The sequence below is a fragment of the Myotis yumanensis genome, unplaced genomic scaffold (assembly GCF_028538775.1).
Source record: "Myotis yumanensis isolate MYYU_CA2020_CCGP unplaced genomic scaffold, mMyoYum1.0.hap1 SCAF_4, whole genome shotgun sequence".
NCBI lineage: Eukaryota > Metazoa > Chordata > Mammalia > Chiroptera > Vespertilionidae > Myotis > Myotis yumanensis.
In genome coordinates, this window is record NW_027223755.1 from 34361720 (window position 1) to 35515152 (window position 1153433).

The window sequence follows — 1153433 nt, forward strand, 5'->3', positions numbered from 1 at the left end:
TGTTCAATCTTAAAGTGCAGGACTAGGAGAACTTGACTGTGGTAATTTGATAAAACAGGATTAAAATAGGAAAGAAAATTATGTGAGTGAAATGGTATCTAGGTAGCTTTGCTCTCTCTCTAGTTCCCTTCCTACAACATGGAATTAAAATCCAGAAGATACTAAAGTGTGTTTTGCTTCAGTTTGTCAGAAGGTTGGCTTATCCAGCAGGTTTCACTCTGTATTTAATATGTTTTCATAAAAACATGATTGTTGCATCTAAGACAAAAAATAAAGTTAGAATATCATATAGATTAAACAGTTTCAAGAAGGGTTTAGGCAAGCCTTTGAAAGTTTTAACCTCAAAGGGAGAGGTTTTAAAAACACCAATCTTGGATCTGATCTCCCAACCTTATATTTATTAGCTTCCATTCATGAAGATAAGTAGAAATGTCTCCAGGGGGTTATTTGGGATGCTTTTCCTGGTGAGGTGAGATTCCTTCCCGTGGTGCTTTCAACTGTAGGAGAATTCAGTGTAAACAGAGTCCCCACACAAAGCATCTACATGGCCTCTCTGTGTTGCAGATCTGTTGGTAGTGGGAGTGCGGGACGGCGGGACACTCTTATTTATAAAGATCCATGCCTCGCACTGTGCTGGACATTTTCCATGCATTATCTCGCTTAACTTTGACAAACAAAAGGATGAGGAAGTTAGAGCCAGATGCCTAGGATCGAATTCTGACTCTGCCAACTCGAATTCTAGGCAAGATTGTTTAACTTCTCTCTGCCTCTGCTTTCTGGTGCAGAAGATGGGGACAACGACAGCACCCACTAGAAGGACAGTTGTGAGGAGTAAATGAGGCGATGCGTGGAGAACTCCCAGCAGGGGCCAGGGACCTCGCCAGCATCCATAACATGTCTGGTTATGTCCGTGTTATTGCTCTTATTACTTCTGCTTTATAAATAAGGGAACTGGGACCTACGGAGGGAGTGCCTTTTGCCGTGTCACCCAGCCAAGAAAGTGGAGCCGGACCTAGACCCTGGTCTGACCGATTGCAGAGGCCAAGCTTTAACAGGATACTCTCTAACCGTTTCACCACACCCGACATTGAAGCTCAAATCTGGGGCTCCACGTTCTTTGGGGAGACCGTGTGCTGTAACAAGACAAAATGCCTTTGAACTTCCACATACAATAGATGCATTCCTGGGAATGGTATTCCTGGCTTTCCTTGGCTTTCCTTCTGTGAATAATTTTGTGACTGCGCCTTTCTTTCTTGCTCAGTATCTTCATTCAAAGACTCATAAACACAGTTGAATCCCATTTTACTTTCTGGAATCTCTATTATTCTTTAAGAGTTTTCATCCATTTACTACAGAATTAAGCCTCAGCTAGAGTTACTCATAGGAGGAGCTCAGTAACTATTTGCCAAATGTCACCAGGAATTGCACTAATATGGTCTCTTTACCACCTAGTTGGTGCACTCTGAAAATATTTTGCTTAGAAGAAAAGATTGTTTTATGTAAGCCCGCGTAGGTATTTGTGTGAAAGAGTTGGTTTTGTTTTGCTTTTTAGAAGTGTGCAATAATAATATGGTGATGAGCATATGCTTTTGCTCTTTAAACATTTTTAAGAATTATAATGCTCAAAATAAATGGAAGCACAGTTGATTCTCATTATTTGAGGCAATTATGTTCTATATTGTTGCTGCAGACACTGAATTAGTGAATATTGAACCATATTGAAATACGGGGTTAGGTTCCTGTGAGCCTTCGATCACGTTTTCATCCATCGATAAATGCATAACTTTGCTTTAGGTGTCTGTATAAAGACACCTAATTTAATAGTGTTGACTCATTAACATTGAACTTATGGCCATCTGCTCTGTAACTCATGCCTGAACCAAGCATAGCTCATGTGTAGTATATCTTTTTAAGGCACATCACAGCCTACTTGTGCTCAGGAATGCCAGTTAGCACTTTGGCACTACACGTGGGGACCACTTTACACAGCGCAGTCACCAATAAACAGCACAAAAATGCAAAAACGTGGCACTAAGCATCCGGCGAAAAGGACGCTTGCTTGCAGTATGCGAGCTGACACAGAGCGTCATCTTGTTCGCCCTCAGCACAGGGAACATGTGTGCTGGGCAATTCAACATTGTCACTGCTTTGAGCACGCGCAGGAACGACTGTGGAAGGACCCCCACATTGATTTTGTGGTTACAAACAAATTTTAACAAGTAGGCAAATTTGCAAATAGGGAATCTGCAAATAATGAGGGTTGACTGTATTTTGCTTGCAAAATGTCCCTTTTTGCCCAGTTTCAAGTTTTAATTGGGAACTCTGACAGCTTAGTTGCATGAATGGCCTACATACTGGTCTTTCTGTATTAGGCTCTCTGCCCTGTAACTCTTGGTCCCCTCTTACTGTCATCCCAGGCTTGGCCATGTGACTTGGCTTGGCCAATGGGATGTTAACAAACCCGTTGAAGTGGGAGCTTGAAAAGCACATGCTCACTTCCTCTTTCCCTCTTGGAGCCCTGGGCCAGCCTGCAAGGGGTGTGAGACACACGTGGAGGAGGCTGAGTGGTCTCAGAAAAGGGCATTTAGCCCAGCTGGCCCTGTAGCTGACAACACATGGGTGACAGAGCCCCACTAAAATCAGGCAAACCTGCCTCCAATCAGCTAGCCCCTCCACCCAATCCATAGACCATGAGAAATAACCAGCAGTTTCTGTTTTAAGCCATTAAATTTGGAGTGGTCTGTTCTGCATCATTAACTAACTGATACAGGAACTGCAGCATCTCTGGTTTTAGTTTGGGGACTTTGGCATTCTAGGTCCTCTGGAAGGGCATCAGGCAGCTACTTCAGCTGAAGGTCAATGCCGGCCTCTCCATCATATGGGAGGCTGAAAAGGAGATCAATTATTTCAATATAGACCAGGGAAGAAGGAAGAAAAAGAATGGTTAGGAGGGAAGGGCATGAGATTGGTGTAGAACCGGGAGTACAGTTTTCCACATCTTCCTACCCAGGTCTTAATGATTAGCTTCCCTTTCTTTTAACTTAACGTTGGCTTGGTTAAAACAGGACCTAGTTTTTAAAACATTTCTTTCACTGGCAATGGTGGTTATTTTATGTATTTTACATGGAAAGAAAAAAGGCAGCCAGGGAAAAGGAGGGGTAGAGGTGGAAAGAAGGGAGTGAATTATGTACAGAAAATAATTTCTCTCGTTTCAGCCTCAGAACACGAAGGGAAATTCACAAGGGGTACAAGACATCCATAACTACAGTATATTCTTCGAGAAAAGCTGCTGGCCCCAAGGCATAATAAAAGTTACACTTAAAGAATACCATAAACCTTTTAAAAGTCACATTTTGAATCAAAATAATTTTCTTATGAAATATTAATTCTCACAATGAGTCGTAAAATATGAACACAAAATAGCTTAGGCTATTTTTATTTCAGGCAATAAAGCTAAAATTTCTTAGAGAAAACGACAGCTACTCCAAGGTAGCTCTCAGAGTCCGTAAGAGAAAATATGAGTCTAAACTGCCCTCGGATTCTGTCCCAGCTTTTCACCCACAGCTCCTGAGCAGCGCCAGGCTCTGTAGAGGGCACCGCGAGGGGCCCAGCCCAGGCTGTCAGAGGGAAGGCCAAAGCAGAGGGGGGGCCAGAATGCAACTTCAAGGTAACTTGCGTTCTTTGGTGCCTCTGAACTTTTCTCCTGGACACTGGCTTTTAAAAATAAAAAGGTGGATTTGAGCTAAAGACACAAATCAAAGGCAATTATTTTAAAATGTTGGAAAAAATTTAACTCACTTATAAAAGGATGGCCCTAAGTAGAATTGAATATTGTATAATTAACTCTGAAAATTACCTTGTGGAAATGTATGCTAATGTAGCTCTTTATAGTTAATGTTAAAACGATTATCCATTTTACTGTTGGGAGTTTTGGTATGACAAATATTGGTTGTAGGATGTATTCCTGCGATAACATGGGTCTCTGGAGTCAGACTCCTCACATTCAAATCTTAACTTTACCGCTTACAAAATCTATAATTTTAGGTAAATTTCCTAATCTCTTTGTGCCTCAATTTCCTCATCTGTCAAGTGGTGGTGGTAATAATATTACCTGCTTCACATGTTTGCTGTGTGAATTAATGAGATGATGTATGTAAGTAGTTATTATTGTCAGTTGTTATTAAGTACTAGAGGTCCAATGCATGAAATTCATGCAAGAGTAAGCCTTTGTAGCTGCAGCGGCTGCCTCGATCCCTCCCTTGCAGCTGTGGGTAGCTGCCTCGATCCCGTAGCTATAGCCCTAGCTTCGTCCTGGAAGAATGTTTGGCCTAATTAGCATATTACGCTTTTATTATTATAGACTAGAGGCCCAGTGCAGGAATTCATGCCTGGGTGGGATCTGGCTGGCCTGGCCCCAATTGGAGTGGGTCCGGGCTGGGCCTATTGGGAGGAGGAGACAGTGGGAGGTTAGCTGGCTGGCCCGCCCAGATTGGGGGCCTGATCAGGGCCTGACGGCTGGGGGGAGGGGCCTAGGGCAATTGGCCGGTGGGTCCCACCCCTGATTGGGGTGGGGGGGAAGATTGGGGGTGGAGCTGGCTGGGTAGGAGGGGCCACAGGCAGTTGGCCGGCTGGCCCTGCCCCTGTTCGGGGTGGGGGGGCCGATCTTGGTGTGTGTGGGGTGATCAGGGGTGGGCTGGCCAGGGGGAGGGGCTGTAGGAGGTTGGCCAGCTGCCCCACCCCCTGTTGGGGTAGGCGGGCAATCAGGTGTGGGGCCAGCCGGAGGAGGGGTTGCTGGCTGATTGGGGTGGGAGAGGCCGATCAGGTTGGCTGACTGGCCCCACCCCCAATTCACTGGCCACAGTGGGCGTCATAGCCACCAGTCCTTCCTGTCTTTATGGCATTCTGGTCGCTGGCTTTTTATATATATAGATTCAACTAGGAATTTATATATATATTCAACTAGGAAGCCAAGGCCTTCATTTGGTATTTCCCAAATCCATTCCCTGACTTGTCCCTAATGTTGGTTCCAGTTCCACCAACATTCACGCCCTCCTCTTGTTTTCTCCCAGAGTAGAGGAATTTCAGGCATCACCAGGAGAGTCTTTTCCTACCAGACACACTGCCCTCTGTGAAATGTGAAACTGACAGGAATCCTTCCAGGTCTGGCTAACCATGCCTCATGCAGCTTCTTTGTCTGGGAGACTAGAGGCAATGGGGACAGATCTGCCTAAAGACTTGAGAGCCCCACTCCGGGCTGCTGGGGACCCCTCAGCAACTCTCCTCAGTTCCCTCAACCTTCCTGCTCCTCTCTGTTCCTGAGGAATCCCCTTGGTCGCTGGTGCGAGACACCCCTGGCCGGGCAGGGCTGGGCCCTGCGGGGACATTTCCTGAGGCTGTTTAAAGTATTTGTTTACATTTTTGTTGGATGTCAGTGTGCTGTACTTGAAAGGAGCTGAACTATGTTTCGGTACAAATTGGCTCATTCATATTTCCCTACTTTACAGCGACCTACTCGTTTGTAGCCCCACATCTCTGGGGGTTTCCTTCTCAACCCGAGGAAACCCCATGCAGCTGGTGGGCGCTGAGGCCCAAAGGCACCGGAGCAAACAATGTTCGCCTCATTTTCCTCCGGACGCTTTTTCGAATCTATTTCAGTGCAATTACAGTGCAGGGCCTCTGGCAACTCCCTCTCAGACCCACCGAGCCAACCTTCTGATTGACTGTCAATAGATCAATTCTCATCTTGCCTTACTTAACTCACATGCTCTCTTGAGCTGCCATTACGGAAGGAACACGAAGTGTGGGGGTCACCGGGCTAGGAAATCATTTGGAGCCGCACAATGAGGTGCAGTATGGAAAGGCCTGACTTCAGCTGACCCAGCCTCCAGCCGTAATTCCACATCGCCATCCACACTGACCTTCATCAATCTTCCCTCTTCCAATTAGCCCCCTCCCCCGAAGAACGGTGGCGGGCCTAGTGCCACGGCTTCCAGGAACAAAGTAAATTAGGAGTCAGGTCTCTGAGTCGTTCCTCCTCTCCTCAGGAAAGAAAATGGGGTTCAAAACAGAGCAAAACAGAAAATGCTGTGGAGAAACATAATGCCATTTCTGTGAGACGGAGCCGTGCACACAGCATGTTCGTCTGGGGGAGACCGAAAGAATGAATGAAGACTGAGGCAGACTGTGCGATGCTATTTAAATGAAACCATAACAGTAATGGCCAATGATGGCTAAGCATGTACAGCATGCCACATATTGGGACAAGAGATTGCCATGTTTTAGCTTATTTGATTCCCGTGACAACCCTATTCTTCATTAGAAGGCCTATTTGCTTACCATGTGCTCAATAAATAAGAAGGAATGTAGGTGTGCCAGGAGTAATATGTTCAAAATGTTAAGCCTGTGCATTTTATTTTTCTCCCCCATCATGCTCGGCAGCCATTCCCTCCCACATTGCATCTGGGGAAGGGAGGCAGGGTTGTGGGATGTGATACAGGAAGGTCAAGGATAGAAAGGAAAAGGAGGAGGGAATCCTATCCCTCCCATCTCCCAGGGTTGTGGAAGAGAAGGGGATAGGACAGGGGAAAGACGTGGTGGCAACGTGCAGATCCTGGCTCGCTTCCTCTGGCCGGAGTGCAGGGAATATATGAACGTGTGTTAATGGTGGGGTGAGGGAGCACTATTAGGTCCAGGTGACAGAGAGATCCTGCTGAAACACCTTGTGTGAGTCTCATGAATAGTGCCTTGAAGAATAAACCACACCCTGGGCTGCCAGGCCACAAGGCAGAGAGAAACCCTGAGTGAGAACTCTGGAGCCTGGAGTAGGTTGAAATGGATGTAGAGGTTTCTGCTGGTCAGCAGGGATGGCTGGCTTTCTCCCTACTATCCATTCCTTTGTCTTTCTAAGTAACAGAATCCAAATTTAGGAGCAGAAAGACTATGCTGCAACTAGATATGCCCAAAGAACTGAATTATAGATGATGAAATGTAAGCAAAAGTTTGAGTGGAACTTCTGATATGGATCCTTAAAGGAAGCTGACCCATCAGAGATACACTCCCCGTACTTTTTTCTATTGCTTGGAGTTGGACACAATGGTGCCATCCTGTACCATGAGGTGATCCTGGGTGTAGAAACATACCCACCAAAGCACAAACATAGGCAATCTGGATCCTTGATGACTCCATGGATCCACCTCTAGATCCTATATATTTTTTTAAGTGAGAGAAATGTGATCCTAAACTATATCCAGTCTGCTTAGGGTTAGGCTGGAGAGATTGAGGGAGCAGGTGGGAGTGAGGAGATGGACTCATGAGGAGATGGACTCACAGTGATTGGGGTGAAGTGAAACTGTAGCTAAGGACTATGAGGCCGGCTTCTTAGTCCAGGAATTGAATGGGAGTCACAGATTTTAGGGGTTCACAGTTCCAGTAAGGGCCCAACTAAGTCCATGTCAGCAGAGGTGGTCCACCAGGCGCTGATTTAGCCAAGAGAACAGACAGAAATATGAGAGGTAGATATCACAGTTAGATGGCAGGAGGCCACCCTGCCACCGGGCAGAAAGAGGAGACCAGAGGAGTCAGTAGATAGTACAGGGAACGCCCAGATGTATCTTAACGCCACAGGAAGCTCCCCAAAGGCCCGCCATCTGGAAAGGAGAAATGGGAGGGAGCGGAAGTGCAAGATTGGGTGTTTATGTGAGAGCCGGCATGAACTAAAGAAACTGTTGTGTTGGGTTGGGCTGATTGCCAGGGGGTTGAATTACATTTTATTCCCCTCTTATGTCCAGTTGGCAGTGAGGATATGAAGAGGATCAGATCAGACACTGGAAGAAAAGATGCTAGCTACATGTGTTTTACGTGAGTGTAGTATCTGCATTGGCTTTACCATGACAATGACATTTTATCCCCATTTCACAAATGAGGAAACTGAAGCTGGGAGAAACCTACTCACTTCAAGTCATATAACTATCAACTATATTCATTTTTAATATTTCTAACAAACGAGGTTTGCAGCTCAATCTCCTTTGTTCCAAGAGAAAAAGGACTGGTAGTCGCCACAGCCACAGTTCACTTGGTCTCTGTGTTCAGTGTTGGGTGGTAGGTCAAACCAGAACCCATTTTCAGAGTCATTCCAATGTCCAAACTCCTTTCTGCTACATCATGCAGCATTTAGGAACTGAATGATCTTGATTTGACTCCCAAATACATCAGCATATGGATATTAACCTATTATTCTTGGCTACTGAGACTATCAACATATACTTGATTTTTGAAATGATAACCAAAAGCCTGTAGATCCACACATGAAGTGGCTAAACTGAGTCTCATAGACTTACAGGCTACTGATTCACCAGGGTGCCACTGAAACGAGATGATAGTGGCCAAATCTAAACACTGACTTTGGATCCTTGAGCAGTCTTCATAGTTATATTATTCATTCACACACTCTTTTATTCATCAAATATTTTTTGAGTGCTTATATCAAGCCAGGCACAGACTGAGTGGGAAGAAAATAACTGGGAATAGCTAGTTAGAGGCTGATCTCTCAAGGCCCTATTGTCCATTTATTAGTCTGCAAACTTCCTACATCAAATATTCCAATTATTCCAGAAAATTCTATTTAATCTCCCAAATAGAGGCCATCTAAATACAAATAAATGGCTTGTGAACTAAAATGTCTAGGGAAAGTAAAAAGATGTGAGGAGGGTATATGTATCTCTTCTCCTTTATTAATTTCTAGAGTTTACTTTTGCAAGCTATCGATAAGATTTATATTTATGATTTATACTCTATCCAGCTATATTTATCTATAAAAATGTTAAATGAGCATATCCTTTGACCCAACAATTTCGCTGTTTCACTTCTAGGAATTTATGCTCTGGATATGCTTGCACATGTGCTGAAACATACATACACACATACATGTTTATGTATATATGTATATATTCACTGTACATTGTCTAAAATACCAAAAGTCTGAAAATGACCTCAGTGCCCATGAATATGGAAGTGATAGAATAAATTAGAGCAGATAGTGGAATACTCTGCAGCCATTAATGGGAGTGAAGTAGAACCATAGCTCTCCTTCTGCAGATCTAACGTGGAGCAATTCCAGCACACAGTGCTACGTGGGAAATTCAAGGGACAGAAGTATGAATACATTGCTGCTATTTCAGCAATAGACTATTGGGTGGAAAATTTTAGAGAGAAACCAAAAATGAAAAGAATATTTCTTTCTCATGATTATTATAAAAGCATGTGTTAGGAGAGAAACCCAAAATTTGTGCAGTGTGTCCTGAGCATGAGTCTAAAAGACAAATTAGCTCCTTGTAATAATATCGATATTTACATTCCACTCAAAGTTTTCATGCTCATGACGTGGCTCAGGTAAGTGAGGCTTTAAATCAGGAGGCTGAGAGAATGAGGAATGGCTGCCACACACTGTCTTCGCTCTTCCTCGGATAAGAGGTCTGGGGAAAGCAAAGGGACTTCACAATTTGGAACTGAAGTGGGAAGGGGACAGAGAGGTGGCCGTGGAAAGCTGTGGGTCAGAGGCCCTGGACTCTGTGGGGAGATGGAGAGCAGCCTTTCTTGCTCCTTTCCTGTTTCTTTCCCTGGTGCTGTCAGTGGGGAAACCTCCCAGTTGGGAAGTGCTCCCACCACCCATATTTGGAGAGGATGAGCTGAAGGAGGGAGAGGAAGAGGAAGCCAAGTCCTCCAGGAGCAGGTCCCCCAGGTGTTCATCGTCCCCGGCATCTTTATGCTCCTGAAGCTGAGGATTCATTAATCATTCCGTTGGACAGATTTGTGGTGGGCAAACAGCTCTGTATCACCATTTCCCTTGTGAATAGAATGTGAGCACAATCAAAATATTTGCAAACTGGGTGACAGATGGGCTGATTACAGAACACTCTCATTTGTGGTCATGAAATGGGCCTTTGAAGCTGGGCACCTGGAATGCTGGCAGTCCCTTTCCATGACGGAGTTGTTGACTCCACACGGTCCAGCGCCTGGTTCCACAGGCTCTTCCAGAACCCCATGCGACTTTCCCACGAGGTCCCGGGTCTCTCCTCCCCTCCATGGATGAATCCACCATGGGTCCTGCTTTCTTTGTCTCCCTGTCTCAGTATCATCTAAAACTCATCCAATCTGGCTACAGCCCTTCACTGCAGAGGAACAGTTCAGTTTTGGGGGAAGAGATGCTGGGGGGAGATGGCCCTCACTTAGCATGGGATGAGGCATGGCACCTGCCCCTTCACCTGACCCATTCCTGAATCTTCTCCTTTTCCTAATTCCATTTAGAAAGTGAAGTACTAAAGTGGAAATATCGACATATATTTCACTTGCAGGAGCAATAAGCAATTCTGATGGAGGCTGACATGTGTTAGCTTCTGTGGGTGCATGGATGGCCCAGACTCCTGGAATCTGCAGGTCACCACTGCAATGGGCGATAGAGGCCTGCCCTTCCTCCTGCACATCTGGGCTTTGAATAGCAATGTTGTAGAGTGCCTTCCAAGGTTGCACAGCTGCCCCCCCGCCCCCCCCCCCCCACACACAGCTGAACTTGAAGCCAGTGCAAGATTCTGCAGGGAACGTTGTGCCCACATGGCTTAGACACAGTGATTTGGTGCATTTGGAGGTTGGTCTTCAAAGAAGAAGGGGAGGCTCTACAGTGCCGTTTCTCCCGTGCGGTGGTGACATCAGAGCTCTGCAGGGGTCAGGACCAAGGATGTGAAGTTTGTACACACTTTCAGGGCTTGTGCATTCCTTCACCCTCTCACCCTAGGCTGCCCACTCCCCAGAGCCTCTGGCCACAAATGTCACACTAGCACCCTCCTCACTCTTCCCCTCTCACATCACTCATTCCTCCTGTGGGCCCACACCTCCCTCTCCCAGCAGTCCCTCCAACGACCCCCTCCAGCCTCCACCGCACCACTTCTAAGGCACCTTTAACACTCTAACTGGGCAAATTTGGGTAGATCTGTCCTCTTTCCCCAACCTCGTGAGCTCTCAGGATAGTGGGAGCTGGGCTGATGCACTAGCCATGGGCCCCAGTGAGTGAAGATGAACAGACCACGGATGGGGCATCTCCAAGGGACACATGTTGGTGATGAGCTTTGGCTGTTCTTGGTGAGCAGAACCATGGAACATGGAACCAGAAACCAGACAAGGTTCAGAGGTTCTGCCAAATTCCTGCCTCCTTAGCATTATAGAATCTTAGCAGAGGGAAAGACTGCAGAGAGCGAGACCCTGTCTTCTACTCAGTGTTCCACATTCCTGACCTGCTCGCTCAGCATCTGATTGCACACTTCTAGTGGTGGATATCTCACTGCCTAGGAAGGAAGTCCATTTCATTTTGGGTCCCTTTACTACTGTCACCTACATTTATTTCCTTGTGACTTCTAGTTAATCCAGGGTCTACTCATGGATAACACAGAATACTTTATTTTCCAGATGATAAGCCTTGAAATATTAAAAAGGAGAAACCAGGTTCCTCCCTGTTGCTATAGGCTCTGCATCTTTAGTTTCCTAGACACTCTCATTTAGACACACTCTATTTTATCAAGAGAGTATTAAAAAGTGGACAAAGCATAGGTTTTGGAGTCAAACAATGGTTCATACCTAGGCTCTGCTTGTACATTCACCTTGGAACCTCAGCACCATTATCTGAAAATGGGGATGAAACACTATAATGGGACAGTCATTACTGTGTAAGCTCAGGCATTCTTGACTGGTTCAGATTAATCCCCATCTGTACAGGCATATGTGGGCTCAATGGTTCCAGTATGAATCAGAAGAAAACCAAGAATGATCTTGATCACATGCTGGGTGGCTTCCAGTGAAGTGAAGTTCCCCTTGGCTCTTTCTCAAGGGCTGGCCAGCACAGTATTTCAGGATAGTGATGGGTATGCTTTCTTGAGTGGAGGTTCCCACTCTGAATGCTCAAGTGGTCCTTTTCACAATGTTCCGTCCCCCCACTCTTCCTGGGTAGAGATCCCTTTGTTTCCTTGGACAACTCCTCTTTGCTCAGCTCCCAGGCTCCTGGGCACAAGAGTTCAAGTCAATGGAAAGATAGGTTACCTCCTCTCAGTGAGTGGAATGGGATGGGCTTAAACTTCAAATCTAGCTGGTGTAGCAAAGAAAGGAAAGAAAAGCAAAAGTTATGTTTCTATATTAAAATAGTCTGAAGTTTCATCACCACCACAGCAGCAACCTTAGCAGGTTATTAGGAGGGTCAGCGATGTGGTGCCAGAAATGCCCAGCACATGCCCTGGCCTGGCCATGGAGGATGCTCAGTGAGTGACAGCCATTATTCTCCCTAGCAGTAGTTCTTTGCCTGGGCACAGTGAGGTGGAAATATAATTTCCCTTAATTAGAGCACCCTTCTTTCACTGAATCATGTTGAGGCTGCAAAACCATTGTTGGGACCTGCATCAAGCTATTAACTGACAGTGAGCTGTCATAAACTAAACTCCCTAGAGTTATATTTGTATATGAACCACATGCAGTTTAGTCAGGTCGATCCTGTTCATACTTCTATGATTACATTTAAAACTTGTGGTGCATAATTTCATTTTTAACCCTTATGTGATTTTGTTTCAGAACTCTCTAAACCTTAGCTTTCTTATCTGAAAAATGAAAAATCTGGGCTTAATGATTCTGAAGGCCTTGCCCAGCTCATATTTCAAAAGTTTGTGTTCATCCTTAGACTCTTTCAGAAATTTAACAAATCTCTCACATTCAACTTGTTTTTCAGGTCTGCCTCCTCAGTGAAGCTGGGACTTTATGCTTATCTGGCAACTTCCAGCCCTAGGATCAAGGACAGAACTTTGCCAGAGGTGACAATTAATTTTATGTGTCAACTTGATTGGGCAGCAAGGTACCCAGATATTTGGTCAAATACTATTCTGGGTATTTCTGTGAGGGTGTTTGGGAAAGAGATTAACATTTAAATCTATAGATTGAGAAAAGCAGGTTGCCCTCTCAATGTGGGTCGGCCTCATCCAATCAGTTGAAGGCCTGAATAGAAAAAAAAAAAAAAAAAGGCTGGCCCTCCCTGAGTAAGAAACTTTTTTTGCCTAATTGCCTTTAGGTTGGGATGTTGGCTTTTTCCTGCCTTTGGACTCCAATTGGAATATTGGTGTTTGGAGGCTGCAAGCCTGTGAAGTTATGGACTGAAACCACACCAATGGTTCTCTTGGTTTTCAGGTCTTCAGACTTCGATAAAGCTAACTCATCAGTTCTCCTGGGTCTCCAGCTTGCTGATTAACCCTGAAGATCTTGGGGCTTGTTACTTCCACAATGACATGTGCCAATTCCTCATAATAAATCTGTGTGTGTATGTGTGTGTATGTGTGTGTGTGTGTGTGTGTGCATACAGAGTGATAAAAAGTAGGTTTACAGTTGTATATGAAACACATAATTTATTCTTGTATTAGAATTTATTAATTACTGTATTTTCCATACAAACAACTGTAACCTACTTTTGCCCACCCCTGTATACATATATATCCTATTGGCTCCGTTACTCTGGAGAATCCTGACTAACACACCAGGTGAGTTTGTCATCTATATTGACTGAATCTCATCAATCAACACACTAAAACAGGGTCAGCAAACTATGCCCCTCTGGCCTGCTTTTGTAAATAAGTTTTACTGGACACAGGTAGCTGTGCCCATATGCTTATGTACTGTCTCTGCTGCTTTCACACCTTCACACTCTAATGAAGGCATGAGTAGTTATGGCAGAGACCATCCATCCTGCAAAGCCTGAAATATTTACTATATGTTTGTTGTTGTTGTTGTTCTTCAGAAAAATGCTGGCTGACTTCTGCTCTACAATATAGTTGTTCGCTCTATCTCAGCCACTCATGCTTCTTTTCTTCTTGATTTCCTTTTTTCTTTATTGTCTGTGTAGAAAATGTGGGCCGTGTCCATCTCTGAACTGGGAGCCTTTAGCTCCAAGCTGGTTCCTGAGATGCTACCTAGAAATTGCTGTAGTAGAGGAGAGGGACTATTTCTAGAACCATTCACTGAGCCAGCTAGATTTCCTAGTTCTGCCACTATCAACTACAGATCGAAATATAAGGAAACAGACCTAGTGTAAGTGAGAGATTGAAGTGAAATGTCAGAAAGAACTTCTCAATGATACTGGTACCCACAGACATTGTTCCCCTTAGAATTTTTGGCACTTTACCCGGAGCACCTTGGGAATGGCACAGGAGCAACCTATGGCATGCATTTTAGGTGGGACTCTGTTCTGAGCTGGGAGAATACAAAAGGTCTGTGTTTTCTAAAACACAGTATGGTTTGCATTCAACAAAGAGCGTATGACATTTTTAGGTGCTATGTGAATCAACATTTCTTATTTTAATATTAATTTCTTAATTTTAACGAATGAAATAAATATTCCAATTTCAATATTTATTAGAAAAAAATAATAACTAGCACACCTAAGCTCTAATTTTCTGATCATTATTGCCTAGAATAGGGCTACACAAAAGTGAATCAATAGACAGTTGATTTAAACTATTAAATGAATAAAAATTACAGGTATTGCACAGAAATGGCAAAAATCTCAAAGGTAGAGCAAGACCAAGGCGGCTGGGGAAACGCGGGACTCAATTACAGGGCTCCTGCCCTTGCCTCTTGCTCCCATGACCTTTGTAAGGGATCTAACACAATTTAGATCTTTGAGGTCTCTTTCTCTCACCCACTGTCAGTGTGACAGGAGCCTTCCACCTGGCTAATGTGATTTCAGGTATGCGGTGAGGAGGCCCCGTGGCCCGCCTGCGTAATGAAGAGTTCATCTCCCTGCAGCGAGGCAGCTCCTCGGTGCGCGGTGCAGCGAGAGGCGCGTGCCCCTGATGAAGATGGAATGGCCAGGCCTGCGGTGTTATTAATGCCAGCGCCGGGTCTGTGAGCATCTGCAAGTGAAACAAAGTGAGATGCCCTTCACTTAAGCCCACGAGGACAATGAAAGCCAGCGTGCCGCTTGGATGGGAGCCAGAATTGGGCCTGTTGTCAGAGGAAAGAAATTCATTAGAGGCGATCTCAGACCAAGGACTGAAGAGAGAAAGAAAGGGAGGGCGTGGTTGGTCGGCGACGGCAAATGAAAACTTTGCCTCTTGCTCCAGGGTGCACTGAGGTCCCTGCTTCTCGAGCAGATTTATCACACAGAGGTCTGAGATCATCTGGCCACGCCATGGGCGCATTTGCTTTCTGGAGGCAGAAGAAAGGGCTGTCCTGACGTCTGAGTGCAGATGGTGGAATTATGGATGGGAGGATGCGCTGCCAACAGAAGGTCTCTAAAGTCCAGGGACAGAGAGCAAAACGAGAGTTTGGGATCCAGATGTTACTAAGATATTTGGTATACTGGTACATTTTGCAAATTTAAAGGGGGCAAGGCAGATCACCTTGAAGAAGGCCAGGAGTCTGTGGTAATAGAATGTGGTGGAGCCCATGGCACCCTTTCAAAGGGGGAAGCCATGCTTGGCACCAGCCCATGTTTAGATGAGGAAATCAGGCTCTTCTTCGATCTCCTGAGGTTTCCAGAGAAGCTATATTAAAAATATATAAAATCTCCCAATTTAAAAACATTTAACTTAGTTAAAAAAATTTTAAATATATATTTTTTTTTTTTAAAAAGAGGAAAGAAAACACCAGGCTGATGAAACAAAACATGTCCATGGCCTGGGGTTGGTCTGTGGGTTTCTATAGTAAGCAGAATAATGGCTTCCCAAAGATGTCTATTCCCAGGACCCGTGACTGTTATGTCACATGGCAAAGGAGGATTAAGTTGCAGATGGAATTGAGTGGCAGATCAGCTGACCTGTAGATGGGGAGATGGTCTTGTATTATCTTCTCTCAATGTAATCACAGTGGTCCTTAAAAGTGGACAAGGGAGACAAGTGTCAGTATCAAAGTGATAAGATGTGAGAAAGAATCAGTACAGCACTGCTGGCTTTGCAGGGAGGGGGCCATGAGCCAAGGACCGTGGGCAGCCTCCGGAAGCTGGAAATGGCAAGTAAACGGATTGTCTCCTAGAGTCTCCAGAAAGGAAAACAGCCATGCTGATATTTTGTTTTTAGTCCCAAAAGACCTATTTTGGAATTCTCAACTACAGAATTGTGAGATGATACATTTATGTTGTTTAAGCCATTACATTCGTGGTAATTTATTACAGCAGCAAAAGGAAACTAATAGAGTTTCTAGTTTCAAACTTCAATCTAGACATAGAACTGGGGTAAGTTATGTACATACAGTGAAAGTAGAAAACACTGGAGAACTCTATTTACCCGTTATAATAATGGGGGACACATGGAGAGAATGAATACAAGGCTTGGCTGCTTGAATTCCTTAGAGACCATTTTGATAAAAATACTTGTCCAGTTAAGCAGATGCATCTGATCTTTTAATTCTGAGATACCCAGCCCTGTCTCAGGGGCAGTTTTGGAGCAATGTCCTAGAGGAACTGTAGGTCATTAATGCCTAGTGCAGGAGTGGACAACCTTTTTGTGAGTGCGTGCCAAAACCAGCAAAATCTCTGATTCAAAATTCTTCTGCGCGCCAACCCTAATTTTTTGAGAACATGTTACACCTACTTGATATCTCTTAAGGTGTACGTATGTGAAGAACCTTGAAGAAATAATAAAATTCACTCGAGCGACAAAAACACAGTATATAATGATGAAAAATACATTTATTTTTTAATGTATACATGTACACTGATAGTCCGACAGAAAACTTTATGACTCCATTTGATATTTTCAGTGGGACTTTTGCTGCTGCATCACTGATGACAGATTTTACATTAGGTTTATATTTCATGACCTTCAGAGGTATGCACGAGCTACTACTTTCATCCGTCAGGCTACTCCTATTACGAGACTTAACAAAATTCATCACTGAGAACAAAGATTCACAAGTGTATGTGGATGAAAACATGGAGAGTAACCCTGTTGCAAAGTTTTTTAAACAGAAAAAATTTTCTGGAATGGCATTCCAAGTCCTCAATAGTTTGTTTTTGACACTTCTCTCTGGTACTCCTGTCTCTAATCGCTTTTTTTCAATGTTTTCCAAGTCAACTCTAAGGTCAATAAATTTCTGCTTCCAAATTGAGCTACTCTGAAATTCAATCAACTGCATTTCAAAGTCAGCCATGTCTCTCCATGAAAACATTTGTAAGTTTAGTTCCTCTAGTTTCATGCTTTCTGGAAACTTCATGAATTTTGCTGTCTCTTCCAGTTCTCTGAATTTTGCAAATCTTGAGAAGAACTGCTAAATAGTTGACTCGATGATGTTTAAAAACAGCTTTTGAAGGCTTTGACAGTCTATTCTGTCATCTTTTGGGAGGTCTTTGATGTGCCTCTTGAGGTTTGGGAAATATCTAAATCTCTTACCATCCACATCCCTCTTAAAGACTTCCAGTTTCTTTTCAAAAGCCTTTATGTAACCAAACATAACATCAAGTATCTTGCCAGTTCCTTGTAATTTAACATTTAAGTTATTCAAATGTTAACAAAAATTGTAAATGGAAGATTATAAGAGAGGGTTTCGTGTGCCAGCAAAAGTTACTGGCGTGCCATGTTTGGCACGTGTGCCAGGAGTTGCCCACCCCTGGCCTAGTGTATCATGATGGAGACCCTCAGTGCTTACCAGTATCTATGGGATTGGCTGTATTTCTCAACCTCCCTTGCAGTTGGTTTGGTACTACTTGGCCAATGGGGTGTGAGCAGAAGTGACATAGGCTACTTCCAGGTCTGGCCCTTCAAGAGGCCCTTATGATCTCCAGCTCTTTTCTCTTTGCCCGCCATGGTGACTCTGTAGACCTTGAGTTCCAGATGATTTAGACATAAGAGGAGGAGGGCTGTCCCACCTGTGCATGAGCAGGAAATAAACTTTATTTTGTTGAGATTTTTAGACTTGTCTGTGGCAGCATTACTTACTCATCAGTTACTGAGTCCAAAAATGTACAAAACAAGATGGGGAAGTGATTGTGAAAAGATCAGTGAGTTGGGAACCCAGGAAAGAAGATATCTCTGAAGTTCAGAGTAGGACCATGTTTTTTTCCAAGTGTTATCTGTAAACCACTAATGGTAATAGACAGAAGAACACTTTAAACATTTTATAGGCATGCATTGATTTGACTACATATTAGAAAAAATTTTACCCTGTATGTATGACTACCCTGTAATTTCACAGATTTTTTTTGGCTTAGAAGTCAATTGGGAATAGACTTAAAGAAAAATATTAAAGAAGTATACAAGTAGTACATAGGAATGGAATCAAATGTGAATAACTTAAAATTTAGGGGGCATGAAAGTAGGCCACAGGGAAATAAAGAAGGTTTGGAGTATATCTCTAAAAGGAACAGATAGCTGATATGGGTAAGCTACATATTTAGCTATAATATTATATAACTTAAGGGAGACCTAAAATTACCAACTCCTTGTTGCCTTTGTAAAGATGACCAATTTCCTCAGCCTGGCATTTAAGACCTTCTAGATGTCTAGCATGTAAGAGTAATTCACCCGGCCAGTTTGATTTCTGTTGGCTTCTGTACATGGTTCTACCACTAATTCCACCCAACTTATAAGACACAGCTCAAATCTTGTTTCCTTCATGAAGCTTTACCTTATTGTCCCCCAGATAAAAATAATCTCATTCTCTTTAAAAATCTTAAGAGTACCTATTCCTGGTATCAACCAGACATACAGTCTTAAAGTTGAGTTATTTGTATAAGCACATTGCCTTTCCATTTAACAAATTCCCTTTTCTTGTCTGGGAAGCTCTTTATTTCTCCTTCAATTTTAAATGATAGCCTTGCTGGGTGAAGAAACCTTGGATGTAGGCTGCCTTTCCATATAAGGTGGACAAGACCGATCTTATGCTCACAATATTCCTTTAAATATTTCATACCTCCTGAGAATTTTCAGTGACATACAATCAACATATTTGTTGTAACTTTTCATTGTAAAACACCTGTGTCTCATGCTTCAGAGCTTTTCAAAGCATAGGACAAGAATTGCTGGATATTGCAGAATTGAGCTGTCCTATGACCTGAGGGTAATTGAATAAGCTTTTTGAAGAAACTTCTAGGCTGTAATGAAGATGTCTTTTGGAAGTCTCATGAGGTTTGCCATTACCTGTTTTATTAAAATGAACATATGGGTGAAATGTTTTCAGGCAGAATGTTAAACTAATGGTAGCTGCTGGAACAAATCTCAAAATTTAATAATAAAAATTTATTTCTCATTTATATAATAGTCAAGGCAAGTTAGCTTTCTTCAACATGGTCATCTGTCCATCGGATGGCTCAGCTCTTCTCTAAACCATGCCACCATCTGCATCCAGCTGGAAGAAGATAAAACAGAATGTGAAGCATTCTCCCACTTTTAAAAAACTCTGGTCAGGAAATGACAGACATGATTCCAACTCACAGTCTATGGGTGAAAACTGGTCACATGGTCACATCTGGATGTCAAGGGCCCGGTAATGTGATCCCTAAGTGCTTCCCATCACAATGTTTAATTATAAATTGAGAGCGTGGACTGTGTGTGGGTGGATGGCTAACCAGCTCCGGTGCACAGCTAGGGTCAGCCCACCAGCTGTCTTCCAAATTTAGCCACCACTTAATTTGATTCATAAGGAAATGTGGAAGAGTTCTGGAAGTAATTGGAACAACAGAGGAAAACAGTGGAATAAGATAATCTGAGAAATAAGTGAAACATAAACAAAGCCCATCTGACTCCCTAAATTACTGTTTTAATCTTCCAGGAGATCAAGAAAGGCCTCGCACAGGTCCTGGAGCCCAGGTATGTTGAATTCTGGAATGGGGAAGCATGGTTGGAGTGTGGCTCTTCTAATCTATGTGCTTCTAAGAGTTGTTTTCAAATTCCAGCAGGTGGAGGAGAAAATTTGCCAGGCACTTCCACCAGGACTGCTGGCCAGGTTGTGCAGCTTCTGTGAGGACCGGATATGGGAGAGAAGAAGCAAGAGCACTGCCTTTTAGGTAGAACATTATCTTTTTTTATTTTATTGCATTTGTACCTGTTCTCTAATTTGAACTTTAGAATAATTTTGTGTAATAGGGAATGTTACCACCTAATAGACTGGAAGAGTGAGTCATGGAAATGACGGAAGAACTCACATGAGTGTCTGAGTGGGGAATAGACCCTAAGTCCCCTGAGTCTACATTCAAGGCCCATTCCATTACAATGCAATCTCCCCTCTGGGAAATAGTTGGCTTTAGGTAAAAATGAAAAGCTGGTCAATTCTATCCTAAAATCTTCCAGGTTCTCTCTTCTATAACCTTTTGCCCCTCAGATAGCAGTTCCTCGATTTCAATCAAAACTTACTCTTATCCCGTTGGTAGTGCTAACTTGTGCCTCTCCTAGAGATGTTGGCATTTTCTCCTAGGCTAAGTACAGGGCGGGACAAAGGGAGGTTTACAGTTGTTTGAAAATAATCCAATAATTCTATATAATGAAAGGCTAATATGCAAATTGACTGAAAGGCGGAACGACCTGTTACTATGATGCACACTGACCACCAGCGGGTAGACGCTCAACACAGGAGCTGCCCCCTGGTGGTCAGTGCGCTCCTATAAGGGGAGTGCCGCTCAGCCAGAAGCCGTGCTCATAGATGGCATACGCAGTGGCTGTGGCCGCAGTGCTAAGGATGTCCGACTGCTGGCTTAGGTCCACTCCCTGTCAGTCAGACATCCTCCGAGGGCTCCTGGACTGTGCGAGGGTGCAGGCCGGGCTGAGGGACATACCCCCCACCAATTGCACGAATCTTGTGCACCGGGCCTCTAATCTATAATAATAAAAGCATAATATGCTAATTAGACTGGACGTCCTTCAGGACGAAGCCAGGGCTTCGAGGGAAGCCTGGGTCCTGGGTGCCAGAGGGAAGCTGGTGCTGGCAGCCGGGGGAAGGAAGGCCTACTTTTGCATGAATTTTGTGCATTGGGCCTCTAGTTAATAAATAATAGTAGGAGAATAAACTCTGTGGTTTGCATCAGAGTCCATTCCAGCACCTGTGAAACATAATGAAACAATCACATGCTCTACACGCCAGTTCTGACTTCAGCCAGCATTGTGGTAACCATCACTTCTTGCCAGAGCATAAACCACACAAATCAAATTTATAGCTACAAAGGATTTTAGAAATCATATGTTTGCATAATAAATATATGATCACTTGAAAAGATGCTCACTCTCACTAGTGATCAGAGAAATTCAAATAAAACACGAAGACAGAGTTCTCCCCTGTCAGACTGGCAAACACAAAAACATATCCAGGTTTACAGGGATGTGAGAAATCTGTTTATCTCACACTCTTGTAGGATTGTAGGTTAGTAACAACCTTTTGGGGCCACTTTGGCAAATTTCAAAGCAAAACTGGAAACAGCAAAAAATTAAATAGCAATTTAATCAGCAAATATTTAAATAGCAAAAAAAATCAAAAAGCAAAAAATAAATTGACATAGCAATTTCACATGGAAGAATCCTTATACCTATGGAGGGGTACAAAATTAGGTGTTCATGAATGATCATGATGAATTGTGATCATGAAAAAATGGAGACAACCTAAACATGTTCAATAGAGAAAGTGTTAAGTTAATTATAGGACATCCACATTGCTATATTGTGGAATTTTGTGTAGCCATTAAGAAGAGTGAATTAGAAAGTTAAATGGCACAGCTCCTTGTAAAACACTTCACAGTTGCTCAAAAAATTAAATAGGAGTTACCATATGACCCAGCAGGATATAACCAAGAGTAGCGAAAATATATGTCCACGGAAACACTTGCACACAAATGTTCATAGTAGGATTTTTCATAATGGTCAAAAAGTGGAAATAGACCAAATGCCCATTTGAATGGATAATCAGAAAGTGGCATATTCATATGATGGAATATTATTTAGCCATAATCTTTATAACGTTGATGAGAAAAAGAAATTGATTCCCAGTGAAGGCCACTGTCTGTGTGGAGTTTGCAGGTTCTTCCCATGTCTGTGTGGGTTTTCTCCTGGAATCCCGGTTTCCTCCCACACCTCAAAGATGTGCACATGAATTGGCGTGTCTACATTGTCCCAGTCTGAGTGAGTCGGGGGGGGGGGGGGGGGGTGTGGGACAGTGCCCTGTGATGGAATAGCGTTCTGTCGAGGGTTGGTTCCCAGAGCTGCTGGGATAGGTTCCAGCCACTTTGAGACCCTGACCTGCAATAAGCAGGTTGCAAAAAACTTATCTTACTTGTTTATCTTGCTTGTAGCTCACATTATTTCAATCTTTACTATTAGACATGTTTTGGGTTTTTATTTAGAAGTTTGGTGATATTTTTGTGATCATGCCCAAAAAGCTTAACGTTTGTTTATATCAATTAGGCCATGGTACAATTGGTTTCGTTATACATCGTTTCATTAAAGTTGCAGTTTCCAAGAACCATCAATGACGTTAAGTGAGGACTTACTGTGTATAAAGTGTCTAGAAGAGGCAAATCCATAAAAACAAAAAGTATATTCATAGCTTCCGGGAACTGGAGGAAAGGGAAAGAATGGGGAGTGATTGCTAATGAATACAGGCTTTCTTAGGGCAGAAATGAACATATTCTGGAATTAGATGGCGGTGATGGTGCCACAACTTTGTGAACAATATACTAACACCCATTGAATTGTAAACTTTAACAGGGTGAAATTTGTGGTATGTGAATTAGATCTAAAAAAAGAGAGATCTGTCTGGCTGAAATAGCAAGGTGTCCTTGACACAATGTAGGGTTAAAGAACAAGTTGTCGAACAATATATAGCCAATTTTTATATCATAACAAAACAAACTGTATTAGTGATGGTCTAACCAGAAAAATAAAAAGCCCTATAAATATTTAAATGAGAGGGAATTTAACACAGGGACTTGATTACAAAGGTGAGAAGCAACCCTGGAGAAAGTGAGGAGACCGTGAGGAGACCGTGTTACTGGCGCCCAGATCGGAGTTCACTTACTTGCATGGAGGGCCTGTCCCATGGGAGCTGAAGCCTGGAGGCATTGCAGCCACCATAGAGATGCCAGAAGAAGAGGGTGAGGAAAAGGGGAGAAATACCTGTCTTCTCCCTTCTTGCCACCCTCCAATCTTCCCCCATCATAGCCTATTGGCCATATCTATTCAGAAGCTCCGGGTACAGAGAAGCTGAGAAATGTAGTTCCCTGAATAGAGAATAGAGCAGAAGAGGAGCAGAGTGAATATCAGAACAAACAGGCAGTTGACCTACACAGTGTATCCCCTTTGCAGCCTGGTACTTATTCTCCTCTGCCTGACATGAGGCATGTATCATCTAAGCCCAAACTGTTCTCACCTCCTCAACAAGGGGAGACCCAAAGTCCCATCAGTTGTCATTGTCCATTTTAACACATAATTTCCAGTTGATATGATCCTTCCCAAAGGTATGGATGTGGCTTCTCATAATCTTGTGGTCTATTGACTTAATTATAAAGTCAAACACCACTGATACTTATCATAAAAAATAAGGGAAGAGGAAAGAAATAAGCAAGAATTGAATATTATGCACATAGCAAAATAATGTATTCATGAGAGCACAGTTGATATTTATCACTTCCTCCTTCCACCATCCATTTCCTGTCACCTTCCTAGCCAGCTCTCCACCTGGTTGGGTTCTCCATCGTGTGAGGTGACTGAAATCACAATTCCTAGAGCAGTGATGGCGAACCTATGACACGCATGTCAGAGGTGACACGCGAACTCATATTTTTGGTTGATTTTTCTTTGTTAAATGGCATTTAAATGTATAAAATAAATATCAAAAATATAAGTCTTTGTTTTACTATGGTTGCAAATATCAAAAAATTTCTATATGTGACACGGCACCAGAGTTAAGTTAGGGTTTTTCAAAATGCTGACACGCCGAGCTCAAAAGGTTCGCCATCACTGTCCTAGAGGCTCTGAGTCTTTAGTGGCCATGCTTTTATTGGATTGTTATATTATTCTACTGATTTTTATTTGGAGGTCATGAGAGGCACCTGAGATTATTTCCTAAGCTCCAGTGATGGCCTCAGCCTCCACCACGTGGTGGTAACCCAATTTCCCCTTGATTATTAAAATCAACATTCTCTGTCTGTTTGTCCAGTGACACAAGGAAATCCAGATAACTATCTGGTGGTCTCCCTTTCATCTTCCCCATGGAAGCAGTCATTCCTTGGGAACAACTCCAAGATTGTAGGGACAGAAAGCAAACCTCTGAGAATGGAGCCAGTCCTTACCCTTTGTTTCCCAGATACTATGCCTACAGGATAAAGAGCACCAACCATTTTTTGCAGTTAAAATCATATATTGCAACCTATAGGAGAGTACCCAATCTGGCAGGGTGTTGTCTCTCATCTGGCACTGTGACTGGGGCTGTAACAAGCCATTCTGTCAGGGTAGCTTCTTCTGGGCAATTGAGGTATATGGTAAGGTCAGCGAATTCCATAGTGTGAAGCCACTGCTGTACCTCTGTATTATAACATGTATCACCTGCTTAGAATGTTGTGATAGATCCATCTAGGCCCTCTAGATCCACCAGCAGTGGATGACAGAGGTATGCAAAGTTCATTATACCCAGGAAGTTTGGGCACCTTGATGCAATTGATTGTAGGCAGTTGAATCCAAGGTTCAGTCAGCCAATCAAGGAAACTCTTGGAATGATTTCCAACTGCATGAGCTAGAACATTGTCTGGAGTCTTGAGTAAGTGTACCCTTAGTGACATATGCAGCCTCACTTGATGTAATCTTCTATTCTTGGGCTGCCACCCTTGGGCTTGCCCAGCTGCTCTCCAGGCTCATGCTCATTCGAAGAGCAAGATCTTACATTTCCTTTGTGGTAGAGGATACCTTTTCCTAGAGCACACTTTGCATCCCCGCCTCCCCCCCACCCCCAGAGTATAATGGGGTTGGATTCTATTTATGGGTCCAGAGACAACAAGAACTAGTAACAGTGGGTCTTGAGGATAATAGTATTCTATTGCAAGAAGCTGCCTAGGGTAAGATTATGACATTACAGAGACTTAAGCTGGGGAAGGCTAGTTTACTGAGAGAAGGGAAGATGGATTGCTCCATGGGAAAGGGGGGCTTGAGAGTTTGTGGGTTTAAGATTCTGAACATTGTCAAACCATCCAAATGTCCCCCTTTCAAGTCTCAAGATCCCACTCCTTCTCAACATATAAAACATAGCTAGGTTTTGTATTCAGCTCATGATGTTATTCTGTAAAGGACACCATTAGACTTTGGGCCAAATCTTCAGACATGTTTATCCAGGGCTACTAGAAATAAGAGATCCTTTAAAGACACCGAAGCGGCTCAGTGGTCCTGTACCTGTGTCCAAGCATATAGTTTCCTGTCTGTGAGCTCTCAGCCAGCATGATTAGAAGCAGTCGGCCACATAACAGCTTATACTAGCTGAGTGCAGGAGGTGTATGAGTTCCCAATGCCTTGTCTGAACTGGCACATTGTGCTGGGCAACCTTCAGGTAATAATTAAAGATGTGGCCACTGCATGCCACCTATTACTTCCATTTGTGAGATCACCACGATATCCATGCTCTAAACTGTGAGCAACCAGAACCAGAATGCTCTTTTGAGACTCTGTTTTGTAAGACCACTCCAAGAGCCACATCAACCCAAAGAACAGACATTTTTCTAGTTTTAAAGTAGAATGAATCTATAATAAGGTGAATGTACTCAACACCACTGAACTGTGCACTTAGAAATGGTTAAGATTATTTTATGAGTGAATCAAGTACAGAGAATTGGCTTCATTAGGTGGAAGAAGAGGGAAGCAAAGAGAAGAGCTGAGGTCACCTAGTGATTAGCAAAGTGGGAAGCTGCTACCATCCTTCTGAGAGGGACAGAGAAGACCATATTGACAAGCCTTTAGAATCAAGGTCATAGCCCTGGACCTGAACCTGGTGGGCCTGTCACATGGGTCCTGAAGCTGTGGAGAAGATGCCATAGGAAGCAGAGAAAGGCTTCTTCCTTGTACCTTCCAATCTTCCACCAGTGCCTTCCAGGGGCAGAGCTGACCAGGAGCCTATAGCTACGGAAGTAGATATGTATAAGTGCACAGAAAGGAGTCTGGATGTATACTCCCCATCAACAATCCAGGCTGCATCTCTCAGGAAGGCTCAGAGACTTCCAGACAGCCCTTCAGTGGAGCAACTCATGCCCTTGAAGAGAGTGCCAGAGGCCAGAGTAGAGGCAGCTCTGGGCAGGCCGATGGGCCCAGCAAGAGGAAGTGGTGAGGGGCCACTGGACTCCCCAGCCCAAATGGTCATGACACCCTGTCTCCTGCCCCAGGAGGAGCAGAGAGGCAATGCTGGCAAGGCTGAAGACAGACGAGGAAGGTGGCTCTGCTGCGTGGGCGGAAGTGGCTCCCCAGGAACAGAGGTGGGGGAGGAGGTGGGAAGTAGGGAACAGCCGAACACAGACCCACCACTGGCTGTGTGTCAAATTCCACCCCACCTGCACCCCTCAGGAGAAGGCAGGAGGGGGAGGTGGGGCGGGATGCAAGCCTCAGACTCTTTTGGCCATCCTTATATTTGACGATGTCAGGCAGTCAGTGCCTTTACAGCCACACAAATCAAATATTCCATCGGGTCGATGCAGAGCAGTCATTAAGCGGCCTGCCCGGGGGAATTGGATGATCACTGGCATCAAACGGGTGCTTTCCTGTCAAGCAGGCACAAGTCCGGCCAGGAAGGCACGGTTAGGTCATGACGCAGACTCCACCAGGGGAGCAGTGGCGGGCGGAGGCCCCTGTAAATCCCAGGCTTCATCCTGCAGCGATCAGCACTCTGCCCTCATTGAATTATGTAAATATTCAGATTTTAATGTAACAATGAGGCAATTGCTTAAACAGAATACAAATATTTGTGTGTGTGTGTGTGTGGCTCTTCTCAGTATTTAAGGTGTCAGGGCAAGGCAATCCTCAGCACTCTGCAATCCTGGGAGTGCCGGCAGAGCAGGGAGGAGTCACAGCTTCCACAGGCCTGAGATCCCCTGGGGACTGACTTACCCCGTCCTGGGTTCCTCTGCTGCTGGCCAGGAGCCAGGAGCGAGGCATGGACAGCTGCTTGCACTGTCTGAGTGTGCTCCTTCCCATCCTGGCCCCAGCTCCAAGGGGGAGCGGCTGGCTCCTGGGCCTCAGGAGGACCAGGGGAGGCATGGTCCAGCCTTCCCCACACCAATGTTGGTGGCCACCGAGGTGGGTCACTGAGGCCTGCCATCTGCCACGCTGCCTTGGTCGTAAGGAAAACTCTCCATGTGCCGCCGCCCCTTCCTAATTGTCTGCGCTGGCCTGGCTGGCTGGCATGTTTATTCTGTGGCGGCCAGGCTGGTGGAGGTGTTTTTTCATAAAGAATCACACCCCAATAAAATAAAATTATAGTTCTCCCAGGTCAAAAAAAAAAAAAGGAAAAAAAAGAATCACACCCCTTTTAAGTGGAGTTTTCCTTTTGCCCATCTTTGGTTTTGCAAACATTTCAGGATTAATTCACACTCTTCCCCTTTCCAACCAAAACACGTGCTCGCCTTCCCTGCGCAATCTGGCAATCTTGGCATCTGGGAGTCTCGGCACCCTCATCTCTGAGTCCCGCTGCTGACAAAGGGCTGGTCTCCAGTCACCTCAGGCCGCTACGGTGGAGAAAATTGAGTTTCATTTCTGATTAGCCTCTTCAGCTTCTGTCTCTGAAAAGCTCATTTTCTGTAAATCTAGGTTTGGATATCTTCAGGCCCACCTGGAGCATGTGACTGCATATCTTTTGCTCATCTTTTTAATTACAACCATGGTTTGGAAGCTTCATACGATGTGTCATGTTTTGAGTACGGGGATAAGGGGAAAAGAGGCAGCTCCAGGCAGGCTTTAGAAAGTGCCAACTAAAAATTGTTCTTCTCTAACATAATCTCACCAGTTAGACTCCCCTGGAAAAAAGAGAGGGAACTGAAATGATTGTCTTTCTTATTTCTACTATTGCCCACCTCATTTTAGAAAGCAAAACAAAACCAAAAACCTCTCTGTCAACTCCATTATCATTCTTTTTCTCTTTTGGGGTAGCCTAATTCTGGCTGCTCAGAAGAATCATGTGGGGTGTTTAAGTCCTTATCCCTGTGGAGTCATCAGAATAACGACCTCCTAATGATGTCCATGTCCTAATCCGGCGTACCTGTTCCCTTCCCTGGGATTAAGTTAGCAGTGGTTCTCAATCTTGGCTGCACATTAGAATCACCTGGGAATCTTTTTAAAATCCTGATATCTGGGCCTCATCCTCTGGAAATTGTTTCTTTGTTACTAATGTTGTGGCCCCACCCCATAACAAAAAAAACAGAATTTCCAGAGGATGAGGCCCGGAAATCAGGATTTTAAAGATTCCCAGGTGATTCTAATGGGCAGCCAAGGTTGAGAACCACTGAGTTAGAGGGCTTGAGGTTTTGAGATTGTCCTGGATTATCCAAGTGGAGCCTAAATGTAATCACCAGGATCTTTAAAAGTGGAAGAGGGAGGCAGGAGAGAACAGGGGGAGATGTAATCACGGGAGAAAGGAATGCAAAGATTAAACATTGCTGACTTTGAAGATGGACACAGGGGGCCTCTAGTCAGTGAGAAAGACAAGAAGACAGATTTTCCCCTAGAGTCTCTAGAAAGGAGCAGAACTCTGCTGACACCTCCCATTCACTCAGTGTTGTCCTGGTTCAGGCTACTTTCACATCTCCCTGAATTGCTGTGATGGCCAAAGCCATCTAAAAAATAATACTATTATAACTCTACTAGAGGCCCGGTGCACAAAAATTTGTGCACTCAGGTGGGGGGTGTCCCTCAGCCCAGCCTGTGCCCTCTCGCAGTCTGGGACCCCTCGGGGGATGACCACCTGCTGGCTTAGGCCTGCTCCCTGGGGAATTGGGCCTAAGCTGGCAGTCAGATATCACTCTGGCAGCCCAGGAGCCCTTGGGGGATGTCCACTTGCCAGCAGGGAGCAGGCCTAAGCTGCAGTCAGATATCCTTAGTGCTACTGAGGAGGCGGGAGAGGCTCCTACCACCACCGCTGTACTGGCAGCCGTCAGCCTGGCTTGTGGCTGAGCAGAGCTCCCCCTGTGGGAGCGCACTGACCACTAGGGGGCAGCTCCTGCATTGAGCGTCTGCCCCCTGGTGGCCAGTGTGTGTCATAGTGACCAGTCATTCCCAGTCTTTCTGCTGTTAGGGTCAGTTTGCATATTACCCTTTTATTATATAGGATAGAAATCTGGTGCACGGGTGGGGGCCGGCTGGTTTGCCCTGAAGGGTGTCCCGGATCAGGGTGGGGGTCCCTGGCCAGCCTGGGTGAGGGGCTGATGGCTGTTTGCAGCTGGTCACACCCCCTTCAGGGTGGGGGTCCCCACTGGGATGCCTGGCCAGCCTGGGTGAGGCGCTAATGGCTGTCTGCAGGCTGGTCAAGCCCCCCCCCCAGAGTGGGGACCCTCACCCCATGGAGGTTTGGCCAGCCTGGGTGAGGGTCTGATGGCTGTTTTCAGGCTGGCCACACCCCCTTTAGGGTGGGGGGGTCCCCACTGGGGTGCCTGGCCAGGCTGGGTGAGGGGCTGAGGGCTGTTATCAGGCTGGCCAAGGCCCCCGGCCACGGAAGCTCCCAGTCTCTCCTTTTTTTCTTTTTTTCTTTTTATTCTGGGATTTATTTACCTTCTATAATTGAAACTTTGTTGCCTTTAGTGGAGCTCAGAGCCAGCTGGGAAGTTTGGCTTCCTTCATCACTGGAGCAACCAAGCCTCCTGCTCGCTTCAGCTCCGTGGCTGCCGGCCGCCATCTTGGTTGGGTTAATTTGCATATAGTCACTCTGATTGGCTGGTGGGTGTGACTTAAGGTGTAGCGAAGGTATGGTCAATTTGCATGTTTGTCTTTTATTAGCGTAGATGTAAAACACTGACATCTCCCTCAGCCTCAGGAGTGAACTCCAAGCTTTTCACCATGTTCCAGACACAGTGTAACCTTGTTCCCATTTTCTATTTAACATCGTTTTCTCCCATTCTTGGCCTCTTTATCCCCGCCACACCCTCTCCCCAACTCTATGCCTCAGCCATAAGGAACTACGTTACTCTCAATTCATCACGCTTCCTCTTGCTATTTGCAACATCATGAATGGATCTTGAAGGCATAATGCTAAGGGAAATAAGTCAGAGAAAGATAAATACTGTATTTGTCTCACTTAGTTATAAAATCTGAAAAACCAAGTTCATAGAAATAGAAATCAGATTTGTGGCTGCCCAGTTTTGGGGGTAGGATAATTGGAAGGTTGTCAAAAGGTAGAACCTTCCAGTTATAAGATAAATTATAGGGAAATAATGTACAATCGAATGACTATAGTTAACCAGAAAAAGATATATAGTTAAAGTGTATTCTCTATTTGGAAGTTACTGAGAGAATAAATCTTAAAAATTCTTATCACAAGGAAAATGAATTTGTAAATATAGGAAGTGATTGATGTTAACTGAACTTATTATATAGTAATCATTTCACAACATATACATATAACAAATCATTATATTGTGCACCCTAAAATTATAGAATGTTATGTGCTAATTATATCCCAATAGAACTGGAAAAAAGAAAATTATAAAATAATTTTTGAATTATGAAATAACCATAAAAACATAAGAGTTTACATTTAAAATAATGTGTAATTAGTCATCAGGGAAGTGCAAAACCACAATGTAACACTGCTACATACCCACCACAATGGCCAGAAGGAAACAGTGTTGGTGAGGAATTGAACTCGCATGCATTTCTGGTGAGTGTAAATTAGGACAACCACCATGGAAAATAGCTGAGCTTTTACATACACTGTGACTCTAGATAAATAGAGGGGTTTACTGTGTTTGTGGATTGGAAAAGTCAACATAATAAAGATGTCAATTATCCTCAAATTGATATACAGGTTCCACACAATTCCTATCAAAATTCCAGAAAAACATTTGGGGATATAGACAAAATCATTCTAAAATTTATATGGCAAGGGAAAGAGTCTAGAACAGGAAAACATGATCTCGAGATTTAGATAACTACAGTAAGCAAGATTGTGGTATTGGTGGGAGGTTAGACCCGTAGATCTATGGAACAGAGTAATAGAGAACCAGAATTAGGCTCATAAATATACTCACAGATTTGACAAAGTTTCAGTAGTAATTTACCAAAGGAAATATAGCTTTTCCAAAAAAAAAATATGACATTGGTGTCTGGATATTCATACCCCTTTCCCCTCTCCCCACTCCCCTATAAGAAAGAAAGGAAGAAAGAAAAGCCTTGATTTAACTCTCATAACTTAATATCAAACTTAAGTCAAAATGGATCATGGATGTAAATGTAATATTTAAAACTGTAAAACATTTAGAAAACAATATACCCCAAAGCCAATATACAAATTAAAATGGAATATTAAAAATATTGAAATAATCCAAAGAAGGTTGGAAAGGAAGAACAGAGCAACAAAATCAAATGAGAGACCTAAATTCAAGCATATCAATAACTAGATAAAGTAAAAATTTTCTGAACACATGAAGAAACCCACTTGAAATATAAAGACATAAATACATGAAAAGTGAAAGAATAGAAAAAGATATATTGTGCAGACAGTATCAAAAGAAAGCTGGTGGCTATATTACTATCAGACAAAGCAGATCTGAGAACAAGAAATATTACCAGCAGTAAAGGGATATTATACCATGATAAAAGTATCAATTCATCAAGAAGATATAACAATTCTAAATGTGTGTTCAGAATTTGTTGTAGTTTGACAAAATAATAGTTGGTTAATTTATTATTATTATTTTTAACAGCTTTGGGATTGTAGGCAGAGCCTAAAAAAAATTAGATACTCATTATCAGAAATAAAAAGTCACATTTTTTGTATCCTGTAATAGCTTTCAAAACAAACTCCTAGTTGTTTCTGTCAACAAAACAGCCCTTGGAAATGTCATTATACAGGGTAGGAATTTTGAGCAAATATGGCCAATGGCTTCTGACAGGCTGGCTTCTGATTTCTGACCGAAGTGTGAGTGTCTGAAGCTGTAACTCAGGCCTGGAGTGAGCAATTATAGATGACCTCGCACTTATTGCCCATAGTCCCAGTTTGCAGCACGCTTTCTGCCTTCTTTTTAATTTTAAAAGGACACCCTTGGAAACCAAAACAATAGCCTTAGAGATTCTCTCAGGTCCTGGCTTCCACAGCCCTCGCCTTATTGGCTGCAGGAGGCTTTGGTGGGCGGTTCTTCACCTGACATTTCACTAGGAAGTATTTCTTCAGTGTTCTTCATGGCACGGAGGGTCATTACCTGATTCTGAATTCTATATTTTCTTACAAGGTAAGGTGAAGATATAGGCTACTGGCTTTTGACACATCTGCCAACTGTTTTTCTTTTTTTAATATCTCCCTTAAGTTTATTTTCCCTATATGCTTTTTAAAAAACCCAAGGATACATTTTTAAAAAAATTGATTTTAGAGAAGGAAGGGGTGGTGAGGGGGCTGGGGAAAGAGAGAGAAATGTGAGAGACACACATCCATCGATTGCCTCTTGCACATGTCCCAACCAGGGTCAGGGATCAAACCTGCAACCCAGGAATGTACCCTTGACTGGGAATTGAACCTGAGACCCTTTGGTGTTCAGGTTGACACTCTAACCACTGAGCACACTGGCCAGAGCCCCTGTATTCTTTTTTGAAAATTATTTTGAAAAATTTTTCAATTACAGTTTACATTCAATATTATTTTGCATTAGTTTCAGGTGTATAGCATAGTGGATAGACAATCAGATACTTTACCAAGTGTTCCCCCTTATATTTCCAGTACCCACCAAGCACCATACAGTTATTACAACTGCCAACTGTTTTTCAAATTGCAGAGTAGAATATATGGAGGAAAGTGAGGAATCAAAAAGATGTTGGTAGATTGCTGCAATAAAATAAAACCGTAAGATGAAATTATCGAGGAATGAACATCAAGTCCAATATTTATGTTTAAAAAATCAATTTTATTGAAATCAACCTCTAGGTGGCCATCAAAAGGAACCCCAATGACAATGGAGCAAGGTCACTCTCTGAGAGTGAAGCTAGTAAAATCACCTTAAAATGGATGAGGACAGAGAGCACATATGTGCCCACAGGTACACACAAATCTACAGGCCAGTTTCACTCATGACAATCAGGGCAACAACACTAAATAAAAGATAGCATATTAAAAGATTAATATTACATGACCAAAGGGATTTATTCTATGAATGCAAGGATATTTCAATATTTGTAAATTTGGTAATATATTTCACATTAATAGATATAAATAGAAAAATAATATGATTATTTCTATAAATGTTATAAAGGCTTTTGAGAAAATTCAACACGTATTCTTGATTTTTATAAAGAGTTTCAATAAAATTGGAATAAAGAGGTATTACTTTATTATGCAAAATCGTAGAATTATGTGTAAGTGGAAGAGTGGAAGATTCCTATTAAAATCAGAACAAGGGAAGACACACTCTCATGAGTGTTATTTATCATGGTCTGGTGGTGTTCTTCAGCCAAGTAGAGGAGAAAAACGAGTGGTTTAAAGCTGAAATAGAGGACATAAAATTATAGTTATTAGCAGATGACTATTTGCCTCAAGAAACCAAAGGAGAGTAAATTGAAATACTGTTTCAATCAGGGAATTCAATGAGACGAGTAAACAAAGATCATATATTGAAATCAATAGCTTTCATATATGTGCATGATAATTAGAACAAGAGGCCCCCAGAGCAATTACAAAATACATGAAATACTTATGAATGAACAAGAAATGTGCAAGATCTGTAGAAAAAAATTTGAAATACTAGTGAGGATCACAAAAGGAGAGTTGAACAAGTGAATTATATACTGAATTAATATATAGGAAAGTGTAATACTATAGAGATATTAATTCTCTTTAAGATATGCTAAGTTATAATATACTTTCAAATAAAATACAAACTGGAGCTTTTTAGAATTAAGCAAAATTTATTTGGAAAAACAAACAATCTGGGAAAGCTATAATAATTCTAATAATGAAAGGTAGTGAGAGGAGACTGTCTCTACTAGATATAAAAATATAATATTCAAAACAGTGCAACACTGAACTTTAAATAGACTAATAGAAAAAAAACCCCAGAAAGTCTAGAAATAGAGCCTCATGCATAGAGAAATTTACTGTGTGATAACCATGGCTTTTCAGATCAGTGGGTGGGCTGACTGTGTTAGCACTCAGCTGCACGCTTAGCCTTCCAGGCTCTCCTGTGTTAGGAAGGTGCTGGCTGGAAGGCAGTGCACTACATTTTCAGGTTCCCGCACCAGCGTCCTTTGCTTAGGTTCTGTGAATGGGAGGCATTGGTTGGAATTGAGGGGCAATTTCTATCACCTGTAAGAAGAAGCCATTCTATGCGTCCGGTGCCTCTTCTGGCAGCAGTAGTAGCATTCATGGCAGGCAATTTGGGCTCTGCCAGCATTAAGGAGAGTGGTAGTAGTTTCCACAGAATCATTAAAGTTTAAGTTTCTGGCACCCTGCTCAGTGTCCACAGAGAGATTCCACAGAAATCAATGACCAGGCTACCAGAAGGTAAGCACCAACTGGTGGTTTCTAGGCGGGGACACTAGCGGCTTCGTGACCACTGAGTAGTAATCTCCCTTTCTTCCTTTGCTTATTTTGTCCATCAGTGTCTTTGTCACTAATTCATTGCATTCAATTTCCTCTGCTTACAATAGCTAAAGTGCTTTCAGATTTTCTGATAGGACACTAACTGATACAAGGAGAAAATAACAATTATTCAATAAATGATACTGGTGAGTCTAGTAGTCAGCCTTTGGGGGGAAAATATTGGGTTCTCCACATCACACCTTATACCAAAACACATTTTAGATAAATCAAAGATTTGAATGTAGAAAACATAATAAAAAAACAGAAGGAACCATAGCATATTTAAAAATATCTCAGAGGGAAGGTGTTTCTGAGATGTTCCAGATAAGTAACATTTGAACAGTTTAATTCCATAAAAAGTGTTGACATGACAAAAAAAAAAGTGCCAGCACAAAGGAAATCAACAAACAGAAAGATATTTACAATGCATATCCGTAAACACCAAAACCCCAGTAGAAAAATCAACAAAGTTTATAGAAAGGATAAATAAATGATTCTTTTAAAAAATACTCAGAATTCAGTAGTGAAACATCCGGTCCTGGGCTGTTCTTTGCTGCGAGGTTTTGATAACCAATTCAGTCTCCTTGTTCATTATAGGTCTGTTGAGATCTTCTATTTCTTCATGATCCAGTTTTGGTAGGTTGTATGTATCTAGGAATTTATCCATTTCTCCTAGGTCAGTGGTTGGCAAACTGTGGCTCGCAAGCCACATGCGGCTCTTTGGCCCCTTGAGTGTGGCTCTTCCACAAAATACCACATGCGGGCGCACGTGTACAGTGCGATTGAAACTTCGTGGCCCGTGCGCAGAAGTCGGTATTTTGTGGAAGAACCACACTCCAGGGGCCAAAGAGCCGCATGTGGCTCGTGAGCCGCAGTTTGCCGACCACTGTCCTAGGTTATCCAGTTTGTTGGCATATAACTGTTTATAGTAGTTTCTTATAATTCTTTTTATTTCTCTGGTATCAGTTGTAATGTGTTATCTTTCATTTCCGGTTTTATTGATTTGAGTCTTCTTTTTTTCTTAGTTATTCTAGCTAAAGGTTTGTCAATTTTGTTCATCTTGGAAAGTGTTGGGTATGTCTATAACCTTGATTGTGGTAATGATATCATGGGTGTTTGCCTATGTCCAAACTCATCAAATTGTACACATTAAATATGTGCGGTCTCTTTGCATATTAATTATACTTCAATTAAGTTGTTAAAAAATACTTAGTCTTACTCATAATAAGGAAATGCACATTAAAATCACAATAGATACCATTTCTACCTATCAGAATGGCAAGAAAAAGTTTGATTAATACTGTGGTGGTTTGAAAATATATCCACAAATTCTTTGATATTCCTCCTCTTCAAGAGAGAGAACGTAATCTCCCTCTGAGTGTGGGCTAGACTAGTGACTCACTTTTAATGAATGAAAATAGTAGAGATGATGGTTTGTGACTTCTGAGACTAGATCATGGAAGTTCATGAATGGCATCACTGTTTCCTCATTTGCTCTGGGGAAAGCCAATTGCTATGTCATGAAGACACTCAAGGAGTCCTATGGAGAAGTCCACACAGCGAGAAACTGAGGCATCCTGCCAGCAGTCAGCAAGGAAGTGAGGCTTTCTGCTAACAGTCATGTGAGCGAGACGCTGTGGAAGTGGCTCACCAGCCCCAAGTAAGACTCGTGAGACGGTCAGGCAGAACCACCTAGCTACACTCTAAAATCGCTGTCTCACAGCAACTATGAGACAGCACGTGTTGGTTTTAGCTATGAAGTGTGGTGCTAACTTGTTACTCAGCAATAGATAACAAGAACTTGCTCTGGGCCGAGTGTGTGGGACTAGGCGCCGCATAAATTCCTGGTGGGAATATAAATTGAACCGATGCTTTGGAGACATATTAGGCAATACCTAGTACAGTAAAAATGTAATTCCACATGTGGAAATACATCCAAAGATATACTTGCACTGGTGTGAAATATTAATTAAACAATTTTGTTTATTGCAGCATTGTTTATTATGGCAGACTAGAAACAATCTAAATGTGCTACTGGGACTAGTTAAATAAATATACATTCATTTAATGGAATTCTATGCAGCTGTTAAAAAGAATAATGTAATGCTATAAACAAGGAACAAAACAATGTTCCTAGTATACTACCATTTGTGTAACACAAAATGAGAGAGTATATATAGATGATATTTTTAACAAATATATTTTTATTGATTTCAGAGAGGAAGGGAGAGGGAAAGAGAGAGAAACATCAGTGATAGAGAATCATTGATCAGCTGCCTCCTGCATGCCCCCTACTGGGGGCTGAGCCCATGCCTGGTGTGTGTCCTGACCAGGGATCAAACCATGACCTCCTGGTTTATGGGTCGAAGTTCAACTATTGAGCCAGGCCAGCCAGGCTGTAAAGATTATCTTTAGATGGATACATAAGACACTGGTAACAGTGGAGGAGAATGGGGATCAGCAGAGGGAGAAAACATTTTATTATATATCCTTTTTTGATATCTTCTGAAAAAAATGTCTTTTACCAAGTGCAATTTAAAAAATTAAACAATTGGAAAACTAAAATAGATGCAAAGTCATCTGTGTTAAAAGATAGTTTCTAAATGTGTAGCTGATGTATGGAAAACCTCCTAATACAACTGTGATAGCAAGGAGAATATCTTCATGCCTGGAATATAACTTAGGAAAGTTATACGTCATTGTATTTTCTTCTGCATAGAGAAAGAATAGGTTTCTAGGAGGTGAGTGGTCTGTTTAGAGCCAGGATAAAGTGAAATTAGTAAGGGTTTGTCAGTGTTTACCCGAACCAAGGAGAAAGGCAGCAGTTAGCAGACGTGAGCACTTTAATACTAGGGAGGAGTATTTATATGACTCAAGAGCATTCAGTTTCCTTGGGTTAGATTCTGTGCTCAATTGAGCAAGCTTTTAATGACTAATTAAGCTTCTGTAGATTTTTACTAGCAATCTCTTTCATATTAGAAACAGTATTGTCGTCACTGTAATACTGGAGACCCCATTAGAAATTTTAAAAGGGCATTTCAGTTTACAGATCAGCCTTTCAGGAGGTAGATTTCTGTGAATCGAGTCTGAGAGCCTGACTGCACTGATGCCACGGAGTTTCTCTACACAAAACTGAGAAACAGTGTCTACTGGTAGGTCCCACCCCTTGGGAGGCCAGCAGAGCAGCCAGCCAGTCTCTCTCTCTTAGGCAGCTGAGCCTCCTATTTTAAATGTGATAAGCATAAGCAAAGCAAAAAGGGGAGCATGCTGAGCAGAAGTTCCTATGAAAAATTCCAGTGTGATCTGATGGTGTCACCCAGCTAAGAAAAGAAGGCTAATGAAAGCACGGGTTCCACAGTTATCATGGGAACTCATCAGCGCATGGATTTTTTTGTTAGTTTCCACTTGGAAAATCTTTCACCTTCATAATTCAAGAAGAATATGACCGAAGACCCTTGCCTGCCAATTCCTAGCATTTCGGATGCCATGTTAGACTATCACTTGTACTATAAGACACATACATAATACAAGTGAAATTGAGGTTTGGATGTTGGAGCATCAGCTAGGTTCACTCACTAGCAAAGTGATTCAAATGAACATGTCACACCAACCTGGTGGTAGCCATTCAAAATATTTTTTTTGCCATAACCAAATGACAAAGTACTACAAGGCATAGGTCTTCAAAGTCAGTCACTCACGAAGAGTTAAAACAGCAAATGTTAACTTGGTGACTGTGATAAGTCAGGTGTACTGAGCCCGGGTCTGGGCACCCCACTTAAAGAGGACAGCCTGAAAGGGTGGGAAGGTTAAAATCTGTGATCACCTGGGCATTTTCTACCTATGCACTTACTCATTTATTTCACTGACATTTATTGAATGTCTCCTATGTGCCAATAGCTATAGTGTGTTTGGGGGTAATCTGCTATGAGAAACAGCTGAGGGAATGTCTGACATGCTTCTAAAAGAGAAGATTTAAAAGGACAGGACAGCTGTTTTCAAGTGTGTGAAGAGGGAGGAGGCTTATCTGTGTTTTTCCAGAGGGCACAACTAGGGAAAGTGAGTAGATGATAAAGGGTGTCAGATGTGGGCGTAAATTACAGAAGACTCTTTTGACTTTGGAATGAGCTGACCAACAGTGGAACCCACTGCCTTGCAGAACTGTGATCTTTCGACCAGTTGGGGGAACTGCAAAGCACAGATAAGGGAGGTGGGGTGCAGAAAGGTGAAATGATGGAGTGCAGAAAGGTGAAAAGAGTGCGTGGCCAGACAGTGTGGAGTCTGGCCTGGCACCCCGAATGCGAATCAGCCTAGGCCAGTCACCCCTTGGCATGTAATGATTTAACTTTTGTTCTGTCAACCTTAAGGCATCATGCTACGTTGTAATTTATAATTTTGATGAAACACATGCTACAAGGCTCGGGTGTGGGAGTGAATCCCTGAGTTAGCCAGCGAACACCCACATCTCAAACAGATTCTGACGTTCTATACCTGTGGAATACAGTCTTTCTTGTGATGTATTACAACTTTTTTTTCTATTATGAAAAGTAATTAATGTTTAGGGTCAGGAGCAAAAAAGTAAAGATACAATATTTAAGAAAGTGAAGGTTCCTATCAGAAATATAGTTTCAGATAAATTAGAGTGGCATGTTAAATTCAGTAGCGACGTAGATCTGTGACATGAAATTGTTTCATTGAAGGTTCCACAGTTATTTTATTTATTTATTTATTTATTTATTTATTTATGTAACTTTGTTTTAATCTTTGTTGTTGAAAGTATTACATATGTCCCCCCTTTTCCCCAATGATCCCTTCTAGTCCACCCCCACCACTACCCTAGGCCTTCACCACCCTCTTGTCTGTGTCCATGGGTTATGCGTATATGCATACAAGTTCTTTACTGATCTCTTCCCACCTACCCACCCACCCCAACCTTCCCTTGGAGATTTGATAGTCCGTTTCACATTTTGACAATCTGCCACCAAGGTTAAGGGAAATGTTCAAGAAGAGCAAGAAGATTCTGCACTCAGACAACTATATTCCACCCTCTCCCTTGATCTTTTGCTCTAAACAATTTGAACAACATTGGTTCTGAGGAAGGAGAAAAGATTCCTAGTCAAATCTTCGTATTTGTAAGAAGTGTGGGGAAGGAATTGAGGCGTGTCTCTTGGTCTGTGGTTTCCCCGTTGGTCTATGCAGGTAATGGGAGAACCTCGCTCTATAGAACTTATGTGTTCCAGGTTGGTGTGATACCAAAAACAATCCCACAAGTCCGAGATGTTTCTGCCTTTCCCTTTAAGGAATGATGTGCCTGTCAGCGCTAGGCCTGAGGGCCCTGTTTCAGAGGCAACCACTTTTTCCCCTTTCCCCGGAATACCACAGGCAGTTCAGACTTAACTACCAAAGACAGAGCAGGGCTTTCAGGGGACAATCCCAGCTCCCCAGGTTTCCCTGAGGTAGAAGTTCTCAAGGCGCAATCCCTGGACTGGTGAATCTGCACCACTTGAGAACCTGTTAGAAAAGCAAATTTCCAATCTCCCCTCCCCCGGAGGCACTGAATGGAAAACTCTGGGAGGTGGAAGGGGTCTGTGCAACTAGTAGACAAGCCCTGCCAGTGATACCGATGTCTGCTGAGTCAGGAAAGATAGAAGACATGAGGAGCAGGAGAGCGAGTTGGGTCTTATGGTTGGTTTCATGTCCAACCTTAACTGTCAGCTTCTTCTCCCCTGAAGAGAGTGCCCGGGAAGCCAACAGTGGTCTCTTTCTGCGTCCAGAACCAACAGGGAGCCTGGGAGTTCCTGGAACACAGTGGTAAGTAGAAAATGCTGTTAGATGTTTTCTGTCTGGCTCCCGGTGGCCTTGCCAAGGCCTAAGTGGCACCCAGGTTTCCATAAACGCAAAATAGAGATGTCAGCACACCCATGATAGGCCACGAACAGTGAGTCCATTTGCAGAAATCGTGCAGAGACCCCCAAACCAGCTGCTTTTTGCATCTTCCTACCTGCCAAGCTGTCAATGCAGCACATTTGCCAGCTCCGGTTTTACGTGAGAAAACTACAGCCTTACCATTTATGAGTCATGCCTTTTACCACTAGAACTTTGCCAGATGAAATGTTTAATAACTAAACTAACAAATTCTCTGCGCGTGTTTGTGTGTATGCTGTTCACCTAGTAAATATTTCAATCTCAGTCACTTCCCCCCTCCCTTCACCAGTCGGCTCTTGTTTGTCTTCTTTATGGCGGGCTGTTCATGTGACAGCTGTTTTATATTGATATAAGCAAGCACCCCACTCAGACTGAATAAACATCAGGAGAACAGCAGGAAGCCCACTGCTTCCTGTTACCACCTACCCATGCTTCAAATGTGTGCGCTCACTAATGACAAGCAACATCCACAGAGTCCACACATGGAGGCTAAAAGGTTGTCCACGGTCCAGGAGGAGCCACGCTGTGGGAGGTCTGGGTTAGAAGCCTCAGCGGGTAAACACAGGCTGCTGGAGGGAGGGGAGACGCCCAGGAGAGGTGTGGGAGAAGAGTTCACATGAACAGCCTGGTAGCCACCTCCCTCATGGAGCAGCTTGTGATTCTGGGGGGAAGTCTCTAGCAGTCGTGGATCTCACCTGCATAAAAACCTATCCATCAGCTCTGACGCGTGGCATCCCAGGTGGTGCCCTGGTTAGCAGATGGTTAACCAGTTAATGAAGTTTGTTTCTCTCTTCATGAATGGCAGCTGATGGCAGACCTTCACCCTGAGATCTCTGCTCGTTTTCCCGTGGCCTGCAGGAAGGAAAGAAGGAAGGAAGAGGGGAGAAATACCACAATTTAGATGTTATGTTGAGAAATTCTACTCATGGGTTCTTGAATATATGTTCTCCTTGGAAAATGAAATGTGAAAGTTGGAGATGTGGTTCCCTCTGGAAAGGGGTAAGGGAGGTTTCTGGCGTGCTCCCCTCTGCTCCTGGCCAGAGGCCTGGGGGCCAGATGAGGACCTGCCCTTGCCTGCTGCTGACAGTCTCCAAGAAGTAATTCTGGGATTGTGGACGGAAGTAGGTCTCTTCCTATAACCCTCCCTCTAGTGGTTAAAGAAAGGGCAGTCTTTTGTGAGCTGGCCAATCAGGCTGGCCTTCGCCTGGCTGGCAGAATTCAATCTGGTGGCATGTGTGCTTTTATACAAAACCTCTGTGTGCTCAAGAAAGGTCAGCGAACAGTGGGCAGCCGACTGCATCCCATTATTCCTTGTCTCGTCACAACCTGGTCTAGCTTCCAAACCTTCCTGACAATACGAGGCTTTGAGGGGGGCGGGGCTGTCCTGCTGTTCTATTGACAGTCATTTTCCTGAACAGCATTCAGGATCCTGGTGGGAGCTGGGGTGGGTGAGATTGTAGCTAAATCATGGGGCAGGAACCGACTGAAGTTCTCGGAGGGTCTTGTGCCCCCGCAGGTATCCCTGATGTGGAAACTGCCCCCTCCCATACAAAATGTCAGGGGAAGGGGAGTTGGCAGGAATTTGGTTGGAGGAAAGTTCCATGAGGGTATCTGGGTTATGAAACAGACATTCCTAAAGAAATGGGGGCCCCAGAGCAAATCAGTGTGTTACTGTCCAACTATCTCACCATGTAAAGTCACATTAGAATGAATTACAGGAGCGGCCTGAAGGTAACAGGTAATGAGCGCTTGCTACTCGGTAGGCACTGTTCATGATATATTGTGTGAAGTGTCTCTCCTTCTGCTTAATCCTAATAATCCTCCGATGCAGACAGTCTTATTGTCCCTAATTCCTCGGATGAGTGAAGGAACGTGCCTGGGGTCACATGGTGCTTTGTGTGGCGAACCAGGGAGTCTAATTCATGTGCTAGAAATCCAGCTCTAAAGTTAACCACGTCAGGATGAGTCTCAAATTTAATGTGCATGCAAGTCGCCTAGAGATCTTGTTAACGGCAGAAGCTGATTCTGTGGGTCTCAGGTGGGGCCCGGGATTCTGTATTTCTACCAGGCTCCCAGGTGCTGCTGGAGCTGGTGGGCTGCTCCCGGCCCCTGGCTGCCTCTGGGCAGGAGGTAAATGATTTGCCCAGGGCCTGGTTTCCCCACTCTGATCGGAGCTGCTGCTTCTCATGGTGTTACCCTGGCCACCCCCCCTCCCTGTTATCCCAGGAGGGGGACAGAGGAAGGGACTTCCAGGATTTCCACTGTGACTCCTACTCGGGGAGCAGGTCTTTGCATCCAGGACTGTGCAGTCACCAGCTTCCTGTCTTCACGACCCAGGGGCCCCGTGTGCTGGAGCAAGAAGATAATGGCCATGCTGCTTAGCGTGTAGGTGCATACCCTGCATCCCGCCCCGGCTCTGTCCTCAGAGTCTCAACCCCATCTCACAGCCACAGAGACATTTTTGTACATTTTCCACTTGTCCTAGTGAAATAGAAACAGCCCCGGAGTGGAAGGCAGGGGCCGTGAGTTCCATCCCCAATTTACATCTTCATTTGCTTGGTGACTGGAGGCTAGAAACTTGGACTTTCTAAGCCCTCATTTTCTCTGTCTCCAAATGGAGCTAATAAAACGAATCCCCGTTTTGTAGTTTAGGAATACTCCCAAGATGAAGGAACTCGCATTTATAAAACAATTTGAGCTCCTTTGGAAATAAGTTCTTATTATGGAAATGTATAAATAATAATATAATTATGGCCCAAGTCTGTGAATGCCTCCTATGGCACTCAGACACTCGTTAGGGTTAATGACCAACTCTCCTTTTTGGTTTTAAAAAGCTCTCCTTATTACAGCATTTCCCTGAAGTAGTCAAAGGAAATGGCCTGCTTGAAATTCACACTCAATTTCACCATCAGTCAAACCCCACTTAAGTGCCAAGATAGTTGTGGGGAGAGAACGCCACATCAAAACCCAGGCTGGAGCAGTGAGTGGCTGGGAGGCGGTCAAAGACGGGACAGTTCCACCAGATGCACTCCTTGCAAATGCGCTGCAGTGGAACCCAAAGTATTTCTTTGTTTTTCTAAGAATCGTCAGTCTTTTGGCGACTGCCAGGCAGGTTCATTTTCGCATCACCAGTTTGGGGGGACTGGGTCAGTTGGAACAAGAAGAGAGAATCTGGAAAGACAGCAGGCAGCACGAAGATGTCTGACAGGCACTTTCCATCCCAGATCCAAAGCGCCACTTCTCGCTTCCTCGGCAATATGCAGGGAAATTGTTCTTGTCTTAGGGCAAGATTGCTCTATTCGGAGAGGGAGAAGTTTGCCTGGAGTATTGTCTGCCAGGGAATCAGGCAATCGCATTGTTGAAACCATGATTTATCTTGTACACGGGATGTCTTAACAATCTTTCAATCACTTCATTGCAAGGTTATGTTTTTGCTTCCCCTGGCTCTTGACACGCAGCATGGAGTTCTCCTGCCTTTTCCCATTTGATTTTCATTTGTTCCCCTGCCGCCTGCGAGGGGCTCACATTGCACGTGACAAGGCTGAGGGCTCAGAAATCATTTATAAGCAGCTGGGGCAGGGCGGCCCAAATCCAAGTGCACTCAGAGACCCAGAGGATTGGTTTCTTTGTTTCCTGCCAAAGAGATTATCAGTCACTCGCTCATAAAGAGAGACAATGGTCAATGGAGTCCACAATTCTCCAAACAGCCCTCAATCTAATTAGGCACCCCTCACACACACCATCTCCTGAGGCTGGCTGCTCAGTCCATTTTCTCATTTGTAGTTTTAGTTACTCTGGGTCCCCTCTGTGTCCCCTTTCCCCCACTTTCCTCTTTTGTTCTTCTTCCAGACCTTATTTTGTATCTGGGACAGCCTCCCATTTTCCCTGTCACCTTAAAATTCTTGTTTCCAATTTTTTCCCCCTCCAATCTTACAAATAAATCTAGATGTAATCCACTCTGCAATCTTAGCATGATCACCTCAATTTCCATTTCCCCTTTAGTTTCCAAAATTACCTTTAAAAGTCAGAATTGACTATTATTTTTCTTGGTAAGTTTGAATCCATCATAGTGCCTGAAATATGAAAAGATGGCTACAGATGCTGTGAAAACAAAACGGCCCCCTTATAGAGTGCACACGTCTCCTCTGCACCTGATTGCGTTCTGGTTCTGCCTGAATGGACCAGTGCTCTCTTCTAGGAGCAGGACAATCAAGGGCCAGGGAACTGGCTTACTCCAAAGTTAGGGATGGCCCATTTTTAAAAAGCTTTGACATACAATTATTTGACATGTTACCTATTTATTAAACTAGATTAGCAAAATATGCATATTTTTATTACAGTTGACATACATTATATTAGTTTCAAGTGTACAACATAGCAGTTAGACATTCATAAAACTTACAAAGTGATCACCTCAAGAAGTCTAGTACCCATCTGATACCATAGTTATTACAATATTATATATATATACATATATAAAAGCCTAAGCTACCGTTCGACCATTTGACTGGTAGCTATCCTATATAATAAAAGGCTAATATTCAAATTGTCCCCTTGGCTTAGAATTCAACCAGGAGGAGGGGCTGGCCAACCGCCCGCGGTCCCTTCCCCTGGCCAGCCCAGCCGGATCAGCCCCAATCGGGGCAGGCCAGCGGGACTCCACCCGTGCACGAATTCGTGCACCAGGCCTCTAGTCTATATATATAAAAGCCTAAGCGACCGTTTGACCATTCAACTGGTAGCTATGATGCACACTGACCACCAGGGGGCAGATGCTCAACGCACAGGCATGGAAATATGAAACAGACTGATGAATCTCAGAGGGAAGTGGGGAGGGAGCAGGGTGGAAGAGATTAACCAAAGATCTTATATGCATACTAGAGGCCCAGTGCATCTGTGCACCGATGGGGTCCCTCGGCCTGGCCTGCGGGGATCAGGCCAAAACTGGCCTAGTCATGGATTTGTGCACCGGTGGGGTTCCTTGGCCTGGCCTGTGGGGATCGGGCTGAAACCAGCAGTCCGACATCCCCCTAGGAGTCCCGTATTGTGAGAGGGAAGAGGAAGATACACATAAATGGAAGGCTATATTATTTACAATATCTTGGCTATTGTAAATAATGCTGCAATGAACACAGGGGTGCATGTATCTTTTTGAACTCGTGTTTTGGATTTCTTTGGCTGACTACCTAGAAGTGGGATAACAGGGTCATTTGGTGGCTCTATTTTTAATGTTTTGAAGAACCTCCATAGTGACTGTACCAATTTATAATCCCACCAGCACTTGTTGCTGTTTACTGATGATAGCCATTGTGACAAGTGTGAGGCGACATCTCTTTGTGGTTTTAATTTGCATTTCGCTGATGATTAGTAACCTTAAACATCTTTTCATATGCCTATTATATATTTTGGATATTAATCCTTTACAGGATGTATCATTGGCAAATACCTTCTCCCGTTTAGTAGGTTGTCTTTTTGTTTTTGTTGATGGTTTCCTTCACTGTGCAAAACCTTTTTTAGTTTGATGTAATCCCATTTGTTTTTCTTTTGTTTTCCTTGCTCAAGGAGACATAAAAAAATATTGCTAAAAGCTATGTCAGAATTTATTACCTATGTTTTCCTCTAGGAGTTTTATGGTTTCAGGTGATATATTTAAGTCTTTAATCCATTTTGAGTTTATTATGGTATATATGTAAAAAAGTGGTCTGGTTTCATTTTTTTTGCTTGTATCTGTCCAGTATTCTCAGCACTATTTATTGAAGAGACTGTCTTTACCCCATTGTATATTCTTGCCTCCTTTGTCATAGATTAATTGACCATATAGATATGGATTTATTTCTGGGCTCTATTCTGTTCCATTGAGCTGTGTCTGTTTTTATACCAGTACCATGCTATTTTGATTACTTGTAATATAGTTTGATATCAGGTAGTATGATACCTCCAACTTTGTTCTTCTTTCTTACGATTGCTGTGGCTATTTGGGATCTTTTGTGGTTCCATACAAATTTTATGATTATTTGTTCTAGTTCTGCGAAAAATGCCATCGGTATTTTGATAGGCATTGTGTTGAATCTATAATTGCTTTGGGTAGTGTGGACATTTTAATGATGTTAATTCTTCATATCTGAGCATGGTATAGCCTTCCATTTATTTGTATCTTCCTCAATTTCTTTCTTCAATGCCTTATCGTTTTTTTGAGTACAAGTCTTTTACCTCCTTGGATAAATTAATTCCTAGGTATTTTATTCTTTTTGATGCTGTTTTAAAAGGGATTGTTTCATAACATCTCTTTCTGATAGTTTGTTACTGCTGTATAAAAGCACAACCAATTTATGAATATCTATGCTGTATTCTGCTACTTTACTGAATTCATTCATTACTTCTAATAGTTTTTGGTGGAATCTTTAGGGTTCTCTCTACATAGTATCATAAAATCTGCAAATAATGACAGTTTTACATCTTTTTTTCTAATTTAGATGCCTTTTATTTCTTCTTCTTGTCTGATTGCTGTGACTAGGACTTCTAATACTATGTTGATTGAATAGAAGTGGTAAAAGGGGGCACCCTTGTCTTATTGCTAATCTTTAAAAAAAAAGCTTTCAGCTTTTCACAGTTGAGTGTGATGCTAACTGCGGGTTTGTCATATGCGTCCTTTATTATGTTGAAGTATGTTCCCTCTATCCCTCTTGGCTGAGAGTTTTTATCATAAATGGGTGCTGGATTTTGTCAGATGCTTTTTCTGCATCTGATGATATGATTATATGATTTTTATCCTTTCTTTTGTTTATGTGGTATATCATGTCCATTGATTTGCAGGTTTTGTACTAACCTTACATCCCTGAAATAAATCCCACTTGATCATGGTGTATGATCTTTTTAATCCTGGATTTGTTTTGCTGATATTTTGTTGAGGATTTTTGCATCAATGTTTATCAGGAATATTGGCCTATAATTTTCTTTTTCTGTAATGTCTTTGTCTGGTTTTGGTATCAGGGTAACACTGGCCCGATAAAATGAGCTTGGGAGCCTCCGGATGGTCCATGCTTGATGGCAGGCCAGAATCTGCCTCTTTCTGGAGAAATCTTCTTGAGGTACTGGCTATGCATGGGAACATGAGTGTCAACATCAGCTGCCTCTATTCTTAATGATTTTGAACTTAGTATCCCTATCTGTAGCACAGGAATAATACATACCACGTGGGGTTGATGTGAAACTAAAACAAAATAATTTTTGTAAGATAGTTAATACAAAGCCGGGCATATATTATGAAAATGATAATATATTAATGCTTTCAGTCACCAAATACCTATAAGCATGGAAAGGAGTTCCATTTATGGCATAAAAGTACCCCACCCCCACCCCAGTCTTTCATCACTCTATACTGAACCATTTTGAACTAATCAATTCAGAAGTCAATTCTCCCTTCTCCACCTCCAGCTTTTGTTTTTGACCCTGATGCTCATCATTTTTAGCAACCTGGAGAGAGCTGGCATTGACTCCATACAACCTAACCCCTAGAAGAAAATATCTCTTTTTAAACAGAATTTATTTCTGACAGTGAAGAACCATAATAATCATCATCTTTATGATATGAACAAAAGCCCCCACAGGGCTTTTGGGGAGGGCTTTGTTTATGGGGCTTTGGAATGCTCCGTTTTCACATTTATAACCACAAAGGCATCAAGCAAACAAAATAGGTCACATTTCTTATTATTAAGAAACCTCTCTCACCTAATTCAATGCATTTGGTAAAATATATTTTCGAGATAAAGTTTTCCTCTGGTGGAGCCAGCTGCTACATCATTTATATTTCTTCCTAATAACTCAGGAAACTGGCCTGGTCCTCATTTATATGTTTCTGCTGGTAATATACTTTAGAGACACCATTTCATTTTCATTTTAAGTGCTTTGGATTTTAGGGAATTGAATTTTGTTTTGTTTTGCTTTGTTTTAGATGTGGAGTGTATGTGTGTGTTACTGCCCTCATTCATCCCTCCCTCATTCCCTTCTTTCTCTCTGTCTTTTCCTAAAGCTTCTTTTCCCAAACGAGTGAATGGCACCTACATGCTTCTCAAACACTCAGTAAGATTCAGCACCGAATAAACTCTAGAAAGTCCTTATTTACTTAAAATAAGGATGCAGAGAGCATGGTCTAGTGTCACTAGTGTCATGAGCCCTGTCCAAACTCTAAATTAGGTGATTCAGCAGTCAATATACTGACTGCATACAGGTCAATTGCTCCACAATCACGAAGCCCTTGATTTGATTTGACTTGCCTGCATCAGCCATTTCGCCTCAACAACGTAATTGTTCTGCATTTTAACATATTGTTTGTTTTTCTGTTATTAGTTATGTCTGTGGAAGCAACCAATTAGAGAATAAAATTGAGTAAGTCTACCAGGAGGACACTGTTAAACCTCTGTCACCATCTGAACAGGTCTAAACTAAGGCTGGAAGTGAAATTCCTGGGTTGGTTGGTCATTCTTTGATTCATTTGACTGCTTAATTTGACAAAAATGTCTATCAAAATGATCACGTGACCAATTTGACTGATAATGTATAAAAGGCACTGAATTTATGCAACAGTTTATTCAAAATGGTCACCATAGCAACTACAATCATTCATTCATTTTCACATTCATTCATCACAAACAATTGAGCATCCTGCTGTGTTCTGGGAACTGGGGATAAACAGTCCCTGCCCTCATGGAGTTACATTCTACTGGACAGACAGACAATTAGCAAGAAAGCAAATAAGCTGTTTAGTCATTTAAACAGAGAGCAATACTCTACAGAGAAAGGAAGTAATTGGGAAACAATAAAGGGGATCATTAGTATAGAGTGATAAGAATGAGCCAGCTTGCAAAGGTGATGTTTGAGCTACTTGCCTTTAACTATGGTGAACCCACTGTGCTGTTCTCCCTCTCTCAGTCTGCCTTGATGCTTCCCAGTGTTCCAGTCTCAACCTACTTCTCTACTCAAAGAATACATTCAAATACATTCTAGCTAGTTTTCAACTGACTTCACTTCATTTACCACTGACACATCAATGATCTATATCTGTTTCCCCTCAAACAATATTGACCTTTATTTCAAGCTGTTTATTGCCTCAATGGCTCAAGCTCAACATATCCAAAAATAAAACCCATTATCTTCCCCCCAAATCTAATCTTCCTCCAGTGTCCTTCCTTCATAAACCCTGTCTTGGTTAGTGCCAGCATTATCAACCCAGCATTTCAAATACCATGACTCCTGTCTCTCTTGCTCATGTTCTATTACTTATAAAGCCCTGTTGATTTTCTTTTGAAACCTCTCAAATCTGACTTCTCTGTGCCCCAACATTAATGCACATTTCCTTATCTCTCTCTTGGATTTTTTAAAACATTGAGTTGCAGTATAATGAGCATATAGTAAAGCGCACACATCATTAGTGTACAACTGAACTCACCCATGTGACCATCACCCGGGTCAAGAAGCATAGTGTTACTTGGAGCCTTGTCTTCTCCATGACTGGGTCTAAATTCCACTGCTGACGGTTGTGACGTTAAGGCTCTAATACTTACCAAAATTCAAGTATCCAAGGAGGCCTATCATTTTAAGCCATAGTCAGTTATGTCTAGCTAAGTGTGTGTGAATGATTTAAGAACAAGGTGTAGCAAATGTGGGAGGAAGGGCATGGGCCACTGAGCAACTGAGAGATGGAAATTTACCAAACGGGGTGGAGAGTTCCGAGAGACATGGTTGGGGATGTTGACCTTTGACTGCCAGAGACAAACTGCCTGCAGCACAGCTTTGTAGAGGACAGGCTGCCATGGGAACTAGATAGGGTCATAAGACCCTTTTTTCTGGAATGTTCTGCTCCCTATTTGGATTCAGTTATTTGTTAAAAATAATAATAATAATGGGAACAAAAGTCAGGGTGAAACTCATGAGGCTTTCAAGGTTAGAGTAGGTGAGACCAAGGAATTGAAAACCCACTTATGTGAATTTGCCTAATTCATATTATATGACATTCATTCTCAGCCTTATAATAAATCAAAGTAAAAATTTTCCGAATTGAACTACATTGGAGGAGAGATTCTGAATAGCACATTCCTTACCCATAATTAGGTCCACTGGGAACAAACTGTCTCAGAGCAGCCTCTGTAGTTCCTCCTTCCTCTTCTGGAGGGCTTCCTCTTCCTCCTCCTCCTCCTCAGCCTTAGGATTGCCATTTGCACCCTCAACTAGATGTATGCTTTTGGCAACTACTATTTAAATGATTATTTGTTTAAAAAACCCTGTCTAGCTTTCTTTATAGCCATTAAAAGAATATTCTGATTTATTTTTGATGACTAGAAAATAGATTAATATCAGTGGTCAAAAAATTGTTTAGAAGGGCCTCCCCTAGACTGGCTTTCATGCAGAGAACACTGTTACAAGTGTTAGATGTCGTGGAGTTATGCCATAATAATTTTTAAGCTCAATTGAACAGTGAGAAGAAATTTTCAAATGCAATTGGGTTGCTCCCAACTCTATCAGACACTGTTCAGCTGCTTCTGAAGAGATCAACAAGCAACTCAGTTGCATCCGTTTTCTTCAGGAACAATTGGATTGCTTCTGAGAACCCAGATGACTCTCACCTTACCTGGGTAGAGCTTGGTTGTATAAAAAATGAAGGGTATGTGGTTGAAGGAATACTCAGTGGATGTGAGCTAAGAATTCATCAGATGCCTTTTGTACTGTGAAAGCTGTTGGGCCAGAGCAAGGAAAGGAAACACTAAGGATGCTGCAACACTTTATTCTTTCACATTATTCTTTCCTCAAACAGTTTACACTATGCCAGACACTGTACTAGGGGTTAGAACTATAGACACTAGGTAAAAAGACCCTAGTCACCTCCCCAGCTCAATTCTTTTTCTGCTTATGAGTCTCTGAGTGTAGGAGCGGGGAATTCACCCTCCATACTGGATCTACACAGTCTGAGAGGCCTTCACCCCAAGATTTAGGGGTGCAAACATGATTGTGCTTTAAGCCAATTACTATATCACATTCCCACTACATCACAATGGTTGATTTAAGAGATGTGAGTGGCTTAACCGGTCCAATCAGCATGAACCTCAGACTTTTAAGAGAGCTTTTCAAAAAGACTCTTGCTTTTTCTGCTTTCTAAGAAGACTCTTGCTCTTTTGTCCACCTGAGTGGTTTTAGTTGCCACATGCATTTAGCTTCCACGATGAGAGAGCCCAAGCTGTCAGGGTCACCGTGGAGTTTGCGCACTAAGCCTATGTAGCAGGAGGCTCAGCCAAGGAATAATGAAAAGACAGTTACAGCCAATGACTTTATCTCTGACTCTAACTGCACCTGGATCCAGCTTCTACCCCATAGATCTTCTAGCCCCATATGCAAGTTTTCAGTGTAATAGATATGGGTAAAATGCTGAGTGTATTTATATGGAAAGAAAGGCTGAGCTGAGTGTGACTTCAATATGAACTAGCTCAGGATCAAGAAAATTGAGGCTGGTAGAAAACAAGCAATGAAATAGAACAATATTTATGGATAAAGAGTGGTTGGATTCTTTTGTTTCTATATGTGCTCTCCACCTTCAGGTTGGTACTGACCCAACTGGATGAAAAGTAAAGAAAACAAAAAATAGTCAAGATTTTCCGATTGCATTGACCCCTAGTGACCAATGCAGCTTCTGTGTTTTTGGTTTTTTTTTTCTTCAGTGAATTGATTTTCTGTGAGAGTGACCTGGCCAAACCAAGTAGAAACAGCCCTAGGATAAGCCTAAAGATTGCAAAATACATAGAAGGTAACCAACAATAACATATCGAGGATTTTCATGTAAAGCTATAAAACAGAATGGGATAGAGAACCCTCTTGACTTTTTCCAAAATGCTTTCTTGTCCTAACAAAAAATTAGAGCAAGAACTCTTACATACAACTTGAAGCAGAACCGTAAAGGACTTGGCTCCTCAGAACAGCCTGGAGAGACCGTGAGGGGTGGATGTGATTTGAGGGCCTCAGAGGAAGCCACTTCTTTGACCTTAGGATTTATTCCAGTGGGAACCTTGTGAGTCTTCACCTTCCTGGCTGAGACGGAAGTAGCAACTCCCCTTGATGCCTGGGACTACAACATTCTCGGAGGCCCAGCACCTACCCCTCTAGTCCAGCTTTTCTTGTAAATTTGCAAACATCTATGCCCTCTATTAAACCTGTCTCCACTGAAAATAGCTAGAGACAATTCTGTTTGCTGCTACTGAAATTTGATTGATGTAATCACCATGAACAAAAGTGTTTATAAAAAAGGGCTCTAGTTTTGAGTACTACAAGAAGAGAAACAAAACCTTTTGTCCTTCCTTTGTGAAGCTTATGCTCTAAGACAACAAATGTATGCAGATTTATCTAGGATGAAGAGCAAAATTGAAATATTATGTGCATGTCAAGGAAGTAGAGAATCAGTGAGGCGGGCAGGGAGAGAATGCAGAAAGTGTGACTGAGTTTGGTGCCCAGACTGAGTGGAGTGAGAAGTAAGTAAAACCAGGAGATCCACAGGAAAAAAAAATGAAGTAGGATCAAAATTCTACACATAAGACTAAAACTATAAAATTCTTAGGGAAAAAACAGGTGAAAAATTTCACAACATTGGATTGGGCAAGGATTTGTTACATATAACACCAAAAAGACAGATAACAAAAATAAAAATAGATAAGTTGGATTTCATAAAAATTAAACACTATTGTGTATTAATGGACAATATCAATGGAGTGAAAAGACAACCTACAGAATGGGAGAAATTATCTGCAAACCATATATCTGAGATGGGATTGGTGCCCATAACATATATATATATATCCTAAAACTCAACTACAAAGAAAACCATTTAAAAATAGGTAAAGAACTTGACATTTCTCCAGAGAAGATATATAGATAGCTAATAACTACATGAAATTGATGCTCAACATCACTAGTCATTAGGAAAATATGAATCAAAACAACAATGAGACACTATTTTTTTACCCATTACAATGACTATTATAAAGAACAAACAAAAAGAAAATAAGTATTGAGATGGATATGGAAAATTGGAACTTTGGGGCATTGTTGGTGGGAATGTAAAATGGTGCAAACCCTGTGGAAAACAGTATGGTGATTACTCAAAACATTTAACAAAGAATCCCCATATAATCCAGCAATACCACTTCTGGGTAATACTCAAAATATAGTGAAAGAAGCAGATGTTGGGGTATTATGTGGAGAAAGGAAGAATTAAAGGCAAAAAACCCCAAAATAATGGGAGAGATTCTTGGGTAATTTAGAGAATGGTTTCATTATTTGAGTCACCTTATTTGAGAGTTAACTCTAAACTTTAAAAAGAGCAATATGTGTATATACTTAAGTTAGTATTTCTTTTTAAAATGAGAATACATATGCACAGTGTTGATGTATGCTATACTCAAGGCAGAGTTTCACAGATCCCATATATCCATGTTTAAGTCTCAAGCTTAATTCCACAGTAGGACATTTCAAATTCAACTTTACAATATAAAGTAACAATAAGAAAAAGGGTAAGAATAGCATTTGAAAACTGGCATGGAATAATCGTCCAGGTTGATTTGTAGTGCTTTGCCATGTATTTTTATTGCTCTAATTCTTCTTTCTGATATCACGGTGAAAATTTGATTCAATTATGGAAGATAATCTGTTGGGAAGAAGTGCCAATGATGTTTTTAAAAGGACCTGTGAGTTCAGGAATACTTTGATTTCAAAGTAATTAAGTCCAAGGGGAACCTTTCTGAGATGAAATAGTGAGGTTATTTGGTCATGAGAGCTTTCACAGTCATGAAGAAAAAAGAAGCACAATTCTTTTATTAAATTGACATTGCATCATGAAAAAGAGCTAAAAATGATTGATTGCAAATATAATGTAAAGGATAGAAGCATCTGGTTCAGGCATAAATAACAAAGGCTCTTCAACATATGGCACTAATTTGCGTTTATGCCTCTATAATCTCACCTTTTCAAATTGCAATGCCTTTTGCAAGATGAGCCGTCTTTGGTATCAGTGTGGAATGTCACCACAGGGGAGAGTATCTTCTGGCCCATTTCTGTAAGGAAAAGGTGTGCAGTATGAATATAGGGACTGGGGCAGGTGTGTGTTTCTGGCTCTAATTTATCCACCATCACAGCTGCAAACCCAAGGATGGACCAGCGTTGTCTAGAGGCCTTGATTAGAAACCAGACTCAAAGTGCTGAGAGCAGAAGCGCTTCAAAGATTTAACTGAGACTTAAACTCTCCTCATTTCTAATGCAAAATCGAAAACCAGGTTTTGGCAAAGCACGAAAAGAAGAGATTGTTTAGGCTGCCTCTCCATACCAAAGGGTGTTTGACTGTAGTTAGCTCTCAGGATGCAGCAGAGGACTAAATAGCTCCTTCACATGGTGGCCTGAGGTGAATTTTCCTTTCCCTGGAGACTCATAAAGAAGAGGGCAGCGGGTTCCTTTTCCCTTCCTCTGGTCGTTGGCTGGTCATTAGGCATTCCTAACCCCCAGGCAGCCACGCAGGCCTTGTGCCTCTGCACTCTGCTCCTCACTGAATAAGAAGCCAGGAGAAATATATTCGCAGAGAGGACTGTGCGTATCCAGTATAGCTGAGATAACAGAGGATAATATTTCCGTTAGATTGAACTATTGAGAAATACGTCCCCTCCCTCTTTCAGGAAATGCCACTATTAAATCCGCCTTCTCTCAATTTTCTGAGGGCAGTTCTCTAACCCACAGCAAGGTCTAGAGAGCTTCAGCCTGACCCTGACTCAAGGTAGCTCAGTTACTCAGCCCTTGCCAGCGGCAGCCGTGACCTTGGCCATGATTTCAGGTTGCATCCTTGAGAATAACAGTCTTTTGAAAATAACAAGTCCTGTTCTTGTACATAGCTGTTCTGTCTTGTCCTTGGAGAAACTGCTCACATTTTCATGACCCTTTCTTATAAATCTAATTTTTAAATTTAAAAAATTTTTTAAAAACAGAACGATAAAAAGAGTTGCTCTCTGCGCTGACTGGTTTCTACTTCCCGCTGGCCAGCTACCCACGGTTCCCTGGAGCAGAAGTCTGACTCAGTGTCCCGGTGTCAAGTAAACTCCTTTACATAGATTACTTCTAAGTTTTAAAATGAACATTTGTGTTTTTAGTTTTATAGCTTTATTGCTGACACATCCGAATTTTCCTGACAAAAATACTTCGTCTTATCTCTTTGCTGGGGCAGAAACTTCTATTTCATGTTCTGATCTAAGGAAACACAGCAAATGATTTAAATAGAATTTTCTTTCTCAGAAACAGCTTAAGTGGGTGGTTTAAGGTTGTGTAGAAATAGCATATAGTTCCTCCACTTTTTTCATCCTTGAGAAACCTCACTTTTCTGTCTAATAAACTTTAAAATACTGCGTTCAGGTTAGCTTTTTCTAATTATGAAGCTCATCTCATATTTTAAACTTATCTTCCAAAGATTTATAATTTCCATGAATATCCATCAGCTGAATAGTAAATGAAAATATGTTTTGACCCATAATAATTCTCTACTGCAGGGGAAATAAACAACCAACTGAATATAAACAACTTTATTAGGCTCAATTAATTTTTTCCTGTTAGTGAGATGGTGGCCAAAACACTTTTATTCCTCCAGGAAATGCCCTTCTCAAAGAGCTGCACCCAATCGAGTGAGAAGGACGGTGGATCATTTAGAGGACCAAAGATGAATTAAGGAGTAGCTATGTTTGCCCTGGCCAGTTTGGCTCAGTGGATAGAGTATCAGCCTGCAGACTGAAGGGTCCCGGGTTCAATTCTTGGTTTCCCGGCTCAATCCCTGGCCCTGGTAGGGGAGAGTGCAACTTTGTGTGACTGGTCTTACTCTGGAAACTGAATGATATTTACCCAAATTATAGAAACTGATTGTTTACACACATTTCTGGCAAAGCATTGGAAATGCCAAATTACAGCAGCAAGGACTTGTAGGCTGAAAATACAGTCACATGTATTTGGTAAACATAAAGCCACTTGTTGTCCCTGAGGCAGCAAAGGCTCTGGTGAAATCTGCCAGGAGGAGGGGACGAAAGGCTCTGGGCACCGAGTGCCTTTGGAATGGAGTCAGGCTCTGTGTCACAGTCCAGAAAGTCGGCAGGGCTGGCGGGGGGGGGGGGGGGGGGGGGGGAAGTACATGAAATACACTCAGTCTGAGCTGCTTTCATTGTGATGCTTCATCGTGGTGGGTGCTAAATCTTTGATTAAACCTAATGGAAGGAATTAAAAAAAAATCTCTGCCCTGGCCGGTGTGGCTCAGTTGGTTGGGCATTGTGCCATGCACAGAAAGGTTGCTGGTTCAATTACCAGTCAGAGCACATGGCTGGGTTGCAGGCTCCATCCTTGGTAGGGGGCGTGCAGGAGGCAGCTGAACAATGCTTCTTTCTCTTCCTCTTCCTTCCTCTCTCTGTCAAAATCAATAAAAAAAAAAAAATCTTAAAAATAAATAAATAATAAATCTCTGTGTGTCAGCAGAAGTTGTTATAAAGGATATCTATACCAGTGATGGTTACTCATTCACTTAGTATTTTACATGTTTGCTAGGATACAGAGAAAGCACCCTTATTTCCAAAAGCATCCCACTCTACAACTTTTCTCCCAAGCTTTCTGTTTCATCTATTATTTGCTCCAACTGTTATTCGTTACATTGGGTAGTAAGGACTAAAACATTTGCCTATCAGTGTTTTTGACAAGGAGTCCTTGTTCCCACATAGCTTTAGCACAGATGAGTTCCAACCAGGTGAGATAAAGACAAGCCTTATGGAAAGTTCCTCCAGAGAGCCACAGGACAGATCAGCTGGGAACAAGGTGTAGGTGATATCTGTTCTGCTCTCTGCTCTTCCTACATCAGGAATACAGGCTGTTATTTCCCAGGCTACTGGTGAGCTGGGAAATGGGGAATGGGATTACTGTACCTTTAAGAGGCCACAACGCTCACTGTTTTTACTGATGTTCGGCCATTTTTCTTTAAACACTCCTCAGGTTGCTGCCAGCTTTGGGTTAGTTTTAAAAGTTCAAAAAAAAAAAAAAAAAGTCGATTCTTACTGTTTTTGGAGTTTCTTATCCCACATTTTGTCTCAGCAATGAACTTTTTAAGAGCACACATTATCTACACTAATAAAAGAGAAAAATGGTAATTGGCGTACGACCGCTACCCTTCCCATTGGCTAATCAGCATATCCTTATGCAAATTAACTGTCAGCCAAGATGGCTGCCGGCAGCCAGGCAGCTGGAAGCGAACATGAGGCTTGCTTGCTCCAGTGACTGCAGACTCCAACATTCCCCGCCTGACTTGCAGGCCTCTGAGGTGGCAGTTTGAAACTTTGTAACAAATATAGCCGGCTGGGATCTCAGAGCTGAAGTTATACATTGTTTCGATTATAGAACGGCAAACAAACTAGCAGCGGAAGCCTCAGAGCTAGAGCCAGAGCTAAAGCTGGCCCAGAAGAAAAAAAAAAAAAGAAAAAAAGGAGCGGTTGGGAGCTTCAGTCAAAACCGCCAGCCTGAAAGCAGCCCTTAGCTCCTCACCCAGACTGGCCAGGCACCCCAGTGGGGACCCCCACCCTGAAGGGTGTGTGACCAGCTGCAAACAGCCATCATCCCCTCATCCAGGTTGGCCAGGCACCCCAGTGGGGACCCCCACCCTGATCCAGGACACCCTTCAGGGCAAACCGGCCGGCCCCCAGGCCTCTATCCTATATAGTAAAAGGGTAATATGCCTCCCAGCACCAGGATCAGCGGAACCAAGAGGTCTCCTGGCACCAGATCAGCATGACAGGGTGCAGCGCCCAAACCCCCTGATCGCCCTGCGGCTCTGTGTGTGACAGGGGGTGGCGCCCCAACCCCCCCCCCCCCCCCCCCCACGGGCCCTGCTCTGTCTGTGACGGGGTAGAGCCATAACCTCCCCATCGGCCCTGCCCTGAGTGTGACAGTGGTGGCTCCCCAACCCCCTGATCTGCCCTGCTCTGTGTGTGACAGGGGGCGGTGCCCTAACTCCCCTATCAGCCCTACTCTGTGCGTGACGGGGGAGCTCCCCAACCCCCTGATGGGTCCTGCTCTGTGCATGAGAGGGGGGAGCTCCCCAACCCCCTGATGGGCCCTGCTCTGTGCATGACAGGGCGGGAGGGGCAGTGCCCCAAACCCCTGATTGGCCCTGCTCTGTGCATCACAGGGGGTGGTGCCGCAACCTCCCCATTGACCCTGCCTTGAGTGTGACAGGGGGCGGTGCCCCAACCCCCCAATCAGCCCTACCCTGAGCGTGACTGAGGGTGGCATCACAACCTCCCAATCCGCCCTGCTCTGTGCATGACAGGGGGCGGCGCCCCAACTCCCCAATCAGCCCTGCTCTGAGCCCGACCAGGGGCTGCACCTAGGGATTGGGCGTGCCCTCTGCCACCCAGGAGCAGGCCTAAGCCAGCAGGTCGTTATCTCCTGAGGGGTCCCAGATTGCGAGAGGGCACAGGCCGGGCTGAGGGACCCCCCCTTCCCCCCCGAGTGCACAAATTTTTGTGCACCGGGCCTCTTGTGTTTAATAAAAAAAAATAAGACTGAATTTTTTAATTTCTCAGTACAATCAATGGTGAACGTATAATCTGAGCAAATATTTTTTCCAATTTTACTGTTCACCATAGAGTCAGTGGTGACATCTCTGACCACTTGAAAAGAGGAGATAAAAATTTGCCGAAGAACTATCAACATCTGCTTGAAAAGGTGGTAGTCATTCTAAGAATACTTGCTGTGTTTAAACACAATTTAGCATGTAAGGCTGGACAAAGTGTGCTTACACATCACTCTGTGAAGTATGACTTTTCTTTGGATAAAAAGAACAGTGTTCTAAATTATTTTCACTCATTTTAAATCCCAAGTTCTCTTGTGCTTGCACAAAACAATGAAGTGATAACTGTCCATGTGCCATCTCCATTAGCAAAGGAAGACTTTGCAAAAGATAACTGATGTCTGTTTTGTGTCGGTGACATCAGATGCTTCAGACAGATATCAGTCGAGTTCATACCAATAATGGTTTATTTAAAAAAAATCAAATTCATGGAGTCAAAGTAAAGCTTTTGGAAGTTCGTTGTGTTGAATTTGAAATATGTGACATTATAGTGAATTTCACGGTACATATAGTTCAAAAGTTTAACATTAAATGATAAAATGATTTGTTTTTGTATTCATAATACAAATACAAATTGTGGTAAGGCACAGAATCAGAGCAATAACAATGTTCTTACTAAATTAGGAAACTATGAAGCAGAACTGTATTTGGAATTGGTTGTGTGCATGCATAATTCACAACTGTGTGTTCAAACAAGCTGCAGCTCCACCAATCAAAATAGAGTTGTACTTGCTAAGATTTACTAATGTCTTTATATGTGCATAGAGTAACTGAACTACAGAATTCTAATGGTGAATTCAGAAAGATATTCCAGCCTGGCCATCATCACAGAAAGTTCTATTGGACAGGGCGTTATCTAGATGTGTATTCTCTTTTTATTGTCCATCATTAGTTGGAATTTAGAAAAATTTGAGCCTTTGAAGAACTATGAATCCACCTAACTGACCTGCAATTGTATATGATTTTGTAAATGAGCTCTTTAAATATTGGTTGCATTTTTTTTTTGAGAAAATAGCATCCTATATAATAAAAGGCTAATATGCAAATTGACTGAACGGCAGAACGACCAGTCTCTATGACATGCACTGACCAACAGGGGGCAGATGCTCAATGCAGGAGCTGCCCCCTGGTGGTCAGTGCACTCCCACAGGGGGAGCGCCACTCAGCCAGAAGCCAGGCCCATGGCTGGCAAGCGCAGCAGTGGTGGTGGGAGCCTCTCTCGCCTCCGTGGCAGTCAGACATCCTCCGAGGGCTCCTGGACTGCGAGAGGGTGCAGGCTGCCTTGAGTGCACGAATTTTGTGCACTGGGCCTCTAGTTTAATAATAGACTGAGACAACATATTGACAAATTTTATTCTATAAATTTAGTTGCCAAAGAATATTACTTTGAATAGAGGTCAAAGACAGTACTTGTAAAAATATTGGGCTCAAAAATATACACACATTTCAATTTGAAAATGTAAAATGGAGAATATCTTCCATTTATTAGGATTTGCTCCGAGCTTTCCATGTACCTCAGCCCCTTTCCAGAGTGTATTTTCTTGTGTAAATATTATGGTCTACAGAGAGAAATTATTTGAAGGTGTCAGCAGTTTCAAATTTAGTAACTGTAAATAGAATGTTGAAAATATTATAGTAAATTTTATCAAATATTAAGAATAATTAACTAAATAATTATGCTTATAAACATATGTTATTCAGAAAAGTAACTGTGATATGCTGTTAGAAACAGGTACAACCAAAAAACTCATTAAAATATATGAATATATTCCAGGAATGATTATTCTGTTTTGTAATGGTTAGATAATTTTTGAAATTTTTAGTGTTTAAGGAATTTTTGAAATTTTTACTTTCATCTATGGATATGTCATTTTAGTTGTAAATACATTAATATAATTTTCTAGAAATGTTTTATATCTAAAAATAGTTTGAGTACAACTTTTTTTGTAGATCCACTAGTATCATAATACCAATTTTTTTAGTTAATAGAAAAAAGTTTGTAAAATTACATAATTGTAATTATTTTAAGTGCCCCTTTTACTCTCAGCAATGTCCTCATTTGGCTGCTCAATTACATAACCCTACTTAAAAGTATTAGTCATGTATCCAAATAACTGGACATCTGGGTTATCGTGGTAAATTGATACACTTCTATAAATCCTACCAAAATGACTGTAAGGGAATAAAATGCTTTAAACTCATAAAGCTGGAGTAGAAGCATGGAGACAAAGAATGCGCAGTGGCAACAAATTGCTATAATGTTTAAGGCAGATGGATGGTGGTAACTGATGAAGCAGAGTCCGGAGGCTTCAACCTAAGTGCCTGCAGAGGGCAAGCCCATCAGCTGCAGAACACTAACAATTTCAGGACTCACAGGAAGATGGGGTGAGGTATGGGCTGAAATCAAGGGGAGAGTCTGAGGGTCTGGACATGCAGCCATTACCAGCCTTTCTCAACCAGGATTCTGCAGAGTTAAGCCCTACAGACAAAGGTTTGAGTGACTGTCCTCTCAATTCTCCCAAGGATGGCACCACGTCAGTGCTATTCTCAAAGCATAAGAGGAAATTCCTTTATCACTTGCAGTGGATGCCTTAGTGCATTAGAACTGAACCCCTTTGCAGGCTCCAGCAGAGAAGGAACAGCTGGACACACCAGGGCATCTGTAACCTTCAACCTCTATTGAAAACACTGATTTCTGAGACCCTCTGGCCCTTTCCCCAACGGACCAAACATATTTATACCCTTGGAAGCACAAGATTAGGAGATGCTTCCTTGGGGAGATTGAAACACTTAAAAAAAAAAAAAAAAAGGCCTACAAGCATTGTCCGAGAAACCCTCTAGTCAACAAGCCCTGCCCAGATCCAGCGTTTTCAAATCAACATTGTACTGTCTCTCTCTCACAAATAAAAAATTGTATTGGCCAGGGTTCTCCAGAGAAACAGAACCAGTAGAATGTGTATGTGTATTAATTTTAAAATTAATTATTTCAAAGGATTGGCTCGCACCATCGTAGAGGTGGTCAAGTCCCAGGATCTGCAGGGTGAGTTGGAGCTGGACACCCAGGAAAGGCAATGGGTTAGTTCCATTCTGAGTCTGAAGCCCTGAGCACTAGGAGAACCAGTTATAGTTCCCACCCAGAGGCCAGCAAGACCTGGGAAGAACCCATGTTTCAGTCCAAAGGCTGGAAAAATTTCCCTCTTGCTTTGGGGAGGGACAGTCATTTTGTTCCCTTTCAAGCTTTCACCTGACGATGGGGCCCACCCACATTGGGAGGGCCATCTGCTTTACTCCGCCGACCCATCCAGACGTCTATCTCCCCCAGAAACACCCTCACAGACACACCCAGAATAATGTTTGACCAAATGCCTGGGCACCTCCTGGCTCAGGTAAATTGACACAGAAGTTACCCATCACAACAGACAACAAGCCTTGTGTGTGAAAGACAAAGGCCAATATAAACAAATAGAAGAAGGAACTCTGAGTTAACAGGCAAATTTAACTCTTAATTGATAGCCTCAGAGAGGTAAGAGAAAATACTGCATTCACAAAACCCAAGGAGCCATAAATATAGCAGAACTTGAGACATAATAGCAGACATCATTTGAGAAGAACATTTGGAAGATAAAGTCGATGAAATCTCCTAGGAAGTAGTAAAAAAGAAAGAAAGAAAAATAAGAGAAAAATAAGAAAGGCAATGAATTAAGAGATCTTATACCTAGCTAAGAAGAATTATAGAAAGATAAAACAGCTCAAGTGGAGAGGAAATTGTTAAAGCATATAATAATTTCCGGGGCTGAAGAACCTCACATCTCCAGACATAAAATTCCTTGCCCAAAGAATAATAATGTTTTTTTAAATTCACATTAATGCACATTAAAGAGAGGGAAAAGCACATGTCAAATGACAAAACTAAAAGTATTTAATAAGGAGTTTGCTGTCCTGATTCAAGGGAAACCAGGTCGGGTTTGGGAAGGGAGTAGCTCACAAGCAGGGGACACTGTTCCCCAGGGATTCGGGGCAAGTGCGAGTTCTATAGAGAAGAGGCAACAGAAACAGAGCAGGGTTGGCTAGGAGAGCGGGGGTTTCCTTATGAGGCCAGCAGGCCCTGTTTTCTTGGGAAAGGTAGTCTAAGTAAAGGTGAGCTGAAGGACGGGGATTGCTGTTAGGTTTCCTTGACAGTGAGGCCTTTCCCTTAAGTGCAGGCTAAGTCGGGTTTGGACTTGTGACATGGGCTAGGACATGGGGTGGTCTCCATTTTCGGGTCCCAGTATATGAGTTAAGTCACATACGAAAGATCTGAAATCAAATGACATCAGGCTTCTTATCAGCACCTAGAGAGCTTGAAGACAGTGGAGCAAGGCCTTCAAAATCTGATTCCAAGTGATTGCCAACCTAAATCCTAAACCAGCCGAAGTAGGAATCAAATGTGAGAGCAGAATAATTTTCAGACACTTAACATCTCATGCACCTTTTCTTAAAAAACAACAGCGATAAAGAAAAAACCTAGAAAATGTTCTCCAGCAAAACAAGGGAGTAAATCAAGACAGGAGAGGACAAGAGTCCAGGAAGTGGGTCCCAGGAGAGCAGCTAAAGAGAAACCCGAGGACAACATCACAGCAGCCTCATGTGAACCAGGTCCAATTAGAGCAGGGCCGCCGGGGCCAGGAGGGAGGGATCCCAGAGAGAAATGGCCCAATAGAAGGCACAAAGTTGGACCTAATGAGGAAGAGTATGGGATCTGCAGAGGTGTTAGAACTGTAGAAAGAATCAGTGAAAGGTACATGGAAAATAAAGACATGGGAAGACAGTGAGGTCAGTGAAAGGAAGTCATACACATTACTTGGCTCAGCAACACACAATGTTTGTACAACCATTATCATGTAAACCTTCATATTAATTAAGCCAAAACCTGTGGTTTAATTATGTTGGGAAGATGACAGCAGAGAGGAATCATGGATATAAATGAATCTGTTTGTGAAAACTTTCCTGGCTCCAGTGCTGTGTCCGGCTCCAGATGGCCAGTGATGAAGACGTGCCTGCAAGGCGTGCGCAGTCTGAAGGTTAGAGATTGAGAAGTAATTTGTGTTCATGGGATGCTTCCAGCAAACTCCCTGAGGCCTTGCTTACAGGTGTGCCCTGTTCCTTCCCGAAAGCCTTGATCCTTAAATTTGTGATCTTTTCACTCCATGATTTTTTTTAAAACTGTGAACTTTCGTTCTTTACCTATTTGTTTATGCTCCATTAAGTGAGGTTTATGCATAAAGTGAGGTTTCTTGAGGAATTCTAAGTTTCTTCTAATGAGAGAGCAGTCATGCCTTGTTTAAGGAAGGGTATATGTTCTGAGAAATGTGCTGTTAGGCAGTTTCATCATTTCCTGTGAACATCATAGAGTGCATGCACACAAACCTAGATGGTCCTGCCCACTACATGCCTAGGCTACAAGCCTGCACAGCATGATACTGTACCAAATACTGTAGGCAGTTATAACATAATGCTAAGTATTTGTGTATCTAAACATACCTAAAACATAGAAAAGGTACAATAAAAATATGGTATAAAAGATAAAAAATGGCACACCTATATAGGGCATTTACATGGATGAAATTTGTAGGACTGGGAGTTGCTCTGGGGGAGTCAGTGAGTGAATGCCGAGTGACTGTGAAGTCGTACGTGCGTGACTGTAGACTTTATAAACTGTCCCACAAGCCCTTTCCCTGCTTCTTTCTGACAGGGTCAGAAATAGAACATCGAAGCTGTCAGTGCTGCTCCGTGAACAGGGATATGGGCCGACTGATTAGAAATATGGAGGAGAAACTGGCTGGGTAAGGAGTGGATCATCATGATAGTGACCGCAGGAGGGAGGAAGAGGGGGCCAGAGGACCAGTAGAAATAAGAAATTGAGATGGAGACATAAAGAACATAGGGGTTGTCATGGCAATGTGGTTTTGGCTATGGCATGCTGGAGCAGAGGTCAGATTAAGGAACTTTGTGGTATTTTTTTTTTTAAAGGTGTTTAACATCGAGAGGATAGGGAACTGATGATTCAATATTTTGACTTTGGAAATTTGTGTTTGGTTCCCTTTACCCTGTCTGGCACAGAGGGCTCTCTCTGGCATTGAACTGATGGAAGAAAGAGAACTTACCTGTGCTCTATATCATTATGACCTGAAAATATTTCCAAAGTACAGGGACAGGCTGGCTCCACCCTGCACAAAAAGCTTTTACTCAGTGGTACTTATACTTGTTAAGGGAGCTCCTGAGGACCTGTGTCCTTGTACGGGGTCTTAGGTTCTCAGAATTCACAGCCATGTTCTTTGAAGACCGTCAAGCTTGATCTGGGGGGCTGTAGCATCCTCTGAACATGTTTGCTGGGGGCTGGCAAGCCCCTCTGTTGAAGCAGGTCAGTGGCTGGCTGGGATGTAACCTGCGCCCTCAATATTGAGGTGCTGTGAGTGAGGGAATCTATGGCCAACCCCACAGATATTGCTCCCATCAGAGGAAAAAGAAATTCCTCCTGAGCCACATATCCTTTCATTTCTTACAGGAAATTCAGCTCCATTAAATCTAAAGGGATCAGGGTCATACATGTGGTCTGTTGTTGACTGAAACGTCATGTGGTGTATGACTGTACTGTACCTTTGGATCTTAAATATGCTCCCTGAATTGCTTCACTATCTCTTCCTTGCTCTATTCATATCTTCTGGAAATCATATCTTCTTGCTGATTTCCGAGGGGCTCTCTGGGTACTAGCGTTTCCATACGATTCATTCCTATGGAGCGCCTATGATGGCCTCTCACCGAAGCATCTGCAATCCACTTGATTCAGAAAGAGAATGACTGTCCTGCTTGAATAGGGGGTCTGGCGAGGCCTGAAGGTGTGTGACCTCCTCAACAAGAGAGAGGGCATTTGCTGAGAGGTAAAATGATAGAATAAAAGCACTTGGCCTCTCCTTCAGAGAAGGGGATCTAGATAACGCCTTGTCCAATAGAACTTTCTGTGATGATGGAAATAGTTTGTGTCATCCAGTATTTTAGCTGTGGCTGCTGAATACTTGAGATGTGGTCAGTGAGACCAAGGAACTGGCATTTTGATTTCATTGAATTTTAATTTATTTAAATTGACATTTAAATGGCCACATGTGACTAGTGGCTACCATTTTGGATGAATCCGGTTTAGAAAGAAGCTGTAAATGTTTCTTGCTCAATAATTTATGGATATAGCTTTTGAAGATTTTCTGAACCCATTATTTCCTTCCATTTAGGGACTCATAACAAGAACATAGAATTACAAGAGATAGATTAATTATTTTAGGGAGAATGAAGAGAAGAATAGAAATAGGCTTAGGGAATAAAATAACCCAGGGGGGAGCTATAATCACAGCTAGAAATAAGGAAAGTAGAAGTACTAACTATCTTTGGAAAAAGAGAGAGGGCAGAAGGAAGGATGGGAATTTGGAAAATCTGTCAGGGATAAATGACAGAGCCTGGGGGCTGCAGGCTGAAAGGTGAGCAAGAGTTTAATGGATCCGTGTGAGCAAACACATCCCTCATTGCTTGCCCATCCTGCTGGAGGACAGGTGTGATATGGGCTGTGTGTATATCCAATGTTACTTGTATTGGCTAATGATCTGACTGAAGGGAGATGGCATTATACTGCAGATCCTGTTGAAATATCCTCAGTAGCGTGGGGAGCCCAGCTACTGAGAGATCACACTGCCAATGGAAGGAAGTCAATGCTTCTATTCATTTTATTAAAGTTAACCACTCATTTATTTTAAGTAATATCTTCCCATTTAAATATTTAAGTTACCATGAATAAATGCAATGTGTTTCACCTTGCTTAGTATATCAAGGCTGTAATTCTTCTTTTAATTTTTTAAAAATATATTCTATTAATTTTATTTATTTATTTATTTATTTTTACAGAGAGGAAGGGAGAGGGATAGAGAGTTAGAAACATCGATGAGAGAGAAACATTGATCAGCTGCCTCCTGCACACCCCCCACTGGGGATGTGCCCGCAACCAAGGTACATGCCCTTGACCAGAATCGAACCTGGGACCTTTCAGTCCGCAGGCCGACGCTCTATCCACTGAGCCAAACCGGTTACAGCGAGGCTGTAATTCTTTTTAAAATTAATAGGTAAAGTCTAATGCATGCATTTACTAATTAGTGATTTGAACACTAAAACATGTGCACAAAGGCACATGTGTGCACACATATGGACAGTCTTAACTGACGTTTTTTGGGTAAATTATTTGGGTCCTTCTTTAATTTATTGACTGAACAAATAAGAAGATCTCAAGGAAACTCCTGTCATTTCCCTGGAAGGCATGCTGTCCTTTCCTCAGCTTGGCAGTAAGGGGCCTGACCTGCAGTGTACAGCTTGGACATATTTCACACACACACGTGCTGCTCAGTTTTTTCATAAACCTTGGATAACTTGAGTCTTCTGGGGGCTTACTTTCACTCAGAAGAAATATCACATTTCTTTGGTCCGGATTCAGCCAAATGACTTTTGTCTTCAGAAAAGTATCAGCATGTACTGTAAACTATCATAGATCTGTAATTCCAGGACCTGAAAGATACTCCCTTTGGAAAGCAAACGTTAATAAAAATGTAAACAATTCCAATTTGACTCACCACATTATTACCAGGGCTCATTGCCTCAGAGAAACCATTACGATAGCACAGGGGACTGTGGTAAGAATGCGTAACAACTCTACAGGTTGATGAAATGGTGTTTGCTTACAAAAAACAAACAAAAAAACCCCCACACAAATAGCTACAGCCATACTCAAAGTAATATACTTTATTACATTTAGGACTGTAAATTGGGTTCTGAAAAGTCAAAACTCCCTCCACAAGTCTTTATTTAAACAGCTCAAAGATTGGCAGGTTAGCAAATTTCTGCAGATTAGGGAGGAAAAACAAAAAAAGAGCACCATTCAGGAAAAGAAAAACCGACCCTTGGGATAAAATGTTCTTCAGAGAGGCTAGACGTGTTAGCATCTTTCCTTCCTCAGCTCTTTCAGTTCTCATACTAGAAAATTACAGGAGTCCAGGCACACACAGAGTCACAGGCGTTTGTCAGTGACATGTATTGGGTCCGTCCTCTGCGCAGAAGTGGGAACTGATGGTGGGAGAGACTCAAAAGAATGGCAAGGTCAGCTCTTCCTCTCAGACTACTGATGAAGAGAAATAAACATCTTCATAGAGTAACACAGCAAGAGCACATAATAGAGTAAAATCTCTAGGTACATAATTAATGAGGGCTCATTGAGTAGAGGAATTAAGAGAACTGGGCCAAGTTAATCAGGGAACGTTCCTATGAAGTGATTTTGAAGACAGACTTGAAAGGTGAGCGAGAGTTTAATGGATCTGTGTGAGCAAACACATCCCTCATTGCTTGCCCATCCTGCTGGAGGACAGGTGTGATATGGGCTGTGTGTGTATAGCCAATGTTACTTGTATTGGCTAATGGTCTGACTGAAGGGAGATGGCATTATACTGCAGATGCTGTTGAAATATCCGCAGTCTGAGGGGAACAGGGGGATGTTCTGTTCTACAGGGGACAGGGGGTACTCTCTGATCCCTCTCTTCGAAAGCCAAATTCCAAGCCAACTGCAGAACCCATGATGGTGCAGATCCTTCTCAAGAAGAGGCAGCCAAGAGCAGCAAAGTTTGCTGGGCAATTGGAAACAAGAGTTTCTTAAGAGAAACCTTGGAGGCACCAGGAAAGGAAGAAAGGCCCTTTTGGGGAGCACCCGCTGTGGACCCTGAAGGTGAGGGAGTGATAGGAACCCAGGTGTTCCCTACAAGGTGGGATGGAAGGACATTGCCCACACCTGCATCCACTCAGATACTATGGTCACTGCTAAGGAGCAGGGATGTGGTGGGAAAGCTGGGTGCTGGGAAAAGCCCTGAGTTCAGGTAAATGCGATAGGGTGTAGCAAGTTCTGTGACAGAGAGGACTGAGAACACGATGGGGATCCGGCGGCATCATCTGCCTAGGAGACCTATGAAAATGTCACAGACTTGGTGAGTGACCTTTGACTTTCGAAGGGGGTTCTGAAGACCAAGTAGTCGTTTTGTAGGTAGAGAAAGCAGGGTGGGCGTTTCAGGTGGTGGGACAAGCTGGTAAGAAAATATGGAAGCACAAAATGGGGGAGGTGCCCCAAAAGGCTGAATCTGCACCTTGGAGGGAGGGCCCCTGCCTTCTGGGTGGGGGAGAGAGAAGGAAGAAAATTTGGCTCCCAGACTTGTTAAAGCCAAGCAATAGAACGAATCCAGCTTCTAATTTGTGGAAAATCCCACGGGCAGGAGGACATGTTGGATGCACCATCAATGTGCCATCAGCAAAACCCAGACTGTTCAAGCTATTGATCCACCTTCCCGAGGAAAAGAAAAGGGCCGAGGGGGTGTTTGCACGTTTAATGAGACATAAAACACATTTTTTAAATAGGCAAGAGTAACCTATAGTTTTTATCACTTGGGTAAAAAACTATAAAGGAACAAGAGAAAGACTTCTATACAAATCAGAATGATAATCACTTTGAGAGGAAGGAAAGGGCTCCTGGGGTTGCTGGCAAAATCATTATTGACCTGAATGATAGTTATAAGGGTGTTTGCCTAAATCATTCATTAAGCTATAAATTTATTTTATGAGGTTTTCTGCATTTCTGTATAAAAAGTTTTTAAAATCAGGTATCGACTGAAGCTTTTCTAAGAGTGAACTGACTTTCATGCAGAGATGGGTATTACATATGGAAGAGATCTTGCTGGAGCCAAACTGAGCACCAGGTTCTTTTTAAAAAAATAGAATTTATTGAGGTGACATTGGTTCACAAAACCATACAGGTTTCAACACAACATCATCTGCACACTGCTTTGTGCACCCATCGCCCCAAGCGAAGTCTCTTTCCATCCCATTTCCGCCTCCCACCCCGCCCCCCCACTCCTTTGCCCACCTCCACCTACTCTCACCTCCTTTCCCTCTGGCTATCACCACACTGTTGTCTGTGTCTATATGATATATATATATATATATATATATATATATATATATATATATTTTTTTTTTTTTTTTTTGCTTAATCCCTTAATCTAGCCCCCAAATCCTCTTCCCCTCTGACAGCTGTCAGTCTGTTCCATGTATCCATGCCTCTGTTTCTTTTTTGTTCATCAGTTTATTTTGTTCATTAGATTCCACATATAAGTGAGATCATATGGTATTTGTCTTTCTCTGATTGGCTTATTTCACTTGGCATAATAATCTCCAGGTCTTTCCATGTTGTCACAAAAGCTATCTTTTTTTTAGTAGCCAAGTAGTATTCCACTGTGTAAATGTACCACAGCTTTTTACCCACTGATCTACTGATGGGCACCTGGGCTGTTTCCAGATCTAGGCTATTATACCAACCAGCACTGCCAGGACCATCTTCACTGAGCCAGAGTGACAGTGGCAGGAAAGACCAAACACAGAAGGCAGAGACCAGCTCTGCCTCTTCCTGGTTGCTTGGAGCTCCAGCGCTGAGGGTACAGTGTGCTCTGCCCACTGAACCACCCAGCTTCCTCACTTGCCTTTTCAAAAGCAGAAAATTGTATTAAAAAACAAATGTATAACAAACAATGTCTTTGACCCTAGGTTCCCCTGACCAGAAAGCCTCAGATCTTTACATCCTTCTTTGGTCGAGTAAGTTAATTTTAGGTAACTGAGTGGAAAGTATATTCATTAACTCTTCAGTTTGCCTAAGATGAGGATCAGGGTCTAGGGCAGAAAAAAAGCAGGTGCAGGGAAACCCCACGTCTTCCTCACTAACCATCATCTCCGCGTTGAGTTGCAGATCACATCTCCCAGTTCCTCAGACAGTCACGCATGTTTGTTCTGTAGTAAGGAGTTAAGTATTTCAAACTGTGGATGACAGCGCTGAACGTACATGAGTGCAGTCAGATGTCAAGCAGGAATAATAACAAAGCAATAAGTAATGTGGTTAAATAAATATGTTCCCAATTCCCTTCGTCTTCTTCAAACATCGAATGCAGGTGTCTCTGTCCTTATTAGCCAAGCACTTTGCTCCTCTCTCGCGCCTCCCCTGGCACTGATGGAAGGAGCAGCATGTCTTGAAGAGTGCTTTCCTATAAACAGGCTGTCAGACTCTCTTACATATAAACAAGTAAAAGTAACTAAGGACTGCTTATGTACTTGTATGCTTTTGATACCGGTCTCTGTAGAAATTCTGGTGCGCTCATTTTAATGAATAAGGTGCAGGCCTTGCTGTCCTTCACTCCTCACACAAAGGCAGGAGGATATGGTGTGAATAACAAATCTAGGATCGAATGCTTGCAGTCAACAGAGCCTTTACAATGAACACTGTTCAATGTCATAGACAAGGTCAATTTGAAATTGTAGTACCACTTGGCAGAGGAAGAAGAGACCGAGAAAGAGCCTTCAAACTTTGAAGGGATTAGCCATCAAGAGTTAACCAGCATGTGTTAACTATTCTTATGAAAGAAGGCTCACTTTGAATGGTTCTCATGCTGAAATTCTGGGCAAGTAAAATCTCAGCTTTCTAGTACCCTTTTGAAATGAACAGGCCATTCCAAATAGCCAGACATTCTGGATAGCCAGAAATTCATCTAATTCAACACAAAATATTTTTAAAACAATGTTGAGTGAAAAACTTTCTGGAAAATGTTTTACACACTCCCCTGAATAGCCAATAGAAAGATTCCAGACTTTGGAGGGCAAGAGAGCTGGAATACCCACAGCCCTATTTACTAGTTGAGTGCCCTTTCTTATAATCTTTATTGAGCCTCAGTTTCTTAATCTGTAGGTTGGGCATAATTGCAGTATATAGTAAGTCTTGGTTAATTGTAACAAACAGTAAGTACTCCTCACTACTGGGTTTTCTTAGGCCACCAGACTGTTCCCATCTTCCATATGCTGGACATGGTCTGGGGAAACACCAATACCTGGAAGGATCATAGAAAGGGAAGAAGGATACACTTGACTAAGTTGGAGGGTCCCTGGTTTGAGTGGTTTTAGAGGGAATCAGGGGGGTTGGGTAGGGCTGGCTCTGAGGGCTGAGTAGGCAGCATTATATGATATGATTGAGAAGGTTCTCCTGGCCCCACTCTTCCCATCTACCTACGGTAATCAGGATGCCTCCCTTGAAGTCACATTAATTCTTTAGAAATTCCCTCTTAAACAGGGTCGTAGAAGATGAGGCAGGTATGCATATGGATCCCCCTTTGAGGAAGGTCTCACTGCCCAGCTTCAAGTAGTGTTGCAGACTCCAGTTCTTTCCTCGGGGTCAGCTGCAGCTTTGGAGCCAAGATCATAGTCTTCTTGGGGCCAATGCCTGAGCAAGTGGATGGTAGTTGAGGGCATACTGTTTTCGAGGTGGCCCCCAGCCAATGACTGAGGAAGACGATGGAGCCAGGGCCTGGGGATTTCTGCCCAAGGTTATTCTGCCCAAGGTTGTAGTTCTTTAACAGCAGCTTCCTGCTGGGATGCAGAGAGCTGGTCATGTCTGCATCACAGTCGGAGAGTTCTCTTTGCCTAATCCTGTTTCTTTCCTTCCCCTTGCATAGGTGTTACTCCCTAGTAAACCTTTTGTACTTACTCCTCTTTCTCAGAATCTGTCTCCTTCCTGGTACAGAGGGAAGTCACACATCATCTGGGAAAGGGAGGGACTAGCACAGCATAGACTAGTGAGTCAGTGACCAAGTGCTATGATCTGAATGTTTGTGTCTCCCCCAAATTCATATGTTGAAATCCTCACCCTCAATGTGATGGTATTAGGAGGTGAGGGCTGTGGGATCTTTGCGCTTATGAATGACATTAGCGTCCTACAAAAGAGGCCCACGAGAGCTCTCTTGTCCCTTCTACTATGTGAGGATACCACCAGAAGTTGATAGTCTGTAACCTGGAAGAGGGCCTTCAGCCTCTGGAAATGGTCTGTCAATCATGTAGTCCTGCCTTTCCCATCATGGGGGTGGGGATAGGAAGGAGGTTGCATGACTCAGGCTGGCCAATCAGGTTTCTCAGAATCCCTGGGTTTAGTGAATTCTCTGGGAAAGCAGATAACCAACCCACGGTGTGTGTGTGTGTGTGTGTGTGTGTGTGTGTGTGTGGTGGGGGGCGGGCGGGGGAGCAGGGAGTATATTCAGGGATAAATATGGATGCTGGGGGAGAGGGTTATCTTTTTTCTTACTGGGATTGAAAGCCAAAGAGTGGTATAAACCCAAAGCCTCTGAGGGCATCTTTCCTACAGTTTAGAGAGAGCCTGTCTGAGGATGAAGCCACTGTGATGATATAACTTGAGGACACTTTAGATCCATAGGAAAACTGAATTCTTATGTATCTGAAATGTGTAAGGGAGGTGTAAGGACAAGTCTTTTTTGTTTCCTTGAGCTATTTTGACTTGGGTCCCCGCTATTTATTATCTATGTGTAATTTAACTCAAACGATACCCACATTTATCCTGGTGCTAAAACTGATATTGCATCTGAAAAGTGTTCAGCTGCTAATCAAAAACTAATGTGATTCTTTTGAAAAATAAAACATTTTGTTTTTAATAGGGATGGCCTAATACTGTATACTCAACATTTCTTAACAAGAAACCAATTATAATCTTGTATATGAATAAAAATAACAACTTTTCTTAGATTTGTCAAGTTTTATAATACCTTATTCTGACATAGAGTTAAGATATCCTGTCTGGGAAGTATCTAAATTTTATAAAGAGTTGAGCATGAAAAGAAAATAACTAAAATATGGCCATTTGGTCGCAACACTGAACTGGGTTTCTCAGGGTCTGAAAGAAATGGTGAATGAAGATGTTTTAGATCGTGACCCTCTGTCTAAAATGATAGACTTCTTTCTGTCAAGGTAAAAAGAACGTCCCCTGTTGAAATTGCTCATTAAAGATAGGTCCGAGTGGACATTTGAAAAAGCATCCCAGGAGTTAGTTCAACTGTGAAGTAATTTGTTAGTGCAATGCTGCTGAGACGAGGATGTTTACGAAATGTCCAGAAAGGGTTTTTAGGTGACTCGCTTAAAAGAAAACCATCAACTTAAGCACAATTACTGTAGTCCACAGATACTCTATATTCTTGGAAACAGGGAGGTGCAGGGACAGGTCTTAATGATTCAATATAGAATATTGAAAAAGGAAGATTGTTGAGTAGTAATCCAGACCTGTTCATGGGATAAAGATACTGTCTCAGCCTGAATTCCCAGACTCGAATACCTGGCTTACCACACCTCTCCCGGCTTCTTTAGGCTCCACTGAGCTGCTGCTGCATTTTTCATTGGCTTGATAAGACAGTTGCATTAGCTGGTGGTTAAGGTGGCTCCACTCTCCCAAAGTGTGGCTTCATCCTCCCTGGTTCTAAGTTAATATGTCCAAAGGGTCCTTGGAAGGGCCATCTAGCACTTCTTGTTGAAAGATTGTGGTTTCTACTGTAAACAGCTCCTCCCTCCCCACAACCTTGCCACCGAGGTTTGATTCAAGAGATGCAGTCAGCCCTTGAGCTCACTTGTAAAGTACCATTACCTGATTGTTAACTTCCTTTAGCTCTCTGTTCCACTGTCTCCCACTCTCTGTCACATCACAGCATTCAACAGCTCAGTTAACACATTAACAAGTAATTACTGTACATTTACATGTACCTGATACTGTTTTAGATACTGAGGATATAATGGTGATAAAATAGGCAATTATCTGATTTTTTAGAGTTCATATTCTCTGGATAACTTAAAAGCAAATATAGATGACAGGGGAGTCCCCTCAACTAATTGCCCCACCCTATTCCATAAATAAACACCTCTATATTCACATGTATCCTTCCCCACTTCTTAGTGGAGAAGCTGTCCCTCTACCTGCTTAAGGCTAATCTTACTACCGTAGATATTTCCTATTGATTCCTGGTCCCTTAATCAATTTCTCACTCGTAAACCTTTGCCTTTTCTACTTTACTACCTAGTTTCCCTTTGCATATAAATATAATGCAATTACAAGTAAAGGCTTCATACAGTTCTGTCTTTGGGTGGTGGTAGACTATAAAAACAGGTAAGGCAATACAGGTGGTGGTTGCAATAATAGCAAATACACTGGCACTAACCACTGTATGCGAAGGCCTGTTATTTGTGCTTGTGCATTATTAATCAGTTTCATAGCACCCTTCTTGAACCGAAAAAAATTAAATTCTTGACCGACAGTGATCCCATGAAGACACTATCAATTGGTCAAGTTTTTCTGAAATAATTAGCTCTTTCCAGCTATCTTAGTTTAGGCTGCTATGATAAAATACCAGACTGGGTGGCTTAGCCGATAGTTAATTTTATTTCACACTTCTGGAGGGTAGGAGCCCAAGATTGAGATGCTACTTTTTACTGGTTGTGAAAGTTAAACATTTTATTTTCATTGTCATTTATTAATTTTTAAATTTTAGACATGTACACCTGACTTAACAAAATCTAAATTGTTGTTGCCTAGTATTATAGTCTCATTGTATTTTTATGAACTTAAGCACAACATCAGTTATTGTTATTAAAGCATATTTAATTTATCCACAGGAAATGGGTCTCTTTGCTCAGCAGTGCACCCAACTCCTTCCTTTGGGTTGAATTTCCTTTTTTGTGAAGTATGTGAAGTATATGAGTTGAATCTTTCAGTATTTGTTTCAAAATGTCTTTACTTTGGCCTCACTCTTGAATGATAATTTTTCAGGGTATAGAATTATGGGCTGCCTGTTATTTTTCTTCAGCCCTGTGAAAATTTGATTGTATCATTTCTTTTTTTTTTTTTTTTGCATTCTATTTGTTGCCAATGAGAGATGTGCTATCAGCTATTCCTTTATAGATACTCTGTTCTCTCTGGTTGTTTATAAAATTTTTCTCTTGATTTTGACATTCTGAAGTTTCATTAAAATGTGACTCAGTGTGCTGTATTTATAATTATCTTGCTTGAGATTCAGTATGCTTCTTCAACCTAAGGATTAAATATTTAAAAATTCAGAAAAATTCTCTTCTCTTTTCTCAAATATTGACTTCTATTATCTCTGGACCAGGGGTCAGTAAACTATGGCCAGTGTCTGGTTTTGCAAATAAAGTTTTATTGAACACAGCCATGTCCATTTATTAATGTATCTGCCTATGGCTGCTTCTCCACTACTTCTGCTTCTGCACAGTTGTAGTGCAGAAGCTACAACTGCAGAGCTGAGTACTTGTGAAAGATTATATGTCCCACAAAACCTAATAGATTTACTATTTGTTTCTTTACAGATAAAACTTGCCAATCTCTGTCCTAGACTTTCATTCTGGAGCTTCTATTAAACATAAGTGGATTTTCATTCTATCCCTTGTGTCTATTAATCTCTAGTTCTAGTTTTCTATAATTTTATTTCTCTGTGCTGCATTCTTTTTTTTTTTTATTGCTTAAAGCATTACAAAGGGTATTACATATGTGTCCTTCCCCCCCCCCCCCCGCCCCCGCCCTTGACAATACCCCGGCTTCCCCTACCCCCAAGTGTCTTATGTCCATTGGTTATGCTCATATGCATGCATACAAGCCCTTCAGTTGATCTCTTAACCCCCTCCCTCCTGCCCCCCAACCCCCCCCGGCCTTCCCGCTGCAGTTTGACAATCTGTGTGAGGCAGCTCTGCCTCTGTATCTATTATTGTTCAAAAGTTTATAATGGTCTCTATTATCCATGAATGAGTGAGATCATGTGGTATTTCTCCTTCATTGACTGGCTTATTTCACTTAGCATAATGCTCTCCAGCTCCATCCATGCCGTTGCAAATGGTAAGAGTATCTTCTTTCTTACAGCAGCATAGTATTCCATCGTGTAGATGTACCACAGTTGTCTAATCCATTCATCTACTGATGGGCATTTAGGCTGTTTCCAGATCTTAGCTATGGTGAATTGTGCTGCTATGAACATATAGGTGCATATATCCTTTCTGATTGGTGTTTCTGGTTTCTTGGGATAAATTCCTAGAAGTGGGATCACAGGGTCAAATGGGAGTTCCATTTCCAGTTTTTTGAGAAAACTCCATACTGTCTTCCATAGTGGCTGCACCAGTCTGCATTCCCACCAGCAGTGCACAAGTGTTCCTTTTTCTCCACATCCTCTCCAGCACTTGTTGTTTGTTGATTTGTTGATGATAGCCATTCTGACAGGTGTGAGATGGTACCTCATTGTTGTTTTGATTTGCATTTCTCGGATGATTAGTGACTTTGTGTGCTGCATTCTTGGTAATTTTTTTAAGTTCAGCATTTTTCTGTTATGTTTTGTGTAGCATTTTTATACAGATTTATCAGAAGTGGGGGGTGGTTAACTCAGTTTGTCATGTTTTTCAGAACCAGAGGTCTGATCTGTCTATTCCTTTCATGCATCATCCTAACCAAAACACTTATTGTAGCTATTAACACGTGATCTGATCATATGTTAGTTGGAGTTCTCCTGATAAACAGAACCAATAGGATATCCATGTTTACTTTAAGGAATTGGGCTCCCACAATTATGGAGGTTGGTAAGTCCAAAATCTGCAGGTTGGAGTCTGGATACCTAGGAAAGAGCTAATGTTGCAGTTCAAGTCCAAAGGCAATCAGTGACAGAATTTCCTCTTGCTCAAGGGACATCAGTATTTTGTTCTATTCAGGCTTTTAACTGGTATGATAAGGCCCACCCATATTATGGTGGGCAATTTGCTTTCCTCAAAGTTCACTAATTCAAATATTAATCTCTTCCCAAAACACCCCCTCACAGAAGCATACAGAATAATGTTGACCAGATATCTGGGCACTGTAGTACAACCAGTTGCCACATAAACTTAACCATCACAAGTTCACCCCCTGTCAACTTGACACCTATATTCACCTTCTTAAATCATGCTTAATTCCCAAATAAAGATAAAAAGGTCATACTTATGCTTAACATGATACAACTATCCTGCAGACAACCAAAATGCACTAATGCTTTCCACAGAAAAAGATGTAAAGTCCTTGGTGATGTTTTTTCTTCTTGATATCCTGTAACTGAAATATTATGATGTAAATTTAATAATACTTAAAAATGATATAATATGATATGATATAATGTCAATACATCTTATGCTGCATTATTAGGGAATAAGAGGAAGAAGAAAACAAGACATTTGCTGTATACATGCAAACATATTCATAACAAAATAAGGAAGAAATACTCATGACAATTACATTGCTTGTTCTTATAACTGGTCATGTGGTTGTAGCTAGTATTTATAACTATTGTTTTCCACTGTCTATTCCATATTCCTTTCTCTCTCAGCAAGCACCTCATATGGTCATGGTTCTTTCTTTGCCTTGTGGATTTACATAAACCTTCTTTCCTGAGGAGCTGGGCCATTAATAGTACTTCTTGGGCTATAGTAGTTTTTTAATTAACTTTAATCATAGGACCTGGTAATACTAAGAGATGTCCTAAGAGATTTCCTGTATTGCAGACACTCTTCCTTACCTTCAGTGTGGCCTAGCAGTCCAATTTCTCCTTGGTGGTCAGGATTAATTACCCCAGCCAACATGGTAACTCCTTTTTGCCTATTGATTTAGAGGTATAAGGAGCCCAGAGTGACTAGGTGGCAGTCTTCACTCCTCCTTCAATGGAATCATTGTTGTGTCTCCTGGTAGCAGTATTCCTCATTTTTGAGCTAAGACCTCTAGGCCACCAGAGGATAAGGTCTCAGGGATAGGAAACAAACATTTTGCTAGTCAGTCACTAAGGGTAATAGTGAGTGGTGCCAATCCCACTTCCACCCCTTGATTCCTGGACCCCTGAGTGCTGGCTGGAGGAGAAAAGGGGCCATATATTGGACACTGATTCAGAGCATATACCGTCTCCTGGAGAACTCTGCCCACTCCCACTAGACATTGCCATCTAGCTGGTGCTGCAACTGAGTCTTCAAAAGACCATTCCATTGTCTTATCAAGCCAGTTGTTTCAGGAAGGTGAGGAACATGGTAAGACCAGTAAATTCCATGAGTATGGGCTCATTGCTGCACTTCATTTGCTGTGAAGTGATTTCCTTGATCAGTAGCAAGTCTGTGTAGACCAACACGACCATGGATAAGGCATTCTGTAAGTGCCCGGATGATAGTTTTGGCAAAAAAAAAAAAAAAGAAAAAAAGAAAAAAAAAAAGGACTGCATTCAGGGAAGGCAAATCTGTACCCAGAGTGCTTTTATTTTTTTCTGGCACACAATGTACTAAGTCAGTTCTCTTTTCTAAAGCGGTATATAATCATAAACATAGCTAATTAACTCGTTGCAGTTACCAGAAATAAACTGAAACTGTAGAAAGCCTATGAAAGAATTAACAGTGTTTAAAACCAGGAAAAATGTAATAAATAACACCATTGAGTCCACAGGAGTATTAGAGCATTCATATTCCGGAAATCAACCGGAGCACAGAAATGATTGAGTTAAACATCTATGATATATACTCATTTCCCCTTGTATGAAACACAGATGACCCATATTTTAAACTAAAACACACACTGCTTTTAGTAAAAAAGCAAAGTCATTTAAAGCAGCTAATTAAAATCCACTTGAGCAATTACAGTGGGTAACAGGATCATAAGATCATTAACAAAGTAGAAGCTTGCCTCTGAAACTTCCATATGATCTCATGGACTAGAGGCTGACTGGTCGGGCTTCACGGACATCAGATAGCTGAAGTTGCTAAACTCCATTAAGTCCTCAAATTTCAGTGTCCTAATTTTTTCCGAGAAGAACTAGAGCAAAAAAGAAAAAGCTATGGTAAGGTAAATATACCATGACCTGTGGTAAGAATTGGCCTGAAGTTTTAGGCATAAAAGCTTAGTGTTGGTTCTATATATATAGACACCATCTAGGTCAAGTACATACTGAATGCTAGATGTTAGTGCTTTGCTGCCTACTCTGGGGAAGGGCAAGAGAGGGATTGAATACTGTGAGATGCTTCCACCTAGTTGAAAAGACTTAGATATGTGACAATTAAAGCCCAGGACAGTGTGCATCATAGGGCTAAATCATGAGCACCAACTACCAAGGAATGAGTGCCTTCTGCGTGTCAGAGCACCGATTACCTGAGAGGCAGCCAATACTGGGGAACTGTGAGATGCTGACCGACAGGCTCCCCACCCTTTAGTTATTGACACCAGGGATGAACTCACATCCGGAAATATTATGTATATTTGAGTCTCATTTATAAAGATAAAGACTTTTTTATAATTTAAAGCACCGAGTTGTTTGTGTTGCCTGGAGTAAGAACTACCGAGGAGCCCTGGCACTCCTTCCCTGCTTCAGTAATAAATCACACGCCTCAGGGGGCTCCTCTTCTTTCTCTGGCTCTAAGTACTTGCCTTAAAGACCTGGACGTGGCAGCCCAGAGCAGGTGACACAAAGTGTGAAAGGACAGCACGGCAGACAGCTCTGCCTCTGCCTGCCCTGGGAGCAGCATGCATCTTGGTGCACCCTCCTTGCCAAGGCTCTCATCCCTAACTCTGGCCCCCAGACTCCCTGTGCCTAGACCTTTCCGCTGTGCCGGATCCTTTCTGTCTTTCCTGGTCTTCTGGATGCTACTTGCCAGACTGCTGAGGTTGATCCCCTGCTTCCAATTCTGTTTACTTCCCTTGATGGCCTTCATGGTTTCTCTGACCTGAGATACCAAGAGATCTTTCCTGTTGGTGGGACTCAGAGTCCTAAACACCCCAGAACTCTGAATCCACTCTGCTCTGGGTCACTTCACTATGATGAACTGATATAGGAAGATAGTTCTTTAAGGGATTGATTCCCTCGGGGCACATTGTTGGCATTCTGCTCTGCTCGGCCTTTAAATGAGGCTATTCCTCAGAGTCCTGTCCTCAGCCCACTTCTCTTTTCACCCCCACATGCTCTCTCTGGACAATCTTATTCACCCCTTCCCACCTTCATCTCATCTCTGCTGACCTCCCAAGTCCCTCTTCCAGGCTTCAGAGTATGTGCTGGTGTGAGGAAGTCTGTGCAAGCCTTGAGCAGCAGTGCAAATGATCAAAGAGATAATGGGTAGCTCTTAGAATTGTTGGAAAACAAGACTTGGAGAATGTGCTGGGGGAAGGGGAGGTCAAAGCTCAGCTCAGCCGTAGTCCAGAGAGGCCCCCACTGCCACAAGCATTGGACCCTGCAGTTTGCACTATCGGTGTTGTTCTTTGGAAAATGGGAGTTGTGGCTACCTTCAGAATGGACCCTCCACTGTCCTTGCTTCTTTGAGTCACTCATTCCAAATTCAAAGTCTCAGAGGGGTGCATTTGACTGGTCAACCCTAGATCATGCATACATATCCTTGTTATAAGGGGCTAGGAAAGTAAACATCTAGCCTTTTAAGATTTTGCACTGGGAGGTGGGCTGTCTCTTATCAGGAATCCTTCAGTGTGAAATTTTCCATCTACACAAAGCAGGAGACACGGACAGTGGAAATGAATCAGGGAATAAGGGAGAGAGTCAACTGAAAGGAAAAGATGAGAGGCCAAGTCCATCAAATTTCCTATCACTTCAGCCTTCTCTTCAAGGCCTTGACTATGGAGTTGTGCTTATTCTTACTGTTGAGAGAGAGAGGTGTGGTAATAGCTTCTTAGATGGTATCCAGTGGGCCATATCTTCTAGTATACATCCATTGAACTTGGGATGGACTGGGCCTCACTTTAACTATAGAATTTGGCAGAAATGACCTTATGCTAATCATGGGACTAAGTCTTGGGAGGACTTGGCAGCTTCCACTTCTGTGCTTTGGGGAATCCTGAGCTGCCATATTAGACATGTGGCTACTCTGTTGGAGAGACCACACAGAGAGACCACAGGGAGAGGCCACAGGGAAAGGGAGAGGCTTCTGACACTAGAGACAGAAAGCACCCAACTGTCCCAGGGTCCCAGCTGCACCCATCTTCTAGCTGTCTTCTAGCACCCATCACATGTGAGAGCTAACCTGAATGTTCCAGTCCAATCAGGCCCCCGAAGACTGTGGCCCAGCTGATGTCAAGTAGAGCAGAACTGCCCAGAGGAACCCAGCCATGGACCCAACATGGTTGCTGTTTAGAGTCACTGTTTGGACATGGTTTCTTACACAGTGAGAGAGAACTGAAACAGGGGTCATTGATTGTGTGTGTGTGGTCTTGTTCAATTATTCATTTGGCTGAATTCCACTTCCAGGCATTTATTATGTTTTCCTGTGAGTTAATATTAGCCATTGAATGCAGAACCCTTCTAGTTCACAACCAATACAAGGCTTTGATTTTTTTTAAAAAAGATGGGCTCATTTGCTGGCCCTTATCAATATTTGAAGCGCAGACAAGCACATACATAAAACCATAAGCTCCAGGCTATGCATTGAACTGGTTAGAGTCCTCCTGGTCTTTTCTCCATCAGACTCAGCATAGCACAATTACTTAGCCCATGGAGATAGTTGTTAAAGACCCTGAAATAGAGTGATCTGAAATTCCTTTGGCAAGAAATACAGACAATGATAGGTAAGAGAAATGAAGTTTTAATTTGAAGAAATTTTATGAAATAAGGAAATAACAGAAACCCACAAAATCAAACAATGTCCCTCACCTTTACAGATGCTGTCATTTGATTCACTGGCAGGAGGCAATAAACCCTGTGTTATGTTGACATCCTATCCCCCTTACATAGAATCTAGTTGTTGTTGAGAAGCAGCTGCCTGGCTAAGGGACTATATTTCCCAGCACCCTCTGCATCTAGATGTGGCCACGTGACTAGTTCTCATCAATGACTGTCAGGAGAAGTGACGTCTGATGAGCCAAGGCTTTTCAGAGGTCATTCTACCTCTTCATGCTCTCCTTCCCCTTGTGCTAGCTGGATAGAAATGATTCCCAGGCCTTGGATAGCAGAACTCCCAGATGGAAGAAACCTTGATGTCTGAGTCACAGCAAAGAGAGTCATTTGACAACCAGGAACACCCACCGTGAAAAGTGACATGAAAGAAATTTCTGTTGTGTTTGAGCTTTTTAAAAACTTGAGGTTTATTTGTTACAGCAGTTAGCATTCCCCTAATAAATATAGTTGTTTATTCATTTGAAAATGCACTTATTTATTTTTTACTGATGAGATCACTAGTTTTGAAATTGTGGAGGCATCAATTCATTTTTCTTAGCTTTTGTCACATATATATATAATGGGGCTAACTCTATTATGTCATAGGATTGTTGTTATACTAAATGAGATATTACAGCATCTCATGTATTGAACATTGCCGTTTGCCAGACCCTGTGCTAAATCCCATTGAGTCATCTCAATAGCCCTGTGAAGGAAGTTCTGTTAATATTTCTGTTTCACAGGCATGAAAATGGAAGCTTAGTGAGGCTAAGTACCCATCCGATGTTACACAGCTAGTAATGGCAGGTCAGGATTTCAACCAAGGCCGCCTAACTTCAGAGGCCACTTGGCTGCTTTGATTGGGACCAGCACAAAGCCGGACACACAAAAAATGCACAATAAACATCAATTTTATTTTCCTTCCACTTTAAAGAAAGAAGCAATATAAAACATAAGTATAAATGTATGCTAAGTGCAACACACACACACACACACACACACACACACACACAGCCTTACCTTTATTCATACTCCTATTCAGCTTGGTGTGTTTAAACTAGAAGTAAACTAGACTTTACTCGTGTTCACTGTTACACAGCATAACAGGTCTTCTCTGCTGGGAATGTTAGTATTTTGTGCTTACAGCCCAACAGCAACCACATGATCCAAAGGAGCAGTAGAAACACAGAAGAAATGAATCCCAAAATGATTAAAGCATTTTGGAGTTGCTTGTGCAACATTCATGTTATCGACCTGCTGGGTGAAAATTGACAGAAAACCCACCTCAGGATGGACTTACCACAGGAAGGGCCGGAATGCTGGGTCCCTGAAGTCTTTCTCATTTTATTTAATATACCACATATTTCTTGAAACAAACTAGGTTAACACATTCAGTCAGAGGCATATCTTGGAAATAGACTGACCTTTATATGCAGCATTTTATACACCCAAAGTACTTTTTTAAAAAACTTATAAACCATCATAGGACTGCTAGTGCTTCCTCTAAAATCATATCAGAGATTATTAGATTATCTACAGAACCAAGCTCAGAGTGCAAATTTTGCAAAAGGTGCAGCAATTTGCCTCATTCTAATTGCTACACCAAGAGCAATTTGTCTTCTGGGCTACAGAGCTGCTGAACCACTTTCTTCTTTCGCCTGAAGTTTCATCAAGGCAATACGCTTAATCAATGTTTGCTGATGTTTATGGTCTAATGCTTCCTGACAGCAGGTGCAAAAAAAAGACTAAATTCCCATCTGCATAAACATCTTCCTTAAACCCCCCAGCATGCTGTTTTGCTGTAATTTTAGTAGACAGGTGATTTTTCATGGCACCTTCATGAGTGGCGTCGCCCCGTAGCTGGCTCCCTTTCCCTACCTGCTGTTCTCAGAAGCTGTGCTTTTGTTTGCACCACTGCGGGCTGCTCCTCTCAGGCTGTTTGCTTGGCTTGTGGATGAACTCTCCTCAGTGCTCAGTTATACATGCTGGTCCAGGAAATGGACTCTGTTCCTCAGTGATTTAGAAGTTGTTGTTACTCTATCAGTTAAGCCAAGCCTGACATGGGCTATGGGGTTGCACCTTTTGGATATCAGCAGAGGTCCTAAAATAGCTTCATTGACCCAAAGGATCTATTTCCAACCATCTACAATGGACGGGAATTTAACCGAGGGAAGTCAATTACCCTTAATGTAGTCACTTGGCTAATTACCCAAGGAGGCCCTGGAAATGTGCATCTCACTACAGCTTTCTCCTCATTATTTGTTTACTGACGCAAAAGAGGTGGCTCACCTTTCTGCTCCCCGTTAGGAAAGGGTAGTTTGTAAACTGAAGACAGCAGTCCAGGCTCCAGGCGGGCTTTCTTTTTTTTCACTGTGGCTTCTTCACTTCAGTTCATCTTAGATTCCTTCAGGCAAAGGGAACAGTTTACCATCCCTTTCTGCGGAGGAGGGAAGAAAAAGAGGAGGGCCTGGCTTCCTGGAGAAACTCCTGTTGACCCCTGTAGGTTATCAGTGTTTCCATATAAATTCCTGACCCCCTCATGTGCAGTTTTGTGCTAAAATCGTGTGAGCTCCAATGCAGATCTTAAATTTTAAAATATTATACAAAGTTAAGGCACTATTTAATTCTGTAGAACTAAAATTTTGCACCATACCTGGATAGCAGACTTCTTTGATTGTCAGGCATCCCAAATAAAGGCAGCAAAACTAAACCACAATATTCAAAGACTTTTATTTGCTTGCTCTAAAGATGAGGAAAATAAACAACTGCCCTCATCAGAAACCTTTAAAGACTTTGTGAGGATATAATACACATTTAAAAGTGTAACTGAGTGGTGAATACACCATTGTTCTTACTAATGCAGCTTTCCTCCTACCACCTGTAATTTCTAAAACACTACATGAAAATCTTGCTGAATCAGCTTAAAAATAAGAAACAAAAGAAAATGGGATGGGGGTGGGACTCAAGCCCCTGTTGGGGGGAGGGAGGGCAGGGGAGGGGGTTCAAAGGCCAGACATAAAACGACAAGCTAGAGGGAATGAAACAAAACCCATGAGAGAAATCTCAAAACAAGATGCATCAGAACCAATAGAAATTCAAGATCAATTGTGTCAGCAGATCAAAGACCAGACCTAGCCTGGTGAAGGGCATTAACGATCATCAGGGGAGATGCATCCTACTTCCCAGAGTGAAACAGACACTTTGCTTCTTTATGGCGAGCAGGCTGGCTTTTGAGGAGATAACAAAACTGAGCAAAGCAGCTACACTTACCCATAGACTGGGGTTAGAAATGGAGGGAAAGGTATATTAGCGTTGTAAAAGGTGTTAGAGCTCAGGTACTAGAGATCTTAGACCAGTGATGGCGAGCCTTTTGAGCTCGGCGTTTCAGCATTTTGAAAAACTCTAACTTAACTCTGGTGCCGTGTCACATATAGAAATTTTTTGATATTTGCAACCATAGTAAAACAAAGACTTACATTTTTGATATTTATTTTATATATTTAAATGCCATTTAACAAAGAAAAATCAACCAAAAAAATGAGTTCGGGTGTCACCTCTGACATGCATGTCATAGGTTCTCCATCACTGTCTTAGAGTCCAGGGTTCACTGTCTCATTAGAGAAGCTGTTCTACCCAACAGGATCTCTATCCCATTGGCAAGTACTGTGCAGGAAGAATTCTTCTGCCTGTGCTTCATTGAATAACCCTTGCTGCTTATCTGGCAGATAAGCAATAAACCTGTTCCTCCATTTTAATGTAGCAGACTTAAATAAATGTATTGTTGGCGGAGAATCAAGACCTCGGAGTAATGGTAGCAATCATGGTAGAAAGACTTGGCAAAAGCAACTGCACAGATTTGTCCAGACTCTATTTAGAGACCTGCATGAGATGAGGGTGATAGACTGCCAGTACTCTGCCTCACTGCCAGGAGTCTATATTCATCTCAGTACTGGAACATTAAAACAATGCTCAAAATGAACACTACTGTTCATGCAGTATGGGTGTTATGCATACCTGGCAAAAGCTTACCCAAGTGTGACTATAAAATGGAAGTCAGTTCTCTCTTACCTCAATAAGACAAGGGCCCATATTCCTGACGGCCCACAGTCAACAGTAAAATTATCCTTGATTCCTAAGGAACAGAATGGTGTAAACAGCTAAAACATCATGAACAAGTGGGATTAAGCAGATGATTCAAAACACAACTGAACTGTTATATAGTGGTTATCAACAAGGAGAATAGGGGACAATCAGACAGTTTATCTGTTAATTGAGTATTTTTTTAAGCTCTGTAATGATTATTATTGGAAAGTAAATGATCATTGGGGGTAAAGGAGAAAACTGAGCCCAGAGGGGTAAGATCAGCCAATCCGCTCTACAGAATGGGTAGGTGTGTCTTGGCTGATGATCCGGTTTCTGACCTAATTGTAGCATAGTGCCGCACTCCTGCTAAGTACAGACAGTATTAGGAATTTTTTTTTTTTTTTTTGCAGAGTAGTCCCAATAAGTCCACAAATAGGTTTATGTGGGAAATTATCTCCATGAGACTGAGCTAATCCTTCCCCAACCCCTCCAAATACCTATCCGTTAATAAAGGTTAGGCAGAAGATGGGTGAGAAATCTTAAAATTTGAGATTAAACTTGGGCTCCCTTAATTTCTTTGGCTTGAACAAAAAGAGAATATTGAATCATCACTTAGAATAATTTCTTCAATAGAGAACGTGTAACATCCACAGCAATCATCTAGCACCCTTCTTACTTGTTGAATGAGGATTCAAAAGAGAGAATAAATGAGCTAATTTATTTTCAAAGTTTTTTGAAATCTCCCAATCTGAGTGTGGACTCATCTATTGCTCCATGAAATTCTTTACATTTTTGCTTTATATATTTTAACACTATTTTATTATATGCAGGCACCTTTTAAATAATTTTTCTTTCAGATGAATTGAACACTTTATCATTATAAAGTGAATGCCTTTATTCTTAATAATACTTTTTGCCTTAAGTTTTACTTTATCTGATATTAAAAGTTCACAGTTTTAAAAAAAGTTATGGTCAGTGTTTATCAGTGGTTCTCAACCTTCTGGCCCTTTAAATACAGTTCCTCATGTTGTGACCCAACCATAAAATTATTTTTGTTGCTACTTCATAACTGTAATGTTGCTACTGTTATGAATCGTAATGTAAATATCTGATATGCAGGATGGTCTTAGGCGACCCCTGTGAAAGGGTCATTCGACCGCCAAAGGGGTCGCAACCCACAGGTTGAGAACCGCTGGTTTAGATACTATATATTTTTCTATTGTTATAGTTTCAATCTTTTTATCTCTTTATATTTTTAATGGTATCTCTCATAAGCATCCAATGTGTTTTTGTTTTATTTATTTTTTTAAATCTTGGCTGATGATCTTTGTCACTGAGACATTTAGTTCATTTAATGTAATTGCTGGTATATTGAGATTTAAATCTACCATTTTACTATATTCTTTCTATTCTCATCTTTCTTGCCACTTTTGGCATTGAGTAGTTTTCATTATTCCATGTCTCACCTACCTCCTAGCTCAGGAGCTATTCTGATGATTTATTGTTACATAACAAACCACCCCAAACATAATAACTTATAATAACAATTTTAGTTTGGTCATAATTTTGTTAGTCAGGATCTCAGGAAGGACTTAGCTGGGCAGCTCATTTCTAATTCATGTGATATGGCTGTAGGATCAACTTGTAACATGACTTCTTGACTCTTATATCCAATGCCATGGTGCTCCTTGGCCTTTCTTTCTTTCTTTCTTTCTTTCTTTCTTTCTTTCTTTCTTTCTTTCTTTCTTCCTTCCTTCCTTCCTTCCTTCCTTCCTTCCTTCCTTCCTTCCTTCCTTCCTTCCTTCCTTCCTTCCTTCCTCCCCTCCCTCCCTCCCTCCCTCCCTCCCTCCCTCCCTCCCTCCCTCCCTCTTTCTTTCTTTCTTTCTTTCTTTCTTTCTTTCTTTCTTTCTTTCTTTCTTTCTTTCTTTCTTTCTTTCTTTCTTTCTTTCTTTCTTTCTTTCTTTCTTTCTTTCTTTCTTTCTTTCTTTCTTCTTCTTCTTCTTCTTCTTCTTCTTCTTCTTCTTCTTCTTCTTCTCTCTCTCTCTCTCCACACACATGGGTTCTCATTCTCTAGTCTCTTCACTTTGCTTGTGTTTCGATAGCATAATTGTTCAGGATAATCTCACTTCTTACATGAAGACTGGCTTCTAGGTGTCAGACTAGTTCACAGCTTTCCAGGAATTGACACATTATCACTTCTGTCATATCCAACTAGTCAAAGGAGTCACAAGCCCACCCAGATTCAAGGGAGTGGAGAAGTAGAGCCTATCACATATGAGAGGAGGGGCAGGGTCACATTCCCAAAAAATCATGTGGTAAGACAGATATTGCTGTGGCCATTGTTAGAAAATACAATTTGCTACAGATTATACACAGGTGCGTGTGTTTTACTGCTTTTTTTTTGTTTTAGTGCTTACTCAGAAATGAAAACATATATACTGACTTATATGGTTAAGAAATTAATGCTTTTATTTCTTCCTGGCTAATGAAAAGAACTTAGAGCACTTTAAATCCCTCCATTCTTACATATATGCTATTGTTGTCATGTATTTTAATTCTATATCTACTTTAATCACACTAGAAATTATTTTCACTGTTTTATATATTCCGTGTTCATTTATATTTTGCCCCACATTTCCTCTTTGGTTACTTTTCATTCCTTCCTATATCTTCCAATTGCTAGTTGAGATAATTTTCATTGTATGTCTTTTAGTGGTTCCTATAATATGTGTCTGCCAGTAACAAATCCTTTCTCTCTCTCATATGAAAATGCCTATATTTCACTTTTATTCTTGAAAGATATTTTTTTATATAGAATTCTATTTTGCAGGTATTTTCTTTGAAGATATCAGTCCATTGTGTTTTAACTTTCATTGTTTCTAGAGATGTGTGATGTCAATCTATTTGTTGCTTCTTTAAAGATTATATGACTCTTTGACTGCTTTTAGGATATTTATTTTTATTTTTTGTTTGCTTGCTTTTAGCAATTCTATCATGCTATACCTTGTTGTGATTTTCTTTCTTTTTTTTCTTTTTCAAATCCTCACCTGAGGATATATTCATTGATTTTAGAGAGAGGAAAGGAGAGAGAGAGAGAGAGAGAGAGAGAGAGAGAGAGAAGCTTCAATGTGAGAGAGAAACATTGATCATTTGCCCATTGTACTGACCCCAGCTGGGGATCAACCCCAAAACCTAGATATGTGTCCTGACTGGGAATCAAACCCACAACCTTTTGGTGTATGAGACAGTGTTCCAACCAACTGAGCTACCTGGCCAGGGCTTGTTGTGATTTTCTAGTGAAGTCTTATGTTTCACATTTGTAAAGCTTCTTGAAAAGGAGGACTAATGATTTTCATTATTTTTTGGAGGGGGAGGGGGGTTAGCCATTATCTGCTTAAATATTGCTATTGTCTTTTTATCTTTATTTTATCCTCTGGTGCTTCCACTACATATAAGTTAGATATTTTTCACTAAATTCCTATGTCTCTCACACTCTTTCCTAGTTTCTTCATCTTGTGTGTGTGTATGTGTATGTGTGTGTGTATGTGTTTGTGTGTCATGAATTCTTTCCTCAACAGTATCTAACATGCAATAAGTTTATTATTTCAGTCATTACATTTTTTTTTTCAGTTTTAGAATTTACATTTTGTTCTTCTAAAATATAGTGTCCAGATTTCACATGGAATAATGACTATTGTTTATCTTGGTTTGAAATTACATTGTCTTGTCTGTTCATTATGTTTCTGATTAGGATTTTTTTATCTTTTACTTTTTAAAAATGTAGAAATAATTTGAAGCATGAGGAGATTTGCATTTAGTTTTGGTGGACAATAAGGAACATGGCTATCCCAGATCACTTTACTACTAATGTAGGTATTGGTATTAGTTACAGCTAGCTCAGTCCAAGGGAGGGTGAGGCTATCTAGTCCCCTTTTATTCCTAAGGTGTAGCCCTTAGGGGTTCCAAACAAAAGCATGGGAGTTTCATCAGGGTTCCCCCTCCTTGGGGGGTCTTAGACTTTAATTTTTATTCCCTTGGAGAGGCTGACAAAAATCTGTATTTAATCTCTCAACCTCTCAGATGATTCTTTTAAGTGCCAGATGCTCCTAGGGGAAACACAGTTTTAAATGCTGAGCTGTTTTTTCTTCTTTTCTTGTATCTTTGTCTCACAATTTTTCATGGACTTATTAGGTCCTCTATGCTCTCTAAGTTCCTCAAAAAGAGGGTTGTTCTGCATTACTCAGTCCAATACTAACCGAAGCAGGAGTCCTATTCTCAAAATATTTAATATTTATAAAATAAACTGAATTTTATTTCATCCTCACTAGAACTGGAATTGTTTCAGAAAAAATACTAATAGTAATGAAGTATTTTCCAGCTTCAAGTTACTTTTTAAACATGATAGAATGTGTCTTATTTTCACAAAATTTAAAGCAACCAAAAACTGTTAAATAATAAATGGACTGACTCATTTTAAGTTCTATACCATTGGCACTCACCCATGTAAAATCTACATGACAAATTAAGCCTACTTTTCAAAAAGAACTTTTATGCTTGAAGATAGAAGCAGAAAGTCAGTTTCCCAATCCAGAAAGGATACATTCAGCACTGCCAATGGAATGGGCAATAGTTGATAACTGTTTGTGATGTTCACAGGCCAAGTGAATAGCAAGATCCAAAGAACACAATTTATTGTATGTGATCTATATATATAGAAGTCTAATATGCAAATTGTCCCCTTGGGAGTTTGACCGGGAGACTGGGAGTCCAATCGCTTGCTATGACATGCAGTGACCACCAGGGGATGGTGTGGAATGAAGGGAGGCCCCGGCTGCAGCCGGAAAGCCCCGATCAGCCCTGATCACCAGCCAGACTTTGGAACCCTACCCGTGCAGGAATTTCGTGCACTGGGCCTCTAGTCTATAATGATTATTGAGCAACACCTGGCTCTAAGACAGTACAGGCATATCTCATATTGCACTTTGCTTTATTATACCTTGTAGTGATTGCATTCTTTTTTTTATTTTTATTTTTTACAAATTGAAGGTTTGTGTCAATCCTGCATTGAGCAAGTCTATTAGTGCCATTTTTCCAACAGGTGTAGATGATGATTAGCATTTTTTAGCAGTAAAGTATTTTTTAATTAAGGTAGCTATATCTTTTTAGACATAATGCTATTTCACATTTAATAGCCTACAGTATACTATAAACATACTTTTATATGCATTGGGAAACCAAAAATTTATGTGAGTTGCTTTATTGTGATATTCACTTTATTGAAGTGGTCTGGAGCCAGGCCTGCAATAGCTTCAAGGTATACCTCTATCCTAAGTCCCACAGGAGTAATTATCTGTTATCCAAATCAGATTGCTACCTGACATAACGTTTTATATAACTTGGTATATCTATAGTACAATAAGACAAAGATGTGATGATTGTCAGAACAGGCAAATACCCCAATGAAACAAAAAGGAAGCCTAATAAAAGACTCCTAAGTACCTGAAAACTTGGTATATAATGAGGTGACATCTAAGTAATTTTGGGACTAATGGCTTTCTGTTTGAAAAATGAAAATTGATCCTCCACATCAAGTAGAGTAAAAACCTAAGTGTAAAAGGTAAAGTTATAAAGTTAATGGAAGAAAATGGTGAAGAATATCTTTGTCACCCTGAATAAGAATTTAACTCAAAAAAGCACAAAGCATAAACGGAAAAAATGATGAGTTACATAAATATTAAAGACTGCCTAATAACAAAGGGAACCATGATTAAAGTTAACAGATGAGTAACCTTCTGGGAAAATATATTTACGACATCTAAAACAGAAAGAATACATAGTGGACACAGCATATTACTACCTCTAAGAGGATTTCCTAGACTTTCTGTCCAAAATACGACTGCCTCCTTACTATTTATTCCTTTAACTTACTTTATTTTTCTTCATAACACTTATCAAAACCCAACATTATTTGATTACTAGAGGCCAGGTGCATGAATTCGTGCACCAGTGGGGTCTCTCGGCCTGGCCTGCGGGATCGAGTTGAAACTGGCTCTCCGACATCCCCTGAGGGGTCCTGGATTGCAAGAGGGCACAGGCCAGGCCGGGGGATCCCACTGGTGCACGATCAGGGCCGGGGAGGGATGTGGGAGGTTGGCCAGCCAGGGAGGGACCGCAGGAGGGCTCCAGGGCATGTCCAGCCCAGCTTGCTCAGTCCCCATCAGCCAGACCCTAGCAGCAAGCTAACTACCTGTTGGAGCAGCTGCTCTCTGATGGTCAGTGCACATCATAGCGACTGGTCAACTGGTTGACTGTCTGCCCCGTGGTGGTCAGTGCACATCATAGCGAGCAGTTGAGGGGCTTTAGCATATCATTAGCATATCATGCTTTGATTGGTTGAACAGCCAACCAGACGACTGGACACTTAGCATATTAGGCTTTTATTATATAGGATTTGTTCGATGTTCTTTTCCTAAATATATTCTAAGCTCTATGAAATCAGGACTTTTTTTCTGTTTTGCTTACTTTGCTGTCTTAGTACCTAGAATAGTAGATGCTCAATAAAAATTTGTTACGTGAATGAATGAATAAAAGAACTCCTGCAAATGGACATGAAAAACAGCAGAATTCCATAGAAGAGTATCAAAGGAGATGAGTAGGCAATTATCAGAAAGAGAAAACTTAATGGCTAATAAATACATAAAGACATGGTTAATCTCACATCAGAAGGGTATAAATGAAAAAAGTATGAAATAACATTCTATGTCTATTAGATTGGAAAAAATTTGACAGTCAGAAAACTGGGGAAGTAGGACCTTTAAGCCCTGCTGGTGAGAGTGTAAATTGGTGCAGCCATTCTGGAGAGCCATCTGAAAGTAGTCAGTGAAATTAAGTATGCATGTATCCTACTACTCCCGTGATCCCACTCCTGGATGTATACCCAAATAACTCCCACACTGATCCAAAAGAGGAAATGTCTGTAGATATCCATGGAAGCATTGTTTGTGGTTGCAAAGAGTAGAAAACATCCTTTATGTCCTTCACTAAAGAACTTGATCACTCTAGTATGCTACATGCATACCATGAAATATGCAGCAGTTAGACATAAAAAACTAAGCTTACATATAGCAACATGGAAAGAGTTTTTATTTCCTTTTTCCTCATTAAAATAAAGTAATAGAATATTTAAAACTCTACATGTGTGTGGCTTGAGTGGTATCATCAATGTTTTTGTAAATACTATGTTTTCCTATTTAGCTTAATTCCAACAATTTTATACTTTAATAAAACATTCTAAAGATTGCCAAAAAACCTCAACAGTTATCTATAAGCAGGTAGACAAAATCAGACAAAATAAGTGACTCTCTGTTGATTACATATTGCCTCTGAGTCTGTGGCTCTTGGTAGGAAAAGATCCCCCAACTAAAAAAAAACTTCTCCCCCTAGCAATTTTAGGATCCTAAAAACCACCAGGTCTAATCAATTTTCTTATATACTTATTTTAAATTGAGGAGAATCATTTTCATTAGCAGTCTCTGGTTAGTTTTAGATGCTGTTCAATATCTACTTTGGGAAATTATGGGATACCTAGTGTTGTTCCCAGGTCTTAATTTGCGTCCAATATCCTTCATATTGGATGGCATTCACTAGATAAGTGCTTCTCCAACTGGGAATCTTATTAAAATGCAGATTTGGATTCAGTAGGTTTGGGAAGAACCCGAGATTCTGTATTTTGGCAAAAATCCCAGATGTGGCCAACACTCTGGATCCTCAGACCACACTTTGGGTAGCAAGGCTCACCTGGAACACCCGTGGAAGGAGTTATTCTTAGGGTATCTGAGAGCTCATCCTGGGCCCAGTACAATCCTTGGATCCACACATTTATCAAAAGATTGATGAGAAGACAGCTGCACTCTGTGGTATTGCAAGGGCTTGCTCCTCAGTGCCATCCTGGAGAAAGGTGAACATGGTCCTCCAAAGAGCTCATGCTCTAATCTCTGCTTATTACACATCTGAGCCGTGTTTAATAACATAATGTTGATAGCTTGAAATCAGCCTTGGTGGTAATATTTCCACCATGGAAATTGGCACCATGGAAATTGGCAACTGCTACCAATCAGGGCTTTTCCTCCCGAGCATACCACTCTGACCCCAGTGCTCCGCAGGGAGACTCTGCAGGTCCCTTTGAGAGACTGATCCAGGGATGGAAACATAAGTCCCAACCATGGTTTCTGGTTGGAATAAGAGTCTAATTATAGAGAAAACACATAATAACTGGTCCACCTAGAAGGATATAACAGAAAAAGAGAGAGTGTTACATGGGAAAATAGGAAATAGGGCTTTAAAAATACAACTAATTTCCCCTACACCCCTTTCATTCCCCTAGATCTACTGGGACTCATCAGTCCTCTCTCTAGTCATATACAGGCCAACATTAAAAGAACATTATGCCTGCAGTGAGGGGTCTGTAGTCGACACTGATGAACACTTAGGAACAACTATATCATTTTAAGTATTCATAGAAATTAAAAACAGGGAAGGAAAAATAGAGAAAATATATTATTTAAAACAGGAACACTTTCATTAAAGAATTAGTAAGTCTTTAGTTAGCTAGGAGCACAGCGGAATCCGTGCAGTAACTAGGGAGTTGAGTTCTTATTAAGAGACCATTATATGGGCTTATTTAATGGCTTTAGAGAAGTTCTATACATTTTTTTTTGGCCACAATTTCCTAACATGTAAAATATGGGAGGCTATTTTCCAAATTATTTCTATGATTATCTTCAGGGCAGTGGGATTATGATACTAATTTATTTTACATGTTAATATATATTAATACTTATATTAATGTCTTATATTTTAAAAATGAAGATATATTATAAAAAGAATAACACACACATATACATATATATTTTTTGTTTTCTGTGTTTAAGCCTGTCACTTTCAACACTATAAGACCTCAGAGTCATAAGACAACGTATACAGAAAAGAGAATTAAGGGATGAATTTGATTGTCCTTCAGTATTGCTGTAGAACTTCGTATCTGAAATGTATTTGGAATGCAACTACTAAATAAGACTTCTCACAGTTAAACCAGGCTTCCCTTAGATGATGCGTTGAAGTTTCAGGGTGAGCCGATTCATGGAGTCCGTTGAAAGTGAAGTTTTCCTATCTCACTGTCCAATACTTCATTCCTGGTTTATGCTGCTGCTTTCAGTCCTTAAAACCCTGTAACTTGCACAGGAACCGGGCTTGCCAGCTGGATCCAGGGTTACAGCAAACTAAGTATTGACATCACTGGGCCAAATGCAGAGCCAAGGAAATGAACATGCCTGATATATGTGTGTCCTGATTTACTTTGGAACCTATTCCGTGGCTCACAAGAAGTCCGTTGTACTTTTTCCATTTTGCATCCCAAAACCCACATACTGGCCCAAGGCTAGAGTGTTACAAATGGTGAGGAAGGACAGGAAAGCCCGGCATAGCCTATGTACTTTGAGCCGTCTGATTAGGGAGAGATTATATATTTGGTGTTATGTTTTGAATATTTTAACTCCAGGATTTCCATGCTTGACTGTGTGACTTCACCTGGCTGTAATTTGCATTTTACTGAAAGAGTCCACAGAGCACGAACCCCTTTGGAGACATTACCTCATCAGTCCTCCCTGTGGTCCTTTGGGAGACATGGGGTCAGGCGTTTTGGGGACGAGAAAGCGGAAAGCAGGCTTTTCAAAAAGAAACTCAACTCAGAGATGTGGGCCCCAATTCAGAAAGGAACATGGTGTCCATTGTGAGACACCAGCAGGAGGGTAACCCCTTCATTTCAGTTCACCCCCTGTTTCTGATCCACACAGTGGGTCCAAGGTACTTTGTGGTGGGCATTCTGCTCTTTGTCTTTCTCTTTCCCCACAATTTCTTTCACTCCCCAGCGTATCCCAATGTTTTTTTGACCTTAGCTCAAACATATAAACTATATGATTGGTCCCCTAAATGTCAACCTGTGGTGTGTAATCTCTTTGTCCAAATTGTAAACTTTTAGTCTAGAGACAGAGATGGTATTTCATGATTTATGCCATTACTCAGAGCACGGGCCTGGCAGAGCACAGCTCATGCCCACCTCTGTCCACTTCATCCCTCACGATCCCTTTGCCCAGCATCATTTTTCTAATCTCTGCTTATTGCTCAGCATGTCTTCCCTATCAGAATGTAAGCTTCTTAAAGACAGGAACTTTTTCTGTTTTGTTCATTGCTGCCTCTCAAGTGCCTACTATAGGATCTGGCACATAGGAGACCCTCAGTAAGTATTCGTTGAAGAAAAGAATGAATGTTTATAGGAAAAGCTTGGTAAATGCCTGGATATATCTTTTTATTATTACTGATTGTTGGGGCCGGTTCTCCAATTATTCTGTTCTGTTTCTTTTTTCTTCTCCTCAGAGTGGCCAAACAAGAGAGCACAAGTGATGACTTTTGGGTTTACAGAGATGATGAGTTCATACTCAATGGCTTAAGAAAGTGTATCAACTAATAATGGGTCCAAGGAGGGTGGCACTGAAATGCAAACAGGGACTAGAGTGCGTGGCATTTCCTTGGATTTGGCACAAGCAGGATTCTAGATGGGGAACCTGGGGGCAGAGAGATGAAATAATCTAGTCAGAAGTGCACAGCTAAGTGATGTCTGAGCCGCCTTCTAGTGGGTGCAGAGTCATCTTTAAGAAGTATTTACTTAAAATAGATCTACTGGGACTCACATTGGCTAAACTTCCATAGCTTCTCAGAATCCCAAGAGTATCTGAGCTAGTTTCACAGTCGGTGATCACAGAGAATCACAGCATTTTGTACAGATTCTGGTCACAGTTGCTTAAACCAGGTTATACCTGGGTTTAGATCCATGAAGGAAACATTTCAGGAAGACAAAATCTCTAATATCACAGAGCATGGAGCACAGAGGTACAGATCCACCTGTTCCGGTAGATACTAGGATCGCCAGGGCCTGTGCATCCACGAATCATCCCGTGGCCAGTGCTCTTTAGGACCCACACTTTGCAGCTCTCTTTTGAAAAGCTGAGCAAGGATAGAGTCAGACACTTACCACCAGGTTGACAGTCTGAGTGCTGCTTCTTGACAAGAAGCAAGGCAGGAATGCTGTGCATATTACTCAAGTGCGCTCTGAACTAAGGTCAATGCTCTCCTTCTCTACTCAGACTTGTGGTAATCCCTGCCTGTGGACGGCTTTCTGGGCCTCATCTCCTCTGAGGCTGTGCATGGGGACAGAAAAGAACACTGGAGTGAATCCAGGAGGTCTAGAGTCAAATGAAAATCTTCGTTCCAACAACTTGAATCAAATTAATACTCTCTGTGGGTATGGTATTATGGACATATTAACTTGGACATTATAAGTCCATTCAGGAATAGACTACTTAGTAATATATGTCTTTCTAGCAGAAAGAAAGATACTGTAATGGCAAGGTACTGCTCATTACTACCCGTATGTTAGCCTTTCTCTCCCCTCTGCATTCACTCTTTAATCCATCCTTTTCTCTTGATCCCACCTTCTTCTTTGCCTCCTCCCCGTCCCTCCCTCTCGCCTTCCTTTCTTCCTTTTCCCTCTTTCTTTCCTGGATCTTAGGCCTGCCAGGGTCACTCACAATCATCTTAGTTGTCTCACCAACAGGCAGGACTGAAAGAAGTTCCTGGCCTCTCCACTAATGTAGTTGTCAAGATATTCTTCAATGTGGTAATTTCTCTTTATTCAAAGAAAGAGAATATCCAAGGCTGTACTTTCTTGTTTCTGTAAAAAATTACCACAAACTCAGTGGTTTAAAACAACACAAACTTATTATCTTATTTTTGGAAGTAAAGAAGTCCTAAAAATCAAGGAATCAGCAGGGTTGAGTTCCATCTGGAGAATCCATTCTCTTGCCTTTTCCAGCTTCCAGAGGCTGTCTGCATTCCATGGCTGATGGTCCCTCCATCCATCTTCAAAGCCAATAGCATAGCATCTTCAAATCAATCTCTCTCTCTCTTTCTCTCTCTCTCTCTCTCTCTCTCTCTCTCTCTCTCTCTCTCTCTCTCTCTTTTGCTTTAATCATAATATCTCCTTCTCCGGCTCCAACCCTCCTGCCCCATTCTTATACGGACCTTTGTGATTACAGTGGGACTACTTGGATAATTCAGGTTAATCTCCCCATGTCAAGCTCATAAACTTAATCACATCTGAAAAGTCTCTTTTGCCATTTCACATGGACATCGTTGGGAACTGTTATTCTTCCTACCACAGCCGGGAAGCCAGTGATCCCAGAAGTAAGTTATTGACTTGAGCATTCTCATTCAAAGGACAAACAGCTTGAGGACCTCTTGTGGGAAGGAGCTCAGTTTCCAAAAATAAAACTAATAAAACACACAGGCAGGGTCTTGCCTAGAGATAAGATTTTAGTTGCTTCTGGGTGAGTTTCAGTCTCACAGTGGTTTGGTTTGGGGAAAGCTGTGGCAGCAGCATGGTCAAGCAGATCTTCAGAATAAACCAGACTCAGGGTTTGAAGTTCAGCTCTGACACTTGGGACGGGACCTTGGGTATATTTGCTTAATTAGAAGCAAATCTCTGTTTGCTTAACTATAACATGGGGATGATAATTCTTCCCTCATAGAGTTAGAAGACTGAAAAAAATGTTGCACACTAATATGCATACTATTGTGCCTGGCACATAGAGGATGCTTCATAATCATTATTTCTTTCACCCTTTTCTTAGTGATTAGACCAAAGGTCAAGAATGGAAATGCCAGTGTGGCCAAAAGTAACTAGGTTGGGAGTATCAAACAGATGTTGAGCAATGGAGTTTAAAATAAACTCAGAGGATTCACCCACACAATCCAATGGGAACTGACAAAATCTATTTCTTCTCATCTAGCTTTAATCTAATTACATTTTATGTCTCTAAATTGAATGAGGATGTGTAAGGGAAGGCTTGACCTGTCTCACGCCTATGCCTGAAGAATTGTAGAAACCAAAGAGAATTTTGGTCATTTTCAAATTAGACAGAAACATATTCTTTAGGATTCAGTGGGTCTTTAGGTACCACCCAGAACATCCTCCTAGTAAATGTCAGCATATTTTACTTGTCTTTGCTTAAACACTTCCCACACTGAGAAGTTCACCATGTTTTGAAGTAATTCATTGCATTATTGGCTTGTTCTGATTAGAAAGTTCCTCCTTCTTTTAAGCCAGGTAACTGATTTCCACTTTTGATTTTAATTCTGTCCTCTAAACTTATAAAAACCTAATATAATTTTCATAACAATTCTACAGATACACCACCTTGAGTCTTCCTCCCTTCCTTCCTCCCTCCCTCCCTTCCTTCCTCCCTCCCTCCTTCCCTCCCTCCCTCCCTCCCTCCCTCCCTCCCTCCCTCCCTCTCTTCCTTCCTTCCTTCCTTCCTTTCTTCCTTCCTTCCTTCCTATCTTTTCTAAATTAGAATTGCAAAGTTTCTCCAACCATTTGTTATTTACTACTCTTCAGATCTTTCAAAATCTTCAAGCTGTTGTTCTTTTATTGCACTCTAGTTTATCAATGTTTCCCATAAAAGATGTCACCTAGAACTAAACATAATAGTCCAGATGTGCTTGGATTCATGCATGGTATGTTGAGACTTATATTTCTTTTGGATCTGGATTCTATTGCCATAGATGAAGTCTGATTTCATCAGTTTTTTAAAAAGTAGTCTCATAACACTGGCATTTGGCTTATTCTGAGCTTGCAGTCAATCACATCACCAGGTGCTTTGTAAATAACCTTTGTTTTCCCCATCCTTACCTGTCGAATTGACGTATCATAATGTTTGTCCTACAAACAATATCATAAAACGATAGATGAAAATTAAATAGGTGACCCAAGGTCTTACTGCTCTGACATCAGCAATTGTCAGTTGTCCATGTTCCTTTCTAGTCTTTACTCATCAGTTTTCATAAATGTTATATAGTTTCAATGTAATCAAGATAATTCTTCACATCTTGACTTTAAAGGCTAACATATTAATATTTTCCTAAGCGACTACATTATTTTTTATAATTACATTATGTGCCACTTAATGACAGGAATACCTTCTGAGAAATATGTTGTTAGGCAATTTCGTTGTTGTCTGAACATCATAGAGTGCACTTACACAAACCTAGGTGGTACTGCCTACTACACACATAGACCACCTGGCACAGCCTATAAGCCTGTGTAGCATGTTACTGTACAAAACAACATGAGATTGAATCAAGCACAAGAGAAAATTTTTTTCATAAACAGAAAAAATATACTCCAAAATAATGATAAAAAGTATAGTAAGTACATAGACCAGTAACAGTCATTTATTATTAACTAGAGGCCCAGTGCATGAATTCGTGCATAGGTGGGGTCCAGCTGGCTCTCCCCGATGGGGGCCTCTCGGGCTGGGCCGGCGGGGGAAGGGGCTGCAGGCAGTTGGTCGGCCAGCCCAGCCCCCATCAGGGTGTTGGGGGCTGATTGGGGGCGGGGCTGGCCAGGGGGAGGGGCCCATTGGGGCCCGGATCAGGCTGGTTGGCTGTCACAGTGAGCGCCATAGCCACCAGTCGTTCTGGTCGTTCTGGTCATTCTGTCATTCCAGTTGTTGGGCTTTTATATATATATAGATGGGACCACTCTCACATATACAATCCTTTGTTATGTGAGCATGACTATATACATTTCAATAGCTGCATTAGATTCCATAGTAAGATGAACCATATTTATTCAACCAGTGCCTGTCTCAGACATTATACAGAAAATGTTTTCTTTTGGGGGATTTTTATATAGTCCTTGAAATCAAGTGACTTTTTGGACCTAAATCAGGGTTTTATATTTCTCTATTTTAGATTTCTTCTTTTTAGTTTTATTCCTGCTTCCAACTTTTGTGGGTCCACTCTCTAATTCCCCATCCCTTTGCTCTTAACATCTCTCAATTCATAGCAAATGAAGAAGTAGACAAGACCCTTGACTTTAAGCTCTACTTTCCATAATAATTCCTACATTGAGTTCATAACTGCATCAGCCTGACACAATAGCCCCTCTCAGCGTCAGCCTATGAGCTCCTATTTCGGGAGCAGTTAGGAAATCCATCCCCACTCCCAAACACTCCTTTTCTGGCTGATGTCTGCAATTAATGGAGGCCACATTCTGTAAGTTCCTTGGGGGCAGCCTCTGTGTCACTTTCATTTACTGTATTTCCACTTCCTCAGGAAGGTTCTCAGCGAATGCTTATTAGTAGAAAGAATATAATTAAAGATAAGACTTAACAACTAAAATCAGCCTGGGGGAGAGACCACTTCATTCACACTAATGAGTAAATTGCTGGTATTAGATATTTCCCTGGGCATTGGCTTTACTATGAGGAAGAGGGGGTTGGAGGCACTCAGGTCCTGTTTAGGAAAAGACAGTGGTAGACTTGGGACACCTAAAATAGGTACCTCATAATTTTGCCCAGGGTCAGCCTTGGACTTTCTAAACCCAGACTATAAGTGCTGTGACTAACCACAGAGACTTGGAACTTGTAGAGCTCATAGATTCTGCATTCAAATGTGTGGGGTGCTTTGGGCTAATGCTACCAAACAACAGAAGTTGCCTTTGATATGACTACAGAAATGTTGGGGGGGGGTGTTGGCGGGGGAAGAGAGGGGATAAGGAAAAATGGGAAATAGTAAAAACTGATAGTATAAATACTTAGCACTACTACTTCTTTACTGAAAAGCTAGTAGGGTACAGATGGTAGATCAATACCCTCTCCTGGTATACCTCACTCAAGTCAGGGCCTGATGTAGGTGAGAAGAAATGTTAGAGTGACCAACTATCTGAGTTAGCCTAGGACTCTCATGGTTTAAAGACCAAAAGTTTCATAACCCAGGTGCCCTGCAGTTCTGGGAAAACTAGGCAGCTATTCACCTGTCTCCAAAAACTGCCAGCAGTCTTCGCTGAATTGTCTGAGAATTAAATTGAGAAAGGGTAAAATAGCCCCAGCTCCCTGGCCTATGGAGAGTAAAGGGAGGTCTCCTCTCTGCCTTCCTTATTGGAGCTGAATCAAAGTTCTATATGGAATGCTTTGAGAAGTCATGCTCGGAGAACTTCCCTGTCCAACCTTGTCTCCCCCACGGACACATCAACTTGCCTAAGACACCTTTGGAGCCTGAATAGCTACTCCTAGAAAATCATCTTTAAATATATTTAAAGATGCCACTGCAGGTGAACTCACTAGTACTCCCATCCCCATTTGTGTGGGTGATTTTACCAAACCCTCACTTAGAAATGTGTTCTGAAATTAGAAGACAGCAGACAGGAGAATCTAATGGGGCCATGGCAGTAAGTGTATCTGGGAGTGGTACTTCACTGGATGCCTCAGAGGTACCTGCTGTCCAGCCAGGGGAGTAAAGAGACTCCAGGTCCCCTGGTAGAGACTCACCAATTATTTATAATCCAACTTGGATATATGTTGACTCTTCTTTGGGTTCCAGAATAGAGACACTCTCCAAGTTACCATCTTAGACCTTGAACATCTGGATGATTAGCTGGAATCTGATTTCCCTCTTGCCACTGCACGACTGCACTGCCCTGTGTTTGGTCTCATTTATTCGACCACCACTAAACATCTCCTGGAGGCAGACTTATCTTTATTGTCCTTTCTTTTCCCCTTCTGCTTTGCTGTTCACAGATCAATTCATTCCTTCTATACACACACGCTCTTTTTAACTTCTTTCCCCTTATTTATAGTTTCTCAGAAAGATCTTTTTGCCATATTATCCTCTCTTTCCCTTCCTGTGCTCCTTTTTTGAGTACATATATTCATCTCTGTGTTTTCATACATGTGCACATCTGCATCGATATCCTCACAGTCTACTTATATACACCTGTTTCAAGCAAAAAGGAGGGGCAGAGACTTGAAGTTAAACATAAAGACTCAGAGCCCCCACATTTTAGAGAATTTAAAAGTGCTCAGAAGATTTCCTTCATAATTTTTATAAAAATCTTCATCTGCCCCTATGTTCTCCACAAATTCAGCCAGCTTTTCTTAAACACTGCTATTTAATATAAATAGGAGAAAAAAAATTCCTACTAATTTCCCCATTTTGTTTTGTTTTGTTTTTGCGTTGTTTTTTTTTTTTATGAGAGCTAGCATTGTAGTAGTACTCTTTCCTATTTTTCATTATAAGTCTAAGGCACATGCAGCAATATTATATGTTAAATAAGGTTTTGTGGCCAGTGTGAAAATGTAGGCACCAATTTATTAGGAATGATCAGAGACAGAGAAAAAGCAGGTGTGAGGTGCTTTCTAGATGAGACTAGATGTTTGAGACCATAAAAGAGACAAGCACATCTGGCTTTTGAGCTTTGGCCCTTTGTTTGTTATGGGAGGAGCCTCAGAAATCTTTAAGAGAGACCTGAAACCAGGCATGTGCTTAAAAAAGAGCTCCAGTATGCTCTCGCAAGTTCTATTATATTCCAGTGGTTCCAGCCTGGGACCATCACTGAGGGTTGGACTGAGAGAACATAAACCCTGTTTAACAGGAAGTGCTGAGAATTGTGGGTCTATGTGCAATCTCGACGTGTCCCAGACCATATGGAAAGAGCATTCGTTGGTCTCACCTTTCCAGCAGATCTGCTTCCCAGGGGCCCTGACTGCTGGGATGCGGGGGGCAGTGGTGGGCTATTGGAGTTCCAAACAACGGATTCAAGTTGCATTTGTATGCGGAGACTTCTTATGTTTTACAAAGATCTTTTTATTAATTCACATGGCAAACCTGTAAAACATAGCTATTACCATATTTTATAGATGCTAAGTAATTTCCAAAGTTAATAGCATATTTGACTTCTCCCCCTCTCCCTCAGCTTCAAAGAATCAGAGCCCTGCTGAATTTTCCTTCAACATGCTACTCACACTCACTGTTCCCTTTTCATTCCACTGCTACCCACTCTATTCCGCCCCTGCGTCACCCCCCCCTCCACCCCTACACGCACTCCTGTCTCCAGCCTGCCTCGGCTTCAGTATATCCAAATATCACGACTAGGGCTCCATGCGAGATTCATTGTCATAGCACTGCTCTATCTCAGTTCCCCATTGAAATCATCCAGGGACACTTCCATCCCGCTACAGGATAAGGACCAGGCCCTTCAGCCTGCAATTCAGGGTCTGTGGTGGCATTTCTCAGCCTTCCCTAGGAGTTTCCCTCACCCTGCACCACAGGCAAACGCTTACATTCTTTGCATGTCAAATAACACTCGCAGTCCATACTCGCACTTCTGCTTGTCATGCTTCCCACCTGACATTCCACCCTCTTCTCCCCTCTCTCCATCTGAGCCTGCGCGGCGAGGACCTCTTCTTCCTGTGAGAATCCACCCTTGGCGTCCACATCCGCCCTCGGCTATTAATAATGCAGACCCGGCGACACCTCTTTCATATCTGTTTAATATTGTTGCTTCGCTCTTTATGGTTATTAACTTTTCATGAATTTCCCCATTTTTCATGTTCTCGTGGTTGTGTAGGCAAGAATCATGCTTTCGCCTATTTTGATGTAGCAGGATAATATCGTGAAATATTCATCTCTGCGCCTGTGTTTCCCTCTTGTCCTTGCCCGTGACTTTCTTCCTCTCAGCAGAGGCATCTACGTCGTCTCGGGGAGGAAAACGAGAGCAAGAGAAAAAGCAAGAAACCCTTAAAGGTCCAGGTTTCCACCTTTAGCTTTCCGAACAGATTTTCTGATCATCCAAAGGGGAAGTCTGAGGGCTTTCTCCCATTCCCAGGGTTTATACCGTAACCATGGAATTGGAAAGCGAATGTGGCATTTTGCCCGTGGTCCACTCAGCCGATGGGAGCCGGCATCTGCCTCAAGATTTTCTGAGACCCAGTCAAAGTGATCCACGTGGCACCTTCAGCCAATAACATGGTCTGGGGTACGCATAACAAACACCAGCCCTGAAAGAGGGTGGAGGGCTTTGATCCGCGGGGGAGACGGAGTGGGAAAGGAGGATCCCAGCTGGAACACTTGGGAGGACAGGCAAGGGGAACCCCCCCTGTAGTCCCTTACATCCTGGATGCTGGCCAAGATGGTGGCCGCTGGCCACCTGTGACTAGTAAGCACTGGACATGTAGCAAGCGACCACAGAATTGGATTTCCGTAGCTGCACGTGGCCAGTGGCTATTATACTGGAGAGAGCAGCTCTAAAGCACCCGACCACAGTCTGACTGATTCCATGACTCACAGTGTCTCCACCATTTCTGGCACATAATAGGCGCTCAATAAATATTTCTAGAATGAATTCATGACACACATTCTAAAAGCAATAAATACGTATTGACCACTTGTTCAAAATAGACCTGAAGCCTCTTAGCTTCACTGCTCTCTGTTCTACTGATCATATAGAAGCCACTGCAGCTTATTCCATTTAAAAAAATGTTATAGGAATTGATTTTTCTCAGGTGCATAATTCCCAGGCCATCAACATCAACAGATAGGCAGCTATTGAGCCTGACAATCACAGCGCTGCTTGGAATCTGAAAGCACCTAGATCAAGTTGCCAAGGTTTCAAATCACTCCCTGTGTAACACACTGAAGGGAGCTCCCGGTTACGTGCTTTCTCACTTCTCCCCGTGTGGTTTAGTGTTGTTTTATGTTACATTTGTAACCTGATTGTCCCAGGCCTGACCAACCTGTGGATAAAGAGATACAGTCATATTGATATTCAAATCACAGCAGCCTCAGTAGAGCTTCAGTCCCTTTCTGGGTCTCTCTGGTGTTCTTACCATTATTGCTACTGCTGCTGCCTTGTAAGACACCACACAGGAACTAGGCACAGCTGCTTCCCCTGGGAGCTGCTCTAAGCCCTGGGATGCCCAGGCTCCCTTGTGGCCCAGGGCTGACCTCCACGTTTCTTCCTGGAGCAGCTGCTTATGTTCCGAGTCCCACCACAGGTTTCATTTTGTTTTATTTTGTTTCAATGAACGTAAATCTTTCAGATTCTCGCCCTCCGCACTCCTTTGGGGATCAAAACCAGTTCATTAGGCAGAAGGACTAAGCTGAATGAAATGATCAACAAATACTTGTGGATTCTATTATGTGTAAAGCTTCTATTTTTTTAAAAAAATCAATGTATATTGAATATATACCATAACATTTAATATCCAGACATTTTGCCACACTCCCATCTTCGATGTCTCTTTCCTTCATCTATAGAAATCCTGAAACTCCTGTGCATGGAGCGAGAGACCCATAAGGATCACCAGTTACACAGGCAGCCAGACACTGAAACCAAACTTGGGCTCAGCTGGGAATAATGATAAATCATTCCTTTAATCCAGGGGTTGTCAGACCTGTACCGAATTACCTGGAGGGCTTACTGAAACACAGCTTTCTGGGCTCTACCTGCAGAGTTTCTGATTTAGCAAGTCTTGGGTGGGACCCAAGAATTTGCATTTCCAACAAGTTCCCAGGTAATGCCGATGCTGGTCTGGAAAACACACTTAAGAACCATTAGCTCTCTGGAAAAACAATTTACAGATTCATGATAGTCCTCCGACTTCATGTCACCTTTGTTTTTACATGCCCTGAAACATTAGTTGGTAAAGACCTTTCTTGCCTGTAGCCAACCAGATGATGAGTTTGAAACATGAGGAGAATTCTCAACACCTTCATTCATAGTGCTAAACAGATGATCAGTTTAAGGTTCTTACACGCTTTTGGATGGCTTAGTGTAGAGGTGGCAGAAAGCAGTGATTCACGGAGGAGTCAAGGCATTGAGTGATTTCAGTAAGCCTCACTATCATCGAGGTGAAACACTTGACTAATTAGGTGGAGCTCTGTCTGCTGCAGGCACCCACAGGAGATTGTTGTCCTAATTATATAATATAAATTATCCCAAAACAAGGTCAGACAGAATATGACTCCTTTGCTTTTCATTATTTAGGTGAAATTTTCCCAAAGCCACAAAACATTGACTCAGTTCAATTAATTCATTAAAAAATCCAGTTATCTTATAGATGTTTTATCCACAGTTCAAAGGTCAGATGGACGAAATTTTAAATATCAACAGATACTTCACTGTCAGGAAAACACAGCTTCACTCGAAACATTTTAGGAACCTAGAGTGTTCTGTGTTTAATCACCCTTCTAATCAATAAATTCTCCGTTTAGTGGCCAAACTTCACTATCGCAATTTAAACTAATTTCTTCTTGTTTCTATCTTGTGTAGGGAATGAACAATGCTGTTAATTATCTTTTGGTAATTACTCTTAATTTATTTGAAGACAGTCACTCTTTATCTTTTTCTTTTTCATGCAAAATTACCTCTGACCCTATTTAAAGTTTGCCTCATAGATCCTAATTTTAATCTTCTTAATTTGTTCATAACTGTCCTATAGAACCTATTTTTTTCCCCAGGCCCTTTTTTTAAGGCCCTCACCAAAACTCTGAATCCCTGGCTCCCACAGATGTGCCCCCGTCACCTGGGTCCCCAGCTGTGAGAGCCCCTAACCCTGTGATTCCTGGGTCCCCAGCCTTGTTCGCTAAGTCTCCAACCTGTGAAGTACCACACCCACATCTTATCAGGTTTGGAATATGCTCATGTTGCAGAGTTTTATTTTTATTTTTAATAATTATTTTTTAAAAATATATGAATTAAAAGAAGCCATTAGATTTATACAAATTAACTCAGTTCACAGTTAAATAAAATGTGTATTGGGTTTGATTAATGAATGCAGTTCTAGTTCATGTTTTTTTTGGCTCACTCTGATTTGTTATATATTTTACATAAACAAAAGTTAAGGCAGCTCTCATGGGTGTGTGATAAAAATACTTTTTAAAAAATCGTGAGAAATCTCTAGCTCTAGGCTACCCCTAGGGAAACATCAGGATATAGCTAACAATCGCAGTGTCCTTTGACCTAACTGAGGCCTGGGGTCTCTCAGCCTCCTTTCTTCCAATGGGTTCTTTGTGGCTCAAGCCCTTGACAGCATTACCATTTGTTCATCTTGTAGTGATGATGGTACTTGAAGAAGAGGTCTTTTCTCACAAATTACACTTGCATCAGCATATGTTATAAGAAACTTACACCTGGCACTTTCATTTCTGCTGCTTCTCTTTTATGATATTGTTTAAATTTTACTCCTTCATATGCTATCTTTTGCATTTCCAGAAAATGTTGTTTTTATTTTAAACAATTACTTTTTAAAAGAGAAAAATCATTTCTATATATCCACATAATTACATTTCTGGCTCTCTTTATTACTTTACGCATTCCATCTGGTATGACTTCCCTAGTGCCTGAAGAACTTCCTGTAACATTGCTTATCATTCACATTGGCCAGCAATGAGTTTTGTTTGAAATATCTGTAGTGCGCCTTCAAATTTGAAAGTTATTTTTTAAATAGGTGAGAATTTTAGGTTGCTGTTTTTTTTCCTTTTCATACTTTAAAGATGACTTTTCACTGTTTTCTGATTGAGTAGGTTCTGATAAGAAGTTTGTTATAATTCTTGTCATTATTGCTCTGTACCTACAGTATCATTTTCCTCTGACTTCTTTAACATTCTTTTCTCTTTCTCACTGGCTTTAGTAATTTAATTACAATGTGTGTTTTTTAATACTTATTTTTCTCAAATTCATTGAGTTTCTTGAATCTGTGAGTGTACAGATTTTATCAAATTTGGAAAATTTTGACCATTATTTCCTTACATATTTTTTGTTCCCTTCCCCCTTTTTTTCTGGGCCTCCAATTAGCTCACTTGATAGTGTTCCATGGGTCACTGAAGCTCTCTTCGTATTATTTTAGTTGCTTTTCTGTTTCATTTTGGATATTTTTATTATCATACCTTCACGATCATTGAATTTTCCTCTGGTCTTCTGTTATTCCCATGCAGTGTATTTTCATTTCACATGTTGGATTTTTCTTTAGTAGTTCATTTTGGTCTTTTTATATCTTCCATTTTTCTTCACATCATGATCATGTTCTTCTTTACCTTCTTAAACATATGGAGCATATTTATAATAGCTCTTCTTTCTTTTTTTTTAGATTCTTGTCTGCTAGTTCCACTCCCTCTGTCATTTTTGGATCTGTTTCTATCAATCAAGTTCTCTCCTGATTTTAGGTCTTATTTTCCTACTTCTTTGCATGCCTGCTAATTTGTTATCAGATGCTAGATGTTGCAAATTTTCCATTACTGATTGCTAAATTTTGTGGTATTCTTTCAAATAGTCTTGGATTTTGTTCTGGCACACAACTAATTTACTTGGAATTAGTTGAAAACTTTATAGACTTCCTTTTAAATTTGGTTAGGACAATTCCAGACTAGCCTTTAGTAGAGGTTAAAGAATAGGGGAGGATTCTACTCTGTCTTGTAGATTATTATGACTTTCTACGCTTGCCCTGAGTGAACTCTGGAAGTCATTTTGCGTACTCCTCCTTGATGATTATTTTTCTGGATTCAGGTAGTTTCTGCTCAGACATGCACAGATCAGTACTCAGCCAAAGGCTCAAGGTGGAAATGCCCTCCTGGCAGTAAGCTTGTACAATCGTTCAGTCAACTTCGCTTGTTTTCATTCTGTTAGAAGCCACCGTTCCTTGCTATCTGTTGTTCAGTATCTGAGTGTGAGACAGATTGTAAGACAACCCTCAATGATATCACCTTGTGGCATCCACATTTTGTGTAACTCTCCTCTCTCTCTTTTTTATTCTTTACCCAAGGATATTTTTCCATTGATTTTAGACAGAGTGGAAGGGAGGGAGAGAGAGAGAGAAAGATCATCATTGTGAAAGAGACACATTGGCTGCCTCCCACTTGGGCTCTGACTGGGACCAGGGATCGAACCTACAACCAAGGAATTGAACCTGAGACCCTTCGGTCCTCAGTCTGACATTCTAACCACTGAGCAAACCAGCCAGGGCGTAACTCTCTTCTCTTGAGTGGGAGTTGGATCTAGTGACTAGCAAGTAGGACACTGCAAATGTGATAAAATATCACTTCCATATTACAGAAGGCTACAGAAGACTATGATTTCCATCCACTAGCAGACTCTTACTGGTTTTGATGAAGCAAGCTGCCATGTTACACAGGCCTACGTGGCAAGGGACTCGGATCAGCCTCTGGCTAACTCTCAGAGAATAACAGAAGCCCTTGGTCCAACTGCCCATAAAGAGCTGAGTCTTGCAACATGAGTGAGGGTCCAGTAGAGCTTTCAGATGAGACCATGGCACTGGCCAACACCTCAGCTGCAGCCTTGGGAGAAACTCTGAGCTAGAGGATCATTCTTGACATTGGTGATCTATGGTAATTTTGTAATAGGTAACCGTGCCTGAACTCCTGAACCACAAAACCATAAGATAATAAATGTGTGTTGTTTTAAGCTGCTAAAATTTGGGGTAACTTGTTACTCAGTCCTCGATAACTAAAACATGCTGAAAATAATCCCCTCACATATAATGTCTGTTTTTGAACTATCGTTTAGGGCAGGAGGATAAATTAAGTCTCTTTTACCTCATCTTCGTCAGAAAGAAGTCCCAGACCATTCAAATTAGAACCCAGATATCAATATTTTGTAAAGCTTCTAGATAGTATCAATATACAAACAACTATGAAAGCCAATACCTTAGATCAGTGATTCTTGGCCTTTCATGTGCATTGAATCACCAAAGGATCTTATTAAAATCAAGATTCTGATTCAGTAATTCTGAAGCAAGACCTGGGATTGTGCATTTGCAACAAACTCCCACATCATGCTGATGCTGCTGGTTTGTGGACCACACTTTGAATAGCAAGGACTTAGATTATTGGGCGCCTTCTGTTTTTTCATCTATAAAAAAATTTGTAACAAGTTCCTTAGTATCTGTACCAAAAGATATTTGAATAGCTCTATTCTGTCTTATTCACTCTCCATTAACTGATGTCTGATTCATTAATTCAGCAAATATTTATTTTATAGCTCTTGTGTGATAGATGAAGTAGCTAAATGAATGAGACACAGCCCCTCTAGTCCTTGCAATCTGAAGCCATTCTCACTTTGGTGGAACAAGCAGATGTGTGAGGAAATACATTGTAAAGCAGGCTAATAAGTGCAAAAGTAGAAGCACAGATGAATTACAAATCCTCTTAGGGTGCAGTGGTCAAGAAGGCTTCTAGAAGAGAGGATGCTTGAGTTGAGTTTGGAGAGGTGGATGGCCTCCCCAGTGTGTAAGTTGGAAAGAATGGAATACTGGAACTTTACCTCTCACTACTTGAGCACCTTAATCCTGGCAGCTCATTCCCTCGTGCAAATGATTCCTGGTGGTCTGCCCTGAGGTCTCCGAACCCTGAGATCAGTATGCAGATTAGGTCCCTTCCTCTGTAGCCCTCACTGTCTTCACCCTCTGTGCTTAAGCAAACAAACTTAAGAAATATCTTTTTATTTTTAGCCCCAAGTTAGTTTTATTACAGAAAAGTTTTAGATGTCCAAAATTACCATTCTTCATCCTTATCTCTACTCATTTTTCTCAGGGTGAGATGGGGAAGAGAGCAGATAGACAATAGCATGCTTCACATGTATTGTATCCATAGTCCCATTCCTGACTTTACCTTGAGGAGAATTATTTGTTCTGAAATCCCTTTCAGCACTTCCCCAAATATTTCAGTTGGGCAAATGAAAGTAACAGGTAAACTTTATGTAGAAACAAAGCAGAAAAATTTTAAGCTTTGCTCTATTAGGATCATAAGTAGGGGCTGTTAATTTCCTTTGTAGAACAGCCAGTGCAATATGGGCTTATGAGTCAACAATAACCCAGAGTTTTTTTCCCTTGAGGTGGAAAAATCAGCCCTTCAATATCTCTCAAAAATTTTTTTGATAACAATTGGAGAGTAGAGCAAGACTCACTCCTCCTCATAGTTAGAACACAAGGCTCCTTTGCTGTTATTACACATCTGAGGCTAACCCCAACTCAGTCCCCAGAAAAGGTGTGGTTAGAGACCAGAGAGCCGATAAGTAGTCCAGCAAAATCCTTGCACCTGCTCACATATTATAAGGGCACTGATATCGTAGAATCAAATAGGGGTTTGGCATTCATCTTTGGTAGATTAATTTTCTTCTCATCATTAAGGTCTCACTGGTTTACCCTCCCAAAGTCTAAGGAAAGAATTCAAGTGAATAATTGCTGTTTGATGTTCATCACCCTGATTGTGACCATGACGAAGAGAGTAGGTAGGGCAGTATATTAGTGAGCTTTTGTTGTGTAGCACACCGCTCCAAAATTTAGTGGCCTAAAGCAATACCATGTATAATTTTTCACCATTCTGTGGATTTTATAAGCGTTTCTTATCTAAACCAGATTATCTGGGGCTGCATGCTTTAGGTTGGTGTCGCTCAGCTGTCTGGATGACTTAGGAGTGGCTGGAATAGAGCCTCTATCTATTAGGTCACTCAACTTCCAGAAGGCCAACCTGGGCTTGGTCACACAGTGGTGGAAGATTTCCCAGACACCATCAAGAGATGTAAACTCCAGCTCTAGAGGGTTTGGCTCAGTGGATAGAGCATCGGCCTGCGGACGGAAGGATCCAGGTTCCCTGGGTTGCGGGCTTGGTCCAACATGCAGGAGGCAGCCAATCAATGATTCCCTCTCATCACTGATGTTTCTATCTCTCTCTTCCTCTCCCTTCCTCTCTGAAATCAATAAAATATTTTTAAAAAATAAAAAAGAGATGTACACTCCAGTGTGCAAGCAGCTTGCAAGCTTCTGCTGGCATCACATTTGCTGGTGATCATTTGCCAAAGTGAGTCACATGGCCATGCTCAGATTCAAGTAATGAAGAAACAGACCCACCTCTTGATGGGAAGAGCAGCAAAGTCACATTGGAAAGAGCATGCATGTGAGGAATTGCAATCCTTAGCAACCACAGCTTGCTTCTCCTGTTCTCAACAGCCTGGGCACATCTTCTCACACACGGGTTACTCCAGGCAGCAAGTAAGTACAGACTGGTCATTAATGGTAATTTTCAGAATTACTTGCTATCAGTCTCCGACCACATACCACTAGGTTTCCACTCTGCCTACACCACTCTTGTCTTTTACCCCAAACACACAACATCTCTGGCCTCTGTATGTGCAATTTCATCAGGCCTGAAGGCCCATCTACAGTATACTCATCTAATAAACTCTTAGGTGTATGTTAATCGCTAGCTGAAGTATCACTGCTGTTGAAGCCTTTCGTGACCTCCATAGTGGATTTTCCTGAGCTCCTACCGCTGTTCTCTCAGATCACAGAGTTTATCAAAATCCTTCACCAATCATTCCCACTGGGCTATGGATCTCAAAGGTCAGGAAAGGCATTTTGTTTTATTCATCTCTGTATTCCTGGAGCCTCGCCCAAGGTCTGGCTCACAGTAGACGCCCAGTAATTGTTGATTATGTGATACATAGCATAGATAATGCTGCACTCAGCTCATTTGCAGTCTGTTTGGAAAGAGAAACATTCACATGTGAATCATCTAGAGAACAATAGAAATTATTTGCTATAAGAATCAAGAGGAGAGAAACATATCTCCTGATTCAATTTACCCACCCTAAGTCCTTTGCTTTCCATTATTTCTTTGTGTCTCTCTCTCTACCCCCAAACCTAATCTGTCATCATTTTTCATGGCTCTGGAAACAAACACTTTGTGTTCTAATTTCACTCACGTACTGACTTTGCACAAGTTATTTAACCTCTGAAAGTTGCAGTGTCCTCATCTATTTTCTGGGGATCTATGAGGATTGAGTAAGTTAAGAGACCTACAAGTACTTAGCAAGGTGCTCAATAAATGTTAGTTTTTATGGATGCTTAAAATATTATTGTAATTATTAGATTTCCAAATGTACTCTTCCTGCTTTTATCCCAGCCCTTACATTCCTTTCCTGGGCCTTGGCAATCACCTTCTCCGGACTATTCCCCCTAAACCATCCTCCAACTTTTACCTGATTGTCTTTTCTGAAGGACAAACCCGACCACTTCTTTTACATGCTTCAAAACCTCCCTTGGCTGCCCTTTGCCTGAAGATTCAAGTTTAAATTGCTCAGCATTCCTCCAGCAATACTAGACAATCTGCAGTTCCCCGAATGTGCCCTGCTATTTTAAACATCCTTGCTTTGCACAGAGGCAGTTTACAATGATGACATGAGGCTTATGCGACAGGGTCCCTCATTTGCACATGCATCTCCAAATGCTTGACATCTTCTCCAGGACTCAGAGAAAGTAGCAGCTCAGCTGGGCGTCTGAGCCAAAGAGCACTGTGGAACCCAGGGATGGCAGTCCCGAAGGTTCAGGTGGGGCCAGTGGGCTGCCAGTACTGCCTCCCCTTCTATCCAGCCCTCAGTGACACCCTGCCCCTGCAACCCCAGTGTGCACCCAGGCCTTGTCTTTGATCCCCAGAGAAGATCTGAACCAGAAGTGGCTCCACCCCTGCTTGGGGGCCACTGTGACTACAATCCCACCCCCAACTCAGGGCCACCATCAGCTGATGGGGAACCTCTCAGGCTTCCCTCTGGCTGGGCAAGAAGCTGCAGAGGAAGTTACAGAGGAGTCATGGCTGATAACAAAGTTGTGAATCCAAAACAAACTTCTAAAACTCTCAGTAACAACAACCAGATTTCTCCTGAGTATACCAGAGAGATGGAATCGTCTTCCTATTCTCTCGCCAGAAAAAGATATTACAAAAGCAGTGAAAGAGCAGGAGGCTGAAATGCAGGGGGGAAGTATCACAGCGGTGGTTCAGGCAGTTAATTCACTGATCATAATAATAATAACAACAATAATAACAGTATGTTGTTCTTCTGGAATTTGTGGTGCTCCTGGTACTTAGCAGCTTCTGAAATTTTTAATTTTGCCTAACTCCATGTTTGTAACATTGCATTCTTTCTAAGTCATGGACCCCAAATGGTATTAGGTTCAGGCTCCATACACTGAATCTGTTGCTATAGCACATGGGGCTCCTTCTTTGCAGGGCATTCATTTCCCCTGAAGACACAGACCCCCTTTCCTGGCTGATCACTGTACATCGTGCGGGCACCATTCCTGCTGCGCAGAGCACTCCATCAGAAATCGTTTACCACCGCCCTCTCTGGACTTGTTCAGGGCAGGAGGCGCTTGACCCAGCTTTGTAGTCCCTCTACCTAACTTCTGTCTGTTATATCACAGGGGCTTCACAAATGTTTCTTGAATACATGAATGAATATGTAAATGGATGAAGTAAACAGCTGGATATAATGGACAGCGAATGGGCATAATCAGAGACAGTTTCATCGAGACATGGAATCTGATACCTTAGAAGACCATTATTGTATGACTTGGAAGAGAAGAGGTGCAGGGACACGCTTGGTAATGAGATCAGCACAAACAGAAGGCAGGTCAGGTTGTCGGGGTGATGGTGGAAAGAAGGGGTGACACTAAAGGGATAGCACTATACAGGGAACTTCCTGGAATGATGAAACTGCTTTGTATCTTGACTTTGGTGGTGGTTACATGAGCCTATATATGTGTTAACATTTGTAAAATGGCACGTCAAAAGAAAAAAGTAAACTTTACTGTATGATAATTTTAAACAAAACGTGTATAGAAACTACCAGGATAAGAAAGACATTCACTTTAGGATATTAATCAGGGACCACAGTGGGCTCTCTGCCCTCATCAAAGCCAAGGCTGAGTGAAGCAGGGAGTCACATCCATGATGATCAAAATGTTTTCTGGACGTTTTTGCAAGGGAACCCACAGAAGATTGTGTTTCCATTCTTTTAGCTGATCCTCCTTACGCAGACCAACGTCAGAGCAAAGGGCTGTGAGTCACTTGGAAATGACGAACAATGGCCTCAGGTAGGGAAAGGGGTATGTCAGATGTGTGGTTTTTCTAAACCTAAAATAGTTGCTTTCAGTGCGCTCAGCAGGGTTATAATTCCAGGGTGTAAATCCTTGGAAGTGTCATGCCTGCTCAGCACTCCCCTTGATAATCATTAAAAAAACAACAGCTTTATTGAGATATAATCTACATAGTCCCCAAGTATGTGATCATAACCACTATCTAATTTCAGAAGATTGTCATACCCAATAAGAAACCCAGTATCTATTAGCTGCAACTTTCCATACCCCTCTCCTTCAGCCCCTGGCAACCATGAATCTACTTTTTATAAGTGGAATCATATGATACACGGTCTTTTGTGACTGGCTTCTTTTACTTAGCATCGTGTTTTCAAGGACCATCTGTGTTGAAGCATGTATCAATACTGCAGTCCTTTTTATGGCTGAATAGTATTCCATTGTTTATCCATTCATCAGTTGACAGACACCTGATTTGTTTCTACTTTTTGGCTATTATGAATAATGCTTCAGTGAACACTCATGTATAGTCTTTTATGTGGAAAGATGTTTTCAAATATCTTGGATACATACCTAGGTCGGGTATTGTTGGGTCATATAGTAATTCTATGTTTAGCTGTCTGAGAAACTGCTAGACCATTTTCCAAAGTGGCTGCACCATTTTACATTCTCACCAACAGTATAGAGGGCTCTCTGAAATAAGAACTGAAAAATATATGTAAGTGTAAGGATGCCATAGACTACAATGGGAGAATATCCTATTCCTACTAACAACCCTGACAAGTCTGAAATCCTGTGTTATTTTTGGAGTTATTATATTGAACTTCGAGCTGGTAGGTCTATTTTTTAGGGCTGCAGCTGTATAGAACGGAAGGAATAGTATGCTGTGCGTGCAGTCCTGGGTTCTGGTTCTTCTGCCGCAGTTAGCTTTAGCTTGGTTCGTGTAAGCTGCTTGAGGTCTCAGGGCTTGAGCTGAAGAGATTGGACTGAAGAACCCCTGCAACCTCTGATCCTGTGAGATCCTGTGAATGAGAAGGGCTCTGTGCAAGCCAAATACCCTGCCTTTGCAAGAAGTATGGACATAACTTTCGGAAAGCGCAGTGTACCTGCAGTGTAGTCACAGCTACCAGGCCACCAGGACCTCCTGATGGAGGACACGCGTGGGGTTTGATTTTAAATTCCTACCTACGAGCTTGTATGGTCTTGGCCTTCAAAGATCACGGAGGGGCGGGTGGTCATATGACAAGATGTGGTACTGGAGCACATGTTCTGGATGAGGATTGGTTTTTCCAGATAATTCATCTGAGCAGAGGTAATATAAACTCACCATCTCCTGAATATTGCTGACACACAGCCTAGGGAGTTTCTCCTTTAGGCTCCTCCTTCCCTGGCCTCATGACTATCCTGAAGTAGGCTGGGGAAGGCCCCCTGAAAGGCCTGTAGCTATGGGCTCAGAGCCTCTGCTTAGCAGCAGGTGACTGCACATCTTGACTTGCCCATGACAGAGTCTAATTATACATGTTATTCCAGACTAATTATTAATGGGCCCTTTTCCTCTCTAAACTCCACTGGCTTAGATAGTACATTATATACAGTAAACCCTCACTTGGTTAGGGTTTTTTAGTTAGGTTCTGTGGCTTTAGACAAAACAAAGTATGGTGAAACCAGTTTTTCCATAGGCTGATTGATATAAACAAGAGTTAAGTGCCTACAGCATTTCATCAACCTTATAATAAAACAAAATGAAATGAAATGACATATTTTAGGACTTGGTGTAATCACTATAAGAGCGTATTATTCCTAGGTCCTTTATCCCAATGTTGTTGTTTTTTTGGTAGTAAAATAATTTAAAACGTTATTTAATTAAGTCCCCTCACTTGCTTCATTTTCTTGCCTTAATAACATATTAGCTTTCATTTATTTCATACCCACGTGCAGCATACCCTAGGTCAAGATTTTATATATGAAATCTTATTCACAGCCCCTTGTTAGGGTGAGAACTGTTAACCCCCCTTTACAGATGGAGAAACTGGGGCTCTGAGAGGAAAAGTAGCAGATCCAGAACTTGAACACAGGTCTATTGGCAACAGTAATCTTTTATTAGTGTGCTTCTGTGTGTTCAAAAACAAAACGAAGTATTTTAAACCTTCAGGAAATGAAATTTGTCTTATTTGTGTTTTTAGATTCATAGTGCTGAAAACAAAATTAATGAAGCACTTTAAATCCTTGCATGGACACCCATTGTGCATTCTCTCAGTTCCTCAGTCTTCTCTTCGGAAAAATGGGGCTATTAATAGTCCCTCTCCCTGTAAGGTATTGTTGGGATTAAGAGCTAATACGTGTAAAGTGTTTACTTAGAACAGTGCCCGGCACATTGAAATCCCTCCGTAAATGTTAGTGTTACCATTGCCATCACCGTCACCGTCATCATTTATACTTGGCTTAAGTGCCACCGTCGTGTGCGATGCTCAGATAAAGCTGCTGTTCCAACTGCTCTCTGTCATGATTAGCTGTTCCCGACTGCCACACCCTCCCCTGCCTGCCACTTTCCCCTTACCTTGCCAGCTGTCTCTGGTTATATTAACTTTTCATTAACATCCCTTTGCTGTTATAATTTCAGTGAGCACAAAATATGTAAGACATTTGTATCTTTACTGTAGAAGCATGTTTTTGCTCTATATACGCACTGATTTACCCAACTTTGTAAAACTGAAGGGTTCTGTGGTAACACTTGAAACATAACTTGGAAAAGGAAACTAAGGGATCTGAGACAATTTCTCAATTTTGCAGTAATTCAAAGTATCATTTCACCCCTCAGTTTCTTTGTCTATAAAACAGATAGAACAATGGTTTCAGGATTCTTATGTGAATGTTACAGTCTTAAGATGAAGGACTGGTATTTAACTATTGACTTGATTTAGGCATCACAATGGTCGAGAAACTTGAAAAGTTATTGAGACTCATATAGAAACCATTTTTAAAGTTAAAAATAACTTTTCCCGTTGACCCCAAAAAATAACATGTTCGTTGTTATATATATTATTTGTGTGTATTTTTATGTGTATTTAAACATATATGCAAAAACAAAAATGAGATGAAACTGAAGTAGTTTTGCAGCCTTTTTTCTACTTTACAAAGTGTTCTAAAGCTCTTTCTGTTTCAATAATATTCAACCCATTTCCAATTATTTTTGGCAGCAGAACTAATTTTCCAAACAGAACCACCCTATATGAAATGCATAAAGTTGAAGCTTTTGAGGTTGGAGCAGAAATGTGAGATCCAGGCACCACCCACTCAGGCTTCCACTGGGTTTCTTTCTTCTTTACCCTTCACCCAGTTGCCCCTGAGACAATATAAAGAAACCTTGTGGATCCAATCAACAGTCATGATGGATGTGCCATAATATATTTAACCAATCTCTCTTCATTTAGATTATGTCTAACTTTTCCCTGTTATAAACAACACTGCAATGAACATCTTTATAGCTTATCTTGGCACGTACACTTCTTGGCATATATGCTTTTTTATATATTTATTTATTTCCTTTGGACATTTTTTAAAAGCAGAAATTCTAGGTCATATTTTTAGTGGTTTTTTTTTTTTTAAAAAATAATAGTGTGAAAATTGTCCTTTAGAAAGTCTGTATAAATTAACTTCCTAACCCTGGTTTTTTTTTTTTTTTTTCATTAAAAATAAAATCCTGGCCAATGTGTTGGTTAATAGTGAAATCAGAACACTTAGAACCCACACCGACACCATTAAACTAAGAGAGGAAGAGACAGGATCTCCCACCCCAAAAGGATTTTGTTTTTAATGCTTGCACACAATTTCAAAGCAAACGTTCTACCCTCAAAGAGCTTGCATTTTACAGTAAAAAAAAGAAAAATGTGGAGAAAATCCTGCATATTTTATGAACTGGATGCAGAACAGGTCTAACATAGCGAACACTCTTTTTTAAAAAATGTTTTTATTGATTTTAGAGAGAGAGAAAGGGAGTAGAATAGAGAGATAGAAACATCGACGAGAGTGTAACATTGACCCACTGACTCCTGTACACCCTCTATTGGGGATCGAGCCCTAAAACCCAGGCATATTCCCTGACCAGGAATCAAACCGATAACCTCTTGGTTCATGGGTCAATGTGCAACCATTGAGCCACATTGGCTGGGCAGAAAATAATCTTGGAGTAGGAATCCAAGAGTCAACTTGGCTTTAACGATGTTGGCACTTCTGTAGGCATTGCTGGTAAGAACAGATACAACTTGACAATAATGTAGCTTTACTCACCATCATGATCATACGTTTGGCCCACTGGGCACTGGGCCTATCAGTTTAGTGGTCTCACTCCAATGTGAGGAAGAGTCCTTGAAAAAGCCACACAGGACACCCTCCACTGAATCACTATGGTTACCCCAGAGGTCATCTGTCATATCACCAGCCCTCTAACCTTGAAATACTATAGTGTCAATAAAGTCACAATAGATGGGGACAGCAGCCTTGGGTGATATAGAAGGGAAACGTCATCTCCTTCAAGTTGGGTAGAATTTTTCTTCCTTTTTTTCCTCTTAAAGAAGAGATCAGCTTAATTTTCTAAGGAGGTTCTGTGTTCTTTGCATTAACTGTATTGAGAAGTTTGTGAGGTCTCTACAGATTTCTCTGCAGAGAGAAACTAACTTGATGAAATAGTTGGTGTTGAGAACCTTGGGTACGTAGCAATTCTTTACTTTTTATTTGCTTCTTCCTGTTATAGTAGGTCACCAAGGGTCCCTATACTAGCATTGTGCATGAACTTGAAAAGGCTTTTTAATTAAACCCAGTAAAAGTCTTTCCATAGATGATTTCCTAAATATAAATCATCCTAAGTTTCCTTTATACCATAGGTTGCAAGAGACTCCTACCTTCCAGCCCAATGCTATACCTGGCAGGGCAATTAAACTAACTGCTCTTTTGATGACCCAAAGCACACATGATCCAATTGACTAACTGACCTGGAGATTCTCCACATTAGCTGCACACTGGACTCTTGGAGAAAATTAGAAACAGATACCTGGGCCCAGCCCCAGGTCTTCTGACATAACTGGCCTGGAGGGTGGGAAGGGGGCCTGGACATAGGGTTGTTTTGAGAGCTCCCCATGTGGTTCCTATGTGGAGCCAGGATTGAGAATCCAGACTTAACCCAGTACTTCTCTGACTTCATATTTTTGTTTAAGAGTTGGGTTGAATATAAAGTAGCCACTTTAAGGAGGCTAGGAAAAATAAAGAAAGCGATTGGAGGAGAAATTTTTTCTGTATTTTAAGAATGTCTGTTTCACTCAACTAAAATGAAGCATAAATATTGGGACAAGGTCAGGGTTCTTTGTCATTGACTTACCTGGAGGAAAGCTGAGCATTGGGCGAGGACGTGGGCAGGGTGGGAGGAGACAATATGAAATTCATGTCAGTTTAACATAAGTAACGCCTCCTTTCAGCAGTATTGCTAAGTGGCCAGAGTGGTTAGAGCAATCATCCAAGCTAAGTAGTTCTTGGCACTTCAGGAGAGGGCCTTACTTTTTCCTCAATCAAGCGCTTAATTGCTTAATTTGTCTGGAATCTCATTGTGGAACTCATTACTAAATCCATCAGGGCCCAGAGGGTGTCAGAATGATTTAGCAGTCTTACAAATTTCTCTATATTCTCTAGTAATTCTCATTGTCTGTTAAATGCTTTAGAATGACAGGAAGATATAACTTATCAAAATGACTGGGAATGACATTGAAAACATCTTTAAAAAAAAAAAGAGGAAAGAGCTTTGAAAAGAGCCCTTTAAACACCCCAAATTAATATTTAACTAAGTTAGCACCAACCTGTTCTTATTCAAACCCTTGATTGTATTATTAGAAGCAATTGCTTACCTCGGTTTCAGAAGCTTGGTTCAGGCAGGTGACTCACTTCATGTCTCATTCATATAAACTTTATATTAAGTTATATTAATTGCATTGTAACTGTTAAGGTTTTGCAAATTAGACAGGAACCTACAGAAAGGAGAGGTATGCTCCTTTTTTTCCCCATCTTCAAATATATTAGTCCTATTAAAAACATCATTCTCACTAATGTCAAATGGTCTTTTGGTACCTAATGATCTTGACCAGAACAAAAACAACCATGTGGATTTGGAACCAGGAGAGAATAGGGTCATTTATCTGCGGTGCTGTGGGAGAGACATTTTCTTTTTCCATTTTCTTCCTCCTTTTTCATATTACAATTACTGTTTGGGTTCATAATGACAAGTCCCATCATTATGACTTTTCCAGCTCACAAGCTGGAGAAAGATTAATGGTAGAAGAAAATACAGTCTTTGAGCATTAGCGCTACATCGAGCAGAAGTACATGAAATCCATTTATAAGATTTATGCTTGTGATGGAGAAAAAGTGGCACAAGGTATAAAATGTTAAGATGTAGAACCTGAAATGTTCGCAGGTGACATGCAAATTTCATTCATTCACTCATTCAACAAATCTCGAGCATCAATTCTGTGTGCATGTCACACATGAAAATAAAAATAAACCTTGGTAAGACCCCATCTGAAAGGAAACGGGGTGGGGAGCATGCACAGGGTGCTAGAGGAATGGGGGAGGTACTAACTTGGTTTTGCCTATCCTAAAAGCTAGAATTTTAATTCTAATTATCTTGGTTTACCCTACATAACAAAAGCCTAATATGCTAAGTGTCTGGTCGTCTGTTCAACCAATCAAAGCGTAATATGCTAATGATATGCTAATGCTGCTCAACTGCTCACTATGAGGTGCACTGACCACCAGGGGACAGATGCTTCTACCAGTAGATTACCTTGCTGCTGGGGTCCGGCCCATCAGGACTGAGCAAGACAGGCCAGACATGCCCTGGAGCCCTCCTGTGGTCCCTCCCCGGCTGGCCAACCTCTCGAGTCCCTCTTCATCCCGATTGTGCACCGGTTGCTAGTCCTGGCCTGTATCCTCTTGCAATCCGGGACCCCTCGGGGATGTCAGAGAGCTGGTTTCGGCCCCATCCCTCAGGCCAGGCCGAGGTACCCCACTGGTGCATGAATTCATGCACTGGGTCTCTAGTGTGTTTATTATAATGGTAGCTAAAGGTTGTTTACCACAAATCTTTGTTGAGAATAAATGAATCTATAAATGAGAACTGTATATCTACTAATTCATTGTAGTACACAATGAGTCTAATATAAGCCTTTAATTTCCCCACACTAAAAAAAATAGGTAAGCCTTCTTTAACTATTATAACAAAGAACACGTTTGGATTTTTCCCAATGTGATTGTGTGCCTCTGTGGTGTCCTCCTATGATGAGTTTAGAGGTGCCTCCTGGTTGCAGGTCTCTTATTACTGCCCCAGAGAATTATTAGACTTTGTCTATTCACCTTGGGAAGGACTGCTCTGCATCTGGTTTACTAGAGCTCTCTAAATGTCTCTGTGGGATTTTCTTTCTCAGCCCTATAGCTTTGGGTGGGGCATTTAAAAAACCCTTTGAAGCAAAAGAGTCATTTCCTGCTCGGAGGTCTAACAATTATAAAGAGCTTTGTCATTGCTCAGAAATAGGGAGTCCATGACAATTGTGCAACATCATTTAATACTATCCCAGGTAGAAGGAGGTTAGAAGTAGCTTAGAGGTGTTGCCCTTTAATCACTTCTTGCTCAATATCATTTGGAAGACAGTCAACACTGTGCTAATCACTGGAGATGCAACAATTCAGAGCAGTAGCCCTGTCCCCAAAGACTCACAGTCAGGTAAGGCAGTCAGGTGGTGACTATAATAGAGGAATGCAGATGGGGGGGGGGGGGGGGTCATGGCGAGTGTTACTATAGTATTATAGAAAAAGGTTACATAACCCAGAAAGGCTAAAAGCATTTAAAATTTTGCTAAATAGCACAATTTTAGAAAATTGATCACTCCAAAATAAGCTGGGAACTTTCTCCAAAAATGTTTAATTCTATATTAAAACATAAACTGGTAAATTTTGTGCTCTGTTTGTCATAGTGGTATCCTGTTATTATTTAATTTCATGAACCCTTAAAATGTGAAGTATATGATTAGAAGGATATTAGGAAAGATTTCCCACAAAGATCCTATCAGAGCTGGGGCGTAAGGAACCAATGACAGCAAGCCAGAGAAAGCCAAGAAACAGAGAGGGAGTGTTCTTTGCAAAGGAAATAGCACTCACAAAGGCTGGGACACCAGCAGTGGTGGGTTGGGAAAGTTGGGTGGATGCTTTCTATCAGGCACTGGGGAGAGGAAGGCATAGGAGTGAGAGGGAATGAGGCTGGAAAGGTAATCAGGGGTGTGGTCATGGAGAAACTTATGTGCTGAGTAAGGAGTTAGAGTTTATCGTGAGGACATTGGAGGAAGAAGAGATGATAAAGTCCTTTGACAGGAATTGGATAAGACCAGGTTTGTATTTAAGAACAGCCCAACTGGTGTGGCTCAGTGGTTGAGGGTCAACCTATGAACCAGGAGGTCACAGTTTGGTTCCCAGTTAGGGCACATGTCCCAGTGGGGCCGTGCAGGACTCAGCCGATCAATGATTCTCTCTCATCATTGATGTTTCTCTCTCTCTCTGAAATCAATAAAAATATATTTTTTTAAAAATAAAATGAAATAAGAGCACTCTTCCTGCACCTTGGAGGACGACTGGGAGGGCTAATACTGGAGAAAGACCAAGGGAAGGCGGATGCAATAAACCAAGGAAGGGAAGCTGGTGGCCTGACCTTAGGCTAGGAGAAGAGTAGAAGATAAAAAGAAATAATGGGCTGGATTGATAATTACTTGGGCTGGATTCGGTGACCAGCCAAAGAAGGGACGAGGGAGAGGGGGAAATCTTATTCAGCCTTGGCCATCAGCCTGTGAGTACTCAATCTGATGGACCAACAGTAAGGAAAGAAATGATAACACTGGAAGGAAAGAAGTGATAACAAACGGAGTAAACAGATACATTCCCTTCCTTTGTCATCAATACCACATTTTGAGTATTTTTATATCTTTTTCTCCCTCGAAATTTTATTATTTGTTGTGAACAAGTAATATATGCACATAGCTCAAAGCTCTAAAAACCTGAACAAGGTATACATTGAGAAGCCTCACTCCTTGCCATCGACTTGTTTCTTGTGTACCTTTCCAGGGTCTTTATGCCGATGCCCATGTACACAGGTTTCTCCTTTGGCCAGCTCCAGCCCATAGAGGGAACAGTTTGTAGTTCTGGAACCCAGAGCACCCAGCTTAAGCAAGTTGACACAGCACATTCCAACCTAGGATTGTATGGTTTGATACATTTTCATCTGGCTTCCCTTCCAATGGCAAGAGCATTTTCCTATATCATTGAATATTCTTCCAAATTAACTTAGAAGAAATTCTGATGAGCTGTTATTTATTTAACCATCCCTCTAGTGTTGGTAAGTTAGGATATTTTTCTGTTTTTCTATATTACAGATAGTGCTGTAGGAACTCTATGCATGCAAACATTTGTCATGCATAGAGTTTCCTGGAAATGGATTCCTAGAAGGGTAGTGCTGAGTTAAAGGAAGTGAAATTCTACAGATCCCAGTGGTTCCTGCCAAACTGCTTTTCAGAAATGATGTATCAGCTTTCATTCCCATTAACACTAGGTCCTGGCCAATACTGAATACTATGTCTTAAATCTTTCCAAAGAGGCACTTACTATTTCTGATGTTAGGGATCATGGTTGCTTGAGAACGGATGTGAGGTGAGCTTGCTGCAACCCTCACCTCGGCTGGCTGGCTGGGCTGGTGACACCTTCCTTCCTTTATTTCCATGGTGCCTGCACCTTCAGTAGCTGCGCTCTTGCCAAAAGGGGACTGCCTCCTCTGAGAGAGAATCCAGCACTTTCCAGTCAAAAACTTTGGGGAATATATTGCTTAAAATTAAATATGCCCTCACTTGTGTACAAGGAAAACTGAGAAACATATAGAGAAACAGAATCAAAATGAGAGCAAGGAACTTTTCCAATTATAACCAGCAAGTTCCTAGCAGCATCTCAATTAGCATTTCAATCATGACTGAAGGCTTTTCAAAGTATCTACATGTACCAAAAACTAGATTCTGCATCAAACATAGCAAAGGCATGATCTTTGACTTACTGCTAAAACACTAAAACACATTACTAGGCTAATTCCTGTTGCAAATCTTTGAATTAATCAGGATCTCTTTATGGCACACTATTTTAAATCATCTTCTTGATTCTCACCTTTATTGCAGAGCTTCGCCAGCAAGAGAACTCACCTCGGTGGCACAGCCAACCAACACTTCACATAGATGAGTGAACTATTATTACACCTCTCGATCAGATGTATTAATCATAAGCATTTGGGAACGTTCTAGATTGAGATCACAACAGTTCTCATAGAGGTCTGTAGGAATTCTACCCACTTACTCATTTTATAAAACATTAGAAAACGGTGTAGCTCGACTCCTTTTGGGGAATTACCTTGTTGGAATAACTTTATTCATTAAGGGCAGGGGGTCAAGTGGGCAAGTTTTGCTGAATTACAACCACACAGTTTCTCTCTATGATCTCTAACCAAATAGAACTTCTCTATTTCTAAAGGGAAGCTCTTGCATAATGGCAATGGAAAGAAAATTTGGTGTAAATGATTTTTGTAGCTTATTAAGAATCTCATAGATGATAAAAAAATCTAGTCATCTCTAACTCATATTGTGACCTTATTAAATAATTAAGTTTCTCTTAATTTAATCAAGTCGTATATCACCAGATGGAAGAAGGGATTTATTTGATTGGACTTTTTTCAAGGACATCTTGAGTCTTATAACTACCGAGGATATGATACTTCTATTTTAACAGTTTCCCAGTTCAGCAAGGAGCAAATGATCCATGAGGCATTGTCTTTACTAAAATATAGGTCTGTCTGTACAACATAAACACGTAGCTAAAATGCGAAAGACATTGGCACTTTAAGTTGTGGACATGATCGATGCTTTAAGAGAAACTTGTAGCAAATACCTTTGGAATTAGCATATAAATTCAAGGATACTGTAATATGTCACAATGACATTTCTGGAAAACTAGGATGAGACTGTGGGCAGAACATTAAAGTCAACCCAATAGAAATAGAAATAGAATGTGAACCACATATGTAACAAAATTTTCTAGTAGCCACATCATAAAAAAGTACAAAGAAACAGGTGAAATTAATTTAATAATAGTTTTTATTTATCCCACTATATCCAAAATATTATCATTTCAACATGTAATCAATATAAAAATTAGTAATGAGAATTTACTAATTATTCCTATATTAATTATTTGAAATACAGTGTGCATTTTATACTTACATATATCTCAGTTTGACAAGCTACATTCCCAGTGTTCAATAGCTTTTCACAGCACAGGGATAGACTTACTAGTAAATTGAACATATTTCTAGATGCCTCCCTAGCCTATCTTCACCCCAATCTTAAATTTCAAATGGTCAGCCTTACCCTCAGATCTCTATAAGTAACTCTTTTGCAATGCCTCCAGGTCTCATTTTTTTTTATTCTTTTTTCTTTTTTCTTTTTTTCTCTCCTTTTTTTTCCTTTATTGAATAAGATATTACAAATGTGTCCTTATCCCCCCAGTGTCCCCTCATTCCCCCAATCCTGCCCTCACCCTCACCCCCTGTTGTCCACATCCATTACTTATGCTTATATGCATGCATCCAAGTCCTTTGGTTGATCTTTCCCCCTCATCCCCACCCTCCCCTGCTTTCCTTCCGAGTTTTGAGCATCTGATCGATGCTTCTCTGTCTCTACATCTGTTTTTGTTCATCGATTTACGTTGTTCATTATAATCCACAAATGAGTGAGAGCATGTGATATTTATCTTTCTCTGACTGACTTATTTCACTTAGCATAATGCTCTCCAGCTCCATCCATGTTGTTGCAAATGGTAGGAGTTCCTTCCTTTTTTTACCCTATTCTTTTTTTCTCCACTTTCTCTCCTTAGGTCTTAAGGCTTTATTTAAATGCTAATATCTCCCAAATTTATGCCTCCAGCCCAAACAAACCTCTCCTCTGATCTCTAGACCAGTGGTTCTCAACCTTCCTAAGCTGCGACCCTTTAATACAGTTCCTCATGTTGTGGTGACCCCAACCATAAAATTATTTTCGTTGCTACTTCATAACTGTGATTTTTGCTACTGTTATGAATCGTAATGTAAATATCTGATATGCAGGATGTATTTTCATTGTTACAAATTGAACATAATTAAAGCATAGTGATTAATCACAAAAACAATATGTAATTATATATGTGTTTTCCAATGGTCTTAGGCGACCCCTGTGAAAGGGTCATTCAACCCCCAAAGGGGTCATGACCCACAGGTTGAGAACCGCTGCTCTAGACCCTCAATCCAACTAAATACTCAACATTTCCTCTTGGATCTATAATAAACACCAAAAATGTAATGTGACCAAAATAAGTATTGATTAGCAACTCCCAGCATAATCACCATATTTGCTCTCCCATAAGCCTTCTTAATTGTACCACTGCCTACACCAGTGATAGCGAACCTATGACACGCGTGTCAGAGGTGACACTCGAACTCATTTTTTTGGTTGATAGTTCTTTGTTAAATGGCATTTAAATATATAAAATAAATATCAAAAATATAAATCTTTGTTTTACTAGGTTGCAAATATCAAAAAATTTCTATATGTGACACGGCACCAGAGTTAAGTTAGGGTTTTTCAAAATGCTGACACGCCGAGCTCAAAAGGTTCGCTATCACTGGCCTACACAGTTGTTCAGCTTAATACTTCTCTTTCCCACTCACCCACACCTAGTCCATCAGCCAACTCTGTTGACTTCCTCCATAATGTATCTGTTTTCAAACTCCTCTCACCCCCACTATCATAACCCGTGTCCAGGATGCCATCATCTCCCTCCGGAATACTACAGCCATCTCTTAACTAGTCAGTTGCCCATGGCCTAGTCTCCATTTATCAGCCAGATTGAGCTTTAAAGCATAAGTCATCATATCTCTCCCTTGCTTAGAAGGCAGCGGTTCTCAACCTGTGGGTCGCGAACAATGAAAATACATCCTGCTTATCAAATATTTACATTACGATTCATAACAATAGCAAAATTACAGTTATGAAGTAGCAACGAAAATAATTTTATGGTTTAGGGTCACCACAATATGAGGAACTGTATTAAAGGGTCGCGGCATTAGGAAGGCTGAGGTCTCCATTGGTAATAGGACATGAAAAGATACTCAACATCATTAGTCATTAAAGACATGCAAATGAAGTCCACAATGAGATACCATTTTACACCCACTAGAATGGCTTTCCCAAATAACATACAACCACAAATGGTGAGTTTGTTGAGTAATGGGAACCCTCATACACTGCTGGTGGGAATGTAAAATGGTGCAGCCACTTTGGAAAACAGTTTGGCAGTTTCTCATAAAACTACCATACCACCTAGCTTTTCCAATTTTAGATATCTACCCAAGAGGAATAAAAACATAACCACATAGATACTTGCATGCAAGTGTTCATAGCACCATCATTCACGGTAGCCAAACTCTGGAGCAACCTTGATGTTGATGTTTATCCATTCATCAACAGGTAAATGGACAAACAAATAGTGGTACAGCCACACAATGGAACACTATTCCCCAATAAAAAGGAACAACCTACTGGCATGCTATGGAACCTCAAAAACATTATGCTGAGTGAAAGAAGCCAGAAATAGGAGACCATGTATTGGGTGATTCCATTTATATGAGATGTCCAGAAAAGACAAATTTAAAGAGGCAAAAAATAGGTTAGCATTTGCATGGGGCTGAAGGTGGGAATGGGGAATACCTTACCTGGAAGTGGGCATGAGCGGTCTTATTGGGAGGATGGAAATGTTCTAAAACTGATTCATGCTGTTGGTAGGATAGAAATGTTCTAAAACTGATTCATGCTGATGGTTGCACCCTCTGTTGAGTTATTAAAAAAACACATGTTGAATTGCTCACTTGAAATAGATTAATTTTATGATATGTAAAATTTCCCTTAATGAAGATTTTTATTTATTTTTTTTCATTTCAATTATTTTATTTTATTTTTTTACAATATACAAAATAAATCTATTACCAGATTGTAGCTACAAAATAATTAGTCATTTACATGCATGCAATAAACATTAATATTTCAAGAAAAACAATTTTAAATATAATAATGTTACATGCAATAAACATTAATTGAATTGCTCACTTGAAATAGATTAATTTTATGATATGTAAAATAGCCCTTAATAAAAATTTTAAAAAACACACAAAAACCTCCATTATGCTTAGAATAAAACCCAGACTCCTTGCCGTGGTCCACATGCCCTATCCGTGGTCGGCAAACTGCGGCTCTCGAGCCACATGTGGCTCTTTGGCCTCTTGAGTGTGGCTCTTCCTAAGCCGTAGGAGTACCCTAATTAAGTTAATAACAACGTACCTACCTATATAGTTTAAGTTTAAAAAATTTGGCTCTCAAAAGAAATTTCAATCGTTGTGCTGTTGATATTTGGCTCTGTTGACTAATGAGTTTGCCGACCACTGCGTGGTTGACCTTTATCTATCACTCAGACCTCGTTTTCTGCTGGCCTCTTTGCTCACAGCGCCAGTGGCTGCAATGTTCCTTTAGTCTACTCCTCTAACATGCCAAGTGCATTTCTGTTTTTAGGCATTTGTTCCTCTGCTAGGGTTGCTAGTCCCTCAGATTTTCACAGGCTTGCCTCCTTTTCAACATTCAGGACTCAATTCAGAAATCAACCCCAACTCCCTGTGAGCTGAAGCAGCCACCTACCTGCCATAGTTCAAGTCATCCTGTCAATGCTACTTGCTTATTCTGTTTATGCCAGTACCTGAAATTTTTTCAAACTTTTCTTCTGCAAAAATAATAAAGAATAATTATGGCTGTCCTTTTGCCTCCTGGGGCTGTCTTTGAGGGCCGGTTCAGAATTTATGTGGAAGCACTTTGGACACAGAGCTTACTGCTATTATTTTTCTAAGAGGATTACCTCATGGTTCCTTGGGACCATCCTTCTGTTTACATATGCTGGGGTCAAGAAAATACTATAAATTAACGACTGAGTTGTACACTCTGTATACACTGAGATAAGTGAGACAAAGCATAGAATGGTGGTGGTTCAAGGAAACCAATGCTCTACTGCTGTGTAAGGCACACAGTGTCTCTGCTTCTGTAAGTGAAAGAGGACCTCATGCAGCCTCATAGGAAAACATCTATTCTTCTGGTGACAATGAGCAATCTGTAGGGAAGTAGATCTGTTTGTTTGTCCGTTGCCCTTGCTATGGGAAGTGGGACAAAGCCAGGGTACTTGCTATATTTGCTGAGAGAATAAAACCCCAAATTCCAAATACAAGAAACTGGACTTCAGAACTGGATTACTTCACATAAGTTGCTAAATAAATATCCCGAGGGTTAACAACTTTTCATGGCCCATAACTAAGAAGTTATCCTCACCTCTTTTTTTTCTTCCTCTCTCTCCTTCCCTCCTTCCCTCCCTCCCTCCCTCCCTTCCTTCCTTCCTTCCTTCCTTCCTTCCTTCCTTCCTTCCTTCCTTCCTTCCTTCCTTCCTTCTTTTTCTCCCTTCCTTCTTTCTCCCCCTTCCTCCCTCCTTCCCTCTTCCTTCCTTCTTTCCTTCCTTCCTTCCTTCCTTCCTTCCTTCCTTCCTTCCTTCCTTCCTTCCTTTCTGCCTGCCTTCCTTCCTTCCTTCCTTCCTTCCTTCCTTCCTTCCTTCCTTCCTTCCTTCCATAATATAATTTTTAAGACAATTTATTAAGAGTAGTTTTATTTTCACAGAAAAATTTAAAGGGAGATGTGGAGATTTCCCATATAATCCTTACACCCACTCATGCATAGCCTACCCTATTATCAACATCAGAATTTGAACCTGCATTTGAACACATTATAATCACCCAAAGTCCATAGTTTACATTAGGGTTCACTCTTGGTGTTGATATTCTATAGGTTGAGACAAATGTATAATGACCTGTATCCATCATTGAAGTGTCATACAGAGAATTTGCATTGTTCTAAAAATCCTCTGTACTCTGTCTGTTTATCTCCTCTGATCTTTTTACTGTCTTCCTAGTTTTGTCTTTTCCAGAATGTCATATAGATGGAATCATATATAGTATGTAACCTTTTCAGATTAGCTCCTTTTTGCATTTAACACTCCTACTCCTCATTTTATGGCTGGATAGCTCCTTTTTTTTAGCACTGAATAATATTTCATTGTGTGAATGCACCACAGTTTATTTATCTGTTCATATATTCAAGGACATCTTTGTTGCTTCCAAGTTTTGCCAATTATGAAAAAAGTGCAGTAAACTTTTAACTACAGGTTTTTGTGGACATAACTTTTCAACTCCTCTGAGTGCAATAGCTGGATATGTGGTAGGAGTATGTTTAGTTTTGTTTAAAACCACCAAACTGTCTTCCAAAGTATCTGTACCATTTTGCATTCCCACCAGCAGTAAATCAGTGATTCTGTTACTCCACAGCCTCACCAGCATTTGATATCAGTGCTCTGAATTTTGGCCTTTCTGATAGGTATGAGTTGTATCACACTTTTGTCTTCATTTGGTTTTCCCTGATGACCTATGATGTGAAACATCTTTTCAAATGCTTATTTGCCTTCTGTATAGCTTCTTTGCTGAAATTTAACAAAATCTGGATGTATTTCTGGGTTCAGGTCTCTGGCTCATTTTAAAATCTTGTTTTTCTTCTTGTTGAGTTTTAAGAGTTCTTTGTATATTTGCAAAAGACACATCTAGTCACATACTATTGGGAATATAGTCATACTCTAGATGTGTCTTTTGCAAATACTTTCTCCCAGTCTGCAGCTTGTCTTCTCTTTCTCTTGGTATTATCATTCACGGAGCAGAAGTTTTTAATTTTAATGATGTTCAGCTAATCAATTGTTTCTTTCATGGATTGCACCTTTGGTGTTGTATCTAAAAAGTTATCACAATACCCAGGGTCATTTGGGGTTTTATCTATGTTCTAGGAGTTTTATAGTTTTGCATTTTACATTTAGGCCTATGATTTATTTTGAGTTAATTTTTGTGAAGGTATAAGGTCTGTATATAGAATCAGGGGTGGGCAAACTTTTTGACTCGAGGGCCACAATGGGTTCTTAAACTGGACCGGAGGGCCGGAACAAAAGCATGGATGGAGTGTTTGTGTGAACTAATATAAATTCAAAGTAAACATCATTACATAAAAGGGTACGTTCTTTTTTTTTTAGTTTTATTCATTTCAAACGGGCCAGATCCAGCCCGCGGGCCGTAGTTTGCCCACGGCTGGTATAGATTCTTTTTTTTTGCATGTGGATGTCGAAGTTGTTCCAGCACCATTTGTTGAAAAGACTATCTTTTCTTTATTCTTTTTCTTTTAAAAATGTACACCTTTAGCAACTATGCTGGATGTTCTCTTGGTAATTTTTTCAAAAGCAATCAAAATCCTCTCCTTCTCAAACTAAAATACAATTTCCCAACTGCCTCAACATTGTAAAACTTTAATTCCCTTAAAAATTCAATAATGTGACAAGTGTGTCTTGTACTTAAAATTGTAGTTTCTTGTTACCCTTTAACTTGGATATTATTTTTTCCAGGAAAAAATACTCCATTCAAAATGTTCCTCCCTTACAGCATTGGGAATATAGTCAATAATATTGTTATAACTATGTGAGGTGTCAGAAGGTACTAGATTAATCAGGGTGATCACTTTGTAAGGTATATAAATGTCTAATCACTATGCTGTACACCTGAAACTAATATAATGTTGTATGTCAACTGTAATTGAAAAATAAAAAAAATATTTTCCCCTTAAAATTTTGAGGAGGTTTCCTAGTGTTTGTTAGCATCCAGTGTTTCTGATAAGAAGTCTGATGCCAAATTGATTTTCATTCTGAGTCATCTTTTCTCTCTTTCTCTCGATGGAAACTTTCTCTTTATTCTTGGTATTATGCAATTTTGTTAAGATCTGCCTGGCATTCTGTGGGTTCTTTCAATCTGAAACATGTGTCATTCTTTGGCTTTGAGAATTTTTCTTGTATTATTTCTTTGATTTCTCCCTCTTCATTTTTATTATTCTCCCATTCTGGAGATCTTCTTAAACCATTCCCACTTCCATGTATTTTTTCTACTTGATTTTGGCTATGGTTTTTGCTACCAATGTGATCACATTATCTTTGATTATTACAGGGTTTCTTCAAAATTTCTGGGTTGCTGATAACACACTAACTTTTTGAGGACAGACAGTGTGTATATGTGTGAATTTGTTTCTTGTGATTTGAAGCTGGGATTAGAACTATGTAACTAATATGCCATATTGATCCAGGTTTCCAGGTGACCATTTCTTTAAGGCTGGATCCTGTCTGTCTCACATGTGGAAGTTCCATATTTTAGGATTTTGTAATGTCTCCCTCAGATAAACTTTATGAGGAAGTATGATTTTTATGGACATAGAATGAAAAAATTATTCTTTTATTGCATTGGTTCCATTCTAGTCTGCCATGTTGCTTTTGGGGTTCTACTTTCTGTTAATAGTTGTGACTGTTCTTAATATTCCATTATTTTATATGGAATATACATATAGTCTTCATCAGGTTCAAGTTTTCATTCTGTAATTTTTCAAAATCTTGAAATGAAATGTTCCTTTTATGCGGTTCAGGCCTGGAGGTAGGGGGCTTTTTAAAACATGCTGCCTAGAGACTTAACCTTATGTCAGCAACACCTTTATAACTTCTGAACATTTTAGGGGGAGAGAGAACATTAAAGAAAGAAAGAGGTCATGCTTCTCAACTCTATAGTCCTGGGAACCAGTCAAAGGAATAATTATGTTCCAGCCAGAGTAATCAGAGCAGATATGGCTAATAGGTTTCAACTTGAGTTGAAATAAATGATTGATAGGGCTGCCTGGAGCACAGCTGTGTTGGAAAAGATTTTGAGGCCACATCTGGGTTCACAGGACAAAGTGTGATTAATGATTTCTGCCATGGCTGTGAGAGGGGGTAGCAATGGTAGCCATGCCATGTATTTTTAATCCCTGAATAAGAATCTCCTGGTGAATAGAACTGTTCATCCATAAGGCTGCCAGATTTTCCTTGGGAGAGTATGGGCATATTCTTCTGACAGCATGGAGATAAGATGCTAACGGTATTTGGGCTGATTTTATTCAACTAGTCGTCAGAATGATTTCCTGACTTGCCGGAGCCAATACGTTGAAGAATAAAGTATGTCAGATCTGTGCATCTACTGCTTGATTCCAATATAAGCATAGAACCATAATGCCTCCCAGTGCAGGCACAAACAGGATGCTATTCAGAAAAAAATGGACTATTAGATGGTCTGAATTATCAGTCTAATAAAAATTGTCCTGTGCCTTAAAAGGCAATTTTTCTCTTGCTTGATTTTATACTTTGTTCAGTCAATATACAAAGATATGAAGAAGAGAGTAGTATTGACTTATAATACTTCCCTAAATGATATTGCTGTAGAATCTTCTAGTCTCTTTTCCATGTACACGTTCAAATTTAATGGGATCAGACTATGCATCCTGTTTTTCACTTAAATTTTTCATTTAACAAAATATCGACCTCTTTCTAAGTTAAAAATAAATATGACTGATTATAGTATTTAATGACTAATATATTACCATATAAACATACACCATCATTTATTTAATCAAACTTCATAGGTTGTTTCTCATACTTTGGCATTATAAACAACACTTTGGTGAGTACCGTTGTACATAAATATTTGCGCACTGATTATTTCCTTATAATAATTTTCTAGAAGAGCATTTGCTAGGTCAAATATATAAATTTATGTTTTCAAGAGTTTTGATGCTGTCTTCAGAAGGTGTTAACAAGATGTGTAATAAATCTTGAAAAGAGTGACATAGCCCAATAACATTTTTAAGATCACCACGCTGAGTGAAGAGCCTGAACTATTATTCCCCACCCACCACTGACAGTCTCTTTTCCTCCTTCATAATGTTATGTATCTTGATTGTGGAAATCATTACAACTCAGAAGTACAGCTATGCACTTGGGGCCTATGGAGTGGAGCCAGGTAGAATTGCAGCTGTTTGACCGAACAGCTTCCCAGGGACAGCTGTCCCCAGACCACTGGGCTCCAGGGAGGGACTGGGCATTCTTCCTTGTACTTTCTAGGACATGCGAGGCTCATGTTGACAGAGTGTGCAGGCCCCCAGTTCCATCCAGTCTCTGAGGTTCCTGCAGGGCTCTGTTTGGAAGGCTGGGGAATGGAGGGTGGTGAAGTCTGGAAGAATCTATGGTGCAGTTTCAAAATTTTCATTCTCCCCATTAATTTTTGTGTTGTTGCCTTTGAAACACTGGTAACCAAAGCAACTAGGATAACTACCTCTGCACATTGGAATGCACAGTGAGCTATCATGAAGGCGTGATGAAAGACTGTTAGCACACATGATTTACAGGGCGAGTTTCCAAACACACCCAGTCTGAGCAGGTGAAATGAATGGACAGCCATTATCAGTGATAACTGAATTTAGTTTCCAACCTAGAAAATCTTAGTGGTGCGCGCGTGCGTGCACGCGCACACACACACACACACACACACACACATCTCCCAATAGATGAGAAAAGTACAATTTTTCACATTCCATTTATTTTCTAAAAAATGTTAATAGTAGAAAATTATTTTTACAAATTCTCAGTATAAAACTTCAGGTAAAAAATTTCCAGAAATAAATTTCAATGTATTTCTAAATTCCCAATTGTGTATGGGGTTTTTTGTTTGTCTCTCTCCACCCCCAACCCCCCTGCCTCCCCAGCTCCCCGCCCAGTCTGGTCCTCTATAAAGTCAGTAAGGGTTTGTAGAGGATGGTGTGCCATAGACCCACCCACTTTGAGCATGAGCAGGAGACTAAAGCTGCAAACGCATCCCTAAAATACTTAGGTAGTCATAAATCAGGTATCAGTAACAGACACTCCCCTTCTTGTAAACCATCTGTATTATCTCATACAGAAAACTGTCAGCTCCTCCCTCATCTGCACTCTCCCACTCCATCTAAGAACCTCTTTTCCTACCTTTTGTTAGTCAACAAACATGTATTCATTTCTCACAGGGGACCCAACAAGGTATTAGGCATTTGCTATTAAGTCCTTTCACTCACCATAAATACTACATCAAAAGTATTTTTTTCTGACCATAGGACCAATTATTTCCTCTGTTCTGTTTTTTTCTTACCCGTTTTGTTCTTTCTTCTTTCATTGACTTGAAGCACCCCAATCTCTCTTTGAAGCAATCAGTTTAGCCTTCTTTTCTTCTCTTGTTTTCTTTAGTAGCTTTTTAATTTCTTATTTATTTCTCTCACCATTTATTTATTTTCAACAATTTTATTTTCCCAACTTTGCTGCATTCCCAGGTTGCCACATAAGATTTGATTGGTTCTTACCTTCCAATCAATCTCTCTACCTTCCTTGTGAAAACAAAACAGAAACTCTGTCAGGGGCCAGTGTTTACCTCTAGATTATCGCTTTCCTTTCCTACAAGTGGAATATTCATCCAATAAGGTGACATCATTCTCTATTTCTTTTTAAAAACCATATGTTCTAACTAGAAAGGGTAACTTTTGATTAGCTTTGCTTTGTAACCATAGCCCATTTTGAAAGCAGTTTTACACGAAATCATGCTGGATTGATTGCTGAATGGGAGAGTCAGGTTTCCTCCAAAGAGAAAGACAGAGTTGGAGAGGTTGTAGAATGGACACTTCTAGTTCAGGGCAGAGTGTTCCAGGGTGCTCATGCTGTGATTGCAGAGCTGCTACATGTCTATATTCTCTCTCTCTCTTTCTCTCTCTCTCTCAATTTCCACTAAGATTTCTAAAAAAAGAAAAGAACAGAACAGAAAAAAAGAACAAGGGTGTGCTATAAACAGAAAAGAGTTAGAACTTGTAGAAAACTGCTTTTGCAGTAGCCTCGGAAAATAACCAATTAGAAGAATATTCCTTAATCAGAAATAGCCGAAGGTGTGTCAGTTATGGAAGGTGGTCCAGAAACATGGGGTTTGATTCTTGGGAAGGTAAAGAGTAATTAATTCTATTTAAACTTAGGATAAACCTGGGATTATATTAAGCAGTGATTAACAACAAAAATGATGGGAAAGAAGGACGTAATTGTATCAAGAATCTTACATTTCCTTAATTACATCCTAATTATATGTCATTTTTAAACAGAGCAATTAGTAATGTTAACAAAAATGTGGGCTTGTCTGTTTTAATAAAGAGTTGTACTTTCTTGTAAAGAAGCATAAAGACAGGGGGAAACATACTAATCTTTATTTATTATTTAATAATGCCTATGGGACACCATTTTGGGAGGAAGCAAAGTCATAACCAATAATAACACTCTGACAACTGAAACTATTAATAGTTTAAATGTTTATAGTTTAAGTTCTAGTCATGGAATAAAGAGTCCTTTAAGAGTTGACCTTGGAAACCCAAATTTGGAAAATGGTAGCAAAAGTTGCCTTTTTAGAAACAAAAATTCATAGCAATGTTTTAAATTATATATGATTTTATTACTAACTCTGTGCATAACCAATACAGGGTGGGTCAAAAGTAGGTTTAATCTTATATATTACTATTTATTAATCTGTACTATTTTCCATATGAACAACTATAAACCTACTTTTGACTGACCCTGTATAATTAATTGTATAATAGTTTTGAAATATTATTTGATTTTTTTTTTGTTCCTGGAAAATCTTAATTGTCCTGATTTCTCCCCATTGTATCAACGGCATTTAGAAATGGCAAGGACAATCTAAAATAAGGCAATTTGCGCTTTCAAAAAACTTATTAAAGTCCAGAGTAAAGAAAGTAGTCTGAAAGCAAAAACAGGTTTGATTTTCAAGAGCTCTTAAGGCTCTTAAGAGAGAATAGATTTAGATTCTGAAAATTTGGCTTCGTGTATGAGAGTCTATGCCCTGCCTTGGTGTTGTGACATAATAAGAAATCTATAAGTGTTTTTCTTTTTGTGTGTGTAAATTTAGAGGATTTATACCATGAGCTCTGAAGAAGCTCCGTGTCTACTTTGGCCAGTGGGTAGTAGAGTGGCATGACTGAGGGAGCTGTGCAGGGGCCCAGGATCCTGCCCACCAGAGTGGAGAATAAGGTGAGCGGCTGAGAGGAGGGCAAAGCAATGACTAGCAGGACAGTTGTGACCTTAGAAAGAACAGTTGGCATGAGTATGAGATTTGTGGAAGGAGGCCTGGGAGGTGGCCCTGGAAAGATAGAGAGGCCTTGCGTGCTAAGCTAAGAGTTTTGGCCTTTGTCTATTGATATGCAGGGGAGTGGCATGATCAGGGCAGTATTTCTGGAAGGTTAATCTGACACAGGATGCAAGATGAATGGGAAGGGCTGGACTATCAACTAGGAACTCATTTAGAGGGCTGTTGCAGTAATCTTGGAGGTGATGAAACTTAGGGAAGCCGAATTTGACATGGAAAAGAGGGGACAAATGGGAGAGTTAAGTGAAGGAAAAGCAACAAGACTTGATGACCAACGGGGTAGGGAAGGGATCATGAGAGCTGGTGAGTTGTCTGCTTCCGACAGAGGAAAAACAATATAGAGCAGGTTTCCTGTGCCAGTGGCAAGCTGAAGAATTCTTTAACTCCCAGGGTGGGAGGTAGCATCTGATTGAGCAGGTACAATTAATCTTCATCCATGCAATCTAATGTGTAAAAAAAACCTAGTTTGGAATTAGAAGTGGCTATAGTTGGAAGAAACATCATGGGAAAAGCAGTTTTCAAAATTTTCCCTTGGTCTCTCCTCCATGCCACCTGCTTAATAAATATCACATGTTTAATTCTATTATCATAGATACCACCATAATTGTTCACTTCTTTATACTTTTCTTTATGAAAACCACTCAAGAAAACAACAACAACCACAGCACAACTATAACAGCAAGAACAACCATCAATAATTGAACTTCACACTACCTCGAGTTTCACCCTATTTGAGAAGTGCTCTCTGCTTCCCTTGTTGATAATCCATATTTCCATTGGTATGAACAGCCTGAGCTATGGAAATTACTCAATGGTTTTATTTATGGCCTATTCCACAGCTTTGAAATTAAGTTTACATCCGGTGTTAGTAGCTATTCATTACCTTTCTAAAATGCCATTTTAAAAACTGATTGCTTGGGGACTAGATGGCAAAGAAGGGGACATTTCATACACAGATGGTTGGCCCTGTTCATAAAATGCTACGTTTAGACATTCTTCTATATTTATGGTGTGTACTGCTACTTCTCATAGTGGGCCAGTGAACTCTCCTGGGTTTCTTTGCATCTCCTTGTTTTAAAACAGTTGTTATCTTGTTTCTGGAGTAAAGCTTTTGTGTTCTGTAAAAATAATATGCATGTTGACAGCAAGACATAAATAATGATCCATCTAAAGCAACATTCCAACTAGCTAACACAATTTGAGAGACTTATCTATACTGGAATTTAAAAAAATGGAAAGGGGAAAGAAGCAACCTACTAGAAATGAAAAACTGAGAAATAAACATGTTTTTCGCAAAGAACATCCTGTGTATGGATGCCTGTGAGCTTCAAAAATCACTCAGTCCTAGAAGCTGTAAACCTAGTCTTGGCTGAGGTGCTTTTCTTTTCCCCGAAGAGGTCATAACAGGTGTATATACAGATCTATGGAGCCTTTCTGTTGGAGAAATGAAAGTACTTCCAAAACAATCTTATAACATTGTGATGGAGGAAATGATGGCAGGTGTTATATTACTCCCATCACACAGGTGATGGAGGCCCGGATAAATGGTGCTGGTGACAAAGTCACAAATAGATGCTAGGCCTTCTGATATATGGCTAATACTTCAGTAGTTAAATGAAAAATATGTTCCTATTTTGCTCAGCCCTTTCTCATCTTTCAGAGAGCAACTTTTTAACTCTTGCTCATTCCTACACAAACATATATTTCTCCTGCCCGGAAATAAGTCTCTTGACTTACATTTAAAATTTGAATCTTATATTGAAAAATGATATCATAGTCAATAAGTGCAAATATCAAAAATAAAAATAATTAACTGGTGTACACACCCCTTCCCAACAACAGCTTTATGATTATAAACTGATCTGGAACTTTGGGTAGTACAGTTGTTCACTAGTGCTTGGGGGTCATATATGCCCCTTTGGAACTGATAAAAGCTATAGATGACCTCCCCAGAGAGATGCACATCCATAATTACAAGGGCTTCTGAAGCCAGTACTACCTTCAGCAGGTCCATGAAGGCCCTGGTTAAGAACCCAATAGAGTAGAAAGAACATAACTTGGGAGAGAACTTAGATAAAACCCGAGCCCCACCTTCCTATTGACTTTAGGAAAAATGATTTCTTCATCTATAAAATGGGAATTGTACCCTTAAATTGGGATTGAGGAAATGAAATACTTAGTGCATGTGAAGCACTTAGCACAGTGTCTAGCATAGGTAATGTGCTACATACATGAGAATTCTTTTCTCTTATGAGATATTTAGCAGGGAATGACTGATGTTGGCACAGGCATCCTGAAGCTGGCACTCTGGCCCACTTCTACCTGATGGCTGCAAATATTATGCCAGGGGGCAGATTAATACAATGAATCAAGAGCTGGAGCCTTTTAAAGTCTAAATCATCCTGGTTGACCCTGTTAGTCAAATCTTTTGACACTCTTTCTACATTGCGATGGTTCCCCATGGTGTGAATCCCATCTGCCCAAGATAGAACACAAAGCTCCCACGTTTCTCACTTTCCGTCGCCTCCCTGATGCAGCCATGTGACTCAGGTTCTGCTAATCAGATGCACATACAGAGATGTAGACACAGAAGTGATTTATGTGAGGAAGCAGGTGGGATGCAGGGCATCCGTTCTGCAGGCACAGATGGTGGGAAGAGGCAGTGTGGTTCTGGAATCATCAGGAGCAGAGAATTCCTTCCCAGCCAGTTCTGCACGGAGGTTCTGGGGATTGTTCCTGGAGGCTCACTTCAGAGCCTGTTTCTTCAGTTCTTCCAAAGATTGTGAATATTCTAAATCTTTATTAAATTACTTCCTACTCTAACCAGATAGAATAGGTTCTGTGGTTGGCAACTAAGAACCCTGACTTTAGCAATGCTGAAATGTCTATTTCATTTCATCTTCCTCCCTGCCACAACAATTTCTTTGCATTAATTTTGCAGCATAACCTAATGTAATAAAGGACCCTAATATCTTTCCATAAGAATAGAATTTCCAGAAGAATGGGGCTTTCTATAAATAAGGCACAGACTCTTCTCACCCTGACTAGGATCCTGAGTGGTGCCTCTGGGCTGCCTGCAGGGAGGTTCTTGTAGCTCACAATAGCATCTCAAGAGGCTGGACCAAATTGTCTCAATGACTCCTCAAGTGTTTGTTTGTTTGTTTCATTTTTTTCACCCTATTCTCATTACATGCAGACAGTTCTTACTCTTTTGGCTGTTTTAGGAAGGCAAAGAATTGGGAAGAAACTTCTGTGAGCATGGCAGTAATAGTGGTTTGAGCTGAAGATTTTTAGGCAATTATTATTTTATTAAAATGAGGGACTCTTCAGGAATGAGGCCACCTTGTTACGTAAACAGTTTTTTCCTCCTAAAATATTTTTTGATTCTTTTAATCAACCTATACATGTTTTAGACTAAACAAACGTCAGATAAATAGAGTTTTAGTAAAGATGGTTTAACGTCATATGGTGGCACCTGGGCCGGTGTGGCTCACTTGGTTGGAGTGCCATTCCATATACCAAAAGGTGGCAGGTTCAATTCCCAATCAGGTTGTGTGTTCGATCCCTAGTTGGGGCACATGCAGTACACAACTGAATGATGTTTCTATCTCTCTCTTTCTGGAACCAATAAAAAAAATTTTTTTAAGTCATGTGGTGGTAATGTCTTATGCATTCATTCAGTAAGTATCATGAACTATATGTCAGAGATTGTGATAGGTTTTAGCAAAATAAGGTGCTAGATAAATAAGATTAGGTATGCTTGTACCCTTAAGAATCTCATAACCTAGTATAAAGACGGACTGATAATTCCAACAGAGTGTGGTGCTAGAATCTGTTTCTGCCATAACTGCAAATAGCGTGTTTTGTTTTTTTTGTTTTTTACCAGGGCACTCTTTTTCTCAAATATTTTAGTAAGAGCGATCCCTACTTATAACTGAAACAATAATGATTTTGTAAAATGTGATGGAAACAGCACTGTTAAGGAGGTCAGGAATACTGTATCTTTCTGTTTAGTATCACTGATAGCTTTTGGATGGCATTCAGATGTCTTTTTCCCACCTGGTTTGGGTGACCAGGGGATTCAGGACAGCACACATGTTTCTTAAGGTTCCTTGGTGGCAAGCAATAGCTGATTTTAACTAATTCAATCAGAAGGAAATTTTACTGGTAGCTCAGAGAATCAAAGGGAAAGCCTAAGAATGCAACTTGGAATAGTACTGGAACCACAGTAGCTCTGGATCTAGTCAATGGGAGCTAATCAATAGCTCTGTCCAGACACCCCGTCCCTGTATTACTTTTCTCAAGATTCAGAGTTCAAGGATAGCCCACTCCTGGATGAAGGTCATCAAGATTACTCAAAAGGAAATAAGTAACTCCTTAAAAATAAATTCTGCTCTTACCAAAAGAAGGCAGAATGAATATAGGAAATCCAGATACCAAATATGTCTACCATGATGTTTTATGCTCCAAGTGTATGGTCCCCATGGATGTTTTCCTGGATGTAGCATTGATGTTGTTACAGCATTGCTCCTTATTCAACCACCTTAAGCTATTCCACTTGATGAGGGAAAGATAAGAAAAATTGATTTTCTTTGAGTAAGAAGAAAGGAGGGAAGGAGTCCAACCACTGACTTCTGGAATAGTAGTTTTCAACCTTGGCTACCATTAGATTCACCAAGGGACTTCTGCTTTTTAACTATTCATTTTATTTTGAACTAATTTTAGATTTTCAGAAAGTTTGAAAAATAGCACAGTTTCCTAATATCCCTTCCCCTGCTTCCCCTGATTATAACATCTTATATAACCACTAGAGGCCTGGTGCATGAATTTGTGCACGGGTGGGGTCCGGCCGACCCGCTCTGATGGGGGCCCATCGGGCTGGGCCAGTGGGGAAGAGGGGTTATGGGTGGTTGGCTGGCTGGATCTGCCCCCAATTGGGGTGTTGGGGGCCTATCAGGGGCCAGGCCAGCTTGGGGGGTGGTGGTGATCAGGGCCTGGATCAGGCTGGTTAGCTGCTGCAGTGCACATCATAGCCACCAGTCGTTCTGGTTGTCCCACCATTCTGGTCGCTGGGCTTTTATATATATATATATATATATATATATATATATATATATATATATATATGAATTATCAAGAACAGGCTTTAATATTGGTATAATATTATTAACTAAGCTATAGATTTTATTCAAATGTCACCATTCCCCCCCCCCCACCACCACCACCACTAACATATTATTTGTTCCAGGATACTATTTAGGATCCCACATTGGATCTAGTTTATTAAGTTGTGACTTTTTAGTTTCTGAAACAGTTTTTCCCACTTTCTTCATCTTTCATAACCTTGATTTTGTTGAAGAGTACTGATCAGTAATTTTGTACAATGTCCCACAGGTTGGGTCTCTTGTGTTTTGTTACAGTTGGAGTGAGGTTATGCATTTTTATCAAGAATGCCACAAAAATGATGTTGTACATCGTAGCAAGAGATTCAGGATGTTGAGATGTTTTATCACCAGTGGTATTTATATTGTTAAGTTGGTGTCTGTGGGGTTTCTCTGCTGTAAAATTACTGTATCTTACTCTATATTGGTAAGTTTCATGGGAAGAGTACTTTTCGAATCTATGTAAATCCTTTTTCTCCTCTTCTGCTTGCTAATTTGAGCATACATTTTTGGGTCTTGTCTGCAACAGTCATTCCTTTGATGTTTGCCTAATTCTCTATTTCCCTCTTTCTTTCTACATTTATTAATTGGAATTAGTTGTGAGGAAGAGTTATCTCTGCTCCTCCATTTACTTTTTTATTTCACTATTTATATGAGTTTGGACTTATGGATTTTATTTTATACTATGGTTGAAAAGCCAACACTACCATGATTTATTTTGTTTCTAAGATTGTTCTAGCTTTGACCATTGGGAGTTCCTCTAGGTTGGCACCTGTGTTCTTCTGACGAATCCTACCTTTCTTTGAGAATTTCCTTAATGAGTTGTTCCAGGCTCATCCCTGCCCTGACCCTAAAATAAACCTCTTCCCAGCTGGGGAATTCGTTAAATCCTAGTGTGGAGGCCCCAACCCAAACCAGTAAAATCAAAAGATCTGGGGATGGAACAGCAGTATATCTTAAAGTTCCATAGGTAATTCCAATGCACAGCCAAGTTTGAGAACCAAATTAGAGCAGCACTTTACTAACTTTAATGTGGCTATGGGTTCCTGGGAATTTTGTTAAGGATCTGTTAGAGTAGGTGTGGGATGGAGACCGAGATTCTGCATTTCTAAGAAGTTCTTAGGACAGCTTACTGGCAAACCACTCTTTGAGGGGTAAGGGACTAGAAGACATGATTTCCTTAAGAACAACAACAACAACAAACACCTTAAAATTACGCCTAGGGCTACAAACTGGCTGATGGTTGTGGAGAGAGTTGCTACTTGCTAGGCTACTATTCAGCATCATTTTATTTTCTAATTACTTGGTGTTAGTGGTGAAAGGAACTGTTTGCCATGCAGTGTGGACAGGGTCATGGAGATTGCTCTAAGAATTGGTCATGGAAGAGGAAGCCACTCTACTCTGAAAGCAAACCACTAGAATGAATGAAAATGAGTGAAAGTGTTTGCTTGTCTTCTATTTCCCAAACAGGCAAAGAGTACTGAATAAATCTTTTTGAAAAATGAAGAGTGATAATAAAAGAACATTTTATGCTGGAGGCATAACAAAAAAAAAAATCCCAGATGTGAATATCCATCTTCCCCATCTCGGGAAGACAAATACAAAAGATTGTAGTCTTCTGTGGGAAATAGGTCACCATTTTGGATTTTGTTTAAACAGAATCCTCGAGGGAACATTATCCTCAGTTCTTTTTGTGTATTAGTTCAGTTTTTCCAGCTGTTTTCAGTGCATATTCCTGTCCAGCTGCTAAGCTGCCTTGGTCCTCCCTAGGTAGTTGTTCTCTGGGAGATAAGAACAAAGGGGGTCCAAAGAGACATAAGCTACAGTCAGCCAAGCTCCTTTAGTCCCCTTCTACAGGGCCATGCACATTTGCTTCATAAAATGGCTCTTTGATCTCCAAATTAGGATCATCTTCAATAATCCTCAAGCTTTAGTATAACTGACACTTACTTATGGGGCTTAAAATATACTGATTCCCAAATCTTTGGGTGGGACCAGGAACCAGCACCCCATCTTCCCTTGCTTGCATCCTGGTGATCTGATGAGGTGTTCCACATACAGAACTTTGAGAAACGTTGATCTAAGAGATGAGATCAGCAGCATCCTCCCCTTTGGCCCATTGTAGGCTTATTTTAATTTGCTAACATAGCTTAGTTTCCCATTCTTTTTAACCTTTATGTCAAAGACTCCAACAGCTGCAAATCACATTATTACTCTCCTGCCCTATCCTTTTAAATAATCATTTAAAAATCCTTCTACTTTCCTTCTGGAACCTTGTACTGTAACCGTTCCTTTCCTAGAGCCTCAGACAAACAAAAGCTATGAGGGCTTTTCCTCCTGGCTGGCTGGTCAGAACTGCCATGGTCAGCAGCATGCTACACCCTCTCGTGCAAATCAGAAACCCCCATCTAGGCAGCTCAAGGACCACCTCTTCATCAATGTTCATTTTCTCTCGAAATTGTACTTCATTGGTCATGGACAGCAGGCAAATCCATCACTGATAATAATAATAAAAAGCCTACCAAGGGTGAATAATTTCATCATCTTCATAAACCAAGATAATATATTTAGGATATTTTAATGTATTACATAGGAACATATTTACTTATAATTTTGCAAAAAATGTTCATTCTGAGTTTTGATGTTCTAATTTTAAGTATGTAAGAAAGAAAGATAATTTTATTTCAATTGTATTAATTCCCAAACCTAAGCCTTGGGAGAAAGGCCATGACACTGGAAATAGACTAAGGGTGTGATGACTTGTCTTTGAACACCCTCCATCTCTCAGAGAGGAGCTTGCCATTCTCTATGAGCTGCACACAGTAGAGACAACAGAGACTCCCCAAGGCAATGTCTCCCATCACTTAGGACAGTGGTTGGCAAACTGTGGCTCGGCAAACTGCGACTCGCGAGCCACATGCGGCTCTTTGGCCCCTTGAGTGTGGCTCTTGCACAAAATACCAGCTCTTCCACAAAATACCGACTTCTGCGCATGGGCCACGAAGTTTCAATCGCACTGTACGTGCGCGCCCGCACATAGTATTTTGTGGAAGAGACACACTCAAGGGGCCAAAGAGCCGCATGTGGCTTGCGAGCCATGGTTTGCCAACTACCGACTTAGGAGAACTGAGGCAAGTGATCACACAAAACACAGTGAGCACTTTGTCAGTGCCCAGGGGTGCACGTCCCTGAACCAAAGGACCGGAGTATGTCTGAAAGAAAGTCTGGATCCCATTACCTTGGAGTAAGCTGACCTTGTCCTTCCTTGTCTGTAGGCTAATCTGGTTCTGCCAAGAGAAGCTACACTATCAGCTTCCCAGGAGTTATGACTAAGTCCTTTTTATTCTTCTGACTCTTGTCTACAGTGACACTGCAGGAAAAAAGGCCATGCTATTATACCCATCTCTGGTCCCAAAGTCTTCAACATTAGGGACATTTATGAGAAGTTCTCTTGGCGGGATGCTTGCCTGGCCATGGAAAAAGATGTTTATAACTTAATTACACTAATAAGAAAGGTGAGCTGTAGGATTTAGATAAAAACTGACTTGGAACTAGTGGTCTGGCCATACCACATATTTGTCTATAGGTATAATCGGGATACATTCGGGGAACTAGTCTGACCTTCTGATCATCTTCTATTTATGAGTCACGCTTTGAGTTTGCCCAGTTCTGGTCTAGAAATTCTCGCCTAAACCATAGTCATATTTTCCTCCTGGGTCAGCTGTGGAGATGGTCAAGTACTGGTACACTGCTTTTGCCTGTGTGTCAAAGTGGAGTGTGACATCCATTTAGCTGATCGTAACTAGCAGTTTTATTTTCCATTAAACTATCACAAAAATGTTAGACTGCAATGCTTATAGGAAGGGTAAGTATCGTTTCATGGAATTTCATCTATATTTGTATGTATGTATATATGTCATGAAGTGCAATGTCAAATATATTCCTAATTTGGAGTTAACGTTTAAAAAGTTCAAGAAATACTGAGCTAGTACTTGACTTTGATCTGTAGGGATTAAAAGCATGAATGCTGGGGCCTAACTGTTTAAGTTTGAATCCTGGCTCCATCTCTTGCCAGCTGTGTGACTTTGGGAAAATTACTTAACTTCTCTGTGCCATAGTTTTCACACATTTCACATATGTATATGTGAAAATAATAATAGCTGAGTCCCCAGCAGTGGATTGTGTGAGAGGCAACTGATTGTTGTTTCTCCTCTCTCTCTCTCTCTCTCAAAAAGAAATCAATAAAAACATATCTTCAGGCAAGGATTAAAAAAAGAAAATTAACATTTGTATAGTGCTTAAACTCTTCCCTGGCACATGGTAAGTGCCTTGTAAATTGCGCACGCGAGTGTGTGTGTGTGTGTGTGTGTGTGTGTGTATGTATGCATGTGTGTGTGTGTTGGGGGGGGGCAAATCTGTTCTACAAGTATCCTTTTATATTCTTTTACATACTGAATCAAGACAACAAAGTCCCTGCCTTATGGAAATTTATAATTAATATGCATATATACTTTAAAAAGTTTTATGTTCTGAGTGGCATTATACTGGAATGTTTTAGAAAGTGTGCTTCAGAATGAGACTGCTGGGTTCAAACCACAGTCCTACCACTCGCTTGCTGTGTGACCATTGGCAAGTTATTTGACTTTGCAGACCCTCGGTTTCCCAAGCTATAAAGTGGGGCTAATAGACTCTAATAAGGTTGTTGCCACGATTAAATGAGACCATCCATAGACGATGCTTAGGGCTCAGCCTATAATAGCTATTATCATTCCTCCTGTTAGTAGTTCAGATCATGTCATTGCTTCTTATTCCCCTCCTGCTCTTTCACGTGCATGGCTTGCTTAAGTCATCATTTCGCTCAGGCTGTGGTGAATCGGCCACATAGGGGCTCAGATAAAGACCTATACTGCTGGCTGGAAAAGCAACTGTGAAGCCTGGGGTTGACTCAGACTGCCCCACTGTGCTCTCTCTTCAGCCGTGCTCTCACAAGTAATTCAAGCCACTTAGAATCATCCTTTTGCCTCAGCAGGTCTTCACAGCCCCGCAGATAATTCTGAAGTGTCACAATGCAAGCCTGAGAGCCCAAGTCCATTTTGCAGTGTGACTACTATGGCCATGGGGTCATGTCATATTTCCTCCCCCTCCATCTCTGGGGAGGAAACTGAGCAGGACAAAGCATGCTGTCTAATATGATGAAGCGTTTTGTATGATGTATCACTTTTAAATACCATGATAGCATAAAAGGGCTCATTAGCTGAAGGGGATTTCAACTCGAGTCCTTCAGTTCTTAAGGACCTTTGGGAAAACTGTTCTGACAAAGAGAAATCTTAAGATTCGCGGGGACTCAGCTTGAGGAGCTGGTGACTGTTTTGCTGTAACTCTCTCCTCTTCTCCATGGCACATTGTTCCTATAGCACTACTCAGCTTTCAAAAATTGAAAATGGAGCTATATTATGCAGCATCAATCTCTTGCTTGACCATAAGCTCCTCAAGGGCAGAGAACCTGCCTTATTCATCTTTGTAGCCCCTGCAAGCACCTGGCACACATCTCAATCAACGTCTGTGGAATTGAATCTGTTTGAATTTATATCCCGGGTCACACTGCCAGAGCTCAGGATAGAACCGGAGCTGAAAGCAAGTGAGGAATCATTTATTTCCCACTGCTGAGCCGAGGGCTCGCCTCTGAGTAATTCAAGGCATCCCATCACCCCCAAAGCTGCCTCCTCCAGCCCCAGAAAGGGCCTTAACATGATTCTATTGGTGCCTTTGGTGAGAGTTCTTTCTCCTAATTGTGAGAGGTAAGGAAAATGAAGCACCCAGTTCTTCATCTTGCTGATTGATAATCCAGCGCTAGGAGAAAGAAAACGGGAAATGTGAACCTTTTCCATCCTCTGCTTCGCTGATGTGGGGGGGACAGGCCATGGGAAGCCACGGAGCCCGTTCTTGTTCAGCTTTGTCTAGTACTGGCACAGTGCTGGGTGCACTCTTGGTCCTAATTAAATATAGGAGCATAACCGGTTATTTCCCTCCCTTTCCAAAGGTACAAATCTTGGACTTAACTTTTTATTCTTTAAACAGAAATAAAGATAGAAAAATGTCTTTTTGAAAACTCTCCATGTGTCTAAGCCAAGCAGCCTGCTGAAGCTATATATATATATATTTGCTCTAATTCTGCCCATAGTCAGACAAGTATCAATGTCTCCATTTCCAGTTAAGGAAACTGAGGCCCAAGGAACTTAAATGAAGAATCCGGGACTGGAGATCAGCTCTGATTGGATCCACTCACTATACCATGTAGTTTCCCCCCTTTCTCCTCCAAAATGCGGGTGGATGCGTGTGTGCGCGTGACCGTGTGTGTGTGTTTCCTTTTTTCATCAAAGTCGCGCTACTTCTCCTTCTGGTCAGTTTCCTCGGATCTACTTCTAAACAAAGTCCAGTTCTCTAAGGGCTCACCGCCTCCTCGGCCATCTCCCCGTGGCGTTCCGAGGACCGCCCGCCACTCCTGCGCCAAGTTCGGAACCCCAGCCTTTGGCTCGCACCCGGGAGGCGCGCGCCTCGCCCAGCAGCCGCGGCCCCAGCGAGCCAACTGGACCCGGCGCTCCGGCGGGACCCCGCCGCCTCCGCCTCGGCCCCGCCCCGCTACCTGACGCCCGTGCGGCCCGGGCGCCGCAGCCCCCGCCCCCCGGCGCGCCCGCCCTGCCATTGGCTTCCCCGGCTGCCCGTCTCCCCGCCCCGCGCGGTCCCGCAGGCAGGTTTGCTGGGGAAGCCGCAGTCCCGGCGGCTGGGGCGCAGCGCGGGAGCACTGTTCGGCGCGGAGCGCGGACACCAGCCGGCATGTCCCCGCGCGCGGGAACCCCCACCGGCCCGTGGGCCCGGGCGGCCGCTAACTTGGCGGCGGGCTCCGGCGACCGTGCCGGGGCCATGTAGTCGCCGGCGGGGCTCCCCGCAGCCCGGGAGCGACCACGACCGCGAGCCGGAGCCGAGCAGCCCGCGGCTTTCCCCAGAGGCGCTGAGTGCGCGCCGCGCCCCCGCCGCTCCTCCGGTGGCACTTTGGGCCGGAGCGGGAGATGGGGGAGAAAGTTTCGGAGGCGCCCGAGCCGGTGCCCCGCGGCTGCAGCGGCTACGGCGCCCGGACTCCCGCCCCTGCGGCGACCGCCGCGTCCTCGCAGGGCGCTTCCTCGGCCGAGTCCTCGTCGGGCTCAGAAACTCTGTCGGAGGAAGGGGAGCCCGGCGGCTTCTCCTGCCAGCGGCCGCCGCCGCCGCCGGGCGGCGCCCTGGGCACCCGGCCGCCCGCCGCGTGGGCTCCCACCCGCGCGCTGCTGGAGCTCGGAGTCTCCGCGCCGCCGCCCGGAGGAGCCGTGCCGCCCGCGCCCCGAGGCAGCAGCGCGTCCCAGGAGGAGCAAGACGAGGAGGTGGGCGCCGCCTCCCCCCTCAGCCCTCGGGGTCCCGGCTGCCCGGCGAACCCTGTTCTCCACTCCGCACGCGGGTGGTGGGCTGGGCTCACTGGGGCATGGAGAGGGGAGGGACCCCAGGCGCTCTGTCCCGAGCGGGGCTGTAACCGAAGCCTCCCGGTGGGCCGGTGCTGCCGGATGGTGTGCTTTCAAAACGCCCGAGCAGCAAACTTCTCACCTTCTGTGTTTGCTATCGAGGCTCTGTGAATGGATGTGATCTGCAGACCTGGCTTGTCCCCACAACTAACATCTCAGTCTCCGAGTGGGTGTGGCTTTCCACCCGAGCGCTTGGGTGGAGGGGGAGTGTGTTGACGCGATGGGTGTGAGAGGGAGAGATGGGGTGTTGCGGGTGGAGAGCGGGTGGAGCCGTCCCCGCGGTGCGTTTCAGCGGCGCCACCCGCCCCGGGATCGCCCGGAGTGGTTTTGGCTGGTCCCCGAGGCGGCCCTCCTGCGGACTCCCAGCCCTTGGCCCGTGGCGCCGAGGGGAGGGGCGCATCGGCAGCTTCCATTCGGACTTGTTTCAGGGTGCCCAGATGTGTGCTGGTCGCCAAACTAAATAGGGACCACCTTCTTCCCGGGACTGTGCCATCCTAGTTTCCCGGGAAGGATGTTCCTCCAAAACTTGTGGGTTGCATCCTAGACATTGAAATGCACGTGACTGGTGTCTTCTGCCTGCTTTCTCTGGCCTCCTCCCCCCAGGCCTCCCACCCCCCCTCCCCCTTTGGAGGGAAGACACTTCAGGAAGCATAAGGTTCTTCATGCCTTTAAGACTGTTTGCTTTGGACGTTTCTTGCGGGGAAGTCATCTTGATTAGGCAGAGCCATAAATAAAACATCACACTAACACAGCCTCCTTGTGAAGTTAATTCCTCAGTGCCAGAGTGGTATTTTCCTTCTCTCCGATGGGATTAGCTGTAGTAAATGTCCTTTTTTTCTCAGAGATTCTGCAAGCTGAGGCCATTGCCCTGACAGTAGCCCCCTGAGACCTCAGCCTGGAGGCAAAAACTAGATCTAGCACAAGGTGAGGAGTCCAGGTCCTAGCCTGGCAGGGAGGGGGCAAACCCTAGCCGGTGCTGGGTTCAGCCCAGTCTCTGGCAGTAGCCATGACCCATCCCCCATTCCCCTGGAGGAGGGCAAGGATGCTGGTGTGGAGACTGCTTTCTAGAACTGTCCTTGCTCCTGAGCTGTGACATTTTGGGAGCGTTGTTTCCTTCCCCTGAAGTTCAGTTCAATAATTTGACCAATGAACTTCAAGGTAAAAATCATTTATATGTGTCCACGTCTCCATGGTCTGATCAGGAATTTAATTTGGATCCAGAGTTCAGGTTGGTTCTTGGGACCTGATGGCAGGAGTTAGGCCGAGTGCCACACCCACCATGGAGCTACCTGAGCAGACCGTGGACTCAACCAGCGTTCCTTAGTGGTTGCATCTCCTTTTGAAGATGCCAGGCATGTGTTTTCACGCGTTTTATATTTGTTTGCCCTGTGGCACCTGCTTCAGTTTTCAGAAATGAGCACACTTGTCACTGGCAGCTGGCGGTATGCCTTAACATTGATTTACCGCGAGATTCTAGTAACTATTGTCATTGGTAGAGAAGGCGGTAGAGTTAGTTGCGCTATGTTTTCTGTGTAGCTAGGAGGGTGCTCCTTGGTACACGCCATGGTCTTGCAGATCCTAGGCAGGGGACGTCGGGAACTTCTCACTTTTGACCTGGATTCTGTAGCTGATGGATTGCCTGGCCCCAGGGTGACAGTGTTTTACTTTTCCAGAAGTGAACGTAATGGCAGCTTATTTCACAGGCAATGCAGGTGAGGATTGGCTGATTGAATCACGTTTTGGAAAGTGGAATGGCAAAATGACATTGGTCAGTATTTGTGAGATCTCAGAATTGGATGTAAACTGATACACTGTTGCAATTTATTGTGTAACTTATGGTAACCTGTAGCAGGGGGTGCGGGAATTGTCCAGAAGTGGAAATCTTGATTTGCTTTGAGAATTTTAAAGTGAAAAAACTGTGAGGTTCCCCGCCCCCACCTCCCTTAGGTTTAGGGAAGTGATAGTCCTGGTGAAAGGGGTTGAAGTGCAGTGCACATTTGTGGGTTCATACACTGGTGATGGTATGGTGCAGGGGTTCTTAACCTTTTGGGAGGGGGGCCTTCGGGAATCTAATGAAAGCTCTCCACTCTCTGCTCAGAAAACACACACTATTCCAGAGGTTTCACTTTCAGGTTTCAGTTCAGTGAAAGACCTGAGCTTGATTCTCAGCTCTACCACCTTAACTAGATGTGGGATTGTGGATCATTCAACTAACATAAGCCCCAGTTTTTTACCTCTTAAGTGGGAATAATAGCAATAGAGTTGCTAGACATTCTATACACACCATCTAATTTAATCCTAGCATAATATCTAGCATATAGCATTAGGTGCTAGGTAAATAGTAATTTTTCAAGTTCGTTTGTGATAAAATTTATGAAATGGAAGTATAAGCTTGGGCAGGCTTATTTTACTTATGCATAATTAATCTACCGTATACTTTCAGAGACCCTGATGTTGTCTATTCAGTTTATTTCCATTTTATTAGGATAAGGTGGGAAACAGTTTTTATTTGTATCAAGTTGTATTATAGCAAGGCACAGAGTATAAAGCACTAAAAGGTTTAAGTACAGTCAATAAAATGCAAAGAGGTTCATTTAGATTTTTAAAATCGTTATGTCTAACTTGGGAGAGTCATTGTTTTTCCAAAGTTATTTTTACACTAACTTATTGCATGAATTTTATAAAGCCACAAAATTAAAGTTTCTAGCATATTAGTACAGTGCTAGCTTTTTTGGACAACTTTGTTAAAGCTGTTTTCAATAAATCTAGTAATGTTAACAGTGTTTGATCAATTTTATATATTATTTTACTGTCAATATTTGTGTAAATTTACAAAGTCTTGTAGACTTCAATCAGCCCTTTAAGCTGTTGGTGCTTATAAACAATACCAGTACTAGTATTGGTGCAGGGATTTGTGCACATTGAAAGGAAATTAATTAGAATAAATATTTTAATATCGTTATTCGCCCTTTCTCTACAATAGAAGTGTCAACCAAATTCACGATCGACAATGACAGATTGAAACACACGCGTGCGATTGGCGCCAGCCAGAGCTTTATATGCATTGCGCATGCGTGAGTCAACTTAGCCTTTTATATATAGAGAATAAACTTGCTTAATTAGACCTGCTTTCTGATTTAGCTAAACTTTTTTCAACCCAGTGAAGCACCCCAACTTCTCTTTCAGGTAATTGTCAGCAACACAGCAATAAATATCAACATGAAGCACATTATTATTGTAGTTCAAGCAGGGAGAACAAAGGGTAAATATTTAACTGCAGCAGTGTTTGACTATATTCTGCGCAGTGAGAAAACCTGAAGTCATTTTCAAGGTCCACCATTTCTTCTTTTCAGTCGGGTCAAGTTTCTAAACTTTGTAAATCTCCGTTTTCTGGCTAATGAAAACAGAAATCAACTGAGTCTCCTGTCTACCTATTCCAGGACTTCTGTGAGGACCAAATGAGATGAGGCATGTGAAAACGCTTTACAAACATTTGGTTAAAGTGTAAAATGTTTGCACCTGGCTATAAAGCAAGTTGTGTTCCTGAGCTGAAGAAACTGCAAGGAGGCTAGTGGTGGCTAAAAAGAGGAAGCCAAGCATTGCTACGTGATGTCATTACCCAGCACCCACAGTGACCATTTCTGGGCTGAGCTGGTCTGTGGGCCGCATTTTGCACCATGGGGTCTTGGCAGCGTTGGCCATGATTTCGTGGGGTGTTGCTCCAGGATGGTGATGGGTCCTGTGTCCCACTTGGGGTTTGTCTGCACCAGGTCCGTGGTGCTGTTTATTTTTAAATGGCCAGTGTGCATCATGGCAGCTTCTGCATTGAGCGTCTGCTCCCTGGTGGTCAGTGCACATTATAGGTACCGGTTGGACGGACACTTAACCTTTTATATATATAGTTAGGTAGACCTGGGAGATTTTACAAGGACAGTTCCAGACCTCCACAATAAAGCAAGTGGTAACCTTTTTGCCGGTGGAGGGTCTTGTCTTCAACTTGTAAAACAGTGCAGTATCTGTGAAGTGCAATAAAGTAAAGCCAAATAAAAGGAGGTGATAGTTTTATGTACTTAATTAATGTCAAACACATGAGAGTTAGCGATGGTACATGATTTTTTTGTTTAAATAAACTTCATCTGACTTTAGCACTTCTTCCTGAAGCCTGCGGATTTGGGGTCTGTGGGTGTTGAGGGGTGGTGGGCTTCGTTTCTGACAGTTAGACAATCTGGATTGGACTGTTGTTCCTCTGACCACATCTCTGAGATTTGCTCTAGGCATTCTGCCCTGTCCCTTCCCAAAGAACCCTGCGATGACTAATAAAATCCTCGGTGCCGTTTGCTGTGTGTCAGTGAACTTGGGGCAGTTTCTGTATGCCTGGCACAGTGCCTCTAATATATTAGTGGGGGCTCAGTAACTATATCCTGAACTATATCCTGAATGATGAGGAGAAAGCGACATCTTTGAAAATAGTTACACATTTGATGGAAGGGTGACTGTGTATTTAATTGCTTTGCCCGTTGTGATTTTTGCTTAAGTTTCTTGATCTTTTATATATATATTAAAAAAAAACCCACCTCAATCATAGTGAAAATGTGTGAACAATTTTTCTAGGTAATTTTTGAACACAGTTAAATCCCTGAGGATCCACTCAGAATGCCTGTGAAGGGACTTGTGTGTTATCTTTGCTTTCCACTGTGTATTCGAACTTGAAACTTTCAGGGATTCATAGAATGGCAGAAAAAAAGGCTTCGTAGTTGAAAGGATTTACAACTCGATGTAGAGTGTCTCCTTTACCCTCTGCTACACTAAAGGGTTTATTTTATTGGCTTACGTTTGGAAACAGTGTCCCTTATTAACAATAGGCACAATTATGGGCTGTCTTTTAACCGTTCTAGTAAAAGGAGTTTGAGGACTGTTTCTAATATCATTTTGGATGTGTGTGGGTCCCTCACATGATAGTAATGCAGTAGATGAATTTCTAGTGCTCACTGGTTAAGAGAATAAATAGCAAAAAACAACCATCAATTTAGTAAAGCTTCTTATTGAATTTGAGTTTTATTAATCACAGCAGCTACGTGCTTTGAGAAAAAAAAAGTAGTGCATAAATCTTGGGATATTTATTATTTAGTCTGCTTTTTGACTCATTACTTCCATAAGAGTCACGAGTTCAGAAAATCAGTCACTGAGCTCTGAGCACTGAGGACACGAAGGCAGGCAAGACGGAGATGGTTTTGACCTCACAAAGCTTCCAGTGTAGTGGAAGTGATGGTCACCAAGCACACGGTTATTAATTAATTGGGTTCAAAGGTCTTCACTGGTGTATGGGGAACAGGCTGTGAGGGGTGTGTGTGTGTGACGGTCCATTTAGTCTGGGGGAACTGCCTCCCTGAGGACGCTGACATTTGAGCTGAGACCTAAAGGACAAGGAGGAGTTAGGTGGGAGAAGGGGCGAGATAGGACTGATGCAGGTAGCAGGAGGCCCCAAAGCAGGAGAGAGGATGGTGGGCCTGCTTGGCATGGTGGAGAGGAGAACATGGTGTCAAGTGATGCTGCAAAGAGAAGCAGCCCCTAGGTCAGTGATGGTGAACCTTTTGAGCTCGGCGTGTCAACATTTTGAAAAACTCTAACTTAACTGGTGCCGTGTCACATATAGAAATTTTTTGATATTTGCAACCATAGTAAAACAAAGGCTTATATTTTTGATATTTATTTTATATATTTAAATGCCATTTAACAAAGAAAAATCAACCAAAAAAATGAGTTCGTGTGTCACCTCTGACACGCGTGTCATAGGTTCGCCATCACTGCCCTAGGTCTAAGGGCATGGGGAGCCACGGAAGGATTTGAAGCAAGGCAGTGCCATGACCGGATTTGCATTTTGGGAAGGCCAGGCAGCATGAAGGCCTCCTGTTGGGATCTGCTGGTGTAGCCTGTTTAAACGTCCCGGAGTTGGAATGGATAACCTGAGAAGGTGGCATGGTACTAAATGCTTTGTGGGGGGTACAGGGGGCTCCTTCCTGGTAGTCCAGGCACTCCAGGGAAACACATGGGAAATACAACAGGAAAAGAATTTAGGTCTGTTCAAGAGACTATCTTAGTGTGAACACTAATTCTACTTTTCATTGTGATATTGCGCTGAACCTAGTATTTTCTTGAAGGAAAACTAGTATATTAACATGAATGGACTTGAGAAGAGGGCCTCGAAAGAGGGTTCATTTTCATAGGTAAAGTGCAGGGGAACATTTACTTGAGGTGAGCCGCGTGGAGATGGCTCTGAACTTGTGTGAGAGTCTCCGGTGACAGGAAGGGTGATGTTCTAGCCTAGCACACATGACCAGGGTGTGCTTGTTGGCTTGGATTTTCCTAGAGAAGGAAGGGTCAGCATCAAAGAACTAAGGCTTCCACCCTTACCCACTTCTGGCCTGAGCTGTTCTCAGAAGCGTCAACTCGTTATATTTGTCAGTGCTTTGGGGCCAGTGACAAAGGCTGTCTATCCCCTCAGACTTAGTGGGTACTGGATGTGAGTGCAGTTTGCCCCTGTGAGGAAGGGTGTGGAATCAGTGCCATGCATGATGCAGAGCACAAATAGTGGGAAGAATCCTGCTCTAAAATGTCTCCCAGTGAGAAGGGTCCTTAACCAGGTGGCCTGGCATGAGAGAAAACTGAGTGCTGTGTGTGTGTGCGCGCGTGTGTATGTGTGTGGTGTGCACACATGCACATGTATATCTTAGAAGAGATGATTGTACTTTTTAGATGAAAGAAACCCCATGCCATTGATGATCACATTCGCACATTCTGTAGTGTTGCCTGGAGAGGGCTTGTGCTCCTCCCTTCATCCCTTCAGAGCTGCGGCCAGTGTTTCCCTGCTCTGGGATCAGGGTTGTGGAGAGAGCCAAAGGGTACAGACTAATGACCTTGGTTCAGCCACGTATAGGCCATGTGACTCTGCAAAGGTTATTACTACTGAGACTGTCCCCTCATTTGTAAAATGGGCATGCCGATATTTATTACAGGGCTTGTTATGAGAATTAATGGAATTTGCTGTTGTTACGGAGCGTGGCCATGCTGCTTTATGCAGAATATCAGTGCCATAGGCAGGACTCGCCAGAGCCCAGAGGTCCCTTCCCTGAGGGAGCATGCTCCCAGCATGTTTGTTGGCAGTCCCTGCAGGTCCTTTCATTCATGAGTAGGCCGTGTAAGTTATCACTTTTAATTTCATGGACAGAGCATTCTTACGATGTACTAACAGCAAAGTTTTATGGTGTATGGTTCATTAATCCTTTTATTAAGACACTATCTCTCCTTTGCTCATGGAACCTGCTCTTAGGGATCATTTATTAAGTAATGCCCTAAAAGACTCTATGAACATGATAATTACTAGCTACACCCCGGGAATTAGTCGGAAGGCAGCATGTCAGCCATGTGGTGAGGCCGGTGAGAAGACCATGTACTTCACTTAAGCTTCTGAGGTAATGATTTAGGGGCTGAGAAGAAAGTAACAAGGAAATTCAGTGATTTTCTGGAAGCCAACTTTGGTTCATATAAGCATTGCAGGCAGAATTGGGGCCGAGGGGGGGGGGGGCGGGGCATGGTTAGGCAGGTGGTCCAGGGGCCACCCTAACCTGGCAGAGGGGAAATATGTTAGAAGTGCAATAGATCATAAAAATGCAAGAACTCATGTATGTAAATTGCCCCCCCAAAATTCTGTTTTGTCCCTTTGAGACAGTGTAAACAATTCACGTTTTAAGGCAAATATGCAAATCACCCAGGAGCACTTTTGATATAACTCAAATGCTGGCACCTCCCGAGACTGCAATTCATTTCCCTTCTGCCAGCCCTGTGCTCTGCCTCCACACCTGTTCAGTTGATATTTACACAACTTTGCATTGTTTAGTTCAAAGATTCTTGTTCTCTTTTATGTCTCCGATATTTTGTCTGGTTTCTTATCTGGCAATGTTATTTTGGGGTAAAGCATAACACAAAATATGATTCAGCAGAAATCTCATTCTCTGGCAGCTGCTGTGTACTTGTTTCTTTTCCTCTCTTTGTCCTTCTCGTTAGTTCTCTCACCTGGTTAGAATTCCCGGGAGAGATTGGACAGTAGTCACCTGTGCTTCCAGGGTTGGAGAGAAAACTTCCCTAAATGTGAACTGTTGGTTCAGGACCGTGGTCGGCAGTGCACCCCCGGAAGTCACATTTAAATGTATAGAACTTGTGTGACATTCCTGATGGCTCCTCCACCTTCTCTTATCGAAAAGCTTCACTCTTATTCAATGATTTGAATTCATAACCAGACACATGTCTTTGAGACAGCTTATAAATTTGTACCCTAAGCCTGTACTCCTTTGCTAGCTCATCAATTCCCCTCTTGGACACAGTCGATATAATTTTGATTATGGTACTTACTTCCAGTGAACCTGTCAGCCTAAATGTTTTGAACTGATATTGGGTAAAGGAAGAGGTGGGGAGGTGGGAAGGAGACTAGCAAGACTGACATATTGGCTTTCTTTTCTTAAATTTCATAGGCTATCATGTGGACAATGAAATTTTTGTAATTTTGCAGTATTTTTGGTGAGTGGCAAGCTCACAGGTGTTTTGGCTTCTGCTGTAGAACTTGATCAGCTGCTTTTCTAATAAGCTGAGAAGTTAGGTATGTAGTTCAACCCTGGATGATGATTTTGTGCCTTCCTATGTTTATTTGAAAAATAATAGTATCATTTCTCGGGCTTCTGGTGTTAACATTTGTCTTTTTGGGTGTTTTTTTATGCGGAGATGCCACACCTTCAGTGAGTGATACGGCAAGGGCCCCACTGCCTCATCAGTGGTAGGGAAATAGAGTAAAATTGGCTTAGAATTGTGGTTAACATCTTCTGTCACTGTACACTGCCATTGAAACATAGTCACAGAAATTGCAAATTTAAAATGGCTTCTTAAGGCAAACCATACTGGCCAAACTATATTAAGGTGTTGAAATAGACTGCAGTGTGGGGAAATCCGTTTTGTGTAGACGGTTAAGTGATGGTTTTTACCAACAGGCTCTTTATGAATACGTTGGTCCCATAGGAATCTCTGGCTCCCATACACAGAAACTCATAAGATTTGTTTTGTCGCTCTCTGAGTTGTAGCTGCAGTGCTTAATTGAAATCACCTGAGGTTTAGTTTTAGCCATCACCCCAGGCTTCGTTTTAAAAGGGCAGCTCAGAGGAGACTCACTTAGAGGCTGCCAAGACGGGGAACACTGCTCCAGAGAAGAGGGCAGCTTGTTTAGAGAGAAAGGACCACTGAATAAGATCCACCTAAGGACGAGAACTTCAGACTCATCTCAGGTGAGTAACGCACCTATGGGGAAGACGCAAGAAAATGCCGACCTTCCTGTTCTTGTGGCTTTTATCAGAGTAGTAAGTAGAAGCGCCCTGCTGTCTGTGCCACCTTAGTTTAAAGACTGAGCAGGTGTGTGAGCCCGAGAGTGAAGGAGATTAAGAAAAGTATTTGTCAAGTAAGGAAGACAGTCATCGCTTTGCCCTAGGTTCCGCTATTTTAACTTATTTATCTATTGTTTGAAATTTTACCCTTGTCAACTTTATTTAATGTACCACCTTATTTCTTTGGAAATTCTTGGGTCTTATTTTTCTCTAATAAGCGACCCCAGTTCTCTTTCATCGTGGGCATGGGTGGGTCCTAGCCATGGTGCCCATTCTCTAGCAATAGGAGGAAGAGAGATAAAATGGAAATTACTTTGAACTCTCTTGGTTTTCTCTACTAAAACGTCAGTATCGCTTGTTTTCAAGAGTTCTGCTTTTGAAATTAAAACATTTCTACCTGGAGAACACTGAGGGCAACAGTTGTAGGATTTTGGAACAAGACAGATAGGCTAGTAGAGTAGCGACATGACACTTTGGTAACCTGCTAACATCATAGTGTTTTAAATTCCCTTAGAATTATTTCCCAGTCATCACTTTCTGTGTATTAGGTTACCTGTCACTCCTTGTTCTAATTCATCCATGTTTCCTTCCACCTCTTTCCTTCTATAGCTGGGTCATCGGAATTTTAAAAAGAAAAGAGGAACCACTTTGGTGGGAAATTGTAATAAAACGTTTGTTACATAGAATGTTTGGGGCAAAGGCCTTTTGGTTACTGAATTTTATGATTCACCAAAATGGGAATTTTATGATTCACCAAAAATTAATTTGAAAGCTCTTTTTGTTCTCACTTTGTTGCTTACCCTTTTGCCTTAGAATGTCGTGGCACGGTGTTCCTGCCTTATTATTCTGTGCTGAACAAGCTAGATTGTAAAAACATGATTGGACATCTTGTAGTGCTTTAGGGCTCTCCCTTTGCACATCAATCATCTTTGAAGACCATCGAAGACATAAAAGTGTGTACGCAGAGGTAGAAAGTGAGTATGAAATTGCATGTGCTATTAACAAGAGTAGATAATCTTGATTTCTTTTTTTAACTTTAAAAGTTGAAACTAGCAGGGTTTTGCTGCATTACCTTTGTTCCTGGGATATGCCACATCATGTATATATTGTCAGTATTTGTATGGTGTTTAATAGTTTGTACAGCCTTTTCTGATACTATTTCAACTGTTCTCTCATTCCCATTTTGTACACATTTCTTTTTGTAGTAGAGTTAATAGTAATCTCTCTCTCACTACACTGTGGGCTCTTCAAGTGGGAGCAATGTCATATCAACTCAAATCTCTGCAGCAGGGAGAGTGTGTGGCATATAGTGGGAATTAATCCATTGCACCAAATGGCAGTTGAGGCATATTGTGTATCAAGACAGCATTCTGAGTGTTTTACATGCATTTGTTCATTTAATTACCATGCTGTAGCTAAGTCATCTTCTCAATGTTATACAAACGAGGAGGAGAATAGTGGGAAGAGATTGGGAGAGGACAGGTTTACAAAGACCCCTTTGAGGAAACTGTGCATTCCCTAAGGTCCCAGTCTCTTGGTCATCTTTGTATCTCAGAGCTGAGCACAGATGTGGCACGCAGTAAATAATGGTTGAATGCATGATTGTTGAGGAATCAAAACACCACTTGCAGATAGGTCCCTGTGCATTTGGTATCTAAGAGCTTGAATTAAGTGTCTGTAGAACTTTTGTTGAGGTCCCGGCTAAGATTTAACAGGGCTCCGATCTGGGTTTCAGATTGTCAGTTTAATGGGTTGAGTGGGTTTGTTCACATGAAAGGTTTTGACTATAAATCAATACTTATTTTCCTGTTAATTTTGGTAAACTGTTTTCTGTTTAGGTAATTTTTGATTATTTATTACAATCATGCTTGTAGCAGTAAGCCATTTTGGCTACATGTTTAAAGGAATTTGTGATGATATATTAACAGCTAACCTTAAAATATTAGCAGTAACACTGGGTTGTACTCATTAGTGCTTAGGATAAAACTGCTGTCAGTGGAAATGGGTTAGGATTTCTGGCAATTTTATGGGGAGAGTTGGCGTAGGAGTTGCAAGGTCTGAACTTTGCCTTGGCTTCTTGCTGGGCAAATTATCAGCCCCCACGGTCTTCACAGGTGATGAAGTAAGAGGTCCTTTCCGCTTCAGTGCCAGTGGGATTCCCCCTAACTATAGAAACATCAATTTAAAAACTTAAAGTTCTCATTGGTATGTCATTTGTTATAGAACTGTTTAGTCACATGTTTCTTTTGACAAACCTGATAGTTGTGTTTTCTGATTTGTGAATAGAAACATATACTTAAAGGAATTCTCTCAAGGACACTTACTCATGGATTCTTCCTTTTAGCTTATGCTGATGTGAACATGCAGAAGAAATATGGTTTACTTATATGTTCCATTTCTATTCATCTTTTAAAGTGATTTGGTATGTTCCTGTCAGTCATCAGAATAAACGTGGAAGGTACCTGCTAGTCCCTGCAAGGGAATTTTATTCTGGATGATGAGTCAACTGTGCATATTCTTGACACTACACCTTTCTGTTGGGGGCACCAGTCATTATTATTATTGTTCCAGGGAACTAGGAAGCATGGTTCTTGGTGCTAGCTCCTAGAGACTGCAGAACTAGATCTTTCCTCAGAACCACCTGCAAATCCTTTGGTCCGTGGCAGAACCTGCTTTCTTACTACAGGCTCCAAACAGAAAACACGTGGGTTTGTGATCCGCTTGCTGCCTGGAATTGCTCTAGTGTCCACATCACAGGTCTGTCATTCCTGTGTGCCGGACCGACAGCTTCTGATGTTTAAAAATCATTCTTTCATTTCAAAGATTTGTATGGTCTCTGTTCCCCCAGGCAGTAGGGCCCTCTTGTACTGTTCTGGATCCTCACTGCTCAGGCCTGGAAGTGGATTACAGTTTGTTTGCAAAGTTAAGTCTGAATCTGTCATATAGAGAACATTGTGATGGTTGCCAGATGGTGGTGGTGGTGAGGTGGGGAGGTGGGGGGCTGGGTGGAAAAGGTGAAAGGAATTAAGATGCATAAATTATCAGTTATAAAAACAGTCACGGGGACGTAAAGTACAGCATAGGGAACATAGTCAATAATATTCTAATAACTGTATGATGTGAGATGGGTAATTCTAATAACTATGTGTGGTGTCAGGTGGGGAATAGACTTATGAAGGTGGTCACTTTGTATGCTATATAAATGTCTAATCACTATGCTGTACACTTGAAACTCATATATTATATGTCAACCATAATTGAAAAATAAATAAAAATGTAAAAAATCAGAATCTATCAGGAAAAGTTGCTTTTTATCAGTCAACTGATTATTATTATTATTTATTACTATTGTCTTAACCAGAGGCTGGTGGCTCCATCCTAAGCTGTTAGCCTGAACTTTCAGAGTTGTCTTCCGTTTGTTTGAAAGTCAGTTGTGTGGAACTTGGAGCGTAGAGTCTCATAGAGGTAGTTTTAATAGTGATTCAGCTTCCAAATCAGCCTACAAAAGCCTACTTAACCTCCAGAATGGGTGATAAAGTCCTAGAAATGTGATGATGGTGCTGGGACATGGTGAAGAAAGTAGCGTTTTAGGTATGGAAGGTAAAGGCTGCTTTGCACCCTGCCTTAAGTTGCCCTTGAACAGACTGGAAGCAGAGCCTGGGCCTCTGGCTCTGCCAGTGCTCCTGCCCGCTGGGCAGTGCTGCTGCTGGCTTTCTGTTCACCGTAGGTTCCTTGTCGTGGGCGAGTCTTTCTTTTCTACAGTGTTGGGGGCACTGGAGGTGGCACTACAGTGTGGCACGAGTACATTGGCTGGTGATTCTCAACATTGGCACACCTGGATGAGCTGGACCTGCCTCCCAGGCATTCTGAGTTAGGGAACAGGTGAGTTGGAGGAGAGGGAACCCACACACCGAGCCTTCAAGCCAGCCACATGGTGGCTCTGGGTGTCTGCCTGGAGATATGGGAGGGCCCTTTCTTAGTCTTTAGGACACCTTCATGGGTGCCCAAGACTCCTTCCTATTTGGGACAAATCCTTTTAACCCAAAGCAATATCTCCTGCCACTTTCCTGTTCATTTGTAAGTCGTGAGGATGCATTGTACAGCTTGATGACTATAGTTAATACTGTATCACATATTCAAAAGTTGCTGGGAGAGATTTTTTTAAGTTTTATTTTATTGTTTAAAGTATTACAAATAGAAGTACATATGTCTCCTTTTTCCCCCATTGACCTTCCCCTGGCCTCTCTTACCACCCCCTCCCCATCCCCAGTGTCTTGTGTCCTTTGGTTATGCTTATAATGCATGCATACAAGTCCTTCGGTTGATCTCCTTCCTCCCCTCCCCCCAACCCTACTGGGAGAGATTTTAAAGGTTCTCATCACATGAAAATAATTTTGTAACTAGGTATGATGATGGATGTTAACTAGACTGATTGTGATGACCATTTCACAATATATATCATGTACACCTGAAACCAATATAAAGCAAATCATGTACACCTGAAACGAATATAAAGTTATATGTTATACTCAATTAAAACATAATGTAGAAGGTGGTTATCTCAGAAAACCCATCAGAATGCAGAATGCCTTAAATTAACCAAGTACTATTAATATAGGGACCATTTATGTCCAAAACATTTTTTTTGTGTTATAAAATTTGTTCATAGAACACATGAAGTTCTAATTTGCAAGGTCTTGTCTCTCTCTCACCAGCAGACATTACATTCTCCCATGCTTTTTCTCTTAGTTTAACTCAGATGGTAGGATAGTTCCTGTAGATCAGTGGTTCTCAACCTTCCTAATGCCGTGACCCTTTAATAAAGTTCCTCATGTTGTGGTGACCCCCAACCATAAAATTATTTTCGTTGCTACTTCATAACTGTAATGTTGCTACTGTTATGAATCGTAATGTAAATATCTGATATGCAGGATGTATTTTCATTGTTACAAATTGAACATAATTAAAGCATAGTGATTAATCACAAAAACAATATGTAATTATATATGTGTTTTCCGATGGTCTTAGGCGACCCCCGTGAAAGGGTCATTCGACCCCCAAAGGGGTCGCGACCCACAGGTTGAGAACCGCTGCTGTAGATGAAGCTTTGAGTAACTGCCACGTCCTCGTTCCACTGGGGACCTGTCACTTACATGTGTGTTTTTAGGGACCCCCTTTCTCTTCTGAACCTTAACCCACAGTCTGAGGATGGGTGGCCTCATCACTCTAACCAGAGGATGTTTTTATTCATTATGCCAGGAGCTGCTTGTTTTCTTTTTTCTTCCTTTCGCTTCCTATTTTACCCTGCCCTCCTCTCGGTAGATGGTTAAGGCTGAGTGGGATTAGTGTAATTTGTTCTTTTAAAGAGATGGGGAAGGGCCATCAAGATTGTTTATAGCATTTCCAGCAATGGGGCTGACTCCAGCAGAGCCCCGCGCAGTGTCTCCTTAGAGATTGTCTGTGGTAATTAAAAAGAAAGCAAAACAGATTTTTAAAATGATAAATACAGGCTTACCAAGTGATTCCATAATGGTAGGTGTGAGCCCTGCTGAGAAACACCAGGCGTGCTCACTTTCTGCTCCTGAAAAACCTGTAATCAGATGGGTACTTTCTCCAATTGTTCAGATACCATTACCTGCAGTTTTTAGAAATTATTTTGACACTTAAGGACACTAAGGATGTAAATTTAATTACCACTGCTGCTTTCTCTGTGGGCTTGGATGGAAAGTGGCAGATTCTGTAATAGAATTGCCACTGAAATGTAGTGTTTGGTTTTTTTAAAATGTATTTTTATTGATTTCAGAGAGGAAGAGAGAGCTAGAAACAACAATGATGAGAGAGAATCATTGATTGGCTGCCTCCTGTGCACCCCCTACTGGGGATCGCGCTGGCAACCCAGGCATGTGCCCTTGACCAGAATCGAACCTGGGAGCCTTCAGTCCCCAGGTGGATGCTCTATCCACTGAGCCAAACCAGCTAGGGCTGAAATGTCATTTTTTTTTTAAAGTTAAATTTCAGGAGTGTTCCGAATTTTTTTCTAAACTGGCAATACGGACTGATGACTTTGAAGCATCACCACCTTAAGGTCTGGGGCAGGCAGAGTAATTTGGCTTTTGAGGGAGTAACTTTCAGTTGTGTTAAATCAGCTGCTTGCTTATGATACTGTACAAAACTAGGGCTTTATTGCAGTGGGATTTTGGGTGTGGGGCTCATTTTAACCTACACTTGCAGGTTGGAGCGACGTATCTGGCATTATTGCAGTTCAGGGTGGGGTGAGTGAGCTGAGCGAAGACACCTTCCTGGGTTTCTTTTTTGAAGTACTTATCTTTCTTCCCTTGCCTGTTGGCCTACACAGGGAGGAAATATTATGGAGTACTGGATGGGTGGACGGGATACTGGGATGTAAGGGTGTTACCTTAGCATGCTGTTTCAATAATAAGTGCGGGTGAAGGTGGCCTTGTTGGAGGTGAGGTCCTATTCATCCTTCTTGCTGTGGGCACAGCGGGTGTGAAAGTGCACATTGTTCTCCTTTGGCACATCAGTAGGTATGTATTGAACCTTCCTGCTTGCAAGGCTCTGTAGGAGTTGGAGGCTTGGAGGGAAGGGAGATGCAAAAGAAATAAAAAATCTGGTCAGTGCCTCAAGCAACGGGCTAGCAGTCAGAGTGCACACAGAGCGAGTTGGCCTGAATGTGCACAGTGCCTTGTCAACAAGTGAAAATGGGATTCAGACTGAAGTACACAATCATCCACCTGATGGGCTTCATCTGGAAGCGGTTTTCCTGGTGGCTTGAAGATGTAAGCATTGGACAGGGGAAAAGAACATTGTACCAGATGAAATGGTTGGCCCTCTCAGAATATTCCTTCTATATATCTGCAGTTTTAGGAAAGTCTCCTTTTTTCTCTTTAAAAGTAATAATATTTAGAAGCAATAGTAATTGGCAGGTTGGTTTTTCTACCTGTGTATGGTTAACTCTTTGTGCCTATGGAATTTAAAATGACTGGTACAAAAATATATTACCAGGATGTAGTATTTTTCTAAAACCAGCTTACTTGTGGCTGCATAATTTCTAATCAAGAATATTTTTTAAAGATTCCTATTTCCCTAGATAATTAAGCAATGTTTACAACGAATATTTTCTTAGCCACTGTCTTAAGGAACTTTTAGGTTTTGTCTGTGGGGGTAGAGTTTGGGGAGAGAGTCTGTTTGGTGAGAATTGACCAGGTAAGCCATTTTTGGTAGCATCTCTTGAGGCCAGCCCTTTTCCTGCTTTGGGATATCTTTCGGTTACTCATTACTTGAAATTTGCCAAGTTTAGAGCAATGATGTTTTTGGCCCACCTGGAATTTAAAACACTCGATCTTTTTTTTCTTCTTCTTCCTCCTCCTCAAAGTGCATTTGAAACACTTCTTAGAGATGCTCTCACCGTCTGGGTCTTCGGCAGAATCATGGCCTCTGCCAGGGATGTGCCCCCAGCGCTGAGGACTTACCCTGTGCCTGAGGCAGCCCTGACCCGAGCTCCCCAGGCCTCTGAGCCATGTGGAGTGGCTGTAAGTCCTCCGCTTCCACAGACTGGATTTTATGAGGCACATCCTGTGATTTTATAAGGCAGTTTCTCCAGGCTTCAAACCTGTCAGGGTAGCTCATTCCCAGTGTTTGCAGGCGGGGAGGAAAGTGAGCCAGCTGACAATAAAGCCTACTTTTTACAAAATTCTCAGGGTGTTATCTGTCTCCTTCAAGTTTCTGCAAGCGTGGGGGGAAATTCCTTCACCAACGCATTAGTGATTGCCAATCATGGCCCACCAGTGTGGGAGGCCCTGTGTGACATGCAGTCCTTGTGTGGCATGGGGTCCCCTGTGATGTGGGAGCCACTTCTCAAAGCCACACAAAATTACAAAGCAAGACAGCAGGGGTTCTGGGGGAAATGAGTTTATAGCATGAGCGGGGACAACGCAGAGGAGATGGTGCTACTTATAGGTGTCCAAGCCAAGGTGGAACGATTAGGGCAGCTCTGCTCTTATAATTAACATCAGTCTCCCAAATGAACTCACGTGGAGCTTCATTCTCTTCCCTGGCCCAGCACACCTTATCCTTCCTTCTTCCCTCAGGAAAAAGAACTAAGCAGGCTGTCTGGGAGGCCCTAGGCGAGGGCCTGGCTGGTTCCTCTACTTCTTCAAAGAGTCGCTGTCCCAGTTATTTTTATTATAACCACAGTGTGCACTCTGGACTCCTGAAATTGACAGTTACAGCTGTGCTGTTCACCTCACCTTGGAAAAGGAAATATTCTGCCTCTCCACATATTTCTTGCAGACAGCTGGTGAACGCAGGAATTGGCAGGGGAGAAGCTGTTCCTATAAGACTTATCTTCTCGCAGGTGGAGTTTAAGGTGTCTGTGTCCCTTCTTGACATGTATTTGAGGTCTGGATTCTTTGACTCTTGAGGAGGCAATGAGATCCCACTTTTAGATTAAGCGTTGAAACAAGTCTTATTGGCACGTTTCCATGTTGCAGAGCAGAAGACCATTCAAGGGGCCCCGTTTTTTCCATCCGTTGGAGAGCAAGTTCCTATTTTTGGAGCTGACAGATCACTTTTGTGCCCAAAAGACTTGGTACTTTGCACACCTCCCAGCGTGAAGGGGCTGCGAGGACAGTGGTTTGGGAAGAGCAGGAGCCTCATGGTGCCCACGCAGGGAGAGGCCGGGGTCTCTTCTGCTGGAAGTGGTGGGGTTGCCTCCATGAGGGGTGGGTTTATCTGCATCTACAGACAGGGCCTCCTTTCTGATGCTGTGTTCAGGGGGCGCATGTGGCAGAATAATTTTTTTTAAGTGATTAAAACTGTGCCTTGCTCTTTGCTTTTTCTCCTCTCTGGATTTTAAGCAGGAACTGTGACGGTTGTAATTCCTTGTCTTGGGGATATTTGCTTTGCCGAAAACTGAAGCAGTGAGAAGCAGAGGTTCTTCTCAGTCTCTTTATAAAAAGCCTAAAGCCTTAGAAGAGAGACTGCCATGCCTCCTGGGGTGCAGGCTGGTTTCTCTTTGAGTGCAGGGAGAGAAAGGAAGCAGGTTCCCCGAAGGGGTTAAGGTTGGTGGGTACTGGGCACAGGGGTTGGGATTCAGTAAACATCTCTGGTGGCAGCATGAGGCGAGGGAAGAGGCCACTGGCCACTTCCTGGGGAGGCTTGATTTTAGGCACCTGGGCTGCCCGCCTTGGCAAGGATTCCAGTGCCATGTGGGGGGCCTGGGAGCACAGCTGTGCTAGATATCCAGGGCCTTTGGGGTCTGGTAGACCAGAAGGCTCAACCGTGGGCATGCTAGGCTTTGAGTGACATCCAGGAGTAACTGCCTGCCTTACTATGGGCCTTAGAATCAGAATTAATTTGATTTCAAGAAAATAGTGATTTTTTTTGTACTCCTGACTTTGTGAATTGAGGTTTCAGACCTTCTCTACTCATGAACATACCTAGATGAGGTGTGATAGCCCATAAACTTAATCTGGGTTCTGCCCTCCTGTGTCCTGTTACTAAAAATTACAGTGTGGTGATCCAGACAAATCAGAAGAAGGCCCCAAGGGCTCAGCTTCTCCTAGCTCAAAGGCCTTGCCTCCACCCTTCCCTCCCCTTGTTTGGCCCCCAGCAAGTCACTGACTTCTTGCTTTGGGCATCGCCCTGCCTGTTAGTGCACTGACCTCGTAGTGTTGGGATGTCTTTTCCCCTCGCTCGACTATAAGCTACACACGAGCAGAGACGCTGTCTTATTTATCTTGGTAGCCACAGCAGCTCAGTGTGCAATAAATCTTTGTTGAATAAATAAATGCACAGAGGAAACTTGATACCGTAGTAAGGGAGGTTGAGGCTCGAAGACGAGTGCCAGGCTGATGCAGGTGGAACAGGATGCAGGCAGGGACAGAATTTCCCCCACTCATCTTTCCCCCGCTGTCAAGGTGAGTGACTCAGAGTGGGATTCAAAGAAGAGATGACTTACATTTTTTTGTTTGCTTTAAGTATTATGTATTCAGTTATATGTAAGAATCAGTGTCTAGGAGTCTGTACTGCTGGCTGGCCAGTTCACCAGTTAGGCAGAACTGCCTGGAACAAGACCAGTTCAGGCTGGCCGGACATCAAGGGAGATATACAGGGCTCCTGCGAGTGCTGGTCCAGGCGAGGGTGAAGCCCACAGCCCCCATGTGGCCTCCTTGGAGGTGAAGGGTGTCCTTCCTGGATTGCCAGGTTCCCGGAGGCCCTGGGGAGCCAGGGTTTTGCTTTCTCAGGCTCCCATGAGGAGCAGCTGGCAGGGGCCTCTGTGTGAGTGAACGTGGGCTCTGTGTACCTCATCCCAGGAAGGGGCAAATGCTTAAAAATGCTTGCAAAAGCAAATTCTGAAAAGACCAAGAAGACTTCCTTGTGTAAATAGTTGGTAAGTAGCTCCTTTTTCTTTCCTATTACTGATTAATTTCCCCAACAGCATTGCTGGTGGCTCTTCTTCACAATTGGTTGCTGAATTGCAGCGTTGAATTGTCTGTGTAATTCGGCACTATAACAAACATATAAAGCCAGGAAAAAATGGTTTCAACCCGGGCAGCTGAGCCTTGAAAACTGACACCTTGCACTTTCACATCTGGGCTGAAGGAAGAGCATTAAATGTCTTTAATGATCTGATCGAATTTCTTCCTGAAGGTAAATGAACACATTCAAGTTGAGCGTGAGGCACTGAAATTATCAACTGCAACCAGGGGCAGTACCTCACTAAAAGATTTGGGTTTTCTGATGCTGTTAATTAGATGTAATTCTCTGGCTATCTAGCTTTTGAAAATGTTTGTAAAGCATTTCAGCATATGCCTTATTGAAGGCCTACTATGTGCTGGGCACTGTGCTCATACTTTGTGTATATTATAACTTTAAAACTTACCTGTGATCTTGCAAGGCAGGATCTCCATTTCACAGTTATGGATCTCTATTTCACAGTTATGGAAAGGGAAACTCATAGAGATTAGATAACTTGCTCACGGTTTGTCTGTTTCTAAAACCAGGGTTCTTTCCCACGGTGGGTCAGAAAGAGCAGAAAGGAGTTGACTTTTTCCCTAAAGTTATTCATGAACAGCTTTACCCATTTACTGTCAGTGACTTAAAAAAAATAATGTTAAAAACTAAGTAGAACAGAATTGCAGAGGCCTGCCTGCATTCCTGGCTCCCAGAAGTGTGCGGTAAAATGAGACGGTGTTTGTTGGAAGCCACTAAGTTTGGGATAGCATGTCCCGCACGATAGATAACCAGCTCAGGTGGCCCTTGTTCTTTCTGCCCCTTTTGCCTGGGATGCTCACCCTCTCCCCTCACAGAACCACCGTGAGGGGAGAATACCCAGTAAGCACAGAGGAGGATTGGCCAGGACCATTAACAAAATAAACACCAATGCAAACTACTAAAGGGAGAAAGACAAAGGCAGGAGCACAATCAGCAGGATATTTGGCATGTCTTTCTGGCAGCTCGGGTTGAGAGGGAAATAGGTGCCACGGCAGTGTTTTGGTCTCGGCTTTGAGCACAGTTGGTTCGAGATGGAGCTTTGACCCGTGCCTGTGCCTGCTAAAGGCTGCCCGGTGGCTCTGGGAGGGGCCCGCGGTGAAGAAGCATTGGCTTGTGGAGGAAGACTGTTTACTGCCCAGTGCCATCCACTGAGGGCCTTTTATGAGCAGGAGCTGTGCTAGATGCTTTTCCTGCACGTGTCATCCTTTTCATCCTCACTGCAGGTTCCGGAGGTGCAGGGGAGTAGCCCCACTTTACAGGCCAGGAAACAGGTGTTGTAGGGAACTCAGGTATGGAGTTGGTACCTGGTCTTCTGGTTAGTGACAGGGATAGGATTTGGACTCTTCTGTTTGTCTTTCCAGGTCTCTGTCCTTGCTAAACATAACGTTTGGACAGACATTAACGTCTCATTACAGAAACAAACAGTTTTGTCTGTATTGCCATTTAAAAGACTTCATAGTAACTAGATATGACTTCTGATGTTTACCCTCATCATTTTTGATGGATCTTCAAATAACAAGGTGGTTATTAAAGAGTGTCATTTCATTAGGAGTATTGTGTCTTCCTTTAGTAGTATGAGGTTTACTGGTGCACATTTTACAAAAAGAGAAGAATGTTTTTTTGACTCAATTTTGCTGAACTGAAGGGTACTAGAATTGGGGGATGTGAGGACAGAGAAATGGAGAAGGAAGCCTACCTCTCACCCTTCCTAGGGCATCCTTGTCTTTCTGTGGTTTGTAAGCCAGCAAAGTTCAACTAAGTTCCATTTATGAGTACAATATTCTCTTCACGGCGATGCTCTAAATGCCAGCCTGCCATCCCAAGGCAGGCCGATAGCCTATGTAGAGGATGGTGTGGATAGTGCAAACAGTGGCAAGAGATCAGTGGGTGAACAGACTAACACTCAACCCAATATATTTTTTGTCATTATTTATTAGTATTTTGATCCTCAAATATAAGTGTGACCAATAGCGAGAATAACTTTTACAGGAGTGACTGCAGTAGATGGTTTGTGGCACTTGATAGGGTTCCTGCCCCTGAACCTGGATTCCCTAAACACGACAGGGCCTCCCTGGTGCTGAGTTACAGCCTCCCTACCTGTGAAGAGGGGATTCGGTGAGTGAGAGCCTGAGGGTGAATGTATTTCACTTACTCTGGGCTGTCAGGTCTTATCAACCTTTTGTTAGAAATATTTCTTCTCCCTGAAAACTCATAAAAATTCATGTTGTAATATCAATGCCTGCAGGATCCTGTAGAATTTTGTTGAGCTGCTTATACCCTTTTCTCTCTAATAGATATATCATCCTCCTCATATATGGGCATACAAATGTGTGCTTGTGAATTGATAGAGGCAGCTCATGTCTATGCCAAAGTGGGTTTGCTGAGGGAAATGAATAAACTAATTTCCCCCCCACTGGTTCAGTGTGACTAAGATAATTCTATGTATATTCTCAGGAGATTCCATTCTGGCAAATATTTTAAATTTCATTAACCTTGTATACATTTCACCAGATGCCTTTTCAGCATATCTGCGTATTTTGTTATCATAATATGCTTTGCTGGTGTATCAGGAACAGTACAAAAGTGATTAATGGAGTTAACATTTTTTTATGATTAATATATTTAGCGAGGTCACCTTTCGTGATATTAGAAACAACAGATTTGTCAATTCTTACCAACACTGTGCATATTCTTGTGCCCTTAAAAAGAAAATATGGTGTTAGCCTAATGCATTATACCAGAATTTTAGTGTTTTAAATATAGGTCTTCAACTGAGTGAAACATTTAGGTTACTCTTTCCTTTTTTGTTTTAAACAAACAAAGAAAAATTGATTTGTTGGCATTTCCCCCCTGTTTGATAGAGGAGAGAGGTAAATATTTAAAAATAATGGTGACTCACTAATTGTAGTGCATCATTACCAAAACATTCTGTGGGGAGAACCACATCCCATTATGCTTAACTATGTAAGATAGAACCTTGATACTCTGTAGGGTGCATAGCTAGTCCTTTCCTCCAGCACTTTTATTATGCAGCAATTGCCAAGTATTGTGTGGTTATATTTGTGAATGGGGAACATATGTAGATCTCTACTCTTTTTCTATCTTAAAACCATATAGAGCTATGCCTGGAAACTAATATGTTTTAAAACCTCAGTACAATTTCAAATTTCAAGTACAGTTATGTAGGACTTACCTTTTATTAAGAACAAAGAAGCTATCTTGTAAAACAAAACCAATGTGTAGCATTTCTGGTAGTAGAGAAGAATTTAGCTCAGTGGACAGTAGTCTCATTTATGAAATGTTAATTACACATTGTGACTTAAAGTATTTTATGAATTTTATAAGAAAATATTTCTAGTACTTAATTTCTTATGTCCTTGCTTTCCCTGCTTCTGTCTGTCCTTCTTTTCTCCCACCTGCTATGAGGACAGTTCGGTTTTTACAGGTCCTGATTTTTTCCTTCTGTCTCACCAGAAATGATAACTCATTTTGTTAGAATGGTAGTGATCTCAGAAGTGGAGGATTATGACTCCAGTTGGGGCTTAATCAGCCTGAGCAGGTGCATTCTAAGTAAGAGAGATACTGTTTTAATGCAAATGTCCCCCCTAATTCAGAGGAAGGGAGACATGGATAGGAATTGACATATCAGTTAAGTCAGAATTGTTTCTAAATAGATTGTTTTTTTTTCCCCTGAATTCTCAGGGTACCAGCAGCAGTATCTGTTAATAAATGAAAGAAAATTTTAAAGGAAGAGAAGTTGAGGGTAGCTGTCTTAATTTCTTGCTCTGAGGGATCACAAATGCTTAAGATAAAGGAAGTCAGAGGCTCACGTGAAGACTTGGGAGCCTCAGTGGAACAGTGCTCATTTTAGAGGGGAATTGGATTCTGGGACCCAAGATAAAGAGCAGATGATTACATTAAAGTACCCCAAGCCCCACTATAAGGTGACGGAACATGAGCCTTACCAGGGCTTTAGAGTGAGCCTCCAGAATTTTCCCTGCTCTTTCTTTGTTGATGTGTGCTATTGGGTGAAAAGCAGGAAAATGTTAGTGGTGTCTGAGGATCACAGCATGCAGAGTAAACCAGCACTTCTTGTTCGGTGAATAGAATCTTTGTGGCAAGTAAAATTGTACTTTAAATTTTAGTTAATTTTGGATTTTAGACAAATACTGGTATAGTGTTGTGATTGAAAAAAGCATTAGCCATATTCTCCTTCCTGGGTGGTTACTTGAGTGTGTGTAATTATTTATTATATTTATTATTATTTATTATAATAATTATTATATTTTATGTTTTAGGTGTTTTTCTCTACATTTAAAAATAAAAATGGTTTAAAGAAAAGCCACCAATGAGTCCCAGATCTTCTAGCAGCTAGAATCTAGCTCAACCATGTGAATGCATTATTCATTCCTCCATCTGTTCAACAATACTTATTGAGCACCTACTATGCACCAGGTACTGTTACTGACTCTGGGAATATGGTAATGAGCAAAAGAAGTAAAAGTCCCTGATCTCATTGAATGGAGACAATATGTTAAACAATGTGTTAGAGTCAGGGAGGGAGGCCAGCAAACTTTTTCTGTAAAGGGCCGGACAGTAAACATCTTAGGTGCTGTGGGCCAGGGGTTTTTGTCACAGCTGTTCAACTCTGTCATTGTAGTGTGAAAACAGCCACAGACAACATGTACATAAATGAGTATGGCTGTGTTCCAACAAAGCAATATTTACAAAATCAGGTGGTGTGGCCCACGCTCATAGTTTTCAGATGGTAGCATGCCCTAAGGAGAAGAGAAAACGAAAAGCAGTTTGGACCAATGGGGTATGGGGTGAGGGGCATTGCAGTTTTTGACTGGAAAGGCCTCACTGAGAAGGTGATTTATGTAAAGATCTGAAAAAAAAAAAAGATGTGTTCAGTCATGTGTATATCCTGGGAAAAGAATGAGGGAATAGCAAGTACAAAGGCCCTGAGGTAGAACATACCTGGAGAACTGAAGGAATGGTAAGGCCCCAAGGTGTTTGGAGCTGAGCAAGTCGGGGTGAGGGAGGAGTGGTAGGAGATGAGATCACAGGCAGAGGCTAAAGATGAGGGACAAGGTCCCATCATGTCACCTTGTAAGGCATTTAAAAAAATTGTAGGTCAGTTGGGTATTCCTGGAGGGTTTTGAGTAGAAGAGTAATATGATCTAATTGTTAACAAGATCACTGCTTCTCTATGGAAAACAGACTATTGGAGAGTTAGAGTGAAAACCCAGACAATCAATAAGAGGTAATTGAGGAAATCAGGTGAGAATGGTGGTGCTGGAGTGGGCGTGCTGAGAAGCAACCAGGCTCTGCAGGTACATTGATCATAAACTCAACAGGGTTTGCTCATGGAGTAGAAGTGGGATATGAGACCTGGAGGAGTCAAAGAGGACCCCAAAGTTTTTGGCCAGGTAAACTGGAAGGGTGGGGTGCGATTTACTGAGTGGCAAAAATGGTTGGGCAGCTAGCCCAACAGCCAGCAATCTTACTGCACAGAACCCCTGGCCCAATAAAGCACACAGCCTGAGATTCAAGACTAAGCATGGTATGTCATCTCCTGGATTTGCGTGGGCCTAGGTGGCCATAAGTGCCCTGTTCCTAAAGCTGCAGTCCATACTGTCCATGCTGGGACTTATTCACAGCTCCCAGTCTGTTGCTGAAGTTCATGCTTTGTGCTACTGTGGGTTTCCAAGAGTCCTGAGCTTTATGGGATAGGGGAAGATTCCACATACAAATCTTTGCGTGAGTCCTTTTTGATTCATAAAGTTATCCTGATATTCAGTGGGTCACCAAGTGATCCCTCAAACTTAGGGAGATGTGTGGACTGACATCTGGTGGCTACAAGAGCCAAAGGTCTTATATGAATCATGGATTTCACACTTGATGGTTCTGGCTGTGTTGCTTGAAGAAGGTGCGATATTCTCCCACTCCACTGTTACTGTGCATGTGAATAACATGTAAAATTCAGTGGCAATAAGCAATTTAGGACAGTCTTGTCTGCTTAAAGCATTCTGTAAGTTGTTTGCTAAAATATCTGCAGGGTATTTCACGAGTACTTGCTCAATTTATGGCAGTTAAAGTGCAATACTGATTTGGAGGCAGTGAGTGGTGGTTCTTGCTTTGAATAAGACAGATGCTTTGGTCTTACTTTTATCTCATTAGGGAATTGTCTGTCGGTGTTCATAATGCTCTGCTGTATGGTATGAAGGAATTAAATCCTCTCAAGAAGTGGTGGTTGAGATTTCTACTAGTCATGGAAGTGGAGAAGTGAAGAAGGTAGTATAAATGAATCTGGAGGTGAGGAAAGACATTCAGGCTAAAGAGAGACATTCAGGGAGTCATTGGTGGTAGATAAAGTAGTGGGTCAGTGCGATCAGCAAGGGAATTAGCGGAGGTAGAAGAGAATGAAATGCTGGGGTACATTGGAGCTTATAGTTCAGGGAGATGAGCAACTGGCATAGGAAACCAGGACGGATGGCCAAAGAGTAGATTTAAGAAGAAATCCAGTGGTGTGCTGGAGGCCAAGTAAGGATGATGTTTTGAGGAGGATGATGGGGTCGCCATGTCCAGGGCTGCAGAAAGGTCAAGGAAGGCCAGGCTGAGAAGTGAGTCTTTACCAGGGCACAAGTCTTCGATAACCTCAGAGCAGTGTGGATCGAGTGGTGTGTTCATGAAGAATTTTTAGATCAGTGGCTGCAAATAATGAAAACTTGGCATATATGATTTGGGCATCTGTGACCTGCCATTTTTCTTCTCACCACTTAGCAGCATCATTACTTTGTATTAATGGATAAAGAACAAATAACCTATAGTTCAGTTCAGAGCCTGTCCACTAAGAAGGCTGAAATGGGAAGAGGTAAAGCTTCTTTTCACAAACTTGCGTTGGTCTTTCCTGTTTCAGCCGTGTGACTTTGGGGCCCTGCTGTTGTCAGTACAGTTTCAGTGGGTTCACATCACCCTCTTTCAGAGTTAGAAGTCTGTACAGATTTATTAAAAACCCTCAGGTCCCCTCGGGGCACAGTGCCAGCTGTGCTTCCTGTGTTTTTTGTTTGTTTTTTTTTCCCAAGTAGTAGATCACAGAGCTATGAGACAAGGAACAAGGAAGGTTCTTGTTAGTAGCTCAAAGGTGTAGAGGACATTGTAACCCACCTATTTAGCCAGAATCACATGCTGCTTCACCTAACAGGGGCAGGTTGAACTTCTCCCCGTTGATTGTACAGGGAGTTTTTACTTGTGCTTAGAGGATAAATAACTAGATCAGGAAATTGGAGCAAAGGGAAACTTAAAGGTAGAAGGGGGGAAAAGTCATAGGGAGTCCTGCCTGGGTGGTTCTCGATCTCAATCATATCCTTGGTGAGGATTTAAAAAAGAAAAAGTCACGGAGAAGTTAGTGCACAAGAATGTATGTGAGCAGGTCCTAGGTAGTTGCTGGAAGAGGGCCAAGACTCAGTTACGAAATTCATAGATTTAAGCAGCCTGGGCTTGGAAAAAACCCCGATTGTGAAGTGACTCAGTGTGCTGAAGGCAGAAACAAAACAGTTACTCAGGCAAAACAGAGCTTTTCTTGGTATGAGACATTTTCCCACAACATAGGGAATGTTGACTTATGAGTATACAATCTCCTCCACAGTGTCTCTACTATAGATATTCCAAAGTTACCCAGAATTATATCTTACACTGATGGGTAATGCGAAAGCATGATTATATTCAGGATCCAAGCAATTCTATTGTGTGTGTGTGTGGTTTTTTTGGTGTGTGTGTGTGTGTGTTTTTTTTTTTTGAGAAAACCTTCATTACTGATATTCGAGGTTGTCAATTTGTCATCTCCATGTGTTTTGACAGTTGAGTGAGTGGAGTGCAAGCCGAGGGCTTCTATTAAGAAGCCTCGTGGGGCTGTGTGCCTGCATGGACAACCACCACGATGGGGAGGGGAGGCAAGGCGGGGGGGCTGTGTTGCTTTCTCACTGGAATCCCTTTACACCAACAAAAACATACTTGGCATAGAAAACTATCTTCTCTTGGCCCCAGAGTCCTTTAGAAGCCCCCTTGTAAGTTCTGGTTTTGACACTGATGGCTTTAGTGAAAACTAGGAAAGGTGAGGGTTGGAAGAAACACACTTCCAGGGAAGTCCTACATCTGATACCTGCGTGGTTAGCTCTGTGATGAGCCTGCCAGAGCTCCGACTCACACACCCACCCGTGGACCAGCCTTTTTCCTTTGTTAGCGTTTTTCTTTTTCAGTTCCAGCTGTCTTACTCTTTTTAAGTTTTAGCAAATTACTTAGAGGATTTCATATTAACATTATGAACCATTTCCACCTGGGCCCATCCACATCTCCATTTATCTCTGTGCAAGGATTTCAGATAAAGCTTCAGTATGTTTTACAGCATATACAGCTGCAGTCTGCCTGTCTCTCATTGGTTTCCTTTGGTATAACACAGTATTTAGTGAAACACTCGGAGGTATTGTCAGACCGCTAAGAATTGCCCGCTCACTTGCCTCTGGCTGCTGGGGGCTGGGCAGGAATGACTGAGAATGTGTGGACTAACATTAAAGCAACTTACTAAAAAGCTAGAACTTACTAATTTTAACTGTAAGGAATGCCTATGAGTCATTCATATTCACATTTGAATAGGAATGTATTTTTATTTTGAAACTTTAAAATATTGGAGCCCTGGCCAGTGTGGCTCAGTTGGTTGAGCATTGGCCTATGCACCAAAAGGTCGCTGGTTCAATTCCCAGTCAGGGCACATGCCCAGGTTGCGGGTTCAGTCCCCAGTCGGGGTGTTTATGGGAGGCAACACATCGATGTTCTCTTTCTCTCATTCCCTTCCTTTCTCTCTAGAAATAAATAAAAACATATTTTAAAAATATTTGAGTTAATTATTTTATTCACTTTCAAGTAACAAGGATGGAATGGTGGGCTTTTTCAGAGTGAGGTGAAGGTTAGATCACCCATTTTTAACTCATTTTAGGGCAGTGGATCTCACTCCTGGTTGCCATTTGAGTTTGGGGGTAAAAAAATTCCCTGGCCCCACCCCAGACCAATTAAGTCCCTCTCTCTGGGTTGGAGCCTGGGTACTGCTTCTGTTCCCGGGGGACTGGAAGGTGCAGCAGGGCTGAGAATAGCTGTTCAAACTCTGGCCATTGGAATGCAGATTCAAACGGTAGCTGGCTGTAAAGCGTAAATGGAACCTCCAGATGATCCATTGTGTTCTACAGAGTTATGCTAAATCCACATTCTGTGTTCATGGGTGTATTTAGGAAAAGTATGACCTCTTGACATGTGCAGTGGGTAATAGTAATAATTAGGATTTTATGCTGGGAGTTGGTTTGGGTAAATCTGGACTGAAGGTAGTCCCTGTTCTACCTTGAAGAACTTATAAGCAACATAAACAGGGTTGGGCAGGGAGTTGAATATAGTTGATAAAACCAACTCATACGCACTTCACAGCATATATTGAAATTCAAACTATTTGTGCATTAATTATATGTCATTTTCTCTAAAGGTTCCTTGAGGCTCTACCTGGAAAACCTCGTCAGTGAGTTTTTGTCACAGTGTATGTACAGTTAAACTTGGCTACTGGAGCTGTTTCAGATGATTCTCGTGTCTCAGTTTTCCCAGCTAGCTCCGAGTTTACCTATGAGAGAGCATTAGAACTTAAAAAAAGGAGGAAGAAGAGGTGGCTGCAGAGAGTAATCTCTGCATCTCTGCTGCCTTATAGATTTCTAAGGATAATTCAGCTACTTCCTGCTGACTCAGACCAGCGTTGCAGACATAGTAACCTGGCTGGGTCGTGAAGGTGCTGCATTCAGGAGCACGGGGAGGGTGGGGAGGACTGTTGTCCTTTTACTAAGTGCCCTCAGACTGCTGTGCTTTGTATTCCATCTTATTTCCATCGTTTTTCTATAGTTGTCCCTTTTTTTCCTTTTAATTTATTCCTTCTAATCTGCCCTGGACCTGGAAACCGAGTAATTATTAGAGTTGTGGGCCAAATAAGAATAAATAGGCTGTCAGAAAAGAAGACCTTTTAAAGAATAAAATCTATTAATTGCAGTGAATAGACTTACCTTTTTTTGTTCGTTTGTTTACTTCTGGTTCTGCAGCCATGTGCTAGGAAGGTGGGCAATTTCTAAATTGGGGGTAAAGACTTACTACATGTTTTTTTAAAAAAGGCAATGAAGCAGGGCCTTAAAATGAAAAATATTCTGGAATTTGGATTTCCATGTTTTATATACCCATTTATCTTGAAATCTGAATCCCGCATTTCAGAATGTGAACTTGCTGAGGAGATATACATGGACACAGAAGAAGGGGAGAAGCCAGAAGGGGACCCAGCCCCCACTGGTGTGGCTCAGTGGTTGAGCACTGACCTATGTATGAATCAGGAGGTAATGGTTGGATTTCAGGTCAAGGCATGTGACTGGGTTGCAGGCTCGATCCTCAATGTGGGGCATGCAGGAGGCAGCCAATCAGTGATTCTCTCTCATCATTGATGTTTCTATCTTTCTCTCCCTCTCCCTTCCTCTCAATAAAAATATATTTAAAAACCAAAAAAACCAAAATGGGACCCAGTGCCACAGTGAGCTAGCTGTGGGAGACCAGGGTTAGGAGAGTGAGTTTTAAGGATTTATTTCATGCCTGTTCTGTGATAGGCAGTGTTCTAAGTGCTTTACATGTGTTATAAGCCCCTCAATAACATGCTCTAAAATGGTAACTTTAGCTCTACAGCTATTGGTGATTCTTGGGCTTCGTGGAGCTAGTCAATGGCAAAACTTGCCCTATATGTAACTCCACAATAGCAATATTTTGTATTTTTACGTGATTTAATGTTTGGACCCTCCTAATAATGCTGTGATGGGATTTTATTGTATTGATTAATTTAATTCTTGAGATAGCCTGTGAGGTAGGTATTAACACTAACCCATTTTATAGATGAGGAAACTGAAGCAAAGGGAATTCAAGTAACTCCCCCAGAGTCTCTCAGTTAATAATTGGCAGTGGGGGTTTGAACCGAATTTAGGCAGTCTCATGACCCCATGCTTTCACAAGCTATCTCTATTGCCTTGAGAAATGCGTGGGGGTGTTATATTTACTAGGAACCCAATTTGGAGTTTTTATTACAAACAACAATATACTAAACCTTTCCATGAATAAAATTTTCTTATTTTCTTCTTTGAATTATTTTCCTGGGGAAAAAACTCCCATAAACAGAATCGTAGGTGTTATAGGTAGAATTGTAACTACCAAAAATTTGTATGTTGAAGTCTGAACCCCCATACCTCAGAATGTGACCTTATTTGAAAATAGTTACTGCTGATGTAATTAGCTAAGGATGAGGCCATCCGGAGGTAGAGTGGGTTCCTAATCCGTTATCACTGGCATCTTGATAAAAAGGGGAGATTTGGCCATAGGTACCCCCGAGGAGAATGCTGTGAGGGTTGGAGGTATGCTGCCACAGGCAAAGAATCACCAAAAGCAAGGAGGGAGGCCTGGAACAGAGCCTTCCCCAGTGCTTCCGTGGTAGCTCAGTTCTGCTCACACCCTGACCTCAGACTCTAACTTCCAGAACTTTGAACAATAAATTTCTGATGTCTAAGCCACCGTTTTGTGGTGATTTGTTACACCAGCCGTAGGAAACTAATACAGATTCCTGGAAAAAAATTCTCCTAGGTCAAAGAGTAATCCTAAACTCACTGCTATGCAGTATCTCTCCAAAGCTCTGATTGAGAAACTAGTAGAGATGCCTATCATTTCCTCCTGGCCCACACCCTTCCCACAGTGGTCAGTGGTAGCTTTCAATACCATGTGACCAGCCCTGCAGCTGATTGGACTAGGCTGGCCATCTGGCCCCAGGAAAGACAATCAGATAGACTTTTCAAATGTTCTGCAATCAGGATCTGAAGAGTTGTTAGGGAGCTGAGAGGAAAGGTCATGAGAATATGAGGATTAAGGCCACTATTTGGCAGGAACCTTGAGGTGGTTGCTTGTAAACAGGTGAATGAATAGAGAAGCTAAGATTTTGGCAGCAGAGGAGAGTGAAGCAGAAATGGGACATTTATAGAGACCGATGGCTGCTGGGTATGCAAGAGAATTCTAGAGCTGATGCCTTGATTCTTGTTGGTGTACAATTTTGGGGTTGAATTTTTCTTGGTGCCCATTTGTCCTTATTGCATTTGAACTTGGAGAGATACTTCTATTGGCTTTGATTAAATTCCTTGTGCGTTTCAATTCTGGTAGCCAAATGAACCCAGACTAAAATAGGAAAGTGATGTGTGGAAGGTTGCCTGAAGGATAGGTAGTATATGTGTCCTTGTGTAATTTCCAAAACCTATCCCTGGATTGAGCCCAAAGAGCTGTGTATCCGGCCACATCATATTGGCATTCGGAGAGTTATATTGACACACTTGTCTTTGGGTGTCATGAATGCCCTCAGTATTCTTGTGGCTCTGATCAGTATTGTCAAACGATTTTTTAAAAGGGATGTATCAATGCATCTTACAAAGTTTGAGCGTAACTGTTTTACTGAAATTTACCATCAGTGAATAATGTAATGTTTTAAAATTGTTGGTAATTTTAAGTGTAAAATTAAGTCTATTTTTCAGTATGTATTTTTTTCATACAAGTAATTTTATGTTTTTTCCCCTTTCTATTTGCTAACCAATAATTTATATTAATTTCTTTTGTAGCCTACTAATCATTTATCTTTTAATAGTTTGGTGTGTGTCTTGCAAATTTGTGGATTTCACTTAAGAGATCCATAGAATTCCTTCCCCCAAAGCAATTATTAGCACATTTATCCAGAGGGCACACTTAACTTCTGGTTGTTTTATATGAGGAATTGTGTTTTGGCCAGTGGCATTCCACAAATCAGGAAGGAAAGGTAGGAAGGAGTTTACACCTGCCCTGGGACTATCCCCCAAAGCCTGGCCTTGGGAACAACATAGTAGCTTTGGATCTCTCAGGGGGAAAAACCGTTTTGAATAAGTTGTGTCCAATTGGAGAGCATTTTCAAAATAAACATCCCTACAACTCTCCTCCCTTAGTCTTTAGAATCATTCTCTGGGGGTGAATGTGATTTTCATAACAGTTATATTCACTTCTGAAGGTGTTTGTGCTTTGTCTAATTGGATATGTGTCTTACAGGGTGATTTTTAATTTTTATCCTGCATTTCTTACACAGAACCTTACATAGAGTAAAAAATGACAATGATCCATTGACTCCCTCCAATCTGGGGAGATTTACTGCTCTGTTCTCTCCCAGTGAGACTGCTCTTACTTTACTCGAGGAAATGTGTGATAGCTGCCTTATTTTTAAATTGTAAACCTGGTTATCTTAGGCTCGTGTTAAGGAGAAGGCAGGTTTGAGGCATAGCCATGCTGCTATCGATAGTTCTGTTGTTGATTGCTTTCTAAAGAAAGCTCTAGGAAAAAATGCAGAATTATTTCCTTAGCACTTTGCATTTATTCTTCTGTAAAGTACACCTACTGGGTGTTAGAGAGCTTGGAGTATTTTAAAAATACCAACCTTATGATGCCATTATTAGTACATATGATGGTAATATTACTGGGAGACACCATAGTGGTTGAACAGGGACTTTGCAGCAAGCTGACCTACTGTGAAGCAGGGGTGGGATATCTCTCTCATAAGGTGTTTGTTGAATAGATGGAAGCTGTTAACTATTTTATACTCCCCTACGTCGATCTGGCATAGATTTTATCCCCAGGTGCACATGTGTGCAACCTAGTCATCTCTTTTCTGAATAGTGTATCCAGGTAGTTTGTTTAAAAGTTCTATTGCTTAACTTATACTAGCAGTTTCATAGAATTCAAACACTATTCAAGTAGTGTTTATTGGAGACTTGGTTAGTTTTTTTCTGCAACCGGGGTGCCTGCCTTTGTTTTTTAATTGACTTTTTAAATACATGCATATCATCTAATTTCTTAGATATTTTAAAAATGTGTTGCTGGAGCAATTCAACTCACCAGATGGCTGAGTTCCTGAAAACCTAGCTTTAGACCTGTGACAGTCAGTCTTATCCAAAAGGCCAGGAAGTGATTTTAGACTCTTGAAATGAATTCTTCGGAATGGTGCTTGTTTGGAGGCCGCCAGCTTCTACCATGGCACACTCCCGGAAAAGTCCCCTAAAACCTTTCTTTACTGGGAGGATCCTGTTACACAGTCTCCTGTTAGGAAGACACAGGGGAGAAGTTTCCCCTGAGAGCTGAGTAAGCAGTTTGTTTGTTCTGAGGAACATTGTTTTTCATGCAGTGGAGCCTATTTCTTTCCCATGCTGCCTATGAACATGCTAAAAAGCCTAATTTCTGGCCTACCTATCTATAGAGCACAGAACCTTAAATCATATGTTTTTATTTATTTTTTTAAAAACTTAAACTGTTTCAGCCTCATCTTTTTAAAACCTAAAAAAAAAAAAAATTGTCCATTTTCCCCCTTAACTTCATCTTCTTCATAGTAGAAAAATGCACACATTTCATGCACTGCTTTAAGTGATTTTGGGGACATAACCAGGGAAAAATAATTGTAAGAGGCCCTAGTGCCTGTGGAAGCACATTCACTGCAGTCTCCTGAGCATGATCAGCAATGCCCGGTGGAAGGTGTTTGCCCCCTGGGTGCAGCTGCCTCACCCCCTGTGTGAATGCGCAGGTAAACCAAGCGGAGCCTCTCTGCTTCCCTGCCCTGGGATAGCCCTCGGTGCTCCCTGTCCCCAGCACCTGCTGGTCCTGCCCTATCAGTGTCCCATCTGGGTCATTTCCGAAGCACTGAACTCCAAGTCAGCCTCCAGACCCAACCCTGTCATCCCAGTGTTTACTTTGAAAAGCTGAGGGTCTAGGTTCACCAGTGAGAGAAGAGTACAGTGTCTCATTTTTGTACACAGGTCCATCGATCCACATCGGCTAGGCTGTACTGCAGATACAAACACCACCACATTTTCCTGGCATAACACACCATCATGATACCTGTCCATCGCAGGTCCACAGGGGCGTCGTGGTCACCTAGGGAACTGGGCTACCCTAGCAGCCTCCCTGTCTAACCTTGCTGGGAACGGTGCCAGAGGGAAAGGACTCTGGGGATTTCCATCGGCAGTTAAATGTGCTGCCCTGGAAACGGCACTGTCACTTCTGCTCACAACTTGGCTGGTACTTGTTACGTGCCCTACAACCAGGAAGTGCAGTGCTGCTCTGTGCCTGGAGAAGGAGAGAACTAGAAATATGTGATCAGTGACACCAGTAAGTATCACACTAATGACTAGGTTTTGAAATTAGCATGATGGTTTGTTGTTTATACTCTTCTCCTTAGCTTTGTCTCTTCCCCCACAGATTAATATCCCAGGATATGTGAACTTCAGCAAAACAATACATGAAAAGTTTGGGGTAGAAATTAGTACACAAATGTAAAGTGGAACCAGGTATGCAAGTATTGCAGAATGCATGTCAAAACGAACAGTGTAGCCCTGACCGGTTTGGCTCAGTGGATAGAGCATCGGCCTGTGGACTGAAGGGTCCCAGGTTCGATTCCCATCAAGGGCATGTACCTTGGTTGTGGGCACATCCCCAGTGGGCGGTGTGCAGGAGGCAGCTGATCAATGTTTCTAACTCTCTATCCCTCTCCCTTCCTCTCTGTGAAAAATCAATAAAATATATTAAAAAACAAACAAACAAAACAAACAGTGTATTTGTTAAAGAAGTGAATTATATGGGAAGTGAAACTTTCTCGAAGCCCATGTGAATGGAGACTTGTGAGAAGGAAACTTGGGCCATAAGATGGGAGTTCTCAACCCGGATTATGAGAAGATGTATCTGAAGTCCTTGAGATTGTTTGTAAAGTGGAAGGTGTGCATGTGCAGAGAGGAGCTGTGGCTTTCATCAGATTCTCAGGGGCCTGTGTGATCAGACCCCAAGGTTAGAAACCACAGTCATAAGGTAAAGGTAGACGGATTAGTCAGAAGAAATACTACCGATCTAAGCCCAGGCAAGGATTCATCCCAGGAGTAGTAGCGATTCCCCTCCCTTACAGCAGACACCATGATGAATTTTATAGGCATGTTTATGACAGAATGCCACAGTATAGACTGATGGATGTCCATGGAAGCGAATCCAGGAAGAGCAAGCTTCTAAGGGGCAGTAGGTTTGATACCCAGTAGTGGTGGTGGTGGTTGGGGCCAGATTGCGTCTCTGCTGATCTGGCCTATTGTAGACGCAGAATCCAAAAGAAAATGTGGATTCCATAACCTTACTTTGTTTCAACCAGCGTTTGATAAGTATTCAGTGGTTATGACAATGAGATTATAGTTGCTAGTAGAACCTGGGGTATAGCTTTCCTGTGTTGCCTATTTAATATGGACATATGGCCAGGATATATACCGAAGAGAAGGGCATGCCATCTCTATCGGGAGAGAGCTAAAGGTGTATCACTTAAGAGGCTGCTTAGTTTTCATCTTATTCTATAACCCAGAACATTTTAACATGGGAATTGCATTTTTAAAAGATAAAAATTTTCTTTTTATTATACAAGTAACATGTTATTTTTGTTAAAAATATTAGAGCTGTGGCCAGTGTGGCTCAATTAATTGAGCATCGTTCCATCCACTGAAGGGTCCCCAGTTTGACCCCCGTTTGGGGCATGTGCCCATTTGTGGGTTGTCCCTGGTCAGGGTGCATTGGGGAGGCAGCTGATGGATGCCTCTCTCTCTCTCTCTCTCTCTCTCTCTCACCTTTTCCCTTCCTCTCTCTATAAAAACCAGTAAAAACATATTAAAAATTAAAAAATGAGACTAAAAATAAAAGTTATTTGTATGCAACCTAGAGGTGACACTATTGTGGAAATGTTGGTAGCCTTCTAGATATTATGTACATATACATACTTAAAAAAACAACAGCACAACAAGACGTGCTCAGCTGGAGTAGCTCATTGAGTTTTGTGCTGTGCACCAAAAGGTTGCCAGTTCAATTCCCAGGCAGGGCACATACAGAAGGCAACCAAGTGATGTTTCTCTCTCACGTGGATGTTTCTCCCTCTCTCTAAGCATGTCCTTGGGTGAGGATTAAACAAAAAAGCAAACAAACAAAAAACAAGATGTGGCTTCATAAAAGGTTCATAAAATACATACAAATTAGTAGCCTAGTTTTTCCACTTAATACATCTTAAGTATGTCCAGAAAAAAGTATTTTCAGAAAAAAATAGACTTTTGTTTTAAATGATTTTACATTGTATGAATGTACCATACTTTAACTTATTTCCTTTAGGGGATTGAGCCTGCAACCCCTGCATGTGCCCTTGACTGGAATCTAACCCCGGACCCCTCAGTCCGCAGGCCGATGTGTGGATTATTTTCATTCATTAAAAGAATGACAGTTGTAAACAATGTTTTATTCATACACTTTGTGTAAATTATTGCACACTTGTGTTACCTTCCTTTTAGGATACATTTTCAGATGTTGAATTGCTGGGACAAAGTAGATATATTTTTTTAAGATGTTGGATATGTATGCTACATTGTTCTTCAGAAAAGCAATATAATGTATATTAGTATTTCTCTCACACTTTTACTTATATTAAGTGGTATTATCTTTTCTTGAAGTGTGTTTATCTGATAGATGACATTGTTTCAATTTGCAGTTCTTTGATTACTAGTGAAGCTGTAAATTGTCTTATATTTCTGGTCAGTTTATTTTTTCCCCTCTAACTTGCTTATCTGTGTCCTTTGACATTTTTCTATTGGGTCTCTTTCTTAGTAATTTGTAGGAGTTCCGTGTATTTTTAGAGTACTGAGCTCTTTCTGTGAATTTTAGCAAGCGATATATTAATGGGGGGATTTAGCCATTTTATTGTAGCTTGAAAGTTTTAGCTTTTATTTTAAAACTTTCTTTCATGCCTATTGACATATTTTCTCTGTTTTCTTGATTAAATTTGTATTGATTTTGTTTCTGTTTCATTCTAAGAATCTTCCAGGGTGCCTTTCCTTGTGGAAGCTCCTGCTCAGGGATTTTTTAACCTTCCACGTGTCCTGAGCCCATTGGCAGTCTGGGAGGCCGGGGGTGGTCCAGGCAGTAGAGTTCCAAGGAAGGGGTGGTGGGAACAATCCACTCTGGGTCTAGGCAAAATCGGGATGCATGGTCTGGAGAGAATTTTAAAGTAATACTAAAAGTGACAAAAGGGCAGCCTCCTCTTCATTGTCACCATGTGCTGTAAATTCTGAACAGGTCAATTATAGAATTCTTCTCCCAACTGGATGGGTTTCTTCCACTTTTTTTTTTTTTATTTCAGAGAGGAAGGGAGAAGGAGAGAGAGATAGAAACATCAATGATGAGAGAGGATCATTGATTGGTTGCCTCCTGCATGCCCCCCACCTGGGATTGAGCCTGCAACCCCTGCATGTGCCCTTGACTGGAATCTAACCCCGGACCCCTCAGTCCGCAGGCCGATGCTCTATCCACTGAGCCAAACTGTCCAGGGCTCTTCCACCTTTTACCTCTTCATTATAGTCACTCATAGTATGTGGGTCCTTGCACATTCATGACCCCCTGAATTTTATCTTTGGATTGTTTGGGGGTTCATGTACCAAAGGGCCCTTTATAAATGGAACATTTCAATATTAGTCATATGTAAAGTTCAAGGCAGCAAAAGGAATTAAAAGGAGTGAGAATCTAAAACGGAAACTAAACAACATGGAGATTTGAAGGGTTTTAGTGTCTTCCGTGTTAATTTATTGGTGTTCAGATATGCTATCACCATCAGACACGGCAGCAGGCTGTATCTTTACATTTGTTTTTGGCTTCAGCTGCTTTTTTATACCAGGTTTTCCCTTTTGACATTCTGTTTTTGTTCTACTAGTCAAAATGAGTTTTTCCTTTTTAATTTTTTTAAGAACATATTCCTCCGGGTTCACTCTGTCTCCAAAAAAATGAAGCTGTTTTCCTTCTGTTTAAGTCATCATTAAGTATAAATGCAAATGGAAAATCCATTCACATTCCTAAATTGTTGCTGATGTTTCTAAGGGATTTATTGGGAAGGAAAGAAGAGCAGGGTTTGATTTGTATCATAGTGAAGTGACCCAAATAGTTTTCAGAAGTAGAAAATGAATTTTGACCAAGAGTTGTAATATTTTTTACAGTTATGCATTTCTTAATAGCGGGGATATGTTCTGAGAAATGCCTCATTAGGCAATTTTGTCATTGTGTGAACAGCACCGTGCACGCACACAAACCTAGCCAGCAGTCGCCAACCTTTTGGACCTCACAGACCACCAGTGGTGACCGCTGGACAGACTACTACACACCTAGGCTATATGCTACAGCCTGTTGCTCCTAGGCGACAAGCCTGGACAGTGTGTTACTGTACTGAATTCTGTAGGAAATGATAACCTAATGGTAAGTATTTGTATATCTAAACATAGGAAAGGCACAGTAAAAATGCAGTACAAAAGATAAAAACCGGTACACCTGTATGGAGCACCAACCATGACTGTAGATCGCAGGACTAGAAGCTGCTCTGGTGAGTCAGTGAGTGAGTGGTGAGTGATGTAAAGGCCTAGAATATTCCTGTACACAACTGTAGACTTCATAAACACTGCACACTAAGGCTACACTAAATTTATAAAAAAGTATTCTTTGATAATAAATTAACCTTAGCTTACTGTAACTCTTGCTCTACAAACTTGAAATTTTTAAAAAAACGTTTTGACTCTTTTGTAACAAAACTTAGTTTAAAACACAAACACATTGTATTGCGGCTCAAAAATATTTTTATATCCTTATTCTATAACCTTTTACCTATTTTTTTTTTTTTTACTTTTAAAACATTTTTTGTTAAAAACTCAGACACTAACACACATTAGCCTAGGTTAGGATCACCACTGTCACTATCTTTCGTCTCTCCTCCTTGTTCCACTGGAAGGCCTCCAGGGGCACGGAGCTGTCATCTCCTGTGATAACAATGCCTTCTTCTGCAGCACGTCCGGAAGGCCCTGTTAAGGTGACTGTTACCGAGAAGATAAAAAATAGCATGTTGGAGAGGATGTGGAGAAAAGGGAACCCTCTTACACTGTTGGTGGGATTGTAAATTGGTACAGCCATTATGGAAAATAGTATGGAGTTTCCCAAAAAATATAAACTAGAACCACCATATGATCTAGCAATTTCTGTTTTAATGAGATAAAAACTGAGCTGGGGCTTCAGGGAGGTGGTAGTGGTGGGCAGTCTAGAGTTATAAAATATTTGTTTTTTTATCAACTACATATGTTCACCATTCACAACTGGTGGGACATGGTTAGAGAAGTTGTTTTAATGGTTTAACTAATTTAGAGAATGCCTGCATGTAAAGAGAGACTTTATTTAACATAGTTTTTTCTCCCAAGTAGTTAAATGTCTTAAAAGCACTATTATAGTATTTGCTTAGCTGCCTGTTTGTTATTAAAAGAAGGAAAGGCAAATTAAAGCTGAAGTTATATGCCTTTATAATAATAAGCCATTTTGAACTGCTTGGAATTCTCTGACAGAGTTTGTAATTTTATTTTGAATTTTTACTTTTCAAACATTGAAAACTTATTTTGTCCTTTAAATTCTAGTTAATTTCACATTTCTTTCTCTTTCCTGTTCCTTTGGTAGGATATTCTTCCCAGGTTTGAAAATTTTCCATCTTTACCTGGTAGTTTTAAAACATTTTACAGAGAAATATTTTCTTTATTCATGTAAGACTTAAAATAGTTGTACCTTTTGTTCCATATTGCTCGTACTCTGATTTTACTATAACAGGCTAAAATGTTCTGGAATGAAGATTGATAGCATAGGCAATTATAAGGCATTTTCTAACAATGGAAACAATGTCCTTTTTTTGTACGTCTCCTCCACCCCCAATTGTTTCATATCATTCCCTCTACAATGTGCAGTGGATAAATGTTATAAACCCTTCTTTTTGTCATTCAGTCAGATAACTGGTTGAGGAAACTTTATCATTGATAAAGGATATACTTAAAAATATTTTGTGATAAATCATTTTGATTGTTTTCAGAGCTCTACTTTTAATAAGGGATGCCACTGGTTATAGTAGACATCAGAAATTGAATTGTGACAGCAACATATATTTTAAATCTCAATTATAGACTCTTATTTTAATTCTTTCTTGCTGAGCTTTGAGCTTCTCTAAGTGCTAAAAATTCCTTTCAGTTGCTAGCTTTTAAAAAGTGACATTCTGTGGCTACTTAACTTGTCATTTTTGCTCATGTAGGAATAACAAAAACATGGTGATAATGTGCAAATCTAATGTAATTTTTCCAGAAAGCTATTATTATTATTTTAGGGAAGAATACAGCATTCATTATCTTTGTTCATAGAGATACTATTAATTTCTTTATTAATCTGTTTTAACACCAAGTATTAGAAAATCATTGTACCCTTTATTTTCCATTTAACTCTAATTCATGTCTCACTTACTCCTCAGCTTCAGTGGGGGATGATGTCAGATGTGCCACGAGCACTTTATGAAACCATTTATCACGACTGTGGAATACAGCTCACTAACTCAAGAATGCTATAGCCCCAAGCAGCTACCTGAGCTGACAGAAGTGCATGTCAGGCTCCAGGTCTCCGTTATGTTTCTTTGCAATGCCCAGGCTTGCAGCCTATAACTTTTAAAAGCCTATTGTTATCAATGTGACCGAAAATTTAAATGACTCAAAATAACCTTTAAATAAGGTGTCCAACTTAGCTATTTGTCTAAGTCATTGCTGTGAATTTCAAGCATGGAGCTTTGCCCCATGCTTCCAAATGGAGTGTAACACCGATTGGCTTTCCCAGTGCATGTAACTGCCATTGTAGGACTAAAATCTGGGATTATGAATGTCAGGGCTTCATGAACAAATTTCCAAATCACCTTCATATACAGAATCGCTGGCCAAGTAAGCTGCCTGTTCATAACCTATGTCCCATTCTCTTCTGAAAAACTTGGGCGTTTTTCAAAAGTTGGCTCCAGGATCACTGATGGAGACATCATTGAAATATTTTGTCCTCCCATAACAAATTATAAAATCTTTAAAGAAATGGTTATTTAAAACTGCATATTTTGGCCTCTGGTTCACTCCTTCCTCCCACTCCCAAGTGGCTGCCCTGTGTCTGTCCTTGAATCCAACATCTAAAGAATTAATTTCAAAACATCTGGTAGGATGCTTTTACCAAATGACTAAAGATATTGAATAAAAAACCAATAGGAACAAGAGCTATGTATGTGTTTACCATATACTGAAGGTTGAAAGTTATCATCCAATGTTTTGCGTAGATCAACTAATTCTTAAAAGAAAAATTATCTGTAATATTTGCATTGTTTTAAATAAGGAAAAAATGATTTGAATAATCCAATATAACTGGCCCAAGTTATTTGCAGTTTGATTGAAGACTTAGTGTCTGCAGAATCAAGCAGAATTCTTTTTTTTTTAAAATATATTTTATTGATTTTTTACAGAGAGGAAGGGAGAGAGATAGAGAGTTAGAAACATCAATGAGAGAGAAACATCGATCAGCTGCCTCCTGCACACCCCCTACTGGGGATGTGCCTGCAACCAAGGTACATGCCCTTGACCAGAATCGAACCTGGGACCTTTCAGTCCGCAGGCCAATGCTCTATCCACCGAGCCAAACTGGCTAGGGCTCAAGCAGAATTCTTGAGGCATGGGGAGATGGGTTCCAGGCTCCCTGGATGAAGTGTAGGAAGTAAAGGCCCATTATATACTCACACACTACCGCGTTTCTTGCCACAGGCAGGCTATAATTGCTTCTTGAGAATTTACTGAACCATTCAGAGAATTTACTGGACCATTCAGTTTTCATGCCTCTACCTTTGCTGTCTCAAACATAAGGGAAAAGACTGAGTTTTTGAGTTGCACTTTAGAAATATAGGAGTCAGGTAGGAATTAGACCTACCTCTAATAACCTGCAGTTTAATGATATGTGATAAATCATTTGCATATTGATACTCTGCAATTTGCGAGAATTCCTAACTTTGAGTGGTGAATGTAGCCAGTGAGTGTGTGCGTGTGTGTGTGAGTGTGTGCATGTGTGTGTGTGCGTGTGTGTGCATGTGTGTGTGTGTAGTTGCACTCAGTATTTACATGCTATTTCAGGTTTTGTGGCCATGTGGTGACTTTGGCCATAATATTTTTAAAAATCTGAATTCAGAAGCTGCTTTTTGTCCTAGTCATTTTAAGGAAGCCTCACTCAGTTATTTTATTTATTTAATTTATTTTTTACCCAAGTTTGCTGTGCTATGATTAGAACACGAAGATTTGGGAAAGTTTAACTTGGCATGGCAGAGATTCTGCTGCAGAAAGAAATATTTGGTGAAAAAGAATCAAGTGCACAGGATGCTCATGGGTGAAGTTGAGCCGTAGCAGGAAAATGAAATGGGGTGCCTATTTTATGTGTCTCCCACAGCTTATATTTTAGATTTTATGCCAGAAATGCCTTAGGTGCATATTTAACAGTAGCAGAAAAAGACAGTAATGGCTTAGTGATTTAACTTACTTTTTTTTTTTTAATTAAATGATTCTATCCTGTCTGGCATTTCTACTGAGTTTTTTTTTTATATATATAATTTATTTTTTATCCAAGTCTCTGAAGAGAATGGGCCTATTAATTTTAATATTTCATTGCAGGCTAACAATCTCAGAAGGACAGACTCATGCTCGATTGAACTGTACCCCGAGATATTTCTAAATGAAAGCCTTGTCAAATATATTTTCCTCCTGTGTTTCAATATTTCAATCGTCATCTAGTAAGAATGGCTTTAGTTGGCTGGATTTACAATGTGGCCAAAAATGAAGTTTGTTTTTACATTATTTGCAGGGTAGTCATATTTATAGAATTAATTATTGAATCAAAAATCTTAGATTAAGACTTGTTGTTTTGTGATTGTGATCATCCACTACCAATTGGGACTGTTTAAATTAAAAGAGCCAATTTTAGAATAGCTTGACATTTCATTTTTCTACTTTAAATTGCTTGTTTTAGCTGGCTGGTTTTGGACATACCTTTGTAAGTGTAAGTAATAGGCTTACTCTTTGGATTTTCAAAAGTCTATAAAGGAAGTGGTGTCCTCCACAAGTGTGTGTGCTCTCCCTTGGTTGGGAGCACAGGGCGATCCTGCTTCTGTGATGCAATGCTTCCTAGAAGTCCTGGGCCAAACGCTGAATTAACCCACTTGGATGTCCTCCTGCATAGACAGTACTTGTGCATAAATGCTCTTCCGAAATGCAAACTGAATTTGAGCTGCTGAGTTTTGCTTCTGGGACATGTTCAGGGTTGTCTGGCAGGTGAATGGATGAAGCTGCAAATGAGAGGTGAGAACAGTGGCAGTAATCAGTGTCTGAGCACAGATGTTGGGCAGTCTCTAGGCTTTGTGCCTGGGGTTGCATAGATGAATAGGACCTCTTCCTGTGAACAGCCCCCGCCTGATCTAGGGGGAGCAGAATGGGCTGTTTCCTGGCCCAGCTGGTGTTCCAAGCCAGCTATGATGCCTTGTGATCTAATCACCTGTCAAATCCTGCTCATTGTTCCTGTAGATCTTTTTATTTATTTATTTATTTTTATTTAAATTCTAGCAGCCTTCCTCATCACTTCAGTTGAATTTTTGGGAGTATTCTCTGCTCAGAGATCCCATGAACTGGCCGAGGGGCCTTTCCTCTGTGCTTCTGTACACCCTGCCACTGGCCTTTTGCTGGCCCCTCAGCACCATGGATTATATAATGGCCTCTAGAGTTACATGTTTATTCTCCTAGTCTGTAAGTACGTGGACTGCATCTCTCCTTTCATTGCCGAATCCATGGTGCCTGACACTGTGCCTGGTGCGAGGTAGGGCTAAATAAGGTCTTGTTGCATTCCCTGCGCAGGCCACCCTTCTATAACATCACATTTGGTCCTTACTATTGCTATTTCACTATACTTCTCTTTAAAAATTAAATTTATTACCCTGGCTGCTTTGGCCCCGTTGATTGGAGCGTCATCTTGTATGCCAATGGGTGGCAGGTTTGATTCCTGGTCAGGGCACATGCCCGTGTTGCGGGTTCAGCCCTTGGCTAGGGTGCATGTGGGGGGACAGCTGATTTTTGTTTCTCTCCATCTCCCTCTCCCCCCTCTTCCCCCCTCTCCCTCTCCCCCCTCTCCCTCTCTCCCCCTCTCCCCCCCCTCCCCCCCCTCTCCCTCTCCCTCCCTCTCCCTCTCCCCCCCTCCCCCCTCTCCCCTCTCCCCCTCTCCTTCCCTCTCCCTCTCTTCCCCTCCCTCTCCCCCCTTCTCCCTAAGGAAAATATTTAAATTTTGGGGTGACATTGGTTAATAAGTTTCAAGTGTATAATTCTATAATATATCATCTATATATTGCATTGTGTGCTCACCACCCAAGTTTGGTTCATTACACTCTTTGAGCATGGCATTGATATTATTCTCTCTGTGGGTGCCCATCAGCTTCTCACTTCCAGGGCCGAGACCACTTCACCTTTTTTTTTTCTGTCCCACCTTTTCAGATAGACTAATTGACCAAACCCCAATTTACCATGTGTTTCAGGCAGCCATTGCCACAATAATGTTGAGTAACTAACTCTCTCCTAAATCTGCTCATTCAATCAGGATTTGTTCTCAGACTCAGGGTTCTCTTGGTTGCCTGTGGATTGGCTGATCAAGGCTGGGCTCAGCTAGTGGCTCTGCTTCTGATTGTGGTCTGGCTGGACTTGCCTCCTTGCTGTGAGCTGGGCTCAGATCTGCTGCATATGTGTTCTTTCTAGGGCCCCAGCTGAAAGGGTGGACGCTTTCAGGAATCACTTCTGGTGATAGAAGCCTAACCAGCTGTCCAGAAGAAAAGATCCGCTCATTCCTGTGGTGCATGTATTCCTCTCATGGCTGATTTCAGGCTACCTGTATGACGTCACTGGGAAGAGCTGCATAGTAGCACACCATTATATAGTATTTTTCATCACGCAGGTTCAACAGATAACCTCAAAAGCACATGTAGCAGTAAAATGTCATAGAATAATTAGGAAGTTATGAATTTTGAGTACCTTTTAAAATATAATTTATCTTTAACTCCTGGTAATTTAATTTTTATTAATGGATGTTTTTAACAATAACCTGTAAAATCCCTGAAGACTTAATCAGCTTTCCTGAACTGGTATAAGCTGGCTCCAGTACATCACTGGGTTAACCCACACAATGTGCAGGAAAGCCTAGGCCTAGGACCTCCACATTGTCACTTCTGTTCACCCTTCATTGGTCACAGCAAGTCCTATGGCAGAGCTCAGAGTAACTGGGTGGGGAAGCACCCTGCCTCCAGAGGGGGGCCTGCAGTCTCATGGCAAAGGGTGTGGCTAAATGGAGGGAACAATGGGGGCCAGTGAGTCAGTCTACTAAACATGTTGCCTGCTGGCCACGGCTACCTGTTGAAACAATATCTGCACTATGTTAATTGCTCTTAACCCTGTTTTTGAAATGCTCAAGTCATACTTCTTATGGGAGCATCTTTGAATATCAATTCTGTTAGCAGATCTGCTTCTGATAATTTTTTGAAGTGTGTCTCATACAGTGTAATTTGGGAAAGATTTAGGGTTAAAAATTGAAGTCTGAATTTTTGCTTTGTATGTTTATAATTTTGCCAGGCAGTGTCTGGCAGCTATAGATGCAGGATTGTCATTTTCTAGGACGCTGCTCCTTTATCATTCAGTATATTCTTATGCTAATTTTTCTCTCTAAAGTCTGTCTGATATTAATGTTTAGTCTTGCTCTCCCTTTATGTTTTTGCCCTCTGTGTCCTAAATAACACTGATAGCTTCATAAAATTTGCCAAAAAATTTTTTTGATGGTTGATTCAATTCTAATGTTTTTGATGGTTGATTGACTCCTAATTTACTTTTTTGATGGTTGATTTACTTATAAACACTACTAATGATAGTATTCATAATGATTGGTACTATTGATGTGTTAATTGGATAAATTTCAGATATATTAGATAACAGTAGATAAACAGATTACTTTTATTCTAGACAAGGAAGGTCTTAGAAGGACTTTTAAAAAATCCCTACTTAGGATTGTCCAAGATATAATTTTTTAAAACCTTATATAGTATATTCTGTTTTACAAATTGCATTTATATTATTATATTAAATATCTATTGCTTTTTTAAAATTCCCCTAAAATTAGTGGCTTAAAAACAACAAATATTTATTACCTCCTAGATTCTGGTGATCAGGAGCCTGGCTGTGGGTTAGCTAGGTGCCTTAATGTTTTCACACGACTAGACTCCTCAAAGTGTCAGCCAGGCCTGACGTCTCCTCTGAGTCCTCAGCTGGGAGAGGAGCCACTTCTTTGCTCATTCACAGACTTGTTGGCGGGATTCCGTTCTTGGCGGCTGTTGGACTGAGCACCTCAGTTCCTCTCAGGCTGCTGGCCAGAGAACTCCCTCAGTTCCTTGCTGTGTGGGGTCTCCATAGGGCGGGCAAGACAAAAGCCACTGTCTTTTCATAACCTGATCTTGGAAGTGATATCCATGACTTGCCTGGCTCTGTTCATTAGCAACAAGTCACTAGGTCCAGCCCCCAGTTAAGGGGCAGGAAGCATTACCTAAAGGCATGGATATGAGGAGATGGTGATTGTTGGGGGCTATTTAGCAGTTCCCCACCACCGTAGGAAATCCCTTTTTCAGGCTAGGAAGTGAGTGACTTGGAGAGGTTAAATTATTTGTTTCAAGGTCAGGATGCAACAAATATTGTAACTGGTTCTTCAGGTTGGAATTTTCTCCATCCCAGAAGACAGTATGAATCACTGCAGTCAAAGCTAATGCTGGGATGTTAATTGCAAGAAGGAGGTGTTCGTTGTACCACATCACCCTGTACAGTGCCAGGAATGTAGTCAGTATTCCAAAAATACTTGCACTGATGAATGATTAAATGACAGTGTAGTATGACTTTCCTAAATGTCCTGTTCCTGTAGTTTTCTTTGTGTTTAGTTCCTTAACTACAGACAAAGATATCTTATAATTTAACAAATTCACTTAAATATTTTTCAAGCTTTTAAAAACTGCTTGCTCTCCATTGCCCGAGTCTGAAGACTAAAGTAACGTAACTAATTTGTTGACAAAGCAGTTTCAGTTAGAATTTTGTGTTTATTTCAGAATAAGGTATAAAGAACAATTTGTGAGTATCCATAAATATCCACTTATCTACCTAATATCCATATTGCCTAAGAAATAGAATTCAATCTTTAATGCCACCTAAGAGATAATAACATAGTTTTTCTGTCTTTTGACAGCTAGTTCTTTGGTCATAATTGGTCTTAAGAGTCCAGTATTTTTCTTTTTAGTAATAAGGATAGCTTTTGGGATTTGGGCGTAAACGAATATTACCTTTAATTTTCTTTAGGTTCTTTTTTTATTTAAGGAAAAGATATTGTTTTATTTTAGGCAAGTACCCCCATTGCTTGCTTCTCTGCTTTAAGTACCAGCCTTGAACATTTGGATTCGTGTGATTTTGAGCTTTGCCTTGTTAGTGTGGATCCTGCTGCCTTTGAGAGGCCACGTGGCTCTGTTCTTTTGCACGTCTTTAGGGAATAGTTTGTATAGGCGTCTGTGGCTGTTCAAAGGGGCAGAGCTGTGACAGGTTTTCAGTGGTTCTTTCTTGTGACCAGCCTCATTTACCTAGTATGAAGTGTTACCGGTTGGTAGAAGGACTTAACATTTGTCATTAACAGTAAGTACTATATTGTTCTCATCTCCAGGCATGTAGTATATATTCATCAGTGACAAAGAAAACATGTTTATAATTATTCCCACTGAAACCATATAATTTCTCCCTTTGGCTTTTCTTCTTTTCCAAAGTAGAAAGGGCCATTGTGGGAACTTGCACAGTTGTCAGTATTTGTTACTTCTCTCTTCTCCCTTGTGACCGTCGACGCCTCTTTGTTGGCCTCCAGCCTTGTGTTACTTGGTTGATTGTAACTACGAGGCTGATATTAACCAGTGCCACCAGCATTCTCCCCACTGACCCTGTGGAGGTTTTCTTTTGACAATGGCATCGAATGGAAAGGCTTCCTTCTTGTGTTCAAGGCTCTTCCTAATTTGGCCTCTCATTTCATAATCTGTTTCCAGGCTGCCCAGCCGGTTCTCTTCAGCAGCGTGAGTCTTGCATGTGTCATTTCCGCATAGGCCAGGCTTATTCACATCTCCTTCCTTGGCATATGCTCTGTCAGCTTCCTCTCATTGGGAAATGCCATCTGAGCTGTTCTCTAGCCTAATTTAATTCATCCACCAAAGACCAGCACAAGTCTCACTTTGTCCATGTAACTTTCTCTGGTGGCTGCTTTCATCCATCCATTCATCCATCCATTCATTCATCTCTTTCAACCCTGATTCCTTTCCTGTTAGGTGCTTGTAATTGATACTATGCCTTTTTAGTGTATTGTGTCTTGTTTCCCAAATAGATGGTAAGTTCCATACAATTATAAGTTTCCCAAACAAAATTGTTGGTGTTAAATTATAATTCCATATGGAGGACCATGTCTGTTGTTCCCCCATGGAGCCTGACACTATGTGGAAGCACATAAACATCCCAAATTTCATTGATTAATTCAACGCATATATATTGAGTACTTGGTGTTTTATGAGACACTGCACTAGATATTTGGCCTCCATTGAAGAATGACTAAATAAAGTCCCTGTCCTCCTGTGGCTGGAAGACTGGTGAAGGAGACAGATATTAAATAAATAATGTTGTGATACTGCTATGAAGGAAACAGTGTGCTGTGATAAAGAAGGGACTTTAGATGGGACAGTCAGGGGTGACCTCTCTGGGAGATAATGTTTAATAAAGTACTGATGATAAAGCTTTGTGCCTGAAAAAACAAACAAAACAACAAAAAATGAAGAAATACCAGGTAATTCTCCACTAAGTATCCTGAAGGGAAAGTGGTATCCATCAAGCATCCTATACTCTTGGTCTCTGTTGTAGGACAACCAGAGATGGTTTGGTTCTGAAGAATTGTGGTTGCTATGGAGTAGATAAATCTCTTTAGGAGCTTCATGAAGGAACTAGGGCTCCAGATGGTGATGGACCATCAGAGAAGAGATGGGAAGGGAGTTTGAGGGAAGGAAGTTGAGGATGCCGACAGTGGCAATTGTTGATTCAGAAAAGGGATGAGAAGGTGAGGGCACAGTTCAGATGGACAGGGTAGGTAGGAAAAAATGGAAGGTTTAACTGTTGCTGAAGTCTTTTTTGAATACAAATTAAGTATCAAAGATAAAAATGAAGTTTAGAGAAATGAACAATTTAATCACTGTATGCTCATACAGTGATTAAATAGAACAAATAAACTTTTTCACTTTATTGATTGGTGGCTTTATTCAGAATTATATTCAGACTAGAGGCCCAGTGCACAAATTTGTGCACTGGTGGGGTCCAGCCAGCCCACCCTGATGAGGGCCATCAGGGGCAGTCTGGCTGGGGCAAGGGGCCATGGTCAGGGCCGGCCAGGGTGAGGGACTGCGGGCAGTTTGCCGGCCAGCCCCGCCTCTGATTGGGGTGGGGGTGCCTACTCAGGGGCGGGGGCCTCCAGGGCAAGGGGCCACAGGCATTCCAGTTGTTCTGCCATTTGGTCAATTTGCATATTACCCTTTTATTATATAGGATTATTTTTTTTAGCAGGAAACAAGATTCAGCAAAAAGATGAGAGAATCACGCAAAATTAAATAGGAAAATTCTGGGTTGCTGGGTTGTGCTTTCTCTTTATTCTATGATGCTTAGTGGCCAAGTGAACATGTCATGATTTTTTTTAAAATTTAAATTATTTATTGTTTGAAGTTTTACATATGTCTCCTTTTTCCTCCATTGTCCTTTCCCTGGCAGCTTCCACCCCTCAGCACATGCCCTCAGCTGCCCCCCACCTCCTGTCTGTCCATTGGTTATGCTTATCTGCATGCATACAAGTCCTTTGGAATTTCTAAACAGATTCAGTTTGTCAACTTGCTGATGCTGAAATTGGGACATTTGATGAGAAATCTATAGAACTAGTTCTAATTATAATTATTTCAATATTAATAATAACAGCTAATATTTATGGCTTGACTGAATGTCAGGCATGGAGCTAAATGATTTTTGTATTCATTACTTGATTTAACCGTAACCACTCACAGCAACATTCTGAGGTAGACACTGCCTTTAGTGCTGTATCAGGTCAGGCATGTTGCATTGTAATTGGAGTCTTAGAACTTTGGTATTAAAAGCTTCAAAACTGTCTTTAGGGTATTAATGTTTTCATTAGAAGATTGCTACCTTTTAAACAATGTTTTAAATTTAGAATCGTGGAACTCTTCCTAGAAGGATAGTCCTTAAGCTCTTTGTAGCTGAGGGATCTAAAGGACAGAGATGTAAACTGAAGTCAGTCACTAGGAGGTGGCAGAACTGGCACCAGCCCAGTTACTTAGTCCTCAGTCAGTAATAAAAGGAGGCAAAGAATCCTTTTTAGAAATGAAGTCACTAGAAAGAGTAGTAATATGGTGGTTAAGAGATTTTAGTGAATTTGCCAAAGACCAATAATCTTGATGCTGAGGTAACCTTTTGTCACAAGTTTCTTTTTCAGGAAACCAATGTGGGGTTCCAGGCTGCCTTGCAGCAAATACCCACTCTGAGGGTGCTCTGAGGAGAGAAGGCAAAGGGAACACTCAGTAGATTCTCTCTTAGGGTGTTTACACCTCAATTTGGGAATCAAGATGCATCACTTGGTGATTATGCGGTAGTTAGTCATGTATCACTGTGCAGTGTAAAGTGCCTGTGTGTTAACGTGCATGTGTTAACAGTGGCAATGTGGAAATTGGCTCATGAGTAAACAGGCCCACCCAGCTGACACATGATAATGCCTTTTCTGAGTGCAAAGAATGGCGTGATTCGGAACTTTTACTGTGCTAACAAAAATGAAATTCACAAACCATTAGCAATATGTCCCCGCCCCTTTTTTTTTAACTTGAAAATGTTGGTTGAAAATTTCAGCCCTTGGAAATACAGGGTTGCAAAAGTAGGTTTACAGTTCGTATGGAAAAAAGACATGCAGGCTATGATTAGTACAACAGCTTTAGTAACTTTTGTGAACTCACAACTGTCAACCTACTTTTGCCTACCCTGTATAAAGGCTTTCAAAGATCAAGAGAGGTTTATGAAAGTTGGGATGGCATCTTGAAATAGATGAGCCAAGAACCTTGTCATGAAAAAAGTGGTGCATGTGACTTAGCAGAAGAGGCAAGCAAGGCAGGCTTGCTGGAGGCTGCCGCACATGGGCCCAGGTGTGGAGGTGGGAACTCTGTAGGGCAGTGGTTCTCAGCCTTCCTAATGCCGCGACCCTTCAATACAGTCCCTCATGTGGTGGTGACCCCCAACCATAAAATTATTTTCGTTGCTACTTCATAACTGTAATTTTGCTACTGTTATGAATCGTCATGTAAATATCTGATCTGCAGGATGTATTTTCATTGTTACAAATTGAACATAATTAAAGCATAGTGATTAATCACAAAAACAGTATGTAATTATATATGTGTTTTCCGATGGACTTAGGCGACCCCTGTGAAAGGGTCGTTCGACCCCCAAAGGGGTCGCGACCCACAGGTTGAGAACCACTGCTGTAGGGGCTGTGTGAGGGCAGAGACCTTTCTGCTTTGTGCTTGTCTTAACAACGGGCACTGCATGTCAGCTATTGCTCAGGGTTTGGTTTTTGTTTTTGTTTTTAATAACTCTGATATATGAATGCTGTCTCTGTATTATCTTCTATAAGATTTATCTTCTCTAGCATATTTTCTTCAAAAATTGCCTGTTTACTTGCTGATGTGGTTGGGAATGTTGTTGAATCCTGTTCCATTAAATTCCACATTTAACCCTTTTCCATTTATTCAGTAATTGAAATAGCTTCTCTAGGTATGTTAACTCTGTTTCAAACAGTGGAAAATAAGCTTGTGTGCATACCTATCAGTCACAGGGTTATCTGGTCCTTTGTAATTGGGGAAGAGGAAGGCTTGAGGAATATTGATGAGACGACAGTGTGGGTGGGACTCTACATTCGATTAAAGGAACTCTGATAACCTCACTTGATTAGGTTCATTGCTTTTTCCATGTAATGGGGAGACAATTCTAAGATAGCTTGCGTTATTGGCTAAAAGAATGCTTTTTGCGTTGCATGTACATTTCCTTGCTTATGTGACTTGACTTTATGGAAAAAGAGTATCTCCCAGTTTAAAAATACTCTAAAGTGTTAGGCTTACCTATATTTTGAAAATTGCTAAATGCAATGTTATCTATTTCTACTGCCTTGAGAAGGAAAAATGCCTTTGTTTATACCTGTGAGACCTAATTCTTGGGCATATAGTGCATGTCAGTTCAAATATTGGGTATATTGGTTTCATTTTCCCAAGCAAAATTGCGTTTTGAGAGCGTGCATGCCCTACTTTGCCCAGTAGTATCCAAGATCTCTTTCTTTTTATATATTTATTTATTTTGCAGTTGTTGAGTATTATATACGATATGTCTTTTTCTTAATTTTTAAAGTTATTTTTAAATTATAGTTGATATACGATATTATATTAATTTCAGGTGTACAACATAGTGATTAGACATTTATATACCTTATGAAGTGAACACCCTGATAAGTGTGGTACCCATCTGGCACCCTGTATGGTTATTACAATATTATTGACTGTATTCCCCACGCTCTACTTTACATCCCTGTGACTGTTTTTATAACTGGCAGTTTGTACATTTTAATCCCTTCTCCCTTTTCATCCACCCTCCCAACCTTCCTCCCATCTGGCAACTATCAAAATGTTCTCTGTATCTATGAGTTTGTGTCTGTTTTATTTGTTTATTTTGTTTTGTGTTTTAGATTCCACATATAAGTGAAATCAGATGATATTTGTCTATCTGACTTATTTCACTTGGCAAATTATTTACCATATTTCTGAGAAGATTTAGTAAAGGTAGGAAACATAAATAAAACTTCCAGAGGTTTTTTGTTATTTCTACTTTATAGAGCGATCGCTGATCGGCTACACAAAGCTGATCTGTCTTTGCCTTCTATGAACAACTGAATTTATTCACCGTTCATTGTTGTTGGATGTTTGGATGTCCAACCTAAATCAATAGCCTATCTAGTTTACTGGGTGACAAGCATAGATAAAAAATTATCATTGTTTTAACAGAGGACACTGTCTTATCTCCAAGGAGAATATCTGCAGCATCTCTAATAGGCTAGAAATCTGCCACCTGATCAGAATTGGACAATGCCCGGAGACCCCTTCACATTCTAATTGTAGCCTCATAAAATAAATGTTACGCTACCCCAATTTTGCTTAGAGAAGAAATTGCACTTTCTGTATTAATGTGCTGATATTCCAGTCCCCCCTTGATTCAGTAGCAATATTTTTCTTCAGCATTTTATACCAAAGTGAAATCCGTATTAGTAATATAATTCCCCATATACATTTTCAGCTAATCGAATTTTGCTTTTGTAGATGCATGGCCCTGAATGAAAGATGTGTGTGTGTGTGAGTATTATCAGCAAGGGAAGTTTAATTTCCATTCAGCTTGAGTTCTGCTTATTTCTATATGCTCTTTCTTCCTACTTTGCTGCCTGTCATTTTCCTTGTTAACCATGAAGACGACTGGAAAATGTGCCTTGGTTACTAATGGGTATGAAGGTTCTTCAGTTCTATTCCAGTGTGATAAAACATAGAAACAGTTAAAAAATGGAACCTACTCACACAGGAGGTGGCAAAGGAGGAAGGTTAAAAAGTTGAAAGATGCTTTGTTAAAATCCTATGTGCTCCTATATGGAGGCCAATGTTTGTGTTAAATGATACACAGAACGATGGTATACAAATTTAGTGTCTGCATAGAAACATTTATTTTATGGATACTAGTAGGCTTTGGATTATCCCTTTGCATTGCCAGTACAAGGTGCTGCCACTTCAGAACCCGCTGATTGCCTGTGAAAAGAAGCACTAATTGGAATGTGTATGATGTATAGAGAGAGCTGAGGAGTAGGATTAACTGCAGGCTGCATTATCCTTCTTTTTAAATTTGCATCATGAAAATCCATAGGCTAAGTAGATGGTTTTTAGGCTTACTTGTAAATGTACCACCTTGATTCCCCTGCTAAACAGTTTAGGTTGGCCTGTCTGGGCTAACTAGAGGTGCAGTTCCTTTCTAGAAAAGACAGTGTCACAAAGACCAGCCTGTTATGTAAGTGAAACTGTTAATTGTAGAATGGATATGGATCCCCCACCTTTCTTTCCTTTTAAATCAACATCAACTTAAATATAAGCAAGTGGAATTGTCAAGGCAACAACTGGCATATAGTCTTTCATGAGAACACTGTACTGAGCGGAGAACCAGTAAGCGATATTTTTAACTGAACTTGTAAAAAAGTGGTATTTTGTAAGGAAGCATTATGAGCCTGCCATGTGTGGTGGGAAAAGGCCTGGTCTCTGAGTCCAGACACTGAGTCTTCTCTGGGTCATTCACTCAGTGACAATTGCATGCCACTTAGGTGCCAGACACTGGTCTCAGGGGTCAGCAGCAAAGAAGTTGTATTCTCAGAGCAGCCTGCAAGGTAGGTGGAAAAGCTGTTGCTGTCTGGTAGCTGGGAAGTAGCCAGGCTGGGACTTGAACTCAGGTCATCTGATTTCTAATCTGCCATCTCTGATACACCATATTGCCATACAGTACCGACCTCATGTGCATGCTGTAGCTTAATCAAACAATGCATGTGCAAACAAATGCTGAACTACGCGTTAAAGCGCTTTTCCTATGTAGGGTGGCCTTGGTATCCAGGATTGAAAGATTTCTAGGCATGTGGTGACTAAAACAGTCCTTTGTTTTCCTTTAAAGATTCTATTTAAAGTCAACTTGGCTTTGTGTATACGCTATGCAGTAAATTTTGATGCATTTTCTATGATATTGGTAATAGTGAATGCCATCATATATTCATTGAATCATTCATTTAGTCATTAGCAAACATTGGTCGATATGTTTTTCATGTCTCTCATAGACTCTAGGGATGCAAAGATGAAGAAAGCTTAGGAAACATGGATGGTTTATGGCCATGCAAGAGATACATGGACAGCACATGATGAGGCTGCGTAGAGCATGCTGTTGTACGGATGTGGCTGGAGCACTGAGGGGCTAACCTTCTCTGAGAGGTGAACCCCTGGTCTGGGTCTTCTATGGTCAGTGAGTGTTTGCTGGGTAGGACAGTGGTGGAAGGACTGCCTCGGCGTATGGCAGAGTGCTTGGGAAGGCAGAGCTGTGGTTCACCTCGTGCAGTGCCCAGGGCTGGGGAATCTGCACAAACATGACACCCATGAGCAGTAGCCTCTCTTTCCTCCAAAACCAGAGGGCCATGGGATTGTGCCGGTCAAGCCTCACAGCATCTCCTACCCTACAGTGAGTAGGGTTTAGTAAAACTTGATTGTTGTCTGCAGTAACCCCAAATCTGAGAGAAATACAATAAGGCTGGTCTGGCTTGCTGACCGTGGTGTAGGAAACATTGTCTTCACGTTACAAGTCAATTTTTTTTTGCAAGTTTTGCGAGGGATTTTAATTTCTGAGATTCAACTATTTTTTTATTTTTGCAAATATTTTAGAAGTATTATCCTATACTAATAAAAGACAAACATGCAAATTGACCATACTTTTGCTATGCCTTAAGCCACACCCACCACCCAATCAGAGTGACTATATGCAAATTAACCCAACCAAGATGGCGGCTGGCAGCCACGGAGCTGGAGCGAGCAGGAGGCTTGCTTGCTCTAGTGATAGAGGAAGCCAAAGTTCCCCGCCTGCCACGGCCCGGCTCTGAGCTCCACTGAAAGCAACAAAGTTTCAATTATAGAAGGTAAATAAATCCCAGATACCTGCTTTCAGCCAGCCGTGGCCACGGAGCTGGAGCGAGCAGGAGTAGGTTGCCCCTGGCGATGGAGGAAGCCAAGCTTTCTGCAGGCCTCCATTAAAGGCAACAAAGTTTCAATTATAGAAGGTAAATAAATCCTAGAATAAAAAAAGAAAAAGAAAAAAAGGAGAGGCTGGGAGCTTACATCGCCAGGGTGGTTGGCCAGCCTGAAAACAGCCCTCAGCCCCTCACCCAGACCGGCCAGGCACCCCAGTGGGGGCCCCCCACCCTAAAGGGGGTGTGGCCAACTTGAAAACAGCCATCAGCCCTTCACCCAGGCTGGCCAAACCTCCATGGGGTGAGGGTCCCCACTGGGGTGGACATCCTCCGAGGGGTCCCACACTGCAAGAGGGCATAGGCCGGGCTGAGGGACCCCCCGAGTACACAAATTTTTGTACACCGGGCCTCTAGTTTATATATAAATAACTAACTTATTAAATACCAAGTTGAAAGGAATACAATTAAATTCTATAATTCAGACTTTTTATTAGTGATGCTTGAATTTTGCAAATCTCGTATGAATTTTTTTAGCTAATTTTATTTACTAAAAGAATGTGTCATTTTTAAAGTTTAATCTCTCTTAGCATCAGACAGTAATTTGTCTTGCAGAACTGCTGCCTTGCTAAAATGTGTGAAAAATCAGAGATGAGCATGTATTTGTTTTTGTTTTTATAAATATGCCAGGTTAATAAGTTGAGGGAAAGCACTATCGAAATTGGTTATTTCCTTGCATCCACTTATCCTCACTAACAACTATCAATTGAGGGTTTGATTTGGCATCAAGAAATGCAACCTAAAAACAGTGGCTTTCATCTAGTGAGAGTCTGTTTCTCTCCCTGAAGGAAACTGAGGAAGGCAGTGCATACCTGAGGAGCTGGCTCCGGGGTTGGCGTTCCCTCCGACCCAGACCTTTCTCCCCTTATTGTCAGCTGCCCTGGGGGTGTGCCTGTCTACCTCACAATGGCTGCCCTGCTTCTGCATTGCCTCTACATTCCAGGCAGGACGAAGGGGATGGGTAAAACTCATGCTCCTAAGTCTGCCGACTAGAACTCCACTTAACCACTGTTTTATTCATGTCACTGTGGCCATTCCTAGTTGTATAAGAGACCAGAGAATGTTGATTTTTTTTTTTCTTTAGCTGGACATCTTGCTGTTCTGAAATAAATCAGGGCTCTGCTAGTGAGAAAGAAGGAGAAAAGGATATTTGGTAGGCAACTATAATGTGTGTCACCATACCCAATCGAAGGATCTTCAAATACGCCTGTTCAGATCTTTCATGTGTTTGCCGCATCACCTTGGAGATGGAATGAATATTCCCTTTGGTGAGAAGATGGCCTGAAAAAGAAAATATAAATAAAGCCAAAGCAGACATTTTGTCTTTTCTCTTAATAAATTGGGAAATAAAATAGGCTACACAAATACTTCTTTTGAGTTTTTTATTGTTGATACTATTAGATGTTCCCCACTGCCCATCCCCTTTTCCCACCTCCACCTGCCCCCCTTTTCCTTCCCCTTCTTAACATTTAAACTGAAGGGTGTATTCTGAAATATTGATCAAGATGGCATTCCAAGAGCTACGGTCAATTTTAGGTCCACCTCAGTTTTTATTTTGCAAGATACGGCAGGATGTAATAATATTCTCCATTACAAGCTTGCTTTTTGTCCTATAAATAGCACTTTCTGGATGCTAACCAAACCCAAAGGAAGCCATGCATTATAGGTGGCATTTTTTTTAGTGGTGGTGGTAATCAAAACAGGTAGGTTTTCCCTATACTGTGCCTAGTATTCAGGGTGGTATTTAGCCTTTAATTTTTTTAAGAGCACCTAACATGTATCCGGGCTGTTCTAGGCTCCTGGGATACAGCAGTGAGGAAAACAGACCAACATCTCTATCCTCACAGAGCTTGCAATCTAGAGTGTGAAATGAGCTCTCCATTACCTAATAATTGAGGTTGTTAAAAATTCTTTGGACTGTGAATGCCCTTCAGTTTTGCTTTTGTATCTTTGAAACTTTTGTTGGCTCTATGTGAGACATAATGGTTAATTGATTAAGCTATAGTTTTGGATTTCAGAGAGGTGGCACACAGGCAATCAAAAGTTGTGAGCAGAAAGAACATGTTAGAGTCTGTCAGATTATTTCATTTTAAGCTCTTCATTTCACATTTCCATCATGTAAAGTGCCTTAATTACAGAATCCTCTTCTTTTCCTAATTAAATATTATAATACAGTCACGGATTTCAGTTCTGTAGGCACTTCTTTAATGTGTTGAAGAGCACTTAATAGTCTGAACTTGGGGCCTGTAAATAGTTTATTTAAAATTAAGGGACAGTAGTATTACAAAAGATCTATAGTCAGGCAATTAGAAGGCTAGACATGCTGGATGTCTCTTACTGCTTCCCTTTGTTTAAAGACAATGAAAAGGAAGTATTTGGAAAAAATTCTTCTAGACTGTAGATCGTTAGCAGAGAATGTAATTTTTATAAAGAAATATTTGGGTGATCTCTGAAAGATATTTATGCCTCGGCCAGGTGGCTCAGTTGGTTGGAGCTTCATCCCGTACACCAAAAGGATGCAGGTTCAATTCCCATTCAGGGCATCGAATGTGCCTAGGTTGCATTTCAATCCCCCCAGTGGATGGATATGGGAGGCAACTGATTGATGGTTCTCTCTCTCACATCAATGTTTTTCTCTCTCTCTCCCTCTCTCTCCCTCTCTAAAAAATAAAATAAACACGTCCTCAGATGAGGATTTTAAAAAAGATATTTATTCAGCTATGCTTCTTTGATAATTTTGATCTTTGATTGCTGAACCCTCAGTTTTGTATGCTACTTTGGGTGGTGTGCATGTTTAGTATTTAACAAATTCTATATTCTAAGAAAGATACACATTTTAGGAATGATTTTCACCTGTTCATATAAGTCAGACAGATACAAATTAATCAGTTAACTTGGTTCCCCTCCCTCCCTCCCTCCCTCCCTCCCTCCCTCTTTCCCACCTCCCTCCCCACCTCCCTCCCTCCCTTCCTCCTTTCCCCGCTATTTCCTTCCTTAATAGTTATTTGAATACCTTCACAGACCAGGCTCTGATTTCTCAGCACTGAGCCAAGCAGATAAAATTCTTGCTTACAAAGAGCTTGAAATCTAGAAGGGGAGACAGTTAAACAAAATTAATAAAACATATACTTAGTGCCAATTGGTGATAACTGCCATGGAGAAAACAAAGCAGGGCAGGAGGGATAAGAACTGATGGAAGGAGTTGCTGTTTTTTTTTATTGGTCACTTATGGGGAGCCTCCTTGAGAAGGTGACATTTGAATAAAGACCTAAAGGGAGTGAGGGAGGGAGTCCCATGGCTGCCGGGGGAGCATGTTTAGAATAGAAGGCACTGAAGATGCACAGTCCTGAAATGACAGTGTGTCTGACTTCTTACTGTGGCTAGAGTGGAGTGAGCGCGTGACAGGAAGTGGGGGATGAGCTCAGAGAGATAACCGGAAGAAGTAGGGGGCCCTGTGGACTATTTTAAAAACTTTGCTTTTTATACCAGTTGAGAAAAAAGGCCGATGGAAAGTTTTGAACAAAGGAGCAAAAGATATTTCTTTAGTCTTAAAGCCAAGATCATGCTGGCTACTGTGTGAACAGATTGGATTGTGAGAAGCCAAGGTAGGAGTAGGAAGGCCCAGCTGGGAAGTTAGTGCAGTAATACAGGTGAGAGGGGATGGTGCCTGGGCCAGCCAGGTGGCAGAAGCAAGGGTGGTGAGAAGTGGCTGCATCCTGGCTATGTTTTGAAAGTAGATCCAAGGATTTGCTGATGGACCGGATATAGGGTGTAAGGAAGAAAGGAGACAAGGAGAAGTTCTAAGTTTCTGATCCAAGGAGAATTGAATTGTCATGTACTAAGATGTGGAAAATTGCTAGAGGAGAAGGTGATAAAATTAAGAGTTTGGTTGCAGACATATTACCTTTGATACCCTTATGAAATGGTCAAGTGTAGATATCCAGTAGGCAGTGGGATATAAGAATTTGAAGTTAAGGGGAGATCAGAGCTGGAAATACTAACTTAGAAGTCATTATCATAGAGGACATATTTAAGGACATGGGACTGGATGAGGATATGAAGGCAATGAGTGTAGTTAGGAGAGAGAAAAACAAAGAAAAGACTTGTCTAAATATCAAGAAGAGGAAAGAAATAGAAACAGATCAGTAGGGAATTCAGAAAATGAAACTTTAAAATGACTAAGTATCTTTAAAGTGTTAAAGGAGGAGATTGAGAATTTTGTCAGAGTATCAGAAATTAGAAAAACAAGAGGAAATGTTATAACCAAAGAATGAAATAATAAATAAAGAACTTAATGGATGGTTTTAATAGAAGATGGTACTCATTTGAAAAGTCAGCTAAGCATATTCTTAACATATGATCCAGCAATAGGGCTCCAATACAATCCCTGGGGTTTACCCCTTGAAGTTCTGACTTAACTGGTCTAGGTTCAGATACCTAGACCATTAGTACTCTATTAAAAACAAACATACTTCACCCTGCCGGTGTGGCTCAGTGGTTGACATTGACCCATGAACCAGGAGGTTGAGGTTTGATTCCCGGTCAGGGCACATGCCCGGGTTGTGGGCTCCATCCCTGGCAGGGGGCATGCAAGAGCCAGCCGATCGATGATTCTCTCTCATCATTAATGTTTCTCTCTCTCTCTCTCTTCCTCTCTCTGAAATTAATAAAAACATATTTTAAAAAACAAACAAACATACTTCAATTATTCCAACTTGTAGCTGTGGTTGCCCTGGCTTTTAAGAAGGTGAGATGAATTCAGCCACTCAGCATTCCCTCCCTCGAGAAGCTTCGTTCTAGGCTTCAGTTTGCCGAGACCATGTTTACAAATGTGCCTTGGGTTGTGCCTTTAAGACTTGGCTCATATTTTCATCCTAGATGACTTTGAAATGTGTGTGATGGTAATGATGTTTATCTCTACAGACCCCTAACCAGCTGAACAAAGTATGTATCGTTCTTGTTTCCCATGCCATATCTGGTAATCTATATTCTGCTGTGTGATTCGCTCTTATGGAACTTTGTAGTCTGGGAAAAAATTGCACAAATCACAACAAATGAATTGCGAGGCCTGCCAAAATCAAATGGAATATTCATTCCTGCACATTTGCTTTTTATGTGACATAAAATGTACAGCCTTTGGGACAGTTGCTCTCACACTGACTGTGTTATGGCAAGGAAAGCTAATTTAGCAGAAAAATTGGCTGGAGTGTCTCCTCTAATAGAAATAAACACAAAACCACTTGAGTGTCTCTTCTTTTCAAGGACAGCTGTTTTTCCATAAAATTTACAAGCCTACAGATCAATACAGAAGCCCCTGTAATTCATGTGGCTGTGACTTTATAATTTTAAATATTATTTCCCCATAAACAAATAGGACTGGGAACTATGAGGCCATTTTAAAATCACGGCATGCAAATGAAATTTAGGAATCAACTTTTGGCATCGTTAGTCAAGGGCCAAATGAGTGAAGAGACATTTATTGCGGTGTAGCAAGTGCTGGGGTTGCATGAAGGGAACACTACCTGTGTGCTCCATACTTTTAGTCCGGGGAATGGGGCTGCTGCTACTAATAGCAAATCCGACAAATGATAATTGAATTTCTGTCCTCCAGCAAGTGGTGATAGGATTTGGTATTCACATTGTCAAAATGCAATTCATTTCCACCTATTCGTCTGAATTTGAAAATGGTAAGGGCCAGCTCCATGATTGATCAACAGTGAGACTAGCTTTTAAAACTGTTTCATTTTGGAGTTTGCGTTAACAATTGATGACTTAATTTTTGCCTCATGCATTGAACTTTAGATTGCTTCATTCATGGAATCCCTTTCTATTCATTCTGTATTAAGGAAAATCTTCCACTGGAATTCCAACGAGGAGGAAGAGGTTCTCTGAAATCAGTGAGCTGGCCCCTGGCTTTGCACCAAAACCTGGCCACTCAGAGTGCGGTCACAATTGTGCTAATTTGCAACAATTTTATTTTGTATTGACCGCAATTTGAGATGCAAAGAAAGAACAAGAGTTAGAATTTTATTTTTGGTTTTTATATTCTGTAAATTAGACATCAGTAGTCATGGTCAGGAAACTTAATGTAGTTAACTCTAAATTTTGAGTGGGATTTATGTATAGTTTGTATCCTGAGAAAGTCTCCTTTACTGCCCTTTTGAGTGTTAGCATTACCTTTGTTTAAGGACTTGCTTTGACATTTTAGGTCTCTCGCTTGTGGCAAGTACTCCAGCTGTTTGAAACCCAATCTCCAAGCTTTTCTTCCCCATTTTTGGAAAGTGTTTGAAAGATGGCTTTTCTGCGTAGGTGGGTCATTTGTACCCAGGCAAGAAAGGGCTGGCATAGGTTGTGGGAGATACCGAGAGGGGGATTCTTAGGGAGAACTAAGCAGCTTTACCACCCATCCTACTTAGTCTCCCAAGACGGGCAGTCTCCTCTGTGAAATGGGACGGTAATAGTACACGCCCCACAAGGGTGTTGTGAGGTCTGAATGTTAATTCATGTAAGAGCTTGGAAGAGTGCCTGGCATGTAGGAAGTGTGGACATGGTCACTGCTATTGGTTTGATATCATTTTGTTTAAGAGAATCTTCAGTAATCTAGACTTACTATATTAAGAAAGCTGCCCATGCCTGTAAAATATGGTTTGCTTAATATTCAGAGGTAGTAGGAGGAAGAAGCTGGGGGAGGAGGAAATGTAGCCTTGGCCAGATTTAATCACCAGCTGCTGGTTGCTCAGAGACTAGGAATGGGAGACGTTAGCCGAGCTGTTGTGGCAGAGAGGGGAGGAATCCCGTGGGAAAGATATCTGAAAGCTACCCTAGACTTGCAGAGGAAAAAAAGGCAGGAAGTGTCTGAAAGCCCTAGGAATTAAGAACTCAGTGGATATAGTGAGAATGCAGCATCCATAGAATAATTTCCTTTACTTAAATCTCATTCTAGTGCCTGTATAAAAATTGTTAGAGGAAAACTGGAGAACCAGCAGGAGAGAATGTTTCGCTATCCAGCATCTGTTACATCTGCTGAGATTTCAGAGAAGCTGGTCTTGAAGAGATAAAGGGTAGTCTTCTATGTGTGCCCTGGGGCTGAGTTGCTCACATTCTAGCATTCTAGAAAAGTGCTGCTAGAATGGGTGCTCCTGGTGGGGAGAGGGAGCCATGCAGATCAGTTGTTAACGTGAAAAGTATCCGTTTTCACATAGTCTTTGTTTCTTTGTGAGACTGCCTGGCTAAAGCATGGCTGGGCTGCTTGGGGTGGGGCCGGAGTTGGGAACGGTGGCTGAGAGAGGGAGCTGGTGAGGTTGCGTACAAGGATTGTAGAATGTCGTATTAGTTTGGAGATTCTCTCCTTGGACTCAGCAGTGGTGGGGGTGATAGGGAGGAAAGACCCGGAGAGCAGGAGTGAGCCAAGGCTGGCAGCTGCCTGGGCTGGGCACGCTGACAGGTGAGGGGAGTGTGGACCTGAAGTCATTGTCTGAAGAGGGTGTTGGAAGTGATTCTGCACAGTGCCCATCGGGCGGACAGGAACTTGTTGAGGGCTTGAGAGCTCTGTAGGCACCAAGAAGAACGATTTCTGGATTGAGTGAGCTAGTACAGTGAGGAGCATGAGGGAAGAATTATACTTTTGGCCTCGGTTACTGGTGTCGGCATTTGAAAGAGGGTCACATTGGAGTTGCGCCCCGAATAAAGAATAGAAGTTTGCCAGAAGACAAGGGGCAAAGGCAGAGGTAGAGGACACAAGCTTATCCCCCGAGTGCGGGCTTGCATGTCTGCCCAGCATTTAGGGAGCAAGGAGAAGTGATCAGAGATGAGCCTGGGAAGCCAGGCGACTGCTGGGACGTGTGGGGCTTTGCAGTGCCTTGTTCGGGGTTTGCTCGTTTACACTGCGGAATTGGGGTGATTCCCAGGGAAGGTGTGGCAATTAACCTTCTGCACTATGTGGTTATAATTTCTGTGAAGCTATTACAGAAGTTGACAGTCCTGTGTGTCCTGATCTTATTCAAAAGCGAGTATAAGAACAATTGCTCCAAGGTCAGATATAAATGGCTGTTGGAACAACTGTTATTTAGAATTACTCATGGCTCCCTGGATTCTTCTCCAGTGTGTCTGCTTGGCCATGTGTGCGGGTCTCAGTTTTAAGAAACATATAATTAAAATCTTTAGTTTTTTAAATACAGTCATATTAATTTAATAATTTACCAAGCCCTAATCTTTGCTTTACTTTGTCCCGGGGGGAGAGGGGGATCACTTCTAACAGAGTTTGTTATAAATCAGGACTCCCTGGAAGCCACTTAATTATGCTACCTGCTGCACATAATCTGTCATCTTATTACCATATTTTGGATAAAACATGCTAACTAATGAGAAAGTTTTGGCTGGAGAAATCTCAGAAAAACTTTGAATTGAAGGTGCATAGAAAATTAAGCGAAGTATTTTTTATTTTTCATTGAGGCTTGCAACCAGCCAATGTCACTAGAACTATTTTGTACTGATCTCCTAATAAGGAGAGGCACAGGATCCCTTCCAAAGAAGATGAAGGGCTACTCTTAGAGAAGGAAGTATGCATTTTTTTTTTTTTGCTCTCTTGAAATGGAAAAGGTGACATAAAGATGTTAACTTGAAATTTTTGAACAAACCCCAAACATTACTCATGTACTGCGCTTGCCTGGGACAGTCCCCATTTTCACTTGTCTCAGCATAATTATTAATAGCGCCCCTTTCACTCTAAAATGTCCCAGTTTGGAAAGATAAATTATTTGTTCACTTTACCCATACACAGGCCTACCTCCCTGGCACAACTATTTTTACTTTGTTTGTTGTTATTTATACTTTGACCAAATGCATTGCTCTCATAGTGTGCATGCCATCTCATAGTCTTTGCCACCTAATACTGTCTTATAAATATTTTTCTATATTGCTGCATAGTTCCTGTGTTTTTTCATTGCTGTTGTATCATTTAGGAACACAGTTAGCCAGAACTCAACTCATAGTTTCTTACCCAGTAAGGATTTTGTTTATTTTCCTCAACAAAAATGTAGACGTAGATGGTCTCGGGCTGCTTAAGGACGTTAGAGACACTGTGTTCCCATTCCGCCTTCTTTAGGGTAAGGTTTTTATCTTGCCTCATTTCAGTCATTGCCTCTATTTCCAGTGGGAAGACGGAAGGAACAGAAGAGGCCCTGCCAGCTAAGTCTGTTCCCTTGGCCACTCCTGTGAATGTCTCATTAGCCAGTAATAGATCCCATGCTTACCCCTACCCACAAGAGTTTCTGGGAAACTTTGAAAGGCTATGTTAAAGGATGACAAGGAAGAAGGGGCTATAAATGGTCACCAGTCCACAGTCTACCACAGCTGTAAAAATTCTTTTGTTTGATGGGGAAGTGTGGTTTTTGGAATAATAATTTTCTTTCAAGAGTTAACCATGCCACACTGCTAATAACCCTGTAACATCCATGACTGAGCAAGAATTATGAAAAGTTAAATTGAGTTTCCTCAAGTGTGGTCCAGTGGATTTTACACAATGTCCAACTTAATTTCCCCCCTATTTTCATTCTGAAAAGAAAGCTAACTGATTCAGCAACTGTTTCAAGGGTGTGTGTTTCATTAGCTTAGATTGTGTTAAGCATGACCAACTCTACAAGGTACTTAATGTCATTAAAATTTGGAAAACATGCTGTTTAATTTTTAAAAGCATCTTATAATCTCAAATATCTTACGTTGGCAAACCGGTTTTAATTTCTTCCATTTTTAGCTGAACTAGAAACTCACCAAAGATGTGCATGAATATTTTAATTCTTTCATCTCCTTTTAAGTGCCTTAATTTTGTTTGATGTAAATACACAATGTGTTTTATGATACCTGATGCTGCTGTGAATCCAAACCATGTTCTGTTGATGTTGGCTGCAAGTCATGAAATATAATTGAATTACATAGACCTGGGTTTTAGCTTGTGTATATTTGTGCATAGCCTTCCCTAGCTCCCTTTCTCATTCCCAAGGGAAGATTGCCCCTAACCATGGATGCCTGGGAAATAGAATATTTTTGCAAGTTGAAAGTTTTATTAGATGATATGTTCTTCCTTTTTTCTTCCTCCTCCTTTTATCCCACAGTCAATTCTTATTTTCTCCTATCCCCTACAGGCCGTCACTTTCACTTTAATGTGCATCTTTTTTAGTTCAATAAGCTATTGCAAAATAAGTATCATAAAAATAATGCATCTGGATTTTATGTTTTATTATATTTTATATTGCATCTATTTATATTATTTGCATCTTTAAATATTCTATGTCCCCAAGGATGATGGAATAAAGTAGGAAAGAGAAAGGATACATAATATTTTAAACTTCATGTAATATAAATCTTTTCTACTTTTTTTCCACCCCATACAGTATTTCTAAGATCAATTTCCTATTGCTCTGTGTATATGTAGTCTGTGTTTCCAGCTGTGCCTGGGCTGCATCTACCATAGTTTACTTATCTACTTATCACGGATGGGCACTGAGGCTGCCTCCTGACCACGCCCAGCATTTTCCTCCTGCTTCCTGTAACCCTGTAATGGTATGGCGGTCTTTCCCCCAGGCCTCTCTTATGTGCCCTGGGCACACCTTCACATTTTGTTATTTCCTTGCTCATTTGACCTTGGGAGAGGTGCACTTGCCAGCATGGTGATCAGTGTCAGGGGCCAGCTTTATCAGAGCAGCCTCACCCAAGGCCAGGGGCCTCCACAAACAATGCTCCAATGGGCATCCCTGTCCATGTTGTCTTATGGGTCTGGGAGAGAATTTCCATGGGACTTACAGATAGAAGGGGAATGGTTGGGTCATGGGCTAATGCTACACAGCTTTTTATTTCAGTAGGGTCTGAGTGCCCTCTGTGGTGGTCACACAGGCACAGTTCCCCTGACAGTTACATGAAGTTTCCCCAGTCCCCACATACCTGGCTGCACCTGATATCTTCCAGCTTTCTGATATATGCCAATCTGATAGGTGTAAAATAGTAACTCTTTGTTCTAATGGGCTTTTCTCTGACTAATAATGTGTTGAGCATGGCATCAAATGCAATATTTCGTGTGTGTGTCTTTCTCTTCAGTAAATTGCTGGCTCATATCCTTTGCTCTTTTTCTATTGGAGTTATCTTTCTTTTGTTAATTTGTAGAGGTGTTTTTTTTATATATTGTAGAAATGAGTCCTTTGTTATTTTTCTACATTAAGAATATCTGCTTACATTTTCTCAGCTGTTTATTAAATTTGTCCATGTGTCCTTCTTTAGATAGAAAATCTCATTTTTTGGTGTTATCATTGTTTTTTGCTGTTGCTTTTGTTTTTGTAGATTCCTAGGCCACCAAACTTGTTCATTTCTTTTTATGGTGTTAGATTTTCTAAAAGCATTTATTATATCTTAAGTTTGAAGAAACATTATTTTTACTTGGCACCTTCGGAAATCACTGTGCCTCTCTGATGCATAAATTTTATAATTTTTTAAAATATATTTTATTGATTTTTTACAGAGAAGAAGGGAGAGGGACAGAGAATTAGAAACATTGATGAGAGAGAAACATCGATCAGCTGCCTCATGGGGATGTGCCTGCAACCAAGGCACATGCCCTTGACCGGAATCGAACCTAGGACCTTTCAGTCCACAGGCCGATGCTCTATCCACTGAGCCAAACTGGTTAGGGCTAAATTGTTATATTTTATCTATTGGAACTATAATGGTCTAGATTTTTTTAAGATCTGCAGGCAGAGTATTTTAAACCTAATTGAAATAGAAGTTGAAAGTTTTAGCTTGTCTTATGGGTTTTGAGCCTCCATCTTTCATTAGCATAACAAAGTGGTCATCTACATGAAACTGTACCTTGCATTTTTATGTTAAGTTAGAATTTTAAAAACAGCATTATATAGTGGAAGGCTCTCTAGATTACATAAAGTCTGAAAAAGTCATGAGATAGAAAAGTATATTAATTTAGCCTTGCTTCCCCAGAAAAGAACTTAGGTATATAACGGGAAAGCTAAAACTTGACAAGAATGTGGCTAGCAATCAAGTCATAGAATCTGATGTTCTCTTAAAAACAGGAATGGATATACTGCTGGGGGTTTTGAGAGTCTAAACTTGGGAAGGATGACTGGGGAATACAATGTTTTATTGACTGTGCTGGAACAAAGTGTCATGATGAATTTTAGGTGGGGAGGGGAGAGATGAGAGGTTTTAAGAGAGTGTCTTCTTTTTTACTACATCCAGAGGGCAACTACCTGCCTAGTTTGTTGTGAGAGAGTTTTTGGACCCTTGTGGTCTAAGACCACTTAGCTTATTCCAAGAAAGAGCACGGAGATACAAGCCTATTTCTTGGAGTGTCTAAATTTTTGGGTTGCTTGTGCTTCTTTATTACAGAGAATGATAGGGTGGAAAGGGCAAGAAAAAACTTGGTAAGAGGGATTAGAAACCTAAGATGAGCGAGAAACTTGGACAAAAGCACCTTTTGGTATAAATGAGTCTAGATTCTCTGTTTTGGATGAATTACATCCCAGTGTCCCGAAAAAACCTGGAGATGGAATTTCTAAACTTAGATGCGACCTATTTTTCCTGCTGGGGAGTGAGAACGGTGCCAGGAGTGGAGATAGTGGTGTCTAATTTTTAAAAGGGATAAGAAGGAAATTTTTTCCACATTGATATTGTCTCTAGGCAGAATCCTAGACTGATTCATTGATATATCGTGAGGCTGTTATCAGTAAAGCATTCTTGGCCATGGCCCACAGAATCCGATTCTGAATAACTTCTTCAAAAAAGTATTGGGCATGTTGATGGGAAGACTGGAAGCCTGTCTTAGGAAATGGCAGACACCCGGGGAGGCCAGGTTGCTAAACACACAGCCAGCCTATGCTGAGGGAAAGGGACTGTCAGAAAGCTGCCCCTGGGGCCCGCTACTAGACATCCACTGCTGGGCTCTGCCAGCAATACACATTCTGCATTCTGAACTGCTCTGGCTTCTCTATGCTCCAGGCAGAGTCCTGGATAGACACAGCTGCTTGCTGAGCTTCAATAAGTCAATGCTCTAGTTGCTGGTGGGAGAATATGCATAGATTTAGCTCCCTTTTACTTTTCTTAGAAGAAGGTGAAGTTTCCCCATCTCTCCTAAGTCTCTGTCACTTGGTAGAACCCTCAAACACAGGAAGCGCGTTCAGAAATTGGAGAGCCCATGGGAACTGTAAGTGGTCACTGTGGCGCTCAGAGGAAAAGAAGAATGCCAGTGAGAAATGGCATGGCTAACGGGCCATTCATATCCCATGAAACTCATCCTTATGGATGGGATTGCTTAGTTAGAATGGTCCAAAACAGTTACTCCTGAATTTTAGAAAGGCCTTTGCTAAACTTCCTGTCAAGTCTCATGTGCAAGTCACACTGATCGGACAGTATTTTTTACCTCAAAAAGCATTGGGTAATGTGAGCAATGCCTTAAGGCAAATCAAGTGGGGAGAGCCTGGGCTCCTTAGTGACCTGGCCAGGAATATCAGAGGAGAGAACATCTAGGGACGCTCATCAAGTCTGCTCTTGAAGTTAAGTGGGACGGGATAGTGAGTGCACTGGGAACAGAGTGAATCTAGCAGGATGAAATGTAATGGGGAATAAATATTACATCTTGTTGTGAGGTTCTGAGCAGCAGCTTCATTTTGTGATGGGTGAGGAAGTCCCCTCTGTGCAGCCTCAAAGCGAAGATGTCACTAACCTTTAGTTGAATGGGAGCACTATATACATCGGTAGTTCGATGTCTTAAAAGACACTCCACAGGTGACCTACCGTGTGTTAGTGAAAATAGAGTGTCTATCCCGGGGGAGAGATTTTCCCGATTTTCTGTGTGGAGCAGATGACATATGTGGTCATCAATTCTGGCCACACTCAAGAATGCCTCTTTTTTTTTTCTTTGGTAGAGAGTGACCATAATGCAAACTGATATAAAAGCCTGGCATCTGAAGGGCAGAGGAAGGACTGATTGTTCCCTTGGAGACCTGGGAGACGGGGTAGGGTTGCTATTTGCAGATACAGGCCGGTATCTGGAAGCAGCAGCAGGTGGCATAGAGGGTGAACTAAAGGCAGTGGGATGTTAGTTCCAAAGCTGGAGTTTTCTCACACCAAGAGCTGGCTACAGCTTGAAGGGCAATAGTAAGTTGCATGTCACTTGTGACCACTCACTGTGACCAACGAGTGTTTCACGAGCATTTTTGCCCATATTATTCCCGCGGGCCTTAAGATTCCCTGATTGTTGAAGCTTCCCAAAGCGCTGTCTTCACAAGGCTATTGAAAATTTTATTATCTGCATGAAGCTGGTGAAAGACTCAGAATAGCTTTCAGATCTGGGAATATTAATTCATCATAAAGCTGGAAGGGAAGGTCTTAATAAAGAGTGACATGAGGTGATAAATATTTGATTTGAAGAGGTAGGATCCTAAACCAATCGGCAGAGCACTTGCTGAGAAGGAAGTTTTTTCTTAATTGGCACCAGGCTGCCATTACACAAGTGGCAGCTCTTCAGGAGGCTCGTAGTTTTCACATTAACGGGGTTTTACTTTCAACTTACTTCCATCCTTTAAGATGTCAGTGTGTTGGAATTGCCTGGCTGATGAAGTAAATTCTGAAGATAATTGTTATGGGAGTTTAACTTGCCAGAGACCTAGACAAGTCTCTTTCATACTTTAAAACATATAAACAAGTTGCAAAATAATGGCTCTGTCAAGAAAATTACATCTTGATTCATCATCCAGTGTTGGGAGTTGGACTAAAGAGTTTGCTCATCAGACATCGCCTTTTTGAAGGTCATTTAGTGGAGGAGCAGCTTGTAGGGTTTTGTATGCTTCATACCTGCATTGCTCGTGATGCTCCGAATGAACATCCATGAGTGCCGCCTGCACCCATTATCGTGACTGAGGACTTCTGGCGCAGATACCCAGAATGGAAATAAAAATTTTTAAAAGTGATGGTGTTTTTAAGGTTTTGGGCCTTGACGATGCAAACAAGTGCCTGTGTCTTCTCCAGCAGTAATATTTATTGAGAGAGATTAACATAAAAATAGCTAGCTTGCAGCACGATTTGAAAATTATAGCCTTGTCAAGGATCCCCCAGTTATAACGGCTGGAGATGTGCAGACACTGCATTGGAGAAGTCGGTACTCATCGCTGTATTAATTTCACTCCTTTGACATTTCTCCTTCCCATTCTGTAATCTCTCTTTTAAGTTATTGTTCCTGGATAATGAAAGACCATCTGAAGATAAACACTGCCGGTTCTCCATTTGGGGTTTGCTCAAAGTGTATGCATTTGTTCATTTATTCAAAATGTGGTCAGTATTTGAGTGCCTACTGTGTGTCAGGGCAGCAGTGGTGATTAAAAAATAATTTAGATCTCAAGGCTAGTAAAATTAGAAAAAGGAATTCTGATCTCTGTTTTAGCTGCTTTGCAAAGGGAGCTTGGGTTGCCCAGAGGAAGGGTGTGTCTGTCTGGGGAGATCTTCCAAGGAAGAGCTGTTTGCGCCCAGTCTGGAAAGGTGGGTAGAAATGAGCCAGGCACACTTAAGAAAGGGTAACCCAGTGGAGAGATCAGAGCAGCATCTGCAGAGGTTTGGAGGAGGAGGAGGAGGAGGAGGAGGAGGAGGAGGAGGAGGAGGGAGAGTCAGGAGATGCCACTGGCAAGGATACAGTTTAAACTTGAGGGCTCTTGCAGTGTAGTTCAATCAGAATCACCCGATGAACTTGTTGAAAGTGTAGGTTCCTGGACCCACCCACCCCTCCAACCCCCGAGCCTTCCCTCAGATAAGACTCTCTGGAGGTGGGGCCAGGTGTATCTGATTGTGACATCTGACAGTTTGGGGCCCTCTTCTGTGGGAGTTGGGGCATTGAACAATGTAAAGCAGGTGAGTGCCATGGTCAGAGTAGATTTTAGGAAGGTTTCACTGACAGTGGAGATACATAGATGAAAGTGATTGAGACTCCAGGCAGACTGGATATTGTGATAGCTCAGGAGAGAGAGGAGGGCAGGAATTAAAGCAGCAGTGGCTTCAGAGAGGAGGGGGCAGATCTACAGAGTATGTAGGAGCTAGAATTGGCCAGATGCAGTGATCAAATAGATGAGGTGGAGTGGGGTGAGCTCCTGGTTTCTGGTAGATATCAGGGGCCTTTGGGTTCAGAGAGATGCTCCAGGAGCCCTGCTGGGGCAGGGCGGGCTCTGAGCATCTTCCGGGTGAGGTTTGCCCTCTCTGCTTTCCTAACTGAGGAGAGAAGCAGTTAGAAGGCCTATGTGTAGACCCCACAGAGGAGGAGGCTTGGTGAGGTTTTTTCTTTCCAGTTGCCTTAACCTCTTACCCCTCTTCCTTCACCACTGCTGAAGTTTGCTAAACATGTCAATCTTAAAGCAAACATGTAGGAATGCACCCAAAGTTACACCGGTCCAGTGATTCTAAAGACGGGAGTGGTAGGCTTCTCGGCAGGGTTGCCGACTTTCCAGTGTTGGGGAGGCCATTAACTCTGCACGTTGGAGCGTGTACGCTCTCCCTGTGGCCCTGCAGCAGGTGCGCGGGCAGCTCTGTGCAGGACTGTCGTTTGGGTCTCACCTTGACTGATGCTGTTGGGCTGCTGGTGGAATTCATTGTCTTCCAAAGCCCATATTCTGACTCACTAAGCTCAGTGTGGGCTATTTTCTTCACGTTATTTTATGTTTTATTATGTCCTCAGGATTTAATGTCTGATATTACTTCCATATTATTTTTCTATTACACACAAATTTACGAATTCCCTGAGTCCCCTTTGGTAATGACTGATCATGTGCACCTTGAGGAAGGAAGCACCTTCCATCCTTAACAGAGAGCCAGGCTTAATGGTTTGGATCGGGCCTCTGGCATCAGTCGGAAACGGTGTGTTTACATTGAAGGCTGAGCCGGAAATGCACTTTGCTGTGAACCCGGGTCCCTTTCAGTGTATGAGTTCCTGACCCCTTTCATACTGGAGAGATGCACTAAATTGAGGCAGAGTTCTGTTGACTTTTTTTGGTAGGATTCACTGGTTTGTAATCAAATGCAATTGGTTGTCTTAGAAGGAAACAAGGGAAGAGCGAGGTAGCAGATGCTAAACCTGCGTGTGGGCTGTCACTCACTGTCCTCCAGGGTGCCTCTGATCGAATTGACAGTCCCCTCCACGCCTGCTGCCCGCGCCCTCCCTCGGGAATTAAAGAGGGAATGAGAATGTCAGTTCAGCATCTCGCTGAGAGCTGGTGCTAACCACAGATCTTATTTTAGGGCAAGGCCTTTCCCCTCCAGCTTCCTTAGTCCCTATTAATTCAGACTCTTTATTTACTGAGCAAACAAGCTGTGATTTCACAGAGAACACTGAACAGGTGCTGTGCTTCTCGGGGGGCAGCTCTTAGGTTTTCCTCTATTCTTTGTGGTGTCATACCCCTCAGAAGGCTAAATCTGAAGTAGAAAAAAAATCAAGACCACAGTGATTCAGTGGTCTTGATGGAAGCTCTTTTCACCTGAAAGGTCTCCCAGGAGCCTTCTCCAGAGAAGGAGTGCCCTTGACCTGGAGCAAGTGCACTGGAAGCTAACTGCTCAGTCTGAGGAGCCTAAGGGCATGGGCCCTGCCACCTGGGCCAGGTGTTGACACCTTCTGTGCAGGGAGCTTGCACCTCCAACCTCCCAGTCAAGGTGCCAATGCCTTTGGCCACGGGGATCATGGCAGAGTATGTTTTCTTCAATTCCATGAGGTACGAACAACCTGATATTCCCCAATCCAGTTCTCCCTTATCTCTTCATGAAGAGGCCCACACATATGCATACCAAAGGTGCTAACTTTGAGAGTTCATGAAGCTAAATGTACAGGTCTGTTGGGCTTACTATCAAAAGCACGTTCCACAGTCACAGAATTTCCAAGCTAGAAGGGACCCTCAGAGATCACTTCCGGTCTCCTCATTTCACAGAAAAAGAAAGACCCAGAGAGTTCAGTTGACTTGCCCAGGTACTGTCACTTCTCAACAAGAGAGTCAGGGCTTAAACCCAGGTCTCCGGCTCTTTATCTAAAATTGCTTCCCCAGCCGCTGGGCAGGGGTGACTCATGTCCGTGTTTGGTCCGGTGTGGCCTGAGCTGCCTGCAGCAGATCACCTGGGACCCACTAGAATGCAGGTTTCTGGGCCCCGCTCAGGAATGACTGAGTCAGCATCCGGAGGGGTTGGGCTTGGCGACCTGCATCTGAAACAGACTTCCCAAGTGACTTTTGCCACGCTGATGTTTGAAAACTGCTGACAGAAGACCCTGGGATTTAACTTTGGCTCTGACCTTCCCTTGTTCAGTCGCAGACTTAATCCTGAACGTGCTTCTTTGGCCCTAATTGCTTTATATTTGTGCGTCTCATACTAAGGGGCCCAGCTTTACTGATGGGAGGGAATTGCAGGTGGGGTCTGGATGCTTCAGGAATGGACTGTGGTGGTGACAGTGCAGTCATTTGACGCTGATCTCCCTTTCCTCTGTCTTCTCTCTTCTCCCAAACTGCCTCTTCATGAAGCAACAACAGCAAACTTATTTTCAATTGTCACTGCTTTCCTGTATGTCTCTTCCTCTCAATGGCATTCTGTACCCACCCTTACTCTACACCCCCAAATAGTATTACCATCATCAACTCCTCCACTTGGGATTGTTCCAGGGGATGGGTGATGTCGGGTGAAGCCTCAGTTAAGGCGACTGGTAATTCAGGATTATATGGGAGACTGGGATAGCGGGACAGTCGTGTGTGTGTGTGTGTGTGTGTGTGTGTGTGTGTGTGTGTGTGTGAGATTGTGATTTAATTGCGTTTATGTATAGACAGGTGTCAAGGCTTCACTACAGATCATAACCATGCTTGTTCCCTGACCTGTATGAAAGCATCTGGGTTGGACCGGTCTGTGCTGCTCCCTACTTAAGCAGGGACAGAAGTTTTCAGGGTGCCCAATAGATACATCAAAGCCAAGAGTGGGTATGAGTGGGCCCACAGTCCAGGAAAGGATTAGAAGGTGTTAGGACCTGCCTGGCCTGGTGAGCTTGGTGCCTGAACTATGGGGTCACTGAGGTTAATTTCACCAGCATTTTCATTAATCCCAGTTATAGTTTAAGTGCTTTCACAGGCTATGAGTTCCAAAAGGACAAGGTGAGGAATCACCTGGACAGGAAAAGTTTTCACACGTGAAAGGTGCTATGTTACTGCTGATGCTATAGCAGTGAATTACATCAAGAGAGAAGCTAAAAATAAAGGTGAATTCTGTTTAGTTTGGGCTCTGGAGTCAGACCTGGTATGAATTTCAGACCGCTGTTTGACTATCATTATAACTGGGAAAAGAGAACTATAGTGGGCCTATCTCTTAGAATTGTTAAATTAGACAGTACAGAAAAGAATTGAGTATAGTGACTGGCGCAGAGTCACAAGGGAATAGATGTTACACATTATTATTGCCCAGGGGGGAGCGAGTGCTTTTGGTAATAACCTGCTTATCTGAAGAGGTAAAAGGCATTGGGGGCCAATAATTGAGAAGGAAACAAAACCATCTGGTCTTATTCCCTCAAAAGCCAACCTTTCAAGAGGTTTTGTTTGTTTGTTAGATTCTAGCTTGTTCGTTGGCTGTTGGTAATGGATGGAGTGAAAGATGGAGAAGGGAGGGTGGGGCCTTTGGGGGGAAAGGAGGAACCCCCAGCGGAGACCCAGCAGCCGAGGCTCACCTTGATTGGAAAACGAGATCCCGAGTCTTAGAAATGGGCCTTTACTTCCTTCTCATGATGAGCAGCTGCCTCACTGTCCCAGCACACAAGCTGCTCTTCTCCAGGGTCTTAGAACCTTCATTCTGGCTGCCATGTAAGAGATTAAACTCCCTAATTTCCACCCAACTCCAGCTATGAAGTTAACCCTTTGGTATCACGTAGGCTGAAGCAAGAAGACTATCACCATGAGAAGTGACATTTGGATGCCCCTTTTTTATTTCTTTTGACCATTATTCAGGTACTTTGGAGCCTTAGATACTTTCTGCTAGTGGGGAGCATTGGTATTTAAAAGGTGTAGGTATCCAGAGACATAGAAGCATGGAAGAGACCGACGAATTTCAAAGAGAAGGCAGGGGTGGTGGGGTGGTGGGGTGGTGGGGCGCGATTAACCTGGGAACTTACTTGCGTTTATGCATTGCCCATGGATACAGACAGTAGAGTGGTGAAGGACTGGGATGGGCGGTTTTGGGGTCAATGGGAAAAACCCCCAAACAAACAGAGGAGACATCTGTAATATTTTCAACAATAAAGATTAAGAAAAAGGTACAGGTAGTAGTGTTTGCCAGATTAACCTATCTTCAAACTGCTGTTCTTACGTGTACTGTCCTATTCTCTCTCAGTTGACTTGCCTTCGCGCCTTTCAGCTGGGATCAGGGCTAATGGGTCCCTAAAAGCAATAAAAGAAGATTGTTCCCAGGGAGACTTGCTTAGCATGCTAGCACGCCTTGGCAGACTTCCCTGGTCAGCTGTGCATACCTAAAGGCCATGTGCCAAATATGTGTTAGGTGGCCTGCCTTGGGGCCTCTAAAGGTTACGTGCCTCCCAGAGGCTTACCTGAGGCTGGGATGTGGATTGCCCCAGAGCGAGCTGGACCCCTGGGGCACATCCTCCAGCTCCCTATCTGGCTCTGAGATAACAGGTGGGTCAAGATTGAATGTCAGCTTCCCCTTGGCACTGTGAGGTGTACTGACCTTTGATGCAGAACCTGGTATCACATTGGCTGGGAACTGAGCATGCTCTTCATGATGAAAGAAAAGTCGGCGTGGAGCCTGGGGTGTGAGCTGGGAAGACAGATATTACACTTGGGAATCGCAGTATCGGAGCACACAAGTATTGAGTGGTTTTCATCCTAATCTCTTGGATTTTGGAGAAGAGGCTTGGCTGCCTTAAGCACTAACGCGGCGGCCTGTTTGAGAAGGCAGTGGGTCAGTGGGTTCTGTGCCACATCTGACGAAAGTGAGGCGCTTGCTCTGCAGAGACTGTTTCAACATCTTTCCATCTAAATAGGGCACAGATCAGGGTGGCCAGCCTGCCTGTCGCACTTGAGTCTAACGATGAAACTGGAGGAAAGGGGAGGAGTCTGTTGCACAAGCACTGTGGGGAAAATGGAGTCATTTCTTGAATATTTCAGCTATACCAGGAGCTTTTTTTTTTTTTTTCCCTTTTTATGTTCTGCTCTCAAAGAGCACTGATTAATTATTCACAGACAGTTAAGAATTAAGAATTTCATTTGAAACAATGGTGGGTTCAATTTAACTGTGTTTGGAAATCAGATGTATACATTTCTCTGGAAGGAATTGAAAAATACATGTATGCATACATATACACGTGAATGTGGGTGTGGGTGCATGTGTATGTTTTATACACACACATTTGGCCAAAAGACAGGGTTGAAGAAGTTGCCTAAAGGGCTAGTTAGTTGCCAGTAGCATATCTAATTAGTCGCGCATATAAAATTTAAAAATGGCTTTGTCAATTGTGAGCAGAAGGAGTTTTCATTTCCATGCTGGTGTTCCTGGAAAGAGTAAGGGCTGGCAACATTGAGGGTTTCTAGAAGAAGAGGGAGAGGAAGAGCTATGCACAGGGGCCACTTTCTTGACGGTTTAGAAAAGCTGCAGAGAGCCAGTATTTGTGGGTGTTGAGTCAGCACCAGCTGATTCTTGCTGGAGATAAAGGCCACGAAGCTGGCCTCTGGGACTCTACTAGTTCTTACAGTGTAAGAACAAGAACAGATGGGTATGGGCATGTGTCCTTAACTAAATAGTAGCTACACACATGGGTAAGCAAGTCTACACAGATAATCCGGTAAATGATAAAACAGTGATGGCGAACCTTTTGAGCTCGGCGTTTCAGCATTTTGAAAAACCCTAACTTAACTCTGGTGCCGTGTCACATATAGAAATTTTTTGATATTTGCAACCATAGTAAAACAAAGACTTATATTTTTTATATTTATTTTATATATTTAAATGCCATTTAACAAAGAAAAATCAACCAAAAAAATGAGTTCGCGTGTCACCTCTGACACGTGTGTCATAGGTTCGCCAACCTTTAGCAGCTAAAGGTTCAGAGAAGATGAAATGGGAGGAGCTGGAAGCAGGGTACAAGACCTAGGAAATAAAACATTTGCATAGTCATTTTCATGGAGACAAGCATAATTGACCACTTTGTTTTTCTTCTTAGAGATTTTTTTTTTCCTACAAGAAATCATTTGTAGCCCTAGCTGGTTTGGCTCAGTGGATAGAGCGTTGGCCTGTGGACCGAAGGGTCCTGGGTTTGATTCTGGTCAAGGGCACGTACCTTGGTTGCAGGTTCCTTCCCGGCCCGGGCCTGGTCGATGTGTTTCTCTCACATCAATATTTCTCTCTGTCTTTCACTCTCTCTTCCACTCTCCTTAAAAATCAATGGAAAAATATCCTTGGGTGAGGATTAACAAAAAGAAAAAAGAAAAATCATTGATAAAATAAGACAATGGATAGTAAAGAAAAATTCCCCTACAGAATGGCCATGGGTGAGTGTGTCATAGAAACAGCGAGATTCATCCTTTGTTTCATCGTGGAGAACTGTGTTTGGGAGCGGGATCTGATCTCCGTGTCCATCACTACAGAGGGAGAATGTCCTTTCTACTGAAGGTTTCTGTAGAGGAAAGGGTGATGCTTGATTCCATCAAAGCACAGAGGTTAAAAATGTGGGCACTAGAGCCAGACCACCTGGGCTAAAGTCTTGGCCCAGTAGTAGTTTTGTGATCTGGGTGGGTATTACTAATCTCTCTAAGCCTCAGTTTCCTTACCAGTAAAATGGGATTAATCATGTTACTTAACCTTATAGTGTGGTTATAAGATTAACTGAATTAATATGTTTAAGTGCTTAGAATAGTACCCGGCAGAATAATCTGAATTTAACAAATGTTAGCCATGAGTCGTTACTTCTGCTATTATTATTGTTATTATGTTATTTTTATAGCTGTGTGCACTTTCAAAAGTATATGAAATTTTTATAATAATGTCTTTTTCTGAGTAAGCAACATGAAGATTTGTAATGAATTTACTAATTTGGAGATTTAAAAATTAGATAAAAAATTTGTCATGAAAGTAAAGCTATTTTAATAAGATTTCAAGGAAGGCCTCCGGTTTATAGTTCTGTCATCCCTCCCCCCCACCCCTCCCTAGGAGTTTTTCCCCCATTAGCTCTGCTGATAGGCGGGGACTTAACAGCAGCACATTTCACAACATCAGAATTCCAGCTGCATGCTTCAAGTTGGGCAGCTTCCTCATTAGCCCGTATTCAACTTTTCCCTATGAGTCCTTCCCCCTCCCACCCTTCTTTTATGTTTTTTATTCAAAAATTATTTTGCATACCCCAGCTTCTCCCTACTTCATTTAAATAGTCTCCCCTGTCCCGGCCTTGTAGGAGCTTTTCGTGGTCAAGAATTACAGCATCTATATTTTTTATATTGCCAAATAACTTAATTTGGTACCTTATACATAGACAGTGTTTATACGAAGTTTAAAATGTATAAGCATTTCAGCTAAACTTTTTCTTTTATTGCTAGAAGTTTTAAATCGGTTGCTTTTTGTAAGATTAAAGTCAAGTGTGCAAAGAATGTTCTTTCCTAAAAATATCAATTTTTTAGCAGAATGGTGGAAATCCTAACTTCAGTTACCTACCTGAAGTTGATTTTGTAACTTTCTAGTTTTCTAGCAGCTATTTTTTTTTAAAGGCAAAACTGACTCTAAAACAATGATACTAAATTCAATTGATATTCTAATCCAAATGAAAACCCTTTTGCTTATAATATCTGTCATTTTTGAAGGCCATGCAGCAGTTTTCCAGGTGCATTTGTGTGGCACCAAACATTAGCTTGTGATTATACTGCATAACTAGCCACACGGCCCTCGTGTCCAAATCTTATGTCCACCAGAATTGTCAGACTTTTCTAATGTGGCGCCAACCTCTGGCTTGGTTGGACGTTAACGCAGCATGACTCACTCCCCAGTTAAGTTCATACGAGCTTCACATTCATTTTTTAGCACAGTTCCCACTAGGTGCAGATGTCTCTGCCTCGGAGCATGTCCATGCCAAGTAGACTAAAGGGGAGGACCTCTTTCCAAGAGCATTATAATATCACTGACACTGGCCACATCAGTAAGGGTGACTGCAGCTTTGACATGCCCACTCCTATGGGTATGAAGAAACCTTAGGAATGTTCTGGCAGTCCTGTCTCCTGAAGTCCCATTTCTGTTCATGGTTTCAGACCAAGTTTGGATAAGCGGAGCCTTACTGGCCAGGCCAATTCTCAGTTTGTAGGGCTGAATTCTGCAGAGGTTAAACCTGCAGCGATGGCTGGGATTCTTTGTTATGGTGAGAGGGTAAGAATGAAAGGGGTTGCTGGCTCTTTATACTTTACCAGAGGCCTGGTGCATGAATTCGTGCATGGTGGGATCCCTCAGTCTGGCCGGCAATCAGGGCCAATCGTGGCCAGCTGGCCAGGGAGGAGGGACTGTGGGAGGTTGGCCAGCTGGGGGGAGGGACCATGGGAAGTTGGCTGGCCACAGGAGGTTGGCTGTGGGAGTGCACTGATCACCAGGGGGCAGCTCCTGCATTGAGCATCTGCCTCCTGGTGGTCAGTGCATGTCATAGCGACCGGTCGACCGGTCGTTCGGTCAACTGGTCATAAAGGTCGCTTAGGCTTTTATATATATAGACTAGAGGCCCGGTGCACAAAAATTTGTGCACTTGGCCTGTGCCCTCTCGCAGTCTGGGACCCCTTGGGAGATAACGACCTGCTGGCTTAGGCCTGCTCCCGGGTGGCATAGGGCACGCCCAATCCCTAGGTACAGCCCCTGGTCAGGCTCAGAGCAAGGCCGATTGGGGAGTTGGGGTGCTGCCCCCTGTCATGTACAGAGCAGGGCGGATCAGGAGGTTGTGATGCCACCCTCAGTCACGCTTAGGGTAGGGCCGATTGGGGGGTTGGGGCACCACTCCCTGTCACACTCAAGGCAGGGTCGATGGGGAGGTTGCAGTGCCACCCCCTGTCACTCACAGAGCAAGGCCAGTCAGGAGGTTGGGGCGCTGCCCCCTGTCGCTCACAGAGCAGGGCCGATCAGGGGGTTGGGGCGCTGCCCCCTGTCACTCACAGAGCAGGGCCCATCAGGGGGGTTGGGGCTCCATACCCTGTCACACACAGAGCAGGGTCGATCAGGGGGTTGGGGAGCTCCCCCCTGTCACGCACAGAGCAGGGGCCATCAGGGCGTTGAGGAGCTCCCCCCTGTCATGCACAGAGCAGGGCCGATCAGGGGATTGAGGAGCTCCCCCCTGTCACTCACAGAGTAGGGCCGATAGGGGAGCTGGGACACAGCCCCCTGTCACACACAGAGCAGGGCGGATCAGGGGGTTGGGGTGCTGTACCCTGTCATACTCAGGGCAGGGCCAATGGGGAGGTTATGGCTCTACCCTGTCACACACAGAGCAAGGCCTGTGGAGGGGGGTTGGGGCACCACCCTCTATCACCCACAGAGCAGGGCCGATCAGGGAGTTGGGGCACCGCCACTGTCACACTCAGGGCAGGGCCGATGGAGAAGTTATGGCTCTACCCTGTCACACACAGAGCAGGGCCGGTGGGGGGGGGGGGGGGAGGTTGCGGCACGGCACCCTGTCACACACAGAACAGAGCCGATCAGGGGGTTGGGGTGCTGCACCCTGTCACACACAGAGCCACAGGGCGATCAGGGGATTGGGGAGCTCCCCCCTACCAGGCACAGAGCAGGGCTGATCAGGGGGTTGGGGCGCCTTCCCCTGTCATGAACAGAGCAGCGCAGATAGGGAGGTTGTGGCCCTGCCCCCTGTCACACACAGAGCTGCAGGGCTATCAGGGGTTTGGTCGCTGCCCCCTGTCACGCTGATCCCGGTGCTGGGAGCCTTGCTGCTCCGCTGATCCTGGTGCTGGGAGGCATATTACCCTTTTACTATATAGAATAGAGTCCTGGTGCACGGGTGGGGGCCGGCTGGTTTGCCCTGAAGGGTGTCCTGGATCAGGGTGGGGGTCCCCACTGGGGTGCCTGGCCAGTCTGGGTGAGGGGCTGAGGGCCGTTTTCAGGCTGGCGGGTGACTGAAGCTCCCAACTGCTCCTTTTTTTCTTTTCTTTTTTTTCTATTCTGGGCCAGCTTTAGCTCTGAGGCCTCGCTGCTGAAAGCAGATTTCTGGCCTTTACCTTCTGTATTTGATACAATGTTGCGGTCCGGCTGGCTGACTGAAAGCCAGTTTCTAGGGTTTTGTTTAGCTTCTATATTTGCAACATAGTTGCTTAGAGTTGCAGCTGAGAAGCTGGCAAGTCAGGTGGGGAACGTTGGAGTCCACAGTCACTGGAGCAAGCAAGCCTCCCTGTTCGCTTCAGTGCATGGCCGTCAGCCGCCATCTTGGCTGACAGTTAATTTGCATAAGGATATGCTGATTAGCCAATGGGAAGGGTAGCGGTCGTACGCTAATTACCATGTTTCTCTTTTATTAGTGTAGATTCTATTTCCTCAGACAAGAAAAGTACCAGTCTTTCCATACATGCTCTCAGATGGTTAGTGAAAAGAGTGGTATCTCTTCTAGAACTCTGGAATGAGATAAGAAGGAAAGTATGATTGCTCTATTGTACACGATTAACTCGCGGGGAAATTATTCACATTCAAGGTTCAGCGATTTTAGAGGCTGAGAAATAAGAGATGGGGAAGAACCTTTCTTGGCCCAAGACTGGCCACTAAGAACAGCAGTACAACCCAGTTAGAGTCTTTCCATGGCAGCCCCTCTAGCATCTGTGGACCAAGGATGAATTAACTGAAGAGGAACAGTTTGTAAAATTTGGTATAAAAGATCTACTTTTAAATTAATATTCCTAACTTCTCTTCATCAGAATGAAACCACAAAAGGGCTTTTTCCGGAATGAGCAAGTAGTTTATTTTAAACATTTTATACTAACTTTGGAAAAGAAATTATAAAGGAGGATGTGAGGGTCTTTAGTAACATTGTTTTAAGAGTCAGCAATGGCTCTGCTTAAACGGTTTAAGCTTTTTGCAATTTAAGCTTTAGTGAAAATGAAATGTTGGTTACTTTGATCTTTATAAAAATTTTTTATATTCTTGAAGACCATTAATTGCTGCTCAGTATTCTTTCCTTTGGGCTATCCAATTTCATATTGCATTATTATTTTATCTTAGGTCTCCTCTGAAACATCTGTGAGCTCGTAGAAGAGAGACCTGGGCCAGATTTAGTCAGTTCTGCCTCCTGATCAGGGCTTCTTCAATCCCAAGGAGAGGGGGTGACTGTTCTCCGGGAGCACCCACAGTTACCATACCCCAGTGACAGCTGTGCTTGTGTCCATTTCGTCACTTCTGTACACTGAGTCATTGTTTTTAGTTAAGTTTTCCCTTTCCAGAGCCTTCACGTCCTCTTACTTCGCTTTCTTCCTAGACCTACCACTGCTCTATCTTTCCTGTTAAACTTCAGCCTAGCACCTTATAGTTTGTTTGACCTACCTCGATCTTGAAATCCACTGGCTTCCAAGTCCTTGGGAATGCCAAGCCTGCCCTGGTCCAGCGTAGGCTGGTTACCTTCAGGTTTGTCCCTGAGGTTGATGAATAACATCTGCAGTGACTACATAACCTTAGCTCTGTGTTTCGGATTAAACAGTTGACTTTTTTAGCCTCGCAATCATTAAAGAGACAGTGCCTGGTCATGTAGTATATTGTACAGTACTATCCTCATGGAAAGCATATGTGTTACAAGATCTCAAATTGCATTCTATAGAGCCACTGAGTAACATAGATCTTTCAAGTTTTTGTTTTTTCACGTGATCTCAAATTACATTCTATAGAGCTCACTAACATAGATCTTTCAGGCTTTGTTTTTTCACGTGATTCGGGTGCACCTAGAATTGGCCTTGTCCGTTGGAAAGCTTTAAGTGCATTATAGTCGTGTCCTGTGGAAACTTTTTGGAGCAGTTAGAGCCCTTGCAGTTGCATTAATCATTATAAGTAATAATTAATCTGTGTGAGGCTATGAGAAAGCTCTGATTTAGGGAAACTCTGTTCCCCCACTTGCTGGGCATGTGACCTTGGGCAAATCATTGAGCTTTTAATGTCTCAGTTTCTTTGTAAAATGAGAACCATGCTAACCTGCCTTGTCTACCTCAAAGGATCTCTTCTCTAATTTGAGAATAAATAATGAATAAAGAAGTAGTTACAGAACTTGGAATATTTTCTCAGTGTAAGGTATTTAGTGCTGCTGTTTAATAAGTATTTATAGAATTGAAGTCTGGGCAGGATATGAATTTTTACGATTCTCATATTATTTTAGGAACCACATAATCTTACTGAGGAATTATATGAGCTTGTTTTCATTGTCCAAGGTTAGAAAGTATTTTCTGTAATTTTCCTTTAGTTACTGCTTCCCAGCCTTGAGCTAAAACTTCACATGCCTTTGGGTCTCAGTTTTCAGAAGATGTCCCAACTCCTTTTCCCTTTCTTTAAATCTTAGAATGACACTTCATTGCTTCCTTCTTTTGTCTTGATTATGAGTTGTTCATTCCAGAAGTTGACCCTTTATGGGCCTTTTTTTGTGTATTTGTTTGAGTTCTGAGAGAAGAAAACACCATTGCTTAAAGAACTTTTAAAACTGGCACTGTTGAAAATGTGAGAAGGTGACTTTTAAGAGAGCTCGAGCAATAGAACTTATGGTGAAGGTGTTGCCTCTACTTTACCGACCTTATTCTTCTTGATATGGAAGTGGGACTGTGTCCATTGGTGGCTCTGCTGACAGTATTTTATGTAGGATGGCTACTTTTTCTCCAGCATCGTGAGAGCTGATGGCTACTCTTTCTCCAGCATCTGAGGGCTGATGGCTACTCTTTCTACAGCGTCTGAGAGCTGATGGCTACTCTTTCTACAGCATCTGAGGGCTGTGGGATGTGTTGAAGAGGAATATTGAGTAGCTGCTTTCAGTTTAGGCTAGTAAATATGAACTGGGCATTTTTATTTCAATAACTTATTGTGTGACTCTTATTGGGTGCACTTTGCAAAATGACTTATATAGTATTGTTTCATTGAACTTTATTTTATGCTCCCAATAACTTACTCAGAGTGACAGTAACTTAGAAGGTAATTTAGGTTAACAACTTGCCTAGGGTCCCAAAACCAGGAACTGCAATTATTATTATTCTTGTCAAGCATTAGAATTGAGTTGGTTTTCTCTTCTCATAAATTTTATATCCTAAGAAATTTTTAATATTAAAAATTGCTTTTGGAAAAAATAGGGAATTTCAGATTCCTTTGCAGGAAAATTCTTAATTAAGAAATCATTTTAAATCACGGCTTTTTCCAAGTATCTTAACTTCTCTAGGATTTTTGTTAATGACAAAGAAATATATGATGTTGAGACTATTTTTAATGTGTACAGATTAAATTAAATAATTTTTTCCAGATAGGTGGCTTACAATAAGTAAAATAAAAAAGTCTAGCCCTAGCCAGTTTGGCTCAGTGGATAGAGTGTCAGCCCGCAGATGACGGGTCCCAAGTTCGATTCCAGTCAAGAGCACATACGTCGGTTACAGGCTCGGTCCCCGACCCTGGTTGGGGTGTGTACGGGAGGCAACCAACCGATGTGTTTCTCTCACATCAATGTTTCTCTCTCTGTTTCTTCCCCTCCCTTTCACTCTCTCTAAAAATCAATGGAAAAAAATATCTTCAGTGAGGAAAAACCAAAACCAAAACAAACGACCTCCCCCAAAGTTTACTTAGAAATTGAGTTTGGCAACAGCCGTCTTTTAGTTATTCATGATAATGATTGTGATGTCCCAGATTGAGGGTCTATTGGTAATGTACAATTAATGGTATCCAATTTTATTTTTACTCATATCAAGGGAGAAATTTTATGTGTGTGTATATGTGTTTGTATGTGTATGTGTATATATACATATAACAAAATTATTATATGTAAAATTATATATAATTTTTGTTATAGGAACTCAAGGACATATACAGAATATCCCTAGTTGAAAGCCTTATTTTAGTGTAGCTTTGAAAGATATTGAATGTTACCCTTAGGTACATTAAAAGATAACTCATTCCTATTTTCTCTCTCTTTCTCTTCCTCTCTCTCTCTCTCTCTCTCTCTCTCTCATTTTCTCTGTTGAGAATTCAATCCCACAGAAAGAGAATCCCAAAGAGTTATAATACTAACTTAGCTATAACTGAACCAGAGACTCAGACACAGTTATTCTTTTCATTGCCTTTTTACATCCTCCTTTTCCTATATAAACGCTTTTGTGCTTAGAATCTTTTTTTTTTTTTTTTTGGTTCTTTTTTGTTCAAGCCCTCCTTTCTTTTGCTGCATCTCTTGTTTGGCTTTATTTTAGGCCTGTCCTGAATCACATAGGCAAGACCTGGCTTGCAGTTTAGCTCATGTTCGTCTTCCATCCCTGGTAGGTGTTCTTTGTGTAAGGCAATGGGTGTGTTCCACCATCAGAACACTTAAACTTGCCTTTTCCTGCTTGCAGAGAGTGGAGTCGTTAAACCATTTTGCTGGAGATTCTATTATATAAAACAATCACCTTGTTTGTAATTCAGTCATCATCTTTTGATTCTTAGTCATTCTGATAGCTGATCTCTCTCCATCCTAATCCTATACAATTTTTGTTGTCTCTCTTTTTTTTAGTATTCGAAGTGTCTTTAATCTTGGTAAAACTCTCTAAGCCTTAAACTTTGATGTGATATGCATACAGGTTTTGAATTTTGTGGTAATCTTAGTAGGCAATCCAATTTTAACAGATTTCATCAGAATTTTAGAAGGCAGAAGGTCAGACAGAAGCCAAGAAGAACTGCTTATTGGAAGGCTCTATCAATAGTAAAAATATTTATTACTTTATTTTTCTTTTTAAGCTTGCCAGTGCATTCTTATGTGGTACACTTAGCACACTTAGAAGCCTGCCTTTCTAGCCGGTTCATCTTGGATTAAGGTTCTCCTGCTTGGAATGAAGTGTCTCCTCTCTGTGGCCTTTGCCTCTGAATATTCATCGGTTGTGACATGAAGCACAACAGGCTATGAGGATTTGCATTCCCTGTATGGAAAGGAGGCTGTGAAATCTCTTTAAAATGTGTATACATTAGTGTATTAGAATTTCTGGATAACATGTTCAAATGTCCTTTCATTTTATATAATGGATTGCTTAATTTATAGCCTTTTAGGTCTTTAAATATTAACATACTGAGAAGTAGAACGTGGTTATGACTTAAGACTGAGACAAGCAAATAAAATGTTTTTAATCTTTTGTGTTGAATTATAAATGCTGTTTACATTAGCTATTTTTAATATAATGAAGTACATTTATTACTATATAACTCACTAAGAAAACAATATAATTAAGTAATAATTATTAAAATATAGTTTATCATTAACTACTACTACAATTGAAGTCACTACTAGCACATATTTTAACTATGATTTTAACAAGTAGTGATTAGTTGGAGTTTGAGTTTTAGTAATCGAGCAACCTTGGCAGAGATTGGATATGTTTGCAATGATCCTTATAACCTTTGAGATAAGTTATACAACTTGCTTCTCTGTAAATTTATCTGAAACACAATCTGAGAGATTATGGCACTGATGCCTGCTGTCTTACAGCACCTGGCTGGGTTTTCTTTTGTGTTGTTTGCCCCTGGTCCATTTCATCATTAGCACAAGCTCTGTACCTCTTAGAACTAATTTTCTCTTTCACTTGACTTTCCTGCTGCTCTGTGTCAGCAAAGCCAGCATTGGTTTTGCTTTTCTAGTTTTTTGTGGTCCATTAGACCTTGATTTTCTGACCTGGCTCCATGAGCTTCTCACGGGCTTAAGGCCACCGCTATATGAACTTAGATGTTTCTTTAGTTAGGGCTTCATTTCAAAGATCATTTTTCCTTTTTTTAGAACTTGGTTTTCAGTCAACACAACATAAATAATGGAAAAAGAAGTGGAATAAGGTCAAGTCCTAATGCTGGAATTTCACGGCCTTGAGCAAGGCACTTAACCTTTCTTAACCTCTGTCTGCTCTTTCACCAAATGGAAATGGCGATCATACCTACCTTTTAGGGCTTTTGTTAAAAAAAGTGAAAATGTCCTATGAGTATTATTGCCTTTCAGAGGACTCTGATTTACCAAAACTATGGACTTTTCAAGGTAAAACTTTTCTTAAAAATATTTTTTTTATTGATTTCAGAGAGGAAAGGAGAGGGAGAGAGAGAGAGATAGAAACATCAATGATGAGAGGGAATCATCAATTAGCTGTCTCTTGCACACATCCTACTTGGGACTGAGCCCACAACCAGGGCACGTGCCCTGACCAGGAATCAAACCATGACCTCCAGGTTCATAGGTCAATGCTCAACCATTGAGCCACACCAGCTTTGCAAAAATGTCTTTGGTGCTTGGAAGAAGGCTGTTTCCAGCAAACTGATCCAGGAAGAAGATGACACTGAATTGATAAGAGTTCTTCATTTTAAGCTCACTTTGCACAGCATTTATGACATAAGCAACCTTAAATTCTTTTAAAAAAAGTCATTTAAAGCACTAGCCAGATGGCTCAGTTGGTTGGAGCATTGTCCCTTGAACCAAAAGGGGTTGATTTCTCGTCAGGGCTCATGCATATGTTGTGGGTTTGATCCCTGGTCGCAATATGTGTGGGGGCAACCTATTGATGTCTCTCTCTCTTCTCTCTCTCTCTCCCCCTCCTCTCTCTTTAAAATAAATAAAAGTATATTCTCAGGTGAAAATTTTAAAAAATATAAAGTCATTTTAAAAAGTCAAGGTAATATTGGAAGTATTACATGGTATCTGAAAGAAGTGTGATCATTCTTATAAAAATGGTTCTACAATTTGAGGAATATCTGGGTTTATTAGTTAGACCTGTGGTGGGAATGGGGTGCAGGATAAGGAATGGAAGCAGCAAGATTAGAGCTTTCTTTTTCTTGACAGTAAACCTGCTTTCTCAGGGTGAACTCTACAGGTATGTACTAATAGTGTGTGGTTATTGTTTTAACAGCTTTATTGGGGTGTAATTCACATACCATAAAATACACCCATTTTTAGTGTATAATTCAATGATTTTTAGTAGATACATATACAGAGTTGTGCAGCCATCCCCCTAATCTAATTTTAGATAATTTCTTAAAGATCCTTTGCGCCCATTTGCAATAATTTTCTGTTCCATCTATGCAGTGGAGTAGTTATGTTCTTTTTAGGAATGTTCAAAGTTCAGAAATAGCCATTTAATTTGTACATAAAAGATCAAATCAGGAAAAAAAAATTGTGTTTGTGCTCCAATTTGAACTCTTGAGGCAATCAGAAAATGTGAGCTGTCTCGAAAAACAAAGATTGTAGTATTTTGAGTCACAACTTTTACGGGAACCTGAAGCATTAATGCATGTGAACACCATCAGGACGTCCATATCTCATGTAAAGTGCCAGAATTCTGCAGATGGATGAAGTTGGTTGGTGAGGTTTTAGTGATTGCCAGAGTGGAAGAGGCCAGAGGCTCGAATAGACTAATTTTCATCAACAATATAATTTTGTTCCAGGACTAGACACAGACTTCTTGAGTACCTGATTTTTTCCCTGTAAATATTTATCTCATTTTATTATGCTACTAGAGGCCTGGTACATGAATTCGTGCACCATGGGGTCCCTCGGTCTGGCCAGCAGGATTGGGCCAAAAGTTGCTCTCTGACATCCCCCAAGGGGTCCTGGATTGCAAGAGGGTGCAGGCCAGGCCAAGGGACCCCACCGGTGCACGACTGGGGCCAGGGAGGGATGTGGAAGGTTGGCCAGCTGGGGAGGGAGCGTGGGAGGGCTCCAGGGCATGTCCGGCCCTTCTCGCTCAGTCTTGATTGGCTGGACCCCAGCAGCAAGCTAACCTACAGGTCGGAGCATCTGCCCCCTGGTGGTCAGTGCACATCATAGCGAGTGGTTGAGTGGCCTTAGCATATCATTAGCATATTGCACTTTGATTGGTTGAATGGCCAACCGTTTGAACAGACACTTAGCATATTAGGCTTTTATTATATAGGATATGTTCGGAGTACCAAAGTCAACCTTCTAAAAGTACATTCAGTTGGGTTAACTAGTTTGCTTATCAGAAATGAGCTGTAGTATACTGAGTACTTACTAAGTGCTAAGTGTTCAACCTCAGTTTCCTCACTTGTGAAATGGGGATCCTCACAACTATGTCAGGGGTTGTTATAAAGACTATGTTACGTAATGCATGCAAAGCACTTAGTCATGGCGATAAACAAATAACTGTTTAATAATCAGTGGCCATTATTATACCATTATTATAATTAATAACTGTTACTCTTGTCTATAGTGTTGTGTCCCAGTTTTGAACTACAGGCTAGACTTTGTATACCCTGAAGCTGCTGTGCCAGCCTTCTGCCTTCTCCCCATGCTTGCTGCTCTACTGTCCCACTCTTCAGAGCCTGCTGCTGATCACGACTGTTCCGCTTCTCCACTTGCTTCTTTTGTGTCTTCTCTTCCCATGTGCTAGAATCTCGAGCTCACTGTCTTCCAGGGAAACAGTGAGAGAGAAGTTATATATATGTTAGGGTGCTGGGTGCTCTGAAAGAGGGGTCATCTAACCCATATCCAGAGCTTCCTGGTCTGGGATCAAGCATGAATGTTGGTTGCCCACCACGCCACGGAAACTGCCCTGCCACAGTCATGGCTCCTCTGGGAACCTAGTTCTTGGATGGGGATCCATCCCAGAAATGATCCGGAAGCCATCTCTGGAGAGCGGATATTGGAGGGGCAGGTTTGATGCTTTTTATTGACGTCTGGTCATTTGGAATTCTGCTTGCACAGATTCATTTGAGATTATCTAAAGATTAAACTTCCTGTGTGCTGTCTGCATTTCCCTATAGCTTTCTTTTTTTCTGTTTTTTATGGGTATAGCATGAGCATGTTTAGAATGATAATGCCAGAAACCTCACCATAATTAAATACACGTGCTGCTTCAGGTCTATAGAAGTCCCAGGTGTGTTTCTAATCTCTGCCTTACTAGTACAGAGGGATTTTTTAAAAGGTAAAAACAAAAGATATAAATGATAAAAAAAATCTGAGCCAAATACGTAATTATCCAGGCAAATGCTGTGGTTGTGCTACTGGATGGCATAGTCAGATGTTTCATAGGAGCAGTTTCAGGTTCCCCCAAGTCGGCTCTGACAGCTCCATTTAGGATGCTGTAAAATGAAAGCCTAGTTGACTGTGGAACTGCATTTTCAGAATGCGTTCTTATAACCATACTAGAGGCTCAATGCACGAAATTCATGCAAGGAGCTCAGCCCTCCCAGCCCCAGCTGCCTTGGCCGGCCCTCGCATCCCCGACTTCATCCAGAAGGTCATCCGGACAGTCAGTTGTTCGGATGGTCGTTCTGCTGTTCGGTCTAATTAACATATTAGCTCTTATTATATAGGATGCCTGACATTTGCCATTAGATATTGTTTAAAATCCAAGCACTCATACTTTTATTTTCAATCAGAAGACATGTTTCTAGGGTTCCTTTAAAATATTTACTTTGCTGTAATGAAGGGTTAACCAATCACTCAACCAAATGTAATCAGAAAATTAAAAGTTCTTTTACATATAGTAATAATAATAGCTAGCATTTTAAAATATTTGCAGTGGGTTGGGCAGTGTGTTGAAAGCTTTATGTAGATTATTCTGTGTTGTTCTCCAAAACTCTTGGAAGTAGTTACTGTTGTTTCTATAATACAGGTAGGGAATCAAGACTCTGGAAGGTGAAGTAACTTTATTATGGTCACACATGCTACAAATGGCAGTGTCAGATCCCAAAACCCTGTGGCATTCACAGATACACATGTTACTTTGGGTCTTTAACTATACACAATTTAAGAATCAGTTAAGGCCCTGGCTCACTTGGTTGGGTGTTGTCCTGTGCACCCAAAGGTTGCTGGTTTAATTCCTAGTCAGGGCATATGCCTGGGTTGTGGGACCAGTCAGCTGATTGCTGTTCCAAGCTTACATCAGTATTTCTCTCTTTCTTCCTCTCTCTCTAAAAATCAACTAAAAATCATAAAAAAAAGTAGAATCAGTTAAGGAGTTTGATTAATCGTAAGATGCCTGGGCAGTACTCTAAGATTCAATTAGTAAATCTAGGTGTGGCCCAGGAATCTGCATTTTTACCCCCCACCCCCATGCTAGTTGAGCTGATCCAGACTTCTCTAAGAAATATAACTCTGCTCTCCCCGGTGTCTTTTTTATCTTCAGTAGCACAAAGGACTTTAGGGGGACACAGAGACCTTCATGATCTAATCTGTGTATGTGATGATGACTGTAAATCCATGCCTGGGTCAGAGAGGACTCAATAAATATCACAAGGTGAGTTGGAGGACAGAACCAAGCCCTAAACCCACCCTTTATTTGTGAAACTATGTGACATAGAAAGACAATTTATAATTTTAATTCATTGTAAAAGGAAGCAGCCTTTGAGCTTAATAAGACATGTTATCTATATGTTCTTTTCAGGAATGTTTATTACTTGTCATAATGAATCTTATCCATAACCTTCTGTTACTGGATGACATTCCACAAAAATGTAGAATTTTCAAGGAAAATGTGTTCTGAGTAATAATGGAAGAGAGAAAGAATAATTATTTTTTTGTTCCTCAAAATGATCAGATAAAACCCTCAAACTAATGATTCATAAACATTCTTCATCTTTGATTAGTCCATTTCATTTTTCAAGCCAGGCATTTTGAATAATTGCCATTATGTAAAAAGGGGATTTAATTCTCTGAGGATGGTTCACAGAGTTTGACTTAGATTTATAAATGTCCAAAGCTGAATTATTTATTGTCTGTTACATGTTTTGACCACAAGAAACTTTTCTCTTAGGCCTCATTTGAATGCCAATAATAATAATAATAATAATAATACAGTATCTTTATGATAAGATGTAAAACAAGAAACTACAATGCAGTGCTAGCCTTTCAAAACTATTGTAATTTTTTTACTTGTAATTATTCTGACTGTAACTCTGAAAGCTTTGAATTATAGAAACCATGTGACTTTGCATTCAGATTCATTCTGATCTGATTTGCCAGAGGAAGCAATGGTTGATTTAAAAACAAATACACAGGGAAATATTGTATGTTTGTTTTAAACTCTACCATGATATATGTTTGTTATCCTGTATAATAAAAGTGTAGTATGCAAATTGTCCCCTCGACCGGGATTTCGTCTGGGAGTTCAAGCAGGGGGCGGGCTGGCCGGGGGGAAGGGAGGGAATACCCAGCTGGCAGCTGCTAGGGACTCTACCAGTGCACGAATTTCATGCACTGGGCCTCTAGTGTTTTATAATATATACTGTGTCAAGGTTAAAGTATTTATACTTTTTATTCGTTCATTTGATAAGAGAACAAAAGAAAGGATACAGTAGTAGAATCATGACCTTGTTGGCTGGGCAGGGCTTTCCTCAGTGGTCATTGTCTTTCCCATCATCTTCTCTAGATGGGAGTCTACAGGCTCACCTGCATCTTCCTTAGTCCAGTGGAGTCACTAGAACATCTCTACTAAATTCTTACTCTACTTTTGTTACTATAAAATAATAGAATGGATTTTTAGAAAAAAAGGTAGTCTAGCTCTAGAGTCCTTTTATTTGTAAACACATATTATATTCTTTCTGTTAGAAACATTGATTTATTTTTGTTTGCCAGAGACCTAAATCTTCCTGTTTCCTTATCGACTGTTTGGGTGCCGCCAGGGCCTCCTTATCTTTGTTTCTTTCCCTCACTGTGTGAGAACACAGGCTCTGGGATTGCTCCCAGCCAGTACTTCCCTGAGAGGGGTTTATTTTATGAGTCATTTGGATCTAATGCTTAAAGAGAAAAAACAACATGTAGTTCTTTTTTTTGAACAGAACTTTTGTTGATATATAATATTTGGAGAGAAAAGTATACACATTATATGGGTATAATTTGCTGAATTTTCTTAGAGTACGTGATAGCCCTGTAATCAGGACCCATAATAAGAAAGAGACTATTATCCAAATGTCCCCTTACCTCCCTTCAAGTCAGTGCCACCTCCTAGAGACACGTGCTGTTCTAACCTCTAACCGTGTGCATTAGTTTGGCCTGTTTTTGAGCTTCTGTACATGTCATTGTACAGTATGTCCCATTGAGTCTTGCTGTGTTTACCAAATGCTATCTATGCCTGTAAGAAACTTGCTTACATGCTCTATTCTTTCTCATTTCTGTATAGCATCCCATTGCATTCGTTTCCTAATGCTGTTGTAAATTATCACAAAGTTAATGGTTTAAAACAGCACAGCTTAATCCTTTTGCAGGTCAGAATTCTAACATCAGTTTCCCTGGGCTAGGGTGGAGGGATTGGCAGGCTCCTCCCTTTTGTAGGTTCTGAGGAGAGAATTAGTTCCTTTGTCTTTTCCAGCTTCTAGAGGCTGCTTATTCTCCCTGGCTTGACATTGCTTCCTCCATCTTCAAACCACGGCACTCCAGCATCTGTGTCCCCTTTGCATCCCCTCTTCTCTTCCTTCTTCAAATTTCTTCTGCTCTCTTTTAAGAACACTTTTGACTATGTTTAGGCCAATCTAGATAACCTCTACATCTCAAGATTCTTAACTTTATCACATCCCCACAATCCTTTTGCCATGTAAGGTAGCATTTACAGGTTCTGGGGATTAGGATGTGGAATTTTGGGAGGGAGGCATTCTTCTGAATACCACACCCGTTATATGAAGGTACTGTCATTTATTTATCCATTCTACCATTACTGGGCATTTGTGTTGTTTTCAATTTGGAGCTATTATGAATCATGCTGCCATGAGCATTATTTTACATAACTTATAACCATATGTGTGTATGTGTCTGTGTGTGTGTGTGTGCGCGCGCACGCGTGTTTGCACGTGCACTCACACTCATTTCATGGTGTATATATCTAGGAGTTGGTCATAGAGTAATGTGTAAGTTCAACCATAGGAGTTAGTGCCAAAGAGTTTTCCACAGTGTTGTACCAACTATACCCTTCTTAGCAGCATAAGAGTTGTTGAATATCCCATAAAGAATAGAGCATAGTTTGGACCTGGAAGCTTGTTCCAGAATTTTTCCCATTGATATAGCCCCATTTTAGACCATTTGTTTATAATCCAGGATTTTCTGAAGTTTGTTTTGTGAACAGGGACCTGAGAGGTACTGTCAGAGGAAAGGCCTCTTTATCTAATGACTTGGGGAAATACTGAATCCTGCTGGGATGTTCTCTTTGCAGATGGACATGTTTTGTTTTTGTTTGACTTATGTTTTCCAAGTGGATTTAACTTTGACTCAGTTTCCCTTCATTGAGGTCTAAGAAAAAAAAAGAGTTCCAATAAATACTCTTTGAAAATTCTGAAATAACCTATAACTCAGAGTGATTTCTTACTTTTGAAAAAGAAGTTTTAGGTTCATAGAAAAATTAGGAGGAAGTTACAGAGATTTCTTATATATTCCCTGCCCCCACACATGAATAACCTCCCCATCATCAACATCCCCCACCAGAGTGGTATATTTGTTACAATTGATGAACCTACAATGACACATCATAATCACCCACACTCCATTTTGTACCAGGGTTCATTCTAGAATCTAGAATAGATGTTGTACATTCTCTGGGTTTGGACAAATGTAGAATGACCTGCATTCACCATTACAGTATCATGCAGAGTAGTTTTGCTGCCCTGAAAATTCTCTGTGTTCCACCTATTCATCCCTTTCTTCAATCCCTGGCAACCACTGATCTTTTTACTATCTTCCTACTTTTGTCTTTTCCAGAATGTCATAGAGTTAGAATCATAAAGTATACAGCCTTTTCAGATTGGCTTCTTTTACTTGGTAATATATATTTAAGGCTCCTCCATGTCTTTTTCATGGCTCGATAGCCCATTTCTTTTTAGTGCTGAATAATGTTGCATTGTCTGGATGTGCAAAGTTAATTTCTCCACTCACCTAGATATTGCAGGACATCTTGGTTGCTTCCAAATTTGACAATTAAGAATAAAGCTATAATAAGTATCCACATCCAGGTCGTTGTGCGGTCATAAGTTTTCAACTCCTTTGTATAAATACGCAGGAGCATGATTGCTGGATCATATGGTAAAAGTATGCTTAGTTTTGTAAGAAATTACCAGACTTTCTACTGAAGTGGCCATACCATTTTGCACTCCTGCCAGCAGTGAGTGAGAGCCCCTGTTGTCCCACATCCTTGCCAGAATTTGCTTTGTTAGCGTTTTGGATTGTAGCCACTCTAATAGGTATGTATGGCATCTCATTGTTGTTTTTTTAATTTACATTTCTCAGGTGACATACAACGTGCAGCATTTTTTTCTGTTTGACATCTGTATGTCTTCGATTCATTTTTTAATTGGGTTGTTTGTTTTGTTTTATTGAGTTTTAAGAGTTCTTTGTATATTTTGGATAACAATCCTTGATCAGTTTTGTCTTTTGCAAATATTTTCTCCCAGTCCGTGGCCTGTCTTCTCATTCTCGTAGTTAACAGCATCTTTCTCAGAGTAGAAGTTTTTAATTTTAGTGAAGTGCAGCTTACCAATAGTTTCTTTCATGGATCATGTGTTTGGTGTTGTATTTTAAAAGTCATTGCCATATCCAAGGTCATCTAGGTTTTCGCCTGTGTTCTAGGAGTTTTATAGTTTTGTGTTTCACTTTCAGGTCTATGATCCAATTTGAGTTTATTTTTACAAAGGTTGTAAGGTGTGTGTCTAGATTCATTTTCTTGTACGGGGATGATGTTCCAGCACCATTTGTTGAAAAGACTATCTTTGTCCCATTGTATTGCCTTAGCTCCATTGTTAAAGATCAGTTGACTGTATTTATGTGAGTCTATTTCTGGGCTCTAGGTTCTGTTCCATGGATTTATCTGTGTGTTCTTTCATTAATAGCATACGATCTTGATTACTGTAGCTTTGTAGTGAGTCTTAAAGTCAGGTAGTGCCATTCTTCCAACTTTGTTCTTCTCTGTAAATTGTGTTGATTATTCTGGGTCTTTTGCCTCTCTGTAACACTTTAGCATCAATCTGTCAATATCTAAAAAAATTCTTGCTGGGATTTTAATTGGGATTGCATTGAATCTGTAGATCAAATTGGGAAGAACTGACATCTTGGCAATAATGATTCACAATGAAAACTTAATGGAAAGTTTTACAGCTTTCTTTTAGAAGGTAAAAACACGAGTTATGTCTTTGACTATTCTCTCCATAATGTAAAGATCTACCTATAGAAAATTAGAAACCATCAGAAAATGGGTTGAATTTGCTTCTATTTAGTTTTCTTTTAGTGAGGCCTATGCTTTTGGCACTGATTTGCATTACTGTAATATTAAATTTTGTACCAAGTATAAAAATGATTTCTGTCCACTTGGAGCAATGTTGGTGGGATTCGTCCAAAAGTATCTGCTCCTGGTGTGCTTTGTCTCCATACATGATCTCACCTCTACCTGTTTCTCTTCTCTAAACCAGCCTGTGGTGGAGGGACCATCTTGCCTTTGTCTGTTCTTCCTCTTGGTCTGTTTTGTTTTGATATTTTTTTCTTGTTTGTGTTTGGATTGCCCACCTTGTACCACTTTTTATTTTTTTAAATATGTTTTTTATTGATTTTAGATAGAGAGGAAGGGAGTGGGAGAGAGAGAGAAACATCAATTGGTTGGATCGCATGAGCCCTGACCAGGAATTGAACCAGCGACCTTTTGGTGCATGGGATGATGCTCAACTAACTGATCCACACTGATCAGGGCAAAAAAAAAAATCTCAGTTTTAGATGGTGCATTCTTGCTTTGATGCACTTTGAGTGGGAGGCCTGGCTCACTGGGTCACTTGTGCACTCAGGTTTGGTTGCTGTACTTTGTGGTGGGGGTTATCCCCATGTCTCTGCTGGGCTTGTTTTTTCTTCTCCACTAAAGAGATGAGGGAGAGGCTTCTCTGTTATGCATTCTCCCTCCCCTTCTGCCTGTATGTGAGTGTTTCCTCTACCTCCGGACAGGCCTCTGGCGCACTTGGCCCTTGAAGTCAGCAAACTTGGGCTGGGTGTTACTTCTGAGGTACTTGGAGACTTTCCAAGATGTTCTAAGCCCATGAAGAATTATAAGGGAACTCTTTCAGATCTTCACCTTCTTTGTCATTCTTTCCTAAAATGGATCTGCCCAGGAACAAACCTATACTAATGGGTGGCCTGACTTTACCTCTCTCCAGTCTCATCGAGGTGTATTGTCACAGGAAATAACCTCCCCTACCCCAGGGTGCTGGACAAAAGAACCATTAGAATATTGGCTTGAAGTTGAGAAAGAGAATGAATCTCCCTACTTGGAAATTAATCCTTTTAATATATAAAATTTTGTTTAATTATCTATGATTTAGGGGGCCTAAATCATAGAAGGTGCTCAAAGAATTAAGTGCTGCTGGTATAATAAAATTTCCATTCCCATCAACTTACTTACATGAATAACTTTTTTTAGTTTATATTTCTAATACAAAAAATGGAATGGAATGGCTGTTGAAAAGTCCTTATTCTAGTCATAAAAAAAATAGTCATAGGTACATGAACTACTTGGAAAAAACCTATCACCATTCATTTCATTGAGAAATGTGTTTCCAATAAAAAGTCTTTAATTTTTAATTATAAAATTAGATATTTGTTAAAACACACTCTGTTAATAGTTGTGATAATTGGATAAAATGAAATTAGAACCATTTAGAACCATTTAGTCACAGTGAATAATATTTACTTTTTATAACTGTTTTTGTTGCGCAGAAGTATGATAGTGTAATTAATAAAAAACTAAAAGCATAGTGTTTCATTAGGATAAACTTATGTCGAGGAAAGAGAAGTTAAAGGAAAATAGGAACTATAAATCTAGGTATCAAATCATATGGTATTTTAGATAAGAATGGACACATTTGCACTCTTTTAAAAAATATATATTTTATTGATTTTTTTACAGAGAGGAAGGGAGAGGGATAGAGAGTAAGAAACATCGATGAGAGAGAAACTTTGATCAGCTGCCTCCTGCACACTCCCTATTGGGAATATGCCCGCAACCAAGGTACATGCCCTTGACCGGAATCGAACCTGGGACCCTTGAGTCCAAAGGCCGATGCTCTATCCTCTGAGCCAAACCAGTTAGGGCCATTTGCACTCTTGAAATGAAAGCAGTTTCATTTTAAATGTCAATATTTATGAAGTGCTAGAAATTAGATCCATGCCACTATTTAAACCTGGGGTGAACAAGTTTATATGTCTACTTTAAATTATGTTAGGGCATAATTCCTTGGATGCGTTTGGAAACAAAACTGTTTGTAGACCACCTCTGCAAGGAACTTAACCTGGGCAGGTAGGACTCATGACATCCCTTGTTCTGTTTTTCTGGCCCATCACCTTGACCACATTAATCAGTGTAGTGGAGCCCCATTACCAGAACTGATGTCTTGTTTATCAGTTATATCTTTCCCTTCGGTTTTGACTCAGTCGCCAATAAGCCAACATTCATTCAGTGATCACCTGCCTCTTGGGTGCTCAGTATGGGTCTCAAAGATGGAGAGGAAAGCGTTCTCTCTTAAAGAGCTTTGTCTGTCAGGGGAGACTGGCCATCTGACCGTTGGCTATGACCACTCAGCTAGAGGGAAGCAGAGGTTCCCATTGTGCAAAGGATCCTAGAGGAGGGCTTCCTAGGGGAGTTTGGACTTCATCTTAACCCAAGTCCTCAAGGATGAGGACCCAGGACTGGACCAGGACTATTAGCCAGGTTGAGGAGGATGGAGAGGAAAGCTTCACTTCTGGTGGAAATGCTGCTATTGAGGTAGAAAGGTGGCCAACATTCCTGCCCCTTTCTCACCGCCCCCCCCCCCCCCCCGCCCCAAATAAAAGGAATGCCTATTTTTGTGGCCTTTTAAACATTTCCTCTTTAAAAATGTTTCTTATCTAGGCAAAGGACAAAGTATTTTTTTAACATTATAAAGTCATAGCTTATGCTCCTATCCATAAAAAAATGACTCCTTTGGCACTTTTATTTTTGACTATTTTCTAGCAAATTGTGGGTGAGGAGCATATCCAATGTATTAGTTTTGACATATGGTTACACCCAGTCAGCCTCAGCCGAGCTGTCTCTGGGGACTGCAGAGGCAGAGTTAAATTTCCCAAGTTGGAAAAGAAGCTTTCAGAAATGAATTTCTGGCTTCATTCTGAGTGACTTTGCTGCTATTTCCCGGGGGAAGTTGCTAGGCATTTAATAGATTTCCATGTTAGGAAAATTCTTCCGAGCATTCAGTCTTAGGTGTTTTTCCCCCTCTGTTGGCCGCAGTTTTGTGTTATGGAGTCTGTATCTAATTTCCTTTAAGTTCATTTTTGTAAAATGTTCCTAGAAGATGATCTCTACCCAATATCGTTGGGGTAGCCCTCAGGTATTAGTTGTCTTATTATTCCCAGTTTGACACAGTCCTAGTCCTGCCACCTGGTCCAAGGAAGGGAGGAGGCCATGTGACAAGGGGTCCAGGCCTGGTTCCACCACCCTGCACAGCTCTCAACCTTCCTCCCTCCCTGAGCTCTTGCTGGGACATGAGAGACTTCCTTTCAGCTGTGACAGTGTTCTGTTGCTCTTGGCCATTGTATAGCAGCTCACATCCTGTGTGTTTTCAAAATATCCTTCTTTCAAAGACTCTTTTCAGTATCTATGGGCTTTATATGGAGTGACCAATATATATATTTAAAACTAGTGTTTTGTTAGCTTTTCTAGGAAAATAAAGCATAAGCAAAATGAAAGGCACTATATTGGGTAGCTTTTTTTTTTAAACCCTTAAAGCTAGCCTTTAAATACAAGTTGTTTAATTATAATGCCTTCTTGCTCATAAAATCAGACACATGGCCTGTTTTACGTGCTGGTATTTTGTTAGTTCAGTAGGGGCTTTTCTCAGCCAAGGCTCTTTGGTATCTATTGAACCTGGCAGTCCTGTGAGGGCTGGGAGCCTGTTCAGGTGTGGGGCAGAGGTATGACTGGCTGAGGGTGTGGAGGTGGCAACCTCAGGGCCACTGGCTCTGCCCAGGTCACCTGGGACAAGTATGGCTGCTGCATCTCTCAGGAGGCTATTTTCAGAGAAAGGAGCTATGGGCTTGTTGGACAACCTCAGATATATCCATTACAGGGTGGTTGTGTATGTTTGAAAATAATACATTGGGTTATTTCAAGAAATATTAATGTTTGGGTTTTTCACTAATCCCTAATCTCCCCAAATTTACCTGCCTTGTGTCCTGTACGTATGCAGCCTGCATGTGAGGCCATGCTCCCTCTTGGTTACACTCTCTGCTGCTCCATTTCTCTCCTGTGACTCATGCTTGACTTCCAGGTGAATTCTTCAGTGAAGCTTTGCATTTTGGAAGAGTGCATTTACCTTATTCTTAGGAATACCTTTGTGTATATTCATGTACTTAACTGTTTGGCTCTGCACTCCCTCTTCTTTTAGTCGTTTACACCAATTACAGATATATCCTGGCTTTTTTTTTTTTTTTTTTTTTTTTAAAGAAACATCAAATTTCCTGAATTCCCTGGAGGAGAAGCAGAGGATATTTTAGATATAAAATGGTTGAAGTGAGTTACGGAAGTGAGCTGCATGTTATTTTGGAAATTATTTTACTTTAGGAAAGTGAAGAATCCAACCACCGTGTATGGTATAAAGTTGCCTTACATTAGGGTTAATTATTACCAAGGGACACCACCTTGGTTACTGCCTGGTGGTAGGTGGTTTAAAAAGCTTTCTCAAACCTCAAGAGTTGCAATCAAGGATGCAACTAAATTCTTTCTGGAGGATAATGAATTCAACTGCTAATGAGCCTTCTTCTCAATAAGCAAAGCTGGAAAGGGAAAAGAAGAGTTTTGAACTTTTTTTTTCTCCTTAAGCTGAAGAATTTCCTATTTGGAAACTATCAGCTGAGCAAACATTAAGACCAAATGTTTAATGGGTTACACGTTATCCTGAATTGTTTACAAAACGAGATGAAATATTCTTGCTTTACTGTTTAGTGCAGTGATGGCGAACCTATGACACGCGTGTCAGAGGTGAAATGCGAACTCATTTTTTTGGTTGATTTTTCTTTGTTAAATGGCATTTAAATATATAAAATAAATATCAAAAATATAAGTCTTTGTTTTACTATGGTTGCAAATATCAAAAAATTTCTATATGTGACATGGCACCAGAGTTAAGTTAGGGTTTTTCAAAATGCTGACACGCCGAGCTCAAAAGGTTCGCCATCACTGGTTTAGTGTTTTACAGATTGGCTGTTCTTAATTCATTGGACTTTAGGCAAACATCAAGATCTACTCTACTGTCAGAACAAAATGCAATTAAAGCAGATTATTTTTTCTTAGAGTGTTTGTGTTTTGTGTTGCATTTCAGAAAGGTTTGTGATCAACCTACCTGAATTTATGTTCAAGTGTTTTGAAGCATTGACTGTAGTCATTGGACTATTACCTACTCTGAGGTCAGGAAAGAATTACTTTTATAGAAATATTGACTGTCAGTGTTAGGAACAGACATCCTCATTTTAATGTAGTACTACCAATAATATAGTAGTTAAAGTTTATTCAGCACTTACTATGTGTTTCTGAAGTTAATGGCAGGCCTTCAGTAGTTCATTGTGAAATAAGATCTCAGATGTTGGTTAGTAATAAATATTTTTAATGTGAATTTATTACATTTTTTATATCAGGAATAATTTTAAAAAGTTTTCAAATGCAATTTTGGCACCTAAATACTATATTATCCATTCTAGCTATATGTGATTCGGTAATTTTTTAGAATTTTTATTTATAAATAAGATAAATTTATATTGTCATATTTTTTTGAAGTTTTAATGTCATTATACTGAGTTTTATACAACGAAGTGGGAAACTTTCTTTGATTTTTTTAAATACCATGTAACATTGTAAATTGTATGTAAAAATTATCTTAAAGGTTTTATATTGCTTTCCTATAAAATCATTGTCAACATCATCTCTTTTTGTATTGTTATTGACGTGTTCAGTCTACATCAGGAATCAAGTTTGATAATTTATGTTTTCTTAAGAATAATCTCATTTAGTGTTTCAAATTTTCAGCATAACATTGTATATATTCCCTTATACTTGTATTAAATTTCCTTTGTCTCTTTGGGATACATATCCCATTTTTTTATTTCCAGTGTTGTGAATTGTATTTTCTCTTTCTTGATGAGCTTTGCAAGAGGTTTGTATATTTTATTGATCTTTTCAAAGAACCAGCTGTTCTACTGTTTATATTCTAATCCCTTCATGCTTTTATCTTTTAATAATTCTTCCTTTTGCTTCCCTTAGGTTTGTTTGATTGGCCTTTTTTTAAGCTTATTGAGTTGAATGATTTAATTTTTTTTGATTAATAATGAAAATGCCTTTTTTTAAGGTGACATTTTCTGACCTTCTCTCTCCTCAAGCTTTAAACATATCTCCTCTATTTTCACTCTTAGCTGATAAATAGGTTCCTACATTGAGAGAAAATTGAAACAGTCAGAAGGGAGCTTCTGGAGACTCCCAAACCCATGTCTGCACCCCACATCTGTACCCCTGTCTTCTCTCTTTCTGCTTATTGCATAAATAACAATTCATGCTATTCATAAAATAGTCATAGTTAACTATTCATGCTCCTGTCTAAAGCCAGTTCCTCTGCAAGTGCCTCCATCCTGTCTCCTCCAGTGTGGTCAAAAGAAACTACCCCACAGGGGGTAACATTTAGTGTCTTGAGATGCTGTTTAAGGGTATAAAACTGTAACTAGTAGCGCAGTTGGTGTGGTTCAGAGGTTGAGTGCCAACCCAGGAACCAAGAGGTCACCGGTTCGATTCCCAGTCAGGTCACATGCCCGGGTTGCAGGCTTGATTCCCAGGAGGGTGGGTGCAGGAGGCAGCTGATGGATGAAGTTCTCTCTCATCGATGTTTCCATCTCTCTATCCCTCTCCTTTTCTGTCTCTCTAAAAATCAATAAAAATATATTTTAAAAAATTGAAACTAGTAGATAAATAAATCCTGGAGATCTAATGTACAGCCTAGTGATTATAGTAAACAATACTGCATTATATACCTCAAAGTTGCTAAGAGACTGGATCTCAATTGTTCTCACCACAAAAAGAAATGATAATTATGTAAGGTGATAGAGATATTAACTAATGCTATGGTACCGATCTTATCAAATCAATACATAGTACACCTTAAATTTATGCAATATGTCAATTAATCTCAAAGATAGAAACCACCGAGATATTCTCTTACAACTCAGATTTTCCTTCTCCTAGATTATGCCTGTCTTTACCAAGCATGCTCTTATGGCTCCATCTCTCATAAACCTTCTCTTGCTCTCATTTTTCTATCAGATACGCACAATTTTATTGCTCTACTGAGCAGACTATGCCAACAAGTTATTTCTACTCACGGTCACAGATTCATCTTTCTCTAGTCTGTCTTGAACCTACTTTATAAGGCTTTCCTCCCCTCACTCCATAGAAACCACTCTTGTTGAGGTGTCAAGAACCTCCATCGGTCATTGAACTAGAGTGGTGACCACTTTTCAGACCTCATATAACACAGTCCTTCCTCTTTTGTCCTCTTGTGGTCTTCACTTGGCCTCTAGGGCACCTCAAACTTTTGGTTGTCTTACAACCATATTGGTTGCTTCTTGTCACTCTCCTTTGTTGGTGCCTCCTTTGTTCTCTGACCTCTTAATGTTAGAGTGCTGGAGCACCCCAGAATATATTCTTAGCCCTCCTCTTTTGTCTTCTACAGTGGCTACCATCTAAGTACTCATGGTCCCTGAACTTATATATCTAGTCCTGAACTCTCTCCCACATTCCAGAGGAGCATGTCCAACTGCCTGCTCTTTATCTCTACTTGAATGTCTAATAGGCATCTCCAACTTAGTGTGTCCCAACTGAACTTTTTACCCATTTCCAAAGTCTTCTCTATCTTAGTACATGGCTACTGTATCTTTCTAGTTGCTCATGCTATGCTGAAACCATCCTTGATTGTTTATTTTCTCTTATACCAGTTCCAGGTCATTGGACAATTCTCTTGGTTTTACCTTCATATACATCTAGAATCTGGTTACTTCTTACCTTTTCTACTGCCTCTACACTGGTCTGTGTCACCACTGTACTGCTGTTATCTCCTAAGTGGTCTTCCTGCCTGCATCTTGCCCCCTTTGGTCTGTGCTCAGCCCAAGTGACCCTTCAACAATGTTGGCCAGCCCACCTTTGCGCTCAAAGCTTTGCTGTTGGTCTACATCGCAGAGTGAATGCCAAAGTCCTTACACATGACTCACCTTCTCTTTCTTCTCAGACCTTACCCACTCCTACTTTTTCCTCCCTCACTCCACTCCAACCACCTGGCTTCCTTGATGTTCTTCAGATGTGCCAGACCTACTGTTGCCTCAGGACCTCTGCTATGGTTGTTTCAAGCCTCTGTTAGAAATTCTCCCCTAGCTATTCAGGAAGCTGGTTCCCTCAACCCCATAACTTTTCCCCAAACACCATCTTCTCCTTGAGGCTTATGCTGACCACCCTATTTAAAACTGCAGCCCCCTGCCTTCAACTCCCAGCACCATTTATCTTGCTCTTTTTATTGTCTACCAAGTTCTGTAACTTACTGTTTTTATTTATTGCCTAACTTCCTCATTAGAATGTAAATTCTAGGAGGGCAGGGATCTTTGTCTCTGTTTTTCATCAATGTGTCCTAAGCGCACAGAACAGCGCTCAGCACATGGAGGAAACTCAATGATTATTTGTCAAACACATGATGAACAAGGGCTGTGATTTTGCTGTGAGAAATATTGGCCACAGCTCATAAATTTTGATGTTCAACATACTCATTGTCTAGAGTTTCTAAATAGTTTTTGGTATTTATAGTCTCTTTCTGAATGGAGAGAGATGACCATTTAGGGAGGCAGTCACAGTTGCGGTAGCAAGGACAAGGTGTTCAGGGAGCAATGCCCTTCTTACTTCCCCAGGGTGGAGAATAGGACTACTGCTATATATTTTAGTGGAAAAGGGATGTGCTTGAGTCAGGGACATGGTAGAAAAATGATGAAGCACTGTCCCACCTTTTAAAATGAAATCCATTAATGAAGTGAAGTGAGGGTGCACTCTAAAGCAGAAGCATGGGTGTATTTCTCTTATCATCACAGTGGGTACTTTCCAGATTCTGGCAGAGGTGTGTGTTTGCAGCAGGCTTGGTTTTTGGAGGTGCTGGGAATAGTCACTCCTTTCTACATCTTAAGTGACATTTTAGCGAGAAGTTGGGAGAGACAGCACCAGCAACTTAGACACACACCATTTTTAATCAGAACTCATGTGAGTTCATGGATAAGCCTTTGTCCAGAATGTTGGTCAACCATGTTTAGGTCCTTAAAGTGTCTTCTTCCTGTTGCTTAGTCAGATGGTTATTCTGAAAAACCATGAGGACTATTTTTAGAATCCTTTACTTTAGCTCTGCCATTAAGTCCTGAGCAAGGGCCCAGATCTGTGCTTGTTTCATGACTGTAGAAAGGGCAGTGCTGCAGGCTGATTGGCTGACAGGAGGCTTGGCTAAGGCTCTGCTGACATTGCCTTTTCAGAGAACTTCTTCCTAGAATCCTCCAGAAATTACGTGGAACTTCAGTGATATGAAAAAGGCTAATTATTTTTCATTTTGGATATTGAAGAGAAGTGTAAAGAATATGATATATTAAAGGAAAGTGGTTATTCCCGTAGGAAAACATTGAGCTTTCTTTGTGGCTCTGTGACTATAGGACAATGGAAATTTTCAGAGGTGATCCTTGTGTACTTTTCCCAAGAATGATCTAAAATTGATTGTTTCTTCTTCTTTCAAATCAGATCACATGTTATTTTTCTCACTTAACCAGGTCATTTAAGAGGAAATTACTCTCTACCAAATCACTTTTTATATTAAAACATTATTCTTCATGAAGCTGACATCTCTTAATTTGTCTCCTATTAAAAAATGAAAATGCTTTAGGAAGAACATTTGATGCTGGTGAAATTTACACCAGGCATAGTCTTACCTAAGCAGTTGGTGGAACACCTCCGCCTTCTCCCTTTGCCAAATACATGGTCAGGATATTTCTGGGGATGGTGAGCTGAAGGGAAACAAGAGAGATATTTTGAAAGATTGAGTCAGGGATATAAAGTATGAAATTGTCCCTTTTAGTGGAATTATTCTCATTTCCAATCCGACATGGTGACTCCACACTGACCCACCTTCCTAAGCAAGGTATTAATTTTCTTCCTTGTGGAGGAAAGAATTCCTATTCATTCTTTTCTCTTTCACTTTACAACAGTTATATCAACATTTAATTCTCCATATTTTGGTTGTAAGTTGTTGATTCAAAAATATGCTTATAAGATGTGGAGCACAAAAATATAGGCAGGTTTTGTGTATTGAACTGTATTCCTGGTTAACCAAGATGTCACAGTGAGAGCACATTTTAAACTCAGATATAGTCAAGTATACAGGTGGACTTTTGACTGTTAGTGATAAGTTCTGGATTTGGGTGTGGGTCATTCTAACTTAGTAACTTGCAGCTATATTTGTGTATTATGAAATGTAAAAACCTTTCAACTAGTGTTATCTTAAATGGTCCTTCTGTAGGCTACAACCATCCATTTGCTTCTCTTTAAATGTTCAATTGTTTTTCTTTTTGAGAACAATGAAAAGTGGTTGTTTTCTTAGTTTCACCTTAATCTTCCTTGTGCTTAATGAAATATTATGTCATTTTTAAGAAATACTGGTATTTTTCTAGTCATGTGTTTTTACAGAGTTTTTTTTTCTCTTTAAGTTTCTGCCAGTTTTGTTTAATTTATATCTTCAGGATGAAGTGATATACTTTTCTTATTAGGGCATCTGTATTAATCTTTTATTTGATCAGAAGAAATATTTTTTATATGGCTTCATATTTGCTGGGTTCTAGTATTGTTTACAAATTTGTGTTTAACAGATTTTGCTGTAGTACATGTGTGAGATTTAGTTTTAAGCTTCAAGAACATATGCATATTTTATCATTCTCTTTACATTCTTAATCTGATTTTTAAAATGATTATAAATATTGGATGTGTCCATGACTTGTTATCAAGTAAAAGCCCCTTCCTTCAGAAAATAAGATGCCAGATAATTTCTTTGCTTCAAATGCCTGCAGAGTTTTAATGGTTCTAATGTCAACAAATATGAATGCTGAAAATGTGGATATTCAAAGCTCTTTATATTGTCATAGCAAATTAGCTCTTTATATCTTCATAGAAAATTAATAGTATTCACTTCCAAAAGACAACAGATACCTAAAAAAATTTTAGATGGCCTGCCCATAACACAGATATGGTGATCTTCTAAAATTTCTGCTTTCCTTTTGCTTGGTTAATTGGTCTGTTGAGCCTTATGTCTTTGTGTCCTTGTGTCTACTAAAAGGAGGAAAGTATAAGGCAAAAATTAGAATGTGTTATATGTGAGTTTCTAAACTCAGTTCTTAAAATGCAAACAGTTATTGTGTACCAACTCTGCAGCAGAGACAATGATATGTGCTAGAGACTCAAAGTTGAATTACTTGCAGCCTCTGATCTTGATGATATTCACTCATTTATTCATTAAACAAGTATTTATTGATTGCCTCTTCTGTGTCAGATACTGGAATATAGCAGGAATAAAACAGAACAGAAATGGAACTGACATTCCTCGTTGGTGGAGACAGACATTAAACAAGATTTAAGTTAAAAACATGCATACATTTACTAACATTGTACATGTATATGCATATGTATATATATATATAATATGTTTACATATAACTAACATATATGTAAATGGATATATACATAAATATAAGCTAGGAAGTGGTTGGTGATAAGGAGGAAAAAAGAAGCCCATGGAGAGAGCTGGGAAAGGGGTGGGGAAGCAATGGTAGGTTGAAAATTTACTTAGTTAAGGTGGTCAGGTCAGGTCTCAGTGAGAAGGTGACATTTGAGTAAAGACCTAGCAGGAGGAGATTAAAACTTTCCCTAGTGGAAGAGAGAGGCATTCAGGAAATCTAATCTTCATGAGGTAAGAGATCAGACAGGGTGTGCCTGGTGCCAGAAGCCCAGAGAGTCACATAACCACATGCAAGGTTCCGGGAAGACTCTGAGTGCAGTTTTAGAGGTAGCACATGACCACAGGGACGGAGGTGAGAGACCACAGGTTACACAGGACATGATAGCTGCTTGGTGTTCCTGCTGAGTAGTGATTGAGGCTGGAGTTGTAGATGAATTTGGAAGGTGCTTGGGTTTGGTTTGTGGGGTGCCTTGCACACCATGCTGAGGGAGCTTTGCTTTGATTCTGTAGGCGATGAAGACTTTTAAGCTGCAGATTGAAAGGGTCAGGTCTGCATATTGAATCGATCATTCTGGCAAAGGAGTGGAGGTTGATGTAAGGAGACATGACAGTATAATGGAGATCTGTTTGGAGGCTGTTCTAATGGTGCTGGTGAGAGATGTTGACTTAACCTAGGAAGTGGTGTGCAGGGGGTCGGGATTTGGGGGTATAGAGATCAGGATATTTAGGAAGTAATCTCAGCAGACCTTGGTAGTTTCATGTAAAGGTGAGAGGAGTCAAGTACCTTTTCTAACCTACAGTAAGAAATACATTTTGTATCACAACTTAGTACACATGCTACAAATATACATCTAACTGGTAATAGGATATGTTGCTCCACAAGTCTAAAATTAGAGAAACCAAGATGGCGGCATAGGTAAACACCGGAGTTTGCTGCCTCGAACAACCACTTCAAAAATACAACTAAAAGACGGAACGGACATCATCCAGAACCACAGGAAGACTGGCTGAGTGGAAGTTCTACAACTAGGAGGAAAGAGAAAAGCATACCGAGGTTCAGAGGAGGCGCAATGTTGAAGTAAAATACTAAGGTTCGGAGTGCATGCGGAGCGGGCTGGCTGCTGAGGGCGCAGTTGTCGTTTTCAATCGGGAGGGAGTCTCAGGCTCTGAACTCCAGTTCCGGGCGAGTCTCTAGGGACCCAGACTCATACGGGAGAAGCGGGACTGTCTGGCATCGCTCAGAACGCTAGGGCAGCTTTCTCTCCATGGGGCTTGCAGTGATTACTGGGACACTGAGAAGCAGAGCCTCTGAGGGCAAGACTGAGAGCAGCCATAATTGCTAACCCCACCCTGTTGATCCCGTGGGACCCGCCCCGCCCAAGCCCTGCAGGGAGACTTTTGCTGGATAGCCTCAGGCAAAGGCTAGATTAGCACCTCCCTAGAGATCCAGGAGCCAGGAAGCCCAGAGGTCAGAGTGGGGCCATCCAGTTTGCAGCTCCGTGGAACCATAAAAGACACACTCAGGGGGCAGACTCAGTGAGCACCAAAGCCCCATCGAAGCAAGTCTAGCCCCAGAGGGGTGTCTCCAGCACAGAAGTTCTCCCACTGCAGACACAGCTGATTCTCACAGCCAATTGGCCTGGAGGTCAATTCCTCACAGTGATAACTACAACAATCAAGGCTTAACTACAACAAGACTGTGCACAAAGCCCACAAGGGGGTGCACCAAGAGTGTCTACCTCAGGTAATTGGGACACTTAGTACAGAAAGGCACTCTATTGACACAGCGAAGCATAAAAAATGCCGAGACAAAGAAACAGGACACAAACGACAGAATTGGAGGAAAGCAAATTGTTGGATATAGAGTTCAAAATCACACTTTTAAGGTCTTTAAAGAACTGTCTAGAAGCTGCCAATAAATTTAATAAGGCCCTCAAAAAGACTGGTGAGACTGCCGATAAATGTAGTGAGATCTTCAAGAAGACTGGTGAGACCGCCGATAAATGTAGTGAGATCCTCAAGAAATCTAATGAGACCCTCGATGTCGTGATAAAGGACCAACTAGAAATTAAGCATACACTGACTGAAATAAAGAACATTATACAGACTCCCAACAGCAGACCAGAGGATCGCAAGAATCAAGTCAAAGATTTGAAATACTAAGAAGCAAAAAACACCCAACTGGAAAAGCAAAATGAAAAAAGAATCCAAAAATACGAAGATAGTGTAAGGAGCCTCTGGGACAGCTTCAAGCGTACCAACATCCGAATTATAGGGGTGCCAGAAGAAGAGAGAGAGCAAGATATTGAAAACCTATTTGAAGAAATAATGACAGAAAACTTCCCCTACCTGGTGAAAGGAATAGACTTCCAAGTCCAGGAAGCGCAGAGAACCCCAAACAAAAGGAATCCAAAGAGGACCACACCAAGACACATCATAATTAAAATGCCAAGGGCAAAAGACAAAGAGAGAATCCTAAAAGCAGCAAGAGAAAGAAAATCAGTTACCTACAAGGGAGTACCCATACGACTGTCAGCTGATTTCTCAACAGAAACTTTGCAGGCCAGAAGGGAGTGGCAAGAAATATTCAAAGTGATGAATACCAAGAACCTACAACCAAGACTACTTTATCCAGCAAAGCTATCATTCAGAAGTGAAGGCCAGATAAAGAGCTTCACAGATAAGGAAAAGCTAAAGGAGTTCATCACCACCAAACCAGTATTATATGAAATGCTGAAAGGTATCCTTTAAGAAGAGGAAGAAGAAGAAGAAAAAGGTAAAGATACAAATTATGAACAACAAATACACATCTATCAACAAGTGAATCAAAAAATCAAGTGAATAAGTAATCTGATGAACAATATGAACTGGTGATTGTAATAGAATCAGGGACATAGAATGGGAATGGACTAACTATTCTTGGGGCGGGGGAAAGGGGTTTGGGGGTGAGTGAAGAGATTAGACAATAAACGTGCACCTATGGATGAGGACAGTGGGTGGGGAGTGAGGGCGGAGGGTGGGGTGGGAACTGGGTGGAGGGGAGTTATGGTGGGAAAAAAGAGTAACTAATGTAATAATCTGAACAATAAAGATTTAATTAAAAAAAAAGAATATGTTGCTGAAACAAATGGTTAATAAACCATTTCTTTTGCCTCACTGTATGTAGTATACTCTGATATTTTCTCTTCTACTTCAATTTCTTTAAAATGCTGGCCTTGACTTGCTAAATTGATTGTACTGATGGGCCCTGACCCGTAATATGGAAAACGCCTACACAGATCTCTTCAGGTTATCTTCAGTAGACAGGATATTTCCCCTGCTCTCAGTTCTTTGTGGTCTCATATCTCCAGACGCCTTCCACTCTGAGCAGGGGGAGAGGGAGAGGCAGTAAAAAGTGTTGTTTCCAAGTTCAGGGCACTGTGGAAACATTCATTTGAGGAAATAGTGTGTGAAATCAACTGATACCGCCTTAGTAGGACAGTTACAGAGGTGCGCACAGTGTGTCCCTGCCGGTTGCCTACATAAGTTCTCTCTGCTGAGAGGGTGGTTCATTGTGCTGGAAACATTGTTTATGTGGATTTTTTGGGGGGAGGGGATGGGGAAAAGGGGATGTCCTCTTTCTTTTTCTACTCTGTTTGCTGCTAAAATCTAGATACAGAATGGCAGAAGTTGGGGTCCTGGAATATGATGTTTACCTATGGTACTCTGGTTGGGCTCATGAAAACATTATTGGTTTTCTCTGACCGCATAACTCAGGTTTTTCAGCTATTCGTGGGAGATATAATGCCACTGCATAGGAAACATTTTTAATAAATGGCTATTGCCGTTTTCCTCATGTAACTAATGTGTTTTTGGCACCAAAATACTTGCACTTTAATTAGCACTAGGACAGATGTGGAACCTTTCTGTGCTTCATAGATAGACTAAGCTAAAATTAAAGTTCTCCTGTTGGCGTGTGTGGGAATTTTTACCGGAGTATAAATTTCCATGAAAAATAAAGATGCATTTGAATTCAGGAAGAAAGATACTAAAATACATCCCAGTTGAGATGTTTCTAGAGGTGGCTTCTGAAGGACCTTGGTTCTGAATATGCTTAGTGTGAGCAAAGCTTTTAACCAGTACTGGCTTTCTGCCCCCTAATTGACATACATTTACATATCATCTTGAATATCTTTGCGTAGTCCTTTGCATAGATTTCCAGTGAATTTTGGGTGATTAAGCTTAAATTTTTTAATATACAATTTCTTTGAATGATGGGAAAATCATGGACATACAAGATGGGTTTTTATTGAAAACTGAAAGACTTGAGCTCAAAGAAATTACTGGTAGAAGTCTATGGAAATAGGTAGCAGAGGACATCTTCATCAGAAGAATTTTACTGAGACCAATTTTCACTTTCCCTTTAAGTAAAACGTAGAAAAATGGTTGAAGGAACCTCATTTTATTTTGGAAGGGGTTAGCAAAGTGCTCCTTAATGAATGCCATGATGTCTTTCTTTACACCAGTAGGTGCTAAACATAACTTTCTAAAGAATAAAGTGGAGGGGATGGAGGTATAAGCTAAGAGAGGAGGAAGGAGAGGGGATTGCTGAGTGTTTGGTGGTCCCTGGGTTTTCTTCAGTACCATTTGCTATTTGGTAGTTTTTGTTCTGTCTGCTTTATAAATACAATACCATATTTTCAGTGGAGTTAAATGAAGCAAAAACATATTTAGCTCTTCAGTTTGCTTTTTGGAAAAGGGAAAGACGTGGAGCAGCACTTAATTGACCCATTGAAAAGGAAGGATAAGATAAACGTGTGTTTTATTCCAGTGCATACAATGATTATGCAATTAGGGATATTTAGTTATGGATTTTGCGCTGCAATCTGAGTGAGAATAGAATGGTTTTTATTGATGCTGGGCTCTTACGGGGAGGGCTGCCAATTAAATGGTGGAGTACCTTAGGAACTGTGTGTGTGTGTGTGTGTGTGTGTGTGTGTGTGAATGTGAGCATTTAAATTACAAATAAAATAATTTGAAGAAGCTTTGTTTCAGTGAAATTAAAGAAATGATGGTGTTGATTAGCTTAGTTAGACTTCTGTATATTTACACAATTTGGTACTTGTCTTGCTTCTGCTATACTGCACGCCCAAGCACTTGGCCTGACTATAGTGCTCTTTTTTCATAATGAAACGTGTATTAACTATGCAGCCCTTCATAGAGCAGCATTTTAATCATTCTCTATTGATTTATATGTCACTTCATGCTGGTCGGGAGGGGTTTTTATTCTAAGTCTGCTTTGCTTGGCTTCTCGCTCTCTCTGCCTGACTTGCATAATGCTTTGGGACTCTTAAAATTTTCCTCCTGTGGGAAACAGTCATGATTAGGAAGCCACCAAAGGTCAGCTGTGTTGTTGCTTTCTCTCAGCTTTCTGTGGAACAGAAGGCAAATAATGAGCTTAGAGAAATATTGTCATTGTCCATAAGGGATAATGGGATCAGAACTTATTTTAAATTAATAAATGCTGAGTTTCCAGCTTTGGCATGAGCCTGAATGATTTATTGCAAGCCCAATGCCAAGAGAATGTTTTGCATTTACCAAAGGAGTTGGGGTAATGACGAGAGGATTCTCAGTGGTGCCTGAATTTCCTGTTGGAAGAGCATTCTAGCCAGGGCCCAGCAGCAGCCTGTGAACAGAGGTTGGTCTTTGAACCTAGGGTTGTTGCTACAAGCAGGCCAATACAACTGGGAATATTTTATTTTTGGTCTTTTGTCTTAATGTTAATTTGAGTGAGAGGATATGTGCATCTGGTTGATGTGGATGAAGGAGGCCTACATGGACTTGAATAAATAAATTGAATCCCTTGCCTTCCACCTGCAACATTGAGAATCTCATTTGGATGGAAAGGCTAGAGCTAGATTTTGCATATGGAGAAAACTCTGCTCACTTCGTTGTTATTCATAGTCAAATCCCCAAATCTCCTCCCTGAAGAGGTGTATTCTTCCCAGCAAATTAAAACATCCTTGGTTTTAGAGGCCAAATGATGATGGTGTCAACTATGGATGAAGACAAATAGGTCATTCTTTTCTCAATTTATACATTCCTCCCCACTTCTGTTCAGAGTGGGGGAGTTGCTCATTGAAAAGGAGTCCCAGTGTTTCATTCCTCTCCTCTCTGTAGGTTATAGCGCTGTGTTAATCTCCTGGTGAGGTAATGGAGGAAAATGTTTGAAAATGTGATAGCTCATTATAAGGGCATTTGACATAAGCATATTTGCTGATGACGGATTGCCCATCTCTTGTAATTTAAAGGGATTCTGAGCATTAGTTAAGGCAGTCATTTTCCTCACATTAATCAGTTAAGATCAGGGTGGCCTAAATTACAAATATCTTTCAAAGTCTCTAAGTAAAATGTAGATTTTGGAAGCTGGTTATCATATGAAAATACTTATACCTTATTCTTTCTTATCCACTGTGTTTTTTCCCCTGCTTAATTGAATTCTTATGGAAAAAGACATGGGTTAACAATATGCCATTTTACTTCATGTACCCAAATATACCCTCAAAAAGGTAAAAACAGTATTTTTGGGCACATTTTAGGAAGTAAAAACGGGCTAGAACAGGATGTTGACTTAAGATTTCCAAGATATTGTCAGTAGAAGCAGCTATCAAAGTCCTAATCTAAATAGGTATTGGAACTTTAATCAAGTAAGTCTTTAGTGAGACCTAGTTACACAAATGCCTTAAAATAGGCACTAGCCTACCTGTGAAAATGATTGCAGTAGTTATGTTTTCATTTATGGAAAAACATCATGGATGTGCCCCAGGCGAGTAATTGTTGTTTAGAGGCATTTTGGAGCTCCCAAAGAGTTGCACAATTGCATAATAACACTTCAGTTTCCTCGTGACATGTTTTATGATAAAGCAGCATTGGGTGCAGCTTAGCAATATCCAAAGATCAGAACAGCTGTTAATGTGCAGAGCCACTGGGGTGTATCTGTCAGATGTTTGCATATAGAACAAGGTGTTGCAGTTAACATGTCATGATAGTTTAATTACATCACCTTTCTTGGGAGTTCGCTTGATTCCTGGTTCCAGAACATCCAGTGAGACGGAAACTTATCAATTTTTCTCTCTGTAGTAGCATTTGCTTCCATTATTGTTTGGCTAGGTTAGAGCTGCTCCTTTGTAAAACATACACAGAAAAAAAAAGAAAAAAATATGCACAACATTCAGCTCACCTTCTCTATGGCATTTGCTTTCCAACCACTCTGTTGTTTTTTTCTTCCAACTTTTCTTATTAAAAAGAGTCAGCTGTGCCTGGCTGGTGTAACCTAGTGGCTGAATGTAGACCTATGAACCAGGAGGTCACGATTTGATTCCTGGTCAGGGCACATGCTTGGGTTGCGGGCTCAGTCCCCAGTTGGGGTGTGCAGGAGGAAGCTGATCAATGACTCTCTCATCATTGACGTTTCTATCTCTCGTTCTCTCTTCCTTCCTTTGAAATCAATAAGAATATAGTATATTTATATAACAGATTCAGCTTTTCCTCTGCTTATAGTCTTCTCGCCATCCTGCTCCTGACTATTGGTGGCCTCTTCATTGTCTATACTCTCATTTTACTTATTTCTGTAATGCCAACTCCCAAATGGATTGCTTCTACCAGATTTCTTTCCTGCTCGTCAAAGCTGGATTTATCCCCGCTTTCTTGACTTAGCCATTAGGGTATCCTAGAGACAACTTCAGTACACCTTGTTGAAGAATGATTTTCTTATCTTTTTTTCCCAAGTCCACCACACCTGCGCTGCCCATGAGTAGCCCATAGGGTAAAGCCCTCCCCGCCCGCCCCCCCCACCCCAGGATCTGTGACTTTCTGTTCCCTGTTGCCTTCTGTCCCCTCAGGCACAAAGATGTGTCACTCTACTTTAAAAACATCTGCCTGCTGCTCTTCCCCTTCCTCACACAGACTCTGCTTTCTCAACAGCCTTCCTCACTGTCCCCTCTCCTGCTTCCTCCACTGTCCAGTTCACCCCTACACAGCTGCTCTGTCTTCTTTCTAAGGCAGTGGTTCCCAAACTTATTTGGCCTACTGCCCCCTTTCCAGAAAAAATATTACTTAGCCCCTGGAAATTAATTTTTTTAAAATTTTAATAGCAGTTACTCATCGCCCCCAAATGCACCTGTGGCCATCACCGCCCCCCTAGATCGCTGCAGCGCCCACCGGGGGGCGGTAGCGCCCACTTTGGGAATCACTGTTCTAAGGTGTGTGCCTAATTTCTTCTATTTCCTGGCTCCATAGTGTTCAGTTCCCCATTGTTTTCGAGATGCAGCTTGCCCTTGTCAGCACTGTGTACAGGACCCTTCACAAGCTGGTCTTCCCTTCTTATCCAGTGGTGTCTCCCTCCCTCTCTATCTCTCTCCCAGCCCTCACACTGTGGCCCCACTGTCTTCACCATCCCTCTGTGCACCACTCACACCAGGCTCCCACCACTGCTGCTGTGCTCACCAGCCATGAGCCCTGCTTCTGGCTGAGTGGCACTCCTGCTGTGGGAGCGCACTGACCACCAGGGGGCAGCTCCTGCGTTGAGTGGCTGGTCGGTGCACGTAATAGCAATTGGTCAACTGGTGGTTCTGGTCGTTTGGTTGTAATGGTCACTTAGACATTATGGTCGATAGACATATATATATATATATATATATATATATATATATATATATATGTGATCTTAGTATCACTTGTGGTCAAATAATTTTGAAAGTTACTGACATATAGTAATAGAAAACAATTAGTATCTTTAATATATATTTCATAGCTTACTTCCTTCTTGTCACAAAATAATAAACTGATGCATAACTCCACCATACAAGTATTTGCCATCACCTTCCTTTTTACCAAATTCCTTGAAAAATTATGGCTCAAACTTTGCTTTTTTTCTGTACACTCTTTATGAAAAGTTGTTGCCCTGCTTTGATTATATTTAATCACATGTATTTTGTAATTCTTCTATAGTTCCTGTGTGAGTCTTAAAATTCTCCAATTTCTCAAATTACAAATATTTTTGGATTTTTTTAGAGCACTCTGAGCAACAAATACAATAATAGAACTTAGAGGACCAAAAGGAGAAATGAACTTAGATGATTTGTCCAATTCCTTAACTTTCCAGGTGAAGAAAGTGGAGCTTTCCAGAAAGGTCATATTTTCAAGTAACCTAATTTCCAGTCATGAGCCAAAAGGAATTAGGAAACAATGAAATGAGGCTCTGGGAAAAATAATATGAGAATGAAAATCAAAATTATATTGCATCGCAGTAATGGTATGACTTTTCCACAATACTTATGACTATGTGCAGCATGACTTCGTGTGTGGCTATGGAAAATATGTGGGCCATAAATATAAATAAATAGGTCTCTCTACTAGAGATAATTTTTTTTCTGTGTTACTCCACTGAATTCTTCAAGGCTAAAGCATGCCTTATTATTTTAGTACTCTTTCTCTGAAGAGCATATATACATATTAGGAATTCAGTATAAGTTACCTTTGGTATTATGGGCTGTATTATGTGATGTGGGGCCATTTATCCATTGTGCTCAAAATTCTTAATTTAACTGTTTCTTATTTGCTTGGTGTTAATTTGTGTTCTTTTATAAGTAGGAGAACTTAGCTGAAAAGAGTTCATCTCTGAACCTATGTGCTTTCTGTTCAGGACTAATGAGATTCTCAGTGTTTCTTGGGTTCTCACTTCCTGAGTAGAGCTGTCCAATGGAACTCTCTGAGATGACAGAAACGTTCTGTATTCTGCAATATCCAGTATGGCAGCCATAGGCACAGATGGCCTTTAAACTCTTAGAAAGAGGCTAGTATAAATGAGGAACTGGGTTTTCAGTTCCATCAATTTAGACTGGAATAGCCACATGTGGCCAGTGGCTACTCCATTGGACAGCACAGTGCTGGAAGCTTGGAAACATATCACTTTATGTTTCTTTCTTTCCTAGCCCTGTCCTAACTCTCCTCACCACTACGGTGTCAGTCTCTCTCTCTGTTCTCATTATTCCTCACTTCTCCCACCTGACACCACCTCTTGGCATCCATGCTCCACCCTAAGGCATGTGGTCTGCCCTGGGTCTGAGAACACGTTCCCTGGAAGACACTGCAGAAATGAGATAAGAAAGAATTTTTTTAAATCTCTGGTGCCTAATGCACTTGTCATTTATGTTTGCTTTTTGACAGCATAAATACAGTGTATGTAGGGAAACTGAACTTTAAAAAAAAAATTCACACGAACTGTTTTCTTCTAAGAGCATAGCCTAAAATTATTTAAACTATTGTAACTAATGAGGAGTGCTCAGCTTGCTATTTTGGAGCTACAGAAAAATTTTTATATTCAGAATTAATCATACACAATAACTGCACCTAGTATAAGGATGAGGTTGAAAATGTGGATCTTTCAAATTTAGCTTTCATGCAAATTTCATTTCAGTTCAGTTATTATTACCTGTAAACAGTGATGCCAGAAATCTTAGTAAATGTTACTTTTATATGAATGTATTTTGTCTTCTGTAGTATCTGGAGTTTGATAAGAGTAAAGGTTTTTTTGGTGTGTTTTTTTTTTTCCTGCTTGGAAGAGAGGTTAGGTTAATATCTAATGTTATATTATGTAGTACATTTATTAAACAATATTCTGCATGCTTTTTTCCTAGTAGATCAAGAAATGCTTACCCTAAAATCCTTGACGTTGAGGATTTACAGATAGCCTGAGATGGTTAGCAAAATTATGTATTTACTTGTATGTGTGTTTATTGGGGAGAAGAGCTATAATTTTTGAAGAAGCTGGGACCTCAAAGGTTAAGAGGCCCTTGTGCAGTGAGCTATTGGTGGTTGCGGGGCTATGTGCACCGTCACTCTGTCCTGCCATCCCAAGGCCCAGGGCCTTCCGAGAGACAGTAAGCACTCAGGAGATACCTTCAGAATAGAATCGGAAACCACTTCTTTCATTGCGGATACATTGCTATTCTTTTAATTGAGGCAAGAGGAATTGATGATAATTTTTATTTTTCAATGCTTCTGATGTTAGGTTTTCATTGTTCTTGGTACCATGATAGGAACATTTAATCCTAGAGGAAATAGCTATGGGATTTGGGGGATCTGCAGAAGTTAATTTTCCCATTTCCACGGCCTACGACTCACTTTCTGGTGAAACTAATTCCTCTGAAAACCTCAGCACCATCTTGTTTTAACCTCACCTGATCCTCAACCCATTGTCCTGTCCTCATTCAGGCTGGGATTCAGTGAACCTTTTTCCCAGAAATTAGACCTCAGACTGTTTAATGACCATCTCCTACTCTCACTCACACCCTGAGCTAGGACAGAGACAGAAGATGCAAAATGCCAGAAGGTGGAGAATACTTTGGTAACCGCCTGTTTGATTTTCTTTGTTTTTGTCCTTTTGTGTGTATGCCTTGCTGGGACACACACACAATTGAAGCTGGGTTTTTATTTAACAAGATAGTAAATTACCTAGAAATCAAATGCAAGTTCCGAGGAGAAGTAGAAAGTCAACAACTATATTTAGCTGCTGAAGAAGGCAATGGCTTAGGGCCAGAGGAAGGGATTCTTGCTAGAGTTATTCTGCTATGTTCTTTAAGTCTTTTTTGGAAATAGAATAGGATGAAGAAAGATACAGGTCATCATTACACAGTTCTATGTTTGGGCACTGTTACTTGTGGCCCAGACATCTTTTTCATTTAATTTTTAATTTTCTGGTTTGCTGTTCTTCAAGAGTTCTTGAGCCATGCGGAGTAAAAGGCCTATCATAGATGGTGTGATACAAAGACATGAAACTGGTTTTCTCATGTGATACATGGAAGGCTATTTTCAACAGATCACGACAGCAATGAAGGGAAGTACTATCTTACTCTTCAATATGACAAACAAGAACACTGAGGATTAGGGACGCCAGGAATGCTATATGTGATCGAGCATGTGTGTGGTTGCTCAGTTATCTCCAGACCATCAGGGTCAGTGTGTCATCCATCCCATGTAGTACTGTGAACATGCCATTCACACAACATACACATACCTGCACACACTCAGGCCAGAGGACGTTTGATATATTTGTTACATTTTTCTATGTAAGGAATTATCCCCCAAATTTAGCAGCTTAAAAAAAAGTAAAATCAAACCCAGTGAATTATCATCGCCAAACTGAAAAAAAATAGCTTATTGATTTTTAGAAAGAGAGGAAGGGAGAGGGCGAGAAAGAGAAACATCAGTGCGAGAGGGTAACGTTGATCAACTGCCTCCTGCACAGCCCCTACCTGGAATCAAGCCTACAACTGAGGCAGACTGGAAAATGAACAGGCAACTTTTCAGTTCACTGGATGATGCCACACCATTCAGGGTGAAAAGCTTTTTGAGTGAGTAAATCAGGAGCAGCTAAGCTGGTTGGTTCTTGCTCTAGGACGGTCATTCATCAGGTCGATATCTAGCACAGTTTCTGTTCTAGCCTCCGGGTGTTCACCAGAAAAAAACAGACCCTAATCTCTCCCTTTCTAAAATTTATATTCTAATGGAGGAGGGAAACAATAAACAAACAAATAAAATGCAGTGTATTAGATGACAGGTGTGGGGGGGATGATATAAAGCAGAAGGGTAAAGTGTGTGGAGGTGTGGAGGGTGTTTCTCTATATAGTTTTCTTGTTATTTTATTTATTTATTTTTGTTTCTATATTTTAAAGGTATTTTGGGGAGGCCAGAGTAGGTAGTTGTGATGTTCCCTTTCAGTGTGAAGATGCTGTGGCTCAGATCTGCCTTCTTACTTTTGATGGTGGTGAATATTTAGCTACTGCAGGCCTTCTGCACTGTCAGCTCCATCATACTCTTAGGCTTCAGGCGGGTTCCTTTCATCTTCCCTCTTTGACCTTTTATTTCTACCAGTAACTTGATCATATACCATTGTTGATGATTAAATTCTGGTTATGAGATATGTAACGACATAAGATTCTGAAATGAAGACTCCATGAGAGGTTTTAGGTAGATTGCTTCCCTCTCTCAGGGCAGTTACTGAAGTCTTGAATTATTGATACCTTCCTTGTCATTTTCCTACAGATCTTATTTTTTTTCCTTGGTGTTAATTAGCTGCAGAGATGAAGGGTGCTTTATTATCAAGTGAAAAAAGTCACTTAATTACGTTGCTGTGATTTGTATAAAGTCTTTCCTGAATTTTCAAAAATGATTCTCAGAGTTGACTTTCCTGTTTTTTCCTATATTCTTATTCATTTGGGAAATGTGGAAATAAGACATAAATGCCCAGTTTTTAGTAAAATATTATTTATGTAACAAAATGTAAAATTATTTTACACTTCCAGATAGTCCTGTGGTTACACCTCCCTCCCTAGGTAGAGGGCATCCACCTGTTTCACCTCATCTTTCTCCAGTTGCTGGAATAGAGGCTGTTCTTGTTTACCCTCCTGACCTCTCCACCCCTGATGGCAGGGCTTCTTGGGGGAAAAGAGGAGATGGGAGAGACTAGTTCGCCTAATCAGAAAGGAATAGCAACAGCGTGTAAAGAATGACAAGGCCCCTTCCTCATCCAGCTCCAGGGAATGTCCTTAACATCGCTAATCTAATCCCTCTCTCATTTTACATGAATGGAGCGATTTTAACCTTCTTTCAGCCTTTTCATTCCCTGTCAGTGGTGCATCTCTTAATCCGTTAGTGATACCTGTCACCTAATAATACTCTCAAGTGTAAGCAGACATTTATTTTTGTGACATATGTATTAAATGTTGACTATGTCAGCTCTTTCGCTAAACTTTGGGAGGCACAGATAAGAGATTCGAATTCACAGGGGGCAGCAAACATACTAACCAAAAATGGGATTATGTTTTCCCCTTAAACACTAAAATAGGGGAATCAGCTAAGTATTTTTGTACTTTCTCCCCACTGAACAGAGAAAGTTATTTTCCATCACTCTTGCCATTTTTCCATTCCAATTTCTGTGTGCTTCTTGCTTACTAGTACATGTTAGAATTTTGTTGTAAATGATTTTTATAGGTTCCTTAGTATTATTATATATTGAGGTCTACACTGGGGAAATGACTCCGTCTACCTGTTTTGGGAATGCTTGAGAAATTGTGGTGGCAAACCAAGAATCCAACTGCCTGAGGACTCCTCGATCTCTGGGAAGAACTAACTCTGTATCCATGTAAATGGTTGCTTTAGGACTAATCATTTGTGCTCAGGAAACCATCTTTACTTGTGAGCAAAGCAGGAAAAGCTGATACAAACTCTTGAAAGAGAGAGAAGACTGATGAGGGCACCAGAAATGTGTTGAGGCAGGAAAGAATAGGAAGTCGCTGTATACCTTGTCTCAGGACGTTGGATAAAGATTGATCCTGAGGAACCCAGGGCAGTAGTACATGGTTTCTCTTAACTTGATATCGTGCCTGCTGTGGAAACTCCTCAAGCAGCTCCTGCGTTGTGCCATGCAGAAAGCCATATCGGAGATGGAGTATTTTTCTACTTAAGTATTCTAAGTTTCATCTCCCAGCAATAGAGTGTGCAGAGTGTTTGTGTCAGAGCCTGGCATGCAGAAGACTTTCTGTAAATATTAGTTCCCTTTCTCCTTTTCCTTTTGCAAGCTATTTCCCTCCATCGGTGAGTCTTCCACAGCTCAGTGATTTTTTTTTGGAGGTAATCTTAGGATGCTATGTATGTTAGGGATGGTGGTCCAAATACAGAGTGAAACAGGAAGCAGGCCCCATGCAGCCTCTCTCATCCATCCAGGTGGCCTGCACCTGGGACCAGGTATAACAGTGATATAAAGCTGTGTGTATAGCTGGGTGATAGTGCTAGTGCTGCCTGCATGGGAGATGGAATGAGAAACATGGTCTGACAGCTAACCATGGATCACAGTCTTTATTGCTCATTAGCTCTGATACCCTGGACAAGTCACTTAAGCGAGTGCTGTGCCTATCTGGGGAGGGTCTGGTGGATTGAGACCCTGGGGAAAAGGGCCATTGTCCTGCCACCTTGCTGGCTTTTCCTGGAAGCTCTTTCCCCTGCCCAGCTCTTTCCCTCCTTCTAGGTCTCTTCAAATGGCCCTGTTTCAGAGAGCTGACCTCTGACCACCGCTATAACAGAGTGGCCCTCATTCTCTGTCCCATATCCTGCACTGCTGTTTCACAGCACTTACTACCACTGAAAGAAAGGGATGTTGCTTTGATCACTGCTCTCTTCGTAGTGCTTGGCAAATAGTAGATGCTCAGTGAATTTACTGAGGACATCAAGCACTGGCAAACTTGTTCAGTAAAGGGCCAGATAGTAAATTAGGTTTTGCAGACCATGCAGAACGGCTCAGCTGTGCTGTTGTAGGCAGAGTGTGGACAGTATGTAAATGAATGTGCATGGCTGTAGTCCATTATTTTATTTGGCATGCGGTCCCAGGAATATCAATAAATGGTGAAGATCAGGGATGGACCTTTAGTGGCTGTGGTGGTTTGAGCTTGTGGGAATGGGGCCTCTTAGCAGTAGAGGTGATGATAACCATTAGAGGAATATGCCAAATTAGAGGACAAAGAAAATCCACAGTCCTGATGGGGAGGGCATCTGGCTTCTGAAAGCCATGATGATACAGTTAGTTGGGGGATCGTGTGCATCACCAGCCAGACCATTCAGTGGGCATGGCCTTGTCAATGAAAGTTACGCTTTCATATGCTGTGAACTGCTTTTTGTTAATCTTTAAATAAACACTTACATGGCAGAGGAAGGAATTCGTTGTTTACAATCTCCCTAAATGGAGAAGAAATCTAACTCATCTACCTGGAAGTACAGGTTCTTTTTTTTTTTTTTTTTTTTTTTTTTTTTTTTTTTTTTTTTTTTTTTTTTTTTGACGAGGATCTGATGTTTATTGTCTTGTTACATCTGTATTTATACCAGCCGATTTTAATCCTGTCAATCTCTATTACAAAGGTTTGGGCGTTTCTTACCTCCATTCCAGGGAGTAAAGATTATGTAGCTTAACTACCCACCTGGCACTTAATTAAGGGGTTGTATCCCCTCCCTAACCTCAGGGAAAAATCCCCACCTGGGGAAACAACCTTTCTCAGAGAGGTAACCTTGGTTAAAACACATGGCACTAAGGAGAGCAAACATATTAAGAACAATATGCTATATATGCCAGGTCCCCCGAAACACATGCTGCGCAGATGCTTCTTCTCTGCAGCGACTGTGTCAAGCAGCAAGGATGGACCGGCTCCCGGCATAAAGAGACAAAGTGTAGAAAAGTAAGCAAGAATTTATTGCCCTGGCTGGTGTGGCACAGTTGGTTGGGCATTGTCCAGTGCCCCAAAAGGATACTGTTTCAACTCCTATTCAGGGTACAAATGCCCAGATTGTGGGCTTGATCCCCAGTTGGGAGGCTTGCAAAAAGGCAGCAAATCAATGTTTCTCTTTCTCCCTCTCCCTTCCTCTCTCTCTAAAATTAAATTTAAAATATTTTTTTTAAAAGAATTTATTGATGGTAGCAAGAGCAAACTCAGGACAGTGAAACAAGGAAGGAAATAGAAGAAACAACAAGAGTGCCTAGGCTGCACTGTTTGGGCTCACTAGAAGTCAGAGAAAAGGGGGCCTTGCAGACACGTTCCCAGGGTTAGCCCAGGACAAACTGCTGCTGCCCATTGCTCCCCTGGTTGCAAGTCTCCTAGAGTCCCTTAGAGTTTAGGGGATATGTATTTCTAGGGGAAGGAGAGGGGGCAGGAAACGGCTTGGGTGTTCTTCCTGAAGGGAGATTGCCCTGGGACCTTCATTTTCAGGATTTTTAAAGTCTGAATCTGGAAGTACAGGTTCTTACATACGATAGTCCTAGATTTATTGAAAGGAAGACAGACTGTTGTACCCACATCATTCTCTGTTCTCCAGCAGATTTCAAGCTCACACTTGAAACTTTCACATTAATTCAGTGTGTCTCTTGATTCCAGCCTTTAGAGTCGATGTTTTCAATGCACAGCCCTTCCACTGTGAGTCTCAGGCAAGAATGGGAAGACAAAGGCCTGGGCGTGGGAGCCGGGCCTGGGACAGATGCTCACTGTCAGGTTGCTTTCTGGGTCATCTGCCTGAGTCTGTTTCAGACGCTGGGAACATCGTGGTTTGTCCTTCCGTAACCTGGAGAACGTTTTCTTCCTGCCAGATGGGGAAGGGCGATGGGGGTCACAGCAGAGGGCTCTTAGTTGGAGCCATGTCTTTTCATGAGGAATAGATAAAAACAGGTGAGGAGGTTCCTGTAAAGCAGTGGTTCTCAACCTTCTGGCCCTTTAGATACAGTTCCTCATGTTGTGACCCAACCATAAAATTATTTTCGTTGCTACTTCATAACTGTCATGTTGCTACTGTTATGAATCGTAATGTAAATATCTGATATGCAGGATGGTCTTAGGCGACCCCTGTGAAAGGGTCGTTCGACCGCCAAAGGGGTCGCAACCCACAGGTTGAGAACCGCTGCTGTAAAGGGTGATCAGCCAATCCGACCTTTAGGTGACAGTGTAATCAGTGATCAGAGTGATTAAGTTACTCACATGCTCTTGACCCAGGTGAATAGTGGAACATGAAGAAAGTTAAGATGGATTCATTTTCTGCAGAATCTAACGAGCTATTAATTGCTCTCCTTTCCCCTTTTTCTTCTGTCTTCCTCATTGCCTTCCCCACTTCCTTCTTCCTTCCTCTTATATGTTTTTGTGTGTCATCTTCTCTTTCCATGTTTCTGTAGTTCATGTTCTCCTCGGGCCTGGCAGTTTAGACTTGGCCTGACAGTTGGGGCCTGGGAACCTGGTGGTGGATGATGACTGGGATTCAGCCCTGGGACGGTGTGAACTGAACAAAGGAATGCTGGGATATTAGTACCATTACCCAAAGCTCTAAGCAAGCCCTCAGCCCAGGTGTGACTCTGAGCGGAACCAGGGCAGATGTGTGGCAGTTCCCTGGGCAGGCAGGTAGCACTGAGGCCCGGCATGTCAGCATCTGGCCCTTAGGAGGCTCCATCTCAGAGGCAGGAAGCAGTCAGTGCAAGACCCTGGGCACAAGGCAGCCCCCAGACCTCGAGTTCTGAGGGTATAGGTCAGGGAGACTAGTCATCAAGACACAGAGGGCACAGCCCAGGGAAATGGTAGACACGAGGGTGGGAACCAGGTCAGGTAGAAATCCAGGTGTCAGATGGACTTAGTGCTGAGCTGGGAGCTACTGACTTAAGGTCTCAGAATTGATTTATTATTATGGAATATATTTATTTATAATTATTTAATGATGCATTTATGATTTAGTATAGATATTTTTGCTAAGAGAGATTGGTCGTAGGCTCTATGGTGGGACACAACCCGGAATGGATGGGGGAGATGACATGGGGACAGGAGCCAGGCAGGCATTCACTTCCTTGAAGAGCTCTTGCTCATTGCATTCACCTCATCTTCTCCCTCCTCTTTCTCCCTCGGCCCTTTCCTTCTCTTTCTTCTCTGGTCCCTTCATGCTCTCTGGTTATTTTTTCCCTCTTTAAGAAGTCAGGATGATAAAATAGTTTGCATGGCCCTGCACCCCCTTGCCCCTAGCTCTCCTTTTAGTTTGCTTACTATCTGCCAATTTCTCAGTGATTGTTTTTCCTGTTCTTCTAAGTTATTTCCATTTTAACCAGGTGAGGCCCTTAAGCTGCTGAGAACTCGTGACTCACAGTTCTTAAGAAAGCTTTTCTTAAGAACATTTATTTTGCCTCTTGGGTCAGAGTTCAGTTTGTTCCTGCTACCCACGGGAATCTTGCTCAATAGCCCGTTTTTCCTCTTCGTGTGAAATCATGAGATGAATATTCATTTATATGTTTGTCCAGTTGAGGAGTTTAACATTATTTTACAAGAAGAGTGTATTTTGAAGTTTTTCCCAGAACCTTGTATAAGGATTATTTTTAGCTCTCATGGATATTATTGAACAGAAGTTCCAGCCCTTGACTGTTTTCTTTCATGGTTCTGATAAAATGAGCTAGACTAAGAAAGGGTAGGGAAGGGGAAGAGAATAAACATTTGAGTGCCTTTTCAGTTAATCCATCAGAATCCTGTGAGGAGAGTGTAATTATCCTTATTTTACAGTGAAAATATCATTTGTTCCCTTTATATGGCCAATAAGTGGCTGGATTCGAACCCAGCTGTGGGCCTGTCTGACGCCGCGGCCTTTCTCCTCTGTACTGCTTCCGGTTCCCTCCGAACACGGGATGTGATGCCCTGCGCTTCTCCAACAGCCCCTGGCCCTGCTGAGAGAGTTGGTGCCAAAGAGCAGTAGGTGGTTAGGATCATAGAGGCCCAGTCTGCCGCATGGTGCCGATGGTGGGAGAAACTCTGCTCTCCCTCTTATACCTTAAGAAAGGTGGGGGCCTTTGAAAAACCCCCAAACAGAAGGCATATTAGCAACTGTTTACACACCACTCTATACCCTCTCTGGACTGGCTTCTGGGTACCTGAGAAGATCATGGTCTATGTGGGTACATGCAAGTCAACCCCTTCTACATTTCAGTCATCAATCCCAGCATTGCTCAGCTAACCCAGCAAGCAAAAGAAATCAACTAGATGTTGGCCACAGCGCTGCTCAAAGCCGCTGTAGTCCCAATACCTGGCTCTACCCCTGCATTTGCCATATTGTGTTATGGCTGCATTGGTGTGTCTGTCTCCTACATGTCCGAGGAAATGCCCTGAGGAAAATGCTGTATCTACTCTGTTCTCTATCTGCAGCCCTTAACACAGTATTCAGTCCACAGGAGATATTTGGCTAAAATTTGTTTAAAAAATTACTCTGAGTTGAAGGTGTGTATGAATGAAAACTCACAGAAAAATCATGCAAGTTGATTATAATAGTGATGGGTGTCAGTGGGCTGCAGAAGCAAGGTGAGTAAGGAAGCAGGTGTGATAGGCAGCAGACTATAGGTCTGGAAATGTGGGTCCTGGCCTGGATTTATGCACCAGGCGTCTTTGTAAATGTGGGCAGTTCATGGGCCTCAGTCTTTCCCCAAACAGCAAATCAGACTATAGGTGATTTTTAGGTCTTTTCCACTGCTAGTATTTTGTGATTCTATAATTCCACGTTAAGGATTTCAGCTATAGAAGCCCTAGAAACTGATAGTGTAGGCTGTCAATTAGGACTGAAATGGACCATTTGAATTGGTTGACCTCAGCATCCATGACCCACCGAGTCTTCTCTGGGGAGTCTTTCCGTTCCGTGATGGAAGAGGAAATTAAGGTTAACTTTCTGGAGCTCCAAGTGTGGAGCAGTTTAATAGTGGCTTTGATGTGCTTTGCCACTGGGAGCCCCTCTCTAGGAGACCGTTGGGGACAGTGGAAGGAACTCGGGCTCTAGTGTTAGGAATCTTGGGCTTGATTCCTTTTGCGCCACCTATGGAACTGATAGCTGTGGAGGGTTAATCTTTCTGAATCTGCTTCCTCACTGGTGAAATGGGAATAATGCCACTATCTAACTGGGGGTCTACCCTCTGCCAGAGGGAGAGGTGGATGCGTTTTCCCCTCTGACTTTCAATGGAAGGACGGTGGCTGGTGAGGAGTATTCTCTTTCTACTTTGTAAACCGTGGCCAGAATCTTTACTTATGTCACTGATGGGGACATGACGGTACCAGGGAAATTTAATGAGTTCAGGTAAGTAAACAACTCCAGGCATAGATTAGATCCCTATATAAAGGTCAGGGAAACATCTAGAATATTAAAGCGACAGAAAACAGGTGATGCATGTATAAAGTCAAATCTGTACACCCTCCGAGCTTTCCCCAGGGTCATTGTTCCTAAACTAAACTTTGAGAAGTGCTGTGTTTTAAAAAACTGTAATATAATGTTTTAAAACTGTAATGTAATATTAGCTCTATTTTTTTTTTTTTTTACATCTGTAGACTATTGAACTTATTGCTTAATGTAAACACCACAGTAACAATTAAACGCCTGCTGTGTGGTGCTCTGTCCTTGGGACTGTGATGATATTGCTGGGGGTGAACGTGTGTGTAGAGATGTTCATAAGCAAAGGAATTGACTTTCTTGAAGTTGGGTTGACAAACGAAAGTGAGATACTGATATCAAAGTGCTAATTTACATATTTCTCCGGGAAGGGAAGAAAGAAAATCAATTCTCTTAAGGAATGAAGTGTGATGCAGCTCTGTTTAGGTGAATGCAACTGTAGTTTGCTCTAATAATGTGTATTAGGATGTTTCTGTACTGATTCCGTACTTTATATTCACTTTATATTGTGAATTGAAGTTTGTGATTCAAAGAATTAATTACAAAACTAAAGATGGAAAATGATATTGGTATCTAGTACATCTAGTTTAAACACATTCTATTGATGTGTTAATTTTTCAAAACATGGATTCATTGAGAAAGTGAATTGCAATAAACTCTTAATAGGTTGGGTAAATTAATGTGGCTTAGGAAATTATTCGCTTAACAAATCTTGTTGACATTGAACATTTTTTGCTAAGATTCTATCTGTGGTCTTCCTCTGTCCCCCTTCTTGTTCTCAAAGGATTTTAGGATGACCTGCAATAACAGATAACTCAGCAAAAATCACTTAAAAATAGGTGAAGACAAAAGAAAAGTAAGCGTAGAGCAGTTTCTTAACATGACTTTGCTGACATTTGGCGACAGATAGTTCTTTGTTATTGGGGGCTGTCTTGGGCACTGCAGATTGTTCAGTAGCGTCTGTGGTCTCTAGCCAGTAGGTACTGGCAGCATCCCCTGTCACTGCTAAGTTGTGACAACTAAGGATGGTTTCAGACATTCCAGACATCCTCTGGGTGACAAAATTACCACAAGTTGTATAGAAAGTGTCTTAGTTGAAGCTATGTAACAGACTACCACAGACTGGTGGCTTATGAACAACAGAAATTTATTTCTCACAGTCCTGGAGCCTAGAAGTCCATGATCAAGGCACTGGAAAGTTCGATATCTGGTGAGGGCTCGCTTCCTGGCTCATGGACAGCCATCTTCTCACTGTGTCCTCACACGGGGGATGGTGGAAGGCATAGGGAGTTTTCTGGGGTCTCCTTTACAAGGGCACTAATCCCATTCATGTGGGCTCCCCCTCATGAACTAGTCACCTTCCAAAGCCCCTGTCTCCAAATAGCATCACCTGGAGGGTTAGGGTTCAAAATAAGAATTTGGGGGTGGGAACACGGCATTCAGTTCATAGCAGATGGTGAGGTGAAGCCAGAGTGAAGGTAGTGCAGGAACCAGATCCATGAAGTCTTGATGGAGGCTGGCCATGCCACACTCACCGGGGTGGTGGACTGCAAGTGATTTCCAGCAACCGAACTGGAGAAGCCTGATGAGTTATGTGGCTTATGGGGTCCCCAGGATGAAATATACCATGACCCAGCAGAAGCACATCTATTTCTAATGTGGACACTGACAGCGTTTTCTCCAGGTTCCTGTCTCCCTGAGAATGAAGCTCCTGAACAGTGGAATTTTTGCCTATTTTCTCCCCTTCTGTGCCCAGAGGAATACCTGACACACAGTTGCTTAATAAATATTTTTAGAAAGAGATAAATCTTGACAAGGAAGATCCGGTTTAAGAAAGGCCCTTCCTTACATGTGTATAGAACAGAATGGCAAGACTTATAGGGCTAAATATTACAGTATCACTAAATGGAAGCATGCTTTCTGGGTGGCGTGATCTAAAGTGAATGTTGGCAAAAATCAATTAATTGGGTCCCAGCACAATGTGGTCCAGGATTGTAGTAGCTCTCTCGGTGTCTGACTCAATCATTAGTTAGGTTCTAACATGCTGGGGGCTGGGAGCTGGCATGTTCTTCAGGTAGTGGTGAGACTTAAATGTTAGTTAAGGCTCAGGGAGGAGGAGACTTGAGCTGAGCTATGGTGACAGTTATCACCGGCATTATTAGTTATTGAGTGCTTATATGTGCTGAATGCTGTGTCAAGCCCCTTTTGTCCATCATCCCTCTGCATCCTCACCGCCTCTGCGGTCTGTACTTCAGAGAGGCGGGAACTGGCTTGTCCAAGGCATGGCTCTGCGATTCTGTCCCTGACAATTCAAATTTGGACTGAACTCCTCACCTCTCTACCTCTCTGTCTCATGCCTACTGCAAACCTCCTAGAGTTGGGTGATCAAGCCCCAGGGGTTCGTGCTCTTGAACATGGTGTGAGAGTTACAGGCAGAAATAATTCTAAAGCAGTTCAAACCATGTTCTCATTTGAGCCATAGAGGGAAAAATGAAAACTCAGTAAAATTGTAATCAGTTTAATTTTCTTGCAAACAATTTATGATGAAATATACCTGCAGTGATGTTTGTGGATGAGGGGACTTCCTCTCTAGAAATGTCATAACCAGCACAACTAACATCCATTGTGTACTTACTGTACTTCCCACACTGTTTTAAGTGCTTTATGAATTCCTTTCATTTTTAAAACAATCTCAGGAGATAGGTAGCATTATTACTAACATTTTGTGGATGAGAAAATAGGCTTAGAGATAATTATGTCTTAATTAGGATAGTAAGTGTTGCTGTTTCTAACAACCATAGAGTTAGTATGAATCCAGTAATGACTGTCTTAACTATATAACCTTGTTGCATCAAGTTTTAAATGTTGTTTATAGGCTTTGGTTTAAAAGTAAATATAATCCACATACAAGTGAATTTGTCTTTCCCTGACTGGCTTAGTTGACTTAGCATAATACTCTTCAGGTCTATCCATGGTGTCGCAAAAGATAAGAAATAATTTTTTTTTAAAAAGTAAATTTAATCCAATTTTGAAATAGTCATTTCAGATTGCCAGTTTGACTCCATTTTGGATGTTGGTGATGGAGCAGTTCATTAAAATTACAAACATTGTCTATGCAGTTTTATAATTATTCCTATACTTTCATATCTTTGGTTTCTTAGAGTATTTAATATCAAGAAACAGAATAACTGAACAATGTCTTCATAACCCTATGCTCAGGCTCTTTCTCTCTCTCATTTTTAATCATAAAAAAAGACTTTACTGGTGAGCCCTCATTATGTATGTGGATGACATTGTGATCCCTTTGAACTAATGAACTTTGGCCTTAGGGCACATGCATTCTGAATGGGTCTTTAAAATGCATGTGCCACACCATGAGAGTAAGTGAGGAATTACAGAAAGGAGGACTGGGGCTAGGAAAAGGCTTGGATTGATAGACACAAGTGAATATGCTAGTTAGGAGATAGTTAAAAGGTCGAATAATTAATTATTTAGAAATCACCTTCAAAGGTAGCAGTGTTCAAAAATTAGCATATTAGTTTGTATATGGAAAAGATTCTTTGAAAAGATGTCATTTGCTATAACCTAAGGGTCTTTTCGTATAACTGACATGTTCGATTTTGTCAGAATACTATAGATTTCACTTTAGCCTTTTCACCTTGAGTAACATTTAATACAATTTTATTCTGATTTTTTCAACAGTAAAAACCCTTTGTGGCATGTGTTCCTTATTTATCTATTGTTATATTTTTTTAACTAAATATCAGAGATTTGCAATTCATTTTTTTTCTTAAAACAAGTTTTTTAAATTCTTTATTGTTTAAAGTATTACATAAGTCTCCTTTTCCCCCATTGACCTCTCCCTGGCCGCCCCCAGCCCCCCTCCTGTCTAAGTCCATTGGTATGCTCATATGCATACATACAAGTCCTTTGGTTCATCTCTTATCCCCTTACCCCACACATTCCCTCGTAGGTTGGACAGTCTGTTCAATGCTTCTATGACTCTGGTTCTATTTTTGTTCATCAGTTTATGTTGTTCATTATATTCCACAAATGAGTGAAATCATGTGATATTTATCTTTCTCTGACTGGCTTATTTCATAATTCTCTCCAGTTCCATCTATGCTGTTGCAAATGGTAAGAATTCCTTCTTTTTTACAGCAGCATAGTATTCCATTGTGTAGATGTTCCACAATTTTCTAATCTACTCATCTGTTGATGGGCACTTAGGCTGTTTCCAAATCTTAGCTATTGTAAATTGTGCTGCTATGAACATAGGGGTGCATATATCCTTTCTGATGGGTGTTTCTGTTTTCCTGGGACATAGTCCTAGAAGTTGACATTTTTTTCCCCAAAAATATTTACAGGGTGCCTCTTATGAAGAGCAGTGGACCTAATAGAGCTGTGGACAAAACAGACTAGTGTATTATTTCATGTAATCTGCATGCTAGTGGGAGAAGGAGGATAATAAACAAATAGAAAAGATCTAGCATATCATGTGGTGATAGATGCTCTGAAGAAAAACAGAGAAGGGAATAAAGTGGTGGGTGTGCTGTTTCATGTGGGGTGATTAGAGGAGTTCCCCTGAAAGAGTCACAATGGAATAGAGACCTGGAGGTTGCAGGGAGCACAGTAGCTAATATCTGGAGTGTGTACCAGGCAATGATCAGTGGATGGGTCCTGGGTGGGAAGATGCCTGGACCACCTGAGGTCTGGCAACAGACCGAGGTGGATTGAGTGGAGCAGTAGGGGTGGGGATCAGAGAGGTAGGGGTAGAGGAGGTAGGACTTTCAGGGCATCGTCAAGACTTTGGAGCCCAACCAGTGTGGCTCAGTTGTTTGAGTGTTGCCCCATGTGCCAAGAGATCACTGGTTCAATTCTTAGTCAAGGGACATGCCAGGGGTCCCAGCTTAATCCCCAGGAGGGAGCATGTGGGAGGCAGGTAATTGATGTTTAAGACTTTGCATTTTGTTCTGGGTAAAGGAGAAGCCATGGAGGACTCCTGCAGAGGATTTGGAACCTCTGCCTGGTGCTCTCCAAGGGCCTTGGCTGCTGTGCTGAGACTAGGGTGGAAGCTATTGCAAGAGAGATACCCTGATGGCAGGACAGAGTGGTAGCAAGAAGTGATTGGATTCTGGATATATTTTGGAGGTTGAGTTAGAGGATTTGCTGATTGGATCTGGAGTAAGAAGGGAAGTTTCCAAGAACTGTAAGGTTTGTGATGGGTGTAGCTAGAAAAAAGGAGCTCCCATTAATTGAAATTAGAGAAGCTTGCCAGAGGGGAGGAAAGGAAGGGGGGTGGTTGGGGGACTGGGTGAAAAAGGTGAAGGGATTGAGAAGTACAAATTGGTAGTTACAGAATAGTCACAGGGATGTAAAGTACAGTCTAGGAAATAAAGTCAATAATTTTGTAATAACTATGTATGGTGCCAGTTGGGTACTGGAAGTATCAGGGGGATCACTTTGTAAAGTATATGATTATCTAACCACTATGCTGTACCCCTGAGACTAATTCAAAATAATATTGAATGCAAACTGAAATTCTGAAAAAAGTTAAATTAAAAGTATGTTTATGTTCATATCAACATTGTTAATATTTAGAAACGATAAATTAGAGAACTCATGTACTTGGGCATGAACGTGTCTGGAGATGAGGTTGGAGAAGTTGTCAGTTAAGAAGGCTGCAGGTTCAATAGTCATTGAAAATTACTACATGCCTTTTAAGAAGAAAATTACTATGTGCCTTTTACTAGGGAATAGCCATAGAATAAGAAACCCCTGGTCCGTGTTTGGAGATGGTGGTGATGGTGATGGCAGAGACACTCAACAAAAATAAGGTCCGATCTCGTGAAGCATGTTCCTTTGCTTTTCATTTATCTTCACTGATGGCAGAAGCCACAGTGTAATCACAGTGAATTCTTCAGGTTTTTTTCTCTAGCCTGATACTTTGTAAAACAGAAGACAGTGGGTGGAGATGATACATGTAGAAAACTGTGGACATTGAATTTTGGTGATTATTATTTCTATAGGACTGACAATTTTAGAAACCTTCTCCCAAACCTGCGTTAGACTTAGAGTAGCTGTGCACCTCCCGTTCTCTAAGATGCTTATATGTTTCCTGTGATAAATGGCTAGCAAGAGCAGTTGTGTAACACTCACATGTAAGTGATATGTTAGGTCCCTAGCTGTCTGACTTCTAAATTTATTAACCCTACCAGACCGCTGTACCGATTTTTCGGTAATTTCCACACAAAGGTGGAATATTGGCGCTAGATGAAAGGTAGATGAAAGGTAGACCTATTTTCTACAATGTCTTCAAGTTCCATCTTATTCTAACCACTTGTTTGCATGTAACTAACATTTTTCTATATCATGTTGGCTTTTTCTCTTTAATGCTCAGGAGCCCAGGTATAGGGGACAGTTAGGTTCAGGGCCTCAGGTCTGTTAGGATTAATATGCCTCTTCCAGTGGTTTTGTGGCTCTTGGAACTACAGGAAACTGACGTAGGAAGTTAGGAGCAAATCTAGCACACCACGAAGCAATATTTGCGATTGGCAAGTGAGGTAAGGACCCATTTCTGGAGAATGCATGCCAATCCAGGATACTTTGTGGCTCTCAAAGCCTGCTAGGGAAGCACACGACCAAGGAGTCCGTCTGGCTCCTTGGAGTCCATTGTCTGCTTAGTGCGGGGAATTAGAAGTGTTTGAAGCAAAAATGACCATCTCAGGCTTGGATGTCCTTGAACATCAGGGAAAGTTCAAAGACAACCTTTGTCTTTATAGTTGAGCTCCTTGTAGCATGAAGACTTTGGAAAAGTTGAAGAAGATTAAACGAAAATCATTTAAAGAGCAGTGTGTAAAGTGATAGGTTTGATGTAACCTAAAAGCTCTAGGGTGTGATGGAACGTTTTTAGAGGGATCCTGAGTGTTTGAATCAGGACAAAGAATGAAAAATAAATTGCAGGGCTGCAGTAGACCATTGTGAGAAGCTTTGACTAACTGTAGAAAGAAAAGCAGAGCCAGTGACAACGCGGCAAATTGGAAAAATGATCTATTTAGAGAGAGCCCTGTTGGGAGAAGGATTGGATGTGAAGAAGGAAGTGGATCCTGGAACATTGCACTATATTTATAGTTTTTTCTACTTATATTGTGTTTGGAACATTGGCAGCCCGCACAGGTCACTGCCTCAGTTTTTCCAGATTTAAAACTCTACTCTACTCTTGGGGTTGTGATTCTGATGAAAAACGCTGGCTTATTAATAGTTTTTGGCAACATATATGTGAGCAAACATTTTCTTTTTTATTTTTCTACGTTTTCTCCTTGATCTCTTTCTCTTCTTTCTACATGTGTTTCATATTTTTTATGGCCTTTTTGGAAATATGTAAGGAAGGCTCATAATTCCTAGTTAGGAATTATTTTTTTTTTTCTCTGCTGGTTTTTCCACCACTGTTAATTTGTGATATAACAATCTTCCCTAGAGTCATTCATTGTAATTCTGCAAGCTGAAAATTTTAACGTCAGGTGAAAAATATGTGACAGAGTTGATGAACCTTAAACAATAAATATTTGTATTTTATGCTGCTGCAACTAGTAATTAAGAGAAAATAACTAAGTAGAATGGACCTTAACGTGTTTGATTGCTCTGAGGGGTTCTTGATGCATTTACAGGGTGAGTAGCTATTATGGAACATTTTGCTGAATGTCTATAGCACATTGCCACCTTGTGGCTGCAAGTTTTCTTTCTACATGTAAGAGCACATTTTTAATATTAAGTGTATCTGATATAATCTTATATTTTTCCTAGTATTTATACTTTACTTTGATAAAATATTTGAGGCATAGAATATAGGGAGGGAGCATTTAAGAGCACATCCTTGTTCTTAGAAGAGGCATGATTAAGTATCTAGAAGTGAAGATCTACAATGTCTGCATCTAACTGTGTGCTTTGGACAGGGACAGAAAAAGAATGAGAGAGCTAAACCAATATGGGAAAACTTAGCAATTCACCTTTGGTAAAGGGAATATGGGTGTTCATTGTATTATTCTTATGACTTTTCTATTGTTGCAAAAGTTCTTCTGAAATTTAAAAAAAAAATTGATAGTTTAAAAAAATTGGGGTAAGGATATAAATGGAGCCAAGAAGGAGACAAAAAGAACCTCTGCATTGTGTAATGACCTGCTGTGTCTGGACCACTGACTGGGCTCTACTCTTTCTAGTAGCTGATATCACTGTCCAGGGTTCCCTTGTTACAATTCATTGTCCAGGGGGCTTAGGGGCAAAAATGTGTAAGACTAGATAGAAGTTCCTCCTTGTAGGACACTTCATGCAGTGAACAGCAGCCTCAAACTAATACCTTCCAAAAGTGCAACCTGGAATCCCTTTGCCCTGATATGGCTTGTTCCTGAAGTGGCTACACTGCTAGCTTCTGGATACCTCTCAACAAAATACCAAGTGGCGATGAAATACAATAAAATACTGACTTGCAATGAATTTGAGATTGTACTTACTGACAAGTGCTTGAAATCCAGCGGTTCCAGTGGAGCTTGAGGGAGAGTTAACATCTGGTAATAGCTGATCCAATACGGTCTCTTCCATCTCAACTAGCTTGGGAGGAGTCACACATAGGCAGGGTCAAATTTCTTTGTGTGCCATGGATTTGAATGTGCTGCGGTGCATAGACGGGCAAATGGATGACTTTATTCCTGAATTTATTCCTCCAATAAATACATCCGTGATACTATCAATCGAAAACAGTGCAGACAGTTATAACCAGATGACTATCTCTATCATGAAAACAAAACATATCACAATCAAACACCCCTAAAAATGCCTGGTCTTGAGTGCTGTTACCCAGTCCTTTTCTATTTTTAAATTGCTACAAAGTTGGCCCTTTTTTTGTGGCCATTTAAATTTCCACAAATATCTTTTGCACTTCCTTTAAATTTCTTAATAACTATCTGGGTATATAGTATGTGCACACGAATATTTCTGTCCTCAGTAACTGAGACACATATATATGCACATAGGCTTACTGGAAGGTGATCATTTAAGGAGATAAGGCCCTATTCACCTGTGAAAGGTTTTCTTATAAAAGTAGGACAGATCTTGAAGTAAGTGTTGTGACACATGGGACGCTTGCAGAAAGCTATCTCTTGAAGGGATGTTGGTTTCTCTGATTCTTGTGACAGGTTTTCTTTTAAAAGCAATAAAGTGATACAGGGATGTATTGATTTCCATTATGGGCTGTGGTGCTAGAAATTTCCCTCCCCTATGTCTATGAGCATCAAAAGCTTGTGAATTTTTGTGGGAACAACTAAATTAGTAATCTGTTGATTCTCTGTAGAGCAATATTCTTTATTTTGGTGGGGGCGGGGGGATCAAGGCCCACAGAAAGATGCAGATTTTACATAGTGACTCAGGACACACACATACATATACATGGGTAACTTAAGAAAAAAATGTCATGAAACAAAACTTCCCCTTCACTGGATTTTGATAATTTCTGTTCTATTGTGTTAAAAATACTGATCACAATCTCCTAAACTTGCTTTCATGATCCACTAAGGCAGCAATTTAAAACATGCAATACCTGACTATTTAGTCAGGGGCACTGACCTCTTTCCCCTTAGATTGTCAAATAAAAAGAAATCACAGCAGCCAACACAATAGCCGTCTGGTGTGAATGAATCAAAATTATACCTTTTTTAAAAATCAGATCGGCAAAAAATAATTTGTGTGTGTGTGTGTGCCACAGAAATTTAGTAATTAGTATATGTGTCATGATTTGAAGAAGGTTGAGAATTGCTGCACGAATGCTTTGTGACCCACCGCTTGAAAAGCCCTGCTATTAAGGTTTTGAGCCAGCCAGACTCTGTCAGATGGAAGACACACAGTGAAATCCTGAATGCTCCCAACTGGCCACATTAAAAACAGGGCCAGGAAGGAAGGACTTAGAGAAGGAAAAGGAAGGAGGAAGGTGTGCCTGGTTGGTCTCTCATTCTGGTGGTGTTGGGAGCGTCCCCAGCGAGTGATGCCCTGTCCTTCTCTCTGCAGCTTGACCACATACTGTCCCCACCACCCATGCCATGTCGGAAGTGCAGCAACCCGGACCTGGCTTCGGGCCCTGGAAAGTCCCTGAAGTTCAAAAGCCAGCTGAGCGAGGATGGACGACAGCTGCGGCGGGGGAGCCTGGGAGGTGCGCTGACAGGTGAGTCACCAGTGATATTTGTAGGATGCATTTTGTTTATACCCTGGAGGGTCCTGAACGGTGCCCATGGAGTTCCAGGTGCAAACATCAGGCTGCTTAAGAATGGTCTTGCCTCTCTGCAGACCATGTGGTAAAATCTAGTCCAAACCAGAGAGCAGTTAAATTGAGGATCTTATTAGTAAGCTTTACTGAAATATAATTTACATGCAGTAATATCAACTCATTTTCACTGGATGTGTGGGTGGGTTCTGGTGAATTTATATGCCAGACCACCACCAAAACCCAGACAAGAAATATTCTCTGTGCCCCTTCCTAGTCATTCCCTCCCACTCCCCTCCAATCCTTGACCCCAGGCAACCATAGCTGTGCGTTCTTTCACTATAAATTAGATTTACAGTAGCTTAAGAATTTCATATGGATGGAGTCACACAGGCCATGCTCTTTTGTCCCTGGCTTCATGGGCTCAGTATAATGTTTTTAAGATTCATCCACGTTGTGAATGTCAGTGGTGTATGTTGAACTGTATAAGGAACTGCCAAACTGCTTCCAAAACTGTGACATTTTACATCCCCAACAACAACAGGCAAGTGATCTAATTGCTCAGCATCCTTGCCAACCTGTGGTGTGGCCAGTCTTTTTGAATTTTAGCCATTTTAATGGGTAGATAGTCATATCACATTGTGGTCTTAATTTATATTTTCTTGACAACTAAATGTGGTCAAACATCTTTCCATATGCTTATTGGACTTCATATATCTTCTTTTGTGAAGTGTCTTTTCAAATCTTTCACCTGTTTTTCAATCATGTTGTTAAAATTAAATTAATTAAAAATTTCAAATCTAGAAAACCGACAAGACACTTTTATTGACTTGAAAGATAGCCAAATTAATATAACTTGCTCCCAACTGGCCACATTAAAAACAGGGCCAGGAAGGAAGGACTTAGAGAAGGAAAAGGAAGGAGGAAGGTGTGCCTGGTTGGTCTCTCATTCTGGTGGTGTTGGGAGCATCCCCAGCGAGTGATGCCCTGTCCTTCTCTCTGCAGCTTGACCACATACTGTCCCCACCACCCATGCCATGTCGGGTTTTTAATAACGAACTCATCATGTAAATTTCATGTTATTAAACTTAACTTTAAATCACTAAAGGTTAGATACTAAAGATTACTGGTCTAATCCTTATTTTATGGGTGGGAAATTAAATCTTAAAAGTTAAAAGACTCATTCATCCCTATGCTTATTAATTTCACTTAAGAAATTTACTTACTTTGCTTAAACTTTTTTTGTTACCAATAGGAGGGGCAGAAATGGTTCTTTCCAATTTTTGCTAAAGCAGTTTATTTAAAGCTTTAAGATAATGCAAGGGCATAGCTCTTGATGCAGACATATGGCCTGAAACATGAAATCGTCTTTAGCTTTAAGGGGGGGAAAAGCTGGACTTGATTATCATTTCATAATTTAAGCAGCTCTAGCAATTCCATACTTATGTAATTTAGCTTGCTATATAATTACTTTAGGTAATTAAGTCTTTGGTCAGAGAATTTAAAAAAAATATTCAATAGTATTTGGAAGAACTTAAATGCATTGGATATCAGCCTGTTTATCAACATAGTTGTTTGAAAGTTTTTTTTTAAATATATTTCTTTATTGACTTCAGAGAGGAAGGGAAAAGGAGAGAGATAGAAACATCAATGATGAGAGAGAATCATTGATTGGCTGCCTCCTGCACACCCCACACTGGGGATGGAGCCCGCAACCCAGGCATGTGCCCTTGGCCAGAATCGAACCTGGGACCCTTCAGTCCACAGGCGGATGCTCTATCCACTGAGCCAAGTCGGCTAGGGCTGTTTGAAAGTTTTATTGGAATATAAAGAAAACATTCTTAATTGGTCATCAGTACATTAATGAAATAATGTATGCAAAGCATTTAGCCCAGGGATGGGTGGATACTAGCATTCTGTGTAAAACTAATTGAATTTGGGGTATTTGCAGTTGCTAGAGAACTTGGGCTTGTGCACATCAGTGTGGAATCCTCATCCACTGAATTTCTCCTTGGAGTCCGTGCTAGTGTCAGGTGTGAGCAGGGGAAAGGAAGCGTCATCTCTGATCTTTAAGAAACATAGTTTCCACTTGTTTTAGGCAACTATTAATAATCACATAAGATCTTACCTTGGGACACACCCTACTTAAATCAAGTCAAACTGATTTTGCCATAAAAAAATGTGTCCCTGATATATTCTGTTACTTAAGGACCAGCCACCTTCCTATTGCGTAACTCTGTTTTAATTGAAGGATTTTCTCTTTGGCAGTTTTCTACTGGTTCTTTAGAACAAAGACTTTGTGGAGGACTAGTTCACAGTTTGAAAATTTTTCCACCTAATTATCCTAAGTTATGATAAATTTCCTTAAACTCTTAACTCTCTGAGAGGAAGATCTGTGATCTTTTCATCTACTATCCCTAATAACATTGACAGCTAACATCAAGAACTTAACTATGTAGAAGGCACTGTTCTTAGGAGGTTACATGTATTGATTTACTTAATCCTTATTACATCTCTGTGCATTTATGAGGGAGGAACTCCTATCCCCCTTTTATAGATGACAACACTGAGGCCCAAACCAGTTGAGTAAATTGCACAAGATCAAGGTTTGAATCCAGACGTTGTTTCTCCTGGGTCCATGGTTGTAACCATCACTCTCTTCTTCGCACAGTAAACACTCACGAGGTTTTCAGTAAATTCCAGCAGGATTAATTGGAGTGAATCCTAGATGGGAAAATGTTTGCTCAGTTGGAATCTGGGGCTGACTCAATCTGTAGGTCTCCTACTCCCTTATTTGCAAAAGTAAATTAAAACTAGGCAATTAATGCACATTAAAAACCTTAAAATTTATACATTTGTAACCCAGCAAATCTAATTCTCAGATTTCATTCCCGGGAAAATAGTCATGAATATATGCAGAAAATGAACTCTAGTTATATTTAGAGCAGCACCATTTATAATAATAAAAAATGCATATCATCTACATAACTAGTAAAAGAATATTGGTTAACCATAATATGGTATACACAAAAAATGGAAAGTAATCGTAAACATTTAAAACCGTGTTGTAAAATAATATGTTTTAACATTGAAAGAGCCTCACTACATTTTTTATGTGAAATTCCATTATTGAATGGTCATGTAGTAGCTCTTGCTTCATAGGACTGCCTGTAATTGTAGTGAAATAATTTTATGTTCCTGCTAAAGAGTTTTCTCAAACTGGATGATGGTTGACTGGGTTCCCGTTATAAATGGGCACGTGGGGGATGCTACGGCCTTTTCCAGCCCGCAATTCAGTCCGTGACACACTTTTTCTTCCTGATTTTTTTGTGTGGCACTTGGTAGTGCACCAGTTGGTGACATTAATGCTGTATAACCACAGAATTTCAGTGGTAGACAACAATAAGTGTTTTTGGCTCATGTGGCTGCAGGTCAGCTGGGTTTGGGGTGATTTAGCCTGAGTTCTGCTGGGATTGGTTCTAGATTGCAGTTTGGGTTCAGCTCTGCTCTGTGTCTGATTTCCTTGGACATCACGTTCTCCTGCTAAAAGACAGGAGCATGCGGGTGCACGTCCTCCTGCACAGGCATGTTTAAAGCTGTCATCATAGCTGCTAATTTTCTATTGGCCAAAGCAAGTCATATGGTCAAGCCCAGAGTCAAGGGGTAGAAGCATGCTCCACCCACCTTGACACCTTGGCAAGGATACAGATGTAGAATGCAACTAACTAGAGGGGAGGGAAAAATTGGGACTGATAAGTCCGTCTATCATAGTTAGCCTCTCACTCTCTTATTTAAACGTCTTTTACAGTATAAATATTTACATTTTCCTATTTTTATTGATAAATATAATATGTGTTCAATGTGGAAAATTTCAAAAAAGACAGAGCACTATAAAGAAAAAAAGCCCATCATCTCAGCATGCATATAAACCAGTTGAACTCTGACATTTTCTTACTTAACTTAAGTTTGAATCAATCTCTTAAGGGTATTAGATGAAAAGAAAAAGCAACCCGTACCTTTTTTGCAGGACCGGCATTTAAACAACAGACCCAGAGTTGACGGTGCCCATCACTGCTTACATATATGTTTTGTTGTTGTCAGCTGATGGTGCTTTCTGCCTGGCTGGCCTGCAGCATGCTAAATAGGCCCCAGGAAGCATCCTGTAAACATTGACTGAGCTGTGGAGCCCCCTGATGAGGAAGGCAGCATTATTCTAGTCATTATTCAGGCCCTTCCAGTCTGGGCATGGGCATGTGGTAATGCACCTGACAGTTCACAGCGAGGGAGCTGCAGCATGAAGGGCAGAACCTCAGGATCCAGAGTCCTGGCTTGTTGATATGCAAATATGCCCTGAATCCTAGTCTTGCGTTCCATGCTGTGGTATATGGATGTGGCAGCCCTAACAGTCAGAAAAGAAGGGCTTCTCTTCCTCGGGAAGAGTTGTATTTTTCAAAACATGTTTGAGCTGTTTGGGATGTAAAACAAAGAGGGATCTATGTATGTGTGTGTAACTTGCATATAATAAGGAATCAACTCTGCTGACAGTATAAAGTAGAATTATGGTGCTCTGTCTTGGGAGGAAAATTGAGAAATTTTTCTCTTTTGGACTATGGAAATCAGTTTGGAATAAGATTTGAAAATACAAAAAAAAAGGCATTTCAGAGTGAATTTTGTTTCAAGAGGGAAAGGAAAAACAACCCAACCTCAGAAAACATCCTTTTCTTTAAAATTAACCTGGGGGACATAGGGTTTGCATGCTGTGTAGAGTTGAACAGGTTTCTCATGCTAAAAGTCTCCCTAGCTTAGTGGGCAAGTCTGAAAGAATTCAGATTAAAGCAAATTTACATAAAATGTGACTGTTTTATGGGTGGACTTGGTATTTAGTAAATATTGCCGTAAATACCTCCCATGCTGACTTGATTACTTTACTTTTGTAATAATACTGATGGAAAGATGGTGTGTTATTACATTACATGCCTTAACAAGCAAAGCCTCCCAAATCAATGTCTTAACACAATAGTGATTTCTTTCTTTCCTATGTAAATGTTTTGGGTTGCTGGCGGCTCTCTTTCTCCTAGTGAGTGAGGGACCCACACTCCTTCCATCTTCTGATTTTGCTCTTTATGGCCTTAAGATACTCTACTTCCAACTGGTGGAAGTGGAAAGAGAGAGGAGAAACCTTTTTAACTTCTTAAAAGTCCCAGCCTGGAAGAGTCATACTTTATATCCATTCACATTCTTTTGGCAAGATCCCAGCACATGCTCACAGCGGAATGCAAGGCTGGTGTGGGGCCATTAGGATGGTCCCTGCTGGAGTGTTGCCGCTGAGTTCACTGACGTAAGAGGCAGGGGCAACATAGCACTTACTAAAGGAAAACTAGGAGAAATAGGTTTTAATAAAGAGATAGGAGGTGATGAACTTCGTCTTTAGTGTGTTAAGTTTGAAATGCTTATGAAATATAGTAAATAGATACATCAAGTAGGACTGTGGAATCACAGAGATAGAGAGAATCATATTTGGAGGAGAAAGGATTGGCTTCATCTGAGAGTGGTATGAGAACAAGAACTCACCCTTGGCTTTAGCAGGGTAGTCACTGGTTACCATAGGAGAGTAGTGAAGTGTGGGTGGGTTAAGAGCAATGGTAATGAAAGAATTAGAGGTAGCTGATGTGTTGGTGGTTAAGTCTGTAGATGGCTCTTTTGAGAGGTCATGCTGTGAAAGGGACAAGAGAAATAGAGTATGAGCTGAAAGGGCGTGAGGCTCAGAGGGAGGCATCGTAGCATCAGGGTCATGCAGGCATGTGTGTAAGTTCGGAAGACAGAGATGGTAGCCATAAAGTGAAGTGGTTTGGAGGAACCCAGCAGGGTATCCAGGGAACATGTGAAAGGGTTGGCCTTTTATAGGAAGAGAGCCACTTCCTCTATTGTGACGGAGGAAGGAGGAGAAAATGATCCAAAAGCAGGTAGTTTAGGTACCTCCATACCATGGAATACTGCTCAGCAATAAAAAGGAACAAACTATTGATGCCTCTGACAACCTGGGTGAATCTCCAGAGAACTATGCTATTTGAAAAAAAAAAGCCTATCCTAGGAGGTTCCACACTCTATAATTCCATTTGTATATAACACTCTTGGAACGACAAAATGATAGAAGTGGGGAACTCACTAATGGTTGCCAGGATTTAAGGAGGGGGTGGGAGGGAAGTAGGTGTGACTGTAAGTGGAAAGCATGAGTGGTTCTGTGGTGTTGGAAATGTTCTGTAACTTGACTGTATCAATGCCATTGTTCTGGTCGTGATAATGAACTATAGTTTTGCAAGACATTACCATCAGGAGAAACTGGTAAAGGGTACCTGGGCCTCTCTGCATTATGTCTTACAACTGCAAGTGAATCTACACTCATCTCAAAATGAATTTTATTTTTAATAGGGAATATAGTCAGTGATATTATAATAGCTATATATCCTGCCAGGTGGCTACTATACTTAATCTGGGTGATCACTTTGTTATATAAATGTCTAATCACTATGTTGTACACCTGAAACTAATATATATTGAACATCAACTGTAATTGAAAAATATTCAAGATATCCTATTTTTAAAATGTCCCCTTTCTAGATCACCGATTTTAGTAAATTTGCTTTTAATAAAAAGCAGGTATTTTAATAGATGGCCAGTATTGCCCCAATACATTTAATTTTAAAAATATATGTGGTGGCTTCACTTTTCTCAATGCATGATGAACCCCTGGATGAGGTGGGGAGGGTTAGGTAGGAGTTGAGTAGGGAAGGAAGTTGAATAATCTTGGAGGACAGGGCGGATTTCTTGGAAGCACTGACAGCCATAGAAGGTCTGAGACTATAAAAGTGAAAAGTCTGTCTACATATTTGAGGAAAGCGTTAAGACACCAGGGAAATTTGTGTACCAGAAACAGTAGTTTCACAGAATATGACAGAGAGGCCTGGTCAGGGGTCATCAAGACAAAGGTGGGGAGGTTGGAGCTGAGCTACATAAGCATGAGCAGAGTTTGGTGTCTCTGGTGGGAGTTCTCAGGGGTAGACCTAGAGCCCCTGGGAACGTGGAAGGAGAGTGGAAGCAGGGACCTGGGTGCGTGGTGGGGTTGGGGCCTGAGCAGTCACTACCCAATTTTCCGAGTCACCAAGGGATCAAGAAGCAAATCTATTTGCATCTTCTTCCTGGTTTGAGTGTATGATTTTAAGTAGCCTTTAAAACCACTTGCTGTCTTCACCACTCCTATGTCAGTTTGTGTCGGGATATTTTGTTTGCTCTCTAGGTGTTCTAATTTGAAGATGACTTTTGGCATATTTTTATGTTTGCAGTTTCTCCCAGTCAGGGCAGGAAGATCTTGGGAGACTTAGTCTTAATGGGGCTCACATCTGTTGGCCAGTTCCTTTGGGAGATGCTGCCTCCCAGTGGCTTCCTGTCAGGGAGCCTTCTGTTTAGCTCCTTTCCCAGGCAGATGGCCTACCAATGAGCCATTGCTCCCTCTAAAAGGGCAGTCACATGGTGGTTCCCAGGTTCCTGGTTACCTGCTGTCCAGGAACTGCCCAGCTCACCTTGCTCAGAGCCAAGGTACAAAGTCCTAACGGAAGTTCAGATCTCTCCTTCAGGCATTTTACACCAATGAAACCTACCCAAGAAGTGATGATGTCTAGCATGATGAGAGAATTAGTTAAGGAAAGAATCTAAATGAGGACTTGAAAATCATTGAATGCATTTCTCTTATTCTGGGAATCAGATGAGAGACTGGGCTGTTTACTTTGATGTGTGTGTGAGCTCCAGAGAGTGCTGGGAGCCAAGCTAGATCAGCAAATCTGGCTCTCCAGAAAACTGTTTTACAGTTCTGGACCAGATCAGGCTTAAAAGACTTAAAAATTAGTCCAGAGTGTTAAGATGTTGTTGATAGAAGGCCCAGTTTCTCTTAAGAATGCTGAAGTACCTTCTGCAGAGTAAAAGGTAACTCGGGTCTTAAATCGTTGTTTACAGAATTTTAGAATTGCTAGGACAGAAAAGCAGTTGCATATTGAGACACAGCTAAACCGTTAACACCTGCAAAATAAGTGTGCCTTCTTGACCTTTGGCCCAGTATGTTGGATGTGGCAAATCAAATATAGTAATGGAAATTTTTCAAAATACACCAAAGATGAAAGTGTTTAGTGGTCATTGACAGTTTTGCTGGCATTATATTAAGTGGTTTATATCTAAACATATTTATACTAGAGGCCCACTGTACAAAATTTGTGCATGGGTAGGGTCCCTAGGCCTGGCTGCGATCAGGGCCGGCTGGGGCCTTCCTTTGTTCTGCACCGCCCCCTGATGGTCAGCACATGTCATAGCGGGCGGTCAAACTCCCGAGGGGACAGTTTGCATATTAGCCTTTTATTATATAGGACAGCGGTTCTCAACCTGTGGGTCGAGACCCCTTTGGGGGTCGAACTACCCTTTCACAGGGGTCGCCTAAGACCATTGCAAAACACATATATAATTACATATTTTTTTGTGATTAATCACTATGCTTTAATTATGTTCAATTTGTAACAATGAAAATACATCCTGCCTATCAGATATTTACATTACGATTCATAACAGTAGCAAAATTACAGTTATGAAGTAGCAACGAAAATAATTTTATGGTTGGGGGTCACCACAACATGAGGAACTGTATTAAAGGGTTGTGGCATTAGGAAGGTTGAGAACCACTGATATAGGATAAGGAGGCTGTCTTTACTAATTAGGTTGATGAAGAAGCTTTACAGAAACAAACCAAAGATGTATGAATATTATTAGGATCCACAAAGCACTAGATATTCCTCTTTCTTTCCCAATTTCTCCCAATCTCTTCCAATATCCATCTCTTTCCCTCTTTTCCTCTCCCTTCATATTTCTTATGGTCTAGAATGATTCTATAAATAATGGATTTCAGTTATTCCTGAGAGACAAAGGAATTTATTGAATCCACATATGAAAAATTTAAGTTGTCCTTAAAATTCCCTTTATAATAAAAAATTGATTTCAGGTGCTTTAAAAAAATTTTTTTTAGCATTTTATCAAGGGGTTGAATTTTTTGAAGGGGTATAATCTTGTTCCTTTTTGTTTTCTCTCCACTGGTGGTTTTTTGTACTTCCCTGAAAATATGTTTTGTTCTGATAGGATGTACTGAGGCCTAGTCATGGCTGGACATGGTTTTCCTATCTTGCATGCACTGTGTATTTTTAGGTTCTGAAAAGCATGTGGATTCTAAGCTTATCGTCTCAGTTCCTCATATATGTAATTTACAAGAAATAAAGTGCTTTTAGCTTGCTGTGACTCTTTAGCATATGTGAGGAAGCCACAAAAATGCAAATGATTATATTACAGTTAGTGTGAAATATAAATAATGAAAAATTAGTATTGACTGTGAAATTGCACAGACCACACTCCTTTAGTTATGATTGGGGAGAGGGAGATAAGGCTGGGGCAGGCAAAGCAGATGGTAGGTGCTGTCATTTCACGTCACCCTGGACCCCGAGTACGAAGTTGGATATATTAACTGGCTCTTCTGCTGACATTTTCTTACGTGAAAACTGCAGTGCAGTGCAGCGGTGCAGGGGAGGCGCTGAGGTGCTTGCGCTAGAATTGGTAAAGTAGACCTATGTCAATCCTCCGGTCAACACCCACGTGGAGGTGGTGTGTGAAGTAGCAGCTGGTGCGGGGGGCAGGGGGAGAAGTAGATCAGAGAGAGAATGGGGTGTACAGATAGGAAGCCAGTGGCTTGGCTGAGTGGAAATAGCATCCTGACGTCTCCTACACCACAGTTTCAAGATGTAATGGGAAGGACAGGAAATGGGGAGCTGAGGCCCAGGTTCCGGCCCCAAGTCCACCGCTGAGTAAGCCATACCCTTGTTTCTGGTTCTCGGTTTTCTCATCTGTAAAATGAGTGGGTGGGGCCAGATACTCTCAAGGCCCCTTGTTGGAATAGTAAATTTTCAGCTGCCAAGAAGAGAGAGGGAAAGTCTTTGCAGGCTGGTTTCCCTTCATTTCCTTCCATTTACACACCCATTCTTTCACCAGGGGTGGGTGAACACCCCCACGGCCTCCCTCCCAGGAGGCTGGCTGTGATGTCCTGTGGCTGTCCTCTGAAGCTGGGCACACCAGCACCCATCTCTGTTTAAAACTTATTTTCAGTGGCTGATCAAAGGTCAGGAAGGGAGGCTTTTTTTTAAAACTTCCTGGATGGAGACTGATAATGAAGCTGAGTTTATGTCAACTCCCCAGAAAAAAAGAGGAGGCCAAGAAATGCAAATGCCACCAACAGAGGATTTTAAAGATTTATAACAATTAGTGTTTCTGATACAGTAATGACGCTGGTGGTGGTAGGGGCATTTGTCTTTGTCAAACTCCATTGTCATTCAAGCACTTAATCTCCGTGTACTGCCAGGACTAAATTCATTTCCTTGTGTCTGCCTAGTGGATAATTTTTCTGCCCTTTGACAGTCCTGTCTCAGGTGCCTGCCTCACACCAGGGCCTGAAGGGAGAGCTGAGGGTAAGTCCCCTCCTGGCCTTTAACTCATTGCTGACGCGCTCACTGGGGGCGGGGGGGTGGGGGGGGGTGGGGGAGTGTAAAACTTTTCCAAAGAGAGAACACTAGCATTTAAATGTCTCTTTCCCTCTTTTTGAATAAGAACACAGGTGGAATCAGGACCACTATAAATGATGAACCTGGCACCAAATTAGACTTGAAGATGGGTTTTGTTTAAGGTAGCACAGCTTCCAGCATCAAGTCCCTGTACAGGGAAGGCATGTACTTATGTTAAGCAACATACTTGGAGATTCACATACATGGAGATTCGTATGTGTTTACATGTATGCATGCATACATGGCACTGTGCCCTTGGTTTTTATTTCCTGTCCTCTAAGCAGATGTGCCTGCATTTTTGTCATAAATTACTCTAGAATAACAATTGTGTCATTTCCCTTTTATTAAAATCCTGAAATGAATTTCTCTGAGCTCAGGATAAGGAAATGGATTGGCTTGGTCTAATAAATTTGAATTCTTTCTTTTAAGTAAAGAGAGCTGGGCATCGCACTGTGTATCTGTCTTTGCTTCGGTTACCACAGACCTCTGTTCAAAAGAACTCTGCTGTTTCGTCTTTGCTCCATTTTACTAGCTGTGGCTGTACAAACCCAGAGCGGCGAGACCCCACAGTGGGAGTGTAATACAGGGAAAGAATCTGTAACATCCCTTATCGCATTCCCATTCCATTCCAAACACCTTCATTTCACTTTTGCTGATTGTTTCTCAGGAATGCTTTAGAATTTCCACCCCACTACCCTCTTATATTGTTCTCTTATTACAAGATGGATCACTTTTAACTTCCTATTACTTATGTATCTATCATCCCTTTTACTCGTTTATAAATTCTTTGAAGACCCATTCTTTACATCTTAAAGCAATGCCCCCTGCATTGCAAACACTGAATGCTCTGTAAATGGAGTTGCCATGCAACCTAGAGGGTAAACTTTTTGAAAAGAGAGAACAGTATCATTTAAATATATGTTTTCCTCTTTTTTGAATAAGTGAAATAAGTCAGACAGAGAGAGATGAATACCATATGATTTCATTTACATGTGGAATCTAAAGAACAAAATAAGCACAACAAACAGAAACAAACTCACAGATTCAGGGAACGTTTGGATGGTTGCCAGATGGGAGAAGGCTTGTGAGGGGGGCGGGGAGGTAAAAAACGGGGAGAGGTTGAGATGTACAAATTGCCAGTTAGAAAGGGTCGTGGAGATACGGAGTGCAGCATAGAGAATGTATGTAGTCAATGACATTTTGATGGCTGTGCATGGTGGCACTTGTCGAGGTGATCACTTTGTGAGTTATATCTGTGTCTATTCACTCTGTTATACACCTGAAACTAATATAATATTGTACGTCATCTGTAATTGAAAAAAAATAAAAAAAATGGGGGGAAATGGTATTGCTTATAAAATACATGGCATCTAATTAAATGTTAATTTCAGATAAACAGCTAATATTTTCAGTATACTTATGTCCAATGTAACATTTGGGGCATGTGTATTAGAATTCATTTGAATTCAAGTTTATCAGGTGTCCTGTATTTTTACTTGTAAAATCTGGCCACTCTATCAGTAAATGCTGGGGTGGTTCTGTACGTGGACATTATCACATGTCCTCTCAAAGGTGTAGATAGGAATGATGTGGCAGGCAGGAGGCCAGAGTCCCTGCACATGGACATCAGTACAGTATCCTTTTCTTAATTTCTCCCCATCGGAAGGGGGGCCACCGTGGTGGTCCAGGTCATCAGGGAGTTGCTGGCCAAGGCTGGTCTCACTGCAGAATGGGGGAGTGTGCTGGGTGCTGGTCTGCTGAAAGGCAGCTGTTACAATCCCAGCGACATCGAGGCTTCCCTGGCTCCCGTTCAGATATGAACTCCCTGGGCCCTCATCTCCGCCCTTGTTAGAATTTGACTGGGAGTGGTAATCTCATTGGATGAGAAGAAATATTTCTTTTCTAAGAACAAATGAAGAGGAAAGAAAAGAAAGGAAAGGCCAAATGCACCTTGGAGAAGGACCATCTGTGAAGTTGACCCTGAGCAGATCTGATATATGATATACACTTTGATGTGAAAACCTGGGTGCATAAGCCCCACTGCCATGTGTTCTACAGTCACAGTGCTCTCTGTGGATTCAAATAGTAGGAGATTAAGTGCATTTAATGGGATGGCTAGAAAAAATAATGACCAGGCTCTCCGTCGAGAGATGGCCATTTGGAGGGTGATTGGAATCACCAAATGGCCATTCCCCCACCTGAGCACCGTAACACACTGCTTCCCCATAAGCATGGCTACAGTCTCTAAAAAGGAACATTAGGCAGCCTAGTAGCCTAGTGATACTGTTACTTTAAGACAGACCTCGGCCCTGGACTTTGTGGCTGCTTAATGTCATCCGAGCTTTCAGAAGAAGCCAGTGGCTAAACGATAGACCAGAAATGGAAACGTTGAATTCCAACCCTACACTGGTCATTACTCTCCAAGCAGTGCTGAGGCAATCATCACCCTAATCTTGGCTTTGATTTTTCTCTTCTTAAAAACAAGGGCAGCCCTAGCCGGTTTGGCCCAGTGGATAGAGCGTTGGCCTGCGAACTGAAAGGTCCCAGGTTCGATTCTGCTCAAGGGCACATGCCCCAGTTGTGGGCTCGATCGCCAGTGGGGGACTTGCAGGAGGCAGCCGATCCATGATTCTCTCTCATCATGGATGTTTCTATCTCTCTCTCCTTCTTCCTTCCTCTCTGAAATAAAAAAAAAAAATATATTAAAAACAACAATAAAAAACAAGGACATTGTTCTGTTCTGTTTTGGAGAGCACTTAGTGATTTGTTAGAATTTCATTCAGAGCACAGGGTTGCAGTTGGGATAACAGTGGTCCCTGCATTCTGTTGCTTTTAAACCAGGTCGAGTGAACATTAGGCTTTTAGTGAGGGAGGGAGGAGACCAGGGGAAACAGTCCCTGATTACGCTCTCTCATTCCCAATACACTACCATTGGGCCTGTAATACACTACCATTTGGAGATGCTGGAGGCGAGCTATACGATATTTTTAAAGAGACATTTTATAGTTGTTCTAGATTCTTTGCTTATTCAACCATCAGTATCAACAAACATTTCTTTAGGCAAAAATATTAGATTTTTTTAGGGAGCTTACACAGACGTTGTTATTGAGGAGGAAGAATTTGAAATCTGTTTGGATTAAAAGTCAGCATGGAACAAAAACTGTTCCAAATAAATACATGTGGAAATACACTGTTAGGTGAATTAGATTTATATAGATGTTTCCTTGGAAAAATAGAGGACTTGATGGGAAATTTGGACTTGTCTGGAAATTTCTGTGTAGGTTGGGAAATGTATTTTATCTCCTCTGTGGCTACCTTTGTTCTTTTTGTTTCTTTTATGAAGCTCCTGATCCCAGCTCCTCCGTGGCCTCTGTCACAACTGTTTAGATGTAGGGCAGTTGTCAGAAATGCTTAGCATCTCACGGCTGCCAGTGACATTTCCGCGTGTCAGTGAAAGCATCTTAGTGTGCAAAAGGACGTTATTGAGTAGGATTCGTAATTTCTCCAGAAAGTGAGATGCTAAATACAAATTGTCCTCTAGTATCCCAACAATTAGCTTACTTTGAAAATACACAGTACTTTGTGGATGTGTTGGACTCTTTTGGAGATGGGTTTTGGAAGAGAAAAATCAAAGGCAGAAGTGACGCCATGTTCTCCGTATCGAGTTTAAGGACGCCGAGTCTTCTTCATAATTGTTATTGTTACAAAACAAACAACTGAACCAAAATTGAATACTCTTCCAGGCAGACTGGAGCTAAACAATGGAAAAATGGGAGCCCTGGGAGAAATACAAATGAGAGACAGAATGGAGAGTTAATATGCACAGACGTAAGTATGTGGTTCTGTAAAAGTACAGGCAGTTCTGTGTGCGGGCTGTGATGGAGGGGTGCAAGGGCAGATGACTTCGGTCCCAGGTGACACAGAGTTGACAGTGCAGAAGAGCATGCTGTGCACAGAAGTAAATGTCACTCTGTACACACGCAGCTGCATGGATGCAGATGGCTGTGGATTTCATGCCTGTGATGCCAAGATGGGCAAAGCATCCTGGATGGGGACCTGAACCCACCAATGGTGTGTTCACAGGGATGTGGGACACTTGACCTGTGCTACCCCTGCCTTTATCACAGGGATTTGGAAGCTCAGAGGGGAAAATAATGTATCCAGGGTTCCCTAGCGAATACATGGTGAAACCAGGATGCAAACTCGTGTCTTGACTGGTTTCCCACTCGGTGCTGCCGTGTCCATTTGCCAAGTGGAATGAGAGCCAGTTTTTCCGAAGTGCCCTGTATGGAGAGGATCTGATCCAGTCTGACAAGGACACCACGGAGTGCCCTGGCCGGGAGGTGTTGAGCAATGGAAAGTCGAGGGGATAAAAAGCCCTGGTTTATTGCTGGCCTTCTATTTGCCAAATGGTAGGATAGGCTCCCTATTTATATTCTAAATTAGTCCTCACAATCGCCCTATGAGGTTGACCAGTGCTCTCACTTTACAGAATGCCCGTGGGAAACAGGCTTAGGAGGTTAAGAAGCCTGACCAAAGTCACACAGCTAGCTCATGATGGTAGTTAGCCTTTGAATTTTGCATCTGAACCTCGTGACTGGGGTTGTCGAATGGACTTGAATTTAACAGTGTCATTCCATGAGTTTAAAAATTGAATGTATTTCCAGGATCCAGAGGGACCCATGAACATGTTGGGTGGCATGACATTTTGGAAAGGATTTGACTAAATGGGCTGAGAAGTACAAGTATCACAGGGGAGGAGGAGATGAGTCTTGCTGTTTGATTCTTACTCTGAAGAGGGCAAGATACCAGTCCTTGGGGAGGTTTTAGGAAGGTGGAGAGGAGGCAGATGGGGGAGCAGAAGGAGAAAGAGGAAGAGAGGACGGGAAGCTGACAAGGAGTTGAGCAGCTGCTCCCCTTATCTGCAGCTGACTCTGAGAAAAAATGGTTCTATTTATTTGCCGTTTCCTTCCATATATCTTCCCAGCAGCATTCATCAATATCTGTCATTTCCCAGGGGGTTTGGACATGTCTAGCAATTCATTCTGCTGCATTATATTTCAATACGCGGATGGAGGCAGCCGGATTGCAGATGTTAACTCTGACCTGTGCCCAGCCTCACTTAGATACCTCCAGCACCCAGCCCAGCGTCTGGGTGCCCTCACTTAGACATTCTGAGCAACACCGTTTGATGCCCGTTCTTGTTACCATGTTCTCATTAGAGTTGGCTCTATTTACTACTTCCTCAGAAATCAATTTGAAGTTGTCACGTTAGCCTTTGGTCTCTACAGCTAGAGTTTTACAGCCAAGTTATTATGTTTTGTGTGGGGTTTCTTTTTGGTAAGAATGTTAAATCCAGAGACTCACCATCGGAGGGGAGGCCACCGTGGTGGTCCAGGTCACCAGGGAGTTGCCTGCCAAGGCTGGTCTCACTGCAGAATGGGGGAGTGTGCTGGGTGCTGGTCTGCTGAAAGGCAGCTGTTACAATCCCAGCGACATCGAGGCTTCCCTGGCTCCCGTTCAGATATGAACTCCCTGGGCCCTCATCTCTGCCCTTATTAGAATTTGACTGGGGGAGGTAATCTCATTGGATGAGAAGAATTATTTCTTTTCTAAGAACAAGTGAAGAGGAAAGAAAAGAAAGGAAAGGCCAAATGCATTTCTCTGTAAGTATGGATTCAAATTGGGTCCCTTTAAAACTGTGTGTTGGCATCGTTGTCTTTTTGTCATAAAATGGCAAGAGTGACAGGGTGGCTCTCTGTGACTGAGGGTGACAAGACCTCTGCTCCTTTGCACCATCTTTCCATGTCACCCACGCCAAGAGTGTTTTTAACTTAAAGCTGCAGCCACAGTGGCAGTGGCAGTGGCAGTGGCAGTGGCAGCACGAGATGCAGTTCACTGCCTCATGTTTGTCCAAAGGCTTTGATTGCTGTGGTGGAGACCTGTGTTTGTCATTTTCCCACAGTCCTCAGCTCTCTCACAGGAGAGCATTGGGTGTTAGTAACTCTTGAAATATTGGCCATGTACCCAGTCAGTCTAGGACGGCCCTAACTTATGTTCTGCTACCTGCCCTGCTTGCAGTAAGCTTCCTTTTAAAGTGGCCTCCTAACTCTGTCACCAGGCCTGCGGTTGGTACTGTTACCTTGCCATTCAATATTAAACATAGAATGCTGGTGATGAGTGCACTTGGGCATCTCTGTGGGATTGGTAAACAAAACAGAAGGAGTTCAGAGACTGCTGGGTTGGGCGGTGAATTTGCTTCAGACCTTGAGGCCCCATTGGCATCACCCTATGCCCTGACTACCAACCTCCCAAAATACATGCATGCCCTCTCCCTTCAGCTTGTGGTTTCCTTGTGAATCGGGGACCTCTGGCTAGTAGGCAGTGATAACTTCAAGTAGGCAGTGATAACTTCAAGTAGGCAGTGATAACTTCAAGGTCTCAGGGTCCAAGCTCTGCTTTGGACTTTCCTTGTGTGAGTAAACACAGACCACTTTTTTTTTTTAAGAATAGAATAGCAGCACAATATAGAAGTCAGTGAACGTCAGCACCAACTGGTCACAAGTCTGTTGGTTTCTCAAATTATATTTATTTATGCCATTAAGAAGAATGATTTAGCAGCATTATTGATGCTGTCTAGGTATAGTTATTCTTTTGCAACGGGGACAAGAAATTGTAAGCCAGTCATCCATGTGAGAGGGAGATGAAAGGAGCGTGTCTCTGTGGTAGTCGCACACTGAGGATGAATAAGGGGGGCTGTAATTGCCTGTGGGCGTGACAGCCGCGATGATGAGGGACCCAGTGTTTAGGAGTGAGCAATGGGGCGTAGAAGAGGAATATCTTGATGATGATGGAGTGCACTCGAGGGCAGTGGCTGCTGACTCATGGATTCCATCCACATTCAGCCAGTGACTTACCATGGTCTTTAACCTTCCTCCATGGAGGGTTCTTAAAACACACAGTTCCTCTGACTTGTAAATGATCCAAAGGACTGAAGTTATTAAGTGTGATTTGTAAGAGCAGTTGCTGATGTAGTTTAATGTGGATAACTCCTTTTGGACCACAAAAAGGACCCCCTGATTTTTTCCTCTGGAAGGTGCAGTGTTTTGGGCTAAGCCAGAGAGGGTGGCTTTGTGTGTGGTAAAATATACATAACAAAATTGACCATTTTAACCATTTTTATGTGTACATTCAGTACATTCACAGTGTTGTGCAACCGTCACCACTATCTACCTCCAGAACTTGTCATCATCCCAAACTGAAACTCAGTACCATTTAAACAATGACCCCCTCACTCCCTCCTCTCCCCAGTGCCCAGTAAACACACTTTTTGTCTCAATGAATTTGATTATTCCAGGAACCTCATGTAAGTGAAATGTGAACAACATTTGTCTTTTGTTGTTTGACTTATTTCATTCAGCATGTCTTAGGGGTTCATCCATGTCGTAGCGTGTGTCAGAATTTCCTTCCTTCTAAAGGCTGAAGCACATTCCGTTGTATGTATACACCACATTTTGTCTGTCCATTCATCCATCAATGGACATTTGGATTGTTTCCACATTTTGGCTAGTATGAATAATGCTGCTATCGATATGGGTGTACAGGTATCTGTTGAAGTCACTGCTTTCAACTCGTGTGTGTATTCTCAGAAGTGAAATTAAGCAAGGGAGGTGTTAGTTAGCAGTGGAGAGGATGAAACGGTGGGGCTGTCCCTCCTCCCACCTTAGTGGTAGAGGTGAATTTTCTGTGAGATCTTCAGTATCTACCCAGGTAGGGAGCATAGGGTGAGAGCTGTGAGCATGTGGCCCCATCTTCCTGCTCATGGTTCCAGCACAGGGCTAGCTTCCCATTGCTCTTTTTGTTCCAGCCCCTTTGTCTCTGTGATGCTACCCCCGTTCTCCTTCCCTCCCTGTGTGTAGCTCCCCTCACCTCACCAAAACCCTCAAGAGCAACGCAGTCGTCCCCTGAGCTTCCCTTTGCTCCTGGTTGGTACCTTGGAGGGATACACAAACCTTTTCTGAGTTCTGTGTGGAGCTGAGCACCAAAGCCTTAGGCTGCTTTGTGATGTGGCCACCAGGTCTTACTTTCCTTTGAATGTCCTGTTTGTGCTCCAAGGTAAATAACCGGCAATGCAAGACTGTGGACTGACTGATACTGGTAGATCTATGTTGCAGTTCAGGTGCTATGGAACTTTTTTACTGGAAGCTTTTAAATCTAGTCAGGCACCATTATTCCTTGGTGGTAAAATACATCTCCACAGGCTATATTTAATTCTTTATATAGCCATTCTGCTAAAATTATCGCTGGCCTGATATTTTTGTACTTCAGAGGGATACTTTAAGCTTAGGGGTGCTTTGAAAGCATGGGTATATCTCCTGTTTGAAAACATGCATTTATGGAGGATTTGCTTCTTGTTTCTTGGAATTCAGGATGGCAACAAAGGAAAACACATTTTAGAAAAGAAGCTGTGAGTAGCCTAGGCACAATCTGGGTCTAGGCTCAATAACCTACTTATTTTTATGTATAATCTTAAAAGGCTCCGGACCTTCTTACTCACTCTGTTAAGTAGAGGCCCCGTGACCAAACAGTAACACACGCCAGTACAAAAAGGCCATTCAAAGAACCCACACCTCTGTGGTTGAAACCTGACCAGTTCTTCTGTCACTCTGGCCAACTGACTCTAGCTCTAATACGGACTCTATTATTGCCTCTAAAGTTATTGTTATGCCAGTAGAACATATTTATTAAGTGTTTCAATAAACGTACAGGAATTTTAGAGCTGTATTTCCGAAAATCACAGAGCTGATCAAAGTTACAGCTGTAACAACAGGCCCCATTCGGTATTAAAACATAGCTGCCAGATTGCCAGGGAAGCTCACCTCTCATACAACTAATTGGGAATGGTGTTATCCATTAATTTCCACCCTGTGCAGCTGAATAATGTGGTTGACAGATGCTAATTTTCTTAAATTGTAGGCAGCAAATGATGCATGAATACAACAGCAACACACTTTTTTAGAGACTCTTGGTAGTCATCAGAAAGGGAATTTATATAAAGTTTGATGTAATCACTACCAACTATGGCACAGTGTTAGTGCCTTCTAATGACTGCCTTAGATCCATCTGTTGTCCTTTCTTCCCTAATAACACTAATGGGGGTCTAGGCAGGAATAAAACATCCCATGTGTTAGGCTAACCAACCCTCCAATTTGTAACATTCATATGATTCCTAAGGACAAGGCTCATACAAGAATAATGACATCTAAAATCTAGCCCGCGATGGCATTATAAACATGTCATTATAGATGTGTACACATGCTTCCTCATTGAATTGTTTTTTCCAGTGGCTTAACACCATTTTATTTCTTGCTCACCTTATAATTCATTGTGTGTTGGGTAGCCCTTTGTATTTCTTATTTATTTCAAAGTTTACATTTATTGAATGTTCCTTGTGTAAAAATCCTTTCTGTTTTGATTTACAACCACTGCATAAATGTAACCCCTATTTTACAGCTGAGGAGCCTGGGGCTTGGAGAAGTCTATGAATATGTGATGGAGTCTGTGTTGGGGCAGAATTGGCACTCAGCAGTCTGACTCTAGAGTCCACCATGACTTAGAGACATTAATTTTCCTGTTAACTGCCAAGGACCTCTATGTCCTATTAAACTTAGTTCAAACTCTGTTCTAAAATTGACCAACTATTGACCATCTAAAGGTCTCCTTGTGGGTTAGGATCTGTTAAGTCACAAAGAATTGAAGGCTGATAAAGTCTCTCCTCGACCAAATTCTAGCCATGTGTCTCCAAGCCCTCTTTCTCCACTAGGCCTTAACCTTGACCATTAAAGATTTGAACACACACTTAACGTAGTTTCTAACAGCTCAAGGCTACATCCTCAGGATGACCCTAACTCCCTTAAAGTGCCTACCTGAGAAAACTCAAGGCTGCCAAAAATTTGCTGCTTGTTCTGGCCACCAGGTAGGATCTGTGTCTCCCTGTCTCTGTGGGAGGGTGGAATCCTAACTTCCATGATCGCCAGCTAGCAGACAGAGCTGGCTCGATCGCAGTTCCACTGACTAACCTTTTGCAAATTTTCCCTTCCCTGACTCAGCTGAGCCTCCACTGGCTCCCTGCCCTCTTCCCCGCTTCTCCTGTTAAAACACCCAGTTACTTCTGTATAAATTGAAGGTGAAGCAGTTCACACTGGCCTCTTTTTTCCTGTGGCAGTAGTTCTTACTGATTAAAATCTGTCCTTACCACTTTAAGTAGTGTCCAGCTTTGCTTATCTTTGACAAGGCACACCTATGGTCTTTTTACCAAGATTAGACTCATGCAAGAGGTAGCAGCAAATGAAATGTATGTGTAGTGTTGGCCTGAGGGATTTCAGAGGAGAGGATGGCATGTGTGTCCTGTTAGCAAGGGTCTCTGCTTGCTGTAAACTGCCCTGTGAGAGCTAACAACAGTGAAGTGTTCAAAGTATGGTTTGAGTCTATAGAGAGAACGAAGTGTCCCTGGTTCCTGGTGCCCCCTCCCCTAGTGCTTTTTCTAGGTCTGTCCACAGCAAGCTTGTCAAACTTGCGGCCTGTGTTAGCCTTTGAGTTTGACGTGCTTGGTCCAGAGTCTGACCTCCCACCTGAACCATGCTGGGCTCATTGAGCTTGGATCCTAGCAGATGAGTTTCTTGCGCTGAGGATATATTCAGAAGCTGTGCCTGCTTCTGTCCTGCTTTCCCACTGGCAGAGAGGGAGCCTTACCCAGTCATAGCTGCCATGACTTTCAGGTTGGGACCATAATGAGGGTCCTCATTCTCCTTGGAACTTCTCCCCTGCTTCTTGCTTCCTCACCGCACCCAGACCCTGTGGAGAGCCATGCCCATCACCCATGCCCCTCCCTGATGTGGCCTCAGGAACTGCCATTATGAGGGGTGTGAGGAATATGCTCTTGGCTTGTTTGCCATGTTAGATTTTGGAGCATTTTTTAATAGGAATCATTAAAAGCAGTATTACACAGGGTATCCCCAAAAATGTATACACACTTTTCCTTGATAGCTCAATTGATATTTCTTTCTTTTCAGATTTAACCCATTGGAATTAATAACTATTCAAAGTATATATACATTTTTTGGGACACCCTTTATAATGTCATATAAAGAAATTAGTAGAGAATAATTTAATACAACTGCATATACCTGCCAGCCAGCTCTTCCAAAGCTTAATATTTGCCACATTCTTCAGCTACATTAGAAAAACTTAATATTAAACTTATTAAAACCACAAGTGAAAACTTCATTCTTATTCCCTGCAGGTAATTTTTAAAACAATGAAATATTATAGCATATTTCTCCCTGGACCCAGTCCCCATTTTCCCTGCCAGAGAGAACAACAGTTTTGCAAGAAATACTGTTCTTTATTGCAATATTGTTCAATAGTTTTCTCCAGTTCTTTTGTGATCTGGCCAAGGAGTCCGTTGCCATGGTTTATTTTGTTGCTGTGGTGGTGAGGGTGTATCGGTGGATTTGTAAAGCTCTTATGAGCATGTGAGTAGTAATAGTATATTGGCTGCCTTCCATGTCCCAGGCTGAGTGCCTTAAGTGCATTATCTCATTTAATCCCATCTGCATGTTATTTTCTTTTAAATATAAAGTCATCCTCTCTTATACCTTGTTTTTCACCTTAGCATATGTGATGAATATTTTCCTGTGATAGGATTTGGGCTTCAAAGTAAGAATCCAGGTTTTGCTCACTTATCAGCTGTGTGCCCTGGTCTAATTATGTAACCTCTCTGTGCTAAAGTGGAGATAATATTACCTGGTACCCCATAGGGTTGCTAAGATGTGGCAGTGTTCGCATATAGTAATGTCTCAATATATTTTAACTCTTATGCTATACTACAAATTAAATTTAAGAAGATAACCTGGTTAGTTTTATGTTTCCCGTTTAAGTGCATTTCAGTCAACAAATGTTTATTGAGCACTTACTATATGCCAGGCACTGTGCCAGGAACTGTGCCAGGTACTAGGAATACAGAAATGAATACCTATTTCTTCATCTTGGGGATTATAGGAAGATAGTCTAATAATTATTTTCTAGTAAAAGAGAAAAGGACTGAATTACAGAATTTTTTAGTGACTTAATATTTAGCCTTTACACTTTTTATGATAATGTTACATTCTGTTCTTGTATCTACCTTGGTTTTAAAATGAAGCATCTGAGCCAGAACAGTGATGAGGCTAGACTCCCTCCATCATATAAACTTTGATTTTAGGTAGCTTCTATACCTCCCATCAGGCATCTCTCTGAAACGTGTACAAAGAAAATATAAAGCATAGAATACAGGAAAAGACACAGGAAGGAACCGAAGGAAAAAAACCAAAAACGTATGGGTTCTGATTACTGGAGGTTGGTATATTTTTAACATGTGATGCTTTTCAAACAGTGAGAGTTAATTCTTTGTTAAAGAAACCATTTATGTATGTAATAATGGTTAACATTCCTAAATGCAGTCTATAATTTTCCTGTTCTTTATTAATGTCCTGCTTTTAGGTCTAAAGGGGGCAGATTTCCCAAAGCCCCTATTAGTCTAGCTTTTAGTTCATGTTTCAAAATAAGGCAAGGAAAAAAAATTCTAGACTTTAAATGTAGCATATCCTACACAACATATATCTGACTGTTTTTGAGATGATGACCAGATCACAAATTGTAATTATTGTTGAATTTTTAATGATAGGGTTTATGCTTCAATTGATTTGCTTTATGTTTTTTGCTTGGCAAATATATATTATGTGGTGTGGAGGGGAGCATGTGACAAAAATCTATGTTGTTGTTGTTTTTTTTTTGCTAGAAAATATAGGTTGCAGTTAGAAAATCAGGAAGAAAAATCACTGAAATGTTGATGGTGGTTTTTGCTGGTGTAATTGTTATTTTTTTTTTCTTTAGACAAGTGACAAGAAATTAAAACCAAACAAAAAAGATAGTTTTCATTTTTACTATTGTTATGGCTAAATAGCTAACATTTACTGAGTGCTTTACTTATAAAATCTTCTAAACCTCTCAATAACTTTACATAGTCAATCCTATAATCTGTCCCCATTTTAGAGATGGAAAAATGAAGGCCAGGAGAGGTTGACTAACGTCCTTCCCCAGTGTCATTCTGTTATAGGTTAAGATCTCAAAAGCAGATCTGGTTTGTCTCTAGAGTCTGTGCTTTCACTGTATAAGAAAGTGAAAGAGCAATTTTGTCAAAATAGAAAACCATTTTTTCCCTTTGCAATGAAAATATATATTTCTGGAAGCACTTTTATTAAAACACTAGAAGCCCGGTGCAAGAATTTGTGCATGGGTGGGGTCCCTCGTCCTAGCCAGCAATTGGGCCGATCAGGGTTGTCTCTTCCAGTCCTGATCTGGGCTGATCAGGGCCGATTGGGGCTGGCCGGCTGCGGGGAGGGGACCACAGCCAGATGCAGGAGGTTAGCTGTGGGAGCGCACTGACCACCAGGTGGCAGCTCCTGCATTGAGCGTCTGTCCCCTGGTGGTCACTGTGCATCATAGCTACTGGCTGGTCATCTGATTGTCCAATCATCTGGTTGTAATAGTCGCTTAGGCTTTCATATATATATATATATATATATATATATATATATATATATATATGCACACACACACACACTAGAGGCCTGATGCATGAAAATTCATGCACTGGAGGTGGGAGGTCCCTCAGCCCAGCCTGCCTCCTCTCACAGTTCAGAAGCCCTCAGGGGCGGGAGATGATCCGGCGATCAGGGGAAGGCGACGCCCCATCACACCTCTGTTGCTGCCACTGCCATCAGCACAAGCCTTGGCTGGCCCTGGTTACCTGAGCCTTGGGCGGCCCTGGGCAGCTGGGCAGCTGCCAGCTGAGGCTTGCCTGTGCCTCGGGTCAGCCCTGGGGTGCTTGGGGGCTGAGGGACTGGGCATCACCATCTTGTGGCTGTGGGCACCGCCATCTTTGAGGGTGTGGCAGTCAATTAGTATATTCCCTTCTTATTGGCTGTGGGCGCCACCATCTTTGAGGGCATGGCAGTTAATTAGCATATTCCCTCCTTATTGGCTGTGGGCGCTGCCATCTTTGCAGCCTGCTGCTCAGTCGTTTGGTCGTCCCTCACTAAGCCCCCTGCTGGCCTGGTCGCCCCATGCAGCCTGTTTGGTCGTCTGTTAGGTTGTTTCGGTTGCGACAGTCGCTTAGGCTTTTATATATATAGACTAGTAGCCCGGTGCACAAAATTTGTGCACTCGAGGGGGGGGGGTCCCTCAGTTATTAAACATTTTACAGCACAACACTGACCACATTGGTGGAGGTGGTGGTCTTGTCAGAATGTGTTATATTATGCAGATGAAAATCTATTTAAACAGATTTGATGTAGATATTTTCAAAGATGGAAGAATTGTCCCTGTCAACTATTTTAGTTGATTCATATCTTCAGTAATTGTCATCATTGCAAAGTTTTCAGTCCCCATATGGATTGCTGGATATAATAGGTCATGCGCTGTCCCTGTCCTTTGTAGCCTTTGTTACCTTAAGGACTCTAGTTTTCCATTTATATGTTTAAGTACCAACCTTACTGGCTTAAAAATGTAAGCTTTTAACACTGCTCTCTCTGTTCTGTATCCTTCCGATAAAAAGTGGAGTTGGGTTGCAGCACAGGAGAGAAATTCAGAAGGGGAATATTGAAGTAATGACTATAGTAGAGAAGAGGGAACCTGTTTCCCTGGCCACAGGCGTTGGCGCCCTGGACCACAGGGCTGGTAGCTTCTCCGGGTGGCTGCAGCCTGGGACCTCTGGCCAGTAGCTTGTCCATCTCCTGGGTTGCAGCCAACCCCAGGCACTGGGGCCAGGACCAAAGGTGGGCGGCTTCTTCTTCTGGGGGCTTCTTCTTCTGTGCTTCAAGGGAGAGTAGTCAGTTAAGTGTCATGCAGAAATAGGCATCACCAATTGCAGAAGCCCGGTGTGGGGCAGGGAAGCCCCAGCCAGGGAAGCTGGCTGAGGCTGCTTCCCTGCCCACACACCTGGCTTCTGTGATCGCCCCAGCACTGGGCTTCTGCGGTCACCCATCCCAGAAGCCGGGTGCTGGGCGGGGAAGCCGTGGCCAGGGATGGTGGCAGTGGACTCTTCCCTGACCCGCACCCAGCTTCTGTGGTCATGGATTGTAGAAGCCGGGTGCGGGGCTGGGAAGCTGGCGCACCCAGCTTCTGAGGTCACGGATTGCAGAAGCGGGGTGCGGGGCTGGGAAGCTGTGGCCTGGGATGCTGGCGGCGGACGCTTCCCTGACCCGCACCCAGCTTCTGTGGTCATCAATTACAGAAGCGGGGTGCGGGGCTGGGAAGCTCCCGGGACTGCCAGCTTCGCCTGTGCCCAGCTCCCATCGCTGGCTCCACCCCTACTTCCCGCTATCACTGGCCAGGGCAGCAAAGGCGCCAGATTCTCTGATCATGGCTGGGGGGCAGGGCAAAGGCGGCCACCAGCCACACATGTGGCTGCAGTCCCCAGGGCCGCCTTTGCCCTGCCCCCGGCTCTTAGCTCCCCCCTGGGTTTCCAATCACTGTCAGTGGCAGGGGGCTTCTTCCTGCTTTCCCTTTCGCCTCCCTGCATTGTGCCTACATATGCAAATTAACCGCCATCTTTGTTGGCAGTTAACCGCCATCTTAGTTGGCAGTTAATTTGCATATCACCCTGATTAGCCAATGAAAGGGGTAGCGGTCGTACGCTAATTACCATTTTTCTCTTTTATTAGTGTGGATTAGACCTCTACATGGACAATTGTGGGAGCTTCCCCTAGCTCCTATACTTTGATATTGCTAGTAGTTAGAATGGATACTAATAGCTAACTAGCTAATATATTGCAATATTTATTAACCAATGGGACATGCTTATGAATTGTATGCCACAGGTAAGGGAGTGAGCCTCTTTTACAGGGAACAGATCTGTTGGGGGAGAATCCAAGAAACAAATGTCACCTCTGCTCCAGGACCACCAGCCACACATGTGGCTGCAGTCCCTCCTGATTCTGAGAGGTATGAAGCTGGAGTCCCCACAGACACAGGCCTTGGATGAGACTCCATAGACTGCCTGCCATCTTATTGTCCCTATGTGCTTTATGGGAAAAAAGTGCCCACTTGTTCTTTCATCATCCAAGAAATATTTAATGAGCACCGACCACGGCCAGTCATTGTGCTAGTATTGGGACAAAGCAGATAAAAATCAAACATGGCCTCTGCTTTTACTGAGCTTCATTACTATGTGAATACTCATAACTTCATCCCAACTTCCTGAAGTCAAAAAGCCTTATTTCTTATGCATTGATAACTGGTCCTGTCCCTATACTAGGAAATTAATACAGTGTGAATTGGTTCAACTGTTTGACTTTCAAAGGCATACATATATATTAGAGTTCAAGGTTGATGTGAGTTGCTCAGTGAAGCTCAACTGACATTGATGTCCTGATTTATGCAAATGGATACAATTACGTGTCCTGTGGACATGGTTGAATGACCGACCAGTGCTTCAGAGAGAGAAGCACCAGCCCCATTTCACTTTGAAAGAATTCCAACTCTTCCTTTTGTTGGTCATGATCTCCACTTTGAGGACTCTTTTCCAGATGAATCCTCAATCACTTTCCATATTATACATTTTAAAAGTACAGTTATAGCTGCGTAAGTTTATTTCTAAGATGCTAGGAATGCTTTGTGTATTATATTCATCCTCAGCACATTTGGTGGAATAGGCAGCAGTAACAAGATACTTCATTCTGCCTTGGCTGAAAGCTACAGATGCTGGGGATGAAGAGGTACTCTTGGGTTTATGTGGGAAATCAGGGTCAGAACTTGTCTTAATTAAAACAATCTGCCTCCGGTTGCTTTTGGTAAATGTAATTATTGGCAAACATTATATAGAAGGATGGTCAAGAAGAGATCTACCGTTGCCATGGAGGTGTTACTGTTCTGCCTGTCACTTACATTGTCTTCTCTTTAACCCCGACAGGAAGGTACCTCCTTCCTAACCCCACCGCAGGACAGACCTGGTCAGCATCTGCGGAGACGTCCAACCTCGTGCGCATGCGCAGCCAGGCCTTGGGCCAGTCGGCGCCCTCGCTCACGGCCAGTCTGGTAAGTGTGTCTCTGGGCTCTGTCTGTGGTGGGTTGGGTTTTACCCGTCTTGCCACCTCACTAGGGACTATTTTAAGTTTATTGACTTTAACTAGATTTGAACCTACGTTTAACATTAAGCACAGATTTGGCAATGTGAAATACCTTGCTTTCAGTGTGCTCATTTTTCCAAGCGCCAACCCCCAACCCCCCAACCTAATTTGGAGTATTTCTTTCATTTTTTCTCTGTCTCCACTCTTCCCTCAAAAGAAAGGAAGATGTTTCTAAGCTTTAAAACAATTTCAAAGTAACAGAGAAGTGACAAGAGTAAGAAAAATAATAGAACACCAACTGATCCTTTACTAGATTCAACTATTAACCTCTTGCCCAACTTGCTTTATCATTTGCTTTCTCTCCCTCTATATAGACACAGGCATATACATATATGTGCACATGCACACATACTTTTTAAAACTGTTTGGGAGTAGCTTGTATATACTATAGCCTTTTGTTATCACAGTTATCAACTTCAGTAAATTCATGGCTGATAAAAGCCCTTTATCTACTCTGCCTTCTGCATTTCAGTTTTATCAATTGGCTCAGTAATGTCCTCTATAACATTTTCCCTCCCCCAGAACAGGATCCAGTCCAGAGTCATGCATTGAATTTAATTGTCATATCTATTTAGTTCCCTTTAATCTGGAATTATTTCCAGAGCCTTTATTTACCACTTTGACATCAAGATCTTTGAGGACTATATACTCCCACCCATGTGTTTTAATGGAATATTTCGCATATTACATGTTGCTTATATGTTTGATATTTCCTCATGGTGAGATTTATGTTTTTGCATCCCAATCTAGAATATCACATTGGGCCTGCCATCTGCAGACACATATGTCTATCTGTCCCTCATTGTGAAGTTAATTTTTCCCCCCAGTCAAGGTGTTGCCAGATGTCTCCACTGTAGTTAGACTTTTGCTCTTGTATTCAATAAGCTTTCTGTGGGGAGATACTTTCAGGCCATGCAAACATGTTTCTCCTCATCAACATTCCCCCTAGATTTCCAGAACATGGTGGTTCTTGCCAGGCCCCTTCTTTTCTGTGATAATTGAAAATGGTCATTATTCCAACTCTAGCACTTTCTCCACATTTACCAGTTGGCACATGATACAGATATTTGCGTATTTTTTGGCAGCATGGACTCCCACATTCCTTTTATTTTTTTCAATGTACACCTTTATTTTTAACCATGATCCTTCCTAGAATTTTGTGTTCTAGTGGGCTCATTACTTTTCTACTTTAACCTTTGGCCTAGGAGTGTTTACAAGTTATTTTTGCCTTGGTGGTAGGGGTTGTATGGTATGGGAATAGATTTTTAAACATATTTTACTGATGACGATGCAAATAATATGTAAGTCGGTGCATTATGATGCCTTTTAATTTGATGTATTGATAATAGGTTATTTTGGATATATGGGAATCATTCAATAATGCAGAGAGATGTGAGTTAGGTCCTGATTTTGCCATTAGGTAGTGTGTACACTTGAGCAAGTCACTTAGTTTCTCAGACTTTATCATCTCATCTGCAACTGCAAGATGAAAAGAGGCATAAACAGTCTCTGGAATTCAACTTTGGAACTCCCGAATCTACTTTTCAATTAATAAAGATTCTGAATGGTATTGAATAATTATCCATAAAAAGTTTCTTTCAGGATATAGTATGATTTCAAAATTGACTATGATCTTTAAGCCAAAGTTTGTTGTCTTCCTTTTATGAAAAATTTGGGACTTATTTTAAATGTGCACTTAAAATGATGATCACATTTTCCTCCATCTCATCCCCAAGTTCAAAGTTACTTTTTCTTCTTGGGGAATTTTATCAAAAGCTCATTTTACTGTAAGTATTTACTTTTTAAGGAACATTTCTCACAATTAGTGATTTTTTTTAAAAAAAGTGTTTTTTGGGGTCAATGCAATATTATTCTTAACACTTAAATATTAATCTTGTATGTTTATTGCCAAGAAAATCATTCTGATTAAAGCAACACTGTTAAAAGTAAGATATATACTGGTATATATAGTATATCTCATTCAGAAGCTTCATGATTTCCGAGTTGTAGTTTAAGGAAAACTATTTGTGAGCTGTTTGACCAAGTCTCTGTCCCCCAGCCTGAGAGCAGCAGCAGCTGGAGGAGGGCTGCCGGGCTGAGACCCTCCTGATTCCCTCGTTATTCTGCTTGAATTGGTCTAGGTTTCTATGCCATATCATTTATATCAGTGTGTCACAGTGTGTACCCTTTGCAGAAGTGTAATTAGTTAACCCCTAGAGTGCCAGGGAGCGCGATCAAGCTCCTCTTGTCTTTCGCCAAAAGTGCCGGGAGCGCTATCGCGCTCCTCCTGCAGTGTCACTATTAGATGCTAGTAGTTCACTCTTTATTGGCAGATGGCACCTAAGTGCAGATTACTTATGATGCCGAATATTTGTAGTTCTAACATTGACCACTGGCATTTATCTGCCTAATTTTTTACAGGTACTACGATTTTATGAAGTTTACTCAGATTTTGTAGCCCTAGAGCTTCGAAATGGCGTCCAGTTATAAGTCTGCTTTTATTAGTGATGATGATATTGCTAAATATGTCAATTCTTGCTGTGAAGATGACGATTTTGTGGAAGATATTGGAGAAGGGTGTCCCTCTATTTTAACATTATATGTTTTGTTCAAATTTTTTTCTACTAGTATTTTATAATACAATCAGCAAACAATATATGTCAAAGATGAAAACAAATGTAGTAAAGGTTTCCTTAAGTTTTTGAATATGTAACTTCACTTACTTGCGATTCATAATTTTTTTCCTAAACTGCTGTAAAATCAGCAAAAATGCCTTGGCAATTTTAGCATAGTTCCTAGGATATTGGTTGGCACTCAAAGGGTTAATGTTTTCGGATTGGATTATGTTTAAAGTGCCTCTGCTGATTACAACTAACAGATTTGATAATGATGCTGAGAGGTGGAAATATACACCTATTAGAATTTACTTTCTTTTTCTTTTTTGGGGGGGCAGAGGGGAGTAACATCCTATATAATAAAGAGCTAATATGCTAATTAGACTGAACAGCAGAATGACCTTCCGGATGACCTTCCGGATGAAGCCGGGGCTGCGAGGGCCTACCCTTGCACGAATTTCGTGCATTGGGCTTTTAGTTGTTTAATAAAATTCTATAGGTTTCAGGTATAGAATTCTGTAATAGATCATCTGTATATTGTATTATGTGTTCACCAGCCCAAGTCAAGTCTCCTTCCATCACTACTTATCTCCCCTTTACCCTCTTCTATCCCCTTATCCCCTTTCCCTCTGCTAATCACTCTACTGATGTCTGTGTCTATGAGTTTTGTTTTTTCTTTGCTGAATCCCTTCACCTTTTTCATCCAGCCCCCAACCCACTCACCTATGACAGCTGTCAGTCTGTCCTCTGATATCTATGAGTCTGTTTCTGTTTTGTTTGTTAGTTTATTTTGTTCATTAGATTCCACCTATAAGTGAAATCATATGATACTTGTCTTTCTCTGACTGGCCTTTTCTCTCTTCTTCCTCCTCCCTGTTTCTTTCTTTATTTTCTAGACAAGCTGATGTTTTTGGAGGTGCTCTGTACAATAGAACATGATTCTCTTGGACCCTCTCCTGGCCACGGCTCTCACCCCCAGCCCCCCATCTTAGAGCTGTAAGCCAGCCTTCTCCTCCTGACTCTCCTTGGCGTGTATCATGGTGCACCTTTGTTTTAATTCTTTGTGTTTATGCCTAATATCCCCCTGCTAGACTGCAAGCTCCTTCAGGGCAGAATTCCTGTCTGGTTGGCTTTCTGCTCCTCACTGCTCCTAGCACAAAGCCTTGCGTATAGGAGGCATTCAATAAATAATGCCAATGGAACAAATAATTATTCCTAGGAAGTGACAGATTCCTTTACTTACAAGGCGAGAGTGATGGTGTGATTCTCTCTGCTGTAATGGGTGGCCTAATAAGATCATCCATCTAAAACCTCTTTGGTTTTGTTGTTCACGGCATCTTACAATTGTGATTAGCCTTAAAGTCCATGTAATGGGCCAAATCCCATTTAGTTCTACATCAGCCGTTCAAAAACTAAGCTGACAAAATTATGAAGAGATTACAGTGTCCACATTCAAGGAGATTTTATTAATCTGCCTGTAAGCAGTCATGTAGCAGATTGGCTTAAATATTTGTTGATTCACTGAAAAAGTGAGTCAAAGCAAAGTGTGTGTTCAAGTGTGTAAAAACGGGAAAAATAGGGATCAAAGCAGTTTATGTCCAAATTTGATATAAAACAGAATTTCATGTTCAGCACAACATACTTTTCAGAAAAGTAGAGACCTGAGAGGGATTCGTATGTTAATAAGATATAAATGAAGGCCCTGTGGCTGGCAGGTATTCATATGTTAGTAAGATATAAATGAAGGCCCCATGGTTTGGTCGGTATGAATTTTAGTAAATGCATGACCTATAGTGATTTAAATGCCATAGGCAAGCTTGAAGGTAATGCTAACTACCTTCTCAAGAAGGAGATTAATTCCTAGCCCAAAGTATCTAGTTTTCCTTGGCAAAGCTAAATGTAGCTGTGCTCCCTCTCCCAGACATTTGGGGCATTTCAGATAAATGACATGTTGCCAATTCATCCTAAGTAGCCTGGTTGCTGGCAGAATACATGCTCAGCCAGTGTCCGCCTGCTGGGACACCAGCCGGGAGTGCTGATGAAGTGTCAGATGTATACTTCATATACATTAATCTGGAGAGGGGAAAACTCATTTCCCCATTTGCTTCCTCCATCTTTCTGTCCCTCCACACACACACGGGTAGTTTATCAAAGAAGTCATAGTCGTCAAAAGCAGGGGGGTTTAGACAGATGCTGCTTTCCGGCAACACATGGGCATTTCAGGAGGCAAAAGCAGGACCAGTGGTGACTTACTTTTCTTTAGGAAAATAGGGTTGTGAGCTTGGATGGTTCAAGTTTAGAAATGGTGTATGTGGTCATCCACTTCTTTTGTACTTTGGGGTAATAGATAGATGGCCGAAACACAGTGAGAATTAGTTTTCAGTTTTTCCCTCCAGTTTTCTGTGCGATTTGAATCATGAGACTGAGGTTTTGTTTGTGTGAACATCCTGTCACATTCTTTCTTATTGGGGTCTTTCTTGACCATCCTATTTGAAACTGTTCTCACATTGTATGCCCCCTCCGCCCCCGTGTTACTCATTCACTTTTCTCCATAGCTTTAGCTCCTTCCAATAGTCTACATAATTTACATTATTGTATATCTCTTAATATTTAATGAGAAATTCATGAGGGTGAAGATTTTTTTTTTTGTTTTCCCAGCTACTTCTTCGGGTGCTCAATGAAGACTTATTAAATGCTTGAGCATGTATATTTCCTTTCTATAAATTTTTTGTACCCTAAATGGACTCCTGTTTATTTTTTGTTGTTTTAATCTGCGATTAGCTTTTGGGTTTATATTATTTATCCCACTGAAGAAGCTATTTTTCAAGCCCAAGAGCAGTTTACTATGCAAACTGAATTCAGGAATTAAACTATAGTTGTTCAGTTGGAAAATGAGAATGCGGGGGGCGGGGGAAGCAGTGTGGTTAAGAGATCAACTCTAGTTTCTGCTACTTGTTAGCTGTGCGAACCTCAGTTTCTTCATCTGTGTAGTGGGTCTAATGGTTGTAGTAACCTCATAAAGTTATTGCGAGGATTAAATGAATGAGCTTTTATGTGCTACTTTCCACAGTGCCTGTCACTCAAATGCTGGAGTCAGTGTTCCTGGGGTTGGTAGGAAAAATGTTTCTTGGGGGTTATCAGCTGGGCGTGGCTGAGATGGTATTACCAGAAGGGAGGGAGACAAGCACTTACCTCTCAGATCATTTGATTTCATTTTTGTCCTTATCCCTTGCATGATGGTGGATTACTTTGTTTCTTTCTTCCTCATTTTCTCTCAAAATTCACCAACCCAACGAACTGGAAGATATCTTTCTAGAAGAGTTAACTGTATTGAAGCAAGGGTGTGCTTTTAAATATTGTTTTTCATCGTTTGATATTAGGTTAAGTGATAAAATTTTGTTTCTTCAGTGACCCTCTTTTGACATTGTATCCATTCCTTTTAATGGAAAATTTATGTTTCATGATGTACAATAAATATTAAAACCAAGCTATTTAAACTAATCTATTCAAAGAGCCTTGATGAATATTCATCTTTTCCATTTTCAAAAATGCATTATGAAGAGCCAGGGCAAATTCACTAAATGTATGCAAAAGTGCATTTTTCTTTTTTAATTCATTCAGAATGTACTGACATAATGTCAGCATTTATTTAGGCTAGAGACTTTATTTGCAGCCATTTAATATTATATCAATACTTCATTAGCCTTATAGCTCAAAAACAAAAACCTGAGCTGAAGTCCAATTAGTGAGCTCCGAGAGAGTACCTGCTAAATATTGATGTTGGGACAATTTGAATGCCCTTGGATAAATTGCTTAACAAAAGTTGCAGAATACAACTATGAATTAACATCTCTCCTTAGCCATTATGACTCAATTGAAAGGCTGCATAATATTCTAATGTATGGATTTCTCCCAGTCTATAAAGCTATGTCACCCTTTCGGTTATTTCCAGGTTTTCCCTCTTGCAAATAATGGTGATGAGCAGGCTTTTAATAAGTCCTTGTCACCTCTAATTATTTTTTCAGGGTATATTCTTGGAGCAGGATTATTATGGTAAAGGTTGTGAGGATGATGGAGCTTCCTCGGACTTTGGCTAAATTGTTTCTTGGAATGCTCTGCACATTTATATTTCCATATATTGAAGAAGTGTGTCTCCCTACACTCTGGCCAGCAGTCAGTATTGCCTTCTTAATAAAAGGTAACCTTGCTAGTTCATTAGGTGAAAATAATCTTTTTTACATCTATTGTTGATTTCCAGTGAAGTCGATATGTTAATTGGACACGTTGAACTCGTACACCAAAGCCCTCAGATAAAGCAAATATGAAACTGGGCTTATCCACACTTCCTCCTATAACGTCTTCCTTCCGTTCCCTAAACCAGCTTACGATAGCAACTGTGGGTATCCTCTCCGGCTCTTGGGATTCAGGAACAGCTGAGTGTGATTATAATGTATGTAGCTGATGGCATTATTCCACAGTTGAACATTTTTTTTTCATCTGGAAAGTAGTAATCTCAATTGTGAAGTAGTGCCTTCAGCTGTGGACATCATACTTGGAGTCTCAGGGGTGCTTGTATTCCAGGAGCAATACATCTTTGAATTATTACCCTCTGAGCTAGGTTCTGTTTATAGTGAAGGGATGAATTTTCATAACTCAGCTCCAAAATAGCAAAAGGGAGCCCTGAGCAGATTATTACAGGGCAGGCCTAATCCATGAAGATAAATCTCATTATAGGCTCACCTGAGCCCAGCCACAGATTAGTTGGTTTAACCGAGTCTGTAAATCAAAGATAGGCTTAAAAACAAACTATAAAATGCTCACTGTCATCTAACTACTGCCTCTATGAAGAGATACTCTAAATGTGCAGCCTTACTCTACACATGCTTGGCTGTCATGAGAATAATGAGCAGAAAACATGTGAAGTATGCTGTGATTCAGACTATGAATGAATAAACTACTTATTTGGGAGGAGAGATTTCTTTTAATGGAAATCCACCCAGAAAAAGTCACTTAAAAGTTCCCATCCCAATTTTCTCTTTCTCATATTTTGCAGAGATTAAAAATATTCGTTACCTTATGTGTGGGTCATCCTTCCTGGGGAGGATGGGGTGCCTGCTGGAATAGCTCTGTGTGTTTGGGGGCCTAGACAGACTGGTTGAGTGAAGACTTATTGTTATCAAAGGCCATAAATATTCTATGAGATTTAAAGAGAAAAGATGCATGCCCTCTTTTCATTGTTTACAATCATAGAGGGGAATGAAACAAATTTATTACTACAGTACCGTGTGTGTATGTGTGTGCGTGTGCACACACACTAAAGCTTAGCTTTCATTTATAACCCACTTACCCAAATGAGGACCTATTTTGAAAGTGGCCAACCTGTTCGCCAAGCATTATGAGTTGTTGCTGGCACTTATTCCTCACTGTGACTTTAGCATCAAGGACAGTGCCTGGTATGCCTTTAGTACTCACATTTTGGTTGTTTTTTTAACAAACTAGAGGCCCGGTGCACGAAATTCATGCACGGGTAGGGTCCCAGGCCTCGCCGGCGATCAGGGCTGATCTGCAGGGCAACCTGCAGCGCAATTGGGCGGCCCCTGCTGGCACCCACCTTGGCCGGCCTGGCGCTGCCCACTCCCCAGCCCCGCCCCCCACCACTGCCAGTTGTGTCCCTCTGCTGGCATCTGCCTTGGCTGGCCTGGGGCCTGTGGGCTGGGGGCAGCTCCTGTGTTGAGCGTCTGCCCCCTGGAGGTCAGTGAATGTCATAGCGACTGGTCATTCCTCCGGTTGTTCTGCCATTAGGTTGATTTGCATATTAGGCTTTTATTATATAGGATGTTGAGGAGGTCTTGATTCCAAGTTTCAGTAGTTTTCTGAGGTTCCTGTTGTTCTGCTTCCAAGCCCAGACTAGTTGAATGGTTGGGATATCAAGGATTTGATTGGGTTGTGTGTTGGGGGAGATGCTTGGGATCAGGGTGATGAAGCAGTCATGGCAGCCATCATGGAAGTGTCTCTTGCTGTAGTGATGATCAGGTACCATCTGGTGGACTCCTGGTGTGACACAGCTTGTCCTTTCTGGTGTCCCTTGGCCTCCATGGTAAAATATCAGCACTTGCCTATTTGCTATCTTATTGCCAAAAGGATTCTACAGCTCAGGAGAAACCAAGAAACTCATAGTAATTAGACAGTGGCTTGTGGGAGGGAAGATATTAAGATGTAACATTTCCCTTCTTGGAAAAAATGAAAAATTATTTTAATTCATAGACTTCTTGGGCTTTCTGGTTATTATGGATCTGGAAAAGCCAACATACTTCAACATCTTATTTTTTTAGGTATACTTTGGTGGTTACTGGAATGAGCATTAGTGGTAATTGTACTTATTCCTTGTATCTAGTGTTGGATTCTGAATCAGTGTATTTATTTATTATGCTCATTTTTCAGTTATTTGATTATATTACTGGAGTCCCTATTATATAAGTAGTATTCAAACCTCCATGGGGAAAATGTGACGCATAGTCTTGCTAATTTTTAAAGGAGCTTCTGACCTGGTTGAAATAAGACTTCTGAGAAATCAGAGAGCAAAGTAGAAGATAATATGCTGGATAGTTTGCAGCTGTGAAAAAGGATAGGCATGGAAGAATGGCATGGGCTGTGGTTTCTGTGACGTGTTAGTTAGGCAAGCTTCAAGGCATAGTGGACCTGTGTCCATGGAGGAATGGAGTGGGGTGGTCAGCAAAGGTGGTCAGCGTGGTGTGGATAGGAATATTTCTTCTTAACATGCTGTTTCTATAATAATTAGGGAGGCAATGCTCTACATGAAATTCCAGAGGTTTATGGATATCAGTGGTAGAAGGTTTTTTGTGTCATCTGAATCCTAGAAGACTACCTACCATCTATCTCTTAGTGAGAAGAATGTTATAGTAAGAGGTGGATGGGGAGCCTTTAAGCACTCAGTCAACCTATTTCTTTTTACATAGGAAATTTCCAGGCAGAAAGCCTGGTATCTTCAGGTGTTTAGTCAAAAGGAAATGAAGTCTTTATTTTTGTTAGATTCAATGATGAGATGCTAATGAAGGCTCACTGGGTCATGAGGTCTTCTCTTTGTGGTCTGGACTATGTTAGTTTGTTTTTAAGGGAAGAACTAGGTCTAATTTAGTTATTTGTAATATACTAAACTCTTTTATTGTTCAGGGCACATTAGCCTCCATTTAAAGAAAAAAAAAACATAAACAATGGCTGCTAAGTAGCAGAGAATATGTTTACAAATAATATGCAGAGGCATAAAGCCCTCTCTTAAGTCTAACCTCACACCTGGACTGATCATCATTCCAAGTTTGCTTTCTAAGAGCCTTAACTTCTGTTCCTTCTTTCATTTACCTATTTTCTTTGTTTCTATACCTTTCTTTCTATCCAAGATGATTCTCTACTAAAACTTAAATTGTTGTCTGGGTGGTGTATATCCTAACAATTTAAGAATCTAAGATACTACATTATTGTTTGTACTGTAGAATTCTGCATTCACTAAGTAATAATGGGGTTTTAACATGTCATGGGTATATATATATCCCCAAGAAAAGAGGAGTATATATTTAATGCTCTTTTTGCAAGAATGAATGCTTCTTCTAGAAGTCTTGTGAAGTATCTCTTCATTGCACGAAACCAACTTGTTTTTCTTTCATCTTAGATGTCCCCTGCTTGCTTATATAGGTGCTCTTAAGTATTTGTATTTCTTTCCTTGTTTCTTAGTATAAGTGTATTTTTGTTTGTTTGTTTTGGTTCCTAGACACAAGCATTGATGTTTTAATCTGATAAATAATATGAACCAGTGATATAACTTTGTCCCCCTCTCTTTACATAGCTCTGATCAAAAAGCATTAATTAAACTTTAAGGAACTTCTGTGTTTTCTCATTTGCTAGAAAACATCCATGCCCTGGACAGGTTCCCTTGATGGAGAGTCGAGGGTTTCTTATCTTAAGTGCTTCTAAAGTTTGGCAAAATAACTTGGGCAATAGTGAACCACCTGCCATTCCTCTAAAGCAGTGGTTCTCAACCTTCTGGCCCTTTAAATACAGTTCCTCATGTTGTGACCCAACCATAAAATTGTTTTCGTTGCTACTTCATAACTGTAATGTTGCTACTGTTATGAATCGTAATGTAAATATCTGATATGCAGGATGGTCTTAGGCGACCCCTGTGAAAGGGTCGTTCGACCGCCAAAGAGGTCGCAACCCACAGGTTGAGAACTGCTGCTCTAAGGGTCTCAGATTCCTAAGGGCCTCGGATTCCTCGTCTCATGCCCTTCCTTGTTCTGGAAAGAAAATGCCTTTGTATGCAACTCCCTTCTTTTTGCCTGGCCAATGCCTGTGTGCAGTTTAGCATAATGCTTCTTCCAGGAAGTCTTCCTTGACATCCCTGCCCACCCCCACCCCCACCCCCACCTGGGTTATGAATTGTGCATATCTGAGCCAAAGCATTTATCATATAGGACGGAAACTGTCACTTTACTTGCCTTCTCCCCCTTCCCTCCTCATCTCCAAAATGTCTGATTGCCTGGAGAGCACAGGAAAATGGTCTGAGCTGATGAAGATGTGAGCCTGGAATATTGGATGGGCTCTTAGAAATGACACTGAATGAACTATCATGGACTTATAGGAGTTGTGCCCATAGCACTTCTGTGCATTTTAATTGGCCTGTGAGAACCTTGCTTCTGAAAATGAGTCCTGGAATTGGAGAATTTTATGGGAGAAACAGACCTCTCCCCTTGCCTAGAGAGATCGTGTGTTGCCATGGCCTTTATCTAATTGTGAGCATTTTTTCACAAGCACTCGATTTAGAATTTAACGATTGTTGGTAGTTAGAGTGATGTTTAAGAACATGGGCCCCAGAGCCAGGCTGCTTGGGTTGGACTTTCACGTGTACTAGATGTGTGACCTTGACCTTCCGAGAAACATAGCCTCTGAAAAATGGGACTATTACTGTTACCTACCTGACAGGGTTGTTGCTGGAATCAAGTGAGATGGTACACGTAAGGCACTTGGAACCCAAAGGAAGAGCCCAATAATGTGGACTGTTGTTATCTTGTTCAAGAGCAGTAAATGATGTATTCATTAAACCAGGGAACTTTAGCTTTATTCACTGAATATCTGAAGTGTATGGATTAAAGAATGGATGAAGCTGGCTTTGTAAATATGAGTTTCTCTATGATTATTTTCCGATAAATATAGTTCTACTATGTTTCCTGCAGGATAATTTGTAAGGCATGAAGCTTGTTTGAAATGAAAAGTTATGGGGGAAAAGAAAATGCGGTATTTTCAACATGTAATAAACTTTCAGGGTTGATGTCATTAAATAGTAAAAAACAAAAAAGGCAACCAGAAAAAGGACACCTCAACTCCTTTCTTTTCATTTCTTTCATTGGATTACATCAAAGACTAGGGTCTTCTTTTTGTATCGAATATATGACTTGCTTTCTTTTCAATTGACATTTTTTAAACCACTTATCACAGTGTCTGTATATTTGGACATTCATAATATGAGCATCTATTTTACTGAAAATATTAATATTGCCTTTTTTGCCATTGCTAAATGTTGCTATTGTTCATCCAGGTGTAACAAAGGATACCTATTGGGCTTCTAACATTGCTGCTGGCTCACCCCATCAATGAAACATTTTTTAGTATGCATGCCTAATATGTGACTATATTTAAAAATTTTTTACATGTATTTAGTGGTGGTATTTAAAGATATTTTAACAGACAGAGAACATTTATTATAGGGTTCCAGCAGTGGCCTGAAGGCAGCTTAGTTTGCCAGGTGTTAACCATTTAGTTGCCACATCATGGATAGGTCCTTGGGAAGGAAATGGCACTCACAGTGCCAACCTGTAAGGAGGTGTTTTAGCCATCAGAACTGGTGTGAATCAGCTGATTATCAATGTGAATATGAACTTATGAATGTACTAAATCCAACAAAAAGAGGAGACAGAGAAAATGGAAACGGAACCCGGCCGGCATGGCTCAGTGGTTGAGCGTTGACCTATGAACAAGGAGATCACGGTTTGATTCCTGGTCAGGGGGTACATGCCCGGTTTGCGGGCTTGATCCCCAGTGTGGAGCATGCAGGAGGCAGCTGATCAATGATTCTCTCTCATCATTGATGTTTCTATCTCTCTATCCCTCTTGCTTCCTCTCTGAAATCAATAAGAATATATTTTAAAAAATAATGGACATGGAAACTGATAATCTAATTTTTCCTAAATCCCATTTGGGAATATTGTGTACCCTTCTGGTACCCATATTCCAATTTATGTATCCTTAGAATACTCTACAAGGTCTGCCTTCTGAACCTACCACAATAGAGCTTTATTGATTAAAAAGAGTTTTGAATATTCAGTGAGGCTGTCTCTTCTTTTTTGGAAAGGTTTATTTATTTTACTTGTAAGAGGAAGGAATAGCAGATCTTTGCTACACATCATTAACTGCCACTAAATTGACACAAATGTTGACAGTTATTACAAGAACTGTTTCAAAGCTAATTATGTTAATTAGAATGTAACATGCCAGTAATTGCATGTATTCAAATATCATGCCATCACTTTTTGTATTTTCTTCTCCAGATGTAAGACAGTCATTCATTTGTTGTGTGAAAAGCTCTAGAATTATAGCTAAGATAACAAATAATTGCCAGCAAATCAAATTGGTTCTTTAGAAATATGCTCTAATTGGTTAGCTGTGTAAAAAACAGAAATAAATGTTAGCATGTTAAGCATATAAATTAGGAACATTGCTTATGAAATCCTTAGTTTAGGCTTTTCATTTAAATATTTCTTCTTATTGCAATTAATATTATCATTTGGTTTATGACCCCTAAAAATATATTTCCTTTCAGCATTTCTTAGAGTTTTAATTTAGCTTCCTTATACATGTTAGTGGATTTGCAATTTAGATTTTAATTTGATTTCCATTCTTTAAAATGCCATTTTTCTTGTATTTCATTTTTATTTAAAGTATGCTTCTCTCTGTATTCCTGGAAGCTAGACATAAACAAACTACTAGAAAAATCAGGTTTTTAAGTGAGCTCAGAATATAAAACATTTTAATAGGCATTTCACATAACTAAACTAAGTATTTGAGAGCCCAACTAGAGAATAATGGCTCTTTGGAAACAAACTTTATGGGATGTGGTGTTCCTAATTTACCCTCTGTTACAGTTCCTTAAAAATAGCGTTTCTGTGGTTGATTTTAAATCCTTGCTAGTTCTTATATGTGTTAGAGTGTTAAATATGCCTCTATCTGATGATTTTGGTTGGAGTCATATCTACTTGAAGACAGAGTTTTAGTCTCTGTGGTTTTCTTAGAGTTTTGAGTATATATGTGTTTTTATTAATTTTAGAGAGGGAGGAAGGCAGGGGGAGAGAAACATTGATGAGAGAGAAAGACATTGATCAGCTGCCTGCCACACCCCCCTTACTGGGGAATGGAGCCCACAACCCAGGCGTGTGCCCGCCCTGATTGGGAATTGAACCGTCCCTCTCTCGGTGCATGGGATGATGCCCAACCACTGAACCACACTGGCCAGGACAAGTATATATTTTTTGACGTGTTTCCTCCTCTAATTTGAGTGCCTGGGGGTGTGTTTTCCATTTGTGACCCACATAAATCAGCCTAACTCTTTTCATGTCATGGCTTTAATCTCTAGGATTTGCAGCATACCTCTCTCAATGAACTCATGGTCTGGCCCCAGCATGATGTGCTCAGAAGAGAAGAGCATTTTTTTCTTAATGCTGCCTACAACCATCGCTGTGTAATTCTGCTGGCAGATGCTGTGTTCTGCCTATTTTTCTGCTAAGGTTTTTGTTCAGCATTTATAGAGCTCTTGTCATCCTTTGCGTATAGGCCCTTTGTCTTGCTTTCTTTACTAACGGTTCTTCAAAACATGGCAGATGATGAAAACACGGGCCTGTTGGAGTTGGGAAACCTAGGACTGAATTCTAGTAGTGACATTTCTTGGCTCAGTAATTTTGGATGGTTGTCACATAACCTCCATGAGCCCTGGTTGTCTTCATTAGTAAAATGGGAATGGTTAATCCTGACAGCACTGTTGTACCAATTAAAGAACATAACATGTCAGAGGTGATCGCTAAGTATTAGGCATTCTTTGTGTGTTTCTCTATTTCTGGACTCTGTATCCTGAAATTGGTCAGTTTGTCTATCTGTGCCAATATCACTGTTTTCTTAATTATTGTAACTTCATAACAAGTCTTATTAATAACTGGTCAGGAAAGTTCCCTTATGTCATTGTTATTCTTCAAGAGTGTTGGCTATATTGGACATGTTTATCTTCTGTATAAATTCACTTGTAAAGTTCTGCAAGCTGATTGAGATTTTGATTAGAATTACATTAAATCCAGAGATCAATTTGGGAAATTGACATTTTTATGATGTAGTTTTACTATTAGAGAGCATAGTATATTGCTTCATTTACTTAGGACTTCTTTAATGTTTTGTAACAAGTTTTTATTTTTTTGTGTAGGAAGAATTTGTGTATTTTTTGTTAGATTTATTCTTAAGAGTTTTAAATAACATCCCTTAAAAATAAATATGTATACCTGTTTGCTAGTGTATGGAAATTCAATTGGCTTTTGTATATAAAATTTTAAATTAATGAACCTTGCTAATCCTTATTGATTCTTATCTGTAAACTATGGGAATGGGAATATTTTTGTAGACAATGGAAATCTGCAAATGGCAGCTTTCTTTCTTTTCCTATCTTTATGTCTTTTATTTATTTATTTTGTATTAATTCACTAACTGGGACGTCTCGGATGATGTTGTATAGAAGGATGATACTATGCATTTTTATTAAAAAAATACATTTGTATTGATTTCAGAGAGGAAGGAAGAAGGAGGGAGGGAGAGAGAGATAGAAACAGCAATGATGAGAGAGAATCAGTGATTGGCTGCCTCCAGCATGCCCCCGACTGAGGATTGAGCCCCCAACTGGTCATGTGCCCTGACCAAGAGTTGAATCATGACCTCCTGATTCATAGGTCGACGCTCAATCACTGAGCCACGCCAGATGGGGTGATACCATGCATTCTTGTCTTGTTCTTAACTATAAAGAGAATATTTTGGACGTTTCAGGTTAAGTATGATGAATCCTACGGTGCCTTTTTGGGGGGAGGGGTACTCTGTATCACCTGAAGAATGCCTTTTTTTGTTTGCTTAAATTATTTTTCATATCAAATGCTTTCTCTGTGTTTGTTGATGGCCATTATTAATCTTATACTTTTGAAGAATTACAATGTCATGGCAACTTAAAAAATACATGTCTGTATTCAGTTTACTAGTATTTTGTTTAGGATTTACCATCTATGTTTGTAAGTAGTATTAGCTTATAGTTTTCTTTCATTGTGTTTCCTTTGTTAGATTATGTGAACTCAACAAAATGAATTAGGAATGTATCAGCCATTCCTACGATCCTACAGTAATTGCTGTATAATACACCATGCTTTTTCAGTGGCTCTTGTCAGTGATAGTTATTTCCTGCTATGGTTGTGTGGGGTTGTTGGGGTGGCTGCTTTGGGGCTGTGATTCTGTGGGCTGGATTGGCTTCCTTGCAGACTGCTGGTCAGAGTCCTGCCTGCTTTACATGGCTTGCTCTGGGACCCAGGAGGCGGGGCAGCACTTACCTGTGGTGTGGTGTTCTCACGCTGCAGGTTGGAAACCCCTAGAGGGAAGAGCAGAAACACTGACTGATTCTTAAGACCTGTTTTGCTGTGGCCATTGGTGAAAGCAATCCACATGGTTAAGTCCAGCATCTGTGAGGGGGAGAGTGGGAACAATGGAGTATTTGCTAAACAGTGATTTTTTTTTTTTTTCTACCACAGGGAAAGTTCCTCCTCTTTCTAATCTCTGTAAAAATCTGTGTAAGAATCATTGATTTGGTTCTTGACAATTCCCAATGTTACCTGTCTGGACCTGGTCATTTCTTTGCAGGGGCACTTTTGATGGATCCAAGTTTTTAAATGATTATAAGGCTATTCAGATTTTTAATTTCTTCTCAAATCAGCTTGGTATTTTGTAATTTTGTGTGTTTATTTAATCTAAGTCTGCAAATTATGTTTATTGTGTGTGGCATCTGCAGTTTTAACTCCCTTTTTAAATAAATATTGTTTAGTAGTGTCTTCTCTCCCTTTTTTTCTCATGATTAATTTTGCCAGAGGTTTATTTTATTAATATTGGGTGGCTTTTAGATTTCATGTCATGCTTAAAAAGATTTTGTTTTCCTTCTCAGATTCTAAAAATGTTTTCTTCTCATATTTTTATGGGCTCACCAGTTATTCCAGCACTGTTATTAACATCTCTTAACCCCTCACCTAAAACATCACTTTTGTTGTAAATACAAAATACATATGGGCCTCTTTCTTGACTCTGTTCTATTCCTTTGATTTGTCTCCCTGTATGTATATCCTATAATCTAATTCTTAAAAAAATTATATATATATATTGATTTCAGAGAGGAAGGGAGAGGGAGAGAGAGAGATAGAAACATCAACGATGAGAGAGAATCATTGATTGGCTGCCACCTGCATGACTCCTATTGGGGATTGAGCCTACAACCTGGGCATGTGCCCTGACTGGGAATCGAACCCGTGACCTCCTGGTTCATAGGTTGATGCTTAACCACTAAGTCACGCCAGCTTGGCTAATTCTTATAGTTTTGTGCTATTTTTAATATCTAGAAGGCCTGGTAGAAGAGCTTCATAACTCTTGTAGTAAAATTTATCTTCAGTTACATTTAGAAAACTGCCCCTCATTTTAATATTTTTCTATCTCTGGAAATAACTACCTTATTTTCTTTGAAAATCAGTGAGAGAGAGAAAAAAATCATCCCTTGTGAAAATATTAAACATTCCCTGCTTTATAAAATTCACTAGAGGCCGGGTGCACGAAATGTGTGCACTCGGGGCGGGGGGGCGGGGTGGGGGGTCCCTCAGCCTGGATTGCAAGAGGTTGCAAGCCAGGCCGGTGCGCTGTCGGGGCAGGGGAGGGACGCGGGAGGTTGCCCAGCTGGGGAGGTACCATGGGAGGGCTCCAGAGTGTGTCCAGCCCGTCTCGCTCAGTCCTGATTGGCCAGACCCTAGTAGCAAGCTAACCTACAGGTTGGAACATCTGCCCCCTGGTGGTCAATGCATGTCATAGCGATTGGTTGATTGGTTAACTCTCTGCCCCCTGGTGCTCAGTACACATCATAGCAAGCAGTTGAGCGGCCTTACCACATCATTAGCATATTACGCTAATCTGCCAGGGACAGGAGCTGGGATTGCAAGACCCGGGCCTCCCTCTGCACGTGCAGATTTGCCTCCTTGGCCAGCATCTGGGGCTGCCACTGAGATTTCATGAAGGGAGTGACAAGCTTCATTATCCCTTGCAGTTGTGAAATCATAGATGCCACCAGCGGCTACGCTAGCTATAGAGATCCTCTGCTAGAGGAAGGTTTTCTTGGTGGCAGTGTCACAGGAGCCAACAGAAGGAGAAGTGAAAAGTTAATGACCGCACCACTTTGCTGGCATGAGCTGTTTTCTCAGACTGCGTTTACTCTGAGTTATTCAGAACATCCCCTGCCTCTGGCGGACATGAAGGATGTGTGCAGAGGGGGATGGGCACTGACAGCGCACAAGGAATAATTCCCTCATCCATCAGGCCTGACAACCCTTGGACTCGTCTTCCTGTCAGAGACCTGAGCGGGATGGGATGGCCTCCACTTGTCTGGCATTTTCAACTAATCTGAATCTGATATGAAATTAACTAGATGCCACTGAAGTTGCTGGTGGCAACAGTTCTCACTGAAGTCCTAAGCTTACAACCTGTCTGCCCAGCTGAAGGATGTGACAAATGTGTGTCTGAATTAACGCCCATCCTCTGAGCCTGTCAGTGCAGAAAGCTCTTCATTACGAGGCAAAGATTGGGGATCTGATATCAGGGCCCATGACCCCACACCTTTGCGCAGGTAGAACTTTATTTGGCTTTCTGTCTCAGGAATCTTCGATCTAGCTGGTTAGGTGGGAAATTCAGGATTAGATAACTTCTGTGCTCTTTATTTTTTGTATTGAAAAGTTAAGTTTAGCCCTAACCAGTTTGGCTCAGCGGATAGAGCGTCGGCCTGCGTATTCAAGGGTCCCGGGTTCGATTCCGGTCAAGGGCATGTACCTTGGTTGCGGGCACATCCCCAGTGGGGGGTGTGCAGGAGGCAGCTGATCGATGTTTCTCTCTCATCGATGTTTCTAACTCTCTATCCCCCTCCCTTCCTCTCTGTAAAAAATCAATAAAATATATGAAAAAATATATTAAAAAAAAGAAAAGTTAAGTTTATTCTTCTATGATAAGATGGTACCTTCCCATAGGAAATTTTTTTAGCCCTAGGGATAAAAATCATGCATAATACACAGCCATTCTTAACATCTCTAAATGTAGATTTTCTTTCTCTTTCCCTGCCTCCCAGTAACTTGTGACAGCACAGATGCACTTTTCATTGCTCAGATCTCCTGTTTCTCCCAGGACGTCAGCCTCAGGCTGATTACCTATCTGAATTACCTCCCCCCTTGGGCTTTTTTTCTGCCCACTTTCCTAGTCTGTAGTTCATACCTCAGGAACTCAAGGGGTTTCCTTCTCTCAGCAGGTGCTAACCTTGTCCAAAGGCATGTGGCCATGCCTACCCATATTTTATTCATGTCATCTCTTCCCTCTCATTCTCCCAATTCCTTGTGCCCACATTTCCTGTCACAAAGGAGTTTACGTTCTTCTGCTTATGGGAATTGTGCTGCTGAGCAAGCTCTGGTTGGTCGGGCATTTCCTTCCTGTCTGCCCTCTCCTCAAACCAGTAGGGACCTGGCTCCTGAAAGCATGTCCCTGGGGCAGCTCTTTTCCTAAGGCTGTGAAGTGCTCCACTTCCACTGCCATTAGCCCTTTGCATTGGCTGCATTAACATCAAAGGCGATATCCCTTAGGTATCTCTAGATGGCAGCATCTACCTCTCTCTGCCTCCAGGCGAGGCTAGAAAAGAATAGTGGACTCTGGTGTCAAGGATAATGTATAGTGTCACCCTGTTCTTTACAGTGCGTGTCTCCCCTTGCCTTTTCTCCCGTTTCTAAGTGCGTGTTGAACTTCACAGTCATGGAGTGGGAGTGTCCAGTGCATCATTTTTCTGGGTTCTTCAACAGTCTCCTACTTCTGCAGCCAGAGAGAGACATGCATTGAATTATTCAGTCGTGTTTCATTCAGTGGGATCTAATTGTGAGGAGCGTTGCTTGAAAATGGAGGTGTTTTGGTAGTAACTTCTTTAAGGAATGCTCCCGAGGGTTGGTGGGGGTGCTGGTGGAAGGTGGCCGCAATGCCCAGTGCTGGGCCCTTTCCCCTCACAATCTGGGACCGCTGGCTCCTAACCGCTCACCTGCCTGCCTGCTTGATTGCCCCTAACCACTCTGCCTGCCGGCCTTCTCGCCCCCAACTGCCCATTCTTGCTGGCCTGATCGCCCCCAACTGCCCCCCCCTCGCTAGCCTGCTTGCCCCCAACTGCCCCCCCGCCAGGCTGCTCACCCCCAACTGCACCCCCCCTGCTGGCCTGATCGCCCCCAAATGCTGCCTGCCCCCCACTCCCCCCGCTGGCCTGCTCGTCCCCAACTGCCGCCCTTGCTGGCCTGCTTGCCCCCAACCGCCCTCCCCTCCTGGCCTGATCGCCCCTAACTACCTCTGTCTTGGCCCTGCCACCATGGCTTTGTCCAGAAGGATGTCCGGAAGGTCTCCCAGTCTAATTAGCATATTACCCTTTTATTAGTATAGATATATATATTATTATGCTAGACCAAGCATGTCAAACTCATGGTGGGCGGGTGCTAGACTATTTGGCTAGTTGTAATTTTTTTACCCGTCTGCTCCCCCATGAAACTCTGGACTCTTGGAAGTCCGGCAGGGCCGTGTTTTGTGTCTTCTCTTGGCCTAGACCAGGCCTGACACCAAAAGGTGCCCTGGAAACCATGCTTACACTTACAGCATCCTCCTTGCCCTACATTTGATTGTGGTGCCTGACACCATAGCACAAACCTTTAGCTCAGAATATTTACACACACATTCTCCCTGCCTTAACTTCTGTGTTCCGGTGGAATTGTGTTTAGTTGATTTAAACAAAATATCAGACAGCTCAGCAGGTGCCTGCCTTGCATTGGATGTGGTGCGTGCGTCCCAGGTCAGCCTTTTCTCCGCTGCTGTGCAAATTAAACCCAGCCAAAGAGGTGAGCCAGGCTCTGACTCGGAAGATGCCTTTTTGTACTTTATTGGGAAATGTGCAGGTTGAAGGGGAACTTCTTTCTGAAGGATATCTTTTAGATGAGACCCGGGATTTCTCCCAGGGTTAGGAGAGATCATTGCTAACTGCAGACCCACCAGAGCCTGCCTATGCCCCTTTACCCTGCGTTTTTCTTTCTTAGTGCCTTTCTCCAGACTTTGAAACTGAAGTGCACACAAAATGCGGCATCTGGACAAAGAGCTTTGGGCTCAGATAAATATTAATTTATCTGGGAGAGAACGTCCGTGGAGCTGGCTGTTCAGGCATCTCTTCAGTGATTGCTAATCAGAAATGCTTTTGCCACGTCACTTTTCTAATAAACCGGGGAGCTCCAAGTTTCAAATAAACAAAAGAGAGAGCCTTTGGTCATTCGTGATATTAATACAAATTCGGCCCTGTATCGCCCTGATTGGCAATTGATCAGCAACAACCTCACAGTGTCCTCATTCGGGGGCTAATCTGCCTGGAAGGGGAGAACAAAGCTCATTCATTCTACTGATACGATCCTTCCTTCAGTGCTGCCTGGCTTATATTGTCACCATAACTATTTTTTAATACAAGGACGTAGGAAAAAGAAAAATTAATTAGCCCACAGTGTTGCTACCCCCTGTGACATTTTTTAATAAAAAGTAATACATACGCAATATTAGGACATTCCAAGAATACAGAAAGGTATAAAATGCAATTCATTGCTCTTCCTGGTCCTTCTCCACAAAGGTAGTCCTTTGTTACTTGTTTCTTGTCAGTCATTGCAGAAAAAAAAGTATGTGTCTGACTCCATAAATATATACAAGAAAAAATGGATACACTGTTTGAGCCTCATTTTTTAATTTAATATGGAAATCTCTCATGTTGGAATATACAACTCTTCTGGTCCCCTTTAATGGTCGTATTTCATCCCGTGGAGACACCAGCAGACTCTCCCACTGGTGGGAAAGCCCTGGGACCAGGCCCACCTGACCTCTGCTGTGAGAATGCTCGCACACAGTTATTTTTAGTTGTAGGATGATATGTGGTTGTTGGTGAGGTAAACCTCCCAGTGTCTAATCAGGATGACTCAGGGTGCATTGCGCTGTGTTAAAGAAATGCTAAGCTGTCATTGCAGATACACTCAGAGCTCTCACTGGCTTAGAAGTGTATTTGCTGCTGTCATTGTTTACTTCAGTAACCAGTAGAAGTTCATTTCTTCTTCACCTACAGGCCATGCTGGCAGAGATGTGTTCTGCCCCATGCAGTCATTCAGGGATTCAGGCCGACGTGATTTCTGCCATCTTTATGTCCCTTCCAAGGTTCCCCTGGGTATTGACACTCAGAGAGTAATAGTTTTTGGCGAGGAATTTCATGGCAAGTGCTAATGGTCCACATCTTGTTGAGTGACACCCATCTACCCCATAGTCTGTTGTCCTGAGCTCAGTCTTGTGACCACACCCAACTGCCAGAGAGGCTGGGAAATGAGTTCTAGCTATGTGTCTGTAGGCCAAAGGAAAAGGTTTGATGAGCAAGTAAATTGCCAGTGAGCATGGCCAAAAACATGGCTGGGAATGCCACCAAAGGCTCTGTTGTCGCCAGAAGTGGTGCATCTGGCTGCCTGTCTTCTTCGCTGTTCCCGGCATTGAGTCTATGGGCAGTAATCCTAGAAAGGGTGCTTTCTCTCTGTTCTGCAGCTCCTCCGCCCACCCTCACCCCGCACAGTTCTTTAAGGACTGGGATGGAGTACTGGCTGTATGCAGAGATCTTAATCCAAACAGCTGGCTGAACCTGGGAAGATAAGAGAGGAAGCAAAATGAGATGGGAGGGGTTTTCTGAGTCCCCCAAAGGCCTTTTCCGTGAAAGAGACATTCGGGGGAGGCTGCTCTCAGTCCATGGAGCAACTGTGTTCATTCCCTAAGTGCTCCTATTGCAGGAAACACAGCCGGGGGTTTTCCAGGTGATGAATTTCTGGAAAAGAGTAGAGCTGAGCCTGGACAGGAGCCCGGCAGAGGCCCAGAGACTGCTCCGGGCAGCGTGGCGCGTGCTTGGTCTCTCTGTGCTGCCACCCGGCTCCCTGGCAGCTGGTCCCTGAGCGCTGGAGAGAGGTATCAGCTATGCTCTGCTGCCCTCGCCTCCGCTGCCCAGAAACCCCGTCCGGTTGTGGCAAAGAGGCATGGTTACGGCCACGTGCAGCCTGATTACTTAGAGCTAGGAAAGATAATATACTGCTCTGTATCAGCACTCTGAGTTTTTTTTTTTTTTTCTTTTTCTTTAGTGATAGCATTTTAGGGTGGCGGTGAAAAATAAAAAACTGCCAGCTCTAGTCTTGGTATATGGATATGTTTTCAGAGTGAGAAACACTTAAAAGACAGACTCGTCTAAACACGTTCAAACTTTAACTGAGAAAATGATCCAGGAAATGTTGGAAAATAGGTATTTTGTTCCTTGACACACCCCCTTCCTTTGCCACATTTTCTTGTGTTGACTCAAATAAGTTGGATGCATATCAAGGCTTGGGAAAGCCTCAGAGTATTTCTGATGTCTTCATAGAACATGTGCCACATTGTGAGTAGGTTAATACCCGCTATCTTAAGCCTTTTAGTAGTCAGTTCTGTCAAGAAAACATAATCTGCTCAGCATCTTGATTTAGTCCTGTGTTGGGTCCTAGAGTAGGTGTTTGTAAAGGAGGCAAATGGACACATTAGGAAGCTTATAAAGACCTTTCCTGTTACACTCAAGTGATGAAGGCACTGCACACTCCTTAAATAATGGTGCCTGCCAGGTTTTTGGACACTTTTCTAAGAAAGGAGAAAAGATATTTAAAAGATAGCTGCAAATGCAACAGGGCCTGACAGGGAACCTGGTGACTTCAGGAATCAATACCGTAATTGTGCACCAGTGCTATAATTTATCAAAGTACTTCAAAGTATTCTGCAAAGGAGTTCAGGGGCACTCTGATTTTACAAATGAAGCCACTGATGGCTGACGGTAGACTGCCTCTTAGCCACAGTTTAGGTCTGTGTTAGAGTCAGGAGGCAGAGAGCAGCTAACAGCAACATAAAAGGCAAGAGAAGACCAGTTGGATACCTGTGTGACCTTCTGCATCAGCCTACCGTCGATAAGTAAGATGACATCACAGCCAGTGCGTGCCGAGCTGACCACACCAGACCAGGAAGTATGCCAGGAGCCAATCGATAGAAGATGTATTACTGAAAATTAGTATTCTGCTGCTGAATTATCCTCATTGATTCAGGGATTTTGATAATTTCATGAACAAAAGCATTCGTGTTTCTTGAGCAGAAGACCAAAATAACAGCGGAAATCCCATCTCTCACACAACACCTTGATCCTTGGATACAAAGCTTGCACTGCGCATCCTCAGGAGGGCCTGCCCCGGTTTGCCTGGAGACGTGGCAATCTCGCAAAGCCACTTGTGGTCAAGCTTCGTTTGCCGTGGTCGATCTTTGCTCTGATAGAGCCTGTGTTTACTCATTACTCAGAAGAAGCATCATCTGCACAGAGGAAGAGTAGATGTGCTGGCCATGTGGGTGGGAAGCAGGGCCAGACCTTCTGAGTAGAGTGATGTAATGCTGGGGGTGGAAAGGGGAATTCTGAGAGTTTGGGATTCGAAGATTCCCCCGCATTGCCCCTGGGAGGGAGTGATGCTGAGTGGCTGCTGGTGAGTGTCCGTGGGTTTGGGGAGCCGCTGCCCTTGGCCATGCATGGCTACTCCTCATACTCCCCCCGTCCCCGTCTTCCCTGTTCTGTCATTTTCCTTCTGAGGTCTCCCCCTCTCTCGTAGGGAAGTATATTGTTTAGAGCCCATGCAGGGAGAATGGCGCTGAGAGGAAGCACCATGGGGTCTGGTGCTCACGTCTCTCAAGGAAGGGTCTGCAGTGGATGGTCTCCTGGAGCGATTCCAGGGCTTGGCTGGGACTGACCGCCCTTGCTGAAGCATTTCCTGGGAAATATCAATGAGAACAACTCTTTTGCTGTTTTCAGTTTTTAAAGAGGCCTATTTCTGATAAAAGTATTCTTGGGAAATCTTGCTCAATATATAGTTATTGACTATTTACCTCCTCAGGGAGCTTTTTATCTCATAATTTTTCTACTAAGTTGAAAAAAACATTTTTGTTTGCGCTGTATTTTCATAAATATTTATAGTAAGAATTTTAGAGACATGTTCACAATTGGTGAATTAAGATGAAGAGTCTATTTGTTTTTGTATTCTTTTAACTTTTCCGTAGGTTTGAAAAATTTCAAAATAAAATATTGGAGGGTTAAAACAGGCAGGTGTATTTTCTCGCTAGTGGAAACTAAGACAGATGAAATGATTTATTAAATGACTTTCCTGAGGGCAATCGAGAGTTCATGGAAGCACCTAGAATAGATCCCAGTTGCTCAGAAGCCATCCTTGTGCTTTTTAGGCTGTATCTCCTCCCGAAAGGAAGGGCAGGTGTGGGAAGGCTTTTCCTCCAGGTTCTGCTTCTGAACAAAGTGTCTCCGAGCCTGGTGACATTGCCGTGTGTTTCCACAGACAAATCAACCAAGTGGGCAAAGCAGGAGGCAGGTACCTGTCAGCTTTATAAACTGCTATTTGAATGGCATTAGGTGGGTATTTCATCCATTGAGAAGAAACGGGTGGTTCTAGTTCTGAACCGAGAGAATTTTCATTTCGGACCTTCTTAAATAGAAAATGGAGTTCATGCTAAGCAGTATTTAGCAGAGGAGCAAGGAATGTTCGCTACAAATCTGATAGTCTGAAGGGGAGACAGAATCAGAATCGCACAGCGAACCCCTCCCTTGTTTTTGGAATGGAGGGTTTCCTTGGAAGGGCATCGGGAACAGTAGACAGAGCTGAGAAGGTCTTTAATCATCGTCCTTGTCTAGCACCCCAGGGGCTTTAGGACAGGGACGTTGAACATGTTCTGTGCTCCGCCCGATCCCAGGCCTGTGTGGGTTTCCAGGGCAGCTTCACATGAACCGGCAGTCCTACTTGCCTGGTGCACCCCCCACCCTGCCCCCCACCTCAGATCTCTCCTCGGAGCCTCAGAGAACGAGGGCCCCCAGGCATTTTTCAGAGTTTGGTGGTGTTACCTGGCCTAGTAAGCAAGCTGAAATGAAAGTATCTGAGTATGGTTGGGGTGCGCCTCATTGACATCACAGCATTTGTAAAAAGCCGAGATTCCGTTACTCTGTGTAGTCAGTGCTAGGTGAGCCTCTGGGTGGACCCTCAGCTTGGGAGGGAAGCAGTCACTTGCGTCCTAGTTTCAAGCAAGCAGCGTCCTCTTGTGGGTCTTTCATGACCTTTGGTTGCCTGCCTTTAGCCTCATCAAGCACGGCGAGCAGCCATAAGTATGCAACAGAGGACCACACTCTGCTCAGTATCGTTCATAGCATCACTCCTACTACACCCTTGAGGGGACAGACTCTGCTTCTTGTTAGATTATCCTCCTTTGAAAAACATTTTTGCTGATCTCAATCTCCATTAACTCAGAAAATCAAGTTTTTTTCTTTACTTTTCCCCCCATCACCATTTACCTCCTCCCCTGCAATCGCCACACAGTTATCTGTGTCTATGAGTTGTTTATCTTATTTGCTCAATCCATCCACCCCCATCCCCACTCCCAGACCAGCGCTGTCTGCCTGCTCTCTATGAGTCTGTCTCTATTAGAAAATCAAGTTTTAAAAGCTAGAACAAGGTGAAGTGTGCTGATGCAAATTGCATTTTGTCCAGTAGGTGGCGCATCAGCAAATCTCGTTTGCCAGGAATAGAAGTCAGTATGTTGAGGATTCTGTGAGAGAAAGGTACACCCTGTGTGCAAGGTGGTTCACTAAGTCAATGGGAGAAACAGTTGGGCTATTTAAAACTAGTTTTCTTGTAAGAAAACTCTCAGGAAGAACCTTTTTAAAGCTAATTTCCAGTTGAAACTAAAATGTATTATCATGTCCTTTGGAAATATTTTTCCAGGACATTTGGCTGCAGATCACAGCTGGAAGTAAGAGAATGCTGTTAATCTTCATAGCATTTTGAGTTTTAGAGAAAAAATCCATGGTAGACGTTTGGCATCCTAAATTTATGTATTTGAATTATGTTCACAAAGTGGTGCATACTTGAGCTGAAGAAAGTCCTTCCAGTGACTTTAAAAAAAAAAAAAATGTAGTGGAACATGTTAGGTGTGACTTCCTGAAGGAATGGGCTTCATGTCTCGGGAATGCATTATTAGTAACTCTTATTGCACCGGAGCTCAGTCAGTGACTTCATGCTGAGAGTGTACGAGTTATGGTTCCTATACTCCAAGATGGTTACAAACGCTTCTTTGGAAGGAAGCAGCATGCTCACTCCTTAATACAAATATCCCCTCTAAAAGCGGAGTAGTGAACTTAGTAACTTGTAAAACAGAGGCAAATAAAGATTTAAAAAAAACAACAACAACACAAAAAAACCTGCCTTCCAGTAAAGTATTAGAATTTCATTATATTTTTTCCTCCCAAAGATATGTATATTTTTCCTGATGGGATTTAGGGTCAGGAATCTATGTGTATTATTTCACAAAAATAGAATCAGATTTAATCTATTAATTTAGTCTGTAGCTAAAACAATCAGGATACAAACATCCTATTGTATCAGGTTTTCTTTAGAGGACAGTGAAAGAACACAATTAGCGGGCTCCTCACACATGTCCTTTTCTACAGTCTCCGAGGAGAGTGGTGACAGGCTTTTGGGGTTGTCAGGCGAGGTATGAAATCATCACCAGAGTTCCGGTGGCATTGGACAAACAGTGAGAAGGAAAAGATGAAGGGTCCTGTCTGCTTAATGATTGAGTTGTGTAATGTGTTTGGAGAGACCAAGGCAGCTGGGACTCATCCATTTCACTAAACTTCAGTTTTAGAAGAACAGTGTACAAAAAGTGCCTGTCTTTCCGTGACAGTGCTAGTCTGTGGTGAAAGGAAGACTAAAAATCCTTCCTTTGCCTTGCTATTTCCCATGACCCTTTTCTCAAGTCCTATACTAATCCCCCAAAGGGAAGATTACAGGGCCTTAGGGGTAAGAAGTTCTCTACTACTAGCCCTGTTAGACCAGTGGTTCTCAAACTTGTCTGCAGGGTGGAATCATCACCTGAGGAGCTTCAGGAACTACTGGTGCCTGGGCCCACCCTGGAGATTGTGATTTAATTGGTCTGGGTGTGATTGCAGCTTTTGGAATTTCTAAAAGACCTTCCAGTGATTCTAATATGCAGATAAATTTTAGTGGCCACCTTTACCTCCTCTCCCAAAGCCTGCTTTATTCTTGGCCCATCTTCTGAGTCCATCCTTCCTGGGAGTACCAGGACCTTGAGTGTGTGTATGTGTGTATGTCCCAGTGTCTCCACCAAGCTCCCTGTATTTTGTTTATTTGCTCATGGGTCTTGGGATCCTGGTGAGACTGAGTCATTTTTCTCTTTCTATTCTCAGCATCCATCTTAATGCCTGGCTCACAGTAGATTTGTTTTTGAATCAAGGGTATATTGTTTCTTTGAAACACATTGTGCACTAAGGGTACATAGTAATATAATGATAATGATATATATAATAATACTAGAGGCCCGTTGCAGGAAGATTCCTGCAAGAATAGGGCTTCCTCAGGCCTATTCCTGCAAGAATAGGGCTTCCTGAGACCGGAGCGAAGCAGAGAAGGGAGTGAAGCCCACTGAGGCAGCCTTTGCTCCCTTCTCCACTGCCTCGCTCCCTCCCTTTGCTGCTTTTCCCTCAGTTCCCTCCCATCTCCGCCACCTGGGCTCTCTCCCTTCTCTGCCACTTCGCTCCCTCCTGTGTCCGCTGCCTCAGCTCTGCTCCCATCTCTGCTACCTCTGATCCATTCCCTTCTCTGCTGCTTCTCTCCCTTCTGCAGTGCTTGGCTTCCTTCTACACTGTCTTCAGTCTTTGCTGGGTGCCTGTGTATGCAAATTAACCACCATCTTTGTTGGGTTAATTTGCATACTCTTCTGATTGGCTGGTGGGCATAGCGAAGGTATGGTCAATTAGCATCTTTGTCTTTTATTAGTATATATATATATATATATATATATATATACACACACACATTATATACACATATATATGTAATGATTTAAACAAATTGATTCATGCACTTCTGACTCAAGGCATTTTTATTACGCAGGCAGGTATTTCTCCTTTTTTTGCAGAATATAGATTTCCTAATCTCCTATCTTTTCCTAAAGCAGTGAAAAGTATATAAAATTAAAGAGGAATACGTTCTGTTGTGTAGCATTAGCTTGAGTCACAAAAGCCAGCATTAGATAAGGGACAGAGGTTGACTAAGACTGTGTTCAATAAAGCTCAAGGAATTGGCTGTAAAGTTTGTTGATTTCTAGCAGAATGATTTCCCATTGCCTTACTTAAAGAATATTAATTTATCTAATTGGTAATAATGTGGTCAATTTATTGTAGCTTTAAAAATGCAAATCAACTACCATATCAGAATATTCTGACATGCCGGAGACTTTTAAATTTTTATTTTATTTTTATTAGGTGATAATGGGAGGCAAATTGTTAATGTTTAATTCTGGCAAAATACAATTAGTTTCTGTGAAACACATTGTGCATTAATGATATCGTTAAAATTAATGAATATAAATGAGTAAGCTGGGGATTTCAAATAGGAAATAGTGACTTTGTATCAGTCTGTGAAACTTGAGATAGATTCCCTTGATTTTTAAGGATAATGTGCTGGAGCCCTGGTACATTTGTGTATAGACTAGAGAGAAATTAAATCAGCTACCAGAAGGATCAAAGTTTTTAAACATTCACTGTCGTTTTTGGTAAGACTGTGGTGTATTGATTTCAGTTAAAGAAAGCCACCCACTAATTTCACATTAAGAACTATTTTAAAGACAGCTTTTAATAGAAATTTCCAGGTCCTGTATGCATAAAAGTGCATGTACATTTTGGTGTTTAAAAAAATAAGGGTAATAAATCATTGTTCATTAAAATTAGATATTGATTTTAATGGTATTGTAGATTCCAGATGTCCTCTAATAAACATCTATTACATTTATAATTTTAAAATATTATTACAAAAGCTAGACAAGTATTTATTTTCCTTGCTCTAGGAAGGTGATGGCACAGGAAAAACAGAAAGAGGTCTTAGGGAAGAGTTGTGGACTAAATGTATAACATGACCCCAAGAACCGTATGGTATTTTGGGTATTAAAGCCTGACATAAGTTCTTGTAGTATAGAGAGAAACTTGGTCACTAAAATCCAAAACCAAAACACAGATTTACCTACAGTCTGCGCACTTGTAAGTTAAGCACTGTGTTTTCAACATCCTCCTGCTGAACTGGACAGATGAAAAATCCCGTGTCTTCAGGGAGTGCTGAACGTGACTGCTTCATAAGTAAGTATCCTTGGTCTGACCTTCATTTACTGTTTCTTTTGCTCCCTTTATATGCTTATGGACGTGTGGTACACACACATTTGGGTTTTATTATGTATGTCTATTCACAAGTTTTGCAGGACATCCTTGCCCTCGAGGTGCTCGGAGTCGGGGTGCGATGGGTGAGGACTGTCAGAGGAAAGGGGGTATTTGGGCACATGGCTGCTGTCTGCGCTCTGGGACCCAGCTTGAGAAGCCTGAATTCTTTTGCTAGCTCTGCCTTTTTGCTGTGTTCATGACCTTGGGCTCTTCTTCTGACCTCGTTGCCTCACTTTCCTTGTTGGTAAATTGGACCAGTCTCTTCCCTTTCCACTTCACAAGACACTGATGAGGATTAATGAGGTAGAATCGGAGCACATTTTGTTTCTCCGAAGAGCACATTTAAGGGAAGGTAGGAGAGAGGGTTAATATCATAGGGAGTGGGGGGCACACACTACTTGCCATGTTATATGACGGGGTCTCAAGGGGTCCTTGCTCTCCATCAGCTGAGAATGAGTGGCAGGCAGCAGCCCCATTTCTGCTCACTTTGGAGTTGAAGGACGTATTAGCTCAGGATGATGGAGAAAAAGCCCAACCAAATGTGGGAGTAGGGGAATGACAAGCAGGGCCCAGGCAACATCTGACTTCTGCATGCTTGCCTGAAAGAAACCTGGCTGTTTTTTAAAACTATTTTATGTTTATAAACTCACCTGTCAGACCTGTTTGGCTCTCCAATATTTATAGAGAGTCACCCGAAATGTTTGACTGTGTGCACGTAGTGCAAACAAGGCCAGCATGAGGCTCCCAGCCCAAACCTCCACGTTCGTCTAACTAATGCCTCGGGGTAGAATGTGGCTGCAGGTATGACCGCAGGGTGTACGGTCGGCTTGCATGAGGCTCTGCAGACCTATATTGTGATGCCTATGAATGCAAGCATGTGGACGTGGACAGAATGATTGATGACTTCACATATGGAATCCCATCCGAATTTCATTTAGCCTGCTGTCTTTGGCCAATCAGGTTTTTAATTTCAAGGTGACTTGCTTTTTTGTCTCCTTAGAAGATTTTCCACATTTTTCCCACCCACCTTGTGCTTACTTTTTTTTTGAGAATTTTAGCTAGGTAACAGTGCCTTTAACTTAGAACTTAGCTGCTTGCCACTGTGGGATTACAAATAAGAGTTTAATATGTGTGTAGCCTGAAAGTGCTTTTATAATCCCTGACTCAGTAGCTAGACTTGGACTATACATGATGGAGTTCAAACTTTAAAAAAATAATCCTTCTTCATCTTTATCTCTAGGTATATCTCGTCACTTTAGGAATACTTTTAGGAATATCACTCTGTTTAAAAAACTCAAAAATGCTTAATTAATTCCAGGAGTTTTATCACCATAGATACATATTGACATCTCTGTTTCTAAAGCTCATGTCCTTGATGGGCCTCTTACAGTGGCAATACTGTCAACATTGCTTCACTCATCTCCCATCTTCATCTGTATATTAATATGAATATAAGGGTTTGCTAAATATTAGCTCATGGTCCCAGTGTTAGCTGTGTATCCTTTAGAGGTAAAGGGCCATAATTGAAAAAAATATATTGGAGCTATTTCCAATAGTCAGATCTTCATAAATGCTCTTGTATGAGAAAAATGAAGTTGTATTACCCAGTTTTATTAGAAATGCTATATTTTGTTGGATCCGTGTGTTCGCAAAGTAGAGAATATTTTCCTGCTGTGATTGATGTTAGGGCATTTATGAGGATAGTCTGCTATATTTCATATGTATATGAGAGTGTCATTGTTAAAATGTTCAAAGGAAAATTATGTATGTGGTTTATATTTTATTATTTCCTCCTAGGATGTAATTTTTCCAATACCATGATTCCTGTCACATTGTCAGTAGTGATTTGATGGCTAATATGCCAGAAATAATTAGATAAAAAAAAGGTGATGCAAACGTCAAGGCAGTATAGCTTCCTTGTGAAACGCCTTAGCAAAATCATGCATGTTACATTGTAGAAATCACCAATTGCATACATTTAAAAAGTCTTCAGGATTACAGGCAGGATGGAAAATGGAACTAGATGCAGGAAGTGTGGGCTGCGGCATATTTTATAGGTACAGTTTTGCTGCTGACCCCACCTGCAATTTTTGCTAAATGAAATGTGCTTTAGAAAATCCCTGTCTTTGGATGAATTCAGACTTTGGTGTATTGTCAGTGGGAAGGTTTTAGATCTTCTCTTTCCTTTTTGAGTGGGAAAAATTCCACTTTCCCCTGGTAGGCAGCCTGCCTTTGTTTTAGTCTTCCTTCCTGACAGGTTTAAATTTTGTCTTCTTTGGGGACAAAAAGACATATGATATGAACTGCTATTTCTTTAACCTTGTCGACCTTAGAGATTGGACTTTTACTTTACACTTTCAAATGACTGTTTAAAAAATATAGGTGATTCGTGCTTTCAATGTTTGTTCCTGAGTGTAAGTACCTCCTGGGACTTTAATACAATGGAACCTACTTCCAGGCATCTTTTTACTTTTGAGTATTGATGACACTGGTGATAAGTATCTGGTTCATTTGTGTGTGACTTTGATAAATAGTAGTATTTCTAAAGATTAGACATAATGACATTGGACAGTAATATTGTAATATTACAGCATTGCTATTAGGGATGAAGATGAGTGTCAACCGTAGCCAAGTGTTTAACCCACTGTCGGAATTGACATGAGGATGGCTATGTTCCGGCCTCGGCTCAGCACATCCCTGGTGTCAGAGGGCGGCTTTCTGACGTGGTAGAGTGGCTGTGAGGAGAGAATGCTGGGAACTCAGCCCAGCCCTCCGCCTCTCTGTGTTCCTGGGCTGGCAAAGGAGCCTCAATCCAGGAAGGTCGCTGAGTGGCATGGGAAGCAGATGCTTGGAGGGATGATAATGGCCTGGAAGGGAGGGGAGTTTGGAGACAGGCCAGTGGGGTCATCAGGAGGGACCAGGTGTCCAGAGGGAGTGGTGTGGGCTGCTCTTACCTGGAGGCAGTGGGACTAAATTCCCAGCAGGCGGCTTCTTCCTCTTGCCCAGCTTCCTGATCCTCAGCCCATAGTAATACCTTCACTTCACATGGGAGGGAAGGGACTTGCCCCAAGCTTCCCGAGTTTCTTCTGTGCAGGGCCTGACCAGGAACTTGGTGTCAGGGTAGGGTTCTTTTTTCTAAGGAGGCTGCAGAGTCATGGCTTACAGAAAACAAAGGGGAAATGTCAGGGTTGGGAATTCCCTCGCCTTTCTTCTTCTCAGCACTGCTCAGGACGGGGCGAGCAGCCTGGCCTGAGTCAGTTCACCTGGAAGGAAAGTCATGTAAGGAGTGCCCTCAATGGTAGCTTCCAGAAAAGATGAAGGGTGTCAGGCTGGCAAATGAAGAGCTGCTCGGAGCCCCACAGATTCCTGGGTTGTGTATCATGCCTGGCACAATACGAAAGGGTGCCCTTGGTTTCATGGAATTCCCGTGATTGTAAATAAATACATCTTATATTTTAGAACTGCGTGATTTTGGAGCAAAAGGGTGAAGGGTTGTTCATAGTCAGAGTGGAGCCCCTGAAGGCTCAGAGACATTTAAGAAGGAAGTAGAGAACTTGTCCCTGGCCACCCTCTTCTACCTGCTCATGCCCTGGGGATGGGGGTGGGGGGCTCTCTGGTTTCTGCCCTAAAGCAGCTGAGACCTTTTGCTTATCTCTTTTAGAGATACATGTCCCATGGGAGCTGGGATTCCAAATGCTCTTTCTGGTATGTTCGGATCATTGACAGCTTAGAGTACGATAATTTACCCTTAGAAGCTAAAGACGATGACACCTTTCATGTAATCCTTCACCTCGAAAGCATGTTTCCTTTCTCTGTTTAAACACTAAGAGGCAGTAGAGTGGGTACAGCAGTGGTTCCCAACCTTTCTTTGGCCATGCCCCATCCAAGCATCTCTAAAATCCTGATGCCTCCCCCCCTCCCCCCGCCCCCATGACATGTAATTCTTATTATTCAAAAAGTGAACTCCTATTCACATGGAAGAAGCCTAAAAGGCCATTAACTTGGTCTAAACAAGCTTCCAAAGAACATGGCATCCATGAGAGAGAGAAATAAAAGAACGAAAGGACAGTTGAAGTACTGAGGAAGAAATCACTAAGAAATTGTTAAAAAAGTAATAAAAATATGAAGTGGTATGAAAAAATAGCAAATAAAGTTTCAAAACATATAGAGAACCGAAATGCACAAATATGTCACAATATATATTTACACACTGTATATGAGGCCCCTAGAACCATAAGAAATGCCGTAAATTCACTGTTAATAACTCATTCTCCAATTGCCCCCCTGTGGGGCGTGTGCTGCACATTGGGAACCACTGAGTTAGAGTTGGCCTGTCAGGGTTTGTATTCCAGTTCTGCCTTTCCTTGGCTGTTTGATCTGAGGAAGTTACTTAACCTCTCTGAGTGTCAGTTTCCTCATCTGTAAAATGCGTATAATCACATGCCTAATGAAGATCAAATGAGATGACTTGTATAAACTACTTAGAGTAGTTATTGGCACGTAGTCTGTGATCAATAAATGTTGGTTATTATTATTAATATTTAGAAGTGAAACATGGAGGAAAATAAAGTACACCAATTAAGAAGGAATTTAAGTGTAAACCCTGAAATGTGTATGTGAACAAATATCACAGGTGCATTGGTCACTGCCATCCAGGGTTCTCTTTACTTCTTAAATTGACACAGAGGTACGATTATGTTGACATTCTCATGAGCAGTCTGTTTCTCCTCTGTAACTTTTAATGACCTTTATATTACCTTTTAAAATATAACACACTCATTGGCCACTGGCATCTTGTCCTATGAGTGGAAGAAGTAATCAATAAATGAGTGGAGGGATTTATCCACTTGGCCATACTGGCTCTCCTTGTAAATGAACACACATAGAGACATATGAACCTTTTGGTCTGTTGTCTAAAAGCAATAGACAGGATGTGGTAGTTAATGCATTTTGTGGCTGTCTACCCTGCTAAGAAGCAGTGATTGCTGCCACACATACATGGGAAAACATGAGGGGAAATCCCACCACAAACTGTGGCGATGACTTTAGAAATCACATTCCCAGCACGCTGAGGACTGATTGGTGGGAGGATGGGTGGATAGCAGCAGTGCCCTTCTGACTCACCTTCCTCTAGCTAATACGGAGGGAAAAGCCTCCTCCCCAGCAGGAAAGGGTCCTATCCCTGCCTCACCTTCACCTTGGCTTCTGCATGGGCCGCCCAGGAGCAGGAGGCTGAGCACTGCTGGGAGGGCGTGGATTCTGCTGTGGAGGGCAGTGGGCAAGGCTAAGTTCGCAAACATCCCCCATCTCTGTGTTCTCACAGCAGCTCCCCGGTGAGCTGGAGAGTGGGTAAAATTGGAAGGTACCTTTGCTTTAGAGTAACCAACGTGGAACTAGCGGAGAGAATCAACTTGTTTCTAAATTTGTGAGAAATAGCTGGCCATGTAAATCAGGTGACAACTTGATCCTTGAACCAACTGATATTACTCTGGATGATGATCATAAAATCTCATTCTAACCCTTTGCGAAAATATGTGCAAACAAATGCTTCCCTCCCCTTCCCTGATTTTTCTGTTGGGGTTTGGTATTGTTTTTGTTTCCATGAGTCATTTATTGTAATAATTAATAAAATTACATTTGACCTATATTAAAGTGTTCCTAGATTTTGAGTATCCTATGAAGTAAATCATACCTACCATAGAGTGGGCATATAGTGTACCTATGCAAATAATTTTTAAAAAATCAAGTACCATGAAGCCACTGGTGTCAGATGATAAGGAATGAGAAGGCCTACCAGATTTTATTTGAATACACATGTAAAAGGTTGGCACTTTGTGAATTGACTCAAAATAGTGTGAGCCTATTCCATGAAGGTATAAAATTGCAGGAAAAAATGAGTTTATTAATGGAAATTAGGCTAGATCCTAATTATTAACTGTGAATAGTGTCACCATTTGAAGTTTTTATTGCATTTTAACACATGGTTTATCTTGATGAGCGAATATATAGCGAAGGGTAAATGTAGCAATTTTCCTTTTACTATTCCCTCTGCTAAGCCATTATTGCTTGATGTTATTTTTCAGCAGCCTTTCATTTTTGTCCCAAATGTTTTTGCCTCTGGCTGGTTTTATTTCTTTAAAATGTATGTGTATCACTTCTCAAAGTGATACATTTTGACAGGTAATCGATATTTTTTCATGCCAGATTTGCTGGTGCAATGGCTGTAATCCTCATCTTAGACTTAGTTAATGGTTGAATATGAACCTAGATTTTTAATCTCAAAATATTCCTGTTAAGAAACACACTTTTCAGCCTTAGCCGAATTCCTTTCTTGCACTCCCACCCACCGGCCACCTCTCACCGCCAAGCGCCTGAGATGCACAGCGTGCCCTCCCCTGGACACACATCGCCTGGCTTTTCGACAATGTGTCCTCGAAATGTCTTCTGATGGCCCGTCCAACCCTTACTCGATTGGTCACAGAAAAGGTACTTTTTCTTTTCCTCCTGGCAACCTAGGATCTTTATTTCAAGGGGGAACTGTCTCCCTCCTTCTCTGTAGTGAGAACCTGATGTCCTCCACTAGACCCCACTCTTTCTGGAAGGACCAGCTCAATGAAGACCACAGTCCCCAGAGCACATGCGTAGATACGGACACCCTGCTTGGTTTTTGCTTTTAAAAGTTCAGCCTCTTTGGTCAAGACATTTTGTTTTCTAACCTCAGGACGTCCTCATGCCCCTGCGTGCAGGTGCCAGTGCCATCCTAAGTGGGTAGATGTGCTCTGCCCTCTGCCAAGGCCGTTTGTCTGAGATGGCACTTCACACTCAGGGGACTGCCTCTGGTCCTCTCTCCGGCAGGTGACCTGAGGGAGCAAGGGCAACAACTGTCATTTCTTTTGTTTTCATGGAGGAGAAAGGTATTCTTTCTCCAGGAAAAGATGAAAGTGCACGTGGGCCTGTCAAGGATGGGACCACGAGCTTACAGGTTGCCCACAGGTAGCTGCCCATCTCTCCCTCCCTGCCCATAGAGCTGCCTTTTTTCTCCCCTCCCCTCCCCTCCCCTCCCCTCCCCTCTCCTCTCCTCTCCTCTCCTCTCCTCTCCTCTCCTCTCCTCTCCTCTCCTCTCCTCTCCTCTCCTCTCCTCAGGAAAATGTATAGTTCTTAAAAATCTGTTTTAAACAATTGTTTCTGCTAGTTTGTTGGTTTCATATCAGCTTGAGCGAGGGCCAGTCTGGTGCTGCCTCTTTGCTTTGGAGATGGCATTGCTTCTCCACATGTGAGCGAGAACGAAAGGCTCTCTCTCTTTCTCTGTGGTGTTCTTCCTTAAGTGGTATCGAATGAGACGCCGCAGAGGAAGAACACGCCGACACCCTTCTCCGCTGATGCCTCTGCCAGTCGGTGGTGGCATTTTTTGACAGGGTTTCTCTTTGTATGTCTGGAGACATATGCAAAGATCGTTAGGGAACGTAAAACGCAATCAACTTCCTTAGTGGTTAGATTCATAAATCCCTGAGCTATTTTTAATGACATAATCTAATCAATTGATAGCGAGCCTAATAGTGTGTTGACAGCCAGAAAGAGACAAAAAGCTGGTATAATAGCAGGTGGATGGGTAAAGAACCATTACACACGTCCCTCTCCACCCCCACATTTAGAAATCTCTAGATAGCTGCATTAAGTAAAATCTAGGAATTACTGATTTTATTTTAAATTTATGCCTACCTTTCTGACTATTTTTCTTTCAAGAAAAAGACTTTTGTCTAATGGGATGTGGTTTCAGGAAAACTGCAGATATCTGCCTCTCAGAACCAAACTGTTCTCTCAATTTAAATATCTTTAGAATGGAAATCAAGGGGGAATAATTTGTTATAAATTGGTAGTATTATATATTGTCCCTCCTGTGCCAGGCCAGTAATGAAAACTTAATATTCATCTCTTGGTTGCTTTGAATTGAAATAAGATGAGGATGCTCGGGGTAAACAAGCTGAAACAGACTGTGAAATTGCACATGATGGGAATCTTTTTTTTTTTTTTGCTGCTTATAGACTATAAATAGATTAATATTCCAACTAATGATAGCTCTTAGAATTTCTTCTCCCTTTTTACATTTTGGTCAGGTGGCAAAAGAACTAAGTTGTTATCGCGTGGGAAATGAAAATCTAAAATGTTTCTATCTTTGGGCTAGGAATTGACTGACCAGGTATTGATGTAAATGAATGGGCTTTCACCAGGGAGGTGTAAAGTGTTCCTCCATGGCTGCGGAGCTGCCTCCCTGAGCCCTTCGTTTTCAGGATTTTAGGCAGCCTGTGAGTGTGTGTGTGTGTGTGTGTGTGTGCATGTGCATGCGCGCGGGATCTGCTACATTTTTTTTTCATTGATGCCATTAGAAGGGATGGGCGCCAGGCATGGTGGTGCTGCTTGGCTGACCAGCTGTGCCCGGGTTCCCCACCGTCCCAGTCAGCGGCTGCCTTTTCCAGAGGTGTCTGTCACCGCTGATTTACTTCACCACTTTGACATTATAGTTGCTTCCGAAGGGGCTTGGCCCAAAGCCACTGCTGAGAGCCATTCACGGGTCGCCGGGAATGCCCGCGCCTGCATTTGCAGAAGAACACACAGGGACCCCACGATTTCCTGTCTAATAGAAGAAGAGCCTCCTCCGCCGGGGTGAATGCACTAGGTGCCGAGCCCACTTGCTGCGCGCTCCCACCAAACAGCAAGCCTCCGCGATCTCCGAAGTTGCTGGAGTGAATAACTAAGCGGGACCAGCTGACTGCCGGCGCCAATCAGCTAGAGCGTGATGTAAGTGCTCCCGCTGCCGGCTCGGAATTAGCGTGCAGAGTAGAGGTAGCGCAGCATGGCTAGACTGTTGTGAGGCTCAGAGGAAGCGGAGGGGGAGATGGATGAGTCCAGCATTCTAAGACGAAGAGGGCTCCAGGTAGGAGATCCTTCCCTTCTTGAAATGTAGTACCGTCACCGGCCAGCCATGGAGGATTTCAAAGTTCCCTTTGCATTCCTCTCCTGGGCACAAATATGTGCACCGTTCTTGGTGTCCACTTGGCAACGTGATATGCGAAGTCTCTAGTTACCGGGTTCAGTGACACATCCCAGGGTCCAATGAGGAAGGCTCTTTTGTCAGAGGCAGCCGATGCAACTTTTAGTTTGCTACTTTGTTGGCTGGTTGTTTTTCTGCTGGTTGTTCAAGAATAGTTCAATCGTGGCTGGCAGCGACAGCTGATGAGCCGATTTGGCGTTCTCTCAAGTGCGGGGAAGTCTGTGGAGGGTGGCAACTCCGTTCAGTTCTGGAAACACAGGGCTCAGTTTTGTGTGGGGATCGACCCGAGTGCCGGGCAGCATCTGTCTGGTCTCCTTACAGATGTGTGCAGCTGGGGAGTGTTCCTCCTGTCAGTAAGATGAAAGTTTCTGCTGGCAGCTCCATCCCCGTTCTCTGTCATTTGTTTATGTTGAGATGAGGAAAAGATATGTTGTATCTTATTTCCTTGCTTTTTGTGCCCAAGTTTCTCTAATTAGATTACTCTGACTTTAGTGTTCAAATGTATTCCAAGTTAAAACTTGGCAAATTGGAAAACTTGGAAAAAAAACATCTGTTGGCAGTTTGTAAGTTTAAGGAAGCCAAGACATAAGTATGTTCAAAATTAGTATGTTTAACTCCTTGGTAACTCCTTTTTCTTCTGTGTAAGTCATATTTTCCTCTATGAAAGAATCTAATCACTGGCCATTGTTAAACTCTCACTTATTATTTTTGAAAATTTTAAAAAATTTCATGCTTGAGAGTACAGAATATACAGCACATTTAGAAATGTTTTCAAATGTTCCTTAATGGTCTTTGACAGCTGGTCTAGTTGTCTGCTTTTTGTTCTTAACATCAATTACTAATATTATTCATATTATTCTAATATTATGTTATAGGTAAACAAAGGCGTATTTGCAGGTAAACAAAAGAGGGATTGAAGAAGTTTGGGTTAAATGTCATCTATTGTTCCAAACCTAAGTAAACAGCCTGCCTCTTTAATGATTTCAGTGTGGTCATTGTTTTGAATGCACAGTGCGGTTAGTCACTCACTGCCTTGGGTTTCCTTTTCTTTGTTTTCATCACATCTATAAAGTTCTCGCAATGCACAGCTGTTTGTGCGGGGCCACATCCTCTTTGGGTCACCGGTTAAATATGAAAAGGCTCTTTGTTATGAGGATGATAAACTCTACTAGTCTTCTAATGGTTCTGATGATTCGCAGATTGATGGCAGTTCTGAGAGTTTTCTCCTTCCTTTAATTCACTTGAGTTTTTAATGTATTTTCAATAAGGCACTCTTTTTTGTGGTTTGTTTCTGTAATACATATGATCACAGCTTCAGAGGACATAGTTGAAATGCGGTGCTCATGAAGAGTACAGATTTCATAGACCTTTAATTTTAGAAAAAGTCATTATTGTTGCTATTTAAAGTAGTAGCTATTTTCTATCTAAGAGCTTTGCAACAAAACAAAGGAAGCATTGCTTGTTATGTATGTAGTGCTTATGTGTTAGATCTTTGTTGTACTTAACATACTTTTACTACACTTGCTATCATCTATGTAATGTATAAAGCATGTCTACTTTTTGTTATGAGTGAAATAAATGTCTTCACTTTGTGAGAAATGACAATATAAAAGTGCTTAAAAGTTCTGCCATCTCATTATGACTTTCCTTTTGCTTAAACAAAGCCTGTTTTGTTTTCCACTCCCATTATATCTAATTTTGTTTAAAAAGTCATGATATATGCAGAGTAGCTTTGGCAGAAATGTCAATATAAGAAAACTATTTACAAAATACAAGGGTTTAGTATTTATTTGTATTACAAAAGCTGCCACTGTATAGTTCACAGGAGTAACGCCACCTAGTGAGTTTAAGAATTAAGTTAATTTACAAATGCATACTCTGTGAAACATTTCTGCATGCAAATGAGGTACACCTGTAGTGAAGGTAGGCCGACACCTACACCTTTGTATTCCTGATTCTACTAGGCCATCTTGAGCAAGTCACATACGCTCTCAGTGTCTGTTTATTCTTCTGTAAAATGCATACCGTAACATGTGACTTTTGAATGGATAACTAGGAGGTGGGTATAATGAGTTTTTTAAAGTTAAAGGCCACATAATAAATACACTAACATATAACAGGTACTCAATAAATATCATGTTCTTGAAAAGTGAGGGATGATTTCTATTCTTTATAACATTCCATATCATTACTAGTGAGATGAAATAGTTTGTTTGTTATTTGAATTTGTCTTTAAGTTAGAAGAATCACTAGTAAAGACAGCATTCTTTATTTACAGGGGTTATTATGACAGGCTATATAGGCTTTATATAATAAGAGTCTGTTGATCTGTCACACTGAATAATGCTTAGTATTAAATGCTTAGAGCTGGAACTGACCAGTTCTTATATAACTCAAAGTCGAGTGTGAAAAATATGGAGTACACAAATATTTCAATTTTCTGAAATCTAACTTGATAATAATGCAGCACGTTCAGCATAAAACAATGCAGTATATGTTTAGAACCTATTTATAGAATTCTGGTACCTCTAGCTCTTAAAACAAGGCATGCTAGTGGTGTTTTAAAAATTTTGGACTTTGAAATATTGTTTTTAGTCAGAACATAGAATTCCTCAAGGCATGACCACCTCATAGGATCGCAACACAGCTGAGTTGTTCATTGGAGGTGACTGCGCTTTTCCATCTTTTCTGTGGTCTGTGTTAATATTTTCAGGACTGCTGATAGCATCTCAATCAATGCCTTGGAAATGAGAACGAGAGAAAGAGGCCCCATTGGCTCCCTCTGTTAGAATCTGGGAAACTTCTCATATTGCATCTCCAAACATGGGACATTCTGAGGGATGAATAGGCTCGGGCAGACCTTGGACTTGGGCAGTTTGAATTTCTCGACAGGTCTAATTCGTCAAAGGATAACTGCTCCTTTCGGGCCTCCTGTCCCTCTGACATGGGACATATTTTTTAACTGTCAGGGAAAATTGTTTTAGTGATTTCTGTTATACGTTTCCCTTTTATTTGTTTGAATGAACGTGTCCCTATCCCTAATGTGATGGATCCCAAGGCGAGAAAAGCATGAACAACAGGCATCACTGAAGTGGGAAGGAGTCACCACAGAGGAAGGTGCCCAGAGAGGCCTCCTGTGAGCTCCTTCCTGCGTCCTCTTGTGATTTGTTCCCCTGGTGTCACCTTCTGTTGATCTCCCCACTCCCTAAGTAAATATCACCATTCCAGTCCACTTCTAGACTGTCACAGGTGGCTAGAATATTAAACAAATGTTTCCTATATAATGCAGTCAGTTAACAACTGAATTTTTATACTTTAAACTCTGGATTTGTGTTCAGGCTTTTTGTGGTTTTTTTTGGCTTCCTTTTGCTTCTTTTCCTGTCATACATGACCTCATCCCCCGCTTCTTATTTGAAACAGCAGCATCCTTAGCTTGGCCTTGGCTCTGATTTTCCACTGGCATTGCTGTGGCATCCAGTGTAGAAAGCAGAGAAGCAGGTAGATGCTCACACTCTGACTGGGTGTCACACTACCTGTGCCGAATGCCTGAATGTAGGTCATGTAACTCACAGTGTCTCAGTGTTCCTCTGTGCCACTTTCATGTGTTTGCACTCTACCTGAGCTTTAATAGCAGGGTCATTACATGGGAGCATGACTCTGTCCTTATTCATCTGAAGACTCTGGGTGGTTGTAAGGAAGAAGTCTAGCTAGAGTCTGACCACAGAAACACTTACGATACTCAGACTTTGGGGTAAGGTGCTTCTGGTCTTCAGAGGTCCCCAAAAAGGTATAGAGACTTGTTTGGGACAGAAAAGAATCAAGATGCTAAGTGAACTTTTGGTAGCTGTGAGAACCTGATTCCTCAGGCCAGTTGTGGCCACATCTCAGTGGTGTTTCTTATCCATCGTAGTTCAGTTTCTGTCTCTGAGATGGAAATAAGATACTCTAGTTTTAGTTTCCTGATCCACAGGGGATAAGGATGGAGTGCCCTCAGAATCTTATGTTCCCTCACATTTTTATTTTGCACTCTAAGAATTCTAAGAATTAGTTTTCGTAACATACTTCCCTCCCCAACCCAATAGTGTAAGATAAACAAATTTGAAAGGAAAACAGTTGGAGATGAGACCAGAAACGTAGACAGGCTGAATTAGGGACAATCTGTGCATTTTTACTCAGTCCCAGGGGAACTAATGGACAGCCATGTGGACATTTTAAACCCGGGACTGAGATGGGGATCGAGGCTCACAGGCAGGCAGGTTGAAGAAGGGACTGTTGTGTGTGTGATGCATTACTTTAAATTCCTGAACTGATGAGTGTCTTCCTCTGAAACTATAGAGTCAGGTATGTGTCCAGTGACAACAAATGGCTCTGGCACAATAGACCAGTTTCTTAAACCTCTGATCTCTGTGTCCACCTCTATAGGAGATTTAACACTGAGGTGTTGAGAGATGGAAGATTAAACATCTTCTAGTGCAGTATCTGGCACATAGTACTTATTCAGTTAACCTTAGTTCATTTCCTTCTGTATTGCTACAGGGTCTCGCATAGTGTGGTTTTAAATAATTAGATATGGCTACCAGGCAGGGTTCAGGAAATAAAAAAGGTGACATGCCTGAATTGGGTAATCTGAGGAGCGTTTAATAAAAGAACTGTTTAAAATGTGTAGGGCGAGTTTAAGGAATGGTGCAATACCAAGGGCTGGAAGCAACAGGAAGCCACCGACATCGCTAGGCCTGAAGGAGGGAGGGACACAGCAGTTCCAGAACCTGGGACAGAAAAGGCAGGTGGCAGGTACCTTAGGTGAAGGGACACAAGCCACTTATGGTGACTCCACAGGGAGGTGACAGGGAGACATCTCAACCTTCATTTCCTTCATCCTCCTAACTCCTGCTGGTACCCTCATTAGTAAACCCACCCAGAAGCCAGCGGGGCAAGGGAGCCTACAGGTGTCATCTTGTAGGCGAACTCCAAGGCCCAGCACAGGGTGGAGAGCAGGTCTGGATGGGCAGTGGAAGTGCGTGCAGCTTGGCTTGTAATGAACTTTCGTTGAACTGCCCCCTGGCTCTTAGCGTTTCACCAGCCAGAGTCAGTGTGCAGACTTCATAGTGTAGATCTCTGGGGCCTGAGTTGAGTTCAAGTGACTGAACAGATTCAGAGCTACTTTTTTTTATGTGTGTGAAAATTCATGGCCCCCAATGGGTTCCCATTTTGTGTAATGAAGTCTTTCCAATTAGGCTCTTACTCCTCCTGGGACATGTTAGTTTGCCCGCTGCCCCTTTAGTATCTGCAGCACATGGGTCTCCTTTGAATCAGTGAGGCAGGGCACCTGCACTTCAGGTCCTGCAAGCAGCCTCCCTTCTGCATTGCTCTGCTCTGCGGATCCTGAGTGACATGTGTGAGGGATAGCCCAAAGACCTCTTGCCATTCATTTCCCAGATTCCCTGAAGTCTGCCCTATCACAGGTCCTACTGCACTTAGACCGTCCATCTCTGCTCCCCTCGAAATCCCTTTACAGAATTACAAGTTCACATTATGTCCTTGGCTTTTATTGAAGGTTTCTGAAAACAATGGCTGTGAGAGAGCACTCTGCACTTTGTGTAAATCTCCCCTGGAAGCTCTATCCATTATGTTGTGTGTTGTCTCTTAGAGTAGGCCCACCTGAGAAATTAGCTTGGGGTTCAGTGCTCAGGAACTTTCTTTCCCCCTCGGTGCACGGCTTGCTTCTCAGAATCAGATAGACAGCTGGCTGTGTGTTTCTGCTGCTCGTAGCTGATTAGAACAGGATCTCATAGTCAGTTGTGATAGTTTTCAAGATAAAATGAGCCACCGCTTCTTCACTCTTTAGCTCTTAGTTCCTTCTCTTAAGAATAGCGTGGTTTTATGTATTATATATTTTTAAAGTTTTAAGTGGCCTGAAAAGATTTCTCAGCCTAAGATCCAAAAATGTAATACTGTTGCATTTAAAACAGTGAAATTTAAATGAATAATTTTTGAAGAAGACAAAAGGAAACTAAAAGACCAGCTAATCAACCAACTAGATAAACTATAAAAATTGAGAATTACATGAATTTACAAAGATCAATATGCACACAGCAACCAGTCAAATTATTGTTGGCACTGGAGACTAATGAAATCAATTAAAGTGTTTGAGTTTACTTGAAACACATTTCAAATAAATTATGAGTAACAATAAAGCTTTCCATAGTGTCTTAGAAGTCATATTACTTGTCTTGAAAGCAACCAAAAGCATGGAGACTGGCAAATAGCTTGTGAGACACTCACGCTAGAAGACAGCGTTGCCATTAAAAGCATGCTTCGGACAAATATTCCATAAGGGGGAACGCTAGCAATAATAATGTCAAGTAAAAAAAAGAACAGGTTACTCAATTGTATACATAATATATGTACAATTCCAAAAAAATGGGTAGCATGCATATACATACATACATACATATACATATGTGTGCGAGGCAAGGGTGAGAGAGAGAGAGAGAGAGAGAGTGAGTGAGTGTGTGTGTGTGTGTGTGTGTGTGTAGAATAGCCCCAGGGGACAGAAGGAAAGAACATGCATGAGCTTTGGAGGGTTCAAGGCCATCCTTGCTGGTTGATGTTGGCCAGGTTAGTTAGTTCCTAACCAATAAAATACCCTTAGTTGCAGAGGTGCTGAGGATGAATTAAAATGAGGTATAAAATGGCTAAAAAATATCCATCATATCTGACAATTATTAAGAATCTATTTTCTTTTTATTTGTTATTATCATTAAAATAACTGGAAGAAAATGCACTAACATGTTAATTCATTATATCTTGATGGTGGGATCATAAGACTTACTTTTCTTTGAACTATTCTATTATAAGCATTTGTTACCTTTATAATCAGTTTAAGAAGTAGATCTGGGGACCCTATTTTTTAATGTTTTTGTTTCATTGTCTAAGAAAAACTTTATATTCCTCACCACCATCACTGAAATGCTCTTAAAGACAGGTTTTTATTTGGGGCATTTTTTTAGAATTGAGAAAGGTAAATCAATTCAGGTTATGCATAGCTCCAAACCTTAGGACAGTGATTCAACGGAGACTGCCCTTTTGCACCACCTGGGAGCTTTCTGAAGCCTAAGGCCTAGCAATCTATGTCATTTCAATTCAAATCTCTCAGTGTGTGCACTCAAGGCTGAGACCTGCTAATCCTGGGGGATTTCAGGTCCAAGGAACTCCCAGATTAGGGAACGTACCACTTTTATTTCTCCAAACGTAAGGTTTGGCCTCCTTTCTTCCAGTGAGAACTGGGTTTATTTTATTTTTAAAACATTTTTATTGATTTTTTTTAGAGAGAAGAAGGGAGAGGGAGAGAGAGAAAACCATTGATGTGAAAGGGAAACATTGATTGGCTGCCTCTTGCATGCCCTTTACTGGGGATTGAGCCGCAAACCAGGGGTTTATTTTTATGGAGTGGTGGATGAAGGGTGGATGTATTCACTCTTGACTTCCCACATAATGGCGGTAGTAGTAATGTGAGAGCTCAATCATTAGCCACCACACCTTCAAGGGGCAATTATAGCGGTGTGGCTGGAGGCAGCCCTAGACCATTACCCTGAAAGGACCCAGGGCACTGGTGGCCTTCCAGGTGCAATTTTACCTGTTTTAAATTGCTAGCACATGCTCAATGGTTCATGTCAGGAAACCACCCTGAAGGCATGGTGAGATAGTTGCTTTACCCCTTGGAGCATTCTCCTAATGCTAGAGATAACAAACGCCTGTGATTTGGAACCCGTACCATAGATACTCTTCAGTAATGTACATGCTTGAGTTCTCCAAACATTTGCTCTTCTACTTAGACCAGTGATGGCGAACCTATGACACGCGTGTCAGAGGTGACATGAGAATTCATTTTTTTGGTTGATTTTTCTTTGTTAAATGGCATTTAAATATATAAAATAAATATCAAAAATATAAATCTTTGTTTTACTATGGTTGCAAATATCAAAAAATTTCTATATGTGACACGGCACCAGTGTTAAGTTAGGGTTTTTCAAAATGCTGACACGCCAAGCTCAAAAGGTTCGCCATCACTGACTTAGACTGTGAGTGTGAATGCTTTTGATTCAGCTCTCAGGGACAGACTCCATCCTGTCCCTTTCTTTCAATGAATGTTTAATAATAAGAATAGCAACAGCAACGTATATTGAACAGGGTTATGTCTTATAAATACACACCGTTGGACTTTTATTCCAGGCTCCAACAGTACAAAATTGAGTGGAATGTGGTAGCGACCTGTGAAGGGTTTATAGCGTGGTGGGGAGACCGACAGCAGTTTCTGAAAAGCTAGTGCCGAAACGCAAGTCAGCCACAGTGCCTGCGGATGTGCCCAGCTCTGTTGCGGGCGGCCGGGAGGCTTCATGGAGGTGGGGATATTTCTGCTGGTTGGAGAGGGATGAACAGGTGCTGGCTAGGCAGGAAGGGCGTTCCAGGCAGGGGAAACAGCGGGGTGTGCGAAGGTGTGGTGGCTACACAGGGTGCACCCTTTTCAAGGTGCTGCAAATAGTGCATGTGAGAGGCAGGTAGTCACAAGCAGAGTCCCAAGAATGATGCTCTATTGAAGGGTTTGGACTTTCATCTAACAATAGGAAGCCACTTGAAAGATTTTAAGCAGCGCACAGAAATATTTTACCAACGGTCAACGATTCTGTCGACCATTGATGAAAAATGCCTGAGGAGAGGCTGAGAAGCGAGGAGGTTAGAGGTGAGGAGGTGAGAGGTGATGCTGCTGGACTGCGATGCTGACAATGAAGTTGAGAGAAGGCAACGGAGGGAAGAATTAGCGGGACTTGGTGACATGTTTGGATGGTTGGCAAAAGGGATAGAAGAAGCTGTAGATGACTCCCAGGTTTCAGGTGTTAGAATTAGAAACAAATAAGAGCAAGGCAGAAAACTGATTTGGATGATGAGAATATGCTTGTTGGCTGTGTATCTTGATTTTGAAGCACCCATGGTGCCTGCAAGGTAGAGATTTCAGAAAACAGTTGGATATATGGACTTACACTTCCAAAGAGAGGTCAAGCCTGAATATAGATTCGGAAGTCATCCGCTTCAAGTAATTAATTGAAATAGACTGAATAAAGAGAGAGTTTCTCCCAGACTGATAGATTTGTGTTAGAATAGTTTTCAAAAAATTACTATGAAGTGTATTTTAACACTTATTTTGTAGGACTGGTTAAAATTACATGGAGAGCAAAGTAGTTTTATGCTTTAGTATCAGGCCTTGAAAATAATGTATCCAATTTTGAAGGTACAATTTTTTTTTTTTTTTGCAAATTGCTTCTAACTTTGACAACTTGCCTACAAGTTTCATCACAATACAATTTTGAAGAGGCACAATGAAACATCTCAAACTAGAGGCTGTAATGGAAAAAGCAATTCATTCTTAAATGAGGATGATGAGGTTGGTACTGTATTGCTTGAAACAGTGAGTGAATTTAAAACCTGAGTGAGATTACATCAAACTCAGCCAAGATTTTTGTTCCATTTGAATGGAGTATCTGTAATTGAAGATAGGGGGTGCAACCAAGAAAGGCACATGATGTAAGTAAATTTTATCTATTTTCTGACATACTGTTTCTCATTGGTTTATGTCTGTTCAAAGACATTAAATCAGATTGGTAAAACCAACTGAACTCTTCCTTCCTCCCTCCCTCCCTCCCTCCCTCCCTCCCTCCCTCCCTCCCTCCCTTCCTTCCTTCCTTCCTTCCTTCCTTCCTTCCTTCCTTCCTTCCTTCCTTCCTTCCTTCCTTCTTTCCTTTTGTAACAAATGAGGATCAAAGCTTAACTTCATTAGCTGCAACACTTTCTGAGTTCCTGCTTGGTAATTGAGTATGTTGAGGACATGTAAATCCTTAGGAAAGTGATGAGGAGTTGAAGATAGGTTAAATAAGTTTTTACAATGGTCTTGAAATTATTATAGAAAACATTAAGTATTTTTAAGGGATTTTTTTTAGCTTAGCACCCAAAGTTAGTGAGATATCAGCTAAGTCTAGAAATACTTTATATCATTTTCATCTTAATGATACTTTTCATGATGAGATAGTGCTAGTTTTATATTTTCCAATTGCCCAGTTTCTTAATTTTAGCATTGTTGTGATGGTGAAGATGGAATAATACTATTGACTTGACTGTGGTTCTCAACCTTCTGGCCCTTTAAATACAGTTCCTCATGTTGTGACCCCCCAACCATAAAATTATTTTCGTTTCTACTTCATAACTGTAATTTTGTTACTGTTATAATTCGTAATGTAAATATCTGGTATGCAGGATGGTCTCAGGCGACCCAAAGGGGTCGCGACTCACAGGTTGAGAACCACTGGCTTACATTTTTCTATTAAAACTTTATTTCAAATATACATTGTTAAGCTCACAGATTCATTCCTCACTAACTGATGAGCAATCCAACTTAAAGACATTATGGTAAATACATATCAAATTTGGATACCCTGATAGATTCAATTATTTTCTTAAATTCCCAGTCCTCTGTGGTAGAAGCACACACTTACTCTCATGCCAGCCAGACACCCTTTTCCCCACTTGACTCTGGCTCAGCTGTGGATTGGCTTTGGCCAATGAGCTGTTAGTGAATGTGTCACAAGCAGAGGCTTGACATATGCTTGTGCAGTTGAACTTGCCATCTTGCACTTTGGTAATCTACCATGAGAAGGACATGCCCTGGTAGCCACTGCCCATTTAGTCTGGTGCTAGAACAAACCCCTGTGGTGCTGACCTGTATAAACCTGCAGCCAGGAACCAAGCCCACCAGACCTACCATCTACCTGCAAATGTGAGAATAAATCTATTGTCGTAAACCACTCCTTTTGTGGAGGGTGCTGCCCAGCATTATGATGACAGCGATGACTGATACAGCTTGTGTTGTGATGAAGAGCAGTGGCATCGGCGTCTGAGAGACTGATGTGTGAATGTGGGTCCACCATCTACTGGCTTCATGATTCTGGGCATGCTACTCTCTTCTAAGCTGTAGTTTTGCCATCAGTAAATGGAAATCTGCTTACCCGTCAGGAATGTTGTAAAAAGCAATAAGATGCTTGCATGTAAGTCGCTTTAACAGTGTCAGCAGACAGTAAGAACACAGGACGTAGTCATGGCTGCTGTTGCTGTTCCTCGACAGCAGAGCCTGCCTCTTCCTCTGCTCTCCTTGCACCTTGTAGCTTTGCCACATCCTGGCGCTGTGACTCTGGAGCAAATCACCATTTTCCCGAGGCTTAGTTTTTTTTCTTTCTTTCTATGAAATGATGACCCTCCCCTGGCTGGTGTGGCTCATTTGGTTAGAGCTTCATCCTGTGCACTAAAGGGTCACTGGTTCAATTCCTAGTCAGGGCACATACTCAGGTTGCAGGTTTGATCCGTGGTTGGCATTTAAGGGGGGCAACCAATCAATGTTTCTCTCTCACATGGATCTTTCTCTCTCTCTCTCTCCCTTCCTCTCTCTCTAAAAAAATAATAAAGTCAATAAATAAATATCCTCCATGAGAATTAAAAAATAAAATAATAAGTAAATAAATAATAAATAAATACATGAATGAATGAATGAATGAATGAATAAATACAATGAGGACACTGACACTTGCCTGGCAGGATTGTTATGAGGACTACAGCAAAGGTAGGCGAATTTCTAACTGTCCTAGTCAGTTCAAGCTGCTATAACAAAATAACCCAGATGGGGTGGCTTAAAAATAACCATGTATTTCTCCTAGTTTTGCAGGCTGGGAAGTTCAAGGTCAAGGTACCACAGATTCCAAATGTGGTGAGATCCCACTACCTGGTTTGTGGATGCCACTTCCTGGCTGTATGTTCAGATGGTGCAGACAGAGATCTCATGGCTCTTCCTCTTTTTATAAGCCCATTAATTCCATCATGAGAGCCCCACACTCATGACTGCATGACTTCTTCACACCCTGATTACCTCCCAACGGCCCCATCTCCACGTACAATCAGGATCAGGGCTTCCATATATGCATTGGGGTGGGGAGGGCACAAATATTCAGTCCATAGCACTGACCTGGTGAGGTGAGTGGGCACTTAGTAAAAGCAGCTTTACTATTATGTTCCCTATCCATGTATTTCTTCCTTCCTTTATTTCTTTTAGCTGAAGCCTCCATTCCTAGTTTTTGAGTGCCTACTCGGAGCCAAGCATAACACCTTCCACTTTTTACTTTCCTGTTGGTTTCTAGATTCCCTGCTTTTATTAAAAGGAAAGGCAAAGACTGTCGAAGGCAGAAAATGAAAGAATAAAAGTGCCGCAGTTGGAAAGGCACGATACATAATACTTGTGTATTAAATATATTTATGCTCCTGTGCACATGAAACAGTAACTTTTTTAGAATAAGGGCATTTCTAAAGGGCACAGAGTGGCTAACGTGGAGCCAGTAAAGGCTTTCAACTACAGGATTGAAAATGCTACTGAGGAGAGAGTCAGCGTCAGAGTGCATGAAGGGGCTGAGGTGTGGAATGACGGGGGGGCTCGTATTCATAGCATGTCTGTATTAATCGGGGCAGTGGAGCTGGCATAGACAATTTTGCCTCTGTTTAAAAGCACAAAAAACTGCTAAATTTACCTTTTTGCCTGCAATTACAGTGTTTAGATGCGGTCTGGCTTTTGCCTGTTTTCTCCTTTTGTGCGAGTCTTGTTGTATTCTGTCTTGTCTATTTCACTTCCCTGTGTGTGCTCACTCCCTACATCACCTCTTAGCTCCTGGAGTTGTACGCTTCCTATCCAGAGTTTGTCTCCTAGAAAACCTGTGTCCTCAACATACTTGCTTTGAAATTATTTCGATCTGTGTCCACTGGAATAGGTTCTGAGATGTGGCTATTAACTTCTATTTGCCACTTTCTCTAGAAGCTAATTGACTGATTTGGGGTGGAGGAGAGATGAGAGTCTATACATTTGACCAATTTCACAGAGCTTACCTTGCAAGCGATTGAAATGCAAATACAGGCAACTCAAAGAAGAATTCACACATTCAGTTCTTTGTTTTCTTCCAAAAAAAAAAAATAAGCATTCAAAATTCATGCACATTCTATTATTCATGTGCTTTATATTTAGGTTCCTCTTGTATGTCTAGATAAATCTTATCGCCATTATTTAAAATTTTATGAACTAAACTTTGCATCTCTAATGCCACCCTAGCCTAGACAACTTGAAGCCATCAAAATTATTCGGAATGTAGCACTTAAATGAGATCTTGTGTGTTTCTGTGGAGATGCATTTACATATATACACCTATGCTGTGGCGTTATCCACAGCTGTTGATATTTAAATCTACTCTGTGTAAAATGGGCAAGAATTCCAAAACTCCCCTGTTGTTTTATCCCAGAAAAACCTGAATTGTTAGTATGTGGAAGTGACAAGGCTTCTGTGAGACGGAGCGTTGATGTCGACACAGGTTTTCTTTGTTTCATAGTTGTCATGTTAGTGGTCCTGACACGGTCCTCTTACCTGTGCTGTCATCCACCCCTTCCCACTTGTCAAGTACTTTAAAAGAATACTGTGTGTCAGCAAGGAGGTTCCCCGGTTATTTGATCTTCTCTCCTGTCTGGCCTCCTGGAGCAGCTAATGATTTCAAGAATTCCCTTTTCCTGAGCTGTGGTTACCTCACCAGAGCAGAGCGGAGGATGTTTCCCAGCCACATCCAGAGCCCTCCCAAGCCAGCTTCCTGCGGCTGCCACTTGGTGATGGGATTAACTTTCTCTGATACAGCCTTCAGTCCTGAGAGGCCCACTATCCAGCATTATGTTTGGAAGAAGGGACACAGACTTACGTGAAATCCCTTGTTAAGCCTTGTGTCCTCCTGGAGGAGTATTGGGGATGCTTTGAATTAAGCTTTCTGTCACCTTCTGGGAGCCATATAACAATGGACTCAAGGGTTCTGTAACTTCCAAGTAGGGTCAGTCTGGGAAACTAACACATGTCCATGTCCAGAATTGGGCCAGGGTACATCCATGCCCATGCTTGGAGCAGAAAGGAGTTGCACCAGGTTTGTGATTGGGCACTGTTTCTTGGTTTTAGCAGTTATCTCAGTCTTCAGCTGCTCTATCAGGCCCTCAGATTTGCTCCAGGGGATATGATGGGTGGGGGTGGCGGTGAGGATATGCTGGGGTGGGGAGGGGTGGTGGTGAACAGTGGCTGCATCATTTCCTGCCTGCTCACATGAGGAGGGTGTCCTTGATTACAGTACTCCTTCCTGTCATTGTCAGATGCTTTCCTTAAGTTGTTCTCAACTAGAAACTGGTGTGAAGTCCGGCATTCATCTTTAACAACTGGACCCAGCCAGCCGTGTGTGTGTGTGTGTGTGTGTGTGTGTGTGTATGTGTGTGTGTGTGTGTGTATCTTGGGGCTGTTGATTTCTGCTTTCCACAGTTTGCCCCCTAAGTTTCCTCAGTTATGGACTATAACTGGAAACCTTCAGGCACATACTTATTTAATGTTCTTTCTGTCTTTATTAAAAACAGCATTGCTTTGGACATTGCCTAAGAATATTGCTTTGATTTGAGAAAGCATCTTTGGATTTTATCACCCAACAGGTATTCGTCATGTGGTTTTAATTTGTGTGCAAGGTTTGGGGATACAAGGGCACACACAATCCAAAACTTTTCATCTTTGGGAGCTTATGGCCCAAAAGTGGAGAAGGCAGACTAGTAACTAGACAGTTACATGCAGAGTGATAAGTGTTATGATGGTGAGCCTGTCACATAGTAGCTATTTAATAAATGGATGGGTATAGGAATAAGGTGAGTATATTGGATGCCAGGGCACATAAGAGGACACTTACCCCACCATGGGATTATCAGAAGCATAACATCACTGATGGAGAGTGGCAATTGATTTCTGTTCTGTTCTGTTAAGTTTCAGGAAGTTCAAGAAGAGATAGCTAGTAGACAAGAAGGCTCTGTATGAGCTTGGAGCGATAAGGACAAAAATGTCCTGGAGATAGAGATCGAGGGGGCATTATCATATGGGTGTGTACTGAGGCCTTGGATATGCATGAAATCACCAAGTGAGTGTCTGAGAAAAAAGGAGAACCTAGAGCCCTAGTGGGTGTGGTCAGTGGTTAGAGCATCAACCTGTGTACCCCAGGGTCATGGGTTCCATTCCTGGTCATGGGCACATACCTGGATTGCAGGTTTGATTCCCAGTAGGGGCACGTGCAGAAGGCAACAAATTGATGTGTCTCTCTTACATCAGTGTTACTCTCTCTCTCCTCTCTCCCTCCCTCCCCCTCCCTCTCCCTTCTATTCTCTCTGAAAATCAATGAAGAAAATATCCTCAGGTGAGCATTAGAGAAAAAAAAAGGACCTAGAAAATAACCCTGACCAATTAGGGTCTAGTATTTAGGAGCACTTTATTAAGGACCAAATTAATAAGTTAAAAAAATAGAGAGATGGGTTCATTGACAGTGTATATTGGCTCCTACTTTGTGCTGGGACCTACAGGTGCTCTTCCGATAGCTATGGTAACCCTCATAAACACCAGCACTCATTGAGCTTCTACGTGCCAGCCACCATTCTGTGTGCTTTACACATGACAGCTCATTTCACTTCTGCAACCACCCCTTGAGAAAGGTACTGTTACCCTCCACTTTCTGAGGTGAAAATTGAGGAGTTAACTTTCTGGGTCTCAAAGGTTATACACTTATTAAATGGCAGAGCCTGACTTCAAAAACTAGATGCCACGATTCAAATCATGGCAGTATGGCCACATTCTTAATGGCCTTATGGTTTTTTTGCCTCTCCGAGGTGGGAAAGGCAGACAGTCCAACTGATAATTATCTTCTGGGACAAGTTCCGTAGAGGTTGTGTCTAGTATAAGATGGATAAGATGGGTGTGGCAGGGAGCTCGTGTGAAGGGAGGAGCTGGATAGAAGCAGTCTGAGCTCCCTTCATCCACACTCTCCCAGTCACTTTGAGGTGTGAAAGTGATGTATTTGTGCAACTCTATGCTTAGAGATCAGCTCTGGATATTTTATCCAGTGGGAAGTAGAATAAAACCACTGCCCTAAGAGGCAGGCTGTGTTGTGTTGGTCTATGGAAGGTCCTCTAGTTTTTTTGCTAGAAAATAACAACTTGGGCTCTAGAGAAAATATAGCTAATCTGTTATTGTAAATTATGTAATTGTGTCAGAAGAGATATATTATAGTTTTAAATCTCTGAGCCATCCTCTTGAAGCCTGGAGGGACTTCATAAACTACTTGGTGTATGGAGAGCCATGCTATTAAACAGGAAGCAGTGAATGACTCAGAGCAAAAAGGTGGAAGATTTTAAATTGCAGTTGCTATTTAAGGTACTCCTCCTTCTTTAAAGATAGTGTGAAAAACCTCCAAAGAGATCCGGAGATAAAATGGTGTCTAGGAACAGTTCTTGCTTTTATTATGGAAAGTAATTTTGAGTTGGAGCCTATAGCTTTGTATGACTTAACCAGACTGAGACCTTACCGAGTTAGAAGCCATGGTCCTCCGACGCGGAATACTTGTGTGGCATCCATTCCTTTCTTCTTCCTTCTTAGTGGCTCCTGATTTGCATCTGGTTGTGGGAGAGCTAACTCTTGTCCAGATCTAGGGGAGCATGTGATATAAACTGGGCCAACACGCATATTCTATCCCATGGACCACAGTGATTGCAGGGATGGCATGGGACTTAAACGGAGTCTTGTGTTGCTTTATTGGGAATGTTGAGGCAAAGATGCTTTTTCTTTCTTTTCTTTTTTTTAAAGAATAGTTTATTGATTTTTTTTTTTTTAGAGAGAGAGAAAGGGAGAGAAACATCTGTGTGAGAGCGCAACATCCATCAGCTGCTCCTACACGCCCCCTACTGGAGGGGGAATCTAGCCCCCAACCTGGGCAGGCATGTGCCCTTGACTGGGAATTGAACCAACCATCTCCTGGTGCACAGGACGGCTGATCCACACTGACCAGGGCACAGATGATTTTTATTCTTGGGCATTAATTTAGAGAGACATACCCTAAGAGTAGTTCAAAACTATGTTGGGTGTATGAAGAATGCTTGCTTAGAAAGATGGCAGTGCCATGAAAAGTAGGGCCAAGAGATGCGAAGAAACCTCGTCCTCAATAATGCAAGGCTGCTGAATCAACTTTTAAATTAAACAGCGGGTATCTCTTATATTGTGAAAGCTGCTCTGTGTTGGGTAGTTTGTGACTCGGAACAAAAAGAATTCTATTTTGTGGTTTTTTATTTAGTTACTATTTGCTTAAGGTGGTGAGTTTTCCTTTTGACTATTTAGAAATTTTCAGTTTAATGCCAAAGTAAATTTAGTATGTTTCTCCCTCAAAATATGTCGAAGAGTATGTTTGTGCTTTTACTCTGCTAACCTCGTAAAAGCAGGCAGCTATTTTGTTTGTTTAGCAAGTAAAGAATTATTAGGCATGACTTCTCTAGCGATCAGTTAGCCTCAGTTGTTATAATTTTTATCCTAAATGGTTTGACAGTGATAAGTAGCTGAAGTGGCAAGTCCGCATAAAGCTTTATATCGTTATTGTCTTTTATCATTGCTACTCTAAACAGATTGTTCACATCTGTTGGCGCTTAGCTGCAGTGTGTGAGGGGTAGGAAGTGTGGAAGGAGGATGTTCTGGCTAGCGATTTTTTCTTAATCCTCCATTTCTTTTTCATCTTTTCTTCTCTGTTTTCCTCTTCTTTCTGGTACATTGACTTTATGAAACATTCTCAAATTTGTGGTCTGTGGTGCTGCTCACAATGGAAAATCCAGTTCCTAAAGTTCTCTTGCCAAACCACACATCTGTCCGTAGCTGCAGCGTTTGTACACAGGGCACAGGCTGGGCCATGGCTGGTGTGCTCCGAGCGGAGAGCTGTGCCACTCACGTGCAGGCGGTTGGCTTTCCTGCCGCCCACCCCACCTTCATGTTCCTTTCCCATCATCAGTTGATGAGGTGGAATCTTGGTGAAGGTCCAAGTCTCTGCAAAATAGGAAACCTATTTGACTCAGTGAAAGTAATCGGGATAATTGGGGGTGTCTTGATGTGGGTTCTCTTGATTCTTTTGGACATCTTTCAGTTGTGATGTAGCCAAACCGGTGTTCTACGCCTTAGAGGTTGACCAGGAAGCATTCTGTGCAGAGTTGATCGAGATTTTGAAGGTTCTGTCTAACTTTGCCCTGTTTACTCCATTCTGCTTCCTACCCGCTGGGAGCTTGAGGAGGCAGCAGAGCCTGAATCTGTTATCTGATCTTCACCAAGGAAACACCCTGCCCTCTGCTTGGAGCTGTCTGCCTCTCCGGACCCCTGCCCTTTGCTGCCTCCCTCTCTCTCCTGCATCCTACTTCCCTGCCCATCTCTGTCCTCCTCCTGGCCTTCCCCTCCTTCCTCTCCCCCCTGCTCCACCTTCCTTTTCTCTTCCCCTATATTTTTATTTACTCCACCTCCTCCTTTTTCGGAAATTATTTGGACTATTTCCCCCTAGAGAAGCAATTTTTTACTCTAAACATCCAAGCCAGCGTAAGGTGTCCCCTCTGCAGGTCTCTAGCACCTGCTCCGGTCCTATCACAATTGCCCATTCTCTTGGCTCTCTCCACACCCAGAGTCTGTAAACTTCTTGAGATTAACAAAGTGTCCTGTCCCCTGTTATATCCAAAATACATGGTCAGACATGTGGTAAATGATTAATAAAATTTATTTTCAAGGGTTAAGTTTCAGGTGGTTTTGATTCTCTTTGTGTCTTTGAGACGTTCTATTGTGAATCTGTCATGTATTATTTTTTTATAATCAGAACAGAAAGTTTAGAAAGAAATATACTTTGATAAAAGCTGTGTGTGAAAGAAAGGAGAATCTGCCAAGGTCCGTTCGGATGTTAATGGGGTCCTTGGCACAAAGCATATTACCTCACAGGCATGAGGCAGTTACTTACAGTGGTTGCATCAGCCAGAATAAAGATGATGAGTTCTGGATCCCTGCCCTGCACGTCCTCTGACTCACTGCAGCATCCCAGGTAAAGACTCTGTAACTCCCCTAGTGTCGAGGTGTGGAGATTTTCTGTCAAAAAGTGTTAGTTTTTCTCCACCAGCTCAGGCCTGGGGTGCTTAGAAATAGAGAATCGTAGAATTTTAAGCCCAAGAGAGAAACCTTAGATGTAATCTAGCTTAATTCCTCCGTCTTTCGGCTAAGAACCCTGCGTTTCAGAGAAATAAAGTGACTGACCTGAAGTTATCGAAATAGCAACTATCGGGATCAAGGTGCTTTCACTCCTCGTCTGTGCACTCTGCCACCCTGTGCACAGCAAATGCTGGCGTTCTTTTTGGTGGCTGTGCTTGAACTTGTAAATGCAGTCATACCTCGGAGAGAGTGTGGGTGCTGTTCCAGATCACCACAGTGAAGCGAGTTGTAATCTTTTTGCTGGTAGGCGCTCTTGCCATCAGCTTATAAAAAGCGCAACATCTGTGAAGTGCAATAAAATGAGGTGTGCTTTCTGTAACTTTTAAATAAGAAAGTGGTTCATGCCTAACAAAAATGATCCCATTTCAAAAGTGCACCAATAACCTAGAGTGAGTCTTCTGATTTAATGTTATTGTAGAAGCCTGTCCTAGGTTGGGCCTCCCCTCATTTTCGAGCCTTTGAATAAATATGTATTCTTTTAACTGTTTAAATATACAGTTTAGGAAAGTAAAGCAAACGAAAACATCCTCAGGGGCTAGAAACACAAGATACACGTATAAAGCCCACTAGGAGCCAATAAGGAGTGGTGGGGCCTGCGGTCAAACGGGAGAGCACATGTCCTGCCCAAAGTCATCAAATTGCATTTTTATTTGGAAATCCTAATAGGACTTATCTGTAGTCTTGGATACTAGTGTCTGTGTTTCCTTTCAAATCTAGACCCTCAAATATATATATACTAGAGGCCCGGTGCACAAAAATTTGTGCACTGGGGGGGGGGGGGGCGGTAAGGGGGGTCCCTCAGCCCGGCCTGTGCCCTCTTGCAGTCTGGGACCCCTCAGGAGATAACAACCTGCTGGCTTAGGCCTGCTCCTGGGTGGCAGAGGGCAGGCCCAATCCCTAGGTGCAGCCCCTGGTCGGGCTCAGAGCAGGGCTGATTGGGGAGTTGGGGCGCCGCCCCCTGTCATGCACAGAGCAGGGCGGATTGGGAGGTTGCGATGCCACCCTCAGTCATGCTCAGGGTGGGGCCGATTGGGGCGTTGGGGCACCGCCCCCTGTCACACTCAAGGCAGGGTCGATGGGGAGGTTATGACTCTACCCCGTCACACACAGAGCAGGGCCCGTGGGGGGGGGGGTGGGTGGGTTGGGGCGCCGCACCCTGTCACACACAGAGCAGGGCCCATCAGGGGGTTGGGGTGCCTCCCCCTGTCATGAACAGAGCAGGGCGGATAGGGAGGTTGTGGCCCCGTCCCCTGTCACACACAGATCAGGGGGTTTGGGCGCTGCCCCCTGTCATGCTGATCTGGTGCCAAGAGGCCTTGCGGCTCCGCTGATCCTGGTGCTGGGAGGTATATTACCCTTTTACTATATAGGATAGAGACCTGGGGGCCGCCTGGTTTGCCCTGAAGGGTGTCCTGGATCAGGGTGGGGGTCCCCACTGGGGTGCCTGGCCAGCCTGGATGAGGGGATGATGGCTGTTTGCAGCTGGTCACACACCCTTCAGGGTGGGGGTCCCCACTGGGGTGCCTGGCCAGTCTGGGTGAGGGGCTGAGGGCTGCTTTCAGGCTGGCGGTTGTTGACTGAAGCTCCCAACTGCTCCTTTTTTTTCTCTTTTTTTAATTTTATTCTGGGCCAGCTTTAGCTCTGGCTCTAGCTCTGAGGCTTCCTATCTGGTTTGTTTGCCGTTCTATAATCGAAACAATGTATAACCTCAGCTCTGAGATCCCGGCAGGCTGAAAGCTGGTTTCTGGGGTTTTGTTTAGCTTCTACATTTGCAACATAGTATATAGTTGCTTAGAGTTGCAACTCAGAGGCCGGCAAGTCAGGCGGGGAACGTTGGAGTCTGCAGTCACTGCAGCAAGCAAGCCTCATGTTCACTTCCAGCTGCCTGGCTGCCGGCCACCATCTTGGCTGACAGTTAATTTGCATAAGGATATGCTGATTAGCCAATGGGAAGGGTAGCGGTCGTACGCTAATTACCATGTTTCTCTTTTATTAGTGTAGATGGAAGGAGGGAAGGAGAGAAGGAGGGAGGGAGGTGTGGGAGTGGGGGAAGAGAGAGAGAGAGAGAGAGAGAGAGAGAGAGAGAAAGAGAGAGAATAAACCCATATTAAGCCTTTTAAAAAATATATATATATTTTATTGATTTTTTACAGAGAGGAAGGGAGAGAGATAGAGAGTTAGAAACATCGATGAGAGAGAAACATCGATCAGCTGCCTCCCGCACATCTCCTATAGGGGATATGCCCGCAACCAAGGCACATGCCCCCGACCGGAATCGAACCTGGGACCCTTCAGTCCGCAGGCCGACGCTCTATCCACTGAGCCAAACCGGTTTCGGCAGCCTTTTTTTTTTTTTTTTAACATTGTTTCCAAGTGGGAAGAATCTTCTCTTGGAATGGGGAGAGGGTTCCTTTTGCCAGTGGAGGTTGCTCAGGCAGTATTTATACTCAGTGCAGGCTGAACATTTCCCCATAGATGGTAATCTTAGCCTTTTACCATTTAGAATGGTTAAAGTCATTCTAAAAACAAAGGAGATTTTAGCACAGTAGTCCATCTTGGCCCTGCTGTGTGTGTGTGCATCTGTATGTGTGTGAGTGTGTGTGTGTGTGTGTGTGTGTGTGTAAGAACCACAATCTTACCTATTATTTATCTCACTATCTATATTCATGTATTGATGGAAAGACTTAGCAGATAGGCTCTGAGAAGAGAAAAAGAAGCCAGTAGGGCAACCCCTTAACTAGGGTTTAATGGGAGAGTAGGCAGGGGCAGCCCGTCTAATTGATTAGTCTGCCAGGCAATTTGAACCAACCCTTAGTTACAAATTCTTGTTACGCAAAATTTAACACCCGTGACAAGAGCCACGCGGATGCTGCGAGTGGCCTCCAATGTGTGCTCTCTGCGCTGGCCGTTGCTGTTACAGGACAGTTTAATTTGTGTGAGATGCTGTTTCAGCTTGCTGTCTCTTTCATTCCTTGGGACATGACTCATTAGAGTCACCATTTTCTTACTGTTTAAAACCTGTGCTCCGTGGCTAGAACCCGCTGTGTGTTCATTGGCACGGCGTATCCCTGGCTGTTACGGAGTGTGCGCTCCTCTCTGTCGAGTCTCTTCATATCATGTATCTTGCTGCATACTTCCTCCTGCACGCGGGCATGAATTATTGCGGAAAAATTCTTTTCAAGAGCAGTTTCCATATAGACCCTCCCTTTGGACTGTTTTAAGATTTGCTAAGTGGAACTTAATTTCATTGTATTATTTTTAGAGCTACAGAGGCTCTGGAGAATTACCTGGTTTGAATGGCCTTGTTGTGTAGCCCAAAGAGGTTATCCAACACTAGCTGAACTATTATTTTTAGTGAATAATGATTTCCATGAACAGTTTTAGTATTAGGTTCAATACAGTGAAATACTTTGAAAATGCATAATAATAACCTTCCATAGGGTAATGGATGCCAACTAAATATTAGATGCTCTGCTAGACTCTTTATGTATATTAGCTCTAAACCTCAAAATGATCTGGCTAGATATTATTAACCCCATTTTATAGAAGAGGAAACTGAGCCTCAGAGATGTTCAATAAATTGCCAGGACACCATATGGCTTGTCGGTGTGGATACAAACCTGTAGTTCTTTGTCTTCACAATTTATACTTTTATCCCCTATACAATGGTCTGGCCTTTCCTTATTCCAAAGTGGTTGGGCTGAAAAAATTTTGCATAGCTAAAATCCATTTATTTATGCTATTCTCCCCCCCCCACCCCAAATTAAACACAGCTAAATTTGTATATAGAAGTTATCATTCCAGTGCAAATTCCCAAAGCTCATTTGTGCGCTGTGAGTTTACAAAAGTTGCAGGGATATGTGTTAGCATTCTCCAAAGGACACCCTAATAAGGTATAAACGAACTTCTTCCCACCCTAAATAGAATTCCCATTATATTCCTTTTGGTGAGGGAGTAAAGGAATATGTGGAAAATGTGCTGAGATCCAGAGGAAGAGTACAGTGTCATTGCATCTGAAACTGGGAAACAAATTGGATGACATCCTCTTCTTCACAGTGTCTAGTGAGTGGCATCCCCCAGTTGAAGGCAAAAGGGAGTCTAAGAGAGGGTGGTTAATACATCTCAAGTTCTTTTGTGATCCCCTCACCTCTGTTCTGAATCTTATATTCCATGGCCTTACGCCATGACTGGTGGACGTCAAGGTATTGCTACTAATGAAAGTTGACATTTGCTCAAGTCATGGCTGGTTAAAGATGATCGTAGGAATGGGAAGAGAATAGAGGCCTGTTCGAAAAGGCTTCATAGCCAGTGTGATAATTTAGTTAACATTCTCCCTGGAATGTTTAATTATTCTACTCATACAGTTTTGTTGGTACAAGTGTGACTATGTATGATTCTGTATTTAACTGAAGAATCATTTCCCCTTATCTTTCTTTTTGTATGTACTCCAATGGTCGTATTTCTTTTATATTTTCCTTGAACTGTGTGAGATACTGTGGGAAAGCTGATGTTATTTTTTAAAATAAACAAATAGCACAAAAGCAATATTTTATGAATAAGCAAGAGAATGCCCCTGCTTTTATCTGTTTGTTCTTCCCAATTAGTGTCATGCGAAAAGGAAAAGATCTGTCACAAAAGATGGAAGTCACACTTAAGTATTATTGTTCAGTGATGTTTAGGTGCTTATCCTGGATTTGCACAATGGTTACCGAGTCTCATCAGAGAGTAAGAGGAGAATGTAGACTTCCAAGTAGTTAACTTGGAAAATATTACATAATGTTTGGACATAAAGTTTTCCAAATCATTGCTTCATGGGTTTTCTGCCTGTGGGAATCATTTTTTGAATGAATGGAAGGAAAAGGCCCAATTCCTGTAAGAATTTTTGTGGTGAAGAAAATCAGAATTCATTTCTAAATATATAAGTTATGTTTTGAGTAGATGGAACAAACCTTTTGGTATCTTGCATTGAACACAAAATGTATTAATATAGCAAAGACATTTAGTCATATATTTAATAAACTACTTATAAAGTCAGCAGACATTAAACATTTGTAATAAGTCATAGTTTTAAATAAGTCAGTGAGGTTGCATAAACAGGTTTGACAAAAATTTTGCAAGCTTGCCTTTTCCAAAGAAGGTAGGGGCAGTGTCTCCTTGAGGTTAGCTTTTGTATCTCTACCACTTAGCATGTAGTATATGTTTATTGAATGAGTTCATGAAAGAACTAGAATTACACATCAGATATGCTGTTTGGCACTTAACTATTAAAAAATAGTAGAATCCGTGAATTAGAAAAAAATTCACTCTGAGCTGGATTAGGTGGCGTTTGTCTCTTACTTTGTCTTCTTCTGCAAGCAGAGCTGGAGACAAGGACTCGGGGGCAAGTAGGAGGCATATGGAAGGGAAGCCATGAAAGATTGCTGCAATGGTGTCACTTCACGGGGACCTGCTGAGACACATCAAAAGGAACCCTCCCAGAACTGTCCGTCTGAAGGACTTCTTACAGGAAGGCTGAGCTTACCCACCACCATCTCCTGTCCCCCAGTAGTTGAAGGTTGTCCACGAGGCATTAACTCCTCCTCACTCTAGGTCCAGCAGGTTCCCATGGTCTCGGAGAATGCCTGCAGCTGAAGTATAAAAATGCATGTGGCTGTGATTGAGATGGGACACTGCTAGCACCAGCTTGGTCTGAGCTTGCTGCAGCTGAGGCTGATGTCAGGGTTGGGGGTGGGGAGAGGAGTTGGGGAATGAGATTTATGTTATTTTCTTTATTTTTTCCTCTTGAAGGAAAGGGCAAGTGAGATATTGATCTCAGTTTTGAAGAGTTACTAATTGCCCTCACATGTGCCAGTCAATGTCAGTGCTGTCTGGAGGACAAGATTAGAAATTCCTGTGTGTTGTCTTCATCAGGAAGACACATACTGGCTGATTGCCTTCCTGATTTTAAGTCTCATTTTCTTTGTATCTGATTTTGAATCAAACACTATGCATTTGCACAAAAATGGCCCTTATGCCCATGTTATTGTAGGACGATCTTTGGATTGTGCTTCAAGTGTTGATCTAGACAAGAGTCATGGTAACACGTTACAATGACCAGCTGTTAAATGTGGGCTTTTAAAAATGTGAAACTTTCATAACAATACTGGAAAGTATAGGGAATGATAAACCAAACACCTGTATACCTGACATCTAGAGTTAGGAAACGTTTTGTCATTTTTCTTCATACAATATTTTTTAATGAAAGCAATTGAACATAGTAACAAGTGTGTGTGTGTGTGTGTTTTAACATAAGAAATATAACATGACTGAAAACTCACCCTAGAACTTTGTTTCCTCATCCATGTTCCCTCCCATGTTTTTGGCTCTCTGAGAATCAGACAGTCGTGCAATAAGGTTATGCATGTTTTTTATAAAATATCTCGGCTCGCCCTGGCCAGTGTGGCTCAGTTGGTTGAGCATTGTTCTGTGCACCAAAAAGGTCGCCAGTTTCGATTCCCAGTCAAAGCATGTGCCCTGGTTATGGGCTCAATTCCGGAGGGGGTGTGCAGAAGGCAGCTGATTGATGTGTTTTTCTCGCATTGGTGTTTCTCTACATACACCCCCCTCTCCCTTCTTCTCTCCTTAAAATTAATAAGAAAATATTTTAAAATAAATAAAATATCTCAGCACATTGAGGTCACTGAACTTAAAAAGCCAAGTTGATCAGCTACCTTGAAAAAGTGGTTCAATATATATTATTGTTGCTTAATTAAGACCAGGGAGAGGCTCTTTGGGGTAGTGGTTGAAAGCACAGACTCTGTGGCTAGTCTTGCCTGGATTTGAATCTCAGCTCCACTTCTTACCTGTTCTGTGACTTAAGACACATTTTTTAAATGACTTTATACCTTTATTTTCTCATCTGTAAAATGGGGATAATAATGGTGCTCATTTCATAAAGCTGTTATGAGGATTAACATAGTTAATGCATGTAATGTGCACTAGAGCCTAGCACACAGTAAGGCTATATACAACTGTTTCTTATTTAAAAACTCATTCTCAAGAACATTTACTCTCCTCTAAGGATCTTGCAACTTGACTGAGACAATAACATCTGCTACCCTGCTTTGTTGCTGTTATTCAAGGAAAGAGGTTCATCTGTCTTAGACCCAGCAATTCCACTTCTGGTTATATATCTGAAGAAACCCAAAATACTAATTCAAAAGAATATATGCACCCCTATGTTCATTGCAGCATTATTTACAATAGTCAAGCTCTAGAAGCAACCCAAGTTCCCACCAGTAGACAAGTGGATAAAAAGTGGTGGTACAAATGTACAATGGAATATTACTCGACTGCAAAAAAGAATGAAATCTTACAATTTGTGACAGCGTGGATGAACCTAGACGGTATTATGCTAGTGAAATAAGTCTGTCAGAGAAACAAGTATCATAAGATTTCACTTATATGTGAATCTAAAGAACAATATAAATGAACAACAACAACAAAAAAGACTGAAACAGACTCATAGATACAGAGAACAGACTGATGGGTGCCAGGGGGGAGTGGAGTTGGTGGAGTGGGTGAAAAAGGTGACAGGACTGAGAAACAAGGTTGGTAGTTACAGAATAGTCATGGGGATGTAAAGAACAGCATAGGGAATGTAGTCAGTAATATTGCAATAACTATATATGGTGCCAGGTAGGTACTGGAAACACTTTGTAAAGTATATGATTGTATGGCCACTGTGCTATACACCTGAAACGAATACAAAATAATCTCTATATATAAAAGCTCAGTGACCGAAACGACGGAAAGACTGGCTGTTATGATGTGTACTGCAGCAGCCAACCAGCTCAATTGGGGCCCCGATCACCGCCCCCCGCAACCTCCTGCGGCCCCTCCCCTTGGCCAGCCCGGTCCCCAATCAGCACCCCCCCACCCCCGATTGGGGGCAGGGCTGGCCGGCCAACTGCCTGTGGCCTCTTCTCTCCCCTGCAGCCAGCTGGCCTGACCCCAATTGGCCCCCATAGCGGCGGGCCAGCCAGACCCCACCCATGCATGAATTCGTGCACCCGGCCTCTAGTATTGAATATAAACAAAAAGTGCGTAAGCTGCAGGACAAAAAGAAATAAATGGGATAAAAGAAAAAAGAGCTTCACATTTATAGAAGTGTGGCTCATAGCGGGAAGTCACAGAGTACCCCTCATTCCCCTGGGAGTGTTTAGGCTGAAGTAGTCCTTCAAGATTACGTATGAAGGAGTTAAAGACAAAAGTCTTACGAGGTTTCTTTAAATATCTGTTTCAGCTGCATAAGATTAGCACATTTTTTCTTGGCAAGGAGCACCTTTTCCTTCTCTGCTGGAGTAGCTTTTCGTCAGCAGCCTTTCTTGTTTTTCTTCCCCACACTTCCTCTGCTTCTCTCTGTCATCTGTCCTCCTTCCATGCCCCACGCTTCCGCACTTCCCTCCCACCACTTCCCCATCCTCTGACAAAACACATAAAAATAAAAAATCCCTTGTTCGCTGATTGTGGAGCCCGCTTCCTTCCTATTTTGCATTCCCCCGGGCAGACGTCTGGGACAATCACCTGGGATGCACAGCAGCCTGGGAAAGTCACTGTGTCACTGGAAGGCCGAGCTCCATCATGCGGTCAGATGCAGGACCGGCTCACTGAGGCTGTGCTGGGCCTGCTGCTCCGGGGTGGCTATGTGGCCATGTGCCTCCAGTCTGTTGTCACTGCTCAGTTCTTTTCAGAGAGGTTAGTTAGCCCAGGATTTGCTTTACAGCTAGAGGTACCTCTTGGATGCTTTTGTTACATGGGATTTTTTTTTTTTCAATGTTAGCACAGAGGATCTGAGCCATGGGTCGTCCCCACACAGCCTGGGACTCCCGGGTTGGATCTAGGCTCCATTGCTATGTTCATTCACAAATGTAGAAAATGCTCTAAGTCCTCACGAAGTCAGCTATGTGGAGCCTATAACTACCAGTGTGAAGTGGGTCAGTGTCAGAGGCGCTATGTATAAATCAGCAGTTACTGTGAGCCACCTCCTTACTGCGGGCATGTGCTGAATATGCTATAGGCGTCCTTTTTTCTTACAACCCTACAGAGGTAGCTCTTCTACCCATTTTACAGATGCAAACATCTGTGGGTCTTTTGGACCTTTTCCATGATGATGACATGCCTTCATGCTGTGTGCACTCCACAGGGCAGAGCCCAGCAGTGGAACTACTGTGGAGAGACCAGAGTGCAATGTTGCACAGTCTCCAGATACAGGTCTGTCTTGGTGAGACTGGAAGATGAAATTATAGAATTGGCAGCCTGAACGTGAGGATGTTTCTGTTTGTACCTGCTTAACAGGGTCATGTCTTCTAAGCATCTAGAGCAGTGGTTCTCAACCTTCTGGCCCTTTAAATACAGTTCCTCCTGTTGTGACCCAACCATAAAATTATTTTCGTTGCTACTTCATAACTGTAATGTTGCTACTTTTATGAATCATAATGTAAATATCTGATATGCAGGATGGTCTTAGGCGACCTCTGTGAAAGGGTCATTTGACCGCCAAAGGGGTCGAGACCCACAGGTTGAGAACCGCTCATCTAGAGCCTTATTGAGAGGGAGTAACAAGACAGCCTTTCATCTGCATACCTCACCCAGGAATGTACAGTGATCATGCTTGTGGAAAGGACAGCACTGTCATTGTCCTATGGGCTAGCAGTGTTGTATCATGTGTTCGTTGTTGTCATTATGATTGGGGTGTGTTTGTCGGACTTTATCTGTTTCACAATTGCGAGGTGACAGAGAGGCCATTTGACAACATCCTGCCCATATCTGCAGAGCCAGGCTTCCCCCCATTCCTGGGACCCTGGCCATTTCCCCCAATGCCTGCTGGAATAGGTGAAACTAAGAACAGCTTGGAGGGCGGTAGTGCAGCCCTTGCCGCATTTGAACCCCAAGTAGTCTTATTATTAGAGCCATATTACTTGCTGGCAATAATTTGCTTTGGGTACATCTTGGAGTTATGTTGAAAATTTTGTTTTGTCTTCAGAAAATTAGTAAAACTTTAAATTCCACCCTCCCCCAGATTTCCCTGTGGAGACTTGGTTTTCTTAATTTAGCTATCTTGTAATTTTCCTCATTAAAAAATGTGTGGCGTGTGATATCATTAGATTTTTTTTCTAAATTGGAGTGACTTAAGTGGGCTGACATATGCGCTGCAGTATAATTGTGCTGTGTTTTTGGAGCTCAAGTCAGTAATTACATCCATAAACTTATTGTCTATGGTAAAATGTGTTAACTGGTCTCTGACATAAAATTCATTAATTTGAATCAATATATAATGTTCTGAAATGCTCTAACAAAGGATCAATGACTGATGGGTATGATATAGTCCAAGACCCAAACTTACTTTATGAACAGCAGTAAACATAAACATTGTCTAATAGGAAGTCAATACTATGATTCCCAAAACACACATACTATGGAGCCTACAAGAAATCTGAACTATGATATGAGCTCAATAATTGAATTCACTCATTTTTAAAACCGGGTATCCTGAATATGCTTCATCTTTGCAATTCTGGGCTACCTTTCAGAAAGGGTCTTGGAACTTTAACCCCTCATATGCAACCTGCTAGATGTGGATGCTGAGGTCCGGGAGGTTGGGGTGAGGAGGAGCATGGCCCTCGGTGAGGTCTCCTTTGCTCCCTAAACCTCAGGTAGTCCAAGAGCGACCTTCTCCATGGAATCATGGTGGACTCCATGCAGACTGGCTTTCTACCTTCCTCATGTGGACCAAACACCTGTAAAAGGCAAATTGAAATGTACCCGGGTTGAGAAGTAAATTTGAATTCAAAGTAAGAATTTCATCAGGAATTCAACCCCAGGATTTTATTTTGACTTGAGATTGCAAAGCTACCCAAATTACATTAAAGCGAAACCTTGAAGAAAGGAAACCCCATCATTAGCTAAGTGGTGCTTCACAGATGATGTCTAGCTCACCCCCTCAGCATTTCTGGGAAGTGGGATCCAGAGAAGAAAAATACTTTGTGGCCTCTCCTCTCATCATACTAACGCATGGATCCTACTCGGTGGGGCAAGGGCAGGTTTCAGGTGAAGCAGCACATGCTGTTTGAGAAGTGGGACTGAGCAGAGAAGGGAAAAAGGAAGCCGATCCTGTGGTTGCTGCTGTTAACTTTGGCTCAGTGATCTGTGGGTACCTAATATCTCCTTTGTGACCTCCAATCACTTTGCACCTTTCCCCATACCTCCCTCTCTCTGTTCCTCTTTTCCCTTTTCCTCTCCTTCCTCCCTCCCTCCCCTCCTCCTCCCTCTCCCTTCATCACTTCTCTTCCTTCCTCTGTCTTCCCCTCCCTGGGTGAAAGATGTTGCCCTTTCCTGGAGACACTGAGGAAGGCAGATTTAGGGGACAAAGGTCAAGAATTGGGTCATGGACGTGTGACATTTGCAATCTCTGTTTGACATCTCAGAGTAGACAGTTGGAATTGAGGGGGAGATGTTATGGTAGAATCATAAATTCCAGGTTATGGTGACCCCTCCTCTCCCTGCCAAAGAAAAACCAACCAAACAAGCAAAACAAAACCGCAGAGGCTGCTCACTCCCACCGTCTGCCACCAGCATGGCATGGACACCACTGGTTGCCACGGATAACTCTAGTCAGTACACAGATATTTTTATAGCATTTAACATATAAACATGTAAGTGGCACAACAAAGCCATGATTTCAAGATGTCATCGTTAAAATGGAAGTATTTAAGTTTAAAAAAATGGAGAAATCTTTTAAAATAAATTAATTAAGAGAAGAATCGTATACATAGTAGATGTAATAGTTCACATAGTATATGGATATGGGGGAAATGAATAAGGCAATGACTGAAGTTTGGGACACAACCTGGAGCATTTGTAAGGGGTTTCTAGGTGACTCCTATGTCATCACAATTAAAAACCATTCCCTTGGTGTGGTTTTATAGCTGCACATCAAATCATCCATTTTTCGGGGAAGACCAGCATTTGTTTAAGGAGGAACTGGACTGGATTAGAGTATAGAGTGCATTGCTGGCAGTATTGGCAACTACTGTTTCACGATGTGGAATATGTTTCTCACCGAGCATCTGCCTGAGAAAAGCCAGGAAGCCACTGCTTCAGAGTTTGCATTCAGAGGTGGGTGTCCCTTCCAGACCCACCTGACTCTCCTTTGAGACAACTTGAAAAACCTGGGTTTGAAAGGAGACAAAAAATTATGTACTTGCATCTTTACAATGTTATTAATTATGAAGGTTTCCTAAATTACTGTATTAGTTCCATGGGTTTTAGAAGCCTATGGTGTTATGCCCGAAAATGTGCTCTACCTTCCAAATGGCACATTTCTTCCTTATTCATTTGGGTTTCTGCTTCCTGTTTTGATATGCTTGGTAATTGTTAAATCTCCTCAGCTTGTGAATATTTTCAGTTTATTTTGGCTTTCCATGGTCCTAGATTGCTTTACTGATGCACAGGGAGACCCCTTTACTCGGCCTATTTAAGTATAGTGTTTCCTAAGGGCTTCAATAGGGGGTGAAATATATATGACAGACAAAAGTATGTCTAAGAGTTGGGTGCAAAGCTGTATTTTTATCTGAGAATGCGTGTGATTCTTTTCAGGATTAAAACCCTTTCTTTCTTTCTTTCTTTCTTTCTTTCTTTCTTTCTTTCTTTCTTTCTTTTCTTATGTTAAAATCTCTAGACTGGAAAGGTCTAATGGCAGATTTAAAAATAATAATGGGACCAGTGCCAAAATTATGGATAAACTTAGTTTTAAATTTTCCTTGTGACTCTGATTTTGAGATAAAGTAATTTATACCTGGTTTAAAGAATTAGGCTTTTAAATAATCTGATGTCAGCCACTAAAGTCATTGGGCACCCATTATTTCACACCTGATATATTGTTTTCCACAAGGTATTCTTGTAAATATGCTTATAGGATGCAAATTAGGCTAAAGTACTATGCTATCAGATCTGTAATGTTTAGGGAGCCATAATTTCTTTAAAAAGTATGATCTGCAGTGGTAAGGGATGTTTATAGTTTCTAAAGTGACTTACTTAACAGGAGAGGGCTTGATGAAAGCATTTAGCATGGGGATGAAATATGTCTCATTAAATTTCCAGATCTGCACATGTCAACCCTCCTTTTGTCATCTTTTAATAGTTTATTTACATAACTGAAGGCTGCTGCTTTTATTAGTGGGGGTTATCACAGCAAAATGATTTTGGTTAAGTTGACCTAAGCAATATAATGTGCTTCCTTTTCCACAAAAGTAATGGTGAGAAATCCAACCCTCCTTGTCCCACCCCCACCTCTAGTAGTAAAGGAGCCCTATTTGCATATGTAAATAAGCTGTTCAGTTGAGAGCCCAGTGGGGGCCCACCCAGGTCTTTAATCTGTTTTTTGCTGATGTTGATGGCATTAGCCTGGAGGTAACTGGTACCTGGAGACTGAGGTCTCAGTCTGGAATGACAGATACCACAATCTGAAGGCTAGCTGTCATTTAGGAGGAGAAATGGATTCTTGTCACTAAGAATTTGGGTAAAGACATTGGAGGAATAAATTTTGTCTTTAATGTTGGCCTGAGTGATAGAATTTAATGTTTTTCTTGAACATGGAAAAGTATACGTAGAAATTTGTTTTATAGGGACCTTGGTTTCCGGCAATACCATGTATGAGAGCTCTGTTTGCTTTTCTAAAACTGTAAAGGATTTCATAATTGAGCTGATGGAGCTGACTATGCATGCTCAAAGATGCATTGTTTGTCCTCCCCGCTCCCTGCCCATGACCTGTCAGGGAATCTGGCTGCTAACAAGACCGGTAAGGAAAAGGAAAAGCTTTTAATAAATTAAGGTCTCTCTAAAGTGAAGAAGCAGGCATCTTCAACTTCTAATGAATTAAATTCTTCTCCAAGGTTTCTATCTGGGACCTCGCTGTGTACGCCTTTGCACAAAGCCTCAGCAGCATCAAACTAAGTACAATACCTGAGCCACGGACCACCACCACCTTTTTTTTCTACAATAAAATACAATGAGACTATTTTATTTACAATTAAGATTAATTTAAGAAATGAGTCATATGGAGAAAAGCTTGCTGTGAGCTGTTCCCAATTCCTTTATTTTCACTCCATAGGCAATTCATTAAAATGACATTAATCTTCCAGGCTGTTCTTTGGTTTCTATTAAGATGTATTACTGGAATCTGTGTAAATATATTGATTATTTCATAGACCTATTTGTTCATCAAAAGCTGACTATTACAGATTTATTGTACTTGATAGTAAATGAGATAAAATGGAGACCAGGTTTCAAAAACCCGCCTACCCCCTCTCCTCCCCTGAAGGGTGTGCTGCTCTCATTACACCAGCCTTCCGCATGCGGGGGGTTGGAGAGTCAGATTCTAGGTTTAATATCAACATCTGTCCCCTGCTGAGTTCACGGTGCAATTAGCTAATTAAAATAAGATAACATTTTCACCTTGGAGTCTGAAAAAGAGCAATAAACCACAGGCCCAGGATTTAGTTAATTTGCGCATTGACTGTAATTGTGTATTTAACGCCGAAATTAATTTTTTTTCCTGAAGAGCAGGAGCCTGGCACTGTGCATTGGAACTCTTACATGGGTTGTAGTCATTCCAGAGGGACTTAATAAGGGTGGATAGTTCTCCAGATACGTTTAATGAGGGTAATTATTTATTTACATCTCACTTTTTTTTTTTAGGGAGTAAAAAGCACTGAAACCACTTTCTGATAGACCATAAAGTTTAAAGGAGAATTTTCAGATCAAGCCAAATAATCTGTGATTTCTTTTTTTCTTTTTTGAGAAGCTATTTCTGATGTAAAAACAATTGATTGTATTGATTGGGAAGTCATCCTCCCTTTTTTGCTTGGTTTTGTTTGGCCAGGTATTCAGTGAATTAATGAGCATCATTTCTGCCATTAAAGCTCTGATACATTTTCTAGGTCAGCTGAATTTTAAGACTCTTTTCTGGCTTTTTTTCTTTTCTTTTCTTTTTTGTTTTTCAGAAGAGAGTAGGGAAAGAATGCATGTTGGCAGGACAGTTACTAGGAAAATATAATACTGACTTGCAATCTGCTACTTATGACATTTCCTTTTCGAAAGGTAGGCATTATACTTTGGACAGCGAAGCAGTGATTGTTGGCAATTCAAGTAGGTGTGATTGATCCATGTCTTAAAAGTAATAGAGCTGTTATTCTAGCAGAGGAAAATAATTCTTAGTATTATAATGTAGGCATTGCCTTTTTACCTGAGTAGAAGGTCTTCTCACTGTCTGTCAGCACACAGCCAAGCAGATGCTAAGCTCAGCTGAGGGCCATTTGGCTCCCTGTGTTGTCTCTCACTTGGTCCATAGGTTTAAGCCCCCAGGGGATTTCTGAAATATCTCTGTTGCTTTCATCTCCCCATCCCTGGAGCTGATGCTCACAGTGGACAGTGCTTGCTTCTCACATCCTTGCTTACTATTGTCCAACTTTGAAAGATGGAGAAGTGAAACACTCTATCATTTATGGAGACCCCAAATTTCCCCTTTAAAATAGAATTCCTTGTGTGTGGAGTTTTCTTTTTCTTTTTTCTGTGTGTGTATGTGTGTGTGTCTTTGACATGGAGTGAGTAATGGGGAGGTGTTAAATCTTTCTTTGTGATCTATTTGTCACACAAAGAGAAATTAGCAGGATTGGACTAACCTTCTATAGTTTAAGTTATGAACTTAATGCTAAATCTCTGTTTGAACCAGTAAAATTTAATTGCATTTAGGGGCAGAGGTTTTGGCGGCTGCCCGACAGCAGGAATTCTGCCAGGATGCTGGAGAAAGGAACTTCCAAGACAGGAGATTTCTTTTCATGGCTTTAGGGAAAACTGTGATTTATTTTTTGATGTCCAAATGCATGACAAGTCTAACTCTACGAATGCCCCCCTCATGCCTTCTGTAATTCCTGGAAGATGGACTTCATGTTCAGGCAAATCATGTTCCAGTTTTCCCTTATCCTTGAAATATCATTAGAGACACTATCAGAAGACAGAAAAATGAAGATTTGGTGGGAACTGCCTTATCGCTGGGCTGTGTCCATGGCTTTATCACACACCTACATATACAAAGCTGTTTTTAACAAAATGACTACACATGGCATGTGCTTTGTGGGGGGGAACCTATCGTGTGTTTTTATGATTAGATTTTAGCTTAACAAAGTACAGTGCTGTTAAACGCTGTCCCTCTCCCTTTTCTGGCCATTTCCCATCATCCCCCACCCCCCTACTCCCTCCCACCCGTTACTCATCCCCATCGTCACTCACTGTCAGGAAGGGCAGCCTCCGAAGAACCATTTCAGCTCAGCCCGACATCGCCAGAGACTAGTGGACCCTGCAGCTTCAAAAGTGAGTGTGTCCCGCGCCCGGCGGCGGGGGTGCATGGCCACGCGGTCCCTCTGCGGAAAATGGGGATGCGGCTTTATTGACGTTCATGTCTGTGGAGTGGAGTCTTCTCTGTTAACTCAAGACCATCCACTCCAGTGGAGTTCTGGTAAATATGTATCAACAGGCTCTGAAAACAAAGGAAACTCTGCTAGTGGTCACCTTTGCTGGTTTCTGTGGTGTAAGGACTCCCCCAGGGCCGACCTCAAGGAGCAGTGGTAGGACACTGAATCGGAGCTGGGAAGAGATGCTCCTCAGAGCACTATTCATACTTCCCCCATATAGATACAGCTGATGTCAACACCAGTGAAATGTAGCAAAATAACTAAATAATACATTTTGACTATTACTTTTGATTGCAACATAATGTATTTAATTGTAAGTGTGGGTATTTTTAATCAAGAATAATGGCTGTGTTTAACAACTGGCTAGTAAAAATACCCCCAAGGTTTACCGAGCTGGGGTGGGTCGGCTCCCGGGGCAGCTGTGGTGTGTGTTACCTATCCGTTACGTATTTGTTGAGAATAGTCTTAAGCCAGTTTGGTCACATCCACACTTTCATTCTGTTTGACAAGCAGCAGTAGCCACAGAAAGGTTTGGGGCAAGGTTTTGCTCCATACAGACTTTTATGAAGCAAACATTTATTAGCAAATAGGCACAAAGCATTCCTGCGGCCTGTCCCTAAACTCCCTGACATCCCTGCTCTCTGGCCTTGGAAGTGCTCTAGTCCAGCGGTCGCCAACCACTGCCATCTAGTCAGACCTTTTGGGAAAGTTCCCCTCCAGGTGGATCGCCTGGCAACTCTCAAAAGCAGGGCTCTCACCGGTAAAGTGAGTGCGTCACGCTCTCCTCTGACCCAAGGACCTTTGGACCGTGGGTGCCCGTCCACATTACAGGCCTCCCTAGAACCATAGGCCCTTCTTCACTCAAGGGTGAAGAATGTCTCTAAAGTGATTTTGCCAGTTCGCTTACCTTAAATACCACTCGTTTCAACGGTGAAAGCCTGTTTTTAATATCCACCATGCTGACTATTAAGCCACAGATTTTGATTTCAGCAAATAAAATTCATTTCAGTATGCCAGTTACCAGCCGTGGGCAAACTACGGCCCGCGGGCCAGATCCGGCCCGTTTGAAATGAATAAAACTAAAAAAAAAAAAAAAAAAAAAAAAGACCGTACCCTTTTATGTAATGATGTTTACTTTGAATTTATATTAGTTCACACAAACACTCCATCCATGCTTTTGTTCCGGCCCTCCAGTCTAGTTTAAGAACCCATTGTGGCCCTCAGTCAAAAAGTTTGCCCACCCCTGAGTTAGACTCTCTGGCGTTGACTGAGAGATAGCTTCATCTGAGGTAAGGCTGGTTGACTCCCCTAGGGGAATAAATTCTGATTGAGCCCCCTGACTGTGTATAGAATATCCTTTTAACTAATACATAGTGCAGTTGACCCTTGAACAATGCAAGGGTTAGGGGCACTGACCCCATTCCCTCCAGTCAAAAATCCATATATAACTTCTGACTCTGCTGAACTTAACTACTAATAGCCTACTGTTGACTGGAATCCTTATTCATAACATAAATAGTTTATTAACACATGTTTTGCATGTTGTATGTACTAAATACTATATATTACAATAAAGTAATATAGAGAAAAGAAAATGTTATTAAAATCATAAGGAAGAGAAAATATATTTATGGTACTTATTGAAAAAAGTCTACAAAAAAGTGGACCCACGCAGTTTAAACCCCTGTTGTCCAAGGGTCAAATGCATCCTATTCCCTGTGCTGAGTACTTGGAAATGGACTCCAGACGTCATAGCCCCTTGTTACACCTCGTTAGTGCCGAGGCTGTCTCTCCTCCACTCCCCAAGCTCACTCGCTTGCGCTCAGGATCCTTGTGACGAAGTCACGGGTGTTCTGTTGGTATGTGAGGGGCAAAAAGGAACGAACCAGCTTTGAATAGGTCAGATGGTATCATCATGTAAGATGTGAACTTGGCCAGGGGAGAGCATGGCTCAGAGTGCAGCAGGTCCCTATGGGGCCCCACCTAAGCGTTCAGCCAGTGCAGCACTAACACGTGATGTGACGTAGCTCATCCAAGGTCCTCCCCAGCACGCACCTCTTGGTCAGTGCTGTCGTAAGGGCTGCACTCAGCATATGCCTTTGCTCCTCCTTTCTCTTTTTTCTGTATTCATTCCATTCTGCCTTGGCATTTTCAGAACCGTGCCACACCATGCAAAGTGCTATATATTACCCTGTAAGTCAACTCATTTCCTCCTGTTGCTGGTGGGAGTCTTTTTGTTGTCCCGGTTTGTTGTGACTGAGAATCATGGCTTCTTTTCTTAGACAGAAACTCTAAGTGGAACTCATTAAACTGCTATAAAGATGTCCGGTGCCTTAATGTGCTGTGTAAATAGGTTCAGCCATGTTACCAAATAAAATTTAAAGGTCAGAGTCTTTGCTCCCCAAAATAGTGCAGTCGTAGAAATTAGAGAAGGGCCTAAAAATCTTTTCTCCATTAAGAAGTGACGGGGAAGCCACGGTTTGCTAGGCGGATGTGTTACCTGGACAGTAAATAGCAAATGGAAATGTGCACGTGTGTCATCACTGACCTTTCTGTCTAAGCACATTGGTTTGGAATTTGCACTATATTATTTTCAACTCAATAACCTGAATCGTAGCGAATTGTAACTCTTGCAAATTACAGGCACCCATGTTCTGGGGGTCTGTGACACGTTATGGCAAACCAGCTACCAAATCTTTTGAGAACATTGATTTCATTGTGAGTCCGCACCACATAATCTTGAAAGAAACATGAGCAAGTAGACACAGTTTCCCAGCAGCCACAGGGAAGGATGGAAAAAATACACTCAATTGGGCTGGACATGGGGCTTTGTCATAAAACAGCTCTGGCCTTGCGGAGCCACATTACACTGAGCCTCCATTGCTCTAGGTTTTCTCGCCCCTAAAATGAGGAGAGTTTATGAAATGTTCTCTTAATTAAATTATGGAATTATTTTTCTTTTCCATCAAAGCTATTTATAGCTAGCTATTTTACCATTTAATCTGAGATTTTTGAATGGTATTTCTCAATCCTAAAATCCTTCTACAAATGGCATCATTTGTCATTACTTGCAAAGCACGATTATTAAGCAGTCTTCTATCAGCATCTTCAGTGGAAGTTAATTGTTTAAAAACATCTTTTTATTTTTTTTAGAGAGAGGAAGGGAGAGAGATAGAGAGAAACATCTATGAGACAAGGACACCAATCGGCTGTCTCCTGCACGGCTCCTACTGGGGATTGAGCCCACAACCTGGGACTTCTTGGTGCATGGGAAGATGCTCAATTGTGGAGCCACACCAGCCAGGCAGAAGTTAATTTTTAAAACAGAATTACTTTAAAGCTATGGTGAAAATATATAAACCAGAAATAAGGGGCTTGTTTGCTCAAGGAGTAGCTTTTTTTTCCACCCTGAATTTTTTCCTTTAGTCTCAGAAAGCCTTTTGTGCTTTCTGAGTACAGGAAAGCAAGCTTTTAAAACTGTTTTATTTGAATAAGAGTAAAGGGTTAGGGGGAAATGAAAGGTACCTAATGTACCTCTAATTGCCTATGCTTGTCCACTGGGAATTTTTAAAGTGTCTTTCACTTTCAAACTATGCTTACCTGTCTATGCTCCAGTATGAACGCTGTAACATAGCAAATGAACAAAGAATGAAGCAAAACAGGCAATAGAAATAACAGTTCAAAGACCACAGAGCAGTTATTTGTGAAGCTGGTAAAGGCCTCTGTTAAATAAAAATCAATTTGATATGGGCGCATCAAGGACACGATCTGGGGAGACAGGAGGTGGGCAGAAAAGGACCTGGGTGTACAAAGGATTAGTTTTCAAATCTCCTGACATTTCAGCACAAAAGGATGATGAAGATTTCTTCTAGATGAGCTGTCATTTTCCATTGGAAGCTTTGCTGATCCAGAAAAAAATAGGTTCATAAAGATTGCATTGAAATTTTGAGCATGTGAGAGTAAATAGTGATAGGCAGAACATCTAATAAATTTCAAACCCAGAAAGTGTTGTAACATTCTATTCTTGTTTAAAAAGGCAAACCAAACTACCCACGTGCACAGATAATCCAACTACCAAAAACCTGCGTATAATTCTAAAACACACTGTTTCAGTCTGCTGGAGGGCTTGAAAAATCCTTTCTACTAATTCTCAGTGATTTCTTTATCTTTTACTAATGAGAACAAGGTTTATAAAACCCGGCCTCCCCTGCTGGGAATATAAGCCCAGAGCTATCTCAGAGCAGATGGTTTTCTTTTCTCACTGCCATAAACCTTTTAGGATTGATCCTTTTTTCATTTTTACCTATCTGAGGAGTAAATGTCTTTGAGACTTTAGAAACCCAGTGTTCAGAGGGGACAAGAAGCTGCATTGACCTGAGTTCATAGTTGCAAAGATGATGGAGAATAAAGGCAATGAAATCCTGGAATTGTGTTTCTGTCTGTAATAGCAAAAGAAAATAGGTTGATTTTTAAGCATGAAGGGGGATAGGCTTTAAAATAACTACATTTTTGAGCCTTATTATGCAGTGAGTTTCTGGATGGTAATTAACACCTTCCTAGTCCCAGGAATTTCAAGTGTTAAAGAATAATTTCTTCCATTTTGGAGGATGTACTGCTTGTGACTATATTTAAAGATGTAGAAAGATGGGGAAGGGGTTGGGAAGACTGGTTGCCATAATTATTCTGGGAGTATTTAAGTCACTTAGATGTTGTACTATGTAAACTTTTTTTACAAAGACTTCTAGGGGGCGATCCATCTCTATTAGAAAATTTTGAAGCTGCTTACTGTTTTCTTGTTTTTTTTTGTTTTTTTTACATCAGCCATCTATCTACCAATTACCTTTGGTCCCAGTGAAAATGGGCATGAATCTCTTATCTGAGACTTATTAGCTGTGACTTTGGGCCAATTACTTACTCACCCTGAGAAAGCCTCAATTTTCTCATCTGAAAAATGGGGAAGAAGAAAATAATATCTATCTCAGATTGTTTTGAGGAATAAATGAGATAATGAATGAATAGTTTCTACTGCTCAGCCGGGCAGTTAACGAGTACCAAATTGTAGCTATCCTTTAAGTTGTGATTGCTTTCATCATGGTTATTAGGATATCATTATTCAAATTTCCCAGGGTATTTTTTTTTTCCATTTTGTAAGTTAAGAGGTCAGGACCAGATGATCTTTGAGATAGAATGTCTGCATTGTTGTATGCCTGTACAGTTCCATTTGTTTTTGATTGACTAACACCCATTCAGCCGTGGGTTAGGCATAGAGGAATATAACTTGCAGGATTTGGTTCTTACCTTCAGGAGTGTGATAATTAGCAGAGAAATAAAGCAGAGACGATAGGAAATTGTATGGTAACAATATTGTATGGTTATAGTGTTTATTTGGAACCGAGGGAGATCTGTGAGTGGCTGTGGGGAAAGGCTTCCTGGAGCTGCCAGGTTTCCATCTGGGCTTTGAAAACAGGGCTAGACTTTCTAAGCAGCGTGAGTGTGGGCAGGAACATTATAGAATGTGTGTGGCAAAGTTATCTGCAGAATCAGAATGGAGGGAACATGACTTGATGTGGATATGGAAGGTAAGCTTGTGTCATGCACCGCCCCCTAATGGTGGAACCTGTGTGTGCCTGGAGATCATGCAGGCCTGCTTCTTAACTCCGTATCCTAGCTCTGTGCCTAGGGAAAGTCTCCTGTCTTCATCAGTACAGTGGGCGGTGACACTATCTACCTCATTAAGAATGTTGTTATAATTAAATGGCCTGGTGCAGCCATCCCACAGAGTAATGGCTTTAAGGAGCAATAAAATGGCAGGACTTAAGTTAAATTAGGCGTAGTCTGCTCTATGACCCAGCAGTCCCCAAACAAAAGGTGGCCTCTGTCCAAGGAGACAGCTTGTTCTTGCAGCATTGTTGTGTCAGAAAGTTTGGGGATGCTGTGGGCGTAGACAGTTGAGAGAGTGATGGGGAAAATAGGGTGGTTACTGTCACATAACACCCAGCAATTAGAAGCAACAACCTGAAGGACACACAGCATTATGGATGAAGCCTGAAACACTGTTGCTGTGTGAAAACAAGTAAAAAAAAAAAAAGAATTCTCTGGTACCATACCTTAATGTCAATGAAAAATACATGCCCAGCATGCAATTTACCTTTTCTAGGAGCTCATACAAAGAGCTGAATATCCATGAGGCACATTTAGAAAGGTTGCTTGGAAGCAGAGAAAGGCCGTAGGAGTGGAAAAGTATATAAGTAAGTAAACTAATGGGTGATGATAATGTACAGAGAGGCACAGACAACTTATGAAGGGAAGCAGAAAAGCTTTCAATGAGTTTAAGGCAACTTCCTGTTATCAATAGATAAAGCAGATTGAGCTTTAGGCTTGTGATAGACAAAAGTAAATAAGTAGATAAACACCTACATGGTCTGATTGTAAGAAACACCTTGCCATGGCAGATGGATGACATTTTCATTTCTCCTCTAGTCATTCTTTAACTCTTCTGGACAACTACCTTTGTTGTTCAATAGCTCCTACAGGCCACGTGTGCCTGTGAGCAGAACAAAGCTATGGCAGTGCACATCACACTACAAGGATAATGTTTTCCCACAATTCAAATGGTCAGTTCCCTTCTTCATGTCCAAGAAGTCTCATGTTGCCATTTTTGGGCTACATCTTTAATGTGATCCGGCAAACTTATGCACAGTTCACTGCCTTTGGCAAGACAGCACAGAGAGGTTAAATAACTTGCACAAGGTCCCAGAGACAGTAAAAGGTGAAGTTAGAATCCAGACCCAGTTTGTCCCTGTACTGAGCCACGATGGCATGCTCCTTGCCACTATCATCTCTTACCGATTGGGGTTACCAGCTGGGACCCCGGTTCTTCTTGTCGATTCAGAAAAGATTTTAAGGTCAACAAAAATGAAAGTAAAGCAAAGCGGGATTTACTGAAGCTACACTCCAAGTGAGGAGCAGACCAGTTGAGACAGACAATGGCCCTGAACTCCTGGGTTATATGGTTTAATAGTTTATATGGATGGAGACTTTTATTTGCATTCAGGACGACTGACAGAAAAGAGTTATATAACTGTATTTCTTCTGCACATGCCCTTACCCATAATGCATACAGAAAAAACCATGGGGGTCGGGGGGGGGGGGGCGCTAAATGGGGAGGTCAAAACTGCAATGCAAATTGTATTATAATTAGCCCAGGACCCTAGTAAGATCGCATTGAGGTCACGCATGTCCTTTTCCGCTGAGATTGTGCCAAGAAACAGCTGGTTCAGAACCTGCCCACCGGTGGTCTTCTGACTGCTGGGCTGCCCATAGAGAGGGCATCTGAAGGTAATGTTGGTCTGACCCCTGTCAGGGCCCTGGGGCGGGCCCCCCCCCCCCCCCCCCAGCTGCTCCTGATGAACTTCCTACCTAGCCTACCGGGGATCGGCCTCTTTCCCAGGAACGTCCTGTGCAGTGTAGGGTTTTCCAGGCTCAGAAGGAAGGCGCCCACTATGCCCAAGGTGAAGCCCTTTCAGCCTCAAATGCAGAGACGTCCTTGGATCCTGGTATGACTCTCATGCCACTGACTCCACATCACTGTGGACCTACGTCCTGTTGCCAAGTTGTCTGAAAAGTGTCTATTCTCCTTAATGTTTCTACATGTGTCCGTCCCAATTTACAAGACTTCTTGTCTCTTTTGGCTTTACCAGAACTCCAGATCCCAAGCAGTTCAATCGAAAAATGAACAGAGAACACCCCAATTTTTTTCAGCCTATTATCGCTCAGACACATACAAGTAATTTTCAGGGAAGTGGGCTCTAATTTATTTCCCATGATGCTATCTGTAAAGTCTGATGTCAACACAGTACTAAAACATTCAAAATTACAGGGCTGAGACGTGTCCTTTTGGAGTTCAGTTCAATAACCAGGGGGTCCTAGAGCAAATGAAGCCTGGAACATTGCTGGAGGCAAAAATGGCAAAACCAAAGCTGTCCTACTTTGGACACATCAGGAGAAGGCAGGGTTCCTAGGAAAACACAGCAGTGCAGGGAAAACAGAAGGCAGCAGGGAAAGAGAAGATCATGGGAGATGGTTGACTCCATAAAAGAGCTATAGGCCTGCATCTACGGGAGCTTGAAGACAGGATGTTGTGGGCGTCACTTGTTCATAGGGTTGCCAGGAGTTGGACTGACTCAATGGCATGTAACAATAAGCACAGACCTCAGTACACACGTCCATTTGGTGGCCAAGCACTGTGGGATTTAGTGCTTAGAGTTAAAGATGAGTATAGCAAGCTCCCTAATCTCTTTATAAACATCTTTTTATTGAATTATAACATATACAAAGATACTGTCCTACAGACCTGAGACACAAATTGTTTTTTCTGTAAGAGTAACACATACTTAAACAGTGCAGATACCAATGTGTTTTCACACACTGACTATACCCATGTAACTCAGCAATAAAAAATAATAAAAGGACAGCATTAGCAGCACCCAAAGACCCCTTCATGATCCTTCTAGCAATATTTATTTATTTATTTATTTATTTATTTTTTAAAATATATTTTATTGATTTTTTACAGAGAGGAAGGGAGAGAGATAGAGAGTTAGAAACATCGATGAGAGAGAAACATCGATCAGCTGCCTCCTGCACATCTCCTACTGGGGATGTGCCCGCAACCCAGGTACATGCCCTTGACCGGAATCGAACCTGGGACCCTTCAGTCCGCAGGCCGACGCTCTATCCACTGAGCCAAACCGGTTTTGGCAATATTTAGAATGTTTTAAATTTCTACTGTCTTCAAAGTCTTATGTCTTTCCTGAAACTGCTTTCCAACATCCTGATTTATTATTCAGTAAAATGATACTTGTTTAGTTTCCCTTTGTTTTTAAGAAAAGGGTATAATTTGGCTTCAAAATACTGGTAAGATAAAGAACAACTGTAAAGATCACAGTCATTATGGCTTTTAATATTTCAGTTGCTGAAATTTATATTTTAAGTTCATTTGAATGTTGTGACCTAAACCATTAAGGAGAAAAAACTAGTTTGGCCTGTTTCTCTTTCCTAACAGATTTTGCAGCAGTTTTCTTCCCAGCACCCCCTTTTCCCCAGCTAGTCAAGAGTAATTTGCATAGGTGACTTGGTACAGCCCCACCCCTGTTGTCCTTGTGTGGATTACTTTTTCCCAAGGGCTTTGAAAAGCTGGTGAGTTACATTTGTTGACTTTTCTCAGTCTTCAGAGTTGTGCTTGCCAAAGACTTGTGTAACAAGCAATTGGCCAAGATGAGATTAGCAATTTATTTGGAGGAAGGGTATAGGAAATCTTTTAAATTTAGAGGTGAAAAGATCACAGACTGGGTTAAGTACAGGTTACCCAATTTGGCTCTAGATTTATGAAGAATTACGGAAATCATCCCTTTGCCTTCAAGGACTTCTGTGTCCTGTTTGCCCGTATATCCCTCTACCCCTCAGGCAAAAAGAAAAAAAAAATCAAAACATAACCAGCAACTCTAAAAAAGTAATTGAGACTTTTAGCCAGGCAGGTGTTACCTTGCCTGGGGATTCTGTGGCTTCTAATAGGGATTTGGAAGGATTTTGTTCCCAACAGCACATGAGGAGAGCAGCCTGATCAGCTCAGACACATTTGTTGGCCATGCTCAGAGACCATGGTGCTTTCTGTAACTGGCTTGAGTATCTTGCTAACTCCATAGCTTGTTTTAACATAGATTTCACAGTAATTTTTAAAAAGTATATATTTTTTTATTGATTATAGAGAGAGGAAGGGAGAGAGATAGGTGGAAACATTGATGAGAGGGAAACATCGATTGGCTGCCTCCTGCCCGCCCCTACTGGGGATTGAACCCTCACTGGGCATGTGCCCTGACTGGGAATCAAACTGGTGACCCCTTGTTTCATGGGTTGGTGCTCACTGATCCACACCAGTAGGGCTCTTGTTAATTTTTTGTAGGTGCTCTCCTTCCATTACTTCATACACATTTACCTACTTCCTGCCTGAAAAGAGATTTGCTTATGATGTGCCCAAGGATGTTTTCTTGCTGTTTATTCTGCTCAGGATACACTGAGCCTCATGCATATGTGGGTTGATGCCCTTCTTTACTTTTTGGGAAATCCTTGACTATTATCTTTCCAGCTATATCTTCTACCTCATTTTCTCTCCTCTCCTTCTGGGACTCCACTTATACCTGCATTAGGCAGTTTGATGTTAACCTACATGTCTTAGGCATTCTTTTTGTTTTGTTTTTATTGTTAGCTTTATTCTTTGGTGATTTGTTTTGATAACTTCTATCATTTTAACTTAAACTTTGCTCAGTCAGCTGCTAAGTCCCTTTCATTCTGGTATCTTTCAGTCCAGTATTCCCCTTTTGTTCTTTACTATAATTAAAGTTTCAACCTCTCCACTGAAGTTTCCCATGTCGTCACTCATGTCATCATATGTGTTTGCCACTGTATCATTTAGCATAATTATTTTTGAGTCTTTGATGATGATGATGCTCTCTCTGCATCTGCGTGTATTGCCTGTTTCTTTTCTTGTCCATAAGTCATAAAGAATACTTAGACCCAGCTCAGGTAGAGAGCAGCATGACTCAGCACCTCATTCAGGTAGAAAACAGCATGACTCAGCACCCCATTCAGGTAGAGAGCAGCATGACTCAGCACCTCATTCAGGTAGAGAGCAGCATGACTCAGCACCCTATTCAAGTGGTGTAACAGAGGAGAGATACCCCTTTTTCTGGTGCTATTATTTACCTCAATTTCTACTGGGCTTCTATTCAAAATGTTTGGCTTGTACTCAAAATTATAGACACATGAAGAAGCAAAGTCTCCTATTTCTGGACTTCCCCCTTCACTTAGGATGTAGACACCATTACCATTACCATTACCTTAACAATAAAAACAAGCTAGGTAAGCAATATCATCATAGTTTGAAAAATCATTTCAAAAGCTAAGGTCATCAGTACACCTAGAAAAGGTAAATTACAGCAAGTGATAAACTCTTGAAAGGAAGAAAGAGGCCCACAGCCAGCTTTCCACCTGGTGGAGCGGCAGGAGGAGGGGGAACTGGCCATGGAGGGTTGGGAGGAGCCAGACAAACCAGTAGCATGCTTTCATTTCTTGCTTTCCTTCTAGAACTGCGTAATGTTAGAGTGCGATGTTGTTGAGAGAAGTGGTCGTTTGTGCTTGTCTGCATCCTTAGTGGAAGCAGAAGTCTCAGAAATAGGAAATTTGTCCAAGGAGATCAGGAAGTTTGCCAATAGGGAAAAGAGAACAAAAATAAGCCTTGGCCATTGATAAATAGGGACCCAGCTTTGTTATTCTGCCAGTTATAAACACAGGGGCATGGTAACAGCCCTTACTTCCTGGGGTTATCTTTCTAATGAATGACAGGCCTGTGGCATGCTAGTCATGTCCTTATATGCTTTGTGTTCATTTCTTTGTAGATTGAATCACTGGGGTGCACAGGAATTTGTTGGTAGTCCTCATTTTCAGTGTTCTCTTGGATTTGTTGTGCAGTGCAAGGTATGCTGGGGCTACCTGATTGAATTACAGTGTAGGGTGCCTACCTCTTTCATCAGAGTGCAATACAAGACTGTGAAATTCAAAGTTACTAAGGGCAGTCACTGGTGAAGTGCATGGAAATAGTTTGCGGTTCGCTTTTTTTGTGGTCATCGTATCATTGTACTAAAATAAAGATTTAGTTAAACCTACATCTCTCTCTCAAAGCATCTTTTGTGTGTGTGCCTAAGGGGTAATCCATGGTCCCATTCATTGGGGGAATACTGCATATCGTGCCTGTTGCTCTTGTTAAACAAAATGCTAATAATGCCCCAATGACATGGCTCGGTGGTTGAGTGTCAACCTATGAACCAGGAGGTCACAGTTAGATTCCAAGTCAGGGCACATACCCAGATTGTGGTCTCAATCCCCAGTAAGGGACATGCAGGAGGCAGCCGATCAATGATTCTCTCTCATCATTGATGTTTCTATCTCTCTTTCCCTCACCCTTCCTCTCTGAAATCAATAAAATAAATATATTTTTAAAAAATGCTAATAATTGTAAAAATCTCAGAGAAATCTTACACTAAGTAAGTTTTCTGAGCTCTATTTAACTAGGTGTTTCTGAATCTTTGAATACAAAACATTTTCCCAGGAACTTGAAGTTTTTCCTGTCAAGTAATAACCATTGACAAAGTTCTTTAGGAAATGTGGAGTTAAGTGGACCCTGTTGCTCTTTATTTCAGGGGAGATGAGTAATTCATCCTGGCTGCCATTCGGAAACCTAGGAAACATCTTCCCCACTGCTTTCCGATAAGGAAGCTTGAATTTTTGGAGGAAGAAAGAGCTCTAACCCATCAGGTTACAGTATTCTTGCCTCGGGTCTCCTACTTAGAACTGCGTAATGTTAGAGTGCGATGCCCTTGTAGGTGTACACCAGTCTTGGCTGCCTAACTCGTCCGAGGACTATCCTGGTTTGCTAGCCCCGGAAAATAAGCCAGGTCAGCTGTCATTTCCCTGCAAATGAAAAAAGACAGCTCGCTGCCTGGACTGCGGTCGGAAGGAAAGGTCAATCAATACATTACCTTTCCTCCGTGTGTTCCTTGCCTGCTGGCTGAGTTGTGCCTTCTCACTAGTGGTGGTAATCTCTTCTGCTAAATTTTGTTTTAACCTTGCAAATAGGTTAAAGGAAGGACATGGTTAATAACGTCTTCTCTCATATACCTCTGAGCATATATTGGGGCGGAACCTTGCTGCACCCCCCCCCCCCCCCCCCCCCCGCCAGCCATGCATACGCCTGCTTGGATGTGGAATTATGCAAGTAGCTGGCTTTATTTACTATGGGACTTTCTCCTAGAGCTCTGTCATGCTCTCACACAGAATGCAAACATTTTTGTGATTTTTTTGACAGTAGCTGGGATCTGTGTGGAATAGGGTTGTTTTTTTTAAAACATTTCTCAGTCAATATGTTTACTGGACTTCGCCAGCCATGCAGTGTGATACGGTGCATCACCAATACTTGAATAGTCTGTAACAGGAGGTCAGAATGGGGCATAGATTTTCTAACACAGCATGTTAGATGAAATGATTTTGTGTACTTTGAAGTGGAAAATTCAATCAGAATTTTCCACACTTTTTAGTTAAAGCAACACTGTTATTTATTGATGAAAGGTGGACTGAGAAAAAAAACAGAATGCAAACACAGTAGACAACACATCTAGCATTATTCCTGGTCATAGAAAGAAATACTTTCTCTCATATAAATATAATGAAAGCTACCCAAGATAAAAAGGGTCTGCTTAAAGTACATACTATAGCATGCTGGGAACATATGCCAACTTGGTTAGCATGTGTGTAGGTAAAAACGGAATCTGACTTTTTAAGAGGTTTGTTTTTCATTGAGATGGACGCCATGCTTAATAAAAGGCAATTACAACTGCCCAGGTCAGCTATTTTGGCTTAGTTTTAAAGTAGCAGAGCTCATTTAAAAAGCACCTGAGCGTATCAGTAAGAAACTCCAGGATAGATTCCCTAAGCTTTCATTCAAGTAGGCTTAGAGAATATTTAAACATATTATTAGTTTTCATCTGTCTTTTGGTGCACGGGAGATACATCAGCATAACTGCCTATTATGTAGATGAACACTTTATACTTTCAAATTGTAAAACTTCAGGGTTGCAATGTCAGATTTGTGCATGAATATTTAAGATAGAATAATAACCTAATATTAGTGTGCTCAATGTGTACCAGTCACTTTTCTAGACACTTTATGTGTATTATTTAATCCACATCAAAACTGTGAGCTCTTCCTATCTATAATTTCCCGTGAGGGTAAGTAATTTGCTCAGGGCCATACTCTTAAGCCAGTCTCCTCCTGGGCCACTGTGCTTGGTGGCCTCCTTGTGGCCCTGCGCCCTCAATGCATTCATTGGTGGGCCAAAGGACTCCATGGGTTAGCAACTTAATTCAGTTAGCTAGCATATAGCACATTGGATTTTTATATTTAGATGAAAGAGACATATGTAGAATCTAAAATAATTGAACTTAAAAACAACAACACAGAGGAATGGTGGTCTCCAGGAGTGAGTTGGGGGACTAGGAGAGGTGTTGTTTAAGGGAACATACTTGTAACTAGTAGATAAATAAGTCCTGGAAATCGAATTCACAGCACAGTGATTATAGATCCCAAACCTGTATTATAAACATTAAGCTTGCTAAGAGACTAGATCTTAATTGTCCCCACTACTGGAGGAAATGATAATTATGTGACACAATAGAAGTGTTACTTAATGCTACAGTGGCAGTCATATTGCAATATAAATGAGTCATATCATTATGTTGTACACCTTAAACTTGTACAATGTTATATGTCAATTATATCTCCAAAAAGACATAATTCTTTAGCAGTCTGTTTTACTTAGTTACTGTTTTTATTCCGATTGATATATAATTCAATTCAGTGTAATTCCATTTATCTTTTCAAACTAGCCTTTAAAGCAACAGAACCATTTAAAAGTGTTAGCGAAAATTCATCAGCTTGTCTAGAGTGTGGCTTTGAAAGGCTGCCTATGACTGTATTCTTCAATGTTCTGAAGTTGATTTCCCCTCTTTGTTCATACTATTTTATAGTAGTGTCAGGTCTTACTTTCTTTCTTTTTTTTACTTATATTCTATAGGTAGTGAGTCCAGACTCAACTATCAATTCCAGGTTTCCAAGGTAATCCAGTGTAATTCAGTGTGAGGACACACAGCTTCTGTGAAACACAGTAATCATGTCAGCACAATAAGGCCCATCGTGCCTTTTATTTTTCAAAGGAAGAACCTAAAACCAAAGTGGAAGCCACCTAAGTTCACCCCTGAATTACAGGAGGAAGCATTCACATATTTTAAGGGGGAAATCTTCCTGCTTGTTAACGTATTTTTTCAGTTAACAAAAATAAGAGGCCATCTTATAAAAAAGTTCTTAGGTCTCAAATGTAAATGTCCACCCTTGTTGTAGTCCTTGTGATCAGAAAACATCACCAGGGGTCATTTTTATTTTGGGAGGATTCTGTATTTGCGGTGAGAACAGAATTTAGTCTTTGGGAAGAAGCAATTAAAAAAAAAATCTAAAACTTCACCCAGTTATAATATTTTCTGCTAATTAACGGCCACAAATGTGATGCCATTAAACTCGAAGTCTCTTTGGTTAACTTCAAAGTTATTAACACACATGGTGCAGCTCTCCCAAATCTATTTTGGAAAAGGGAACCACACCGGCAGATCTATAATCAATGCTTCCAGGGCTTTTGTTTCTCAAAGAACCTAATCCTAATTTAAGGAGCGTTTGGTCATTTTCTTTGGGTAACCAGCCCTGCTAATGCTGAGAGCTGGTGGCGCCAGGGTTGTCTTGATGCCCTGGTGTGCCCTGGGAGACACTGCTCCGAAGCTGACTTGCCCAGCTCAGTACTAACTATTTTGGGAGAGTATCAGAAATGTCTTTAGCTGCAAATAACAAAACATTCAACTAATAGCAACTTAAATAACTAAGGATTTATTATTTGCCACTTAAAAATTTCTGTTGGTTGAGTGTCCAGGTTGGTGTGGAATGGAAACACTGTCATCAAGGCTACTTTGGTCTTTGCTCGGCTGTCCTTAAGGTGAGGCCTCTGACCTTGAGCAAATCACAGCCCAATTTGTCCAAGATTCAGTTTCTGCAGCAGAAAAAAAGATGGTGGTCAGCCTTCCTGTAATTGCAGGGTCGGGGAAAGGCTGAAATACGTCCTGTGGGAGAAAATGTGTACACAGTGCCTGGGGCTTCCTAGAGCAAGGCTGATTTTTGACGCTGTGGCAGCAGCCAGGGCAGCACCTGTTTCCGCAGTGGTGATGGAGGGAAGATGTGAAGTAGAGAGTGGAGGAGCCTATCTATCCTGGGTTCTTCAGTCTTGGTGTTGCCAGTGCCAGCCAGCATACGTTCAGCTGATGTTACTTCAAATAGAACATTGGAAGAAATACAGTACTTTAGAAGAAGTCAGATACCGTACCCTTTCACAAATAGAACCTATTATTACTAAGTAAAATATATCCTGTAGAAGCCAATTGTTTATTTTATTCTGTGACCTCTTTACAATAAATTTCACTACCATTAACGGCTTAAGTCACATTATTGATTATTTGAATATGTGTGCCATTAATCTTCCATCGCCCTCTCATACATTTTATTATGTACATTTTAAGTGTCGTCTTTTGCATTTAGATGGAGAAGAATGGTCAGGCAAAAGCAGACGTGTGGGTATTAGCTTCATACAGCACTTCAAGAGCTCCCTAGAGCTGATTTGCCTGTAAATTTCTGTGCTAAAATGGGCTTTCAGAATAGTGACTGCTGAACTACGAGGTGTCCTTAGTAAATAAAAATGATTCATCTCAGCTGAATAAATCCACTTTCACTGGTCAGATAGTCTCATCCAATTCTCCTCCCCAGCTCTATAAAAAGCCTTTTTCTTTTTTGTATTAAGGTTGTCTGTGATTTTAATGGGACCTTTGAATTACCTGATTTTTAAAAATTGGTTCATAAAAGGATATTGATTTTTTAAATTGGGGTGATTGAAATATTGTTTATGGGCAAACTGGTTTTCATTGAAACCATTGTCAAGAAAACTCATGTAAACCTGCATTAAGATACACTTAAAAGTGATTACAACTTTTTCTTTTTAAACTCTTAATGCTGGACTCTGGATTGCACAGTGATGTCGGTGTGGAAATATGAGGGAACTGAAAGTTAAAAGTGAGAATCGGTTGAGTAGGGTTCTTTCTAGTTGCTTAATTTTTATTCCCAGTCATTGATGTTTACTTCTTTTCAAGGGCATTTTCCTGGGTAATGAGAAAATTCTAAACTCAAATAAGGCTTTCGAACATTGAAGAAGTTTGCTGCTGTTCTGTTGAAGAATCTTACAGATTTATAGTGGTCCTAAGAGGTGTCTCGTATCCACTATATTAACTAGCTTTTTAGAAGCTTATGAACATTGTAGCTTTTATTGATCCTAGGGAATTGTACCCACGATAAGCAATAAAAGTCGATGGTAACTTTCTTCCCATATAGGGGTGTGCAGATCAATATTTTGAATTTACTGTAATTTGCTGGTAATGGATGGAAGGACTGAAGAAATTGCGGAGCCTTGTGTGGCACAGCTGTGTAGTGTTGCCTTGTTATCTGAGCTCACTGTAGGTCACAGGCTTTCCCAAGCAACAAGAAACACAGCTAAGTGGCAGGGCTGATACGCGTATTTATCAAGAGCCTTCACATGTCTCTTCTAAGGGAAAAAAGAAAATCACAAAACTTGTCCATGATGACCTTAATTTTATAGTCCTAGAGGACCTCTAAATGGGCACTGCCTTAAAGATGATTAAAATCCTAAGTATCCAGCATCTGTGTTTGATCTCCTTCTGCCCGAGGAATTTTCCTGCTGATGAGTAATGGTGTGTGAGTTCACTGAAGCCTCATTTGTTTTGAATCTTCCAGTTGCTTCACAGACTGTGCCCAGGTTCTGCCCTGAGAGAGGAGGGCGGGTCCTGGGTACTTGCTCTTTGATTCCACCCAACCAGAGCTCTCGCTTGTGCTCTAGGGTGTCTCTCCTTCTGTGAGAGAGATCTGGGGTGCTCTCCTGTTCAAATGTAGGCCAGGAGTTTTCATGAATCTTCTCAACACCTTATGACATAAACTGTAGTAGCCTCATTTTATAATTTAGGAAACCGAGAAGTTAAGGGAAGCTTTCAAGGGCACTTTCAGCATTAGCTAAGATTAGACTATAGGGCCAAAACTGGTTTGGCTCAGTGGATAGAGCGTCGGCCTGCGGACTGAAGGGTCCCGGGTTCCATTCCGGTCAAGGGCATGTACCTGGGTTGCGGGCACATCCCCAGTGGGGAGTGTGCAGGAGGCAGCTGATCGATGTTTCTCTCTCGTCGATGTTTCTAGCTCTCTATCTCTCTCCCTTCCTCTCTGTAGAAAATCAATAAAATATATTAAAAAAAAAAAAAGATTAGACTATACGTAGGTCTGAATCTAGGTTTTGTGCATGAATCACTGTGAAGTATACAATTCGCTTAAATAGGGATTTTTTTTTTTTTTTTTTTTTTTTTTTTTAGTGTAATGTTTGGTTGGTCTTGTTTAGCTTCATTTGTTGTGAAGCATTGTGGCTTCCTAATGTGATCAAAACTGGTTTCCTTAATTTCAAAAATGACATACGTCCACTTGAAAGAAATAGTTCTTCTGTTCTTTGAGCACAAAATAAGCACAGAAAATACAATATGACTGTGAGGTAGAAGCTAACAACTTAGAGGAAATAAGTGCATTTCTCTTAATATGTAAGAGGCACTCAATAAACTGGGGATGTTGTTAATATACTAGAGGCCTGATGCACGAAATTCATGCAAGAGTAGGCCTTCGCAGCCCCAGCTTCGTCCGGAAGGTCTTCCGGATGGTCGTTCCGCTGTTCGGTTGATTTGCATATTATGTTTTTATTATTATAGATGTTCTAGTTGTTATTTGGCAAACTCTGCAGGGAAACATGGAAACTTTTGACTTAGGAGGCAGATATCCCCTATAGAATACTGAGTTGTATATAAATATCTCGTTCCCAAGCTTAATTTATTGACGTCCAGGGTATAACATGTTAGGAAGCATCAAAAACCACAGTAATTGACTGGAAAGGAAGCTTGTTTCGTTTGCTCATTTACTTTGGGGTTAGCTGATTATTTGACTTGTTACGCTTTTCTCCTTTAAAAGGCCTGTGTTAAAAGTAATGTATTTGCAAGGCTTTGCTCCAAGTAAAATCAGAATCTATAAAAATAATTTAAGTGTGAAATTTGCTTAGAAAGAGCTGCAAAGATCTTTTGTATCCCTCCCTCCTAGCGTGATTGCCAGCCAGTGTGTTATCAACTATGAATGCAGCTTGGTGCCCTTCATGAGGGGAGTCCACAGTACAAATACACCGGGTCTTACTTGGTGATGAAAAGTAATTAAACTGCCCAGCACTAAGGCTGATATGGATTCAAGGACAAGCTAAGCCATTTACCCAGCTCCGTGACCTTGTGTAAGCTGCTTAACCTGCCTCCGCCTCAGTTCCCTAAAGTGGAGATAATAGTGAAGATTCAATAAGATAATGTATGTTACTCCGCAGGAAATGTTAGGCACTGCTGTTCAGCACACGAAGGCAGATGCATTTAGTAAAGAAAAACAGTTTCCACCATTTGTGTAAAAATTTAAAGTGGGAAAGGGGGTTGGTGTTTAACTTCCATGCAAGAAAGACCTGGAATGGCAACCTTTGCTTTTATCTTAATTTTGCAACTTGCTCTCATGTTCCTGTCCATCACTGAGCTAACTTCAGTGGTTTCTGCCATCCCCTCATTTACATTCAGATTGCCATTATTTAACTTCTGGAAGGCCCCCAGTGCGCTAGGATGTCCCCTTTTCCCTAATCTCTGCATGGTGCACCTTGTCTTTAGCTCCAGAAGTTAAGCATTCCTGCTCTTCTCCTGCAAATTCTGTGCACAGGTTTGTCTCTTGAATTTGCCCTTCTCCACCCTCCCCACTGCCTCTTTCTTTGGTCTTGGTAATTGGTCCTGAATCCTGGACAGTGGAATAAGCCCCTAATTCCTTTCCCATTTGTTCCCAGTGAGCCCTTTAGCACCCTGATGCCAGAGTGATCCCCTTGAACGTGCTGATTCGGCCATGTTTTCTCCTGTTTAAAGTGTCCCATGAGTTCCCCTTGTCCATAGGACAAAGGCAGACCCTTCTAAAAACCTCCTATGACTTGGCCCTGTCCCTGCATCCATACTCATGTCCTAGTGGTGGTTACTTTCTCCCCTGTCCCAGCCATTCCAGTCTTCCCAAGAGCTGTGTACGGTTCACTCCCCCTGGCCTTGCTACATCTGTGCCCACTTCTGGAATGCCCCTCTCCTCGCCCACACCTGAGGCTGCCTAGCCAACTCCCAGATGACGCTTAATAAAGCCGAGGCTCAAGTATTGTGTCACTTGGGAATATTTGAATCCCAAGGAACAGAAAACACAAGTTAAACTGCTTTAAACAATAAAGGGACTTGATTGGCTGGTGTAACTGAGAAATCAGGTAATTGGCAAGGCTAGAACCATTGTCTCAAAGATAGCACCCAACAACCAGTTTCTGTCTGTTTCTTGTATGCCACCTTTCATGTCTATCAAGTAGTGGCCATTAGATTCCTAGGGTGAATGATGCCCCTTCTTTCCTGCTAGTTCTCTTGGAAAAGGAAAGGGAGTTCTTTCCCAGGAATCCCCAGCAAACATTGTTTTGCATCTTGTTTTCCCAGACTGAATCTCCGACCATCTTTGAACCAGTTGCTTTGTCCAAGCCATGAGTGTTGCCATTAGCTTAATTTAACCTGCGCTTACTCTGGAGGTTGAGCATAATGTCAGTTCCGCCAGATTTTGTCATCATGAATAATGGGGACCATCACTGGGGGAGAAACAGTCCTGACCCCTCCGCCCTTCGTACTGCTGCGTACTTTTAAAAGACCTCTGTTCCAGGCCTTTCCACACTACACTAGTATTTTATAGCGAGTACCGTCCTTTATCAACCCAGTGTCTCTAATGTTTACCTGATGCTAAATTTTTAACACATATTTCAAATATATATGCACAAACTTTGGTTTATGACTGTGACCAATACCACATGTCTGATCTAACTAGGCATTTGTTAGTGGCCTTATCATGACATTAGGAAAGTAAAACAAGGACACACACACCGAGTACCACAGGGACCTGGGCAGTAAATGCCTTGACGCTGCTCACTTAGATTGAGTGGTACAGACGTTATCAGCATGTGGTCCCCACGTATCGGGGCAGCCGCACTCCTCGCTTTGCCTGCAATTGCTTCGCCTGCCTGGTATTTGCAGCTCCTGTTCACAAGGTCTTGGCCACAGCACAGTCATTTCTCTCACTTTATTACCATCACATCTGATTCCAATTTGCTACCAAATTGAGTTTCCAGTCCCGAGCCTGACATTCAAGCCGTCAGGTGGATTAGCTCCTCCGGCTCGGTTAGCTTGGAAGCGTCAGGTCAGCTGACAGCGGCCTATTGAATGTCCTTGCCCCTCATCTCTGAGCCCGGGCTGCTGTCCCTCGGAGCCGCAGTGCTGGGCTGCACTCCATAACCTTTCTTCTTGTTTAGAACTCATAATTCTAGACAAACTCAAAAGACTGATTAAAAACAGAGCTGGTGTTTATCCCTTATCTTGTTGTTTCAGCGTTTTTTCCCCCCCAGAGCAGAGCAGCCAGTGGACGGTGGAGTCATTTGGTGAAATATGATTGATCCAACTCTTTGGGATCACTCATTATGCCTTTTCCCTTTTATAGTGATCTATTTGCATATAAAGTTGAAGTGACGTCTGACATTTTCTTTCTGTTGTTAATGCTAACATCTCAGGTACCCTTCCTTTTCTTTAATCTGCTGAATCCAGTAAGAGTCAATTTACTGCACAGAGTAGTGTTTCTTTATTGGACCCCTTGGCGTCTTGCTGTGCAGTGGGTCTCTAAGTCTTTTCTACAAGGAACAGTCCGGTGAACAAGTACTTCTAGGAAGGTCTCTCATTTCTTTTTAAAATCTGAATACAAAACTAACTTCTCAGGGCTTGTCAGAGCCAAAATGCACAAATAGAAAGTTACTCATTGGTTTTGCATTTCCATTGCAGTTCTGAAGAAAAACTGTCATAGTCAGAGGCTTTAGTCAGGGAAGGTATATTTACGTTTCAGAATCAGGGAGCCAAGTTCAGCAAACACTATAATTTCATGGAGCTAACCAAGGCTTAAGCAATAAAGCAAAACAAAACAGCAAAAAAAGCATTTCACCACTGACCCCTACAGACCTTGAAAGAAAGTTTGCTATTGGAAGAAGGAAAAAGGTACTCTGTTCCTAAAATTGTTGATAGTTTCTTCTTGCAATTAAACAGTGATGTGATTATTATAACCCTGTATCAAAATGCATTTGCCACTTAATCAGTCCGGCATCATATCTAAAGCAGTTATCCTCCCCTCCAGCCTGCGACGCTCAGGCCATGTTCTGTGGAGCGAACTGCATTGTCTGGAAGTGAGATCTCAGGCCACTGTCCTGGTAGGCATTGAAGGAGCCCATAAAAATAGAGAACAGGAAAGGTGAGTTTGAAGCTGAGGGGAAAACACTTTTCAAAAGATAATGCTTGAGCTCCTGCAAGGCAAAAACATAAATTATAGTTATGGGAATGGAAAACCAAATTAGCCGAGTCTTTAGAGTTTATAGTGTGTCCTTTTTGAATTTAAATAGTCCAGTAACTCATTGCTTCCTATTCTTTAATTATTGTCATCAGGTAATCATTCTTGAGTACCCTGGATTTGAAAACTTCATTAATGGGTGGAGGTACTTCTGTGTCCCTTTGTGTTTATTTGCTTGCTTGTTGTTGTTTTCCCACAGCCCCTCTGTAGTTAGGTTCATAATGGTCTTAATTAGAGATAAGTGCGAGAGCACCCTTTTAAAGCTAGAAAGTGCTCTATTAATTGGTGTTGCTGTCTAGTTACCTTTTTAGAGGTTCATTAACCTACTGCAAATATCCTAAGTCATAATTCACATTTATTTAAAAAATAACACCAGAAAGAAGTCTTTTGATTTATTTTTAAAAATAAAGTGTAATTTGGGTATGCACAATGTTTTGTCATGAGTCTGTTTCTGTTGGGGACAAATTGTCTGACTTAACTGTTCTTTTCATTTCACAAGAGTAGACCTTTGCAGCCCCGGCTGCCTCGGCCGGCCCTCACAGCCCCTCTTCGGGCTTCATCCGGAATGTCGTCCCGACGGTCGTTCCAACTGTTCGGCTGTTCAGTTGATTTGCATATTATGCTTTTATTATTATAGATAATCCCGCAAGACGTTTCCTCCTTATGACTGTTAATTCTTTGGATAAGGCCTTTGGTTCATCAGATTTGTCTTATGCTCAATTATAGGGCCAGGTAACTCAACTCAGTATTTTACTGTCATTGCTTTGTGAGGAGTGGTGTCTCCTGCTCTGGAATGTAGGTAAACAGTGTTTGTATCTTGAACACAATAGATAAAAAGAACAATATAAGGAGGGATCCAGCATAAAATTATGACATTAAAATTTCTTATGTATAGCAAATGCCAAATTATGCATAAGAAAGGACAATACATTTCTTGTTATCCATTTCCTGTCCCAGTGGCCTGAGGAAATGTGGCTTCTCATATAAATCTTTGTGTTTTTTTCTGTTGCAGAAGGAGCTAAGTCTTCCCAGGAGAGGAAGTTTGTAAGTAGCACGATTCTGTTCCTTTTTTGGGGGGTGTTGGGAGGAGGGGGGAAGGTACAGTTTGTAAAGTGATTATTCTCTGACTTGTTAGATTTTCAGTGGCAAATGGAAAATGAATGATAATCAACCAAATTAGGAAAACCAAAAAGTGCGTTTCTTTATAAATGTTCAATATTAGTGATTTCAAGGTAACTTGAAAGTTTTCAGGTTGTTTTTCTTTTCCTTACTGGCATTGTAAACAAAAATGCATATTTATTCCTAGAAGAATCTTAATTTAAATTTTAAAATTCTATGTAAACAAGCAAAAACATTATTTGGTCTGCAGATGGTATAAATTGGTCTGAATCAAGAATTATGATCTGGAAATCTCTGATTGTTCTTTATACTATGGATTTCATGCAGAGTAAATAATGCAGTTTATATTTGAATTAAGGAAGACTTTGAATGAACTGAGCTCTCTACTGTTAGATCTAGGTCTTAATGAACTGATCCTTGTAAGGCTTTTGTATTTAAATAGCAGATTTATAACTCTTGACCTGATTTCTTCATAGTGGTTTTCAGCCTTTTCTTTGCATACATCTTCCTTTTAGCCTTTAATAGCTCACACTTTTTTTTCTGTTTCTGAATTAGTATGTTTTCTATAAACTATTAAAGTAATGTTAATTAGCAAATTACATTCCCCATATCTGTTTAAGGGCCAAATCTCTGTTAATATTTGTGCAAGTCTCAATTCTGTTAATGTTAACATGAGTTGATGGGGGGAATATAAAGAAAATATTAAATTTCTCTACTTTAGAGTATGAATCTTTAATAAAAAATTAAAAATGATGGCCTAGATTTGTTTGGAGTCTATGCTCTGACTACTCAATAAAAGAAAGTTAGAATTACACTTAAGCCATTTAAAATCCCCTTCCTAATAAAAGTCAGTGATCAGTTAGAATATGGGAATAAAGCATAGTACATATCTCAACAGAAATCTACACTTTTTATTATTAGAGAAATTAATACTTCTAAGTGAAGCAAACCAAAAATAAGCACGTTATTTTGAATTTTCAATTAAATCCAAATATCCCCCAAAGAATTAATGATGTATGATATAGATGTTCTGGGACTTACCGTCACTCAGCATTTTCCGTGACCACCAGACAGATGCCAGTAATTACTCTTCTCATGCAAGGTTCTTTTATGACTTTGAGAAAAGAAAATACTTTTAAAAATAAATGGTACAATGGTTTAAATACAAATCGAATGAAGAAGGGCACAAGTGTGTCTTTATTAGGTATTGATGCTTGCCAACATAATGGTACCTGATTATTAAACCTGCTACCACTTTCTCAGTTTATTTACTGCATAAATGCTTTCAGATCTCTTAGCACCTTCTCCCAGAAAGAATAGGGATTTGATCCCAATGTGCTGTGGAATCTTCTTTCTATGGGAACAGTGAGCAGTGGCATGGTGTGCTATATTCCTCATTACCTCTGATTACACAGAGATGGGACTGAACCTGTCGGGGTGTGCACCTTCGGACAGCCTGCGCTCTTCCAAGGGGCTTTTGTTGTATCTGCCGCTTCTGATTTGTATGTTTTGAAAGATAATATTTAAAAAATGCATTTACATCATTGAGACACATGAATTCATCAGATTAAAAACATTATTTTAAGTAAGCTTAAAGATAATTTTATGTCTAGAATCATAGGAACATAATATTTAGATATATATTAAGTTTTTATAAATAAGAGACAGAAAATAGGCATTTTAAATTACAAATCCTATATAATAAAAGCCTAATTGCAAATAGACCAAACAGCAGAATGACCGGTTGCTATGATGCACACTGACCACCAGGGGGCAGATGCTCAATGCAGGAGCTGCCCCCTGGTGGTCAGTGAGCTCCCACAGGGGGGTAGGGGGGAGCGCCGCTCAGCCAGAAGCCAGACTCACAGCTGGCAAGTGCAGTGGCAGTGGAGGGAGCCTCTCCTGACTCCGCTGTAGGCGGGCGGTAAGGAGCAAGGGGTCCCGGACTGCAAGAGCCCCGGACTGTGAGATGGATGTCTGACTGCCAGCAGGCGGACATCCCCCGACGGGTCCCAGACTGTGAGAGAGTGAAGACCAGGCTGAGGGAAACCCCCCTCACCCAATGCACGAATTTTGTGCACCGGGCCTCTAGTTTAAAAAAAGCAAACCATATTCTGTTTAAGAAAAAATAAATTTAGATCCTCACTAGTTTATAATTTATTATCATTTTCTCAAGAACTATCTGAAGTCTGCGCTGATTCATATATGACTTAAAAGGTTGCAAAGGCAATGACTCTGAACTTTTTTTTTTTTTTTTTTTTTTTTTTAATGGTGCAAAGGGCAACAGACCAGAGAAGTCAAGGGAATTAACTTTCTGGATGAGATGTTACTAAATAATCAAGTGATCCCAGATCAATTTTCCAGAGACTTTTCCAGCCCATTACCAACTTCAAGGCCACAGATTCCATCTCTGTTCTGGCCCCTGGGGTAGCTGGATTTGCATTCGCCCTCTTCTTCCTTTCAAAGAGGAATTTAGCCATTTGCCAAGGCTCTTAATCCCAGATTCTTCCAGCACTTTTCCTCTTTTTCAGTGGAACTGAAGTTGCCATACTCTTTGCTAGCCTTCCTCTCAGCTGCCTCTCAAAATCTATGCATCCTTTAAATAGATCATGATATAGTTATATAATGAAATACTATACAGCAGGCAGAATGAATGATCTAGAGCAGTGGTTCTCAACCTTGGCTGCACATTAGAATCACCTGGGAATCTTTTTAAAATCCTGATTTCTGGGCCTCATCCTCCGGGAATTCTGTTTCTTTGTTACTAATGTTGTGGCCTCACCCCATAACAAAGAAACAGAATTTCCAGAGGATGAGGCCCAGAAATCAGGATTTTAAAAAGATTCCCAGGTGATTTTAATGTGCAGCCAAGGTTGAGAACCACTACTCTAGAGTATATGTATCAATGAATGTAACTATCAAAAATAGAATGCTGAGCAGAGTTAAAAGCACATTCGAGGTATAAGATAGTATTTTCATTGTAAAGTTTAAACATATGCAAAGCAAGATAGACTATTATTTCTGGATACAAACACCTACAGTCAAAGTCTAAAAACATTCATGGGAAGCATTTTTACAATACAGCATACTTATCAGTGCAGGGAGTGAAAGAAATGGAATTTGAGAAAGCCCTATCATTAATGTGGTGGTGTATTCGTGGGTGTTTGTAATCTTCCCTCTACATTTTGATATTCTTGGATTATGTTACTTAAATTTTTCAGTAATTATATGCAGGTGGAATTCTAACTTCTTTACCCAAATACTTATGGAGACTTAAAGATAATTTGGAGAAAAATTTTGCAGTGATTAGAATAGCTGCTGTGGCCGTACCTGTTGGTTAATGCCAAAATCCTAGGGAGAGTTATGATGATAAATTTTGGTACTTGAAGTACTTTATGGTAGACTGACTAACCTGGAGGTTGAAGGGGTAAGGCAAATGAGATGATAGCATATATAATGTACAGTGTGACATTTCACTGCAGACCTAGATTTGTTGTTTTGATTTAGTCTTTTAAGAGAAATGACTCTAACAATTCTTTGTTTTCCACAAGCTGGCCTGCAGGGTAAGGTACACAGTGTAGATGTTTGTAGATCGTTTCCAAGTCTGTCTCCCCTTGCTAGACTGTGAGCTTCCCAGCCCAGTGAATCACCTGCTTTTTCACTCTAGTTCAGTGATGGTGAACCTTTTGAGCTCGGCGTGTCAGCATTTTGAAAAACCCTAACTTAACTCTGGTGCCGTGTCATATGTAGAAATTTTTTGATATTTGCAACCATAGTAAAACAAAGATTTATATTTTTGATATTTATTTTATATATTTAAATGCCATTTAACAAAGAAAAATCAACCAAAAAAATGAGTTCGCGTGTCACCTCTGACACGCGTGTCAATAGGTTTGCCATCACTGCTCTAGTTCTTCACAGTATCCACTACCTGAGGGCCAGGAGCTGCAAGCTCAGTCCTTCTTGATTTAAATTCAGTGTGCAACACATAGGCCCTCCTGACGTTCTTTTGATTTTTCTCATAATGCACATCTAAACTGTCCATATTTATGAAGGTGCCAGTAGAGCTGTGGGCCTGTCTCATATTTAGAACATGGGTCCTGAAAGGATGTTTCTAAGTGGAAAAACTCTCTGGGAGGTGTTTTCAGGCAGGGAAAGTGGAAAAAGGCTAAAAGCCTAAGGTGTGAGTTAATGGATGGTTCAGGGGCAAAACTGTTGTGTTCCTGGCAGCTACCCTTCATTTACAAAGGACCCCTTTGTGTTTGTTAATTGCCCAAGTCAACAGCTCTCCAAGATGCAGAGAGCTTCACTTTTCAGGGCATTCCCTAGAGAGAGGAGCAGGAATGGCTGGGCCAGCTTCCTTGCCTCCTCCAACCTTGCTTTGTAATGGACTTTCAGATTTCCCTACACAAGAGAAGGGAACTCGCTCTGTCTATTCTCAGCAAGTAAATTCTCCCTCCTACTTAAACTAGCCTTTCTTCTCCACCTTTCCATCGTGAGCACTGTTCCATGGAGCCCCACAGGGCTGGATTCATGCACCTCTCTGCAATTATCTATTTTAGTAGAAACAGTGGCTGACACTTGGCCAGTTTCTTGACTGGATGGGTTTTGGCCATACCCAGTTGACAGGGGTGTCCAGTGGCAGAGACCCAGAGAGAAGCAGCCCCTAGGTGCTCAGAAGCCCTGGAAAAGTGTGTTCTGCCTGCTGAGGAATTGCTGGAAGTATTGGAGTTACTAGAATGCAGCTTAGCCATCCTTATTGGCTTAGTTTAATTTATTGCTGCAGCCACAGTACTAGCATCTAGTAACTCTCTCTCTCTATGGAGTTGTGTTCCTTCTTCGTCACCCTTCCCTTTCATCATTGTTCTGGAAGTGGCAGGGCTCTTGCAGGGCTGGCCATGGAATCAGTAGTGCAGGTGTGCACTGTTGTACTCTATTTCCAGGTCTGCGAGGACGTTCACCTCCCTTTCCACAACAAAGTCAGGTGTCTGAGACACACCTGCCACAGTGCTGGACGTCCCAGGACTAGAAACCCATTCACTTGCATCTTAGTGATGTTTTCTCTTCAGTGTCTCACTGGAGTGCACGTACCTTGGGGCAGGGTGTCTCTGAGCTGCATTTAGCACAGCGGAAGACCATTCATTAAAGAATGACTACAGAGGGACAGGGTGACTGAGAGGGGAGCAGCTGTCGGGAACCTTTTTGCCACGTGTAAGTGAAGAAACGTATGAAAGGGCGAGGGATTTCTTTCAGTTCTTTCTGATTTTGTCTTTCTTGGGCAGGAGCAGGACAGGGTGTCCAAGTATGGGGTGGAAGATGGGAGTGAGCAGGAGAGGGTTTTGTCACAGAGAGGATAGGACCGCAGAGGCAAAGGACCTGATTGTTCCTAGAAACTTCTGGGTGAGCTGGGCCTGCTGGACTGAGGAGATAGTTTGTCTCATATTGATGTATTGAAAGGAGTAATGGACATATATAGGTTTGTGTACTTTTTAAAAAGAAGACATTCAGGCCGATTGTGTTTCAGCCAGAATATACTGCCTGGACGGACCCTTTGGGAAAGTAGTTTGAATAAAATGAGGCTATTCCAGAATACAAGGAGAGGGAATCACCTTGGCTTTACAACTGAGTTGAGTTAGATTTATGAGATTTTCAGCAAGGTGAAGGCAACGTTTCCTGAAAGAGAGGGAAAGAGCTTAATTCAAATAAAATAACATGTAAACCATATTTGGATGAGTTTAAAAATAAATTTAGTTTTCTTCATTGCACTTTCTTCTCTCCCATCCCCACAAATACTGAAGCAAGAATTTCAAAATATCTAATGTCGAAGCCAAATGGAAGTCCAATGTCGTTTTGAATGTTAGAAACCCAGAAACAAAAGAAAAACATGGAGTGTTGCATCCGAATTAGCATTTAAAGTGGCATGTTTATATAAAGAGAGCACGGTGTAATATATCCTGGGAGTAAAGAGAGGATTTCAGACTGTGAAGGAATGTCAATTGCATTTATATATTCATCGAATAGGCAGTTGGGTATTTGTATGTTTTTGCAGCATCCCTCATCACGCCTGCGTTCGTCTTCTGTGAAGTGGGGAGGAGAGCGGACCTGGGAGATAGAAACAGTGTAGGATTGATCATCTTCCCTTTGACAGTTGTAGGAAGACCTTAGCTTTGCTTCAGGGAGCTTTATCAGAATATGTGTGCATTTGCAAACACACTTGGGAATGCACAGCAGGATCTGTGTGTGTGTGTGTTTGGATGGAGGCAGGGGAAGCCCGAGGCTTGTGATTCTCAAGGTGAATCCAAAATGTCATCCCAATTAAGAACTATTGTTCTTAGGAGAGCTTTAGGGTGTAACAAAGGCACGAGGGGAAGTTTTCTATTTCATATTTACTAGAATAACTTTTAGCACACCTGAGTCAGATGGGAATTAGGGGAAGTTTTTAGTGAGCAATCCTTTTCAGCAAGGCATGGACAGGTCCACTGAAGCAGGCAGATGGCTGTGTTTTCTCACTAGTGCCACCTCCCAGGTCTGCTACTCCATGGGCATTTCAGGGCATGGACGCAGTAGCCACACTACCTGGGTTCCAACCATCTATCTGTCATTGAGCCAGCCGTGTGACCTTCAGAAAGTTATTTCACCTCTATGCGTTTTTAGTATTTCCCTCTGTAAAATGGGAATACTGTTCTCTCCTGGAGTGTTTTAAAGATTGTTTACCTGTTCATGTTTGTAAAGTGTTTATAACAGTGTTTGGCATGCATTATTTTATTAATAAATAAAACATATTGCAAGTGTTTTATTAAATAAATAAAATACATTGGGAATGAAGCTTTCCCCCAATCACTTATTTTTGTCCTGTAGAGTTAGACCACAATATAGGCTGAGGAAGTTCCTTTAAAATATATATATATATATTCCATTTTTATTGATTTTTTACAGAGAGGAAGGGAGAGGGATAGAGAGTTAGAAACATCGATCAGCTGCCTCCTGCACGCCCCCTACTGGGGATGTGCCCACAACCAAGGTACATGCCCTTGACCGGAATCGAACCTGGGACCCTTGAGTCCGCAGGCTGATGCTCTATCCACTGAGCCAAACCGGTTAGGGCTGAGGAAGTTCCTTTAAAGCTAGATCATTTGAGCTGCATTTTCTGAGGGACTGTTTACAAATCTTCTGTCAGTGGAGGTGTGATAAAGAGGTCAGTTGACCCCATATTTGTGGGAATCCACATTTACCCATGAAGGTCCACCCTGGTTACAAGTTTCCTAGGTGCCCTGTGGGGACAGACCCACAGGTGTTCTGTTCTGCATTATCAGGCTGTGAAGGAACAGGCTGTGCTAGCGGCCCCTCCTCCAGAGCAATTCATCCTTTTCGGCCTGCCCATCCTCAGTACGAAGACAGGTCACTTCTTGACACTGTGCTTTGGGACAGATAGGCTTTGAGGAAAGTGAAGTAGGATATTATAGATGTCCATGTGGAGACTTTTAATCCTAAGATGGCAAAGCTAGAAGAAACCTTAACAGAAATCTGATGAGAATACTTCTGTTTGGTAAGTGAGGGACCAGCTCCGAGGATTTGGGATTCGCCTGTGCTCAGAGAGCTCCTTGGCTATGAGCTGTGACTAGGATTTGGGGTTCCTACCCACCAGGAACTGGAAAGCACCCTTTGCTTCTTAAGGGCAAGTCTATTTTGTTAGAAGTAAGAGAACATCCGCAAGGATGTGGCTGCATTTTGTACTGTAAGATGTGAATTTTAGCACTGACATCCACAGCGTGGACCAAATAAAGGGGGCACTTCACAGACATGCTTGACTTCACCCGCTTGTCACGGTTTCTTTGAACATTTTACAAAGCATGGCCTCAACCTCTTCTTAAGAGTTTACTCTTAAAACTACAACCAAAGGGAAGACCTCAGAGTCTCACACCAGCACCACCGGGATGCTGTTTGCTCAGACAAATAAGAGACTTGTGACAGTCACACTGGTGGGACGTGGCGTTCCCAGCTGCAGTAACTGGCAGTCCCCAAATGGGTGCATACCTAATGAGACATTTGAGCTGGGCAGCTGCATTCTGTATTGTTCTCTGTACCCCATTGTGCTGCCTGGCCCTCTGGCTAACTGTGGGGAGGTGGGTGGTACCTGGAAGAGCTCATTGTGTCTTGGAGTTTCTCCTTACCTCTCTGCCCTTCTGACTCCTGACAGTTCAGCTCCCTGCTCTTTGCTCTTGCTGGCAGCCCACTGTCAGACCTTACCAGCTGGGTAAAGTTATTTCAGGGTTTCCTTCTCTGCTTTCTGCACAGGGGCTTCCCTCTGAGAATTTGGGAGGGTCATTTCTTTCATCTGAATTCACATGCATTGTCTTTACCATGTTGTTCTGTAAAGTCACCACTTCTGGAATGAGGTTGAGGACTTTTCCGTGCCGGTGTGGGAACCTAAGACATGCACATAGCACATGCCGGAAATGCACACTCCTTTTCCCAGGGGCCTTCTGGTTCAGCTTCTCCTACATCACCCAGGTAAATTTTGACCAAAGGACGTGTAGGCAGATAACTCTGTAAGCACAATTGCAGGAGAGAAAAAAAATGTTTTATTTAGCATATTCTCTGAATTTTATTTGCAAGTGGACATGGGTGGCATCCATTTGACCAAGCACAGAAGGACAAATTTTACTGTTTTAAGAATGAAAATCCTAAGAAGAAAATCAAAAATGCATATTCTATTCAGGGAAAGATTTTTAAATACCTTTATTCTAGGAATATAAATTCTTCTTTCAAGAACTATTTGCAGATTTAGTAGATGCTTATGTGAAGGTGTTCTTACCCTGTTGGAAAATATTCACTTGGCATATGCTTTGTGCTCTTCATTGTGCAGGAAAAATGATTTCTGACTTCCATGGTGCCATAGAGACCGACAGGATTAACCTTACGGTGACACTAGCACTGAATGCCGGACCCTCACAAAACCCTGATTTTCCAGTGCAGTCTTTATTGTCATCGGTGGTGGTGGGACGTGCTTTTCCTTAGGAGGTTAGCTTAAAGCAGAGGTTATCTTTTGGATTTCTTTTTATTTTTCAAAAGCTGAGGGCGGTATTTGCTTTGAGGAGTTGGCACCTCGTGACATCCTCGTGTAGCTGCTGTGGAACAAATGATGTTTACTGCAGGGGCAGTGGGGACCTTGGCGCTGGCAGGAGGAGAAGGGAGGGAGCCTGCTGCTCCTCTCCTCCGCTCTCCTCGGCCTCGCTGCAGAGGCGCTGAACAGCATTTGCTCTGCATGGGGCACATGAGCGAGTTCACCAGGGGTTTTGTATCGCAGGGTAAAAAGCATCATGTTTAGAAGCTTAACAAATCAAGAATCAATTATCTGGGAGAATAAGCAGAAGGCTCTTTACGTGTAGGGCAAATTAGTTTAAACTGCTAAAACCAGTCCTTGTGGATTAAAGAAGCACTTGGAAGCAATGGAGTATATTTTACAAATGCACTTGACATTGTATACTGAAATGAAATGAATAGATCCGTGCACGGGCTCCCCGTCTTAGGGGAACAGTGGTGGCTTTCTTAGGTGGGATCCCAAGGTATTACCAATTTGTATGTAAATGCACTTGCTTCGGATAGAGTCACAGGAAAAATTATTGTCATCAAACATCTGGTTAAAAGCATGGTACTTAATTATTATCTTTGAGGGTTCAGGCCACTTGGCTCTATTCTAATTTCGTTTCCCCCCTGAAAGCTGTTGGTCGGACAATATCTTTAAGATCACAGTAGGATGGTGATGGCGGTGTTTATCTTGGGAAACAGTTAAAGGGGAAATTAAAGCAAAAATAATTTAAATTGGTACTTAACTGCCCAACATGCACCTTTTATCTACTATTTAACATCGCCTAGGCTGAGTACCCAAGAATTGTGAATTCTATGTGTCATAAACCCCAACAGATTTTAAAACAACAAAACAAACAAAACAAAAAAGGCCATCATGAAATTCCACGTAGCATGAGCCAATTTCAGCTGTCCCAGGAGTGGGAGAACCCTGCATGTCTAGTAGTTAATGTTCCCCAGCAGCTAACAATGCTTCCCACGCCGCACCCCCCCGCCGCGCCCCCTTTTTTTAAACAGCGTTATTGAAGCATAATTGACGACAATAAACTGCACTCAAAGTACAAGTTTATAAATAGATGTATGTATATATCTGAAACTACCATCACAATCAAGATAGTGGAGTACACACCTTCCCCACAAGTTTCCTCTTACCAATTTATAATCGCTCCTTCCACACTCACATGCCCAGTCAGTTACTCATACTTTCCATACCTAAAGATCAGTTTGCATTTTCTAAAATCTTAAATAAATGAAAGAGTACTGTTTGCACTTTTTTATGGTCTGGTTTATTTTATTCAGCACAATCACTTTGAAATTATGTTTGTATTGCTAAGTAATATCCTATTAAGTGGGTACAGCATAGTTGGATTATCCATTCACTTGCTGATGGAAATTTGAGTGGCTTATAGGATTGGCCATTATAAATAAGCTACTATTCATTGGTGGATTTCCTCTCAGCCTGTGGCTTTTATTTTCAGTCTCTTTACAGCAGTGGTTCTCAACCTTGGCTGCACATTAGAATCACCTGGGAATCTTTTTAAAATCCTGATTTCTGGGCCTCATCCGCCGGAAATTCTGTTTCTTTGTTACTAATGTTGTGGCCCCACCCCATAACAAAGAAACAGAATTTCTGGAGGATGAGGCCCAGAAATCAGGATTTTAAAAAGATTCCCAGGTGATTCTAATGTGCAGCCAAAGTTGAGACCACTGCTTTACAGCATCTATTGAAGAGCAAAGTTCTAAATTTTGATGAAGTCTAATTTATCTCCTGAGTTTTTCCCCCAGAAGATTTGTAGTTTTCCACTTTACATTCAGGTCTATGATTCATTCTGAGTTAATGTTGTATACAGGGTGAAGTATGGATTGAAGGTCATGTTCTTAAGTATAGTACATATTTGTTCCAACATCATTTGTGGAACAGACTGTCCTTTCTCCACTGAGTCACTTTGTACCTTGTTGAAAATAGCTGTCCATATATTTGTGTGTCTAGTTACAGACTTTCTTTTCTGTTCCATTGGCCTATTTGTCTTCATAGCAACACCACACTATTTTATTTTTATAGCCTTATAAGAACTTTAGATAGATATTGTTAGTTATTCAACTTTGTTCATTTTTTTTTTCCAAAGTTGTTTTGGCTAATTTAGGTTTTTAAGTTTGGAATCATTTTCTACAAAAATGGTCTGTTGAAACTTTTACTGGAATTGCATTACATGTATAGATCAATTGAGGAAACTGTGAAGAGTTTTCCAGTGGTATAATAACACTCTAGTCTTAGAGATAAATTAGGGAGAATCATGTGTGAGTTGATACAGTGTGGAGACACTGGGGTAAAACTGTCCCCCAATATGTGTTGTTGGAAGAGATGGGTGACCCAGCTGGGGGAGACTGAGTTGAGAAATGAGTGACTACAAATGAGCAAATACTTGGTCAGAAAAACTCCCTCAGGGAAGCCCAAGAGAAATGGTTGGATGGGTAGTTCTGGGAGCAGCGCAGGTAATGATTTCAAGCTGAAGTCAGAGGGGAATAGCCACATTTCTTCTGGAAAGAACTTCAGTGGACAGCTCAGGCTCAGCATTGTCGGGGAATTGAGGAGGAAGCATGTGACCAGATGAGCTTCAGGTGTGTAAGGGCCACACAGTCTAGGCCAGCCGTGGGCAAACTACAGCCTGCGGGCTGGATCCAGCCCGTTTGAAATGAATAAAACTAAAAAAAAAACACAAAAAACCGTACCCTTTTATGTAATGATGTTTACTTTGAATTTATATTAGTTCACACAAACACTCCATCCATGCTTTTGTTCCGGCCCTCCGGTCCAGTTTAAGAACCCATTGTGGCCCTCGAGTCAAAAAGTTTGCCCACCCCTGGTCTAGACTCTAGACCAGTGGGTGAGAGGGCCACACAGTCTAGAACGGTGGTGATCAGGGAATAGTTAGGGAGGGTTGGCCTTAGGCTTTAACAGTCCCCGCAGTGACTGAGTCTTAGAAAAACAAGGAAGGTCGATTGTACATTTCATCTAATTGTTGGTCTAAAACAGTGGTTCTCAACCAGAAGTGATTTTGTCCCCTCAGGGAACATTTGACAATGTCTAGAGACATTTTTAATGGTCACAACTACTGGGGAGTGTGGCTTCTCCTATCATCTAGGAAGCAGAGGCCAGGGATGTTGTTAAACATCCTACAGAGCACAGGAAAACAGCACGCTGTCTGCAATAAAGGCTTATCTACCCAAAATGTCAATAGTGCCAAAATTGGGGAACCTGATCCCGAGAGGGTGGACTGGTAAAGATGGCGGCACGAGAGTGGAAGTCATTGATTGCTCTGACGCCTCAGGCCTGTGTTGTCTGGAGGAGAAACACTGTCTGTGTGGTGACCGTGGAAAGGTACCCTGCATGACCAGGAGGTAGTTTGTGGAAATCTTCTTTGGGTGTATTTCCAGATGTCTAAAAATATTATCATCAAAAAACTAGTTTACAAAAGCATGCCTTGACTACAAATGATTGAAATCAGTGTTCACCAACCATCTGTGTTAATTCACTTCAAGAGAATGTTTGTTTATTTACTATTTTACTAAAAGACGAATGTCTGGAAACACTGCTGCTCTACTACCAGTAAGAAACGCTAATGATTTTTCTTAAATATATTTTTTAAATTATGAAATTAATGTGGTGCTATAGTAACTAGTGAAACGGCACTAAGGTACACTAAGAGAAATAAATAATCCTCATCTCTTCCAGTCCCTGTGTCCATTCACAACCCCAGGTGGCCACTGTCTGCCTTCAGTGTTTCTCTGTATTCTTCCGTCCCTTATACAGGTGCACGAGTGCATGCCTACCTATCATTTTCTTGCCCTTGTTGCTGCTCTCTTCAGAATGAGATTGTAGCACTCTTCAATTTGCTTTTCTCACAATGTTAGTCTTCCAAGTCAGATTTATCTCATTCTTCTTTATAATTATATACTATTCTGTATTACAGATATATCACATTTTATTTAACCATTTTCCCATTGGCGGTCATTCATGTTATTACCAGCCCTTTCCTTCCTCTGCCCCACCACAAACAATGCTGCAATAAACATCTTGGTACCTATGTCCTTACATACTGGTCCTTTTTTTTTTCCCTATAGGATAGATTCCCAGAAGTGGAATTGCTTGGTCAAACGGTATGTGTATTTTTAATTATAATAGGTATTGTTAGATTATTTTCCCCAAAGGACTAGCAAATCACATTTGCACATAAGAGCACCCATTTCCTACATTCACCAGCATTGGATGCTACCATTCCTTTTAATTCGTGCCAATCTTATTATCTCCGACCATTACTTTAATTTGCATTTTCTGCAGTACCATTGATGTGGAGTATATTTTCATATGTTTATTGTCCACTTGAATTTCTCTTTGTTTCATTTCATGTTCATTTCCACTGCCCATTTATTTGTTTTGTAGTGTTTTTGTTTCACAGTCCGGAAAGCTATTTATTGTGTTTTAGAAATGTTAATACTCTGTTGTATTTTTGCAAATATATCTTTACAGTTTTTGTCTCTGTGTATATGCCTTTTGCCAAATGAAAATTGTTTATTATTATTCAATCAAATATGTTCGTCTTTTTTAAATTGTTTCTTAGTTATTTGTTTTGTGTAAGGTGGTGTCGTCCATCACAAGTTCATACAAATATTCTTGTAAATTTTCTTCCCAAATTTTTTAAACATTAAGTATTACTCCAGTTTTAAATTTTATACATGATATGAGGTGGCAATCTTTCTTTTCTTTTTTTCCAGTCACTTAAATCCTAGTTATTACAAGAAATTTAATTTTTCATGGGACTGAAATGTTACCCTTATCACATATACAATATATTTGGATAATTTCTGGACTCTCTTCTGATATCTGTATGTCTGTTTCTGTGCCCAAACCATTCTGTTTTGAATGCAATGACTTTCTATTGACTTGTAATGTCTGGTAAGTTCTCCTTAACTGGTCTTTTTAAAATACTTTTCATGGTTATTTTTAAACCATTTATTTTTCTGGCTAAGTTAAATTTAAAATTTTGGGACTTTTTCTTAAGTGTTTTCAATATAAAAGATAACAATGTATATGATAAATATAACAAAAATTATTATTTTTTTAGTTTGGGGAATCTTAAAGACAATACTTAATTTTAAATTCATGTAAATGTGAATAGTAATGTATTTGGGTTTACTGATATTCTTAATTGCTTTTGGGAACTTTAGTTGTTATAATATTAAGGTTATAAATACCTTTCTGTTTTTCTAATGGCATTTGAAATATTGGAGATAAACACTAAAACTGTCTGTGATAAGAAAAAATAGTAATATTGTCTTACAAATGAACACATATGCAAATACATATGAGGTTTGTATTTTGCTTATGAAAGCAGAGAGACATCCCTTGTAGGTTCTCTCTATGTTCACTTGGTTATGGAGAAAACAAAACAAAACCATTAGTTTGTTCTATAGCCAAAATTGTAATGATGAAATAATTAACGTATTATGATTATTATTGAATAGTATACTTGGAAAAATTACAATTATGTTTTAAAAAATTAGATTCTTAGTACTTTCAATATTATAATTTAAATAAATGGATTGCTATGGCAATTTTTGCATGTATACAAATATTAAAGATGAAAATTTAAAAAGAGGTGGATATTAATGAAAATTATTCACATAAGGAAAAAAAGGACTTAGTAAATTTAGAATTACATTTAAACCTTCTATATGAACTTATAATCTTTAAAAAATTATCTATTTATTTGCTTATGTATTTTTAGGTATATTTTTATTGGTTTCAGAGAGGAAGGGAGAAGGATAGAGAGATAGAAACATCAATGATGAGGGAGAATCACTGATTGGCTGCCTCCTGCATGCCCCACACTGAGGATCTAGCCTGCAACCCAGACATGTGCCCTGACCGGGAATTGAACCGTGACCTCCTGGATCATATGTCTCATGTGGATCACTCAGTCACTGAGCCACGCTGGTCAGGCTATTTATTTATTTTTTAATCCTCACCCAAGGATACGCTTATTGATTTTTAGAGAGAGAGGGAGAGAGAAAGGGGGAGAGAGAACTGGTAGGTGGGAAAAGAGAGAGAGAGGAAAAGAGAGAGAGAAACATCAATGTGAGAGAGAAACATCGATCGGCTGCTTCCCGTATGGGCCCTCACCTGGGATCAAACTCGAAACCTAGGCATCTGCCTTGACTGGGAATGAATTGCAACCCTTCTAGTGCACGGGATGATGCTCCAATCAACTGAGCCACCTGGCCCACGCTGAACTTAGAATATTTATTAAATGAAAATCAAATACAATTTTCTGCTCTGTTCTAAAGAAGGTAATGAACAGTTACCTTCCAGCTTCTATTCCATACTCATATGAAACATCATACTAGGCACTCCCTCCCTGCACCCCAATTTTGGTTTCTTATATTACTTTCCACTAAAGTGCATCAAGACTCTTTCTGGAACTTAGGGAAAAATTACTGGTTTGGAATAGATGTTTTGTTTGTTTGGTTGGGTTTTTTGTTTTTGCTAAAGAACAGGCATACTTTCAATGGTGTGTGGAGGTTGAGCTATAAAGGACAGATGAGCCAAATTGAAGGCACTTCTGCTGGCCAATAGTGGACATCTAAGTGACAGAGGGAATGGTAATTATAAGGCCTTGAACAAGTTAAGCCTTGCAAAAGCCAGCAGTCAATCATGTTATATCAAAGGTGACAAATGGCATAAATTGTGCTAATTAAAAGCCATATCATGTGTCAAAATAAGCTGTATTTCGGTCAATTCAAATTGTGTTTGCTGCACTCAAGTTTTAATCATCATCAAAATTGACAGATGTGACAAACAAATATAAAAAGATATAACTAGAGTATATTTTAAATGTAATTATGCATGTGTGTTAAGTATCTGTAGGCTATCACTGGAACTTAAAATCACAGTAAAAACAATAAAATGAGGGTATCATAAAATTAATAATAAAGGAATGTTGCCTTTATAATACTGTCAAATATTTAAACCTTTAATTTGCTCCAGGGCTGCCCAGTTCTAATGACTCTGGAAGGATAGAGTTGTTTAAATTAGGATAGAGAACCTCTTTGCTTTTATACAACAAAGAAAAAAGCAACCACCCGTGAATGGGGTTGGAGTAACTACAGGCGTCCACAGGCAATAAACAGAGTAGTTTTTATTCCTGAAGCCAGAACATCTCGGCAGTGTTGCTGCAGTGTTTCAATGTATTCAAAAAGTCACCATAATTAGGGGATGTGAAGCGATAAACTATGAAGATATAAGCACTAAAATAATTAAAATAGTGCTCACAGGACTTGAGGAATGAGGAGGGTGATGCCTCAACGTTGAGTAAAAATAACCATGTGTTGATTCAAATGCGTAAACTGTCATGAAGAGCCCCTCTGCCTCACATAAAGATACTAGACAAGTGAAGATATTGCTGAGCTGACCAAGGAACAATGACGCACCTCCAAGAACATTTCAGGTATTATGTTCTGACAGGCCAGGGCTATCTTTTCTGGACCTATTAAGGTAAACTGGAACCCATCTTCATTCATAGGTATCCTTAATCTACATCAAACTAAAATAAAACAACTTTATGTGATGATACTTTTAAAAGATGAAAAAAAATTTACAACTGAAAACAAAACAAAACATCCAACTAAACAAAACTGAGCCGAATGCATGTTTTCTACACATTAATTATCAGTTTAAGACATGCAAAAGTTGCCTACAAATGGCCGAGGGAAAATGGGAACTTTACTTGACATTGTTCTAACTTCATACTATCCTCTTGTTCTTGTTAAAATGTTACCCTCCTTAAATATTACCTTTGTGTGTTTGGTGCTTTCTTAAAATGATCTCAACATAAAATCTCACCAGTTTCCCATCTTTATTTTGTCTTGATCCACCACTGGAATATGTTAAGCCCCCTACACATAGGATGTAGAGCAAAGCATTGAAGTGACACGAGATCCCATGCAAGCGTGAGACTCCCAGATTGCTTCCATTTTACCCAGGTTTGCCGGCAGTAGAGAGTTGTCACCAGAGAAGATGTAGTTCTTTGGGAGTGAGGACTCGCTCTCCCTGGGCTCATCCTAGAGATTATAAATCAGCTGTAAGTGTGACCTAAGCACTTGGTTGTCCTGCTGCTGGGGCTTCTGGCCATTAGGAAAGGTGTTAAGACTGTTCCATATATTCAGATGCAGCCGCCGGTCAGTAGTCATTGACCTTTATTCACCGTGCCTTAAGGAGGATGGCTGACTCTTTAGGGAAACCTACTGTGAGCTGGGACATGTGCTGCAGCTGCATTTCACTTCCAGGTTGTTATGTCAAAGGATGACTTTTTACCAAAAAACTTACGTACTTACTAGAGGCCCAGTGCACAAAATTTGTGCGGGGGGGGGGGGGGGCGGGTCCCCTCAGCCCAGCCTGCACCCTCTCCAATCTGGGACCCCTCGAGGGATGTCCGACTGCCGATTTAGGCCTGATCCCCGGGATTGAACCTAAACTGGCAGTCGGACATCCCTCTCATAATCCTAGACCGCTGGCTCCTAATCGCTCACCTGCCTGCCTGCCTGGTTGCTCCTAACTGCCCCCCCAGCCAGCCTGATCACCCCTCACTGCCTCTGCATGCCACCTATCGCCCCAAACTGCCCCCTGATGGCCTGGTCGCCCCTAACTGTTCTCTGCTATTGTCCAGGTCGCCCCCAACTGCCCCCTCACTGCTGGCCTGGTTGCTCCTAACTGCTTTTCCCCCACCAGCCTGGTCACCCCTTACTGCCCCCCTGCTGGCCTGGTCACCCCCAACTGCCCCCCTCTGCCAGCCTGGTTTCCCCTAACTGCCCCCCCTTGCTGGCCTGGTCGCCCCTCACAGCCCCCCTGCCGGCCTGGTCGCCCCATGCAGCCTGCTGTTCAGTTGTTTGGTCATCCCTCACTAAACCCCCTGATGGCCTAGTCGCCCCATGCAGCCTGTTTGTTCAGTCGTTTGGTCTTCCCTCAGTAACCCCCCTTGCCAGCCTGGTTGTAGGCAGCCATCTTGTGAGGGTTAATTTGCATATCACCTCTTTATTATATAGGAGGATATGCATAGCCCTGGACACGGGCAATAGGGTAGTGAAGAACTGGGGAGGGTGGGTATGGGCTGGGAGGAGGGGGCTAAAGGGGGGGAGTGGGGAAAAATGGGAAAAAAGGATGACTTTTTAAAATGACAATTAAATTTGGCCCCTAGGTATTAATCCCTACAATATTTTTATACATCTAAACATTTAAATGGAAATCTCCTTGAGTTTTCTGTTGTCATTTCTGCTAACATTGAAATTCTAATGAATGAAATAACTATTTGCAAAGAAACGTTAAAAAAATACATTGGTCTCTTCTAGTATTGGCTTTGTTAGGGGTCAGCTTACTATTTCTTAGAAAGAGATCGGACTATTGAAATGTATTGAATAGAAACTTCACAAGTGAAGAGGGCCTGTCAAAGAGATGGAAAGTACAGATATTTTAAATATAATTGCAGTTGTATTCAGTAGTGGAAAAAAAAAAAGTCAAAGCATTTCTTTTGAATGCCATCCTGAAGTGCAGAATATTTTGTAAGAATGAGTAGAATAGCCGCAGGCTGGAGGGCACCTCAGCATTTCCAATTTAGGACAGCACACATCCCCAAGCCCCAATTTATCTGACTAGGTCTCCACCAGCTCTGTGAAGGCCCCTCCGTTTTCATCTTCTTAGACCTCCAGCCATGGAGCATAAGAGCACATCTGTAGGGGCACGGTGACAGAACAAATATTTTCTTTTCCGTGGTGCTTTCAGAAGAAGCCTTTTATCTCCTCGACGGCTAGGCTCCTTGGATGTCTGAACAATGAAGAATCTGAGTGAGCTATGTCTACAGCTGAACCCTGGGAGCCGCACGGGCTTTGAAATGGATGACTGCACATTGCAGGGCCACAGAAAGGGGGGTTTCTCATAGTTTCTGCATTGATGTCTGCCAGTCAGATGGCTTTGTAAAAGGAGCCCAAAGCATTGTAACTGATTAAAAGAAATGCCAGATAGTCGAAGGCTTTCATACCCAACATGAGCCTGGCAGAAAGAATTGTTCTCTTGGGGTACGTTAATGTTGGGGAATCTCACTCTCTGGTCTTTAGGGATCAGCTAGTGACCACTGAGACAGGTGTTGGCAGTGGGAACCTTCAGAATGGAGGCTGAAAAAAATCTCTCCAGCAGCCATTGGCAGAACAGCCTCGATAAGAAATGAAGCTGCTCGTGGGAGAAGGGCTTTGGCAGTTGTAGGCACTCTGAGGTTGTGGCTCACACACTTCACGTTACCCTCTCATTCTTGGCCTCTTTCAGCTGTCGTCTCGGATCTACATGTCCTGAAACCCCAGAGATCCCATTGCCTCACACCTCAGGGCAACTCTCAGCACTCTTCTCTGTAGCCTGTAAATGACTCTATTGAGGACTTCGTAGCTCTTGCTTTTTTTGTTGCCTGTGTACAAATCCCTCTGCCCATGTTTGTAACCCTGAGCACTGACCTTAGTCTAAGAACACAGTCCTATATTTCAAGTTGTTGGTGGGGAGGTTCGGCGCGGGGGGGTGGGGGGGGTTGGGGGGGGCGTATGTGGATGAAACTTGGCCTTGTAGTTAGAGGATTCAGAGTTGTAACAAATTGTTGTCTGGCTCCATAACCTACCATCCAATTATTGGGAAATGGGGTTTGGAACAGAACGAAGAAAACTCTCATCTTCAGATGAGCTTTAAAAACCTGTCATAAAAGAGGTAGCTGGCCCTGGGTTCAGTTGTTTTTTCATCATCAGGAGACACTCAAATCCTTCAGTGTATGTGGTGTGATAGAGGTTTAAAAACCAAGCCCCCACAAGCCCATTTTCTCCCTGTCACCATCTCCTCTGATGGACTCATGAGACCTGGTGGTGCTTTGCTGTCAGAGCCGCGGTGGCCACGGACCAGGACCTGTGTCTCATTGAAATAGCTCATTTCACAAGAGTTTGTGCATTTTGACCTCTCTGAACTGCTATGGATCCTCTCAAAGAGGGAAGTAATTCAAACCAGGATGCATTTCCAAGAATTGTTTTTGGAGAATAAACTGATATGTGTATCCCTATTATTATGGTCTTTTAAATTTTTTTTACTAATAATGTAGAATTCGTAGTGTCTTAGTAAGTTAGGCAGTAATTGGTCTTTGTAGAAAATAATAATTTGAATAATACTCCTGTCAATCACACAGGTGGTCACCAGAAACCACAGACAGAAAAAAAAAAAGTACATTGCCAATTATCACTTAAAGAAAAGGTAGTTTAAAAAGCAGGGAATTGAGATTTCACTTGTACCTCTCGATGTATCAAATAACTTTTTCCTTTAGGTATTTTCAGCTTTACCGCCTCTTAGCATTAAAGACATGGGGTAGCATTTTATTTTACCGTAAAAATTCTTCTAGCATAAAGCATTTATCATTTTTCCTGACTATTTCCATTGTAGAAATACATAGAAGTATGAAGAATAAGAGTTTGTATCCATGATCTCATCTCACAAGCCTTTTATTGTGTTTTTTCAGGCTGTGTCCTAAATCCTGTTACTTGATGATTATTGATTCTCAGTGTGCGTTTTCTTTCCAGCTGGGAAATGCTTTCTCGAGCTGACAGGCGTGTGTGAGTGCAGTGCCCTTCTCACCCACAGAACTGGCTGTCTCTTTAAGCAGAAACAGCCCTGGGAGGGAAGTGCCAGCTAGACTGTTTCGAATGGCCACCTATAGTTGTTTAGGGCACCGAGGCAGTTCCTTACTTTCAGTAATTCATTTTTTAAAATTCCAAACGGTCCCATTTTTTCCAACAGCTGTTGGCGATATTTGTTTAGGATCAGGGAAGTTTGCACTTTTTATGTGCCAGAAATCACTCTGAACAACACATTTTAATAGGTTCCGGTAGTCAACAAAGAGGTGCTATATTCATTTAGGGAATAGAACAGATTTTTCTTTGTTTTGCTTTAACACTTGGGGCTTTCTAAGATTCCCCCAGAAGCCAGCACTGCAGCCGTTCTTAGCCACGCTGTGATTTGGAGAGTGATTTATCGATCAGGGAGGGCTTCCCAGAGTGCCGCAGGGTGTATCCTTAGTGGAACTTTGTGCGCACTGCCCTGCTGGAGTGGAGGCTCCTGGGGCCGGGGAGTGTGGTTCCAGCCCCATTCTCCATGCCTGGAATCATGCCTGGCATGCAACAGTTCCATAAATATTCGTGGAATATTGCTTTGTGTGTTTTAAAATCACATATCTTCCTTGCTGCTTAACGCTCTCAGGGGCTAGCCCGTTAGTTGATTGAGCAGTTATTGAATTCCTCCTTTAAGTTGTTGAAACTTTTGTTAAGGATGTGCTGTACTCAAATATGATGGTGGATGTTGGTTTCTCCACTTAACATATTTGATTTTAGTGCAATTTCATTTGATTTTTTGCATTTATGTCTTTTTCTGAAAACAGATAAGAGTGAAGGATTCATTATTGATGAATATTTTAATGTTTTCCAGTCCTTTAGTAGTATATAAAGGAGTGCAATTTAAATGTAATGTTATCCTAAGTTCTAATTTGTCTATCTGGGGATTTTGCCAAAGAGCATTTTAAGTATGAGTGATGCAGACTTCCGTTTACCACCCTGATTTGAGTACCAGAAGTAGCTAGCCATTCACAGTGTACTTCTCATTGACCTGGCTTGAATTCCTTACATCACAGCATTACTGGGAGAAAGGAGGCAAGTGACACAGATGAATAAAATAGATATTAGTTGATAGGAATAAAATTAAGCTCTTTGCAGTTACTCCCATGGTATGAATTACTCTCATGGTGTGGATACTCTTATCTGATAACTATTCTTTTGCTAGAGGAGGGAAATAAAAGAAAGGGATAAGGGGTTTTTAAAAAGTAACCAGTGGGACCGGGCGGATGAGCACCATTATTTTATTTTAAGTGGTTGTTTTTATTGTAGAAGTATACAGGCATGCGCGAGACTACTACTAGTAAGCACCGCATTCATATTGTAGGTTACCTCTGGGGGAAGAAGGGAACTGAGGTCAGGGGCAGATGCTGGGGGCCTCAACAGAGCTTTGATGTATGAAGTCGAGTAGTTGATCTCTAGGCAGATGTTCATTATGTTATTCCCTCCCTAGATTGTTTTAAAGCAAAAAGTGAAAATAAAAAAATGGTGAGTGGATGCACATGAAGTGAGATGTCCTCTAGCTCACTTTTGGCATTAAAAGGTCCAGCTTTCTGTACCAGCTTTTTTAGCTTCTGCACTTTCCAGTGTTTTCTGGACGGATCCTGTGTCCAAAGGCCCAGGAGAGGGAAAGAATGGAGAGGCGTCATGGAAGCACGAACACATGCCTAAGAGATACTGACAGATAGAATACATATAGATATGGGAACTTGTTGAGGTCTCAGAGGTGTGATTACAATGCCTCCCAGTACATACTCATTTACTCTTCTTCTTTCACTCAGTTCTGCTTCTACAGAAGCTTTCGGCAGCTCCATGTCTGTGCAGTTCTATCACCTGCACAGACTTTGAAACATAGGTACCCAATTTAGCAGCGCCTGGCTTCTCATCATCTTGGTCATAGTGATAGATGATCCTTTTCAGAGTAGAAGGTCCTGTTTCGGCCCCCCTTCCACTCCCGCCCCGCCCCCCCCCCCCCCCAACTCCGCTGCCCTCAGTGAATTTTCCTGGAGCCACTCCGGAACCTGCATGTAAATGATGAGGGCTGAAAGTGATGGGCGTTGAGAGTCCCTGGAGGCACACACAGGTGTGGACACCTGAGAGAAAGGGAGTTGTGCTGGGCCCTGGGAGGTGGGTGAAGATGTCCCGGCCACCCCGTGTGTTAGTTTGCTAGGGCTGCTGTAACAAAGTGCCACAAACTGGGGCTTAAACAACAGGAATGTATTGTCTTGCAGTTTCTGAGGCTGAAGTCCAAGATCAAGGTGTCTGCAGGATTGGGTGCCCATGAGGACTGTGAGGGAGAATCGGTTCCAGGTCTTTCTCCTGGCTTCTGGTGGTTTGCTGGCACTCTTTGCTGTTTCTGGGCTTGCATAGGCATCACCTTGATCTCTGTCTTCATTGAACCATGTGGCATTTTCCTTGTGTGCATCTGTGTCCTAATTTCCCCCATTTATAAGGACACAATCTTGCCGAAACCGGTTTGGCTCAGTGGATAGAGCGTCGGCCTGCGGACTGAAAGGTCCCAGGTTCGATTCCGGTCAAGGGCATATACCTGGGTTGCAGGCACATCCCCAGTAGGAGATGTGCAGGAGGCAGCTGGTCGATGTTCCTCTCTCATCGATGTTTCTAACTCTCTCTCTCTCTCTCCCTTCCTCTCTGTAAAAAATCAATAAAATATATTTAAAAAAAAAAAAAAAAAAGGACACAATCTTACTGGACTAGGGACCACCCTTATATAAGACCTCATCCTAACTTTGTCATCTGCAAAGACCCTCTTTCTAACTAAGGTCACATTCACAGGGACTGGGGGTAAGACTTCAACATCTGGTGGGGGTAGACACAGTTCAATCCATAACCCCTGCCCCTCCATTCTCATCACACTCCTCACATCTGGAAGGCAGATTCCACCTGCCTGTAGGCATTGTGCAGCTCTCACTTGTGATCTGTGGAATTTCTCCTCCTTTTCTCACCAAATTCCTCTCAATGGGCACCATAGCCCTGCTGATAGTGAAAGGACTGTGGAAAACGCAGGGATAAGACAAGTTATTTGTTAGATAACAATTGAAGGTGCATTTGCCAGAAAACAAAGCCAGGAAGAAATATGAGTTGCTCCTTGCTACTGACTCTTTTTCCTTCTATCCAGGCTCTTACGCACACCTCATTAGAGCAAAGACTAATCTATCGAAATCCAATCAATTCCACTTTCGATGATGGCAGATGAATATTATTTCTACTACATTCCCTGTGAAATAGGGCCTTGTGGATAAACCTGGAAGCCTCACCCCCCCCCCCCCCCCCCCCCCACACACACACACACATATAACACTGTTTCTTCGAGAATGTGGTCTGGTGTCTTAACCTTAAGGCTGCACCGTCAGAGCACAGCCCAGTGTGCTGCTGAGAGGAGCAGGGGAAGTGGGCTTGGGTGGGACCAGAGTCCATGGTAGCTTCCTCCCGCGTCAGGGGGAGGTGCAGAGGGACACTGAGCAAGTGTGCTTCTGTACAGGAGGCTGTCACCTCACTGGGCAGTGATATCATTTTGGTGAACAAGATTGGACCTTCAGGTGCCTTACGGATTCTCCTGAAATAGGTTTATGTCCAGAATTAAAACTGGCTGAGGCACTAGCAGGGATATTCAGCTGCTAGTATACCTGGTATCCATGATCCCTGCTGCTCTGCTGATCAAACTCTGGTTTTTGTCAGGGTGGTGAAGTGCTCAGCTAAAAACCTGTAACTACCAGCCTCCTTCCCTCACAGCTGGATATAGTCACGGTAGTACATTTGGCCAATGGGACATAAACAGAAGTTGCTCAAGGGTGAGGACCCTTTTTCTACTCTTCACTGCCTCCTTCCGATGTGGAATGCATTTGTGTTGGCTGGAGCTCCACAGCCACATTGGCCTATGAGGTGAACACTAGGGTAGACTACCTGCTAAGGATGATAGAACTGAAAAGTAGAAGTGGTTTGAGTAATGATTGGTAGCCAGCACAGCAGCCCTGGATTCCTGCTTCTGAACCTGTTTTATGCAGGAAAGCAAGAAAACTATTTTGGGTAAGCCACACACTTGAGTTGCCAGTTATATGCAGCTGCAGTTACACCTAATCCTAATTTGATCCAGAGACCCCACAGGAACCCAAATCTCTGCCCTCTAGAGAATACCATGTATCAGAAAGGAAAGGCCCATCCAAGGAGAATGGAGAAAAGAGGATTTCTTTCTGAGATGTGAAGAGTAGCCTGCTGTGTGCCATGCCATCTTTTTCCTGGACATCGTTTATCTGAGGTGGAAGAGAAGACTCCAGCTCTGTGTTCCCTTTAGCTGATTCCTTTACTGGTATTTATTCAACACTCTATTTCCTAGTAGCACAGAAGGCGTTCGTCATTACCATTTTCTGCCAACTAACATTTAGTTTCAGTAGCATCGCCATCTTGGCAGTGCAGCACTGCTTGGAGTACCTCGTTGCTTTTTACTGTTGTTTCAGAAAGTTGACGAGAAAACAGAAAAGAACGTGCTGATATCAGTGATGAGAAGTGTAGCTCTCCTAAACTTAATAGCTGACACCAGAGGGAAACTATTTGACTTTGCAAAAAAGGATGACTCGCTTCTATCAGACATTCATTGTAGGAGGGCCGGTGATGAGTGTAGTTGACTCTAAATGAAAAGAATAAAATTAAAGGGTGTGGACAGACTGGAAGTATATCGGAGATGGGTGTAGGAGGGATAATTAAGAAATTTGAATTTTTCAATCTCTCAAGGAATAAAAAATTCCCTGATAATATGTATTGGCCTCTGACATGTTTTCAGGAATGTGTGAAGCAGGGAAGTAGAGACTTGCCTTTATGGGTGGGTTCACAGTTTTTAGCCCCTGATTCTCTGATGTGCTGTAGTGAATTGGGAGGAAACACGTGGGGGTGACCTGCTGGGACAGCACTGTGGAGGACGGTTACAACGTGGTTGCGGCAGAGCTAAGGGGGTATGCTTGGTGCTGTGGCGGGACCCCCTCCACACAGCTGTGTCGGCTAAATAAAGGTTATCCCAAAGCTTTCTTGATCCATCCTGAATTATTCATGTTTCTCCGCATCTCTGGATTCACAGCTAGTCCCCAGACAAACATTTTCATGGAGGTCCAGATTTAGAGGCAACATATTCTTTAGAACCAATTTTATCTGTAATGAGGTGAAGTCATTTTCTAAATGTTTCATTTAAAGTCACAGTGATGTGAGGCCCTAAAAAGTATCCGTTGCTTGAGGAATTTAGAAGGCAATTAATACTGTCCATTTAAAGTATATAAAATATATTTTCTTACTGAGTTTGTTTTTCTTTATTTTATTTTTAAGGGATTTCAAATATTCACTAAGGCTTTTAAAGGTCCCTTCTAACCTCAGTTCCTATTACACTATTTTCCCCAAGCTATCAATTTTATCAACTGTATGTTCACCTTCCTTGGTGCTTATCAGGATCCTAATTCTTTGTGGCGGGAGAGGAATTTCTGCACTGATTTGGATAAATGTCTTCTTTCCTTTCCTTTCTTTTTGGAGGGGGTCAGGAAGTGATGAGGTGGATCAAAAGAGCCCAGCTCACTCTAATCCAAACAGTTTTCTTAACACATCCCTGATGAAGTTATTATTAGTTATCACTTGTAGATAAGATTGGATTACTTATAGATAAGATAAGATTACTTTGGATTTCAGTGATTAATTTCTAGTTGTTAATCTGCGGCCATCTAGAAAGTTTGAAAATTGTTTTGTTTATCCATAGCCTCGCTGGCCTCCATCACCAAAAATATTCAGATTGTATGGAAGACAGTGCTGCTGCCTGGAAGGCGTGCACATATTAAGATACTGTGAAAAGTGACGGCCTCTAGTTTCTCAAATGTAGGTCTCTGGTAGGTGCCCACTGAAATTCCATCCACTGTGGGGATGCTGACACCTGGCCATCCTGTTGGATGGTCTCACCAGTCTTTCAAGTGGCTGGAAGGAGCCCTGAAGCCGTGTCATCTTCCAGAAATTAGGGGGACGCTATCCAAGGAGGTTAGTATCCAGCTCTATTCTTTCAGAGATGGTGGTGGAAGCTACCTTTAAACAGTAACAAAGCTGGTAAGAAATAACATACTGCCCACCTTCCATGAACTACGCTTCTGGAATTGCTGTGTATAAAATCTTAATCAATCGGGGCTTATTATAGGTAAGTCTGTTTTTCAAACTTTACTTTGGATTATTTGAGAGGCTTCTGGAGCTGACTAGGTAAGAAGTCTTCACCAGGAAAAGCTCTGTCACCTTTCCTGGGAGAGATGCCAAAACCTGAATTCTTGGTCAGGGAGAGAGGGCTCAGCCTGAGAAATGAATGTCTTGTTTTAATCTCTGCTTTGCTTATTCACCTAGTAATTTACAATGTCATGTCCATGGAAGACTTCGGTTTCATTCTTTTTGTTAGAGGTGGCTGGTGTGATTTCAGAAGTGGAGGTGACTGAGAACTCAAGGCCACCCACAGCTTGTGTCTTTCAAGAAATAACATGGTTGGTTTTGTTATGAAAAAGAAAAAGGAAAAAGGAGAGGAAAAAGGAGATGAAATAAAACTTGTGTTAAAATTGTGCTTGCAGTTTGAATTTAATTCCCTGCATGGCTGGTTCTTACTTAAGGCCAGAAATGATGAAACCTTCATCTGAAAGCTGCAGTCTAAACGGAGCAGGCGATATGGGGGTTGGTAATTAGCTATGCATGGGTCATGGGTTGGCGATTAGTTCTGTTTCTTAGAGCATGTCTGCAATCTTTGATATCTGCTTAAGTTATGTAAATAATTTGCAGTTTTTATTATGATTTTTCTATTAATCTTTGGCAGAGTGAAATTTCATATTTTCTCTATGACAAACCATGAAATTTAGCAATTAAATCCTTTTACTTATTCAGAGTCTACATTTGAATAAATAAACTTCAACAAAACATTGTATTGGGGCTTTTATAATTTTACGTAGTGATTCTTTTGCAGCCAGTTAATGTAAAGGACTCTTCATAATTATTTCTAATCTGATAGTTATATTCTTTAATTCTCACCTACCAAGGAATCATCTTTGAAACTCTTGGACACTGAAGTCAGGGGTCTTTGTGGCCTTTCAAAGGCTAATATGTCTAACCTTTTGCATATATCAAGTTTATTACCATTTTATTACCACATTTAACCCTCCATAGATTCTGTCCATATCTTTCATTGGAGTAAATTAAGTACTTATATTTCTGATAAGTCCCTCTGCCTACATTGCACTTATATGCCCCTCTTATGTAGAAAAATTTCTGATAAATAAAAATATTTTGGTGGTGATGATCTATTTTTGTAATTTGACTCTTTACAAGTGAAATCATAAGGTTTGGAATTGTGTATACTTGTATGTGGGCAAAATTTCCCCACCAAGCCTATATAAATAGTTGTTCCTAACCCTTTTACTGATCTAACAAGGTATTTTCAAACTTAGTGCCTACTTATTTCTTGCCTGGTTGTATGTCATTATCTCATTTCCACTTATTAATTAAATAGAATAAGTCACCTCTTATGACCTATTCTTATTCTCTGATTATTTAGGTGCTCTCATCCTGGGATCTGTGGCCAGCTTTCTAGAATCTATGAACTGCCTGAAATTGTATATCAGTGTGTTGTGTGTGTGTGTGTGTGTGTGTGTTGTGTGTGTGTTGTATAGCTTTCATCTGATTTTCAAAAGCCTGCTTGACTGCCCAAAGTTAAGGACTATTTTGTTTCCCTCAGATAGGCCTTTTTTGTCTACTTAGATGTTAAGCTTTGGAAGTCATGTATATGCTCGCATTGAATAGTTTTACCACTACAACTAAAACAATACAATAAAACTGTGAAGAGTAATGTTTAAAATAGCAATATCATTTAATATTACATATGACTGATGACGCTTTGCTGAAACGAAATATCCTTAGATATATGGATGTGCGGTTGTCTTCTACAGCACTGCTTCCTGCATTTGTTTGTTTTTGGAGATGATATTTATTTTATGCAGTGGGAAACTCTGTTCTTCTCTGACTTTTCTGATAAGAACCTTGAGCGGTGGTTCCCTAGTGCCCCATGATATCATGTGGCCCTCACGTTGAGTTTTTAGTATTTAGGCCTCTGATCTTTTCTTATTCCCTCAGGGCAAGTGAAACAGTAACACTTGTCTGTAACTTGATCATTAACACAGTGGAAATATGGCACTGAAATAATGGAGCAATCTGAAATTAAGGGTAGTCATTACACAGTTCATATTCCTTAAGACTATCAATGAAATGTCAACAAAACTTTCTAAGAATGTATTAAATATTCATATTTCCCTAAGAATCATTTTTAGACTCCAGCTTGCGGAGCACTGGCAGAGAGTACATGATGGGCCAGAATTGGTGTAATTGCTTTTAGTGCATTAATGGATGTGACTTGATTTATAAGTAGACTGATTTAATATTTATACTTAAAATAGGCAAGCCTACGTTTAATTAATCCTTGTCTTCACTCTCTTTACTGAAATAGTTACTTATACCTAAGCTTTGTATTTTTTTTTTTTAACTTGGCCTTGATTGTCTCTTATTCAAAACCCAGCCTTGCTTTTAGCTGTCTCACCTGCTGTAGGTACACTCACCTGGCAGCAAAGGAGGGGTCCCAAGGACAGGTGGGGAAGAACATTGGTGAACCCGAGTATTAGTGAGGTCAAAGGTGGTGGACCTCTGCAGTGAGTGGCAAAGTGCTCCTCTTTACTTGGTGATTCCATATTTCTTGAAGATGTTTTTCCAAAACATCTGTATTGGGTAGCAGTAACTACTATAGTTAAGATCATATGCTTATTTCCGGAGGTAAGGCTGTCTTCTAGTCCATTTCTCCCACCTCGTAGCCATGTGCCTTTGCCTTCCTTAAAATGCCATGATGGAAGTAGGACTAGTATGAGGACTCAATGACATAGTGCATCAAAAACGCCCTGCACAGTGCTCGACCTTAAATGTTTGCTGACTCCTACTAGTACTACTGGTACTATAAGAAAAATATTCAAAGTATTTGATTTTTTTTATTCATTTTACAGACTGCATGGACCAGTAAATGCCTGGGAAGAGGCTCTCCCATTCCTCAATGAGATGTTGATATTGTGTAGTGTGGTGTTTTTAGCCTAGCAGCAGTTGTTATACTCATATTATTATTAGCTCCTTTATCAGAGGGATTGCTTATCTCCCAAGGCCAGTTATATGGTGACCTTGCAGCCTCCTTGCTATCCATGGAATCTGCCCTTTTGCCCTTTTCCAACCTAGTTATCCCTCAACTGCTTTAAATTCTCTGAGCTAGTTGTCCAGCTCTGTTCTTTCTTCCCTCTCTATCCTGAGGGACCCCACGGCGAGCTTCGCCAGATCAGTACTCAGTGTGATGCTTAGTCCTACTGCAGCTGTAGCTACATTTGCTGCTGCTGCTGCTGCCAAGTGCTTCCCCCATAGACATTTTCCTCTGAGTCCTTAATTGTAGGCTAGGCCGTATTATCGCTGTATTATCTCCTCTTAACTGATGTGAAAACCAAGGCCCAGAGGTGGTAAGTCACTTGCCTAGGTCTTCATCACTCCTTTGACTACCCCCTTTATCTCTTGTCGTTCTGCTATGTCAATCTTAAAAGTAAGTGTTAATTTGGGGGTTATGCATTTGGGGTGAATTGCATCGATGGGAACTTACATGTAACAGCCTGAATTTAAATCCTGGCTTTACCACTTAATAGCTACATGGCCTTCGGCAGTTGCTTCATTATACAGTAGACATGGTCATAATGGCACCTGAATCTTGAATTATTATAAGGATTAAATGAAGTAATATTTGTAAAAGTTCTTGAACAATTCCTGGTATATATTAAGCATTGTGTAGGTTTGTTCAATAAATAAAATGACTTCATAATGTAAGTCAGTGACAAAGTCTTTTACATTTTCTTGGACTTTATATATTTACTAGAGGCCTGGTGCACGAATTCGTGCATGGGTGGGGTCCCTCTGCCTGGCCGACGACCAGGGCCGATCGGGGCCATCTAGCCCAGTCCTCATGGGAGGTTGGCTGGCTGGGGAGGGGCCGTGGGAGGGCTCCAGGGCATGTCCGGCCCATCTCGCTCAGTCCCAATCAGCCGGACCCCAGCAGCAAGCTAACCTACTGGTCAGAGCATCTGCCCCCTGGTGGTCAGTGCATGTCATAGCGAGCGGTTGAGCGGCCTTAGCATATCATTAGCATATTATGCTTTGATTGGTTGAACGGACAACTGGACGACTGGGCACTTAGCATATTAGGCTTTTATTATATAGGATGTATGAACTGTTCAGGCTACTTAACTTTTTTGTTAACTCCAATAATTTTTCAATTGATTCTGTTTGGCTTTCTAAATATCTATATATATAAAAGCCTAAGCGCCTGAAGGAGTGGTAGACTGGTCACTATGATGCGCACTGACCACTAGGGGGCAGACACTCAATGCAGTAGCTGCCCCCTGGTGGTCAGTGCACTCCCACAGCCAACCTCCCACAGCCCCAATCAGCCCACATCGCCAGCCAGGCCGAGGGACCCTGCCCGTGCACAGATTCGTGCCCTGGGCCTCTAGTAAAATTATATCATGTACAAATAACAGTATGTATTCTTTTTTCCAATATTTTTACCTGATTTTTAACTGACATATTGCATTGAACCCTATCCTATCTAATAATAGACAAACATGGTAATTAACCATACCTCTGCTACACTTCCCATTGGTTAATCAGGGTGATATGCAAATTAACTGCCAACAAAGATGGCGGCCGGCAGCCAGGAAGCTGAAGCGAACATGAGGCTTGCTTGCTCCAGTGATGGAGGAAGCCAAGGGGTTCCCTGCCTGCCACGGCCCAGCTCTGAGCTCCAGTCTAAGCAACAATGTTGCAATTATAGAAGCTAAACAAACCCCAGATACCTGCTTTCAGCCAGCCGGCCTCGGAGCTGGAGCTGCAACAAAGTTTCAATTACAGAAGGTAAATAAATCCCAGAATAAAAAAAGAAAAAGAAAAAAAGGAGAGACTGGGAGCTTCAGTTGCAGGCTTGGCCTGCCTGAAAATAGCCATCAGCCCCTCATCCAGGCTGGCCGGGCACCCCAGTGGGGACCCCACCCAAAAGGGGGTACAGGCAGCCTGAAAACAGCCATCAGCCCCTCATCCAGGCAGGCCAGGCACCCCAGTGGGAACCCCCACCCTGAAGGGGGTTCGGGCAGCCTGAAAACAGCCATCAGCCCCTCATCCAGGCTGGCCAGGCACCCCAGTGGGGACCCCCACCCTAAAGGGGGTGTGGGCAGCCTGAAAACCACTGTCATCCCCTCATCCAGGCTGGCCAGGCACCCCAGTTGGGACCCCCACCCTGAAGGGGGTGCAGGCAGCCTGAAAACAGCCAGCCCCTCATCCAGGCTGGCCAGGCACCCCAGTTGGGACCCCCACCCTGAAGGGGGTGCAGGCAGCCTGAAAACAGCCAGCCCCTCATCCAGGCTGGCCAGGCACCTCATTTGGGACCACCACCCTGAAGGGGGTGCGGGCAGCCTGAAAACAGGCCTCAGCCCCTCATCCAGGCTGGCCAGGCACCCCAGTGGGGACCCCCACCGTAAAGGGGGTGCGAGCAGCCTGAAAACAGCCATCAGCCCCTCATCCAGGCTGGCCAGGCACCCAAGTGGGACCCCTACCCTGATCCGGGACACCCTTCAGGGCAAACCAGCCGGCCCCCACCCGTGCACCAGGCCTCTATCCTATATAGTAAAAGGGTAATATGTAAACTGACCCTAACAGCAGAAAGACTGGGAATGACTGGTCACTATGACACACACTGACCACCAGGGGGCAGACGCTCAATGCAGGAGCTGCCCTCTGGTGGTCAGTGCACTCCCACATGGGGGAGCTCTGCTCAGCCACAAGCCAGGCTGATGGCTGCCAGTACAGCGGTGGTGGTGGGAGCCTCTCCTGCCTCCTCAGCAGTGCTAAGGATGTCTGACTTCAGCTTAGGTCTGCTCCCTGCTGGCAAGTGGACATCCCCCGAGGGCTGATGGGCTGCCAGAGGGATGTCTGATTGCCATTTTAGGCCCAATCCCCTGGGGAGCAGGCCTCAGCCAGCAGGTGGTCATCCCCCGAGGGGGTCTCAGACTGAGAGAGGTCACAGGCCAGGCTGAGGGACCCCTCCGCCAAGTGCACAAATTTTTGTGCACCAGGCCTCTAGTTACCAAATAAGCACTATACAACATGATTCTAAATTACATTCACAAGAATATAGTCATTATTTTTTATATTCCAGACTGTCATATATATGTTTGTATGTGAATATATCTTATAATTACCCTTGTATGTAGCTTGTTTGACAAAAGCTCTTGGAGATAGCTTTGTGTCCTCAGTTAAGTTTCTTCTTGGACTTGGTTTAATTATGTCAGGGCACTTGATGCCCAGAAATTAATTAATGTATCCATTGTCTGATTTGCAAGTTAAGCATTTATTTAGGTATAATTAAGTAGCCAGCAGCTCTTATGCAGTTTGAGGTCATCACTCTGTTGATTCTAATATGAGAGTGTATTTGGGTGTGAGAGTGAGAGAGAGCAAGTGTGGTGTTTCCTTAAAGATCTAAAATTGTTCGATTATTGGCATACATATGTGCAAAATATTTTCAATGATTTCTCCCCATTGTGGTAGAGCAGCCATGATGGATAGCATGTCTCTGTTTGGTTAAGGCTAATTATGTCATGGAAGGTCATTCACCTAAGGACTACTTACTTATTTTGGCTTTGGAGACTGACCATCCTAGTTCTACCACTTACCACCCCACTTAACCCTGGACAAGTTAAGTAAGCTTTGCAGGTCTTCATTTCATTACCAATGAAATGAGGTTGATGATAGTATCTCCTTCCTAGAATTAAACGTGAAAATGCATGTTGAGGGCAGGCACGGATAAATGAAAGCAGTGCTTAGCATTCTAGTAAAACATGCCGGTTCACATTGTGGTGAAAGTGCAGAGTGGTGAGCAAATAGCGACCAAACATGAACATGCAGAGGCCACACCCTGAGATGAAGGAGCATTGGGAGAGTCTTCCCTGTTTTTTAAAGTTGTTACTGCTTTTAAAACATAAGTAGTGACTGCAGGGAAGTTTCAGGTGTCAATATAGCTCTTGTTGTACATTATCTTGTGGAATCTGCAGCGCAACAGTGGAAAGAGATTTATAAAAAATTAAGATGGTAGCAAATTCCAACAGGCTCATTTGTTTAACGAATTGCAAGGTGGATCCACTTTCTCAAGTTTTGTCTTTAGACAAAAATTTTTACTAATAGTATTTAAAACTTTTTAAAAATATGTTTTTATTGATTTCAGAGAGGAAGGGAGAGGGAGATAGAGATATAAACATCAATGATGAGAGAATCACTGATTGGCTGCCTCCCACACACCCTGCATAAGGGATCCAGCCTGGGCTGTATTGAAAACTTTCTAGTATTTATTTGAATATTTCCATTCTATCTCCTGGAAGAGGGGGCCATCAATTAGAGTGCTGAAAAATATATGCTTATAGAGAAACCATATGCTGTCTTTTCCCTGTGGTAGCGTTCTGAAATGTTTTGAGGCTATGCTTGATGCATATGCTTTTCTTTTTTAATAATCAAAGTTAGAACATGATAAAATGATAGAAATTTCAAAATAATTCTGAAGTAGCAAAAGTATGCTTTGCATTCACTGGTGTTCTCTAAGTCAGTTTCAGATTTCAGGTAACCCCAAGGTTTCTTGTAAAGTTAATCTTACATAGATGTCAAGACTTTTCAAAATATAGGTAACACTCTTCCTACTTTTTGCTTTATGGCTTTGTTAGAGTTGATGTGTAGAATTCCTATTTCTAAAACACTGTGGGGATATTTTCAGATTTGCTGTTTTAAAAAAATAGGCCACAATTTATATTTTATTCTGAATGTCTTTGGTGTAGCTAATTGCTTTCTGCCTCGCCGCTGCGCAGGTTATGTTGCAGATTTGGTTACTAAAATATGCTTTTTTTCCCACCAATAGAGAAAATTGGTTCTGAATAGCCTACATGAGAAGCAGTAACTTTCATTGAATACCAGTGTAGGTGTTTCAAAGGTCACTGAATGTTTTAAAAGTAAAAATCTTTAAATGCCACTTTTAGATTACACTCTTTTGCTAATTAAAAGATTCCATCATGATAGTGAAGTTAAAACTTTTATTAAGTTGGTATAATTTGGCTTTAAATTGAAACTTCATGTTAGAGTAATAGAAGGCACTAGAACTTTCTAAATGAAATTGTTTCTTTCCAGGAGGTAACATTTGTAAAGCATCTATCAGAGTGCACAATGCATCTCACATCTCTCCCCTCTCTTTTCCTTTCTCCTTCCCATATGTGTATACTGTGTTACTTCTGATGCCTCTTTCCCCAAGAAGTATAGAAACATAAATTTATAGCTACCTTCTGTATATTTTTCTATTGCTGTGTAGTAAATTATCGTAAACCTAATGGCTTAAAACAACACTCATTTATTATCTCACAGTGCTGAAGTTTGAACAGGGCTCGGCTGGATTCTTTCCCCAGCTCACAAGGCTGTCAGAATTCAGTTTCTCACCATTGCAGAGCTCAGAGGGACTTCCACCTTCTCCGGGGCAGGCAGGAGAAGCCATTCTGACATTTCACCTTCTTTTAAAGGACTTACCTGAGTAGGTCAGACCCACCTGGGGTAATCTCATTTTTATTGATTCACCTGATTAATAACCAAATCATGGGAGTGGTATTCCATCATCTTCACAGGTCTGCCCACTGTGGACAGGGAAGGGGAGTGTACAAGAGTGTAACTGATTTGGGGCCTTAGAATTCTGCCTACCGTATCCTGGGATTTTTCCACTTTTCTGTGGGAAGGCGAATACATGAGCATCTGTTGACAACCTCCTGGTTGCTAGGCACAGTGTTATGACCTGCATTATACAAATGAGTAAACTTAGACTCAGGGAGACTAAATCACTGGCACAAGGTCTCACTGACTTCAAGAGCCAAACAGAAAATCTTGGAGCCAAAATCTCCAAGTGAATGAGAGCCTCATTTTTAGAGACTCTTTCATAAACAGTCTCGGGTTTTCAAATGAGCTTTTGTTTTTAACAGTCCACATTCAGATTGGTTGTTTAAAACCTAGGAACCCATTTCTCCAGGGACGCCATGCTGTAAATGATGCTGAGTTCCCATCTACAGAATCCAACTTAACCCACACTCTCAGGAAAAGTGTCTTTGGAGAATCCAGAACTTGGGTCTTAATCCCCGAACCCCATGGAGGCAAGGAAAGCCCCTGCCCCCGTGGAGCTGCCGCGGCCGCCTTGTGTGGACAGCCCCTGAGAGATGGCAGTCCGCAAGGCCCAGTCCACCCAAGGGGGACAGGAGCAGGTGCTGCCCTAAGCGACAGGAGAATCTCCCAGCATGTGACATTGGGAGATTATTTTGTAAAGTTAATCTTACATAGATTTATTTTGTCAGTTAGGTAATTATGTTATACTCTATTACAGAATCGTATTAGAGCTGAATTATCTTTTACATAGAATCAGTTGTCTTAACTATATCAGGCGTTGATATGGTGCTATTCAACTTCCATAGGAGGTTGTGTTTGAAACTTTTTGACCACGATTTTTATTGATTTTTTTTTTTTAGAGGAAGGGAGAGGGAGAGAGAGAGAGAAATATCAATGATGATAGACAATCATTGTTCTGCTACCTCCTGCATGGCCCTTACTGGGGATCAAGCTCACAACCCAGGCATGCATCCTGACCAGGAATTGAACCAGTGACCTCTTGGTTCATGGGTCGTCACTCAACCACAGAGCCACACTGGCCGGGCTGACCACCATTTTTATTCTTCAGTTACTTTTCTTCAGCCATGTTGTTTTAAATCTGTATCAAAAGGTGACTTATAGTGCTTATATCCAACTGATATCTACATGTTAGGTAGAGTTGTTTCAAAATAATGTAGCTGTAGCTTCTCTTCTTCCCTCCTTCCCACCTTGAGTCCCATCTACGTCTTCCTGTCTTTAATACGTGTTGAGAGAAGAGGGGGGCATGAACGACTGGCTGGGCACCCCCACAGCAAGCAGGAAGCACTCTCAGGCTGGAATGATTGAGGAGGCGCACGTGACCGGAATCCAGGAGGACCGGTGTCTGTGGAAGGTCAGATGGAAAGTGGCTGGGAAGGGAAAATGAGTGAAGGAATGTCTGCGGTTACTTCTCTTTAACCCTTTTTGTTGCGTTGGCTTTTCTTTTATGCCTCAGTGTCATGCTTGGTGGCTTCGATGCAATTATTGAACCGTATGGATCTGAAGAACTAAGAATGGACTTTGGCCTAAATTTAAACTTTTTTTTTTAAATCCTGAATTTTACTTTCTTTTCATTCACTGCCTCAGGTACAATAAATGAATGAATGAGTTCTCTTCCCTTTTGATCTTCATTTCAGGCTACTCAAAACGTATGGCTGACAGCCTTCAAAGGAAGGGCGCAGCGCGATGTTTTATTCAGCGTATCGCTGCTCTGCCCTTCGCCGCAGCGATTCCAATAGCTGTGCGGGTGCCTGAGAGGCTGTCGGGGATTAGTCACCCGTGGGTGACAGGTGGCACCATGTGGTACCTGTTCCAGGTGGAGTGGAAATGACTGCGGCTGCCTGTGGTTCATGGAGGTTTGTGAGCTCCCCACGATATGCTCAAAGTTCCATCTAAATCAGTGGTTCTCAACCTTGGCTGCACATTAGAATCACCTGGGGATCTTTTTAAAATCCTGATTTCTGGGCCTCATCCATGTTGTGGCCCCACCCCATAACAAAGAAACAGAATTTCCGGAGGATGAGGCCCAGAAATCAGGATTTTAAAAAGATCCCCAGGTAATTCTAATGTGCAGCCAAGGTTGAGAACCACTGGTCTAAATTCTTTAGTCAGATTCCCGTCTTCCCTCATGGAGTAAAAATGACCTACAACGCAATTAACAGTGAGAAATGCAGAAAAGTACAGAGTAGCTTCTAAAGCAGATTGTTTTAAATAATTCTGTACCTTTGGGACCAACGGCACCTCCTTTATGCCCTCCTCCTTGAGGGTGTCCACCTCCTCTGTCACTGGCTGCAGGATCATTCCCTTAGTGCCCCCTAATGACATGTAAATAACATGAATGATTACAGCTTGATTATGGGTCCAGTATTTATGAGGCTCCTGGTAACTTGCTGCATAAATTTAAGTCTGTGAGTAAATTCTCTCAGGGACAGTCAATGTGAGAGGATTTTATTTTTCTTCCCTGTTTTTTTATGACATACTAATTCTTTTCACCTCTGAATTCTTTATTGTTGTTTCTGCCCTGGAAGAAGTAGGGCCCTGGAAAATGGATATATTTTTTTCTGAATGACTTTTATGGTCCCTATAGGGTTCGGAGCAGATCTGAGTTTCTGCCTGATCCTGACCTGTCAAAGGAATGGTGAAATGAAGGAACATAGTATCCATTTCCGCATGAACTAAAATGTGGGAACATTTCTCTCTCCTGCCTCTTCTCATAAAGCACGTCCAATTTCCAGTCTGTGCTTTTATGAAAATCACAGGGGAACAGGTTTACACTGTTTTCTGATTGCTGAGGGATTTCAATGTTTTAAGCTTTCTGCTTTGGCATCTAGATTTTGGGAGCTAGCCTCCCACTCATTGCACTACATCCTGCAAACTTTTCTTTCTAGAAGAATTTATTATAGCAAAACTTCCATAGGACGTCTCTTCTCTGTCATAGTCCTTGTTAATCCTGCAAAGCATGCTCTATGGCAAGAGACAGACCAACCCTTAAAGCTTACACATTGTTACCAAAGCTTAGTTGGCCCACAGGAAAAGAAAGTGAAATTGTAATTTGGGTTTGAGACCGTGGGTACATTTCACATTTTAATGTTGAATTGCAAGAATTGCACCCTTAGAGGCAATAGTCTGCGATATGAGGAGGCAGCTTGGGACTGACATTGGTAAGGACACATTAGCATTTATTTAATTACTAGAGGCCCGGTGCACAAAAATTTGTGCCCTTGGGGGGTGGGGGTCCCTCAGCCCGGCCTATGCCCTCTTGCAGTCTGGGACCCCTCAGAGGATGTCCACCTGCTGGCTTAGTGCTGCTCCCTGGGGGATCGGGCCCAAGCTGGCAGTCAGACATCCCTCTGGCAGCCCTGTAGCCCTTGGGGGATGTCCACTTGCCAGCAGGGAGCAGACCTAAGTTGCAGTCAGACATCCTTAGTGCTGCTGAGGAGGCAGGAGAGGCTCTTGCCACCACCGCTATGCTGGCAGCCATCAGCCTGGCTTGTGGCTGAGCAGAGCTCCCTCTGTGGGAGCGCACTGACCACCAGGGGGCAGCTCCTGCATTGAGCATCTGCCCCCTGGTGGTCACTGTGTGTCATAGTGAACAGTCATTCCCAGTCGTTCTGTTGTTAGGCTCAATTTGCATATTACCCTTTTATTATATAGAATAGAGGCCTGGTGCATGGGTGGGGGCTGACTGGTTTGCCCTGAAGGGTGCCCTGGATCAGGGTGGGGGTCCCACTAGGGTGCCTGGCCAGCCTGGTTGAGGGGCTGATGGCTGTTTGCAGGCTGGTCAAGCCCCCCAATGGGGACCCTCACCCCATGGGGGTTTGGCCAGCCTGGGTGAGGGGCTGATGGCTGTTTTCAGGCTGGCCACAGCCCCTTCAGGTTAGGGGTTCCCACTGGGGTGCCTGGCCAGCCTGGGTGAGGGGCTGAGGGCCGTTTTCAGGCTGCCCAAACCCCCTTCAGGGTGGGGGTCCCCACTGGGGTGCCTGGCCAGCCTGGGTGAGGGACTGATGGCTATTTTCAGACTGACTAAGCCCCCTGGTGACCAAAGCTCCCAGCCTTTCCTTTTTTTGTTTTTTTTTTAATTCGCTCCAACTCCGTGGCCATGGCAACTGGAAACAGGTATCTGGGGTTTATTTACCTTCTATAATTGAAACTTTTGAGAGGAGGCAGCAGCCGCCCGGGAAGCTTGGCTTCTTCCATCGCCGGGGCAACCAAGCTTCCTGCTTGCTCCAGCTCCGTGGCTGCCGGCCGCCATCTTGGTTTGGTTAATTTCCATATAGTCACTCTGATTGGCTGGTGGGTGTGGTTGGGGCGTAGCAAAGGTACGGTCAATTTGCATGTTTGTCTATTAGGTAAGACTAGAGGCCTGGTGCTTGAAAATTTGTGCACTTGGGGGCAGTGGGGTGCTCCCTCAGCTTGGCCTGCACCCTCTGGCAGCCCAGGAGCCCTCGAGGGATGTCCAACTGAGGCTAGGGCCACTCCCTGGGGATCGGGCCTAAGTTGGCAGTCAGACATCCTCTGGCAGCCTGAGAGGCCTCAGGAGATGTCCGATTGATGGCTTAGGCCCGCTCCCCATGGAGAGCACAGGCCTAAGCCACAGTCAGACATCCTTAGCACTGCCAAGGAGGTGGGAGAGGCTCCCGCCACCTTCAATGCACTCGCAGCCATCAGCCTGGCTTGTGGCTGAGCGGAGGTCTCCCTGTGGGAGCTCACTGATCACCTGCATTGAGTGTCTGTCCCCTGGTGGTCAGTGCGCATCATAGCGACTGGTCATTCCTGGTTGTTCTGCTGTTATGGTCAATTTGCATATTACCCTTATATTATATAGGATCTCATGTAGTATAGGGACTTAAAAAATTGTCTTCCCTGCAAGATGTGCAGGAAAATAGAGTGTCTAGTTGACCGCCTTCTCATACAAAGTGACTATCTGTCTTATCCACAAGGTCCGTGTCCCAGGTCCTGTCCCTTTCTGAGAACCACCTTTGTAAAGAAGGGGGCCGGGTGATGAAGGAGATGGGCTTCTAGGCTCAAAGGCTGAGCTCCCAAGTCTGCTGAGCAGACAGAAAGGAAGGTGAAGTCAAGAACCCAGGTCATGTTTGGAATTGGACTGTCACAAAATCAAAGCCTAAGCTTTGTGGGAATGATGAGCGATATATACAGTCTGATTCCCAGTTTTAGGTTGTCTGGGAAGGGGTGCAGCATCACTGGTATCCAGATATAAACTCTCTGTCACTAGAGATTCCTCTTAGGTTCTTTGCTCTTTGGCATAATCTAAATACATAAAAGGCTAATATGCTAAGTGTCTGACCATCTGACTAGTCGCTATGTTGTACATTGACCACCAGGGGGCAGATGCTCAACGCAGGAGCTGCTGTGATGCGCACTGGCCATTTACAGAGAAACAGTGGCTGTGGGCGCCAGGTAATGATGTCACATAGCAACGCCCAGCTTCCTCTTCCTAGCAACAGGCCATTTAACAATAAACAGCACCACGGACCTGGCGCCCACAAAGCAACACTGGGCTTCCCCCAAATGGGACACAGGCCCCGCCACCACCCCAGAGCGACAGCCCACCAAATCACAGAAGACGCTGCCGAGACCCCATGGCGCAAAATGCGGCCCACAGCCCAGCCCAGAAACGGTGACTGTGGGCACTGGGTAATGATGTCACGTAGCAATGCCCTGCTTCCTCTCTCTAGCGACTAGCCTTGTTGGAGTTTCTTCAGCCCAGGAACATGACTTGGTTTATAGCCAGGTGGAAACATTTTACCCTTTAACCAAATGTCTGTGAAGCATTTTCTCATCCTCATCTCATTTGATCCTCACAGAAGTCCTGGAGTAGGTAGATAGGAGACTCAGTAGAATCCTATTTTCTTTTCATTAGCCAGAAAACAGAGATTTAGAAAGCTTAGAAACTTGACCCAACTGAAAAGAAGTAAGAAATGGTGGACCTTGAAAATGACTTCAGGTTTCCTCACTGCACAGAATATAGTCAAACACAAACACTGCTGCAGTTAAATATTTTACCCTTTGTTCTCCCTGCGTGATCTACAATAATAATCTGCTTTGTGTTGATATTTGCTGCTGTGTTGCTGACAATTATCTGAAAGAGAAGTTGGGGTGCTTCACTGGGCTGGAAAAAGTTTAGCTAAATCAGAAAGCAGGTCTAATTAAGCAATTTATCTATATATATAAAGCTCTCGCTGGTGCCAATTGCACGCGTGTGTTTTGATCTGTTATTGTCGATCATGAATTTGGTTGACATTTCTATTATAGAGAAAGGGCAAATAGCGATATTAAAATATTTCTTCTAATTAATTTTCTTTCAATGTGCACGAATTTGTCCACCAGGCCTCTAGTTACCAATATTTGTGGTTTGACACTTCTTCTTTCCCACATCCTGAAACCCAAAGCCGTTTTGTTGCCTCTGCCCTGGTCCAGGATAGGGCAAAGCACTCGAGCCTCTCTCACTCAAGGTCACTCTTGGCTTTCCTTCAAAGCAGTGACATGACTGTTGTTGCTATTCACAGATGATACCATCTGCATCAGGAGCTTGGACAGAGTTAAGTAAGGCACGTTGGGCTTCTCAAGATAGCCCAGAGAAATTCTGGTTTCTCTTGTCCAAGGTGGTAACCAAGCCTTCTAGAACTAATGTCCCAGTTGAATGTAATGCCTTCACCCACTGTGACTATACTTTCAATAATCTTGGTTAACTATTAATGAACTCTTTGCTTTGTCCAGCATTTATGGGATGCCTCCCATGTGTGAGCGTTGTGCTAATTAAGCAGCTAGTATAAAATGGTAAACAGAAAAGGCATGACCCCTGCCCTTTATGGGGTTTATATTAATATTTATTATTTTAAATGTACCTTGATTGTGATAGATGCTCTGAAGAAAAAGAGTAGAATGTTCTAGGTGAGGATAATTGTGAGTCTAATTTAAAATGGGAGGTCAGGGAACATTGCTTTGAGCAAGTGATACGCTGAGGTCAATATTTTAGTTTACTAGTAGTAGAATAGAAGAAGGAAATTTTTTAATGTGAAATTTGGGTAGTTCTGTTCTATCACAGGGTTCTTTCAACAGTTGAAATTATAGAACCTTTAGTTATATTTAAACCTCACAGTGCTACTCGAGAAATAAACTTTAATTATTACCAAAAAGAAAACAAAACCAAAAAAAGCCCCAAACCAAGTAGAATAATTCAAATTGTATACAATTTTTATGAATAATAATTTATGTTAAGGGAAAGAACATTGAAAACTGATTGAATATGGAAATAATGGGGGTTAGAAACAAATGTACTAATAGAGAATGAAGAAAATTATTTTCTTTGGAAATAGGAAAGGTCTGAGTTCAAACTAATAAACTATGAGTAAGTAATCTGAGACAGAGAGTCTTCAGAGATGAGTAAGATTCCAACCCTCTGCAGGTATACCTTTTAGTTCACAAACAAATGCTGCGCTTCTACATTCCTTGAAACCAAAAGCATTCGGTATATTGTGCAAGAGGTACTTGCTGTTTCAGAGGGAGCAGGTGTTTTAACACAGTGTTATCAGTTTGAGGTCAAGTAAATACAAATAAAGTTAATTAGGACTTGAATGCATCTATACTGAATGTTATATGCTATAAATGAAGAGTATATCTTCCCACTTCACATTCTAATACTTAAGGAACATTCGTGCAATCGATCCTTCATTAGGCTGTAGAAAACAATCTCAATAAATTATCAAAGCATACTATTAAAGCTTCTCTTCTTTTCCCAGTTGGGTGACCTTGGACAGATTAATTACTACCTCTCTACCTCCCTTTCCTGGCTTGTAAAATGGGGATAAGAATGCCAATAGGTAGAAGTATATGAAGTTGACACATCAGTGTGAAATGTTATAGCACAGTACTAGAAATTCATAATGTTAACATTTTCAAGTTTTGGAAATACATTCTCCTGGAGAAAATTGGACTAAAAGAAAAACATAAAAATTCCAAATAGAAAGTCTATAGAAGATAACAATAATGGTTAAGCCAAATGTTACACATTTAATAATTTATTCATGTTCTGCTCAAGATAAAATGAAAAATTGGAAATGTTTTTAGCATATCCCTGTAGCATGCGTTTTGTGTGTTCAGGTGACCCACCTCCATGTATAGCTCAGTGATCACTTGATAGTCTTGCTAATTTCTTTGATCTTTAGGTTTTATGAGTTGCATATTTCAGCAATTCTTAGTGTTCCTGGAAAGATGATATATTTGCATGGAAAGATTATAATTTTATTTGACTATTTCTGGAAGAGATACACTTGGAGAAGAATTTTCAGGAAAAAGTGATATTTGTATTTTGGATTGCATTCTCTTTTTATTTTCTTCTTTGTACTTGGGAGCAGCTTATACAAGCTGCAAACAGTAGTTGAATGTGAGGGAGATGAGACAGAGCATACTCTTTAAAGACTTTTAAAAATGCACAATGAAAAATATGTGAAAATATCACATTAACAGCATGTACTTCTCTTTGCATTGCTTGGCTAATGGAAATAACAGGAATAAGGCCTCTTCTTCTTTGCTCACATAAAAATGCCTGATGTCCAAGCATGTATGGTGACCACAAAGCCAACATTAGTCTTTCCATTTTAATTGCACCTCTTATTGTTTGGTAGAACTTGGACTATGAGGATAAAAATCAATAGAAAGATTGTCATTAAGGCTGTGTTGAGTATTAAACTTGTTCCTCCCTCTCTTCCGTCCTCCCCTCCTTTTCTTTTCCCAGAATATAGCCAATAAAATCGTTTTCATAAAATTCTATTTTAAGCCAGGAAAACATTTTATAATAAAATAAGGAAAGATTAATATTTTTATTGTCTCCAGTATTTGAACATGCAGTCTGAAGAAATCACATGTGTTTTCCATCGCTCTGCTAGTCTCCACAACCTTGCATCCAGTCATCCTAATCTGCTGTGTTGTTGCCATTACTTCCAATGGGTCATCTATTATGGATTGTTAAGTCATCATAGTATTTCATAACTAAAGGGTATGCTTCATTTGGAATTATGTAAGATAGGGTGTATGGGGGGGGGGGAATTTTCAGAAACATGAGCATTTTTTAAAGAAAAATGTAGACCTTCGGTTATGATGCAAACATTGGTGCCCCTTCCTCACTCATTGTCTTTCTCAGGTTTCAAAACACGCTACCAAAAATGTTGATGGCATTTCCTTAAAAGAGATAAACCATTGCATGTGGCCTTTTATGTTTATAATTCATCTGAATTCTTCTTTCTATCACCTGCTCTAAATGTACCATTCTACCTTTCTATATAAAAGGTCATATTTTTCTTTCATTTGTGAATCTGCCCTTTTAGTTTTCTAGAATTCTAACTCACCTGACCACTTTTGGTCTTAGACTAAAAACAGAAATCCTCTTCTGTGACTTGTTCTTAAGATTCTGTGCTCTGGATCAATAAAGAGACCTTTTCCTTCCCTAATCTCAGAAATGCTGTCTGCTTTCTCTCCTTTTTCTCTTTAAAGGGGAGAAGGGACAGCTCTCAGCCCTAACCCACCCCACATATGTCTCTCACACTAAGGATTCAGGATGTGTGTGCTGTTGAGGAACACAGCTATGCTCAGTGCGTGGAGACACCACTCTGCGTTCAGTGGGCAACCAGAATCCTGGAAGTGGAGAGATTTTTGCATCTATTTATACAATTCTCATGGAGCTTCAATTGTGAAAAAGTCTTAGCTGTATAATTAACAACTTGAGAAATCAAAAAAAATACTAAAAATCAGACAGACATTATTAGGATAGCCTATTAAAGATGGGCCTTTCTCTAATAAGGAACTCTGCTAATGTGGGCTGAGCTCTTGAAAGAAGAAGGTGCAGCTGATAATAGATCAGGCCACAGTTAATTAAGCAGGTGACAAAAAATGGGAAATAGTAAGGATGGTGCTATACTCCACACCCCGGATAGTGTGTTGGAATAGGAGATAACCCTGGTGTTGTTGAGTGTGGAAATAGAAGAATTCTTATCAGTTATCACCTCTAAAGAGTGCTTTGTCGTTTGTGAAGCATTTTCACAGGTCCTGTGTCATTTAATTTAATATTTTTGTTGGCCATTTTTGACATTCAGAGTTTTTCAACAAGCATATGTGCTCCACAATGCTATTGAAAATCCTTTTTGGTGAATTAAATGTGTTGAATATATTACCTAGAAAATTCTCCTAGGATATTTTTTTTTCAAATAACTCAATGTCTATACTTTATGATCTGGAAAGTATAGTGTACTGTAATAAAAAGAACGAAGCAATTGGGTTCAGAAAATCTGATTTATAATCCTGGCTTAATCCCTACTCACTGGGCAACTTACTAACTTGGGCAAGTAATAATTATTTTGGTCCCCGGTAACGCCATAACCTTTACCCATTTACTTTAGGATTCTGTGTTTTCTATATGTTTGTGTTCCTATTTTCCCATGGATTGTCATTTTATTCCATTTTCTTTTTCCTCTGGTTCTGATTCAGTTTACTTTTACTTTGCTTCATTTGTTACTTAAACGAATAATTATTGAGTATTGCATGTTTGTGTATTTATGTGTTGCCTTAAATTCTGCCTGGAGTGATGCAGTATATAAACAACTTTTTTAAAAGAGGGAGTTTATTTGAGAAGTGTTTGAGGAAGCTGTCAAACCTTTAAAATAGATTCTTCGCTTTCCTGAGAGATAGATGTAACTTGAGACTATGAGGAATCCCCAAATTCACAAACTGGAGTGATTCTCACACACTGGGCACCTCCATGTAACCAGCTCGTAGGTCAAGAGCTGGAACATTATTTCTGCCTCAGAAGTCCTTCCTGCCACTACCGTCCAGACACCACCCCACCCCCATGACCACTGTCCTGACTTCTCATTGTATAGTGTGGTTTCTCTTGATTTTGAATTCCATGTAAGTGGAGTCATAGGATAGCTGCAATTTCTTGCACATTCTTTTTTTTAAAAATTATGGTAAAATATACATAACAAAATTTACCATTTTAACCTTTTTAAATGTACGGTTCTGTGGCATTAAGTACCTTCACATTGTTGCAACCATCCCCACTGGGCATCCACAGAACGTTTTCATCCTTCCAAACACTAACTCTCCACGTCCCTCTCCCCCAGCTCTTGGCAACCACCACTCTACTTTTTCTCTAGGGATTTGACTACTTAGGTACCTAATTTAAGTGCCGTTAATACAATATTTGTCCAGTCGTGGCTGTCTTATTTTACTTAGCATAGTATCTTCAGAGTTCATCAATGTTATAGCGTATGTCAAAATTCCCTTCCCTTTGAAGGCTCAGTGACATTCTGTTTTTACATATATCCTATTTTGTTTACTTATTCATCCATGGATGGACACTTCGTTTGCTTCCACCTTTTGGCTGTTGTGAAAATACTAGGAAGATGATTGTACAAATATCTGTTCAAGTCTTTGCTTTTACAAGTTGTGTGTATTCCCAGGAGTGGATTGCTAAACCATACAGTAATTCTTAATTTTTGGAGGAATCACTGTATCGTTTTTCCACACCGGTGGCCTCATTTTATGTTCCCACAGTTAAGGGTTCCACTTAACTTTCCTCCACATTATGTATGTAAGATTCGTCGACATTGGTGTGTCGTTGTAGGTCATTTTTCTCATTGCTGTGTAGCATTCCATATGTAAATGAGCCACAGTATTTCTAACCATTCTCCTGTTGATGGGCATTTAGGTGATTTCATACTACTATTGCAGGGCATGTGACCATGAGGTCTCGGAGTCCTGTTGTTTTGTTTAGTTGTTTTACTTTTTTGCATAATGGAAAGGAAAGTGGTTATCAAGAAATAATTTGTGCAACTGACAAAACTTCCTGATTGTGGCACTTGGTAATCTTTAGTATCACAAGTGGCAATGTCAGGCCCAGATTGGCCTGCGAGAAGGAACTTGCTGGGTCGCATACCCGGAAAGTTTAGGTGTCCAGCTTCAGGTATGGCTTGGTCCATGGCCCCAACAATTTCATTTATACTCAGCTCTGCTTTTGTCTGTGTGGCTTCCATAGTAGACAGCCAATACCTGGAAATTGGACAAGGTTCCCATAAGAGTGAGTAAAGCAACATCCAAACATACAGCGAGGGATTACTGGTGTCTGGCAGTTTGTCTTTTCTTTCTTTTTAATCCTAACCTTATTCTTGTCAACATAATGTATATACATAATTTTGGAAGTTGCTACCAGGCTTATGAAAAGCTAGAGAGGCCTGCCTTTCCCTCCCACCCTGTAGTCCTGCTTACTTGAGTGGACGGCTTCAAATCTCAGGCCTCTTTAACAGTGTTCTCCATGGTGCAAAATAATGCATTTGTGCTGCTCTTTCTCATTTGTCAATTGCGTACACTACATGCTGACTTCCTGTTATGGACCATGAGAATTGAACTCTTAGTCTATCTCCTCTACCTCATTTTTGCATTTTCCAACTGCCAAAAATAGTTATGTCACTATTGTAGTATGAGTTTTGTTTACAGCAATATTCACTGTTCATATTCATTTATCTACATATTAGTTTCCTATTGCTCCTGTGACAGATTACCACAAACTTAGTATTTTAAAGCAACACACACTTATTATCGTACATTTTTTGGGGTCAGAGGTCCCAAATGGATCCTCTGGGGCTAAAATCGAAGGCTGCTTTCCTCCCGGAGGCTCGAGGCAGGAGTCAGATCTTTCCCTCTTGCAGCCTCTGGAGGCTTCATCCTTCTGACCTCTGCTCGCATCACTGACATCGGCTTCTCTGACTTGACATTGACTTCTCCTGCCCTCCCCCATCTCCCCCCGATTTTCCTTATAAGGACCCTCGTGATCATATTGGATCCACAGGTAAATCCAAACCACTCTTCTTAAGACCCTTAATTTAATCAGACCAGTGAACCCCTTTTGCCATGTAATCTATTTTCAGATTCTGGGGATTATGACATCTTTAGAGGGGTCCTTATTCTGCCTACCACTATATATATATTTTTTCTTCTGCTTCTCCACCTCCTACTCACTGTGAGCACCTTTAAGAATATATAAATAATTGAACATTCAGGGAGAGTGATGCTCACTATCACTCTTGCCTTAGGGTTTTATATATTCCTTGTGGAAGCCTTGAATCTAGAGAGGAGAAAAAAATGAGAAAATATGGGCTTGGAGAGATCTGTTCTTTGAATTTTATAGAAGAAGTCAAAACCCTTATGTTTAAATTCTCTCTGCCCTTGTGCCTCAGATCCAGGTACATGGCTGGTCTTGTAAGCCCGTCCCTTCCACCTTGGCCCCGAGCAGCTGTAGAGCTCATTTTGTACATAGTTTGGGTCATCTTTGCGGGATCCCTTATCTAGGTTACTGTTCAGGTCTGGCATGGAGCGCCTGGTAATTGGGTTTCTGTGACATAGAGATACTTTTGTGCTCTGGCTATAAAAAGCCATTTCCCCTGCAGACAGAAAGAAGCATATAGATACACTAAGGTTAGTAACATTGCCGAGAGAGGAAATATGGAATGAGAAATAAAACAATAGGACTGCTCTTTCTTTGTCCTGAGCCGAGTGCAATGAAATCAGAACCAGAAATGCTTAGAATTGGTGAATGATGCAGACATTGGCCCTTGTCTTTAAAGCAGGTTTTCTAGATTGGGGATGGGGTTGGATAATCCTTCCTTGTTGAGAGCTGTCCTGTGCATTGCAGGCTATTGAGCGATACCCCTAGCCTCTGCCCACCAGATGCCAGTAGCAGCAACCCCCGCTCCCAGTTGCGGCAGCCAGACATGTCTCCGGATGCGGCCAACCCAGGTTGAGAGCTGCTACTCTAGAGGATACCTCGGAGGACCCAGCCGTCAGCTGTGCCACTGGGTTTTTTCCAACTCTATTTTGTCACCGTTAATGTGACTGTGGCGTTCCCTTCCTGTGAGAGCAGAAGGTTGTTTACCTTCAGCCTTGTTGTGAGTATGTCTTCTTAGTTATACCAGAGTGCTTTAAGCCAGTGCTCTCCCCACCCACCCCCTAACACGTGGCACGCTGCTCTAGTGTAACCCTGGGTTCCTCTCTGGTGCATGCCTTCCAGCCAGTAGGGCCTTTCTGGATTTTCCTGTGGCAGCTGAACAGATCCCAGTTCTCTAGTTCTTGGAGGTCAGTGGCTGAGGTGGTGGTTGTGACACTCTTTAGTTACCTAGCACTGTGGAGAGCTATAATTATGAGGAAAAAGAGGGTGGGTCTCTTAGGTTGGTGGTTTCAGCAATATAGGGTGGGTCATTCTTCATTTTTCAGCAAATTCATTGAATACTGTGTGGGCTGTTCTTGGAACTGGAGATATGCACAATGCACTTCTCTTCTTGGAGCCTCCTCTTATTGAGGCAGAAACCCTGTGTAGTCAAGGCTGGTATGTGTTTGATTTACAGTTTGTATGACATTAGGACCTCAGAACTTTGTATGTTACAATTAGTTGAAGTGACTCTTTTTTAAAAAAATATATATCTCATTGAATTTTTACAGAGAGGAAAGGAGAGGGATAGAGAGTTAGAAACATCGATGAGAGAGAAACATCGATCAGCTGCCTCCTGCACACCCCCCACTGGGGATGTGCCTGCAACCAAGGTACATGCTCTTGACTGAAGTCGAACCTGGGACCCTTGAGTCCGCAGGCCAACACTCTATCCACGGAGCCAAACCGGCTAGGGCAGTTGAAGTGACTCTTAAGTCTCCTTTAATCTTTAGGTTCTCCCTCTATCTCTCTTATTTCCCTACTTTGACAATTTTTGATTGAGAAGCCAGGTTGCTGTTAGAGGGGCAATGTGTCACAGTCTACCTATTGCTGGTCATCTCGGTGATATTGTTTCCCATGTTCCTTTGTCCTTGAATTTCCTGTAAGTTGATGTTTTGATGGAGAGGCTTGGCCGTGACCCTGGGGATGTGGCTTTTCGGGTAAGACCACGCCACAGGTGTTTTATCGTGAGGCACATAATGAGCCGTCCTCTTTCTCTTCCAGGGTCAGCCATCAGTGATGGTCATAGCCTGGATCCATTGACTTATTAGGGTTTGAAATATGTGACTTTCTAATTCTGTCTTTCCTCCTTTACTTACCAGTTGGGGTACATCTATAAAGAGAACCATTTTCCTAACTAGGAGTTGCAATTCATAAGGAGGTCAGGATAAGTGCTTCATTTTTTTTTTCTTTTCCTTTACCAGTTTTCAGAATTAATGGAGTAGTTCCCTAATATCTCCCAAAGGTGACCCTGGCTGGCTTGCTGGCTTTCCTCCATCCTTTCCTCCTTCTCTCAAACATTTGATATGTTTTAATATATTACTGTTACCATTCCTACTGATGCTTGACTATCCATTTTTGGGGGGCCAAGTTTGCTAAGTTTTTGGCTTTTACTGAGAGTAAGATGAAAGCCATTGGAGTGGTATGTTCTGGAAGAGATCATTCTGGAGTTTGTGTGGCCAACAGAAGTGTAGAGGGTACCAGGGAGGAAGTAGAGAGACTAGTTACCAGGAAGTTACAGTAATCCAGTCACGACATGGTGTATCTTGGATCAGGGTGTTCAGGTGGAAAGAATGGTGAGATTCTGGATATTTTCCATTTCAAAGAAGCTTGTTTGGGGAGGAGGGGAGGATGTGGAGCAAAGTTGATCCCTCCCCATGTTCCATTTAATCTTTATTATTCCTTACTGCTATGCCTTTATATGAATTAAATTCTTCATTTATGTTACTGTCTGCCTCCCTGTTGTCACTAACCAGTGACTGTGTTCCCAGTGTGGATTCGTTACCTCTAAAGGGAGGAGGGGTGGTTAGTTCTGTGAGCTCACCTAGGAGAAGTGGGCTCCTGGTTGAAATACCCAGAGCAAGCTGGCAGGTGAGGGTTTAGAGAGGGGTTGTAGGAGTCTCCTGGGCACTTCCTCTCGCCCACATGTACCTCCGTGGAGTTACATACAAGGGAACCCACTAAGTGGTGCAGAGCTGAAGGGGATTTTGTGAAAATGAGGGAAAAGTGGGGTCGAAGCTGCCCAGAGCCATGATGCAGGCTTGGGTTTCAGCACTCACTTCCCCTTTTGCCCAGCACCCTGTCCAGGACTCCACCTGAGCATGCCCGGGGTCCCTGGGGCAAAGGCTGCGGGATAGAAGTGAACACACCAGCATCTTATCCCAGCCCTGCGCCAGCTGTGTGCCCTCAGTGCCTTCCTCTGTGAAGCGGTGGGGTTTGCAAGTACTTATCACTTCTTTCACCCCAGCTTGGCCCTGTGTGTGGGGACTTGAGGTGCTGGAAAATGAGAATTCTTGCTAACATAAAATTCTAATTTGTTCTAGTATTTCTTCTCAACAAGTCCGTGGTTGCCAGATTTTAAAATGCATTAGAGGAAGTGAGTCAGATACCTTCTTCATACGTGACAATGAAAGTACACTCCGTCCCAAGTTCTGAATGCTGTGAAAAATTGTGTTCTCTAAATAAATAAACACAGGAAGAAGCTCTCAGGCTTCAGAATACACATTCCCCCTTTCCTGCCTCCTTCGTGTTTGGTTCCTTTCGTAAAGTATGTAGCACTGTGATGTTCTCCAAAATCAGCTTGGAGATAGAAAACTGCGGGCTCCTATCGCTTGCATTTCCAGTTGGTATTTCCCCACCGCAGGGCTCTGCCGGTCACAGAAGTCTTTGCCTTGGAGTTCAGCTTCCCCCCAATTAATGCAGTTAGTTTATTCCTCTTTCTGAGGATTGCCATATATAGAAAAAAAATCTAATTATGTTCACTGGGCAGTCATTCCCATGTCTCTCTTGAGGAACATGAGTGATTTTGTTACTTTCACCACAAGTCAGCGGAACTTCCTCGGGGTGTCTGGCTTCCATTGGAGAGCATCCCTGGAAGGAGGGGAATAGTTGAGATTCGTTGAGATAAACTCTTTTACAAGTATGATACTGTGGCTTTATTTTTCTTCCCAGCCTGCATGGTGCAAAGGATTTTGCATTTCACTGAGGTGAAAACTGGGTCTGTGAGTGGAGTGACTTTCTTTAAAAAAAAAAAAAATCAGAAACCAATTACTTGATATGCAGAGCTGAAAGCCTCATTCCCTTAACGAAATCAGTGCAGTGTGCACTGCCGGTAACCTGAGCAGCGCGGCTGACATCTCTTGATTACAGCTGGAGGTGGAAGGACCCAAACTTGCAGGCTCTCCCTCCCCCTCGAGAGATTGTTAGTCCAGTCCTTCACAGAGGTTCGCTTTGGCTCTCTGTCATCACCCGGACGCTGGCGGGGGCTGAGTGTCATGGTTACAATAGAGTGTGCTAACATATCACAACCATGAAAGCCCAGCGGGAAAGGCTGCAGATTCCGGGGCTGACCTTGGAGTAAGTATTGTCTGTCTTTAATATTTTAATGCTTTCTGCATGGCACTCGCTTTCCTGCCACCAATAGCTCTTTAGCATTTGTTGGTACTGACAGCCTCGGAGCACTGCAGTGCGAGGTGGAGGAACATGTCTTAAACGCATGGCATTCGGTTTCAGCTGATGGGGAAACCCAGACCCTGCGTTTTTTGCATTGCAGCGTGAGGAAAAGCATTGCTGCATTATTGAAAGTTACTAAACCTCAGTGCTGGAAACATCTTAACAGCTCATTTGGAAAGAATGTGTCAGCAGGCCATGGTGTCTCTGTCTTTCTCTCTTTCTCTCTACTGTTTGTTTATCCCCGTGCTGTCTTTTCCTAAAGAAAGGCCTCTGTCTGCATTGAATGATAGAAGACATGGCAAGGGATTAGAGTGAAGAGAAGGGTTATTTGTGACATTCATTAGATGCCATCCATGTTTTATCTATGCAACAGAATATTAATGAACTGTAGTACATTTTGAATCCTTTCTGCAGATTCTCCAGCCACTGCTTACAGTGTGTTTACCTAGTTGAGCTCTGTGTTTGCTTAACTGTTGTTGTTTTTTTTTAACCCATTAACTCATCTGACCACCTTCTGAGTTGATGTCACCTCCTGAAAATGTCCACATCTAATCTGTGGCGCAGAAGTTAAACATCTGTGTAGCAGGAAGTGTCAGCAAATTTTTATTTTAAATCTGTTAGTCAAAGATGCAGAAGCCTGAGTTAGTCTGTGCTGGCACACTTAAAATAATAACTGGTAAAATGTAAATTGGTAGAAAAGCATAAATATCCTTTTTTTTCTAACTTACAATATAGATACGAAATTACATGTTGGTTGAAATCTGTACAACCCAAATTATCTCATACTGGACTGCTTCTAGGAATAGAATGATGCCCAGTTCCTAATATTAATTATTTTTCTTGAATTCTATAGATGTGTTATGCAAGAGAAATTATTTCCTTCACTAGTAAATTAATAAAACCAGGACATTTCTGAAGTGATTGGAACACTTTTCTAATCAGTTCTTGTTCTAAAATTGTATACCAATTTAATACTAACGAGGCTCACTTATAAAAAGTTAGAGGACTCTTCCAGCCTTGCTAGATGTGGTATTTTTCATAATAGAGATATAAACAGTATTTGCCTATCATCCTAGTATTTTGCCCCCATCTCCATCCATCCCAAAACTCAGCCCTCACCATGGATGGTGAGTATTTTAGTGGCATACATGGACTTTCCTACTTAACCCTCCTCTCTCCAACATTCTGGGAATCTCAGCTGAAATGCCTATAGCTCTGTGCTTAAGACCCAGATTTTGCTTTTACCTGCTTCTGGTTGTGCTGCTTCCTGGTTTTCTTTGGACTTAATATATATCATTTCCTGCGATGCCTTCCTTCCTTCCCTCCCTCCCTCCCCCTACCATTCCCCCCTCCTTTCTTCCTTCTTTCCTTTCTTTCTTTTTCAGCATCTTAACCACATCAAGAGACACTTCAAAGTAACTTTTAAAAATACAAACTCGGTTGTATCAAGTGTTCTGTTTATAATTTGGAAGGCCAAGGTATGCCACCTCAGTCCTGATGATTTGGCCAAGGGTGACACAGGGCATGTGGGTCAGAGACACAGGGGATTCCCTGGGTTGTGTTTTGGTTTCAGGCCACACACCCTCAGTAGAGCCTCTCCCCTCGTAAATACTAATGTGCCTTTAAAATGGGTGACTCCTCCGCTTCAGCTTGAGGTAAGAGAACATAGTATCACCCTTAAATGTCATTGTAGTGTGAGCCTGGAGTTTGATTTGAACCTTTTATTTAACTGGAGATGTAAAGTTACTCTTAGGTAAACATAGCTAATTTTACACTCATTCATGGAGGAAGCTAGTTCTGCAGTGTTGGGTAAAGTCAGTTTCCAAACACTGCAGAGAAAGGTTATAATGGGAAGACTTACCATAGATTTTACTGAAAGAAGATTTAATGTATATAATTTTAATTATCTGGGGCCCTTATGGCAGACCATATGTGTAGAAGAGTTTTTGGATCTTCTCTCATGAGACATTATTATTGTTCTTTCAGGAAAGTTTATTCCATAGGCACTGCAGCCAGGAACTACTCTACTAGCAGGTTGTGTTCCCTGTAGATTCAATTCAGAATCTTCCATGTCACTTATCAGTAGCATGGGGCATTTTTTGATTCGAGTTTCAGAAATTGAGATCCTGGCTGTGAGACACCAAATATGTAAATATTTCAGAAATTAATGGATCATTTATTTAGAGGTTTATGACTTGTACCTAGCCTAAGCATGGCTTTCCAGTTTCTGGGAAAGAGAGTGGGTTGTTTTTCTTCTTTCTCTTTTTTAAGTGTGGAATTACATTCATGGACACTGTGTAGCACGTCATACAGGCCTCAGCTTGGAGACCTGGGGTGGTGTCAGTGCCTAACCATGTTTAATTTTGGCCTGGAAGGTGACAGATAAGACTGGCCTAGATACATTGATGGCTTTATCAGCTGGCATTCCTGAGAGCTTTCCAGTGAGCTGCTAAGTTCGAGTACAGTATGTTTAAGGGCAGTAGCTTTCGAATGTGCTCTGAATATATGAGGACACCTGTTTCTTGGTTTACCAAGAGCTGGCACCAAACCAGAGAATGGTTTTAGAAGACATAAAACATTTTATTTAATAAATTGGAGCATTTTGAGCAATAATTTTATATTTCAGTAAGACAGATACAGCCAGTTCTCAACTATCCATGTAATGGGAAACAGCGGTGGCGTAAAGAATTGGGGCAGCCCAAATCTGACTTCTTAGTAGCTGTTGCCACTGCTCCATTCAGTGAAGAGGCACAACCAGCTTGAATTAACCAGTAAACAGCTCTGTTCCAAAACCCCTTTCTCGGAGGTAGGAACGCAGGGTGTGGTGTAGTCATGGTCCGTGGAGAGGCAGAATGTTCTAGAAGAGATCCTTTGCACTGTAGCGGGAGGACCTCGTGCTCGCTGCAGCTTTAGAACCTGGGCTAGAATCCCACATTAATTCTTATTTTGATTTTGCTAGGTAAAAATAATTGGGAGTTGACTAGTATTAACTTCATACTTTGATAGATCTGTTGGCAAAATTTTTTTAAGTAAGGTATCTGACAAACTTAAGTTTTCTTTCTTCTCTGAAAGAGACAAGAGTCCAAAAGAGGGGAAAAGATAAAAGGACTAGCAACTTATCACCCCAAGATGGATATTTGAGAGTTGGCTGGTACATGCATTTGGTGGTGTGGATGGGATGGAGGGGGGTGGGATTATTGTAGTCCATTGATAGATGCACTTGAAAAAAATCTCTATGTAAGATTTAGTTTATAGCTCTATGTAAGAGATTTTGAAGATATTTATTATGAATATAGGTATATTGGATCATTGCCCCTGAGGATCAGAGAAATGTTTTTGGGTGCTTTTCCTATGATTTAAAGGCATCTCTTCCTATATGGAAGGGTATGTCACTTTGCTATTTAAAAACTACAGTATTTAACCTGAATTTTTCTATTATGTGATAACCACTTCCCTTTGGTTCTCTAAAATTTTACCATTGATTCTAAATCAGAAATAAAATGTGCTCCATATAAAACAGCACTGCGTTTTCCTTGCAAAAATCACATGTCAAAAATATCTGCCAGGTTGCTTTGTGACAAAGGACAGGCACAAATGAAAATGGCAGCAGTGGTGTTGAGCATGTAGATTCCAGCAGGAAGCCTTGTACTTGTGCTGCGTTTAAAAGCTGAAAAAGGACGAGTGATGAGATGATTGCCCAGTGGTATTGATAAGCATGCTGGAGCGGTTCTGGCCTGAAGGGAACACCGTCCCTTAAATGAGCTATGCTATTTTTGCTGCCACCATTTCTCCCACTTGGAATGACATTATTTTAACTTTCAGTCTCACTCCACGGAGCCTGAGTCCAACCCCATCCAGCCCAGGCAGTCCCTGTAGTCCTCTCTTCGCTTTTCACTTCTGGAGGTAAGCACGCTCCAGTGCCTGCCGAGGCTGCTGTCTCCCCTCCCCCTCCCCCCCATGGTCTTTGCACACTTTGGACTCTGCAATGCACAATAAACGTTTCTTCTTAATTGTTGTCCTCGCTGTAACGTAGAGAGTGAGGAGACTGGTTGAGTTGTTTGCTGGATGACTTACAGGCACACAGAGCGGGCACTGTGCTTGTTCTGTTTAGCATCTCTTGCTGATACTTCACTCAGTGTCTGATGATTAGTTGTTTGTTGGACTCCCATGTGACTATTACAGTGTTACCTGTTGCTTTCTTAGCAAATGATCTGCACTAAATTCCACAACTTTTTATGAATCTTGCATAATGGTACAATTTATTACAATTTCTAGAAAACATTTTCTAACCCATGTTAGAGTATCCTGATATCCGTTGCCACAAATGATTTTATATTCTGTTATTTACAGGACAAAGTATTTAACTTGTGTAAGTGGATTATATTTTTAAGTGGTTTTATTTTTTAGGACACCCAGTTACATACACGCCCACCCTCTCACTCATCGGCTGATACATAAATTCTTTAGGAACTCTACTTGCATTTTAGCCCAGTTTGTTACAGAATACATGATAGAAAATACTGATGGTATTGTATGTATAGTACATGTGTTCTAATGGAGTTTTCATTAATTCAATATCGATGGGTATAGTGAGTCTCCTGGTATCTAATAAGAGACACATAAAGTACCCAGCATTCCTTATTCCTTCCTTTCTTTTTTTTTTTAATTATAAGGGATAAAGTAGAATCAAACTCTCAGTTGATGGAAAGAATAAATTCTTTATTAATGTATATGTTTTATTTAATACATGTAAGCAAGTGAAGAATTTGCCACTCATGGCCAGTGCGTTAAAAATAGGAACTTAGAAGCTTTATGCTTAGTTGATATCAGTACCATAATTTAACAATGTATTCCTCTCATTTTTTTCTAAAATAAGATTTAACTAAAATCTGTGAAGAAGAATTGAATAGGGAAATGAATTAATGGCTTTGAACTTTGGTTCTACTCTTTTGCTGATAGGATTATATTTATTATTATAAAAATGACTTCCAACCTGGAAGTTCCATGCAATAGCTTTTATGAAGCTCTGAATAGAATAGATCCTAAAACACAGGAAAGTTTTTGGCAATCCAAAGAATTGCATGGCGCTGGTAATTTGTCTATTTTTGGTGACCCAACCACAGGTAATTGGACTGTCTTCTGAACTTTCTTCTTCAGTATAGCATGTCTTCATCAAATGCTCACATTTGCTTTTCTTTTTACTTCTTAAAGACAATGGGCTATTCAAAATGAAGCTGCTCTCACTAGTGGAGGAGGAAAGGATCAGACTAAAGGCAGGGGCATTACAGAAGATGATGAAGCTCTGAAGAGTATTTTTGGAGGAAGGGTTTTGGAACTGATGATATTTGAGCTGGACCTTGACAGATCTTGGGGTTTCAGTGGGGAGAGATGGTGGTGAAGGACAAAACCAGACAAAGACTAAAGCAGAGGCAGGGGGCTGAGAAAGTGTGGCACATTGTAGCAAAGGTGTGTGCAGTTAGAACACAGGGCGGATGGAATAGAGAAAAGCGTGGAGTTGTACACAGCTTGATGTGGACTTAAAAATGGATTTGGAAATATGCTATGTAGGGCCTTGAATACTGAGCTAAAAAGTTTGACTTTTATTATGCCAAGATTCAAGCATACTGGAAGATTTTTTTTTGTATAAGGAAATAACCAATCTGAGCTCAGACTGAGAACATTTACCTTTACTAGTATTAAGAATCGGTTGAATTGTAGGCAGAGACTGCAGTGAGGATGCTGGCACAATAGTCCATGAGTCAATTGCAATGAATTAAATTGACATTTACAAAATACAGTTGACCAAATGTTTCTAGCTACATTATCCCATTCAGTTTAATCCACCTGACACCACTATGAGGCAGGAAAGCATATTGCTTCTGTTTATGGATGAAGATGCTAACACACTTAGAATTTAAGTCACTTAATTAGCCTGCGATTCAAAATGAAATCTCGGATCTTCCCACTGTGGCTACCTTAAGACATACCTATTGCTATGAGATCATGAATATGGAGTTTTAATTACTGGTTTAGGTAGACCTTCTGACCTCCTTGAGTCATTTCTGTTTTCCCCAGTGCCTCTCTCAATGCCTGGCATATAGTAAGTGTTTGAGAAATGTTTATTAAAGAATGAGTAAATGAATTGAAAATAGAAGCTATATGAACAGTGCTCTTCAGAAATCAACCACCAGGTAAATATACAGTAATACAATTGTGATTCTCACTCACAGACCAAGAGTGTGGGAGAGGATCTGCTCCACGCAGTCACGGAGGGATTCAGGGAGTCTTCAACAGCTGGCCTTCAAGGTTGCCCTGGGCATGAACATCCAGCTGGTGGTGCGAGGGAAAAGAGGATGGGAGGTGGTGCAATGCCAGACGTGAAGGTGGCATGCATTGCTCCCAGTCATACTTCATTGCCCAGAACTTAGTATTCTGACTACACCTAAGGACAAGGAAGGCCAGAACGTATAGCTCACCTAGCAATCTTTGTCACAGAAATTGATGGAAAAAAGGTGTCCATAGTAGGCGTTCAGTCAATATTTTTAAATGCATGATTGACACTGAGATTTCTAGCCTTCACTGAGTGGAACCCAAGAAAGCAGAGTTGGAGAGGGAGGCAAATTTATTGATGATGAGTGATGAAGACATCTCTAGGTAGAGATATGTGGTTGGCAGCGTGGAATTGGGTTTATCTGATAGTGGGCCCTAAAATGATTGCCTAATATGAATTGGAGAGATTCCAAATATGTTCATGATGTTATCACAGAAGAGCATGCATTGCATCCCTGAAGAGGATTTTCTTTTTCTTCCATCGATCGTGATGGAGCAGATTTCTCTTTTGTTTCTTCTCTGTGAGTGGGGTTTGGAGGTCTGAGGGAGACTGGTGGTGGCGAGCATAACTGTGTCTGTGCCCTTTGGAGGCGCTGACACAGAGTTTCTAAATAGGGCAATGAAGACTGCTCCTTTCATAGAAAAGCCCGGAGCAGGCTGTGCTGAGAGGTGAGAGGCTCTCCTCTTCCCGGGCGTCTCCAGCTCAGGCCTCCAGAAGGTACGCAGAGAGAAGAGATCCGCAACTTCCCTGGCAGCTCAGTGTTGCTAAGTGAAAGTTAAGTTTAGTTTGTTTTGTCCTGGGAATGCAACTTTGCACTGCCGCTGAGAGGTTCCAGCCAGGCAAAGCTTGGCTCAGTATGAGGGGTAGAATTTTCTAAGCAAGCTTTCTGCATGTAGAATGGGCTGCCGCATCAGACCATCCATTTCGTGCCACAGGAAGTTTTCACCGGAAGGCCAAGTTCCTACCCACCTGGGAAGAGGCAGAGGTCATTCCTGCATTGAGCAGAGTATTAGACCACATTGTCCCCAAAGGACCTTCCATCCTGAAATTCCAGTGTTTTCATGGTCTTTCTGCAGGACTGGAGCGAGAGAGGCAAAATACACAATTTATCCACAAGCTAAAAAAAAAAAGAAAAAAAAAAGGCCCAAATATCAGTTTATTGTACCCATGTGACAGAGAACACTTTTAGAACCTTAAGTGGAATCTCTGTATTTCTTCCCTTTCCTCCTTCTGAAGCAACCATAGCCACTCAGGATTTCCATGGTCTACCCTACTTCCATGGACCACCCTTTGGTGGGGGTGCATATAAGGATGCTGTCAGTGCCTATGAGTGATGTGGGTGTACCCTGTGCCAGCTGGTCATCAGGACTGTGATTAGAGAGCAGGATTGCAAAGGAGCTCCCTCATGTTACGCTCTCAGTATCTTTCCTGGCACTGAGCATGCTTTCCCCTCAATAGGGACCCAGGAAGTAGTGGGGGCCCACCACTATGGCTCAGTGACATTCTATCACGATACAGGGATGTACTCTCATTTTTCCACTTCACACCCCACCTTCTGAGTGGATGGCAAACATCAGAGCATCTGCTGCACTTTCCGTACTCCTTCTATTTCACTTTTTCCGACCTTTTATTGGCCTTTCTGTTTAGTTCCTGGAGTTGGTAGACAAACAGTCAGCTCTGCCGAGTGGCAGTGGAGCGGGTATTCCATTCCTTCTCCCAAGGCCCCCCCTCCCTGTTTCAGCAGAGAACACACACGCCACATGGCTAGTAGGACACAGTACGAGTGTCTGAGAATATTGTCATTGTGCTATAACTTCATGGTGACAATCACTTTGGTCTGCTGTTTTTTTTTTTTTCAAATGTGTAACCACATACCGAAAATAGTGCCTGACACTCCAGTATGTATGAATGGAATGAATGACTGTTATTCGCTGGAACTCAAGCCTAGTCTCATGTTTTCACATATGTGGTACATAAGCCCTGAGAATGGTGCCGGCACCTTGGGAAGTAGGGCATGCATTTTGATTCTTCCATAAATATTAAATGATGGCTGTCAAAATGTGAGGACCAAGTATCTGTTATAAATGAAGGTTCAAGGACAAAGGAGAAAGGCTTTATTAAAGAAAGGTAAACCTCAGGGTGTATTGGAGAACATGCCTGGGTATGATTTGGAACAGAGAAAATGATCTAGAAGTCATGGCAGACCACATGCCGAAGAGGATCAATCACCAGAAAGGACAGGTGGTTAGAATGTAAGCTCTGAGGGGTGGAGACCTGTCTCTCTTGTCTCCGTACCACAGCACTGGGCGTACAGTGGATAGCTAACAAATTAAATAGTTGTGGCCATTAAATGTGCTTTGAACCAACTAGACAGTTTGACTTGGGGATTTTAGGGGGCTACTTTGAAGAAACTGAAGCCCTTCAGTTCTTCAGTGAAGTTCGTATCCCTCTTGGGGTGAGTCTGGCCTAGTCTACAGCTGGGTCACTGCCGCCCTTTTCAATGGTGACCCTGTTCTCCAGGGCACTGCAGACCCCATCCAGCCGTCTTCCTTCATCCCCATTACCTGCCGGGCCCTGGAGGAACTGAGTGTGGGAGCCCAACAGACCAGGAGGCGGTGCCTGGGTCCTGGTCACTGCCCCCAACACATCCAAGCCTCCTGCCCTTGCCCAAGTGATGAACTTCATGGACCTTCATTGTCTTCATCTACAAATCCCCAACCTCAATGTAAGAGCAAGGATCATAGCTTAGAGGCATTTTGCCTGGTGAATCTGTATTAGCAAGAATGGGGCCTGTGAGGGTGGGACAGGCAGGCAGTACCTTAACAGAGGAGGCATCCGGGACCATTGTTCGTTTTTCTAGGAGCTTGTCCGTTTGTTCTGATGCTGCTGGAATGGCTACCGGGTATCCACGGTTGCCTGAATTCCCATCACTTCACTTGTTGCCATGGTGAGGGGCAGACATAATAAGCATTTACCAAATACCTGGCAATATGTTATGATTCTGTGTCTCCTTTTCACAGGGAACCTGTACGTGTGGGAAAGTCACCTGGCTGCCAACCCTTTGTAGTTTCATTTACTTTGTAGGATGAGCCGGACCATTTGTCTTTTTTATTCTCTCTCCTTTTTCCTTCTTTCACTTCATGAAGAACATTGTAAAAATATGAAGAAACTGGTACCAGATGGCAAATTTTTCCCGTGCTTGTGTGAATGTGATGGTTTAGTGAATTGTCTTCTGCATCCCTGAGTTTTATTACTGAGTTGTGATGGAGGACCAGGTCTGCTTCGTGCAGACACTCAGAGGAGCAGCTACCAAGCAGAGATGAGCTTGATTGTGAGCACTCGGCTGGTCCTGTGGGTGTGGGCTGGGCTGACGTCACCACAGGGCAGCGGAAGCAGTGTGGCAGACGGGTAGCACTCCTCTGGGCCTCATCGGGTTCCTGCCACCCCCTGGGGGCTTCTGTTGCTTGTAAGAATCCAAAGAAGGGAGAATGAGATGCTATGTCTCTGATACGAAGGGGATGGGGTGGGAGGATAACAGACTCATGTGTTAACATTAATGAGGACCAGTGAGTATAAACATTTACTGTGGAAAGATGCTTAGGTGGTTTCCTTCAGTCTTTCTGGAGCACATTATTTTTTGAACCGATATAAATTACCTGCTGTAAAGAGCCAGAGGATGACGTCTTGTGAGATCAGAGGGGAACAGAGCTTCCTAGTCCACTGGGACCCAGGAGCACGTAGTCCTTCAGAGCCTTGCGCAGGCCCGTGGAGGAGCCTGCATGTGCCTGGCCCGAGAGCTGTGCGGGGTTTTCGTTTTCGTCATGATGATTCTCAAGTTTTTATTGTGCGTCCACTTTTTCATGTTGACATTCCTATTTGGTCTACTGACTTGAGTAGGAGGCCAGAATGACTAGCTCGGGTATTTGCATGTGCTGTGGCTTAGTGCTCCAGGAATTCCCTGCTCCACATGGAGTTCCCTACTGTGGGGCCGGGAACCCTGCAAGTTTGGACCAAAAATTATACCCACGTACCAATGTCTAGAAAGTGGCCTGGCCTGGTTCACACTTGAGCACCCGTAGAGAGAGCCCGCACTCTTATTCTGTGGCATAAAACTGCGCCATCTACATTTCCCTTCCACACAGTTCAGTTTGCAGTCACTTAAATCGCATTCGGAATAGACTATCCATTTCCAGGGGAGGGGATTTTGTTTGTTCGCTCTGCTTAGTTCATTTCACTGTACACATACATTTTCAGGGCTCTGTTGAGAGTATAGTTTGGGGGTTGGGGAACATGTTTTAAGTTGTGGTGCCCTATATTCCTATTTTTATTACATTTATTTTAGATGAGGCCCAGAATGATGCAATGAGGTTTAAATCGGTCTCATTTGGAAATCAGGCCATGGGCCCCAGCGGCTCTGATGTCTGCCGCTGCTCTGACCTGAGCAGTCTGTGCTGGGTCCCCTCAGCCCGGGACCTGCTGCTGGCGGGTGACGGTGTCTCGTCCTGCCGTGATGGTCCCAGGCCCTGTGCGCCCTGTTAGAAGACAAGCCTCTTCAGGCCGGGAAAGGAATCTCACCCCATGGGCAAGGAGCCAGGACACTTCCCTTCTAGCACCTGCCATCCAATACTCCTTGGGGGTCTAATCACTCCAGCATGTTCATGATTACACAGGCTTTCTCCGCCAAATATTGTGATTACTTTATTTAACCAGCTTTTGGAATTTTGGTTTCAGAATACATTAGAATGACTCTATGGACCCTCAGTAGTTATCTCTTATTTACCAGACTATCTTGGGGTAAATGAAAAAGTTACTTTGGTGTGTGTGGGTCGGGGGGAGGTTCTGCCCTATATTTCATTTTGTTACTGCATTACTTTGGAACCAGGAAAAAAGGACATTTCACATCATTTTTAAAAACCAATTTCCTACATTTAAAATGTGGCTACAGCCATTAACACCCGCCCTGTTAATATGAGAATCAGTTGTGATATTCTTTGAAAGCACGAGATTGTGATGATACTGTGAATCGCGGAGGTGCCTTAGTATGAGGAGTAATGCAAATGCGGAATTAAAAAAAGAAATTCTCAAGCTTCTCCAGCAGAGACATGGGGGCAATAATACCACTTGGAGGTGTTACAAGAATTAATTAGGTTACGCTTGTGAAACGTTCTAAGATGTGTTCTGTTTTATTATCATTAGCTTACTTTTGTTCTTGGAAACTCAGCATTCACAATGAACTGTAACACCTGACTTTTGTATCAAAGATGTTGCATTTTCTAATTGAACATGAGAGTGCATGATGAGATATTATGAAACCGGGATAAACGTACAAACGGTCCCGGGTGAATGGGAGATGAGATGAATTTCATGGGTTGGCAGGCTTCTCTGTAACTTTTCCTATGACAATATACTCAGCTGAATTACTACCAAACCCCCAAATTGGCAAGGATATGCCTGTTTTCTTCACCACTGGGTCCCTGGTGTCCTGTACATAGTACATTCTCAACAAATACTTGTTGGAAAAGTGAATGAATGAATTTTCCCCCATCTGGAGGCTACATTGAGCTCTTTCTCTTGCACTGAGATGAATCAGGCTGCAGGGGTTCATGCTCCTTGGTCAGGAGTTCATTGCAAGTTGCTTCTAGTCATTTCCCTGCCTTTGGCTTCTGGTCAGAGTCGCAACTGTAACTAACAGTGCATCGCACGTGACGGTCCCTGCAAGGCGCTTGGCAAGGGTAGTGGAAGCATGTGTGGTGTAGTCTCTCCTCCAGCTTCCCGAACAGAAGGGCTGGCTATTTTAGAATTTAAAAATGAAGCACTTGACACTATGTTAGAGTTTTTACATGGGATCGCATGCTGGGAACTAGAATTGAGTAAAGGTTTTATTTTTCTGAATGAGCAAATAAGTAAATAGTACCTTAAAATGCCTTTGTGGGACTAGGAGAGTATGAGAGTTGTTCTTATCCTCAAAAAGTTCCTAGCGTAGCTGGGATGATGAGAATTAAGAAAAGAATACAGGGCAGGATTTGGGTGTTCACACCCAATGCAGTTGATGGGTGTGGTGGACAAGCTGTCAGATCCCAATCCCTGGAACTTGTAAGCGTTATCTTATTTGGAAAAACAGTCTGTGCATATGTGATGAGGGATTTTGAATGAGGGGAATATGCTGGATTGTCCTGGTGGTTCCTAAGTCCAAACAGGTCTCCTTGTAAGAGGAACAGAGGGAGATTTGACAACAGAGAAGCTGGAAGAAGCAAGGAGCAGGTTCTCCCCTGGCATCTCCGGAGGAAACGTGGCCTCGGTTTTGACCCACTGATGCCGATCTTGGACTTACGGCCACGAGAGCTGAGAGAGAATGTATTTTTTTTAATATATTTTTAAATATTTTTTTTATTGATTTCAGAGAAGAACAGAGAGGGAGAGAGATATATAAACATCAATGAGGAGAGAGAATTATTGATCAGCCACCTCCTGCACAGTCCCTACTGGGGATCAAGCCCACAGTCCAGACATGTACCCTGACTGGGAATTAACTGTGACTTCCTGGTTCATGGGTCGATGCTCAACCACTGAGCCATGCCAGCTGGGCGAGAATGTGTTTTTGTTGTTTTAAGACACCAAGCGTGTGGTAATTTATTACAGCAGCTATAGAAACCAAGTATAATAGTGAATTGTGCATTCATTGATATTGTGACTGTCTCATGCCCCTGTGAGAGCCATGTGATGGGCACTTTTACCTCCATCTCATAGAAGAAGCCACAAGGACCAAGAGTCACGTGGCTCGAGCCAGCTTTTCTGATTCTTGGTCTAGTTCTCCTTTTATTTTACTTAGTAACGTGCCTCCTCCCAAAAGCTAAAGATAGTGAACAGCACAGACTGCTCATAAAGTTGTTCATAAAGGAGACCGACCACCGCCGGCCAGAAGGATTGGGGCAGACATGAGAGATGGAGCCCCCAGGGCGTCCAACAGGATAAAGACATTTAAAGCTAGAAGGTGATGAACTCTGGTTCCCACAGCCCAGGCAACTTACTCCTTCTTCTAGTGCTGTTTCACCTTGAAGATTTTGGGTACCTTTGAGCATGTGTGTGTCCATGTGTCTGTGTATTCTTGGAGGAGAGAGTCCCTTGTTGCGTAGATGACGGTAGATTCTGCTCCCATCTCATGAAGTGATCGCCTCTTCCACGTGACGGCGCCTCCTGACATGGCCCTGATGATGGGGCCCTGGCTGGGTAAGCCTGCACATGGCCCCAGATAAAAGCTGAGGATGCAACTGCGGTTCCAGCCTGTGGGGCCCTAACCCTTGTAGGAAAGCGCTCGGTGTGGCTCACTCCTCTCCGGCAGCCACTGCGGTCCTCCTGCCGCAGACCCTGCTGCGGATCTACGCTCTCCGCCTCATGGCTCCCGCTACCTATGCCAGGGATGGGGCTTCCTGTTCTCTAATTCATTCAACCACTGTCTTGCTTCTGTGAGCCAGGGGTGCTGCTGGGGAGATGGAGGTAACATCTCTCCCCTCGGGGAGCTTTCAAAAGTGTATGGGAAACAGACAAGGAAATAGAGTGACTGACATGTGACCCCAATAACAGAGCGATGCTGACCCCATGCTGCTCCCTCTGCACGGGCCCTGGGAAAGTGAAGTCCTATTTATGGAGGGGACTCTGCAGGCTCTGCCTGAGCCAGGGTGTGGAAGAGGTCCGAGGCTGTGGCGTCTGGAGGGAGGGCTGGACAATTAACCTCCCCACATGCAGATCTGGGTATTTTGTGTGCAATGATTAGAATGTGCTTTGGTTTACCCAGCCTTTACCTGCTACTTTTCTGGAACTTTCACACTAGCTAGGAGCCATGCTCATATGGGCTTTCTATTTAGCTTAGTCTGACATAGAGTAAGGATAACTCGGTGCCCTTTTTATCCTTTTAATAACCAATGACTACCATCCTAAACTCCTTATCATCTCTATTCTTCTGATGATAAGTATAAAAGGAGCTCAATTTTATAGAAATTGTACAAAGACCAGCATCTGAGAGCTTGAATAAACCCCAGAACTATATGACATTGGATGATGTATGGGGTCAGCATCAGGGATGTGACATAGACCATCTCACTTTTGTTACTTGGGGGATTATTTTTAATGGCACGCATTTTCTAGAATACCCGACATGATCTCTCTCTCTCTCTCTCTCTCTCTAATCCTCACTCAGGATATGTTTTTATTGATTTTTAAAGAGAGGAATGGGGAGGGAGAGAGAGAGAGAGAGAGAGAGAGAAACATCGATGTGAAAGAGAAACATCTGACCAGGGATTAAACCCACAACTTAGGTATACACCCTGACCAGGAATCAAACCCACAACCCTTTGGTGTATGGGATGACGCTCCAACCAACTGAGCCACCCGGCCAGGGCCCCCACATGATCTCTTGATTGAATATATCTCTTGATTGAGAAAAGACGGGAAGCAGAAAAGGACCGTGAATTCTAGAACATTCACAATTTTCTAATTCATTGATCACAATAGCAGCTATAGACATCTGGGAAAAAAAATGCTACTGCCTCTATGTGTGTGGCTTTGTTTATTCAGGCAATTGGCAGTGTTTGGGAACACAGATTCTTCAAAATAGCTTCCGGGGAGTGAGTCACTGTCCTCCATTTCAGTAGCCCATCAGGCTGTACTCTGAGCTTACACTGGCCATTGTTTCTTTCCCAAAGGAAGAAAGATTATAAATCACCAAAGTTAGAGAAAAAGTGAGATTCCATTTGACGCCATATTATTTTATGAAAATGGAACTGAAATAGTTGAACAGTGGTTCTTGGCTAACACAGCAGTGACTGCAGAGGATTTGAACTCAGTGCTCGGAGCGCTATGATTATCCTGTCTCCTAAGGTGTTTTCATTTCTTTTCTCTGCTTCTTTGGAGCTTCAAGGTAGATTTCATTTTTCAGTGCAGAACCCATTGCCTAAGGTAGTGTTGTCCTTTATTGGAGTGATCACTACGTAAGTTATAGAAATGTCTAATTATTATGTTGTACATGTGAAACTAATATAATATTGTATGTCAACTGTAGTTGAAAAATAAAATAGTGTTGTCATAAAATTACACATATAAAATTATATTGCTTGCTTTATTTTGAGGCACTGTTTTATAATGTGCACACGTTTGAGTTTGGTTATGAATGAATATGAGAGGATATATTTTGAAGTTATTGTGATCATTTTAACACGGTATTAAAATCAGAAACCATCTTTCCAGTGAAGTAAAGTGAATTCCTTTATTCTCCTTTTCTCTCTAAAAAGTATAGAGTTTCTTAAGAGCGTCCAAGGTTGGTGGCCCTTGGGTGAGTTGTGGTAATGAGAGTAATGTACCAAAAAAAGGTAAGACCTAATATGTGCCCATTCTTCTTTACTCTGTGTCACAGTCAGTCTCCTTAGAAAGTCATCTGAAAACTATTTGTAAATTGGAGCATAACAGTCAGCAAATACAACCAACTCCGGCTGGTTTGCTCTACTAACGTGTGGAGGAATCCAGAAGAAAAGGTGTTATGTCCTTGTTTTAACTAACCACTTGGCTAGGCCCGGCTACTTGAAAAAATAAATTGTAAAGGTTATATTATGAAGGCTACAAAATGGTAAAACCAGAGGATTGGGTGTTTAAAAGCAGAATTTGAATTGGACTATGAAGGTTGATTAGAGGCAAAGTAAGTGAGAGGAAGAAGGAAAGCCAGCGGGGAAGAGCAGATAGGTAGGAAAGGAAGGAATGATGGGACATGTTCAGGGATGGGGAGGAGCCACCTTCCTGGGAGCTTCAGGAACATTAGACTGTAGGTAGAGGGTTTTCCTGGAAGAGAAAGGTGGGGAACAAACTGTAGAGTATCTCACAAGCCAGTCTACAAGCCTTGGGTTTTACTTTTCATTGTGGGACATGTCTGAGGTTTTAAATCAGGAAAATGGTAGTTTTAGAAAGAATTGGAGAAACGTAGTGCTCATAGAGTGGAGAGAAGCAAAGTGCAGAGGAGCAACAGTGAAGAACAGAACTGGGAAGGCGGCAGAGAAGGAGAAGGAAGATCGGGAAGGATGCTGGAAAGAAGCGTCCACAGGACCTGCTGAAGGGTGGGAGGCGTTCTGTAGGGCAGAGGAGCTGCAGTATCTCAGAGACAAATAGGGAAGTTGGAGAAACATCAGTGTGGGAGATAACCATTTCACTTTGAATTATGTTTGGAAATGTCCAATCTGAACCTGATGGCATAATGGCCGAGTGGCAGCATCCAGCATGCCGCTGGCGATGCATTCCCAGAATGGAGAAGTTTCCAGGACGTCGGTATTATGTGGATGAAGGCGTGGGAGGTAGAAACAGAGACACTAAGGCCTCTTTCAAATTGAGAGTGGGAGGCAGATGCTCTGAAAAATCCACCTTGCTCATTATTCTTGTGGTTTGTGTCTAGACAAAGGATAAACAGTGAACAGTTTCCAGTCCAGGGAACAGGGGCGAGGCTTGAGGAGGCGTGTTTAGCTGCGACCTGCAACTGAGCTTTCTTTAGTCCATTTAACTGGGGAGTAAGCCTAGTGCTCTGATTGGAGAAACACCTGAATAGCCCGAAGTTCCCATTTGGGCCCACAGCCTCGCGAGGGCAGGCCCCCTCGCGATGCCCCAGAAACCAGGCAGAAGGACCTCTTCTACTTAGGATGCCAGCAAGGAGCCTGGGAATTCTAGCAGTAGCAAAAGTCTCTGTATTGTGGAGGTGGCCTGCAGGGGTGGCTGTTAGCCGGCCACTGTTCTTTTCTCAAGAAAGAATGAGGAGGACCATGCTAAAGAAAAAAAAATAGCACTGGACCCAGGTCCCAAAGCTCTGTGCATTTGACTATGGGAGAGATCATTTGGGCATAAAATTTGAAAGGTAGAATTTTGCGATCTGCTGTCATTCCCATGTTACCTCATGATAAAATAGAATGTGTGACTTTGTGAAGCATTGCTTACTTTTAAGGCTTCCACTGTCAGGTACTTGCCCAATATTAGCTAGAATATATTGATTTGATGAAAGAAAGTATTTAATATTGATGCTTTTATTTATTGGAACTTATCCGCCTAACATAGAAATCTTCATTTTAGAAAGCCATTCGACTATAAGTCAATTGCTCGTTTCTCTATTCTCAGGATAGCTAATAACAGATACTTCTTTCCAACTACTCTTTTGTAAGATCTACTCAGAAGTCTGTGTTGAGAAGGATTCTGAGGGAACTTAGTGGCAAAAAACAAAAACAAAAACAAAACCTATATGCATGGTCAGCAGTACTTACTGTGGTTATGGTAGGGCTAAGAACAGGGATAGATTTGCCCACGGAAATTGTGTTCTGGAATTGGCATAGTTGCATTGAATTTGTTTTGCAGAAATTGGCCAGGAGCTTCAGGTGCTTTTGAAAAAACAAAGTCCTAGTGTGTTATCTTTGGGGACTATGCATGTCATCGCCCTATAAATTGATTTGGGTTGGTGAGAGATAAGGAAGGCTGGGGTCAGCCTTATTTGTGCTCCACTTAATTTTGTGATTTCATTTTTGAAGAGACTCTCTGACCCACCTTGATTCTGAGCATGGTGCAGGGGTATTGCTTCTGAAGAAGCATTAAAAATGCAGCCTGTCTGCCAAGATCAGTCTGGCTCAGTAATTGTAAGTGCTCCCCAGTTTAGGGACACGTCTCACAAACTCTAACTGGTTCCTCATTACAGCCCAGTGAGGTCATTCTTCCTGTTTCCTTATTGGAACTTCATCCCATCATTTATTTCTGTATAATGCGTGAGGGTGTGAGGCCTCCACATGGTGGGAGTAGGTAGAAGATGTAGTCAGTCAGCAGTGTGATTCCCATTTTATGGGTGAGGAAATCAGGATTTACAGAGATGACGTTACTAATCCAGAGTGTCACAAACTAGAAAGTGGCAAAGCCAGGACCCCGCTTCTCCAGTATGATGGCCTTGCTCATCTTAGCTTTCTGTGGGTGATAACTTCCTTTCCCTTTAACATTCTCAGCCTTATTCCATTCTGAACCATGGCTTCAGTTTGTGTGCGTGCGCGTGTGTGTGTGTGCGCTCGCATATGTGTGTCTGTACTCACTCATCTTTAACTTCTTCATTTTTCTTTACTTTAAGGAGACTGGAATTGATTCTAATCCCCACTTATCCACAGTCTCACTTTCTAATGTTTCAGTTACCTGCAGCCAACTGCAGCCCAAAAATATGAAATGGAAAATTCCAAAAATAAACAAGTCATAAATTTTCAATTACATGTCGTTCTAAGTAGCATGGTGAAATCTCACGCCATCCACTCCATCCTGTCTGGGACATGAGTCATCCCTTTGTCCAGTGGATCCATGCTGTATGTGCAGTACAATGAAATATTGTGAGAGAGAGGCCACATTCAAATAACTTTTATTATTATCTTGTTATAATTGTTCTATTTTATTGTTGTTATTAATCTCTTACTGTGCCTAACTTATAAATTTAACTTTTTCATGGATATATCTATACAGGAGAAAACATAGTTTGTATAGGTTTGGTACTATCCATGATTTCAGGTGTCCACGGGGGATCTTGGAATGCTTCCCCCACAGGTAAGGGGGAGCACTGTAATTATTTGGTACATAGTCTCAGGTGGTGTGGAGGGTCACTCAGAAATGTAATCGAGTGATATGAATGTGTCTGGACACAGTTACCTCCATAGGAAGGGAAATTATGTCATAAAAGAGTATTTAAGGATGACAGGAAATTTTCGTTATTTATCAAAGGGCATATATCTGCAGCCATCATGACAATCTGTTGGAATCTCCTGTTGGTTGTCAGGGAAAACTAGCGAGTCCTAAAAAAATGACATCAATAAAAATCACCTAAAGAGCTGACATTAGAAACAAAACTCATGTTTCCCTTGAGGACAGCATGCTGCAGCTTAAGCCCCAACCTGGGCTGTCTCGGCTTTAGAAACAGCATCTTGCTCTGACAGCCTTTTGTTCTCCTCACTGAAATTTTGGCAGCCGATATCAGCACATCAGTTACTGTCCTTTCCCTCCTATAGGAAATGATAGGACTGCAGCTATGCTAGCTCATATTTTCTCCCTCATTAAAGTGCCTATCTGCAATTTCTTCCAAGGAGGTTGCCAGTGTTGGAGTGTGGTGCCCTTTTGCTGGTGATTAATTTGCTCAATTCCATAGGGTTCATTGTCTAGTTAAATTTAGTTTCAATATCAATCTAAAGTACACTAAACTATGTATCAGGGAATGCTACCCCACTGATCAGAGAGTTATAGTTTTGATTTAGCACAGAGCATTCATGTAGCATTTCTATTTAAGGAGCTCAGGGGTGAGTATTGCTTTGACTGTGTAGTCGGTTTCATTTCTCAGAGGTGGCTGGACAGTTTAAAGTTCCAGCCCTTGGCTGCCAGTGTGCATTTCTTATGCTCTCAACAATGACGTGTAGCTTCTTCACTAGGAGGATCTGAAATGTCACCAGCGCCATTACAAATGGCAGCACCTGTGGCTGAGACCTCATGTAAAATTGTGGTAGAGTATAGTTCTGGAGACACTAGTTGATGTCAGCTATCTTTGTGGGGCTTCTTCTCCATGGTCACTGATGGCTGCTAGTTAGCTCTGTTCCGGAAATCCGAATGTGTGACTCTGGCTTGGGATTTTGACAGAAGCTGGGATTTGGGATGCTAATTTAAAGGTGAATAGACAGTTATTCAATTAAATATCTCTAGGCATGCATGGCTTTGCCACTTGCTTTAAGGGACTTGGGGCTAGTTTCATAGTATCTCTGAGCCTCAGTTTTCCTTATCTACATAATGGGGTTGCTAATACATATCTTTCAGTATTGATAATGACTGAGTACTAGGCCCAGTTTCTATCAAACTGTCAATGAGGAGGGGGCTTGGAGTTATTTACTTATGTAATGTGACATTGTCAGAGGGTCTGTTCCAGTGGCATGCCTTTTACACAGTCTAATTAAAGATAGAAATTCTGAAACAGTACAACGATGTATTCCACAACATCAGACTATGGAGCATGGAGTCTGGAATGTGATTACATGTAAAGAGAGAGAGAGGACAGAGAGATCTTGGACCATACATCTCAAAGTCTTTTGGCCAAAAGTGTTAAGGAATACACAGGGAGACACAAATGTTGGGACTGAACTTCGTTCATACCACCCTCATTCAATTTGAGTATCAACTACTGACAAGGCTGTGTCTAGTCCCTAAGGATACAGCAATGAACAGGATGGAGAATGTCTCTGCTCTCATGTAGCTTATGTCCTGGTGGGGGATGGGAAGAGGTAGAAAGCGGACCTACCATAAAAATAACAGAAAAACACCAGAGAGTAACAAGTGATATGCAGAGAAATTAAGCACATTGGTCTGGTGGCTTCTTTCCCTCAGAAGGAGTGGCATGGCATGCGAGTTGGACCTAATGAACAGAAGAAGACAGCCAAGAGAATACCTGAGCAAAGGCATCCAGGGAGAAAGAGCAGCCTAAAGAAGACAGGCCTGGGCACGGGGAAGGTGTGAGAATGACGTGGGAGGTGGGCAGGGCCAGGTCTGACGTTTGAATCTGGAATGGGCTTTTCCCTAAGCCTGATGGGGAAGCACTGGAGGTTTTGAAATGGGGCAATAACATGATAGGATTTCCATTTTTAAAGTTTCCTCTCACCACTTTTGTAGTGGATGCATTAAACTCAATTTAGAGGTTTAGGAAGTAGTCCAGATGAGAGGTAATGGCGGCTGGATCACAGGGTAAACGATGAAGGCTGTATTCTGAAAGGAGGATGCCCAGCAGGGCTCACCAGGGAATGAGTTGCAGGAGTGGGTTCCAGGGAAACCCCTTCAAGGTCAACCCCTAGACTGTGGGCTGGAGAAACAGAGTAGATGGTGGGTCTGTTTCCCACAGTGGGGAAGACTTGGGGAAGAGCAGCTTGTGTAGAATATCAAGAGTGTGGTTTTGTTCATGTGAAATTTGCGATGCCTGCATGATACCCGTGTGGATCTGGAATTCCAAAGAAAGGTTAGTCTGGAGAAGCAAATGTGAGATGTGTAGGCAAGTAGGTGGTACATACAGCCAGGAGTCTGTATGAAATGAGCTAATGAGAAGTGGCTCCCGGAAAGACCCTGAGACGCTGCAAATACAGATGTCAGGCTGAGGGCCTGGAGGAGATGTGGCCAGGGAGTAGAAGGAAAACCAGGCGAGCGGTTTCACAGAAGTGAAAGCAAGTTTCAAGCAGGAGAGCAGTCCCCTGTGCAGAACAATGAGAGGTCAGTGCTGATCTGTGCATAGGCCATGTAATTAGGCCGGGGGTGGGGATGGGGAGTAGCAGGTGGGTGGGGGGTGGAATAATGCAGGTGCTAGAAAGAAACACTTAATAAAGGACAAAGGCCCTTATGATACTTTATTTTTTTAAAATATATTTTTTTATTGATTTCAGAGAGGGAGAGGGAGAGGAGAGATAGAAACATCAATGATGAGAATCAGTGATTGGTTGCCTCCTGCACGCCCCCTACTGGGGATCGAGCCCACAACCTGGGCATGTGCCCTTGACTGGAATCGAACCGGGGACCCTTCGGTGGATAGGCTGATGCTCTATCCACTGAGCCAAACCAGCTAAGGCATGATACTTTATTTTCACTTATGTTGACCATCCTCTTAATTATTTCCAGCTTGAGGGGCTCTAGATCAGGGGTCCTCAAACTATGGCCCACGGGCCACATGCGGCCCGCCGAAAACATTTATCCGGCCTGCCGGGTGTTTTGCCTCTGCTGCCTGTTGCTTAGCAGCCGACTAGTTTTTTTTTAAACTATAGTCTGGCCCTCCAACGTCTGAGGGACAGTGAACTGGCCCTCTGTTTAAAAAGTTTGAGGACCCCTGCTCTAGATTCTCCTCCTGGAAAGTTGGAAGAGACCTCACAACTATCCTTTCCGAGGTATTTGTCTTCCCTGTGGCCAAATCAGGTTTATCTTCTAGGCCAACCTTATGTGAGCAGTAGGCCTGGGGTGGTTTTAAAACTTTACCTAGTTCTCTTCCTCCTACCAGTAGCATGTCTGTGTAGGTAAAAGTCCTTGAGGGAGGTACCATAAAAGTCAGGCTGGGAGAAAGGATAAGATTTCGGTAGGTGGAATGGGGGTGTGGAGGTAGGAAAGGGAACAGAAATAATTCAGTTGCGAGCGGGGGTGGGGAAGTCAGGAATGTATTTAACACGATAGTGAAAACTCCAATTAGCAGCACATCGACAGTGGAACCTGGGCTTCACTATTCCTTGCACACCGCCTACCTCTAAAAGAGATCTGACATTGTAGAACCACTCGGTCATCTTACAAACGTGTATCGATTGCCAATGATGACCCCACAATAGCGGCCGGGCTACCCAGATGGGTGACCCATGACCTTCCCTCAGGGAAGATGGACATAAAAACAGTTCACTGTAATATACTAACAGCAAAGGAGAGAGGGGATTAATTCTGTCTGATTTACTTCCAACAGGGGAGATGCTAGTTGCCTGTAGGATGAAAAGATGTCAACCAGGAAGCAGCCCCTCCTGGACAGAGAGCACAGCAGGTGCGGCCAGTCTGAGGGCACATGATGTGGTTGCAGCAAAGAGAGCGGAGCCCTGTGAGCTCTGCTCAATGAGCACAGTGGTGGGGACTTAACCGAAGGGACACGTGTGAAATGCTGAGGCTAGACAGGGAGGCTGGGACCAAGCAGGGCTTTATTTCTGTAGGCAGGAGCGATCATAGGTTTGTTTTTTGTGTGTGTGTTTTTAAAAAAGGATAATTTATCAGTAATTACAGATTTCCTTTGGCTTAAAAATATAGTTCTTTTTTTTTTTTAAAGAACATACAATCTTTTAAAATTACCTTAATTTTTAGAGCAGCGTTAGGTTTCCAGCAAAATTAAGAAGATAGAGATTTGCCACATATACCATATGCCACTGTCCCCATACATGTGGCATAGCCTCCCCCATTATCAGCATTTCCCACCAGAGTGGTACTTTGGTTACAATGGATAAACCTTCATTCACACATTATTCTCACTCAAAGTCCATAATCTACACTAGGCTTTACTCTTGGTGCTGTACATTCTGTGGGCTTTAACAAATGTATAATGACATGTATTCATCATTATGCTATCATACTGAGTATTTTCAATGCCCTAAAAATCCTCTGTAGCCTGTCTATCCATCCTTCCCTTCACCTCAAACCCCTGGAAACTACCAGTCTTTTTACTATCTCCATAGTTTTGCTTTTATCCAGAATGTCATTTGGTTGGAATTATACAGTATGTAGCTTCGTCAGATTGGCTCCTTTCACTCAGTAATATGCATTTAAGATTCCTCCTTGGCTTTTCATAACTTGACTAGAGGCCTGGTGCACAAAATTTGTGCACAGTGGGTGGGGTGTCCCTCAGCCCGGCCTATACCCTCTCCAATCTGGGACCCCTTGGGGGATGTCCGACTGCCGGTTTAGGCCCGATCCCACACGCAGTCGGACATCCCTCTCACAATTCAGGACTGCTGGCTCCTAACTGTTCACCTGCCTGCCTGCCTGATTGCCCCTAACCTCTTCTGCCTGCCAGCCTGATCGCCCCCTAACCACTCCCGTGCCAGCCTGATTGACGCTTAACTGCTTTCCTGTCGGTCTGATCTCCCCCAACTGCCCACCCCTGCCGGCCCGATCGCCCCCAACTGCCCTCCCCTACAGGCCTGATCTTGCCCCCAACTGCCCTCCCCTACAGGCCTGATCTTGCCCCCAACTGTCCTCCTCTGCAGGCCTGATGGTCCCCAACTGCCCTCCCCTACAGGCCTGATCTTGCCCCCAACTGTCCTCCCCTGCCAGCCTGATGGTCTCCAACTGCCCTCCCCTGCTGGCCTGGTTGCACCAACTGCCCTCCCCTGCCGGCCTGGTTGCCCCCAACTGCCCGCCCCTGCCAGCCATCTTGTGGTGACCATCTTGTGGCAGCCATCTTGTCACACGACGGCACCTAGGCTTTTATTATATAGGATAGTTCACTTCTTTTTAGCACTAAATAATATTTCTTTGTCTGGGTGTACCACAGTTTATCCATTCACCAATGAAAGACATCTTGGTTACTTCCACGTTTCAGCAATTATGAATATAGCTGCTCTAAACATCTGCATGCAGGTTTTTGTGTGGACACAAGTTTCCAGGTCTTTTGTGTAAATTCCAAGGAGTCCAGTTGCTGGGTCATATGGTAATATTATGTTTAGTCTTATGGAGATCATAGGTTTCTAAACAGAGAAATAATTCATCTTTATTATAGAAAATTTGTAAATATAGATGTCAGTCTGTCTATTCCTCTGCTTATTTCTAGCCCTGTGTGTCCAAAGGCTGAGATAACTTCATCCCCTTTGATGAATTGCCACCACATCAAATAAAATGTCTAAAACTGATATTTTTCCCTATCTGTTTTGTTTCACACAAATATTAATATGCATGTGTATACTCTTATATACCACTAATATCCTAAGTATGAAATTATGTAGATTTACTAGATTTTTCATATGCTAGAAAAAATATTTCTTTTCTTTTTTGTTCTGTTTCTTTTTTAAAAAAATATACTTTTTATTGTTGATAATATTACAGATAGCTCCCCATTCTCCCCTCTCCGCACCCCTTCCCAGCAGAAAATATTTATTGACTTTTGTATATTTAATAGCATGAAAGAATAAAATACAATCTTTAGGGGGTGTATTTTATAAGGGGCTTTTTAAGTTACATGTGTATATATATGTGTGTATAAAGTTTATGTGGAAAAAGATAGGAGAGCCTTAGTTTAGGAAGATCTTCTGTCTTGGAGGTGACTATTTTTTAGCCTTAAGTGAATGTATAAATGAACAATAAGTCACATGTTTACGTGTATTTTACAGCACATAGTCTATGCCAGTGATGGCGAACCTATGACACGCGTGTCAGAGGTGACACATGAACTCATTTTTTTGGTTGATTTTTCTTTGTTAAATGGCATTTAAATATATAAAATAAATATCAAAAATATAAATCTTTGTTTTACTATGGTTGCAGATATTAAAAAATTTCTATATGTGACACGGCACCAGAGTTAAGTTAGGGTTTTTCAAAATGCTGACACGCCGAGCTCAAAAGGTTCGCCATCACTGGTCTATGCTGATAAATCATGTGCAGTGTGTTCTTAAAATCAGAACCTTTCAGAAGAGCTGGATGCCCGAGTGGCTGAAATGGAGGAGGACATAAACTGCTAAAAAAATAATTTCAATACCTCTTAAGGAAGATATAGTTTCTTTGTTATATATTCCATATGTAACCAAGCGTAGTAAGAAAGGTGGTATTTTTTCTTCTTTCGTTTCTGTCTCCTGTACCCCTGAGAAGTTAAATGTTTTAAGGAAAACACTCCAATGGATCATGTCAAATATTTGGTTTGGTAGGATTAATATTTTACCGCAGAGCGACAGTGGGAGTACTGTCCTAGTTTTAGAGACGATTATGTAAACTAATGAGCCCCATCCATTAAAAAACTTAGGGGAAGAAAGGCTATTTATCATGTGGATTGCACTGACTGTACTTTGAGGACATGGAAGTAGGCATTAAATACTTACAGTGGGGTTACATTTAATTAACATTGCTCTTTTTGTGATACTAAGGTTAATAATTATCACAGTGCGTACATGTTTCATATTGCTTTCTTTTAAAAACGAAAACCTCAATGGTTTGTTATTCTGTGCCAACTGGCTTAAAATTGACTTTTCACTTAAGTTGACTATTCTCTGAATTATTTCCAGTACTACAGACCTAAAGAATTACAGTTGCCTGGGGGAGTTGTAACTGCATACCTCAGCCACTAGAGGGAAGTGACACTAGTATTTATTCTGGGGAGAGGTGTTTAATCTCTCCAATCCTTTGCCTACTCATTGACCCTTAACCTGGAAGGGGGTTACCTTTAGCATTGGGATCATCCCTGCTCCTGTTCTACAGAAGAATCTCTGGGAAGGAGGAGGCAGAATTAAGGGCTTTGGTCTAGGACAGGGGTGGGCAAACTTTTTGACTCGAGGGCCACAATGGGTTCTTAAACTGGACCGGAGGGCCGGAACAAAAGCATGGATGGAGTGTTTGTGTGAACTAATATAAATTCAAAAAAAACATCATTACATAAAAGGGTACAGTCTTTTTTTTTTTTTTTTTTTTTTTTTTTTTTTTAGTTTTATTCATTTCAAACGGGCCGTAGTTTGCCCATGTCTGGTCTAGGACTTGGTGTATGGATATGTCTGCCCGAAATGTGGGGTCCACCCAATTCCTTCAAGACGGTTTTGCTGGGGAAAGTGGGTTATTCTTCCAAAATCATTTCATCCATTGGGTTTGAAAGAACAGCATGAGTAATACTTTCTAGGTTATCAGGCACTATTCTCAACACTTAGAAAGAAATACTAACATTCCTGACAACTGTCCTATGAGGAAAAACCTCTTATTTCCATTTTACAGAACAGAAAACTAAGGCACGTAGACATTAATAACTCACCCAGATCACAGAACTAATTAGTGTTGATGCTGTAATTACAAACCCAGGCAGTGGCTCTAATCTATGTTCTCAACCACTGTGTAATATTGTCTATTCATACACACCCAGTTTTCCAGTAATGAAGAGACATTCATAGAATTATGATGGATTTGAGTCTGCAAAGTGGAAAGATATTTTGGCTAAAAAAAAAAATACAAAAAAGAAAATTGCAGAATCAAAATCTATACTATATTTTAGATAAAGCATATATTTTTTACATTTGAACATGTCTGAAATCAGGCTATGGCTTACAGTTTTGTTTGAGAAAATAAGATATTTGTCTGTAAACATAACAACTTCATTAATCGCTACATTTATCCATAACGGAAGTGTAATATTTGAAAACAACTTCTATTTTAGATCTTTACACTTCATGAGAATTTCCAAGTATGTGCGATGACTGCTTACATATGAAGCAAAAATATAAAGTACACATTTCATAGGAAAAAAGGTTTAATGTGGGACGTGCTAATGTTTGACAGTCTGTCTGGTAAGGATTCCAAGAACTTTGACTTTTTTAAAAATATATTTTATTGATTTTTTACAGAGAGGATGGAAGAGGGATAGAGAGCTAGAAACATCGATGAGAGAGAAACATCGATCAGCTGCCTCCTGCACATCCTCTACTGGGGATGTGCCTGCAACCAAGGTACATGCCCTTGACTGGAATCAAACCTGAGACCTTTCAGTCCGCAGGCCAATGCTCTATCCACTGAGCCAAACCGGTCAGGGCACCTTGACATTTTTATACGGCCCTGAATTCTGCCTCTTCTCAGATTCTCAGAAGCATCTTGTGACCATGACTGTCTCTCCTGTCCTCTCCTTATGCATAGTCTGTTAAGGCTGCTTATTTTTCCTTTAGGAAGCCTGTGGTTCTCTCAAGACTTCAAAAATAGTAACATTATAGAACATCCGGGGAGAGTTGTTTGTCTTCAGAGTGATTTTGCCCTGTCACTGATCAGTTGAAGTTCTCACTGTCTCACTGAAGTACGTGACAGCCCAGAATTATTCAGACAAATGGGGTAGAGTCTGTGGCATTTGGAAACAGAGGCACAAGAGTAGTACCTGTGTGTGTTTGGTCAAAACTCATATGGGCACACACGTGTAGCCCTGTGAAAAACGCTATATCCCATGGTAAAGTGTTATCCCTCCCACCCCCTCCCCCCCCACTGACATTTTGAAACCAGCTTTTTCAGGAAAGAAATATACTTTCAGGTACATTTTTAAGGGAGTTCCCAAGAATCTGCAATTAAACACATATTCATACTTTTCTCAAGGAAGAAGGGAACATTTTTCTAGAATAAGTAAAACACTTTTTTTTAGTTCAAACATAAAATAATTTTTAGACCATCTAGCTTAAACCTCCCTTTTAAATGTTATTTGTATTCCATGTCTCATTTTCATTAATTTTTAAAATCTGTATCAATTCCAGAATAGTCAAAGACTATATGTATATATACACACTGAGAATTTTGATTTTGTAGCTTCAGCCCAGACCTCTCCCTGAGGGCATTGCGCTCCTGCAAGCCCACACAGGTTTCAGAGGGAAATGCAGACGTGAAATTCAGACTTAGGGTTTGCCAGTTGTTGACAACTCTATGGAAGGTTCAGTGTGATAAGAAGTCAAAATAATTTCATAAGGTGAAATTCATTACTCATGCCTTTCTTATTGTCTTTACCAAAGAAATAAAAATTTATTTTATATGGCCTTAGCAACTGATGTCAATAATAAACTTTAATAAGAACTATATCCTATTTATGAAGTCAGTTTTCATACCCACATTTAAAGAGCCATAGGGCCACAACTATTGTATGCTATTTCATCTCTCAGTGGGTGATTCATTCATCTGGCCATATTTCTCTATGAGGTTGTTTGTTTCTTTTTTTTGTTACCTAACTAATCTTGCACACTTCTAGATATGAATCTATTCTAGAGTTTCCTGTAATCTGGAAACTTTACTCAACAGGAAGATTAGATGTGATTTCCTTGGGGGCAAGCAAATTTTTAAAATTCTATTGGGCTTTTTCTAGGAAAATAGCATGTTATGATTTTAGTTATTTCCTGAAATGCTGATTCTTTGACTGAAAAGTAAAAATAGTCAAGATTCAGAATTGTGTCAGTGGAAGTGTCTCAGACATGACTGAAATATAGGACCTTAAATTCTGACTTTATTCAAAGATGCAATTATGCCTTCATCTACTCTGAGGTAGCGAGTGGAGTGGAAGAAGACCTGTTATAGACTCTAGGCATAGATATTATTCTGAGACTTATTATTCATTTATAAAAAGTAGCTGTTTCAGTTGCATACTCTGATCTATTCATCCGTTTATTATTTTCCACTTGTTCTTTGATTCTCTTGGAAGTAGTTCATTGAAAAAAGTTCAGTAAATTTATTGCATGGCTCAAATTTATGAGACATCACAAAGACTTCGTTTCCCCTTTCCCTCCAAATTGTTCTTGTTTCAATACTTATGTTAACCAATAGGCTCAAACCGTAGATCACATGTTGACTGGTGGGTATTACCTGTCTTAGATTTTGCAAACATATACTAAAATAACCTTTGTGATTTGGGAGACTGGGCCAGAGCTCTCCAATTGTTATGAAAATTACATGCAACAGGATTTGTTCCCCAATATAGCTGAAAGTGACAATCCCTCGAGTTTTAGCTACCCTAAAGATACCTGGAAGCTCACTGAAATGAATCTGCCCCTATTTCTGGGGTAGAAGTTCTGACAGAATCTTTCAGCCATGAATTCTACAGTACTGTTTTAAAACTGTGGTATACTAGGCAATGACAAAGGATGAATAGAAGAAATGGTTATTTTCCAAGGGAGAGAGAGCACTTTGAGAATGTCAGATGTCACCCAGGTGTTCAGTGATGATTATGTTTATCTTTTAGCCCCTGGCAATTTATTATTTAGTGTTTCTGAACAATTGAAGGTTGTCTCTCCCTGAGCCCCCATCGATATAGCCTGGATCCTCCCATTTTTTTCCTGTGTATTTCTGTATCAAGTGGTGTTGTTTGAAGGTAGTTGGAATTGCTTCAGGGAAGACAAATTGGCAGCAAGTCAAATGAATATCATCATGGAGTATGTTATCAAAGATCAGGAAATAACTGTCAAAATATATAATGTGCTACGATATATATTTAAACAACAATAGCAGAAATGAAAGAGTAGAGTAAATCACTTAGGTTGAACTGTTTTCAGGGTGCCTATAAATTTGCTATATACATATGTTGACCTCAAACAAATAGCCAGATATTTCTCTAGCAACGTGGGTTTATTCAGAACCACAAAGAATTGCAATTTGGGACATGCAGGTTAATGGTGATCTATGTGCAAATCTAGAGAGCAAAGGAGAGAGAAATGTGTTTTCATAGAGGAAAGGGGATAGTTGGGGGGGGAGGGTGGTTGTAAACAGAGTCCATTGGAGGAAAGTGGGAGTTTGAAGTGTCATGGCTTTTTATTGGCTGAGTTGTAACAGTCTTTCATTGGCTGAGAGGTTGCTGGCTTGGAAAAAATCCTCCTTCTTCCCACTGGAGTAATAGAGTAGTAAAACATTCCTGTTGGAGATGGAAGGTACCTCTCTTCCTGTTTGAGGTAATTGACAATGAGTGGTAGTTGTGAGAGCTTCCACTACAGGACAACTCCAGTTTAAATGAGGTTTCTGTCTATTCATCTTTACACATATATGATTTTATATGCTTGTAATCATACCTTAGCTATACATTTTTATGTTTTTTTTAATGCAACATTACCATGCTATTATATAATCTACTAGAGGCCCGGTGCATGAAATTCATGCACGGGGCGGGGAGGACGATCCCTCAGCCTGGCCTGCACCCTCTCCAATCTGGGACCCCTCAGGGGATGTCCGACTGCAGGTTTAGGCCTGTGGGATTGGGCCTAAACCGGCAGTCGGACATTCCTCTTGCAATCCGGGACCACTGGCTCCTAATCACTCACCTACTGCCTGCCTAATTGCCCCTAACCACTTAGCCTGCCTGCCTGATGCCCTCAACTGCTCCCCTGCTGACTTGATTGCCCCTAACCGCCTCTGCCTACCTGCCTGCCTGATCACCCTAACTGCTCTCCCCTGCCAGCCTGATCCCTTTAACTGCTCTCCCCTGCCGGCCCGGTCCCCCTAACTGCTCTCCCCTGCCGTCCTGATCACCCCCAACCACCTCTGCCTTGGCCCCACCACCATGGCTTTGTCTGGAACAACATCCGGAAGATGTGCAGTCTAATTAGCATATTACCCTTTTATTAGTATAGATAATGATTATTTTTGGTATCTTTATAATTCATAAGTAAGTCATCTACCTTTGATGCCTGGGTGGAAAATAAAAAAGACAGTAGTATCTACACCTGGTCCTGACAGTCGTTCCAATGCAAGGTTTTGCATTTTCACTTCTGTTTTTCAGCCACCACTCTTTGGGAAGCCTGCCTCCATATTCTGATGCTTAGCATCCTCCATTGAACTCAAGACTCCTGCAGTTGTGGGTGAACTCTGCCCAACACCTAATCCTTATACCTTTTCCCAAAGCTTTCAGTCCTCTTTAAAATGTAAACCCAGCTGGGTGGTCACTTCTTCAGCATTATCAACTAAAACTTTAATTCTTAGTTAACCCCTTACATGGGATTGGTTGGCTACAGAATAAGAGCAAGAGCAAGATGTAGGAATGGGCATCTGCCCAAGAGAAGAGAGGTGTTAGGAGAGGAGATGGACAGAGGAGGCTGATTGTCAAACATCGCTCACATTGGCTGGCTGTTCCCTTTTGCAGTTCTTCCCAAATGGGGTAGAAGGTTTTGCTGTGGAAGCTGGCGTATCTGAGCCCTGAGCCCTGGGCTGGGAGGTGGTAACCTGCAGACCACAAACCTGGAGCACTCCTACTGTGGCCCTCAGTTCTCATCTGTTCCCTGCAGTGTGGGCTTGTCAGTCATGTCCCCAGTAGGACTGAGTTTCCAACCTTGGAAAAAGGCCACCCTGCCCTAGTTCCTGTTTTCAGCCCTCTTTACAGAGGAAAAAGGTAACACTTTACTTCAGCCATACTTGTTGTGAAGGAAAGTAAAAAGCTAGTAGTGTTTTAAAATCTGCCTAAAAATCATAGGCTTGCGTTTTTATTATCTTTTTTCTTAATCGTCATGAGGATCAATAATGACTGTGCTTTAAAAGAAAATGCATCCAACCAATTGACAAAAGCAGCGTGGTTTCAGAAGCATCCCCCCTAGGGCTTGTATGTAAAAGCTGGAAAAATACAAACATAACCGTGTGTGTTGTTTTTTTTTAACTAACCCTAGAAAATAATGGGTGTACATCCATACATTCTGCTGAGTTTCTGCTGTGTATTTTGAGGCATACACAGATGAATAGAAATTGTCCTTGCACTCCGAGAGCTTAAAGCCTAGTGGAGAACTGGACCCATAAGCACCCCATGGGGCTACTGGAGAATGACTGCTATACAAGAGGCATGGGCGTGCCTAAAACTCATTGGAGATCCAGGAGGGAAACACTTCTGTTTGCAAGAGAAAGTCAGGCAGACTGCTGGAGAGGTGACCTTACACCTCACATGTGAAAGATGAACAGAAGTTTTGCAGGCAAAGGAGGTGGGAATTCTAGAAACAGGGAACAACGTGTGCAGAGGCAATGAGGTGTGGCCCAGTTACTGTGTCTGGGGATCTTAAAGTCATTCGATATTTTTGACAAGTGCATGATTTATTACTATTGGAGCATAAACCACAAGGAGATGTGTCAAAGAATGAGGAAGGAGAGGTAACAAGGGATTCCATCATAAAGTATTCTCTTTGGAGAGGTTTTGATTTTCCTATGAAAAACCTCTCATGCTTTAGTGTGCATAAGGATACCCTGGGCATTTTGGTAGAATGCAGATTCTTGGGCTTTACTCCCAGAAAAGCTGGATCAACAGTGTGGAGAAGCCTCACATAGTCTGTATTTCTGACAAGCACTCCAGATAGTTTAATGGTGGGAGGGCAGACACCATACTTGAAAAAATATTGCTGGCACAGTGGGTGCCATAAGCTGGGTTTCCTGGGAGAGTGAAGAGATTGCACAGCCCACACACAGTGGAGCTGGGCAGCTGTGGGAGAACAGTTTGGGTGGGACCCATAAGGGTGCGGTACCAATCCAGGCAAGAGGTCATGGAGGCATGACTGGGGTGTGGCCAGTTGTTCTTTCATCATCTTATATACAGCAAAAACTTCCCCAGTTCACTTTTCTTCTAGTATCTAATTTTCCAAACTGGCGTACAGTAAAACCTCGATATAACAGACTAATTTGGGTGAGGGGTGTGTCCGTTAAAGCAGGAAATCCGTTATATAATAAAGTAGGTTTTCCAAATGTGTATGTTAAAAAAACTGACAAATTAGTTAGCTTGTGTAATTAAAATCAAGTATGTATGAAAAGTTTAATTTCATGGAAAAGTTTTCTATATGTATTATCATAATTTTAAATTTATACTGAGTAGGTCTAGTAAATGCATGCATTCACAAGTCATTGCAAGTGAACAAATGCACACGCTGGGCGTGGCTTAGCGCATGTGGAACACTGACCACGTGTGTTAAAACTGCTGGAGAGAGTCACGCCTTGAGACAGCAGAACCAATCATGGCTGGAAATGTGGTGTGATCACCTGCTAATCATTCCCCAAACATCATTTACTCATGGTGACTCTTGGATGTAAATATGTAGACTATAGTTGTAGATACGTAATATTTATTTATGTCAGCGAAATTACTATAGTGTTTTTTTCCAGCGTATGGTCTATTTGCTAAAATTTGTTAAAAATTGTGAATTAATAACAACAACAACAACACACAAAAAAACCCCTGTTAATTTAGTACTATAAGCAAATCTTGGATAAAAGCATTTAAAAATTAACAGGGTATTAATTTTCACATATGACATAGGGACCCAAAATTTTGTCTGTTAAATATGAAGTTTTTGTCTGCAAAATTGAGAGTTTACTGTCTTTTTCTGCTACTTCTAAGTAAGGATTGCTCTACTCTCTTTAGTTTTCTATGCCTGCTTTTGTTTTTCTTTATCCTTGGTGTTTTAGCATTCTTTGTAACTCTGTATGTAGTTCATTTCCTAAGAGCCACCTATAGAGACAATTCTTCACAATAGATATTAATCCATCACCCATCTGCCACTATATTGGATGGCATGATTGGCTAGTATTATAACTCTTAATGACTGGAATGACTTTTTCTTTAAATTTCTGGTAACTATGAACTTTAATATGGTTGTCCTCTGTGACATGTATGACAATACATTGGTTCAAGAAATATTTCTCTGGTTGGTGCCAGAAACTTGGTCTTTGCTTTTCAGTCCTAACTGTATAGCTAAACAAAGACAATACCGTCTGAATTATCTAACCTCATGGAAAATAACAAGGTTGTGTATATTGCAGAGAGGGGAGAGGCAATCCCAAATTATAGCTAATATAATGTTTTGAAATTAAGCACATCATTTTTTACCTTATACATATTTGGTTGATATTAAAAGTGAACTTTTCAAAAGTACATGATTTTTCTGAGCAATGAAGGAAGAAAGCTTTCATATACAGTACAATGGAGTGAAGCAGGTCTGAAATTCAAAATTCCTTGGGTAAAATGTACAGCCAGACCAATCTATAAATAATCACATATATATTCAACCTAAAGCAAGCCACCATACAGGTTTATAACCCAATAAGCTTTAAAAACACCTATTTCCCTAGTTGCCATAAACAGGTAAAGATTTATGTGTAGAAAACAGGTATTTTTTCATTTTTATATTTTAAAATTCCCAGGAGTTGGAAAGATTTCTTTGAAAGCAGTTTTAGTAGTTATGTCTAAGGTTTGGATAGCTTGCATATATGCATTTTATTTTATTTGTCAAAAGCTATCAATCAAATTTTATAAAAATTCCTGAGTAAAACTGTGTATTCCTAAGTTTATAAACTCTTGAAAAATATTAAAAAATCATCAGGAACATGAACTTTCAGGTCATGAAACAAAGACTGTCAGATGTGTGGCTTCTGGAAATTAAGGTTTTCAATCTTAATTAAAAATAATATAGAATCATAAAAAATATAAAAGTATATAAAGAGGAATAAAATCAACCATAATCCCACACTCATAGATGTTCACTAAGAATACTTTGTTTAGTTCCAACTTTTAAACTGATATATATTATAAACAATTTATTGTCATGGAAGTGCTCCACTTTTTTCTGTTTTTTAAACATATTTCAGAAGCATTTATCATTTATTAGATAATTTTTTAAAACATTGTTTTTGTTTCCTATGGCCATTGTGACAAATTACTATTGTAATAAATTATGACAAACAAAGTTGTTTAAAACAACATATATTTTGTTCTCTGAGAGTCCTAGAGATCAGAAGTCTCCAATCAGTTGTCCTGGGCCAACATCAAAGTCTCAGCAGGGTTAAGCTCCTTAGCAACCCTAGGATGGAGGTTTTCTGGCCTTTCTCAGCTTCCAGAGCTGCATGCTGCATTCCTTGGCTCAGGGCCCCTTCCTCCATCTTCAAAACCCGCAGCACAGACAGTATCTTGCTTCAGTGTCTCATTGCTTTCTTTCCTTGTCCAGTATTCTTCTGCTTCCTCTTATAAAGACGTATGATTACATCTAGGGCCCACCCAGGTTTTCTAGGATAACCTCCTGGTCTCCAGGTCCTTAATTTAATCATGTCTGCAAAATTCCTCTTTACATATAAGATACCATATTCATAAGTTCCAGGGTTCAGAAGCTGGATAGCTTTAGAATATATTATTCTGTCTACCATAATGGTCTTTTATTGGTTTTATCATTTCATTTGTTGGCTATTTATTAACAATTGTCCTTGTTTTATACCTTTGGATTCTCCCCCTCCCCCCCGCCCCCCCCCCCCAGTATTTTGCTATTATAAGGAATTGTGAGATTAATTTCAATATGAATAAATTTTTGTGCACATACTTGATTATATTTGTGTAAATCTTAGGATGTCAACTTATATATACTACATGTATACATGTGTGTATTAGATATAAATGCATATATGCACACAACACATAGGTATATGTCTGTGTATAAGTGTTCTCATTCTCCAGGTCGCTTTCCAGAAAATTGGTAGAGAGAGCTTATCTCCTTGCACTTTTGCTAGCACTGAGTATTGTCTTTTTCTAATCTTTGCCAGTTAAATGGGTAATAATATCTGATTGATGCTTTAATTGCATTTCTATGATAGTTAGACTGAACACTTTTCATGCCGAACATATTTATTCTCCTATGAATTAATATTTCTCTTAAATTTTTTGTTGGTATAAAAATGGCATAACTTAATAGATAGATATACTAAAGCTTGCTTGAGAACTCCTTGGCTAAAAATATTTTGTCTTCACTGACATATTGTCCTCAATTTGTGTAATAATTTGAGTAAACTTTAACAATGGAATAAAATTCTGATTGCTATGGAAGCACATGTTTTCTACCTCTGTCTGCATATGTTCCCTGTATGGTACATTCATGGAAATTCTCACCTCTTATTTTAATGGGATAATTTCCCATAACTTAAGATGTGTGACCTGGAAAAATATCCAAAAAAAGAAGAACTGATAAATTAACCTTAATCCTATATTACAGAAAGGTCTTAGTGTACTTACTACAGAGCTTAATATAACTTACACTGACCCACTTGAACCAAATTGGCACTTCTTATAATTGTCTTGTTAATTCATGCTTAGGAGCTGGATGACAAACTATTTATCTTAGACCTAAGCTTCTAGAACAAGAAATACTATGTCCTTGAAGTTCACTCCAGACTGAGATCTTAGGCAGTTATTAATAGCAGAGGGTCACTGTTACAGCCAAAAAACATTTGGCATTTCTTACAACCAGTTTATACATATTCATGTATACATATAGCTATATATATATATGTGATCTATATTTTCTGAGATTTTGAAATTTGAGATAATAGACCTGCCTAACAGGTGCAGCATAGATAGATAATGGAACAGCAGAGTCATGAAACTCTAAGAGGAAGAGATAGAAAAAATCTTGTGAAGACATATTCAACATGTGTCTTCAAAATATCAGGATTATAGACCTAACTTTGCTATCAGGCGTCTTTCTAACCCTGTGCAAAGCCTTTCTCCCTTGCCCTAACATTCCTTCTAATGCTTGTATTGAGGGTTTAAAAATGAAGGAGATACAGCCCCTGCCCTCAAGGGTCTCTCACTCCAAGGAGGACTAAGCTGCAAACAAGCAGCACCCAGTAGAGGAATACCTAACCCAATGGGGATCAGGAGGCTCCCAGGAAGGCTGCCTAGAATAAGTGGCAACAAGTTTGGTCTTAAAGCAAGAGAGCAGTTAGCCCTCCGTTTGTCAGATGAGGGTGCTGATCTCCAAGCCTTGCTCTCGGGTCCATGATTGGATAGCTTAGCTCTATTGGAAGCCAGGGCTCAGTGTGGTCAGTGGATGGGCCTTTCAGAAGGCGGGTTTAGATGGAAAGAGACATTCCTCATTGGCTGTCTCTCAGTGTCACCTTCCTACGGGATGACCCCTCCAGCCCTGTAAGGATGATATACCTTTTCTGTCCATTTCCTCTTTCAGGGAATGGAATTCTGTAAGACTAAGCGCTGGGGCTTCTTCCAAGGACTTCCCCTACTTGAAAGTCAGAGGAGAGAGTGCTGGGTGATATGCTTAGAAGCAGTGATTATGAAACCCTCCCAGCCCCACATGCTGGGCCACCTTCACGCATGCTCTATGCTACTTCTCTATCACACAAGCCAAGGAGTCAGTCATTTGGGAGAGAAGTACTTCATTTCCCATATCTATCTGCTCTCTCCTCTTAGATTTTGTAAAGTTATTGGTCATTTGCTACATTTTCTGAGCTTCTGATTCTCCCGGGATCCAGGGAATACATGAGGAAAATGTTACATTCTCTCCCCATTTTGGCCAGTCTTTGGCTTGTTCTTTCCTGTCTTCTATCTTATCCTTCAACCTGCTCTTGGAGATTATGTATTTCTCTGTTCAACCCATCTCTGTTTAACTGATTTAAAAATATACATCAATTTTAAAAAATGTATTTGTATTGATTTCAAAGAGAAAGGAAGGGGGAGAGAGAGATGGAAACAATGATTGGCTGCCTCTTGCACATCCCCTACTGGGGATCGAGCCACAACCCAGGTGTGTGCCCTGACTGGGAATCAAACGGTGACTTCCTTCCTGGTTCATAGGTTGATGCTCAACCGCTGAGCCTCATTAGCCAGGCAATATAAATCTATTTTACTTTGTTTCATTTTTTTAATCTATTCACTCTAGAAATCTTAATCTCTCTACCTTGTGATATTACTTAAAAAGTAGTTTTAATATGCCAAGGATGATACAACCTTAATTTTTCATCTCTTGTTTTTTAATATTCAGATCTATCCCACAAGTTAATTTTATTTAACTTTTTATCTTCCTTTATATTTTGGTAATGTGAGAGAAAGAAATTGTTTAATAATAATACTAGAAGAGCTTTCTTTCAACCTGCCTCCATTGATACAACTTTCTTCAGATTTCTAGCCCGGTCTTGAAACCTTATTTCTTAAGATGTACAGTGATTACAAGGATTGCTCATTCAAGATGGGCCATTTTGTATTTGCCCTCCGACCTCCATCTCTCAAGACAGCGTTTGGAAGGTGACCAAAGTAGACCTGTAGGTGTGGACAGCCATGGGGAGGTAGTCACTTGTAGGTGCTCTGAAGATGGTGGTATATAGAAACCAACATTAATTTCTAGCAGAATCCCTAGGTGAGGCCAAGATCAGGTAAAACATGTTTGGAAACTCAATATGAACCCCACTTTCCTTAACGTCTTCTCATTGGACATGTCCTTGTGGCCCGAGGGGGGCTGACAGCTTCTCAGGCCTCACACCTATAGTAGTAAACTTAGTCTCCCACGGTGTCTAAAGTTCAAGGTGAGGCTCCAGGGATATTTAACACTGTTCTGTGTAGGATGGGGGGAAACCCTACTGAGTGGGGCAGAGGGTGATAAGTAGAGAAAATTGAAGTCAGTGGAAAGGATCTGGATTTTTTTATATGTAGGACTGGGGTACATAATGAAGAACTTGCCCATTTCTGAAATACTCATTGAGTCCTAAGCTAGTATTTCAGTAGCATGCAAGCTTGTTTTTCAATCTTATTTACCTTTCTCATAAAAACAATGTCAGGTAATAACATCCTGATGAAATGAATGAACATCCAGGATCACAAAGCTTGCCCATTGCTGTGTAGGCTTAGTTGTTGTGCAATAAGTAGAAAATCTTGCTAAATATCTGTATATTGACCTAGATCAACTATTGTCTTAAGAATTTCCAATAATCTCAATTCCCTCTTAGTTCTATAGCCAGAGTTTTACCACAGTTGCAAGTAAACTATACTCTAGTTTCTGCCAATATAATTATTTTATCTGTAGGAAAATGTCAGTAGTTCTGACAATTTTAATTCTTGTGTTTACTGACTACATTACCTTCTGAATCATAGGTTCCCCAAGCAAGTCAAACAGGTTAAAAGACAAGTCACACCTACTCTTAATCTTAAATGAGTGTGGGAATGTATCAGCCACTTTCACTGTATTAACTAGTTCATTTCTGGATCCTCATTACTTTATCTATTTTTATTTTTTCATTTTTGATACAACCCAAATTCTCCCAAGCCCTTTAAGTGTAAAAAACATATAAAGTTACATAGCTAAACATACTCATGTCCTTCCTTGCCCATCCTTCGAGAATCTGCATGATAAGCTCCCCAAAATATACAGAGTGGAGATAGTAATGACATCTACCGACCACAGGTTAGGATATGCATCATTCAATCAAGAGAAGAAATAAATATTTTCTGTCATTGATTTATCCATTTTAGGTGCTGCCCAAATGCATGGGCTTTTCTAGAAGGAACATAAAGAGTACAAGAGTTCAGAGGTACAGAATTATCAGGTCTTAAAACCATCCAGAACTTGAGTCCCCCCACCTCATCTCCTTCAAGTTACCTCTGCTCAGACACCTTATAGGAAGCTCTCTCTTGTTTCAGCCGTTTTCACCTTTGGATCCAAAGCTTCTTCCACATAGTAGTTATTTCACTATTTAGGGACCTCTCTCACTTGTTCTCTAAATTTTCTCTTCTTCACTTCAACACAGATTCCTTCAACCCATAATTCATATAGCACACGTTCAAGTCCCCTTTCTCCTTCTTGATTGTTCTTTTCTGGGAAACTTCTGATATGTAATTATTCCTCTTAAACTCAGATACCTAAAAGTGAGCACAAAAATGATTCCCTGGGCTTGCCTTTGGGGATAGGGATGGGGGGAATTCAAAGAATTTCCCTTAGATTGGACTTGGTTGTGACATTTCTTAGAGCCATGTGACATTTCTGAGGAATGTTAGCACATCTGTTTTCAGTTACAGAATGTATATAAAAGTGAGTCAATCAGAGAAAGTCTTTAGAATTTAAAAATATCCTCATGGGTTTCTTAAGAATTTAGGATTGTTTGAGAAAATCAACTGACCTGCTAATACTGATAATTTCAGGACATCCTGAGAGAAAGAATAGATACCTGAGCATCTGAAGCATCTCCATTCAAAGAGCATTCATTAAATGCTTCTATAGCTCAGGAACTGTCAGATTTTGGAAATACAAAGATCAATAAAACATGATTTTACCCTTGAGGAACTAACAGACTACTAGGGAAGACAGCAGTAAACAGTCAATTGTAATTCATTGTGACCAGCACATAAAAGTAGAGGGTGGTGGTGGTGGGGGGGGGGGGGTCCTTTGTTCTAGTCTTACATCTCTCAGCATAGTATTCTCTTAGCTTCTGCATATTGCCAACGTTTACATGAAATGTGTTTTAGACACTGCTGGAAGGGACTTATGTATGTCATTTCATTTATGTAGGTCAACCTCATCGAGGTTGGTCCTATCATGGACCCCATAATAACAGGGAAAACAGGCAGAGATTGTCAGCCTTTAAAAAATAACTTTTTAAATACTTACAAACATTTCCTAAGAATAAATGGCTTAGTATGGGGCAAAAATACTGGACCAAGCCCATAAGTATCTGGTGAAGTGTATTTTGTCACTTGTGAAATTGAGAAAATATTGCCTTATTTGTCTACCTTTGTGGGTTTCAAGGATCTGAGGAGGCTCTGTAAGCATTTGAGGAGATAATGCATAAGAAAGACCTATACAAGAGTTATCATCAGAAATCCTTAGAGTCCTTGGCGCGGAAATACTTCTGTGGGTTACAAGAATTGGATACAGAGTCCCCACGTGGACTCCTGCCCTTTGTTTACCCTGTCTTCCTTGTCAGCTGCCCCACCCCTTCTTGTAATCCTCCTATTGCTATTAGCAAGTTTGTTCCCAGTACTTACTGGGTAAACTAAACCATTTTACAAGCTAGTTTTGCTTAATTAAAAAAAAGTAGCATCTCTTGCCATATTACACCAGATTTAAGACAGCTAATTTAAATTCCTTTTTTTTTTTTTTCTCTTTATAGACTTTTATACAAACCTTTGTCAGTTTGGGGAGTTATTTGAATACCACGCCCTTCTTCAAAATGAATAACAGTGACATCTATTCAACCGCCCCTTCATTCCTTCCATTCAAGCTGTAATGCACTGGGAAGGGAAATAATCCTAGCATTTGTTAAATAAATGCAGGCAGTGTCTTGAATCATGGCGGTTGGCCATTTTCTAGATAAGTCCTTGCAGTCTGAAGCCAAACAGGTGTGCACTGTGGTAATTCAGCTGCATAAAACTCATAAATGTAGTTTACTGAGGTGAGGGTGGAAGCTCGTCGGCGTGGTTTTCCTACCCAACAAACAGCGTCTCAGCAGGTCATGACTGACTTCCTTGGAGTATGTTCATGGTGACCCATTCTGCAGTGAATCACAAATTAGCCTTCAGGTGCGGGAGCCCACACCTCACCGCGCCTGGAGCAGCTGGATTTATTTATTTATTTGGGGGGAATGATCCATCTGGGGCTCGGGGCGGGGGGCGCAGCGGAGGCGGAGATGCTCAGGTGTCCTGGCTCCTTGGTCTGGGCTTCCACCCAGGTCCCCGCTGCTCCCTTTCCCACGAGGCCCCACTCTGCTCCCCCAGGGGTGTCCGCGGGTGGGGAGGGGTCCCCGCAGCCCACCCCCTCCCAGCGCCAGGCTGGGAGGCCACACAAAGGTGTCCCGCTCAAGTGGGGCCGGAGGCCAGTTTTGTAAAAGTGCTTGTAAGTTTCCTCTTTGGGGGGAGGGGGAGCAAAAGAGGAGCCTTTTCCATGGGAGTTCTTTTCCTTGTATGAAGATACCAAAAGGAAACTCAACACTGGGCATGTTCGGATGTTGAATGGTTTCCTGATAAGCAACAGCCTCCCGGAACCAAAGACTTAAAATAGCCGTCTTCCCCGACCCCCCCGCGGGCGCTGCAAATGGTATCTGCCAAAGAGATGACAAAGTACCTTGGACCGAATCGCACACAGACAGCATTTGGAGCAGAACGCAGGGCCCAACTCTTGCACTTACTGTGCAGAGCCAGCGAGGCTGCCCAGGAGGGGGCAGACCCGAGAGGAAATAAGTTTCCTGAACCCCGGAGAAATGGCTGTGTGTGCATGAAAGGCTGGGGCGGCACAGCTCCGAGTTGTTCCCGAGATCCCAGGTCGCAGCAAGCTCCTCTGCAGGGAGTGAGTAGGTCGCGGGGAGCTTCCCCTCTCCCCTCCCCGTTTTGATCCTATAGCCTTGAACCCGCAGCGGATTCAAGAAAGGAATGGATATGTCTGACCCCAATTTTTGGACTGTGCTCTCAAACTTTACTTTGCCTCATTTGAGGAGTGGGAACAGGCTGCGGCGAACACAAAGGTAAAAACGCGGGGGTCCTTGGCCAGGAGAGGGAATGCATTATTGGGTGACAGTTTGAAAAGTTAATACCCTGCCCACAGGGGGGCCTGTTTCAGGTATTCTCTCCTCGTGGATTTTGGGGGCGGGGGGGGGGGATCCTGATGAATGCACTTCTCGGGGTTCTTTGAAAATGTGGATGGCATGAGGTTGAATTGTGAATGGTGGGGAGAGAAAGGGAAGGGGGAGAAGAGACTTTGAGTCTATCTCTTTGATCTGATCATGTTTGGCCATTTCATCCACCCAGACATCAGGGCTTCTGCTTCTCTTTGGAGAGCCTTTCAGGTGCCCCTTCTATTAAATATTTGACCTTTATAAGATGCACATGTACTATACAAAGATAGTTCAGGTTATCCTGTTTTGAATTGTCTGCTTAAAGAGACAGGTCTGTATAACTTTGCCATTTGCTTTTTGTGTTGTTGTTTTTTAATACGGGGCTGGCCTTTTCATTTGATAACATATAGTTGATAGAATAGGTGGGAGGGAAAAAGACTTCATAAAAAGCAAGATGAAGCTCATGCCATAAGTGAAAGGCAGGTTGGAGTTGGTTGCTGACACTTGGATTGAGAGAGCGTGATCTTAAAGGAGCCGTTTCTCCTCTCTCCCCCCATTCGTGTCTAGCACAGAAAGGGGCATTATTGTGGTTTTGGGGGAGCACACCCTCTGAGTTGTGTAAATACAGGCTCTTTGTTTTTCTTCAAAACTTGCCTTGCGCATACACGTGAACATGCATGGGAGCAATGGTGCAGTCGGATCAACAGGATGCAGGCTATCAGATCTGGAGCTTCATAATCTTTGTTCTGCAGTGTTTAAAGAACACACCAAAAAGCGGTTCGTTCTGTCTGGTTATGCCTGTGACCTTTTGTAGCATAAATGCAGATAGTTAATACTTTGGAGAACTTAGTTGTTTGTTTTATTTTTAAATTTCCCCATGGTATTTCGTACATTTCAGAAGCATCTGGAATCTCACATAGATGCTATTTATACATATGCATATACGGTATATTGATCAAGCCAAATGCAAGCGTGCGTCTGTGTGTGTGTAAGAGAGAGAGAGATCCTTAGGTCAAACTTACCTTCTAATGCAGCTTGAACAGTGTTGGTACCACAAGCCAGGTTAGATTCTAAAGTGGTGCCTTTTAAACAGGGTGACTATGTTCTTCTCATTATAGTTATGTTCAGGGACACTCTTGGGATTGGTCATTTTTGTTCAAGCTGTGTCATCCATGCACCAACCCCCCCAAATAACGAGTCAGTTGAAGAGAATCACGCTGTACACGAACAAGGCCACTACTCCTCGAGACAGTAAACCTTGTAACTTCTTACCTTTTCCGTTTGCCAGGAGCCCTTAGTATGTGTAAGTGGTGTAGTCCTGGCTGTGAGGCAGGCTCTCCTCTCTCCGCAACCAGTCCTCCCAGAGATAAGTCTGCACTGGCATCCGGCCTGTGTGTGTAAACCTGAAAAGCAGTTGGCGCCTTTCTTCCTTCTACCTACCTGTTGATAGTATTATTGACAGTCAAATGCATGAGGAATTCTCAGGCTGGTCTTATCTCAGCTTTAGGGAAATATTTCTCCGATCCAGAACACTCCAATTCAGACAGCTCACGCTGGCAGGGAGCCTGGGTTTGAAAGTCACCTGGGTTCTTTCCAGCAAAACGGGAGAGTGGGGGTTGGGGGGGAAGGGGATTTTCTTCTCTACCTTCCAACAGTAGTGGTTGTCACAGCCTGTTTGTGACTGGGGCTTTCTAAGATTCACAGTCTGGAAATATGTGTCCTGAAGATCATCTGAACGTATGTCTACTTATTGTTGGTCTCCAAAGGCCAGCATTGCTTTATATTTATTATGTAGATTCAGAAAGATGCAGGCAGATGTCCTCTTCCCCAGGGCAGTGTGTGTAGCTGTTGCATTCCCTTATGATACAGTGATCAATTCCGGCGCGGTGACCTTCCCTAAGGACATGGAGCATATGCTTACAGTGTGACTCTTTCCCTTCCGTGACCTCCCTTAACTGCTCTAAGTCCTGTGTCGTCTCCAAGGCCCACATGAACCCTGCTCCTGATGTGGCTGATCAGATTCCCGAAAGCTGCCCTTTCAAAAGGACCTTTCCATGCCCAAGGTCTCTTTTCCTTCTCCAGCTTCCCGGAGGGCATGCCTGTGTCCGGGGGAGGATGCCTTCCCCTTGCCCTTGCCCGCAGTTGGATGTGCGTTTTTCCTTGGAATATCTCTCCTGCCCAAGCCTAGCTTCTTTTCTGCACATGCACTGACTCTCATTCATTTTGCATATTTTATCCCAGGGACTTGTTCTGATTAACATTGTAATTTAGAGGGCTTCATCTTAACCTTTTCTTTAATATCAGTGTCTGTGTCTATCAAAGAGTGTAATCTGGCTTTGAGCCTCTGAATGAGCATCTTAGAGCTTCTAGGGACAGGATGCGTGTACCACTTACCTTAGAAAAGAGAGCTTGAAGGGGTTCAGACTCTTTCCTTAAATCTGTGTTTGGAAGGAATTGCCATCATGGAAGACCTTTGGTTTGCTCCATCGCTTCCGCCTGGCCAGTTCAGCATGACACTGGTTTGTTGGCTTGTCCTCTCACAGGAAAACTTTAAAGGTCTCTCTTCCACCTCAGCGCCCCACCTGGGCCTATAACTCCCTGGATTCTTGGGGAAAGATGCCTACAGACTTACTCCCAGGCTTAGACTCTTGAATGTAAAGCCTGGGTTCCTGTGCTTTGTCCCAAAGGTGATATATTGTTCGCATCATTATTTCCTGTCTTGACCTTGGCAGACATTGGTGACTTTGCTGTTTTTGTTCTAAAGCTCACATGCTCCATTGGAAACAGTTTCTTCTTTTTTATGACTGGCTTTGCACTTCTCTCCCCCTCTCTCATTTCCTCAAGGCAGTCGCCATGCAACCATTTATTTACCTGCTGCTTTGAGGGACAGAAATCTAGGCTGAATGGATAGATTATTTTAACCAAAATGTATTATTTTAAACTGAAGTAATAATTGCATGCTTTAGAGACTGTAAATTTCATAGGTCTGTGATAGTCCATTCACTTGAAGAACCCATCACATCTTACAATGGAAATGAGTTTGCCTGCTTTATTTATGTTACCACGTATGTTTATAACATCTTTTCCCGTTGGATTCAAAATGTTGTGGGAAAGGGATCGAGCTTCTTTTCCTTATTATCTCTCTATGTCACACCATAAAGAAAGGGCTACCACTGACTTCTAAATGCTGCTGCTCCCGATGCGGTTCACCTTTGCTAAAGTACAGTCTGGTGAATCTAGGAGATGCTTGATTTTTTATTTTAATTGTCAGAAATCTGCATGTTCTCATTGGGCGTAAGTGATAACCTTCAAACCTCAATGACCTCAATCAGTAAAACCCTTATCCATGCCTATGGGCAGTGTGACTTAGTAAATAACTTTGAGCAAGTTTCCAAATATATGTTTCTGAGAACCCATGGGATAAAAGTTTTTTTCTTTTTTTTTTTTCTTTTTTGCTGAATTCACATTACTCAGCAGTTGCTATGAACAGCAGGTATATTCAGGGATCTTCAATTAACTGCTGTAGTTGTCAGAATGCATTGCATTTTTATGTACACTGCATCTTCCCTTCACTAACATCTGTAGAGTTTGTTTTGTAAGTTTTTCTTTTTGTTTTGCTCATGAATATATGTCTTTAAAAAGTATGGCAAATAGACTTCTCTCCTGACCTGACATGTTAAGTCTTAGTGAACTTGTACTCACCCCTTTAATGAAAAGCCCAGATAAACCCATATTTCTTGAGCATCTATTATGTGCCTGGGCACTGTGACCCAAAGCTGCCTTCAGTGAAAATATGCAAATGAATCATTTGCAAACTAGACTACAGAGACGTATTTACAAGGTACCCATAAACCATAGGAGTGGTCAATAGGTAAGACAGACTTTGGTCTCAAGGAGACACACCACATGGAACAGGCAACACCTCAGGGTCACAGGATAGGTTGGTATTTATCAGATAAGGACTGGGCCTTTCAAAGGGGTGAAAGAAATAATGTGTCCAAAGGCATGGTGGCCTTGGCAACACGAAGTTCAAGGGACTATACAGTATTGCTGGAGCATAAAGAACCAGAAGCATAATTCAGTCTTACTGATGCGTGAAGTTTGAGGTGGTAATTTAACGTAGCACAAGGGTTAAGGGGGTTGATCTGAAGCCACTTCACCTGGGTTTGAATGATATGGGTAAGCTAATGTCTTTGGACTTCAGTTGCTCCATCTATAAAATAGGGACAAGTAAATTACTTATCCCATAAGATTGTTGTAAAGATTAAAATGTGTTCATAGGTATCAAATGCCCAATGCAATGACTGGCATATAAAAACTCTCAATAAATTCTAACTATTACTATTGTTACTCTCGGTGCAACAAGGAGATGATTGGTGGGCAAGGAGGCTGAGGAGAGTTGAAACACTTGGTATTTGTGGGAGCTTGTCCTTTATCCTTGGGAGAGAGACATGTCTAGCTGCACTGAGAGCTTAAGTCTGGTAGTGGAGGGTGAGACCTAGAAACCAGTTAATAAGTTATTGCTGTAGCCTATATAAAGGGTTCTGCAGGCCTGAGCAAAGGATATGGTGAGATTATGCCTCTGAGAGATACTAAAGATATAAAATTGACAGAAGTTGATGAGCCATTGGCTCTGAGGGATGAAGAAAGATTTCACAATGGCCCTGGGATTTTTGACTTGAGGAACCAGGGAGATGGAACAACCAGCTATCTATGTAAATAGATACATAGGAGGGGAAGCCGTAAGAACTTGTACTGGCCCCTTTCATCCTCAGAAGCACAGTTAATCCACATTATTGAGCACCTGTTGTGTGCCGATTACCATGGTGTGTTGATTCCTTCATTCAGCTAATATCTGTAGCACCAATGCCCGGCGCTGGGCAAAGGACATAGTAATGAACAAGACAGAGTGCTTGGGTTGCACAAATGAACAAACATCTAAGTAAGTCAGTTTCCAAATGGTGGTCAGTATTTGAAGGCAATAAGAGCTGAGAACTAACAGTGTGGGAGGCTCCTTTAGATAATGTGGTCAGGGAACGCCTTTGAGGAGGTAATATTAAAGGGGAGACTGGAAGGATGAGAAAGAGCTGTCTGTGGGAAGATTTTGGGGGCAGGCATCTGAGAATACTCAAGCCTCTGAGGCAGGAAAGAAAGAGCCCCGGGCAGGCAGTTGGATGTGTCGGTCCAGGCACTCCGGGAGGCTGGACCAGAAATAATAGACTTGGGAGTCATCATTAGGACTGTCTGAGACATACGTCAGATTAATCTGTGGGAGAACTAGAGATGCCCCACTTAAGGACTGGGCGGAGATGCAGGTAGGCACAGAAAGACGACTGGGAGGAGAGTCCTTTAGAAAGGAAGGAAGCCAGCAGAGTGTTCTCACCAAGAGTCCAAGAGGAGAATTGTCAACACTCACTCCACAGGGAGATGAGCACATGCACCCTATCTGACAACTGGGAAGTTAGGATGACTTCAGCGAGAACACCAGCAGCAGCGCTGGGGTGGGCGTGGGGTGGTAACGAGCCAGAAAACAGGAGTGAAGTGCGGAATTGGAGACGGTGGCTGGTAACCACTCTCTGTGGGTAGTTAAATGCAGCGCTGACACGTCATTGTGTCCCACAGCCTCTGCATATTCACAGCTGGCCGGGCGGCCCTCTTCCCTGAATCATATCCCCTTACTCACTGCTGCTCACTTGCTTCATCGCCCAAATAGGCTATGACAGTTTCCTTCTCACCTCCTGCCTGGAAGCTCCAATTGTTTCCACAGCCTGATGAGTATCTGCTTTCTCATGTGTTTACGGTTGAAGTTTCTCTTTCTCTAAAGCCCTGCCTCTGAGCTTCTCTGGCCTCCACCCACCGCCACTCTGTCTCCTCCCCAGCCCGGGCAGCGTACCCTGCCTGCCCCTCCAGCCTCTTCCACAGGTGGCTGAAGCTGCAGCCCTTGCCGCCCCTCCTCTCATCCCCTCCACGCCTGACCTGCAGGCTCTGCCCCTCCCCGAGTCTCTGCCCATTTGCTCCCACTCCTTGCTTTGCCCAGGCCTGTTTCATGCAGTTCCTTTCATCCTTTTCCTTTTTTCATGCCCCGGACTGTACTTTCCATGGGCTCGCCCTTTAATCCTTGTGTCACAGTCCCGGCCCACTCCAGAGCAGGGTGTCTTCGCAGACTCTGTGCACCGCGAACTATTGAAGCTCAGATACAAAGGACCCGCGCAGGCAAATGCACAATTTGAAAGTGTTGCTTTTAGCCTCTAGTGTGCAGCTTACAAGAGATTACAGATTGTTTGTTTTGCCCCTTGACTATGTAGGTCTTTTGTGGGGACAAGGGAGGCAGAAAGGAAGGGAGGAGGAATGAGAGATAATGATAGATAGAGAGACGGAGAGAGAAAAAGAGAGAGAGGTGAGAGTGCAAAAAGTAGATTTCAAAAGTTTGTTAAATACATCTCACATGCCCCATGACAGGCCTGGGCTATTCATTGCTCTAATTTGTCAAACTTCGGGTTGGGGGTGGGGGAGGCGTGTCAGTGAGTTCACAGTGAGTAGGTGGAACATTATATGCTCTTATGGCTTTGCTTGCTTCTCTTTACACATCTATCCTGGTATCAGAAGCCTAAGTAATTCTTTTGAAACAGGGGAAACCATAAGCCTTAAGATAGAGACCATCTGCCTCTGGACTGAAACTGACAGGTGTTGGCAGTGAGAAGTCATTTGAGCCCCTGTGTGAAGAAGGAGATGGCCCCTAGAGGGGAAGCTTGGCATAGGACTCCTGAATAATTTGGGAGATTCTTCCTTGTGTTGGTTGAAAAGGAAATAGGCTGGTGTCTCAGAGAGATTAAGACTGGAGGCCCTGAACCCCCACTTCCCCCAAACACACCCATCTCCAGTGTGGGTGAGCACCCACCAAGCTATTTAGTCTGAGCTGTCTTTACTACCTTCAGCCTAGTCATTTGGGAGTGACATCATGGTAACTGAGTAATCCCTTTGAAAGTTAAGTAGTTGAGACAAGATATTAAAATGGTCCCGGGGCTACCTGGATGAAAGTAGTAGGCACAGGATGTGATTAATATCATTTATTATAAGTAAAGTCACTCTCAAGCAGTAGAAGTCCTAAGTCCTGGCTGTGGAGTAGCAAATTTGGTGTTTGTGATAAGGGGCACATTGTGTAACCAGAGATCTCTAAGTAAGAGTTCACGTGGTTGTTAATACTTGCAGTCCTGGCACTTTATTCTCCTTTTCTCTATCTTGGTAATTAGGAAAGCTCCCTTGTGAACTTGGCTGTAAATTCTGAAAATGTTGACCTTAAACCTGACTAACAGAATGAGAGGACCTATGGGAGTTTTAGCTACACTAATGGCTATTGGACATGCTTATTAGAGGAGGTAATTATGCCAATATCAAACTGAAGCATCATGTTGTTTTGTTTTAAAGAGAAAAGGCCCAAGGAGGGAATTTAGGCTTTGATCTGCTTTTGAAGGTAAAATAGATTGGTAAGAAGAGTAGACCATCATTAATGTTTATCTCTTATCTTAAGTTCCCCCGTTGCTTGCTTTATTATAGAATCCTGGGACTTTCTCCATTCCTCTGATTTTGTAGTTTTACATTTGTTAGAGGTGGGGGTCTCTTAGGAAACTGTAGTTGCAGGCAAAAGTAAGGGCAAAGTCCAGAGCTTGACATACGGTAGGGCCACCACCATGTGCGTTCTGAAGTTCTCAAATAGCTTTTAGCTCTTGGCAGGTGAGAACAAGCTCCATGTCCCTGGAACTTTCAAACCTGACAGGAAGTTCCCATTGCAGGTAGCTCTGGGAGGGTGATGTCTTAGGTTCTGAGTGAATCACATGGGTGGAGGGAATGAAGAACTAATGAAACCTGCTGGCGTCTCCTAGGGTCACAGAATCAGAGGGAAGAAATCTGAGGCGAGTCACCAGGCTCATCTTGCCTGATGAATGAGGAGTTGCTGAAGCTGTCTTTGCTGTGCTTTATTCTAATTTTAAACATTGCAGTGCATGTTGATGTCTCAGGACCCCGACTTTGACCTTACCGCATTTCTCTCGTGGGATTCTCTATTAGAATATTCTCTAGTCACTGCCGGGTTTCTTAGCTACTCAATCTAAAGAAAATCACTGAATCTGTAGCTTGCATAAAACTCACCTATCTCCCTTTCACCTTCATATCTTTTAAAATGTTATATGGTGGGTATCTTTAAATTATACATGTGTTCTTTTTACGGATGTGTGGAGGGGTTAAGGGAAAAAAGTATGTTTGTCATGGGAAAAACTACAGCTGAATAAAGCACTCTAGGAAATATGGTAAATGAAACCTTTGTTACCGTAAAACAATAGCTATTAAGTGACTATTATGTAATGTTATTTCTTACGTCTGATCTGGAATGGTTTGTTGATCTTGGAACTTGCGATATAATTCCTGTAAAAATACTACTTTCACTTGGCTTATCTCAAGATTTTTGATACAGAATCAAAGACTTCCAAGTATATTACCTAGGTTAGGCACCTAGCACTGGGAATATATATATATATATATATATATATATATATATATATATATATATATCTTGGAGGGTTAGTCTTATCCATTTGTCATTCTCCATTATTGTACCCATTCAATTAACACAAATTATTTGCCAATCCAAAAATTAGTCCATTGTAAAATTGACCTATGCCTGCTCATCCACTCCAAAGGGCAGGCAGGTGGCAAAATACTAGTAGCTGATTGGCACACTCACCAGACTCGGCAGGGTGAATGGATGAATATGAATTTACATTTTTCATAAATGGTAGGTCCTTTAGCAATGGAATTTTTAAAAATCTTTGATCTCAAATGTCCATAGTGGCCAGTGGTGGGGGCAGGTAGAGTATAGGATAGTTCAGGGTACTTTAGGTCCTAGTTCCTGGTATGCATTCTGCAAAATGAGCTTTACGCTTATGAATTATAATTCCCTGTATGTTTTAGGATTTGATGTCAGGGGTTAGGTGTTTGTACCACAAAGTTAGTAAGGAATAAAAGTTGCCATATTTTTACTGTGTGAACTTTGTCCGTGGCAGTCTTTTGCAATATATGTCTTCCTCCTGTCAGTTTCAGATAAGCTAGTCTTGGAAATCTGTGACTTTTAAGGTGAAAAGTTAGGAGTGGTTTTGAAAAGCCTTCTTACCATAGGAATCAGGCCCAAGATCCGAGTGCTGCTCTCCTCAGTCCAGTTCTTGGATCTTAGTGTCTTTTATGTCATTTGATCAGCACGGCCATTGTCAAGATGCCCTTGTGAGAGGGAGACTTCAGTTTTCTTTGCAATTGTGATTGATTGGTTATCATTTGATGGCTTCTTAAAGGAAACTCTTTAGACAAGAGAAATTGTGGTTTGTTTTACTTTTTGAGTATTAACCTTACAATCAGTCTACCATCTCACAGCAAACCTTTTGGAGGTCAAAAAGTACAGATGATAATTGAGCTGGTTAGATATGCGTATGAAGCAGCTTTTTTATGCCATTCCTAGGAAATGCAAACATTCCATGGATCGGGTGCCAGGTTCAAAATCCATGAAGAAAAGGGTCTGACTTTTGGCACTGAGAGACATATTCAAAAATGTTGTGTTCAAGCCAGAGTAAATATATGTGCCCTTTACTCTTTCTTTCAGTTAGCAGAAGTCACTTCTAAACACTTATTTTGGCATTAAGGAAGCTCGTCATGACCTATTGTTCCAGAAAGATTATAGTTCTCATTTTAAGCCAGTTTTCTAGTTCCCATGTGAGCCGCATGCCCAGCCTGGAGCAGAGGAAATACGTTTTGCCTTTCAAACCTTCCATTCTTTTAGGTGTGTCCAGCAGGCAGTGGCTTGTAGCTGTTCCTTCAGCCACTTAACAGGTTTGATTTCAAATCTCTTTCCTAAGAAACTAACATGTTTGGAGGGGATTCATGGCCCAGCATTTATGGATTTTGTCGGGAAGTTCCAGGTGTGTATCTCTCTTAAACTCCATGCTAAGGCCTATGGGACTACAATGATTTTGGTTTTGTTTCGCTCTGGTTTGGTTTTGCCTTCACTTCGTAGCATTTCTTATGATGCCTTAGGGATTGGATTGGGAGGGGATAGCCCCCAGTCCTGAAGGCCAGGTAGCTCCTCTTCCAATTCCTTTTCTTTGGCTGCCTTACAGGCACTGAAGGGGAGTCAAATGATTACAAACTGGGCCAAAAGGTAGAGAAACCATGAGCCAAGATCTGGGGGTTTAATCTCAGAAACAGGAGAAGTTGGTTAAAGATCCTTGGAGGGGTTATATATGAGTTACACACCTCAGTGTGACCCTTTTCCTGCTTCGTGGCTTGTGGTGGAACTTGAATCACCTTCTGAAACCTGGTAGCCTAATAACCTAGTTTGACTATGTTTGACTTGTGTGGACAAGGTCTGGGAATTTATTGAATCATCTCATTTATTCATTTACGTACCAAATATTTATCAAGTACCTTTTATGTGACCAGAGCTATGATTATCATCTGGGCAAGAAAGATATGTATGCATGATCCTTTTCTTCAAGTAGCTCAGTCTAATAGGTTTAGAAAGCAACAGAGACAGAATTACAATAATGTGTAATAACCGGTAATTCTACCAGTATCAGCAGAGGAGGAGGTAGAGGGACAATATCTATTGAGGCAGTTTGGTGTATGTTGCCTCATTTACTCCTATCTATAGTATCTGTGATACAGATGGAAAACTGAGGCACAGAGAAATTAATTGTCTCCAGATCTCACTAGTAGCAAGTGGTAAATCTGGATTTTAAAAAAACCAAAAACTTTAGTATCCTGTCTCCAAAGGAAATAGAGCTCCAACAATATTCTAATTATTAAAAGTCATATTTGTAAAGTAAGATTTTAGTCTCTTAATTCTTATAGTACAGTAGCCTCCTGGAAATTCAAGGATAATTTTTACCTTTGCTATAGAAATGCCCCCACTGTCTGAGGGAAGAGGGTGACATATAGAATTGGGTTTACTTCATTTCAAAGTTGCCACCTGCTGATTCTCTTTCCCATTAATGGAAATTGCATATGTTTTCTCCTATAATTCTCTCATCTTAAAGCATCACAGTTTATAATAGTATTTGAGTGGACTTGTGCTTTTAAAATTGAGGTTTTACTTACAGTGGAGCTCTGAACAGCTGCTATCTTACAGGCCTGCTGAATGAATAGCACCCCACAGCACACACACTTTTTCTGAGATTTCCCTGTGTTTATTATAAAACCCTGTGCCTTCACATGAGGGTATATATTATGCACACATCTCAAACCCCTGATCTTGTAATAGTGCATGCAGGTCATTTCGTAGAAGGGCTAACAGTTCTTGCATCTTAGATGGCATTGTAGTGTGATTGCCAGAACAGATCTGTTGGGAGATTTTAGAGATGAATTACTTACAGGCTCCTTATTTACCTTTTAAAAATAAAATAATTCCTGTTGAGTTATGTTAATGTTAACTAAGTTTTTAAAGGGGTGAGTTGGTGGCACTTAAATATATCTTTTCCTTTGGGAAAATCATTGTAGAGAACTAAGAAATAATTGCTTTGTTATGCACAAAACAATTGTATGAGAAGCAAGTATACACAATATACAATATGCAAAATGGCACAAGCATTGTGTTCAGAATTCCCTACTCTACAGAGACCCTTCACAGGCCATCTCTTAGCTCTTAGTGGTACAACATGTGAGCTGCTTGCTAAAGTGAAAGAAGTCTTCCTTTCAGGTGCTTTTTAAATGTTCAAGAGGTGTTTTTCATGGCCCCAGACTTCTTCACATTCCTGCTAATGAGGGTTTATCACTTCTGTTTACTCACGTTAGAAAAAGGAAGTCCAGGCATCTAGGTCTGCTTTATTTTCTAAATATACAATATAGTTAATGAGATACAATTTACATACACAGTAAAACCTTCCTTTTTAGGTGTGCAGTCTTATGAATTCTGGCAAATACAGTCATATGACTATCATGACAATTAAGATACAGAATGTTTGTATCACCTCAAAAAGTTTCAGTTGTTTTTAATTGTTTGATAATCTAATATAAGATTAGAATAATATGTTTTATTTTGCTCACTCCTGGTCCCCCTTTTTTAAAAAAATTAGTTCCATATTCATTAAGATTTGATTTTTTTTTTTTATTTAGTGTCCTTTTTCTGTCCCAGCATCCCAGCTAGGATACCTTGTTACACTGAGTTCATCCTTTTTAAAAAGCAGTTTGATTAGGAAGATGATTAACACATAGTTTGATTACATGGTTGATAATGTCAAGTGGGTACCAGGGAAATGCATCAGACTGAGATATTTGAAATAAAAGCAGAAACTACATCAGTTGTGTGGCCCATCATTAATATATAATAGCCCCTTTGATGCTACATAGGTGAAGAAGTTATAAGACAACAGATCAACAAATTTGACTAGCAGAAAATTATTAAAAATAATTTGGAGTTGTTTATTGGTGAAGGAAACGGGGCCATGAAGTGGAAGATTTGGAAGACAGAGTTGAAAACATAGATTATGGTTGTTGGAAAATGAATATAGAGTGCTGGAAGGAATCTTGGAGTTTTAAATGCAAGTGAAGACAGAACAAAACATGCGTTTTACAAAAGATAAATGCATGATACCTTATTTGCTTTATAAAATAATTTGTTGTTGTTGTTAATCCTCACCCAAGGATTTTTTCCTATTGATTTATAGAGAGAGTCGGAGGGAGGGAGGTAGAAACAGCGATGTGAGAGAGACACATGGATTGGTTGCCTCCCCATGTGCCCCAACTGGGGCTGGGGATCAAACCTGCAATGCAGGTATGTGCCCTTAACTGGAAATCAAACCCAAGACCCTTTGGCTGCGTGGGTCAGCACTCTAATCACGGAGCAACACTGGCCAGGGCACTTTGTAAAAATAATTTATCATGACTTTCCACTATTTTTATTATATTTTAATTTCAGTGAAACGTAGATCGCTTTTAAAATAAAATTAACCTTAAAACATGCTCAAGGATGGAGAAAATATAACAACCATAAAGAAAAAACACACCCCAAAGTCTAGTACTTAAGCATAACCACTATTAAAAATGTGGGGTTATCCTTCCAAGGTTTTTATCTGGGTACCTTTATGCACAAAACTCATATTTTATTGTACCTCCTGTTTTATGAGCTGTTTTTTTTTCCTTAAAGAGATTCTTTAAATACCTAGCTTTACAATACTATAATTTCCAGAAAATTGGAAAACTATCTGTAATATACAAGAAGTTATAGGACGTTTACCTGTAAAGTTGTGGGGAAGCATTCACACCTGTGCTCTGAGAGCCACTGAACCAATGCATGACCTCACCTGCCATGGGAGTGGCCACAGCCAGCTCACTGGTTAGCATTGAGGGCGAGGCCGTTGGCACTAGCGATGTCGCCTTGGATGGTCTCACACTCTAGGCCTTGTTTTTCTCCACCTGTATTCAAATCACTCTTGAAAGGTTCCCTTTAAAAATACTATTGCTAACTTAGAGAGATTCCAATTACCATCTCCCCACGGGTTTAAATGTTAAACCTCAAGATCTAAACTTTATCCCTTATGTATATGAGCAGGTTTGCCAGATGGCGGGCCAATTAATATATTTTTGCAAGGTGTAGAAATATTTTTTTCTCCATTGGGGAACAATGAATCCATCTGCTCCACATCTTCCTTTCCCTGGTGTCCTTTGGGAAAAATCATCATTTAATTTTCATAAGTAATGTGCAGCTCTCTAAGTGATACTTTCTGCTTTTTAAGGGAGCTGGTTTTAATAGTTGAAACTTCTTATTATTCTAAGCATTAAAAAAAATACCCTATGTTATATATTAACATATGTGGGCATCTAAGTTTCATTCAGAATATTGTTTTTGAACATCGGGCATACAAAATCATGGGTTAAAAACTGATTCCTAGAAGGCTTAACTTGGAAGAGACTTTCAGAAACATCTAGTTGAACCCCCTTATTGTAAGATGAGGAAATTAATGTTTAGGTACCAAAGTTTCAAGCTGGCAAACAACTTGGAACCTGGATGAACTTGGAACCTGGCATTCAGGTTCCAAATGAGGACAACGCTGGTGAAAATAAACCTTTGATCTCTCAAGGGGAATAAGGTTCACACATGTATTTATTGCTTATTCTCCCTTGAGTTTCAGGCACTGAACTCTACCCATTACCCCTGTAGTTTCTTTTCATAGTCAAGTGGCATTTCAGATCAGAGGGTAATTAGTTGTCTATGTGTTGCCTCCAATTCTGCTAAAGTTCCTGAAGGACAAGTGCCACATCCTTTATTTTTATTTTAAAATGTTTTCATTATTGATTTTAAAGAGAGAAGAAGGAAGAGGGAGAGAGAGAAATATGTATCTGAGAGGGTCACATTGATCGGTTGCCTCCTGTAGGCCCCCCACTGGGCATCTAGCCCATAACAAGGTATGTGCCCTGACTGGGAATCGAACTGGCGACCTCTCAGTGCATGGGATGATGCTCAGCCAACTGAGCCACACTGTCCAGGGTGCCACATCCTTTATTAAGCTTTTATATAGTGTGCTCTCTGGGCATGGAAAGAATGAATTGCTGAATATATGAATGTTAGTGGGTTGTTTTGCCAAATCCTCTCAGGGAGTATTGGCATTCTAGGAGAGTGATCACATGATAGTTTTGCCATAATCTGACACTTTGCAATACAGAATTTGGTTCCCTTTCCCTTATGGTATGGATGAGTTCAGTACTGAATATTCCAAAGCTTTTGGGAGGAGTGGTTTACCTGTAACCCTGTTTACCAGCATTTTTGCTGTCTTCCCTATTTTATCATAGATAGGTGTAGATTTAAATAAGACGAAGGATTTAGACTTTTTTCTTTCGCTCAAGTTGACTTCTCTTTGTCATCTGTAGTCAACAATGTGTATTCAGTTCATTTAGTAGAAAGAGTTCAGATTTTGGATTTAGGAAAACTGTGACTGGAATCCTGGCTCTGAAGCAAATGAGACAGGTGACCACGGCAGGTCCCCTTACTTCTGATACTTGTTTTTCCATCTTTAAGTAGGAAAAATAACCAGCGTACCTTTTTTGTGCCTTAAGTAAGATACCTTGTGAAGCCCTTAGGTCAGGGGTAGACATACTGCAGCCAACAGGCCAGTTCTAGCATGCCACCTGTTTTTGTACATAAAGCTTTAGTAGAAACCAGCCACAACAGTGCATCTAGGAGTTGTCTATGGCTACTTGTGCTACAGTAGCAGAATCCAGGAGTTGTAACATGAGACTCTGGCCTTCCAAACCCCAAATATGTACCATATGGCCCTTTTCAGAAAGACTTTGCCAACTTAGGACCTAGTACAATGCCTAGCAAATATAGATACTCCATAAATGTTCATTTTGCCTTCTTCTCATTGATTAGTTCAGGTTCAATTTTACTCTTTAGGCACTCTTTAAAGAAAAATAGTCCAGGTGAGGCCTTCTCTCATAATTCTTCTAAAGCCCCTGCCCACTTCTGGAGTATGGCCAAAGCCTTGAGCCATGACATAAGACAGAACACACTGAAAGAGGCCTCTCCATGGGGCCAACACCCTGATATGCAGCATGTCTTGGCTTGTATTGGGTGCTGTGCATGTTGTAGGAATAGAACCTCCTCTAATCCATGTGTAAATACAGGCATGCTATGTCGTTTGCAACATGTCTCAATTTAGTTTAGATTATATCTCACTATATAGTACGGGGTATGTCTAATCTATACTTCTTCAAAAGCTTCTCAGTATAACCCCTAAAACTGGAATATTTTTTCCATTTCTAAATACACTAAAAAATTATTATTGCGCATTCTGTACTGTGTTCAGCAAAGGCCTTTCTGAAATCTTAAAGCAGGAGTTTTCTGAAGTGGCTCCGGGCTATTTGAAAGAGAAAGTTCTCAAAGGAATGATACCTTTTTGTTTGTTTGTGTTGTGTTTTAAGCAAAACATATTCAGAGTTCCTCAACCGTTTTGATTAGGGACACCCTGGTGTCTACTAGAAAGTGAAGACCCGAGTCAGCTGGTGGATGTGCCCACTGAGGACTCTGATTGCTGGCTCCGCCCCACCTTCCACAGGGAGTAGAGAGAAAGGCGGAGACTTCTGAGAGCTATTAAAGGACAATTATGTTTGCTTGTTATTTAATTATTTAATTCATGCACCAGTGGGGTCCCTTGGCCTGGCCTGCGGGATCCGGCCAAAACCGGCTCTCCCCGACATCCCCCGAGGGGTCCCGGATTGCGAGAGGGTGCAGGCCAGGCCGAGGGACCCCACAGGTGCACAATCGGGGCCAGGGAGGGACATGGAGGTTGGCCAGCCAGGGAGGGACCACAGGAGGGCTCCAGGTCGTGTCCGGCCCATCTCACTCAGTCCCCATCAGCTGGACCCCAGCAGCAAGCTAACCTACCGGTCTGAGCGTCTGCCCCCTGGCGGTCAGTGCATGTCATAGCGACTGGTCGACCCGTCGACTGTCTGCCCCCTGGTGGTCAGTGCACATCATTGCGAGCGGTTGAGTAGCCTTAGTATATCATTAGCATATTATGCTTTAATTGGTTGAATGGACGACCGGACACTTAGCATATTAGGTAGGCTTTTATTATATAGTATGGTATTGAGGAGTGTTTTCTCAGAATAATAAAGGGATTTAAAACAATATTTTAACATGACCTGTGTCTTTAAAAAGAATGTCATGAAGAAGGTTTCTCTTCCAGCACTTTTCAGCGTCTCTAGTGCTTTCTCTACAGGCCTGTTAGCATTTATCCCAACATGTTGAAATTCTGTGTGCACTTGTCTGAATTCCCAGCTGATTGTGAATGTCTTGAGGCAGAGACTCTGTGCCAGCATAGTGCCTGGCACATAATAGACACTTAATAAAGGTTTATTGAATGAAAGCACTCCCCAGTGAGCATATTCATGCATATAGCTTTTTCTGTCTTTTGGAACTATTTCCTTAGGATTAATTCCCAGAATAGAGATTTCTAGGCCAAAGTGACGTGAACATGTTTATGAATCTTGATACATAAATGCCAAGTCGCTCATATGTCTACTTGAGGTTCCTTCCAAGTTTGTGACTCTCATATTGCATGGTACATTATTGCTAGATTGGCAGTCTGGTGTTCCATATTTTCTCTAGCAAAAAAAAAAAAGAAGAAGAAGAAGAAAAAGAAAATGATAGGAGGGTACATCATCGCCAGATTCAAGTTTGGAATGAACATTGCATGTGCTTTAGGATGAAAATCTTCTAAAAGAATAGAAATCCTTCCTATGGAACTTGGGAAATGGAGGGAAGTAGGAAGCAGATATAGGATAAAAGCTATTGTTATTCGGGCAAATAACTCCTGGAGTTTTATGACTGCTCTGAACTTTTACTGTACTGTTACCAATATTTCAAGAAAACAGTTGAATGACTTTTACTTGCTTTTTCCCTTCAACACATTTAATGTTCACATATGAAACATTACTAAATGCAAATTGCTATTCATGCACATTCCAAGGTCTGCTTTTTATCAAGCTTTGGAACTGTTTGTCTAATGTATTATGCATTTCCATTTTCAATTGATCTGATTTGTGTGTGCGAAATAAGATTGAACCTCCTTGTTGTGACCTTGGGTGACACTAGCTTTTTTTGAGTCTGTTTTTATTCCCCTCCCTCATCTAGTACTTGGCAGGCTTATAAGTTAACAACGATAAATGGCCATATCTCCCTATTGTTGCAAGTAAGCTATTGATGAACACACTGAGTCATCTGAATGCCACCTTATAGATAACACAGAAAGTTTGTGGAGACTGAGGATTCTACCGAATAGCTTTCTTTGAATAAGGTTCAATAGGTATTCTAAAAATTTTATCAGTCTTTTGTGTTATATGTTCCATTGCGTATAAATTCTTTTCTACACGTACCAATCACTATGAGTGAGTGAGTGAGTGTAAGAAGGGAAGGGATGATGGATTTAAGAGCCCAGCTCTTTAAACAGTGCCTGGAACATGCTTACATTACATGCTCTTTCTTTGGGGGATCCTCCACATTTTTTCTTTGCAAGGGTCAGTAAAGCCATGAAATATAATGAAAGGAGCCCTGAAGTGTGACCAGAGGATCTGGTTTCTGGTCACACTTCTGTTACTAACTAGTTGTGTGACATTGGCAAGACTTCCTGGGCCCTCCACTGCTTGCCTGTTTGTTTTAAAACCATGGATTGCATTGGGAGTGTGGTGAAGCCTGTGGACCACTTTTGAGAATAATGTTTTAAAATGCATAAAATAAAATATGCAGTAGGATGATAAGGGAAATCAGTCATATTGAAATAGCCACTTAGACTATTTTCAAAATTTTGATATATGTGATGCATTATTAGCACATCAGATCAAGATCTAGAGTCAGGTGCAGTGACTACCATAATTTTGAAATGATAATGAGTATATGTGGTTTATTATTATTATTATTATTATTATTTAAATTCTTTATTGTTTAAAGTATTACATATGTTTCCTTTTCCCCCCATTGACCTCTCCCCAACCATTCCCACCCCCCAGCACATGCCCTCACCCTCCTACTGTCTGTGTTCATGCATTATATTTATATGCATTCATACAAGTCCTTTGGTGGCTCATAAATGATTTTTTATTATACTTGCAGTAAGTATAACATCATACAACATATGTGATTTCCATTTGTTGGTGACAGAATTAAAAGGACTGCTAATACTGAGAATGTACATGAAGGAAATGATACATTTTGATATATTTCTGTTTCTGATTATTGGAAAACCACAAAACAATCCAAGTCCATAGACCCAATAAATTCTGTTCATAGTCCCCTTAGAAGTCCATGGACTCTAGGTTAGGAATGGCTGGATCAGCAGCTGCCGTCCCTGGCAGCTTAGACACTGTATTACAGAGAAAGGCTAACCCAGATGGCCTCTTCAGTTTGTCAGAACACCAACTTTAGGCCTGGCAGAGTTAAGCAGATCTTATGCCAGAAAAATAACCTTTGATTCACCTGGGAGTCAAGCTGGGAATTAAGCAGTGAGAAATGTGCTGGGTTTTCATCAGTTACTTTTATAGCATGTACCTGGAAAGCTCAGGAGTGTATTAAAACAAACACCAGCAGCATGAGTGTGTTGATCGTCACCCTGACCATTTGCCTTTGGAGGGACCTAAAGATCAGGGCTTGTGGGAATGTGGCCCTGTCCCTGCTCTGTGTGTAGTAAGCTGTGTCCTTTACTTATATCAGAGGAGCCTGTGTCTCAGCATCTTGCCATCAGAGCATCACCATCTCTTTGTCATAACCACATATTCCTCTAATTAAATAGGGCCATGAAGTTACAAAATCGTGTGCTCTACCTACCTACTACCAGCATGATCGTATTGTGCAGCTGGAGAGGAAGATCTTTGTCATACAAAGCCATTAAGGAATAATGGTGATAAAGCTCTTCTCATGTACTAGTGTTGAAGGCATTTTCGAGAATTTATAAGCACGCCAGTAATGAAGGTCGGCATGTGTTCTGAATGAGAAGAATGGCAAGCAAAACTGACCCTCAGACTTTCAGAAATGGAAGCCATTCCTTTTCATTACCTACCTACCCACCTTCAACTTTGCATTTTCAGGAGAATATTTTTTTTGGAAGAGAGAGAATGCTTTTAATGGTAAATGTCACACCACTTGCCCATTATGGCATCATCTCGCAATATTAGTTTCTAATAGAAAGGAGGATTCTTTTTGGCTTTGCAGTTACATTGAAAAATGCCTCCATGTTAATCTGAGTGCAAACTTTTAGCCTAATAGACCTGGAAGTGGAGCAAATTGTTGAGGTTTGACTTGTCCATATGTTTGGGAAAGGTAATTCATGCAACCATAAGAATACTTTGTAAACATGGAATTATTTTCAGGTTAAAAGATCCTCTACCAAATTAGATAGGAAACTCGAAGCAGAGGCTATAAGCAGTTTTTCCTCCTTTAGTTGCTGCTATGGATCAATATCTTTTATTGACTTTTTAAGGGTTTGCATGCAATTTTCTATCATGGTCGTTTATGCTAATCAGTATGAAACAGAATAATTGTAAATCATAGCCCCTTAGGCACATATTTCCCTCCTGTTATACTTGAGACCACGGAATTCTGTTCAAAAGAGATGAAAAAACAATCCATCATTTTTGAGTGACTCAGGAGCCGACACATGTGGATGGCAAGGACTTTTTCCTTCTTTATCTTTGGGCTTCACCTTATATTTTAATTTTAAATGCAAGCGAAACTGAAACTCCCTATGAAAAGAAATCAAGTTTAAATTAGCCATTTACTTTTTTTGGTGAAAAATCCAAATATATCATGTTAAATAAACTATAATATATCCTATTTTAATGTTTTTACATAAGAGTATTAAAAGTTATCTTCATCAGGTAAGCATGTTTATGTAATTATTTTAAATTATCAGAGCTATAACTCAAAGATGTATAAGGATATTTAGTTATTTTTATTGAATTTATTTGGGTTGACATTGGTTAATAAAATTATATATATTTCAGGTGTACATTTCTATAATACATCATCGGTATATTGTATTATGTGTTTACTACCCCAAGTCAAGTCTCCTTCCATCACCATTTATCCCCTTTACCTCTACAATCTCCCTCCACCCCTTACCCTCTGGTAATCACCACAGAGTTGTTGATGAATATGAATTGTTTTCCTTTTTTTACTTAATTCCTTCACCTTTTTCACCCAGCCATGCGACCCCCTCCCCTCTGACAGTTGTCAGTGTGTATATTTATTATTTACATATTTAATAATGTAATTCAAATAGTTAGTGTAGAAGACTGCCATTTTTACTTTAATGTTGTACTCAGACTGTTTGACTACTGTTCACCTTTATTTGAGATGCAGAACTCATTGAAATATACAGTTATTACAAAAGCAAAGTAAAATATATCTGTCTTAACCAGTAGCTCAGACATATGTGCTTTATTCTCATCAGAGTCCCAACTATGCTGTGGGAGCAAAGTCGACTCCAGCTGTATTCCATGAATGTCAGTGTGTTGAGCATAGAAGGGTCTGAATGGGCTAATGGGACCTCATGGAACACTCCAGAAGAAACCCCATTTAGTGATGGTCTTGGACATAGTCCCTGGATGTCACTACCCATAGAACTGCATGAAGATGGGAAAGCTTTTTTTCTAGTTTTCTTTAGATCATTCCAAATAAAAATTTGACTATCAGCATGAAAAGTGGAATCTCCATTCCCTAAGGATGATAAACCTTTTCCCCAGGAGAGTTTTCAGTCTAGAAAAGGTTTGTGATTGTCAGTGAATAGAGAGTTGGATAAGGAAGGGGTGATTTGGCTCTTAGTCTGTTTTTAAGCAATTTATGTATGAAACATTCTTCCTGGAAGCCAACCCTTACGGTTGGATCTGTTGCTATGGCCACCTCTGAGTTTAAGAGAATAGTCCTAAAGCAGGGGAAATTCCACTTGGGAGATGTGAGGTAGGTGCAGCCTGCTCCCATCCTCTGCATCTATTAGTGCATGAATTCAGTAAGTATTACTTGAGCCCCTTTCTTACATTAGGCATTGTGCAGAGGAGGCAGTGGCAAAGGAGACAGATAGTTCCTGCCCACTTGAAAGCTTGCAGTTTCATGGGGCATGTGGTGTGGGTGGGTATCGGGGGAGGAAGACACAAAGGATTAACAAGAATTTATAACATTGCCTGTGATTATATGTCTGTGCTTACCTCCTCTTAGCCATGTTGTAGAGGGGCGAATAAATAGGGTTTTGAAGGCATTCCAGAGACATGTAACAAAAAGTGGCTGTCAGGGAAATAAATCAGGTTGGTGGGTAAGAGAGGAGTCAATGAAAGGTGAAAGAGAATAGTTCAGGCAAAGAGACAAATGCCCCAATGAGCCTGTGGAGAGTTGAGGAGAAACTGATTACAGTGATAAGCAGAGGCCTAGAATTTACTCTGCGGGCAGCAGGAACCACTGATGGGTTTTACACAGGGCAGTGATGCGATCACACCTTCCCATTGAAAACATTGTTGGCAGTTGGATGTAGAGTTGGAATTGGGCAAGCTTCATTCAGTAGGCTTCCCGGCCAGAGATGATGATGATACCACAACCAGGCTGGTGGCTGTGAGGGTAAAGGGACATGTTCAGGAAATGGAATCCATGGGACTGGATGATCAGTTAGATGATTAGAGTGAGGAGGGCAAACAAGTTTGTTCCTGTTTTCTGCTATAGGCTGTTGGATAATGGTGCCCATCACTGAAACTAGAGACACTTGGAGCAGGACAGGTTGGGTATAGATGGTAAGTTCAGTTTGGGACTCATTGAATTGGAGCCTCTGTAGACACATGGGTGGAGATGTGCAGCTGACTGTTGGATGCAGAGTTTGGAACGTAGAAAAGAGTTCCAGGTTGGGGATTAAGATTAATGAAGGGTCCCAGAGTTAATGTTGATTATTCCCCTTCCAGGGGTCTCAGGTTTTCAGGGCTGCCTGGACTCAGGGACTGAATCTAATCTTTCGGGCCCTCTGTGTTTCCAAGTGAAATGAAGGTGGGGGTGGGGAGATGATGTGCACGTGGCATAAATAGTATTTCTGAGACAGGACAAGCCACACAACTATATACTTATCTTTCTGTAGGCACGTGTGCTTTCCTTCACTTTGGATTAGTGTTTGGGATTTAAACATCTTTTATTATAGGAGAATTTGACTGTTACTGTAGGTTCATGGTATCATTGGCCTTTTCATTGTAGTTAAAAGTATATTGGAACCTCACTATCCTGTTTATTTTATTTCTATGGAAAAAGAATTAAGGATTGAGAGATGATAGGAGTTGAGTAGGAAATTGGGGTTGAAAAGTTCTGTGACATAGTGTTAGTGTTTTCTGATTGTTGCGTTTTGTTTATTTTGCTTTTTCACTCTTGACAAGAACAAAAAGCATTTTCTATTTAAAAGTCCTCCGTTAACAGCCTTGCTTTTGGGTCCACGTAAAAGAAAAAGAAAGAGTAGGAGTTTTGAAAGGAAAGCATATGGAGTAAAGAGTAGGAGGAAAAAAAAAACAAGTTCATTTTTGTTGAGTTTATAATTTGATGCTAACCACATCATTGAAATAGCTGTCTGTGACCTTGAAAAATTTGTGCCATGTGTAGGTCTATACAAAGTTGATCTGAAAATAAGTCTTATACATTTTGGACTCCTCTGAATTACATACTATAGAATTTCATTTAATGAAATTTTAAATTTAAATTAAAAAATGTAGACATGTTTAAATTTGAAATTTACTTTGATTTCATGATTCAATGTGAAATGTATATTTAGGAACATCTAGAGATTTACAAATCCACATTTCTAATTAAGTATATATTTTTATTATCTAAATGCTTTATATACATGTGGCTAGATATCATTCATTCACATTCTTCACATCCTTAAATGTGTTCATTTAACAAAGAATTTCCCAGAGTAATACAGCATAAAAGCTTTGTAATTTAGTAATTCCATTAAATAATACCTCTATTTCATATTCTTTTGCTTCACAGTCTCAGGGGCAATATTTAATGGTTTAGGGTTGTTTTCCTTTTAAACTTTGGCTTGAACCAGGTTAGTATTGAGTGTAAGATCTGAGGTGACCAACTGATGGCTATTGGATAGCTGTTGTTAATGACGTTTTCATAAGTTTGGTTCTTGAAGAGGTAACCATAGCCCCAGTAGCCAAAATATATCATCGCAGTGACATTTTTACTCAGGGAAAACAACAACAACAAGAATCTTTTGACTTCTGTAAATTGTCATTTCAGAGCAGTCTTAAGGCAAATTGTCAGAGGCCTGGGACTGAGTTTTGGAATAAAACCTGTTTTATATATAGTAATGAGACTGTGGTTTTAAACCCTTTCATTCTATTTTGCAGTTTCGAGTAGCTTTAGTTTAAAACATTGAAACCATATGAGCTTTATATATTTGGAGCACCTACAGTCTTGTAAATGTTCTTTGCCTCAGCACTTTCCTATCCTCGGTATTGTGTCACTCATAATGTCTCATTGTATAGAGCTTGGGTATATTTTTATTTAGTATCTTGGTTCAGTAGTGCATTGAGCTAAAGAGGACAAGGTCACGAGGGTTGCCCTCATGCCAGTCAGCTCTTACAGTGAAAAGTATGTTTCCTATAGCTTCAGAACTGGCTGATAATATTTGACTAATTTTGTTTCAAGCATGAGTGAGGCTACCTAACTCATTAACTGTACTGGAAAAATAAAATAAAACTGCTGTCCATTGGGTGGAATCTTTCCAAATGGGGACAATATGTTTTCCTGTGTGAAGGAAAGCATTTACTTTCATCTCTGAATGATCCCCCACTGGAGTAAAATGCATGCATTATTTCAACAGGTTTACTTTAATGAAAGGTCCTGGTGGGTAGAGACCATGGATCTCCATAGCACCGCCCCACCTGGGGTCCTGCATTGACCTCACTGGCTCCTCCAGGAGAAAGCAGGAGGCATTTCCCAGAGTAGATGGCAGAGGAGGGTCATCTCTTGTCACCTCTTTAACCTGATTTATTGCCTTTGAATTTTTAAATAAGGACATATTTTAAGTTCTGTCTGGGGACTGAGAGCTCTGATCATTCATGCAGTGAACTTTGAATAAGTTGGTAAGATTGGCTGGACCCTATTATCATAATGGATGGTGACTATCTGACATTTGCAATGGTATGCCCCATTTGCACGAAAATAAATGAATTTGTATTTAAAAATAATTTACCAGATTTTTTTTCTATCGGCGCTAAAATAGAGGTTATTTGCATGCAAAGTTAACAACTGAAAAACTGCATGCAGACTGAGTGAAGATTTGTTGAATATATGTTAATTGGTGCAACTCCGTTCAACCTGATTGCATCGATCTGTTAGCTGGAGAAAGGGCAGGAATCACTTTACTCTCGTGGACCTGCAGTCTGAGTGGCTAGATTTTCTAAATACACAAGGATTTTTATGAAGTGCATATTATTTGTCAGGCCTGTTGACCTGCCTGCTCGCTGATCAGTTTGTAGGCCAGGATGGTGGTTCTTGCTCTGAGTCAGTTCTAAGTCAGTTTTAATTCTAGCTTCTTTTCTTAGAGAACTAATTTGTAGGGTTCTTCTAGGTGGAGAATTAGATCACTGGTCTCTTTGCTGCCCATGACACACGTGGAAATGAGTCAGTGGAAAATTCACTTACTCATCGTGACCTACTTCTGTCACTTGCATTGAAGGTGTGCTTATTTGTCAGAAGCCATCTGTCCCCCTTCCAGAAACTCTTGCTCCGTTGCTATTTTAACCCCTGAGCCTATAGGTTCTTTGAGAATATTTAGTTACCTGGATCTGCCCATCAATTACTCTGTTGTACATATAATCCTTTTAGATTGAGCCCCGGAGGCAAGGGGTAGAGTCTGACTTTGTGTAACTCTCAGCACATCCTGACCCACAATCACTGCTCTCTGATGAAGATTCTAGGCTTTGGGGGAGAAACTTTAAATAGGAATTCTCACTGATTTAGGAAAGGAAGATTAGGCCAGGGTTTAGTATGACCAGATTCTTCCCTCCCCCATTTTCAGCAAAACTGTCCTTTTCTCATTTTTATTAGCTTATTCAGTCATTCATTTATTCAACAAGGATTAATCTCATGTGCCGTTGGGGTCAGGTATTGCGACTGGGGTCACGGACAGAATAAGTTGATACTTGCTGGCAAGGAGTTTATAAGAGTAAGACCAGTTTGAAACAGCATTTTAAACATGGGGATGTGCAGACTATTCCACACCAAGATCAAAATGAGGACTATTTCTTGCCTGGCTTTGTTCCTCTCCGCACCAGCCCTGTCTCTCTTGGGCGAGAGTTTGCCTGCTCCACAGGCCATGCGTGTCAGATTGTGAAACGGTTACCAGAGAACTTTATGCAAATGCTGAGAAGGTTTATTGAAAATAACAGAATTCTCTACTCCAGAAAAAGCAATTATATATTTTATTATGTACAAATACACAGACACATATGTATAGCAACTACAAACATGTAGTAGTTCAGACTTATTGCTGCTTATTTTATGTCCAATATTATACATTCCTCAAAGTATTAGACATTGTGTACCATTTTAACACATTAAACAAGATAAATTTCAATTGGGCATTGTTTTAAGATACCTAGTTTATGTCTTAGAATAATCTGGAAATGCTTATTGCCCTGGTCTAACCATATTTACAGACTCGGATTAGGAATGGATAGCCTTACTTACAGTAAATGTGTAGAAAAAGTAAGCTGGAAACCCACATTTGATGAGTAGAATAGTATTCTTTTTGAAACCCATCTCTTTCTTGGCAGTTAAATAGTTCTTACTGTAAACAAGTCACTCTTTTTTTTTCTTTCTAAAATATTATTTTCCATCACCATTTATCCCCCCTATACCGTCCTCTACCTGCCCACACCCTCCCTCTGCAATCACCACACTGTTGTCCATGAGTTCTTTCTCCTCTTTTTTCTTTCTTGCTCAATCCCTCCCCCAGCTGTCAGCCTGCTCTCTATCTATGAGTCCACCTCTAGATCACACACACACACACACACACACACACACACACACACACACACAAGAAAGAAAAAAACTTGCTGACTTTATAGCACTTTTAAAAAAGTGTCAAATATTAACATTAAATTAACAGAGTGGAATGTTGTTCTCTGCTGACTGATGGAGTTGTGAACATTACTTTATTTGGGTCTTAATTTCTTTGTGCTTCTTACAGATTGTAAGATCCCTCTCCTTTCTTGGGAAGAATGTGTAGAGAAGAAATTCAGGATCAGGCTGAGTTTGCTTGTCATGATACGGTGTAGTGTAGGCATGGCTTATAGTTTAGAAAATGTTCCGTACTTTCCAACCAAGACCCAGAAGCTTCTGGTCAAAGTCCTAGTGAAGCTGCCAGTGCCAAAGTAACTGAGAACTAGTTCAGCAGAGTGAGTGCCCTATGAATGGGTCACATTAGCATGATCTAGATTTTGCAATATGATCGCTGATTAACTTTGACTCTACTGTGGGAAGACAGTCTGCCTGTGTTCATTTTCTCATTACAGTTTCACCTTTATCCTTGCTTTTGCAACTACTTTCTGTGATAAGCAAAGTTCAAGTTTCAAAGGAAAGTATCAGGTTATTGTCAAGTAATATGGCTTTGTGAATTCGCATCTACATACGCCATCCATCTGGAGATGCATACAAACAGTGAAGTCCAAGAACAGGTTTTTACACGATATTACATTTCATTATAGGTATGACCTTGTTTATCTGTTTGGTTCTCCATGAAAGAGGCCCTTCATGGCAGTTTACTTTTCACACCAGACCACATTTCAAACAAGAGATTAGAGCATAAGCCAGTTGGCCAATGACTTAGGTATAAAACATCTTATCTGGCTTTGTGCAATCTCTTCATTCAAAACAACTTACCTAAAAGGCTTTTATCTTTTGTTGTAGTGTCATCACCAGTCACACCTAGATATTTAGAATTATTCTTTAGAGCTTATTCAGATGTTTTCTGCTAAGCTACTTCATGTAAGGTGTTGAAAGCAACATATTCTTTCTGGGCCATGAACTCCTAGGTGATTGATGTGCTTTCTGTCACCACAAAAGTATGACATCTCTGCAACCTTTGGGAAAGGCTCAGGCAGGAAGTGGATGGGGTTCCTGCCAAGCAGTACTTGTGGGCATTTGGAAGTGTGTGTGGAGGGTACATCACAATGATTCCCAAACCACATGTTGCTTCCTTCTCCCTATGGTGCCGGATTCCTAACTTACATCTCCCCATTGATTCTCTAGCCAGGAGTTCTATGGTAAGGATCAGGTGACCTTCCCCCAATCTCGGGCTGTGCAGTAACGCATGGTTCATTCTAACCCAGTGGTTCTCAACCTTCTGGCCCTTTAAATACAGTTCCTCATGTTGTGACCCCCAACCATAAAATTATTTTCATTGCTACTTCATAACTGTAATGTTGCTACTGTTATGAATCGTAATGTAAATATCTGATATGCAGGATGGTCTTAGGTGACCCCTGTGAAAGGGTCGTTCGACCCCCAAAGAGGTCGCGACCCACAGGTGGAGAACCACTGTTAACCCCTATACTGGGAGCTTTATGCTTTCTTCACAGGTGACAGTGATCCCACTTAGGTTTGGCTTTGCCGCTTCAACTGTATAAGTTTCCAAAAATTGAATGTGAGACACTTTACTGGTATATTCCAATGCAATGTGGTAATCGCCACCCGAATATAAATCTAGTAATTAAGGCTCTAAAAGGAGTGAGTATATTTAACAACAGATGCTGGGGAAAGTCGCATATAGAGTTCTTGATTAGTTTAGAGTAGCTGCTGATGTCTAGCGCTGTGCAGATAGTGTGCTCTATGTGGATGTTCTAAGAGGTAGTGTTCGTTTATGAGTGCCCTTGTGTGACTCGGGGGTTAATTTATAAACAGAATTCTAAGGACTGCTCCTCCCGAGTGCACCATTGAGTTCGCCCATCTTCGCTTTCAGACCTCTGCAGCTCCAGGAGTGCATGCCTGGTTTTTATTGGCATTTTCAGTCAAGGAGACCGTTTTCCTTTGGCTTTGCTATTTGTCGAGTTGACCAAGCTGCCGAAGTCTGCTGTGTCTCCCCCGCATCATTAATAACTATTAGAACTGGGCCGGCCCGGCTTTGATTAGCAATATGGTGCCTCACACCCAGCAGCAAAGCCAAACCTAAGAGGAATCACTGTCACGTGTGAAGAAAGCATAATTAAAGGACTCGGGTGAGTCCTTCCATTAGCAAATTGTATGGTCAACATTCTGTGCTTTGTTTTTCATTTTAAATCGGGTTCTGAGTAGGGATAGGCTTCTGCTATAATCACTAAATGACATTTTTTGATGATGTCTTGAGAGGCAGTTTGCCGATATTCTCTGAGTGAGTTGAGGCTGGCTGCTACTTCTCAAGCAAGAGAGATTACTGGAGTAAGGTTGACATACAAGAAGCTGTGCATGTTAATGTATACAACTTGATTAGATGGAGGATAGTGTACAGGCATACAACCATCATCATAGTCTGTCATGTAGCTGCTGGCTGTAACCTTTCTGATGGGGTCAGGTGACATGGACACCAGCACTTGCTCTCTACTTACCTGAGCTGCTTATAGTCAAAGCCCACTGGGAACAGGGAGGCCTGTCCTAAGCTGGTACCTGGTACTTCTGGATGCCTACAGGGGGCCTGCACATCTGTAACTGGCACTCGCAGAGCAAGCGTGGCTCTTGTCCTTATTCTTTCCTGCTCACCTTTATCTCCAGCCACAGGCATGTCCAGCATGAGGCCGCGTCCTGTGCCTCTTGGAGCCCTGGGTTGGAAGGGAGTGGGCACAGGTCCTGGTCATTCACACAGTCAGCACCACAGCCAGACACCTCTGCCTTCTCTCCATCCCCCACCCCAGCAGGACAGCTCACCACACCTGTTTCTCCCTTCCATCCCCTGTAGGGCTATCACTCTGGCAGCTCCATCCTGAGGGAGGCAGGGTGAGCTCCCCTCAGCTACCTCCTCACTCCTGCTTTCCCTCCGGAAACAGAGCCACTGAACACCCTTGCAGGCCTGGGATCCCAGGCTCTGAACACACAGACCTCTTGGAATGAGGGAAGGAAAACATCCTGTTCATTCTCTTCCAGGAGAAAGAGTGCCGCAAACGAGTATCTCAAATTATCTTGTCACAGGATACATTTGTCATCACTCCCTCCTTGCCTCCATTCCTCTTGGGACTGGTGGCTAGCTGTATTAAACTGACATCTGCTTTTCTCTGTAAAACAAACACATATTTTCCCAGACTACGAGGTTATAGGATTCATGATTAAAATATGTTGAAAACTAAAGCACAAGAGCACACACATTTAGACTCCAGTCTTCCCACAACAGGGAAGTAATCACCATTATGACTTAGTGCCTTTCCTTCCAGTGCATTTCCTTTGCATTCTTTGTGTTTTAAATATGTTTGCTATCAGTCTTTGGACCCTACGTTTTTCACCGATGTCTTTGTAAGCATTTTTGGAATCATAGCCCGTCGTGGGATGGTAGCACAGCTTAGTTACCTATTTCATTCAGGGTTTTTAGGAGAACAAATTGATCATTCAGAATCTTCCTTTGTTCTCTATCACCTCAGAAAGAGTTCAAAAGGGATATGGGTAGGCAGGGGGATGGGGTGGTAAATTGGCTTGATTAAAAACAAACAAACAAAAACTTCCAGAGAGAGGGGCCAGGCAGGCATAGGTGGTCTTAAGAGAGGAGAAAAGTGCCTGGGCAAGCAGAGAGGTTTGGTCGCAGACTTGAGCTTTCGGTTCTCGGTGGGGGGGTGGGGGGGGTGGGGGGGGTGGGGGGGGTGGGGGGGTGGGGGAGGGAGGGGGGGTTGGGTGGGAGAGTCAGTTCTCGGCCAGCCTCAGTCCCTGAGCCTCTCAGGATGACCCTTTCCTCCGTCAGTCCTGGGCTTTCTCATCACTGGACTTCAGGCGAGTGTGACTCAGGCAGAGCCAGGTCTTTATGGTGGGGTAGGCGTGTAAGTACACGCACTTCATTCCGAAGATAAAAAGCATTTGGAGGACAGCATGACCGAAACATGAGCTATCCTACCCAAAGTTGCCAACCCTATTTCTATTCCTGAATCTTATCAATTTTTTAAAAAAGCATTTAAAATAGGGTAGGGAAGTAGTTACAAATTGATTAACTCTTTCTCATAGATGAGTTAGAGATTAATCTTTTGGAGGTACAATCATTTCTTGCAAGGAGGTAGAAAACTAATCAAAGTTCTCTCTCTAAGAGGAAGTTTCAACAATTCAGAAATGACTGATCTCAGAAGGAAGGCAGTGACAGTGAGGGCCGGGGGGCTTGGGGCGTAGAGTTATCATTTATAATTAATATGCCATTGATGCTATGGTGCCAGACTCATTGCCAGTATTTTTTAAAACTAGAATACAAACATTAATTATTGGTTCTACTGGTATTTGCTATAATACAATAACTGGAAAACTTATCAAACTTATTCATAAATGGAGTTATGTTTTTGTTGAATAATGTATTGTGGACACATTCGGTAATCTTCCTGGCATCTCCCCCAACCCTTCATTCGCTGTTTCCTGTTTCTCAGTGATACCATGTTTCTTGTGCTAAGTGTCTCTATTCTGTAGCAGTTACTTGAGAAAATGCCCTCCCCTGACTAAGATGGGAACAATTTGCCTACCCAGATATGAAACCTTTCTTTAGCAGGTGCATTTCTAATTTAGATGATTACATGTTGGTTTATTTCATTTCGTTTTGGTCTTCAGTGTGTGTGGTATGTGTTTTTTAATGTGACTGCCTCGTTTCCGTCAAACCTTGGGTAGACAGATTTTTCTTTGTCTTCTCAAATACACAATGTCCCCTAACTGAACAATGAAACTATTTAAAAACGCAGGGAAACGTCTCCCTGCCCAGATTTCCTGATTGCAGACGCATAAGCACATCTCGTGGGTCCTGTACCCTTGCTCCCTCTCCCTGGGACCGAGCCGCTCTGGAAGAAATGTTGGGGACTTTGGGTGGTGCGCCTCAGAAACACAAGTTAAGACAGAAAAACAAGTTGGTGGAGACACCTTTGTCTGATGACACTTTTTATCACCAGGTGCTTGTCTCCAGTTTGCTCAAAGCTGACATGACCTATTGCTTTCTTTTAAATTATTTTAAAATATTGAGTCTTTCAGGTTTAAAAAAATGGGTGTGATTTTTCCCCCTAACTAAAATGAGAAATAATTTTTGTCATCTGAAGAACAAAGCACCACACTTTTGGTGTACCGTGTGTGTGAGGCAGATTAGCTAACAGCACAAATGGTTTTGCTCTTACTGTGTAATTATGTGAGTTCAGAAACTTTGGTGCTTACTCGAATAAACAGTCATAGCGGATGAAAGCTGAAGACCGAGGCAGAAAACACTGTTCTATGTCAGCCCTCCAGTTTGTTATTAACTGAGAATGAAAATATGATGTGGCCACAAAGCCCCACGAATGGCTCACTTGTCAGCTATGGACAGATTTTATTTTCAAGATCCCTGCATTGCATTGTTGTCTTCATATGTCTCTTGATCTTTCAATAGGATTTAGGGTCTATTTTTAAAATAATAAGCAAAAGTAGCCTGTGGAAGATTCCCCATTCATTTCTTTCTTAGTATCAATGATTTGTTTTTATTAAAGTGAAATACCCTAATTCTAGTCTTGATATGCAATATGATTTCCTATGAGTGAGTTACTCAGAATCCTTCTCTTTTTTTAAAAATGCGTATTGTTGAAAGTGTTACATAGGTCCTCCTTTTCTTCCCCAAATTTGGAAATTTTATACAGCAGGGTGCTATCTCTCTGTACCATTGAACTTCTACTTAGACCTGTTTTCCCGGAGAAGGCCAGGGATTCCATAACTTTAAAAACAGGAATCCAGGAACACAATGAGCAGGAACTCTCTGAGTCACTGCAGGGAACGTCCAATGCGTGTAGGTTGGATGCCTGGTGAATTGGGTGAAGAGGAGGAGTTGGTGTGTTAGTCTGGAGCTCCAGGTTCTTACTTATAAGGGCCAAACCCCAGGCAAGGGACAAATGACCTCATCTCTTTAAACACAGGCCTGGGCCTGTGAGAAATAGATGGCCACGCCCCTACAAGGCAGGCCAGTGATGAAGCTTTTCCTTAGTAACTGACGCTTCTCTGACTTGGCACTGGGACTTGTCCAAGCTCCTGCCATAGATTTATGTAATTCACACAACTTAGAGACACCTTTTTCTACACACAGACACATTCCTATACGAGTTCTCTTAAGAGTCTGGAAGGTCTCTGCGGAGCAAGAATGGGGGAAGATGCCAGACTAAAGGAATAATACCTTGAAAGACTAAGGTACAACAGAAGTATCCAAGATTTGGGGTCACAAGATTATAGAAGTTGTAGATTTTGTGTTGGATTTGTTTTATGTTGAGGTATATCATTTTTAAGTACTTCAACTTAAAGTAAAACAGCTTGTCTCAATAATAGTCAATGTGTTTATTATACGCTTTAGATCTTCTGCTGGACAGATTCGATTCCTATTGCATTTAGTCCTTTTCTCCAAAGCCAGTGCATGAAAAGATATTTCACATAACAAATTTGGCTCCTATGTTCTCTAGTAAAGAGCCAGATCTAGAAATAGAGAAGCAAAAAATAGCCATGTTAAAGGGGGCATGATCCAGAAATGTGGATTTAATTTTGAAATCTATTCAGAAACAGGGGAATAAAAAAATCTGATTTACACATGGTTGTGTCTGACTAGGCCAGCTGGCCCGGGCGGGGATAAGGAAGAGCAGCCTGCTTGCCATGATAACCCATGTGTTGGGTCATCTGCCTTTGTTTCCTTGAGAATCCTCTGTGAAGGAGGGACTGTCCAAATCATGACATCTCACCTGTCTGTCTACCACGAGCCTGAAAACTGTCTACAAGTATATTCCAGGATAAACAACCTGCCCTGTGGTGACATGGAGGTGTCTGTCCATTGGGGTCAGGCTTGCTGCCTCTAGAAAATCTCTCAGTCTGATGTGAAGCTTTACAGCTTGACCCACCTCCTGTAATGGACCACCAGGCTGCAGGCTCAGAACTCTGGTTTGGTTCGTAGCCAAGAGCAGCTCCATGTCTTAGGCATGGATCCATAGTCACCACGCTCACCAAGTGCTGTCTGGGACCAGAATGCTGAGGTTCATTTACAAGGATTTAGACAGTTAATATTGGGCTTAGGCCCCTTAATGTTCTTATTCTTCACCTTATAGACATTTAACAGAATGGTTAAAAGCACAGGCTCTGAATGAAGGCAGATTGCCTGGGTTTGGATTCCAATTCTACCCTTTACGTGTGTGTCATCTTAAACAGTTTCTAAACTTCTCAGTTCTTCAGTTTTCGCACCTATAAGGTATGGATAAAAATAAGTCTTGCCTCCTAAGGTTATCATGAACATTAAGCCTTTGCTTGGCATGTGTTAAATAAACACTTGGTCAAAGTGAGCAGTTGTTGTTGCTGCTCCTGTGACTCACTTTGGGACAGAACTCTCCATGAAGCTGGTCAGAAGCTTGTTTGGGCAGGATGGTAGCAGAGCGAGGCACGTTCGATGGCTTAAATGCTTAATGCCGTTGGGCAAAGGTAGACAGATGCACATGGTTTGGGCAGTTGATCTACAACACTGAAGTCTGGTGGGTGCAGTCCTTGCTTGTCCCTTTACCTTAACGTTGCCGGTTTGAAGCCCTTGGCCAGTGCTTCTTTGGACTCTTGAACCTGTGGTTCTGCAGCTTTTGTCTTTCTGTTTCTAAAGCCAACCAGTCATATTTTTTTTTACCGTTAAATTCTTTCTGTACTGCGATAACATTTTCATTTACTATCAAGCCTAGCTGCCTTAGCACCAGTCACTTTAGCTTTTACATAATTCAGTGTATTAATTTTAGAAGTTAATTCTGTGGGCAGTCTTATGCTACTTGTTCCAAGATCCTTGAGGAGAAGCTTTGGTGTAACACTCTAAGAATGAAAGAATGTATGCAAAAGAGAAAGACCAAAATGCTTTCTTTTGACACCTAATATTTTGAAGCACTTGCTATGTGCCAAGCACTAGGATAGTATCTTTACATTCTTTATCTCATTTAATTTCTGCATAGCCCTCTGAGGTAGCTTATATTCTTAAACCCATTCTACAGAGCAGTAAATTGAGGCTCAAGGGAGTTTAGAATTTGAAGTCAAATCTACCAGTGGCCTTTCATAACTGTACTCCCCTAAGAAATAGCCAAGTGAAATCTAAAAGAACTGTCTCTTCCTTTTTTAAAAAATATTTTATTGATTTTTTACAGAGAGGAAGGGAGAGAGATAGAGAGCCAGAAACATCGATGAGAGAGAAACATTGATCAGCTGCCTCCTGCATATCTCCCACCGGGGATGCGCCCGCAACCCAGGTACATGCCCTTGACCCGAACCTGGGACCTTTCAGTCCGCAAGCTGACACTCTATCCACTGAGCCAAACCGGTTTCCGCTGTCTCTTCCTTTGTGGAATTGAATTCTTATACATTTGCATGAGAAGTAGTTAGATTTATCTTCACATCTAATGCAGATTTCTAACTTTGAATGTGCCCTGGTTGTGGCCCCTGTGCTCTAGCTGGTGCTGCTGCCTTGGCAGTCAATGCATCATCTTCCGGAGCTAAAATTCTGTTTCTCCGCTCACAAATGGCAAGAGCAAGGAACAGTCATGACCCAGGCTGAATACTGAGCAACTTCAAGTATCTTCTGGTATCTCCCCAGCCCAACTGTCTTCGGCAACAGAATTGGTTCCTTGTGGCCAATTTCATCTTTGCAAAATGAGACCAACTAAGAAAACATCAGTGGATGCAAATGAGGAAAGAAAAGACATCTGCCAAGTTAATTAAGAGGAAACATTCCTTTGACCTCTTGTTTTTTTGTTTCTTTTTTTCCTGTGTGTTCTGCCAAGGTGGGGTGGTCTCCCCCCTCAGAGGGCTGCATCCTTTTCATGTTGTAAACAAATGGGGGGGGTGGGGTGGGGAGAGGGGCTGAGTGCTTCAGTGTGGGATGAACACAAAGTAATTTTAATATCCATTTGGCAGTTTTCCTGTTGTTTCTCTGGTTAGGAAACATTTTCTTCTACTTCTGCCCATTATCACAGCTTTGACATTCATGTCATTAACAGAATGTCATTTTGCAAGATACCAAATTAGGCGCAGCTAGCAACAAAACATACTGAACAGGAAGATAATGGCTTTTTGCCCACGTCTTTTTCTCCCCGAAAAGAACAAAGTGGAGCTCTGATGTCGGCCGTGTGTGTGTGTGTGTGTGTGTGTGTGTGTGTGTGTGTGTGTGTGTGTGTTTGTGTGAGATGCTTTAGAGCTGGAATGGTGTAAATAGTCGTGCTGTTCACTCTGGGCTTGACATACATTTCTGATGAGTGTCAGAAAAGGAGACTTGGTAGTTCTGGAAGTAATGTCCCCTTTTGTGGTGAGAGAGGTGTGGCCTCAGATTCCTCTGAACCCGAGAGAAGGAGCAGAGTTTTGCTTTTTTTGGGTAGTGCTTAGCTATGTAGCTAAATTCCTCTCCTAGACTAAAATATAGCCACAGGGTCCAATGTTTGTAGCTATAGCAAGTTAAACTGAGGTGTGATTTCTGTATGGGGAAGCCTGTATGTAAAACATTATATTAGTTCAGCTGATACACACACACACACACACACACACACACACACACACAGGTTTGGATAGAAGAAAACCTTCTAATCCACCTTCACGAAGCTGTGCACCATCTCTTAAAAGCAATAAACATAGGAGATAATAAGTACAGGGGAAAGGAGTTCATAGTAAAATTTTATTATGGTCTTTCCAAAAAGGCAGGTCAGAACATCAGAGTTAAGGTGTTGCATTTACTCTGATTTGGGACTGCTACCACTTTCTATGGCTTTTAAAAGGTATATTTCCTTCCCATTGGCTAACAGAGAATAATCCAGTGCTATTAAATTAAATTGATTCAAAGTAATTTTTATAGTTGGACTTTGGACATGGTTTTGTTTTTGTTTTTTTGCTACTTAAAAATAACGTATCCAGTTGTGACTTTTACCCATGTTTAAATGAAAATGGGAGTTTTAAAACAATGTGTCTCATTCATCCCCCCCAACACACACACACACACACACACACACACACACACACAGTGGAAGTTTAAAAAAAACTTGGTTTGTATTTTCTTTAGCTCCCCAACATACCTATAGGCTTATCGTTGGTCCCTGACCACAAATGCCCTGAGAACAACTAAAGTCTTGGGTGTTTGACCCTGACCCTTTTACCCAGGTTTAAAATTGGGGCCCTGCCCCCACCCCTCCCAGCGGTCCTCAATGCCAATTTGGTAGCCCAACCGCAGGCAGGCTCATCGGTGGGTACCAGCTCTTTACCCTTCCAGGACAGGTTAGACACAGTTTTGAAGGACTCCACACAGTGGTTGGGCCAGATCAGCCTTTGAAGCAGTTTCCCAAGATACAGCACATGCCTTTCAACTATTAGATCAGAATTAATTACATTGGCTTCTCAGCACTCTTCACTCCCTCAGCCCAAGGAGGAACAGTCTGTGCTGTGTCTGTTTCAGGTGGGGTTTGATCTCTTATACTCTTGAGTAACCATAAGTCCAGAAGTCATCTCCTCATTGACTCTCTCCCCTCTTAAGTGTCCTCATCCAAACAGATAACCTGCCCTGATGTTTGAGGATTCCTCAGCAGGCACACAGGCTTGGTGCCTCCTTTGATTTGGGTTACAGATAAATAACACTAAAAAAAAAAAAAAATTCACAGGTGTTCAGGCCCCTTCTCACTTGAATTACTTTTTACTTCAAACATTTTTGTCAGTTGAACTTAGCCTGCTACTATAAATCTCACATCATTTCCAAACTCCTACTTGACTTTGGCCATTGTATTACGTCCCTCTTTTAATTCCACTGATTACCCTACTATAATTTTATTCAGGGTGACATGTTTATAGGTTTTCCCAGTAAGGTGTTTCATACCATATACCCAGCACCACAAACCTGTCAGCTCTGTGTGTTTGTTTAGTCTAAGCTGATATCATTAGGCTATATTATAATACCATCTTGGGTCAGTTTAGTCTTGTAAATTAGACTATGTTTGTCCTCCATGTTAAATTATAAACTTCCTAGAGGCAGGAAACATATTTAATTAGTCATTGCAAAATATTTATTGATTCTATATTCAAATCATTTGTATTTTCTGTATTTTTCTGGGTATCCAGAGATTTGCTGTTATATAGAGAATAATCTTTGCTCTCAAGGTATTTATCCCCCCTTCTAGATTGTAATCTCCTTGTGGAATTTTTGGTTATGTTTGTTCACCAAATGGGAGATGATAGTGTGATGTTCTGCCTGCCAGGATCATGGTGGTGCAACATGGTGAATGTCAGCTACCCATCAGTCACATGCTATCATGACATCAGAGCTCACTGTGCCAGCCACATGGAAATTGCTCCATTGGTGTGTCTCGCTTTGAAATAGGATCAAAATGGAATAACCAAGAAGAAATCAGATTAAAAAATGTTTATTTTGTCAGGCAGGTCACTGAAATTAAGGGCTTATTTAGGGAAGCCCAGTGAAGTAGAAGGACAGTTTGCCATAGTATCTGTCTATATATATAAAACCTTAGTATGCAAATAGACTGAACGACAGAACAACCGAACAACCGGTCGCTATGACATGTGCTGACCACCAAGGGGCGTGTGAGGAACATGGTGGGCATCAGCAGCAGGCGGCAGAGTGCGGAACATGGTGGGCTTCGGCCACAGAGGGATGGTGGAGCAGGTGAGCAAGGGCGCCAGACCATGGCAGGGCGCCGGTCGCTGTCATCAGGGCGAGCCTCTGGTGGTTACTGAAAATTCTTTGATCCCATGCACTGCGGTCCTGCCTGGTGCTCGCACCTGCTGCCAGCGCTGGCCCCTCTCGCACACCCAGCCGGCTTTGGAGCTGCCACTAGCACCGGCTGACGGCATCCTGTGTGGGTCCCAATTGCTCGGTGCTGTCAGCAGGTGTGAGTGGCGACTGCTGGCCCGATCACTCCTGAGGGCTTCTCCACCTCCCCCTGCTCCTGAGGGGCCAAAGGGGCAGCAGTTGCCGCTGTACCCACTGATGGCGCCGGTCCCGCTCGCACCTGCTGCTGGCACTGGCTCCAATTGCTCCATGCTGTCAGCGGGTGTGAGCGGGGCTGGTGCCATCAGCGCGTGGGAGCGGGGCTGCTGGCAGTCAGAGGACCAGGGGCTGTGGTGGGAGGGGCAGGGGGGGCGCGGAGGATGGGCCGAGACCCACCCCTGTGCCCACTGCTTCCTCGTGGCCCACAGTTCCTTTCAAGGTGCACAAGACTAGTATACTATAAAGTTATAGTGTTTATTATTTATGAAAACACTAGAGGCCCAGTGCACGAAATTCGTGCATGGTGGGGGGGGGGGGGTTGTATCCCTCAGCCCAGCCTGCACCCTCTCCAATCTGGGATCCCTCTCACAATCCAGGACTGCTGGCACCCAACTGCTCGCCTGTCTACCTGCTTGCTGCCTGATTGTCCCTAACCACTTCTGCCTGCCAGCCTGATCACCCCCTAACCACTCCCCTGCCAGCCTGATTGATGCCTAACTGCTCCCCTGCCTGCCCGATTGCCCCTAACTGCCCTCCCCTGCTGGCCTGGTCACCCCTAACTGCCCTTCCCTGCCGGCCTGGTCACCCCTAACTGCCCTCCCCTGCCGCCTGGTCACCCCTAACTGCCCTCCCCTGCAGGCCTGGTCACCCCCAGCTGACCTCCCCTGCAGGCCTGATCGCCCACAACTGCCCTCCCCTGCAGGCCTGGTCACCCCCAACTGACCTCCCTTTCAGGCCTGGTCCCTCCCAACTGCTCTCCCCTGCAGGCCATCTTGTGGCCACATGGGGCGGCCATCTTGTGTGTCGGAGTGATGGTCAATGTGAATATTACCTCTTTATTAGATAGGATGTTTCCAAGATGAATGGGGTTTATCTCACACTTTAGATGGCAACAGATTAGTGTTATGTACCTCTCTCCCAGATTCTGCCTTATCTGTGAATCAATCTTCTCTCTTCTTTTATACCTCAAACACTCTGAGAATGTCTTCTTCATTTTCTTATCCCCCAATAATATTTTGTACAAAGGAGTGGATGTTCCAGAAAATGTGTTACCTTGAATACTTTCTTGCTATTATCTGTATGTTCAGCCATCTTCCTCTTTGTCTATGAATACAGCAAATTGAACCAGACCTCACTACAGGCTTATCTTAATAGATTAGATATAATTCTAAGAATATTGTATATAGTAATATATATATTGATTTTTCTCAGAATTTTTGAAAGCCTGGAGACCTTTCCCTTTATCCAGGCATATAATTAACCTAAAGTTTTTGCTCCTAGATGAAAATAGTATGAGCACCCATTCATTTCCATTATAATCAATGCCTTCAAAAAGGAATTTTTCTACTAATGGAAACGTTAAGTTCAAGTATCCAGCTGATAATATCAATAATAAGCATTCATAATTACAAACCCCAGGACCTCTGAACTAGGTCATTACATTGATGCCTGTATGCAAAAGCCTGAAGTACTCAGGCTTGGTAGTCAGGTATCAGCCCTGCTATTTTCCCAGTTTTGTGGGGAAGAGCATGGACTGGGCCTGGTGGTGTGGTGCAGTGGTTAAGCATCGGCCCATGCACCGAAAGGTCACCAGTTCGAATCCTGCTCAGGGCACATGTTCGGGTTGCAGCCTCAGTCCCCAATAGGGGCGTGCAGGAGGCAACCTATTGATGTTTCTCTCTTTTTCCCTCTCTCTCTAAAAATTAATGAAAACATATATATATATTTTTAAAGTTACAGACTAGTATAATACTTGCCTTGAATTTGGGGGCCTTTTTTGTGAGTATGAATTAATTTTAAAATAAAATACTTTATTTTAAAGTAGGATTACAAGAGATGTCTGTGATTAGGGCTGCACATCAACTTAACGTCCTCACTGATCTCCCTACGTCTTTTTTTGGTTATTTCAATTCAGCAGCCAGAATGGTTCTCCTAAAAGTCAGATTATGTTCAAAACCTTCCAAAGGCTTCCCTTTTCACTGAGACTAAAAACCAGTGCTCATACTGTGGCCTGGAACTGCCAGAGACCTGTGCCCTGTCCTCTCTGCTGTCCACTTTTGCTGCTTGTCTCTGGCTCACTTCACTCCGGCCACACTGGCCTGCTTGCTGTTCCTGGGCACAACTGCCTCAGGGCCTTTGCTCCTATGGATGCTCACCCCACCTCAACCTTCTGGTCTTATTCAAATTTCACCTCTCCAGTGAGACCTTTCCTGACCACCTATTTAAAATTGTGATTTTTCACATCTGCACTCCTTGTCTTACTTTCTGCATTATTTTTCTCTATCACCATCTCCCATACTCTAAATTAGACTAATTTATTGTATTTGTTATCTGTTTCCTCCTGCAGAATGGGATCACCTTGAGGGCAGCAGGGATTCTGTGTGTTTAGAATAGTACCTAGCATATATTAGGGACTCAAAAAGTGATTTGTAGAATGGATTAATGAAAGCCAGCATGGAGCCTTGATATCATGGGTCATAGGGAAGACACCGGCATTGCCGTAACTTCACATAAGTCACAAAGTATGTTTCAGAGACAGAAACACTAATGCTTTGTTTTCTGCGCCTCATAAAGAGAACTGAGCAAGATTTGGGTGGGGAAATGTCCAAATAAGATTTTAAGGAAGATTTGCTTTATGTTGTGTAATATATTTTTTCCTTTCAAATATATCCTCAGAGATATTTTTCAAGGCTTTTGCGATCACATTTGCAAATGCATAAAGGCCTAGATATTTCATGTTGCAAAAAGGAAAAAGAAATGTATAATGTACTTTTAGTACATTTAAAATCCTAAAATTTGTTTCAAATGAATAATCTAAAAGAGGAATGAATTAGACTCATTTTTATGTTGCCATGGTTAAATCTCAAAAAATATAATGTCAAGTGGAAAAAAATATATAGTTACAGAATCTCTATAATGTATAGAGTGTGAAAGTATAGTTTATACAAAAATCAAAAGCATGACTGTCATTGAAGTACAAAGTGAACATGTGTCAAAGATTTTATTGCAATTATTAATGACAGTAGCAGTAACATATTAAAACGGGTTCAAAGAAGATTTTGAAAACCAGACATATGTATATTTTTCAATTAGGAATGATGAAATGGATTTGCTAGTAGATGCAAAACTGATTCATATCTTGTAGTACATGATATTAAATGTTTGGGTTTATCTTTCCATGGAGTGAATATTGATTATACCTGTACCATACAAAGTTAATTTATACTAGTAATATCATGGACAAGAATCATTTGTATTACTACCAGTTTTCCACAACTTAACTTCTATCCCTTCAGAGTTTTTAAATAGCCTAATCAATAGAAAGATAATGAAAGATACTCTTATGGACTCACTACCCCAGGGGTTCACTATAGACCAGTGGTTCTCAACCTTCTTAATGCCGCAGCCCTTTAATACAGTTCCTCATGTTGTGGTGACCCCAATTTCACTGTTACAAATTGAACATAATTAAAGCATAGTGATTAATCACAAAAACAATATGTAATTATATATGTGTTTTCCGATGGTCTTAGGTGACCCCTGTGAAAGGGTCGTTCGACCCCCAAAGGGGTTGCGACCCACAGGTTGAGAACCGCTGCTATAGAGCCTAAGCCACTGAAAGGAAAGCCACTCATCTCTTTTGCATAGTCCCGTGCCTTTGCCAGTTTTTCCTGATATGTGATACTACTAGTGAAAATGTGAACACGCATACAGATGTTGTTCGTAGGTATCCATGTATCTACCCTAAAGGACCAGCAATGGATGGGAAAGCTATAAGCCACAGTTCCTTTAGTAGTTGCGTAGTTGGGGACTGGAAAGTTGGTTTTGATGTCAGAGGCACATTTTTCCCTATCATATGTATACTAGAGGCCTGGTGCACGAATTCGTGCATGGGTGGGGTCTGGCCAGCCTGCCCCAATGGGGGCCTGTCAGGGCAGGCTGGGGCTGCAGGCAGTTGGCTGGCTGGCCCTGACCCCGATTGGGGTGGGGGTGAGGGGTCAATTGGGGGTGGGGCCGGCCAGGGGGCGGGCAGTTGGGGCCCAGATCAGGCTAACTGGCTGGTGCAGTATGTGTCATAGCCACCGGTCATTCTGGTTGTTCTGGTCGTTCCACCATTCCGGTCTCTGGGTATATGTGTGTGTGTGTGTGTGTGTGTGTGTGTGTGTGTGTATAATAGGTGTTTATTCCAGGTGATGGGATAATTACTACATTATGTTTATATATTTTCTATATTTTTAAAATTTCATTGACCAAAGAGTATATATACTAGTATGTTTATAACTGTTTCTCTAATCTGATCCAGCCCTGTCATTGTAAAGACAAGGAAACAGAAGCCCGCTGGGCTTATAACCTGTACGCAGCAGCCCTGCATTGGCTGGACAAGTCCTGGCTCCTGGTCTTGCCCAGGTTTTCTCCACATGAGCCTTCTTTGTTTAAGGAATATTCAAATGTTCATATTCTATTAAGGTATTAGGAAATAGTTAGCAGATGTTCATATCCAGCTAAGCTTTGGTGTGTAATTGGTCTCTTGTGCAAATTTATCAAATTTTTCATCAAGATGAATTAATAAATTATAACCTCGCCTCTGAGAATTCCTGGGGCTGTTCTTATGCAGTTCACGGTGTGATCACTGCCCCTCAGTTGCGGTCAGTCAGATTCCATAATGAGCGTTGACCTTTCAAGTCAGCCAGGAATGTTAGAAACCACTGCCTGTTGGGGCTGCCTCTCCTCGGCTTGTCTTGCCATGATCAGACATGATCGGTATTCATGTCTCAAAATGAATGTAATTTAAAATTAAGCTGGGGTTCAGCTACTCTGAACAGTTGCTAAAGGCCACAGCCTGGTGGGCCTCACGGCTTTCACAGCCCTGGTTGGGGATAATTAGCAGGTTTTTCTGCCAGGAGAGATGTGACAAAGCCAGATGTGAAACGTTTACAGGTCCCTGCAAGCCCTTTCTGTGGAACCCTGAGCATGAGAACAGCCTAGGCGGAAGTAGAGCGTGGGTGCTTTGGACCCAACATGTGGTCAAGCATTACCCCCCACCCCCCACCCCCTTCCTCAGCCTAGCAGCCCTCTTTGTCCTTCACACTGAGTTAGGCCTGACTTAGAGGATGAAATGCATGCTCCGTCTCTATCTTCCTAGCAAAGGGAAGGCACTGTTGGCAATAGTTAGGAGATCGTGAAACTGCTTTGGTGAATGGGAACAGTGACCTGAAGGAGCAGGAGCGGTGCCCTGTTCAATCCTCGCTTCACCTGCCTGAGCCAAAAAAACATGCAAATAAAGCACTTCCTTCAGATAGCCACCTATCACTAAAGTGCCATTTCCACCTGAGTGCCTGCCCTGCTGTGAGGTTCTCTGTGAGTGCTCTGTCTCTGCTTGCCTTGCCTCCCAGCCCGCAGGGACCAACCAGCCCTGCTCACTCAAAAGTACTGCTGTTGCCCTGGTAGGTGTGGCTCAGTTGCTTGGGTGTTGTCTCGTGCACCCAAAGGTCGTTAGTTCGATTCCAGGTCAGGGCACATGTACAGGTTGCCAGCTTGATCCCCCATGAGGAGCATGCAGGAGGCAGCTGATCAATGTTTGGCTCTCACGTCAATCAATCTCTCTCTCTCTCTCTCTCTCTCTCTCTCTCTCTCTCTCTCTCTCTCGTAAAAAAAAAAATTTAAAGTACTGCCATAGTCTTTCCACCTTCCCAACCTTCTCAGATCCCTGGTCCCTATATGCTTTCTGGCACTTTAAGGTAAAACAGGAACATCACTTCTGTAGCAGAAAGCTCTTAACTTTTTAAAAATTTATCCTCACCTTAGCATTTGAGCTTGCACAGATTTATCTCTAGTTTTTACCTTAGGAGCAAAGGTATATAATTCCCAAGTGAAACTGAAGGACAGATGGACTCAAGTTTCTGCTCAAGTTCATTCCCAAAAGCCTTCTTTCTCCTCCACTCTTTAAGAAGAAAGGGAAGCCCCTCACCCTGCCCATGTTCTGGTCTGAAAGCCAAAGGCAGGGTGTCCACTTCCCACAAAGCAGCTCCTCCTCCTCCTCCTCCTTCTCCTCCTCCTCCTCCTCCTCCCCCCCTCCTCCCCCCTCCAGTTGAAGCAACACACAGAGACACCTACTCTGCCTGCGATCACAGGCTCCGTTTGTTCTCTCAGTGTGGAAGGTTGCACAGTGATGGCACAGTTCTTTACTTGCAAAATCTCATTTAGCCAGAGCGGACAGCCATCTAAACTTGGGACAAAGGCAAAGTGGTCTTTGCATCAAGTTGGGCTGATGGTGCCAGTAAGCATTTCTTTTGTTTTGTTGGGGAGGGTAGGAGGAGGGGACCGTGACAGTGCCTGAGAGAAAGCAAGGCTGAATAAGCTTAGTCATGCTGCTGAAAGGGAAGGGACCTTGATTTTGCCCAAGTGGCGATGTTTCCACTATTTTATCATTTTATGGATCAAATGAGTGTAGTGTAGTCACCAGCACCTGAAGGGCTGCCTCACACTGTCATAGGCGTCTCCTTTCATCAGCAGAAAGGAGTGTGACACCTGGATGAATAAATAATGGCAGTAGAGGTCAGCTCAGCATCTTGCACCTGTGTCATTATTAATGTGGGCAGAGTCATGTGCTGAGACAATCCAGGTAGTAAATACTCATAGGTCCTGTCTACCCAGAGTTTTCTTACTGTGGGATTAAATGTAGATTTCAAATGACCTCCAACCTTGCAAAGTTACCTACAGAATATCTTAATAGGGTCCTAGAATTTTGAAAGTAATTATATATCAAGATCTAGGTATTTTGAGGTTAAATACAGTATAAAATGCCCCTTTACCTTTAAGGATGTTAGCAACAACTAAATTAATTGTTGAGGCCAAGACCCTACTTGATGAGCATAGAGATTTATTTTGTGTACTTATGGAAATGTATCTTGACCTTTATTTTATCATGTCTTGATTTGCCACACTGAGGAGTATTTCATGTTTAACATGTTCCTGTTTGATTGTTGAGAGATTCAGGAAAGTTCCAAGTCTGTTATCTTGGAACTTTTTTAATACTCTCTAGCAACATGCTCAAGATCCATATGAGGTTAGAGAAGACACTTCCAGCTCTGATTGTTAAAGCATTTGTCAGTAACATTTGCCAGTTATTTAAGGTTTAGTGTAACAGACTACCAGTACCTTAAATGTGGTAAACTGTTAAAATTCTGAAAGCAGTTTGTTTTTAACTTCTTTTAACTTTCTCTTGTATTCATAGATGAAGAATCCTTATTTTTTTTCGCTCTAAATTGCATTTATAGTCATCTGGTTGTAACGATTACAAACCTTTATAGAGAGAAGGCAAACACAGGATGAATATAATATAAAGTTTTTTCATATTTTATATTTTCATATTGACCAAGCAAGTATATTCCATTTTCTGGTTTTGTATAGACATTTATTTTTGAGATTTTTTAAAATCACATTTTAGAAATCAATACTTTTCTACCCTTTTATGATAGACGTTTAAATAACTGATTAAAATGTTAAATTTTTTTGTTTGTGTTTTCTTTGTCATAAATCTAAATTTTTGGTTACTTATTTTGTTGGGGTAGTGTACTAGTCATTCTATATCTCTTAATGAAATTTCAATTTTTTTAAGTTTTCTTTAAGAAATATTTTTTAAATATTAGGTTTACATCAGCATATTTCACTAATATCCCTATTTAAGATATTCATCAGATTACTATTTCTATTTATTTACATTTTGATTTGATTTAAATAGATAAACAATAATTGAATATCAAGAGAAAATCTTCATAAATGATGTAGAACAAATACTAATATAAAAAATAATACCAATAGCCATTTTTTTGGATAGCTAACCCTTGTTTCAATTAATTTGCTCAAATTAACAAATAACTTTGCTGAGATTTGCAGGGTATAAATCTGTCTTTTAAAATTTATTTTATTAACACTAGCAAGTTGGTATACTTAAAATATCTGTATTAAAATGAAAGGAGACATTAATTTGAATTAACACTAAGTATAGTATACAGTTTATTTGTAAAACAATCACACTATCTGATTTAATAATTATGAATGTAATAGGTTGAATACAGTTCTTGATAGATGAGTTGGTAATAACACAATCCACCTTCATAATTAAGTACCAAGGGTCTATTCTTATTCAACAGCTTCTTTAAGGCTGAGTAAACATGATCTTAATTATACTCACAGATTATGTTACAGGATGTTGATTGCTCCAGTAAGGAAAATAAAATGATGCAGCCTCACCTTAAGAAATTATAAATATGGGCATGTTAACAAATGATGATAAGCAGCAAACATCTAAGAGAGAGGGTTGGTTTGCAAGCCAATATTGCTGAAAGAAATTGTACTTGGTTTAGAAATGTATTATTTGCATATTTAGAAATGTTCCTTTCAAATATCTTCTATAAACTCTCAAATATATCTAATTCAGAAGTCAGGTGAAAATTCCTGTTTCAAGAACCTGCTCTACCAGGTATATTCTTAATTAAAAAGACATTACAGTAAGCCTTTAATGAAGGCAGCCCACAGGTAGGAGAAGGAGCCAGAGTACCCTGAAACTTATTATAGGTGAATTCATCTATTATCTTTCTAACGTCGGTGCTGATAGTAAAGAATGAAGTGCCAACCTGTAGCAAAGGAAAGCAAATGGAAATAACACCCACTTCACCATCAACCAGCTTTGCATGTGTCGTATTCTTTGAGGCTTGTGAAAGTTACATTGGAATAAGATTGGCTATTTTATAATTTTCTACTAGCAGAAACAGGAAAAGATAGTTGCCCTATGTCCATATGTAGCAACTTATTTCCATTCATGGAGTACCAGGATAAAAATGGTAGGGAGTGTGCCTGTGAAAATAGGCCTTCACTGTTATTTTCATGCAAACAGGAATCTGTTTTTATAATTCCAAAATATGTACCTTAATTAGGAATTTGAATGCTGTATACAAGATGAAAAATGAATGAGTAGTGAAATACATTTGTCTTAGGCATCGGCTGTTGTATTGACAAAAGGCACAAATGTGAAATTTGTCTAAATAATTAGATTTTTAATTAGTGCATCATTGTAAGATTAATGTCATTGCGCTTCATTGCATGTAATTTTGTATTAGAAATTTCATGTCAACAAAGATGCTACCTGTGGTTTGCTGATTTGAAGCCCTAATTTATCACTTGCATGTGTGGCATGTCACATATTTGCAGTCAAGACCTGAAAGAAGGCTTTTGATTATAGCTTCACTGGTGGTGAGGAATATTGATGATGTGATACTACATGAATACTTTATATTTTCTAATATTCAGGAGGCAGCCACCCCTCAAATATTAGTGAGTACATATTGCCTTGCAAAAATGTTGTTAATAGTATGAACTGATAGGTAGTTTAACCTCTAGTCTGTGCCTGTATTGAATATGCCTGAATTATTATTATTAATATTATTATTATTGTTATTAATCTAATGCTATATTATCTTTTTAAAACTTAGTTTTTCCTTTCCTTTTGACAGTTGCCGAACAAGCAACCGAAAAAGCTTAATAGGCAATGGGCAGTCAGCAGCATTGCCCCGACCACACTCACCTCTCTCGGCTCATGCAGGTAATTAGTTCTCTTTCCTGGAGTTTTGTTTTACTTCTTTTTGATAGTTGTTTTGTGTGTGGGTTGTGGTTGTGTGTGTGTGTGTGTGTGTGTGTGTGTGTTTCAAAATAATCTGGGCAATTTGAAACTCAGGTGTGTCTTCATGTCTTTTTAGCCTGGTTTTCCTGGTGGTTTCTCACTAAGTGCTGGGGTCCAATCCCAGCGGGTCCAGGGGTCCCCAAAGGTGTGGACGGAGTCGGCGAAGAAGGAATGACACGAAGACAGCCTTCAGTTGATCAGCAGCCTAGTCAGGACCTCTAGCCAGGATCTCCAGCCAAAGTTCTGGTCGGAGTTCTGGTTAGGAACTGATCAGGATCTGATGTTTATTGTCTTGTTACATCCGTATTTATACCAGCCGATTTTAATCCTGTCAATTTCTATTACAAAGGTTAGGGCGTTTCTTATCTCCATTCCAGGGAGTAAAGATTATGTAGCTTAACTACCCGCCTGGCACTAATTAAGGGGTTGTATCCCCTCCCTAACCTCAGGGAATGATCTCCACCTGGGGAAACAACCTTTCTCGGAGAGGTGACCTTGGTTAAGACACATGGCGCTAAAGGGAGCAAACATATCAAGAACAGTATGCTATATATGCCAGGTCCATTGAAACATATGCTGTGCAGATGTTTCTTTCCTGCAGCGATTGTGTCAAGCAGCAAGGATGGACCGGCTCCCGGCAACTAAGTTGTTCTTTCTGATGTTAGCCCAAACCTTTTTCTCTTTCACAGTGTTTGGACTCTAAAATTGAGAATTTCTTTTTATGTGGGGTCCTTTTTCAATTATTTATTTCTCAGTTTCCCAATGTGTGGATGATGCAAGACATGTTTGCACATTAGGATTATCTTTGAGAAGCGCAGACATGTTATTTCACATGAAGAGGATTTGTGTTAAGAACTTTAGGGGAAGAAAAATATCTTTTATCTATCCTTCCAAGTTCTCCACTGGGAGCCCTATAACCAGAAACAGACTGACAACAGGAAAGCATACCAACTTACGTAATGTAAGCTTTACGTAACACGGGAGCCTTCACAAGGAAGTGAAGACCCGAAGAAACAGTTAAACTGAGTGTTTTTATGCTAGGTTTAATGAAGAGTGGAAAGTTGTACAAAAACGTGATAGGGCAGAGGTGATGGCTAATTGTGGTAAACTGAAATTAGCAAGGCCGATTCTTCACATTCCTCTATGTCCCTTATCTTTAGAGATGATAAGGTTTCTTTACTCCAGGCATAGGACAGTACCTTCCACAGGAGGGTTTTATGACTTGCTTTAGGGCAGGTCTTCTTGCACACACCCTTCCTCACATTCCTTCAGCTTGAAATAGTCAATATGCCAAGATGACGTATTTTGGGGTTACGTGTCCTATAGTCTGTCAGAACTAGCCAGCATTTTTTTTCTTGCTAAAGTTGAACTAAGATATATATATATATATATATATATATATATATATATATATATATACACACATATATACACACACACACACACACATACACACACACGTATACATACATACATACACATATGTGCTATTACAAACAATGCTGCTACAAGCAGCCTAGAACATGCCTCCTCTTGTATATGTGCATTGTGTTCTCTAAAGTTATACCTGTTGGCAGCATATATAATTATTTCTTTCATCCAGAACCATTGTAGAGACAATAAAGATTCAAGAGATGAGGCCCTTGGGCTCAGGTACTAATTATAAGGAAGATAGAGCCATATTACAAAAACTTCAATGAAAACTGCTGTATGTTTAAAGTTCTATCCAAGATGGTGCAAAGAAGAGAAGGGTTAATTCCAATCAGGAAAGTCCGGGAGAGTTTGAAGGAACTACTTGCTTAAGATGTTGAAAGATGAGTAAGACTTTGACAGGTAGAAACGGGGAATTCCCAGTGTGTGGCTAGAGCTGGCGAGGTGTATGCTTGATTGTAAGAGAAGATAAAGGTGGAAAAAGAAACCAAAGGCAGAGAGGAGAAGGAATTTTGACCTTGAATGCCTTTCAAGGATTTTGAGGAAGATCCGTGTTTTAGGAAGATGTCTTCAGGACTGTGAAAAATGATGGGTTGACAGTATGAGCACTTCCTCTATTATACTATTGTGAAAACTCTGCCTTCACACTGAGGGGCTTTCAGATGATGATTCCACCTTTGAAAGCAGGGCTGTGACTCTTCCTCAGAAGTCCTTTTGCTTGGGCGGGCGGTACTCAACCTGAGAGTGGGCGTTATCCGTGATGTATTTGGGGAGAAGGGAGAGATAGAGGTAGCTGCCTCTGTGGGGTAACATTTTGTTTTATTCATAGTAATCAATAAAAGATGGTAAAGTAGAAAAGGTAAAATTGTGATACTGTAGCAAGACCACTAAAGTTCAGAAATGCCACTCGCAGGTAAAACTAGAGACAATCATAGGAAAGCATGCTCTAGGCTGCTCGTAGCAGTGTTCTACGTAATAGCTGAACATTTGAAGCAACCTACGCATTTATCAGTTAGAAAATGGAGAAATGAATTGTGGCACAGTCATCCACAGAACACTGTGCACATAGCAGAAAATGAACTAGCCTTGCACATATCCACACGGGTGAAACTCGAAGGTAGTATTGGGCAACAAAAGCAAGGTACAAAAAAATATTATTTAAACCATTCATATAAGGCTAACATGATGCTACAAAGAATATTTTGTTTAGGGATATACACATACACATAAATATGTATGTTTATGTGCATATATGTTTATAGTAAGAGTATAAAGGAAAACAGTAATTTTAAAGGCCAATTTCATGAGAGCTATGAGGGGGATATAATCAGGGAGAATGATAGCAGTTGGTGATATTGTATTTCCAGAGCTGTGTGATGAATACACAGCTATAATGTTACCATCTATACTTTGGAGACGTATGTTATATCATTGTTATATAAAATCAAAAGCTGACAGAGGGGCAAGCCTTAGTGGAGGCTGAAATTCTTTTTTTCATCTTTATATTCCTCATCACAGGGCCTGATGGTATATACTAGGTGCTGAGTAAATGATGAAGTCTATTTGTTACATATAATTCGATAGTGATTAAAATAAATTAACCTTACTCCTCTTTATAGTGTTCTGTAGTAATTGTGCCACACTTTATGTGCCTTTTGATTACTCTTTATTACTGTGATTGTCTTCAGTTCTCATATTGAGATTAGAGAAAATGTGGTTAAGACTTTAATGATCCTCTTAATTCTTTTCTCTATGTAGACTTGGGTTGAATTCCTTCCCCTTCAAACATCATTTTAGGATTTAATCAGAGGAGTGGGCAGAGAGGAGCCTTTTTTTTTTTCAGGTTCTGAGAGTACTTTTCCTTATGTTACGGAGCCCACAGGTTGTTATTCACCCAGAAGCTGTAGAAGTCTGTCAGACTTTTTGTGAGAAATGGCATTCATCACAGTCTGGTAGATTCCTATTTCTGTATAAAAAGAAGAAAATGTAAATTAAGGAAGGGACCATTCTCATGCCTTGATATGTGAAATGCCTCCCCACTCACCACGCCTCTTAGCTCTGACTGCCCATTGCTACCTTCTCTGTCATGTATGAGATACACAGAATGCCAGGTGAGGCTTCCTAGAAGTCTCCAGGAAAACAAGAGGAAGGAAAACTGCCTTCTCTCAATGCTTATGCACCCAAAATATAGAGTTATGCTTTCTATTTTTCTTAGTTAGAGATGATATGTCAGGCCACTCATCGCTGACACATGACTTTACGCCCATCACGTGACTCGGTGGAGATGAGAACTTTATTTGTGGCCTGAGGAAAAGGAATACTGGCACAGTGTTCTGCAGCTTATCTCCACACACAAAGCAGTGCTTGTTGAAAGCCAGGGATTCCTCAAAGAACGGTGAACAGGATAGTCCCATTTTAATAAAAAAGGGAAGGTTGAATATCCTAGGCTCCTATTTCCAGGAAGATACTAAGCATGAAATTTAATCCAGAAGCCCCAAAGAAAAGACTGGTGTGCCTCTCCTACAATGAAAATTTCTGCGTAATAAACAAAATAAAAAAAAAATTGTGAAAATGTCTCATGCTTATAACTGACCAACATCAGATTGCCTTAATATAGAAAGAGCTTGTGTAAATTAATGTGAAAATTGATGAGTGCACCAAGAGAAAAATGAGCAAAAGATGTAAATGGCATGTCACAGAAAAAAAATTGAACAAAAACGTGTGAAATGTTGACTCATCGTAATCCCAAGAGAAATGTGAACCAGGATAATGAGATACTATGGTTCATAGCATATTGTCAAAAAAGTTTAAAAATTGGTAGAATCCAACAAGAGCAAAGTTGTGGTGAAGCAGTTCCTCTCATATACTATCGTATTCATCATTGAGGTACTCCTGTGGAGGGATTTTGCAGACGTAATTAAAGTCCCAAGTCAGATAATCTTTTATACAGAGATTATTTGAGTGGGCCTGACCCAACCGTATGAGCCCTTTAAAAGAAAGCATTTTCTCTGGTTAGGGCAGAGCAGTTAGAGATAGATGTGAGCCTGAGGTTGATTGGACGTGGCAATTATGGACTTGGAGTTAGGAGAGGGCAGAGCCCAGAAGCGGAAAGCAGCCTTAGGCTGACAGCCAGGATGAAATGGAGACCTCAGTCCTGTCACCTCAGTGATCTGACTCTCCACAACCTGTATGACCTGGGAAGTGGACTCTTTCCCAGCCTCCAGATAAGAGCCCTGCCCTGCTGACACTGTGATTGTGGCCACATGATACCCTGAGAAGGAAAACTGGGTGAGGGATCCTAGGGAACTGGGAGCTGGTGGTTTTCTACCTTTCTTTGATTTTGGCTTTATGATCCATTGAGAGCCCCCTGAGCTCAAACAAGTAAAGCCTACCTAAGATTAATAAATAGATTATCATTTTTTAAGCTATTAAATGTTTGGTAATTTATTACATAGCTATAGAAAACTCATATAGGTATTATTTTGTTTGTTTATTGGTTTTATTTTTAGAGTCCTATTTTATTGTAAAGTCACTATATGCTAATTTCGTTACCTTCCTGTTCCCCAAAGTTAAGCATTTCTAAGTTGCTTCTTTCTCCTTGCAAAAATTCTTGTGAATATGTGTAAATATATTTTCTTGAATAACCAAGGTACAGGGATCTTCTGGAGACCATTTTAAAAGTCTGCCGACCACAATATTACTTCCATATTGTATTGGATTCTAATGGTAAAAGTATGAGCTCTAAAAGTAATTATGCTTATAGAGGGTGATCCACAGGCTAGCTGTAGATAAATAACTGAGACCTACTGATGCTAGGCTTTTAAAGTCCTAAGAGCAAATATTGGCCAAAATACCTAACCTTTTGTGTCTTCAAAAATTGTTTTACTATGAATTTGCAGGTGATTACGTAGATTCATTTGTAAGAGGATTTTTGGAAGAAAAGATGGAAAGAAGTATCAATTTCCTATTGGACACCTCTGGAAATTACTCAAGACAGGAAATACCTTTAAAAAGTTCACATAACCTAGTAGGTTAGTATCTAGTATATATATCATTAGTCATCACTGTACTTGCTTCTTCTCTGTTCACTAAGCCCCTCTTCGAAGATGTAACTGACCTAAAATTGACATTCCTACCAATAGTGCAGCACAAAGGTTCCCTTTTCTCTAATCCTTACCAGTGCTTATTATTTCTTGTGTCCTTGATAATAGCCATTGTAACAGGTATGAGGTAAATTCTTTTTTTTAAAAAATATTTTATTGATTTTAGAGAGGAAGGGCGAGGGAGAGAGAGCTAGAAACATCAATGATGAGAGAGAATCATTGATTGGCTGCTTCCTACATGCCTGTGACTAGGAATCGAGCCTGTATCCCGGGCACGTGCCCTTGGCCAGAATCGAACTTGGGACCATTCAGTCCGCAGGCTAACGCTCTATCCATTGAGCCAAACCAGCTAGGGCTGAGGTAAATTCTTAGTATGTTTAATGTGCTTGTTTATTAATCTTTTGTAATGTCACTAATATCCTTTTGTAATACGCTGTTTGACTTTTTAAAATTAAGTTAATTTTAAAATTATTTTTATTTTTCAATTACAGTTGACATACACTATTATATTAGTTTCAGGTGTACACCCCAGTGGTTAGACGTTGCATAACTTACTAAGTGATCATCCCAATAAATGTCCTATAAATCTGACATCACACATAGTTACTAGACTATTATTGGCTCTATTCCCTATGCTGCACTTTACATCCCCATGACTGTTCTGTAACTACCAGTTTGTACTTCTTAATCCCTTCACCTTTTCACCCATCCCCCAAACCCCCTCCCATCTGACAAAATGTTCTCTCCATCTGAGTCTGTTTCTGCTCTGCTTATTTGCTTGTTTTATTCTTTAGATTCAATCGTTGATATTTATGTATTTATTGCCATTTTGTTGTTCAAATTTTTTTTATCTTTTTTTATTCTTCTTAAAGAAAAGCCTCTAACTTTTCATTTAATACTGGTTTGGTGGTGATGAACTCCTTTAGCTTTTTCTTGTTATTTTACTTTTTGATTAACGTGATATTTTTCTTTCATTCTTTTTGTGGCACAGTTTGTCAGTATTTTTCTTTCTGATTTCTTCCGTTTTTGTCGTCATTGTGTCTATTGTAGAGTTTCATTGTATGGACGAGGCTGGGCTTGCTCTGAGCATCACCTGCTCTGACCTCGCTGCTTCCCTGCCCTCTTTGCTTGACAAGTTTGGTGTCAGTGAAGCATTTCCTTACTCATACTCCTTAGTATGTCGTATGGGGTGGTGTTTTTTTTCCAAGCAGTGACCAAGGTTTTCACTACAAGATTTTTCCTGAATCTTGCCTCCAAAGGTGAGACAATAGCAATCAAAAAAAGGCATCAAAACAGTTTCTCTCTATGCCCTAAACAACTAGGGGAGGTTATGCACTTACACATTTCTGCTCAGATGTTTGCAGTACCATTAGGTTCACATGCCACACTCAGAGGGCAAGCTGTTACTCATGAATTTTAGTTTGCTGGTGGGAACAGCTTGGTCAATAGAGATGAATGATCATCAGGTATCAGTGGAAGATTTCTCCTTGGCTAAGGTGAAACTGGAGGACAGAGCCTTGAATGTAATAGTGCCTTTGTTTTATCTATTTTGTGACTTTCATTCAAAAGCTATTAGCAGGTTTTTCATGCTTGAAATATTATTTGCCAAACTGTTTAAATCTGCTTTGGAGATCTTTAACAAAAGTGTTCATTCAGCAAGGCAGCCACTCCTTTGGCCAAGTAGACATGATGGTCCAAGACAAATGTATTCCTAGCTTCTTTCTATTTGGGTAATAGAACAAGGCTAATTGTGTGCCCATGGAGTCATGGCAAACTGAGTGTTAGCTGTAGTAGAAATTAAGTGTCCTGATGCCCCATACAACCACTCTTTCTTTAAAAGATAGAAATGTCTTTTTCTACTCAAGAAAAAAGACATGGTCACTCATTGGCATTTTTTTTCTAATTATAAGCAGATCACAACAAAATGAACTTAACCGTATAAAACTTGTGTTCAGTTCAGCGCACCTTGAAGTATTCCTCAGAGGTTTCATTTCATGTAGGTTACAATCAGCAAATCATTTAGTCAGCCCTGGGTGGGACATCACCCGGGACTCATCTGGTTTTATTAAAACCTTCAGAAGGACCGAGACCCAGAGTTTCTTAATCTAGTGTGTGTGCCCAAGTTTTATAATTTTACAATGCAGCTGTTCTGTGATTTCAGTTATTTCATAAATCAGTTTCTCTGAATTATGGAGAATGCCATCTTTCTTATTCCATGCTGCACACACAGTTTTATATTGTAATCCTTAGCCTTTGTGTAACTGCCAATTGTTGGCCTGAGCAATGACACATCTTGCCCTTCCTGCTTAAGAAAAAGGATGATAAAATCAGACGGACTGACGTCAGCGTGTTTTCCTCGTTGGGGTATTGCTTTGTGTGGAATCAGTAATGACGGATATATACCAGAATCATGAATATGTGTTAACTTTTTCATGAAGATCCCTCTGCCGTGTGACTTCCGTTTATCATTTTGGTCCTTTGAGAAGACTGCAATGTTTATGTGTAATTTATTCCTAATAATAATTTAATGACTGACATCTTTCATATTCCCCTGCTCTCTAAATGTAGAATTTAACCTGAATGGCCTCTGAGTTAGCTTTTTAGCTTCTCCATTACAAACTGAAGCTTTTGGAAGCTGATGTCTAAATTTAATTTTTTTTTTATTGCTTAAAGTATTACAAAGGGTATTACATATGTGTCCTTTTTTTCCCCCGCCCTTGACAATCCCCTGGCCTCCCCTACCCCCCAGTGTCTTATTTCCACTGGTTATGCTTATATGCATGCATACAAGTCCTTCTGTTGATCTCTTACCCCCCTCCCTCCTGCCCCCTAACCCTCCCCGGCCTTCCCGCTGCAGTTTGACAATCTGTTTGAGGCAGCTCTGCCTCTGTATCTATTATTGTTCATAAGTTTATAATGGTCTTTATTATCCATGAATGAGTGAGATCATGTGGTCTAAATTTAATTTTAAAACTCCTTTGTGTTAACAGAAGTGGTATTAGTTTGCAGGGTTTTGTTTTGTTTTAGTACATGGGTTTTTCATCCGTAAGGAAAGACTCTATTCTTTTTTTAAATCAAAATGTTGCAGTTTTTTGTGTTTATGCATCAACTGTGGATTTGCTTTGATTTGGTTTGATTGCTAAAGTAATAGATATATCTTAATTGCGTGTTTTCCAAGTTAGAGTTGACAGTATTTAGTGATACATTGGATGTGGGGTGAGGGAGAGGTCATCAAAGATGGCTTCCAGCTGTCTTGCTGCGAATATGGATGGATGGCAGGGGCATTTCCCAGGGCAGAGGAAAGGAGAACAGATAGGAGCTGAATGCTTACGAGTTCATGTTGCTGCATAATGGATTGAAGATACCAGTGAGCTACCTAAGTGACAAACAATGTTGTTCTATGGGTGTGGAACTGAAGGGGTTGAATCTGTGCTGGTGATACCAGTTTGTTCATAGACAGTGTTTAAAACCCTGGGAAGGGATGAAATCATTGAGAGAAAAAGTTTTGGAGTGAAAAGACAGAACCTGGGGTTGAGTCTACAGTGCAAACACTTAGAGGTTCTGGAAGGATAAGTATCCAGCAAGAAACTGAGAAAAAACAATGTGAGAGGCGGGAGGGCACAAGGAGAATGTAGTGTCTCAGAATCCAAGGGAAGACAGGGCTCCAGGAAGCGCCAGTGGTTATCAAGTTGATAGAGTATGATTTATATTTCATTATTTTAAAAGATATAAATGACATGTATTATGTCTTCTAAATACCTGAAAGTTTATATTATTAACATTGCCCACCTCCAAAAAAAAAAACTTCCTTTCTTATCTACTATTAGAAAAATTGGAGATTCCTTTATGTTGAGGATTGCTTTTATTCTAAGATCTGTGATAAATGATCACCTGGAAAATAGAAGGTGCATTTAAAATCCTTGCTAAATCTATTCTCTCCTCACCCTCGAGGTTTCAGAGCCTATTGCTCTGAGACTGGACAGCGTTGGGGACCATCATGTGACTGGTTTTTCTGGTACTGTGGGGCTTCTGCTACCCTCTGGACCAGCGTAGCCCAGGTTAGCTCTGAACTTGAGTTAGGAACCCTCAGCTGTATGTAAACACAGACTACCTGAAGCCCAGTCGCGGGCAAGAGTATGGATTTGGGTCCCAGAAAAATGAACTGTTCCACAGAGCTAAAGAACTTGAGGTGCGGGTTCCATTTGCATGGGGATCAGCCCTCTGTCTTCATTAAGCACCCAGTGCCCCTGATAGAAGGTTAAGCATAAGCAAAGTGGCCTTTACCTATTGGGCAACCTGCCAGAGAGGGTTAGCAATCTACATTTCCAATTTAACTGCATATGCTAAAGAGCATTTTCTTAAATATCACGTATAGCAATACCATCCCTATCTTCGAACTTACTCTGGCATCATTATAGTATCGGCTTAATGATGCTTTACTGCAAATTCGTGTATTTACTGCAGCAATATGTGAGTGCTTCTTTATAAAAGCCATGCAAATTGCAGGCTTGTCAAGTTCTAAGCTGTTATGTTAGGAGTACCAGTGGGTGAATTACAGAGCTTGTCCTGAGATGCTGGGTGTGCGTGCACTGTGGTAACCCTCACCAGTTCAGAGGGCTCAGCTACAGGGAAGAGCTACCATACACACCTCTGCTTTGGAGTTGCGAGCCCCGTTGGTTTCCTTGGACTAGGGAAAAGAGAGGTGGAGAAAATGTAGAAGAGTGTACGTACAAGAACAGTCATAGAGTTTAGGAAGAAAAGATGAGATTTGTTTTTTTTAAAAATCTGAATTATTTTAGGTTTCTAAAACTTGTATTTCAAACCCGTTTTTTCTATTTATAAAAGCTGTGTATATTTATTGTAGGTAATTTGGAAAATGAAAGAAAATATAAAAATCATCTATATTTCTTTCCATCAGAGCTAACTACTTAACATTTGGATTTTTTGTCTAAATGTGTATTTTTTATATATTGACATTTGTATAATATCTATTACATTTGTGTATACTACATAAATTTGTGCATGTAAGCATAAATTAATATGTAAACATACATCTGTGTATATATGTGTAAGTATGGGATCATAGGTATAATTTTCTTTAGATCATTTTCTTTCTATATTATTTTTATATTTTTACATATCATTAAATGTCTTTTCCCCCACAATGCTTAGTTTTAATGAGTACAAGATATTCCAGCTCATGAATGTGTGATAGTTACCTTCCCCTAATGAATATTTTGGCTGCTTCCAATTTTTTATTCTTATAAGTAATGTTGTAGTGAATAGTATTATACAAAATTCTTTGTGACCAACATTGATTAGTTTCTGAGTTTAATCTGGGAAGTTATTCTTTAAAGGGCTGGCCTTCTATTGTTTTGTATTTGTATTGTTGGCCGTCCATTGTTGTCTGACTTCCATTTTTGCGGCCCTAAGAGTCAGAGATTGGGTCCACAGGAAATGCTCCTTAATGCTTGCTGCAAATGACATTTAATAAGCATCAAGAATGTGTTGTGAAGGCACCAAAATAACTTGATGTGTATCTCAGTGCATCTCAAGTGTGTTCTCTCCAGGTGAAACAATAGTTAGTCCCATTAAACTTCCAGGAACTCTGTGCCCAGTGACATGGTGGCCTGGTGAGTTGGTGAGGTAAGTGAGGAAGGGACTATTAGGGGAAGCTGGAGAGCTGCTCACTTCACACTGTGTGCCTGCTTTCCCAGGCATGGAGTGCTAGACCCTCATGTAGAAAGCTCCAGCTACTGTGTAACTCCAGCATCCTGCCACCGAGCCCTGTTAATTCTGAGATCTCTCACAGCTGGTCGAGTACTAAATGGTGTATGTAATAAACACTGGGCCTCAGGGTCAGGGTCAGGGTCAGGGTCAGGGTCTGGGTTTTGCTCACCTCTGCCAGGTATTAGCGGTGCTCCTTTGAGCAGATCATGAAGGATTACATGTGACAATATTTGCAACATTATAAAGTGCTAAGCGGTGTGAGGTTTCAAGAAACGACTAAAGTATTATTATAACCAATCTGAATTCATGATGTGGTTCAAATGATAGGACACCATAGTGTGTAAATTCAAAGCAAATTCAAACATGGGCTTGTTAGAGTCTCCGGGTGGATTGGACAGTGGGATGTGGCATCCTGTGACCGTCTGCTGGGACACACTTGGGGGAGCCTGTGGTATTTCATTTTGGCACACCGGCCTTTCAGGTCCCTCAGCTGGTGCACGTCCTCTGGCTTAGAGCTGATGTGGGAAATGAACAGCATTTTATAACAAGTCAGCCCCAGTGGGTCAGACCACAACAGTTCCAGGGGCGCTGCCTCGGGAATAGGGAGTAGGAGGGGTGATTTGGGAGTGGGGTTCACAGCCCCCCCAGTCCACCTTTGCTTCAGCCAGAGAAGATCAGCCTTTGTCACAGTTTGGGCTGGAGAGTAATTTTTTGCTTGAGTTGAAGATAAAGATCAGGACCAGGTCTGGAACCCTGCTCGCTGCCTCTTGCCTCCTTCCCAGCGAGGCCCTGGGGTCTGGCCCTGAAGGTGCTCTCTGGAGGGATCAGGAACGATCTGCGATGTCCCCAGAGTGAGCTATGATTCACTCTTCACTCTGGGGCCCGAACACGGTGTCTGGATTAATGCTTTTCATGTGTGTTTCTTCTGTCCTACTCTGTCAAAGAACGTGGGCCCCCACCTGAAGAGGGGGTGGGGGAGAGGTTACTTTTCCAAAAAGAGACACATAGATTTACAGGTATTTAGTTGTTATGGTCACCATTTATGATGTGTTTTAAGGATAGAGAATATTAGGAGTTTAAAATTCTGGAATTAACACCATACACAAAATTAAGACACTAATACATAACTGAGAAAATATCTGCAATAAATACAATGGGCAGACGTTTACTATTATCTATATACTAGAGGCCTGGTGCACAGATTTGTGCACTGGTGGGGTCCCTCAGCCTGGCCTGTGGGGATCGGGCTGATACTGGCTCTCTGACATCTCCCGAGGGGTCCCGGATTGCAAGAGGGCGCAGGCCAGACCAAGGGACCCCACCGGTGCATGATTGGGGCCGAGGAGGGACCGCAGGAGGGTTTCAGGGCATGTCCGGCCCATCTCGCCCAGTCCCGATTGGTTGGACCCCAGCAGCAAGCTAACCTACGGGTCAGAGCATCTGCCCCCTGGTGGTCAGTGTGCATCATAGCGACTGGTCAAACAGGTGGACACTTAGCATATTAGGCTTTTATTATATAGGATTGCCAGTGCGCGTCATATGTACTGGATGGATGGATGGTCACTTAGCCTTTTATATATATAGACTAGAGGCCTGATGCATGAAAATTCATGCAAGAGTAGGCCTTCCTTCCCCCGGCTGCAGGCACCAGTTTCCCTCTGGGACCCGGGCTTCCCTCCTCCAGCCGCCTGCAGGCATCCGGGACCCGGGCTGGCTTCCCTCTGGCCCCAGCTTCATCAGGAAGGATGTCTGGTCTAATTAGCATATTACTCTTTTATTATTATAGATATAAACGGCTAATCGGGAGTTCGATCATTCGCTATAATGTGCACTGACCACCAGGGGGTGGCACAGAACAAAGGAAGGCCCCAGCTGGCAGCCGGCAACCAAGGAAGGAAGGCCCTGGCTAGCAGCCGGAAGGCCCTGATCGGCCCTGATCACCAGCCTAGGGACCCTACCCGTGCACGAATTTCATGCACCGCGCCTCTAGTGAAATTATAAAGAGCTCTTTTAAATGGATGTAAGAAAAAATTCTAATGCCTCATTGAATAAACAGGCAAAGGACAAGAACTAGCAGCTCACCAACAGAAGTAGAAATGACCAGTAAACAAGTGAAAAGTTTAATCTCTCACTGAGCAAATAAATGCAAATCACAATAATGAAATGCCATTTTCACCTGATTTGCAAATATTAAAAAGCATACCTGGTAATAAATATTTTTGGTGATGGTATAGTGAAACGGGTAGTCTCAGTACATTATTTTAAGTTGACAATCTTTTTAGTAGGCACAGTGATAGTTTATGTCAAGAAACCTAAAAATAGTTCATATCACTTGAACTATTACTTGAACTTTATGGAATGTAATTAAAGGAAATGATAACAAAAGTACTCAGAAGTATATTTCAGGTTGTTAAATGCAGCATTATTTGTAATAGTACAAAATTGGAAATAGCCTAAACCTTAAGTAGAAAGAAGGGTGACTGTTGAATTGTGATCCACCTGTATAATGAGTAATTTGTAGCCGTTAAAATATCATCACAGTAAAAAAATTTAATGTCATAGGAAAATTATAATTACAGTGTAACTATAAAGAGCAGGAATCAAAAAATGAATATGGTTTATGATCCTATTTAAAAGTATGCTTTGCATATACACACACTATCAAAAACAGACAGAAGGAGAAACCACAGTATTACATTAGTAGGATGACCAATTTCACTGTTATAACTTAATCTATTTTCCAAGTCCTTCATGTGTTACCTTTATAATTAGGTCTTGAAGTCATTTCCAAAGTGAGCAGCTCCTTTTCTATGGATTTTAAACATCACACCCGCAAAATCCCAGGTGCACATTGCTCCCCCCCTCCATCTGCCTCCAGTTTAAAGCAGTTAAACAGCTTCCTGTTTAGCATTTTCCAGTATCGGTCGCAGTACTAGAGTTAGCCCTCAGCCTAATTCACCCTTGGCCGGCCCCCGGTCGTGGTGGGCATATGCCACCAGCTTCTACCTGCCACCACCCGGGAAGGCCTGAGTCTGCCAGGGGGAGTGTGTGGTCTGGGTGAGACTGGAGTGTTGTGACATAGATTGCTGAATAACAATCTTTTTTCTTTTTGTTCTGAATAATTGTGGTTGGAAAACATTATTCAAATTACTAAGCTATTTAGTAGAATGTTTTTGATAAAAGATGTTAGTTAAAAATGCCCTAAGTAAAACCGTTCTGTGCTGAGACTCCAAGTTGTACCTCTATCCTGTAGGGGAAACATCAAATATTTGTTTTGCTGTGGCTTCATATCATAAACTGTAAAAACTAAGCCCTCACCGAGCCATTATCTAGTCCATTTTCCACCTGATAGCACATTTTTAATGTTAGGTTTTTAAATCATTCTATGAAATGATTAGCTGTTATAACACTTGCAGTTTCTTACCTTTACAATTATAATTGGTTTAAATGGATAACCAAATGTAGATGTGGTTATTCATTGTCTTCATGTTGTATCTCGGTCAAACAGCCAGCCATTCCTGCCCCAGCCCCTGGGGAAACCAGCTCAGGTCCATCCTTGGCCGAGACTCGCTGAGGAGGACTAAGGCGAGGCGCTGCCCCTGCCCGGCTCCCCTGACACCACGGTCCTCGCCGGCCCAGTCCAATGACTTCTCAGTGTTCAGCCTGAGCACCCCACAGCATTTGGTGCCGGGAAGCATTTCCTGCTTCCTGGAAATTGCTCTTCCCTGGCTCCCTGTGACACTTTCTTCTGTGTGTCCATCCTCCTTATGGGCTCCTTTTTGTTTCCTGCCCGTTTTAACTATTGGGATCCCTCTGTTTACACCCTTTACTCGTGACCAGCACTCACTGCCCAAGGTCTGCTTCGCGCATGTGCTGATGTCCACAGCTTTCCCTTCGACCTGGACATCCTCCTGAGCACGCGATGCTATTTACTGGAGCTCTTTCCGTCTGAGGATGCCCCAGCAGCACCTGTTGCCAATACCACGTTTGTCACCACCACCGGTCTGTTAGAAGACTAACGCAGCCACTCAGTAAAGTTACCCGCTGCTCCCCGAGCTGGCAACCTCGGCCTCATATTCTGATACGCCTTCCCTGTTAAGTCTGACTTTGCCTCTGATGCGTTTCTGTACCTGGCTCCTCTCCCAGCCCTGGCTCGGGGCTTCTGCAGTAGAATGAGATGGGGCCCCCTCTCTGTGCCTGGTCTCCTTGCCTGTGCCACCTCCATCAAATCCCTCATATTATTGAAGCTATTTTTTTTAAAGACATGCACTTAATTATGTCTTTTAGTTAAAGAAACACATCCCACGGGTTGCCTTGATATACATGAGTGTGGTGGTTCCCAGAGTGCGGTCGCCAGACCACCTGCAGCAGCAGCAGGAGACCAGTTGGAAATACAAACTCTCGGGCTCCAACCCAGACCTAATGATTAAGCCACTGTTGGGGGTACCCAGGTATCCATGGCCTAGCAAATCCTCAAGGTGATTCTGATGCACTCTACGGTTTAAGAACCTACTATGGGTTCTAAAGCCTGGCTGTGCATTAGAATCACCAGTGGAACTTAAAAAAAAAAAAAACCACACACACACACACAAAAACTCAGGCCTCAGACCAATTAAATCCGAAACGTCAAGTGTCTGGCCTGGCATCAGTATATAGCTTTCTAAAAGCTCCCCAGGGGATTCTGATACATAGGAAAGTTAGAGAACAACTTAATCGGTAAAATTCACTTTCTTAGCGGAATCTGAAGCATTCTTTCTCAGACTTTAATGCACATGGGAATCACCTGTGAAGCTTCACAAATGACTGATGCCTGCCCCCCACCACACCCCATTCTGATTTCATTGGACTGGAGTGTGACTTGGGCATTGGGTTTTGTTTTATGTTCCCCAGACTATTATGTTATAAAGTGAAGCCAGAATTAAGAATCACCATTCTAAAGCTCAAATTCTGAAACTATAGTGTGCCTAAGAATCACCTGGAGCAGTGGTCGGCAAACTGCGGCTTGCGAGCCACATGCGGCTCTTTGGCCCCTTGAGTGTGGCTCTTCCACAAAATACCACTTGCGGGCGCGCACGTACAGTGCGATTGAAACTTCGTGGCCCATGCACAGAAGTCGGCATTTTGTGGAAGAGCCACACTCAAGGGGCCAAAGAGCCGCATGTGGCTCGCAAGCCGCAGTTTGCCGACCACTGACCTGGAGTATTTGATAAAAATAGAGACCTCAGGGTTCCACCCAGGTGATGACTCACCTGGAATACTGCCCTAAAGGTTATTTCCAAGGGGTCCTCAGACTTTTCTAGTTTGAGGTGTTTTTTTTTTTTTTTTTTTTAAGAGAGAAAGAGTGGGAAGGATGGAGGTAGAGAGAGGGAGTGGGGGAGAGAGATTGGTTGCACATGCCCTTATCAGGGCTGGGGATCGAACCTGCAACCCTGGTATGTGCCCTTGACCAGGAATCCAGCCTGTGACCCTTTGGTATGTGGGCCAGTGTTCCAACTACTGAGCCACACTGGCCAGAGTTCTAGTTTGTTCTTTAACCTCTATGCTCCCCACAAATCACTGCTCTGCCCTAATTGCTTCAAATTAGTTCCTTAAATCGTTGGAGAAAATGTGGATTATTCAAGCCAATAAATGGTCTTGAATCAATCGATTAGCAATTTGGAAAAAAAGTAGACTGCTATTTTACTGCTTACACCCAAAAAGTTTCACATAGTTAAAAAAAACTTAATTAAGAAAATAACCCATAAAAGTACTATAAAAATACGGTTGCATTTAAAAAATAATTTGGAAGTAAAGAAACACAATAAAGGAAGACCATCAGGAGGTTCAGAAATGTTATAATTTCTTCTTACAAAACTATCAAAATTATGGACAATATGAATGTCCATATATACAAAAATGCTAAAAAAAAAAAGTGGAAAGAGCAAAATTCAGACAATTTCCTGTTGGCCAGAGTTTATATATATATATATATATATATATATATATATATATATATATATATCAGAGTACCTTTATCTTCCATATTCTTTATGTTTCAAAGCTCCAATTATACCTAATTTTTTATTCAGAGAGCCTTAAAGACCCTGTCTTGCTTTTTGAGAGAGTAATTACAACTTTTTTACACTGCCTGAATACACCCCGACATCTCTGAAGGGTTCAACACATTGTAATTAATAACTGTGGCTCCTTAAGGTAGTAATTCTCTAAAGGTTGATATTTGCACCTACTGAATCTCAGAGAAGCTTGTTCTCAGGGTTGAAACAAGCTTCCTTCACCCCATCCATCAATTACTTACAATCCTGCGCTAAAAATATCATGGCCACATGTATAGGACTAAATAGAATAAGTCCTCAAGTGGACAGGTCCCTGTCATGGGTGAGGACAAGTCATATTTTCTGCAATGAGGAATGACTAGAATAGTTAGAGGGATCTTATGTTTGCTTCTAATAATCACTTGTTAAATTGAAACCCCATGCTCTGATTTTAACTGTCATAATAATTTTAAATGTTTTACTATTACGTGGACCAAGTAATAGGCATTCTGCCTATGAAAAAAAATGAAAGCATGAGATGTGCAGTTTTAAATCCAATGTCTCATTCATTTATTTTTAGGTATTGAACAAAAGGAACACTGGGTGTTTCAACTGAACAATCAAATGATTAAAGTTGGTAGTGAACCTGTAAATAAGATTATGATTTATGGATGCTTTCTTTCCCATGTTTTTCTTTTATAGAGACTTTTACTCTTAACCCAAGAACATGGGAATGATATACAATCTAGGTTGAGGATGTTCCTGTTTTAGAGGAAGGGAGAAATTGTGGAAATGATTGAGTTTAGAGGAGAGGAGCTATGTGGGTTGGGTAGGGTACCTGTAATAACTTACTTGATTAAGCTAAGAGCACACCCGTGGGCAGGTGGCCATGTTTTCAGAGTGTTGATATGGTAGGAAGGTATTTGTTTGGGTTGATAGGGAAGGAATCTCAGGTCTTAGTCCTGTTTTGAGAAAACTTGTAAGTCAGAGAGCAGTGAATGTGTGAAAGGGGCGTTGAACTAGTTAGTATACCTGAGACGAGGAAGAGGGAAGTTGGCTTATAGAAGGAAATAGGAAAGTAGGCGGGGAAATCCAAGACTTCCTAGGTAAGAGCTCTAAAGGGCAAGTGGAAGTTTTGGAATAGGATTTCCTAGGGCCATGGCTGTCCACCCTGGCTGCATTTTAGAACCACCTCATTTAAAAGAGGGTGCAGTAGAGCCTGGCCATCAGCATTTTGGAAGCTTCCCGAGTGATTCTCCTATGCACCCCAGATTGGGAACTGTTTATTTAGCCAAGGAAATGGAAGAGGGAAGTAAGGCAAAAACATTAGAGGAGAAAGACCATGGATTTTCAAGATCTGTATGGTTTATGGAAGCTGAAAATCAGAATTCAGACTTGTTAGATACCTGGCACATTACATATTATTTTATTATGAAGCTGTAGAGTTGAGTGTCTTTTATTTTTATAAATCTGAACATACGAGTATTTCTGGAGTTAGAAACTGAGAAAAATGATTAACAATTTAAAAGAAAAAATACTTACACATTTTGCTTCTTTCAGATAGAATTCCTCTATAGCAGAGGCCAGAGGAACATTTAGCGTGTGTTAAATGAGACCGCTTTACATTTACTACTCACTTTTTAACTAAGAGCCGCTGAAAGGAAGAGGCTTATAATAGAGAATACATTCAGATTACATTCTGTGCAGGTTATATGGACGTGCATTTCACTTACAAACTTCCCCTTTGACTAGAAATTACTCAGCAATTGAAGCAAACACTCTGAGGAGAACCGATTTCCTGGTAGCATCCATCCCTCTTCTAGGTAAAAAGGAAATTCTTTGTATCTAATTATGGTAAAGAATTGAAATCCCTTCATGCAAGACAGAAAAATATAACATTCATACCCCAGGTTATATTCTTTACCTCAATCTTTTATCCAGTTTGGAGACTAATTAGCTATCTCAGACTAATAGACTGCATTGAGTTTCATAAAATTGCATGAAACTGCTGTTACAGTGGCTATGGTCTCACCTCACCTTCCTTGACCTTACAGCTGCTACTCGGTAACTTTAAGCAAAGGCTAACATTAATCTCCTCCCTATTGCTGGGAAGATGAATTACTGTAGATGGGAAGAAAACATACAACTAAAAATCAACTTTCCTCATCACTCCTGACATTCACCAGTCTTTACCCGGGATCACCTTGAGATGTGACACCAATTCAGAGTAATAAGGGAAGGTCAACGGAAAGCTCAAACCTTCTCAAGAACCCATTATAACGCATCTCCAAGGGATTCGAGTCAATGCCATAGCATTTCAAATACAGGACACAAATTCCAGGGGAACGGCTTCGTGAAATGAAGACAACAGGCATCGGTGAGAGCTGTATGACTTAGAAATTGACCTGTTTGGGGAACTCTCTCTCACTCCCTACATCTTCTCCCCCCTGCAACTTCATCACCATTCCTTAGAAAGCTTACATGCACAAGTGTTAAGAGTCTGTTACAACACAGTGCACTGAGAGTATTTTAGTAAGTAGTTTTGATACATTAAGGGCTTCTGTTTAAGAAAGTTTCTTTTTCACATGAATTAGGATCCAGAATTGGTTTCATAAAATGAGTCTAGAGTTGATGGTGTACAGATCTGCATCTTATCAGTAGATTTTTAGTTTTTTGGGTCCTGTTTGCCTATTTAATCTGTTCTACCAGGTAGTTCAAACTCCTGTGCATAAATAGAACTTAACACATAATTATTAAACCAGAAAAAAAAATCATATGTTTCTAGTTTACTACATAACAGGGCTAGGTTAGGCACTGAGAAATCAAAACATACTTTTTGTTTGTCTACCCATATAACCAGAATTTCTCCCTCACCAGCATTTAGAATTACAAATTAGTGAGAGGAAGATAAAAATAGAATAGAGTGCACATGTCATTATATTTCATTTAGTTTTACCGATGGTGACAGGAGACAGAGTGATTGAAATGATCCGTACCCAAACTTCAGTATTTAGCCTATAGAATTGTCCTTCTCTGCAAACCTCTTCCGAGCACCATTGGCTGGTTTGAGCATCTGAAACCAGTTAGGACTGTTAACTCTGTCAGGCACTAAATAACGTGAGCTGGAAAACTGTTCCATGTTCTCAAGTACAATTTAAAAAACTATAACCATTTCTAAGTGTTTAATTAAGTAATATAAGTGTTACATGTGAGAACTAGAACCGAATGTGATGTTTTTATATATAATTGCATACAGTGTGGACTATGAGTACATTTTAGCATATTCGAAATTATTTGTGGCGGTGCCTCCATTAAGTAAAAGACTAAAGCCTACCCAGGTATTCAAGTTTTGCTCTTAATTCTCTCTCACACTCCCAAGCCCTATCCTCCCTCATTCTTCCCCATCTCAGTTAATTCACTATCTACCCTTTTGCTTAGTCCTCAAAACCGAAGAGGTTCCGAGAGCCCGGAGTTTAGAAAGCTTTGGTTCATTGTGTGTGATCCGCTCTACCTGAAAACCCAGGCAGATAAGCCTGCTCCTCTTCCTTGGCCTGCTGTGGACACTTCACAGCTTACCAGGGACAGTTCCACTGAAGGCCAGTCAAGGTTTTCCTGTGTCCACTTAGATTCTGAGCAGCTGTCCAGGTTTAATGAATATCCTGCCATGACATCTGGAGAGGAGCCAATTTCTGAGACAGCTGTCTAAGTGAAAGGAAGATTTCTAACTCTTGCATCAGCCGGGTCTGGGAGGCAAACTTCTCAGGAGACTTGAACTGTTGTTTCTGAAAGTTCATTCAGCCCGAGGTCCCCCCATAACTGGCATTCCTCCTGTAAGAAGATCCGCGGTTGGATGCGTGAAGTTAGGTCTGCAGGTTTTTAAGCAGTGCCAGTTGCCGAAAACCTCCAACACTCATTGTTAAGGTTTAAAACATCGCAAGTCATTTAGGCAGATCAGTCAATAATAACAACAAGGATTCAAGTGGGGGCTTCTCTTTGATCCTCTGGGAGTTTCACATGGCAGTTATCATTAATTCTTGGATTCCCTCAGTCCGGATAGAAAAATCAAGGCAACCAGAAACGATCATTTTGCAAGCAGACAGCTATTAAAAGCGCATTAATAATCTATAGTGGGTATAGCATATGCCTTTTAAAAAGATTTGCAGCCTGTTTCTCTGTGGCGAAGACACAGGACTTCTCCAGCCTAATTACAAAGCAATCAAACAATTTAATTAATCTGGAAATCACTTTCTTAACAATAACTGCCTCGAAAATGAGGCACCCTGTGCAGCGCCATTAGGTAAAGTACCATTTTGATATATGCTTGTTTATTAGCCTCGCTAGTTCCCCCTGGGGATCGCAGAGTTAATTACCTACCCAGCCGCCTGACCACTGCTAAGGTGTTCTTCACCAGGTCAGAAACATCTGCAGCGGTACCAGCAGTCTGTAAAGTGTCCTAGCTCTCAAACATCCGAGAGGCAGCAAATCCCCGGGAGCAGCAGGATTTGAGTTATAAGCAAGCGCAGCACATATGGGCAGAGAATTAACTGGCACCAGTTTTCATTTGAAGGTCTCTCAGGTATTGCTCTGCAGATGGGGGGATGAATTCGGAAAGCCGTGCTGTGAGGAGTGAAGGTCATGTATAGGACTTTGGTTTCGATCCTTCTTGCCTTCTCACCCCGGGGAAGCTCTGTGCTTGTCCACAGCAGTCTGGCCCTCACCTCTGAGATAGGAATATACAAGGTGTGCTTTATAATTTGATCTGTTCTAAATTAGCAGTTATTTTGATCACTATATAACTAAATAGTGTCCCTGAGTCTTCAAAGACTGAGTCGATAACAGAAACCAATGTTTATTTTAAGTAAGAACATAAGACTTCAAAGATTGACTTCTACCTACCTGATCTGCTAACCTTGTAATTTCTCCCAAAGGAAATGTGAGGAATGTTTTGGTAATAAATGACAAAAATCTGCACAATACTCATCTACCGTTTTCTTCTGTGACCCGCCCACCGCGCTTCTCTCAAAATTCTCTGTCAGTGGGACAGCCATTCTCCCAATGTACCCACATTGGAAACAAGGGTCATTTGTAGTCTGTGACCTTTTATCACTTATTCCTAGCTTGTCACCAATTATACTTGGTCTGCTCACCTAACAATTTTTCTATTGTCTTTCCACGTCTTAGCCTAGCTCCTCCTCAGCCATTCCCTTGCCTGCCCACCCAGCGCAGTCATGCCAGTTAAAATCCCTAGCATCTGTCTCTTGCCTCCATACATCTCCTTAGGCTTCCCACTAGCTCCTACCAGTACATGTAGTTGACAGTTCCCTGCTTCCTGAGCCCTTCTATTTCGTCTCTTACCTCCAGCTTGCTGAGCTGCCCTCAAATTAAGCTAGTCTCTTGACCTTAAGGAGTTGCCAGGTATTCTGTTCACAACACCCTCATTTTCTCTAATAGCTCACTACACTTAAGAACCTTTGAAATAATGTGGTGTGTGTGTGTGTGTGTGTGTGAATTTCAATTTAGTTTTTCAATCTGACATGAAACAAGAAGAAAGATCTATGAATAGTAAGACAGTACAGAAGGCTGTGTAGTTTTGAAGTTGAAGGGGTGGGAATTTGGGTTAGGTTTTATAGCTGTGTAGGAGTTCATGAGAAGAAAATGAGGAACATGTTCAATGAATGGGCCCAGAAAGGCAGCACAAGATGGAAAGGCAGAACCTGAAGGTTTTTCTTTCTTTTTCTTTTTTTTTAAGCAGATTTAAGTTAACTTGCCTCTGTATTTCTATCTCTGCCCATTCATTCTCAAAGTGATGGGTCACTGTGTATTATAAAATGTTACAAGGCTTCCTAGGGACCACTCATTAAACTTTCTAAAAGTGAAAAGGGTTTTAAGCTAATTCCTTGTTTTACCCTTCTTCCGACTCTTAAATATATTCACTAAGCACTCTGTAGTTAGTGTAGTTGATCTCAGATCATCTCCAGATACGGTGTTTTCTTTACAAAGAACACAGGGCTAAGAACTGGTGACAAGTTCCGTTGGCCTTATTATTTGTTCTGAGTGAATAGGCTCGCAGGGATTGTTCTGAAAGCGCCTTGGCTTCCAACAATCATTTTGTTTCTCCTAATAATTTACTGGCAGTGTGCTCTATATGGGGTGTGAGCAAAGTGAACATTTTTTCCCGAGTGGAAAACAAAATTTACATGAAGATTTCTGGCAGTAGATTGGTTTCTCTTTAAAAAAAAAGTTTTTTTTTTTAGCCACCCTGAAATTATTGAGACCTTTTAAGGAATATGAAGAGTGATGTACCACCTAAGTTGGGGAGGGGGGCGAGGGGAACAAAGGCGGTTGAGAGAAGTTGAAAGCACTTAATTTAGCCATGTAGATAAATGGACAGAAATAGTCCTGGATTGCTGGATGGCAAAAACAGAATCCATTCTCCAGGGGCCCAAGGAACAGCACATGCAAAGGCAGATAAATTTGATTGCAGCAGGGGAAAATGCTTCTCGACTCTCTACCCACAAAGAAATGGGCTTTTCCATGCTTCCCCGTTAATGGCTCTGATTGTGCTATCTGTCATAAAGTTAATGGCATCTGTTGAAGGCATCAGCTGTGAAATTTGCAACCTTGAGTTAATTGAAAAATTTCAGTAGAGGTGTAGCCAATCCAAAACTCCTCAAGGTAACAGTAAACTTACCCTCTTTAATGTGTTGGTCTATTCTTTTGGCACAGAGGTAATACATTGTTTACCACTACGACGAGGTACTGACTTTAACATGCAATCTTGTATTCCTTACACCTAATTACAATTGTCACTTCGATTGCAAAACCAGTAATGTGGCAACTGGCTTGCTGTTAAGGATTAAAAATACCTTCCTGATTATTTTCCCTGTCTCCAGAACGTACAGGATTAGTTTGCAGCCTTTCCTCACCTCCTTATTGAAACCAGCCACAGCCCCACCGGGTCCTCAGATAACGCTGCCAATCTAATTAAACATGCGGAGGGAAGCAGGGTGGTCTGGAGGGTCCTCAGCTTCCCCACACCAGCTGCCTGCCAAGCTTTCTGAGTGATCAGCAGCCGGCTGCGTGTTCTCACGGCCCCCACGGAGCTGTCCTCCTTAGAGTGAGCCGTCCGTCTGTGCTCTGTCCCCCCAGAAGGTCTTGGGGAGGCCCCCTGTCAGCCTGTGTGTGACTGTGGTTTTTAAAGCCTGCCTGGCCAGTCACAGCCCAGCTGCTTAGGAGCAGAGGGCTCTGTTGAATAAAGTGTTGGAAAGGGCGAATCCTACCGGGCCACTTTGGCCATGCTGAGATCCACCTGGGCTATTGGAGACATAGGCCTGGGCTGCAGTATTTATGACTAGTTCTAACATATCCATCCATCTTTAAAATATGTACTAGGGAATATGAGGATTTATTTTCCAGAACTCAGACTTTTATTCTGTTTACTACAAATTAAAGCCACTAAGGCCCCCTCTCTAAAATAGAAAGCCCATCCCACCCGGCCCCCTTGAAGCAGACGCTTCCGCATCCATCCTGCTGTTTGAAATGCTAGCACATCTGGGAGGGTGGAAGCCCAAACATTCGTGTGTCCGTTATTCTGTAGGACTGGAATATTTAGGTCATTAAACATGTGGAGGGCTGCTGGCTGGTGATATAGGGGAATGAGGTGATTCATATACCTTGTACCCTTGGAATGCTGTGCTGGAACTCTGTCCCCTTCCCCCAAATTCCTGCTGCAGGTAAAACTAAAGCATTTTGCAAAAGTGGACAGAAACTTAACTACTAAAGAGAAGAAGATTCTGGATGTGGATAATGACACAAAAACAAGATCATGTTGTAAACTTTGTCCTTCTTTCTCTCTGCAGGCAATAGCCCTCAAGATAGCCCAAGAAATTTCTCCCCCAGTGCCTCAGCCCATTTTTCATTTGCACGGAGGTAAGGACTTCTTGTGAGTTGAATAACAAAATGTTATGTAGAGAACCACACTCCCACTCCCCCCAGCTTTCCCCTGAGCCCCCTGCACCCTTGCCTTCTGCCTTGTGAGGTCCTGCCTGTTACATACGGTAGGACCTTCTCTGAACTCCCCTGGCCAAAGATAGCATTGGCTATCGCAGAACTTTGTTATAACTCTTGCTTTAACCGTTTTAGAGATGATTTCTGCCTTGTGTTAGAGTTATCTCTACCTCTCGGTCCTTCACTCGACGGTGGGCTCCCACCGATAACAGGAAATGACCATTTCCATCTTTTCCCCCATGCTTAGTACATGCCTTATACATGCTTAATGCTCAACAGATTTTTAGTGAATTTTCTGAGCTTACAGTATAAGGACTTGATTCATCTATGTGTCCTGGGGCAATATTTTATTGTTGTTGTTGTTTTTGAAATGCACTTTTTAAAAAAATAAATATGACTTTTTTGGGGGGGGTCACAAGGTATCAGCTCTAAGATGCCCCTTTACTTGAGATCATCAAGCCATCATTTGATCGGTCCCCCTGAGATAAAGCCATGCAGGTGCCATAGGAAGGTTTATGTTTTCTATTGTAGTTAGAATTGGGCACCAATATCGAGGACATCTGCCTCATATCTGGGTCGTTGAATCAAGAGCAGTGTTGCCCTCCAAGGACAGCGGGGCATATAATCTCATATAGAAACTTTTCAGGGCCAGATCTTCTATTATGATTTCGCCAAGCGAGAGGGGTCTACCCAGCCACCTTTCCTGTGTCTGTCCAAGGAATTAGTGTACTTTACCCTGTCGGATTCAAACCTCCACCTTCCTGGCCCGATAATCCCTCTCACATACGTACCCTGTCCTTTCCTGCCCAGAAATAGCACACAGAAAACAAAATACCCTTTCACGGAGGCCTCTGAATATTCAGGATAAATTCACTTGATGGTCTGAATGTCCTAGATATTTGCTGAATTTTCCTTAGAGATCTAGCTATACCTTGAAGTGGATTAAAGTAGCACTAAAAGACACATAGTAAGTTAAAAAAAAAAATAGATTTGTTTTAATACTTGTTACTGACTGGCAAAACTGCGGTGTCCTCACTGCCATTTGTCAGCGTGTAGTGCATTTTATATTCCTGAATCCAGAGGAGAGGATCTGTTTGCAGTATTTTCAGACTTCTCTGTAAGTAAGAGTCCCTTGTAAACATTGTCCCCTTCCGCCCCCACCCCCACCCCCACTGTGTGTTTAAATGTTCATGTCTGAGGTCTCGGCCCTCCACCATGAGGAGGACACGGAGGAATTAAGGCATGACCTCCCAGAACTTCCTGAGACCCATACCCTGATTTCCTCTAGTTCCAGCTTTCCTTCTTTGAGCTCCTTGTTTTAAGCACTGTAAAGAAAATGGGGAAATAAACTGGTCCCACAAGGCCTGTGTTTGCCCAGTGACTATTAATTCATGGCGGTGCTACTCTTATCAATGAAAACAAAAAAACTTTGAAAAATTGACAAACAGGAACCCACCATAATCTTTAAAACACACATCTCTCTCTCTTTCTTCTTAAAGAGAATGCATTTAATTATTTTAAGTAATAAGAAAAATGCAATCTCATTACAGCATGCATTTAAACATGACAGAAATCATAGCCTCTTAATCCTGCCAGATTTATGAAAATGAAGAGAATTTAATAATTAAGTGGGTGACTGGAAGACAGATGAATCTGGTTTCTTAGCTATTAAAAAAATACACAAACCCCCAGGCATGCTAATTTTTTTACAAATAAACCATAAACCGTGACAGAAGATTATCATGGGAGACCTCTAGTTCATTTTGCATGAATTTCCAGATGGAACTCTCTCCACACTCTTCAGAAAGTATTAATTTAGACAGGATATGAGTGATCATCTTTTTAAACTTTTATTCAAGTAAATAGAACCCGTGTTTGCTGTGAAAACTCCAGTTGGCATATTTTTGTTTACCTAGGGTCTGTCTCTTGCATTTTAAAGCGCAGTTTCATTTAGAAAACATGGAAATGCCTCTCCGGGTCCTCCATCGGCTTCCATTTGGTATAAATTTCTGAGCCTAAAAAGTAATGCCGTTCCAAGACTTCCACATTTTATTATTTTGTGTATTTGGTCCAACAGAGGAGAGATTGCCCTGTTTTTCAACTTACTCTTGGGTATAGGGATGAAGATCAGATGATTAATCGTTTCTGATCTTAAACCATGTGATAAGTAATACTCCCCCTGTAGACATCCTCTGTAATGTCATAGTTTAATTTCAGACTCAAAAGTATGATGGACACGCTTTCCAAATTATCTAATACATATTTGAGAGTAAACTCATCTAGTTAATTTTTTTAATATCAAGTTAAAACAAAAGGATGACAATAAGCATTGTAGTATAGTTGATTTTGTCCAAAGCAAGGAAACACATTTTTACTTTGCTAACTACAGTACTGCTAACTACAGTCCATCTGATCGTGGAGTTACTTAACTTTTTTTCCTTGATGGGAAGAATAACATTGTTCTGCCTTTCCCAGAAGTTGTGGAGACTTATTCTTTATAAATTGCTTTCACTCTTGGGCTTATAAGCCCTGAATAAAGCCATGTGTGTCTCCTACTTGCCTTGTTGTTATTTACCAGGTTAAATATCTGGATATATTTCCACAGGCAAATGACTGGAACAGACCTGCCTGCTGAGTTCAGGTCAAAAGGCACTTGTTGAGCGCCAGTGGGCAGAGCAACCTACTAGTTATGTTCAGAACTCTTTCTGGAGAGAACTTTAGTTGGTTACATTATATTAGCTTAGTCCAACTTCAACTAGAATATAAAGTGCATCACCCAGGTGACTATACCAATTAAACAAAGAAATCTGCTTCCTTTTCTTACAGTTATAGCAGCCAGGTTGATATGAGAACTTTTCATTCTTTCTTTGTTGTTCACCATATTAATCTAAATTTTTGGGAGTGGTGTTGAGATGTTTTGGGTTTTTTGCCCATCTCTTTGTATCCCGTGTTCCCATCAGATGTTTTCCCCTTCTTACCTTTTCATTTAGCAGAACACTGAGATTTCCACCCACAAAGAAAAAGCTTTTTTTTCCAAAAAGCCTTGTTGTTTTGGCAAGAATATCATCTTGTCTTCAGATAACATTTTATTGGTAGCTACTGCAAAGAAAAGACAACATTGTTAGTGGGATCCAAATTGCACTTTTGAGATAGCTTTCTTGAAGAAAGGGGCATTCTCTCTGAAGTACTATATATAGCATCTATAGTAACTTCTGATGTGCGGTTGTCATGGTAATAAAAATGCAATGGTCCTGTGTGCTCCATTTGAGTAAATAGACACGGACAACTTAGGGAACTTTATGAGACATAAATTATTTCTGGTCCGTGGATGCACAAGGTCCCAAGCACATTTTTGTTTAAACGTCTTTCTGGTTGTGTGTTTTCTGGAATAAGCAAATGTGATTTATGCTTCAGAACTAATAAGAACATGACTCCTCTTGGAATTGTTCATTCATCTGAAATAAGTTCATTGATACCTGAGGGAAAGGAGAGTTAATGAATCACAAAACAAAATCATGGTGGGGGAAATTCTGTCCCTTACTCTTTCCAGAGACTAGTTTATGATAATTGCTATTAAATGTACTGAATAATCCTTTTAAAATCATAGCCTTTTCTTGCTTTTAAAAATTGGAGGTGTTTAATAAAGTCCAGGCATTGGTTTTTAAGTCTGTCCTAAGTAGCCAAAGAAAACAGGACCACCTGTGTCCTTTTATTTGACAGTTGGATATCTTTAGAAGCATGTTACTATAATTGTCTTCTTCTTAAATCTTGAACATTTTCAATGGTTTAAAAATACTTTTAAAGAATATATGACTTAATTCTCCCCTGGTATATTTCCCTTAATTCTCCCCCTAATTCTTCTCTCTGGTATATTTACAAACATATTATTTTGCTTCTTTCTCTTAAAACATTCTTGATTCAATTGTACTCCAATCATGGTCACAGAAATGACAGGTAAATGTTACTGAAATCTTCACATTGTAGTCCCGCTGTGATTTGTTCACTCGGAACTCTCCATTTCGTCTTTGTGGACCATTTTCATTTCTCGGAGGCAGCATCCATGGTAGCCTAGGATTACATTCTCCCTTGAACGTAATTTAGGCTGAACTGTCAGTTTTTTTTACATGAACATCTAATTGTGACATTTCTCAAATTCAAGTCTAAAGCTGTTAAATTCCCTGACTTCAACTTAATGGTGAATATGTCTGATAAACATGGTCCACTCTCATCTCTCGTGTAGTAAATTAATATAATCATCAATTATAAAAAGTCTGCATTTGACACTCCATCTGAGGATGCAGTGTAGCTCTTTATAGAGTAATTTTTTCCTGTTTCCTCCTCGCTAATAAAGCAATGGCTCTGGAAGGTCAGAGAGTTCAGAAAGTTTGCTTTCTGGTGTGTCCTCGCCTTAACAACAGTATTGTCTCTACTACTTCATTAACTCATCTGAGACCCTTGTAATGACGCTAATTCATTCAACCCAGAGAGCTACCCGTCCCATCACCATTTGGAAGTAAAACCACTGTCTTTAAGACTCCTGGCAGCTTTGGCTCTATGACTGGGGCGAACAACTCCACTCTTTGCATTAAGTTTCGTCCCTAGCACAACATTTTTATTCTACCCCCACTGTTGGGTAGAGCAGGCTGCATACTCATAAACTCTGCAAGAGGCTTTAGCTGAAACACTTTCTAAAGCCAGGTCATGTCAGAATGGAATCACTCTTAAGAGATTCTGAGCTTAAGGTCAGACACTTTCTTAGTGCCAAAGTCATTTGCCACTTAAGGCTTGAGCCAGCCGTGAGCCTGCTGATCCTTTCTTCCCCAGGCAGGATGAGTAGGACTGTTCCCTGGGAAACAATAAGCGGAACTGTCTTTAGGATGTAAGGAAAGTCCCCACCGGCTTGCAGCACTCGGAATCCAGGCCCTTCCAGATCACGGCCCCGTTATCAGTTTCCAGATTAGAGTGTTTTCCTCCTCCCTTTCTGTTTTTATTCGTGTGAATCTGCTGAGTCTGACCATTGTAATTATCCCAGGTATTCATTTTGTCAAAGTGTATTAGTGAGAGATCAATAATATGGATCCACCCATTCACTTTCTCCTCGTTTGGGCATATTGATTCAGTTTAAATAAAAGTCAACCTGCTGTATAATTTTTGTTTATTCTGGCCCCTGCTGAACATTTCCACATCCTCACTGACCATGTTTGTGTCATTTGTTTGACTAAAAGCACTTGGTTTCCCTGGGATTCCCGGGTCATGGCACTCCACTGTTGGCCTAAACTAATCTCATATTCTCAACAGAACTGATGGACGCCGCTGGTCCCTGGCTTCTCTCCCCTCCTCTGGCTATGGGACAAACACGCCCAGCTCCACCGTCTCTGTAAGTGTCTGACGTTCCCCTCTCCCTCACCACCTACAGCTCTTATGCTGGCCATGTTTTCTCTGGGTGTTTCCGTGTGGGGAGGAGAGGATAAATGCTTTATGTCTGTCACTCTGAATAGGTTATGCATCAACTGATGAGCTAACAAACATAAAAAGGACGTCCTTTTTGCAGCAAGCTTTATTTTATGCTATGGTGCACCAATTGAGTAAGTCCCAGGATCACAAGTTTGAAGATCAGGAGCTTTCCTTTTCATACCATTTGTAGTTTGGGGTGGAAAACACAATCTCGTTTTATTGCTTTGGTTCCAAGCCAGTGATAGTAATACTGACAATGCCATTTGATGGCCTGGGTCTTGTTTTCTTATGGGACTTAGATGCAGAGTATTTGTATGTTTGGGGTTTTTTTTGTTTTGTTTGTTTTTCTTCTTCAAAGAAAAAAAATGGCCAGCCTTAAATTTATCTGTGCCTTCTGGATAAGAACTTCCTTTTAAGGAGAGATTAAAAGAGCTTCCTAGTAACTTAAGACAAAGAAAGAGACAAGATGAGACCATGAAAAAGGATGGAGGAAGGAGGATGTTCTCTTGCTCCAAGCGATAGCATTTCAACAAGAGCCCTAATAATGCCTGGCAATGGCTCGGCAGGTCAGATAGGTGCTTTCTCAGTTTAAATTAGTGATGCTGTGGGATCTCTGTCTCTGCAGAGCCTTGGTTGCTGATCATTTATGAAGACCCGGTGTGTTGTATGTGTTCAGTGAATACCCACGGGGTGGTCCAAATGCTCTGTCCCAGCCAGGAGTGTCACCTGGTGACTTTAGAACCCCTTTGATTCATTTCCATTTTGTCAAAAATCTGTGGTTTATTGAGGAGGGCTGTCCTTCCACTTTTTTTTTTTTTCACAGACCCAAGTACCATGCTAAGCATTATAAAGTCAGCTACTTAATTACACTTAAATTGAAAAGAAACTACAATTACATTTATAAAATCTAACTGGTATCATTACTATCTTATATGTTTCCGAATTCCAGATGCAAAATATGTGGGCTTTTGGAGCCCCTTTAAAAGTGACTTATTAAAATCTGTTGGTTTATTTTTACCATTTCCTTATAGCATCTTATTGAGGGGAGGTCATTTATTTTCCTATCCATTGTTCCATTTTGTTGTGGTATATGAGTTTATTGTCCATTTAGGTCATGTTTGTGAAACATCCTGACAACCTTGAGTAGTTTCAATGGCACATCCTTCTCACAGCAGAAAAGGATGCTTGAAACTCCTACATGGCTCCAGTGGATAAAAAGGTCGCTAAGTGACAGTAAAGTCACCCCCGGTTAATGTGTCAGTAACTGTCATTGGTTATTGGCTCATATTTTAGATGTTGAAAACATGGAGAACCTCAGTGTGAAAATAAATGCCAAAATGTATTGACAAAAAAAAACAAAAGTGGAATTTTCTAAATTGTAAGTGCTCTTCTTCCCTAGACCCTTGGGCCTCTCCAATCAGAACCCAGTCACCAATAAACAGAATGCTTGGTTCTTTGGTGGCTTTCTCATACATATTCTCATTTAATCCTCCCTATGCCTTAAATGTATATCATGTCTTTTAACTCCACATTATTTTTTATTTCAACTATATTGCCTTGTTTTGCCCTGCAGTCAAATTTTATTATAATTGAGACATCAAAATTTCTCTTTTGCCAGAAAAATAGGGAAGAGTGCAGGATCTTTCTTTTTCTATCTCCAACTAGTAAATCATACACCACTTTTAAAAGTGTACCTATTTTTTTTTAAAGGATGAGCTATGTAGAATCAGGCTGTGTTTGGTAGAAATGATTTTTAAAAAACAAGTTTTAAATAAATGCTTATTATGTGCTCGGCACTAGTCTAGTTATTTGTAATGCATTTGCTCATTTAATCCTAGCAATATACCCTGTAATGTAGTTGCTGTTCTTTTTCTCCATTTTATGGATCAAAAATGTGAGGCACAGAGAATGAACTGAGGGACTGTGTGTACCAACCCCCTTGTTTTAACAGTGAAAACACAGTAAATGAGCTCGACTTAGGCTCCTGGCTCTTTTTAAGGAATTTACATGGTGTTTCTTCAAACAAACCTTGTGATTTATAAACTTGACCTAGCCATCTGTCAGAATGGAGTCCCTGCTGTCCCTGACTTCCATATGTGCCTAAGGAGGAGCCTCCTGGGACAGTGGTTAGTCACACACATACTCTGTGTTTCTAACAGCTTCTGGCCAGAGGTAAGACAGCTTTTCTCTTGTGTGTATTTTATTGAAGTGGTAGCATATCACTGTTGACCTCCTATTCCTGTTTTGTCCTTCAAAATGAAATTTTAGCTTTCAGAATTACTCCGAAGGACACAAGGCACTCTTTCATTTGTGGAGTGTAGGTGCTGTCACACAGAGGTTCAGCTGCCTTTTCTCCCTATTGGTTGTTGCTGAAAATTATGACTAAAAAGTTGAAGAGTTACTTCTCATTTTCCTGTTTCTTTGTGTTCTTGTATCTTAAATATTAGGGCAAAAACTTAGCAAAATTGCTTATTAGTCTCTTTCTCTTCTAAATCTAATCTGAATCACTTTTAGATTCTCAGTTTCTGGGTTTACTTATTTAGTCAATGAGAAATGCATTTTAGTTATTTTTTAAATAAAAATACAGAATATATACAAATAAAACTACAGACACTTTGAAAATACAGTGTAAGTTTTACAGACAATTGTGTTGTTAGCTGAATTCCAGAACTTCTTATGCTGGAATGTAAATATCATGTCTTTGTTCTTGGATATTATGGAAACTGCAAAACTGGCTAGTGTTAAAAATGCTATGTTCCTAAATTGGAAAGATTTGATCATATGAAGTTTAATCGGTCCTTCCAGAGAATATTTAGTGTTGCCACTTATTTTAACTTCAAGTTTTGAAGTTAAAATTAATTTGTGGAACGTTTAAAGAATATTCAGATAACATTCATAATTTTTAATTTTAAAGTAAGTCATATGTAATTGCAGCAATGGGAGGATCCTTCCCTATATTTCTTACCAGATAAATTATTTTCTGCTGGGGGAAACAGGAAATCAGAAATGCCTTAAATATGAGATGTGACTCTAAAATGATATTACTTGAAATAGATAAGTAAAAAATTATGCATGCATTTGAACATTGTCCTCTGCAAAATGGTTATCTTGAGAGACTAAAGGCTTTGAATGACTAGAGGCCCGGTGCATGAATTCGTGCACGGTTGGGGCCAGGCCAGCTTAGGGGAGGGGCCGCAGGCAGTTGGCCAGCCGGCCCTGCCCCTGATCGTGGTAGGGGAACCGATCGGGGGTGGGGCTGTACAGGGGTGGAGCCAAAGGCAGTTGGCAGGCCACCCCTGCCCCCAATTGGGGGCAGGGCTGGCCAGAGGGAGGGGCCACGGGTGGTTATCCGGTCGGCCCCACCCCCTGGTCGAACTCCCGGTCATATTCCCGGTCGAGGGGACAATTTGCGTATTAACCTTTTATTATATAGGATATCATTACTAAGAACATTTTGGGGTGACTTTATTGCCTTGAGAACTAGCAGCACAGTTTTTGTGTCAGTCTTCACTCTTTGAAAGTGGATTGACCTTATGATGCAGTCAAAGGTCATATGCAAACTAGTTGGGTGAGACTCACTGGCACCACACTTAGAGAACATGCTAAAAATGTAAAGTAATGAGCTCAGCTAATTAAGAAACTAATTCTTGAAACTCTTCTAAAAGTGGTGTTCCAAGGATGTTTTGACCAGTGGAGGTATCTTTTCAATGGGGTATGAGGTCTTGGCGGGGGCAGGGGGGCAGGACCTACACCCTCTGTTGTCCTGGACGCTCTCTCCACTGGCTTTGCATCCTTTACTGCTGAAACTGAGCCTTGCATTTCTCTGTTGTCCCATATCCACTCACTGCTTGGGCCCCATTTGGTGCCTTTTGACTCCCCAGGGCATTTGGGGGGCCTGCAGTTGTTCCCAGTGCTTGGACTCATCCTGTTGTCACCTGTCCCTATTTGCACCTCGCTTGCTCTCACTGAGATGAGGCTCTCTCCCCAGAGCAGTCCGAGCTTCCAATGCTTCTTTAATACTGTGGAGGTTACATGACTCACACCCCTGCACCATTGTTTTATATATTCCCCATCACACATTCCTTATGGAATTCAGTTATATGGCTGTATATGGCATAACCACATTATTTTCCTCTTAGCGTTAACTTCTGTTAACATTTTTGTTACCTTAGCTGCAACTATTTTTAAAGACACATTTTTATTTTGTTTAACAAATAAAATGTTAATTATACCACGAAAGCCCCTCCCAGCCGATCTCTTCCTTTCTCCTCCCGCCCTCCCCGGAGGTAACCCCCCCCCCCCCCCCCCCCCCCGAATTGGAGTCTCTTGGGATCATTCTCATGCAAGTGCATAATATCTTATGTGAACTTCTGGAGCCTGCTACAAATTAATTTGGAATTAATGTTCACATTTTAGAAAGGTAACATGATCCCTGTACTGTACACAACAGCCCAGCAGCAACTGGCCCAGCAGCTCATAATCAAATATATTAAATTTCTACAGCAACCTGAGTCAACATTCACACTAAGTGGATTAAATACATATTTTTAAGTAGTTTGCCATCCGTTCAGTTGATGCTTTGCCATCAAAGGGGATTACTATACACTTATGAATTAACTTCTGGGTTTCGGGGTTTTGAAATCTGAGATACAGAATTATGGACCTGGATTTACCTTTGAGATATATGTACAGATTCTTAATTCTCTTTTTCTGTTTGTTAATTTCCTTATTTTTGCTTTTATCACAGCTGCTTCTCTCCTGCTTGGGTTTTTATTCTTTTGCCTATTTCTTGAGTTGTTGTATGTTGTTATTTTTTCATAGTGAAGGGTTTAAAGGTTGTGCCTGTACTTTCTGAATGGAGTTATGGTTTATCTCATAAACCTGTCTAGTAGTGTTCTCATTTTAATGGTTTATAAAATGATCTCATTACATTAGAAAAATCTCTATCTCTGTATGTACTTGGTACAGTGGTCTATAATTTCCAGGTATCGGGATATTTTTAAGCTCTAGTCACTCATTTCTAGTGTCACTGCATTGTGATTTCAGTGTTTATGAAGTGTGCTCTTAACCTAATGACTTTTTTAAATGAAAAATAGCCTATTATAACTGAATTTTTAAAAGAGTGGTATCTTTCCAAATATGTTTATTCTAACTATGTTTCTATTATTCAAAAATTTCTCAATCTCTTGTTAGAATTGCTTACAGAGTTCATCATCCAATAAAAACATCAGTCTCTGTTTTATAGTTTTATTCTTCAGATTGATTAAAAGCAGTGTGATTTAACCATTCAACTTTTCTACCTTACCTTGCTCCAAGTATTGAATGAACATTTTCAAAGAGTAAATCTAAACTCAAGGGATTTAAAACTCACCACCACTTAAACTATTAAAAAAACATAATAGCCTTAGTCAAAGAAAAAAGGAAAGAAAATCCAGTTCTTAAAACAATGGCATTATTGAGAAAAGAATATTTCTTTGTTCCTTTTTTCACCCAGGACACATATCAGTGGTAGTTGCATCAAAGGGCAGCATGCTTTGTAAAGAGATCTCAGTTCCTAATTTATGATCACGCATCATACAAGTCACAGTCACAGTACTTGATTAGAAGCCACAGTAAACATAAGTGTACCGTACTCCGTTGAGAGCTAATCTGTCACTTAATGCACCCAAATTCTCACTCCAATTGTTACTGTCTTGCTTTGGCTTTGACTGGGTCCTATCCATTTTCAGAGCCTGGGTTTTCCCCAGAGAGGAAACTCTTTGGGGAAATCATCTTATAGACCAATGAGACGAAATATAGAAACCCCTGTGACCTCCCAGAGAAAGTATTAGGTGTTATCATGTAGGCAGTAGTTATTTATAACATGAAAAGGAAGCAGTGTAAAATGATGGGATATCAAGCTTTAATGCTTTTATATATACATTGAAAGACATTTTTTAATTGAATTTATTTGGGTTTATATTTGTTAACATTATATAAGTATAAGGGGTATAATTCTATAGCACATTATCTGTATATTATATTGTGTGTTCATCATCCCAAGTCATGTCTCCTTCCATCACCACTTATCCCCTCCACCCCCTACTGTTCTTAAGGTAGTCACATAACTTCTCTCTGGTTTGTTTTAGTCATCCTGTTCCTCCCAGGAGAAGTTGCACCAGTTACCATACCAACCAACGCCAGATGAATTACACTTCTTATCGAAACATTTTTGTACTACCGAAAGCATCGCCACGGAGAACAGATGCAGGAACACCCCTATGCGCCCCCGTTCCCGAAGTCTGAGGTGTGTAGACCCAATTGAAAAATGTTGCTTAATTGGATTGCCTCTTTTCAATCCTTTCAAGGGAAGACTTTTGGTCCTGTAATTCATGTATGCGTTCATTGATTTGTGAACTGCTATAACTATAGTGTGATTTTCCCATCTGCACAGGATGTTGTTAATTACCATTGAAAGAGGTCGTATTATTTTTCTTTTAAATTCTTACAATTCCTACGAATTGCTGTAGTAGCAGTAATTACAGTGGCTAAAGGATCTGTAAGACCTTCTAGCCTTTGGAAATTTCAAGACGATCGAATTATGGTGCAAGAGGAATTAATAATTTAAGAGGGAGAAGTTAGGCTGAAAGGGAAGACAACACATTGAGATTCACATGTGGTATTTAGATTCTACATTACAAAAGCCCTCCGAGAGCTTTTGTTCTTTTCTCCAGGATTTTGAACAAACTGTTAGCAGTCTGTGTACCTTGAATTTTGTGGATGCCCAATGTAGTTCAAATTTTTTGACAAAAAAAATAGAGCCAGTTTTATTTTGACCTTATTTCAAAAGTCACAGTTTGATGGTTGAGAAAGCAGACTCTAAAGCAGAGATCGGGATGTTTATGAGGAGTGCTTGGGATCCACCCCTGCGGAAGGAGGGGAAGCAGCATGGGCCACAGGGAAATGTGTAGCTGCCACACAGGCCCACAGTGTAGCTGACCCCACAGGGAGCCCTGGGGTGACATGACCCATCAGAGTTATATCTCCAGGTCCAATGGCCCTTCCTTTACATCTCCACCTCAGTCGCTGGACGTACTCCCCTGAAAAGGGCATGGCCTTGGGTGAGGTGACTTTGCAGCTGAGTCCATAGCTAAAGGGACAAACCCCTGTCCCAGCAACTGCAGGGGGACTGAGCAGCCATCTTGGGGTCCAGCAAGTACCAGATCTGATGGTATAGAATTGGTGCACTTTGACATATTAAGGTTTTATTATAAAAAAATATTTTGTCAGGAGTACAAATACTAAAGTTTACTCAGACGGGTTTTTTTCCCTCTGTATCCTTCATATTTAGTATCATAAACTGATAACAAATATCACCACATTTGGTAATTGTAGGATGTGTTAGAATATTTTGAGAAACGGAATAAAAGACCAATTTTATGCCTGCATTGAATGACATTGCATGTTACTACACAGCTGCCCTTTAGTTTATGAAAGGAGTTTCTAGGATCTCTAGTGCAAACAATGTCCTCCTGGGCATGTAAATACTCACACGGAAGTTGCACAACTACATACCACTAAGAGGGAACACAGACCTGCTACTGAAATAAAGAAAAACGCACCACAGTTGTACGCCTGTTTCATATTGTACATAGCGCCCACCTCAGCATCCCAAATAAATGTTTGCTAGGCTAGAAAATGGATTTCAATGCTGACACCTGTGTGTGCAAGGCTCCTAACCCTCTTCAGTGGGCCGTGGCGGAGCGCAGGTGTATGATGAAAGTGTGAAATTAGACACTTTCACATGGGCTTGAGGTTGTTTTTGTGGCCACCCTAACTGCTTTTATAGTGCAGTTCACTAACTGGTTTCCCGAACTCATGCACAAGTGCATGCTCCGTACAGAATATAAGCTCAATTTAAGACTGTTTCCTCAGTTATGCAGTGCAGCTGTAATTAATATGTGGCATCCCACTTCTCGAACTTGCTTGTCGAATCCTCATGAGGGTGTCTCTATGTTTGTGGGTAGGTGTGTGTGCACTAATGAATGATTTTGTAGTTTAGTACCTAATACGTTTATTTGTGTGTTTTTTTACAAAGGTTGCATAGTACTTTTGATGCAACCAATTGTTTATAAATAAAAGGCTTATTTTCATTTCACGCTGTGGCAAGTTTAAAAGGGTAATTTGCTTTGCTTGCAGCCCTGGACGTTCTCCCGCCTGCTGTGACCATGAAATAATTATGATGAACCATGTCTACAAAGAAAGGTTCCCAAAGGTAATGAGTTGAATTGAAGGTGCCTGGCATTGGAACAAACAGGCACCGCAGGTTTAGTGTCCGTAAGGTGGTTGTAAGGGATGGAATGGTTCCATCTAGAAATGACCTGCATACAACAGCACAGCCTCCTTAGAAAAATGGAATCACTAAACATGTTTACAAACTGCTGAGAGCTAGCCACACAGTCTGGTGCTGAACTGGCCCCAAGTGAGCCCCGCTGTTGTAGCACCACTGGGGCCTCTCGCCCCTGGTGCTCTCCGTGCCCATGCTCTGGGCCCGCAGTCTTGTTAAGCAGAGACTGTGTCCTTCCTTAGAAGCCTGGCATGTCATGGAAATCTTTTTTTTTTTTTTAGCCTGTTTTGTTTTTATGACTTCGTATCTCTTTACCAATATATATGTAACCTTAACAGTGCCATGTTCCCCATTAGAATGGCTAACGGAATTTTTTAAATAAAATATGTTTGTTTGTTTTTCATTTTAGAGAGAGAGGAAGGGAGAGGGAGAGAGAAACATTGATGTGAGAGTAAAACATTGATCTGCTGCCTCTTGCACACCCCCTACTGGAGATCGACCATGCAACCGGGGCATGTGCCCTGACCAGAATCAAACCCGAAGCCTCTCGGTGTGTGGGACAGAGCTCAACCAACCGAGTCACACCAGCCAGGCCTTGCAAAAGGGATTTGAACTGAGCCTGAGAGGCCTGGATGAATGGTTGTTGCCAGGCACCCTGGCTGCAAGAAGCTGCTGTCCGAGAGTTTCTGACACCTCATTTCCACAGCTTTTCCACCTAAGTGTCCTGCACATGTGGGAGAAGGCAATTTCTCCGTTTTGTCCCTTTTCCTCCCCCACCCCCTACTGTTACAGCCCTGGGCAAGAGAACAAAAGGAAATCTTTGGTTTCATAGATCAGGAGTAGAGTACTTATTTTTGTAATGAACCCAACATTGATGCCATTGATTAAAGCCATTTCAGCTTTTTTATCACATGTCACTTGTTTCCCAGGGAAGCGGGTCCTGACTGTAGTTAATATGGGTTAGGACTTCAGAGGGGGCAGGAGGCAGAGGGAACCTCCCTGATTAGGCAGCCAACAGTGAGGAGCATTGACTAGGCAATGGGGCATCACAGGCAAGGAAATGGACGTTTTAAAGGACATTGTAGATTTACGTTACCAAGGGAACCCCCTTGGCCTTTTGCACATGTCACGCAGCTTTTTGAGGAAAGGAACAAGGTGGTGTAAGATGCTGGTTCCTGGTACATGAAAACAGCCGAGGACACACTTGGCCTGTCCTGTGGGGCTCCAGTGACAGTCCCGATGGTGGAATAGGTAGAAACAGTGCCATTCGATGCTTTTGACAGTGTCTTTGAAAGAACTGAAGATCTGAAATGAAAGCATAATGTTTCACGAATAGTAATTTACCTGAAGAAGGTTACATGGGCCATTTTACATGGGCATAGGAAAAAAGCAATTATTGCCCTGGGACGTTCAGTTTCCCTTCCATACCTCTCAGATCTTCCTTCCACATGGTGTGACCTCTTTTTTTTTTTTTTTTCAAATAGACTGTTTTTTTAGGGCAGTTTTCAGTTCACTGCAAAATTGAGCAGAAAGTACAGAGTTCCCAAATATACTCCCTGACCCCACACATGCACAACCCCCTCCCATCAATATCCCCCACCACAGTAGCCCCTTTGTTACAAAGGATGAACCTGCAAGGTCACCTCATCATCACCCAAAGCCCATACTTTATGTCACGGTTCACTCTCCGTGCTGTACATTCCACGGGCTTTGAGGAATGTATGGTGACATGTGCACCAGTATAGTATCATCCAGAAACGAGGCTTCTTTCGAATTTAATTTCTAGACTTATATTTAAAAACTTGAGGAAGTCTCTGAAAATGCAAGAGAAGCATGATGATAGAATTGTCCAGATGTGTGTTTCCTTGTTACATCTCTGTGTGCACATCTTCTCTAAACAGGCCACCGCGCAGATGGAAGACCGTCTGACGGACATCATCACCAGCTACTCCCCTGACCACGTGCTCCCCCTGGCAGATGGGGTGCTCAGTTTCACTCACCACCAGATTATTGAGCTGGCTCGAGATTGCTTGGATAAATCCCACCAGGGCCTCATCACCTCACGATACTTCCTTGAATTGCAGCACAAATTAGATAAGTTGCTACAGGAGGTAAGGACCATGCGGCATGTAGAGTTTGCTGACTTTTTTTTTCCCCTGGAAAAAAAAAAAATTTATGAGAGCATTTGCTTAACAAGTTTTAACCGTGCGATGGAGTTCATATTCCAGGGAAGCAAAAAAGAAGCAGGGAAAAAATACCTCCTGATTGCTACTTGCCATAAATGGATTCTGGTCCTCATTTATAGTAATAGAAAGTTAATGTAATAACCTTTACAGAAACCTTGGGACCCAACAGCTCATGGCTCCAGGATAAGTGGATTGTGAAGGATTTTGAAGCAATGATTCCCCCCCCATCCCTTAGCCATAACATTATAAATTGCCTGAGTGCATGTGTGTTATTTGATGATGCTATCTACTTCTAATATCTGGAAAAGCTAAATGGAAAATTGCTGCCTTCTTCCAGGCTGTTGTGTCCTATTAATTAACCTGCATGTGGTATTGGGTGGTAAATGGCAACTTAGATTTTCATTAGTGTCAGTTCTTCTTCTAACGAAATATCCAATTTCCAAAATGATAGGTAAACACAGGGCTTGTCTAGGTCTAACTCCTGCAGGCCTCGCTCCTGATAATCCCTGGGACCGGAAGGTAGTGTGCACGGTGGAATGGCATTAGTGCTTAATGTTGCTATTCTGATTGAAATTGATAAGCCACAGCCTACAAGTAAAACCTATTTAGCCTATATAGTAGGGTATATTGTATTTCTGTATCTCATGAGGAATAAATTATGCCCATGTAAACATAATCGAAGATGGTTTTCTGTAAGTATGAATATGTGAATAATTGCATGAAGCTGAAGGAAAATATTAGCATCTTAGTTATCTAGAAATTCATCCATCCTTGCCCCTACGGAATTTAGTTGTGGCAAGATGAGAAGATCCCTCTCTGTGTAGCAGCTATTTTATCCCCTTTCCCATCCTAATCTCCCAACTGATTTTTCTGATCTCTGTTCCCATTTCTCACATTCCAACCTATTGCAGCCACTAAGGCAGTATTTCTCAGACTGACTTTGGGGATAAACACATTGTTTTATTTTATTTTTTAATTTTTGCTGTTAATTTCTAGTTTGATATGGACCAATTCTCCTATAAATTAAAATGAAAATTAACTACAGGCAAATGATCATGCATTTGGGTTCCAGCCGTGTAGAATGGCTGTAAGGGTTGCTAAATGCTTAGTCTCAGTAATTGCACTTCTCTCATCACAGACTGAACGGCTCATGGACTGGCCCCAGTCTTCAGGCCACCATTTGCGTAGCACTGCACTAGGTCATCATGTCTGTGTGGGCAGAGATATTGTCTGTTACATTCACCTAGAATAAGGTGCGACACAGCGGGGACTCAGTCCACATGTGCAGAATAACTGGCTTCTGACTCACTCTCACTAAACTCACTGATATGAGTTCAAATCCTCCCTCCTGTTCTATTACCAGGCTCAGGCCCTCGTCCTCACTGGTCTGCCCCCTCTATTCCTCACCCCTCAAATTCATACTCTGTGCAACTGCAAAAACATCTATCTAACATCTCAATACATTTAACCACAATACACTGTATTGATCTGTTTGGAGGCCTCAGTTCACCAGCATGCCATGGGCTCTGTGAGGGACAAGGATCGCCCTCAAATCATCTCTAACTCCCTGGTACTGGCCCCAGGCTTGATGTTTACTTGGCTCCTCAGTAACTGGGAGGGAGGCAGGTGGGAGGAAGAGGATGCATGTGTGTGCATGCCAAAATATCCCGTCCGTTCTGATCTGTTGTCAGGTAATCTAATTCTGCTGTTCCTTTTAATTAAGTCAACTTCTGGAAAATGCAGGAAACACTATGCATGTTACTTTTATGAGAATACCTTAAAAATTATATTTGTTCAATGGAGCCTTTCTAAACAGAAGAGACCTCTGCAAGATACTCTTTCTAAATTCCATGTTCTGTCCCAGGAGGTTGTTATAATTACTAGCTTAGTCCTGTTTTTCCTTCCTTCATGGACATTCCCCAAAAAGGGTACAATCAATACAAAAAGCTACTTACACCGAAATCTTTCACTTAATTTTGTTTCTGTATGAGAGACCTGACGGATTGTTTGTGACAATTAAAAAATCTTAGGGTTCCAAAAATCACCGGAATGGACCACATAATAAATAAAATAATGTTGATTTTTAGAGAAATTTCTTTTTGGGGGCAGAGAAGCATGTGTACTTGTGGCATAAAGGGCATTGTTGGGTCTGAATAAGAATGTTTTCTTATTTCTCTTCACAGATAAACATTTCCTTCAGTCCTTTTGTGAAAATCAGAACTATCTTCACAATCACATTCACAATGTCCTTTCAGAGTTTGGCGCTAAAAGGTCACAGGGAATTGTGGGGACTTGCTTTGCCTTCCCCATGATGCACTGTTGTCAGTTCCCAGCTGTGATATTGTGTGCCCGCCTGGCTCGCCTCCCAGCCGCTTTTCCCATTGTCAATCTCTTGCATACCCAAACCAGGTCTCCCTGGGTTTGGATAGCTTGATTTAACTGATGCCTTTTAAAGTACTGACATCTAGGTCAGTTCCTGATAAATGCTTTTATGTCTCCATTCTTTTCTTCTTTTTTTCACTTAGGTGTACTTAGCCAAAGAAAATGAAATACATAGGAAGCTATAGCCTGCCCTCAAATCTGGGTCTCAGTATTTTTTACAGTGGCCAACACTTAAAATACAAACACAGGTATCAGTAAGCATTGGAGCTTGTTGTTGGCAGCCAAGAATATATTATTCTTCTCATGCTGTGTGTATGGTTCTGATTAGAGTTATTTTAACGAAGCTTCCCCATTCCTCCTCAATAATGTTAGGAGATAAAATATTATCTGAGTTAATATAACCCATTGTATGTTTTGGCCTTATTATGGCTGGTAATTCTTAGAAGTAAGAATGAATAGATTATTACAGTTTTTAAAATGGAATTTGTATAATCTAAACTGAATATTTAAAAAAAATTAAGATATAGAATTATTATTTCTCTTTGAAGAGACTAACAAAATATGCAGACTTTTTAGATTTTTTTTGCATTTCTGAATTTATAAAGCAGTAATTATTAGAGTAACTAGCCCAAATTGTCAATCAGAAAGTTAGGTGGTGGCCCTAGCTGGTTTGGCTCAGTGGATAGAGTGTCAGCCTGCGGACTGAAGGGTCCTGGGTTCGATTCCAGTCAAAGGCACATGCCTGGGTTGTGAGCTCGATCCCCAGTAGAGGGCATGCAGGAGGCAGCCGATCAATGATTCTCTCTCATTGATGTTTCTAACTCTCCCTCTCCCTTCTTCTCTGAAGTCAATAAAAATTATATATATATTTTAAAAAGTTAGGTGGGGCCCAGCTGGTATGGCTCAGTGGTTGAGTGTTTACCTATGAACCAGGAGGTGATGGTTCGATTCCCAGTCAGGGCATATGTCCAGGTTGTGAGCTCGGTCCTCAGTGTGGGGCATGCAGGAAGCAACCAATCTATGGTTATCTCTCATCATTGATGATTTCTCTCTCTCTCTCTCTCTCTCTCTCTCTCTCTCTCTCTCTCTCTCTCTTCCCATTTCTTACTCTCTGAAATTAATAAAAATACATTTTTAAAAAAGTTAGGTGGGGATGTTTTATTTTATCTTAAGGGTAAACTAAACTATAAAAAAGATGTATAACCACATTTCTTGGCACTCATATCTTCCAAAATCTTTTTATTGTAAAACAAAAATTGGAAAGAAAACTTAAAGATAGCTTAAATATTATGTATATCTCCTTATGTATGTTTCAGCAGTCTTACTGGTTACCAGGACCTATAGTTATAGTTACTAGTTGGTTTGCTTTGAACACATTCTATTCTAACACTATTCACCTATGATCTTTTTTTGGGGGGGAGGGGGAGGTTTTTTTTTTTAATGTTAGTTGTTTTGCTTTTGCTGGTATATGATTTTTGTACCTACATTCTAGGAAGTTGCCTTTGATTTGGTGGTTTAAATTCAATAATCATATTACTGCTAAATAGAACCATTTTTCAAATATAACCAATTCTGTTTATGGAAAGGCTGATTCTTGTCAGAATTAAGCACCTTCAGTAATGATTTTAAGTGCTTATTACTATGTCTGTGCAATTATATTCTGTTGTACCAGCATCACCTTGATTTTTTAATCCTTAGTCGAAAGTAAATCATAAAAATTTAAAAATAAAAAAGCCTAAAAGTAAACATGCACAGAAGTTTACATTTAAACTTTTTAAACTTTTGTTTTAGGTCTCCTTTGATACAGATTTACCTAATTTCTTCAAGAAAATGTCATTGAAAATGAAAATGATTCTAAATAAACCGAGTCTTGTCCTCAGGCTATTTGTTGTGCATAGACTGCACGTGTAGGCCGCATGCATAATAAAATTTTAAAAGACTTTAAGTCAGTTAAATTTTATTGAGTTCCATGGCTAGGTACTATTTATTCAGTATGTGAAATCGAAATCATATGTATGTTTCCAAGTTTAAACTGTATCCACCTAACATTGGAAAAAAGAAATGCACACATTTTACATGTTATGAAATAACTAATGTGTAGACTAAATGTATTGTGTATGTAAAGTGTCTTTTGTGAATGTGTTAAATACCCATCGTCTGGGTTACAAAAGTGATCCTTCATTCACTCTGTTAGCTGTTTCCTACACGTAAGACGTTACATCTGGAAAGTCAGATTCCTTGGCAGCTGCCCACTCTACTTGTACCACAGACTTAATGTGTCATAAACTTTTAATGTCTCCTTCCTTCATAGTTCACATTAGGGGCCCTAATATTTGATTTTTAACAGAGAGAATTAATCAAAGGTTTGCAATTAAAATTTAGCTAATAGAGCCATTTTGGAGATATAGAAGTTTAATAGTGTCCATTTATGTAGCGCTAATGTCCACTTATCAATCTTTTAAAAGTATTTTCTAAATCGCTTAATGTTTGAATATTTGCAATTATCTAATTAGCATGCTTTGCTGAGTTTCTTTTCTGTTTAATGGAGCAACTCTGTATCATCATTCTTTCTCATAGGCTCATGAACGTTCAGAAAGTAGTGAACTGGCTTTTATTAAGCAACTGGTCCGAAAGATCCTGATTGTTATCGCCCGCCCCGCTCGGTTACTGGAGTGCCTGGTAAGTTGCCCCTCGAGGTGACTCCATTATTTATTGTTAACTGCGGAGAAGCCATGACCGTCAGCTCCAATTCCTTTTGGCTCCAAAGACCAGCGCTAAACAGAGTCAATGGGGACTATAATTTATGATGACATCCGTGTGTGACTTGTTTTCTGGCTCTAAGTAAGAATTTGAGGACTTGTGCTGTAGTAAGTGATAGTCATATCACATTCTGACCAAACTTAACAGCTGAACATGAAATATGTGCCTCACCCAATCTCAGTGTAATACTCTGCGACCGCTGATTTAAATTCTTGCTGAGCCTCACTTTTTGGGTGTTGCCCAGATGCAAAGAAACAGAAATGAGAGGTCTGATATACGGTAACCTGTAGTTACAATTATTATTTGTTAAAATTTGGCATGTTAGAAATATGTTCTAGTCAGCAGCCCATATGGGAGAATGCAATAGGACCTCATCCAGATCTGAAGACATGACTTAGAATTTAGTTCATTTTATCAGTTTGTTTGTTTTTGTTTTTGTTTTTGTTTTGGTCAGTGATTATTTTTCTGTTTTAAAATATCTGTTTTATGTAATTCTCATTGAGATTTTATGAAACACTGAACAAATATGAAGCTTTGAACATAAGAATGGTTTTTAAAAGAGCTTAGCTAGCATACTATGAACACTAACTTTTAATTGCACTAGCCATTAAAACATTTTATAACTCGATGTACAATACAACTTTTCAGAATTATACATACCCCCCCACACCACACACACATTAACATTCATAGCTTTCTATAATAGTGACATATTCACAGCCCCACTAATATGTACAAATGCATAGTGAGACGTGGCAGAGAAGAAACCTTGAGAAAGATAGGGGAATTGGGAGGAGGCCTCTCCATCGATGGCCAGGAGCCTTAGAGCCACAGAATCAAAAGGACCACTTGGCATTGAGTGGTCCTTGGAAAGATAAAGGGGCAAAAAGACTGATGCCTCGGGAGAGGAGGAGATTGTGTGACTGGCAAATGTGGTTGAAGAAAGACTTGTTATTCATTCTCCCAGTGAACCTTGTGCACCACATGCGTGTACCTCCTGCGGTGACTTAATTTGGGGGAAATACCATTTAGCATAAAAACTCGTTTCTCTGGACAGCTGCAGATAGGCTCAGAGGAGATCTGGCCTTAGAAAGGAAATGAATCCTTTACAGTAATCACTCCTAATCAGAAGAGAGAGAGTAAAAGCATAGCCTCTCAAAGATAGAAACAAGTGAACGCAGAAGTAGATTTAAAAATGTTGCTTTCAGAACTGTTGAAAGTTCAGCTGAAACTGGAATTTCTGAATTTTCGGGATGTGTCTCTCACCAATGGTCTTATCTGTCAATGTCTTAGGTGTGTCTGAGGCACCGAGTTTATACATTGGTTTGGCTTTACTCCATTTGCAGCAAGCTTTTTAATAGGGCCTTTATTTATTATTCTTCTTATTAACTTTCTCATTTTATTTTTCCCATCACCATTTATCTTAGAAACTCTTTAAGTAATTGTCAGGTGGAATTCTGAGATTCCAAAGTTGCATGCTTTTGGAACATTAATCAACATAGGAAAAATTCGGGAGGGAAAAAATCTAGGAAGTATAACTGAAAATAGCAACTGTGCTTTAAATCTGTGAGCATAATTGTTTATAGCACATAAATCCTTCTAGAGTGATGTGATTCTAAAGCTTTTTACTACGTGCTAGACACCACAGACACCAAGGAAAGTAAAAATACATAGGAAAAATGTGCTACCGGTTTTTAAAAATAGGCAGAGGTAATTGGAAGCACTAACTTCGCATTTTTCTTTCTTAACCTTCACACTATATGAATGTTAATGACTTAATTTTAGAGTTTACTGATAAAAAAGTGGTAATTTTGAACGTTTTCCTTCTAATATCTTTGGACACCCCTGTACTAAGGGAGTTTCTGGCAAAACCTTTGACAAAATATGTTCTAATATTACTTGTTTGGTGTGTGGCTCTTTGTGGGGAGAGAGAAACTGGATCTTTTGGATGAGATTCCCAGAGTTTAAAACTTTGCTAAAGAGGCACAATGAAAAATTCAGACCTGTTTATTTTCAGTAAGATAGATATCTTAAAAGTGGAGATAGTACCTTAAAAGTTGCATTACAAGGACATTGGGAATGGTTATTCTCTCTGGGTTACCAAGTACACTAATGTATTGTCTTAGAAAAATGAATAGTCTTTGAATATGAAGGGAGAATTATATACTTTTAAAAGCCATTTCCCTCCTTTCTGCATAAATAACCCACACCCATGTACACCCAGCAGTTGCTTGTGGATGGGACTTACATAATAAAACCTTAAACAGTTTTGACTCAAAGAAGTGTCCATCTGTGTTTGTCTTCTGCTAGGAATTTGATCCTGAAGAATTTTACTACCTACTGGAAGCAGCAGAGGGCCATGCAAAAGAAGGACAGGGTATTAAAACGGACATTCCCAGGTACATCATTAGCCAGCTGGGACTCAACAAGGACCCTCTGGAAGGTGAGTACCCTGGTGGGGCTGATCTTCCACTTGCTTATGCACTGTGAGCTCATGGAAGAACTTAGTGACAGATCTTTTTCTTTTTTTCTTAAGTTTTGGCTCTGTCTATTGAAAAGTCCAAATTTGGGGACCAATTGTGATTGAAGGAAACAGGTGCAAGTTGAGCCCCGAGGAGCGAGTGAGCATGCCCCATACCTTTGTGTTTACCTAGGGTACAGGGCCCGCCCTGAAATCCTAGTGGCCTGTTGGCTTGACAGTGCCCGTGTCCCAGGAGGTTAGATTGCAGTCTTTCCAAGTATTTTTCTCTCGTGCAAAGCTCAGTTGAGTTCTTCTCAAAGGTGCTTTCAATTTTGAAAATGTTGCTAAATAAATTAATTATAACTAATATAAAAGTGACATTTAAATTTAAAGTAATTTGGGAATAAGCTGATGATAGATTACTTCAAATCAGGAACAGTGTTGGTAGATATATATTGCTAAAAAAGACCTGAATAATCTATCTATCTATCTATCTATTTATATATTTATAAGCCAGCTACCGGAAGAACCGGAATGACTGGTCACTACGACGTGCACTGCAGCCAGCCAGCCTCCCTGGGCCCCTCCCCCTGGCTGCCTGGCCCGATCAGCCCTGACCAGGGCAGGCCAGCTGGACGCCACCCATGCACGAATTCCATACACTGGGCCTCTAGTTGTAATATAGAAGAGAGCTAGGGGGTGTGTGTGTGGGGGGGGGTGGGGCGGGGGGGGGAGTTCTTAAAGCTTACATAAGGATTTATGATTGATTTAGATAAAAAATACAGGTCTAATGCTATTAAATACAAAGAAGAAGAAGGAAGCATCCTCTTTGTGATTTTTTTGAAAATCAAATATTAGGCAATAATTCCTCCCCTACCTTTTCCTGCTCTTTGTTGTTGGGATTGTCATTGAAAATATTTAGGTTATATTCTGTCTAAAAAGACTCACAAACATAGACTCCTTCATTCAGCATCACCTTCCAGGTTCATTACCTTGAATTTGCAAACAGTATGTGCCTTGCAAAATTGTCTGTAATGAAAGTAACTGTTAGCACAGACATCTGTCCATCTGCAGCCAGGGAACCTGCTGCTCTCTGCCCTGCGCCTCTGTGCTCCCCTGCTTTGTTTGCACTTACGGCCATCGGATCTTTGCTTCCAGGGAAAGGATGCATGCATTCCTGGGAGATAAAGCCAGGAAAACGTATACTGTACTGAAAGCAGTGCCACGACAGACTCAGCACTTATCAGAGACTGGTGGCTGCTGCTCTGAAGCGTTCCCTGGGGAGAGATTTCCCCCATGGCTTTTAAATTACCATCTCTACCTTTTTGAATCATGAGTCTTCAGAAATGGTTTAAATCAATGAAATAAAAAGGGCAGATGTTTAATGGTATTTAGATGAGTTTTAAAAATCTCTTCAGGCATTACAAAATGATGCCTCAGGTTCCTGCTTCAAAAGCTGACTCTTGGTTCCATCCCATTACTACCCACTGCTTACAAATAATATGTATTTCCCAGATAATAGTTATTTAGCAGAAATTCTATTTAAAACAGAACCATTTTTTAATTTGTTTTTTTATGAAAATAATTGGAGTGGGGGAGGCTGTCAAAGTAGATTATAGTGACTCTTCACGCTGGAGAAGTTGTCTGTGTCAGCCCTTAAATTGTAGACTCAGAGCTCTTCAGTTTTCTTAGCTAAAGAGCAGTAAATATCACTGTAGGCTCAACTTTGGTGGGTAAATAATCTCAGGCCCATTTACATACCTTCATAAAGTCTAAAAAAATAATAGTGATAGTTGACCAGTTTTGAGTTCAGTAATATAAATTGATCACTAGGAATTGTTTTTTTTAACTCTTGACACGATTTTCTTGATTCATATCTGAGGATAGTTTTTAATCTATTTGTTGTCACTCAAAATGTGATTACTACAAACTGATCCACATTTGCTTTCCCTTCTTGTCTCTGTCTACACTAATATATCTGAAGCCTGACCTTTGACGGTGAGGGGTGAGGATCTGAGTGGGCCTGCCCAGAACTGGGCCCTGGCAGCCAGCATTGCAGGCTGTGTGACCTTGACCATGCTAAAGAGCCTGTTTGTGCCTTGGTGTTCTTTCCATAAAAATGGGGTCATAGTGGTGCCTATTCAAAGAATTGTTTTCAGGGTTATATGAGTTTATCTCTGGACCCAAGAGGTAGTAATGCTTAATAAGTGTGAGCTGCTGTTACCATTTTATTTAAACCATATTACAATCGCCTCTTTCCTGGAAAGCCCCTCCAACTGGATACATTTTAGTTCACCTCCTTGTTCATAAATCTTAAATGCTAGTCACATAGGATGTTGACAACATTTGAATGACACCAAGAAAGCATACACTTTGTACTGAGCTCATTTTTATTCTTAAACTTTCCCTACAGGGAAACTGAGAAAGTGAGTGTCAGTCTCCAGTTATTGTCAAATCTGGAGTTTATTTTTATCCAGAGGCAACATTTCACTGTTGTTTTGCTTCATATCTTTATGTGTAATCTTTCCCCCAAAAAGGGTAATTATATTTATTAGAACATAAATATATGAAATAAGAGCCTAAGAAATAATTTTAGATGCATACAGAAATATCTATCTAAAAACTGTAACTTTTTATTATACATGTTCAAGTTTGAAAATATTAGAAAATGCAAATTACCTGTGATCCTACCACTCAGAGATAACCCCTACCAAAGTTAGGGAGAAAATTTTTTCATGTCCTTTTTTTAATAAAACATGTTTTTTAAGTATGAAAATCTAAATGAACAGTAAACTGAATTAGATTTGAGTCTTCAAGGTTGCATCCCAGTGTAGGTTGAATAATTAGACAACTTTGTCTCTTTTAACTAGACCACCATGGTAAGCTGGTGTCAAGCATGTGGCATCCAGCCCAGGATTAAGTACATAATATACTCAGTACAGTGGGGCCTTGACTTACGAGTGTCCCGACTAACGAGTTTTTCGAGATACGAGCCGTCTCTTGGCCAACTTTTTGCTTTGAGTTGCAAGCTAAAATTCGGGTTACGAGCCAGCTTCAGATATCCCACCGCTAGTTGGTGCAGCGAACGTCACAGTGAACGCCACAACATCAGCCCAGCATCACGTGTCTCACTCATTCACTTTTTGATTTGACATACGAGTAATTTGGGTTACGAGCTTCGTCACGGAACGAATTAAACTCGTAAGTCAAGGCCCCACTGTAATATTAAATAACCATCAACAGTCAGTGAGCACTTAATTTTTATTACTCAACATTCTAAGAGCTTCACATGCATTATCATAAAAGTAATACTCATAAAGAGCTCATCTACTGATGGACATTTGGGGTGCTATTAAAAACAATGCTGCCATGAATGTAGGGGTCCATATATATAGTATTGTTGCCATCTTACAGAGAAAGACCCCAAGGTTAGAAGGTCACTGGTAAGTGTTGATAATGGTGGTAACCCACATCTTTGCATCCCCAAGTCCCTCTTAAGCACTTAGTATTACTTTTCTTTCTGACAAACTGCAAATTCTTAGTGTACTAGGTGATCTATCTCTTAGTGGACACGAAGGAATGGAAGAAAGGATACTAACTACAACCTGAGAATCACCTCTGAGCTGTAGTCAGTGCTTCTTTGATGCCTGTCAGAGCCTGGGAAGACTTGCCTCTCTTGGGTGTCTGATTATAAATAAGCACAGTCGTTGACCCCCGAACCGGTTCTAAGCTGTGGTGGTTGTGTTAGGCCAGCGGCTCTCAACCTGTGGGTCGTGACCCCATTGGGGGTCGAATGACCCTTTCACAGGGGTCGCCTAAGACCATTGGAAAACACATATATAATTATATATTGTTTTTGTGATTAATCACTATGCTTTAATTATGCTCAATTTGTAACAATGAAATTGGGGGTCACCACAACATGAGGAACTGTATTAAAGGGTCGCAGCATTAGGAAGGTTGAGAACCACTATGTTAGGCAGTGAATCCTGCTAGCTAAAGCAGAGGCCCAGCTCTAAAGTACCTGTGCCTAGGTGCTCATAAGAAATGAGGCTCCATAGGACTACATCAAACTAAAAAGTTTTTGCCAAGCAAAGGAAACCATCAAAAAAATGAAAAGAGAACCCACTGAATGGGAGAATATATTTGCCAATGATACATCTGATAAAGATTAACATCCCAAACTTATAAAGAACTTACAAAACACAACACACACACACACACACACACACACACAAAAAAAAATCCCACACCAAACAATCCAATTAAAAAATGGGTGAAAGACCTGAAAAGATACTTCTCCAAAAAGGACATACAGATGGCTAATAGACATATGAAAAAAAAATGCTCAACATCACATCATCAGAGAAATGCAAATCAAAACGACAATGAGATATCTCCTCACACCTGTCAGAATGGCTGTCATCAATAAATCAACAAACAACATGTGTTGGCAAGGATGTGGAGAAAAGGGAACCCTAGTACACTGCTGGTAGGAATGCAGGCTGGTGCAGCCACTGTGGAAAGCAGTATGGAATTTATTCAAAAAATTAAAAATGGAGCTGCTTTATGATCCAGAGATCCTACTTCTAGGAATATACCTGAAGAAACCCTAAACACTGATTTGAAAACTATATGAACCCCTATGTTCATAGCAGCATTGTTTTTAGTAGCACCCCAGGTGCCCATCAGTAGATGAGTGTATAAAATAGCTGTGGTACATTTACACAATGGAATACTAGCTGGCCAGAAAATAAAAGGAAAAAAGAAGGAAATCTTACACTTTGTGATAGCACGGGTGGACCTGGAGAGTATTATGCCTAGTGAAATAAGGCAGTCAGAGAAAGACAAGTACCTATGATTTCACTCATATGTGGAATCTAATGAACAAAATAAACTAACAAAATAGAAACAGACTCAGATACAGAGAACAGACTGGCAGCTGTCAGGGGAGGGGGTTGGGAGGCCATTTGAAAAAGGTGAAGGGATTCAGAAAAAATAAAGCAAACAAAACTTTATGACACAGACAACAGTATGGTGATTGAAGGAGACTTGCCTTGGGATGGTGAACACACAATACAGTATTCAGATGATAAAAAAAGAAAGAAAGAAATGAGGTTCCAGGGAAAGACTTGTAATGAACAATTTCCAAATGTCAGTTGTTAGCTCTTGCCATTTTGAAGATTTTTCTATGGGTTCATTAGAACATAGAGTAAATTTTTCTTTTTTTTCCATATTGGAAAAATTATTTTTTGTTGTTTCACCATATATTCTTGTCTAAATGCAATTGTCCTATTTTTCTTAAACTTTGCTGTTTGTTTGTTTTACCTTAGAAATGGCTCAGTTGGGAAACTATAATAGCGGGACAGCAGAAACCCCGGAAACAGATGAATCAGTGAGTGTAAGTATCTTTCTTGATGAAATATGATGTTAGTTTTTCTGTTTATGGCATCTGGAGATTTGGGCTATGTTAATTACTTTATTTGTTCAACAAATATTTATTGTGCATTCCATGTGTAAGGCACTAGGCATAAAATTTTAGCCCCTCCCTTCAAAGAGAAAGGATCTTTGCTTCCAGTGAAGTGATGCATTCATCACTGGGAGATAATAAAATACAAATAAATTATGCAAAAACAGTTAAAATGATAAACTTGAATGAGAGCTATGAAGAAAAAGGGCCATGTGCTACTAGAACATAACATGAAGAGATTTACCTTAGTCTTAAGAGTCCCAAAAGACACTTGTGCTTGAGATGTGAGGTGTTACTAGGATGAGAAAGGGCAGAGGGAACATGGCAGGCCGAGGGAACATCACAGGCAAAGACTGTGATGGAAGGGAGCAGTGTGCATCTGAGGACTAAGAGCAAGGGACACTGCAGAGACTGGAGAGGTTGGTTAAGAAGGGACTCGGAAGTCCTTGTTCATCTTTGTCAACTTTTTTCTTTCAAAACAATGGGAGATAATTGAGTTTTGGAGGAAATATATGGGTATGTGGGGTGGAGGGGGTCACAGGGAGATGACCCAATCTGAGTTCCAGCTTGAAAGAAATCACTATGATTACAAGGAGCAGGCAGGGGTGACCATGGGAAGCCAGTGAAGAGGCTGATGCAGCGCACAGGTGAGAGGTCCCGGGTGCTCTGCCGTTCTCCCTAATTTTGAGCACCAGAAGAGGAATCAGGTGGAGCAGGCTGGGGTGATCAGGAAAGAGGGGCAGCCATGTAACCTAAGAATCAAGGCTCTGGAGTCAAACTGCTCGATTTGAAACCTGGCTCCACCTCTTACTAACTGTGGGTTCTCTCTGTGCATCAGGGTTTTTTTTTGTTTGTTTGTTTATCTGCAGAATAGATAGAAAAGTTTAAAGGAGATAGTTTGTGTAAAATGGTTAGGACAGCAGCACTTAGTCAATGTTAAATGAATGGTAGCTTTTTCTGTTTATTTTATTATAACTGTCATAATTTTGAATGTGTTGAGACTGAAGTCTCTCTGAGACGTCCAAGAAGAGCCTTCAAACTAGCAGCTATGTACTTGGAGGAGGGGTTTTAGGTAGAAGTTCGATGACTTAGGAGTCATCCATTGGCATAAATGAGGTCACTCTCGGGTAGGGAAGAGTTCATGAGACAAGTTGGCCCCAGTCTTGAATTATATTTTCTGAAATGGGGCATTGGCAGGTGATGGCTAGATCCAGGTCCTGTGGCCAGAGGCCAAGGGAAGATAGAGAAGAGAGTTGGTTGTTTGAGTTGAGGAGGTCAGTAGCCCAGAGGCCAGGATGCTATGTGAGTTGTCTGTGTAGACACTGAAGGCACCCAGATGGTGAGAGAATGTGGGCAGAAAGATAGGTTGGCAGCTGAGTATCCAAGTCTTGAAAAGATGAGTGTATGATAGGGTCAGCGATGACAGCTCTGAATGGGGGAGGATGGCGTTTCTTCTCAGATTATAAGAAAGGAATTCTGGGCTCTACAGTAGTAGCAAAGAGGCTGGTAACACCCTCTCAATGCTAAGGATACATGGAGTATGAGAAAACAATTTTTTAACGGCACATTTTTTTGTTCTTATCCTTTGAACTAAACTTTTAAAGAGCTCTCTTTTTGAACACTGAGATTAAACTATGGTAATATTTATGGTATGGGATTAGACAAAGGCAGACATTCTATGTTTGGTTGTTCCATTGGTTGCCGACTACCTTTTCCAAGCAAGAAAGGCTGCCACAGGAATGAAATAGCCGTGCTCTGGTCTGGGACAGAGAAGACACAGCATCCGAGGCCCAAGGACAGCCACTCTAACCTGCTCTTTCCTGGCCAACTGAAGCCAGAAGGAACTTGAAATCTCAAACTTTAAAAGACTAGGATGAGGCTAACCTGAATAGTTAATAGAGGTGAATTAAAATTGGGAATTTTCAAACACTTGGTGCCTTCAGCTCCTGGAAATGTGGGTGCACTTAATTGAAACTTAGACACTGCTCTAGAAAATTTATCTTGGTTCCTGTGCTAGAATATGGCTCTTCAAGATATTAAACAACAGAGCATGTAATTAAAATATTATTGATTTGGCTATGGTGCTTGAATTCTCAACTATTTTTTAACTTCCATATTTTATTTCCAAGAGCTCAAATGCTTCCCTGAAACTTCGAAGGAAACCTCGGGAAAGTGATTTTGAAACGATTAAGTTGATTAGCAATGGAGCCTATGGGTAAGTAATTAAAGAAAACTCTGTTGTATTTTAACAAACTAAAGTACTGTATTCTTCACCTTTATCTTATGTCAAATAGCTGTTGTATAGGGACTTTAGTTTTTACATCTCTGCTCATTCGTTGATGGGTATAACATGTAGCCAAAATCATTTTTCACTGGATACTCCATCAGAAAACATATCAGGTGGCCTGAGAGTTATTTTAGAGGATCAGAGAGGATGAATTCAAAAGTAAAGATTTATAAAGTAAAAGAAATTATGTATATATGCCTGTTTCTGTCTCCTTTACTCTGCCCTTTCGGGTTCAGAAGTAACTGTCTCTTGGTTGATATAGATATATGTATGAATATATGTTTAGATACCCACACACATACACACCCAGATATAGTATACTAGAGGCCCGGTGCACAAATTTGTGCACAGGTAGGGTCCAGCCTACCCGCCCAAGTCGGGGCTGATTGGGCCAGGCCGGCCAGGGGGAGGGGCTGCAGGCCGTTGGCAGGCTGGCCCTGCCCCCTAGTCGAACTCTGGTTGAACTCCCAGTCGAGAGGACAATTTGCATATTACCCTTTTATTATATAGGAGGATATGTATCTGAACATATATATTAGCATCTGAACAAGAATAAATGTGTTTGAATATGTATAAATTCACATATAGCATTCCTGCTTGAGAATTAGCCAGTACTTCCTCTCTGATCAGCACTCAACCTAGTAGAGAAGTATTTAGATAAAAAGGTTGGTTGAAAATTAAGAGCAGTACATTTCTTTGAGTCTTTATATTACACCAGGATTGTTTTTCAGTTGAACACTGTGTTATATAATCTGATGACATAAGTGGTCCCTCTTCCTTAATCCATTTTTATAGACAGGAGACTTTACTCTCATGGCAAAGGGCCAATAGTGACAGGATCCTTCTGAGTTTCTAATAAATAGTTTAAAAGGGTAATTAATACACAAACTGTGTCCTGATCCATGTTAGATGGCCCAAGAACTCTAGTTTAATTAAGTATTAATCCCAGTTCCATCTGTATATGGAAAGCAATAAACAATCTCCTAGACATTTATTGCCATTTATCACACAAGTGAGCAGATGAGATAAAAGTGATTTTGTTGTGCCACAAGGGATGTTTCTCCTTACTTTTTTTTTTTACCTCTAATATTTTCCACACCATTAACTTAGAGAAGAACTTAAATATTTGTGGTCTTTCCTATGCTTCACTGATTTGCTTTCAGGATATGTCAAGTGACATATTTCCTGATGTGGCTTATAAATGCTCTCTTGTGAGGTTTGTTTGTTTGGGGGATACTTTATGTCCTTCAAGAATCTCATTAAAACTTTTCTACCGAAGAAGATTATTTAGCATGCAGTTATTTGTGGGTTTTGTTTATTATTTGTATGTAGTTCTTTTTAGTTTTGGAGACCCTATGAGGATTTCTTACTTCATTGGAGAGAAGGCTGGACTTTGATTTAATGGGCCGATGGTTTGAGCACTGCTAGGTTTAATTGGCAGTGGAATTCTGGAATAAGATGATCTGTGAAGCACCGTTTTTATAAAACGTGGGCATAGATCTTAGCAGTATTTGGAGTTCTAATTGGTTGAGTAAACTCATTTGTAGTGCAGTTAAAGCACTGTATAGTAGATGAGGTATATCACACTTTGGGGAATGGCTGGGAATATACAAGAAGTTAAACAAGCTAGGAATCAGTAAACACCCAGGATGCAGGCCAAGTCGTTAATGGGCTCACAAGCTGCCTGCAGGAGCCTCTGCCAATCAACTGGAACTTTCTTTCCTCTTTGGCTCTTCTCAGATTTAATCTCTCATTACATTTTTGACAGATTTCCTTTAAGTAATAATTATTTCTCATTTGAATTTGAATGGAGCTACGCCCATTGGTCCACCCAGTCAGAGTGCTGATTGCAGGCTTCCCTGGCTGCTGAACAAGTGGACCCTATGTGGGAGGCTTTCGTAGGCAACTCTGTGACAGTGTCGCATTCACGTCAGTGACTCACGGTGACACTGATTTTGAGAACTGGTTGTGCTGAGAACTAATCCTCTCATTAGGACGAGCTTCTTCCTACATGTCATGCTAAAACACGTTGTGGTTTTCTCAGCATCCTGCTTAGTGACAATTCATATCACAAAGCCAACTTGCTAATTTGATAAGCATCTGATTTCCTTCTTTATTTAACGTTTCAGATGCCTGACTGGAAATTAAACATCCCTTCATGCCAGTGTGGCACTTTGTAGAAAGCTAACACTCAGTGTGTGCCTCATCATCCAGTTACCTGATCTATGTTGTCTCCCACAGGAGCCTGTGGGCAGTTGATGTTACTTCCTCTTGGCTGGGGCGGGAGGGGCTCGGGCAAGGTCACGGGCACTGACCCCACGCAGAGCTCTTTCCTGACAGGAGGTGTTCTTGTGCTATAACCTCTGGTCATCTTAATTGGGGTGTCGAGGTCTTCAGTTGAGCACTTGCACTTGGATTTTTAAATTACAACTTTGAATGTTTTTAAAGTGTAAGCATAAAATTGACTAAAAATTCTAAAGAGTAAAAAAACACTAAACTTGAAAGGCACAACGTTTCTCCCCCACTTTGCTTTCCTTCTAGCCTTGATGCAGTTGTTCTCTTTTAACCCCAAAGGTCAGGAGATGTGCCCTGTGACAGCTGCCCAGTTGCCGCACTCTCTCTCCCCCAGCCTTTCCTCTCAGCTTTCCTCCAACACATGCACTCCCATTCCCGCGTGCAGCTTTGTGTGCACAGACTCATGTGCTGGGCTCTCGGATTCAGGCATAATTTTATACGCATCAGACATTCACACTCCCGATAGGACGGATTCATTCTGCTCCAGATCCTGTCAGCGTCTGATTCCACCCCCCACCCACCCCACACACACCTCTCAGTTCTACACAGTGGCACGGAGCTTGGCGCAGAGAGAACCCAGGCCCCAGGCGCCCCTGCTCCCTGCATTACCTCCCACCCTTGAATTTTTCTATTTCACAGGGAGGTCAGGGTAGGAAAAGAGAGAGAGAAGCGGCCTTTTCAGGGAAAACCACCCTAGGGGCCAGAAAGCAAAGAGGTGTGGGGCTGAATCACTTCACTCCAGTTTTATCATCTAGGGAGGTTTACAGCTCTGCTTAGCAGTGTTAGATGTCTGTCTATTGGCTGCTATCTGCCTCTCTTTGTTTCTCTTTTTCAATCTCTCTCTCTCTCTCTCTCTCTTTCTCTCTCTCTCTCTCTCTCTCTCTCTCCTTACTTAAAGTAGACTTGGAACCTTGATTAACGAGAAAGGTGTATGTGGAAGACAGCAATTATTACTAAATAAACAAATGTCAGCACTAAGAAATAATATTCCTAAAGCAGGACAAACATGTAAAAATGAAGAACGTAAGACAAAAGAAATTCTAATTAAGAAGTCTAGTTGACTTTTGCAACTTGATCAAGATATACATGTCCTGAGGCAGAGATAGCTCAAGCTACCTAAAGGATTAATTTCACTTGGTTTATGTCAGTTTCCTAAGGATTAGCTGATCATTTTAAGCACATCATAGCAAGGGAAAGCAGAAAGTCAAATCAAACGTTATGAACTCAAAACCTGAGAAGAAAGGTTGCAGCAGTTTTTCACACAGTGCCACCAAAAACCTAGTCTGGATGGCGGTCAAGTAGGGCCTGAGGCAGCATTCTCTTCTGTTCTTTCATAAAATTGTGTACAGCTCCATTCTTCTTCCCCTGCTTCCTGTTACTCTCAGACATACTGCTGAACAGTTATTCATGTAAGAAATGGTGATGCTTGACAGAAAATCAAAATGGCAACCTTCTGAGAGACCAGCAGTGGAGTTAGCGAAGTCATATGTCTGGGTCCTCAGCACCAAGCCTGCTCAGTATTAAATATTGGAAGGAGAGGTGGAAAGTAAGCGCTATTCCAATCACTCTCTGGATAGGCAAGTGATAATATAAGGATACTGTCTTTCTTTTAACATTTTGAATTCCAAATTTCAGTAACTGTTTCAAAAACTCCTCTTCATGGCAATGTTTGTTTACCAGTGCTTGTCTTAAATCGAGGGGAAAGCCAAGTTATTTCCTAGGCTCCCATGCATCTGCCTGTCCTGCTATCAGCATCTGTGTAGGAGAAGCTCAGGTTTTCTTTGAATTTTGATTTTATTCAATCAATAGTTGAAAAAAGAAAAGCCTTTAATCTGATTTAGAAAGAATGAGTAGTGGGTTGGTTAACTAAAAGGTTGGTCAAAGTAGGAAATTATTAATAAATGATATGTACTTTAAACATTTTAGTTTAACCTAAATATATGCGAATTTACTAGTCTTTTGATGTAAGGCCTTTTTACGACAGCCACTATAAACACACTTATATGTTGTCTCTGTTTTCCAACTTAAACTTCTTTAAAGATGAAGAACTTGAGCAATCTGAATGTGAGAATATAGATTTCTATTATTTTCTTAACTTTTGGGAATCTTTTCACCCATACTAAAGCGAAGGAATTATATTTAGTAACTCACTTTCCAAAACATTCTACTTAATCTATATAATAAAAGCCTAAATGACCATTATGGCAGAACGACTAGAACAACTGGTCACTATGATGCGCACTGACCACCAGGGGGCAGACGCTCAACACAGGAGCTGCCCCTTGGTGGTCAGTGCGAGTGCCACTCAGCCAGAAGCCGGGCTCACAGCTGGCAAGTGCACTACCGAGTGGTGGCAGCAGGCACAGCAGGTCAGGATGAGCATGAGCAGCACGGCACCCGGCCTTGACTCGGGCTTCTTCCTGGCCACCTGCCGGGCTGCAAGAGGGATGTCCAACTGCCGGCTTAGGCCCGATCCCGGTGCCGTTCTCTGTAGAAGGCAGTCAGTCTGAACAACTCAGTGACTCAGGGAAGTGTAGGGAACTCAGGGTGAGCCTGCCTCCACGCTTGACTTACCCACTCGATGGTGTTCGCAGGACAGACCATGGTGGCCCAGCCCATGCATGTGTAGCAGATGCTGAAGCTCAAGCAGCAGGTCATGCAGCAGTAGAAGGTCATCCAGCCACAAACCAGCAGGTGGACATCCCCCAAGGGGTCCCAGACTGTGAGAGGGCACAGGCCAGGGTGAGGGAAGCCACCACCACGTGCATGAATTTCATGCACCAGCCTCTAATTTTCTTATAAGCAGCGATGCTTTTCCTTCTCACCCTCATGTTTCATCTTTCTAAATAATTTTTTACATTAGTTAATCATGATATCAAGCCTAGACAGAAAAACAGGTGTGGAAGTCAGCTCAGCTGGTGGGAGCCTGGGTTTGGAGGCATCCTGACGTGGTCCTAGCCCACGCAGAAAGCATGAGCACCCAGTAGGTCAGCTTCCGTGTCAGGGTGTTATGCTGTGGGAATAACAGCACCAGGTTATGCCTTAACATAGTTATGTAGAGTGTGGTTAAGAGTGCTTTAAAGAAAGTAAAGGAAGAAGTAGAATACCAAAGAAATGATGAGAAAGAAAAAAAGGAGTAAAGAAAAAAAAGTAATGTTTAAACAGAGACCCAAAAAATGGGATTTTGTGAATGAAAGGAAAAGATGGATACAAAGAGAAGACAAAAATAGAGATACACATACTTGAAAGAAAAATAAATTCCTGGTTGAACAATTAAGGGGAAAATGGGAGCTTTGATTAAACCTAAGTGGAATATACTTAAGATTTATGTCAGTGGACCATCCTGTTGTATGGGCTAAGCAGGAATATAGGGTGTCTTAGTCCCCCTATATTCATTTCACAGACAGCGAAAATAACTAGTGGAAAATGCATCTCAGAACAGATGACCCCTTGTTTTAGGAGGCGGACCATTGGGTATATCTTACTGTGATTGATTGCTTTTAGGTAAATTACTACTTATTTGATCATTGCATTTGTTGCAGGGTAGCCTCATATAACCTATTACACAATTTTAATGACTGATGGCTCTTTGGGTAAATTATTACTTATCTGAGCATTACCTAACCTGGGAGTTCAAATCTGTTCTCCCACAATAATGGCAAGTGAGGAGAAGCTAATGAGAAAAGAAGTTAGTCCAAGGCATTTTCCTCGTTGCTCATCATTTCCAGGTGCGGTTTTAAGACTCCTCCTAATTATTCCTTTTCTCTACAACATTCAAAGCCTCAGGGAGTCCAGTGCAAGGTCATGGAATATGTGGAAGGTCATTCAGTCCCTCCTGTGGAGTATTTAAGTGAGGCTTTTGGCACAGATTCAACGCAGCCTACAAATTTTACCATAAAGTTGCCTGACACCTTGGCCAGAGGTTGGATGGGGCAGCAGTCAGTGTATAATTGGCCTCCTTTTGTGTTGGAAAATGCATTTTCTGTTGAACCAGGTACAGGTGTTCCTCATGCCAAGGTTTGCGGTAGGAAATATACTATTCTTTGCTGCCAAACAGCCTTAGTTGACCTATGATACACTCCTCATTTATCTGGAAATTTCATGGGAAGTAAATGTCTCTCAAGTTGGAAGGCAATTACTCTAAAAAGAGATGGTCCTTTTGCAGATTCCAACGGTATCACATAGAAAATATTTGCTGTAGTCAGTGGAGGAAACATGCCTAACAGGTTTCTAATGTTAGGAAGGATCTTGCTCTCCAGATCTGTATGCACTTTTGTTAATTCTCTCCTGTTCTGACTTCTATATTGGATTTTGTTTTGTTTGTGGAACTGAAAACATCAGGTAGCTATTGGAAAATAGCCCACTCTGGAGACATTTCCTTCCTTCAGCAGTGAAGATGGATTTGATGTCTTATGTATGACCTGTGATCTTTATTGAAGGAATTTTTTAAAAAAATCAATCTAGCCAAAGGCTCTTGGCCTGGGGCGGATGTTGGTAGCAGCCAGCGTAGCTTGTGTGTGTGAACTGGTGTGTGAACTGAAACAGAGTACCTGATCACATGGTTTCTGTACTCAGAAGCACCCCGTCTTCCTGTGAACCCCAACTCTCATGCTCCTTTTCAGGGCAGTCTACTTTGTCCGGCATAAGGAGTCCCGGCAGCGCTTCGCCATGAAGAAGATCAATAAACAGAACCTCCTTCTCCGGAACCAGGTCCAGCAGGCCTTCGTGGAGCGGGACATCCTGACGTTTGCGGAGAACCCCTTTGTGGTCAGCATGTACTGCTCCTTTGAAACGAGGCGCCACTTGTGCATGGTCATGGAATATGTGGAAGGTAAGGCAGTCTGACATGGAGAACGTGACCCCTGGGCCCAGAGACACCTCGCTCATTGGTGTGGCTGAAGCTCTCTGTATTTGGGTGACATTATAGCTGTGTTCATCCAGGAACTGGAGCCAGGCAAGGAGATGGATGTGTCCCAGTCAATATCTTGTGATAATTGCTTTTAAGGAGCCTGCTTTACTATAACAAAGGGGAAATTAGTGCTACTAGTATTTGGGAAAAGGTTGTTGTTCTTTTTTAATAGCTTTTAATTCTTATTATCTCCTCTCAATTGGTCATTAAATTTAGAATACAGGTGATGGGATTGTTTCTACTTATTTTTATCACATATCATAACAGTATTTATTACAATTGATCTCTTAAGGAATTAATTAAAAGTACATCCTTTCTGTACTATCCCTCCAGGGAGCACGCCCACACCTTTCCCTACAGGCCTGCCCCCACAGGCCTGTATCTCCTAAACTCTAAGGGACCCCCGGAGACTTGCAAGCAGGGAGCAAAGGACAGCGGCAGCTCATCCCAGATAACCCCCTGGAACCTGTCTCCAAGCCCCCTTTTCTCTGACTTCCCAGTGAGCTGACAGAAGCCCAGCCTTGGATCACTTCTGTCACTGTGACCTTTTAAAAAAATATATATGTTTTTGATTGATTTGAGAGAGAGAGAGAGAGAGAGATAAAGTGAGGAGAGAGAGAGAAACAATTGACATGAGGGAAACATTGGTGTGAGAGAGAAACTTGGATCAGTTGCCTCATACACACCTCACCTGGGATTGAACCGCAGCCTGGGTATGCACCCTTACCGGGAATTGAACCAGCAACCCTTTGGTACATGGGAGGATGCTCAACGAACTGAGCCACACCAGCCAGTGCTGTCACTGTGACTTTCCTTTCTCAGTAACTTGTTGACATAAACAGCTAATAAAATGAATTGATCGACAAGGGCCAAAACGATTTTTAAAGCATCTAATTTAAGCTCTTATAATAGTTTGAACAGAATCCCAAAACTATGAAACTGGAAGAAACCTTAAATATATTTTAGTCCAACCATTTCCTTTTGCAGATGAATGAACTGAAACCCAAGCAGCGGAGAGACTTACTAGATACTCAGTGTAGATATAAGACAAAAATATAGCTTGTCTGATTACTACCCATCAGTGTTTTCACCATACCAGTACTTTCCTTTATTAACCTTTGTTGTGGTTATTTTAACAACTAACATTTATCCTGTGTTCAATGTGTGTTGGCAATATCCTCAAATCTTTACATAGATTGCCTCACTTAATCTCCACAACAATCCTAGGAGGAATGACACTGTTACTATCCTATTACTGATGAAAGAACCAAGATGGGTTTCCCTAAGATCTGCCCACCTGTAACACTCAGAGGCTAGGATTGAACTCAGGCAGCCAGATTCCAAAATCTCTGGTTTTCACTGGCATATTTTAAATTGTCACCATGTTCCTAAAGTTATGCTAGCAGTTTTTCAATTTTCAGTTCCACATCAGAGCCAAACCTGCTCTCTTCAGAGTACTGCTTCTTGAATAAAAATCTAAATTTTCTCCACACCACATCGTAATGAGAAGCATGATTACTTAACACACAGTCTCCACGTATGAATATGATATGCTATGCCTGTGGGTAAAGGCCATTCTGCTTTGAAAATCTGAAGACTAAACTGCTGGTCTTCTTTAATCCTAGCCAGTGCTATACCTGCTCAGTCTTTTCCTTGTGTTTCCTAGGGGGTGACTGTGCTACCTTAATGAAGAACATGGGTCCTCTTCCTGTCGATATGGCCCGGATGTACTTTGCTGAGACGGTCCTGGCCTTGGAATATCTGCACAATTATGGAATTGTCCACCGGGATTTGAAGCCAGACAAGTATGTGCACTGATGAAATATATCTTTTTTTTACACAATATAAAAGTTTTCTTAGGTCTATAAAACTATTTTCTTTTAATGCTGTTTTACACATTTTAAAATCTTCCCATAATGTGCCCAAGTGAGTTATTTTAAAGTATATATGGTAATTCTTTAAAGCTATGATGCTTATAATAATAGCTTATAGGGGACAAAAGAAAAAGACGACTTTAAAGCCAGGGTTAGTTGTTTTTTTAAAAGGCTTTATTCTATAAACTAGTGAATAGTTACATACACTGCTACTAGTTTTCTGGATAGTTTCTATCATACTTACATAAACTTTTTCTACTGAAAGGTGATATGCTTGATATTCTATTCTGTTTTACTCATAATTTAATGTAAAAATTTGTAATCTATATAGAGTTCATTATGGTATCTGATTTGAGACACAGATAGACTATTTTTCTCCAAATGACTAGTTATTCATCTTGATGCCAGTTATTAAATGTTTCATGCTTTCTTCACATCTGAAAAGCCTCTAAATACATTACATGTTAGTATGTATAGCTTTTATGTACGCAGAAAATCGAATGATACATTTAACTCATGTTCATTCCAGAAAATTTGGAAAGTGGAAAAAAACATTTTTCTTTATATAGTTTTAGTAATGCGCAACATTACTGAGCAAAGACAACTATTAGAATTTTAGCATATTTCCTTTTAGTAGCTTTTTTACCCCAATTCCTCTGTTCCTGTAATTGTTAATTAACATTTTTCTTCTAAAATGAAAAATTTTTTAAACATAAACGCATAAAGCTGTCAAATGTGAATGTGTTGCATGTATAAGAAATGTAGGTTTTGTGCTAATGAGTAGAAATTTAAATTCAACCCAGAAGTTGAAATCTGAAACAATGCTACATTTTCCAGTCCACATTCCTTATCTTATGTCTCATTTGAGTCACAGATGGGTTGCTTATCTTAGTTCCTGATGTGTGACATGGTATATTATTGTAGCCCTTTCTCTTCTGTTTTCTTGTTCTGAAAATAGATGTCAGAGTTCCACACTGGAATTTTCTGAGAGTTTCAGGTTGTAGATGATAGTGTATGTGGCTGCTCCAGCAAAGATCAGCTGGGCCTGGTCTCTGGCCTTCCCTTGTGAATTACCCTCAGCTGCCAGATGCACGCATTTGACAGCTTCCTGTGACTTTATCTCTTCCTGGGCTGGGTTTCTCATAAGGTTGACACCTATATACTAAAGAGTCTTACAGTTGACAAGAGAAGGGAGAGTGTTAAAAAAATAGAATGAGCTGCAAAGTGAGTGTTGTAATGTATGTCCTTCTGCTTCGTAGCTTGTTGGTCACCTCCATGGGGCACATCAAGCTGACAGATTTTGGATTATCCAAGGTGGGACTGATGAGCATGACTACCAATCTTTATGAGGGTCATATTGAGAAGGATGCTCGCGAGTTCCTAGACAAACAGGTAAGTGTGCATGCTGTTCAGGTCTACAGAGAAATACAAAGTGCGACATGGCCAGTGAATTTCGGAATCAACATCAGTACCGAGGGTTTAGATGTCTGTATAGGCCTTACATTTAATAAAGTGCAAATTGCCTCCATTTTTCTCAATGGGCCTCTTTGAACTGTCCATTCCTCCCCCAACATTATGGTCTATTAGCAAGATGAACGGCCTAATTGCACACAAGTAAGAGTGTGAGAGAGACAAATGGAAAACTGTTTTTGTAAGGAATTCAGGAGTCTCAGTAGAGTACTCGTGAAGCTCATGATGCATCGTGCAATCACGGGTGCTAAAATCCGAGCCATGGCCCATTTCCCTTTAAGCATGCCTCATTACCATGTGCCCACAATCTGTTCATTGTAAAGTTACTTACGGTAAACACATCTCAACTGTCATGCTTTTATAAAGTATCCAGGATGTGAATATATTTGGGCCATACAAATGCTAAAACTATCACTGAGAGTGACAGATAAAAAAGGCATGATTTTAAATTCAAGGATTACAGATGTTTTTAATACTGTAAAATAGGCAAAGCTATCATCAGGGTCAAGCGATTGGTTTGAAATGGCACGTTACAGATAGTTTGACATTAGAGTAGAATTGTAAACTTCCCTTCTTCGGTATTTACAGGATTTATTGCCTTTGGTATTAGGGATGCCAACTTATCAGTGCTGTTTTTACGTTCTTTGTCCATGTGGTTGAGCAGGTGCACTCTGGGCAAAATAATTGATGCTGGGCCCTGCTGCTCATTTTAATTTACGTCCAATATTCCAATTATTCTAATATTGCAATCATCTTTTAGGTCTGCGGCACACCTGAATACATTGCCCCAGAAGTGATTCTGAGGCAGGGCTATGGGAAGCCTGTGGACTGGTGGGCCATGGGCATTATCCTCTATGAATTTCTGGTTGGATGCGTGCCATTCTTTGGGGACACTCCAGAAGAGCTATTTGGACAAGTCATCAGTGGTAAATATCATCAAGCGTTATCTTTAAGCCCCTGTTGGGAAGCAGCCATTTAATGTAATTTTATGAAGTATCACTGAATTGACTACTAAAATGTTAACCTTTGTCAAACAATTTAGCCAACAGATTAAAAGAACTCACTCATCATCGCACATAACTGACTTTCATAATATCGAGAGAGCAATTTGGCTTGAAAATTGATCTGAGGAAGTTTTGTTAACATGGAATTTGGAAATATACTGGCAATGTAACTGATTTTTATGGTGTGCTTTTTCTGCAAAAGAAATTGGTGTGGGACTTGCAAATGAGTTCATTGCTGTCCAGTCTTCCTTTCCATAATAGCAAAGTTGTGCCCGAAGAGAAGGTTAATGTGGGTAACATTTACATAAATGGGAAAAATGGCTAAAGGCACAACAAAGAAATTAACAAAAATGTAATAAATCCTAAAACAAATGTCTACCAAATAATAAATAATGAGAATGGGAAGGAAGCAAATTTAATCCACAGATTGTTAATGATTTCATTGGTAGTTATTATGGTGGAATGTTATTTCTGTAACAGCTGTTCATCTTTCATTTAAAATTCAGTAACCTTTAGATCTTAACCTGCAAAGCTGACCCTAACTATTATGTGGCTCCTGGCAGAACTAAATGGTAATTAAATAGGCTCTATTACTACCCTACCTGCTGTGTTTATAAATTTACCCTAAGCATAGATCAAAAAGGCCTCTTTTCTCAAAGTTTGTCAGTCATTACTGATATCCCCATCACCTTCCTCTGGTTCATTCTGGACTGCATTTATGGGATCCAACCATGGGAATGGGAGGGAATTCATTTTGGAGCCCTTTAACCACAGCATTATTTTCTGTCATTTACTTTGCAAGTCAGGCGTATTTGTAAACTTTAACAAAGTAGATTTGTGAGTTGCCTGCAGTGAATAACCCTTTTATACAATATCTGAGCTGTTTATGGATTTATAACTAGGCTGTTTTCTGACATTCCAAGGCCTGAATGGCAAGAGGAATCAACTGTTTAATTAACACAAGCAGCAAATGCTGGCTTTGTTCTCCATGCCTTACGGCTCAGATGCATATTCATGTTTTATTTTCCAAATCAGATTTAAACTGCAGCAGAGGAAGCTAGAGGCAGGCACACACAGAAATAACTCATGTTTTTATTGCATTTCCATACACACAAGCATGCATACCTATCTTTAGGCAAATGCCTTTAGAATGTAGAACATAGTCTAATATTTATGACAGATTTTAAATACTTCCATTACTATGATTACTTTGAACTTTTTTTTTCTTCTTTGGCATTAGCATTTGGACCTTTCCTTTGTCTCTGGAAATAGTTACATTTACGAAATTACTTTTTGCTTCTTGGAGCTGCAGAACTCTATGGCTGAGGATAGTAGGAGAGAAAGCCTTACTCAAATGATCCCTGAATGGGTGACTACCTGAAATGCAGGTGTTTAGAGTTGCCACTCTATGACGTCCTTTTCATAACTAGAAAGAGCAATTTGTTGTGAGCCATTTTCACCAAAGAAATATGAATCAACAAGGTGAAGGAAAGATACCGCTTATTGAGCAGTGTCTCCCTGCCTTGCTGAAAGCTGTGCTCTTTGTGTCTTATGAAACAGGCTTCTAAAACTTGCCTGAGCCTTGGAATCAACCGGAGAGCCTGTTAACATGCTCTCTCTGATTCAGTGGGTCTGGGGTGGGGCCTGAAAGCCTGCCTTTCTAACAAACTCCCAGGGCACGTCCATATGTTGGGGCATGGACCACCATTTGAGCAATAAAGTTGTAAACGACTTCCCTTCCTTCTAGATGAGATCAACTGGCCCGAGAAGGATGAGGCACCACCGCCAGACGCCCAAGATCTGATCACCTTGCTGCTCAGGCAGAACCCCCTGGAGAGACTGGGAACAGGTTAGAGCACATGTGCTTTAATTTTGCTAATATGCAGGAAATAATGTCTGTGTGGAACACTCAGAGGTTTGTGTTTCTCTCTCTCTCTCTCTCTCTCTCTCTCTCTTTTTTTTTTTTTGCTTAGGAAACATCTGTTAGTTGATGTAGAACATGACCACAACACATTATAACAATAGTATTTTGGATTTTTTTTTTTCTGACTCAGAGCAGTGCACACATTAGGAGCATGGGGTGGTGTTGTTTGTTCGTCTTTGTTGTTGTTGTTGCAAAGCAGAAATTATTCTTAATTTGTTTCAATGAATAACATTTCTCTGGAAGAAAAATCTCAAAGTCCATGTCACTCTTCGGTCCTGAAAAGCATGGGTCTTAAATAATTCAAAACAGAGGATTAGAGATGTCCAGCTTTTTTGTTTGGAGTTTTTTAAAAAAATCTGTGTTCCCAGAAAGATTGGACCCAGCGTGTTATTAACTACAGGCTTTGAACTGATTACTGGGAAGGAGTGCCTGGGGTTGGACCACACTGTGCCATTGTGGTGATCAGTGCCAAGGCCAAAGCAAGAGGCTAGAGAACTCTGGACTTTCAGGATTAAGGCGATAATAGGTTTGTTAGTTGCTGATTATTTTTCCTGACAGTTGTGCTACCAGTTTTTTATTTTATTTCTGCTTCCTCTTTTCCTTTTCTTCCTTATATTCTGATATTCTGGATAAATAGACTTAGAGATCCCAAGATAGAGTCCCAGCCCACCTCACTATGCAGATTTTTATAGATGAAACTAAATACTAAATATAAACACATACAACACACACAGTAGACAGTAGCCACAATTTCCAACAGTAAAAATTGGCTTGATGGGTTGTTTACTGAGCCATTTCATTCTACTGCATTTTAATAGGAATATCAGAAAACATGGAAGAAATGAGTCTTTCCCTCCTTCTTTTCAGGACAAAAACCATTTGCAACAGCTCCAAATATTTATCTCATATTGTTCCCCACATTTGCCCATAGCTTCTCTAGTTGGAGAGTTCTGTTCTTGCTGAAGTAAGGAATGCTACACCGCCAGAGTTTATGATGATTCATTAAAACCCATGGGCCAAATCTTTATTTTGTAAATAAAGATTTATTGAAACACAGTGATGCCATTCATTCACATTGTTTGTGGCTGCCTTCATGCTGTCGTGGCAAAGTTGAGTAGCCATGACAGACTGGATGGCCCATAACGCCTAAAATATTTCCTATTTGGCTCTTTACAGAAAAATCTTACAGACTCTGAGTTAGAGAATCAGAATTTAAAATCAGGGCTCAATTGGGAAAACCGTTTTGAGTTGAGTCTCTCACTGGAGTCCCATGTGCTCCTTTGCTTTTTCTTTTAGAGAGAGAGGAAGGGAGAGGGATAGAAGGATAGAATCATCAATTGGCTGCCTCCTGCACGTCCCCTACTGAGGACTGAGTCTGCAGCCCTAGCATGAGCCCTGATTGGTAATTGAACATGACCTCCTGGTTCATGGGTCGATGCTCACCCACTGAGCCACATCGGCCGGGCCCCTTTGCCTTTTTCAGTGGATGAGTGTGCCTTAAACTAGGAAAGGTAGCATCAGTGAAGGTAAGGGCACAAAGGGTGGAGTCAGATTGAGTTTAAATCTCAGCTGCGGTCCTGGTTGGGTAGTCAGTTGGTTAGAGCATCATCCCGATATGCCAAGGTTTCGGGTTCAGTTCCCAGTCAGGGTGCATACAAGAATCAACCAATAAGTGCATAAACAAGGGGAACAACAAATCAATGTTTCTCTCTCTCTCCAAAAAAAGAAACAAACAACAACAACAAAACCCAATCAATCAATCAATAATTATAAGTCTCAGCTGTGTGACCATGGGCCATTTGTTTCCCTTTGTGTGCCTCATGTCCTCACCTATAAAATGAAGCAGGTAGTAGCACCTCCCAGGATCATTGCGAGGATAACAATAGAACCACGAGGACACTGCCACTGCTGTCACGTAGTCTTCATTTTCTGCGTGTGTCATCTCATGCTTTCCCCTGTGGACTCATAGGATAAAGAAATGGTGGCGCCCCTCCCCCACCTTGGAGCTGATTGAACTCTGTGAACAAAGTCCTTTACCTTTCTTCTCTCTCTGTCTGGTTTTCCTCTTCTCCGAAGTGACTAGCAAACTTGTTATTTCCCTGTGTGACCTGTAGTCAGATATGCTTTATGGTTCAAAAGATAAGAGCAGCTGTCAAAGAACTGGTGTCAGGGCTCCGTGTGGGACAGGGTTCTGAGGAGTGATTTTTACTCACTGGAGAAGCAATGGCATTTTAACAGCGCCCTGCAACAATGCACATATCTATCTGTACGTCCCAAGCAAGTGTCCCAGAGAACCGTTGTCTTAGGTCTGACCAAAATCATTATTAGCATCAGGCCACCCTTTCTGAAGAGTCCCCTTTGGTGTTCATGTCAGGTTGGAGTTTTCCCCACTTAATAGTTTGCCCATTTCCCTCTATGCATACCTGGGTTCTTGATTGCCCTTGATTTAGCGAGACAGGGCTGTGGTGATGGTCAGCACATCCATGTTTGTTTATCACTTGCTGCAGGTTCTCTCTCTGTACATTTTCTCCTTGACTGCTACTTTCGGTCTATTCAGTTTGACAATTTGGGAAACAAACCTCCCAGCACAAGCTCAAAGGAGATATTTGAAAGCCCCTGCCCAAGCTCTCAGCATGGTCAAGAAGTGCGTCTAGTAGAGCTCGGAGGGAGAGGCTGAGAATCCCTCGGGCCTGCCATGCTGCCTCCAGTGACAGCATTTTGGATTTAATGCATATTTAGCGGGCAAAATAATGCACCGTGAAAATGTGCAAATGCACATTTGCCCGAGAGACTAGAGAGGCTGAGAAAAGGAGTGTGAAGACCATAATGGATGTTTAAGAAACTTGCATGAAAGGAGAGAAAGACTCAAGGGAGAACATTAGTGCCAAGGCATAACTTGCAATTTGGGAACTTGTTGAACTTGAACTGGACTTTTGAACTTGTAGAGTATTGAGTGGCAGCCTGGCTCACTGGATTTTAGAGCTGCTCAGATGTGACCAACTTCTACCCATGGACCATGGACTCCCACCATGTACTGGAGGTCTGGAGTGGTTTCTTCATTGCCCCAAATCTCAGTTTTCTAATCTATAAAAGGGGCATGTTATACATCTCACGGGGTTTTGTGAGGACTAAATGCAAACGTGTTTGCGAAGGTATCTAGTACATTAACCTAGTACAGCGGTTCTCAACCTGTGGGTCACGATCCCTTTAGCGGTCGAACGACCCTTTCACAGGGGTCGCCTAAGACCATCCTGCATATCAGATATTTACATTACGATTCATAACAGTAACAACATTACAGTTATGAAGTAGCAACGAAAATAATTTTATGGTTGGGTCACAACATGAGGAACTGTATTTGAAAGGCCAGAAGGTTGAGAACCACTGACCTAGTACATAATAGGAGCTCAAGAAGTGATTGGTTTCACTTCTCTACCCGGTGAATTCTTAGGAGAGCGTCATTTGCATGAGTCCTGTGTCCGATGATTGCATTTGGCTCATCATGCCGTCACCCTTATTGTGCCAACAGTTTAGCCGAGAGATAATTTTCCCCCAGTGTGTCCTTTTCATTGTTTTGCTCCCCATCTCTCCAAAAGTTCATGAGAAACAAGACCCAGGGATAAGCACCCTTCTCTCAGTGGGACACAAAGGCCAGCCGGTGAGAAGTGTGAGCTGGGTCAGCAGTTGGCTGACTCGTTGGGGAAGACCCGTTTGTCATATACTCTCACCAGCTTGTGCTCCAAAGGGTGGCTGGCAGGGGAGTGAAAAGCAGACACTCTGGACGTGGTTCAGAAGTGCCCTTTGAGCCCTAGGCTCAGGGAACTGTGCTGTTCTGGGTAAATCAGCGCTGCCATTTGGTGTGGCCATATGAGCAGCAGCTGAAATGATGGCCGTTGCAGCGTGACGTGTGGTGACCACTAAGTAGGGCTTGACTCTGTGGGCCACTCAATGAGGAAGTTGTCCTTGACACAGTGAGGAAGTTGGATAAATATTTAAGCCCTTTAACTTCTCTGAGATGAGAGCACTAAAAGCAAATGTGGCTGGCAGCTGCGTTCGGGACGTTGATTGGATGAGAGCCGGTGCATGGAGGACTGGAGTTGGACTGTGCAAAGGTGCCATGACAGCAGCCTCAGGAATAGGCTCTTCGGCTCCGTTCCCCAGGATTGGCAACTGTGAATCCATCTGCAAAGAAGACAAGAAAGATGGCAGGGCAGGATCTGAACTAAAACACACACACACCCTCTTATATGACCAATGGTTTATGGCACAGAAGGTGGACGTGGGTGTTTTCAGTCAGACCTCGCCCAGCCCTCTAAACCTTACTCTCAGGGGATTGTGGTCCAGTTTCTTGTTGCTTACTCTTAGTTCCCCTACCCAGAAATGGAGTTGATTGTGCCTACTGTGGGGGGTTACTTTCAGTGACGGGTTAAAGGAACCGCAGTGCCTCTGGTCTCCAGTGCAGTACTTGTCAGGCCTCTGGTGACGCTGCCAGTACTTAGCTGTTGTCAGCAGCATGCGACTTCAGCGTTGTGCTGTGAGCATGGGTAAGGCCTGCATGCGACCTGGATAAAGACTCTAATCAAATGCTTTGTAAAGAAGAACCCATTTCCGCTTCTGGGGGTGATTTCCCACTCTGCTCTTTTCTCTCTACTCCATTGTTTTCAGAAGACTAGTTTCCCTGGCTGGGTTTAGAGGTCTAACCTGCACTGTGGACCAGAGGGGACTGCTGGGGACAGAGCCCCATTCGAACCATGCAGACAGCACCCCCCCCTCCACTCCAAGACCCACACCCATTATTCATCCATCTTGCATTTCTCATTCTGTTCCTCCTGTGGCCCCCTGAGGACAGGAGGAAAAGCGTGGGTGACAAGTGCATTAGCAAAGCATTTACATCACACCCAGAGGGCATCTCCTGGCAGGGAGGCTGACTAGACCCTGGTATCAGTGTTGGGAGAATCTCTCTCTTTTCTGGGTGGTTTTTCAGGGTCCATTCTACCTTATGTCCCTTACCAACAGTGTGTGTGTGTGTGTGTGTGTGTGTGTGTGTGTGTGTGTGTTTGTGGCAGGGCAGCGGCCTCATTCTCATACTCTGACTTTATAGCACGTGCACCTTCTCTTCACATGGGCATAGTGTGATATTTTGATGGGACCTGCCCTTCACAATCACTCTTTGAAATCATGAACTGAATTAAAAACATTATTTCACTGAATTGTACTATCATGCTGAGTTAGGAAAAGAAGCCTAAAACTTAGGAATTGTGATTGATTTTCATTCAATGCACTATAAACCTATCAAATGGGTTTCCTGTTTCTTAGTTAAGAATTTGTAATCCACAGAATCTAATTCCTACCTATGTTAATGAGCAATCCAATAAAATTGAATGGTAACCATTATATACTATTTAGGGAAAAATTCATCTTTATTAACCCAACCTCCAGAGGAAATATTGCTGTGAACACATTTTGTGCCTTGTTAGAATTTTTGCGGGCTTGTAATGAGCAAGTGTGCTTGGGGCCAACATGCGTCCATTTCCCCAGGTTCAGCTTAATGTGATTTTAAGTGGCCACATCATTAACCTTTGAAAAATGGAAAAAGCCCTGGAAAAGTTAACAATGAAGAGCCATGGCAGGGCAGCTGCTTTTAGCAACATCAAATCTGCTGATAAAGTATGGGGGGATTTGGAGGTGTTTTGGTTGAGGAATGAGAAAGTAAGATTTCCATGACATTTTTCTCTGTGGGTTGATTTTAGGGTTGCGGGGGCGGGGGGAGGTGAGTATTGTTCTTCAAAACACTTATGTCCCTTTACTTGGATGAGAGTTTAACCCTTTCGCTTCTGTCCTTCCCCACGTCTCCCCACCCCAGGTGGCGCATATGAGGTCAAACAACATCGCTTCTTCCGATCCTTAGACTGGAACAGTTTGCTGAGACAGAAGGCGGAATTTATTCCCCAACTGGAATCTGAAGATGACACGAGTTATTTTGATAGTACGTGCATTACCTGACATAAAACATTGCAGAAAATTATCTCTACTTTTCATAGGACCCTCCAAGTCTAGAACCCATGAGTTCTTAGACATAATGTTGCTTTGGTACAGAAAGGAATCATTAAAATACTGAAATTGAAACCTGAAATCCTGAGTAATTGGAACTGTTCCCAAACGTTTCTTGCAGCTCGGTCAGAGAAGTATCACCACATGGAGACGGAGGAAGAAGATGACACGAATGATGAAGACTTCAACGTGGAAATAAGGCAGTTTTCCTCATGTTCACATAGGTTCTCAAAAGTAAGTGAAATATGGCACAAACACGCAGGCTCTCTCTGAGGGACGCTGCCACTGGCCAGATGTGTGGTACTCCTAAACAGTTGTCAAAACCACCCGCAGTATTTTGGAGCTTGGGGTCTCCTGTACTTAAAATTCCTTTTTATTTAGCAAAAGTGAACCCACCATCTTGATAATCCAGAGTCCCTACCCCTCAGGAGTATATTTCCTAGTTTCATTCTCCACAAATTTATATCTTTTTTCTTGGAGACACAGACTTGCCACTCACAGTCATCAGTGGAGTACAGTATAGTTATATGTGTGCTGATTTCGCCTTGCGTGCCCTGGTGTGGCTTGGTGCCAGGCTGTGGAGGCACCCACCCCTTTATTTCATGTTGTAATGAACAACGTTGGACTAGTGCCGTGGTCGGCAAACCACGGCTCGAGAGCCACATGCGGCTCTTTGGCCCCCTGAGTGTGGCTCTTCCACAAAATACCACGTGCGGGTGCGCACGTACAGTGAGATTGAAACTTCATGGCCCATGCGCAGAAGTCGGTATTTTGTGGAAGAGCCACACTCAAGTATTTTGCCAAAGAGCCGAATGTGGCTTGCGAGCCGCGGTTTGCAAGCCGTGGTAGTTTGCCGACCACTGGGCTAGTGTATGCAGAGCCTTCACTCTGTATGGATTACAACTCATAAGAGAAGGCTTAGTCCTTGACATAAGCCAAGACCCTTGGGGGTGGTTGATTGAAAGCCTGGTAACCAGTCATAGAAAATGTAAGTTATATTAAAGTGGCCGTTAAAAGTGAAGCTAAACTTTTGGAAATGATAAAACCATGGTCAGCAAACTGCAGCTCGCGAGCCCCATGCAGCTTTTTGACCCCTTGAGTGTGGCTCTTCCACAAAATACCACGTGCGGGTGCATGTACAGTGCGATTGAAACTTCGTGGCCCATGTGCAGAAGTCGGTTTTCAGCCTGGGCGAGTCTGTTTTGAAGAAGTACTGTTGATATTTGGCTCTGTTGACTAATGAGTTTGCCGACCACTGTGATAGAAGATGATAAAATTGATGTTTGAGAAAGATGCTGCCTTTTTTCTGATAATGGTAAGATTAAAACAAGCAATCAAAACCAAGAAACCTGATATTTCCGAGACAGGGCAGCGGGGCCCTGGGAAGATGGACGAGGACCTAGAAGGCACCTGCCTCCCTTTGCTGTTTGCGGCAGCTGTGCCTTGGCCATGGCGTTGGCATTTTGCATGGATGCTGTTTAGCTCTTCTGTAGCATGTAGTGATTTTAGTGTTCTGCGCCTTTTTCTAAGTGACTACCGAGACTGCACCAGCAAAGGGGCCAGCACAGCCCTCCCTATTTGTAGGAAGGACGTGGAGAGGTGGGGATTTCCCTGGAGGGTATGGTGGCAGGTGTGCCCCGAGCCAGGACCCGAGCGTTGACATCACTGAGTGCTGACTTTCCCCAGCACCTGTCCTCTGCCCATCAAAGCCAGCCCCTCCATTCTGTTTCCTTCCTGCTGTCTCCTGTTCTTGGCCATGCTCCTCCTAACCCCAGTAAATGTAGATGATGTAAGAGCTGTTCCCAGGAGAGTGGCGAAAGGCTGAGCTGGGCAGTAGGCAGTGCCTTCTGGGCTGGGCTCTCAGCTTCCTTGGTTATCTTCCATCTTCCCTGTGGGTCAGCAGAGGTCTTCGATTTCTCAGCTCTGATCCTCTGCAGAAATCCCAGTGCCAACATAGGAAGCTGCCTGACTGTGCATGTAATTTATAAGCCAAACTAATATCTCTGACTCACAACCAAATATGGACTGAATCCCCCCCCCCACCACTCCACCTCACACATACCTGAAACAAGTCATTTATCCTCCTCTTCGCATGCAATTCCAATTCATTTTTCTTCTTCCCACCTCTACCTGGTGGTCATTAAATCTTTTTCTCTGGTTCTCTTTTGCCGATTGACTTCATGGTTAAAAAGTAATCTAAGGTGTGCATCGATCTCCAGGCCTAGAAACCCCAATGCATCTATGGATTTTGTTTGCAGCTACAAAGTTCATTCGGGATATGGTGAGAGATTGATGCATTCATAGCTCCCTACTCCAAAAGAAAGAAAAAAAAAAAGTTACACGTTGACCATTCATCTCAGGACCGAGTAAACAGCATTGGAAAGTACCTTCTGGATACAGTCCAAGTTCATGCTTTAGTCATGTTCTCAGGGTTGGCTCCTGAGATTTGGGTATTTTTTTCTGACAAACTCTTTCAAGACAATATTAATAAGCACTGACTCTTTGCCCTCCAGGTTTTCAGCAGCATAGATCGAATAACTCAGAATGCAGGAGAAGAGAAGGAAGACCCTGGGGACAAAACCAAAAGTACCACTTTGCCATCCACGGAAACGTTAAGCTGGAGTTCGGAATATTCTGAAATGTATGTGAAATGCCTGTTAAGAAACATAAGCCGCAGCTGCTAGAGCTGTGGTCCTTAAACCTGAGTGTGCATCAGATCGCCGGGAGGCCTGTGAAAACACAGGATGCTGGGCCCATCCTCCGTGTCTGATCCCCTAGACCCTGGGGGTGAGGGAGAAGGATAGGGGGACCTGAGAGAGTGAATCTGTGACCCGTTCCCAGGTGATGTCGGTGCTGCAGGCCTGGAGGCCACACTTTGAGAACCACTGCACTAGACATGTCTTCATTAGGCTTATCTAAGTTCCATGTGTACCTGGTTTCTTACAAATTCACCTTGAACAGTGTCCGGGTATGTATGTATTCATGACTTTGTTTTTGTTTGTTTGTTTGTTTTCAATTAAGGCAACAGTTATCCACATCCACCTCTTCAGATACTGAAAGCAACAGACATAAGCTCAGTTCTGGCCTGCTTCCCAAACTGGCTATTTCAGCCGAGGCAGAACCAGATGAGGCTGCTCCCTGCCCCAGCGACCTCCGCGAGGAGCCAGAGAAGCCAGTCCTTCCTCCTGCCGAGTGTGCTCAGGAGGAGCCTGAGGTCACCACCCCAGCCAGCACCATCAGCAGCTCTACCCTGTCAGGTAAGCCCTGGGCTGGGGCCTGCCACCCAAACATCACCCCCTCATCCTGGGGCTGGCCTAGCCAGGTAGTGTTTCATGCTACTAGACTCCAACTTCTTGGGCTTGGTGGATGAGCTCTAAGAACTAAGATCAGATGTGTCAGACCCTCCTGAGTGCATGGCCACGCAGCAAACCATCCTTGCTTCAGTTTCACCTGCGAGCCGGCCTCAGCTTCCATAGCTGGGTCAGTGGGCTTCTGGGGTGACGTTTAGGACATACCAAGGAAGCATGACCTCTGGTGTTGGTGCAAAGGCAGGTCTTGGGGAGCTGCATCTAACTCACAGTTAGGATAAGGGACAATGTCGGATAGTCAAATGGTCAAAATTACCCTAAAAGATGCCGTAAATCACCTGTAAGGCAGTAGAGCAGAAGCCAGTTTCTCCCCTTGTGTTGCAATAGTGGCTTTGTAAAGGGGCCAAACCCAATACTCAGCTCTCTGCACTAGACTCTGAGCCAGTGCAGCAGGGCACCTACAGCTGGGAGATGCAGGATGGCTTTACTGCTCCTGGAACCCAGAGGGCAGGGGAGTCAGAAATACCTACCAGATTGGTGCTTTATGTGCATAGGAAACAACCCCACTGCAGACAGAAGCCGCCTTCCCAGACTGGTAACTGGAGTGAGGAACTCCTGAGGCAACTAGGACTGTGCGGGAGGCAGCCCGAGGGCGTGGGCCTTGTCTATGCAAGCACTTGGTCACATTGCTTTTGCGTGAAGAGAGCTCCCTGCCAACAGGAATGGCGTCTTCCTGTGTGTTTTTAATGTTTACTGTAGCATAGATACTTGCTGGCCCTTACAAACGGAGGCGTTCTCATTAGATAATCAAACGTTCACTTCCCTCAGAGCAAACCCTTAAGGTGAATTTAAAATATTATTTGGTTTATAAAAATTTTATGCATAGCATATCCTTCCCCAGAGCAATGTGCATTTATTCTTTAAAAAACACACACACATGGATGTGGCTTAGGGTTGCTGTCATGTCATAAATGTTTTCATTAAGCCATATTCAATATGTTATGTTGCTAACCATAAATGATTCCAAGATTTTCCATGAACATTTTTTTAAACTAACTAAATATTCATAGTGTAATTTTTAAAAAATTGCTTTAAGAAAACAGGTTTGTTTGGGTGGGTTTATTTTAGCCTCATTAAAAAGTTTGGTTCTAGGAAGGAGACTTGACTTGGGGTGGAAAACACACAATACAATGTACAGATGATGTATTACAGAATTGTACACCTGATACCTATATTATTTTATTAACCAATGTCACTCCAATAAAACCAATAAATAAGAAAAAAAGTTTAGTTCTATAGAGGAACTTCATATGTACTTATAGTTTATCGTGGGGGGAAATAATGTGGGTTTTTTTTTTTCTTTCCCCTGGTCACCTTAGTTCTGTTTCCATTAGGATAATCCCACTTGTCCAAATCCTATAAAGCCAAGAGAATAGCAGTGTATTCATAGTGTAGAAACAACATAGTAATCTAGGATCCCTGACCATTTTTAGTTCATCTTGGTAATCAAATCAGTATTTTATATTTCTAGTTACTAAGGTCTGTATTTGTTTATAAGTTTATTTTCTTACTCTGAATAGAGTATATTTACCTGCATTTAAAACTTATTCTTAATACGGTGAATTGCTGATGATCTCTTAGTCTCTTCAGCCTACTCACTATCAGAAAGGTAGGAGGAAAGGGAGGGGAACGGTGTCTAAGCATTTGATAGATGACTTTCATAATTAAAAAAAAAAAAAGTCTGCCTAGGTCCTGCCATGCATTTTGATTAATAGATTCAAACCACCTTTCTCTCTGGCTCCCCCATACACTCACTAAAAATAATCAAAGACCTTGGGGGCTGCACAGAATAGAGAGATGAGCTGATTTGCTCATAGCCAAGGGTAATTAGGGAATCTGAAAGCCGTGACTGCAGGAAAATTAAATTTGTTGATTTTCATATTGCTCCACCATCAAAAAGAAAGAACCCTTGACATTTCTAGAACATTAAGGTGACATTATCCGCCATTGGCAGAGAGGAGGCACGTGCTCGGTGCAGTGCTGTGAAATGCGATGGCGAGGCGAGAGGAGAGAGGGTCAAGGGGACACTCTCTGTTCACACTCTGGTCTTTAGGGAAGGGTTTCTCTTTTTTCATGACTACGTTGTATGTGGATCAGAAAAAAGTAAAAGTCCTGAAGTAGTGCCCCATTGCATCCAACGGAGTATTCATTGTCAGGAGATTCAGCTTTTCGGTTTATAGTCGTCAGTGATCTTATCCAAACCAAATTAGAAAGGGGAAGGGAGTGTGTACCTTACCTTGAAGTTAGCTTGAGGTTGTTGAGATGAGATTTTTGATCTGTGAAGCAGTTTTTATCAAGTCCTTCAGCAATGGATTTCTTTATTTAGAATGAATGGAACTGATATACTGTTAAGCAAGATTGAGTTTGGCATAAAGAAAGACTGTTGGTATTGGCCTTAAGATTGTCTTCCTTTGTCGGTCAGATGGGTGTTGCATGGAAGTCCATGCATCTTTTCCTGTACCCGCGCACAGTAGGTGGCCACGGACAGTGCTGTGCCCTAGCCCACTCTCCCAAATCCCAGGCTTGCCTTAACTTGCACCCCCTTTTGGAGTCTGTGCCACCTCCCGTAACCTAGGGCCAAACTTCAACTGTGCATTCGAGTGGTGTGTAGGTAGCATTGTGACAGAAGTGTTAGTTAAGTCTAATTAAACACAGCACTTTTCAAGGCAAAGGATGTCCTATGGTCAGCACTTTAAAATGTGCTGGCTGGTCTTTCAAAAGATCATTTATAATGGTATTAAATTCTCTGTATGGATTAGATATCTTAAGGTGATGATAGTTTGGATGATTTATTAAAGCACAGGCTCATAATTTAGCATTTAGAAGTAAAAATGAAATAAGCATTTATTTTTCTGAAAAAAAACAACACAAGATATAGCATCAGTAATTTTAAAAATAAAAAATAAAGCAACAACAAAAAAGCAAAAAACACTGGTAGCCTGTGAAAGAAAGAGAAGTAGAGACCAGGGTGGCCACTTAACTTCCCTCTGGGGGCCTCAGCACCTCACTCTGAACAAGAACATTTTTCCTTCTGGACTGTGCAGTCACCTGAGCGACATCAGTGATTGTCCATCTCTGCACCCTCCCATGAGGTTATAATCTCTGATCATCCTCTGCTGAAGGAAGTTCTCATTTTTTTAACTAAAAATATCTCCTCCGGTTAACAAGAAAGGTTAATAAGATGTAAAAGCGGGCATGGCTGGCGTAGAGGGGAAGGGAGCCTCTTCCCACTGGTCTCTTCACTTGAGGGCAGATCAGCATGCAGCACACTGTCTAGAGCAGCGGTTCTCAACCTGTGGGTCGCGACCCCTTTGGGGGTCGAACAACCCTTTCACAGGGGTCGCCTAAGACCATCAGAAAACACATATATAATTACATATTGTTTTTGTGATTAATCACTGTGCTTTAATTTGTAACAATGAAATCGGGGGTCACCACAACATGAGGAACTGTATTAAAGGGTCACGGCATTAGGAAGGTTGAGAACCACTGGTCTAGAGTAAAAGCCAGAAAGGAGTAGTGAGCCACTGAGTAACGTAGCCAGTAATACCTTTGTCTTGTCCTATGAAATTTACAAGGAGCTTAGAGAATGAAAGGGGTGAGGAGTCAAAGGAGACACTTAGGTACTTTTTGTAAGTTACATACCTAAGCCTAGTGTGAGGTGTGTACTAGGAAGATGGTAGGGATTACACGGGCTTACTTCATGATTAAATGACATGACATGACATGATTAAATGACGTCCAGATATCAAAAACCAACATGTCCAGCATTCCTACTGAGGATCATTGCTATCAGAGGACAGTATACAGTAGGAGGTCATGGTGTGCATAAAAGTGATGCTTACTTCATAGCATGGTGGAGGGGGGCAGACGAGGGTTGTGAAATATAGATTCTAGAAAGTAATTATTCTACTCAAACGGAGCCATTGATGTTAGCAGGCATATTCAAGTAGAATGAAACCCCTTTCATCTTTCCTCTCCACGTCACCTTTCTCAAACCAGTTGTGTTTTTTATGTTTGCTGACACCGTCTGGATCAAGAGCCACGTGGGAGTATGTTTCCCAGCGTTCGTCCTTCCTTCTCTCTCTCTTCCCTTTTCCCCTCCTCTCCTACCCCAAATTTTTCTTGAACGTGTTTATCCCTTCTTCTTTGTGCAGTTGGCAGTTTTTCAGAGCACTTGGATCAGATAAATGGACGAAGCGAGTGTGTGGACAATACAGATAATCCCTCCAAGCCACCCAGTGAACCCGCTTCTCACATGGCTCGGCAGCGCTTAGAAAGCACAGAAAAAAAGAAAATCGCGGGGAAAGTCACCAAGTCCCTTTCCGCCAGTGCTCTGTCCCTCATGATCCCAGGAGGTAGCTCGGCGTCTACTCGCATGACCTTGTGTGGTTTGTGCATGTACACCCCCCCCCCCCCCCCCAATGTGGAATGCTGACTGGGGTACAGGACTGCTTAGAGCAATAAGCAAGGGGTCCCAGCCCAGCTCACTAGAGCTCCTCCTGCAGGCCCCCAAGCTCCCAGAGAGCAGTGGGCCTCACGTCTTCTCCCTTCTTCCTGCATCAGGAGATGAGGCAGCCTTCCCTCCCAACAAAGCCTTATTTCTTTTACTTGTTTTCTTTCCTTCCCCTTCCAGGTTAAGGGATAAATTTCCTTCCTGAATAATTTTTCTTCCCTACACTATGCTCATTTATATACTTTACAGAGCTGTTTACAGCATCTGTGTTGGAAAGCTGAGTCTAGTTTTTTCATCTAATTAATGAGGAAATAGACAGAGAAAACATACCTTTTTATTTCTGGGATGCAAAAAGTCACAGACAGCACTGAAATTATAAGTTTTCCCAGCCCTGTCTGTTGAGCTATGCTTCCTCCTACTGGTAGTCAAATCATTTTCCACCCTATATTAGAAAACAGGGGTTAATTATGGTTTTATTGAATTGCAGTATTTTTTCACAACTTGGTTTTGCCTCTAGTAGTCACTAAGTCGGTAGTAATTCCACTGGCAGAGATTGGATATGCACCTGCTGGTTGATTGTGGCTTATCATTCAAGCGACAGCGTGTAGAGTGAAAGAGGCAGTTGGACTCTATGGCAGATGGCTTGCACGTGGAAGAATCCAGACCATGTATAAAAGAGATTGTTTACATTTTTGAAATTGGTGCAGAAAGAAACCGGATATAAACAAATGCTCATTTGGGGGTAGCACTCACCTTACAATGTTCTGTTTGCTGGGAGGCATCCATTTGGCACCATTAAAGCAAACCCCTACCCCTTTAGCTTATGTGACTGTTGTACCCAAAGGCAGTGGCCCCAGTGCAGCTGCCGCCGGGAAGGTAAGTGTGGAGTGGCCCAGTCACTTCTGAAAGCTGGTGAGAAAGCCCGCATCTGGGCAAAGCAGGGCAACTATTTAACTTGGGGAGATAAGGGAAACCATCATGAGGTAAAGGACCCAAGGCAAGCATGTCAAACTCATGGCCGGCGGGCCTTTTAAAGGAGGCGTGCGTCCCGCCGGCCGCAAGTTTGACATGCTTGATCCAAGGCCTGGCTTTCCATCCATTTGGATCTGCAGATCCACCCCATCCTCTTCTCGCTTGCATGTTTTGAAGTCCCCCGCCCACCAGCGTATGTCTTTTGAATAGACAGGAGGTCGCCAGCAAAAGAACACCGAGGGGCCGCATGAGGTCAGAGAGTGAAGGGGCATGGGCAGTGGCACGTTTAGCTCATTGTTCTGCTTTGCACAGACATCAGAATGGGAACGAGTGAGGGTACGGATGCTCTCAGCTTCCTGTGGCCCCACGGCGACTCGCCACCCTGCTGTGTCTCCCGCAGCGTGGCATTCCATAGCCTCGCTCCCGCTGAGCTCACATTTCAACCGCAGCATCCTTTGTAGATTATTATTTTTCTCAAACATACGCACAGTTTCACATGAACAGTGGAAATCTGTGTAGATTCACACGGCTGGAACAATGATATGAACTATACATGACAAGGCGTTTGCTTATAAAACAAGGAAAAGGGAGCAGAATCGGTGTTTTGGATTGTGAACCGAGTTCCTTTCAAATTTCTCTGTTTCACCTGCATTGTCCTCTCAGAAACCTTATTAGAAATGCAGGTGCTACAGGAAGAGAATCACTTGTAACCATAGTAACAAGGAGTGATACTTTTATAAAAAAAGTTACCATTTCAGTGCTTTCTTGATTCAATGTTTTAGTCAGTACTAGTTCAATAAATAATATGATGTAAAAACAGCGGGAAATTACACCTTTCTTTCCTGGCCATGGGTGTTTGAAAAGGACCATGTGAAAGTTGTTTAGGGCAAGAGTTGGAGCCTGAGAATCTTTTACTCTAGTCCACATGGACTGCTCTGTGGGCGTGAACTTCAAATTCGTGCATTTATGAGTTGTTTCTTTAAGTGAAATAAAATGCATTAAATAGCATCCCAGCTAGATAGTAGCTAAGTATTGTGTGTGTTTTAATTAGCATAGATAACTAAGAAATTATACCTTTAGTTTATGAAATGAAAGCTCGTTAAAATACAGACACTTTTGAAGTTTCCTTGGCAGACCTCTGTTTTGAAACCCATACTGCTGACCCATAGAGATATTTTTATATTATTTCTCCTTTACATTTCTGCTAGAATGAATGCATTTGTTTTGCAACCACGCTCCCAATCCCAGCAGGGCTGACGTGGTGAGGGCTGGCTGCATGCATGCGTGTGTGGCCAGCATGGGTGTTGATGACTGGCTTCTTTGTTGCAGATATGTTTGCCGTTTCCCCACTGGGGAGTCCAATGTCTCCCCACTCCCTGTCCTCGGACCCTTCTTCTTCACGGGATTCCTCTCCCAGCCGGGACTCGTCGGCAGCCTCTGCCAGTCCGCATCAGCCCGTGGTCATCCACAGTTCGGGGAAGAACTATGGGTTCACCATCCGAGCCATCCGGGTGTACGTGGGCGACAGTGACGTCTATACAGTGCACCACATCGTTTGGGTAAGACCAGCAGTCTCTCGTCCTTGTTGCTTTTTATTCCCAGCCAAACTGGGGAATGGGTGAGTGGGCTAAGACAGACATAACAGCAAATATATTTCCTGTTAAGCTGGTATTTGGGACCTGTTCCACTTTCCTTTCGTGCTCTTTCCCTTGATTTATATGACACAATTGAATTCAGCAAAAAGAAATCCTTTCGCATAGTTCTGTCCAGTTTTTACATTTGACCGTCTACTTTTTGTACCAGGCTGGTTGAAAGGGCCAAAGACGACCCTATTTCCATCCTTTTTTTTTTTTTTTTTTTTTTTTTTATATATTTTATTGATTTTTTACAGAGAGGAAGGGAGAGAGATAGAGAGTTAGAAACATCGATGAGAGAGAAACATCGATCAGCTGCCTCCCGCACATCTCCTAGTGGGGATGTGCCCGCAACCCAGGTACATGCCCTTGACCGGAATCGAACCTGGGACCCTTCAGTCTGCAGGCCGACGCTCTATCCACTGAGCCAAACCGGTTTCGGCTTCCATCCTTCTTTATTCTTTTGTTCTTGTTTTTTTTTTCTGTGTGTTTGTTTGTTTATTCTTGACTGCCTTTAAAAAAAAAACAAAAAAAACACAAAAACTACCTTCATAATATCCTGAATTTTTTTAAGAAAACATAGAAATTACCCTGTTTTAGGATGATGACAGTAGAAGCAGGAAACATGCCTTTTTAATACTCTTAGGAGCTTAGGATCACTTGGTACTTAACTCGGAATAGTCTGGCAGTAGAAGCAGTAGGCTTAGGGTTGTCATTGGTTTGCTTACTAATATGCCCTCTCCTCTTGGACTTCAGAATGTAGAAGAAGGAAGCCCAGCCTGCCAGGCGGGCCTGAAGGCCGGGGACCTGATCACACACATCAATGGAGAGCCGGTGCACGGACTCGTCCACACGGAAGTGATAGAGCTCTTGCTGAAGGTACTGTCTTTATGTCATGACCATGCAGACGGGGCAGAGCCAGAAGGAACTGGTACCAAGAATTACATGCCTGGGTCCCAGGGTCCTTCTTCAGCACACGCCACACATGCAGGCTCATTACTGAGGACTTAGTCAGTAGTCTCGGGTTTATTGTCAAAGACAAAGATAGGAATTCTCTGGGTTTATATGATGAATATCTGCATAATCACCTCCTGATTTAATTTTGCTTCTTATCCTAAATTATAAAGAAAAATTTGTTTTATGTACTTCACATAGAAAAATCTGGTTGGAAATCAACTAAAGGTGATTTTGCTCAGGAACATTCAAGAGGTTTTATTCTAGTGGAGTAAGACAGAGTGGTGTAAAGCTATGGGGTCTGATCTGAAAGTTGAGCCTGAGAGCTGGGTTTCCTCGGAAAGACAGAATTGTGAATGGAAACATGTCTACTACCAATTGTATACATAGGTGGTAATGGAAGAACGGGTTCTGGCGACCAGTAGGCCTTTCCCTCCATGCAAATGACTTTGCATAGAGATCACTTTCTACTTAAAGCTGAATAAAGCCCAGGGAGGAGGAAGATCACGGGAAGCATGAAAGGAGAGGAGAGTGAATCTTACACGGATCCTCTTCCTTTTTCTGAGTTCTTTGCTTTGCCACCTGCTGACACCAGAATATAAAGTTTTAGCTCCAAACATAGATTTGATTAAAACAAATAAAGATGAATTTGAGATTGATGTTACATTTTGTTCAGAAACAAAGGCTAATTTTCCTGCAGTTAGAGTGCAGTGTCTCTAGCTGTAGGATTACTTTACAGTTCAACAGATTTTCAGATGACCTCCTTGCTCCCTGAGCACCGTAAGAGGCTGCCAGGTACCTGGTGTGAGCCCGCGCTGCAGCTCACCTGGGGCCTATGGAGAGGAAGCTTGTGCACATACCTGCCATTTAGATAACATGCACTCAGGCCATTCCTAGCACACCGGCCTTGTGCAGGTACCATAGGAAAGTAGCAGCACAGGAATTAAGGTATAATTCTTGCCCTCAAGGAGTATGGAAGATATGTAAATGGATAAAATTCAACTAACTTAACCATTCAGGGCTATAGCAGAGGGAGGAATCTCATACTTTTGGAGAAAACATTCTGTGAGTGAAAGAGGCATCACAGGGAAATGACGTTTAACTGGAACTTGAAAGAAAATGAGGAACTTGGGAGGTACTACAGGGAAGTGGGTATGGAAAGCCTTTCAGAACAAGTTCAGTTCAGTGACCTTTTTCCTCCTTCTTTGTCATTCCCTGAGTCTGGCCCAGGCACCGAGAGTAGAATAGCATGTATGTTCAAGGGTCCATTGCAGACTGTAGAGAAGTTATTGCCATTGGCTGATGCACAGCATTAATGAGATATTCATCTTGGGCTCGGGTGTCCCGTGGGCTGGGGGCTAGATTCGCTGTCATCCATGCTCACAGGGCGTCCTCTAAGTCTAGCCAGCTTTCTCACCTACACCAGGGGACAGGGCTGACTACGAGGAGAGCATTGCAGAGCCCTGGGCAGTGTTAGAAATCAGCTGTGGGCATGCTGAGCACACAGCAGACCGGACAGCAGCCTGTAGGAGAGATGCTGAGACATAATTGATTATTTTCATCATCGATTTGATAAAGTATTCTAACAGGATTCTGTGTCTTAAAACCTCTCTTTCTGCTTCGTTGAAACTTGGATGTCCATTTCTCTGGCAAGGTCTCTTGGCAGAATCACACGATTCCATCTGTATCATCTGGTTACGGAGTGCTTCCATTCCTGCACCTAGTCAGTGTGCTCTCTGAAGCTGCCTGCTGCCTGCATAGACATGCTGGAGTGGCGAGCCATTGGCACCCTTCGGAGCCATGTGCGCTGTCACAGATCCAAGCAGAGGATCCTGCCTCTTGTTCATAAAGGAAGCACTCAAGAGGAGTAGCCAGTGTAACGAAACAAAGAGGATACGAGGGATTTAATTATCTTCCCAGTGAACTGTGTAATCATGCAGCTTTCTTCCAAATTTACCCAGCAGTCTCCGACAGCGTGCAAAGTGTCTAGTGTCAACACTGGGCTCCTCCGTGCTATCACTGGTGGGGCGTCGGTGTGAGAGCTGTGTTTCAGCGTTCTTGGGTGCTGCTTACGTGGGGTTTTATACTCACAGACTACTTTACAAAAGCTCATGCACCCTTAGCAAAAGGAGGAAGAGCCATCACACAGGGCTGCATGTGTGTATTTAGAAACACACTACTTATGTATCGTTCCGACTGTGAGCATGGTTAGTGTATTCCATGTTTGTTTTCTGGCCTCGCTGTAGTGGCCAGTGGAGGCCGTATTGACCCAATCTTATCGCCTGCTCACGTGTTAACCTGCCTGGCTTAGCCTCTCTAATCCAGGAAACTCTCTTCTCAACCAGGCTGCCTTCTTAAGATAGCGCTAGTTTAAATCCCCAATGCATAAGACAAGCCCTATAAAACTTCCCCTACTTCAAAACTTTCATTTGCATGAACTCTGGGGAACCTCTGGATACTAAAGTGGGGACCATCAAATAGCCTCATTATTACCACCCTCACATAACTGCTGAGCCCCGAAATGTGCAGAGCATTGTGCTAAGGACTGCAAGGGTCCTCCAACAAATGGCATGCAAGTATAATAGGAAATAGTGCTTCAGGTGACTAGGCTCAGGGAATCCTCACACCCTGGGAGGTAGGTACTTTGAATATAAATGCCCCTTGTTACAGGTGAAGAGGTACAGCAGAGAGGTGTTGGCCAAGCAGCCCAAGCTTGTCTGCCAGGAAGGAGCAGAAGAGGATCTGCACCCGGCACTGCAGGCCTGAGCACCGTACCAGAGTGCTCCTCCATTACGTTCTCCGATTGCCAGGAACTTAACGTCTAATGTTCCCAGGGGAGACAGTGGCAATTCCAGGCGACAGTCCAAGTGTTAAACATAAGCAACAGACTGTACCTATGGCCCGAGTTCTGAAGGAGTGATGGCCTTCCTCCAGGTGGACAGGTGTGAGGAGTTAGGGGTCATTGTGACGGGCTGTGAAGGCTGGTGTTTAGTATGTGGGAAGGGGAGGCAATACAAAGAGAGGGCATTAAATCACAAGGAGATTACATCACAGGAGAGCTCAAGTGCTAGAGATGCATGAGTACACCCGTGTGGCTGGAGCCTGGGTTCAGAAAGGGGATGCAGTGGGCAGCTGGCTGGGGCCAGGTTGTGGAGGGTGCGGATCAGGGCAAGGACACGGCTGTGCAGGAAGATGCTCTTCCCCATGTGCACTTTGCAAAGAAATAACTGGGAGAACAGTCTAGCTCAAGGTACCCAAGGCCAACAGCTAACTAATGTGGAGCCATATGGAGAGAAGAGATTGGGTAGATGACTTCTGCTCTGTGTTCAGTTCCATCAGCTGAAATAATTTCCCTCCCACTGTGCCCTAATCACACAAATGGTTTGAAGTAAAAGAGAACTAACTGAACATTTAACAGTCTGCTGGCCCCGTTTTTGTTATTTTTAAACAAGTACCGCAGAATTTCTCTGGTGAGAGGTTGCTCATTCGCCAACAGAACGTCCAGTACTGAGGATGAACTGACCCCATTAGCTACATTGTGCCGAGTTTAGGCAGCACTCGCTATAGCTGATGCATCCACCAGGTGGCAGGCTTCCTACTTGTCACCTATTCTCTGTGAAGCTATCTTCTAGTCATTTATCATTTCCACAATCATTAATGTTTCTAACTAGCTATTGGTATTCTGCATCTTTGTATCTGGGGACATTGTCTCTTATTGTATTTCCATAAGTCGGGTGAATTGTCCTCTGGAATAGCCACACGTAGAAACAAGAAAGAGAAAACTGGGTTTGGCTTTTGTAGGCAAAGGGGACATTTGTATAGTCTAGTGACGTGTTCTGGTTTAGCATTCCTGGTTATAACTGTATTTATTTTCTAAAGTGCTTTGATATGTTTATATCTCCTTAATTTCTTCTTGACAGTCTGATTCTCTGATTGTTCTTCCTGTCAGTCAGGGCCTGTTCCGTCACCACCACTTTTTCTCAAGTACAAGCCGTGCACTCTGCTGGGAACACGACAGATGGGAGGGCCAGGGCCTGCCCTGCCCATAAGGAGCGGGCAGTGGAGATGAGGGTCAGGACAGCCAGCTCTGGGCTCTTGCACTGGCGCTGTGGCCCTGGGAAGGACGAATGTCTGTGAATCCGCCTTCCTTTCCTATAATGCAAGGAAGGGTAACCATCTCTCCGCACCTCATAGGGTTGTAACAAAGTAACCCTCGTGGCCTGGTAAAAGAACACATGTGAAAAACACTTCAATATCCATAACGCGCTTTTAAAATACCAGGTGGCATTGTTATCTTCTTCTAAAGACATAGAAGTCGATGTTAATTATGATAGAAAAGTATAGACTGGATTCGGTAGCCCATAAGACAGAACACCCCAGTGATCATTATGGCCCTGTGTGTCCACTCTGCGTGAGTGTGGAGAAAGATCGAAAGCACTGCCATGAAAGATAAGCTCCAAATGCCACATTTTTGCCCTTATCCTTCACCTGAGGCATAGGAAAAAACAAAGTTTTAGTATGCTTTCACTCAGTTTGTGAAGAGAAGGAATACCCCATCCCAAACAACCTTCATTGGTAGACCTTTCATATTTACAAGAATTTTCTATTTAAATATAAATAGAATGCCAGTCTCTACTATCAGATCAAGGTTTGTTTTTAACGTTTTGTCATTTTGCATATAGAATATATAATTTATTCTTTCATAATGAAAAATAATTTTTTCTCTTTCAATTTCAAATCCATTTCCATAAAACATTTTTATAATTATGGCATTAGGTATGGGACTATATATTCTTAACTATATAAAGAATTCTAAAATCAGTAACAAAATACTAAGACTCTCAGATACTAAGTTAGAGGTAAGAAGTGAACAAAACATTTCCTGAAGAAACACAGATGACCAAAATCAGTGACACCACGTTCAGCCTGTTAATTGTCAAGGAATGAAGATTAAAACTTGACATAACTTTTTCCTATAAAATTGGTAATTTGCTTAATGTTAATATTCAGATCTGACAGGCCTGTGGTAAGATAGGTACCCGTGTGCTGCTGGCAAGAGTGTGAACTGACATAAACCCTCTGGGAAACAGTGTACCAGTCTGTACGGGGGTCTTTAAGAAGTTCGGATAGGCCGCGTGATTCAGTGCCTGGAGTCTAATTGCCCAGTTTAAGAAAAATGGCAGAGGTTAGGACAGTGATATGTAGACAAGGACATTTATTTCAACTCTTATATAAATTGAAAAGTAGAAAGCAGTAGCAGTAGCAGTAGCGAGATAGTTAAATTTTGATCCACCCATCTCACAGAATATTATAATATAGCCAATTAAAATGCATTCTTAAAGAATATTCAGTGATGAAGGCAAAGCGTTTCAAAGTTTCATAATGTGAAATGAAAAGAACAACAACATAAAACTAGATGTTAGAATAATTAAAGATTTAAATTGTTTATGAAGCCCCTGCCCAGGACGGCGTGAAAGCGCACGAGGCCCACGGGATGACCTCACCCCACGTGCCTGGCTGCAGAGAGGCTGCTGCGTGCTCACTGGCATAAACTTTCCAGCTCGGCAGGTTTTATGGTGATAGAAAAGGAGCCTTTTAAAATAAAGAAAAAATAAGTCTCCTTCAATTTTGTTACTCTTTGATTTCCAGGTCAAAGGAAAAAACACAAACATGAGAAAAAAGAAAAGTAAATCAACCAAGGAGACAGCTCTGGGCACATTATTTATGCTTCATGCATATGGATGACGCTACCTGTTATTTATAGGGCCTTTCCGTGGGTCACAGTGGGGCTGAGGGCTTTACCGACTCTGTCCTTCATGTGGTCCTCAGAGGAGCCCCGGAGAAGGTGTGATTCAGCTGTGAGGTAGCACAGGAAGCGGAGGCGAGGGAGGAGGAGCAGCCCGCTCAGGTCCCAGAGCTCGGATTTGGACTCAGATCAGAGCCCACCCTCTAAAGAAACCTTCCATTGTGTCTCCACCCAGTTTGCATTCTCCAGGACTTCATAGTTTAAAGGGTTATTTGGAAATGGAGGTCCTTTTGTGTGTATGTCCTTATGTATCTTTGTGTTTGAGCCTCCTATCGCTGTTCTCATCTGGTTTTATTACAGCATTTCCCTTTAATACCGTCTCTTTTTTTTTTATATAGAGTGGGAATAAGGTGTCAATCACTACGACCCCATTTGAAAACACATCAATCAAAACGGGGCCAGCCAGGAGAAACAGCTATAAGAGCCGGATGGTGAGGCGGAGCAAGAAATCTAAGAAGAAAGAGAGTCTAGAACGGTTAGTTCAAGCAGTGTTATTCTTTGGGAGTTCAGTGGATACCCATGTGGGAGGAGAGTTACTCCCTTCCTAATTTAAATGCTATAGATGAGCGATTTTTATGCTGTGGTTCACATATAGTTATACACGAAAGTTCATATTCGTAATAGCATTATTTTTCATAGTGGAAAGGTTTATGTAGTTATGTTGTAAACCTAACCGTTGCAATTCAGGTTGCTTTATCTCGAGTGTAAGAGCTGTGAAAAGCCCTTGGGTGTTTCCTAAGCCTCTAGGCTTCATTCCATGTGAGTTGGATTTGAGTTCTTAACATTAAATCTACATTTAATAATGTCCTTTGCACTATCGAAAAACGGCTGGTATTTTTTAAATGCCAGATATTCGGAAATAACTGCATCTTAAGAGCATCCAAATAAGCCTAGAAATAAAAGGGCTTTGTCTTACTGACTGGAAGTCTGGCCAGGCTACCGTGGGCTGTCTGGGAGGCATCGTGGGTACCTCTCTGGGCTGCATGCAAGATGCGGCAGGCGTCCCTGGCGGGGGCGTTTCTCGCCAGGCAGCTGTCGGGATGTGCTCCCTGCAGGATGCTGCAGCAGCTCTCCCTTCCCCTCTTGAATCTGATGTGTCTGATCATAGTCAGGGTTTTTTGTGATAGAAATGTAGGAGGAAAAGGCAAATGTAAAAGGGATGCTCATCAACTCCTGGAAAGACAAAGCTGTACAAGAAAGGAACTAGAATTAAGCTTCCCATGGCCCAGCTGTGAACAATACTTACAACAAAGAAAACACCAGCCTTTTTTTTTTAACCAAAAAATTTTTTTTATCTATTGAGAGGAATAAAAAAGGGGAAGTGTATTTGGTCAGAAGGTGGAAGGGGGTTGCAGAAGAGGTTAGTTCTCATCTTCTGTGGTAGGACAGCAGCAGATACTTTCTGAGACGGAAAAACTAAAAAGTAATGTAAGCTCACTGCTTAGCAATGTGCAGACTGATGAGATGTCTCTGGAGAGGGGGCAAAAGAAGGCAGAGGATGCGGGTGGTTATTTTTCACTGTAAGTTTATAAAATGGTTTGGATTTTTAACCCACGTGCCCTCATTACTTTTATTGAAATTACACACGCATACAGCACAACACATACATTCTGAGATGCTCCCTTTTTTATGTATGCCTTCTATTTCGTTTGCGCTGTAAGTCATAGAGAGCACGCTGTTCGAAGGGGTAGCAGTGTTTGCCCTTCTTGCTTACGCTCCGCGGGGTGGGTCGGGCTTGCGGGAGGGTGAAGGAGCCCTGCGCAGCCGCCTGCACCTCTGAGCCGCGGGAGGCTGCCCCTTCTGCTCGAGGCTGTGCTTGTTGAGCACTGAGTACACATTTGCTTCTGCTGCAGCGAGGCGGCTGCTGCCCTGCTGATAGGATAAGCTTCAGTTCACCTTTCCCGCGTGTCTATGGAAATGGACAGCCTGCACTGTCATTAGGAATAGTCAGGAGCCCACAGCGGGATAAGCCCAGCAAACAGCCCCTCACAGATAAAGCCTCTGCCCAGTGTGTCACCACTAAAGAATCTTATATCCGAGATGGTTTTTCCTCCAGAGGTTTACTGGGTATTATCTCTTAATGAAAGTGAGTCAGCATCTGGGGGCACATACTCAGAAGCCTTCAGGCAAAGAACACCCTCCTCATAAACCTGACAATAAATAAATGAATATATACTTAATGTATTTCCTCAGCTCGTCTTAAAGGGTTTGGAATTCAGAGAGCTTCCATAGTGTGCTATCTTCCTTTCTAAGTCGTCCAAACATTTTTAATAGAACAGTGGGATCCTACTCTTTAATAGGATCTGCCATCATATCAGGCCTCCGGCACAGAGGTGTGACTGGAACGCAGGAATTGTGCGGAGGCAGGAGCAGCTCTGGACAGGGAATCTGATCCATTTTCTCTTGTTTTCACTCTAGGAGGAGATCCCTTTTCAAAAAACTAGCAAAGCAGCCTTCTCCTCTACTCCACACCAGCCGAAGTTTCTCCTGCTTGAACCGATCGCTGTCGTCGGGGGAGAGCCTCCCGGGGTCCCCCACTCACAGCCTGTCTCCCCGATCTCCCACGCCCAGCTACCGCTCCACCCCCGACTTCCCATCTGGTGAGTGAGTCTCCTTGCCAGGACAGCAAGGGAGAGTTGAGAGGAGGTCAAAGTCACCGTCTTAAATCCTGAGGATTATTCCAGCCTGGAGGTCTTTAGATAGGGCTCTTCGGACCATTAAAATAAGACAGGAAGTGTTGGGTTAAAACTTAGTGTAGGGAAGTTTGCCCAAAAAGTGTTCATTCATTAGAGTTGGATGCTGACAGCTTGCTGACCTTGGCCTGACCTCTGCCTGAAGCAGTTTGGGCTGGAGGGTGGGAAGGGGAGGGAAGGTGGCCGTTGCTCACAGCATTCTGTTTTCTACCCCCAGGTACTAACTCCTCGCAGAGCAGCTCCCCAAGTTCTAGTGCCCCCAACTCCCCAGCGGGGTCAGGACACATCCGGCCCAGCACGCTCCACGGTCTGGCCCCCAAACTCAGCGGACAGCGCTACCGGTCCGGAAGGCGTAAGTCCGCTGGCAACATCCCGCTCTCCCCGCTGGCCCGGACCCCGTCTCCAACGCCACAGCCCACCTCCCCACAGCGGTCCCCGTCCCCTCTGCTGGGACCCCCCCTGGGCAATGCCAAGATCGTGCAAGCCTTTCCCAGCAAAATGCACTCCCCTCCCACCATCGTCAGACACATCGTGAGGCCCAAGAGCGCCGAGCCACCGCGGTCCCCGCTGCTCAAGCGCGTGCAGTCCGAGGAGAAGCTCTCCCCGGCCTACGGCAGCGACAAGAAGCACCTGTGCTCCCGCAAGCACAGCCTGGAGGTGACCCAGGAGGAGGTGCAGCGGGAGCCCACCCAGCGGGAAGTGACCCTGCAGAGCCTGGAGGAGACCGCGTGCGACACGCCCGCCCTCAGCCGGGCCAGGCCGGTGGAGCAGGGCTGCCTGAAGCGCCCCGCCTCCCGGAAGCTGGGCCGGCAGGAGTCCGTGGACGACCTGGACCGAGAGAAGCTGAAGGCCAAGGTGGTGGTGAAGAAACCAGACGGCTTCCCCGAGAAACCCGAACCCCATCCGAAGTCCCACCCCCTCGGGAGTGACTCGGAAAACCACTCTGCGGTGAGGCTAGAGGAGCGGGAGAAGAAAATGTACCCGAAGACGTTGGAACGGTCCAATCATTTTGAGAACAAAGCAGCCGGGCAGGAGGCCCCGGCCCCGGGCGGCCTGCTGAAGGGTGCGCTCCACAAGCCGGCCGGCGCCTCGGCCGGGGCGGCAGCGGGCCGGGGCCAGGCCCCCGCGGACCACAGCCAGGGCCCCTGCGATGGCAAACCAGCCTCTGCACCCAGCACCCTTCAAGACGGCCCCTGTCCCTCCCCGGACAGGTCCGCCTCCGGGAGTGGGGACGCTGTGGAGAAGGCTCCCCAGGCCAAGGAGTGTCTCCGATGTGAAAAGTTAGACAGCAAGCTGGCCAGCATGGATTACCTCCGCAAGAAAGTGTCCCTCGAAGACAAAGATGACAACCTCTGTCTCGTGCTCAAGCCCAAGCTGACCTCCAGTGCCCATGAGTGCCTGCCCGGGAACGCGGTCCGGCCCACGGGCGGGCAGCAGGAGGCGCCGGCCTCCGAGGGCCGGGTGTTCAGCAGCAGCGCCCATGCAGCTCCGATGGGCGGCGTGGTGTTCGTCCCTCTCAAGGCCTTGGCCGGCCGGGTGGACGGTGGGGCAGAGAAGCCGGGCCCGGTGGCTCCCGAGCCCCCTGCCCGGAAAAGCCCTTCTGAGTACAAGCTGGAAGGTAGGTCTGTGTCCTGCCTGAAGCCAATCGAGGGCACGTTGGACATTGCTCTCCTGTCTGGACCTCAGGCCTCCAAGATTGAGCTGCCTTCCCCTGAACCCACGCAGAGCCCCGGCCCTGGCCCAGGCAGTGCCCTGGGGCCCGCTGCGCCGCCCGCCCTTCCCAGCGATGGGAGGAAGGGAGATGCTGCTGGTCAGAGGGAGTCCTCCCCTGCTGGCTTCAAGGTGAACAAGTCCTACCTGCTCGAGCCCCGGTTCCTGCCACCCAGCCGGGGTCTCCAGAATTCACCATCGGCTCCCCAGCCTGACCCAGCGCTGAAGCAGGACAAGAACGTTTCCCAGGCCACCAGGAGTCCCGCAACAGACAGGGAAAATGATCCCCAGCGGAGAGAGGGCGGGCCCAGCAAACGCCAAGATCCCAGCTCCAACACGAAATGCCTGCCCGCGCTGGGGCAGACCCTGCGTGGTGCCGACCCATCCAGGGCACCGGGCCCGCCCCCACCCGAAGGTGTCCCCTCACGGGAGAAGCCGAGTGGGAAGGAACCGACAGAGAGGGGCCCTTCCACAGCCAGAACAGAGCCACAGGCTGCAAGGGCTGCCGTCCGCAGAGAGCCCTCCATGGAGCCGAGTCCTCCACAAGCTGCTAAAACCAGTGACAACAGAAATCTCCCTTCTGTGGGAGGAGCCCGCTCAGATGTCCACACACAGACCCTGGCCACGGAGAAAGCCCGGGGGCCTTGCGGGAAACCAAGCCACAGGGATGGCCGAGAGGAGGTGAGGCCGCTGGCCAGAGAGGACCCCTCTTTGCACCCCGTGGGGACGGGGACGCCTTGTGAGCGGGAGCTGGGCAAGGGAAGGAGTGGCCCGGAACCCACATCGCAAGCCCCTCCTGCCAGGCAGTCTCTGCAGCCTCCAGAGGGTGGGAAGAGTGACAAGCTCCGCAGTTTCCCTTCTTTGCAGAGAGACGATCCCCGGGAACCAGAGAGGAAAGAACAGCTGCAGCAGCAGCTCAGCAGCGGCTCTCAGCCCCCACCCATCACAAAGGAACTGCCCAGCCCGGCTCGGCAGCCTTGTGGCGCACCCAGCCCCTCCTCAGGCAGAGAGCTGGGCAGCAAGCCCTGGGCTGCAGAGCCCAGCCTGGGCCTCCCAGACCCGCCCAGGCCCGCTGCTGTGCATGGGGAGAGCAGCCACAAGCCCGGGCCTGCCCCTGACCTGAGCCCTGCAAAGTCCAAGCACCCAGACCGGACCCTCGCCTCCCAGAGGCTGGGCATGGGGGCTGCGGTGGCCAGAGAGCCTGGCACACAGCCCCTCAGCGGCCCCAGCTCCCCCAGTGGCCCCAGCCGAGACGGGAAGGGCAGCAGTAAGGGCGTGTCGAATGTGTACCCTGCCCTCCCAGGTTCCCAGAACACAGCCAGCCATGTGATCGGCCAGGGAGGAAGTGGGCCCTCAGGCTCACTGCCCCCCAAAGCGGGTCCCCTGGACACCAAGCTGAAGCCCACTGAAGGCGGGCGTGCCCCTGAGGCGCTGGAGAGGCCTGTGCATCCGCCACGGCAAGGACACCCCGGGGTCAGCGAGTCTGTAGACCAGAAACTTCCCACTGTCAGTGAAAAGCTAAACCTGTCTCCAAAGCACCCCAAACCACCCACTGTGAGAGACGGCCCCCCGCCGTGCAGACAGACAGACAAGAGCCCTAGTCCCCTGGCCGCCACCGCAGACAGGAAGTCTGAAGGGAAGAAATGCATGGAAGCACTTTATGGTCCAACGGACGGCAGGAAGCTGGAGGCCAGCCTGCCCCTGGCACAGGGCGAGGCCAGGCTGAGGGGCACGGAGAGGCCGGCAGGGGCCGCGGGGAAGGGCCTGCCAGATGCCAAGGGGAGAGGGCTCAGTGCCCAGAAGCCACCGCCCGAGGCAGGCAAGCCCAGCAGCATGAAGCGGTCGCCCTCGGCCATCGGGCAGAGTTCCTTCCGGCCCACTGCCCTCCCAGAGAAGTGTCTGAGCACCTCCTCCAGCTTTCCCGAGGCCAGGCCAGGCGCTCGCGAGGCCCCCGCGGCCAGCAGCGACCCCGCCTCGGCCAAGGCCAGCGGGGCCACGGCCGAGCCCACAGCCCCCAGCAGCAGGGACCAGAGGAAACCCCCTTCTGGGGGCGATGGCGGGAGCCACATGACAAAGAGCGACTCCCTGCCCTCCTTCAGGAGCTCCTCCATCACGGTGGAGTTACAGCACCCCAACCCAACCACGGCGTGGGGCGCTGGGCCCCGGGGCAGGGCCCTCTCAGTAACTGCCCCCCCAGGAGAAACCAAAGAGAGAGAGCCTGCCCCGGCCCAGCCTCAGACCAAGAAACAGAACGCGGGCAGAGAGGTGACCAAGCCGTCCCTCGCACCCGGCACAGACCGCCCCGTCGCCCCTTCTTCCGAGAAGGACTCCGTGGTCCGGCAGAGGCGGGGGAAAGAGGGTTTGCGGAGCAGCCCTCACAAAAAGGCCTCCTAAGGGGGCAGGACCTGGGGGACCCTCCCGGAACGGGTCACTGAGTCCTGACTACCTTTCAAAACCAGCACTGTGGGAGCATCGCAGGCCGAGCCTGGAGTCTCGCCGAAGGAAGGGAGAGGGAGAGAAGGTGGAAAGAAAGGGACCTTCTTCCAAATGCCTGCCCCGTGGTCACCGGTAAAGCTGTTACCAGATAGTGTTTGTGCAAGAAACAATAAACACCTTCACAGCCGAGGGTTGTTGAGGAAAGGATTTTCTCTGTAAATATCTGGCCATGTGTTGGGTTTGGGATGTAGAGTCTGTACCTTGCTGCTGATCGTGTCATTTATGACAGTTTTTCTTTTAAAAAAGAAAAAATAAGATTTTTGCTTTACCACTTATCATGATGTAGTAATGAAGCAAAAGGTTAAAACCGATGTATGTGAAAGTAGAGATCCACCCATGTTCGTGTATATACACGCATCCACCACATGTGTTTGTCTGTGGTTTGAGAGACTGTTTCAAGACTACATGTTCCTAAGTTAAAACACCCTAAGTAGAGGTAAAGATGCAAGAAAGCCCTACCCACCGTAGCTTGTGAGTTTTCATGTGCATTTGTAACCAGAGATGTTGGTAGGACTGTATCTGGCTGCCCGTGTTTCCAGATCCAAAGCAAGAAGTTCTCTAATTGCTGCATTTAGAACCCTCCTCCATCAGGAAGGGCCAGACCGTGGAGGTAGCCACGTTCGTTTCACGGTCATCCTAGTGGGCATTTCACGCCCGGGTCCGCCTGTCTGAAGGCCAGCCGTCCTCGTCTGTGGCTGTGTGTGTCGGGTCTTCACCCCAGGGGGAGCGGGGTCTATAAACACACATGATCTTGATGTCTGTTCTCCTGCATTTTCTCCTGCTCATGCTCTTAAACTCAGGCCTTTCTGCTGTGAGTCGCTAGTCTAAGAAGCACACGTTTTGTAGTCCTGCACCAGCTCTGCTCTCAGACAAAAAGGAACATTACTGGCTGCACGCAACTCTGCCAGGACTTAGGTTGAGTTTTACTCGGTTGAGCATCAGGCATTGGAAGAGGTTTTAAATTTGCTTTTGGACGGGAAAGGGGGTGGGGGTAGATTTTGGCATCACAGCATATATATTAAGAAATAATCAGGACATCAAGATACCTTTTAATACATAGCTGGGGCCTTATGTTGTAGATGAAGCTTGCTGTTTTTAGCAAGTTCCTGGGTTTCACATTCATTTCGGATGCATCGAGTAGCTCCATACATTTCATAACATGATCTCTTTATTTGTATGCAAAAATAAAAGACTGTATTAATAAAGAGCAGCATTTTTGTAACAAAAAGACCTGTTGGAGCTATTTTGGTGCTTGAATGTGACTGTCCTTTTTACTTTTGCTAAGCCTTATTTAAATTTTGTATACCATGGAATATATAGAAGTTGTCCAATCATTTTAGTGCTGAAGGGGTTTTTCTGTTTGTTTTCCGTTGCAGTTTTCCTGGTGGTTTGTATTGTATTGTAAGATGTCGCTTGCTGACATAAGTACTAAGGCACTAAGTACTAAGAGAAAATACACACAGATAAGTATTTATAAGATGCTTGGGATCTATAGCAGGAATGTTAGTTTTGTTTTTGTAAGAGAAAAAAAAAATTACCAATGAATACTAACTCAGCACCCAAGCCCCCTCGGGGATGTCTTAGTATCTTTAGGCTATAAAATTCTTCATCTAAGCACAGCATCATGCTATGGCCCTGTGGATTGTAAATCATTTACCGGGGCCGTAAACTCCACTCCAAAAACAAAGGCATAATTTAACTAACTTGGTTGTCCTTCACTGTAAAATGAGTTGGCAATGACAAAAGGGAAAAAATAAAAAGAGTAGGAAAAGTCTCCTTGCCCCTATCTTTTCCCATGTAGTTTTAGCCATTCCCCATCAGTTGTAGAAGAAACAAATATTTTATAAGAACTTAAGTGGGTTTCAAAAGTGGTCTCAACATTTATAATTCATATCTGTGTTTGTTGGTTGTCATAACCCAAGGCTTCTGCACTCAGACATCAAGACAGGGCTTTCGGGGAGGCAGTTCATGGTTTACAGCCGTTGCTTCTTAACTGTCCAGTTTTCTTTAAAGCACAGCTAGGTGCTTGTTTACAAACGACATATCTATGTATATTTTGTATAGTATATTATCATTTTTGCCAAATACGTTTTTGCATTTTGGATGAGTAAAGAGTACTAAGGTTGCGTTCATGTGATAACTGTCTGTTGTTGGTAACCTCTCCGGTCAGCTGGTAGAAACCCTCCTGTGTTCCCTCTGGTCCATTTCCTGTGATTGTAAGACGTGCCCCTCAGTAGTGCTCCCAACGATAGATTTACCAGCTTAACGTTTGTTAGGATCTGTGCAATAAAGTGTTTGCAGTCTTATTTTCTCTAAGAAATTCCCTATGGATGTCCTAATTGTTGTATATTGAAATATTTATACTTATGCGGTCGCATAACATTGAAATAAAAATTTAGCATGAAAAGATAATGGCTAATAAGGTGTGTGATTTTTTGCATAGACACACATACATACTATCTCTAATATGTTAGTGAATATAACTATATTATGGAAATCATGGGTTTTTGCAGATTGCTCTGTTGAGTGGAAAGGTTTGCCAATTTTTTTTTTAACTTACACAAACATGTTCCATTCATTCTTCAAGATTAAGTCTCCTTTAACTCCTTCCTGTTTTCTAACAACCTTCTTCCTTGCCTGCAAAACTTTTCAGCTGCCACACTCACCATCTCCCTACGGTCTCAGGAAAAGGTGTCCTTTCTCAGTGACACCACCTCCCTCGAGTCTCCCAGAACCTTGCTCCATCAATCACCATTTGTCCTCTCATCTTTCCTTTTCTTCCCTCCTGTCTCCTCATAATTAAAAACTATTGAAGCCATCAGGAAGGAAAGAAGCAACCCAACACTTATTGTCTACCTATAATAGATAGATAGATGATAGAGTTATATATATTACAAGAGGCCCATTGCACAAAGATTCGTGCAAGAATAGGCCTTCCTTCACCTGGCTGCTGGCACCGGTTTCCCTCCGGCACCCAGGACCCGGGCCTTCACTCTGGCCGCCGTCTCCCGCCTTCGTTCCGGGCTGGCTGCCGCCATCTTTGTGCATTAATTTGCATATTCCCTCCTTATTGGCTGTGGGCGCTGCCATCTTTGTTGTGAAGTGACAGTCAATTTGCATATTCCATCTTTATTACATAGGATATGTTAGACATCATATATATATATACACACATACATGCATATATATTATATATATATATAATGTCTAATATATATGTGCTTAGTTCTGGGCAAAATAATATATATGTGCTTAGTCCTGGGCAAGATAGATGCTTTTCATCAACCATCTCATTTGAGCCCAAACACAATCCTCAGACCAGATGGTGGTGGCACCCCATTTTACAGGTGAGGAAACAGATCCAGACAGGCTATGTAATTTCTTAACATACAGCCTGTAAAGAGGTAGGGTTAGAATCTAGATTTTTTCTGGTCCGAAAGCTCTTGACCTTTATAAGCATTACCAGATGTCATGTAATTTAATTCAGATCCAGGGACCTCTGGGAATGAGGTACGCCACTTCATCTTTTTTACATGCTGAAAAAAATTCAGCAACTGAATTTTTGGTGCAAAATTACGAATATGATGATTGGTGGGAAATCATGAGCCAAGGAAGCTATTCGTTCTAGGTAATAGGCTCCTTTATTAATTCTAAATTAATCAGTAGGCAATTTCCCATCTAGGATTTTCAGTTCACAAATGTAGCATAAAAAAAGTGTCACTGTATTAACTGCAGAAATATGCTTCCTTCAGTATAGACCTGCTGAACTTACTAAGGAACTTAGTGGTAAGACAGTTCTCAAATTTAACTTCCCTCCTGCCATATGTTTTTTTTTTTTTTAATATATTTTATTGATTTTTTACAGAGAGGAAGGGAGAGAGATAGAGAGTTAGAAACATCGATGAGAGAGAAACATCGATCAGCCGCCTCCTGCACATCTCCCACTGGGGATGTGCCCGCAACCCAGGTACATGCCCTTGACCGGAATCGAACCTGGGACCTTTCAGTCCGCAGGCCGACGCTCTATCCACTGAGCCAAACCGGTTTCGGCTTTTTTTTTAATTGTTGACACTATTACAGATGTCTTTCATTTCCTCCCCCCTTTTTAATTCATTCCTCCACACAGTCATTTTGTGCCCTTCCTCTTTTATTCTACCTCTAACCCCAGTTAATACTGAACACACCTTCTATATTATGACCACAGCTTTGTTGAATCTCAGTTTCATTGCTGTTTGAATGTCAGTCAGTGTGGCTCAGATTCAAGTTCTATGGCCCTTCAACTCTAGCCGGGAGTCGTCAGCACCAGCCCTCAGAGGAAGACATCTCACGGATCCCGACACCGCGCTTTCCGAAAGACAAGAGCGTTGTTTCCTAACGTCACGGGCTGGCGGCGGGCTGTCAATTCCGATACGTGGATGCAGGCAAGCACTTCCAAAAGGGGATTTGCTCCCAAGACTGCAGTTCCCTGAACGCTCCATTACATGCCAGTCAAGTCTGCTCAGATGTGGGAAGAGAAAGATCTGTTGCATTTGGTTACTCTTTGTTGCCCCACACAGCTTTACAAAAAGTTGATTAATTGTAAAGCTGAAAGCCTTGAACAGATTTCATTACGCACTGCCTGGAGATGGCTGTCAGCAGCCGGGAGGCGAAGGACGAAGAGTCTGCATGGCCTGAAGCCAGCAGCTGCGGCTTCCAACTCTTCCTGTCAGGCTGGTTTCACCAGGGCCGCCAGCCCTGACCTGTCTAAATCTTTGCCTGGAAGCTGTCCCTTTGGAACACACACACATTGTGTAAACTGCTGTGCAGAAGTGGCTTTCCTGGGCTGGAAACAGATTTACTCCTGTTGGGACCAAGGGCAGTTCATGTGGACACCCATCCACGTCTGTCAGCGCAGAGCCATCGGTAATGCGAGTCCCAGCTCTCTGGACCGTTCAAGTGGGCAGCCTTAGAATAAGTGGGGCTCCCTCTGTCCTCGAGGAAAAGGAAAGAGCAACCCCTAAAACTGGGGCCTAACCATGTACATTGGAAAACAAAGCCTTAGGAAGAAGTCACCTTTTAGTACCAGTAAATTCTCATAGCCAGTGACCTCTTTATTATTGTACTTCTGTAAAAGCAAAAATAGTCTTAAGCTCTGGCCGGTTTGGCTCAGTGGATAGAGCGTCGGCCTTCGGACTAAAGGGTCCCAGGTTCCATTCCGGTCAAGGGCACATGCCCTGGTTGCGGGCTCAATCCCCAGTGGGGGGCATGCAGGAGGCAGCCAGTCAGTGATTCTCTCTCATCATTGATGTTTCTATCTCTCCCTCTTCCTTCCTCTCTGAAATCAATCCTGTCTAATAAAAGACAAAAAGGGTAATTGACCGTACCTTCGCTACGCTTCCCATTGGCTAATCAGGGCAATATGCAAATTAACCGCCAACAAATATGGCGGCCAGCAGCCAGGCAGCTGAAGTGAGCAGGAGGCTTGCTTACTCCAATGATGGAGGAAGCCAAGGTTCCCCACCTGCCGCGGCCTGGCTCTGAGCTCCGAAAGCAACAAAGTTTCAATTATAGAAGCTAAACAAACCCCAGATACCTGCTTTCAGCAGACCGTGGCCTCAGAGCTGGAGCCGGCTCTCAGCTCCAGTGACGGCAACAAAGTTTCAATTATAGAAGGTAAATAAATCCCAGAATAAAAAAGAAAAAGAAAAAAAGGAGAGGCTGGGAGCTTCAGTTGCCGGCCAGCCTGAAAATGGCCCTCAGCCCCTCACTCAGACTGGCCAGGTACCCCAGTGGGGACCCCCACCCTAAAGGGGGTGTGGCCAGCCTGAAAACAGCCATCAGCCTCTCATCCAGGCTGGCCAGGCACCCCATTGGGGAACCCCCTCCCTGAAGGGGGTGTGACCAGCTGCAAACAGCAATCAGCCCCTCACCCAGGCTGGCCAGGCACCCAAGTGGGACCTCCACCCTGATCTGGGACACCCTTCAGGGCAAACCAGCTGGCCCCCACCCGTGCACCAGATTTCTATCCTATATAATAAAAGGGTAATATGCAAACTGACCCTAACAGCAGAAAGACTGGGAATGACTGGTCACTATGACACACACTGACCACCAGGGGGCAGACGCTCAATGCAGGAGCTGCCCACTGGTGGTCAGTGCGCTCCCACATGGGGGAGCTCTGCTCAGCCACAAGCCAGGCTGATGGCTGTCAGTACAGCGGTGGTGGTGGGAGCCTCTCCTGCCTCCTCAGCAGGGCTAAGGATGTCCGACTGCAATTTAGGCCTGCTCCCTGCTGGCAAGTGGACATCCCCCCGAGGGCTGCCGGGCTGCCAGAGGGATGTCTGATTGCCATCTTAGGCCCAATCCCCTGGGAGCGGGCCTCAGCCAGCAGGTGGTCATCTCCCGAGGGGTCCCAGACTGCGAGAGGGCAGAGGCCGGGCTGAGGGACCCCCCCCACCACACACACCTTGAGTGCACAAATTTTTGTGCACCAGGCCTCTAGTAAAAATATATAAAATATAGTCTTTAAAACAAAACCTCTTGTTTGCTCTTTATTGCATGGTGCATAGCTATTGACGGCAAATTAGCAATACAGAAAATCAAGAAGAAAAATGTTTGAATCACTGAAGTCCCATCAGCCCTGTCATTCCCCCACTTACAGAGATTTTTTTATTTTTCCAAAAAAATGAAATAATAGATGGGGTGTTTGGTAACCTGCTCTTTTGCTTAGTATTAAATCACAACTGTATTTCAATTTCTATAAATACAGGCCTGCAATATTACATGCAATGGCTGTATGGCATTTCATCTTATGGGTGTGCCATATTGGTGTTTTTCATGTGCACACATGCAGTAGAGAACCTCAGGGGAAAATGATTGAGGTCATCCTACTCCGCAGTTCCTGGCACATCGACCTTGGCTTATCATTTAATTGATCCCTACACTCCCTCCCACTCATAGGCAACCATGTTACATGGATGATCTTTCTGTGTTCTTACAAAATAGGTGTTATTTTGTGTGCATGTACTTTAATTTATAGAACTATTCATGTTAACATGCCATTTTGGGTTTGTTTTTCCATCAAGCCCTGTATGTTGGTTTGCAAACTGGCCCCCGTACTCGGAGGCCAAGGAGAGACCGAAGGACGAGGCAGACCACTCCAGCCTGGTAGGTAGCAGTTTTAATAAGCAAGAGAACGTACAAACAAGTCTAGGCTTGGGTGGCCACACGAGAGTAGATCTTCTCACCCGTGTGCCAGAATGTTAAAAGTTTATATAGAGGCCTTAATTGGGTTCAGTCATACATACTGCCTAGATGGTCTCAACGACACCTTCCTTTCTCAGGCTGTGTCCTTGAACATGGCTCCCACTGTGGGACCACTGGGCAGAGTATACATTCTAAGGACAGGGGAGGGGTTGAGGCCCTTCCAGTTGTCAGGGTACAGCTTGTGGGTCAACTGGTGGTCACATCCCCTCAATGACTTCCCCCAACACTGTGTATTTAAGATTCAGTTACTCTGCTATAGCCATACTGAACCCATTGCTACTAACTACTCTTATACCCCATGGAGGTTGTCTTCCACATTCTACCTGTCCGTTTTCCTAGTGATTTACACTCCAGTTGGAATTCCCTTCCCCATAAACAGTGCTGCACTGAATAGCATTCTGGAAATGTGACACTTTCTTGGGATATATGCCCTCAACAGAATTTGTGGAACATGAATTTAATTTGACTAATTATTGCTACGTGATCTTAGTGGCTGCTCCAGTCTGTACCCAGAAGCAGTGCATGCAGTTCCTATACCCCCCACCACCCCTGCACTATTCCCCCGCTTTCTCTTTTTGCCAGGATAATAGATACAAAACTTTATCTCATTTTAACTTGTATTTCCCTATTTTCTAGTAGAATCAACATGTTTATAATGTTATCCCACCTAAGAACATGGAATGTCTCCCCATTTGTTCAGAGTATCCCCTATTTATCTAACCATTGATTTATTGTTGGATATCAGGTTGTTCCTAAGGACAAGAGAAAGAGGAAAAGGGAGACCCAAGCTGCTTAGAAAGCCCATGAACCAACGTGAAGGGAGAAGGAAGAGACGGATGGATGCTCCGGCAGCCCCTGCCCTCTGCTCACCTTTGTAGGATCTAGTATGTCTTGAACAGTCAAATGCTGAAGGAATATTACCTAGAGATCGGGGGAATCACAAGAGGATATTCAATGAAGTTCACTATATAATCTCAAATGGGAAATGATGGCTTTTGAAAATAATCTGTACATGAGTTCTTCCCTTTTTCAAGACCCACAGTATTTAATATATTATTTACAATTGTGATGAGCTGGGCCGAAGGGGGAAGTGTGTGTGGCAGAGCAGGCCAGTTCAGGAGCAGAGCCTGTGGCCTGGCAGTGAGGCCCAGGAGCTGAGCAAACTACCTGCCCAGCAGGTCTCACCTTTGGGCTCCAAGGCTCCTCAGTCCTCTTTTCCCTTTTGTTAGGACATTTCCTCTTGGAGAATATGGATCTTCTTCAGCTCTTTTGACTCAGGGAAGCCTAACACATGCTTCTGCTTTTTTTTTTTTTTTTTTTTTTAGATCAAATTCAGATTAGGGAAAGATATTACATGAAATCATTAGGCTGAGAGTCCATGGCCAACTCCAGTCTAACGGAATCCCAAACTCTAGGGTGGGGCATGGGAATCTGTTTTATAAAGGACCGGCCAGGTGATTCCGCTGATAAATCATTATCTGGGAGCCCCACTGTTTGGTCCATTCCTCTGCAGCCTTCAGTTAGACAGTCTAACTCTGAACGCATCAGGCACTTGTTTTCAGTCGACATCCAGCACCCCCAGCCATGTCTCGCTTAGAACTAATCACATCTTCTCTTGATGTAATTCAAGTTAATTTTCTCTTCAGCATTCAGAGCAGATAGAAAACAGCGTCAGCTACCCCTCCTGCATCATATACTAATATATATAAAACATTAAAAAGCCGTTTATTATATACTTTTGTAAACTTGAAAATTGGAAACAGCACTTTATGGGAGAATTGAATCAGCAGGAATGATGCGACCATTTCCTGTGTTGAAGTTTCACAGGCCATGCCTGTGTTGGGTTGATGCTGTGTCCAGGTAGCAGCGATGGCTGCCAGCTTGGCTGGGGGAAAATTTGTGCCCAGATTGTGGCAGTCGCAGCCCACGCAGGGTCCTCTGTGATGGAGGCCAGTCAGTTTTTATGGACTTCAATGCTATTTGCTTCAGTACACTTTGAAATGCAGGGTCAGCTCACTGAGCTACAACATGCAATAATAACACATTTTTATAGGACTGGCTTGTCAGAGCAGCAACAACACGCGATACATAAAACCAATAAACACACCGTGTCTACAGATTCTATCCAGTAACCAGGATAAAGCAATAAAACTGACAGCAGCCATCAAAAAGCTCCCTTCCTGACTTTGTCAGGTGAATTTACTGTTGCTTAAAACAGAGTGTCACGGAGCCTCAGATCAGTGTGCAGTGATGGAGCAGCAAGTTACACCACATGGAGGGGTGAGGGCCTAGTGAATGCAAGCACGATGGGCAGGTGTGTTTGCTAGGTCTTGGGACCCTCTCGTCCAGTGGTTCTCAACCTTCCTAATGCGACCCTTTAATACAGTTCCTCATGTTGTGGTGACCCCCAATTTCATTGTTACAAATTGAACATAATTAAAGCATCGTGATTAATCACAAAAACAATATGTAATTATATATGTGTTTTCCGATGGTCTTAGGCGACCCCTGTGAAAGGGTCATTCGACCCCCAAAGGGGTTGCGACCCACAGGTTGAGAACTGCTGCTCTAGTCTTTAAGGTGATGCAATTCACATTAGAGATAGTCTACAGGATGCTTTGGTTTTCCCAAGTTACACATCACATATCATGTGTGACGGTGGGCTATGGGGCGGTAGATCAGCCATTAGTATTTCCTGGATGCTGCTTATAGCCTTGAGGCAGGAAAGAGCTTACATTTGCTGGAATACACAGGAGACGCAGTGGGCTGGTGCTACCTTAGCCTGGATTCCTAGTGTGTGGACTTCCGTACTCTCTGATGGAAAGAAGGAAATAACAAAGTAAGGAAGCACAGCGGGAGAGAAGGAAAAAAGGAAGGAAGGAGGGGAAGAGACATCAAGGAAAGAGAAACAAAAGAGAGGGAGGGAGCTGCCAGTGACCGTACCGTTTGCATCTTCATGGTCATCACCAGAAATATTTCCCAAAGTTTCCAGAGCTTCTCATCTTACAAACAAATGAACATAACACAACGAAACAGCTGTGAGTTGTACCACATTCCTGCCTAGTTTCGCCAAGGTGAATGGCTCCTGCAGGAGAGTGGCAGCCGGAGTGGGCTTGGCTGTCAGGAGTCTCTCTCCCACTTTGGAGAGTGAGAGGCCTGACCTTTCTAAACCAGTGCCGCCCCAGGGCCCAGAAGAAGAGACCTTCCCTGTGGCAGCAGCTGAGCAGCTGCCTGGAGGAGCCCCTGCTCTGCACACCTAGAGCCTGGCCGAGGCAGCCACGCCCACTTCCACATTAGGTCCCTCTGAGCCCGAAACTCAAGGACAACCTGCTTCAGTGGCTGCCAGACTCCAGACCCATACCAACCCGGAAGTGGCTCTGATTGGCCCTCTCAGAAGGATGCCCCACCATCCTAGGCCCCTGAAGAAATAAAGGCGGCTCAGGCGTGTGTCTCAATGTCCTCATATCTTCAGGCACATTCTCCTTTGACACCTGTCCTTAAATAACTGCCTCTCAAATGCTTCCTGGGGAAGCTGAGGAAACCTCCCCTCTCAGACACCTCTTCTCCCAAATGCTGATATTCAAGATCATTAAAGCAGTTAACTGTGTGATGATTCATTTCATTAGCAGAGTACGCTGTGCTTGCCCATCCTCCTGGCACCTCCCCAGGCACCTGGGGCTCAGAGGGTTTGGTACCCATTCGTCTCTGCACCTGTCTTGGCTTTGATGGAGAGATGCCTTTAAACTCAGGAGTTAGTGGGAGTTAGCTAAAGATGGAGGAACACGACGGGAGATCTTGAACACTTCTCTCTGCTTCCAGGATGTAAGGGGAAGGAGATGCACTTTGGAGTAATACTGAGAGAGTGTGCCAGCTATTAGGCCCTCAGGAAACTGCAGCCTGGAGTGCGAAGGGAATCCCACTTCTCACCAATCCTCAGGCAGGAACGGGGAGGTGAGTGAGGCACCCACCTTGGGCACAAAATTTAAGGGGGGCACCAAAAACTCAGTAATGAAGATAAATAATGTTTTAATGCAACATTAAAAAAAAAATAATGCAAAGCATCCACAGTGGACAAAATATCAACATTTGAAACAAAGGCAAGACTGGTATTACTAATTTTTCCCTTTTCTTTTCATGGTTCATCATGGCACTGATATGGATCCTGTCTTTGTTTAATTTTTTTAAATTTTTATTTCTTGATTTTTTTAGAGAGAGGGAGGGAGAGAGACATTGATTCGTTATTCCACTTGTTTATGCATTCATTGGTTGATTCTTCTTTTCTATTTTATTTATTTTTGCAGAGAAGAAGGGAGAGGGATAGAGAGTTAGAAACATCGATGACAGAGAAACATCAATCAGCTGCCTCCTGCACAACCCCTACTGGGGATGTGCCTGCAACCCAGGTACATGCCCTTGACCTGACTCGAGCCTGGGACCCTTCAGTCTGCAGGCCGACGCTCTATCCACTGAGCCAAACCAGTTAGGGCTGGTTGATTCTTTTGTGTGCCCTGACTGGGGACTGAACCTGCAACTTGGCACATCGGGACAAAGCTCTAACCAACTGAGTTACCCTGCCAGGGCTTGTTTAAAATTTTAATGTTTTACCATCAATTTTTTTTGCATTATCTTAAAGTTTTTAAAATATTGTATTAATTTTTTTGTCTTGCTCACTGAATTTTTTGGTTCTCCCTTAATTTTTTTCCCTTTATTAGATGTCTCTATTTTTGCCCTTTTGCTTGTCCCACCCAGCCCCCAGCCCCCTTCCCTCTGGCTGTCATACACTGTTGTCTGTGTCTGTGGGTTATGCATATATGTTTTTTGGCTAATCCCTTCACCTTCCTTCATCTAGTCCTCCTCTCCCTGTCCCCTCTGACAGCATCAGTCTGTCCCACGTATCCATGACTCTGTTTCTGTTTTGTTCATCAGTTTATTTTATTCATTAGATTGCACAAATGAGTGAGATCATAGGGTACTTGTCTTTCTCTGACTGGCTTATTTCACTTAGCGTAATACTCCCTAGGTCCATCCAGGCTGTTGCAAAAGGTAAGAGATCCTTCTTTTTTACAGCCACGTGGTATTCCAGGGTATAAATGTACCACAGCATTTTATCAGCTCATCTACTGATGGGCAGTTGGGCTGTTTCCAGATCGTGGCTATTCATGGTAAATAACTTGGTTCTCTCTTAAATTTTGCACCCAAGGCAAAGGCCTCACTCATCTTACCCTAGCTCCTGCCTTGTGTCCCTAACTAGGAACCAGTGGGAAAACTTGGCCTCCTCTCTAGTACGAAATACCCCCTAAGACTACTGAGCCTTTTCAGTGAAGATTTGTGACTTCACTTCACTATTCCCTTGTCTTTCCTGCTGTTTCTGGGCATGTACAGTTGAAAAGGAGTTTGTTCCCAAGTTTCCACTCTGTTATTGTGTCTCACTACTATGCCCTCAGCCTAAGGGCCAAACAATTCGGATTAGATATTACTCAAATTTTCCTTTGATATCCAATCAGAATTTCATAACTATAAGTTACCATTGCAAGCCTACAACTGGTTATAGAACTTAATCAAGGCCCTGTAAATGCAGCACCGGAGTACAAGGGCTACCCTGTCCATCAATGCAGATTTCAGAGAGCGAGCCCTGCAGGAGGGTGACTCTTTGGGCCTTGGGGAGGCCCAGGTCATCACACTGGAGCTTCCATGTCCTCTTTCTCTATCGTATTCAGTGGTCCTGTCCCCTCTGTGTCGCTGGTACTATCTTTACTGACACCCCAGCCACAACAGAAACTACTCACTGAGCCAGCTTATTGTGCTCTTGACAGACAGCTGGCATACGGAGCTGCTTTCTCCCACTGGTTTTCATTGTAAATGTGTTATCTCAATTGCTGTCCCAGGTGAATCGGCGTTTGAGAGCTGGCCTGGGAGCCAGACCACCATTTTTCTCACGATTCCTGTGGGAAAGACTCTTCGAAGGACCGGCCTCCAGATGAGAAGCATCCTTGCACCACAGCCCACCTGGGAGTTGGGCTCTGTAACCAAATAGTGAGGCACCTGGTTGGCTGCAGGGGCTTGCCTGGTTCTCGGGTGAGCTGGCCAATGTAGCAAAAACCCTAAACCCTGGGGAAGGGAGGAGCTGGGGGAGGATGTCATTTTTTTTTTTTTCCTTTTGTAGCTATTTGCATCCTAGTGGCATTTGTAGAGACTGCAGACACCTAAGGATTAGGGAGATTAATGGAGTTCCTTTGATGGTAAGATTCAGTTCTCAGCCTCTTCTTCTAAATTCATTGTTTTCTCTTTTCCATTTAAAATGAATATTAAGACTTTATCTACAACAAGTTCCCCAAACAGCTACATTACTGGGAACTCAGAGCCAAGCACAGTGCCCCAACGGTGCAAGAGAGAGTTGGGAGCTGGGGTCCTCAGAGCTGCCAGGTTGTGGGCGTTGGTGGTCTCCCTTTAGGGTCAAGGTGGGAGGTGCTTCGAAGGGTGTCCAGGAGTGGGAGGGAGGTGCCCTCCTCGTGGGTGACTGCCTGGGCCATGCCCTGCCACAGGTCCTCCCTCTACTTCCACCCACTTCCATGTGAAGAGATGGCTGGGTGTTTCTCACAGCTGAATCTGTCCCTCATTTACTTTCCAGGGAGTGTCACTAGTCCCGGGACTCAGAAAAACACAGAAAATCCCTGCCCAGCGTCAGGGACCAATCTGTCAAGTCTGGTCCCTAACAGACAACAGTCTCTCTATTTGGGGCAATTTGGCCAAACACATTTATTTGCCATCTCTAGAAACCTTCAGCACTAAATGTGCTGGTATTTCCACCTAAGGAGGAATTTAACTGCAAAAATGAGCAGGATAGTGAACAAGAATAAAAATACCACGAGAAAAAAAATGCCCACGGCCGTAATCCCACAGGACAGTTCCACCTCAGACAGCTTGACTCCCCTTAAAGATGGGGGGTTCTCACACACTGTCTCCTCCATGTCCTCGAGTTTGTGCAGGTTTTCTCTGAACCAGGTTATGAAGCGAACATTTGAGCAAGTGCAGTCCAGAGGATTGTGACTTAAATTAATGGTGCTCTGCTGGGACAAGATGGGGAGGAGACGGGGTGGGATGATGCGAATGCTGTTGGTGGCCAGGTTGAGGTAGAGCCCCTTCAGGTGGCCAAGAGCATCGATGCTGTTTTCCGTCAGGCTGTTGTGGCTTAAGTCTAGGTGAGTCACATTCCCAAGGCTGTGGAAGGCCTGCTGGTCTATAGAGAGGAGCTCACAGGAGGATAAAATCAGCACCTCCAAGCCGGCGACTGTCTGAAGAAGGTTGGTCTTGGAGAGGCTCCCATCTTGAAATCTATTTCCCTGTAAATTCAGTTGCCGGAGACCCCCGAGGCCTTCCAGAAGGTGCTGATTGCTGGCGTCGAGGAGGCAGTGGGAGAGATTCAGAACCTGCAGGAGAGGAAGGTTTTGGAAAGGACTTTGTGACGCCATAACAGTCAGGTGAGTAAATGCCAAATCCAGGACTTCTAGCTTAGGACTCTCTTGGAACGCCTGACGCCGGAGACCCATGGACACAGCGTAGCTCAGGTTTAGGTACTGCAAGTGGTGCAGGCCTTTGAGCGGCAGATTGCAGCAGTCAGAAGCCTGTATGCCATTGTGGCTTAAATCAAGTCTCCGGAGATTTGCTAGTTTTTCCAAACACCCGGCACCGAGGTCAAGTACCCCCAGGTTGCCTTTGATAGAGAGGTCTGTGAGGGCCGGGAAACTGGCAGCATTGATTTGACACAATTGCTCAAAATGATTTACACTGAGAACTAATTTCCTGAGCAAGTTCATACCCTGAATCCCAGAGGGTAACTCTCTCAAGTGAGTTGCCGTCAGGTCCAATTCCCGGAGGGGCGTGAGGCACCGAAATGTGGTAGCTGACAAGTCAGAGAAACGGAACTGGCGCAGGCTCATGCTCTCGACAGACACCTCACAGAGCCCCTCGAGCATGGCTGGAGTCAGGTCCTGGCTCTCAGTGTCCTCGTAAGTCCCCAGCCAGAGAGACCGAGTAGTAGAGTTCTGTAGCCCTTTCAATATGACGGACACGTCAAGCGTCCCTCCAAATCGCAGACTTTGGAAGACTTTTGCATGGAAAGCCCCAGGCTCCATGCCTTTGATGTCATTGCTATCGAGGTTGAGGCTGAGGTTGGTGGCCCCCAGAGTGTTCAGGTCTTCGCGAGAGAGGAAGTGGAGGGCGTTATTCTGAAAATCCAGAACCTTCAGATTCTGCGTTGGGAAGTTTCCTGGGAACTTCATGGAGGAAATATGGTTGCTTCCAAGATACAAACTTTCCAAGTTTTCCAGATTGTGCACTGGGATAAACTCGAGATTGGATATTCCCGTTTGGATTAAGAAAAGGTGCTTCAGCGCCCTGGGCCCGAGGAGGGATGTTTCGGCCATGAATATCAGGGGATTTCCAGTCAGCACAAGGGTGTCCAATTGGTGATGGCTTTGAAAGGTGTCTTCATGTATCCAATTGATCTGGCACCTTGGAAAGGCAATAGTATTTAACAATAACTAATTAGAAAAAAGCAGAAGACATTCTGTCGCCGTGAGCTACATTTAAAAAGTCATGGTTTGTGTATAGTAAAAACAGTGTACATTGTCATTCAAAGTAGAACATGAAAAACATTCTTCAGTAGCTACAGGTGGCCTCTTGAAGTAATGACTAGCCTCAATTCTAAACACACTAATTTAGATTTCCCCCCCCCCCCTAAATATCTTGCCTCTTTAGGTTAAACTGTAAGAAGTTTGTGTTTGGAACCTAGAGAACAATTAGTGGTTTGCTTGTTGAAAAAAAAAAAATCAAGCTATTATTTACTATTTTAAGTAATAGAAAATGTTACATATAAAGCATAATATATATGATATATATGTATGTGTGTGCGCGCGCGTGTGTTATATAGAATGCATAGTAATGATATTTACATAGGAATCTGTGTCATCCTGGTTAAGGTACAACTTTTTGCAACCTCTGTTTTTTTAATCTATAAAGTATAGAAATAATGATTGCTTTGCAGAATGGTGGTGAGTGCATTTATAGAAATATGCAACACTAGAGCTGAAAAGACACCCCTACTGGTACTGAATCTAATGATATTGGACAGTACACACACATATACAACACACCTACCCTCAAGGTCAAGGGGAATTCCTTAGAAAAGAATTGTGGAAAGGAAGCCTGAATCCATAGCAGCAAGCGAGCCCTAGAGCTAGCTTTGCCACATCTGCCAATATCTGTAAGTCCCTAGTAGCCTAGAGCCTGGCCTTTAATGAGCCACATGTGTCAGTGGCAGAAGACAAAGCTTGGGGATAGGCTAGGAGGTCCTCTCAAATACCTGCTCATTACCATATCCCTCAAAAGGGATCCTTCAGTGGGTGACCTTAAAAAAGAAAGCTCACAGAGGGAGACCTCGGGATATGTGTTTGTCTTGGCCTTGGCTCTGAATGAAATAAGGACAATAACAAGGAAAGACTCCTCTGAGATCCCCTAACCATAAGCTTCTACTCAGGAGGATTGTGGCATGGTTTATGCCACCTCTGTAGACCTCCCCAAAGAAACCCAAGTGGAAAATTGGGTTTGAAAGTTTGAAGTTGTTCCAGGATGGCAGTGACTTCAGGTAACTGGCAGAAGGAAATAGAAAACTTTTCCAGATCAGTGTACTTAAATTTTAGTAAGGAAAACTTTCAACTTTACATAAAAGCAAAGAGAAAAATACAATAAACCTTCACACATCTATCACACAGATGCAGTAATTCTCAAGATTTTGCCATATATGCTCTCGGCTTCATCTAGTCCCAACTCTATCTTCTGAATTGTTTTAAAGCAAATCTTAGCTATCGCATACATATTTGAGTAGGCATCTGCAAAAAAAACTGAGGCTTATTTTCTATAGCCATAATGCCATTGTCACATATAGCAATATTAATAATTCATTGGTATTCTCTAATTCCAGGAAAGCATTTTAAACAAAGATTTATACATATTTCCAAAAGATAAATGAGCTCAAAATAAAAATTCAATAAACACATAAGGGAAACACATTAGCCAAAGTCAGCAAAAAATAATAATAATTTAAAAATCTATGGAATTAGGTTAAAAAGCTGATATAAGAATTATCATGTATTTGATAATATATAAAGAATATAGAAAATGCATTATGTAGTATCCGAACATATGATAAATATATTTATATCAAACAAGTTTCACATATTTAAAGAAAATAGTAAAAATCAACAGTCTGATGAAAGAAAAAATACTAAAACTGATCTGCTATATTTGTAAAATTTGCTTTCAGTTTTATTATCATTATTCCTTAGAACTTAAGCAGCATGACTGAGCCAGTCTAGTTTGACAATTTCCTTTCTACTCCATTGATTGTTTGTTTTTTTTAATTACATTGCACCTGCATAAAACTATTTCATGGGAGAGGTACGCACACAGGATAAGCTGATGGTCCCTGTGCCCCCAAAGGTCCTGGATGCACTTGGAATGCAAGTTGTGCTTTTCCCTAAGTAAAACATCAGTGCATGCAGGGAACTCAGATACATACCTGGTTAAATCCAAAAAGATCAGATTTGTGAGTCTGCAGAAAGTTGTGTTTTGAATTGCAGGCAAGAAGTTAAAACTGAATTCCAAAAATTCTGTTGTGTTTGGTAGAGTGTCAGGAATCTCTCTGAGACCTAAATTTTCACAGTTATATATTTTGTTGGCTTCTTTCTGATGAGATAAACAATGTAAATTAATATCAGACTTCATAATTTGATTGCAAATTTATGTATGTGGTATTTTTTTGAGCATCAATCCCCCTTCTAGGAGTCTTTACCAAGTATATATGACTTATGCATAAGATGATTCATTTAAGCATTTTTTTTATATTAGAAGATTGACAATACCCAGCTTAGCCATCACTATAGGATTAATTGAACAAAACATGGTACAGTCACAAAAGGGAGCCTTCAGCAGCTGAAAATGAAATGACTGAGATTTCCACACACTGATAGGGCGTGATATCCAGGTATATTGTGTGGTGAAAAAAGCAACGTGTCAAATGTACATATGTAGTATAGATGGCAAATGGGATGTAGTATGTAATGTATTGTATACTATCTTGTCTGTAAGATAGGTATGTCTGTATTTTATTATATTTGCAGAAAGAAACCAGGGGGGAAAAACTCAAAACTGGTTGTCTTGAAGGGGAGAGATGAACCAGGTAGAGGAGCAAGAATGGAAGCAAGACTTCTTTGAATATACTTTGTTTCATAGGTTTCATTTTGGATGCCTGAAAATTTTTTAAATCACTCTAGATTAGCATCAGCAAAATTAGACAACCAGACTTCCACACTTTCTGATGTGATGTAAGGACACAGTACCACCTATGAGGTATTCTCGCCCACCTCTCCCCCAATTAAAGCTTGAATCCAACCATGACGTTAGGCTTAACTTCCATAAGTGATGTGGGGGATTTAAGTTCAACAGAACCACAAGGTAGCAATTACCCAAATCCAGGACATTCTGTAGAACAACTGACTTTGCTTTATGGGATGTGAATGCTGTGGGCAGAAGTGGAGAGGGGAGGGTGTGGGAGGAGACAGAAAACTGTTCTTGTAAAAAAAGAGACATAAGTAAGAGCTATTTAAGAGACATAACCAACAAATAATAGAGTAGCCCTTGTTTAGATTCTGGCCCAATAATGCACTTAGGAAAAGACTTTTATAGAGTATCGAGGAACTTTGAATTTTGACAGGTTATTAGAACTACTAAAGAATTATAAATGTTGTTAATGATAAGAGAAACGTTCTTAATTTTTTGAGATGCATTTTGAAGTATTTAGGGAAAAAATGATATAATGTTTGAGATTTGCTTTCAAATACTCTGTCAAAAAGGGAGGAGAGGAATAGGTAGATGAGATTAGCAGTTAAAATGTTGATGGTTGTTGAATGTTGAGTGATACATACATAGAGATCCCTTGTAAGTAACTAGTTATGTATATGTGGTTAGAAATTTTCTAGCCCTAGCCATTTTGGCTCAGTGGATAGAGCATCGGCCAGAGGGTCCCTGGTTCAATTCTGGTCAAGGGCACATACCGTGGTTGCAGGCTCCTCCCCATCCAGGGCCCTGGTCAGGGCTCATGCAGAAGGCAACCAATCCATGTGTTTCTCTCACATCGATGTTTCTCTCTGTCTTTCCCTCTCTCTTCCACTCTCTCTAAAAATCAATGGAAAATTATCCTCAGGTGAGGATTAAAAAAAAGAAAAAAAAAGAAATTTTCTAAATATAACGTGTAAACGAGCTAGCAATGTGGCACAGACTTTAGGTCATGGGGCTATGCAGCCTTGGATTGTGAATTTATTTTGGATCTCAGGAGCCACAGACTGCTGTTTTGGGGGGTACAGCCCTGCACATAAGTCCAGAGCACTGCCTGATCCTGTGTCCCAAGTGAGTCAAGTATTCAGAAATCTGCCAGTAACTGCTTGTTAGGTTCCCCAACTCAAGTTATAAATCTTGGACCAACTGGGTAAAAATGGGAAGGGGTTGATTAGACGTCTATAGAATTACAGGGTCATGGTTTATTTGGATGATGCCTTAGGATAAAGCATAGTGGGCAGGTATAAAGACCTGATGGTGTCTATTATGAAATAATCTCCAAGGACAATGCACTTGGGGGCCATCTTTCATATCCTCTACGGCACCATGTGGTTTCACCCAACCTTTCAGACCCTGCCTTTCCCCCGACCATGCGGTGGTCTCACTAGAGGCCCCTCTGAGACCGCTCTGGTCTGGGGAAGACCTGCCCATCAAACTGGAGACCAGCAGCTTTCCTTACTCTGAGTTGCACACAGCCCTGCGTAGCTGGACGCAGAAGAGTCCCCACATTCTCTTTGCTCTGAAGCGTGATGTTTTAGAGATGCCACCACTTTAATTGCTTTTTGCTTTCTCGCTCCAGCCTCTGCTTGTGGTGCACGTTTTGTAGTTGCAGTGAGCATGGTCACCTACTAGAAACCACCGTGTCTTCCATATTGTGACAATATTATGAAGGTCACAGATGAACATGCTATATTCATATATCTTTGTAATTCATTTTTTGTTTCATAGGCCCAAAGCCCCCAGGCACTGCCACAAATCCCCCTAATGTCCTTGAAAAGCATACTTTGCATTGATAACTTAGATTTAGCTGACTAGTTATGCATATGGGGAAAAGCACATGTTGCTAGACTCCTCTTTGATGCCCATGAACATGGATGACCCAGAGAGGAGATGGATATGCAGTTTTTGCCCCAATAGCTATTAAAATTCGGATTAGCTTTGGGGGGACATTTTTCTTTCCTGGTCTCCATTGGCCTCGCTGATGCCACATGCACTTGGAGAAAGGGGCCTTTCTCAATTCATGCTGCTCTATTCTGGCCCCACAGCCAAAGGCTCCGCTCTGGCAATTCCCTCCTCCTGATTATAAACGTGCCTGCGACACCTAAACTGCTCCTCTTTGGAGCTTTACTAAGCACTTTATTGCGTTAAAGCGATTGGAGAAGTTGAGGATTGAGTCGGAGCTCTACGAGCCGGTGGCCTGAGGGAGCTACTAGCAAAAGGAGAGGCACGTGGAGGAAGGAGCTCAGTTTAAACCCAGTGAGCATCCAGGGACCAGTGAATCTCACACTGTGGAGTATTGGGAAGCCGCCAGGAGCCCGGGCCATAACATTCCTCTCTAGTTAGGGAGACACTGCCTTTGATTCCTGGAACAAAGAGGCAAGAACTGTAGCTTATAAGAGAATTTAAAAAGCAAACACATTTCAAGAATGCACTGACCTCTTTGGCTTTCATATTCACTCTCCTGTACAGTCAGAATTACCATTTCAAATATTACAGGTGGTGGTACCCAAACTCCTCCTGCTCTGGAATCATTTAAGTAGCATTAAATTGCTTTCAGTTTATTGTATTTTTAAGGCACGAAGTACACATATGCACACACACGCACACACACGCACACTCATTCTCCTTTCTTTTTTTTAATCCTCACCAGAGGATATGTTTTTATTGATTTGAGAGAGAGAGAGGAAGGAAGAGAAAGAGTGAGAAACATCAATATGAGAGAGGAACATCGATCAGTTGCCTCCTGTGCATGCCCTGACTGGGGATGGGACCTGCAACCTAGGTATGAGCCCTGACTGGGATTTGAGCCCAAAACCTTTTGGTGCATGGGATGATGCTCCAACCAACTGAGACACTTGGCCATGGCTCATTCTTTTTGTTTTTGAGAGTCATTTGCAGATGCCATGACCCTTTTCCCCTAAATCTTTTAAGGAAAAGGATATTCCTATACAACCACAGTGCCATTACCAAAAATTCATAATATTTAACATTCATGTATATTATTATCCAACACAGTTTATAATATTCAAATTATCTTCAAATTTTTCCAATAATCCTAATATTGTCTATTATAGTAATTTTTGTTTTTCCAATTCAGGATCACACATTGCATTTATTTTTCTTGTCTCTTTAGTCTCCTTTAATCTGAGACTACTCCTCAGCCTTTCATTAGCTCTCATGGCATTGATTTTTTTAAAAAACGAATACAGGCTCATAGTTTACAGGATGTCCCACATTTAGGGGGTTTTTTTTGTTTTGTTTTGTTTTGTTTTGTTTTACCTGTCCTCATAATTTGATTCAGGTTATACATTTTGGGCAGAAACACTACATCAGGGAAGTTATGTATTTCTGGCTGTCAGGATTCATATCAAAACTTTTTTTTAATCCTCACTTGAGGATATTTTTTCCATTGCTTTTCAGAGAGAATGGAGGGGAGGGATGGAAAGGGAAAGCAAGAGGGAGAGAGGGAATGAGGGGAGAGAAAGAGAGAGAGAGAGAGAGAGAGAGAGAGAGAGAATATATCATGAAACATCAATGTGAGAGAGAGACATTGACCAGTTGCCTCCTGCACAGGCCCAGACTGGGGGTGGGGAGTGAATCCACAACCCTTCCATGTGAGGCTGATGCTCTAACCATTGAATAACACCAGCCAGGGCTCATATTAAAACTTTTTGAGTGCGCATTCTGAAAGCATAGCAGAGGATTTCAGGACAGCAGAATGATAATGCAACAGAGAAGTAAAGGACAGAGTGCGGAGAAGAAATACAGTGTAGCCACTGTCATTTTGCTCAGGGCCAGGCTGGCCACCAGGGCCATGTGTTCAGTTGCTTTTCCAGACAGGCACCCACCACCACTCCGGAGACGTGACCACTTCCTCTAAACCCAGCCTAATTCTCCAGATCTCCATATGAGGTCAGCTTCCAAAGTCGCTTTCTCACCCTTCTTCTTTGGTTGGTTCCAGATAGCACCCTTCTGGATGTGAATGCAGTTAGCAGGCCCGTGCAAGGCTACATGGCATTGAGGACAGCTGCCCCTGGCACCTCCATTCCACATCATGGGCATTTACTCAGGACCACTGTGCACTGGGACCTGCACCAACCACTTTGTCTCTAGCTTCATGTCAGAGCCGTGCCTTGTACACTGAGCAGGGCTCCCAAGTGTTGTATCCTTGCTTGCAATCCCTTTTCCCTGCAGGCATTCATTTGCATTTTTTCAATCAGGATCTTATTTTGCTTCTTTCTGCTGTATCTCTAACTCCCTGCCGGTCCCATTGTATTTTCTCTTCTCACAAGTGTTGATATCATTTTCTAATTTAGATCCTTTGCGTTTCACTCTAGTGCCAATTCCCACCTTTACGGATGGCTCATCTGTGTACTTGGCACACACAGCAGCTAGGCCTACCCCCCCCCCCCCCCCCCAATGCACAAGAAGTCTGGGAGGCTGATCCCCAGCCTGCCCCCATTAACCACTCCTTTTTCCAGAGATAGTGATTTAGCTGAGCCAAATCCTAGAGTAACAATTACTCTCTGCAAATAAAAGAAAACATTCCCAAGAGGGCACCATCCTAAAACGTTGTTGTCAACCTGAGTCCTCTGAGCAAAGGGCATTCGCATTGTGTGCAGTTCATTTTCTCTTTGTCTGCAGTCAGACTGCCTGGGTTCAAGTCCAAGCTGTGTTCTCTGAGCCTCCTTTCCCTCCAACTGTAAATGGAGGACAATAACCCTCTTTGCAGGCCAACTCTGAGGATTAATTGAATAATGTATGTCTAGCACTCCCAAGAGGAGTTAGTATTTCACTGGATCATCACAGCAGCATGCCATTGTCTAGAGCAGTGGTTCTCAACCTTCTGGCCCTTTAAATACAGTTCCTCATGTTGTGACCCAACCATAAAATTATTTTTGTTGCTACTTCATAACTGTAATGTTGCTACTGTTATGAATCGTAACATAAATATCTGATGTGCAGGATGATCTTAGGTGACCCCTGTGAAAGGGTCGTTTGACCGCCAAAGGGGTTGCGACCCACAGGTTGAGAACCGCTGGTCTAGAGCTATTAGGAAGCCTTTGTATCTATGAACTTGGAGTTCTCCTAAAAAGAAGCTCTACTAAGCACATCCCCCTCCTTCTCATACCTAGGATTGAAGGCCTGCCTCCTACCATGGTTCTGAATGCACAGAACAGCTGAGATGAGCCCATTTGAAACGAGGAGGTATGCCTACACTCCCAAGTCACTAGTCAAGAGCACACCCAAAATGTCACCAGAATCCAAACCACAGAACACTGAATTCCAGCTACGCTTCACATATTTGTCAGCCTCCAAAGACTAGGTCATGGGTCTAATTCTGTTACTCATGTTACACACACACACACACACACACACACACACTCACACACAGAAAGAACATATAGTATTTAGCAATGGAAGATTCTACATGGAGTGTTGATAGGTGTTCACTGTATTATTTCTAGAACTCATCTAAATTTGAAATGTTTTCAAACAAAAAAATTTATTAAAACATTCACTTTGACTCCTCCCTCACTTCATATGTAAAAAATAATTTCAGATGGATCTTAGATCTAAATGTGAAACCTAGAAATAGAAGTAGATACAAAACAATAAAACTCCTAGAAAAAAAATCATAGGATAATATCTTCATGGCCTTGAGTAGGCAAAAATTTCTTAAGCAGGACAGAAAAGAACAGCACCAATAATAAATCCAGCTACATTAAAATTAAGGATTTCTGTTCATCACTAGGAACCTGAAACCTGTATAGTTTTATTAACCAATGTCACCACAATATATGCAGTTTTTTAAAAAAAAGAACTCTTGAAAAAGGAGAGTTTGATGAGCTTCCAAATCCCAGAGTAACAATTATCCTCTGCAAACAAGGCAAAACATTCCCAAGAGGGCACAGTCCTCCCAGGTGGATAAATACATTCATGCAGCAGGAGGGTGGTGTACCTCAGTTCCATGGGGACAGAAGATCCTGCTGTCCAGACCCTTCTGGACCCAGCTCTATATACCTCTTTATCTGTATCATTTATAATCCTACAAAATAAAGAGCTAATATGCAAATGGTCATCACACCCTTGTGCCCTTGTGCCTGGGTCGGGGGACCTGAGGCCCAGTCCAGGGACCTGAGGCCATGCCCCCTGCCCTGGCGCCGGGACCAGGGGACCTGAGGCCACACACCCCCACCCAGCACTGGGCCGGGGGGCCTGAGGCTGACGAGGGTGGGGCTGGCTGGGTCTGGGTCTCGTGCAATTTTGAGGCACATGCGGGTGGGCGGGGGACATGACTCTGGGTCCCTTGGCGTGCCCCAGACTCTGACAGGAGGGAGATTTTCATATACATTTTACTAATTTTCTTTCATCTCTGACTTCTATTATAGAGAAAGGGCAAATAGCAATATGAAAATATTTCCTCTAATCAATTCCCTTTTAATGTGCACAAATTTTGTGCACCGGGCCACTAGTATATTTTCTAATAAGCTGATAAACATAAAAAGAGAGAGATCACTAGGAAAGTGGAAAGGCAAGCCACAGAGTGGGAGAAGATATTTTCAATCTGATTAAGGACTTCTAGCCACAGTACATAAAAAACTCTTGCAACTTAATAAAAAAAAAGACACTCAAAAGAATATGGGCAAAAGACTTGAAAAGGTACTTCACACATATAAGGATATGCAAATGACCAACAAAAGCATGAAAATGGAATCAATTTAATTATTTGTCAGGAAAATAAAAATTAAATTCCAGTGAAATACCACCATCTATCCAACAGAATGGGTTTTTAAAACAAACATTTGCAAATATTAGTAAGGCTGTGGAAAAAACAGAACTCATAGACATTGCTGATGAATATAAATGTGTATCAACAATTTGGAAACTGGCAATATCTGCTAAAGTTTAACATGTGTATACCCTATGAAGAAATGCATCCAATCCCTGGAATACACCTAATAATGATTTGTATATTTGCTTACTAAAGACATAGATAAGAATTCCAAAGCAGCAGCATTTGTAATAGCCAAAGTAATTGAGAACAATTAAAACTCCATTAAAAGTCAATCTATAGTGATGGAAGTTAAAGAACTGGACATCCCTGGCGGCTAGTGACTGGGAGGAGGTGGGGAGGGGCTCCGAGGTGCTGAGGAAGTTTTGTTTCTTCCTCTGTGTGCTGGTCACATCGATGTATGTACTTAGTGAAAACTCACTGAACTGTACACTTAGGACTGGTGAACTTTTACACATGTATGTTTTACTTCAATAGAAAGTTTACTAAACTCAAAACAAAACCTTGTTTTTTAAATAGAGCTTGATGAGCTAATGGTGGTCACATGAACATATATACACGGCATGGTTAGTTATGCTTATGCTGGAGGGGAAGAATTAAAGAGGAAAGGAAAGCAAGGGCGGGGGGGGGGGGGGGGGGGGGAGGGGCTAATTGCGGTCATTTGCGCTCGAAGAAGGGCCAAACCCTAAGTCAAAGCTTCCTCTCCCACCATTCCCACTTTATCCCATATGCCTGCTGCAGCCTAGAAGTGCCTCACCTTCTTCAGGCCTGACCCTACGCTGCAGCAAGCTCTCCTTTTGCTGCTGCAACTATTCTCACCCATCTTTGTATCTCCCAACAACCTCCCCAGTACTCACACAGAGTGAGGGCTCAATACACAGCCTTTGAACCCTGCAGCCAAGAACTCATACATGATAAGGAGGTGCAGGAAAATGTAGATCCAATGTTAATTGTATAGGTAGGTCCCAGGGCATTTAAAACTCAAGTTATTTCAGAGGGAGGGCTGTACAGAGGTCGTTGTATTGGAAGGTTTCAATAGAAACTTGGTCAAAAAGGAAAGCTCACTGCAGCACAGGGCCAGGCCTGGAGATCCTGGGACCCTCAGCATCACTCTTGCCACCTGATTATCTCAGAGGGCCCTGGAGCAGGCAGCAAAGGGACCAGGGTGCTCGCCTTGTCTCTTTCCCTTCCCTCTGCCAGGAAGGGGTCATTCGCAGAAAGGAACTGGCAGCTCTTGGCCTGATGTCCTCACCAGGAAGCTAGACTGGTCTAGTGTTTCCAAGGGCTTCCCAAATCTCCCGGGACTCCCTGTGGGCTTCAGAAGGGCTGGTGAGGCTTTGCAGGAACGTGGGGATTTACGAGTTGAATGGGCAGGCTTAAGAGTGGTGGTTAAACAAATCTGCTCCCCCATGAGCTGGAATGTAATGGTGATACTATCCTATGTGAGGATGTTGTCAGAGGTGGATGGCCTACCTCCCTGATCACCGAGGAGGTGGTGTCCCCACTCCTATCCTCTTATCATGCTACCTACATGTCTGTGTGGACCTGACCTTCCAACCGGAATGAGGAGGAGGCAGCTGGCAAGGCTTCTGGGGCTGATAAAAACTTCTTACTCCCTTCTGCTATGGGGTGAATTGTGCACCTCCCTCCCCCAAGCAAATTTGTATGTTGAATCCCAACAAGGTCGCTCAGAATGTGACTTTATTTGGATATAGAATCTTGAAATAGGTAATTAAATTAAGATGAGATCACTAGTGTGGGCCCTAATCCAATGTGACTGCTGTTTTTAGAAGAATAAATGTGGAGACAGGCATGTACAGAGGGAAGAGTAGGTGAAGACACGGGTAGAAGACAGCCATCAACAAGCCAAGGAGAGAGATCTTGGAAGAAATCAGTCCTGCCAACACCTTGATCTTGGATTATTAGCTTTCAGAACTGTGAGAAAATTAGATTCTTTTGTTTAAGCCTCCCAGGCTATGGTACTTACATGCTACGGCAGCCAGAACAATCATCCACCTTCCCAGCCTTCATTTCCCCTTCACTGTGCCTCCTCTCTGTCTTAGTGCATCCTGATTCCACCCTAATACCAGACTATCAGGGTTGTTCCTTTCTGTTCCAGTCCTGACTGGATTCTTCCTCTTGCCTTGCAGGTCTGTACCCTATTCTCCCTTATCATTCTCCTGCCCATGGCTCCCAACCACCTTTCTGCTTCTCTTACCTCCACTTCTGCTTCTAGCCCCAGCCCTTGCCCGACAGGCCATGTGGTGCTGTGCACTTGCTGGGGTCAGAGGCAGTGAGGCAGCCTGACACATTTTTAGAAGATGTCAGGAGACTGAGGCCTTTCTTGCTCTCTCTCACCACCTCCTCCAAGAATTTCCCACAGGTTGATAAATACTGTGATGGTCCAAAACAGAAGGTGCGATTTGGCTCTGTTCTCCGATGCCACTCTGGTGGGTTAGGAAAGCAGATGGAGGGCGGTCCAACTCTGGGAGAATGCCAGACTCATCCAGAGTGATCCTCATATGCTCTGAAACCTGGCACGGATTATCCCTACTAATCCCCACCCGAGAGCCAGGAAACTGAAGGACTGTTTGGAGTAGTGGCTGTGTGCTGGGATGTTGGACAAATAGCTCCTCCATGCTGGGAGCAGTTTCGTAAGTCTGCTCTTTGCACTGGGTCCCTGTCAATATTTTATGTCCCAATTAGGGTTATTTTGGGGGCATTGTTTGCAGAGGAGGAAGACTCTCACCTCTTCCTGCTAAGGATCTGCGAGATCATCCCCTGGCTGAGCTCTTGGCTCCTTCTTCACAATAAAAATAATAATAATAACAAATAAAAAAAATTCTACACCCCTCATTGCCCTTACAAAACAGTGGATATTGGGATGCCAAGGCTCAGATGGGACTGCAGGCTGAATCTCAGAATTTCCAGGCCATTTAATCTGGATAAAGTCAGAAAGTTTGGACTCACCTCTGTGCATGTCTGATCCGAGGAGGTGGTGGCTTTACAGCTGGCAGAAAACAGCACGGCCACCAGGAGGCAGCTGACAGGGGGCGCCATCATGGGACTGGTGCCACCGCAGCTGAGAAATCAGTCAGGCTGTGACGGCCTCGGTGAGCAGCAGCCAGAGAGGTGCTCAGAAGGGTGATCTCCAAACAAGAAATGCTCTGACTGCTCAGCATTTGGTGGCTCTGTGCTTCAAAAAGGGAAGTCCCTTTACATACCACCCACCCTCGCCAAAAATAGCTGAGGACCCAGCCCCACTGTGGCCCAGTGCGCTTCCTGGCAAACGTGAATCACTCATGCAGCCCTCTCGAGCTGGTCACGCTGATTCTCAGTGGGGTGGTTTCTATAGACTTTAGGCTGCCTTCAAGGGTTTGGCTAACTCCAGTGTCTTTGGGTCCCTTTTCCCCAGAGAGGCTGTGGACACAGGCAGCTGTCCTCATGAAAGAGGCCACTGGGTTGGTTGTCCTAGGTGAGTGGCTGGGAGAGGTGCTGCAGCATGCTGGATGAGTAAGGCACTCTGCAGGCCTCATGGAAGGACTGAGCCCAGGGGTGGTGCTGCTGGAGCTGGGACCTGGAGCAAGAGGGACAGATCATCCTGGAAAGCGAGTGTAGTGCTGCATGGCCACCTCACCAATACCCACCCCTGGTGCGAACAGAGGAGGACAAACCCATCCCTGACCTGGTGACTCAGGTCAGGGATATGGAGTCCCCTCATGTTCCCTCCCAACCTGACCCAGCAGAGGACACTGCTGTGTGCCCAGCAGGCTGGCTAAGAGAGAGCAGAGCTGAGGATGTCAGCCTTGGCTCTGTTTCATCTTAGAAATTGCTTTGAAGCAGGATTGCAAAACCCCCTATTATGGTGCAAGATGTGGTAGTGATTAAAGAAAGTGAAAGTTCAAGCATTTCTCACTGGACTGGATTTAGCTACCTCAAACCTTGTCTTTTCTCCAATCTTCTGGCCTATCCTATCTAATAAACAGGGAATATGCAAATTGACCATCACACCATCACAAAGATGGTGGCACCCAAAGCCACAAGATGGCAGTGCCCAGTCCCCTCAGCCCTGCTGGAGTCCCCAGTTCTTTCAGTCCAGCTGGGGGTGGGGGGGGGCAGCATGCACATGGTGAAGCCGGACCCGCCCTCAGTCCCTCAGCTGCCCAGGGCCGTCCCGAGGCTCAGGCAAGCCTTGGATGTTGGCTGCCCAGCCACCTAGGGTCAGCCCGAGGCACAGGCAAGCCTCAGATGGCGGCTACCCAGCCACCCAGGGCCACCCGAGGCTCAGGTAACCAGGGCCGGCAGAGGCTTGTGCTGTTGGCAGTGATGGCAGCAGAGGTTGATGGGGGTATCACCATCCCCTGATCGCCGGGTTGCCTCCTGCCCCTGAGAGCTCCCGGACTGTGAGAGGGGGCAGGGACCCCCCTCCAGTGCATGAATTTTTATGCACTGGGCCTCTAGTAGGAGATATTTAGCATTACTGTTCTCCCATTATATTTCTGAGAGCCCAATTTTAGCATCAGAGTCACAGTGACTTGAGATGCTACTACTAATACTACCAGTACTGTGTTACTACCACTAGTACAATAATTATGGTAACTGCCATTTATTGAGCACTTACTATGTGTTAGTCACTGGGCTGGGGTATTGTTTTGTCCCCTTGTGTGTCTCCTTATCACATATTCTTTCAAAGAGGCGTTTTTATGTATCCTATTTTATAGATGCAGAAACATGCTTAGAGCAATGAAATGACATCTCCAAGCCCAACTAGACACGGTGGATTAGGGCTTAGATCCAGTCTCACTGCAGAGAATGTGCTTTTACTTTCCAGAGTTGAAGAAAGCAAAAGGTGCTTTTGGCAGAACACAGTCTAAGCAAACCCAGACTGATGACAAACAGCCTTGCTTTAGGGAAGGCATGCATCGTGGTGTAATGGGAGGAGTCTGGACCAGAAGAAGACCCAGAGCCAGTGTTTATCAACTGGGAGAACTTGGGCAAGTCATTTACTGTTCTATTTCCCACCTGAAAAATAGAACAGAATTCCAACTCCTGTTCAGCTGACATCACAGGGTAATTATGAGACTCAAAAGAGAGTTTACATGACAATGCTTTCTTAACCTTAAAGTCCTACATAAATAAGAAGAATGTGAGGAAAAGACTCCTCTGAGTAACCACTTCCAATGTCATGTAAATATCACTCTCAGGAAATTGTCTCCTGCCCCAGAGACATTGAAGAGGTGTATTACTTTCCTTCTTAGAGAAAGATTTGATAGCTCAGTTAAGGTTTTGTCATTTTCTGAGGCCACTGTATTTGCATATGATTTGCATGCGTTTGCATAATGAATTCAAAAGACTCACTGCAAGTCTATAAGAGTAAAAGAAAATAAATGAATACGAGTAACCTTCTGCCACAGCATTCAAATCAAATATTCAGGGCATAATACCCTGAAATAGGAAAGAGATTAAAATTTAAACTATTGCAAACAGATAGGAAGATAGGTTTTAGAGTTCGGAGGCAAGAACGAAACCTTATTTGGTCCCAGGTTGTAAAGAATCACATACTCTTAAAGGTCACCCCATCCTAATGATTTTCATGCCTGAATTATCTCCTCCAGACTCCTCACTCCATGCCTTTAAGTGGCCCAAAACACACACACTACATTACCTTCCAGTCTTTTCTGAAGTGCCTCAGGTGACAGAAAGCTTACTCTTCCCCCAGCAAATTGTTTTGGTAAATCTTGACTGTTTAAATAGTTTTATCTTATACTGAACTGCTAGTCTTTCTAACTTCTCCAGGAGCTTTCCTGTTTCCTCAGACCAACAGAACAAGGTCAAGCCATTTTCTACTCGCTAGTCCTCCATGTATTTGAAACTAGTTACTATGTCCCTGAATCATCCCCTTTCTGGGTTAAAAAGCTCTAGTTTCTTCACATGTGTTGTGAGTTCATGCATAATGGTCCCTAGCAGTCTGTTTATCTGAATATTTTCTAAATCTCTCATGAAAAGCTGACTTGAATTTTGGTCCTGGCTTTGCCATTAACCAGTCATGTGTGCTTGGGAAGGTTTCTCTGGTATTCCTTTGCTTATTTATAAAATTAGAGGCCCGGTGCATGAAATTGTGCACTTTGGGGGTGCCCTCAGCCTGGCCTGCGCCATCTTGCAGTCCTGGAGCCCTCAGGGGATGTCCAACTGATGGCTTAGGCCTGGGAAGCAGGCCTAAGCTGGCAGCCAGACATCCTTAGTGCTGCCGCAGAGGCGGTAGAGGCTCCCACCACTGCCGCTGCGCTCACCAGCTGTGAGCCTGGCTTCTGGCTGCGTGGCACTCCCCCTATGGGAGCACACTGACCACCAGGGGGCAGCTCGTGTGCTGAGCATCTGCCCCCTGTTGGTCAGTGTGCATCATAGCAACCGGTCGTTCGGCCGTTCAGTCGATTTGCATATTAGTCTTTTATTATATAGGACTAGAGGCCCGGTGCACAAAAATTTGTGCACTCGGGGCGGGGCGGGGGGGGGGGTCCCCCAGCCCGGCCTGTGCCCTCTCGAAGTCTGGGACCCCTCGGGAGATAACGACCTGCTGGCTTAGGCCTGCTTCCGGGTGGCAGAGGGCAGGCCCAATTCCTAAGTGCAGCCCCTGGTCAGGCTCAGAGCAGGGCCGATTGGGGAGTTGGGATGCCACCCCATCATGCACAGAGCAGGGCGGATCGGGAGGTTGCAATGCCACCCTCAGTCACACTCAGGGTAGGGCCAATTGGGGGGTTGGGGCACCGCCCCCTGTCACACTCAAGGCAGGGTCGATGGGGAGGTTGCGGCACCACCCCCTGTCACGCACAGAGCAGGGCCCATCAGGGGTGTTGGGGCTCCGTACCCTGTCACGCACAGAGCAGGGCTGATCAGGGGGTTGAGGAGCTCCCCGCTGTCACTCACAGCGTAGGGCCGATAGGGGAGTTGGGGCACCGCCCCCTGTCACACACAGAGCAGGGCGGATCAGGGGGTTGGGGCGCCGCCACTGTCACACTCGGGGCAGGGCCAATGGGGAGGTTTTGGCTCTACCCTGTCACACACAGAGCAGGGCCCGTGGTGGGGGGGGGTTGGGGCGCCGCACCCTGTCACACACAGAGCAGGGCGGATCAGGGGGTTGGGGCGCTGCACCCTGTCAAACACAGAGCCGCAGGGCAATCAGGGAATTGGGGAGCTCCCCCCTATCAGGCACAGAGCAGGGCAGATAGGGAGGTTGTGGCCCCACCCCCTGTCACACACAGAGCCACAGGGCGATCAGGGGTTTGGGCGCTGCCCCCTGTCATGCTGATCCCGGTGCCGGTAGGCCTCGCTGCTCCGCTGATCCCGGTGCCGGGAGGCATATTACCCTTTTACTATATAGGATAAAGGTCTGGTGCACGGGTTGGGGCAGGCTGGTTTGCCCTGAAGGGTGTCCTGGATCAGGGTGGGGGTCCCCACTGGGGTGCCTGGCCAGGCTGGCTGAGGGGCTGAGGGCTGTGTTCCAGAAGCGAGTGACTGAAGCTTCCAACCGCTCCTTGTTTTCTTTTTTTTTTTTTTATTCTGGGCCAGCTTTAGCTCTGAGGCCTCGCTGCTGAAAACATCAATACAATGTTGCTAAAGCCCGGCTGACTGAAAGCCGGTTTCTGGGCTTTTGTTTAGCTTCTTATTTGCAACATAGTACATAGTTGCTTAGAGTTGCAGCTGAGAGGCCGGAAAGTGAGGCGGCGAACGTTGGAGTCCGTAGTCACTGAAGCAAGCGAGCCTCATGTTTGCTTCCAGCTGCCTGGCTGCCGGCCGCCATCTTGGCTGACAGTTAATTTGCATATACTCACTGATTAGCCAATGAAAAGGGTAGCGGTTGTACACTAATTACCATGTTTCTCTTTTATTAGTGTAGATGATGGCATTGGACTAGCTCCATGGTGGGCAAACTGCGGCTCGCGAGCCACATGTGGCTCTTTGGCCCCTTGAGTGTGGCTCTTCCACAAAATACACAAGCGGGTGTGCACATACAGTGCGATTGAAACTTTGTGGCCCATGCGCAGAAGTCGGTTTTCGGCCTGGGCGAGTCTATTTTGAAGAAGTACTGTTGATATTTGGCTCTGTTGACTAATGAGTTTGGAGACCACTGGACTAGCTTATCTAAAAGGCACCTCTTCATTGAAAAACCCATTACTCTAGTTCAGAACAATGATTTCCATTTTACTGATGTAACAGTCATTGACTTGAGCCAGTAAAATGGAGTTACATTAGCTTTTTGCTGACAATTGCTCTTTCTTTCCTACTCTGGATGGTCTTACCTCTTCTTGGAAAGCAAAAATAGAGAGGTTTGGCTGGAGCAAAGGGCATCAAGACTGTTAACAATCCTGATTTAGTCACAGTGCCTTCAAGGGATGGCACTGCCCACACCCATTCTAAAAACAGTTCTTGCAGAGATAAGTAGAGGGAAAGAGAAAGTGAGGCAAGGCACCAGAAACTCACTTATTTCTACTGACCAGTAACCATGCCAGTGGAGGAAAAAAAGATTTGTGGACCCAAGACATTTTCATAAAATTTAAGACTCATATGTTACATTAGAGGCCCAATGCATGAATTCGTGCATGGGTGGGGTCCCTAGGGATGGCCTACAGGGATTGAGCCCCAGCTCACACCCCCAGCCTCACAGCCCCGCAGCACCCCCTGGTACCCTGCCTTGGCCTGGTGCCACCCCCCCTCACCTGCTCCACCATTCCACCTGCAGGGCAATCTATCGGGGCCAGGCTCCCGCACGGCTCCCTCAGTGCCTGGGAGCTTGTGGTTGCCCCACCCCCAACTGCTGCCACTGGTCACCATCTGCAGGGTGATCAGTAAAAGTGATCGAGACCCTGCTCACACCTGCCTTGACCTGGCACCGCCCGCTCACCTGATCCACCATCCCGCCATGGTCCCACTCTCATCGGGGCCCATCAGGGCCAGCAGTGCCTCCACTGCTGCCCGCTGCTAGAGCCATGTCGTTGACGCCTGCCATGTTCCACACCACCCCCTGGTGGTCAGTGCACGTCATAGTGAGCAGTCGAACTCCTGGTCAAACAACTGCCCGAGGGGACAATTTGCATATTAGGCTTTTATTATATAGGATACTTATACACATTCCACACCATTCTTTTTTGTTGCTGCTCTGCCTTTTAATCCACCAGGTTTCCATGCAGCTCATCCCTTGGGGCAGCTGCCACCCATGAGTGACTCCCTACAACTGCCCCCTTTCGGTCTGGGAGGCCTGTGCACTCACTTCCCTGTGTTTCTGGGTCATTGTGATCTGGGAGGGAGGTGGGGACCTGGGAGAGCTTATTTGTTCTTCCAGCCCTTTCTTCACAATAACCTATGTCCTTTATTTCAAGGGTGAGCAAAACAAAATATGCTATTAGGATCTAATGTTAGCAAAGAACTAGGTTGTTTAATGTTCATTACAACTGATGAGCACCTGTTGGCGTTAAGCTGTTCTATCTTTTTCCCCTTCTGTACGTGTGGTTTTTGTTCTGCTTTTTGGTCATACCTGCTTCCCCCTCCACCCCAGATGGGTTACATCTACTTGCATCTACATGTCTACTTTAAGTTGAATGTTCTAATGCACTTTATTGTTACTTCTCCACATTTGTTTGTTGATTTTACCCAATTATTATGACACAAGATTCAGAGCCATAAAGGCTGAAAGCAAAGCCCTCTCAAGGTGGTCCTGCCCCCTCTCTGAGAGATTCTCCCGCTGTGCTGCCTCCTGGGCACCTGGGGACAGAGCCCTCAGGCCTCCCACACTGCTACACTGCTGCCTCTGGGGTTGGTGGTTCTTGTGAAGTCACCAGGCTGGACGAGCAAGCGATGCTGTGCCCCATTCCCACTGGGGAGGGGACCTGGCTTTTCTCACATCCTGCGTGAGTCCAGGCTCAGTTTTATGGATGGCTTCACATCGTCACTCTTGATCCTGCCGCTCCAACACTGGCTACTTCTCTGCCCTGTTGTTGATGGCACCACCATCAACAAAGCAGGTGCAGTGTCTTCATATGACATAGCCAGCTCCCCTCCACCACAAAAGTCACTCTGGACTGTCACATCTCAGAGCCCAAGCCTTCTGGGCTTCTGTCTGCATTTCCTGCCCCAGGATTCATCTCTTCCCCCGATGACTGAACTGTCTGATTTTTCCCAAATCTAGGTTTCACTATAATCTGTAGTCATCTGGTTATATATATATAGATAGATATATATAGATATATATAGATATATAGATATTAGTATATATATATTAGTATATATATATTAGTATATATATATTAGTATATATATATTAGTATATATATTAATATATATATATATACTAGAGGCCCAGTGCATGGGTAGAGTCCCTAGGCCTGGCTGGTGATCAGGGCCAATCAGGGCCTTCTGGCTGCCCGCTGGGGCCTTCCTTCATTCCGCACAGCCCCCTGGTGGTTAGCGTACATCATAGCAAGTGATCAAACTTCTGGTCTCCCAGTCTCCTGGTCAAACTCACGAGGGGACACTTTGCATATTAACTTTGCATATATACACATATATATGTGTGTGTGTGTATATATATATATACACACACACACACACACACACACATATATATACATACATACACATATATGTATATATATATATACATACATACATATATATGTATATATATATATGGTTCTTGAAATAAATGTAACTTGTTAGAATATTTGTCAAGCTTTAATTTCTACATATTTGTCAAGCTTTAATTTCTACTTAACCATTAGATCAGTGCCATTTACTAACTTCTCTTTCAAATGGTGTATTTCTATGTTAAAGGCACCCCTGGGGTTTTTTCTCCCAAGCTTTAAATGAATGTGATGTTAACAGGCAGTGGGATGTGGGAACTAGAGAACAGGGCTGGGGATTGAGATTCCCAAATAAACTCTCAACTCGGAAATAAAGTCATCCTAACAGCAATACATTAACATCAGAAATTTTAAAGCTAAAAATAAGATTCAAAATAATCTAATCCAACTCTGCCATTATTTTATTTCTTAAAAGAATGTAAAAGAACAACCGTCTAACATTCCCTAGAGTTGAGATCGCTCATATTATTATCAAGCCGTTTACTTTTAGGCCCTCTGGGACCTTTTTCACATCCTCTTTCCTGCCCAGCTTTTTTCAGTGAGCACTGCTTAGAGTTGCAGCTCTTTGCAGTGAAGCGGGGAGGGAAGGATTTTCTGAACTAGCCAAGCGTAGGCGGCACCTTCTGTAAATGGCAACGTGACATCCTGTCCTCACCCAGGTGAACCCCAGACACCCCGTGGGAGGACAGGACAGATCGGTGGGCTGGATGGTGGTGGTGTGAGGGGAGCCTATCCATTCCTCTGCTCCATGCGGGGCGCTGACTTCCTGTGTGAGTGGGATTAGCAGCACACAGTCGAGCAACAGCCTCTACTGGTGTCCAACTTCAGACGCACCTTCTACCGATGTTAGACAAGTTGTTAGCCTCTCAGCATCTTAACTTCCATAAATGAGATGTACTGTCTGCCCTGAGCCCTTGTGGAACAAGGGTAACCCACAAAGAACTATGGAGGAAGAGTCATTATTTCTAATTTAAAGCGTGTGCCAGAGGCCAGGCTGGTCCCTTGTCCTCGGTCAGGTTTGTACTTTTTTTAAATATTTTTTTATTTACTTCAGGGAGGAAGGGAGAGGGAGAGAGAGATAGAAACATCAATGATGAGAAAGAATCAGTGATCGGCTGACTCCTGCACACCCCACACTGGGGATTGAGCCCGAAACCCGGGCATGTGCCCTGAGCAGGAATCAAACCATGAGCTCCCGGTTCATGAGTCAATGCTCAACCACTGAGCAACACTGGCCGGGCAGGTTTGTAATTTTAAGGAGCAGCTCCTCGGAAGACAAAGTAAAGCTCAGGACAAAAATAAGCGGACTCCTAAGGAACAGTGGCAGGGAACCCTCACCAAGTGCCATGCACCCATGTGAGCACCTGACATGCATTATCTCGTATAACCCTCAGAACAGCTTGTTGAGGTAGGTCCTATTCTTACCCCAAATCTAGAGGTGAATAAACTGAGCTCAGAGTGGTTCAGGGACAAGCACAAGGTCACATTTCACAAAGTGGAAGGTGTAGGAAGCCTAGCTGGATTTGTCTGATCCCAGAGTCTAACCCAGGGGTGGGCAAACTTTTTGACTCGAGGGCCACAATGGGTTCTTAAACTGGACCGGAGGGCCGGAACAAAAGCATGGATGGAGTGTTTGTGTGAACTAATATAAATTCAAAGTAAACATCATTACATAAAAGGGTACGGTCTTTTTTTTTTTTTTAGTTTTATTCATTTCAAACGGCCGGATCCGGCCCATGGGCCGTAGTTTGCCCGCGGCTGGTAACCCCTCACCACACTGCCTCTCCAGAAACTCCCTGGCTTGTAGTGGGAAGAATCGCAGAGCCCTCGACGTAGGGCAGGGTTTGCATGGCGAGAGTGCCCCAGGCACGCAGGTTTCCAGTTTGCTATCCTCTGCAGGGATCCTTCCTGGCACTTATTTGACAACCACATTTTCATAGGATGAAGAGATGTCAGCCTTAGAAATGTAGTCAGCTGGACCAAAAGCAATCAAGATGCCATCTGGACAAACTCTGACTTCCTGCCCAGAAGATAAAGACATCTGGACTTAGGAAATGCCAAGGACATGCTGTCTTGGTCCCCGGGCCTGTGGGCTGCTCCTCGCTTCACTCAGACACATTTTCTTAATTGTGCAGCATCGACTGCTCCAAGTGACTGCGGGGGCCGCTGAGTGCCTGATTCTGCTGGCCACTAAGTGCTTCCCTGCTCATGACCAGTGACCACTGTGAGCCGCAGGGACTCTCCAGTGCTAAGGAGATGGACTGACTGCAAAGGCCACTGGAAATGGTCCTCTTTAATGACGGAGCAGGAGGTGGCCGTCCCAGGCCCAATTTATTGCTGTAATTAGGACACATCATGACTGCTGATCGTTAAGTAGGGATGAGAGGAAATATTTGTACATGCAAAGAAGCTAATTAAGGTGGCTCACCAGGTTTGCATAGCCGATCCGTGTTTACTGCGGCTCCTTCCTCCTGTGCGGGAGGCTCTCCAGCCACGTGAACTCTTGAGCACTCAGCCTGTGTATGGGTGCCCTGGCCGGAGAACCAAAGAGCTTGGAGAAGAGCTGAGGGACTAGAAGTTTAGGGTTAAAAGACCCTGCACAGAGGGCTTTTATTGTGGCCACATCTGAACGTGTTTTCTGCACCCAATCCTAGAGAAGGCTTGACTATCACACACCAACTTCTATTTTAAAGCAGATCTCGGGTCCCTCCAAAAAATGGCTAAAGCCACTGAATTTGGCAGGGTTGGAACCAAACTCTTTTCCCTTTGACTCCCCAGGAAGAGGTACTATCTGCCCCAAGTAGACTCCTGAAATCCCAATCCCCATAAATGGCACTAATGAAACCTGATCCAAATACTCCTCTCAGCTCCTGCATAGTTGGAATAGATGGAAGGTGTTTGGTTTGGGGAAAGATTTGCTAGTCTGGGGCAATTTACATTTGAGAATCTTTTTACTTCAAAATCATGAAAAATATTGCATGTACAAGTGTTTTCCAAGTTACTATTATTTCTGACTTAAAAACCAAACCAAACCAATCTCAATAGTGGGACTTTATCCGTTTAGGCAGAGCTGGACGGAGAGTGGCCAGACCTTGCCATCCCTCTGGCTCTGTGCTTAGGGAAAGGCCTCTTGATTCTTCTCCTTTGTCTCTCTCATAGTTCGCACTTCTTTTCTTGCCTGTCTTCCGTTTCACTTCCTTTTCTGAAAATCTTTTTCCTGTAAGGCCTGTTGTGTTAGCATGTGGTTCTTGCTTCAGTTGTGTCTCTAATTTCCTTCCATCGGATTTATATAATCTTTATTATTTTTGAACCTCACTTTTAGACATGGCTTTTCATCATCTCATCAACCCATTTGTCCTTTACTCATCTGAACATTTTTCTGTGGGATCATCATGTTTCTTGGTCTCGGGAAGGCCCAGGGAGGACCCATTTGTTTTCTCTTCTTAGAACTTTTGTTTTATAGGTTCCCAGTCTTCTGAGGTTGTCCAGATGGATGATCAGGTCAGCAGCCGAAGTTGGAGAGGAAAGACGCCTCAGATCTCAGCTCAGAGTCTCCTCCACCTCCAGGCCTGGAACCCAGTGGTCCTCCGAGCCTGACCAACGGGATGTGCCTGGTTTGAGGTAAGTCAGGGAATGGTGAGCCTGAGACCCCCTGGGACACAGCCCTGACATTGACCAATACAATAGGCAGTTCACCTCTAAGATGGTAGAAATCTAATTCTTGTCATTTTTGTTTGTAAATAAGATGCAAGTATATGGAATATGTAGGGAAAAAAATAGGAGGCAATTAACAGTATGTCTTGGGATCCTCAAAAAGGAGAGAAAATTCATTTGTATTGCTGAATAAACATCTATTGTGATAAAACTAGCCATAAGTAGATGTTAAAGTAAGAGCAAAAGTCTTAACACAAAGATTCCCACAGTGGTCACGTATGGGAAAACTGTATGATTGTAGCTTCAACTCTAGCATAGTCTTCCTCTTTGAAACATAATTTGTTCCTGTTGTAGTCTGCTAATTAACAAACAAACAAAAAAAGAAGAAGAAAAGAGAGGAAATTCAAAGACTTCATTTTCTAAATACAGTTTAATTTGCTTTAAACAAATCTACATAGAAATAGGAATTTGTAGAACTGATAAAATACAATGCTCTATTTTATCAAAGGACTCTTTATTGATGACTACATAGCATTGTAGGATTCCTTGAAACTGTAACCAAATCTGCAGTTTTTGATAACACGATTTTTCAAAATTTACACGTGTAATCTGCTGCGCAAAGCGAGGATGACTTATAGTTTTGAAATGTGCACATCAATATTCAAGAGCCAATAAGAAACCAAACAGATGACAAAAAGTGTTTGCTTCGTGGGAGTCAGTAGTGTCAAAAGCGGACTTTGAGCTGGCTGTCCCAGTGTCCAGGCTGTGGCTTTCTGCGGCAAAGGACCTCCCCTCCCCCCGCAACAACCTGGATGGGGCAATGCAGCTTTATAGCGTCTAGAGAGGTGGCCTGTGATGTCCAAATGGGGTGCTACTCGGAATGACTGAACTACTACCACTATTGAGACTTGTGGCAGGTTATGGCACACGCTAACCCTGGGCTTCAGGCTGTTTTTCTGCAGGAAATAGAGTGGGCAGCTGCACACCATGGCAGGAGATGGCCCACCCCCCATCTAGGAAAACAGCCCGACCACAGGTCACAGTTCCAGAGCAGATGCACCTTTTGTTGAGGTGTTACTTTTTTCTTTATAGTTTCATTGCAAAATTGGGATTGGGAGTCTTTTAAAAAAATGACTTAGAATGACAACCATTTACCATTTTCATATGAAAGTTGGGAAAAAATAGTTACCATTTTTTTCTCTTGAGAAAATAATCATAATACCTAGCAAACAGTGCTTACTGTGGCCAGGTACTGTTCTAAGTACTTTTTACAAATACTAACTCACTTAATCTTTATGAGTAGTCGTTTCTGGGTAAAGAAACAGAAAGAAGCTAAACAGGTTGCTCAAGGTCCTTCAGCTGTGTGGCTGAGACAGGCTGCCTGGGAGTCAGGCACCAGAGATAAAACAGAGGTGACAGGGAAGAAGGGAAAAGGCCAGCGCAATGACTAGTTTGGCCAATGCTTTGAAGAAACCTTTGAACCCTGTTCTCCATTCCCACCCCTCTCTGAATCTGACCCCAGGACAGGGTCTGAACTGGGGCCAGCACCTGAGAGAGAGAGAGAGGTCTGGCTTGAGAAGCAAGGCATTGGTTGCATATAGAGAAGGCTCTGGGTGAAATGCCAGAGACCTGCCAAGCCACACTATCTTCCTAGGGCTTGGATCCACTTTCCTGTTGGGCTAGTAATGAAAAATGCCCGTTTGGTCAGGGTCTCATGGTCAAGAACAGAACAATGTTTGGAGAATGCCAGCCCACTGCTCTGTGGCCTCCAGGCCAGCCTCATTCCCTAGTTTTGTTTTGTTTTTTTTTTTTTTTTTGGTCCCACACTCAGTCTCCTGTTGTCTCATTAAAAGTCCCATTGCCTAGACTAGCTGTTCTCTGTGCTGGTCATAGTGACACAGGAAACGGCAGGGAAGCCAGGAAGTTTGTGTTTGGGACACTTAAATGGTACCAGTTTAGTTCCTAATAATATCCAGCTACTGGCAGTTATTTTGCAAATGTTAGCCCTGCCACCTAGTGACCACTTTCTGAATGTCACATGCAGATGACCATGTGGAAAATTCTGGGTTGACTTCAGTGTTGCCTGTTGCTGGCAGCTCTGAGACTTTCCCTGCTCAGCTGCTGCGATGTCACTGCCTTTTCAGCGTTAGCCAGGCCCATAGAATTATAGCTGAGCTGTATTTTCCCCACAATAGTAAGGTGCTCGGAGTCCAATGAACATGTCTCAAGAACATCCTATGTGCCAAGTACTATGATGGGAGGAGATTTTTGTCCCCTCAAGGGTAAGAGTCCCGCTACCCCTTTGCACTTGCTTCTAGTATAGCTCCTGAATCTTCTGTGTACTTGTGTGACGCCCTGCTCCATTGAATTGTGAGATCTGTGAGGACAAGTCTTGCTTATGTTTTATCGCCACCGTCTCTTTATTGTCTGTCTGACAAAAGTCGGTTGAAAGGATGGATGGTATAAGCTATAAATTCACAGCCCTTTCCAGAACTCTGGCCACATTTCTCCAGGTGGGGCATCTTCCCTTCTCTACTCTCAGCATGCACTGTCATGTTCTCTTCCTTTTCTTTAGCTCTCAGTCTCCCCTTCATTCCATTATATGCTCAGAACATGCTTAGCTCGTGACCTTGTCTTGAATTTTGGAAATACAAAGGCACAGTTGGGAACTCCCTAACTTACACCCATCAAACTTCCAAACCTACTTCCCTCTGCCTACACCTGATCTCCCTTGGACCCAATGCCATGCCTTCCAGATGTGCTCTGCATCCCACAGACCACTCAATGGAACCCCCTGGGAAGCTTTAACAAGGATTGATGTCTGGGCCCCACCTCAGCAAATCTGACGTCATTGATCTTGGGTGCAGGCTGGGCATGGAGATTTTACAATTATCCCTGCGGATCTGAAACTACAGCCCGGATTGAGATCTGCTCTTCACGGCTCTCCTTTCAGCTTTCTCAGGCTTCAGCAGGCAATCCCACCTTCAGCCGCGTTTCCAATTGTTTCCACTCTATTGGGTCATTTCCAAGTTATGCACAATGCCCTCACCTCTCCTGCCTGAAAATGGGAACTAAAAAGCCTCCCTCAGTCCAGTATCCCCCACAACTCTCTACTCTTTATGTGTTTTCTAAGCCAAACAAACTCCAAGAATAAGTTGCCGACACAGGCTGTCTCTGCTTCCTCATTAACCCTTTCCTCTGAAATCTGCTCCAGGCCGGGTCCTGGCCGTCCTGTCATTCCAAAACACTCACCTCACCTGTCCTTCAGGAACCTGCGCTCCCCTGCTCTTTCTCAGGCGGCTTTTCTGCCTGACCTCTCAGTGTTGAGAGTTGACCTTTCTGCCTGACCTCTCAGTGTTGAGAGTTCCTCAGGACGCATGCTTGGCCATCTTTCCTTCTCACTACACTTCTCACGCTTTCCAGTCTCTGGGACCCGAGGACTCAGTGCCTGCAGAGACCATTTCGCCAGTCCCACATCTGCACATCTGGACCCCTGTTTTGCCTGCCTCGCTATGAGGTGTGTGACAGGCATCTCTGATTTCATGTCCAAACTCGTGACCTTGTCTTGAATTTTGGAAATACAAAGGCACAGTTGGGAACTCCCTAACTTACACCCACTCCCGCCAATCCCCCACCTTAGCTGCTCCTCTTGCAGTGGTTCCCAATGCCTCAGTTTCCTGTGGCTTCTGCAACAAATTACAGCAACAGGTTGGCTTAAAACAGCACATGTTTATGCTTTCACAGTCCTGGAGGCCAGAAATTGAAAACCAGTTCCACCGGACTGAAATCAAGGTGTCAGCAGGACCACACTTCCTCTGGAGTCTTCTGGGTGAATCTGTTTCTTGACTCTCAGTTTTTAGTGGCTGTCAGCATTCCTGGGGGTAGCAGTGAGGGTTTTCCAGAGACACAAAACCAAGTGTATGTGTAATTCTATTATAAGGAACTGGCTTGTGCAACTATGGAGAGTAAGAAGTCACAAGATCTGCAATTGGCAAGCTAGAGACTCAGAGGGCCGAGGGTGTAAATGCCAGTCTGAGGGCAGGAGAAGATGGTCTAGTTCCAGCAGCCAAGCAGGAGGGCTTTCCTCTCACTCAGCCTTTCTATTCAGGTGCTCAGTTGATTGGATGAGGCTCGCTCACATCAGGAAGGGCAATCTGCTTTACTCAGTTTACCAATCCAGATGTAAATCTCACCCACAGCCCCCTCACAGACACACCCAGCATGGTGTCTGGGCACCCCATGGCCCAGTCCAGCTGACACATAAAATCAACCATCACATTGGCTGTGCTGAATGACTCCAATCTTCAAATCTCTCTCTGTTCTATTTTACACGGACTTGTTGTTGTTTTTGTGTGTGTGTGTGTGTGTGTGTGTTTCTGTTTGTGTGTGTGTGTAACTTTTAACCTCTCTCTGCTTCTCTCTTATAATACACTAGAGGCCCGGTGCACAAAATTCGTGCACTGGGGGAGGGGGGATGTCCCTCAGCCTAGCCTGCACCCTCTCCAATCTGGGACCCCTCGGGGGATGTCCAACTGCCCATTTAGGCTTGATCCTTCTCACAATCGGGACAGCTGGCTCCCAACTGTTCACCTGCCTGCCTGCCTAATTGCCCCTAACCGCTTCTGCCTGCCAGCCTGATCACCCTCTAATCACTCCTCGGCCAGCCTGATCGATGCCTAACTGCTCTCCTGCCAGCCTAATCACCCCCAACTGCCCTCTCCTGCTGGCCCCCACTGCCCTCCCCTGCTGGCCTGGTTGCCCCTAACTGCCCTCCCCTGCTGGCCCAGTCACCCCCAATTGCCCTCCCCTGCCAGCCCAGTCACCCCTAACTGCCCTCCCCTGCAGGCCTGGTTGCCCCCAACTGTCCTCCCTTGCAGGCCTGGTCACCCCTAACTGCCCTCCCCTGCCAGCCATCTTGTGTCCACATGGTGGTGACCATCTTTGACCACATCGGGGTGGCCATCCTGTGTGTTGGAATGATGGTCAATTTGCATATCACCTCTTTATTATATAGAATGTATTTAGGGCCCACCCAGATGATCTCTGGATCTTTAAATTAATCACACCTGCAAATACGCCTTTTCCAGGTAAGGCAGCATTTACAGATGCCACCTATTAGGACATAAGATACCTTTTGGGGGGCCATTATTCATCCTACTAATTCATACAAAGGACACTTTAATCTATCCAGTTGCTTAAACCAAAATTTGAGACTCACCTTTGTCATAAAATTCTCCCCAACCATATCTAATCCATTAATGATTTCTATATTTTCTATCTCCTAAATAATGGTGAATCTGCTCAGCTCTTTCCATCTCCTCTGTCATCAACCCCACCCAAAACACAATGTCTTTCCTAGACTATTTACTAGTACACTTATGTCAGCGGTAATTATTTCCCTACTTGTGCAGTTATTTGTGAAGTATCTATCTCCAGTCATTAAACTGTAAGCTCCATGAAGCAGGGCCACTTATGTTTTGTTCACCATTATATTTTAGACCCCAGCATAGTGCTTGGTATCGTGTAGGTGCTCAATAAACACTGACCATATGTATGAATGAAGGGATGGCACATTTCCTGCCATTTGCTCATTTAAACTATTTGTATTGATAACTGCCTATAGGCCAGGCATTCTAGTAGGCTCAAAGAATCCACCAATGAACAAATTACATACTACTCCTTGCTCTCATGAAACTTTGCATTTTAGTGTGGGGAAAGACAGGGAGCATAATATATGATAAGTGCATTCCATATATGTATATGTGCTAACATGTACCAATAGAAATTGATACATGAGCCCTAACCGGTTTGGCTCAGTAGATAGAGCGTCAGCCTGCGGACTCACGGGTCCCAGGTTTGATTCTGGTCAAGGGCATGTACCTTGGTTGTGGGTACATCCCCAGTAGGGGGTGTGCAGGAGGCAGCTGATCAATGTTTCTCTCTCATTGATGTTTCTAACTCTCTATCCCTCTCCCTTCCTCTCTGTAAAAAAAAAAAAAAAATCAATAAAATATATTTTTTAAAAAAGAAAGTGATACATGACATGGAAAAGAACAGAGCAGTCCCAAGGGAATTTGTATGCACTTGTGGATTTGGATGGGGTGGAGCTTTCTGAAATGGGGGGCATTTGAGAGAAGGCCTGAAAGGAGCTGAGGGGGGTGAACCATGACTGTATCTGGGGAAAGAGCTTCCAGGCTGAGGACACTGCATTTGAGGAGGTCCTGGGGCAGGAGAGGACCCGGACAGTTCATGGAGGAGGAGGAGGCCAGCGTGGCTGGAGTGAGTGAGGGCCAAGAGGATCCTGTGTAAGAGCCTTTAAGACAAGAAACAACCTTGGCTTTTCCTCCAAGTGAGATGGGGATCCTTCGGGGCGCGGGGAGGGGGGGGTGCGGGGCGGGGGGCGGGGGGTTCTGGCAGCGAACAGACACTGTCTGACTTATACTTTATAAGTGTCCCTTGGCTGCTCTTTGGATTGTAGTGGAGCAAGCCGGGAACAAGAACCTCTGGGAAGTTATTTCAGTAATCAAGGCAGGAGGTGGCTTGGACCAGGTGGTGAGAAATAGGCAGAATTTGGATATATTTTGAAGATAGGGTCCTGATAGATTGGATGTTGGCGGAAAGAGAGAGGGAAGGACAGCTATCAAGAGTGATGCCAAGGTTTTTGGCTTGAGCAACTGGAAGCCAGACTAAACTCAGAGTTTTGTCTGGAACGTCTACCCCAAACATCTTAATTCCCTAAAGTCACTGGAACGGCTCAACAGCCCTGAACTTTGCAGACAGCTGCACATAGTTGTCATCCATCCTTCCCTGGAGAGTGTCTGACCCTTTCCTAAGCCTATGCCCCACTCCCCGCTCACATCTGTGCACGGGGACTGGGTCAGGTCGCCTTCAGCACAATGCTCGGCCCACGGCCCACATTCCACCCATGACTCCCAGCCACAGGGCATCCCTGGCCTTCATCTCTAGGTCTGAGCCAGGACACCTGTGCAGAGTGCCCTTCCCGCCGGCGGCGTTGCGCTCACACCCAGGGCTCTCGGAGGTCTGGGCCAGAACAAGTGTCTCCTGCTCTGGTCCAGAGTGGTTGAAGTCATTCAGTAGCCCCCGGTCTCTGCCGGCCCAGGTGCCTGGCCCTGTGCCGCTGGAGGTAATGTGCCGCTGACTCGCTCCCCCCTGGAGTTTTAATATCCTCGCTGACAGGGCCTCGGGGCGGGTCTGTGCCTCAGGCTCCATTCGGTTAAGAAGCTGCAGCTGTTAGGAAAGAGGCTCGTTTTCCCTCCAAGTGCATTATGAGGGAGGTATCGGGTGCTGCAGGGCTTTGGGAAATGTTTGGATCGCCAGTGGCAGGAACAGTTGTCTGGGACAGGCCCTATTTTGACCCAGGCCCTCACCCACCTAAGCCTCTCTGCGAGGTACACACGAGGTCAAACAGCTCAAGTTCCTTCACCCAGCGAGGCTGGGGGTGCCGCTGTTTCCCCCAGTGCTCAGTGGCCAGGTGGGCCCTGCGTGTGAGCAGAGATGTCTGTGAGCCCCAAGCCCATGTGTACGCGCAAAGAAAAGTCTCTAGGGCAGCGGTTCTCAACCTGTGGGTCGAGACCCCTTTGGGGGTTGAACAACCCTTTCACTGATGTCGCCTAAGACCATCGGAAAACACATATATAATTACATATTGTTTTTGTGATTAATCACTGTGCTTTAATTATGTTCATTTTGTAACAATGAAAATACATCCTGCATATCAGATATTTACATTACAATTCATAACAGTAGCAAAATTGGAGTTATGAAGTAGCAACGAAAATAATTTTATGGTTGGGGGTCACCACAACATGAGGAACTGTATTAAAGGGTCGCGGCATTAGGAATGTTGAGAACCACTGCTCTAGGGGGAATGATTTCAATAGACTCTACTATTTGTTCAGGAGCCCTCAGTGTTTGTTTATTTTTTTTTTAGTTAAATATGTTTTTATTGATGTTTAGAGAGAGAGGACGTCAGAGGGTTAGAGAGATAGAAACATGAATGAGAGAGAAATATCATCCATCAGCAGCCTCCTGCAAGCCCCCTACTGGGTGGGGATCAAGCCCGCAAACCCAGCATGTGCCCTGATGGGAATCAAACCAGTGACCTCCTGGTTCATGGGTTGATGCTCACCCACTGAGCCACACCTGCTGGGCGGCCAGTGTTTATTGAGGTCACCAGCTTCCTTCCTAAATGCAGGGGCAGGCTCTCCCAAATTCCACAGACCTCCCTCTCCCCCTCCAAAAAACGAACTCCAATCCAAAAGCTCTGAGCCTGCCCTGAGCCCTCCCTTCCCCCACACCCCTCCCCCAACCTGGTTGGTATCTGGCCTGGTGCATTCTGGGTACTTGCTGTCTGGCCTGGTGCATTCTGGGTCGATGGCTGTCAGCCTGGAAAGTGAAAGGTTCTGCAGGTCAGCAAACAACCCACAGTAAGTGCCGCAGCCCCCGGTTAGGGAACTGAGAATGGCGAACGCAGAAGGAGTATCTGAGCTGGAAGCTGATGGTGAGGGGGAACCGAGACTCCAGTGTCGCCCCACAAAGCCCCCAGAACACCCAGCCTTGCCCTCGCCCCAGTCAGCTTCCTAATTCTCTCCTCCTGTGAGTGCGGAGGTTCGGGACCCGAGCCAAAGGCGAGGACTTCACCTTTCCTTCCAGAAACACCCTGTGGCCATGCAGAGCCCAGCCAGCCTCTGCGAAGCGGGTTGGGTGCTGACTCCTCACGGCGCCGTGTTATGGGGGGATCTAGCTTTCAGTACCATGTGTCCAATCAAAGTGTGAGGAGGCATTTTTCTCCGTTTTCTGGAAGTGGCTGCAGCCAGACCCTTTATGGCACCTTTACCCGCCCACGTGTTATTTAGACCCTGAGGATGGGAAAGGGAGGTGGGGCTACATTTAGGGGCGCTGTGGTGGCAGTGCTTCCTGCGAATGTCACACAAGGGGTGGGGGAGTGACAGCCACGTCTGCAGGCTGTCTCTGGGCATATGGGTGGGAAGGGGCATCTTTGCGCTCTGGTCCCGCAGAACCAGCATTTCCCCGAGTGCTCCTGGGTCCTCTGGGTGTACATGCTTGAATGCTGGGAGGCCCTCTGACAGACATGTGAAGAGTTGTCTATTTAGCATTTACTATGGGCCAGGCCACCTTCCATGTGTTAACAGTTTTACAAGTTACTGAATGGCATTGAGAACAAAAACCAAGTAGCACAAGAGTGTGCATTGTGTTCTTTGTTCCTATAAAAATAATTATATATATATATATATATATATATATATATATATATATATATATTTGCAAGGGAGGAAAATTTCTGAAAAGGTACCCCCAAATGGTATAGTGATTGTATTTCAAGGGACTGAGAGAACCATGATGTGGGAGGGAGGCTTTTCATTCAGTAACTTTTATCTGTTTAACTTATTTTTAACCATGTGGGATGTGCTCCGGTTTCAATTAAAAAAACACACAGACATACAAACCCACTGCATTTATTTTTAAGGAGAATGAAAATAGTCCAAGGCAACTGTGTGCATCCGAGGCTGTGGGCTGAATCCTGGAGGAGGCCAAGTCCAAGGTAATAAAGAGGCTAGAGTACCAGGGGACAGGATGGAGGGGTGAGTCTTTGAGAGAACAAAGGAGTTCAGCATTCTGGTGACTCAGCAGTATTTGCATCTCAAATTGGAAGAACTGGAAGTAGCAGTTAAAGTCAAGCTAAAATGAGAACTGTGAGCTTGCACCTGTAACTTGTCCACTACATATATATCATTCTTTTTTTCTTAAAAGATATATGTATATATATTTATTGATTTCAGAGAGGAAGGGAGAGGGAGAAAGGGATAGAAACATCAATGATGAGAGAGAATCATTGATTGGGTGTCTCCTGCATGTCCTTTACTGGGGATTGAGCCCATAACTTGTGCATGTGCCCTGACCTGGAATCGAACCATCACCTCCTGGTTCATAGTCTGACGCTCAACCACTGAGCCATGCCAGCTGGGCCATATATATCATTCTAATCCCAAGATCGCCTTGGCCCGAGAGACAAACAGGCCTCACTTTCTCATGCTACCAGACTCACTGTGTAGGGTGATGAGGGGCCCAAGACAAATGCCTGCCACTTACAGAAACCCATTGTCTTACAGAAATAACACATGCGCCACGAGCTCTAATGAGGCTCCTCTGTGATAAGTCCCACCAGATCGAGAGATAGAAAAGGGTTACATTAGTCAGGGAGCAGTCGGGACCTTTGAAAAGGGCTTTGCTTGCCATTTAGAATTTTAATAGAGGGGAGGGAGGATATTTCATGCAGGAGGCTGGCGTAAGCAAAGAGAAAGTGGTGTGTGCTCAGAAACAGGTAAGTTTGGTTGAAATGCAGGGGGTTGAGAAGGCAGTGGAAGGAGACCAGGCTGAAAGGTAGGAGGAGTCAGCCGACAGAGGGTCTTGAGATCCAATATGAAGCCACTTAGCTGATCTGAGGACAGGAGAGCCAGGACTGGAACCCTTCAGGACGATGCTTCTGGTGGCACAGTGGGGGTGAAGAAATGAAGGCCTGAGCCCTGGAGCGGGATCTGTAGGCTCTGTGAGTCATCTTCCGGCTGAGAGCTCCTGAGAGTCAAGGAGGAAGAAAGAAGAGGCGGAGCCATTCCTGACAGACCTCTAAGGGCACAGAGGAGAAGTGATGATGGATTGGGTGTTGGGAGAGAGGGAACAGTTGGTGATGTTTTGAGGCTGGTTGGTTAAGAGGAAGAGAAATGGGATAAGTGAGTTTGGTGGCAACATGCTAAGGGAGGAGATGAATCAGCACAGGGTTGTTTTTTTGGGGGGGAGGGAGCGGGGTTCTTGCACTCAAATACACAGAAGTTTGAGACTGGTGTTGAGGAGAGAAGCTGAGAGTTTGGGGGAGTGAGCTCTGCAGTGGGGATAGTTGAAGCCCAGAGATTAGATGATTTCTGTAACTAGAGATTTTTGAAAGAGAAAGAAGAAAATGATCAAGTAAGATAAGCCTAAGAAAGAGGAGACAAGACAGAACAGTGAAGAGAGGGCGGTGTCCCAGAATTTGTTAGGATAGTTCAGCACTAGAGTTTGAGATAAATATGCTCCCCCGCCCTCATGCTTGAGGAAAGTGAGTTGAGAAAGGCCATTGCTTGTGGTAGCTAAGAGGGCCCCAACGGCTTGGACGAGAACTGGTTTTGGAGACTGTTGGGTAAAGGAAGCCACAGGTTTAAAGCATACTTTGCAAATTTCAGGGCCAGAGCCGAAATCAGAAGAGGTATTCAATCTTCAATATTTAAAAAATCAAATTAAGTGCTAATATTTAAAAAATTGTCAAATTTCACATGAAACGCTCATATTCCAAATCAAAGTGATCTGGCTCCCTAGGGGCTGGATGTTGGCCGGAGCCCCTGTCAGGGGTGTCGTGGGGGGGAGTAGGGGGGTGGGGTCCCTCTGGGTTCCCTCTCTCCCGATTTCCTCCAATGCACCCAGCCTTCTCACATTTCTACCACCTGTCTGTTTGCATTTTGGGTTAAGGCGTGTGGGCATGGTGAAGAAATATAGGTCGTTTACTCTTACAAGTAGATTTACTTGTTGAAAAGTTTGGAGATAATGTGCAGAAGAGAAAGAAGCTGGTCAGTCAGGGTGCTCGGGAAGAGGAGATGGGCGTGTCAGAGTAAAGGAGACTGAGGCTCCATTCAGTGTTGCCCAAGAGGAAGAATGTGAGTACAGAATAGGAGAGAGGTGAGGGAGGAACTGATCAATGAAACCAAACTTATATGTGGAAGCTAAGGAAGAAAGACATATGGAGAGGAAGGGAACCCCTCAGCTTTTGAAACAGGGGAGAGAAGCAACAGACAGAAGGAGCAAGTGGGTGGACCAACTTTGCGATGGAGAGGAGGAAATGTGCCGGAAAAACTGGGATTGGTCTGTGTGGGGACATGCTAATAAAATGGGGCTAAGGTCACGGCGAGGCCTGGACATGTGGGTGGGATTCTGGGGCAAGGCAATAGTTGGCAGACTTCCAGTGGCTATTCTTTAAGGGTTTATCCAATGGTCATTTTGTGATGACAAGGAGAAGCCGACTTTCTCTTTAAAAAATTGCACACCTATATTTCTACTTAAAAATTACAGTTTATTACAGGCACTGATTATAGCATAACATTCGGCCTTCAGTAAAATTGTCTTCCACCTCACATGTCTTCTGTAGTGATAAGTAACTCCTGTTTGCAAAATGTGGGAAACACTATATGATCAGTAGTAAAGTTTTGTTCAAAAGGTATTTAAACATTTTTATTTCTGACTTTTATGATAACAAAACATTTCCCATTTTTCTTTAGTTCTCTCTCAAAAAATTTTCTTCCCCCTGAACTAGTCAATTTCATAGAAATCTTAGGTGAGGGCTTCCAATTGAGATACTGTGGATCGCTTGTTACTGATAAATAATATTACATTCTGCGGTATTATGCATTTTGTTGGCCCCTTGGGCCTGACCTTGGCTGTTCTGTCAGCTGATGTTCAGCTCTGTGACCACCTTCGGGCCATGCAGTCTGCTGGATGCACCACAGGCAGAAGGCAGTGCCACGCAGGGTGCTTTTAAAGACACACATTGGGAGCCAGGAGTGGATTACCCGTGTCCAGTTATGCGAAGTTTCATATGCAAAGCTGACTCCCTGGCAACATATTGCACGTGTCTTCTCCTGTTGGCACACTGTATCGTCCTGAAAATGGGTACCTGTGCCAGTGCTTGGATGGCCATGCCTGTGTGTGGACTGGCGAAGTTTCAGGCTGTCCTGTGGGATGAGTTTGCAGTTGGTATTACAGCGAATGTGAAAATAGATGTGCTTAAGGCAAACAGAAGGAGCACTAAGTCTCAGAGAGGGACATGTGGGTTTGTGGCAGGTGGACAAAGGAAGAGACCAGAATGATTTTCTCAAAAGGCCACCAAGGCGAGCATGGGAATGACAGATCCCGAGAGCTCACGGTGGGCAAGCAGGGCCAGACTCAGTGTGGACTGGTGGGGGCTTGGAGGGTGAGGGGAAGGAGAAGAATTATCATCAGATTTAAGACTTCTAGTCATTTTAGTGAAATATTAATTTTAGTGAAATGTTTTTAAAGTTGCTTTTTAAATTTTAGAGAGAGGAAAGAGAGAGAGAGAGAGAGAGAGAGAGAGAGGTTGATTTGTTGTTCCACTAATTTATGCATTCATTGATTTATTCTTGTATTGCCCTTATGTGGTGGTGGTGGTGGGGGGAGGATTGAATCCACAGCCTTGGTGAATTGGGCGGATGCTCTAAAAACAACTGAGTTACCCAGCCACGGCTAAAGTTGTCTTTTTTTTTTTTTTTTTAGTTCTCATCCGAGGATATATTTTTTAATTGCTATTTTATAGAGAGAGTGAGAGGACGGGAAAGGGAGAGAGAAAGAGAAACATCAATCAGTTACCTCTCATACTCATCCTGCCCGGGGATTGAACTCAAAACCTGGGTATGTGCCCTGGCTGGGAGGGGTTTGAACCCCTACCCTTTGGTGCATGGGATGATGCTCCAAACAACTGAGCCACACCGGCCAGGGCTAAAGTTACTTTTTAAAAAACAGCTCGGTATTAAAAAATCCTTCTCTGTGATGTGTGAATTGCTTGAAGGGCTGTCACTATGAGCTTCATGCAACCAAAAACACTTCCTGTTTCCAAGTTGTCTTTGTCTGATATTAACATCGAAATTGTAATGCATTTGTGACAATTTCAAAAAAAAAATAGATTTCTCACATGACTGAACATGACACAGCACTTTAACTTTCACTGCAGTGTTCCTGTCACTCAGTATGAGTGATAAAGTGACTGAGAAGCATCTGTCACTCATACGTGCTGGGAGGTGGCAACTTACATTAATATAGTTAAATTTTGTTAAAGTTTTTTGTTCACATTCATGGAGGGTTAGACATTATCATCACTATGTCCATTTCTCAACCTCCCTGAGTCTTAGTTCCTATATTTTAATCAGTAATGGGTGATAGTGTGGGGGGTGGGGGGTTGAGGGGGGGGGGGAGGGGAGGTGGCCCAGATGGTCTCTAAAACATTTCCTTTTTAAATGCCAGAGAACATGACAATAAGCTAGGATGGTATTTAGGACTGAGTTTGAATGTGCTATAAGATAAACTGAGGCATATTAAAATGTTTAAGAGCTTACTTGCACAAAAATGGATTCTAATCAGGCAGAGACAAGCCAGAGGTAGTTAGAGAAGAGTTTTATAGAAAAGACTCAAAGCAAGTGAGAAAATTATGTGATTGGCTGTAACTTACCATATTTTTTCATGTATAAAATGCTATTTTTTTCTAAAATCGTTAGACTGAAAATTGAGGGGCGTCTTATACATGGAAGTCAGATGAGGAGGGAGCCGTGGGTGCGTAGCTGCCCAGACCTTGTAAAACAGGCTTCCTCCAATCACAAGCTGTAATTGGAGGTGGAGGTGGAGAGTGCACAGATGCAGCAGGGACCGGAGCATCCTAAAACCAAAAGTAAAAAAAAAAAAAAAAATACCGGTAAGCGATTGTCTTACTCTGCAAAATTCAAACTGAATGTAATCAGCTATGCAAAAGAGCATGGAAATAGAGCTGCAGAGAGACAATTTGGACCTCCTCCCACTGAGTGTATGATCAGACAGTGGAGAAAACAGGAAGAACAACCTAAGATGCCAAAAAAGAAGAGGCCTTAAAAGGAAAACCAGCAAAATGTTTAGAATATTGACTTCTTAATTTTGGGTTGGAAAAGTGGGGGGTGTCTTATACATGGGGGGGGGTCTTATACACAGAAAAATACGGTAAGCAGTTGCTTGTTGGGAAATCCTAGCTCACTGCTTGTGATTGGTTGTCCTTAGATTTTAATTTCTTTTTTTTAAAATATATTTTATTGACTTTTTACAGAGAAGAAGGTAGAGAAATAGAGAGTTAAAAACATCGATGAGAGAGAAACATCGATTAGCTGCCCCCTGCACACCCCCCTACTGGGGATGTGCCCGCAACCAAGGTACATGCCCTTGACCAGAATCGAACCTGGGACCTTTCAGTCCGAAAGCCGACGCTCTATCCACTGAGCCAAACCGGTTAGGGCAGATTTTAATTTCTTAACCTTGAGGCATTTACAGGATTAGGTTTGGTTTGCTTATGTGGGCTGCCAAGACATTACAACTAGCCCCATCTAATGACCTCTGTGTTTAATTAATTTAACAAATGTGACTGGAATAGGAGGCAGCAGCACAAACTTCTCGGGTTGGAGTTCGTATTTGTTTGGTTTATGTAAGGAGAGCTAGGCCATATATAGCATTACTTCAAAAAACTCTTCTGAATTCCAAGAAGGCAATTTTTGTCAATTACATGGGGAAAGCTCCTTATAGCTGGACTATACATCATTAGTCTTACATGCAGTAAAACTGTTAAGAGAACAGAGGGAGGCCTTGTGTAATCAGTGCGTACGACATGTTTACTCTTGTTTTGTAGGATTCAGCATGGTAGTCCTACTTTAAATGATGTTGGAGCTTATGGGTTTTTCTTCCTTGTTTCCTTTGTGTTGTGGCTGCTGCTGCTGACCAGGACCCACAGGCAAGCTGTCTTTCCTCAAATGCTCCAGCCCCTGCGGGACCTGAAACTCAGAGGGAAATTCTTAAGGCATGTCGTGGGTCACAGTTGTTGTGGTTTTGCCTGTTTTCTCTGTTTTGTTTTTGTTGTGTGTGTGTGTGTGTGTGTGTGTGTGTGTGTTTTGTTTTGTTTTTGTGTAGTATTTTTAGTTTTTTTTTCTTCTTGGAGCAGTCAGCCTCTAAGCAATGTCCTTCTAGAACTGACCACTGTTGTGCGTGGGAAAACTCTGGGAGAAAGAAAAACCTCACAGACTACCTGGATGCCACCTTCCAATGGCCTCAGTCCCACTTCCCAAATCAGCATGTTAATATTCTCCACAGAAAGGGTATCGTCTGGTGCTGTTCCATCAGGTACACATGAATTTCTTGATCGGATGTCTGCGATGCCGGTTTGGTAGCCCGGCTGTTTTTCTGTCCTGTTCCACCTGTGCCACTCCAGACTGGAGCCTCCTGAAGGTGAGAAGGTATAGCCAGTAAACTCCGGTTTCCCGATGTTTAGCTACCAGGTCCCCTAAAACCTCATATCTGTGGGCACATCAAAACATTATCCATAATATTCCAATATTATCCTTTATATTTTCTTCTTCGTTGATCTTGCTAGGGCTCCCAAAAAGATTACTTTGCTTGTGTATTGTCTGTTGGTTGTTTTCTAGCTCTCATTTTGGCTGGCTAGTTGGATAGTTCTAGCAGTTCCAGTTTGTTTTGTTAGGAACCTGCTTCACGCAGGTGTTGGGGATTACAGTAGCTATTTGGTAGATGTCCCTGTGGACAGGGTGTTGTGTCATGCACTTTACATGGATCATTTCTAATCTTCCATGTGAGGATTGTATTATTTTACCAGTGATGAGGTGGAGGTGTGGAAAGGTCACGTGCCTTGCTCAGGGTCACACAGCTTCTACTGCTGACCATGAACTTGGAAGCAGCTGGTTGCCAAACCCGTGAGGCCTCCACTCTCCCATGCTGTCTCCCCACAGGGCCTGCAGGATTTCTATTTGCATTGATGGATCGATTTCTCTTGTCCCCAGCCTTTTCCTGTCCTTCCAGTCTCACTCATTGCTGCTCATCAGAATGTCCTCTCCATCCCCTCGGTCAGAACACATCCCTCCTCACACTTCCATTAAACACAGCTTCCCTGCAAAGCTCGTGCTAAGTAAACCTCACCGGACTGTGATTAAACTTCCCATTGCAGGTGTTATCTGATTATCACCAGTCTCAAGATAAGGCCTGAGAGCATGATTTCATCCTTAAAGATAGTACAATTAATAAACAATGATTAACTTTAAAAGCAGAGTTGTCATGGTTTTTAATGATTTAAACCCAATTCCCAAAAGAATACTAGGCGGCTCAAAACAGCATATGTAAAACTGTGCTGTCCACTGTATGTACATTAACCCTTTTCCCCATTAAACACCCATGAGATAAAGGTTGTTATTCTTTTCCAGGTTCACATAATGAGAAAGTAGCAGATTTAAATTTGCCTCCTTTCTCCAATGCCCAAGCTCTTTCTACCCCATCTACCTGCCTCTCTACTAAGTTATTATAATAATTACCAGATACCTCTGTTATATTAGTGTGTGGAGGTTGGCATTAGCATAGAAATTTGCTCTGAGTTTCCTGGTAGAAAAGAAAAATACACACACACACACACACACACACACACACAGATGTTAGTGAAATATATATATTCTTACACATTTAAATATAAGTTTAAAATGCTACATTTGATGGGGAATTTTTTACTATATTAAAAAGTCAGGTTGTAATTAAAAAGATTGGAAGTCACTGCAATTCAATTAAAAAATGTTTTGAAATGTTTTAAAGGTAGACGATTTAAAGCACGGATTCAAATCCCACCTGCCTCTGCCCCTTCTTGGACCCATCTGAAGATCATCTCTCCCAGTTGCAGAAAAACCTGTTGACCAAAGGCCCCTAATATGTGTGTACAACACAGTGATCCCATATCTCCTAGACCCGTGTCGGCAAACTGCGGCTCGGAGCCAGATGTGGCTCTTTGGCCCCTTGAGTGTGGCTCTTCCACAAAATACCATGTGCGGGTGTGCATACAGTGCGATTGAAACTTCGTGGCCCATGTGCAGAAGTCGGTTTTTGGCCTGGGCGAGTCTATTTTGAAGAAGTACTGTTGATATTTGGCTCTGTTGACTACTGAGTTTGCCGACCACGGTCCTAGACCATTTTGCATGCTGTTATACTTTTGTCTCCGCCTCTGCATTATAAATTCCTCATGAGTGGGGACCCTTCTCTAGTCCTCTACCCTCTTTCCTGGGAACTGATCGGTGTCAGGCCTATGTGCTCACTAATTAGTGGGGGACCGTCGGCAGTGCTCGGAGGCCTGCGAGCAGGGTCCATGAGAAGATGGGAAAGAGTGAGGCGGTTAGATGCCTCTCAGGAGAGAGCGATTGTGCAGGAGGGAAACGGTTCCGCGGCCTCACCACCTGCTCGCAGGACCTCTGTGTAGGCTTTTTCCTGACGTCAGATGTGGTGGTCACAGCACTGCATGTCCTTGCCCCTCGCCTCCACCTGGGTGGGGACACTTGCGGGGTCACAAGGCATCCGTGATCTGCCCTGACTCCAGGCTGGGGTGACTATTCAGGGAGATATTTGTTTTTTGAACAACCAGACAGGCTGTCTCCTGAGATCTGACCCAAACTGGAATCTGGAGGAGATTCAGCTGGCTTCACACCAGACAAATGGAAACAACGCTCGCAGCCAGGGCAGGGAGTCTCAGGACCCCGCAAGAAATGCTGCTGTCACCCCTGAGTCTGCACGCTCTTAGCTGGGGCTCCTGTGCTCCCTCCCCCCCTCCCCCCCAGAACCATGAATGCAGGTCTGTTATGGCAGCCACAATGGCTGAAGATTTACAAATAAGGGCATTCAGTGACATTGCAGTCATGTGAACATGTCATAGGTAGAAATGACAGAAGCGCATTCACAATGTAGACAATATTTAGGTTGTAGAAGATTCGTGCAAACTCATGGAAATCCTAAAGCTGCTGTTTATTGGGTGTTGGCAATGATAAGACTGCAAGAATGTGAGGCACCTCTAATCACCTGGATTCAGGGGCGGGGGTGGTGGTGGTGAAAAAGATAATGTCACTAAGAGCGAAATAAAATGAAGCAGAGATTTAGCAAGGATGTTGTCCATCTTTGTCAATACTTTGGAGACAGGTGGTCTGCTAAGGCTAGCTGCGACACACCATGGCCCTTCGGACCCGATGCCTCATCCCTTGTGTGTTATACAGTCTTCATTTTGGGTCTGGGCAAGCGCGTTAGCTTGAAGCAGAGCAGCTAGGCTAATTTCTCTCTCTCTCTCTCTCTCTCTCTCTCTCTCATCTCTCATCTCTCTGTCTCTCTCTCTCACACACACATGCACGCACACACGCTCACATTTCTATGAGGGAGGGCAAGACGGAACATAGAATGTGGTTTAACTTTCAGAGCTTTAAATGAGAGTCTCTTTGTTAGTAAAAAGCAAACTAAACCAACTGGCCACAAGGTCACCATTCTCTGGAATGCAGAGTTGTTTGTCGCCAGTCAAACTGCCGCCTGGTGCTGGGTTTACATAATGTTTCAGCAAAAGGAAACAATGAGAACATTTACCATTAACCCGGGGCCTGAGCCATAAAATCAGAATGAGGAAGATCAGGGTCGCTAACTCTGTTCCCTAGGCCCTCGATAGACAGCCCTGCCCAGGACAGAACAGTGACTTAGACCAAGTTGTCCACATGGGTTAGACGCCGAGTATGTTGCCAGAGACTTGGTGGAGAGGAAGATGCAAGGACCCAAGCCCACCACAGGGCGTGCTTCCCAGGAACATGCTGAGGTCTAGCTGTCAGACAGGAGACAAGTCATTGCTAAAGTGTTCATTTCAGACACAGTGTCCTGTGTGAGTGTAGCAGATACAAATGCCCAGTCCCAGAGGAGGTAGCATTTGAGGTGAAATGTGAGGAGGGTCGAAGGTTCCTAGGGCCACAAGCTGGAGGTGATGGGTGGACACAAGGAAAAGTAAGTGCAGGGCGTGAGGAGCATTGCTGTGCCAGGAATTGTTAAACATAACGTGAGGGGGTGGCAGGAGGTGGGAGTGGGAAGGGGGAGGGGAGGGCATCGGGTTTGAGTGGCTGCTCTGACTGGGACCCACAGACAAGCTGTCAGGCCCAGGTGAGTTATCAGAGACCCACACAGGCATCTGGAGGATTCACGAGTGGCCGGTGGGACAGGGATGCGGTGTGTGGTCAGCCCAGCTCCTCAGCGGGCTGCTGAGGGCCATTTCCAGTGCTGGGCAGCCAGGCTGTCAGCTCCCAGGGGTGCACCGGGGCCTGCTGCTCTGCCAGTGTCTGCAGCACAGCAGGGGCTCTTACTAAATGTGTGCTGGATAGAGCTGGGCACTGATACAGGAGCTGTGTGCCGCACTGAGCACATCACCCAGCACCCTGTCCTTGAGGAGCGTGATTCCAGGGGAGAGACAAGCAATCAGCCAAAGAAATGAAAAGCGTGGAAAGCTCCATGTCGAAACATGCTGTCAGGAAAAATAAGCTGGGGGTGGGGGGTGGGGTGCAATTTTAAAGGAGATGTTCAAGGAAGGTTCACAGAGCAATGACCTGCAGGAGTGGAGGGTGCTCTTTTGGACACGTGGGAGAAAAGCATTCTGGGAAGAGGGAAGAGTCAGGGCAGGAAGGTCGAGCTGGGTGTGTTGTCAGCGTGAGGAGAGCAGCAGGAGGCCAGCATGCTGCGGTGAGGTGTGGAAGTGGAGAAATGGGGCGAGGGCAGGGGTGTAGGGCTGGGGCCTTCGTCTTCACTCTGAGTGAGAGGGAAGGTCCTGTTTACTGCCCCTGCTACCCTGTGCCATGCACCTTTCCCTCTCCTGCCCCTTCCAATCACAGCTCACTGGGGCTGAATGTGAGCTGTTCTGTAGGCAGCTGGCCCAGACGCACGCAAAGGCCAATGCCATTGAAAGAAGAGGTAGAGGACCACTCTATAGGAAAAGGCCCTCAAGAGCTAGTAGCAAGCAAACGCAATGCTTTAATTCTTAGCCTAGGAGGGAGATTGGAATGTGGACTAATATTAGATGACCTTATGGAATTATTCTCTAGTTGTGTAGGTGTGAGCATTCTATTAAAGTGACAGAGGAGACTGTCCTCATTCTGAGGACACGCTGAAATAGGGGGGGTGCAGAGCATGATGCCAGCAACTTTCAAATGATTCTATGACCACCCCCCCCAAATCAAACAGATACACACATACATACATAATGCTCAAATATGAGCAATTGTTGCCTCTAGATGTTGGATAAATAGACTAATCTAGCAACTTTCATTTTGGCAAAATTTCACATTTAAAAGACTGGCCAAACCCTCTCTGCTCTGGTGCATTTCTTTTGGCTCTGCTCTTGGCTGCTGTTATTTATTCTCTGAGATTCTGCCCAGCCCCCTAGGCAGTTTATTTTCTCTGGATCTGCAATGTTTTCTTCTGGAGACTTAAAGGAGACAGAGAGCATGGGGGTCTGGGTGGGAAGCTGGGTGAGGGGCATTCCAAACCCCCTTTGACTGGGGGCGGGGGAGCGGGGGTAGGAGGGCACCACTGTGACTCGAAGTGTGGTGGATACCTCAGAGTTTTAACAGACGCTTCTAGGGCAAGGGAGGGCAGAGGAGAAATGCATTCCTCTCCGGAGTGCGTGCTGTTCCCAGATGTGGAGGCTCTAAATTATTCCACTGTTCACCTGCTGCAGAGCTTGACAAAAGGGTAATGTGATTTAGAAACTCAGCGGTCACCCAGAAAGTCTATTTCCAGTCCGGCGGCTACCAGGCAGTGTCAGGGGATTGGGCTCTGGTGTGTTAAATCCCAGATTTAATCTAGGGGCCACTATGTCTGTGAATATTAGAAAAGCTCCACTGCCCTTCGCACGGGTCACACCAATTCCTTACGGTGTTTTCCACCGGGAAGCAAAAAATCGTGCATCTACAAAGCCGGGCTTAGCACCTTTGGGTCTCCTGATGAAATTTCAGCTTATGGTTAGGGTGGGACCATTTCTACACACCCCCCCGCTGCCAGCCACAAAAGACAGGAAACTGAAAAATAACCCTGGAAAAGTAACTCAGATCTAAGAGGAAAGAAGAGTGTAGGTGGTGATAAAGAACTTTCTGAAGAGAAAGTTGTTCCCAGACTCTTATTTGGTTTCAAAAAGTCTTTTGTTTTGTTGCAGGAATAACAATGAAAGATACCAATCATTTGAAAGTATTGGAGGAGATAGAAAAATCATCACTGTTTGTAGATTTTTGTCTATTCTCAATAGTAATAATAATCATAGCCAATACAGCAAAAGCTAGCATTTATTGAGCACTTATTATGTGTCAGGCATAGTAAGCACTTTTTGCAGTTAAGTAATTTAATTCTCTATGAGGTAATTATTATTATTATCTTCATTTCTAGGGAACCGTCAAGCGGGAAATTAAATGACTTGTATGAGGTCACATGACCAGTTGTTAACAGAGAGGGTCTTGAGGTAAGCTAAATAAAACTTGATTCTGTTTTCCTAGAGTCATAGTTTTATTTTTCTCCTCTCCCGGTGGTAAGGCTGTCCTGGTCCCTCTGCAGGATTATAGTATGTTGAAAATGCTGGTCCCATACCTTCCTAGCAAAACAGGTCTCCGGTTAGCCTCTTTGGAGGAGTGGTCCCCAATCTGTGACTCTGTAACTTGAACCCCAATGATTTGCTGTAATTGCTAACAACAGCTTGCCTCTGCTATATACTTCACATGTTTTATTTCAGCAGTTAAAAAACTGTTTCATGACTCACAATTTAAAAAGTAGTGCTGCAAAGCAGGACTAAGTTGAACATATATATTTGGAATAGAAGTTTCCCCAAACAACACTTACTTTTATTATGTATGGTACACTTTGCTGTTTTCCATTTTATTCTATTTCATTTAAAGAATGTGACATGTTAATGGATTTTATGTTCTGCTAAATGGTTTATAACCCATTTTTTAGAAAAACACTTCTCTAGCTCATTTCAGTTTTTACAGTAATCTAATGAACTCAATATGACTTTAGTACCCATTTTACAGATTAGAAAACTGAGCTCATTTGTTCAAGGTCCCACAAAGAAACCGAAATCTGTGGTTTATATTTGGAATTACATTTCTTTTTAAAACGGACATCAGTTATGTTAGAAACAACTTTCCAAATTCTTATGTGCTGAGTGCATTGTCTGTCATCTGAATAAATACAAGTTCTTGCACGAGTGGCTATATGGGCACTGATCTAGGTCTAATACATGTAGATGGGGTTTTGATTTATAAAATTTAAATATTTCTAAGTAACTCTAAATTCATGGTAGCTTTTAGTTATTCTTTGTGTTTTCAATCAATTGATTTCTAATAACTTCCATTATATGGAGATCTGAGGAATTCTTTGAATTGGAGTTGCTTTTTTTTTCCAGGAAGAGGATTGAAACATGGAGGCCACACCTTCAGAAATGTGACCTGCAGGCTTAAGTGGGGATTTGTGAATTACATATTTAGTTTCACAGGCTAATTAAACTTTAGCACATGTGTCAGTTTTTAGCAGACAATAAACCATAGCAATATTCCCAGCACAAATGAGTTTGCCAAATAGAAATGACTGATGTTTTCATGTCACCTCACAGTGTTGCAGATATTTCAGAATATCATTCATGTTCATCATGCCATCGAAATCGTGCCAGTTACCAGGGCCCCCATTAGACCTTGATATTGTGCACCAATAAAGGAGCACAGGCATCAGTATATCACAGAATTTCTTCTTCAGTAATTTGGTGATTATCCTTCAATATAATTTTATTTTATGCACTTGAATACATTACTATTTAGAAAATAGAAATAGGAAAGGGGTCCCCGGGTCTGAGCAGACTGCCCAAATGGCCCATGGTTTGAAAATAGATGGTGGCCTTGTCTTCATGAGGTGGAGGGACTGCAACATAAGCGGAGGGACTCTGGATTGTCTTTCTAGAAATGGGTCACATTTCTAGCCGTCCAACATCAGCAACAGTTATGAACAGTCTAGCAAAGGGAGCAATGGGGCACTTGCTCATTCTTGGCAATGTGGAAACTGAGGGAAGGGGGTTCTTTGCTCCTTTAAATCTTTTTCTTGTGTCATTATCTGTCCCTTAATGATCAATTTCACATCTTTGCCTTCTTCTTCCTCCATTGATATGTCCATGCCTCTTGTATTTGCCACGTATAGTCACCTAAGGAGCCTTAGAGTGAATCTGTTTTGCCAAACTTAAGCTGAGAAAGTCAACTTGCTTTTGGATGCCCATTGTTCATGGTGTAATAAAAAGCCCAAGTGACTTGATTTGTCTTCTCAACAGGGTAGGAAAAACCTACCCTTCTGGACTGAGCCCTGGCATTAATCTTTCTGAATTATCTTTCTGTTTCTCAGAAGTAAAGGGCCAGGGAAATGACCCGTGATTTAAAGTGTTTCTAGGCCTGAGTTGTAAACTGCAGTGCACACTAAATAATAAATAGCAGACACACACTCTCACAGAAGTCTCCCCTTTGATGAAGCCTCGAGATGGTTTTCATTTAGTCTTGTGTTAAATTTAGCCACACTGTTCTGTACATTTACAGAAAAACCGATTCCTGTGTACTCTATGAATTGAAATGTTTGACAGGACTGAATTATTTTAATCTTGGGATCATCAAGATACAAGGGTTTAATTTACCTCTGGAATGCCTTTGAGATGGTGTAAACTCCCTTCCGATGTTATTGGCATTATCTTCCTTAAGAGCAAATTGGGTAACTCCCTTCCTTTTTAATAATCTTTCCATGTTCCCCTATTTTCAGTAAAATGGAGTTCAAGGTGCTCAGGATGGGACCCAGGGTTTCCTGGTCGGGGCTCTGTGACCTCTTCCTGGCTGACCATTCCCCACACATTATCAACGTCTTAACCTTTTAAGAGTCCTGGTATTCCCCTGCATGCGTTTTGACTTCCCCAACTTCCATGACAGCATAGGTGATCTATTTTACTTCCTGAAAAATTCCTGTCTGTCCTTTGAAACCCCTCAGGCACCATCCTCTTTCTGAAGATTTCCCTTATATTAATCTCCGATCATGACTACCCATCATACAGCGGCAGGAGAGCCTGTCTGCGTTCACATATGAACTGATAGTGCTGAGCTGAGTGGGTCAAAGTAGTTTATGTACAGAGTAATGTCCTCCTTCAAATTGGGATTCTCTTTGAGCCCAAGCAAAGTGTCTTTGTTCCTTTATTCCTGGTGTCTACCGTGAGGCAGCCATTCTGATGTGGGATGAGGAATCATGTAATCCTGTGAACCTAATGGATGGCGTGTTGGGAGGATGGTAATAAAATTTAAGCATTACGCATTGGAGGGGTCACTTCTTGTGCCCTTTCTTATATCCTCTCAGTCTGCCCTTTGCCTCCAGCCATAGCCGTGACAGCTACATGCAGCTCTGACCCGCTAGCTCTTGCTATCTGAGCTGGGGCTTCACTGAGGCTGTTGCTTGCAGAGGCCTGGCCAGCCATCCTGCCACATGGATGCCCTGGAAGTGGGCGTGAACGAAAACCCGAGGGGGCAGTGATGGGAGTTGGTGGATAAATACTCTCCCTCCCGGCAATTCTTAGGGAGACATGGGGGCCATTCTACAAGGCCACTCACAGCATCCCAGGGCCATGGAGCTGCAGGTGCCCACACCAGTGACTGACGGGTGCTTGCATCGGCTTCTCCTCCTTCCCTGTTTCAATCTGCCTAATTCTCCACTCCTATTGCTTAAAATCACTTCCCAACATAAATGATCTTATTTCAGACGGTGTGTTTGGAGAGAACCTAGACTAAGAAGCCTTGACTGAAAACCAGCCCCATTGTGTTATATTTTTTATTTGAGGAAGGCTTGGAAACTATTTGCAAGTCTCACCAATAACAACGGTATGGAATACAGGTAAACAGTATCGCATCCACTATGTTGTATATAAATGTGCTCTAAAGTACAACATGTTTTGGGAATTAGCCTCCTTTTTCAGTCAGGAGACAGACTCAGACAGTTGCTCACTTTTGAGAAACACTTCTCCATAATTCTACAGCTGCGTCCTAGGTGGTAACTGAATAGGGATGTTTTGATCACAGCTTTGCAGATGGTGAGGCCCTGGTCACAGCAGATTTCTCTGAGCAAGTGGTGAGGCCCTCGCATGCACGTCTTTCCCACGGGAGGTCAGTGCAGGAGCTTGCGTGTGAAATTCTATGCTGATACCAGAGGGCTGGGCGGCTTGCTCTGGTGTATGCACATGTGGGTGTCTGTGTGCGTGTGTGCTTATTTTTAAAGAACTAGATATAGATACCAATCTAATGATTTAAAATATTACGCTCCTTGGATTACACATAGCAAAATGACATTTTTTGAGACTGGAAAGTATTTGGCAGTAAAATTGGCATCTGAAACCCTGTGCATTACCAAGTACTGAAATCACGGAAGTTTTGTGTCTTTTGCAGCTAGAAGAGACATTGGAGGTCACTCAGAACTAGAGACCAGGTGCTTTCTCCCAGAGCCATTTCGAGTCCCCTTCTCGTGGTCCTTCTGGTATACCACACTGCCTTCTCTGCATGGCCCTTCTTTAAACCAGGGGTTGGCAGTCTTTGTAAAAGGCCAGATAGTAAATAACCCAGGCTCTGCAGGCCCATGGTTGCTGTTGCAGCCACTCAGCTCTGCCATTGTTGTGTCAGAGCAGCCGTAGAGGATACTGACATGAATGAGGCTGGCTGGGTTCCAGGAAAACTTTATTTATAGACACAGGTGGTAAGATGCAACCTGGGGGCTATAGCTTGTTGACCCATGTTTTATACCATTGGAGTCATGGCGATTTCTGCTTTGTGGTCACCAAGAGGCTGCTGGGTCCTAGAGAGTTAAAGCCACCACCCAGCTTGGTGGGCAGCGGGGCCATTGCATCATGGCCCACACATGGTTGGGCTTCCTTCCAGGTCTGTATATGGTCAGACTCTGAGCCGGCAGCCAAGAGAGTGAGCCTGACACCCACAACACTCCAGTTTCCAGAAGGAATCACAAATTCCTTCCTGTGAAGATAAAGGAACAATTGTACCCCGGGAGAACTTACTGGAAAGTAATGCAGGGTCACCAGGAAGGGAAGGCATTCACTGCTCAGTCACAGTCTCGGCCTGGGGGAGTCACTCAGACCTGGGAAGGTCAGCTGTCTGAATCGGGTAGGCCTCCAGGGCCCTGCGCTCATGGACAATGCATTGGGTTCGGGTGATTTCTGTGGCTTACTCGGAGCTTCCTGTGGCTGCTCCAGTCATCCCTTCCTCCTCAGAGTCAGGTATATAGTTCCCTCCACTATCTCACCCTCATTTGTCATCTGCTGATGCTAAGCTTTTGTTCCTGTTAACCAAAATCTCCAATAGACAAAGGTTACTTCTCTGTCACTTTCATCTTGCATAGGAGTTGACAACTTGATTTTTGATTCCCCCATCCCATTCTACCATTTTCGGGTCTTGGATCCAGGTCTGAGGTCTTAGATATAAGGACCTTGGGTTAAACCCTATGCCTATGCCAATGAAATGGATGATTGTCCCAGAGTATATGTATTCATGCATGTGCATGTGTGCACATATGTCCATGTGTGTGCCTATGTGTGCATATGTGTGTGTATCTGAACTTGACCTTTAAATCAGGAGGTTACCGTCCCCTTGGGCCTCACCATTAGAGAAGGTCCTTCAGTTGCCTGGGTACTCTTGGTTTGACTCATGAGTGGATAGTCTGTGGCCATTATTCTTTTTTAAAAAAATATATATATTTATTGATTTCAGAGAGGAAGGGAGAGGGAGAGAGAGATAGAAACATCAATGATGAGAGAGAATCATTGATTGGCTACCTCCTGCATGCCACCTACTGGGGATTGAGCCCGTAACCTGGGCATGTGCCCTTGACCGGAATGGAATCTGGGACTCTTCAGTCTGCAGGCCGATGCTCTATCCACTGAGCCAAACTAGCTAGGGTTCTGTGGCCATTATTCTTGAGTCTTCTCTCTGTTCTTCTATTCTCATTGTTCATTATGTGAATCCACATCATCACTTATATTTCAAAGCTGTAAAGGTCAAGGACTTTCAAAGGCTAGATGAAGTTTTCAATGGATTGAATGATCTCATCCTCAAAAAAGCCCATGCATTGCCTGCTTCTAATGAATGTCTAAACCCTTGCAGGTGTAGTGATTTAGGAAAAACAATTGTGTTATTATTATTTTCCCCAAGTAGCCCTCTGGACTTTGGAGAAAGGGATCCTGGTAGTTATTTGAGAGGGAGCAGAAATGAGGAAGAAGGAAGGAATATTTGATTATTTGTTCATAAACAAGCAATTCCTTTAGCACCTGGCTATGTTCCCTGCTGCTGTGAGGAGAATATCAATGGCTTTAATATTCCATTGTTTGTGCTGAGAAGCATTTGCTGGCTGGTCTGAGCTGCCTGGCTCTCAGACTGGCAGCACAGCAGGAAATGTGGCGCTATAAGGGTGAAACTCTCACCAAAATGCTCTAAATCAGGTTAGCTCTCTTTTAAAACTGACCTCTCCTTTTGCTTCTTCTTAATAAGTTTGGTTCATTTTAAGCTATACTTCTTTCCCCTAAAGACAGACGTATTCATATACTATGTACAGGTTCTACTTGGGCTCACATTACTGCTTGTCTGGTAGGGTTTTTTTTAATGGCCTCTTTGAGTTTTGATGAAGTCCTTATCTTCAGTAACACGAATATTGAGGAATGATTAATGAATTCAAATGAAAAAAAAAAAAGCATAAAAAAGAAGCAAGGAAGGTGGGGCTTCTAGGTGATGGCGGATGGATGAATTTGAAATGACTTACTACCACAAGGTGGCGCTGCTAAAACACCTCATTTTAAAGTCCTAAAAAAGATTGCAAAATTAAAGAGCCTTTTACAGAGAAAATACTTTGTATCAAGAAAGTGGGAGTGTGTGTGTGTGATGCTTATGTGTGTGCGCCTGTGTCTTTGTATTGAGGATGCGATTATTTTTGGAAAAGTAAATGTTATGGGGAGCAGTGATAGAACTGCATTGTTAATTTTGAGAGGGGTGTTTCACCATTGATACTCTTGTCATCCAAATATTAAATAATCTCATCGAATATTAAATATATTTAATCCCAAGCAGATCTTTCCTGGAATCTTCTGAGTGTGCCATTGCAATCACGAGATGATGGGTTAAGTTAACCATTCCCTAACCCATTTTCATTCTCCATAGACAGCTTGCACACCAGGGGCATTTATTTGAAAACAATTAGGGGAAACATGAAGCCTGCAGGGTCTCCGATGTCCTTGGCCACGTTGGGAACTTGGTGTGTGGAAAGCTGGCAAATTAATACTTGGACAATAATTCCTAAATTTAAAACATGTTGTCTATTAAGCGACTTCCTTGATGCCGGTGCCACTGTTATTAAAAGTGAATGTTTTCATGTTTGTGCATTGTGCGTGTGCACAGGGTACCCATTTACTGAAGGGCAGTGAGATGAAGAGCTGATATTTTGCAAGTTTGTACATGAAACGGGAGTGTTGATACAGTGGTTCCGATAAGCGTACGCTTGAAGAAAGGCCAGGAGTGGAAAGTGATCTGATGCAAGTGAGGAGAGGCGCCCAGAACTTCACATGGAGGCTTCCTTATTTCATCCCCATAGCAACCCTAAGTCAGTCTGTTCTTCAGGAGAGACTCTGGGAAGTTAAGTAACCTGTCAGCTGCCACGAAGCTGCTGTGTGGCAGAATCAGGAAATTATTCAAGGGAGAAAAATACAAGGAAGTGAAAGGGAAACGTCTAGGCTGTCCTGCACTTTGTATTTAGATAAAAACCTGGTGAAATAATGTGGATCTCTTTGAAAGAAAAAGAGAGCTGCTCTCTTCCAATGCCTGCTTCCCCCACAGCCAGATGAGGGCTGCACACATAGTAACACCCACGGATAGACACACACACACACACACACACACACACACACACACGCACACACGTTTTTGTCTACTTCTCTTGTGTAATTTCCTGTTAATTTCTATCTTAGCATAATATTGTTTTTTTTTACCATCCACAAAGTAGGAAGCCTGGGATCATGGCTGGATTTTTGCCGTAGTTAAGGAAAGCAGTACAAGTCAATCCTGAAAACTGTAGCTGTGATATCTCTCAGGGAATTCATGCTGCAAGGACATTGATCCAACTGAAAAGACAACTCATGATATAGAAATCAAGTGGTTCCTGCTTCAGGAAAAATTATGTTGATGAAAATATACAACTCCAAGTATGGTGATACATACTAGATACTCAACATGTTGGCAGCATCTGAGCCTACAGCAAATGTTTTTAAAAGGTGCTTTTTGTTGTTTTGAAGTGTTTAAGAGGACTATACATCTAGTATTAGATTTTCTAATAGAATTCTATTTAGGGTAGTACGTTTTAGCCTATAATTAGCAGAGGTGCCTCTGTGTCATCTGGAAAGCCGTGTGGAGGGAACGATTGTGTGTGGGCTGGTGACTGTGTATGGAAGGAGTGTAGTGGGGTGAGGGGCTCTAGTTGCCAACCACCCTCGCCCCCCACTTACTCTAGAGCAGAAGGCCAGCTACCTCCCATACATACAGAACTTTTGTGTATGTGGGCTAGTCAATTCTGATGTCAAGCCCCATAGTGCATTGGGGATCTAAATGATTTATTTAGGACATTTCATCACACAGCCATACTTAAAATATTCAGATATTTTGATGATTAAAAAAAAAGTTAGAATAGATCCCTTGAGTCCTATGGCAATTGGAATGAAATGTGGCACAATATAAGAGAAGAAAAGAAATATCCTTATAGATCTTAGAGAGCTGCATCACAAAAGAATTGAATTTCTAATTTGCATAAAAATGGCATCTCATTCTATGATGAAAAACCTTGATGTAAAAGTAAGAGCAACTGAGAACCATTCTGACAGCATTGGAAAACCCGAGGCTTATGTTGATGTTTCTGATTGCATCCTCTAGTGGTCTGAACCATTGGTAGGAGTGACATGCATTTCGTTGCTCCTTTGCTCATTTCTTCACTCATGTATATCATGAAGGGGTCTCCAAGGCCCGCTGTAGAGAAGTAGATTGGAAGACCTGGGTCACTGACAGTTGCAGACTGCTTTGCTTGTGGGGAAAGTGTTGTTCACATGGTAGCCTATTAGTTGTATTTCCAGGACATCTTTAGTGTAAAAAAATGCCCCTGCTTGTTATTAAAATTGCACTATTGCCATTTGCCCCTTTTGCTCATGATTTACTACAGTTGAAACTTGGTGTGCCTTGGTCTAGTTCCTAGTGCTTGAGGACCACAGGAAGCAGACAGGTAGGTACCTGCTTGATTCTTGACGCTATCGACATTCCTTGACATGTGGCATGGTACACGCTGCACTTCCTGGGTGATGCCCCATCTAGCTGTCAGGCCCTCACCCAGAGGGCTCAGGGAGATACTTGGGAGAATTTCATTGATTTGGGCTCAAGGTCAAACAATCTGTTCTAGACCTTAGGAAACTTCGTTTAAGGAATCCTTCAAGGGCTCATAAAAGAGGTTTGGAGACTTGGCCCAGAGTTGGTTTCTTAATGAGACTTGAGTCATACCTTATCTTGGTATTTAATCAGTTAATAAATTATTTCAATATGATATTTTCTTTTTTCTTAAAGAGAAGTTTTTTCCTGACAGTAAAGTGTTGCCAAGAATATAACAGAGTCTTAGGTAATTTCCTGTGGAATATGCCTCTTGCATTTATTTTTATGACATCCCACCCCTCCCCAGTATGAAGAAACAAGAGAGGGGAAAGGAACATTTAGGGAAAATAACCAAATGCAGGCTCAGGAATCAAACTGAGATTCTGGGGTCCCAAGTTCAGTCCACCGTTTTGGCAATATTCATAGCCGTCCAAGTATTTAATAGCTGGTCAACAAAAGTTTTAGACAGTGGCTCCATTTTTGAGGTTCACATACACTAAAAACCATCCATTAGGGAGCAACACCCAATGTGTGTAATAAATAATACATTTATTACTAATTTATTGACACAAAACCTCATCCCATAAAGGAAATGCAGTGGCCTGCAACAATATACATACAATAAAGTAATGGTAAACTCCAAAATGAAGAGCTGAGAGACAGCTCAGGACAAGAGGATGACACAGACCTTACCCAGGGACATGCTACATGAGGGCTCATGAGCTGTGATGATACAGCCTCTCACCTGGTAGCGAGCCCAACTGAATCCAACTGTAAAAATTCCACAGACAGAAAGTAAGGAATTCAGACGCCTTTCCTGACAAAGATATCCTCTCTGAGTGCGTAGAACTCTCACCACTTATTTCACTACACGTTAGATACCAAGAAAGGTTCATCGTGTTAACTGATCCCTACATTAAATCACTGTCTATTGTTAGAGAATGAGGAGGAAACAGGTATGTCTTGTTGCCAAAGGGGGTCAGGTCAGGAGCTTAGCAGCTGAGAAGCAGGTGGTCAATCCCAGGGCCTTGTCACAGGCAAGGGGCTCTGGTGACAGGCGTGACCTACACCATAGATTTGTGTTTTCTCACATTAGTCCTAGTAGAACAAATAGATTACAACATAAAAGGCAGCAAAGGATTTATAGTCGTTCGTAGAGAAATATGTATGCTTCTTTTTATGAAAAGAGAGAAACCTGGCAAGGGATGCCGTCTTCCTCTAAGAACACAGAATGCTTTATTTAACATTAGCTATAAAGGATCATTCCAAAAAGGCCAATTAAGACACAGGGAAGCAAAGCATTTAGGTTACCATGATTTTATTTCAGTGTTGTGTAAACTTTTATGGGTCATGTTGTGCTGCAAAGAACAGGTGTCTGCAAGTGACCTCAGGTGCCCTAAGCTCAGCTTTTCATGCAAAGGGCGGCCTTTCTCCCGAGCAGGGAGGCCTGCGATCCAGCGAGCCTCACGATTGCTGGATGCGGCGTGGCTGGCTTTCCTGGACAAGGTCTGAACGCAGCTGGCCTCTAAACCCAGCCTACCTGTAGCAGGAGTCTGTCTGCAAGTCCGGTCACAAACCCATTTTCTCCTTCACGGCCTTTGCACACACAGAGAGAAGAGGGGCTTGGTTTCCTTCACTAGTAGGTGAGCCGCACAGCGTGTCCAGCAGTTGCCCTGGCTTCTGCTCTATGGGGACAGTAGGTGGCCCAGCCCCTCTGCTCTTGCTGAGCCTCGCTGTGCAGCCCTCCACTGTCTTCAATAAAGTTTTTTTCCTTCAACCGTATCCTGTGACATTGGACTTCCCTCTAAGGTACACGCATGGCAGGGTGCAATCTATGAGACCCACCTTTAGAATAATTGTAAAGGCGACACGAATGATGACAGTCTTACACAGCCCAGGTTTCAATTGTGAGATTTAATAATGCAGAGCAAAATGGCATTTTCTTCATGTTAAAAAATCCTCCTGTTGCAGAGTTAGCTCTCAACCCAGAGCCGATTGGCTCTTCTTCGGTACCATTATAGCCTCGCAGGGTAAAATGCTCCCTTTGACTTAAAGTCTCATCTCTCTCTCTCTCTCTCTCTCTCTCTCTCTCTCTCTTTTAAAAATATATTTTATTGATTTTTTTACAGAGAGGAAGGGAGAGGGATAGAGAGTTAGAAACATCGATGAGCGAGAAACATCGATCAGCTGCCTCCTGCACACACCCTCCTGGGGATGTGCCTGCAACCAAGGTACATGCCCTTGAACGGAATCGAACCCGGGACCCTTTGGTCCGCAGGCCGACGCTCTATCCACTGAGCCAAACCGGTCAGGGCAAAGTCTTATCTCTTTACTGTTAGTTGGTTGCTCTCTGTAGGTGAGTACAAGCAGGCCGTAACATGAAGGGTGTACGGTCAGATTTGGTGCTGACTCCTGAGGGAACGAGCAGAACACTGGATGGTCTGGTTAGCGCTGTCACTGTTACTAGGATCATTCATCCAGCTCCACGGCGCTCTGCTCCTCCGGCAGCCTGGTAACAAATTTGGGCTCTAACATCATGAAAAATTCGTTAAGCCTTACGCAAGGGTCAAGTCATCACTCAGTTCCTCCTCTTTTTATTGTTGTTATTGTTGTTGGGACATTGGTTAATTCAGTTCTGTCCTCAGAATTGAACTTTAACCATGATTAGTATTTGTGACAACCAAGGACATTGCTCGTGAATGAGGGAACATAGCACTGAACTGGTTTTCACAAGTCTTCCTTTCAGACCACGTGCATGAATACAGTGGAAGCCTGTTGTTTTTTGTTTTCTTTCTTTCTTTAAACATAGTTTATTGTGTAGATGTGGATAGGTCACAAGTCCATAATGTCCCTAAAACAGAACGTCTCTTTGTAATCAAAGCCTTGTACACATCAATGTTCAGCTCAGTTATGGATATTGAGAGCTGTCTATTGACCACTTTCCATATTAACAAAAGGTTTTATTAAACCTTAGACAAAATCTAAATCAGTAACTGAAATTGAACACTGGGTACTATTTAAGTTGAAGTGCTTTGCAAAGGTAGATAATTATAATAATAGGTTGAGAATTATATATTGTGAGATTTGCTCTCTTTAGTTTACTTTTAATCCCTAGCTACACAGAATTTTTTGATTATTGATTACAATCTTTGGTTCAATATTTTTAGTAGAATAATGAACACCCATGAATCCACTGCCCAATCTCAGAACAAGGACATCATCAAAAATAACGTCTCCTAGTACTATTACTCTTTATGGTAAATTAACCTGTAATGCCCCTTACTGGTTGTTTTGTTATTATTATTATCATCATTATTATTTCCTTGAGCTGAGCAACACTTGAGAAAATAAATTGTAAAGATACATTGGCTATTAAATTTTACCCCCACAGGCTATATAACTTGCATGCCATATGGTAGAAGATTAAGATAATACAGCCAATTCAGGATACCTCCATCAGGAATTCCTGTGCTCCTTTGGGAGTTCTCTATTCGCGATTGCAGCTTCAACTGTATATTTAATGAGAGTCGTACTCCTAGCAGGTATCAACATCCCATGTTCCTGAGTCTCCCTGGCCGTTTAGTTGCAATCCGTGGTTCTTTAATTTGCTCATCTATTCATTTACTCACAGAACATTTCCTGAGAGCCAGGCACTGAGCTGAGGCTAGGGTTTTAAAGGCTGAGTGGGGGTGGGGGTGGGGACCCCGGGGGGTGGGGGAGTTGCAGAGAGGTCATTGTCATGGGAAGTGATGCCTTTGAGACAATCTCTGTCCTGGGAGGTGGTTTGGGCAGGAGAAGGTGAGGGCAGTGCTCTCTGTTCTGGGAGAGCTAGGGAAGACCACCGGGGGAGGGGAGCTTTGACATGGGGATCTTCCTGATGAAGAAGAGGTGGAGGGTTAAGGCAACACTGAATAAAGTTCCTCTAATGGAGAACAGGGAGGGAGATTTGAGACTACATCTTGGCTGCTGCTTCCTCCTCTGAAAGCCTGCTGACTCATCTGAGCTGTTTACACCTGCCCTAGCCGGAGACTGAGAAAGTGCAAAACTATGATGAGACCCCAAGCCTCAGCAGTGGTTGGTGCTGTGCAGATACTATTGGAGCAAAATTTTGTGAACAAACAGAAAGATGTACTTATCCAGTCTCAGAATCTGCAATGGGCAGATAAAACGAGGAGAAAAGCACTCAATTGTGAGAAACCATTGTGTGTCTCACATCTTGACTAACTCCAAAGATAAAAAGTGTATTGCAATGTTAGTAATATTACAGTGCTTTCCCAGAAGCTATTGTCTTTCTGTCTGTTGTACAGGCACTCATTTCTGGGTCTTTTCTACAAGGGAAATGCAAAAGGCACTTGGAAAACCCAATAACCTAATAGAATGCCATGTCCCCTGAGGTGGTTCCTTCATCTGTGAGCTAGAGATAATGGGAGAGAAGGGCCTGTAAACAAAGACTAGAAAAGCATCGTCTAGGCATACAGTGCATGTAATGAGGCTGCAGCAGCGATTCTTCGTTTCTTACAGTAATTGAGTCACATGTTTCTAATATGATTCTGCAGCCAGAGCAGACAGCAGCTTTCTGCAGACCTGAGTCTCTCAATTAGATTTCTGGGGCTTAGTCACAGGAAGCTATCGGAGGTTAAAGACTTAATCTTTCTCAATGGCGTTGTGTCCTAAGAAAAATGATCAGTATGCAGTTTTCCTAACTGCCTCTCCGTCTTTTAACATTTTATTTTCTCTGCTTTCTTCTGCCATCGCTATTAGGCTATTCATTATTGCAATTGTGATGAATGGGTGGACACTGTCTTTGTTCTCACTTTCTAGAATCATCCTCTAGAATTATCCTCTCGTTAGGAGAGTCTGCCCTGGGTGCTGAGAAATCCACAGCTCATCTGGACTAGCCCGAAATCCGTGAACAGCCCTCTTAGGTGGACACCCAGATTAGGGTCACAAAATTCCTCTTCCTTCTCACAAACCTTAGTTTTAAAAAATTGCCCCCATGTAGTGGTAAGGAAGGCCATTCAGAAGTTTCATTTAAATTTCCTCTCAGGAGATGGGCTGCTCTCAGGGGCTGTGCCGAAAGTTATTTTCCGATTTCAGAGAGATCACTCAGTACTCAGGGGCAAAGGTAAGACAGCGAGCAGCGATGGTGAGGCCCGGGGCACAGCCAAATCGACACTGAAGAGTGTGAAGCGTTCTTTCCTGTACGGAGGCTTTACATTCTCTGGAGCATTAGAGTGGGGCTGTCTTATTTACTTCTTTTGGCACCGTGGGCCCCTCTGCACATGGAGATTTTGAGATCTGCCCTTTGCCAAGCAAGTTCTCAGAGTCTGTGCTCTGAGAACAGGTCAGCGTTTGTAATGACACCTGCAGAAAGTGGCAGGCAGGACTGGAAACCCAAGGACCAGGGCTCAATTTCCGCATCGTCCTTTGAATATTAAGGTGAGTTGGATTGGATTTTTATCCATTTCACTTGTGTCAGTTTCTTCACAACTCATATTTACCTCTTCGACCTTCGGGGCAAGGTAGGGACAAGGTGGGGCCGGATGAAGAGAGTCTCTGCCCATCATCCCATTCAGGGCAGGGTTTGTCCCTTCCGTTCCCACTGAAGACACAAGGTCATGGAGCACAAACATTAAAAATCTCCCTTGAGTTAGAACTGGATTACATAAAAGCTTTAATCAGCTTTACTCAGTTCCCTACAAATTCTAACTCCCCATTGGGTCCTCATTCAAAGCCTACAATGTAGGAACCGCTATTATCATTCCATTGTTCAGACAAGAAGACTGGGGCACAAAAGGATGAAGTAACTTTGCTGAGGTCACCCAGCTAAAGATGTGAAACAGGAATTCAAACCCGGCAGCACCCTGAGTGGGTGCTCTCAGTTCCCGTGCTGGGCTGGTGCTCCTGCCTGGTGCTGGCTGCATCCTCTCTCGCACCTCTTGGAAAAACACATGTTGTGTGTTAAAACTAAAAACAAACAAACAAGCTCATGTATTACCTCTTCATAATAGCACCTGTACTGTTGCTACTAGGTGACCCACTATTTTCCAGGTAATATTTCAACTAAAGTGAGCCCTGATCCTAAGTAGGGCTGCTCAGGATTTGCAGGGTGCCCCAGACTAAGATTGTTAGCCTTTTCAGTGACCTGCCTGCCCTTCCTATGTGTACCCATGTGCTTACCTCTCAAAAATATAAATAAAAGGGAAACAAATTGAACTGGTTTCTCAATTATAAATTCCAAAGGAAGCAAAGAAAAAATCAATGGTGGTGTTTTGATAGTCAAGGTCAAAGAATTCATTTCCTTTTTGAGAATGAACCACTTCTACTGTGTCAGACTTTATAGCCTGATGTAATTTATGTACTCCCCTGATGTTGGAGGCTCATGGAAACTCAGCGAAATTGCTTCAGGAAACCACCATCATCCATGTATTTGAAGTTTTAATAGTCCTCTGGGGATTATGGTTAATGCTACCTTTCATAATTCCAGTGTGCTCTGTGACATCTGAGCAATGAGTATTTTTCCCTAGTGTGGTATTAAGATTAAGACCCAAATTGTGTTGATCTATAGCAAAATGAAGTTGTTTTGTTGTTGACTTGTTCAGCTGTCCTTGTCCTTGACTCCATGTTCCAATTTAAGGTAGAAAATAATTTGCTGACATGCTTATTCTGAATTTCAGAAATAAATTGCAACAAGGAGCCATCCTAAATGGTAGCACTTCCTACTTTGTACTAATTTGAAAGTATTACTTAATCTAATACCGAGGCTCTCTGAGCAATAAATTCCATAGCTCCCTAGTTGAAACTTAGGTAAAGATGCTAGTTGGTGAGTGAATTAGCTCAGGAATGAGCAAAAACTAACATACCTTGGTACCTATTCTATACCAGGAATTATGCTGGTGCTTTGTACATGTTTTCTCATGTAATTCTCCTATGAGGCAGTTACTACTCACCCCATTTTATGACTAAAGGAAGCAATATTCCAAGGCTTTCAGTATTTTTCCCGAGGATCAAATTAAATGAGGACTGAGACTGAGATGCAAACACAGGTCCTTCAGGTTGTAGAATATGACCTGCTTGCACCGACCAAGGTGTACCACGACTCAGAAGACCTGACTTTATTCACTGAATTATTCATTTCACAGATTTTTCTGAGCACCTGCTCTGTGCCAGGTACTTACCTAGACCCTAGGGACTCAACAGTGTTCAAGACAGATTAAGACTGTTCTGAGATCCTGTCTTCACGATGGAGATGGGAGAGAGCCAGGTTGAGGGGAAATGATACACAATACACGAATAAATTAAAATTCTGTGCTAAATGTTTTTATAAAAAATAAAACAGGAGGATGTGATAAGAGAGTAACAGGGTCTACTTTACCTTGGAAGGTAGGAAGGACCTTGAGTAGGTGACACTTCAGACGAGCTTTGAAGGATCAGAAGGAGCAGCGGCCTGGACCAGCAAGAGCCCCGGGCAGAGGAAGAGCTTGCAGAAAGACCCCGAGGAAATGGTCATGTGTGGAGCACACTGAGACGGGAGGGCAGGTAGGAGATATGGTTGGAAAGGTATCTGGAGCCCAGATCATGTAGTGTCCTGTGGGCTAGAGGAAGACATTTGGATTTAAGAAGCCCATGGAAGGTTTTAAGCAGGGAAGTGATATAATTTGTTCATTTTTGAAATTCAAAGAATGGATTAAAGGAAGGAGTGTGGAATCAGGAGGACCAGCAAGGGAGAGCAGGAAAGTCATAATAATAATAGCCCAGGCATTGACCACGGTGTTGGTGGTGAAGGGGGAAGTGGATGTTGAGGGATGCATCCTGGAGGCAGAGTTGTCAGGACTAGCTGCCTCTACTTACTAAGTTGCATGGCTGATGAAATGGGAGACTTCCATTTTTTATTTTTTTTTAAATATATTTTTATTGATTTTTTACAGAAAGGAAGGGAGAGGGATAGAGAGTCAGAAACATCGATCAGCTGCCTCCTGCACATCTCCTACTGGGGATGTGCCCGCAACCCAGGTACATGCCCTTGAATGGAATCGAACCTGGGACCCTTCAGTCTGCAGGCCGACGCTCTATCCACTGAGCCAAACCGGTTTCGGCATAAAATGGGAGACTTTTAAATGACAATTAGTGTCTTTGGGCATCGAGTTTACCTTTGTAAGAATGAGGTCAGCTTGATTTTAGTTGTGTAAATCTAAGTTTCACAATAGTCAGTTGTAAAATATAACAGAGAGAAGATGATTTTATTTAAGTAATACTACACATTATAATACATATGAAGAAAGTTAATACATTAATGAGAAAAATAAAAGAAAACTTGAATAAATAGATATGCCTTGCTTGTTCCTAGAAGGAACAAGATTGTAAGGTTATCAATTCTTTCCAAATTATTCTAGTTATATAATCTAATTCTAACCATAATACCAGAATAATTCTTAAATGCATTTAAATGAATAAACTGTTGATAATACTGAAGGGATCATTGCCCTCTGAGGCATTAATATGGCTTATAAAGCTATAATAACTAAAACAGATAATAGGGGTGGAGGAGTCAGGAGAAAAATCTATGGAATAGAGCAATAATTCTAGAAATAAGCATAAGTATATACAAAGTTTTTGTATAAAATAAATATGTAATTACAAATGAGTTATGAATTCATAGATTATTTAGCAAATGGTGTTTGGACATTTGGCTTAATATATTATAAGCAATAAAGTACATCTTACACCAATAAATTAATTATTAGATAAATTAAACATTTATTCCTAGATAAATCCAACATTTCAATATAAAAAATACTTTGAAGTACAAAAAGAAAATTTAGGTATTTTTAAAAATATATTTTATTGGTTTTTCACAGAGAGGAAGGGAGAGGGATAGAGAGTCAGAAACATCGATGAGGAGAAACATCGATCAGCTGCCTCCTGCACACTCCCTACTAGGAATGTGCCTGCAACCAAGGTACATGCCCTTGACCATAATCAAACCTGGGACCCTTGAGTCTGCAGGCTGACAATCTATCCACTGAGCCAAACCGGTTAGGGCAAATTTAGGTATTTTTATAGCCTTAAAGTTTTTTATAAGGATGATGTCAATGGCAGAAACCAGAAAAAAGAGAAAAATACAAAGTTCTCTGCAATTAGAAGAACTCAGAATTATTTATGTGAATATTTTGTCCTCAAGGAGAGGGAGCATAAGTGCTTACTCCTAAATGTGGGTTGTTCATGGCACCTCCCCCCACCCCCTCTGCCAAGAACACAGGATGGAAAGGAGGGGAAATAAGAGTAAATGGAGAAAATTGACAAGCACTGCTTTGGCTGTTGATCAAGAGTCATGTTAATATACAGAATAAGCCATGTTAGTGTACACTTGATACAATATGATGATAATGGCACTTTACCTCTGTTCATCCACGCCAACCCCAAAATCTTTATCATGAGAAAAATATCAGATAAATCTCAATAGGGAATATTTTGCAAATTATCTGATTAGTACTCCACAAAACTGTCAAGATCAATAAAAGCAAGAAAAGCCTAAGACACGGCCACAGCCAAGAGGAATCAATAACGGTTCATTAACTGTAATGAACATACCACACTAAGTAAGGTAAGATGTAAATAATAGGAGAAACTTGGTACAGGGTACATGGAACCTCTGTGCTATCTTTGTAATTTTTATATACATCTTAAACTGTTCTAAGAAATAAAATTTTAGTTTTAAAAACTTAAAGAGATAAAGCTCTTTGCAATTAAAAAAAAAAAAAGAAAACAAATGAAAAATTAGAGAAATACACTTGACACATTGTTTTGGCAAATGATTACTGTGTTAGGAGCCCTGTCAGAAAAATGAGCTATGGACATGAGTAGAGAGTTCACAGAAAATGATACAAATACCAATAACCATATGAAAAATGTTCTACGCCAGCACTAATTAAGGAAGAGCAAGTTAAACATCAAGGAGATCTTATTATTTCCCCTTTCAAATGGGCAAAGGTGATAAAACGCTAACACCCAATGTTGGTAATGGTGTGGGGAAGAGGACGCTGTTTACTATGCTGCTGACAGGAATGAAAATTCACACTTCCCAAGGCAATGTGGTAATATGTGAAAAATGTATGTCTTGTTTCTAGGAATTTATCTTACAGATATAAAGATGTGTGTAAGAAGTTAGCTACTGGGATATTTACCACAGCACTCTCCAAAATGTCCAAAAAGAGGATGGATTATATACATTGTGGTGTAGGGATGACAATGGAAAAGGGCATCAAATATGATGGAGGAGAAGTGCACTTACTGGTGTAAAAGACCTTCACGGTGCATTTCAAATGAAAACACAAAGCTTGTACAACAGCATGTTAAGCACGTCAAACCGTGAGTGTATATATAATGTGTCTTTGTTTGAGGAGGTTTTATCACATCTCTGAGTGAGTGTGGTTATAATTGGTCTTGTTCCCCTTTTTACATAACTAATTAAAAATCTTTTATTTTATCATGAGAATAATTCAAAGCATTGTAGCTAGGAACATGGGCTCTGGGCTTAGAGGGACCGGTGTGTATTTACCAAGTGTCCTTGGATGCTGGTTAGCTAACAATCTCAGGTTTCCACCTACAAAACGTTCATCATGACAACATCTATCTGACAGATGGTTGTGTTAAAATGCATAGAAAGTGCAGAGTATATATTTGTCACAGCTATTTGTTAATTATTTTATTTTTTACTGTTGATATTTTATCAGTTATACAAAATACTCTTCTAAAACAATGGATTGACTCTATCATGTGATGAAAATTGGATAACAGCATCAGCTTCTCTTCTTGGAGGGCCAAAACCAATAGCTTTTATTTCTTATTTCTCACATGTTCCCGATGTTATCTCTGCATTGCACAATGCAAGTTGCCGCCAGGCAGGGCAAGGCTGACACCACTCCTTGCTGGGATTATAAAACGACCTCGGCATTATTTCTGAGTGCAGGACCCCAAGGTTCCCACGTGCTCTACAGTTTCAGTTGGTCAGCTGTGAAAATACTTGGTTTGGGAGGAGAAAATAGGCAGAGTACAGTGCTACCTGAAAAACCCGAAGTGGTCTGTTTCCCTGAATGATGGATAAGCAAGATGGAGCACATTAAAGCAATAGTGAGGGCCTCTAAAAGTTTGGTTTGGTGCAAAGAGTTTGTGGTTCCTTCTGAAATATGCTCAGAAAGGGGCAGGGGGTCCAGTCTGTGGTTTATTTATCACCAAAGACGTCTTTGTTTACACCTGTGGTCATGCCATACACGTTTCAAGAAGCAAAATTTCCAAAGTAGTGCCTCTTAGGCTTTTGTTCAGTTACACATAGGGTTACCTGGGGTTTAAGAGGAGGAGGGACGATTAATTATGCCTTAGATGAGTGTCTAGTTATTGTTGTTGGACTCTTGATTCCTCACATGCCTTTTCTTCTCTTGCTCAATTACTTCTTCCTCCTTATCTGTGAAACACATCAACTGTTATAATTTCTTCATTCAGGAATGGGTAGATTGAACAGTTGTAAGAAGTTCTTTACCCATACTTATTTCATATTTTTGATATATTTAAACACATTGGCCCATCTGAAGACTGCAGGGAGTAGGTTGGTAATGAGTTACAGCACCTCTTTGCCTCGTTAAGGAATATCAACAGGCTTTTCATCTAGTCCTTCAAGCTGTAAGTTAAGATAGTGAATAAATCCCTGGAACCGGACGGTGGAATTGTTTTCTGCCAGGCATTCGTTTGAGTCACAAAAGAAGAGCTGGATCCAATAAGATATATGCAGGCTGACAAGTGGCTTATTTAACTTAATATGGAAAAATATAAAATACTGGGAACTAGGTCAAAAATGGCAAAAAGGATTAGGGCTTAAATAGAGACAGGCTTCCAGACAATGAAGGGAAGAGAATCTGGCAGTAATAGCGTCTACAAAGCCCGACCCATCAGCTTCATGTCTGGCAGTAATTAGGAGGCCAAAGGAATACTGCGATGAATCAACTTGAGGAAGAATGGAAAAGAGAAAGGGTTGATGGGCTCTGTGGAGCTGGATGGCCTCACAGAGGAAGGAGAAGGCTTGCAGGAGGCATTCCCGGCATTAGAAGGAGATAGCAGGGAGCCTCCTCCCGGCCTCTTTGTGGGTGGCCGGGTGATTGACACACGGGAGAGGAGTGGAGACAGAGGAGTAGATGGAACGCATGGTGAGAGTGGCAGGAGGTTTCCTATCACGGTGACCTGTTGGGAATTCAGGTGCCACCACCCTGACTTCTTGAGGTTCTCTGGTTTGTCCCCTGTGGGTTTGTGGGCCACCTGTCCCTGATAATTTCCATCCCTCTCCTTGAAACTAGACTCCAATGGGAGTCAGCTATTTGGAGTCCTTGTTAGGTAGGACCCCTCCATCTTTCTTAACATCCTGCTACTGAGTCTTTTTGCCCCAGCCTCGTGCCTCCCAGGGAGGCCAAGCACTCTCAGACATGTCAGCCTTTTGGACCGGGTTTCCCAAGGCTTGCCAGTTGATTCCCTTATTCAACCAGGACACAGACCAGCTGGGATTAGAGTGCAGCTGGATGCCTGTCAAGGCTCATCTGAGCTTCAGCTGCAGTGTATTTTTTTTTTTCATTTTCTACATTAAGGATGCCAGTTCATGCTAGGAAGCCTAGCAGGGATCCCTTCTCTTCCATTTGCTCTGCAGAACACCATGTGCAAGGCGGTGTCTAGTCAACACGCTGCAGAAACGGGAATGAACTGTGCAGAAAGAGCCGTCAGTGCAAATGCACATGCTGAGCTCTGGAATCTGAATTCAGATGTAGCTCTTCTTTGTCATTTGAAACACACACACTCTCCCAGGAGGACTGGAAACGCAGAGTCCACTCGGTGCCTTTGTTGAGTCAATGCTCAGCAGGGGTGGGTGGAGACACTGAGGCATGATAGGAAGCATCAGACAGCCTAGCTTAGCAAGGTCCACACTGAGGGAGGGAAATTAACACTCATATCCTCTTCTGACCGCTCCTTCCAACCTGGCTCCTCCTCCAGAGTCTTGAATCTTTGAGGATTCCTTAGACCTCCCTTCCCACTCCCCACATGTTTAGAAATCTGCCTGTTGTTCCTTTTTTTAAAAAAAAATATATTTTATTGATTTTTACAGAGAGGAAGGGAGAGAGATAGATAGTTAGAAACATCGATGAGAGAGACATCGATCAGCTGCCTCCTGCACATCCCCCACCGGGGATGTGCCCACAACCCAGGTACATGCCCTTGACCGGAATTGAACCCGGGACCTTTCAGTCCGCAGGCCGACGCTCTATCCACTGAGCCAAACCGGTTTCGGCAAGTTCTTCTTTCTTTTATTCCAATTGCCTGTAGGCCAATTCAGAACTCATGAACTCTGAACAAATCCTATATAATAAAGAGGTAATATGCAAATTGACCATCACACCCTAGCACAAGATGGCCGCCCACATGTCATCACAAGATGGCTGCCACAAGATGGCCAGCAGGGGTGGGCAGTTGGGGATGATCGGGCTGGCAGGGGGAAGGCCGTTGGGGGCAATTGGGCATTCAGGGGAGCAGTTGTCGATCAGGCTGGCAGGGGAGTGGTTAGGGGGTGATCAGTCAGGCAGACAGAAGCAGTTAGGGGCAATCAGGTAGGCAGGCAGGCGAGCGGTTGGGAGCCAGCAGTCCCGGATTGTGAGAAGGATATCTGACTGCCGGTTTAGGCCTGATCCCACAGGAATTGGGCCTAAACCGGCAGTCAGACATCCCCCAAGGGGTCCCAGATTTGAGAGGGTGCAGGTTGGGCTGAGGGACACTCCCCCTCCCAGTGCATGAATTTCATGCACTGGGCCTCTAGTGTGTGGATAATTGCGATGATCCCCTCTCTGATGATCTCAAGTTTTATTTCAATATTTTTCACTTTTTCAGCCTCTCCACCTCTGTGGGCACAAACCTATGCTCTAACCGGACCAACTGAGAGTTCCTTGAAAGTTTCCATTCTCTGCTGTGTATTTATTGCCCCTCCCCGCCACTCAACCAGTCTTCAGTGACAAGACCCAGACCCTCTTCTCTTTGTCCTCTCTAAATCTGACTCATTCATCAAGTTCTTGCTCAAATGCAGACTCATCAAATATAGGGTTGCCAGATAAAATACAGAATGCCTTATTAAATATAAATTTCAGATAAATGAATACTTTTTACTGTATATTTGGAATATTGCATGGGACATTTATACTAAAATATTTATTGTTTATCTAAAATTTAAATTTAACTGGGCATCTTGTACTCTAATTTGCTAAATCTGGAAACTATACTCCAAGAAGCCGTAACTGGCTTCTCTGACTTTTGTTCTTCGCAGAGCTAGATGTCTGTGGAAAACCTATAGCATTCATTCACAACCATGAATTTTTTTTACAAAAGGGTACATGTAACTTTTTAGAAGAGGGTAGTCAATTAAAACCCAGCACCAGTTGTACTCTTTAATTCAGTGATTACTGAACATTTAAGGCAGCTTGGGTACAAAGATAAAAATAGTGCTTGTTCATTTGTCTATTTTGATCTTTAGAGCCCATATATAAGTGAAACCATATGGTATTATTCTCTGACTGACTTATTTCACTTAACATAATACCCTCTAGGTCCATCCATGTCATTGCATATGGTAAGATTTCATTCTTTTTTATGGTCAAGTAATGTTCCATTGTGTACTAGTATATGTACCACAGGTTTTTTTATCCACTTGTTTACTGATGGGCACTTAGAATAGCTATGTATGGTGCTAGGTAGGTACCGTACTTATCAGGGGGATCACTTTATAAATAATATAAATGTCTAACCCAGCCGTGGGCAAACTACAGCCTGCGGGCCGAATCTGGCCCGTTTGAAATGAATAAAACTAAAAAAAAAAAAAAAAAAAGACCGTACCCTTTTATGTAATGATGTTTACTTTGAATTTATATTAGTTCACACAAACACTCCATCCATGCTTTTGTTCCGGCCCTCCGGTCCAGTTTAAGAACCCATTGTGGCCCTCGAGTCAAAAAGTTTGCCCACCCCTGGTCTAACCTCTATGCTATACACCTGAAGCTGATATAAATAATACTAAATGCCAAGTCTAATTGAAAAAAATAGTGCTTGTTCTTCATGGTGCCTGGTTAGAGCAGCAGGCCCCACCAGCGCACAATGACAGTGCAGCATTCTGGTGGCCACGACAGTTCACTGTTGGTTACAGGGTAACTTCTTGGAGGAGCTATGTCTTAAAGGAGTACTAGGTAAGTGGGACGTGGAAAGAATCTCTTTTCTGGGCAGAGAGAGAAAGATTAAACAGAAGCCCGGGTGAGGGAGAGATGAGGGCGGGGCAGGAAACTGGGAGAAGTTCATTGTTGTTTGAGGGGGAATTGTGGTATAAGATAGCACACGGTGCATCTGGAGGTTGGGTGGTTCAACATTTACCAGCACAATGTGGAAGATGAGGTTCAGGAAGAAGACAAAAACCAGATCATATACAGTTTGTATGTCATGCTCAGGAGCCTGAGCTTCATGCTGAAAGTTGTAGGGAGTCATTGGATCATTTAGAGAAGTGAAATGCTCAGCATTAAATTTCATAACGATAACTCAGAGGATGGGTTCATGCAACAAGTCCAATTCAAAGGTACTATAGCAGCCGTGGGCAAACTACGGCCTGCGGGCCGGATCCGGCAGGTTTGAAATGAATAAAACTAAAAAAAAAAGACCGTACCCTTTTATGTAATGATGTTTACTTTGAATTTATATTAGTTCACACAAACACTCCATCCATGCTTTTGTTCCGGCCCTCTGGTCCAGTTTAAGAACCCATTGTGGCCCTCGAGTCAAAAAGTTTGCCCACCCCTGTAGTGATTCAGGCAAGAGATGTTGAGGTGGGTGGGATGGGGAGTTGGACACATTCAAGAGATGTGAAGGGCATAAAATCACCAGGACCTGGGGCCAAATGGGAAATGTGGGGTGACAGAGGGAGAGAAATAAACATTTCAGGTTTGGGCAATGTCAGGGATGGCAGAGACATGCTTCAAGGTAGAGGGGACAGGAAGGTAAGCAGGTTTTGGGATGGGGATTAGGAGCACATCTGTCTGAATGTGTTTTATTTCACATGTGGCACCTATTACATCTAGTTGTATTTTGTTACTCATCTCTTCATGTGCTCTGTTCTCTCCCCAGGTGGACTCTGATCTTTCTGGGGTCCTGGGCCACATCATCCCACCTGGGTGTGCCCCGGCGCCTTTAACTCATTTCCGCTCCTTGCATGCTCCCCTCGCCACACGCAAGTAGCCAAGCCCATGCTCAGCTCAGCCTGCTGGCAGCTGCAGCCGATCTGGGCTGTACAGCTGAGCATGGCAGGAGCTTTGAGCCAGGACACAATTTCACCCCAAAGATGTGTTTCTCCTCTGAAGGAAGCTGAACACCCGAGGCGACCTTGCCCCCTCTGGGAGGGAGGACCCGTCTCCTAGCGGCAGCAGGAGGCTGTGGGTCAGTGCGGGTGATGACCAGCCCTCAGAGACGCTGCCCTCTCTCTGCAGAAGCCCATAAATCCATTCATTGGGAGCAATTCCCTCTGGATCAAGAGCCCTCTTGCATTCCTGAAATCAGTGAAGGCAAAATGTACAAGGATTTCTGAGAAAAGGGAATGTGGTGTGAGCGTGATCCCTGGGTGTTACTCTGCACAGAGAAAGCCTTTTCTTCCCTCCCCTGAATGCTGTTCTCTGCTCTCAAGTTAACTCATGCACTGGACTGGGTCCAAGTACATTTTGTTTCTTGATTTCCAGCCAGGCTTCTCTCAGTTGTGGCACATTTCCCTTTTTGCACCCCTCCTCCCCTGTCCTTTTTTTTAAAAATAATTATTTCGACTTTTCCACGTGACTGAACCGATACAGAGGAAAACCCAGGGGCTTGGGTAGGGCTTTCCCGGGAGTGAGGCCCCAGAGGCAGAATGGCCGGCCCCTCCCTCCCTCAGCAATGGCCTGCAGGGCAAGGTATGCCTGAAAGCAGCTGAAGCAGAAAGCGTTTGAACTCTGCCCCCTGCAAATGACTTCCAGATGTGTCAACTCCAGCCTCCCGTTGTCTGACTGTAGCCCTGCCAGCATACATCTGCAGAGTCCTAGTGCACAGGAAACATGAAAGGGTATCTTTTACCGCATCTGCTCTCTCTCCCCAGCTCTCCTGTCTCCTCGGACGTGGCCCCCCATTTCATCTCCCCTCCAACAAGTTCATTAAGGAGTCGCCGCACACCTCTCCTTGGCCCACAGATGCCAGCTCGCCTATCTCCTCCCAGAGCCTGCTCGTGGCTTTCTGGACAGCTGACCAAAGCCCCACAAGACTCACTAAAGATGCGTGTGGGACTTGCTGCCGGAGGAAAGAACCGCGTTTCCTCTGCTGGGCTGGTGCCGGTTGGCAGGCTGCAAAGGGAGATTCTGGCCACGAGGAGGGCGGGGCGGAGCCTGAAGGTGGGAACGCAGGCCTCTGGGAAGAGGTGCCTGCTGCTCAGCCTTGGGGGAGGGGAGGTCTTTCAGGCACACCTCTTTCCATGGATGTTCTGTTCTTGGGAGGAATAAACAAGGCAGGTTTCTTTGAAACTGGGGGTATTTAGGTGCAGTATGCGTTCCATCCCCGCACCCGTTCTTCATGTAACTCAGGGGGAGGAAAGAGTTCGAGATCCTTTTAGCAAAATAGAGCCAGAGATTTTTACTGAGGCATCAGTCTCTGGAGGAAAAGGATTTCATTATTGTGGGAATAAATGCTTGACTTTCACTCTGCCCTTTATCCATATGGACCCTAAACTCTCTCTAGCTCAGCGGTTCTCAACCTGTGGGTCGCGACCCCTTTGGCGGTCGAATGACCCGTTCACAGGGGTCGCCTAAGACCATCCTGCATGTCAGATATTTACCTTACGATTCATAACAGTAGCAACATTACAGTTATGAAGTAGCAACGAAAATAATTTTATGGTTGGGTCACACAACATGAGGAACTGTATTTAAAGGGCCAGAAGGTTGACAACCACTGCTCTAGCTCCAAACCAGGGCACATGAAATGGAGCCCAGGGACAGATCTGGGAGAGGGAGAGAGAGCGTGCACCATGGAAGGGCAGAGTTGAAAAAGTCTATGGGCTCAGCGGCTGAGAGAGGAAAGGTAAGAGGTCCTGCCGACTCAGACCCTGTCCAGCATGCAGGCCCACCTGGGAGGCAGCGAGCTCCCAGGGGTTAAGGAGAACTGCTTCTGATTATTCACCAGGTTTTCTGGACCCTGGGTAGGACTGCCCTGCCTCTGACATGAAGGGCACAGTAGAGAGTGGTGACATTTACATTCTGCTTTCCTAGTCCCCAGCACTCAGTCTCTGGCTGGCAGGTAAAGCCCTAAGATTTGGCTGGGTTGTTGCAATAGTAGCCTCCCTCTCACAAACGAACGAACAAACAAACAAACCAAAAAAAACCAACATGTCAGCCTCATGCTTCAAGCAGGGATTGCTCTAGAAAACAAGGGAGGAGGCAGAGCTGGCTCTGGAATTCCTCTCCTTTCACCCATATCTTTCCACGTGGCTCCCCCAACGACATAGGAACAGTAGTTTCTTCCTAAAGAAGAACAGAATTTGTAGGTTCTTTCATATAAAGATGGGTGGGTAAAGGGTAAACAAAGTTTTCCTTCTGAATGAGAACTTGACTTTAGGTTAGCCAGGGGTGGGCAAACTTTTTGACTCGAGGGCCACAATGGGTTCTTAAACTGGACCGGAGGGCCGGAACAAAAGCATGGATGGAGTGTTTATGTGAACTAATATGAATTCAAAGTAAACATCATTACATAAAAGGGTACAGTCGTTTTTTTTTTTTAGTTTTATTCATTTCAAAGGGGCCGTATCTGGCCCGCGGGCCGTAGTTTGCCCACAGCTGGGTTAGCCGTATAGCTCTGTTACTGGCAACCTCTTAAGGGTAGGTTACAAGCTGTATTTCCAGGCCACATTGGTCCTCATACAGATGACCCCTGATTGGTAAATTGCATCAGGAAGGGGAGGAACTATATAGAGTCATGCTCTGTTAAGGACACCGTACTTTGGGCTTCCCTGAGTGTGGTGACTGTTGTAAGAGGTGCTCCTTGAGGGCCAAGCAAGCTACTTGGGAGTTGTTATTGGCTCCTTTGGGAAGTGAGGATTTTAAGCCAGGTTAGCTCCCACACCTGGCCAGGTTGGCTCTCCTCCCTATACCTGAGCTGTCCCTGGGGAGAAGTTAGTGATGGGCACCCGATGTGGGCTGATCTAGTGATGTAGGACTTTCAGAGGTGACCTCTAGTCCTGCCCCCACAGCCTTCAGAGTAGACCAGCTGTGGCCTATAACTACTTTGATTGGGAGTGTCTAGTTGAGGTTACGTAGAACCTCTATAGAGGATATATAACTGACCTCCTTTTAATGCAGTGGTTCTCAACCTTGGCTGCACATTAGAATCACCTGGGAATCTTTTTAAAATCCTAATTTCTGGGCCTCATCCTCCGGAAATTCTGTTTCTTTGTTACTAATGTTGTGGCCCCACCCCATAACAAAGAAACAGAATTTCCAGCGGATGAGGCCCAGAAATCAGGATTTTAAAAAGATTCCCAGGTGATTCTAATGTGCAGCCAAGGTTAAGAACCACTGGACTAGTGGGTGGAGGTCAAACTCAGGAGTCCAGAAATCTACCCAGGGTGCCTCAAAATCACACTCACTGGGCACACACTGGCTTTAGGACTTTTAGTCTCACCTTAAATGCCCAGGAAGAAAATGGGTGGTATCTGATTTTGCTTTCCATGTACCTATCACCCAAAGCTGTTAGAGCTAAAAAAAATCACAATGGCCTTCCACTTAGGCCTTCTTAACATAAAGGCTCTAACTTCAGCATTCAGGGGACAAGTGTAAGGGATTTCCATCTTCTAAGTTTATGTATCCCAATTATAAACTCAGTTAGAGGAGAAATAACTATTAGTCCCACCGTAAGGTGGACTTGGGCCAGAATTTCATTTCCCATCCTCTACACTTTTCTAACCAGAGAACTGTAGTATATGACATTTTTAATATCTTGGTAGTGTTTAAGGTTTAGAACCCACATGTACCATTTCTTGAAACATCTCTCTATTCTCCTTTTCCCAATACACAGTTATTCTGGTAAGTGGCCGTAGGTTATTTGGGGAAGGACTGTGGGAATGCTTGTTGGATATACTTGTAATGGACTTGCAGGGGTCTTCTTTAAGGAAACTCAGCCTCCCCTTCAATCAGTGGGGTTTGAGTCTAGGAACTCAATTGGGAACTCAGGCAAAGGCCATGATTTTTCCAGTAGCATCTGACTTCAGCGTTCTGCCCTCTAGCTCTGTTTTTTTTTTTTTTTATTGTTTTGTTTTTATTTAAAAAATAAAAGTTAAGAAACACTCCAATCCTGTCCATCTATGTTACTCCTCAGAATACTATCATCTACATTAGCCATCATCACAGGCTTGAAGCAAAACTCTGTCAGTTGCACCTGTGTAAAGCTGATCACGACCTGGGGTTCTGCTTTGGCAGTAGATAGGAGGAGACATGGAAGATCAGATTTGAAATGGAACACAGGTGTGTCTGATATGCCTAGGCCGGGGGTCTGATTCTGTTGGACCCAGGTGATTTCTCCCACCTGGCACTGTGTAAGCTCTACCTTCTAACCAATAGAGTGTGGCAATATTAACTAGCTTCTGACCAATAGAATAAGGCAATGTTGAAGGATGTCACGTCTGTGATTAGGTTACCAAAATTGTGAGTTCTGTCTTCCTAGGAAATTCTCTTTTTTGTGTTGGCTTTGATTAAGCCAGCTGCCATGTTAGGGAGGGCCATATGGCAAGGAACTAAGTACAGCCTCCAGCCCACAGCCAGCAGAGCTTTCATTTCAATCGCCCGAGGAACACAATTCTGCCAATAACCAGGTAAGTGAGTTTGGAAGCAGATCCTCTCCTATTAAGCCTCAGATGGGACCCCCACCCTGTCTGACACTTCGGCTGCAGTCTTGTGGGAGACTGGAGCGAGGTTCAGCTAAGCCATTTCTGGGTTCCTGACTCACAGAAACTGTAAATTAAAAAAAAGTATATTGCTTTAAACTGCTAAATTGAAGGGCAATTTGTTACTAGGATGACCGACAATTCCTGTTTCCCTAGAAATGATGAGTGTCAGTAAACCCCACAGGCCCGTATGTGTGATGCAGCAAGAGGTAACTAATGCACTTATGCATGTGTTATTTTTCACTTATGCAGGCGTATCTTTAAGATGTATTCCTAGAAGTGGTTTTGGGGGATCTAAATGGCAAATTCATCTAGAATTTTATTAGATATTCCCAAATCCCCCCTTGTAGGGGTTGTACCGTTTTGTACTCATATTGAATCAGCAATATGAGAGTGCTTGTTTCTCCCTGCTCTCTTAACAGTTTGTTCTCATTATCTATTTATTTGACAATTAATTTAATTTAATATTTGATTGTAAGTGTAAGCTGGCTCAAATTATCTTAGAATAAAGAAATACATTTAAACAGCAATTAACAGTAATAGGATTAAAGTGCATGATTTATACTTCATTTATTCCTATGAACTATTTTCACCAAGCAAAACAAATGAACCTAATTGAATGTAGTCAATCTATCATGGGTTGGGTTGGGGCATGTGTCTCTTTGACCTCCCTCCTCCATCACTTGGTTTCATGTAACTGGTTGACTGGACTTTCAGTTTCACATTCAATCTCTTGCTACATCATGAGTAGAGTTAGCCCAACAGCATGTTTACTTGAGTATTGGACTGGGTACCAAAGGAATATGTGATTCGGGAGAAAGAGATAGTGTTATGAGTGGACCCCTTTGTGACTGCTAGCAGATTTGGCAGGTTATCAGGGAACACGCATGGCTGTGTCAGGAAGCTGATGAGCTGGGTAACGTCCGCCCTGTCTAAACAAGCAACAGTAGGAGTCACGTGACCAAAGGCACGATGTTAGCATTGCAGTTTTGCAAGATAAACGGAAACTGCAGTTTTAGGAAAATATTTCGTTGTGGCTACTTAAAATACAGAACACACAATATTGTAGCAAAGCTATGTCTGTGGGCCAGCTTTGGCCTGCAGGCTGTCTGTGTGGGGCTATGGGAATGTGTAGAAGTGAAAAATGAGTCAGAATTTACTGAGTACCTATGGCCATTGCTTTCCACCTCATCCTGGGATAAATGTATTGCCAACTGAATTTACTGATAAGGACACTGAAGCCCAAGGAGCCTGAGGAGCTAGAACAGGATTGTGGCAGAAGCACGCTCAAGTCCTTGGCTTCCTAAACCTTTCTTTTCCACCCTCCCAGACGGAGGCCAGTGTGCCCTGTGGTGTGAGTGAGCTTTCAGCTTTGCTCAGAGAATGTTCGTGAGCTGAAATTAAAGTGCAATTGAAGTGACCCCCTGTTCTTCTCCATTTGGTGACCCAGTGGCATGAACGGGACAGACGCGTGTGTTTACACTTGTGTGGAAGCATCCTGGGGGCGGGTCTCTGGGCAGTGCTCCGCAGAGCCCCCTCCTTTGTGTGTGGACAGTGGCCTCCTTTCAACTGGAAGCGCTCAGCAAAAACTCGGCAGCTCGGGTTTCCCCTGGGCTGGTTTAACCCCCCTTTTAAGAAACATTATTGGGGCTGAAGGAAACTCCAATGAGGGTAAATTAGATTAGGAGCCCAGTGTAGACGAACTGTCCTACCCTCCATCCTGTACCTGGCAGAGCCTGCAATCTTGTTTAACGTGCCCTGTGTGTATGGTCCTGGCATCCCCCGATTATCCCCCAGGACAGTCAGAGGGGGGTGAATGGAGGTTTGTGAGGGGCTGTGAATGGGCTCTTGTCAACAGAAATGAGGCTGAGCTTCCGGCCCCCAGCAACCGGTCGTTCCAGTTGCTGGTTGTCTGAGGTTTTGAAACCTGCAGAGGCTCTTATTATTATTAATATTAATTATTATTATGATCATTCTTCTTGCTATTTTATGCATCTGCTTTTAGTCACTTGAATCATCAATTCTCCCTATTCTTTACCCTCATCTGGAACTTCACTTATTTATTTATTTTTATTGTCTAAAGTTTTACATGTCTCCTTTTTCCCCAGTTAACCCCCAACCCCCAGCCATTCCCACCCCGGGCAAGCCCCTATCGCTCCAGTGTCTGTGTTCATTGGTTATGCTAATATGCATGCAAACAAGTCCTTTGGTGGCTCTCTAACCCCCTCCCCTTCCCCTACCATTTGTATCTGGATCTATTCTTGTTCATCAAATTATGTTGATCATTATATCCCACATATGAGTGAGATCATGTGATATTTATTTTTCTCTGACTGGCTTATTTTGCTTAGCATAATGCTCTCCACTGGAACTTCACTTTTTTAAAAAGATTTTTAGAGTTCACACCTCTGTACCTGTTTTGTAGATTTAATTGTGTTTTCAATGATCAAGAGAAAATTACAGTGGGGCCTTGACTTATGAGTTTAATTCGTTCCGAGACCGAGCTCGTTAAGGAGCTCGTTAACTCAAATTACTCCATCAACTCAATGCAAAAAATCAGCCAAGAGACAGCTGGTATCTCAAAAAACTCCTTAGTCCGGACACTCTTAAGTCAAGGCCCCACTGTATCTGAATTCTTTAGAGTAAAAATAAGTTGGCCTCTGAAAAATGCAGAAGTACTGAGTTTAGTAAGGAAGTATTTCAATGCTCTTTGAGTACACTGAGAAGTAATATAAGAGAATGGAGAAATGAGTCATTTGGCTGCTAAGGTGACTTTTTCCTGATTTGTAACAAATAACAGGGTTGGGGGTTCTTTTCACGCAGTTCTGGAATGTAGAATGGTGTGACTTACAAGTTATACATTTCTATTCATTTTCACTTTAACTGAAAAAGGAAAGAGCGGGGATTAGCAGATTAAAATAAGAGAAATCTTGTTCTGAGAAGGCTAAACCAGGGGAGAAATCAAGCTATCATTTTAGACTTTTCATGTTCAGCTCGCTCTTTCAGGTTTTTAGTATCATTTTGTTATTGGATGAAGTGTGTGTGTAGGGGGTGGTCCTTTTCCCCACTGTGTGTCTCAAAACTGCCTCCCTTATAAAGATACATGCGACTGAATTTAGGACAGACTACCCAGGATAAGGGTCTCTTCTCAAGATCCTTAACTTAATCACATCTTTTTCCATATAAGGTAACATTCATAGGTTCTGAGAATTAGAATATGTACATATTTTTTGGGGGAGGGTGGGAAGAGTTACCATTCAGTCTATTACATTTGGAGAAGAAATTGCCTTGTCTGGCACCCATTAAATTTTTTACTGGTTGATAACCCAGCTAAGACTAGTTGGTTTTCTCCCAAATATATGAAAACATATTATAGAAATATGATTAAAATCATAGAAAGAACCAGATATTTGCCTTCTCTTTTACGTTGACATCAGCCAACATTAAACTGACTTGTGAACAATTTGGCTCATACTTCTGGGGGTTTTTGTATGTTTTTTCAGGTGAAAGTCTTTTTTTTCCCTCATTTTTAAAAAGTAAGGTTAATTGAGATATAATTTACATGCTATAAAATTCATCCATTTTAGGTGTACAGTTCCATGACTTTTGACAAACATGTATAGTCATGTAATCCCACCAAAGTCAAGTTATAGGAAATTTCTATTACCTCCAAATTTCTGCCAGGCCCTTTGGTAATTAATCTCTTTCTGCCACCATACTCCCTAAAAGTAACTGATATGATTTTTCACTGCTTTAGATTTTGCCTTTTCAATAATGTCAGAAAAATAGAATCAGATAGTATAGAGCCTTTTATGTATCACATATTTTACATAAAATAATGCTTTTGAGACTTACTCATGTTGTTAAGTGTATCAGTAGTTTGTTCCTTTTTTACTGCAGAGTAGTATTTCAAAATATAGCTCTACCACAATTTATCTCTCTCCCAGTTGATATTCACCTGGGTTGTTTCCAGGTTTTTTTTTTTTATAATTATAAATAAAGATGCTATAAACATTTGCCTATAGTTTTTTTGTGTGAATGTGTATTTTAATTTTTTAAAGATAAATACTGAGAAAAGAGTATTGCTGGGTTATATAGAAAATGTATATTTAATTTTCTAAGAAATGGCAGCATTTTCCAGCAGCTGCACCATTTTTTATGCCCACTTGAGAATGCATAAGGGTTCCAGGGTTTTTTTTGCATCCTCATCAGCCTTAGGAAATGCCAGTTTTTTGTTTGTTTACATTCTAGTCGGTATATTGTGGTATCTTAACATACATTTCCCTAATGACTAATGGTGTTGAAAGTCCTTTAATGTGCTCATTTGCCACCTGTATCTCTTTTATGAAGTTTCTCTTTAAATCTTTTGCCCATTTTTAATTAAGGTTGTTTGTTTTCTTATTAAATTATGAGAGGTTTTGTGTATTCCGGATACCAGTCCATTATCATATATACATTTGTGCATACTTACTCACAATATACAGCTTCCCTTTTCATTTTCACCACTGCCTCTGATGCTGCTGAAACTTTTAATTTTTATGAAATCCTGTTTTATCAGTTTTCTCATACTTTTAGTATCCAATCAAATAAATCTTTGTCTAACCCAATCTCTCAAAGACTTTCTCCATTGTTTTCTTCTACAAATTTTATAGATTTGGGATTTCACACTTCGGTTTATGATCTATTTAGAGTCAGTTTTTGTGTGTAGTGGGAGTTGAGGTCCATTTTTTGCATATAGATATCCAGATTTTCCAACACTACTTGTTGAAGATTCTTTCTCCTTACCTTAGCACCTTTATCAAAAATCAATTGATAATTTATGTGTGGATCTATTTCTGGACTCTGTGCTATTCTCTTGTGTGTGTTTATCCTTTCTCTAGTACCCTGCTTGATCATTGTAGTTTTATAGAGAGAGGGACAGAGAGAGAGAGAGAGAGAGAAACATCAAAATGAGAGAGAAGCATCTATTGGTTGTCTCCTGTACCAGTCCTGTTGGGGGATTGAACCTGAAACCTGGGTATGTACCCTGACTGAGAATTGAACCCGCCACCTTCGGTGTACAGGACGGTGCTCCAAACAACTGAGCCACACAACCCAGGGCCAGCCCCTTTTTCTATAACAACAAAATGGGGACCTGAATAGCACTTCCAATAAAGTGGGTACAGTCATAATTGCTTCTTTGCTTTCATTTTAAGGTACTTTGCTGATTAAATGAAATAAAAAATGTAAGAATATTTTATAAACCATAAAGCACCATCCCAGCCTACCAAGCCTGTCACATGAACTGTAATCCTTCTTCCTTGTGGGAGTAAGGATGTAAGGAATGCATGGAAGATAATTCTTAAAACTGAAGAAATTTAAATATTGGTGCTATTTTACATGTGGCTTCATTACAGCTACCATGTGTCCTGAATTTCCTGAAACTATCTTCCCTCCCCCTTAAATTCCATGTGTCAGATTGTGCCCTAATTTTTGGTTCAGAAATATATTAATCACAGACATAATGCCTGTTTTATAGCAGAGTTCATAAGCCTCATTGAAGCTAACAAGCTTCAGGATTATTTCTGTAATGTTAAGTTTTTTAGTTCTGAGAGATGTAGAACGCTACTTGTGTGTATGTATTACTTCTTTTGCTTTTGATGAGCCTGAAACACCAGTGTGTGTGTGTGTGTGTGTGTGTGTGTGTAAATATATATATTTGATAGATATTTTTAATTGGTAAAAATGCTCTCCCTCCTTTTGGGAATAATATTCACATGATCAGTTTCATCTTTCCCTCCTTTGATATAAAGTTGATTTTGACTCAACTAAACACAAAGGAGTGCCTTGTCTCAAATCTTTCCTTTCTTTCTTTTTTAGCTTTCCAGAAACTTGATCCAGCCATGTGAAAATCTTCAATCTTAGCCAAAAGTTTGTTCCCAAATTGATATTATCCTATAGTCTAATCCCCAAAGAAATAGTTTTTGCTAAAGATTAAGGTTCTATTTTAAAAAGAAATTTCATAAAGGAAACATAAAATATTGTCTCTGCAGTTATCTCTGAGCTGAGGAGCAAGTTTAGCCCCACACAAGCAGGGACGCTGAACGACGCACACACATTATGCCGTGTTTACCACCTCGGCTGCCATCCTGTGCTTTCTCTGATGCGGAACCAAATTCATAAAGGAAACATAAAATATTGTCTCTGCAGTTATCTCTGAGCTGAGGAGCAAGTTTAGCCCCACACAAGCAGGGACGCTGAACGACGCACACACATTATGCCGTGTTTACCACCTCGGCTGCCATCCTGTGCTTTCTCTGATGCGGAACCATGGGGCTGATTTTGAAAGATTCTTTGTCTTCTCATACACAAGATTTTATTATTATTTTTAAACATATTTTTATTTCAGAGAAGAAGGGAGAGGGAGAGATAGAAACATCAATGATGAGAGAGGATTACTGATCGGCTGCCTTCTGCATGCCCCCTACTGGGGACCGAGCCCACAACCCAGGCATGTGCCCTGATCAAGAATCGAACCGTGACCTCCTGCTTCATAGGTCAATGCTTAACGACTGGCTAGGGCTCATACATAAGATTTTAAGTTAGCGAGTCATTAACAATATGCTACTTGTATGTCGGCTTCTTCCTGGTCATTTCTGAAGTCAACAATAAGCAGAAACCTCCCAAGTTGCGTTTCCAAGGGCCTGTTGATCTGACTGCACTGACACAAACATAAAATCCAACAGGAGTTTCTAGCCTCAGGGACCCCACCTGGATTTGGAGGCCTCCCTGGACGGGGATTCTGGATATTGGTGGGGAGGCAGAAAGAAATCAGTTCCTCCCCATCCCTGCCCACCCCTCTCCCTTCTTTCGTCTTTCTCCTCTTCGACCACTGAAGGGCCCTGCATCCTTCCCTAGGGAAACTGAGGAGCCCAGGATGGGCTGGTGTGGAAAGCTGGACACCCCACCCCACATGCAACCTGTCCCTTCCTTCGACTCTGCCCGAGGCCAGGTGGGACCCAGGTGAAGTAAATACAGAGAAAAGGTTTTCAACAGTTGATTTACTGAACATATAACTCAAATAGTATGCAAACTATGACAAATGATGTCCTGGTTATGCCTGGTCATTTCTACGCAGGTGCTGGAATGGGGGGAACAGAGAAAGGCTTATGTTGAATCAAGGTCTGGTGGTCTGACCATTGCATCATTGCCAAGCCTGACATTCTCCTACCTGGACACTCTTTTGGGTGAACAGGATATCAAGGAAAGAAATGAGACCAGTGTGCCCCTCCTCTGCCAGAGCCCCTTGGTTAGAGGGATGGTCAGGTGAGCTGTGGGAGGAGAGCAGAACCTCCGAGGGGTGGGGGTGGGGGTTCTGTCTTAGTGGGGAAAACAAGCCTCTTTCATCTGGGTCTCAGGAAGAGACATCCAGAATGGTGCCTGTTCTTCACTCTTTCCCCGAGTGATCTTAGAGCGAGATGGGCAACTTTTCTGTCAAAAGCCAGATACTAAATATCTTAGGATTTGTGAGCCTAAGGTCTCTGTGGCAACTATTTAACTGTCCTTGTAACATAAAACTCAGCCACAGAGAACATGTAAATGAACAAGTGGGGTTGTGTTCCAATAAAACTTTATTTATAAAAATGGACAAGCCATGCTGAGGTTGTAGGTCACACTAAAACAGGCCGTAGGGTGGTGAACCTTGTCTTACAGCATCTTTGATGCCACTTGGGACTTGAAAGGGGAAGCACCTCTGTGGCTCCTTCCAGCCGCAAGGGCTTGGCTTTTGGTTAGAAGCCCTCGATCTGGCCAGCAATACCTCAGCCTCAGCTTTCCCACCCACTCTTGGGAGCCAGCCTCAGTTCCACAGCAGCCCAGTGTAGGAATGAATTAATGATGGAAAAGTCCTCAAAAAACCACGAATTTAATTTCAAGTAGTTTTATTTCAAGCCCCATTTTTCTCATCTTCATTGTGGTTTTAAAACATTTTCTTCTTTCTTAGCCACCTGTAATGAGAGTCTTACTGATTTGGAGAAATGCAGTGGTTTCAGTGAGAGAAGCTTGTCACTTAGATTTTGAAGTGAGGAGCCACTGAAAGGCAGCATGCTGAGGGAGCCCCTTGGGCTCTGCCGGGGCTGCGTCAGCGGGCGGAGCGCTCTGTGAGTCCGCTTCCAAGCTCTGTCCCGTCCGTTTCTCTGCTCTTGTCTCTGCACAGAAGAAAACGTTTTCTCAGACGTCTTTTCACTTTTACTCTGATATATTGCTTTTTGTGGAGCTTTAAATGGAAGAAATATTTTTGAACATCTATGTGTCAGACATGATTCTATACTTGAAAACATAATAAGCTCTTTAGACAACCTTCCTTGTGAGAATTGAACCACAACTTGTAATTTTTGTTTTCTTTTGGTCTGAACAATGTTTAACAGGCTTTTAATTTTGCTGCCTCTTCTCGGAGGATTTCAGGCCCATGACCTCAAATAAAAGACCAATATGGAGGAGCAAGAAGAAATAAGAGTGGGTCACAAATGACCCCCCCCTTTGCCTTTGTCTGCACTGATCCCTCCTTACAAAGGAGCTGACAGATAAGCTGACAACACGTTCTCCTCCTCTGGCAGAGAATAGCACTACATCAACACGGGCTCCACCCTGATTTTCTTTGGCAAAGGAAGGCAGCAGGCAATGGTTTTGCACTTTTAATGCATTGAGGTTTGAAAAGGATTTTGGAGTACCACTTAGAGGAAATTAGGTTGCGAATCATAGTGTCATTCTTCACTCAAAGGACACATGGTCTCTGAAAATTCTCAAAGGCTTTCTCAGCCACATGCAAACCTTCAGCAAGCAAAGTCCTGTTCCTCAGCCTGCCCACTCAGGCACACGGCAGGGTCCAGGACCAAGCCGAGCTCCTGCAGGTCAGGGGCATTCAGTGGGCCCAGAGAGGGTCAGCCCTCAGCCAGTCTACCTGGTAATGACTGTTACCTATTCAGGTTCAATCCCAGCAAGGGAGCAGTTTTGGGCTGGGAAACATTGTGCTTGAGTACAGCATAAATTGTCCCAGCCCAGAGGGAGGGAATATCAATGGGGTTCAGGATTTCATAACAGTGGCTAACAATTTGCTTTTTCAATTTCACTATCATCTGCAAATGTGGCATAATGCCTCCTGCCAACATTGCCTGCCACGGAGGGACTCGGTGGCATAGGAATTGCAGCCCTAGGCCCACACTCCTGTTCTTTCTCACCACCTGCTGTCTCTACCTGCAAGAGTTAGTCATTATGTTTCTGCCTCTCCTCTCTCCAACACATGCACACACACACACGCATGCACACACACGTGCACACAGACATATGTGCATACACACACACAATTTTGTAATTTCCCATACAAGACCAAGGGCAAGACATGGAGCTCATCCACAAATGACACAAAGGTCTTGACTACACCTAGATGTTCAAGGCGACAGGAAAGACAACCTAGATATTAAGAAGATTGACTACACCCTCAGAACCTGAAGCCCCAGGTAACTGTTCCTCTCCTTTGCTGGCCAAACAAATACTAATAAAAGTAATTTGCATTTCTTTCCCTGTCCCACCTCCCATCAAGAAATAGAATGATTGGTTCCATGTAAGATATAAAAAGAACTCATTTATTATATCAAATATGGATTGATGATTATTACATGCTGGCCATGGAGCTAGAGATAAAGAATAGAGTGGTGAGGGGGAAAAAATGATATTCCACTAGCTAGGTGTGTCACTAATTAGCTATGTGACCGTGGGCAAGTTACCGAACCTCTCTGGGACTAGGGTGAATCTCTAGTATTGGCTTTTTCTCTGATAGTCTAAGAATTCAACAGAAATGGGAGAGGGAGGGGGAAAGGACAGCTTTGGTGTCAGTGACAGAAGTGACTCCTGAAAGGATGTTCTGTTCAGCGGCAATACCCTCCAGAGGGAAGAATAAGGAAAGAGTAAATAAGGCAACATCTACCCTCACACAAGGAGGAAGCAGCCCATTGGATGTGGAAGGCCCCTTCAAAAAAGGATCATTTGCTCCTTCAAAGGAAGGAGCTCTTCTGCTGTGTAGGTCATTCACAGAAGAAGGGGGAGGATGAAGGAGTTCTCCTCTTTGGTTGGTTGCTGCCTTGGTCTTGGGCCCCTTCATCAAATAGACAAAGGGATCTAAGTCCTTTTCAGCAAGTCCATGCTCCCTGAATTTTGAGGATTTAGAATGTAAGGAGTGAGGAGGAAAAGCAAAGGTCTTGAAGTCACTAAGTATAGCTGTGTGTCACACACTTTAATGTCTTAGTGTGTCTCTGTTTCCTCATTCTTAGAATTCTTCATGTTTGGGTTGTGCTTTATACTTATCCATGCCTATTTCACTCTACCAGGGAGGTAGGTGGTAGGAAGGCAGGAGCTAATTGGCACCAATCCTTTGATAGTGGGCTATCCTATGACCAGCCCATCTATGAGGAGCAATGTACCAGGACCCTAGTCTATCTAGCATGACTTTTGAATTGATGTTTTAGGAGCCCTTCAACCTTGAGGTCCATTATACTTATGATAGTTACAAAGGCAGTCATTACAAGTGCCATTGGTCATACTCAGTGCAAGGTTCCAACCCCACATATGACATGAGCTGGACTTATCTCTAGGAATGTATCACTCTGTTTCCCACTACTAGCAGAGCAAACTCTTGGAATTCCCGAGGCAGGCATGGAGGGGGGGGGGGAGGGGGGTCCTAGATGCCTGGAGCTAGGACTTCCCAGGTGGTGGCTGTGTAGCTAGAGCACCGAGTGCAGAAGTCCTTGATTCTTCCATCTAGTTGCCTGTAACCTTTCAGGATGGACTTAAGAATGAAACAGCAATTTTTCCTTCTCCCTCCCAATAGGATTTTGAAGGATCCTTGCTGTATTGTGCATTGAAAGCCCCCATTAGCAATGCAAGCACTTCAGAAGGCAGTGAGCGACTCTGACAAAGTCCAGAAATAGTACTGAGGAAAATTGCTTTTATGTCATTTTTGCTTAGAATGTCATGCTGTGAATAGTTATCATCTCAGCAGAAACATGGGGGAAAGATGGCATCTTTCTGGGCCTGCATGGGCACTCTGCCTCCCGAAGCCACACCATGCCTGCCAGGCCTCCAGGAGCCACCAGCAACTCCAGGGCAGCTATTGGGGCACAACAGGGGAGTGAGCAAGTGACAGGAAGCCTGGGAAGGGACTTCTAGCTCAGTTTCAATAGTATCACAGTCAGCACATGTGCCCCAAGGAGGTGACACTGTTTTGTTTTTTCTTCCAAATAGACTCTTAAAACATTTTTAAATGGTGATGTTATATATATATATATATATATATATATATATATATATATATATACACATACATACATATATATATATGTAATATATCTCACAACATTTATCCTTTTAACCATTTCAAGTATGTATTTTAAGGACATTGAATCCATTTACAGTGCATACAACCATTACCACAATCCGTTTCCAGAACTCTCTCACCTTTTCAAACTGACCCTGTACCCATTACACAATAACTCCCCATTGTCCTCTCCCCTGAGCCGCTGGGAGCCACCATTCTACTTTCCATCTCTGTGAATTTGACTACTCTAGGTTGAGTCATACAGTATTTCTTCTTTTGTGACTGGCTTATTGCAGTTAGCATGTCTTCAAGGTTCATCCATGTTGTGGAATATGTAGAATTTCCCTCCTTTTGATGACTGGATAATATTCCATCGTATGTGTACACCACATTTTATTTATTCATCCATCTGTTGATGGGCACTTGGGTTGCTTCTACCTTTTGACTGTTCTGAATAATGCTGCTAGGAATGTGGGTGTATAAATATCTGTTCCAGTTTCTGCTTTCAGTTCTTTTGGGTACATATCCAGAAGTGGAATTACCAAAAATAGACTTTAAAAATGAAAAGGGGAAGTCCTCAGGGGAGTTGGTTGTACAATGTATACTGTATCAGCAGATTGGAAGAGCAGGGGCAGAGGCAAATGATTTAGGACTCTGCATCCAGAGGGACTGATGGAGGCAGTTGCCTCGGCAGCGTGGGCAGGTGAGAGGGACAAGCTTCATCTTAATGGAGGTCAAGCTGGGAGAGTGGGGGATTGGACCCTGAGGTTCTCCTTGGCGAGGCTGTAGCCAGCTTGGAGGGAGCTCCAGAAAGCCAAGCCAGGGCCGCCAGCACTTCAGGAGCCATTCGAATGCCCACCACCAGGCGTTCAGGAAGAGAAACTGCACCTCGTCTCCCCTTTGCTGCGGGTGAGGCCCTGCCACGGACAGCCTGCCCCTTGCCCAGTGATGGCCCAGCGCCAGGATGACTGCCGGTTCTCCCATGTAGGAATGAGGATGACTCTGGAGTGTGTCAGGCTTAAAGCTGATCTGGGGCTGTGAGGGGATGGACACATTCCTGTAGCTTCCTGGATTCATTTGGGAGCCAAATCGACTCCAGAGTTTAACACAGAACTCCTTGGGGGTCCCCCAAAGCTGGTTCACCTGTGTGCATCCTCCCAGCTGTAAGCCTTTGGGTAAGAGGGCAGATGAAGTGGGCACAAGCTTGGGAAGCATGGCAAAGTCTTAGAATGGTTGCCCTGCTTGGCCTGAAATGATCTCATCTGATACCAGTACTTCCCCTCCTTGGGCCAGGCCCAGCCAGTGCCCCAGGGACCTGCATTCTTGTTCCTGCTGCCTCCCAACAGGCAATGACTAAAGCACCCAAGATAATGACCAATCTTGGAAAGACTTGCATTCTACATACTTGGTTAAATTTTTTTTTTTTTATGCAACTAGTGTTCTACTTTTTCCTAGAATCTTTGCCTCTCTAAGGACCAATTCTTGGTCTTGCAAAGTGAAGGAAGCAAGGGATCCAAAAACATATTGGTCCACAGTAACTTTCAATTAGCCCCCCCAGCCAAGTGATAAAGATATATTGCATATTCTAGGAGAGCCCACCCAAATCCTTGCTCGCTCTGTTGCCTAAAGGGGTTGTCCACTCCATAATAGCTTACACTTCAGGCCTGGATTTCAAGAGGATTCATTAGTCAGTGGCTGGGGGGGGGGGGGGGGGGGGGGGGGGTTGGGAGGGGAGGGGAGGCCTGGCCCCATGACAACTTGGATGGTTTGCTATTGAGTTGGAAAGAACGGCAGCCAGGTTCTGAATAGAGAGAGGGAATCGGGGACAGAGTTCTCAGTGAATGCTAAAGAGAATAAGATGAAATTGCTTCAGAAAGATGTTCAGCCAGCAGCAGACGAGCACATTTGTGCATGTGGCGGATGGTTCAGGCGCGGTCACATCCAGGAGGGGACACACAGGGATAAATGGGAGCTCACTTTATGAGTAGCCAGGCAGCTCTCATCAGGATGTTCTTTTCCCAGAATTAAAAAAAAAAAAAAATTGATCTGTATATAAAACAAGGATGCCCTTGTTTAGTATTCCAGATCCTTTACATTTTGCCCTGTGGCCCCTTTAGAGTGAGTGGCTTCAGAAGATAACCGATTTTTATGTCAGTTATCTTTGGGGCGAGATCTAAACAAAACAAAACAAAACCAAAAAAAAAAAAACACAACACAACAAAAAACAAAAAGAAAAGAAAGTTCTTTTAATGATTCACAAAGCACTGGAAAGAATCATGCTTTAGGAATTGGGGGAACTGGAACTCACTTTGGCTCTGCTGCTCTGCTGACTACTCAAAACTACAGATATTATTTAGCCATTGGGCACTCAGTTTCCTCAATTTATCATAGGGTAGGAGTGGGTGGGAGGCAGCTGGTTAGATGTCTTTTGCTCATGACCCACAGAGCTTCAGGGATCTTGTGAACCCTTCAAAACAGCTTGCAATGTTGTAGCTTTGTGCATATGAACTTTTTTTTTTTCTGGAGAGAAGGCTCATTGCTTTTGTCATATTCCCAAAAGTGGTCCATTGCTCCCCAAATATCAAGAACTCCAGAACTGGATCCCTAAGTGTCTTAACTGTCTCTGCACATCTGTGATCCTAAGAATATTCTGGTTTGTTCTGAGAGGGGCTGTGAGGGTGTTTTCCCTACATCTGTTAGGTTTTCATTGCAACATGACAACGGATGCAGGTACAGGCTCCGGCCCACTCTTGTTTCCTGGTCTTGGCAGGGCTCTCTGGGGGAAAAGCATTAAGAAGTAGGAAACAGGGGTCGTCAGCCCCTTTAATCTTCCCAGTTTCTGGCCGTGCCTGTTCATCCCATCCCTGCAGGGGCTCAAACAGCCGTGGGAAGCCTGCGCAGGTTGCTGCTCTACACACTTCGCTGCTGGGTCCCTTTGATCTTTGCTCGAACCCTTCACCCAAATATGCCCATTGGACATCCCCTCCCTCATATAATTGACTTTAATTGAAAAGTTGGGAGTGAACTTTTATTACCCCCTCTGCCTCTGGTAAAGGAGCATCTATTGCTAAATGATTAACCTCTGGACATGCAGAAAGAGGTGGGGATGGGGGGCTGTGTTGTTTCTGAAGGGAGGGTTCCGGGGCTGATTCTGGGCCAACTGGCTGGGAACACCCCCAGAAGGGGCACATCAGACCATTCTGCCCCGAGTGTTTTCAAAAAACAAAATCAAGTCAAGTGATCCTCTGTTCAACATACACAAAATCCACTGTTTCAAAACACTTTCAACGTGCAAAGGGGAGGAGACGGGGACATCTGCAATAGTGTCAACAATAAAAATAAAGGAAACTATAAACTTTCATCGTGACTTTTGTTCCCTTAGCTTTCTTGTTCCAAGGATGTTGCAGGGGATTACTGAGTGTTCTGCCTGTGTCTTCTGTCCTGAGTGTGACCCTCTCAGTGCAGTGCCCTGACCAAGGCAGGATGGTCACAGGGCAGGGCATGGGCCTCCTTACAGGAGTGGGCATGTGGGGGTGGGGAGATAATTTTGCCCGTATTTCCAACTGCTGCTCATCATGAATGGCTTTGCTTTTCCTTGGATTGTGGGAAACTGTTCCCCAGAAGGGGCACGTGGCATTGTCTAACTCTGAGGCACAGGGCGAGGCAGTGGCTGGGCACTGCTGTCAAAGGGTCGCTGGTGTCTGCTTTGGGCCAGTGGCTAGTGCACCAGCTGGGGTGCAGTGATGAGATCTTCCTCTGATTTTGTTTGCAGAGGGAAAAAAATTCAATTTAAGCCACTTGGAATTCTGGAAACCATGGAATTTCTTTTTTCTTTTTCTTTTTTAAAGAAAGCTCTCCTTCATCTAAGACAAATCGAGTACACTTTTTTTTTAAGGAATTATTTTGTGGGTGCAAATTCATGGATTTCATTTTACACTTCTTACCCTTAATGTTTCAGGTGCAAAGCCACATGAATGAATGCCTCTCACCCCACACTTCAGCTTCCTATTTTTGTGCAAAATTCTTTTTCAGTGATTTTTGAAAGCCAGGACAGTTCATCATTTCCCTTCCACTAGTGATTCTTTTTACTTTTCTTCTCTCTCTCTCTCTCTCTCTCTCTCTCTCTCTTTTTTTAGCAGCTTTAGTATTTTCTCTAGAATATTTTAAGAAAGAACATGTATAGAAACATTTTATTCACATCACATGTTCTCCAAGCCCGCTTGTGGGATGAGGTTTAACTCCTGAACAGGGGCCCTTTGATAGCTAAAAATTTGGTGTTCAGCAATTATTGTTTTCTGAGAACTCCAAGTACACCAGCATTGCAGTTTTTGAAACAATCGCCTTTTCTCTGGTTTCTCATCTCACTTGGCTCCCACGGAGACACGAGACAGGCCCTCTGTTTCTGTTTAAGTAGAACATCTGACAGTTATGGCCCAGCTGGAAGCAGAGAGGTGGGCTGGCTCAACCAGGAGCTCTCTCTCTCTCTCTCTCTCTCTCTATCTCTTCCTTTCTTTCTTTTCAGCTTAAAATGTGATATGGGCTTGTTATATGTTTGTTTAATCTTAATTCAGGCTCCTGTATAAAAATCCTGATGGGAGAAAGAAAGCAAAACTTCAACATATGTGTTGAACTTAGAATAAGAAACTTTAATCCTTGGAAAGACGGTATTATGTAAATTGCAGATGGCAATGAATCACAATCTATTCAGACAGTGGCAGGAACATTGTATTTCCCACTCTAATATTCAGTTCACACAATCATACCTTAAAGTGACCTCCAAATGCATATTTTTCCTAAATTTTCTTTAGGCCTATATTTATTTGATTTGACTGAAACCCTAGTGGCCTATATAAAGGGAACCAGATGTTTCCCTTTTACAGGAGGTGCACCTGATGGCCAGAGCCTGCGCAGGTTTGCTGGTGGCCAGCTGTTTGCTCGTACTCTCAGCATCAGTATATATTTTAACTGCAGAGAACAAATTAAAGGCTCCATTTATTGGCCACTTTTGTGCTGGGCCCAGTGCTGGGTGCTTTCGGTTCATTGGCTGATTTATTACATCATCTCATGAGGTTGGTCTTCTTACTGGCCCATTACTTTATTGAAGAGAAACCAAGGATCAGCGAAGAGGACTTTTCCAAGGTCACAAAAATAAAAATTAGAAAGCAAACCTGGGGTGTCTGCCAGGAAATCATGACTGTCTCATATCACTTTGACCCAAATGTCAGTTGTGCCCTCCTGCCACTTGGTGTGAATACATAAGATTGCCGTGAAACTCACTCCCATCCAAAAGAGGAGAAAGTCCAATAGCACCTTGTGAGTTTCTGGGGACATATCCTCTGTGTAGGAGAGATGGTTCATCTTAGTGATTAGGAGCATGGGCCCCAGGGGAGCGTGAGCAACCTGTCTGTGCCTTGCTGCCCTCATCTACAGCATGGAGATCAGAATGGTTTCTACTTCACAGGGCTGCTGTGAGGCAGAAACTAATTCATCCATGCTCAGCCCTAATGATTGCTGTGGACGTTGCTTCTGGACCTGGGCTCCCGCTTCTGCTAAATGAATTCCCTTTATGAGGGTCTCTAGTTCTTGAATACGTGGGCCCCACTCCCAGCATAGAATTCAGTCCTTTTGATTTCCATAAACTACCCATATTTCTCCAGATCCCTATGCGTGTCCTTAGTAGGTTTTACCAAGTGTCCGAGAGAATCATAGAGGAATTACCTTTTCATTTCTCAGGAAAGCACATAGTTTCAGTTGAAAATCAGAGGTTCTTATTTCTAAAGTCCATGTTATTCATGTCATAACTTCATTGCCTTGTCTTCTGCTAATCCCTGTGCTCACAGCCGCACACTCAACTTTATTAAGATCTTTACATAAAGAAACAGTTTCCTAAAGAAAATTCAGGAGCTGGCTGTTAAGATAATTTCTTTTTAATTCTTGGTACTGATTTCAAGAAAAGGAAACTATTTTTGTTGTTGGTCCTCCTTTCCTTTTTCCTTCCTTCCTTCCTTCCTTCCTTCCTTCCTTCCTTCCTTCCTTCCATATTTCAAAACATAAGAAAAATATAAAATTCACCTGCTGGGTATTTTCTAATATCAAGAGAAATACGTGCCTTGAAGTATTATTTTGTCCCTTTCCAGTGCTATTGAATTTTCAGAGAAGCCTTTCTTTTCCTCCCAGTTGCCTCTTGGAGGAGTCTATGGGTGGAATTCACCTAGTTCTTGTGCAGACTGAGCATGAAACTCCTGGGGAGTCATTATCTGAGAGCAAGCTGTTCCCCTAAGCAGGACATGCTTAGAGTGCCCCTCACCTGGGGTGCCTCTCCCATCCTGGCTCTGTGGCCATGGGAGCAGGACCACTGGCTAGGCGAGGATGTCCTCTAGACTGCATCTCTCCTTTCAAAGTAGTAGCTCACTCCCTTGGGGAAGAGAAGCTGGTACAAGCAAAAAGGTGGCAGGTGGCTAGAGGGAGGAGAGCCTGGGTGAAAGAGGAGATGACTAAAGCTGGCTGACTCAGCAGGAGTAAGTTTAGTATACTGTGTGTGTGTGAGTGTGTGTGCACAAACACATACATGTTTACATACTTATTTTTCTAATTATATAATTAATGCATATAAATAATTTTGGTTAGGAAATTTGGAAACTATGGAAAAACCCAAAGGAGATAATTATAAATAATCACAATTTTACCATGTAGAGAAATCCCTACTCAATATTGCTACATTTATTTCCAGTTATCTTTTTGTGACTACACATATGCATAAATAACACATATATTTCAGGTAAAAAATGACCTTACGCCTGCTCATTATTGATAACTCTATTTAGGCCAAAATAGAATAAATATGTTTTTTGCCTGACACAGAGAACTTACTCATTGGCCTTTCCTGATTTTTCTAATATCCTTAGAGCTTATAAACTCACCATTTAGTTTAATCTGCTCATCTCAACCATGTGCTTCTCAACATTTGCATTCCTGCTCACCCTATTTCAGAATGCTTTCTGGACTCTAAAGTCAAGTCTGAGTAGCCACAGTTCTCTGTACCCCAGCTGGCCCCATCTTGAGCTTCACAAACAGGAGCGCCTCCTTCACAATTGCCTGCGAAATAGATCATTTCAACATTCAAAAGCAAATTGGTGCAATATTAGACTTGGAGGTATAAGTCCACATTCAGATCCATTTCTTTAGACACAGTTATTTTTTAAAATATATACTTATTTATTTCAGAGAGGAAGGGAGAGGGAGAGAGAGATAGAACCATCAATGATGAGAGAGAATCATTGATCAGTCGCCTCCTGCACGCCCCGCACTGGATATTGAGCCTGCAACCCAGGCATGTGCCCTTGACTGGAATCGAACTCAGGACCCTTCAATCCACAGGCCGACGCTCTATCCACTGAGCAAAACCAGCTAGGGCGACACAGTTTTATCATCTGCCAAATGGGATATTAAGAGTGAGCGGTGGGCCCAGGATTATTGTAAGGATTCAATGAGTTAGCTTGGGCAATGTGCTCAGCACAATGGGCATGATATGGAGCACATTCAATTTATGAAAATCGTGGTTCACCAACTGCATGGCTGGAGAACAAGTAATATGCAGCATCCAAGTGATATTTTCCCAAGGTGAGCTTACAAGATGCAGCTCTCGGAAGGTGAGGTGAAATGGAAGTGACGGAACAGTACACTTCCTACCTGCTTGAGCATTTGCTACCTTCCAAGCACTTCACAGGGGTTCATTTAATTTTCACTGCAAACTTATGAAGTGGATACCACCACTCTATCAGTTAGAATATTTGAAATTGCCAGGCAAAGCGGCTTCAACGATGAGAAAATTCATTCTCTCTCACAACAGGAAGTCCAGACTTAGAGCGGTCTGCAGAGTTGGATGATTAGCAATCCAAAATGTCAAGTGCAGCTCTGTTTCTTTCCCTCTCATCTGTCATCCCTCCACTGGCTTCTCTTTCAAGCCAGAAGCACGATGGTGGCAGTAGTTCCAGACGTCAGTGCCAGGCACAGCAAAGTCCAGAGTGAGGTCATCTCTCCGTGGGGCGCTCTCTTACAAGTGAGAAACATTCCCCCAAATGTCTGCAGCAGACTTTCCTTTACACTTCCGTGTTCAGAATGCTGCCTGTTTCTGAACCAGTCATTAGAAAAGCGAACATCGTTACCCTTAGATCAATGAGGTCCACTGGCTGAGGCTTATGACACCCTGAGAGGAAGTGAGTATCTGGCAAAACTGGGGTCTTGTTAAGAAAGAAGAGTGGGTGCTGGGTTGGCACCCATTAGCAACCGATTAAAGGATCAACCCTAATTTTCCAGAGGAGAAAACTGCCAATCAAAGAGCTTAATAAGTGAAGTGATGTCCTGTGGCTGGTGAGGGGCAGAGACAAAATTGTAATCCATATTTCATCTAACTCTAATGATAACACATCTCTAAAAACAGATAACTGTAGAGCTGTCCTGTGTCTTTTGCAAATACTCAGAGCATGAGAGTGCATTTGCAGCAAGATTCCTTTAGGAGCTTGTAAAAGCTTATGGACTGACTAAAGCTGAAGACTAGGCAATGTGGAATGCCGTGTGGAGCCAGCATGACCTGGCAAGGAGCCAGAAGTGGGGTGGTGCCACTGAAGACACAGTGGGGGAAAGAGGCTAATCCTTCAACAGTGACAGGTCATAGTAAGAACATGTGTAGTCTCATGTGGTGTCCACGCTGCTGAATAGATAGCGAGACAAAGTGGTGTCCCCATCGTACACCAATGCTATTTTCAGTGCCAGCTTCCAGGTTCTGCGTTCTTTACAGGTGTTTACTTAGCTGTTCATTGTGAGATCAAATAGAGGTAAGCTCTCTTCTCATCAGTGTACATGGCGGAAAGGAGAATTTGAGGAGTCTAAGTTTAGCCTGAGGCCCCAAAGTTAGAACCTGAGTTCTTCCATGACCAGGTGTCACGTTCCTCTCTCTCCAGCAGCTCTGTCACTTGTCCCACTTTGTGTGCCCATGGGTTCCATCCTTGACTTTCCCCTCATGTTCCATGTTCCATTTGACCCTGTCTTCAAAGAAAGCCTGAAGGCCTGTGATGCTTAGGTCTAGGTTTCAAACTCCTGTCTTTTGCCTCCATTCCAGGACTTGGTCCCAAGTACCTATGGACACCTTCACCTAATCACCTGAGAGGCTCTTCCAACTCAGTATGTGCAAAACCCTCACGGAAACCAAAATAAGAGCATTTGTTTCTATCCCATAGCCTTTCCTTCAAATAGGTACCACCATCCAGCTGACAATGCAAGATGGAGTCCTCCCATCATCTTGACTCCTGACGCCTAACTGATGTTTAAGTATTGGCCATGTTCTGCTAGTTCTAGTTCTCCTATCCAGCCACCCCTATCTCTTCATTCCTATCGACTCTGTCCTAGTTTGAGCTTGCATTGTTTCACGCTCAGGCTATTTCAGTAGTCCTTGCCTATTCTCCCTCACTGTATCTCTCCCCGACTCAACCCATTCTCCACACTGCCACTGACAGTATCTTTCTGAAGCACACACTGCACCTAGTGTTCACCAAGTAGCTCTTAACAGGTCTCCCAGTGTCTACAGGATAAACGCCCTTACCAGTCTGTTCCAATTTGTCTCTAGAGGACATTCTTATCCCTTAGACCAGTGATTTGCAACCTTTGCCATCTCATGGCATGCATAAACTAATCCTAAAATTCTGTGGCACACTAATATATATATATATATTTGATATATATATAGTCAAATATATATATATATATACATATATATATATATTGTAGATCTGACAAAAAATAGAAATAATTTAAACTCATTCACACCAAACAGCTATTGTTGTGTTGGCTGTTGCCATTTTTTGATAATCTAAGGGAAAAGAAATCAGTGCCCCTGACTAAATAGTGAGGTGTTGCATACTTTAAAAATTGTTGTCACACTGGTTGAAAATCACTGCCTTAGACCACTAATGCATATCTTTTAAGACCCAGCACACATATGCCTCCTGGATTCCCCAGATGGAGCCAATAATTTCCTCTTCTGTGCCCTTCTGGCATTTTGTGCATCCCCTGAGACATGCGTGCAGCATTACATTGCAGTGCATCTTTTTTTTTTTATTAGGTGTGCCCTCTAAACTGTGAGGATCATGGCCTCTTTACACAGTATTTGTAGCTCTCATTTAGTTAGTAAGGCCTGGAAGATAAGTGTTGTTGGATATAAAATATCTTCTTTCAGCTACGTATCTATGCATGGCGAACATTTGTGGTTAAACACCAAACTAATCAATGCCTATGATTCAGTTGTTAACTTAAAAAAAAATGATTTAAGAGAGGAAGGGAGAGGGAGAGAGAGAGATAGAAACATAAATGATGAGAGAGAATCATTGATTGGCTGCCTCCTGCATACTCCACACCGGGTATCGAGCTGAGGTCATTAGTCCTCCACACCGGCCGGACAGTTGATCTTAACTTAAAAAAAAACCAAAAAACTTCATACTGCTCACATAGGCAACACATACCCCTTGTAAGAATTCTTCTTTTGAGTTGTGGGCCCTTTCCTTAAACAAATGGTGTTGCCCATTTGTCCTCCCTGTTCCTGGGAAATCACTGTCCTATCCCAGGATAGATGTTTGACATCATGAGAGTATCCGTTTCAAGTCTATATTTAATGCCAGGCTTGTTCCTTATGGCTGTACTTGTATTAAGTCATTTCTTTGAATTATTTCAGTAACTCGGGGATCTTGGTATTGCTGTGCTGTTTCTCTAACTTACAAATGAGGAAACTGAAGCACAGAGAGGCTGAGTAACGCCCAAGATCACACCCCTCAGTGAGTGATGGGGCAGGGAGGGGACCCAGGCTGTCCTGTTCCAGAGCCAATGCTCTTGAACACACATGGAGCCACTAAGGATGGCCTCGTTTTCATCTTAGAGTCACTGTTAATCATTTGTTTTTACAAAAGATGTTGCACCTCAATAAAAACATGAGGGTCAGGAGCAAATATGAATGTGTTTGAATGTCCTGCTCTGGCATCTGCTGGCTGGGACTCAGTTCTAATCAACACATTCTTCCACTGATGCTTGGAATCAAATATTTGATCTCACACTCACCTACATTAACAAACAATTACTCCTCACGAAGAGAGATAACAGGAGATCTGAGTCCTTAATTTGCTAACATATTTTCCCGTTGTGCACGTTAGTTCATTGCCTCATTTGCCCTCTTAAGAACTCAGGCATCCTTGTTCTATCTACCCTGGTAAATGGCACGGAATCTCGCTGCAGACTGGAAATTCATCCATTTGGACCTCGAGGAAGACAGTAAACAGAATACAACCCCCAACCAGCAGGCGTTAAAGGAGGAAGGCTTTAATTATTCTGCTAGAATTTGAACCTGGGGTGCCAGGGAGTCTGAGCATTTCAAACCCTCAGGCTAAAAATCAAATCATGAAACTTTCTGCTCTGTGTGTGTATGGAGGGGAGCGGTGGAAGCAGGTAGTGTAGAAGGAAAGGAATAAAATCAAATCCGCTGTCAACATCAAAGTTAACCATCCCTCTGCTTACACTTTGGAGAGAAGCAAAAGGATTCTGTAACTCCAGATATAACATAAGTTGCCCTAGAGGTCATTCCTATTCTTCTCCTTCCTCCCTCCCCCTCCCCTCTTTTTATATGATTAGTTAGCCCATTGTTCATTCCTCCTCAGTCCTATTGAACAGTTTGCTGTTCCTTTGTATTTGTTCTGGGATCTTTTTGTGCTTTTGTGTGATCTCTCCTCACTAAGAAGGCCCACCCCTGGCCTTGGCATCTGCATATTTTCTCTGCACAGGACCCACTTAGGACACAAGGTGTGGGGCTTGGGGGCAGGCTCCCTCTGTGGTTGGGGAAGTCCTGTTTCCCTGGTCAGCCCTCCATAGCTTTCGGTCTGTACAGGGTGACCCTACTCTTTCCTATTTGTGGGTTTGCCCTTTATCCTTTAGTCAAGTGTCCCTGCTTGGAATCAGGGACACTAAGTGAGGGCTGCTCCCGAGAAGCAGGAGACACTGGATGGAAGGAGTCATGAATTGGTGGGGCTGGAGCGGCCTAGGCCTGATCTGTTCAGGTCACATAATCTGATTTGATGAGCCCCATGGAACACTTAGAAGAAAGTTTGGCATACAGTGGGGCCTTGACTTAGGAGTGTCCCTACTAACGAGTTTTTTGAGATACCAGCTGTCTCTCGGAGGATTTTTTTGCATTGAGTTGATAGAGTAATTTGAGTTAACGAGCTCGATCTCAGAACGAGTTAAACTCGTAAGTCAAGGCCCCACTGTAGTTAGGCACTAACCAGTTATCTCTCCCTTGTCTTAGTTGCCCCCCCCCCCCCCCCCCCCCCCCCCCCCCCGCCAAACATTTAAAACCTTCTCAGGCTTCTCAGTGGAGGGATGGTGCAAAGAGGGAGCTAGAAGTGTCCACTCAAACTCATTAGAATCAGTTGGTGATATAATATTGTTTGCTAGATTCTACACTGGCATGTCCTCATTTTACTATGCATAATGACTGCTATTGGGATACTTAAGTCTCATTGTCTCTCTTTGTGTAAGGCAGAGAGGGACAGGGTCGCAACACATACTTGCGCGCGCGCACACACACACACACACACCAGGCCCCCTGATGATTTTCTGTCCTTGGAATGTGAAGGGGATAAAGTCCCACCTTTTGAATTCCAAGCCCAGTGGACCTGTGTTTCTCTGCACTGAGTTGCACCAACCTGCCCTCACCAGTCCAGGCCTTTTGTGGGATTCCGAGTGTGGGGAGGCCTTCCCGCTGCTGCAGGAGAGAGAAGCCCTGCTGCAGGCTAACTCCCCAAGGCCAGGCATGGAACTTCCCTGGCAACTCAAACAGGGAATGATTCATTTCCTGTCATTAGGGCAAAAAAGATGTCATTCACAGAGTTCTCTAAGCTGGAAAAGCACATTATGCTTTAGCTCCATTATATTTATACTCCATTTCCTGATGGATGGCATCAGCCCTCCTAATTTCCTTTCAGTGGTGGTTCTCTTTGGGCTGTTTCCAGATCGGGAGGGAGGCTGATGGAGCACATGCCGAGCTATCCAGGTGCCTGTGTGCCGTTTGGGGGGAGACGGGAGATGACACTAACTCAGCCCCGGATTACAGCAGTGGCACCTGCTTTCTCCTCAATGGTGATGTGTTCATGGTTAATCCTCAAGTTGCTATAGAACCTTTCTAAATATTTAGGTATTGAGTCTCAGGTTAAAACTGTCATGTTCAGGCTCACCTGGGTATATATCAGCTAAAACAAAAGACAAAACAAATAAAAACCCAGAACCCAACCGCCCACTTAAATTGCAGTGGGTATTGTTTGTAGATTATTCCTTTTTGGGAAATAAATATTTCCCAAGAAAAACAAGTTTACATCAAATAGTCTCTTTAGTTCACTTTTTGATATTGCAGAATTATGTAATCATAGGTTTGAATTTACAGAATGTTCCCTTTCAAGGAGCTCCAAGAACTTAATATTTTTTCTTATTTGTTTGCAGAATGCGCTCAGGAGAAACATGAAGGTACTAAATTGCCCTTGTTACAGATGGCAAAGGGCCTAGAGTCACAGAGAGGTTAGGTGACTTGCCTAAGGTCACAAAGCTAGAGTTGGGATCTGCTGTAAAAAGCGCATGCTCACTTGGCATTGAATGCTGCCAGCACTTGACATGGACCCTGTATCTAGAGTGACTAATAATATCTGTGTATGGGGTACCTGGCTAGTGCACCCCAGGTTGAAGACCGGAGTTCAGCCCTGTCTGTGCCAGGGCAGCCACACGACTCACCTCATTTCACCACTACAAGTGCTTTATGAGGTTGGCTTTGGTACCACAAGTGGGAAAATTGGGACTCTCAGGGTCACAGAGCTGGCAGAGAGAGGGACAGGGTTTGTAGTAACATCTATCTGGCCCCACTCTATTGGCTGCCAGTGGATCATAGAAAAGCAAAGGTCTCTGGACATGGAAGAGGTATGGCAGGCAGGAGGTTCATGACATCTGGGAGCTGATGCTAAGAGCAACTGAAGAGTAAACATTTCAGATAAAATTTGACTTGCTAGTTGCCATTTACATTAAAATTAGTGTGTCTTTCCTTTTGGTACCCCCTCCCTCTTCCTACCCCTTCCCGTTAAGGAAGTGAAAGTTATTACCAGGGTTTTGCTACCAGTGGGAAAGGGAAGGGGCAGAAAGGAAGGAGACTGGTTGAAGATGACTGCCCCACAGTGTGGCTGTTTGGTGTTAGAGGCATATGATTTTGGGCAAGGACACTGGGCAGGGAAAGAGAAGGGTGTGAAAGGCAGCCATTAACAAGATGTAATTAGCCTTGAAGAGCCCAGCAACTTTCTCACTTCAGTCAGAGAGATAGCAAATACCACCTAGTGCCAACATGAACATTTCAGAGAGGAACATAAACATGAGAGAGAGACAGAGAGAGAGAGAGAGAGAGGTATATTTATGCAATTGTTTAATAGCCATGTGCCATACTAAGCTATAAGTTCAGACTGTGTGTCAGAAGTGTCTAGATGCTTACCAATCTTGTTTACTATTATGGGCATACAGGAAGACTACATTTCCCAGCATCCCTTGCAGCTAGATTGGTCACATGACTGGGCCCTGGCCAATGTAAGAGCATGGAAGTGAGGTAATCTTTGTTAAAGTCTGGGTCCTGACAGGTGTACTGCCAGCCTGTACAGGACGTTGAGGCATAACATTTTATTGTATTAAGCAACTAAGATTTTGGGGTCATCTCTCACAGCAGCTTCTATTAATTTCTCTGGTTGATACAGAAGGTAAGTAAAAAGAGGACAAAGACCAGTTTAGTTTTTGCCCACAATTTTATCCAGGGGTGATATTCAAAATGTTAACAGATGCCAGAATACTGGGACCAGTCGGTCCACACAAATGCTGACTGCAGTACTGAGGAGGGTCCTGGAGGCACTCTGCATAACCAGGTATTAACCCTTTAGCTGATGGATTTTGGGGAACTCTAGGGATCCCAGAAGGGGAGACATTGGTAGTATGGAAGAACTTCAATACTTTAACAGCCCACACTGCAGTACCTGTGCATGTCAATTTTATCCCTAATGCTTAGCACAGTCCTGGCACAAATAGGTGTCCAGTACCAATTGTTTTGATTTGAAGCCAGATAATTTGAATATGCGTAAATAGTGTCCTGACTGAGGATTGAGGGTACAAATTGCAGACATCTGGTGGGAGTCCTTCCTGGTGATCGTGCATGGAATCTGGAGATATCCATGTGGGCTCTATTTGACCTACAATTGACCCTGGAAGAACATGGGTTTGAATTGCATGATCCACTTATACGTGGACTTTAAAAAAATAATATATACAGCCAGCCCTTCACATCCATAGATTCAACAACCACAGATAAAAAACACACACACAGTATTTCCCAATTCTCAATCATGATTTTCCAATGGTGGACCAAGAATACAATTTTTGATTTGCAGTCAGTTGAATTCCTGGATGTAAAGGTCCGACTGTAGAATCAAGTTATATTTGAATTGTTGATTGCACCCCTCACCTGTGTTGTTCAAAGATCAACTGTAGTTTTTTTACCTTGAAAGATGGATGAGGCCCTCCTATTACAATGGTGAGTCTTTAACCTTTGTTGGGTTTCTGAATCCTTTTGGAGCTTAGTGAAATGTATGAGTTCCCTTCCTAAAGGAATGCACATATACACATAAATACAAGGATGTAGATATTAGGGTGTAGGGGTTCATGTGTCCTTTGAACTCCACCTCCAGGAATGAAAAGTAACACAAGGAGGAAAGCAATTCCTGGAAGTGGCTCAGTGTGGGCCAGGACTATTTGCCTTTGAGCAAAGAATACGTGTGCCTCATAAACATAGAACTTGGGAGGTTTCTACGACACCTGTAACTTCACTTCCACAATATTTTATTTTTCTACATTTCCATCTTCTTGCCTGTAATGAATAGCAGCATAATCTAAAAAAAGAGGGGGGAAGTTTACAGCTTTATATAGCAATGAGTATTAGCATTTATGTCATAATTTTAAAATTGAGTTTGACTTACACACTAGGGCAGTATAAAACCTGCATGTTATGACCATGTACTTCCTTCTGTGTCTCAGCTGCTTCTTAGAGAAACAAGAGGTTCTTCATGCTGCCAGAGCCTGTTTATTTTAACACCCACCCTCGGGGGGCCCGCCTTCCTGTTCCCCACTGGATCTGAAAACTGTTGGGTGGTGAATCCTGCAGATCTAAAGGGAGGAATTTCTGGCGGTTGGAAGATTGAGTGATTCACTTCCTGACGTGAGAAAAATCTCATTCATAAATGTTCTCTCACTTGTAGCAACTTTAGCTTTAGTGGGTTTTTATTACCAGATCATTCCAGACCCTGACAAGTCTTTGGCACAGTCTGCAGGGATGTGAGGACACTTGTCATGTCATTCCACAGTGGCCTGACCGTAGAGTGAGCCGGGGCCACTCCAGGGACTAAAGATAGTCAGTCATTTTGAAGCAGAGGTCAAGGTGATGCTGGACAAAATGAAGTGGTAGGTTTTTTGTTTTGTTTTTCCAAGGTACTGGGAACTAAAAAATAACTCCCACTATGGTTTAAAAAACGTGTCTGTCTAGTCCTTTTGCTGTCAAATGAACCCCTATTTTCTCAAGGCTGAGCATTGCATGTTTGGGGGCAAAGGCTTTAGATATCCTTTGCAATTAGCAGTGACCCTGACTTCCTGGAAGATGAGTCCTGGACAGGGGCAGGCAGTGCTTCTGGGTGGCCAGAGCAGGGTTTCTGTGGAGAGAAGTAGTGAGAATAGAGCCCAGGGTTGGTCAAAGGAAAGGGTGGGGTGGGATTGAAATGCCTCAGTGAGAACTTGTGCTTAAATCTGTGATCCATAAGATACTCCTCACAATCTCTTGTGTGTGAGAGTGAGGGAATGAGTGTTGAGGAGAGGACAGACGAGGCACATTTGGTGGGTGTGCTGAAAAAAATCACCTACTTCATGATTTCGCCTTCAATGAATTTGCTGCTCAAACACATGGCAGTCCTCACCCTTGTGCCTGGTGAAGCCCCCAATACGGGTGGTGGGCCGAGCCCCGAGGCAGGGTTGAATCAGACAAGGAGGACCTGGTCTGGAATAGAGAGTTGAAGTGGAGGTCAGGCGTGAGGTGATAAAAAAATACCTGGAACCAGAGAGAATGTCAAAGGCCATAGAATCAGGATTTGTCTGGGGCTGAGGAGCCTGTGGGATTTGGGGATCTCTGCAATGCTGCTCCCTAAAGTCAGTCCATCTCCAGAGGAAGAACCAAGTGTATTGGACCTGCATGATAGGTGCTGGGCCTCAGGCCACCTGACTCCGTGCAGGGCGGTGGCAGCCCCATCTCCATGTAATGATCTCAGAGAGCTTTGGGTATTGACTCATCTCCTATGTCCTGACTCTCAATGCAGGAATGAAGTCGGTCCTGATCTAGTCAGTGGCCTCCAGGCTAGTGCTGGTCAGGGAGAGGACCTGCTTTTCATCCTGTTATAGAGTAACTAGTGTCTCGGGTGGCAAGCCTACCTACATGCTAAATGGAGACCCCAACGTGTGCCAGAGGAGCCCATGGCTGTGCAAGCTGAGGGTGTGTCTGCCTTCCTTTCTCCCACATGGAGGATGGAAATCTGATAACCGGACTATGTGTGGAACTGAGGCCTGTGTGCTGGGCTTGAGGCTGTGCCCCCAGCCCCTCACTGAGATCTCTGCCGTTCTACAAGGTGAGGGTTTCCTCTGTTCCTCAGGAGAACAGAGGAGAGAGCAGAAAAGGGGTAGGAACAGGTCCTGAGAGCACACTATGCTGGGGAAACACCTTTTATGTTTGTCTATGGGTCCCGTGGGAAGACTGCTAAGAGAATAAGCAGAGTCAGAATGTCTGAGATCTTATCTGGGCTCTGTCACTAACTGACCTTGGGCAGGTTATTGACTCTTCCTTGAACCTGTGTCCTCCTCTCTAAAATGGGGATAGGAAGCTTTCCCCTCATGCATTTGTTTTTAGTATTGAATGACATGATATAGAAGAGGAATAGGTTAGTGTCTGACATAGAGTAAGCCCTCAGAAATGGTAGCTGCAACCATGATGGTACAATGACCTTGTTGCCAATACTGGTAATCCACTGCTGCCTCTTTTCACATTAGCAAAAAATCATTTCTCATATTAACCTGGGAGGTGACACTGAATAGGGATATTTTGGTTAAGTTAATAAAGAGAGAGGATTTTGGCAGGTTGCCTGGAGGAGTGAGGGTGTACCGCTCCTGAAAAATGACTTCTTAGCTGGTGAAACCAATGTTCTTGGATGACTCAGTGGAGGAAGTGAGCTAAACACTTGATGATGAGGGAGAATTTCCTCCCCAGCTGTGACTGGTGAAACTATAGATCCAATGCCAGTGGTGAAGGTGGTAAGGGGTGAGGTGGAGGGAGAAAGGAGGGGGTGGGTGGGAGAGATCACTATTGGCCAGAAGCCAACCCAGAACCTCCACTCAAACTGGAGACAGCTCAGATCATGAATCAGCATTAAAAGTCCCTTGTAAATACCATGTGTGCGGCCCCATGAAAAAGTCTATCCTTCAGATGTGACATTTTAATACGATTAAAACTAGCCTTGACAAAGTCGAGCCAGATGGGGGGTGGGGGTGGCGGTCTGTAAACTCCTGCAGACTCTTTGTGAGGCGCAGAAAATGTATAGGAATTCTCTCAACGGTCTCAGCAGACCAGTAATTGCAGATTTCGTGTAGTTCGAATGAGAAAACATTTTAGTTTGGCAAACACTTCGGTGCTGTGTGTCCCCAAAGCCCCGCGGTACTTGCCTGCTTGGCTTTTGACCTCTGCGAAGTGGCACAGCAATCTGCAGTAATCACAGGAGATTCCAAATTGCCTACGGCTTAGTACCAGAAACATCTTAGCGCAGGGCTTAAGAAAACCTCACACACGAATTATGTGCTGAAAAAGGTCATTGGGTGGAATTTCCTTAAGGAGGATTCCAGGGTCTTAGAGAGGCCAGCAGCCCGAGACCATTTTGACATCCTGCGGGGAACCCAGATTTTTCTGCACAATTTCCATGGAAAAGTGGGGAAGAATTCTGTAGCCAGGAAGTCTATGTGATTTTGGATTGCTTCCCCTCCTCACGGGGGCTTTGGTCAAGGGGATTCTAAGAGAGTGATGTAGATGGAAAAAGTGGGCAGATTTTGAGGATTTAAAAATAACCATCACATTCTTGGGGTTCATGTGACTGGAACTCTACTGTGCGGTTTCTTTGAAGTGCAGGGTCCTTGGCCTGAATTCTTAAATCCATCTCACTGTGGCCTTTGGGAACAGAGCACTCAACTTCTGCCCTGGACATTTATGCTGGAGCAAAAGAGAACAGAAGAGAATTCCATCCCTCAGTATTCACACTGTGTTTGCATTAGACAGGGGGAGCGCTCACGTGAGAGGGTGTGTGCATGTCTTTGAGTTTGTGGCGTTGCCCTGGGTGCAGCCATAGTGCCATACTCACAAGGATGCACAAGGTCACTCAGGCCACGGGAGGCAGAAGATGGGAATTCTAGGGGGGCTGCAGGTGCCCGAGGCAGGCAGCAAATCTGCATGTGCCTATTTCTAAGGCAAGGTCGAGGTGGTATACCACGTGGCTGGGTCTTACTGGCAGGGAAATAGCCCTAGAAGGTTTGAGATGAACAGATTCTGTCAGAGTCAAGACTCTTTCTGAGCCAGTTCACCATTGAAGCTGTCTTCTAAAATAACATCAGGACTTCCTACTCACTGGGCATTAAGACACATTTTAGGGTATCAATTCCTAATAGGATAGAACTTCTTAGATCTAGGTTTGAGACTCTGAGAACCTAGGAACTGATATCCAGATGTTAGCATAGCATTCTCCCTCCTGAGCTGCCCCTCTCCACATTGACAGTAACAATGAATGATCAGCTATTAGGGATTTCTCTCATCATGTTTTCTGGTTACTTTATTCCTGATAATGCCTCCACTTTTCTAGGATAGAAAATGAAGGCCTGTTGTTTGGTCCTGTGGAGGGTTTTACATTTGCTGGTACAACCTATAGAATATAGAACTTACTGTTGGTCGTAAGTATAATTTGCCAAATACTTCTAGTTCTTCCCTCTCCTTTGTGCACGTATAAGCTGCATATCCTAGCCCCCTTGTATTTGTGAGGGTCCATTTAAATAGCCCTGGCCAAGGAGTTGTGAGCAAAGTGGCATGCCTTACTTCTGAGCTGGAATATCTCTTTGCCCATGTGAGGCCCTCTAGAGCTCTCCCTTTCCTCTGCGGAATGCTCACGATAGTGACTTGACCATGATAAACAAACCCTTTATGCTGACCCAGGATAAGCAATCTACATTGCTTTCAAGTCACTAAGATTTTGGAATCATTTGTTTTGGCAGCATAACCTGGCCTATCCTGACTAATTTAGGCAGTTACCTTTTATGAGACTTAGGTCTGCTTTCCCTGTGGTGGAGTAAACTACTATGATTGTGGAGGTTTCAGAAAGGCTATGCTACCTTAAAATATCCCCACCGTCTTATAACTCCCACCCCACCCCTGAACTTGCCACACCTACCTGAAACCATGTGACTTAGGGAAAACCTCTTTTGTATTTCTGAGCCTTTGCTTTCTGACCTTAAAATAAGGGGCTGGATGAGACGACCTCCAGGGCCACAGCTGGCTCTCTGCCATATGTCTCCATGGTACACTGGTCTCCTAGACACCTCTTTGGCAAGGCTAACAGCCTGCGATGGCAGAGTTCATAAATATCTCTCTAAGGCCTCAAATGCTGTGCCCTTTGCCCTATCTCCAAGGTCTCTGCAAGTTTTCATTTAACTTCATCATTCAGTCGTAAGGTGTTCAACTGTCATCTCCCCAGATGGGACTCCTTTGAAACCCCAAGGAAACACAAGTCACTCACTCTCATGCCATTTAATTTCATTTTTACTAAGGCCCGACCAATGCTTGCAGTGGTCACATCTGATTATTATTTTATTGTTTATTGTCTGTTTCCCTTTCTAGAAAATACACTGCACTGGGGCATGAACCTTGCCTTTTCGTTCAATGCTATAAACCCCGCACTTAAACCCGAGCCTGGCACACGTAGCCTCTAAGTTAATCCTGGTTGAATTATTGCCTCCTTTGCTGGGGCTCTGGAAACAAAATGAAACAGCAGCCCCAGCCATTTGTGAGCGGCCCTGGGTGTCACAGTGAGCGAGCTGCCACCATAGCCTGCCCTTCTGGGCAGAGTATACGTACAAGAGCCAAGAGCTGGTTTGTGGGGAACCCAATGAAAACAGAGGCACTTCCCCTGGTGGTTCCTTCAGCTGGGGAATGAAACCCATAGATGCATTCCTGTCAAGGTAAAGTCTGGGGACTTGCCAGCAACAAATGCAGTCTGCCTGCTTGTGAGGAGCAGGGCCGCAAATGGGGACAGGGAGAGTGGCCAGGGACCCTGGGAGCACCGGAGGCTTTTGTACCTCTCTGTCTCTGGCTGCAGACAAGGTCTGGAGTCAATGCTGCTTTATTTATTTGCTCAGAATGATCATCACACTTTAAAAAGAGCTTTTAAAGCCGTGTCTTCATTCCCAAAACTTCCACTGTATACATTTGGCAGCGAATTTCCAAGGGGGTGTATAAACATTGCTCTCATAAAATCTTGGTCTTCTTTTTGTGATCCACCATCTCATAAAGTGAAATAAAACCTGACAACAGAAGCACAGTTGGTTCTGTATGGGAGAACAGACTAGCCCTTTAAGTAGGATCCAAATTTTCATGCAATGAGCTAGAAAGGGTCAATTTGGAAGCAGACATATCTGCCTTCTCTTACTTCCAGGTGACATGAAATAGAAAAGCCAGAATATTGGAGAACTTGTTTTTACAGTGCTTGACTTTATTTATTTTTAAATATATGTTTATTGATTTCAGAGAGGAAGGGAGAGGGAGAGAGAGAGAGAAAGAGATGGAAATGTCAATGGGAGAGAATCATTGATTGGCTGCCTTCTGCATGCCCCCTACTGGGGATTGAGCCTACAACCTGGGCAGGTGCCTTTGACTGGAATCCAACCCCGGACCCTTCAATCTGCAGGCCGACGCTCTATCCTCTGAGCCAAACCAGCTAGGGTGGTGCCTGACTTTTTTAGAAAAATTCATTGCCAAAGATATGGTCTGTTGAGTATCAATAACGTGGTCCTAAAACCTACATGGATGTTGGGCCAAAGCTGCCTGAGCAACTTGGAGGGCAATTAAATTGATCTGGTGTTTTGATATTGTCTTTAAGTCTATGGAGAGGCAATATAGTCAAACTTCTAATTAAGAAACTAGGATTGATTTACTTAAAAAATTAGCTTTAGGCATTGTGCATTTTTTATTTTCTTCTTCAAGAACATGGAGGGAATGGCCAAGTCACTGGCACTCACTTTTATATCCAAGCCACCTCAAGCTGCAGGAGAGGACTTCCAACCGCCCAGGGCACTTGGCTTGCATATGATATGACTGGTGAGCAAGCTGGGGCTGCTCTCCGCTCGGTGCAGAGAATTGGGATCCGAGAACTCTCAGCATAGGGCCAGTCTATTCAGGGCCCACTGTTGGCAGAGTGGCAAACTGCTCTTTTGTGGGAAGTGGGGGAAGTCACAGTTGGTGGTCTGTTCCTTGATGGACACAATGAAGAGGCAAGATGGTCCCTTTTCACCAGCCCAGGGCAAGAATTTAGGCTTTGCTTCTTGCCTCCAGGTCTTCCACTAACGGGCCCTGGCCTCCAAGTCAGCCAGCCAACCCTCTGTGACTCAGCTCCTTCCTTTGTCATAGGGGTGCTCAGATTAATTCAGGGGCTGTGAGGCATGTCTAAAGAGGCCTTTGAAAATGCTGGCTCACGTAGAATGGCTGGCTGTAGTCTGTGTTTTGGGAACTGGCACAAAGGTTGGGGAATTTCCCCTTCTTGGGTGGCGGTCTGTGGCTTTCTGTGCAGAATGTAGGGTTGACGCAGCATAGAGTTCCCTGATCTTGTCCCCTTTCTTTTGGGACCTGGTCCCCATGGTTAGGATCCCTCCTCCCCCCACTCCCTGGCAGCCATAGCGCATAAGCCCTACCATGTCCCAAGTCTCTTCTTACCTCCTTCTATTTCTCACATAAAGTCACTTTTGCATGTGTCAAAGGATTTGAACAGATGGTTTACATCTAAGGAAATGCAGGAAGTAAAACATGTAGAATAAATAGATGGCTTTGAAATAATTGAGGAAATGAGAATGAAAACAACTTGATTCAGCAGAATTAGCTTAACTGATCAAACCTAGTGGGATAAGGGGCCTCTTATACTTGAATTGCTCTGTAAGTGGCTCTCCATTGTTCTAGTCCTTCTGGGCAGTGATCTGGTATGGTACAACAGTCACACACTCACCATGAGGAATATACTCCCAAAGAAAGAGGATGATTTATTAGAAATGTCCATAGCAGTGAAGTGTGCCCATTACTCTACACCAAAGAGAACAATCACCCAAGTGATGATGAGTAAAGCAGCGTTTATGTAAACTCGGATTCTGCATTACTGTGGAATGTTATGTATTGATGAGTCTCAGAATAGGGGGCAGAAGTGAGAGCGGTACTTGACCTTGACTCTATAAGATATTGTCACTGGTAGAAGGTTGTCACTTTTGTTAGGTATCTTTGAACAGAAAGAAGGATAAAAATTACTGTTATATATGTAATTTTCTAAATGTTAACTAAGTTCATGCAAGGACATGATATATGTGACATGATGTTTATTTAAAAATACTTTGTAAGCAATGATTATAATTGTGTGAAAAGGCATTTATTGGTCCATATGACTCTCCAAAATGCACTTGGAGTGATGGACAATAATATGGATTTGTTTCCATATTTGTTTATTATGAAACATGAGGTTTTATAATAAAGTGATAATAACAAGGCAAACAAAACAAGTCCCAACCATTTTGCAGTGTGTCTCTTCAGGGCACAGAGAGGGAATTTGGTTATTTTTTCCTAGCACCTGGCACAATGCCTGGCGCACAGTATGTGCTCAGTGTACGTTGGCTGAAAGTTGCAAGTGATATGCAATTGCATTAGAACCAGGCTTGCTGTCCATGGATCTGGGCAAGTATATTGACTGGCTAATATATAACCATTCCCTGTCCTGTCTTCCCCACTTACTTTCTTTTTTTTAAATATATTTTATTGATTTTTTACAGAGAGGAAGGGAGAGAGAGAGTTAGAAACATCGATAAGAGAGAAACATCGATCAGCTGCCTCCCGCACACCTCCTATTGGGGATGTGCCCGCAACCAAGGTACATGCCCTTGACCGGAATCGAACCTGGGACCTTTCAGTCCACAGGCCGACGCTCTATCCACTGAACCAAACCGGTTACGGCCCCACTTACTTTCTTAAAAAAGGAATTCATTACCAGAAATTAAAATAACCTGTCAGTGAGGGAAGAAGGGACTGGATGATTTGGGGGAGAAAGACCTTTATTTGCCATTCAAATGATAGAGTAAAGATAGCTGAATAAACCTCCTAGTAGACCTGGTCCTGGCTGAACAGTAACGGGTCAGAATGCTACCTCCCTGCCATGATCCACCTTGTGATGTCCTAGTGTGACCCACTAGGCCCATTATATGAGGCAGAGTGAGCCATACAAGGAGTCTGACCGAAGGGACTTCTGGATGGTCATGCTTTTCTCATCGCCTCTTATAATAAGCTGAGACTTTCCCTGAAACAAAATTCAGGCCTTGTAAGGTAGGAAATAGAGTGGCTCTTCAGACTAGAAGAGGGAGATGCTTCCTCTTCTACTCTCAAAGGCAACACTAATGTCATGGGTTGGAGGGGAGTGAGTTTCTGAACACAGTACGGTTAAGGATAGAGGCTCCTTCTGTCCTAGCTTCTCTGGCACTGGGGTGGAGCTGTGATATTTTCATGGAGATGTGTGTGTGTGTGTGTGTGTGTGTGTGTGTGTACCGCAAGTACACTGTAACTTACTGTAGTAGCATTCGGACCCAGCTACAATGATATAAATAGAACTGCATGTAACATGTATGAAGGGAGATTTCCTCCATTTTCTGGGAACCTGAGATGTCTCAGTTTAATCAGCAAAGGTGGAGTCTTAGCTCAGACTTACTAGAAAATAGCCTGAGGGAGAAGCTTAGGTGCCTCCCTAGGCTTTATAGGGGGTATCATTCCAGGGAAGCAAGAGGCAGCAGAAAGAAGGATGTAAAGCAGGGAGGGAGGGAGGGAGAGAAAGTACAAGGGGATGTGTTACAGAGCAGACCACAGCTTTAAGCACAGCTGACTTCTCAGTTATTTGGGGGATATCTTCACAGAGGCCTTATGAAGAGGTATCTCAGAACTGCCCCCCAACCCCCACACTCTGGGGTGTGTAACTGGCCACTCTGGGACATGGTTGGGGAGCCAGGGCCTCCGTGGGTCCAGGCAGCCAGTGCACAGGCCTCTCCTTGTCATCTGTGGCATGGGGTCCTGTTGTCGTGGTGATGGCAATAGCACCAACAGCAGACGTTCGTACTATGGGGACATCTTGAGCTATTGCAAGTGCTTCCATGCTTAGGAAGCAAGGAATGAGGCACCCGTTTAAGGCTTAAAGGCCCGAGCAGCACAAACTTGGTCCAGTGCAGGTGGGCCTCAAGGCCTTCATTCTGCATCAAGCTGAGGTGCTCAGTAGGGCTGTTTCTTGCTGAGTCAGCATTATTGGAGTCAAATAAGGGAAGACAAATAGTCACTCGTTCTTGATAAAGGAGCTTGAGGTCATTTAATTAGAATACTTAATAATGAGCGACCTACTTTTTATATCCCATCTTAGTGAAAAACGGAGCTATCCAAGAGCTAGCTGTAAGTGTTCGCAAAACTTGATCAAGTTTCTAGTTATGAATGAATTCCTCTTCAGAGTAAAAAGAGGGAACACAGAAGGTGGAAGAATAAAAAAAGGGGATTTATTATTTGAATGTTTCTTGGTAGTGATTTTGTTTAAGTCAGTGCCAATGTGATGGCACAAATAATGGTACAAGTTGGGAGGGCTCAGCACATGTATAGAGACATATGCATTCCAAGTTTCCAGCTTTGTGCAGCACTGGAGTTAAGAGCACTGGGATCCATACCCTTCCCATCTGTAATGTCTTACCTCATATGTGCCATGCTGTTCTGGGGAGTAAGTAATAATTGGTTGTGGAAAACCTGAATGCTGACATATATGATGTGAATGCTATTTGTATTCTCTCATTCAATGACCAATGAATATTTACTAAGTACTAAATTGAGTTTTAAATGATCTTTGGTTGAGGCTCAAACCATGGGTTTTATCTTGATGTTATGTATTTTTAAACTTTGAGGTTAAATTCAATCAATGAACTTTCCATTTAGAATGTCTGGCATTTCTCCCACGAGCACCATCAGTTAAATATAAGATGGCAAGATTAAATTCTCATATGTCAAATATTTCCCATCTTGAAGATTTGGTTTGCCTTCTGGGTTTATGATGAACATCTCATTTGTAATCTGTTTAACTGGCCTCATCGTCTTTGTGAATGTATAGCCATGGCTATTTGAGAAGGTAATAGCATTAGGCCGCAAAATGAATAATTGGTTTGATATGTGAATTGATTAGGACATAATCAATGAAGGCTAAGAAAATTTATGTTTCTGTGTGGGTAAAAGGAGTTTCATATTATTTGGAGATGGAATAGTAGATCTCTGGGTCTTTTTTATTTTCCTGGCGGTTTTATTTATTTTTATTTTTGTGGCTGGACAAGATTGGTATTTATTTTCTGCAGAATTCTGTGGCATTAACCCATTGTTCACCATAAGCATCTGTAGACACAGACCTTCCCCACACGCCACGCATGTCTATAAAAAAATGTTTTCCCTAAGTGACAGCCCTGACCAACTTTAAAATCATTTTTTGTGAGAATTTTCAGATGAAAGTATTCAAGAACATCCTAATTGTGAGTGATATATTTATTTTCATAATATTCATTGCAAATTCATTTTTTTAATTAAATTCAAAATATCGTGGCGTGTGGGGATGGTTTCCGTTTTGGACGTGTGGTAGTTAACTGGTCAATCACATCCTGCTTCATTTTAGGGCTATTCATTTCACATTACTCACTTTTCACCTAGGTTTTAAGGTCCTGCAAGGACCTTATCTTAATTTCTGTTGTGTCCCTCAAAGAGTTTTTAATTTCATAATTCATGCATCTTGATTGTATAATAACTGAAAATTCTAGTGAATAATCCAGAATTAGCTAAGGGTGTGTTTCAATCACTTCAGAACTCTAAAACTTTGCAGAAGTATTCTGATACCGAGCCTTGATTCACACCTTAATAAGGATTCTTATAAATCATGTGTGAGGAACCATCTGAAAGTAGCAGTCACTCTGACTTCTCAGTGACACTGAAGATGCATTCCAATGGTGCCTGATGACAGAGCCCATCAATTATGTCTGCTGATGTCCTTGACCTTCTAGAAACCATAACCATCTGCATACCTGCTTCCTCTGAGCAGATTCCTTTAATTGCTTGGCAAACACTGATTCATGGGATACCCTGAAAACCAGGCTGATCCCAGGAAACTGACAGACAGGATTCAGACGGGCTTTTGCAAAGAAGAGCAGGGTGTCTAAATTCCCATGGAGCCAAGTTTCCCATGGAGAAGGATGACTATTCATTTGGTCCTGCATAGGCACACCTGAGTTTCTATGGGAGGATCATGGTAGAGGTCCTAGTAGTTGTGAACACCTGCGACCTTCCAAAGTCATGTCAAGAGCCAAGGCTTAGCAGACAGTGCTCTGGAACTCACATGGAAGGCTTTTTGAGCAGTTTATATATATTCTGGTCAGTCATCTTTGTGTAGGCCTTTTTTCCTGGTTGCTTTGAGCCACAAGGTCCCATATACTCAGCTGAGCTTTGAAGGTTAGACTGGACACTGATAATCAACTCTCAGCCCAATGGGTCTTGAATGTAGAAGGGCCAGGGGGCTGTATTTCCCCAACATACCCAGCCTTTAGGGCATGGTGGTGTAGGAATATATGCGACCACGTGGAACTGCTTTTCTTCTTTGAATTTTGAACCCACCAAACCTTTCTGAAGGGTATCCCAATGAGTCTATGCTGCCTGATACCACTTCCCTGAACCTTCTTCAGGGTTTTGAGAAAAGTGTCCCTGGGGAAACTATGTACTCCTAACATCCGAATGGAGGAGAGAAAAATGCACCCTTCAGCCATGTCACGGGGTGTCATAAGCACTCAGAACAGCAGTATTTTCAGGGGGCTTATTTAGTGCTCTCCTTTAGAGGGACCTGCCCGTGCAGGCAGGCTCCTAATGTGTGTGAGTTTCCCTCCTCCCCTCCCTGTCATGAATATGCATGAATTTGGCTATAATTAGGTCACAGAACAGATGCTATTAATCATGTCATTACCAGGGGAGATGGTATATGGCACCGCATAAGCACAGGTATAAGTTTTTATCACATGTGGACCTTCTTGCTTTCATTTACCATGAGTTTGTAAAGGAAGACCTGGTATAAAGCTGAAATACCTGCTATCTGTGTAAAACGGAAGCTCTCTCAAGAACAGATGCTATCTGGCCTGGGAGGACTTGACTTCTTGGGCCCATCATGATTAAATAACAGCAACTCGAAAATAGCCTTGCTACTCAGTGCCCCTTGCCATTCCTCATTATTGTCTGAATGTCTTTGATTGCCCAAGGGTGCATTTTTCCTTGCTGTTATTGGTTTAGTTATGGCAATGCCATCCTATGGGAGAGAACTAATTAACCTGCTGTCAAGAAATCAACTCTGCCATATTGCCTGTGACATTAATGGCTCCATGTGTTTTGGGCAAGTTTTTAAAGGCACTTCCTGTTTTGTTATTATTGTGGACACCTTGAGAGAAAACCAGCTTCTAGCAAATGCAGATGTGTGCAACCCTCTGAAGTTTATATGAGTATTGGACTGCTATTAATTATTATCCTATCTAATAAAGAGGGAATATGCTAAATGACCCTCATGCCATCCCAAAGATGGAGGCACCCACAGCCAATAAGGAAGGAATATGCTAATTGACTGCCCCGCCCTCAAAGATGGCGGCACCCACAGCCAATAAGGAGGGAATATGCTAATTGACTGCTACGCCCTCAAAGATAGCAGCGCCCACAGCCACAAGATAGGGGTGGCAGGCACAGCAAGGCCAGGCTTGCCCCTAGATGGGCCTGGCTGCTCCCTGTGCCTGCCTTCGGAGACTCCCAGTCCCCTCAGCCCCCCAGCCGCCCAGGGCTGCCCGAGGCTCAGGTAACCAGGGCCAGCTGAGGCTTACACTGTTGGCAGTGGCAGCAGCAGAGGTGTAATGGGGCGTCGCCTTCCCCTGATTGCCGGGTTGCCTCCTGCCCCTGAGGGCTGCCGGACTATGAGAGGGGGCAGGCCAGGCTGAGGGACCCCCCTCCAGTGCATGAATTTTCATGCACCGGGCCTCTAGTTATAAATAAAGTGATGATAAATAGAGGGCAGTTTAGTGAAATACAAAAACATTCTCATAGGAGGAGTGTTTGCTTTCTGAAGTAAGTGGAAAGGAGATATTAAAGTCAGGAGAGAGAAGGAGGGGGAGGAAGGGGCAGGGAGCTAACATTCATTGGATGCCTACCATGTACAAGGTGATTCATACCTTCACAACCCTGCAAAATGGGATTTATTCTCCTTGCCGTACAAAATTCCAGGTTCTGAGAGGTTGTAAAAGTAAAACACAGAGCCAGTGTGTTTTGCTTGGTGGTTACACTGAGTTTGGCATGATTTTCACAAACAATTATATAGTGCTTGATTTCTGGATTTTTTAGTTAATTGATCTAAACATTTTTGATCAATTGATTTCTGTTAATTGCATCTGAAGTCATTGTAAAATTGAAGGGATGATTTTCAAAACAGGAAAGTTTGGATGAGGGGAGAAAAGGAGGGCAAAGCAAATCTTCAGAGCATGGCCAGATACATAGAAACTTCATTTGCTTCAAGATTTATCTATAGCTGGTCTCTCTGTCTCTCTCTTTCTCTCTCTCTCCCTTTTTCTCATTATCTCTCTTTCCCTTTCCCTATCCCTTTCTCTTTCTCTTTTCCTTTCTCTGTCTCTGTCTCTTTCTATCTCTGTCTTTCATAGTATTTCAGTATGGGCTTCTAGCAATATTGTTCACTTTGAGTTCAAATCCCTTTTGGTTATCTGACAAAGGAAAGTTTAATAATTAAGTCCTAGGTGGATGTTGAAACATCTATTCAAAAGTAGTTAATCCTATGTAAATGGTACTTCTAAATTGCTGCTAAATGTTATAAGACCTACAGTTTCATATAATTAATCACTTTTAAAACAACTACTCAGCAGCAAGAATCCCCATGAGAGGGCAAAATGTAGCTTTTTAAAGAGGTGCTAGTGAATTTACTGATATTCTTTTCTCCATTGGAACAGCTATGGTGCAGTTACATGATTTTGCTCCCCTGAAACATAGTGGGACTGATTTGAAGATACAAAAATTAATTAGAAAAGACATTATTTTTGCCTGGAGCAAATGTATAACTACAGAAAATACTTGCAGTCGTGTGTATTATTCACTATCAAATCCTATATGCTTATGAGACTCACCAAGTTTTCGCCTGGTTGTCTGAGTGAATGGAAGCTGATGCATGGCCAGACCAAGGTCTTCTGCTACTTTCCCATGATAACCCCAATGCTTATCTTAAAAATAGTTGATCTATCGAGTTTAATGTGAACTCCCAGTGTCCCCTCTTTAACAATAGATGCAGGTGATGGCCTCTGTTTACAAATAATTCCATTCTGAGCCAGTTTTGTGGAGTTCCTACTGTGTGCTCACTAAAAGGAGCTTTTAGAGTGGATCGCTGTTCCAGAGTGACATGGTCTCTGTGGTCTGTTTAATGATTCCTTCTCAAGTTTATTACCAGAGTTTTATATATGTCATTTGTTTCCTATTTTATGCTGTTCCAAATTGTAAACATGCCACAAGTAATTTCCCCTTCTCTTCTTCTTCTAAACCTTATTTATTTTCTTTGGAATGCTTACAGACACATCTTGATGTTCTGAGGCTCTGTCACTTGTGTGCCCTCTGGGAAGGATCAGACTGAGCTTGCCTGTGAAAATTGGCATCTTTGAGATCTCATGCAAAAGGTCTCCAAACCAGCATGCCAGACCTGGGAAATGCCATCCCATTGTTCCATCGAGTGAATGTGGGCCATGATGAGACAGAGTGATGGATAGACTGTGATTCTTTGATGCTGTGGATGAACATTTTTTAAAAAATAACTTTTTACTTGGGAATAATGTTAGATTTGCAGAAAAGTGACCAAGCGAATACAGAGAGTTTCCATACACTGTTCACCCAGTTGTCTCCATTGCTAATAACTTACATTACCATGGTACATTTGTCAAAACTAAGAAGCCAACATTGCTGCAGTATTATTAAGTAGACTCCACATTTTATTTGTATTTTGCAAGTTTCCACATGAATGTCTCTTTTCTGTGCCAGGATGCAGCCCAGGGTTCCACACTGCATTTTGTTTTCATGTCTCCACAGTCTCTGCTGTCTGATAGTATCTCAGTTTTTCTTGTTTTGTTTTTGTCTTTGGTTTTGTTTTTAGGACTTTGACAGTCTTAAAAAGTCTGGCCAGGTATTTTGTAGATGTTCCTATTTTGGATGTGTCTGATGTTTCTCTCATGGTTAGACTGGGGTTATAGGTTTTGGGGAAGAAAACCACAGAGTATGTCCCTCCTCATCAACATGAGATATTATTATTTGGGGGAGGGGTACACGATATCAACATGACTTTTCACTGATGAGGCTGACCTTGATCATTTAGTGAAGGTAGTATTTGCCTGGTTTCTTCACTGTCAAGTTATTATTTTTCATTTTCTATTCTCTCTTTCTATTCTCTCTCAGTGACGCAAATCACTGACTCTAGCCCATGTTCAAGAGAGAGTGGATTAGGCTCCACTTCCCAGAGCGGGGATAGCTACTTAGAGTTTTTGGAATTCTTCTTTTAAAAAGATTGGTCTTCTCTCTCCTGAATGATTTTTTTAAGATGCTGATGTAATGGAAACCTTCCAAATCAGTAACATATCCAGTGCTGTTTGTTTGGGAGAAGTATTTGATTTTCCCACCTGTTTCCTTGGGAGCATTAGGAGACATGAGAAAATTTCTGGGGCAGTCATTTCTACCTCAAACCAGGAAAGATCTTTAGATCCTCTCTGGACTTGTCCAAGCATGTTTTCCCCATATGCCCACCTGGAGCCTGCACCAGTTCTTCAAGGTCATGCTCCTGGTCCTAGGACCCTGGAATTCTCTGCCCAATGGATCTCCATGGTCCTCTTCTCCAGGTCTGTCTTCAGAAGGCAGACTGGGCCACTGGTGTATGAACTTCAAGGCCTGTGGGGTGGTCAAATGGCTTCTGTGGACAGAAGTCTGGGTGTCCACATACATATGGGTAAAGGGGCAGGATAGAGCTGGGTTTGGGAAGACAAGGCAGCAACAATCCACATGTCAGAGACTGAATATCATTCTCTGATGTCACGTTTTGATTCAAATTCTGAGAACTCTATTTTGGAATCTGGCCTCCAGGTTGTATAAAAAGTATATCCATTAAGATAGGGGAATAGAACAAATTTTATTTAATAGTTTGCTTGGTTGAGCGGCCTTAGCATATTATTAGCATATTATGCTTTGATTGGTTGAACGGCCGACTGATCAACTGGACACTTAGCATATTAGGTTTTTATTATATAGGATATATATATATATATGCCTGATAGAAATGTTTTGAGTACGTACAAGATAGATGGTTAGTCACTGGTCATTATTGACTCCTTAATAAAATCATGATTTTCTTTTAGGTTTATTAGAGTGGTTTCTCTAATTCATCTGCAATCACTTATCACTTATGAATCAAAGGCTCTTTTGAGGGAATATGAAGAACTCTAGGATTTCAAGTAACCCTAGGAGGTGCTAAAATCCTGTAGTTGTATCCTAATCAAAGAGACTTATTGGCTTATAATGGCCATTTTCCCTTTCCAGCCGTGCATGGGGCCTCAGTCCTCCTCTCTCATGACCTCTTCTTCTCATTTTTGGGGCTGAGCCAAAATCCACAGGAAGCAAATTAACCAAAGAATGTCCAGGTTGGAAGGACTCTTTCCCCTTTCTTGGCCCTGCTAACACTGTATTTTTTCAGTAAATTATTAAAGGTATATTGTTATTACTAGTTTTTTATAGGTTTGCTCTGAGGAATTAATGTTATCCATCTTTAAAGCTGCTACACATATATAAAAGTCAGAATCCATAACATCATCCATTTCCACCTACTAATAGTTTTCTGATTCAAATTGTTCCTTCAGCACCAACTGTCAAATTGAATAAACTCCGTGTGGATTACATTTAACATTGTTGCTGTTGATTAGTATTATAGGAGTACGGCTTCCTACTCTGGGGCTCCAGTCTGGCAACAGAAGGAACGGAAGGGATTTTTTGGGGATAATACACTAGAGCTTCTAATAAATGACTTTGAAATGGACTCTTGGGAAGCAACTTCTAAGCTGGTGACAGCATCTGCTTTTTATGATTGACTTATAGCATAGAGTCGACACACAGAGGCAGGCGGTGAGCTCTGTTAAACTGAGGGTGTTCCAATGTGGCTTTAAAACAATTTTGTTTCTAGCTCATGAGATGGAGAATTGAGATGAACAGTGCTGAGAATGGTTCCTGGCATCACCCAGCAGCATCCATTATATTTTTTCAGAAGAGACAAGTGGCTGCCCTGACCGGTTTGGCTCAGTGGATAGAGCGTCGGCCTGCAGACTGAAGGGTCCCAGGTTCGATTCCAGTCAAGGGCATGTACCTTGGTTGCGGGCACATCCCCAGTAGGGGGTGTGCAGGAGGCAGCTGATCGATGTTTCTCTTTCATCGATGTTTATAACTCTCTATCCCCCTCCCTTCCTCTCTGTAAAAAATCAATAAAATATATTTTAAAAAAAGAGAGACAAGTTGCTGAGAAAATAAATGTTATTTGGCTAGGTATTGCGAGGAGTTAAAAAGGCAGTCATGGTCCTTAGGTAATGTTCTGTCTATAGAGGCAGACAAGAAAAATAGAAAATGCAAACATGTATAACTGCATCTACATGTCCATCATCCTGAGAGCTAAATAACTGTTGCTGGTGGAAACAGAATGAATAACGAGGCTGAGTGGGGTCAGTCAATAACCACCCAGAATAAATTGCTAATCAGAAACGGAGTTAGCACAGGCTGATAAATAACAAGGTTAGTTGATCTGAAGAAGGAACCTGCTTCCCCTCATGTCGGTAATTATATCAATACAGAGAGAGACAACTTGGCTTTCACTTCGTTACAGCCAGATGATGTTGTAAATCAATTACAGTTCACAGGCACCCTCTCCTGCAGTCGCCTGCCTGGCGGGGTATACGCGGCAGCTGATCCCAGCTTGCATTGTCGAGCAGTTTAATTACCGTCTTGGTATCTAGCATGTATCTGCGCAAGAGAGCTTAAGCTCAAGTCTCCATACAGCTATGCTTTCAGACTTCACTGTGTACACTAATTACCTGGGGATCTTGTTAAAATGCAGATACTGATTCAATAGGTTGGGGGAGGGGCTTACAATTGTTTCTCATAAGCTCCCAGGTGACACTGACATTGCTGGTCCATAGAACACACTTTAAAGAGAAGAACACTGGGAGAAGGAGAGTCTATCAATGGGACCGAGAGGCCGTGGGATAGAAGGAAGAAATGCGTGTATGTACTCCTTCTCTGTAGTCCCTCTGGTTTTGAGTTTTTCTCTTCCCTCCCTTCAGGGCTGTCTACCTGTTCCCTTCCACCCCCGACCTCCTGTGCACACACTAGGCCCAGAGATTTGGGTTCAGCCGCTGTGAGCTGGGTCTTGCTTGGCATTGGTGTTTTAAACTGCTTCGAGATGATTGTCACATGCAGGCCAATTGGAAAGACACTGATTTGTCATCTTTTAAAAATAACATATTTATTTTTGAACCTGTCTTAATTCAACACGTAGAATTGCTCTATGTAATCATCAATGCTACCTTTGTTGGTGGTAAACTACATCTACTATGTAACCGAGTTTATCTTTGCCCTACTTGGGATATTCCCAGAGAAGCGGAGTGGTATTGCTTGTTACCTGGACACCTGGGTGCTCCTCACAGCCGCCTAAGTGGACTCGCCTTCCTGTTGGTCCTCACACTGCACTGGTTCTCTAGCTTCTTCCGTCCTGTCACCAGGAGCTTGCTCCAGGTGTCCAATTCTAGGCCCCATCCTGGAATCTGCTTTCCAATAAGACCCCACTTTCACACTTGAGCGCGTCGCTCTCTGAGTAGCACCTTCGTCTGCTCCTGACTGTGCAGGGAGGGCCCCTCAGCTCAGGGCTCCCAAGTCTGCTGAGAGGGCAGAGCCTGCTTCCATTCACCGCTTCCTCCCTGTGCCCACACTGCGCTTGCCGGTCAGTCAGAGGCTGGTGCAGCATCTTTCATCTTGTGAAACCAGGCATTTGTTGTGTGGAAATGCTACTTTTAAGAAGTCAAGTCTGGTTAAATGCATTTGCTTTTGGGTCTGCACTGCTTCCAGAATGCCAGGGTAGGTGTAAATGTGGGGCAGGACTGCACTGACATTCACCCTTGGCGGTTGGTTCCCTGTCTGGTGGAGCATCTTGCATTCTATTTGTAGGGCTTCTGCTCAAATAGCATAATGACAACGCTCTGGGACTCCTTTGCCTCTTTCTAGAATATCATGTTGACAGCCCAGGTTTCATAAATGTCCCCACTGATGAATGGAGGTATCTTTACTCAAAAAACGAGCATGCCAAAGGCAGTCAGACTATTTTCCCCTGCAGCTTCCTGTCATTTGTGGTGTTCTCTCCATAAACCACAGGGTTCAGCACTGACTGGCGGCTGTTTACAGAGCTCCGGAGATAATTAAGTCGAATTGGATCTGCTCTCTTAGTATGGTGAGGAAATACACTGACATCCATTATGTACAAGCTGGAGGGGTGGAGGGTGTGCGATTCTTGTCAGTTTTGATACATGCTCAGGCCTGGGAGCTTGTGAAGGGGAAAATGTCTGTGGGTGAATACAGGCGCTAGGTCAGAAGCAGAACCACCGCTGGATCCTCAGGCACTGAGGTTTGGAAGAGAGGAGAGGAGGGGCCATATCTCCGTGGCTGGGTGGAGAGGAACTCACAGAGTGGAAGGGAGCACTGTCGGGAGAGTCCCGGCTGGGCGGGGAGTCAGTGGGGAGTACCAACGCTCTGGGTGTGAACGTGGCAGAAATATCCTCTCTACAAGGCCATGTTGCCACACCTTCCACCACCACCCTCCCCGACTCCCGTCAGCTCTACCCAGGACTCTGTTTTATTTTGCTTTTTCATAAAATCGATCACATTCTGAAGTAATCCTATTTATTTGGATACTTGCTTATTATTTGTTTTCTCCCCTTGAATTTCAGGTCAATGAGAACGGGACTTTACCTGTCCGCTCATTGCTACACATTTAGTGCTTGGTACAGTGACTAGAAAATATTAGGAGTTGCGTTAGTTTCCTGTGGCTGCCATAACAAATCATCACAAACTGAGTGGCTTAAAACAACAGAAATTTTCTGTCTCATATTCAGGAGTGCAGAAGTCAGAAATCTAGGTGCTGGCAGCGGCGGCTCTTCTGGAAGCTCCAAGGCACAATCTGTCCCATGCCTCTCAGCCGCCGGTGGTTCCTGGAAGTCCTTGGAGTTAGTTCCTTGACTTGTATCTGCATCACTCTAATCTCTGTCTTCATCGTCACCTGGTCTTCTTCCCATGTTTATCTCTGCATGTCCTCTCCACTTCTCCTTTTTAAAAAAATTTTTATTGAATTTTAGAGAGAGAGAAAGGGAGAGGAAGAGAGAGAGAGAGAAACCTTGAGGGTGTTAATGCTCAGGAAGACATAGTTCAGGGAAAAAGACCGCAGCCCCAGCAACTAGTTGTGAGCCTTCAAGTAATGACCCACAAAAGAGACAAGTTGCTGAGAAAAAAGATGTCTGATTGAGGTGGTGGGTGGCAGTCAGGAGAGACTTTGGTGGTGTGTAAGTATCTCCATCAAGATTCAGCAATAGTTAGGGGAGAACAATTCCCCAAAGACTGGACTTCTTGAAGTTCTGCAGAATGGGTTTTCAGACCGTGGAGTTAAAGGCAAGAATAACTCAAGACAATTAGGGAGCCTGGCCCCTGAATTGCACTCTTATTCATATTCTTCCAGAGTCGCTGGCTTTTCACTTTTGATATATTCTGATTCAAATTGTGTGCTGCTGTTGCACTTTTTATCACATCGTTATTCACTGACCACGGCTAATTTGCTTCTCCCATTGATCTGCTTGTTGCCTCTAAAGTGCCACATCAACACCCCCTGCCCCAGTGAAGTGCGGTTGCGTGGCCAAGCCAAGGCCGAGGCCTGGCAGCCAGCTTGAACAGCACTGTGTGTGGGACCGTGTGGGACTGGGGCTTTGCCAGGTCCTGAAAGGCAGTCAATCATGTTCACTCAAAAGGGCCTGCTGTGGTTAGGCATTGCATGGAAGAATAATTAGCATGTGATTTTAAAGTGTTCCTTAATTCAGAGTAGCTGTATTTGTTTTTATGTAAGTAACTGACAATGTCCTGGTGAGCGGACTCTGGAAATGAATGTTTCAAAACATGGGTCCTCTTAGAAAATGACTGGATATTTGCACATGTTTGCATTGTGTGATCATCATACTTGTGAGTAAAGAGAAACGTGGTCAACTGTATGACTGATCTGAATCCTCCCCTTACTGTGAGGAGGTTTGCTCTGCTCCAGAGTGAGGGAGGCCCAGGGTTGACTGAGGTGCTTGCATGTGCAAAGGCTCCCGTGGTCACCTAGTTCAGCCCAAGGACCCCTTCTGCTTCAGAGTCAATGACATCTTCTGCTCCCCAGCAGGAGGCTGGATTCGAACTTTTTATGGGCTCTGATAACAGCTGGCAATTCATTTCCCCTTCCGTTTCCCTGCCACCCACAGCCTCCCAAGAGGCAGGATGAAAGAGAATGTCATTGCTCTTCCTTTCTTCTCTGGCTTTGATTTCCTCCTCTTCCTCTGTGTTTCTGAAACTTTAAAGCAAGCAAATAAATAAAAACACACTTCATCCTCATTCTAAGCCTTGCTCTCCTTTCTGGGACCCTCCCAACCCCCAACCCCAATTGTGCTACACGATCTCCCTGCTCACTCTCTTCTCAGTCCCTCCTTCTCTTTCTCTCTTTGTATTTAGGATTTGGTTTGGCTGCTTCCGAGTAGAACAAATAACAATGGCTCAAATTAGATAAATGTTTAACCCTCAGATGACAATGTGTGCATGTGTGTGATCAGGGGGACTGGGCAAATCGGCTGTTTGGGCGTCTAGGGACCCAGGCTTCTTGTCCTGCCTTCCAAGGGTGTCCATCCTCATGCTTCTGGTCACTGTTGATACTCCATGGCCCCCAGCATCTGAGTTCTCTCCCAGAGGAAGGGAGGAGGAAGATGTGGAAGGAAAGCACAACCTGGTCATTCCTGGAAATTGCCCTCGGCTGGTCCACTGACATGCTTTTGGCCACATCTAGTTGCAAGACAGGCTGGAAGAGGACGTCTCTAGCTGACAGCCACATGTTCAGTTACAACTAAGGGGCTTTATGGTCACAGGAAGAAAGTGGAGAATGATGTGAGGGGACAAATATCTGTCTGTGCCATACACTCATGCCTTAAACTTTGTATTGAAAATGACTGAAGATTGGAGTAAAGCAGACTAGGCGGAAGTTGCTGATGGGTAAGAATTAGGAAAAAGTGATAAACTGTGTCAGTAAGTCCAAATATGTTAGTCACCCAACCATGATCTACAAATATACAAACTCCAGAACCGCTACTCAGCAGGTTTTATGGGGATCATAAGGAATTCAACTTCATGGGCATTGATGCCAAGCTGACATGGGTTCCAACCCAGCTCTCCCTCTCACTTGCTCTGTTAGACTTTGGCACATGACCTAACTTCCCTAAACTTAGACTTCCACATCTATGGGGTTAATAAGGACACCTACTTTATTGTGATGGTTATAGATAGCACAAGAGAATTGATTCTTATGATGCTTGGTAGAAGGTGAGCTCTCAAGGGACCTTGGCTAGTATTGTTTCCCATAAGGTACACATTGTTTTGGAAGCTGTGTATGCTATCCCTAAATTAGAAATCCACAATGGAAATAGCACTCACAATGTCCAGGTGGAAGGGGTGAGGATGCAGCTTTGTGGTGAGGAGTTGAGGGAGCTCCTTATGGGGCCTAAAGGAAGGGCCTTTTTGGGTGTGGATGGTGGGTCTTTCTAGAAGGAGATCCTGAAGACTAGGATTTGGGAGGTGGTCCCAGGAAATACTAGTGGTAAAGGGGGAAGAGAGAGAGGGAAGGGAAGGAAGCTGACAGTGTCATTATTGAGCAGGTAACCTCTATACTACGCAGCCAGGGCTCCATCCTGCTGGGAGTTCTAAGGGACAGTGTAGAAATGTCTCAGGTTATCCCACCCAGCTAGCAACTCACTAACTTCCACTAGTTATATGTAGAGGTCTGCTCCAGGGGATATTAACTCTTTAGCATTTCTGCCCTCCCACCATCCAGCTAAGAGGGCCAAAGAAAGCCCTCAGGCAAAGAGACATAGGTGCATGCAGGTGGAAGCCATTGGCTGGGTTGCTGCTAAGGGGGCATAGGTCAGGAACCCATAGGTTGACCTCTGTTACACTGGATGGCCTCACCCAGGGCATAGACTTTCCACCTGTGGTCTGGGGGTGCTGTCTGTTAAGGTGGAAAAGAATGCCTATGCGCTGTCGTTTTCCAGCTGTGCTGTGACTCTGTGTGTTTGAGGATAATTCGGTCATTTGCAGTGTATAATAACAACCAGATTTTTTTTGGTAAGTGCTATGAATCAATGCCTAAGACCTTGTATTTTTTTCTGAAATACAGGTTGAGTGGTGAGTGGCCTTGTACCTCATGGATCAAGATAATGTGGCAGTTTATCTTGCAGACTTAAGGTAACATTCCTACTCTGCTTAATCATAATGATGATCATAATTGATTGCGTGCTCTTGTGGTACCAGGAACTGTGCTAATCACATTACTATGTGACCTCATTTAGTGCTCATGACTTCCTCAGCATATATAATTATTCCCATTTTACAGAGGAAGAAATTGAGGTTTAAGGGTTAGGACAGTATGTCAAATGATTGTTTCTCTGCTTTTATGAGGTGATGAATGATTATGCCATGAATATACTCAGGAGTCTAGGTGAGTTTGTGTAAGCCTTAAACTCCCTGAAGAAAGATGTCACATCTACCCACATGGAGACCTTATCTTGTCCTGCTTACCCTCTAATTTTGTGTCATCACCTCTTTTCCTTCTCTCTCTCTCTCTCTCTCTCTCTCTCTCTCTCTCGCGCGCGCTCTCGCTCTCTCTCTCTCTCTTTCTCTCTTTTTGCTTCTCAAATCTATGAAGCCTGACAAAGGAAAGAAAAATCACTGGAGGTTAGCTTGTCAAATTCTTACATATGCTGTAAAAATGAGAGCAGAAAGAAACAGGCTATTTGTGAAGGATGCTTCAACGAAACTGTGCCCATCTTAGTGTGTGGCAGTCGTAAGACAAGCTCTGTAATTTACACACAGGATGCTCTGTGTAGAAGACCAGCCTTTCAATTTACTTTCAAAAATAAATCCAGTGCTTCCGAAAGGTCTTCTTCCTGTTGAGTAGACTCAGAGCGCGCACATTCACGATGGCTTTCTGGTGGGTCTGCCTTAACACTGTCAGAGCTGGCCCACCTGGGAGGCTGCTAAGTAGATGTGATGTGTTTTACATTCCTGGCCCTTTTTCCAGGCTGCCATTCTGAGTGCCAGTGGGAAGAGCAAGTCGTGTTATGTGGACATATTTCCAATCTGTTAGCTCAACATTCAACTTTTTTTAAATATACAGACTAATAAATAGCCCTCAGATGGCAATGCATTCTAATTGTTGCCGAGGAGGAGAAACAAATCACGGAGCCAGTTATTTAGGTGCACAGAGCTCCACTCCCTGCGACCCCTGGGGGCAATCTGGTCCTTCTGATAAATACTTTTTCAACGAAAGGTCTGATTGAATTTGCGCTGGGCAGCTCCCGTGGTGAATATTGGTAAAAACTCTTGGATGGAGATGCTTGTTAGCCACTAGATACTTGGTGAGGTTTCTCTCCCATAAATGTGCACAGCAGGCTGGCGTGAGGAGTGTAACCTTCTTTTGAGGTGTGAAAATGCATGAACTTGTGCTATTATTTTGAAGTCATGACTAACGCTGGAGTGAGCAATATGGAATAAATACACACACGCCAGTCTGCACTATGAACAGCTTTTATAACCTCTTCTCTTTTCCCTGCTGTTGAAAGCACTCTTGCAATGGCTTCTTTTTAGGCTTTAAAGAATAAGTTTATATGGCAATTTATATGTCAACACATATACATTTAAAAATAAAGCACCAACCTTCTTTTTTAATTACACCCATTTGTTCATTAACCATTACATGAGCAGTGACTGTGCTGGGCCCAGTGCTTGAATCCGAGTACATAAAGACAAAGATGACATAAACCCTGACCTCAAGAAACTCACAGCATTACTCATAAAGTAAATTAATGTTATCGTATTGCAGGACTTCTTGGGTGTAAATAAAGAGTGAAGAGACACCTTATAATTCATACAACTTATCCAGATTTAAATGATAACCCCTTCAAAAGCAGTAATTATACATAAGGCCTTTTACTAGCACATGGGCTTGCTTTGCACAGTAATGATATTAAAGAGAGACCATGTTTTCATCATGAATGTCAGTATTCAAACTCTAAATCACTCTGCTACAGGCCTGCAGCATAGAATTTGATTATACTTTTTTTTTTATTGCATTGAGGGAAATTTCAAAAGCCTAAGGTACTGGTGTGTGTTATTGATAGCAACCCTACAGATGGACCTGGATTGCCTTAACTCTTTCCTTTTCACATTCCTTTGCAGTGAGAGAGGTGCCTCATTTGTCCCGGGTTAATTCCTGTATCTTTTCTCCGCGTTCAATCCCTTGCTACCCCTCTGAGATGTCTATCTCAAGTCCCTGCCCCCCTTCCTGCTTGGTAATAAGGTGAATTCCATCAAGATGTCAAAGGGTTCTAAACTCTCCAGATTAAGATTTCCTGAACCCATGCCCTGTCCTGTAACTGTCCTATGGTTTCCTGTCTCTTTATCACCAACCTTTTAGAATGAGTTAGCCACAGAGTTTTTCCATTTCAATCCACCATTATGCCACTGAAAAGACTTCCATCAATGTGCTAATGACCTCTTTGTTGCAAAGCTAATGAATAGTTTTCATTTTTATTTACTTTATTTCTCTGTACCATTTACTCTTGGTCTCATTAACTTTTTCATTAACTTAAAAATATATACAAATGTAATACACATTTAATATTCCATCAATACTGGGGCACACTAAGTGGTAATTTACACTCCCCTCTCCTCTCTATGATTCTCCAGTCTCACTTGTTAAGGCCCACTTTTTTTTTAAAAAATATATTTTTATTGATTTTTTACAGAGAGGAAGGGAGAGGGATAGTTAGAAACATCGATGAGAGAGAAACATCGATCAGCTGCCTCCTGCATACCCCCTACTGGAGATGTGCCCCCAACCAAGGTACATGCCCTTGACTGGAATCGAACCTGGGACCCTTGAGTCCACAGGCCGATGCTCTATCCACTGAGCCAAACTGGTTAGGGCAAGGCCCACTTTTTGACAGTCTCTTGCATATCTTAGAAATACTCAGTTCAGATTCAACATGAAAAATAATACAATGAGATCATACCACACATATTGTTCTTCAACCTGCTCTTTTTATGTAATGTTTGTTGAACATCTTTACACATTGGCATGTATACATTCAGTTTTTTATAACAGCAGCACATTATTGTAAAGTCCATCCCTTTGAAAAGACTGCCCTGCAGACCACAGCAGTGCTCCCCCTTCCTCTGTAGGCATCTTCTCAGCCTCTTCTGCAACGATAGTTTCTGGACTCTGTTTTAGAGCTTCAGAGCCACAGCTCCAGCCTTCAAGTTAGATGTCACCTCTTCCCACTCACTGTCACATGCTGACATGCCATTTACTCTCTAACCTTTACCTCCTATCCACATTTCCTTTCTAATTTTCATACTTAATTGCCCGCTGCATACTTCCACTTAAATACAAGAATTTAACACACCAGGAATTTAGCTTATTATCTCTCTTTGTTCCCATTCCCTAAACCTGCTTCTTCTCCCTGCTTTTTCTATCATAGTGAATGCTATTCCCAGCAGACAAATCCCTAAGGTCAAATACTTGGGGTTATTTTATTTTATTTTTTAAATCAAAAGGGTTATTTATTTATTTTTAATTTATTAAATTTATCTTCATTGTTGAAAGTAATACAGATGTATCCCTCCCCCCCTCCCCCATTGAGCCCTTCTTGCCCACCCCATTGATATTTTTTTAAAAGTAATTTTACATTATATTCACAGCTGTTTTAATAAGGGTATGTCCTGATATTCTCTATAAATAAACAACCAAGTCAAAATGTCCTGTTTTGGTAAAAATGATCCCAAGTACATGTTGTATTGCTTTCTATTGGCAATTGGAGAAGGACTGTGAAGTAGGGATGAGATAGGACAGATAGTAGCAGCAGTTCTTTTAATTGTGGAATAGTCATTTCAGCTCCTTGTGGCCATGTTTCAGGGCAGTGGAAGGAACTGAGTATCAGGCATAGTTTTGGGTGCTTCCTACGCACATATTAGTGTATAGATATTATTATCTTCATTTTGCCTGGGAAAGAATGAATGATCAGGGAAAATAACTTGTTCAAGGCTGTATCGTGTAGGTTGCAGACATTCACAACTCGTAAAGCCTCCAATGCAGGAAGATTTCTTAAGAAAAAGATGAGGCATACACATGATTTGGGGAACACAATGTCTTTATCATAGTGGGTGTTTTTTTCAGTGCCAATAATCACAATATTTTTCCAGCAAGATACTTATGTTTTGTCTTTTTTCTCCACTTGCTCAAATGAGCCAGAGACTTTTAAAAGCTTAAAAAGGTAATTGGATAAACTGTCCTTAAAAAAGCACACAGGGCTTAAGGAGGTTTGACTGTTCCAGCTCATGGTAAAGAGGAGAATTCTATTTTTAAGATAATTACATGTTACTTTTGATAAAGCAAAAACATTCACAAACACTGGCATAGATTGAGATTGGTCTGCTGAGCTGGCTGCTGCCTGAGATTAACTTGTGGTAATGACTCTTGGGAGCAGCGAGTCCTGTAGGAAGTTAATGAGTGAAGAAAGAGCAGACTAGCTCAGTGGATCCCCCTTCACATGTAACTCAACACTGCCTAATACTGCCTTAACCTAGAAGGCCTGCTGTGAGTGATGACTATGTTACTCATTGACGGTTAAGAAAGGTCATATAGGAGGTCCTGGGAAACACCAACTAAAGTTGTATAGCTACTTGCAATGTATGATTTCACTCTCTGAGTGCTTCCATAACTTGTACTGAACGGAAATTCATTGACTGCTCCTTCTCAGTGTTCTTTGCTGGTTTCTTCACATCTATCTTCCAGACCTCTGCACTTCTCAGGGCCAGGACCCATCTGCATTCTCTCCATCTGCAGTCACTATGTTATCCCAGCTCATTAAGTACCATCTGGAAGGTGATGACTTCCAACGTGAAATCCTCAGTCCAACCTCCAAATACATTTCTAATGATCTCCTTGACATTTCCTCTTGATGTCTAATAGACTTTTTAAACTCATGTCCAAAGTGGACTAATCTGGTCACCATTCTCCCACCTTCCATTAGCCCATCCTTTCCAGATCTTCAAAAAAAACACAACAACACCAAAACAAAAAACAAATAAAGCAAAAACAACAACAACAAAACATTTCTTTGCAGTTGCTCAGGCTAGATAATTTTTAAGTCATCTCTGATTCCTCTTTCTCTCACTCTCTACATCTAAACTACCAACATCAAATCCTGTTGGCTCTATCTCCAAAATATATCTTGAAGCCAACCATTTCTCGTCATAGGTATTTCTATCATCCTGACCCAATCCACTATCTCCTCTTATCACCATTGTACCTATTCTCAACACAGCAGTCACAGTGATTCTTTTCAATAGACTTAAAATGCTTTATGTTCTTCTGCTCAGAACCCTTTAATGGTTTTTGAACACAAGTTGAAATCCTTATAGTGGTCTTCACCTCTCCGTGACCTGCACCCCTCTGCCACCCCAGCTCCTCCGACCTCCTTTATGATTCTCTTTACTCCAGCCACACTGATCTCTCTGCTAGTCATTAGACATACCAGGTACAACTCTCACTAAAAGGGTTTGTTAAAACATGGATTTCTGGACCCCCTCTCCAGAGTTTGTGATTCGTCAGGGCTCAGGGCCAGAAATATGACTGGTAATTTGCATTACTAAAAGGTTTCAAGTGCCGTTGTTGCTGGGATTTCAGGGACCACACTTTGAGAACCACAGGTAGTTTGCTGATCAATCAGATCTCTGGGTGGGTGGGTGCAGGCCATGATTTACAGTGTCAGCTAATTTCTGTGATATGAATACTCCCACCATGGCCAATTTCTGGCTCCCAGCATGGCATCAACTGGCTCACAAAATTTCTAAAACTTTAACAACTGGCTCTCACTAGCACATACTGGGATGGAACCACTGATCTAGCACAGCTCTCGGGCCTACTTGGGGGAGAGGGTTGAGGAGAAAGCTTTTGCTTATTCTATACTTACTACATCCTAGTCACTGTTTTTGGTCCTTGACATAAAATATTACATTTGGCCATCATGACAAATCTTTGAGATTACTTCTTGTTATTTCCATTTTTTAGACAAGGAAATTGAAGAGTCAAATTACTTCTCTGAGTCCCTCTCCTTTCAAATAAAAAAAATATATAGTACTTGAATTTTTGGGGTGGTACCATAGCATTGGGGCCATCATTGTAAGGCTAGGAGATGAAAAATGTGTGAAGCTAAAAGTAACCTATAAAAGATAGAGGTGTAGTTTGGCCTGAGATGACTAAATTCTCTTCAACTGGAGTTTTGGAAGGCAGCCCCAATGAGAAAACATGTACAGAGAGTAGGTTAACTATGTGGGGGCTGCAGTTCTCAGAGCTGATCATAGCCCATGGGCCAAGTGCAGCTAGAGAATATGTTTCTTCCCTTAGTTACTGCCTGATAATCCAGGAACTAGTAAATGCAGATCAAAGGAGACTGCAAAGCTCATATATTGAGAATTCTGGTGCCAGGTGCTAAAACAACCTTCCTTTGCGGGCAAGTAAATTCTCTCAATTGATGGAACAGAAGTTGCTCCAGGCAAAGGCCCCACTTTTTCCCCTGCTTAATTGCCTCGCTATCCTCATTCTGGATTGAGCTTCAATCACTTTACTTTCTAAGCTTGGAACCCCTGGGACAGGTTTCCACTGGCATGCTTTGTAAGCAATGGGGGCGATTATCCAGGCATCAAAATTGCTTTTCTCAGGTCTTTTCTAGCCAAGCCCAGTCTCTGTTCCTTCAAATTGCCTGGAACACTGCACCCTACCTCACCATCCTGTGCCAGTGGAGACCTGAACATTACAGACCTTATGCTGACCCCAAAGTTCAAGGCAATGCAAAGCAAAGTCCAGTGAGATGAAAATCAAGTTGCATATTCTAAGCTGCCTTGATCTTTTATTTTATTTAAAAAATTTTATTTTTCAATTACAGTTGACATACAATATTATATTCATTTTAGGTATATGACCCTGACATTATATATCTTATGAAGTGATCACCCCAATAAATCTAGTACCCACCTGACACCATACATAGTTGTTAAAATAGATCTTCATACTTTTTTATTGGGCTATTAGATGGAGAGTTTCTGGACTCCCGCTGTTCCTGAGGCTTTTCAGTGGGGCTTAGAGTAGCAGAGAAGTAACCCTGAAGAAGGTCAGAAGGGCTCCATCTCTTCCACAGATGGGAAAGCAAAGGATACTTCATTTGTAAGAATCATTACTCACTCATTCATTCATTCAAATGCCATCAGAGCAAGTACAGGACAACTAGAGGAGGGAGATATCACTCAGGGAACACTTCTTGGAAAGCTTCAGGAAGGATTTTTGGAGATGTAGTTGTGAGGTCATGGTATATGAAAGGAAGAGGGAGACCCAAGGCCTTCATGTAACCAAAACACCCGAATGTCAGAATGTTGTTTTTTTACCTACCCTATAGGACAAAATCAACTTAAAGCCATCAAAAAGCAGAGTTTTCCTAACTTGTTCTGCCCCATCTCAGGGCTTTCTGGTACCCTGAAGGTGGATTAAGAAGTGTGCCGCCATTTCCTTTTCTCCCACTACACCTCAAGACCAAAGAACAGAATGCAACAAAATCACTACGTCTCATCTGCTGGGTCACTTGAGTGGACCTTAAATATCAGATAAAGAAATAAAATGTCACCTTTACTATGATAAAACCTTAGCTTGAATGGCGGTCGTCTGACTCTAGGTAAGATGGCCTAGTGATGCTGAACCCAATCTTGCCCACCCGAGCCCTGGCAAAGAGAAACAGTGGTGATGTGGTCCACAGAGTGAAAGAAACAAGATGCTGGGAGAAGCAGGCTCAGTTTATTTTTCTCATTACCCCTTCTCTTCCCTAGACATAGTGAGAAAAGGAGGGGAGATAGATGAGGATTGTTACCCCAGGAGAGCCCCCTCTACCTGGGACAGTAGGAGTGAGGAAGAAGCAGTTAGCCCTACTGTCCTGCACTGGTCAGAAAAGGAAAAGGCGGCCAGGGCATGTGGCTGTGCAGAATGTCCTCAGTAGAGACCAGGCAAGTCTTCCACAAAACAGAACCAATAGGACACATTTCCAGCGGGCATTTCTTCTCCCCCCTTGTATGAGGTGTTGAGAGGGGAAAAAGTTACCTCACAGAAACTTTAGTCCCTGGCAGGCCACCCTCTGAGGGTTTCATTGACAGTCCTTTCTGGCAGTCATGAATAAGAAGAGGTAAAAGAGAAAGCTCCTGGCTCAGAGAGACTGGGCTCTGGGGCCTCTGAGGCTTTGGGGATAAAGCAGATTTTAACTTGCCTCCATCTCTCCAGGACTTTATTAAAAGAAGAAAGGATAATTAATGGGGATTTTGTAGGGCGGGAGTAGAATAAGGCTGAGTTTGTGCTCTCTTATGCATTCAAAAGAGAGAGAGAGAGAAGGAAAGGAGGACCAAATATGGAATTGGACTTCATTTCCAAGCGTGAACCTTCATCACTTTCATCAGTAGCCATCTGGCATGCCGTGTTCCGTGGCATTTCTGTAAAATGACTGGCAACCTCCAACAGTTTCCTTGGCACTCCACTGAGAAGCCTTCGTTCTTAGCAGTGTGCTAGAAATAGTCCAAGCACAACCCAGGCAGGTAATGATACTTATATAATCAGCACCTTATTCAATCCCAATACAATGAAACCCTCATCCCTGTGTGATGCTGCCAGATGCATATTTAGAACTTCTTTGTTTTGACTCTGTCTCATGAGACTTCTTAAAAGAGATGCCAATAATGGGGGAAAATAACCACACACACACACACACACACACACACACACACACATCCTCCCCTCCTTTGGATTCTACATCACTGTATTCACATACCCTTAGAGAACTTATTATATGGTGCTATAACTATCTGTTTATATATCTTCCCATAGATTTTAGTGTTTAGAGGAGAGAAAACACACCCTTTTCATCTGTGTATCCTCATCATTGAGCACAGATGCTGAAGAAAGATTTGGATGGACAAATGTTTCAGCTTTATGCTCTGTATTCTTAGTACAATTGGCTCACAACAGGTTACCCAATCACTCTTTTTCAGAATGTAAGTGAAACTTTGTTTCAAGATCATTCTGAAGAGGATTCTGGCCCCCTACCTCCACCCCAAGAAGTATGGGTCTTTCTCAAGGTGCTATGTGGGGAAACAAACCAACACCCCAAATGGGTCTGACCAATAACCCCAATACACATTCCACAAGCACAAATGTGTTATTCTGATGCTGAAGCCAGTATTTAGAACTGACAATTTGATTGGACTGACTTAATCCAAGAATTTATTCAGACTTTCAAGAGACCAAAATGAATCTCTTAGCATTTTGGAAGAGGAAAGAATGTACATTTGAACAAAATAGCACACACACACACACACACAAAATTTGAAAAGCCCATCAAAGTTTATGATAATAATGTATAAGAAGTTTACTTTATGCTAGAGAGAAGAGGAAACACACAGGACCAAGATTTGGACAGAGCTAAGTTCTCTGAGGAAAGGAGCCTGTAGAGTGGTATGCCCCTCCGACATTCTATTAAAAATATTTCTGATGGAGCAGATAGTTTCCATTAATTTCATTTATATGTTAAAGAGAGCTCTATATGCTTATTATATGGTAGACCTGGTTTCTAAACCCTCCATGTATATATACCTGTGGGTACACATACATACCATCTACTCACTAATATCCAATAGTGTGGAATGCCATGCCAAACAAAATGAGAGCATGTAATGGTAGACCCCAGGTAATAGCGAAATTATATATAACAATGTTTGATATAGTAACTTCCTGGGCAAGTGAAGAACTTGAACTACATTCTGGAGATTGTTTTCATGGTTTTGACTTGTAATGGATTTTTTTTTGTAAGAGTGTTCAGAGTATTAATGCTCTGATGTAGAGTGGCTTATCTAGTAGGCAGTGCTTCCTAACACTGTGTTGATTTTGATAATATTTGTTTGTGTTGGCATTTGGATATCCTCCGCCAGGATCTACCTTGCAGAAATTTCACTGTTCAAATGCACATGTAAATACCAAGAAAATCTGGAATATCAGTATAGAGCATGCATTTTCAGCATTATTGCCTCCAACAAGGATGTTTGGTTTGTTAAACTAGCTAGATATCACCTTTGCAAAGCAGCGATTTTCCCAAGCTTAAGAACCACACAGGCTCCTTTTAAAAGCAAGAGCAGATTCTTCAAGATTTCCTTGGAGGCACTTGGCACCCTACTTGATTGACTGACTAAAAAAATTGGGGTTTTAACTCATAAAATATCTTTAATAAGGAAATATCAAAGGCCCATGCTTCTTCTGAAAGAAGGATATATAGCAATCATTTGGTAGATTTTTACAACCATGATTATGAAGGAAGTTGAGAACAAAGAGTAAACCCATAAATGATTTCCATTGAACTCTACCCTCCAAAAATCCGGATATTTTGAATCTCAAGTAAATGATAAAAAAAAAGAATTAATAGTTTCTTACTTTAAAGATCTAAAGACCAAAGAGAAGTAAGCTTTTGCATTGTGTACAGACAGTTATTTTAAACCTCACTTTAAAAATTGCAGCTCTTTGCCAGGTCTCAAGCCTTCCAGACTCCCCCATCAGATTTTGGACTCACCCAATCTCCACAACCCATGAGCCAATTCTTTTACATGTGGGATCTAGTTGTTGTCATTGGATGTGAGTATGTGGCAGATTCAAATTTAAAATATCACAAAATAACCCAAAGTAGAATTATTTTATTTAAGAGAAAAATACTAAGGAAATGTATAAAAATGCAAAAGAGAGTGGATGGTAACCTTGAGGTTCATGGAGAAGAAACAGGTGTTTGAGAAGAACAGCAGGCAAAGACTGACTGTATCCAGGGCCTGGTCTAGAAATGTGCCAGCAGGAATCGATGGAACACACATTATCCAATCTTTAATTCTCTCAAGGAAGGTGGAGGGAAGGAGGAGAAGGATGGACCATGTCTCTATTTTGTAATGCATAACACATGAGATATGTTTTTCATCAACACTATGCCAAAAAGATTTTGACCCACCTGGTTGTTAAGATGAGTGGGTTTGTGAAACAATTAGCATATGGAATAGATTATGAAGAAGGTCATCTTAGCATCTGGCTTACGAAATTCCACATTTCCTATGACTCTAGGACATAAGAAGAGCAGTTCTCATAACAGATTGAAGCCAATAACATTTGAAGAATGACTAATTTCCACCCAGGGTCACCCTTGTATTTATTAACATGGTATTGATTTCCTGTTTGCTTTTTTTCTGAGCCAATGTGAAAAATGATCTTCAACCCCTATAAAAGTCATGAGGACTAACTAGACAGACAAGTGAATATTGACAAAAGAACCTAATTCTTTCTATTCTTTTCAACTTTTTTTGTGTGCTATTTATATGGGTTGATGAATTTCTTAGAGACAGAATCACTGGTTAAGTTCGAAGTGCTGACAAGTAGTAAAGTTTAGCTAAAGAAGTTCAGAAGCTCCATTTTCTCCCCCTTTTATATACAGAAATTTTTGGAAAAAGGACACCATGCAAAATCCTTGGAAGTTTAAACTACATAAGATGTTTTTAAATAAAAGGGATTAGATTGACATATTTTACTCTTCATAAAAATATAGTCAAATTGCTTAGCATTTTTAGGCTGAGGGGTCTGTTAATTTAGAGACCTATATATTATAAATTTATTTTTAAACACTTGTGAAAGAGAATTATGAAAAAGCAATAAAAATTATAATTGCTATTGAACAAACAAATAACACCACCTTCCCAAACAAAATAAATAACCATAGCTGAACCTTGAACAGTGCAAGTGTTAGGGGCACCAAGCCCCCACACAGTCAAAAATCTGTGTGTAACTTTTGACTCCCCTGAAACAGTGCCCCTTGGTATCCATGGGGAATTGGTTTTATGAAATCCCACAGATAGCAAAATCTGCTAATGCTTAAGTCCCTTATATGAGATGATGTAGATCAATGCATACAGTTGGCTTTCTGCATCCATAGACTCCCAACCACTGATGGAAAACAGCATAGCTATTTACTGTAAAAAAAAAAAAAAAAATCAGCATGAACCCATGAAGTTCAAACCTGTGTTGTTCAAGGGTAAGCTATAGTTGGAAAGCATGAAGGCATTTTAAATTTTATCTGGTTCATGAGACAGGTGAAAAATAAAATGCAATTAATCAGCAAAAATGTCCTAGTCTAGGGGTTGATAAATTATGGCCTGTAGGCCAAATCCAGTCCAGCATGGAGCTAAGATTTTTATATTCTTAGAAGGTTGTAAGACATATAATAAAGAATATGCAACAGAAGCCATGTGGCCTAAAAAGCATAAAATACTTACAATCATTCTCTTTTCAGAAAAGGTGTTCTGACTCCAATATATTCTAAATAAGAAAGGGTTCCATCACCTCTGTGATGCCTAGAAAACTGCAATACTGCTCTGAGCCAGCTCCCTTATCTGTGACTTTGGAATCATTAAACATGATAATCTCACAAATAAAAAAAAAAAATAGGAAGTTTGAAAACCATCACCTACAACTAGGCATTGTTAGGAAGTATCACCCAAAACTTGTAGCCTTTTTCCATTGAAAAAATATGCATTTTGATGGGACTGCTTTTAAATTGGGGGAGGGGAAAAAAGTAGATTCCTATTTTGTAGTGACTTTATTTTGAGGGAAAAATTTTAAATTGTTAGCTTTGAGTACATCTTGGACATTGCCATTAAATCAGACCCTAGTCCTTTGAACCAAGTCTGAGCTCTGGCTTACCGTTGTTGGGCACACAAAATCTACCTTCACAGGTTGTGCCAATCATCATGAACAGAAAAGGACTATGTTTCTGAGTGTAGGAAGGGGAGATTATTTAAAATATCAGAAATCAAACTCCTTTTGAGACCGTCACTTTGGAAGTGTGAAGATGAAACAGGGTCCTTTCAGTTGGGAAATTATAAGGCTGAGACACATGGGAAATACCAGTGTCTGGAACAGGGGATCGGTAGAAATTAAGATCAACTTCCTCCTGAGAACTGAGAAAGATGAGACTTTGGGTCTATGCAAATATGCTGAGGGTATCTGTTGGCATGAGGGAGCAGAGTGAGGCAATTAAATGATCAACAAATCAAAATAATTAAAATGATCATGTATTAAACATTTAGCACACTTCAGATCTGGGCTGGCTAACCATGTGTTTACATAATCTCATTTAATCTCCTGAACCACATTATGAGAAGGACATAATTCTATAGGTGAAGAAATGAGCAAGATTACAGAGATGTTAAGTAACTTGTATAAGGTCAAGCCTGATGAGAGGAACCAGGAGGGTCTCAGGAGGAGATGAAACAGGGACAGAGCAGGCAGGTAAACAGATAACTGGCTGAAGTTCTGAAACCACAATCTTGATAATAAAACATCTGGATTTTATGTGGATTGCATCTGTCACCCTGGTGATACCCTAACTAAAGTGATTTAAATCAAGAAAACTGCTGGTGGTTTAGTAGTGAATTAGTAGGCGGGAGGAGGATGCAGAAGTTTAACGTTTTTTTTTTTTTAATCCTCACAGAAGAATATGTGTTTTTGTTGTTGTTATTTTTAATTGATTTTGAGAGAGAGAGGAAGGGAGAGGGAGAGAGAGAAACATTGATTGGTTGCCTCCCATATGCACCCCAACAGGGGATGTATATACTGGGTATATGCCGTGACCCACTGACCAAGAATTGAACCCTCAACCTTTCAGTGTATATGGAGATGCTCCAACCAACTGAGCCACACCAGCCAGGGTAAGAGGGTTATGTGTGTGTGTTTTAAATTGTCTCATGTGCAAATTAGTGAAATAATTAATAAGTTTTCCTTACTTGATTAAAGTAGATTCTTTAGCCTAGTTTACTTGAAAGTAATAAAGCCTCAAATATTTTACAATCTACTTTGTTGTGAATTCTGCCAATATAATTATCCACAGGAAATACTAATTTAAATAAATCAAGAATGGGCCTGCTGTGCATAGACTCAGAAGTTAGAAGAGCACCTCCACCTCTATTCAGGAAGAACTCAGACGTCCAGTTTATAGTATTTCATAGTGTAGGACATGGAAGAAATTTTAGGGAATACTTAGTTCAGCTTCCCTTATTTATAAAAGCAGAGAGGCCCTGTGATTTGCTCAAGGTCAGACAGTGCATTTGGCAGTGCAGACAAAGTGGTGGCTTTGAACTGTGCACCCTCAGATGTAGCTGCCTCTCAATGCTCTGTCTGCCAGAGAGCCAAGTCTGAGCCCATATAGATATTCCACAAGGAGTCCAACTGGCCCCTTGGTGGTAAAGTAGTGACATTGGGCCTGTCTTGGAAGGTCCAATGGCTCATCCTTACAGGCATAGATATATACTCTGTGTACATGTTTGTCTTTCCTGTCTGCTAAACATCATCCAGAGACTCACAGGATGCCTGACCCACAGACACGGGACCCATCATGTCTCTGACTTTATAGCAAAGGAGGAGTGGGGTCATGACCACAGGACCCACTGATCTTATCACACACCGCACCGCCACCATCCAGAAGGAGCTGACCTCAAAAAATAGCCATCTGAAGGCATGGCTGAAGCACTAGTTTGGAGGCAACTCTATGAAAGAGTAGAGTGCTGTCACTCAAGATGCAATATATATGCATTAAGTCAAGACCTTTCTACGACACTGTGTCCGCAATAGAAAAAATACATGAGTCTGGGAAATGAGGGGTGGCTGCAGGAGTGGCTCCACTTACCATCCCTCCCAGTGACCCCTGGAGATGCCGTCCCTAGGCTTGCAGGTTTGAAGCAAATAACCTCTGCCAAAGGATACAGTCAGGTCCCTCTGAAGTCCAAGTTACCCCTGTTGCCAAAGCACTTTGAACATCTTGTGTTCATGGGCCAGTAGGCACGAAGAACTGTCATATTCTGGCAGGAAATGCTAACCAGCAGGGGTAGTAGGGCTGCATGTGCACAACGTGGGAGGGAGGAATGTGCGCGCAACCTTTCTGATCTGCTTTGGCATCTGCTGGCACTGCGTTACCCCATTAGAGCTGTGAACAGGTATGTGCAGGAACCTCGGGGTCAGAAGGGTATGATTTCTCAGAAACAGTGGAAGTTCAGGTCTCACTACCAGATAAGTGACTCAGATCTGCCGAGGTGGTAGCAGGGGTGAGGGGATTTCGAATGGATGGTATGAGAGCTTGTTAGAGCCCTCTGACCAACTGACTTCCTTCAGTAAGAGATGGCCCCCAGCAACCATGGAGGAGCTGCTCCTAAGCCTGTGTGCAGAATAAGCCCATGCAGCACAAGAGTAATGTGGTGGCCATGAATAGGAATGCTCAGATCTCCTGCTGCAGGAGCATAATTGACGGACGGCCCAGCTCTGTACTTCAGGATCCACCACCAGGTTCCCACTGCAGCCACACTTCCCACAGGCTTCTCTCAGTCAATGACTGAGCGCAGCAAGGGACTAATTCAGGCCCTTCCCTGTGAGATGTGGGACCCCTCTGATGGGCAACTTTGGCTAGAGGGCTTTCCATAGGTCTGGCCAAGACGTTCTTGGAATAGCACTGCAGTCTGGGACTCTTTCCTGCCCCAAATCCTTTCATTCCCCTCTCCTCCACAGGGCTCAGACCCACATCACAGTCTCAAGGTTCTCCCCTACCTTCCCTGGCTCCTGTCCCTATGCCCTTCATAAGTATTTCTTCCACCAAATCTCCTATATAGCCAATCCTATCTTGGTTTCTGCTTCTCAGAAGCCCTGAACTAACAGGGTGGTGCTCATTACCTTTGTAACGAAGTTTCTGATTGCTGATACTGGATGTGACTACCTTCTGGGTTGTGTCTCCTTCCTCCCCCTCCCAACAGCAATTCTCGATTCTCCAAACCCCAAATTTCTTCCCCATGGAGTGGATACCTCCCAAAGGCCCTTTGGTTCCTCCTTCTGCTAAGTTTGTAATGTCTAAAACCTGGAGTTAAAGTCCATAAACCCTCTTCAGTAAACTATTTGCTACCCTTAGCCTCTTTTCTTGAAGTGCCTTACTCTGGAACTCTGCTTCATAGTGAATCCCATCATGGAGGGTCATTCCCAAAGGGTAGTGACCAGGCCTGTCCTGCAGACATGTGCAGACCCAGACTTGTCATGGTCTCAAACTGTCCCTCCTAAGTTCAGCACTCTTTCCAGGTATTCAATTAATCCTTACAACAGTCTCTGATGTATGAACTCTTAGTCTCCACTTTTATAGATGAGAAAATAAGGGACAGATAATTTAAATAACTTGCCCAATGAACCTAAGAGCTAGTAAATTCTATGGAAGGGGGAATTGAACCAAGACAAGTTGTGAAAAAGAGAAAGGAGTTGATCATTAGAGGAAGAGATTAGGTCTAAAGAAGGCCTATTTTTCTTTTTCTTGTTTGTTTGTTTGTTTTAATAAAAGAGATTTGAGTTCCTCAGACCCCCCTCCCAATTCTGGACTTACTTTTTTAAATCAGTAAAATATATATGTTAGACCAAATGATTTCCTGTTTATTTGAGTGTGGGGTTTTTTTCTTGCTTATTTGTTTGTGTGATAACAGCAAGATACCCCCTGAGCTATAGAATTCTCTATGACTCTCAGTCTTTCCTGCCTTGTCTACTTTCAGCTCTTTTGGGTTGACACTTCGAGCACCACAGACATTCTTAGTTTGTATATATACCAGGCCCAAACTATAACCCCTGATGCTTCAAAATAACTGATTGCTTTCTCTCTCTTATTCTTTGTCTTTAAACAACAAGAAAGAGAATATACAAACTCTTATAAGACCCTACATAATACAAAGCTGGGATAGATGGATATTTTCTTATCTGAGTTTTCAGACACCATATGTGAGCCCCCTGGCAATGTGTGCAGCGTAGGGATGGTGAGGGAACTTTCTCTGTAAAGTACCTTCATGCCACCAGCCTGGGGCCTTCCTGACACCCAGCACCTTGCAGCAGAGTTAGAGGGAGCCTTGAGGATTTGTGCAGGTGGGACAGAACAAAAGGACAGAAACAGCTGATCAGCTTTTAACGTCTGTGCGGCTAAATCAGGATTAACCTTTTTCTGGCTTTTGTGCTGATAAGATTTAGAGCCCTGAATGTCTCCCAGCTTAGAAGCAGACTTTTTGCTAAATAAGATTTTCATAAATATTAGCCTAGCTACACATCGCTTGATAAAAAGTAATAATGCCCTTGACTTGAAATCTATAGGTTAACTTCCAATTCTGTTTGAATTAATTGGATTGCTATTAGGAGGATACAAATCTTTGTCCATTTGTTTGAAGTCATACATTCATGGAAAAGGTAAAACACTGCAGACATCTTCTCCAATCTCCTTTTCCAATGTACCTATGGATGATGTCATCTTTCTTCCCACACAATACTTCCATACTTGATAGCACTTGTCTGTCCATTATTTAACCCACAGCAAGAGCTTAAATGTATATGTCAAGGATGAATCGCTGCAATCCTTCTAAATGGCTAAGGATCTTCATCTTGGGGGGAAAGAAGATTTGTAAAGTTATACTACACTGCAGGCACTTTATTTTCTATGTAAACCTATTTAATTCTTAAAATAGCCTGTGTTAAAATGAGGACCGCCATTCCAAGATGGCAAGTAACTTGCCTACGGTAGGTGGCAGAGCCAGCTTTAGACTCATATTGTGACTCCAGATCCAATGCTTTATTCCCCCCATGTGTTAATGCATTTACTCTAAAGCAGTGGTTCTCAACCTGTGGGTCGCGACCCCTTTGGCGGTCGAACGACCCTTTCACAGGGGTCGCCTAAGACCATCCTGCATATCAGATATGTACATTACGATTCATAACAGTAGCAACATTACAGTTATGAAGTAGCAATGAAAATAATTTTATGGTTGGGTCACAACATGAGGAACTGTATTTAAAGGGCCAGAAGGTTGAGAACCACTGCTCTAAAGACTCCATAGAAGAGTGTGAAGGACCCTGGACTCTTGAGGCAGAAATATTTGCCATCAAAAGATGTCTCTGCAGCTCCTGTAGTTGCATGACTCTTGGAAACCATTGACTCTTAGCCTCTATTTCCTTATCTGTAACATGGTGATAATGTTCAACACATAGTTGTTTGAGTGATGACATGAGATAGTGTAGGTAAAACATTTAGCATGTTGTCTGGTACATAGTTAGCTCTCATTTGGCGATACTGATTCCTAGGTCTCTTTTTGTTTCCTGTTTTAAGTCAGGCCAATTGGATGTTCTTGGCAGAGTAGCTCATGGGGAATACATTTTTAAAAATATATTTTTTGAAGTATGTTTCAAACCTCCCTGATGTTATGTTTTTCCACATCTCCTCTTGTAACAGAGTCCTATTATACATAAGCAAATTTTCACAAGAATAGAAATAAAGTTTCTGGACTAGTTGGATGCTGATCAATATCCACTAATTGGAGGGCACTGGCACTTGGTTAATGGCCTTGTATTATATCACCAGCTGGGTTCACCTAGTCATTGTTCATGTATTTAAGGATTCTTTTGTTCCAGTTTTTCTGAAGACCAGACCAGGAGGCTTGAGTCAAAGTTAGAAATGCTGTAGTGTTATAATTTGGACATTTGGAGAGTTAAGATGTGGGATGAGATCTCAAGGATAAGTTAAAAGGACTGATTCCACCTCTGAGGACACACTCTGTGATGTCAGAGAGAACCACACCATCAGATAGGGCTTTGGGCCCTTCACTGACCCACACTCTAGATGGCACCCTACATGGATGCGCCGAATTCCTATCTGTAGGAAAAAAGGATTAGAGTTAGAGTTGTACCACACTAAGGAAGCCATGTAGAAGAAGAGTTGGTGAGTTCATAATTTGATGCATACCCTGCCTTTGATTATTGTTAACATCATTCTTTATTTTCTTCAGTTTTATCTTATTTTGATGGTTCCAGGTACCTATTGTCCCTGGATAAACTATAATTTTTATTTCCTGTAAAATAGTTATTCCTTTTTACTTACATAATTTACTCTGTAGATGCATAAATAATGTGCATTGATTATGTAGAGAAAACTTGTGAATATATAACAACTATTTCCTGGCTTTGTAACATTGACATTTGACTTTAAGGGAAAAGTGCACTTTAATGTCCTTTGTCCTCTGAATCAAGCCATATAATTTTCATCACTATCGATACTGCTCAGTTGTAGGTGGAGAAAGAAAAGACCACAATGTGCTGATTTGATTGCATAAACGTTTCTATTCACACTGTGCGCAGACTGTCACGTGAAATATATACAAAGGCTTAGGCCTTCATAGCCTGAGCATTTATTCCATGCATCCACTTGGTTCATCTTTGTTTTACTGCTTGGAGGCTGACATTTGTGCACAGACTGCTGTGAAACTGCCCATTAGCAGGGAGTCTGAGGAATGGCTTGGGCAGATGTAGGCAGATGATGCTGATTTGGGTTAACAGCCTCTTTGTGTCAATGTCCACATTCTGGAGCTGAGAGAAAACAGGATTGCTCCACCGCTCATAACTTATCAGTTATGTGCATATATATTTTGTGTAAGTATATATGAACCTACAGAAAGATATAGACAGATACGCAGTCAACTTTCAACATTGATTATCAGAGGTGGTTAGGATGAAGTATTAACTTTTTACATATACTATTATATATTGTCTGAGTTGTTACATCAGACACATAGTACTTAAATACTCCAATCAAATGCAACAAAAGGCAAATCCTATCTAATAAAGAGGGAATATGCTAATTGACCATCACACCCTCACAAAGATGGCAGTGCCCACAGCCAATAAAGAGGGGATATGCTAATTGCTGGCACGCCCTCAAAGATGGTGGCGCCCACAGCCACAAGATGGTGGTGCCCAGTCCCTTCAGCCCTGCCGGGGCGGCAGGTGTGTGGCACGGCCGGGCTTACCCCGCGTGCCTGTCTCTGGAGTCCCCCAGTCCCTCAGCCCCCCAGCTGCCCAGGGAAAGCCCAAAGTGCAGACAAGCCTCAGATGGCGGTTGCCCAGCCGATGCCCAAGGCATAGGCAAGCCTCGGATGGCAGCTGCCCAGCCGCCCAGGGCCAGCCTGAGGTGCAGGCAAGCCTCGGATGGCGGCTGCCCATTCAATACGCGAGGTGCAGGCAAGTCTCGGATATCGGCTTCCCAGCCGACGCCCGAGGCACACGCAAGCCACGGATGGTGGCTGCCAGGCCACCCAGGGCTAGCCTGAGATGCAGGCAAGCCTTGGATGTTGACTGCCCAGCCACCCAGGGCTGCCCAAGTCTCAGGTAACCAGGGCTGGCTGAGGCTTGTGCTGCCGGCAGTGGCAGCAGCAGAGGTGTGATGGGGGTGTTGCCTTCCCCTGATCACCAGGTCGCCTCCTGCCCCTGAGGGCTCCTGGACTGTGAGAGGGGGCAGGCCGGGCTGAGGGACCCCCTGCTCCAGTGCATGAATTTTCATGCACTAGGCCTCTAGTATATAAAGAAAAAGAGTTGTGAACTAAATCACTGCTTAAAACTTAATGCACAAATAATGCATCTGTGGGTTTTGTTAAGCTGCATGTTCTGATCCACTAAGTCTGGGGTGGAGCTTCTGTTGCTGTTGTGCAAACAGATCCCAGGTGATGCTAATGCCATGGACCACACCATGGACCACAAGGAATTAAGACTAGAAATAGTTAGCAGGACTTGTTCTTCATTGGGAAAATCAAGAAGGAAATAATGCTGTTGTTGATTTTTATTTCAGCATCAGTTCCTCCTACAAAACTAGAGAAGAGTCTAGTAATTTCTCAACTCTAGATAAAATTTAAAATACTTCTTCAACCCAGGCCAGCGGGACAGCTTACCAGGCAGTTGATTCCTGCAGCACAGTTCTAGCATAGAGTAAGCATCCCATATAGACAGTTATATTTAAAACAACCCAGCATTCATTTGCTCTAAAAGAAATTGCTTTAGAAGAATTATATGCAGCTTGTATCCTCAAAGAATTTATTATCTTGTAGAAATAAGACCTAAAAATAATTTGTGCCCAGCAGAAAGTAGGTGTGGTCCATAGGAAAGTGGGAGACAGGGCAACTTGAAGACAAACAAGTATAAGGTAAGTACAAGGGCATGCAAAGAGGGCTGGGTGACCAGGCAGGAGGCTGAACCTGGACTAAACTTACAGACCTAGAAGGGCTGGATGGTGTGAAGAGCATAGGTTACCTCTTAGATGAAGTCATTATTCCAGAGGGTAACTCTTGGGTGCCTAAAAGAAGCTTAGAGTTTTTCTAAGCTTCACGTTTCATGCAACCAAAGTGGGATTAGCTACTGATTAGCTAGGACTTGCTGACTAGGATCAGCTCTGTTCAGCAAAATCTCATTCCCCTCATCCCATCCTTATATTCAATTACTTTGACTAAAATAAGTATTTGGGTTGTGAGTGCCAGATGGTCAGCTTTCATTTCTCTTGAAGAGCTGTTCATTAAAGTGGATTAGGGAGAAAAATACTTGGTAGGAAATGTATAAATAAAAGAATTACTTATTATACCTTTGTGCTATGATTTGAAGATTCCATAAGGGAAATAGAAAAATACAGAAATACTGCTTGACTCAAATTCCCGTTGCTCTCAAAGCTGATTAGGCAGACGGTGGGCCAGACTGGCTGCCTCTTCAGATGCAGTGCTGCAAGCAGGTAATGACTTGTTTGGACTATGGACTTGTTAGTAATGTTTTGTCCCTTGTTCTAATTCAAATGGTAGCTTTTAATAAATATTATCATTCTCATGGATTTTACAACATGCATTTTGTTTGCACATGACTATTTCATTTAGAAATCCAACCATTTTCCAATAAAAGACAAAATGAAATTTGAATAAAATCTAGTGAGAAGAAAAAACTTCCATGATGGAAATTGATCATTTTCTGTGGTTGTTCATTAACTAAAAGGATCTCTGAGATTTTTCTGAACCTATAAGTTTCTCAACTCTAAATTTCCATGAAGATGATAATATAAGCAGGTTCTATGTATGCAACACAATGCGGAAAACTGTGTAATTTAGGCTGCTAACACATTTTTATTTGAAAAATGTTTATTTAAACTGACTAAGAGCATATTTTTGCTTATTATTTTTATAGTTACTTAAAGATTTTTAATTTACAGTTGTACATTTAAAGAAAACTGTAAAGAAAAAAATAGACTCATGAAATATCTATTTTTAGCATATATGTTAACTCAAGTAGAAATTATTCAGTCTGCCAAATGGTCTTTTAATGAAACCAGAGCAGGAATGCCTGACATTAATCAATAGTGGTTCTTAGTCATAATAGAATGCAAACCATCTACTCTCTGAGGGGGAAAAAAATCATAATTTATTTGGTTGGCCTTTCTCTTTTCAATGTGAAGAATTTTAGAAAATAGCACAGGTAACTTTTAAAATGTTTGCCTAGAAATATGACACCTGTGCTTTGGATGAAAAACAGTGCATTTTTGCTATGCCACAGTTATAAATAAACTAAGTTTTAAAACACCATTTTAGTTAATTGCAAATACGTAGTGACAACAGTAACAAACAACAAGAAACTATCTTTACCACCCAAATATCAACCAACAAAAATTCCTGTACCTTTCTTACACTGGTTTAGTTCTAATGTTTTCTAGAACTTCTCCATGGGGAAAGGGAAGTCAATGCTGTCTTAATTTTTAGCCAATTTCTCATTTCTTTCCTCCACCCAACTCTTATATGCACATAGATAGCACTCAGTGAGAAAGGAACCTTCGGAAGACTACTGGACATATGTCTGCAAATATAATTCATTATTTTTGCACTATGTGGAAATTTTAACTACTTCTCTTCTGCAGGATGTGTGAATCTCATGAGATTACAGACGGTGAATTCCTACGTCTATATAGTGGATAGCACACATGACCTTTTGTGTCATGTAATTGAGCAAATCCTCAGGAAATCCAGGCTATCCTAGTGCCCCGAGTTTACATTCAAAAGAGAGGAATCATGTGGTAGAATCATTTTCTGTCCAAGAAACTGATGCCTGGGTTGTACCTCAATCCCTCCCCTGACACAATTTTTACTAAAGTTACCAATAACGTCCCAAATTGCTAAATCTAATAGACATTTTACTCATTTTATGTGACCTCTCAGTGGTTAACTCTTCCCTCTCTGAATAAGTGTATTGGTTTTCATAGTATCCCCCTTTTTAAATCCTTTTTTTCTCTGATGGCTTTTCTCAGGCTCCTTTGAAGGTGTCTCCTTCTCTTATCAGTCAATAATTGTTGGAACTACAGGGCTCAGTCTTGGGTCCTTTTCTAGTTTTACTTGACATCCTTCCTCTGGGCACTTTCATCTACATAATGGTTTCAATGCCAAGTATATGACCAATTCCCAATTTCAATCTCAAGCTCACATGAAGACTAGAACCTAAAAGGATGTTCTAAAATTCACTTCAATACACCATTGAAATCTCAGTCTTCATTGGTTTTCCTCCTTTCAGTAAATATCACATCTATCAATCCACTTGTATGAGCCAGAAACTGGACTTCTACCTCTCTTCACTCCCCACATCCTGATGATACTTTCTTCTAGCATATCTTGAATCTCTCTGTTTCCCCATCTTTGCCTTCCCCTCCCTGGATGAATTCAAAATCACATTTCTTCTAGATGTGCTTTCACAGCTTCCTGCTTTGAGCTTCCTAATTGTTCCTTATTATCCTAATAGCTCTTCAAATCTCACCTCTCTTCTTTTCCTAATGTTTGTATAAATATAGCGATTCTCTGATAGTGTACATCTCTTCTAAGCTGTCTGGTTAGTGAAATCATGTTGGTAGTTTGAAATCAGCCATGGTGAGAGTATTTAAACCATAGAAATTAGTAAATAATCAGACATGTGTCTTCCCTGCTCATTGTTAAACATTTACTTCCAAACCACTGTATATTTACCGACCCATTGTGTTTGGCACCGGTTTGCTATCTGGTTTATGCTTTATCTCATTTGATATAATAATAATGTTGTAGATATTGTCATATCCTCATTTCAAAAGTAAGAAAGTAACTTTGGAATTACTGGGTTCTCATCACCTGTAGCACATATGTAGCTTAGTTGGCACTTACATATTTTTATATGGTTAAAAAAATATCTTGGTGAAGATAGACCTAAAAAGAAACATTATCTTTTGTTAAGTTGTATGAATGAGTTCCCTATAAATTGTGGAGATTAAACCCTTATCAGAGGTAACATTGGCAAATATGTTCTTCCATGCAGTGGGCTTTCTTGTTGTTTTGTTGATGGTTTCTTTTGCTGTGCAGAAGCTTTTTATTTTGATGTAGTCCCATTTGTTTATTTTCTCCTTAGTTTCCATTGTCCTAGGAGCTGTATCAGTAAAGATATTGCTATGACATTTGTCTGCTATTTTGCTGCCTATGGATTCTTCTAAGATTTTTATGGTTTCCCATCTTACATTTAAGTCCTTTATTCATTTTGAGTTTATTTTTGTGTATGGTGTAAGTTGCAATCCAATAAAAAATGGGCAAAGAACCTAAATAGACACTTTTCAGAAGAGGACATACAGAAGGCTAAGGGACATATGAAAACATGCTCAAAGTCACTAATCATCCAAGAGATGCAAATCAAAACAACAATGAGGTACCATCTCACACCTGTCAGAATGGCTATCATCAACAAATCAACAAACGGCAAGTGTTGGAGAGGATGCGGAGAAAAAGGAACCCTCGTGCACTGCTGGTGGGAATGCAGACTGGTGCAGCCACTGTGGAGAACAGTATGGGGTTTCCTCAAAAAATTAAAAATTGAACTTCTATTTGACCCAGTAATCCCACTTCTAGGAATATATCCCAAGAAAACAGAAACTCCAATCAGAAAGGATATATGTACCCCTATGTTCATAGCAGCACAATTTACAATAGCTAAGATTTGGAAACAGCCTAAGTGCCCATCAGCAGATGAGTGGATTAGAAAACTGTGGTACATCTACACAATGGAATACTGCGCTGCTGTAAAAAAGAAAGGATTCTTACCATTTGCAACAGCATGAATGGAACTGGAGAGCATTATGCTAAGTGAAATAAGCCAGTCAGAGAAAGATAAATATCACATGATCTCACTCATTTGTGGAATATAATGAACAACATAAACTAATGAATAAAAAATAAAACCAGTCATAGACACATCGAACAGACTGTCCAACCTATGAGGGAAGGCGAAGGGTGAGGAGGTAAGAGATCAACCAAAGGACTTGCATGCATGCATATGAGCATAACCAATGGACACAGGTGGGCGGGGGAGGGGGTGAGGGCATGTGCTAAGGAGTGGGGGCCGCCGGGGAGAGGTCAATGGGGGGGGGGGAGGAGACTTACGTAATACTTTAAAAAATAAAGAATTTAAATAAAAAAGAAAAAGAAAAATACTGGCGAGGCATCCCAAGGCATGTCCTTGGGAAGCAAATGATACGATGTCCTCTTTTAGCCACCTTTGACTAATTATGCTAATTATAAAACAAGCTGCAGGGATCAAAATTGTTTACTTAAATTTTACCCTAAGAATTAGTTTTGATTTGCTAAACAGAGGCGCATTTTGGATAGTAAACCATTTCTGTATCTGTATCATTACAAATAGAAGAGAAAAATTGGTTGGATGTTTATGGGACTTGATCCTAAGAGTGATTCCTTTTATCAAAAGACTTTAGAAATAAGGCCTAAAACCAGTGTAAACTTTAGTTATACTTAATATATATGTATTTAAATTTATCTTTGTTGTTGAAAGTATTACAAATATCCTCCATTTACCCCTAATTGACCCTCTCTCCTCACCCCCAGGCCTACTACACTATTGAAAGTGGTGTGCCAATACTTTAAAAAATATTGTCCTCATTAATTGATAAATGGTACAATGTATCTCATTTTGCTTCATTTCCCCACACCATACCCCTGTACTATTTTCCCCTTTCTCCAGTGCAACTGGCATGTAAAATTTTTCTTGGCAAGGAGTTAAAAAAAGAGAAAATATTAATTTATTTGAACTGGTTAGATAAAAACTGTCTGTGTGCTGGTGTGAATTTTCAGCATGTTCTGATCCATAAAAAAAAAATAAAGAATTTTTTGAGTGCTAGTAATCATAAAAAAGGTGGCATTTTGGGCTAGGATTGATCTTCTCTGGTTATAATGCTTTTTAAAAAATATATTTTGATTGATTTCAGAGAGGAAAGAAGAGGGATAGAGACAGAAACATCAATTGATGAGAAAGAATCATTGATCAGCTGCCTCCCACATTCCCCACACTGAGGATTGAGCCCATAACCCAGGCATATGCCCTGACTGGAAATTGAACCATGACCTCCTTGTCTATAGGTTGACGCTCAACCACTGAGCCATGCCAGCTGGGCTGGTTGCAATGCTTTTAATTGTGGAGGTGCTTCTTGCCCCAATGACTACTAAATGCTTTTACTTTTCAAGGGAAATTTGTTCTATAATATTCTTTAACAGTTTTTAATTGAATTTATCACGGTGACATCTATAATAATAAAAGTGTAATATGCAAATCGACCAAATGGCCAGACAGCGGAATGACCGTTCGGACTACCACACTATGATACCCACTGGCATCACGACAGCCAAGGCAGGTGTGATTGATCGCAGAGTCCCACGATCAATTGCCCCACAGAGGGAGGCTCAGGCTACCTGGCTGGCAGCACTGCCGTGGGTGGGCGGGGCCTCCCTCTGTGGGGTGATTGATCGTGGGTCTCCCGGACTGTGAGAGGATGCAGGCTGGGCTGAGGGACTCCCCTTCCCCAACCCCGAGTGCACAAATTTTGTGCACCAGGCCTCTAGTTGGTTAATAAAGTTATATAGGTTTCAAGTGTACAATTCTATAATACATCATCTGTATGTTGTATTATGTATTTGCCATCCTAAGTCAAATCTCCTTCCATCACCATTTAATCCCCCTTTATCCTCTTCTGCCTTTCCCTACCCCTCCTTTCCCTCTGGTAATCACCATGTTGTTGTGTCTATGAGTTTGTTGTGTGTGTGTGTGTGTTTTTTTTTTTTTGCTTAATCCCTTCACCTTTTCCACTCAACCCCCAACCCCATCACCTCTGATAGCTGTCAGTCTGTTCTCTGTATCTATGAGTCTGTTTCTATTTTGTTAGTTTTATTTTGTTCATTAGATTCCATATATGAGTGAAATTATATTGTCTTGTCTTTCTCCGACTGGCTTATTTCACTTAGCATAATGCTCTAAATCAGAAGCTTCTAAAGTGATCATCGTGGCCTTCTTAGTGTGGTTTTTCACTGCGTTTTACTGTAAACTATATTAGCTGCATTGTTTACTAAAGAATCTTTTGTGGACTCTTCTAGAGACCTAACTATTATCTTTAACAATTATTTTAAGGGGAAAATTGACCCAACTTTCAAGTTTAAGTTTACAGATAAAATTTGGAACATAATACATTTAAAAGCTGTGGATTGCAAAAAAGGTAGAGTTGTTTATTTAATTTATGCTGAGCACCTATTATTAGCAACGTTTATTCAGAGGAAACAAAATTCTTACCCTGGTAGGAATATATAATCTGTCAGGGAACTTGTAATTTTGCGAAACCATTAATAAGATATAACGTGTATGTTTGAGTGCTAAATAGGTGGTATCAAATGTCATTGAAGGTCAGAACCTATAAAATGACTCAACTGAAAGAATGTATTGCATTCTGTCCAGACTTGCCTGTACTTAAACTACTTGCATTATTTAAGAATTACAGAAATTCTTAATTGCTAGAGAATTGCTGGAAGATAGAGGTAGAGCCCAGCCAGTGTGGCTCAGTGATTAAATGTCAACCCATGAAACAGGAAGTCAAGGTTCAATTCCTGGGTTGTGGGCTCAATCCCCAGTAGGGGTTGTGCAGGAAGCAGATGATGGATGATTCTCTTTCATCATTGATGTTCTTCTCTCTCTCTCTCCCTCTCCCTTTCTCTCTTCAAAATCAATAAAAAATATATATTCCTTTTTCATGTTAAAAGCCAGTTAATAATTATTTTAGGCTTTGAGACCATATGATCTGTAGCACAACCACTCATGTCTCTTTTTGCAGCACAGAAGCAGCCACAGACATACATACAGGAATGGCCAAGGCTTTGTTTCAATAAAACTTTATTTACCAAAAAAAAGAAAAAGAATAGAAAAAGCAGTAGGCCAGATTTGGCCTGTGGGTTGTAGTTCCAAATCTTGAACTAGAACCCAGGTTGGTATGTATTATGATCTGTTTCTACACACAGCACTTCTGACATCAAACGAGTGGGAGCTTGTCCTCACAACAACCAAATTCTCCAGCTCTTCAGACACTAACTAGGTGTCCCAATTCAAGTCTGACACTACCTACCAGAAGTTAGCACAGACCACAGGTTAGGGACTCAGTCCCATAAGACTGCTTCTCCTTTCTATGTCAATCACAAGTCCCAGACCACCAGTACTTCTGACTGACTGGCTATAATTCAGGGGTTCCCACAACCCCCTCCCCAGGTTCAGGAATTTGCTAAAATGACTAACAGGATTCAGGAAAGTGCTTTACTTACTATTACAGATTTTCTATAAAGGGTACAATTCAGGAACAGACAAATGGAAGAGACGCATAGGCCCAGGTATGAAGGGAAGGGTTCATAGAGCTTCCTCCCCTTCCCAGGCATGCCATCTGAGTGTTGATGGGCTGCATTTTGAAGGGTTTACTTTGTAGCTGACAGGTAGATTTTCCCCAAACTTAAGACAAGAGAGAATGTAATGGAAACAATTCCAGGTCCCACTGTTACCAGAAAGGGGACCTGAGGGGGTCTGTCTAGGGCTGGCTGATAGTGTGTGGGTTGTTGACCTCCTTAAAACAGGGGGGTCCAGAATTCCGAGGGAACTCTCCCAAGTTCACTGGAAGCAAACCGAGGAGCTGGCGGGGCACAGTGGACCCCTGCTGGTACCTGGCAGGGCTCCAAGTCTGTGAGGTGGTCCCGGGTGGGCTTCTCTGGAATCCCACCACTCTATGCCACAATAAGACAATCCAATTCACAGCAAGTGAGCCAGCTGGGCTGCATGGGCTCTGGAAGGTCCCATTTTAGGTGCCAGAAGATGTTACCAGGCAGGGGACCTCTCCCTGAGTGGGTCTGCCCAGGGCCAGCTGGTAGTGTGTACGTTCTTGACTTCATGCAGGAAAGATTTCACAACCCAAGTCTGCTGATCATTCTTGATGTGGATGCTCCTATTACCTTCTGTCATGGAAGACCTGAATATGACAGCTTGACCATTCCCATCAGGGTCACTCGTGAGCTTTGCAGCTTTTGAAAAAAAGTTAATGTTGAATGCTCCTCAGAAATGGTGAAGAAGGCTTCTGTGAGAGAGGACTCAAGTAGTTCCCCGAGGGAGAAGTAATTAAGATGCTCTGTGATTAAGCCTTTCCCGTCTTGGTCACTTCTTGCTTCTAGCCTTGGTGTAAATCTTCATAATGTAACTATGAAGTTTGTAATTAAATTATCCTGGCCACTTTGGAGTGTACCAGGAATGTTTTAATTACTTTTTATGGGTTATTGTCATGTATTTCCTCAGGGGGCTGTCTCCTTTGAGCAATTCCATTCTTTTGAATTATATGTTGCTATTCTTAAAATAGACTTATATTTCTCTCCCTCCCATATTATGTTTTAACTAAACTGAGTGCAGAATCTCTTTGAGGATCATTGTGTAGGAGGTCCAAGTACTATTAATTCTTTTGAAAAGGATGAAAGCTGGAAGTAAGGAAAGAGGACACACAAGAAAGACAACTTAATGCGAGAGGCAATAAAAGAAAGCTATTAAAGCTTTCAAAACTCAAAAAGCCTGCTTGGACGAACGGTCCGATGAACATACTAAGACCTCAACCAACAAATCTTAAGAGACCAGGTTAGCTCACTCAGCCCTTCTGTACTTGGGATTGGACCTTGCACTCTAATTGCCCTGATCTGCTTGTTTGATCTACCTTTGTCCCCCAGGTATTCAGTTGAATTGTCTTTCTTGAATACAGTAGATCTCAGTTGATTAAAAACAAAGTAAATGATGTTAGTATCTGTTTGTGTAGCACATCTCTATGATGATGATGCCATTTACCATGCCATCTCTTCTGTGGCCGCGAAATTGCAGGCAGCAGTTAGTTACTTCTCAGCAATCACAAGGGGAATTCCATGAGAACCACTAGTTTATCTTTTCATGAAAGGAAGTCCTTGGGGGAGTCCTAAAGATACCCTTAGCAGTGAAATTTAGAATTTTTTCTGGACCATGTATCTGAAGTTTATTGTCTTCTCTGCTTGTACCCACCCTAGGAACACGTAGATTTCTGAGCTGACCAGGTAGAAGGGATAGTTTGCAGTCCAGGGTGTGACTCACAAATGCAGAAACAAAAGCAAAACTTCAAATGTTATCCAAAACTTGACTCCATTTTTTTTTTTAAATCCTCACCAGAGAATATTTTTTCCATTGTTTTCTTTCTTTTTTTTTTTTTTAGAGAAAGTAGAAGGGAGGGAGGGAGGAGGGAGAGAGAGAAACATCAATGTGAGGGAGACATAGATGGTTGCCTTCCACACGGGGTTCAAGCCTGCAACCAAAGTACATACTCTTGACCCAGAACCGAACCCATGACCCTTTGGTCCGAGGGTTGATGCTCTAACCATTGAGAAAACTGGCCAGGGCTTGAAGTCATCTTTATATTTGCAGGGTTGTCTACTTAATGAATTAGAGCTTAGTGAGTTTGAATTTGGTCTACATGTGGAAGGTGGGAAAGCATAAAGGATCAAGTTAAATGTCAGCAAGAAGCAGCTTTGTCTGACTGCAAACTGTTTCCCTCCCAAAGACAAAGTATTGTTGAGATGCTGCCTTGCTTGTAGGAATATCCAAGAAAGGGTCCTTCTGCTGTTGCTCTTTATTTTGTGTTCTACTAGTTTCTGATGCTTCCAGGCCTAAGAGGTTTGAATTCATTGTACTGAGCGAAGAATAGAGAGGTTTTGGCTCTTTGGATTTTTTTCTTAGGAATCAAAACATAAATTTTTGTCATTAGAGGCAGTGGTTATGTGAACAGTTTTGTTTTCTCTAAGCCCATGCAGCAGTGGGACTGGGGAGGGACAGGAGGAAGTGGTGGTGGCCCAGCAGGTGTACTTTACCAGAAGGGACATAATCTCTCTCAGCTTGATCCACAAAGGACAGCTCTCAATTACCCCTACTGACCCCCCTTTTTCTTGGTAAGCACAAGAATTTGGAGTGGAAAATTATTTTTTTATTATCTTAAGGAGAAGTATAATACTTTTCCCCTATTAATTAAAATCTTATTTTAGTACCCTTTGATAAGAGCTACAGAAATATTTGCCAGGATAAGGAGGCTTGTCTTCTAAAATCCCTTCCATTCCTCCATCTCCCAGTTTTCTGCTATTTCTCTCACCAAACATAGCAAAATGGAGGTACATTGTGTACCATGAGAAGAGTTAGGTATGTATATTGCATGGCACTTGATAATCTGATGAAATAGTTCTTATTTGGATCCAAGACTGAGTTGAAATTGTAAGCATACATCGTGTCCATTCCTGGGAGAAGTAAATCTCGTTGTTGAAGATTTTCTCATCGGCCCTGATTGGAAAATTCCGATTAGAGTGTAGGATGATAAAAAGAGGAGTGAGCCCCTCAGAGAACTGAGCCTATTGCTCCTCCTTTAATATTGGTATTTTTCCATTTCCTCACTTCTTTCTTAATCGAAGGAGACTCCCTGGGCATTCTCACCCAATCCCATAGCCTAAGTTTTCTACTATGTATACTTACAATTCCAAAATCTATACCTTCAACCAAGATCTCACTCCTGAAATCAAGCACTGTATACGCAATGATTTCTTCAATTTATAATTAGAGGCCCCATAGGACATGCTCAGAGCTCATATCATTACCTTTCCTCTTCAATCAGTTGTTCCTCCTGTGTTCCTAAACACTGTTAATAGTAACACCATACACTGGCTGCCCAATTGCCCGCTCTACCTCAGAAGAACAGCTCACATCCATCTATTCTCTTCATTCCTAAAGTCACTTCTCTGGCTCTGGTCTTCATCATTTCTTCCTGCATCTATTATCATTAGTAGATCGATCCCTGCCTCTCTATATCTCAATCCTGAACATCATTTTGTTTCCCAGGTTGACTGAGCTATAATTGATGTACAATATATTGCGCACACTTAAAGTATGCAACTTGAGGAATTTCAAAACCATCACTATAATAGAGATAATGGACATAACCTGTGCTCCTGTGTAATCTCTCCCTCACTCCCCTCCCCAGAAACCTTCCATTCCCAGGCAGTCATGGATCTTCTTCATGCTATTACAGATCAGTTTGCATTTCCTAGAATGTGATGTAAGTGGAATGTTCCCTCTCTTTCTGACTCCTTTCACTTCACTCAGCACAGTTATGTTTTCCTGCCCCCTGCCCCAGCCTCTTTTATGATCTTTTTGCTTATCACTGGTTTCTAGCCAATTGGATTATGATAAAACTTAGGGTCATTACATGCACGCCTCTTGTGCTTGGGGTTCATTTAACTCCTTGAGTCTGTGGATTTGTAGTATATATTCAGTTTGGAAAACTTTGCTTTCAAAAATTATTTTTTCAAATATTTTTCTGTCCAACATCATTATTTCTTTCTCTCTAGGACTGAATGCATACATATCAGGAAGCTTGAGGTTATCCCACAGCTCACTAACACTTATTTCCATTCTTGTTGAGATAAGGGGGCTTTTTTTTTCCCCTCTGTGTGTGTCATTTTGGATAGTTCCATTACTATGTTTTCAGATGCATTCATGCTATTTTTCAGTAGTGTCAATTTTTTGTTAATCCTATCCAGTTTATTTTTCATCATAGACATTGCAGTATTATTTTTGTCTCTAGATGTTCAACTTAGGTGTTTTAAAAAATATCCTTTCTATCTCTCCTTAATATGCTCAAACATGACTTTGACTTTTGCATGTTTGGAATCTATATATATAAAAGCATAATATGCAAATTGACTGGGCAACAGAACAACTGGTTGCTATGATGTGCACTGACCACCAGGGGGCAGATGCTCAATGCAGAAGCTGCCCCAGCCCGCAGGCCCTGATCACTTGATCAGGGCCTGCTGGCCAACCTCTTGGTCCCTCCCCCTGGCCGACAGGCTCCCATTGCCCAATGGGGAGTGGGGAACTGGGGATGGGTGGCGGCGGAGGCAGATGGCATCAGGCCAAGGTGACTGCAAGTGAGTGAGGCCTGATTAACCCCCCTTTTGCCCCCCACACACAGGGTGACCGGTGTGGGGCGGGGGGGCAGGGCCGGCTGCAGCCCTGATCACAGGCCAGGCCTAGGGACCGTACTTATGCTCAAATTCCGTGCACCGGGCATCTAGAATAGTTATAATTTTTAATGTACTTGCCTACCAATTCTGAAATCTTTGTCATTTCTCAAAGTCTGCTTCTATTGATTGATTTTTCTCCTTATTATGAAGCCTAGAACCTTTCTCCACACAGGAATCTGGGCAATTTATTTCCCCCTTCTCTCTGGAGTCATGGACACTACCTGTTGTCAATGTCTGAAAACCTTGTTTCATATATTGTGTCTAGGGTATTTTTGTTGTTGTTTTTTAATGTGTTTCAGGCAGAAGGTTAAACCTGATTCCTATTATTACATCTTGGCCCCAACCAAAGCTTTTCTGTAATTTATTTATTTTTTGTACTGCTGTCTGAATTATGGTTCTAAATCTCTAGTCTAATTTTATCACACTACTACTTAAAAACCTTTGGTGATAACTTTTCATCTGGAAATCAAAGTCCTAACCTTTATTAGAGTTTCTAAGGCTCTTCACATTATGGCTCTTTCTACACTCATCTTTGACTATTAACTCCTCCCTTCCTCATGCCACATCATACACAAGTGGGTACCCTAGAATCAAGCCACACTTGATGGAACCACAATTCCTGGATTAAACCATCCTTGTGTTTTGGTCATTTTTTTCTTTGTGCATCTTCCTATCCCTTCTCAGACTGATGTGATTTTACCTGCTCTGAAAATCTATATGTTCTAGTTCAAATATAATGTCTTCTGTAAATCTTTCTGTGATTTTCTCCCTACTGTTCTTGGCAAGATTAACAAATAGCCTGGGGTTTCCTTGCCAGAACAATTCTGCTCCACGTGGCGCTCTCACCATAGTGCTCACTAGTTTCCCCTGCTAGACTGAAAGCTTCTCAGAGCAGGACTTAGAAAATTTATTCTGTGGAGGGACCGGTGTAAATATTTTAGAGTTTGAGGACTCTACAGGTCTTCATTGTGTATTATTATTTTTTTATAAACCTTTGAAATATACAGTTGATTCTTAGCTTTGGGGCCAAGCAAAAACATGCTGCCGCAGACTGCAGTCTGCTGACCTTGGCCTTAGAACAGAGACGTTATATTTCATCCTTTCACTCAGTAGATTGCCTGACTCTGAGAAGAAGCTCAATAAAAATTGTGCAGTTCTTTAATAATGAACATCAAGTAGCCTATAACATTTGAATATGTCATATGTGACAGTAATTCTTCCAAGAACTTCGTGTAGGTTATGTCATTTGGTTTGCACAAAATCAGGTCATATTGTCAGCACCATTTTATAGATGGAGCCGTCCCGGCATCCAGTAGCTGAGGGCCTTGCCAGAGACCATGCAGCTGCGTGTCTTGAAGAAGTTAGAAAAGAAGTAGGACTGGGATGAGGCAATTGTTTATGTTCTTCTTCTGCTGGGTTAGGCTCCCAAAGAGAACAGGATGTTCCTGCAACTGATGTATTCAGCATCCTTCTCTCTGAGGGAAAACAAAGGTAGATCAGCATGGATCCATAGAGCCTTTAAGCTAAGGATTGCATGAGGTTCAGGGATAGATATCCACATCTGTTCACTTTTAGGTATACTGTATAGTTTGGGTAAAATGACAAAATTGGGTTTGTAAGATAGGTATTACTTTTTAAAATATGAAAAATATTGTATGTATTACACTCATATATTTTTAAATCTAGAGAACTCCTGCTCCTCTTTAAATAGGATAATATCCTTCAAACAAAATACTTTGCCCAAATTAGTTGTCTTCAAAGCATATCTGGTTGAGTTAGAAGCTGAAGAGACATATTATTTGAAGCCACACACAAATGTTTTATTTTTTTAAAATTTGTTCCTTTTCCAAAAAGGAAAAGATAATTGCCTTTGTGTTTTATAAAGAAACGTTACCTCATGGCTGACAGTTGGCAACTGAGTGAACTAATATGAGCTGATATTAAGAATTTCAATGATGTCTTTTGGAAATCCCAACAGACTAGACTCTAGCACAGAGGAATCAGAGCTGCAATAATCAATCAAACCACCATCAGGAACAGAAATGCCCTTCGAATAGCTGCCATTTACAATGAAGTGGTAATGATCTTTATAGGAAAAATTGCAGAGGCATAAAAAGCACCTGCTGTCAAAATCAACTTTTCAAAAAGCAGAAGCTGTTTCACTGCCATACTTTTAAGTAATAATAATTATTAGGACAATTGAAAGCAAATTAGTAGATGATTTGCAATTAAATATACAATATTTTTTTAAAATATATTTTATTGATTTTTTACAGAGAGGAAGGGAGAGAGATAGAGAGTTAGAAACATCAATGAGAGAGAAACATCGACCAGCTGCCTCCTGCACATCTCCCACTGGGGATGTGCCCGCAACCCAGGTACATGCCCTTGACCGGAATCGAACCTGGGACCCTTCAGTCTGCAGGCCGACGCTCTATCCACTGAGCCAAACCGGTTTCGGCTAAATATACAATATTTTTACATCAAGAGAAGTTTTGTGAAGACAGTTGATGTTCCCCCCTGGGAATTAATGTGCTTTATCAAATGGCAACTGTGTTCTTCCCTGTGCTGAATTCTGCCAGTTGGAAGACAGACGCCAGAGGGCCACCGGGGACCAGAGGCACTGGCCCCGAGGTTGCACCAAAGCAAGGGCCTCATCTTTGTAATTATGTAACTGGCATTTATTTTAGTTTCTAAATATGAATCTCTGACTTTTCATCACTGACATATCTCCTTCCTTCCAGCATTTTATGTCACTGATGTCATTGTATCCCTACATGTTGTTATTGACAGCCAAACAACCAAAAAGCAATAAAGAAAACAAACAAAAAAATGGTATGGTAGCAGCATAAGATGGACTACAGATAGATTGCTATGGGGTGCTCACTGCCTATTCTCGTAAATGTCAGGGTTACCTCCAAGAAGCAGGGAGAATTGGAGTTGTAAATGTGCTTCTACATTCCTTTATAATTGACTCCTGCCCTCTGTCCTTCTATGAGAACACATGATTCCTAATCACTGGTTCAGTTTAAGTTGGGTCTTGTGGCCGAAAGCTGAGAGGACTGGGGCTGAGTCAGCTTGACTGGCCAGGGGAGAGTTGGGCGGGGTCAACTATTGAGCCCACATCCTTGGTTTACCTGGAATAAAGCCACACACCTCCCGGGGTAAAGTGAGCTGTCACACAATGAGGACAGGGATGGGAGCCTGTTTCCCTTACAGAATTTAATAACAAACTTCTTCTATTTCATCTGGGGAGCAACAGTGTATGAAATAGTAGGTGGGGCTGAGAGGTCACAGCATGCTTCTCTGGTAAGTGAGGTCATGGGATACTTATTTGGTCAGTAGAATTGATTATTTAGTAAAGCATTTCTAAAGAATTAAGCACATGGTATAGGTAAGTTGGGACGTTTATTTCACTTATTACATATTTTGTTTACCTGCTTATTATTTTGCTTGTTACATATACAAGCAGAGGTTCCCTGGAAGAATCAGAATCTAGGTAATGATTTGCTCATTTGTCCTTCGTTAGCATGTGTTACATTCAATGAGGGATGAGATTTTCTCCATGCCCTTGATCATAGGGTGAGCCCCTGTGGAAACGACACTGCTTCTCTGTGGCTAGGGTGGCATATCAAATTTGCATGGGGCTTTCCTGCATGGCTCTCTCCTCCCTCATTCCACTGACATCTTCATTTTCGCCTCTTGGAGCCAGTTCTTAGTTTCCACAGTGTGTACTCTCCAATCTCATTCCCTTTCTCCATGGACAGTCTTTGTTTTTAACCCTTTCTAGTTCTTCTTCTTTTCCATTTTATTGTTCCACCAGGGCCTTACCTCACGCTCCTCCCATCCATTCTGCTTGGGAAATGCCATGACACCAACTTTCACCCTAACAAGTCTGTGTCACTAGCCCCAAATGCTCCCTCAAATACCTTTGTTCATGGGTTCCATTTCAAAGTAACGGGCCCTAAACTCATGATCTTTCTTCCAAACCTGCCCCACAATTTCCCTCCTCCATCCTTTGACAGTTGCCTCTGCATCTGCCTGGCAACCAGGCTTGGAGTCTCAGCATCCACTTTGATTCATCCTTCATCCTTGCTTCTCATCATTGGCTATGTCATACCAATCTTATTTCTGAATGGTTAAGAACCAGAGGTTACGTCCCTTATTGGGTGACTTCAGGCAATTCTTAACCTTTCTATGCCTCAGTTTCTGCATATATAAAACTGAAAACTAGAACTTCCCTCATAGCACTATTGTGAGGATTAAATGAGTTATTCACTTATTCTCTGAACCAGGGGGCACACTGAACACTCAATAGATGTATTATTATAATTATTATTAGTTTTTACATGTGCTCCCCTTTCTCTATGCCTACTTGAATGATGCTAATCCAGGTACTTATTAGTTGGATATTAAGGTAGTTCCTAATTGACCTTCCTAAGTGTCTTCTTGGTCCAATGCACTGTATATGTTGTTGCCAGATTTATTGAACAGACGGCAAAGATTTTTTATTCTCCTGATCAAAACGATTTACATCAGAAAACAAAGTCTTTAACTCCATTGCTTGGCACTGAAGATTCTGTACTGTTTTCCATTGTCATTTACTTCTAGTCCTCTCCAAGGACCTTTCACTCCAGCCAGGGTGAGTGGTTTACATTTCTCCATATATGTTCTGCACCTACCCACCTCCTTGTTGTTGCTCACAGTGGACCGTCTACCAGGATCACCTTCCTTTTCACACTCTTCTCTATGTGACCAGGACTTCCTTATTCTTGAGGGCCTGCTCACATGGCTCTGTCCTTGGAGACATCTTTTACCAGTTCCATGGCTCCATAGGAAGTACCATACCCTTCCTCTGACCTCCCCTAGCAATTTACCTATATAATGTTTATTATTCTTTTTTACTTTCTGCTATATGTTTTAGTTACCAAAGTATCTTTGTTATTCATAAGTTTATAGCAAATTTATACTTCATACAACTTTAGATTCTTCTCAAACCTACACAGTTTCTTACTTATAGTCAGTGGTCAGTAAACACAGGTTGACTGAATGAATGACCCTCCTTGGTCTCTGGGTCCTGCAAGGAGCTTACACCTGGTAGATGCCTAATATGTCTTAAAATATCCCAAGTGATTTGACAAAAGAAACAAAGAGAAATTTATTCTTTATTCCCAGCCAACATTCCTTACTATTCAGGGTAAAGCCTCTCTGACTCTTTCTAGTAAGAGTTGCACTTGAACTATTAGAAACCATAACATTTGGGAGTCAACAAAGATCTTAGAGGGGCTGCCAACCCCCTGTCAGGAAAACGGAGGCCCAGAGTGAAGGAGGGACTAATCAAGATGCAGATCAAGCCTGGCTAGTGTGGCTCACTGGTTGAGCATCGACCCAAGAATGAGGAGGTCACAGTTCAATTCCCCATTGGGCCACATGCCTGGGTTTTGGGCTCGATCATCAGTAGAGAACATGCAGGCAGTAGCCTATAAATGGTTCTCTCCCATCATTGATGTTTCTATCTCTCTCTTCTTCACCCTCTCTCTAAAATCAATGAAAATGTATTTTTTAAGAAAGATGCAGATCAAGTTATTGGTATCTGGGTATCTCTCAGTAGCTGAGACTGCTGATGAGTTCTGTACTCTTGGACTAGTATGTTTTCCTTTTGATTGTTCTAAAATAATCTTTTCATGGGCTAGTACAGCGGTTCTCAACCTGTGGGTCGCGACCCCTTTGGGTGTCAAATGACCCTTTCACAGGGGTCTCCTAAGACCATCGGAAAACACATATATAATTACATATTGTTTTTGTGATTAATCACTATGCTTTAATTATGTTCAATTTGTAACAGTGAAAATACATCCTGCATATCAGATATTTACATTATGATTCATAACAGTAGCAAAATTACAGTTATGAAGTAGCAACAAAAATAATTTTATGGTTGGGGGTCACCACAACATGAGGAACTGTATCAAAGGGTCACGGCATTAGGAAGGTTGAGAACCACTGGTCTAGTAGCAGTAATCAGAGAGCTTGAATCAAGTTTCTTTCAAACTCTAAAATAATTTCCAAAGAAAAAAATTATTCACCATTTATAAAGAAGATATAATTAGCATAATGGTGCATCTTAAAGAATGAGACCATTTAGACTGATGAATATTTGTGATATTCAACTATAAGAAACATTAGGAACACTGGAAGCAATGGGAAAGGAAGACATTAGTGAACATAGGCTCTTCTTGGATGACAACAGCTGACACACACTTTTCATATGAGGACTGGTAATTTGCACGTTGCCTTCCCTCCCCTCTATCACAAAGTCACTGTTTCTTCCCTCTTTCTCCCAGAGAATGATTTTCCTCATCTGTAAAATGTAGATTGTAATGTTAACCTCATTGGATCCATGAGAAGTTAATAAGAGAATAGATATGAAGCACCTGATACAAAGTAAGTACATAGTGACTATTAGTCCCCATTTCTGCTTTGTCTTACAGCTAAAAGATGGCAAATGCATCACATGCATGTTACCATTCCCTAACTTATTCCCAAATTAGACATGTCAAAATCTTTCTGATGCTTTCTGGCTGAGCACAGGAGAGCCTTCAAATCCCTTCAGAACAATACTCCAGGCAGCTGCTATCAATCAGATGTTCACACATGAGATGAGACTTGTCATCTTGTCCTGGGTAAATGAGAGATAATGTTTTCCCATTTCTAGATATAGTTCAGCCACATCTGCCTGCTTAGTCCTCCCCTCCGCCCATCAGTCTAGCACTTTGCCTCCACCTTGTTTTAGCTCAGGCCTTAGCCATGTTCTTGCATGATTATTTCTTTCTCATATTCTAAAATTGTTCCAAGAAATCAAAGATATGATTCGCTAGGGTTTGGATACATAAAGTTATATTGTGCTGAATTGATTGTAGTAACTTTATTACTTTGGTTATTCCTCTATTTTTTTTTTTTTTCAAAAGAAAGAGAATTTCCCTTTTATAAAAAAAATATGAAAAATTTTAGTTCAAAGCACATTTTTTGAAAGTTTAAGACAAACCTGAAAAACAGAAAAATTAGATTCTGAAATTACATAGACACTTTCCTATAAATCATAGAAACCTTACTTTGACAATTTTGAGGGTTTGGGAATTCCTTTATTAATTTCTAGTTCTTAACTGTATAATCTGTAAAACCAGTATAAACATTTCTGCTTGCTGTGAGGACTTACAGGAGATATTTCATGAAGCGTGTTTATTGAACTCAGAGCCTGTCCCTGAGTTAGGATTTAAACAATCACAGAAATTATTAATTTATCCAAGTGTACTTTCAATGTAAAAAAATGAGAAAAATAATTCTGTAAAATGTCCACTGGGAAAACAGCAACTCATTTTTTTTCTGAAAGAATTCATGACCTTTGATAAAAATCTAAAACTTAAGAAAATGTTGCTTAATGAGCTAGTTTGCCAGACTTAGAGATGTAATAAAAGGGTTTCTATATTTGAATCCCGTTTCTTTCTTTCTTTTTTTAAAATAAAATAATTACCGTCTAATAGTCTACAGAAAGCTAAGACAATTTTTTGAAAAATAATTAACCCTAGTAAATGGAATAATGAAACTGATTGTAAAAGTTTTGGCTCAGTAAGCATTATAAGTATACTTTAAATTTAAACGTATCTCAATGGAAGGATATATACTAAACTAAAACTGATGTATGGTTGATGGTGTTGAGGATAGAATTAGAGGTGAAGGTAAAGGTTTTCTTTAATTACATATGTTTCTATTACTTGAAATATAGCAACAAGTACGTACTATTATTTTTGATAGTGAATTCTTAAAAGGTTATTACATTTTTAATACCAGTCTTTTAGTTTTGGCCCTTGGTAAAATTGTGATGCAGCTGAAGTTTGTGGTCTGCCTCTTCATTCTGTAAGATTTGATTCCATTTCTCTCTCCTATTATTGCAACGTCCATGTTATTTTTCTATCAAAATTTACTGCCAAAAAGGGTATAAGTCATAATCTAGTACTAGAATTAAGGAGATGTAGTGCTCTCATATCTGCACTGCACATACATGCCTGCTGTAGAACTCTGGAGATTTTAGGAGTGCCTGTTTTTGCCAATGTGTCAGCACTGCTGTATTAAATGCTACCCTAGGCCCAAAAGACACCAGTGTTTTGTTTTATTTTCATGTAAATATCTCCTGTCTCCTACCCATTTATGCATGGATGGCATCGGACAAATCAAGCCACTGTGAGAACGCTGCTAGTCATACATCATCATTTATCTACATTTTCCATACCAAGAATATTACCTGTTTCTTATCCATCTAATTAAGAAGAAGACTAGAGAAGACATTTGTTCATTGCTCCTTTAAAAATGTTTTCTATCTGGCCACGACTGTAGGACAAGTAAGGTTTCTGTTTTTGTAAGAACATTATTATGTACTTTTTCTTTGATACCCCAATGGCATGAGAACATTTTGTAATCATATTTTCTGAGAACAGTTAAAGAAATCAATGGAAACCAGGCTGAATGGCTGTAAATGTTCTGGAACAACTGTTAAATAGAACCGAGGGACTAAAAAGAAGAGGACTGGGGATGCTTTATGCTGCAGGCTTTTTTACAAAGGGTATTGATAGAATATTTTTTCAAGGACTAGGATAAATTAGTTCCCTTTAACAAACTATTTATTTTAGTCCTTGCATGATCATTTCTTCTTTTCTTCTTTGTCTGATTAGTATTCCCACTAATCACAATGAGGAACACAATCTTTAATAAAAAGAAAGATTCTTACTTTCATGCATCACACAATGCCCTTAATGGAGACAATACAACAAATAATGTAATTGGCCTGCATAGGACCTACACACCATTTCTCCAACTTTCCACAGAAAAAAAGAGAAAGCAACTTAATGTGCCTATCAAGAAGAATGGCAACATGCATTTTCTCTTTATATATTTTTTCTCTCCCTCTCCTTATCCCCTCACACACTTGCACAGCATATACACAATGGCAGTTCCTGCAGTTAGAGTGAAGTGGTTTTTCAAAACATGACAGGAAATGTACTAAAGGAAAGGAAAGTGAGAACTGGCCACTTGAGACTAGTAGATCTGTAAACTTCCTCAGACCTCTGTTTCCTTAGGGAGAAAAGTAAGTAACAGACTTTGCCATTTCACGCTGAGTGTAAGAGTTACAAGTAGTGTTAGAACCACCTTCCCTTCTTATCTCCACAGCTCCAGGCAGGAGACCATTCTGACTAGCTCCTCATGAACACAATATAAGCAGCATGACCATGTGTCCCAGTCATGGTGTATGAGTCTTGTCCTTGCATATTTATTAAAACTGTCAGATTCCCAGTATGAACAATAAATAATCATTCTAGCCACAGAGAATCTGATCTCCAAAAGAAGTTGCACTTTGACTCAATGAATGGCCTAAATGTCACCTGAAAGGTTATCAGGTGTGTAGAGATGATAATCATGTCCAAGAACAAATTTAGACTGGTCAGCAACCCAGGTGGTCAACTTCTGAGGTCCCATGTCCTATGAAGCCACCTTTCCAAGGTCTGGTTTGGTTTTATGCTTCTTCTAGTCTTCTTAAAACAAAAAAGAAATGTTGCCACCAGTAAATGCCTGTTTTGGGCTGGGGAGGGGGGGGTTATAATTTAATCAGGATTAAAAGTGTATAGGTTCCAAATTTCAGATACTGGAAAGTTTTAGATATGTAAGAGTTTCTGTTGGTGTGTGTGTGTGTGTGTGTGTGTGTGTGTGTGTGTGTTTTCCTTCTACTTGGAAAAAGAAACCTCTAGTGATGGTCTTAGAATTCCATCCATGACATAGAAATTATCATCACATTTATCTTTCCTCCATGAACAAATATAAAACTGGATGAAATATTTGAAGCAGCTTTTTTTAGGCACTGGCAAACAGCACAAGTCTGTGATCCTTGCGAGAAGAGAAATAAACAAGGTGAGCGCCACATTTACCCTGGCTCTCTGAGTTAGGGTACTTGCCAAGTGACAACACATGGAAAAAGAGGCCACACAGAAAACAGCTATCTTTCTGGACAAAGAAAATAGATTTCAAAGTTTGTGGGGTGTTGAACCTTGCAAGGTAGGGCATCAGAATACAGGATAATGTACAGAGAAGGAATTTCAGAAATCTGAACATAGGTTTCTCTGCGTCTATAGCCGATTATGCATGTGAGACTGCCAGTCCTGGCAAAAATAGTTACTCTTAGATGAATGAGGATTCTGAAAGTAGCATAGGATTTGGAGATGTTGGAATTCCCAACACTCAGAGGGGAGAGATCTCAATGAACATATTAAATGTTTAGTTGAGATGCCAGAAGGCCATGCCTTAGGAGTGGGCTACTTTAGCCCTGCAATGAGGGTTACTCTAGCCCTGTCCCAGTAAAGTGTTAGTTCTTTCATCCCTTTCATTATATACCCAGAAGAAATGAAAGCAACTTCCCCTAGAAATATTTCTTAAGGTATATTTAAGGCAGCTTTATTATTAACAGCCTCTAACTAAAAACAACCCAAATATTCATCAGCAGGATAGTGAATAAACAATTGTGGTATATTCATACAGTGTGATACTACTCAGCAGTAAAAAGGAATGAAGTGCCAATACACCTACTAACATGGATGGCTCTCAAAAACATGCTGAGTGAAAGAAACCAGACCCACAAAAGAGTTTATATTGGAAGCCTCCATTTTTATGAAATTCTATTACAGGCAAAAAACTGTTTTATGGAGACAGAAATCAGTAGTGTTGTGGCCTCTGTTGGGCGTAGACAGGAATTGACTGGGAAGGGGCAATAGGAAAAATTCTCAGGTGATGAAAAAGTATATCTTGACAGGGGTAGTGGTTATGTAGAATTATACATTTGTCAAAATTCATCAAACTGTACAATTAAGAATAAAACATAAATTAAAATGAACTAATAATAGAAAAAAAGAATGGCCACTAAAGAAGCGTCTACTCTCTCCCCAGGGAGTATAGCAGAAGGAAGGGCACTTCCTCCATCTTGAGGGCTGGGAAGGGAGGGCTGGGGGAGTTTTCTGCTTCTCTACCTAGAAATTCATTGGTTTAGCATGAAAGACACAAGAACTATGAGATGTCTTGGCCCTCAGTCACTCTAAGTTGGAGGGTGTAGTGGCATTGAATGGAGGTGTTTTGGATCAGTTACAAGGTGACTCAGAGTTCATTTCCTTTCTGAATTACAGCTCATTTTCAAAAGTGTTGTCCAGAACTAGTTTGGAAATAGAATGGTGGATTGGGCACTGGGCCTTAAATCTAACTCTGTTTTCCGAAGTAAATGTATTTGTGTCAGATTCTTAACCACTGTAGGCTTCAGCTATGGAATAATAAAAATTTTATCAGATGATGCTTGTCAAGGATATTGAGAGAAAGGGATAAAAATGTGCTGAGGAAAATATTGGTCATTATTTTATAACTATAAAATGCTCCCTCTCTCTCTCTCCCAAATGAAATTGGGCTAAAGTTTGCTAAAGTGACTGTGTAACTGTTGAAGCATTCACTAGACTCTGACCCTCCTTCTACATTTGTTCTTAGGATTTAGAGTTTTTTTTCCTTTTTGGACAAGATGTACTTTTAATAAGCAATGGTTTGTAAGCCTTGTAGTTCAGATTGAAGGATGATTTTATTTAGAGAGAAACACTTAAAGCCCATAGTTAATGTATTTTCAGACTCTTCCAAGACTCTTAGGATAAAAAGTCTTATTAAATTAATGTCATAAAAAATTGTAATTCAACCAAGCTCTAAACATGCAAATTCCTTCATTATGCTCCCATAAACCTCTGGGCTTTTTCCTTCAGCTGTTATTTCTGCCTTGGCATACCAATGGCCAACTTCTGGGCCCAGTAATGGCTGTTGTGTTTCTCAAAGACCCACCTCCACGGGGCTGTAGTTAAGCTTTGGTTGTTGATCACTTCCTCTTCTGTGCTTTGATAGCTAGGTTGTAGACAGCTTGAGGGTCTATGCTTTATTTGTCTTTAACTCCAAGGGACTATGCTTTATTTGTCTTTAACTCCAAGTGTAGTGTATAGCATGCCATGCCTAATGTGTGCTAAATACACAAACAAATGAGAGAATAAACTATGAATGAGTTTGCTTTTATATCTGGAATAAATGAATGACCAAGAATGGATATGAAATCTTTTGTGTATGTGACATAAAAGGAGTCACTTTCTTATATCACTTGTCATCATGGGGCTGTGTCCCAGCTGAATTTCTCAGCTACCCAATATAAGGCTATTTTCACTATCAAGCTTCGGGGCTTGGTATAAAATGTAATATGATTATCTAGCTTTTGTGAAGAGGATTATCATGTATGATTGAGAAACATTGCCCAGTAATTAGTCTTAGGCTGCATTCTGGTTAGTTGAAGGACCAACATATGTTTGATTGCCCTAATTCTCACTAGAGACTGGGTCCTTTGGAGATTAAAAACACCAATATTGTCTGTGATCCATAAATGGATCTTCTGTATCATAGCTAGAAATTTTCAACCCCACAGCCACTTTCCTGGGCTTCCTGGCTGGGAAAGGGGAAGCACAAGGATATCTTGTGGGGGATGGGGAGGCGGAGGGAAGACTGTCTGGATAATGTAGTTTCAAGATCCAGCGCATTGTTTTGGCGATTCTCAGTGTTCTTGCAATTACTTATGTAGCATGTGCTTTCCCGATGAGATTCTAAGCTACAAAGGGCCTGGATTACTAAATGTTTTGTCACTCTGTATTCCCCACGTCCATTCAATTTGTGAGCAAGTATTAAGCAACATTGAAATGGAGGAATGAATTGGGATATGAAATGCAAATAAAATGCTACTTAAGAGTAATCTTTGATCCTGATACTAATAAAGCTAAGCATGTATTGTTTTATCTGGACAGTTCTTACATCACTTATTTTCCATTTATATTGTATTTATTTAAGTAAATACTACTAGATTGTCAAATTTTGGTCCAGAGGAAATACTTCCAACTTACCTTTACATTTCCTACCTTGTCTATGCATGTTCAGCAGTAAATTAGATCACTTTCTGAATGAGTGAATGAATCCTAAGAAGCCCTGTGATGTTTACTGGTACCTTCCTGTTAATATTGAGAAAGCAAGGGATTTTACCTCTATCTGTACAAATCAATCAAACATTTAGTCAATGGTCACTGCTTTTTTTTCCTGGGTATGAGGCATGTGGGGGCTCTGCGGGAGGCCTTGTTTAAGTAGGATACACTGTGGGCAAGCACATCCCTCAGTGAGTTCCTAATTCCATTATTCACAACTTCTAAAATTACATCGCCCTTCTATTAGAAAAGTGTGCTGATTCTCATGGAGCGTTGACAGGCCAAAGATGCTCTTAATTACTTATCAGTTTAGCTTATGACTGATCAGCCACAGGATCACATTAAATGTGTGGCCCTTGATCTATGGTCCTTGGCATTTGGCCTATAATGATGAGAGTAAAAAGGTTCACTATTTGCTCCCACCGTGGGGAAGACTTTGGCAGAGAGGTCTTTGAGCTTTCACTGACTCCTTGCACAACCTCATTTATCCTGAGGTTATATATGTCTCAAACCAAAGTTAATCCACCATATCCCTGCCTTCTTGCAGAGTCCTTCCTGAGCTAAACTCTAAAAACACCTTATATTTTCAAGTAGGAACAAATGGCCTATTTCTCAGATTCACTGGGAGGAAGAGGGGGTAACACATAGGTTTTGAATCCTTTTTGTTTATTGGAGTGGGAAAATAGCAAACCAGAATGAGGGACAGGGATTAGCAGAACATTCTCTGACGAGAACCAAAGAAGAAAAAGTAGTAGGTGGAGAAACAGGGAAGAGCCAGAACTTGGTATGCCTGAGAGGCCAAAGGCATGGAAAAGTTTTAAGAAGGGGAAATTAATAGGGTAAAGGGCCATGTAGACAATGCAGACAACAGGGACTGAGTAAAGAAGCACTTGGCTTGCCAGGAAGGGGCTATTGGCGACTCTAAAGTGTGCCATTTCAGGAGAGTGGTAAGAAAAAAAGCTAATTAAAAAGAGAAGATGAAAAAATGAGTGATGAAAAAAATTAAAGCAATGACCATAACCTGCTTATTCTAGAAATGTGGCCATGTTCTCTGGAAATCATTTTTCATGTCAGTTACCTTTACTTTTCCATTCTGTTGGCCCACTTTGAGTTATAAAAGCCTTTCATTGGAGTTAGGGAGGGAAAAGAATTTCCTGTAGCTGGGGAATTGGGCAGAGCTGGCAAGATCACCTCTTTGGCCATCTTCACACTCAACTTCTTCCTCTCTTTTAATAACATTGGATGATGATGAGTGGTTCTGTTTTGACATTAGAACTATCATGATTTCCACATGCAATAAAAATAAGATGTGAGTTCCTAAAAGGGAGAATTTGTTGAAGTACCAAAGTGACAGAGGAGAAAGGGAAGAGGGGGGAAGCTTGTGGGAGTTTGCTGAGAAGGCTAAGATTTGGGGGATGTGATGGTGGAGGCCAAGGGTAATGCATTTATTTTAGAGGCAGAGTTTAGGGGCATAGTGGTTGGCCTTAGCTTTGAGTTAGATGGATGGGCTTGTTTGTTGATACTCTCATAATGCAAGTCAAGAGAAAAGATTATTATGTTAGTGGTTTGCTCCTCTGAGTTCCTGTGGCTGTGTGCAGCTCTGATTTAGCCTGGAATGGGCTCAGGGGAGTTTTTGTAGAAACTAGTGTTATGTGAAGGAAGGCCTGTTTACCATTTGCCTCTTATATTGATTCAAGGGATGGAACAGGGAAGGTCACTGGATGACCTAGAAGGTCAGGAAGCCTAGGTTCTGGTAACCATTCTGTCTATTATTTCTATTATTTGCTTATGATCCTCATCAAATAACCCAACATCTGTAAATCTTAGTTTTCTAGTCTATAAAATGGCTTTAATAATACCTGCCTATATTTTAGGGTGTTGTACGCTCAGATGAAATATGTTAAAAATACTTTGAAACCAAAGAGTGCATTATAAATAAAATGTAATATTATCAATCAAGAAAAGAAGAGAAGTGGAAGACAATGAAGAACCAAGGCAGAGACAAACATCCCACCCCTTCCCCATCGCCCTCATCCCTATAAGAGTTATTGTGAACCTGCTTCCTTTGTGGGCCCCATAATTCACCTGAACTTACTTTACTCAGAGCCAGGAAGTAAAGGGGTGGGCTCTAAAGTAAGAAATTGAAGTTCTGGGATCAGGTAGAAGCTTTAGTTTGTACAAAATGCCTTTCATTAGACCGAGCATATAATTAGCACACAGCACATGTTTATATCATTCTGTTTTCTGACCTCCTCTCCTTCCACCTATACTCTGGCCTTATTAATGCTACTCAGCAATAGGTCCAGGTTTGTGGGACCAAAAGCATATACAACATTGACCCATCTCTTTTTTTAAATATATTTTTTATTGATTTTTTTACAGAGAGGAAGGGAGGGAGATAGAGAGTTAGAAACATCGATGAGAGAGAAACATCGATCAGCTGCCTCCTGCACACCCCCTACTGGGGATGTGCCCGCAACCAAGGTACATGCTCTTGACCCTTCAGTCTGCAGGCCGACGCTCTATCCACTGAGCCAAACATGTCAGGGCTTGGCCTATCTCTTTAAGCAGAAAATTACAATATCTTCTTTCACGACCCTGATCAGAGCATGGTCCATTGAGAAGATCACTAGCAACAACTGAAGGCTTTGAAGGGAGTCTACACAAGTGAAGTTTCTTGATGCTTAAATATTAGTCGCTTCATACAGAATCTGGCTCGGATGGTGGTGAAATGCTCATTGCTATGTTCAGCAACTCCTGTTCGTTTTGTATGTGTGTGCGTGCATGCTTATGCACACGTGTGTGAATTCACACATACCCAATCTCCCAAAAGAACTGCATGGTGTGTATATTTTTGACATTTAAAAAATTAAAGTAAGTTAAATAGAATTTTGATTTGAGAATTTTGTGGCATCTATTGCAATCATTTGGGAACCTTGAACTTCTAAACTAATGTGAGTGAGAGTCTCTGCCCATGTCATTTTGTACTTAAAATTGCCTGGGAATCCCAACTTATAAAATGTGTCACTTAGGTTACAAAGTATTTTGCTATTTTTGCTACTTATTGTGATAAAGCAGAAAATAAGTCATTTCGTGCAGCCCGCTGCCTTCAGCAGAGCACATAGAAATCATCACTGACAGGCAAGGACTATCCCAGAGAGGAGCACTCCTCACCTTGCTTTGAGAGCTACTCCATTAGGACTTTTCACTTCTGGCTAACCCACAATCCCCAGGATGTAACAACGTTACATGAGCTGCCATTCAGAATGCACTGGTTTATGAAAGCCAAGAAGATGTCTACTGTTTGCTAACATTGCTGACAGTTTAGGAAAACTCCTTCGAATTTCTCTAATCTATCTCCCCATTTTTTTTGTTTGTTTTGTTTTTAGTAAAATTGACAGATCCCTCCAGCCTGTGTCAGACCATTGCCAGTTTCTAGTTAGTGAAATCATTGTCTATCATCTACCATGTGCCACCTTTATGAGAAAGAGCCATAAAAAAGGCTGTTTTCCTGGAAATTAATGGCAATGTTCTATGTAATTGAAGAGAAAACTCAGTTTTTAGTTTGACTTTTATTTTTTATAACATATTTTTATTGATTTCAGAGAGGAAGGGAGAGAGAGAGAAATATCAACGATGAGAGAGAATCACTGATTGGCTGCCTCCTGCACACCCCACACAGGGAATCAAGCCTGCAACCGGGGCATGTGCTCTGACCAGGAATCCAACTGTTACCTCTTGGCTCATAGATGGATGCTCAGCCACTGAGCCACACTGCTGGGCAGTTTTCGGTTTGGCTTTAAAGTATTTTTTTTTTTACTGTTATTATAAAATATACAGAAAACTTAGAAAGGAAATGAATGTAGAAAGAAAACAGAAGTCCTCAATATTTTACAACCCAGATATAACAACTATTAATATTTTGATGTTTCCTCTATTTTCCTGTTTAAAGATATACACAGATATTTGCATCAGAGAGAACATTTTACCCTCCCCTTTTTTCTACTTAGTAATATATAATGAACATTTTCCCATATCACTAAAATTCATTAAAAAACACGAATTTTAATAAACATATGATGCTTCATCTTAAGAATGTGCTTTTGTTCATTGCTATTTTTCTTCTACCTAGTTCTTATTTGTGTAGGGCTTGTAGAACATGAATAGTAGTTTTTATGTATTTTTTAAATTAATCAAGTAATACACCAATGTATTTTCATTTTAAAAGTCTCAAATAATTAGATTAAGTCCTTATCCTATCATCAGAAGCAACTGTTGTTATCAGTTGTGCATGCACCTTTCCAGACGTTTTTCCATGCATTTGCTATAATATGTATGCATTTAGAAAATAGTTTTTCATGGTTTATGCTTCCTTATAATTTATTTAACAAGCCCTTTACTATTTATTATTTCTAATTTTTATTACCATAAATAATAACAAATAGATTTACATATGTTGAACACATCTCTGTTTATTTCTTTGAAATAAATTTATAGGATTAATGGGCCAAAGTGCGTAGTTTTATGGATATTATTTTCAGAAGATAGTATATACTGACATATGTCTTTCATAATTGCCAACCTGGAAGTTTTTAAAAAATATATATTTTATTGATTTTTTACAGAGAGGAAGGGAAAGGGATAGGGAGTTAGAAACATTGATGAGAGAGAAACATCGATCAGCTGCCTCCTGCACACCCCCTACTGGGGATGTGCCCTCAACCAAGGTACGTGCCCTTGACCAGAATCGAACCTGGGACCCTTCAGTCCTCAGGCCGACGCTCTATCCACTGAGTCAAACCAGTCAGGGCCAACCTGGAAGTTGTGTGTAATGAATCAATGTACTCATCTGTCTAATAAACAAGAAAAAAAGGGGAAAAAAGCAATTGAAAATTTGGAGAGAAGGTTATAGAATAAAACTAGGGCACTTCTAAAACATAGTGTTGTTCTGAGTTACTGATTGTGTGTCAGGCATTAGTTGATGAAATCACCAAGCTAAATCTTCACTAGGCAGGTAATTCAGGAGGAAAGATACAGACTGATAATCTGAATACATGAGTAATTTCTCCATATTGAGAATTGCTGTAATCACTCCTAGATTTGGCATCTCATATCGCTTTTTCATTCTATATACTGTTTTGCTTTTAGCTTAGCATTCCATTATTACTTTTTTCTTGAAAAATCATCCTCTCAGTAAGCTTGTTCTGTGCATGTAAAATATAGAATGGGATATTTGTGGTTAATTTATGAGTTTAATTAGACTCCTACTTTTTATCACTGAGTTGACTAAATTTTAGTACTTGAAAATTGAAATAGATGCTTGTTAATGGAAGCATATTAAAATACACATAGAGACATAATAAACTCAGTTCATAATATTTTACCTAATCTTTTTAATTTGGAAAATCCTCTTGAGAAATTATATTGCTTGCTACAAAGAAATGCTTACCAGATAGTCAGCAATTCCTGCAATTTAAAGACAGTTATATTGTTTTGCTAGTTTCAAGGAAAACAGAATTAAATACTGTTATTTTAAAATCATGTATAATGTAATTTATTTTTAAATTATTTTTATCTGTCTGATATGCATTTAAAAAAACCTATAGTCTGAAATGTTTGCTATATATTAAGGGCTATTTCTGGGTAATAGAATTTTTACCTGAGGATATTTTTTTCATTGAGTTTTAGAGAGAGTGGAAGGGAAGGAGAGAGAGAGATGGGTAAGAGAGAGAGAGAGAGAGAGAGAGAGAGAGAGAGAGAGAGAGAGAGAGAGAGAATCATTAAAGAGACACCCAGGTACGTGCCCTTGACCTGAAATCTAACCTTTGACCCTTTAGTTGGCAGTCTGACTCTCTAACTATGAGTAAAATGGGCCAGGGCATGGATGATAGAATTTTAGATGATTCTTTGCATTCTTCTACTATCCTTATTTTTTGAATTTTAAATACCAAGCATGCATCATTTTTACAAAGCTATTAAGTGGCTTTAAAAGACATATTGCATCAATTTATACTCCTAGTATTCATTGTATGGAGCATAGGTCTTGATATACTTACCCATATCCTTTTGATTTTTATTAAATATTTTTTTTTAAAGGGAGAAAGAGATAGAGATAGAGAGAGACTGAAAAAGAAGCATTGATGTGAGAGAGAAACATGAATTGGTTGCTTCCCATACTCCCCTGACAGGGAATCAAACCCACAACCTGGGTATGTGTCTTGACCATGAATTGAATCTGCCACCTTTTGGTATATGGGATGATGCTTCAACTAACTGAGCCACGCCAGCCAGGGCTAATATTAACTCTTTCTTTTTAAAATATATTTTATTGATTTTTTACAGAGAGGAAGGGAGAGGGTTAGAGAGTTAGAAACATCGATGAGAGAGAAACATCGATCAGCCACCTCCTGCACACTCCCTACTGGGGATGAGCCCGTAACCAAGGTACATGCCCTTGACTGGAATTGAACCTGGGACCCTTCAGTCCACAGGCCAACGCTCTATCCACTGAGCCAAACCTGCTAGGGCAATATTAACTCTTGATGGGTAAAAATGATGTTTAACTATCATGGTTTGTATTTCTATAATTATTAGCTAAGACAATTTTTCATTGTTTTTTATTAAATATACCTCACTGGTAAAAATGCTTTGTCAACTTTTCTAGATTTGTCAGTATCAGTAGCATGAAGAACATCTTAAAGTCTTTTCATTAATCACTTTTCTAAAATTGAATTTTTTATTTAGATAAGTTGTAAGAAAAAATACAGATCAATCCCCTGTACATTTTGCCAAGTTTTCCCCAGTGGTAATATTTTGCAAACGACAGTAACATATTATTACAACCAGGATATTGGCATTGATAGAATTCAGAAATCTTAATTCAGATTTTCCCAGTTTTACTCGCACCACTTGTGTGTGTATTAAGTTCAATAAATTTTATCACCTGTATAAGTTGGCATATTCACCACCACAGTCAAAATACTCAATAATGCCAACCAACAACAAAGATTCCTTTTGTTGCCCTTTTATAATCACAACCACCTTCTTCTTGCACTTCCCCCACAAGCCTCTGCAACCACTAATCCGCCCTTCATTTCTAAAATGTATCCTTTCAAAGATGTTACAAAAATAGACTTTTATAGTTTGTAACCTGAACATTTTGTAAAGTTGAAAAAACTTGAATGTCACGTGTCGAAATGGTTTTTCTTTCTTTTCTTTTTCCTTTTTTTCTCCCCTCATAACTGAGAGCAATTACCCAGACTTCCTTGGCTTCACTTTTCTCTTCTAAAACTTTTGGCTTCTAGAACCCTACCACTTGTCAGAGACTCTCATTCTCATTTCAAGTGATTTCTGGCTGTTAGAAATCGGTTTTGAAGAGTAGTAAGAGCATGAAATGGCTGTGGCCAATGTTGAAAAGGAAATGAAATAAAACCTTGTCTCAAATTATGAGAGAGAGAAAATCCCCCAGAGTAGCGAGGGCTAAATGAGTATTTCAAGACTGTCCTGACTCCTCTCCATCGTGTGTGCCCTCAGGGGACCTGTAGCTGAGGTCCAGAATTCTGCCAGAGGCTCATTTTCAACAGGACATGGCAGTGTTGTCAGAAACTTGAAAGAAAGAAAAAGACTTCTTTTTCTCTGCTATCTTTCATCAAAGAAAGCCACACCAGGGACACACATGTAGATTTCCTCATTTTCCTAGTGTGCCATCATGTCCAGATGTCTGGTATCCCTTGGGCTACCCAAGTCCTACTCTGGACTGTTCCTGGGAAAAGGGTTCCCTGCCTGTACTGCCCACACTGTAGATGGTTTATTTCAATATGACTGTCATATGTTGATAAATTAAGCTATTTTACCCTGCTGGAGTTGGAGCTTTTGAAATATAACCAAGCTTAAGTAAATTCATAAGAAATATTTGCAAAATGCATCTCAAATATATGGTTATAGGAGAAAAAAGATAGATGGATATTAAACTACTAGAGTAGATATTAACATTAGAGTAGTATTATTATTATAGTAAGTAGCATCTCATATTTCAACATTGTTCAGTGGGTGAAATACAGCTTATTTTTTTCAAGTGATATCATTTATCATTGCAGCCCTTATGTCTCTGGGAAATAAAAATATATACCAACCAATTCAGGTCCTTTGATGCCCTCATTTTCCCTTAACTGAATCCAAGTTCCAGGTTTTATCTTGTGCCATGGGTGTGTCAGTTCAGGTGTTTAGGGGAGGTGGGGAGAAGTTAAGCATTGACGAGACTTGATTATACCGTAGGACCTGATTGTGGAATATCAGAGGGAAGGCGGGGGTGGTTGGGTGTGTAGGAAGAGACCAACCAAAGAACTTGTATGCGTGTATGCACAACCCATGGACACATACAATAACGTGGTAAAGGCCTGGGGTGGAGGGGTGGGGTGGACTAGAAGGGGTCAGTGGGGAAAAAGGGGACATCTGTAATACTTTCAACAATAAAGATTTTAAAAAAAAAGACCTTAAGACCTGATCAACATTTAAAAAAGGGTTTTCCCTCCTCTTATAGGGTTATCAAGACTGATCTTAAGTCAGACTAAAGTCAGAAAAGCATCCTTTGGAAACTGTGTAGTACACTTCCAGCAGGACTCCCTTCCGCAGGGGTCAGGGGTGAGGTGTGGGAGGGACAGCCCCCCTCCCCCAGCAGCTTTTAAAGACCATGCTGCTTGAAGAGGCACCCAACCTTATACTCAAGCCCGTGCTCTGTCTCTCCCTATCAATCTTATTTCTTCCATCCCTCCAAATTCCTCCTTTCCCTAATGCTTTAACTCAAATATTAGGAAGAGAGAAATGAAAGGAAACTAACATGTGTAGAGTATCTACTCTATGGCAACATTAAACTCTGTTCTTCCTCATTTATTTCCTCCAACACACCAGCAAATCCAGTCCCCTCAACCTTGACAGTTTCTCCACAATCCAGCCTTTGCTCCTTATCACCCTGGGACCAATCCACCACCACCTTCATCCTGGGCTATTGCTTTGGCCTCCTAAATGGACGCCCTGCTTCCGCCCTTGCCTTTATGGTTTAATCACAGCACAGGAGCCAGAGTGATCCTTTCACAACATAAGCCAGACCATGATCTGCCTCTGCTTAGAATTTCCAGAGGCTCCTTTCTCATGCAGAAAACAACTCAGAGCCCTTCACTGGCCTACAAGGCTCGGCATGCTGTTTTCCCAGTGTATGTAGGTGGAAATGCATCAGTAGAGCCTGGGGGCTGTACAATTTGGCTTTTCGTCTCATGTTTCAAAAGCCCCCATGTGGTAAGTCTTTAGCCTGACATATTTGGCTGTGATTGATCACTCAATTTGATTCTATTCTTTTTACTCATTTTCAAAGTGGACATTGAAAGATACATGAAAATCCAATTGCAATTCTTTTCAGAGTGGAAAATATATCTATTTACATGCACATATACTCATAGGGTTGTGGCTGCAGCCTTTCAGAGACAGAGCACTGATGTTTTTCAGCTATCTATATGGTCTTTCAATATAACATTGGCATAGGTATTTGTATGAGGTATAGGGAGTGTCAAAGGGCAAGCTGGAGGGAAGTGTTTTACTTGTTCTTTAGTTTCAAGCTGCACCATGAATGTACCTGTATGAATTTAGAAAGGTGTGAAGTCTGACCCAGTGTAAGAGTTCTGTAGAGGTAGTTGGAAACTTGTCCAGTTTAGGGTGTTATCTTTTCATACTAGTTAAGTAAGGATGGTGGGGATATCCCCAGGAGCTGCCGTGTAGCTAGGTATCAAGAGGAATGAGGAAAACACACCAGCTTACTTCTGGTTTTCATAGTATCTTAGGTAGCTAATCTATATATATAAAAGCCTAAGTGACCAGTTGACTGCTCAACCTGTTGCTGTGATGCACACTGACCACCAGGGGGCAGACTCTCAAAGCAGGAGTTTCCCCATGATGGTCAGTGTGCTCCCACAGTGGGAGCATTGCTCAGCTGACCAGGATGAGCAGCATTTCCACAGTGGGCTGATCCCCGCAGGCCACACCCCCACCAGTGCACGAAATCTGTGCACTGGGCCTCTAGTTTACATATAAAGGCTGTTATTGGAAATATTTAGACTAATCAATAGATAATTACTTTATAAAACTCATCTAATTATGAAAATTCTCATAAATTCATTCTAGAAAACAACCAAGGAACATACAGTTTGTTGTTTTGATAACTGTAAATTACTAACCCCTCCCCTCTCAGTTGCTTGCCTAAAGATTTTGAATATAGAGCTCTAAATTCAGTAGGTATGTATACAAACACCCATCAGAAAGTGAAACAGATAGTTTATTCCATTATAGAAAAGATGACAAGGACAGTAGTTCAAATTTCAACTGAATATATTCTACCACAGCCAATCAGTTGAAAATGATGGTTACTCTTTCCTGCAGTCAAAACCTTTTCCTGCGGTACAAATATCATTGTAAGAACTGAGAGATATGAAACCCAGAACCTTCTCTCAATATGTTTATAAATCATTTCAAACCATTGGCTCTCTCAAGATTTTGTTCCAGCTGGCAGGAGAAGAGGGTACGGGAAGCTAAGTTAGCACAGTGCTCCACCATGTGAGGAGGTGTGAGCAGAGTCAAGTCCTACATCAAAATGAAAATAACATGGAAGAGCCTGAGTGTCAGTTGGAGAGAGAAAATATGTCCCAAAATGTACCATCGTGCTTTGGGCAGTAACTTATCGGTCTAGGTCTCAGAAGAACAGGTAGAAAAGAGGGAACTGCAGTTGCTCTGTGTTAATCTCATCTTTTTTCCCTGCTGTTTCTTGATTTTCCTCTGTTATTCTCTATTCCATTCTCCTACCTTGATTTCCCCTGCTACCCCCTGACTTCCTTGGGAGGCCTTTCCTTTTGAGATTTATGGTCCCTTTGTGGTCAGAGCCTCATCTTTAACTGTTTCCCCTTCTGTAGATCATTCTGTTCCCTCTTTATCCTTTTGGAATCTCCTTCGCCAGCTGAACACCATCCTAAATGAAGAGATTTTAAACGTGGCATGAACTTAAGCAGGAGGTAAGGGACAGGTCCTGGGGTTGGCCTCTCCTGCTAATTGCTCTTCTCGCCTCTGTTCACTGCTGTATCCCGAGGCTCCAAAGTCAAGCCCTGGCATTTACAGGGGAGAGTAGGTGCCGACGCAGGGGATAGGAAACCACACTGAAGAATGACAGGAAAGGTCATATAGCTAAATGGTGTGGTGTTAGGGATTATTTAATTATTATTAAAATTTGTAAACTAATATTAATTTTAATTGTTAAATTAAGTTAAAATAAATTATTTTTCTTTTCTAGTTTTCTCTCAGAGCATGCATTTTAAAAACAGAAAAAAATCACTTATGTTATACTGCTGAGTGAAAATGAAAATTCAGCATTATGTATATAATTTAGTTATAAATATATAAAAATTATGACAGAAAAATAAAAATAGAAGGATATACACCTGCCAATTAAGAGTGACTGTTTTAGATGGTGGGTCTAAGGCTTATTTTGATTATTGTTGTTTTTAGTCTTATGTGGTCAAATTTTATTCAAATGCATATTTTACTTTTAGAATAGAAAATATAAAGCATACTTAACTAAAGTGGTATCCCTTCTTTTTTCTTTTTATTAATAACTTGAGTTGCAAAAAAGCTACTATAAATTACAGAGAGAATTTATAAGCAGCATTCCTTGATTCTTAGCTACTTTCATTTGAAAAGAAATATATACATTTAATTAAAATACTATCTATTTAGAATGTAATTTCACCTCTCTCTTAATACAAAGCACTATCGAGTACCATATAAACTGTGTTAGGCCAGAGCTGGGCAATGGAAACCTCAGCTGCACGTGTGCCCCAATCTTCTACGTGACCCTGGGAACACAGCTCGCTCCCTGCTTCATTTGCCCACATGTGATACAGAAAAGACTGGGCCAGCTGATGCCTCTCGTCCTTTCTACTTCTAAAATGCTCTTGCAGTGTCCTCTCTGCTTCTAAGGCTTTCTATCTTCTCTGGTGTCTCTCTGCCTCTCTCCTCTCTAATGATATAGACAATGGTCCAAGATATTGTAGCCTCGGGATTTTAGCAGGCATGTGAGAAAAAATTTTTAACATAAGCAACACTGCATATGAGAGTTTTTGTGACATTTATGAGTCTGTGCTATGACTGTATTTTTGCTGATGCATCAGCACCATTTTAGTTCTGTTTTTTCAACTCTAAGAGCCAAAGATTTTAAAGTTCAGAAATATGTGTGTGTGTGTTTAAATCATTTTGAGGCCACCTACAAAGTGATTGGCCATGATCAGAAATGGTAGCATTTATACATTTACTGCTGCTTCCTGGGGGACATGTGATGGGATTCTATAGGAAGAGTGGGCTGTTGGGGATGTGCTTTTAGCTAATAATCCAAATAGTGAATCTTCTAACTTGTTGAAAGAATGTTCTGATACATCCTTGATGAGGTCCTTTTGTGTTTTTGAGGGTTACTCTCATGGTCTTATTTGTTCAGCCAGTTTGACCACTGCTGATATACATGGAGTTCTGTTTGGCAATTGTTTTGAAGTTGAAGTATCTGAAACACTAGCATATTTATTGATAGGGACAATGCCATAAAGAGTAGTTAAATTTCCAGGCAAATCCATAGTCTATTTAAGCCATGAGATAACTAAATATGCTCACTGGCAATAAAATAAGAGAAAAAGAGTAATACTGTCACAATATTGGTAAAAAGAGAGGGTGGGATTTTATTATAACTTATTCTTAGATGACTGTGCTTAAGGGATAGGAGGATGAGGAAGTAGATAGAAACTTTGGAGAAGATTTTAGATTTGTGAGTACCTTTAAGGGCTTTGCGGATAAATGTTTTATTATATCTATTTTTTAAAAAATATATATTTTTATTGATTTCAGAGAGGACGGGAGAAGAAGAGAGAGATAGTAACATCAATGATGGGAGGGAATCATTGACAGGCTGCCTCCTGCACGTTGGACCAAGTCCACAACCTGGGCATGTGCCCTTGCCCGGAATTGAACCTGGGACCCTTTGGTCCACAGGCCAACACCCCAGCAACTGAGCCAAACAAGCTAGGGCTATATCTAATTTTATTTAAAAGGTAAATGCTTCCCTTTTGTTTGATATGGTTGTGCTAATAATAGTTTTTATACTTCTAGAATTTCAAAACAACATGAACATTTTTGTTGTTGTTTGTATATACAACCAAAAGAGATGAGAGGTTTTGCTGAAGAAATTAGGTAAGAGTTAGAGCAAAAGTGAGAAGAAAAAAAAAGGAGAAGAGGGAAATAAGCTATAGAAAAAATATATGTTTACTTTGTAAATAGAGATCACTTGAACTATAATTACTTTAAAAGTGGGATATTAGTAGCATGTGAGGAAAAATTTTTTAACATAAGCAACAGCCTTGCAAGTGGAAAAAAACGATTGTGAGGAAAAGATTTTGAACGAGAGATTTTCTTCTGCTGGTCAACAGCGGCACCATTAACTCAAACCGACATGGCGCATGGAAGAAGGAAGAAACCGTTCGACCAGCTACAAGCTGATGTGCCCGAAGGGCACTGGGAATTTGACGCATGCTTTGTATTCCTCTGATGTAAAGTCTATTTTTCTCAGGTGAAAAATGGATTAGGCATGCTTTTGAGAAAATGACGTTAGAATGCTTTTGCAGAACACAAAAGTGAATGCACCGTGTAATTATTATTAATTTTTTCACTCTTAGTGTTTCTCCTTTTCTGTCGTTTTCATGGCATTGCCAATGTCACTCTGCAGGGCCTCTTCTTTTAGGTCTAGTTATTCCTGAAATCTCATTATGCGGGATGTAAGGAGCACTGCAAGAGTGGTTTTAAGTAACCCGCTGTTTATTGTGGCTCGGACAGCTTGCCCATTTATTTAGGCTCTGCCCTATTGCTGTTCCACCTTTCCTGTATTTTGCTTCTTAGTTTCATGACACAGTCAGTCACTGGGGTGACATACATTTGTTAGCCACCATAACAGAAAGCTTGTTTCCCATTATCCATGGAGCTGGAATTTAAGTTCAACCTTGGCTGAAGTGAGGAGGAAGTCCTGGATTGGACACTGCTGAGGGACTTGGAAACACGGGTGTTTTCAAAATATGTCACCAGGTCATTAATTAAACACTAAAGCACTTCCACTTTGACTCATATAAAATACACATGATTTAAATCTTCTTGAAAACTTCTAAGGCTCTAATCTCAATAGTTAGAATAACAGAAAATAATATGTATGTTTTTCCAGTCTGTGAAAAGAGGAATAATAGACCTGAAAGAACTTTCATTGCCCAGCTAATGACACTGACATAATTGATTTAACATACCCACTGATTTGAAGAGTTTGGCCGTATAAAGCTTTGTAAGTCCTGCCTATGGGATTCCCTTTGAATTACATTAGATTTGTTCTTAGTGGATGTTGAAGGAGCTCCAAAATAGACATTGTGTTCCCCTGAGGGGATAAAATCTGACTTGTCTAAAGTTCTTGGAGAAGTGAGAAATACCATGGCATCCTACTTATTTTGTACTTTCTACTTGGAACTGCAGCTCTGAAATACTTCAATGAAATTGTTCCATTGCATCACCCAACTCAAATCAGTGTATGCAAAGCTTTTTCTCCTGATTTCTGAATTTATGACTCCCACGTGAACTGAAACTGGTGATTTCTTTCTGCCCAGTAGCAATTTGGAGAGGGTGCTTGTGAAATTTTGTCCAAGTAAAATTTTAGAGATGTTCTTTTTCCTGGGATATAGCAAGCAGGGTGGAAAACATGGCTAGCATCATAATCCCTTCATGGGATACACATTAAACTACCCTAATTCCACACTGATGTTTCTGAATGTTTTTATATAAGAACCTTGAAAAATACGATATATGCATACATGTCCTACCCCTTTTAGCCTTGACACAGGATTGAACCATGACCATGGCTTTAAAGCTCATTAGTAAAGTATATTTTACTAGTAAAAATTAATAAAGGATTTTTTAAATTTTCTTTGTAATTTACTACCACCTTAGTGGCTATCAATGTAAAAAGGCAATTTGAAGTCATACAAAATAAAGTTTGTTTTTAAAAGTCTCTTTATTAACAATTATTTAATTATACTGTATTAATTTCCACTAACTATTCCATTAGTACTTACTAGAGAAGCCACTCAAAGAGTAAGCTGTACTCTGCCGGGACCTTCATCATAGAGTAAAAGTGGTTCTGATGGCTAGTGTGTGTTTTGCTTGTATAGGGTATATCCTGTGGCAGGTAATATGGATATATTTTGATGAGTGGCTCAGTTGGAGGGGGGCACATCTGGTTAGGAGCACCACATTAATTTTTTAAGAAAAAAAGTAGAAACAACATAATTCAAGTGTAAATTAGCAGAGATGGAAGTGTGCAGAGAAAGGAACTATAACTATACACTCCGGTTCAGAATGGTTCCCTAAGCATGTGGTATACAAATGCCTGAATTATCCAACATCTCTGAACCTGTTGTTTCAACTATAAAATGCAGACAATACCATTTGCTGTAAAAATTGAATGAGGTATACTCTATGAAATGTTTGACAGACTATAAGATCCTGTACAATTGCAATATACCTAGCAAATACGTGACTTCTTAAACTTTGGTCAGACTGATACTGATTTCTTTAAGAGACTTTATTTGATAAAAATTTGACTTCTAGCCCAGCTGGTGTTGCTCAGTGGTTGAGTGTCAACCTATGAACCAGGAAGTCACAGCTCGATTCCTGGTCAGGACACATGCCTGGGTTGTGGGCTCGGTCCATAATGTGGGGTGTGCAGGAGGCAACTGACCAATGATTCTCTCTCATCATTGATGTTTCTCTCTCTCTCTATCTCTCCCTTCCTCTCTGAAATCAATAAAAATATATTTTTTAAAAATTGACTTTTAAATGAATAATTATAAATTTGTAGAATTGAGGCCTAAAATGTGGGTCTATATTTGTAAGGATAACTAACACATAGCAGTCATGTTGACTTGTACTCCACCACTCTCTCTAGATGGAACTATTGAAGACAGACCCACAGAGATTAGGCCAAAGCTTGATTGTGCCATTTATTATCTATGTGATGTGCAGTTAATTCCTGTACTTCTCTGAGGTGCTTTTTTTTCCCTGAATGGTCAACCACAGTTGACCATTGGTAACTAAAACAGCAGAAATTGAAATTTGGATAAGGGGGAAGTACTGTACATGGTTTTGGCAAACTTGCAAGTGCAATCTGCATGCAAGGATTTTAGTCTCAAGAGAGTTCCAGGATTTCATGTGATTGCTCATTAAAGTGCCTAGAGAGCTGGGATGTGAAATCCACATTTCAAAATCCTTGACTTTGGCCAGTCATCTGAGATATCACCCCATTGGGAGTACATAGGACTTTGACCATATTGCTTAACTGAGTGCCATGGGAGGTGTTGGCTAATCAAGCCAAATATTTCTATGAATCTGATAAGAGCTGGCCTAGTTGACTTCCATGGTCCCAATCCTGAGAATTTAGAATTTCAAAATTAAAACAAGAAAAGGTCTTCTGCAAATTAAATGAGCTTGAAAATAAAGTCTTCAAGGTTATTTAGTATTAGCATTTTATAGTAGAGCATTTGCAAAGAAAGTCAAACACAATCACCACCAGTGTTTAGAGCAGGCTCCAATTTCCCACAGGAAATGGAGAACTCTTTTTCATTTTAACCATAGGAATTGGAATTGATTATTTCCTCATCCATATGGTTTGTGTCCGGAAATATCCCAGGATCCTCAAGCCGAGCAGGTCATTCTTCCCCCACCCTGTTATCCCCTTGAAGTTTACTCTCATTCTCCTCTTCTTTTTATCATTTCTACAGGCTCCCAACCATTCTCTTCCTCTTGGCATTCTTCCTCACATTCTCCCTGTCCCCATCTCCCAATACTCCCCACTCTTTCTCATTTGCTGAGTATTAATTATGCACATCAAAAGTATTGAGAATTAGGGTCAGTAACTAATTCTTCCATATTATTTTCCAGCAGCAAACAAGTTTTACCTGGGAAGTGTGGGGAAAGGGGCCAGTGCTGGCTGCATAGCTCTCCCTGTGCCTTCCCAAATTCTTCACACTCTGTTACCAGTTTGGGGATGATTCATGATGTCTGTATCCAAAAAATTAGTTCTAGAAAAAGATCTCCCCGATTTCCTTGTCTCATTTGTTTGAGGTGTTCACTGTCCTAAACCATGGGATGGGTCAGGAGAAAAGTTAAGATTCTTGCTGGCCCTTCCCTTGCTTTACTCATGCTTTGCCATGTTCGCTGAGGTTTCCAAACCTGATATGAAAGTCTTGGTCTAAAATATAAATATTCCCTCTGGGCTATTCTGTTCATTTCACATTCAAAATAAAGTAAATGTGTGCTATTGTTTATTTTGCAGTGCTCTTGCTTTCAGCTAAAAATTGCATTAATGATATTTGAGGAATTAAAATTCTTCATTTGGTCTCATCAGATTATTTTGTGTCATTCCTTCACTTTCCTTTGGATAATATCGTAGTAGCTCTTGGTGTAGTTAGGAAAGTTGTTTTCTGTTCTCAGATTAAAGTCTGCCTTTCTTTCCCTTTGCTATGTCATTCTTAATTATGTCCCCTTCCTCCTTACCAAGACCACCCAGAATAATTCTCCCTCTTGAGTGTTTACAACCTTCAAAATCTTGTACAACATAAATGGAAAACAGCTGAATATTTGAACTTTGCAAGTACAATCATTAAAGGACAGTTAATACAGTGTATGGCTATGATGAATAAAACTGTGTTTTTGACATGACTGTTCTGATAAATTTAAGTGGTTCTTGAGTCATTAGTGCTGCAGCCTGAACTCTCAGAAATCCCATGAATGTTTGATACTGGTACAGGTTGAATTCTCTCACATTCTTCGTAGGACTTCACTAATATCCGTGACAGTAACAATGCCTGCAGTCTTTTATTCAAATTCGTGATTTTTTCCTCTGCTTGCTTTTTAACAAATGGACAAGGTGCTTCTATTGATAACATTGTATGGCAGGATTTGAAAGTTCTTATTGTTCAGATGTGGTACAAGGGATGTAGGATGTGTAATTTTACTTCAATGAAGAAGATTCGTAAAGACAAGTTGGCGGAACTAGTGAGTTATGTGACAGGGTGAGAATAATAAAACCCATGTTAACATAAAACGTAAATAAATTTGTGTACTTTGGTATGCATTACCATTAGTTCTGTCAGTAAACATTCCACATTTACTAGGTTTTATAAACATTGCTTAGTACTAGGGCTTCATGTGGAAAATAATAATAAAGCAACAGTGCTTTTCAAATGTTTACTGCATACCTGGCACTGTATTAAGCACCTACACATGTTACCTTATTTTATCCTCAGGACAACTCAGTGCAGTAGATAATTATTATTGTCATTCTCATTCTATGTATTTGGGGCTCTGGTTAGAGAGACTGATAACTTGCTTAAGATAACTTGCTTGAAGGCAGAGTTATAGCCCCTGCGCTCAAGCATATTGCTAACCTGAAGGAAAACTCACCCTTGAAGAAGCTGGGAGACTCCCACAGTGGGCGCCATGCTCACCTGGGGGAGGTGGATTTCTCTTCCTGTCAAAGCTATGAACCTGGCTCCTTTTAGGGAAGGATGGAATGTCCTTTATATCTCTCTTGAATATCTCTTTTTCTTGAACAAACTGGAAGTTACCATCCCCCCTTTTTTTCGTAGTCCTAAATGGTTTAATTGTTCTTACTTTATATCCCAGTGAGACCCAATCAAATATGCTCCCTGGCTGAGAGTGAGAGTAAAAGATGGGCAGAGGGTCCAGTTTGGGTTAGCAGCCAGCGTGAGAGGAACAAAAGTGATGATATAAATGTGGAGTGGTGAAGCTACAGTGCTGTGTCAACATTCTGTTTATTTCAACACTTGGGGCTTAAGGAAAGCCAAAATGTTCGTGGACCATTCTGTTTATGTTGCTCGTGGAGCAGCTCTATGTGTAATGCAATGATTCTAAAAAGCCAGGCTTCTGTTCTATAAAACTTGAAAGATTATGTTCAATTCTCACACAGAGTTTTACAGGACTCCCCGGGTAAATGTTGGTGTCCCTGGAGGAGAGCAGTGGGGTCTTTAAGTAGAAGAGAATTATTGAGGCCCAATCAACCAGCGATTTCAGAATGATTAGGTTCAGGGCAGCAGTTATCTGTGTGATTGATTGTAGCAACAAGACCCACATTAGGAGCGTTTTTCTGGTTAACTGCCTAATGCTATTTTATTTTATCCTCAGGAAACACAGTCTAGGATTACTTACACTGACAAAGAAGAGAGTTTTCACTTGCAAAAATTTTGGTAATTTACATATTTTCTGAACAGGACTAGTAATCATTTACTATGATTTGCAAAACAATGGGAAAGTAAAATGGTGTTTTGTTACATTGTGTACTATATGCAAAAATCATATTACTTTGCCGTCTATTAATGTACCACCGAATACTTTCTAATGTAGAAACAGTTGAAACCCATTTTGTTTCTTTGAAAAATACTGTTGGAACAGAGGGCATTAATGCAGCCACAAACTATAAGCTCAAAGTGTTGAAGAAAATTTCTTGCTAGTAAATGTCCTGCCCAGGTAACATTTTCTTGGATCAGCAGCAGCAGCATTAATGAATTCTGTTTGAGATTCATTTTTATTATATAAATGTTGACCTAAGATGTGTTATACTTTCAGATGTGTACAGAGGATTAGTCCACTCTCTGTGGTGTTTTATTTTCAATCTCAAGGTGATGAAGGGAGGCACCCCCAAACTGATGCAATCTGACCCTCATGGGCATGGAGCGTGGGGCATGGGCGTGGGGTGTGGGGCATGGGGCGTGGGGCGTGGGGCATGGGCATGGGGCGTGGGGCGTGGGGCATGGGCATGGGGCGTGGGGCGTGGGGCATGGGGTATGGGGCATGGGCATGGGGCATGGGCCGTGGGGCGTGGGGCATGGGCATGGGGCGTGGGGCATGGGCATGGGGCATGGGCATGGGGCGTGGGGCATGGGGCGTGGGGCATGGGCATGGGGCGTGGGGCATGGGCATGGGGCGTAGGGCATGGGCATGGGGCATAGGGCATGGGGCATGGGGCATGGGCATGGGGCATGGGGCATGGGGCATGGGCATGGGGCATGGGGCATGGGCATGGGGCATGGGCATGGAGCATGGGGCATGGGGCATGGGCATGGGGCGTGGGGCGTGGGGCGTGGGGCGTGGGGTGTGGGGCATGGGCATGGGGTGTGGGGCATGGGCATGGGGCATGGGCATGGGGCATGGGGCATGTATGTCTCATCCAAGCAGTTCTCAGGTGTGGGCCGCCTGCAGAGTGAACTGATGTCCGAAGAGTTAAAGGGTCAGGAGTAGAGAAAAGGCACCGGTGAGCAGGGCCAGCCTCTCCGGCACTGCTCCAGGCCTGGTCCCATGTGCTCTGCTTCCCGGTGGTACTTCTCAGTGCCCCTCTCTGCTTCAGCTCCAAACTTTAGCTGGGGTTTTCATTCCACCTGTGGAGGCCTAACACCTGACACACTCTCAGAACCAACCTGGGAACAAATACCCTTCAGTTTTACAAACTTGCCGCTGGATGAGGAGGTCTTCTGCTCCTGCACCACTGCACCCCTGAGGGTCCTGCCTTGGCAGGCCGGGGAGATCAGAGTTCTGGTTGGAAGCAGCCCACACATTCAGAGTCTCTGGAACCATCTCCTCCTCAGGGTGCCTTGCTTAATAATGAGCTGGAACACAGGATCTATCAGAGTCAGGAGCTGAAACTAACAGCCCCCTCATGCTATTTTAGATGCCTAATATGGATGCTCTGGTTCAGGGTGGGCCCTTCTTTCAGAGTTGGGAAAACCCGCCATGTGGGTGGTCTTGGGGGTTCCGCTTGAGGATGGAAAACTTGTCCGTTTATATTTCTATCAGAAATGTCCTTTGTTTCTCACTCTTATTTGGTTAGAACTGCGACCTACATTTTTTCTCTGATATTTTAGGCGTAGCCAGTCCTGAGACTCCAGAGCCATCTGAGATGTGAACATGTGTTTACTACCATCTAGGCGGTATACATAAAAAAAGACAAAGCTCCCTTTACTAACCTTTTTGTAAACTTGCCTTCCAAAAAGCCCATGAATATCGTTTCTGACAGCTCACGTGGAGCCATAATCCAACACAAATGATTTCAGTTCCTATTTGGTCCACAGGGTACACATGATATTTTGCACTGTGCGTTTCAAATGTATGGGATTTATTTTCATGTTGCATAGGTGTAATCAAGTGAAACACATTTCAGTGGCGCAGGGAAGGTGACCCAACAGCTGTCTAAATTCATTCTCTCGCCTCTGTTTCCATCCTTCTGGGTGGTTTCACCATAAGTGTAATGAGCTAACCAGTTGCTTGATTGACTGGCAAGAGAGTTCCTAGTTATCAGAACTAGTAGTTTTATAACCCTTTATTGAAAGTCAGCAGAGCGCTGTGGTCATCCAAATAACTCTGAAATTGAACAAACTCTCGCACAAAGCTGTGTTCCTGCAGAAAATTGCAAGAGCAATATAAGAGAGCTGAGGCTTTTCTTTAAAGAATGAGGGTAATTAGGAACTTAAGCTCATATTTTGGAGGGTGATCATGTGTCTCAGCCTATACTATTGCCCTGAAATAATCATTTGAGGTTCTTCTTATGACTCTCAAAAGTGCCTGGGTTTGGGCAATTAATTTTATGGTCACCATAATAATATGGTCACATGGGAACTTGGAGCTGGAGCACTGCCTACGTAATCATAATATGAATATTAGAGTCTACATGCAAGATGTAAACCTGATAACACACATGACTTGCAGAATCATTAACATTCTCTTAAGTTCTGTACTAATACATGTTCTTTCTCAGGTGTCTAGTATCTGAGTATTTAATTAGGTCCTTTGTACAGGCTTGAATTAATCACAGCTTAATGTTTATTATGTATGCCTATTCTCATTTTAAACAGAGTAGAGGTGTTTTCTAATAACAAGCCTAAAAAGAAAAAAAAAAAAAACCTGAGGAAAATTTGTGAAAGAAAGAAATAAGGTTAATAAAAGTAAGACGAAACCTGGGGCATAGTTATTCCTCCAAATGTATGCTTTAAAGCCAAATTTTTGTTTTGGAGCTTCCCGGCAGCCAGTGAAAAGAAACATGATCAGTTGCATGATTCACAGAATCCACAGGGAAGAAAAAAGAATGGTATGGGTATGAGAGAGATTTATGCTGTTCAGTACTGATACTAAGTACAGTGGACACTTAAAGGCGCTTAGGAAACTCCAGCCCAGCCCCTTGTTGTTCCCCTTCCTTTGGCAGCCCTACCATGGCAATTCCCCTCAACTTGTTCCCCAAACTCCACTCTCATGATATTTCCTTGCACCATTTCCCCCCTGACCACCAACTATACCAGAGTGCAATGGGAGACTTCCTATGTAAGCCTCAGCAGTCACTGACTTAACTTATCAACCAGAGGTCCATCTGCTTCTAAATTAATCTGACTCAGTATATGTCATCCTTGGCCACTTCCCCAAACACCAGCTTCTCCAGGAATCCATCCTATTACTAATGTCTTTTATTGCCTTGTATATTCTGCTCCTCATCCTTTTTTTTTTTTCTACTGCCCTTTACCCCAATTCCTCATACCAGTCTTCCCTTCACTAATCTCTCCAATATCGTCTTTTCTGAATTTTCCTCCAGTGTATTGCCATAATAGAAACCTGGCTGGTCTCTGAAAACACCACTTTGTTTTATATTGTGATGCTCTCTCTGCCACATGCCACATGCCATCAGAACAGGTTTGGATTGGATCCCCTAAATTTCTATTTCTACTTCCAGGTCAATATATACCCATTCCTGTGTAAAACAATGCTTGTCCTTTGCGGTCCATACCATTGGAATCATTCTTTTTTTGACCCAACTCCTGCACACGAGTCACACTCTTGCTCATCACTCCAATGTCTAGATGGCCCATACTCCTAGTGCCTTGGCCTCTACATTTCTTAATCTCCTAATTTCTTTTGCCTCCACTTTATCAACTTACTCCCCTGGCCACATTCCAGAAGAATTTATCCTCTGAAATCCTAGCTTTTATCTCATACTTCTGTGTATGTGTGTGGGGAGACCCTATTCATCAATCTTACCTCTTTGCCTCCCTCAACCATCCCTTCCAGCTCACGGAGACTTCAGTGTTTTGAATCCTCTGTTATATACAGGTCTATTCCCACTTTAGAGTCTGTATTTCCTCCTCTCTTTCAATACCTCCCGGCCTCACAATACCTTACTTTCTAATTATTTCACCCTCTGGTCTTTCTACTACATCCTACTCACAATATCCAACTCAGGATCCATTTAAGTATCTACTTCTACACTTAGACTTCTGGTCACAGCTAAAGAAAAGCTCACTCCATTCAAGTGTTCATATTGATATTAGTGAAGCTCGGCCTGGTTGGGGTGATCCTTTAGTCTGCAACCAGTCAGCTTTTTCTCAAATCCTTCTGATGGCCTTTCTAGAACTTTCTCCTGCCGTGCATCTATGAGCACCTTGAATTCAATTTCTGGCCCTGGCTGGTACAATATAATAAGTGTTGAACTAAGTATTGAGTAAATGTTGTTGAATGAATGAAACCTTCATACTAATCTTATTTTTCTTATCTCACCTCCTCATTCACTGCCAACTGATAACCATGCCTCTTTTTTCATGGAGAAGATAGAAGCCCATCCTAAGATCTCACTCAACTTTCTGCACCTCTCCTTTCCTTTATTTCTAACTCAATGAAAAAGCCAACCACTCACTTGTCCAGAGATAATCTCTTCAACTGTGCTCTGAACCCCTTTGTTGACTATACTTCCCAACTCCTCTGAACACACACTCATTCTGTGAACTCTACTTTGTAAGTGGTTTCTCCTCATTTCTAGATCTTCAGTTATTTCATTTTTAATGATCTTTCCTCTCAGCACATACACTCTTTGTACTCTTTTGAAACTACTCTTGCCAATGTTCCCAAATTGTCAAATCTAGTGGATAATCCTCCATGTTATTCTATCAATCTTCTCTCTTGATTATTTCCTTTTTTTACACTATCCTGTTTATATGACCCTTCGCTGCTGTGTCTTATTGCCTCTTCTCAGATGCCATTATTGATAGATATCTCCCATTAATTCATGCTTCTGGTGGACATATTTCCCAAAGTTCAATTCTCTTTCCTCTACTATACCCTCTCCTTCACTGACCTCAGTTACATTTACAGTTTTGATCATAGACACTGTGATGATCCCAAGACCACATCTCCAATTAGGACCTTCCACTTGGAGTCTGATTACAAAGAAATTACTGATTTCCGGATGATCTATAGATACTTCACCATTAAACATGTCTAAAGCCAAACTCATCACCCTCTAAATTCTTGTCATATTTGTTACTTGTAATTGATGCTCATTAAACCTGGAAATACCTAAGTCCCTCCTTTCTCTCTCCCCGAAGCACCCAGTTCATCTTTAAATCCAGTTGATTCTGCCTCCTCATTACCTGTCATTTTCATGCTCTTCCTTCTGTTTATATTGTCATTATCTTAGTTCAGGATGTCATTATTTCTTTTTTTTTTTTTTTTTTTTTTTTATTTTCCTCTTAAAGTATTACAAAGGGTATTACATAAGTATCCTTTCCCCGCCCCCCCCCCCCCCGCCCTTGACAAACCACTACCCTCCCTTACCCCCCACTGTCTTATGTCCATTAGTTATGCTTATATGCATGCATACAAGTCCTTCGGTTGATCTCTTACTCCCCTCCCTCCTGCCCCCCAACTCTCTCTGGCCTTCCCACTGCAGTTTGACAATCAGTTTGAGGCAGCTCTGCCTCTGTATCTATTATTGTTCAAAAGTTTGTAATGGTCTTTATTATCCATGAATGAGTGAGATCATGTGGTATTTTTCCTTCATTGACTGGCTTGTTTCACTTAGCATAATGCTCTCCAGTTCCATCCATGATGTTGCAAATGGTAGGAGTTCCTTCTTTTTAACAGCAGCATAGTATTCCATCGTGTAGATGTACCACAGTTTTCTAATCCATTCATCTACTGATGGGCACTTAGGCTGTTTCCAGATCTTAGCTATGGTGAATTGTGCTGCTATGAACATCTGGGTGCATATATCCTTTCTGATAGGTGTTTCTGGTTTCTTGGGATATATTCCTAGTAGTGGGATCACAGGGTCAAATGGGAGTTCCATTTCCAATTTTTTGAGGAACCTCCATACTGCCTTCCATAGTGGCTGCACCAGTCTGCATTCCCACCAGCAGTGCACAAGTGTTCCTTTTTCTCCACATCCTCTCCAGCACTTGTCGTTTGTTGATTTGTTGATGATGGCCATTCTGACAGGTGTGAGATGGTACCTCATTGTTGTTTTGATTTGCATCTCTCGGATGATTAGTGACTTTGAGCATGTTTTCATATGTCTCTTGGCTTTCTGAATGTCCTCTTTTGAAAGGTGTCTATTTAGATCCTTTGCCCATTTTTTGATTGGATTGTTTATCTTCTTTTTGTTAAGTTGTATGAGTTCCCTATAAATTTTGGAGATTAAGCCCTTATCAGATATGACGTTGGCAAATATGTTTTCCCACGAGGTGGGTTTTCTTGTTGTTTTGTTGATGGTTTCTTTTGCTGTGCAGAAGCTTTTTATTTTGATGTAGTCCCATTTGTTCAGTTTCTCTTTAGTTTCAACTGCCCTAGGAGCTGTATCAGTGAAGAAATTGTTTTGGCATATGTCTGAGATTTTGTTGCCTTTGTATTCTTCTAGAATTTTTATGGTTTCCTGTCGTACATTTAAGTCCTTTATCCATTTTGAGTTTATTCTTGTGTATGGTGTAAGTTGGTGGTCTAGTTTCATTTTCTTGCATATGTCTGTCCAATTTTCCCAACACCATTTATTGAAGAGACTATCTTGGCTCCATTGTATGTTCATGCCTCCTTTGTCAAAAATTAATTGAGCATATTGGTTCGGGCTAATTTCTGGACTCTCTATTCTATTCCACTGATCTATATGTCTGTTCTTGTGCCAGTACCAGGCAGTTTTGAGAACAGTGGCTTTGTAATACAGCTTGATATGTGGCATTGAGATCCCACCTACTTTGTTCTTTCTCAGGATCGTTGCAGCTATTCGGGGTCTTTTTTTATTCCAGATGAATTTTTGGAGAGTTCGTTCTAGATCTTTGAAGAAGGCCATTGGTATTTTAATGGGAAGTGCGTTGAATGTATAGATTGCTTTGGGTAGTATGGACATTTTAATGATGTTGATTCTACCAATCCAAGAACATGGTATGTTCTTCCATCTGTTTATGTCTTCCTCTATCTCTTTTTTCAACGTCCTGTAGTTTTCTGAGTAGAGGTCTTTAACCTCTTTAGTTAAGTTTATTCCTAGGTATCTTAATTTTTTTGGTGCGATGGTAAATGGGATTGTTTTTCTGATCTCCCTTTCTGAAAGTTCACTGTTGGTGTATAGAAATGCCTCAGATTTCTTGGGGTTAATTTTGTATCCTGCTACATTGCCAAATTCATGTATTAAGTCTAGTAGCTTTTTGATGGAGTCTCTAGGGTTTTGTATGTATAATATCATGTCATCTGCAAATAAGGACAGTTTTACTTCCTCTTTTCCAATTTGGATGCCTTTTATTCCTTCTTCTTGCCTAATTGCAATGGCTAATACTTCCAGTACTATGTTGAACAGGAGTGGTGAGAGTGGGCATCCCTGTCTTGTTCCTGTTCTTAGGGGAAATGGTGTTAGTTTTTGTCCATTGAGTATGATGTTGGCTGTGGGCCTGTCATATATGGCTTTTATTATGTTGAGGTATGATCCTTCTATTCCCACCTTTCTGAGAGTTTTTATCAAAAATGGGTGTTGGATTTTGTCGAATGCTTTTTCTGCATCAATTGATATGACCATGTGGTTTTTTTCTTTCAATTTGTTTATGTGATGTATCACATTTATTGATTTACGGATGTTGTACCATCCTTGCATCCCTGGGATGAATCCTACTTGGTCATGGTGTATGATCCTTCTGATGTACTGCTGGATCCGATTTGCTAAGATTTTGTTGAGGATTTTGGCATCTATGTTCATGAGGGATATTGGCCTGTAATTCTCTTTCATTGTGATGTCTTTACCTGGTTTTGGTATTAGGGTGATGCTGGCTTCATAGAATGAGCTTGGAAGCGTTCCTTCCTCTTGAATTTTTTGTAGTAGTCTGAGGAGGGTAGGTTTTAGTTCTTCCTTGAATGTTTGGTAGAACTCCCCTGTGAAGCCGTCTGGCCCTGGGCTTTTGTTTGCTGGAAGCTTTCTGATGACTGCTTCAATTTCTTCCATAGTTATTGGCCTATTGAGGTTTTTAGATTCTTCCTGATTGAGTTTTGGAATGTTGTATTTTTCTAGGAATTTGTCCATTTCCTCCAGGTTGTCCAGTTTGTTGGAGTAGAGTTGCTCGTAGTATTGTTTAACAATCATTTGTATTTCTGTGGGGTCTGTTGTTATTTCGCCTCTATCATTTCTGATTTGGTTTATTTGGGACCTCTCTCTTTGCTTCTTGGTGAGCCTGGCTAGGGGTTTGTCAATCTTGTTTATCCTTTCAAAGAACCAGCTCTTGGTTTCATTGATTTTCTGTATTGTTTTTTTGGTCTCTATTTCATTGATTTCTGCTCTAATCTTTATTATCTCCTTCCTTCTGCTCACTCTGGGGTTTTCTTTTTGCTCTCTTTCTAATTCTTTGAGTTGTAGAGTTAGATGATTGACTACCATTTTTTCTTGTTTTTTGAGATAGGCCTGTAGAGCTATAAACTTCCCTCTCAGGACTGCTTTCATTGTGTCCCAGAGGTTTTGGATTGTTGTGTTTTCATTGTCATTAGTGTCCAGGATGTTTTTAATTTCTTCTTTGATGTCATCGGTAACCCAATCAATATTTAATAACATGCTATTCAGCTTCCAAGTGTTTGAGTATTTTGGGTTGTTTTTATTGTAGTTTATTTCTAACATTATGCCATCGTGGTCTGTGAAGAAGCTTTTTATGATTTCAATCTTCTTGAATTTGTGGAGACTTTGCTTGTGACCCAATATGTGGTCTATTTTTGAATATGTCCCATGAGCACCTGAGAGGAATGTATATTCCGCAGCTGTGGGGTGAAGTGTTCTGAAGATGTCAATTAAGTCCATCTGATCTAGTGAGTCATTTAGGATTGCTGTTTCTTTGCTGAGTTTTTGTCTAGCGGATTTATCCAGTGATGTCAGTGGTGTATTAAAGTCCCCTACTATGATTGTATTGTTGTCGATCTCTCCCCTGATATCTTCCAGAAGTTTTCTTATGTATGTGGGTGCTCCTGCATTGGGTGCATATATGTTTACCAGGGTTATATCTTCTTGTTGTATTGATCCCTTTAGTATTATGAAGTGGCCTTCCTTATCTCTGGTTATGGCCTTCACTTTGAGATGTACTTTGTCAGATATAAGTATTGCTACCCCAGCTTTCTTTTCCTTTCCATTTGCGTGAAAGATATTTTTCCATCCCTTCACTTTCAGTCTGTGTGAGTCCCTTCTAATGAGGTGGGTCTCTTGTAGACAGCAGATGTATGGGTCATGTTTTTTTATCCATTCAGCCACTCGATGTCTTTTGGTTGGAGCATTTAGTCCATTTACATTTAAAGTTATTATTGAAAGGTATTTGTTTGTAGCCATTTCTTTTTGTGTGTGTGTGTGTGGCTGTTTTCTTTCTGAGCTTGATATTTCTTCTTTTTACACCAGTCCCTTTAGCATTTCTTGCATGGCTGGCTTGGTGGTGATAAACTCCCTTAGCCCTTTTTTGTCTGTGAAGCTTCTTATTTCCCCTTCAATTTTGAATGATAGCCTTGCTGGATAGAGTATTCTTGGATTCAGTCCTTTGCTTTGCATCACTTTGTAGATTTCCATCCATTCTTTTCTGGCCTGATGTGTTTCTGTTGAGAAATCATTTGATAATCTAATGGGAGATCCCTTGTATGTTACTTTCCGTCTCTCTCTTGCAGCCTGTAAGATTCTCTCTTTATCCTGAACATTTGCCATGGTAATTATGATGTGTCTTGGTGTGGGTCTTTTCGGGTTCACCTTGTTTGGGACTCTCTGGGCTTGTGTGACTTTTTTCTTCCCCACCTCAGGGAAGTTTTCTGATATTATTTCTTCGAATAGGTTTTCTAATCCATGTTCATCTTTCTGTTGTTCTGGCACCCCTATTATTCGTATGTTGTTTCGTTTCATGTTGTCCCAAAGCTCCCTTAGGCTCTCCTCCTGTCTTTTAATTTTTTTCTCCATTTGCCGTACAGTTTGAGTGTGTTTTGCTTCCTTGTCTTCTAATTCACTAATTCGGTCCTCCGCTTCTCCCAGTCTACTGTTGATACTTTCAATGGAGTTTTTTATTGAAGCTATGTCACTCTTCATTTCTTCTTGGGACTTACTTAAGTTGTTGATTTTTTCATCTGTTTCTTCTAGCTTCTTGCATAAGTAGTTGAGTTTTTCATCTGTTTCTTCTTGCTTCTTGAACATGTGGTGCATGTACTCTAGGAACCTTATTCTGAATTCTTTTTCCGTCATGTTGCATATCTCTGTCTCACTTAGCTGCTTTTCTGGCGAGTCCTCCTTTTCTTTCCTTTGGGGGTTTCTTTGCCTACCCATGTTTGATCTCGCTGACATATGTAGATGTTGAGGTGTTCAGTGGCTGCTCCCTGGGTGGCAGGGGCTCCTTGGGTTGTGGTTGCTGCTCAGACGGTTGCGGTAGCAGCTGCTTTCCAGTTGGCAGCAGCTCCTCTGGTGGGTGTTGTTCACAGCTGTGTTGGCTCTTCTGGCTGGTGGGGAGAGGCTTCACGTACAGTTGCTGTTCCACAGACAGAGGGTGTGGTGATCAGGAGGCTGTGGTGATCAGGAGGCTGCGGTGATCAGGGGGCTGCTGTTGCTTGGATCTGCTGCGTTGATTTAAAGGCACAAAATACAACAGAGCAAGGCACAACGTACCAGGCACTGAACACAAGTATATTCACAATATTAATAACTCCAAATAAAGGTGACCACCCGAATTAAGAGAATTAGGGGATAAGGGAGAAAGAAGAGAAGAAGATAAAAGAGAGAACAGAAAAGAAAAATAAGAAAAAAACAAACAAAAAAGGAGTGCAAAAATAGAATTGGGAAAAAAGAGGGGGGAAAAAAAGAGAGCGAAAAAAGAGAATGAAGTAGAAGTGGGGAAGAGACTCCCCGTATGAGGAGCAAACTCCAATAGAACTGCCACTAATCTCAACAAATTCCAGCAACAGATCCCTGGAGATGAATGCAAACTACAAACCACCAATAATATCCAGAGGGGTAAGGGAAAACAGAAGCACAAAAATAACTGGGGTGGGGTGGGGGAGGGAAGGGAAAAACCAGCAGAAAAAAAAAAAGAAAAAGAAAAAGAAAAAGAAAAACAACCTCACAACCAGTCCTAAAAAAGAAGAAAAAACACAAAACAAAACAAACAAACAAATTAAAAAAAAAAAAAAAAAAAAAAAAAAGCCCAATATATTCAACAATCAAGAAAACAATAGAAAGATAAGAGAGAAAAAAATGGTTGGAAAGTGAAGAAGGATAAAGAATAGGTGTATAAGGATTTAGAGCAGTAGATTGGAAATAGGATATATAAGTAGGGTGGAATTAGACAGGGGGTAAAAAGAGGGAATTGGGAAAGTCTGGAGCAGGAATAGGGTAAGAGAAACAGGACACCAAAAGGGGAAAAGTAAGGAAGAGGGTTTTAGCAAAGAGGTGGAATTGAGATAGGGAAAATTAATGCTAAAGGAACGATGAAAATAGAATGGAGAACACTAATCCCAAAAGAAAATAAAGAGAAAATAAAATGGCACTTTAAAAAATGGTAAAATGGTAGGAGTAATAATACTGGTTAAAAATAAAAATGTGGTAATTGAAAGGGTAAAATCAGGTGATGGAAAAAGAAGAAAAAGAGAAAAAAAAAATTGGTTTCTTAGTAAAAAGGTGAAAAAATTAAAAAGAAAAAGAAAAAGAAAAAATTTGCAGTAGTGATGGTCTTTCGGTTCTTCTACTCTTCAGCCTGGTTCGCCTTAGTCCTGCCAGGTATTTAGGAGAGTGTTGAATTTGCCTGCATTACACTGTTCCTCCGTGTTGTAAATCACAGTCCTGATTTTAAAGCAGGCCGTATTTGTGATCCAGTCTGCCTTAATTTGTATTCCCCTAAGAGTCAGTTTGTGGCTCAACCTCTGGGTGGCAGTGTTTTTGGGTTGGCCTCTGAGGCTATACAGCTTCTCTATCCTTTTTTAATCCTTACCCTGCTCTGTGTTGTTGGTGGGACTGAAAATCCCTCTATAGGCCAGACCCTGGTAACTCCCAGGGACTAATCAGCTTGTTTTAGTCCTTTATCTCATACAGGGTGGAATCTGGGTGTGGCTGTGCTCCTTGCCTGGGGGGCTGGGGGGAGGAATTCCACCCTCTGGAGGAATGGCTGCCCCAGTCCTGGGCCCAGGGGGGTCTCAGCACTCAATTCGCTGCCACCTCCTCCGGCTCCCCCTCTTTCCTCAGCCTCTCCCCAGATTCCCCTCGTCTGCACCTTCACCCTCTCTTCAGCACAGGTGAGTGTCTGTATCCGAACTGTCCTATGAGCAGGGTTCAGTGAAAACAAAGAAACAGACAAACGCAGGCCGGCCGCGGAAACGCTCCTCTTACCGGTCTGGGAAACGCTCCTCTTACCAGCACTGCATGGTCTGGGAAACGCTCCTCTCTTATGGGCACTGCATGGTCTGATCAGTTCCTCAGGATGCCCCCTTTAGTCTCAGTTCTCCGAAATCACAAAATCCAAATCTCAAATCGCCTGGCGCCAGCAAACCCGCGGAACTCCTTACCCTGGTCAGGGTCTGTGTCTGTCCCAAGAGACGCGGCTGTCTGCCATGCGGTCTCCCTCCGACCCTCTGGGCTCAGGTCTGGCAAACTTTCCTGCCCAGATCCCTGGTTTTTAACCTTTCCAGGGGAGGTCTGCCCTTCCAGGCTGCAAGCCGTCTCACCAGCTGAGTAAATTTGCCAATTCGGGGTGGGTGTTATTAGTTTCAGCTGCTTACTCCGTTTGCTCCGGGACAAGACCTGGGACGCGTCTGCCTATATCGCCGCCATCTCGTCATTATTTCTAATCTAAGTCCCCGTATCAGGTTCCTAACTGGTCTCATTGTCACTTAAATGCATCCATCATATAACTAACTGGTAGTGATTTTTCTGAAAGGAAAATCTGAACACATTATGCCCCTGCTTAAAATCCACCCACGTCTCCTATACCACTTGAGATCAGGTTCAAACTTCCTAGTAGGATGCCCAAGGCCCATATGATGTGAGCACTCCCAACTTTGTAGCATCATCACTCAGATGTAGCAAAATCACATAATTTCCCCCGGTGCTCTTACATTTTGACTTGGTATAAGCTGCTTATTTGTCCAACCTGCTCTGTTCATACTTCTCCCCCGGCTCAGATCACCTTTTCCAGAAAGCCTTTCCTAAACTTTCCAGAATATGTCAGGCCCCATAGCATGTATTTTCAGGTGCTGCCATTTCTCATCTGCTGTAAGACTGTGGGCACCGCCCTAACCGGTTTGGCTCAGTGGATAGAGCGTCGGCCTGCAAACTGAAAGGTCCCAGGTTTGATTCTGGTCAAGGGCATGTACCTTGGTTGTGGGCACATCCCCAGTAGGAGGTGTGCAGGAGGCAGCTGATTGATGTTTCTAACTCTCTATCCTTCTCCCTTCCTCTCTGTAAAAAATCAATAAAATATATTTAAAAAAAAAGACTGTGGGCACCTCAAATAGGAATTTTCTCTCTTATCATTATTTGTAAGCCAACCCTACCTCTTGCCTCACTTATCAGAGTTTTCACAAATATAATTTTTTACTCTGTAAATACATTCTAGAGACAAGTTTAAATAGTATCCGGTGAAAGCACAATCTTAAGGCTATAGCTTGTCACTGCTACTATGCATAAATATACTCAGTGATGCCAAGAGGGTGAAAGGACCACATCCATGTAGCTTTTTGCCACCAATGCACTATTAGAATACCTGTGTCATCTATGACCTTTTGCTGTATCCATTTGCAGCAACAGCTTAAAAGCAACTTTGGGCATACTAAAAGTGCATAAATTTAATTGTTCAATTATGCATTGCATATAGAAAGGTAAAATATAACATTATGAATAGAGAGATACAGTGTGATACTTTACCACAAGTTTTCATTATTTTAGAAAATGTTCTCTACAGAAGCTTTGGTTAACTTTTCACACCATTACTGTACAACTCCTAGCAGTTTCATAATTCCCTGTATCATTAAATTCTGTTCAATTTCTCACTTCCTAAATGCATTTTGGCTTGTGTGAGATGATATTTCCAGCTCCTCAGCACTTCAGTATTTACTGGGCCTACCTGTCATGAGAGGATGTGACCCAGGCAGATTAAAATCTTATTTCTAGGTCTGCAACAGGGCACCCCCACGCTGTTTAACTTTGGACTTATGACCTTCCCATCTGGGACTCCAGGACACCTGATTTGTATCAACTATATACAATGTCAAGCTCTTTGGAAGTCCAGAATCACATACTTTTGAGGGAAGGAAATTTAGCAATATGCTAATTTTTCATTATGGATTATACCTATAGTGCGTAGTGTTCTCTAGCTTTCTCTTTCCTTTTTTCCTTTATTTGAAAAATGTTTCCTGTTTATATGAACTAGGGTGATCCAGGGGCCTCAACACACAATAAATCCTGCAGAGCAAAGGCAGACTAACATAGGAAAACATTTTTCCCCCAGTGCAAGGAACCAGGCTGCTCTGAAGCCTGCAATATGGTTTTTATGTTTGTTTGTGTTTTTTTTGTTTGTTTGTTTTCAATTTTTTTTTTCAATTTCTTAGTGTGGGTTGTACACAAGGAAGCACCAAAAACTGCAGACCATTTTTTCTCCAATTCTCAAAAAAGCTCTAGGAAGCAGATCAGAGATTATGGATAGGAATAGAATCAGACATGACTTAATGACAGGTTTAACTATGAAGGGAATCAAAGGGAAAGTTATTTCCGCAGTTGCTCCTTGCTTCCTGTACCTGAGTTTTCCAAGATAAAATATAAGAAATTGTTTATGTTTGATCTATAAGATGAACTGCATTTGGAGAAGTGATTTTTCTCTGCCTTTTTGATTATTTGTTTACTTTATTAGAATGGTCCAAATAATAGAATATTATTTTATTAGGCTTTCTACTCAAAACTTGTGTTTTATAGAAGGGTATACAAGATCCAATTTCTGGAGAAAAATCCAGGAATTTCTAAGAAGAGTTTGTTTTATAGCAAGTAAAAGGGCAAGAGGAGGTACAAAGATGGAGACAAGAAAAAGCAAGTGTCTACAGAGAAGGGTTAAAAGATAGGCAACTCCCTGAGGCGACCAGATGGCCCAGATCTGGGCAATAAATCTCTTGACAGTTTTTCAATGTCTAAGAAACCTGTGTTTATAAGTCACCAACAACACCTGCTCAAGTTTCACTTTTGGGTTACTTAGGTTCTGTAGAATTTAGCTTGAGTTTTAAAGGGTGATGAGTGACTAGTGAAGTTGACCCCAATCCCTACTGGATTTTTCAAATTAAGTGAATTGTATTTTGCACAATAGATAATGTGTGTGGGTAAAGTATCTGGCATCAGCTTATTTGAGAAGGAATAAACGATGAAATGAACTCTTAATCTGTCCATTAGCTTTTTATTTTGAACTAATTATAGACTCACAATGAGTTGCAAAAAAATAATACATGAAGGTCCCATGTGCTCTTCATCCAGCTACCTTTCACCTCCCATTATGGTAACATTCTACAGAACTAGAGTTCATTATTAAAACGAGGAAATTGACATTGGCATAATGCAATTACCTAGACTGCAGATCTTACTCAAATTTCACCAGTTTTTATAAGTACTCATTTTGTATGTGCGTAATACTAAGAAATTTTATCCCATGTATAGATTCATGCATAGATCCACCTCTACAACAAGATACAGACCATTCCATTCCATCACTACAAAAGAACCCCTTCACACTGCTCCTCGGTAGTTATCTTTCTTTAACTTTTTATCGGATCGAATGAACCATGGAGCCTTTTTTTTCTTTATTGTTCTTCATGAGCCAGTGAACATTTTTTTTCTTCTAGGGAAAAAGATAAAAATTGTTTTTTCTTTAAATAACATTGTAAAAAATTGAGATGAAACTTCCCATAAAATTATATGAAGTAGGTGATATAAACCATATGGCATATGGCATAGTTCAAACTCCTGATGTTATTCTTGAAATGCCAAAGAAACCCTTTGACAGGTATGAAGCCCCACTTTTCACAGGTGTGAGTGATAGGTTTGTAGAGTAAAAAGGTGCTGTGTCAAATGTAGTGAAAGCTGCTCAGTCTGGTTCTCTTGAATGAGGATTTCGACCAAACCATGCAACTTTTTTTCTATTTGTAGAGGTAAAATTGATGTCCCAAATTCTACCCTTTCTATTACATAGCTTGGGTAGACTGAAGAGTGTCTTAAAGGTGCATACTTCCTTCAATACAGAAGGAAAAGACATTTTTGGAAGTTCTTAACCTAAAGGTTAAAAAGTTAAAAATCAGATGGTCTTTAGATTACGTAGTTTAATGTAACTTTTTGTATTGAGTTGGCATCAGAAATGTTTCTATAAACCCCCAAGAAGCAATAGAACAAGTCACTCTCTCTTGTTAATTAACTAGATTAACTTCGAGTTGGTGGGGTTTGTATTTAGCTTAGACCACACACATTCTTATTATGTTTCCTGGGGAAAGCTGTTACAGGGATGGACTATAAACACAGCCAGGCCTTACTCTCTTCAAGATTAGGGTTTGGTAGATGTGACTCTGTTTACCACTGGGGACACCTCCCCACACTCACTGTGCCACACTGTACCGCAGAGGAAGGCTCCCCATTGCTCTGCCCAACAGTCTGAGGGAAAGTGTTGTATGAGGCAGAGTTGGGCCCACTGAGAACTTCTTCCTTAGAGAGGTTAGTTAAGAATGGCAAAGCTTGAATCACAGAAGTCCCCAAAATCAGAAGATCATCAATTATTGTAGGAGCAGTGGTTTTCAAGCTTTATCATAGATCATTATGGCTGAGATGCCTATTAAAAACATCTCAAGCTAAATATTTCTGCTTAGGGAGGCCTTGCAGATGTTCTTGCCCATAGGCCATATTCAGGGAACTGTGCCCCATGATTGAGTAGTCTGCCATCCTCATTTTGATTGCAATGGAAACTAAAAGAGAGAAGTGATTAAATGCCATCTAAAAATCACAGTGTTTTGCAACTTGTCTCCTGCCTTCCAAATTAACTGGTATTGGAATGACAACCAAGAACCTCACTTTTTTAAAGAGAAGGAAAAAAATGCATGATTATGGGCATAGGAAAATTTTCTCTTAAACGGAAAAAAGAAAAGTTGGTCTGGAAATTGTGAAATCTTGGAGCAGCATGTCAGACACTAAACAGAAAAAGCTGCCTATGTGGAAAGAATGCAGAGGCAACATGGCACTGGGAGCCACACGATTCCGAGGACAAGGTCTCAGAATTCAAATGATAAACTGTGTTTACACAGTCTCCCAGGAGTTCAAAGCATTTGGTAGACTATATTTTTATTATGAATAATTCTTACACTAAACTCATTATTATTGATTCTATCTTGCTGCCATGGAGACTAAAACACAAAGAGACACGTCTGGTTTGTGGCAATGAAGACTACAGTGCACACAGCTAAGGGGCTGGGTAACTACACCAACCTTTCCTGCGTGGATACCAACCCATAATTAGACAAACCCAATGCTTCTTCATGGATCCACTTGGCATCAGAGAATAACTCTCAATGTGATCTGAGAATACACCTCACCAATACAGGCTTGAGATACAGACTTTTTTATTGTTTATAACTTCTTTTATTATTTATGACAGTATGGTGGTCATTTGTGCATTTGGTGACTCTTGTAGCATAGAAAATAGCAGGAACCCCAGTGGTAGGTTTACAAGGTGGACTGAAAGAGAAGTGAGAAATTGGTGACATGTATAGACAACTATTCTGAGAAGTTTGGCCGTGTGGGGAAGGGGTAATCAGAGGTAATCAGAGAGGTGAATAGATGGGAAACATAGTTCCAGAGAGAGTAGTTTTCATTGTGATTGATCTTCTGGTCATGATTGTATTTATGGCAAAGAGCCAGATTATTTTAAAATGCTGATAAGAATAACTCATCATGGACTGAAAATTTTAAGATACAGAAGAGACAAGGAACGATCACAAGTATGTGATTGTTTTAAGATATTGCTAAAGTATTTTTAAAAGACATACTGTTTTAAGGATAGCTGTGAAACTGTCTGAAAACTCATGCAGATTGACTGTATCATAACAGTGCCCAGGGCTGGGAGTAATGAAAGTAGAGTGGAGAAGGAGAAGTGAGTTAATTCACTTTTTAACTTTACCTAATGCTGCTAGTGTGTGAAGTACAATGCGGCTAGTATATAAAGTAACTACCTGTAGAACCATAGAAAAATGGTCTTGGATCCATTATTTTCAGTATACAAATTCTTTCCTCTTTCTGTGAATTCATTCTCAGGTTAAAATTGAGCCCTAAAGTATGAGCCTTACTTTTCTCTTTTAGTTTTTGGTAGTTGGGGACAATAATAAAAATCCCCAAAAAACTATCACATGATCTCACTCATTTATGGAATATAATGAACAACATAAACTAATTAACAAAAACAGATCCAGAGACAGAGAAGCATCGATCAGACTGTCAAACCCTAGAGGGAAGGTAGGGGAGGGTGGGGGTAGGGGGGAAAGATCAACCAAAGGACGTGTATGCATGCATATAAGCCTAACTAATGGACACAGACAAAAGGGGGGCGAGGGCATGAGTTGGGGAGGTCTGGGGGTTATGGTGGGATAAGGACACATATGTAATACCTTAATCAATAAAGAAATTTAAAAAAGCAACAACTATATAGTACTATATAAAGCTAAAACAATCAATATGTTGCAGTACCCAAAAATAACTTTTTTAATAAGATGCATGCTTTGCCAATGCAAGTTATAAATTTCTTGGATTTGTTTACTATTCTATAATCTTACAAGAAATTTCTACTATCCAATTATTTATTCAACCATTATTTATTGAACACCTATTGTATGCTACCACTGTGCCAGGGTCTAGGGAAACAACAGTGATATTGCTCAAAATGAATAACCTATTTCCCTGTTTTTAACAAAAAGTTTTATATGTTTACCTTTTCTATTTATATAAAATTAAGTGTCACTTTACCTTATAACTATTAAGCAAGTAGTCTCATTAGAAGAATTGACTTACCCACTATAAAGAATTAAAGCCAAATAGAAATTGTTTGGTGAACTAAAGATGTGAACAATATTTGTCCAAATATTTTCTTGGTCTAAGGAATGAATCTTTTTTTATTTTGCCATAAATATATTTCTTTAGTCATGTGTTTTTATATTCCTGATCTTCAATATTAGACTCAATTATCTCTCTAAGTGCAGCTTCTCTGCGTAATTTTATTTCTGTCATATAAGCCATGTAGTTTTTACTTCACTAGAAGGAAGTATAAAATTGAAAATGATAACTTCTATTTATCATTAAAATGGAAAGAATGAATGCCATATTTGCTTCTGTCTTCAGCCTTAATTTTTAAATATAGTTTCCATGGGGGGAAATCTGTGCAGCAATACTTCCATATTACATTATAAAATTATTTTTCCTAAAATGTACATAGAATATTTGTTTCATCAGAACAACTTTCTCTTCTTCTTTCATTCCACCAAGTTGTTTGGTAGTTTAGATAATTCAATTTAGAAATGAAGAAATTCAGGTATAGAAAGATATGAAATGATATTCTCAAGTGAATACATTCAATTTGTGACTCAGATGTTACCAGAATAGGTGGTGGGTTTTTTTCCACTAAGTCACATAAGCATTTGACTTATGAAATACAGCATATTTACAATGCTGAAATATCCTCTCAATTTTATAATAATGCATGAGATGTGTGAAGACTTTGCAAGTCATACCATATGGAGATGCTACTTCCAGCAGACCACGAATATTTGTATGCATCTGAAATTAGTAATAAGATATTACTTGCAGTGCTACATTTAAATCTATCCTGAATATCTATTTACAGATTTATTGACTGAAAAATATTTACTTGTTCACTGCAACACTTGTTAAATCTGTCCATGTCTTATTAAAATAGCACATCTAAGTACAAAGTGGTATCATTAAGTATCACAATTGGGTTGGTGAGGCAAGTTTAATTGGGTAAAGTTTATATTTGAAACATGTGACACTATCTTTTTAGGTTGAATTCTCATTTCAATAACAGGGTTGTTTTGATAATAGCTATTGAGTGTTTGTGTTGAATGCTACCTGAACTTCACCCTACATGTGTGGATTAATAGCGATATTAACTATTTGCATAGGACATTATTATTTTCAAAGGACTTTAACAGATGTCTCATAAACTGAGTGGACATATAATACTTATTAGGGAGGCAATAAACACCATACAGAGCTTAAATACTCAACTTAAGCAAATTCGAGCAGCTTTTCTACCTAAGCCTTGATATTGTCCCTATTGGAGGCAGCTGGACGACCTGGAAGTTTCCTTCATAAGCTTGTCCTCATTTTTTTCAGCTTATCTCAGTTCTAACACTTTTTTCAGGTTTTAATTCAAACCAACCTTTTAAAAATAAATATTCCTGATTTTTCCAGTCCAATTATCTCTTTTATTTCTGGTTTCCCAGATCATTTATATTCAGCATCCCATTATTTTTTTAAACTTATCTTTATTGTTGAAAGTATTACAGATGTCCTCTTTATTTATTTGTTTGTTTGTTTTCCTATTGACCCCTCCACCGCCCACCTGCCCCTCCCAGGCCTTCACCACTCTATTGTCATTGTGCATGGGTTATGCATATATGCATATAAGTTCTGCAGTTAATCATTCCCCACCCCAACTTCCCTCTGAAATGTATTAGTCTATTTCATGCTTCTATGTCTCTGAATCTATTTTATTCATCAGCTTATATTGTTCATTAGATTCCACATGTAAGTGAGATCATGTGATACTTGTCTTTCTCTGACTGGCTTATTTAACTTAGCATAATACTCTCCAGGTCCCTCCATGCTGTCTCAAAGGGTAAGAGTTCCTTTTTTACTGCTTCATAGTATTCCATGGTGTAAATGTACCACAGCTAAGTTTCTATGAAAATTGAGACTTTTGTTTTTTTGTGGCCACATAAACTTAAACCTTGTTATTTGGCCCATGTTAGCCTTGAGTTTGACATGCTTGATCTAGGATAAGTGTGCTTCTGGTCATGGCAGTAATACACTTCTCTTCTCCTGTAAACAAGTAGAAATCTGGAAAAAATACAAAGCAACTCTGGTTTCAGACAATTGGTAAACAGGATTGTGTCCTATGAGAGAAGGGAATGAAGCAAAGTAAACTCTAACCCATCCTCTACCTGTAGGTGTTCAATGGACCCTGGTGCAGAGAGAGGCTCCAGTAGAGCATTGGTGGTTTCACTGAATTGAAGTGACAGTGGCCAGAGTTCATATAAATGGAGGAAACTAATAGTGATGGGGCAGAGTACCAGAGGAGAGGAAGCTTCTCAGAGACAGAGCCCTAGAACTCACCGGGGGGCGGGGGGAAGAGGGGCCTCTTAAATATTCTAATGAAAACTAAACTGTGTAGGTACAGGGTGATACTCCAAGAGGACAAAGAATGACCAAGAAGCTATAAGCCAAACAATATCAAGAGATCATATTGGTCTAGGAGACATTCTAGAATGGAGAGACTCAGGGGACACACAGGCATTGGGTAAAGATTCCCAAAAGGTCAAACTTTAGAATCCTGGCTGAATTAGACCTGCCCTCACAACACCTAGAAACAAAACTTAAAAGGAAAAAGCTGGTTCTTTCTATTCAACTGCCCAAAATCAAAAGAGAACATTCTTCAAAGGAAGATAGTACAGTTTAGATAACAACATAGCATTCATAAGGCAGCAGCCAATCTAAAAGTACTAGCAATCAAAAGAAGCAAAAACATGTGAACAACAATCAAAAGACAATTCAGGCATAAAAAATAGACCCAGAAGTGATAGAGATGATGGAATTAGATAAAATCAGAATGTCTACTATATTAATGTAAGCACCTAACAAGTGTGAAAGAGAATGACTTGAAAAGAGTTCTTTTAAATATTCTATAGTTTAAAGTAAAACATAAACATATTGAGGAGAAGAATGGAACATACAAAACATACGTGTAGCTTCCAGAGCTGAAAAAAATAAATATGTGAGTTAAAAATTTCACAGGATAGGTTTATTATCTTAGACAATGAAGAAAAAATAGATTAGTGAACTTGAAGGAGCAATAATAGCTACTATCCAGAATGAAGTACTTGTATCTTATAAATACTCATGAAATGAGTTTTATAATTCAATAACAATAAGTTAAGCAAACCAATTGAAAATGGGCAAAATTTGAACAGACATTGCACAAAAGAAGATCTACAAATGGCCAATTAAACATGAAAAGATACTATTATTAGTCATCAGAAGAATGAAAGTTAAGATGACAGTGAAATACCACTCTATATCATTAGAAGGGCTATGACAAATGGACAGTGTGTCTGAGAATGTGCAGTAACTGGAATTCTCAGTCATCGCTGGTGGTAGTATAAAATGGAACAGCCACTTTTGAAAATAATCTGCCAGTTTCTGAAAAAGTTAAAATACACTTACTTGATGACTGAGATAAATGGCTTTTAAACCTTTGTTGAAAAGTGGTTGAACACTGAGAAAAAAAAACACACAACACACTCTTTCAGTCTATACCACTGTGCATCTCCTGCTTTATTGAACTCCCATTCTCCCATTTCTTTCTGATTCTCCATTACAGAAGTATGTTCAATAAAAAACCAAGGAATACTAAACATTTTTAAGGGCTTATTTGAGCAAAAATTTATTTGAATCAGGCAGCATCAAACCAAAAGTGATTAGAACTGCTGTGCAGACAGGAGCTGTAGGAGAGATTTTTATGGGGCAAACACAGAAGCGAAGTAAGGAAATTAGTGATTGGCTAGAGCTCAAAGCCTAGATGGCTGACTGGGTTTGGTTCTCCTTGGGTTTCGATTTTGTGACCTTGAGGCTTTTAAGTTTGGGTTTGCTCAGCAGGCCATTACCATACAAGACACCCCACTCTAATGGCCTCCTGGGTTAATTTATTTAACAAGTCCAAGCACTTAAGTGATTAAGCAGGAGCTTATTGCATTCGAGGAGGAGGCAAATCACAGGGTAGAACAAGCAGGAATCATCTCTAGCTATGAGAGAGCAGCAGAATGCCAGGAAAACTCACATGTCATCATTGCCATTGTGCATCGTTGTAATGATCCCATTGGTTACTCAGGTTTTAAATTAGGCACAGTTTCTCTCTCAAGGATTATTCAGTGTTATTAAGAAGGAAAAGTTGTATGGACAATGGCATCATAACAGAAGTACAGTGTGTTACATGAGTTCATGTGTATTTCTGACAGAAGCGTTGACACTTGGATGTGCTCAGTCTTATTTCCCTAAGTTTTAAATCAGAGGGCAAGGATAACCTCTTCAGCATCTACTGTATTAATGTAAGCACCTCATCCAACGTGAAGGACACAGATAGTGCTCCGTCAGCTTAGATGATTGCTTGTTCAGTTTGTCAGTTAGGATTAGTCTTGGCAGAATTCCCTGAACAGAAAACCCAAAGGACTGTGGCATTAAATAGACACCGATTTCCCTTTTCTCTCCTGTGAGAGGTAGAAAGTTCAGAGCTGGCAGATCAGGGTCGTAGTTGTCAGAGACCAGCCTCCTCTTTCTTCTGCTTCATCATCCTTTGCATCTTTCATTCATCTGCAAAATGGTCCATAGTGACTGCTGGAGTGTTCCTGTCCATCACGTGTGTATCTCAGTCACAAAGAAGTGGTTGTAGTGGTGGCGAGGGCTGCAAACAAGCACCTGCCTGGGGAGGCGGGTGCCTTTAAAGAGCTTTCCCAGGTATCCCACCCAACTGTTTCCTCTTTAGTCTCACTGGTCACTACTAGTTTTAGAAAGACTAGGAAATACACTCTTTTATCTGGGCAAATTGCCCTCCAAAATAAAATCAGATTCTATAAGTAAGGATGAGAGAGGGGAATGCAAACTGGGTGGTCAAACAGCCACCTGTGGCAAGATCCATTTTTCAGAATCTCAGGTTTGTGAAGGCTGATGTGGCTATTGCCAGCTAGGTGACTATGTTTTCCCTTATTTCTAATTTATGTGTGTGTGTGTGGGAAATTATTGAGTCAACCATTAGGCATAGAAAACCCTTGACCTCCCAAACTGGCCACATCAAACAAAGAAGGACCCTTTTTCAACAAGACTGCCAAGTAAACAATGTTTCCCAAGAATGTGTCTTTTTGTAAAGTTCTTATGAATTTGATAACCTTCTGAATCGTCTTTTGGTTATATCAACTGATTCTCTTCCCATGATAAAACATTCATAGTGGCAAACCCTGGAGTTCTTGAGTTTCTGTGTGTACTTCTGTAGTGTTGCGATATTTTTCTTGGCATATAGGAGAAAGAGTTTTCCTGAAGTGTGAAGAAACACATTGAGACAGAGAAGCCTCCTCAATAAAGCCTCCTTAATAAAGATCTTATGGGTGATGCAAAGGTACATGATTACAAATCAGCCTCCGGGATCCTTATGCCGAATGGTCAGTGCTGAAGGAGAGTTAGGAGTGCTTTGAAGTGCCCGGGAGAAGTGCCTGTAAGACAGATAAGCCAGACCGGTCCTCTTCCCAAAAGTTAGAATGGGCCAAATCGCCTACACAACAAAAATAGACAACTGCTCTTTATTTAATTTAGAAGTGCTAGTTATACTGATGCCCAAATGACTAGAGATAATAATTAACATTAGCTGCCAAGCTCCCAGCAAAACTGAGGAAATTGAATTATTACTTTCTTCCTCTCAAATAAAATAATTGGCTATTTTCTAGATTCTTTTGATCTGCAGCAGGAGAAATGTTGTTCTATTTGTAAGCACTGCTATTATCAACAATAATGGAAAGGACAGTAAATGGCACCCAGGCATCAGCTCTGTGGCAGGTGCTATGCTGAATGAAGTTTAAGTATGGTTTCTGCCCTGTGGCCTAGATCAATTTTGCAGCCACTATTCTGTTTCATGTAGTTTCAGGACTAAATGGGCAGTTGTGTAGTTAGGGTCTTGCCAGTGCATTTGTCCACAGCAGCAGCATCCACTTTTGTGATGATTCATAAGTACAAAATTGAATGGGAAGAGGAAAAATAAATGAATCACAAAGCCTGTTAGAGGCCCTTGAAAGTCCGGCCCAAGTGCTAGTAAATGCTAAAGGGGAACATATTTACTATAGTAGAGATAGATTAAATGGACTAAATTGGTAGATAATTGGGAAAGGCATGTGGGAAAATTGAATGAGTGTAATGGGTAAATAGCATAGTACAAATGGACAAGTTTCTGAGGTCTAAATTGGGTACAGCTAAGGCCAGTGCTTACATCACCCAGATGAAGAGACTGCAGTTTGCTAGGGCCAGAATGTTTCTGCATGCCAGGCACATCTGGTTTGAAGCGACTTTAACTTTTTGATGCCTTTCAGACAAATGCTTTAATTAGGCACTGAGATGGGGGTGCATTGCCAGATAATGGGTCCATGAGATGCTCAGAGACCACAGACTCATCTGCTCATCCCAGAGGGAAGGTGCATGCCCTTAAACTGTGGCATGCTGGCTCTAATTAGCATCCCTTTTTACTGATTTTGTTCACACTAAGTCATTGTTGCAGTTATTTCTTCATTAATTGATTTATTTAACAATTATTTAATAATTGCTATCTACAAAATGATAGGAAATAAAGCAGATTTTAAATAAAAAGTCATTGTCACTGTCTGAAGGGTCAAGATATTTATATTATATTTAGAAATATAAAATATAAGGCACATTTATTATATAGGTCCTTCAAGAAAATTGGGGTGATAAATAACAGTTAGGTAGGTCACTGGTAGTATTAGCTATTTGAGTCATTTTTTCTAGGAGGTTTTTAACATTTTCTTTGAGGACTGGAACAAGGTATAGGATATTAAGATTAAGAATTGTACCCGGCTGGCATGACTCAGTAGTTGAGCATCGACCTATGAACCAGAAGGTCACAGTTCAATTCGTAGTCAGGGCTCGATCCCCAGTGTGGAGCATGCAGGAGGCAGCCAGACAATCAATGATCCTCTCTCATCATTGCTGTTTCTATCTCTCTCTATCTCTCCCTTCCTCTTTGAAATCAATAAAAATATATATTTTAAAAAAACCAAAGAATTGTAACCAACCATCAGCCTACTTTCTTTGTGGTTCATAGATACCAATTAATTTTTTCTAGTTATGTGGCTGACAAAGTAATGGTAACTTCATTGTGTATTCTTTATGGTTTAGCACTAGTGGATTTGCCTCATTTTGCAAAAGGTTGTTTATCTCTAGTGGACTGACTTTTAGTTAAATTAATATTCTGATTAACTGAGCATTTTCATATATGGATTTGAATGTAATATAATACAGTTAGCAACAACACTATTCCAGAAATGATTTAATCGTATTTAAATATGTAGGTACCTCAAGAATTTTCAAACTAAAGCACAGAAACAAAAAACACTAGAATCAACCAAGAAATTATTATGCAGGACTACACATATGGGAAGTGAAGCTGTGCCTATACTAAACGTAGGGCATCCAGTCTTACACAATTCCAATGTTTGCATGTAGAAATGACTGTTTCCAAAACTAAATGCCATTTAACAGAAAGGGAGAGAATATATAGAAATAAGGGGAAAACATTCTTACTTAGTGAGCCCTATCCCTCTTGTAATTTCCAATATTTTGTTTCTAAACAACACTCAGAGAGATTTCTCCACTGAAGACTTGGGCTGCTCTGGGGACATCTCTCTAAGTTGATTCATGAAATCCCTTTAAAACTCTCTAATGTACACTAATAAGTGAGTGTAGCAAGATTGCAGGATATGACGTCAATACACAAAAATAAATTGTATGTCTATATACAAGCAGTGAAAATTTAGAAACCAAAATTTAAATGCATTACCTTTTACAATAGAATTAAAATATGAAATACTTAAGTATACATCTTATACAATATGTACAAGGTCTCTATATTTAAAACTACAAAATATTGTGAAAAAAGTTTTTCATAAAGACCTAAGTAATGGAAAGGCATACCATGTTTATGGACTAGAAATCTTAACACAGTAGAGATGTCAACTGTCCCCAAAATTATCTATAGATTTAATAAAAATTCTACCCAGTAGGATTTTATGTACACATACACAAGTTGATTCTAGAACTTAAAGGGCAAAAAAAAATCTATAATAACTAAAACAATTTAGAAAAAATTTGAAGCGTAAGAAGCTAATAACTTGCCCTTAGTCATTCAACTAGAAGAGCAGAAATTCAAGCCTGTACCATCTGACTTCTGTGTTCATGATCTGACTACTTAAGCATCAACCTTTTTACCAGCAAACCTTTCATGCTCTGTAAAAATATAGCACAGAAATGCTTACTAAAACAGCACAAAGTGGATGTAAGAATGTCAGACATTGTGTAGGAGTTCAAAAGTTGTCATTATTAGTCTTCTAGAATCTTTGCATTTTTGTAATTCTTTCTTCATTAAATTTTACATCATGACAGCCTTGTCCTTAGAAAGAAGCTAGTAATTTCTACAAACCACTCAGCTGCACTTTTGAGTGGAATGTTTATTGTCATTCTTTTCCCCTTTAATTTCCTCTTTGGTCAAGGTGTTATTCAGGAGAGCATTTTCTGTTTTCAAATATATTTATAAATTAACCTTTAATTATTGATTTCCATCTAAATTGCATTGTCTAGTATAGTCTTTATTATACAGATGATGTAACACTTTGGAGACTTACCTTGTGGCCTGGTTTGTAGTCAACTTTTTAAAGTTTCCACATGAACTGAAAAAAATTATGTTAGTTGCATGATTGTTCTAAATATCTCTCTCTCTCTCTCTCTCTCTCTCTCTCTCTATATATATATATATATATATATATATCTTACTGATTTTTTATTTAAATCTCATATAGTTCAGGTAGTTTCTTTGTCTGATAGAGGAGTATTAAAAAATCCTACTCTGGTATTCTGAATTGGTAAATTCTTCATTATTATTCTATCTGCTTTTATTCCATTTATATTGAGACTCTTTCTGTTACTTATAGCAAAAACTTCATACTTGGTAGAATTCCTTGGTAGGGTAAGTCTTTTATTATAAGAAATTATTGATCCTTTGATCCTTATCTCTAGTAACAGTGAACAATTTTACCTTAAATTCTACATTGTCTCCATTACTTTTGCCATAGCAGCTATTTGCCCAGTAGAACTTTTCCATGCCTCTTCTTTCAGCGTTTCTGAATGCGTTTTTTTGTGTTTTTTTTTTTTGGGGGGGGGTTGTGGTTTTTTTTTAGAGAGAGAGAATTTAACTGCATTTTAATATGCCTATGGCTAACTTTCTGCACCATCTTGGCTGGAAGTCCTCTGCTGGGCTTTTGTTGGGAGTTGGAAGTAAAGGTCGGAATGCTGGTATTCCATGTTACTGATCCCTGTGAACACTGGCGACCCTGTGGTCTCATGGTGTGGTTGAACAGAAGGAAGATCGCCCTAACTCTTCTTGGCATTTGGTTAGTAGAGGGCTCTGTGGGTAAAGCCAGGACTCTCTTGAAGATTCAGGGGACTTCTTTTGTAAAGGGTGATTGAAAAAATGTAGCCAGTAAATTTTCTTCTGAATAAATATAAGGAAAACCAGTGACCTATAGTGAAAGAAAAACCCTCACTGAATATGCTACAACGAGTAATTTTTTAAATAATAAAGAATAATACAAACTGCAACAAGAGAGAGAATAAATAGATTATAGCCAGGAGTAACTTACCTCAGAAGACAATCTGAGATCATTTTAGGGACCTGTGCATTTTGTACTTTCCCTGGGAAGCACTGAAAGTAAATGTTAGTGGTTTCTCTAAGAGTTCTGCTTAATGGCTTGGCATCTTGGTAATTTACCCCAATGCCTGATTGATAGAAGCTCTCCACACAGGTAATCATTTCTCTTTGACCTGCTTTGCCATGATTACATTTTTAATACTTAAGAACATCTTCCTTCTAATTATACCCTTCTGGCTTGACTGATGCAAGAGTTGCAGCAGTAAATTAAGTCAGCATGATAGCTCAATCCCAGTGCATGCGCAACTGAAACTATCTTGTGAAGGGGACAGTGTTTTGTCTCGTGTGCAAAGGGTATGTGAACTGGGGCAACCACTAATGAGCTGAAAATATCTTTGTTAAATGAGTCTCATTTTAAATATGGAAACTGATCTGGGGGGGTTAGGTGTCCAATACTAATATCTTTTGTACATATTTGTATGGGAGTATTTCTGGGTCAAATTAGTACATTCAGAGTAAGATAGACACTGTTTATGCTCTAAAGACCAGTGTAAATGCCTATAAATAAAACAGCAGCGAAGAAAGGCATAGCTTTATGATGGTTCTCAGTTGTCCAGACTGCTGATGTTGCTTTCTCCTTCTAATATCTTTTTTATCAAAATCTTCAAGGAAACAAAGTCTACCCACAACGAACCTTCCTATCTCTGTGCTATTTCTTCTTTAGCAGAATTTTATTTTATCCACACAGCTGCTGGGCAAGAGATACTACTTATATTTTAATTCTTCTATCCCAGGAGAAAAGTATTTTTAACTTTTTACTGTTGTCCTAAGAATGACAAGATAAGCAGGAGAGATTTCTTTTTCTTGGAGGGATGGGGGCAGGGGGAGGGGGAGATGGTAGTCCTAACACCCTATAATTGTTTCCCTACAGATGATAATAAAATATTGATTAGACAATTACCATTTGAAAGCACATTAGGGTATCACAAGCATAAATTTAAGGAACAGACTCTATAACATTAGGATGACCCCAAAGCATGTTTACACACTAAATTGTCTGAGCCTAGCCTATGATCGCTTTATGCTTTTAATACTTACGGAAGTTTTGCTAGGTACTGTATTCACTTCTAGGAGGCTTATTGCAGAAGCTCCAAACCTTTGGGAAATAGTCACTGCTTAAATTCAGGAACTAGAAGTGTTTAGAGAAAGGCAGTTGATATCTGGTTGATAAGAGATATCAATATGGTCATTCAATATGGTCACATTTGCTCTCTGCCTGCCTACGCCATAGCTAGTTATTTTTGACAGCTTTCACTGTTCCACAGTTAGAAATTAATGAAGCCAATGAAAACTCTTTAGTTTAAGATTCTTGTATTTCATCTCAAGGTCACCTAAACTTGAACTTTTTGAGCAAGATTCTTTCAGAGATACACTAAGAAGAACCTTCACACTATGAACTTGCTCATGCTCACCTCCATTGCCTAGTTGTCACCCCACGCTGAGCTGAGAGTAGCTGCAATGCTAGGAAAATAGGTTCAGCATCCCAGGCACCCTAGAGTTAAATCCATGGGTTTGCCTGCAAGGAGAGTTTGGGTTTAAATCTACCCAGAACAGAACACAGGGGAACACAAGGCCACACCAGGCAGAGCACCTTCCCCAACGCCTATGGCCCAAACCCCAAAACGTTTTACTCAGTTTACTTTTATAAACTTTCATTTTGGTCACTGTGACCAATAGGATGTTCCAAATTGACATCTCCTCATTAATGCTAGGTAATGAGGCAGAGGCCAGTTATGGTAAGTCCTTTGGATTTGAGCACAGAGATTATAATGCCTGGAGATCACCCTTTTAATGCCCAAAGTCCGCTCCCTCTGTTGGAAGTTCACTTAATATGATGAATGTAGTAGGCTATTGGGAAGGGTCTGACTCACAAGAATGTTGCACTTTTTGTTTAAAAAGCCCTGTTTTGTGAAAAGGGGAGAGGGTCTCCTTTATAAAAGCAAATGATGTTTTTGCCTCATAAAATATTGAGAGATGGCGGTATCTATACCTACTCATATGCACATACAAGTCTACTCGATAGATTGGTGAGCAAGTCAGAGAATACATCTTATGAGCTTGGACATTTAGTGCTTTCAAGTTTATGGAGACTGATGAAAATAAAAGTAATCCCTAACTGAGAGACTTTTCATAATTGATGGTTTTTAGACTTCAGAGACAAGAATTAACTCTCTGATCTTTTGGGTGTTCAGGGAGAACAGGAAAATCAGGCTCTGCTTTTATCTGGCATGTGATACATTCTTTATTTATAGCCTAGCCCAGAGCATTGGGGACCCCGTGTCTTCCCATATGTGCAAAGTATGTGCTCCTTGGAGGTTAAAATCAAAGATCTTGGCTTTGTTTTAAGAACAGCATGTGCTAGGCTACTTGTTTTAATGTTTCAGATTTTCCATGTCGTAGTAATCATAATGAGAGAGAGAGAGAGAGAGAGAGAGAGAGAGAGAGAGAGAGAGAAACATCAATGTGAGAGCAAAACATCAATCGGTTGCCTCCTGCCTCAGATCGAATGTGCAACCTGAGTGTGCCCTGATCAGGAATCAAACCTGCAACCCTTCCTGCACAGGACAATGTTCCAACCAACTGAGCCACACCAGCCAGGGCTGTGGCTTTGCTTTTAATGAATAGTATGAAAGATTAAAGTATGATGGCTTAATTATCAAAGCCAATGTTCCTGTTAAAAAACTTATAAAAATGTTTTGATTAAATTTTGAATATTTTTTGCAAGGCGACTGGGCTAGATAGAAGACAAGTTTCCTTAACAACAGAAACTTGGGCAAAGACTTTCTTCCCATGGCTTCCTTGCATACTGTGATAAAGGAAGTATGCTATCCTGAGCAAGCAAATTAATTTTACAGAACACTTAGAAGCTGACTTTAAAGTATCAGTAGAAGCCATTGAAAAACTATGTTGAGTGCTTTTAGTGAAAATTATACTTACTGCCCAGCTGTAACTAACAGATGTAGTGTTACAACTGGCAAGGAGTCAGATTGTTAAGAGGAGGACAGCTAACAGAGTGTAACATGATGAATCCAGGGCAAACATGATTCTCATGTCTTGATTCCAGATTGGGACTATCTGTTTGGATGTAAAGTACATTATCCAGATCCCCTCTCTTAGAAATTATTCCAGAAATTTGTCCAGAGATCATAATACATCCCACAAACCCATAAGTTATTTTCTGAGCACTTTACTTATGAGTATAATGACCACATAAGTTATTGTAGAAAATTCTGTTTGGGAAGAATGTGAAATCAAATGGAATGGTAAGACTCTACTGGGCGCAAGGAGAAGTATGCCCACTGTACTTGTGAAGATGTAACTCGCCCGATGGGCTAGGTGTCTGAGATAGAGAGAGTGACTTGTGGTTCCTCCACCACCTCTCAGCACGAACAGAAAAATTCGCTTATTGATAATATTTCCATTTCTCATTCCTTTTATACATTCCTGTCCAGCCAGAAGCAAGCTACAGCAGGCGAATCTTCTTGAAAGACAGAAATAACTAAACTCAGGTTTTTGCATTCATTTGTTAATTTTGCAGACATTTGTTAAACCCTTTTAAAGCAGTATTTACCTCTAGGAGTGTCTAGGTCAGTGGCTTTTTATCTTCATCTCATTGTAACACAGTTGTGTGGTGTGTCAGAAGCAATAGGTGAGGTACCAAAATTTGTAAAATATTATTTTTGTCTAAAGTCAAGTGAATTCAGGGTTATTACTATGATATAACTCCCACTTACTTGTATTTCAAAATGTTTTCTGGAGTAACAGAAGGAGTTAGAGCTTGAGAAACAGCCTATCTCTGATGCTATTGTGTCTCTTACCTGTGTTTAGCCAGTGAAAAAAGTTGAAGATCTGTATTCCACTTATTGACTGCTGTATAACAAATCAGTCCAAACATAATGGCTTACAATAAAAACATTTATTTTTCTCATGAATCTGTAACTTAGGCAGGGCTCAGTGGGGTTAGCTTTCTTTTGCTATACTCAGAAAAGCTGGGTTGGCTCTAAGGCTAGAGGCTGGAAGCATCTGAGATCTTGCTCACTCTTATCTCTAGGGAAGAAATGTGAATTGTTATGGCCAGAGAACTGTGGCACACTATATTTTGCAAAAGTGACCATAGCTATATTTCTGGTCCTACATTCTCTTCTAGAAATTTCACACTCATTTATCAATAAGTGTGAGTCTGTTTTCTTTTCCCTTGATTCTGGGGAAGATGGTGAGTGCTCTAATAGAGTGCAGCAGACATCTTGCCAGCTTTGACTTTTGAGGCTGGGCTACAAAAGGTATATGGCTTTCCACCTGTCTCTCTCAGAATGCACACCCTTAGAAGCCTGGGCCAAACAGAAGGAAGACATGGATAAGTCTTTGGCCAGCAATCCCAGCTAAATCCTCAACCAACAACTAGGTTCAATCATGAGACATCTGAGTCAATGAGCCTTCACTCACTCTAGTTCCCAGGTTTCAAGCCATCCCAGCTAATGCTTTGTGGAGTAGAGACAAACTATCCCCCCCATAGAGTCTTGTCCAAATTACAGAAATAAATAGATAACAGCAAAAGAAAGATAAAACATTAAAGATGAAAGAAAGAAAGGATGTGTTCAACATTTTTGGAAGATCCCAGAGATTACCCTGAGACAAAAGTGGCTTTATTCATCATCCCTGCTGATATATTTTTCTTGTATGATTAGAAATGGACATGAATCTCTTGTAAAATCATACCCTTCCCCCAAAATATATATACTCTGATTCTCTTCTCTTTTCTAGAAAGTGTTCTTGCTGTAGAGTATAGACTCAACACAGCTAAATTGATAATTTCCAGACTTTGATTATTTTGGACAATGTGTGCCACAAATTCTTCACCTCTATCCTCTAATATATTTCTGAGTTGCTAAAAGAGATAATCTTAAACTCTATTTTTAAGATATATAGTAATGATAGGATAATATTCTTATTTTATCAATGTTGGTGGGTGCTGCGATTTCAGGGCTTTGTTTTAGTCTAATGAACACAAGGATATTATATGGCAACATGTAACCTAGGTTCTTTCAGTAGGATCTGCTGTTTTCACCATATTCCATGTTAAGTAGGAACACATTGACATATGAATTTGCTTCTAAAATGTCACTATGTTGTTTATTCATCATAAGAATTCTGATGTCAGATTTTCACCTTTCAGAGATAATAAATGATAGATAATGCTGTACAATTTCAAAAAGATTCATCATGAAATAAAATTGTTTCTATAGATGAGGCCATCGTGCTTTTATCTTCTCTGCGTAGATTGTAAAGGACCTGCACAAAAGACCTTCTAGAGCAATCATTTTCAAACTGTGCATGAATCACTGGATTCATTAGGTGGCTTGTTCATAATTGATTATTGTACCACAACACCTGAGTTTTTGATTCAGTAGTACAGTGGAGCCCAAGAATTTGCATTTCTAACAGTGCTGCTACTCCAGGGACTGTGCAGTGAATACTTGAAAATTACTCATCTAGAGAAACAAGATAAAGGCCTATTGTGTGCAGAGCTTTTTCTAACCACCACTTTGTGAAATATACTCTAAATTTAAACAGCTTTTAAGTCACCACATGACAAATAGTTTTCATTTATTCACGGGTTAGATAAGCCATTTCTCTTAACCACATTTCTTCTCATATTGGGGTACAGTTAGAAAAGAAACTGGTTCTTTCAGTCTGAATGTCATCGAGTTATAAATGGGTCCTAAAATTGAGGATGTGTCATGAGAAATGTAGGCATTTTTCACTAGTGTACAACCAGAAAATTTGGTTAGTTTTGCCAATTTGGTTATAAAATAGCCAAAATTCTGTCTCAGATATTTCAGTAATAAAAGATATAATGGGCAAAGTTAAATTATCCCTGGGGGCTCAAAAAACAAACTAGTTCTGGTCTAGATCACTTGGGTGAGTCTTTAAGAAAGCATCAGTGTTCTCAGGAAAAGTATGAAAGGGTCCCTCTGCTTAACTCCTAAGATAAAAATAGATCTGAGGATTTTCTCTTATTTCTAAATATTTCCAATTAGCTTAACCTAATAGGATTATTCAAAGGAATGGCCTAGTCAGCAATGTTCTAGGTCGGCAATAGAATCATTTAGGCCCTTCAGTTCATGGATTTTCCATGGACATTTCTTCAGTTTTGTCTTTGTTTTAGTTTTTTCTTTCTAATTTAACTATTTCATATATGAACAATTTTAGTTAGCATTTTCCATGGTGGACTTTCTATTAGTACTTCTCTAAATTTCTCATTTACTTTAGAAATTGTTCTATATTATTTAAAAAGAAATATATGTATCTATTATAGGGAAACACTCAAAAATGTTAAAGAAAATTAATATCCCAAAGGCTATCGTTACAATAAAAATTACAGTGTAAGTATTGTGATAATTTCCTTCATATTCATTTTCTATATATGTGCTTACTTAAATATATTTATAATTTTCAAAAATGTAAATTAAGGGTCATATAGAATTTTAAATAAATCAAATTGTTTTTAAAAATTAAACATGCAAATAGACAAACTGAAGAAAATTATAACTTACTCATAATGCCCCATCCCCAGATATTTATTTTTCTGAAAATGGAATTTTCTGCACATAATGCTTTGCTACCTTTTTTTTTTTACTCAATAAATTTACTATAGCAAACATTTGTGCATATATTTATTTTTTCTTGGATGTATTCTTATAAATGGATTCATACATTAAAATAAACAATATTTTCAAAGTATTTGCAAATAAATATCCTTGTACCAATTTATTCTTTCACCAATAACATGTGAGAGAACTTTATTCCCTCACTTTTATATACTATTATCTCTTTAGAATCTTTAGCATTTTGATAAGCTAAAAATATTGTGGTGTTATGTATTGTAATGCTTTTCTTTTTTAATAAACACAATTTTCATACTTTGTTGGTCATTTGTATTTTTTTATCCTAAATTTTCTGGCCATAGGTGATAACTATTTATTATTATATTTATTTGTAGCAAATCATTATATCTTAAGGATATTTGCAATTTTTGAAAAGCAGTGTATGATTTGCCTTGTCAATTATCCAGAGTATTTTTTTTTCAACATAGAAGTTTAAGTTTTTATGACATTGAGTGCAAAAGCTTTCTTTTTAATTTATGTCCTCTGAAGATGAACAGAAGATTTTTGTTATTATTTTTTACCTATGAATAACACCATATATTTTTTCATTGTTGATAGTCTTAATAAAACCATTCTCTTCCTTTTATTCATACATTTTTGGAATTAGATCAAGATATACACATTCCCAGCCTCTCCCAGAATCATCTCTATGCTTCTACTCAGGCATCTCTCAATCCCAAAGGTAACCAGACTTTGATTTTTTTTATCAAAATAAACTAGTTTGCTTTTTTTCCCCACTCCTTTTTTTTATTATTGATACTATTATTTAAAAAATATATTTTTATCGATTTCAGAGATGAAGGGAGAGGGAGATATAGAAACATCAAGGATGAGAGAGAAGCATCGATTGGCAGCCTCCTGCACGCCTCCCACTGGGGACAGAGCCTGCAACCCAGGCATGTGCCCTGACCAGGAAGTGAACACGATCTCCTATGTCCTGTGTCTCCTATGTCTCAGATACCCCTTATTCTGCCCCCCTTCCCACCACTTCCCTCCCCAATCCATTCTTCACCACACTGTTGTCTGTGTCCAAAATGATAAAGTTAACCCCAACTTTATCAATAATTAGATTTGGTATAAATGGTCTGACATTCCAATTAAAAGAGGTTACCAGGATGGATTAAAACATACTTGTGCTCACATATGCATGACCCAAATATGCACCACTAACAGGAGACACTTCAAATATAAAGACATAGGTAGTTTGAAAGCAAAAGAATGGGAAACAATAGATCATGCAGACACTTCCTCTTGAGGGCTCCCATGACTACTGTACTTTCCTTACAAAGGTGAGATTTTCTTATAGAGCTCAAAAAGGGGAAGGTAAAAAAGAAATTAAAGGAGAAAAGCAGAAAAGAAGAGATGGGAGAAAGAACTAGAAAATAGTAGGAAGACAGGGAGAGATGAAAATGGGAAATAGAGGAAGAGAAAGAGAGAGTTTAGAAATTTAAAGGAGGAAATAAAGGAGACAGGAGAGGGGGCAGAGTAGGGAGCAGAAAAGAATAGCAAAGGACACGATAAGATGGAGAAAGTTACTGCTATAACTTTCTCAGTAATTTCTCTTCTGGCCTCACGTTTCTGTAAGACCCAGCTCTCAATGGCTGACAATCTCTTCTAGTATAGACCACTGCCCAACCTGTACCTTTTCATTTTTCTATAAATGACTGAGGTTTTTTTTAGGGCCTCATAAAATGGGCCTCTGCTGGGTCAGGAGATAGAGCAAAATGCTTTCAATGTACAATTACCTGCATTATCTTTAGCCACTTGTTGGAAATGTTAAATACTTAATTCCAGAACACAGGGCAACACTCAATCTGCGGAGAGAGAGATTTAATAGGTGACTTCTCCACTAGAGGGATTTTGAAACCAATTTCCTGAGCAGGTTTTATATTTAAAATGACTGAAACTAGTATCGCTGGCAGCACCAAGTGCAAATACCTGTGATAAGATTGGAAGCACTAATCCAAGCAATATACAGCTTTAGGTGAGATATTTAAAAATACTTAAATTAGCATTTCAATGGGAGGAGAGAGATTGTTTCAGATTGTTGTTCCAGGATTGGCCTCAAAGTAGTGAAGCAATTTGTAGGGTTTTAAATGTATCCTCAAATGTAATGAGTTGCACAATGTTGCCTATAGAATATTCAGCAATAGTGAACTCAAAAGGAATCAGCATTTTTTATGATTGAACCATGCTGCATCTCACTATCCCCAACCCCCCCCCCCCACACACACACACACACACACACAAGTATGTAAATGTCGTCCACAGGTGTTAGAGTTGGGAAAATAAATTCCAGGTGCATATTCCTGTATTTTCTCATCCCCTCACATGGCCATCATTGATAGCTAAGCATGGTACTTTTTTTTTCTAGTTTCTTTGACTACTTCTTCATATATCACCTGGGCCATACCATTAATCATGTAGGCTTGGTATGTGATTTTTAGCTTGTATGTGTGTTGTGTGTGTGCACACATGAGCCAGTCTCTTTCAGCAGTCTGGCAATGCCTGTGGATTCTTTCTTAGAATACTAGTAATTTATTTTATTTTTTTGGAAAATATTTTAATGAGTAAAGTAAAATACATAGGATTAGTTTGACATGGAGTTATCAAAATATTTTTAAATCTATAATATAGTGATACATTTGCTTCTTTACAAATACACTAAAAATAATATCAACCAGTGGATTTGTATAAAGTTTACTGGATTTCAACACAGTGATGAGAATAAATAATTCATCATATATAGCAATAGCATGATATAAAAAATATCTGTACTTTATATTGCTAACAAAGTCATGTATAACACTACTATTTTTTCCCATCTAAGTAAACCCCAGGTTAAGAATCTCAAGATGGTAATATGAAGGGTCATGAAAGTTTGGAACCTACTGATTTTCAGCAACAATATACTAGGTAGAAGCAAAGAGAATTTAGTGATTGTTTTGACAAGAATTTTTCATAATAAGAAATAGGTAAAATATCTGAAGCTCAATATTAAAGGTCAGTATTAAATATTAATGTATAGTATTAGTAGATACATTTTAGGTCTCTGTTGCCTTTTATCAGTTTTTACCTTGTTTTTCTCTCATACTTTTATTAAAAGAGGCAGCCCTTTCCTTTCCAAAGTTGTGGTCTTCTTGGTAGCAGCCAAAATCTTACTATGGGATGAACGTTGGGATTTTGGGGCATCCGGGACATGATAATAAAAAATGATATATATTCTAGTAAATGTTGACATAAAGCTCTATATTCTTAAGAAATCTTTCTCTTTCTGGTCCTGGAAAGTGATTTCTATAGTAGGATTTCTGTATAGACTGACAAGGAGTTGGATGCGACAAGCCCTGTGCTGTGAGATCTGCAGAGCATAAACAGTCAAGTCTGGAAGATGTATCTGTGGTTCTTGGGTCTGCATCTGACCTGGTCCTTTTTAAGAAAAATCTGGGGAATGGAGCCCCCAGACCAACATGAAGAGCCTGGGTCAGACCTGCTCTGATATCTTATTTCCTCTCCTTCTCTCATAAGGCAACACCTTCTGACTGTGAGACTGGCCTTTAGCATCCATCATTCAGATGCAAAAATTAACACATGGAGATAGAGGAGGCTGCGAAGCAAACTGAGAATATCTGACTATTAAGAAAGTTGTACAAAGCAGGGAAATATTCCTTTAAGGAAAAATAAATTCAGAAGGAAGACATTTAGAAGAAGATATAATTCCGTATCCAAACAAGTCTTGTCAAGTTTAAAAAGTACAATTTAGAAAATTAATGGTTAGGAGTTCAGTGGGGCATGTTCATCAGCAAAATGCTGTAACGTTTGAAACAATATCCGCGGCTGGAGCCAGGCAGGGGCCTATCATTACTGGTCTAGAAGGGATATTTTCTTAGCTATATTAATTCTCATAAAACAAAAATAATTCATTTTCCACTTTTGTTTTTATTTTCCCCATTGAAACTGAAAAGCCAGTAAATGGAAAATGAGTGGATTAAATTAACTTTATCTAGGAGAAAAGTCATTAGATATTATACAGTTTATAGTCATAATAAATAGCATATGTGACATGAGGAATCTTATATAATTATTGGTATACCTCACTGTCTTCCAAGAGAACGCTGGCTCTTGAAATACAAAATATGTACCGTTAATAAGCCATTGGGGGAATTCTGCTGGAAGTATTTGCAGAGTTGACTGGAGTGACACTTATGGATCTGATTCACATACTGCACAGGGCAGTGAGCCTTGCCAAGTAAACCACAGTTGACCACACCAAGGACATTTGCACGAGCCTGTTCCCTCTGTGCCAGCTCAGTCAATCCCCAGGGAGGCCCGTTTGTAGATGGCCGCAGCTCCCTCAGCACACAGACCCCAGGCTCACCATCTGGCTTACAGGATTCCGGAGCCAGTGCAGCGTGATTCTCCGCAGACGCACCAGCCAGTGACACTGAGCATGCCGACACCGACAGCTGTCTCTGGTCAGAGACCCTGGAGAGGCAGGAGGAGGAAGGGCCATCCCTGGGACATGGGTTCTCCACTACAGGAGCAGCTGTATCCACTTGCACACGTCCAAACCATCCCCTCCTGCTCAAGCAGGTGCCAATGCACCGTTTATTCCTACACTCACCGCCAGTCCCCACCACCCCCCACGGGGGCGGGGGGAGCATTTACTAAATTCTCTCACTTTCTACAGAGATTCTGAGACTTTCCCTATAATAGAAGAAGGAGAAATGGGGTTTTTGTCAGTTCTGGTTCAACCTTTGCCTCCAGTGACATCCACCACACAGATCTGGAAATCCACCCCCTACCCCAAGCTCCTCCCAGTTGGCTTTGTTTTTTGTCCCACTGCCCAAGGTTGCATGACAGCTCTGAGTTCATTGCATCTAGGTCAGGCACCTTGGCCTTGAACCTGTCTGGCTGACAAGGTGACCTGGAGTGAAATTCAGTGTCATGACCCGCAGCGTCTGCCTGTGATTTGTGAGTGGAAGGGAGATGCCAAGTATTTGTGTAGGAAGTCTAATGAGTCATCCTTTTGTATTGTGCTGGTTGGGCCTTGTCTTGCCCAGCACCACTTAGAACTTTTTTTGGTGGACCTCATTGCCTTCAATTGAACCACATGATGTGCTTAAGGATCACTTATCCCAGCAACATGGCCTCTCTTCACGAGGCACCCAAGCCTCCTACATTTCAGTAACTTTCCTACTGCTGAAAACCAAGCCCTTCTGCAGGACCCGGGTCCTTAGAGCAGCGAGCCTCACTGCTCTGTGGGCTCGGTGGCTCTGCGAGACCATGGAGGGGATGAAAAGGATCGGGGTGGTATTGTTTCTGGCCTTGGCACAGGCCCTGGCTGTAATGTGATAATCCCAGCAGGCCAGCCCATAGAGAGGAGGCTGCCAGCATGCTGTGCTCGGGGATAAACTCCTGACCTCCTAGCTTTTCTCCCTCCTCCCCCAAAACGACTTTGTTTAAAATGCTAGTTGTTCTGTCATAAATTATTCTTTAGTGAAGAGTTTTGGCTCCTGTGTGAGTAAATGTGGTTTGAAAAGAAATAGGGGGGAAAAATCAGAGCATATTGGTTCAGCCAAGATCCAATGCCTAACCAAGGAGAAGTGGAAAAAGGCTGGAGAAGGCAAAGTACAGGGTTCGGTAGAAGAGTTTTATTCACACATTCTTTTTAGCTGCGTAGCGCATTACTTGTTGATAATATAATGTTTTAGAAGTGTCTTTTTCTTTACCAGAATTTCTCCAGGGAGTGGGCTAGGAAGAATATACATTTTGATGATAGTTAGCACTGTATTCTTTGGGTTTTCAAACCCATTTGTGAGATGCTTCTCAGACATCCCCCAGGCAATCCTGAATGCATCTGCATGGCACAGTAGCCACCGATTTTTAGTGTCTGATCTTTCAACTGTGCCTATAGGTCAAGAATAAGCTTCTGATGCGTCTCTGTTTCTGTCCTCAGCGTGGGGCGAGGTCCTCCTGTGCTCTGGGATGCCTTCGGTAGTTTTCTATGAAAGTTTAAGATGAATGTAAAAATAAATGACATGCGGATTTGTACACTTTGAAAGGGTGAATTATGTAAATAGCAATGTCATTTTTAAAAAGAAAGAAAAAGACAAGCAATCATTCACATGCAGTATATTTTTCTCATTAAAAAAACGGTCATATCACATAAGCTTCTCTGAATCTTGATTTCCTTGCTGAACCATACACTAGAGAAAAGCCTCCAAATTAATTGGTGTCTGTCTAATGCATTCTTTTTAATACTGCCAAATTCATTTTATGAATATAATGACATTTATTTAAGAATTCTTGCCTGGCTGGTATGGCTCAGTGGTTGAGCATTGACCTATGAACCAGGAGGTCATAGTTCGATTTCCAGTCAAGGCACATGCTTAGGTTGCGGTGTTGATCTGCAGTGTGGGGCTTGCAGGAGGAAGCCAATCAATGATTCTCTCTCATCATTTTTATTTCTATTTCTGTCTCCCTCTCCCTTTCTGAAATAAATAAAAATATATTAAAAAAAAAAAAAAAAAGAATTCTGCCCTAGCCGGTTTGGGTCAGTGGATAGAGTGTCAGTCTGTGGACCGAAGGGTCCTGGGTTTAATTCTGGTCAAGGGCACATAACTCGGTTGGGGGCTCCTATCTGGCCCAGGCCCTGGTCATAGCTCATGCAGAAGGCAACTAATCGATGTGTTTCTCTCACATTGACATTTCCCTCTGTCTTTCCCTCTCTCTTCCAGTCTCTGTAAAAATCAATAGAAAAATATCCTCAGACCACCCAAATACATAAAAAAACTTCTGGAAGATATCAAGGGAGAGATTGACAACAATACAATCATAGTAAGAGACTTTAATACACCACTGACATCACTGGATAAATCCTCTAGACAAACAATCAGCAAAGAAACAGCAATCCTAAATGACTCACTAGATCAGATAGACTTAATTGACATCTTCAGAACATTTCACCCCAAAGCCGCGGGATATACATTCTTCTCAAGTGCACATGGGACATTTTCAAAAATAGACCACATATTGGGTCACAAGCCAAGTCTCCACAAATTCAAGAAGATTGAAATCATACCAAGCATCTTCTCAGACCACAATGGCATAATATTAGAAATAAACTACAATAAAAACAATCCAAAACACTCAAACACTTGGAAGCTGAATAGCATATTATTAAATATTGATTGGGTTACCAATGAGATCAAAGAAGAAATTAAAAACATCCTGGAAACTAATGTCAATGAAAACACAACAATCCAAAACCTATGGGACACAATGAAAGCACTCCTGAGAGAGAAGTTTATAGCTCTACAGGCCTATCTCAAAAAACAAGAAAAAATGGTAGTAAATCATCTACCTCTACAACTCAAAGAATTAGAAAGAGAGCAACAAGAAAACCCCAGAGTGAGCAGAAGGAAGGAGATAATAAAGATTAGAGCAGAAATAAATGACATAGATACAAAAAAAATACAAAAGATCAATGAAACCAAGAGCTGGTTCTTTGAAAGGATAAACAAGATTGACAAACCCCTAGCCAGGCTCACCAAGAAGCAAAGAGAGAGGACCCAAATAAACAAAATCAGAAATGATAGAGGTGAAATGACAACAGACCCCACAGAAAAACAAATGATTGTTAAAAAATACTATGAACAACTCTACTCCAACAAACTAGACAACCTGGAGGAAATGGACATATTCCTAGAAAAATACAACCTTCTAAAACTCAATTAGGAAGAATTGAAAAATCTTGATAGGCCAACAACTATGAAAGAAATTGAAGCAGTAATCAAAAAGCTTCCAGCAAACAAAAGCCCAGGGTCAGACGGCTTCACAGGGGAGTTTTAACAAACATTCAAGGAAGAACTAAAATCTATCCTCCTCAGATTATTCCAGAAAATTCAAGAGGAAGGAACACTTCCAAGCTCATTCTATGAAGCCAGCATCACCCTAATACCAAAACCAGATAAAGACAACACAATGAAAGAGAATTACAGGCCAATACCCTTCATGAACTTAGATGCCAATATCCTCAACAAAATCTTAGCAAATCGGTTCCAGCAGTGCATCAGAAAGATCATACACCATGATCAAGTAGGATTTCTCCCAGGGATGCAAGGTTGGTACAATATCTGCAAATCAATAAATGTGATACATCACATAAATAAATTGAAAGAAAAAAACCACATAGTCGTATCAATTGATGCAGAAAAAGCATTTGAAAATCCAACACCCATTTTTGATAAAAACTCTCAGCAAGGTGGAAATAGAAGGATCATACCTCAACATAATAAAAGCCATATATGACAAACCCACAGCCAACATCATACTCAATGGACAAAAACTAAAACAATTTCCCTTAAGAACAGGAACAAGACAGGATACCCCCTCTCACCACTCCTATTTGACATAGTACTGGAAGTATTAGCCATTGTGATTAGACAAGAAGAAATAAAAGGCATCCAAATTGGAAAAGAAGAAGTAAAACTGTCCTTATTCGCAGATGACATGATATTGTATATAAAAAACCCTAAAGACTCCATCAAAAAACTATTAGACTTAATAAATGAATTTGATAATGTAGAAGGATACAAAATTAATGCCAAGAAATCTGTGGTATTTCTATATACCAATAGTTAACTTACAGAAAGAGAGACTAAAAAAACAATCCCATTTACCATCACACCAAAAAAATTAAGCTACCTAGGAATAAACTTAACTAAAGAGGTAAAAGACCTCTACTCAGAAAACTACAGGATGTTGAAAAAAGAGATAGAGGAAGACATAAACAGGTGGAAGAACATACCATGTTCATGGATTGGTAGAATCCACATCATTAAAATTTCCATACTACCCAAAGCAATCTATAAATTCAATGCACTCCCCATTAAAATACCAATGACATATTTCACAGACCTAGAACAAACTCTCCAAAAATTCATCTGGAATAAAAAAAGACCCAGAATAGCTGCATTGATCCTGAGAAAGAAGAACAAAGTAGGTGGGATCTCAATACCAGATATCAAGCTGTATTACAAAGCCACTGTTCTCAAAACTGCCTGGTACTGGCACAAGAACAGACATATAGATCAATGGAATAGAATAGAGAACCCAGAAATTGACCCGAACCAATATGCTCAATTAATATTTGACAAAGGAGGCAAGAACATACATTGGAGTCAAGACAGTCTCTTGAATAAATGGTGTTGGGAAAATTGGACAGATATATGCAAAAAAATGAAACTAGACCACAAAGTTACACCATACACAAAAAATAAACTCAAAAAATGGGTAAAGAACTTAAATGTAAGACGGGAAACCATAAAAATATTAGAGGAATCCAAAGGCAACAAAATCTCAAGACATATGACAAAGCAATTTCTTCACTGATACAGCTCCTAGGGCATTGGAAACTAAAGAGAAAATAAACAAATGGGACTACATCAAAATAAAAAGCTTCTGCACAGCAAAAGAAACCATCAACAAAACAACAAGAAAGCCCACTGCATGGGAGAACATATTGCCAATGTTATCACCGATAAGGGTTTAATCTCCAACATTTATAGGGAACTCATACAACTTAACAAAAGGAAGATAAACAATCCAATCAAAAAATGGGCAAAGGACCTAAATAGACACTTTTCAAAAGAGGACATTTAGAAAGCCAAGAGACATATGAAAACATGCTCAAAGTCACTAATCATCCAAGAGATGCAAATCAAAACAACAATGAGGTATCATCTCACACCTGTCAGAATGGCTATCATCAACAAATCAACAAACAACAAGTGCTAGAGAGGATGCGGAGAAAAAGGAACCCTCCTGCACTGCTGGTGGGAATGCAGACTGGTGCAGCCACTATGAAAGACAGTATGGAGTTTCCTCAAAAAGTTAAAAATGGAGCTTCCATTTGACCCAGTGATCCCACTTTTAGAAATATATCCCAAGAAACCAGAAACACCAATCAGAAAGGATATATGCATCCCTATGTTCATAGCAGCACAATTTACCATAGCTAAGATTTGGAAAGAGCCTAAGTGCCCATCAGCAGATGAGTGGATTAGAAAACTTTGGTACATCTACACAATGGAATACTATGCTGCTGTAAAAAAGAAGGAATTCTTACCATTTGCAACAGAATGGATGGAACTGGAGAGCATTATGCTAAGTGAAATAAGCCAGTTGATTTTAATCCTATCCATTCTATTCCAAAGTTTAGGACATTTGTTATCTCCATTCCAAGGTCACTACTCTATTGTTCTGTTAAGCTACAAGGAAGTAACTGAAGGAGATTATCCTAAGTAAAGATTATGTAGCTTAAGCGTGATTGTTCGTAGTTAAAGTGATTAACTACCTGCCTGGCACTTAGTTAAGGGGTTTTACTGATTTATTCCCTTCCTTAGTCCAGATAATCCCTAATTCCAGGGAAAAATCCCTACCTGGGGAAACAACCTTTCTGGGCGAGGTGACCTTGGTTAAAATACATAGTGCTAAGAAGGGGAGCAAACATACTAAGAACAGTATGCCATATACCCCAGGTCCCTTGAAACATATGCTGTGCAGATGTTTCTTCCCTGCAGCGACTGTGTCAAGCAGCAAGGATGGACCAGCTTCCGGCAAATTCCCCCTTTTTTATTTTTTAAATGATAGCGTGTGTAAATCAGCGGCCACCTCTCGGATTGGGTTGTTTAAGATTCGGAAGACCTGTTTGTGACTTTGCCAACAGGTCAGTCCGAGGCTTAACCCTATATCGGCTCCCCACAATTCATCTGAAATTTATTTTTGCATTTGATATGAATTAAGGGCTCAACTTCATTTTCTACCAGTTGTTCTAGCTCCATTTATGATATAAACCATCTCTTCCTACTGATTTAAATTCACCTTCATCATGTATTAAACTCCAGTTTATATTAGGTTTTATTTCTTTACACTTTCTTTTATTCCACTTGTGAATTTCTATGCCAACACCATAGTCTTTTGTTAGCAGTAGCTTTCTAGAACAATTTAACTTCTGATAATGCAAAATCTCCCTTCAATATTTTAATGGCCAGGAAGAAACGTAGGAAAAATACCCACCAGCTTATTTACATTAGCTCATGAGAGGCACCATTAGGAGGTATTGAAGCGGTTGTAAAGGGTAAAGATGGAGAGGGCAGAGAGAAGACAAGTTAAAAAAAAAAGACACAGGATAAAAGCTATCCATGGTAAAATAAACCTATATAATAAAAGAGTAATATGCAAATTGACTCTAACAGCAGAACGACTGGAAATGACTGGTCACTATGACACACGCTGATCACCAGGGGGCAGACGCTCAATGCAGGAGATGCCCCCTGGTGGTCAGTGTGCCCCCACAGGGGGAGCTCTGCTCAGCCACACGTCAGGCTGACAGCTGCCAGCACAGCGGCACTATGGATGTCCAACTGCAGCTTAGGCCTGCTCCCCGCTGGCAAGTGGACATCAGCTGAGGGCTCCCGGGTTGCCAGAGGGATGTCTGACTGCCAGCTTAGGCCCAATCCCCCAGGGAGCAGGCCTAAGCCAGCAGGTGGATATCCCCCAAGGGGTCCCAGACTGCGAGAGGTCACAGGCCAGGCTGAGGGACCCTTCCCCCCCAAGTGCACAAATTTTTGTGCACTGGGCCTCTAGTATATAAGATAAAATCCCACCCACCTCATGTTTTTCCCTTCTACTTCTTAGAGGATGACGAAATGAATATTAGCAGTGAGTACATTACCATCATCATGCTCATGTCCAAATGAGCATCGCTGCTGTGGTTTATAAGGCCCATGAGAAAATGGCTAAAATCTCTGGCCTACTAGCTTGAAGCAAGTTTAAGCTCTGAATTCAGAGATGAAAGCAGGTGGTAAAAAGTGGCCTTCTGAATGGAGAATCTTCTTTTCTCCAAAATAATCAATCATACTAAATTATTAACACAGACATGGACATTGTTTTGAAAGGTTGAATATGTTGGTAGACCCAACTTATTATTGCACATTTGTATTGCACTCTTTATTAAAATAGTTAAATGCACAATAAGAATACTGTTTGATGAAAAAGCTAGGATTTTCCCCTTGTGTGAAAGGATCCTTTTTGTCTCACAAGCTTTTATTTACACCAGCTCTCCCAAGGGTCTCTCCATCTGCTTGTTCTTTCTCATGGTCTCAATCAGAAGTCTATGTTAAGAGTGCAAATTTACATAATTGGCTATTCCTAATTGGAATGGATGTATTTTAACTCCCGTTGGGAAGCATATAGTAAAACAACAACAACAAAACAAAAAACTCCACATTGTAGATTTTCAGAAGCCTTATTATTAATTTGTTCTTTCACATCCTCTCTTTTTTTTTTATTCCTAAAGCTTCTTTAGTCTTTATGACTATTTTTCTTGTTTAGTTAATTTGATTATATTCTCTAGGAACCCATTATGGATGTACCCTTTATGCTATTGTTAATGATAATATATAATGAGAGCCTTCATTTGATGTGTAGATTTTGTGTTAAAAAAATGGATGGGAAAATTTAATGAAGCAATTTTAGTGGAGCAATTAGTAATTGTATTGTATGTGAATCTTAATATGGGAAATTGGGAGTGATTTGTAGAAATAAGAAGATGTGGTAAATCCAAATGCCTACTTTCTTTTTCTTTATGCTTCCCCTATTAATACATTTACATTCCTCCTACTAGGGTGTATATATTATATATTTACATATATATATATATATATATATATATATATATATTCTCCTTGAACAAAAATATATATCATAGACTGCATTTCTTTATATTGATTTTTTGAATGTTTAAGTCAGAATCATTGGGAAGATTTGCATAAACTGGAGCTCTGAATTGTTACTGTGAAAAAAATTTCAAGAATGATAAGTGAGATGAAAGTTTCAAATTATAGATGTTCAGTTTTAAGTAGTGCTGCCATTGCCCTCTGAAACTACATCAAAAGAAATATTTCAAACCCCCTTGGCCAGCTCCTCTGAGGAGTTTTTACACAACAGACTCTTAATTGGCTGTCAGTGAGCAACACCTAGTTCTTTTCCATCCATTAGATGTGGGAGAAAAAAGAGAGGTATAAACTAAACAGTATAATATTGTTGGAAATTGTCTTATAAACATAAGCTTTGATTCCACATCTGTAGACTTGATACTAAGGAGAAGATTCTCCTCCCATTCCTTTCACCAGTTTTCTAAAGCTGGTTTCAATTCAAGATGAAAAGGAAGTTCTAAAATTTAAGATTATTTTAATATCAAAGGGAGACAATGAAAAATGCATTTTCATCAAAAGTGTTGTAAGGTTAGGTTTTCTTTTAAAATTAAGCTTAAAAGCCCAACCCCCAAATTTTAGCACAGAAACTCAGAAAGGATAGGGGCAACATTTTTAACCCAGGGAATTGTGTTGTGTTAACCTGAAACTATTAATATTCTATTAATATGCAATATTAATATGCAAAAAGAATGTTACTATAAATGAAAAGGGGAAAATGTGTTTCTAAAAATCTTAAAAATAAGAAATCAAAATAAAAAGCAACCTTTTGAACTTAGTTCAAAATGTTTGGAGATGAATAAGACACAATGAGGAAGGGAAAAGACTATATAATAGGAACATATTTCTAAAATTATCCAATATTTTTCTCCAAATATTTTTCATTTCCTCTCCTGTCATTCAATTTGGTAGCCAAAGCTTATTGTTTCCTAGATGCTTTTTGGATTGAATACGTTAAAGATCTAAGATTTAAGAGAAACAGGTGACATGGATTTGAGGAGAGTGGAGCTCTCTCTGGACAATAGAAAGATTTCCTTGGGCTAAGAAAGAGAGAGGCTCTGCATCCTGGACAGTGGGGCCCTGGACCCTACTTCCCAGACAGTCCCATGAAGGTAATGAACACTAGATGGACCTGAGAGACACTAGAAAACAGCTGAGTATCCATCATGGCAACATTTCAACAAGATTCTAGGCTTCTCCTTTTGCACAGATGCAGCAGGATGGCCCCTGAGTCCTAGAGGAGAGATTCTTTAGAAGTAGTCGAGAAGACTCCGTCCTAAAAGAGCCAAGCAGAGAGCCGAGGGCTGTCTAAAGTATTCCAGGGATCAAACTGATGATCAAACATGATAATGCATAGATTAGTATGTACTTGTGTGGACAGAAGAATGTCACTCACTCTGCCATGCCTTCAGACTTGGTCAGGCCCCTAGAACTTAGACTTGAAGAGGAGAGGAAGCGAGGTCACAGTAAAGTAATGGAAATTAGCTTCTGTCATGTGACATGATGGGGGTTTATGTTGAAATTCAGTTGAGTTATAGACTATTAAGTTATAGTATTTTATTTACCTAAGGGTGTGGATTGAGATTTAAAATCACTATATTTGAAAAAAAAAAAAGAGGATGGGTATAATAATGTGAGTTGACTTCTACTTTTTTACCTTTAGCTGAAGCTGTGAAGGAGGGTTCCCTTTTCTTCAACAGGAACATAATGTCCTTTGATGGCTGTTTTAAAGCATAATCTGTCACAATAGAATGCTAAGAATTAGAAAGAGCTCCTAATGGCTGTCTCCATTTTCTGCAGTGAGATACTCTGCAGCAGGAAGCTTCCCTTCAGTGAGGTGGCACATTTTTTTCTTCTCCTTTTTTTTTTTTTTTTTGGTTAATCTTCACCTGACAATATTTTTCTATTGATTTTTAGAGAGTTGAAGGGAGGGGAAGAGAGAGAGACAGAGAGAGAGTGAGAGAGAGAGAGAGAGAGAGAGAGAGAGAGAGAGAAACATCAATGTGAGAGAGACACATCCATTGATTGGTTGCCTCCCACATACACCCTGACTGGGCCAGGATGGAACCTGCAACCTAGGCACATGCCTTTGACCAGAATCGAACCTGTGAGTGACCCTTCAGTCTATGGACTGAGGCTCTATCCACTGAGCCAAACTGACAAGGGCGACATTTTTTTCCTTCTCTTTCACTTTATTTGTTCTGTTTGGTTATATATTAAGGGTGTCTTCTGTTTTATTGCAGAAAATAAGTAATATTTTAATATGTATCTTTGCTCTGATATAGGCAAGTACTTTAAAACTTCTACTTTAGTTTACCTGCTTCTACAACTTTAAATGTATTTTTATCTCTTAATTTGTTTTATTCTCATTACCTTAACACTATTGCCATTTTTTTACTTATTTTTTTCTGTTTTAAATTTGTTTTACTTTATTTGCTGCTGTTGTCTTCTGTTATAACCCTTTTTCCTTTCTGGCTTTGTGTTTTGAATATATTGTCATTCAAATATTTCCCCTTCAAGGAAGTGTGACTTATTTACTAACTATTGAACAAGAAGCAGGATAGAAGGATGGTCATAGCAGAGGTTATGAACAGAGAGGTTAAAGTTGAAAGAAGGTGATACTGTCTGGCCTAGTGCATGCTTGCTGATATTAACATCACATTTTTTTCAGGTTAAAATTATTTTAGCTTTGGCTTATGATTTAGAATTTTGAAAGTGCCCAGTTTTCTCTTTCTGAACTGGAGAGACCCTCGAATTGATTTCTGAGAAAAATCTTTGGCTTGCTTATGGGTTGACCTTCAACTCACTTCCATTCTACCACGGGGAGCACTGTGTACTTGTGGGGCTTTTCAACTCTTAGAGAAAAGTAGCAGGGCTTGGTGAAGAATATACACCGTTCTTACAACATCTTTGAAGAGCAATTTGAAAATTTATGCCAGAATTTGAAATAAAACAGAGCAATTCCACATTGAAGAATGTTAAAAAATGTGGAAATGCAAAAGTACACAAGAATATTATAAGTCACAGCCATAAATTGAAAAGAGAAAATTTACATGCTCATTTGGTATGAGTTTCATTTTCTTTAAGTACATACTAAAGTTTATTTTTATGAAGTAGATATTGCATTAAAGGTGAAGACAAGATTACACCAGAAAAGAAACAATAGCTTAATCTTATTTATAAATATTGATACAGAGGTCTTTTAAAAAGTGAAATGTTTATATACTTAATGATAAGCAGACTCCATTGGTACATTACAAAAGAAACATGTATAAGTGGAATTTATTTCAGTAATGCAAAGATGGTTTAATATTAAAAATACATTAAAATGCATCATACTATTAGTGTTAACATTTCATATGATCATTTCCAAGGATGCAGAAAAGGCTTAGGAAAAAAAAATCAACAACCAACAGTGTTTAAAACATTTAATAAATGGAATAGATGACTTATTTCACTTAACATAATACTCTCAAGATCCATCCATGTGCTCTCAAATGGCAATATCTCATCATTTTTTATGGCTGAATAGTATTCCATTACATAAATATACCACATCTTCTCTATACACTCATCTATTAAAGGACCAGGTCTTTTTATTTTTTTTTTTTTGAATAAGGCTGCAATGAACATAGGGGAACATAGATCTTTACAAATAAATGTTTCCAAAATTTTGGGAAGAAACCCAGAAGAAGGATTGCTGGGTTATATAATAGCTCTTTGCTTACTTTTTTGAGGAACCTCTATACTATTTTTCATAGAGGCTGCACCAATTTACATTCCTAACAGAAGTATACAAGGCTTTCCTTGTATTGTTTGCAAATATCTTCTCCCATTCAGTTGGTTGCCTATTTGTTTTGCTGATGGTTTCTTTTGCTGTGCAGAAGCTTTTTAGTTTGATAATCGTCCCATTCATTAATTTTTGCTTTTGCTTCCTTTGCCTTTGGGGTCAACTTGACAAGAACCATGTGCTTCCACTCATTTGGGAGATGTAAAACAAAGCAACAAATGAGCAAAACAAACTCAGACACAGACAGCAGTATGTGATTAGCAGAGGAGAAGAGGGTTGTAGGAGGATGGAGAGGGTTAAGGTTAACAAATATATGATGATGGAAGGAGACTAGACTTTGGGTGGTAAGCACAGAATACTTATGTTCAGATGATGTGTTATAGACGTGTACACTTGGAACGTATATGATGTTATTAACCAATGTTACCCCAATAAATTTAATTTTTTTAAAATCCACTTATACATTTACAGTACAGTGTTTCTGGATAAATGAGTAACTTGTGGGAGATATCCATCATCTTTTATACTAAACTTAATATATTACAGAAAACACTTCTGTTATATTGTAACAAAACTTACACAGGATTTATCTTACCTTTTTCCCAAACATATGACAAAATCATATTGCTAGAAAAATTTACCGTATTTAAATAATATTTAAAATATTGTAGCCTCACAATGTGATTTATAAGCCACTATGAACAAATAATTCTATTGATTAAATAATTAAATAAATAAAATGAAATTAATTGATATTTCTTAATAAGGATAAAACATTTATAACAAGACCACTTTATGATTCAGGAATTCCACTATAACAAACTCTTGCACATTAGCAGCATTGTTTATAACACCAAAGAGCTGGAAATAAGTTAAATAATCTTCAACAAGTACTGTGATGTATTCATTCAATAGGCTAGCATACAATAGTTGATATGAATTAACTAGAGCTAAACAGATTGGCCATGTACCTCTCTGTTAATTTCTATCTGTGTGAACTTGGCAAATCTGCTTAATGTCCCTGGGCTATTGGTGTTCCTATCTGTAAAGTGGAGGTAATAATAACTGCCCTGCAGTGTTGTAGTCAGAATTAGAAATAATATAGGTACAGAGTTCTTTGCACGGTGTGAAACATGGCAGGCACTCAAATGATGATTATCTCAGAAGTGCACCAACACTGCCAAGTTTACATAACTAGGTTATAGCATGTGAAAGAAATAGAGCTTTAGTAATAAGACAAGAGATACCAGATCCTTTTCATTATATTGCCTTAGCTGAGGTCCACATCTCTTATTGTTTGAATTACAGCAACAACATCCTATCTGATCCCCCTGATTCCAGTCTGTTTCTTCTTATCCAGGGGTTTTCAAACCATGGGTCACATCCCAATAGAGGGTTGTAAAATAAATTTAGTGGGCCAAGACCAGAATTTTAAAAACTGACACAGAATAGAAAGTAACAGTGCATCACATTTAGTACCACGTTATGTTGTTTTGTGAAACTATTCTTTAGTTCTATTTCTGTGTTTGAGTGCATTAGGTTGCTATGTCAGAGCATTTACAACGAGTGACAAAGTTTGGGTATCTCTGCATGTGGTTCATTCTCTACACTTCAGCCGGAATCATCTGCTGTGATGCCAATCTGGTTATGTCACTTTCCCATCTATTCTTTGATGGCTCTCAATGGCTTTCATGAAAAAGCCTAAATTCCTTACACCCAAGACCCTTCAAGGTCTCATCTTTAGGTATTTTTCATCCTGTCTCATCTCCACAGCCTCCAGATCACCCCAGTTAGCACCATAGTGATCTCTTTGCAGCTCCTTGGACAAGTTCTACCTTATCCTTCACAGCTTTGCACATGCAGTCCTCCTCTTGGTTGCCTCTTTTCTCTTTCTGTGATTAATAGCTCCTGTTTATGCCTTAAAATTCAGCTTAGGCCACTTCTTTTATGAAGCTTCCATAATTTTCTGGCTCCTTTGGTCTCCACAGGTGCCAGATTATTAACTTTATAATAATACTTGTTGCCACAGATGACAATTTTAATTTATTAGACTGTATAATCTACTAGAACATAAGTTTCTTGAAAGCAGGGACTGTATTTATTGTACTAAAAATCCTCAACTAACAGCAGAGAACCTGGTATCTCCAGGGACCTTAACATGAGTTTATTGATCGATTTATTGATTGATTGTGCGCCTCCTTGGATGGCAAATGAGAGATCCTGAGTACACATGACCTTTAACTGATATTCAGTTTATTAATTTTTATTATAATATCAAAAGAGGACCATTTGGAATCAATAGAAAGCAGAAATAAATGTGCTTACCCTTTGATACGTTATTCTTTTGTCTATTAATTTTAACTGGAATACTATAATTATGAAACTAGTGCCTTTGATATATATGTGATATAAAATATGATATACATGTCATATTTTTTGCTATAATAGTTTGCTAATGTGTGAAAGTTGCTAATTAAATAAAGTTCATTAGCAGAGTGGCTTTTGCAGAAGCTATCCCCAGTCATCACACATGTCTTGCAACATAGGGTGGTAAGCCTTTTGAGCCAAAAGATATGGCAAACCATTAGTTATCGAAGAAGTGACATGTGGACAGTGCAGATTCCTTTAGATAGATTGCCTGTGGATTTGATATAAATAAAATATATTGTTACTCTTCAGAGATGGATTTTATGGGTTTTATTTCACATTTTACCTGTCATTTCCTGTCTGTTGATCATCTTTTATTTTTTTTTTATGGCTAATGGCTTTGTTAATGGTTTTGTATAGTGAGAATAGGAAGACATCAAAACAAATGATAGTGGCGTTCTATTCACCCCTCACTATCTGTCCAGCACTGTAAGAAGTGTTGTTACATGAACTATGCATCACCCCACTAAATCCTTATACCAACTCTATGAGCCTTGATTGGGGAAATTGAAGTTTGACAAGGTAAAGCAAGCTACCAGTTACATAATTAGAGGTAGTTTCTTATACTTTATATTTAAAAAAATGGCAGAAATATGGTTGGAGAGAAGGTAGTAATAAGGAGCTAAAATGAGAATTTGAATTTATCTTTGTAGTTGATTTCTCCAAAGAAATACACTCTCTCTGTTCATGAACTATTGAGAGTATTTTGGACAATGGATGTCTTATTGTACTTCATAGAGTTTTTGCTTGTTTGGTGCATTTTGCTGGACAATATATGAGTTACTAAAAATCAAGAAACTAATTTCATTCATTCATTTATTTATATTTTAGTGTCTGAAGACATAAACAAAAATAGGAAAATAATGATCAGTTAATCAAGGAGCTAGACATGTAAATAAAAGTTATAGCTTTGTAATCAGAGATATAATTGATATGAACATATGCAACAATAAAAAAAATAAAATGACTACTTACGCATTTAACTTTTCCTGAAGATATCTGGGAAGACAGTATAAAGAGGTGGCACTTGAACTGAGTACTGAAGGATGTGTAAGAGATTGCCAGTTTCTTTTTTTAAAAAAAATATAATTTTTATTGATTTCACAGAAGAAGAGAAAAGGAGAGAGAAATAAAAACATCAATGATGAGAGAGAATCATTGATCAGCTGCCTCCTGCATGCCCCACTCTGAGGATGGAGCCTGCAACCTGAGCATGTGCCCTGACTGGAAATTGAACCCGTGACCTCCTGGTTCATAGGTCTACACTCAATCACTGAACCACACCAGCCAGGTGCCAGTTTATTTCTTAAAAGCATATTAAATAAATATGGAGCCTATGGTAGCAGTGGCTCAAGAAACTGCTGAAAAGAACAGATACCCAAAAAGTTGATAGAAGCAATAGCCAAGTGATCAGAATTACTGCAGAACATTACAACTTCCTGCACATAACATATTCCCTAGGCTTTAAAATCTGCTGAAATGACAAGTAAGAAATAAACTTGTTTTATGAATTTTGATGGGAGTTGATGGTGGGGAATGATGGAAGTATTGGGAGTGAAGAAGTTTGACAACAACTATTCTGAAGTAGGAGGTGCCTCATGATTTTCATTTTTTTCAGATTTTCTTTCATTTTATGTTGAGTGAGGCACAGCCATAGCAGTGTTGTTACCTTGATAAGGATTCTCATTCTTCTGCCCCTCACCCCCTCCTCAACTGCTTCAGAATTCTCCACAACAGCATTAACCAGAAGACCCAAGGAATATCAGAAATAAACTGGGAACTTCTTAGAAGTCCTAATATGAGGGAAAACCCCAATGGATCTCTCAGCCTTTGTTTTTGCACATGTGAAATAATAGAAAAAGAGTAAAATCAAGAATAGAATGTGTTTTGCTTTTCCAGATCTGTCTGGTACAAGTGCAGAAGAGTCTGCAGATGGAAGCTCACAGATGGAAGCCCGCTGATCATACAGCTGTTTCTTTGTTGGTACGAAAACCCAATTGTGGGTGGGAGCAATGGAGGAAGAGACAATATTAGAATGCATTGGTGTTTTAATTATACCTACCATAATTCTAATGTTCTGTTCTGTGGTGAATTGTTTGGGGAGTTGTCTTGAAATTAGAATCCAATTTTGCAAACTTGAATCAATTAAAGTAGTACTGTTTGGAAATACACAGAGAAGCATGTTTGCAAAAGATTTTCCAGTAATCTTGCTTTGTGATGTTTAGAGTTGCTCTGGTGACTCTTGGGTTGGAGAGGAGAAGGAGGGGAGAAGGCCAAGATTGAAAGTGCCCCATTTCTGTTCCCTAGGGTAGTCCACTACAGAACATCCTTAACTCCTTGAACTATTGAAACTGTCTCTAAATACTTTTACCAGAAGACAGGCTTGCCAGGCATGAATTCAAGTCGCCTGAAAGAGGTAATGTCACTCTAAGCTCATGCTACCATTTCTACTTTCCGGGAATGGAAACTTGACAGTCAAATAAGAATGCTACATATCAGCGCTCATACTTAATTTCATTTCACAAGTTATTATGAGCTTGCTGTGTTCCGGGCACAGGAGTGAGTGAGAGAGAGACACTGTTTTTGCCCTCCTAGAGCTTATGGTCTAGTAAAGGAAACACAGATTACATGAATGAATTAAATATAGAGTGGTAAGTGTAGTACATGCAACATAAAGAGTAATATAAGCATATAGAAGTGTAGCCAGAAATAGATTAGGGTGTCAACAAGGGCTCTCTGAGTAACCTAAGTTTTGCCTACTGAACAGTTATGTAGGTTAAGAAGGAGGGGGAAAGAGCTCCAATAGGGGGAACATAATGTATGAGACTCTGTGGCTGAAAGAGGAGTGACTTGTTTGAGGAACTGAGAGAAGGCCAGTTTGATTGGAGCACAGAGACTGTGGCCAGGAGACCTGGAAATGAGCAAGAAATTGACTGAAGAGAGCCTTGTAAGCAATACTAATGATATTTCCCTTTATTCTAAGAGCAATGGGAAACTAGAGATTTTAAAGAGGGGAGTGGCATGCTCCAATGTGAGCATATTTAAAAATCCATATGGTGACTGTGTGTTGGTTGATTTGGAAGGTGGCAAGTCTGGAAGCAGATTTAGTTAAGGGGTCCTGGTGCCAGTGGTGATAGAGAGAATCTCATAGAACCTATAGAGATTTAAGAATCACATCAGCAAGGTTTGGTGACCAATTAGATATTAATTATTAAAGAAGTGGTATTGGATATATTTGCCATAGGCATACATGTACAAAATGTGGTTATCTGTATAGAGCAGGGGTGGGCAAACTTTTTGACTTGAGGGCCACAATGGATTCTTAAACTGGACCGGAGGGCCGGAACAAAAGCATGGATGGAGTGTTTGTGTGAACTAATATAAATTCAAAGTAAACATCATTACATAAAAGGGTACGGTCTTTTTTTTTTTTAGTTTTATTCATTTCAAACGGGCCGGATCCAGCCCGTGGGCCGTAGTTTGCCCACGGCTGGTATAGAGTCAAGAGATCTAGCCATTGTTACTAACTCAACTTTGTATAACTAATTTTATAAAGAAAATGAAGTTATAAAAGGAGACATTAAATGGGCTATTTGATTGGATTCTTCTTCCTAGTAACTTAGAGTTGTGAGAAGTGGAAATTTTGCTCCTTCCATGTATATATCATTATACCAATCCTTGAAGAATTAAGTATAAATGCTATTTTTGCTCTATAAAATAAAGGTACTTTTTCATTATATTAAAAAAATAAGAGGAAGTGGTATTAAGGATAAACCCAAGTTTCCTCAATGAACAAATGGTTATTGGGTTGTGTCTTTTGTTGACAAAAGAAGGCCCAGGCTTGGTGAGTGGGTACAAAGCAGGAAAATTGCAAGTTAAAGTTTGAACAGTTGAATTTGAGGTGCCTCTGAGAGATACCAGATGAAGTGACAGAATGAAAATGGAAGAGTGGAAGGGCTGAAGTGAGGTGAACCTGAATCTGTAATCCCTATTCTGCCACTTAGGATCCATGAGACCTTGGACAAGTTCTTAAATCTGGTTATGCATCAATTTCCTCATCAATAAAATGGAGAGGACAAGAACAGTACCTGCACTAAGTTGTTGTGAAGATTAAGTGAAAACACACATCAAATTAACAGTAGACACTTGGTGGGGCGGGGGCATAAGATAAGGTCATATAGGAAGGAGAACAGTAGATAGATAGCCTGAGATGATGACTCTTCATCTTTTATCATTTAATTTTTAAAAGAATGTATATGTTATCATATATATATATACACACACAAAATAATTAAATCTGAAAACATATGAAAGACCAAATTGAAAATATACATGCATACCTCTTGGTACAGCAGTTGCTGACTAGTCAATAAATATTAGCTGTCTGTAGACATAGGGATGGGACCTGGAGCTCAGAGAGAGTTCTAGTCTAGAGATGTGCCTTTAGCAGCCCTTGCATTGTGACAGTAACTAAAGCCATAGGAGTGGATGAAATCATTTGGAGGGAGATTCTTGGGTAAAAGAGGGCCAAGGGTTGAACTTTGAGGAATTCCAACTGTTAAAGATCAAGTAGAGGAAAAGGAATCAGCAAAGGAGCCTTTGAAGGGTCAGTCAGCAAAGCAGGAGAGAAACTGTTCATCTGAGCAAAGTGAGCTTGCATTCAAAGGAAGAGGTACACACTATGGCATGTTGTTACAAGCTGTAATGAAAGGAAAACTGCAAAGTATACCTTGGATAAACTGCACTGGAGACTTGAGCAGGCTCTTTAGATAATCAGGCAATAATGTTTTTGAGAAACTATCTGGTCCTTTAATTCAAATAAAATCTTGGCTTCTGTCCTGGAAACTGGGTCAGTTGGTTGGTCATCTGGAAGTTGGATCCATATTTCTTATGAGATTCTCTGTATCTAAAGAGGTGCTACTTAAAACTGAGTAAATGTATGTAAAATGAAAAATTATCACTGATGTCAGAGAGAAAATAAAAACGGTACAAAGAAAGGAAATTTCATTCTGAATCAAAATTCCATAAACAAATATCTGTCATCCTAATTTTCTTTTTTATATATTTGGAAATAATGATGATGGTCCTACCTCATAAAAAAGGGATACATCTTCTTTATAAGATATATATACTAGAGGCCCGGTGCACGAAATTCTTGTACTGGGGAGGGGTGAGGTCCCTCATTCCAGCCTGTGCTCTCTCACAGTCCAGGAGCCCTTGGGGGATGTCTGAGGGGGGCAGGCCTAAGCCATTAGCTGTACATCTTTAGCACTGCCACAGAGGCGGGAGAGGCTGCTGCCACCGCTGCTGCATTCACCAGCCGTGAGCCCACTTCAGGGCTTCTGGCTGAGTGGTGCTCCCCTTGTGGGAGCACACTGACCACCTGAGGGCAGCTTCTGCGTTAAGCACCTGCCCCCTAGTTGTCAGTGCGCGTCATAGTGACTGGTCATTCCACCATTCGGTTGATTTGCATATTAGCCTTTTATTATATAGGACTAGAGGCCTGGTGCACAAAAATTTGTGCACTCAGGAGGGGGGGGGGGGTCCCTCAGCCCAGCTTGTGCCCATTTGCAGTCCAGGACCCCTTGGGGGATGTCCACCTGTCGACTTAGGCCCACTCCCTGGGGGATCAGGCCTAAGCTTGCAGTCAGACATCCTTCTGGCAACTAGGGAGCCCTCGGGGGATGTCTGACTAAAGGCTTAGGCTCCCATGGGATCGGGCCTAAACCATTAGTTGGACATTCTTAGTGCTGCCACAGAGGTGGGAGAGGCTCCTGCCACCACCTCTGCACTGGCCAGCCATGAGCCAGCTTCTGGCTGAGTGGCACTACTCCTCGGTCTGACCTAAACCCTAGAGATTAGTACTTCATTTTACAACTTTTTCTCGGTTTATAGGCAGCAGCAAACTCAGACCACACAGTCGGTTATGCAAGAAATGTTGCTTTCTTTATTGTTTAATAACCAAACCTAACTTCAACTTCAGCCCCCATTCTGCCAAGTGAAAAAACAAAAACAAAATATTATTTAACTTAGGTTCCCCACCCCCTTCTCTGGAGTTGTACTTCTATGTCAGAAAGTTTATATCTCAGGCAGAGGTGCCAAAGAACTGAGCAGGGTCAAGGACATCTGGACCTCAGTCTTCTGTCTGGGCTGGCCCCCACCCAACTTCCCTTGACCCTCACCTCAGAGCTCAAGTCCATGCTGATCCCTGGTATATTCTCCTCATCTGGGCCTTGAGGCCTCTTGAGTCCAATTTGCTCTCTCCCTCCCTCCCTGCCACCTTCTCTCTCACACACAAAGAGCTATTGGGCTTTCTGGGGTGAGGTCCTCTGACACCTCCTCAGCCCCGTTGCACGGACACCATCTTGGTGCCTGGGTCACGGCCACAACGCTTTGTGGCTGCTCTCAGACCCTCCGTCTCCTGCTGCCTTAGGGAGTGACTCAGCGGGAGAGGAGGGTCACAGTCCTTTTTACATGGCCGCCAACAAACACTCAGTGTTCCTTCCCTCTAGTTCTCCTTCTCCTCCTCACCCCAGTCCAGACACATCTATGTGCAGGACAGGGGAGGGTGGGAGGCAGGGGTGTCTCTGACCCAGCACACAGGCTTCCAGATCCACTGCTTCCCCAGGAGGCCTTCCACGCTCTGGACCTTGACACCCAGAACCTGTCCCCTCTCAGCTGCAGATCTTTGCCCGCAGTGGCCAAGTCTGTTTAGAGCAGTGGTTCTCAACCTTGGCTGCACATTAGAGTCACCTGGAAATCTTTTTAAAATCCTGATTTCTGGGCCTCATCCTCTGGAAATTCTGTTTCTTTGTTACTAATGTTGTGGCCTCACCCCATAACAAAGAAACAGAATTTCTGGAGGATGAAGCCCAGAAATCAGGATTTTAAAAAGATTCCCAGGTGATTCTAATGTGCAGCCAAGGTTGAGAACCACTGGTTTAGAGACTTGAAGTCAAGAAGTGGCTCTTTGTTCTCTGCTTTCTGGAGGCAGTCAGCGTGGAACATTCCTGCCCTGGATTGGGGAGGGGTCTCTGGGTGTTAAGAATACCAGGAGGGAGAGCACAGACTCCTCCAAGAGCTCCGAGCCGGGAAAGGCAGCACCCCCTCACCTCTAATCCCAGGACCTTTCTTTAGAAGCAGAACCCTTGTCTCGTGCAGGGGCCTGTGCTGGCTGCCTCAGTTTCTCAGAGACAAAGAATTTGATGAACGTCTTTTCCCTACTGCAGTAGCTGCTTCATTTGTTCGTTCTCACATTTTTCATTAGCTGCTAAATCGCCCCTGTGGCTGCAAACCTGTTGTGCCTGACTCAGCCAGCGGGGGGCTATGGGAGCTGTGCAGGGACAGGGGAAGGGGGAGGGGGGCCCGGCCTGCCAGGGAGGGTCAGTGGTGCCTGCTGGGCTGTCTCAGAGGATGTGGCTTAGGTTAGGTCCTGTCCTTTGGCGACTTTAGGAGGGGAGGCCATGTCCTCCGCTCCCCACTTTGACTCAGGGGTGGAAGTTCTCCTTGCTCTCTGGCCTCATAACTCAGTGGATCATGGTGGGATTCGGCAGGCAGGAGGCTTCTGGGGTCGCACACGGGGGCCTGGATGGCGGCTTGCACCAGCTCGTGCTGTCCCGCCCTGCCTGCAGTATGCAAATTAGCTGCCATCTTTGTTGGCGGTTAATTTGCATATCACACTGATTAGCCAATGGGAGGTGCAGCAAATGTACGGTCAATTGCCATGTTTGTCTATTATTAGATAGGATACCACTTCATTTCAGATACGTGGAAATTTTCCAAAGAGAGAAATAGGTTTAATTCTATTTTTTCAAGTAGATGGTATTTTACTTTTTAAGGCATTAAAATGCTACTTTTATTGGGAAATAAAGTTATTAACCCTAGTCACACCATGGAGAGCCTGGGAAATGAAAGAAGTAAATGGGCTGTGATGACTTTGTAGTTTCAGATGGTGTTCTGAAGGGCAAGAGCCCTAGCTCCACATTCTGCTTGGATTCTGAGCCAAGGCTATTGAGAAAGTAAGAAGAGGATGCTTTAAAAAGCGCCTCCTACTTTGCATCAGTTCTGCACATTCAGGGTGCAGCACAGCACCAAGCTCATGGTCCTGTGTTTTGCACCATAACTTCCTACTAGCCTAGTTTTGAATCCCAGGCAAGTAATTTACTGCTATGAACACAACCCTTTCTGAATCTATGATTGGAAATAACAGTCCCACCATCCTCCTAAGTTTGTTAGGAGGAGTGAATAAGTTAATGCAGGCAAAGCACTTGGCATACCGGAAACTCTCACATAGAGCATGGCCAGTGTTCTGAAACATGAGAATTCCCTCAGTAGAACTGTTAATATGTTCATTTTTACCTTTCCCAAATTTCTTTAGGAAATGTCTTTCTGTTCTCCCTAATTTGCTTTCTCCCAAACTTCAAACTATCTTTATAAACATTATAACTGAGTTATGGGAAAAATAAATTTTCTATTTTTTTAAAGCTCAACCTCATTTTTGAGACTTTATTCTGCTACAGAGGGTAGTAATAATGCCCATCATTTTGCGGATATCTCTCTGTCCTCTCCCCCATCCTTTCCTGAGAGTTATATGTAAATGTGTGACACATACATGATGCCAAAGTTTGGCAAGGAAGGACATTTGTTCTTTTTTTTTCTTCAAAGATTTGTATTGATTTTTTAGAGAGAGAGGAAGGGGGGGGGAGAGAGAGAGAGAGAGAGAGAGAGAGAAAGAGAAACATCAATGTGAGACTGAACAATGCAAGAACTGACTGCTACATCCATTTTCTGCCTTGGTCCTGATCATCCATCATTACTAGTCCCACTGTGGTCCTGTGCGTGGTCCTATCTTGTCTGATGTCTCCCCTAATTGCCTGGGTGCCAGGACTTGGGATTCCTTGCCTAGGACAGGGAAGTTATGCTTTCTTTCCAGGTTCACCCAGTTATTTGATCTGTATCCCAAGCTACTAATTTCTCTTGCGGGTTATTTCCACTCTCCCACTTGTCACATTCCTCATCTGTAACGATGATCATAGCCAGTTACCTACTTGGTAAGGAATAAAGGAAAGAAACCACCACAGAGGAAAGAACCAAAGGCCAGTATCTCAAATGCACTGCGCTGCCCCTCGGGTTTACAGATATAGTATGCAAGTCAGTGCTTTCAACCATGGAGCACACTGCGGTGATATGTGGAGAATTAAATGTCATGCAGAATTTACTGTGTATATTCCACTCAGCAGAAAGACATTTTAAAAGCGCAAGTTGGGTTTTTCTTAGAATGGACCATGACTGTATATAGTACTGACATTGAATTTTAAAATCTCTCATAAGTAATGCAAGAGGGCTCATTACACAACTTAGAGAGAGGAACCTTGAAGTCAAAATCATCACACCTATATCAAAGAGGCAGACAAGGCCTGAAACATTACACATGCTTTGAAAAATAAATCCGTTCTCTCTGGTGTTTGTGTTTTGACTAAAGCCGACTTCATGCTTTTAGCTATTATAAGAACTTTTCTTGACTTTTTCTGAGCCCAGTAATTCTGCAGAATTTAGCATGTGGAGGAAAAATGTCTACCTTCACCCACTATGGTCTACTAGTAAATGTGGCTTTCCTTTTGGCTATTTCCTGCATTAACAGTATTTGATAGGAAAATTTAGTTTTCAAAGGGGGACAAAGAGCTTGGGAGGCATTATTTACCTACTAGACTGAAGCAGACCTGGGTGGCCATCTGGTGCACCATGTTTTTTGAGTAATTAGCATGCATCCACACTTTTATTTTGTTTCCTTTCTGAAGTGAATCTGGAAATGTGTGCTAACAGACTTTAATAAAGGAGCCAATATTAAAAAATGATTACACTCTTCCCCTTGTGAAAAACAGTGGGGGGAAAAAAAACCACAAAAAAACTTTGTTTTGCCACCAAAGGCAAAGCTGCCTTGATAGCTGCCAAATACTCTGGGTCCCAGACGGAATTGCTTATTCTCTTTAGTCACCACATTTGGTGAACAATGTCGTAGGCCCAATATTCCCCCTTCCTTTCCATCAGGCTTGTCATTCAGAGCCTTTAGAGCATTTGCATGAGCCAGTGTTCATGGCCACAGTGGTACGGCCCCATTTGTGGACTGGATTTTGATTCTGGGATTAGTTCTGACTGGTTAATAGTTTGAGTTTGTTTTTGCAAATGACTTTATCATAACTAAAAATTCAAGTGAGTCAACCTACTGACTAGTGGCTCAGGGTGTCTGTGTGTTGGCAATATATATTCGATTTAATCTATAGGGAGAAGGAATTATTCTTCCTGGCATAAAGCCTTCCAGGAGAATTCAACAAATAGGTCACCTATGCAAGTTTAAACAATTTCTTTCTGGATGGTTTTACTTTATGATGTTAGTACAATTGCTTCATCCACAAAATATCTGGGAATATTTTAAGTCAACCTGAACAAATAGCTGAGAAAAGTCAGGCTCTCTTGATGAACATAAGTGAACGCATTTAGTATATAAATAAAATTTGCAGCTGAAAAGAGTGGTTAAGGGGTGAGGGCGAGACTTAAATAAAATTTTATTGTAGCACATTAATCTCACAGCATGAAAATTTAAAACTAAATGGATTACTCTTAACAAATTTATATTTAATATTTACTTTTTAAAAACGTAGAAACATTGGCTACTTTGGGTGAACACAAATCCTTTCTTGATTTAAGAGCAATTCTAACAAGATATTATATAGAATCATATTCACTACACACATATTCTAAAGGCATTATTACATTCCACTTTTACAGATGAAAAAACTGAGGCTTAGAAACAAATTACTTGTCCATATTTACTTGGCTAGATAGATTTTAAACTTAAATGGACCCAAGATTCATTTAGTTCCTCCCGCTCTTCCTTTCTCCTTGAATTGCTTATGCCTGCCATGATTCTGTCTGGGTACAAAGATGCATAGGGCATACAAAACCAAAATAGCCAAGCTAAAATGATTTTATTTAATGTGGGAAGCGTATAAGACAATATGACTCATAGGGGTGTGGATATGGGGATGCCAAGAGTAGACTTCAAGTTTGTGTGTGATATGTGTGTCTGTGTGTACACATATGTACATGTGTGATGCATTGGAGGACGGGGGTCTAGGGAGTTCTAAAGAATCACAGGAATAGATAATTTTGTAAAACTTTTCCCTAACAAAAATAAGGTGTGATGATTGCATTATTGTTCCCCATGGCTCTCTTCTATCAATTCCAATGGCACCAGAGAAAAGCCACAGATGGGGCTAATTCTGAGATCAAGATGTCTGCAAATAGAACTAAGAGTAGACATGGGTGAGCAGGCTGCGATCATTCAGCCTGTGATGGAGGGTGAGAGAGATTCTTCAGGTCTCCTGCCCTTCTTATTCCTTCTTTTTATCCTAATCTTATACAGAAGAAGGAAGGAAGGAATGGGGTGGAGTGAAAGGAACCCTTTCAAAAGTTTCCTGGCAAGGAGCCATTTGTGGGCAAGTTGAATTTTCCTAGACCAGTATGTTAATTTTTCTAGTTTGTTTCTTCCTAAATGCATTGACTATAATGGAGTAAACCAGCTTTCTTCTTTCCTGTAACTGCATAACTTGGTCTCCTTAGGAAAAGAAAGAGTACAAGCTGAAGTGATCAGAGCTTCTATGCCCTGCTGTGTCCTTTGGGTCCTCTGAGCACCAAGATAGAATTCAGGGTGTCAGAGATATATTGAGGGTAATGCTCATGAAAAAGAAAATGAAGAAGAAGCTAGAATAAACAAGAAAAAGCTTTAGATCAGGATGTAGGTATGCTATCTATAAAAGGAGAAGAGAAGGTAAAGAGTTCTAGGTAGCAAATGCTTCAGACAGTAGTGCAGCTCTGCAGGCCAGTCCATTAGGTGCTGGGGCACAAAAATTATTCATAGAGGCATTCCATATTGTCAGAAATGGTGCCCTAGTAGCTCTGTTGGGCTAAGGCGCTGGGTAGAAACTGCCCAGGAAGAGTGTAACCTTGGCTCAAACATTGCTGATCGCAGCTAAGGGGCAAGTTCTTTCTTGAAGGCAGATATGGACAGCACACCTCCTTGGCTGCCACACAAGGCTAGAAATAGGGTGAGGCTGACCCGGTGACCACACCCTCAGGACAGCCTGAATCCTGTTGTTATGCATAAAATGCCACTGAAGAGTGTTTAGTCCTTCCAATTACTATAAAAATCCCACGGAGAGCTATCCTGTTTTACAAACTACCAGAGAAAATAATTTTAGAATGTTTTTTATTTTAAAGAGGTGATCATTTTACGTCTACACTTAGCACTCATGGTATGAGAAAATTCTTCTGAAAGATAATGTTTTAAATCTCTTGTTCTTCTCTGTTCAACCCATTTCATGTGGCTTTGACTTAGTGGGAGAGGCACAGCCAATTTTCATCTTCCCTGTAATAAATGCTTCCCTTCGCTGGTTTTTTTTAAATCAAGGTTAAAGTAGCCCAACTGATTTTAACTTTCTATAGTGGTCTCATCTTTTTAGGATATATATATATATATATATATATATATATATATATACACACACACACACACACACACACACATATATATATGAATGTGTATTATAATATATAGTATATCTATAATATAGAGCATAGATATGTATTTATTAATGCACACATATATTTATCCCCAGAGAATTTTTTGGCTATGCTTTACTTTATTGCTAATGCATTGCTAATAGAGCTAATTGCCATAAAAAAAATTCTGGAAGACATATTAGAAACTACAGATGAGTTATTCTCAATGCTACATTCATTGAAAAACTAAGCTGTGAAAATAAATACATTGCAAAAAATCAATCCTGGGTTTTAAGCCAACTCTGCCATTAACTAGCTGGATACCTTGGACGTGTCATAAAGCCTTCTCTGTAAGATGAGGAGCTTAAGTGAGGTGAAATCCAAGGTTTTTCCTGCTCCAACAGCCTCTAACAGTGGTTTCCAAAGTGTTCATGCCTGGAGTTCCAGGATTTCATAAAAGTGTTACTGGATTGAGAGAAAGATGTCAAAGGGAGAGCTTTGAGTGAACCATGATCCAGGCCTCCCATCCCCCACTTCAAACAGAGCCCCTAGGTTTGATCTGTTTTCCTTAGTTGAATTTCAGCATAAAATTCCCATTTGCAACAAAAACTTTAAATATTGCAAATGTCTCTCTCTAATAAGAGGCAGGATTAACTAAATCATGGGTAGATGTAATCTAATAGGGAAAAACAATGTGTTTGTTTACTGGTTAAAATATCCATATATATAAAAGAGTAATATGCAAATCAACCGAATGGCAGAATGATCAGAATGACCACTCGACCAGCCGCTATGAGGTGCACTGACCATCTCCCAGTTCCTTCCCCGGGTTGGCAGGCTCCAATCGCCTGATGGTGAACAGGGAACCAGGGGTGGGTGGTGGCGGGGGGGGGGGGGGGGGCGGGGGGGCTGGCTGCCAGCAGCCAGGGAAGATGGCCCTGATCACAGGCCAGGCCGAGGGACCATACCTGTGCACGAATTTTGTGTGCTGGGCCTCTAGTTTTTATTATAAAATGTGATATTCAGAAAATTGCTTAATTAATTGTAGGTACATTTTAATATTTGTCTGTAAAGCAAACACCCATATAACTCTGCCAAGTCATGAAATAGAACATTAAGGAATCACAGAATTTCTCATACATTCTTTACTACTCTGTCATCACTACGTTATTATAAAGTAACTTAGGGCATTTAAGGCAACTCTGACCTTACTTTTCTAGCACTCACCTTATTCTTTAGATTTTTTTTTTACTGGTATATGCATCCTTAAAAATTAGATTAGTACTGCCTGTTCTTGAACTGTATGTAAATAGAAGACTGAAATTACTATTTTATGACTTTGTTTTTCCTGCACACACATTTATAAGTTTATCTACATATCTGTAATTTATTCAAATCTATTTTAATGTAGTATCTCACTGTAAGAACATAAAACATTTTATATATTTGTTCTAATAGCATATGGATTCTTTCAAAAAGTTTGTAATTATGAGCAATATTGCTATGAACGTTTTAAAATGAGAATCTTGGTGCACATAAGCAAACATGTCTTTAAGGTACAATATGTACAGGAGAGGGATAGCTGGATTATTGTGTTTGCATATATTTCATTTTACCAGATAATGACTCCCAGTTTTCTAACATTGCCATAAAAATGTTCACTCCTACCAGTAGAGTAGATTCCAATACTTACATAATTGCCTACTTTAAGCATTGTCAGACTTTTATTTTTTCCCAATTTGATGGGTGAGTAGTGGCATCTTCTCATGACTGTACTTTTTTATTTTTCTAATGTACCACCCCTTTTCTTTGTGTGACCGGCTACTTGAGTTTCTTCTTTTGTGATGTGCCTATAAATTATTTGCTCATTTTTCTACTGAGTTGCAAGATGCAAGATCAATATATAAAAATAATGTTAACACTATTAAAAACAATCTGAACATAAAATTAAGAAAATAATTCCACTTTCAATAGCACAAATATAAAAGTAAAATGTTGAGTAATAGAATTTTAAAAAGGACAAGACATACAACAAAACTTTATTTAAATAACTTAAGTAATACATAAATAAATAGAAAAATATTCCATGTACCTGGATTGAAAGGTTTACTACTGTTAAGATGGCTATACTTTTCAAAATAATCTACATATTCAATGCAATCCCTATCAAAACCCAAGTTGCATTTTTAGCATTAATTGGGAAGCTTATTCTAAAATTCATATGGAGCCCTAGACGGTTTGGCTCAGTGGATAGAGCTTCAGCCTGCGGACTGAAGTGTCCTGAGTTGGATTCCAGTCAAGGGCACATGCCCAGGTTGTGGGCTCAATCCCCAGTAGGGGGCAGGCAGGAGGCAGCCAATCAATGATTCTCTATCATCATTGATGTTTCTATCTCTCTCTCTCCCTCTCCTTTCCTCTCTGAAATCAATAAAAATATATTAAAAGAAAAATATTCATATGGAATTTCAAGGAACCCAGAATAGCCAATCTTGAGACAAAAGAACATAGGTGGAGGTCTCACACTTTCCAGCTCCAAAACTTGCTACAAAGTTACAATAATTGAGACAGTATAGTACTGCCATAAGAATAGGTACATTGATCACTGGAATAAAGTTGAGAATGCAGAAATAAATTCTTACACTTATGGTCGATTAATTTTTAACAAGGGTGCCAAAACCAATAAATAGGGGAAAGAACAGTCTTTTCAACAAATGGTGCCGGGAAATTGAATATCCACATTCAAAATAAATAACAAAGTCTTGATGGAGGGATGTTTAGGGACGACACATTTTTATTTGTGTGTTTGTTTTTAATATGTTTTTTATTGATGTTAGGGAGAGAGGAAGGGCGATGGAGAGAGATAGAAACATGGATAAGAAACATCAACATTGATCGGCTGCCTCCTGCACACTCCCTACTGGGGATTGAGCCAGCAACCTGCGCATGTGCCCTGACTGGGAATCCAGCCAGCAACCTCTTGGTGCATGGGTCAGTGCTCAACCACTGAGCCACACTGGCTGGGCACGACATGGCTTTTAATCTGGTGAACTATGTGGTGGAGAGGAAAGCAGCAGTAAGAGAAGTCCTCCAAAAAGGCCAGGATTAGCTGAAGGGTTTACATATTTAAACAGAAGAGATGGGAAACTACAATTTGCCCCACTGGGTACTTATAATCACTGAGAATTTTCCAGGCTTCTAATCCTCATCAAGTTTAGAATATGGTTCAATCTCTGGAAATTAATAATTCATTACTATTTATCTTTAGAATCCTATTAAAGCTACAATGGTTTTGGTAAAAAAAAAAAAAAAAAAAAAAAAGGAATGAATTTGAATTTCTACCTGAGACCGTACACAAAAATGACTCAAGATAAATCATACTAGTAGTTCAAAGTGTAAGAGCTAAAGCTATAAAAATCTCAGAAGAAAGTGTGAGAGTAAATATTTATAACCTTAGGTTAGGCAATGGTTTCTCAGATACAAAGCCAAAAGCACAAATGACACACACACAAAAAGATAAATTGGACTTCATCAAAATTAAAGACTTTTGTGCTTCAAAGGACACCATAATGAAAGTAGAAAGACAATACAGAGAATGGGAGAAAATCTTTGCAAATTATGTATTTGACATGACATTTTATCCAGATACATAAAAGATTCATATAAGTCAACAATATAAAAAAGCACAATTAAAAAATACCAGCAAAGGATTTTAATAAGACAGTTGTCTAGAGAAGATATAATAAATGGCCATTAAGCACTTGAAAATACGGTCAACATCATTAGTCATTACAAAAATGCAAATCTAAACCACCTTGGGAAACCACTTCACAATCACTAAGATGGCTAAAATTTAAAAAAAAATGGCAGGCAATAACAAGGGCTAAAAGTTTGTGGAGAAATTGAAAACTTCATATATTGCTGATGAGAATGTAAAATGATACAGCCCCTATGGAAAACAGTTTGTCAGTTCTTCCAAATGTTAAACATTGCATAGAAGTAGAGACAGCAGTTAACTTTGTCATATTCCTAACATCAAAAGGAAAATGCCCAACTTTTCACCATTATACATGACATTGGCTTTCTATAGCTACCCTTTAGGAGATCAAGGATGTTTCCCTCTGTAGCGTATTGAATCATTGATTTTAATATTTCACTCCCTCCTTATTTTATAATCATACTTTAGATACTCTGTCATATAGAGTAAATTCAAAATAACACACAGGGGAGATAACAAAGCATAAGATTATTCTAGGCTCCTGATGTTTTCGGATAATGAAAATGGCGACACCGGGGGCTTCTACTTTCTTTTTATTCCTGTCAGTGATATGCTCCACATTCCGTTTTCCGATTCACCATGAGCTACAATATTAAAGATCCCTCCTTTCCAGGACAGACCCTCCTTTCCATTGGGAATATAGTACAGGCAGTAAAAGAACCATCCCATCCACTCTGATTCACTATGAGCATCCATTAGAACATTCTAAGGACGTCTAGGTACTTGTCTAGCTTTTTCTTTTCTTTTCTTTTTTTTAATTTAAGTTGTTGACAATGACAGCAATCAGATCGTTCCAGAAAAAAAATTGCTTAGGGCCACTGTGTAAGACAAAATACTGCGCTGAATACATCTTGAGCCTCTCCGAGTATGCTATTTCTTATTAGAATCCAGCCAGGTAATTCCCGCCACAGCTGTCACATTCTTCTTCCAATAAAGACATCTCTTTCTCAGCACGGCTTGTCCTCCTGGCTGCATGGTTTGGCTTCCTAGTCTGGCTGTCAATTTGTACTTTTCCTTTTCACAAAGGGCTCCTATATGCTCCTGCCCTCTGCTTGATAGAGGCTATTCTCATGTCTGTACAGAGGCGGCTGTGATATTTGTGGTACGTGGTTTAACATTAAGAAGAAAGTAAACTAGTTTAATAAGCAGAGCTCCTAATAGATTGTAGTACCTTGGGAATTTCTCCTTCCCCCCTCACCCCACAGTCATGCCTGGAGGCATCTCCAAATAGCGATGATTCTGACTGACGGCATGGCAGCGCCTCAGGGCCCATCCGTCACAGGCACTCATTTCCGTGCTGCTTGTCCTGTGCCAGATGTGGCCTCTGAGACTAGAGTTTGGCTGGGCTCCAAGTGCCCTTTCTCGCTTCTGTCCTGGGGATTTTATATATGATCTGCAGGTGTTGCTGATATAATTTGTCCGGGAGTTGTACGTCATGTCATGCTTACTAACCTAGATTTTCCCGAGGTCAGTGTAGTACAAGGGAAAACCCTAGAAGTGGAATTACTGATGATTATATAATGAAATAACATCCTAGAAATAGCTTTATGTGCCTATTACTGGGATGAGAGCATATGGTTATCTCTGATTTGGATTTGCTTTTGAAAATTAATTTAATTTGGAATGAGAGATCCAGGCCAACATTTAGAATCAAACATATGATTATAATTTTAGAATTGTGAAGAGAGATGATCTGACCTCTTCTGCAGATTTTAGAGATAAATGTTTGAAATGGGGGAGGGGGTGCCCTAGCTGGTTTGGCTCAGTAGATAGAGGATCAGCCTGCAGACTGAAGGGTCCCAGGTTCGATTCCAGTCAAGGACACATGCCTGGGTTGTGGGCTCAATCCCCAGTAGGGGGCATGCAGGAGGCAGCTAATCAATGATTCTCATCATTGATGTTTCTATCTCTCTCTCCCTCTCCCTTCTTCTCTGAAATTAACAAAAATATTTAAAAAAAAGAAAGGGGGGAGGGTGTGATCTTGACTTGAGATCGTCTGGTAGGAGCAGATGCTGGGACTGAAATTCAGGCAGAGTTTTAATCACACTGACTGAACGTACATTTCCCATGGCTATTGTGTTGACTTGTGCAGTTCATTTCAAGCGCTTGAACATCTGTTTCCACATTTTCTCCTAAAACCCAAGAAGTGAATAGAATATAATAAACCACATATCAGTAAAGAAGAGTGATTTCTTCTTTAATATGACTAAAATGACTTCATTTCAGGATATCAATATATCTAGGTTTATAATAAAGGAATGCCAATGAAAAATAGCACAGCTTATTCTAATAATGTAGAGTATTCCTTCATCTGTTCTCAGGAAACAAGAATGTCACTATATCAGTTAATTCAATAGCAATCCTTCTGAAGGTGTTCTGTTTTATGGTGAGAAATTAAGAAACCAAAGTCCAGAGGATTGAGCGATGTGCCAAATTTACTTGACAGAAGGACATACAATTTGGACCTGAATGTAAATGATCTGGATCTGTATCCATCTTGCATGTACTTCTATACAAACTTAGCACAGCCACAGATTGGCAGGCAGCGTTATATATTAATGCAGTTTCTAAGTAGTAAATGTCACTGTTCCTTCAAAAGCGATCCAAACAGTGAAAAGTATTACTCAACTGTTTTTGTGCAGTCAGGAGGATTTAAGTTTAATTTTTTGGCTCTAGTCAAGGAATCCCATTGTCTGTTCAAGAAAGTCTTCCCCTAAAGGCTAAATTCCTATAACAATGAATTATCAAAGAAGCAAACAAGAACATAGAAGAGTCCATGACACTAAAAAATAAATAAAATTAAAAAGTCCTGGGATGCAGTATATAAAACCTGGGATAGATGCCTGTGAGTTTGGAAAATTAGCTTCTGAGAGAGATGGCATAAGGACACAGGCTGTAGCAGCAGTGATTGGTATTTTGGGTTGAATAACAGTGGTGTGTGCAGTGAATGCTGTTCTACAGGATTACTGCAGACGATCAGTACAGCCATAGATGTTTTATGGAGAAGAATGTTTATTCTATGCCCAGGATTCTCTTAGTTTGATTATTGGTAATTGCATGTAGGAAGATTGGGTGGAGGAAGAGAGAAAGAATATGAACCGAGAGGAACTATGAATTGAAAAAGAGGAGAGCAAGACTTCTCAGAGGAGATTGTATGCATTATTTGAGTTTACCTCCCATCCTTTCTCAACTTGTTGAAAATGCAAGGCCATTGTTAATGTACAAGCTGTCAAACTCAATCACCACTTTTATTTCTCTGGAGCTTTTTTTAAAAAAAATATTTTTATTGATTTCAGAGAGGAAGGGAGGGAGCAGGAGAGAGAGAGAGAGACCAAAACATCAATGATGAGAGAGAAAAGAGAATCATTGAATGGCTGCCTCCTACATGGCCCCCCCCCCCCCACAGGGGATTGAGCCCTCAACCTGGGCATGTGCCCCAACCAGGAATCCAACTGTGACCTCCAGATTCATAGGTTGAGTAACACAGGCAGGGTCTCTCTGGAGCTTTTTGAGCTTGTTGACCATCTTTCATCTTTTGACTAAATGCTTTTTGTTTGGTTCCTTCATATCCTATCCCTTCATTTGTAATCCCCTATTCAGGCTACTTTAACCTACATATTTCTTACCAGTAAATGTCCTAGTTTTCCCCCAAATAAATCAGCAATATAAAACACCCCTGCATCTTTGTGATATAATATGTCCAAATGCTATTTGTCATAACAAATGTGAATGGAATGAACTCTCCTATTAAAAGTCAGATTCCCCAAATAAAATATAACAAAAACGTTAAAAATAAAGGGAATAAAATAAATAAAAATAAACATTAACAATTAGAATTAGGAATTGCCATGCTAGCATTAACAAAAAAATATTTAAGTAGGAAGTATTATAAAAAACTAAAAAGATTATATTTCTTATATTGGTTGATGACAAAATTTAGGTTGAAAATAAACACTGCTGACAAATACATTTTTGTGTATTTGTTGGCTTGTTTTATTGACCAGCAGCCTGATTGGAATATAAACTTCACAAAGGCAGGAACATTGTAGAGATTAAGGTGACATTGCCAAGCACAATGGAACGCAGCTGTAGTGAAAAATTTTAACTCAGTCTTAGATTACATAGCAAAAATCAAACAAAATAAAAAGAAATAGAGGATAAACTGATGAGCAAAGTAGATCCAAAAACATGTATGCATGGAACAGACTGACAGATCTCAGAGGGAAGGGGTGTGTGGCGGGTGGTGCGGGGGAGAGGTTAACCAAAGAATTTATATGCATATATGCATAGCCCACGGACACAGACCATCCTGTGGTGAAGGCCTGGGGTGGTGTGGGGGCTGGGTGGAGGGGGGCAAAGGGGAAAAACGGGGGACATCTATAAAACTGTCAATAATTAAAAATTTTAAAAAGGAGAAAGATGAACTGAATGATATAATTAACAAAGTTGGTTTATAGATGTGTCCTGGATTATGTCTCCAGCAGCAGAAAATTAACTAATTTAACGAAAGTTTAGTTAGCACATGCTAGCACTCATGACTCTTAACATCATCAAATTTGTGGGTTGTGGAATATAATGCAATAAAAGTATTTCCTTTCTTACCACTGTCTCAGACCACACACTCTCTCTTTTTAAAAAAAAATATATATTTTTATTGATTTCAGAGAGGAAGGGAGAGGGAGAGAGAGATAGAAACATCAATGATGAAAGAGAATCATTGATTGGCTGCCTCCTGCATACTCCACACTGGGGATTGAGCTGAGGTCATAGTCTATGCTCAATCCACTAAGCCAAACCAGCTAGGGCACCACACACTCTCTTGAGGAGATTGAGTGTCTTAAAGTGTCCTCTGCACCCAGTCATAATCAGTCACTGCCAGAAGTGAGTTCTGACCATAACATTAACTGATCACTCACTTCATATGTAACAAATGGTAAAAATGAATAAACTTTAAAGTTTAGTAGCTGCATGCAGAAAATGTAAAAAAAAAAGTCTGAGACTTTACAAAATCTTAGAAAGGAGGGAGAGAAAAGAAACATTTTAAAATCAAACATTTAAAGGTTGTGGAAAAATGAGAAAACAGCATGAAAATTATAAACCATTCACAAGAGAATAATTTCAGTAATCACTTCAGCACTTGACTGATTTGGTAAGATCCATTTTTTATAGAAATTTTAAGATTTTACATAATATGCACTTATATATATTCAAAACTATGCCAAGAAAGAAATATTTGGCTCATTGACTTGCATATTTTTGTAATGGCCATAGGATGAGTAAAATAGTTTCTAAATTAATTTGATTCAGCTTCACAATAAAATGTAGAAAGAAGAGATAAGGCAAACATAAAGTAACAGTAAGCATTTGGTATAGACTTCTGTGATTCAAGTTAAACACTATTATGATAATAACCAATGAATTTTAGACCACAGAATGTCATTTTCATTGGCAATGTTAAGTACCAACACATTTGTTGGATGATAAATACAATAAACATAGTTCACAAAAGCAATTCTGAAATTATACAGAAGAAAAATTCATGACTCCAAAGAAACCACTTTACAGAGAAGGAACAATTTTACAAGGAATTTTTTTAATTACCAAAAAAGTTGAGTTAGAAATGATTTCTCATTTAATAGAAAGTGAGTTCCTAATTTATAATTTGATACTCTAGTCCCCAATCTGACATGAAATTCATTCATTTTTTTTTTAGTTATGCAGTAAATCTCTATGTATAACAAACAATGCTTCAGGTAAGTTTAAATGCAGTGTGAATTATCAATAACTGTTTCACTGTATGGTATATCTAAGATCCTTAAAAAATATGCTCCCCCCTCCCTCTTGGTCACAATTATTGTAGGAAATCTAAAACTATAGCCAACCGAGTAAAATAAATTTTTTTTTAAAAAAATAGCATATACCAAGGACCTAGTCTGCATTTAGATTTTATTTGAGAAAGGGACTTTTTAACATGAGATCTGAAGGATGAGTTAGAGCTTAAATCAAGTGAGATAAGACTCACAAATGGGGAATAGTGTGCGCAAAGGCCCCAATATGGAAAGTAATTAGAGTATTTTTTCATAAATTTAGGGGAAAGATCAAAAATGCTTCTTTATATCAAATTGTCAATACCAATTACCCTGGAGAAAGAGGTACTTTCATTTACTATTCTATATAATTGTTTAAGTGGTAAGGTTATGGTGCATTTAGGCATCATTCAAAGCAAAGAAAAACAAATTCCACTCAACACATATACACCTGTAAGAGTGAAGTTAATGAAAGGTATCCATTTCAGAAGCCCTAATCTAGGGTGCTTCTCAAAAGTGGTTCTCCAGATGTAACAGACATGCAGATTTCCAGGAATTGTGTTAAAACATAGATTCGCAACCAGAAGGTCCAGACTGTGACTTGAATATCTGCACTTTGAACAAGCTCCTAAATGATGCAATGCTCAGCATCCTTGAGGAGCCAAGTCCAAATGATTAAAATGGACTGTCAGAAATGAGAATCACTGAGCTAGAGAGAGCAGATGTTAGGTCATCCTGTTCTTCTTCCCTGGTTCCTCTTCTCCACCAGTCTCATCACTTCTCCAAGTCTCAGCCTAGGGAAGCCTTCCACAATCAGGTGTAGAGGTTCCTTTAATGTGTCTCAGGACCAGAGATTCTCAGACTAGTATCAAACAGAATCCCCTGTGGGTGATTCAGATATGCAGCTTCCTGAGCCCCACTTCAGAGGAGAAGTAGCACCTTGGTCTAAAGTGGTCTCTGGAAATCCATGGTTTCCCAGAAGATGTAGGAGGTTCTGGGATCCACTTGAGAAATGTGCTATAGCTCCTCTATCATCAAGCCTGGCATTCCCCAAATGTTTGGCATACAAATGAGTAAATAAGTGTAGGTTTCCTTTCTCCCTTTTCATTTGTGATTATAAGAGTTATAAATGTTCAATTTAGAAGGTAAGGAGATACTAAAAAATATAGAGAAGTAGGTGAAAGTCATTGTCATCTTGCCACTGAAAGGCAAACATTTTTTACTTTTAGCATCTTTTTTTTCTGGTGCTCTTTTTTTCTATACATTTGCTTCACTGGGCTCAGAATATATTGTATATATTCTACCCTAAAAGTTTTTGGACTAAGAGAAGATAAGGATGTGTTCCATGGCAGTCATTGTTCAATTGAATGCATTCTTTCAAAAGGTTGGGAGAACCTTTCAAATGTTTACATACCTAATTACTGACTCATTCTTTTTAAATATATATATATCTACACTAATAAAAGAGAAATATGGTAATTAGCGTACAACCACTACCCTTCCCATTGGCTAATGAGCATATCCTTATGCAAATTAACTATCAGCCAAGATGGCGGTCGGCAGCCATGCACTGAAGTGAGCAGGGAGGCTTGCTTGCTCCAGTGACGGCGAACTCCAATGTTCCCCTCCTGCTGCTGCCGGCCTCTCAGCTGCAACTCTAAGCAACTATGTACTATGTTGCAAATAAGAAGCTAAACAAGACCCCAGAAACTGGCTTTCATTCAGCCAGGCTTCAGCCAGCCGACTGCAAAATTGTATTGATGTTTTTAGCAGCGAGGCCTCAGAGCTAAAGCTGGCCCAGAATAAAAAAAGAAAAAAGAAAAAAAGGAGCGGTTGGGAGCTTCAGTCACCCGCTTCCGGAAAACAGCCCTCAGCCCCTCACCCAGACTGGCCAGGCACCCCAGTGGGGACCCCCACCCTGATCCAGGACACCCTTCAGGGCAAATCAGCCGGCCCCCACCCGTGCACCAGGCCTCTATCCTATATAGTAAAAGGGTAATATGCCTCCCAGCACCGGGATCAGCGGAGCAGCGAGGCTCCCGGCACTGGGATCAGCGTGACAGGGGGCAGCACCCAAACCCCCTGATCAGCCCTGCTCTGTGCCTGATAGGGGGGAGCTCCCCAATCTCTGATCACCCTGCGGCTCTGTGTGTGACAGGGGGGAGCTCCCCAACCCCCTGATCGCCCTGTGGCTCTGTGTGTGACAGGGGGCGGGGCCACAACCTCCCTATCCGCCCTGCTCTGTGTGTGACAGGGGAAGGCGCCCCAACCCCCTGATCAGCCCTGCTCTGTGCCTGATAGGGGGGAGCTCCCCAATCCCCTGATTGCCCTGCGGCTCTGTGTTGGACAGGGTATGGCGCACCAACCCCCTGATTGGCCCTGCTCTGTGTGTGACAGGGTGCGGCGCCCCAACCCCCCCCCCCCCCCCCCACGGGCCCTGCTCTGTGTGTGACAGGGTAGAGCCATAACCTCTCCATCGGCCCTGCCCTAAGTGTGACAGGGTGCAGCGCCCCAACCCCCTGATCCGCCCTGCTCTCTGTGTAACAGGGGGTGGTGCCCCAGCTCCCCTATCGGCCCTACTCTGTGAGTGACAAGGGGGAGCTCCTCAACCCCCTGATCGGCCCTGCTCTGTGAGTGACAGGGGGCAGCGGCCAACCCCCTGATTAGCCCTGCTCTCTGTGTGACAGGGGGTGGCGCCACAAGCTCCTCATCGACCCTGCCTTGAGTGTGACAGGGGGCGGTGCCCCAACCCCCCAATCGGCCCTACCCTGAGCGTGACTGAGGGTGGCATCGCAACCTCCCAATCCACCCTGCTCTGTGCATGATGGGCCGGTGCCCCAACTCCCCAATCGGCCCTGCTCTGAGCCTGACCAGGGGCTGCACCTCGGGATTGGGCCTGCCCTCTGCCACCCGGGAGCAGGCCTAAGCCAGCAGGTCGTTATCTCCCGAGGGGTCCCAGACTTCAAGAGGGCACAGGCCGGGCTGGGGGACCCCCCCCCCCCCTCCGAGTGCACAAATTTTTGTGCACCGGCCTCTAATATATATATATATATATATTCCAGAGAGGGAGAGATAGAAACATCAATGATGAGAGATAATCATTGATGGGCTGACTCCTGCACCACCCATACTGGGAATCGAGCTAGCTGACAACCCAGGCATGTGCCCTGACTGGGAATCAAACCATGACCCCCTGGTTCATAGGTTGATGCTCAACCACTGAGCCACTTTGGCCAGGCCTGACTCATTCTTTGACAGCAGACTAATTTAACCCCCCCAAAAAAATTATTGTCAGAATTTCTGGATTCTGTAATTCATATCTACAGTTCATATTTCATCTCTGAAAAGACCAATCCAAATACAAAAATAATTTATTTCTCAGAAATTTGCAACTGAAGTGTTTCTAGAAGTAGACATTTTATTCCTATAGTTAAACCATGATGACTTCTATTTGTTAGTTATGTTCTTCTTTTTTACTTCTAGCCCAAACACTGGGACTTAATTATTAGCTTTTTAGTGACCTGCCATTTATTGGAAGATGTTGACATTTGCACAGCAGTATTACAAGAAAGGGACTTGCATATTGAGCACCCTAGCTTACCTCTTTGTCCTTGAAAAACCCAGGCAAAGGCATCATCTTACTTTTAATTGTTCAAATCATGTGGTCTTCTCTCACTTGGCAAAACAGAGAAGATGGATGAGTGAGGTGTGATTTTTTTGTGCCAGCAGTACTCTATTTATTCCTGTTGATTCTTTTCTAAACAGCATATTAGATAGCTTATGTCTTTATCCCTCTTTTCCCCTTACAAATAAACATAATTTATTACTCTTCCTATTATATTCAGAGATAGATTTAAAACTATCAGTTTGTATTCTGTGTTGATGAACAAATGCTGCTAATTTATAGAAAATACAAATTGGTTTTCTAAGAGACGATTTAACAATAATCTAGCCCTAAGTAGCCCAGAAGATTTCTATCAATTTTTTTATTGATTTGGATTTACTTCCAAGAAGTAATTTAGCCTTTAGAAGAAAAATGACTCAATGGAATATCAATATAACAAATATAAAATACCTCTCCCCATTCTCAGGGAAATTGGTTCAACCTTGTAATCATAGGTATTTGTTGTTTTTAAGCTTTGATAAGAGTGAGGATGCATTCTTCTGCACAAGGACAATTTGTAGAAAAAGGAATAATAAAAGATAACATATATTTGGGTTTTGTAATGCTCAGTTAGAACTCAGAGTGCTCTGAAATACTGTAAATTGTACATGGTCACAATAGCGTGGAGTAATCAATAAGTACAAACAAGACCTTGTGGGTGGTCACTCTGGATGATTCATTCGGGTCCAGGTGGGAGGGAATGAGCATAAATAGTGTTTACTGAGCTTTATTCCTCTCCAGGTATCACTGTGCCTGAGGACCTGAAATGACTTCTAACACTACCCTAAACTCACCTCTCCACATAAGTCAGGCCTACTCAGAACTTCAATTTTCTTAACTTTATATGTCCAAACGAGAGGAATGGAACATGATAATTGAAATCAGTTGTGAACTAAGGCACAGAACATTATGATTTGTTTACAATTGATCTGCTCATGCAGATGAGTGTGTTTGGGATCATTAATTTATAATGTAGTGGCCAGATCGATCATCCCAATAATCATTTTAAAAAACATTATAAGTAGACAGATAGGTAATGTGCCTAAATACTTCTAGTAACTCTCAAGACACAAAGGAGTTAAAAACTTACTTTTCAGAGTTAAACTTTACATTTTGGAAAATTGCATTTTATAGACTTAGGATTGACTTTTCTCTAAGAGTTCAAGGCTCATAAATATATTCAATTCCATAGCAAAAACTATAGATTTCTCTAGGTTATACATTGCCCAGGAAAGTGTTTTCAAAAATTAAATATACTCGTCAACCTTCTCAATGTTTAGAAAATACTAGCAGAGGAAATGTGTTTTTAATTTTTGTTGTTGTTCCTAAGAAGCAAAGACCCTTGGACTTCTCATTTCCAATTCCTTAGAAAGAGAATTTGGAGTCAATTCTTTCCAGAAACCGGTGATCTCTATTTTTAGCTTCTGCTGATTAAGACCATCTTATCTAAACAGGAAGAGAGTGAACTGCATGTACCCTCTATTCCTGCACAGTGCTTGTGGGGTTTCCATGATACAGACAGGATGTCATCCTGGATAGATGCATGGACAGTAAATCACCCTTATTTGCATTCACTGAGGAACATTATTGCGTCGTTTGGGTCAACTTTTCTTCGACTCGTGCTTTTATTTCATGCTTTTTAAGGGGAAATATAGTTAAAGTCTTGTGTCATTAAGATTTCTTTTTGCTAGCATGAATCTTTAAAATTTATTTGAGCAGCAAGAGTGAGACAGAGATGGAAGTTCATTAAGGCTTTAAAAAGCCCCATGAAATCATAACCTACATTGGTAGATATTGACATCATGGCCTAAGAGATGGGATTCGGGGAGTAAATATGGCAGGTGGATGCTGAAGAGGGAGACAGAAGGAGAGTAATGGTCAGACTGAAATCCAGAGCTTTGTGGAAATATATAGCAGAAGAGATGGAAGCAGAGGAACCTCTCCTTATAGGGAAGGGATCAAAAGCATAAATGTGCCAAACACGAGAAATAAAGAAGTTACCGTTAGCAAAATGTTGATGTGTCATGATTTAGTAAGAGAGACTGGGAAGAATAAGGATTATCTGGTTGCAAATTCAGAAGTAGGTTTGGCAATTTATACTTAAAACAGTAGGAGAAAAATAAAGGAGAAATAGCTGTTGTTGTGTCAAGTTAAAGGACAAGATAGACTCACTGGAAATGAGAAGACCCCAGGCTTCTCACAGACAAGGCAAAGCAGACTGTCACTTTCTCTGCATCAGGCAGGTGGTGCTCAGGGAGAAAGAACCACTTTAGGAGAGTGCAGCTGAGTCAGCAGGGAATGGGCAGGTAAGAGCCGAAGCACTTGGAGGGGACAGCACCTGGATTTCCCACAGCTGTTGGCTATCTTAAATCTTATTTCTTCCTGAGACCCCAATGCTCTCCACTCTCTCCGCAGGTTCTGTAAAGAATGACAACTTTAAAAAACTCCAGATGGCTTTGAAAAAATTTGAAAGTCATCCAAGGTGCACTATATGCCTCTGTAGATACTCCATGTGAAGCTTATTGGAAAACTCTATAGTTTCTCTGTTTGGATTATGTCTTGGGGATGAGCTGCAGTTGCCAGCACACACATACAATTTAAAAATTAAAATAAGCCAGCCCTAGCCCATGTGTGCTCAGAAGAAAGAAGTCAACGTAAGTTCTTGCAGCCTGGTTGGCCTTGGTTTGCATCACTTTACCCTGCCCGGCCTTGTGAGCAGAAGGCAGAGGACATAGAGATCAGCAGAATAACCCATTCTCTGCTTCTTAGATATCCATTTATAATGTATTCCTGCAGCAGACTTACTGTGCTTGCATAGGAAATTGAACGTAGCACGGCCTCATTGGGAATCTATTAGAAAGATTTATAGACTCAACCAATTTTGTCTAGTTTTTGGACAGTTATATAGAAATTCAATCTCAGGAGTGAACTATGTTGAAATGGCTTTAATGACAATCAACAAGTGTAGGCAGCTATGTACTTTTAGAGAATGGAGAGATTGCGTAAAGCTAAATTTTAAATTCTGTTTTTCAAGGAACAAAGCGATTAGGAATCAAAGACTATTGTGTGTATCATTTGTATGCCCTGGTTTCTTGGAAGGAAATAATCCAAAGTTTTAAATTATAATGCAAGAACTTTGAAGGATAAGATATATTCACATGAGGATTTATGTTGTGGAAAAAGCAAAGGGTATGTGTGTGTGAATGAGAGAGAAGGAATAAAATGTTCTCTTGGTATGTTGACTGATTTAAAACAAGATGATTTGTGCTAAAAATATATTTTTCAGGCTGTCCAGCCCTTCTGTCAGCAGACAGGTTGGCAGGGAAGAACATGTGGGTGACTGTGGAGGGAAAGGGGGTGAATAGAACAGTCCAGGTGTTACATGAGTGTTACTTTTGACCATGCTTAAACTTATGAGAAGATATCTTATTTTTAACACCATTGCCACATCGGTACATTCTGTATCCCATCTGTGGACATGAGGGATGGATGGGTACTTAGAGAAACTGGTTCAGTTGGCACAGTTGATCCAGCTGAAATATCCTTGCTTTGGGGTGAATTTTTATCTCCTTCCAGGATAATAATGACAGGTGTCAGGATTTTTATAATAACTCTAGCCATTTAGTGAAAAATTGCAATATCATCCTCCAGTCACCTTGGAGGCTCTTTGCACTCTAATTTCCAGTGTCGACAGAAATACTTGCAGCAGTCATCGGGTCATCAGGGAGGTACAGTGTGCTCACGATCATTTAGTTTTCCCCAAACCCACGGGCAAGAAGATTTTCAAGGGATTAAAAGAAGCTTACGGATTGGAAGAGGACTGAAATCATGCATTGGTTATTGATAGGACACTGTTATCATTAGGAAAGTATTTAGACATGGGCAGAAATATGGAGCTAAAAATCCCCAGTAACTGGCTTTTTGAGCTATCTAGTGATATGTAACTCTAAGAGCAAGAGGGAAATCCAGAAGTTTGCTGTTGGCTTTTTTGAGGCAAGAATAGTGTTTTCCTAACTTCAGTAACTAATGTTCCATCTTCACAATTTTTGCAACATCTAAAACACCTGGACTGCTACTTGCTAAATATTTTACTTAAATCGACTCACTTTTGCTTAAATACATTTGTTTGAAGCAATGTTAAATACAATGAAAGTAAATCAATGTCATTAAGTTCTGGCTGCATATTGTTATTGTCTAGGGCTCTGCCTCAGTTCTGTGTTCTTCCTGTTAAAAAAAGAAAGCCAGTAGTGTTAGAGGAGAGTGTCAGGGATTGTTGCTGAGACTTTCTCCTAGAAGGAATCAGAAAGATTAGGAGAAAACAAAAAGAAAATAATGTTATTTAAGGCACAATTTCTGAATCTTCTGCAAGCATTTGCATGGCCTCCAAATCACCTTCCATACCTCCAGATTGGCCTCCCACCTTCAAGCAACTCTAGAATGAGAGGGAGTGGGCATGTCAGTGTAATCTCAAGATACATGTTCTGTTGAACCCCTGCCAAAGGCAGGCAGGTGACTCAGCATAGACTATCCAGCTGGACAGATGTCACCACAGCAGAATGGATAAAGCAGAAGACTGCCACCCGAGACAGCCATCTTCCTCTGCTTTTCCAGCCTTCTTGCTTCCCAGAGAATTTTAGGGAATTACATTTAGGATGAGATGATGGTCAGAAGGTAAAGGAAACTTCTAGTTCTTTTACAAACATGTGATTGACAACTTTCCTACCACTAGCATTTAGGATCATATATGTTTTACTACAAATGTACACATAATAATGATTTTATATGTGTTTATTTGTAGGCTTATTGATTACTTGATTGATTGTTTCTACTACTAGAACCTAAGCCTTGCATGTAGGTATCTTGGTCTGTTTTGTTCATAGCGATATAAAATATCTGGAATATAGTAGGTGCTAAATAAATATTTGTTTAGCGAATATAGATGAACAAAAGAACTTCCTTTCAGAAAGGAATTTGATCATAAAAATGGATTTTAATTCACCTATACACATTGATATTTGTAAAGTCAGTTAAATTATGTTTGATATATGATCCAATGTGAAAAATGTGTGTTTGTTGCCTAAAAAAAAATTGGCAAAGAGTTTGAGAAGATTTTTTTTTCAGGGATGGAAATATGGATCTGATGTTTTACTCTGTCACAGCCTTGTAGCAGAAGCTTAGCAGCAAGTCTTACAATGTTGACTTTGTCACGTGTCACAGTAACAATACTCTGAACTCTCTACAATGAAGTGATGAAATCAATCAACCCCCCAGCAATAGAGCTTTGCTTACCTGTGCCTAAGCAGAGCGTGGACCCTTTCTGGAAAGCTGAACTGAGGCAATGCAGTGGGTAGGATTCCCAAGGTGCAATCCATTGAATGTAACTCTGTGGAATAATAATGGGCATATGGAAAGAATAAAGGAGAGGGGAAACTGGTCGAACTAGGTGGAGATAATGCTGGGTCCAACAAAGTCAGGCAGCCTATTTACTGCACGGACAGGCTAATGTGCCCAAGTATATTTCATGACAGAATCCCACTCCACCTACCCACTCACCCCAGGATCCACCTACAGGACTGATGATGTAACAGGCTCACTCTGGAAGCCGTGGCGTGTCGCTGTGAGCTGCCAGGAAGTCCTTCCAGACAGCTTTCCTGGGATGAAGCACAGATTCATGGCTCTTTCTGAGCAAAAGCATAGAGTCAAAGAGGGAAGTCAAGGGCTGTGTCTCCCTTCGTTGACAGGCTCAGCCAACACTACCTCCCTGCAGGGGCAGACGTCCTGTTTAAGAAGTGCAGTCTACTGCTGCTTGATACAATGACGGAGGGAGTGAGAAGAAAAATGACCCATGTCCCAAGTCCTGCCTTTCCATGACCTTCAGTGGCTACGGATACTTTCTGGGTCCCAGGTTCCCTCTTTGTAAACAGAGGGAGTTAGATTAAGCCATCTTTGAAGTCCCTTCCCATCAACATTCAAAAGTTAAATGGCCTTTGGATGTCCGTGCCAGCCCTTATGGTTGTTTTATTCTAAAGGACAAACAGATAAGACCCAGATGAGGGAAGAATAGCTAATGATGTGAAGCTTGGAAGTTCCTGGCCGCATAATGATTTTCATACCTAGGGTGCAAAGCCTTTACAAAGCCACCTTCCCTAATGAGTCTGTCAATAGACATCTGCAGACAACATTCAAACACTTACGAATCCTGTGCCCAGCAGGTAAGAGCAGAGCCCCATGGTACTTATTTATAATGCTGCTTTTTTTTGTGGTCATTTTTTGGTTCTGTAGCAAGGACAAAAGTTAACTTTTAATGTTTCTCAAGTTAATGTTACTTGACATGACGTCCTTGATCTAAAGCCAAGAGGATTCTTGAATTTTAAACTGAAGCTCCCAGTGACTCAAACTTTAATTTGACACACCTCTTGGCTCAGACTACTGATAATTAGTCCACTAAACATTAAGGAACTATATACCCTCAAGCCTTCAAAATAGATATTGCAGCAGTGAAGATGTAATTTATTATGATAATTGCCGAAAGTTTCCCAAATACAGGGACAAGTTATAATTCTTTGCTCTCTGTCATCTGCTTGTGGCTTTTTAACCTGAGTCTCCTTATGATCCAAACTATAAAATTCCAAGGAAGTGAGGTGGGATAGTAAGCAAACTAGAGGTAAAATTAGAGTTGGTTTTTCTGACTCAAACTAAAATGGAATTTGGAGCTCTTGGTGCTAGTTCTGCATTTACCACTAATTAACTGAATATTACTTGCCTTCGCTTTAGCTTCTGGTATAAGGGGGGTGGAGGGGTGGGGAATTAACCAAAGAATTTATATTCATGTATGCATAACCCATGGACACAGACAATAGTGCAGTGAAGGCCTGGGGCAGGAGTGGGGTATAATGGGGTGTAGGAGTGGAGGGAAAAGGAGGGACATCTGTAATACTTTCAACAATAAAGATAAAATAATAAAGGTGCTAGAGGAGAAAAATCTGAGACATTCCTGTTTTGTTTTGTGTTTTAAAAAAGCACTTATTTTTATGTTCAGGGGATAAGATTAGGATAGGAAGGGAGGGGTTGGTTAAATATTCACAGGGAAGCAGGGAGGGGGAAGAATGAGGGCTTAGCCTGGGCTCAGCCCTTTAAAGGTGATTTTTGAGCAGGAAGGCAAGGGCATGACCCTGGGAGGGGCTTTCCAGGTGATAGTAACTTTCTTCTTAAACCAGGTAAAGGAGCATTATTTGTTTTGTCATGATTTATAACTACTCCTATTTTTCATATTCTTTTTTTCAATAGCTTTTACCACCATTATGACTTTTTCTTCCTGATCCCTTATGAAGTGCCTTCATGCTCCACCTCTCTTCCCCCAGCCATCCTCATAGCGATATCAGATTCTCTGTAGGCTCTCACACTTTCTAACACACGTATTCTGCCTGGAGTGCCTCCCCTCGCCTGCTCAAAGCATCTCTACTTAGTCTTCCCATGCGTAGCTCTAGGGCTTCTGTGAAGCTTTCTCCATCTCTCCTGGCTGACTTAGGTGCTCCTTTGCCCCCATTGAATATGCATTGTGTGTCTGCACTGATGCAGGTGTATATTGTTCTGATTTACACACCTGGCTCCTGCTGGATTGTAAACTCCTTGAGGGCAGAGGTGGAATTTTTATTGTTCACAATCAACCTGATTTTCCATCTATCCACCTTCATCTATCCTATTATTTATCGAGTCTCTCTCTTCTTTCTTCACGTATACTTCCGGTGTTTGTAAAACATGGCTGGTAACTGAAAGCAGTCATAAAGGCATAGACTATATCTTCATTAGTTCAAAGAGCAGGAATGGCACGGAGGAGCTGAGCAGTGGCTAGGAAGGGTGTTGAATAAACAGAGGTGAAAGAAATTTTTGTTTGTTTATTTTATTGATTTATTTGGGTGGCCTTGGTTAATAAAATTATGAAGGTTTCAAGTGTACAATTCTAAAATACATCATCTGTATATTGTATTGTGTGTTCACCACCCCAAGTCAAGTCTCCTTCCATCATCAGTTATCCCCCTTATACCCTCTCCTACCGCCCTCCACCACCTTTCCCTCTGGTAATCACACTATTGTTTGTGTCTATGAGGTGTTATGTGGGCTTTTTTTTTTTTTTTTTTTGCTTATTCCCTTTACCTTTTTCACCAGCCCCCTGCCCCCTCGCCCATTCCCTCCCTTCTGAGAACATATATATGTTCTCTATATCTAGAGTCTATTTCTATTTTGTTTGTTAGTTTATTTTCTTTATTAGATTCCACATGTAAGTGAAATCATACGGTATTTGTCTTTCTCTGACTGGCTTATTACATTTAGCGCAGTACGCTCCAAGTCCATCCAGACTGTCACAAAGGGTAAGATTTCCTTCTTACCCTACAATGGATGGTATATTCCACTGTGTAAATGTACCGCAGCTTTTTTTTTTTTTAAGTTTTGTTTTATTGCTTAAAGTATTACAAAGAGTATTACATATGTCTCCTTTTTTTTATCCCCCCTTGACCTTCCCCTGGCCTCCCCTAACCCCCAGTGTCTTGTGTCCATTGTATGCATACAAGTCCTTTGGTTGATCTCTTATCCACACCCCAACCCTCCCCAGCCTTCCTGCTGTAGTTTGACAGTCTGTTCATTGTTGCTCTGCCTCTGTATCTATTTTTGTTCATCAGTTTATAATGGTCTTTATTATCCATAAATGTGTGAAATCATGTGGTATTTTTCTTTCATTGACTGGCTTATTTCACTAAGCATAATGCTCTCCAGTTCCATCCATGCTGTTGCAAATGGTAAGAATTCCATCTTTTTTACAGCAGCATAGTATTCCATTGTGTTCAGAAAGGATATATGCATCCCAATGTTCATAGTAGCACGATTTACCATAGCTAAGATCTGGAAACAGCCTAAGTGCCCATCAGCAGATGAATGGATTAGAAAACTGTGGTACATCTACACAATGGAATACCACAGCTTTTTTATCCACTTATCTACTGATTGGCACTTGGGCTGCTTCCAGATCTTGGCCATTGTAAATAGCACTGCAATAAACAGAGGGGTACATATATTCTTTCGAATTAGTGTTCCAGGTTCCTTTGAATATATTTCTAGAAGTGGAATCACTGAGTCATAAGGTAGTTCCATTTTTAATTTTTGAAGAAACTCCAAACTGTTTTCCACAGTGACTGCATCAGTCTGCATTCCTGTTAACAGTGCATGAGAGTTCTCTTTTCTCCATATTTTCACCAATACTTGTTTGTGATTTGTTGATGATAGCCATTTTGACAGGAGTGAGGTGATATCTCATTGTGGTTTTAATTTGTATCTCTCTGATGATTAGTGACTTGAGCATCTATTCATGTCTGTTGGCCAAGTGCATGTCTTCTTTAGAGAAGTGTCTATTCAGTTTCTTTTAATTGAATTGTTCATTTTGTGTTGTTATATATGTTATTCATAAATTTTGGATATTAACCCCTTATTAGATGTATCATTGATTAATATGTTCTCCCATTCAGTGGGTTGTCTTTTCATTTTGTTGATGGTTTCCTTTGCTGTGCAAAAACTTTTTAGTTCTATTTGTTTATTTTTCTTTTGTTTTTCTTGCTCACAGAGATACAGCAGAAAAAATATTGCTATGAGAAATGTTCAAGACTTACAGCTTATTTTTTTCTTCTAGAATTTTTATGGTTTTGAGACTTACAAATTAAGTCTTTAATCCATTTTGAGTTTATTTGTGTGTGAGGTGTAAGAAGTGGTCTAGTTTCATTTTTTTTTTTGCATGTATCTGTCCAATTTTCCCAACAGAATTTATTGAATAGATTGTCTTTAACATATTGTATGCTTTTGCCTCCTTTGTCAAAATATTAATTGGCCATAAAGGTGTGGGTTTAGTATTTCTGGGTACTCTATTCTGTTCCACTGATATTTGTGTCTGCTTTTATTTCAGTACTATAGTGTTTTGATTTCCATAGCCTTGCAATATAGTTTGATATTGAGTAGTGTGATTCCTCTAACTTTGTTCTTCTTTCTCAAGATTGTTATGGCTATAAGAGGTCTTTTATGGTTCCAAATAAATTTTTGAATTATTTGTTGTAGTTCTGTGAAATATGGCATTGGTGTCTTGAAAGTAATTATGCTGTCTATAGATTGCTTTGTGTATTATGGACATTTTAATGATGTTAATTCTTCCTATCCTTGAACATGGTATATGCTTCCACTTATTTGTATCTTCTTCAGTTTCTTTCTTCAGTGAAATTTTGTTAATTGGATCTGTGCTTGACATTAAGAATGTCATGGGGAAGGGTGTGGGCAGCAAGCTTAGTCACCATCATTACTTGCTTATGACTAAGGAGGTTCAGAAAGTTCCTAGAAGTTGTGACCTGGGCACTTGGGCTTTAACTCTCAACCTCTTTTTTAAAAATATATTTATTGATTTTTTACAGAGAGGAAGGGAGAGGGATAGAGAGTTAGAAACACCTATGAGAGAGAAACATCGATCAGCTGCCTCCTGCACACCTCCTACTGGGGATGTGCCCGCAACCAAGGTACATGCCCTTGACCGGAATCGAACCTGGGACCTTTCAGTTAGCAGGCTGACGCTCTATCCACTGAGCCAAACTGGTTAGGGCTCAGCCTCTTTTGATGCAGAAAACGCTTTTTATTGTTACTTTTTAAAAATATGTTTTATTGATCTTTAGAGAGAGAGGAAGTGAGAGGGATAGAGAGATAGAAACATTGATGAGAGAGAAGCATCATCGATAGGCTGCCTCCTGCATGCCCCCCTATAGGGAGATCAAGCCTGTAACCTGGGCATGTGCCCTGACTGGGAATTGAACCAGTGACCTCTTGGTTCATGGGTCAATGCTCAACCATTGAGCGATACTGACCATGCTTTTGTTACATTTTCTTACATTGAGTCAAGTAAGTATAAGATTATTCATAAAGAATATGTTTAAGTCTAAATTTATCTAGAATATACACTTCAAGCATTTCAAGTTTCAGGGGAAATGTCATGCACATATACACATATGCACCAAACCCAAAATACACTAATCTTTTCTTTCCCAGAGGGACTTATTCCTATTTTTTTTCCACACTGTGTGAAATGACTCTCTCTAATTACTTTTTACTGAGGTGTGACTTCTTGTCTTTGCTGGGGGGCCCTGCACTTCTCTGGCTCTTTCATCTGACTACACCCTATTCTCTGGCTGGCTTCTCTTGGATTCTGCCCTTATGCATCTGGATTAAATTGTGCTTGGTTAATCAAGACTGCAACCTTCCCAGGTGGGTGGGAGCCGAAAATGGGTTTTCATTGTAATGCATAAACTTAGATACCATAGCATTTACCCCTCCTATGACATGTCTACTGTCATAATCTCTTTAGTACCTCCCTCATCCACAGACTAAAGTACAAAGGTTGTGTTTTTTCTCATATCCACCCAGCTCCTTGCTCAGTGAGTATAAAGTTTAGTTAAATTATTTGTTGTTAAGCTGTTGTCAAACCATTGAAATATTTACTTAGCTATTTCTGCTCAGCATTTTGCCCTTTAATCACTTCATCTCCCTCTTGTGAATTATATTTAAAAATATTAAATATTGTCACAGTGCCAGGAATGAATTTTGGTGTGATTGTATCTTGACCAAGGACTGCTGTTGTTGATCTACATATAGAAACCGTGTTTTCATATCTTTTATTCAGGAACATGGTGTGACCATACTTTTTTTCAATTAGCAAATTTATTTCTATAAATGCACTTACAAAGATATGAAGATCAATTCAAATTTGGATTTCCATTTAATGAATGTTCACAGCTAATTCAATACAGATAATGCCATTAGGATTATATCAATAAAGATATATCAATAAAATGGATACAATTATGCAGTGGCAACAAACAAACAAAATTAGTGGTTTAAAACAATGGGCTTTATTTCTCACTCATGCTACATGTGTATATGGGTTTCCAGAGCTCTGTCCCACATCGTTTCACTTAGGTTTGCAGGATGATGGAGCCTCTACCATCTGGAGCATCATGAATCTGTAAAGAGAGGCAATGGTGCAGCACTCTAGTTATTAAAGGCTTCCATCAGGAAATGCAAAACGTTACTTCAGCTTATATCTTATTGCTCAAAGCAAGTCACTTGGTTTTCTGAACTCCAAAGGGGCATTGTAGTACAATTTCTATGCCAAAAAAGAAGAAATATTTGGTGAACAGAACTAATGCCTCCCTTGGTCTGTATTCTATGATCAAATATTCAGCTCACTTTCTGTCCCTTGGCCAAGTGATGTACGTAGTAGTACCAATTCCAGGGAAAGGAAGACTAGCCATGGAAGTACAGTAGGTCCTCGGATTACGTTGCAGATCCATTCCTACAGCGCGACGTAACTCGATTTTCGCTGTAAGTCGGAACCCACCTGCATAAGCACCTACGTCACTCACGTGGAGCACATGCACAGCAGGAATGAAGTGAACCAGTAAAAAAAAAAAATTAAAAGAAAGATAATAATTCCTGACCTTTACTTGTGGGAAATAAATAATAAAAAACATAAAGCCTATATGTACATACGTCGAAATGATGGAACTTTTTTTTTTTTATAAATAAATGGGAGATGGCGACGTAACCACGAAACGATGTACGTCGAGTCCGACGTAACCCGAGGACTGTTTGTACTCATAATTTCACAAAGCAGGCATGAAAGCATGATAAATTAGAAAAAAAATTGATAAACTGGAACTCATGAAAATTTAAAAAAAAATTTACACTGCAAAATGCCCTGTTAAAAAAATGAGAAGACAAGCTACAGACAGGGAGAAAATATTTACAAGCCACATATTCAACAAAAGACTAGTATCTAGAATATATAAAAGACTCTCAAAGTTTAACAATAAATAAAACAAAAATCTAAATGGGCAAAAGTCATGAAGAGGATGTATAGATGAAAAAATAAGCACAAGAAAAGGTATTTACGGTAAATAAAAGGTAATGACATCACCAAATGCTAAAAGAGGTGCAGAGAAACTCATCACTCGTACATTGCTGGCAGGAATGGCACTGCAGTTCTGGAAAACAGTTTGGCAGTTTCTTATAAAGCTAGCCACGTGCATTAGTTTGCTAGGGCTGCTGTAACAAATCACCACAGACTGGGTGGCTTAAACAACAGAAATGTATTTTCTAGTAGTCCTGGAGTCTAGAAATCCAAGATCAAAGCGTTAGCCAGCCTTATTTTGAGTCCTCTCCCCTTGGCTTGCAGATGGCTGCCTTCTCAGTGTGTCTTCACATGGTAGCCTCTTGGTCTGTGAGTTGTCTGTATTTTAACCCCATCTTCTTATAAAGACAACAGCCATAGGGGATTAAGGCCTACTCATATGACCTCATTTTACCGTAGTTACCTCCCTATTTCTGAATTCTGGGGACTGAGGCTTTAAGACATGAATTTTGGGAAGACACAATTCATTCCGAGGCACCCTGCCATGACCATATAACCTAACAATTGCATATAGTAAGCATTCATCCTAGAAAAAGTAAGATTTGTCTTTAAAAAATGATACACATAAATGTTCCAGTGTTTAGCTGTATTCCTACTAGCTAAACACTGGAAACAACCCAGGTGTCCTTTAAAGGGCAAATGGTTAAACCAACTGGTACAACCCATACCATAGAATACTATTCAGCAATAAAAAGAAATGAATTATTGATATACATGACAACTTGGATAAACCTCCAGGGTATTATATTGAGTGAAAAATCCTATATAATAAAAATCATACTATGTGATTTCTTGAAATCATACTATATATTATTCTTGAAAAGATAAAATAGAAGGGAGAACAGATTAGTGATTTCCAGGAATTAGGGTGTGAGGAGAGAGGGGTGGTTATAGCTATGAAAGGGCAATATAAGGGATACTTGTGGTGATAGAAATATTCTATATCTTGACTCTATCAACATCAAACATTTTTTTCTAAGTGTTTCATTTTGCTCTGTTTTTCTTCATGCGTTTTGCTAGGTGTTTATTAATGTTTTTGATCTTTTAAAGAACCAATTTTTGGTTTTTTGCTCTATTTTTTCCCATTGGTATCTGCTCTTCTTTATAACATTCTGTTGAAAGCCTGTCTCTGGAAGCAGACCCTGTGATGGAGTTTGGCACATAGTATGTTTATTAAAGATCAGCTCCCATGGAAGAGAGGAGGCTGGAACCTCATTGCTTAGAGGGGAAAAATTGTGACTGAGCCTGAAAAAGCTCAGAGCTTGAGGGGCATTTAGGGATGTCCTGCACTGGTCTGAAGTGTCCAGGACTATACACTTCCAATGCAATCACTCACTGCATATGACCTGCCCAAGAAGAGGCCCTTGGGTGAGGAAGTTCTCGGCAACTGAGGCAAACCTTGGTGGAGCTGGGCAGCCAGGGGCTATCCACTAGATAGCTGGACAGTGGATCTTCTTTGATGTTGATGGAGCATCTGAGTGCACATCCTTGGATTCCCCACCATGTTCTTTCTAGTACTCCCATGCCTGTATTTTGCGTGGAATGTACTGCTTTCAAGGATGATGACCCCCTAAGTCTCATGCAGTTAATGCATCCGGCTTGAAGGTCACTGTCTCTGGTAGAAGGCAGTTTTCTATATCATATTTTGATTTAGCTCCTCTTGGTCAATTAATAAGCTACTTCCTTCTGGCTTGCTGAGAGCACAGGCACAGTAACAGGGAAGACTAAAGGAGGTTCAGACCAGGTGCCATGGACAGTGTTCTAGGGAATTAATAAAAAATTAATAACGATCAGTAGTTATATAGCTGCCCTAATCAACCTTAGAGACTCCTTTGATTAAGATACTCTTAGCTGGGAGCATATTTTATGTTAGCATAGGGGCTATTCCAAATTAGTTCATATTTACATATGCTTTAACAGAAAAATACAACTTTAATTTTCAAATTAGTCTCAATAGAGTTTAATGTTAGCTTGGTTCTAAAAAACCATTATTAATTCAAGCTCTTCCACCATGCAATTTCCTGCAAACACCCTTCAAGTGTCCACCTTTGCTTTTTGTAGGATGTAAGTTGGAAATGGTACACCATGGGTTCATAATAAATATTGTTTACTGATGGCCTTAATCACCTTGATTGTATGAAGCACTGAAATGATACAGAGTTTGATCCAAAGTATAAGAACATTGAAATGGCTGACTAATGACTACAGCAATTCTTACGTGCACAATTACTATGGGTTAGGGATGAGTCATATGGGTAGAATTATAGAGAAATGCACATGTTTTTCCTGTCCATTTTACACCTGATCTGGAAAGCATAATGATGTCTTTCATTGCTCCATGGTTTTCAAGCCAACACATTTTCAAATCACTCACTCTTGCTCTCAAAGTAAATTATTTTTTTATGTGCCCCAGGCATGAAACAGCTCTGGCCACCAACCCAGGCATCAGGCTAGGCTGAATTAGGGACTGTACATCTGCTTCACCCCTCACTGACATAAGAGCAACACCACCAATCAGGAGTCTCCTTGCCCATTGCCAGGGGGTAAAGTAAAAATAAACAAAAACTCAAATCTAAACAAGCTTAGTTCTATGGTGTGGGAGTGAATTAAGAAGCTATTTCTACAGAGTATGCTGTCCATGCTCATCTCGCAACGTTGGGGAACTTGAAGGGAGCTCAAGAAAATCTGAAAACTTGTGAACATGAATTGGAAGTAAAATTCATTCAATTTGAACCTCAGGTCCCCATGTTTCCATGCTATTGCTCACATTTATTTACTTAGTATTAAAATCAAATGAACATTGTTTTATTACAGCTGTTTAGGTTTTGATAAATGACAAACAGCATTTTTTCCTTCCAAACAGTGAAAGACATCAAATTCAGACGTTAGAGGGGCGGAAAACAACAAAACAAAAAAACCCCATGAGATTGAGAGAGACTAACAGGAAGTGGGTTGATTCGCTTCGGAATTCTATTTATAAACAGACCAAATCAGATGGACCTTAAGCCAGAGGGTGGCCACATCTTGCTCCCATAAACACACAGGCTCTAATCACCTTCAAATGACATCTTCCTGGCCTTTGTTTGGTTTTATGCAGAGTAAAGTCCATCAACTATTTATATTCCTGCCAGTTTAAAATGATGGGCCAGATTTCTGGGGCTTTTATTTTTAACAAAAATGTTGAAGTCAATTTATCTCACCCCGATCCTGCTGTCAAAAAGCTGTAACTACTGCAATGGTTGAGCGTATAAAGAGGTGACTGCCTTGGATTATTAGTGAGCCAGTGTCTTTACTGCCTAAAAGTACAAAAAAAAAAAAAAAAAAAAAAGAAAGAAAGAAAAAGAAAAAGAAAGAAAAGAAAGTATTTTAATTTCTTTATTAAAAGAAGTTTATGTAAACACAGAATTTTCCAAAAAGTGAAGGCACAATAGAGTATCCAAACTTTTCATATTTCAGCTATTTGATTTTTGTTAAGAAAAACAAATACAATTATTATTATTTTTTCATTTATTACTGGAGAGGATGACACCTGTTTTCTAGTCATGTCAGGATTGTCACATCTTCTAGAAATGCCTCTTCTTCATACTAGTGAGTCTTGTGTCCTCTCCTCTGCCCTGAGATCCGAGGTTTGAGCGGTTAAATTCCCTGCCCTTGTGCATGGATCTGAAACTGATAAACCAGAGACTTCTGGATTTCTTGAGAGTGAGCATAGATCAGCTCCTCTCAGGTGGTGGAGGTTGTCAACTGTACAGCGTGGGTGCAGTCGATGTCCATGTCTCCAGCTCTTTGCAGAAAAGCAGGCTCTGGTAAGAGAGATTAAAGCCAACATGTGGTGACAGGCTGAGCCAATTCTTTATGTTTGGGACCAACTGTGTTTTTAATGGTGCACAGACAAACCACATTATGTCCAAATTTGGGGGCTAATATCTTACAGTTATGGAGTGTCAGATCCTACAAGAGTATTTTAAAATCACTTCCACTTACTGTTATTGGAAAATGACTGTGAGTCATTTATAGAGTCATAAGTATAGAAAACCTATAAAGGGTATTATTGTTCCTTTAGCAAACATTTATTTTTATTTTTATTTTTTTAAATATATTCTATTGACCTTCTACAGAGAGGAAGGGAGAGAGATAGAGAGTTAGAAACATCGACGAGAGAGAAACACCGATCAGCTGCCTCCTGCACATCCCCCACGGGGGATGTGCCCGCAACCCAGGCACATGCCCTCGACCGGAATCGAACCCGGGACCCCTCAGTCCGCAGGCCGACGCTCTATCCACTGAGCCAAACCAGTTTCAGCTAGCAAACATTTATTGACCCATGATCAGTATTCAGGCTTTGTGGGAACAACAAACAACGCATAGAATAGTGTCAAGGAACTTACAATCTTAAAGAGGAGATAAGAAAAAAACAACTTTATACCATTTAAATATGTGTATGTGATAACTGTCAATCCTGATGGATAAAATGATACACTATAAAGATCAAAGCATTAGGACCTTTAAGCCTCCAGTCAAGATAGCATTATGAGTTCAGAGTATAAAATTCTCTTTTCCATTCATAAGCTTACACAGTGATAACCGGAGGTGGAGGCAATTGGGAGATGAGAAGCAGAACCCTCACCCAGGTCTATCTTACAGTAGACCTATTGAATCCATACATCTACCTGGGGGTACTCCATTTCCCAAATGCATAATCAGGGTGGACATACTGAGCAACTGAAAAAACTTCACACTTATTATTTGACCTGTGGAAAAGAGTAGAAAAGACCATTTTCTTGGAAGCCCCTGAAAATGTCCCCCTTCCCAGCCAAGACTGTAAATTTAAAAAATTTTCTAAAAAGATGTGTCCTTGGTGAAATAGCAGAAATTATTCTCCCTCTCTCTCTCTCCCTCTCTATCTCTTTCTCTTTCTCTCTCTCTTATATAAATGAGTTATGTATAATCCTTCAAATATGTGGGATTAAGAGAGAAAGCAGTGTTTAAAGGGACATTTATAGAAATGCACGCATATATTAGAAAAAAAGATTTAAAATCAATCATCTAAACTTTTACCATAGGAAACTAGAAAAACAAGAGCAAATTAAATTTAATACAAGCAGTAGAAAAGGAACAATAAAAAGTAGAGAAGAGCTTTGCTGGTGGAGCTAAATAGGTAGAGCATCAATTTGCAAACCAAAGGGTTCGAGGTTCGACTCCTGGTTGAGGGCATGTACCTGGGTTGTAAGTTTGATTCCTAGCACTATTGCAGGGGGGGAGGGAGTGTGTGCAGATGGCAACCAATCGATGTGTGTCTCTCACATTGATGTTTATCTTTCTCTCTCTGCCCCTCTCCTTCCTCCCTTCCACTCTCTCTAAAATTCAGTGGAGAAAATATCCTTGGGGTGAGGATTAACAACAACAACAAAATGCCCTCTTAATTTAAAACAACAAATAAAATATTCCCATAAAATTTTAAAAAATGAAAATGGAAAGGTCAATGTTACCAGACACTACAAATTAAATACAGAATTTAAAACCACAATGAGAGACTATTATATATGTACCAGAATGGCTACATTTTAAAAAGCTAAAAATGCCTAGTGCTGACAAGGAGCTATCAAGACATAAATTATCTCATACATTCGTACTTTGCTGCTGGGAGTGCAAAATGTACAGCTACTTTGAAAACCAGGTTCTTATAAAGGTCAACATATACTACTATATGGCACAATAATATGACTTCTATTTACCAAGATAATTGGAAACATATGTACAAGAATGTTTATAGTAGTTTTATTCATAATTGCCCCAAACTGGAAACAATCCAGATGTTCATCATCTAGTGAATGGATAAATTATAGTCTATCAATACAATGGAAAACTACTCAACAGTAAACAGGAATGCAACAACAGGAAGAAACTTTCAAAGCAATATATATATATATCTCCCACGTTTAAAGGCTGTTAAATCGCATTGTTTACCCATATCTTCAGAAAAAAATCACTTCTACTGTCATGGTAAACAACCTGCTTTCCTATTTATAATGGTCTGGCCCTCTAGCAACTTCAGTGCAAAATTATAGCTAATTTGCCTACAAATGTCAGGTGGTCATAATAATCTGGTCACTCAGTGTACTATATGAAAGAAGTCAGATAAAACACTATTAAAAAGACAATCCAATTGAAATGTAAATGAATGGTGTGGCCACTTTGAAAAATTGTGTATCAGTTGCTCAAGAAGGTAAAACATAGTTTCCATATGAGCCAGAAAGTCCACTTGTAGGTATATAGACCCACAGAAATTTAAAACATATGTTCACACAAAAACTTTTACATGAACATTCATAGTAGCATTATTCGTAATAGTCAAAAAGTAGAAACAACTCAAATGTTCATCAACTGATCAATGAATGAACAAATTGTGGTATATCCATACAGTGGAATGTTATTCAGCCATGTAAAGGAATGGAGTACTGATACATCTTACCACATGGAGAAACCTTGAAAACAGTGTGCTGAGTGAAAGAAGCCGATACAAAAGGCTACACATTGTATGATTCCATGTATAAGAAATGTCCAGAATAGGCAAATGCACAGTGATACAAAGTAGATTAGTGTTTTCTAGGGTCTAGGAGTGGTGGGGAATGAAAAGGGACTGTTAATGGGCATGTTTTTTTGTTGTTGTTTTGTTTTTAAACAGGTGAATTTGTTCTGGAGTCTGTCATTTGTGATAGTTGCACAACTTTCCATATGTACTAAACACCACTGAATTATACACTTAAAAGGGATGAATTTTAGGGTATGTGAATTAGATAGGTATTAACTTTTTAAAAATGCGGTACGCTATATGATTTTATTTATATGATGCTCTATAAAAGACAAAAATGTTTTCATAGTAATAGAAATCAAATCCTAAGGCCTGAGATTTGGGGGAAGGGATTCACTAAAAAGGGGCATGGAGAGACTGGAGTAATGGCAAATTCTATATTTTCATTGTGTTGTTGGTTGTAGCACTGAACTTAACCAAACCAAAATGAAAACAAGAGAGAGAGAGAGAATGAAGAGACTGTCTAAACCATATATGACAGATAAACTTCTGGTGTTTTTTTTGGAACCAGTAGAAAAAAACAGGAGCTTAGGCTTCCCATAGTCCTAAATGCATCTCCTCAGACCAAAATTTGCAGATCTGTGACTTTGGTGTGACTCTTAATCTCTATGAGCTCCAGTGTCTTCATCTGTAAATTGCTAGAGAAAGACATAAAAGAAGTGATTAATGATGATGAAATACCCACTACTTATCAGAGACTAAGCTGAACACTTTTTAATAATATTTAATTCTAAAAAAATATATATAGGTAGGACCAAAAAAAAGGGCAGAACTTTTATAAAATGTTTAAGTTTAGAAAATGCAAGAATAGTTGATATACTAGTATGTACTCTACCCAAGCATTTGAAAGCATCATACAAAAACAACTCAAAGGAGCCTGCTTGGGGTGAAGGATAGTTAGTTACAAGTGTGGCTCCCAGAGAAACATTTTTCTGATGGAAAGATGACCTTTGCAAGGTTTCAGGAGGACTGTGAATAGTTAAGGAGGCTGACACCTGCTTATTTTCTGTTTTGACTGTGAAAGGCAAACAAAACTCATGCCAGGTAGAACTGATAAGCAACTTAACACCCAATACCTAGTCAATTAATGAGAGCTGAGCTCAATTAGCAGCAACTCAAGGGAGTGACTCCTTGGGTTTGGGAGCTGACAGAGCAGCCTGGATCAGCTTCGTGAGCTCACAGCCTGGATCAGCTCTCCGCACAACATGAGAACAAGGTAGATTTCTCCTTGGGCAGGAATAGGAAACTAGGATTTGACTAAGCAGCAACTGGTTAAAATTTGGTCTGAAAAAACCCTTGCTCTCCCCCTTTTATTGAAACCCCAATGAGTTTTACAGGCTCCTCTGAGTGTCCTCTTCATTGCTGAAATTGAAGCCACTGCTCTGGCCTCTTGAATTCTTTCTGTCTGCCACATGGTTTTTCAGTTTATAAATACACTGTCTTGACTGGGGTCTCTGATTCTTTTTATCCCAAGCTAATCTTGTCTAGTAGGTGAAATGTGTATTCCCAAGGGCAGGGGGATATCATCACGTACTTGCTCTTTATCCCTCTTGGCACCTGGCACATTGGCATCTAAACTAACTTCTGATGAATTGACCAGATTTATTTGAACTCTTGAAATATATAAACTAGTCTGACCCCTCAGATATCTGTCCCTAGAACTCTTATCAGGGCTGAAGTTATGACCCTTTTCCCATTTTTGTTGAGACAAAACCTCTGACTAAAGAGATAGGTGGACTTTGGCCAGGCATAATTTCTCTGAGCCTCAGTTCCCCACTATAAAATGAGCTAAAACAGAGTTTCTTCCTCTATTGCTGTGAAAAGTGATGATAATGTAGCACAGCACTGCACAGTGGGTGCTCAACAAATGGTAGCGATGATTGGCATTTTCTCTTCAGATATGATCATTTGCAACCGTAACAAAAAGGACACGGGAAGTAAGTGGAAGAGGGAAGGGTCCTCTTTTGTGAAAATGTTGCCATGAAAACTTTGCAGATGATTGTGGGGAATAGATTGAATGGAGCATTCTGCAGAAATCTTAGCAAAACATTATTAAGCTAGAGGAGCCATTGATGGAGTCAGGCCATGCAGCGAGATATGAAAGGAGAAAGAGTCTCCTGTGTGTGCGCCTAAACAGCTCATTTTGTTGGGCATTTCTTTGTAAGCAATTGAAGTGTTTCTTCAAAATATATTACAGCAAGGAAGAAGCTACTAATTAAAGATTCCTGCTTACAAAATTAGTTTTAAAGTACAATCAGTTTTCAGAGTTCTTTGCTTCGCGCATTACTTAATTTGCTAGTTTCAGGTTGGTATGGCCCCTGGAAGCAAAAGCAGGTGCTTTTCCTTCGTTCTGTGCCACCAAAGTGCTGGCATCATAAAGCACAGGAGGAAGCAGAACAATGCGTACCATTGTTTTCAAACTCCTCAAAGAGGATTTCAGAGGACCATAAGCTGTGAATGAATTTCTAGAGGCAGGTGCAACACATGCAATTACTTTTCCATTCCCATCCCTTTTTATTGGTTGAGAGCACTTACAGATTATTCACTGATTTTTCCTGGCAGAGGCTTTTTGTGAGAAAGAAATATATGTACTGGTACTATCAGAAAACAGCAATTAAGCATTATTTGAGATTTCTCTAATCGGAAGGAAAAGAAATACAGTGAAAAATAACAATCTCTCCAATTTAAAGAATTTCAAGTAGTTCTCATTAAAAGTTTTAAATGGTCACTGTATTCATTTTACAAAGATGCCGCATTACCAGGACTCATGACTCAGACTCAATACAGTCTTTCTCCAAGGAAATCTTGTTTCACTCCTGCAAGCCCATCTTATTGATCTGAACCTTAGTTGGCATTGCTTTGCTTTCATCCACTCCCTATCCCTTAGCCTCCCACAGTCTTCCGAGAGTCCAGCTCCCTGGTACAGCACGTTTAGACCTTCACGGACAAGCGTAGACGGGGTGTGAAGGGCAATACTGAGAGAACCTTAGGACTTGAGAAACAGAATCTCCTTATTTCGTCTGGTTGCAGTAGAGGGCACTTGTACAGGATGGAGATGGCTGCTTCTCATGGGGTCTCCTAAACATCCACCCTGCCCCCTCCCTTCTGCCACAATAACTACTTTTGCTTTAACATCTTGAAGAATTAAAGGATACCACTGTTTAATTATAACAGGCTGTAGAAATGCTTTTCTCGTGGTCACAGAATTATGGCTAAGGCCAAAAGTGGATACCAAAATCACCAACAACCCAATTTATGAAGTCTAGAGAGCTGCCAGTATTTTAAAGGCATTCTCCCAGCCCAAAAGGCTTATCAAGAGACCCCGAATCAGCTCTGTCAATCCAACCACATTCCTTCTCCCCACCTGATCATGACAGGAAGGGGAATGGGGTGGAGAGAGCCTGGCCACCCTTAGGAAGTGTAGTGTTCTTCCAGAGAAGTGCTCTCTTTTACATCGTGCCAGTGACCTGGGGGCCTTGACTTCCCTGAAGCCCATGCAGGAAGGTCTCCAGAGAATCACCAGTTAAATTGGGGGTGCTGCCATTTCGTTAACCTATTAGGTAACTGCATAAGTAGGGGAAGTAGAGAAAAGGAATTGGAGAGTGACTGTGGGCCAAGAGGAGAGATAGAGACCAAGCAGCCTATATTCCTACCTCATAGCATGGCAAAAATGTGTAAACTGTTTTCAGATTCAGTGAACTGACAAAGGATAGGTTAGATGGGGAAACGAGGCTCAACAAAGCACATTTGGTGGACAGTTGTTTGAAAAAAAAAAGATGTCACATGTGGATATCCCGAGGAGTTGAGACTGTTCAAAAAACTGTTTACTTATTTTTATCAGCACACAGTCATGTAATGGGCACAGGGTAGATCCCAGAAGGAAGGAGGTTCCATTAGGAAGAATCGCATCAGCAAGGACAAGGTAGGGAATGGGGAAGTCAGGGAAGCAAGAGGACACAGGATCATTTCACAGTTTTCTCCTTAAGCGAATCTTGCCCTCGTTGCTGAGAAACCAAGTCAGCTCTTAGGGATTGTAAAAGAAAATCCCCACCATTCATCCTTCATCCCACAGTGACCTAATGAATACCACCTGCATACAAGATGCTAACTGTGATGGAGGCAAACACAACGGAGCTATGCAACTGCCCTGAGAGAGTCTGCTGGGAGAGATCTGCACATAAATTACAATGGCACGCTCTTGTATTTGCATAATGCTTTATAATTTACAAGGTGTTTTCACATGTTTGATTTCAGCACATTGCTCTCGGGTAGGCCTTTCTTTTTTAGATGAGGAAATTCAAATTCAGCAAGGTTAAGTAAAAAAGACTCACAGCTAGCAAGCAGAGACGTGAACCACGTCTTCTGAATTCCAAGTGTTATTTCCACGGCATTTCATTGCTTCCTAGCATTCATAAAATGCAATGTGTGGTACGGAGTGAATATACAGTATTGTGCCAAAGAATGGGGGTTGTCAAAGTTTTTCTTAAAGGTCCAGATAGTAAGTATTTTAAGCTTTGCAGACTATAGGGTCTCTGTTGCAACTACTTTATTCTGTCACCATAGTGTGAAGGAATCTGTCGATGACACATCAATGAATGGGTGTGGCTGTGTGCCAACAATACTTTATATACGAAAAACAGGGAGCAGTTCAAATTTGTCCCATACTTTGTCTAGCTTTGTTGGAAGATCATAGAAGGACAGTGGTGTACTGGTAAATATTTACCAAAAATCTCTGGAGGGGATACAAGCCTGATATGTAATGTTTGCCAGTGTCTGTGCTGTAAATTTTCTCAACATGGCTGATTTCAAGCTACCAGCATGAAATCACTGAATGATGAGTTGGGAAGAGGTATGGATAAGCCATCCCCAACACATCACTGCCTAAGAGTGTCACTGAAGACTTTCAGGCTATGGGTAGGATATCAACCGGTGAAAATAGAATATGGGTGAAGGAGAAAGGACAAGAGACACATCAAAAGATTGGACAAGTGCCAAGCATGTTCTGGAAATGATGGCCAGCTCTGTTGGTCTTAAGCACAGAATGTGCATGGTGGATAAATTGTTACACAGGTCTAGAATGCAGACAGCCTTAACTGCCAGCTAAGGAAGCTGAATTTGTTGAGTAGGTCCCTGTGGCCTGTAAAGCTTTTTAACCTGAGGACAGGTATGGTCAGAGCTGTATTTGTTAAGATGTCTCTAGCAGCCATCTGAAATTGGTACCAGGGAAATTGGAGGCAGACTGATGAAAGAAAGAACCTTTATTGAGATGCTATACGGGACAGTTAGAGATGATAAATTAAAACAATCAATCCAGTTTGGTCAGCAATCTCGGAGAAAGAAGGATAATTTCCCACCAAAGTAGTGCTGGTCTGGTATGTTCTTTTTCCAGTTTTCTCTCCTTTCCTCCAACCCTTTCTTCTTATTATTCATCATAGATTGGCTGTAGTCTAGGGGTTTCACCTTGGGAGTGCATCAGAATCACCTGGAAGCCTTGTTAAAGGGGGCCTGTGACTCAAACCCACATCTTCTGAATCCCAAGTCCTGTTATTTCCGTGACATGTCACTGCATCTAGTGCTCATAAGAAGCAGTGTGTGATAAGTAGTGAATTTTAAATAGAATGCTAAGATGCAGAGCAGGGGCCTCACCTCGAGAGTTGCTGCTTCAGTAGGTCTGAGATGAAGCCTGAAAATGTGCAGTTCTAACAAATTCCTACATGATATTAAAACTGCTGTCCCTGTAACCACACTTTGAGAACCACTGTTATAACAAATACTATGACTCTTCAATATCGGTACTTTAGTCATCTCAAAACCAAGTATGGAGCACCGAACCCATTATCCACTCCCTGCCAATCTCCCCCCCCCCCCCCCCCCACTATAATAAGTGGAAGCACATTTCACCTACTTTTTCTAGCAAAAAGCCTCAAATTCTTTCTTTTCTCTTCTCTTTCACTCTCCCTCCTTAGCTAGTTAAGTCATCAAGCCCTGCTACTTCTATTTACTAAGTCTCTCTTCAATCCATCTACCATTCTTCAGCTGTTGCCTCCTTCACTTAGGCACCATCACCTTCTGTATGGGGTCCTAGATTCCATTCCCACTTGTCTTTCTCATTCTCTGCACCATGTGCCAGGTGATTTTATAAAACAAATCTGATCATGTCTCTCCTCACTGAGAAGCACTTGTTTTCACTTGCCCTTGGAATAAAGCTCCAAATCGAATGTGGTCTGCAAGGCTGTGTCATGGACTGTGTGTTTCTTACACTCACTTCAGAGCACACCTTTCGCTGTCCACACTCCCATCACACCGATATCCTGTCAGCTTTTTGAGACCATCACTCTTTCTCTGGAGGCAAGACCTTTGGCATGCAGCCTAGAACACTCTTCTTCACACTTTTCTGTAGAAGTAGCCATCTCTCAAATATCAACTTAGGTGTCTCTTCCTCAAGGAAGTGTTAACTTACCCTCTAGATTAGGTTACATGGGTTCACTATACTTGTTTATGGCAACTATGCTTCTCATCATAATACCCTCTTCAAAATGAAATGGCTGCTCTGAGTTATGAATTCTCTGCTAGAATCCAAGATCTCTGAAGAGAGAGGCTGTCTTCCTGTATACCACCCTTCCCCTAGTACTTAGCTCTATGCTCATTGCATTATAGGAACTCAATATTTGTTGAATTATAGTCCTTCCTTCATTACTTTCTCCCTCTATGTTTTTTTCCCATCTCTTGAAGTCTACAGAAAACATTAGTAATTCCTTATCCAATATTTATTTCCCAATCCTCTGCTAATAAAGCCCTGATTTTGTTCAAGTTTATGCCTATAATGTGGCCAGAGACAGTGAGGAGATTCGGTGTGGAGAAAGTTATTTTATTTCTAGTACTGATGTAGAATTGAAAACAAAACAAAAAGATACTAAAGTTAAAAGCAACAAAACTATTGACTCTTCAGTATGAAAAACTCATCCATTCATCTATTCACCCATCCAACAAATATTACTCTATGTGAAACCGTGTACGAGGCTAATTAGATACTAATGGTGAGCAAAGCAGATATGATTCCTTCCCTTATGAAAGGGTTGGAGTTGCCAGGTAGTGTGTATGTGTTGAGAGTGGGCAGTGGTGTTTCAGACAGGGGCAGTATCATGTGTAAAAACCTGAAATTGAGAATCTGAATGACTTGTTGGGGGAACTGAAAACAGTTGAGTTGGTTAGAGCAGAGAATGAGGCAGAAGTGAGTTATGTCGCCTAAAATGTACATAGAGGCAGATTGTGAAGGGCTTTATTAGCCACATTAAGGAATTTATTCTTAAAACAAATGGGCAATTTTGGAAGGATTTGAACCAAAGCAGGGCATTTTATCAGGATCCAACTGGTAGTAGTGCAGAGATTAACCTGAAATGGTGAGAGAGAAAGCAGGGAAAATAAATTAATCCAGTTGTTCCAAATTTTCTCCCCATGGTGAAACACATGGGTGGGGGGTAGATGGTGTTTTTCTACATATTGTGTAAATTGGAGGAGATTTGCAGCCCCTGATTAGGCTTCCAGCTGTTGGAGGGGACAGGCCTGGGGACCACTTCTTCCAGAACAGTAGGCTGCTCCAAGGGGTGAAGAGAATCAATAGCTAGACATTTCAGCATACCTGTAAACCATTTTCTACACATCTGTTAGAAAGCTGTTATTTAATCCTATCTCTGGTGCCTACATTCTCTCTTTTAAGAATATCAATGGGAAATGCAAATAACCTCAAAGATAAGTAGGGCTTTTGGCTAAATTTCTATGGAGCCTCCCCATTTCCAACTCCCTCCTAACGCGCCCCCCCCCCCCCCCCTTGCCTAGTTCTCTCCTTGTGGTTTCTAGATAACTCAAGGCTTCTAGGTAATTGGGGCTTCTAGATAGATACCTTTCTCTACCTCCTTTCAACTCTACACAGCCACCCTTCCATGCACAGTCTTGTAGGGCTCTACTCCAAGAACATTACAGTGAGTACAACAGTGATAAAGCCAATGACTTCAGGCACACCAATGTGTAAGTCAGCACAGGATTATCCCACAAGAATAACACAAGGTGTCAAGAAGGTCATTAACGTGAAATTACGCTAGTGGATTTTCTGATGGGAGCACACTAAACTGACTGAGGTGAAAAAGTGGAGAGGACTTGGAAGGAAGTAGCAAGGACACCCACAGAGCCCCTGCCTATAAAGCTTGCTGCTGGCTCAGTAATTTGCCAGGTAGATTAAGGTACTTAATTTGCATAAAAATGAGCTAGGCCTTGCTGGAGCCTGCAGTGCCTCCAGGATGCACCTCCATATTAAACAATACTTGGTAATTAAAGAGAGTTTGTTTCATCAAAAGGCTTCATGGAGAGCTTTAACAAGCATTTAGTAATTAAATTTCAAAACACCTCTCTGAAGCAAGAAGTGCCCTATTTTTCTCCCTTTTTCAGAAGGACACCTAGTGAGATATGAACAGGGCAAATGACTTGTGACAATGGACATCTTGAAAAAGCAAGTAAATTTCTGACTTTGGTGATATCAGATATATCACCAGCCCTCTTTCCATTTTGTTTGTTTATTTGTTTGTTTTTTATACTTACAGTTGGGGCCCTAATACCTGGACATTCTCATTCAGGGTTAGGACTTATCTTTAAATAAGTGTTTCTGAGTGTGTCTTTATGTAGACTGCATTTGTTCCCTAAGGCTGCCATAACAGAATCCCACAGACTGGGTGGCTTAAACAATAGAATTTTATTTTCCCACAGGTCGGGAGGCTAGAAGTTGGGGATCAAGGTGTTGGCAGGATTAGTTCCTCCTGAGGCTTCCTTCTCTCCTTGGCTTGTTGATGGCCATGTTTTCCTTGTGTCTCTACATGGTCTTCCTTCTGTACTTATCTGTGTCCAGCATTCTTCTTTTTATAAGTACACCAGTCAGACTGGCTTAGGGTTCACCCTAGTAGCCTCATTTTAATTTAATCACATCTATAAAGACTCTGTTTCCAAATATGGTCATGTACTGAGAGTTAGAACTTCAACAGGACTCTTATTTGGGGAGGAGGGGTGGCATAAATCAGCTAATAGCATAGACCAAAAGTTTTGTTCCACTGCTCTAGACTGACTTACCATTGTGGATATTAAAGACTAGATGTCCTTGCCCTTTGTTTTATGATGAAAGAAGCCTAGTGACCAACAACTTTTGGAAGTAGAGTGGTGGTCAGCACCACACTTTCTCATTACAACCCAGTAGGGCAGGAGCATTCAGGTCTTGTTCATTATCCATCCACAGAGCTGACAACAGTGCCAGGTGCTCAATCATTGTGGGTCAGATAAATGAATGAATGGATGGGAGGGAGAATGAGTGAATCCAGGGGTGTTTCCCCTCTGGCACTCTTTCTCACGTTATCAGAAAAGGTTATTTTCAAGTTATGAGAGGGAAAATGCAATGAGGATGCAGGAAATATACATGATCTTCCTGAGAGGCAGTTCGGATAAGCCTGGTGGAAGGTGAGAGGCATTTTCCCTCTGGAACAAATAAAGATATTTTCCTCCATAAAAGTAGACAGGAAAACTTCTCTTGGCTAGAATCATCAGATGAGGGGAGTTTTTGCTCTTCTCAATTTTCTTAATATATGTCTGCCAACTTATGCCACTGTCTTAATCAGCAATGTATAATCAATCATATATATATACCTACACAGTATCTATGGCTTTGTCCAGGGCCTGGGAAAGGTTCCTAATCCTATTTTACAGGAATGGGCAAAAGTAGATTTACAGTTGTAATGTAAATAAATAACAAAATAATCTCTATATATAAAAGCCTAAGTGACTGGCCGACCGGCCAACTGTTTGACCATTCCACCATCTCACTAGTAGCTATGATATGCACTAGAGAGCAGACACTCGATGCAGGAGCAGAAACCACAGGCATGGAAACATGGAATAGACTGATGAATCTCAGAGGGAAGTGGGGAGGAGGGAAGGAAGTGATTAACCAAAGAACTTATATGCATACTAGAGGCCCGGTGCACATATTTGTGCACCCGTGGAGTCCCTCGGCCTGGCCTGCACCCTCTCGCAATCCGGGACCCCTTGGGGGATGTCATAGAGCCAGTTTTGGCCTGATCCCAGCAGGCCAGGCCGAGGGACCCCACTGGTGCACAAATCCGTGCACCAGGCCTCTAGTTAATAAATAAGATTAAACAAAAACTCTGTTTTGCATACTCACAGCTGTAAACCTACTTTTGCCCATCCCTATATGTATTATTGAGATGGGGGAACTATTTGTAGCTTTGCTACTGAAGATGCCTAACATGGAAGATGTGAGTGCCTCATAGTTCTGCCACCATCATTGTGTAGCAGGGGACTAGAGATTAGGGGTAATTTGTATCCCTAAGCGTCTACCTGTAAATGGTTAACTTACTATTCTTAACAGTTTGATTCAGAAGCAAGAGATTCTAGAACCTCCGGTTTATTTAACTCTGTCCATCTCTATCCTATAGAACTAACTCCCCTGAGAACATGAGACTAATCAGACTTGCCCATAGCCTGCCATATTTCCGGTGGCATTGGGGTTCTGAAGAGGCTATGAGGATCCACTGTATGCCAGGGTGGTCCCCCTCTAGTCCATTCTGGTGAAGTTTTAGCAGTCAGTGACTGCAATAATATATTATAAATGTCTCACAAGGTTTTTAAACCTAACAAATAGATTATGTCATTTTCCAAAAACTGAGGTGTGTCAACTACAAAGGGAGAGATGTTTTCCTGGTGGATTTAGCCCCTTCCCCATCTTTTATACCCCTGCCTCAGTGTTTACACCAGTGTCCTGCACACACACATTCCCATTTTACCATATGGACTCACCTATTTGAGGTTTGAAGCCCTCTGGAATATGGGAGCAGCTTCCTCACCTTGGTGCCTTCCACCAGTCTCCCTAACCCAGTGGTTCTCAACCAAGGGCAATTTTGCCCCAGTCTCCCCAGAAGACATCGGTAATGTCTGGAGACCGTTTGGTTGTCACATCTGGAGGTTTGGACTGGCATCCAGTGGGTAGAGGTCGGGGATGCTGCTAGACACCCTGCACAGGAACCACCATCCCCAACAGAGAATGACCTGGCCAACATGTTAACAGTGCTGAGGTTGAGAAGCTATAAGCAATGACTGCCTCCTTACTTTGCCCCCAGTTCATGGTCTGGAATTCCATCGTGCTGTTCCTTTACTTCAGCTCTTTAAAAAAGAGACGATCTCCTCACTCTCTACCCACCTCCTGAACCTTCCTTCTCCCTCCAGGACTTCACTCCAGCACACATCTCCCTCACTCCATCCCATGTAACCCCTCTTTCTCTGACACCCTTTATTGTGCCTCCTGTAATTTCTTCTTTGTCTATAAATATGGCTCAGGTTTTCCTAACTTAGTAGGCAACCCCAAAATAGATATTAAATGACTGATGACTCAAAAACTGTTCTATAAATGTTGAAATGCACACTTTTTTTTCTTCTGCAAAATTTCTCATATGAGTAGAATTGTGTTCTTCCACTTTCCTTCCCTACCCCACTCTTTATTCTGGCCTCACTTTGACTTCAGGCTTCACTGGACATTTAGTATTTTTGGTCACTTGCTTTTCCTAAGGCTCTCTTCTTCTTTGCCTGCCAGGTATGCAATCCCCTACCTCTGAAGCTGCTCTGCTGTCTCTCTTTAATAATTGTTAATTGATAACATTCAGAAGTTGTTGTTTTCTTTCAACTGAATTTTCTTGCCACATGGTGTGGATAACACCTCTCCCAGCATCTGATGTGTGAATAGTGCATTGGCAACAGGTTTTGGGCAGCAATGGAAATCTCTTTCAACAACATCTTTATAAATCACAAACTGCCATCTTTGCCTTTGAGCCCTGCCTCCAACAGGGACAGGTGAACGTTTACTGGGGTCTCCTCACTGTCCTCAATAGCCACGCTCCTTCTCCCCATGTGATTGGCTCATCTTACACTACACCTCACAGACTTCCTTCACTAGCATGGGTTCAATTTTTACTTTTATGCACACAAACCTCTTATCTACATACCCAACAACATTTTCTCTTAGCATAATAGAACACTCCTATATTTTTCTCTGAACTTCTTAACATTATCTGGCCTAACTACACATGTGGTGCAACCTTTGGATTTTTGCTGGCTTCTGCAGCAGGTGCGGCCAGACTGGTCTGCCCATTTGAACCATCCCTGCTAAGGTATGACTGGTTTTGTCTGACTATGAGGAGTCTTCTAATACACAAAGTCCACTCACTGCCATCTTTAATTTCCTGCCCACAAAGGCATCTCCACCCTTCCCTGAGCCTTTGCTTAGGACCTTTGTGTCTCCTCCTGGACAACAGAAGGATTTCTTGGGTTCCTTCACATCCCATGCAAAATGTAGTGGGCTGAAATGCTTGTGTATCCTCTTTCCTACTGCCGCTTTTCCCAATAATATCAGTTCTATATTACATTGGTCTTGCTGCCAAATTGTAGGCTTGGGTTCCTAAGGTGTTACAGGCTACTCTTCACGGTGACTAGGAGGCAGGCCAGTACCTCTCAGTGTCACTCATCTAATACTCATCTAATGTTTCTAAAGTTTCTTTCCCCCTACCTCCCTGTCACCTCCTCTCTCCCCACAAGATTGGGGCACAGACTGAAGATAGGAAGGAAGAAATCCAAGTGTGGGTTCCATTTCCAATCTCACTCTCTCTTTTGCCCCACTATCCCTCAGATCAGAAGAACTGAACTTTAGGGTGTGTGTGTGTGTGTGTGTGTGTGTGTATGTATGTTTTCCATCTGTCCCTAGCCTGGCGTGGAGTAAGTATAATAACCTCCACACTCATTTTGGAGATTGGGTTGGTGCAGGCAATTCTAGTCCTTGGTGATTGAATCCTCTTTTATAAATGCCTGTACCACTTTTAGTCTATAACACTCAAAGATGATGCATTATTGTATTGTTCATTATATTATTATGTTTATGTCTTACCTCTACAACTTGATTGCATGACTCTCCAGGACTGTAGACCCTTAATGTGATATCACAGAAAGATATTTGGTCTTTGTTCCCAGAGAACTTTTAAAAACCTTGGCAAAGAATTTTTAAAAACATTGGGATTTTCTAAGTGATAAGGCTGATGGGAGCATCTTTATTTTCTAAGGAGGTGACTCTTGGTAGACCTGTAGATGGTTTCAGGATGGGAGTTGGTCACCAGAAAAACAAAGCCTTGAATTTTAATTGAAGTTTGTAATTTTCAGCCCTACTCCCTAACCTATAGGGAGGAAAAAGGAGCTAGAGAACAAGTTAATCACCAATGGTCAATACTTTTATTAATCTTGCCTATGTAAGGAAACCTCAAAAAAACCCCTAAATGATTCAGGGAACTTCTGGGTTAATGAACACATCGATGTGTTGGAGGGTGGCACACCCTCCGATGCCTTCTCCTATACATCTGTCCCATTTGGTGGTTCCTGAGTTGTGTTCTTTATAATAAACTGGCAAATCTAAGTAAAGTGTATCCCTGAGTTCTGTGAGCCATTCTAGCAAATTATCAAATCTGAGGTTGTGGGAAATCCCAATGGATAGCCATTTGGTCAGAAGTGTGGAAGGCTGGGACTTGCAGCTGCCTTCTGAAATCGGTGGGTCAGTCCTCTGGGACTGATCCCGAACCTGTCTGTGCTAACTCTGGGCAGTTGGTGTCAGAATTAAATTAAATTGTTGGACAACCAGTTAGTGTCTGGAGCATCTGAGAACCAGATGCTATAAGGGGGGAAAAACCCTCTTGTTTGGTGTCAGAAGTGTTATGAGTAGAAACAGCTCATTGTCACATTTATCTTTGCCTTTCCAAGGCCGGAGTATACCATCTATTTCAGTAATTTCGATAGACTCTCTCCTAGTGGCAGCGAAAATGCTTTGAACCACTGGGGGATAGTCAGGTGGGAAAGACATTGTGGTCATTTTGAGTTGAAACTCAAGAAAAGAGTCAGAAACTAGTCAAACTTTATTCTCACAGGGTATTTAAAATTTTTTAAATTTGATTTTCGAGAGAGAGGGAGAGAAACAGCAACATGAGAGGGAAACATCAATTGGTTGCCGCCCACGCTCATCCCAACCACAGCCTGACTGGGAATCGAACCCATGACCTTATGGTGCATGGAACAATGCTCCAACCAACTGAGCTACACTGGGCTTTCTTTTATAAATCTATGAATGGAGAGCATTGCATTTTGTTTAAGTCCAGGTGCTTAGCTATTTCAATTCCTTTATAAATAAAGGTCATGGAGCCTCAGATCGTGATAGTATTCTCAGCTTTATATTTGGCTTATCCAGTAACCATGAGTGAGGTCCAGGATCTCCATTTTGGGAGCCCAGTACCTCATGCATATGGAGTAGAAGTAGTACAAATGGGGAGATAGGAGGTATCCTAATAAAGTGTAAGTAATGATCCCAAACCAAGATTTTGAGTGAAACTCAATCTGATTGGTAAATTAAAATAGAACACTTTGTTCAAAGACTATTATTGCCTTACACCAATTTTATTTGCCTCACTTATGATAAAAGTCTTCCCAAAAGATGCTGGCTGCTGATACATCAGGAAACACCCCCCCCGCCCCCCCCCCCCACACACACACGTGCGCGTGCGCGCGCGCACACACACACACACACACACACACACACACAAGTAAAGACAGAATACGCAATGTCTGATGTGTGTCCAATGAACTAGCAATAAACTGAATGTCACTTGAAATCTTTCCTGTGGGAACCACATGAGCCACAGATTTCTTACCTCTGCCATTCATCTAACATTCAGATATTTTCCTTTAATTTTCCAAAGAGTAAAGTGTGGAGATAAATAGTCCTGTTCATTTACTGAGATATAGAAAACTAACATTCTACCTTTCCTTCTTCTTGCTTCTGCCATCCAGCTACATGCTCCTGTGAGGTCTCCTTAGGGAACTCGCCAATAATTCCATGCATGGAAGGAAGATGGACAAAGGTAACTGGATTTGGTATAAGTAATTGCATTTCACTTTCTCCTCTGAGTCCAACTCTACTGTTGGATTCAAATGGGATATAAACTCTTTGAATTCATTAGAAATGCCACATGGTGGCCATCTGTTGCAGATATAGCTGTTGGCTCACTCAACTTCTTTCCAACCCCCTTGAAGCATGCTTTGCATCAGGGGTGCTGTGTTCTCCAGAACAGCAGTTTCAGCATCACCTCAGAACTTGTTAGAAATTTAAATTCTCAGGCCCCACTCCAGAGCTACTGAATCAGAAATCCCAGAGGTGGGCCTTAGCAATCAGTGTTTTAACAAGCCCTCCAGGTGACTCTGATGCATGCTAAAATTTGAGAACCACTGCAGTACATCTCTGCTGTTCCAAGTGTCATCTGCATCTGCATCAGCACCACCTGAGAGCTTGTGACAACTGCAGAATCTTGCACCCAAACTCAGACGAACTGAATTAGAATCTGCATTTTTACACAATACCAGATTATTCCAATGTACAATGAAGTTTGAGAAGCCATGCCTTGTGTCTGACTTAACACTGGCTTCATATTGGAATCACCTGTAGTGTTAAAAAAAAAAAAGGAAGAAGAAGGAGGAGGAGGAGGAGGAGGAGGAGGAGGAGGAGGAGGAGGAGGAGGAGGAGGAGAAGAAGAAGAAGAAGAAGAAGAAGAAGAAGAAGAAAAGAAAAGAAGAAGAAGAAGAAGAAGAAGAAGAAGAAGAAGAAGAAGAAGAAGAAAAGAAGAAGAAGAAGAAGAAGAAGAAGAAGAAGAAGAAGAAGCCATAGAGCTTTAAATTGACTTATAACCTGGGATTTGAATTCTATAATCTGCTGAGATGCTTTTAATATGCAGCAACATTTGAGAACCAACAGCCCTAGGTCATGCTAGGGACTGGGAATCTAAACATTATATTTTCACATCTTTTATGTTCAAATGACCTAATATCCACCAATAGACCCTTGAACAACATGAGTTTGAACTGCACAGATTCACTTAAACCCAGAGTTTGTACAATTGACCAATGCAGTTCAAACCTGCATTGTTCAAGGGCCAACTGGTGGTTGGGAGTCCATGTATGCTGAGGGCTGACTTCAATTATATGAGGATTTTTGAGTTCAGAGTAGTTGGCAACCTAACCCCATATTGTTCAAGGTAAATGTATCTGAGGATGATTTGCAAGGCATATGTGATGGTTATAAAATCTTGTGTTCTAACACTTGCCCCATTCAAGTCTTAAAAACCCTTCTCATTTGGAAAGGCAAGACTGATTTTTTTACCCCCTAGCTAAGAAATATGAAATGATTTTTTTTTTCACTTACTTCAGGAGTCAAAACCAAGCATGGGTTTTATTTTATAAATTCATATATTGGCTTATATCTAGCTACCAAAGAAATAGAGCCAATTTAGTAAGAAACATGATTTGATTTTTTAAATAATGTTTGTGATGACTACGGTCTTTTATATTAGGCATTTTTTTTTTTTCAAAAGCATTTTCTGCACATACTAGTAAAGCAGTGGTTCTCAACCTTCTGGCCCTTTAAATACAGTTCCTCATGTTGTGACCCAACCATAAAATTATTTTCGTTGCTACTTCATAACTGTCATGTTGCTACTGTTATGAATCGTAATGTAAATATCTGATATGCAGGATGGTCTTAGGCGACCCCTGTGAAAGGGTCGTTTGACCGCCAAAGGGGTCGCGACCCACAGGTTGAGAACCGCTGTAGTAAAGGGTAACAATGGCTTTTGGTGTCTTGTAAATTGATGATCAAGCCAGAGGATGAATAGGAAGAGAGAAAACAGGAAAAGAAGAGGGTGACAGGCAGACTGAGGAAGAGGAAATGCCCAACACTCAGGTAACCACAGATTCCCTGTACGTGTGAGATAGAAGAATGCAGGCTCCCACTCTGCATTTTAAATACAATTTCCCACGTGTTTTTGGATGTCCCCTTCCATGTTGGTGGCTAGAAGTTCTTAAAGCTTCCCCCAGAAGCTGTTTAGATGGAATCTCCCACACAGGGGTGAGTGACCCTTCTGTACAGGATTTTCACAGTGGCCATTTCCTAAAGAAACAGAGTAGCCAGAGTCAGTGGGCCATCTTTTACCAGACCAGCCCAAAAGCTTCTTGTAGAGTATCTCATTGCCTTTCCCAAACTGAGCTATGTTTACCGGCGAAGAAGGCAGGGTAAGTGATTGAAGACAATTTCTTATTTGGGCTCTACCAAGTAAGGAGGTGCCCTTCCCCATTCCCTTTGATCTTTCTTTGAAATCATCTCAAAGAGTAGCCCCCCTGGTGCAACAGCTTTATTCCCAGATGGAGCTGGAGTATGTGCAGTTAGACTTGAACTTACATAGGAGGTGGACGGAGAGACCTGGCAGCCTAGATTGGACCGAGACAAATGTGATCTTTCTGAAGTCAGGTTCTCCAAATTCATGAGCATTAAATTGTCTTTATCTACAGTGAGTCAGAGGTAAATCCCACGTGGAGGTTGACATGGACTTGGAGACACAAGTTTTACTTACACTCTCATACTGCATGTGTGTTTGCCGTATTTAATTTGTTGTTGGTTTTATGCATTTTTATTTCACTAGTTGTGGAGGTTTGTGGCTTGTCTTTTAACTTTGGTACAAAGGAAATTTTAGAACACCAAAACATTTTCCAGATAATTTCTAAATGAACTGGGTCCCCAACTAATTTGATTTGTAGGAAATAAAGAACAAAGGCTTGTTAACAGAGGGCTTTAAATATAATTACTCACACGTGCAAACATGTTTTCAGCGTGGGCTCTCAATGAAGGCATATCATGCAATACTTTCATGCTCTCACTGTTGCCCATTAAAAAAAAAAAAAAGCCCTGTGCCATATGCAGGTGTGATTATACAATCAACTGCCAATTCTGACTGGCTCAAGGATCCTTTTTAAAATGTCCAGATGGATATGAATGTCAAATTTGGCAGTTAAATTATAGAGCCCAATATATCCCTTTTAAGTGCTAAGGCACTGAAGCAGAATATTGATATTCCTCCCCCACACCCCACCCCTGAATGGATTTCAAAAGGACAGTTTGGTTTTTAAGCTGGGAATTATATTTCCTTATTTCTTTTGAATCTCGGGATAAACTTTGTTCTGACTTTTATCTCTTATCTTCAGTCCAAATGTCTTATGAACCACATCAAAAAAATTTTTTTTTGGTGGATAAGCAAATTTAAGTCAGAATTTGACTTTGGGGGTGACATGGTATCTTTAAACAACTGAAAGGGAGAGCAATGGCATCTTAGCTTGCCTGGGTAGCCAGCCAGAGCCTGCCATCTGCCCTCCAGAGACATGGTTTACAGGAGAAGGACATGAAAACAGAACAGAGGGACAGAGAGACGTCTCCTTGATTCTTGATGTTAGGATCACATACACGCACATCTGTGCTCCCAAAAGAACAAGGCTCAGAGGCAACTTACTATCAGCACTGCTGTGGGGAAAAAAATCATAAATATCATTGTTACTATTTCCTGTTGCCCAGATTTCAAGTCCTCGGTGGTACTCAGGAAACTCTGGATGATCGGTCAACTTTTCCAACCACGTGTGTGGCTGATAGAACATGGGTTTGCCTTATCTAATGTGTGATGCAGGGCTTCCGTCTGGCAGATAGAAGCATCTGCAACACATTCCTAGAGCAATGCCCAGGGTGGGCCTCTCAACAAGATTGCTCAAGTGGGACCCTGTCCCTGATAGACCCGACATAGCATACGTAGGTCCTTCAGGTATGGGGAGGGGTAGAAGAGAGGAAATGTTGTTTCAAAATAGTGCCTGACGCAGTCCCAGTGTAAGGCAACCATGTGATGGTATTTGTAGTGATGCCATGGGGGTGAGCTGTCAAGTGGTCCAAGATTCTCATTGTCCCCCAGTCATATAATAGCCAAACCTCACTTATGCACCTATCATATTAGGAAATAAGGTCAGAATAAACATTTTGATGAAATGTAATAGGAATAATAGAAAATCTGCGAGTCCTGTGACTTCATATAATTTTTTAAAATATTTTTAAGTGTAAACAGTGATAGCAGAGAAAGGAAGCAGGTTGTAGGGATGAGATTAAAGCAGTGACCTTACATTTTCTGGCTTGAAGGTGAATCCTCTGTAGGCAGATGCTCTCTGAACCTTAGCATATCTGCTTCTTCCTTCCATAGGTACAGCTTAAGGACTCGTCCAGATAATACACTTTATTTCATATGAGCATCACAAAAATGAGTAGACATGATGACTAGACATCTCAAGTGTAACATGCCTCAAATTGAATTCCTGATCTGGCCGAAAGCCTATGTTCTGTCTCACTGAGAGCAAGTCCAGCCTTCTCATTACTCAGGCCGCAAACCTTAACGTCTCCCTGATTCTTTACTTTCTCTTACACCTACATCCAGTCTGCCCCAAATCCTCCTGCTTCTATCTCCAAAATACTTTTCATCACTTCCACGATTACTGCCCTGGCTCTGAGTTAGTATCATCCACCCCTGAATTATTATAATAATCTTTCTACTGACAACTTTGTGACCCCAGAGTTTGTTCTGAGCCAAAGGACCCTTTCAAACATAAATTGGATCAAGTCACTTTTCTATGCCAAACCCTCCAATGGTTTCCCATTTCATTCAGAGTAAAAGCCCAAGTCCTTGTCAGGGGTACCTTATCAGGGCCCACGACTTCATCCCTTACAAGTCTTTTACTCCAATGAACTCTTTGTTGCTCTTTACACACTCTAGGCATGCTGCTGCCTGACTGCCTTGCATTGCTGTTCCCTCTGCCTAGAATGATCTTCCCTCAGATGTGACTGCCTTGCTCTCTCACTCTTTTCTTATATGTTACCTTCTCAATGAGACCTGCACTGACCACCACATTTATTAGGATAATTGAGCCTCTTCAGCACTCCTAACTCCCCCTTAATATCTTACTTGCTCTATTTCTTTTCTCCTGAATATGTATCACTTTAAATCATATTGTACCATTTACTCATTTATTATGTCCATTACCCCCAATAGACGATAGACACCATGAAGGCAGGGATTTTGCTGGTTTGTTCACCTCAGGTAAACTAAGTGCCTGGAACAGTGTTGGCACATAGTAGGTGCTCAACATATATTTGTTGAGTGAATGAAGTCACCTCAGCCATAAAGACATCAGATTATATTTTCATATCTAGGCCTATTTATAAGGGGTTTACACATCTGTGTGGCATAATTTAAGCCACACAAAACCCTGTGTGTCAGGCATTACAATCATCCCAAGTTAAAGAATGAGAAAGGTTGTAAAGAGCCTACTTTAACACAACCAGGAAGTGGTAGGGCCAGAACTAAAACCCATCTCTCCTGCTGCAGCGCTCAGGTGCCTCACCCCTGTTCTGCTTCTCACTTACATGAATCTTCTAAACATGAGCTCTCCTACCTGCCACTTTCTCTCTTCTTTCCTTCCCCTCTGATTCCATATGTTCCATGTTCTTTCCCACTGCTCGGGTCAGACTCTCTAGTTGCTGTATGGTTTTGAAAATGTCTTATATGAACCTAAAAGAAAATCTTCTGATTTTTGATCAAGTGTTCTTCTATGGCACCAGGCTAACTTGACTACATCAATACAGACTGATGATGTTTGAGCTTGCATGCAAAGAGATGCATACCATAAACTTCCTGTAAGGAGCATGAGACTGCCTATGTTTTGAGAACAGGTGTGATTTAGTTCCAATCAGAATTATTTTTAACTTTAACTCAACTTGTTTTTCATGGGGTACAATCATACAAAACACTGGGAAAAACAAATCAGTAATCAAGCTATGTTGGCTAAGAAATAAGTTCATGCTGGACCTGGGGCTTGTCTATATTTGCTTCTTTTGGGTTACTTAATCCTGATGTGCTTTTACTTCTTGCTGATGTCCAAAGGTTAGGTCAGGTCCCAGGAACCTAGAGACTGCAACTAAGAATTTGAGGCATATTTTAAATCTCACTGGTAGATAAAAAATGATTACTATGAGTGGCAAAATGTAGTCTTTAACATTGTGATTTAGGAATGTATTGGAGGGAGAAATCCAGGATTAATAGAGGAGTCAGATTGTGCTCATTTTCTTCCAGCTTGCCCGCACTGGTGCCCAGGTACAGAAATGGCAAATGCTCTTTATCTATATCAAATTCCCCCAAGGACTGGAATGATGCTGGACCTTTCCATAGAATTGACTTATATCTTGCCCTCACCTGCTGGTTCTTCCCTTGCCCTAGTCATCTCCTCCTCTTAACTCTTTTGTTATTTTTTTAATTTTTCAATTAACTTTACAGTCAATCTTATTTTGTATTAGTTTAGGTGTATAGCATAGTGGTTAGACAATCATATACTTTACAAAGTGATCCCCCTAAATATTTTAAGTACCCACCTGGTGACTTACATAGTTATTACAATATGAAAGAACACCTAAGTAAATATTTTCTATGCTGTACTTCACATCCCCATGACTATTTTGTAACTATCAATTCTTAATTTCTTTACCTTTTTCACCCATTCCCCCAAACCCCCACATCTCTGGAAACTATCACCCCTCTTAGCCCTTTACTTGAATGATACTGGCCACTTCTTACATTTCTTTCTTTTTTAAGAACTGCTTTTAAAATGGTCTATAGGTGTAACATCAGAAAGATATTAAGAACATCTTCTCTCACCATTCTATTCAACATTGTACTGGAGGTTCTAGGCAGTGCAATTAGACCAATACTGAATGGATGAATGTATGTGTGTATGTATGTATGTATGTATGTATGGTTGGATGGATGAATGAATGGATGAATGAAAAAAAAAAGGCATTTAAGCTGAAAAGGAAAAAGCAGAACTATCATTATTCAACAGACAACATAATCAACTATGTATAAAATCTGATGGAATCCATAAGAAAAACTACTATAACTAACAAATAAATTTAGAAAGATTGCAGGATACAAAATCAATATAAAATATTCTATTGTATTTCTATATACTCGCATGGAACAAAAAAAATTAAATAGATAATATCCAAAACATTAAATGCTTAGGAATAAATCTGACAAAAGATGAGAAAGATTTGTACATTAAAAACTATAATACTATGCTGAGAGAAATTAAAGAACATCTAAGTAAATGGAGAGATATATCATATTCATGAGCAAACTACTCAGTGTTGAGATAACACCTTTTTTTCTAAATTTATCTATAGATTCAATGCAATTCCTATCAAACTTTCAGCAATTAGCAAGCTAACTCCAAAATTCACACATAAATGCAAAGGATATAAGATAGCCAAAATAACTTTGACAAATGGAACAAAGTTGGAGGATTAACACAATCTACTTTATACACTACTAGAGGCCCGGTGCACAAAAATTTGTGCACTCGGGGGGGGGAGGGGGGGTCCCTCAGCCCGGCCTGTGCCCTCTCGCAGTCTGGGACCCCTCAGGAGATAATGACCTGCTGGCTTAGGCCTGCTCCTGGGTGGCAGAGGGCAGGCCCAATCCCTAGGTGCAGCCCCTGGTCGGGCTCAGAGCAGGGCTGATTGGGGAGTTGGGGCGCCGCCCCCTGTCATGCACAGAGCAGGGCGGATTGGGAGGTTGTGATGCCACTCTCAGTCACGCTCGGGGTAGGGCTGATTGGGGGGTTGGGGCACCGCCCCCTATCACACTCAAGGCAGGGTCAATGGGGAGGTTGCGGCACCACCCCCTGTGATGCACAGAGCAGGGCCAATCAGGGGGTTGGGGAGCTCCCCCCTCTCATGCACAGAGCAGGGCCCATCAGGGGGTTGGGGAGCTCCCCCGTCACGCATAGAGTAGGGCCGATAGGGGAGTTAGGGCACCGCCCCCTATCACACACAGAGCAGGGCAGATCAGGGGGTTGGGGTGCCACCACTGTCACACTCAGGGCAGGGCCAATGGGGAGGTTATGGCTCTACCCCATCACAGACAGAACAGGGCCCGTGGAGGGGGGGGGGGGGGTTGGGGCGCCACCCCCTGTCACACACAGAGCAGGGCCGATCAGGGGGTTGGGATGCCACACCCTGTCACACACAGAGCCTCAGGGCGATCAGGGGGTTTGGGCGCTGCACCCTGTCATGCTGATCTGGTGCCAGGAGGCCTCGCGGCTCCGCTGATCCCGGTGCTGGGAGGCATATTACCCTTTTACTATATAGGATAGAGGCCTGGGGGCCGGCCGGTTTGCCCCGAAGGGTGTCCTGGATCAGGGTGGGGGTCCCCACTGGGGTGCCTGGCCAGCCTGGATGAGGGGATGATGGCTGTTTGCAGCTGGTCACACACACTTCAGGGTGGGGGTCCCCACTAGGGTGCCTGGCCAGTCTGGGTGAGGGGCTGAGGGCTGCTTTCAGGCTGGCGGTTTTGACTGAAGCTCCCAACCGCTCCTTTTTTTCTTTTTTTTTTCTTCTGGGCCAGCTTTAGCTCTGGCTCTAGCTCTGAGGCTTCCGCTGCTGGTTTGTTTGCCGTTTTGTAATCGAAACAATGTATAACTTCAGCTCTGAGATCCCAGCCGCCTATATTTGTTACAAAGTTTCAAACTGCCAGCTCAGAGGCCGGCAAGTCAGGCGGGGAACGTTGCAGTCTGCAGTCACTGGAGCAAGCAAGCCTCATGTTCGCTTCCAGCTGCCTGGCTGCAGGCCGCCATCTTGGCTGACAGTTAATTTGCATAAGGATATGCTGATTAGCCAATGGGAAGGGTAGAGGTTGTACACTAATTACCATTTTTCTCTTTTATTAGTGTAGATTATAAAGCTAAGTAATCAAGACACTATGGAATTGGTATAAAGATTAACAAATAGATCAATGGAACAGCATAGAAAGAATGGAACTAGACCCACATATACAGGGGTGATATGTAAAATAATGTAATAATTAATAAATAATAATATAATAATAAACTGTATTTCACAGCTGTAAACCCACTTTTGCCCCACCCCATATATGACAACTGATTTTTGATAAAGTATAATGGCAATTTAGTGTAAGAAGAATAGCCTTTTCAACAATTAGATATTTATTCACATGCAAAAAAAAACACTTCAATTTACAACTCACACCATATGCAAACATAAATTCAAAATGGATTACAGATTTAACTAAAACCTAAAATTTTTAAACTTCTAATAGAAAACATAAGTGAAAACCTTTGTGACTTTGGGTTAGTCAAAGATTTTTAGCTATGACACCAAAACAGTCCATACAAAAATAAATTGATAAGTTGTATTTCATTCAAATGAAAAAGTTGTGCCCTTGTAAGACTATGTTAAAAAAATGAAAAACAAGCCACAGACTAAGGGAAAACATGTGCAAATCTCTATCTGATGGAGGACTTATGTGCAAAATATTTAAAAAACACAAAACTCTGTAAAGAGAAGACAACCCAGCTAAACAGTGGACAAAAGATATGAACAACATTTAGAGGTCAAGTAAGCACAAGAAAATATACTTAGTATTATTTGTCATTGGGAAAACATAAATTAAAAACATAAGGCCCTTCCACTCTACAGCTATTAGAAGGATTGAAATTAAAAAGACTAACAATACAAAGTGTTGACAAGGATGTGGAGCAACTGGAATCCTCAAATACCACTGGTGGGAATGTTAAATGGTACAACTACTTTAGAAAAATTTAATGGTTTCTTTAAAATTTAAACAAACATGTATCATATGGTCCACTGTTTACCCAAGAGAAATAAAATCATATGTCCTACAAAGATTTGAGCATGAGGAGTTATAACCAAAAACTGAATATGACAGGAATCCACTAATAGATAAGTGGATAAATGAATGGTATATCTATACAATGAAATATTGTTCAGCAATAAAAAGATATGAAGCTACAGTATGAGTTATAATGTGGATGCATCTCAAAATAATTATGCTGAGTGAAAGAAGCCAGACAAAAACTGTATGTTCCAAAAAAAAAAACAACAAAAAAAAACTGTATGTTCCATTTGTAGGAAATTCTACAAAGTGCAAATCAGCTGATATGACAGTAGAGTGGTTGCCTAGGTTGGGAATAGAGAATATCGGGAGGATGGGATTACAGAGGCATGAATAGACTTTTGGTGGTGATGGATATGTTCATTATCTTGATTGCAGTGATGGTTTCATAGGTGAATACATCTGTCAGAACTTATCAGACTATATACTTTACATATGTAAGTTTTACGGTATATAAATTATACTTCAATAAAACTATTTAAAAGCTAAGACTATTGAGGGAAAACCTCTTTCCACTTTCAGTCTCTTACTAACTCTTCATAATGTATGTTTATAATGGCAACTGAGGATCTTACTTTCCCTGTATGATATTCAGTTCCTCTGAGAAATCTCATTTACGATTTAATAGTCTTCCAATTATTTCACCATTCTTACTTCTACCACAATGTTTTGATCTCCATCCTTTCTGTTTCCCTGGTAAGGATATCACTTTCTGCTCAAGATGTTCATTCTGCTAGCTCCTTTCAGAAAGACAGTTGAATTTCCATGTCATTTTATAAATGTGAGGGGAATTGCCTTTTCACAAAGTCATGACATTTTCCTTGGGGAATCACAGGAAGAAACAAAATGAATCAGATCCTGCTCAGCACTGAGCATGCCAAGGACAAATCCTCTAGGTTTTCCCTTCTTCTCCACAAAACTACTGGATTCAATGTGTTTTTTGTTTTGTTTTGTTTTTTGAACAGAGCAAACAAAGTCTTTATTCTCTTTGAGGTTACATTCTCCTGGCGATGGGGAAGGAGACTGCCCACAAGCAGTCTAAACGCATGTAATGTAATGCCAGTTAATTATATATGCTACATGGAAAACAGAAAAAGCAGGCCCTAAGACAGGAATAAGTGATAGTATATGCCAGAAACAGAAAGAACGCCACTGAACTAAATTGAAGAAGAGGAGAGACGATCAGGCAGATGTTAGATGTTTAGTCAAGAACAGATTATGAAGGGTTTTGCAGGCTGTGGTAAGGTCATAGGTACATAGGCTTTTATTTTTTAATTCAAATCATTTTTTATTTTTCAATTATAGTTGACATACTTATATTAGTTTCAGGAGTACACCTGCAGTGATTGACATTACATAATTATATTCCTAAGTTATCATCCTGATAAATCTCATACCCACCTGGCACTATACAGAGTTATTAGAATATTATTAACTACTAGAGGCCCGGTGCATGGCATTCATGCACTGGATGGGGGGAGGGGGAGGGGGGAGGTCCCTCCTCAGCCCTGCCTGTGCCCTCTCACAGTCCAGGACCCCTCAGGGGACAGCCTAAGCCAGCAGACGGACATCCCCAGGGGGTCCTTAGCGCTGCCACAGAAGCAGGAGAGGCTCCCGCCACTGCCACTGCATGTGAGCCAGGCTTCTGACTGAACAGTGCTCCCCCTGTGGGAGTGCACTGACCACCAGGGGGCAGCTCCTGCATTGAGTGTCTGCCCCCTGGTGATCAGTGCGCATCATAGCAACTGGTCGTTCTGCCATTTGGTCAATTTGCATTTTAGGGTTTTATTATATAGGATATTTCCTATGCTGTATTTACATCCCCATGACAATTCTGTAATAACCAATTTGTACTTTTCTTGTGAATGTCACTCGCACAGAGGGGCTGGTTTGGCTGGGGACCCTCATTCCAAGTGAGAAATTTTCCACTTATGAAATCTATTCTTGTTCTAGCTGAAGAGAAAATCCACTTATATCTCTATGTAGCAACCTTTCATTGTTTACCTCTGTGTGTCAGGAAGATTAAACCGGATATGGAGATTAGCAAAATTACTTCAAAGGAAATTTCAGTTGACTGAATCTTTTCTCTCATTAAACTATGAAGCGTGTTGAAGCTTCAAACATTCCTTTGACATTTTTACCCTTAAGTGTTCATCAGTATTAGTGTATTGGAGTCCTGATTTCACATGGGAAGAGTGAAGGAAATTTTGGTAGGAACTCGTTCTAAATATTTTCAGAACTTGGAAGGCCACAGTTCTAAGCTCTGCCCAGTTTCTTATGGAAATGACCAAAGAGAGTCTCAAGGAAAAAAATCACTTACTACAAAAATTTTACACTTGAGCTTCTTTGAAATATTATCTCTGCTAGTAGAAAGTTTACCCTGGCTTTTTTTTTCTCTCTCTCTCTCTCTCAAAATAAAACAACTTAAATAATACTATTGGCTGGAAGAATGAGAGAAATAAAAAGTGGCATTTGCCTGTTGGGTAACTTTGGAAAATTAATTGGTTTCTCTGTACCTTGGTTTTCTCATCTTTAAATCAGGGATAAATGGTTTCTTGAAAAATTGTTTCGTGTTGAAGACATTTGTACTCCATATCTGAGTTTTCACTTCTTCTACCGTGGAACAATAGATAGCAAAGCTTCTAAATATAAAACTCATTCAAAACAAAATGGCGTTTAGTAATAAAATGTTGGTTAGATGTTATATAATATTTGATTCATAGAGAAAAGTACATAACATATGTGTATATCAGAAGCATAACAAAAAATGACCATCTATGAACCCACTACTATCTGTCAAAGTTGCACATGTGCTCCCCAATTCCATTGCCAAGAGGTAACTGCTGTCCTGAATTTGGGGCTTTCAGTCTTTCGTCTTTTTTCCAAACAATTTTACTCCTTTTGTAAGATGAATAACACCTCCTGGTGCCTTCCTGCTCTTCGCACCTTTGGGCATGAAATGTTAATTTATCCTGTGGTGATAGCTCCCTGTCCATGTTTTTCCTGGTAGCTGGGGGCAGTGAGCATGATGTGTCCCACACTTGGCTTCTTCTAGAATGAGATGCTACCTGCACACATTCCTTCCCATTGTTTCTTCCTTTTTTTGCTTAAACTTTTCATTTCTTTTGATAATGTAGATACTTGTTATGTTTTATGATTCTTTGAGCAATAGTTTTACTAATATCAAATTTAATCCATTTGTTTTGAATTTTATTTTTGAATGAATCTTTGTTGTTGAAAGTATTACAGATGTCCCCTTCTTTTTCCCCCATTGACCCTCTTCACCCTGCTACCACCCTCTCCCCAGACCTTCACCCTGCTATTGCCTGTGTCCATGGGCTATGCATATATGCATATAAATTCTTAGGGTTAATCTCTTCCCAGCCTCCCCTCCCCCAAGTTCCCTGTGAAAGATGTCACTCTGTTGCATGCTTCAGTGCCTCTGGCTCTATTTTGTTCATCAGTTTATTCTGAATTTAATTTTAATAATTACTTTTAATTTATATTTAACTTAATATTTATTTTTATGAAATAACCCATAACCACATTATCTGATTAGTCATAAACAAAGACTTCCTGAATGTTTACATGTGCAGGGTACTGAACTGGGTGCTGTGGCTACAAAGATAAACACAGCGATTAGTGGACAGATAATAACCAGGTGCCTCCATTATGGCACGATGCGTTCTATGTGGAGATGTGAGGAAACACAGGCGAGAAAGGAACGGTCTCTGGTTGGGAGCATCGAGAAAGGGGCCACAGAGGTGTGGTAATGACTCAGCCACACTTCAACAGATGACATTGCCAGCTGGAGAAATGGAAGGAAGGCAGATAGGGAGAGCCGACCGCTAATCCCAGATGTGTTTTGATGGGAATGTACTGGGCTGCAGGAACATTCCCCTCGGGAGCCACAAGTCACCTGGTAGGCTGCATAGAGGTATGATGGGATTGAGAAAAATCTGATTGGACACTATCACCCCCGCCTCCCGCCCCCCCCCCCCCCCCCCCCCACACACACACACTCTTCTACTTGTTTTCAGACAAGGAGGAATGTCCTACCCAGGAGACACAAAAGCTGATTTGGCAGAAATTGTCTGGTGCTGTGGGTTGTCCTGACCTTGTGATTATAGGGCATGACCCAACTGAGTCGGTGTGTCCTGCTAGATGGAGCCCTTGCCCTTGGCTTTCTTTTCCCCAGTGAGGCATGAGCTGAGGTCAGAGGCTGTTCTCTTAGGGGCCTTTGGAGCATGGAACTGCCAACCCAATTCTTCAGTACCAACAGACAATTTGCATGTGTAGGAAATGGAAATACCCAAGCTAGGCTCTAGACCAGTGATGGCGAACCTTTTGAGCTCGGCGTGTCAGCATTCTGAAAAACCCTAACTTAACTCTGGTGCCGTGTCACATATAGAAATTTTTTGATATCTGCAACCGTAGTAAAACAAAGACTTATAATTTTGATTTTATTTTATATATTTAAATGCCATTTAAGAAAGAAAAATCAACCAAAAAAAATGAATTCGCGTGTCACCTCTGACACGCATGTCATAGGTTCGCCATCACTGCTCTCTAGCCAGTACTTTGACTGCCATCACCAGGAAACAGTTAATGAGCACTTTCACCAGGTTGAGCTGATTGGTTGGAATTTTTCCCCTTCCATTTCCTGGAGGGAAAAGGACAGGTGAAATCAGCAAGAAAAGTAACAAGTTCCTTGCCTGACTGCCAGCGAGTGGTGCTGCTCCCAGATTAGGTTTGTGGAATGAAGGCTTTTATTTCTGCTTCTTACATTTGCCTGGCAGGATCATCACTTTGTTACTGATTTAACTTCTTCCTTTTGGGTCCTGAACCAGAGGTAAGAGGACTCAAATGCACGGAAGCCTTTACTTTCAAAAACCTGAATTCTCACTTGTCTCAAGAGCATAAACAAGTTGGTGGTCTTCCATTCCGTTCCCCCTTTACCTAGCCTTGCTCTGGCTGCCAAAACAGCCAGACTCTGTCTAGGAAAGACACATCCGGGGAACATGTGACTTCCCTGCATGGTTGCCCCTCCTGTGAATTGAACCACTTGTCACCCTTGTCTGGTCACTGTTCTGAAAGCCTTGTATGTTTATGTCACCAATGAGTGAGGTAGTGTGGCCAGGTGAGAATTAGCAGTGTCTCCCATAGCAGATACAAAACGTCTCTGCAAAGTCCCCTGCCTCAGCTCACGGAGTGGTGACGGAGTTAAGTGAAAGAGGTTTGGAAAGAGAAACTGACATTTAAAACAAAAGCCATGCTAAAGATGAAGACTAGGTTAGACTTTTATTTTAGGCACACGTTTTCCTTTCCTTCCCTATCTAGACTGGGAAGAAGCTAACCAGTTCACACAGGTGGTACCATATCACACTAAGGAAACACATCAAATATTTCAAAGTCTGTTTAATGTGAGAGCTATAAAATAACACCTAATGTCAATTTTGCATATAAAATTTTACTAGTTTTTTTTTTCCCAAATGGTTTTGTTTTATTTTTTGCTCTAGAGTTAAATTATTTCTAACTGTGTGTGGGGGGAGGGGGGCAAATAGCTTACAGTGGAGTATTCTTTTATAGCTTAAGGAACCCAACAGTTATTATGTCTCATAATGTGTCTTAAAATAGTAGCACCATTTTTCACATCTCATCTTAGCTTGTAATATGCTATGTCACATGCATGACATACTTTGGAGGAAGTTGGGGTCTTACTCCTTAAGTTCTGATTTGGAGAACTATAAAAAACATGGGCTATAAAGTAAGATAGATACATAATTATATCTTGACCCCGCCCATAAGTAGCTGAGTGACACTGAGATATTCTTAAATGTCCTCAATCCTCATTTTCCTCATAGGTATCAAGCAAATCAGGAATTGGCAAATGTTGTCTGCACGGGTCCAAGTAATAGACCGTTCAGGCTTTGCAGGAAAAGTGGTCTCTGCTCAGTGACTCACTCCTGCAATTGTAGAAGGAAAGCAGCTCTAGACAATAAACAAACGAGCATGGCTGTGTCCCAATACAATTCTATTAAAAAAAAAAAAAAAAAAAGCTATAGGCTGCATCTGGTCCATGGACTGTAGTTTGCTGACCCCTGATATAAATAATGATGCCTTCCTCCAAGAGGGCTTATGAGGACGGCATGCTATATGTCCAGTGATCAGGACAGTGCCTGGCATGCCACCAGTCCCCTTATCCCGTGCCTCAGTTTCCCTTCACTGCCCCTTCTGACCCAAGTTAGAATGTGCTTAGGTAATAGGATGTGTTTGTCAGCAGGGCACCAGACTGTTCTGGAGAAAACGTCTCTTTGCATTCTTCTTATTAAGTGTGAAAGTACTCTTAAAGCTCTGAGAAGAGTATGAATGCCAATTGCTGTATTTTTCCTTCCTGGTGTCAGGGCAAGGAAAGGGAAAAGCATTCCCAAAGGAAATGACCCCTTGGCCCAAGGCAGCCTCTTTATTAAATCTTGCTGCAGAACTTGGAGAAAAAGCAGAGCTGATTGGACAGTGTCCTCTTTCCCCTTCTGGATAAGTTTTCTGATTTTGTGATAAAGAAGGTCAGGGTACATGTAAAGATTTTAGCTTGAGAAAAATGTGGCATGGTTGAACAATGTCTGTTTCTAGGAAAATATCTGTTGCTGTTGAATTGATATCAAGAAATGGAAGGTACTCTATCATTGGGATAGGGGATAACTCTAAAATAACATTTATTAGGAGTATTTTATATTTAGAAAGTAATACATTTCTACTCCAGAAAATTTGGAACATGTAGGAAAGCCCTCCCTCTCCCAAGAAAGCAAAAATAAAACACATAAATTTTAACTCTCCCCATCTAATGTGGACATCAGGTCTTTTACCCCTTCTTGTCTTTTATACTAGATGGAGGCTCTTTCTATCTTTTTGTTTACAAAATTGGAATTATACCCGATATTCAAAAGGTTGCATTTGTAAACTGCTCTTTTCACAGTAATAGAAGAGAGTGAACACATCCCCGTGTCTTTCAAAACCTTTTACGGCAAAATTTTTAATGGCTGCAGAGGATTGTAAAGTTGAGATAGCACACTTTGTCTTAATTAGAAAAGGAGAGAGAGAGAGAGAGAGAGAGAGAGAGAGATTAATTGAGAGGTTGATTAAGACTTTAATCTGTCTCCTTTTTAAAGTGGTGAAAGGCTTGATGCTGGAGAATCATAAGATTGTCCTTTCCAGCTGGGTCAGGCTGAAGTTGAGACAACTGAGCCCGAGTCCGATGTGGCAATAGGAAAACAGGGTGCTCGCCCTGGCAACCAACCTGTTCTAGCTGGGCCATTGCTCTGCCACAAGGCTGCATGGTGACAGTTCAGGGGTTGACAGCATCGGCTCATGTTGCATAGTCAACACATGCATGCCCTATCTTGATTAATTAGGTTGTTTCATCTTAGACGTTCTCCTGCCACAGAACATTCCGTGCTTGTCACCCCAGGGATAACCTCTGAGGACTAGTAAATCTGTAACTCTTAGAGTACTGAACACGTCAGTCCCTCTCTAAAGACACAAAGCCATGCATTAATAACATGTAATAGTCTAACATTGGTGTTTGGATAGGCATGAAACATTTTAGGTTAGCACTTAATCCTTTTTTGCAGCATTAATGAATAGGATTAGAGTTGGATTTAAGGATTTGTGAAATGACAAAGTCCAGTGGCCTTAATTACTCTAATCTTATCTGACCTAGATGAATGAAATCTATTTCCAGCACATAAAACGATAAGCATTGGTACCTTATAATGTGTAAACTGCTGCTCAGATCTTTGATGTTTAAAAAAAAGAGAGAAGTAATAAAGTATAAACTAATTTATGCATAAATCTCCCAAAGCAAAATTAAGGGTACCTCAAGCCTGGGCACATAACATCTTCCTCCAATACTTTTCTAATTTTGAATAACAGTCACTTTCTTGCCCCTAATTATAAAAGTTTCACCTATCCATTGTGAAAACAACAGGTAATGAAAACAAAACCTATAAATAGAGAAAGTATAACCATACAAATGTAGGCAATGTTCACATTTTGACTTATATCCTTCCAGGGAATTTTCTTCTATGCATATATACATAGAAATATATATTTATTTTCCCTAACATGTAGGAACGGGATCATGCTATACATACTACTTAATAGCATTCCTTTTTCCTGATAAAAAATAAATATTTCTTGGGCTGATATTGTCCTTCTTCCTCCCTTCAGACCACAAGGTCTTAATTGCTTTTGATCCTCTCCCGAGCGGCGGCCGTTACCTCCCCAACTTCTTGAGGTCTCTCCCGAGATAGGAGATAACGCAGCCTCCCCCAGATGTGCTTTCCTCACTGTCACGGAGCCCATGTACAGACCACTGTTAAGGATTTCACTGCTAATTGAGGAGGAAAACAGATGATACAAAAATAACCACTATGGCAGATTCTAAAGATATGACATAGTGGGACCTTCCTGGTTGCCTGGCAGGGTGGTCCCTGTACTGCCAGGCATCTTTAATCATGGGTAGAAAGCTCATCAAACTCCCCCTCTCCTAGGCCTTTTTCTACCTGCAGCCTCAGAAGATCAGTGATTCCCAAGCTATGTGTGGGCAAGATCCAGTTGCTGTTTTGTTTTTACGTAATCTTCTTTTTGTGGTAAAATATATATATGCAAAGTTCACCATTTTACCATTTGTAAGTATAGACAGTTCAGAGGGATTAAGTGTGTTCACGTTATTGCGCAGCTATCACCACTGTCCGTATCCTGAACTCGTTTCATTTTTCAAACTCTGTACTCACTAAACAATAACTCCCCATTTTCCTCTCCTTCCACCCCCAGACAGCCACCATTCTATTTTTGTTCTTATTTCTTTTAATTTTTATTAAATTAATGCATTAGTCTTCAGGTAGCTTTCTTTTTCTTCTTTTTTCCCCCTTAATCTCCATCCAAGGATACATTCATTGATTTTAAAGAGAGAGGAAGGGAGACAGGGAGAGAGAAAAACATCAATGTGAAAGAGACATATTGATCGGTTGCCTCCCATATGCGCCCCAACCGGGACTCAAACCTGCAACTTAGGTATATGCCCTGACCAGGAATTTAACTCGCAACCTTTTTGGCGTATGGGACGATGCTCCAGCCAACTGAACCACCTGGCCAGGGCACCACTATTCTATTGTTTGACTATTTCAATTTCACTATTCTAGGTACCACATGTAAGCAAAATCATACAATATTTGTCTTTTTATGAGTATTGGCTTATTTTAGTTACATAATATCTTTAAGGTTCATTCATACTATAGCATGTCAGAATTTCCTTTCTTTTTAAGGCTAAATAATATTCCATTGTATAAAATACAACTTTTTAAAAATCCGTTCATTTGTCAATAAACAGTTGAGTTGCTTCCACCTTTTGGCTATTGTGAATAGTACTGCTATGAATATCAGTGTACAAATGTCTGAGTCCCTGCTTTCAATTATTTTTAGTATGTATCCAGAAGTGAAATTGGTGGGACATAAGATAATTCTGTTGGTAATTTTTTGAGGAACCACCATACTGTTTTCTATAGAGGCTGAACCACTTTTTTTTCCATTAGAGGCCCGGTGCATGAAATTTGTGCACTGGAGGGGAGGGTCCCTCAGCCCGGCCTGTGCCCTCTCACAGTCTAGAAGCCCCACGATCAATCGCCCAAAAGAGGTAGGCCCTACTCCCCTGGCCAGGGCTCTGTGATGGATCGCCCCACCCACCCACCACAGCCCACTGGCTGGTGGCCTGGGCCTCCCTCTGCAGAATGATCATGGGGTAATGGCCGGGCCCCCGACCAATCGCATTGCACCCACCTTGGCTGGCCTGGCACCAGTGGGTGTCATAGCGTGGTTGTCTGGACAGTTGTTCTGCTGTTGTTTGGTTGCTTGGTCAATTTGCATATTACGCTTTTATTATTATAGATTAGTGATTCACAAAGGTTCCATTTTATCCCTCACCAGAACTTATTTTCTGGGGCTTGTTGTTGTGTTTAATAGCCATTCTAATGAGTATGAGGTGGCATCTTATTTTGGTTTTAATTTGCATTTCCCAAATGATTAGCTATTTAGAGCATGTTTTTATGTGCTTATTAGCCATTTGTATATTCTCTTTATTTAAGTCATTCTTCATTTTCTAATTGAGTTGTTTGTTTTTTGTTAATGTCTTGCTTTTTTTTTTTAAAAAGCCTTTACTCTATTGTAGATTGATCCTTTTATAAAATATAGTAAAATTACTAACAGTGAATTGCTGGACATCAAGATCAAGGATGTTAAGATAAAATCCTAGGATATCTGTTTCTAGCCAAAATGAAATAAAGGAGATTGATTCACTCTTCCACATTAAGCAATTAAGAAACCAGAAAAAATATGTGAAACGATGGTTTTCAGATATTGGACAAAAGTCCTTCTAAAAGATTGATCCCTTTAGAGAAGGGAAACAAAGTAAGTCCTACTATTGCCTTAGCTTACTGCTTGGAGGCAGCCTAAACGCACACCCTGAGAGGATCACACTGATCCCTGGTAACGGAACTGTGTGCCAGAACAAAGCCCACTGCTATGTGAAGAAACAAGCAAAATCCTGCACCCAACAGCGAGAATTTACACTCCCCACAATCCAATACAAAACGTTACCAAGTATGAAAAGAAGAAAAAAAAAATGGGAAAAAAAATCAACTGTTAGAAGATAAATTATAATAACAATAAAACAGAAAAACAAAACAAAATAAAATATAAGACTCATTTAAAAAATTATCAGATTTAACCCTGGATAGTTTTTCTCAGTGGTTAGAGCATCAGTCCATGGACCAAAAGGGGTTGCAGGTTCAATCCCTGGCCCAGTGGGGCTGGAGCAGGAGGCAACCAATCGATGTGTCTCTCTCACATCAATATTTCTCTCTGTCTCTCTCTTATTTTTTTCTCTCTCTCCCCTTCCCCCCTCTCCTCTATTACCTCCCTTCCACTCTGTCTGAAAACCAATAGAAAAAATATCCTTAGGTGAGGATAAAAAAATATATCAAATGTAATGGACATAGAAATATTACTCTGTCAACTTGCTATAAAAGTTTCTAAATGCTCACTTCTGACCTCTGTACTTATCACTGCATGGACTGGGAACAATTCAGAGGCCATGGCCTGATCTGTAGACCACACTTGGTATAGCCTTGCTTATATCTCTTCTATTAGCCCCAGCAGATTGACTTCAATATGTGGTTAGGGGGAAAAAAATCACATTGGAATGTATGGCCATACAAGAGCCCTGTGTCCCTAAGTGAATTACACATTTCTAGGAATTTCACACTGAGTGACTCCCACCTCAGTGGCATTTCAGCGCCATGCCAGAACCCAAGGGACACCTGAGGTGAAGACTGGAGCCCTCAGAGTGAAGTGTGGCAGTGAGATTCATGAGAAGCTTAATTGGCACAGTCATTTTTGACAAGCAGACACAGAAGGTTTTAGGTAAAGCCCTTCTGAACCTAATAATTTCCTCTTTAGCCAAGACTTCAGAAGAAACTACACTAAATCATTTTGGAAATAAGTCCTCGGTCCCAAGATGCTGAGAACTATTTACTTAATGCACTGAATTACATACATGTTGTAACCGCAAACTATGAAGACGTGATTGAAAGAGCCACCACAGAGCTGTGTTCCACCTAGCTACCCGTCTGAGGCCAGTGTCCATGGACACCGTTTCCAGAGAGAACAGAGTGTGTTATGTCCTGTTCATTAGCAGCAGCTTTCCCTTGCAGTCCTGAAGATTGCTGCTCAGCTATCCAAGTCAAAACTGTGTTGTGTGATGAAGCTGGGAGGAGATAGGAAACAAAGACAAAGTAATTGATAGAAATTGGTTGCTATGCAAATATCATTGAATATATTTACATACAAGGGGCCCAGTGCACGAATTCATGCACCTTGAAAGGAATTGTGGGCCACAAGGCTGCAGCGTGCACAGGGGTGGGTCTGGGCCCATCCTCTGCACCCTTCCGCCACGGCCTCTGGTCCCCTCTCTGCTGGCAGCCCTGCTCCTGCTGCTGCAGCTCCCACACACTGACGGTGCCAGCCCCGCTTGCACCCACTGTTGGCACCAGCCCCAATAGCTCCACACCTTCAGCAGGTGCAAGCGGCAGCTGCTGCCCCAATTGCCCCTCAGGAGCAGGAAGAGGTGGAGAAGCCCTCAGGGGTGATCGGGGCTGGTAGCCGCCCTTCGTACTCGCTGATGGTGCTGAGCGATCGGGGCCAGAGCTGGATGCCAGCAGTGGGTTCCAGCAGCGGTGCTGGCACCGGCAGAAGGTGCGAGCTCCGGCGGGACTGCAGCGTGTGGAGGCAAAGAATTTTCAGTAACCACCAGAGGCTCGCCCTGATGACAGCAACTGGTGCCCTGCTTGGTCTGATGCCCCTGCTCACCTGCTCCACCATCCCACTGCAACCAACGCCTGCCATGTTCCGTGCTCTGCTGCCTGTTGCTGATGCCCACCATGTTCCACGCGTGCCCCCTGGTGGTCAGCACACGTCATAGCGACCAGTTGTTTGGTTGCTCTGGCATTCAGTCTATTTGCATATTAGGGTTTTCTATAGAGAGATCTTGGCTCATGGTAAGTGCTCAATAAATGTTAACTATATCTAGGTCTGTGCATCTGTAGATGTTTACTTATCCTTTCAGTCATTCAAATCTCCAAAAATATATAGTGCCCTAGCGATCACTTTAAAATTACACAATTGAGCTTTTAACATGAAAAGTTCTGATATAATTTTACAGAATGTAGCACTGTTGAACTCATGTTAGACAAGTTTCATTATTTTTGTGTGTGTGGCAAAAGCCTATCTCCCCAAGAGCAAGGAGTTGAGTCCTTTGGGGTGGGCGCTAGAATCAATGTGCAAGGTCAGGTTGCCTTAGTCTACTGCATGATCTGCAGAGGCCCATCATGCCCTTTGGTTCCCTGACAGAATCCATGTCCTGTGACTGGGTAATTTTTGTCTCTTGGTGAGAAAAACAATTATGTGGCGGAGCACTGAGCAATGCCTGCCTTGGCGGGATGTCGCCACATGGACCTAGAGTGCTCAGAAGAATGACAGTGGTGATGTGTTAACGAGGTGAGATAGACCACAACATGTGGCAAATCGTCTTTTCCTATTTTAATTGCAAGTCCACGTCTCTTCATCTGCTGTGCAATATAGAATCGCAGGGTTATTATAATAAAGTCCTGGAGGATATCCTGCTGAGATATGTGAAGAGGTGGCTCTGACTTGAGCATTTATACCTGAAACTCTTGGTGAGCACCTGGCCTGCTTACAGACAACTGTAGCCAGTGTGGGAAATAGCACCTTTCCTGTTTTCAGTGGGAGACTGCCTGTGGGTGGCTGAGTGACTGTATGCATTTCAGTGGGTACTCCCTCTATGAATGTGGGAACTTCTCACAAGGTGACAAGTGGCTACTAGGGATGAATGCTTTGATTACTTTTGGTGACAGAAAGTAAAATTATCTTGAAATAGATCAGAGATCTTGTCCATAGAGAAAGAACTCTTTTCGTTATCCTTATACTTGGCCAAATTGGTTTTCTGAAATAAGAACGTAATATTCCTGAGAGACTGGGTATTCATATTGAATTATTTTCATTTAAAAATAATCATTTAAGGGTAGAGGTGAAGTCTTATGCTAAACTAGGAGTGATAAAAACATAGATAATAATACATTTAATTTTTGGGTTTTTTTGCTTCCTAACTTACTTCCTTGACATTCCCTACATTTCTATTATTGGTCACTTTTTTGTGGTCTCCGTGTCCTCTTTTGATACCCTCAGCCAGTATCTTGGTTTCAAATATCACCACTGCTTTTTGGAAAACAATTGAATCTCTCTGTAGCCATGGGATTTCTTGTGTGAGATAATCTCTATCGTCTAAGCCATTTTGGTTTAATATTCTCTTGCTTGCATCTTGACTCTTTTCCCTCTAAACAATAATAGGAAAGTGAATCATTCTAAAGCCAAGTCATGATCCTGTTATTCCCATGCTCAGAAATCTTCAGCAGTTTCCTACTGCCTACCAAAGAACTTCACATTTATGAGGCCTGTTTTCTTTTTTCTTTTTTTTTTTTTTTAGGGTGATTTTTTTTTATTTTTTTTTTATTTTTTTTTTTTATTTTTTATTTTTTTTATTGCTTAAAGCATTACAAAGGGTATTACATATGTGTCCTTTTTTTTCCCCCGCCCTTGACAATACCCCGGGTTCCCCTACCCCCCAGTGTCTTATGTCCATTGGTTATGCTCATATGCATGCATACAAGCCCTTCAGTTGATCTCTTAACCCCCTCCCTCCTGCCCCCCAACCCTCCCCGGCCTTCCCGCTGCAGTTTGACAATCTGTGTGAGGCAGCTCTGCCTCTGTATCTATTATTGTTCAAAAGTTAATAATGGTCTATGAGGCCTGTTTTCATTTAAGACTTTCCTAAATGTTGTCCCAACTTACCTTTCCAAGCTTATTTTTCAAGAGCTTCATTTACATGGTCCCTTCCAGTGATTAAAACAGTTGAAGAGCTGAAGCAAGAAAAGGGAAGAGGAGGAGGTACCACCCAGCCTAGCAACTGGCTGGTCCTGGACCAAACCCTGCCCTGACTTCCCTGTCCCAGGAGAAGGTACACTTGGCCATCCCAACAACCCCCTTCAACATTCAGCAGAGGTAGCATCTGCCAGGCTGGAGGCCCGAGGGGTCCCGACTCCTTCACGGTGCTGGAAAATGCCATGCCTTCAGTGTTTATGGACGCAGAAGTGCAGGAGGTCATAAGCGAGTTGGATCTGTTCTCTAGTCCTCCATCTGAGAAGCCCGACCAAATACTGAAACAGTTCCCATAAGGGGCAGTCACAGGCCATATAAGCCTTGGGTTCCCAGACAAACCAGCCCCCAGAATGGCATTAGCATTGCCTGGCATTGTAAGTCCTGGGTCAGGGGAAACTCTGGACTTCCTTCCAGGTACAAGTCCACACAAGTCCATACTCCTCAGCCCAATGAGATCACTGGATTCTCTCAAGCAAGAGTGAAGTATTAATGATACATACTAAAGGGGGCAGGGGGACGGATTAAAGGGACTAAGTTCGACATAGGGTAGAGATAGCAAGGAGTTGTTTTTTTAAAAAAATAGAAAAAGAAGTTTAGGACGTTTGCTTTTTTAGTTTAAGTGCTCCTCAGTTCTGTCTGTCTGTCTGTCTGTCTATACAAATCCATCTCCCTTACTCTTTTGCCATTTCCTTTGTTTACTGTTTCCTTTCCCAATGTCCCTGTCCTCTCAGGCCCTCCCCTCAGTTCCCCTCAGCTGCATTTTGGAGAGAGAAATCTAGGGAACCCTCAGCTTCCCTTCTAAGTGTCCTCCTGCTTTGGGGGAGGGGGAGTGAGGTCTGCTCTTGGGATACCCTGTGGCTCTTTTTCTTCACCAATATGCCCTCCTTCCCTCCTCCCCATTTCTGTTTTCTGTCCTTTTATTCAGAATCCCCAGGTGAATTTTATTACTTGGGGAGTGGAACAGATGCTAAAAGTTATCCAGGATTTTGTTTTCTTTTTCTTTTTTAAATTTGTGGTTACTTCCCTTTCTTTTTCTTCCCACGCAAATGGAATTCTGTGGAACTCCCATTAAATTTGGTACAAAACCACTTGCTGGGGCTGTGACATCAAGAAAATGAAATCAACTTTCTTAAAATTTTTTAAAAGAATACTTTAAAGCTTAACCCCAAAATGACTTCCAGGAGACTCTTCCTGATCCCCAGGAAGACCAAATGTCATTTTCCTTGGAACTTGCGACTGACCCCTAACACTTTCTTCTTATAAGATTATTGTTTTATGTTTCCTTCACATTGAAACTATGTGAGAGTTGGGTCTAAGTCTGATTCAACATTGGATGCTCCACAGTGTTTTGCAAATAGATACTCACTGAATGTTAGGCAGTTGCATATGTTTTTTTCTCTAACCACTTCAAATGATCCCTAGCATGGGGAATGGTGAAGGAGCAATGAAAACAAGCCTCACAAGTTGGGACCTGTCACTCAATTTATGAAATTAGAAAAAGAGTAGACTCAAGGAGGACGCAACCCGAGCTATAAATAGCTTCAGAGAAACTCAGCAACAGATGACAGAGGGGTTTGTGTGAGTTTACAAGGTGCTAAGGATAAAATGCTGGGGTTTCTGAAAAAGAAAGGGAAATTTATAAAGTTTGCTCCTTAGCAGCAGAAGCAGGCAATATCAGGCCTTACTCTGTCTTAGTTCAGACTGCTATGAAAAATCTCAGGATAGACTGAGTGGCTTCAACAACAAACACTTACTTCTCACAGTGCTGGAGGTTGGAAGTCCAAACACCAAGGCTCCAGAAGGTTTATTTGGTGTCAGGTGAGGGCCCTCGTCCTGGTTCATAGAAGGCTGTCTCCTCACTTGTCCTCACATGGTGGACCCCAACGGGGCTCTCTGAGGTCGCTTATAGGGGCACTAATCCCATTCATGAGGACTCCACCCTCATGACCTAATCACGCCCTTAAGCCTCACCTCCAGATACCATCACATTGGAGAAGAAATGTCAACATGTGAATTGTGGAGAGACACAAGCAGTCCATCTCACTGTGGTTCCACACTGGCTCCGGCCTCCCTCCTCTGTCAGATAAGTGACAGGCCGTGCTGGTGACAGCCTGCACCACCAGCAGTGCATCTCGAAGCCGTGGAAACTGGGCATCTTAATAAAAATCTTCCTCACAGTGGCCCTCAGGAACAGTTGGAGGTTAAAATGATCAGATTAGAGCCATTATAAAATAACTTTTATGTGGCATCCCCAAATAAGTTTCTTATTCAGAGCCATTATTTTAGCCAGTCCCTGCATAATTAAATGAGGATTAGAAGTACAGAGTGAGTGTGGAGGAGAGAAAAAGGGCTCTGGTGTCTTTCCATTTCAGAAAATATTTTGAGTATGTGTCAACATCTTAATTTGTTGCAGCCATCCTTTAAAAAAAAAAAAAGAAATATTTTTATTGATTTCAGAGAGGAAGGGAAAGGGAGAGAAAAAGATAGAAACATAAATGATGAGAGAATCATTGAATGGCTGCCTCCTACACACCCCCTACTAGGGGTCGAGCCTGCCACCCGGGCATGTGCCCTGACCAGGAATCAAACCAGGACCTCCTGGTTCATAGGTAGACACTCAACCACTGAGCCATGCCAGCAGCCAGGCCAGCCATTCTTTTTTTAAGTTACTATTTACTACACTTTATTTAGATTCAAGAGTGAATCTTCTGAAGACTCTTTATTTTAAAATTGTTTCTGTGAAACCTGCTCCGGTATCGTGATGATGGCACCCTGGAAGCAGTCAGACAAACTAGGACAATGAATATGTGCTTTTAAGAAAAGCCATTTCTGAGATTCTTAGCTTCTAAATGCAATGACAAGGAAAAACCCCATGGCAATGCTGCTAGGGGCACCCCATGCAAGCCCCAGCCAGTCCACCCATAATTTTGTCACTCTGAGAGTGCTCTGTTTACTCACAGGCCTACTCACTTTAAAGGAACCCAACTTACAAAAATGTAGACTTCCCAGGTAGCAGAGTGGGAAGAGTGATTATCTCCAAAAGGAAAGGATTCTTTGTCATGCCAATACCTAAAAGAACAAGCTACTTCAGTACATTTTGTTGTTGTTAATCCTCACCCCAGGATATTTTTTCATTGATTTTTAGAGAGAGTGGAAGGGAGGGGGAGAGAGAGAAACATCCATTGGTTGGCTCCCGCACACACCCCAACTGGGCCAGGGATGGAGCCTGCAACCTAGGTACTTGCCCTTGACCTGAATCTAACCCATGACCCTTCAGTCCTCGGGTTCTTGGGCCGAAGCTCTGATCACTGAGTAACTGGCTAGTACCCCTTAGTACGTTTTAAAGTTTGAAAACATTTATTTCCCAGAGCTCTGGTTTGCTGGAAATGTGATATACATATCTTCTCTTCATTGTTCTAGCACAGACCTTGATAACTTCTGAAGCCAGTTTGAAGCAGGGTAAAGAGCTAATGGTCTGTGTGATGTACTGTGTGGCTCATGAGCCTAGAATAAGAGACCAAAGAACAAAATAACTATCTAGCATTGCTTTGCTAGGAACCTCAAAACAGTCATTTTGTTTTGCTCACAGGGCAATTGTATTAAGCAGCCTACTCCATGGAAAGTGATTTGGGTTTCTGTGAAGAAAGAAATTATAGTTTGGTTTGACAGAATAGCATATTACATAGGGAGAACATCAGATCATGAGAGAATATTGAAGCTTAACTGGTCCTTGGCATTCTCTTAATCAGTCCAAATCCTTCACACTCTAGATTCAAAAAGTATGGCAAGGCATCTTAATTCTACCTGCCCAGCATTTCTTCTCCTCTTCCCAAGTGAGCCTTGAAAATGGGTTCACTTCCAACAAAGAGTTCCAAAGGGGATGGCTTCATTAGTGCAGGCCTCCCAGGTGGCTCCTCTGAGGGGTCCCAACCTAGGGCACCTTAGCTGCATGCAATTTTCCATGTATGGTGGGTGCCAGGGAAAAGCGGTTTCTCACTTAATTGAAAGAATGTCCCACATTTATTATTGTCATCAAATAAAGCAGGTTCGGGGCATTTTGAGTTTGGGTTTTTTGTTTTTGTGGGGGGTTTATTTTTTGGGTTTGGGTTTGGTTTGGTTTGGTTCATTTCCTTTGCTTTGGCCTGGGTAAGGTAAAACAGAGAATGGAATTAGAAATTATGAAGCATAATCATGCAGTCACAGGCACACACATTTAAATGTAGCTTTGAGTTTTAACTTGTCCGAGTAGTGTCTAAACCACGCACTTCTTCTATCTGCAGTGCAACCTGAAAAATAAAGGGTGAAATGTCTCTGGGCTGAGCCCTCGCCCTGTACCCTGTCTTGTGCTCTAATCAGCGGGGATGGCGAATGTGCTGCAGTAGCATGTTATAGAGACGTGTTCTGTCTTGGAAATAAGTGAGATACTTCTGGTAAAAATAGATACAGAGATTAGTGGTGGATAAATCTCATTCAGTGTGGAATCTGGGTTGCCTTCATCGGAGTGTTTCAGGAGTTCTGAAGATTAATCACAGATTACAGAACCATTTGAGGATTAAAAAAGTCATCAAATCCAGGGAAAAAAATATGGTCTTTAAGGACTTTCCCTCCAACCCCCACCCCCCAATCCCAGATGCAAATATATATCCCCTAAGGGCTCAGGCTACTCCTAATTTCCTCCAACAAATCTGAGAACAGTCAGCTTCCCTGAGCACATTAGAATGGTGAATGATCTAAAATCTGGTGACCTGCTAGGTGGTGCAGGTGAAATAGCTTCCACTATAGAATAGATGTAAGATTCGTATGGTAGAGATGAACTTTAAATTTTCAATGACATAGCTTCTCCATTTCTTTGGGAGAAGAGAAGGCTCTTCACTTACCTTTTGCTTAGATATCTCACAAGTTCCTATTCATAGGCACATATGTATAGAACTCTAAAAGAAAGCTAAAAACCATCACATCTTAGTTCCTATAAACAGAATACATGGACATTGTTGTTAGTTGTCCCTTGTCCATTTCAGATTATTATATTACTAGAGGCCCAGTGCACAAAATTTGTGCATGGGTAGGATCCCTAGTGGCTGCTGGCTGGGACCTCCCTTCCCCCGGCTGCTGGCTGCCGGGACCTTCCTTCGTTCTGTGCCACCCCTGGTGATCAGCGCATGTCATAGCAAGTGGTCGAACTCCTAGTCGTTCAAACTCCCAAGGGGACAATTTGCATATTATATAAGATCATCTTCAGACACAGAATAGATTGTCAGTAAGAAACGGTAGTTTGGATTCAAGCAGATAGAAGCTTATATCCTAGTTCAAGTACTTATTAGATTTCTGACCTTAAGAATATTGCTTAGGCTTTTAAAACCAAGCTTTTTCTTTTAAAATCAAATATTTTGTATTGTACATAATTGTTTGTGCTATCCTTTTTTCCCTTTTAAAAAATTTTACCCATCCACCCCCGTTTGGCAACCATCAGCCTGTTTCTGTTTTATTTTGTGTATCCATTTGTTGTTGTTGTTTTTAGATTCCACATATAAGTGAAATTATATGGGATTTGTCTTTCTCTGTCTGACTTATTTCACTTGCTATAATACCCTCTAGGTCCACCCATGTTGCAAATGGCAGATTTCACTCTTTTTTTTATTGCTGAGTAATATTTCATTATATAAATGTACCACATCTTCCTTTAACTACAGGTGGTTTTCTTTTAATTTGTAAAATGGAAATAATATCTAATGAGTTTGTGTGAGAATGAGAATGTTGTGAAATTGTACATACACACATACACAGACAGGATTTAGTATAATATCTGACATAAAGTAAATAATCCACAAATGATCTTTTTAAAAAAAAAATCCTACAGTGTGAGGTGCCCTCTTTTCACCTATTACCCTCATGGATGTGATATTAAGAAACTGCTCACTGAGGCTTCCTTTTCCACCTCCTTATTGACACATCCACAAACATCAAACTCTAAAGCAAAAACTTACAAAGTAAAAGTCACCCTTTGCAAAATTTAACCAAAATGAATGGAAGTGAAAGCAAGAATGGAAGTAACAGGAATAAATATTTACAAGACTTTACTGCATATAAAAGGCTTCCAAAGACAATCTATTCACTCTTTGATAATAAGTCTATGGCCTTAATATTATTCATCCTCATATTACAGATAAAAAAAATATGACTCAGACGGGTTGAGTGATTTTTGGCTAAAACCATACAACTTATCCATGTCAAAGCCGGAACTCATGTCTCTGATTCCAAGTCCCTGGGGCTACAGGGTTACCGAGGCCCAAGAAATCCATGCAAGACTGGAAAAAACTTCCAAGTGATTAACCACGTTGGTTGCATTATGGGCCTCTCTCCTATTTGTGGATTTAACTTTCTCACCAAGGATTATTAAAGAAAGTCACCTAAGCCTCTTCACAAAGCTTAAAAATTCCTGGTTATGTGACAGATGATGAAGTACACAAGCCTTTTTTTTGAATGGATTCCAAAGGTCTGGAACTTAAACAGCTGTGATGGAGAGCAAGGCTCTGTGTTATAAGGCTCATGTGAACACTTGTCTGGATCTCTGCAGGGACAGGGACCTTGTCTTCTGCATCTTTGCATCCCACGGCTTGGCACAGAGCCTGGCACACAGGGAGCACCAGTTGGGGTTTGAGCATGAGGGCTGAGCACAGTTACCATCAGGTCCGCTTTTGTGGCAGTGAGTAGACCAGATAGCCAGTCATGAGAAAACATATCCCATGGCAATTTTTCAATTTTTACTTCTCAGTCCAAGCTACTAACCCAGATAATGAGACGACAGAGCCCTCCAGCCTCTATATCTCCCATCAGTTCTTTCTTCCTGGTTCCCTTCTTGTTCCTTTGCAGGAAGAGTTGCTTTTATAGATACACCTGAGCTAGAGCTGCAGGTCTTGTTTGTCTCAACAGGGAAAAGAATTTTAAAACGAGGACATTAAATCGCCTTCTACTTTGAGTCACTTGAATAACAGTGTTGACTCAAAGCTTCGCCATTTAGAAGACTGGCACTGACCGGTGGAGTGGTGAGGTGGCCTTGGCACCAGCTGGGGAAGGAGCGACACCAGGCTGAAATCTCTGCCCTGTTACATAACCACGTCTGAACTTATTGACCAGTTAGCATGCTGATCACTTTCCACACATTTAACTTTCAATGGAGGGTTCCTATTATTACTCTCATTTTCCAGTTGAGGAACTTGGAGCACGCCCAAGGTCACAGGGAGTAAGGGGCTGATCTGCAGTAAAACAAAGAAACTGGACTTCACAGAGTGTGTTCTTAACTAAACTACCTGACCTTGGGCAAGTGAAAGGCCCTCTCAGCACCTCCATTTCTTCATCAGGGAAAATGTATGAACAACTCCTTCCTTAGATTGAAAAAAATAGACATTGAGATAATACACGAACAACACCTGACACTTAGTAGGTGTTTAGGGTATATCAGTTCTCTCCCTTCCCTCACATAATCTGAGGTTGAAGAGCATCACCTCTTGAGCAATCCTTTAAAAATACAAAGCTCAAATTACTCCAAACCACGCCGGAGCCAATGACAATAAAGATGATTTGTTCAAACTTATTATTTTGTTTCAATAAAAGACACGTCTCCAGTTTCCTCAGCAGACCCACAGAGCCAACCCAAACTGAAAACACACGCAGCGATTGCAAGACACTTTGAGAACCAGGAAATACCTTCCCAAAATGACTTGCTTCTTAGCCAAAGCAGACATGGTTGAACAATACAGCAGTGCAGCTGTGGCCTGCAGGGCGCACAGTGGGGCTTCATGCTTCGGGAGCAAATGGAAACACTGGGCCTCGCTTGCCAGCTGGCACCCACACTCCAGGGACAAGATATGCGTGGCCTTGCCTTCCAAGTTGAGAGCAATTGCTGGCAGTACACTGTGAGCTTGTCAAGTTAAGGGAATATTTTCTTTAAAGGCCCATCACTGTTTTTCTTTAAATGGTAGCCACCGAAAAGTTATGCAAACACTTCAGCTGTGGAATATTTAATCTGACATTTGGCATGGCTCCCTTGTTGATCCAAGACATGAAGTATGCAGTATATGCCTCACAGTTGTTTCATTACTTACTCTAAAAAGATAAACCAGATACAACAATTTAATTTTTCTTCACCTTAATTTTAACTGGGTTCCTACCTGGATCCATTCTTGATTCCCAAGTAATGGGATGACAGTTATGAACCACAAGGCCATAAGATGGCTCATTTAATGGTGCGGGGGGGTGGGGGGGGAGGTTAGGAGGGTGGATTTGATCCTTTTGGGGGCCTAATGAAAGCTTTGGAAGTCCCTGTGGTTGTGGTTTTCTCAAGTGTTCTGCAGTTCTCCTTGGGCCTGGGTTTCATGTGTTCTCATGGAAACATTGCCAGCACTGTCCCCTCCTCTTCTTGGTCACTGGGTTTTTAGCAAGAGGAGAACAAGCCCCTGCCTGGGTCTCCCACCCATTCACATTGGACACGCACCTGGTGCATGTGCTCTTTGCTCATCCCCGAGCTTTGCTCACCCTGGTCCTCCTTTAACCATCTCACTCAGATGTGTTTTCCTAAAAGGGGAATCTCCTGTCGGTTCTCTTTGAATATCAATCACATGGTTTCTCATCCTCTACAGGCAGAATACATTGCCACTCATCAAAAAACATGCCCATGCTAAAAGGCTGAGGTAGCAGGCAGCTCCCATTTCTTACCCTGTGGAGAAAGGATGCAGTCTTGGCCAACATTCCAAAGAGAAGGAGAACCTTGACTAATGTTCCTTCACCAAATAGGCCAGTTGCTTAATGTAAATAGACTTCATTCCTAACGTCCCATCCTTTCTGCAGGTGGGCCAGTAAGGCTAAAAAGCACTAGAAATCATAGCGAAATGCAGACTACTTCTTCATCCTCCTCCTTCAATGCTCATTGTTATGACAACACTGAATCAAAGGTCAGGTCGCTTGGCTCCAGGCAAGGGCATAATTCTGCTTCATAGAAATACTGAAACAGTGTTCATCCTTTAAAAAGTGATGGGTGGTGGAGAGAAGAGAATCCAATGGACATGTTAAGAACAGAACCAAAGAAAAACAACAAAAAAACCAACCCTGAAACTGCTCAAGTGATCTCAAGACTGACAAATCTGAATGTTTTCTTAGCTCTGATTCAAGTTCCTTAGCTCTGATTCAAATAAAACAAATCATTTATTTCTTTCTCATGGAAAACTCAAAGGACACAAACCTGAGCATTAAGAGCCATGTCCCAGTTTGTTCTTTTATGGCTTTTTAGAGCTAGAGGGATTCAGGGAGGTGAGACATAATCTCCTCACCTCATAAAACTTTAGCCAACAGATGAAAATGTGCCTGAAGTCAGGGAAATGCTATAGGCATGGGCCTTTCTAGCAGGTATAAATTGAGTAAATATGTTCCTATTGTCAATTTGTATTAAAAATACCTGTGGATACTATTAATAGCAGTTTTTCACAGATAATGGGATAACAGGGAATTTTTACTTTCTCTTTCTAATCCTCAGCCTCCTCTTTCTCTTTTATAGTTTTTGACATGAATATTCATTTCTTATATAAAAGAAAAAATGGAAACTAAAGGTGCATTCTCCATCCAAGGACCTAGTCGCAAATGAGGCCACTCTGACGGGCCTCCCTGGAATGTGGGCTCCAGGTTAGGAGGCTTCTGTGGGAAGTTGCCAGCAGCCCTTCTACCTGGGGGCACCATCCTCTAGATCTTCACCCACTCTCTCCAAGCCTTAGCTGTGTAGGAAGGAATTAATCTCTTGTCCTCATCATGGACCAGTTGTAAGTAAAATCAGAGCTACCCGAAATCATAGGCCAAGACTATCTAATAGAAATCGCTTCCCCTAGTTTTCTCAAAGGATTTTCAGTTATGAATTGTCCTCAAGGAAGAGGCAGGGCATTTCTCAGTCAATAAATGATGAGTAGTATAAGGTATTACATGTTTCCTTAGGCTCCGTAAATTGTAACCTACTATGGATATTGAGTAACTCTTTAGGATTTAGGATGGCAGAGTACTGGCATCTTGCATGCTGACCCTAGATGACTGGGGGAAGTTTCTGGAATGCTCTGTGGAGAAGGAGTGGGAGGAGTGGGCTCGGTGGTAATGCTTGGACATGATGAGCAGTATCTGCCAGGTGTCTAAGGCACCAGTATTGAGGCACAATTGGTTTTACATGGTCAAGCCTCGTCTAGTATTTGACTAAGCAAGTTTCCAGGGATTTGTGTCGTGATCAAAGTATCTTTCCACAATATTTGGTTGGACAATATCTAAGCATATCCTAGGAATGAAACTATTTCTATTTCTCTGCCTACTTGACTGCTTTCGTGCATGTCCAGGAGCCTCAGGGTCACTGGCCAGAGCCGTGTGATGATTTCATGACCTGTGCTGGAGGCTGTGATGTCTCAGTTATGGTCTTGGTGCACACTGTACCTTCCTTTAGAAAGCCAGAATCCTGAGCCTCCATTCACAATTGATCTTAAAAGAAAGTGAAAGGGGATGGAAACAAGAGGTTTATAGATCATAAGAATGCTACTTTTAATAATTTTCCTTTGTATTTGCATTTTCTCCAGCTTCATAACACTCTACCACATCAAAGGGAGTTTTAAACCAGGATAATTGTATGAGAGTAGCGTTAAAATATCTACATCATCTTTTGCCATTAGAGTTCAAAAGCTTTCTTATTTTTATATAGATTGTGGTGTATTTAATACTTGGAGTGGAAACCTTAGAGAAATGAACTGAAATTATATTCCTATGGAAAAAAAATACTTTTCTTTCTGCCATATTGCTGCAACAGAAATTTATCTGGCAAAGTAAATCGCAATATTGCTCCCAGCAGAAGAATTCTGCATATGTGAAAAAGAGTGTAATTGCCTTTTCAAAATCAAAGAAAAAAGAGAGCAAATTGGAAAGTGTGTTGCCATAACCACAGTTAAGCTCCATATGTATGAAACCTAACTTATGAAAAGTCACATTTTTTTAAACAGATGAAGAAAGTAGTGAACTGTCTCAAGGTATTATACCCTATAAGGGTTAGGTCCATATAGGACTCACTAAAAAGTAAATAAACAAAAAATAATAATAAGATCCAGAACTTCTAATATTGAAAACACAGGGATTTAGGAGGACTACAGGTAGGGAAGAATATATAAGAAAACTAGAGGCCCGGTGCACGAAATTCGTGCACTGGGGGGAGGGGGCCCCTCAGTCTGGCCTGCACCCTCTCCAATCTGGGACTCCTTAGGGGATGTCAGACTGCCTGTTTAGGCCAGATCCTTTACCAGCAGCCGGACATCCCTCTCGCAACTCAGGAACGCTGGCTCTTAACCACTTACCTGCCTGCGTGCCTGCCTAATTGCCCCTAACCACTCTGTTTGCCAGCCTGATCACCCCCAACTGCTGGCCTGATCACCCCCAACTGCCTCCCCTGCCAGCCTGTTTGCCCCCAACTACCCCCTGCCACCAGCCTGATTGCTCCCAACTGCCCCTCCCTCACCAGCCTGATTGGGGTTGGGGGGCCGATTGGGGGTGGGGCTGGCCATGGGGAGGGGCTGTGGTTGGTGGGTTGGGCAACCACCCCCCCAAATGGGTTGGGGGGTGGCAATCAGGGCCAGTGGCCTGGGGGAAGAGCCATGGGTGGTTGGGCAGCCAGCCCTGCCCCTGATTGCGGTGGGGGTAGGGGGGCAATCTGGGGTGGGGCTGGGCAAGGGGAGAGGCTGCAGGAGATTGGCTGGCCAGCCCTGCCCCCTATTGGAGTGGGGGGATCAAGGGCGGGGCCAACCTGGGGAGGGGCTGCAGGACATTGGCCGCCCAGCCCTGCCCCCTCTTGAGGTGGGGGGGTGCAATCAGGGGCAGATAGCCACGGGGAGGGGCTGTGGGCCTATTGTGGTGGGGCAGGTTGGTCAAGAATGTGGCTGGCGGGGGGGGTTGGGGGGGTGGGAAGAGAGGGGGTATTTGGCCAGCCGGCCTGCTCTTTTTTTTTTTGGCAACTCCACAATTTTAATTTGTGGTGCCTATGCTATGTCTGAAAAAGACCTTCTTCCCCTGCCCAGGAGAGCGATGGGGAGGGGGCAGCAAAAAATAGAAGACATCCCTCCCTATTGCACACAGACCCTATATACATGCTCACCTGGCCCAGGCCGGCGGGATGCTTGGCACATTCTAGGATCCCTGCTCAGGGCCAGGAGGGGTGACTGGTGGCAGCACACGTGAGAGGGGACCTCTGGGTGACCACTCTGGTCCTGGCTACTGGTCTTGGCACTTCCTGGTCCCCAGTTCCTTTCTGGTCCTGCCTGCAGCCTTGGTCCCCCTACCTGGCCTCAGATGGCCCCCTTGGCTCCTGGGGGCTCTGTCCTCCCCTCCTAACCTGGAGATCTCAAGGAAGGTTATGGCTTCTCAGAGACTCCTCGACAGCCCTATCACTCATGTTCACACAGGGAAGGGGTGCATGTGGCAAAAGCAGCTGTATAAATGCGGGTGCAGGAGCAAGTCCTCCGGGGTCACTTGGACAATTTGCTGATGACGCAGATCAGGGCCACATTTTCATCCTTGAGGCGCTGGTTGTCAGCTCGGAGATTGGACAGGCCCTTCAGCTCCTCTTCCAGCTCAGCGGCCTTGCACTCCAGGGCCCTGCACTCAAATCTCGCCTGCACTGGCCCGCCTCTCTGCAAAGTGCTCTTGCCTCTGCATGGTACACTCCAGCTCCACCTTGAGCTGCTCCAGCCGCAGCATGGTCTGGGTCAGGGCCTCACGAAATCTCTCATTCTCAATGTGCAGCTTTTCGTAGAGTTTCCTGAAGCTCCCCCAGGCTCTTCCAATTTTGGCTGGGGTTTGGGGTTTAGGTCCTGCTGCCTCTGGAGGGGAAGAGCTGGATTCTGGGCTGATGTCCACTGGCTTCACCTTCTCACCCTTCACAGGCCCTCTCCTCTCATTGCCAACTCTGCGGTGCTCCCTGGAGGCCTGTGGTCCCTGTCCCTGCCCCTCAGGCACCTCTACTCTCTGGGCAGGGCCATCAGAATTCTTAACCCCAGGGACTCGGGGCTGCCAGGAAGGGTCCAGGCTCTGAGCACCCTGCTCTCCATGTGGATGGGAGAGTCTGATCAGGGGAAGACCTGCAGGGGGGAGGGGCTGCAAGGTTGGCTGCTGGCCCCCTGATCAGGCAGTGTGCTGCTACAGTGGGCATCATAGCGACTGGCCCAATCAGGGCCATGTTCTGCCTGCTCACCACTCCCCAGTCCCAACATGGCCTCCACTGCCCGGCTATCAGGCCTTTGGGAACACCAGCTCAGGGCACCTGCTTTCCCACAGGCCTCAGGGGCTCAGGCCTGTGGGAAAGCAGGCGCTGGTGATTTCACCTGCATGAGTGTTCGCCAACCATCAGCTGATGGAAAGCACTGCCCGCTTGGGGCCGCTCAAACCTGAACGGGCACGTCGGGGGCACTGCCGCCACTGCTATTGCCACTGCCTCTGCTGCTGCTGGGGCTTGAGGCACTGACTGAGGCTGCCAGGCATGCCCCTGACCTGCCCGCCCCAGTTGGGTAGCACATGGGATGCCCCAGCGGGCAGATCACTGCTGCCGCCCGGCCGGTAGCACAGCGGATACCCGGGTGGGTACCCGATAGCTGCGGCCCCACCGCCAGCCCCAGGACCCGGCAGGAGGCCCAGATGAGGGCGGAGCAGGTGCGGAACACCCTGGTCCCACCTGCCAGCCCCAGGTCCCCCGCGGGAGGCCCGGATGAGGTCGGAGCGGGTGCAGAACATCGCGGTCCCACCCGCCAGCCCCGGGTTCCCTGCTGGAGGCCCGGATGAGGGTGGAGAGGGTTCGGTCCCACCCGCCAGCCCCGGGTCCCCCGCGGGAGGCCCGGATGAGGTCGGAGCGACCGCGGTCCCAACCGCCAGCCCCGGGTCCCCCGCGGGAGGCCCGGATGAGGTCGGAGCGGGTTCGGTCCCCCCCCCTCGCCAGCCCTGGGTCCCCCGCGGGAGGCCCGGATGAGGTCGGAGCGGGTGCAGAACATCGCGGTCCCACCCGCCAGCCCCGGGTCCCCCGCGGGAGGCCCGGATGAGGGTGGAGAGGGTTCGGTCCCACCCGCCAGCCCCGGGTCCCCCGCGGGAGGCCCGGATGAGGGTGGAGAGGGTTCGGTCCCACCCGCCAGCCCCGGGTCCCCCGCGGGAGGCCCGGATGAGGTCGGAGCAGGTTCGGTCCCCCCCGCCCCCCCGCCAGCCCTGGGTCCCCCGCGGGAGGCCCGGATGAGGTCGGAGCGGGTTCGGTCCCACCCGCCAGCCTCGGGTCCCCCGCGGGAGGCCCGGATGAGGGTGGAGCGGGTTCGGTCCCACCCGCCAGCCCCGGGTCCCCCGCGGGAGGCCCGGATGAGGTCGGAGCGGGTTCGGTCCCACCCGCCAGCCTCGGGTCCCCGCGGGAGGCCCGGATGAGGGTGGAGCGGGTTCGGTCCCACCCGCCAGCCCCGGTCCCCCACGGGAGGCCCGGATGAGGTCCGAGCGGGTGCAGAACATCGCGGTCCCACCCGCCAGCCCCGGGTCCCCCGCGGGAGGCCCGGATGAGGTCGGAGCGGGTTCGGTCCCACCCGCCAGCCCCGGGTTCCCTGGGGGAGGCCCGGATGAGGGCAGGGACTTCTGCCGCCAGCCCTGGATGGAGGGGAGCTGGCGGTTGGCACTGTCTGCCCGCCCCCAGTATGCAAATTAGCCGCCATCTTGGCTGGTGGTTAATTTGCATATCTATCTAATTAGCCAATGGGAAGGGTAGCGGTTGTACGCCAATTATCATGTTTCTCTTTTATTAGTGTAGATCATACCAACACTTAATTTTGCAATACTGTCAATATGGCACTATAAAATTTCTGACATTTTCTATCAGAAAAAACACACAAAACTTTTGAATCAAAGTGAAGACAGATTCAGTGAACTACTGTACAGCTGAGTGAATACTGGGGCAGCATGAGTTGTGACAAGTAAGAAGAAAACATTATGGAAAATTTCTCTAAATATCCCTCAGTTTAAAAGGACAAGAACTGAAAGAGTTGGAAGACTATGGGAAAAACCACTACAATTAGGACTGGTCTCTGTGCTGCATTTATGTCATAGACCCCTTGAGAAAAGCAAGGGATCCCCCCCCATATATTCTTTGTCTCTGAAGGTGATTAACAACGGTAATATGGAAAAGCAACGTCTAGAATTGAAGAGACGGGACTCAACTCACTTGGAACTATTTTTGTGGCTACATGTTACAATTGCAGGCTCATGGTAATATGGTGATATGTGAAGGGGAGAAGCTGGTGATGGAGAAAATATATATATATTTTCCTTTACGAAATAGAAAGGACATAATAGTGGGAATTTCTTGATGTTGAATTTATACAAGTATGGCTGAGTAAAACAATGTACGCCCAAGTCAGTGGAACTAAAACTTGGTGAAATAATTTCACAAATATATAGAAAAGCCTTTCATTCATAAAATTATTTAATTATTAAGGCTCAGAAGCCTCAGCTATCTCCTCCACCAAAGGCTGCTGAGTGACCTTAAATGGGTGACCAGATTCCATTGGCTTGTCCAGCCAAGTATTCGGAGAGATTCAAAGAGGAGACAGGAAACTTACCCAAGCACATGAGGAAATGCAAGAAGAATCCATTTAGGCTATTTAGTGTTTGTTTGTTTGTTTTTTTTTTTTTTTTTTTTTTTAAATATATATTTTTTATTGGTTTTTTACAGAGAGGAAGGGAGAGGGATAGAGAGCTAGAAATATTGATGAGAGAGAAACATCAATCAGCTGCCTCCTGCACACCCCCTACTGGGGATGTGCCCACAACCAAGGTACATGCCCTTGACCGGAATCGAACCCGAGACCCTTCAGTCCACAGGCCGACGCTGTATCCACTGAGCCAAACCGGTTAGGGCAAGTGTTTGTTTGTTTATTTTAAAATGATAAAGAGAGCCTTCTTTTTAACTGAAAAAGGGGAGAAATGTGACTTGTGAAAAAATATGTAATAAAAAAGGAAAATACTCCATTTCAAAATAAAGCATAATTTTTGAAAATATGTATTCTGGGAAACAAAAAAAACCTAGGTAATAAATGATGCCTTTTAAAGGGATATCAGAAAAAAGAGAGAAACATGGATTCTAACAAAAAGGAGATAAAAGATGAAATGATAAGTAAATAGACTGAAATTTAAAAGTCTCAGCTTAGCTATAAAAAGGAGTTATTTCAACAATTTGAATGGTATTACAAGTCAAAAGAGGAAAGATAGAAGGAAATCGACAATGTACAAAGACAAACCAGTAACATGAAAGATGAGCCAGAGGAAATTCTAAGCATGCAGAAGGAAAGACAGAAAGTTAGAAATAATTAGAAGGTAATACATACGAAATGCTAAAACAGATCCTGCATATGGGTATAACTTTGATACCAAAATCACATGAGAAAAGTATAAGTAAAAACATTGAGTCCAATCACTCTATGATGGTAGACATGAAATACTAAAAACATTAGGTAATTGAATCCAGTATGTGCATGTGAGTACATGAATGTTGTGGTTTGTCTAACAGGATCCATTTCCTGAAGTACCAGGATACTTCTAAAAGGTCCAAGGTCTCTATTATGTTGACACTAAAGCCATCTGTCTAAGCAAGATTCTGCCTCATATAAGAGTCTTCCAATCTTGGAATACACTTTTCCAGCATTCTCTCTACCCATGGGTTTCTTGTCACAAAAGGAAAGAGAATTAATGATACAAGATGAAATTATAAATATAATGTGTCTACTTTACTTCTAACGTAACCACTTCGATAAAAGATGCAGAAAAAGAAGTGCTTGGTCAAAAGAAGGCAGAGTCAGGATCCGGTCCCCTTCAGCAGGAGGGAAGATTGGGAATCGGGTCTGTCCAGTTGATCCTTTGCCAGAAAACACATCAGCACTTTGGGGTGATGACTGCACTTCATGGTATAACTTCACATTTCATTAAATTACAAAATGTAATTCAATATGACTGAGGTAATGAGGCTTAATGTGTTGGCTTGGTACAAGTTAATAGATGCAAATCGCTAGTGGTGCTTAACCCAGCATTCTGGTCAGAGCCTACGTGACTGGGAAACCTTTTGGTTCTCATCTAAATTCCGAGAGAGTGATTTTATTTCTTTAGACACATCATAAATTTCCAACTCTATATTTGCTGTGATAATTTATAATCATAAAAATAGCCAACTGTTCTTCCATAGCCAGTCTTTTTTTAAATCTTTATCAGATAACTTGGTAGTTAAGACTGTGGTCTAGGGAACCCTAACAGCAGGATTCAGATTTTGTCCTTGCCATTTTAAGCTGTGTGACTGACCTCGGGCAAAGCAATTACTTTTTGGGTGAGCCTTATTTTCCTCGACGATAACGTTTTCTCATTGACTTAATTAAATGAACTAATTTATGTGAAGTACATAGATCAATATCTGGAATTTGTTAGCTCTTACTAAATATTCATTCCTTTGGTAGCAGTCTCTGGAACAATCCTGTTTAGGGGCCAGGTCCCCTCAAAAAAATACAACCTCATATATACTAATAAAAGGGTAATATGCTAATTAGACTGGACATCTTCCGGACATCCTTCCTGACAAAGCCGGGGCTGGAGGAAAGCCAGCTGGGTCCTGGGTGCCTGCGGGCAGCCGGAGGAGGGAAGCCAGCCTGGGTCCCGGTGCCAGAGGGAAGCCAGTGCCAGCAGCCAGGGGAAGGAAGGCCTATTCTTGCACAAATTTTTGTGCATCAGGCCTTCAGTTTCTAAATAAATGGAAATAAGTAGACTTTAAATATAAACTGGCTGACAAAAGTCAATTATAAGATAGGAGTTTAAATGTAGCTTCTAACATTTTTGTTAAAGTGTAAAAATGGAAAATCTTTTACCATTATTTTTTAATAATTGACGGGTGACATACGTTAACAGCTGAGCCTGTGGATAGCTGACCTGAATGGCGCCACTGTGGTCGGGCTTGCTGAGACCTGCCTGCCCGGGGAGTCACAGCTCCTTCCTGGACTGGACACAATAGGCCTTATGTCCTTGGGACCACGTAGGCTGACGAAAGAGCTCCACCCACCTCCTCAGCAAGCTCAGCAGCCCCATGCTGGCCCGAGGGGTGAAAGGCTCTGTGGGTGAACACTTGGCCGTGCAGAAGAAAGAACTCTGGGAACCAAAACCTCGTGCTTAATTGAGCTGTTATATCATATGGATTATTCAGATACCTATTAAATATTTCATTACCAGACCCTGTGTTAGATTTTAAATTCAATGATGGGCAGTACCGTGATAGTGTTTCAAGGATACATAGGATGAAGTCCTGAACTAAAAAGAAGTTTTATTATTTATTCCCAGTTTTATTGCCATATAATTGACCCTGTGTAAGATGTACAATTTATTGATTTGATATACTTATATACTGCAAAACGATTACCATCATAGCTTAGCTAACACCGCCATCATGTCGCATGATTACCATTTCTGTTTTGTGTTAAGAACATTTAAGATGTACTCTTTTAGCCACTCTCAAGTATATAATATGAAGTATTGTTAACTGCCATCACCATGCTGTACCTTAGATCCCCAGAACTTAGTCTAAAAAGAATTTTTAATTTAAAAAAAAGGGGATAAGAGCTTTGCATTATAATTTTCATATAAAAATCTTTTAATTCAGGAAGTTCATGGACTGCTAATAAAGCTTTTTATTATGTAATATATTTTTGCATTAAATATATCTCTATACCTATATATAGTTTCTACCATTATAATGTATCTTCATTCCTTTGCTAAGGAAAAACAGTATCTCATTTTGCATTCTTTGGTTACGAGTGAAAGTGAATATTTCAAAGTATTTCTTCTTTTGTTGAGTGTATTACAGATGTCTCCTTTTACCCACCATTGCCCCTCTGTACCTGGTTCCTGCCTAGCACTAGGCCTTCGCCACCCTATTGTCTGTGTCGATAGGTAATGCATACATGCATATAAGTTATTTGGTTAATCTCTTCCCACCCCCCTTCTCTCTGAGATTCATCAGTCTGTTCCATGTTTCCATGTCTCTGGTTCTATTTTATTCACCAGTTTATTTTGTTTGTTCATTAGATTCCTTGTTCATTTATTTTGATTTTTAGATTCAATTGTTGATAGATATGTATTTATTGCCATTTTATTGTTCATATTTTTATCTTTTATTTTTCTTCTTCTTCTTTTTTTATTTTTTCTTCCTTTTCTTAAACAATTCCCTTCAACATTTCACATAATACTGGCTTGATATATCATGAACTCCTTTAGCCTTTTCTTGTCTGTGAAGCTTTTTATCTGACCTTCAATTCTAAATGATAGCTTTGCTGGGTAGAGTAATCTTGGTTGTAGGACCTTGCTATTCATCACTTTGAATATTTCTTGCCCTTCCCTCTGGCCTGAAAAATCCCTGTTGATAAATCAGCTGTGGATTTCTTATTTATGGTTTTGCCCATTGGTATATGCATCTCTTTTTTAAGTTAAAAAAACAACTGTATTTTATGTTATATGTATTGATATGTCTTTTGTTTTCATTTTTTTATTGATGCTAAAATTGTTGTTTCACATATAAAAATATATTTTATATTGACCAATCTATTATTTTTCCTTTTATGGCTCTGCCTTTGATGTAAGGCTTATTAATACTTCTCTCACTTAGTACATAATAAGCAAGTGTTTGTTATTTTCTTTGTACTTTTAGGATTTTTTAAAATATATGCTTTTAATCTAAAATATATTTTGAGATATGGTAGCTTGGAGAGAAAATCATTATTTTTTAATTAGCCAGTCAACCTGATACTATATATTGAATAATGTAACATTACATGAATTACATAAACTAAAAGTAGTTATTTTAACTTTTTAAATAAGATAACCTAATACTTATATGTGAATTAAAAAGAATATAAAGAAACAGTAGAAATTTTAAAAACTGTTAAACTTCAGCCAAATTTTCTTTAAAATTAGAGCTGTTGGTTGGTTACTAAAAGTTCATCCTGAGTTAAAAGAGATTATGAAAATTATTAAGATATTGGGGTTATTTTATTTTTTAAGCTACATATTACTTACTGAGAATAAGTTTAAATTTCCCAAAGGTAAAATTTGATCAGTTGTCTCTGAAAAAAAGTGTAGAAGAAAATGTCAGAAAATAACTTTTATGTAAACCCTTTTATTTTTATAAAAGAAAAACAATTTTTAAGGTGCAAACACATTTTTAGATGATTTTTAAAATAAATAATTAAAAGGAAAAGACTGTTCTGTGAACAAATATGTTATCAAAATGTCAAATTACTGTCAGGAAAAGTACAAACCCATCACAAGGAAATGATTCCATTTTCTGTTATTGACCCAAAGCCATTCTGTATGAATTCTGAGTGACTGTTGATTGTTTGCTCTCTCAATCAGTAGAGGTGTAGCTTTGTGTTTCCTTAGACATTCTTTGCTAAAGATCATGCCATATTTGGGTAATAGTTTTTTGTATGTACTTTTTCTAATGACCTTTCTTTGTTCTTATTTATCAGAAGAGATATATGCCTTCATTTTACCAATATCACATTATACTTCTAAATCACATGATTTGTGTAATGATACCTATTTTCTTACTGAAGATATTCTTCCTGTAGCCCTGTTCATTCTAATAAGTGACAATGTTTGTCAGCCTGCTGTGTACTGTCACAGTGGACTTCTTGCATCACTTCTTGGTTGCATTGTACATTCTATCTTGTATCTTGAGCCTTTGTCTCTCTTCTGTCATGTTTTATAGTAGTTTCATTGAGACATAATTCACAACCCATACAATTCCCCCACTTAGTGGTTTTCAATATAGCCAGAGATCATAACCATTGCTATAATAATTTTAAAACACTTTCATCACCCCAAAAGAAACTACATACTCATTAGCAGTCATCCCCCATTTCTCCTCACCCAACACCCACCCCAGCCCTAGGCAACCACTAATCTACTTTCTACCTCTATATGGTTGCCTGTTCTGGACATTTCATTTAAACAGTCATATATGTGGCATTTTGTATCTGGCATCTTTCACTTAATGTTTTCAAGTTTCATCCACACAGAAGCATGTATCAATACTTCACTCATTTTTATTGCTGGACAATACAGTAACGCATCACTTAATGACAGGGATACCTCTGAAAAAGGCATCATTAGGCGACTGTGTCGTTGTGAGAACATCATAGAGTGCACTTACAGAAACCTGGGTGATAGGGTCCGTCTAGTACATACCTAGGCTATATTGTACAGCCTATTGCTCCTAGACTACCAGCCTGTATATCATATTGCTAAACAAAACAGCATGAGATTGAATTAAGGAAAAAGGAAATGATGCAATTAAGATATGTGTTACACATGAGATGCATGAGTCTGCTGCCAGTGTAATACAGCATACTGCTTTTGTTTTGTAAATATATTTTTATTGATTTTAGAGAGCGAAGAAGGGAGAGGGAGAGAGAGAGAGAGAGAGAGAGAAAGATAAACATTGATGTAAGAAACATTGATCAGCTGCCTCCTGCATACTCCCTACTGAGAATCATGCCCATAACCCAGGCATGTGCCCTGACCAGGAATCGAACCAGCAACATTTTGGTGCATGGGACAATGTTCAACCAACTGAGCCACACCATCCAGGAGATGACATACTGTTTTTGTTTTTTTAAATATATTTTATTGATATTTTACAGAGAGGAAGGGAGAGGGATAAGAGTTAGAAGCATCGATGAGAGAGAAACATCAATCAGCTGCCTCCTGCACTCCCCCCACTGGGGATGTGCCCACAACCAAGGTACATGCCCTTGACCGGAATCGAGCCTGGCACCTTTCAGTCTGCAGGCCGATGCTCTATCCACTGAGCCAAACCGGTTAGGGCATGACATACTGTTTTATAGCAAACATTTTGTGTAAGTAGAAAGAGTACATTCTAAAATAATGATAAAAAGTATAGTATATATATATATGCCAGAAACATAGTTGTTTATCATTATCAAATATTATGTACTGTACATAATTGTGTGTGCTGCACTTTTCTATGATTGGCAGGGCAGTAGATTTGTTTACACCAGCATCATTTTAAAATCCAACCAGCAGTGTATGAGGGTTCCAGTTTCTTTACTTCCTCACCGACACTTGTTATTATAGTCATCCTAGTGGGTATAAAATGATATTTCATTGTCATTTTGATTTGCATTTCTGTTACTTTTTAATTTTGCTAGAGTACATCCCAAAGTAATTTGTTTTTAAGAAAAATATTTGTATGTGCAAAATGCCATTTGGGGGAGGGTTTATATTTTACTACTTATTCTTATCAAAGTCATATATTTAAGCCACTTTAGACATCTCTTCTTAATTACCTAACATATTCCCTGCAGAGTATTTTCTATTTGTTATTTGCTCTTTTTTGTTTCTCTATATAGTTGTACTCACAAAGAAAATATTTGATGGGTTTAGAGGGAAGGCATGGAGTGCATAAAACTGGCAGTACATTACAAATTTCTTTTTTCTTAAAAATTTAATTGTAATATTTTGGCAAAAAGGAAGACATGCTTACCAAAAAATGACTGGTGATTGAAAAAACAAATGTAGGTCCTGGAATATTCTACAAGCAGAAGAATAGCAACTGAAAATAACAACCCCCAAACACCTAGTGGTTTAGTTTTATATAACGATTTTATTATGAGCTGTATCAAAAAAGATAGAATTTATAACTGAGCAGAATTTAAGTACATTACTGACCCAGACTTTCCCTGTTTGTAGTCATTAAGTAGTGGGTATTTCTAACATGCTCAGTGTATCAAAGTCTGGGTGCACGAGGAGGTCTCATTTATGTTTCTGAGCTACTCACAGGCATGTTAGAGCAAGAAAAATGAAGAGGTTCTGCTCTAGTCCGACCCTTTATTTTATAGGTGAGGAAATCAAGGTCTAGAAAGACAAGTCTAAAAGCATGTTAGCAAGAGGAGGCTAACGGAAGGTCTCACAAGTCTTCATTCAGGACTGAACTACCCAGTGTTTCTCAAGGTAGTGAAACACATCCCCTTTAATATAGCCACACACAGGCATCCCTGTAGCTTCACAAAATCTCCCCTGGAATGCTGAGTCCCAGTTATTGACCCCAAGTTAGAACATCCTCCTCATCGTCTCATCACACACAACTGAGAGTCCTGTGGTGCAGAGCAATAGAAGATCTTAGCGCCACTTAATGTTGCTTTATTATCTCATTTTTGCTTCTAGTTATGCTATTTTCAAAACTAGCTCAAATGAGAAAAATGTGTATGTGTGGGGGGCAGGGAGAGGGAAAGGGGTTGCCAGCTTTGTATCTGATTGGAGACAGCCACCATTGTCTGTTATTTCCCAAATACTACATCTCTGTTAGGGCCCTTGTTCTCTGCCTAGAACCCTAGCAGGCACTCTTCTGGGTGGATGCTCTCTGGGAAGTGTTAACAGCAAAGTATCGAGCTTCACATTTTGTGCCTGCTCACAGGTCCATTCTCATGCTGTTTCCCTCTCTTCCTTTTCGTTGTCTTTCAATATTATTCCTTCCAGACCTCTGCCCACCCAGTGAGCCCATTCACTGCTGCCCAAGAATCCACGTCTACTTTTTCCTTCAACCACTTCTCCTTCCACACAAGGTGGATATGCAGATGCGTCCCCTTAAACTCTGCCCATCAGCAGGGATTTTCCTCAGTACCCTTTTTCTGGACCTTCCCTGAGTAAGACTGTAGTACAGTAACAGACCATTTTCAGCTTGTACCCACATTTGAATGGACTCATCTATGAACAACCTCAGTCTTTTAATTTCTCCTTCAGCTGGTCTGACGGACTCCCATGCAGTCATAGGTGTGATCTGAGGGAAAGAAATCAGTGGCAAGGTGGTTGATGATGACGTGGTAGCCTGAGCCTCTTGGTTACTTGTGTCACCAGCTTACTTGTATCTCTGGCCTTGATCATTTTTGATCCTGGATGCACCATTTCCATCTTAGGAAGGGTAGCTATTTAGACTGTATGGCTATGGCCTGGTGGGCAGAACCCAGTTATAACAGACAGCTGTGGCTTCATAGTCACTTCATAGTTAGGAGCTCAATCTCTTTCAGGGCCCAGTAGCATAGCAGTGATTGTATTTTAAATGCCGTATGTGATTCTGGAGTTCAGATGGCCTGGCTTGCTCCAGATCGGCAGCAGTCTACATTGCGATGTTCCTGTAAGGGCTGGCTAGACTAGAACCTGCACTGAATGTCTGTTTTTGCCTCAGGCACCTCTAGTACCCTAGTGTTAGCTGGATTTATGGTCTACGGTACAGGGCCAATGATTCCATGGCCTGCATTTGCTACACTGAGTTCCACTCAAAGCTCTTAGTCTTCGTGTTACTTAGCAAAAGGATCAGAGCAATATTCCCAGGTGTGAAATATACTGCAGCTAGAATCCATGCTTCCCTCTCAGTGGCAGGAGAGGCATGATGCAATCATCTGTCCTACTTTAGAGGGAATGCCTAAGCATGTCTAGTCCTCTGGATTATTCAGAGCTTCACCAGCGTGGAAGAAACTCACATCTTCATAGAGTTTATCTCCCACCCTCAGGAGCAAAAGCGTTTTCCAATGGCCTTCCAATCCGATGAAGATGTCATCAGTACAGTGGCCCCATGTGATGTTCTGTGGAATGTCTGGATGGTTCTGGTCCCTTTACAATGCATGTTGACACAGGGTTAGAGAACTGACAGAGCCCTGAGGCAAGATCTTAAATATTATCTTTCCTGCATGCATGGAATGGCTTCTGAGCCTCCTTCTTGATAGGAATGGAAAGAAGGCATTTGCCAGATTATGTGCCTGAGGCCATGACCATCTGCTAGGGCAGAAATACCACATCTGGTACAGCATCTACAATTGATTCTGGTGCTTGGTTGAGTTAGTGGTAGTTCACTCTCATCTAACAGAATCCATGTAATTTTTGTAGGGGCCAGACTTGTGAATTAATTGGAGATAAGAAGGCGACTACCACCTTAGGTTTTAAGGTAACACTAACCCAGGGGTGGGCAAACTTTTTGACTCGAGGGCCACAATGGGTTCTTAAACTGGACCGGAGGGCCGGAACAAAAGCATGGATGGAGTGTTTGTGTGAACTAATATAAATTCAAAGTAAACATCATTACATAAAAGGGTACGGTCTTTTTTTTTTTTAGTTTTATTCATTTCAAACGGGCCAGGTCTGGCCCGCGGGCCGTAGTTTGCCCACGGCTGCACTAACCGCTGACATTCTGCTCAGGATGTCAAAGTCTTTTTTGATTCGCGCTCTTGGACAGAGGAAGGGGCAATTTCATAAACTTCTGCTTTGCCTTACCCACTATAATAGCTGTTTTACCACAGGCCAAGGAACTAATATAGAGTTCCTGGCAACTCCTAAGCATGACCCTTCAAAATGTATATTTGCCACATGAGGAAATGACCACCAACTGGACCCTCAGTGAGCCAGACTTGGGACATGACTCCATTTATTACCTGGCATTCAGGCATCACAATTCTAACAAGGGCAATAATGATGCTTTAAGTCATCGATGTTGACATAAAACCTTTGCCAAAAGTCCTCAAGATGTCTGGCTATGGCTCTGTATCTAGTATACGGTTATCCAAGGAAGTGGATGTTGTTCCTTGCTGACTGGGGACCCAATCCTGTACACCCTCTTTACGGTGTAGCAGGGTTCTTTCTGATCAGAACACGGCTTCTCTTTCTGTCAGTGAGTTTGGATCTGAGATACAGGCTCAAGTTTAGAAGTTTAGAAACTGATCTTTGTGAAGCAGACTGGTTGGGGTTGAGAATTCAACCTTCTCTTCAGCTCTACTCCCCTTACAGTGAAATTTTTCTGGTTCTCAAATTTTTCTGCCCTTCAGTTGCTCGAGATGAGTCTCTCTCTCTCTTATGCTGCCAGTAAACCCCTCTAACTTTCACATTGTGTCTCATGTTGGGCATTAATCTTCCTCAGCATTTTGCTGTCTATCCCATCTGGTGCTGTCAGCACCACAGTAGCCATCCAATTTCATAATCACTATGATTCCTACTTTCCCCATACTGCTCAAATTCTCCTCAGATATTGCACCAGCCAGTGCATTCTTTTTAGCTGTTATCGCATCCCAGTTCATCACAGGTAATAACATGACAATTGCACCAATGCAGCACACCAGGGGCTGTTAGTTCTCTACATACCACTAGTGACTGTGTTCTCATGGCCACCTGGCTGCATATCATTGAGTTCAAAGATTCCATTTTAGAGTCTGCCTCCTAGGACCACCCTCGGTATTAACTCTCTTTTGTCAGTTCCCCAGAAAATAACCTCTGGGGTAGAGATCTGTATGCAGAAATCTTGCGGGGGAAGCAAGAGAATCAGGCTGTGAGATGGAGAAGTTGAACTACAATGTGGAAGCAACAGGCCTTAGCTGGTCCCATTGGGATCCGTGATACCGCAATGATGCTCCTATAAAGGTTACTGGCGAGCGCTAGAGCTGTATTCAGGTAATTGTGTACTCACTGTTCTCCAGCAGAAGTTCCAACTGTATTTGTCAAAATCAGAAATACTAGCACCACTGAGCTTGCCTATATGGAGCATGGATTCACCATTTCTTTTCAGCCCTTTCCCACAAGCCATTCCATTCCATTGGGAATTCCAACTTTCAAGCCTAGGAAAAAATACCAACATGGCTAACAAGAAAATTAGTAAATATAGGTTACAAGAGATTAAGTATGAACTATGTTGTTGTTTACCTAGCCCTAAGAATGTGACCAAGAAAAATAAATAATACCTTTGTTGTACAAGACCTCTTATGTAAAGCAATTAATTTGACTAATCACCCATAGATGTGGTTAATAAATTAAACAATATATCAGCTAAAGAAAGACAATGCTCTCTAGATACCCATGTTGTAGGAGCTGCCACTTAATGACAAGTACTCTGTAGAACAAGTTGAAGAAGAAAACATCATTGGAGTTTTTTTTTTCCAAGTAAAGAAAATAAGACAAAACACAAACAATTATAAACAAGTTTCTCTAAGTTGTGAGATTATTAGCAGGGGCCTATTAACCACAGGGAACTAGGGCAATAGTCACTTGGTAATTATACTAGGAACACTTTTATTAACTTAAAACCAATTCCCAGAACTAGTAATAAGAACAAGCATGATTAACATAAAACCAGAGAGCGATACTTAGGAGGATGAACTCAGGAAACCCAAGCTCTGTTGAATGGTGGAGACTTCAGAGAATTCGTGGTATCAGAACATTCCCAGTAGTTCCTTTTGAAGGCCTGAGTGCAGTTAAGCCGCTGGTGTTGTGTGTTGCAGACGTAGCGTCAGGTCCCTGGCAGGCTGGACTGGAATGAAGGAAACGATTACCTTGAGACATTTGTCACACCATATGGCAGGTGGAGATTTCTCAGGATGCCATCCAACTTCTCCTCAGCACGGGAACTCTTCTAGTGAGAGTCACTTGATACATGAAGCTTGTGAAGGAGTTCAAATTCTCGTAGATGACTATATTATCCAGATCAAAAGACTACAACCTGAGCACTTTGCAAGAGCCAAGCCAAGAAAAAAAGTGCTACCTACAGTGAGGATAAACTAGAAATTTTATGTCCAACCAGAATCATAGAAACAGTAGTCAATGGATTGATATTTACTGGCTAAAATGTAGGATCCAGGTTAGATTGGTATTGAATATTACTTCTGTCTCTGTTGTTATTTTCATCATAATTAGAACAAAATATTAATTGTTACTATTATAATGTGCTTATATGCCAGGCACTGTGTCTTCTGATTTTCCTGCTTTAGGATATTTAATGAACATTTGCTGAATGAAGGGATGAGTTAATTCTCCCAGACACCCTGCAAGGGTTACAGATGAGAAGTTAAACATCTTGCTCAAGTTGACACTGCCAATAGGCAAAAGAGCTAAAAATCAATTACATATCTGCCTCATTAAAATCCCATGAATTTTACACTCTGATGGTTTGCCTATGAAGCTGAAGAAAGAGTTAAGTTATAAGCCACCAGTAACCACTCCAACAATAGTATTGAAGTGGAATAAGAGAGAGAGTAGCTGAGAGGAGTTCAAGGAGAGTCTAAACAGTGGCTAGAGACATGGAAAGGACAGGAGGGGGCAGGCAGACAGACGGAAGCTCAGTAAGATGGATGTGCTTACCTTGATATATGTGCTCACTCTCTGACCTCAGACATCACAAATCTGCCTGTCATGAGGCATGCATGGTCTCCCCTGGGTGGTGGCTTCGTATCTCTGGCTGCTGCTCTCTATAGGATATTCTATTTCTAGGGTTGAGAAGGTTGGGGAATGGATGAGAGGCTTGTGCAGTATGGCTGTGGTCCTGGGTGCAGGTCTTCCTTGACTCTGAATGCCTGTGCGGTAGTGGTTTGCATAAGGTCTTCTCTCACTTTATGCACAGAAAGGAGTGGTCTAAGCAGCCAGCACTTTTTACCTCTATGAACTTTCAATTATATCCAACTGTGGGAATAATGAGCTTGGCAAATGATGACCCCTTTGGCATTATGCCTACAACTCACCACCCCTAACCCCTTGCTTGAAGAACAATAATCCAGCAAATGTTTATTCTCCAGGAGTGGGAGCTCTTTTTGTTCCAGATAGCATTTTGTCTCACCCCATGCCAGTAGACATCACTGCAGAAGTTCTAAGTTATTATATCAAGCAGCTATTCCACTAGGCTATTAGGGTACAAGAATTAATCTGATACCAATGGCATCTACCTGATGCCATCCAGTGTCGCACATGTGCAGGAAGATTTTGAAGCTTAGCCAATGGACTTTGTTTTGCAAATGCAGCTGATTCTCAATTATCCTGACTAATGAGGCACAGAAGCTGCCTGAGAATAATGACAGGTAATTCTCAAGCTGCATTCAGCAAAGCATGTCACCTGCAGGAGGGTTATAATAAGAGTATGTGTCTCTGGATATAAATGGACACCTAGACTGTATTTTGAACGTACATTTCCAAATTAATGTTCAACACATTATAGCAAAAGCAGATGGACTTAACTCCAGAAAGCCAAGGAGAGCTGCCAGAGAGCCCAACCTAACAGATTGCTATAGCCATATAAGCAGGTCAAGTAGGACCTCCTGCAGGCTTCTGGGAAAGCGCTGAGATTTTATTATATAGTTTCACCAATCTCCAGTTCCACACAAGTGTTGCTAGGGTTGTAGAGAAACAGTATGCTTTGACTCTAGAACACCAGAAAAGGAAGAGGCAACATGTTAAAACAATTCTGGGTAAAACTCCAACCATGGGCGCATTTCATGTACTTCATCATGGAAATCTGTTGCAATTATCACCAACAAAATCAAGTGTCTTCTATTAAGTCTGTTCCAGAGAAACATACATTGTTTCCAAATTACCATGGCTTCCTCCAGTCTTGTAACCAACTATAATTTTTTCCACAAGGGTTATTAAGTAATTTTGTTTGTCTAAAGCTGCCCAGCAAGTGTCCCTTCCAAATATTATTCTTTTATATATTTGTGTTTAGAGTAGAGTGTGTTGAATGATGTCTCATTGTTAGGCCAGCTTTCTTAATCCCATGAAATAATGCAATAATAGGGGATGGTTGGGGCAGGGGTGGGGAGGGGTGGCCAGATCTATGAAGAAGATTTCCAGATATTCATAGTGGAAGTGGATCGTTATGGCCTCTCCCAGAGAGGCAGGATCACATGCTGATTTTTGCCTTGGCACTGCCCAAAGTGACTCTTGATAGGCATCTGGGGTGTGTCACAAATTCTTTGTCTCTAGACTTTAGACTCACCTCACTCATGTCATCATCCATGCCTTGGCCCCTACTCCAGCCCCCAGGGAAGCTCATGCTGGTCCAAGTTCCATTTCAGATCCTTAATACTTAACCCCTCAGATGCCACAGAAAAATCTTTATTGAGGAAGACCTGCTGGCCCAAAGCCCCAGTCAAGTCTCTCGTTCTGTGATTCTTCCCCTCCTCCCTGGTCTGTCATTGTTCTCCTTTTATTATTCCAAACTTGCAATCTAAAGGTGAGAGTTCTAGAAATCCAACCTGAAGAGCCTTCTGAAATGTTATGTGCAATTGAGCAGGGTAAGTTGTCTCGCCATTGCTTATTATTTTCTATGCTGTGGCTTTCTAGATGCCAAAGTAGTCAAGCCTATGAGGAGCTGGCCATGGGATAAGCATTACAGTAGGTTAAAGCTCAGTGTTTGGGAGGTGGTGTGGAAGAAGGGTGTCTCTCTGTTCTGTATGATGAGTAATTATTATTTAGTACACAATGAAAAACTGGCCTAGCTTAGCCTTTTTTCTGCATTCCAAAACTATAAATTTTTCCTTAAATTATAGTCTATAGACAATTATTATCTCATGAAATAAAATTAACTTATTGGACCATGACCAGAGTTTTTAAATAATGAAATAGATCTGTAGTAAGCGTAGATTCTTTCGCATACACATATAGGAAATCAGTTTGTACTGAATCAAGATGTAGAATGCATTTCTTACCTTAGATTGAGCTAAACAAAACAAAACATAACATAAAAACAAGAGCCAATGTTCTACATCAATACTCACATACTCAGAGACCTACCGGGAATAAGAAAGTAACATAAATTTTTGCTCAGGCCAGGGCCCAGTCAGAAAAAGGCTGTGAGCATTATAGATTACTGGGGAGTGCATGCCCTGTCTAAAGGCAGGAACCATGAAATATTTTAAAACACAAAGTCCTCTGTGCAGTCCTAAAAGAACACATCAGTATAGCAGCCCCTTACTTCCTACAGGGGTCTGCTTAGAAGGCATTTTGTCAGGGAAACCGTCTACAAACTAGATAAGGATCCCCTGTTATTCGGTATTCTAGCACCATATACTTTCCATTGAACCAGTCATCACAATCTTATCTAATGATCTCTGAGACTATGTGTTTCATGATGGACAATCTATAAAATCAGAGCTACCCAGGTCACTTCTGTGGCCCCAGTGCCTTATGCATGGTCTGACACATAATAGGCACATAGAGACTATGTGTGGCGTGTCTGAATAAACTCTTTAGGAGGAATATTAAGGAGTACATGTTTAGTTCTGCAGAGTAAAAATGTTATTCTTAGAAATCATTTTTTAAATTCATTTACTTGGCAAACATGTATTGGACATCTACCAGTTTCTAAGTCTTGCACTATACATTGAAGATTAAAAAAAAAAAAAAGATGATGTGGCAGCCACTGGCCTCATGGAGATTCACAATCTAATTAGTCAATATATTTTTAAAATATTTTTAAACATTAAATATTACTGGATATTTAAACAATTATAATATTTTAACACTTAAATATTATAGAACATATGAAGCTAATCAGAGTGCCTTTTTAAAATTAAAAAAAGCTTCCCAACAAATGTGTAAAATGCAGCATTTAGTTTGTTCTTATTCTGTTTATCATATTTACACACACTACTATCATTAACATTTTATTTTCCATTGGCACAATCCCTTCTCCCCTCTGGTGGGTTCATGGAGAAAAAAATAAAAACACAATCAGAACCATGCTTGTGCAGTACCTGCCAAATCAAAAGCAAAGAAGGAGCTAATTTGGGATTATGAAAATAGCAATGTATTGGCATTAAGTATAACAGATCTGAATCTTTTTTACCTATCAGTAAGTTCACTTGGGAAGGAGCCAATAAGCCTGTTGTACAACTACATGATGTAGTTGGCCTCTGGAATAGGAAAAAAAGGTAAAAGTGGAAATGGAAAATGAGAGGTTATGGCTGCCAAGAATAGTCTGACTATGACTTTTGATGGACCCTATGGTATTACAAAGCAAGGGAAGATTAGAGGAAACCATGGTCTCTGAGGTATCATTTTTCCTTGGCCTTAGGGGAAGAAGGTAGAATAAGTTTTAGTCTTAATTCCAATATTTCCTCATTTTCTATTGGACAAGTTACTTAAATAATCCAAAACTCAATTTACTCCTTTGTAACTTGGGAATATTAATACTTATTTTATACTGAAGATTACAGATAATGTATTTAAATATACAACATATTGCATAGACCATAGTATCGAGGACTTTATCATTCTATGATCTCCACAAGTGTGCCATAATCTCAGCTAATTTTTTAAAAAATTTTCAATTACAGTTGCCATACAATTATATTCATTTCAGTTGTACATTTATATACCTTATGAAGTGATCAACCCAATAAATCTAGTACGCAGCTGACACTATACCTAGTTATTATAATATTGTTGGCTATATTCCCTCTGCTATGCTTTACATCCCCATAGCTTTTTTTTTTTTTTTAATTGATTTTTTACAGAGAGGAAGGGAGAGGGATAGAGAGTTAGAAACATCGACGAGAGAGAAACATCGATCAGCTGCCTCCTGCACACTCCCTACTGGGTATGTGCCTGCAACCAAGGTACATGCCCTTGACCGGAATCGAACCTGGGACCCTTGAGTCTGCAGGCCGATGCTCTATCCACTGAGCCAAACTGGTTAGGGCCCCATAACTGTTTTTATAATTTCAGCTAATTTTAATGATTAACCAAATAAATTCAAAAAGGGAATAACAAAAGATAGTTTATTGTTAGCTTGGTTTTCTACAAATCCTTTGAATATTTTAAACAATTACATTATGGAAAGATATGTACTCTTTTGAGAGAACTATTAGACAATAATTATCCTGATATTGGGGAGAACTTTCTCCCATATGTAAAGAGAGCAATGTGTACAAAGCTATATTCTTTTTGTGTAACTCTGACCCATTCACTACAGTTCCTTTTTTATATTATATATATATATATATATAGAGAGAGAGAGAGAGAGAGAGAGAGAGAGAGAGAGAGAGCCAGGAGCCGTCACATCTGAAACAACCAAATAGATGACTGAACAGGCTGCATGGGGCGACAAGACCGGCAGGGGGGTTAGTGAGGGACGACCAAACAACTGAGCAGCAGGCTGCGTGGGGCAACCAGGCAAGAAGGAGGGCAGTTGGGGGCAACTAGGCTGGCAAGGGGGGGCAGTTAGGGGAGACCAGGCCGGCAGGGAGGGCAGTAAGGGGCAACCATGCTGGTGGAGGAGGACAGTTAGGGGTGACCAGGCCAGCGGGGCAAGCAGTTGGGGGTGACCAGGCCGGCAGCTGGGGGGGGGCAGTTAGGGGCGATCAGGTCAGCAGGCAGAGATGGTTAGGAGTGATCAGGATGGAAGGGGGGCCAGTTAGGGGCAATCAGTCAGGCAGGTGGGTGAGCAGTTAAGAGCCAGCAGTCCTGGATTGTGAGAGAGATGTCCGACTGCTAAACTGGCAGTCGGACATCCCCTGAGGGGTCCCGGATTGGAGAGGGTGCAGGCTGGGCTGAAGGGACCTCCCTTTCCCCTGCATGAATTTTGTGCACCGGGCCTCTAGTATAAATATAATAAAAGTTGTTGACTTTTAAAATACTGCTAAAAATTACATGTAAAGCCTCAACAAATTTTTTAAAATTAAAATCATACAAAGTATGCCCCTTCCTAACTACAATAAAATAAAAAGAAATCAAAACAAGGAAATTTGGGAAATTCATAAAGATGTGGAAATTAAACAATATACTCCTAAATAATCAATGAATCAATGAGAAAATCATAAATATTAATATACAACACATTGAGATGAATGAAAATGAAGACACAAAACACAAAAACTTTTAAGATGCAGTTAAAGAAGTATTAGAGGGAAATTTATAGCTATGAAGACATATATTAAAAAAGAGGAAATAAATCAATAACCTAAACATCCATCTGATGACACTGGAAAAATAAGAGCAAAGTAAACATAAAACAGGTGGAAAGAAGGATATTCTAAGGATTAGAGTAGGAATTAATGAAATAAAGGATATATGAAAAATAGAGAAAATCAACAGTGTTCTAAAATTTATTGTGCTAATGACTACACAACTCTGAATATATGAAAACTATTTAATTATATACTTTAAATGTCGAATTAAATCTCAAAGAAGCTGTGACCAAAAGAAAATTTTTAAAAACCTGCATTTGTTTTTCTACTTCAAAATCTGGATATCTGTCCTATGGAAACACTTACATATGTTCACTATTGAGTGAGTAAAAGAATAATCATTAAAAATAATTTTAATTTTACCAATAGGAAGGATAAATAATTTATGGTAAATCCATACTATGAAATACTACACTGTCATTAAAGAATGAGATAGATATTTCTGTATTAACCCAGGTAAATCTACATTATTAAGTCAGAAAAGCAAGTTGTCAAAAAATATGTAAAGTATGATCCCATTCATGAACAAAACTTTCATATACACATTATGTATGTAAACACACAGAGAAAGGACTGATAAATGTATATCAAACTATTGAAGTAGTTTTTCCTGAGATAAGGGGATTAGGAGGTAGATGGGATGTAGAGCAGGGAAGTTGGACACAAAGGTGCACACTGGCCACTGTATGGAGAAGGTATCTTCAGACAAAAAGGTAAAGCAGACAGCTCCTTAGAATGTAACAGAATTTAGTGTAGGGTTATTTACTTGTGGGAAGATTGGGTCATAGCAGAACAGTTTCACTTACTTATCCAATGTCCAGCTCCTCCTTCACTCACTATTCATCACTGAGACTCACAAGAGGAGAAACCTGAGAGCAGAAATGGCATTTCCTTTTCTCCCTACTTGCAGTCAAGCTGAACCAATAATGGAATCACAAGTAAATCTGAAATTTAATTGGGAACATGAGAATTCAGGGATTTCAAAGCTTAACTTCTAGCTCATTAGAGCACTGATTGCCCCTCAGAGTTTGGACTTCAGATTAACATGGCATTATCTCTATACAGTAGTAAGCTGATTTTTCTACCCACCTGTTCATGCTTCCTTCTTAGTGAGCTGTTTCTTGAATTCACATTTCTTTCTCCTTCACCATTCATGGCAATGTCTGAGCACGAAAGTGCTTCCTTCAATTTATAACTCCAACAAACCAAGATAAAGTATAGCAATGGGATGAATTCTTGGATCTTTCTTCATATGCAAGCATATTAAGCTTGAAGGCAGAAAAGGTTAAGCTGTTTTTGAAAGCACAATGTATTTTTAAATTTTAGTTCTTTGTCCACAAGAGAACTATCTGAAAGACCAAACAGAGAACAAAGAGGCACCTAAAGAGGTTTAGTAGCAAAAACACCTAAAGGAAGAGCACTATAGGTAGGATATGAGGTGTTCATTGGTTAAGAGTTAGAAAAATTACCCTTTCCATGTGCTCAGTGGTTAGAGCATTGGCCCATGCATTGAGAGTCTTGGGTTCGATTCTAGTCAAGGGCACGTACCTGGGTTGCAGGTTCGATCCTGCCTGTGGGAGGCAACCAATCAATGTGTCTCACATTGATGTTTCTCTCACTCCCCTTCCCTCTCTGCTCCCTCCCTTCCACTCTCTCTAAAAATCAATAATATATATAATATATATGTATATAATATATATATTATATATTATATATTATATATTATATATTATATATATATATATATATATCTACACTGATAAAAGAGAAACATGGTAATTAGCGTACGAGCGCTACCCTTTTCATTGGCTAATCAGTGAGTATATGCAAATTAACTGTCAGCCAAGATGGCGGCCGGCAGCCAGGCAGCTGGAAGCGAACATGAGGCTTGCTTGCTGCAGTGACTGCAGACTGCAACATTCCCTGCCTGACTTGCCGGCCTCTGAGCCGGCAGTTTGAAACTTTGTAACAAATATAGAAGCTAAACAAAACCCCGGGATCTCAGAGCTGGAGTTATACATTGTTTCGATTATAGAACTTATAGAACGCTCAGCAGCGGAAGCCTCAGAGCTAGAGCCAGAGCTAAAGCTGGCCCAGAATAAAATTTAAAAAAAGAGAAAAAAAAGGAGCAGTTGGGAGCTTCAGTCAACAACCACTAGCCTGAAAGCAGCCCTCAGCCCCTTACCCAGACTGGCCAGGCACCCCAGTGGGGACCCCCACCCTGAAGGGTGTGTGACCAGCTGCAAACAGCCATCATCCCCTCATCCAGGCTGGCCAGGCACCCCAGTGGGGACCCCCACCCTGATCCAGGACACCCTTCAGGGCAAACCAGCCAGCCTCCAGGCCTCTATCTTATATAGTAAAAGGGTAATATGCCTCCCAGCACCGGGATCAGTGGAGCCGCGAGGCCTCCTGGCACTGGATCAGCGTAACAGGGGGCAGCGCCCAAACCCCCTGATCGCCCTGCGGCTCTGTGTGTGACAGGGGAAGGCGCCACAACCCCCTGATCAGCCCTGCTCTGTGCCTGATAGGGGGGAGCTCCCCAATCCCCTGATCGCTCTGCGGCTCTGTGTGTGACAGGGTGCGGCGTCCCAACCCCCTGATCGGCCCTGCTCTGTGTGTGATAGGGTGCGGCGCCCCAAACCCCCCCACCCCCCGCCACAGGCCCTGCCTCTGTGTGTGACAGGGTAGAGCCATAACCTCCCCATTGGCCCTGCCCTGAATGTGACAGTGGCTGTGCCCCAACCCCCTGATCGGCCCTGCTCTGTGGGTGATAGAGGGCAGGGCCCCAACCACACCCCCCCCCCACCGGCCCTGCTCTGTGTGTGACGGGGTAGAGCCATAACCTCCCTATCGGCCCTGCCCTGAGTGTGACAGTGGCTGCGCCCCAACCCCCTGATTGGCCCTGCTCTGTGGGTGATAGAGGGTGGTGCCCCAACCCCCTGATCTGCCCTGCTCTGTGTGTGACAGGGGACGGTGCCCTAACTCCCCTATCGACCCTACTCTGTGTGTGACCGGGGGGAGCTCCCCAACCCCCTGATGGGCCCTGCTCTGTGCATGACAGGGGGCAGCGTTCAACCCCCTGATGGGCCCTGCTCTGTGTGTGACAGGGGGTGGCGCTGCAACCTCCCCATCGACCCTGCCTTGCGTGTGACAGGGGGCGGTGCCCCAATCCCCCAATTGGCCCTACCCCGAGTGTGACTGAGGGTGGCATCACAACCTCCTGATCCGCCCTCCTCTGTGCATGACAGGGGATGGCGCCCCAACTCCCCAATCGGCCCTGCTCTGAGCCCGACCAGGGGCTGCACCTAGGGATTGGGCCTGCCCTCTGCCACCCGGGAGCAGGCCTAAGCCAGCAGGTCGTTATCTCTCGAGGGGTCCCAGACTGCGAGAGGGCACAGGCTGGGCTGGGGGACCCCCCCCCCCAAGTGCACAAATTTTTGTGCACCGGGCCTCTAGTGTGTATATATATATATATATATATATATATATATATATATATATATATCCTCCGGTAAGGCTTAACAACAACAACAAAAAAATTTTAAAAAGTTGGAAAAACTAATTTCATCTTCATAAATCCAGAGGGATTTCGTAACAGAAAGGAACATAGACTCCTAGTCCTAAATCCACGAGGCACCATTTAGTTTTATGCACTTTAATATCTTCCAAGGTGAACTGAATTTAGGTATTAAATGGGTGAAAGATAATTCTAATTTGCCATTGTTTAATACTCCCCAAGGAGATGCTGTATTCAGGTAGACATAACATTCTTATCATTTCAGAGCCCTAAGCTCTTCTAATCTCGTCCACATCTTTCTTGCTTCCATTTAAATGTTATGCCTCCTTTGTGGCGCTTGGAGGAAAGGAGAGGCCGCCTCTGCTTGGGAAGACTGAGGCTTCTGCTGCCCCCCAGCTCTGCGCTGGGCTACGGCAGGGCCTCACAGTGTGCTTTACTATCAGGTGCAAAACACAGCGTTCTGTAAACACTTCTAAGAACTATTATAAAGTACTAAGGCTGCCCGGCTAATCAGATCCTAGACGAGCTGAACACTCCTCACCCTGTCATAACAGCATACATGTTGCCTGCGGGTCTAGCTGTTAAACTGACAGAGCAATGCTCCTCAGCAGGTTGGGTGGTGCGCAGGGGCCCATGACTCACCCATAAGTTAGTTCTAACAGACAGGTTTGGGAAGTGTGCTGGTGAGGCTCCGGCTAGGTGGATACCACGTGCGGCTCTGTCCTGTCTGAATTGCTCAGAAGCAGTCTTCAGCCCTGTGTGTCTAGTTGGCATGGAGGTGGGCGGATGAAGAACGTGGGGTCAGAATAGGGGTAGTGATTTCTAAAGTCCTTGTGTGGAACCAGCTATCTCATTCAGTGCACATAGTCTGAAGCCAAACTACCAGACCAAGTTTGGGAAGGTTACCTGTTGTTTGGGCTGGTTTTTATTCTTTGGGTTTTATACAAATTCAAAAGCAACAAACAAGAAACCAGCATTTTTCTTTCATAGACTATCTCATCCCATTCCTGATTTCAGTAGATACCACTGTGTCAACTGAATGAAATAAATATACTGCCTATCTGTCCATGTCCTGTATTTCCATAAACACATATTTTTAAAAATATATTTTTATTATTGGTAATATTGCAGATATCTCCCATCCCCCTCCTCCGACCTTTACCTTCCTCTTCCCAGCCCCTAAACATGTAATTTTACTTATCCTGCAAGGTAGTAATTATCCCAATAAAACAATGATGAAATATTAATACAGATGAAACTCTGAAACTGACTCTACCGAGGGCAATATAAAGCTTATTTTTTTTCTATTCCTGAAGCGGTTTGCATTACGTTTCCAAGGCCTCAGGAACAATTAAAATTCTTTCACGACACAACTGTCGCATGAAATGTGTTAATGAGATTGTTTTCTGAAATGCAGAAGTGTCCTGGCATGGAGTTTAAATGCATGCTGCACACCCCCAACCAATTATCATACAAAATGCCACTATTTCTCTTTGTCACACAGCACCTGAAGAGACAACATTAGACTCAACCGCATAATTCTGGCTTCATTTTCATGTCTGATACTTTAGTAATGTTGTGAGGCATTGACTTAGCAAGGAGGGTAAATGTTTGTTTTAAATGTGCTTTCTCTTCTGTGGCCCTTTGGAAATATACCTAAATTAAGAAGTGCTCCATCAGTCTCTTCGGGAGAGCGAGCATGTGTTTGCACACACACACACTTTGGCTTGTTTCCTCTTCCTCCCTGTGGTGATTTTGATGAGGTGAGGGTTTGTGCTGGCAGAATTCTGAAGTGTGGACAAATTGTGCTGCACTTTTATCAATGCAACATGGAAAGCATGACTGGACTATTGTAGAGAATGTGATTTATGTCTGCTCAAGCTTTGTGTTAGTGTGCGAGGGCTGCCATAACAAAGTACCACCAATTGGCTGGCTTAGACAACAGAAGTTTACTGTCTCACAGTTCTGGAGGCTGGAAGTCTGAGATCCAGGTGTTGGCAGGGCTGGCTCCTTCTGAGGGCTGTGAAGAAAAACCTGTTCCAGGCCTCTCTCCTCGCTTCAGGTGCTTTACTGGCAACCTTGGGCGTACCTTGGCTTGTAGATCTCTGCCTTTATCTTTACCGAGCATTCTGTGTGTGTGTGTGTGTGTGTGTGTGCATGTGAGTGTGTGTGTCCAAATATCTCCTTTAAGACATCAGTCATATTGGATTAGGAGCCCACCCTACTCCAATATGACCACCTCATCTGCAATGATGATATTTCCAGATAAGGCCCCATTCTGAGATACCGTACTAGGAATTAGGATTTCACCAAAGGAATTCTGGAGGGACACAATTCAACCCATAAAAGCGTCAAAGAAATAATAAAGTATGGAATTAAATGCATATATATCGAATTGTAAGCTCAAAATAATAGAAGAGTTGATTTTTTTAAGAGTAGTGTACTGTTGTTGTTTTTTATTTCCTAGTAACTCCTCCAAGACTTGTGTCTTGTCTCTTTTTTTACCAAGCACTAGGGGGAAAAGTTATAGCTAGCAGCAAAGGCCTTTCTGCACACCAAATTTCGGCCCAATATTTCCCAGTACAGTATATAAAAAAGGACTCTGATGACCAAGTTCTCTTCACTCCAGTCACTGTTTCCTTCACCACTTCTGTTAATTCGATAAACATATGAGAGTATGCGCTTAACAGAAGAGCACAATCTTTATTGGTTATCTAACCCGGGTCAGTCACAAGGTATCTATTAAAATGAGCCCAGAGACTTCTTCAAATTTATATAGTGCATCAAGTCAATGATTTAAAACTCAGAGCATGTAAGCTGTCTTTTTTCTGACACGGGCCATTTGGATATTTATAACATTATTTGTGGGCCACACACAAGTTTCAACTTAAAAATTAGCCTGCTACACTTGGTCAAACATTGAATTAACTCACCCCCAATGCCCTGGCAGGGCCAGACCAAATGATTTTGCGAGCCTTATACGGCCCTCGGGCCAGATGCTACCCAATCCTGTCTAGACCCTAAAGAATGCTGTAAATAATAAAGGATAGTACGTTGGAATTTTTGTAGTAAATGTCATATTGAAAGGCATGGCTGACCAGAACTTCATTAATTATTGCAAGATGCATAACTTAGAGAAATCAGGGATTAGGGCTAGAATGCATAAGAGATGGTAAGAAAGGAATGCATTTATTTGTAGGTGTTAGAGAGAGGTTCAGTCTAGCAGGCAGAATAGAATATCTGAAAGGCCAGGCAGTAGGTAGCAGGTGGCATGCCAGGCTGGCACAGCACTGGGGAGGGATAGGTGGTGGAACTTGGCCTGAGGAGCAGGTGGTGAACAGAATCACAGGCAAACAGTTGAAATTTGAGAAGTCAGACCCAAGCCACAATGCTTCTGGTAGAATTTTTCCCTCAAGCATGGTGGAAATTGACATTTTAACTTTTCACTCCTTTATCTCTTTCTGGTGAAGTCCTGTCACTGTGGTATTGTTCTAATTCTCCCCAATTCTCCAGTTTGCTGTTCCTTTATCAAAACCCATTTGCCTTGCGTTTCAAGAACAGAATGGTGATCATACAGGGGAAGATTCAGTAAAGAAGTGGTGCTAGAGGTCTGATGGGAGTGGGCTCGGGAGAGAATGGGAACAAGAACTAGGGAATCTGAGAGGAGACAGACTGTGAGTAGTCCCTGGAAGTGGACCGGGCCATCCTCTGGCTCTGACTCTGCCACCCCCCTCACTCTGGAAGTCAGCTCACCTAACTCCTTCCTTTCAATAGCATCCATACACCAATGACTCCTCAGGTGGTATCTTCCAGCCTGACTCGCTCCTGAGCTTCAGGCTCATATGTGCAACTGTTCATGAGCTCTCCCCACGCCCATCTCCAACGGAATCGATCTTCTACACATTCGCCAGTGGGATTTTCTAAAACTGTAAAGTACCTGGTAGACCACGCCATTCCCTTATTTAAAGGCTCTAAGTGGCTTTGTAAACTACTTGGAGTAAAATCCAAATTCCTTATGATGGACTTCAAGGTCCTACACAGTCTTCCTCCCTGATCTCACTGCCTACCACCTTCCACTTCTCGCCCTGTGTTCCAGCCACATTGCTGGACTTAACATCTGTGTGTTGAGCCAACTCCCAAATTATGAACTTGCTGTTCATTCTACCTGGAATAATCACCCACCAGATCTGCACTTGGCTGCCTCCTTCTTGTCATTCACGTCCAAGCAGATAGGTCCGTTCTTCCTCAGAGTGGCCTTTCCTGGCCACACAATCTGAAGTAGCAGAGTTCACCCACCCAGGAACTCTCACAGTACACTGATTAACTTGTTTCGTAGTATCTTGCTTACTTGTTTACGACAATATTGCCCGATTCTACCCCCACCCTCCCACCTCAAATTTTATCGTAACTCAAGAATAGAGACCAGGGTGGTTTGGTCTTTTTTTCTGGGAGAGAGGGGCTTTGTTTGGTTTTGATTCTTTGTAGGACTCGGCACGGCATGGCCAGGCCAGATTTAGTAAACATTTGTTGAATAAGTGACTGAAAATATGTCTAGCATCTAACCAGTTCTTACCACCTCCCTGCTTCTGCTCTGGTATAAGCTACCATCTTCTTGTCCCTCAGTTACTGAAATAGCCTTCTAATTTGTTTCCCTTCTTCTGATTTTGCCTCCCTCAGTCTGATCTCAACACAGCAGTCAGAGTGAACTCATTAAAAAGGAAATAAACACTTCTCTGTTCAAAATCCTCCAATGACTTCTCATCTCAGAGTAAAAGGCAAAGTACTTACTGTAGCTTGATCCTTTGCTACCTCAAATTTCATCACCTATTACTCTCTCCCTTCCTTAGTGCATTCCATTCATAGTGACCTCCTCGATGTTCTCCAAGGGCACCCAGCATGTTTCTGCTTCAGAAATGTTGCACTTGCTTTTTTTTTTTTTTTTTCAGAATGGAAAGTTCTTTTCCCAGGTACCCGCATGGCTTGCTCTTTCACCTCCTTCAAGTCTTAGGTAAAATGTCACTTTAACATCAAGACTAGAGGCCCAGTGCATGAAATTTGTGCATATGTGGGGGGGGGTCCCTCAGCCCAGCCTGTGCCCTCTTGCAGTCCAAGAGCCCTCAGGAGATGTCCTACTTAGCCATCAGTCGGACATCCTTATTGCTGCCGAGGAGGCAGAAGAGGCTCCTGGACCACTGCTGCACTCACAGCCATGAGCCCAGCTTCTGGTTGAACAGTGCTCCCCCTGTGGGAGAGCACTCACCACCAGGAGGCAGCTCCTGTGTTGCATAGGATTCGGTCAAATCTGGCTCTCTGACATCCCCCAAGGGGTCCTGGATTGCAAGAGGGTGCAGGCCAGGCCGAGAGACCCCACTGGTGCACAATCAGGGCTGGGGAGGGACTCATAAGGCTGGCCAGTCAGCGAGGGGCCACGGGAGGGCTCCAGGGCATGTCTGGCTCATCTTGCTTAGTCCCCATCGGCCGGACTCCAGCAGCAAGCTAACCTACCCGTCAGAGTGTCTGCCCCCTAGTGGTCAGTGCACAACATAGCAAGTGGTTGAGCGAACTTAGCATATCATTAGCATATTGCCCTTTGATGGGTTGAACTGACAACCAGACACTTAGCATATTAGGTTTTTATTATATAGGATATGTATAGGCTGCCATAACATAAAGATTCAAACCCAGCCCCATCTTTAAAAAATACAGTATCAGTCGAGATTCAAACATTTAGCTCAATTTGATCTTTATGAGAAATTCTGATATTATTTACATTGCATTAAATATTATGCTATTTCAGCCCTAGCTGGTTTGGCTCAGTGGATAGAGCGTCGGCCTGTGAATTGAGGTGTCCTGGGTTTGATTCTAATCAAGGCACATGCCTGGGTTGCAGGCTCAATCCCCAGTAGGGGGTATGCAGGAGGCAGCCAATCAATGATTCTTCCTCATCATTGATGTTTCTCTCTCTCTCTCCCTCTCCTTTCCTCTCTGAAATCAATAAAAATGTATATATTTTTAAATTATGTTATTTCAGCCCACAAGTAATGAGTCCAGTCTATTCAAGATATTGACTACAGTCTGAGATATGTCTCTTGAGCATAAATTCTTTTTTATTGATTTGTTAGACACAAAGATAACGTTACTCCACTGTACTTGTGCTTCATGACTCCCAAAGATAAAGTGCCTCCCAAGTTGAGCTTTCGTAAGTAAATGATGTAACATGGGTGAGAAACTAATGACACACAGGTAGCAACATTAGAAAATCAATGTTTTTACATTATAGCATATTCTAATAGAGAATATAAAATTGTGTTCAAATAATTAGGTAATAAATCAAATCTATAAGAAATACACAAGAAACAAATAAATAAAATCCAAGCAGATTAAAACAAGGTAAACAGAACTTTTAAAGTTAAGCAACAAACACTATCTTATGGGATATGTTAGAAACAGCTAAAGTAACAATATTGAACTAGAAGATAGATCTGAGGAAATTAAGTAAAATGCAATTAAGGAAGATAAAAAAATAATAATAAACATGAAAGAGAGTTAGAGACATGAAGGAGAGAATGAGAAGGGTTAATACATGGCTACTAAAAGTTCAAAAGTATAAAGAACAACAATGATGAGGAGTCAAATAGTAACAAGATGATGGCTGAGAATATTATAAAACTGGTGAAAAACATAAATCCTTAGATCCAAGAATAAAAAGTTTTAAATAAGACAAATAAAGGAAAAAATATTGACAATAGACTTCTCATGGTAACAATAGAGGCCATAGTACAATTAAATTATATCTTCAAATTGCTGAGAGAATATAACTGTCAACCTAGAATTATAAACTAGACAAACTATCAATCAAGAGTGAAAACATAATAAGAACAATTTTAGACAAAAGGGACATAGGGACTTTACCACCCATGTATCCTTACTAAAGCAATTATTAAAGGATTTATCCCAGAAAGAAGAAAATTGAACCCAGAAGGAAGAAGAGGGTTTCCAAAATCAATAGTGGGCAAAACAATTGGCAAACATAGGGTAAACAAAACGCATATTAGCAATATATAAAATAAAGTTAATTATGAACAATATGAGGTTCATATAAAGAAAGTTGAAGTAAAAAATCTGAAAAAATGTGACGTTAAAGAAGAGTGGGTAATCAGAGTTAATGTTTCTAAAGTCCTTGAACTGTTTAGAAATGTGGTAACATTATGGATTCAATTTTGACTTTGTTCAGACAGGCATGCATGTTCCAAATTAAAGGGTAAACCATAAAGATTAAATGTATAATTCCTTAACCAATGAAAGAAAGAATTAAGAAAAATAAATAAGTCTAATATTAGTTCTGAAAGGAGAAAAAGAAAAATATGTGATTTAGAAAGCATAAAATAAAGTGTTAGCAATGAATGCTATCAGGAATACAATAACTTCCAATGAATTAACCTCAACAGTTAAAAGACAAAGATTGTCAGATTGGATTAAGGAAAATCCTATTTGATATTTACAAAAGTTATACTTAGTCTCATTCTAGTCTAATAATAGACTAGTCTGCTCGGGCTACCATAACAAAATGCCAGACTTGGTGGCTTAACCAACAGAAATGTGTTTTCTCACAGTTCTGGAGGCTGGAGTCCAAGATGAAGATGCTGTCAGGGTCAGTCTTCTTGGCCTGTAGATGTTCACTTTCCTACTATTTGCTCATATGGCCTTTTATCGGTAAATACACAGAGACAGAAAGGAGGAGAGGAGGAAAGGGGGGCAGAGAGAGGTGGAGGAAAGTTTCTGGTGTCTCTTCTTAAAAGGACACTAATTCTATTGGACCAAAGCCTCACCCATATGACCTCATTTAAACTTAGTTACTTTTTTTAAAAAGTATTTTTTATTGATTTTTTTACAGGAGGAAGGGAGAGGGATAGAGAGTTAGACACATCGATGAGAGAGAAGCATCGATCAGCTGCCTCCTGCATACCCTCCACGGGGATGTGCCCACAACCAAGGTACATGCCCTTGACCTGAATCAAACCTGTGACCCCTCAGTCTGCAGGCCGATGCTCTATCCACTGAGCCAAACCGGTCAGGGCCTTAGTTACTTTCTTAAAGACCCATCTCCAAATACAGGCACATTGTAAGGTTTTAACATATGAATTTGGGGGGGCGGCCACAAATATTCAGTACATAACATTGGTCTTCCAGAAGACAGAACAGAAGGCAAGGATTTCAATACTGACACTTTATTTGGTAGTGTAAGCAGGAGGGTGAGCGGGGAGGAAAAAAGAAGTGAAGCACTAAAGACAAAGAACATAGTTAGAGGACTCCCAATACCTAAGTTCAAGACTTACTATAAAGCTACAATAATCAAGGCAATGTGATCTTGGTGAAACAATAAACAAACAGATTATTGAAACAAAATAGCCCAGAAAGAGACCCACACAAGTATAATCAATTGATCTTTGACCAAAGAGGAAAGGCAATTCAGTGAAGAAAGGCTAATCTTTTTAGCAGATAGTGCTGGATGTCAATAACTGGATGACCATACACACAAAATGAATCTAGGTACAGACCTTACTCCTGCCACAAAAATTAATTCAAAATGGGCCATAGAGCTAAATGTCAAATAAAAATTATAAAGCTTCTAGAAGGAAACATGGGAGGAAACCCTGTGAAATTGGGTTTGGAGATAACTACAACACTGAAAATATAACCCCAAAATAAAATTCAGTAAAACATTAAAATTTGAAACCTACTGCTCTGCAAAAGAGATGAATTGACAACTCTTACTTGAAAAGCAAAACTTTAAATGTATAAGAAGAAAAGGTAATAGCATTATGAATTATTAAGGAATTATTTCTCAATTAAGATAGAGAAAAACAAACTAAAATGTAAAGAATGACAACTTTGACTACAGTATCATTAATAATAAATAAAAACTCTTTTAATAATAATAAAAGCTTCTTTGTGACAGAAATACTTGTCACACATTGGGGAAAAATATTTGTAACTTACTTATCAGAAAAAGAATAAAGTTCTAGAGTACATTTTAAAACCCGAAAATCAGTAAGGAAAATGCAATCAACCCAATAGAAAAATGGTCAACCTTTATCATGCAAATCACAAAGGGGAAAAAATAATGCACAGTGAACATATGGAAAATCTGTTCACCCTCCCAGTATTCAGGAAAACACAAAATAAAGCAACATTGAGGTGCCACTTTAAACACTTCCAACATATAAAATGAAACTACCTTGAAAACACCAACTCCTGGCAAGAATGTGGAGAAACAGGCACTTTTGTACATTGCTTGTGGGAGTTTCATTATGACAACCAACTGTAGAGTAAATAATTTGACAATATGTTGTCAAGTTGAAGATGTATTTGCCCCACTGTCTGCCTTTTCCTTTCTGGATTTCTACTGTAGGGGAGTCTCAAACATGAGAACAAAGAGATAGGTACAGTGACGTTCTCTGTAGCAATGTTTTTAATAGCAAAAATTGTGGGGACCATGTACCTGTCCTTCAGTAGGGGAATGGTTACTGAATTGGCTATTCACACACTGAAGCTATATATTGGAGTCTAAAGAAATAAATTTCATCTACACATTTCAACATGGAAAGATCTAAGAAAATATGGACTGATAAATACAAATTGCAGAAGATAAATAGTGATATTCTATATGAAATTTAAAACCCAAAATATTAGACCAAATTTTTTACAAACGTTTACTATAAATATAGTAAAAGTACAGATGCCCTTAGGAGCAAAGCAAACCAAAATGGCTCAGCTTCCTTCTTCTCTTAGATACGGCCTCAGTATTTTTCACTTTCACTGGCTTCTTTTCTGTGATAACTTCAAATATTTGAAATTTTTGGTCTAGCTTTTCTAATTGTTCTTCTAAATTACCAAGCCCATTCCCACCCCCAATAAAACAAAACTTTTATAACTTTTACACACACACACACACACATAGCAAATCCAAGGGAATAAGTATCATGCTAAATGTTGCAACAAGCAAAAATGACATAAAATTTTAGCCTAACATCAGGGAGGAACTGACAAGGATGGACAACTAGTACCATTGGTTCAAGGTGCTTGCCTTTGGTGATTGATAAACAGACGGGAAGCATCCTGAACTTTATCGGCGCACATAAAGTGGTATCTGGAAGGAAGTTTTGTCCCTAAAATAATAAGACCCTTGACAGCCAAGTGAATCGGTAAGATAATTAGGCTAAAAATAAGAGAACACCTATCAAGTTTTACCATGGGCACATAGCTTCCAGTTCAAAGACTACATTTCCAGCCTCCCTTTCAGCAGGGTATGGTCATGTGACCAAGCTCAGCCCAAATGCATGTGAATCAAAGTGATGTGTAAAGATTCTGAAACCTGAAACCAGCCCTTAAAGAAAAGGGACAAGCCCTTTCTCACCTGAAGGCCGAGCTGTAGTAGCTATTATAGAGAACAAATAAAAGATAAGGATTGAGATTGGCAGATCAAAAAACTGAGAGTCTGGGTCCCTGTCATTCTCACCACAATTATATGAAAGAGGAATTCACTTCTGTTGAGCCATTGTTATTTTTGTATCTTTGTTACAGAAGCCAAGCTTGTAAGCTAACTATTACACCATCCAAAACACGATTCCCAAATGTCTTTTAGAGTCAAAATCCATTAGACCTACTCCTTAGTGTTCTGTCATTTCACACTGATGCTCTGAGGACCCTGTTCCTGTCCAGTGCTTATTTTCACTGCTGGTGTAATTATTTCCATATTAATGAAGACACTGGAAACCTGCTTCCAAGTGTTTTCATTTTTTACAGGCTATCTCTTTTTTTCCTTGTCTAGTCTATAATACAATGAAGAAACTACAATCTATTTTTGCCCCAAGGTACTGGATATTATGACTTAGCTTTGGATCAGTTTAATAGTATTTTTTTTCCTTTTTATCCCCAGATATGTCTTTAAATATTAATCAGAAAAATCATTACAGTGATTTTTTCACTGTGTATAGAAATAAGAAATCCTTTCTGAAGAAAGTTATCTGTAACTGTCCGTGTGATTCAGAGCCTGAATAGTGGTTTCATTAACTATAATTTGCAAATCCCATGGACTGTCATTGGCTCCTGTTTTTCATTTTTCAGTTTATCCAAATTGACCAAAAGCTAATCATAACTTTTTTTGCTAATAGTCTTGGATTACTTCAGCCACTTGTCTGACAAGTTGAGGATGTGGAAAATAGTGTGCATTTCAAATCTGGCTAGACTCCCCCAGAGGAAAAAGAATCAAAAGGTCAGTCCACCCTGGCTGGGTGGCTCAGTTGGTTGGCGCAATGTCTGGTACACCAAATGGCTGCAGGGTTCTCTTTCAGGTCAGGGCACATACCCAGGTTTCAGGTTCCATCCCTGGTCTTGGTGCTCACGGGTGAAGATTTACCGGTAAAAAAAAAGAAAGAAAGAAATGGTCACCCCAGTGTAAAGAACACTTATTGTCATGAATGACGCTTTCTACTTAGTTGAATTCATTCCCTTTCAATACCCAGCACCTAGAAATTATCTGGGCATTAGGAGAATCAAGATATTTGTAAAATTCATCTGGGTTGAGATGACATGTTCACCAAATGTATGAAGTTTTTCATGCTAAGATATTTTTACAAAATGATCCTTCCCTCTAATATGTGTATTCAAGCCAAAAACTATATTATTCTTATAAACAAATTAAAAGAAATTTGAGAAAATACTCATGTTTAAAAGAGACTGCCATTTAAATGTCCATGATTCCTTTTTTAATCTTCATTGAAGTACATGTCTAAACATCCTCAGTTGGAATAGTGCTTAACAACTCTAATGACTTTATAATTGTATGGAAACCATTAAAAAAACATACATGTGTTTGCTCTACCAGGGAAGAACACCAGAGTTCAAGAATATAAAATTCTGAGATGCGGGTTTTGTGGTAGGGAAACTGTGCTTGCGTTATGTATTACACAAACTCTAATCATTTCATTCCCAAGCAGCACTGCTAGATCTTGGGGGAAGGAATTAAAGCTTGTTCTCTCATTAGTACAGGCTTTACTGTCCAATGATGCCTTCTTTTATTTATCTTTTCATTATTTTTTTACCCTCAACCAAAGATATGTTTCCATTGATTTTTAGAGAGAGAGGAAGGTGAGAGACAGAGACACAGAGAAACATCAATATGAGAGAGACACATTGATCAATTGCTTCCTGGACCCACCCCAACCAGGGATTGAACCCTCAACCTATGTATGCACACTGACTGGGAATCAGACCTGCAACCTTTTGGTGTATGGGGCAATGTTCCAATGAAATGAGCCACCCAGGGCTCTTTTCTTATTTTTTTATTTCTTTTTGTTAAATGATTCTCTAATTTACTGGGGTAGCATGAAATCCCATCCTTGTTTAATTTTTCTGTATTAATGGTTGATGTGTAAGAAAAATTACCTCCCCAGATTTGGGTTGTGCTGCCAGTGTTGTTTGTACATTTACGTTTTCATTGCTAAAATGAAGACAAATACTATCGCAAAAAAATATTCTCTTTCCTTCAGTTGCTAGTAAAAAAAAAAAAAAATTGCAAAAGCAGCTATGAGCTGAGACAAAGTTTTGAAAGGAAAATAACATTCAAGAGCCCAAGCATTCCAGAATTTTAATTTTCCCTTAGTCAAAAGCAACATTGCAGAACAAACAGAAACACCCCCTCTTTAGATGCAATTAATCATTTTCTTAGACTTTAATTTTCATTGCTACCCTGACAGAGGATGGGCGCACATGTGTTTGCAGTCATACACATTTTCTTTTCTTGTCCACAGAACACTGAAACCACAACATAAGACCAAGAGAGTCTTCCTGTGAATTAGGAAGGATATATTTGCCACAGAATTATCCATGCAAAAGAACATTAGAGTCTCTGAAATAACCCTAGTGTCTTTAAAATCAATCAAGTAATCAGTGGGAGTTTACTACGTGCCATTTGCCATGCTCATCTCTGTAAAGGAAAACACACAATCCTTTGTTCATGAAGGAAGTGAGGAGGAAATAGGGCACATATTAAAAATAAGAGAATAATGACAAGTCAAAAAGTCAAAGAGCTGTGGACCCAGAGAGCATTGTTTTGACCCAAATTACTTTTCTTGAATTAGATTCTGGAATGATGCCATCGGTGTGCTTTGAGGGATTTCTAAAAAACAACCTGAATGAAACTCGCTACAGTATTTATTGAAAGTTGTTGAGACTGTCGTATGCCTTAAATAGACAAATAAGCTAAAATTATTGAAGTAACAAGGAGTTGTGAGATAGAGATATAAAAGTGTTAAAGGGATGAGAGAAAAACAGGGATACTCAGGAGCGTTCTCTTGGAGGAGGTAAGACCTGAGCTGGGCCTTGAAAATATAGTTGAGTTATGACCCTGAAAAAGGCACTAAAAGAGTCAAGGCTGGAATATCGTTCATTAACTCAATAGATATTTCATACACATGCCATACTGTGGACCAAACTCTGAAAAGACCATAACAAAATCAGGCAAGTTTCTGCCGTTGGGGAGGTTATATTCTAGTGAAGAAGTGGCAAGATAAGGTCATAAAATATTTAACTTGGCCATTCCTTTTTATCCTGCATTTCCTGATCATAACAACATCAGGCAGAACAATAACAGAAAACTAGTTTTGTTATGGCATGGAGAGAAGAAAATAAACAGAAAAGATTCCCTGTTCTTTTTCTTTTTTAATTTTTTTTCCCCAAACCAGGAAAATCAGGATAGATCCTGAGGGGAGGAGTATAGGAGCTTATGACATGAACAATGTACACCACACACACACACACACACACACACACACACACACACACGAAAGAGAATAGAATATAGATGAGGTATATCTGTGCTATAAAGAGAAAGATAGGTTATGAAGTGGTACCTTGGAGGAGGTAGTCAGGAAATTGGGGGAGTCAAGGAGAGGAAGCTTTAACAAAAAGAGAATGCCAGTAACTGCTCTGCAGTGGTCAGAAGGGGGACCACGTGGAAGCTGAGCCAGTGCCCACAAACCTGTGGCCTTGGCCTGGAAGTGCCTGTTGGCTCTGCAGAGGAGGCACCTGCTCTCATTATAGTGCCTAAAGGCCACCCCTCGGGCAGCTGCTCACCTGTCATGATCATACAACTAAAGGATGCCTGCCTCTCACTTGAAAAGTAGCTGAAACTTTGTGAACTGCTCAGGACCCTTTAACTTCTTGCCACACACAAAAGAAGGTGTGAGTTCTGGAACACTGTAGGAGGGGTGGTGATAAGGAAGGGAAGAGCCATCACTAGTTCTTGGGTTGGCTGAATGGTAGGCAACCTCTCCTTGTTACATGCTCCTACACGTGCATGTGGGCACACACACATGTGCAAGTACATACAGCTGCAGAAAGGGTTGTTCAGGTCAAATAAAATATAACTGTGAGAATTTTTTTGACACCTTAAAACCTGGGAGTGTATATGGGAGAAAGAATGGCTGCCCTCAGTGTTTTCCAAACTTACCCAATTGTGAAAATCACCTGAAGCCATTGTTGAAATGCCAGTTTCCAGGCACCTGTCCTTGCAGGTTCCGTAGCTTGGCCCTAGACCTGGGAATCTGTGCTTTGGGCCAGAGTCCCCTGTGAGGCCTAAGGTTTGGGAAACACTGCTTCATCCAGTGTGGCCAAAGGCTACACACTCTCTCCGGTCTAGTACTCACCAGGGACCTCACTAGTTGAATTTGGGGTTCCCTCCTATTGAACCTTCATGTTGCCTCTGGATTCTCTGTAACAGTGTTCAAGGTGGTCACTACCAAGCTCTCATAGTCACTATATGAGAGACGACAGAAATAATCTAGCGCTCCATTGTAATGAATGGGTGAACGGCTCCTGATGTGAAATTCACATTTTTTAACTGCTCATGGAAAACATTGAATGAGTTACTGCATGCCTGGTGCTATGGGAAAAGACACACTCTTGCTTGTGCAGGCTCTAGTTGTCAAGATCTAGTGGGCCTCTGGTATTGACCTTATACATTCCCTGATGAATATGTTGAAAATAATAGCCTAAGATATGATGTGTCTGAGGCTATAAACAAAGTTTTACAATATGCTTGCCTACAAGACCACAGGGAGCATGTCTATAGAGCCAGGGGCTCCAGCTGGCTCCTTAGTGAAACCACATTGTTTAGGAAGGGAGCTTATTAGCTAGCTAGCCAGCCTTGTAGCTAAAGAGGATAATTAGCTAGGACCCCACTGGATTTAAGCTGCCATAGTCTGTATTCCCTTTCCAGGAAGAGTTTTCACATAAGTGGGTGCTGCCTTTCCAGCTAGCCTGGCAAATTGGTTATGATGGCTCAGCTTGGAAGTCACACAGATTTACATTCAATCCCATCCAACTGGTTTGCACCTCAGTGACCTTGGGCAAATGTCTTAACCTCCTGCCTCCTGTTTTCCTTTCTGCAAAGTTGGGATAAAGATAATACCTAGCTCATGGGTTGTTTGTTAGGACCTATCCAGATAATAAATATAGAGCATCTAACCTGGTTCCTACGTATTGTGTCACCATATAGAAATTTCTATCATTATTCCTAGTCATAAAATTCCCCTTGCTGTCAAAACCTGACCAGGGAGAGAGAGAGAGAGAGAGAGAGAGAGAGAGAGAGAGAGAGAGAGAAAGAGAGAGAGAGAGAGAGACTTTCTTATTCTGGCTGTTTGTGTTATACTATGATGCCTATATAAAGATTGGACTGTAGAATATTCCCTAGTTTACCCAATCTTAATATTATCTCCTTTCCTCTGATTCACTATTTAAAGGCTTTTCATTGGGTTTTTTCGGACTTTGGGAATTACTTCAGGACACCTGAAAGTATGTAAATTGCTTTTACCTAGCAAAAACACTAACAACTACAATGTGGTTTTTCTTCATGTGGCCAGGAAACCAAATTGCTACATATTGAGTCATTTCCTTCAAAAAACATTTGTTGAACATAAGACTAAGTCAAGTCCCTCTAATAAATGTTCTCATAACATTTTTTTCAAAGCATTTATAGTTGTAATGTTCTATTCATTTGTGTGAATATTGGCTTATGAGTCTTTTTTTTCAACCCCATTTTAAACTTAAATGGAATGGGCAATAGATCTACTGGCCACCAACTTATCCCCAGCACAGAGCAGGCGCACAATGAACGTTTAGAGCCAGAACACTGCTGGTGCTGACCACATGCCCTAGGGCCCATCTACTGTTTCTATCTGTCCCTTCCCTGGCTTCTGTGAGCTTTTGCGTTTTTTGGTTTTTGTTTTAATCTTTATTGTTGAGAATATTACAAATGTCTTCCCTTTTTCCCCCTTGTCCATCACCACCTGGTTCCCACCACCACCCTATTGTCTGTGTTCATGGGCAATATAAATATACATATAAGTTCTTTAGTTAATCTCTTCCTGGCCCCCTTCCCCCTTTCCTCTGAGATTCGTCAGTCTGTTCCATGTTTCCATGCCTCTGGTTCTATTTTATTCATCAGTTTATTGTGTTCATTAGATTCCACATATAAGTGATAATTGTCTTTCTCTGACTGGCTTATTTCACTCAGCATAACCATCTCCAGGTACCTGTATGCTGTCTCAAAGGGTAATAGATCCTTCTTTTTTATAGCTGCATAGGATTCCATGGTGTAAATGTACTGCTTTTTTTCATCCACTCATCTAATGATGGGCATCTGGGCTGTTTCTAGATCTTAGCTATTATAAATTATGCTGCTATGAACATAAGGGTGCATATATTCTTTCTGATTGGTGTTTTGTGATTCTTAGGTTAGATTCCTAGAAGTACGATCACTGTTGACCCAGCTTTTGCTTGTAATGGCCTGCACTTTGATTTGCTTTGAGGTAGTCCCTTGGGAACACCTAGAGCCTCATTGACAGAATATTTAGAGAGCTGGAAGTGCCTAGGGTTTTATATCTTCCCAACCCATCCTTAGCCAATGGCCCAGCCCCTGACCTCAAAGGAGAAAAACTTTGAGGCGTAAGTCATACTCCCAGGTTTTTGTACAGAATGAACTTGAAGCCTTCATGAAACTTTGCCTAAAGTCATACCCCTCTCCTGCTCTGCTGTCTGAATCCCCTTGTGAGTTACTCCTGCATATTTTCAATAAATCACTTGTGTACAAATCCTCAACTCATATTTTGCTTGTGAAGATCCCAATTTAAGACATTAAGTAAACTCTTTTTTTAGTAACAAACTGTCCCTGAAAAGTAGGAAGTTTTTTATTCACTTACTATGTTTTTCCAGGGCTTATAAAGAATACGGGTACAAGGTTAAGGTTTGCATTGTGTATGTTCTATCAGACACCAGATATGCGTCAGAGATTCATCAATAGGATAGGGAAGCTGGAATAGCTCTCTCTACAGGTAACAAATAACTGTGGGCAACAAGGGCAGAAGAAAGTGTGATGCTGATATGGGCTTTTGAATCTGTATCAAGAGCATCTTTGATTTGCTGATACATGGCACACTTGAGAGCACTGTTTTCTTGGTAAATGGGGATTAAAAAACCTTGGCTGTTAGCCAAGTCATGAAAAGAAATGCATATTTTTCTTAGGTGTGTCTAAGCCATTTTTTAAAAACCCTTTGAAAAGCTGAGCTATATAAACATGGAAGGAAATAGCCAAAGAAATTTCAGCTTTGTAACTGTGAAGGCCGCATGAAAAGGCAATAGAGATTTTTGCAAGCTGTCAGAAAAGACCTGGGGTGTGCATGAGTGTGATTACAAGTGTGAATATTTGCAGGGGATTGTGCCCATGTTAGAGTAGTTTATTTTTGACAGCAAAGAAAAAAGAGAATTCTTTAATGTGACGACATTTCAAATAAGATCATGGAATATTTTAGAGGGATAAAGCCTGAACTAAATCATAATAGAGCTATTCCCATTTCCAGGACCACAATAAGCAATAAGATGCCTACACATTCGTTTATAGATGGATAGGTATATACACATTCACTTAGTAAAAATTCCAAAAGTAACCCACTCCCTTAGGCATAACTAAAAGTACTCACTTTAACCCTTGAATTAGAAAACAAATTCTCCTGGCTTAAAACACTTCTTTACATATCCTAAAGAGTTTGGCACCACTCCAAATTTTAGTCAAGCAATAAAATATTCTATAAGAATGTAACTTTCTGGATTGTCATGTCAAGATTGGTTTGATGCTAGCCCAGCTGTGGAATTAAGAAAGCTTGACTATAATATAGCCTCCTGTGACTTTGAGGATTTGTATTCTTCTGTAGACTTAGTGCCATGTAAATGTCAGTGTGATTATCTGCTGTGCAGATAAACTTTTATTTAGTTACATAATTTTGTTTTTTAACGCTGTAAAATATATAAATAACTTTAAAACACTGGGGAGGGGGAGGGGAGAGGATGAAATAAAGGCATATATCCACAAACTTTTTATCTAAAGAATTCTATTGGAACTACCAAGAAACTAGAGAGTTATACTCGGGGCTCATACCTTGAGTTCTGTACTTCAGAGGCCAGAAGTAGGCTATTGGTGTCTTATTCCTTTTGGAGTAAAAGCCCTTTTCTAGTCATATTTGATCACTTTTATTCCATCACCAGCACAAACACTCCAGAATAGCCAATCAAACAGTAAGAAACTGAAGAGAATCCACTATCCATTATCCTTTTTATAAGATCCTCTGCCTTACTTTCTTTAGTTGTGTGTATGTGTTTTCTGAGAAAGGAATTCAAAACCTTTTAGAGTAAAAACACATATTTCTGCTTTATTGAATAGATGAGGTCCAGGAAAGTGAACCTGTTTATCTGATTTCACAGACAGTGGTAGAGTGAGGACCACAATTCAAGACTCGTGATTCTCAGTCCTAGCTCCTTTTACAACCAGCATTACCTCTTTCCAGGGCTTTGATATAGTGCTCTATCCTATCACTATATCACTATTTGTTCATTTATTACCTGTTGATGAACATTTGATTTATTTCCAGTTTTGGGCTATGAACATTTCTATACAAGTCTTTGTATGACTCATGCTTTTAATTATCTTATAACTACTGAGTAGTGAACTAGTATGTATTTAACTTTAAAAGAAATTGCCAAACTGTATTCCCACTTGACTGTGCCACTTTACATTCCCATCAGTACTGTAAGGGAGCTCCCAGTTTCTCAAAGTTCTCCCCAATGCTTCGTATGGACAGACATTTTAATTTTAGCCATTATATTAGGTGTGTAGTAGTATCTTATTGGTGTTTTAATTTGTGTTTTCCTTATGGCTAATAATGCTGAACATGTTCTCATGTTCTTAATGGCCATCTATATATCTTCTTTGCCATCTAGATATCAAATTTTTGCCTATTTTTTTAAAAACTTGATAATTTGTTTTCTTATTACCTTTTGAGAATTTTTTATATAATCTACATATAAATTCTTTGTCTAATACATGATTTGAAATATTTTCTTTACATCTATCTCTTATTTTTAATTTTCTAAGAGTGTCTATCAAAAAGGTCAAATTTTTAAATTCCCTAAAGTCTAATTTATAAATTTTTAATATTATGGATAACACTATTGGTGTCATACCTAAGAAATCATCAACCAACCCAAGGTCACAAAGACATTTTCCTGTTTTCTTCTAAATGATGCCTTTTTATTATTTTATTTTACTTTAAGTCTATGATCCAATTGAGTTAATTTTTGTATATGATGCAAGGTATCGTTAAAAATTTATTCATTGTGTATGAATTAGCAGTTTTTCCAGCACTACTGGTTGAAAAGATAACCATTCACCATTGCATTACCTTTGTTGAAAATCAATTTTCCATCTATGTGTGCATCTATTTCTGTATTCAATTCTGTTCAATTTATATATTTGTATATATAACTTTGTATATATTCTGTAGATTTAGTGCCATATAAATGTCAGTGTGATTATCTGCTATGCAGATGAACTTTTATTTAGTTACATAATTTTGGTTCTTAATGCTATAAAATATATAAATAACTTTGGAACACTGGGGAGGAGGAGGAATGAAATAAAGGCAAATATCCACTCAGCGCCACCCTGTCATGACTAATGAAGTTTTATAATAATCTTAAAATCAGGTAGTGTTATTCTCCAACTTTGTTCTTCTTTTTCAGAATCATTTTGGCTACAGTAGGTTCTTTACATTTCCATATGAATGTTAGTATCAGCTTGCCAATTTCTATTAAAAGAAGCCTAAAAATATTTGGGCCTTATTTTTATGTTCAATCTGACAATTACTCCCTTGTAATTAGGGTGTTAGAGCATTCCCATTTAATGTGATTATTGATGTGATTAGGTATAATTCCATTATCATGTCATTTATTTTATATTTACTCCATTTAGTCTTTGTTCTTTTCCTCTTTTTCTTCTTTTCTAGGATCAGCTGAATATTTCTCAATTCCACTTTATCTCCCTTGTTGGCTAATTAGCTCTAAATCTTCATTTTGTTTTTTTAGTAGTTGCTTTAGGGTTTATAGTATACATTGCTAACTTATCACACTCTACATTTAAGTGATATTGTGCCACTTCATGTATATTTTAAGAAGTTTATAACAGTACACTTCAAATTTCCCAGACTTAATTTTGGCACCATTTGTTTATCTGTTATAAACCCCATACTACATTGAAATAGCCAATTATCTATTAAAATTATTTAAGTCACAAGGAAACAATATTATATACTTACTCATATTGTTCCCATTCTGGTGCTCTGCATTCCTTTGTGTAGATCCATAGTCCAGATGATAACATTGTTTTTGTGCTTTAAGAATTTCCCTCCACATTCCTTATAGTGTGTTTCTGTTGGTGGAATTCTTTCAGCTCTTGTATGATTGAATATGTCTTTTTTTCCCTTTGTGTTTGAAAAATATTTAACTGGGGAATAAAATTTTAGGTTGACATTTTTTTCTTTTGAATGTTGCTCACTATGTTTTTGCAGTTTCTTATTAAAAAAGAAAATCTGCTGTATCCTTTGTCTTTATTTCTCGGTATATAACACACCTATTTTTTCATTGTTTTTAATATTTTCTTTTATCACTGTTTTTGAGAAATTTTATAATGTGCCTTAGTATAATCTTTTTTTCTCATGTTTTTTGTGGGTATATGTGTGTGTATGTGCTGCGTTTTATGTAGCATTTTGGGTCTATGGGTTTATAGTTTTATCGAATTTGGGAGAAAATACTGTTATTTATTCAAATATTTTTCTATCACCCCCTGTTTTTCAGAGACTCCAATTACACATCTATTAATCCACTTGAAATTGTTCCACAAATCACTAATATTCATCTTACTTTGGGGGATTATTTTATCTCTTTGTGCTTAATTTTGAACGGTTTCCATGGCTATAACTTTAAGTCTACTATTCTCCACTTCTGCCATGTCTAATCTGAAGTTTATTTTTTCACTGAAGATATTGTAGTTTTCCTCTTAAAATCTAGATCTGAGCTTTTTTTATGTTTTCATGTCTCAACTTCTTGAATATATGGAATACCGTTATAATAACTGTTTGGAATCTTTGCTAATTCTAACATCTGTGTCAGTTGTGGGTCAATTATGATTAAGTTTTCTTCTCATTATGAGTCATGTTTTCCTTCCTTTTTTAATACCTGGTAATATTTTATTGGATGTTAGGGATTATACATTTTTTTTTGCTAGCTATGGGATATTTTTGTCTGTCTATAAATATCCTTATGTTTTATTCTGGGACACACTTATTTGGAAACCATTTGATTTTTTCAAGTCTTCCTTTGAAGTTCCATTATGCAGTATCAGAGCCGTGTCCAGTTTAGATATAATTATTCTCTGCTGCCGAGGCAGACCCTTCTCAGTACTCTCCCAAGTTCATGTGACTTACAGTGTTTTCCACTCCGGCTGTTACGAACAGGAACTTTCTGACTCTGTGCGTGGCAGGCGCTGTTCCTTCCAGTCCTGTAGCTGAATTGTCCCCAGTCTCAATTACTTTCATCACATGTGCAGGCTATCAATACTCTGTTGAACTTGAGGGGGACCCTCTGCCGTTCCCTGAAGTTCTCTTTCTATGTGACTCTCTTTTCTCTGTACTTTGTCTTATGAACTCCAGCTGCCTCAGTGTCCCCCGACACTCAGCCCTATCTCTTCAACGCAGGGATTTTGCTGGACCTTCCCTGTTACCCCTCTCTGTTCCATGACCAAAAACCTGTCTCCAGGCAGTAAGCTGCGGCAGTCAGAGGACTCACCACATTCATTGCTCATACCCCAGGAGTCACCAGCCATTGTCTAATACCCAGTATCTTAGAAGCCAGTGCTTTATTTTTTTTTATATTTTTATTTGTGTGGGACAAGAGAGAAAACTCCATTTTGGCCTGAAGTGGCAGTCCTAGCGTGACATTTAATCCAGTTTTACTCTATGTTCCAGATATAAAAATTCAGGCTTGATGAGGGTAGATAACGTAATCAACATCGCACACCTGGTAAGGGCGGTGGCCAGCATGTGGAATCAGGTTGTTACTTCATCCTAATTCTGAAGATTTTAAATCTAGGCATGATGTGGAGATCACAATGGAGACTTCACTGCAATATATTTTTAACCAGAGGATGTAATTCTCTAACCATTCCAGCTAACAGAGTACTTACTGTAGCTACTTGAGTGACTTTTTAGTACTGAGCCCCCTGCAGGAGTTCATGACTTTAACTCATTTTCATATGTATTACTCTACAATGCATGATATCCTTTCCTAAATGACCTTTCAAAAGTAAAGAATCCACTATTCCTGTTATAAAAGCATTTTTTATCAAATCATTCCGCACTTCTCTTTGCTTTTCCATTGTACAGTGTATGAATGCGGCCAGAGGAAATTGTCCATCTGCAACATAACACATGGTTCCTTTCTCTACAGTGACTGGGGGACCACAGCCCTATCTCCAGATTTTAAAGAAAACAATGCTTCTATGCAGACATTCAGAACCATGTGCACAAGCATATTGGTTGCAAAATAGTATTGGTCCCTCAGCCTCTGCCAGCAAAGGCAAAAGCAAAGTTTCACCAAACAGTCTCACTTTTTCTAAACCCTAGGGATTTATTGTTTTACTGAAATTCATAAAAGTTTATTTTTTCCTGGAAATCCTAACATTGTATTTAACACAGATTAATTCAAAAGTTTGAATACCTTTAGGAGTATTTCTGATAGATACTGTATATAAATTATCTGCTGATTACATAGCTGAATTAAAATGAAGCAGCGAGTGAGCCAGTGGCCTTTCTATTGTTGATTAATCCAGTTGGCAGGCTTTAGTGTCTATGAGAAATGAGCAAGACCTAGGAGAAGTGCAGCTGGGGAACACAGAGGCTGTACATAACAAATAGAGTTGTGAACTGTCAGCATATTTATGAGGTTACTCTCGACGTGGCTGCTTTTAAAAAGGCAGCATTGAAAAGATTTTCTTATTCATCTGAAAAGAGTTGGATGTGTATTTCACACTCCTTGGAGGAGGAACTAAATCCCTCTTTGGAAAATGACTGGATGAGGCTCCTTCCTTGCTGTGTGACTTCTTAAACATCTTCATTTATATATGCAAAGGGTTTGGAGGCTTGCTGTTTGGGGAATATACCTGTGAAGCTGTTTATCTCCTTGACAAGCTGAGAAATTTCTACTTGGTTTGGCTTAATTGTGTGTTCTTTTATTTTATACATTATCCTCATTTTGAAAGACACTGAGCTGCTCTTGAATGCATTGATTGGGAGGATTCATTTTTGTCACTTTCTAAAAGAGAAATACATGTACCTGCTAGACTTTCTGGTACAGGGAAGATAATTCAATTTGAAAATCACTGAAGTAGACCCCATAGTTCCCATCAACACTCAGTATCATCATATATGGCATGCTGCATATCACTTGGGATTGTTCTGTGTACTGAATTAATTTCAGGGACTTAACTGCATAGATCAGTGAAACATAGAAAGCTCTTCTGGTTAAAAAATAATCTGGTGTTATAAATTTGAAAATATAAGTCCACATTCCTAAAGGAGTTTACAATCCAGCTGGGGAAACAAAACAAAAAAAAAAGATCAATTAAGTGCTGAACTGTATGGTGCTCATTTTATAGGCAATAAGAAATTAGGAGGAAAATTTATACTGTCTAGAGTAGTGGAAGGAAGCTTTATGTAGGAAAGAAAAAAATGCTGGGTAGACTGAGAAGAGAGAAGTTCTTACAAATGATGAAAAGCAGCAGAGGCAGAGGCAAGAAGCTGGAAATAAGAGCAGAATGTATGAAAGGAAGTGAGTGGTTAAGGAATCCTGGTGGGGAGTGCTGGGAAATAAAATTGCTATCATATGATGAATGGCTAAGAAAGCCAAACAAAGAATTTATAACTAATGCCAAAGATAACAGGAAGCCACTGTAGATGTTTGAACAGATGACAACTGTAAGTACAGTTTTATGAAGATTAGCCTGGCAGTGATGTGCAAGGTGAATGAGGGAGAAGATGAATGGGAAAGACCAACTTAAGGCTAAGTGGAGTTATTCAATTTAGAAGGACTACATCCGGGATTTGAGAAAAGACGAAAGAGGTGGAAAGGACCAGTTAATACTCTGAAGGAATAAATACTCTGAAGGAGGCTTGAGCCCAGCTGGCGTGACTCAGTGGCTGAATACTGACCTATGAACCAGGAGGTCATGGTTCAATTCCTGGTCAGGGCACATTGCCCATGCTCAATCCCCAGTGTGGGGCATGCAGGAGGCAGCCGATCAATAGTTCTCTCTCATCACTGATATTTCTAACTCTCTCTCCCTTCTTCTCTGAAATCAAGAAAAATATTTTTTTAAAAAAGGAGGCTTTAATGTTCCACCTTTCATTGCTCTCCATAACCCTAAGTGGAGGTTTCAGAAGCAGGGCAAGTAGTGCCCAGTTCTCTCAGATCATCTTATGTAGATCTTTGGCTACTCACCGTCTTTGGGTGCCATCTCTGTGATAACTGAACTTTCCCCCAGAAGTGATAGAGTCTGGCATGCTCTTTAAATTCATGAGGATTAGAACATTGATTGTTTTTTCTCTCCTTCTGAGAAGAGGATAAAAATTTTAAAAGGTAAAAGTGAGAAACTAGAAACAATAATGACAGAATAAAGAAAAAAGAATTTTCAGGAAGGAAAAGAAAGCAATGGGGAGTCACAGAGGAAATAAAGGAAAAGAAGAGAGAGGATAAGAAGCAGGTTACCCAGCTCTTGGAAGTTTGAATTACCTTGGCTAAGTTGTAGTCCCAAAGTAACATCTGTGTTCTGCCAGAAGAATGATAGCATTCTAGAGCTTCTTTATTCTTGAAAAAACCACAAACACATCTAAACACACATTTTTAACTTCTAAGTATCTAAAAACATATAAAACTAATAAAGCAAAACATTTTTAAAAACCAAAAATATTCCTTCTTAATGGTTAATACCTTCAATATTTAAAGTACTTCCCAAATATATATCATGCTTACAGAATTTGAGACAATATTATAAAAATATCCATTCTTCATAAGTTAATTCATAAGTTTAATAAAACATAAACATAAAAAATATATAATTCCAGAAGAATTTTTGAACTTAATAAAATGATTCTACAGTTCATCTGCAAACTTATGTGGGATTGTGAATGATTTTGTCATTTAGGAGTTTTATTTTCCAAATTGTATCTAATGAGTGTATGTCACATCTGAAAAATACTCAATAATAATATAAATGCTTAATGCCTGTTTAATAAGTGCAGAATATGGTGTTTAGAATATGTGTAATCTTTTGTATACATGGCTGTTTTGATGAGGAAAATACTAGAGGAATAAAACAAGTGTCACAGATCTTGAAGAAAGAGATTCCTCTAATGGGGTCTGGGAGTCAGGACAGTCACTGCTATCCATATGTGAAGTTCCACCTCAGTAACACACTACAATCAGGATTAAAATATGTTCACTTGAAATTGAGATGGTGTGCCTTCTGCCCTCTGGGAGACCTTTACCATTATTTATTATTAGAAGCTAATTGGAAACACCCCAAATTCATTGAGGCTTCATAGATCCCACTCTTCTGGAAACTGTTGCCTTTGGTGTCTAGCTTTGCACTCTCTCAGGGAAACCGCTGCTTTCAGCTTTGGGAGGCTTAAAAATAAAATACCGGATAATAAATCATGAGAGCAGTTCCCAGTCATGAGGGTGGTGACAGTGCCTTAGGATTCCTGTCTAGATTCGTTTATTTTTTCCTAGAATAAACATTGAAACCAAATGTAAGTTTTGTAATAGAGAAAACCTTGTGTACAGGAAACAGCATGAGATTTGAAATCCAAAGACCTGCCGAATGGAGTGATGTGGAGTGAATTAGTTTATTACACCGGTTCCTCTTATCATTCACTCATTCAGTCAGTCGGCCAATATTTATTGCTTTCCTACCATGTATCAAGCACTGTCTTCATGTTAAAAATCAGTAAAGAAGAAAGAAAAAGCCCATGCCTATATACATCTTACATTTTAGTTACAGACACAGACAGCAACATCAAAATAACCAAATAAGGATTAATATAATTTTAAAATAGTTAAAATTGCTCGCAGAAAGATAAGACAGGATAAGTGATAAAATGTATAGGGAAGGAGGGGAGTGGATTAGAGGTTTGATGAGATGGTTGGAGAAAGAAAGCCTTTCTGATGTTGGAATGTTCAAGCAGCATGAACGCAGGGAGTCAGCCCTGCAAAGGTGAGGAGGAGATGTTTGAGGCAGGAAGTAATTGCAAGGGCCCAGGGCTGTGGAAAGAACATCAAAAAGGCCAGTGTTGCTAGTGTGAATGAGCAAAGGGTGAAGGTGCTAGGAGTTGAGATCAACGTGGTAACACCAACCTCACTACCAGAGATCTATCATGGAGATGAAATGAGGTGTGAGGACAGCCACAGGGTCCCTAACAACTCTACAAATGTTAGAGGATAGCAAGGAAATGGAGCCCTGGTGTCCTTGTCATTGTCCATAGCCATCTGTTTCAAGCACGTAGTAGAGGTTTTGTGTTTGGATAGAGGGAATTTGGCAGCTGAGACTTTTCTTTGGAGATTTTACCAGCACCAGTCCACTTGGGGCTCAGCAGAGGCCACATTGTGTTCTATACAAGGTGTTTACTTCCTGTGTAGAGCCGTCTAAGTCAGCAGCTGGCCAGCACCAACAGCTGGTTTCTTCATGCATTAGGCATTTGGCACATAAGTATGCACGTCTGCCATTCACACTCGGGGTGTTATGTACAAGATCAAGAAATTCTTCTGGTAACACAAGAAATTATTAGCAACTCTTTCATAATGCATGGCTTGGTATAAGGACAATGTCTGCAAGGAAAGTTTCATTTCCAAATATATGCAGTTATGCTAGGGCAACACTTACCATTTTACCTTTATCGTGCCCTTTCCATCTGGGCTCAACTGCATGTGTAATCTTTCATCTGCTTACCATTTGGAGAGGTATGATCACTAGAGAATGATATGGGAAACCAGGCTCAGTCATAATCACCCTTTCCCACAGTCTGAAAGGGAGTAACACTCACTTGGTTTAGCATTTGACAACATAATACAGGGTTGTCAGACTTGCGTCTCTTTCCAGATCATCACCTCCCTTCTGCTACTCTGCTATTAGTCTTGACCTCTTTACTCTTTCTCCTGTCACTGCTACTCTGCCTACCCCTTCCTGCCGTCCCAGCTCACACTGTACTTTTCTGGGACCAGGAGTGTGGGAAAAGGCGGGAGAAACTGCTGTGCTCATTTTCCAAGGTGTGCATTGTCTCAGTGTCTTGGTGTGGAAATACCTGCCTGTCCTCAGGCCTCTAGGAAAGCTCCACAGTTCACCAATAGTCTCTCTCATAAACCTTGGGCTCACAGAGTGCATGTGAAACCCATCCAAGTTCAAGTGGGCTTGAGAGCTTTTCAAATATGCTTTCCCATTGTTAATCTGCACATTCATCTGCACATCTGGTTTGGAAAATCTCAAGCTACAAGATCAGCTCTTCTTAGGCTGACTAGTTTGCCACTGTCATAAAGCCGAGTGCAAATATGGGAGAAGAGGCTGTAAGGGGCAACTCCCCTTTCCACTCACTGCCCTCTGGACAGGAGTTCTTCATTATGGGGGTTTGTTGAATTTCAGTCACTTAGATAACATTGAAAGTGGTATATCAGGAAAGTGTTGAGATAAAACGTTAGTCACAATCCCTAGTCACTTAAAGCATGCACTGTCTAGTGTGTGTAACTGAACTTAAAAGAAAGCCAACTTTGCCATTAGCCACTCATCTAGGCAAAGCCTTTGGTGCTGATCCAGAAACTAAGACTGCCAATTTGATCTTCCAGGTCCCACTGATCTTCCCAGATAGAAATGGACAGCTATCACACTGCGGGCCACGGGCATTGGTTGCCAATTGGGAATATCATCAGAACACTTTCTTAAAAGGGTCATTGGGTAAGTCATTTGGATGTTGCTTGCAACTCCGTCTGTTCTTCATCCCGAGAGTTGATGTGTTGGCTTCCTGAGAGCTGGCCCTTAAATCTACCAGATCTTGAACATATGAACATAATCAGATTTGTTTGAACTTTGGAAAATTATACTTCCAAACCCACAGTTGTTTTTATACAGGTGAAATCTGATAAAACAAAATTTTAAGGGTAGAATGAAATGTTCAGAGATGGAAAATATTCTAACAAGCCCACTGCTTCCTCTGGGATAGGAGCAGAAGAGTAAAGGGCCCAGATTTCAACCTAATAATGTGGCCTCCCCAAGTTTTCACTGATTATGTAAGTCCCTCCCTTGAGAATTATTATTTATTTTATTTTTTGGGTCCACAGCTTGTGACTACTTTCTCCTCTTACTCGCTTTCAGCCACTATGTTATTTTATTACTTTCTTTCCATTTCAGTCCCCTGGTTAACAGTGAGAGCACCAGGAGTCTAAGTTCTGACTTTAAACTTGTAGAGGTTCCATCCCCAATCCTTTATACACTTCCCCTTGATGAATTCATTCCAACAAATATTTACTGAAAGTCAGTTAATATTAACAGTGAAATTACAAAGATGAATATGTTCTGGTTCCCACTTTAGTGGATCTTAGAATCTAACAAAAGAGACAGACATTGAGGAGATAATTTTAGTAATTTCAATATAACATAAATTTCTAGTGCTGACTAGAAATTTGCCTCCTGTGCTATGGGAACGCGGAATAGAGTGCCCCATGTAGCTTAGCCTAAAAGCCCAGGAAAGACTTTCTGTGAGAGATAATAACTAAATTGGGTATTAAAGGAAGGGTGATAATAAGAGATGGAGGGATGAGTAGAAACAAAAGCAGAAAGTCATAAAACAGCATAGTGTCTACATAAAACAGTAGGTATTAGTTAATCATAAAGTGTGAGTCAAGAAGTAGCAAGTAATGGAGTTGTTGAGGTTGGTGGATAAGTGCTAAGCACTAAAAGCCTGTGGGCCAGGCACAAGAACCTAAATTCTATAGGTGATGTGCAGTTCTTGAATGTATTTAAATGGGGAATAATGTGGTATGATTTAAATTTTAGATAGATAGCTTTTGAAAGGTTTGAAGTATGAATTCCAAAAGGATAATATGGAAGACTGGGAGAGATGAGGTATGTGGCAATTGGGATTAGTATAGAGATGATGAATGGGGATGGAAAGAAAGGATAAAACTGAGAGATTCTGGATATGGTGATTGATTGGGTGTTGGGGAGGTAAGGAAGAATGATAAGTTAAAGTGAATTCACATTTCTACGTCGTGTTGGGGTGAATAATGCAGCTATCAATTAGATTAAGCACTGAAAGTGAATGTGAATGCCACGTGAGCAGCAGTGGAGCACAGGGCATCCAAGGTGGCAGAATTCACAATGCCACATCCAGTAGTGACGGGCAGGGCTGCTCTTGGAGATGTAAAGTTTTCTAAGACACAAACACAGCTCATCCTGGAGCTCTGCTAAGTCTTCTTAAAAAAGTGAAAATATCCAAAGAGAAATTTCTGACTTGGAAATGTTATGAGTGGTATTCTCTCTCTGACCCCCACTCTCCCACCTCCAAACCTTGACATCCTGTAATTACCATAGCATTAGAAATGTGTTTCCTTAAGTCCAAAGTTCCATTGACAATACCATGAAAATTTATTCTTGAAGCATCCCTCTCCCATTTCTAATTATTCCCATACAGTGTGATGGAAACCTGGTCAGAATGAAATTTCCTTCCCACCTTTGTTGTAAAGTCCACATCTTTAAATATCTCTGTGATATATATGTATATGACTTTAAATATATGATGATATATATAAATATATATGATGCAAGAATTAGAACTTACAAATTTTGAGACTGCAGTAAAAAGTAGGTGCATTTGCTTGTTCATGGAGGAAGCTCATTGGTGATAGCCTTTTGTCTCTTGGCTTCTCTTCCTTCCTGACCCCAATTTCCTTTTGAAGATTTCAGTAATTCCATTTGAAAAAAAAAGCATGTTTTACAAAGAAGTATTAAAGTTTACTGCCAAAGGTATGATTAGGCAGGTGGGTGAACTACAATAGTTTGATTTAAGTCAAAACTGCCCTTTGGACTAACACTATCAAATGAAAATACAATGGGAGCCATAATATTTAATCTTAAATTTTCTAGTAGTCCCATTGAAAAAGTAAAAAGAAAGAGGTGAAATTAATTTTAACAATATATTTTATTCAACCCAATATATCCACAATATTATCATTTTCATAGTATTTAACCAATGCAAATATATATTAGTAAAGGCTGTGTGTTTTTTTCCTGTGAAATGTTAAGAATCTGGTGTGTTTTATGCTTAGAGTACATCTCAATTCAGATACTAAATTTTCATCAGAAATCCTTGATCTGTACTTAGAGTTCATAAAATTAAAGTTTAAATAGTATGTACCCATGTTGTTCCAAACGTACTTAAAATTTCCTTTGTCGCACTGTCTGCATTTTAAGTACTCATAGGCACCTGTAGCATCGTGTTGGCCAGAGCAGCTCTAGAACTTTTATCCTTCCTCTCTCCAACTCTCCCAATGCTATAAATGAGCTTGAGGCAACTAAATATCTGGGAGATATTTATGAACGTTTTGTCAATCACCCCAGCCTTTGAGATCAAACCTATAAGCTCTAGTTAATGGAGATATCAAAGGACCTCAGTCAGGTTCCTGAGCGTCCCTGAAGGAAGGAGGAAAGGTCTTGAGATAGTGAAATAACAGAAAACAAAAACACTTGATCAAGACAAGCAGAGGTATCTGGTAGGTCTCCTATAAAATGAATTTGTGTTAAATTTAAAACATTGATTGTGTTGTGAAATCTTTTTATAATGTGAAAGGAGCCTCAAAGGTAAGTTTTTGCTGTTGTTGCTTGGTTGGTTGGTTGATTGTTTTACCTTGTATTCCAACACATGATCTTAGAAATTTTACAAATTCCCATTTGAACTAAGAAAAATGCTCCAGTATAAACCTAGTTACTCTAAGAAGTTAAGAATTCTTATTAGTACAATGAATCTGGATTCCACTACCAGCGGAAGTGTGTGGATCATAGTGTATGATATACCTGGGTTTAGTAGTCAGAAAGATTGTTTCTTTGCCATCAAATATTTTTTAATTTTGGCAGTGGTGAAGGAGTGAGTGGTGAAGAAGCAAGGAGTCATTCTTTTCTCCTTCTCACTCAGTGAACTCCAGTGGGATGAGCCTGACAAGAGTTTAAGCTTGTCCCCTCACTGCCCTGTGAGTCAGCACATGGGGTGTGGAATGGGAGCCAAGGAGGAGAAGATGATGGGTGGGCAATTCCAAGCTCCCGCAGGCACCTCCTGGTCTACTTCTTCCTTCTCTGTCTTTTGTGGCAAGGTTCTCCTCCTCTTAGTGATTATTTAACAAACCTCTTGTCATAGGACTCTTATGACATGTCCAGGAAACACTGGCCTTTCATTTGTTTTCCTTTTGAAATGTTTTGGACCAGTTCTCAGGAGTTTGCTATCTGCTGTCCTCTCTCCCATCCTCCAACTCATCATTTTCTAATCCCCTTTTTTGAGAGTTTGAGCTCACATTGTGTTTACCATTCACATTTAGACAAAGGAAAACATTTCAGCTTTTTGACTGTGTTTTTTCTAGTTCTGAGTACCAGTCCGTTAAACTTAGTTAATAATCATTTATAGAACATCTGCTCTGTGCTAGGGGCCTTGGGGGCACTTTGATTTCAAACATACAATATAACACTCAGGTGAGGAGAAAACAAAAATGCTGGGCTTTCTTCCATGCACAAACCAGAGTCATGTGAATACTGAATTGGCCAGATAACCCTAAAAGACAAATTGGGTGCAGTGTATATAAATATGCCTTTGTTCTCAAAAGGTACGTTGGTGATCTGGTTATTTGCACTCTGATCTTGTGACACACCAAGCGGGCATTTTATGAGAACAAAGTCAAGAATGAATGGAAATCAAAAAAAAGGTCTTGCCGGCTCGTTGCTTTGGACTTCTGACTGCTTAGTCTTATCATAACAGCTGGGGTGAAGGCTTCATTTAAAGGCATTTCATTAAATGAATTCACTTATTTCTATCCAGTTGGAAACATGGATCCTGGGATTTAATATATCTTACCCCTAGAATGTATTTTTCCATGAAATACCTAGAAACAACCTAAGTGGGGGAAATGGTATGTGTTGAAAATGCTACTATGTATGGTGGGAACTAGAATTGCCAGGGCATCACTTCATAAATTTTATAATTGTCTGAACACTATGCTGTAGACCTCAAGCTAATATGAAATAATATTGAATGTCAACTGTCATTGAAAAAAAAATTAAAAGAAACTTATAAGAACAAAATGTAACTTGCGCGCAATTTCACATTAAATCAGAGACAGATTTTGGTAGGTAGGTTGGGAAGTGGGGATGGCTGACTGGAGCCTAAGGTAGAAAAGGGGAGAAGGAGCAAGAGGAAGGCCCGCCTGCCTGGAGAAATCAACCCTAGAGAGGAAACAGCCTCTGGGGGATACACATCCATTTCCCCAGCCTCTACGCCTGGCATCTCTACCTCCCTGTTCTAAATTCTCCTCTCCCACATATTCACGCCTCCATCTGGTGTGAGACTTCTGTGAGCACGTTATTTTTACCTTCCTATTTTTACCCTCTGTGAGAACATTGTTTTACCTTGGGTGTCTCACACAACAGCTGTCAGTACTTTGAAGGGGAAAGACACCTCCCATGACAACATAAGTGCCCATCACCTCTGGCCACAGTTCTTTCCTGACCAAAAAATAAAAAATAATCACCGAGAGCTAACAAAGCAATCAGGGTAGAAGTCAAACAAAAGTGCGCACAAATTAGAGACAGTGTAGAGGGTGGGATTGATGTGTAAGACTTAAAGATAAGAAAAGGGAGAGTATCTTTTGTGATGGAGAATAGACATTGGCTGGATTTCATCAGTACCTGCCTTGCTCCTGAGAGCAACGTGCAGCTGATGAAGAAAAAATTATTTATGTGATGGTGTGAATCAGCCCTGCACATCAGCATTGAGAGAAGGAAAGGAATTGCAGCTGCATTGCGGGAAAATATGGGATTCCAAAACAGGAGCACAGGTCCTAATGCGACCCCTTTCCCAGCGGGGGTGGTCCTGGGAACATCACTGAGCTCTCTGGGCTTCGCTGTCTTCATGCATAAAATACTCTCAGGTTAGGTTTTGACCTGTTAGGTTTTTTCAGCTCTAAAACTTTTCTCTGTTCTTACCTATTATGTTCCTAAAACCTTAAAAAGAAGAGTTAGGAAATTATTCACTAAAACCTAAAATAAAAGACTTGGATTTTCACCATTTATATGGTTGGGGTGGGCAAAAGGGAGGTGAATCTATGGAATTAGTTTTGTTGATGCAGCGAACATAGGTGTGGGAGCAACCTATCAAGATCTTCAAAAACAGTCACACTGCCTTGTATTTATATTCCATGTTGTTCTTTACAAAATCATTGCAAATCTATTGCCTTGTTTGATATTTATTGTAGTTGGGAGAAATAGACAGGAAATTTTAAATCTGTTACCTTGTTTGATATTTATAGCAATTAGTAGAAATGGGTAGGAAAGTTATTTTTACTAACAACATTAAACTCAGAAAGTTAAAATGATTTTCTGAGTCACAGGGCTGGTTAATGATAGGGCTGGGACTAGATTTCATAGCTCCAGACCCTCGACGGGCACTGGCCTGTGTTTTTTGCACGGCCTTCCCAGCAGTATGCTGCAACAGGGGAAACTGCCTGAGTTGTCACATCCCTGAATGATGTCCAAAGGAGGGTACAGCTTCTTACATAGGAATGCACTTTTCTCTGGTCAACTCATGGCTGTCTTTTATTCAGGAACCTCCAGAATAGGGTGCAAGCACCCTAGGGAGTGTACAAGGTGATGCATTAGGGTGCAGGGGAACTATTAAGGAAAATTCTATTTATTTTGCATCACTCTTTTAATTTCTATTTTTGTATGTTTTTAAGGAACATAATATGTTAGCACAAAATATCAACACAAGTAGTACAAGAATCCTACATAATAAAATACTAATATGCTGAGTGTCTAACTGTTTGACTGTTTGACCAGTCACTATGACGTGCACTGACCACCAGGGAGCAGACACTCCGACTGGTAGATTAGCTTGCTGCTGAGGTCCAGCTGATCGGGACTGAGTGAGATGGGCCAGACACACCTGGAGCTCTCCCACAGTCCCTCCCCAGCCCCATCGTGCACCGGTGGAGTCCCTCAGCCTGGCCTGCACTCTCTCACAATCCAGGACCCCTCAGGGAATGTTGGAGAGCCAGTTTCAGCTTGATCCCCACAGGCCAGGCTGAGGGACCCCACCGTTGCATGAATCCATGCACTGGGCCTCTAGTATAATTTATAAGCAGGACCATATGCTTTACTGACTAAATCCATGATCAAAAATTTTTGACACTATGTTTTAGAAAAGTGCCGGAAAAGAGGATGAAATAAGCCATACTGCTACTCATAGGAGTTCCTCCTTTTCTTATCTCTGACAGTTACTGGGGGAAAGTGGGAAAGGTGGCAGCAAAGACCAGGTTCAATCAGCATCTTGAAGAAAATCCAGAAAAGTAGACTCACAAATGGAGCTGCTCTGGCCGACCTGGGGCAGCTGGTCACATGCTTCCCAGCAACACAAAGGCCTCTCTGTTTCTCCCTCACACACTGCAGCTCATTGTCCATCATAATCAACAATGCCTTTCAGCTGTTCTTGCCGCCACTTTCTCCTGTCTTTCTAGTCTAGTAGGCAATAAATATAAGGTAAAAATTCACAAGCCTTTAAAAGATAAGATTGAAAGAGAGAACAATATGTTCTGATTAAGGAACCTATAGGTCCTTTCTAACAGAAAGAAAAAAAAAATCTAGGCTATTCAAAGAAAATAACTGGACAATTTTTATATTATTCATAACTTATAAAGTAATTGCCAACTGGTTGTTATTGTTTTTTTAAAGATCCTTATACTATATGGGAAAAGTTTATAAAATAGGCAAGGAAGGTGCTTAGGAGGAGGACAATTATTGCCTCTCCCCTTCGGGCTCCAGGGAGGTAGTGCACCCAGAATTATTGAATTACTAACACAGAAACTAAAAAGGAGTGGCCTGTGGTATGAAATAAATAAATACACTTATAATGGCAAGTTGAAGGTCATCTCTAAGGGTCCATATGTGGGACTATTTCAAGGAAAAATAGCTGTAGACGGGGTGAAATGTTTCCTTTACATATTACAATAGTGCAGCACAAAGGGAATCCATCTAGGGATCATGGTCACAGTACACCTGTGTCATTAAACTGCTGTCTTCCCCTGTAATTATAGGTAGATATTAAAGACACCAGATCATTGTTATGGTATTTTATAGTCAGCAGAGGCCATAGATATCATCTTGTGCCAGCCTGGTTGGTATACCAGGGCCTTGCCAGGAAAGCACCTGAGTATGTCTGCTGTGTAGTTAGAGGGTGTGGTGCTCTGGGTGGGGGAGGGCAATGTCTTTGGTATCTCCTTCTGCTCTGTGTCTAAATTCCTTGTATAGACTTCTTAATTTCACTCTATAGAGAAAATGTATTGTCCCCTTTAGCACTTATTAATTAAGCAAACATTATTGTATTTACTAGATGCCCGCACTACTTTAAGTGCTAGAGATCTAAGATTAATAAAATACTATCCCTCAAAGGGTGTACAGTCTGATTAAGATGAGACACTTAGAGTTAATGTTAATTATCAGTATTAAGCAACAGATGAACTAAGACAAGTGAGTGGTAACTTCAATAAGTGCTATTATGTTCCTTGGAGGGAAAGAAAAAGCTCTCTTGTCTTGCAAAGAAACAAACAAACAAACAAAGGCATTATGGTTTCTCTGTGGTATCCATGTCTACTTTCCTTTGATCTGGATGCCCTCTGAGTATGGACCTATGACCCAGGAGGTCACTGTTCAATTCCTGGTCAGGATACTTGCTGGGTTGCAGGAACTATCCCCTGTAGGAGGTGTGCAGGAGGCAGCCGATGGATGATTCTCTCTCATCGTGGATGTTTCTATCTCTCTCCCTCTCCTTTTCTCTCTGAAATCAATAAAAGTATATTTAAAAAAAAAAAACAGTGGGATAGAGTATACAGCTTAAAAGCACAGAGTTGTGACTTTCGTGTGTCTTCCCACCTTAGAGCTTACAGCCATGCATTCATTAGTGCACCTATAGAATCACACAGGGAGGGACTGAGATGCGAAGAACAAGGGTAAACACAAAAATTGGGAAAATGTGTTGTTGGCAAACCAAACCGAATACTGACGCTGACAAATGATAACCACTTGGGTGTGTGTTGTTTAAATGAAAAGAAGGTAGTTTAAACAAAACTGAAACTCTATACCGTTAAAGAACAACTCCCCACTTCCTCTCCTGCAGCCCCTGGCAACCACCATTCTACTTTTTGTCTCTATGATTTTGACTAGTCTAGGTACCTCATACAATTGGAATCATGAAAGTATTTGTCTTTCTGTGACTGGCTTATTTTACTTAATATAATAGTCTCAAGTTTTACCTACGTATGTTGTGGCACATGTCATGAATTCATTTAAACGGTGGAATAGTATTCCATTGTATGTATATATCACATTTTGTTTATCCAGTGGACACTTAGATTGCTTCCACATTTTAGATATTATAAATAATGCTATGGACATAGATGTACAATATCTCTTTGAAATTTTTAAAAAATTCTTTTAAGTACATACACAATGTTAATTCTATTTTTTTAATTTTTTTCTGAAACTACTGTTCTATTCTCAACTGAAACTATACATTTTACATTCCCACCGAAAGGGGGAAGGATTCCCCCGGAAGTTGAAAGCCTTCAGCAGACTCCAGACTTCCAAATAGTTGAATAGACAACTTCTGCCAGTGCAATTGTTGTCTAGGTGGGGAGACAGATTTATGGTGCTTCCTAATCTACCATCATCCCAGAACCCTCCTTTCCCATAGCTTTTTAACCTGCTTTCCTTCTAATTGTCATCTTTTCTATCTGGTAGCTTATAATTAATTGTTATTTTTTTTAATATTTTTTTTTTATAGATTTCAGAGAGGAAATGAGAGGGAGAGAGAGAAAGAAACATCAATGATGAGAGAGAATCATTGATCGGCTGCCTCCTCACTCCCCCACACTGGGGATGGAGCCTGCAACCGGGGCATGTGCCCTGACTGGGGATTGAACTGTGATCTACTGGTTCATAGGTCAACACTCAACCACTGAGCCATACTGGCCAGGCTTAATTTAAAAAAAAAAAAAAAAACTTGATGTATAAAATAATTTAATTTCTAAGTCTGGATTTATTTATTTGACTAAGTACTGTGTGTGCACTTTAAATCTGAAAAATCAAGTGTTTCTTTAATTCTGGACCATACATTTTGCCATTCTTCCTTTGAATAGTGCTCTTCTCTCATTTCCCCTATTTTCCTTTCCTGGTTGCCCCTGTTGGAAATATTTTATCTTCCATCTTTATCAACTGTCCTTTTACATTTTAAAATCTACTTTTATCTCTGTACTGTATTTTTGGATCAATTCCTTAGAACTGTCTTAATATACTAATTCTCTGCTTAATTGATTTTGTTTAGTATTTTAAGGAGGAGGTGCTCTTTGTTTATCAACTTGAGTATCCCCAAAACACTAATTTTAAATTAGTGTTCAGATTGCTGTATTGTTTCTGTCTTTGGGTAAACTCATCACCAGTTTGCTGATTTTTTTGGTGTTTGTATTTCTCTTCTGTGTGGAACTTTTATTTGAAGGTTTATCTTGAGTAGCAGTGTTTTTTTTCTTCTTCTCTTTTGAAAACCAACTACCAGCTCCGTCTACCAATTTTGTGGTTGCTTCCACCCTTTTCTACAGAACTAATAATTTAGACTCAGGCCTTCTATTGGATATTCAGGGTATCTATGCTGAAGAATATTGAAAATATTATACAATCAAACCCTAAGATAATAAACAGCGTGGCTAAACTGACATTGAGATGATATTTCTCCCTCCTGTCTCCCAATCCACATAGCTTTACAGAAATTTTGTAGCCCAAGGTAATGGAAGCAAATCGTTTTTTTCCAGCTTCTTTTACAGGGCAGGAATAAGCCAGTCTCTAGGCTTGTGTCCCTCAGCCTTACAGCAGGCAGTTTTAGTCCCTATTATCCCACAGGCATCAGCATCCACTGCCAGACCTAGAGCCCCCAAGGTCCCCAGCCCAATATCTCTCAGCTTCAGCCTATATTTTTGCTAGGCAATTCATACTCCTCTCTGGTCCATGAAAATGTCTATCTTATTTTTTATCATCTCTGTTTTTTTTCCTATTTTTAAAATACATCATTGTTATATGTTTGTAACATTTGGAGTGTCTAAGATTACGAATTCTCAATGCTATTCTTATTAGAAATACAAGTTGATCTTTAAATGCTCTATTCTAATTCATTATGTAACACCAAAGATAATACAAGTAAATATCCAAGCAAACGAGAAGAGATGAAGGTCAAGGAAGCAGTGCAAAGGCCAACATCTCAGTTATTTTTATTCTATCTATACTGTCTCATAATAGCTGAAGTAGAAAAGAATTGCACAGCATTCTTTAATTGATTATAGAATTCATCTGTCATAGGAGATGCCCAGGAGAGTCCAATGACATAATGAGAGTCCGTGTCTAACTGGTTCTCCTTCAGGCAAGGATTCTCTTTGGTACTAAGTACTTTCTTTTATTACAAATGCTTTTAATCCTTATACTCTATTTAGGGATTTTCTAAGTCCTTCCTGTTACAAATTACATAAGTGGAATAGGAAAAAAATGGCAGAGACTTGTAAATTCTTTAGGTACTAACAGGCTTAGTTTTCTCAATGTAAGAGATACTAAATATTTAGATTTCTTCTTTATTTTTTCTAAACTAAATGGAAAACTAGTATTATACATTTATTGCTTAGTATAAAAATGAGTTTCTGTGTGTTTTTTTTTCTATTTTTTAAGCAATAGATGAATGGGATTTTTAAAAAATCAAACAGCAAAAATAGCTCATAGTTTGAAAAGCAAGTCACTCTCCCACCTCAGACAGCTATTTCTCTCCTTGCTGCTGAGGTCCAGCTGATTGGGACTGAGAGACATGGGCCAGACACACCTGGAGCTCTCCCACGGTCCCTTACCAGCCCCATCGTGCACCGGTGGAGTCCCTCAGCCTGGCTTGCACCCTCTCCTTGGAGGTTACTTTTTTTCCACATAAATAAGTATATGACATCCATATTTTAACACATTACTTTTCCATTTAATGTACTTGGAGATTTTTTTCAATATTAACATATATAGATTGGCTTTCTTTTTAATAGCTGCAGAGCATTCTGTTTTAAGGGTATCTATAATTTATATAATCTGTCTCTAATTTATAGGTATTTAGGTTATTTCTAGACTCTTGCTACTATAAACCAGTATACAGTGAAAATCCTTGTAAATACAATTTTGTTCACATATACATGTATCTTATGTCCCATTGAAAAGAAAATGGTAGAAAAGAGAATGGTAAAGACAGAGTTTGTTCCTGAAAATCTAGGAGAATTCTCATAATTAAGATAACTTAAGTTCTTGTAACAGCCTCTACTTCCCTGCATTGTACTCTACTCACTTAATTGTGTGTGGCCTCATCGTCCATGTCCTATGAGAACTACATGAAGACAAGGCCCAAGTCTTGTCTGCATTTTGTTCAGCATGTTTATAGGTATTTGGTGGTGCTGAATGAGTGAGCTGGTGAATCAATGAATAAATGAATGAAACCTGAGGATCTGGCCCTTAGTTGGTTCTTTCCTTGAACAACACAGGTACCCTAACCTCAACCTGTCTTAATAACAAAAAAAACTTTTTAGGCTGTTGGTTCGACATCTGATTTCCTGCATATTTTATCAATAATCTGAGCGTCCCTTTTATTTAATTACTCTACTCTTTTCTGCCTACACTGTGGTAGACGTCCATGTAGGATAGACATCCACATGGGATTGTTTGTGAAATTTTTGTGTTAAAATAGGAGGGAGAGTTTTCTCTGAGGAACTTTTCAGGGTAAATTCTATTGTTGTTTATGTATTGGGAAGGCGGAAGGTAGCACTCTACTTGTGATGCTATAAAAGGCTTTATAGAGTATTCAATCTGCTTCATTGTTGATATGAAACCATTATGTCCTATCTATTTGGGGACCAGATATCATGTTTAAAAATGCTTCCCACAGAGCAATTCAGAGAAAAGTACACTGTACCATTGAAGTGCTAAATGTTGACTATTTCTATAATGAAAAAGTACAGAGAGTTCCATTTATGTTTATCCTTTTATTGCAAATTACCACAACCTGGTCAAAAAATTCTCTCTGTGGTGGCAGAATATCTGCCAGAAAGTGAGTCTGTTGAAAGGGCCACACCAAATGCAACATCATGGGCCAGCCCTGACCACAGCCGGGTAGTGTGAAGAGGGCTGACAGCCACACGGTCACCACCCAGGCTGGAGAGGAAGGCAGCGTGAGGTGCTAATGGAAAAATCCAACTTCCCTCTCTTCCAAAGATGATGAGCAAAACCAAAATGGAGTTTTCCCTGGTAAGTTTTAAATAACTCTCATTTTCAGAATTGGAGCTATTTACTAGGCTTTCGCATCTTTGAGTCTTTTGTACATATTTCTTTCTGTACAATAAATCCCTTTTAAAAGGCTCGTGTTTGCCTAGTAATAATGACTTGATTCTATTGTTTTATGTGAGGGGTTTAGTTAGTGCTGTGTTAGTTTCCTATGGCTGCTATAACAATAGACCACACACTTCATGGCTCAAACAACAGAGATCTATTGTCTCACAGTTCTGGAGGCTAGAAGTCTGAGATCAAGGTATTGGCAGAGTTGGTTCCTTCTGAGGACTGTCAGGGAGAGTCTGTTCCATGCTCTTGCCCAGCTTCCGGTGGTTTGCTGGTGATCGTTGGTATTGCTTGGATTGTAGAAGCATAACCCTGATCTCTGCCTTCATCTTCACATGGCATTTTCCTTGTCCTTGTTTCTGGTTCTAAATTTCCCCTATTTATCAGGACACCAGTCATATTGGGTTAGGGCTCACCTTAAAGACCTCATCTTAATACTATTTCCAAATAAGGTCACATTCAGAGGTACTGAAGGCTAAGACTTCACCACAACAATGTGGATGAAACATAGTTTGACCCTTAACAGTCATCAATACTACATTGCACCATTCTGAAGGGCTGCATCTGTGTCATATGATTCCTGGGGTCATGCATAGGGAATGCATTGAACTTAGTAAGCATTCAATAAATTATGGCAAAATTCCTTAGAATTATGGCATAGAATCCCTCAACAGAGATCCCTGTGACCTAGAGCCAAAAAGTACTGTGAGGGTCAGTACTATGGGAAATATTTGTTGCAACTAAATTTCCTTTTTGAAGCCAAGGCCTTCTACTCGTGCAACTCTTGATTGATCTTAAAGTTCTTAGATTCCAAATAAGTCTTTGTTTTCTTAAGAAATAAAGTAGGACTAAATAACTCCAAAGGAAAATGTAGGGGGAGGGAGGTGAAGAACAGGAAAAAGCAGGTCAGTATCTGCAAGGAAAATCTTTTGGAGCTTATGGGCACCTAAGACATCTCTACTTCATGCCAGCTTTAACTTAACACAAAATAGTCACAAGAAATTGGTAGAAGAAATGAAAAGGAAAATTAAGATAGGCAAAATGGATAAGCCAAACAAACAAAGTCAGCTTTGTTAATGGGCAAACACTTAGCAACTATTAGGAATGTCCAGTGAGAATCAACTGGAAATTATGCCTTGACTTAAAGTCAAGGCAATGTCTCTTAATCTCCCTTTGCACATGGGGAGGCTGGTGCTGCTGAGCAGAATCCGTTACGATGGGGATTGCAGACTCACTTTTGCCAGGTCAACAACTGGAAAAAGAGTATGAGGGCTTGGCCACTGAGCCGCACATGACTTTCAAGAACCTTAGGTCTTCTGTCTGTGTAGGCCCCTTCCTCTAAACCAGTGGTTCTCAACCTTCTGGCCCTTTAAATACAGTTCCTCATGTTGTGACCCAACCATAAAATTATTTTCGTTGCTACTTCATAACTGTAATGTTGCTACTGTTATGAATCGTAATGTAAATATCTGATATGCAGGATGGTCTTAGGCGACCCTTGTGAAAGGGTCGTTCGACCACCAAAGGGGTCGCGACCCACAGGTTGAGAACCGCTACTCTAAACAAACACAAAAATCAAGAATTATATTGATTGATAGTGTTGGTATAAAGATTAATAGTAATAATAATGTAATCAAAGTATATATTAAAACATTATTTTTTACCTAAGTGTTTATTTTTTTTCTTCTGATTTTAAAAGCAATTAGAACATTTTCGTGGGCCCCTGAGTCTTGAGCCATAGGCACTGTGCCTAGTGAATGAGCCAATCCTGCCTGCCCAGACCAGGCCTGCCTCTGGCCTTGGACTTCAACCCAGGTTGTATGATTTACATAGTGGCAGAAAATAGAAGAATGTCCATGACCTTTCATACCTGCTTCCATGAGGTAGTCAGAGAAGACATAGGAATCATCTTTGTCCTGCTCATTGGAGAAAGTAATTCCTCCCCTAGTGAGTGAGGCCCAGTTAAAGCCCTGTACTCTACCCAGTCCCATGAGAGTGGAGGAGAGGCGCCATTCCCACCACTTCTGTTGAATTCAGGCTGCATCCTTCTTCCCCCTAATCTGTTCTCTTCATTCTTACACACCACATATACAAGTCAAGCAAAAATGCAGCAGAGGTAGCCTGAGGAGGTCAGATCGATTTCAGAAGTGGGGAGAAGCAGAGCAGTGGGAAAGGATGAGTTTAGAGGGAAAGTTTCCTAGGATCCTTCAAAAGAAAGTCTTAGTTGGGGGATAGAAAGTGAAAGGGAAGAGGAATCACATCTTTGAAGGGGGTTTAGTCTATTCTGAGCATTTTGCTACCCATTTTCCATTTATTATCATGTTTAATTCTATGAACAATATGGTCCAGAACATCATCACCTTCTCTCAAAGATGAAGGAGAAGGGGGCTGTTAAGTGGCAGAGTCCAGATCAAGGTTAGGCTTTTCTAGCTCTCACAACGAGATGTGGGATTTTACTATAACTTGGTTGAGATTTCAGTTCAAAAAATTTGTAAAGAAGGCAAGACTGTGAAAAGGAGAAGTGAAAAAAATATTCCCATGCAGGGGAGATTTGCCTTTGCAGAGAGAGCCTTAGAAGATTCAACTATTGCTCTATGTATCTCTGCAGGTTCATTTTACCCACAGGCTGCCATTGATGTCTCATAGAAATCTGCAACCTCAGGTCAATCTGGTGATTATCATAACTTTTTCTGCACTAAATAGCTGGATTAAGAAAAAGCCCTGTTTTTCCACCACTGAACCATGGTTCTCTTTAAATATTTTATTTTTATTTAAATAACTTTGCTTCAAAAAATCTTCTTTGATACTTAACTTTTATAGTAACAAACACATAAACATTTTGTCTGGCTTTATGAATTAAATTAAGGACTCCTGAGTGCATTACTGCCTTTGTTAAAACAAAATAAAACAAAGCAAAACCACTTTACAAGCCCCCTTTTCTCCAATATTCTGTTTATCTGCTATTTAGACCTCAGAAAGCCCAGTGCTAGGCAGGCTCCTCTGGATGCCATGATTAACTAGTTACTCAGCACACAGTTACTGGATATAATTTAGACAATTTTTCATTATTTGTTTTTGTTATGGAAATGGCTTTACTGCTTTTAAAGAATTTCTTCCTAACTCTTTTTCCTCCTTTAAAAACATAACTTTGGCCCTGGCCAGTGTGGTTCAGTGGGTGTCCTCTTGTAGACAAAAGGTTTCAGGTTCAGTCCCCAGGCAGCCAATGATTGTATCTCCCTCTCTCTCCTTTCCCCTCTCTCTAAAATCAATGAACATATCCTTGGGTGAGAATTTAAAAAGAAAATCAAACATAAGTTTGATGATTCACCTTTGTGTAAACTGTGGGTTTCAGATACCTTCCTTTATCATAAAACACAATATACTTACTCTACGTTAGCAGTGAAAGTACCCATAAGAGTTTTGTAAGGGTTTATATTTTCCTTAAAAGTGAGACACTTCATGATTAGAAGATACTTGCAAACATAGGCCTCAACAGGAAAGAATGTTTAAAAATTAACCTATGAAACAGGTCTAGGAAGACTACCTAGAAGAGAGAGAATTATCATAGCATTACATAAGTGTGTTTTCTTCCCTCTGGCTTTAGGGAACCAACATGTGTACCACTGCGTCTCAGTAGATGCTTGTAACTTAAAAACCCAATTCAGCTGTGTAGATATTTCTGCGAGTATGGTTAACTGCTACCCATTAAATTGTGGTGCTTTATATCATTTTGACTTAAAAGATTACCTTTAATCTGAATAAACAAAGAACTTAAATGCATATATGTATAACCCATGGACATAGATAATAGTGCAGTGAAGGCCTGGGAGCTTGTGGGATGGGCGTGGAGGAGGTCATTGGGGTAAAAGGGGAAAGATCTGTAATACCTTCAACTATAACAATAAATTTAAAAAATATATTAAATGTATAATATTAACATAACATAATATAATATTGTGGTATTGTAATATATAATAAATATATATTTGATCTTCATCCTATTTCTAGCACAGAGCTCCTAAAACTCTTATAGTTTCCTAAGCATAAGAGTAATGGGAGTGACTTTGATATAATACTGTCTTTTTTTTTTTTTTTTTTAAATATATTTTATTGATTTTTCACAGAGAGGAAGGGAGAGAGACAGAGAGCCAGAAACATCGATGAGAGAGAAACATCGACCAGCTGCCTCCTGCACATCTCCCACTGGGGATGTGCCCGCAACCCAAGTACATGCCCTTGACCGGAATCGAACCTGGGACCTTTCAGTCCGCAGGCCGACGCTCTATCCACTGAGACAAACCGGTCCCGGCTATAATACTGTCTTTTGTCCTCAGTTCCAGAAATCACTTCAGACCATAAAGGTGAAAGGAGTATCTTGTTATTCATAACAAGCCACTTCAACCACATCTGAATTTATGTTAATGAGGTGACTTTTAGAAAGGCCCTAAGAATGGGGACTGGTTGCCAGGGGAACAAACCATGAGTAGACGGTTGCTACTTACCCACGGTTCAACCTCCAGGGAGGGGAGGATTGGAGATTAAATCAAACAGTGGCAATGATTTAATCAATCATGCCTGTATAGTGCAGGCCCCTAAACCCAGAAGGTCAGGCTTGAGAGAGCTTCTGCACTGGTGGACACACGGAGGTCCTGGGAGAGTAGTGAGCTCAGAGAGGGCATGGAAGCTCCGCACCCCTTCCCACAGATCTTGCCCTTTGGATCTCTTCCATCTGGCTGCTCCCGAGTTACATTCTTTTATAATAATGAACATATGACATACCCACTAAATCCATAAATATTCTCAATTACTACCTGAATTAACTTTGTTCTTTATTGACTAGCCCTAAGTTGCCTGGGCATTCTTGGGACTTCAAGCCAAAGTTGGAACAAAGCTGACCACCCAAGCCTCATGGGCAGATACACCATTATCATTCTAGTCACAGATGAAGGTTCTGGAAACAGCATTCATAGATATATACCTGGCTAGTTATATTAATCCTATTTAAAGTCTTGTAACTCAACCTATTTTGGTTTGACTTTTTGACACTATCCTGACCTCTCCCCTTCACCTCATATAATATGTGGTAGAGCCTCTTTTATTGAAATGAATTAAAATTGTGTCATGAGAGTGTTATGAATTATTGCTTAAGGTCATTAATAGTCTATTACATTTCTCTAACTCTCAGAGTCTTAGTCAGTGTCTATCTGGTATTTACCTATGGTGGCAGCAGTGTATGAAAGCTTACATTAGCTCAAAGGATGAGTCATCAACACATCCAAATGGTTAGTTAGAAATAATTGATTGGCAGCAAGTCAGAGCTGAGTACTAGATTTGTACCACTACTCACATATGGAATTCACCTGCTTCCTCTCATGCCTCCCTCCTCAGCTCCATCCCTAGGGCTTTCTATTGCACATGGAAAAAAGATGTGCTGTGTCTAGGAGCGCACGGTCCCAACATCCTAGTGGATTACCTATTTTAACCAATCCCTTCCATCTCCTCACTGTTTTGTTCCTCACTCTTTTTAGAAGGGGTGCCTAATTGGGTAATCATTATTGTAGGTATGTAGATTTCTTGAAAGTGTCTTGTGTTTGGAATGGAGATGAACATTTATGGAGAAAATATATTTTTAAAATCAGGCAAACCTGAGACACCGAAGAGAAACCACCTGTGTTATCTGAATCCCTCAATTGAGAACCTTGAAAATAAGAAAAGAGAGTTCGTTATTTGCCTGCGGCAAAAGAAGGCCTGAAAAAAAAAAAAAAAAAAAAAGGACTGAATTTTCCCAAAGACAATGATTTTTATGAAAAGCAGGCCTTGCAGAAAATGATGGGTGACTCCTGATTTCCATTTAATCCTAATCTTTTTGTTCTGTTATGCCTGGACATTTAGGTTTAAATTATTTCCATGACTAAATTAATAGCTATTTAAACACTTTAAGTTGATTCTCTTCAGAGATTGTTTACTCTCACAGCCTGTTTACATGTGGTAAGTCATTACTTCATTGTGTTCTTTTAATTTTTTGAGGACTGTTTTTTGACTAGGGTTACTTTTTTTAAACAAAGAAACAAAATCAAAAGTTTGCCCTTCTTTAGAAAAGAGCAGCATAAATGAGGGCCTCCTGGGTAGAATGTGGTGGTGTGGGGTTAAATGTTAGACTCTCTGTCAATGTCAAAGCTGCAACTGGGCATCATGATAAGATGGCATTTCACCTGGGGTCCTCTCTCCCCAGAGAGGATTGAAGTGCAGTTAACAAGAATCAAACTAACGGGAAACAGAATTTTGGTGTTGCTGGAATATGTAGAAAATTGTGGAATCTAAAGAAATATTTCTCCCACCAAGACAGCACTGAGGAAAATTATTATTTTCCATCTGCCTATTTCTTAGTCTCAGTGTGAAGTGAAAGCAAAGTTTTAAAACCTTTTCTTTACTCAAAATAAATATATTTCAAAAAATCCCTATGTAGAAAATAAAGCAATTAAGAACTATCTGACTGTGAGGATCTGGCCCCACTCAGCTTTAAAGCAACAACTTCCTTACTTTGCATCAAGATATGCATGAGAATCAGACTCTGATCAGCCAACTTGCTGAGTGACTTGACATTTTTATAAATAAATAAATACATAAAAAAATATTTAAGCCGGCATAAAATATCCTTTGTAATTATAAACACGGGAAACTGTATGAGATGAAAGTGAGTATTCTGCAAAGCAAGGCTTGAGCAGTTGATATGCTTTGAAATTGGGAGACCTTAGGAAAATTAAATCTACTAAAACTCCATAACCAGTTTTTTCAAAGGCCTGGTGTTTCTTAAATTTCTTCAGCTTCCTAGTTTAGAAATACAAAGAGGCTTGAATTCATTGTATACAAGCAGCATGTGTAGGCTATCATCTAATATTATGGCACCTTTAAAAAAGTTTTTTAGCAAACACAACTGTTTAGAAAGTTTAACTTTTACTTTAAAAGGATATGTGAAAGTTCTTGATACCTATGTTAATGTGTGACACACAAAAAATTACTAATCACTAGTTTAATTTAACTAATTAGATATTTACTCAGCAGCTATAGATGCCTAGTCCCAGGCTATGGACTTTTAGAAAAGTTAACATTGGGAAGCAAGATTTTAGAAATAATTTGATATGAAAACACTTTTTTGAAAGCATTAGACAGCATGTATTGAAGCCTCAAATTAATTTTATCAAATTCTAAATGTGATACAGATTAAGCAATAGAGAGATTAGAAATTGAGATGTTCATGTTGTAAGAAAACATCAATATAGGCAATATAGATGATTTAAGAATATTTATAGACCCCCTCAAAATTGGTAGAATTTTGGCAGGTAAAGAAAGATAGCTATAGCAGAGAGAGTTCATAGCAGAGAAGAACCACAAGTGAATTCATGAATTATATCCCTGGTTATTCTTTTTAAGAGCATAGTTAATATCTCTCAATGCTTTGTAAATAGTAGACCATTCTTTTTTTGATATGTGTGTTATCCAAGTTGTTGGTTTGTTTAGTAAGCAGCTGTTTTTCTCACTGAGAGCTCTCAGCACATGCAGGTGATATTAGATGCTATTTCTTTACACTAGCTCTGTCTGTATTTTGGACAGGATTAGCTACATAATTTGCAGGGTGAAGTGCAAAATGAAAATGAGGTCTTCCTGTTCAAAAATTGTGAAGAGTTTCAAGATGAGGACAGCAGAACACTAAACTAAGCATGAGGCTTTCTAAGGAAGGGGCCCTGTACAACTGTGCAAGCCTCACACACATGAAGCTAGTATGTATGTATGTGTGTGTGTGTGTGTGTGTGTGTGTATATATCTGACCCAGAGGGTCAACCTAAAGAAAAATTCCCTAGCACATGCCATACCAGCAGCATCAAAAGCTAAACTGAAGGGTGTGTCCACTAAAGCGTGTGTCCACTAAAGCCCAAGGACTTTGAGATGGCAGTGGCCAAGGTCATGCGGAAGGATAGTGAGAAAAACATGTCCAATAAGAAGCTAAGGAAGGGAGTTGGATGTCCCTCATGTGGATCTCTTAAATAAGCTCTGTAGGACAAGCTAAAAATAAATTAATAAATATGTATCTATATTTACAAAGTTACAACATATATATAAATTTGTACAATATTTATCCAACATAATTGCACAGACACATATATGACTTAATATGTGAAACAGAATTCTGAAAACTTTTGTAATGATAGTCTTGGGCAAATTAACAGGTAAAAGATCAGTTGCCACTATCCATAAATTATATCATACAGCATGTTATGCATCATTCAACATATATTCTCTGAGCATCTAGGCCAGGCCAGATACTTTTTGTGCTGCGGAGATACAACAGAGAACAAGATAAACAGAGTCCCTGCTCTCAGAGAGCTTTTGTGCTATTGAATTTCTGAAATCTTCACAAATTTGCTTAGCCTTCACTTTGCTTTCTTTGCTTTCATATTGAAACCCCTGGCTCAGAAGCAAAACTTCGTATTCTTGACACTATTTAGAACTGAGTAGAACCAGCACTCTCTGGAAAAGAATGTGCTGAAAGTCTGTCCTGCAGAGGTTTCCAAGCTGAAGACACTCCTCGGAGCTCTTTCCATGAGGTCAAATGGCTCCTTCCCTGAGAGAGTTTAATGGGGAAAGAAGACAGCTCCCTTATCTTTGGTCAGAGGACAACTACCACAACCCTAAGGGACACAAATGTGCCCTAAAAGTCAACAGCATCCATCTTACAAAAATTAACAACCTTGCTTTTCACCCTCCCAAAGAATGTACTGGGCTGGCTTGGCCTTTCTGTGCCGCATTCCATTCCAGAACCCCAGTTAAAATGTTCTCAAGGGCCGACCAGAGATTCCTCCTCCTTTCTCCGGGCTGGTACAACTTGACCGCTGCTTGACATCAAGGTCAACTGGAGACTGGGAACAGTTATGTAAGTGCGTTGTAAATTGAATTAGAGCTGTTCATAAGCCCAGACCAAGTAACCAGGGCAGCTCCAGGCCAGAGCAGCAACGTGTCCCCAGGAGACAGCATTGGAAGAACCGCTTACTGGTGAAAGGAAATAATGTATCACAGGCGAGGAAAAACACAGCCCATCTCTCCCCAGTCCCTGCAAAGTCTGGGCTTTTGCCTACCCTGTCCTGTGGAAAGAAAGGAAGAGACATTCACAGGGAGATGGTGTCAGTGTGGCAGGCGGGCATCGAAGAAATAGCAGCATGCAGTGTATACACACACAGAGAATGAGAATGAGAAAAAGAAATTATTTTTAAAATCAGAAAGACACCACCCATAGAAGAGAAATACGAAGGCTTACTCATGGGAAAAGGACTCCTCTGGCAGTCTTCTGGGCATTGGAGAATGGGAGAGAGAGTACACTGCAAGACCACACCCTTCTCCAATGACCAGTTGTTCTGAAGAGAATACACGCACACAGGTCTTAAGCGGGGGAGGGGAGGCTGAAACATCTGTTGACACCTCTGATGACCCAGGACATTCTTTCCCAAAGTAAGATGCTATGCTAGAGAGAGGGGGAAAATAGAATGTGGATTTTCTTCACAGGCAAATGAAGACATAGGTAACTTTTGAATAGAAAAAAAGGTAACAAGACCATATCATGACCTTGGTCTATGACCATCTTTTTTTGTTTTCATTTATTTTTTTTTCAATTAAATAACATGACCATCCTTAGAAGCAGATGAGAGACAGAATAATGTAAAGCTGAAAGCTTAGACTCTGTGGTCCACTGGGACCTACCCATAGCTCCATCTCTTACTAAGTGCTTGACATGTGGCCAGGTTCTTAAACTCCTTCTAAGCTCTAGCTTTCTCATCTGTCAAAGGGGATAACTACAGTAGCTACCTGAAAGGGCTCTTGTGAGAGTCAGTGAAGTCAATGGAAATAGTGTTTGAAAATTAGATGCATAAAGACTTGCAAATACTAGTGCTAACAGCTAACAGTTATTGGAGTTCAGACACTGGTCATCCACCCCATGAAAAAGACAAACATAATTCACCTACGAACAGCCTGAGCTTCTTCTCCTGGCAAACACAATTTAAAGATCTTTACACATCATCCTCAACCTCTCCTCTTTCTGCTCCTTTTCAAATCAGAATACTGTGCTGACCACTAGACATGATATAACAAGGAGAGCTCAGAGCTGGAGATTAGGAGAGTCAGGCTTTTGTACATGGCCTTCACAAATGACAGAAGGTCCAGGATGTGTTATTTCACCCAGAGCAGCTTACAATCTAATACGTTCATAGTTCGGAGGCCTATTGAAGCCAAGTCCCTGTGATGGGCTGTCCAGAGGTAAATAGCAGTCTAATGGGGCCACATCACTCTCAGAGTTGGTTTTCTCATCTGTGAACTCATCAGGTCCTCAACTGAACTGAATCAGTGAATTAATAATCATTTCTTACAGTACTGCCTCCCCTTCTGCCCCTGGTTTGGTCTTTTTCCAAGTCTGTAGGCCCTTCCTGGCTCCAGACGGACAACCTTCTCTAAACTCTAGGAACCCCCCAATACGCTGTCTAAATTCTACAGATTTTAGCTCTGAAGCCAAGAAGGGAAAGCCAGGGACACATGTTAAAGTTGCATTGCCACCTGAGACCTTTGTTGTTGTTGTTATTGTTGTTATAAATTTTCAACAGGGATTAAATGCACACTCAGAGCTTGACTGGACAACAACTTTTTTCCCCCTGAAGGACCCTGCCAGTGTTTTGAGCAATGAGAAGGCAGGTCATTGCCGAGTTTGTGCAGTGCATTCGGGGGGGAATGGGAAAAGGGGAAGAAAGGTCAGCTTTTGTAAGGTGTGATTTAATTTTTAAAATGCTTATGCTGCTCTTTATAAAATATCCATTTAGCTGGATTGCTTTCTTGCTGACAAAAGAAGCAATTGCTGCATATAAAGTAAATCAGATTAAAACTCTCTCTCTCCCTGTTCCTGTGAAGGTAAAGGATGCAGACCCCAGGAACAGCACACATTTTGATTCCTAGTGTGTGCAAATGATTGTTTATGTGCTATCTGGTGCCAAGACCCACAGAAGGCTCTTATGCTGCCCTGTAAAAGCAGAGAGAATGGAAATCTTTTCTGTAGGCACAAAAAGTTATTTTTTTATTTCTTATTCTCTTTCACAGTGGTAGCTATTACATTGTAATTTTCTTGACATTTTGTTGGCAGCCAAAAATGACAGAAATAATATCCCTTGCTTACAGTGTGCAGTTCCGATTCATTTTGTTTAGCTCAAGTCGCATTGTGTAATAAAGGCAGCAGCTGCTAGACCTTATGCAGAGATATAAACTTGCAAGTTCTTTTAAGCAAGTCCTTAATCAGAAAGGTAGAGCAAGTTCAAACCCTTCTCTTTCCTTTTTCCTAGCAGGGTTTCTTGTACACAGCGAATAGCAAGAAATGAACACAGCTTTAGTAGTTATCATTGACATATCTTCTCTTCAGTGTACAATTGAGTAAACAATCTCCTTTGGGCCAGTCAAATACTGTTATCTGGATGGGAGATCATGAGTCCTAAACACAGGTCAAGGTATGGGGCCTGAGATGGCCACATACCTGAGAATAGATGGTCTACCAGGATCTGGAATGGGTGTGAGGAGCTGCCAGGAGCCAGGGACCATTAAGTCAATGGTTTCCAGTGGTCAGCAAACTCATTAGTCAACAGAGCCAAATATCAACAGTACAACGATTGAAATTTCTTTTGAGAGCCAAATTTTTAAAACTTAAACTATATATGTAGGTACATTGTTATTAATTTAATTAGGGTACTCCTAAGGCTTAGGAAGAGCCACACTCAAGGGGCCAAAGAGCCGCATGTGGCTCGCGAGCCGCAGTTTGCCGAACACGGGTTTAGTCAAAGCATGAAGTCAAAAAGCCAGGCAGGCACACTAAGGTCTGGGCATGTGCGGACCCCAGTCTTCAAGAGAAGTGGTCACCTTGAAACCCCAACAGATAAGGTGGTTCAGGTTGCTATATGTCCGAATAGATAGACAGGAATCAGGGGGCACGTTGTAGCCAAAAGAAAGAGCACAAGAAAGGCAAGATGAGAGGGCTTGGTTTCTGTGTCATTTTTCACTTGGTGGGAAACCAGAGTGAGCAATTCCAATCATTGCCAACGTCCTCATTCCTACAAATCCAAGCACCTTGTAAGTACTCAGAGGCCTGGTAAAAAGTCTGGCCTGCCCAGAGGGCCCAAGAGTTGTGCTCAAGCCAGTTGGAGTTCCAGATGTCACGGGTGCTCCAGTAGTAGAGCAAGTGGTAGAAATCGCCCCAAACACAGCATGTGCTGTCTGGACAACAGAGAGTAATAACAGATCAAGTTCCGTCATTGGGTTCAGGGATTATGATTTTGCAAGATAGGCAGTTACAAGCATCTAAAGTACATTAGAGATCATTTGTGGGGGATACTGAATGATAAAATAATATTAATAGTGATGATGATATGATCATGACTATCAGAGTGGTAGTTTTAATTAGAGAAAGGAGGAGGAGAACGGGGAGGCATGCAATAGCTCATTTATTTGTAATGGGCTAAATGAGCTCAAATTCATTTTGGCAAAGGAATGGATTAATTCATGAGGGCAGAGACCATGTCTATCTTTTTCCTTACTTCAGGCTCAGTGTCTTGAATAGCACTGCCCCTAACCTTAGATGTGCTATTAACATGATAGAATTGACTGATAGTGACCATGACCTATGACCATGCCAGGGGTGATGTGGATCGGTGTGAAGTGTGTCTCACTGGGTGACAACATCCATAGCACAGACTTGAGATAAATGGTGGTTTGGCCCTCGTCCATTCATACCTCGTTTATTTTTTGAGGCAGGACATTTTGCCTCATTGATTTTCACTGCTCATCGAGTTCCATTAGCCTATTCATTAGTGATGGCTTCATTCCCTTCCCATATCATCTGCCTCCTGAATGACACTTCTTTGTGTCATCAGCGCTGACCATGCTTGCTGGTTATCAGCGAAATGTGGTATTACCAACAGGGCCTGCTGGCTGGCAAGTAGCCCTTCTCTGTCACGTTGGCATCCACAGAAAGGAAACAGCAATTTCAATTACAAAGAACTAAGAGCATTAGATTGTCTCACTGACATTATAGCATTATAGTTCTAGTCTCTCTCTCTCTCTCTCTCTTGCTCTCGCTCTCTCTTATTTTGGGATGGCACCTTTGAGTTACCTCAGGTATGTCAAAGTCAGTTGCCTAAATATGAACAAATTATCATAACACCAAACCTGTTCTTGCTCCTGACTTCATTTTCCCAGTGGAACCACTACCAACCATCAGCCCAGGTAGAATCACCTTGGACTCTTTGTTTTGCCCTTCCCCACATCTGATCAGGCCCCAAGGTTTAACCCTGCTTCCGGAGGAACAACTCTTGCACCCTCCCCTGTCTCCTTTGCCCTTGGCATTGCTTCAGTATTGCTCCTTGTTATCTCCCACCTGGGCTGAGCCCCTGCTGTTTCTGGACTCCAGATATTTCCATCCTTTCTCCAGGGCACAGAGAGGGTGCAGAGTGCCTGTGGAAAGGTTAAAGGAAGACAGACTCTCAGCATGCAAGAGAGAGTAATAATAGCAAACAGTTAGTGGGAACATGGATGGAGCATTTCCTATGTGCCAGACACTGATTTATTCATATTTCATTACCTTAGTTAATGCTCACAGAAACCCAAAGGTTGGTACCAGTATCTTCATTTTACGGTAAGTGTGGTAAATATTCATGCAACCCACAATGAATATTTTTGTGGCCCAGCCAATATAGCAGTAGTAAGAAACATTTTAATAAAAATTTTGTAACTTAATTTTTACAATATCTTGTTATACATATCTAGAGGCCCAGTGCACAAAATTCATCCCTCACTAAACCCCCTGCCAGCCTGGTTGTAGGCAGCCATCTTGTGAGGGCGTGAGGGTTAATTTGCATATTACCACTTTATTATATAGGATTATTAACTAGAGGCCTAGTGCACGAATTCGTGCATAGGTGGAGTCCGACCGGCCTGGCCCCAATTGGTGGATTGGGGCCGGGCCTGTTGGGAGGAGGAGATGACAGGAGGTTGGCCGGCTGGCCCGCCCTGATCGGGGCCCAATTAGGAACAGGCCAGCTGTGGGGAGGGGCCACAGGTGATTGGCCAGTGGGCCTTGTCCCCAGTTAGGGAGGTAGGGGCTGATTTGGGGTGGGACCAGCCATGGGGAGGGGCTGTGGGCAATGGGCCAGCCGCCCCACCCCCGAATGGGGTGGGGGGGGGCTGATCGGGGGCCAGCAGCCTAGGGAAGGGGCCATGGGTAGTTGGCCAGCTGGTCCTGCCCCTGATCAGAGTTGGGGGGCCGATCATGGGCAGAGCTGGCTAGGGGGATGGGCCTCAGGCCAATCGGGATGGTGGGGTCCCATCGGGGGCATGGCTGGATGGGGGGGCTGCAGGCAGTTGGCCAGCTGGCTGTGCCCCTGATCAGGGTGGGGGGCCGATCTGGGGTGGGGCTGAAGGAGGTTGACTGGCCGGCCCTGCCCCCTATTGGGGTGTGGGGGGCAATCAGGGGTGGGGCCTGGTGGGGGGAGGGGCTTCAGGAGGTTGGCCAGCCAGCCCCACCCCCTGATAGGGCGGTTCGCTGGCCACAGTGGGCGTTATAGTGACCAGTCGTTCTGGGTGTTAAGGTGTTCCAGTCACTGGCTTTTTATATATATATAGATGAACTACAATGTTCGCTAATGACTGATTACTATAATTGTGTTGCATTTATTTCCCTTACACACCTTATGCACAGGCACACCATTTCTCTCCACTAATACTAGTAGCGAATATTTTAGCAGCCGAATGCCACGTCATTAGTCTTGGACTGACTTTTTTGGTGTGCGCAACAGGAAATATTTCGCTTTCAGAGAACAAGAAAAATAGTTTATTTGCATTACGCTTATTAATTTGTGCAGTTATTCATGTCTGGTAAGTTAATGTTCAAGAAAAAATATTAATTTTTATTAAAATGCTCTATTATTTTATGTTAATGATTACTCATTTATTTCAGTCCTTTGTATTCAGCGTGTCTCTATCAAAATAAACCTAGGTTTCTATGAAAATTGAAGCTTTTGTTTTTTTGCGGCCCACATAAACTTAAATAAACCTTGTTTATTTGGCCTGTGTTAGCCTTTGAGTTTGATATGCTTGCTCTAGACCAGAAGTTCTGAATCTCCTGGAGAGCTTGTTAAAACACTGATTGCTATCCCTCTCTCTTCCCCCAGTTTCTGATTTAGTAGGTCTAGTGTGAAGTGAGAATTTGCATTTCTCACAAGTTCCCAGGAGACACTGCTGCCCCTGACCCAGGGGCCACATTCGCACAGCCATCGCTCCAGGTGCCATTTGCTTACATCACTTTCTCCTTAGACACAGCACACCTGTTTCCACACTCGGACATAGATTCAGACTGGTTTCAAATCCTGCATCTGCCACTCACTTGCTCTGTGTCTGTGGGCGATAAGATTTAACCTCACTAAACCTCAGTCCCTGCTTCCATAAAATGGGGATGTTTGAGGACTCAAAATCATGTATATAATGATTTGCAACTCGCAAAAAGTAGAACTTAATAAATACCCACTGTTTACAAGTATCTGAAATGACCCATTTTAGTTATTTATGCCTTTTTGCTGTTTCTCTCCCTTCCCCCCCCTCTCTCACTATCGTAATCACTTTGCACTCAATATTTTTTAGATTTGAACTGATGTTCTCCAGATCTTTGACAACTCACTCCTCACCACTCAGGTTTCAATTGAAATCAACCACCTCAGAGAGACTTGGAGCCTAGAGGCAGGAGCATTAAGTGCTGATCTAATCTCTGGACTGATTATAGATCTAATCAAGTTTTCTTTCCTTTTTTTTTTTCTACATTGTATTTTAACTTTTGGCTTTGAAGATAATTATCCACTGTCCCTAAGTTTTCACATTTATTGGCATAAACAAATTTATGGTATGTTATTAATATACTAGAGGCCCAATGCATGAAAATTCATGCAAGAGTAGGCCTTCCTTACCCCAGCTGCCAGCACTGGCTTCCCTCAGGCACTCAGGACCTGGACTTCCCTCCTTCACCGCCCACAGGCACCCAGAACCCCGGCCAGCTTCCCTTGGGCCCTGTCCCCTGACGGAAAGGACATCCGGAAGTTCGGCTGTCCGGTCTAATTACCATATTACCCTTTTATTATTATAGATTTTTAATCTTCTGCTATTAGTATTGTACCCCTTCACTCTAATACTTTTTATAACTTCTCTCTTTTTTTGTTGATCATTCTTGTCGAGATTTGTCTAATTAGTCCTTTAAAAGTCAACTTTCTGGTAATATCTTTGTTTTTCATTGATTCGTATGATTTATTTCATTTCTTCCTTCCTTGCTTCTTTCCTTCTCCCCTAACTCCTTAAGTTGGATGCTCAGATCTTTATTCATATTTTTTCTTCATTTCTTCTAAAAGCGTTTAAAGGTGTACATGTCCCTTGAATTTCACATACCTCACTCTCATGGTGGTGTGTTTCCTATATGTCTCCCAATATTTTCGAGCGATTTGAACAACCTAAATCTGTGGGAATTCAGGGGGCCTGTTTCAGACTCAGCAGAGGGCTATCCTTGGTTTTGGCCAGGCGCCCAGGGCACTGGACATTGTGTGTTAATTGACCAGTTTTGGGTTTCCCAGGTCACAAGGATGGGATAGATTTAAACCTCAAACCCACACAAGGGCAGGGCTATGGCAAAGCATCCTCAGGAGAGACCCTTGTTTGCTTCCTCCTGGACATACGACAGAAGTTCTCTGTGGTCCCCTTCCAAGGGTAGGTGGAAGGATTTCTATCCCACCCTTCCACTCAGTGGGTAGCAGTTCAGAAGCCCAGAATTTGTGGGGCTTTTCAGTTCTCATGCTCCTCCCTCCACGGGCTCTGCTGTCTTTGTCTCCTCTACCTTGTGAAGCCATGAAAGCACCATATTGGGTTATGTCCTCAGGGAGATGCTGGGCTCAGAATGATTCTAAATGATTGCATACCTGGTACTTCTTGTATTTGCTCTCTAGAAGTTTTCCTCACTCTCTTGCTAGTTTAGCTATGCATCCGAAAAGAAAAAAAATATATCTGTATTCTTTCCAAACTATGTGCCATATGTGGTTGGGGCATAAAAGAGAGGTTATTTTTGGATCAGTTTAATATATCACCAGAAATTGAAGTAGCTCTTTAGGATATCATTGCCTTTTATCTTCTCCATATTACTCATCAGTACCTGAATGTACTTTATTTGCCTATGTGTTTATTTCCTGTTTCTCATCTCTCAGTTAAACGCAAGAAATTTGATGACAAGGACTCTGTTTTGTCCGCTGGCCTGTGTCAGTGTGAGAGTAGTCGCTGCAGGTGGCAGGTGGCAGAGTGCTCTAAGGTGCCAGACGCAGCCTCTGCTTCCTTATACAAAACAGTTGCTGTCATTGAGTAAGACTCAATCAAAACTTCTTGATTGATTGACCTACATGTAAGTTATGTATTAAAAATGTGTAAATCTGTATAAGTTTAAGTATTCACATAGTGGACTGTATTCCATGAAAACTTTTCATCTAACTATTTGTATACATAGTCATTAATATGAAAAAATATCTATGAGATATTATCTAGAAAATCAGATTATAAAATAGCACGTGTACCCCCATTATAAAATACACACATGCACACATGTTTATTGTATGTGTGTGTGAAAGATATACACACAAAAATTAACTGTTCCTCACAGGTTAGTAGGATTTTACATAAAATAATAAAAGCATAATATGCTAATTAGACCAGACGTCCTTCTGGACATCCTTCCAGATGACCTTCCAGATGAAGCCAGGGCTGAGAGGGAAGCCGTGGTCCCGGGTGCCAGAGGGAAGCCGTTGCCGGCAGCCAGGGGAAGGAAGGCCTACTCTTGCACGAATTTCATGCATCAGGCCTCTAGTATTTTTATAATAAGAGGAGTGTAAAAAACACTTATTAGTGTCTAGGGTATTTGTTTCTTTATTTTGAGGTGCATCTTACAGGAAAAGTTTTATTTTTTTCTTTCTTCCTAAGGACTCAGCTTTATATTATGTGCATTTATTTCTCCTTTTCGTCAAAGCAAAAATAAGCCATTTTCAGGCGTCATTCCTAATATTATTCTGCTCAGTATATTTTCTTTAACAACATTAGCATCTTTTAACTTAGCACTACACACACAAGATTTATGTAAAGATCTGCTGAAACTCAGCTCAAGTCGGTTCGGTTCTAGATTTGGTACTTTGTCAACTTTAATTTTGTTACCCTTGTTTTGTGGGAAGACAGGACAGCACAGTCTGTTCCAACTGACCTCATGGGAGGAAAGGGATACCATCAACCCTTTTTCTCCTCTACCACTACAGCTTTTGTCAGCATAAATGTTCACTCTATTGTATGGTTATGCTGGGTATCGCCTATCTTTAAGAATAGCCAGAAATACTGTTAAGAATCCTCTTCCTTCTCAACTGCTTACCATGCACATCAGTGATAGAGTCAGGAGCTGGGGACACGATGTGAGTAAAAATCAGCTCCTGCCCTTCACACCCATAGAGATGTTAAAAAATACACTAACAACATGGTGTCACCCATGCTATGTGTGAAATTCTTTAGGAATTCAGAGAAGGTGCTTGTGAGACGGATGAAGGTGAAGCAATAATCTGCCTACTGTTTATATTTCAGCCTTATTCACCACCATTACCACTTTTACTCTAGCAGCATTCTATTTCTTATAGTTTTTCACAGACATTAGGCTATGTTTATGTTATTATTTATACTGTACCCTCTGCCTGGAGTCTCTTTTTTTCTGTTTTCTAGTCAAATTCCTACTTATACTTTGTAATTTTCCTTCATGAAACTCTTCCTAACCACCCATCCCCAGTCACATTGGTTCTATACATTCATTCATTCATTTAATAAGCATTTATTGAGCACCTGCTATATGCCAGTCACTGTGCTGGATCTGGAGAGACAGTGGTGAAAAGAAATGCTGTGTCTTGTCCTCGGTGTTCTTATATCCTAATGAGGGAGACAGGTGGTAGACAAAAGCAAACAAGTCAACAAAAGAGACAGTTTGTCATCATTGGTATGAAGAAAATAAGCGTGAGAGAACACTTGATACTGGAGGTAGAGGGAAGCACAGTCATGCAAGTGTGTTCCTGCGGGAGGGAGAAGTCTACACAAAGTCCTCTTCTTGCTCTTGTAGTGCCCAATATTTCTCCTTAGTTTTGCCTTTATCTGTTGTAAGTATTGGCTTATAGGTCTCTCCTCTCAAACTGGACTCTGTGGTCCCTATGGAGAGAAGACATCATTCATCTTTGCATCTCTATTGCTTGGGGCCTGACACATTGTCATGCTCAGTAAATACTCGCTGTGTGAAGGGCTAGGTGGATAAATGGATGGATGAGGAAAATGCAAAAGATTGGGGAGATATTTAAGTGGCTTCATAAGTGAAGTGGCATTTAAATTGTTTCTTGAGGGAGAAGATGGATTGTTTTCTTTCAGAATGGCTAGCCTAAGGAAAGGCACCCCAGGTAGAGGCAAAAAAAAAAATTTTCCAAGGTTAAAAAATTTTTAAATACATATCGAGTTTAGGAAACAACAAATACTTGCCTAATGAAGAGGAAGTGTAAGTGGTAGGAAAGAGTTAAAGATAGTCAAGGTTGGCCCCACAAGGAATGACTAGTTTAATTTTTATGGCAGATAATGCTGAACCACCCAGGTACTGAAAAAGAAAACACACATCTATTACTTGAATTGTTATACAAGTTAAGGTGACCCAACCTGCTAAACCCTCAACATCTTAGTGGCTTTAGACAACCTAAGTTCATTTCTGGCTGATGAATACATGTATTTAGAAGACAGTCTTTAAGTTATTTGAAGAGCCAGTCTCCTTCCATCTTGTGGCTCCTCCAACCCACACAAATTCCATCCAGCCAACTGGGAAAGAGAGAAAAAGAAGAGGTATATTTGGGCCAATCCTGAATGTGGTCTGCATCACTTCTGCCCACATTCTGTTAGTATGAATTCTGTTGGCATGAATTCAGTCACAAGGTCACACCTAGCTGCAAGGAAGGCTGGGATATGTAGTCTAGCTATGTGCCCAGGAGAAAGAGGAAATGGGCTTGATAAATGCTTTGTCAGTCTCTGCCACATTTGTCAAAGGAAAAATATGTTAACCTGGACCCACATGTAAGAAATAAAGTAAGTCTTAGGGCACGTGGGAGCGGGGAGGCTTTCTAGCAGCAATTACAGGTGACTAATGCTTCAGCTTTCTCCTCTTCAGCCCACTGCTGAGGATAGTTATGTCACTTAAGAAATCAGCTCCTGTTTGACATATATTTCCTTGGGGAGGATTCAAATACTTAATTTGGTATTGTCACTCCTACATTGTGCATTCTTTTTGTATATGACCACATGGTTCCCTTAACACCAACAGGGAGTTGGGAGTATAAACTCTGAAGTATTGGCAATCACTATAATCCTTATTATAATAATACTAGAGGTCCAGTGCATGGATTTGTGTACCAGTGGCATCCCTTGGCCTGGCCTGCACCCTCTCAGAATCTGGGACCCCTCGGGGGATGTTGGACTGCTGGTTTCTGCCCGATCCCCGCAGACCAGGTCGAGGAACCCCACTGAGCAATGAATCCATGCACCAGGCCTCTAGTATACATATAGGATCTTTGGTTAATCTCTTCCCTCCTCCCCCGCTCCCCGCTGCTCCCTTTCCCTTGAGATTTATCAGTCTGTTCCATGTTTCCATGCCTGTGAGTTGAGTGTCTGCCCCCTGGTGGTTGTGCGCATCATAGCTACTGGCTGAATGGTTGAATCATTGCTTAGGCTTTTATAGATATAGATATAGATTAGATATAGATATAGATATAGATATAGACATAGACATAGACATAGATACATAGATATAGATAGATACATAGATAGATATATAGATAGACATATAGATATAGATATAGATATAGATATAGATATAGATAGATAGATATAGATATAGATATAATTGTAGCAATGTCAATAATCCTTAAGTGTATGTGCTTCTTTCTAACACATTTTACCACATAGACAGAAATAACTACATATTTCATCAAATAACTATGGGGGTTATATTAATTTTTTATTATTTTTAAATTATTTTAAATTTTAACTAGATTTTAGAGAAACTGTAACTTCTATTAGGAATCAGAGAGCCAATATAAGAGAAAAGAAGTACAAAAATAATAGATGGTGGTAATATTCCTGGACTCATAATTTATCAGTGTGAAAACAACTTTTCACTACATCATAATTTGATCATCTGATGTTGTATGGAGCATACCCTTTGTGTGATGAAATTTCCTAGCAAGGTAGAAATTTTTGTTTGTGTCATGTTCATCTAATACCTCCATACCCACAACCATACCCATTTGTTCTCCCTTCTCTACCATTTCTTCTGCTATAATTTCATCTTCTAGCTCCACCATAAAATAAAAACAATTAAATGGGTGAGGGGAAAGAATAAATAAAATAAGAACACCAATTTTGCCCTGGCCAGTGTGGCTCAGTTGGTTGAGTGTCATCCTCTACACCAGGAGGTCACCAATTCGATTCCTGGTCAGGGCACATGCCCGGCCGGGTTGGAGGTTTGGTCCCCAGTCAGGGTACATACAGAAATTGGTGTTTCTCTCTAAGATCAATAAAAAAGAAAGAAAACCAATTTTATTGTGGCTGTTGTGTCTCAACTCTACCTTCAACCCTCTTGTGAATATTTTTCTCTTTGTAAACTCCTCCTGAGCAGGACTATGTTATTCTCACTAGTGCTGTGGGTGCTGAGCGTGGTTCTTGCCTGGAACTCTGTGACACAGGAGCGCAGAAAAAGGACAAGCGGGAAAGGAAATATTGAGAGGTCACATAGTGCAGTATGCCTAAATTGGCATTGACTTCTAGATCTTAGAAAGTCAACTATAAGAAAACTAATGAATACTAGAAGTAAGGATATTTTATCTTTGATATTAAAACCCCTTCTGCTGCATTATATACGGCTTGGACCTTCTTTTAATAAAATACAGTGGGGCCTTGACTTACGAGTGTCCAGACTAACGACTTTTTTGAGATACCAGCTGTCTCTCGGCTGATTTTTTACATTGAGTTGATAGAGTAATTTGAGTTAACGAGCTCCTTAACAAGCTCCTTAATGAGCTCGGTCTCGGAACGAATTAAACTCGTAAGTCAAGGCCCCACTGTATGTATAAATGCATATTAGTTCTGTGTAATTATATGTAAGTATAGAGAAATATTTAAAATAATATGTAAACTAAATGTTAACAATGGTTTCATTTGGTTGATGGATTTAAGGCTGATATGCATTCTGTTCTTTATAATTTTCTATGTTTTCAAAGGGGTTTTACAATGAATATTTTCATGATCATTATAAAAATGTAAATGTCATTAAGGAAAGAAGTAGGAAATAAGGAAAAATAAAGGAATTCTCTTTCAAGTCTTCTTCAACTATTTTTTAAAACATGATCCTGATTTCTCTCTCCATACCTGAAGCAGCACTAACTCAACCCAGCCAACAACGTGTCTACCATGTCCATCGCTAGCCCTTTTTGGACCAACAAACTGGGTCCTTCCTTGGAACCGTGACTCCCATAAGTATTCTTTTGGAACTGGATGTATATTCCAGAGTTTATTAGTAGAATCTAAATTACCTGACATTTCGCAGTCATAATTAGCATATTTAATAATTTAACACCATTTTTGTGGCTTGTTCTAAACTCTACAGGTCATTTCATTGAATTCTGGCAAGCTTCTCTGCACAGAGATAGACATCTAAGCTGGGTCTGAAAGTGACAGGTCTTGATGAGAGTGAGGTGTCCAGGTGGCGTCCTACGATGTTGTTTGCATAACTGAATAGGCAGTGTTGTCCTTCACTGAGATGTGGAACTCTGGAAGAAGACTAATTTTAAGCAGGATTGCTGGAGGTGGAGGTCATAAGTCCAAGTTTATGCATATTAAAGTTAAAATGTCTCTGGGAATTGGAGAGAGGATGTCAAATAGACAGATGGATATATGAGCTGAAGTATCTAGCCTGGATATACAAATGTGTGCTTCATTTGCTAATGGGGATAACTGAAGTTGTTAGAATAGATGATATCTGAGAGGAAGAAAATATTAAAGAATAGTGGAGGGCCTGGTACCAACCTAGAGAATCCCAATATTTAATGGCAGGTTAGTAGGAAACAAGCCAGCAAAGGATACTGAAAAGAAGCACCTCGAGACGTAGGACAAAAAAGCTATGAGAGCATTAGGTTCCGGGAACCAACGTGAGAAAAATATATCAAGGAGTGTGTTGTTAAAACTTCAGAAGCCACTGACAAGTCGGCTAAGATAAGGAATAAAAAATAGTCTTTGGGTCTAGAAACAAGTAGTCACTGGTAACCAGAGCAAAACAAGAGAGAAAAAAAAGGAAGACAGAAAAATGATGCGGCCAGAATTTATATTGGAATGGATTGAAATAAATGGAAGGGGAGGAAATAGAATGAATGAGAAACTAGACAACTTACTTTGGCTGTGAAAGGGTGTGAGAGACCTGGGGAAGAGATGGATAGAGGAGAAGAATTCAGCAAGAAAAAAAAGTAATTTGGGGCGGGGGGGGGGGGGGGGCAGGGGGTTGTTGTGAGAGACTCAAGATTTTGTCTGAGAAATTATTCAGTGTTTGAAAAGGATATAACTGAGTATACTTTCAGTAGCACGCTGGGCTGTACTGTTTCCTTTTTTTTTTTTTTTTTCCAATTTACAGTTCTGTAGTGGCAGAGGTTAACATGGAGATCTTTATCGCGTAAAGATGCAACTATTACTGCCTGGAGTGAATAGATTACTAATGGGAACCAGGTTTATGGAGCCATTGGACATTAACTACTATTGTGTCTGACCCAGAAATCCTATACTAATATTTCTTTGTTAAATTGACTCTATAGAAACATTTCAAGTGCTCTTTGAATTGGTATAACATCTTATTTGCTCCTCCATTAGTTGCTGAGTTAAATAGAATCCTTGTTAGGTGTTTGTTTTATGTGTGCCGGAGAATCATGATCTTCACCTTTCTGAAAATTATACTTTAACAATTGTCAAGCCAATTAAAAGAGGAAAATTGAGAGAGCAGATCCGGCACCAGCTTTGTGAAGGCAGAGGAGTAGATTCAGGACAGGGTAGGCAGCAGAGCCGTATGAAGGCGGGAGAAGTCTGTGCAATCAAAGCTGAGAAAAATCGTAGGAGGTATGTGAACTTCCCAAACACAAAGCCATAAGTATTTAGGGTTTTCCGTTTGAAGCATATGGAATTTGCATTATGAATTTATGAAGAAAGGTTGGGCAATACTTATTTAAATTGCTAGAGTGAAAAGGTGAGAGAGCAAAGACTGAGCAAAGTAAGGGGCATTCGAACACATGTGTGAATGGGAATCCAAATGCCATAGATTGCTTGAACTCATAAAGTCTTTCAATTTCCAAATTGATCTGTTGATTTCTGGGCAGAGTTCAGCAAGCTTCACTGGAGCATCTCGCTAAGTTCAGAGCCTCGCCACCTCCTAATGACCCAGCACTAATGTAGGCCATGTTCCACGCAGCCCAGGAATGAAGTGGTCATGATGGAAATAGAGCAGATGTGGTTAAAGGCAGCAGCACAGCATACCCCCAGCTCCCAAAATAAACTTGCTTACATAACATGTGAAAACCTCCCAATCACTCCCTCGGCTTCTTTTGGCAGAACAGCTGATTTCCACCAGGAGGAAATATTCCACTCTCCCAGATAAGGGGCTCCGCTCACTAGCATTTCTGTCCCTCCCACAATAATTCCCTTTATGGCCCTGACCGGTTTGGCTCAGTGGATAGAGCGCCGGCCTGCGGACTCAAGGGTCCCAGGTTCGATTCCGGTCAAGGGCATGTACCTGGGTTGCGGGCACATCCCCAGTGGGAGATGTGCAGGAGGCAGCTGATCGATGTTTCTCTCTCATTGATGTTTCTAACTCTCTATCCCTCTCCCTTCCTCTCTGTAAAAAATCAATAAAATATATTTAAAAAAAATAATTCCCTTTATGAACTTCCATCACGAAGGTGTTTTTTGGCCCCTTTTGCTACATGGAGATGGTACTTGTGGGGGTAAAATTAGTCAGCAAAAGCTACTCAGCTAACTCCCTGGCCTGCCTTTTCCCACCCAGGGTCTCATTATCTTGCACAGTTCCTTCTAAGGAGCCACTGTAACGCTGCATCTTGGGAATATGGTTTATTCACACCTGCCTACCTCTTGCTGTGATCTTCATGTTGTAAATTTATTCAAGGCAGGGATCTGGCCACAAATTTTTTTCTACTGCAGTGCTCTTCCAAACAGAAAGCAAAATTGTTTTGGGGTAACAAGACTAATAATGATGATAAAGACAAGAAGGCACATAAATATGAGGGGAATGTCCTGCCGCTGCCCAGGGGAGGACGGCTGTAGACAATCCTGGCTAATGGCCTGACACCCTGTGGAAGCAGCACCAGATACAGTGCGTGGATTTGGGGTCCGCTAACACTAGAAGACAGGCTCTTCCGGGCTCCGAATTTCTGTGCATTGCAAATGACTAGTTAGGCTAGACATCTGGTTACAATGTCTGACTCTTTTCCTTTTTTTTTAAAGAGCATACTTTCTTATTGGCCTTTCTCTTTCTCTGTATAAAATCCAGATTCCCTATCCTACTTTACCACTTGTTATTTGCAATAAATATAAGGAGGTCAAACAGTTGCATGTGTTGCTACATAGTACCAAGCGGGGCGGGGGGCGGGGGGGTGGGGAGGGGAGGGTTAGCTGCAGCAGAATTAGACAGTTACCCAACATGTACAGCTCAGGGAGAGGGAGGAGGAAACACTTAGTGGGAAGCCCAAATATTTTTACTTGCTGCAGAGGAAATGGATCATCCTCAGGCCATCATCTTTCGTGAAGCGGAGGAGGGAGCCAGGGAAGGGAGGTAAAGAGGTGGCTGGAGGGCCCACTCTACACATCCCACTGCCCTTGGTAATAATAACAATAGCCACCATGTATAAATGATCGTGGTGTGCCAGCCTCAAGCTAAGTGCTTTCTGTACAGTAATGGTCTAATTTAATCAACCCCTTATGAGGTAGGTCTCAGTAACTTATTTTTTAAAATCATTTATTGGTTGATTTTGTCTCCGCAAAGCACATTAGTCATTCATAATTTAAATATTGGATTCCATTAGGTACCATTTTTACACTTTTCCTCCCTCTTGCAATAAAAATATAGTAAGTAATTTGCTTGGAAAAAAAAACAATGATGAACAAGTGTTCTGGTTTCCTCTCATTTGGTTAATATGTGTACCTCGGTGGTAGCAGTTTATAAATCCATAGATTGCCCGGCCAGTATGGCTTAGTGGTTGAGCACTATGAACCAGGAGGTCCTGGTTCGATTCCCGGTCAGGGCACATGCCAGGTTGCAGGATATATCCCCAGTCTGGGGAGTGCCAGAGGCAGCTGGTCAATGATTCTCTCTCATCATTAATGTCTCTATCTCTTTTTCTCCCTCTTCCTTTCTCTCTGAAATCAATAAAAATATATTTTTTAAAATGTTAAAAAATCCATAGACAGTAGGCTGAAGACTGAGTTTCAATGGGTCTTCCATTTAAAAATGCAAATAAGCTATGGAACCTACTCTTTCTATACCTCTCCTCTCTATATCCTAACCTAAAACTTTCTACTGATTAGAAACTGAGACTTAGAGAAGTTAAGTAACTTGCCTCAAATCACCCAGCTGGCAGGAAGTGGAGTCCACATGCAAATCCCAGGCCTGACTCCATCACCTTACCCTTAATCATTAGGTTATTAGTGCCATAGAAAATTGGTAGTTATTCAGCCTCCTTTAGTCCAACTTGGGGTGGAAGCACAAATCCCCTTGATAACGTACCACATCCAGGGCCACCTGTGACTATAACCTCCAGGAAGGGAGTCCCACTGGGTAGCTTGGTATTTCTCAAACCGGACACCTGTACCCAGAGCATGTTCATCCTAACAGCCCTGTGTACCCAGGAGACAGTCAACGCAATCGTCTAAACATGCCTCCTCTTCCAGACAATTATACTTAAAGAGTTGGAAGAGAAATTATATTTTTATATTAAAGTAAAAAAAATACAGTATAAGGTTAATTGCAACATTGTGATTCGTTTTTTAAGGTAAAGCACAGGACCTTATTAATTAGCACTTGCATCGTACAGCCTTGTGCCGCAACACCATCCCTTATCCCAACTGCCTTCACCACCAGGGTCCTGTCCTTAGAAGGACTTCAAAGCAGAAGAGCTGGTTTAGCGGACTACTACTAATCTGTGATCAATCCCATCTCAAGCAAGTTACTTAGGCTCTCCGCACCTCATTTTCTTATCCGTAAAATAAGGCCAGGCCAACTTCTCAGCTGTGAAGAGGATGCAATGAAACAAGTGTCCAGCACAGTTCCTGACGTCATAGTCAGTACACTTTCCTTCCCACCTCCCTGAAGCCCTGGTCCTTAAGCAGAAACAATCTCCTGGCGTCACAAAGAGGCCCCCACTTGGTACTGAAGCTTCTTGAACCACCACATACGGTGCCCTTAACAGGCTCATTAATGCACCTCACTAGAGAGCAGCGAGTGTGAGGTTCAGCTCTGTCTGTTTCCTCCATGCCCCTCTGTCCCCACCCAGGTTTGCTCCTGGAGAGCTGGAATTCCTCCCACCTGTGAAACCTGCCTACTGGCTGTGCACTACAAATGGCTTATCTGCTCACTCAGTCCACTCTTACAGTCGGTAGGAATCCCAAAGCAAAAGGCCTCTGAGGTGCCTCAGGAGGAACACAGGAGACCTAAAGTGGCCAGGGATTGGGGCTTTACTCGGAAGAGGACCTTACCATCTTAGACTTACCATTTTAAACTGCATCCGTATGCTGTGTGCTCTCCTTGCACGGACGGAAGTGGCAACGGAAACAAAGGGCCCAGGTGGACCCCAGGCTGCACCCCTGTCACACAGCTGACGGCTCATGTCTCTGAATCCCAGGGGATGGCCAGTTGGAGTGGAGTTACAGGGTTGGTGAGTTTAAAAAACAGATTTTATTATGATAACAGAATGTTTTCTTTAAAAAAAAAAAAAAAAAGGAGGTGAATGGCAGGTGCCCCTTGGAAGCCACTTGACTGCATTGTTAGAGCAAGCATGTCCTTTTTGCTCAAGAAACAGCCAGCTCCCCAGGTGGCGCATGGGTAAGGTTTCCCAGCCAGCACCTTTCTGACCTGCCGAGGAAGTCAGAACAATGTAGGTCTCTTTGTTTCTTCTAACAACCACATAGCTCACACCCGATCCAACTACCTCCCCTGGTGCCTTTCTCTGGAGTGCAGGGTCAGCACCCTTTGGACTCAGCTTCCCAGACTAAAAGGAGGAGGCCCAGCCAGGCTGCCACGAGGTGTCCTGGCCTGCTGCAGGCTCCGCAGGGGCTCTTTCCTCGCCTCTTTGAGGATAAGGGCAGAGAGATCCTGAGATGTGTGCCCGGGTGGGTCAGGGGAACAGCTCTTCATCCCTCAATGTCACCACAGGCAGTTCGGTAAACTGGATGCCCGTATGTCTCTCTCATCTAAGCCCTATGAGGTAGCTGATAAAACCCTCTCTCTCTATGACAAGGCTGGTGGTTCCCTCAGCCAGCGGATGGTTTGTAAAACTCTTTTGGGGGTAAAAATCTCAAGTCCTTGATATACACAGGTGGAGTTCATATGCCTTTAAAATTCTCTTATATGTGGATTTTACTCTTCAGCACATTATAGTAGGATAAACTCTTTGAAAACTATGCATAAGTCCATGAACGCTGGGGATCAAAGGAAGGGATCTGCTGCTGGCCAAGGCTGTTGTTATATGGTTGGTGCTTCCAAAATATTCTTCCCTCTGTTTAATGAGCAAAAGCTCTGGATAACCCTGTGGAAGAGGGTGATGCAATAGTGGTCATTATCTTCATTTTATCCATAAAGTGTCAAGAGATAAAGCAGTGTGCTGAAGTTCCTGGGGCCTCTGCTTGGACATGGGCCATGCACCTTTCGACCTCTAAGCAGGAGGGTGGACCTATCCCTCTAAGCTTCGACCTCTAACCCAGTTACTCATCTGCTGAAGTGGGTTCTTCCCTTGACTGTGTCTGCCCACATTAACCATCTCTAATTTACACCTCTGTTTATTAAATCCTGTTTTAGAAGAGATGAGATGCAGAGAGAGAGAACTTAAGGAGAGAAAATATTCATATCATCAGTCATTATGTCCTCACCAGATGGAATGAAAATAAAGAAACATTTAGAAGTTCTTTCTTGCTTGGTTGAGTTGAAGGAATGTCCCTATGTGGCTTGCATGGCCAGAGAAGGAAAATATTCCTCTTTCAATGGGTACTTCCTCCCCTTTAAACTGGCACGAAATGCTTCAATAACAGGTTGTACCGAATGTTACTTCAAAGGCCTGGGGTTGGCACATTGGATACTCTTGCCACAAACTGTATCCAAAAATGATTTAACTTTCCCAGTTAGTGATGTGTACAAATGGCACACACACCGCCAACCACACATGCACACAATGTATGAACTCCCACATTCCTGACTTCTTATTCCAGCCAGAGACTTTTTTTTCAGAGCTAAAGAGAAATGAATCAAGTTTGCAAAAGGGTATGTGTAAAAATGCCAAAGGAAAAATGAGAATCAGATGCTTTTAAAGTCAGGGCCTGGAGTCCTTTGCTGAGATGGTCTGTGTTCTTCCAGGCCTTCTCTCATTAGAGGTGATCAGGAAGCGGCCATCCGGTCCTGTAGACCGAGGGTGTATAGGAGAAGAAGAGTTGCTGGTAATTCTTGAGAATAGTTATGAAATCGCTAAACCTTCCGAAGGAAAGGCATTCCAGGCTAATTCTTATGGATGTAGCATCTAAGCAGCACAAAATATTATTCTGTATCATCGCTGTTCACTTCCCACCAGTGAGATTCTTGAAAAAAGAAGCCATTCCCCCCCCAAATGAATCCCCTGTTAGCATGACTGAGACTAGGGGAAAATATATATCTTCTCAGCCTAGTGACTTAATAGACTCACAAAAAGATTTACTGGGGACATGGAGTGGTGGGAAGGTAATAGTTTGCACCGTGGTTTTTATTTTGATAAGTCCCTGATGTGAATTTCTGTGTTCTGAGCCAGCTTCTCACCAGCAGAGTTAACACGCTCTCTGCTGTTGCTGTCACCGCACAGTATGGATCACAGTGCAGAGCAAACTCAGCTGCCTTCGCTGGAAATCACTACAGTGGGGCAACGTGGGTTCAGTGACAAGATAGCCAGCCTTAGGAATATTCTGTCGATGGTGACTTGGCATGTTTTATATGTGCCACTGTTTATAAGTCCACATATTGGATAACATTTAGAAAAATCTATTATGAACTAGAGGGATATTAAAAACCTGGACCATGTACTGATCAGAAGCATAATTTATTAATGCTTTGTACACTATAGAGTCCTTATACTTTTCTTTAAACCTTGATTTAAATGCTAAATACTTAACTAGGATCATGTGGGCTATTGTCATTTTTTTATTTGAATGGGGCATTGTGATTATTCAAGGGAGAAACAGTTTTGAATTGTACCGTGGAGTAGGAAATGTGATAAGTAGCTAGAGAAATATGTCAGCCCCATAGGTACACAGTACTCCCCATCTTTTCTAAGGAATGGCAGTGTTGACAGGTATTAAGCCATGCTCTTTCCATGATATGCATGGCAATTATCTCTGCTTGACTGTGATTAATTAAAGCAGAAATCACGACTTAGATAAATATGGGAACACAGGATTAAAAACACCTGATATCACACAAAAGGCTATCACTCCTTTCCTGGTGTCCCCAGAATCACAATACCAAATGTTGACAAGTCTAGTCCTGGTCAATAAAATACTCTTGTAGTGTGATTTCTGAGAGAAATATTGGGTTTGCAATGCATCATCGCTTTCAGTTATTTCAAATTGTTCTTGCAACTGCCTTTACCCACTATTATTCTTTAAAAAAAAAAAAATACTGAGGGATTCCTAAAGCAACCATTATCCTCCCTGCTTTTCAAACAATCCCCTTTCCATCACATCTGGCATGAGAGAGCAGAATGTAGGCCACTCTGAAGTTTGACATTATAAATGGTGTTAGGAATGAAAACGGTGAAATGGTTAGTCATGGTGTAGACCAGTGGTTCTCAACCTTCCTAATGCCTCGACCCTTTAATACAGTTCCTCATGTTGTGGTGACCCCCAATTTCATTGTTACAAATTGAACATAATTAAAGCATAGTGATTAATCACAAAAACAATATGTACTTATATATGTGTTTTCCTATGGTCTTAGGCGACCCCTGTGAAAGGGGTCGCGACCCACAGGTTGAGAACCGCTGGTGTAGACACATGAGAAACATCAATCATCGGTATTGGGCCAAACGTGAAGATCTGGGTTTTGTGGGGGTTTTTTAAAGAAATGTTAACTGTCTAAATTTTCGAGTAATGTCTAACTCCTTGTCATTGAGTTTGAGATTGAGGAAATAACAAGAGGCCCCTTGTGGTCTTTAGAGAGTTGCTGTAACGTCTTCGTTTTGCAGATGAGAGCTCAACGTCCGAGAAGTGACTTGCTCAAGGAGTTGTAGAGGAGAGCTGGTCTCCTTCCTAGGCCTTAACTCTCTGCTCCTTGCTCTATGCCTTTCTGACATCTGGCCTGAGTTTTCTTTGTCATCATCCTTTTTGTTGTCTAGGGAATTCTCATTAAGTGGGAGAAGGAAAGCAGGATGCCCAACATATATTTTTCTGTAGAATTTGGGTAAACAAGTATACAAAACATACACATTATCTACAAACGAAAAGTGCTTTACAAGGCGATAACATATAAGGTGTTATAATCATCACATATCTTCATTTGCAAGATGCCATCAAATACAGAACACATCACTGATTAAATAACTTTTCAGGGTGGGGGAAAGAAATTCTATGATAAAGGCACATATCCCTTTTCAGATACATTCCACTGTAGGAAATGTGAAAATATGAAGCTTATCTATGTTAGAATAAAAGAAAAAAAGGAATTGCCATTATATTTCCCCTTCTAAAACATGTATTCTTTTCAAGCTATTCCATTTGCAGAGCAAAATATAATCTATAGCAAATAATTCATCATGTCTGTGTCTAGCATCCTTGCATTTCTGAAAAAGCCTTTGAAAATAAATTGAAATGAAATATAAGGGGTGATGCCTCTGGGATTTTGAGCCCCTCAGAAGTGGTGCCTTCCTGCCTCTAAAAGTATGAATGCAAAATTGGGTTCATCACCTTTCAGCAGGAAGGCAGAGATAAATTATGATTTCTTCCTACTCAAAACCTCTATTTTTTATTAAAATTAAGAAGAAAGTGAAAATGCTCCAATTGACATAACTGCTCAATAGTAGTAACAATAAAGCACTCCTGGGGCCAGGACTCTTCCTCAAGAATAAAGAAATGCACTCATAATCAAGTGAAATGAGTCTGGGAGAGAGGGGTGGATAGTAACTAAATCACCTTCTCCTGACTCATTATATTTAGTTCAATCACATTATGTAACCAACAGACTTTTTTGCTTAGTAATCCCGTAAGAATTTTAAGGGCTTGCCTCGAATGGACAGAAGTCAAATCATAAGTCACCAATGATCAGTTCTGTGATAAAGAAATTTTGCCCTTGAAGCTACCAGGATTTTATTCATGTAAATGTATTCATGCAAATTGTCTTTGTAAAATCAGATCCACGCTTAACATAGAGACAAAAATAACAACAACAACAATAACAATAATATTATAATAATGAAAATGGGCACTAGAGAGCAGACACGTTGCTGAACTGGGAGAGCAATCTGGAGATGAACTTGTGGAAGAGCTCAACATCCCTCTCGCCTGAAAGGCTTCAGCGTGGAAACAAGGGGAGCAGGCTGGCTGCAGGCCTGTGAGGGGGAAAAAAATACATGTGCTCCCCTCCCCCTCTCGGGGGAGTGGGGTGGGTGCTCAGGCCTCCTGAAATGGCAAATTCTTTGCCTGCTGTGGAGATGTTAACTCTGACCTCACAATACCCGCCTGGGGCTCTGGCTTACTATTGGCCATGTTTCCTGGATGAAAATGAGAGTCATTTGCTTCTAGTTTGGAGCTTAATAGCATGCTGAAAAGATCAGATCTCATTTGCTATTGGGGAAGATTCTTGAGGGTAGACCGGGAGAGAAGTGAAAAGAGAAAGAAAGAAGGCAACTCTGCCCCATCCAGTGCCTATCTGTTCTGTAACTCTGTGCTAGGGGTCCTCACACTGGGGTGCTGAAAGGATGTTCTCATTACCTAATGCGGGAGACCCTGCCATTGTCCTTGCTTCTGTAGCTGAAGCGTCCAGGTGCAAGCCAGAGAGCTGTCAGGTAGAGAGAGTGCCTTGTGGAACAGCGGAAGGCACTATGGAAATGAAGGTAACCTGGGCCTGTCAACTCCAATTACAGAGAGCACACACAAAAGTCACATCACATGGTATGTTTCTTTGCCACTGCCGAGTACTCCCAAGCATATGGAAAGCTTGAATTCTCACTAGCCAGAAAAGAAAAAGGAAGAAAGATGTGCTCCCATCAGAATCAACTCGATCTTCTCGAGTAATAGTAGAAAATGCCCCCCACCTTTTTTTTTTTCTTTTTCTTTTTTTCCAAAAAGTTGTTAAAGAGAACCTGGGGCATCTTTGTTAATACCAGCCAGAGAAATCTTGTTCAAAATAGACTGGTAGCTTTTGGCTTAAAATGTTTGGAAAAATCTAGGTGTTACCAGAGCTTCAGAGCCATTTCGTGAGGAGAATGATGGGGGAATGTAGAAGTCTGTCTTGTGCTGGCTGATTCATCTCTTACTCACTGGGAACTGTGGACAATTTTCGTAATCTTCTCAGGCCTGTGTTTGTATTTTTCCTGTTGAATTACTTGCCGTGGCTCCTAGAAGGGGAAAGAAGGGATGAATTCAGTATGTACAACCAGGCTTGTATTGACTCCAAGTGCAGATTTGGTTCATTTTGAGTGAAATAGATATAGAAAGAAAATAATTGGTATTATAATTAGTATTAGGAGTCCTGAGGTCCTTCCCATTTCTGTCATGGCCTTTATGCACCTCACTGACTGACACTTTCTGAGCCTCCATCCATCATAAGACACAGGAGGGATCAGAAATCACAACATTTAAGCTTCTTTGTTGTTCTAAGTCTCTGATTATTGGATTTATTAGCCCTCACCTTAATTGCCTCGTTGCTGACACCTTTACCTTCTTTTGTAGAGACTATTGTGTTGAGTTTTCCCCTCCTCCTCTAGCACTGTACTCCAAATTCTCCTGCCTGTCTGCCCAAAACCATTTCTCTCTTTCAATGACTTTCCCTGCTCTTCTCTGCACTTTCCCAGTTCCATCCCAGGGTAGAGAGCAACACTGCGGAGTGGGCTCAAAGGAAAGCCTGACTGGTGCTGAGGTGGGAGAAGCACCCAGGGCATCCATCTCCATGTTGGACAAACCCAAGCATTGGACGCCTGGTTAAGCTGACTGCCTAGGGCAGTGGTCGGCAAACTCATTAGTCAACAGAGCCAAATATCAACAGTACGACAATTAAAATTTCTTTTGAGAGCCAAATTTTTTAAACTTAAACTATATAGGTAGGTACATTGTTATTAACTTAATTAGTGTACTCCTAAGGCTTAGGAAGAGCCACACTCAAGGGGCCAAAGAGCCGCATGTGGCTCGCGAGCCGCAGTTTGCCGACCACTGGACTAGGGGAGGGAGCCCAGCCTGACTTGGCCAGGCCACCGGGGTCAGTGCCTTTGCTCCAGCAATGTCCTTCAACTCAGCACCTTCCTAGCTAAAATAAAAATAAAAAAAAGAAAGAACTAGATCCACTGGCTGAGTGCTCTGCCAGCTGCAGGATAAATTCTTCTGAGAGGCTCACATCCTTTAGGGCCGTGCTTGCTCCAGGCAATTCTGATTGCATTTCACACTTAGTCAGTTTGTTTTTATTCCGTTCTTTCATACAATACAAAGAAGCCTCTCCTTTCAGAGTCCATCTGAGGGGCCCTGCTTCATTTAAAAATGTTTAACTTTGTATTTAAGTCTTACTCTCCACTGGGGAGCCACTAGCGCCCAGTTGGCTTGTCCGGCTCCCTCTTCCATTAGCAGATCATTAATAGACCAGTTAATAAGTAACATCAGGCTAACACTGACTTTGTAGAATTCAGTATGTACAGCCAGGCTCATATTGACTCATTGATAAGTGCAGATTTGGTTTATTTTGAGTAACATAGATTCAAAGGGAGGGAAAAATTAGTATTATTGTGTGGTGAGAATTGGCCAGGTTGAATCAGTGAAAAATCTGAATGAAGAAAGGCTTTTTCAATATTGATTTTTATTTCATGGATTAATAATTATTGTAATTATTATTATTGAGTATCTGTTCTGTGTCAGACACTAATCTAGGTTTTATATATATATATTTCATATGTCTTTTAACAGTGGATAAGTTAGAATAAGTGGTTAAAAAAATACCAAGTAGGAGGACTCCTTAACTATATTCCAATAAACAGATGGATTCTGTGACATCTCCTGGAATACTTAGTCTTTGACAGGGATTAAAAGCGCACAGGCCTCCAGAATCAGGGCCATTCACATATGTGAGTGAAGAGAAGTGGGTGTGAGGCAATAGTGAGTGAAAGCGACTGTGGTGAACTGGAGAGTGCACACTCCAGCTGGTTGCTGAAATGTAGTTGTTTTCCCTGATCTTCTGATGTTTTCTTCAAAAATGTCAATAGGTTTGTGGTATCCCCTCTTTTTTAAAAAATATATTTTATTGATTTTTTACACAGAGGAAGGGAGAGGGATAGAGAGTTAGAAACATTGATGAGAGAGAAACATCGATCAGCTGCCTCCTGCACACCCCCTACTGGGGATGTGCCCGCAACCAAGGTACATGCCCTTGACCGGAATCAAACCTGGGACCCTTCAGTCTGCAAGCCGATGCTCTATCCCCTGAGCCAAACTGGTTAGGGCTGGTATCCCTTCTTGTTTCTGAAGCACTGAACAGGCCAAACAAGAAACATCTAAGAGACTGATGTGTCTTCCTGGTCTCTAGTTCATGACCTTTGCCCTCTACTATTTATTTGTACACATCACATACTACCATATTGTCACAGGTAATCTCCCAGACTGTATTCAGGGAGTCCCCAGCTTTGGAGCACATGATATCTCATATTAACAAATGGCCACTCTGACAAGGGACTCATTTCCCTTCTCTGTGACTCTTCTCCTTCACGCCACCAGAACCTTCCATTATCAAGCATCCAGCTCTTCCATCTTCCTTGAGATGGTTTCCCTCCCTTATATTTTTCTCGAATTGCCCCATGACCATAATGACAGAGGTTTGACAGGCGGTTGAAGCTGCAGGTCCTTCATCCCTGGTTGAAAATAGAATAATGCAATGCATAGTCTAAGTCTGGCTTATTTTACCTGCATAATATTTTTGAGGTTCATTGGTGGTGTAGCAGGTATCAGTTTTATTTCTTTTGTTCATGAAGAGTGTTATATTGTTTCCACATTTTGTTTATTGATTTGGATTGTTTCCAGTTTGGGGCTACTATAATAAATCTCTGATAAACATTTATGCATAAGTTTTTAGGGGGACATATGATTTTATGAAGATACTTTGGAGTGGAATTGCTGGATTGTATGGTTTTTAAGAAACTGATTTCTAAAAAGTGGCTATGCCAGTTTATATTTTCACCAGGTATATATAGCTGTCTCTTGATATCCTATCCAAGAGGATTGGTTATAGGACTCCCATAGATGCCAAAATTCAAAAATGCTCAGTTCTCTTAAATAAAACTAGAGGCCCAGTGCATGTATCCCTCAGCCTGGCCCGCACCCTCTCACAATCTGGGACCCCTCAGGGGATGTCGGACTGCTAGTTTCAGCCCAATCCCCACAGGCCAGGCCGAGGGACCCCACCAGTGCACGGATGGGCCTCTAGTATGCATATAAGATCTTTGGTTAATCTCTTCCCACCCTCCCTCCTCCCCCCTTCCCTCTGGGATTCATCAGTCTGTTCCATGTTTTCATGCCTGTGCATTGAGCATCTGTCCCCTGGTGGTCAGTGAGAATCATAGCTACTGGTCATATGGTCAAACAGTCACTTAGGCTTTTATATATATACTAGAGGCCCGGTGCACAAAAATTTGTGCACTCGGGGGGGGGGTGTCCCCCAGCCCGGCCTGTGTCCTCTCGCAGTCTGGGACCCCTCAGGAGATAACGACCTGCTGGCTTTGGCCTGCTCCTGGGTGGCAGAGGGCAGGCCCAATCCCTAGGTGCAGCCCCTGGTCAGGCTCAGAGCAGGGCTGATTGGGGAGTTGGGGCGCTGCCTCCTGTCATGCACAGGGCAGGGCGGATTGGGAGGTTGCAATGCCACCCTCAGTCACGCTCAGGGTAGGGCCGATTGGGGGGTTGGGGCACCGCCCCCTGTCACGCACAGAGCAGGGCCAATCAGGGGGTTGGGGCGCTGCCACTGTCACACTCAGGGCAGGGCCGATGGGGAGGTTATGGCTCTACCCCATCACACACAGAGCAGGGCCTGTGGGGGGAAGGGGGGGTTGTGGCCCCGCCCCTTGTCACACACAGAGCCGCAAGGCGATCAGGGGGTTTGGGCGCTACCCCCTGTCATGCTGCTCAGGGTGGTGGGAGGCATATTACCCTTTTACTATATAGGATAGAGGCCTGGGGGCCGGCTGGTTTGCTCTGAAGGGTGTCCTGGATCAGGGTGGGGGTCCCCACTGGGGTGCCTGGTCAGCCTGGATGAGGGGATGATGGCTGTTTGCAGCTGGTCACACACCCTTCAGGGTGGGGGTCCCCACTGGGGTGCCTGGCCAGTCTGGGTGAGGGGCTGAGGGCTGCTTTCAGGCTGGCGGTTGTTGACTGAAGCTCCCAACCATTCCTTTTTTTTCTCTTTTTTTTTATTTTATTCTGGGCCAGCTTTAGCTCTGGCTCTAGCTCTGAGGCTTCCACTGCTGAAAGAAGGTATCTGGTTTGTTTCGGTTCTATAATCGAAACAATGTATAACTCCAGCTCTGAGATCCCGGCCTTCTATATTTGTTAGAATGTTTCAAACTGCCAGCTCAGAGGCCGGCAGCGCAGGCAGGGAATGTTGGAGTCTGCAGTCACTGGAGCAAGCAAGCCTCCTGTTAGCTTTAAGCTGCCTGGCTGCCGGCCGCCATCTTGGCTGACAGTTAATTTTCATAAGGATATGCTGATTAGCCAATGGAAAGGGTAGCGGTCGTACGCTAATTACCATGTTTCTCTTTTATTAGTGTAGACTAGAGGTCCGGTGCACGAAATTCATGCACGGGCCCGGCCTGCTGCACCCTCTCGCAATCTGGGACATCCCTCTCACAATTCAGGACCACTGGCTCCTAATTGCTCGCCTGCCTGCCTTGTCACCCCTGACTGCCTCTGCCTGCCTGATCACCCCTAACTGCTCCCTGGGGGTGGGGCCAGCCAGGGTGAGGGGCCATGGTTGTTCTGGTCTCTAATTGTTCTGGTCGTTCCACTGTTTTGGTCACTGGGCTTTTATTATATAGGACTAGAGGCCTGGTACACAAATTCGTGCATGGGTGGGGTCTGGCCAGCCCGCCTCAATGGGGGCCTATAAAGGCGGGCTGATCCAGGGGGGGTTGGGGTTGAGCCACGGGCAGTTGGCCAGCTGGCCCTGCCCCTGATCAGGGTAGGAGGGGCCAATCGGGGGCGGGGCTGGCCTGGGGGAGGAGCTGTGGGCAGTTGGCTGGCCGGCCCCACCCCGATGGAGGTTGAGGGGGCTGATTGGGGGCAAGGATGGCTGGGGGAAGGGGCCTATTGGGATCCCGATTGGGCCAGTTGGCCACTGCTGTGCACGTCATAATGACCCGTTGTTCCTGTCATTCTGGTCACTTGGCTTTTATATATATAGATTTTCATGTATGCCTACAGCAGGGTATACCTAGACATCACTTCATTTACATGGATTTCACAGAGTTCTTGGTGTGTGGCAAATTCAGCTTTTGCTTTTTGGAACTTTATGCAATTTTTTTTCTAATATTTTCAAACCACAGTTGGTTGAATCCTTTGGAAACAAACCTGCAGATAAGGAAGATCAACTTTATAAGGGTTTCTGTTACTTCATATTGTCTCCCACACTTGGTATTGTCTGTTTTTTATTATACCTATTCCAATGAATATGCTTTGGTCTCTAGTTGCAATTTTAATTTGCATTTTCTTCTATTGCTGAAAAGACTATTCTTTCCCTATTGAACGGCCTTAGACCCTTTTACTAAAATCAATTGACCATAAATGTAAGGCTTTATTCCTACACTTTCCATTGTGTCCCATCGATCTATATAGTTATTCTTACCCCAATACTATACTGTTGTGATTGTGGTCAGTATAATTTTATCCAAAGTTTTGAAATCAGTGAATGACATCCAAATTTGTTTCTTTTTCCAATTTGTTTGGCTACTCTAGACCCTTTACATTTCCATTTAAATTTTAGGAGCATCTTGTCAATTTCTTTAAAAATAAACAACAGTGGAAATCTTTAATGGTGTAGATTAATCTGGAGAGAATTTCCATCTTAATAGTGTGTCTTTCAACTCAGTCACTTTGTATGTCTCTCCACTTATTTATGATTTAAGTTTTTTTTCTTATACAGGCTAGAATCTTCGGTACGTGGTTGATTTGAAGTGGTAAGAGTGGACAGGCTTACCACTATGATCTTAGAAGGAAAGTGTTCATTATTTTACCATTAAGTATGATATTAACTGTAGGGTGCTTTTCAAGGATGCCTTTTATTAAATTGAGGAAGTTTCATTTTGTTTTTAATTTATTGAGAGTTTTTATCATGAATAGGTGTTTGATTGGGTCAAATGCTTTTTCTACCTTGCTAAAGTGATAATGTGGTTTCTTTGGTCCATTCACGTGGTATATTACATTATATGATTTTCATTTGTTAAACACATTTTTCTTGAGATACATCCATTTGGTCATGGTATAAAATACTTTTCATATGTTTTTGGATTTGGTTTGTTAACATTTTGTTAAGGATTTTTACATTTATTTCATTAAAGATGTTGATGTATCATTTCCTTTTTTTCTGAAAAAGTTTGTGTAAGGTTTGTAATATTTCTTTTTTAAATACTTAGTAAAATTTACCACTGAAGACATTTAGTCCTAGATGTTTTATTATGGGAAATTTCTTTTTCATTATTAATTACATTTCTTTACTTCACATGGGTCTATTGAAATTGTTTCCTCTTGAGTCAGTTTTGGTTATTTTGGTCTTTCAATGAATTTGTTCATTTAATATAAGTTGACTCATTTCTTGGTGTAACTGAAACGCGAGTTCCGCTGCCTGACGCAAGGAAAACCAAACAGGAGAGGCCGGTGCTGGGGCAAAAGGAAAGGGGGTAATTCAGGTGCCCCAACCTAGGAAAATGGTGTCTGGGGTCTCAAAGACCACCCCCACTTCCTGCTTTGGTCCTTGGTTCTGATAAGGATAGGGAGGGGAGGGCTTTTTTTTCTAACCAGATACCATGCTACCTCTCCATGTTCATGGTGAATGGACAATTCATCTTTCTAGCTTTTGGCTCTAGCAGGGGTGGGCAAACTTTTTGACTCGAGGGCCACAATGGGTTCTTAAACTGGACCAGAGGGCCGGAACAAAAGCATGGATGGAGTGTTGGTGTGAACTAATATAAATTCAAAGTAACGGGCCGTAGTTTGCCCATGGCTGCTAGGGCCTTGTGTTCCTAGCGTTTGGCACTCAGTGTAAGAACCTCCCCCTGCTCCATCTAGGCCAATGGGGAGACTCCCTGGCACTCCCTGTTTAGTGTCAGGTTCAGGGGGAGCAGGGGGCTGCAGGACCCACCACCAGGAAGCCTGGAGATGTTGCAGCCCTCTGCCTGTCTCCCCATACTGGAGATGGTGCTAGCACATCCAGGAGGGCCAGTTTGAGCTGCAGGGCACCCCTGAATCCCCGCACCTGCGCCCTCAGTGCCCCCGAAGTGGTCGGCCCGCGTGCTAACTCAGCTACCGGGTGCCCTCGCTCTCACTGACCAAGGGAAATTGGAATAAAGTTTTCATAATATTTCTTTATAAGCCTTTTGATTTCTATTGGCTCAGCATTGTAGTTTTTCCTTACATTACTGATTTTGACAATTTGTGTCTTCTCTCACAAGTTCTTGGTGAGTCTAGCTAATGATGTATCAATTTTGTTGAGTTTTTCCCCAAAGAACCAACTTAGGTTTAATTGTATGTTTTTTCTGCTGCTTTTATTTTCTATTCCATTGATTTCTGTTATAATCTTTAGGATTTTCTTTGTTATGTTTGCTATGAGTTTCATTTTTGCTCTCTTTTCACTAGTTTCTAAAGGTAGAAATTTAGGTTATTTTAATTTGAAACCTTTCTTTTTTTTCTAGAATTTAACACTAGAAGTTTCTCTCTAAGCACTGATTTAGTTGAACCCCATAAATTCTGGTGTCTTCTTTTCTATTTTATACAGTTCAAGCTTGATTTCTTCTTAGTCCATGGATTGTTTAGAAATGTATTTAATTTCCAAATATTTGACTTGGATTTCCAAAATTTTCTTTCTTGTTGATATTTAAATCTATTGTAGTTGGAGTATGTTATTTCAACCCTCCTAAGTTTATTGAGACTTGTTTTGCTGCCTACCATATGGTCTATTCTTGAATATCTGTATTCAAACATATTCTGTGTATGCTTAAAAAGAATAAATATTCTGCTGTTATTGGGAGGAATGTTCTATAAATGTTAATTAATAAAATTAGTTAATAGTGTTGTTTAAGTCCTCTATCTCCTTATTGATTTTCTGTCTTGTTGCTTTATCAGTTATTGAGAGAAGATATTAATACATTAAACTATAATGTTAAATGTACACTTCTTCTATAAATTTTGTCCATTTTTATGTATATTAGGGCTCTATTTATAGATGCATAGACATTCATCATTGTTATATCTTTTTCTGTATTGATATTCTTACTAGGACATCCCTTTTTTCCCAGTAATATTTCTGATCTTAAAGATTATTTTGGCTGACATTAATATAGCTACTCCAATTGTATTATGGTCATTATTTGAAAAATATATCTTTTCTCAACCTTTTACTTCAACCTATCTGTATTTTTTAATCTACAGTGTAGACAGCATATAGTTGGATCTACTTTTTTTCTCCAGCATGACAATCTGCCTTTTGATTGCTTGTTTAGTCCATTTACATTTAATGTAGTTAGTGATCATGTTGGATTTACATCAGCTATTCTGCTATACATTTTTTTATATTCTTATGTAATTTTATACCTCTGTTCCTCCTGTACTGCCTTCTTTTGTATTAAAAAATATTTTTAGAGTACCATTTAAATACCTCTGTTGACTTTTTTTTTTTTAAATATATTTTATTGATTTTTTACAGAGAGGAAGGGAGAGAGATAGAGAGTCAGAAACATCGATGAGAGAGAAACATCGACCAGCTGCCTCCTGCACATCTCCTACTGGGGATGTGCCCGCAACCCAGGTACATGCCCGTGACCGGAATCGAACCTGGGACCCTTCAGTCCGTAGGCCGACGCTCTATCCACTGAGCCAAACCGGTTTCGGCACCTCTGTTGACTTTTAACCATATATATTTAAATTACTTTCTTAGTGGTTGCTCTAGGGATTAAAATATGCTTCATAATTTATCACAGTTGTTGACCTAAATAAATAGATAAACTGAGGCAAGCTCAAAATTATAAAAAAGATGAATTTATTCAAGAATAGTAGAGGAATTGCATTTTGGGACTTGCAATTTGTAACACACTACAGGTGAGTCTGTTGAGGGTTTGAGGTAGACTGTATTTAAGGGAAGGGAATGTAAAGAGAGGAGAGTTCAGTTAGATTGTGTTAAAATAAAAAACACGAGGAAAACAGCTTTGGGAACTCCCTAAGCAGACAAAACCATTCTAGTCATAGAAAGTTCAATTCAGCTTATTTTGCCAGACTAACCCTACCAGGGTCATTTCCCATGCATGCCTCTGAAAACTGTAAGCAGAACTTCCCAAGGTAGATATGAAGCAATCCCTGACCACCCAAAGTGAAAATGTGTATCAACAAAATGTCTTGTAGAATAATGTCCATGTCAGCTTTATTCATAGTAGCAAAAACCTGAAACTACTAAGTATCCATTTAAAGAGAATATAAACATATTAAGATGTGTTCATTCAATGGAATACTGCTCAAACATAAAAATACTACTCAAGTAGAAAATCAACTAGAAGAGGGTCACCCTAGAACTAGAAACATAGGAAAAGGGATTCCTTATCTATGTAATACATTTTCATAATGAATTTACTCATTTTTCTGATTATAAAATAATGCATGTTAAGTGCAGAATATTCTGAAAACACAGAAAAGTTTCATTTAAAGGAAAAAAAAACAGCCATGATCTGACCATTTAACTTAAACCATCTTAATATTTGTTACATGTTGTTCTAAACTTTTCCTGTAACATATAAATGAGTATATTTATAGATTACATTTTAAGTGATATAAACAGAAGATATCATATCATGATTATTTTTTCAAGTTAATTAGTTGCGTCTATATTATATTTTAACTAGAAGCCCGATGCACGAAATTCATGTAAGGGGTTCAGCTCTCGCAGCCCCCGCTGCCTTGGCCCTCGCAGCCCCAGCTTTGTCCAGAAGGTCATCCGGATGGTCGTCCGGAAGGTCGTCCAAAAGGTCATCCAGACAGTCGTTCTGCTGTTTGGTCTAATTAGCATATTAGCTCTTTATTATATAGGATGACTCAGTATTGTTAATTTTACATAGATATACCACAAAATATCTTGCAAGTAACCAATTGCTAGATATTTAGATGTATTTGCCCACTTAAAAAATTAATTATGTCTTTAGAGTAAGCTTCTAGAATTTTAATTAATGAATGAAGATTCTTGCACAAAGAGTTTACTTCCAGTAATGGTAGCATGATGCTGTTAAGTGATTCTTCTATGAGAAAACGAGAAGAAAATGTGACAAGATAATCCAAGACAAACATATCAGGGCACTGGAAAATGACCAAAGGTAGATAAGAAGTGTTTACTTCTGTAAAACTACAACCACATTGCATAAGAATGGCAATTAGTAGTCTTTTCTGGGGGAACTTTCATCCTCCCTCAGGTCAGCTTGGGTGTTGAAAAACTACAGCTTGACCAGTTGGAGGAGGCAGATTTAGGACATGTGGCAGAGAAGCTGGAAGGTTTGGAAGAGAAGATGGACACAGAGAAGGCCAGAGGAGGCTGGAGGAAATTAACTCTTCATACATTCTTGGATGTCTGTTACACCATATATATATATATATACACACACACACACACACACACACACACATACACACACAGGAGGAGATCTCAGAGGTTCCAGAAAAATGGAAAGCCTTGGGAAATATGTGAACTTGTGCCTTTTATTGCATTCCTTAATCCACGCAGTTCGGGCAGCAGAAGGTGGAAGCCTTATAAGCTTGAGGTGTCTAGACATAACCTCTGCTCAAATAATTGGCTGATTGCTGATTTATACAGATGCAGAGAAGATGAGTCAATAAATAGGTAATGAAAACTTATGGAGGGGAGGGGAATGTAGCAGACATTCTAAACTAAAATGTGCAGTAACTTTAAAAACTCACTCACTTGGTTAAACAGTAGATTTGAAATTGAAGACATAGAAGGTTATACTTTACTAGAGGCCCGGTGCATGAAATTCATGCATGGGTAGGGTCGCTAGGCCTGGCTGGCGATCAGGGCTGATCTGTGGGGCGACCGGTGGGGCGATCGAGGGACCCCCACTGGCACCCGCCTTGGCTGGCCTGGCGCACCCGCTCGCCAGCCCTGCCACCCACTGCCTCCGCCAGTTGCCTCCCTCTGCAGGGCAACTGGGGGAAATCGGAGCCCCCCCCCCCCCCCCCCCCGTTGGCACCCACCTTGGCTGGCCTGGGGCCTGCAGGCTGGGAGCAGCTCCTACATTGAACATCTGCCCCTGGTGGTCAGTGCGTGTCATAGCGACCGGTCATTCCACCGTTCAGTTGATTTGCATATTAGGCTTTTATTATATAGGATTAGTCATACAGACCAACCCTGATACAGCATGGAAAAAGACTACACAGGGTGTGAGTAAATGAGGTAGGGATTGTTGAGAGCCATCTTAAAGGATAGCTACCTTAGCATAAACTTAACAATTATGCTAACTTAACAAATATACTTACTAAATTCACTTCATAGTTGTTAGCAGGCCAGTTTTGTTTCTTTTGCATATTCCTTAGGATTTCTACCTGTACAACCATATTGTCTATGATAAAACATTTTATTTCTTTACTAGTCTTTACCAACGAAGGTGTTTTTTCTTGTGTTATGGACTTTTCACAACCTTCACTACAATAATGAATACAAATAATGGGAGACTTTATTACTGTCTTATTCCCAATCTTGGGGGTGGGGGGAAATGTTTTAAGTATGCATTAAGATACTTTTGTGGATTACTTTATTGTCTTGTAAAGTTTTCTTTTGTATATTTAGTTTACTGACTTAAAATATATAAATGAATAGTGAATTTAGATCTATTGAGATAACTACATTTTATTCTTTTTCTTTAAAATTGTTGAGTGGGCCCAGCTAGCATGGCTCAGTGGTTGAGCATTGACCTATGAACCAGGAGGTCATGGTTTGATTTCTGATCAGGGAATATTCATCTTTTCTTCAGTAGTGTTCAATCTGCTGTTACACCCATTCAGGAAATTTTTCATTTCAGTTTTTATATTTCTTATAATTATAATTTTTATTTAATTCTTTTCGCTACTTTCCTTTTATTGGCTGAGATTTTTCCATCTGTATAAATGTTTAAAAACCCTTGTACCAGTTTCAACATCTGTGTTATATCTGAGTCTGTTTCTATTCATTGCTTTTTCTCCTGATTATGGTGACATTTTCCTGCTCTTATTTATGCTTAGTAACTTTGATTGCCTGCTGGACATTGTGGGTGCCATGGTTAAGAGTCTAGATTTTGTTGTTTCTCTAAATAATTTTTCTGGAAGGCAGCTAGTTTTTCATTGGATCTTAGTGAGGCTTGTTTTTAAGGCTGTATTGGGCTGAGTCTAGATAGCCTTACTTCTGAGGCAAGGTTGTTTTGTTATTACAACTGAATGACCAGGGTATTTAGTGAGGTCTCCACATTGACTGAAATTCCAGTCTTACCCAGGCTAGTGTGATCTTTTGAGTCTCTGTTCAACTAACAGTTCCCTAGTAGCTTCCTTCTCAGGACTCATGGAACCTCATCCTGTGCATACCCGCCTTAGTATTCATCCAAAGACCCAGTCATCTCTATGGGCAGATTGTTTCTCTGTGTAGCTCCCTCACCTCCAATATCTTGCCCCAGAAATTGTAGGTGTCTTGTCTGTTACAAATGTTAATTTCTGTGTAGTGTTTTCTGTTTTGTTTTGTTTTTTAACTGATGATCTGAAGCTGAATGAGATCATTGTTCTTTGTTCAAGTTCCACTTCCTTGTGTCACAGTTCGAAAAGGACCTTCAGATGAGAAGCCCAAGTAAACATTTAGGTTATCTTGTGTGTTTCCCTTCTCTCAATATAACAGCTCTGTACCATGTGTTAATCAATGCCTGAAAATAGTTGCTGTGTGTAACCAGGTTTATAATTCTTTACAATTGAGGAGTATCATTAATACATATTGTACCCTATCATGGTTGGAACTAAAAGTTTTACAGTTCTGTTTGTTGTTTTTCATTTTTGTCATGAACTTCCTATGTGCCCTTTTAATATTTTTCTCTTAAGGTTTTCATAGTTTTCCTAATATGATATTAAGCAGTAATAATTTTCTTCAAATAACATTTTATAGTTTGCTATTGTTTTTTAATTTTGTTTATTTGACAAAAGACAGTTTTTAAATGTTTATGTAGTCAAATCTATCAATCCTTCTATGGTTTCTGCTTGGAGTTATGTTAAAAAGTCCTTCTTCATCCCCAAATTATTTAAACTCCTCTATTTCTCACAGTGCCTATGTAACCTTTAAAACATTTAAATATTTAATTCAGCTGGAATTTATATGGGCGAAAAATATGAGGTAAGGATTTAACTTCATTTTTGTTCACAAAGAGTTAGGTAACTTTTCTAACAATTTGTGAACTAATCTATCCTTTCTATCATTGATTATAGATGTCAACTTTCCTACATGTTAAATTTTTTAATATGAAGGTATCTATTTCTACTCTGTCTATTCCAGTCTATTAATCTGTCTGCTTATTTTTACACTACTATCACAATAAATGTAGTTGTATGATGGTATAATTCCTCCTCATATTTTTTGGAGTATGTTTACCTAACTATCTGTACATATTTTACTAAATTTTGATTATACTGTTTATGTAATGTGTTAGCCTTCATTTCTTTTTAAGAAGTCATATTTCCAAAAATTAAATTATTTACACACATGAATTTAAGTGACTGAATATTCCATTATATACTAGTATGTTCCATACTTTAGCCCAATGGTTCTCAACCTGTGGGTCGCGACCCCTTTGGCAGTCAAACGACCCTTTCACAGGGGTCGCCTAAGACCATCCTGCATATCAGATATTTACATTACGATTCATAACAGTAGCAACATGACAGTTATGAAGTAGCAATGAAAATAATTTTATGGTTGGGTCACAACATGAGGAACTGTATTTAAAGGGCCAGAAGGTTGAGAACCACTGCTTTAGCCAATTCTTTATTTCCTTGTATTTCCTTTACATCTCCTTAAGATATTTTAAAGGTTCTTGAAACATACATTCTGATTGCTTTCTAGAAGGTCTGTTTTATATATATATATATATATAGAGAGAGAGAGAGAGAGAGAGAGAGAGCCAGTGTCTGTGACGACCAGGACAACCGAACAACCGGTCACCATGAGGGGCATTGAGCACCTCTCTGTCCCTCCCCCACAGCCCACAGGCTCTGATCACAGCAAGGCGGGCGGTGGGCAGGTGGGCGGGGCTGCAAGCAGTGGCAGGCTGCCGCATGCAATTTTGCGCGCTGGGCCTCTAGTTTTAAAATATTACCAGATAGTATGAGGGTGGTTAAAAGATTAGAGTTGGGGAATTGCGTTCATTTTATTAAGTTACTTAAACTTCTCCTATGTGCCTAGGTCTGGATTCATATGTAAAATAAGTGTATGACAGACACAGTTGTTGCCTTTAAAAGGCTTTTAAGGAAATAAAGTATGATTCTAACTAAGCCTTTAGTGTAGGTAAGCAAAGCTTTGTGAAAGTCTCCATCCCAACATCTGCTTTCTTGAGATAACAGAAACAGAGAACAAAGACTAAAACAAAAGTTTTAAAAGTGTTATTGTTCTCAGAAATCATTTCACTTTACAAAAGTGCTTGCCAAAAAATCATTTCAGAATATTTTTACTTTCAAATAAATATTTTATATCTTATGCTATTGCTTAATGCAGTAATAGTGTGCTTAAAAATCCATGAGACAATGTATTACCAGTAATACACTATTAAAATACACAAATACTTATATACTCATAAAATATAGTTATAGATATATTAAAATGCAATTTATTTTAATAATATCATTATTAAATTTAATAAGCAATATTCTAAGATGTAAATACTATTTAATAAATTAATATTGTGAAACCTGAGAAAGAAGACACCTACTAAGAAGGGCTCCTAGTGGCTAACAGGGTTAAAAAAAGTTTAAAAACAGAACCTAGCAGTCATTTCTACACTTGGGCCTGTCATGCAAACTGAACGTCCAGGAGAGACGGCATTGAGCTGCCTTCCTCTGCAGTGAACTGCCTGCCTGCACCATTTCTGCCATCTGAGCCAATCCTTATAAAAGAGTTCCCATTTCAACCAATAGGACTGAGGCTTTCCCTATCTAATGCAGCTACAACCAATCAGAATGGTTCTGTTTTGACCAATCAGAACAGAACCTTTTGTACCAATCAAACCGTGAGGACTGAGTCTTCATGTGCATGAGGGTGGACCAGTAAGGGACCAAGAGTGGGGACTTCTGTCATATGAGCCAGCTCTCCTCTGGCTTGAAGAGACTACTTTCTCTTTCCACTAGAGGCTGAAGACCGTCCCCCTGGCTGAGCTGAATCACTGAAAATGTCTCAGCAGACCATCCAGGACCAAAGTAGAGCTGTGGAGGTGGAAGGGGCCTGGCCCCAGAGCTGTTTTATAGCTGAGCTGTTTGTATAGCCATGTTGTATCACAATTGAGCTTTTTTGCCCTAAATAGAGTTTCCTTCTTCACTGTACTCCAATTTTCGGATTCCTATTGGCATTGAATTGGTTGACAGAACATAATACAATTAAATAGTATTCAATCAAATGTATATTAAAATATGGACATATAATAAGTTATCAAATATTTGATACCATTATAACAACCTGTGTCTTGTTGAGTTTTCAATATGACTGTTATCTGAAGCATTGTTTCTTTCACTTAGTATATAGTTTCAAGATTCATTTGTGTTGTAGTTGTAGCATATATCAGAACTTGATTTCTTTTTATTGCTGAGTAACATTTTATTTTATTGATATATAATCTTTTATTTATTCATTCATCAGTTGGTGGTCTAATGACCTTTTTTCCAAAAAGTAGTATAGGGGTCACTCTAATAAAAATTACAATGTAGTGAACAATTGACACATTTGAACATGTTATATGTTTGGGGGAATTTCTCTACTTTTCTGTACTTGTATCCATATGTGTAAAAGCAGGCAAACAGCCTTGGACTCGCTAGTGTAGCACTATGAATTGTCTATTTGGAAGCCAGTAACCCTGAAGAAGCAAGAGCCACAGAAAGACATTTGGCAATTGTACCAGACCCAGTTTCTATGCTCTCCCCACATTTATTCAGCTGTGCTGTAATATACTTTGCCCTGGTAGACACGTGACTACTCCAGAGAGTTCCGGTTTTTTTGGCCTAGATCTTCAAAAACCCTTGGAATTTCCTGAGTGATAAAATGGACATTTTTGTTCATAATGAACCCTTTTGGACCACATCTGAGTTTATATTAGCAAGGTGACTCATGGCAGGCTGGGCCCTGAGATATGTTCAGGATGGGGGCTAGTTTCTTGAAAAATGAATGACATGATTAGAGGGTTGGAATTTCAACCCTGCCCCCTACCCCTCAGAGAGGGAAGGATGACTAGAAATTAAGTTCAATCATATGAACTCAATGATGGAATCAGGCATGCCTACACAATGAAACCTAGATTAAAAACTGAACAACATGCAGGGGGAAATTCCTGGTTAGTGGATATATTAAAGTACTGGGAGGTTGGCATACCCTGATGCCACAGGGACAATGCTTCCCCCAAACCTTGGGTTATTGCCTCTTCTGTTTGGTTGCTCTTAAGGTGTATCCTTGGTAATGAAACTATAATTGTAAGTATGGCACTTTCAGTGAGTCCTTCTAGAGAATTATCCAATCTCAAGGGGAATCGTGGAAGCACTCAATTTACAGATGGACGGTCAGAGTCTTGGGTGGGCCCTGAATCGTCTGTCTGATGTCTCAGATGAGGACAGTCTTGTAGGTCTGAGCCCCTTAACCTCCCTCTGGGATATCATGCTAATTCCCTGGTGACTAGGGTTAGAATTGATACTTTGCCCTTAACCTGTGGGATTTGCGCTAACTCTAGGTAGCTAGTATCAGACTTGAATTGAGCTGTGGCATATCCAGTTGGGGTTAGAGAATTGCTCTTGGAAAGTACATGCTTCCTCCAGGGTTCAGATTCTCGCCTTGCTTCCTGGCTGGAGCAGCGCCAGTGAAGACATATTGTTCCTGCTTTATCTAGTAACGCTGCTCGCTATCTCTGCTTTCCCAGTGGAGTATGGGCTTCAGCATGGCCTGTATTATCCGCACTTGGGTGAGGCCACAGTAGCTCTGGGACCCAGGTCCAAACCTACAAGACCCATAAAAACTTTGATTTCCTCAGTGGCTGCCTGGGAGATCCAGGTAGCACTACCCTAGTGTCCCATAGGATGACCTTTCACCAAAGAAGAAAGAGCAAATCAGTCGCCCATATTCCCTGCCACCAAGGAATTTTCCAAGACATGTTGTTGTTTACAACCTTTCCAGAGATATCCCATGTGCCTGAATAGCCACTGAGTTTTGTTGAGTTTTGTTTGTGTGTTTGATTGTTTTTGGTGTTTTTGGTTTTTTTTGATGAATTGTAGCCATCTCAGTAATGCACTACTTTCCTGTTTTGCGTTGCCCTGGGGTCTGTTTTCTAGGGAACCTGAAATAGAACAGAAGTGTAGTTAGAAAAATCCTGTTGTTAAAGGAATCTGTGGCTGATAGCTCAGTGGCAGCGTCCCATGTTCGCTGTGTACAATGTAAACTGAAACACCTGTGCCGACCTCAGAGGCAGGATGGCTTCTGACAGTATATTTGGGCACTGTCCCTGTTTTATAATCCACAAAGATGTCCCCTCCTGGAGATGTATTTGTAGCTAAAACCCCTGTCTTATATAGAAAAATAAGAAAAATTACAATCATGATTAGCAATCAAAACCTTCCTATTCTAGAGGTATTGATATCTTTCCTTCTACTAATGATAGTGATTGCTGATGACCAGTATGTTTGCTTTTAAAAATCTTTATTTGTCCAGCTGGTGTGGCTCAGTGGTTGAGTATCAACCTATGAACCAGAGGTTACAGTTCGATACCCATTCAGGTCACATGCCCAGGTTGTGGGCTTGATCCTCAGTGGGGGGTATGCAGGAGGCAGCCAATCAATGATTGTCTCTTCTTATTGATGTTTCTATCTCTTTCTCCCTCTCCCTTCCCCTCTGAAATCAATAAAAATATATGTTTTTAAATGTCTTTATTTGGCAAAGTAAAAATTGCCTCAATGCTCTAAAATAAAACAAAATAAACAAACAAAACAAAAATAAAAGACATGTTTATGAAATTCAAAACTCTTGGAACCACTGGGATTTCCCCACTAGAGGACAGGATCCAAGCTATCCATTCTGTGGCTTTTATTTGACCCAGCTATAAAACCTATTGAGGCTGTTCTTTTCTACAACTATGAAAAGAAGTAATTAATTGGGGGCTCAGGGACTATTGGTGAACCAAGGATGTGAACAGTTTTCTCTTGTTAGATGCTCATCCGGGATACAACAGGAATATTGCTCACTAGATCGAGAATCTGAAAAAAAATATAGAGAGAGAAACCATTTCTCTCACACAGTTTTAGTCTCTTTTCCGTGTAAAAGTCACTCACACTGCAATACATCGGGCAGTCAGGTCACCTGTATCTAGTGTGAGTAGGACAGTCATTACTGAATCCATATCCTCTGCTAACTGGGACTATAATTGTTGTGTGTTTTTAAAGGAAGTATTGGGAAACCAAATCAAAGATGACAGACTTAGGGCTATAGTAAAATGAAGATATAAGCTAATACTCTACCCCACTGAAAACATTAATCTGAACAAAATTTTCAAAAAGACAACCATTTCAGTCATTGGAAATTGACCAAAGCATCAACCTATGAACCAAAAGATTACTTGATGGATTCCCAGTCAGGCACATGCCTTGGTTGTGGATTCAGTCCCCGGTAGGGGGTGTGTTTTTCTCTCATTGATGTTTCTATCTCTCTCTCCCTCCCTCTCTCACTCAAATCAATAAAAACATATTTAAAAAAAATAAAGTAGGAGCAAAAGAAGAAGGAGGGGGAATAACATTTATTGAGAACTCATTAAGGCTTTTATAAAATTTAAAAAGGAAAGATACACTAGAAAATGTCAACTATATTTTTAATGTCAGTTTCACAAATGTTTAAATATGAAATAAAAGCTAATGTTAGAATAGTAAACAAAGTACATGTCATATGCTCTTCAGAGTGATTTGAATTAGTTAACCCATTTAATCTTTTTCACTACCCTATGAGGAATCTTGATATTAGATGGCAGAAGGACTACTAGATTTGAGTTCTTGGTTCATTCCAGATAATGATGTCCTTGAAAAGCCAAATCTCCCAGGTATAATGATGGACCCTTTGGTAATTCTGGTAGAAACTGTTTCTGAAATAGCATAAGGATAGAGCTGATTAAAAGGACTTAAGAAAGAATAAGTGGTCGTGAGCCTAAAACCATATTCTAGAAATCTAAATGGGGAAAAATAAATAAGTGGATGTCTCATTCAAAAATATTTCACAATGTTAATATAACCCACACATTGTGATGCAGGAAACAGTTAAAACATTTTAAAGGTTTAAATTTTAAAGTTTTAAATTTAAAGTCACACCCGGTGTGGCTCAGTGGTTGAGCATTGACCTATGAACCAGGAGGTCACGGTTCAATTCCAGGTCAGGGCACATGCCTGGGTTGTGGGCTCAATCCCCTGTGTGGGGCGTGCAGGAGGCAGCCAATCAATGATTCTCTTTCATCATTGATGTTTCTGTTTCTCTTACTCTCCCTTCCTCTCTGAAATAAATACAAATATATTTTTAAAAAAACATTTTAAGGTCCAGAAAAGGCCTTCTGCACCAAGACAGTGGTTTGAAAGTGTGCCATACTGTTTGAACACTAAGCAAGACCACTTTCCCTTTGCTCTACAGCTGTGCACAGAGGAGAGGGGCATTTTTACAGGGAGGGGAGAGGTGGGGGGAGAAGCATAGAGAAAGAGTTTGTTGTTTCTGAGAAGACAGACATCTCGGCATGCTAGAAGTCTTTCCTTCCCTCCCCACCTCCACCCTACCCCAAGAGAGCTTGGGAACATCATGCTGAAAGGGGAGCCAACATGACCAAGAAGATTGTGGAGATGCAAGAGAGAAAGCAGACTAGGGCTATGTGACCACTGAATGAGGAAACTGAGCGGGTTGATTATGAGTGTGGATTCTGTAGCATGGCGGCTTGTATTTGAAGCCTGGCTCCATCGGTTCACCAGTTATAACTTGGGCTGCTACTTTGCCTCTCCAAGCCTCAGTCTTCTGATCTGTGAAACATGGACGATAATACTATCTACTTCATTGGGATGATTGTAAGGATTGTTAACCTAGTGAAAGGCACAATGTGCAAGGTAAGCATAAATCATAGTTATTCTGAGACTTAAAAATTACCATGCTTCTCGATAGCTAGCTAGCTAGATATTAATATATATATAAAATTCTGTGTATGGCTGAGCAGTGGTCCATATAATCAAAGAAGGAAGATAGGTAGCTAGGTGCAAGAGAAGATATGAATAGGAAGTTTATTGGCATATGACCAAGAAGCCAGGGAAAGTCCCCTCGTTCAAAGTTCTCATCCCTGTGACAGGACACAATGGCATGGCATGGATAGTAAGGGACAGAATTACAGCTGGCTCCTCACACAATTGCTTGTAAACTGCAACAAGTGGCTATTACTTATAGGAATGCACTGCAAATACAAACATTATTCTTCAATGTGTATCCACCAACAGAATTATCTGGGGTGTATTTAAAAATGTACAGAATTCTAGACCCCGCTTCAGACCAAACTGAATTAGAATCTCTGGGAGATGCAGGCACCCATGTTTTTCTGGTCACCCAGGACTGGGAGCTATTGCCTAAAAGCACTGATTTTCAAATGGAACTGTGTGTCATAATCATGAGAGCCTATTGAAATACAGGTTGTTGGACAACACTCCCTCTAGAGTTTGTGATTCAGTAGTTCTGAGATGGGGCCCTAGTGTCAATGTTCTTCAGCCAAAGACCACCAAGAATGCACCTGAAGTTGAACAAGTTGGTTTATTATTCGCTGCAACGAGGGGGAGCACCCACCTTGGGGAACCCTGAATGTGTCAGCATGTTAGGAACATCCTACTATGGGCTTTGGTTGAGTGATCTGAAAGAAGGTTGAAGCAAGTGGGAGTTTGCTCTATATTTGATGCTGCCAGGGAAGGGGAGCAAGTCTATGATTGGATATCTTAATATATTTTATCTTTAGGGAGGGGAGACCAGCAAGGAGAAAAGCTATAATTGGTAGAGAAGTAGCAGCCACTCATTTTGGCCAAGAGGGGGTGTGTTCAGGAATCTGTGGGCTACACGATGACCTCGTTTTTGTCTGTGTTTAGATAAAATATGAAGTGGCCTTGTTTTGTCTCATTTTATCATGGTCTCAGAATAACCTTGCGTGGGCTTGGTGTTCTGGGGAACTGTTTATGTTCAATAAGAGAATAACATGGCCAACTGTGAATGCCATTCCAGCTTTCAAGTGACAAGTATTGCCCCCTACCCTATTTTCCCCTTCTCGCCAATTCCAGGTGATGCTGATAATACTGGTGCAGAGACCACCAGACTTTGAGAACCACTGTCTAAGATGGTGAAGAGACCTGAGACCTATATTTGGAACAGGGATAATAGAAAATATACATAAATACAGCCTTGGGAAGCAAGGGCACAGAGCTTCAAGGAGAGAAAAAAACCCACACACATTAAGATTAACATAGCCTGGCAGATAATGTAGCTCGAGGAAACTGAGTCCAGCACTGATTAATGCAATACAGCAGCTGTAAAGATGGATAAGCTAGCATCATCTGGTTGTTCCTCCCCGGCTGCCTTCTTTAACCAGTTTCTAGCTTAGAGCCTTCATGACTACCATTTCTTTTGCCTGGTAACTGGCCCATTTCTCACCTCATTCTTACTTAGTCTTTATGTATCCTCTTAAAATGTCCCTTCAGAGAGGCCTTCTCAGACCGACCCCCCCCCACACACACACATACACACTAAGTTAACTTCCCTCTTCAACACTCTTATATCACCCTCCTCTTTTTCTTCAATATGCCAATCATGATTTATAATCAGATATTTGTTACTCTTAGAGTTTTATTTTTTGGTCTCCCTCGATAAACTGTGCATTGCCTGTGAGTAGAGACTATGCCTAACTTGTCCATTGTCTCTTTCACATCTGGAAGAGCACTGGAAGGGAAGGACCCCCCTCCTTCTCCAGCCTGCACTGAAGCACAGATGAGTCCCCATTTCCCTGTATCCAGTCCAATCCACACTGTAGCTTTAAAAATATTTATTGCTTTGGCTTGACAATGACACTCTTCTCTGGTTTTCATTGCTTATATAGATCCCATAAAACACTTTATATTTTTATATGATTACTTCAATGAACAATATAAAGTGTTTGATGGAATATGCATGAGCAAAGAAACTTGAGCTCTCCATCCAAACAAATCGTGATCTGTTATCACACTCGCCCTGCCTTGATTCAGTCTGATGGTTACGCTTTTAGTGCCCATTTTATAAGACCTATCAGGGACTAACTTTAAAATGAAATTTTTCCCAAGTTCGATTCCGGTCAAGGGCATGTACCTGGGTTGCGAGCACATCCCCTGTGGGAGATGTGCGGGAGGCGGCTGATCGATGTTTCTCTCCCATCGATGTTTCTAACTATCTATCTCTCTCCCTTCCTCTCTGTAAAAAATCAATAAAATATATTTTTAAAAAAAAATAATAAATAAAATGAAATTTTTCCTTTGGACGTTTTATTTGTTTGAGACATTTCTTGGGTTTGTTGTTTCAGTTAGATGTTCTGACACACTTCCTTTAAACCTTCTTCTGGGGCTGGGCTTGCTACAGCAGCTTCTTGGCTGTGGATCTGGCCAGGGAGAAGAGATTTTGCCAAGAATGAGATCCAGCATAGCCTCAAGAGTTTTACATTTCAAGCCAAACTGGGTCCTGTTCAGATCTGGTTTAGCTGGCTCCTGGACTCTGAACGCAAACACTTCAAAATGCTTATAAAATGGTAACAGAAGACTGTGGACATCACATGGCACTTACTGAGCATCACTTTGAAGAGTTAAATGTAAATGAAACAGGAACATATGGATTCCATTGTCCTAAAAATACACAGGGGTTTAAAATAAAGGCAAATAAAGAAGTTCCTTGGTGACATGTGTTTTGGGGTTTGCTAAACCAAAGATGTTGGAAAGTTCTCCAAGACATTTATCAAGTCTAAAATGCATCTGGCTTCACCCACTCCCTCATGTGTGGTCAATGGCTTTGGTATGCCCACTCTTCCCTCGTGCTCTCCAAGCCATTTGCTCTTCTCCTCATATGGAGCCAAGCTCACTGTCATTAGCATACACACATGTGAACAAAGCCCCGTGCTCCCCGAGCCTCAGGGAACATGTGTTCCCCAAGCAGCGCGAGGAGAGGCACTTCCTTCTCTCTCTGCCCCAATCCATCCCTCCTTCCTTTGTCCTACATGTTCTTTGAGAGCCTTGCCTTTTCCCTCTTCAGGAGCAGAGGAACCATCCAGGGCGGGCCTGCCAGTCTCAAAAACGTGAACTGGGTTGATGGTGCTGATTCCTACTTGGCACAGTAGGATACAAACCCCTAAGTGTTCCTTAACTTTAGACCCTTCCAGCCAACGACACACACTGCTGCTGCCAGAGCCCCTCCTGTGTGCTTCTGCCTCCTGGGACCCAGGCTTGGAAATGAGAGAAGGGCTTCCTTCTATAATCACTCATGGGCTCGGAGGCTTCCTGAGTGGGAGAAGTCGCTAAACTATCATGTTGCCTTTAACGCTGCTCTTCTTTTAAGCTGTTTGTGTCCGCGTGGGCTTTGTTTTCCTGTGGTATGAAAGAAATACACTTTACCTCAACAATGAAAATCGGTTCTGCAGTCTTGGTCTCAGGCACTTTGTCCATATTCTGTGGGCGGTTAAAATCACTGGCCTCCAAGGACCTTCAGGAAAACCATAGCCACCTCTTTTTAAAAGCTAAAGTGGACATTTGGGTATCCCTAGAGCAGTGGTTCTCAACCTTCCTAATGCCGCGACCTTTCAATACAGTTCCTCATGTTGTGGTGATCCCCAACCATAAAATTATTTTTGTTGCTACTTCATAACTGTAATTTTGCTACTGTTATGAATCGTAATGTAAATATCTGATATGCAGGATGTATTTAGGCGACCCCTGTGAAAGGGTCGTTCAACCCCCAATGGGGTCGAGACCCACAGGTTGAGAACCACTGCCCTAGAGGCTTCTAAGAACCTGGTTCCTCTTGGCTCTTCAGCTCCTCCCAACTCCAGCAAACACCTGTGCACAGTGTGGTCCCATAGGAGCCTCAGGGCCGAGGGTCACCTGCTTTGCTTTCTTCCAGGTGGATGACCCAAACAAGCCAGGGAGCTTCCCTTACTTCAGTGAAGTGACTGTGTTGAGGCATTTAATGAGCATTGGGATGTCATGTACAATTTGTCTTGCTTCCAGGGATGGGTGGCTCATCTGATGTGAAAGAAGTGGCTTAGAATCCTGTTTTGTTTGGTTCTGGCTTTTCCTGCTCTAATGGCTTCTCCTTCTGCACAACTATTTCTTGTTTCCAAGTGCTTTGTGGCTCATTTTAAGAAACCTGTCAGGATTTTCTTGGGACAAGGGAATGCAGGCATGGAGGAAAGAATATCAAAGTGTGGGATAAGCAATAAAATGTCAGTTCAGATGAACAAGAAAAATGCCAGTTTCCACTCAAGGGAAAGTCAAGAATGAATCGTTGGTGCTAGAGTCCTGACCAGCCAGTGGAATGAGACTCTTTCTCTGTTCTTGTCAGAAAGGATTATAAAATGGATCAAGAATGCATAAAACGCAGAATATGTTTTCCTTACTGTTCCCTGGAGCTTCCTTGTTCCAGCGTCAGTTCTTGTTCAGCAAGTAGGAGGGATTTGAATGCTGGGAATAAAAGGGAAGCCTGCTCCTGTCTATCTGATATATTGGAAGAAAGAGTCAAGGACATCTTCCTTGATAGAACATGATCCCTATCAGGCTCCTAGTCAGCAAGATGGGGTGAGATCTCCTGGTGCGAAGCCCTGCCACACGGGGAACTGTGTCCAGAGGCTCCGTTCATCGTCTCCATGCACTTCCCACGCTTTCTGAGATTCCTGAAGATTTCAGAGGGACAGTTGCATCATCTACACCTTCTTGCTATTTGCAGTCATTTGCTGATGTGTACAACCACAGCAACTCCCTCCCTTCCTCCCTCATCTCCAGTTGTGTATTATGCTCATGGCCATTACCAAATTCAATTATTGTGGAAAATGAGGAAAAAACTGAAATTCAATTAATCCAGACAAATGATTGGATTTAAGACTACAAAAAACAGGCAACCTTGTGCACAGCCCTGTGTACAATCTGAGAAAGCTCTAAAATGTCATTTTTATTCCTATTCGAAGACTGACCAGACAAGATTTACCAGGGAACATTTGGGGGAGAGTTCTTTCCTGGTTGGCAGAAGGAAGGGGGAATGACCTCATAAATTTCTTCTATGACTGATTTTTTACAATTCTGTATGAGAACATTGGCTGTGTAGGCTTTGCCCCATGGTAAGCTGGTGTTCTTTATGGGGAAATTCTTTACATACCCACGTAGCCTGGTGACTTAGTTGATTCAGCCAAGCTGTATACGTGGTGAGTGAAAAAAACTGACTCATTTTCTCACAGTTGCCTTCACAATGCTTCCCTTTGCCTTAGCTCTGCAATTGCAGAAAGTAGGATGGAAGGGTAGTCTTTATCTTTACCTTTTTGTTTCTCATTGCCACCCCCCCTTCCCTAGATAAGATGAACAAACTAGGTTTCACCAGCTAAAATCTATGAAAACATCGAGTCTGCTCCTAGCACCCTGCTACAACATTGACTATCTTGCTTAGTGTTTTTGGTGCATAGCACCAACATGTGTGTGGCAAGAACATAAACTTTCCAATCCAAAGAACACTGTGATAAAACAGAAATGTTACTGCTTCACCTTTATGCACCTGCCATCAAATCTTATCAAGCACTTCCTAGAATTTTCTCTACATAGTTTATCCCTAGATGACCATCATTTCTTCTTGTTTTGTCTACTTTGTCTATCTTTCGTAAGTCCTCTTATCTATCTTATTTCTCTGCAGTAAATGCCTAGGTTTGTCTGACCAACCTAACCCATTCTGATTGCTGATTTGGGGGAACTGCTGTGGCTTCTCCAACAGCACAGTCATTCTCACAACAGGTGCAACTGGTCCGTGGCCTCCCTCCAAACTCACCTCATCCCCTACTCCCACTAGTAGACACTGCTGATTGGTCAGTGGTGGGCACCTGATTCAACCTGAGCCCATCAAAAACTCTCTCTTAAGAATTTACATTCCACCCTCTGTCATGCTGGTCTCCTAGACAAAGGAGATATGGCATTGCAAATCCTTGGCTATTGAGTCTTGCAGGGAGGAATAGAATTTCCCACTACATTGGGAAGAAGACAATGCTAATCTGTGAGTAAAAAATCAAGCATATAGACTGGAAGAAATATAAATGAGGTGAAAGTTGGAGATTTTCAAGTTCCCAGCTCTGGTTCCAGTGCCTTTCGCAGCCTGGCTGTATGAATGCCTTGAGGTCCAATGAGTTAATTCTGTATTATAATAATAATTTTCCCTTTTCTGATTACATTTCCTAGGGTTAGTTTCCGTTCTTGACAGCCGAAAGAATTCTAACCAATCCAATTTCCAAATAGCCTCTTAGAGCATACCTCAAGCTGCTTGAGCTCACCTGCCTTTGCTCTGCCTGCAATGACCACCTGCCCTTCTCTGATGAGCTAGTGCTCATTATCCTCCATAGATGCAGATGTTATCTGATGAACTTGGTAGCTCCTTGACTGTGGTCACTGTGTCTCATCCCTGGGACCTGGCACAGCAGGATTTTGCTAGAAGAGCACAATAAAATGTTGATTGGGTAGAATTATTCTGTGGTTGACTCTGCTGCTTAATTTTCAACTGCTGATCCATCCTCCTTTTGTGTGCTTCTCCAGTATTTCTTCTCATTCAAGCACAGTCACTTTCCCAAAGCGAAGAAGAATCTATATTAAAAACCTGTGGCTTTCATTAGTCATTGCACTTTCTTCTGCCCCCACCCCCTTTTTTTAACATCAGGTGAGCTCAATTCCAGTTAGCGTCTATCCGTCATTCATTTTTGGTTCTCTGAGCAATCCTGTGCTAATCTTCTCACTACATTGAGGCACTCCTGTGCTTGGAGTTACAGCTCAGAAAGAAAGAACACACACACTGCTTGTGAACAGCATAAATAGACAGGGGTATGCGGAATGCAAATAAGTGTCCCTGCACACATAGAAATTGATTTTCAGCATTGAGACTCTGAGAGTTCACTTACGGTATCTTTCATTAGGTGTAAGTCACAGTTAATCAGTTTTTGTGACATAACCTGTCAGTGAATTCTTACTAATCTTGAAGAAAAGTCTTATTTGTCTTTGTGGTTATTAATGGGTTCATAAAATTAGATGGCAAGGTAAAATGAAGCCTGGAAACCCTACTTCTCCACGCTAGAGCAAAAACCAAAAACCACCTTGTCCCATACCATGGCTCATGGCTTGCTCTATGGTTTTAGGATCTGTTTTCTTTAGGTGAGCAAGAAACCTGGTTTGTGAGGGGCCACCTTTCTCATCAGAGGGCTGACCACTTACCATAAAAATGGAAATGCTCAGTGATTAAAAAGAGACAAAAAACCATGCAGAATATACTCATATTTCTGAGCTTGTACGAGGCTGTGAGAATGTGATTTCTAAACACAAGTTCTCGTTTTCTCTGGCTACAAAGTGCCATTCAGTGTGTGAGAGTTCCATTCTCAGGGGTGAGTTCATCTTTTATTACCTTTTATCAGCGCA

The 1153433-nt window shown here is 41.6% G+C and overlaps 2 protein-coding genes and 1 pseudogene across 7 annotated transcripts; 1 reads left to right on the forward strand and 2 right to left on the reverse strand.

The window, feature by feature from the left end:
- Positions 1 to 152422: 152422 nt before the first annotated feature.
- On the forward strand, positions 152423 to 667233 carry MAST4 (microtubule associated serine/threonine kinase family member 4). 5 transcript variants are annotated; one of them, XM_070412101.1, is made up of 31 exons: positions 152423 to 152767; positions 293656 to 293809; positions 321497 to 321621; positions 396680 to 396754; positions 420132 to 420163; positions 433448 to 433483; positions 564410 to 564498; positions 589732 to 589801; positions 595178 to 595256; positions 601462 to 601619; positions 603512 to 603587; positions 605561 to 605770; positions 610805 to 610906; positions 613298 to 613430; positions 618782 to 618849; positions 621048 to 621133; positions 628123 to 628331; positions 630076 to 630214; positions 631543 to 631675; positions 632514 to 632679; positions 634505 to 634606; positions 640545 to 640667; positions 640854 to 640966; positions 643246 to 643373; positions 643754 to 643989; positions 648258 to 648458; positions 650858 to 651087; positions 651919 to 652041; positions 658261 to 658397; positions 660341 to 660522; positions 660833 to 667233. In XM_070412101.1, exons 1-31 carry the CDS (start codon positions 152423 to 152425, stop codon positions 664717 to 664719), a joined length of 7947 nt encoding a protein of 2648 aa, XP_070268202.1. In that variant the 3' UTR covers positions 664720 to 667233. The 5 variants fall into 5 exon arrangements, with proteins under 5 accessions (XP_070268202.1, XP_070268198.1, XP_070268199.1 ...); XM_070412097.1 differs by lacking the exons at positions 396680 to 396754; positions 433448 to 433483; XM_070412098.1 differs by lacking the exons at positions 396680 to 396754; positions 433448 to 433483; positions 648258 to 648458.
- Positions 667234 to 676075: 8842 nt separating this feature from the next.
- Positions 676076 to 693399, reverse strand: CD180 (CD180 molecule). 2 transcript variants are annotated; one of them, XR_011471170.1, is made up of 4 exons: positions 693224 to 693399; positions 682643 to 682809; positions 677853 to 680577; positions 676076 to 676346 (listed from the first exon to the last, which is right to left on the reverse strand). XR_011471170.1 is itself a non-coding variant. In XM_070412102.1 (3 exons), the coding sequence occupies exons 1-3, from the start codon at positions 693314 to 693316 to the stop codon at positions 678852 to 678854; spliced, it is 1986 nt and encodes a 661-aa protein (XP_070268203.1). In that variant the 5' UTR covers positions 693317 to 693399; the 3' UTR covers positions 676076 to 678851. The 2 variants fall into 2 exon arrangements, 1 of the variants encoding a protein (XP_070268203.1); XM_070412102.1 differs by having other exon boundaries at positions 676076 to 680577.
- A 276160-nt stretch (positions 693400 to 969559) lies between these two features.
- LOC139009672 (small nucleolar RNA SNORA48) lies at positions 969560 to 969705 on the reverse strand (annotated as a pseudogene).
- Positions 969706 to 1153433: the final 183728 nt, after the last annotated feature.

Bases quoted from the DNA above. Each gene is read 5' to 3' on its own strand.
- CD180 (XM_070412102.1), bottom strand. From the start codon at position 693,316: ATGATGGCGCCCCCTGTCAGCTGCCTCCTGGTGGCCGTGCTGTTTTCT. The intron at 682,810-693,223 runs GTGAGTCCAAAC...TTATCTCATCAG, and splicing joins CGGATCAGACATGCACAGAG to AAAGAAGCCAACAAAATATA. The intron at 680,578-682,642 runs GTATGTATCTGA...TGCCTTTCCAAG, and splicing joins ATCTTTTTGGATTTAACCAG to GTGCCAGATCAATTGGATAC.
- MAST4 (XM_070412101.1), top strand. From the start codon at position 152,423: ATGGGGGAGAAAGTTTCGGAGGCGCCCGAGCCGGTGCCCCGCGGCTGC. The intron at 603,588-605,560 runs GTAATGAGTTGA...TTCTCTAAACAG, and splicing joins ACAAAGAAAGGTTCCCAAAG to GCCACCGCGCAGATGGAAGA. The intron at 610,907-613,297 runs GTAAGTTGCCCC...GTCTTCTGCTAG, and splicing joins CTCGGTTACTGGAGTGCCTG to GAATTTGATCCTGAAGAATT.